The sequence below is a fragment of the Stegodyphus dumicola genome, chromosome 6 (genome assembly GCF_044657685.1).
Source record: "Stegodyphus dumicola isolate Sdum_Otavi_A_Nest chromosome 6, ASM4465768v1".
NCBI classification, from domain to species: Eukaryota; Metazoa; Arthropoda; class Arachnida; order Araneae; family Eresidae; genus Stegodyphus; species Stegodyphus dumicola.
In genome coordinates, this window is record NC_140773.1 from 91724076 (window position 1) to 92877508 (window position 1153433).

The 1153433-nt window shown below is 32.5% G+C and overlaps 1 protein-coding gene and 1 long non-coding RNA gene across 3 annotated transcripts; one reads left to right on the forward strand and one right to left on the reverse strand.

Moving 5' to 3' along the window:
- Positions 1-73011: 73011 nt before the first annotated feature.
- On the reverse strand, positions 73012-959552 carry LOC118185611 (protein turtle-like). 2 transcript variants are annotated; one of them, XM_085818673.1, is made up of 15 exons: positions 959228-959552; positions 572189-572524; positions 510251-510361; positions 481600-481803; positions 367427-367726; positions 344980-345270; positions 328259-328552; positions 233308-233607; positions 210327-210458; positions 197928-197955; positions 148120-148211; positions 127582-127715; positions 110219-110367; positions 97549-97611; positions 73012-73708 (listed from the first exon to the last, which is right to left on the reverse strand). In XM_085818673.1, the coding sequence occupies exons 1-12, from the start codon at positions 959295-959297 to the stop codon at positions 127639-127641; spliced, it is 2235 nt and encodes a 744-aa protein (XP_085674799.1). In that variant the 5' UTR covers positions 959298-959552; the 3' UTR covers positions 73012-73708; positions 97549-97611; positions 110219-110367; positions 127582-127638. The 2 variants fall into 2 exon arrangements, with proteins under 2 accessions (XP_085674799.1, XP_085674800.1); XM_085818674.1 differs by lacking the exon at positions 110219-110367.
- LOC146996801 (uncharacterized) lies at positions 251598-409268 on the forward strand. Its single transcript, XR_015041678.1, has 3 exons — positions 251598-252437; positions 401136-401211; positions 407192-409268. It is a non-coding gene; the product is annotated as an uncharacterized LOC146996801 (long non-coding RNA).
- Positions 959553-1153433: the final 193881 nt, after the last annotated feature.

The following is a 1153433-nucleotide window of genomic DNA, read 5'->3' on the forward strand; positions in this document are numbered from 1 at the left end:
GGTGACACATTATCCACCATCGGGACGACCTATTATTCGAAATGAGCTCATTCATATAATCTAAAGACATTTCATCGTTAAAGGACAGTCCTGTCACATTTGAACTTTATTTCTTATGCTATTCGTTTGACACATTTTTTGATTTTTTAAAATTAAATTATATTAGTAATCCAACTAATACACCATTTTTTTTCAAAACCCAATTTAAAAATAACTTTTACAAATAATTTAGATTGAGGATGAAATGCAACTGTTTTCTTGGATGTATTATATATTTTCTATGATATAAAATACAATTCAACGTTTTCTGCGATCGTATGCTTGAACCTAGAAATATAATAATCCAGGGAATGAGATCCTGTAACAATAAATACAATATTTAATAAACAAATAAAATAACGCAACGTTAATTTAAAAGAACAAAAAGATTGGTGGTCCGTATTTTCTGGTGCGACCTAAAGTAAAGCCAGTGCTGAGCTTTCTGGAATAGTAGCAATATAGCCGTTAACAACGTGGCTATCTGTAGTAGCAGCAAGCAGCTTAACCATGTAAAAGACTGGAGTTAGCTGCAATAGAGAAATCGAAACACCGCTCCTACTACTCTAAAGTACTCTAAGGTACAACTCCCATACGGCGCTCCACCACCACTCTTGCTCTCAAGAATTCGATTTTTGATACCTAGGCAAAGGGATCAACATGCTTACGTAGGGTTCGAACACAGCGCGAGTTCGAATTTTAGCCATATGTACAAATCTATCTATATACCTCCACTATTCTTCCCAATGGCTATGTAGCCGGAGAGGTTTCACCTTTTATCAGAACGATATCAACAATTTCCAGATTCGGCCGACCCATTGTCCACTTTCATCGTGACTGAAAGGTGTACAGGTACTTACTGCGCCATCTCTTCTAGAATCACTGCTTTAGTTTTTGCAGCAGACTCCACCTGAAACGAGGTCTCGAAGTACCGTAATAGTTTGCCCTAGAAGAAAATGAGGAGGAGTTAAAACTAGTCTTCCCTATCACTCTTCTGAGTTGAAACTTTACGGGTTTAATTCCGCTTTCCCATGCACCATTGAATGTAGAGAGGCAAAAGGAATCATATGAATGAAAAAAAGTGGCCAAAAATTATTGAACTCTTCTGACCTACTTAACCTTCTTAACTCTCCGAGCGTTACGAGTTTATCCCTGAAATTTCAAAGTTCGTCATTATTTTCTTAATTATATTTAAAAAATGATTTTTTCTCTCTCTGTACCTTGATTTCTTTTCTTCCAATATATAGACAAACTGAAGTCGGATACATTAAAAGCTGGCGGAAATTTTCGTGTATAATGAATAGGAAAGCCAGTCTTTTATACGGAATTTTCCGTCCATAACGCTATAATTATATTATAAGCTATTTCCACTTCACGCAATTTTCTTTTCGTTCCGATAAAATTAGTCGCATTATCACCGAAAATGTGTTTCGGTACCCCTTGACGAGCAAAAAACCTCTTTAATGCAGCAATTACTCGTAAATATTTGGTGGTTAAATGTGCTACAGCTTCTAGGCGAATAGCTTTTGTTGCCATGCAAACGAATGATGCTACATAATCCTTAGTGGTTCTAGCACCACGTTCTTTGTTAAACTAGTACTAGGGAGTTTTTTCCCCCGAAACCTATATCAAATTAAAGAATAAACACCATAAAAATTTTGCATACTTAGTCGTATTTTGTATGTTATTGCTACGAATAATGTACAAAGCCTAAAATAATTGTAATTACTTAATTAGCAAATGCTACCTGCTGAAACATTTTCATATGAAAAAAAAAATTGGCTTTGGAGCATTACTCACTCGCGCGTGGTTTCTTTTGACGCAATCCGCTGAAGTGAAAAGCGTTATCCTCTTTAATTTGTTATAACTAATTTCTATTGTAAATAGAACCTTATGAATTTATCGGAGAAAATGATCGTTCAACAAGCTTATATTATCAAAGGAAAAATGCATGTAATCAGAGAATATATGTAGACTATCATTTTCCACCATTACAGTTGAGTTATTTTAGCAAGAAATAAATTTTACATGCACTAAACAGTGAATGTGCGCATGTTTTTTTTTTAATATTTAATTTAAGGCTTAAAATATTTGTTACATAGAATAAAATGGAGCCTAGTTTTAAAATATCTTTAGGAGTACCATGATAAGAGCATTAATGAATTATCTTTTCACTGTACACTTTTTTTTGCATTAAATTTCGATGTAATTAATCGTTTTTGTGTTTTGTCAAGTCTAAACTAAGCAATTAATTACTACGTATGTTTTGTTTTCTTATTTTGAACCTAATAAGATTCGGGATAATCTGTTATTTTATTTTTTTTTAAAGTAAGGTAAAGGATAAAATGTTATTATACATAAATGTTTGCTACAATCTTTGAGTATATTATTCGCTGCTAAAAAGAGCTTTACTTTGCGAAATTATTCACTGATTTACACAAAATGAGAGACAATTATTTTGCATATCAAAAGATAAATTTCCATTTTGGTATTAATTATTATTAGATAGATATTTTAAAAGAGCAGTAACTTGCCAAAAGAAAAGTGGAAAGAGAATTATGTTGTTATTTAACGAAGAGTATTTTCAGAATATAATTTTTTTAAGTAGTTAGCAAACTTTTAAATGAAAGTGAAAATCATTATAAAGGATTTTCAAGGATGCAGATAACTAAATTCTTTTATTGCGTAAATGATTCTTCGCATTATGTCTTATAAGGTATTTCTCCCTCCTTTCCGCATGCGTTCTTATTGTAACTGGAAGCATCTCGACTCGTATTCAAGAGATTCAAGGTTTTTGTCCCGGCCAGGTCACTGTACATTTTCACGTCTCCTGATGCGAAAAATGTAATGACTCTACACTTGATGCCCATACTTAAAGGTGATGGACGATAATTCATCACCAGCAGAATTTGGGGAATGGATCCCCTAATCCTTAGTCGCCCGCCCTTTAAGAAAGGGAGAGTATAGTAAGGTAATTTCTCCCTCCTTTCCGTATGCCTTCGTGGTGTAAATGGATTGGATTTGGATTTTTCAATTATGGCAAAGCACACGAGGGCTATTTGACTAAAGTGAGGAATGTCTTCGTGGAGGACTTTCTAAAAAAACTGGCTCGTATACACGTTACGCATCGGAAAAAACACGAAATCGCCCATGCAGCCAGCCCGTTCGCGGGATTCCAACCGAACTACCAGTGTTCAGCGTCTTTACCGCTCGGCCGCTGGTGAGCCTGGTGTAAATGGAAGCATACTCGATGAGTATTCGAGAGGTCCAGGGTTCGAGTACTGCGATGGCCAGAGTCGTAGCTAGGGTTTTCAGCGCCCAGGGATAACTGAAGATTTCGCGCCGCCTACTGCTTGCCAAGGATGGAAAACATTTAATTCTAAAATGTAACATCAGTTTGGCGCCCCTTGGATCCTGCGCCCGGGGACAGATGCCCCCCTTGCCCCTCTCTAGCTACGACCCTGGCGATGGCACTGCACATTTTTCATATCTCCTGCTTTAAAATAACCTAGTGACTTTACAATCTATTCGTATTGTCAAAGAATGGCTTAGTGAATCGGATTCTATTTTAAATCGTAGATCTTAGTCTAATGCTTAGAAAATTATAATTGAGCAACAAATAACGTAAACAAAGCAATCCAAAAGTACATCGAAACTTTAACAGCATGATCAACACTGTTAACAAAGGATTATTGTTAAACTTGGGTTAATCTTAACAATTACTGTTTAACAAAGGGTTGATAAATTAAGTACTTACTTTCAGTATGTTGAAACACATTTCATTAGTATGACTTAAAACTGCTCTTAACTGCACCTAATGACTAATTTCTTAATTTTAAAATTTCTGATTGCAGTCATGACTGCAGATATGGGTAAGAAAGTTTAATTTTTTATTTTGAAATTAAGATAAAGTTCTAGAAGTCAACATTTTTCTTTATAACTATGAAGGTAATGTGTTAATCGTAAAAAGTTCTCTAAATTATATTTTTAACAATGTCTTTATGATATTGGAACTAAACATATTAACCGAGTTCCTATATAAACAGCCAATTTAGGATACGCTTTTCCTCCGCAACGTTATGGAAACTACATTTAAAGCAACATTAACTTACGTAGCCATATGATAAACAACTTTCAACAAAAATCTAAGGGAAAGCGTTTAAGATACAGTTTTTTGGTAGTTTTAATACTTAAATGAAAAACTACATAAGATTATAGATTAATATCTTAACTATAAGATAAGATTTAATATTTGAAGTTCAAATGTTAAATTTACTTGATTGTTTTTGTTGAAAATCTGTTTAATTAGTATGAGAGAAGCATGCCATTAGTAAATATATTTTTTCGTTAGAATATTTGATTAATAAGTATATTTAACTTACTATGTTTTAAACAGTAAATTAAATACACTCAAACATTTGAAAAATTTCTAAAAAACATAGTATTTAAAAAAACTGAGGAAAAACTTAGAAATCGTAAAAAAGGAAAAAAAAAATAAAAAATAGGAGAAATCCTTGAATAATTATAAAATTCCTAACGAAATCATTTTTTTAAATCTTTTTTTCTAATCGTTTTTGCTTTAGCATTTGAAGTAATTGAAAATGATTTTTTGTAAATAGCTTATTTAATATGAACTTATTACCTATTTCTGTTTCTGAAATGACTGCTGTTTGGAAGATTAGTAAACTAAACATATCTGAGTTAATAAAGCAATAGTCTTCCTTTAGTAATAAAATAATACCTGGTTTCACTATACCTTTGTTAATCTTGCATTATTTAATCATTACTTCGCAACAGTGTGAATGTTTATAGATTAATTGCATTAATTAATATAATAAATTAAAACTGATAATTTTTATATATTTCTTAGTAAATTAAAAATAATCACCAATATGATCAAATTTATGCATTTATCATGTCGTAACAAATTGTTGATACATTTCTGTTCAAGTAAAGAGGCAGTTTTATGTGAGTCACTATATTAGTACACCTTTTTCTGAAATTTTACCAAATTTCATTTACAACCAAACCTTAAAGTACTAAATATGTCAGGCAATTTTGATAAATGTTAAAATCAGAAAATATTACTTATTTACTAAAGACAGCTGCACGTAATATTTAGATTTTTCTCTGTGTCTAACGTTTTAAAGAGCATTATTTTTTAGTAAGTTTATGTGTAATTTCGAAGCAAAATATGCGCACTTATTTTATATACTTATATACAGATTTTTAGTCATAGTGTGAGGTTGCATGGATCCTACCTTTCTAATGGAATGCGATTCTGGGTTTAGACTATATTTTATTTTCAAATGTAATGATTAATATGATTTACCATCTCTTTACTTTTAATATTTCAAAAGGTCTTTAGCGCTATGAAAGTAAATTTTATTAATTTTATGTTGCTTCTTAACTTTCGTCTCGTAATTTTCTTTAAATGTTTACACATCCTTAATTATTTGGAATAGTTCTCAGTTTTTTATTTGTAAAAGGATAATATTTTACTATATTTTATATTTTATCTATACTGACCGTATTAATGTGTTTTTAAAATTTTAACACATGAATTTTAAGATGAAGCTTGAAAGCTGCCTTGAATGGTTTAGACGCGTATTAAATTGAGCTGTTAAGTCTTTTACTTAAAAGAAATATTGCCTCCGTTCTAAAATTGCCAGCACTTCTTCCTTACATGTGGAATTATTCTAAAATAAGACATCTTTTGAAATTTACTTGTTTACGCTTGTTCATGTTTCTTCAAATTTTACAAGTTCACCACTCCTCTTTATTTCAATTACAAATTTACTGCAGCTCTTTTTTTCTTTTAAAAATTTAATGCAGCTCTTTTTCACTTGTAAATTAATCATCAATTTATCTCAATGCAGGTTTCTTTATTCTCTTACTATTCGATTTCAATACATTTTTTTTTTGTTTTATTTTTAATTTGTTTATTTTATCAGCTTGATGTAAAATGCTAATTTATAAAAAGCTTTTCGTATTTTGTCATTTAACGTATAATATTTTATGGGAGATTTTACATCAACCAATTTGCAATACTCACATTGTTCATAAAAACTGAGTATAACTCTGAAAGAATAATTGTAACAAGTAACCAAACTATGAAAGCTTATTTTAATTGTTATTAATCCGATAATTTACAATTTTGTTAAATTTAGGAACTCGAGGTAAATTTTCGTTTTGCTGCTTATTGAATACAAAATGATTTTTTTCTCTTTAAGACATTTAAGCACATTCTTATAACTCTCTTCCAAAAAATAAACCGTTACCTTTTTTTACAATTAAATATTGTAATTTTTTAAGATGCACATAAATGAAGCTTTTATTCGAAATCTCTTGAGTTGTATTTATATTTACATAAGTACGTTAAACATCAATTTAAATTTATTTTACAGTGGGAGCGAAAAACCTTCAACCGTATTACAGAAGAAGTAAATCAATAGAAAACTATGCCACTGAAAGAAAAGTCACTTCAAGTTAATATACATATTTTTACTTTCAATATTTAATTAAATTATTTAACTAATCACAGAAATTTCTTATATTTGTTCCTAGCTGATAATATGAATACTGTTTTTTTTTCTATTTTCGTACGCAAATATAATTTTCTTTTACATTTCCCCCCTTCCTTTCCATGTATTTCTTTAAAATCTATATTTAAAGATAAAAGAATGTTATTTACATAATGGCAAACATAATACAGAATTAAGATTTCAAATGAAAATGAAAAAAAAAAAAAAAATATTCAACGTTTTCATGTTCATTAAAATTTTAGTAATGTCATTCCCTTTTTGTTTGAATAAGGATTATTGTGTTTTAAGATTACCGATAGAGGAGCTATGCGCGCAAGAAGATGTGTACACAAAGCCAGCATATTAAAGAAAAAGTATTTCCTATGCTTTCTTGATGATTTTATACATAATCCATTGAGAGAACCCTGAATACAATATTTTAGGTTATCAATTTTTAAAAAAATTTTAATTATATTAATTTAATCATAAAATATTGAGTTATAATTATGATGAAAGTTACGTATAAGTAAAGTAGAACCAGTCTTAAAGGATTTATGTAGCAAAATGCTTTAGTTATACAGTAAAAGGCCATGTCAGGTCTTTCTAGGTCACGTTTAACAAGTGCATTCATACTGTTATGAATTCTGTATATCAGATTGATGATGTTAGAGCAATTATATGTGAAACTGTATTTTTCTGTATAATATAACTTGAAAATCCAGTGAAAGGCTGCTGTACCGGAAAAATAAGAATATAGCGGCAAGTCTGCTTAACATTGAATAAATGGCTATCTCGCTTATGTTGCGAGATATCGCCAAGCTGGCGACGGTTTTAGCAACTCATTCCTGCGGCTAAATTTGGCGCGAAATCGCCAAACTTAGCGATTATTTTGCGACATTTTGGCCCGGTCTCTGTATCACCGTAACAGGTATTGTAATTGAATAACTGTAATTGACTTCATATATATAGCTCTAACCATAAGCGATAAGCAACGGAGGACGTGGGCACTGTCCCTTTACCAAAAGGTTAATCGGTATAGCACCACGTCCACCTATATCTAGAGCCTAAAGAGGAATCACAAGACACCACGCACCGGGCGCCCAAACCCAGAGCCAAATTCAACCCGGGGGCAGTTCAACAGACCAAATGCCCACGAAAGACAATCCCAACAACCGCCCAGGCCCCACATTTATTAAATAAAATAACAAAAGCATGCAGGGCCAAAAAGGTCGAGTTTTGACAATAAGCAAAAATTTTACAAAGATGTAATACACACAAATATAGAATATACATAAGCTAAAGTACAGTCTGATGTTGGACAGCCCAATAATATACAATGAGTAAAATATAGATAGTAGAATTAGACTTAATGACAATATAACATAAAAATAGAGACATAATGAATGTAAATGTGACATAATGAAATAGTGACATAATGAATGTAAATGATTACAGCAATACACAGAGGATATACCAAAAGAAATAAAAATAAAAGAATAAAATAGCCATCAGTGTGTGACTGGAAGTACTGATACATGGGAAATGCGTAAAGCATTCAGAATTCGACTTAATTCAGAAGACTAACAACTGGATCGGGATACATCGCATAGCCAAGTACATATATTTGACAAAACAACATATTGAAAGTCAGTGTTTTAAACTAGATATTCGCTATGACAAAGTCATGTTACAATACCGCAGGTAGTGATGTGATACAGAAGAAGTAGGTAGCTTACAATATAATTTGATCTCGGTACACATTCAATCCCTATAGTACAACAATAGTTAGGAAAAAGGAATATGTTATACAAAATATATTTAGCATGCAACTGTGTTTAAGATATACAAAGGTCGATACATTGGTTACTACCAATTATGGTACAGGATTCGTACCAAACTTAGTAACAGAATGCAATAGCGGTACAATACAATTGATCACGTGGTATTGTGGGAAAAACATGCAATAAGGCTAATTATACGATTATGAGGAATAAAAATAGCATATTTAGCCTGCATAAAAGTTAACGAATATAGGATACCATACAATACTATACAATATTACAATACAATACAATACAAAAAAAATTAACATATTTAACCTGTACTAAAAGCCAACTGATATAAGATATATACAATACTATACCATACCACAATACAATACGATACAGTAGATACAATACCACAATACAATACGATACAGTAGATGCTATACAATACTATACAATGAAAAAACAAAATACATTCAGTGTTGGTGACACAAAAATACATTTAAAATTGTCATGACACTAGTGATGAAAATACAAAATACATTCAGTGTTGGTGACACAAAAATACATTTAAAATTGTCATGACACCAGTGATCCTAATGCAACAAATAAATTGATGCAGTTACCTGCATAAAAGATAACTAATATAAGATACCATACAATACTATACAATACTACTATACAATACAATACAAAAGCTAATTAAACGATTAAGCCTTTCAAAATTTTGAGAAGCAGAAAGTACAAGAAATATCTCAGCGGCCGCCTGAAAACTATATCAGGCCGGAGAGATCATCTGCGAGTAGTTGTTGTGAGTTGTTAGTTCCGAGATACTTCGAAGTATTGAAAGCTTTGTCTTTTAGATGCGCATTTCATTGCATTGCGTCTAACGTTGACTGTAGTTTGAAGTGTAACTGCTGATTGTACTCTCTGATACTGTGAACACCTGTACGATTATTTCTGTGGAAAGGTCCAGAAATCTGATGTGTTTCTTTTGATGAAATAAATTTTATCAACCGATCATCGGTCGTCTGTGCATTCAATCTATTGCGAACCCGTACGCACACGACAATGCAACACTGTTAAAAGCAAGTATAATGATAAATAACACTACAGTGAAACTATTTACCTTAGAGTCCTTTATTTAAGTTTTATTTCATTTCAAAATATTTGTATATGACAATGATTATTAAAAAGCTTACTAAGTAAAGCATGAAAAACAGATGTCAATTATTATTTTATAATTTATTAATGTCCGGGCAGAAAAATTTCAGATGCCATAGAGAAATGAACTTAAATTTTGAATATTAGAATATTATGAGAATTAAGCAATGCTGTTCGATTTAAGCAATGCAAATGATGTTTGTGCAACATCTATTAAAATGTCTAGAAAAATGAATGAGTACCAATGATTCAAAGATTATTATAATCTGAAGGAAATATAAGCAAAGATTTCCAATCAATATGATTTGATTGAAGCTCGAAGTAAATGGTTGACAAAATTTAGTGGAGAATGATGCACAAACTTTGGAGGTGAAAGAATACGACTAAGCATATTTTGTTCTTTGTTAGATTCTCAAAACACTTCAAAATTTACTTTGAAGCAGTTTAACATCTACAAAGAGAATGAAGGCTGATGGTGAAAAAAAAAAGAAGAATGGTGGTACTATTTGCATTGTTAAAGACTACTTTGGGGGGGGGGAATCAAGCTGCAGCAACATGTATTATTTACGCAGCAACATTTTATGTACATTTACGTAAAAAAATTAATTATGTTATTTCCCACGTTAGCAAAAACGAATCATGCTGAGTCCAAACATTTTTTAAGGGGAACAGCGATCGCCGATCTCGCAAGAAATAGCTCCAAACTTCGATACCATCACCTTTTGCTGTATAGTATTGAAAGTAAGCATCTTTCAATACTATACCTTTAAAAAGGTTTCAAATTTTAAAGGTCGAGGATTTTACGCTCTCGTTGAGCTAGCAGTCTACCAGTCTGCTCTTGCATTCACTTCTGCCAACTCACTTTGTTTTTGTCTTTTTAGCTCTATTATTAGGCATCGGTGTTTTTCGCACCTATGTCACATATATGCAGTTCAACTCTAGGACATTAGGCTCGCATACGATTGCTTGTAGTTCGGGTGATAAATCACTGATATTTAGATAGTAAATTTTAGTAAATTAGATACTATATAAAATAAATATTCAAATAGAGTACGAAGCTGTAAGAATTCTTAATAAAATTGTTAGAATTTTAGAAGCTGATGAAAATTTGGAGAATAACATTATTTCAATATTTGTATCTAAGGTATAACGTCGCCGAGTTTCCGTGAAGGAAAATCTAAGACCGGTATATTTTTTTAAAAATTAATTCAAAACCTTAGCATAGGAGGTTTCCTTGGTTAATTAAAAAAACATGACTGCATTATTAAAGAAGGGAAAAGGCAGCAGCATCCCCGACGCGGGGCGCGTCCGTCTCGGCATCTCTCATACAAACTGTCTCGGCATCTGTCATAACAAAAGTTCCTTTTTTACATTTACCAATTGCTTCAACGAAAATCCACCAAGGGGGCCCTTAACGGCATTTTTCTTAATCACTTTCACCGGCTTTCGCGGTGGATACTGCTGTTCTTCCCCAAGAGAAAGAGGAAATTCTCCAATATAAACCTATTGTTTGTTATAGTAGAAAGGATGCTGATTTAAAAGGAATTCTAATAGGAATAAAGCTGGAGAATTTTCTAAGATGCGTGGTATAAAGGGGGTGTCTTCCTATGTAACAGATGTTTGGTGGAGGTAGGAATGAATTATGATTCCATTGCAAAAAAAAAATTTAATAAATAAAACGTGGGAGATTAAGTGGAAATAGGCGATCTTGATTGCTATTAACATCGCAAGATAATATATTTTTAAGAATACTTGAAATATTTGGATTACATTTTAAATAAAAGACGTTTAAATATTTCCTTCTTAACATATTATTTAGAAAAGCTTGAAATTTTCTTTATTAATACCTATAGCACATTATACAATCTACGAGGTGATTAGCTACCACGTGTACGAAACTTTCTGGAAGGGGTATGTTAGACAAAGAAGAATCGGGAATAGTTTGCAATTCAGGGTCGGAAACATTCCCGATATATGCCAGTACGCAGAAAATATGTGAAATGACCTAGAAACACATAGGGGAAGATCATTATTTTGTTCATCAAATGCAACAATTGCGATATTTAGTGACTGTTACACAAGCCTGCCATTGACAACTCATGGAATCACGAATGTTTTGAAATATTTCGTGAGTCTGTCGCATGGCCGCGGCAGCTATGCGACAATATATTCCATACTTTTCGCTGATATATCGTTCACAAGACTCCAGAAGAATAACTCAGATGGGATATGTCAAGCGAAATTGTAAACTAATGAAGGGGACCATTACACCCGATCCACTGTTCTCTAAATATCACATGTAAGTGCTTCTAAACGTCCTGTATAAAATGACCTAGTTTTTTTCATGCTAGAACCACATATCATGACGCAAAGGCTATTGTATTTGTTTGTCATTCAACAGTTTTGGAAAGATTTCCTTCAAAATATCTTACAGGACCGTTCGTCCTAATGAATAGGCAGTAGATATGGGTCTATTAAATGGTCTTCCACAAAACTAGACCAAAATCTGGCTGCAAAAGGGTATTGTGCTGCAAATGTTTACATAAGACGGAGATTCAGCATTGCTTATATATGAGAGTTATGGGCTTTATAGCAACCTTCACTGGTGAAATATGCCTCGTCTATGAATAAAAAAGCCGCCACACCTTTCTGCAGATACCATGAGAAAAAGCAAACCTTTGCGGACAATCATGAGGTTGAACTAGCTGCATATGCTAGTAACTGGTTAAAGTTTCAGATCTTCCATACGGAGATTTGGGTACGTCTGAAGCGAGTAGCGATTGCTCGTTTACTGGCACGCAGACTGTTCTCCGCATTACGAAGAACCATCTATTTGATTTCAGGATTCATGTCGTTCATCCTCAATTCATGGCCCTTTTTTCGAAGGATCGCATTTCACATAATCTTTGATGCAGCTGTATTAAGAAAGCTCTGGTGGTTTAGAATAGGCGCCATTGAGTGGCGCTTCCAGAACAGGAGCACAATGGTTCACCCGTGCTCTATATGTTACATGCATGTCTGCTCTATATGTTACATGCATGTCTGCTCTATATGTTACATGCATGTCTGCTAACCACCGTATTTATAATATTTTCTACACTAATATATCTATAAGCAGATGCCGAATGAGGGCTTTCTTTCGCGGACGTTTCAGTGGTCTCCTCTACTGCTTTATGATTGCATTCTTATTTATTCTCGATTCGTTTTAGAGTAACCTATCTGTCCCACAAGTTTGTGCACACAGTAGCGAATTAACCCATATAATGTGTAGTGCTCAAATATTAGTTATCTAGTTCTTGCTCAAAAGAAAGAAAGCTTGTTTCAGTAGTCACATGTCTTTTTATGGCTTGTAGAGTTGCTAGCAACACTTAGGGTTCTCTGCATAACTGCGATTTCAGTTAGCCGCATAACAAAAAATTCAAAGGTCAAATTTGGACGTTCATAGTAGAAGCAACTTGTAACTATTTTCTCCAAAACCTGTTAGCCTGAACAGTATTATGAAATGGTGCTTTATGATATATGGATGTCATATAATCGAAAGCTTGCGATTATCTAAGAATAATGCTGTTTTATAATGTGCCAACATAACAAAGACAACGATAGCCAAATGTAATCATAATTTTGAGATTCTAAAACAAAATTCCGAACAGTAAATATTAATTGGAACTGAACAGCCCTTTCATTTGCTGAGTATAAGAGGCAGCAGAATATTCGTAGTTTGATCAGGATTCGATCCCAGACATCTTGAGCTGACTTGATAGTTAGTCTTCGTGGTTTTCCCCATACATGAAGTGAATACGAGACAGGTTTCCTGAGAAATTTCTCCACGAAGGTATTCCCGACGTAGCCTTCGTGTGTTTTGTCATATTTATATAAATTAAACTGGAACAAAATATTTTATATAATATGTTTCTTTTACAAACCCTCTAGTAGTTTTATACATTTCTATGCTATTTACGTTTTTGCAATACATTACAATAAATTCACCGTGATGAAATTTCTTAAATGTTTGCTTATTTTTAGGTATTTAATTAAATCAGCAAATTCTTGGCAAAAAATAAAATACGTTTTTCAGACAAGGAAATTTGCAGAATTTTGTATTAGTAAAGAATATCTTGGAGTCATACGAACTCCATATATAATGTAAGAACGGGTCAATTTCCCTTAGAATCGTTCACGGACATATGTCTTTTCTTAAGGGATAGCCTTCGTCTCCCTTGCCATATTCAAACAAAATCGGCTTATTAGCTGCCTACCGGATAAGACTGCTGGATACTAGTAGTTAGACTCAGTATAAACACAGCAAATAAGTTGTTTGCACGAGTGTTTTCTTGGCTTGTGCAATATAAATACGATCAAGTTTCCTTAGAAAGGTTTAAACGATGGTATCATCCCTTAGGTATACAGCCCTCGTTTGCTTTTACTGGTTGAATTGACTCGTATTTTTGCTCTTTTGGACTTTTAAAAAGAGAATTGTCTAGATGTCGACCTATAATCCTCCTTGAACTTTGGAAAGCTGTTCAAGAGGAATTTGATAAAATACTTCTTCAGATACTAAAAAAATGCTTTATTGTCTTGGAAATTACAATCTACAAATGTAGTGAAGAATATAAGCTATCAAATGGAATATTTAAAACACAACCATTTTAGGTAAAATATTTCTGTAAATACAATGAAAAATCGTCTAAACAATGTACGAACAACCTTAGTATACTCCTCCTTTTAAAGGGCGACTGATATTAGGGAACTCAATCTTCAAATCCTGGTGGTGACGGATTATTGACCATCACCTTTTAGTTCGGAGGCTATTATAGAGTCATTATGTTATTTTGAAGCAGGAGAAATGAAAAATGTGCAATGGGCACAACCGGACTCGAACCTGAATCTCTCGAATACGCACCGAGTGTGCAACCGTTACACCACGAAGGCATGCTGGAAGGAGGGAGAAAATGCCTTATAAGATGATAAAAATGATAGTCTTTCAAAGGATTATTAACATCTCTTTACGTAAGTTCAGATTCCTCAAGAATTTTTATGTATCGTTCACAGTATGTAAGACAAGATAGACTGCTCAAATGCTGCATTTTTAAACACATTAAATATCAAAGTAATCACCATCATGTCTGTTCCGAAACATCACGGCTGAAATATACATGCGCTTTTTAGATTCAGGCTGGGACTCCCATCTTGACACTGCAATATTCTATCACAGTAAACTGATCAATCATTCAGCATTATGCAGTTTTGAAGAGCACACTGAGCAGAAAGATGTTAGAAATTGTTTTAACTCAAAAGTGATACATTGAAAACAAAGTTACGGTATGTTTTAGTTCGCGAACGGGCTTCCTTTGCATTAGTATTACTATTTGTTCAACATAAAATAAATATTTTGAAACTTGTACTTAAAATTAAAAAAAAAATCTACTAAATAATGCAGGTTGTAAATATTTTAAAACTTTCTACATTAGACGAGGTTTAAAAATTTTCTTCGTTTTTTCCTTACGTGTAAATTTTAGCTTTATGGTCAGTTTTGCTTTATATGATAATTTGAAAAAACGCTGATTTACTTCTAAATGCTCTGAAACTGAAAACCATTTATAGGTATTCTGGAATATATAGATAATAATCTGCTTAAAGCTGTGTTTTTTATGCATAATATAGCTTCTCTTTTGCGGAAAGAAAAGGATATTTATCAGAGTGTAAAAGCTTTGGAATCGAAGCCTTTAAATGGTGCCAAAATTGCATCCCGGACTATTGCAAGATCACGAATATCTTACGGAAATAAAGGTAAGAATTTACTTAAAATGTGTTCGCAGTCACATTCCTTTATGTGACTTTTGTTTTATTTTTTAACTAGTAAAAAAAAAAAAAGATAACTTGTTTGAAATAACGTGCAAAACAAAGATCGTGTATCAGTTAAATATTCATAATTGATGCAAGCCATAAATAAAGCATATTTTCCAAACGTTCGAAAACAATTACTACGTTGTTATTATAAGTAAAACAGCAAGATCTGTGACTTTTCATTTCAGCCTTTTAAGTGATGCATGAAACCGTTGTGCTAGTTCTGCAACTGCAAAAGCTCTGGGGTTTTTGAATCAAACAGTCATGCGTGGTGGACAAGTTCCTCTGGAAGCCAGATGGACAATGATAGGATGATTCATTATTATCAGGCAGAAATTTTGAAGGCAGGTAAACCTAAATAAGCAGATTTTATAAAAGAATGTATGTGCGGAAATGGCGCTTTGTGGTGGTATAGGGTGTTGTTGCTCATTTCATCTAACATGCAATGAAACAGCTACGCAAAGGACGTAGAACTGGTGGGATCTGAGATCATCTTTTGGTTTTGTACAAACTACTGATGAGGCAAGAAATATAGTCTAAAATTGCAAAGTCAGGCTTCAAAGACGTGAAAATGTTGAAAAATGTTCGTGCCGAGATGGAGGATCAGTGTACCAAAACGCTACTTCTACGCGCTGTTTCACCCGGCTACATTTTCTTCTTTAAAAGTGCAAAATAGTGAAATCCTTCGTTTTCGAAGAGTATACTGCTCGCTTTCAGTGAATTGTATCAACATATGAACTGCTCGAAAATCAGCTTTTAGTTTATCTGCTGGAGTTTTTGCTTCTTTAATTTTACGGATGGGTAAAACAGTGTTTCCTAAAAATCTCTCGATCTTTTCATCTTGCAGCCACATTAAAGCTTCACTTAATTCTTCACTATGTGGCTTTATTTTAGTCTTAACATTTTGAGTATTCAGCAGTTTTTGCTGAATTTGCTTAGGAGTTTCGTTAGACTATTTCAGCGCTGGAAAGTCTTCTATGTTTAATACAGGAACTGCTGGTTTGCTCGGGGATTTATTCTTTTTCAAATTTTTATTCATATGCTTTAAGCCGCGTTAGCTGCTTACATGTTTTACGTTGCAAAAAATACATGATGGTTTCCAGGGGCAAATAAAGTACACTTCAGTGAGCTTGCTCACATTTACTGCATCTTTCTGGATTGTTGTAGAAGTGCTGGGAATACCCCACACTTTTGGCAACGGAAATATTCAGGAGACAGAGCTGCGGTAATTCATTGAACGAGGAGCTAGCGGAAGACGGAGACACAAGTACTTTGCCGTCATATTGAATAGTTAGATAAGTGTAATCCTACGCTCTCCAATATACTAGAATCCGCTTCACGCTGTGGTTTGGCAAGGAAGGCAATGAAGTAATAGCGGGAGTGATGTTTAAAAAATACTGCATACTGCTGTGAACTGGGCACCAGAGACTTCATTACAGAATTGCACATCCCCATTAAGTCGCATGATGTTCGCTTGTGATGGATATTATTAGATTGGCTTTTGAAAGCTTTCGTGTAAATTTATTAAAGTCACTAATAATGTAGCTCTTACAGGCGAAACATATCAATCAAAGCAAAACGCACTTTTATTAGGTAACTAAAAATGCAGCAAGTTTAACATTTGCGATTTAACTTCTATATCCTTTGCGTAAGTCGAAGCTGTCGATGATATCATTCTATAATCATTGAGAAGCACTTTTTTTTAAAAAAAAACACATAGAAGGAAATTCGAATTTTCTTGATTTCAACATGAGCTAACATAAGTTGGTATTTCGTCACTCCGGAAACAATATCTTATAAGCTGTAAAATTCTATGATTACCCACGCGATTGTTCACTTGCTTTAGTATGCATTCTATTGTCATTTCTGTTAAAAAGCATGTTATCAATCTTTGCACTTCTCCATTAATAAACTCTTATCCAACATTTCAAGATCATAAAGGAATGATCAGTCTAGTCCAATCATGTTATAGGATATGAAATGCAAATACAAATACATAATTTGAAGTTAAAATAACTTTCGGTTTCTTATTTGCATTATGTCATACTAAATGCAATAATACTTCACAATCTTAGAATTTCCGATTTTGGATTCCAAATGTGTAAATAAATAGAATCCGGAATTTATTTTTAAAGAATTTCATCAATAACATTTAAAGAGAAACAAAATTCCATTTTTGATAGCTTTACTTCAACATGAGTACATGGACTAAATATAGTTCTCTGTTCTTGTACATTATAATAAATAGATTGGAAGCAATATTTAAATAAAATATCCGTTCCGCGATTCGTAGAACTTACAAAAAGGGCAAATATATATGCATTTTAAAAAGAAGTTTCTTAAATATATAAAATTGATAGGACAGACATTTCCTGCAAATTAAACATTTATAAATACAGATACTTATTGATCTAGCTCATGTTAAAGAATGCTAAAATATTTTATTTATATGATTCTCAAAAATTATTTATAAATTTGATGGGACATTTTTTGAGTAAATTGAAATTCCCGGCGAAACTTCTCTATTCATGACGACAATGAGTGGTGTTTTGCGACCTAAGTATATGATTTAACACTCTTAAAATGAAATTTGAGTAAAGTTGTCTCACTAACGGTAAAAAAAAAAAAAAAAAAAAAAAAAAAAAGTGCTATTATTTTAGGTTTTAAACTAGTATCTAACACTCTCTGCAGGTCCGCATTCGGAGCATAAAAAAAATGCCAATTCGAAAATGCTTGTGAAGAAGCCAAGATTTTTAAAGTTAGTCAAAAACTCGCATAAAAATCGAAGGAAAGGTGAAATATTGGATTTTGAGTTTTGCAACAGAAATACAAGTGAAGGTAAGTTCCATTTAAGATCAAAATATTACTGTAAAATGTTGAAATATTGTAACTAAAACTGAAATATTGAAGCAGAAAGTCATAAAAACAGGTTGGCTGTCATGTACCTTAAGGTGCAAAGATATACCTGATTTAAGTCTCATCTGAAAATAAAAATTTCTTATGGGAGTGGTGCTGCCATCTAGTGACTGCTAAATTACACAGTTGACAAAATTATTTATAATTTTTAACTGCTAATAATAACACAGAGAAAAAAGTACGTCATTTCTGAAATTATTACGATAACCCTGAAAACTTAAATTCAGCTACTCTGTGATTTAGCTGGAACTCGAAATTAAATTTAAGAAACTTTTTCACGTCATCCAAACCAAGCTTAATTTGAGTTAAGGTCCGGCTACGCACTTGAGTGAATCATACTAATTCAATTCGGAGACCAGATAAAAAGTGAACAGTGGTATTGTTATTTATTATTTCACTATTTGCCATTAATTTATTAATTTTTTATATTCTTTTTTTAACTTCAATTGTTGTGTTTTTCTGTATATTGTAACATGAAAAGCTTGAAAGAAACATGCTCTGCCGAAAAATAAGGATACAATTTACCAAGCATATTTAACATAGAGTAAATGGCTATCTGACTAATTTGGCGAGATATCGCCAAGATAGCAACGGTTTTGTCGCCAGATGTTTCAAAAAATCGCCGAAGGTTTCCAAGCTTGGTGATAATTTGGCGACATTTTGGTCCGATCCATCTGTAACTAACTGTAATGGATATTGTAATTGAATAAATGTAATTCATTCCTATATTAGCTGTAACCGTATCCGACCCTCATCTACCTTGCAGTAATTTCGAGAAGTACTTAAAATATCTCGGTGGCTGGGTGAAAACTATATAAAACCGGAGAGATTATCAGTTTCTCAGTTCTAGTTGTTAATTCAACGTGGTTAAGAGTATAGAGATATCTCCGTGTTAGCTTCGCTTCTTCGGAAGCGCTTTGCGTTGTGTTTAACGTTCTTAGTAGTTTGAAGTATAACTACTGATTGTACTCTATTATACTCTGAATAACGGAAGGAATACTTTTGTGAAAAATTCTAGAAGTAAGAAGGGTTCCTTGTGGTAAATTAAATTTTATCAATTTTTCATCAGTTCTATGTGCCTTCGATCTAATACGAACCCATACCCATGCAACAGCATATTTTCTTGAATAGAATTTTCCAACACATTCGTTATTTCAATCTGAACATTTTTACCATATTAGTGAACGTAATTGTCTTTAGACACAACGTAAATGAACAACGTAAATGTTCGACGAGGTAAATGTGTGTTGTTAGAACCCAATGTAAATGTTCACGAACTGTTAAATAAAAACTTTTAAGTAGTTTAACAAGACCTTAAAGTTTCCAGAAAACTTGTGTGGCTTAAATGATGTATCGGAAGTTCCCCTGAAAGCCAAATTGTGTTCAGCTAAATACTGAATGAAACTCATTAAACGTATCTTGTAAAAACTTAGCAGATGAAGTGCAAATTAATTAAAATAATGAGTTTTCCTCTAGTCTTACGGTACTGAACTGCGTCACCCGTAGACATTATCTAAACTGCTCTTCTCTCTTCAAAACAGCAATGCATTTCTTAAAGCCTATTTAATTCAATACTTAGTTTTATAATGGAAACTTAGTAAAATGAAAAATAAATATAATAATAATTGCAAATATCTCTGTAATGGAGAAAATTTGCACAAGATAAAAAAGGAGATCAAATGAAGAATTCTTTCCACGTATTAACAAATTCCACTTTCCAAAGTGCATTCGAAATTGTATAAACACAATGAATGGTAAGGATTCAATAGTATATACTACAATAGAAAGTGACCCATGAATTAGTATTTTGCCTTAGAGAGATAGTATCGAGAGACGATACCTGTTTACTCTTTGTGCATATTAGGTGTACACCATGTTTTCAATAATTATCTATCTATTTAAATAACTGTCTAAGTTCAAGAAATCTATTGATTTAATTCGTTCCATGGATGTTATTGATCACAATTCAACATTTAAGTCTGACGCGTGTAAGTTGACATTTTGAGAAAGATTCAGTAGATGAAGGCTGCCAATGACAGTATATTCTAGAACTGTGATTTCATCTTTGCATACCATAGATCTCTTTGAGACTTACCATTGTTAACATGGAATTGTGCTTAAATGATCAACATCCTGCTGACAAAAAGTTATTTGAAAAGTTGTTCAGTAGTTATTCATCATGTCTTCTAAAATCGTCCATATACGCTTTTACTCAGCCACTACATTAAACTTTCACGTTAATGATTTGTATATCAGGAAATTCAGGTTTAGTTTATTCTACCAAGCTGAATGTTTGGTAATAAATCGCACAAAAGCTCTACCAAAATTTTAATACCAGGCGGAAATAAGACATTCCAGAAGATCTTCCATGTGAAGTATTTTGTAACGGAATTGCAAAATAAACTTTGAAAAATATTTGTTCTTGACACGTTCATTAGGTTTCTTAAAATGGTTTTGCATAAAAATAACTTCTGTAGAATTTTTAAATTGCGGCTACTGTTTAATTTTACATCTGATAAAAAGTTTTGTTAAGAGTGTAAGACATCATAAAACTCTCAGCATAAATATATCTGCAGTGAAACTGTACTTAAAAAAAATTAAAATACTTTTTTATCACGATGATGTCACACATTATCCCTCAGATTCTGTAACACTGATCATTGGATACCTTTTTAAATGTTAAAGAACTCAAAGTTATCAGGAAATTTGAATGACTACTGATCACAATTAAATTTATGTACGAAAGATTTGGTCCTTAAAATGGCTGTTCCAAAACAACTTAAAAGTATAAAGAATGCTTATAAAGTGGCTTGATACATGGCGATATGAAGATCTAACTACAGTATAGTTACATGCTTTAACTATAATAAACACAATGTGAAATTACTTTTAGGACATATTACAGGTTTTATAGCATTCTGGTTACTATGCGAGTTCGTAATATATGCCAAAAGATGGATTATAATTAACTGTATTACTGTCGCGACTTAGGCTTTATCCTATACGAATCCTATTTGAAGCAGCTAGTTGACACCATGGGATTATATGATCAATATTCTGATGCCGTTCTACTTAGTGCAAGTTAAACTACAGCAAACCAGTCTACGTGACGGAAACCAGCTATCACAGAATTTCAACTAATTACCCTTATGATTCAAATCACAGGTCAAGTGATAGTCTTTCAGGGTGCTTAGCAGAGTTCAACAGTATCTTCATGCACCACAAATAGCCACATTATTATGTGGATGGGAAACACATGTGATATACAGCATATTTTATCACATATTTATAGTACAGATTGAAACTGTAATGCTGCATTAATTATTCCTACACAAATATATAATAAATACACAAAGAGATGGGAAATTCTTTCATCTTTTCGTCAAATTTATTTGTCTTTGTGTAAAGATATAAATTAATTTCTAGTTTGAGATGAAATAATGGCAACAAATGAAATAATGCACACTATTTCATAACCAAAAGAATTCGGCTAGTTAAAAAAAACAAAATAAGTTTTATGAAAACAATTTTGAATCAAACACAAGAGGTTTATATAGGTCATTTACAATTTATAATCCCAGAAGTTTTATGTAACAATGAAATATGCCCCATTCCATATTTAAATTCCGACTTATTAGTAGATAATTGAATGTAAGCAAGGATATTATAATTAAGAATCGTAACTATTTTATTCTGTTGATCAAAAATAAAAGTAAATTTGTCCTATTTATTACAACACAATTATTTTTTTTTTAATATGACCGGAAGAAACATTTAAGATAGAATTCTCTGGGAGTTTTTCCCCAGTTTTACCTTATTCTACTGTCACTAGCTAGAGCATTCTCATTTATTTACATAGAAATTATTGGTTAAGGGAAATGAATGGAAGCTAATTTCTCATATTCATATTTCAAATTAATTTTTCCAATAAAGGTAAATTTAACATGCTTATTAATTATTTTTTGATTTAAAGGTCTTAGAATACAACTGGAGAAGAATATTTTAAAAGTTCATGCAACGGCATTACTACCTCATTTTAGACATGAACCCAACGGGAGTCAGCACTTGGAAAATGAAACTGTTTTTGTGAAATTAAGCTTTCAGAACCCTTTAGCAAATGTTAGAGGCGGCTTAGAAGATATAATAGGTAAATTATTACTATATATTGTTTAAAGAATCATCGCAGAAAAAGTTTTTTTTTTTTTTTGGAGTAAATCCGCATCATTTATTTTTTTAAACAGAGTTAATTTTTCTGCTTTGAAATATTTAAACGTTTACTAGTAAATGTTTTCACAAACGTGCATCTCTTATTCTTCGAAGTACATCTTTTATTTAGCGAATTATAAAGATCTTATGAAATAAATATTTTATAATAATCCTTACGTATTTAATTCAAAAAATAATTTTGAAATGACTTAGCTGGCAATTTCCTGAAAGTTATAGGCCCACCAACGGCCGAGGGTTACAATCGATGAACGCTGGTATTTCGGTGCGAGTTTTGAATCCTGCGAATGGGCTGGCTGTATGGGCATTTTCATGAATTCCTTCATGCGTAACTCTATATGAGCTAGTTTCCCTTAGAAAATCCTCCACTAAGGCATCCCTCAGGCAGATAACCTTCGAATACATAATTAAATAAACCGAACCAACCTAAAAGTTATGAATATGCTCATATTTTGGAGAAAAATATTTATTTTTAAAATTAATTTAATACTAATTAAAAAACAAAAATGGTAAAATGATAAAGCATATTTCTGCAGTACAATTTCTGGAAAAATATTTAAGATTATTTACTTTCAGTACCAAATTTCGTACTCACATTTGTTTCCATATAATGCTTGAAATTTACACAAAATTTTGAATTTGCATAACTCATGGAACACAGTAATTAATATAATACTAATTTGAACTTAACAAAATATTTGAGAACGAGAGCAGAAAATGAATATTAAATAACCCTTTGTATAAAAATATAAAAATCTCAGGCCAGAAGAATTTATTAAGTAATGTCATTTTTTTTTAGCAAACTATGCGACTATCAATGGCTATTCGTGCTATTGATAAGAATTTGGGAAGATTTATTTGAAGGCAATTTCAGTGCTTTTAAACGCATTTGTAATTTTCTGGAGCATTCTAAACTGAGTCTAGATATCTTAGATCTTGGATTAAAGCATTTTTAATATACTCAGTCAGGTTTAAGTCTTGATGATAATGAACAAGCCAGTCCATTCTTAGGAAAATCTTGAATTATAATAAACTCGGTGACAAACCTTGCTCTGTGAGTCTCGTCGTCCATTCGCCACCCAATGCTCTTCTAAATGATTTCACAAAGGGATCAAAAATTAAACTTTTATATATCTGATCATTTAAAGATTCGCGCTGTAGATTGATAATATTCCATCTCCAAAAACGCGTTACATCTATTTATAAATATTTGCGTTGTAAACTGCTTTTAGAAATATTTTAGGCTTTGATATTTTACACGAATTCTAAAAGAGTCCCCCTTAGAATAATTTTCTAATCAATTCTATGCTAAGGATGGTTACACTTTACGTCACTAAAATCAGCATATTAGAAGTCAGAGATGTTTAAAACAGGCAGCTAGATTTCTGAAAAGCGGCGTCTAAATATTTATTTCGTTTTAAATGTTTAAGAAATGAAAGATATATCACAAGTAAACAAATAAGTATTTCGGTTTTAAAATTGATGTAGTTATTTGTAAACATAAATATTTAATTCTGTTGCTTTGCACTACATTGAAGAAAGTACTTTACTTTCAGAAAATTGAAGTACAGGGTTTCATAGTAATGTAAAACTTGAAGCTCAAGTATTAGCAGTTTTAGCTTAGTTTCAAAAGCACATTAGTGGGGAGAAAAGAATAAAACGCGAAGTAAAAATATGTTCTGTATGGAAAATGCTTTCATGATTCCAAAATTATTATAAAATAAACTATCAGTCTTTCAATACTCTTGCATAGAGAAGATAGGTTAATTTATCACATATATTCCCCTTCCCGGGGTAGACATAAAGAACTCTGCGAAGCTACTGGTTAGGATCTGTAATTAGGCAGTCTCGGCCACGAGGGTATACAAATTACGAACTTAGTGGCTCTGGAGGCCCCGGAAAGTCACCTGTTGGCCAGACATGTAATGGTACATTCATGATAATGTAAATAATGACATGGTCCCAGACATGGGTCTGGGAAGTCCTAGAACTTAGGGTTCTAGTAGCCCGTGGTTGCATCCCGGGTTTGCTGGAGGAACGTGTAATCCACTCAAAACTAGTTATCACATATATTTGATATTAGAGGCAACAGAAGGAAATTCAAATTAACCTTAAATCATTTAATTAAGTTATTAGGTAAATTCTAAATAATCTTCATTTATTTCCTTCAGTGAAAGTTGAAACTATACATACTCATCGTATGACTTGGGTTAAATTTATTGCATATCGTTGGTAGAGCATGTTGGTAAAGTATGTGTCTTTCTGTTGTCATATTAAAAGAGCTCCTGATTTATAGCGTGGTTATAGTAATAAGTCTGAGTAATGGAATTGTTTCTTTTACTTATCGCTTTGACAATAAAAGTAAGAATTGCTCCGAAAATATCATGAATGTACCATTATTTAAAAAAAAAAAAAAAACTTTTCTTATTTCTTTTAGGATTCATTTGCAATCCGGAAGCTTACATATGTGAAAATTATTAGATTCTAAAGTGTTTGGCTTGATACCTCATATTGATATTAAAACACATTCATTAATTTAAACGCATTCAACATTAAACATATTTAAGCACTTTCATTTGTACTTATAATATTAGTAAAAAAACATTTTCAAGCTAAATATAAAAAACTAAAACAATACTGAATTTTTTAACAAGACATGAGCAATTATTTGGTGTTAAGATTTCTTTGAACGAAAATATTGTTAAATTATTAAAAGTTAATGATTAATTGTTTGTTAACTTGTGAAAGTATGTGAATTTCTACCAAAAATATGTTATTTTTAATGAAATGTCAAATTCTAAATTGATTTGGGGGGCAGGTTGTCATGGATATTTTAGTTAAATATTCTATATATAAGAAAAAAAAAGGGGAGCTTCAAAAATTTTCTTTATATTTTGATTAGCTTCCAAGTAAAATTTATTTCAAATTAGTCATTATTTTACTGATAGCACCGAAACTATCCCGCAAATGTTTGGTTTAAAGTTAAATAAAAAAACTATATTTGAAACTTTAAACCTCTTTTAATTAAATAATTTTAAGAGATAGCTTGCAGATTCATTTTATAAAAAAAGTATTAGTAACATTTAAAAACGATGAAATGCTAGCTGTACGTTTTATCTATGTTCAGCCTTTAAAACTAATTTTTGATAAAAATATTTTTTATACATTGCAGATAGAAAAGTTAAACATGAAAGTACAGTGATTATTGCAGCTGATCTTGTTACTATGGGGTCTATCGATAGAGTTAAAGCCTCAAAAAATATTAATAAACGAATAAGAAAAGTTCATCGACGTCATCCCATTCGTTACGTGTATGAAGGTAAGAAATGTTTCAAAGCATGCTTTGACTATATTCATCTTCCTGAATATTTTTTGACATCACTATTACCTCTTGTAATTATATTTTATTTATGCTGGGAGATTTACAGCATCGGCCAGAATTTAAAACAAACTCTTAAACACTAACTACCAATAAGTATTTGGACACCCATAATATATAACAAAAACAAAATCTATTCATATTATTTGTTGGTTACATTCTCAACCCTCCGCGGCATTTTTTCCACAAGTCCTTGCATGACGGCTATTAGTACTATTTATCCCACTCGGCTTGGAGAAGTCAAGTTCCTTTATCGATGCTGATCGGTTGTTGCACCCCTTCATTCGGAAATCCAACTCATCCCAGATTTTCTCGATAGGGTTCAGGTCCGGGCTGTGGGTAAGCAGTCTATTCCGTTAACCGCATTTTCACCATACCAACCAATGGTAGACCTCACAATACTCGGAAAACTGCTACCATGTAGGAAGCACGTTGTCATCAGACATAGTGTAGGAGGCGTCGGCGTTAAGCTTACCATGAATTTGAACCAAGGGTCCCAATCCATACCACGAAAAACACCCCCAGATTGTAATTTCACTTTAATGTGGGCACATTTTATGGTCCAATGAAAAATAGTTTGTTACTTTTAAATGTCTCTGCAACGTTGCCCTTGGAGTACCAAATGTTTTGGCAGCCGCATTCACGCCCTTGTCACCATTTCGTACAGAATCAAGTGCAAGACTCATATTATCTTCCTCTCATTTACCATATTTAATTCCTAGCGATATTTGAACAGTAAAAAAAAAAAAAAAAAAAAAAAGACGAATGTAAGGCGCCCCCCGATTTTCGAAGGATAACTTCAAAATCAGGGATGTCCGACAGAAAAGCACAAAGCTACTATCAGATCGCAAAAATATGATAGCATATATCATACACACAGGAACTCTGCAAATATGTGGACAGCAAATATGATGTATATTAATATACCCAGTTGATATTGTTCAGTATAATGCATCAGAATAACTTCTTATATCGAACTGACTTCTATAGTAAACATTCTCTGTAAACTCAGAATCACAATCCATAAAACATTGATAAAATCCTCATTCAGCAAAGTCTTGACAGGGTCTTTTTAATAACCACAGGTCGCAAATACCCATCTTCCAAAGTAACGTAGTAAATTCCGTTACAAATTTTAATATTCTATAGAGATTTTTGGCTAAGCCTAGCGACAATAGAATGCTCCAATTGAGTACAAATGCTGATAGTCATATAACAGGCGATACAAAAACTCAACTGGTGGTAAGTAAGTAAGCGTATATCATAAATTTAATATGTGGCTTTATTCGCTAAACTGTTTTAAAGTCTTGTGCATTGCTTAAAGTTTCTTGCTGAGAACAACAGCAAGAATTACGCTACACTACCATCGAACTTGTAAATTTTCTGACTTAATTCCTACGCTATGCATGTTCCTTCATCTATTTATTGTGCAGATATAATTTTAAAATTGCAGCATAAATTACGAAAAAAGTAATGAAAATCCTCACGATAATTTCAATAATATTCATTTCACACGCGAATTAGGGATACTTCGGTTTAAATTAAAATTAGATTAATAGATTATATCTATAACAAAGAAAATTAGATAATTATCTAATAATAAATTTAATTACTCCTGATAGATTTTTACTAAATCAGTTACAGTGACATTTTATTCTTTAGCTTGAAAAAGTTACAAAATATTAGCCTCGATATGGTTTCCATGGTTGGGCCACAACCCATTCATAGCAACGCATGCTGGCTCATTGAAGGCCGTTGTTATGTAATACGTCCGTGATTTCGGTTATAAGAAAGTAAACAACCATTATTAATATAGTCAAATAACGCTAATTCAAGAGAGTTATAAATGTTATCAGTAACAATTAAAACAGTATTAACGTCTCACTGATATCTATATTTTATTTACGTCGATAAATTAAAAGGAAAAGTGCAAAAATCTTACCTTCTTGTGAAGCAATCTTTTTTGAGCGTGGATCAACTCCCAGTCAAGATGGCGGTTTTCAAGTTTCATGTAGTATTAAGCAGTTATCAGATAGCGCCTATTGTCAGTAACTAGAAAAGATGGAAGTGGTTCAACGAAAAAGCTGACCAATCAAAAGCAACCTTACCCTAAGTTATACATATCTCAAAATATTATTTGTATGTAAATTTTATGCTACTTCTAATGTTGCATATTTTGAACTCCTAGAAATTTACATGTTTTCTCCTAAATGATTCATTAACTTTTATTTTCCCGAAGCGAAATTTAAAATTATTCTTTAATTACTTTTCATTATTTTTGAAGGTTCACGATTTGAAAATAATGATATTCCGAGAATGAGAAGATATTTGAGAATAGGGAGCCTAAGGTCAAATACTTTAAATAGAAAAAGAACTCCATTATGGCTGTATAAAGGATTCCGAAGACCTTATAACAAACTACCATTTTATAGAAGAAATGAAAGTAAGGAAACGTATAAATAATATTCAATTACAAAGAATGTGCATTAAATTGTAGAGCTTGATAGAAAGTAGCTATATTATCACAAAGGAATATATATTTGACTGTGATATAATTAGATTTTTGAACTTATCTTCGCACAGCTGATATATTTTAGTTATTATATATACAGTAGTAAATATATGAGGCTTGTTGGAATTTTGCAGCCCGCTAGGGTGTGCGAAGTAGCGTGTAGTACACAAAGTAAATTTTTAATGCGATTGCGAAACTTAGACTCCAGTTCTTGTTTATGAGTTCAACTTATTCATTTCAAAATTTCCAATCGAATACCGTTTGAGCCACCACTGAGAGGCTACCGACATTGAGAGTAGCCTAATGAGTTTGGAGTACTATCACAGGACATTTATCTAAATGTTATTAGCAGTTACAATTCTTTTACAATTTTAGGTAGTGAACGCAGACTATTTTTGATTATCTGGAACTTATGTATGAATGTCATAACTATTGATTTTTTAATACTTATAAATAAATTAATCATATAATAAAAATACTTTTAATCAGTGATTTCACACAGTCTGGTGAACACACATGAACTACATATCGCCCCTTCTTTAGGAATTTCATTATGAAGGTATTATTTTATTTTGAAAGTTAGTTGATTTTTTGTAAAAGTTAGCATTGAGATTTTGTAAGTTATGTTTAGTTATTCAGATTAGGTTTAGATATTCAAATTAAAAATTTTTTTCTTTGTTGTGATTTTTTTTGCTAGTACTTATATGTACTATATATGAGACCTGTTATATTTCATTAGAATGCACAGAAACGTACGCTATTTATTAGCTGGCGAGCATACAGATAGCTTACTAAATGAGGCAGTTTATTTAGTTATCTACGTATTACTTGTTCTTACTTCTACTGAAATATCATTTTACAAATATACTTGTTTATAATATTCCATAAATCTTTTTCACATGTACTTATATGACGCAGACGCACGTTCAATTACAACACATTTGTATATTACGTATCCTTATAGTAATATTCTTAAACTATAACTCGATAATATTTTTATATTTTATTTACATTTGAAACTGACATATTATGTGCTTAATTCCCATTTTTGTATATTTGAGACTGTACAAATAAATCCTAAAAAGATAGATACTAAAAGATGATAGAAGTAATGATAAGTTTGTAAATGAATCGAATTAACATGGTCTTCAGCTTCAGTTTTCATTAGACATTGGTTAGAAAGCTTCATCAGTGCCAAAAAGGGTAAATTTACTGATCCAAATATCTAAGAACGAACTTGGCCAAGTAAGGGAAACACAAGTCGTACAATATTACAGACGTGCTGAAATAAAATTTGAGTTATATATTCTTTGATTGAAAATAATTATTCAGCAAAAAAAAAAAAAAGTGCATAGTGTTTCAGCATTTTAAAATGCAGAATGTGTTACTTGCTATAGATAAAATGCAATAGTGTTTTTTTTCCAACTTGTGTGTGCAGTAGGAACTGAAATATAGGAAAAAAAATTTAGGCTTAAATAAGCACGTCCGATTTAGTGCATAAAGTGTTCCATATTTTTCTTGCTATTCGTATTGCTTCTGCTTTGTTTGGTGTTGAAGTTCTGTAAGATTCTTTTTTTTTGCATTGAAACTGTATGTCTGTAGTTTATGAAGGATATAATATAATGCTCGATATAGAGATGGAACATTACTTAAATAGCATAAATATTTTTTGGCACTATGTATGTTTATGCTTTTTTTCCAAGTGTTTCGCAAATGTGTAGGGAAAATTCTGGTACATTTGAGATTCGAGGTTTCGGTTTTATGCGAATTTAAAGTCTTTTATAAAAATTTAATGAAATCTTTTTACGGTTTTTGATCTCAAATGGACCAGAAGAACGAAACATATTAAGAGACTTTTATGAAGTTTAAATTCATTTTACCTTGATGAGTTCTGAGCTGGAGTTTCAATAAAAGGAGATTAATTTTTTATTTTTACAATTTTGTATATTTTACCTTTCGCATTTTTATTTTTCGAGATCGTTTACAATTAATTCCCTCTTTAATTCTATCAGTTTTGAAATTATGTTATAACTCTTATATACGGTTGCAATTATAATATTATATACGGTTGCAATTATATATATGTACTTATATATGTAAGTATATACAGAGAGAGAATAATATTTTTATATTATTATTTACAGTATATTATATATTACATTATATTTTATATTATTATTTTATTTACAGCGTGATCATTGTAAGATTATTTGATTACAAAAATTTTAAAGATTTTAATTACTACATTATTGTAAATAACTTATCGTTAGTTTACTGTGAAGTTAATTTAAGCATTTGTCGACTGGGTCTCAAGCGTCTCCCGGTCGCCCTTTAAATGAGAGACGTACGGTAACTCTCAGACGTAAGGCAGATTAAGGTTAGATTTCTATGTAATTAATTTATAAGTGATTATCACATTCCTTCATGAATGCTGTCGGGATGTAAGCAATAGCACGCCTAGCTAGCAGTTGGGAAATATAGGGTTTGAATATGTAATTGACTTTTCTAGTTCCGAAAATTCTAAGGGATTTTCGGCGGTTCCCGAAGTCCAGTTTCCGCCGGAAGATATGTGATTGGGGTCGCGGAGATAGAGTAACTGACTTTTCAATTTCCTGCGCCGAAAAACTGAATGTCTCTCAATTAATATTGCTATTTTCGAAAGCAAACTTTAATTAAAAAAATAATATAAAACAAAATGAAATTTAAAAAAAAGGATATTTGCCATTTCACTTAGTATTTGTGTTCACAAAATTTCAATCAATCGGCTTATTAAATATGTAAAGCAAAATCAGCTATGTTATATAATAATAACCAGTGCTGCTGATTAAAATACTGGTGAAATATATTTTGGGGTTTATAAAATCAGTCTATTTTCACATTTATTTTTCATTATTTTCTGAGCTGGAATGAATTTCCAAAATGTTAATTTTTAACCATTTATTTAGACCATTAAAATTTTATATTCATCGCTAAGAAAGCCAGTAAAATTTGTATTAAAATGGCTGCTTTCAAAAATTTCATTTCTTTGGAAAAAAAATCAATGTCATTGAGAAGAATGCAATTTAAAACCATAAATATTTCAAGCGACTTTGCGAAATTCTATAAACGCATTTTTAGTTTGACGTATTACAAAATTCTTTCAGCTTTTCCATAATATACATTAGATATTTCGAGGCTAGTATTTGAATGCTGAAGGGAGCGAAGAAATTAAAGATTATGTTAATTAAAGGAAGGATCTTTGTTGAATCTAAACTTTTGGATTTCTAACGAAATTCTTATTCATGTTAAGCGTGAATACTGCTACTGATCGGTTAGATAAAAACTATGGCTAGATGAAATGTATACTTTTCATCTAGCCTTTTTGTAATATTATGTTTTCTATCATTAAGTGAAGAAGCTGAAAATATGAAGTATTTTTATCTGCAAGGGTTGATTTTATTTAGAAATCTATTCTTGCAGATAAAAATACCTCTTCCTATGTAACTAAAAATATTATTTTCCAAGTATAATTGAGTACAGTAGTTTAAAACATTAATTTATTTACAATAATTTGAATGGGAAATTTATTATAAAAATTAGGGGAAATGGGAAATTATTGAAAAATTTCCTTTGTAGATCTATTTACTACTATGAAGGATTTTTGAGTATACTGTATTTTTTAATCCTTTTGAGATGTACTCATAACGAGACTCTATGTGCCTTGTATCAGCATAAATAATAGTACAAGTTTTATTGGTATGCTTATCTGCGTCTGTTGGGCTCTGAGAAACATTGAAATCTGAGATGTAAAAAAAAAGTTCTCTTCTTGGAATTAATTCAAATTACTTCCTTACTCCAAGCAATTCTACGCATTTAAGTGGAGTCCTTTCGACTGTAAAACTTATTTTGAAATATCTCAAAACCATCATAATAGTGTCATGAATGTAATGCCTAGAAGAAATCTTTTCATTCACTGCAACAAATTCATTTTCCTTTCCACAGCTTCTGCTGTATTCGCTGAACCCTACCAATCTGAAAATATATAGATTTTAAGTTTTCTAATATAATATCTAATAAGAATTATTTACATATAGATATTTCTATATATTTTATTTAGGTCCAGAATTCAGAAACAAAAATTTTTATGGACTGAGAAGATGGATCAGAGTGGGAAATGTAAACCCAAAACTTTTAAATAGAAAACGAACTCCACTGTGGTTCCATAAAATATTCCGAAAACCTTTCAACCGTCTATCTTTCTCTTATAGAAATGAAAGTAAGTATATTTTAATATGACAACGAAGTGAAAAAAACTCGTATTTGACTGAATGTTTCAGTGGAAAAGGAGAAAACGAAGCTATACGACAGAAGCACTTTATTATGAAAATAAATCACTTCAATAACATTATTCAAGTTTAAATTTAAATCATATGAATTTTCTGGCATACAAATAAATACTAAAAAAATTTCGTGAAATATTAAATTTTTTTCTGAAAATTTAAAGTAAAAATTACATAAATTGAGCTGTATGGGATGTCCTCTTTAGAATGTACCATAGCAACAAATATTAAATAAAGCAATGATGTTTTCATTATTAAATTCTTTATCATAACCTTTTCCACGTACGTGTTGCTTGATAGGAATTAGCGCTCGTTCTGATTTTCAGCTATACGGAGTGTAGATGCCACCTCATCTGAAGATATAAGGGCTATGATAGTGATTTTACTTCATTTGAACTGACGGCATGTAGCATGGAAGCATGATAATGAAGAGAGCGTACGGAATTTTACGGAAGACGAGCGCCACTTTGACCAGTTAGGGAAAGGCAGTTGTAGCAAAGGGCCCGCCAACGGCCGAGTGCTTTCTGAACACTGGTAGCTCGGTCTGCGATTCGAATCTCTAGTTGCATGGGCGTTTTCGTGGTATTCCCTATGTGTAACGTTTGTACAAGCCAGTATCCCTTAGAAAGTCCTCCACGAAGGCATCCCTTCCCTTAGGAAGGTAGCCCTCGAAGCTTTGCCATAATCACACAAACCAAACCAATTGTAGAAAAGTAATATGGAGTTCAATTGCTACTGCTAAATTTAGTTCCTATGCTTATATAGAAGTGCATATAATCATAATATGTGGCCGACTGAAAAGCAAACAGACAAATTTGAAAACATATATATCAATATCGAAGTATGTACAGAGTTGAATATGCGTATCAGCGCTGAGCATAACGGTAGAGCGTGCCGCTGCACTGCTATTACAGTGGGAAACTTATATTATAGACGTTTTTTGGAGCAGGCTGCAAGCCGGTCTGCAATGGCTAAGTAAGCAGTGGCAGAGTATGGTATGGCTGAGACAATTTTATTTGATCCAATGTTCTCACTATTAGTATTAATAGCCCAGTTTAATAAGTTTGTGGATCTGGGTTTTTAAGGCGGTGTTTTGATGCTTGTGGACAATCAAATAAGTAATGGTCAGCTGTTCCCTTCCTACTACGTATATAAAGATTTGTATCATCGAGCTGGAAATGGTGCGGGTAAGCAGGAAAAAACCAAGAAACCGTGTCCAGATCATTTATGAGAAGGTTCTTCATAGCTTTGTTGCCACCTTTGGAAAGAATATGATAGTTTCGTGCCCCTGCTATTTGCAAGCCATCTCTTCTGACAGTTTTTGAACATTCAGTTCTGAGTAGTCTGATTCGCATACGATGTCAGGAGGGGACTTCATATCACTTTTACATGGACGTTGTTTACTGTTTGCTTCGCCAATTCGTTAAAGAGTTCACTTTTATTTTCTCTTATGGGCTGGAATCCAGAAGAGAAATCTTTATCCAGGCCGATTAGAAGAAGAAATTCATAAAATTAGGCCGCCAGTGACATAAGTAAGAGGACTACTGCATATATGCCCAAAATAGCCTGGAAGTCAGACGTTAGAATATGACGATTTATAAGAATTCCAGTTCTATAAATCGTCATATTCAGCGCATGTCATATTCAGCGCAATCGTCATATTCAGCGAGTTCGTAACGAACTACAGCATGCAAGCCTGTTGGTTCCGACTGGAAAACGAAATTGTTTAATTTGAATCTGCTTATCTGAATCTGTGTGTAATGTCTGAATCTGCTTAATCGGAGTGTTCGTGTATAAAATGGTGCTGTTCCGCAGACAGCAAAAACCATTGTCAAGTATCATTTTCTGTCTGTGTAACTGGCTTTCGCTATATCATTGCACTGCTAAAAGGGTCCATACACGCGTTCTGCTTCAAGCCTTCGTGTGTAGAGATGCAATGCATAATAGCCTTGCATTTCTCATAGGTGCAGTGCACGTATGGTCTGGTCACAGAGATCACATGTTCTGTCAAACTTGGCTATATTGCTACCGAGTATTAAGAAGTAATCACAATGTCTTGAAATTTTGTCGTTGACGTTGTCTCTGCAGGTAGTGAGAAGATGAGGGCGCTGTAAAGAGCTGAAGTTTTCCCTCATTTGGTAAGACAAATTTTTACCCCAGACTCCGTAAAGTGGAATTCGTTGAATTCCTGTCAATTAGCATAAGCGCCGTTATATGAAGAGAGAATCATGGAAACGCTTATGAATTCAGCCCGTTAGTCTTGAATGGAACACATGTCAAACTGCCAGAATTCAGAGACCTTATCGCTTATCCACTAGTGGGCCCTCTTTTACTGTGAGAAAGAACAAATAAAACATCACTTGTGTTCAACTTGTTGATTTGCGAATTATGAGTTCAGTTTCGCTTCTGCTAAAATCAACCAAGAAATTTCCTTAAAAATCTTAAATTGGATTCCATTGTGGCTATGCATATGCTTAAGATTGACCCCCATAATTATGCGGTTAAGAAAGTAAATACGAAACAGGTTTAATCAGAAAATCTTTCACAAGAATAATTCTTCTTTTAGGTAAGCCTTTGTGCGCTTTGCCTTTTTTCTAAACGACCAATTATTCATAATACCTGTTTTATACAGGGTGCGGCAGGGAAACTACCTTATTTTAAAAATGAATAACACAAATAACATAAGCCATATCAGTTTAATTTTTTCCCAAGTTACAGAGAGACACTTAAAGTTTTTTTTTTGTTTTTTATTATGGTTTAAAAATAATATCGTTAAGGTGTCCTCCGTTCTAGTCAATGCATTGAGATAGTCAAGTTTTGAAGTTCCGTTCCGCTTTTACCAGCATATCTACGGGTATGTTGTCGATAGCAGCTTGAATATTGTTCTTCAGTTGAGTCTTTGGACGTTAGAGATTTCAGATGGCCCCACAAGAAGAAATCCCACGGGGCTAAATCAGGCGAGCGCCCTGGCCACTGAAGATCGCCCTGAAGATCGTAAGGCCACTGAAGATCGTAAGGAGATAAGGTGTCTAGGGAAATGTTCTCCAAAAACCCATTATCCAATGATGTCTATTCTATACAATGCACACCAAACAATCACATGTTCTGTATGGAAAGGCTGCTCATGAAGTTCTCGGGGATTCGTGCCACTCCAGTATCGCATGTTTTGCTTATTCACGCAATTGGAAAGATAAAAATGAGCCTCATCGCTAAAGAATACAAAAGCATCATCATGCAATGTCTTCGCATGCATTTTTTCGTGAATGAAAATTGTGTGGATTAAGTTTTTGCACCACTGCCAATTTATATGGATGAAAATGGTGTACGTTGAAAAGTACGACCCCAAGGCGAACGCGTGCTCTTTTCTTGTCCACTGCATGATCGTACTAAACCTACATGACATAAAACGTTAGACGTCGCTCCTTTCAATGAGCGCTACCCCACCTTTCTCAGAATAAATGTCGTTAGATGGCGCGCGTTTCAAATGAGGAAGTTCCTTGCCGCACCCTGTACAGTGATTTAAATTTAAGTGTGTGTTATTATCCAAGAGTATGTATTATTATCCAAAAGTGTGTATTTTGTTCTTTATTCTTTGATTTAACTTGAGAGCATGGCCTCGACCCACTTAGTAAAATAAATGTTTAGCTATAAGGTCGAAATTTTCCTTTATTATATTTCCCTTTATTATGAAGTAAATACAAAGATCTGTAAGCACTCTTTCATCTCAGTTAATTTGAGATACTGGTTTTTCGTTTACAGCTGAAGAAGGCAAAGTCATGAAATTTCGATCAGTGCTGCTACTTTAATTAATCCGTACATCATTTCTTTCTAATTGCATTTAATTGGTTCTTGCATCGTTTTAATGCGTGGAAATTTTTATTAATAAACCTATTTTTAATATGCCGAGCCTTTCTCTACTTATATTTACATCTGCCATTTCCATTTATTTCTTGACTGTTAATTATACACATGCTTTCTTCATTTCATTTACATAGTTCATATATTTCTAGGCGTGCTTTCCTAAATATTATTAATTATCTAAATTAAAATTAAATATTATTTTAATAAATTGTGTTTTAATTGCTAAGTAATATAGAGTTTTCACCTAATAACTGTAGAAGATCAGAAAAGTGATTGCATTTTAATGTTAATGCGATCTATGAGAAATCCTTTATTTCTCATTTCATGAATGATGGAGGAAAATGAAAGTTAAATCTTTTGATATGAAAATTTATCGTTCTTGGTGACTCAGAAAATGATCTAAAACGAATGTTGAAGGCACGAAAATGAGTAAATAAAACTCTGCGTTTGTAAATGCTTGAATTTTTAAGTGAAGTAAAAAATTATTTGTTTGTGTTGCGAGACGTTTATCCACATGAGATTTCAGATGAATTTTTTTGCCATATATTTAACATATCGTCCCACACTAGATTGATTCAAGCGCCTTGTATAATTATTCCATGAGTTGCGTTTATTGATTATCAGCTATACCGATACTTGAATTTCTCACATTCATACCCGAATAACAGAAATGTTTAATTTGCGCATCCTAACCTGTTTAGTTTACTAAAGAGAAACCGGTTAATACGAACAAATATTAGAGAAAATGATTTTTTCGATAGAATCCCGAAATTCTTCCTTTGATTTAAGTTTTGTACTACGTAATTAAGATAGTAAATACATGTTTGTAATAGATAGTAGTTGCATTAAGAACTCTGTAAAATAAAGTAAAATTTCATTATAGATCATAGCGTATAAAGATTACTACTATATTTAAGCTTGATTAAATAATTTAGATCCGTTAATGTCACTAACTGTAGAATTTTTTAGTGTTAGATAAAATTTGTTCCCACGTATCTTAACGGGTTTATTGAATACAACTATTTACTAAGAAAGCTCTTAATGAAATTAATTCTCCAGATAAAGTAAAAAAAAAAATTAAAACAAATTTAACAAATAAATTTCTCTTCGAATATTTGTATATTTAAGAAGAAAGAATTGCCTTTTTAGGGCCATTTGTCACCGAAAAACAGAAAATGTGCTGATTAGAATACTCTTTAAGTTAACAATTCTTTCCTAAAATTTTGTTCAGAAATATTCGAAGTTAAGCTGTAAGGATCTTAAGTTTTACTAACGTTTATTTTATTTTAAATCTTTACTATCACTTCTTATTTTCTACTTCCGGCCAGAATTATAAGCGTTAACGTATTTATGCAAAGTTTGTCTGGCGAGCGCCAAGTATTTAAGTTGTGGCTTTTTGCCAAGCGAAAGAGAGGAAGCAGTTAGTCGAAGCAGGCCGCTTACCTTAGAAGTTTTACTCAGTTGCTGGTTGCCTTCCAGGCCAGAGGTTTAATCCTCTTGATAATTTTAAACGTATTGTAGTGTTAACAGTTCTCTGTACTACATACGACTTCCTGTTAATATAAGGCCAATCTTCCACGTTTATTATTTCAAAGTCAAATTAGAGTTTAGTTTTATTTTTATATTTTTACGTTTAGACCACAAGTAGTGGGTCTTTGTATTCCGAAGTACGGAAGTTATTGTAAATAGAGAAAAATAAAGGGTTTTGTATACCCTTCTTGTGTATCCTGTCTTCTTCCCACAGTTATTGAACATAGCTTTAGTAAGCTCCCTGTTCCGAGTCAGGTCCTTGCATGTTCCCAAAGAAAGTAAGACGGAACATTGAACCTGATAAAGCTTCCGAGCTTGTATAAGAAAATGTTGCTAATTAATTGATATATGAATATATTACAGACTTTTATTACTGTAGTTCTAAGTAAAATAAATGTTTTTAAAGGAGATTTCAAAGATAATGTGGATGATGTTTTCGTAAACTATTTGTTCTGAATCCAAATAGTTTCTTCACCATATTTCCAATAAAATGAGACTTTTAAAGTGAAAATAAAATTTTAACTATAATTAAAAATGAATATTACTGTTGAAAATTTCTGTGTGCTTTTTTAAAAGCAATTTGATTATCCTTTTTTTCTAATGAAAAGGTAATTTCTAGATTAAAAAAGGATGATTTAAATTTTTGAGTTAACACTTTGAATCTGCGATACGTTTTGTATGTGCAATATTAAATGGTTATTATTGATATCGTATGCACGTTAAAATGTTTGTTTGCATCATGCATACTTTTTAAATTTTTTTTGTCTTACATTTAAAATTTCCACTCAGGAGCACATGGTCTAACAGCTGCAGAAAAAGCACTTCAAATGGCTACAATGTCCCCATCATACGTAGAAAAACAAATAATTCAAGAAACCGGAACTGATTATATGGACCTCGTATTTCAAGATAGTGCGACAGTTATAGATCCTTTAGAGGAAATCAGAAGTATGCAACATTTTAATTTTATTTACTTATAAGGAAGCTATTCAATTTTTCGAAATCTTTTAATTTAAAATAGGAAAATTCCAGACTCTTTTTTGAAATGGGGCTCCCACCCCTCTCCGCTTCTACCAAAGCACAGAGAGGACTTTCGGATCGCCGCATATTTAGAGTGATGCCATGCTGCACCGACATTATAAATTTGCAATCATCCATACCTTCTGCAGGAGTTGAACCCGGACCCTTCGGTACAGCAGTCAGCGACGCTAATCACTATAATGGTTGGGCGGCTGAAATGCATATAAATTTATTAGCCTAAAAGGGACAATTAGTTTCTAAATGGGATTTTGTGACGAATCACTAACAATGCGTCGTTTCACTCTTCATTCGATTTGTTGCTATTCGGCAAAATATAAGATATTTATCTTTCAAATTGAATCTCTCTGTTGTGGATTAAGAAACTAAGCTGTTTGAAAGGAGCAGATGCAGATATTAAGAATAATTGTTCCTTACGTTTGAATTGGATGGATTTAAATAATAAAAATGCGTTTAATTCATGACCTATCTAATTAAAAATATCCAGTATTTTCATAGAATGATGTTATGTATGCTTTATTATTTATTTCATATTTTATCAAAAATTAATGAATTTTTGATTAACAAACTCAACGATTGAAATTGACAAGTGGCAATGCTGTATGGAATAAAACCTTTTTATCTGCAGTGCGCGACTATCTATCAAAGACATGCTGTTTTTAAATACTTTATAATTTTGCGGTTGAATTGAATTTTACAAATAAAGTTAACACACAGAATGTTAATAATAAAACGAAGAAACAAGTTTTGTAATCCGTCTTACTAAGAAAACTGAACATCGATGTGATCAACTGAGAAAAGATTTAGAAAAATAGAAAGCCGTACGTCAGCATTAACATTGCATCGGTAATAACATATGCTACTGTGCTGTTTTTAAGGCTTTTGAGATTATGCTTTTGAATTGCATATGGCGTAAAGTGCGAAGAAAACGATGCTAAATAGTATTAAGAAACAAAAGAAGAAAATGGGGTGTTAGCAGAAGTGAGTACAACAGCAGACTCGGTAGACTGCGAGCCTCAGGAAGAGCGTAGTAAAAGTCTTAACAAACTATTCCGGATGAACTTTAAAATTTGAAAGCTTTCAATGTTTTTTCGTATTATAATCGATCTTTTACATTCAGAATGAACAGTATCTCACGCTTCGCAAAATAATTTTTTTCATAAATATGTTATAAGGTATTTCTTCCATTTTCCTAGCGTGCCTTCGTGGTGTAGTGGTCAGCACACTGAGCCGGTATTTCAGAGGTCCGTGGTTCGATTCCCTGCGAAGGCGTTGCTAATTTTGCATCTCTTATGCTTCTAATTAACCTAATGTCTGTACAGTGGCAACCGAACTAAAAGGGTGTTGGATGAGGTTTCTCCACACCCAGGATTTGGCGCCTGGGTCCCCTGAAAACAACATTCGTCCTTTAAAAAGGGGAGTATATAAGGTATTTCTCCCACTTCCCTAGCGTGCCGTCGTGGTGTAGTGGTTCTACACGCTGGGCCGGTATTCCAGAAGTCCGCGGTTTGATTCCCGGCGAAGGCGATTGCTCATTTTTCATCTCTCCAGCTTCCCCCCCCAAAAAAAAAATCCTAATGTCTCTACAATGTTTAAAGGAATATCATGCCTGAATTCAAAATAATTAATAAATTCAGTAACGGAAGTCATTCCTGGTTCTTGCAGATTCTTCTTATGCGCACATAATTTAGTTTTAATATTACCAGAAAATCATATTGTAGTTTTATTTAAGGAAACGTTATTTAAATATGGGCAATCATTTGGGGATTCCAATTGTTTTTACACTGAGTATTGACATTAACCAGATTCTATAAATATATCTAGAAACGAACTGGTATAGTAAACAGCGTATGTTAAATTCGTTTTATTAAAACTTAACAGCCAGTGGTAGGATGCAGATACTTAAAACGACATAAAATGCATGTGAGTTTTAAGAATAGCTTTGAAAAAATGAAAGCTTTTCAAGAGCATATTTTTCGTTTACATCATGTGAGTTGAATTGACGGATGTTAATATAAAGAGAGGCGTATGCAAGGCTTTTAACGATCAAGGTACGACAGTCGTACCTTGAATACCTTGAGTCGTACTCTGCTGGAAGAAGCATAATCTTGTTTAACAATAGATTTCCTAATTCTTCCATTCTTACAATGATGGAATATAATATCAGGCTTTACCAATCATTATTTTTACAAAATTTCTTCTTACGTATTACATAGACTTTATCATAAAGATGTTGTAATATCCTAGATAAATTAGAAGTCCTTGAGGGCTAGAATATTGAAGAACTGTGCATAGACTATTTCCTGAGTTTTTGTAAATAAGAAGTTCAAAGAAGTGTTCAATTTCCTCTTTTGTTCCAACTCAAAATAAGTTAACAGATTGCCCCTTCTCGGACTAGCAATAAGCCTCCTTGGGCCTTAACTCAAGGTAGGAAAAAAAGAAACTAATTTAAAACTAACTAATAAGCCACTCGAAGCTGTACAGAATTAACTAACATAGCTGGTCCTTACTTAAGATCACCGCCGTATATTAGCGGGCACGGACGGCTGAATAACACTAAGATTAGACTAGCAGCTCCAACACCTCATTTGCATGAAACAAACTCCTGAAAATTTCTTGCAGGGAGACGTAGATACGAATGGAGAAGGCAAAAGGAAGGCTTGTTCTAAAACATAAATATCTATTACAAAATTAAATTAAACTTTATTGTGCAGTTAATTTGTAAGTTTGAAGTAAATAGAAAATCATATTAGATTCTGACTGCCATTTAAACTCTTTTGATCTTAATTGTAATTTTTAAGATATTTATTTTTTAATCTTTTTCATGATAAAATTTAGATTTTAGTTTAGAAATTTCACGTCTTCGAAAGCAAATGAGCGACAAATTTCTTTGCATTTTCATAAGGTTTGAATTTATCGTTTTTTCATACGAAACATCTTTTTATTTCCAGCACGCGATACTGTCTGTCGGAAACTTATAGATATGCTGTTTTTAAATATTTTGTGATACTTCTGTTGAATTGATGTTTAGGTGGTTTTAAGTGCAAAGAGCATGATATTTAATAAATAAAGCTAATACAAAAAAGTTAAAAAATGTGCCTTTGCGCGTGATGTAAAACCTGAAAGCTTTCGGATTTTTCATATGAATTTTAATAAATGCATAGTTACGCAAATATACATGCATACAAAATTACATATTTTCTTGATATTTCCTTTCGTTGCTTTTTCTTTTGAAAAGCTTAATATTTTACAGTAACGTTGTCATTGTGATAAATTGCGATATTGATGAATGCTCAAAATATTTAACTTTAACTAAATTTTGACTCTGATAAATGTCATGGTTGTCGCTAGATTATTATATTACAGGTCATATTTCACTCTTTCAGAGAATGCAGTTATTAAACTGGAGTAAAACTGAATTCTTTCAGTTTTCGATAATTTAAAAAAAAGTACTTGCGACGTCGTACTTTCTAAAATTTGAATAATTATGAAAACTCTCTGATGTTTGAAAGTTTTCATTTTATTTTTCCGTATGAGATGTCGTTGAAGCTCAAAATTAGGACGAAAAAGGAATTAAATTATTCATTGAATAGAGATTATATACCTAGAAGGTTTTACTAGAAACAATACAGACATTTATAATTCACTACATCACAGTTTTGAAAGTAAAGTCTAACACTCTAAATTTATGTTTAGGTCAGTTACATATATTCCATACTCTGATAGCAATTCTCCTCCAGAATTGCACATCTCGTATAATGCTTTCGTGCATCTAATAAAGGTTTATTCAGTTTTTAGTAATATGTGTTTTATAGGAAAACATTTCAAATTAGATTTTAAGTGTACGTTTTCTATTAAGCTCAAAATACAAGTCAATTTACGAGTTAATGTATTCAGCCCAATGACCTTAGGCACATAGAATTTCTGTGACAGTTTATCATGAATTATTTATTGATCTTAGCTGTCGCAGAGGAAAGTGAAGCTCACTGAAGATATACTACAACTATATTGTCGATATCGAAGTAAATTTATAGACCTCACAGGAGAAATCCAAATATTTCATTCTATAAACTCTCTGACGTCTATAAAGTAGAAGCTCGATCTATCATTTTCGCAAAATTTTTTTTCACATTTAAATTTCACTTCATTTGAACCTGAATAAAATTCTATTAAATAAAGTTATTTGTTCTTGCAGTCACCATTCCTCGAGTTATTGCTTTCCCGCATTATTTTTCGTAAATAACGTTCCAAGCTCAGCATTTTGCTCATAGACGATTTAGAAAAGTATTGAAGCAAATTACTAATTTACCATTTGTATCTTTTCTCTGGACTATAATCTAACGATACAGTAATCAGTACCTCGTTGCACGTGTGCCTCAGTTCCGCATCCGCCTTATAATCATTATTTTCTAATGTTATTTCATTACAAGTTTAAAAACATTCATTTTCTACGATGATGATACAGCTATTCTCTTCAAATCCTTGAATCCAGATAGAATGTACTAGATAGAAGACTGGCGTATGAAATGCAAAACAAGCATCAACGGGCAAAAATCCAATTTTATTTATCCATTGACACAAGAGCAGAGTCATAAATTACAAAGTCACTTTTTAATAATAAATGAAAATCAATCACGATGACTTTTTAATGAGAAAATTCTTCGTTTGGCTAAAGAAAACTACCTGAGAGTCTACTTACTTCAAAATCTCCAAAATCAAATGAAAATCAAATGATCAAATGAAAATCATTCTGTGTTGAAACCGGCTCATTCTTACCTACGCTTCACCTGGCTGCCTGGATTGCGTGCAGCAAAACAGACTTTATCTAACTCCAGACTTTTCCAGAACAAGCTTTCCTAATAAAAATCACAAAAGCCCGTTAGTTCTTTAAGAACGAGATAATTCACAAAGATCTGTACGTCGACTACAGTAAGGACCTAAGAAAAATTACAGGATCTCGTTAGTTGTAAAGAATGGGATAATTCATAAAGATCTGTAGCTCGACTACAGCAAAGAATATACTCACAAGCTGAACAAAAGCTTCTTCAATGAGAAATAGTTAACAAGTTTGTACATCACGCAAATACTAATTTTAAGTATGAAATCACTGATACGGACTATAACCTCAGACCTTACACAATCTACCTGATCGGAGATGGTTTCCTCCTTTACCTGATCTTTTATACAGAATTGAGTCTTCAAAAATTCATATAATTTCAACCTGTTTTGTAACTGCTCACTGTATAAATACTTCTATTACTGTGAATGGGTGAGTATCAACAGCTCTCTCGTACGTCCGGATTATGAGACAACTAACACCTGATTAGAGCGCTTACTCGCTGGCTGGTTGCAGAACTTCCCTTTTCAAGAGGACGAAATTGTTCTTCGCCACTAAGACTTTATTTTAATTTCATGAGGCAAGGGGCGGATTAATTTTTTTTTCTTTCTTCGATTTTAATGTATTAGAAGTTTACTCAAAATTCTGTATACCTGGTTACCCTAACCGTTATCTTGCTAAGATGCTAGTAATGGCGCAGATACATTTTGCGCTGAAAATAACTTACGAAAAACCTATCGAAAGTACATTTTTGGTCCTTTCATTAGTTTATTACAATTAGATTTCAAAGGTTTCGGAATTAGCTTTCAATTTGGAATTTAAAGTATTATAAAAGAAATTTTAAGTATGGTAAAATGATCAAGAGATGGTGTGAAGCTCCATAGAGGCTATCAAGCTTTTAAAAAGTAAAACTCTTTTCTGCGCACAGGATAGAAGAAACTCGGACATTACAAGCATTTAAAGTCTCGAAACATCACACTTTCAATTGAGAGAAAGTTTATACAAGAAACGAAAGACGAAGTTTAAATTCTTTTGTGAAAATATAGCTTTGCAATGCAATCTATTCATGTTAAAGTAATTAGATTATTTATATATAATATCTTATTTACAATTTATAGCAATGTTTCGGTTTAATTGTTTCCTCGCGTTCATCCCATTTTGCTTCCAACTCAATGAAAAATGATAGATTGGGCTCTACTCTATGTCACATAAATTGTTTTAGTCATTTTCTATTCAACCAGAAAAAATGTATTTTTCATCTAATTAATGATTATTTCTTTGTCACTCTATGTAATATTTCTGGTGAGGAAGATGATGGATTTTCCACAAAGTAATGAAAAATTATTCGTTTCAAAATACTGGTTTAAAGTGAATTTCATAGAACATAAAATATCCGGAGAAACTGTGATTGAAGCTTATTTGCTATTCGTAAGATTTATTGCAGTATTGTATAGATTGCAGATTATTCGTATAGCCGGAGAGGTGCGGCGTCAGGTTTCTATATTAAAATTTACATATCCAAGAAACAAACAAGAAGAAGCTTTTGTTATATTTAACTAACGATTTACAATCAAAACAAAGTCATTTAGCCTCAATTGCAGTATGCAGTTGTTTTCATATTAATGTTTCCAAGCAGCCAGTAGGTCTAAACCTGGAATTATACAATGTACATGAATGTATCTGTATTAGCTGTCTGAAATATGTATTTTCCACATATTTGCACTGTAATAGTTGAATCATTAAAAGCTGAAAATAAGTAAATAAGCTCAAGTTTACTTGATACGTAAAGGGAAAAAACAATTCAGGTACTTTAATTTCAAGATATCTTTGGTCCAGATAAGTGGAATTCGACTGTGAATTCTACATAATTAAAAGATGCGAAAGAAATAAACTTGAAAGATATTTGTTCAAAAGCGCTGAATTTTAAGGCACAAATAAATTTCACGCCAAACATTCAGCTGATCCTGTAAAATTAGCCCAAACCGTAAGAATTATTTAATGACGAGTTGGTCTAATAAATACGATAATTTTCAATCTCAGAAAGGAGAAAGAAGTCAAGGTCCTGATGGGGCAACTTTTGATTACTAAGTACAAGAATAATGTTTGCAATATCTGCTTCATTTTTTTTTTTTTTTTTTTTTTTGCCGCAAGGAGAAAAAATTTACCATTGCTAATGCTTGTTGGATTAATCATATCTTCAGTAATCTCAGATATGGCATCCCATATGTCATTATAGTAAGTAGTAAGGAGATCTTAAATCTTCCACACTATAAAAGCAGCTGTGATGCAAAAAGCATCTCCATGTTCATACTTTCATGAAATTTGTTTTCCGCATAAACTATACCTCTCAAGGCTCAGTAAAGAAAATTCTTTATATTTAACAGATTACTTTTAACAGGTTGTACGTTTCCTCACGTTTTTTGGCTAAAGTAAATGTCGAGGAACCTAGTGAACTGTTAAGCAATTAGCGCTAAGTGTAAATCAAGAAGGGTTAACTACTCTTTATTTTACTTAAAATAAAATGAAAAATTGGCCCATTTCTCGGGTTTACAACAAAACCTCCAATTGGGCTTAAACTCAGAATACGAAATAAGAACTAAATTAGAACTAACTAAGGGACTTAGCCGAAGCTAATACAATTATCTAACGTTGTTGGCCCTTAATTTAAACTAGCCGGCGAATATGAAAAGGCACGTAGTATACAGCCGAGCGTAAGAACTTCAAAAGAGTTTTAGCCCAAAGGCGAACACACTCTACTCAGGATTCCTGTCTCTTTCTCACGAAGTAAGTTGAAACTTCCTTAAATACTCCTTCTCATTCATTTGCATTCAACGGATTCTAAAAACCTCCTTCTAGTAGGGAGTTGTAAGTGGAAACAAGAACTGATAGGAAAGCACTTTAAAATTAAAATAACTGTTATAAAATTAAAATATACCTTACAAGTTTCCTGTTTTAATTGCTAATGCATTTTAACAGAAAGTTTCACTTTTTCACGTGACTTCCTAGTGTTTTGAATTTTAATCGAACGTACTATTGATAAAAATTAGTGATGAGTAATATATCGAGTTTCTCAAATAAACCTATACTCACACTGAAACGAAAAGAATGATGATTTGATTTTGGAGTTAAATATACCCTTTTTCCAAGTTCTCTTTTGTTAATTCTAAGTAAGAATTCTTGTTAATGTTTGTGGTTTCCCGGTGAGACATCGCTGAAGGAACCATAGTGTATGAAAGTTCGCGAAGGAATCATGCAGTGTATGAAAATGATGTAACATTTAAATCCCTTAACCAGTTATTTCATGTTAGTTTCCTAGCCTACCGCATTAATTTTCATTTTCCTGCTAGAATGTAAATTTCTAGCTCATGCGATATTCAAAAGAAAGAAGAGAGCTTCTGAAACCTTTCTTATTTAAGGGAAGGTTTTAGAGGGTAGAATTAGAGCGTGGTCTGCCTGCTTGAAGTTGTTAAACCACACTGCTGAATTTAATTTTCTTGCGATTAGTATTCTGAGGCGTTGAGTTATTCTTGCTATTTATTAAGCTTGTTTACGCTGACCTTAGGTTACACCGAGCAGCTTGTTTACGCCGACCAGTTTGAGCGCTATTTCACTTGTGAAGCTTTAGGCTAATTTATTTTTATTACTCTTAGTTCATCCATTTTCTTTAATTTAAGCCATATATGTTGGCTTAAATTAAAGATAATGGATGAACTAAAAGTAATAAAAATAACCACGGGTTCGTGCCATCAATTAAACGTCATTTGAATTAATAAAAGGGTCCTTTACAGCCTTTTCCTTATGTCTGTGGTATTTAATGATATATATATATATATGTATATGTATGTATGTAGATGTATATATTAGTGCACTCATATCATGTCAGGCATATGGTTTTCAATGCAAATGAATTGTTATGGAATCTCACACTTCTTCCTTGCTACCTTTTAAGACAAAATGAAGATTTATTTCAACGTTACTAAAATCTGGATGGTAGCATGGTTCAACTAAGAGGCCAGATTCTCTAGCAACACGAAGATATTTTTCAACAAGGTAGTTTGCCTGATTAAATTCTAGTCGAACCTTTGATTTTATAATTCCATCAGTAATCATTATGAGGTCTTCAAAGCTTTTGCAGATTATTTATATCCTATTTGTCATAGAGAATCATATATAAATGTGAATTATTGATGTGAATATGAAATGTTACCATTGACTTTACGCTTATAATGCTCTGCCATTAAGCATTATTTAGTGTACTTCACACGGTAATAACCGTATTAACAATCTCGAATCAAAATCATGATTTTGTTAATCTCTAATTACGATAAATGTAACTATGCGATTCCAAAAAGCGATATTTTTATTAATGTTTTTTTTCTATCCATAAGCGGTTGCTGAAATGTGCAGAAATTATTAAGGCATAGAAGATGTTTTAAAATGTCGTATAAATTGTACCAAATATAAAATGCAGTATAAACTTCCACCGGGTTTGAACCAAAACTATTCTATTTTTGAGCCAAACGCTTTGAGGTTTGAACCAAAACGATATCTATTCATTTACACCTCACCTCAAAACCACGTATGAGAGATCAACAATTCTTAAGTTCATCCTCATTAAAGGACGATTGGGGAGAGGCATGACATCAGGTAACGAAATCAAGATGATAACGAGTTATAGTGTATCACAACATTAGTTCGTACAATACTATGCACAATACTCAATTCTTCTAGCAAGAAGCTTAAAAATCAATTGTCTCTTAACCGGGAATGTGCTAAATACTTACTTCTTAAATATGCACCTTTTTTTAGCTAGTAAAACTACTCCTGTCTGAGACCACTAAGAATAGGGGAAAATACAGTTAGGTTCCATACTTCTGGGTTCACTGATTAAATATATGAATTAAATGAATGTGATTAAGTTTTATTTTGGGAAGTTACGCATATTAATTTGCATCCTAGAATTATACACTATAAAAATCAAAGTATTTTGGTGTTGCGAATGCAAGTGACACGATGCTTTTTCAAAACATATAAGAAAGAGAGAATACTACTTCGGTTGCCGTGTTAATGTTTTCGTGTACAGTACATTTCCCAACGTTTTGTCTTGTGATACGTCATTTATTTGCATTTAACAAGTGCAACAGCTTTGAAAATAAAATGCCTGAAACAGACTACTGCTGTTGTAGCATTTTATTATTAAATTTGTTCAATTTAAAAAATTTTAGTGTTTTTTGAGTATGCGTCTTGCTAGTTGTAACTGTGTTGTAATGTGGATTACAGATACATTTTATTAACTAAAATTGCTCCTGCCTTTAATCTGGGAAATTCCGACAGCCTTTTTTAATACAATTTTACCTACATCAGTACTCCATAAATTTATCAAAAATAATTAAATAGTTAATTGTTTTTTTAGAATGAATCTTCAGAATAAATCTTAGTGATGTAATGATACAGAATTCAAAATAGATATTTCTATTGAAAATTTCAGCCATGATTAGAACTATTTCATCAATTCAAATGATTTCTTAAGATGAAATTTTAAAATATTGTTTACTGTTTCTTTCAGCGAAAAACAGTGGGATAATCGAGAGCATCGTCAACTTTTTTAAAAGCACTAAAAGTACTGTTACAGAATCAGAAGGCATTTTAGAGGAAAATACTAATATTGAAAGTAAAGGTTTACGAAAAGGTAAAATGCAACATGTCCTTCGCCGCCCCAGACCAAGAATGCATCGAAAGAGAGATGAATCCCATAGCCAAAGTAAGAATTGTTATCTTTATGGCGTTATTGAATGTGTTTTCCAAATAATAGGAATTTCAGTATACAAACTTAATAATTACTATTTTTCCATTTTCAGATATTTATTATCCCAAAACAGAAATGAATATAACAGGACAATTCCATAGACTAGTTTCTCCTGTTGAAATAAAAGCACATAAATTGATGATTGCTAAGACCTGGAATTACACTCTGCCTATAAAAAAGAAAAAAAGTAATTTAATGGAGAAAACGAATCTTTTCAACGCTCCTCAAGAAGTTAAAATTGTATTCCTTAATGATCTCAGAAATGACTCGGCATTTAATAATTTGCTAGGAAATCGTGAAATAAACACTGCGTTGGGAAACCTAACAGATAATTTGGAACAGATTCAAAGCATAAAAGTATTAGAAAAAAACTCTGTTGTGGATTTACTAAGTCTGCATAACAACAGCGCAAAAATAAAATTCGATATAACAACGCCATATGCTACAGATAGTGCAAAGAATGTGAAAGGTGTTAATGAGACAAACAGGAAAAATGTGAGATTTGTTGCTGTTCATAATTGGATTTATAATGAAAGAAAACAGGATTCTATGAATGTTTCTGAAAAATACCAGCTGCACAAAAATATTGTTGGTCATGTATCAAACGGAACTTCACATGCTCCTGAATATACGGTAACAACGTTAACTAAATCGCCTGTTGTTCAAAGCATATCGCTTTCTTCAAATGCTATAAACAGAAGCAGTGCGGGACAAATTCTAGACAAAGTAAGCAACAGGTCAAAAGCAACTGATAGAACATCCACATTACATTCTCGAGATGCATCAAGTAATGTATATTTTAATAAGCTTGACCAGAAAAAAGGGCAAATGATTTTGCAAGAAAATCCAACGCATATTTCCACTGTTGGAAGCATTATTTTGCTGGAACCTAAAGGAGTTCATCTTCTTGCGTCTAATGGGGAAAATTTAAATAATGTGAATGAAGGCTTTAATTTTTCAAAGTATCATCTATTTCAAAATTCTACTGAACGCACAGCAAGTAACCCACCTAATATATCGACATCTTTAAATAAACTACATGTTCTTTCAAGTACAACACTTTCTGCAGATACGAGTAACTTTAAAGAAAAAATAAATCATGGTACAATCACTCCATATAGTAGTGAAACTTCGAAGAAGGTAAAGGATACGTATAATGTCCAAAGCACAAACATACGAATGATTCCAGTCGATAGTTTCAAACAGATATCTACAACTGAAAGTATTATTAGTTCGGAACCTAAATATTTTCTATTTATCAAGCATAATAAGGAAAATGTAAATGATATGCAACATAATCATAAATTTTCTAGTTATCAGCTACTCCAGAATGCTACAAAATCGGACAACAATTCCTTTGCACCAAGATTTGACTTAGCAATTTCGCAAAATCTGCATGTACTTTTAAGTACCGCAGTCTCTTCTAGTGACGTAATGAGAAACGCTACAGAAAATTTATCAGAAGGAAATGCCGATAAAGACCGGACAGCAATGTACGGGAACAGCACAAAGATAGATGATTTTGCAATCACATCTCATGTTAGAAATCTTACAAGTAATATAATACATATCGATGATGCTGAAAAGAAAAATGTTCGAGGATTGTTTCTTCATAATTCAACCAGTTTTTTGAATGAAAATATTACTGCGTCTGGATCAAATTGCACTTTGCTTTGCATTTACAAAGATAGAGAAATTGAAACTTTGAAAGAAAACAATCATTTTTCAAAATTTCATCCATTTCAAAATTATTCTGTGCACACTTTGAGCAGCATTTCATTTATGCCAAAATTTCAGTTAACACCTTCAAATAATTTGCGTAATGTCACCATGTTCTTCTCTAATGTTAAAAAGAAAATCGATTCCGAAGAGCGATTGTCAACATCTAGAAATAAAACTCATGAATTTTTCCAAACAATTGCACCAAATATAACTCTTCGAAGCTTACCAATCTCCTTAATTATTAGAAAGCAAAATTCTTCAGAACACATGCAGCTTTCAACAAATGAGTCTGGTGAATTATCCCAGAGCATTAAGAATGTTCTTTATCACCCCACCGAAATTTATTCTACAAAAAATAAAACGTCCAGCATCTTTTTGAATAAAGAATTTCAGTTTGAAAATAACATGCAGAAAACAACAGTTGCAAATGATATCCCGTATATGAAAAATCGGAAAGAAGTTTATTTTACCACACTGATGGGAGAGTTGGCTAAAACTCGAAAATTGAAGAGAGAGTTTAAAATGACGGATGGCAGTCAATTTGAAACTTTTGAACAAACTGAAAGATATGATCGACCTTCATTCTATGAAACTGAACAGAACGAGCGAATCAGAAAGCAAGCACCAATGTCATTATTGAAAGATATAAAGTATGCAGATAATCATTGGATCGAAGATAAAATGTCGCAAAATAAAATTATCTTTGGGGGTAAAAGCAAAATTATTAAAAGGGGGAATACAAAGACCTTTCAGAGTCCACTGCAACTTCGGAAACATCCTATCTTTGTACGTTACACCAACGGAAAGAAATTTTCTGATTGGCAAAATTCCATGAATGCAGGCAACATATATCACAATAGCGAAAGCTTGTATGAAGGGAGAACTCAGTACCCAGAACAAGAGCTGATTTCTGCTTATAATGATGTCCCTGAAGCTGCTATTGTTTGATATCAGGAAGAAGGAATGTCTAACATCTTAAACTTCATTAAAATTTATTTTCGCAATATAAGCACGTGTTAATTTTTTTATTCGAAATTTTCCTATGCAATTTTATTTTAATTTTATATGTTCATGAATGTAAAGCTGATAGATACTACGTAAAACAGAGAAGATTTCCCTATCAGCAAATTATTGTGATACATCTTGATATTTTAGTATCAAAGTTTTAAAAAATAACCATGTGGAATAATACGGAAGACTTTTAAGCATTAACAATTGGAAGATAGATATATTAAACATTTTCCCCCCTAAAAGAACCTGCACACGTACTTTTCCTTGAAATTATGTATATTTTTCTAAAATAATGTCCAATATCTAAGTTTCATTGTTTTGCAGTACTTAGTCAATAAGAATAATGCAAACAGTTCAAAATATAATCTCCAGAGGTATAGGAGACAACTGTGAATAACATTTTAAAGTTTAGTAGCGTTCAATATTTACTTTAAGCTTCTAAAATTAAAAACAGAAATTTTAACCGTTTCGGCTGTTAATAAACTTTATGTGAGACTCTCTGCAATAAAACCAAATAAGGTTTTAAAAACTAGAAATGAATTTAGGAAAATATTTAACTAAAATTTCACGCTTTACAAAGCATTCGCGATATAAAACTGTGGAATAAAAAGACATTTGCTGCGTTATATAAACATAACCTGTCTGGCGTCGACGCTCTCATTTTATTTTTTGTCATTGTTACGGACTACTAGCTTGATGCCCTAATGCAGTCTTTTCCTCTCTCTCCGACCGATTCTATTCATTCTTATATCATTTTTTTCTAATCTAGTTGTCTAAAATACATTAACCTGAGACTACGTTTTATCCTATTTAAATGTATTTTTCTTTAATTTCCAGCTATTTTACTACGTACATAATGGTTAATTCCTATGTACACTGCGAAAACAAATGGGACAGTTCTATGTCTCCGTTCTACTGGCCCGATTGACAAAATTCAAACTGCGTTTTTCATGTCTCGAAAGCGCGATTAAGGATATATATTAGATTTATGTATAGCACTGTTCTAACATAGGTATTTTGACACAAAATCGAACCTTTTTTTTAAATAACATACCAATTTCTTTCCATATTTCGATTCTACGACTCAAATTATGCCAGACCGCCAAGTTTTGTAAAAATCGTCCGAATAGTTTTTAAAAAATTAGCTCCCACAATTTTAGCTCCTCAATGTTAATTGAATTTGTCATATATTTATTAATATCTCTTTTTTATTAAATTTATTTGACTTTTCCTTTCACATTCTGAAATTTAGGTTCATTCCATATAAAATTCAACTATTTTTGTGTTGTATTTTTAAAATTTATATTTTAAAATAATTTTTATAACTTTTTCGAAAAAAATTTTGAATTATAACCTGTAAAAATATTATCATGATCTTAAAGTAAGTGTATTTCTAAACATAACTGAAAAAAATTACAGTTTTTTGTTCAAAATTTTCTAAGATATACAAGAATTTACATATTTTCGCTTTTTGAAATTTGGCATCTTTTCCTTCAGCGATAATAACGCCAAATGTGGTTTATGGATTTGGCACGTTGAATTACCTCAGATATTTTTAGCCTCAAATTTCAAATAAAATTTTACGGAGAATTAATTATATGAAATTTTTTCTCTCAATGATGCGTAATAAATATTTATTAATACTATATGAAAGACTATTTTTTAAAATTATACATGATATTATTCAAATTTGAATTTTTTTTTAAATTTCTCTCTTTCTTCCTTTCTTTTAAATTATTTGTAAGAGTAAATTTTTACCTTCGCCGTGTTATCGTATGCTACTTTGCTTTAACTTCATTTAAATTGAATTGTCTAAAACTGAGAAAGTTCGTTTGATGTTTATTTTCACAATTCTTTTTAAGCAAACAGGACGTTGACAGTTTAGGTCATGTCCCAGCTTTAATATATATATATATATAAATTTTTACATTAATTCTCTTAGAAAGAATGTTTTAAGTAGTAATTTTCTCTCGTGTTGTAGATTATAAAAAGACACCTTCTTTAATATAGAAATTATTAGGCTTAAAAACTCTAAGTAATATGATTTAGATTGTTTGCATCCGATATAAGAATAGGTTCCTGTGTGGGTACAGGAGAAGCGTTGCTGGAGTGGTTTATTTCTTTTTCATTTAACAAAAATCTTTTAATTCAAATATTTATTCTTTAGACTTTGCTTTAAACTTTATTTATAGTTAAAATGTCTAGAAAATCGAAAGCTGTCTTCAGCTGAAATGCATTTGATGCAATTGAAAATTTAAAAATTTGACAAGAAGGCAAAATTCATCGAAGTGTAACATTCGAAAAATCTTAATTTTCCTGTGTCATCACTGAAAACAAATGTAGATAGAAAGAAGGAAATTAGGGGGGAAAAACAAAAATTTAAAGGGGAATCTACTTCAAGGTAGTTAGATGTTCAAGGAGAAAACACTTGGACGTGTACACCAGCAAATAGCAGCAATGGAGTTTGTGCTAACAGAAAAGACAAAAATGATGTCATTGCAGATTAAAGTGATGAGCGACTTACTTTCGACTGTATGATTGTATAAATTTAAAATACTTCATACAACATCATATCGTATCCATAGACGGAGCATCCCACGATTTCTCAGTCGAATTATTTGAAGATTCAGTAATTTATCCAATGACGTACATGGATATCATCTAAAGACGTTTTTCTTCTTGGTGAAACCAGTTTTTCCTTTCATCTGAGGCCTTAAAAATGCCTAGCCTCTAAAGACTGATAAAGGCTTTCACCAAATACTGATGAAATGGATGGAATTGGATTACTAAGTTACGGCAAAGCAGGGCTATTTGCTTAAAAGGAAGAATGCCTTCGTGAAAATCTTTCTAAGCGGAACCAGTTCGTACACACGTTACACATGAGAAAAACCACGAAAACGCCCGTGAAACCAGCCCGTTCGCCAGGATTCGAACCCTGGAGCGAACAACCAGTGTTCAGCGACTTTAGCGCACCGCCGTTCGCGGGCTCTTTTGAAATGTAAGGTGATAACTTAATTTAAAATTAATATCAGAAATACCAAGATGTTTCGAAAAGTTGGATGCTTTTAATATACTTGCAGAATGCCTGAAAAAAAAAAAAAAAAAAAAAAAAAAAAAAGAGTAAGCCAATAACAAGAAAAAATAAATTTTTGCATAAAATTTAGTATTTTTTTGAATTTTATATTTGGTTCTTGCGATTTCAAAAGTAAACTATTTGACTGAAATATGAGTAACATTTTAAGAAATTAAATGTAGGATGATAAAATTGTGTAAAGCAATAGGCACAATGTTAAAACTATTTAAAACAACGTATGCAACTCACCCTAAATATAAATGTCGGATATACATCTCTCTTATTTATATATCTTTTCTGAACGGAACACTGAAAGGCGTGTTATCTGTGCTTTACTAATTAACTCTTTTAATATATGCAGTTCTCAAACCCACAATAGGCTGGGTCACAAAGTATTCTTCCGAATGAAATGCAATTCAAATAAATATGATCGAATTCTGGGAAATTTATGTCAATCAAGGCGTATATTTAAAATGCGCAGTTCGAATGTATGAATAGAAAATTTTAAAATAATTATTTGAAGAGACAATGCAACACAAACAATACAAATAAAATTCTAAAAATTTAAAAATTACCTAAAATAATAACTATGACAAAAAATTATAAATAAAACTATTAGAAAATAGAAATTTTAAAAACAGTTATTTGAAAGAAACCATGCTGCTTAAAGTGTGTGTGTGTGTGATTATGGCAAAGCCTCGAGGGCTATCTGCCTAAGGGAAGGGATGCCTTCGTGGAGGACTTCCTAAGGGAAACTGGCTCGTATACACGTTACACATAGGGAAAACCACGAAAACGCCCATCCAGCCAGCCCGTTCGCGGGATTCGAACCTCGGACCGAACTACCAGTGTTCAGCGACTTTACCGCTCGGCCGCTGGTGGGCACGCAGCTTAAAGAACTAAATAATTAAAATAATAAAAATTATATAATTAAAAATATAATATAAAGGACATTATTTGAAAGAAAGAACGAGTAACTTTTTTTTTTTCCGCTGACGCACGATGTAAAAGGGGAAAGTTCACCAAGTGAACTATTTTTGGCGCAAACTGAAAAAAAAGTGCCAATAGAAATTTCTGAATTTCTCCGTAAATTTCGCACTAAATTTTACAAAATTTAATATTTAGGCATAATTTGAGCCGTAGAATCGAAATATTGTTAGGAAGTTGGTATAAAGCTAATGTTAGTTCAATTATAAATTAAATGGTTTTATTTCTCGCGCAGTGCAGCGCGTTGACGAATATTAAAAGAAAGCTAAGCCGGAAAATTGAAAATACAAGAGCGCGTGCATTAAATAAATAAATATCTCTTTTGATTTCGAGAAAGTACTGGAAAATTCTAGCGCGTGATTTTAAAATCTTATAAAAGGAGGAAAACATCTCAGTTTGTAGTAGTTGCTTAGTTTGTTGTTGTTTAGAAAACTGCTCTTGTTGATTGTAGCGAATTCGTGGATTAGCGTTCTTTAGCTGTTTTGAATTACGTTCTATTGGGTATTTGAGTAGTTAAAAGATAACTACTGTGAGATATTGTAATACTGCATGATAATTTGAGAAAATTTAAGCATTTTTGTTGTGATAATAATAAATTTTTGTTCATTTTTCATCGGACTTGTGCATTCATTTCATAACGAACCCGTACGCACGCAACAATATGTAAAACAATTGGTATGTTATTTCAGAAAAAGTCCGATTTTGTGTCAAAATACCTATGTTATAATAGTGCTATATATAAATATACTATAAGTCGCGCTTTCGAGACATGAAAAACGCAATTTGAATTTTGTCAATTGGCCCAGTAAAACGGGAGATATGGAACTGTCCCATATGCAGTGTACATAGTAAAATAGCTGGAATATGAGGAAATATATGTTTAAATGTGTCCAGATTGATTAACAAAGATGAATGTCGTCGGAGAGTCAATAAAACATAATTTGTTCTCAGACTGGGACGTCAATTCTCGGTCTTTCCTCTTAGCAGTTGTTTGCGGCAGCACGTTGTGTCTGCGGATTTTAATCGCACACCGCCTTTTCCTCTGAAGCAGTACTTTTATACTACTAGTATGTTTTTTCAATTAATTTTCTGTCATATAATATGAATTTAATTTTCTTTTCATCTTTTACAAAAAAAAGTTTTCAAAATGCGGAACATCCTTATACCCATGTTACCAGAAGACATATTTACAAGATTATTATTAAGACTTTTTGAGAAATTGTTTAGTCGAAAATAGTGTTTAATTCTGCACACGAATTTTTTAATAATAACATGCACATATGTGTTATAGTTAATTCAAAGGAGTTTTTAATTGGTATAATAATTATTTTATTAAATATTTTTTGAAGATCGATAAAATATTCAGTATCTATATATATATAAGCGAAATACCACTGATTCATCACGAGATCTCCGGAACTATACACCCGGTTGACTTGAAATTTTGCATACTTACTCATTCCACGATGTAGACGCGCACTAAGAAAGGATTTTAAGTAAATCCTGTCCAAAATGGATTTTTGTTAAACAGTAAACGTTTCTCATACACTTGGTTTTTAAATCCAAGTTCAGAATTTTCTTTTATTGTTGCCAAAACTAAATATGAAATACAATGTTGCCATTGAATGCATTTTCCTTTAAAATTATTAAATTGGTAAATAACTTGCATTGATCCAATGAATACAAACAACATTTAAATGATAAGGTTAATAATAATATTTATATGTTGTAAGTTTCATGAAAATAAATGTTACTATTAAGAGAAATAAATTATTGTGATGAAAAATAAAAATGTTGTTCTTATTTATAAAAATTTCCAAACGTAGAAAATCAAGGACAAATAATTATAATTGATTAAAAAAATTGATAACAAAGATAATAACATTTATTTTCATGAAACTTATGGTAACAGTTAAATATATATATAAACCTTAGCTTTTATGTTGGCAACATTTTATGGTGTAGGCCTACTGGGGATCCCGCCACGTTAAATATTGGGGACACATCCCAAATACAGAGTACCTCATGCGTGATGTGGAAATCTGTGTATGACAGATTCACTGACTGGCACTATATTTCCCGACTTTAAATTAAAAAAAATTACATTGATTATCAATTCGAAATTAGACATTTTGTCTATATAAGAAGTATAGGTTCACATTAAATAAATAGTGCGCCCAGAAAAACTGCAGGTATCAGCTAGTAAATGATAAAGGAAATGTTACGAATATCAAATTCAGTATTAAAAATTAAATGAAAACCAATCGAAGCAACCAATTCCTTTTTGAATGTATTTCTATGCTAAATAAATATTAATTGCATAAGATATTAGTAACGCTTAATAGTGCCAGAGGAAATATATACATATATGACACTTATAACCTGGAATTTACTTCTTTTCATTCAGATACTGTAATGTGACTTTCATTTCTAGGAATACATGTGAAAGCTATTAATATCCGAGATCAATAAGTTTCTTCATCTTCCATGTCATTCTCGATTTCTTTTTCTATGTGCAAAATTTGCCGTTTATTCGCTATTTATTTTTTCTCGTACATGTGCGAACATCTATACGTCGATGCGAATGTTTGCCCAGACAGTCGTGTTTAGGTCTTGCATACTTTGTGCTCTTCTGAAAACATTTTATCATTATATATTTGCATTTACATAACCTCAAGTGATCATATCTTTTTACGTGTCTGTGCCTTTTCGCTTTGATAACCGTCAGACCTTTCTAAAGGTTCAAAATTTTATCTCGAACTTTATTTTTAGAATTCGTTGTTCAAAACTGAACTTTTTGGAATAAAACATTTCAGATGCGATGCTTGGGTTTTGTTGTTTTTAATGTTTAACTCAAACATAATTATTATCATTACTTCAAAGAATTATTATGTTCCTCCGAAATAAAATAGTAATGATAACTATTTAGTAATGATAAAATGCAAATTCATTAAAAACAACTAGGATCACCGATTTAAGAAGAGATGGATATTAAAATAGCATTAACAGTTATATTTTAAATTCTAGTTGTATCATCAGAGGGCTAAAAATTGTTTAAATGCAATCCTCAAACAAAGACTTCTCATAGTTCAATATCATTTTATACAACTGTAGTGCAATCATTTATTTGCATTATAAAGCATGGAAAAGTATTTTGAATAATGAGAAATAAATATTATTTGCGGGGTTTTAATTTCATCTTTAAATAAAAGAGAAAAGTATCTCTTCGCAGGATGACCACAGAAAAGGTTTTAACTTTTTCGAGTTTCTTTGATAAAAGTTGTTGAAAAAATTCATATGTTTTATGAAAATTACAAAAATTTCCTGTCAATGCATCGATAAAAGAAATAAAACATGCATTCATTAATATATAAACAAAAACAATCTTTCTAAAATTATTACGATTACCTGAAACTTATAATTTTATCTAAATCTCACAGAAAGACATTTTTTTTTTTTGCACCAAATTTGTTTAGTAGCACATAGGAAATATTGATTCATTTTTCAACTCCAAGAGAAATAAGTTTAATTTTAATTTATTATTTTATTATGCAATAATAAATTAGTGAGGGAAATTGCTTCCTTATAAGCATTACCTTCATCAAAGGAGTTTGCTTTGTTTTAATTTTGGCTCACTTCATCGTCAAAAGAGATACTCGTTTCGTTGTTTGAATTTATATTCACAGTTTAGGTAAATCATCGACGTGTTATAAAGAAAATGCATTCTTTTAGTTATTTAACATATTAACACACACAGAAACATTTTCTGTAAGTACAAAACAGTATAATCATAGAAAGTGTAGGGATCATATGCAAATATTATCTGACGAAAACTGAAAATCGTGAATTTCAAAATATTGCCGTTTTGCATTGCAGGTTGATCTAAAGAATTTATTCTAATCTTCACTTCTGTTTATTAACTTTGGATTTTCTATTAGGTTCCGTAGAGGGACGCTAACTTAATATGCTGTTCTTCAGATCGTTAGCAATAGTTTAAAAAAAAGAAATAAGACTTTTTTTAATGTGTAGCCTTGTTCCATAACCTAAGTATCATGAATTTCGGAATCTGCAATTAGCTTAAAGCTCCACTATATTACTGCAAAAAATCACTCCTAACACTAATTACCGAGTTTTAATGGACGTAATTAACTGAAAGTCTGATGAAGTAACTTATTCTCGATGCATTTAAGACACCACAAATTTAGTTGCCTTTTTAAGAATCATAGTTGGAATATAGAAATTCCGAAAATATACATTTCGATATTGACAGCTCAGGTACTACATAGCAATTGAAGAAACCTTCATAGCTCCTTACTTAATTCAGGGGTGATTTTATGAGTAGTCTACCGAAGTTTTCCCCAACTATAAAATGATTTTAGTAAAACTTAGGCTCAGAACTTTTATCAACCGATATTTAGGCTTATTTTAAGGAGATTCAGTTGCATAAATGAAAGTTATATGAAAAGTACACGAGGGAATTAATAGCTTCAGCTTTTTGGAGAAGGAAATGTTGACTTATGAATAAGAAATTGAGTTCATTCTGGATATCAGATGCAATGATCAATTCTGAATGATAATATACTAAAAAAATACAATTACGTTGTAGAAATTGTAGGTATGATATTAAATACAAGAATACATAAAGGAAAATATGTCTCATCAAAGTTTCAAATAAAAAAGAAGAAACAGTCCACATACAAAATATAATGATAAAAAAGGGCATATTTGAACTTCAGTAAAAGTGACAGAGTAGAATACAGTAATACAAATTGCTGCATTATGTTGTCATTGATTTTTATTGTATTTTGAATAACCAAGATCTTCCACACAGATCACTGCTGTGGTTAAACTGAGAAAATGAATTTAAAAAGAACGAAGTAGCAATCCGGAAGTGAAAAAATAGTAAACACAATCAAATTTTACAAAAGTAAAGATATTTTCTTTACATCAGATTCTAGATATATTCTTTGTAGCCGCCAAAGAAGTTGACACCTTAAAGAAATTCATAGCGAAAGCAAGAAGCATTTCTGCAGTTTTAATTTTTTACTCATGCCTGCTCATCGCTCTCTGAAGCTATCCACAGATTATGGGAAGACCTCCTGGCAAGTGTATGGGACGCAATTCCCTGTAGTTGCGGAGGCGAAAGGATGGGATTCCTAAGTTAAGGCCTGTCATCTCGCCGCTTCTCTGAGAGCAGACGCAACGGATGTCCTTCAAACTCTTTCCGAAGACCAGAGGCTAGACTTCGAAGCTCTGTCCAACATGTGAGAACTGCGCTTTGAGAAGACGTGTTAAAAAGATTATAGCAGGCTTAAATTAAAATCCCGTCAACAGAGGCCCACGAAAACACTCCAGGAACTTGTTACGGATGTTGAAAGGCTGCCTTGTCTCGTTTTTTCGGAGTGTCCGACAGAAACAAGCCTGCAGGTTTTCATCGATGGCGTCCGGGATACTGAAATACAGAAGGCTCCACGAATGGCGGATGTCAAGAGCTTAAAAAGCATTCTGGAGTACGCCATGAAATTCGAGGCAGCCCAGTAAGCAGCTCGGAGAGAGCGCCCCCCAATTAGAGGTGTTCAAGTCCAGGAGCCAATGGATCAATGACTGCTCGTCTAGACGATTTAACCAGACAAGTCAATGCCTTGATACGAAATAGGAGTAACAACAAGCCGCCTCTAAAGTGTTGGAACTGCGGTGCTGAAGGCCACGTACGAACTAGCTGCAGAACACCCCATGGCAGGAAAAATAATGCATATGATTTAAACAAACACGTCAGTGCCTTGAGACGGAATAGGAGTGAAAACAAGCCAAACATAAAGTGCTGGAATTGCGGTGTTGAAGACCACGTACGGAGGAATTGCAGATTTTACCAGGGCATGGAAAATAAGACTATTTCCCAGCAAAGACGCTGGAAATAAATTAATTACCATCTGGCAGAACGGAGTTTGAAAGATAATGAGAAGCGCTATTTTAAAGTGCTTCAGATTTCTGCAATGCGTGGCAGTAGTAATTTCTGCAATGAGTGGCAGTAGTATTCATCAATGGGTATAATAAAGGAGTTCCTTGAAATAAGACCACGACACAGGAGCCAATGTTACCATCATTCGGAAAGAGTTAACTCAAAACCAAGAGTTAGCTCAAAAACAAATTTAGCTCAACAACAACTAGAGTTACTAATTCAGAAGTCAAACAACAAAAATCAGCGTTATACCTACAAAATTTTCACAGGACTAGTTTCGATGGTTTTACCGAACCATCATCTTCAGCTGGCGGTTTTGCAGCTGAAGATGATGGTTCGGTAAAACCATCGAAACTAGTCCTGTGAAAACTTTGTAGGTATAACGCTGATTTTTGTTGTTTGACTTCTGAATTAGTATTTATTCGGCGTGTTATTGTGTCTTAACTAGAGTTAGCTCAACAGAAACATCATTCGGAAAGAGTTAGCCTAACTATGGATATAAACTCATTTGAATGCATTATTATGGATATAAACTCATTTGAACTCCATCCTGCGTTACCCTTTAAACTGTTCTAGTGATAAAATTGAAACTGATGGGAAGTTGAGCATAAACATCACGTTTGATGCGTGATCAAGCGTGCAATAAATTTGGTCCTTAAATTGAATGATTTTCAGGGAAACAATTAATACAACTGTTAAGAAAAGCATATGAAAAGAGATGCAGTCACTGTTATATCTTCACAAAAAAGGAGGGATTGACAACAAAATGGGGGAATGTCTGTACTGCAGTTACATCAAGTGACACTAATATTTTCTGGGGCCATCTCTGGTCTTGCAGATAAATGCACAGTGCTGGGACATAGATAAATCTGATTTCAGGTATGTTCATTACTATTTCACGGAAGTGCTTTCCCTTAGCTATGTTAATGAACCATGTTCTTATTTCAGCATCTTTTGATCACCAGCATCTTCTTTCAAAAGTATTAAATAGATTTTAAATCAGAACTATCACCAGACCTCGTCAAAGTACACATGCTATTAATCGGCCGCCATTTTGTCTAAATCTAGGAAGTTGTAAGTGTGCTTAGGAATTAAATTGCATAAACCAACGCCCACTGTTATGGATTTCCAAGGATAATGCATCTTTAATTTGTGATGTGTAGTGTTCATATGTCTTTTATTTGTAATGTATAGTGATCATGGAAGTTACTTTTATTCTGTCCTGTCGAATGGAGCAAAAGTATCTTAGAAAATGAAATGCAATGCATATTCAAGTTGTTCTTGAATAGTGGATAACAATTTTCGTGGTAGAATATCCATGTAAGCTGGACAATATAATTGATAAATTCATATGGATTTATTTCTATATATGAAAAGCAAGCTCAGATGATCTGAAAGATATAATTCCTCTTTGAATGGGCGTCGCAATCACGGCTAAATTCTTCACCGCGTCTCCGCAGTACAATCTGTTAACCCTTCGTTTTAGGTTTAAACTCATCGGAGAAAATAACAAATTTTCATTGCTCGGTTATCAATTTCCCATTTTCACTGGGATCTAATTTTTCCAGTTATCAAAGGTTCCTTTATAGGGCAGAGGTCCATGATTTCCTTTTGAAATCAAAGGCCTAGAGACATTACATCCACAAGAGTTCTGAGATACGTTAATGTCTCTTTTCTGAGGGTGAGAAGACATCGACCCTTTTATTGTTTTCGGAGACTTCTGCTCGTCTTCCTGTTTTATTCTAGACTGCCGGAAGTTTGTTAACAAAAGGGCCACAATGCGCTGTTTAAAAACACTTTGCTGCATATGATGTGTAGAAAAAGCTTCAGCACATAATGCTAGCATAACTCTTTTATTACGAGAAGTTAACTGCATAAACTATTCCACAGAGCTATTTTATAATACCGCTTCCAAACAATGTTGGATCAATACTCAAAACAGTTCTGTTACTGAAAGGATGTTGAAAACACTCGTAATATTGCAACTAACGCAAAATATGATTTTAATTTCAACTTATGCAAAATCCATTTAGAATGCAACTAAATGCAAACTTGTATTAAATTACGCAGAAATATTTTTTTTGGGGGGAGAGGGGCATACATCTGTATAGAGTTAGCAAATGAAAAAAAAACTGCTCGTAAATATTGCGAGAAGAAATTCCTAAGAAGGCCATGCATTATTTTAGACTTTTCCTTTGAAAATGTACTGTGATATATGCTTTTGCTTTTTAGTATATACGCAGTTTTTATTTCTGTTTTGAATTTATGAACAAAGTGCGTTTAGAAAGAAACATTATTTGAAAGGCCGTCATCTTCTTTAGCTGAAATAAATGAGTTTATTGTAAAAAATTTTGATTGTGTTACATCGAGGAAGGTAGACAGTTTAAGATGAATGCTTTGCTCTTATTGTTACTTATGTACGATATTTTTCAGTGAACTTTTGGTATGGTTAACCGATTCTTTTCACGTATGCTTTTCATTATTAGAGTAATCTCTAATTTACGTCAAACGGTAGTATGTCTAAAATTCTTGAAAGTAACATAAAAATTGAACTTTTAAAAAAATTAATAATAATGATAAAATATACACCTAGTAGAAGAAAAATTTATGACAAACTTTCAGCAACATCGAATTACATACAGGGAGCACGTATTGCAATTAATGAAACTCGTACAGATTTTAGTATCATGAATTACAAGAGAGAAGAGGATTTTGTCCTAAAACAATGAATGATAAAATTCCCAGACAAGATCGTTGCTAAAAAACGACAAGCCAATTCATTACGTTTGACGCCATACACAGAGGGCCCATGTTTAAATTAATCGAAGTTCTTCCTTTGCCTTCATTTATCAAAAATGTAGCCCACTGTAATTTAGAATTGATGGCATTCCTGACAGTGTGGTAATGGATGACTGAAGAATTTATTCTGAAAATTTTCAGTGGCTTTTATATGAAGATGATTGAATAAAAATAGAAAACATAGTTAGGAAAAAGAGCGATAATACAAACCATTATTTGAGATCTAAAAATAATAAATGATTTGTAATATGTAAACACTATATAAAAATTAAATTTACCTAAGAATGAAATCAAAAAATATATTCAGTGCTATGAGATAAAATATATTTATGTATAAGGAAGAAATTAGTCTGCTCCTAGTTTAAATATGTCGAAGAATTCATTTAGTATTTTAGTTTTGACCAGTTTTCTTCATACTAAAATCGTTTACATTACAGTTACAAAAGCATTTTTTTATAAACATACATCAAAAGATTTTATTATTTAGTTTACACATTTTAGCTACAAAATAGCAAAACTCATACGTTGCCAAAAAGCTTTTACTGTTGTAGTGGTAATGATAGTGCTCAAAATAAAATCAAAGTTCGTAATGAGACTTGTTTCGAAGTTTTTAGATAGGATTAATAATCATATTCATCTAGCATGAAATAAAGATTTCACCGCTTTTGAATTTGCTTATTCTATACCTGTATTAATAACTTGATACAGAGTACTTGCTTAATAAACGCAGATAACAGCCCAGTAATGCCTCAATCTACGGACTTTATGTTTTTTATTCTCAGCAATAAACTAAAACAAGCAGCAGAATAGATCTGAATCCTTTTACTATTTTCTGAGAATCCAGAAAGAGGAACTGCTGCTTTAAAATTCTGTCATGAAATCATTATAACTTATTTTTTTCTCAATTATGAGAAAAAAATTACTTCTGCTAGAAAAATTGGTTTTACCTCTGAATAACGATGCTAAAGTCAATAGATATCCTAGCTAAGTATTCATTTCATTATTACGAGTAAAGTCATTGCACGTCTATGCGTTTCCTATCCTTGCGCCGCACCAGGAGTTTCTTGGTGTGGGTAGGGAGAAAGTTTTCAATCGTAATATCCATTACTCTTACACTGATCTCGAAAGTAAGCTGGATTTTGAACTGTTCAGGAGATTGATCTGGGTCATTCGGTTTTAGGTATCTTTCTGTTCGGCGTCCTTGTTTAGAGCTTTTTCCTTTGTATTTCCATGCAGAAAATAACATTGCAATTATGACATTAAATGAGAAGAATTCAAGTACTTGTAAAAATAAATTAACACAGTAAGGCTTTCAAAATCGCAATGCTAAATAGCAACATGGAATACAAAATACATTTAGAGTACACAATTAACTGGTAATTAAATTAATAAATTAAGAATTAGCTAACTAAATTTATACACATTTATATAGATGACTTCAGTGCCGGTAGATATTATACATTCAGAAATACACAGTTTATATTAAAAACTAGAAAGCCCGGCGGTCATACGAAATGACCGCTGTTCTAGATATTATAAATTTTAATTAAAATGATTTGTGCAAAGGTGTATGCTAATTTAAGCTTAATTACTCAGGGCAGGCGGGGAGAACGCTCCTTTGCTTACTGCCCCAGTGGGTTTTCCCCCTTCTACTTGCTTAAATTGCTTAAAGTAGAGTAAAATGAAGGAAACCACTGGCGGTGCATTTCTTACTAGCTAACCGCTAGCTCAATCAATGAAAATGATTTAAATAATGAAATGTTAATTCACATGTCAAAGATCTCTTTGTACACAACATTTCTTGCGTAGATCTTTCCATCATTTTTAAGCTCTCCTTGCAGAGGACCATCCATTATTTTTTAATTTTACATCCGTTCTTTCACGAACTCTTGAACAGGCAACATAAAGTTGACCATGTTGAAATGCAGGGTCAGGTAAAAAAATTCTAACAAGCTTAAGCGTTTGGCCCTGAGACTTATTGATGTTCATCGCAATAGATGACCAAAACTAAGGCAAGTTTTACAGGATATTGTCTATGTCTCAATTAAAACGGTATCCCTGTGCCGTGGCAACTTCACCCCATTGGCTAGTATAGTTACGCAAGCAACAAAACAGACACTTAAGCCGCATATTGAAGTAACATCATCTTCTCCGAAACGGATGGCTCCCGGGCATAGCGAAGCACACCGTTGGATTCCGCAGGTCCGTGGCACGTCATTTTGACCATTCGCGTCTTCTTGGGACTTTACTTAGCCGAGATATTAATTAAAAACTAATTTTCCCCTATGTTTTCCCTACAATTTCCACTTTCTTTCTTGGGTTTTCCCTATTAGAGGGTTTTGGCTACGTGCCAAATTCTTTTTTCTCGAATATCTACGGAACAACACCGAGTTGAAATTCAAGACGCGTATCCTCGGATTCCAAAAAATTCTCCGAATCCATCGATACTGTTCTCATCGTCGTACGACTTTAATCGGTTGAGATAATAATTAATAACTCCGGAAACGTTAATTTCCGCGCTCATTTTTCCGAGTGGCAACAATAAACTATCGGCGACACACACTTTAGCCCCTTATATATATATATAAAGATAATAGTAACAATATTAGACAAAATAAAATAATACATATTAAGCTAGATAAGTCAATGCACTCTTAATGTAAATCTTCTTTATATACATAAGCGGCTAAAGTGTGTGTCGCCGATAGTTTTTTTTGCCACTCGGAAAAATGAGCGCGGAAATTAACGTTTCCGGAGTTTTTAATTAATATCTCGGCCGATTAATGTCGTACGAAGATGGGAACGATATCGATCGATTCGGAGAATTTTTTGAATCTTAGGGTTTGCGTCTCGAATTTCAACTCGGCGCTGTTCTGTAGATATTCGAGAAAACAGAATTTGGCACGTAGCCAAATATCTCTAATAGGGAAAACCCAAGAAAGAAAGTGGAAAATGTAGTGGAAAATTAGTTTATAATTAATATCTCGGCTAATTAAAGTCCCTACAAGACACGAATGGTGAAAATGGCGTGTCACGGACTTGCGCAATCCAACGGTGCTCTTCGCTAGGCCCGGGAGCCAGCCGTTTCGGAGGAAATGATGTTACTTCACCCCATATATATATATATAATAATTTATTTCCTAAACAGTATTGATTAAGCAATTGCGCAAGTAATAATAACTTTTATTCGCAGTAAATGGATTTAAGATCATACAACATTATATATATATATATATATATATATACATATATATACGGCTTAAGTGCCTGTTTGTCGCCGATAGTTTATTGGTTGTTTGCGTAACTGTACTAACCAACGGGGTGAAGTAGCTACGGCACAGGGTTGCCGTTTTAATTGAGATATAGACAATTTCCTGTAAAACTTGCTTTTGCTATAACCATCAATAAATCTCAGGGCCAAACGCTTAAGCGTGTTGGCATTTTTTTACCTGAACCTGCATTTGGACACAGTTAACTTTATGTTGCCTGTTCAAGTGTTCGTGAAAGAACGGACGTAAAATTAAAAGTATTGGATGGTCCTCTGCAATGCGAGCTTAAAAATGATGGAAAGATCTACACAAGAAATGTTGTGTACAAAGAGATCTTTGACATGTGAATTAACATTTCATTATTTAAATCCATTATTGATTGAGCTAGTGGTGGGATCTTAAGAAATGTACCGCCAGTGGTTTCCTTCATTGTACTCTACTTTAAGCAAGTAGAAGGGGGAAACCCCGTGGGGCAGTAAGCAAAGGGGCGTCCTCGCCGCCTGCCCTGAGTAATTCAGTTTAAATTAGCAGAGACCTTTTCAAAAATCATTTTAATTACAATTTATAATATCTAGAACAGTGGTGATTTCGTATGACCGCTGGGCTTTCTAGTTTTTAATATAAACTGTGTATTTCTGAATGTATAATATCTACCGGCACTGAAGTCATCTATATAAATGTGTATAAATTTAGTTAGTTTATTATCAGGTTTAAAAGACTAAGCAGAGTACCAAATTTACGCACTGAAATTTTTAATTATTAATGAATAATTGCTATTACAATGGCATGATTCAGTACGTGTTGCGCCCGAGGTGAAAAAATTCGCTGGTACATTAAGATAAAAATAACAGGGGAAAGAAATAAAACATGCTAATAATAGAAAATAAAAGATAAATTAAAAAAGGGGTGTTCAAACTCAGGATGGCGCAAAGGGACATTTTAAGTTGAACAGCGCTAATTAGCAACAAGAGACAGTATGACAAATGCTAAGCGTAAAATATAAACAGAAGCACATGAACATTGAAATTCAAGTCGCCTATAGAGGGAGTCATAGCAATTCTGATCCTCCCGTTACCCGGTCCTGACATTACATAATCATGCGCCCTTCGGGCTGAAGTCTTATGAGCCGGATACGTTGCGTTCCAACAGCAATACCCCGGCAACAGTGATAATGAATGAATGAATAGAATCATTATACTGTTCAAATCATAGAGCTGTAATGTACTAGAGAGAGAAACGGCAACCCTGAAGGGGAACAGGAATACGAACCACGTGACATTTGGTACATTTCCCAGATCGTATTTCCCGCGAATCTTCCTTACCATTACAGTTCTATGGAGAATTTGTGAGAAGCAAGTGTTTTGCGTGTAACCACATTGTTTCGGACTTCAAAAATGATACTTTCGTGCTCCGCATATGGATGTAATTCCAGATATGTGAAAGATGGAGGAGTAACATTTCACAACTGAGCTTTTTCTAATGTTTTAAAACCTAATTTTATAAAATGTAGAGGTTTTTTTATCCACTCTACTTGCCTTTTTCTAATAAAAAATAGATTTTCTAATTTTATATAATATATGCATACTTGAAATAACATTTAAATAAAAGTATCTTAATATATATGTATGTTTCTAATAACTGTTTTCTGAAAAAAATGTTAAAATTTTAGTAATACAATATAATTTTAATTAGTCTAGTATTCTGCTTTGGCGACAATTTTTATACGCCAACAGACTGCTTTGAATGCGTTTGTTTATATATTCTTTGCGTTTGCTCATGCGGACATGTGCGAAGTAGTAATGTATGTATTTAATACTTGGTAATGTTGATGTAACACTGTGTAAGAACTGCGTAAAATTATGTTTTTTTTTGGGGGGGGGCATGAATGACTTTATTTATATCCTTTTCTTGCATCCAAATATAACAAATTTGTTTACCTTCAATCACGTATTTTCTTTCTTATATCATGTTTCTGGCATTTATTCAAATATTAATAATTTGTTAAGTATTAAGAAAATAGCAATTATATAGCAGTTAAATTTCAAAACTTTAATAGTTTTAAGTTTCTTTTTAAAAATAATGAACATTATTTAAATTTTACCTTCTAAAATTATTTAAAATAAGTGCGACTACATTGTGCAACGTGCATAATATATATATATATTATATATATATTTGCTAGTAAAAGGAAGTCTTAATTTACCACCTTTTTGTTTCATAATTTAATTATTTACCACTCTCTCTCTTCCTTTTAACTTATATCTGCTATACTGACATTCATCTTTAGTTCATTTTATTTAATATCTTTCTCATTTTGATTTGCCTACTTTGTAGTTCTCTGTAATACACCGTATTAACACTAAATTTCCTTTTCGTATTAACATTAAATTTCCTTTTCGTATTAATATTAAATTTCCTTTTTATACTATTTTCTGTTTTCACTCATTCTTCTTATGTTATCCTTTTTTTTTTTTTTAATTCTGTCCTGAGTACTAAAAAGCCTTCTTTTTTATTTATTTATTTTACTTATTTATTTTTTAGTTTGCTATTAGTTTATTATTTATTATTTAGTTTATTATTTAGTTATTAGTTTATTATTTAGTTTGTTCTCTCCAGTTTTTTTAATTTTATTTTAAATTTGGTAGACGCCGATGGACATATTGCAAAATATTATTCTACAGCATGAAAATTATTTAAATTTTAAAAATTAAAATTTAAAATAAAGTTAAATTTTAAAATAAAGTGTTCAATTTTAGGGAAATTATTAATTTTGGCTGGTGTTTATCGATCTAACCTCTTCTGCAAATTCAACGGCAGCTTCTGCGAAATGACGTCTTTCCAAGTTCGCATTTCGAACTGAGAGAAAAGAGAGAAAAAAAATTGCCAGCCATGGCGATAGTACGCCAAAGTCTGGATTCAGTTCCATTTCATGCCCAAACTCCTGCAGCTCATTCCTGTGCCACTTTTTCACCCGGTTTTGAATGGCGATGCTCCGTCTAGTATATAACAGGTCTATGGTTCAAATGTCCCAGGAGTGACGGTCAAGACCTAGGGAAAAATAATGGCGACCAAGTTACAATATTTGAGAGTCATAAACAAATCACCAGTCACATTGAATATAACCATTAGAATTGTCAGAATAGAGCATAGCGAGTGACAAATGAAAGGAGGTTAAATTGAGTACCTTGCCAGTATTGATGCTTTGATATAAATATAAAATAAAAAAATAAAATACAAAAGGCATTGACTGAGGAACTTAGAAAATAACGATACTGTAACACACTGACCACAAAACGTACTTAATGAATAGTGAATGCAAAACAAATTACACAGAGATAAATTTGGTATACAAATGAAGCTTGAGACTTTGCGCATACACTACTGTAAAAATCAGTTTTCGATTATTAACTATTACAAGACATCCGAGCTTAAAACGGGAGCTGATAGCAGGCGTCGTTCACTAACATTGACTTTCAGAAGAACTGACTGCCCTTTGCCTCCTGGAATTCCAGACCTAACGATTATTGATGCTTTTCTGTTGGAAACGTTAAAACAAGAAAATGTTTCAAGCTCATCCCATGAATTGTGGAACAGCTTCATGTGAACATTCAGTAAATAATTCAGGATATAAGCTCTGAACAGTGTTTTTGTATATTGACAGCAATCATAGAATGTGCATATCCATATACTTGTACTTATGAATGATTGACGGCACGTAGAACATGTCATTAAGCGATAAGCATAAATAAACTAAAGATATTAGATTTCGGTTACACTTTTTTCCCACCATGTATTAACAATTCAAGAAGCTTTGATTTTAAAGCAGAATCCATAGACTATAGTAAGGAATTAGAGTATTGCTGAGTACATTCTTTCGTGGTGTGATTGGCTAGCACATAAAAGATCCAAGGTACAGATCACAATGCAATAAATCTTTCATTTTCCTGGCTTTTTAAAATCTAGACTGTATAGTGGCTCTCAAACAAAAATGTGTTAGATTATAATTTATCATCGCTTAGATTTTGTTGATGGGGTCTCTTGCCTCTCCACAGTCGCCATATAAGTAGAGAAAATGGAAGAAACTAGTGCCTTCTATCGCACAAGCCTTAGTAGTGTAAAAGCTTAGCAATTCAGATAGAAAATGCATAATCCGTGATTCGGACCCTGGCAAGGGCTTAGATGATACGTTTTTTACGTTCTTGGCTTGCTAATGGTCTATTCAGAGACATAAAATGTAATATATATTAAAATGAGAATTGTTTATAGAAACAAGAGGAAAGTGAAATGTGATGTTAGCTTTAGGTCAGAAGTTATGAGCATTTAAAACTAATTACACATCCTTTCTTTTCTTAAAAATTAATGCACTAACGGTAAACTGCATACTTCATTCACAGCGTTCAATAAAGAATAAAACAGTCTACAAAATGTAAACATTTTTATTAAAAATGTATATATATATAATTATTTACATCGTATATTATTAACAGACATTTGTAAATTGATTCATAAAAACATTAATTGAGTCATAACAGAGTAAATTACTTTTTGCTCCAAATATTCCATGCACTGTATTAATGATACGTTCCATCAATAATATATAAATGTCCCTTTAGCTCCAGGACAGTTTTTCGCATGATTTGAAGAGACAAAACATTAATAGGTAACGCGTAAAGCGTGTTATTTAAATGAAAGTTTTTGAAGAATATGTCAAATAGTCATACGTTTTGAATTTCTTATAATAATTTAGTTACGATAAAGAAGGGGAAGTTATTTTTTCTGTTACTTACTATGCTTTGTCTTTAGTAAAGTATCATTAGTTGACAATGTTTTGTTTTACTCTCTCTCAATTATTCATCTTTGCATTCTTTAATTAGTTCTGTTCATCTCAAAAGGTTTCACCAAGCATATATCAACTATTAAAAATTTTAGCGTAACGTATAAAATCGTTGCACTCCATTCATAGTACTTTCTTTGAAAGAATGTATACATAGAAACACACATCCAGTTCCGATATCCATTTTCTCGTATCTGGTCAAAGTAAGATATAAACTGGAAAACATCAGTTACAGGGATAAAGGTTCCATATTCGTTTGGATCCATTATGTAAATGATGAATTCTGATGAATTTACTCCTGAAATTAAAATTACATATTTTAATCACTTACTAAAATATTTACATGCTAAAACCTTAGAACAAATGTTAAATTTTAAAGTGTAATCTGCAACGTTTGGTACTGAAACAGAAGAAGTAGTTTTTTATGTGTTCTGTTAAATATTTGTCACCATAAATGCTTACAGCAACGCACTTATCAATCAACAATCCTACCTAAATTAACTTATGGTTAAAAATAGTTTTCCATATTCTTTCAACTAAGCATTAATTTGATGGCTCACAAACCCATCATTAATAGAATGAATTATACTTAATATTAGTGTCAAGTAATACAAATACATATTTTATCTTTGATGAGAGCATACTATTCTGAAATGATATTTTTAAGAGAAGGCAATGTAAAGTGTTTTCAAGATGCTTTAATGACAAAAGTAGAGGGCACATTCCATCATATCTTCAGTTTTATTTACATATCGTATTCACAAATACGTGAAAGGAAATTTTCTATTTACTGATGCTTGTTTCAGGAAACACAGACCTGACACAGATAGCTTACTGTTACATTTTGAATGTCATGATGATATAACGTTTTCAAATTCCCATTTGCATGTCAGTGGATAAGTAAATTAACTTAGGTTTTAAAAATATTTGCTATAATTTTTTATCAAATTTATTTCGCACTATTACAAAATCTATTGCCCTGAAGAAAGAGTAATCAGAAGCTATTAAAATGTTTTTTCTTCATATATTTAGTTAAACAAAAGAATTGCCAGAAAGGGGAAAAAAGTCCTTTTCGAGAAATAAAGAACGCTTGAGAAAAAAGAATGAAAGCTGTTATGTTCAAGTTCGAACTGAAATTGTTTATTGACCTTTAGTTTTAAGTTAAGCTTATACGCACAGACACAGTAATTCTGGATTCCTGAAAACTGATTTAATTTAGCAAAAATATCTTGTGCGCGATCCGAACAAGATCTATACAAATTCTACACTATATGTATATAAGGAAAAAGGAAATCTGTGAAATTCTAAGGAGAAGCTAATTTGCACTTAAGCAGCAAAATTAATTAAAATATTGAAATTTTTATAAAAACCTTTTAGCATCGTCATGAAATGGTGAAATTTCTAACATAAAATAAGGTATACAAGAGGCAGTAATAAATTTTTTAAATCATGTAACAAAACCAAACATGAAATAAAAAAAATTAATCATAAAAATTTTAAAAAAATTGAAAGAGTAAACTTATCTTTAATATTTCTAAAATAATAAACACTGCTTTATTCAATCTCGTGAGAGAGGAAAACCTGTCTAAAAACACTTTAACGATATTTCTGAATATATACAAGACAAAGCAGAATTTTGCCTCTAAAGAGATAAAGTATTAATTTAAACAATTGTAATAACCAAATTAAAATAATTGCGAAGCCTTATTTTAAATAATTATAATTATAAAAATTAAAATAATAACTTTTTTGCATATTAATATATGCTTGTACTTTTCATTCTTTCATGAGGATGGAAACAGATTTTATAGAAAAATTTAATATAAGGAAGCAAGAGCTTATATATATATTTAAACAAATTTAAATTCTTAACAAATACGTATAAAAGTAAAAAAGTAAAAAAATAAAATAGTAAAAAGTAAAAAAGGAAATTTAAATTCTAAAAAAAGGAAAAAAGCCAAAATAATTTAAAATAATTTTAAAATATGCAAACATGTAAAAGATTTAATTCTCGAACTAATCTACAATATCATTTAAATTCAGAAGCATAAGCAAATCAAGTTGTTTCATAAGAATAAATTGAGTTTAATTAAAAAAATTAAATTTAAATACATATTTAATTAAATATTCTTTGCGCCATTGCTGCAAGGAATGAAATTTAAATTTAAACAAATTTAAATTCTTAACAAATACGTATAAAAGTAAAAAAGTTAAAAAAAAAAAAAAGTAAAAAAGTAAAAAAGCAAATTTAAATTCTAAAAAAAGGAAAAAAGCCAAAATAATTTAAAATAATTTTAAAATATGCAAACATGTAATATATATATATATGTTTCATAAGAATAAATTGAGTTTAATTAAACAAATTAAATTTAAATACATATTTAATTAAATATTCTTTGCGCCATTGCTGCAAGAAATGAAATTTAAATTTAAACAAATTTAAATTCTTAACAAATACGTATAAAAGTAAAAAAGTGAAAAAGTAAAAAAATAAAAAAATAAAAAAGTAAAGCAAATTTAAATTCTAAAAAAAGGAAAAAAGCCAAAATAATTTAAAATAATTTTAAAATATGCAAATATGTAAAAGATTTAATTCTCGAACTAATCTACAATATCATTTAAATTCAGAAGCATAAGCACTTGATTTGCTTATGCTTCTGAATTTAAATGATATTGTACTCGTAGATTAGTTCGAGAATTAAATCTTTTACATATATATATATATTGTTTTAAAGTTTATATATTCATATATAAGGTTTATATATGTTTTAAGGTAACAAGTTATATAAGTTTTGTTATATAATATATAAGCACTTTTTTAAGGTCATATCTTCATATACAGTAAGACTCCGCTTAACGCTGTTTCGGTTTAGCGCTCTTTTATTTCAACCTCGGGATTCCCCGACATTGCTCGCAGCATGAACTACGGGGATTCCTCGAAATTGTGCGCAGCGGTAGGTTTCCAAATAACATATCCGAAACTTTGTAGTTATGTTTCTTGTTTGGTGCGGTGAGGTGCTGTACGGAAGCATTTTTATCATTTGAAACATTTGTTGGCATATAAATATAAATTTACATAATACTAATAATTTACATAATAATTCCTATTTGCATGTCAGTGGATAAGTAAATTAACTTAGGTTTTAAAAATATTTGCTATAAATTTTTATCAAATTTATTTCGCACTATTACAAAATCTATTGCCCTGAAGAAACTGAGTAATCAGAAGCTATTAAAATGTTTTTTCTTCATATATTTAGTTAAACAAAAGAATTGCCAGAAAGGGGAAAAAAGTCCTTTTCGAGAAATAAAGAACGCTTGAGAAAAAAGAATGAAAGCTGTTATGTTCAAGTTCGAACTGAAATTGTTTATTGACTTTGAGTTTTAAGTTAAGCTTATACGCACAGACACAGTAATTCTGGATTCCTGAAAACTGATTTAATTTAGCAAAAATATCTTGTGCGCGATCCGAACAAGATCTATACAAATTCTACACTATATGTATATAAGGAAAAAGGAAATCTGTGAAATTCTAAGGAGAAGCGACTCTAACGATTAATACTAACGATTAATACAGTGACAAATATTATGATCTTTAGTTTTTATCATGGGTGATAATAAAAAAAAAGAAAAGAAAGCAACCAGAAAAAGCATTTCACTGGAAACTGAAAAGCAAGTGATTAAAGATTAGATTCTGGTGAGAGTCAATCTCAAATAAGTGCTGCATTGAATTTGGTAACTTCAACAATAAGGACAATTCTTAAGAATAAAGAAAAAATACTGTCATCGGCAACTGCAACTACGTCGAGCTCTGCAACTAGAATTACCCGTTCTAGAAATAACATTATAAAGGAAATGGAAAAACGACTGTCTATATGGATTGATGACGAAATTGAACGCAATATGCCATTAAGCCAATCTATCATAATGCCTTCTTGACAAAAAGCCAGAAAATTGGAAACACAGAATAGACTGAATGATCTGACTGGCTTAGAATTTTATTTGTTTTTATAAATATATTCGTTTACATTGTTTTTATTTTTGTAAGAAATAAATGTTTGGTTTTTATTTTTATTAAAAAAACATTATTAAATTTAATACCTAACCAATTTTCTATCCATCTTCCCCTAACTCCATTATTTACATGTTAAGATAGCCTCGTTTAGCGCTGTTTCGCATTACGCTCTACTTTGATGGAACGGATCCCCTGCGTTAAGCGGGGTCTTACTGTATAGGGTTTATAAATGTTTTAAGATATAAAAGTTATATAAGTTGTGTATATATAAGGATAATTTGCGCTAAAGTAGTATAATTACATTTTTTTCTTTTTTAAGATTTTAAGGTTTTGAGGGTCTGAAAAAAAGATATATACATGTAGTGAATACGTGCATAAATTATAAATAAGTATATATATATATACACAAAATCTGCACACATATAGATACCCAAATGTCCCGTTTCACATCCAAAATGAGCTCATAACTGATTTGTAGGAAATAAATCTGAACTGTATGTTGTACAATAATATCCAAGAACAAATAGTACTGATCCGGCAGTTTAAGTCTACAATATTCTGGAAATCATACTTTTCAGAAAACGTTTACCTGTCATCGTGATGGCGTATGCTAAAAAAGTGTGTATGTGTGTGTATGTGATTATGGCAAAGCCTCGAGGGCTATCTGCCTAAGAGGAGGGATGCCTTCGTGGAGGACTTTCTAAGGGAAACTGGCTCGTATACACGTTACACATGGGGAACACCACGAAAACGCCCATGCAGCCAGCCCGTTCGCGGGATTCGAACCTCGGACCGAACTACCAGTGTTCAGCGACTTTACCGCTCGGCCGCTGGTGGGCCTCGTATGCTAAAAAAGAAAAGCGTTTAAAGAATATTTCTGATTTTCTCTGTTGTATGGAACTGACTGGAGCGTATGTTATTGAAGTCATGAGCAATTTAGATTCCGCAATATTTAATTAAAAATGCAAATTTAATCAAAAGTATTCAACGCATATTAATTACAACGCAATATTGAACTAAAACCTTAAAACAAACGATGGTAAACATAAAATACTATGTACAGTTTCTTGCTATAAGGAACAGTATATCTAAATATTTTATATATACTCTTTTCTCTTATAAATATGACTTATAAAAATATAAATCCATGCATTATAGTCATACACTTCAGTTTAGGTCCAATTCATGACTTCTAAATCTCTTTACAATTTTTAAATTGTAAAGATATTGTAAAGATATTATTATTTCAATTTAAAAATTGAGTATTAACTCAATTTTTAAATTGAATCAATTCAGAAGATAATTAGAAATTAGGGAATTAAGCTGCAAAGAATAACATTTCCGGTATTTCAATGTACGGGGACTTGCTAATTTTATTTTGCACCTCAAAAGAAGATCTAAGATAAAGCACTCGAGTTTTGAATTAAATTAGTTCACAAGATGTTTAAATATTAGGAACACGTATCAAAGAACAGAGCTTTTACAGTTCTATCTGTTTTATCTTCTACATTTCCTAATTTAAATATAAATAAAACTATTTCCTTAACCATTACTCGTTTTCAAGAATTCTAGAATAGTCTGCACTTTAGTTTAAAAGAGTAAGAAACGAGTTTTAATAGTTAAGATTTGTTTTATTTGAACAAAATTCATCTCATTAGTATAAGCCTGTATCAACATTCTGCATAAAGCTGTACCAATATTGCACTAAGTGTAACAGGGCGAAATGTTTTCGGAGGTAAATAAAATTAGCATAAAAATTTATAGTTCAATATACTACAATATTAAAAAATTCTTAGCTTCCTTAATGAATATTCTCACTTCAAACTGCAAATTTTTTCTTGAATGCTTGTGGAAAATAGAGTTTGTGGTTAATGTTTTACAAAATCTTAGCACAGTTATGACGGCTTCAGTTATCCGAATTCCAGATATCTGGAACTTCCCATTTCTGGATATTTTTTTATGTGTATCTAGATCTAGAGATATTAAATTGGTTGTTAATTTATTCATAAGATTTTAATATATCGGTTTATTTATACACTCTTAAACAAAACAAAACAAAAAAAAAAAAATAACGACGCACCAAGAAGGAATTATCCGAATGGGACGAAAATTGGTAGACGTGATGTATATGTACAGAAAAACAAATGGCTACAGTTTGAGAAAAATTGGATAATTTATTGAAGTGATAGAGCGTCACAAAGTGAAATCAGTGACGCGGGTGTCAACCTCTGGCACTTATGCAAGCAGTAATTCGGCTTGGCATCAATTGATAGAAGTTGCGGGTGTCCTCCTGAGGGATATCGTGCCAAATTCTGTCCAACTGTCGCGTTAGATCGTCAACACCTCGAGGTGGTTGGAGGGCCCTGCCCATAATACTCCAAACGTGCTCAATAGGAGAGAGATCTGGCGACCTTGCTGGCCAAGGTAATGTTCGGCAAGCACTAAGGTAAGTAGTAGAAGAAACATGTGCAGTGTGGGGGGGCGAGCATTATCTTGCTGAAATGTAAGCCCAGGGTGGCGTGACATGAAGGGCAACACAGCTGGCTTTACAACTTCGTCGACGTACTACTGTGCTGTAAGGTTGCGACGGATGGCAACCAAAGGGGCCCTACTATGAAATGAAATGGCACCCCAGATCATCACTCCTGGTTGTCGGCCTGTCTGCCGGAAGAGAGTCAGGTTGGTATAACACCGCTCTACGGGGCGTTTCTAGACTCGTCTTTGCTGGTCATCGGGTCTCAGTTCAAAGCGGGACTCATCAATGAAGACTATTCTACTCCAGTCACTGACATTCCAGTGCGAATGAGCCCGACACCACTGAAAACGGGTTTGACGTCGTACAGAAATCAATGGTAGTCGGCTCAAGAGGCGCCGCGCCGTGACCTCAGGCCCCTTTCTGTGAGCCGTCAATGAATGGTCCTTGCGGTCACTGAAGAACTAGTTGCACGTACAAGCGATGAAAATGATGCATCTGGAGCTGTGAGTGCCGCTCTGACGATTGTTCGGTGTTCACGTTCTGTCGTTTCTCTAGGCTTACCGCTTCCTTCTTGACGCTGTGTGCGGCCATGGTTCACCCATTCCTGCCAACATCATCTAATAGTGGCATCGCTCCTGCTCAAATGTTGAGCTATTCGCCGATAAGACCAACCGGCTTCTTTGAGCCCAACTACACGACCCTTCGTAAATTCTGACATCTGCGCATATCGTTCGCCCACCTGTATGCGAGGCATAATTACTGTCTACCAGAGTACACGGAATGAAATTCGCGAAGAATTTATGACCTAGAATCGTAATTTCTCCTCTTAAATATCCTGCCAGTTGCCCAGATCAGATGTGCTGTAGCGACAACCGCTCATTCATTCGCAGCCAAAATGTAAAATTTTGCATTTTCCGTCGAAACCTATATGCATATCAATTTGTGTCCAGTTTGCTTTATTTCTTATCGGTGCGTCGTAGTGAGTCGAGTGTATATTAAACAGACAATATAATTCAATACATATTTATTAAGGATTTTCAACAGAAATATAGCTTAAATAAAAAAAAATAATTTGTACTTATGTAGGCCATCAATTCTTTTTTACTGAGTCATTTTATCGATAATAACTGTTCCCTTACCATAATTACATTTTATATTATTGATTTTAATACTTAATTTGGCCTCCATAAAATTAAAGTTATTTTACTTTGAATGAATTATAAATAGAACATGCTCTTTGGTCTATGCAAGTAAAAATAATTTCTTCTTTCGCTTTAAATATGCTAAAATAAAAGCAACATTTTACATTTAGCTATGGGGTTTACGCAAATCAAAATGTAATTTCATATTCTTATTTTAACAGAATGGGTTTTGTGTTTAGGTAAATAGGAAAAATTCGGCTCTTAATTTTGTCGAAATAATAATGTTTTAAAATAAAAAAATACTAGGTTTAATGCATAATTTTTACGAAATTATGCATTAAACCTAGTATCCTAAATCCTATCCATTAAACCTAAATCGTATTAAAATAAAATATAATTAAGTTACTTACTTAATCTACATATAATTTGATTAAAAAGTATTTACATATATACAAAATTCGTAACATTGCCCTCTTCTCAAGAACCCTCTTCTCAAGGTTTTATCCCGGGCGATACAACCTCTGGACCGGATGCCATATTAACAATTAACGGAAATCAATAACTTGATACTAATTACAATACCAAAATAATAATTTCAATAAATAACATGCAAATAAAAATATTAAATCAACGAAAAATACATAAATTAAAAAATTTATACAAATATAGGACCACGACCTTAGTATACTGTTTATACATATTATGGGGCCATTTATGTTAAGTTAATGTTTCTTAATTACATGATTATAATCAATACTATTTGACATAAAGGGCAACTGAACTATCCAGAATTTTGAAAATTGTATGAACTGTAACACTATTTATTCTGAATATTCGGAGCTCATGTTCATGAAAATAGGACTTTATATACTTAAATATTAGAGATTGTTAATACGAGATATTGGAATTTATTAGTTAACATAATTATCATTTAAGCATGATAAAAGGGGAAAAGTGATCTTTAGTGATATTAGGCGTGGATATTTCCTCAAGTTAATAAAACATTTCTCAGACAGGATACACAAAATATACTGATATAATCTTAAGTATTATAATATTAAATATATTAAAAGACCGAAAATAAAATTGTGCTATAGCACTAAAGTGCCACTGAATTAGGGATACCTGATTATTAACGAGGTGCTGCTCCTCTAGTCTGGATAACTGCTGTCATACTATCCAGAGATAACACTTGCCAAATTTCTAGAATTTTTCAGAAGTCAATTAAGGACACTGCTGCTTACGTATCTTTTTCCAGAGTATACAAAAGGTTTCAATGATACTGGTAAGTCCAAACTTCTCAGTAAATAAATAGAAAGAATACAGTCAAATGTTTCTTGCATTAGGTGTTAGCCAACCAGGATAAGTAACAGGAACAGTTGCTCTTCTGGTACATTCCATTTCCATTGAAGTGGTATGAAGTGCAGATATACATAGCGAATAAGTATACAAATTCCGAAATCTGCAGCTAATAATACCCCAGACCGTAGCAGAGAAGACCAAAACTTGAGCAGTTCTAAACTGGCATACTGGATCCATGAATTCATGTACTCAGAGTTATATTTTCAGCCTACCATCAGCATAATGCACTCAGAATTGAGAGAATCATCATTCCGTTCTACTTGCTTAAAGTCATCTAAGACCCAGTTATCCATGCAAAAATGTCCTGACATCTGTCTGCAGTTCATGTAAATGTTGAACGTAACGTCGTGCAGTGGAAAGTATTAGTATTATGGGTTTTCAAATTTCTGAAGCAGATTGCTTGCGGGCGAATTTAAAAAGAGCAGAAGAGAGAAGACATATTTATTAAAGCGTTCATCATTAATGATTAGAAAATCGTAAAAGGGAAAAAGTCAAATTTTTATTTTTTATCTGAAATGTGAAGTTTGGTATCTTTGAGACATTTTTAGTGTCTACTCTTTGCAATTAAAATATACAAAGAAGCTAAATATTCAATTCTTAGACTGATAACTGTTTCAAATATTTCTAAAATTTTTAAGTAATCATTAAATAAACTACGTTAATTTATATTTAAAATAAACAAATTATGAAAAAAATTTACCAAGATTGGGAGAAGACTTCACAATAAATAATAACAACCTAGTTTCTTTCTCCTATTTATTAAATTCTTCTTCGACGCAAAAATAAAAATGCATAGGTTTGCATGTAAATAATTATAAACTTCTTTGTTACTTTCTGTAGTTTGGCACATGACAGCCTTTCGATTCTGAAAAAGGTTGTAATCTTGGAGAGAAATTACAAGAAGTTATCTTTATTGCGGATTGTAGGTGCTGGTCAATCTTCGTTTTCTTTTCTTATTAATTTTCAATAATTCTTCACATAAAAATGTAAACATAGATACTAGATAATGTCATATTAAAATTAAAAGAAAGTAATTATTCGTATTCCAAAAATTAGTAACTGAGCTTATTTTTTGACATGTACGAATAAAAATTAATAAAATCTCTATCTTCAAACCTTTGAACAATATTTGCATTATAATACAAATTCATTAGGCCCATTTATAGATTTTCTGGTGAGTTATTCATGTTTGTTTTGAATCAAAATGTCTTCGTGGGCCATATAACATTGTTTCAGGAACCGCATGATGCCCAGAGACCGCCAAATTGAGATCACTGCCGTATGGTTTACAATCCATCTTCTGACTATATGACCATATCCTTTATTCAGCTGGAAGGTTACATAAGTTAAGGTTTGCTTTACTGGTTCGATACAGCTAAATCTTCGAAGATCACAATTTTTCAAAGCTGCTTCTTCCTTGCACTTGAAACGATGTCCTGTAGCTCTTCAGTCACATCGGGCCTTCAACTTCTCCAATGTCAAGTTTCCCTTTGGTGTAATATTCTGCATCATATCAGACCGTGCCAGGATATTCTGAATGTACCCTTTAGACGACAAAGGCACATCCGGAGGGCAACCAAATAACAAAATCATAAGGCAGACGAAGGCCACGATCGCGCTTTGGAAGAGAAATAGCCCCTAGTCTCGTGACAGACCAATAAAAACCGAAGTAACTTCTTGTCCCACTTCTATTGTTTCTGGAAACCATCAGCAAGGCATTATTAAGCATGGTTCTATTAAACCTCTCTACCATGCCATGTGACGGCGGATGTAAAGGTGTCGTATGCAAAGTAGTTAAAAAAGTTCTTAAATTACAATCGAGATAAAAATCCTTCCTTGATAAGAATGTAACCGAAGAAACGCTCCAAACCTGGAAATCCAATGCTGCATAACTACCTCCTGATCAGAGATAGCGCAGGCTTTAGGCTACTGTGTACAAAACAGTAACAACGAGGATGTAAAGGTTGCCGTTAGCAGATCACTGCAGAAGTCGCAGGATGTCGACGGCAATGCGTTCAAATTTATTGCTGCTTCCGTTGGCCGCGTATCTACGGCATGTCCTAACCAACGAGATATATAGTGGTAGAGAGCTTATTGCAACCTCCAACTGGTTCCAACATTAGTGTCACGTGACTGCTGGTCGAATTCCGAAAGTCCAGAAATACTTTACATTCATTTCTATGGGACGAAAGACGCCTGCTCTGCTTGGTCACATGACATTATTTACTGGAATCACCTTTTACAAATAATTGAATTCTATGTTCTTTTTCCATGTACTCCGTTGAAATAGAAAGCTGCGCCAATTGGCGCTAACCTTTTTTCGCCAAGTCGCACGCGTTTTGGTTTCATAAACAAGTACTACCTGCGATAAAAAAAAAGAAAAAGAAAAATGCTATTATTATTAAATTATTGAGATAAGATTGTGCGATATGTTTACTTTGTTAAAAAAAAAAAAAGCTAATTCAAAATCTATAAATAAGCTCAAAATGTGTATACTAGTGTATCTTAGCGAATAATGCTTGAATAAGTCCTAAAATTTTTTAATTTAAGCTAATGCATAAGAATGATCTCATAAAGTAGGAATAAAGTGGCAGTGAATTCGAACTTACCAAACATTATAAGGAATAAAATGGTATTAACTCGTAATGTCAACAGATTGCCTATATTTAAAAGTGCCACCTATTTATAACTTGATCACCTCAATATTTGATTGCAGAGTTTTTCCTTTCATAGTAATACTCTTATTTGTTTAAAATTTAAGATTTTTTATAAAACTTTTCCTTTAAAACTCTTTTTTTAGCAACATAAATATATCATAACTATAGAATTTTCTTTAATTTATAATGAGGATTAAGTGTGTATTAAGATGTTTAGTAGGAGTTAAACTTAAAAACAAATCCTTGAAAACTGGCCTTAACTTTTTGTTGCATACAAACAGTATAGATATATATGTATAGTTTAAAAAAAAAAAAAATCAAAACTATATCTGAGTGTACTTTTGCAAGTTTGAATGAGGCTTTCATCATTATATCATTACTAGTTTTCACTTTCTATTCATCAAAGCTTTTTTTTTTCTTTTCTGTGAAACAGACAATTTTATTTAAGCCCTGTATTTGTTAAAATAAAAGCATGTATTTTTAATTTGTAGTTTGTATTTTATTTACACTGTTTTATGTATTGATTTTTTAAATGTTAATATCACATTCTTTATATATCTATAAAGATTTCCATGGTTTTACAAGCTAATTTTTTTTAACTTATACCATCTCCAAAAAAAAAAAAAAAATGTTTTACAAGTCAAATTTCCCATATCAGAGTCATATATAGGGTATTGTATTTCATAAAGTTATTCATGTAGTATATAATAATGTTTAGTTTCTATATTTAGGCCAAATTGTGCGTTTTCGTTTTAAAAAGCTCATTACTTATTCACAAATCAAAAATAGGAAATTTGAAATATACTTGACTACCTGTTTGAGTAGGTCATTTTTGGTACTTGTTCCTGATATACTTTAGAAAAAAAAATTAAATAAATAAAAAACAGCATTAATCCAATTAAAATAAAAATATACTACTTTGTATGTACACCAAACTTTTAAATATGAGCAGGATATGCTTTTCAAAGGAAAAGCTTTATTTCTTCATCAGATGCAAGTTGGATCCTTTGCAGCTGGTGAAAAACGAAAGCTTTTTGTTCAAAATGTGCGTCCTGCTCGCGTTTAAAAGATTGGTGTTCATACAAAGTAGTATATTTTTGTTTTATTTAATTTTTGAGCGTTTATTTGTAATTAAATCCACTTACTTTATAGCAAATACCATATTTAAATGCACATTTTCGTAATGTGTTTATTTAATTGGGATACAGGAATAAAATAGAATATGTATTGTCATGTTTGAAATTATAATTCAGAAAGAAAATTTTATTTTGGAAATGTACATTTTACAGCTGATGTGCAAAATATGAAATCTTACTAAATTTAATGTACACTGGTGTGCAAAAATTAAGGACGAGACGGTTTTTTCAATATAACTTTGTACAAAAGCTTCCCAAATCAACACATTTAATACCGTAAGATCCCCAATACGTAAGGACATGAGTAATGTAAGCAACACTTACTAAAAAAAGAAATCAGAGGGATAAAAAGAAACTTTGTTGAAAAAGTAGCATGGAGCGCAATGCGACTGAAGGCCGAAACGTAACTGTGATGCGTGTCAGCAAGAAACATCCGGTCTTTAATAGGGGATATGATCTTCCCTGACTGCTAGGCAGGTTTCACAGCGTCTGCCCATGGTGAGAATGAGGGTGTCAATGAGTTGTTGAGGCATTGCTGCCTATTCGTCTTGCAGCGCCAATCGAAACTCCGGAATCGTTACTGGTGGTAAGGTACAAGCTGCCAAGCGTCTGCCTAGAAAATCCCATACATTCTCGATGGGATTGAGATCCGGAGATCGTGCCGGCCAATCCATACGTTCAATATCCTCACTCTCTAAGAGCTGTTCGGCAGCTACTGTGCGATGACATGGTGCATTGTCGTCCATGAAAAGGAAATGCGGACCCATAGCGCCTCTAAAAAGACGCACATATGGAAGAAGAATCTCGTTACAATAACGGGTCCCGTTGACTGAACCTGCGTCGAAGATGTGAAGGTCTGTACGACTACCGAGCATAATGGCCCCCCCAAACGAGAACACCGCCACCTCCATACCTGTCCTTTTCAATGATGTTCGAGGGATGATTGCGGCTTCCCCGCTCTCTCCAGATGAGTATGCGATGAGAATCGCTACTCAGACTGAATCTGCTCTCATCTGTAAAGAGTACTTGTCCCCATTCATTGTCTCTCCAATTCCGGTGTTCCCGGCACCACAGAGAACGTCTTCTCCGATGGGCAGGCGTTACAGGTACACACCGTACAGGGCGTCGTGCAAACAGACCACCACCGTGCAGTCTTCTGGCCACGGTAAAACGCGATATCGGTCGTCCAGTCGCCTGTCTAGCGATTTCTCCCGCTGTCTGCCGCCTGTTTCTTCTGGCCTGTAAAGCAATATACCGGTCATCTGCGGGTGTGGTTCCTCGTGGACGACCACTACTAAACCCCCGGATAGCTGTTCCTGTAGTTTGAAATTGTCTCCAAAGTCGTGAAACGATGTTGTGAGCAATTCCGAACTCTGCAGCCACACTTGTTACACTGCGGCCTTCCTCCAACTTCCCAAAGATTAGACCTCGGGTAAAAGCATCCAGATGTCGTCTAACAGATTGATTATTCGCCATCTCTCGCTGAGGCAGCAACTCAGTGTGATTTTAACTGCTATACGGCGTGCAATCTCTTTGCCAGAAATACTGATCTTACACCGACAACATGCTTTATACTACTCAGACACTCCCCCATTACGTCTACCTGCATATCTGCGCATGTGCTACCGTACATCACCTTACTTAATCTCCTGATTGGTCTTTCTGTCCGCTCTGCCTCTTCGTTCAGCTGATATGCTAATTTTTCGACTTCGTCCTTAATTTTTGCACACCAGTGTATAGCGGCATACAGTTAAGGCAGTAGCTTCTAAGTCTGCATGAAATTATTTTCTGTACATTGCTATGTTTATAAGCACTTTAATATGCAAGTAACTGAATAAAATGGGCATTTATAATCAGTGAAAGATCTTTTAAAAAATAAAAATTTTATTTACTATCGTAAATTTCCAGAATGCAAGTACTACTGATAACACTGAAAGGTTAAAGGTAAATGAAATTGTTCCAAAAACTATTTCTGACTTTAAATTAAGTAAAATTTTGTTTACTTAAATATAAGAAAGTAAAATATTTTTCTGCAATAAGATTTCAGTATAATTTACCTTTTTGTATCATAAACTATATTATAAGTTCGGATATTATAAGTTCAGATATAATAAGTTCAGTAATAGTTTATAGTTCCAGCTGAGAGTCAACAGTCTGTAAGTATATATTTCATCAATTGCGTAAATACATATATTACAATGTGATTTTCTTTTTCTCTTTAGGATGCAATGCATTAAAAGTAAACGAGATTTTTTTTACCTTCTCAAATATTATAACAGTAGCGCAATTAATTTTTAAACGTTATTCAAAATTAAAGTTTCCATCTCAATTTTTTATTATTTATTTTAGGTTTTCTTCCTAAAATTATTTAACCTAAACATCTTCAACAATGGCGCAAATAATTTAAAGCGATTATTAAAAATATAGATAAAATATTCAGGAAAAAAGGGGTTAAGTTATATCTAAAAATAATTGTAAAAAAATCGAATAACCTAATTAGAGGTCGTTGTCTGCCAACTGGCAGCAAACGGAAATAAAAAAAAACACTACCTGCCATATCAAAAGCACGCCAAACTGGCGATGAACAACCTAAGCTATCACTCCCCAAGAGCGCCAAGACCATAAGTCATGTGTTATATGTTGGAGGCAGCCTAGCAGACGAATTCTCTGTGTGTGAGCCGTCTACCTGTCGTATGAAGTCGTTGGTCCCAACCCGTACAGGCATCGCAAGATTGGCACCAATTTCTCATGTCAGCCCTTACTTTACTCTAGTAGAAGAGCTCTCGAACTCTATTCAGATTCTTCATTATTCCGAAGTAGCCTTCTGGTAAACTTCTAATTACTGCTTTACAGAATCCGAGATCTTGGACAGTATCAGCTATCAGTATATCAGAATGCATTTTCAACATCCGATTCGAACTTACCCTGCAAGATGCCGTTTTGAATATGGAGTGAGTCTCAGAGAACTCAATTTGTTTTATCGTAGAATTATACGAGTATATGGAAATGTTCTTCAAATAGGTTTCCTATTTGAAAATTCTATTAAGTCAGCTGTGGGTTTAATGTTACCGTCTTTCAACTGGTCCTTCCTGACTTCTTAACTTCATAGATCTGAGTCAGAAGATGTTGAATTTGTTACTTGGCGTTGGATCGGATTAACCAGCTTGTATTTCGCTTCGACTCTGAAAGCTGCATTTCAAGTAATAGAATTCCGAATTGTAGCAGATCTTAAAGCTTCCTTCAGCTTATTAAATGCATACTCACATGTGTCCGCAAGAACTTTTGTTTGCTCTCTCACCTTTTATGAAGTGTTCTAGTGATGGGAAAAAAGGTCGTTCATTAATCACCTATAGTAGGTTTAAAACCCCAAGAAACTTCTCATATGATGGACATTTTCGGAAGGTATCCTGTCTTTAACTGCTGATTTTTTTCTGGGTCCATAGACACACATTCGGCAGAGATGATACGTCCGAGGAACGATGTCATGAAAGTAGGTCAGACAGGCTTCGTAGGCAAGAGCTCTCAGCACGTCTCCGTAGGGCATTCGAACGTTGCCAGCGCATTATATATTCCAAGTGGCATCACCTTGAGATGCCAAATTTCTTGCGATAATAAATGTTTTTTCTCGTTCATTAGGGCGTATCTCAACCTGCCAATATCTAATCTTTAAATTAACCGTCGAAAACCACTTGCTTCAAGAAAAAGTGTCCAGAATGTCGTCAATTCTAGGAAGAGGGTAGCTATCTTTCTTTGTAGTCTCGTTCACCCGGCGATAATCAGTGCACAATCTAGTTGAATCAGCTTTTTTATGACCAGGACGATGGGAGACACCCAATAACTTGCTGAAGGCTGGATAGCATGGCTTTCTTGCATGTCGTTTAGAAATGTTCCTACCTCATCCTGTTTAGCAATCGGTAGACGTCTAGGATGTTGCTTAATTGGTGGATGAATCACAGCATCGATTCTATGCTGCGTCAAATTGTGACACATTTGGCAACTTTTCTCTCTTTATCGTTTAATTGTGCATTCTGCAATAACTCCGATGTAATGCTCTCTGAAGACAAGGATTCTGGAGTGTTATGGTTTCGTTTAACGCTGGTCACTGGAGTACATGCTGCAACGACTTTACCTTTCTTAACAACTCTCGACTTGTCAGTTACATTGGCAACTCTCACCGGGATAACGGTTCTCGATAGGCCAAAGAGTGCCGAGTGCGCTTGTACGCTTTGGGCTGTTACAATTCTTGGGGTAGTGCATGATGCCGTATCGAAAATTTCTGTTTTGGAGTACGGATCCAGATAGTAAAAATTTTGTTCTTCGTGGTACTGTGATATCGTCTTGAGCTATTGTTTGGGGGATGAATTTTACTCCTTCATCATTAATTCCCAGCGGAGGTCCAAGCTTTATGCTCTCAGAAGTTCGTTGTTTTAAAGTCAAAGGAAAAATTGTTTTTCCGTAGTCTAATCTGTGTTATATCTGTTTACTGTCTCCAACATATAAGACCTGTAATATTTGAAATATACCGTGTGACGATAGGCCGTACTTCCAAAAGTGATGTTAAAGATTAACTTTCGATCGATGCCGATCTTATCACCGGACACAGGGTGGTGGATAACGCAGAACAGCGTTTGCTATGAGTTTACCTTACAGTTGTTGAGCGAAGTCTTTTCGAATAATGTTAACACTAGCTCCTGTATCAATAGTCATATTGCAAAGAATTCCGCTAATATGTCTCATGATGAAACGTCCATTATTGCCGCCACTCATTGCAGAAATCTAAAGCCCTTTAAAATGGAGCTTCTCATTATCTGGTAAAATCCGCCCACCGAGCTGGCAACTAATTAGTTTCCCTCCTTCATGCTAAGAGAGGTCTTAGCTGCCGTGAGTTAGGGTTTCTGCAGTTCCTTCATACGTGGCCTTCAATACTGCAGCTCGAGTCCTTTAGGATCACTCTTCTGCGTCAAGACATTGACGTGCTATGGTAAAACGTCTAGAGAAGCAGTCACTTGATCAACTGCTTCCTGGACTTGAAAAGCTCTGACTGGGTGACGGTCTCTGCTACTTGCTTGTTGGGCTGCCTCGAATTTAATGGCGTACACTAAAACGCTGTTTAGTACTTGACATTTGCAATTCACTGGGCTTTCTGTATCTCAGGATCCCAGATGCAGTTGCTGAAGTACGGTAGAAACAGGATTTTCCATGTTTCTGTTGGGCAGTCTGAAAAGACAAGATGAGACATCTTGTCAAGATCGGTAGCGAGCTTGTGAAGTGGTCCTTGGACTTCTGTTCGTAAGATTTTAACTGAAACTTGCCATAGTCTTTTAAACACTTCTCGACAAAGCGCAGCTCTAATGCGCCGAATCATTGGAAATATAATCTGCGGTTTACAGGTAGAATTTCAAAGATCGTCTGCTCTCTAAGAAGCGGCGAGATAACAGGCCTTAGCTTGTGAATCTCAAACATTTGCGTCCGTCACTACAGAGAACTGAGTCTTGTATACTTGCCAGAAATTTTCCATCATAGGTGGACAGCTTTAGAGAGGTGCAAGAAGGCATGGGTAAAAATTTTAAAACCGTCACATTTGCTTCCTGATGCCGCTATGAATTCCTTTAAGCTCTCAACTTCTTTGGGGACAGTAAAAACTATGTAATCAATTTGTTTTTCTAGAGTAGAAATTCTCTCTTCGATTTGTTATTTGACAGAAGACAACACTTTTCCTGTGATTTGTTGCTCGACAACAGAAACTCTCAGTTTCTCAAATTTTACCTTCAACCGTGTCTATTCTGCCTTCCATAGCCTCGAATTTATTTTCCATTATGAAGGCGATTTCTATCTTCCTTTTCCCTAGACCTGCTTCATTCTTTTCCTGAATTGATTTTTCGGCCCCTTCGATCTTTTTTTGAACAGCTTTCATGTCTACCTTAATAGATTCTTGACCCACCTTAATATCTTCCTTAACAAACTTGATGACATTTTTCGTCTTTTCTTGGATTGATTCCATTCTTCTTGGCTCGCTTTTTGGTTCGCTTTCATTTCGTCTTTGAATGCAGCAATGGCTGCTACGATCTGACTTAGTTGTTCCACCATCGCATTTGTCTCCGGCATTAAACTCCCCTCCTGACACCAAACATTGTGTTTTGCGTGCGGATTTGTAATAAATTGAATACATATTAAATTAATGATGGTTTGATAAAAATTATTTTACCCAAAGAAACACATCACAGTTCTGGCACGTTTCACTAAAATACCGGTATAGATCTTCACAGTATCACAAAATACAATCCGTAATTACCCTTAACCATTAAGAATGTTAAACACAACGCAAATGCAAAGCACATCTAAAAGACGAAGCTCTCTCGGATTTATCGATGCTCGGAATTCAGGTCTGAACTAGTAACAACAGACAGTAGATGTTCTTTCCGGTATTATATAGTTTTTACCCGGTAGCCAAGAAACTGGTAAATTACATTTCTAAAATTTACTGAAAGGCATATACGGTTAAAATTACATCCAAGGGGCAGATACGGTTACATTTGCATATAGAGATAAATTATAGTTAGTCATTTGCAATACCCGTTACAGTTATACAAGAACCGGACCTAAATGTCGCCAAGTGGTCGCTAAGTTTGGCGACTTTTGCTGATTTCTCGCCACATTTAGCGGCAAATTTTGTCTCCAAAAGCATTGCCAATTTAGCGAGACAGCTATTTACTAAATGTTAAATACACTTGCCCCTATATCCTTATTTTTCAGGGCAAAGAAAGCATCGTCTCTCTAGATTATCATGTTACGTTACACATAAAAGATAAAACTAAATTAGAAAAATATATAATTTTACATATAGTTTCATTGAAATGATCTACATATGTGAAAAATTGGTAGCAGTATTTTAAGAAATTACAAAGTGAATTACAATATTATGCAGGAACTATTATTTTTATTAGTATTGTTGCGTTCTACAGGTTCGTGGATTTGCAGTAATCGATGACAACTTTTGATGAAGAATCAAAACACAATTTATTCGCCAGTATTACACAGGATAGTTCCAAAGACACGTTTACACTAGTCGAAAACTTACGACCAACACATCGAAACAATCAGCAACACAGTCTTCAGGCTATAACGGCGAAGACAGCTTCGCGGCTAAGTACTAAAGTATAGCTTCTGATTCAGTAATCGTTCTCAAGCTAATCTCTGAACTCAAGAAATTACACTACACTACTTTCTCCCAGGTCAGGCAAGGCATAATCGCTTTAACCTACCTTGGAGAATATTCCCGAGAAAACCGCTAAGAATGCGTTTTATAATGTTCTTGGTCCGTTTATGGCATAGCACCAATTTTGTCCCCAAATAGTATCGCCAAATGAGCTACTTCGCGCCAAATGTGGCAACCCTAACCCTACGTCGCAAGGAAATTACCTCACCTCAGCTGAGCATTTCCCAGCAGTATTTTAATTTTAGCTGACATTTTAAAGGGGTAAATAAATCCCGTCAAGCAGGGGTTGCTAGGCGGACAAAATGTAAAGCAGCATACTTCAAAATAAATACGTATAGTCATTATATTATTCAAGAATTGTTTTCTTTCTGAAAGGATTTGTTATGGTAAATTATCTTGGTTTAGTTTATTTAATTATGGCAAAGCACTGAAGGGCTATCTGTTTAAAGGGAGAGATGCCTTCCTAGAAGGCTTTCTAAGGGAGACTGGCTCGTATACACGTTACAAATGGAGAAAATCACGAAAACGCCCTTATAGCCAGCCTGTTCTCCAGAATTCGAACCCAGTAAATTATCCAAGATGTTTTAATTACCTGGATACTAACAGCAGACAAAATATAGTATAAAACAGAAAAAGGGTTATAATAAATATTTATAAGCGTTTTTAAGTTATGAACATGCAACTACGGGATTTTCAAATTACTGATTTTCGGTTTTCATACCTCATCTTTTCAAAACAGCAACTGTGAGCAGCTGCTTTCTGACTGAATTTGAGACACACTATCGTTACATTTCTACAAGGAATAGAATAAAAAATTTTATGCCTCATAAAATCACAATAATAATTTCAGAAAATCACAGTTTATCAATTTAACCTTGGTTATTTTTCGTCTTTAATGAAAGAAAGTAGTTTAATAAGGAATATTTATTTAAACATTTATGAAACAAGTATGGTTTTCAATAATTTCGTTTGTTGACAAAAATAAGTACCATTTTTTTTCTATTTCAGTTCGTAATGATTTTTTGAGAATGAATCCTGTATGAAATATGCGTTGGAATCTGTCTTAATTTTATACATTAAATATGCTTCTTTTAAATTGTATAAAGCTTCAAAGATTCATATTTTTAATGCATAAAGATGTATGTGATCAGGAAATATTTGAATTTCAAAGAAAGACTTCTGAAATCTTTGTAACTGTGTTTTCCTTTTATTTTGTTTTCCCTTTATTTATAAATTTTATAATCAGAGTCACTGATTTCCTTTTAGAATTTTGCAACTCATAATGCTATGTTCCACCGCTCTGGGCGGCCTCTTTGGCTAGAGCATCCACTCTCTCATTACCACGAACACTGGCATATAAGCCTTCACCCAATAAAAATATAGATTATGTTTTTTCCTAATTTTTGGTTAGGAATTTCCTTGATATTATTCAATATAACGTTTTTGTGGACTGGGGAAAAAGCGCCAGCAGTGCCGATAAAGCATCAGAGTATATGTTTATAGAACAGGACACAAATACATTATTTTCAATCTATTTCAATGTTTCGTGTACCGATAAAATTTCAGCTTGGTCTACTGAATTCTCCGATTTCATCCTAATTCGATAACTGTCTATTTTCAGAAGGTGAAAATATATAACAAAGACACCACCGATGCCCCTCTTTAAACAAAGATCCATCAGAATATACGTATATTTCAATTTCGTTACTAAGATAATTATTTTGATTTACAGGACTACCAAAGACATTACTTAGATGAATTTATCTTGCACAATATTGAAGGCTGCACTATGCATTTCAGTTTCATTGTATTTCATCTGTGAAAGAAGACTATAAACATTTGCTCAATGAGAGTGGCGGAACACAGCCACTTTTGTTAATACCATTCTAAAGGATCCTGTGATCGCAAACAGCCACCTTCTTTGCAGTAAATCCAAGTTCATTCTTAATCTGACAAGCTACCCTGCCCGGCAACCCTAGGCTTCTATACTATATAATAGTTGTATAACATTTTTGTGTATTTCCCTCAGGGTGTTGCTTTTATATGCCAAGGTTTTTGTTATTATAAAAGTTTAAAATTTTCTCAATATAATGTTGTATTTCTTTAAAATGACCCATAAAGTTTACTTTGTTATCAATAGGAGCCCCAAGATCTTATTCTTGGGACGCAATCCGTGGATCCGCAATCCTTATTCGTGGACGCAATCCACGGATCTTATTCTTGAATTGCAAATCCGCTTTCTCAATAGTTTGTTGACAATGAGGCTCCAGAACACGAGCCCTGGGGACATCCTTCTTTAATATCATATGATAAATTCACATTATCTGAGTTACTCCTAAAAATAATCGTTCCATTTTGCAAATACTCTCTAATAATATCATATATCTGTTTATTAATACCAATATCGCTGAGAGTGGAGAGAAAGAACTAGAGAATTGAATCAAAAGCCACACCCCCAGGCATCGAACGAGATCAGGTCTGCGTGACAATTATTTCCTTTCTCTCTGACAGATTGGATAGTCCTGTATAAAGCTAATTCTGCCGACTTTCTACGTTGAACACAAAACTCATTTTCACAAATAATATTATTTCGACTAAGTATGTAATTCAGTCGATTTGTCAGCAGTTTATCAAAAATGTTTGAAAAATTGAGACAAATAGGTCTATGGCCTCCCGAAGTCTTTGAGATTAAAATCCACCTTCCTATTTTCCAACAATCAGGAAAAACTCTAAAATATAAGAACTTGAAATAATAATAATATATATAATTTGAAATATAATAATATAGTATAATTTGAAAATAAAACCCTGATTTTTGTTGTTTGACTTCTAAATTAGTACTTGTTTGGCGTATAATTGTATCATAATCATATAAGAACTTGTTGTACCACATAATAAAAAAGGAAGCATATTCATGAAAAAAAAAAAAATGTTTTATTAAAATATTGTCGATCCCATCAATTCCAGGGGCGGTACCCATTCTAAAGCAGGTGATTACATTAGTTATTTCCTTATAAGTAAAATCTACCTCTTCCCCATTTTCCTTCATATAAACATCTCTGAAATCAGTTTCAAAAACACATTCTGCCAATTTAATGGTCTTAATCAAGTCATCGTCATACTTTTCAATAGATAAGATATTTTTGCAATCTTCCTTAAATTAACACCCATTCTATCTTCTCTTATTGGTGGCTATCATAAGGAACTTATCATAAAACATTTTACTTTTTGCATAATTATAGCTTTTATATGGAATCTTAGTTCTCTTGATCCTTTTCTTATAGATAGACAACGCCCGCTTATATTCAATTTTACCCTGGTTTCTTAATTCAACGTTCAGATCTTTAACCTGGGTACTCTTTCTTAAAGCACGTATTCTCCGCCTTAATTTGTCCAGCTCTGTCTGTAACGTTATAAGGTATTTTTTTCCCTCTTTCAAGCACGCCTTCGTGGTACAACAGTAGCGCACTCAGCAAGTATTCGAGAGGTCCAGGTCTGAGTCTCGGTGAGTGCATAGCTCATTTTTCACATTTTCTTATAATGCGCCTAATGCTAGATATGCGGTGACGCAAGGCTATACCACCTAACCTCTCGGTAGAATGATGGCATCTCCAACTCCCGTAAAATGTTTACCTGCCTATATCGAGAAACCTTAACATTATATATTAACTGGAATTTAAAAGAGTAATTGGAAAAGAGAAGGACAAATTGGTCTTTTAAATAAAAGTTAATGAATGCAAAGCTGAGCTCGCATTGTTGTTATATAATTGAATTTTTTGCATAAAGTAATTTAATTTTTTGCAACTGTATTTATGAGTAACTTTGTTACTTTGAACCCAACTCTTAAAGCAACACAGACAGATTTTCTATTTGTCGAATATGAGATTTTCCGTAATATTTTGGAATTATACGGAAAAATTATTAAAACTAATCATGAAAGGCTTCTTCAGGATTACTACTAATTACTTATTCATGAGCACAATGCCAAGTAATCAAACAGGAAATAACTTAAAATAGTCTGTATTAAACTTAAGTTATTATTAAAATTTCTAGCTTAAATACGAGTAGAATGTGTCGGTGTTCTCTTTTAAACAGATATTCATTTTAATAACATTATATAATATTATACTATACCTTTGAAGATTTATGTTACTTCGGTTGGGTCAGCAGTTTCAAAGATATTCCATTACTTTAATTCTGAAATTTAAAACACATTGTATAATTAGAGAAAAATATTAGTTTGCTAGCACAGCGCAAAAGAGAAATTTCAATTCTCTTTCGAACTGTATGAAAAATTTATAGATTGCAGTAATAACATGCAAAATTTTCAAGAGAATGAATATTGTGCAGACATTTTAAAATACAATATAGTTAGACACACAGAACACAAAAAGAAATAAACTAAAATTCAGGCAATACAAGAAAGGCAAAATAGTTACAATTTTGTGTGTCTCATTTTGATTTTCGTACATACAGGTAGACTAATAAGATGTATCTAAAGACATGCAAATACTGTATACAAATAAATTATTTCTAAAGGTATAGGAACAATACAAGAATAAAAGATTAACGATTTTACTAACGGTTAAAGATAAGAAAGCCTGGACAAGAACATTCATAAAACTCTTTCTGTTCTAGTTAACGATCCTAATTCCAATCCAAATTTGCCTTCGACCTTTAAAGAAATTATGTTTTAGTTCTGGTTTCACAAACAGATAGCGCCACTTTCTTATTCATGTCCAGGCTTTCTTATCTTATCTAATCATTATTTCCTATCTGGTTCATTTGCGGTTTTGCAGCTGAAGATGGTGGTTCGGTAAAACCATCGAAACTAGTCCTGTGAAAATTTTGTAAACATAACGCTGATTTTTTTGTTTGACTTCTGAATTAGTAACGGTTAAAGGTTTAATGATTAAGATTAAAAGCATAATAACTATTGAAATTTTGTCGATTGGATTGCTTATGAAAGGTCTTCAGATTTCCGAAAAAATTGGGTAAAAATATGATAAGGGCATCTTTCTCTCAATGAAAGCGTAAGCATCCTGATGAGCACATTGATTACCAGTACCGGCTGTCGTATTATTGGGCTGGGATTCAAATGCATCAGAGAAGGCATGGATAATTTTAAATGCATTGTGTCCTTGCTGTATAAGGGAATTCAAAATACCATAGACCCGAAGGTCCACTCGGAAGATGGTAGGGGATAAGCGTGGAAAACGCTTGTATCCCTCCCACGGATTATTCTCCATCAAAATTGAGAGGGAAAACTTTACTACCTCCCTTAAATGCCAACAACAAGAGATACCCATTGCCTTTTTGCCCCGAGAAAATACATGAACAGGACAACAGGAATAAAATATAAAAGCATAATCTCGCAACTTGAAGTGCAAAATTTTAAAACTGCTTACACAGTGATACACACAGTAATTGTAAAAGTGTCTAATATATTACAGAATTATTAGGCAGAAATAAGATGCACACGTTTTAAAGTTACTCGCACAGTTTATATTTTATGTAAGCTATCGACATAAACGAAATTTGGGTATTTAATCATGTTAGATAGTAAGTAACGATGATTGTATTTGACTAAACATTTTGAGATATTTTCTTCTGTAACAGAGTCTAAGCTGGCTGCTGCTTCATAGAAATAGCTATTAGTTTCAGACATATATCATAACAAAAACTGCTTTCTATACCGGACTATCATGGAAACTAGTCGGTATAGAAACTAGTATGGAAACTAGCAAACACCAGTGAACGAGAAGTAAAACCATTGAATACTGGTAGTTCGACGGTTGGCTGTGGGAAAATTTTTGTGTTTTTTCCATGTACATATGTCTGTCTATGAATACGGTTTCGTACATTACGATTTATCTCCTACAAGTTAAATAAAGTGTGGTAATCCTCTTATACCACCACACGGTTTCATCCTAGCACATTAACAATGATGCTTAAATCTTCTTATAACATTTTTGTAAGCACATACCTCGATAAGACATTTTTTATACTAAATCTTTTAAAAAAATTAAGTTAAGTAATAATCCTGTGTAGTACACATAAACGACCTTTATATATTTACATAAAGAAAAATAAAATAAATTCAGAGAATACATGCATTTTCTCACATCGAAATTCTTTTGAAATTGAGTCTTTCCATTTACACAATATATAGCTTGTGCTCCAAATGATCAGTTGATGGATTGCATAAATTACGCAATTGTTATTTTGGAAAAATATCTTTTTAATTATGTGTTACTAATTAGCTTTGTCATTTTCGGAAATAATTATTACAAAATTATATTTCAATCCCAAACTTTGTCTAAAAGTAAGAAAACAGCTTTTTAAAAAAAAATATATTCTTCGAAGATGAAAATAAAAATTTTGAATTTTTAGTAAAATGGAAAAAAGGGCACTGACTTTGCAAAAAGCTTAAACTTAAATGAAGTAACCGTGAGAACCATTAAAAATACTAAAAATACTTTGTTTTTAATTGTTTTCGGAAAGCATCTCTCTGTCTTTTACTGGATGTTCGAATTACACTGTTTCAGGTAACATGATATTTTCTAGGAACTTATCTATTGCGTAATAGGAGATATATCTGTATAACGAGAATACGAACCAGTTTCCGAAAGAACGTTATCCACTAAGGCATCTTTTCTTTTAGGCAGTACCTCTTACGTGCTTTGCCATAATCCTACATAAGGTTGCTATGAGCTCAGAGTTCTAGAATGCTTTCCTATTATCTGCTCAAAAGACCAGTTAATAAGTATTACATGTGTTAAAGGTTGCAGAACCCTTGTGTTCTTTAGATTGCCTTCTACAAAGGCTTCCATTTTCGTACGCAGATAGATCTCGCTTCGAGTGAAGAGCATTACAATTAAAAGGTACTTAATTCATTAAAAACATTCTTTTTAGGAATTTATCATATTTTCCTTTGTATGCATCTATCTACCTATCAAAATTGTTTCAAAAGAATAAATTGAATTTAAATACAAATTTAATTAATTCTTTGCGCCATTGCTGCAAGGAATGAAATTAAAATTTTAACAAACATGTATATACGTAAAAAAGTAAATTTAAAGTTAAAAAAATTAAATTCAAAATAATTAAAAAATATGCAAACATATAAAAGATTTAATTTTCGAACTAATCTACAATATAATTTAAAATCAGATAGCATAAGTAAATCAAGTGCAAAACCAAACCATGAAAATAAATTCACCAATTTAGCAAATTAAAATTAATCTAAAAAATACTTAAAAATGCATAAGTGAATGATTGTTGAGCAGGCAGGAGACAGACTTATCAAGGGGAAGTTATCTCCAAACCTAACTCTTCAATCATTCAATTCGTGTTTCGTCATTCATGCAGGCAAGGGTAAAAGTCAAAACCAAAAGAAAATACATAGTAAAGAATGTCCAAAAAGAAATACTAATAAAGTGGTACCTTGAGAAATTAGCAATTAAAAATTAAAAGTCTAAAAGGAAAATACCAATAATGAAGTAATTTGAGAAATACGCAAAGTAACGTCTAGTATTAAATTAAATTTAAAAAAAATTAAATTTTAAGAAAAATTAATTTAGAAACCCTTGTCTACAGAAACCTCTCCGACACGAATATGCATATAAATCAAAAAGAAACTAAAAAGGAACTAGACATAATATATAAAAACCAACAAGAAACTAAAAAGAACTAATTCGTAATTTATAAAAAAGAAATATATACTTAAAAAAATTATTACGTATCTAGAAAATACTTAAATACTACATAAAAAATACCTAAAAAATACTTAAAAGCAAGTAAATAGTAAGTTTTAATTCTAACTTACCTACCATATTAGCGTTGGGGTCTGCAAAAGTATTTCCTAAGTGTAATGTGTAAGTGCAAGTGATGTAAGTGTGTTCTGCAAATAATATAGATGGCGCTAATTTAAGTAAAGTTGAGTGCCAAACTGCTTTGTTTTATTAAAAACTTTGTAAACTTTAATTAAAAATTTAAATATTATAAATCTAGAAAAATCAAAGAAAGAAAGTACGTAATTCAAGTTTTAATTTTAACTTTAACTGACCAACTATTTATGTAGGGAGTTTAGTAGCTGAGCCAATCAAGAGATGTAACTTTGCTCTGCAAATCATAAAAATAGTACTCTAATTGAAGTAAAGTAGAGTTAAGTGGTAATTGTGAATTAATAAATGTAAACTGTTTGTAAAGTTAAATGTGTGTTCTGTGGCAAAATTGTGTAAATAATGCAAATAAGTGAAAAAATATTTTGTGTGAAAATTAAAAATTAATAATTAAAAATAGTTAAGTAAAACTGAAAAGTTTAAAAATTTAAAAAAAAGTAAAATTTAAAATTAAAATTTAAAAAAGTCTTAAGACTCTTAAAAATTCCTCAAATTTTTTCAAGTAAAATTTAAATTCTGAAATGAATTCCTTAAAAAAATTTTTATTTATCAAATTTAAAGAAAGAAAATGTAAGTTAAAAAAGAAATTTCCCAGAAATTTCTCAGAAATTTCCTAGAAATTTCCCAAAATTTCTTAAAAAATGATTATTAAAAGCTAAATTTAAAGACAGAAAGAAAATATTGAAAGTTTTAATAAACTTGATTTCAACTGGTATATCAAAACTGTACTAAATACTGGCATATCAAAACTTTACTAAATACTGGCTAAAGTATGGAAAATTAGAAGAAGATTAAAATCTTCATCAATTCGGGCTATAATTAAGACTTTTGAAAAGAGTTGGCCCTTTACTAGTAAAAGGAAAGAATCCAGTATTGATTAAATATACATATTTACAAATTTATTTACAATAAAAATTTACAAGATAATTCCCTTACTCTTCTATATCCTCCATTACCCTCCAGCTAAGGTTTAAGGTAATGTTATCATACCATAAAGAGCCAAAAAATTATAAAGTTAATGCCTGCCTTTTTAATATATAAATTAATAAATTATATTATTTGGCTATGAAACGTGTTTTCTATTACTTTTCTAGAGATATTAGAGTTCCAATTAATTAGTTTAATAGTAGGAAAATGGAAATTCCTTCTTTTATCATATAATTTAATTTTGCTGTGTTTAATAATTAGCAGGTCTAGGTATTCAATAGTATCTTGATTCATATTCATTTTATTAAGTGTTAAACTATTTGCGTAAATTTTGAATTGCTCAAAAGCAGAATTATTATTGAAAGTTATAATATCATCTATGTATCTAAATGTATGTGCAAATAGCTTTAATTCATTCTTATTTAAACTTAGTTGGAATTTATATTCATAAGTAAAAAGAAATAGGTTACATATTTGTGTAAAACTGTTTGCTTCCATAGGAATTCCTCTTACTTGCTAAAAGATCTTATTATTGAATTTAATGTAGTTATTAAATAATGCACAATTCAGATAAGTATTCCATCTTTCAAGACAAAGGATGTCAAGTAAGTCAGGAAAAAGTTGTGGGAGTTGCATTAAACTAGTAAAAATTTCTTCTAATGGTAGAGAAGTATAAAGGTTTTCAAGACATAGCAGTTAATGTTCTTGATTTCTAAACTTTTAAATCTGCTAAGAACTGGAGCATTATTATAAATAATCCAACTATAGTTGTGTTGTTTGTTAACGAGTTGTTGGATTAAATTACAGATTTTTTTAAGTTTAATTGCAAATATGTAATCTATATTCTTTTTATAATTATTTGTACCAAAGCAATAAATCTAAATTTGAGTGGTGATTTATGAAATATTGGGAGAGTATTTAGAATTTGATAATCTACTGTAGTTAGATGGTTGTGAAATTTGCAGTTTCTTATGAAATGCTTTTAGCTTTTTTGCAATAACATTTTCTTGTATATTGGTGAGTTTATAAGTAATGGCATTATTCAATTCGGGATTAATTAATGAGACATAAAAAATTTCATATTATACTAAAATTATTATTGGCTTTGTCAATTTTGGTTATTACGAAATTTTGTTTCAAATCTTGCAATAGAGGAATGAGAATATTCCACGGTAAATCGCACGGTAAATTTTACTGCAATGTAAAATAATTCTTTCTTATCTCTTGAAAGAGCATTTTTTTCTTATTAACGTTAAGCTAGAAACCAGTTCAATTTCCTCCCAAAGAGTCTGCATATCATTTTATGAAGTACTTTGCATAAACCTATACATTTAAAAATATCTTGAAAAAATACAAAACTGATGAGTTAATTTTGTCTTTCTCTCTCGATGTATTTCAAACGGAGTTTCATTTCTTTCTGATTATGTAACCTGTAACAGTCTTTCAAATGAATATATATATATATATACAAAGAAAGAGAGAGAGCTGAGATTAGTTTTCATTTTTAAATATTTTTCTTAGGTTTAATTAAACCTAGGCACAAGTTCACATGTTATGTATATTAAATATCCATGGCGCAAAATAATTAATTGCTTGATATGGTTTAATCTGATGTGTAACAGCGTTTGACATCATTGTATTTCAAATGCTTTATATAACTTAATCTGCTTGGTCAATACACAAAATTTCCTTTATTTAATTCTGTTATTTCCAAAAGTGAATAAGATTTCAATGAAAAAAAATACGTTTAAACATTTTTATCGGTTTCATAAGTTTATGCTAATTAAATCTTTTACATTTATTTTAAATCTGCATACGAAATTACTTTGGAGTAAAACTTTAATATTTATTACCTTTTACAATTTTTTTTGGGAACTCAGAACTCATACTGGCTTCTTTGGATCAGAAACAAAGTGAATGCTTGCACATAAACAGGAGAAAACCAATACTCTGAATAAGGAAACATAGCGCTTCATCGCATGATTTCAGTACTACGTTTGTCTCATAGCTGTAACTAATTTTCTGCCTGTGTTATCTCGTAAATTTGATGCTAAGTGCCGTAACTTACAATAAATATATTAAAATAGAAATTATGCGATATGCCTATGTTCTTACGGAAGATTATTTTCCGGTACATTAACAGGTATGAAACTACATTCTGCTGATTTATATACTGTTTGGTTTTGGTATGCCACTTAAAAATAATCGTGTTTTTCTTACTAGGATACTATACATTCAATAAAACATGCCAGAGCACAGTATGTTACATGGTAACAGAGTTTACAGAACGAATATTAGATTTTGACGTTTCTATAAAAGAAATACTTGCGTACGTAAGTCTGTGGCTTATTTTCACTTCACATATACTTTAATAACTGACAAAATTTAACAGTTATTTGGAACCAAATCAAATAAAAGTTTCAGTGACTTTCAAAAGGCGAATCAATAATCTCTTTTCTTAAGTAAAATACTTTTCTGCAGGATGTACTGCATGCATAGCTTGTACTCCAAATATAGTACGAATTTATATCAGAGCTGTATTATGCACTACTCTTTAGTAGTGAGTCCTTTTTTAAAATTATAACTAGATGTAACTAGAAAGTTACATATAGTAACTAGACAGTTACAGTCATAGTAGTAGAGAGCTGTATTATGCACTACTACTTAGTAGTGTATAATACACTAATAAACAGTAGTAAACTTCTAGACATTACGCAACATAAAGTCTAGAAGAAATGTACCTTCAGTATTTATTTTGTCCAAGATATGTTAAACCGACATAAAGAAAAAAAGTGAGAGTGCAAACGATATTCGTAGATGCAGTAGCGTTTTGCATCTACCCCTGCTGTAAACGAGTTTAGTTTGTAGTACACGCCACATTCAGATTTTACCAAAATTTGCTGAATTACAATAATAAAGCATCAGTCCTTTTTTAAAACTATACCTCATTAATTTTGATGGAAAATAAAGCAAGACAAAAAGAAGTGAGATATTGTTAACTTTGAATAAAAACTCGTATTGTTCTTGTACTATCAGTATCGGTTTTTTTCTACGGAAAATACCGATAAGATGTTGTAAGTACGTTAACTGGTCGTAGAATGTCACTGATGTAATGAGAAATCATTATGGCTGCTTGAACTGACAGACGTGCTGATGTTAAATCTAATAGCGCCCCATGAAAAAATAGTCCTGTTTGCGCAGTATATTGAGTACAAATGCAGTCTCCTTGGTGTCTTTCCCCCGTTTTCGACAGACAAATACATATGGTGATAATTTTCTCTTAAACAAAACCGTGATTTATCAGAGAAGAGGATATCACTCTAATCAGTCTGCCAAACATGATGTTCAGAAGTCATTGCAGTCTAGCATTACGTTGCTGAAATGTCAAAAGTAACTTCAGGAGGAGCTGACAGTCTCTTAATCTAGAATGTAATGAACAATAACGTACTAAGACAGATGACATTGGCTCATAGGTTACCGTTCGCCAGTTTTGCGCTAAAACGTAGATAAAGCAGAGAAGTCAGCCAAAGCATCCTGATAAGAGGATTTTTCTCTTTCAGCGTTGCCTGCTTACCAAGTCAAAAAGCTTTTCTTTCCTTGCGAAGTTCTTCTCACAAATCTTTGCATAATCTTTCAAGTACAGAAGCATTTCACTCTGCTCTTATGACAGTATCGGCCCACCAGCAGCCGAAGGATAAAGTCGCTAACACTGGTAGTTCAGTCCGGGATTTGAATCCCGGCGAACGACCTTGCTGCATGGCCGTTTTCATGGTTTTTATCATGTGTAACGTGAGTACGAGCCAGTATCCCTTACAAAGCCTTCCGCGAAGGCATCCCTCCCCTTAGGCAGATAGCGTTCGAATGCTTTGCCGTAATCAAATAAACCATTCAAAATTAACCGTATGGCAGTATCACAAAAAGAAAACATTGAGTTTGTTTCACGCCAATAATGCTTTCTCTGTCAAAGGCCGCTGATGATTTTATACGCCCGTTTAATATGATGTAGAGGGACCTGTACTTAATGTTGAACATCGTCTATCCGGCAACGAATCCTATGTAAAAATATCAAGGTTGTAAAAAACCCTTTCATTTAAAAATAAGAAGACTAGAAGGCACATCTAGTGATTGCAAATCAGCTAATCACTTGTGCGAAGATAACATAAAGTAACAGTAGGTTCAAATGTAAAATTAAAATTCAAGAAAATAGTAGCCAAGGGTTACAAACATCAGGTTAACGCGATTTAACCAGCTGGCTCATAATCTAACTAGCGTTGGCGATTCAGTCTTGGCGATTATAATGTACGGCGCAAAACCTCAAATCTTATCTGAGCAGGTAACCTGTTAAAGTGAACTCAAGGGGCAAAACACACTCTGTCTTACAATCTAAAAATCTCATTTTAAATACACGAGAACTAATTTATATTCTGGCTTGGAAATAGAAGGAAGAAGAGACAGTGAAGGTCTAAATCATAAAATAACTGGTTAATTAACGTAAAGGAACTCTATAAAAGAATCAAATTTCCGTACAGGTATGTTTCGAGTTCTTACGGACTATAGCTTCCATAGCTTCGGACTTTACGGATTAATGAGGTTGAAATGGGAATCACTTGTTCCTTTCCTATGTTGCACGTACTGAAAAGTAAAGTTGCAGACGCATTCTGTTTTCTTCTGTATATAATGAAAAGCGTCTTCCTAAGGGTGTATATATTTGGCAGAGCTCGTTGCGACCTTTGTGCAATATTAAATAATTCTATTTAACACAGTTATTCAGTAAGCAAAAATTCATTAGCAGAAATTATGTACAGGTAAGAGAAAGTCTTCTCTCTTATCTATTACAGATGTTTATGTTAATTTAGTTTTCACATGCTCAGTAAATTTAATACTTTGCAGATGATTTCGTGTAACATAAATAGGATCTATTTACTGAGAACAAAAGTAACCTTTAATAAATTTTAGCTAATTTGCAATGACACATTAGAAGCGAATGATGGAAATCCTAATGAATAATCGAGATTCAATTACAATGCCTGTAACATTTTAATAATACGCAAGGTTTATTCCGGTCGAATAAATGCAACAAGTCAAATATTTGTAAGGGATATAAGATTAAAAAAAAACATTTTATAAATAAACACTGCCACTTAACTTGAAATACTGTAAATTAGTTTATATAAATATTAAAAGTTTGGGTTGAAATACTATTTTATTAAATAGCTACACTCAGGAATCTGAAATCCTTTAAGAGTGAATTGCTTACAGTAGTAAAATCATGCCCTCAATAAGATGGTATTTTAAGTAAGTGATGATCGCTTTATTGAAAACAAGGGCTTATTTTAATTTTATTTTAATAATAAATGTCTTCGTAATTAGGTCAAATCTTATTTTTCATATTTTCAAAAGCATTAAAAATTCTGACGTGTGAAATTATTTCTCACCTCTCCCTCTATATACATGTAGACTAACATGAATGCAGATTAAGAAATCATATTTAGTCTAGTAAAGTAGAAATGAATTAGTATAAAAATACGTTTGCAAAATGGCAAAAAAGGCAAAAACACACAGTACCAATTAGCATAATTAAAAAATAATTAGATGAATATCCTGTAGAAAATTTATAGTTCAAAACAAAAATAATTGTATGAATTTTAGTTATATGATAAGCTAAAGTTGAGAAAAAATTAAATTTGAATAAAAATAAAAGAAACAGGATTGTACATTTCATGGGGCATCTTCTTCAGGAACCTGGTGTCACGAGAAAAGGAAATAAAAATTATTCTGTTCCTTAAATGTACACTGCGGGGGAAAAAAAAATGAGACAGTTCTATATCTCCCGTTCTACTGGGCCGAATGACGAAATTCAACTTGTCTTGTTTTTATGTCTTTTCATGTCTCGAAAGCGCTACTTACAATATGTATCAGATTTATACATAGCATTGTTCTAATATAGGCATTTTTACATAAAATTGGACGTTTTCTGAAATTACATGCCAATTATTTTTTCCCATATTACGATTCTACGACTCAAATTATACCAAACTTACAAGCTCTGCCAAATATATACACCCTTAGGACGACGCTTTTCATTATATACAGAACAAAACAGAATGCGTCTGCAACTTTACTTTTCAGTACGTGCAACATAGGAAAGGAACAAGTGATTCCCATTTCAACCTCATTAATCCGTAAAGTCCGAAGCTATGAAAGCTATAGTCCGTAAGAACTCGAAACATACCTGTACGGAAATTTGAGTCTTTTATAGAGTTCCTTTACGCTAATTAACCAGTTATTTTATGCAAGAGTAGGTTTTAAAAATTTAGATTTAAACATTTTACTCCTCCATGTTAATTGAATTTGGCATATATTTATTAATATCTCTTTTTTATTAAACTTATTTTATTCTTCCTTTCACATTTCGAAATTTAGGTTCATTCCAAATAAAATTCGTCCATATTTTATGATTTATTCAAAAACAAATTTTATAAATTTTTCGAAAAACATTTTTAATTATAACTCCCATACAATTTTTACCATAGTCTTAAAATAGATGTGTTTCTAAGCATACCTACAAAAAAATTATGTCTTTTATTCAAAATTTCCTAAAATATACATGAATTTACATATTGGCGCATTTTAAAATTTTGCATATTTGTTATAAGCGATAATAACGCCAAATGTGGTTTATGCAGTTTGCCAAAATTATTTGAAAGTGTGAAGGATGACCTTTTTTAAGCTCATCTGCAATGAAAAAAAGGAAACGAAAATAGATTGCCATAAAGAAGTTCGCCAAGTAAATTATTCTTGGCGCAAAGTGAAATGTATTTGCCAAGATAAATTTTTAAATTTCTCCATAAATTTCTCACGAAAAATTAAAAAACTTGATAACTAGGCATAATTTGAGTCGTGGAATTGAAATATGGAAAACAATTGGTGTGTTATTTCAGAAAAAGTCCGATTTTGTGTCAAAATACCTATACTTTGCAGCTATTGCGCAAGTATTAGAACACTTGTTTTCGAATTCAATGAATTTTAGATCATTCAGTATTTGATATATTAGAACAAAGCTATATATAAATCTAATACATATCCTAAGTCCCGCTTTCGAGACATGTAAAATGCAATTTTAATTTCGACAATCCGCCCAATGAGCAATAAAACATAAAACGTAAGAAATTAGAGTTATGATTAGAAAAATAATGTTGTATGAAGGATAATTGTTTTTAAGAAAAATATAAGTATGTTTTCTACTTAAAATCTATAAAATTTTCACGCTGAACAATAAACCAAAATTTCGCGTTGATAATATTAATAAAATTGACACCAGAAATTAGAAATTTACCTGCATCATTTAAAAATTCAGTATTCTTCCATGATTCTTGCATAATGCTAATGATCCAACAACTTACGTAATACTTCAACCAGTAATAATCTTAAGTTTGGTGAATCGAAATTTGAGCAACTACTTGGGCTAAACCTGAACGAAAATCAAATCATTCTGTGACGGGTTTTTATATTGGACACCTCGCATTCTCTCTCTCTCTCTTATATTTGCTAATTGATGGTCGTTGCTGCTGTTTCGTATTTTCATTTAATATATGACCAATTATTCCATTTAATGTGACTAATGATTACGATTTTCCTTAGGTTTAGAAATTTAGAAAAAAAACTAAAACGGAAAATTTCATTTGCACTCAAGAATGGAACGATATCAGATAAATGTTGTAATACTGAAACTAAAATCTTAGCTTTATTTCAAACTCTCTTAGTGCCAAACTCTAAGTGTCTTATTTCCTTGGTTTTTTAGTGCCTTATTTCAAACTCTCTTAGACACTCTCTTAGTGAGTTCTGTTAGTCCTTATTACAAATAAAATTTAAACTGTATTATTTCTCCGAATTCTGACTTAATAAACATGATTATAAAGAGAAAAATATGCAAAATTAAAATTGAAAATACTAAGAATTTAAATCGTACATACGCATAGTAACTGTTCAAGTTACCGATTTCGTCTCTTTATGCTTCTTGTTTTTTAAAATGAATTTCCATACATCATTGCATAGAGAATTTCGTTGAAGGATTGTACTTGTGGTGCATGTCCAAAATGTATCATTGTATCCAGTTCCAATTCTAAAAATATTAAAATACAGACTAAGTATTATTACAAATGTGAAAGATAAGGATGTATTAGCGCTTTCAACCATTTAATGATATCTTGGTTTAAAACACTATGAGTTCTTAAAACTCTAAAGCATACTTTGTATTTGATATTATACAGAGACTAGCCCACTAAACCGTTTACTGTAAAAAAGTGCGTAATAATTTTAAGAAGTTCAGCTAGTGCAATTTTCATGTTCCCAATTAATACCTAATAACAATAAAAAAGTACATTTATTGTTTTTAAATCGCTTAGTTTGTTAATGAGCAAAAGACTAATTATACTTTGCTGAATGGCAATCCATTAGCGAGTGGAAGATAGAAAAGTGTATTTTATTTCGGGGTATGCCAATCTATTTCTTTCAAATCGCCGAGTTTTTTCATTAAATTTGAAACATAAAAGTCATTCATTTTGTTGAGTGACCACATATCGCCCCTTTGCAAAGTACTAAATTAAAATCGCTGAGTTTCTTAATCAAAAATCAAGTTCCCATGATACATGAAAAAAAGTTCGAAATTAAAGCTGGATTCAATGACCACATGCTGGAGGAAAGGACTACATGCAAATAAAATCTGGCGTCTCAAGATTCCTCTGTTTTTCCATCAAGCAAGGAACAAAATAAACAGAGATACATACAGATTTTTTGATTTTTAATAGTTGCAGTAAAGAAATATAGGAATATCTTTGGAACTTAAATTGTTTTTATTAATTACTTAAATTGTTTGCCTTTCAAACTGAATCTGTCTATTGTGGATCAAGAAATAGATGCAGAACTGTCTGATTCTTAAAATTATTAAGCAATTGCAGTTCTTAAGAATATTTGGTTCTTTCTATAGAATTGGATGGATTTAAATAATAAAAATGCTCTCTTAGTGCCAAACTCTAAGTGTCCATTCAATTTACGATCCATCTAATTAAAAGAATTCAATATTTTCGTAGAATGATGTTATACATATTTTTTATTTTATACTTCATATTTTGTAAAAACAAACTTAACGATTTACAAGCTAACAGTGACGGCATTATACGGTGTAAAAAACTTTTATTTCCAGAGCGCCAGATTGTCTATATGAAACTTTAAAAATTTGTTGTTCGTAAATATTTTTTGATTTTGCTGTTGAAATGAACTTTATGTGGCTTAAGTGCAAATAATGTGATATTTAATGAACAAAGTTAACACGCAAAACGTTAGCAATAAAGAGACAAGTTTTGTAAGCCATCTTACTAAGAAAATTGAACATTGATGTGATGAACTGCGAAAAGACTGAAAAAATAGAAAAAATGTATGTCAGCAATTAACATTGCATTGGGACTTTTAAACATATGCTACTATGCTGCTTTTAAAATGTTTTTGATTTTTTTGTTTCAATTGTGTATGGCGTGCGAAGAAAACGATTAACAAAGAAAAAAAAAAAGTTTAGCAGGAGTTATCAAGAAGTCAACGAGAGCGTAATAAGTCTTAACAAATCCTTCTGGGCGACGGTTAAAATTGGAAACTTTTCAGATCTATCTATCTATATATACATACAGGGAAATACGTTTAACACGAAAACGCTTAAGACAAAATGTTGGTTAAAATGAAATAATACAACGGTCCCGACAGACTACTATGTATTTTCATGCATTTTGTTTCTTTTAACACGAAACGAAAATCGCTTAACGCGAAAAGAGTTTTCTTCTGAGAATGAACAAAATACGGAAAACACCAGCCACGCAGGCGAGGTTTAAGAGGGGTGTGAAATGAAAGAGAGGTGGTTTCGCATGTTTCGTAGAAAGGCTTTGGCTTGAACTTGGCTTTGAAATACCCTCGGAATACCCTGTGACACGAGCCAATGTTGTTTATCTAAGCTACTTTCACCTTGCAACCCTACAAACACCACACAAAAACATCTCATCTCTCATCAGTCGGCTTTGGAACTCGGTGACGAGTACATTGCAGTATGTGTAAATAAACAGTGAGTTTTGTTCCCGCTAAAAGAAGGGGAGAAGGAGCATACTGAAACTGAGCTGACACTTGAAGAAATGTTTCTGTGTTATTGGACTGTTCCTACTGTATTATCGGAAGAATTCGTTGAAGTAAATGATGATAATGTGTGTACAGCCCCAATTATGGCAGGCAAAGAAAGTTTGGAACTTGTGTAAAGCTAAGAAAATATCGTTGATGCAGATTCCGACGACGAATATGAAATGAATAATGCAGCTTCTGTTCCCACATCATCCGAAATGAGGAACATCATGAAAAGTATACGCAGTTATTTAGACGCACATTTCCAATGATGAAATGAATAACAAAAATGGACGACATCGAACAATTTGTTGAAAATTTGGTGCTAAAAAAGACAATGCAAAGAAAAATATCAGATTATTTTAGAAAAACCCAATAAATGTTTTGTTTTTGAAAAACTTGAAAATTTTGTATTAAATTAAGTTTTTGTGGATGTTTTTGTTTCATTGAGTTTTATTAAAACATGCATATATTTACATGTCTATGTAAATAAAATTTACTCTAATAAACTTAATTTTGTTGAATACTTTTTTTTTTTTTTTTTTTTTTTTTTTTTTTGGCTGGAATATCCTTTAACACGAAAAAATATTTCAGTCCCCTCAGTTTCGTGTTAAAAGATTTTCACTGTATCACTGTATATATATATAATTACAAAATAATTTAAAAAATATATATAAACATGCCTAGTATTTTCGCGCATTAAACTGCTGAAAATTTATCAGTAAAGGTATAAAGTAAGAAATTTAGAAATTCTTTATGCTTAGACTATTAAAGATTATTGATTTTAAACTTACTGTATTCATTTTCCGTAACTTTTGCCAGAATTGTAGTTAAATTTAAGTTTAAACATTTAAAATGTAGAGCTAAATAGAATGTTGTTTTCCACACATACTGTACTCCTCCATTTGCCCATCTTTTTGCTAATCTTTGACGCAACTGATTTTTGCTACTTGCACAAAGAATTTAGCTCTGAAAATTCGTCCATTCTTTTTTGTTGCCAAATTTCTCGCCTACGTCAATTATTTGACGATGTTGGTATGGCAACATGATTGTATAATTTTTTTCTTCTGATTTTAAAATTTTAAATTTTGTTAAATTAAATCTTTAGCTGCTTTAGAGCTCTATTTTAAATGATTTTTGGTTCCTTTTAGAGTTTTTCCTTACTTTTAAGCTGTACTTATCTTTATATATATATAAGCGGCTAAAGTGTGTGTCGCTGATAGTTTATTGTTGCCACTCAGAAAAATGAGCGCGGAAATTTACGTTTCCGCAGTTTTTAATTATTATCTCAACCGATTAAAGTCATACGAAGATGAAAACGGTATCGATGGATTCGAGGAATTTTTTAGATTCCGAGGATACGCGTCTCGAATTTCAACTCGGCGCCGTTCCGTAGATATTCGAGAAAAAATAATTTGGCACGTAGCCAAATCCCTATAATAGGGAAAACCCAAGAAAGAAATTGGAAAATGTAGGGGAAAATTAGTTTTTAATTAATATCTCGGCTAATTAAAGTTTCAAGAAGACGCGAATGGTCAAAATGGCGTGTCACGGACCTGCAGAATCCAGCGGTATGCTTCGCTAAGCCCGGGAGCCAGCCATTTTGGAGGAGATGATGTTTCACCCATATATATATATGCGGCTTAAGTGTCTGTTTGTCGCCGAGAGTTTATTGATTGCTTGCGTAACTGTACTAGCCAATGGGGTGAAGTTGACTCGGCACAGGGTTCCCGTTTTAATTGAGACGTAGACAGTTTTCTGTAAAACTTGCCTTTGCTATGACCATCCATATGTCTCAGGGCCAAACGCTTAAGCGTGCTGGCATTTTTTTACCTAAGCCTGCATTTGGACACGGTCAACTTTATGTTGCCTGTTCAAGAGTTCGTGAAGGAACAGACGTAAAATTAAAAATAATGGATGGTCCTCTGCAAGGCGAGCTTAAAAATGATGCAAAGATCTATACAAGAAATGTTGTGTACAAAGAGATTTGTGACATGTGAAATAACATTTCATTATTCAAATCACCTTTATTGACTGAGCTAGCGGTGACTCTTAAGAAATGTACTGCCGGTGGTTTCCTTCATGGCACGCTGTTTTAAGCAATTAAGCAAGTAGAAGGGGTAAACTCCGTGGGGCAGTAAGTAAAGGGGCGTCCTCGTCGCCTGCCCTGGGTAATTCAGTTTAAATTAGCAGACAACTTTGCACGCATCATTTTAATTACAGTTTATAATATCTAGAACAGCGGTCATTTCGTATGACCGAAAGGCTTTCTAGTATATATATATGCAGCTATTGCGCAAGTAGTAGAATAACTTGATTTCGCACTAAGTGAATCTCAGATCATACAATATATATATATATATATATAAAATCAAGAAGCAATAATCAAATAAAAATGCGGTGGTTAACTGTTGAACAGGAATAACATACATCTAAACTGGTACAAAAACTGTTCAATGAAACAGCAAAATAAAAATAATATAATAAAACAAATTGTCGAAAATTTAATTACTTTTAATTTGTAGCAGTTTTTTTTTTTTTTTTTTTTAAATATTTATTTAGCTTTTTGGTTCTAATTTGACGAAATACTTAAAATTTCTAATTAAGATAATTTTTATTTTATACAGTATTTTTTGTTTTCGATCAGTCGCACCGAATTATATCTAATCTTATGCCTAAATTATTATTTATTAAATAATAATGAAAGTTTAATTATAATTATGCATTGTTGCGTGCGTACGGGTTAGTAATAGATTGAATGCACGAGGTCCAATAAAAAGTTAATAAAATTTATCATTATCACAAGAAATATAACAAAACGCTGGATATTCCCTCAAAGATATTCGTACAATATCGCAATATCAAGCAATATAATTAGTATCTATATTTTAAGCTACTAAAAACACTGAATAAAATGCAATCCAAAGCGCAGAGAAAGTTAATCCGATCTCACTGAGAATTCGCTACAATCGACAACAACATTTATCTAAACAACTGAACTGAGATGCTTCTCTCCGGCATTTTAATGCTTTTTAATAGGTCACGAGAACGTTATGGTAATTTTAGTTTCCTCGAAGTTTCTGGAAAGCAAGAGGGTAGAATTACCGTTACAGCTAACTTACATTTATCCAATTCAAATATAAATTACAAGGTATCTATGTATTAAGTGTTAAATGCGCGTTCTTCTGTATTTTTAATTTTCAGGCGTAGCCTTGTCTTAAAATAAGTCTCGTGCTGCATTGCACGGGGATATAAAACAGTTTTTATTATAATTCTAGTAAAAATAGCTAACTAAATACAAAATCCGTAGCAATATGTTATTAAAAAGACTATTTTTTTTTAAATTTCGATATTTTTATTGCATTTTTTTGTATTATTAATTTTTTATTATTTTAATGAATTTATTTTTTCTTATTTGGTACTTATCAGATATAATTCAGAAACATGATTCTGTTAAAATGTTTTTGCCTGCTCGTTGAAAAAGACCAAAGAATTTCCGATTATTTGTTATATCATATGATTTTATTACATTATTTTTATTTTGTTATTTTATTGAATTATTTTATTTTTATTTCAATTTTGTTACACATTCTTCTTGTTAGATTGTTAACCACCAAATTTTGATTAATTATTTAATTATTTTACCTTGATTATTAAATTAATTTCGCAGCTTTCTGCGTTACTTTAATAATTTATAATCTTGATTTTGAAATTTCTAAACTTTTATTTATCTATCTGTCTATCTATCTTTTTCTACATTATATCTATATCTGTAATTATATCTGCATTTATATCTATATCTGTCTATTTGTCTATCTATCTATCTATATCTATCTATATATATATATTGAAACTAGTTATGCACTAGTGCCAACATCCAATAAAGAACATTTTGGCTTCATGAGCAAAGAACACATAGTGATTAATAAGGAAACAAGTGTATTACGTGATAACATTCTATGATTTCCCAACAAAATGAGAGAAAGTACGTGATGAAGATACTAGCTGAGTTTCGTTTATTAGTATTTAGAACGCAGACATTTTTATTTCTTCCTTCACCAAATACTTGTACTTTTTATATAAAGCCTTTAGGGCAGACACATTTTGCAGTATGAAAGAAACGTATTTACTTTATAATTGAAATTCCGATACTTATCGCAAATGTTTAAAATCGTTTGAAAGCAAGTAAAGTTTTAACTGCTGAAAGGAATAATTTTTAATTTTGTCAGCCATTATCTGAAATATTAGGAAAATATTAGCTGAATCTGAAATATTAGCTGACAAAATTAAAATTTATTCCTTTCAGCAGTTAAAATACATACTAATAGATTAATGTAAATTGCAAAATTTCTTCCTGTTTATTTAGCAACTGGAATTTAAATTCCGGGTTTTTCGTTGTCACGATAATTTCACTAATATTGGGACTATTAAAATTTTTCCTTAATGTTCATTCTTAATGAGTTGCAACATGAATCTTTGATACATGCATGAGAAATGCAATAATCAATAACTTTTGTAAAAATATTTTCAGAGCAGAGTCACACAATTTTCATAGCCTGTATATATGCTCATAAAATATAAGCCATCCCTTTCTTCTAAATTATGAATAATATTTCTTAATGACGGGTCAGCACACTGTTGTTTTTTGAAAACTATAGTTGAGAAGCAGAATCATATAGCTCAGATTTCAACCTACAACGTCATTTTACAAATATGTCTGACATTAAAAATTTATATAAATTTATTTAAGAAATTCGCTTTAATTTGATACACTTATACGACATTTACGCCAGCATATGTTGTAAATTAATGGAAACATACATTCTTTTGTATCATCTATGTCAAACATAATTTCGTGAAAATGTCGGCACTGTAATACCTTCAAATTAAAATTTTCTAAATTGAGAAATTTTAGTCATTTGTAAAAAAGAATATTTTTTGTAGTATTATCCAATTGTTGGACTGCGGAAAAGAAATATTTCAACATATTTAGTGAGATAATATTAGTCCTTGTAAGACTATCTGTATTAGAGACTTTTCACTTATGCACGCACTTCAGGCTTTTTAACACAGTTTAAAAAAAAAATTGATTCTGAATTCTATTCTCCGATGCCAACTTTTATAGTTCATAGAGACAGAAGGAGCAAAACGTCATTATCTTGCATGCTATAATGTACGTGGAGTAGTGCAAACATGAGGGGAACATATTTATTTACTAAGCTGTGTATTCAGTTTTTAAGGATGGTAAATTGCTTCGAATCTATTTTTGAAATTTGCAGAAACATTAGCCCATATTATGCAAACGAATGCACCAGGTATAAAAATATTTGAATAGATTCTGTGTTTAGGATATTCAAGAATTTCTTTTACGTACCTTTTATTCAATTTTGCTCGTTTAATTTGTATTTATTTGATTCCGAACGATTTCCCCCTTTATTAAATTTTTATGGTCTTTTTTTGCCCCGATATTATTGAGAGCTTCGATTTCGTCGATTATATCTTTAAATAACCACTCCAAATCTTTTAAACCGCAGTCTTTCTGAGAATGCACACTAGCGGCAGAGCGGTAAAGTCGTTGAACACTGGTAGTCCGGTCCGAAGTTCGATTCCCGCGAACGGTCTGGCTGCATGGGCGTTTTCGTGGTTTTCCCCATGTGTAACGTGTATACGAGCCATTTTTCCTTAGAAAGTCCTCCACGAAGGCATCCCTCCCCTTAGGCAGATAGCCCTCGAGGCTTTGCCATAATCACACACACACAAACTTTCTGAGAACTGATTACTAATTGACTCACTTCTGGCTGTCGAAGTCGAATTTATACGGTGTAATACGGTATTCTAGAAGCTTTTCGCTCCTAGAACTTCAAACATATTTTCTCGAAACTTTAAAAAGTCATTAAGTTGACGGAAAACTGTCAAATATTGTCAGTTTAGCGGTAAAGGCGATAAAGGTTTCTGCCTGTACCTTGCACTCTTTTTAATGTACTTTAACAACTTAAACGTTGTTGGAATGAAAATTAAAAAATCTACGATTTTATGCAAGATATAGGCACTTACATACAAAATTCTATGGCCACAAAGTCAATTACCGAAACATTTATATCATAGTTACTCCATATTTCTAAAAATAAGCTTTAAAATTATTCACAATTATTAATCAAATGCAAAACGTAAGCATGAAAAAAACAAAGTACACAAATACAAAAAAGCAGTCAAATGAATTTAAATATTTCCAGGAATTTACAACATCATGTGCTTTTATTTAAGCGAAAATGGGTTTTAAAATGATTTCTTAATTCTGTGTATCGTTACTATGTATCATAGTATATCGTTACTATGATACATAGTAACGATAGTATGATAGTATGATCATATACATAGTATAATACATAGTATGATACATAGTAACGATAGATACATAGTAACGTTACTATGATACATAGTAACGATACACAGAATATTTATAGTTACATAGAAACTATAAAATTAATTTCGAAATCTCAGTGTAAAATGCTGCTGTGAAAAGTTTTAAATAAGCTGAAAAGGAGTACAGAACGAGCAGCCGTCCTTTCCTGTCCCGTTTACTGCGATGTGCTCCTAAATTAAAAAAAGAATGAGTTGATTTTTAATTTGAATAATTGCTTAATAAAATTTCTTATTTTTCGCTTTATTTAACATTTTGTAACGAAGTATTTACACATGCTCTGTAGTATTTGAGGTCGACTTCACTTTCTGTAGATTTAAAAAATCCAAAATTGAGAACTGACCATTTCTACAATTAACCTTCTATAATATTTACACATATTCCTAATACAGTAGTCGATAATAATAATGAAATAAATTACTTTTAATTAACTTAAATTCTAAAAATTTTGGAAGGTCTGTTGAGCTAAGTTTACAAATGAGATACAATGAAAATAGCGACAAAATTTATAAAATTCGATACAAATGCTATAGTCAATAAAGTGTAAAATAGGGAATATGATTAGAAGCGTCAATTTAAGACAGAATTTCAATAAATTCAATTTTGGAGACTACGTTTATAAAAAAACTACAGAATGATATGAAAATAAAGAAAATTAATAAAGATTTATTAATCACCTGTTATATATATTTGATATCTGAACATACACTGATCGACAATTGCTAAGGACGAATCACAAACGGCTATATAGCGCGTAAAATGGTGAGTGTGGTTACATGCCACGTGAAATGAAACAATGACAGAATACTAGGCCATAACAGTAAAGATAATTTATTGTGATCTGAAATCCAGAAGGCTTTGAAAAATATTCAAAAGACAAAACGGTCATTTTGTGCTGAGTATGTCAAAGTGAAAAAAATGCAGTTACCGTCCGCAGGCATTCTGACGTAAGATGTCAGTTCGGCATTTGGCCACCATGGAGTCCAATGCAAGATTCCACAGGTCGTATCATGCTTTGCACAACATTATCCAGTAGCTGTTGGGGTAATTTATCACATTCTTCTGTCAGATGAGGATTTGTTTATTGGAGGACGTTGTTGACCAGCAAGATTCCTTCCAAAGCATCCAAATATTTTCAATCGGAGTCCGATATAGAGAATATGCTTTGCATAGGAGACGTTGAATATCCTCTCTCTCTAGACACTCCCGGACAATGATTGTTGGATGACATGCTGATAAAACAAATTTATCACCGACAGCACCACAAAACATACGAATGCGAATCAACAGAATATCATTAATTTATCACTCGCCAGTCATACTTCTAGCTGGAAGCACAGAAAGCGACGTACGACCTTTGATCATAATCACAGTCTATACCGTGACACCATATTTAGGATATCGGTCTCTTTCCTGTATGTTTTCTGGATTATATGTAGTACCGTTATGACGCCATATCAGTTGTCGTCCGCATTCAGACGAGAGACTGAATCGACTTTCATCTAATAATAGTACACAATAGAATAGTGTATTAATAATACAATTGCGATGCTGACGTCATCATTGCAAACGGGCGGAACAGTGACATCTAGACAATGGAATGCACACAACAGGACGGCGGGTGTGTAGTCCTACTTCTTGCAAACTTCTGGCTACAGTTTTTCTGGAGATTCGCTTGCCAGTAACAGCAAGTAACAGGTTTCCTATTTCAGTAGCTGTGCTGTGCCTGTTCCTTTTCTATCGATAGCACCAGGTACCTATCATCTGCAGGCATCGTACTGCGAATACGCCTCCCCTGTGACGTTTGCTACACATTCTATTTGTTTGAAATAACACTGTGGCTGACGTCGATTTCTCTAGCAACATCAGTTATTTTTCACCCTTATTCAATCTTGCGAGTAATATGGCCATATGTAAAATCATCTGATGTCGGGAAGACACATCGAAAATTGCACGTTCGTCAATTAATTCTTTCCATTTAATTTTTGCTTTTGAATAACAACGGTCAATACGTATCAAATCCTTTACATTACTTATCAGGGCTATTACGTGACGAACAATACCGGGAATACAAAATTTGCATACTCACAACACATATTACTGTATACCGGATTTATGCTAATTTTCATATTTTCCTGCATTCAATTTTGGGGTTGCTGTCTCTACTACTGTCAGCCTTCCTTAGAAGTTGTCCACCAGTGTATATTTAAAAATTCTGTATTGCACAAAAAGTTGTAAATTTTAATGAAAACTGTTATAATAACTATATAAAAATGTAAACTACAAGCTGCACTAGAGATTATATATGCATAGCATATCTAGTCTCACACTCAAGGGAAATGTCCCTATGAAAAGCAAAAAATAACGAAGGAACAATGCTTTTAGTAGGTGTGAATGTTCGGATGATATAAATAGGCTGTTTATATGCTTTCAACATAATAAAAGTCCAATATAATCTTTAACGTAATCTTTGATTAGTTTAGAGTAAACCAAACAACGTAATTTAATTTTACGCATTTTTAAACAAAACTTACACAGCATCTGAAAGATTAAGTAGCAGTTTTTAGTTCCCATTCAATATCTGATTTAGGTATGGGCAAATGATTATTTTTTGTAGCAACTATCTTCTTATTTGAGGATTTAAACTCTTAGGAAACAGGATTGAAAAATCTAGTATGTTAAAAGTTTTTAAATTATTTTCAGCTGATAGGTGACTCTTCTTATGAATTCATAATATTCTGGATTGTTCCTAAACTTTGTACACTAGATGTTGAAATGTTTTTTAATCTAAAAAAATCTAGATGTTTCAAAATTTGTACATTGTTATTAATAAATAATTATTAGCATTTTCAGAAGCAAATGTTTTATTATAGTTTAACAAACGTTAGTAATAAAAAAAGTCAATAAACTGAACTAAAAATTACGCTATATAGAAAGGATGAATAAACTAAGATCTGTAAGAGATGCTCAGGAAAACAAGTTGCAGAACACATTAAAGAAGTTGCGCTTTGCAAGATAAAGATTATAAAACATTTGCTAAAGAGAAACAACAGAATTGAAGAAATTTATAATATTTTGACTCAAAAAATAATAAACGTATATTCTATTAAACCTGAAGTAACTGAAAGCATCCATTAAATCTTTTCAAAAATGCAAAAAGTAATTATGAATGCACCAGATGACGAGTTTATTTCATCTGGTGAGAAACCATGCAAAACACTGGTACATCAAAATATGTGGTCAAGGAAACATATTCATATGAGAGAAATTAAAAAGTACTAATAACAGTAAAGATGGAACTTACAAAGTATGAAATAAATTTTAAATGTGAAATCGTAGTTTTTTCGCAAAAATTTTGCCATAGAAATAGTAATTAGAGGGGAAGAGTGAAGATGGTGTAACATTTTCTTCGTGACACAAATAATCTTTATCAGCTATAACATCAGCGATTAAATCACCAACATGACAATATTCTCGTGGCATCACATAACTAAGCCTCTGAAAATTGTTGGAGAAATCAACACAAGCAAGGTTTGAGGTTGAACAAGAAAGGCAATGTTCTCTGCATTACCATGCAGAAGCATGTAGTAGTAAGAGTTAAGTTATCAGCCTTAATCATATGAAATTGCAGATTTTAGGATATACACATAAAGCTAAATGTTATAATAGATGGTGTGTTGTCGTGATAAATGTAAAAATGAAAAATAGAATTTAGTGAATAAGAATTACTTGAGCACCAAAAATAGTCACATGGCGTTTTTTTGAAAAAAGGATCAACAAATGAAATGTAAATCAAATGAATTGCTTACTTATTTAATCATAGTTTTGTAGCCATAACTCATAAATACTTAATAACGTGCAGATTAAAATGTGTGATCTAGAAGGAAATACGAAATCAAAGTACTTACCCCAAAGTATGACAACTGTATGTTACCAAATCAATTATATTTTATCCTTCATCTTTGATATTAGAATAAGCATTAATATAAATAAAATTATCAACCAGACAGACGAATAAATTTGAACATCCAGTACGAGTGATGCGCATCACCAGAATTAACGGTGCACTCAGAATAAAGTCAATCTTTCTCCATCAGTTCGAAAAAAAGTCTTGGTACAAAAGGAACAATCAAATTTTGATGGCAGTCATTAAGCGTACTTGATTAATCATGGTATTTCTGCTTTTTCTTCTTTAAATCAGGAAATTTCAGATCTCACAAACACGTGCGCGCGAAGAGTTCTCGAAAGGAGGAAGAAGCTGAACAAAAATTATTTTCTGCAACGACGTACAGGAAACAGGAGTAATTATTTTCTTGAATCTTCATGTAAAAATCTCACTAAAAAGGATTATGTATAGCAGACAGCATCGAAGGAACAGCAAAGAGAAGCAGGAAAATGGCACATCGCATCTGCCAGGGAAAGAACAGACCCAAGCCCGTCCTACATCCTCGAACGCCAGCAGCAGAAGAGCGAGAAACCGGTTGTTGCAATCTTTTTCGTGTTGTCTTGAGCGGTTGCGGTTAGCACACCTGACGCTGAATAACGTGGAGTCTTGCCTACACACTAAATAAATGTTTTTGTGGTGCATGCGTGCATACTGACATATAATAATTCAAGTAATGCATAAGTGCCGCCTCAAATATAATATTCTTTTCGTGCTTCCTAAACAATTAAACCAATCTTACTTTCTCTTGCAGGTAAAAGAACAGGCGTTTACTCTAACGTAAATTTATTTTTCGTTACCAGTATCGGGCCCACCAGCGGCCGAGCGGTAAAGTCGCTGAACTCGGGTAGTTCGGTCCGAGGTTCGAATCCCGCGAACGGGCTGGCTGCATTTGCGTTTTCGTGGTTTTCCCCATGTGTAACGTGTATACAAGCCAGTTTCCCTTAGAAAGTCCTCCACGAAGGCATCCCTCCCCTTAGGCAGATAGCCCTCGAGGCTTTGCCATAATCTCACACACACACACACGTTACCAGTATCATAATATTCGGCGATAAAAATGAAAATATTGTTTAAAACGTTTTAAATAACTTCTAAACTTTTTTTTATTATGTTAAAAGAAGATTGAATTTAAATTTGTAATTTTTTTACTAATTCGAATACTCACATTCTCACTGTTAAATTTTGAACAACTACATGACATTTACATTCAAAACAAATTGCTTATGATGTCAATAAATACATAAAATTCATTAAACGGCGATAATGTCCAAAGCCAGTGCAAAAAAACTATGCATAATGCATAAAGCGCTTTTGAGACAAAGGTATCGATCTTCAAGGAGACTTTAATTCCTTATCTGTTCCTGTATAGTTCGATAGTCAGTCTTCCGTTTCCCAGTTTGCAGCGAACCTACGGAAGGAAACCTATGATCCGAAAGGGCCAATACAGACCTTTAATCGTAGTACGATCACGTTCGAGCTTTTCCGAACTCTATTACCGGCGAAGGAATTTACTTGTGTCCAATGGGAAGCGGAACAACTCGTTTGGACCAGTATCACCCGACAGAAAGATCGTTGATGGGTTGAATAAACATGCTGAGAATGTCAGGAATGTTTCCAGAGAGGCGAGTTTAGAAGAAAGTACGAATAATTCCCCTGATCGTCTCTGTATTTGCTTTAGATATCACCCCCTTTCTTCCTTTAAACAACGTGTTTGGAATGCCCGACACTTCTGCTACCGTCAGCAAGCTCTCAAATCGAGATCTAGCCCCAGAGTATTCAGGTTTGTTATAATTAACGCAATGTAACATTCAAGTATTTTTACTGTATTTTTATCAAGAAATATTCTAAAAATAGCTCCAAATTTATTACGTCAGTTTAATAAATTTAGTTTTTGTTTTTTCGAAATAAATTTCTCTTATTTTCAATTAAGAAAGAACGAGTATTGTACTGAAACTCTAAAATTAAAATGCGAAAGAAAATCAGCAATTTTTAATCTTTGGATAGAGAAAGAACAGAAATTGAAAGCTTAGAAAGATATGCAAACTGAAATTCCATGGGAATACATAGCAGGTTGAACTGGGAAGGACAATAACTTTCTTGATTAACACAAATTGCAGAAAATTTTAAAATTAAATAGTATTTTATTAATATTAAACGTATATATAAATAACATATATATAAATATAAACATATATATAAATATAACATTAATATGATGTTCATTCTGACATGCATTTTTCACGGAACGATTAAGTTACATAGATATACAGAATAAGTGAAAACAGAATGCCAGGATTTCAAAGTATTACTATGCAAAATGCGATTAATGTATTTATTCAAAAGATATAGGTATCATAATCAATTTTTGAATGTTCACTTTAAATACAAGCTCCTCACAAAATTTAAATACAAGCTTCTTTTTTTGTACTTTCATACATCAAATTTGTGATGCAATTCTTGTCAAACTTTGTGTAGAATGTCTGTATCGATACACGATGTTCTTACTTTATGCTCCTTTACTCATTCAAAAAGGTAAAATGTTGATTCACTAACTTTTCAGAAAATTCCTCCTTCTCCATCGACGTCAGAAGTATCACAGAAAGATAATCGACGGTCCATATCTTCACTAGCGTCTACATCCCAAAACGGCAGCCTATGAGAGAGGCGATTCTATTATTTTCACCGGGGAGTAGGGAAGTTAGAATGGTTTTGTGAGGAACGCCAACAGCAGTGCACGATGTTTGCTTACATTAGGAAGTTCAGAAAATTGCAAAGGTGGATTGCCTTAGTTTCTACGGTTACTTTCAGGGAAATATTAGGCAGTGTTTTTGGTTTGCTGATAAAGGGCAAATAGATAATTTACCTTTATAAATCCGCGTTTATCTATTTAAACTTCAGAAGATTTAAGATGAAGTGGATATATTCAACACAACAGAACGCAAGCTTAAGAATTGTAAATCCTTTAAAAAACAATAGATCGATAATTAATAATATTATTTATAGTTCATTATTAAAAACTTTTTATAAATGCATAGTTATCATATAATTAACAATTCATCCATGCATTATCTCATTTTTTATTATAATTAGAAGAGAAGATATTTTTTACAGTAATGTTCAAAAATTTGCTTTGTCTTTTAAAAGATTTACAAGTCTTAAGATTGTGTTCTGTTGTGTTAAATTTAATCGCTTCATCTTAAATCTTCTGAAGTTTAAATAGATAAACGCAGATTATAAAGGTAAATTGTCTATTTGCCCTCTATCAAGAAACCGAAAAAACTGCCTACTATTTCCCTGTAAGTAACCGTAGAAACTAAGGCAATCCACCTTAGCAATTGTTTGAACTTCCAAATGTAAGCAAACATATAGTCCACTGCCATTGCATTCCTCAGAAAACCATTCTAACTCCCCTATTCCCCGATGAAAATAATAGAATCGCCTCAGTCATAGGCTGCCGTTTTGGGATGTAGACGCTAGTCCATATCTTCTCGTCTCAGTTATTGCACCAAGGGCAAACGATACAGCTTCATCCGCAAATGCTTCCTAAGAACCCTCCGCATAGTTTTCTGAGGTGCACTCAGTTCTCGTCCATCACGATATGTAGATTTTTGAGCACTTTTTACGGCTGTCCTGAATACGCTGAACTACCGAAAGATAACCTGTTGCTTTTCCTTTGCATATATAGGCTCTTTGTTGAAATAGTTAAAGCCGGTGACTAACCGCCTTTTAATTCAGCGCTATCTCTCCGTGTTTTGTTCAGAAATAGCATTGAACAGTGATAATAAATTTGCTTACATGATACTGAAGCAGAGAAAACGTTTTGTGCAGCTGTGTCGGCATGTGACCGAATATATAACTTCTATGTCTTTGACGAAGGCAATCTTAATTCTTTGTCATCGCATAAACTCGTTATCGCACGAGTTTACAGAGATCGCACTTACGGCGCTATCTATTGGAGAAATATAAAATTACAAATTGTTATATGTAAGTTATTTATATTACCATTTACAGTGTGTAGCTTTGAATAATTATATTCCACGTATATAAATATATTCCACGTAGTAAAGCTTTGAAATCCCGGTATTCATTTTGAACTACCCTGTATTATGCACTTTTAATTATTTTGAATGAAACTAGATGTAATACTTAATTTGTCGAAAACGAAATAGAATACAAAATCTCATTTTTTAAGCATTTTAAAAAAATTTTAAATTAGCAGCAGAAAGCTTTGAAATCCCGGCATTTATTTTAACTTACCCTGTATTATGTACCTAATTATTCTAAATAAAACTATATGTAATATTTAGGTTAGTCAAAAACGAAGTAGGATACAAAATACCATTTTCTTAAGCAATTGTTTTTAATTTTAAATTAGCACCACTTTAGGATTTGGCTGAAACCTTTTGGTTGTAACTAAATTGATTATAAGCATACTCTTTTAGAAATGAAGTCGAAGATCCATTTATAAAAATTTCGAAGAATTAAATTTCCTTAATTTAATTATTTTAGTGACATTTAATTCGGAAATTTAAAATAAGGTTTCATAGCAACAAATAAAGATAACAATAGTGTATTTACGTAAAAGTTGATGAAAGTTCTTTAATTTAAAGGTACCGTTGAATTTCTAGATTTTTAAAAAGTCACATAACTGCTTCACGAGTCATTAACTTCAAATTAACAGATAGAGTAAAGAATTATTTAAATTAACTAGCTAAGCCTTGCTTGAAGGATAATTGTTAAATGGGTAAGACAGTTGTTTTGTTAGTATTTATTATATCTGAAAAACTATAGCTAGAATTATTTGAATTGTAACTTACCGGCAACATTCCAATTTCATACTTTCTTAGTTCAATAATTTGGAGTGTTAGAAATCACTATAATGCCGTATCTAGATATTTTTGATGGACGTATTCTGTGGCAGGAGAATCTGTGACTCTTCCCGTAAAGAAAACTAAAACAAGCAAACGTAGAAATGATACATTTAAAAAAGCATACTGAAACATTTTACATAACATACATATGCTCTAAATATTATCACAGATAGCTGGAGTTATATGCGTTATTTTTTAAATTCGATACGAAAATGCTTTTCCCAGTACGTTGATAATAAAATTCAAATAATTAACATTTATTGCAGGTTAATACTAGACAACTATTATGATTAGTGCATATTTTAAGTGCAGACTAGAACTTAAATTTTCAAATTTGCTTGAAATACTTTTTATTTGCTGCCTTTTTAATAAGCAGCTGTTTGCATAGATGAAAATCCTCTTACATTTCATTAATGGGTATAAGTTGGATTATTTTGTGGTTCACGTTTCGCAACTTTTTACATTTTTATGATGTTATTTCTTACTTAACATCCATATTTTTTACGACAGCTCATTGTGTTCAAGAATCAAAATGTGATTTCAGATATCACCTTCTTAAGCGTTTTAAATACATAAGTATTCCATGATTACTCTTTCGTTAGTTAGAAAGAGTTATGGCACTGTTTCAACATAAAAACGTATATTCAACATTGGTTGTAAAAATGCGTGGCGATTCTTTCACGCTATAAATACGGATCCAATCACGATTTAACTGGTTTCCTAACTATAATTCTTTTTTCTTTGGTGGGAAGCCAGGGGTAAATATTGATTTTAGTTCAAATCATCCTATTATCAATGTATTCCAGAAGTCTAAAGTATTTTGCGCGCGAGGACATAGATTTAAAACAGCTATAAAATCAGAATAAGTTGCTTAATGTTTCGCTGACCAACTTGTAGTTTTCTTTGATAGCTTAACATTCTTCTCTGAATTTGCTTGAAATCAAATAATGAAATGAATGCTTGAAATGATAAGTATAAAATCGAAATATGAAGAAGTAAACGTAAATATTCTGAAGAAATTTCAAGATCATTTCGGAAATAATAATTTATCTTTACTAAAGTAGATTATCCTACTGCAGATATAAGTAGTTGCCAGAGAATGATATATTTTCGAGCTGTTGATTATGAATCAACTGCTGCTGGTTTAGTCTCAGATGCCAGTGGATTAATATATTCCCTAGAGTATTCTGAATTTTTTTAAATTCAGTGTGTGAAAAATATTTGAATGTTATCCAGCATGACAGATTGCACTACGACTCAAACTCCAATAGAATTTCCAATAATAATAAAAGATATTTAGGTCTAGATAAAATGGAAGTTAAGATTTTAATAAATTTATTTTTATTTTTCGGAAAAGTGTTATTTTAATTAAATTTCTGATTAATTTAATTTCTTAATTCGGTTTAAATTTGAAAAATAAAATTTGGTTTAGGTTATTTAAAATTTACGATTAAAAACACAAACAAATTAAAAATTTAAGTAATTCTTAATTTTAATATTTAAAATTCGTTTATTTTTATTTATTCAGTGATTGATACAGACTAAGGAAATTTAGTGTTATTTGGAAAGAATGGTTTTACAGCTGCCTTAAAATTACTATTATTTGTTTTAAACTATCTGTGGTGTGGGCAACCATCTAAAATATTTAATGTAAAAAAGAAATATAGGAGGTGTGACACACACACACAAAAAGAAGAGACTGGACCAATAAATAATTGCACTTACAGAATCAGTTCTCCGTGACATTATCACCTTCAAATTAGTCCCGTTCAGTATTCACACACTTCTGCATTCGGTTCTGCCATTGCTGATAGTAGTTTTGGAAGACCCTTCAGGGGACGCTCCGTTTTCGCCTGAACCTCTTCAACTAAAGAAAAATGGCTTCCCTTTAAGCAAGATTTAACTTTAGGACATAAAAAAGTCGTATGGAGACAAATCAGGTAAATAAGAAGGATGCCCCATCACATTAATATTTTTGTTGGTCAGAAAGTGCTTGACAGATAGGGCCGTGTGAACGGGTGCATTGTCCTGGTGCAACGGGCACCTATCACTCCACAACTGTGGCCTTTTTTTCCCTAATTTTTTCACGAAATCTTTCTAGTACTTCAGTGTAGTAGTGTTGATTAAAAGTCTGATGACCGGGAAAACACTCAATCATTACAATTCCATTAATGTCGAAAAAGACAATTAACATTGCCTTGAATTTTGACTTTTAGATGCTTGCTTTGTCCCTTCCCTGTGAAAGCCGCTTATGCCATTCAAAACACACGTGCACGAGACAATGCCACCATCTCCATAAGTCTCAGAAAACATTTGAAATGTTTCCTGACTGATTTCTTAAGTTTCACAAGAATTTTAATGTTGATTCGCTGTTCGGTTTTTACCTTAGACATTATTTTCCCGGCAGAACGCAGTTGCACATGTTCACTCAATGACGGAGTACTCCCAACTGGCGTGATCGGTAAGTCGAAACTGGCCTCATGGATAGAGGAGGTATGTGGGATGACGTCATTAAAACAGTTGTTGTCAACTCCACTTTTTCCAAGCTAGTCTCTTTAGTCTTAATCAAGTTACCCTGCTAAAATGCGCCATAGAAACCAGTAAAACATTTAATGGGTACTCATAAAACTTTGTGGGTCTCTATTGACTTTTACTGGTTTCTCTTGGTCTCTGTGGGTTTTTCTTAGTTTCCAAATGCCCCATAGAAACCAGTAAAACTTTCTACTGGGTACGTATAGAATTTTTGTTTGTCCCTACTGACTTTTACAGGTTTCTATTGATGTCTGTGGGTTTTCTTACTCGTGGGTTTTTCTTACTGGTATCAATTGACACCTATACAACCAACATCAATGTCAGAATGTTTTACTGGTTTGTATTGGTTAATTTTCTATCTGACGTTAATAGACTTCTTGTAAACAATAAAAGTAATAGAATGAAAATATGATCTCTTTAAGACCATCAGAGCAATCTGGGAACGCAGGTGGTCGTGTTAGAGAGGGTTTTCACTAAATATGTTTATTTATTTGATTTAAATTTTTTTTCGGAAACAATAACAGTAATCATATACACCACACACAACGAGGTATCTCTAAGGCGACCAGCCGCAAATTACATTTCTGATATTACAAATAAACACCGGTGTCAACCAACATCTCTTTAACGCAACCAAGTTCATTCACAATTGCAAAACTTATTTCTCCGTGTTTTTATGACGTCATGAAAAAAATTTCCCCTCCCCCTCTCAGAAGAAGTTTTCCAAACAAGCACTATCGGGCCATTCTAGTTAATGTTGTGCGATGTTTGTGTTATGGTCCTCGTTAATGTAGTAATGCAATATATAATTTACTACGATTTACTGTATTACAAATTTTACTATGTTTAACTGTTTAGAAATTAGTAATAAATAATAAAATACCAGCACTGACTGTGAATATAAAAATAAATACCACTAAAGCCATAATCGTGTCTAATGCTTGAAAGAACTTTGGTGATAGCTGACTAGTTCTGAAATCGAGTTTCTGTGTGAAATTGAATTTCCATCTTTACTTTTATCCTAAAAAGCAACGTGCTTAAAGACTGAAAAGTGATAATTTCAGACTTAGTAATTTAGTTCAGTGTGTTTACATCAGATGCACAAATATAGTTTTCGCATTCTACTGAAACTATTTTTGACATTTTTTTTATTACAGTTTAGAAGTACTTTTTAAAGCTTGTTCATGTAGATGCTTTATCATTTGAATATTATGTACTAATTAATTTGAGGTATCTTAAAAATAAGTAAGGTATCTTGAAAATAATCTTGCATGATTCAATTTTCAATTTTTCGACTAATGTGATGTGGCCGAGCAAAAAGAATGTTTTTTATGTCTTAAAAAATTTACTAATTATATTTCGCCAGGAAAAAAGTAAGCTTTATTAATGAAGTAAACATTGAAATATTTAATGTGTTTATTACTTATTGAATGAGGTTGACAAGACATACAAGCTAAGGAATCTTTTTCCCATTACTTAAATTGGGCGACATTTAGATGATCATAGTAGCATACATTGTATTTTCTTTTCGGTCTATTTTCCTTTACAAGTATAAGACTAGAACCACATTTTTTCATTCAATATTTTGTGCTATTTTGTTAAAAAACATATAATAATATCAATGCATAATTTAATTTTCATTATTATTAGTTTGATGAAGAAAATTTCAGATTTGTTTTCATAAATTGCTTTTGAAATAGAAATAGATTTGTGAATGATTAATAGAGTTTATGCAATATAAAATGTACTAGTCTTGGGAGTATAAAAAGTGAATTATTTATTTTAAAATATTACATTAAATGAAACCTCATATAGTGGTTATTTTCTTAAATGACCACCTCTGACAGTGACAAGTCGGAACATAATTAAATAACAGTACTTAAAATCACTCAGTCAGTTTTGTCAGGCTACAGGAAACTGGCACTATCTGAAATTGTGGAGTTGATTGTTTTAGGAAAGTTTCACTGTATTATCAATTGATTTAGGTATAGTAATTTTTACGTGGGTATGAATTTTGCAGAAGTAATTAAACGTTTTTCACAAGACAATTAAAACCAAAACTTTTCGAATCATGAGTCTTGTAAGGGCACTGTTTTAGCATTGCCTTAAAATGTAGTTAGAGTAAAATTTAAACATTATTTTCTTTCATTAGTTATACTGCGGAAATGGTAGTTGCAATTTTCTGCACTAAATTTATTTGTTTGTATAGATATTAACGTAAATAAAACTATTTGTAAACAAATGTAACTATATGTGCTATATCCGCTTAATTGCAATGATAGTAATTTTAACTGCGTTTGTATGAGGCTGTACAGAAGATTTATTTATATTGCTAAGTACTGCACTATATAAATTTCATTTGGCATAGTAAATACAGGAAATGCTCAGCATGAGGTATTTTTATATTATATAATATACTGTCAATAACAGTAACTGCCTTTTCAGTACTTTAAATTTTACTATGTAGAATTTTTATGGTTCAAAATACTATTTCCTTACACTTTTTAAAGTACTTTTTCTACAATAGAAATCTAAATGACTTATACCTAGAACAATGACTCAAATTTATTCCAATAATTCATCGCTTTAATTAAATTTATGTTCCTATGAGATGATATATAAAAAATTTGGTAATAATAAATTATTAATATATATAGGTAAATGGTATTTTTATATATTTTTTCTATAGGAATTTAGTTTCATTAAACTGGTTATTTAATGAATATATAATTATAATTATGTGCATTACGTGTATATGAGTATGAGTATATTCATACTTATTCACAGAGATGGAATTTTTACAGTACGAAAGTTACTTAATCCTTTTTACATCAAGAACTACATATAGTATAAATACCCATTATTATTTATTTATATAAAATCTATGGAAGATCATATAGCACTAAAAGTGAGATACGGACTAAAATATTATACGCTATGAAATATTTCCTTAATTCACGAACTGTGGGTTGAGAATCAGTATTTGTTGAGACTTGTAAATTTTTTAAAGGTTGCTTTGTTACAATATAATTTATTGTATTTTGGGTATTATTAAGTTTATTATATTTTATGTTCATGTTTCATTTATCTTCTGAGAGATACAGGTAACATTCAAAGTATTGTAAAACGGTGGTCGACACAGTGTTTGTATATTATTATTTCTTCACTAAATTATATTCTAGTATTCATCCTTTCTTCCAAGCAAAACATCTCGGTGTATGCGTGTCAAAATAAGCTGCAGATAAGATAGTTTTAAGGGGATAGCAAGTATGCTAAATTTGAGCTCTATGTTCAGTTTCTATTTTGCAAGTCCCTTATTCTTTTTGCTTGCTTGTTAATAGTGTTTCTCTTCCTGAAAATTATGGTTTCATCTAGTTTTCTTTAAATTTGGTTTAGTTCATTGTAGGTAACTTCAAATTTAGGCAGATGCTAGAAAATACCATCCCTTGGCAATACATTTCTCATTAGGTATCAAATTGTTAAACAAGCTGATGTTATTAAATGCCATTGTTTAATTTCCCAATTAAAGAACTGAAATACAAATATATGCAGTGAGATACAGTACTATATGTACATATTTTTAATCAAATCAATAATATATATACAACCAAAGTCATGATTCGCAACCATCTAATGATATATATATATATATATATATATATATAATAGATTCTTTAGTCTAATACAGGCGGTTGAATCTGTAATGAACAGCAAGAATTTTGGTGGCTTAGAGATGTAGAAATTCCAATCCACAATGAATAAGAAATTTGACAGTCGAGGTAGATTTAATTCAACTTTTCTTTCAGCAAATATGTTGCAGCCATAAACAAGTTAGCACATTATTTGTGCCTATTCCAAAAGCTTACATTTTTGATAAATTTGTAGTTAAGAAAGAAGGAGCAGACAGACTGCAGTCCAGCTAGGCCAAAGCGTAGAAAGCAATAGCGTTATGTTAAGGGTGAAATCTTAACTCAGACTGAGTTAATTCTGGTTCTCGATGCATGTTATTTGATAATTAATACTGCTGTAAAATTACTATTGGCTGCTTGAGTTTTAGTTCCATTTACAACATCAAATTATTAATGGTTATATTATGGTTTATACGGGTATTTGGCCTATGGATACCCATACTGTTATATGGGTTTCTGTTCATGGGTTTTTATGGGGATTTGTCCTACGGGTACCCGTACCAGCTGTACAGGTTTCTTTCTATGGGTTTTTACGGGGATTTGGGCTGCGAGTACTCGTACAGTGGTACAGGTTTCTGTCTGTGGGGCTTTTACGGGAATTTGCTGTAAGGGTACCCGTAGGCCAATTCCCAGTAAAAAAAAATTATGGGTTTCTACGGGGCATTTTTAGCAGGGTAGTTAGCCTCTTTTTTATGTCACACCTCGTATATAATGCTTTTACTGAACCTAGTTTAGTAATTAATAATAAGAGATATTTCAGAGATCCAGCTAGTAATTAATAACAGATATATTTCACAAGTCCTGCTGGTAATTAATATCAACAGAAATTGAGAACTGCGTTTATTACTTTTAAGTTATTTAATTTAATAATTAATACCAGACAAATGAAATTTGAAGGAAAAATTTAATATCTCACATTTCGACAATTTTATATTTAGTGCTTCTAAAACTAAATTAATCTTGCAATTAATTTAGTAAAACACTAATTTTACAATTAATATTTCTAAAATTAGGCGGCAACTTGGAGAAATAACAAGCAGCAAAATTTAGAAAAAAATGTTGCCATCCATGAATTTTACTGTTTATTACTTAAGTCTAAAAATTTGTCACCTCTAAATTCTGCAATGCGCTGCGACAGCGGCGGTGGCAATGGATCTTGTGCTGGCCCTGAAAATTTCTCATTATCCAAATCTTGCTTTGATTTCCATGTCCCCCATACTTTTACCTTTACCTTTACCATATTACTAAACAGCACAATTTTTGTATTCCTTTTTTAAATTTCATTTAAACATTAGCATTTATTTTTTCTCCTCCGAACAGTAATGATTTCGAATATTTGATGAATATATATCATTTTAAATAAAACGAAAAGAAATTCAAAAACAAGACAGAGTTCTTTAACTTTTTTATAAAATAATGATTTAGTTCTATAACTAGGCAACATTAAGTATTTAAGTTTCTATTTCATAAAATCTCCACTGAAATAATACATGTAATCAAAAATTTTCAGACAGTGTTATTTTTTAAATTGTTTTTGCAGTTTTAGTAAAATGAGGTAAGCATCAAAACACTTTTGCTGTCGATAAGTTCTTTGATTAAGTCAATATTAGAATGTTTGAAAAAATACGTTTTATTTCTGGATAAATGCAGATTTATTTTGAGATAGATTATTGGATATTTGTATATATATTATTGGATTAAATTGAAGATAGATTATTGGATCAAATTTTATCAAATGCTTTTCGAATTTGTTGAATCAGTTAAAATATTAGATCTTGTGCCTTAAACATTTAATTTAAAAGATGACACCTTAAGTACTTGAAGGATTCAGCCTGCAAGTGTGATGGTGCGCATCTTAACTTAGCTCCTGCTATAAGCGAAGTTAACGAACATCACCAGATGGCGACGCAGCACCGACCGTTATTACTGATTGGAGTAGAAACAGTCATTAAGTTATTTTGAAGAAGTAGACATGAAAACCGTGCGTTGGCCTGGCAGGGAGCCGAACCTAGACCTCTCGAATATGCGTCGAGTATGCTTCCTGTTATACCCCGAAGGCACGCGGAAAGGAGGGAGAAAATACCTTATAATCATAATATGGATACCTCTTCAGAAATGGACAGTATGAATTCTAATGAGAAATTATTTAACTTGTTAAAAAAATTGAGAAAACAGGACGTCAAATTCAACTTATTCGTAAAACCAAGACTGTTATGGATGGACCTCATGCGATATCGGACGCAGACCAGAGCAGACACGTGTTAACTAAAGGATTACAGATAAAGAGAAAACAGTTACAGTGCTTGAGAGCTCTAAGTGTAAACTTATTTCATTTCACTGTGCTAGGAACTCTATTAAAAATATGAAAACTTAAAAGATAATAAGCGTAAAAAAGACTTGTTTACCAACGTTAATCTTGAAAGTAGTAATAATTTAGTACTACTTTCAAGTACTTTAGTTACTTTAGTTTTCAAGTACTTAGTTTAGTTTTCAAGTTTAAAGTACTTTACTAGTACTTTAGTTAAAGCCGACTAGAACGCCAAAATATCTAAAGGAGAATTAAATACTCAAAATACTTCTAAACATTTTTCTGTAAAAAAATAGATGAAATTTATTGGACTCCTCACTAATTGCTACTGATACCCAGACAGCGACAAATATTGTAAATCAGCCTGGTACCTCAGCACATCAGCAGAACCTTATCCAAAAACTCAGACTATTCTACCAAATGGGGAAACCACCAGAAAATATGAAATTTAGTGATTTTTTTTTAAACAATTTCAAAAGCAAACAACTGTGTATTATTTTGGCAAGGTTAGTGGTGAATTTTTAAAGATTATCCCTAGCACCTCAGATGATCATTCAATCATCACTAAACTGCTACGAGATAGTTAAGTAGAACCCTACATTGTGAAATTTAGGCATAATTAGAGGATTGGCAGTTGACATGGACAAGGAAGACATCTCAGAAATTCTCACAGAACGAGGTCTTAAAATTCACAGATTTGCACAAATGACTAGGAAACCGAATCAAGAAACCATGCTTTCTACCAATCCAAATCTGCCCCCATGTCAATGTTGAAAAAATCTATGAAATAACGCATATATCATTTTTTTTTATTGTTCAGGTTGAAAAAATACGTAATCAAAATCTCACCCTTCAACACCAACTGCTAGAAATGGCATCATTCCACAGAAAATTGTTTTTTGGATCCCTGGTGTGATCCTAGCTGAGGCTCATAAATTGATATTTTGTTCTACATAAAGAAGTTATAAAAATCTCCTTTGTGCCTACTGAAATGATTCTCCTTCAACATCATATAGGGATGCGAAAAATTTCCTCTTTACAAAAACAGTAATTTTCAGTATTCCCCCCCCCAAAAAAAAAAAAAAAAAAAAAAAAAAAAAACCGAACTCAGAAGCCCTTACTGTAGGAAAATCACGTAAAACTAATACTGTGAGTAATGTTTCTCAACCACAGACGAATACCTCTGTTCGGCAGAATATCAGGAAAATAAGTGAAAATGTTAATCAATCCAAAAATAAATAATAATTCTTATGCTCAAGGAGTAAATAATGCTAATATTAACTCAGGTTTCATGGAATGTTTCAAGTGCATCTCTTAGCTAATTTATCAAATAACTATAATCTTATATTCATACACTTGAGTTTTGTCTTAAGAAACGGGAGATAAATATCAACATTGGAAAAACTGAAGCGCTCATGTTAACTCAGAAAGGAAACAGTGCATGCCTCACAGTGCATGTTACTGTTATTCTCTATGCCAAAGAAGAAAAGTATTCCGATGTTATTCTTGATTACCATTTAACATTGAAGCCCGACACAAAGCACATAATCTTCGAGTTTTTAGCTGGTAAAATTACATTTAACCCCTTAATTTTTCCAAACAACGTTTGAGCTAGAGATAATAAATTACTCATTTATAATATCATGATGCGTTCTATTATTGCTAATGCATGTCCTATTCGGGGATATTAAAGTAAAGTTCTTTAATAAAAATCCAGCGACTGCAAAACATAATTCTTAGGCAGATTGTTAACTGCTTCTGGTATGTTCGAAATGAAGCAATACATGTCGAATGCTAAATTCGCCTGATCATAAATTACGTGGCAAAACTATAAGAAAAATTCTGCAATAATGTACGGATTGTAGAAAATTAGTAGTAATTCCACGATAATGTACGGAAAACACATAATCTAACAATTCCAATTCTGGATTATAATATTAATAATAAAGGCCAAGGGTAACATTTCGTATCCTAAACTAGATTGACTAACTCTGCACTAATTGTCTCATTGAACACAGTTGTTGAAAAAAAAATTAGAAAAGAAAAAATAATTAACAATAACATCTGGTTGTAATGAAAGTGTTCTGAGAAAAAAAATTATTAATAAAGTTTGGAAAAAAAACTCATGAAAGCAGTGTTTTTAGAACGGGTAATAATCACCACCTAAGTCTGATTTTCTGCCAACGGTTTGGTAGTTTTTCAAAGCCTGCGGCCCAGAAACGTGGCAACGAGTCCAAAAATAGAAAAACTTCATTTCGGATGTCATGTACAGAATGGAATATAACAAGATATAGCTACAAGTGTAAAAAAATTAGAAGTCTGAAGGAGCAATGTCGGGGCTATATGGTGGGTGTGTGGCAAAAGATCCCCTTCGAGTCCGTACCGAGTCCACCCGGTGAATGCAGGCACATGTGGTCTTGCATTATCCTGATGAACATTACCGTTTTGCCCCCGAACTCAGTTCAACGTTTTTCATTGATAGCAGCATCAAGATGGACTAGCATCTGTCTGTACACCTTACTTTCGAGGGTTTTACCTTAATCTAGATACTCTTTGTGGATAATAACATGGTAATCCCATCAGATGCAAAGCATGATCTTTTTTTAGTCAAACTGTCATTTGCAACCTCTACCAACAGGCTCACCAAGGGCAGACCAACCCTCTTTTCGGCCTGTGTTGCTAAAGTAAATCTGCTTTTTATAACAAGGGACGATCTAGTCCAGAACGTTGTCCTTGCGTTGCTCGAGCTATTCGAGCAGATTAGTGCAGCCCCGTACAAGTCTGTGTTTATTTGCTTGAGTCAGCTCACGCGGCATCCAGCGATTGAACTTGAATGTAAAGTTTATGCGACGCATAGCGCAACTAATGGGCATGGCACTAACATCTAACTCCTTAGAGAGCTCTCGAGTGGTTGCATAGTGATCTTCCACAAATTCTCGCAGGCGAGCCTCATCACTATCAGTAGGACGGTCAGAGTGCTGTGTTTTTTAATAATCTTTGTTTTTGAACATTCGGTACCAAACCTTCCCAATATCGTATAATGCAACACTGGTAAAGCTGTACACATGATTTGATCACATTCTGTAGCTGAACTTTTGCAATAGAACTGGAAATAAATTATTGTTCTAAACTGGTAGCGTGACAGTTCCATTTCAGACACTTTGTACTTAATGATAACAATACTTTTTACAAATTTCACAACACAATGTTCTAAAGCAAGTATCGTTCTTTGAAATAACAAAATTCGTTTGACAAAATATGATTAAAAAAGGCCAATGCGAATTATTTGCGCAGACGATACTTGCCGTGGCGGGAAACTTTCGTTAAAACCCGATAATAGTACATACATACTCATTATTATGAATTATACCTTTATTGTAAATAACATTTATTAATATAATATTAATTACGTAATCTCTTTTTACGGCTATTTTCCTTGTAACGTTCTGCCCCATCTCTCCGAAACATTGGGTACATCTTCCAAATTTCTATACATTGAAAAGAGCCTTTCCCTTAATACGCTTCTTTCCAGTTTAACCAATGAGATCTCTTTTAGCGCTTTACACCCAGCTTTTACTGAACTCATCTTCATTCAGCCTTGAGACTAGGTACGCCAGCGTAGCACTTAACTCCAACCACAGCCACACTAGAAATGCAAAAAAATGCTATTTGATCTTCTACTTAAACTACCAGCGACTCTACTAGCTTAAAGCCAAGTACTGAGCCACCATTCATTTCTTACTTCAATATGTCTATTCCAAAAAATGTCTCTCCTTTCGTCGAATCAATTCTCAAATCAAAATAAATTGCAATAAGAATTTTAAAAAATTCAAACGCTGAAATAGAATGCTAATACATATAAATAAAACATGACATGTTTTTCTGCCTTTTTAGAACTCTGAAATATTATCAACAGGTCTCTCTAGAGATACATGTTAAAGAATTTTTGTGGCAACAACTTCATTTGAGTCAGTTATGAAATACATTTCTTACACAGATGCGTAGAAGTAAACTCAATGATGATTTTCAAAGCACATTGTAGAGTTCACTATATTCCTTTCCCTTATAACATAATACCGAAATTAACCAGACATTTCTAACTGGAATTTTATTTTACACCCGGTGTCATATGAGAGTTCGTAAACTGTTCTCTTTCATTCGGTGACCATTTGTTACTTTTAAAATCGCAATGGAAAGTAATATGTATATTTTTTACGCTGTTGCTACAAAAATTTTTTAACATGAAAAATTATTATTGCGCATAGGAGAAGATACAGGTGCTAGCGTATTTCATTAATATTTATCAGTGCAATGCAACCTTTACAACTTCATTGCTATTGCTCATCCAGGAGAGCTGCTATATGACCATCACTATGTTAAATGAATTGCTCGGAAACTTTACCGTGTATATAATGAGACAGAGCCAAGCCCAGGTATCTAAGAGAAAGAGCTTGCTTGTTCAGTAAAGAAGAATTTAGTCAATAGATTTCTGAATATATCAGTAACTTTAGTAAAGTACCGTTCACACTGGGATTTACGGGCTACGTTTTTCCTATGGAAAAGAATCTGAACTTATGCACAGTGAAGCTAGACGACACATGGAAGCGACACCGTTAGCTAGGATAAACCCCACTGTAAAAACAGAGCTTAGTGCATTTATAGCTAACTCAAAGAAAATTTCGTTTTGAGCTTACATTGTAAGGATCTTAAGTTTTACTAACGTTTATTTTATTTTAAATCTTTACTATCACTTCTTATTTTCTACTTCCGGCCAGAATTATAAGCGTTAAAGTATTTATGCAAAGTTTGTCTGGCGAACGCCAAGTACTTAAGTTGTGGCTTTTTGCCAAGCAAAAGAGAGGAAGCAGTTAGTCGAAGCAGGCCGCTTACCTTAGAAGTTTTACTCAGTTGCTGGTTGCTTTCCAGGCCAGAGGTTTAATCCTCTTGATAATTTTAAACGTATTGTAGTGTTCACAGTTCTCTGTACTACATACGGCTTCCTGTTAATATAAGGCCAATCTTCCACGTTTATTATTTTAAAGTTAAATTAGAGTTTAGTTGTATTTTTATATTTTTACGTTTAGACCACAAGTAGTGGGTCTTTGTATTCCGAAGTACGGAAGTTATTGTAAATAGAGAAAAATAAAAGGTTTTGTATACCCTTCTTGTGTATCCTGTCTACTTCCCACAGTTATTGAACATAGCTTTAGTAAGCTCTCTGTTCCGAGTCAGGTCCTTGCATGTTCCCGAAGAAAGTAAGACGGAACATTGAACCTGATAACATGACTAGCTTTTAGCAACTGCGTTCGTGTATTTTGGACCAATGGTTCGCTTCAACGGGTCGCTTCCTTAAGAATACAATTATTCTTGATTAAGTGTTTCCTGAAATATCTTCAAGAAGAATTCAGCTGTCTATCTTAACATCCTGCTGCCTGTTCGGAGGCATTCTGTGCTTTTAGAAAAGTAATAAAAATTCAGACTTAGTATTATTCAAATTACTGCTATTCAAGAAAATTTTATCGCCCTTGAAAACATAACGTTAAGTTATTGAATACTCTATGAGAAAAGTATATTTATAACTCAGAAATATTTTGCATTTATTCCTATATTAGTATACATTTTTGTTATGTTAAATGAATACAATTAGCTATTTAGAGACTGTGATTTTAGAGGTATATTTCTGTCTTCAAAGTTTTTAATGGGTGCCTATTTGCGTTAAATTTTCAACTCGAGTGCTTCAGAATCAGTTTCGGGAGGAAACACATTTACGTTCCATTATATTTTATTTTTGTACACTTGTAAGTTTCAGAATTTATGACGCGTAACTCCGCTGGCATTGTATAATATTATATTTAAAATGTGATTACAGCGTTTATCTGTAGTATCTCTTCGGTTAATATTAGATGTTCGGTTAATATTAGCTGCTGAATATGGAGTTGGAAGCTTAAATAAGAAGCTCGCAAATGTTTTAATTATTAGCTCTTTCATATTTCACTTAATTATTTCGTGCATTTCATATATTTCTAAGTTAGATTGTCCTGCAGCTAATTATGAAAATTATCATTTCATTTTCTAGCTAAAGGAATGGGATATACTTTTCTGACCTTAAAATAAGACAAATTTTCCCCGCTTAAATGACATTCTGGAACCTTACTTGTCTTCTATACTCAACGAATAAAATTCCACTGGAATTCTATACGCAGCTTAACAAATAAAACTGCACTGGAAACACTGAGGTGACTATTTTGCACTCAGTTACGAAATATATTGCTTTAAAAATATCTTATATTAACTATAATAATGGCGAATATAGTTAATTCTATTAACTATAATCATAGCGTCTCGCAATGAAGGCTAGCTATGAAAAAGTAACACAGAAAACGTCTACCCGACGTTACTTCGGTAACTCCTGAAATGAAGTGATAATATGACACGAAATAAGACACAATTTAATTACACGAAAACTTATATTAAACATGCCAATATCTCGTTGGCATCTACATCTCGTTAAAACTACATCTCGTTGCTACATTCTAAAGATTTCACAGGTAAGAGTCCATCTCGTGACGTCAGTCTTTGACTGATCTGGGTTGGCGAGTGAAATGATGCCATTTGTAACTAATGATACAAATACCTACAGATTTATCATTTGATGTTTTATGAAACGTAACATTTAAAATTATGACGCATGTTTATTACTTTAAAACTCGCTAGCTTACTAAGCAACTATATTATAAATAGAAAGATTCATTAAAGATCATATGAAAGGTAAAATGATGATGTTCTGAGAACAAACACTTTCCTAGACCACGAAAAAAGTAAATCAAAGGTCTAATGTCTTTGTATAAGGTTGCGTGAGTAATAAATAACCCTATAAAATAACATAACGACGCCCGAAGCCGGAAAGGCTATTTTTAATATAATTCCACCAAATTCTGATTAATTTAATCCCAACATTTATAATACCTGAAATCTTTAATATAAGATCCTTACATATGCTTAAACTAATTTTTTCTTATTTATTTTTAAGTTTTAAAATGAGCAAACCTGTTAAATCTCTTTCAAATAGTTCCTAAATACTCTAGATGATAGTTTAAATTTTTTCCATATAGATTTGTTTGAATTTGACTCCGTTAATTTATTTCTAAAAATTTGAATTTTGTGAAATAAAAATAATATCGCGGAACTCATTAAAATATGGATATTATTTAGTTACAGAAATAACAGTTTAATAGCTATTATATGGTGAAACAATATTCACGGTTAAAAAATTTCCTCTTCCCAGAAGTTAACGATTAAGATGAAAATATAGAATAAGATGAAAATATAGAATGTTTCTCATTGTTTATGCATTCCAGTAGTCCAGTTCTGAATCAAAATGCATCGGCGAATACTATTTAACTTTAAAATTTTAAGATCTATGTCATCATACATTAGTAATATACAATATAAGAATATTTTATACAAAGCCACTCCAAACAATCACACAAAGGAATGAGCTATTATAAAAGTCTTTCATGTTAAAATAAAGTTTTCTAAATATAATTTAATTTTCTCGTAACAAAAATCTAAATAATACAAGACATAAACTTATGGTATGACCGCTGCTAATCAGAATGAAAATTAAGGATTTTTTATTTCTCTTCCTGTCAGCAACAGTAAGTACGGGGATATTTTTAAAGGTTTGTCTCCTTCATCAAATAAAGATCTTCCAAACTGAATTTAATTTCATTACTTCGTTAATAATTAAATAACATAGCGGATTAATATGAACTGTATCATAGTATTAAATTATTGTCTCTCAAATTCTACCATAATAGACCGCACAATCCATTTAAATTAGTTTGGAAAAATAAAATAATTCTTACCAGAAATGTAGAATAAAATATATTTTACTTGAAATGACGAAACTGAGAATCCAGCGAGCTCAAATTGAATTACATGCTTAGATAAATTTTATTTGTTACCGTGTATTGAAATTTTATTTCAGCTTCAAAATATTAAGCTGCAGGCAGCAAAATATTATTTATGAATTGTTCTCGAGTAAGACAATTTTACAAGGGGAAAATGACGTTTCACCCAATTAATATTTTGATATCCTATTAAATACTTAATCATAAAGAATTATGCAATTAACTAATTGGTAGGTGCAACTGCATCACAAATCATTTACTATATGCGTGAAGCAGAAACGGAGTAGCATTCCGTTTAATGTAGAAGAAGAAAAAGATTAGAAGGAATGAATATTGAATATCTCAGATTTTACAAGAATAATAAAAAAAGGAAAAAAAATATATATAAAACAAAATCTGAAATGTTTCAGATTTTAAATTACGTCCAAAGGGGCGTTTTTTAACATTTTGTGTGTTACCTTTCTTTATTAAATATCATGTTCCTCGCACTTAAACCATAAGATCCAGTGCAACAGCAATATCGCAAAATAGTTTTAAAACGAGCATATCCTTAGAATTTCCGATACAGAGACTCACGCGCTGGAGATAAAAATGTTTTTCTGCACAACGTTGCCATTGCTCGCTTTGAAATCCTTGAGTTTGTTAATCAAAATTTCGTCAAAGTTTTAAAAAATAGGAAATCGATCATAAAACAAATTTTAAATTTCAAATTTGGTCTTCCACATGCTCATATTCGTTGGAGGATTGACTCTATGTACCGTTGTTTTATCACAATACGAGAAATATACATACATTTATGCAGATTTTTCATTATTTAATTTCTTCAAATATAATGCAGGACTCTAACATTTTGTGGCAACAGTTTGAAAAGTGAACCGACATTTATGAGTCCGACGCAAAATGCCAAAACGAAACTAATAGTTCTTCGGGATTCAAATCCCTTTGGACTAATAATATTAAAAGCCTTTTAATAAAGAACAATTTAAAATAATTTTTAGTAATATACAAATTAAAAATTCAGTTTTAAAACTGTACTTGGATTTATCAAGGTGATACAACTGAAATTTAGAAAATGTTAAATTTGAAGTATTATGTTATATTTTTTCATTCATTTAGATTAAGAAGCACACTCTTTAAATGTAAGTTGATAAAGTATATTTGGTTTATAATTTTAACCTTTTACAACTTTAGCTAATATGTTTAAAATTGAAGAACTATTTAAAGCTTTAACACTGGTAAATCTAAACATGGAATGCTAAATTTTCTCAAAAAAATTTATACATCATGATATTTATAGCTACCATGAGGTTATATTGGTGTTCCAGGTCAAATAAAATTGCAAGAATCACGTTTATTTTTTAATGAAGGATTCTGTAGGAATTTAAGAAGCCATATCTCTAAGGAATGTTGAAGTAAAATATTTAACAAGACTTTAGGTTAGTATTTAAAAGGTCTTATTGAAGAATATAGGAGAGATTCAAAATTTGCTTTTAAATTCGATTATCAGAATGTACCATCCAATCATTATATTTTAATATTTTTCTAAGTAAGGGTTTAATCAAAATCAAACAGACATGACTTGATACAGACCAGCAATTCTCAGCCGGTAGTACGCTGGAGAAAAATAGATGGTACGCAAAGAAACAAAGTATTTTTAAGAATTAAATTCAAAATTCTACTGAAAAAAAATAACAAGCGATAGAAATTTTCTGCGATCGAACTCTAACTGATGATTTCAAACATAACAAACTTGTTAACGTTTGGCTGCCGGGAAGGAAAGAACTTAAACGCGTTTCAAATAAAGCTATCAAATTTTTATTGCCTGTTTGGACAACCTATTTATGCGAACAAGGATTTTCTTCCATGTTATATTTTAAAAATCAATACAGAAGAAATTTAAAAGTGAATCCTAATTTACGGTTAAAACCAAGGAGGTTAGAATAGAAGGAGGGAGGGTTCGCAGTTTCCTCCACTATCGGGGAATGAAACTCCGCCGAACAAGCGGCGTCCATGTTTGTGACTTCAAAACATTGCATTACGGCAGTGACATGTATGTGTTTGTAAGCTGTTCCGTGCATTTATTTTCCAGTAAAATTATGTTAAATTTATAATGAAATCCCCCGCTATTGTTGAATTTTTGTTTTAAAGTAATAAAGATGATATCCATAATTTACTATGTACAGCAAATTGTTAAGAAATAGTTCGAAATCTAAATGCATGCGCATAACATTAAAGCCTTTAAAAAATGATGTTTCTGCATATTTCACGGATTCGCTTAGGTTAGAAAATAAATCTTAATAAAATAAAACAGAATTCATTGATTTCAGTTTATGCGCATTTCATATTTATTAATCTCAAAGAAACTGCCTTTAATTCAGTTGAATTACAGAAATACACCTATATACGTTTTTGGATACATCTTTCCACATGTTCAATTGTGTAAATATTTTACTTAATTTTATCACTATACTGCTCAGAAATTTCTTATACAAAAAATTTTTAACAACAGAACAGTTTATCTTAACTTTAAAAAATGAATAATAATTAATATATAAAGAAAAGCATTGCTTTATTTACCACCTTTACAATTAATAAAAATAGTAACAATTGATTTCTTACTTTTCATGAAAGTTATAAAACGAATTAACTAAAACGTTCAAATTATACAATTTAAATCCTACCATATAGCATTGTATCTTAAGGAACGAAGATACCAGCTATAAACAGAAACATTAAAATGTATTTAATATATTTTGATTATAGTTATATTAAATAACCTATTTTAAGTCCTTCTTTTCACATCTGGAAAGAAAACCACATGACATTGTGATATTTTTTGACATAGTTGTCATATTACATAAAAAAAAGAAAATTAATACTTACGTGTGAAAAATAATGCCCGGAATTTTTTTCGAGAATCTATTTATGCATCCATATGCAATACAAGCTGACATGCTTCAAAAAGAAAAGAAAAAAATGTTGCAATGACAGACTTCCCTGCACAAGTCACGGTGATAACAGGAAGATGGCCGCCAAGCTTCACCGTTTGAGTTGAACCTTCCCTCCTTCTATTCTAACCTCCTTGGTTAAAACTAATCCTAATTTACGGTTAAAACTAATCCTAATTTACAGTTCAAACTAATCCTAATTTACGGTTAAAAATAAGTAAAATAAGACTAGTAGAAATTGATCTCTCTTAAACAGCCCCAAATTTCCCACTAAATTTTAGAAATATTCACAACAAAATTCTGTATAGAATTAACTAATTTGCACACTAAAATCCGCACTAAGTTTTAGAAATTTTAGTATAACTTAAATTTTGATAATTAAAATTGTAACCAATTTTTAATCTAATATTTTATGTGCATAATTAATACAAATATCCAATAGGTTGTGCAAATGGCAAAATACATTTTTTTAATATTTCTATTGAGGAAGTTGAAAGACAGTCATCGTAAAATGTAGTGATAGTATTAAAGGTTTTCCGTTTTTGTTTAGATAGTACGCTTTAATCGAAAGATTGAGAACCGCTATTATAGACTGTTTGATCTATTATTAAAGACATGTGTTCTCAATGGGTGTAGGTGCCAGGAAGTTTCGTTTGAACAAACATCAACCATTACGCATTTAGCCAAGAATGGATATGCTAGAGTATATTTATGACAAAGCTAGTATCGTAGAATTCGAAGCTTATGGAATCTTTCGAAATCTATACAAAAAGAAATATTTTAAGCATTAATCATTAAAACGTATCCTGATATTCAGATAATTTAAACAAAGATTTTTTTACTACACATATTTAAAAAGCTACTTAAGAAAGCTTTACCCATTGTTTCCTCAAGATAAAAATATTCACATTATCTTAATCTTAATCATGTATTGAACAGAAGTTGCTTTGTTTAGAGTTAAGATAAAAACGGCTTTCGTAATCACTCTTCTTAGTTTCTATACGATTCTCTTTGTGCAAAACAATGACATTGACACACAAAAAATTAGCAAATGCTTGCCAAAAGGAAGTTATGAAAGAAAATTGGAACTTTACCTTCCGACTCTTTAGATTCAGGGATAATATCGGGACCCTTTTCACTTGCACTTTCTTGGCTCTCTTCCAAATCTTTTTTCTCTCTATCACAGCTGAAAGCAAAAGGAACACAAGTTTGTGACATAAGGTGAAATAGCTATTTATTCATTAAAAAATTTTAGGAATAACACAGAAAAAAAATCTGATTTCCGGGTGCTTAGCAAAACCACAATAGACTCTTCTATTATCGGGGGGGGGTAAAAAACAATTTTTATTGTTCTTAGGTTATGTTTTTACATTATGATGCACATTAATCAAGATATTTGGCCCAGATAAGACATTTCTCTCTTATCCCTTTACTACATATTTCTGTCAAATAAAATTTATCGTTTCAGAATATATGGGAATAATAAAGAGAAAAATGGACAAGGGAAAATTTACAATATTATTTCTTCTGCGAGAAAAGCACCCAAACAGGCATACTATAACACAAACTAGTAATTATTGTACAATTCGATATATATATATATATATATATATATATATATATATATATACATAACACGTTTAGCACAAATTTATATTATAAAGCATGTATAATATAATTATGATAATGTTTAAAGCAATGAGACTTATTGAATTGTTTTTCTCAGAAACACTTCTTATGTTTTATCACAGCATAATTATTAAGTACTTTAAAAGAAACCTCTTCAAGGCGTTTCATTTTCCCATTTAGAGAACTTGGTGTCATGGCCAAACAGAAAGTATTGAATTTCACTTGGAAGAAATTTTTATTGCATGTTTCATCTGCACGCTATCCAGTGAGAAAACGTGCATAGCTTATATATTGCATGATTATGTTTTTTTATTAATTGTATATAATTTGTATTTAATTTAATTGCACATGATCTGCAATATATAACCATTGTTAAATCATCCGTTAAAATAAATAACTAAATCATAAAACTACAGCCAGAAGTATAGAGTTATTAATCTTATGTTTTACACTGACTGTTATAGAAATACAAGACTAATATAAATCAAAAATTGTTATTTATGTTTTGTAGTTCATTCTTGTTTTGAATGCAGGTTTAATTTATGTAATGAAATGAACTTATTCTCCAAATTAAACTGCTTAAAATACAGGAAAATTATTAATAATATTTTTCAACGTAATTATAATCTAGGTTCTTCAGTCTTCCTATGCTTACCTGCTGTAGGTTTAGCCGTGATTTTAGTTAACGGGGATGTCATCGCTAGTATTACAACGGTTAATTGGGAATCTTATGTAGTAACAAATGCAATGTTTGAAATATTATGATTCTGTGTACATTAGTTCTTATCTCGTCATTACTATTTCAGCAATAACCTATTAGTAAACTGTATATATATTCTCCCTTATTGTATCTCTTAGTTCTGAAGCAAAATTATTTCATTTTCTTAGTGTGACTAACAACAGTTTTCGAACCACGAGCTTTATGTTTTCATAAAGGTCTCACTTTTGTTTGAATCGATACAGAAATTATCACTTCTGAGACATATTTTTTTTAAATTACAAACTAAAGTGCTTATTAAAATGCATTAATCTGCTTTAGAAACAGTATCATTCACCTAGCATGTAAAATCTAAATTAAAATTTTCGGACTACAAATTTACCACTTGAAAGCCATCAGAAATAGATTTATGAAACAAAACGATATTAAAATATGTAAATTTCGAAATTCATAAATATGACAGTAGATAACTGGGATTTCAATATTATGTTATTTAGGTTTTTCAGTGGTATATTTCCTACGTTTCTGCAGATAGATTTCGTGAATTGTCTCAGCGCTATGATTTGCAAGAGTCAACGTTGAGGTAGCAACTCGTAAACGGGAACTCGTGAATTGTTTGCGTATTTTCAAATTCAGTTAATTGACGCTGGGACCCATTCCAAGCTACTGAAAATGTTTGTAGAAGGTCAGCCAAAATTGCCTGTGTGAAAGAAGCCAATGTCATTTTTGTCCATAATTACCCATCGAGAAGATAACAATAAATGCCGCAAAATGTATTGACCCAAACAAAGTTGCCTTCATTAGTAGGAATTTTAAGCATGTGGATTTGAAGTTTATGGTCCTTCAATCTTAAGATACCGTTGGATGCGGAGAACTTGGTAGATGAGCAAAGTAGTAGGTTAACCCATAGTAGGGTTAAGTTCTCTTCATAAAGGGATCAAGACTCTGTTTCGAGTTAGCAGATCATTGTAGCTTATACAAAGAGAACGCAATATAATAAACAATTTTAATGCCGTTCATGAAAAGTTAAGAAAACGGAAGTAAAGGGCTGATAATTTTGGCAGGAATGCTTGTATGCGGATATACCGACCTCTACATCATGTGGAAGACAGATTCGTAGACGGTATAAGGATACGATCTGGATATTTTATCTTGAACTGTATAAGAGCCATCGTCGTTACATTCTTTTTAGACTAATGCTCTATGTCACGAAACACGTCTTGTGAAAGTTTGGTTTCTGAAGCTGGAAATCAAGCATATAGCAAGGCTCTCATGCTGATCCGACCTGAAACGTGTGCAACATACTTGGGATGGTCTAAGAGGAAGTGCTGCGGAGTGACCAAAACCTTGTCTGACAATTTGAGACCATGTGGACACTTGTAGAAGAGTGAAAGAGATTGCCTTTAAATTTGCTGAACCACGTGATACATTAAATGTTTAACAAATTTTGCGCTAAGTGCTGTTGGAACAGCTAGACAGCACTTAACACAGCTAGACAGCACATGCTAAGTGATGTCTAGTTGTTCGAGAAGATCGCATGCATTTTTAATTTCGTAAGAAATATTCAGGAACATAAATTATTTAAGCTTTTTACTTCTGAATCATCGAACATTTGAAAACTTGACAAGTCCTTGACAGAATATTTTTCTTTTATGTTGAAGAAAAATATTTAACCCACATTTTATAGGGCCATGTGATAGATATTTTAATTACTTTTAGTAGTGTAGTTGTTAGAACTTTAGGTTTGGTTTTCTATTCCGTTTATTTAAATAGAATGCTTATTAAACACAATATGAAACGCAAGTATGTTGTTATTAATCACTGATATAATTACTAAAATTCTGCAGATAAATTAGGTTCACGCACAGGATCACGTTTCATTACACAATAAAGAGTGTATAAAGAATTTTAATGATTACTTTGAAACCTTAAAAAGCAAAAGATTTAGAAATTGTGAAACGGAAGTGACTTATTGTTAGAATAAATCTTTTTTAATTCAAGGAAGTACTGCATAGTATAAAAAGAACTGTCACTAAAGTCATTAGTCATAGAAGTCATTAAAATTCTCGAGTGTTTTCTAAAGCACTGTAGTTTTTTTTAACCCACAAAACTACTCATATCCAGTGAGAATACCTTTTGTTGCTTGCATTTTTACTGTGGTATTTTCAAATAGGGATTTATTGATTTCATTTATGGGAAAGATGCATTTTTACTAAATAAATATCTTTACATAAGATTTTACTCTTTTCCCAATTTTCATAAAACTTCAATATAGCCAGTTTATTCGTTTAGGCTTATCATAATATCAAGCTAGTTCCATCAGATAATAAACCATTATATCTTCCATCAGATAATAATCTCAGCGTTGTAGGTTATACTAGTTTACTTTGACATTTTAGTTTCGTCAAGTAAAAATTACAGAAACAGCAAAAATGATTTTGTTTTTAATTTTACATTATTAAGAAGTCTTTTTTAGAAATTCGCATTAACACAATTTTTCTCATTAAAATGTCTTAACCGTAAATTTTTACCATCAGAAATAAAATGGACGGTAGCTAAAACATTTTTTTACGTCTGGTTACATGACACACTAAATTTTTTAACATATTTTGATCTTTCAGCCTCAGTTTTTTAACATAATAAAATTCAGGCCTTTTTTCTGTTACTAAATTTGTTTAAAATGATAGAAACTTTCTTATACTATTGGAGCTAAAATTACGGATAAATTCTGGAACTGCCGTGTTTTACACAGATAATTTAGCTATAAAATTTGATGGTTCATACATGTTTGCATATTAGATAAAGTAGATTAACTGTTAAATTTAGCAAACAAAAAACATAAACTGTCATAATAAATTTTACTGGCAATCACAGACTTTATCATGAGAATGAAGGAGATATTATCATATTTTTTCAGATATTAATCAATGAGCTACATTCATATTGCACTTTGGCAAAAATTGATTTTATGGATTTTCTGAAAAAAAAGGCGATTATAAATGTAATTGAAAAAAAACTGCAAATATTTTGAATATTATTATAACGACCGGGTTTAAAAAGAAAAATATTAGAAAATTAGTGATAACTGTAAAGCGGTCTTCATTAAACGTTAGTAATTATAGCTAATAAATTCGCGACATTCATTAAATTTAGTCATATTGTTAGCATATTATTGTCATATCAATAGCAAATACGAAAATTATTCCCGACTGAGTAAAATTTTATAATCTGATTGTATCATAGAAACCTATACTTTAGAAAGTGTTATTTAATTTTCTAAGTAGAATTACAAGAAATTAAAATAATGGTTTTATAAGAAAATTCTCGGAACATCACTTGCGAAACGAGCTGTGATGGTCTGCCATCGGCAGGTTTGAGGTACACATGAATAAGTTCATGTTCGTCACGACGAATGCGAGCTTTTGTTTTGTTTAGAGGTTTCATTATCGTTTTCAGTGTGCAAATTCCTTATCACGAAAGTTAAATAACAAGACGCAGAGTTGAGACCAATCTAAATATACAGTTTGTTCTCGAGACGGAGCATGATGTCTGCTTCTTAGCAGATATCATCGCGGGATGCCGCGAGGTTTGTGTTGCTCTAGATAGGGGCGGGTACCGGACGACACCCGATTTGTCATATAAAGCCGTCCGGTCCTGCATTCACCTGAGGATCTGTACCTAGGCAGTCTCAGCCACGGGTGTATATAATTTGACTTCACAGGACTAGAGCCCGAGTATTGTGCTCAGGTTGGTTCAGGCTTGGCAGGGACAGTACTGGTGCTGTCGTGTCTGTTCCTCCGGCTGTGGTGGAGCTATATAGTACATTTTGTCGACTAAGTTCACGGGGGTTTGACCCCATTCAGTTCTCGTGGCGGGGACTGACAATGCGGACAGTGCACCTTTTACAATGTGGTTTTGCCAATGGAGTGGTGCCCGGCGGCAAGGTGACAACGTAATACTTTTGCAACGATTAATGTACTGCCCAATGCTTCCAAAAGCCGGGCGAGGACTGCGGGGGTTGCGAGTGCGAGAACGAGGTCCCACGGACGGGGATATCCCAAACTCTGAATGGGTCCCACATAATGAGGACCTGGGAAGGAGGTATTTCGTCCGGTGTGTCTGTCACTTGTTTGATCTGTTGTGGGATCCGGATAATACCCGATTAGTCTATGTAAGCCGCCCGGGTGTCCGAACCCACTTTCACCTGTCACCTGTTTGATCCGAAAATCAACCTTCAAAGACATGTGTCCGTCCCACAAATCACCAACATTGTCATCGTTTACTCTTTATTTCCTTTGCTTTGGTATTTCCGAAACTGCAGAGTGCGTCTGCGGAGCAAAAGGCTCTCCATACCAATACTTCTATCAATAGTCTCTCACCAACGTCACTCACCTGCGTCAGTGCTCCAGTAATGTAGACACTTAAAGACGCTTTAATATACAAAATCGTGTGATGTGGACAAGATATATCAGACTATCATCATGACTGCAGACCTCGGACAGGACATCTGCGAGGTTATAAAAGACTTTCACTTATTGAGCTACCCCCTTTAGTCAACAATAGAGTACACAATCTGCAATGCAGAGCTGCAGCATATTTCGCGCGTAATCCGAACACTTAGTGTATAGTGTGATCAAGTGAATTGCAATGAACGTTGAACCGCGAACTTAACCTTTAAACAAATTCTTGTTACCCCCAAATATTAGGCTTGTGTGCCGTATTTGTATTCGTCTAAACTCTCGAATTGTGCTCCTTTGAGACTCAAGGGAGTTGTAGCTTCTCCCCAGAGGAGGACATGGGACGTACATCTGCTTACCTCTATTAACCTGTCTAGTCTGTTTTTCTCTCTAGACGTATACCTCCTTATCTTTGCTTAACATCAGGTGTCCTCGCCCTCCGTCACCTGTCACTTGTGTGATTAATGAATCAATGATGTTACTATGGAGCATTGACCGTAAATCCCTTACTGGTGAGGGCTTATGCAATTTTTCTTGGAGAGGTGAAATTTTTGTTTTCCAGTGATGCATTTCTCTAGAATTTTATCCAGAACTGGGAGAAGATTTATGGGCCCACAAGATTGCGGTTATCTGGATTTTTTTTTTTTTTTTTTTTTTTTTTTTTTTTTTTGAGAATAGAACAATCTGCCAAGTTTTAAGGCAAGAGGGAAAGCAAGTAGTTATAGGCATTTGTTACAAAATTCTTTTATAATTCTATTATCTGCAGCATATATTAATTTCATAATTTGATTTTCTTTCGCGTCTAGCCCTGGCGCTTTCTTTCTTGCTAGATGTTTAATTATCTGGATGATTTGGAAAGAAAAAAATGTCTTTTTGATTAAGGGAATTTTTGGGCAGTTTCTTAGTACCTTCTTTTCTTCAGCGTCTTCTTTAAAACACTTTGATGCAAACACTGAGCCAAGTATTAGATTAGTTGCTGTAAATGAGGCCTTCATCAGAGTTATTGAAGAATGGAGGGATGCTGGGAAACGTATTTAGGAAGATCTGAATACATTATTCGCTGATATTTGGAAGGGGGTCATATGTAACTGTTTTTAGTATATATGATAGTATCTCAGTTTTGCTGCAATAATAATTTTCTTGTAGATTTCCTTTTCTTTGTTATATTTTTCGAAATATTGCTTACTTTGTATTTGTCTGATTTGAGAAATTAAATGTAATATATTTATGGTCTTACTGAAAACTGTAATCCAGGATTCATCTGTTGTCAATCCTTTTTACTAGGTGACAAGAAGAGCTTCAGTAAAATTGTTAGATCTTGTTTACTTAATTGTCATATCGGTCCAGCCACGTTCTTGACTTAATTTGAATGAAGGTTCATCTTCAAGATTACTGTAAATAATCAGGTTGCGTTCATTGATGAAGTCTTGAAGTTTTCAGCTTCTTGTGGAGGCAAATTTGTATTCCCATAATTGATTTTGACAGTTAAAGTCTCCACAAATGAAATGTGGGTTTGACAAGGTTTACTTAAGATTGAGGAGAGTTTTTTCATTATGAGAAATGTAGACACTTGTGATTATAGTTGAAAATCCGTGTAATTCAATGAGATAATTAGTATATCTCTACTGGCGTTTATTAGAAAATAATGAATACTATTGCTCAGACTCCATGTAACGAATATGATATAGAGATTTGGCGTAGCTGTTTCTTTGGAATCTTTGGATTGGCTGTTTACTGGACTGCCGGATGATTTTTTAATGATCTTTTGATTTAGGTACTTGCATTATGTATGCTAAATTATAGTTAGTTAATTACAGCTAATTGTTATTTGATAACTCTTTTCTTATTTCTCTTACACAAATCATACATGCAAATCTCATAATTAAGAAATACAACATTAACTGATGCAAAGAAACGATTTTAGCCGTTATACTTGATGCACGTATACTTTCGGAAGATTCATAATACAGTCATAAATACGTGAAATCGATAAACACTACACTAAAAGATAGAGAAACGCTTAAAATTCGTAATTCGATAAAAAAAAAACACGCTATTACCACGCAAATACTTAATGTAAGACTCAAAAAGGACCTCAGCAAACTATGCAACTAAGCAGACCGAGGTATGTGTAGAATGTTTATGCATAAGAACAGTATCTGTATGAGGGAAGGTGCGTGACCTTGTGATTGTGTCTTAAAAATAAACTGAGAGGAAGCTCAAATGCAGAGAGCTTCGAACCCATACTCCGAGAATTCGCTATCAAAATTTGGGTAGAGCTGGGAAAATTACTTAATGTCATTTGAAATGGTGCCCAAGACATAACAAAACAATAGGTGCAAACTTTGGCTCCTTTTATCACAGCAAAATTCGTGGATCAGAGCTGGTTATAGGCTTAGATCCAGAGGGTGGGAAATAATAGTAACGATAACTTAGACACTTTTGGATATTCTCATGTAGACCTAAGAGAAGAAATATTTGCAAGATAATAGAGTCACTTGCCCACATCGGGTTCAAGTAGAGAAATAGTGACATTAAAGAGCAATCGTTGCTCTGCAAAATTTGTAAGGTATTTTTGCCCTCATTACCATAAACCTTATTAGCTTAATCTTAAAGGTCGTCCGTCTCAGAAGGTCTGGAGTTCTAGTACCAACAAAGGCACTGCACATTTTTCAGAGTTCCTGCTCAGAAACAGACCTTATAGATTCTATAGATTGATACGCTCACTTTCTAGAATTAAAAACACACGTAGTATAACAAGTGTCCTATGGAGACACGTGTCTACTCTAAACTCTTAGCCAATACTGGAAGAAAGATTATACATTCTCTGAAAATAATGACCGTTCTTACTCCTTACTAAGCATTAATATTGTTAGGGATTTTGTATTTATTTAGCTATTTTTAGTAGAATTTGTAATTAAAATTATTTTATTTCCCCGTGAAATGCAGCATGAGACTTATTTGAAAAGAAAGCTAAGGCGGAAAAATTAAATACAGGAGCACGCGCATTTAACATTTTAATAAATAGATATCTCGTAATTGTACTCTTTTGCAATCAGAAACATTTAGAAAATACCAGAATGTTCTCGTGCACGATTAAAAAGCTTACAAAAGCCGGAAAAAACATCTCATTTTAGTTGGTTACTTAGTGCTGTTATTGATTGTAGCGAATTCGCGGTGAGATCGGATTAGCTTTCTCAGGGTTTTGAATTGAGTTCTATTCAACGTTTTAGTAGTTTAAAATATAACTACTGTGAGAAATTGCGATATTATACGAATATCTCTGGGGAAATTTCAGCATTTTGTTTTATTTGTTGTGATAAGAAAAAATTTTATTCACTTTTCATTGGACTTGTACATTCAATTTATTACTAACCCGTACTCACGCAACAATATTATTATAAACAGTACAGAATATAAACTACTGATTCTGCATGCTGTTAGAGATAGCCAAGCTCTACATTAAAACATTTTGTTCACTAAATTATAGTACATTTGGCTTGAATTAAAGCACATTTGTCAAATTCTGTGAGAGTTTCTGAGCAAGGTAATTTTTTCATGAAACTGCGTCTCCCAGAAACTATTTTTAAGTAACAGTATAACTGATGCAGGAGATTCTTTACTAACAATTTTGTTATCATTGAGAAAGAGTAATATAATTTATTTAACACTACCCATCGCAATATATGCTATTTCAGTTTGAAAGATGCGTTATATATGCTGTGAAGTTAGCAGTAAATCACTGATGTCAAGTTTCATAGTGTTATTCACTTGTATCTTATGAAGATGAAAACATTTTTACATTAAGCCCTTTTTGTCTTTTTCTACACATACAAGCATTTATATTTAGTCAAACAAAGAAGTATTTACAAAAAATAAAAATTTAAAATGTGTCCATTCTTTGCTCAAAACCGTATTTTTTATTGCATTGTTATACTTCATTAACTACATTATACCAGAGAAGAAAAACAATGGAAGTTAATGTTCATAATCTGAGTGTTTCCCTCTGTATGTATTTGACGTATTTTCTAATTTTTTAAACTACAGTTCTTTAAATAATATAATATATTTTAATTTTCAAAGTACCTTAATAGACTTGTTCTCATTTTTTAAACTTTAACACTAAATTATTCAACTCAAATGTGTCAAATCAACTTTTGATTTCCTGATTTCCAGGATTTTCTTAATATTTTACCTCAGTTAAAACTTTAGACTATGAAGTGTATAGCGTTATGAAAGAAAAGAAAATCTGGGGTATATATGATACAAATTAAATAGCATTAATGTCATATGTTGGAGTTTTATTTAATAGAAACACTGGGAATATTTTAAGTTAAAGACAAATTAAAAAATTTCTGTTCTACAGTTCTCGTCTCAATATGTTTAAATATGCTTCACCTGCAAATTCTAAATTTTATAACATTTAAAAGAAATTTTATCGCGCCGTTCTTACTAAAAACGCTCTAACTTACTGTTATATTCATGTGTAATTTTATAACAACAAAATAAATATTATCCTGAGGAGGTAATTCAAATCTAAATTTGAATTCTATGTTTACTACTCATTAAGGGTCAATTCACAAATGCTAATCCTCATTTTCCGAATGAATGGTTTTAAATTGCTGAGTTATCATTCCTTTTTTGAAAAACAAAGTTCTTTTTTTATTCTTGACGAAGGATAAAAGCTTTGGTGTCAACTTATTAAAGACGAGCCTTCAAGACATATTCAGTTTGAAGCTTGCTGGTAAGTGCATAATAAGCTTTTCACATTTTAGAATTTAAAAGAAAAATCTTTTTGTTTAAAAATTCCAGTGAGATTTATGGAAAGTGATTTCATATTTACATTTTATTAACTGCATTTAAATCTATTTTTTTCTAACCACGTATGGATAAATAAATGTTCAGGACGCGTTAAGGAGAGAACCTAATTAGTATTTTCATAATAATAAAAAAACTTTATGGAACATTTGTTTAGACGCTTTTTCAATCTGCATACGTAATTAGGAAAATTTCAACTTTTTGCTTCTTTTTAGCAAAGACAGAAAAATATTTCATACTTTATCAGAAAACTGAATTTCCTAATACAAATTCTGACGTTTGCAGAAATCAATGCAGAAGGGAAAAAAAGGTAGCAGAAGAAAAATTTAAATATTAGAAGGGAAAAACAAAATATTTTATCTCATTAAACAATCTAGGTATTTAACGTGCATTAAATAGTACACAGTTTTCTAAGTTAAATTTAATTAAATTTCAGATGAATAAAAGTGGCGCAAAAATTTAATCTTGATCTATGAATATAATGCTTGTTAAATAAATGGTTCGTTTGTCATGACATTTAGACTTTTATTTTATAAAGCTATAATTATTCCATTTTATTATATTCTTCACAGAAATAAAATAATTTTATTTTTAAATAATTAAAAATTAAAGTTTAGATATTTTTTGAAATTCAAAGATAAAGAACTGAAAATAATACATTAAATGCTGCAATATTAAATTGCTAAATTTTCAGTACGTTTTATCATTTAAAATTGTTTTATTATTTCGTATATCGTCTTTAAACAAAAGAAACTTACTTAATTAAACATTACTTAATATAGGCGACTTAACTCAATTTTGGTTAACAAACCTACGGTGACTCGAGCTGTAATAAAAAAATATTAAATCATAACGTCTAAAATTAAATTACTCTTCCTAAATCACTAACGTTTCTTTTATTTTCGTTACAACGTATCACATATTATATGATGAAAATAGGTGATTTAGTACTTTGATAAACTTTGAAACTTCGCCCTATGAAGCGGCTCTCATGTACACTGCGAAAAAATGAGGGGGAAAGTTCTATATCTCACGTTCTCCTATGCCGACTGAGGAAATTCATATTGCGTTTTTTACGTCTCGAAAGTGTGACTTAGGATATATATTATATTTATATATAGCATAGATCTAATACAGGTATTTTAACATCGGAATTTTTCTAAAAATGACATGCCAAATGTTTTCCATATTTCGATTATACGGCTCAAATTATGCCTTGTAAAATTTGTTGCGAAATTTACGTAAAAAATAAAAAAAAAAATATCTTCTCGCATTTTTTTTTTCGGTTTGCGCTGAGAATAATTAATAATTCACTCGGTGAACTTCTTAACTTATAGCAACCTATTTTCCTTTCCATTTTTTTAATTGTACAAGAGCGGAAAAAGTCATCGTTCATTAATTACTTTCAAATAATTTTAACGAAGTGCGTAAACCACATTTGGCGTTATTATCGCTTATAACAAATTTGTCAAATTTAAAAACGAGCCAATATGTAATTTCACGTTTATATTAAGAAATTTTGAATAAAAAATTCTAATGTTTTGCAGGTATGCTTAGAAATACATCTTCTTTAAGAGAACGGTAAATATGTTATGGGTTATAATTCAAAATGCTTTTCGAAAAATTTATAAAAATTATTTAAAAATAAATCATAAGAAAGGGCGACTTTTATTTCAAATGAACCTAAATTTCGAAATGTAAAAAGAAGAATCAAGTAAGTTTAATAAAAAAGGGGATATTAATAAATATATATCCAATTAAATTAACACTGAGGAGCTAAAATTTGGAGAGCTAATTTTTTTTAAATTACTCGTGCGAGTTTCGCAAAACTTGCCAGCTTGGCCTTATTTGAGTCCTAAAAACAAAATATGGAAATAATTTGTCACGTCGTTGCAGAAAAAGTCCGATTTTGTGTCAAATTACCTATATTAGAAAAACCGCTATATATAAATCTAATACATATCCTAAGTCGCGCTTTCGAGACATGAAAAACGCAAGTTGAATTTCGTCAATCAACCCAGTAGAACGGGAGATATCGAAATGCCCCCTTTTTTTCTTTCCCCCCTTTTTTTATTCGCAGTGTACATCGTTTATTAACCTGCGACATGAGGTAGTTTTCCTTAATATACTGAGAAGTATCTCACAGGAAAAATCATTATTTCAAATACTATAGATATCTAAATGAATTGTTATACAAATGTTATGCGATGAGTGGGCTGCAGCCAAAGCAAAACTTATAAGTTGTATGGTTTACCCCTGAAAAGCTAATGTATGAAAACATTTCAATAAAGATCATTCTTTCCAAGCAACAAAGAATTAAGAAATAATCTTTTACTGCCAAATCATGAAACTTAAGACACTTGTGGTTAATACGTATGACGTCATGATTTAATTTAATGTAATATAATAACATTTCCTCAATATTAATAAAAGAACTGACGTGGCAATAATATATCGTATCATTGATACTAATCTGAAACAAAAAAAAGTTGCGAACAGCAGCTATTTATTCAAAATGAACGATTTTCGACATACACTGACGTCGCATGCAATCGCATGCTTTCTTCAACGTCTGAATATGGCCTTATATAATAATCATATTATTGCGTGCGTACGGGTTCTCTACGAAATGAATGCACAAATCCGATGAAAAATGAACAAAAAATTTATTATTATCACAACGAATATGATTAAATTTTCTCAAATTATCATGCAGTATTACAATATCTCACAGTAGTTATCTTTTAACTACTCAAATGTCCAATAGAACGCAATTCAAAACAGCTAAAGAAAGCTAATCCGCGAATTCGCTACAATCAACAAGAGCAGTTTTCTAAACAACAACAAACTAAGCAACTACCACGAACTGAGATGTTTTCCTCCTTTTATAAGATTTTAAAAATCACGCGCTAGAATTTTCTAGTACTTTCTCGAAATCAAAATAGAGATATTTATTTATTTAATGCACGCGCTCTTGTATTTTCAATTTCCCGGCTTAGCTTTCTTTTAATATTCGTCACGCGCTGCACTGCGCGAGAAATAAAACCATTTAATTTATAACTGAACTAACATTAGCTTTTTAAATACCAAATTCGTAACACTGCCCCCTTCCCAAGGACTGCACGTCCCGGGCAGTACAATCCCTGGACAGGAAGCTAAACTTACAACTGTGGCATAAATGCATTAATAAGCATTACGTTACAACAATAAACAAAATGAACAATAAATGCAATAAATAAAACAAATCAAATGCTATCAAATACAAATCAAATACTACATGCAAATCAAATACTAAAACCAAATGAAATCAAAAATTATTTATAAACAAAAAGGACCATGGTCTTATACTATTTACAATTATTTACATTATGTACTATGGCCCTGTTTAAGACTGTGTACGGGCCATCCCAAGTGACTGTAATTTCGGACAAAGTCCTTTCCGTCGAGTCGGATTCCACAACCACACCTTGTCTCCTTCGTGGAATTGACATTCAGTAGCTCTTGTGTCGTATCGGGTCTTCATCTTCTCCGTCGCCAAGTTGACTCGCTCTCGTAAAAGTTGTGCATCACTTCAAACCGGGTCTGGAGATCTTGAATATATTCCTCAGACGATGAAGGAGCATCCGGAGGGCGGCCAAACAATAGATCACAAGGCAGACGAAGGTCACGACCGAAGAGCATCTGCGATGGAGAATAGCCGGTAGTCTCGTGGACAGCACTGCGGTAAGCCAATAAAAAGAGTGGTAATTTCTTGTCCCAGTCCTGTTGGTTTCTGGAAACCACTAATGAGAGGTTATTAAGGATGGTTCGATTGAACCTCTCTACCATGCCGTCCGACTGGGGATGCAATGGCGTCGTTTGAGTGTTGTCAATGCCAAGTAGTTTGCATAGTTCTTTGATTACTGCCGAGGCAAAATTCCTTCCCTGATCGGAATGTAACTGAAGAGGCATTCCAAACTTGAAAATCCAGTGCTGTATCATTACCTCAGCTACTGTGACAGCCTCTTTATCAGGAATAGGATAAGCTTCAGGCCACTTGGTGAAATAATCAATGACAACGAGTATGTATTTGTTGCCATCAGCCATTCGTAAGCAGTTCGTGGCAGAGGTCCCAGGATGTCAAAGGCGATACGTTCAAAAGGCGCCCCTACGTTGAAACGTTGTAGCTTGCCTCGGCTGCGTCTGCTCGGTCCTTTCCGACCTGCACAGGCATCGCAAGATCGGCACCACTTTTGCACGTCATCTTTTGCATTATTCCAGTAAAAGTACTCACGAACTCTCTGCAAGGTCTTCATTATTCCAAAGTGACCTCCTGTAGGGCTGCTATGTAATTCTTTAAGGACATCAGGAATGCGGGATCTTGGAAGTATAAGTTGCCATCGGAACGTCTTCCCATCATCCGATTCGAATTTCCGGTATAAGACGCCGTTTCGAATGTGAAGTGAATCCCAGAGTGCCCAATATTGTTTGGTTGTAGGACTACAGATAGAAATGTCCTGCCAGGTAGGTTTTCTGTTTGATGACTCCATTAAATCAATTATGGGTTTAATGTCGCGGTCTTCCAGCTGGTCTTTCCTGACTTCATCATCACTCCACGGTTCTCGATCAGCCGATGATGTTGTAATTTGTCTTGCGACCGGAGTCAGCAGCTCGTATTTCGCTTCCACCCTGGAACAATATCGGCAGCTTTCTTGGCAAGGTCTTCTAGACAGGGCGTCGGCGTTTCCGTGTGATGATCCCTTACCATGACGGATAGTGATGTCATATTCTTGCAGTCTCTGTATCCACCTGGCTATTTGACCCTCAGGATTCTTGAAATTTAAAAGCCAGGTCAATGATGCATGATCAGTGCGGAGCAGGAATTTTCTGCCGTATAGATAGTGATGGAACTGTTCTACAGCTTTGACTATGGCGAGCAACTCTTTCCTGGTGACACAATAATTCCTCTCCGGTTTAGACAGACACTTGCTCCAGTACGCCACTACACGTTCTTGGCCGTCTATTTCTTGGCACAAAACAGCAACGACACTTTCATTGCTCGCGTCAGTGTCGAGAATAAATAGTAGGTCGAGCTGAGGATACGTCAGGATTGGAGCAGATGTTAAAGCCTCCTTTAAGTTGTTAAATGCATCCTCGCATTCTTTTATCCACAAGAACATTTTGGTTGCTCTCTGTCATCTTGTGAAGGGGTCTTGCGATGGAAGAAAAGTCCTTCACGAATCTCCTATAGTATGTGCAAAGCCCTAGGAAGCTTCTCAGCTGATGGATATTTTCGGGACGTTTGCAGGATTTAACCGCTGATACCTTTTCAGGATTCGTGCGCACACCTTCTGCAGAGATGACATGTCCCAGGTAAGTCACTTCCTTTCTGAACAATTTGCATTTAGCGGGACTCAGCTTCAGATTGGCTTCTTTCAGTATCTGAAGCACCTTCCTAAAATTTTCTAAATGTTCTTCAAAACACTTTCCGACGATGACAATGTCGTCCAGGTATATCAGGCAGGCTTCGTAGGAAAAACCTTTCAAAACAGTCTCCATAAGACGTTCGAATATTGCCGGCGCATTACATAGTCCAAACGGCATCCCCTTGAATTGCCAAAACCCTTGTCCCCTAGTAAATGCCGTCTTTTCTCGGTCTTCAGGCTGTATTTGTACCTGCCAATACCCACTCTTTAAATCAAGTGTTGAGAACCACCTTCCAGAAAGAGTGTCTAGAATGTCGTCAATTCTACGAAGAGGGTAACTGTCTTTATTCGTAACCTCATTCAACCAGCGATAGTCAACGCAAAATCTTGTTGAGCCGTCTTTCTTTCTGACTAGGACGATGGGAGATGCACATGGACTTACTGAAGGATCGATGACATCGCCTTCTTCCATATCTTTTATCAGTGTTCGCACCTCTTCCTGTTTAGAAAACGGTAGACGTCTTGGATGTTGTTTGATTGGGGGATGATCGCCGGTATCTATTCTATGTTGTGTCAAACTAGTTCGACCCACGTCAGAAGACGAGCGGGAGAAAACAACTTGAAGATCTTTAATGACGCGATCGGCAGCATTCTTCTCTTCATCGTTTAATTGCGCATTCTGAAGTAACTCTGATGTAATGCTTTCTGAAGACACGGATTCTTGGATGTTACTCTTTCTTTGAACGGTGGTTACTGGAGTACATGCTGCAGCCACTTCACCTTTCTTAATAATTCTCACCTTCTCAGTTACACTGGCGACTCTCACCGGGATAAACGTTCTGGTTAGGTCGACGAGTGTTGAAGCTACTAGTACTCCTTTCGGGTATTGGATATTCTATGATGCTGTAGCAGTTATTGGGATATTCTATGATGCCGTAGCGGAAATTTCTATTTTCGGCTATGGACCCAGGAAGTAAAAACTCGGTTCTTGCGGGTATTGTGATATCATCTTGAGCTATAATCTTGTGGATAGATTTCCCTCCATCATTAATTCCGAATAGGGCTATATCCTCAGATGTAGAATGCAATTCGTTATTTTTAAAGTCTAAGGAAAAATTGTATTTCCTTAGAAAGTCCAATCCGAGTATGCAAGAATCAGTGATCTCTGCTACATATGCCGTGTGATGGTAAGCGGTATTTCCAAACGTGATGTTAACGTTTACTTTTCCATCGATGTCGATCTTCTCACCGGACACAGTCTGGAGGATAACGCAGGGCAGCGTCCAGATAAGTTTGTTTCCCAGTTGTTGAGCCAAATCTTTTCGGATGATGGTAACGTTTGCTCCTGTATCTATCGTCATATTGCAGGGAACTCCATTCATATACCCTATTATGAAAAGTCCATTACCACCGCCTCTCACTGCAGAAATCTGAAACGCTTTAAACTGGGGCTTTTCATTATCTGGCAACCTCCGAGCCGCGAGATGGCCACTAATTAGTTTCCCTGCTGCTTGCTAGGAGCGGTCTTAACATCCGTACCCTGGGGTATTCTGCAGTTTCGTCGTATGTGTCCTTCAGCACCGCAGTTCCAGGTCGGTTTCTTCTCACCAATATTCCGTCTCAAGGAGTTCAGTTGTCTAGTTAAATCGTCTAGACGAGCGGTGACTTGATCCCCTGGCTCCTGCACTTGAACAGCTCTGACTGGGTGGCGGTCTCGACGAGTGGCTTGCCGGGCTGCCTCGAATATTATGGCGTACACTAAAGCGCTTTTCAAATCTTTAACATCCGCCATTCGCAGTGCTTTCTGTATTTCAGGGTCCCGGATGCCATCGATGAAATACTGCAGCGACAGGATTTCTCTCGTTTTTCTCGGGCACACCGTAAAGGCGAGGTGGGACAGCCTTTCAACATCCGTGGCGAGTTCCTGCAGGGATTCGGTGGGCTTCTCTTGACGGGATTTTAATTGAAGTCTGCTGTAGTCTTTTAAACATTTCTCGCCGAAGCGCAGCTCCAAAGCCCCGGATAGAGCTTCGAAATCTAGCCTTTGATTTTCGGGAAGCGTCTGCAGGATATCCGCTGCGCCTGCTCTCAGAGAAGCGGCGAGATGACAGGCCTTAGCTTGGGAATCCCATTCATTCGCATCTGCAACGATAGAAAACTGGGTCTTATACATTTGCCAGGATGTCTTCCCATCATATGTCGATAGCTTCAGAGAGGGACGAGCAGGCATGGGTAGAAATTTATAACCTTCCGGATTGCTCCATGCCGTCGCTACGAATTTCTTTAAATCATCAACTTCTTTGGTGACCGCAGAAACTCTAACATTAATTTGTTGTTCCACGGCAAAATCTCTCTCTTCTATTTCTTCTTTTACAGAAGAAACCTTTTCTTCAATTTTTCCAACTTTATTTTCAACTGCGTGAATTCTGCTTTCCATAACCTCGAATTTGTTTTCTATTACGCTGCTAATCTCTTCCTTAACAGCTTTTATGTCTTCTTTAAAAGTTAATTGAGCAGCTTGAATGGCGTGCATCTCTTCCTTAACGGATTCTTGTCCCGCTTCAGTCTTTTCCTGATTAGATTTCATATCTTTTTTTAACGAGGCAAAGGCTGAGATCAACTTCCTTAATTGCTCTTCCATCGCTCTTGTTATTGGCATTCAAACCCCACTCCTGACACCAAAAATTGTTGCGTGCGTACGGGTTAGTTACGAAATGAATACACAAATCCGATGAAAAATGAACAAAAAATTTATTATTATCACAACGAATATGATTAAATTTTCTCAAATTATCATGCAGTATTACAATATCTCACGTAGTTATCTTTTAACTACTCAAATGTCCAATAGAACGCAATTCAAAACAGCTAAAGAAGGCTAATCCGCGAATTCGCTACAATCAACAAGAGCAGTTTTCTAAAGAACAACAAACTAAGCAACTACCACGAACTGAGATGTTTTCCTCCTTTTATAAGATTTTAAAAATCACTCGCTAGAATTTTCTAGTACTTTCTCGAAATCAAAAAGAGATATTTATTTATTTAATACACGCGCTCTTGTATTTTCAATTTCCCGGCTTAGCTTTCTTTTAATATTCGTCACGCGCTGCACTGCGCGAGAAATAAAACCATTTAATTTATAATTGAACTAGCATTAGCTTTTTAAATACCAAATTCGTAACAATATGTTTAATTGTTATTTTTATTTCATATTTTGTAAAACTTACAAATTTTTAATTAAGGAACTCTACTATTTGAAAGTGAGCAGTAGCAACACGTTCTGAAATAAAGCATTTTTATCTGCAACTCGTGAGACTGTTGCCACGCGGAAAAATGAGTGCGAAAATTAGCGATTTCAGAGTTTTTAATTAATATCTCGGCCGAGTACAGCTGTACGAAGATCAGAACAGTTCAAATGGCTTCCCACGAAGTTTTGAAATCGGGAATAATATATTTAATGTTTGGCAATGCTATTTTTTAGTCCAAAGGGGCAATTTGCCCAGAACGACTATTGATTGCTTTTTAGCACTTTGCGTCGTTTCACGATAAGCGTTGTTTTACTTTTCAAATTGTTGCCACCAAATATTATTGCCCAGAGTATTATATTTAAAGAAATGAAATAATGAAGAAGTTGCTTGAATGTAATGTATGTTTCTCGTTTTGTGATAAAACAATGGTACCCAGGGCCATCATAATTTTAATAACATAATCTTCCATAGAATATGGCCATGTGGAAGCCCTAATTTGAAACTGAAATTAGTTTTAGTATCGATTTCCTATTTTGTAACACTTCAACGAATTTTTGATTAACAAACTAAACAATTTCAAAGCAAGCAATGGCAATACTGTACGGAAAAAAAAATATTTCTAGAGCGCAAGACACTGTATCGGAAATTCTAAAGATATGCTCATTATAAAATTATTTTGTAATATTGCTGATGAACGGAATTTTGCGGTTTAAGCACGAAGAACATGATATTTAATAAATAAAGGTAACACACAAAATGTTAAAACATGATCCTTTGGACGTAATTTAAAACCTGAACCTTTTCCGATTTTTTTCTATTTTATATTTTGTAAAACTTAGAACTTTGTATTAAGAAACTCTACAATTCGAAAGTGAATAGCGACATCACTTTTCGAATCAAAGCTGATTTTCATCTTCAGCGTGCAAGACTGCTGCCACTCGGAAGAACGAGGCCGAAAATTAGCGTTTCGACTAATTAAAGTATTACGAAAATAAGAGTGGTCGAAATGGCTTTCCACGAAGTTTTCGGAATCCAAGGGCACGTCTCTCGAAACGCAACTTCCCGCCGTTCCGAAGGAGATAATGCCACAAACAAAACAAACAAACAAACAGACAGACGAGCACCGATTTTAACAGTATAGATATTGCAGTGCAGCTTGTAACATTTTACTAAAAATCACTGAATTCGAGTAAAGGAAATTATTTTTGAAAGATGTTACTCTTTTATTTTCCTTACACAGAAGATCGAGTCCAACAAGGAAAGCAGGGAATAATGGCAGAATAGAAAAGATTAAGACAAATTTTTCTCTTTTAGGGCATGAAATGTTTAAGAATTAGGAATAAAGGGCTGAGGATTCAATGTTTGTTACTATGCTTCTTCGTTATCTTTAACTAGAAAATGGAACAGGCCTTAAAATATTTTCTTCTATCTACAAAGACTGACAAAACAAATAAAATAAGAAATGCAGCTGTTTTACATCAGATCAACAAATATTCTATAAGTAAAGAAAATGCAACTATGCACGAAAAGTGAGATGAACAAAAGACGAAAATCCATATTTATTTATCAGTCCTTTATAAACAGTGTCTCATAATTTATATAAATCTTCGAAATATAGCTCTTTGTAAGTCTCCAATGTTCAGCATACTAAGCAAATAAGGTTTCATGCAAATATATGCAAGAATGGTAATTAAAATTGCTACCTCATAAAGGAAGCTCTAACAAAACTGGAATTTGTATATATGCAAATTATTAGCACTGCACAGTATTCAGATATTACAGGCACGTATTTCGTATTATCGAAACTACTTTTAGTGTGGTCAATATGCAATATATGTTAAAAGAATTTACAGGCTATGAATTCACGAGGTTTTTATCACTGTGGACAATGTGGGCATGTTTTTATCAATTTGGGCTTATACCAGCGTAGGCTTTTGTCTGTGTGGGCTTTTATCTATACGAATTCTCCTTTATGTGAGTATTTGTTGTGATAGCTATTGTCACTGTGGGTTTATGTTTGTGAGCTGTTGTTGTGTGCGCTTTCGTCCATTTTTTTTTTTTTTTTTTTTTTTTTTTGTGGGTACCGGTGCGAAGACGGAGCAAAAAGCGCATGTAGTGATTGGTTCGACGACGCAAGTGAACATATGAATAGCAGGAGGTCGTTATTCTGAACGTCACCTTTTCCTACAGCATATTGACGGTAATATTCGCATGTGAATACATCAAGTGGAATAAATATTAAAAGCCTACATAATTTCTTCATATGAAATATAACCAAGATTTTATAATTTTTTACCACACAGTTATTTGATTTGTCCTTCTGTAAGGCAATAAATTACATATGCACGAATTCCTAAGTCAGGTAAACCTAAAGTAAACGAAAACGCAAAAATTTAATAATTCGTAAAGTATACACAATAGCACGATGTCGCTTTTACACAAACGCACATAAAGACAGTATTTTTTTAACAATAGAATATTTATTTGCCAAAATAGATACATTTTTTTAATAAACATATGGTGCTTCAGCTATGTCAGAAGTTAGACGCAGCACATTTTGCAACGTAGCTAGAATAACTATTGTTGAATGTGATGGACGTCATTCATAACAAAATGTAACTATATGTTCATGACATGACCAATAACGTCAAGTAACCCCATAATCAAAAGTCATTCGCTGCAATGTCAGAAAACAATGGTGGCCATTCGTGTGAGAGAGAGCGGTTGAGGACATGGGCATTGTTACATGTCATTTGCAACTGGCGCTGGATAGAAGCTGTCCGGAGACTCTCCATCCTGTATGATTAAAAAGTACCATGGAACATTCGGCTCTCGTACAAGGATAGAATGATACCTTCTCTAAAAAGGATCGTATGACGCTTGACTGGGATAAAAACACTTCGAAATGTACTGCTGTAGATTTCCTGAGGTAATATAATAAATGACGCAGTGAACTTATGCCACCCTGTCATCTTTGACTGATTTAAAGTGTTTTTTACAATCGCATGTATATTCTTTGTCCCTCAGGTACGGAAGTTGCGTGCATTTATGCTTCCATTAAGAGAAACTTAAGCTTCATCAGTTCCCTGGACGTGTGACAGCCACTCTGCATTGTTTTGTATATCTTAAAGAGTCCCATTTGAAATTCATAACACGAAACCAGCTATTTTCAATTTATGTATATGTTGGATTTGCAAGCATACATCTCGAGGTAGATAATGAATAATTGTCACACAGTACAAAATGTCTTTTCTCTAGGATCACTTCAACGCCATCCGTCGATAGATAACTTTTCTGGAAAAAATGTTTTTCTTTATTAAAAAAACCAATGTTATATCTCGGATTTATGTGAAATCATTATTGTGCTGTCTTTATTTTCGAATTATTGCATTTTACCTTTTCCTACTACTTTTGGATCATCATGTATTTTATTGCCGTATCACAGTAGAAGATCTTCATGAAACGAAGTCAAGACCCTAAAAATTTATTTCACCTGCATATTAGGAAGTATTTTCAAACATTTAACTAGACATGCACACAGTTCTTAAAAGGCTGTGCGTAGATTTTGAAAAAAAAAAAAAAAAAAAAAAAAATCATTGCTTTTAAATACAACAAATTGTATCACGATTTTGAATTTGTAGTTAAAAATTTGATATATCTGGTTGAATGGTTTAAACTGAAATTTAACAAATATTTAGCTTTACAAATTAAATTCTATTTTTAGTCATTTATAATTTATTAATATATATTTGATTATTTTAACTACTCAATACGTAATCCTAAATGTATTAGGGTGAGATGAATGAATGATGCATGAATTCTGAGTTCATGGGATGAGGGTAAGTTGGAGGCGTCAATACCTGAAATGGTCATAAGATCATCTAACCACAGACTGCTAGAACTGGAAATTTGAATTTCGCGTTAAAGTATTTTCGATCTTTTCTTAGAAATTTAAAGACGGTCATATTCGAAGATGTCAAGAAAGCTTAAATATGATCATCAAAGAATGACAGATATAACTCCAAGAGTTACAGGTCTATTTAAAACCCGAAAGCTGTTTTTCGGACTTCCCGCATGCAAAAGGATCACCCTTTCAAAGGTCAAAGGGCGAAAACATCGTGGACGATAATGTCACGGTGAAACCAACGTTGTACAAAACTTTGCAATAGAAAAGAAAGAAAGAGAAAGTGTTATGGAGACAAATATTTTTAATAGATAATAAAGCTAATCGTTGTAGAAATAACAGTTTCTGGGAGCCAGAAATTATTATTTCTACAAATATTAGCTTTATTAGCTATTGAAAATGTTTATCCAGTCCAGCAGAATGATTTTAAACGGACATTACTGAATGTCGATAATACATAGCGAGAAAAATCAAATTAAAAGAGAAACTATACTTTTCCATTCCATTTACAACATTTGAAGTAATACAGAACTGGGAAAAATATGTTTTCTAAAGTTTTTACTTCTTACATTCATGTTTCTACCTAAAATGTAACAAAATTCATGTTTGCGAGTATACTTCTGACATGCAATGTTTTATAACTAGTTTCCATTTTTATCACAATACGAAAACGGTTTGAATATTCTGAAGTATAGAAATTTTGTCTTGAGTTACACGACAATGTTTTGGCATTATTTTGAAGAACTCTAACATGACAATTTTAAAACTAAAACGTTTGTCACTGGTTTATTTATGCTTAACACCACTGCATATTTGTACCGTAAGGACTTAGAACTTTGAGGCTTTCTCCATGTTATCTTTTTTACCGCGATGTTTTTTATAATGACACTTCATTGTTTTCTGGGTAATAATTTTATCTACAGTGTTTTAGGTGGGAAAAAACTGCGCATATCTGAAGTTTCTGCTATTCTAAATTAATCACCTTGGCTGCATCTTTTGATACATTTGCAAACAGGTAAGGCAATAGGAATTTACAGGAAATTTCAAGTACTTTTATTGCAAAAGAGGTATGTAAACTCAACGCATTATTTTATTTAAAATGTATTTTCCCGATTGGCCACAACAATTTTGTTAGAACGGTGATGTTTTGAACTGTAATGTTTGACGGTAATGTTTCTGAATAAAGCAAGTATCTAACGATTAATGTTTCAACGGTAATGTTTGACGGAAATGTTTTTGAATAAAGGAAGTAATTAATTTCTAACATTTCAGAAGTGGGATTAACTAGAATTATTACCTAGGATTTAACAACGTATTGCCTTAATGTACGTTAAGCCTAAACTGAATGCGGAAGCTCGCCAAAACGAAAGGTAGAAAGGTATGTGAATTTATAAACTCTTTATGTTATGTTTAAGTATTAAACGGAAAGAACTTAAGTACAATTATTGTATTATTATTTGAAAATTGAAGTCTAAGATGGCTTATTTGGCAAGAGGCAAGAAATGTAACTTAAAAGAATTTGATGTTGATGTCCCTTCTGCTATTAAAATTGTAGGCTTAAGTGGGTGAAAATGTAATTTACCCACTGCTTGGCGATTTTCAGTAGTGGCGATTTTTTGACCAGTAAAATCTCAGAATACGTTGCGTAAACAATGTTGCTAAGGCGGAGCTAAGTGACGTCCATAAATGGGTGGGCCTAAAATTGTGACGTCACAATGTATTCTCTATAGGTATAAAAATAAGTAATAAATTCTTTATATTTTAAGTTATAATACAGTAAGTGAATTGTACCAGTTATTAAAACGGCAAACATCGTCGCAGTCTCTCATATTTATATTTCACACAGCTGCAGTATTTTCAAAGATTTTAGAATTTATACAAATAAAAAAAGATTTTTATTATTAAATTTATTGCGGCAATTATATCAGAATGTTGCAAATTATTGCGTGTCTTTTAAATAAAATAGTATATACTCCAATTTATGTTAAATCTATTAATATAAGGGCTTAATAAATTTCAAGACTTACCCCTTTGATGATTTTTTTTTTATGCTGGATTATATTCCGGATAGCTACTAGAAAAATACTAACTTCTTCTTTTGTGAATGATTCAACGTAAAATAAATCATACACATGATTTTTATTTTTGGGGGGGGGTTATATTGACATAATATTATTTTAATTTTTAGTTTAAAAGGATAACCATTTAAAGAACAACATCCGATTACAGCCGATTGAAAAACTACCAAAAATCGAGTTCAAGTTCTATAAAAAACGTGCTAGTTCTACGGTTTTCGTCTGGTTTCTCTCTGTTGCCAATGCGCTCGAATCAAAAACTATTTCCCTCTTTTTTTTTTTTTTTTTTCTTTTTTCTTTCTTTCCCCGGAGTAGTTGCCAACAAATTTAAATTCATATTATCGAACATTTTAATTTATCATTTTTACAAATTACCTTGTTGCTACGTAACGACACAATCCCTTAGGTACTAGTAAGTAGACAATCTTCATTATTTTCTAAAAATTTTAAACTTTACATTAATAAAAAAATAATAAATATTTTTATTGCAGATCAACATCATACACAGCTTTCATATCACTGTTTCTTAAATTCTTAAATCACGTCATATTCTATAGTCTTACAAGAATTCTATACATTCTACAAATAAAAAAAATCTAATTTCTCACAATGAAAGAAAATAAACACTACAAATTTGGAACACTAAGCAATGCTTCACACACACACACACACACATATTATCAATGAACTCATATTATCAAGTGCAATTGCGAATGCAAATACTACGTATTAAAACAAAAAAAGTATAAGCTATTTATAGGGTCAAATTTTGCTACTATTGAGTAGATCGTCGGATTATCGATATTTTTCGGAAAGCATTATCAACATATCAAAAGCAAACAATTAAAAAAAGATGTCTAAAGTATAACTTGCAATTAAAACAACAATGCAAATTTAAAATACACAAACGACACATTAAACATTGCATATAAAATACGTTACATTACAGCTCGGTATAACATACAGCCTCGCTTTGTTCATGTGCACAACGATCTGTATTCGCTCGAAAAACTTCAAAGAATTGCAAAAACTTGGTGTCGATGTACACATCCATCTATTTTCACTAAAAAAACTCAGAGGATTGCACATTGGCATTGCGCATAGCTTTGGCTTTGTCCATGTGCAAGTCGATCTATTTTTACTTAGAAAACATTAGAGAATTCCACAAACTCGGCATTGCGCGCTACATTGGCTTCTCCCATGTACACATCCATTTATTTTCACTAAAAAAATCAGAGAATTACACAAACTTGGCATTGCGTACTGCCTTGGCTTTGCCGATGTGCAAGTCGATCTATTTTTACTTAGAAAACATTAGAGAATTGCACAAACTTGGCATTGCGTGCTACATTGGCTTTGCCCATGTACACATTGATGTATTTTCACTTAAAAAAACATCCCAGAACTGCACAAACTCGGCATCGCGCACAACCTCCGCATTACGCACTGCATTGGCTTAGCCCATGCACACATCGATCTACTTTCACATAAAAAAACATCAGAGAATTGCACAAACTCGGCATCGCGCACAACCTCGGCATTGCGCACCGCATTGGCTTTGCACATGTACACATCCATCTATTTTCACTTCAAAAAAACATCTCAGAATTGCACAAACTCCGCATCGCGCACAACCTCGGCAATGCGCACCACATTGGCTTTGGCCATAAGCACATCGACCTATTTTCACTTAAAAAATTCCCAGAGTTGCACAAACTCGGCATCGCGCACAACCTCGGCATTGCGAACCATATTGGCTTTGCCCATGTGCACATCGATTTATTTTCACTTCGAAAAACATCCCAGAATTGCACAAACTTGGCATCGCGCACAACCTCGGCATTGCGCACCACATTCGCTTTGCCCATGTGCACATCGATCTATGTTCATCAAAAACAATCAGAGAATTGCACAAACACGGCATCGCGCACAACCTCGGCATTGCGCACTGCATTGGCTTTGCCCATGTACACATCGATCTATTTTCACTTAAAAACATCAGAAAATTGCACAAACTCGGCATTGCGCACCGCATTGGCTTTGACCATGTACCTATCGATCTATTTTCACTTAAAAAACATCAGAGATTCGCAGAACCTCAGCTTTTGCAATCTTCGAGGATCGAGCCAAAGAGAAATACAAAATATTAAAAAAAAGCAACTTTTAAACGAAAAATACAAGGAAATTTTTTTCACTTACCCTTTTCAAGAAAAATGTAAAAGCTTTTTGAGGGGTTTTATGTATGTATATTGAATTTATCTCAGAGGGAAACCCTTTTGCATTCCCCCCTCATCTTTAAATAAATTTACTAACGTTTTATACTCCGTTTCCGTAATATATGCAGAAAAAAGGCAAAAACCCACAGGGGAAAAAATACTCGATTAAAAAAAGAACCCCCACCTAAGAACATTCAAACCGCAACAGAATTAACTGCTCAAATTAATAAGTAAAAATTAAAAAAAATAATAATAAAGCTTTCAGATTTTACATTACGCCCAAAGGGGTCTTTTTTAACGTTTTGTGTGTTACATTTCTTTATCAAATATAATGTTCTTTACACTTAAACCATAAAATTCAGTTCAACAGCAATATCCCAAAGTAATTTTAAATGAGCATATCTAGAATTTCCGATACACAGTTTTGCGCTTTGCACGTAAAAAAAAAAAATTTTTTTTTTTTTTCTTTTTTTTTTTTCTTCTTTTTTTTCCCACGTACTGTGTTGCCGTTGTTCGCTTTGAAATCTTTGAGTTTGTTAATCAAAAATTCGTTCAAGTTTTACAAAATATCAATCAGATAAAAAAAAAAAATTAAATTCCAAGTTTGGGCTCCTAGAGGCCCATATTAGTTTGGAAACATATTGTTACGAATTTGGTATTTAAAAAGCTAATGTTAGTTCAATTATAAATTAAATGGTTTTATTTCTCGCGCAGTGCAGCGCGTGACGAATATTAAAAGAAAGCTAAGCCAGAAAAATTAAAAATACAAGAGCGCGTGCGTTAAATAAATAAATATCTCTTTTTGATTTCGAGAAAGTGCTGGAAAATTCTAGCGCGTGATTTTAAAATCTTATAAAAGGAGGAAAACATCTCAGTTTGTAGTAGTATCAGGTTCAATGTTTCTTCTAACCTTCTTCGGAAACATACAATGACCTGACTAGAACAGAGAGCTTACTAAAGCTATGTTCACTAATTGTAGTAAGTAGACAGGATACAGACGAAGGGTATACAAAACCCTTTATTTTTTCTTTATATACAATGACTTCCGTACTTCGGAATACAATGACCCTCCACTCGGGGTCTAACTTAAAAGATATCAAAATAAAACTAAACTCTAATTTAACTTTAGAATAAGATTGGCCTTATAATAACAGGAAGCGTATGTAGCACAGAGACTGTGAACACTACAATACGTTTAATTTATCAAGAGGATTAAAACCTCTGGCCTGGAAGGCAAAGTAGCAACTGCGTAACTTCTAAGGTAAGCGGCCTGCTTCGAACTCACGGCTTCCTCTCTTCTGCTTGGCAAAAAGGCCACACTTAAATACTTGGCGTTCGCCAGACAACTTTGCATAAACTCCTTCACGCTTATAATTCTGGCCGGAAGTAGAAAATAAGAAGTGATAGTAAAGATTTAAAATAAAATAAACGTTAGTAAAACTTAAGATCCTTACAGTAGTTGCTTAGTTTGTTGTTGTTTAGAAAACTGCCGTTGTTGATTATAGCGAATTCGCGGATTAGCGTTCTTTAGCTGTTTTGAATTACGTTCTATTGTACATTTAAGTAGTTAAAAGATAACTACTGTGAGATATTGTGATACTGCATGATAATTTGAGAAAATTTAAGCATTTCTGTTGTGATAATAATAAATTTTTGTTCATTTTTCATCGGACTTGTGCATTCATTTCATAACGAACCCGTACGCACGCAACAATATGTTATTCAAAATCTGATGGCTCTAGGCACCGTTGTTTTATCGCAATGCAAGAAACATTTATGCAGATTTTTCAATCTTTAATTTCTTTAAATATAACACAGGGCGATAACATCTAGTGGCAAAAGAATAACAACACAGCTTCAAACATCGGGTTAGCCATGTTGGCGCGTTTATTGCCCATTGAAAAACAATCGCCAAGCAATAAGCTAAACCGCATTTCAACCGATCGTTTAGACAGAGAAAAGTTAGAAATTTTAGAAAAAACAAAAGCAATGAGCATTTGAACTCGAAAAGATGGAACTTTTAGAAAAGCAAAGAACACTTGAAATGGAAATTTTTGAAAAAGATAAGCAAAGAGCATTTGAAATGGAAATTATAGAAAGAGATAAGCAAAGAACTATTGAACTTGAAAAATTGAAAATAAAAGCGGAAATCAGAAGTATTAAAGTAAATGATTCTCTTCCTTCTAATGTTAGTAGAAGTAATATTTGTGATATGAGTAAATTAAAGTATGATTTGAAATGAAGGTGATATAAGTTTTTATTTAGTTTTATTTGAGAGACAAGCACGACGTATTGGGTTAGAAGAACAAAATTGGGTTTCGCAGCTTTTGGGTCTTTTGCCTTATGAAATAACTCAATTAATTGCCCGTGAATAAGAAGAAAATGCTAACGACTATAAGCACGTTAAACAACTGCTACTGAGAAAATTTAAGTTAAGCCCTGAACAGTTTCGTCAAAAGTTTGTTGATCATATTAAAACATTGCGTAATACGTGGAGGGACTTCACGTTTGAATTAAAAAATTACTTTGAAAAGTGGCTTGCTGGCTTAAATGTAAGAGATTTTGACTCTTTAAACAACTTATTATTACGGAGCTATTAAAGAAAAGTGTCCCCGTTGCTATTCGAGACCATTTCATTGATGATTGGTCTAAATTCATTGATCCTGAAGAGTTGGCTGAAAATATTCGGGCAGGGATAAAAGTACTTCAAGTAGAAAATAAAACTTTTAGGCATAATTCTAAGCCTAAATTTGGTTCTAAATTTTATGAAGGATCTTATGATTAGTATTGAAGACCCAGAAATGTTAACGATTCTTTGCTGACAGATAGTAATTTCAAAGTGGGTTTTAAAAACAGTTTTGATAATAAATACAATCTGAGAGATAAATTTTATAAAATAGACGAAAGGAAAAATTAATATAATTCTGGCATCCGCCATGAAAAGGGTGAGCCGAAATGCCTCAATTCTAATGATTATGGACATATAGCGACGGATTGTCCTCAACCTAAAAAAGGTACTATTCGGTTTCGAGGGCCGTACAAAATTGCAGCAAAAATGTATGCGCAAAAGCGCCAAATCTAGCAAACGCGCCCATTTTTTACAGCTCGCAAATCTAGCGTACGCGCTGATTTCAAATTACGTAAGTTTATATAGTTCTATATTTCTTAAGACGCCATTGAAATACTAGTTTAATTTTTAAATCCTTTTTTTTATTTTAAATCCTTTTTTTATATCCTATGGATTTAACAATTTGGGAATTGCCCATGACGAATTTTGGGTAAAGTATTTTTGACGAATAGAATTTTGGGTAAAGTGCAGAATCACCCACTGCTTGACACGTTTTTAAGAATTGCACATACTCGTTATCCATGTGCACATCGACCTATTTTCACTTAAAAAAAATCCTAGAATTGCACAAAAATGGCACTGCGGACACCCTTGACTTTATCTATGTACACATCGACCTATTTGCACTTGAAAAGTAAAGAAAATTTACAAAAATCCAATTGTTTTTACCCTTGTAAAAAGCGGCAAACAAATAAGTGACCGATTCTGCACTTTACCGAGAATATTTTCAAAGAAAGGCATCATTCATTATAGAAAATTACGTTTGAATAACCAACGAGATGAAATTACGCTTTAGCGATAAGTCGGTAGCGAAATAGCGATGCAGGCATCCATTCAGTTATGTTTAGCAATTTTTATATAAATTATAATAATGAGCTGAAATAGTTATTTACTCTTATGCTTCCATTCAGTCATGTTTAGCCTTTCATCAATCTTAAATAGTTATTTACTATTATACTTCCTTTCTTGCCGCAATTATTAGGGTTGCCGCAATTATTTTTGGCAGCATTAGCATCAACAATAGTTTGGCGATTTTTTACGGCCCTCGAAACCGAATAGTACCAAAAGAAATTATTTGCAGGAAATGTAATGAAAAGGGTCATACTTTTAAAAAGTGTATGTCTAAGAGTTCAGACTTGACAAATATTAAAAACTATTTTTAATATTTGTCAATAATTTATCCGTGAACCAGAATTCAGGTGTTTCACCAACTGTTATTTAAAATATGCTCACATCAATAATGAAGAAGAAATTACTGCAATCATAGATACAGGTTCTAGTTCATGTCTATTGAAACAGTCTGTGGAAACTGAATCTTACTACAAAACCTGATGTGGAGGAATTGTTTGGCTTTGGAAATCAGAGTAAACCATCCGCTAGAACATTGGGAAAAGTAACTGTTAATTTAGAGACTGATAATGTGGAAGGAAAAGACATTACAGTTCTAATTGTAGGAGATGAAACGCAACCATGCGACTTATTAGTGGTGGAACATGGATTGATTTACCACATATTGCATACACCAAGATAGGTAATATCTTGCACATAGACTATGCTAATGATTGTCCTTTTTCACAGTTGCAAAATGACAGCAACACTCCACGAATTAAACTGAAGGCTTCCTAAGAAACTCAAATCGAAAGAAATACGGTTAATTTCGTGAAAGTTAAAACTAATGAAATAAATAACGGTTATGTTTTAATACGTGAATCGAAAGATGAGTTGGGCTCATTATTGGAAGTAATATAAGGAGAAACAGTGATACCAGTCACTAACTACAGCGATCGAAAATTAATTTTGAAAGAGAATCAATGTATCGGTAGAGCGGAAATAGCAGAATTAGTTGAATTAAGTTCAAATCAGAAAACTGAAAATTCAAATCAAAAGGAAATAATGATAATAAATGAAATTAAGAAGTTTAAGAGACCGATTACTTTAGAAGAAATTAAAGTTAATAGCAATATTATGCCAAAGAGAAAACGGGAAGTTTTATATTTGATAAATGAGTATCGAGATTGTTTTGCATTAAATATGGAGGAATTACGTTGTACAAACTTAACAAAAATGGATATTAAAGAAATTGAAGGGAGTAAGCCTAGACTAGAATAGAAGAGTAGACTAGTAAGCCCATTTGCATGAAGCCGTATAACACCAATGCCGAAGAGCGTGCTTCTATAAAGAAGATAATAAATGAATGGAAGAAATATGGAATTGTTACTGAAACAAGATCTCCGTATGTTAATCCAGTTTTACTCGTAAGAAAAAAGACAGGTGAACTACGATTAGTAGTAGTTATAGAAAGTTGAATTCGCAAACTGTTAAAGATAAATTTCCCTTCCCTAGGATAGATGATCTTCTTGAATGTCTTATTGAGTGTAAAGTTTTCACTACATTGGACGTAGCTCATGGGTATTTACAGATTCCTTTAACTGAAGAAGCGAAAGTGAAAACAGCTTTCATCACTCCAGATGATATTGGTCAATTTGAACGTATGATCTCTGGGTTAGCTAACGCTCCTGCAGAATTTCAGAGACTTATGAATCAAGTTTTAGGTCCATTGCTTAATAAAGAAGTATTATGCTATTTGGGCGACATATTATTTCCGTCTAAATCTTGGGAAGAAATGTTGGAAAAACTTAGAAAAGTGTTTGGTAGATTGAGAGAAGCAATGCTGACATTGAAACTGACAAAATGCGAATTTGGAAAAGATGAAGTTGAGTATTTGGGATTTCTAATAAAATCGAATGGTACGGAATCTGGACCAAGAAATGTATGAGCCATATTAAACTTTCCTAAACCAACCAATGAACACGAAGTTAAACAATTTTTAGGTCCTACAAGTTTCTTTAGAAGGTTTGTACCGAAGTATGCAGAGAAAGCTGAGCCGTTAACGAGACTGAAGAGGAAGGATGAAACATTTCGTTAGAACGTAGATCAGCAAGAAACATTTAGTGCTTTAAAAGATGATTTAACTAATTAACCAGTACTAGCGTTATATAATTCGGAAGCAGAGACTGAAGTGCACACAGACGCGAGCAGCAAAGTGCTGGGAGGTATGCTGTTGCAAAAAGGTGAAGATAAAAAGTGGCATTTAGTTTATTGTGTAAGTAAAGGAACAACAGAAACAGAAAAGAATTATCATTTAAGCAAATAAGAATTAATGGCTATAGTTTGGAATTTGACACGACTTTGACAATTTTTAACTGGAATCCGATTATGGTAATTACAGACTGCCAAACTTTAGTTTATTTAAACGCAAAGGAAACTTCAAAACCTCAGATAGCAAGGTGGAGTAATCTGATCCAGGAATACAATCTTGAAATAAAGCACAGACAAGGTAAAAAAATGAGTCACATGGATGCATTGAGCCGATCGCCAGTTGATCAGCCAGAAGAAATTTTATAATTGAAAAGAACTTGGAAGTTTGTTTAACGCTAACGATAGATGAACAAATTCTTATGATTCAGCACTCAGATCCAGAATTACGCAAATTAATAGACATTTTAAAGAAAAAGATAAATGATAGAACGAAATTCAGAGAAATATGTAACTGAAAATTACGTATTGAAGAATAATCGATTGTTTTGTAAAGTAAAAGATGAGGAAAAGGAGAAATTGTTATATGTCATACCTAAATCGATGAGAAAAGGTACTGTAGTAAAATTTCACGATCTTTTTGAACATTTTTCAGCAGACAGAACTGTTGCCAAAATCAAGGAATCATAGTGGTTTAAAAGAATGAAACGATATGTTATGCATCACATTTCTATGTGTTTCGAATGCCTAGTAAATAAAGTGCCTAGTGGTAAGAAACAAGGAGTACTGCATCCAATTAGACCTGGTAGAAGACCTTTTGCAATGGATCATTTAGAATCATTCGTAAAACGTTCAAGAGGAAATACAGAATTATTTGTAATAATTGAAAATTTTAAAAGATTTACACGTTTATATCCTTTGAAAAGTACTGCAACCAAGTATGTCTTAGTTGCATTGAAGAATTTTCTAGATGATTGTGGGTTACCAGAAAAAATTATCAGCGATAGTGGAACATGTTTCACAGCGAAGGAATTTCGTGCGTACTGCCAAAATAATGGAATCAGTCACACACGCAATTCAATTCAACATCCAAGTGGTAATAGAATGGCGGAAAGAGCAAATCGTACAATTTTGGCTACAATTAAAACGAGTATGGAAAATCCGAATCAGAGAGACTGGGACAAAATGATTAAGGAATGCGAAAGAAATCTAAACAATATGATAAATAAGACTACAAAGAAAACTCCTTTCGAAATGCTTCACCGTTATTCACCAAATTTAACGACGGATTGATGAAGATGATTACAGATGAAGACGCAAATGAATGGGAGAATCCAGTAATCTTACAGAATGAAACTAGAAAGAGAATTGAAGATATGGAAATGAAAATGAAAGCAAATTATGACAACAACAACAAAAAAAGAAATTCTTTAACATTCGAACGAGAAGAAATAATAGTTATGAGAAGAGTACCTAAATCAACTGGAGAATCAACCAAAACACAGCAAGAGTTTCGTTACAGAAGTTTTACCAAGTGATATCTATAGAGTGACTCAATTAGAACAGAAGGTGAAAGGACGTTTCTTTAGTACGACAGCTCATGTAAGCCAATTAAAGTCATGGCAGTGTCATGCTGAATCAAAAGAAGACGATGGTGATGGTGATGACATTAGTGTTGCTGGGGCTAACAATAGCAACACGCCGCATATTACTAAAACTAGGACACGGAAAAAGAATGGAAAACGACGGTGAATCTATATGACAGTCAAAGACTTTCGAAATATAAACTATAATATTACAGGTTTAATTTTTTAAGTATAAGTTCTTAATGTTCCGAGATCGTAACTAAGTCAGCATGCCCGAATGTAAACGCAACGGATTAATTTTATTTAAAATGTATATTCCCGATTGGCAACACCAGTTTTGTTAGAAACTGTGATGTTCTGAACTGTAATGTTTGACGGTAATGTTTCTGAATAAAGCAAATACCTAACAATTAATGCCTGAACGGTAATGTTTGACGAAAATGTTTCTGAATAAAGGACGTAATTAATTTCTAACAGGTACCATTAAAATTTTTTTTTTTTTGCAGTTCTTAAAAACTTAGAGTAACAATATTGAACAAATGCCATCAAATTTAACCATCAACATAACAAACAAAATTTTTAAAAAAAAATATGCAGTACAGTAAGGTTAGTGTATTCAGGGAATTGAAGCAATACTAACAACGATAATGGTAATAAAATACATAAGCTTATAGGAATATCTCAATGGACAGTATAATTTGCCTTAAAGCTCAAAAGCTCATACTTAGAAAACCAAATATAAGATTATAAATTAATTTCAATATTTTAAAAATAATTAATTGTACGTAATTCATTTATAAATCATTTAAAAACAATTTTATGAGTATAAACTTTTAAGTCTTTGAGATAAACTCAATTCTAATTTTGTATATGAGGTTTCTTCCGTCGGATTCCAACAATTGTTCTTTTAAGACATTCCAGTTGGCTAAAGACTGTAATTTTTTTTACTCTCTTCATGAAGAAAGATATATTTTTAGTATTATTATGGCATAATGCATCTAGATTTCTTCTTTGAAATACTTTTAAGTCTTCTAAGCAATGTAGAAACTAAAAATTTATAGACATTTTATCTTGAATTGTAAAAGAAATAAGCAGTTCCATTAAGTATAACTCTAAATCTATTTCCAAGAAAATATTTCTCGAGAGTTATAAAGTGCAGATAAGACGATAGTATATGAGAATAGTGTCAGATATATATCTTTAATTCTTGTTCTATTACAGAGTAGTAAGAACTGAAACACTCAGATTTAGGATGAAAAACAGACCATTTCGAAATCAATTTCTTGTTCCTGGGAGATAAATTATGAACACACAAATCATTAGACATTTTAGCTTGCTTTACTCTATAGATTTCTGTTGTTGGGATAAATTTATTGCAAAAGAGCAATTTTATAGAAATGAATGGTAAGCTTTTATCGGAGAAAGAACCATTTCCTGCCTGCAAAAAGTTTATCTAAGAAAAGTAACTTTCCCGAGTTACTGGTTTGAGGGGTGTACGATGAAATTTGTATAAAATGAAAATAAAGAATTGTTACGGAAGGATTACTTGAATTTTCGTTTAAATTCTAACTACAGTTTCAGCAAACAATCATTATTTATAGAATTTGACATCACATCAAAGAGATACATTTATTTTAACAATTTCGTCACCAAAATGCTTGCAAAGGAAAGTTTCCAGTACCTTAAATGCACCGAAATTCACAAATTCTTTAAAGCGTTTGATTTAGTTTTCTTTCCTCATCATTGAACTTCTTTTCTGTTTTCCGTCTACTAAGGAGAAGAATAAGATTGAAATATCTCTCAAATATGGGTAGGTGGATGCCAGGAAACATTACGGATAAATCTTACGCTCTTGGGCTAAATAGCCGGATAGTTGCTTTTGATGACAAACATTATCAGAAACGCTTGGTTGGCTGATTACTTGATTATGACAAAACACACAATGGCTATCCGATAAAGAGAAATTTATGCTTTTGTGAAGAACTTCCTAGACGAAACTGGATCATATTTAGGTTGACACAAGCTTTTCCAGTGAGTAGAAATAAACAATTGATTTCTCTTCTGTGTTTTTTATGCGTTTGTTGAAATTCTTCTCGACTTCGCATTTCGCTTCGAATTTTTTTTCGCCAAATATGTCAGTTGCTTTAATTTATGAATAACATTGTCATTAACAGGTGTTAGAAGTTACTTAAAGATAATCGTGTGAAGATCTGATGTGTGATATAAGGTAGTGCCACGTAGTCGAGTAAAATTAAATATCGATCATGTAACAGCTAATTCTTCTGGGATTCTTTAATTGTATAAATAAAGAGGTCGATTTTGTTTTGTGTAAGGAAATGCATATTTAATTAAAGCATAGAGTTTTCTCGTACGAAGCAAAAACAATTAATTTATCTACAGGAAATATATTCCGTAAATTCCAAATTCGATTTTGACTATAATTTTGCTCTATTAACTACATAAAAGAAGTAGATTGAGAGCCGAATTTTGCTTTTTGGAAAGAAATATAAGCATATACTTCAATTAAAAATGTTTTGCAATCTTTCCTAAATTTAAGCGGTTAGTGACCGAAACGCCGTCGTATGGATCTCCGACCTAAGGTTCTACACCAATCAGAGTCATGCCCATGCAATGGAAAAGAATCTACCATCCAGCGCCGGCGCTATTTACTGAATCAATGATAATAATATTAAAATGCTAAATTGATAATGCCATCTATACAATAATTGGACTTCCGTAGCTATGTGTCCAAATTCGAATCCCAGAGAAGGCATGGTTGTAACTTTCTGTCCCTTCATAGTAGGCAACGGTGGCCACCTATTAGGTGCTTCCATAAGGCCACCAATTCCGGTCATTGTGGTGGCGCAAAAGGCTGATGGCTATTAAATAAAGAGCCTAACCATTATTAAAAAATAATTTAATTGCTGCAGTTCTATGCTACTAGAGTCAATCACTGGTTACCTATTTAGATATGTTTTTCAGTCTACATTTTAGATAGGAATACTTTGGAAAATGTTTGAGCCTTTTGTTTTCTGCTCGAGTCAAATCAAATCGTTATGACAATTTGCCAACTCAAATTTACTTTTTATAAAAGTTCAATTTGTTATTTATTTATCAAACAACAATCGTTCTCTGTAGCTTTTATGTTTCATAAAATTACCACATATAGTAGCCAGAAATTTAAACATTGTGGTGGCTCATGTAAGGCTAATCATTTGTTTAGAACAGCGCTCTATATCCAAGACGACGTTTTCCATAGGTCTCTAAAAAAAAAAAAAAAAAAAAAAAAAAAAAAAAAAAAAGCAAAACTGTTAATTTTTAAAAGACATAGACACATACAATATGCACAAAAGCTGATAATTTGGATTATCCGCAATTTTTTAATTATCATTGGCCTGATTCCCAGAGATTAGTTCGGATAACCGAGAGTACATTGCACATAGAACTCGTACTTTGAAGCACTTGATTGTCCAAACTTCAGATGAGTATACTGAAAAGATAACACTGGAAGCAAACGGAGGTATGCTCCTGGTTCTCTTCAAGCTCATATAAAAACTTTGGTATCCATATCACTGTAATACACCTACCTAAGGAAAGTTAAGTAGTATAATTATTATTTATTTTAGGGTCATGCAAAATATAAGCCTCCTCTTTCAGAAAACTGAAGACGTAACGTAAATAACACATTAAGCCTTTTTTCTAGATGTTTTCCTTAAGCCTTGAGTAACTTAAAGAATATTTTCCCAAGATATATTTTACCGTTGATTCTCGCTAACTAGTCAGTGTTATTTTCCGAAAATGAGGCCAATTTATAATGTGTGTTCCTGCAATAATTAAAGCTACGTGTAAATGAAAATATGCGCTATAGGTTTTTGAAAATAATAATATGACACTTAGAAACGTTGTTAGTCTAAAATTATCATGCTATTATTATTTCTTGGACTTAAATTATGATGCTCAAAATAATTGATGTTTCGTTTCAAATTTAGCAATACCAAGGGAAACATAATTTTATTGCTTACATCAACGTTCAGGTAAATAATAAGAAATTGTGTCATGCAAATAAACAGAAAATGTTTAATATAAACTTAAATGTCAATCTCAAGTAAGCGAAAATATATAAATCGGAGCAATAGTAAATTATATAATCATTAATAAATAATAACGAAAATATAAATAATTTAATTCGTTTGGATGAACTTCCTTTACGTCAAACTATATTTATTGGAACGAAAAGAATGGATCTGCTAGATTATGTCTTTAGGTTATATTTAAATGTAATGTTTATTAATAGCAATTTTTTTTATTTATTAATAAACAAGTATATGAAAAGAGTTTGGATAAAATTATTAAACATTTTAATTTTAACCATATAGACATGTAAGGCAATGCATGGCATGGAATTTTATCTTTATCTCAATTCACGCTAAAGAGTATTTAAGGGGACTCATACACCTTAAACCCCTTATGATCTTCGAATATGTGGCTGCTGCAAGAATTCGGGTAATTTATTTATTTTAAAAGCAATTACTTCCAACGTTTTACAGCTGATTACATAATATAGCTGCTTTAGAAACTAGTTACCAGAAAGTTTGTGTTGCCACAAATCTTTTTGTAATTTAATCCGCTTTGTGACAAAAGGTTTCGTCATGTTTCCACCTTGCGCGCATGATATTTTAAAAATGGCTAATGGTACATACTTAAAATTTAATAGAATTCTTCATATGGGCACTATTTTCTAACTGTATAACTGTAACTTATATTTATATGGGCACTATTTTCTAACTGAACCAAAAATTTGATGAATATTGTAGCATTAAAAAAATTTATGTACGAAAACATTACAGATTTTTTTAGAAAACATTACAGATTTTTTTAATAAAATACATTTTATAAACTCAACTCCAAATAAAATAAAAAATTAACATGAAATTCTTAGAATTTTAGGTTCACAGTAGTTTTCATATCTTATAAAAGCTATATATCAAATTAAATTATGCAACAGAACGTTTTAAACTGCGCGCGCAAGGTGGAAACTTGACGAAAACTTTTGTCAAAAAGTGGATTAAATTATAAAAATATTTGTGGCAACACAAACTTTCGGATTCCTATTTCAGAAAGCAGCTATATTATGTAGTCAGCTGTAAAAATTTGGAAGTAATTGCTTTTAAAATAAATAAGTTATCCCAATTCTTGCAACAGTCACATATTCGAAGATCTTATGGGTTTTAAGGTATATGAGTCCCCTTAATAATGCTGTTCAATTAGCAATTTTTGAAACTATTTTAAATTTGAAATTAATTAAATGTTTTAAGCCAAAAATATAAATTTTATACTTTATAATTTTTTTTTTTTTTTTCGTTTTCCTCATTATTTTTGGTGACCCAACATCAGTAAAACGAATGGTTCCAAGATTGTAGGGTCCTATTTAGTTTTACTAATTGTTATTTTAACTTGTGAGGTTTTTCTGAATTATCTTATTTCTTCGCCAGGAGGCAATTTACGAAGTGTGAACGAGAGTATTTAAACTGTTGGAACGAAGAGGTTAGATAGGGCGGGTTTTGCTAATGAAAGCGCACGTTTGCTATTTTGTTTTCCAGCTGTTAATCTTAGCAGCGGTTACGCATTTTGGCCGGCTAGTTAGTATATCGCCGGTGCATGTTTCTGAGCCAGCTTGTTAGATTAAATTGAATTTCGTAGTCTAGAACCATAGCTGTAAATTTATTGCTAAATTATCGTTTAATTTCTTAGCGCAAGTAGACGATGTTTTGTTGTACAAACCCTAAGTCCGTGCCATTTGTTAACTAGTTTGTGATAAATAAAAGGGTCTTTTACGCCCTTTTCCTATTGTGTTCATTTTAACGCCGGTATAAGAATTAGTAAGATACAACCTCAAGTAGATCTAGTCACCATTTCAGATAAAAAAACATTCTATACATCACAATATTAAAAATCACTCATAAACTGACTTTTTTGGCAATGCCATACTTTTTTATGAAGCATCACGCAGCAAAATATATTGTTACGAAATGTCCAGGGACGGTGAGATAGATTCCCCGCAAAGCAGTTTTAAGTTTTAGGGTTGTCATGAAATGGCAAGATAAGGCAGAGTTGCCACATTTGGTGAGAAATCGCCCATTTGGCGACAAAATTGGCGATATACCATGGACGGATGAAGAAGCTTCTGGAACGAATTCTTACCGGTTTAGCCCAAATGTGCTCGAAGACCAGCCAAAAGCTATGTTAAGCCTGCTGGTACGCGGAGAGTTAATTAGTATCGAGTTGGTGTCTCGTCTAGCGAGTCAATCCCTGCGAAGTCGATCGAGTTGACAGCCGGGCAGCGAGTGCCGAGTGGGTCGTCCAGTGCACCGAAAGAGTCTCGTAGCATATCGCGGTTAGTGCACCGTCGAGAGAGCGTGTTGAGCTCCGGGTACGATTGAACCGAAGTGTCGGGAGCTGTGCTCTGTGTGTCGCCGAGTTGTAGTGTGGAGGGTCTCGAGAGTACGTGGAGTTCCGAGAACGAACAAGTAGAGTCCGAAACTGTACTCTGGTGCTTTGCAGTGAAGCTATCTCCATCGTTATTGCCTGACAGCGTGAAGGCTCTGTCAGCGTGTTTATAACAGTTCGACGACTGTAAAAGTGATTTTTGAGCTGTCCTGATTAGTACTGGCTAAATAAAGTGTGTTTCGATGCGTCTTCATCAAGTGTCGTCGTTATTCACTCTAAATCCACACGAACCCCGTACGAACGTGAAAGAAGAAAATAACGTAACAACTGGTGTCAGAAAAGAAAAACGCAACAATATTATTTTAGAATTCATATGAAACTTCAGTTATGTTAGATAGAACTATTTGAGAGTGTAAATTAAGTTTTAATTATTTTATGAAGCTTTATTCGTATTTAGTGATTATTTTAGTAATAGTACATAAAGCTCTAATATCAATTTTTATGCTGTCTTTCAGTTTTAGTTGTTAAATACCATATAATACATGAATTTTTGGTTTTTAATGATACTTCAAAAAATGTACAGGGTTGAAAAAAACATTATTTAGTAAGATAAAATGAAATTTACATTCGAACAATGCAAGCAATCTAGCATTTATTGAATAAATTATGACCAGAAATCTTGATAAAATAGGATGATAATAGTATAAAGAGGTTAGTTTACTTTTTGCATGACAATTCCTTCAAGGGCTATCTAAGTTTGAAAAATACAGTTTCAAGGAGGGCGTTTAGATAAAAACTACGTTATGTTTACGCTAAATAACAAAAAAGCACGAAATCTCATGTGGCTGCCTTTTATCCATCATTGCATAAAGTGGGATACTTTAGAGATTCATTAATAAAATGTGCCATTAATTAATTGGATTTAAAACAAATATTTGGCAATAAATATTTAATGGGTTATTTTCAATTTTCTTAAAACAATACGAATACAGAAATGAAGTATAAAGCATAGCTTATTAATGCAGTATTTCCTGATGTATACCAATCCGCATAGGAATATTCAAAAGACTTCTTTTCGGTATACAAGAGAACATGGCTCATAGAATTTCCTCTTGCATAAGAATACAGAAGTATCTTTACAGAATACATTTGACATTTTCATAAAATAACATTTCAAGAATTTTCTTGAAATATATTTCTATTTCCTTCGTTTAATAAGCAGCAATTATTCACGAAACTTTCGCATGCATGTGTTTTTGATACAGATTTTTCACGTATCGCAGTAGCGTTAAAAATAAATTTTAAAAAACCTGCATGCTGAAATGTTTACTAATGTTTACGAGTCCTTATGTAAGGTAAAAATCAGACGTGACCTTTCGCAAAATGAATTCAGATATCAACATTTATCAGCTATTCTCTAACACAAGTGAGATTCATATAGTTTGAATTTCAACAACCCATCACAATTCCGTGAGGAAAACCGCTTGATATGCAAATTTAGAAAAGCTGGGGCATGCCATCATCAAACTATACCGCGCATTCAAATTTTATTCCGATTTCTTGTGTAGAATCATAGACATTTGCTATTTCTTGTTCCAGTTGAAGTAGTTCTCTTATTTTTACCACTTTTTATTCCTTATATGTTTTTGGTTGCCACGCAACACAAGTAAGTATAATATTATTGTACCTAAAATATTCAACTTAGCATGAAGATAAAGAATGCTGAAATTTATTCCATTTTTAACTTTCATTCCAAGCTTATTTCTTGGTTTGTTCACATTTTGATGCTTTGTCTACGTAAGTAATTTTTTTTTTTTTTTTTTTTTTGCATTGTAACAAATCATACAAATGACCTATATGATTGTTATTATGACCTAGGAGATAGAGGAAATAAACATGTTATCATTTATTTATTTTATCTTTAAAGGTCATAATAATGGTATTTAAGTTAACACGCTTATTCTCTATATCATTTAGGTTATTATAAGATCCAAAGCAGATCTGGTCAACCTAAATGATTTCACGAGACATGCAGATGACTTTAAAGCAGTTTAGGTAGACTTGATTTTAAAAAATACATTATAAATAAAAATGAATAAAAATTTTTGTTATGATTCAAATAGAATGAACTTTCTAGTCTTTATTAATGAGACATTTGTTTTTCTTTCCTTCACTTAATTTTTGTAAATCTGTATTTTTGTTTGATATTGCACATCTTAGTTGGTTTTTTAAATTGATACCAGTTAATCAAGCACGTGATGTACTCTTAAATTTCATTCCCAAACGCACTTACAACGCGTTTTGCCAAATCTTAAGTTAGAATGTGCCAAATCTCTCGGATGTGATATATATAGTATAAAAAGTAATTTTTGACGTGGACGCAAAAATTTGTTTTATTTAATTGTTTCACTGTAATTCAATTCCATTTGCAGATTTTCAGGAACACCATCCACATCGACATGAAACGGGCATGAAAATGTTTCAAACATTTATCATACTTTGCTAATTCTGAAAAACCATAATCAAATGTTATTATAATCTTCTTTATTTTATTAGCACGTTGCAAGAATTTTTTTTACCCAACGGCGGGCACACGTCGTTATGTAGGCGTTGGCCGCTACTAAGGGGAGAAGTAGTGGTCACTTTATTGTGGAGTTAACTAATGGTGGGCAATCTTTGCCTCCTATGGAGGGATTGACAGTTACAACCATGGTTTCTCCAGGATTCGAGCCCCGGCCCTTTGGTATCGCAGTCGGCTTCCCTAACCACTATACCACCTGGGCGGCTTTTCGAGAAATTAGTGGATTTACATTTTGGTAAGTTATTTAACAGCAGAAAATGATAAACATTATTATTTCGAAGTTGGCATTTAAATAACAATAATTTCTTGTTAAAAGCTTTGTCGAAATTACAAGCATCGACTTTTAAATTATCTTCACCTTGTATGTCCTTATTTAGTTTAAGTTTATTTAAGTTTTATTATTCCTTAAATTTCTTAAGTTTATTATTTCTTAAGTTCATTATCTTTTCTGTTATATTCACTAAAATCATAGGTCTAACTAAAAGATTCTTGTTTCTCGTTGATAAACATATCCATTGGCTTCCGTAAATTTAAAAAATCTTTTCAAAACGTTTTACAAGACTTAGCCATCAAACATTTTTAAAATATTCTGTATCATCTTATTCAGAAAATAATTCGCTAAGGAATTCTTTGAATTGCCGATGCTGTAGAGCATGTAAACAGATATAATTTATTATTCTTATAACTAATTTCATAACGTAATTCATGGATAATACTCGAGCACATAAAGTTTGTTGGTCTATCAAACAGTGAATAATAAAAATATCATTGGTTTTAATGTCTCTGCAATCTCCCTTGTTTTTACCTACTAAAAGCAGGTGCTCCATCTGCTGTTAATCCTGAAACAGCCTTTAATTAAAAAAAACTTAAGCTATTTTTGGATAAACAATTTTCAATCTCCAGGAAAACAACTTCTCTTCTAGTTGTGTCTTTAAAATTAAAAAGATTTTACATTCCTTCTGCCACTTGGAGTGAATCATTTACAAAGCGAATAAATATCACATGTTAAGATATATCTGAGATATCTGTACTTTCATCAAATGCCAAAGAATATTCTTTGACTTGCCCAACTCGCAAAGTCGCAATCATTTCAGCTGAAATGACATAGGTCGGACGACATGTAGTTTCACGCGAAATACTGATACTTGAAAATCTTTCAAGTATCAGTATAAATTATATTTTCTAATTTTCCAGGTAATGCATACACACTTTCTAAAATGTAATCTTTTAAATATCTGAACGTTGAAAAATTTTTAATCAATTACGTTGAACACCTACCATGCTTCATTACTTATGTCAATACCTGAAAGATAAATCATCTCCTCACTTCTGACGGCATTTCCTGCCCCAGTTTCATTAAATGCAAATCCAGCATCTGAAACAATCACTTCCCAGTTTCCAAACTGCATCAACCATTACGATTGCTTGAAAAGCATAAATTTCTGTCTAAAATCATTGTGAATGAATTTCTGAATGAGACACTTCCGATAAAACACTTTTAGAATTTTTATATCTCCCTAGTCTTTATCACCATCAACGGCCAAATGATTAAAACCTCTGAATACTAGTAGCTCAAATAACTAAATAAACGAATAGTTTGAATAACTACTGCTGCTGTTGTACCAGGCCAATGACCTATAATAGGCCCTTTTTGTGATTTTTCCTATGAGTAATTAGAACAACAGCCAGGTTATCTATCTTAAAAAATCCTCCACATAGGCATGTCCACTTAGAAGATAGTGCTCGCAGGATTTCCTGTATTGAGATAATCTAACTATACTCTAAGAAGTGGAATGCTGGGCTTAAGTTTAAAGGAAAGAAGTATAATGTAATAGAAGGAAGATTTTTCTCCCTAACCTTGTGAATAATGCAGTTGACTAAAATCTAAAATGAACAAAACTTTACGAATTCCCGAGTATTTTAAATTTAAATATTATTTTCTCAAATAGCAAGCTGGTTATCGAATTCACCTCACAATTCGTTGTTAAAAACTTGTTATCTCGAAAGCACTTCGGATTCATTTTTTCTAATACTGTAAGCTATATTTAATCTGCATAATCCCTATTAGAACAGTGCATAATTTTTTAACCTTTCTTTACACTGTTTTCGGCTGAGTACGTTTTGAAAGTTGAATCAATTTATGAGAGGTCACGATAAAATAAAAACTCTTTTATCACAGTTAAAAACAACAGAAACGCGAATGCGCGCTATTACTCTTTCACAAGACACTTTTTTCGGTCTTTGGTAGGTTAGTTACTTTTCCCCAGCAGAAACGATTTGATATAACTGGTTAAATTGCACAATTAAATTGCACAAACCATCTTTTATTTGCTTGGCTTTCTTTATGTGCAGGTTTTCTGACAAATTGTGATTTTTTAGAAATTTCATCCATTCCCATTTCTTGCAATAGAGCCCACACAAGGATTAATTTCGGAGCAGCACAGCATCTTCAACGTTTTTATTTGCTTGGTTTTCTTCGCAAGGAAGTTTTTTTGATAGACTGTAGATTTGTCATAAATTTCGCCCATTACCATTTCTTGCAATATGGGCACCAACAAAAGGATTAACTTCATAACGGCATAGCGTCTTCAGCGTATTTAAAACTAGACGCTCTTAATCTCTTTTCCGAAACGTTCATTGGAAGATTCAGGATGATAATAGCTTTATCCCTTACATAAGTTGTGACCATTGTCTCAGGAATATTCTAGTAATTTTTAGCTTCTGACTGTTTTTTTCCTATCTTGAAAGTTACGAAAAATATCTGCTTTAAAAAATAATATATTTACTTTTATACAGAGAGCTTCAAAACATATCGTTCATATTTCGTGGGAAGATAGGGAAGACATCAAGAAACCGATTTCACATAGGAAAGTATGTCTGCAAACGTCATTTACATGAACAAAATGGACAAGTAAAGTTAACATAGAAAATAGTACTGTTCAGTGATAAAGACTATGACATTTATTTCACAACAATTCTGAAATGGGCTGAAACCCCATATACCACATATCTCGGAGGATACGCGCAGCAATAGCGACTAGGAAAGTCGGGAACACTGTCTCAAGAAAGATCAGGTATTTCCGGCCGTTTAATCGGGGAGGTAGCAAGTAAGGTCCCAGCAAACTCACCAATGCTTCCAGCGTATACATTTACTTCGAAACGATGTTTCGCAGCGTGACTTCTCATACCATGCGAGTTTTCGTAAGCCCAGACATGCCCAGACAGAATTGTGTGTATTAAAATCACCTTCGCATGTGAATGAAGCTTCGTCTGTAAAAAGGACAGAAATTGGAAAACTGAGGTCCACGGCAACTTTCTGCATGAACCCTTGTGAAAATTCCACACGCTTCAGATTCATTAGAATGCAGTAACTGCACCCTTTACAGATGGTACGGATGCTCACTCTCCTCGTGCAGTATCCGACAAACTGTTGACTGAGAGATCCCAAGCTACTGAGCATCAGCTCATGTGTTGTTATTTGGATTATCAGCGATGGGCTGTAGGATATGTTCCGCCATGTGGACAGTCCGCGTCAGTCGTCTTCTTCCCGTATCCTGCATGCTGCTGCCCAGTGAACCACATTCTGACAGAATGTGATGTATACGTGCAAACATTTGATGCTGCAGTATTTTTCTGTGGGGGTATTGGTCTTCGTAAACTTGCCTAGCTCGGCGACCGCTTTCGTCAGCTGCCCCATATGCGAAATGCATATCTGCTAGCTCTTGATACGTAAAACGATTCATTTTATCACTAGTAAGTCAGCTAATGCACTGATGATAGCGGGAGTGGTCGGGTGAGATGTATACTGGTTGGGTACACACAGCGCGCTCGCCTACATTTGCAGACATACTTGCCTATGAGAAATCGGTTTTTTGACGTCTACCTTTCCTCGAAATTTGAACGATACGTTTTGTATCACCCTGTTGATTTCAAAGCCTTATAGAGTTATTCAAATTGTTAATCAGTATCATCTTAAAATGCTAGTGAAGATTACACTTTTAACAAGCAACCTGTAAGAATTTAATCCGTGAAACAATTAGAGAACTTAATCTTGAAATATAAACTACACTTGTAGATCATATTATGTTTTATTCATAATTGAACATGTTTTAAGCATAATTGAACATATTTTAGTCATAATTGGTTTTAAAAGGTATTATATTTTTTCAGATACAAATTTTATTTATTCCATGGTTACCTTAAAAATTTTTATAAGTATACTAGTTATCCAAAAACCTGGTTCCTATATAATACTTGCGTTTCGCGGTAACGTGGTAATTAGTTATAGGGGTAATTAATTAACGCGGTAATTAGTTAACGCTGTAAGTAATTAGAGAGTAATTTATCTGAAGCAGAATAAAGTATATTGTAAATTGGTAATTAATGAGAACTGGAAAATCTTTAGTTATAATAATGTCATAGTTTTTACATTTATAGGTCAGCGGAAATGACAGGAAGTCACAAATAGTGGTTTGTAGCTCAGCGGGGACAAAGAGCATAACCGAAACTTATTAACGTAAGAGAACACATTTTAGACATTTGTTAGCATTTTAATATTTGAATCATTTTGATATGTTCAACGACATAATTTTGTGCAATTATAGCTGAGTTTTTAAATCTAAACTTTCATTTCAATGATCTTGTATTATTCCAATAATAATTTGTAAAATGTGATTTTTAACTGTTCAAAATGAATTGACGTATTTCAGTCTAAAGTTCTGCTTATAATACTTGGATAAAACGTTTCATGGGAACTTTGAGAAGAACCTTTAAGCATATATTGCTTATTTATGTATAGATATCTATAATGAGCATATATAAACTAAAAACTTAATAATATACTTTGTAAGAATTATGTTAATTTTATTAACAGTTAAATTTTGAGTTAAAATCCTTTCCTGTTACATTCTTAACTTCAACTTACTACTTCCAGCCAGAACGTAGTTTTAGAATCATGTCTGAATATACAATGAGGATGAGCGGTATTTAACCGCGGAGTTCTACTTGCTGAGTTAGAGAGAATCAGAGTTTCTGATTAGCGCGCGGCCACCTTTTGGCTACTCTCTCTCAAAGCTGTTATTACGCTCGGCCGTACTCAGGCCCTTGATAGATTCGCAGTCAGTTAGCTTTAAGAGGCCAACTCGGTTAGAATCTTGATAGCTTCAGCTATATCTCTTTAGATTAGTTTTAGTTTACTTCGTAGCCTCTTAGGTTCAAGCCCAAGTGTCGGCTTTTATTGTACATTCCAAGACGGAGTTCTGTTAAATCTTATTTGTATAATAAAGGGTTATTTACCCTTCCATCTTGTTGTTTCTTGTCACACGAACTCAAGCGATTATTCGCTTAACAGTTCTTAAGATTCTTCACGTTCAACAGCAACTTAGCCTTTACAAAGTGAGGAATACTATAACTTATATGAAGTTATCTTAATAAGTCTGTCAAAGATGAAAGTAAATATACGTAGATAAAAAAAATAATTATTGCTCTATATACTGAAGTTTCAGCAACTAAATTCATTTTCTACAAATAATACGTAATTCTACAGAAGATTTTGTATTATTTATGTACTGATTTACTTCCTATTTTATGATTGGGCATTTACAACAGTACTCTCGGAAGTAAATATGACATAATGACATTAAAATAAATGAAAAATACAACCTTTTATAATACAAAACATTAATGAAAATTTAAGCATCTACACTCTGAACGTGTATTATTGCACATATATTCAGTGTCTTCATAAATTAACTTTTTAAATTTTTTTTCGTCGATTGTAAATATTTGATATTTAAATACTATACCATTTAAAAACTAAAATAATAAAATGAAAAATTAGAAAAAATAAAAAGAACTCTCTCTCTTCATATATATATATATATATATATATATATATGCATACATTGTAACGGAAAATATTTTAAATATACTTACTCATTTGTGCATTCAGAAGCAACTGCGTCTGGAAAGATAAAAAAATAGTTTTAAAAATCTTAATTTTGCAGTTTTAGGCTACAAGTAATTTTAATTACATCTTTCTTAAAAAGCAAATTAGTTAAATTAATCTCTTCAGTGAAGTAATTCATAGATATCAAATTCTGAATTGTATTTTTTTTAAATTTTTATTGTTTAACTTTCTGTGTAAGCTCATTTGTTAGTTTTAAGCCACACTACATTTTTGAATCGACTCTTTTTCTGAAAATAAAAAGAATCTAACTGGGAAATCGGAGAGAGTTTGACATTCTTAAGAAAAGAATAATTTTATCGGAACTTTCAACGCAGAACAGATGCGAAGAGTAGCATCGATCGTTCGATGGGGCTGAACCAAATCGAAATAGAACACTGCCTTGAGTTTGCACCGGTTGTAATTCTGTTTCAGGTATCGAGTTTGAAAAGCGATAAAAAATGCTGAACATTTGAGATGAGAGCTGGGTTTGATTTTTCTGTTACAAGACGTACAGCTCTAAGCTGAAGGGGTGACACAAAGGAGGGAAACTTTCTTCTAAATCAATGTAATGCCAAAAATAGTAACCTAATTTATAAGTTTAACACGAGCGCTAGCAAAATTTTCTTTAACTTGACTAGTGGTGCATTTCTCTTAATCAGTGTCATTTCAGGAAATTGTGTAAAATTTGCGTATTAAAAAGCGAAAACGCAACCTGAATGAGGGACAATTCGCTTCATTTTAAAAATTAAAGCCAGTGATATTAAATTTTATTGCACTAAAATAAAGGTAAAATCATTAAGCACTTTTTTATGTATTTCATTCAGCGATTGAACGTATCCAGCTTTCGCACCGATGTGGGTATCTGTCACTCAGCGGCAGGATTTGCTTAGATATATTGGAAATTAGTCACAGTTTAATGTCAACTACCTTGATTATATCTTTCTTCAGAACAATTCTCTCAATCGCTAAAACAGAGACTATTTTCAACAGCAACTCAGACAACATCTGCCTCAAGATAGAAACCATGTCAGAATGTTTCATACTTGAACTTTGTGATTAAAGAGGAGAGGATAAGCCAGCCAAGAAGATGATTTTTCTAAAGTAGGGGTAACAAGGGTCTTCGGTCTTAATTCCACATGATTTGTGGAGGTGTTAAAAGCACTGTGTCTTCACTCTTCACTAATCCTCAGTCAAGATACACTGGCGCTAGGATGTCAAGGTACACTGGCATTAGTAGGACTACATGAAATATTGCATAGATGTCTACGGCATCAAGAAAGATGGATATATCCAGCATTTGCAAAATACATATGCAAAAAACTTTTTATCTTTTTATCTATATTTCAGTATAATAAAATTCACTATTGGTTGTGTAGTTCATTTGTTTTGAATTTTTAAAGTGGGTTATATAATTATAGGTAATTGGGTTGTAGTTAATAACAAATGCAAAGATTTACATAACTGAACATACAGTAAGCCCAAATATCTGCGAGCACCATGGCACTCGCCGATCGTTTATCGCCGCTGTGCGATCACAATAAAAATATTTTAGTCCTCAATAAAATTCTACGTGAAAGTTTTCTCATTTTTAATGAAATAGAAATTGCGTCTAACACAGATATCAGCAGAAAGCGAAACGCGACCGATCTCTTTTTTATATGTATGTATTATTAACTCTGTTCAAATATAAATTCACCTTGAGGAAGTAAATAAGGCTCGCCGTCCAACGACGGATATTGTAGAATACGTTCTTAGGGACAAAATAGTTGGGGACCCCTGGGTTAAAGTCATGAAAACAAAATAAGTTGCTTCAAGTGGCAACGTGTTATGAAACACATTTGTTCAGCTGTCTAAGTGAAACACGTAGTCCGATAGATGCTTAGTTCGGTCATCTTGGAATGCTAAAAGGTATGTCACAAATGGTTCGGAAGCACATAAACCTGTGTATTAAACACGATAATGCACATGTGGAAAATGTAGGCAATCTGCCACATGAGGTCGTTAAATTACAGGGACATGGACGTTCCTAGCGGGGGTGCAGGGCATATAAAGTACACGGGCGACTAAACTCAGAAGCGGCTGAAGCGCAATACCACGCCTAAATATTTTAAATTCATTGTAAGTACTTGTCATATGTAAGTACGTTTTATAAATTTGTCATATGTAAGTACTTAGTTTATATGTAAGTACTTAGTTAAAAGTTTTATTAATTATTGAGCATTTGTTTTTAAATTTTAAAGTGGCAAACATAGGAAAGAAGGTGGGCAGCCAATGGCCTAGGAACGATCCTGTACAAGAAATTGTGAGAATTTCATTATAATGGTAAATGAGTACTAGTGTGCATGAACTTATAAGGTATGTTCTCCCTCCTCCAGCATGACTTCGTCGTTTAACGGTAGCTCACTCTGCACGTATTCAACAGGTCCAGGTTCGAGTCTCGACGAGGGCATTGCTCATTTTTCATATCTCCTGCTTCAAAATATACTAATGACTGTAAAGTGGAGTCCGAACTAAAAGGAGGTGGATTCGCTACCATTAGGATTTGCCGATTGGGTTCCCTAATTCAGAATTGTTCTTTAACTCTTTCGCATCGAAATCGCCCGTAGCGCCCATTCATTCAGGCAACGGCAAACCGCCCGAACGCCTCGTTTATTTTCTACCTAGTTCTTTCCCCTCCACGTTAGTGTATGGCTCATTGGTTTCGCGAGTTGTTAAAAGACATGTCAATCATTCTTTTGAAGCAAATAAAGGAGAAATACGGAAAGCTATTGACGTTCGCAGGTGCAATCCGGCCCTAAGGTGAAACTGCGCACAATGGATGAATGGATGAAACCGCAAAAGGGGGAAAGAAAAACTATTCCAAGACAAATTCGTAAACACGGGCGTTTTCGATGTTTGTTGGAAACAGATTTGGTCGTCTCTCGATGCGAAAGAGTTAAAAGGGGAAGTATATAAGGTATTTTCTCCCTACTTCTAGGCTGCTTTCGTGGTGTAACGGTTATAACGTTGCGCGCCTCTAACTAGCACGCAACCTAGAGGTGACTGTGAAAGTTTGTATAAACCACAGAGTCTTATAAAGGGTTTAAGTCCCTTTTTATTCAACGTACTAAATTATAATTGCGTCCTCTTGACGCTTACAAACTGTACCAACTAGGCAGTCAAATAAAAATAAAAACCTGAAAAGAAAGTAAAGACAATATTCTAACTACGAGGCTCTCTAAAATAACTAACTCACCGCGTTTTACAAATACCGCAGCTACTTCAGCAGACTTGAAGCTCACTGGAACAATTGCAACTACTTCCCGCCAAGCACATAGGCCGCAACGCGGGGTTCTTCTATTCTCGATTTCTACCTCCGCGCTCGCTAAGTAAGAATAACTCTCTCACCGAACTCGTTTCCTTCTATTTAAACCATACTACTTCCGCTGATAATTTGAATGCTTGCGCGTTCTACTCAAATTTACATATTCTGGCATTGGCAGTTCCAGGGGAAAGTAAGGCTTGACAGGAAAGATAGTTTAAACTTAAAATAAATGTTAGTTAAAATAAATATAAACCCTACACGGTAACACACTCGGTGCGTATTCGAGAGGTCCAGGTTCGAGCCCCGGCTAGGGCATTGCTCATGTTTCATATTTCCTGCTTTTTTCTGCACATATTTCTCGTTCCTATATTCAGAGAAAACCCTAATGACTCTACAAACTTAGCATGGATATGTAGAGAATCAGCTAACTGTGCTTTTATATCTTGAAGCATTTTTAGCAATGATTTGGATACTAATTAGAGATATGAATGTGTATATATTGATTTGAACTGGAAAATAAAAAAAAAATGATAACAGCAAAAAGCTTTTTGAATCAGATATAAACATATTGTTTCCATCTATCTTCATATTCAATATTAGAAAATATGCTTGCTGCAGAAGATTACATGTGCCTTCGCTACTGGGTATCAGCGGCAAAAGCTATGGCGACTGGTATAGAAAACTTTATGCTGTCAGCGAAGCTAAGAAATGAATCACTAAAATCTCATGATTATTCCAGAACTTCTTCCCGAGTGAATAGTCTAAAGGAACTTAGTCATTTCTTCTATATTATTCAGATTTCCGTATCAGAGAACATCTTATATATTGCCATATCTTCCAACCTTAACGACCTAGTGTTCCAGTGATGGAGTAATTTGACTGTAATATTTATGATCCTTTAGAAGAAAATTATTGGATTAAAAATTATACATATTTCACTAATGAAGTGTTGTCATTATCCATAGGTTTCCTTTGCATATTTACCCTTTTCTAAATATAAAGGAACAAACTTGAAAACTACCGGGATTTTACCGTAAGTATAATATATAAATGTTTAAATCGCTATCTAGAAATTAATAGTGAAAATTAATAGTGTCTACTAGAAGACAATGTTCACAGGCTTTTAGGAAAGTGGTAAGAATGATCATTTTAGGCGAAGAGCCTGCTGGAGAAAGATAAATCTGCATACTAAGTTCTTTATGGGCATTTTGTGGGAAGAGTATTTCCGGATTTGATGGTTGACGTTCCAGCAATTACACGTCGGAACATCTGGTTTTAGCATGGTGGAGCTTCTGCAGATTTTAGCAGCATAGTACGGGAATACCTCGATAGGACTGTTAAAAATAGCGTCAACACACACAAAAAAAGAATAGACATTTTGTTTTTAACATTGGCAACAGTAGTGCAATTTAACATTCCCTACAATGACTTCCTTGTACGGAATATTAAATTATACGATTTTTTTTTTTTTGCATTTCATTTAAACTTATTGGATTGAATTAAATCTACTTTCCATAGCGCACAAACCACAAGAGAATTAATGCCCTCTTTAAAATTCACTATATTTGTTTAGCATAGCGACACTCTGGCGCTAGGTTCACTTAATAGCGTTAATAGCGTTTAATAGCGCTCATATTATAACTCAGAATGCACAAAATTTATATCATTTGAAGAATTATCTAATCGTTGCCGCATGTTCTATTCAAATACTATAATAAATCTAGAACGATGTATAAAAGAAATTAAGCAAACAAAACAACAACAACAACAACAAGAAAAAAAACAGTTTTTCACAGACGATTCACTATTTCTCATTCAAGTAATTCAGTTCTCACTTCGCGACAAAGCAAAAATACATAAAAACTCAAAATATCTGTATTAAAATTATGAAATAAATCTTAAACACTTACTTCCTCGAAAAAATTCCATAAAGGATTAAACATGATTTAATTCGCAATAATAAATGAGTGCGTTATCTTTGTTCTTGAGAAGCTTAGTCTCTCTAGATTGGCAACAAATTTACTATTCTGCTGTTTCAAATGTAAACAAATAGGTCCGCCATGTTATTTAAAAGTTAGGCTTAACCGCACTTAAACAGCTTTTAAATTGTTGATAATTGTACAAATATTGCTTGCAGATTTGTTAAAGGCATAAAACCCTTAACCGGAAGATAATAACAACATAGTTCAAACATTTTCAAAGCAAATAATGCACAATTTACAAACATATAAGAGTAAAGAAACTCAGATCACTCAGCCGAGAAACAGAGTGGATATATACATAAATATGTTTATACACGTTTGTTGCTGCCGATTGCTACCAAAATACGAGGTGCACGTCTACATGTTATATCAGTCCTACATACAAAATTTCAACGTTCTGAGGTTACTCGGTTTTGAGTTGTGCGAGATACGTACGTACAGACGCTACGAAAAGTTATATTCAGAATTCATTTTAAAGCAGTTTTATAATTTTTTTGGAGGAGAAGAGTCTTTTATTCTGTTCTTACGTACAGATGACACGCAGAAACATCGTTAAATTGCATTCGATATCGGTCAAAATGGATATTTTCGTTGAATTATGCTGCTTGAAAATTTTCGGGATTACAATGCTTCCTTTTTACTTCGTACAAGAAAGTAAAAAGAAACATTTGGCATCGGATCTAATTGTTTTAGTATCGTCTGTGATTTGATCCAGAATATGCTGTGCTTTTGTAACTAACTACGTTTATTTTTATTTTCATCGTAAGAATTTTGAAAATAAAAGTGTTTTCTATAGAAATTGGCACTGAATTCTATAGAATTTGGCACTGGCATACTGAATGTTTAGCCAAATGCCGCCAATAAATTAAAAATTACTTTCTGTAATTGAAAAATATTTTCTGGTAAAGTTAAGAGTGGTAATTAGATTTCTGCTGGGTAGTCAAGAATAAGAATAAATGATTAATAAAACAAATATATTATTCAAAGCGAAAATGAGTAAATGCAACAGATTTATTTCAATAATTACTTAAAAACATATTGAATTGTCTTTCATTGGCAGAGAATATATGTATATGTAAGATCATTTTTAATGTTACGAAATCATAAAAATCGATTCATAAAGAGATAATTGCAATCGGCGCCTGCTAAACATTTCTTTTATTTTTTATAAAACACCTTTGATGCAGCAGCAGCTAAACTGGATTTTTCTTAAAGGTTACATTTTTATGATGTATTTGGGAAAAAAAAAAAAAAAAAAAAAATAGCGATAGTGGGCAGCAAGCCAATGGGACAAAGAAAAATATTTGAAGATTAATATATGAATGCTAGAAAAGTTACATTCCATTTCGTTTTCATTGGCTAATTTAAGTCTGAATTTGCAAATTTTGCCATTTATTATTGGTTGAGGAGTTATATGAGTATCTGCATCGTTGTCATTACAAAAACATCGCGAAGCGAAGATTGATTTTAAAAAAAATTACGCCGTTTAAGGAAATATTATTATTAGCATGTTACTGTATTAAGAGACTTATAAGGCTGTTGCGAATTAAAGTAAAATTTCTTTTTGTGATGCACTTTTTATTTTATACATATTTATATATTCTACGCAAATTTTCATTTTTTACCCAAATACTTAAAGACAGAAAATTAAACAAACGTAATTCATTTACTGCTATACTGAATGTACTTGATTTATCGTACTTCTAGTTTTGATACAAATTTTACCTAAGAATAGCTTCGCTACATTCAGTAATTCTGATTTTCTGATGACATTAATCACTAAAATCTTATATACGAAGACATTAAAAGTATAGAACGATTTTACAGAATTTAAGTTGCTGTATAATTTTATACATAAAAGTTCCCAATGAAATTTTAAAGGAGGGGACACATGCTTGAGAGTCAATAGGTTTCATATAAGAAAAAGTATAAATTTATTAATTCTGCTGTTCTTTTGTTATTTAAGCTAGAGTCATTGAATACAATGCATAAAACTAACATTTGTAAAATATTCTTAAAATTCTACAAAATATAAAACGAATATCAAACACAAGAAATATTTTCCTTTAGATTCTAAATAATTTACAAATAAGTAATTAAATATTTTTGCATATATATATACTACATCCACGTACAAATGATCAAGGCAGTATTAAAAAAAAAACAGACTTCAAGGCAGTATTAAAAAGTTTAAAGATTAAATTGAGCAAAAAATGAAATATTTACACCAAAAAGAGGGACCAAGATGAAATTTAAAACATTTTGTTTACATTTGAAAACACCAAAACGAAATTTAAAACATTTTGAAATGAAAAACCTGAAAAAAAAAACATTAGTAAAATGTAATTGCCATAAGGAAAAAAAAGATGTTTCACTCATACGTAATATAAAAAAAAAGCATGTTAAAATATTTTTTTAAATTCTCTTTAAAAATAATTGATTCACCTTAAATTCTCTAAGTTGAGAAATAATGATACAGTTGCTATTCACATAAAAAACACTTTAGTTATAAACGACGTACGCATTTTACTCTTAGGCTTCATATTATATCTGGTGTGAAACGGATTTTAAAATTAGAGATCTGTTTCAAACTAGTTGCCTCATTAAACAGTAAGTCATTGTTCCTCTTAAGAAATTCTGCTCCATACAATTTTAGTTCTTATTGTTAATAAAGTTTTTCTGAACAACTAGCATTTTATAAATTACTAATGATTCATTTCATTCAAAAATAAATGCATCAAATTACGAAATAAAAACGAAGTTATGTAAACACTAAATCATTCAGCACGAGAGGAAACATTTCTTGGAATAGATAGGAGAATATTTTTATTTTATCTTTATTTTTGTTATTAACCTCTTTAATCTTACTCTTTTGGAGTGAGACAAAAAGTAAATTAGGAGAATAAATGAAAACTGCAGTCATTCTTTCTAAAGCAGATGGGTTATTTACGTAACTACACTCGTTTAATGTGCTTTTCCAGGTGTTTCACGTTTCCATAAAAATAATACTACCGTATTTGAAAAAAAAAAAAAAAAAAAAAAAAAAAAATTAGATATCTTTAACCTGAACGCAAATTAAGTAAGGCAAAATGCTATGTGATATTTATTCTAACATGTCTTATCATTAAAATAAAGGGAAAAATTGCATTATAAAATAGTATAACTGGTCAAGTCACACTTTAGTTAATACGTTTCCGCATATAAAAAGTTTAATTAATTAATATAACTTTTAAGTTTCTTAGATTTTAAATTACGTAATAGTTTATTTCAATTAATGATTTAATGGAATTAATTTCAAAAATAGTTCTTTTGAGCCGAAAAATGTTATATTATATGCAGGAAATTGAAAATAAGAAATCTAAAAGAAATCAGAACTTGGGCATTTCCGAAATACTTTTAATACTTTACCTTGAAATATAAAATCAATTATACTGTTAAGATTCTAGCTAAATTAAAATTACTTTACTGGCTAGATCTTTATTTGAACTTAGAAGCGACTATTTGCTGAGTTCAAACTGTATCAACGGTAAGACGTGGAAAAGGTGAAAAGACTCTTTTATTCAACTCAAGGAATTTTAGTTAATAGGTTATTTTGAAGCAGAAAACGTAAATAAAGAGCAATGCCTTCGCCGGACTCGAATCTGGACCTCTCGAATACGCACCGAGTGTGCTACCATTACACCGCGAAAGCATGCTGGAAGGAGAGAGAAAATACCTTATACACTCTTCCTTTTAAACGGCGACTGGTAATTAGAAGACCATGTCGCCACATCTTTTTGATGACGAATTACTGTCCACCACTTTTTAGTTCGGGCACCAATATAAAGTCATTAAATTATTTTGAAGCAGGAAACATGAATAATGAACAATGCCCTCACCGGGACTCGAACTTGAACCTCTCGAATACGCACCGAGTACACACCACGAAGGCATGTTGGAAAGAGGGAGCAAATTCCTTATAAGGTAATTTACAGACGGCACTTCTGGTGATTACAAGTTAGCCAATACTTTTGCCTATAGATAATAAAAAATATATATATAAAATTAAAACTAAGTTGAATAATCAGCCGCACAGACATAACTAACACGAGTGTACTCGTACGCCATACTACTGACGTAGACAAACTGGAAGTATATATGCTCGCCCGTAAAAGAGCAAGCTTAAATTAGAGGAACAACGTAGCCGAACGGCAGAACATGCTCTCTCTGAAGTAACTCAGACAACAGCTTAAATAGTAGTATCTTTCTACCCTACTTTGCATATCATGCGAAATTGAATTATCATACTGGCAGGAAATAGAAATGAGGGAAGACATAAATGATAAGGAATTTCTGTCTTTCCTCGTTGTCTCCCCCCCCCAATGAACAAATTTAAAACTAAAGTAACATTCCTTACCATGTTAAAGGTTCAAAATCTTTACTTAATGCTTACTGTAATGACATATTCTTTATAGCAGGGGCTCTGAAATGAAGAAATTTATCCCAAAGAGCTTCGAGACTTATTTCTTCAACCTCTAGTTGGCAGACTGCAAAAGGTTAAATGCAGCTAGATCCGTCCTGACTATCTTTGTCTACACAAATAGTTCTCATCCTGTTTCGCCCCATGCACCCCTTTCACACTGCTAGGAGATAATTACCTTCCCTCTTTACCAGAACTCGAAAATGACATGTGGATTTATTTAGATTTAAATTATTTTTAATGTTTTTTTTAATAAACTGAACAACAAAATGTATGAAAAATGCTGACAATTAACAAAAACTTTACAGAGTTTGGTAGCGTAACCTGGCGTTTAAATGCCTAACAGACATGGAGCGAGTTATCACTCTTCTAAAGATAACGACAAAGACTTAAGGATGTTACAAATAATCTTTTTACAAAATCAGAACCTTGAGCATAAAATGCACGTCTCGTGCTCAACAAAGTCAGCCAACCATTTGTGGCGAGATAACTCAGTCAAAAGTAAAAGTCAAATTTAAATTAAAACTAAATTTAGTAGATGAAGATCACACAATTTATGTTACGCTAATTTGACTCAAACTTCTCACCGGTATAACAATTTAGATGTCGACAATCACAAGGCAAACCCGAAGACTAATATCTTATCTGAGCTATCGAAATCAAATAATGTGGCCTCGAGAGGCAGAAACACGCTCCGTCTTACAATCCAAAAATATCACCTTAAATACTCTTAAACCTGATTTGCATTATGATAGGAAAATGGGCATGGGAAGTGACAATAAAGATCTAAATTAAATAACCTGGTTAAATATACATAATGGAACGTCCCAACGTAAATAAAAGTAGTTTTAATATTCATAAACTAAAACTAAATACATAATAGTTAAAGGCTGATGACATTATTTCCCTGAAACTGAAATTTGAGAGCACTGGTCTATGCGAACTCGCTACAACTTCGTTGAAATCACGTGGTCTGAACCTAGCAGTGGTGGCGAACCTTTTTGGGGCCGCGTTCCCAAAACCTTTTTTTTCGGGGGGGGGGGAGGAGGGGCGTCGCGTGCCCCAAACCTCTTCGATTAAATCCCCATCGGAGAGCGGTTTAGGTGTTTTTCCGGGCACAGTAAAATTTGAAAGGTGGCTGTCGTTAGATGGTTTGTTTTAGAAAGATAATTGCAAAAACCAACTTTTATTAATTATTAATTATAATTCCTCAACTTCCCTTCAATAAACACCTTCCATTCAGCTTCGTCACGTTCGGCAATCTTGTGGTTAGTGTTAAAGTGCCGTCTGACACTTAGGTGTGGAACACACAACACTTTCCCCGCACAGAATGCGTAATGCTTTTCTATTGTGTTCAATAACTCCAAATGATTCTGTCCAGGTCTCTTAAAATGATCTTCCACTATCAAGATTGAATTTTGCCTTTTTTGCTCGAGTCGTTTGTGAGGGTTCAAGACATGGAGTTTCGGGAAGGACAAAATTTAAAAATGAAGCATTAAATATAATTCGATCATATACTAAAAAATGGTAACATTATTAGCCAATAGTAAGGAATTGGATTTTTACGAATCAACAATATATGGCTGCAGATTCAAATATGAACAGGGAACAGCAGTAATTATTAACCCGTATATCTCTTTGCTAAACTTCAAACTTTAGATCTGATATGATCCTTTTCGGTTTTATTGGGCTTATTTTGGCTGAGGCATGTGAATAAGCTTGGTTTCCCTACTAAGCTTTCGTGTTTTGCTATATTATCAAATTGCATGTTTTTACATTATATTTGTACATTCCGTTTAAGATATTAAATTTGAATAATTCATAAGTTACCTCAAAATGCATAGATCTGAAAAGTAGACTCTAACAATGTATCAAAACTGATCGGCAGCCTGCAATAAATTTGAATTCGTTTAGCAAACATTAGCTGCTGCAACTTTGGCGTATTCTTTGCCATGTGACAAGTAATATGATTGGCCCAAACAATTGAAACGTCATAAATTGGGTCGATAAATATGTATATCATTTCTATGCCGATATAGGAAAATCGTACATTTAGGCTTAGGCCCTATGCCAGTGGCATTATGTGATAAGTAAGTGAAGCATTCGAGAACAGACTAAACACTTATTTAAATTACATAGTATCATTTTATTGTGATTATTGATTAAGTAAGTAATATTTTAGTTGCGTGTCGGCTGATGAGGCTCTGCGTGCCGACTGTAGCACGCGTGCCATAGGTTCGCCACACTGATCTAGGGATAGGAATGGAATGAAATTCTGACATTTTGTACAAAAGATGAGAAGGAGGCAAAAGAAATTTGAGAGTTACTATTCTAGAATTTAAATTTATTGACGTCTAATCCAAAGGAATTTTTAAATGAAGGTAATGTATGTACGTGTTGTCAAATGAGAAAATATCAAAAGACTGTGTTGAGGATTTTTTCGGATAATGTTTTGTTTGCCAAAAAATTTGTTCAAAAATTAAAAAACAGTGAGCTAAAATTTGGCTTTAATGGATAAAAAACCAAAAACTTATGAAATGGCCGGAAACTAATAGTTAGATAAAAGAGAAAAAATCCAGAATTTTTAATTTTAGTAGAGTTATAAAATTTAATGGAATTAAAAATGCGCATTTTTTATTACCTTTACTGGCATTTTCTTTGGGAATATGGCTCCGAATTATGATCACAATAACAACAGCTGAGATGACGAATAACGCTATTACACCAATTAAAATAACAAGAACAGGACTTAGTTGCATTTGATCGTGTTGAGCTGAAAAAGAAAAATGAAATAAATTTTAATTATAGCAATTATTAAAATCTAAAACTTTTTCATAATATTATGTATTGTGTCTAACATTTAAAAACAACAAACATAAATATTAAAAAAAATTAATTTTGTTTTTAGGATTCGTTACTTTCGATATATAAAAACACATACGTACATTTAAATAAGGTCCGCACTTAATCGTAATTAAAAAATATGAAAACATGCAGAAATGAAAACCGATACTATAATCATAATCTGTGAAATATATATATCTAGAATTATAATATAATAGGACACATAAGTACCCTATTATAAAATAATAGGCCACAAAACAAACGTGTAGTTATTTCGTACATGTAAAGTGCTTCATCGTTTTAAAGAACAAATGTTTAATTGTTTAGTTTATAAAGTATTTTCTTTCTCACTGAGAGCACACTCAATGGGTATTCGAGAGGTCCGGAGTTCGAGTCCCGGAGATCGCATTGTATATCTTTCACGTGTCCTGTTTCAGAAAAACCTAATGACAGCGGCGCCCGAACTAAAAGATGGTGGAGGATAATTCGTCACCACCAGGATTTGTCGTTTGTGTCTCCTCATCCCAATCGCCCATTAAAAGAGGGAGTATATAAGGTATTTTCTCCCTCCTTTCTGCATGCATTCGTGGTGTAGCTGGAAGCACATTTAACACGTATTTGAGAGGCCCGGAGTTCGAATACTGGTGGGGGCATTGCACCTTTTTTTGTCTCCTTCTTCAAAGAAACCTAATGCCTCTACAAGTTTAACACTTTGATTTTAAACAAATTCTGTTAATCTTTAATTTTAATTTTTTGTATGTAATAGTAAGGTACTTTGTCCGACTGTAATGTGCCATGCTTATAGAATGCTATCTATCCCCAAATTTATAGTTAATTATTTATTTTGTTTTAGAAACAAACTTATGATCAAAGTAACTACTAATCAATCTTTTCTACTTAAAATTTATACAATTAGCTTAAATGCCTAATTTTAGATGAAATTGTTACTGTTATTATATTTCATTTTCATAAACTATTATCATTAATAATAATATTAATCAGTATTTTTCAAAACACACTTTTTATTATTCTATTCTCCCATGCAACTAACAATAATAACTATACGTGCTCACGTACATATTAGTTCTTATGCTTTGATTTGAAAATATCGCATCAATCGTAGTATATCCTCTAATCATATAGAGTTGCAGATTCACAAATTAAAGACTTAATAATCAGAATATTATTAAAATGAACTTATCTTTAGAATTCCCTACAGAGAAATGTAACGTTTGTCACACATTTCTTTTTATATTCTGTATATTATTTATATTTACTACGTTATTCCATTAAGTTATTATCCATAGATAACATCTGGTAACAGCATCATTTTATCTGAAAAGTGAAAGGAACACAATGAGAACTGTATGGAACACATTGAGGCCCTTTAATTGATTCATAAGGAGACCTCGTCTTCCTAATGAACTTATTCTCGCTGCATCTAGGATAATTCCAAGAAGATATTTAATGCTTGTAAATGTAATATATATATTTTTCAATCAGATATCTAAAAATACCAAGTTTGAGAAATTTTGGATTATCTCATAACATATTTTTACGAAAGTCAGTTCAGAGCTTCAAGTAAAGAATTACTCCCGGTTTATCAATTTTACCCTATCAAATATGTTGTTTCCATTGATATAAATGTCTTAAAGTATGAAATAAAATAATTATTTGAATTCTTGACCATAATACATAATTATTTTATTTCATACTTTTTAGCGCGAAAAATGGTAACAAGAAAAAGTATTTAGATTAAAAAATGTATTTTATAACTTATTAGTCCAAACAGGAAATTTGCCCAGAAGAACTATTAATTTCGTTTTGGCATTTTGCGTTGATTCACTTTTCAAATTGTTGTCACCAAATATTAGACCCTGTATGATATTTAAAGAAATTAAGCAATGAATAATCTGCATAAATGTATGTATGTTTCTCGCATTGTACCTAAAGTAACGGTACATAAAGCCATCGAATTTTCAATCATGTTGCGTTTCCACACAAATATGGGCATCTGGGAGCCCGAATTTGGAATTTGCTTAATTATTTATTCTATATTTTGTAAAGCTAACGAATTTTGATTAGCAAACTCAAAGATTTCAAATCGAGCAATGGCAACATTGTACGTGATATTTAATTAAACACACAAAACGTTAAAAAACGCCTCTTTGGGCGTAATGTAAATTCTGAAAACTTTCAGATTCTTTATTTTTTTAAGCTTTTATCGTTTTGAAATCTTTTAAGCATGGTTTTCTGTATTTATTAAGCATTATATGTTTACTAAGCAACTGTAATTTTACTCAGTTTTAATTAAATTTTGCGTGCTATCTCACTCTATCGGATGTCAAAACGTAGTTTTATGACAGAGATTTGTACCTTAAAAATAGCCTTAACAATTATATTACCTGTCTATTACTATTTAATTTTATTACTGTTTGTTTTTGTTAATATTTTAATTTCAAAACTACAATATATTGTTACGAATTTGGTATTTAAAAAGCTAATGTTAGTTCAGTTATAAATTAAATCGTTTTATTTCTCGCCCAGTGCAGCGCGTGACGAATATTAAAAGAAAGCTAAGCAGCCGGAAAATTGAAAATACAAGAGCGCGTACATTAAATAAATAAATATCTCTTTTTGATTTCGAGAAAGTACTGGAAAATTCTAGCGCGTGATTTTAAAATCTTATAAAAGGAGGAAAACATCTCAGTTTGTAGTAGTTGCTTAGTTTGTTGTTGTTTAGAAAATTGCTCTTGTTGATTGTGGCGAATTCGCGGATTAGCGTTCTTTAGCTGTTTTGAATTACGTTCTATTGGACATTTGAGTAGTTAAAAGAAAATTACTGTGAGATATTGTAATACTGCATGATAATTTGAGAAAATTTAAGCATTTCTGTTGTGATAATAATAAATTTTTGTTCATTTTTCATCGGACTTGTGCATTCATTTCATAACGAACCCGTACGCACGCAACAATTTTTGGTGTCAGAAGTGGGATTTGAATGCCAATAACAAGAGCGATGGAAGAGCAGTTAAGGCAGTTGATATCAGCCTTTGCCTAGTTTAAAGAAGAAATGAAATCTAGCCAAGGAAAGATGGAAGGGGCCGTCTACTCCTTTAAGGAAGAAATGAAATTGGGCCAGGAATCCGTTAAGGACGAAATGAAAGCCGTTCAAGCTGGTCAAGAAGAAATGAAAAGAGAAATAACTTGCATAATAGAAAACAAATTTGAAGCTATGGAAGGCAGAATTGACACAGTTGAAAATAAAGTTAAACAAATTGAAGAAAAAGTTTCTTCCGTAAAAGATCAAATTGAAGAAAGAGTTTCTTCGGTGAAAGAAGAAATAGAAGAAAGAGTTTCTTTTGTAAAAGAACATATAGAAGGGAGAGTTTCTGCTGTGGAGGAACGAATTGAAGGAAGAGTTTGTGCCGTCCGACACCAAATCGAACAACAAATTGATGAGAGAGTTTCTGCAGTTGCCAAAGAAAAGCTTTAAAGAACTTAAATACTTTAAAGAAATTCGTAGCGTCGGCAGGGAGCAGGAGTGATGATTTTAAATTCTTACCAATGCCTGCTCGTCCACCTCTGAAGCTATCCACATATGATGGGAAGACCTCCTGGAATGGTGTATAAGACACAATTTTCTATCGTGGCGGATGCGAATGGATGGGATTCCCAAGCTAAGGACTGTCATCTCGCCGCTTCTTTAAGAGCTGACGCAGCGGATATCCTTCAGACTCTTCCCAAAAACAAAAGGTTAGATTTCGAAGCTCTGTCCGGCGCCTTGGAGTTGCGCTTTGGGGAGGAGTGCTTAAAAGACTACAGCAGGCTCCAATTAAAATCTCGTCAACAGAAGCCTACCGAAACACTTCAGGAGCTCGCCACGGATGTTGAAAGGCTGTCCCATCTCGCCTTTTCGGAATGCCCGACAGAAACAAGGGAAATCCTGTCCTTGCAATACTTTATCGACGGCATCCGAGATACTGAAATACAGAAAGCTCTACGAATGGCGGATGTAAAAGATTTAAAAAGTGCTCTATTGTACGCCATGAAATTTCAGGCAGCCCAGCAAGCCACTCGTCGAGACCGCCACCCACTCAGAGCTGCTCAAATCCAGGAGCCAGGGGATCAAGTCACCGCTCGTCTAGACGATTTAATTAAACAACTTAACGCCTTGAGACGGAATATTGGTGAGAAGAAACCGACCGTTAAGTGCTGGAACTGCGGTGCTGAAGGACACATACGACGAAACTGCAGAACACCCCAGGGCACGGATGCTAAGACCGCTCCTAATAAACAGCAGGGAAACTAATTAGTGGCCATCTCGCGGGCGGAGGTTCCCAGATCATGAAAAGCCCCAGTTTAAAGCGCTTCAGATTTCTGCAGTGAGAGGCGGCAGTAATGGACTTTTCATAATAGGACATATTAATGGAGTTCCCTGCAATATGACGATAGATACAGGAGCCAACGTTACCATCATCCGAAAAGATTTGGCTCAACAACTGGGAAGCAAACTTATCTGGACGCCGCCCTGCGTTACCCTACAGACTGTGTCCGGTGAGAAGATCAACATCGATGGAAAAGTAAATGCTAACATCACGTTTGGAAATGCCGCTTACCATCACACGGCATATGTAGCAGAGATCACTGATTCTTGCATACTCGGATTGGACTTTCTAAGGAAATACAATTTTTCCTTGGACTTTAAAAATAACGAATTGCATTCTACATCTGAGGACATAGCGTTATTTAGAGTCAATGATGAAGTTAAATCTGTCCATAAAATCATAGCACAAGACAATATCACAATACCGGCAAGAACAGAAATTTTACTTCCTGGGTCCATAGCCGAAAACAGAAATTTCCGCTACGGCATCATAGAATATCCCAATAACGGTAATAGCCCAAAAGGGATACTAGTAGCCTCAACACTCGTCGACCTATCCAGAACGGTTACCCCGGTGAGAGTCGCCAATGTAACTGAAAAGTCGAGAGTTATTAAGAAAGGTGAAGTGGTTGCAACATGTACTCCAGTAACCAGCGTTGAAAGAAAGAGTAACATTCCAGAATCCGTGTCCTCAGAGAGCATCACATCGGAGTTATTGCAGAATGCAAATTAAACGATAAAGAGAAAAATGATGCAGATCGCGTCATTAAAAATCTTCAAGTTGTTTTCTCCCGCTCGTCTTCTGACGTGGGTCGAACTAGTTTGACACAACATAGAATAGATACCGGCGATCATCCCCCGATCAAGCAACATCCAAGACGTCTACCGTTTGCTAAACAGGAAGAGGTGCGAACACTGTTAAAAGATATGGAAGAAGGCGATGTCATCGAGCCTTCAGCGAGTCCATGGGCATGTCCCATCGTTCTCGTCAGAAAGAAAGACGGCTCAACAAGATTTTGCGTCGACTATCGCCGGTTGAATGAGGTTACGAAGAAAGACAGTTACCCTCTTCCTAGAATTGATGACATTCTAGACACTCTTTCTGGAAGCAAATGGTTCTCAACACTTGATTTAAAGAGTGGGTATCGGCAGGTAGAAATCCATCCTGATGACCGAGAAAAGACGGCATTTACTACGGGACAAGGACTTTGGCAGTTCAAAGTGATGCCGTTTGGACTGTGTAATGCACCGGCAACATTCGAACGTTTTATGGAGACTGTCAAGAAAGGCCTTTCTTACGAAACCTGTTTGATATACCTGGACGACATCATCATCGTCGGAAAGAGTTTTGAAGAACATTTAGAAAATCTTAGGAAGGTGCTTCAGAAACTGAAATAAGCCAATCTGAAGCTGTGTCTCGGTAAATGCAAATTGTTCCGAAAGGAAGTGACTTACCTGGGACGTGTCATCTCTGCAGAAGTTGTGCGCACGGATCCTGAGAAGGTATCAGCGGTTAAATCCTGGAAACGTCCCGAAAACGTCCATCAGCTGAGAAGCTTCCTAGGGATTTGCACCTACTATAGGAGATTCGTGAACGACTTTTCTTCCATCGCAAGACCCCTTCACAAGCTGACAGAGAGCAAGCAAACGTTCTTGTGGACAAAAGAATGCGAAGATGCATTTAACAACTTAAAGGAAGCTTTAAATATGCTCCAATCCTGACGTATCCTCAGCTCGACAGACCATTTATTCTCGACACGGACGCGAGCAATGAAAGTGTCGGTGCGGTTTTGTCCCAAGAAATATACGGCCAAGAACGTGTAGTAGCGTACTGGAGCAAATGCCTATTTAAACCGGAGAGGAGTTACTGTGTCACCAGGAAAGAGTTGCTCGTCATAGTCAAACCTGTAGAACATTTCCATCATTATCTATACGGCAGAAAATTCCTCCTCCGCACGAACCATGCCTCATTGGCCTGGCTTTTAAATTTCAAGAATCCTGAGAGTCAAATAGCCAGGTAGATACAGAGACTCCAAGAATATGATATCTCTATCCGTCATCGTAAGGGATTATCACACGGCCGACGCCACGTCTAGACGACCTTGCCCAGAAAGCTGCCGATATTGTTCCAGGGTGGAAGCGAAATACGAGCTGCTGACTCCGGTCGCAAGACAAATTACAACATCATCGGCTGATCGAGAACCGTGGAGTGATGATGAAGTCAGGAAAGACCAGCTGGAAGACCGCGACATTAAACCCATAATTGATTTAATGGAGTCATCAAACAGAAAACCTACCTGGCAGGACATTTCTATCTGTAGTCCTACAACCAAACAATATTGGGCACTCTGGAATTCACTTCACATTCGAAACGGCGTCTTATACCGGAAATTCGAATCGGATGATGGGAAGACGTTCCGATGGCAACTTATACTTCCAAGATCCCGCATTCCTGACGTCCTTAAAGAATTACATAACATCCCTACAGGAGGTCACTTTCGAATTATTAAGACCTTATAGAGAGTTCGTGAGCGCTTTCACTGGACTAATGCAAAGGATGACGTGCAAAAGTGGTGCCGATCTTGCGATGTCTGTGCAGGTCGGAAAGGACCGAGGAAACGCAGCCGAGGCAAGCTGCAACGTTACAACGTAGGTGCGCCGTTTGAACGTATCGCCTTTGATATCCTGGTACCTCTACCACGAACTGCTGATGGCAACAAATACATACTCGTTGTCATTGATTACTTCACCAAGTGGCCTGAAGCTTATCTTATTCCTGATCAAGAGGCTGTCACAGTAGCTGAGGTAATGATACAGCACTGGATTTCCAAGTTTGGAGTGCCTCTTCAGTTTCATTCCGATCAGGGAAGGAATTTTGCCTCGGCAGTAATCAAAGAACTATGCAAAGTACTCGGCATTGACAAAACTCAAATGACGCCATTGCATCCCCAGTCGGACGGCATGGTAGAGAGGTTCAATCGAACCATCCTTAATAACCTCTCATTAGTGGTTTCCAGAAACCAACAGGACTGGGACAAGAAATTGCCACTCTTTTTACTGGCTTACCGCAGTGCTGTCCACGAGACTACCGGCTATTCTCCATCACAGATGCTGTTCGGTCGTGATCTTCGTCTGCCTTGTGATCTACTGTTTGGCCGCCCTCCGGATTCTCCTTCTTCGTCTGAGGAATATATTCAAGATCTCCAGGCCCGGTTTGAAGAGATGCACAACTTTGCACGAGAGCGAGTCAACTAGGCGACGGAGAAGATGAAGACCCGATACGACACAAGAGCTACTGAACATCAATTCCACGAAGGAGATAAGGTGTGATTGTGGAATCCGAGTCGACGGAAGGGACTCTGTCCGAAATTGCAGTCACCTTGGGATGGTCCGTACACAGTCCCAAACAGGCTGAATGACGTCGTGGTTCGGATTCCTAAGTCTTCGAACTCTACACCTAAAGTCGTTCATTACGACAGGTTAGCTCATTACTATGGCCATAGTACATAATGTAAATAATAGTAAATAGTATAAGACCATGGTTCATTTTGTTTTTAAATGTGTATTTGATTTGATTTGCATTTAGTATTTGATTTGTATTTGATAGCATTTGATTTGTTTTATGTATTGCATTTATTGTTCATGTTGTTTATTATTGTAATGTAATGCTTATTAATGCATTTATGCTACAGTTGTAAGTTTAGCTTCCTGTCCAGAGATTGTACTGACCGGGACGTGCAGTCCTAGGGAAGGGGGCAGTGTTACGAATTTGGTATTTAAAAGCTAATGTTAGTTCAATTATAAATTAAATCGTTTTATTTCTCGCGCAGTGCAGCGCGTGACGAATATTAAAAGAAAGCTAAGCCGGAAAATTGAAAATACAAGAGCGCGTGCATTAAATAAATAAATATCTCTTTTTGATTTCGAGAAAGTACTGGAAAATTCTAGCGCGTGATTTTAAAATCTTATAAAAGGAGGAAAACATCTCAGTTTGTAGTAGTTGCTTAGTTTGTTGTTGTTTAGAAAACTGCTCTTGTTGATTGTAGCGAATTCGCGGATTAGCGTTCTTTAGCTGTTTTGAATTACGTTCTATTGGACATTTGAGTAGTTAAAAGAAAACTACTGTGAGATATTGTAATACTGCGTGATAATTTGAGAAAATTTAAGCATTTTTGTTGTGATAATAATAAATTTTTGTTCATTTTTCGTCGGACCTGTGCATTCATTTCATAACGAACCCGTACGCACGCAACAATATCATACATTCGTACAAAAGATCTTTAAATTTCGTGCTGAAATTAATGAAATGTGAAATTGTTTTTTTATTATTATTATTTTAGGATATTACTACTGCGTTTAAACTGTTTGATTATTATTAAACTTGTACAAGATCTTCAGTGTAACGTATACGAGCATATGAAGTTGTCATACTCGCAAATTCATTTTTTCTCTTGTAAAATACCTTAAACGATGTATCGTCACACATGAAAAAGCATCCCCAATGCTCTATTAATTAAAATAAAAAGGTAAAATCATAAACAATTACACTAAACGGCTTCTTTTTTTTTGCAAGAAACTAGTAGATAAATTAAGTAGAGTAAAATAAAAATGTTTGTGATGATATGTTTTTAAAAATAGAATACATAATAATATAATAGATTTATCATAATATTATCAGAATGGCACAATAGATCTTGATTACATTTAAACAATAAAGAAACTTAATTGAGTTTAACTGCTTTGTTCTCCCTTTTGAACAGAGCATATGATTGGAAATTATGTTAAAACATGGAAACTAATTTATGAGTTAATGACTCGATCAAGACAGTTTAAAATGATTACGCAAATGCAATTTGATATCAGGTTGTGTCAACTAACTAAAAATTATAAAGCACTGAGTTGTGGAACACTTAAATAGTTCACTTTAAAATCAATAAAAAATATCCTTTTTAAATGCTTTAATGCTTTGACAGATTAAATGTTGCATACCAAATGAGGCAACATTGACGAACATTTTATCTCAAATTGATTTTTATGTTTAAGAAATTTAGAAACGTAAAAATATCGAGATTAAATTGACACTGCGTCAAAGATTCTACATTTGAGTTCTATTAAATTTTACAGTGAGAAATTTTATGATTTAATTTTATATTCTCCATTTCATCAGCCAGTCAGTTTATTAATTATCATATATTAAAAAACATGAAATGAAATTTAAAGCAGATAGAAACTGCTTATCTAATTTTAAGTTTAATTACAAATTTTGTTTGGAGCTTTAGACGAATGCCAAGCACGTCATAAAGCCATATGACGAACAGATACATTTATACATTGCTTGGTTTATAAATTATGCTATTTCAAAAGTACAGGGATTGAATTTCAAAATATGTATAACATATTCTTTATTAGTTGTCATAATATATTATATAATGTTTTTATTCCAATTTTTTTATTGTACGTAATTACAATAAAACAATTGGATGTTAATGTTTTCACTCCAATTTTTTTATTGTTATTTTATTGTACGTAATGTTTTTATTCCAATCATGACATCACAAAGGTATTTTTCCCATCTTTTTTCTTATCATAAAGCATTATAATTTGCTGTTAATAACTTCATTTGAGTTTTATAAATAATATAAAATACAACAACTGTCAAATGATTTTCATATTTTGTCTGAAGCTCAAACGAAGATATCTGATTACGAAGAACTATGCTAAAATATTTCTGTTGCACAGATATAGAAACTACAGATAAAATAACATCTGAAGAAAAATTCAAAACTAAGAAGCAAAACATTTGACTTTCAGGTCGACATACAAAAGTGGATCTATGCAGATAATTGCCAGAAAGCATCACATAGTACACTATGGATAACAATCAGTCACCATCATACTTAGTAATCGGTATTAAATTCAATAATGTGTATTTGCAGAGATGTAATGAGTTTCTGCATTTGCAACTAGGTAAGGATATTAGTCGCATGATTGCAAAGGCTAAAATAACCTTCTTCGGAGTTTGTTAATGTCGGAGTTGAAATAATTTCCTTTCTGCAGTCTTAATTGAGTGAAGGTCTTCAATGAATTGAGTGAAACCCGCTAATTTCTTAAATAATTTCATCACGTAGGATGGCAACGAAGGCGGTTCATTTTCCTCATTACAAACATTTGCATTAATGTTACTCCCTGTTGGTTGATCAAAATGAGTAGCTGGGCGACTTAATAATAATCGTACGTGTTTATTTAATAGATAAATTAAACGTTTGACTATCAAACATTTTCTCAGAACTGCTATTACTTCGTATTAAAAGGTATGTATATAAGAATTGTATGAGGGAAATAACCGGATACTCGTAGTATTTGGATAGATTTAGTCGCACAGGTATTAAATACAAAATAGTAAAAATAATAAAAATGTCATATGTGATAAAATACCTTTGTCATTGAACACATAGCTAAGTTTTTTCCAGAAGTCATTTCAATAAACAAAATGAAGCTTGTTAAAGCATTAGATTGGATTTTGACAGGTTTCAAATTAAAAGTCAGACATCGAATAACTGAAATAGCCACTTGAATTGAAAAAAATTATACTGCCCCGTGCGTCTAAGCTAAAAGCTTTCACTCAATTTGGCAATACCATAGATAATGGCACGAACGGTCAAACTTATAGTTTCGTTTTATAATCTTACAAATTCGAGAGAAAAGTTACTTTCACAAAACAGTTGTCCGTACGGAAATAAATCAATATTTGCAAGGTGAAAATTATGTTATTCAAATTTGATACAATTCACTGATGAATCTAGTAAAGGTAAAATACACGCAGTCAAAGTAAGGAACTCGTGCTGCAGAAAGCAAGTTATTCCATGCTGAACTTGTATTGTTTTGGAAATAAGTCTGTGCAACGAATTTACATCACATTATAAGAAAATGTTTTCAAGAATACAAATAGGGAAAGAAAGTAAACGAATTCCTTGGATGATAACGGATAATCAGTACACTTATTACGTATGCATGTTGCTTTTTAAAATGGATGAAGTTGACAAAGTCAAATATAAAGGTTTCTGTAAAAAGAAATAAAGTTACAACGATAATAAGAAACTTAAATGATATAGTCGCTCGTGGCAATTAATATTTTTATATTTTTTAACAGCAAAAAAACATTTACACCAGTTATTTAACGCTTTAAATAAAGAAATTTAAAAAATTCTTTTAAATGCCATGGGATATGAAATAAATAAATGCTAATATAAAATATGAGTTTTAAATTGAAAATTTAAACTAAAAAATAATTGAAAATGGTAGATTTATATAAAAAGTTAGATTATATCATTGGAAAGTTTTACAGCAACTAGAGATAATTCGTTGAATGTTAAACTACCAGAGGTTTCGCTTCCCAAATTCTCTGTGATATATGAAGAATGGTTTAACATTGCTTCAAACTTAAATAATATCAATTGTAATTCTTTTAAATATTATTAAAATTGGAATGATATTTAAGAACTTAAATTAAATTAAAACAAAAAATTCGGTTTCTTAAAAATTAAACACTTTTACAACCAATGAGCAATTATCATTAAGGTGAGTTTGTTTCTTACACTACAAAAAAGACTCAGATTATTAATCGAGTTTAGGAGAAAAATATAAATGTTTGACTATATAACTTTAGATGCAAAGAAAGCAAATCTGGAAATATCCAGATTTTAATAAGCATAATATACTATTTGATGATTTATATTAAACATTCAGAATAAGATAACAAAGGAACACAAAACTATTAAAAGCCTATAAAATTAGGAAAAATAAACAAACCAACCAGAGTAAATTTTATATACAGCTTCTCTGATTTCTAGAGCGGCTGTCATTGATCAGAAAGAAAAAAAATCTGTTGCATACGGCACATCAGATTCTTCATCATTCACATCAGCAATAAACTGATATTAAATATTGTTAGATATTTGCAACAATAAATATCTAATCTATTAAATATCTATACTCTTAAAATCTGTGAGCGTCTGTCTGCTTGCTTGCTTGTTTGTTTTGGACATTTTTTCCTCCGGAACGGTCGGGAGTTGAGTTTCGAGAAAGGTACATCCGGATTCCAAAATCCGTTGGAAACCATTTTAATCATTCTCATCTTCTTTTGGCTTTAATCAAATTATTAATTAAAATATTAATGAAAAAATTTTTGCCCTAATTTTTCCGAATGGCAACAGTCTCGAACGCTGGAGATAAGCTTTATTTCGAAGTGTTGAAACTGATAGCTTTCAAGTCGCAGAGTTTTTTAATAAAATTTTTGTATGTTTTACAAAATTATTATATATTATAAAGGTAAGTGTACAATGGACGTATCGCTAAAACTCAGAAACGAGTCCTAGTACGATCAAGGGGGTTATAGGATATGGTAGCTCCTCGATGAAGAAGGTTTCCGTTTTCAGCTGAATGGCGTGCGTTTGAAGATATAAGTGCTGGTGCTTGTGAAGATATAAGTCTGGATAAAGACGCTCTCTAGAAATTTCTAGAACAGTTCAGAAGATTCAAGAGCATTCCACAACATTCCGGAACATTCTGGAATGTTGTTGAATGTTAGAGAAAAGTTTGAAACGTTTGGGAACATCCCAGATCATTGTGGAACATTCCAGAACACACTCGAATGTCGTGGAATGTTCTGGAACACTGGCACCATTCAAAACCTTTTTTGTATGGGTGGGGCTACAAATTGTCAGGTGTATATAAAGCAAGATCAGTCGTGGTTTCGGACGTCAGTTTCTTATCAGTGATTTCTGAAATATAGCCACTACTGAAAACGAATTCATTGTCCAAATTTATTCAAACACTATTCACAACTATACCAATCCGGAGTGGCTATTTCGAAGAAAAATTTTGGGAACTAAACATAATATTGTTGACGATATCAATTTTAATATTAAAAATAAAATTCCCATTGAAGAGACAATACACAAATGAATTGACACGACGGTAAACGTTGAAGAAAATGTTAACTTCCTTACTGAATTTTTAAACTCTTTGCAAGTACCAGGAATGCCACTACACTGCCTTCGATTGAAAATTGGACCTCCGATGATACTACTCCGAAATATCAACTCACCAAAATATAACATAACAAGGATGGTCTTCAGACTATATAATATAATATAACAAGGATGACTATATAATATAATGACTTCAGACTATATAATATAATATACTATATAATATAACAAGGATGGTCTTCAGACAGCAGCGAATTCGAAGCCGAAATTATAACCGAAAAGGGCAAAGGACACAAAGCATTTATCCCCAGAATGCTACTGATATTTATTGAACTGCCATTCCAATTTAAAACACTGCAATTTCTAATCAAATTAGCCTATAATTGTATAATTAAGAAAGCGCAAGGACAAACTTTAAAATATTGCGGCATCAACCTTAAAGACTGCTTTTCTCACGGTCCGCTATACGTAGCTTGCTCTCGCGCAGGAAATTCAAAAAATTTGTAGATATAATACCCCGGATAACAAAATGAAAAATGTTGTTTATAAGCAACTATTGTAAATAGTCAGAATATGTTTTCCAGGGCCGGACGTAGGAGAGGCACTTGCCTCAGGTGAACAAATACAAGAAACGCCAAATTCGCTATTCGAAATTTAAAATTCAGAAATTTATTTTTGAAATTTATGATTTTTAACTTTTAATTTCGGAATACATCAGTGAATAGTAAGACTTGTTTTTTATAAACAATCCAGCTAATAATAGAAAAAGGAAAAACCATTGGCATTAATTTATTCTCAAAAGACAAGAACTTTCACAATAGTGTATACAATCTTTTCTAACATTAAAATTTGTTATTGAAAGTAGCTTTAAGGAACTAATTACACTTTGTGTAACGAGTTGTATAGACTAAGCTTTCGTACAAAATATTATACTGCCGACATTAGTTGCTCTTTACTGTCTTTATCAGTTTGACTTAAACGCTTAGTCATAACAAACTTGCCTAAGTCCACTAACTAAACATAGAACGGCGAAATAACAGCTGAGTTTGCAATTTAATAAATACTTTCTGAAATAGCATCCGAAGAATAAACAAGGATGATTTAAAATTAAATGTACCATATTATTAGTTAATGCAACATTTTTTTTTAAAAATTTTTTTTTATTAGTACAAAGGGGCTTTGTCTCTGAAGGGCTATTGTTTTCGAATTTTGCGTTGTTCACTATTAATATCCTTTTCACTTTTCAAACTGCTGCCACCAAATGTTAGAGTCCTGCATTATATTTAAAGAAATTAAAAAATGAAAAATCTGCATAAATGCATGTATATTTCTCGGATTGTGATAAAACAACGGTACAGAGAGCCATCGAATTTTGAATGACGTAATCCTACTGCGGATATGGGCACGTGGAAGCCCAAATTTGAAGTCTGGAATTTGTTTTATTATCTATTTCATATTTTGTAACTCTTTAACGAATTTTTAATTAACAAACTCAAGGATTTCAAAGCGAGCAATGGCAACGTCGTACAGAAAAAAAAAAAGCATTTTTATCTCCAGCGCGTGAGACTGCGTATCGGAAATTCTAAAGGATATACACAATTTAAAACTATTTTGCGATATTGCTCTTGAACTGAATTTTATGGTTTAAGTGCGAAGAACGTGATATTCAATAAATAAAGGTAAAGGACAAAATGATAAAAAAAACGCCACCTTTGGAAGTAATTTAAAATCTAAACCCTTTCAGATTTTTTTATGTTTTTTTTTTTTTTTTTTTTTTTTACGTTTGTGTGTGTGTATAAAATTTTTCAATAAACGAGGCGCATGAATCGTAGTTTTTAGATTGCATTCACATTCACGTTGGGCGGAAACTTTAGATTGTTTCATTTAAAATTATTTCTGAAGCAGTTGCTGAAGGATTAAGCAAATTGGTTTATTCTTTGTCAACTGAGATGTAAAGATATATGTTTTTTAATAATTCTGTAGTTTATATTGAAACAGTAAAATATATTTTTAAGTTTTAGAGAGCTAAAAAAGGAGGTCTGAAATTTTGAGTACTTTGAGGAGCATTAAAAACAAACTGTTCTTGCTAATTCTAATGTAATTAATTGATTTTGACATAACAAATACCGCTTAAAAAATTTAGTTTTGTTCCGTTGACTCTAACGGCATCGGTGTAAAAATATATTTAAAAAATAAAATTCTTGTTAAAAATAATTTAAGAAATACTCGTAATACTGGAAAGTTTGAAATAGCTAAAAAGACGCGAGTTTTTCCTTTCTCACGGACCGACCTGTTTGGGGGTCCTTAGCTATAGAGGTTGAACACATGTGTTGTTTGTTTGGAGGCGAGAAAGTATTTCGGCTTTTTCTGAAGAACTGTGTGAAATGTTTATTACCTCGGTGTCGCAACTTTAAATGAATTACGATTGAAAACATTTCTGTGGTTGCGCGGGAAAAAGGGTATGTCACTGTAAAAGAGAGTGCTGCTTTCTTCGAATTTTGGGGATTGTTTATTGCCTTTGTTGTAGTTGGTTAGAGAATGTTCCAGTTTTGTGTAAGATCTTTTTGTGTAAATCTAATTCCATTGATATTTTGAGCCAATTGCGAAATTAGAAGCGTCTTGAGCCTTACCGAGCTTTTAAAATTATTTGCACAAGAAGCAGGAGCAGATTTTGTTTAGCAGATTTTTCAGATTTTATCAATTTTCTCTGACAGGAGAGACCGTAGTTAGCCGGCGGCCTGTGAGGGCCGACCGCGGTCTTCGAGTAAAAGTTATTGTTCCGCCTCCCCGTGGCTCACGACTGCGGGAACTGGTCCGAGCGCGTTGCGGGCTCTCATCGTGATATTTGTCGGCATTGTCACTGCGGCTAGGTCCCGCGTTTTCCCTGGCCCTTCTCTCAACATTTCGGTTTTGATTTCGTCGCTGATGTTTTCTCCCTCGTTGAACAATGCGTTAGAAAGCTCGCGCTGCAGATCCGGATTACTGAGAAGGAAAATTTATTAAGCGGGAAGGTCGTCATCAATTGTTTATTGCGGTTTGCACTTGTCTTCATTGAGAACATCGATGTTTGCGGACATTCGTCTCAACTGAATTTATTATTGTAGTTAATCGGCGAAGCTGACTACTTGATAATCGCTTTCTACTAATCGACGGTGTGGTATTCTTGAGAATGAGGTGATGTGTTGGATGGAGTCATCAGACTTGGTTTCAGATAGCGATTGAAATAGCCAACGGTGAATGTCTTGAACAGTTATCAGACTTTGGGTTTTGTCAACTATTACGTATGGACCGAATATTGTTTCCGACGTGTTAAAGAATTGCTCCGGCTGCTCCTTGAGTCTTACAGACTGTTATGTATGCGGCTTAAATGAGTGTTTATATATATTTTCTCTCATTTTTTACTGGTTATTTAATTATTAATTGGAGAAAGCGATTAAAAATATTTAATTGAGATGAATAATAATTTAAATTAAACTGAGAGAAAATAAATCTTTCTTAAAAGATATTTTCATTGAATTGATGTGCATTCAGTATCATATCAAGTAGTTTAATTATTTACTAATTGGTTCATACAAGAAAGAAAAAACATTTTAGAAAACTCTTTTGTTCCGGAGGAAGTGGGACTTATATCACCTGCCCTCAAAATCGGCAGAATTTTTATTTAAAGGTGTATTTTTTTAACCCGCCAGCACAAGCGACGGGTATGTCATACCCATGTGCATATTCCTTTTTGTATATTTCTCGCCTATTCTTTCATAAAAGAACGAAACTTGGTGTAGCTGAGTTCAAGGTCACATACTTAAATGGTGGAAATTCCTGAGATGGCAGGTACAACTGTTTTTTAGGAACAGCATTGTTCGGGCATGTCATACCCGCGCGTGTATTCGCGTTTTCAAGCTTTTAGTATAGGTTTTTCTTGAGTAGTAAGCATGGCGCCGTATATTCCGTACGATGAAGAGATGAAAAGTTTGAGAAATCTCCTTGAAACAATTTCTTCTGATGAGAATTCATTTAGTGAAGAAGATGAAGATGTTGAGGACGAAGAATATAATAGTAATCCTAATTCATCTATAGAGAGTAGTGATTCAGATACAGAAACATAAAATGAAGCTCTGGAATGTAGTAATGAGTTTTATGTTGGAAAAAAAAAAATGAAGTAAAATTGAAGAAAAATAAATTTCGGGCTAATGTAAAATAAATTTCGGAAAAATAAATTTCGGGCTACTAGCACTAGTTGTCCATCAACGTCTCAGCTTTTGAAATTACAAAAGAAATCTAATAATCAGAAAGAGTTATAAGGTGTGTTCACCCGGGAATTACCTTTAACTTCATTGCAGCTGGTAGTGTATACGAGCCAGTTTCCCTTAGAAAGTCCTCCATGAAGGCATCCCTCGCCTTCATGGAGATAGCTCTTAGGCAGATAGCTCTCGAGGCTTTGCCATAATCACACCTACACGTACAATGCAACCGGTAGAAAAAAGAAAAAGCAGAAGAAATACTGGTGAAATTCACAATTTCTGCAGTAGATAGGCATCTGCCTGTGCCTGATGATTCCGGATTATACCCAAGTCCATTACTGCCCTCCCAAATCCAACCCCTAATAGAAAATGGTCCTGGATATTATAAAAATCTTGTTTCCAGTTTCAGTTTCTCGAAAGACAAAAAGGGACGTCAGTTTTTTATATGTACTTTTGTCAAATCTTGCCAAACAATGAAGGAGTTAAAAGGGATTGGTTACTAAATTCTGCTGAAACAAATTTTGTTTATTATTTTTGTTACAAAATTTTTAACAATTTCAGCAATGTAAAATTGAGTATTTCTGAATTTAAGGACTGGAACCATTTAAATGAGAACTTTATGAAAAAATAAAATGCATTTCCGGAATCTACGCCTTTGGACCGATTTCTTAGAACGATTACGAAAGAATAAACTTGTTGATTTGGAATTTCAAAATTTATTAAAAAAAGAGACTAAGCATTGGTGCCATGTTATTGGAAGAATTATCTGTGCCATTCAGGTTTTAGCCAAACAAAACTTAGGCTTCCTTGGTTCCAGTAACAAATTATTCGAAAGAAATAATAATTTTTAAAGTGTATAGAAATAATCAGAAAATTTGACCTTAATTTGTCTGTAATATTAATAAAATTCAAACTCAAAAAATATGCTTCATTACCTTGGAGATAAAATTCAAAATTAAACAATTAGCTTATTGGTGAATAATATAAAACAAATTATTTTAAATGAGGTCAAACAGGCAAAGTATTTTTCAATTTTACTTGATTGTGCCCCTTGTACTTTACTTGATTGCCAGCCATCAAAGTCACATATCGGTTTGCATGAGGTATCTTAATTTAGAAAATACAGACACGAGTATTGAAGAAAAGGTTTTAGTACTTTGTGTTACAACAGATACGACCGATGAAGGAATAACAATATTCTTATAAAAGACTTTAGAGAAAAATTGTTTAGATCTTAATAATTTTCGGGTATAAGGATACGACAATGGTTCAAACATGAGAGGTAAACAGTTTTCGTGTAATTATGCTAAAATCGTTGTTTTTCTGAGTTATAAACATATGTTTAACATAATATGTAACTGCACTTACCTTTTTTTATGTAGAATAACAAAAACAACAAGCAATCATAAAAAAAATCACAAAAAAGATAAATGTTGCACAAATTACTACAATTGCAATAGTAGACACAAAATAAGGATTAAGCAATTTGTCGAATGCGTCTACGGCGCCGGCGTCTACCCTTACATAAGCATCGGCATCACATCACGTGTTTTCACGTTCAAATAAGACAGAAAAGAACGCCGCAGACGAACTCCTGCCCTTGTTATAACCTTTCGGTCAAATGGGACAGTGCGCTAGAAGGAAGGGGCACTAAGACATGGCAAGCTCGAGGCAGCCTTAACACAGTTAAACGCCCCAACCCCTAAAGGCGATCCAAGAAGTCGCTAATCTATCGGTCGAGCCGATGATGAGCTAAGTCGGCTGAGTTGACTGGAACACTCAGTAACTCAACGTTCCTCGCCTCCGTCTGCCCGTTGATGGCAGATGGTAAAAACATCTGCAGGGGCACCAACCCTTCAACCCATCAACAGGGGCCGAGCCACCAATCAACACTGGTATGTAGACGTCTGCTTTAGACATTCCCAGGTGGAAACCAAGGAAGGATATGAATATGCAGTTTTGAAGCTCGAGGCGCCCACTCGAAACCTCAAGCAATTTAAGGGCTCGCTGAATTCGCCAACTCCACCGACGGGGGTGTTTCGCCTCAGACAACCATGAATATCTGACCATATAGCTCCTAGCTCCACCACAACCAACAGAAAGGACAAGACAGTACCATATGGTCCCTGTTAACCAGCCAGTTCAGCGATGACTCCAGTCCTGCGAAGACTGATTTTAAACACCTGTGGTCGAGACTTCGTAGGTACAGATCCTAACCAGTAGCTTCCCAGATTTTACCTGAGTCGACCACCGGGGAGGCTTTTAAATAAAACAAGAATTTTCCTGTTCAGACAGGCAGCGAGATGGACTGCTTGATTTAATAACTGCCCGGCACCTCTTTGACTCGGCGCCGTCGTGCGCCGCACGACCCTGCTCCTATTGTCGGCGAGGGTCTGAAGCATATCCTTGTGTTAAAATGGAACCCTGCTGGTTTTTCGAGCGAGGCTAGCTCTTGTTGACCTCTCTATTCGGCGGAAGGGTTTTTGACTTCTCAGAATAGCCTAGAAGTATTTCGTTTGAATTATGGAGAGGAAAGACAGCTTCTGGAAGTCGATTATACTCCTCCCTATAAAGTCTCAGTTTCGCACCCTGATGGGTTGCTGGATTTGGGTGACCGTTTCTTTTTCACTCTTCGCCAAGTTCAAGACTCCCGCCAAATGAAGAAAAAGCGACTGCGCAATTTTTCCGGGGGTAGGGGCAGAGCGAGCGGTAGCTGCTCTAGTCGAAGAAGGTTTGTACTTCCCTGCCCTGAACGAGCGACAACGTCACCCTTGTGCCCCATGGACCTTATAAGAGATATTTTTCTCATAAGGTCATTGTGTAGCGCAGACATGGTGGGTTGTCTCTCAACACCTATTGGATCTTTCCAACGAAATCTGCAGTGCTGCCTGAAATTTAAATCTAACCTATTATTTTTTTCGTTTTTCTAGTTTACTCGGCTTGGAATGGCTTCATTTCGTCTGTGCGTGAAATTCCTTCTTTGGCACGTCTCTGGTTGTAACTGCGTACTGCAGGTTTTTTTTAACTAGTATTTAATTTGCTGTGTCACAAAAATAATGAATGATAAAAGTTTCACTTCCGGTGTAAGCCGGTTCCTTGTTGACCTATTGCTAACCTATTCAGTACTTAAGAACAGATGCTAACTCCTACAAAATTGCTGTTTAATGTGTTTCATGTGTCCACCGGCCTGAAATGCGTAATTTCAAAAATTTGATTGATTAATTTGATTGATTTTACAATTGTGTGAAAGTGTAAATTGTTTGTGTTAAAGAAAACAGATGTGTGGCCCACCGATGGTATTGAAAATAGAACGGAAGGTATGTTTTACATTTTGTTATAGTTAATTGATATTGCCAACATTTCCACCATTAAAAGATGACAATTAGAATTAACTTTTTGTAATAGCTCTAATGTTTTTCTCAAACTAAATGTGTGAGATTTAAGTTTGCTCAATTTGTCTGTTTTAATTATTTTTTTAAAACACTGGAGCAATTGTACTTCTATATAGAGTTTAGGTTGCTCTTTAAATTCATAAAGCAAAAATTTGAGATAGATTTCTTAGCTATACTTACTATATTGTGTTACTTTCATATTTGTAATGACTATATGTATGCACCTTGTTCAGTATATATATTGCATTTGACCACATAAACTCTAGTTATGTTCAATGAGTTTTTACATTTATTTATGGCGCCTGAAATTTTCATAAGCAATTTAATATTTAACAATATAAAATATTTCTGAAACTCTTTGCTTTAACTTAGATATAACTTGACTGATCTTCATTAATAATTAGGCACTGATTACAAACATTAATGGATTTCTCCTCTTAATTAAAGTTAGGCATTATGAAAACGATCTTATTCTCAACAGAGAAAAGGAGCATTAACTACAATAAATTTGTTATTAGAGCATTATCATAAAGTGCAATTAATGTAATTTTTCACTTCGTGTTATTTTTACTCATAAAATCTTTTAAAGAAATTTTTTCAGCAGCGTTCTATGATATTAACTTCGTGATGCTGTTAACACAGGACAAGGTTAAAACTTTTCAATCTTAAACGAAGTTCAATTTTAAAATCATTAATTCAATGATCACTGATATATTTCATTAGCTATAAACTAATGATATATTATTATCTATAAACTAATGTAATGAATTACGAAACCTACAAACAAAATTATTTAAAAATATTTGGAAAAACTGTTTACAGAAGATGAAGTGATTAATTGTGTTTTATCTAAAAACAGCATCTATCTGCATGGTATATGTCTAAATATATATAATTTTTTATGTTGAGCTTGAAGTATATAAAATACGCTACGTTTCAATCTGAGTTTAGAAATAATGCATTACGTTCTTTCATATAAAATTAAAATTAAATATATATATAAAATTTAAATGAAAAAATAGAAGTGACTGAGATTAAGTTCTTTCAGAATATATCATAATTATGTTAAAAGATAAAAGTTGTCAGTAGCTATAAATTGTAATTTAAACCTTAAGGGTTTTTTTTTTTTTTTTTTACATAAAATATTTAATTTTCTGCTTGATTTAGTTAAGTGACTAGCGACATGTTTTGTCAAATGTAAAGGAACGAAAAATATAGTAGAAAGTATGGAATTTTCGAATTATGATATAAATATGATATTATAATTATGGAAGTGCTCAAAATTATGAAATATCGTAAGCGATATTGATTGGGAAAACAAGAATGAATGAAGCCGTTTTTAATTTCTGATAATCGGATATTATAGGAAAAGCCCTATTAAATTACTAAAATATGCTAGTTTTGGTGCTCCAAAAGCTCTACATTTACTTCTTAAATCTGAAAATTAATTTTGCCATGGAGGTTTGAAAACATTTCATTCATAAATGTTAAAAAAGTGCTTTGTTTTAGAATATTAGAAATTGTATAAATGCTTTACTCTTAGATGAAAATCCTACCGAATATTTATTTTTGACCTCCTTTTATGAAAAATATATAATATTTACTTTGATTGATTATTGGTTTTTAAATTATGAATTATATGGGAAGACATAAAAACAACTGCAGAGACATTCTAAACGTTGATAAAAACATATTTAAGAAAAATCAATCAAATACTGCTACTAATATGATTAGTAAATAATTATTGAATTTTTATACATGTTGTAATTACCTGTTCTTTTTTCTGCAGGAAAAGGAGTAGATGTTACTAAGGCCACTGAATTACTCCGACCTTTGACATTTGATGCGTATATCACGAGAACATAGGATGTGCCTGGAGACAAATTTCTTATTAGAAAAGTCGGCTTGTCCAGCTTTGTGATGTTATCTACCATGTGTTCAACTAAAGAGTTGTAAATCTCCATGTGGAACATTTGTGGTAAACTTCCATTGTAGCCAGCCTCGCATTCTATTAGCAAGGATTGGGAAGTGTGGTTTGTTATGACGCAGTCGTGTGGCGATTCTGGAGCCCCTAAAAAAGTAGGAAAAAACTCATTACTAATGAAGGTTAGAGAAAAAAAATATTTCTATATTCTCTAATGTCTCCGAAACATTCAAGAATGTCAGACTTATAAATTCCGTGACATTTTATTACTTGTATATAGATTTAAAATCATAAGTTAAGGCGAAATCTGCTTGGTGCTATTTAAACTTGTGATGGTTCTTTTTCTGAATAAAAATAATGATAACAGTAATTGAAAAGAGATCATTACAAATATAGAATCATTAAGTTATATTGATACAGGAACGTGAAAAATGGGCAGTGCGTTTCCCGGTATCCAAACTCCAAACTTTCTGGATACGCGTCGAGTGTGCTTTCAGTTACATCACGAAGGCACGTAGAAAGGATGGAGAAAATACCTTATACAGTTAACCCCCGTTTTGAAATTCCCTCACCTTTATCCCCACTACTGAAAAGGACCACTTTTTCTAGAAACATAAGCAAACATATTAAACGACCACCTATTGAAAAGTACAAAATCTTACGGAAGAGCAACCATCTTAGAGAAGGTTCACCACACTTAGCTTCCTGTAAGTCTCCAAAGCCTTTTAAATAGATTAGATTAGAAGACTACTTTTAGAAGTTTAGATAGATAAAATTCTCTTGATAAATAAAACTTTATTGACAATTTCTACTCTTGTAAAACTTTTCCCGCTGGGATTATGGATAATTGATCATACATAAGAGCATCTTTTTTAAAAACTAGCGCTGTGAAGGTTTAAACATGACGTTTGTTTTGGTCATAAGTGAGAATAATTTTTAAAAGATAATTTTAGCGTAAAAAAAGTAACCTTGGGCTTGATTTTTTATTCACAAATTATCTGTAAGATTGATATCACTTCTTTCTTTTTAATGAACTTATTTTCATTAAGAACAAAGAGTATTGATAAAGATAAAAATTAAAATGTGCATCATTTTAAGCTTGAACATTTCTATGTGTTAAAGTCCTAATTTTAATATGTTTCTTCTTAGCTTTAAAACGAAATATTTCCATGAAAATTTATTTTTACTCATAATTTGTTTTGGTTTGGTTTACTAAGACTACGGTGAAGCACACTACGGCTATCTGCCTAAAGGAAAAGAATTCCTTCGTGGAGGACTTGATAAGGGAATGTGGCTCGTATACACATTGCATATGGGGAAAATCACGAGAACGTCCATGCAGCCAGCCCCTTCGCGAGCATTAGAGCCACAGTCGGAACTATCAGTGTTCGGCGACTTTACTGTTCGGCTACTTTTGGGCTTTACTATATAAGACATAGATTTGAATATAGCGCTTATTATCTGCAACTAATGGAACACCATTACATAACAATACAACTAAATTATTAGTAATTATCATAATAAAGAAAAATAAGCTTAAAAAGATCAAATTATCAAATACATCTAGAGGCACACAGAATTCGATACATTATGAAAACAAATTTTTCTTTACCCTGATTGAAGTACAGACAGGTTAACTGCGCTATGATAATTTTTAAATTTTAAGTAAATTTATACATAAGTACATATATGTATATATATTTATTATATACACAAAATGTTTGTACTACCTTTTCCTAATTTACTCAGAAATTCATATTTTCTAAATTCACACATTTTGAAAAATTATAATTGATAAATATTAATTCAAGACGTATTTTCTCTGGTGAATTTGGAGCTAAATCGTTAATTCGATGACTTTCTGTTATTATTTTTATTGACAGATAATAGAGGGCTCACGTAATTATGCACAATACTAAAACTTGACATCAACTGGAAAACAAATATAAAGCTTCATCTTAATATACATGTACTTTTCCTAACATTCTAGAGTTAGTGGAAGTCGACCAATCATAGCTTCGGATGATTTCAAATCAACTAGAAGATTCGGATATCTTGACTTTGAACACTCAATCAACATGTGATGTAAACAGAAACGTCTATCACATAATAACACGAAAATAGACTTATAAATATATTTTAGGAATTCTGTAACTAATAATTGCTTCGTACTATTAATCATTTGCTTTAAGTTTTACATTAGTTGATTTGTTTAAACTCCTCAGACAGAAAGAGTTTTGAAAATCTTAGAAAATGTAATCAACAAATTGATTTTATCTAAGTTGCATATCATGATATAAGAACGTGACTATTAAAATATAACTTTTATAAACAAAAGTGTTTTCGAAGGCAAACATTTCATCTTCACTCAAATGCAGTTTAATTTGAATATTAAAAATATTATTTAAAAAATTAACCTTCATATAATGAAAGGCTTTTAAATGCTTTAATTACGAAAGCCACCCTTAGTGATTTATAACCAATACAGACAAGTATACAGTAGTGATAGTCATTAGAAAGAAAATTTCAACAACTTTCATATTCACTTGTTCTATGAGCTTGTCAGTCTTAGATTTTAATACAGATTTATTAAAACTCTAAACAAATGTAAATGCTTATGATGAAATATAAATTTATTTGAATACTTCTTCCTTAAGCAACAAGAAAAAATTATGTATGATTAGTACGCTTATGCTTAATTCTATTTCAAGCGATTTTAAACTTAAGAAATGCGATTTTGGTTTTCAAACCAGAGATCGAGCCAAGATGTTAAGACTCAATGCAGTTTACTTTTACTGTATTTTCCGTCCATAAATAAGTAAACATACAACTGCTATGCTATATTAAGAGATAATAAAGTCTTACGATGGTTTATTCACTTGAAAATGCAATAATTTAAAATCTAGATCCGTTTGTTTGTATTTTCTTTTAGAATTAAAAACAGGATTGAAATAGATCTTAAAAACTAAGATGGTCATATCTGATTACTTTTTTTAATACTTAATTTTGTTGGATTCTTCTTTCAGCTGAGAAATTCCCAGAGAAAAATAATGGCCGAACAATTTATATAATTGGTTACTTAAAGTAATGTTTCTTCCTTCTAAATAACTCCAAGAATTCTGTTCCATATTAGTGCAAAATAGCTCTTATTGCTGCATTATTAATCACATTATTAATCTCAGATGAAGCAAGGATGCTCACTTTGTAATGAATCAGATCAGGTATTTTCTAATCTGAAGAAATATTCTTACGATCATTAGAAGCATATCTTCCGAGTGCATCAGATTAATATTTAGGGCTAAGAACACAAGGCTTTAATTGTCGCATTTTTCTCAACAATTTTCCTATGTTAATAAAGTTATACATGCGTTTAGGTTGTGAATATTGACTTTTTAATAAATTGCCCTCTGCATCATCTACTGTACAATTTAATGTCTACCAGTTTATTAATTTGGTATATCAGTTTTATGCTTTTAACCCAGATTTTGCTTAACAATAATTTATTTCATAAATTAAATTTCATTTTTTTTCCGTTAGAGGGCACCTAAATGATAAAACTACGAAATATACCTCCGCGGTTAATTATTTCAATAAACAAACATCTAAATGAAAAAACGTACTTTGTAAGCTTTTTATAAACAATTTTGGTTTGGAGGGAGGCCTTATACACATGGACCTTATAAGAGATAGACTAACCCAGTGGACGGGGCGCGCGTCACCGACATGTCGGCAAGAAAGAGTAGGAACGATCTGGTTTACTTTAACACTGAAAGCTATGGCGTTTGTATCACATAACTCATTTTAATTATTAAATGTGATACGTTGTGATAAAGCCACAGTTTTTTCCAAATAGGATTTAATATATCTCATTAAAGCACTTTTTACTGCATTTCGCGCATTTTTTTCACGCGTAATTCTTGTACAAACATCTTTACTTTGGTAAATTTGGTAAAACGATAAAAACTCTAAGCACAAAATTTATGAATTTAATTTTGCGTAAAAATAAAGTAAAATTAAATAAGATTGATAGTACGCGATGCTTTGAAATAAATAAGGTAAAATTAAACAAGATCTGATATTTTTTTTTTTTAATTTAATGAACATTTTCAGGCAGTGATTATCCAAACTATAATAACATTACAAAACGATCATATTTATTTGATTATATGATCATTAAATTATTAACATTAAAATGGATTAGTTATTTTAATAATTCTTAAAATTCGGAGCATAAAATTTTCTGAGCGTAATGAAGGATAAAACAAAAAGATGAAATAAAATCTAGAAGCACTCATATTTTATATTACGCCCAAAAGGAACCTTTTTTTAAAGTTTTGTATGTTACCTATATTTATTGAATATCATGTTCTTCCCCCGTAAACCACATACATTTGAAAACAGAATAAAATTTCCACACTGGAGATAAAACTGTTATTTTCCATGCAGTGCTCGCTCTGAACTCTTTCAGTTTGTTAATCAAAAATTCGTTAAAGTTTTACAAAATATGAAATAGATTAAAACAAATTCGAAGTTCGGCCGTCCAGATGCCCTAGTTCGGGTGGAGGATTACATTATCCAAAATTTGATGGCTCTAGATACTGTCGTTTTTGTCACAGTGCGAAAAACATACATGTACTCATGCAGCTCTTCTTCATTATTTAATTTCTTTACATATGATACTGGGCCATAATACTTGGTAACAACAATTTGCAAGGAGACACGGATATTTATAGTAAAACAGCGCGAAATGCTGCTTCGAAACTAACAGCTTCTCCAGGCTACCGCTCCTTTTGGCTAATAAATTAAATTAACAGTAAATAAAAAAATCTTATGCAGAACTAAAAATAAATTTAAAAAAATAATCACTATAAAATACAAGCAAAATTAATTATTACGGTTAAATACAGTTTTAATATTAGAATTAAATGTATAAAAATTTTTAAGGAGTCAAAAGTGTTTATCACTATGATGTATTATGAAATATAATTGAAATAAAATTCTTTTATTGAAATTGTGCTATAATACTCATCTATAATTTTAGAAAAGCAGCACAATTTAGAATGCTGCACGTTATCATGATAACGTGAAGTCTACAGCGCTTATCAAGGGTCTTCCTTCACTTCTGTATGTACTGTCAAATTTGGAATAGCAACAATAACCTTAAGATAATACATTCTTTCGCGTATGATTATCAGAGTTTTAGAAATTTTCCATTACTCTATCATGATAAATGGATGATGCTTTTAAGATTCTCCTTATGCATATATGTAATATCGAGGTTCAGAATAACAACATTAGGACACTATAACTCTTTCCCACTATCCTATCATGATTATTTTTACACATATGACGCCGGAAAGACTGGCTTCACAAACAAGACATGACAAGAATGTATTACGATAAGTGTTGATGAAATCATTTCGTTAATGTATGTTTTAGATAATTTTTGCTATTTAAGAATGCTACGTATTTCTATATCATTCAGAATTGTCGTTAGATTCAAAAGCGAATATGAGGAATATATGTGATACAGAGTTAAATGTGGAATTATACGAAGAATTTTATTCACGAAATGAAGCTGATATTTTGCTAGATGAACTATCAAATTATGATTTTAAAAATATTAGTTTTGAAATTAATGGGACTCAGTATGTTCCACGAAGAAAAGTACTCGGTTTTGGTGATGAAGGACTTAGTTATGAATTCTCTGGAACGAGCATTTGTGCAGAACCATGGACTCAAACTCTTCTAAATGTAAAAGATTATGTTGAAACGATAACTGGCAAAAAATATAATTTTGCTTTATTGAACTATTATCCTGACGGAGTGGCGAAAATTTCAACGCATAAAGACAATGAAACTTGTCTCGAACCTGAAAGTGATATACCTATCATCAGTTTAGGTGCAAAACGTCAAATGGTATTTACCAGGCGAAATTTCACATCTCGAAGCGTGGACTTAACTCATGGAACTCTCCTTGTAATGAAACCCCCAACGAATCAATTTTGGATGCACGGAATACCCTCTCAACCTGACGTTAAAGATCCTAGAATTAGTATCACATTCCGAAACATAAAAATTTCGAAAATTAAAAAAACGACGCTTGGAAGATAATGAGGATGAACTTCCAGAGGATGACTGGTTTGCCCACTATATGAAGTCTGTTCCTGAAAATATCTTCATGCCGAATAATCGAGAACAGAAAAAAGAAAGTTCGAAGTTGATTGCACAGTGGACTCTTGGTTGGGGATATTTTGTGTCCATAAATCAGTTTGAAAACAGAATGAACATTCATCTACGTGAATGTGTGGAACAAAATAAAATATTATACCCTACTACACGCGGTGTTGTTATAACTCCTGCAACATGGCAAGAATTTTCCTCAAAAATATATGAATTTAATCTTGTCTATACGAGTGCCAGCATCATTTGCAATAATGAGTTGGTAGTTTTCAACAAAGAAGGTGAGTGTATTTTTCAACAAGTTTTTAAACAAGATGAAAATTCTTTTAAACTAAAACCTACATACCTAAAAGTAAACTGTGATATTTTAAAAAAATTGAAAGAAATTATTCCTGATGTATCTAATACTTTATATAAAAGTTTTTTTGAAATTATTTTACCGTTGCAAATCAAATGTAAAAACAATTGTTCGGATATGGTAAGTGATGATGATGAACTTTTTAAAGAACTCATAAACTCTATCAAAACTGAATTAAATTCTGTGATAAAAAAGCTATATAAATGCGAAGGTTGCATTGTAAATCATCCTTCACAAACAAGACATGATTGCATTATAATAAGTGTTGAGGATAGAATTAAATATATTGGTGAAGATATATTTTTATGTATTAATTTTAAAAATATAAGAGATTCTTTAAGGCAGAAAAAAATGTTTAATTTATTTTGTAATAGGTTTTTTGAATCGAAATGTTATGAAGATTATAAAAATGCACTAATATAAGTACAGCTATTCTATTTAAATTTCTGTCTTTGGTTGATGTTATGAGTATTTTTTTTCCTTATGTTTTTTTAATAGAAATATATTGAAATTTTAGTTTTAATTTTAAAGCAAACATGTATATCAAATGTCAGTAAATGGATATTGTTGTTAATTTGATATTAACTAATGAAAAAAATTCTAAGTGTATTTTATGTATAATACAGAAACTTGTTCTTTGGAAATAAATAAATGTATTTAAATAGAAAAGCTTCTTGGTGAAATGAATGTATTTTTATTTTTTATAACAATTTTTTTAAGTATTGTATGTTTACAGTGCAGTATATGCTTCAAGTGATTCACTCGTGTTGAAAATTTAAGAGTTTATGAAGCGATTATTCGCTGAACTTATGTGATATATTTGCGAGGTTTCTTGAATACCAGTAATCTGGAGAGATATTTGAAATCTCATGAAAGAAACATCAGATGTAGTGTATGTCCTAAGAAATTTAAGTTTATAGTTTGAAAAGTCGCGAAGCTTCTCGTCTTAGAATTTTGTAGTGAATAATCACAAGTTCTTTTCATGTAAAAAGGATATGAAAACTAATAAAGTTACTTTTAAGAGTAAATCATGATAAAAAATATTTAGTGAGCATAAGAATTTAAAACAATATGAATCTTTATTGAATGTTCGGACATTTTTTCAAGTAAAACAGAATTTGAAGAATATCTCAGGAAACTTTTTTTTTTAAATGTTGCCGGTGTCAAAAGAAACAGAAATATGCTGATGATGATGTTTTGAAACAGCATGATACTTCTCTTCTTATAAATTGCATCCATTGTTTACAAGTGTTTAAAAGAAAAAGTGATCTCTTACACCACATTCGAATGCGACATGATTTGATGTGAATCTTATAAAAACGAAGAAACGTTGACATCGTTAATACATGCAAGTCTTCTAAAATCACAAGTCTTAATAGTATGTTCGCAATTGAATCGATTTGCTAGAACATAGAAAATGATCATGTCTTAGATGTACTTCTTGAATATATAAAATTGTAGTTAGTAGGGAAAAAATGAGTTATGATGTAGTTTTACACTGAGTTATGATATCGGTGTTTGAAATGGTAATTAATAGTTACATTTAAAATGTGTCGTGAGTGTGAAAATGCAGAAATAAAAGAGCTTTGGCGAATTTAATAAACGCGGTTCAATGTGGTTGATGGAAAAATTTGTTCCATGTGAATTAAATAGTGTAAGATATGAACCTCTTTCTCTCAATAGTTAATTATTCAATTGTAAGACAATTAAACTTTAAATATATATGCATATAGTACATGTAATGATTAATATTACATTGAATTATGTAAATAACTGATGATATGTGTATTAACATAGTGAATGTTCGCTTTTATGAATTTCTAAGCATTACTTTAAATACCATTCATAAAACCTTTATCTCATATATACAAACATGACAATATCTATTGAGTTTTCGTTTATTCTTTGGAATGTATGAAAGTTTAAATATTTTTTTTTAATTTAATGTAGATTGGAGTAAAATATCTGTATCTTTCTTCATTTCAATCGGTAATATCTGTATGCTGGTAAAGGTACGTATGTTCGTAAGAATTATACTGTGTCACATTTTTGACAATCTTCTTTCATTCATATTAGCTAATAAGAGAATTATTGAAATTAGTAAAGTAATGAAAATCAACATTATTGAAAGAAAAAAACTCTAAAAAGCATTTACATTTCCAGAAATATATCAAAGTTCCTTTTCTTAAAAACACCAGGTGTATCGTAGTTTTTATTTCTATTTCGTTAAAAGCTGAACTTGTAAAATAAAAATTTTCTATTAGTGTAAGGTAAACAAAAAAAAAATCAAGAGACAATCCGTATCATGAATGAAATTCAAGTCTTACATCGGATTAAAAAGAAATATTCTGAATCTAAATGTTTATGCCTATTTAGCACAAAATGTGTTTATTTGTGTTATAAATTTAACTAAAACCATTCTTATAACAGTATGTTGCCTTTAAACTGAGTAAAAATGTCAAGTATATTTTCTGATGGTACTGATATACTTGCCAAAGAAGTTCTAAAAACCTCAAAAGTCGAAAGAGCATATGATAAGAGTCTCCTTTCCTATCGCTACATCAGTTACAGGTTAAGGGGCGTCTTGAATGGATGAAGGTAATGTTTGTGCAAAAATATAGTAGTTCTATTTTGAAATGAGAAATAATTCACTTTTTGTCAATTAAGGAAACTTGTGGTATTAACAGACAGAATGTCAGTGAAAGACATTGCGTTTGCATAGTGAATTATGAAGGTATTAAAAGATAGTAAAGAAGGTGAATTAAAGAATTAATTTGAAAAAATAAGGTAAGGCTATCATTAAAAGAAAAAACTGTTCGAAAGATGTATATTAGAATTAAAAGTTAGATGTTAAAATTTAAAAAGATGTAACAGAGTAAAACCAAAGACTACTGGTAATTCCCATCTGGAAAACAGTAATTTGACTACGATATTGAAAAAGTTGGTTTTAAAAATTTCTTTATGCATGTGATGCAAAACAATTGCTACTTTATCATGAGTGCTGACATAGATGCAATTAGTGTATGAAAAATAGTAAAATTAGTATAATCAGTGTCTCTAAAACATGAAAAAATAATAATGTGACCAGTGTAAATTCATTTGAAGTACTGAAATATGCCATAGACTAAATACCAGAAGATGTAAGAAATATTTTGGTATGTGTGGATGAAACACTGAATGTGGTTGTAAAAGTAGAAATGAAAATTATCAACACACATAAAGGTAATAGGGATTTAAAACTAAACATGATGTTAGAAACTTTGAAGATCGTAAAGCTATATGAGAAAGAAATACATTTAGATATAAATGGTATTAAACTGTAAAGTTGTGAATGGAAATTTCTGAGTAAAACCTGTAGATGATCTATTATGATCGGAGAATAAAACAAGTATTTTAAAAATTGTAAGGAAATATTTGAATATGGAGTAAATGAAAACAATCCATATCGTTAAAATGAATAAAAAGGGATAAAATGTTGGAATTACGAGTGATGAGACGGAACTAAAAACATTATAATAAATAAGTTAAATAAGAATTAAGAAATATAAACACAGAAGGGAAATCATGAACGTAAGAAAAGCAATTAGCAGTTATAGACTTAAGTTTTTAAAAAAAAATATTCGGTAATGTAAGGAAGATATTGTTAAACATGTAAAAGAAATTAGAAATTCTGTAGAAAATTTAGTAAAAGAACTAAGATCACGAAAAATAAACGTTTCTTTTTTAATAGAATTTCAAACCACTAAGTTAAAGTGTGTATAGAATACTAGAATGGTTTAAAAAAAGTAAATGAAGTTAAAATTCAGAATATATTGAACATTATAACGTTAAAAAAAGTGTGAAATTACATCTAAAATTAAGTAGTGTAACAAATAAACAGCATGTGCGGGAACGTTTGTGAAATATAATATATAAGTTAAAAATCAGGGTATGCTGAAATGGTATGAAAGCTATGAAAAAAAACTAGTATGTGGAAATTAAATAAAATATTACAAATTAGAAACGTTAAGTATTAAAAAATATGACAGTAAATAAATATGTTATTATGAACAGAAAACCTGAGAAATAAGTTAAGTTTCATGGAACACTAGAAAGAATAAAAGTATCAGAATAAAATTGAGTAATAAAAAAAAAATATCTTGTAGTTTCATTAAAGGAAAGTCTTTTTTTTTTATTTGTTTCTTTTACATTGTTTTCAGAGTCGCGCAATGAATAATTTTAACACCAGACTTAAAAAATATATTTCTAAAACATATAATTCACTTTTTCGTCAAGAGAGGGCAGCATCGACATTTCATCAAAATTAAGATGCAGAAAATATTTCCCGTTGCCAATTTAAAAAAAAACTAACTTTAAATGAAAAGCAGGAGGTCTACAACTCAACCAGCAATCTACCAACAACTCAACTCCACTCGTGACCACGCCTCCTAGTGTGATGACGTTCCCTTTGGCCCCGCCCTCTGTGTGACGTCATTGACCACGCCCCCTGACCCTCTGACCCTCCTGTCGCAGAACCCCCATTATCATGCTACTCACGATGTTTTTAGAACTGCGATTTTTTCTCTTTGCTTTCTTTTCTCCCACGATGTTTTATACCATGACGTTTTCGTCTACGATGTTTTTGGCGGATACCTATAAAAGATAAGAATATATTTACTTTAAACGGACACTTTAAGCAACAATGCCGGGTAAAACGTGTTGAAATGGGTTTTGTCTTTATACTGACATCTCCACATAAATCAAATCAAATTAAATCTATTTGATTTATATATATTTGAGCATATTTACGATTAATACTGTAGCGTACTTTGTTTTGCGAAGCGCCACATGTTTTTCTATAGAAAATTGTTTAGCATATTTTGTTGTATAGTGATAAAGATTAACATTTTATTTACAGACATATTTGTTATAAAACATAAGTTATCATATACTTGGGATTTTGTCAATAGCATATATTTTTATGAGTTAACACTTCACAAAAATGAGGTACATTCTTCTGAAACAGACTAATAATCGAAAGATAATGCAAAGGATGTTAAGTTGGAGAAGTTTTAAATTTAACTAGCAGTTTAAAAAGGTTCTTAATGATTAATAATACCTTAACCATAGTTTTATGTGTATATTTACTGGTAAAAATGACTAAAACAACTAAACACAGGTAGGCAACAGACTATTAAAATTGTTACATATCAAGGATCAAAATACATCAAATCTTCATGAAAGGTGCTAAATGCTGGTATTTGCAAATGATTAGTTATCCTACGCATGCCCACAATGTAGTAATAAGTATATCCATCAACATTGTGTATAAATGGGACGACTGCACAGCTGATGTCTCATTTGGAAATCGCATTTAAACGTTTTTAGTTTGTATAAAAGGCGTATTAGACATTATATAAGAAGCAGAAACTTGTTACAGCTCCTACTGATATACATACTCAGCTGCATCGTGGCCTATCCGGAACTGCAGTTTATCGTTCCATGGTACTACTGCTCATATTGGTCGGGATACCATGACTGTAAAGCACAGATTAAATTGATAGGCTCAGGAGAGCCATTCTGAAAATCATGCAGAATCTCAGCGACCTTGAGCAGTACCTCTTACATACATGTATGTAGGAGGTACTGCCTGAGCCACTATCACTCGAGACGACGGCCATGTTTTTCGGCCTTGCGGGATTGTATAGCCATGTCGACTCTATAGAGTCACACGTCAACCTCTGAGTCAGAAAACTGGTTTGTGTACAGGACAAGTATCAGCACAGACAGTACCTCCTACATACAAAGCCATGGCACGGCTGACACTACGTCACTAAAGTCGTCCTTATCTACAGACAGCATGGTTGCCACATGAAGTCACTCATCGCTGTTATTCCCTTAAGAATTAAATGATAAGAATGAAACTTGAGAATTTTGAATGCCAAACAAGTGTAAAGTTTGTTGAATTTTTGCAATTTTCCTTTTTTGTTATTGAGAAAGATACAATTACATATTCTTCAAAAATAGGAATCTAATTGAAAAAGCTTAAATTTATGGGATTTTTTGCGCCTATATTGAAAATTAACACTGAATAAATACCGATATAGGCTCAAAAATAGTATTTTTCATATTGCTCAAAAATAGTATTCAAATCATACTCCAGGTTTATTATATGTTACGAAATTCAATCCTACAGTGAAATGAACAAGATCAAAACCGGAAAATTACTAAACAAATATGTGTAAATAGCAAATGTTGTTAAAAACTGATATTGAAAAAATAAAATATGATTAATAAATTTAAGATTAGGGATCTTTAGTTTTAATCAACTGTTAACTTGTCATTATGCATTATTGTTGCTTTTTTATTAAGGAAGAGGATATTTACTAAAATATATATTCAAAAAAGAAACCAACAACAGCCAGATCTTAAACATGTATTTTATTACCACCATCTGAAGTATGTTAAATCAATTTCTGTTCTATTATTTTAAGTGTAAAATTATTTAAGGAAAGTTAAGATACGTATTTGAAATTAGGAAATGCAGTCGATGAAGGGTAAATCGGATATACATATTTATTTATTTAAAACCGAATGATATAAGCCTTCTGCAAGGGGGGACTACGTTTCATTTTCTCTCGTCTTAAGGGAATAACAGCGATAAGTGGCTTCATGTGGCAACCATGCTGTCTGTAGATAAGGACGACTTTGACGTAGTGTCAGCCGTGCCGTGGCTTTGTATGTAGGAGGTACTGTAATTGGTCGTTTTTTTAGACGAATCGTGTTTCTGCGTAACGCATCAAGATGGACATATACATGTGTGGAGACACCAAGGAGAACGAAAGTTGCTAGCTAGCATTTGTCATCGTCACATGGGCCCAGCACATAGTGTGCTGGTATGGGATGTCTTTGTGTATACATTCCAGTCACGCCTTATACATATAGCTGGTAACTAGACAGCCATAGTTAGATTGCTGAAGTATTAGGGCTCTCGACTGAGCCTTATCTTCGAGGCCTGCGTGAAGCCATCTTTCAACAAGATAATGTACGACTGCATGTTGCTCGTGCTGCCCTGAACTTTATCGGTATAGAGTCTGGTCAGTACTTTCTCTAACTATCTAGTCATATATTAATTGTATGACTATATTAATATACTAATATTCATAATGATTAATACTATCTAGTCATATATTGCTGAAAGACTGGAACGCCACCTCTCGGCAATATGTGTAACGATATCAGATCGTTACATATAAAGTGCAAGTACTGGGAAATACATGATTATATAAAAAACGTCAATCATTGCTTTTTAATACCAGTAACATAAAGATTGATTGATAATAGAGTACATCATCAACTGCCGAAGTTCAATGCTGTACGAGAACAAGTAAGTGTGTGTGCAATCTAAGATTTTCTACGGGAAATTAGAAAGATGGGATATAAAAAAATGTTCCGGCAGTAAAAAGAGATTCTAACCTTTATTTATAATGCAGATAGCACGGAGCTTCAAAACCGAAAGCTACATTTTAGATCTGCATTGTCTCAAATTAAAAAAGACTGTTAGAAAAGAAGTAGAATTCAAGCATTTCAGAATCCCGCTCCTTTAATTTTGATTTCACAATGCTCGCGCAGTGACATTCAGGTAACGGAAAGTATTAACTAAATTATTTTTCAGTATCAGTGTTTAAGATATTATCTTCAGATTAATACAAATAATTTTGGGGAAACAAACAACAGAAAAATGGTCTAATTTCCATCTGACTGATAGCTGATTGAACCACATTCCATGTGAATCCAAATCCATTATTATTTATGTTTGCTTTCTTTAGATTTCCTTAATTTTAAATAGCTATGACGCTACATTACTAGTGAAAGCCCGATCATTTTTATTTTTTCATTATTTCAGCTTCATGTATACATAGCAACGCAATTTATTTTTTATTATGAAAGATTAATTTCTTTGAAAAAATATGCGCTCTAAAAGAAAAGTCTAATTTACAGTAATTGGCGAATTTGCGTCTTCCTTTACTTTTAGTTGATTATATTTGCTAAAACTTGAAAGATGTTAATAGTTTTCAGGTGAAATTCATGGTGCAGACTTGTCCTGCTTATGATTTAAAATGAACGGATCTTTATTCATTTTTCACATCGAGAGAAATTAAATTTTGGGAAAGGTATTAACTGGCCACATTGTTATACCTTCCGATGTGAATATCCTGATTAATATCAATATAGATACTATACAACCATTTCTTTCTTCTACGCAAGTTATATGGGATTTGGTCGTAAAAAAAAGAGTATTAGATACACACGGCCACATCATAAACAATGCACAGATAATATTTAAATGTTCTTTAAACAAGACTAAATTAAATGCAATGTGCAGTTAATAGTTTTCGGGAAAGGAAAGATACTTTTGAAAGCTTCCAAAACAACACGGTATTTTAAACCGTGATTATTTTTTATTATTTCACTATTTGATGATCTGCAGTTTATTTTAATTGAATAGTTTCTGCAATTTAATCTCTCAAGAATTATTGCAAATTTCTGCATCGCAATCAAGCAAATGCATAGTAATTAGCTTTAGTGAGTTACTGCTGTATGCCTAAGAGTTCTAAAGAATAAAAATATACGTTTATGAGCTCATTTCATTTAATATATTCTCCTCAAGAAAACTACTGTTAGATGGATAACACATGAAATAACCATACTTTATGTTCGAGTAATAAGTTTAAAATTATGCCTTCATTTCTCGAAACTTCCTACAGATCATCCGCTGCAGAGCAAAGGAATATTTTAATTCAAAAATTATGGATGGCAATTTAAACTACTGTTCCTCTTTCTCCATTATCATATTACGAAGAGAAATTCATTTTATGTCAATCATTTAAAATTTATGTTTCGAAATACATGCATTATGCAAAGCGGAATGAAAGTATAAAGATATAAATTTGTTTTAGAGATATTTAGTCGTAGGACATAAATTCATTTTATGTAATTATTTTCTTCGAAAATGAAAAATGAAATCTTTTTGTTATTAGGTAATGGTTGTAAGTTTGGTATCAAGCTAACAATATGCTAAGAGAACTGCTTTTTGTATTTGTGAACTGGAATATATTATAATAAATATGTCATTTGGATTTGAATTATCGGTAACATTTACTGCTTTGTTGATCGAAGTATTCAAAGTTGCAAAATCACATTTTCATATGTTAACGTTAGCAGTTTCATTACGTTTCCATTCCTTATGCCAAGAGGCCCACCAGCGCTCAAGTGGTAAAGTTGCTGAACACTGGTAGTTCGATCCGGTAGAATCTCGGCAGACGGGCTAGCTGCATGCTGGTTTTCTGGTTTTCCCAATATGTAACGTGTATACAAGCCAATTTTCCTTAGAAAGTACTCCACTAAGGCCTCTCTTCCCTTAGGAAGGTAGCCCTCGAATGTTTTGCTATAATTAAGAGAACCAAACCATCCTTACGCCAAAATGGTTGGAAGTAAGTTTGTATAGTGTCGTATGCGAGAATATCATCAAAGTCCGTTCGTGAAAGACATTCTTTATTATATTATTATACTTCAGTAATTTAAACACTTTTCGAAATGCTATCTTTCGCACGCACTCATACATCGAAAATATTGACGCCACTTGTAACTGAATTGCCTTTAGTTTCGTAACCGTGCTTTTGTAAACTCATTTAGTTTCTGGTAACGCGCTTGACACTTATCAATTCTGTTATATACATAAAAGAGCTATCCTTTTATATGTATCTGTGCTTACATATGTGCTGTATATGTTATCTGTGATTACATCTTAATTAGATGAGCAATCTGAATCGAATATACAGACATAATCTTTTTACACAAAACCTAAGCATGCATTTTCGATAATAAATGAGGGAAAATGTTTCAATATTACTACCGGCTGATGTAAATTAAATGAAGTCAATTCAGCTAAATATTTAAACGTAGAAATATTTCGGAGCTATGCAAATTTTAGCACTTACATACTATGACGACTACCTAGATATCTCGCCCAAACTAGTGACCCTTGTAAGGTTATACAGGTTAACTCTAACATAGGTTACTATGGCTTGGACATCAAACAGAGGAGCTCATTACTGCCAGTTTGAACATTTTAAGGTGAATCATCGATACAATTTTGTTGACTCTTCTACGCAGACTTATACTCAACACGCTGAAAGGATGTGCAGTTCCGTAAAATGGAGGAACAAGCAACAACTTGGGACAACCTCGACGGACTGGAGGAAACGGCGTTCGCCAAAGTTCGTATCTCCTTTCTTCTTGCTTAAAAGCAAGATTGCTACAGAACTTGGGACAAGCCGACATCATTCGGATACCTATTTAGCTGAATTTATTTGGCGGAAAAACAGGAAACGCCTTTCGATGCTATTTTGAAAGCTATTTCCCGTCACTTTCCTCACTATTAACATCAACGTTTTCTTTTAACCAGGTTTAAGTAAGTTAATTTTAATTTTCTTAATTCGTATTTAGTACATAGTTTATATATATACGTTTATTTATAATAGGTATATATATATATATATATATATATGCATATATATATATATATATATATATATATGCATGTTTATTTATAATATGTATATATATATATATATATATATATATATGCATGTTTATTTATAATATGCATATATATATATATATATATATATATATATGCATGTTTATTTATAATATGTATGTATATATATTTGGGATTTTTGGTTTTTAAGTTTTTGTTCCTTTATAATTAAGGCTTTTATTTTTAAAATAATTTATAAACATAAACCAAAAAACGCCAATGAAAAATTTTATCGGCAAATGTTGCCAAAGTATTCGTCATAGTACGCAAGTACCCAAATTTTTACCATCTTTTTTAATTTCAATTTCATTATTTGAGCAGCAATACTTTTGATTTCTATTCATGAGGAAAGTATAAAATAGTAATTATTTATATGAAATTACGGTCCTTCATTGTTAAGGTTTTCATGGCTAAATCGCAGAATAAGCTGCATCAGTCGATGCTGTGTTTACTTCTCTTATGCTTGGACACGCCTTTTTATGACGTAATATTGGTTACGCCTCCTCTTAAAAACAAGTTATAAGTATGCTATAGCTTCGTATTTAAAGAAAACTTAAAATTATATGTTAACTGAGTTGAAATGGTAGGTTTATAATGTTCTGTGCGAGATTTTTTAAATTATAAATCTACTTTTGTGTGTTGTGTGGTATTGTTAGCATTTAACGCAACGAATTATCTCTTACAAATGTATTATTAAGATACCAAACGATTGAAAACGATCATTAGCAAACGATTGAAAATATTGAATGCATGAATTAAAAATTATAACCGTAACTTCTGAAAATACAGAAAAGAGTCCTTTTGCTTAAAGAATGTTTTGATTATTCATGAGTGAATCTAATTCAGTGCTTACTGCAGAATGGATGAGTATCTGAATCTGGATTTCTTTTATCAGTTGGAGCGAAGAGATAAAAAATGCGTTATTGAGTGGTGTATGGAGAAAGGTTTGATTTCTTTTATCAGTTGGAGCGAAGAGATAAAAAATGCGTTATTGAGTGGTGTATGGAGAAAGGTTTGATTGCAATATCGTATAAGTGCCGGATTTGTGGAACAAATATGAAACTAGTAGAGCGAAAAAAACGGATAGACGGTTTTGAGTGGATGTGAAGAGTTACTGGAGGCGAATGTAGGCATCGAATTTCAAGGTCAGTTCGAAAGAACTACTGGTTTGCAAAGAGTAAATGGAGCATGTGTGATGTTTTGCGAGTTACCTATATGTGGTTGGGCAAGTGCGGGAATGATTTTATACGAACGGAATTACGTATTGCTAAAAATACGGTGACAGATTGGAAAAGTTTTTTGTAGAGAAGTATGCATGGAGTTATGTTTGAAGGAGAATGTTAAGTTGGGTGGGGAAGGTGTCATTGTCGAAACCGACGAAAGCAAGTTTGGCAAGCAAAAGTATCATAGAGGGAAAAGAGTCGAAGGAAAATGGGTTTTTGATTTGGTTGAGAGAGGAACAGATAAATGCGTCTATAGAGTTGTTGAAAACAGAGGTGCCGAAACATTGCTAGAAATCATTAAAGAAAATGTTCTACCAGGATCGATTATTATATCCGATTGTTGGAAAGCGTACGACTGTCTCGAGTTCGAAGGGTATGCGCACTTGAAAGTCAATCATAGCTTGAGTTTTAAAGATCCAGAAACAGGTGCACATACCAATAGTATTGAAGGAACTTGGGCGGCAATCAAAAGAAATTTCCGTGGCTCTAGTAAGGCAAAAGGACAGTTTGATTCCTATCTTGCGGAATATATTTGCAGAAGGAAACACAAGAAATCCGACGCCAGCCAACTGATGCGTACATTTCTCAGTGAGATCACAGCCACATATTCTGCAAAAGGAGAGGACTGAAGGTAAGTTTCATTTATTATTATTGACTTAAGTAAAATATTGGGTGCTTTTCTAATATGGCAGTTTGGATGTTTGGTAGTTGCTTTATTCTGGCAGCTTTATTTTTGTCTTGTATCATTTTTCTGGACCCATTTTTTACAGCTCGAATCAATGGAGTTGGTTCCGCGCGAGTTTCTGCAATTCTCTGATTTCTTTAAGTGAAAGCAAATTTCTGAGTATATGAGCAATGGAGAATTTATTTAATGTCTGACTTTTTTAAGTAAAATAGATCGATGTTCACATGGGCAAAGCCAATGTGGTGCACAATGCCGAGGTTGTGCGCGATGCCGAGTTTGTGCAAATCTGGGATGTTATTTTAAGTGAAAATAGATCGATGTGCACATGGGCAAAGCCAACGTGGTGCGCAATGCCGAGTTTGTGCAATTCTGGGATTTTTTTAAGTAAAAATAGATCGATGTGCACATGGGCAAAGCCAATGTGGTGCGCAATGCCGAGTTTGTGCAATTCTGGGATGTTTTTTAAGTGAAAATAGGTCGATGTGCACATGGGCAAAGCCAATGTGGTGCGCAATGCCGAGTTTGTGCAATTCTGGGATGTTTCTTAAGTGAAAATAGATCGATGTGCACATGGGCAAACGAATGTGGTGCGCAATGCCGAGTTTGTGCAATTCTGGGATGTTTTTTTAAGTGAAAATAGGTGGATGTGCACATGGGCAAAGCCAATGCCGTGCGCAATGCCGAGTTTGTGCGCGATGCCGATTTTGTGCAATTCTGGGATGTTTTTTTAAGTGAAAATAGATCGATGTGCACATGGGCAAACCGAATGTGGTGCGCAACGCGGAGTTTGTGCAATTCTGGGATGTTTTTTTAAGCGAAAATAGGTCGATGTGCACATGGGCAAAGCCAATGTGGTGCGCAATGCCGAGTTTGTGCAACTCTGGGATTTTTTTAAGTGAGAATAGATCGATGTGCACATGGGCAAAACCAGTGTGGTGCTAATTGCCGATTTTGTGCAATTCTGGGATGTTTTTTTAAGTGAAAATAGATCGATGTGCACATGGGCAAACCGAATGTGGTGCGCAACGCGGAGTTTGTGCAATTCTGGGATGTTTTTTTAAGCGAAAATAGGTCGATGTGCACATGGGCAAAGCCAATGTGGTGCGCAATGCCGAGTTTGTGCAACTCTGGGATTTTTTTAAGTGAGAATAGATCGATGTGCACATGGGCAAAGCCAGTGTGGTGCTAATTGCCGAGTTTGTGCAATTTTGGGATGTTTTTAAAGTGAAAATAGGTCGATGTGCAAATGGGCAAAGCCAATGTGTTGCGCAATGTTGAGTTTGTGCAATTCTGGATTTTTTTTAAGTGAAAATAGATCGATGTGCAAATGGGCAAAGCCAATGTGGTGCGCAATGCCGAGCTTGTGCAATTCTGGGATGTTTTTTTAAATGAAAATTGATCGATGTGCACATGGGCGAAGCCAATGTGGTGCGCAATGCCGAGTTTGAGCAATTCTCTGATTTTTCATTAAGTGAAAATAGATAAATGAGCACATGGACACCGAGTTTGTGGAATTCTTTGATGTTTTTCGAGCGAATACTGATTGTTGTGTAAAAGGGAAAACGAGGTTGTGTGTGATGTCGAGGAGTAATGTAAATTTGTTTATGTGCAATTTTTAACATATCGTTTGTGTATTTTAAATTTATATTGTTGTTTTAATTGTGAATTATATTTAAGACATTATTTTTCATTTAAATTGTATTTTTAATTTTTTGTTTTTTGATATGTTTATAACGCTTTCCGACTTATACAGTCCGACGATCGACTCAACAGTAGCAAAACTGTAAACTTTAACCCTTGAAGTAACGTTTACCTCATATTTTAATACGTAGTGTTTGGTATCGTAATTGCACTTGATAATATGAGTTCATTGATAATATGTGTGTGTGTGCGTATGTGAAGCACTGCTTAGTGTTCCAAGTTTGTAGTATTTATTTTATTATATTATTTTCTTTCATTCTGAGGGATTAGATTTTTTTATTTATTAATGCGTAGAATTCTAGCATGCCTACACAGAATATGGCGTTATTTAGGAATTTTATAAACTGATATGAAAGCTGTGTATTGATGTTCATATGCAATAAAAAATATTCTTTTTTTTATTAATGTAAAGTTTAAAATTTTTAGAAATAATGAAGCTTGTCTAATTATTGGTATGTAAGGAATTATGTCGTTACGTAGCAAGAAGGTAATTTGTAAAAATGATAAAATTGAAATGTTCCACAATATGAATTTAAATTAAAAAAAATAGTTTATTTGTATAAATAAAAAAAATTAATAAAATAATAATAATAATTTAATAAAAATCTTTGAAAACATTGAAGCTCTACAACTATTAGAGACTGCGACGTTGTTTATCGTTTTAATAATTGGTAGAATTCGCTCACTGTATCATGGTAATTTTAAATATAAACAATTTATTATACTTATTATCAGTAACGCCTAAGCTTAAATGTTATAAATGTAAATTAAAAGTAAAGAATGTGATATTAATTTACAATAATAAACAATTTATTATTGTTATTTTTAAGAGAAAATAGAAAGTACACCTAGTGTAAATGCGAGACTACAATGTCACGTCATGTCCCACCCATTTAATGACGTCACGCAGTTCCTCCTACTGAACTTTGTTGATGCAGCCTATTCTGCGCTTTTACCGGTTTTCATTTACTTAAAGCTTAGTATTAAAAATGATGACAACAGCATGGCATGCAATGATGCTGTGCAATGCAAGATGCAGCAATATCTTGAATTGCGAATTAAATATATAATAGTAAATGCAGATTGATTTCATAGCTTAATATTTTATGCAATAAAAGTGTTGGCTTTTCAGGCGGCGTCTATGTTGCTTAAAAAATTGTGTAGTGGTCTAATGTTTAAAAGTTAGGTATGATTACAAAGGTGGTTCCATCTACCTAGATTTAAAATCGCCATAGATTTCGTTAGCGAATGTCAAATCGCAGATCTTTGGGCTCATAGGGGTGTACTTTAGTGACATGCTTCAAGAAAGGAAGCTGAATTTCCATTTTTTGTGACAGGAAGTAGAATCCCTAAGTATGAACAGAGCTTGTAAAAAGCGATATTTTTGCTACTTGTAAAAAGACTAAAGAAGCAATTAGAAACCAAAAAGTGATTTTCGGTTTTCAGTTTGAAATGTGTTAAAAGAAAGATGTACTTAATTTATTTTCAACAATACTCTTTCGAGAGCAATTAAATTTGTTTTTTAAAACCAACATTATATCCAAATATGTTTCATCAACAGATGTTAAAAAATGCAGTTTTGTGTTATATTTCATTTTGTACTAGGAAAGAAAACTACAAAAGTATCGAAGTAGCGTAGTTGTTGCTTTTGCCGTTTTAGTTACCATTGAAACTGCGATTATTTAGTTGAATTGTGAGTTTACAAGTGATTTTTTGCAGTTACCGACATTTCTCCAGCATTAACCTCTTTTTCATGAGAAACGCCTTGAGAAATTTCTTATGACGTTTTCATGAGAAATTTCTCAAGGCTATCATGAGAAAGAATTATTTTATTAATTTTAGTGTCAAAAAGATTTCAGTTCTTTATACCTGCATTTACGAACTTTTAGATATTGGGTACTTTTCCGTTTCGCCGGCCCAAATCTCGCCAAGCAGACTTTATTGGCGACAACACACAGTATACACATAAAAAATGTTAACATACGTTAGCTTTAAAAAATTTTTATTTTGAAGGCATAAATATTTTAATATCGTTTAAAATTTTGTAAAAAGACCATAAATAAAAGGCAATAAATTTGTAAAAAGACATTGATTTAAGAATTTACTATGCTTTCATGGTACTACATCCTGATTCACCGTTTCATATCACGTGACCCCATGTAATCTCATCTCACGTAAACTACACTACAAAAATCTAACTCTCTCAGTAATTATCTACATAAATTTCAAGCTAAATCTTAATTTGGATTACAAGTTTAAATGTAGGAATTATTTTAATTCGTACGAATAGCTTACTCAGAAATTATGTGAAACCGCAGTGCTTTATTTCGCTAGTGCATTCTCATTAAAATTGATGGATTTAACCTTTGACTTTGCCTTTTTTATATTTTCTCCTTCGGGTGAGAGGTGTGATTGCATCCTAATTGACTTAATTACTGCGAATGGCCTTAGGGCATAAAGCTGAACTATCTGGTTAAAATTCTATGTAATTGTATGCCAGTATTGAAAGAAACAATCAATCTAATAAGAAATGGCTGCGACTTGTTTTGAAAATGAAGAGTAAGGTTAACAGCGAAATTCAATTTTTGGCGACTTAATCGCTTTCGCCGGCAAAATGGAAAAGTACCAGATATTGCCTTAATTAACTGGACATATTTTAAGATGCACGATACGTTCTTACAGACATCACAAAAATATTCTAGGCCGTACATATATGGCCTTACCGGTCAGAGAGTTTTAAGGAGGCAATGTTTCTATTTGTGTTTTGCTTAAGCAGTTTGAAGAATTTATTGCGAGGTTTGTAATTAATTTTTATAATAAATTGTTAATTTCTTCCTCATATTTGAGGTGATCATTCAGAGAGGTATAATTTGAACTTGTAACTAGCAAACATATTGATAGAAAAACAATTTTCTGTCTCAGACGAATTATAAATGTATTATTTCATTCTGTACTAACAATATGTCACCTAAGACCTTACGATGTTTGGATGGTAACAGAAAAACTGTTATGCCTAGAGTCGTACTCTGGAAAATACGGGGTAATGTTTATAATTGTGGTACATTTTTGAAATGCGGGTAATTAAAATTTGTCAAACCGAAAGGTTTTCTTGTAAAGTTGGAGGTAGGAAAAAGAGAAATATGATACCACAGGATGCTACACCCTGGAGTGAACTCTGGAAAAATTGGAAAGCAGTTTAATCACATATCACTCTAATGTTTTGCTTAAATTAAATAATTCAATTAAATATAATATTTTAGTTAGTATAATTATAAATAATACTATATGTATTTGAATTACTTAATTATTATTCTCATAATAAAAAATTTCAATTACTTTGATGTTCTGGAGTAATGTATTAATGTAATTCACCTGAGAATATGAATTCAAAATTTTGAATTTCTTAATTCAGCAAGTTAAACGAATATTTATTTTATGCCACAATATAATCAATTAAACGCAATGTACAGTTTCAAGACGATAAATTATTTATTTATCCTTATTTTTGTAAGATGGAATTTTATGGTTTCTACCCCTATTTTTCGTTGTAAACAACTGACATTCAACACAATAAATCTTCTCTAAAAGAGATAAGGTTATCAAGGGAAAAGGTGAGTATATATAAAGGAAAAAGTAGTATAAATGTTCAATTAAAAATTTAGGCATCCTCACTTCACTAACGATGATAAATTGCTAAATTTCAGTTAAAAGTGCATGACGTTAAAGACAGAAGCTATTATAAAAAACGAATCCGCTTTTCTTTGTTCCATTGCTTTGCCTTAAAGATTAAAATATGTTTTTAAATATTTACCTTTTCTTTTGTGCTATAGGCCGTTTATAATTCACGAAGCGAGAGAAAATAAACTCGCTTCAGTAGCTAGAGTTTTCTCACCTGAATTGCTTCATTTAGCTTTTAGAATTACGGGCTTTGAGTACATTCCGGGGAGAAACAATAAAATTCTTCTTCTTGTGTAATTTATCCTCTCATCTTATTCAAACCCGTTAGAAAAATATTCATTTTGCATACTTTAAGGAAATTGTCACATTTTCAACAGCCACAAAAGTTCCAAAGCATTTCGACTTTGTTCCTTTTGAAAACAGAAAAATTTAATACTTAATATATGGAGTCTTAACTCAGATTTTTATGTTTCAGAAAACATCTGGAAGGGGTAAAATTCCTTCAGATTCATATCTATTGCTACTGAATAGTTTATATAACACCTAGGTGAATTTCATCTCATTCCAGGTATTTTTACTGCTCTTTTTTATCATGAAATGGGAAAATGAGAAATATGACTAAAACTGCTGTATGAAACTAGCTTCAAGGTAGAACATTAAATATATTTGATTATTCAAAGAATACCTAATACAGGAAATAATAAATATTTGAACAAAGCTTTGAATTAAACATTGGAAATTTTAGTATTTCATTGTTATAAATATTTCTCATTTCATTTTCATTTTCATAATAATATACAAACTTCATAATTCCATGCAAATTTACTATTGAAATTCATGTATTCCTCTAATTGGTACATGTGATAAGCATAAAATGGATTCTGATTAATACTGTTTTTATCCATGGGATGTTTCAACAATCAGATTTAATATCAAATGAGATAAATATTTCTAATTAAAAGTTTTGAGAGACCACGCTTTAAATTTAATAAGTGGAAAAATATTTTTGAAACTTAGCGCAAATAATTACCTAATTTTACGGCCAGTATTCATAAGCTCACGACGAATTTACGCTATACGCCTCATTGTATATACACCAATTGTACACCTAATTGTATATACATCAGTTATACACCTCATCGTATAGTAATTTTAAATTTCCTTAATAAATTCCATTTCCATTAAATTGTAACATATTTATTATGAAATTTTAATTCACAATTACCTATGCTTAAAATTATCTGATGTTCTTGAATTTTACAAGCCAGCTCTTTTATTTGAAGTAAATGTCAAGAGAAGATTGACTGGTTATTAAAGTTCAAGCTCATCTTTCCAGAACAAACTTGTTATTTGTTTATTAATAAAATGTGTCTTGCCTGAGACTGGTTATTTCAAGCTGTTTTTCATTGTTTACTATTAATTAAATTTTTCAAGATTAGCTCATTGTATTTCAAATATAGTTATGCCAGTCACCTTAAGCAATCCATTTCCCTCGAAGACAAAGACATGTATTTATTGAAATAATTTAAGTCATATTTGATTGTTGTAGTTGTATTTAGAATTATTTTTTTAGTTGCATCACTCTCTATGTTAAAAATTATTTCCTTCCATTTCTTGTTTATTATTTCATGTATGAGCTTAATTTCATTTAAACTACTTAAATTAAAAAAACATTCTAATTAACTAAAACTTTCATTTAAATGAACTGAAACCAGATTTAAAAGAATGGATGGAAGAAAATTATTTAATATGAACAAGATCAATAACCAATCATTTAGTTTTTCAATGAAATTTTTTATTCTTTCTTTCAGTGAAATACTTACAATAAAAATAAATAATCTCAGTGTATTTTGCAAAAATAATATTGAGCTGTAAAATTTCCTGTCCTGGCCATAACTTTATATGTATTGCTCAATATAAATGCTGTTGTGTATCTGCATAATGAGAAATACAAAAACAGATTTCTCGTTATTTTGTAGTGTAAATGAAATATAGTGAAGTCGAATTTTTTCCGATGTGTAGAGTGGCACATATTGTACCTACCGAACTGAGTTAACAGCCACTTCAGAGTGCTCATGTACATGTGTGATATACCTACATTCCTGGCGAGCTAGTAGTCATAGAATTACTATACTGTGGTGGTCTCTATGTATGAGCATGTGAGGCTCACTTAGGGCGATTTTCGCTTACTTAAGGAGAATTTTGTTGCTTCTTCGTGTGGCTGTCTATTAGTACTGTCAGGCAGGGTGTGCGGAAAGAAAGTCTCCCGGAAAAAAGGGAAACGGAAAGGAGGGCACCGGAAATTAAGGAACGGAAAAAAGAAACTCTAAAATCTCACGAAAATAATATCGCCAATCGGAGTTGTGGAAACCAGCCAAATTCTAATTTAACCAGTAGAGTTATAACGGACTCTCTTGAGGGAGGTGTTAAGGGTCAGATGCTGAGCTGGCTGCAGCTCAGAAAGGAGCAAGCTGGCTTCAGCCCAACTGGTGCGATATACGAGTTCCCGATGTCCTTGGCGGTGTTAAACGACTTCAGGATTCGATCGTGGATCTCTTACGTGGCAGTTAAATGCAACACTCCTATCGCAAAATAGCTTCACTTAAAACGTTTCCGGTATTTGAATTGTTTCGTGGTGCGTGCGTCGGATTGGCTGTTTAGATCGCTACAGTTCCATAAACCCTTGACTAGTACTATTGCGAATTACGGTGGTAGAAACTCTCTATCAAACAGGCCGTCGTACAGATCAGCTGTTACTTCGGCGGAACAATAAATATCGCTTCAATTGTGGCCAAAACAACTAGGGGTATTATTTGCTTACAAAAAAGGACACTGAAGCAACAAACACAAATACAGTTGTACTTAATCCCAAACTAATTACATGAGACAGTTTGGGATTAATCCCAAACTGTCTCATTTTTGTGATTAGACTTAGCCATCCGCCTTCCCAGATTTGACAGCTGCTGATCATTTCCTATGGAGCTACCTGAAGAAGAGTCATTGAATAATTTATCCCGCGAACAATTGACAAAGAGAAGATTTCTATCAACCGGAAATACATGTTAATTCCATCAGACTGGAGGAGACGTATCGAACAGTGCATTCAAGCAGAAAGAAAAGATTTAAACGATATTGATTTTAAGGTTTATCGAAGTATGAACTCTATGTATCTTATGTTATTTTAAATGCCTATATGTATCCTACTGTTTCATAACCACATAAAATTACTACAAATACTTACATTCTCCGTATTGCTTTTAAAAGTTGGTAAATCCAATACGCGCCTAAGAAATTCCTCAGGATAGATACAGGCGCCAACTTGATACATCCAGCAAAGTTTGGTGTTGGTGTATATAATTATGGCAAAGCACACTAGGGCTATCTGCCTAAGTGGAGGGATGCCTTCGTGGATGACTTTCTAAGGGAAACTGGCTCGTATACACGTTACACATGGGGAAAACCACGAAAACGCCCATGCGGCCAGCCCGTTCGCGGGATTCGAACCTCGGAAAAAACTACCAGTGTTCAGCGACTTAACCGCTCGGCCGCTTCCACATCCAGCAAAGAAACGTACTTTTGTGACCAGTTCATTTTGTTTGTGGTAAAATTTTGCTACACATTAAGAAATATATGTATTATGGTAATTATTCAAGTAAACGAAAAGGAAATACAATGAAGACTGTAAAACTCTTTTCATTGCTAGCACTTACTTTGAAAACAAGAAGACTTCTATGAAAGATTAGAACAACCTATTTAACTTTACAGTAACTAAGAGGTAACGTTCACTCATATATTTTTCTGCAGAAAACTATTTAGCGTGCATTGTTTGTAACCTAAAACACCACTGAATTCTTTTACTCAGAAATGCGATACGAATTTATTTCGTCCTTTAACTAGCTGAAATAATTTTTTTATGGCAGGCACTAGCAATTTTAGGTTTTGCCCACTACTAAAGCCAGAATCGGTAATCATTTTATTATGGGAAAACTTTATAAGTGGTCACTGTTACCTCCAGTGAAGGGACAGCCAATTTACATCCATTACTTCTCGGGGATTCGAACCCGGGGCCTTCGGTACGGTAGTTTGATTCACTAACTACTTACCCATCTGGGCGGCAACTAGCTCAAAGTAACTGTTGCGTGTAACACTCACCCTCAGAAATAAGGTGTTATCAGAAGTAGCTGCACAGAAGTAGCTGCTCAGAAAGTAGCTGCTCAGAAATAAGCTTTTATCAGAAGTACTGAATATTTGGTTCGGCAAAAGTATCTGCTTGTTAAAGCGGTCACTTTATAAGCTTCTGGTAACATTAAAAATTTGCACTTATAAATTAGGCATTTGCGTTTGCCAGTTCTTGCGACAAAGCGAGAATGCATCTTTAAGATGGAAGCAGCAATAAGATTTTCTAGGGGTAAACAAAAACTCGCGCAAATTAGGTTTTTAGCTACATTTAATGTAATTAAATGTAAACTTCTAAAGAGGATAAAAAATTAAGAGCACGAATTATCCTTATCTTTTCAAGGACAAAAGCAACTTTCGGTGCCGTATGGTTCTTCGTTCAGTGAGAGGGTGCATCTTTCATTGCCGCTGTTTATTTCATTCTATTACATTGACCAACGCTCAGCGCTTGAGTCCATATATCATTTATGAAAAAAATTACCTTACTTTATCTATTTTTAGTCTGTTATTATATACTCAAATGAAACGAAATGAAATTCTGATATGAGTTTAAAAAGACTAATGCTGTTTTGGTGAATTAATCATTTTACAAAGTAGTAAGGAAGAAACGTGAATTATAACGTGAGATTTACAGATCCCATTATGTTTCACTTAGCTTTCCAATGGCACCACAAAGTTTTTCAGTGGCAATACTGATTATTTTCCTAAGAACATTGCATTAGTTGTGCCATTTTACTGCTTTAGCACGGAATTAATGGCAAATAGAAGTAAAATATAACTTTTAGGAGAGAATATAATGCTATAGACGTAGTATAAAAGAATGATACAGCTTGTTAAGTTATATTACATTCTGCAAGGAAATTAAACTACTGAACTATTTTTTCAACTGTCATTGGAGAAAACTATATCTACAAAATGGGAGCATGAAGGGAATACTTTCCATGAAATGCATTGAAAATGCATAAATTTCCTACTCGTAATTATATATCTACAAAATTTCGTAAAACTTATTCCTGCAAAATTAAAATTCTTTTTTTCAGAATTGGAGCAATAATTTTGTATAAAATATTTATATTTCTTGAAAACAAATTGTGAAATTATAAAAGATCAGAAAAACATCTGTATATTTTAATCTAATTTTTTTTTTGCCGTGGAAACCGTGAAGCAAGAATGAATTATAAAAATATCAGCCACATTAATTTTAATAGTTCTCACCCGAGCAGCTCTTCTTCTTAATGGAACTACTTTAGGAAAATAAATTCATGTAGTAGCTATTTGGGCACAGTTTCCATAACGTGCGAAAGATGTAAAAATATAGATGGGGGAGTGAATTTTTATAAATTACGTCATTAAACTTCAAGATTATTGATAAATGAGTAAATGAACAAAACTAAATCATGGAAATAAAATCGAAATAACCAAAAATTGCTTCTGATAAACTTTATCTGGTTGTTCAACGCTAGAAGCATTTATTCTACACTGGTTTTGCGGCAGATTCATAAACTAAGTTCTGTTAAACTCTGTTAGAAGCATTTTTCTTTTGAATCCAGAAGAAATTATGCCATGACATTGAAAGACACATCTAATTTGTCGTTAGTTAGCTGGTCAATCTTGAAACTCTCGAGATAAAAAACACACCCTGTACTAAAGACTTACTCATGGATTATTTCTGTTAAATCTCTATTCAAGAGTCAACATTTAGAATACATTTACAAATATCAATTAATTAAAAAAAATCAAATTCTCGAACATTGTCGCGGTTATTTTTTAATATTACCATTCACATTCTGCGAAGAAAAAGCACTGTAAATCATATAGATATTTTTATTTCTACAATCTTTATAAACAAGTCTATACATGGTTTTGTTTATGAAATCCCTAACTGTCGATTTTAAAATTCAGATGATCGATTTTCTAGGTTGTGTTTTCAATCGAAACAGTCTTACTACATTTACTAAATTTTACCAATGTACTCATAGTTTCATGTGAGTCATTAAATAAAGTACAAAAAGGAGTCTTATCTGCAGCATATATAAGTAAATTAAGAAATATATGAAATCGCGAATATCTTAAAATAAATACCGGTTGATCTTTGGATTATGGTAACTTGGCGATTTTTGGCGAAAATTTGGCGACCAACTCTGCTACAGCAGCCCTCTATTTTTTTTTTTTTTTTTTTTTTTTCCGCCGCCATTTTGTCTTCACGAAGTAAAGACATGTTTCTTTTCTTTTTATTTACTGAACATTTTTTCCAATAATCTACTAGCCGAATTACACTTATGCTAGAAATTTTATGTAACAAAAGTGCTTAATCATGATAAATATTAACTGCAAAATTGGGAAAAAGTGCACAATCGCAAACTCCTTGCGCGTTTTTCAGAATAGCACATACACATAAACCATTTACACGTCGACTTATTTTTACTTAAAAAAACATCCCAGAATTGCACAAAAATGGCATTGCACACACTCTTAACTTTATCCATCAGCACAGCTATTTTCTCATAAATTACAAAAATTTGCACGAAAATGCAAAAAAATTCTGTGAATCTTTAAACGCGGTAAAAAGCACATATATGAAATTACCTGATCGCGAAAAAGTATATACCATTTCCACGTATAAAATAAAATATCCAAAAACTTTTACCTCTAAATTATCTATTATATTATAAGCGTCACCAACGAATTCATAACCGCAAACATTACAAATGGTACAAATACTTAGTGTCAAATATTTAAATTATTTCCATGCACGTTTACTTCAACTGAAACGTATACCAAATTCCTACAAACATAAAATTCACAAAATAACTATCATTTAATTAAAATATCACTAAACCATGTACACGTCGACTTATTTTTACTTAAAAAAACATCCCAGAATTGCACAAAAATGGCATTGCGCACACTGTTCACTATATCCATGTACACTGCTTTTTTCTCATAAATTAGAAAAATTTCACGAAAATGCAAAAAAATTCTGTGAATCTTTAAACGCGGTAAAAAGCACATATATGAAATTACCTGATCGCGAAAAAGTATATACCATTTCCACGTATAAAATAAATAAAATATCCAAAAACTTTTACCTCTAAATTATCTATTATATTATAAACGTCACCAACGAATTCATACCGCAAACATTACAAATGGTTACAAATACTTAGTGTCAAATATTTAAATTATTTCCATGCACGTTTACTTCCACTGAAACGTATATACCAAATACCTACAAACATATAATTCACAAAATAACTATCATTTAATTAAAATATAATTAAATTAAAAACACTACTTAAAATATAAATAAGCACATACATTAAATTAATAAAAATTAGATTACAATCCTAATTACTTTAAACTAAATCATTGCTAATAACAATTTTCCAATAATACGATATTATTTACTCCTTACTTTCAAAACAATGCATAAAAATAATATCCTCAAATAATTAAAATACTAACTTACCTAATTTGCGAATTTTTCCTCCATATTTCCTCCGCTAAATAAAAAGCAAAATTCTCTTTATCACAATGCCTAAATAGCCATTTCGAATTCACTTTAGTTAGGGCCATGGGATTCAAAAATTAACCAACATTGTTTCACACAACACAGAATAAAGCTAAATACAAAATTTCCAGATTTCCCACCTTTTGCGATTAAAGAACTATAATTCGTCCATTAATGTCACCTGACATATCTCATGATCTCTCATTTCCCTCACACAAAATAATGCGTAATCGGAACTGAGTACTTCCAGTACTTCTCACATTATTACCAAAGTCCTAGCTAGTAACCTTTATCGCCTCCAAAATGTCGCCAAACTACAAGTTACCATATTCCAAAGATCAGCCTAAATACCAAATTTCTTCAATTATAAAACGCTATCTGTTGTAAGGCACAGTTTTCAATTTCTTTTTCTCTAAAAGAGAAAAAGCGTATATTTTTAATAAAACATATATAAAGCAACTAAAACGTGTAAAAATATTTTTTTAGATAACAGGCATCAACTTAATTTGAAAGGTAGCTCCCAACCTGTAGGTTCATTGCTTAATGTTTTCTTCGTAGTCTCTATTATAATTTAATTTGTCTAAAATCCGTCTATACCTGCATTTTTACTCACATTCCGTCCGATCTATCTGAAGAAATTTGTTTTAATTGAATGTTGCACTGAAATTAACTTCTAAGCGGCCAGCACGCATTATACTGATTTTTGAACTGAAGTTTTCTTTATTTTTTCGGTAGGCTATACTTTCGAAAGGATTGCTAGTTATGACAAAAAAAAAATAATATTTACGTCTCTGTTTTCTGTATGATGTTTTCAGATAGGTTCCACAAAGTGCACCAAATCACTAGGTGTCTAATTATGGGTTTTAGCTACGTGTGTTCAATACAACGTTTATCTATCTCCCTTTGCAACTATCCAATTTTTTAATTCACCCGCAACATATGCTTAGTGAGGAGGGAGGATGTTTGGTATATTTTTTCTTCAATTTAAAATCAAGTGTGTTGGTAACTTTTCATCGTATGGTAGATCTGACATAAGATTGATATAATTTTTTGTCATAACCTGCAGTTAAAATCAGGTTTTCTGTCTACTAATGGTATATTGAAACAGACTGAGGTTTGACCACGTTGGTTTGATTGCTTTGAGTATTGCAAAGCATAGAGCAACTTTCTATCTGTGGGACGGATGCCCTCTTGCAGGATTGTCTTAAGGAAACTGCCTCGTATTCCTGTTACCTATAAGAGAAACCACGAAAATGACGAAGCAGTCAACCCTTTCTTGGGGATTTGAACCTTCGGACTACAAGTATTTATCACATTTACCGCTTTGCCGTTGATGAGTCAGTTTGATCAGGAGTCTTAATTTATCTCAAAGCGTAGTTTTAGTCATTGTCATATCCGTCGACTATGAGAGTATATTATACTTGCATTAGTTTGGGAAAAAGTAAATAGGTATATTATATTCAAAAGTATCAAGCCAATATATCCATTTTGTTAAGTAATGGTTAATTATTTGGGACGTCTTTCAGTTACAAGACGAAACACAGCATTATCAGACTTGGGAATCAGAAATTCTGCTTCTAAGGACGTTTATAGCACTTACTTGTTGATTTGAATGCAAATGTGTAGTCTTGACCAACTCTTTGATGAATGGAATTCAATATTTTCGTAAACGCTTCAAATTTCTAAAACTTTATTCACCGTGATTTCCCGAAAATTTTCTTCCATTGTACCAAAAATAGGTTCACATGTCTCTTTCCATGTTCTGCATACGTAATAAAATTTCTGTCCACCGCAGCTTCATATAGCCATCTATCTGTTTTAAAAAAAGTTCATATGCAAAGAGTAGTCAAAATGAAATACAGTAAATCAGCTTAGGTGCTTTTGAAATAGAAGCCAAATTTAAATGTAAGCGACCGACATCTACAGCAATAAATAATCCTGAATTCTCCTTTCAGGACAGAGGGCAAATACCTTTATCATTTTTTTTTTTCAGTAAAATTGTGAATCTGAATATCCGTGTAAAACCAAAAATGTAATTGCTTCGTGCACATCATTTGAAAAAAGTGCATTTGTAAGACGCCATTCATTGCAGATGCAGTCTATTTTGGAGATAATTTATACAGGAGAAAATAAAATTCTGTAATCGAAAAAGTAAAATTAATTTTAGAATAAATTAACTTGCCCGGAGCTTTTAAGGCTTACATAAAAATTATTTCGTTTTTGTTCTAAAAATTATTTCATTACTGTTTAATCGATATGTAAAATATATGGAGTGAACAAGAATGAAATAATGAAAGTTTTTAACATAATGAAATTGATTAAAAATATTGTAAAAATAATAAAATATTTGATCTATTTTTAATCTAATAATATAATCTAATTTTTAATATAAAAAATTAACGCTGAAATAGTATACTCGTATGTTATAGTTACAACCGTTTGTTATATTTAGAGAAATAATATAATCATGAATAATGACTTAATAATAAAACTTAAGACTATATCAAGCCAAATTTCAATTGCATTTTAATATTATGAAGCATAGCAATATTCTGTTACAGTAAAAAAGAAAATAAATGTTGAGGAAACTTCAATCTTATTAGGAATTCCTTCATTAGTTTATTTAACAGCTGTTTTCGGGAGGGGGGATATTACTAATGCTTTTTGCGCAAACGTTTTATCTTTATGTAGTACTCCTGGAGGATAAACTAAGATGTGATACATATAGCTCTTTTTAATTGGCTTTGTTAACATTAGCACTTCAAAGGTAACAATGTAATTATTGCGTGGATGCTGGAAATACTCAAAGCATTTAATTGCGTTGCCTGGTTGACTTATATTCTCATTAAATAAATTGTATCAGAGGTTTGGAATTACTGCTGAGTAATAGGTAATTAGTAATTCTGCAGTGCCACAGACGGCACTGATATGTTTAGCAAAAGGAAGCATTAGGGTTTGGAAATGTTTAGAGTTAAGTTTTGTTTTTGATTCAATGTTTACCTTCGGAAAATACAGTATGATTATGTCAAGTGGGAAAGGAAGGTGATCTTCCTGTAATCGTTAAAAATATAAAAACAAGCTTATTACTTTCAGATATGGTCAAAGAAATTTCAAAGTGGGCTTTTTATTAAACAGTTATCAGGTAAATAAATAATTCACTATACCATGAGGTTTAATATGATTAATTTGATATTCAAAAGAGCTTCATATTTTTGTAAATAAGATTTTCAAATATATTTATTTACTTAGCTTAAGATTTTATTAATGCAAGCATAATATACATTGTATTCATTTTTAAAGTGGTCATGCAAAAGCTTTTGGCGACATTTCAAATTTTCAAATTAGATTTTTTAAACTGCAAGGTTTGGTGACTCAAATGGTGGATGCTGAAACAAAGGAGTACCATAATTATGTTCATCAGAATATAGTGATTAAGTATACACCCATAACATCATAATCTGAGTATCATTTCCGGAGTCTTGAAGTCGGTAAAGAGCAGGAAATAAAATACAACCTTGTACAAACAAAATACAACCAACAGAATACAACCAATAAAATTCCCAAAATATTTCCTTGGAACAAAATACAACCTAGAATCGAAGCTTAAGTCACTACAACTGCGGGTGAGAATTTTGGAGATTTGAGACAGAATTTACTCTAATGTTGAAAAGTATAGGACTGACCTCAAACAGAAAAGGAAATTGTAAAATATTTTTATGTCAAACCAGCATAAGTAAATAATCGAAGAAAACACATTCAAATTTATTTAGTTATCATTCTTAGGGACAAAAGTTAAGAGCTTGCAACTACCAGCAGAGAGGCACTGATTTTTATAATTTTTGAAAATTTGAAACACAATTTCTAAATGCTTTGCAGCCTTGATAAACCATTTTAACAACATCTCCAACTGTTTAAAGAAACTCAGATGCCCTTATATGAATAAGATTAAAAGCACACATTAAAAGCACGTTATTCCACTATAATATTTGCACGTAATAGGTATACGAATTCAGCAGCAGGGATACTGATAAGAATACATATTAATTTTCCTGGTGTCGCGTATCTTAATATTGTATGTGTTCAAAATGCCTGTCATTGACAGCAATATATCGTCTTCAGTGGTACTAAATATCGACAAATCTCGGATATAATTTCAACTAGTAGGAAAATACAAATAGTTTCATTCACATGACATCCAGTAGGGCGTACAAGTCTTTACACATTTTTCTACACTTCAACCGTTGTTATTTTCTTTTTGCTGCATCTTCTATTCTTCAGATCACACACAATTTTTTTTTCTCAAGCTACTCAGGCAGTTTGGTAGCTGTTAATTCTGACTCTGATAAAGCACCAAATTTGGTCTTTCATCGTCTTCGCATAAATTATTAGTTTTCAGATCACATTTAGAAATTACTACGTTGCTTGTAAGGTAACGTGCTCATGTCTGCTATTTAGTGCACACTCGTATTTGCTTTCTGACGAACTACGGTGGAACTATTAAAAACATCAAAACGATAAGATATACTCAACACAATGTAGATACTGCAGATGCAAATAAAATCTATGAAGTGAATTTCAATGTCGGTGTTCAACAAATTGAATTTACGATGCCTTTTCTATCCTTTATTGCATATGTAGTATGTATAATGTGCGCAATTTTCAAACAGTGTTTTAAGATATGAACATTTGCATAAACATTTGAATGTATGAAACGTATGTCTGTCGACACTGTAATTCTATCCACAGTTTTTCATTTTGTTGTCAAAAAGAGTTCTGAATACACAACAACAGTTGCCATAAGCTTTAATTCCTCTGGAGCACTCGAACCGCCACTATAAACTTCAAATACTCTATAATGTGTGCAATAAAGTCATGCTTAAACAGTATATTCCTGTTGTGAATGTATGAATGTTCAAAAAACGTAAATATTATTTTAGGGCTTAAATAGAGATGTGGAAACTAGTAATATAATATCATTAAACATGATAAGTTAAGTATATTTTTAAAATAATTTAACTGACTAAAATAATTTCTCAATAATAGATACAAATATTGGCACCGTAATCAGCCAAAAATATCTCAAATATAACATGAATTTAGGTTTTGAAATTTTAGAGATGAGTAACCCATGTTCAACATAATGAAGGAATATTCTTATTTAAAAAGTTTCTTGGGAAAAGCTTGTGGAGTAACTGTTTTAAACGTGAAAATTTACTACCTAATTACCTTCAAAATAACATCTATTTGGAACACATATATTCGTTCCAGTGCTGCTAATATTACTAAACGGACTGAATAACAATTTTGTCTACTTTCACCGAGATCCGTTGCGTCATTTAAGAGAATATATCTTGTCTACAAAAGTTGACCTCGTGAAATATCTTCATAGGAGAGAAATGAGTACTACAAGGTGCGAAACCTGGAAAATAACGCTACTGAGGAATGATAGACATCTATTTCTGATAAAAGATACCCAGCTTTCTTTGTTCAAATGCCTTTTCTTTTAAAATTGGTAAACTGGCCTGGACGATCGAAATATATTTTAGCTTTGCAACATAAACTACACCGTTTTGGATAATTTAATTTTATACATTTCCTTACGGTAAAGCTTTGTAACTTCCAAATTAAGTTATTGCAAATTTCCCGCCAGTATCATGATTTTCCTGGGAACGTTTGGGATCGAGAGATGGATGAATACACCCATCGTACCATTAGATTTTTGATTTGAAATCAAAAGTCTTCAAATAGAAAGGCCTATGAATTCAGAACTATGCAATACCTGATGAGTTAAACAGGTATAGCGTTAATTTAAAAGTGAAACAACAAAAATCAGCGTTATATTTTCCAATTTTCACAGGACTAGTTTCGATGATTTTGCTGAACCATTATCCTTAGCTGTAAAAGGGCAAATGAACAAGAAAAGATATAATGATTAGATAAGATAAGAAAGGCTGGACAGAGATAAGCCGTTGGCGCCATCTGTTGATGAAACCAGAACTAAAACATAATTTCTTTAAAGGCTGAAGGCAAAAATGGACTCGAATTAGGGCCGTTAACTACAACAGAAAGATTTTTTTGAATGTGAAATGCCTCTAGAAAATACAGTTCACTACTGAAAGATATTTCTTGAGTAATTTTGGCAGCAGAAAAATTGAAAGTGTGATTTTCAGACCAACAATGTTGGGAAACAGAAGACTTCTGTGTTTCCTTTTTTCTAACATATGCCTCATGTTCCTTGACGCCAAATTTTAAGGCTCTCTTAGTTTGGCCAATGTAAATTAAACCACACTGGCAAGGAATCCTGTAAATACTCCAGGAATTTAAATCCGGAATGGGGTCCTTGAGTATCGAACTCGGAATTTTATTGATAGGAGAATAAATGAACTGAAAGTTAAATTTATGTAAAATACGTTGCAATTTTATAGCTAATTGATGGAAAGAAAAAAATGACAGCAGAATTCTTATACTCTCCTAAAACAAAAGTATGCCTTTTGGTGTGCTGAGATGCGAATTTTGTAACTTCTTGGTTAATAATGTTGAGTTAAAAGCTGTCAATAGCTACTGCTTTTAAATAGTTTAATTTTTGATCAAGAGCCAATGATCTCTTAGTTTGGCCCATGTAAATTAAACCACACTGACAAGGAATCTCGTAAATACCCCAGGAATTCATATCCGGAATGGGGTCCTTGAGTTTGGAACTCGTAATTTTATTGATGGAAGAATAAATGACCCGAAAGTTAAATTTCTGCAAACCAAAAGGCGCAATCTTGTTTTAGGAGAATATGTGAATTCTGTGGTTCCATCAATTAGCTATAAAATTGCGACATATTTTGCAGAAATTTAACTTTCGGGTCGTTTATTCTCCCATCAATAAAATTCCAAGTTAAATACTCAAGGAACCCATTCCGGATTTGAAATCCTGGAGTATTTACAGGATTCCTTGTCAGTGTGGTTTAATTTACATTGGCCAAACTAAGAGAGCCTTAAAATTTCGCGTCAAGGAACATGAGGCATATGTTAGAAAAAAGGAAACACAGAAGTCTTCTGTTGCCCAACATTATTGGTACGAAAATCACACTTTAAATTTTTCTACTGCCAAAATTATTCAAGAAATATCTTTCAATGGTTAACTGGATTTTCTAGAGACATTTCACATTCAAAAAAATCTTTCTGTTCTAGTTAACGACCCTAATTCTAGTCCATTTTTGCCTTGAGCCTTTAATGAAATTATGTTTTAGTTCTGGTTTCATCAACAGCTGGCGCCAGTGGCTTATCTCCTGTTTAGCCTTTCTTATCTTAATTCATTATATCTTTTCTTGTTCATTTGCGCTTTTGTTGCTGAGGATGATGGTTCGTTAAAACCACCGAATCTAGTCCTGTGAAAATATGAATATATAACGCTGATTTTTGTTGTTTGACTTCTAAACTAATTTGTTGACTAAGTTGTTAAACTAAAGTTAAACTAAAGTTGTTTGACTAAATTAGTATTTGTTCTGCGTGTTATTGTATCTTAAGGTATAGCGTTATTTGCTAAAATATTATGTGCATCTCTATTTCCTATAAAATTACCTTTCTACGCATTTTGAACTCACCCTTTTGTGTGTCGCTCTGATTTTCGGCATTAGTGCATAGCTGTTCCCCTTTTCATTCTTTAATTTCAAATAAATACGATTTATTATATTTTGTAATATGCGATGAAAAGTTATGCGAAAGAAATTCGTATTATTTTAAACATGAATAATACTTTTTTAATCCACATTTCGAATAATATGCAAAGAAACTAATTCAATTTTATAAACTCCTCATAGTCTGAAGTTTAGAATTCAATAGTTACATATAGTTTATTAAATATAAATTTTGTGAAGTAAATTGACTGCATAAGAATGAAAAATAATTAATTATTCAGCACTCATAGAATGGCTGATAGAAATAAAATGAATCATTCCTTTTTCTTAGATATTATGATTGAATATTAAATATTACCATTGGTATTAGTAAAAAAAATTAAATCAAATTATTTAGCAATCTACTTGTTCTTTCGATTACTGTTTTTCGAAGTCAGACATGACATAAACTTCTACTTCCGTTCATGAAGAGCTTATTTTTACATTCAAAGCCTAAAGAAATATTCTAATTTTATTGATTTCAAATATAAGACTGCTTTAAAAATTTTTCAGCATTTATAAGAAGAGTGTTAAGGTATACATTAGAAGCATTCTTTCTTTCTTTTTCTTTTTTTTTAATTACGATACATGATTAATTTATAAGAAATGGTCAAACTTCATGAAAATTCTATAGCAAGAACAGAACTACGAAAATATTAATATCCCACTGTAAAGATCTTTCTTCAGTCTGTTTCAGTTTAGATTTATTCAAATCTATTGTATTGAGAATCTGTTATGGAATGTAAGATTTTGTCCTCCTTGGCGTGAAATAGTCCTGTAACATACGTATTCATATAATGTCCTTGGGGGGGGGACATGTAAAACTCTCTTTTCTTATGAATAATTCTGGAAGCATGTCACTAGAAATTCAAGTAACTGCGTTCCATCTAGCCTTAGGAGCCAGACCGACCCAATCTCAAGACGACCCCTCCAGCGATGTTCCTGCCAAGAGCAGATAAGATTCAGGCGGGAATCGATGTATTGGAACATTGGAGGAACAATGGTGGTGGAAACATGGATCCGTAAAATAACTTACGCCGTCTGAGTTTAGAGCTGGATATCTCCGAATAATCATGGCTAGAAAAGTTGTTCCACTACTTATATAATCATTTTACTATCTGTCATTTTAAGCGAGTTCTAGCTATCTTCGGAAAGATATCTAATAGCCATGTAAATGTAGCTCGCCTAGTTTCATAAAACGATTGAATGGTTGATAAAATAATTTCTTTTAGATTCATTATGCTAAGATAAACGCAGATTCATCAAGCAGATGGAATGAGAGAGTCTCTTTAATTTACGATTATTAAACAGTATTTTTCTGAAAACGATCTAAATGCTTTAAAGATAAAAATATTAGATTATCCTCTAAATATCTTACAGTAAAAATAATTAAGCGCATTACATGAAATTTTAATAAATATTAATTTCTGTTAAGAAAATAATCAGGAATTTACAGATAGGCTTCGATGTATAAAATTTGGTCCCCTCCTCCCCAGTCACAAATCCAGACGATCACGAATTATTTTTCACCACATATTAGTTTGATTGCCACTTTTAGAGTGATTAAGCATTTACAGGAGCAGGAAATAAGAAAAATCAGCTGTGTCATCGTCGGGATTCGAAGTCCAAATCTCCTGATTGCTAGCCGGATGTACTCCCAGTTATATAACGAAGGCAAGTAGGAAGGAAAATGAAAATTTCATTATAATATAAATTATATTTCATGATAAGTGCATTTTGTATAAAATATTTTTAAAGTAATTTAATATCTGAAGCTTAATTTTTTAAAATTCTGTTTCTAGTTTTATGCTTTTAAGAATTAGAAATGAAAAAAATGTAATAAATATTGTAAATATTATAGAGAAATTTGGAGGCCTCCCGAAAAGCAGGGTCCTGGGGCGGGCACCACGGTTGCCATTACGAAAGTCAGGCCTGCTTTCAGAAACGAGAAAATAGTAAAGAAAGAACTGCATCCTTCATAAAAGCTGCCTGATCTTTCCTGCTGCTTCATAAAAGCTACCTGATACCTGAGTGAAACACTCAAGTGTGACTGGAAAGTTTCTAAAGAATGAATTTGATTATATCCACGTGTTTGAGTACCACTGAATATCAAGGCAAAAATGCTGGTAGAAATATTTTCTGTAAAATATGCTGGACGTTACAGTAGCATATATTAAAGGAATGCTAAGTGGACGGAAGACCCTATGGCTTAAGTTAGCCTCATGACATTAAAATCCATTAAACAGAAGTATATTACTGGAACTTCCTGCATATCTTAGTCAGTAATATTTCTGCTATTAGAAATTTTCTAAGGAAGAAAATAATAAATATACCTTTCTTCATTATACGTTTTGCATATGTTTTGCTCTCACAAGAAAATATTTAATATATCCCCAAGGAAAATATATTAAATTCCTAGAAAGTATTTCCGTTGGAAGAAGAGAGAAAAAAAAAGATGTAAAAAAAAAACAAAAATTCAATAACATGCCTAAAAATATAAAAGTTATTGAATATACGCTTTTATACTCTTTTTCAAATATTTAGCATTGAAGTCAAATACATAAATACGTAATATGAAAATGATATTTTAGAGTCTACAAAGGTATACTGCTGTCGTCGAGCATGTTTTACGAGATGAATGTCAGAAATTAAAAGTCATATACTTTATATCAAGATTATCAGCAGTCAGATAACTACAAATAACAGAAGAGATTAAACAAATAATTTAAAATGCTGATTGTACTATAAATTTTTAACATAGTATGCGTATAAGATATTTCCATACAAAAGATCCTAAACTCATCTATTACATACAAGTAATTTTAAAAAGTTGGGGAAAACATAATATTAAGTTCTTGTTTAAATAAGAATAGTAACCTAGTAGAAATTTGTGTTTATATATAACATTTCAGAATTGTTAGTTTTAAGCATATATGCGATTTTAATTTGTAGAATACATATTTCTTAAATGCATACGTCTAGTTGTATACTAAAACTATAGGAGTTTTGTATTTATGAAAGTTTTTAAAATTGATTTAACCATATGATACAAACCTACGATGCGGCTATGGACTGTTGACAATAAGTGACGAGTCATGGTAGTAGTGGTTTTATATAAATTTAATAATCATTATCTGAGAGAATGATTTATCTCCACTTCACAATTAACAAGTCGTAAGAGCCAGAATGATGTTACACGTCGTCTCCAAGCGAGCGATGTTTCTGGCTATTCATAGACAAAAATAGTAAGGGTACATAAGGAATGCATCAAATTCAGGCAAACTGCAGCAATTTCTGAAAAGCGTGTATCTTTAGGCAACGGAAGAAAGGAACTGTTTGCACCTAAGAATAACAGAGTGGAGTTTCAGTATTCGTTTTCCTTAACACATTTGCATCATGGTGCCATTCCAGTTCGATTCATTTTTGCTTTGCAACTGATGTTTCATTCAGATGGTAAATGAACTTGGAAATTCATCTAAGGTCTGAAACATAGAAACCACACATCGTACTGCAAAGACGCAGTACGCTCAGTTATGTAAATACTTTGATCTGTTACCTTGTGCAAGCACTAATTCGTCATCAAGCTGCTCTACAGTCCCCTAGCAACAGGCGACATAATGCAGATATTCATCGCATCTGACATCTGGTTATGAACTTGGTTGAAATCACAGTGAGTTGGTATCACTGATATTTGCGTTAGTAGCCAACTACCAAAATATTTGGGCTTACTTGGTTGGATATTTTGTTGCATGGTAGGGCATATAGGAACTATTGGAACTGGTTTCTGTGAAGTCGTTCATAATTTTCTTTAGTTATGAGGATTTATATGTACTTGGCATATCCATGGCCATCAAAGGTAAGGAAACAGCTTTAGATCACTTTGCTCCCTCTAACGTGGCAAGATTGATAATTGCCACGTTAACATTGCCTCACAGTCTTTGAAAGTAATAAGTGAGCTTGGGAGTCGAACTGATGTCCTGCTGGCTATAAACCAGCCATTATAGCACCAATACATTGTCGGGCACGGTTCTCTAACGCGGTAATAAAGACACAAAACACAAGAAAGGAAGGACACGAACAGGGTATATACTCTTAGTGCATCGCTATTACGCTTAGTGTAACGGAAACCAAGAAATAAGAACAGAAACTGGCGATCGTCATCAAAGAAGGTATTTGGAATTACGTTCGAAATATATCTTCAACGTGGGATCGGCAGGGGTGGCCCGGGGCATTGGATAGCAAGATCGCCAGACCTCACTTGCAATGACTGCTTTGTCTGGGATTACGTCAAGACACTGGTGTACGAAACCCTAGTTAACACTGTTACTGCAGTACGTGTTGCAGACATCGTTTTACTGTTGGCAAAGCCCGGGACAAGTCCGTATTTTCCAGAACATGAGATCTTCCATGCACCGGAGATATGAGGCCTGCATCACGATCCGGTGTCGTAAATTTCGAATACCTTCTTTGATAATAATCATCTTCTGTTTTTGTTCTTATTCTTTTCCTGTTGTACTAAGAATAATAAACATGCTTTCTCACGCTGTTCTCGACCTTCCTTTCTTGTGTTTGGTGTTGTCACTACCGCTCCAGGAAAGCGCTTCCGACCATGTGTTGCTATGTGATTTTCCGTTGTCTAGGTGTACTCTATCTCTCCTGAAAGTTTGTAACCGATTTACTGAATCGCCTTGTATATTTAACCATATGTATATAAGATAAAAATATAAATTATAATTTAAATTAGCAATAGCCCTTTATTTCCTCATTACAATTTGGATACTTCATCTGTTTCTTTTACAGATTAAAATAGAGATAACGTTTCCTGCACTTCGTAATTTCTAAATTAATTCTACCATGTGACTTTTATGATGACGTAGCAAATTCAAAACTTAAACAAAAACCTTAATAAGCTTCCATATTGGATAATTGCGTATTTGGTTTTTGCACCTCAGCCTAGATTAACTACTGTTCGTTACTTCCTTTCTTTCTCGAAGCTATCAAAAATGTAAATGCTTTGAAATAGGCACGAACATAGTATCAAGGGAATTGTGGCCGCAAATGTCAATTGAAATAAAAATGAATATTTAATCTGCCTCGGCTTCCAAGTTTGCTCTTCGATCTGGATCAACATCTCAAAATCTTTGCAATCAACATTCCTACAATATTACGTCTAAGTATACAACAACGTTACAGTTAGTTGACCAGGACATCACTTGTGTCGGAAATCCCTGTCTAAAAGTTAAGTTCATCTGCGCAGAATGAGGCAGCCTTTAAGTGTAGTTTATTAACAAAATTAAAGTAGGCGTGTGATCGACAAGGATTGAAGTTTTGCGGTAATAATTAATTTTATTTTATTCTGCATCCTTATCCTGTTGATCTATTCAATATTCAGAAATAGAAAAAAAAATTCTACCATGTGCAGTGCTTCAAAAATTAATTAGAAATGATTTGATGAGTGTTTTCAATGATACAGTGTATCAACGTTTCAAATTATTTCATGATTACAGCGATTCCAAAGTTGTTAGTCTGTTCATGCTATGTGCTTCAAGTGAGTACGCGAGAGAAATTTATTTTCGCTTCCACTTTCTCAATCGCATAGTTCGTCAAACGAAAACAGAAAATTATTACTCATATCTTAGATTTATTTTACAGTGGAACAAATCTGAAATTGCTACGTATTTTTAAAATTTATTATAAGTGCCTTTATGAATTAAGTAGGTTAGTAATTAGTGCATCTAGAATTACATTATTATTACATAGCAAATTGTTAATAGTTAATGTTATTTTGAAATTTCAACAAATTATGCTCTTTTCTTATTATAATGGATTAAAAAAATAGCTCTATTTTATGAAAATATTAAAACTATATGTTATCAAAAGGTTTATTTATTTATAATTATGTCTAATAAAATTGAGTAATGAATTTATAGTGAAAAGTAAAATTAATTTATAATTATACTGAATGAATGTTATAATTAATTAATAATTGTGCAACTGACGCATAACTGTATATAAAGATTGAGTATGTTGAAGGAGTACGGGTTCCAAAACTTGGGCCAGTTTTTACTTCCGTGCAATTCATCATTTCACCCTCCTGATATAACATAAATTTTGAAAGCCCCACCTTAAGAGAAAATATTAGTTTTTTCATATATTATTTTAATTTTTGTTCGCATAATGCAGAGAAATTTTAATTTTTTCTTAAATATAATTAGATATTTCGTGCAGTTCAAAATGCCAGTTGCCTTTACGAGAATATATTCCTTTATAAGTAACTGCCTAGCATCCCTTTAACCCATGGTGAATTAATACATCGAATAGTTAATGGAGATTTGTCCAACAGGTGGCCATGTCTGTATTTGAAGAAAGCTACGGGATGTTCTAGTTTGTGTAAATAAGAAAATTAGTTATATAATAAATAACAGTAAGAACTATAATTCATCAATACTGTCAAAATTATGTTGAAATACAAGTTATAATAATGAAAATGAGGTTCATTACGAAGTTTTGAAATTTCTTGTGAATATGTAAAATAAATAATGGTCATATATAATTTTTATATTTGCAATATTGTTTGAAAAATCTCTGAAAAGCCTTGCCTGAACAAATAGTTTTATGTGGATTCTAAAACACAAAGAATTTTGGACAGAAATTAATTAATTTTAATAGGACACAACTTACATTTTCCAATTATTCAAATAGTTCAAAATTTTATTATTTGTATTTTTAAAATTGCCTTTATTTGCTACTGCTTGAACGCTTTCCTCTAAAAGGGCTTCTCTGTTGCTAAATCGTTTCCTCTTTGAAGCGAGGAATACGTAAGGTTAAATTATGTAAACATAAATTATAATTTAAATTAAAATTATAGCTCCTTATACCCCTTTTCAATTTCGGTACTCCCTCCCCTCTATTCAAAGAATACAAAAAATAGTAATAACATTTTCAGAACCTTTTCATTTATAGGTTAATCCTATCCTATGACTTTTATATAAGAATGATGACGTAGCTAATTCCGAAACTTTCCTTTAATAAGCCTCTAAACTAGATAACTACTCGCTTTCCGTACCTCGGCCTAGACTGACTGCCGCTTGCTATTTTTCTTTCTCAAATCTATCAAAAATGTAAATGCTTTGAAATAGACACGCTTAGTGGGTCTATTTCAAAGTGTGCTAAGATAACTGTGTGCTTAGTGTGCTAAGATAATTTTGGCCACAAATATCATTTGAAATGAAAATGAATATTTAATCTGCCTCGACCACCACGTTTGCTCTTCATTGCGGGTCAATCTCTCACTATCTAAGCAATGAATATTCCTCCTATTAGTCTATATATTGCACCACATGCACATATATATATAATTATGTATATTATATTAATATATATATATATTATGGTTTAATATGAATATATATATTAAACCACCACATATATGTGTGCATATTTTTAATAAAGCTAGACGTGGATATATACCACATGATAAATGTATGGTGCTTTCGTTCTCTTGTCACTCTCTTACTCATCAAGGCACAAAAGCACGTAGCCTTCGCTGGTAATATTTGGATCAGTTTGTTGGTGATACCTCTGATTGGTTAAACAGAGTGTTCAATAGCAATGTTACGAAGAAAACGACTTTACTCCAACGCGCCAAATTGCATAACTCTTCAATGTATATGTTACTGTAGACATTCTAGGATCTTACAGAAGATCTATAGCGGTGTATAAATAGAAGATCAGAATTCGTTAGGTTTAGTGCCCATCCCCACGTTTTTACGAAAGCTCATTAAGGCATTATTTGATCATTATAGTTTGCTTTAAAAATTCAGAATCGAACTTATGCGCACAAAAAAAAAAAAAAAAAAAAAAAAGTATTCGAATAGATTCTCGTCATTCTGAGTTTAAAGAATCAGATCATTCTTCCCAGGCTTGCTCTTGTTTATAAAATCTATGTTTATAAAATAAGCTAGTTTCTGGAAAATCTAAGATTATATTTTCAGCGAGACTGTTGTTTATTTTAAGAATTTCCTTTTCAAATAAAACTAAAAGGCTATACGCAGTTATTGCCGTTTTAGATTCGATAACCTAAGGAATGTGTCAAGGGGTACAAGATAAATCGTGAGTGAAATTATTTCAATTCTATTTAATTCTTAACGAAAGTATTTAGAAATAACTAGAAAGGTGGAACGTTTATCTCCAAAGTACTAAATTTGCAAGCGTAGAGACTTGGGAACTGAACTAACACAAGAGAGAACAAAGAAGCAATTGCAATTTAAAATAAACTGAGGGGAAGGCAGTTATGTGTGTGTGTGTAATTATGGCAAAGCCTCGAGGGCTATCTGCCTAAGGGAAGGGATGCCTTCGTGGAGGACTTTCTAAGAGAAACTGGCTCGTATACACGTTACACATGAGGAAAACCACGAAAACGCCCATGCGGCCAGCCCGTTCGCGGGATTCGAACCTCGGACCGAACTACCAGTGTTCAGCGACTTTACCGCTCGGCCGCTGGTGGGCCCAACTGAGGGGAAGGAAACATAAGTAAAGCCCTAGCAAGCTTTTGTATACATTAAACAAATTTATACTGCTTCATATCTATAGCGTAATAAATATACAGTACTTTGCATTACATTCAGTTTCGTATAATAACTAAAGGGAGCGCTTGAATTTGCTTACATTTTTATTGGTATAACAATAACTCCTAAATTTGAGTCAGTTTACATTACGATAATTAGTAAGTTTCATCAACATGCGTGAAATAAACGCCACGTCTATTGGAGCTAAATATTTATTGAAACTTTGCGTAGATTGAAACAGAATTGCCGAACTTGCAAGTTAAACAATAGTATTTACAATAGAATTACTTGGAGGTATTTAGAGAGGAAAGACTAACTAACCATCTAATAGGGCAGAAATTACTGATTGATCTCAAAGCCAATCAAGCTAAACATTTCTATAAAGGAAATTAGAGAAACTTTATTAAATTGCTAGTCGTAGAATCAGCTCTGAAAAGTCAAACATAATGATCTTTTTTTTTAAATCCCCATTGGTAGAATTTTGTATTTTTCGCTGAGACAAGCAAACGCAAAGCAAAATGGAAACCAAATACTATCTGAAATTTACAGCATCACTCAGTCAGTCGTATTCGTCTTTGAAAATGATATTTCCTTTGTAAAGATACAGCGTTTTCTTCATAAAGTATTGATATTTTCTTCATAAAAGTATTGCATTTGCAAAGTCAATTAATTCAGACTGTAAGTCTTTTATAGCCTTCAGGACGGCAAACTCTAAAAAACAAAGCTACGGAAGACAATAATTTATAAAATTAATAATACCAGAAACTTTCGAAATTCATATTCTTCCTCTTCCGCTGTGATATTAAGCATGTTTTAGAGACCTTAAGGCGAATTCTGATTATTTTTAATTTGTATCTCATTGACTAAAAAATAAATTATCTTGGAACGCAAGGGGAAAATTATACATCCAAAATAATATATAATTTTCATTGGTTTATTTAAGAAATTTCAGAAGTATCATTTTCATAACCAGGTACGTTGAAAAAATGCTCCTTTCAGTAATACCACTGTATTAGTATTCTTTACGGAAAAATGCAAGAATTCCAAAATATCTAAACTTATAATGAGTTAGTGTCCTTTAGTCATATTTTCTTGAATAACCTTTAGTTAATCCTTTAGTCATATTTTCTTGAATAACCAATTTCATTCAATAAGTATTTTGAGTAATTTTTGAAAACACTGTATGATTTAACTTTTGAATACTGTTGTCATAAAAATTCTAAATCCAAGATTTCAACTATTCTACATTTTACATAACTCATAGAAACGTATCCGAAATGTTAAGTTTTGATGACATTAAATTTTGTCCTTTGAAATTGGATTTTTGATCAAAACTTTTCTGAGATTACTTAAAGCTAAGTAAATATTTAATACATTATCTATTTGTTAGTTTTAAGTGAAGTTTAATTTCCTTTTATGTTTTGTGCAATAATGTATTTTTACTTTTGCTTATGTAACATAGTCGCTAATTTTATAATTTTCCACACTAAAAAGAAATATGACAATAGAATAAGGAAATAAAACTGGATTTATTCCTAAATAAATTAGAAAAGGCATATAAAGAACATTTATGAAATCTTGCATATCCAAACAATTCATGAACGAATTGTTATAAATTTATGATCCCATTCCAAGAAATTAATCAAATAAAGCAGACTTCTAACCTATGGCAATTTTGGACAGGTGGCCCACTATAATAAAAATATACGAAACGTAACTTTTGTAATAGCACCACAGAGGAAACACTCAATAAGGAAAATGCTTTCCTCAATCGAATTAATATCAATAATGTTGATATCAGTAATAAACTAGGACATGCAAGGTTATCCACGATATCATCTATTATTACAAAAATTGGTACCGTCATCGTACACAATCATTTGTGGCAAATACGCTATTTCTGCATTATCTGTGAAACAGAACTTGCTGAATTATTAGAAGGGTAAGTTTATTGATTTTGGTTGAATAATAATTATACTGCATACAAATTATTAATCCTGAATAACTAATATGAGAAAATTATACGTGGAAATGATCAAGGAGCTGATGTGTTTATGTTGTCCTAACTTAACAATTGACTTAAATCGTGGAAGACGAGCTTAAATGACACATGGCTTTGGAGTTTGCAACTCTCAGCAGAATCGCTAAATTGCAAAGCGACATATTTATTATTAAATTAATTTACTATCCATGCTACTTATCAAACTACAAATTATGAATGGAACTACAATTTGGTATTATATAAGACATTAAATTTACCTTGAAAATTAAAATTGCGCATTGCTTAACAAGCTGTGCTATGCAGTGCAGGTGCTTGCTATTTTATCTTTATTTTTATTATTCAGATGCTGTAATTGATTGTGAGTGGCAGGCTCATTAGTGGTAGAATTTTATGATTGTAAAATGTGTATTGTTTTGTTCTTGTGTTATCGATTTCCATAATAAAAACGGACAATAAACTGAAGCTGTCACTTATTAAGTTTCGGTCTTTAAATATTAAACGGTATGGTGTCTTCATGAAATACAATGCAGTTAATAAATATTCTTTTCTAATCTATAACTTTAAGTTTTATTCCATAGATGGTGAGATGAAATGTGTTCTACCTTCAAAATATAACACATGATTTATTTGATCTCATTTGTCGGACAATTTCATACGAATATTCATATAAAATTTTTCTCAACTCTACACAGCTGAAAATTGGCAGTTTGAATAGAGTTCAAACCAAAACGAATTGGATAGCTGCATGGTTAGGTTTTGTGATTTTGCGCATGTATAGCGGGAATACGAGGCAGTTTCCTCCTAAAGTTCTACACGAAGGTCTCCTCCCCACTTAGGCAGATATTCCTCATATGCTTTCCCATATTCAAATAACGTAAGTTCATTGCACAGATTTAATTCATAATTTAATTGATTATTATGAAATTGATGATTGCCAGTACTGGCATATTAATAAAACTAGAAAGCCCAGCGGTCATATGAAATGACCGCTGTTCTAGATATTATAAATTGTAATTAAAACGATTTGTGAAAGGTGTCTGCTAATTCAAACTGAATTACCCAGGACAGGCGGCGAGGACGCCCTTTGCTTACTACCCCACGGGGTTTTTCCCTTCTACTTGCTTAAAGTAGAGTGCAATGAAGGAAAGCACTGGCGGTACATTTCTTAAGATCCACCTCACGCTCAATAAATAAAGGTGATTTAAATAATAAAATGTTAATTCATATGTCAAAGATCTCTTTGAACATTTGATGCATCTTTCCATCATTTTTAAGCTCGCTTTGCAGAGGACCATCAATTATTGGAAATTGTCTACGTCTCAATTGAAATGGCAAACCTGTGCCGTGGCAACTTCACCGCATTGGCTAGTTCAGTTACGCAAGCAACCAATAAACTATCGGCGACAAACAGACACTTAAGCCTAAAAAATAAAGATAATTATTTATTTCAATTTATTTGTTTTTCCTCGTTGCCCTTTTTTTGCCGGTTGCATATTTTCGAATTCTATTATATATAGATGCTAAATTTATTTATTAAATGTTAAAGGCACGTACTCTTGTATTTTCAATTTTTCCGGCTTAGCTTTCCTATAATATTCGTCACGCGCTCAACTGCACATTTATTTATTAAATGTTAAATGCGCGTGCTCTTTTACTTTTAATTTTTCCGGCTCAGTTTTCTCATAATATTCGCCAAGCGTTGCACTGCACGGGGAATAAAACAATTTACAGTTACGCAAGCAACCAATAAACTATCGGTGACAAACACTTAAGCCGCATATATATAAGATATATTTCTAACACCATATAACGGGTGGCTTAATTAAACTGACAGTGCTCACAGTGTTCTGTAGCGCGATCTATTTGCGAGAATGACGCTACATTTTGTAGGAAGATTAAACAAGACGGGGGACGAAGGATTCCGCGAAAAAAAATAGTTCCAAAAGTCACCACTAGGGGAATATTTGGCGCTGAGTAATAGAAAATAGAGTGTTAACAAATGCAAATCAATGCAGAAATTACATTTTATTTTGCATTCAAATGAGGTTCAATGTGGCTGCCGTTGTTGTGGACCACATATTGCATTCTGTGCACAGTATGCACAACAGCAGAAAGTAACATGTCTGCAGGAATCTCCCGTATAGTCCGTGATATGTTATCCTTCAACGTAGCCAGGTCCTGGACCACTCCTTGATAGACCTGGGACTTAAGGTAACCCCATAACCAGAAGTCACATGGGGTAAGATCAGGCGACCGAGGTGGTCATGCAGTTGGAAAGTAGCGGCTGATGACTCTCTCTGTTGTGAGTTTCTGTTGTAGCATCTGTTGCACCCGTACTGCAACGTGTCGAGGGGCTCCATCTTGCATGAAAATAATTTCCCCCAGGCATTGTCTTTGCTGAAGTGCCGGAATGACAAAGCTGTTCAACATGTAGCGATATTTCTCTCCGGTAACGGAACAGGGTTCCGGTCCTGTCGGGGTAATGTTCTCATAGAAGAATGGACCTACGATAAATTCCGCTGTGAACCCACACCAAACAGTTAGCTTTGGTGAATGTAAGGGAATTGCTGTGACTACATGTGGTGATTTGTCATCCCAAATTCGGCAGTTCTGGGTATTCACAGTTCCGTTCAAGTAAAAGTGGGCCTCGTGTCCCCATAAGATTTTCCACGGCCAAGCATCATCCACCTCCATTCTGGCAAGAAAGGTGAGAGCAAAAGTCAATCGCTTATTATGGTCGGGGTACAGTAACTCTTGTACACGGCTGACCTTGTACGGATAGATGTTGATAATCTTTCGTAAGATTTTCCATACCGTACTGTAAGGCATATCCATATTCCTTAAGGCATATCCATAATAAAAGGTAATTTTATTCCGTATTAATTTGCATTTGTTAACACTCTATTTTCTATTACACAGCGCCAAATATTTCCCTAGCGGTGACTTTTGGAACAATTTTTTTTTTCGCGGAATTCTTCGTCCCCCGTCTTATTTAATCTTCCTACAAAATGTGGCGTCATTCTCGCAAATAAATCGCGCTACAGAACACTGTGAGCACTGTCAGTTTAATTATGGCCATCCGGTATATCGAACTTTGATCTAAAATAACAATTTTTACCTCACATATAAAAGAGCTTTTATCTGTTTGCTCTTGAAAACTGCTTGAGTTAGAAGTTTAGTGTAACAAGGAGGCTAGTGATGACAGAAAGGTGACACTAAAAACTACTGTTTAAATAGTGGAAGACGAGCTGTCTTTCAAGAGTGAAGAAATTATAAAATTTTCTCTTAATCTGGGATTAAATCTGGAAATCTCTAAAATCTCTAAAATCTGGAAATTTAAGTAAGGCCCAAAAATATTTGATAAAGGTATTGTAAATTTCATTGTTCTCTTTAAAGATGTCTATTGAATTATCGAGTTCCTTTCAGCAACAGTAAAAATTGAAGACAATTTTCGTCTTAATTGGAGATAATTTTCTTAGTATGGTAACGGCTGATACCAGATTTAATTAACATTTTAATATAATCTAGGAAAGAATGACCTTTTCTAGGTTCCACGAGAAAGCTTTCACTCCTTTTATAAGGAAAAAATCAAAGTTAGGTTCAATTTCAAGTTGAAACACATAAAAAGTGTTTCATCCTAATACCTTGTTTTTATCATTTGAATCTAAAATTACTAAAAACGCAGCTTACTGAAACAACATAATATACAAGAACGACTAGTCGGAGTACGCATGTAAGCGGGAAATTTTCATGTGACCTATTCGTATGAACATGTGCAATGAGTCGGAACCAGCTAGACAGATATTAAATTTTTGCAGCTAAGAGTCTAGTTTTTTCTCTATTTAATCTATAGGACGAAACTTGAAGAAAGTCACAAATTAATAAAGTGCTTGTATGTACCAATGAATTATAATTACATTTGATTAAAATGTTTTATTGCTTAATATTCAGAATTGAAAATTACGCATAAACGATAGCTTTCATTTACTTTTGAAATTGATGACACGACACGCAATAATAGTCTTTTTGCACTATTCTGTACTATTAAAATCTGTGCGCGTTTGTCTTTCTGTTTGTTTGCGGCATTATGTCCTCCGGAACGACAGGGAGTTGAATTTCGAGAGAGGTATCCCTCGGATTTAAAAAATTCTCGAAAGCTATTCGATCATTCTCATCTTCTTACGACTTTAATCAACCGATACATTAATTAAAAACTTCGAAAACACTAGTTTTCGCACTCATTATTTTTCTCGCACTCTTTCTTTCCCTCACGTTTTGCCCTCTAGGGTCACGCATCCTAGAGATTAAAATCTGCTTTATTTCGAACTGTTGTCACTGATCGCTTTCAAGTCGTAGTGTTTGTTAATAAAAAATTATGTTTTACAGATATGAAATAAAATAGCATTGCCAAGCATTAAATAATTATTATTATATAAGATCATAGTCTGACGTTGAAGAAAGCATGCGATTGCACGTAACGTCATTGTACGTCGAATATTTTTCGTTAATGTCAGCATTTTATAACTAGCTACTCTTGGAAACTTTTTTAGGTTACGTACTAATGCGGTATGTTACTGCAACTTTCGTTAATGTCAGAATTTTAGATAACTAGCTACTCTTGGAAACTTTTTCAGGTTACGATAACTTGAAGTTGTGTATCGCCACCTTTTTCAGGTGACGATATGTTACTGCCACGCTGATTCTTTTATTCCTATTAAGAAAAAGCTATTGTATTATATTAAACTTAAATCGTGACATCATACGGGATCAGAAATGCTTTTATTTACTGGTTTGGCAACAAAAAGATTATTTACGAATTGGCTGTTGCTTGGAAATAATGAACTGATTTCATTTTTATTGAAACTTTTTATGCGTTTTATCTTCAGGTGTACAGAGAACTTATAAATTTTACTTTGGACACAGCTAGCAACTTTGTGCGCAGTACCTAAAATTAAAAGTTCATTTTTTTTTCAGTTTTTCGAGACATTTTAGCAATTTTATTTATTTATTATTTATTATTATTATCGTATTTAATTTGTTTAATTATTTATTATTGTATTTAATTTATATAATTAATTAATTATTTATTATTGTATTTAATTTATTTAAGTTTTTTATTATTTATTATTAGTCCAAAGGGATTTCAGTCCCGAAGGACTATTGCTTTCGTTTTGGCATTTTGCGTCGGACTCATAAACGTCGGTTCACTTTTCAAACTGTTGCCACAAAATGTTACAGTCCTGCATTATATTTGAAGAAATTAAATAATGAAAAATCTGCATAAATGATTGTCTATTTCTCGCATTGTGATAAAACAATGGTACATAGAGCCATCGAATTTTGAATGACGAAATCCTACTGCGAATATGGGCATCTGAAATCCCAAATTTGGAATTTGTTTTATTATAGATTTTATATTTTGTAAAACTTTAACGAAATTTTGATTTACAAACTCAATGCTTTAAAAGCGAGAAATGGCAACGTTATATAGAAAAAAAATACTTTTATCTCCAGCTCGCGAGACTGTGTATATCGGAAATTCTAAAGATATGCTTAATTTAACATTATTTTGCGATATTGCTCTTGAACTGAATTTTATGGTTTAAGTGCAAAGAACATGATATTTAATAAATAAAGGTAACACTCAAAACGTTAAAAAAAACGCCCCTTTGGACGTAATTTAAAATCTGAAAAATTTCAGATTTTTTTTTTAATTTTTATTATTATTGTATTTATTATGATTAGTCCAAAGGGGCTTTGTCCCTGAAGAACTATTGTTTTCGTTTTGCGATTTTGCGTCGATTCACTACAAACGGCGAATCACTTTTGAAACTGTTGCCACAAAGTATTATCGCCCTGTGTTATATTTAAAAAAAATTGAATATATTAAACACTGATTCACATACAATAAAATTTACGTGAAGACTATTCATAAATTAATTTACAGAAATAGGTGTATAATCATTCTCAGTGGACCTTTTTCGTGCTTTGAGGTATAAATTTGAATTGTTTTCTAATTTACTTTCTGTTTTCTGCGTATTTTTGTACTTAATAATATGCTCTAATTAATGTTTATTATCCTTATAAAGAAATCTTATGAAACTGGTACCACTAGACATGAATATTTATTACTTACTGATCTATATTAATTATTTTTCACAAAAGCGTCTTCCTGTTAAATAATTAAAGATTGGAAAATAAATGTTGAAAAGAAAACAAATAATCAGCACTTATGACTATCTAATTCTACCATAAATCTGTGGAGTTCTTTGTTGGACAGAATTAACAAGTAGAAATTGAATAGATACATATTTCCTGGAATTTAAAACATATACCTGTTTAAGTATTAAGAGTGTGGGTCAAGGAAATCATTTTTGTCTTTGGTAAATTACGTACATTAGCTTAGATAAGTTATTTTTTTGCCAATATATATATAAGAAAATCATCGGTACATCATCGGTTGTACAGTTATTATGCTTTCGTAATAACTATACAGTTCTTAATTTTCGATGGAGAATATGCCGAGAAACGGTCCGTGGATCTCCTACCACGCCTTCCCTTTCTCCAAGCCACACGACAGAACTTTAGGCTCGGCAGTATTTTAAGGCTCTCACGCCGCTCAGACAACTATACATTCACAAACAAACGTGCGATATCAGCAGTTCAAATTCGAGTGCATCGGTATGGTAAACACCATCGTTTTGAGCGATGAGATCGTGGTAGCATTAGCACGGGGAGCAAGGAAATATTGCCTTTCTAATGATGAAAACCAAGCAAAAAATAATTTTTTATTCCATATTAAACGGGTGTTACAAATAATAGTGATGCTCCCAATATCTATTTAAAAATTATTAAATTTTTTAAGTTCTTTCAGCTGTTGAAAAAATGCAAATTCAGTTTATGAAATTTTTAAAATGTGAAAAATCATTCGTCATAGCTTTCTGCAATTACCATTTCTATTTAGTATAACTAGCAAAATAGCTTAACAAGGATATCATACAATAGACTAGACGGGCTATGTGAAGACGAACTTCCAAGCGAATATTTTGCTTCAGTACCTCTATCATGAATGTATTCCTAAAGCTATCTACCAAATTTTGGCTGAATCCTGGAAGATGCTACACAAATCTTAGACTTTGTTACGAGACTTTTAAGCTCAGACAAACCTTTTCATAACGTCATTCTAGAAGCAGGTAGCAGTCATGCTTCAACTGATTTAATGTGGAATATTTATATAGGTATTGTCTGAAACAAATAACTTCATATTTGAAAATAATTTTAAGTTATATTTTGGCTGAGTTGAAATGTAAGGTTTATAATGTTACTGCGAGCGATTCATTTTATTAAAATTTTACTTTTTTGTATGGGTAGTATACGTTGTTACCATTTAACACAGCACATTAATGTTCAAAAGAGCGATATTATGATTTGAAAATGATTAAAAATATTGAAAGAATAATTTAAAATTTATAACCAGAAATGCTCAAAATAAAGAAAATAATTCTTTGGTTCAAAGAAGTTTTTAATCACTAAGAAGTATTTTCGTTGTCGGGTTTTCTGCAGTATGAATGTAAATTTGAATCTTGATTATTTTTTTTACCAGTTGTAGCGAAAGGAGAAGGCTGAAGATAAGTGTCATAATTATTATTGGTTAAAGTGAAATACTGAGTGCACGCTAAATTTTGCGGTTTCGTTCTTAGGTATTGATTTTATTCTAGTAACTTTACATTCATCATTGGGTCAATATTCGAAAACTTTATTCATTTTTATTTCATATTAATGGAGTTGGAATTGTGGAATATTTCTTTCTGGGTCAGTTATTCTGGGTTTCTGATCGCTATTTGTTATTTCTAAAACAGCATGCATTTGAACGAGGAAAACAAAATCCCTCTTTTATTTTCATAACGCTGTAGTGTACGAACGTTTCAACTTTTCCAATCGAATCGTGATCATGGCCGGAGCACATGCTGAGTTTGTGATTTCAATTCACTGATTTTTTTTAGCGAAAACAGATCACTGTGTACGCAGTGAGAACAACATTAATGTGTCTTACATTCTATAGATATATAATGTTTAACACGCGCAATACCAAATTTTTGCAATTCTGATTTATTTCAGATTTATTTCTCTGTAATGTTTAATATATCGCTTGCGTAATTTTAATTTGTATTGTTGTACTAATTGTAAACCTATTTTTAATCATTGTTTTCGTATTTAAATTGTATTTTTAATTTTTTTATTTAAATTATATTCTTATTTTTTTCGTATTTAAATTGTATTTTACTTTTAATTCCTTTTGATATGCTGATAATATTTTCAATCGATAGTTTGACGATCGATCGCAGATTTGTACCCGGTAAGCGACCTTTACTTTAATTCTTTTAATACATAATGATTGCTACTGTAATTCAATTGCGATTATATTTGCTGATCGAAACATTGCGTATTACTACAAATTTGCAGTTTTTATTTTACCATCTTGTTTTCCTTATTGTGAGATATTAGATTTTTTTCACTAATCTGCCTAAAGAGAATATAACGGCATTTGGGAATTTAAGAAACAGGGAAATGAAAGCTGCGCATGAAAGTCATAAAAAATCATTGATACTAAAAAGACTAAATCGTTTGTGAAAACGGTAGAGTTAAAATGTTCCATGATATGAATTTAAATTTAAAAAAAAAGTTTTTTCTCATTTTCATTAATATATAAAGGCTTAAAAATCTTTGGAAAAACTGAAGTTATATGAAATACAAGTATGCGAGACAGTGATGTTATTTAACATTTTAATAATAGTAAAACTGAATCATGTTATAATTATCGTTCTATTATGTTAATGTTCTGTCATCATCATTGTTGTTCTGTCCTGTTAATTTAAAATAAAATATTTATTATGCTTATTTTTAATAAAACCAAAACTTAGTTCTTAAAAATATAAATTTTAAAATATAATGTTAATTTAATTAAACATTGTTGTTTTCAGCAGAAAACAGTAAATTGCATGTAGTATAAAATGCGAGAATTCATTGCAAACGTCACAAGCTTAATCCTACCCACATGAACCTTATAAGAAATAGACCAACCCAAATGGGTTTCCTCCCTTGCCCTTGCTGTCACCTTGACCACATCCGGAGGGCGTAATGGCAAACCGCACATTGAGTTGAACAGTGTTAAATGAATGCCGCATACTGCGCATGCTCAGAAAAAAATTTGGCGTAGTTACTATGTTGGCGCGATTTGAAAAGAATCCAACAACTGGAAACCTGAATGATACGATCAAGTATAAATTCGATTGAAGAGTGCAAAAAATGGGTAAAGGAAGTCAGCATAAATACAAATGCCCCAGTGGATAGCGCAAGAGCTTAAAACCAAATGCTATTGCAAGATTGCTTTCAGGTATGTATATATTTTCCCATTTCAATAAATTTGATATGTTATTTATAAGCGTAAGTATGTTTATGTATTATGTCACAGTATCATCTTTCTTAACACACATACAGTTCATTAACTTTTTTTTAACATTTCCTAAATTTCTATATAATGTAACATTAAGAAAAAAAGTTTTAAGGAATGATTTGTTTCCTTATTGTTCTAATTCTTTCGAAAAGAAACATCATTTTCAAGAAACTTCAAAAAGAAAACTATTAGTATTTACAGCGTAATTTTATCACAGCTAAAAAATTGATGCAAAGTACTTGGATCTTTTATCTCAAAATATGCTGAAATGTTTTGGTTGAAGTTAATATGATATAAAATAATGTAATGAACTCGCAATGCAATAAATTGTGGTATAACTGTAAAGAACTGGTAAAAATAAAATATGATTGGTTTAAATTTACTTAACTCGTTATATTATCAAATATCTATTCAATAGGAAAACCTGATGAAATATTAAATGTAACAAGTTCTATTTTTAAAAGGCAGATGATTGTACAGCATGTAGGAGTTGATGATAAATTTTAATAATACTAAAGTAATATTAAAGTAAACAATAAAGTATATTTTGTTGTATGTAATTTTTCGTCAATGATTACATAACATTGCACTTAAATATTACAAAGTATGCTTGGATTGTCTTCATGCGCGCTATATATTATTGCAAATTAGTTCTTCATAAAATTGTATATTTCTGCAGTGAAAAGTCTGTATGCCATCATGAAAGTTATAGGAAAACATGTACATGTACTGCACATGTAGCAGGAAGGCAAGATAACAATTATGACTGTAAATCATCATTTGCTTGTATATGTCAAGCTGACTATACAGACTATAGTAGCCAAAGATAATTTGAGAAAAGTGTGTACCAGAGATGAATATATGAATTACAGCTAGTAGATAATCATTCATAGTAAAATTTAAATACAATAACGTCTTATTTCATTTTTTATAAATTTTCTTATTATTATGATGTGATTTCACAATCATTGACACTCTCGTGTTGTTAAATAATTCAGTCAGCACTGAACAACATATCATTTCATTGGTATAAAAATAATAATATATTTTGTGTGTATGACCAAGTTATGATCTAAGGTTTTTCAATACTTGAATCATTATTTCAATTTTAGGCATTGGCACAGTGAATGGCAGCTGAAAAATTTTGACCGTTGTTTCTGGAAGTGGAATGTTAAGATGTAAGTAAATGTTAATAATACTGTGAAGCACTTAATTGTATGCTTTGCTAATGAATATGTACTAGGCAATAGTGGTTATTATGAAAGAGGAGAAATTTCAAGTACAATTTTTTCAATTACAGTTATTACAGATATTATTTAATTTTGTAATAATGCTAATTAAATATATGAGTTAAGAAAATGCAAAAATTAGCGCATAAGCATACTAAGTAGTTCAGAGTAAGATTTATACTTAATTTATAGTAGACATTGATTCACACATACGATCACTCGAACAAACTCGACAGCCATGGAGATCACCAATAAGCTAGCGTAGGGTTGCTTTGTCACCAATATTTCTTTCGGCGCCAAAGGTATACCATCAAGCATGCGCAGTAAGCGAAATTCGCTTAACACTGTTCAACTCAATGTGCGGTCTGCCATTACGCATCCGGAGGAGGAGGGACGACTTGCAGAAACTTAACAATAGTTGGATATTGCAGCGCGTATAATTTTCAAGAAAAAACTGGAGAAAGCGCCTCATTTCACAAGTTAAAATTTTTAGATATTTTTATTTTTGAAACTGAGATTGATTTTTAAAAATTTAGCATGTTTATCAAGCATAATTAATGTTCTAAATAATTATAAAGCTTTTGCATGCCTTCAGGTCTGAATATCTTTTTAGCTTTTCCTATGCTGTAAGGAAATTTTTATCTACTTCTTTTAAAAATAATATTTTAAATCTGAACTAATAGAAGAAATTCAAACAAATAAATTCAAACAAATTTTCTCTTACAATTTTTATGCCTTTTATTGGTGTAAATAAGTAAAAAATATTAAAATCCAAAAAATGGATTTTAAAAAGTTTTCCTTTAAAATTCTTAATTGTACTGCTTTATTAAAATTATATCCGAATATTATAGCATAATATTCTACAAAGGAGTTTTATTTCAATAATACTTCATATTGCATCATAGTGATTAACACTTTTAACATTTTAATAATTTTTATGCATTTATTCTAATGTTAAAAGTTGTATTTAACTGTAATAATTAATTGTGCTAGTATTTTATAGTGATTATTTTTTTTAATTTATTTCTAGTTCTGCATAAGTTTTCTTATTTATTGTGAATTTATTTTATTAACCCAAGGGGGCGGCTGCTCAGCTATTAGTTTCGAAACAGCATTTTGCTTTGTTTCACTATAAATGTCCGTTTCACTTTGCAGACTGTTGCCACCAAATATTATCACCCTGTATTATATTTAAAGAAATTAAATAATGAAGAATCTGCATGAATGCCTGTATGTTTCTCTCGCACTGTGAAAAAACAATGGAATTTAGAGCCATTAAATTTTGAATAACGTAATCCTCCACCCGATCACGTGCACTTGGACGGCCTGATTTCAAATTTGTTTTAATTCAGTTCATATTTTGTAACTTTAACGAAATTTTGATTAATAACCTCAACGAGTTCATAGGAAGCAATGGCAACCCTGTACAGAAAATAACATTTTTATCTCCAGAGCGGAAAATCTAAAGATATGCCATTTTCAAATATTACATGTTACAAATATACACAAAATGTTACAAAAAAACGCTCCTTTGGGCGTAATATAAAAATCAAATCTGAGTGCTTCCAGAGTTTATCTTTTTTTTTTCCTCATTACACTCAGAAAAGTTTATGCTCCGAAGTTTATGAATTACTAAAATAAATAATCATCTTGTAATGTTAACAATTAATGATCATATAATCAAATAAATGATCGCCTTGTTATGTTATAATAATTTAAAAAACTACTGCATGAAAATGTTCATAAAATCAAAGAAAATTATCAGATCTTGTTTAATTTTACCTTATTTGTTTCAAAACATCATGTGCTATCAATATTATTTAATTTTACTTTATTTGTACACAAAAATAAGTTCATAAGATTTGCGTTTAGAATTTTTACCGTTTTAGTAAAGTAAAGAAATTTATACAAGAATTACGCTTGAAAAAAAGGCGCAAAATGCAGTAAAAAGTGCTTTTATGAGATATATTAATTTTTATTTGCAAAAACTGTGACTTTCATAATCTCATCATTTATAAAACGTATCACATGTAATAATGAAAAACAGTTATGTGATACAAACCTCATTAAGTTTTCGTGTTAAAGTAAGCCAGATCGTCCCTACTCTTTCTTGCGGACATGTGGGTGACGCACGCTCCGCCCACTGGGTCAGTCATCTCTTATAAGCCTACCCATTTATGACGTCACTAAGCTCTGCATTCGCAATTTTGTTTACGCGGCGTATTCTAAACTATTTCCTCATATTTTACTGCAGGAAAGCTTTATATACCAGCAAGATGTTTTAACTTCTTACTGATATAAATGTTAATGTTTCCAGTTTTGTACATAATGAAATTCGGTTTTTATATCAATCATAAAATTGAATTTGCTAGACTCTTCATTTAGAATAAACAGTAAGATGTACAGTTTTAACAAAATCTTTAAGGTCTAGTTTTCTGCAGTAGGCTCAATTTTTTAAATTTAGAGCTTTATTTCTAGGAGGTATCTGTAAAAAATTTAATTTAATTTAACAAAATAGCATCAAAGAAGATAAGTATGATTGAAATTGCCATACAGTGAAAACCTCCTTATTAATTTCATATATAAAATTGGCGTCTTCTTTGTAGTACAATCCATATGAAATAATACCCCATCATGATGCTGAAGCAACTACTATGCAAACGCAATTTCTAATAAACGTAAAGAACTGGATTTGGATTGGATTATTCACTTATGTGAAAGCACACGAGGGCTATCTACCTAAAGGGAGGGATGCCTTCATGAAGGACTTTCTAAGGAAATTGGCTCGTATGCACGTTACACATGGGAAAAACCACGAAAATGCCCATGCAGCCAGCTCGTTCGCAGGATTCGAATCTCGGACCGAACTACCAGTGTTCAGCATCTTTACCGCTCGGCCACTGGTGGGCCGTAAAGAACTGATTCAATATCAGTAAATCTGTTGCATTTTAGTTTCGAGATTATGTAGCTTAGGTAGGACTTTCAGCTAAGAAACAGCGTCCTATTTAACCTTTGCAGCTATAGTCCTTCAAAATTATTCACTACGTAGATTCCTGCGCGTTAAATATTAATTCGTTTAATATCTATCTTTCCAGCGAGCTCTTTTTTTATCCGTGTCGTACTTTGAATTCGTTTTTGAAATTTATTTATAGCTTTAAAATTTGATTTTAAAATATAAAAAAAAACATGCAACATAAAGAAACCCCTTAAATACGTTTTTTTAAAATTTTAAATAATTTTATTATGTAAGACTTCAGATGAGATTCGATCTTCTCTTCTATCAATTTGCGTTAAGTCCTAGAGTCTGCATTTTATTCTATAAATATGTTTCATACTAAAAGCCGTGAGTAAATTTGTTTACAAGCAGCTCATAATAAATCGAAGTAGATGAAATGGAAATAGAAAAAAAAAAAAAAACTAATTTAAATGTTTACATACGGCGAATCCAGAAAATGTCTGAATCATGGTAGAATAGACATTAGTGTGCAATTTAAGAGAATTTTCACATTATATCGAATTTGTGAATAACTAATGGACAGAGTTTAATGGAATTTGGTATGAATATGCATTTTTAACACAAAAAGAGATGTTGTACCATTCAAAAATCCTTTTATGCATGCGAGATTATCGGTAAAGCTTAAAGTGCAGGGATATCCAAAATCCACGTTGTGATATCGAACTGAAAATGAGACTAATATGAGGTATAATCGCATCTCAAAGATAGACAGGCTTCAGCTTGACGGCATACTGGACATGAGGCAGTTGAGGAGTCCCTGTGGCAATCTATTCCACTCCTGCAGCAACACAGTTTTCAAATTCGGTATTGTACTCGCAAGAGATGGTGAGATGAAATTGTCACAATAGGGTCACAGCGATTTTCTATAGGATTAAGGTTTGGAGTTTTTGATAGCCAATTCATGGGGGTAAGATCCTAGCTTTCCTGGCAATCGTAGAGCAGGTGAGCCCCATGTGGATGACAGCTGTTGTTCCTTAACAGGAACCTACGACAAGATGCGCTCTGGAAAAGTCAAACAGAGGGCTCTAAGATCTGCTGTCTGTACCTCGTAACAGTTAGGGAGCCTTTGTTAAACACCTGATGAATCTTAAGAACTACTAAGCGAATAATCGCTTGAGTTCTTGAGACAGTAATTAAAACTTGGAAAGAGTTAAAAGACTCTTTATTATTCAAATAAGATTTAACAGAACTCCGTCTTGGAGTTTTACAGTAAAGCCGACACTCGGGCTTGAACTTAGGAATTAAGAATTAAAATTTAACTAATCTTAACTAAAAAGATATAGCCGAAGCTATCAAGATTATAACAGAGTTGGCCCCTTAACGCTAATTGACTGCGAAGTTATCAAGGGCCTAAAGTACGGCCGACCGTAATAATAGCTTAAGATAGAGTAGCCTATAAAGGCGGACGCGTGCTAGTCAGAGTCTCTGGTTCTCTCTGACAGTAGAACTTCGCGGTTAAATACCGCTCTTCCTCAATTTGCATTCAAACGCGATTCTAAAACTAAGTACTGGTCGGAAGTTGTAAGTTGAAGTTAAGAAGCGATAGGACAGGAAGTTTACCTCAAAATTTAACTGTTAGCTAAATAAATATAATCCTTACAAACACATGCAAGAATTTGCGGCCGCCCGCTATAATTGACGTGTCAAACTATTTCACCTCCACCTCCGTAATGATCCTTTTCCTCATTAGGGAAGGATAGTACCGTGTTGCAGGCTTTCTCCATAAACAGCTTCTCCGAGAATCAGTGTCCAGGCTGATTCTTGACTCAACTGTAAAACGTATGGTGCTCCACTAAAGGCTGGCCCAAAGCGTGAATTTTTATAAATTTTTCTTATCTACTTCCTATTTCTGAAAATTAATTTTAAGGAAACATTTTGATATTTCGCATATCTTGTCATAAATTCAAATAACACGTTTTTAGTTTAATATAAGCAGCTACTAATACCGTATTCTGAATTCAAAAGGAAAGTCCATTACAAGCTCAATAATACGCTTAAACTTATTGTGTGTTTGTGGTATTTCAATATGCCTTTATAAGGTTAATTAACCTTACAGCTACATCATTTTTTAAAGATCCTGATTGAAATGCAGATATCGACACCTTTGAAGATTAACTGAAATGATTTGCTACGTTTTTATTAATTCCTCTGCCATAACCTATAGTTAACGAAAAAATTAAAAAGTGAAATTATTTTGTACATTCTTTACATCAAACATCCCGAAAAAAATTTTGATAATGAAAAACTTTAGAGACCATTTCGAGAAAGGAAATCTCCCAGTTGATTCACTACTTTTCCATCAAAATTGCAATTAAACAAAAACTTTAATTAAACGAATTAACGGGCGAATGTTTTTAAAAAGATATTTTTCTTCCATTGCTTCTAATGATACATTAGAAATACTTCTTTATGCATAAAACGCCATATAAATAATTTAAGTTTTAGCTTTCATTTATCTGATGTCAGTTCACGTAACTTTTTTTAAATTAAATTTCCCTGAATACTGTTGATTTTCTTTATAAGTGATTAATTAATGAAAAGGCAGTGAACGCTTAGTAATTGGGCTTGGGGTTTTTAAATGTCAGGAAGATAATACCGAATTATCGATGAGTTCGGAAAAATTAATTATACTTATTTCCTTATTTCAGTTTTTAAAAATTAAAATCTTCTTGTAAATTAAGCTCGAAAGTGCTTATTAACTTCTGTTTCTGTGCGGGCAAAAAGAGAACAAAAAGGCTTCGAGTTATTAAAAAAATTCTTTGGAAATTAAAATAATACGTATTGCAAAACGACATTTTTCTTGCATTATGTCGGGATACATTTAATTTGTTACTTTAGAAAACTTAAGAAAGAAACGGTTTTATAATTAATATATATTAAAAATGCTGTTTAACTTAAATATTGCACAGTTATAATTAAGTGTATATTGAAAAAAATATATCTGTGTTGTCCACTACAATTAAATTTAGAAAAAGAAAATATTAGCAAATGTTTCATCCTACAAAGAAATAAGAATTTGAGAGTTAAGCTTAACACAAGAATAGCCACATAAATTCAAGAATTAAGAATTTGTTTGACATGTAGTATTTGTAAATATCTAAAGGCTGTGAAAAAGCAGAATTTTGTACTTATTAATCTCTTTTATTAGTGATGATCTAACTATTCGTTTAATTAATAAAGTAGTTTATCTACCACTTACGATTATCATCCGAACTAATTTTAACTTTAAAGATGGAATGAAATTTAAAAATTTCTTTAGACTTAAAACCTAATGTTTAAATGTATAGATGTATGAAAAAAATTACATGTTGCATTTTTAAAGTTTATAAGCATTTAAATATTTAAGTTTAAAATCTAAAAAAATAATTAATTTTTGTTAAGCATTTAATTACTTTCAAATTTTATGTTAAATAATAAATGCTTATTTTTGTGAGGTGTGGTTAACTTATGTTATTTTATTTTAATATGAGTAAGAACGTGAGAGTTATTCTCTAAAGGGAAGGGAGGACTCGTTTTAAAGTTATACGTGGGGGAAAACACAGAAACTGTCTTTGAAGCCAACCCTTTCATCTGGAATCTAGGTGGGAGTCCAAGTGGAAATTTCAGTATTCAGTGATCTTAAACTTTGCTGCGTCAAATAACTATGTTGGATATATAGCTTAATGGCTACACACTTCAACAAGTTAAGATAACTTGGAGTTATCGTTCTTAGAAACTATTTAACTACAAACACAAAGAACAAGTCAAAACAAAAGTTTTTGCAAGCTCTTAAAGTGAAAACTAAAAACTTGTTTATTTACAGTATCTTTAAGCCCGTAAAGTAGTACTTACAAATTGCACAACTATTACGTACAATTTAGTTTTTCTGGAACACAATAGGAACTATAATTCTCAGTAAGATACAGCGGCAAAGCAAAGGAGATAATAATCATCCGGCTAAGTTTAATTTCCTCTTCTGAAGTGTGGAGCATGCCATAACCTTCTGGTCTGAGCGAATATTGTGATATGAGACAGAAAGTATAGGACAGGGTTTAATTTAAATCTAAATCTTAGTAAAACATAAGAATATTCGTCATATCTTCATTAAAAGTTTCGAAATATAAATGCCATATTATAATCTAAATATTGCAATTATTCCCAATAGCATAAGGTGGCTTCTGAAAAACTATATCGAATAATAATTTGGTAATCAAAAGTCAATTCCTTTATTTAATTATACAGGAAAGTCGGAAACTAAAGTATTTATCTTAATTAAATTAAAACGTAAGTAGAAATAAATTGCATAAGTAATTTATTATACTATTCATTTAATCGTTCTTAAATATGTCTAAGTCTAATAATAAATAATACATCACTCTTTTAGAGCCCCAGTTGTTTCAGTTAGTCGCTATATAATGCAGCATCTATAAAACTAACTGAAATTATAGCGTTGTTCACACACATCAGAAAGAATGTATTATTAAATTATTTACTAAGATTGGCAATTAAGTGATCTTAAACATCTTATGAATACTGCCTTAGATTCAGAAACATTGACATGCATTTGTATTGGTGCATGTCACATAATACATGTATTAGGCTGAGTCATCATACAGTCATGGTAAATGTTAGATCAGCATTTTCTCTAAAACTGAATATCTATAACCAGAGAGATACATTGAGAGAGAATCATAGTCAACATGCGTTCTGCTCTATCTTGTATATATCGGTGTCGTACGTCTCAACTATAAATCTTCCATTAATAATTCAGTGTGTTGAGCTATCCATGCTTGGATGTTTACGAACACTGTAAACATCCATTCGTCTTCCAACATGTGAAGGACTTTGAAGTCCTCAGACTTGCGGACGGCACACCTTCCCAGTTCTTTTGTCAAATAATATATGGTTGTCTTTCTTTCAAAAAATGGCTTTTTAAATTTATTTATTTACTTCACGTACATGAAATAAGACCCACTCTGAAATATTTGCTTTATTGCTATTAATTGATTATTAAATTTCATGCAAGCTGAACTGATTTTCGTGTTGCTATGACATTAATTTATCGGCTACAAAACAAACTTTGGCAAATATCGCACTTTTTTAAACTGTATTATAAATACTATTTTTTAAACTGCATTATATATAAACGGTATAAATCTTTTACTTAATTTTAAATCCATTATGCTCTGAATTCAAATAATTAGGGAACTACATAGTATATTTAACTAACTGAAATATAAATATTTCATGATTCGAAATATATTAAATTTATAATAATTGTAATAATTATGTATTTTGAGATCAGTAATGCACTTCTTCAAATGCCTGCTAACCATTGTTACCAATCGAAAAATGAAATTTTACAATATTTACTCATGATACAAATCTATGAAAAAGCATCCTACGCTTTGCGTGCTTGATATATACGATTAACATTTTAACTTACAGGAAATTTTGCTGATGATAAGTGATTAGTCACAAGGCATTTGTTAAACATTTTTCAGTAATGAAAAAATAATGATACCTCACAACATTAACGTTATCAAATGACTTTTCAGATAAAATGAAGAAAAGGTAACGTTTGCATTAAAAGTATCATTTACTTTCTCAACTTTACAGAGGATTGAAGCAGGGAATTACTTTCCATTCCTTTTGTTTTTCGTAGCCAGAACAGTTTGTTATTTCAAAATGTTGTTTGTAGTTAAATGTAACACCTTGATTACAAAGTTACACAATTTGCGAAAATGAGAAAACAAAATAAGAAAACGTTGTCAACTGCTTCGAAAGTACGTTGTGAACGCATTAACTTGCCGACACAGAGGCTCAATTTTGCTATGTGTAAATCAGTATTTAATTATATTTCTTTATTTTACAGTCAAAGAAATGAAAACGGTATTTAAAATAAATACCAGAACACAAATTGAAAAAAAGTGTTGTAAATAAAGTTTTAACTACTCTGAATTATTACGATTTTTTTAAAATGATTTCAATATATTTGGGGAGAAACTGACGAAGACGTTATTATTCATTAAGAGTTTAATTTATAAATTTCAGAAATTAATACAATCTAGACATCGAATTTTTTTTTTGCATGTGAATGTTATCAAATGAGTTTGATATTAAAAATAATAAATACTGATTACTCAAAGAAAACCATGTTTTCGAGTTTAAAATTCACGTTTAATTGATAGTTTAATTCTTAATGAAAGGTGTTTTTTAAATAAATAATTAAAGGGGAGCATCTAGGAACATAAGAAAATTACTTATTTTAAAAATTAATCTTCTAAAATGTCTGCGTATTTGTTAGAATACAAAACTGTTCCGGTTATAAGCAATTAACGAAATTTAATGCTGAGCAGCAAAGTTTTTCCTTTTTTTAGCAGTTAAATGTGGTATTTAAATAGTTTTTCTAGAAGAAAGAAAAATAAAGTTAATAATCAAAGTGGATTTTGATAATTAATACAAAATTAGTACTTTAGACATGTCTTTAATGGGGCAAAAAACATTAGGCTTAAATAAGCATGGCATGTGTCTTTAAAATGCAGTTTGACTTTTTAAGCATGAAAACGTACTTTTACAAAAAAAAAATACCTTAGGGGGTATTCATTTTTTCCTCCACCCTATGAAACGGAATTTAAATCTAGGTTGTAATTATGGAATCCAAATTTAAATTACAAAGAAATATGTTTAATTACATATATGACATAAGTCAATTTCATATCTTAAATGGAGAATAACTAAATACAGAAGCTAAATATTACTTATGATATGCGTTTTAAAAATTATTTGTAAAAGCCAAAGAACTCAATTCAAAAATATTTAATAAATTTATGCGAATCACGAATTTTTCCTTATGGGTATAAATATAAACTGAAAAAATAAATTCCTCATGTAGCAAAATGACTTTAATTAGCATAGTCAGAGATGCAGTTTTATGTATCATTTATCCTATTATTCCCATCAAGTTAATATCTTTTGTCAAATTTAATTTGTTTCCTTAGTCATAAGTTTCCTATTTTAATATTTAATTTAAATATTTAGCTCTCGAGTGTAGATTTTGGTCTCTAGTAAAGGCGTCTATCTCGAGCTCGTCTCTATTTTATACATCTCCGTTAACTTTCGTATGCAATTACATTAAAGTATGCTTAAATTTTGATTTATTAATTTATTTCTATGTTCTTTATTAATTATCAAACCCAATTAACAAACTCATTTCAATGACCTTTCCCAATAACAGATGCATTTCACTTGTCATTGTCTTAAAGGTAACGTGAAATATAAGAAGATATTCTTATTCTATGTAGCAAGAATATGCAGGAGATTTGTTCTCAGTCTACACGATTAATTACGCGCATGATTATGGATTATGTAGAACTGGACTTCAGAAAGCACCAAATAACTGTAATTTTTCTGTTTCCGATTCGCTGAAGGAAAAGACAGATGAAATTTGGCGCGACTTAGACGAAAGATTCGGGATTAGGGATCCCTGAAAATTACTTCCCCTTTTAGTTTCTCGCAGGGTAATAGAGAATACTGCCTGCCGTTCTAATGAGTCACTTCGTTACAGAGTTCCTCGAATGACTCGGTGTAAAGGAATATAAGCTTCTACAAAAGAAACTGATTTCTTGTGCACAATTCTCGAATAGCTGGGGGTTCCGAAATTTGAAATTCTGAGTATAATAGGTAAACATCATTCTAAATAATAAACTGGCACCTTTGAAAAAATAAAATTTCTATTATATGTTTTGCACCGTATTTTTTAGGATTCCTCTGCTATTTAGGAAAATAATAATCAACAGACTTCTTAATTCATTTATATATAATTCATTAAATTCATTTATATATAATTCATTTAACAGGCAGACTGTCTACTTCTTAATTCATTTATGTATAATTCATTAAATGCCTTTGGACTCCTTCCGCGCACAGAGAGAGTGACAGTAAATGTTGGTTTTTGTTTCTAGATGAAGAAAAGAAACAGCAGTTGTATACTTATATCTTCCTCCCGTGGTTCTAGCTGGTCTTCGAGTGTGGTGAGACATACTATTCGAACAATGTAAAACCGTTATCATAATTGAGAGCTATTCGTGACTGCGCGTCCAAAGAAACATTTCCCGGAATCTTCGCTTTCGGGATATCTGATTGGCTGACGCGAAAATTAGTTCTCTCGAGAAAACCTATGTGAGACACAGCTGCAAGCGAAACGTGTTCAGCTTAATGCTCAATCCCGAAATATTCTCGCTACATATAGCCGAGGCATGAAGAATGGTTGCCTCAATGTTAATTTTGAGTCAAAATTAAGAAAAGGGATAAATAGGAAGATTTTGTCGAAAGAAGAAGGAAGAAATAGAGGAGTTGAGAAAAAAAGGAGGAGAGAAAGCGAAATATGGTGATTTCAGAAATGTCCTTATGCGGTATCACGAGGAAGAAGAAGAAACGATAGAAAGAAGCGGAAGCGTACTTGCGCACTACCCCCTCAGTCGATCATGACATGTGTCAATGAAATTTAATTAGTAAAAACCAATATGTAAAATAAAATTATTTTAAAACATTGTAAAAGAAAACGTGACAGGTGGAAAAAATTGCCTTTATGTGTATCTGTTTATCTTAACTGTCTCCTCGAGTTATGACTTAGGAATAAATTTTTTTAAAATTAAAGCCTGGTTATAAATATTATAGACTATATTAAAGATCTATGAAGGAATTAGATTCATATTCCAGTAGCGTCATTTCACCTCTTCACAAATCTAGCAGAAAATAAGCAATAACTGAAAGATCCTTAACCGTAGTAAGCTAATTAACTTTTTAAATGAATATTAAAATTAAAGTACTCCATTTTCAAATAGTGATGCACCCTTTGTCATATTCCTTTCAGCATTTTTTTCAGAAACTTTTTCTATTATATTTAAAAAAAATTTTTTCTTAGAAGCATTTCTTTTACAAACTTGCTGGAGAAGAATATGGTTTTACCAGGTATGATATCAACACCTGAAGAGTTACACTTTAGCCTTGTAGTTCGCTGAAAAATTTCTTCTCAAACAATAAAATTTGTATATGAATCATTTTAATTGTTTATTAAAAGCAATTTAGAAACCTACTTACATATTGCAATATTTCTGGTGTGACTGATGTAATGGAATACAGATTTATTAAACAGGTCTCTTAGAAACCCTTTACCACTTATGTATTAAAGAAAAAAAAATTGATCCGGAAATACTGTTAGTTAAGCTTTACTGCTGCATCGTATTATTAGCATTCTGTAACCTCTTTATCATAGTGGAAACACCAAATTTAAATGTTTGAGACATATGCAGTCTCAATTTTTCAAGATATTGCTCTTACTCTTTTATTAAATGAAATTTAGCTGATAATTATTCATAAACTTTACCTTTACACTGAATCCAAAGTTATAAGATTAGTCATTAAGTTGTAAAGACATTAGATTATTTCGAATCAGAAGCCATGAAAAATGAGCAATGCCCTCGCCGGAACCCCAACCACGGACCTCTCGAATACGCGCCGAGCGTGCTGACCGTTACACCACTAAGGCATGCCGAAAAAAGAGAGAAAATACCTTATATACTCCCCCTTTCTAAAGTGCGACCGGGCATTAGGGGACCCAATCGCCAAATCCTGGTGGTGGACATTCATCATCCACCACCTTTTAGTTAGGGCGCCACTGTAGATTTATTAGTTTATTTTCGATGTCAAAAAGCTGAAGAAATGAGCAATGCCTTCGCCGGGACTCGAACCTCTCGAATACGCGCAGAGCGTGCTCATCATTACAGCTCGAAGGCATGTTGAAAGGAGGGAAGAAATGCCTTATAACGTTACCATAACAAACACATCACATAACTAAGAGTTATATTTATTGACTTAAGTTACTTATACTTATTTTATGATACACTAAGTGTTAAATTTGTAGTTGATCTCTAAACTAAAACTCTTGGGATAAAATGCTACGTGTCGGGGATCATGTACTTGTAGTGGCAATAGACGTATGTGTCTGACTTAAGTTAAATACGCAAAAAGTACTTGCCGATATAAGAACTTATTGTTCTGAACAAAGTTAGTTGTATCTCGTTTTTGATTGAAAAAAATTTTAAGTTCCTTAAAAGAACATCAACGAATTGCTTTATAATGATTAGTAGTAAAATACGAATAAAAGTGAGGTTATTCTAAGTTACCTCCAAACAATTCGTCAATAGATCTTCGAAAACAAACAGAGTAATTAAATGATTTAACTTTCATTTATCATTCTCTTCAGTAGTAGAAAATATTAAATTTAACGATATCTGGGGTCACTTCTGAAGTAAATAAAATCAATTCGAAGAAAATTATCAGCCTAAACGTCATGCAGTCCCCTACTATTTACAAAATCTCATACCTTAAAGACATTTTATAATGATTTAGGGAGCAGTTGAGAGGGATGAGATCACATTTCAATATACAGAACTCATGGTACGCTGATATATTCCGATGAGTTTGAAGCTTCTGTATTCCGAAGCATGGAATTCTTAGGCAATATTGGAGAGCTGCATAATCCATGCTAAGGATGTTTGAGAGGATTTCTCCAAGGTTCTATTCTGTTAGGAATCTTCTGTCTTTCGCACAGGAAGGGGTTGGTTAGAATCGAATAATATTAGAAGCTCGAATCGCAGGGTGGAAAGATTTCTGTACTGTTTGTGCTTCTGAAGTTCTTTGATGATTTCCTCACAGGCGTCTGAAAGTGTTTGCTGATCTGAATTGGGCTTCATCGCCTCCAATCCACGGTAAAAAAGGCTTCTCGAAACAGGGGCTGCACCGTTCACAGTCTTTGGGCGTGCACCGTCTTTTATGAGACTGCGGTCTTCTCCTTGTACGTACTTATTTTCACTCTCTCTTCAAAACAGAGCGGGAGAAGGACATTTACACATTGTTAGGTCCCGTAGGCATGACTAAGTAACAGAATGAAAGACGATTTTTAGTCCCTTTCTCAAGGGCAAGGAAATTTTCTTTTAAATAAAAGACAATAAACTCCTCCATTCTACATTCATTAGACTGGAACAACACATTTGACATCACCAAAAAAGGAAAAAATTTAAAATCATTCTTTTTAATTTCCCTCGCTTCTAGAATATTCTCTCTTGTTCTTTTCTTTATTTCCATAGCATTGCATGTCAAGCGATTAATATTATTGTTAGTATTTCCTTTAGAGATTTATGTAAATAGCTAGAAACAAATTATTTTAATTAAAAATTTAAACAAATAAGAATTTACAAATTACCATTATAATGAAGCGTTGCTGAAATGACATAAAAACTGTCATTTAAAAGAAAACCTTCCGGGAAGACCAATATCTATTTTTTTCGCTTCTAGAAGGATTAGAGATTTCAGTCACGTAATATCATCTTTGATTACTGAGTTTATAGAAGCGAACGTTTTTCCCCTGGATTATTTTAACTCTGCTCACTGGGAAAATAATTTAAAATTTACCTTTATTAGAAGGGTGATCAACATAGAAAAAGAGTAAAAGACTGCTAAAATAGAAAATTAAATGAAAAAAATTAACTAGTTAAGAAACTAATGAAATTTTATATATTTTTTTAAATATTTGCTTTCTGTAGTTTTCAGTGGTGCGAAGTCGGACTGCTATCTCGGTACCACATGTGATCTGCTACACCATGTGATATGTCCGAGGAATTACTTTAATCACTCACATTATTCCCAATTTAATTCAGGGTATCCTTGTCATAAATTACAAACCCCCAGGAATTAGTTACAAGAATTAAAACCCAGCTGCTCTTTAACGAAATATTGCTTCCAGCCAAAAAGAAATGTGTTTGATTTTGACAAGAAGCTCGATGTTATTAGTAATGATGAGTCCTATTAACAATGAAATTATTTTTACAATGAAGAGATTTTGATGCAAATGTTTGTTCCAAAACAGTCGATAATTCTATGCATTGAAAGTAACTTTAGCTCAAGGGTGTTACATAATACTTAGGCGCAGATTCTGATTCTTTGAATTATCGTAAGTGATAGTATCTAAACCAAGTTTTAGTTTTCACTAAATTTTCCATTTTATATGATTTTTGCCTCTAGGTATCTCCATTAAAGAATGCATATATCGTCAGGCTGAGGTAAGTTCCGTTCTTGAATGGATGCCAAATGGTTAACTTTTACGAAAGGGGACCAAACAAATTTCATAATTCTTTGCAAAAACCTTGATATTCTTTATTGCGATTAAGCCTTTCGTGAAAAAAACGATGGTTTTATTTTAAATACTTTAGCACACTCGTCGTTATGTCTTGTTGTCACAGAAATACTTGTTACCGGATTTTTCATTTCTAGCCAAAATTTAGGCTATTCCGAAAAGGAATATTGTCTGCATTCACGAAAGTAACCCTATAATACATTTTCCTAAAGCAATTTCTTTGCTCTATAAATCTAATCAAATTCACGTTGAATTATGCTGTTATTTTTATTATTTTTGAAACTGTTTCGAGGAATGAACAAGTGAGTTTCAAGGATAAAGGATTCAGTGTTAAAAGATTTTTAAGCGGAAGGCCAAATCATAAGAACTAATACACAAACTCTTATGCTTGTTGTGACTGCATCTGTAAAATTTTACGATTAGAAAAGTAATCTGAAACCTTTCAAGATTATATATATTTCTTGTTATGATTACTTATGGAAACAGAATGACAGTATTAATAACACAGACCAAATGACATTAGACAGAATCAGCTCAATAAATAGAATAAAAACATTTACATTCACAAAATCTTATTAGCAATCACACAGAGAATGATTTACATAAATGAATAAAAAATAATGTGTCGATACTGAAAGAAGGCTTAACAGCTCTCCTTAGAAAAACCTATCAAATCTATTTTAGTCTCATCGGGCTCTAAAAAAACTGCTAAGTATTTGTAATGGATTATGTAACGGTCTGAACCATTCAATGATAAGAAGCACCCTTTTTAAAAAAGCAAGGAAAGCCATTCGAAGCAGCTGTATGAATAAAAACTTTCCACGATTCTGATTTATGCATGTAATATTTTATTTTTTACCAGAGATTTAGAAAGTCGAAGAATGCATTAGATGTGGAATATAAAGTGATGATGAAAATAGGAAGAAAAGAATATAAGTACACGTAATTCTTGGATAATATTTTTCTTTCACAGAAACTCGTTTACATGTTTAAATATACAAACATACTAGCATTTATAGAAGTGAATGCTGCGTATTAAATAATAAGCTCTCTTTTTTAAAGATGTAATTAAATTTAAATTTAGAGGGTATAGGATCACAGATAGAAACAGATAATTTATATTTTCATCCATATTATTTACAGTATTTGCAGTTGCCTGGTTTAGGACATCATTTACAACTCGCGAAAACGAGGACAAGTAGCTCGATTTTAAGAAAACTTTTATTAAATAAATTCTATAATAATTGTAGCATATTACCTTAACTTTTAAATATTAATATTCAAAGCCCTCTTAGTATATTCATCAAAATATAAATGAATAAACAAGCAAATATTTGTTTCCTTTTACTTCCTTGTACGAAGTAAAAAGGAAGTATTGTAATCGCGAAAAGTTTCAGGCAGCATATTTCAACGAAAATATCAATTTTGACCGCTATCGAATGCAATTTAACGATGTTTTTGCGTGATATCTGTACGTAAGGACAGAATTAGAGACTCGTTTCCTCCAAAAAATTATAAAACTGCTTTAAAATTAATTCTGAAGAGTATTTTTCGTGGCGTCTGTACGAACGTATGTACGTATGTACGTATCTCGCATAACTCAAAAACGAGTAGCCTCAGAACGTTGAAATTTTGTGTATAGGACTGCTATAACATGTAGGCACCTCGTATTTTGGTTGCAATCGGCCGCACAAAACGTATATAAATATATTTATATATATATCTACTCTGTTACCCGGCTCAGTGATTTCAGTTTCTTTACTCTTATATGTTTATAAATTGTACATTTTTTGCTTTAAAAATGATTGAATAATGTTGTTTTTATCTTCCGGTTAAGGTTTTTAGTAAATCTGTATGCAATATTTTTAGAATTATCAATAATTTTAAAGTTGTTTAAGTGCCGCTAAGCGTTTTTTTTATGGCGGCCATTGATTGTTTACATTTGAAACAGCAGACAAACTGGATTTGTTGCCAATCTAGAGAAACTTAGCTTCGCAACAACAAAGATAACGTCTTCATTTATTATTGCCATTTAAATCATGCTTAATCCTTTCTGGAATCTTTTCGACGAAATAAGGTTTAAGATTTACTTCGCAATTTTTAATATAGATATTTTGAGTTTTTATGTATTTTTTGCCTTCTCGCGAAGTGAGAACTGATTTAATTGAATGAGAAATACTCAATCGTCTGTGAAAAACTGTTTCTGTTTTGTTTTGTTTGCTTAATTTCTTTTATACATAATTCTAGTTTTATTATAGTATTGTTGCGTGCGTACGGGTTCGTTATGAAATGAATGCACAAGTCCGATGAAAAATGAACAAAAATTTATTATTATCACAACAAAAATGCTTAAATTTTCTCAAATTATCATGCAGTATTACAATATCTCACAGTAGTTATCTTTTAACTACTCAAATGTCCAATAGAACGTAATTCAAAACAGCTAAAGAACGCTAATCCGCGAATTCGCTACAATCAACAACAGTAGTTTTCTAAACAACAACAAACTAAGCAACTACTACAAACTGAGATGTTTTCCTCCTTTTATAAGATTTTAAAATCACGCGCTAGAATTTTCCAGTACTTTTTCGAAATCAAATAATAATTTATTTATTTAACGCACGCGCTCTTGTATTTTTAATTTTTCCGGCTTAGCTTTCTTTTAATATTCGTCACGCGCTGCACTGCGCGAGAAATAAAACCATTTAATTTATAATTGAACTAACATTAGCTTTTTAAATACCAAATTCGTAACACTGCCCCCTTCCCAAGGACTGCACGTCCCGGGCAGTACAATCCCTGGACAGGAAGCAAAACTTACAACTGTGGCATAAATGCATTAATAAGCATTACATTACAATAATAAACAACATGAACAATAAATGCAATACATAAAACAAATCAAATGCTATCAAATACAAATCAAATACACATTTAAAAACAAAATGGACCATGGTCTTATACTATTTACAATTATTTACATTATGTACTATGGCCATAGTAATGAGCTAACCTGTCGTAAGAGTTCGAAGACTCACGGATCCGAACCACGACGTCATTCGTGTTCAGCACTGTATATGGACCATCCGAAGGTGACTGTAATTTAGGTGACAGCCTTTTTCGTTGAATCGGGTTCCACAACCACACCTTGTCTCCTTTGTTGGATCTATGTCTAGTAGCTCTTGTGTCGCATCTGGTCTTCGTTTTCTCCGTCGCCAAGTTGACTCGCTTTCGTGCAGAACGGTGCATCCCCTCAAACCGGGCCTGGGCATCTTGGATGTGTTCCTCAGGCGATGAAGGCGCATCCGTAGGGAGACTAAACAGGCGGTCACAAGGCAGACGAAGGTCTTGACCGAAGAACTTCTGAGATGGAGAATAGCTGATAGTCTTGCGTTTCTTTTCGACCCTGATATGATTTCGGCAGCTTCCCGAGCTCGATCTTTCGGACAAGGCGTCGACATTTCCAGGCGAGGATCCCTTTTGAGGATGGATAGTCATGCCATCAGATGCTGAAAGCAGCTTATTGTTTTTGAAATCTAAGGAAAAATTGTATTTCCTTAAAAAGTCCAATCCGAGTATGCATGGATCTGTAATATCCGCCACATATGCCGTGTGATGGTAGGCGGCACTTCCAAACGTGATTTTCAGGTTTAACTTCCCAGCTATGTCGATCTTATCACCAGACGCAGTCTGAAGGGTAACATAGGATGGCGTCCAAATAAGTTTATCTTTAAACTGTTCAGCTAAATCTTTCCTAATGATGGTAACATTAGCTCCTGTGTCAATGATCATATTGCAAGGAACTCCATCGATATTCCCATTGATGGACAGTCCGTTATTGTTGCCACTCACTATAGAGATCTTAAGGGCTTTAAAACAGGGTTTCTCATTATCTGGCAACCTCCGTTCCTTGATATGGTCATTAATTTGTTTCCTGCGTCGTTGCTCAGAAATTGTCTCAATTTTCGTACCCTGGGGTGTTCTGCAATTCTTTCGTACGTGGCCTTCAGCTCCACAGTTCCAGCACTTTGGTTTCTTGTCAGTCCTTTTCCTTCCCGTGGCATTTAATTGTCTGTTTAAATCGTATGCTTTATTTTCCGTGCTCTGGGGAGTTCTGCAGTTCCTTCGTAGGTGGCCTTCAACACCGCAATTCCAGCACTTTAGGGTCGGTTTCGTTTCACCACTATTCCGTCTTAAAGCATTCACTGGTCTTGTCAACTCATCCGTTTTATTATCCGTGCCCTGGGGTGTTCTGCAATGCCGTCGTAGGTGACCTTCAGAACCACATCTCCAGCATCTTACAGCCACTTTGTTCTCACTGCTACTCCGTATCAAAGAATCGACTTGTCTGGATAAATCATCTAAACGAGCCATCAATTGGTCCCCTGGGTCGTGGACTCGCACAGCTCTGACTGGGTAGCGATCTCTACTAGTTGCTTGCTGGGCTGCCTCGAATTTCACGGCGTACAACAGAGTGCTTTTTACATCCTTTACATCTGCCATTCGAAGAGCTTTCTGTATTTCAGGATCCCGGATGCCGTCGATGAAATATTGCAGCGACAGGATTTCTCTTGTTTCTGTCGGGCATTCCGAAAAGGCGAGATGGGACAGCCTTTCAACATCCGCGGCGAGCTCCTGAAGTGTTTCGGTAGGCTTCTGTTGATGAGATTTTAATTGAAGCCTGCTGTAGTCTTTTAAACATTTCTCGCCAAAGCGCAGCTCCAAAGCGCCGGACAGAGCTTCGAAATCTAACCTTTTGTTTTCGGGAAGAGTCTGAAGGATATCCGCTGCGTCGGCTCTTAGAGAAGCGGCGAGATGACAGGCCTTAGCTTGGGAATCCCATCCATTCGCATCCGCCACGATAGAAAATTGTGTCTTATACACCTGCCAGGAGGTCTTCCCATCATATGTGGATAGCTTCAGAGGTGGACGAGCAGGCATTGGTAAGAATTTAAAATCATCACTCCTGCTCCCTGCCGACGCTACGAATTTCTTTAAAGTATCCATTTCTTTGGCAACTGCAGAAACTCTCTCATCAATTTGTTCTTTTACAGAAGAAACTCTTTCTTCTATTTCTTCTTTCACCGAAGAAACTCTTTCTTCAATATGTCCAACTTTATTTTCAACTGCGTCAATTCTGCCTTCCATAGCTTCAAATTTATTTTCTATTATGCAAGTAATTTCTCTTTTCATTTCTTCTTGACCAGCTTGAACGGCTTTCATTTCGTCCTTAACGGATTCCTGGCCCAATTTCATTTCTTCCTTAACGGATTCCTGGCCCAATTTCATTTCTTCCTTAAATGATGTTTGGCCAGCTTCCATCTTTTCTTGGAATGCAGCAAAAGCACTAATGAGCTGTCTCAATTGTTCTTCCATCGCTCTTGTTATTGGCATTCAAACCCCACTCCTGACACCAAAAATTGTTGCGTGCGTACGGGTTCGTTATGAAATGAATGCACAAGTCCGATGAAAAATGAACAAAAATTTATTATTATCACAACAAAAATGCTTAAATTTTCTCAAATTATCACGCAGTATTACAATATCTCACAGTAGTTTTCTTTTAACTACTCAAATGTCCAATAGAACGTAATTCAAAACAGCTAAAGAACGCTAATCCGCGAATTCGCTACAATCAACAAGAGCAGTTTTCTAAACAACAACAAACTAAGCAACTACTACAAACTGAGATGTTTTCCTCCTTTTATAAGATTTTAAAATCACGCGCTAGAATTTTCCAGTACTTTCTCGAAATCAAATAATAATTTATTTATTTAACGCACGCGCTCTTGTATTTTTAATTTTTCCGGCTTAGCTTTCTTTTAATATTCGTCACGCGCTGCACTGCGCGAGAAATAAAACCATTTAATTTATAATTGAACTAACATTAGCTTTTTAAATACCAAATTCGTAACAGTATTTAAATAGGACATGTGGCAATTTATATCATTTAAAGAATAGATTAGATAATTCTATTCTTTAAATGATATAAATTTTGTGCATTATGAGTTATAATATGAACAAAATATAATACTGCTAAGTGAATCTAGCGCCAGAGTGTCGCTGTGGTAAACAAATACTAGAGTGAATTTTAAAGAATGCATTTATTCTATTGTGGTTTATGCGCTGTCGGCGAGTAGATGTAATTCAATCCAATAAGTTTAAATGAAATGCAAGAAAAAATGCGTATAATTTAATATTCCGTACAAGGAAGTCATGAGATATTTTCCTTTAGCTATACCATTAAAAATAATCAATATTTTTACTTGCATATACGTCTCTTTCAGTCGTCTGAATTACATCTTTTAACTTAAATAACTTAAAATTTAAAAATATTTGATTTCTTTTCACTGATTTTTAAATTGCTCATTTATTAATTATTAAGTTTTAATTTAATAAAATGAATTTTATTCCTTTTCAATTTTACACTAATTTGCACCAACAAAACACTTAACGGTTCCTTAACTGAATTCTCAGCTTTTACCGCACAATCAAGACACTTTTTTTTGACATAACTCTCAACCAATGTTTCTGCAGTTGAACATGCATATCACAGTCATCACAGGATATTTATATCATCACCACTCTGGTCTTACACACAACTCAGTGATATACAAGATTTGCAAGTATAAATAGCCATGTGGATAAAGAGAATTATTTTGTACATAGAAGCATTCATGTGTTTTAGTGAAAATCACCGTGAAACAGAAATTCAGTTTTGTAACACATGCAGCAGTATTCATCACATAATAAATAAAAACACTCACTCGTGAATATAATTGATTACAAAATGATAGTAACAATTTATGATTGCATGATGAAATTTCGAAAGGTAAAGACAAGAAAAGAATTTCTAAAAGAAAATGTTAACCCTCTGAGCGCACCCCCCTCTGAGTTAACCCTCTGAGTTTCTAAAATATATTAATGTACTATATCTTTTATTTTTTAAGATACAAATAATCGTGTAACATTCATAAGAAGCGACATAAAACAAAAATTTGCTTTATGTAAAGTTGCTTTATTTATTATAATAATCGGTTTAACTCTTTGAGATTTACTGTAGTATTTTCCCCCAACTTTACCTGCCTTAGTTAATGCTACCTAAGTTATATAATATAAGTTATAAGTCTAAGTTACCTAAGTTACTAGTTATAAGTTATAAGTTATAAGTTATAAATTATAAGTTATAAGTTATAAGTTATAAATTATAAGTCTAAGTTACCTAAGTACTACCTAAGTTATAAGTCGAAGTTTTGATTAAAAAAAAAAAAAAAAAAAAAAAAAAAAAAAAAAAAAAAAAAGGTAGGCAGTCTAATTAGGCCTAGAAGTGTACACAACTAAAATTTTGTGAAAATAGCACTTATCGTTTTAATTCTGTGGGTGTGCCCAAAGTGGCACACTGATTGAATACAGCTTCGAAAAGAGTGCTGAAACGAGCATTGTTGTCAATGAACTGACCGATGAGACGCGGAGAAACAAAGAATACATACTCTCAGTTGTCCTAGATTATCGGTGAGCCCGGTCTGGGCACACCTAGGAATCGCCGTGATTTTAGTCAAGATTTCAAGGTAAAAATTTTAAAATAATATAGAATAAGGAAATTAGCATACAACCAAAAAATAACATAGAAATTTCTTTTCAAACAATTCCTTTTATACCCTAAAAAAATCTGGAAGATTTCTTTGAAGAATGAGGATCTTAAAAAACTAAACATGGCTAAAATATATGGACTGGTTTGTGTTGAGCTGCCATCTACTATAAATAAAGAAGGCTCAGAGTAATCTACAGTAACTTATTAATCCTTTTTCATTCAATTTTTCTGTGCATACAGAAGGAAATTTTTAGGTGTGTCCAGACCGGATACACTATGCCGCAAAGTGTTAAGCATTTTGACTGAAAGATTTCATGAATAATAATAGAGCAATACAAGTTTTTTCGTCTTTTGAAATATCTTCCATTATTCTACACTACGGTAGCTAAAGATAAATTTTGTTTTAGGCTTAAAAACATTTGCAAAACCATAAATCAAGTATTTTTTACATTTGTGAGAAGAAAGCGTACATCATTTGCGTTTATAAGCAGAAATAAATTTTATTATATGAGAGATTTCAGTTTTGTCAGCGAACTAAGAGTGTCAAATAAGCAAGAAATAATGTCCAATTCTTTGAAAAAATTATTAACTCAATTTTGCTTGCTTGAGAGAAAACAGTTCTTTTTATATATGTAATATTTCTCTTTGTCATCCAGAAGAAATGACTTCTCAATTTCAATTCAACTTACAGCAGCTTTAACATTGAAATTCAAGTTTAAAATGCCTTACGAAATTGGCTGCAGTTCAAGCTTTATAGGTAATGTATTTTGGCAAGAATTCAGAAATGAATCATTCAGATTTCTTTGACGTAAGTTTTGTCAAGCATAAAGTGTTTTTCTGGATAAAGTATTGCTTTTGGCTTCTTCACCTATGATGTGAAGCATTGTAGGACATAATAGAATATATTTCTCAAGATCTCAGTCCGTCATTCTAAATTAATACCGAGTGAGACAATTTTGATAAAGAAGCTTGATTCTTGATTAATTTCATTTAAAGATGTATAATCAGTATTAATGCACTCATTCATATCAAACATTACAAAACCTATCACCGACAAATTGTAAGTACTGGAGCGAGGTTTTCATTTCAGATCCATATAATGTCAGTCAATCCTTCGAATTTTTTAAAGTTAAGCATTAGTTACGCTTAATGGCTGGCGATGTAAAATCACTACCTTCCTTGCCATAGAATATATGGTAGACTTTCAGCTTATTAAAAAAGGCCTTTGGAAAGAAAGAATTCTTTGGCATTGAAAATTAATCAGCTTAGTTATTAATTCATTTTGTTTGACCTGCGATGGAACCTAATGCGAAATTTTAGGACTTGTGACAGCAATGCCCTGAAACGAAATCAATTTGCCTAGTGGATTCTACTTTCAGTTTGTTCATAAGAATACTTGTACTTTGCCACAAGAATACCTGCACTGCTATGTTCGTAAGAATACTCGTATTCTGTTCCTTTCGAGACAGTAAAGAAATGTGGGGCAGTGCTTGACTATATTCCTTATTAACTCTTCAACACTATGAATAATTCATACTGTTGTTTTGAACTATTGATGAAGTTTCTTCTTGAATAAGCGTCCCCCTATTTATATTGAGAGTCCATGTTAGAAAGCTAGCAGTGCTGTCACCTGTCAACTTTTAAGTTTACTTTCAAAACGTTCTTGTGTAAGTTTTTCTGCTGAATTTGATGGTAAGGTAGACAGTCGTTTTCAGCTCGCAAACGGTTACTGTCTGTTCCATATTTGTGTATCTGTTTCTCTGAAAGGCAACAAGAGAGTCCCAGGATATATGATTTTCTGCTTTTTGGCCTACCAGCGGCCGAGCGGTAAAGTCGCTGAACACTGGTAGTTCGGTCCGAGGTTTTACGAATCCCGCGAACGGGCTGGCTGCATGGGCGTTTTCGTGGTTTTCCCCATGTGTAACGTGTATACGAGCCATTTTCCCTTAGAAAGTCCTCCACGAAGGCATTCCTCCTCTTAGGCAGATAGCCCTCGTGTGCTGTGCCGTAATTAAATACACCAACCACACCTTTCTGCTTTTTGACATTCTTATTTTATACCAGCAAATACTTTACTTTTTAAATCACTATTCTATTTATTCATACATACACTTTCAAATGTATCTCATTTTACACTCTAGAAAAGAAATCCGTCCTCGTTAGGATTGCGTTTCCTTATTTAAGGTCTACCACTTCTATACTTTCATTCATTGAAAAACACTTTCTGAGTTCTCAAATATTAATCAATTTTAGTTGATTAAGCGAATTGTAATACGCACAATTAGAATTTTCTTTTACACAACGTGATATCCCTCGTATTATCTTTATGATGTTGTACACTTGGTTTCGACTTGAAATAACAGCTCTTGATCTAAAAAGTACAGTTTCAATGACAAAGACGTCTGTATTCCAATCATCCTTTCTTTCGTATCAAGACGTCTTTCGGTTTTACAGAATCATCAACGGTGATTCCCAATTTTTCAGGCTTTAGAGCTTCGGCCTTAGCCCGTTACATAAAATTTTTAAATAATCTCCCAAATGTAAGGATAAATTTGTTGTAAGCCAATTATATTACAATATTTATACATCTTAATATTTATTAGTGCGTACTAATATTTATAATATAGCTCTATTGTAATATGCACTTTGTGTGAGACAAAACTAGAGGAAAAGCCTCTAGGAGGAGTAGGGTATACCTAGATGACTCGTCATCCCATAGCAGTGCATGGTCTGAAACGCGATCCTAACGATGTAGGGGGTTGTTAGCGGCTGTCGCAGGAAAACAATAGATAGCTACCCGCAAAAGTATTAGGTAGAAAATATGAATACACCATGATCGCAAATTGACATTTAACGGCCATAAGATTAAAATAAGTCAATACTTTACCGCTAATTTATTTATTTATTTATTTACCATCAGATGAGCAGCTGCACCGCCTTTAAGACATTCAGCTTTTACGCTCAACTGATGGAATAATCTACCAACTGTGTTGTTATGTAAATTACAATAAAATTTTAGAATTTTGATAATTACATAATAAAAATAAAATATCAAGAAATAAATATATAAATAATACAATAAATAATAAACATAAATAGATACAATAAATAAAAGTTAAAAATTTAGAATAAGATAAATACAATGTTGTTATATATGGAGTCAAATAAAGTATCAGAATTTTGAGAATTATATAATAAAAATTGAAGAAATTAAATATATAAAAACATAATACCTAAAGAAATGTGAAAGTAAATGAAACGTAAATAGATAAGTAAATACTTAAGAAGATCATTACAAATTTTGAAAATGAACAACATAATGTATGAGAATAGTAGAGGCTGAGAATGTAAGATATGTAAAGAGTAAAGTATTTCATTATGGAGAATGAAGAACAGTAATTGAATAAAAGTTGATGAGAAATAGTATTGAATGAATTAGGAAGACCTGAATGAAAAGTTCGTGGAAATTCTTGATAGAGGGTCATTCTTGAGTAAAAGACTTGACTAAAAATCTTGAGTTGCAACTTTATTAATATATTAAGGAGATGGAGTTAGAAAATATCCTTAAATTCTTGATTGAGCTTGAGAGATCTTGAAGGTTTAAGAAAGATAGACTTGAGTGAAAGCATTAAAATGAGGTAGTAGAAAGAATGGCTTATTAAGTAAGGTAAATGAACAAAGAATAATGATTTCAAGTTCCTTTAAGATTATCGATGTTTGCGGAGATATAATTTATTATATTATGAAGATGATTTCTTAGAATATTACTTTTTAATAACTGTTGAAACCATAACTGAGCGGAAGTTAAATTGTATGCTTTAAGGTGATAATCTTTAGTAAAGTTGCAGTGAAAGAGATAATGATCTATTGTGCCTTCATTCCCACAGGTACAGAGATTCGTATGGTGAAGTCCGAATCTATGAAGGTATTATGGAAATGGACCATGAACTGTTAGGAAAAATGTAATTGGACGGTTGGTAGATATTAATGATCTTGAAGGTTTTGATATGAAAGTAAAAGTTCTTCTTCCGGTAGTTGCTTCAGTCCAGGTTTGCTTCCATAAGTGCATTAATTCTGTTTCTAATTTTGTTTTTAGTAATGATATTGGATATGGAATTGAGTAATTTGGAAGGGAAGAATTGTTTGCAGCCTCTTTTGCTAGTTCGTCTGCGAGCTCGTTACCACTATTACCGATGTGTGCTTTAATCCATTTGAAATGTGGTCTATTATTGTTTCGAAATTGAGAAAGTAGAAAATGTATTTCTTGTACAATAGGCGATCGACTGTGTCCAATTATAGCTTCAATACCAGATGCACTATCAGAGAGAATTAAGGATGGTAAAGAAAGTTCTTTTGCGAAGCATATGGCTTCTTTGATTGCAAAAAGTTCTGCTTGAAAAACTGAGTTGTTATTGTTTAAACGAATATTCCAGTTTTTAATATTTGAATTTTTTCGGAATGCGCAATATGCACTACCAACGCCTGCTTCAGATTTCGAACCATCAGTATATATGGTGAGTTCATATTCATTGAGTTCAAAGGTTCCCAATAGGGATTTTGTGTAAAAATATGTAGGATGTAGCTCTAAGTTGTGTTTAAGATATTCAAAATCTGTGGGTTGAAATACATTATTATTCATTATGCTTTGAATTCTTAGTTTTGATATTCTTACTTTATTTTCTTCTTTTATTAGAGATAAAGTAATTGGAGGGATGCCGGTTATTATTTGTAGCGCACTAGTTGGAGTAGTTCTATATGCTTTTGCTAGAGAGAGGAGGAAAGTTTTTTCGATAGAAAGTAAATGTTTTTGAGCCTGGGAATTCAAGGTTAAACCCCAGACGGAAGCTCCATATAGTAGTATTTTTTCAATAACTGTTATGTACCAAATTTTTTCTAATTTTGAGGATATACCCCAAGTGCTGGCTGTTACAGATCGAAGAGAATTGTGAAGGGTTAATGTTTTGTTTTTGAGATATTGAATATGGAAATGCCAGGATTGCCGAGTATCTAATACTATTCCCAGATATGTGATGCTCTTGTCAATTTTGATTTTTTCTTGAGAAATTTTGATTATTGGTTTTCTTAGGTTTTTTATGGAAGTACCTCTTTTTGGAATATATAGTGCTTTACATTTCGTAGAAGAAATTTTAAGATGAAATTTATCTGTCCAGTTGCGGAAGATATTTAAAGAAAAACTGGAGTTAATTTCTATTGATTTCCGGCTACTTGCGTTCACAATGAGAAGAAAATCATCTGCGTATGCTTGGATATGGGTATGATTAATATTGTCGTATAGTTTTAAAACTTCGTTTGCTATAAGATTCCAAAACGTAGGGCTTAAGCAAGATCCTTGAGGACAACCTTTTGTTAATTTATAATTTATTACACCGGAATCTGAAGAATATTGTAGAGTTCTATTGCATAGGTAGTCTTTGATAATATGAAGGATATCCTGAGGGCATGATATTATTTCTAGAATTGTTATGATGTCTTTCCAGCCAATAGAATCGAAGGCTGCTTGAATATCTATCGAAATTATTATTGAATGAAGAGTCTTTGATTCATTCATCTTTAAGACTTCTTGCATTTTTTGAAAAGCATGATCTATTGATTTATTTGGTGTGAATCCATACTGATTTTCATGCTAATACTTTACCGCTAATAATACTTTACCGGTAATGAATTATATAAATAATACTTTACCGCTAATGAAGTTTCCCTAAATTTCGTAACCTGGGGACCATTTTGAAATAGAGCAGGCATCCGTCAGACGTCCACGAAAATGACCCATTTTAAAACGCTCGAGATTCCATGCTTTAAGGCACACTACAAAATGCCGGGTGACATTCATCATCAGGATACCCAGGACTTATTTTTATGGTTCCAACGAAATTTCGGATCATCTAGTTTAAAATGCACAGCAGTAATTTTGGCAAATACTTATGCATATATATTTAACTTTTTTTAAATAAAAAGAAGGACTATCTTCATGCGCAGCCTACGGAATTAATACGGAAGAATAACGGAATTTTCGCAAATGATTTACTTCGTGAATTGATTAATTGAGTTACTCAGTTAATTCAGTAATTATGTGATATTAATATTTTATAGAAATGTATTCTTTAGCAGGTAATAAATTAAGAACAATTGCGCAACTAAACAATTTATCTCGCGACAGTTAAGGGGTAATAAACAAGTGTCATTAGATTTACAGAACATGTAGAGTACTTTTACAACCACAAGTAACTTACTATCTATAGCAATAATAATGGAGAAACATAAATTTATTGGAAAAGTTATTTGCTATATAATACTTATGTTTCACAGAGAACAATATAAGGCATATACACTCATGTCCATAAGTTAACCGTTTCCGGTACGCTACCTTTCAAAGTTGGAATTTCGACTAAAAAAGAAGGTAGGCATTATAATCAGGCCTAGAGGAGAACACAGGTAAAATTTTGTGCAGTTAGCACTTATCGTTTTAATTCTGTGGGTGTGCCTGAAGCGGATACACTGAATGAATAGAGCTTCGAAAACAGTGTTGAAACGAGCATTGCTGGGAAGCGCGTGAAAGAGTAAGAGATTTTGCCTACGATTAAAAAACACAAGATTCTGAATACCGTAACAGATTTAGCATAACCCAGGGTTTAAATTTATCATTCGGCATTGTAACTCGGGGACAACATATATTGTAACGTCTACTGACATTCCCGCCATTTTGGAGTCGTTGTCAAATCCTAGAGATGACACTTTGGGCTAAGTTCCTTGGATACGTTCAACATCCACATTCCAGCCAGCCGATAATTATATCACGCAAAAAGTTATCCCACTTGCGTCCTCTCTGTCATAACTGTTCGACTTTGGCATTGAGCGCTTACAGAAAGCTTGTGAACAGTTTTACCTCTCTGCTACTATTCTTTTATATACTTCTCTTATGTTCTCGTCATTGTGACGTACTATCGGCGTCATCTGATTGCTTCCCGTAATTTGCATATTATTTTTGAAGATGTGTGCGATAATTCTGCAAGGGAAATTTTTAATTTAGAGTTCGATTTCCGTGTGATTCTGAATTATACTTAATTTATGAACATGAGTGTAGATAGGAAGCTGAAAACGTGGCCTTGGCTGGCATTCTGCGAAAACACTTGGAGTTGTCTGCCGACTAACCGGTATAGTGGTTAGAGTCCCTGGCTGCCGTGCCGAAGGGCCTTGGTTCGAACGACGAAGAAGGCATGGATTTTTGTAAATGTATACTGTTCGTGCGGCATGGGTGAACTCTAAATATGCGGCCGAATATCCTCTCGACAGGTTGCTGGTAGAGAACGAGGGGGATGGGAGACCCCCGGACCCTTCCCGCCGGTGTGCTCTCTATTAAAAATTGGAGGCGGAACTGAGCTAAATCGTACTGTCACCTGTGAGGTTCTGAAGGCTGTTGCAACGACAAGCCTAAATATGTGCGCCTTGCCACGAGGATTTTCGCTGTCAGAGAAGTGAGTATTTGCAAAAACAATAATTTGGAATTGTCTAGAAATAGTGTTAATTACATGCCGCGAAGTAAGGGGGGTCACAAGAAAGTTCGTTCCTTACCGGAGAAAATGAATTTACTTCACCGGAAAAAAGAGAAAGAGGGGAAGTCCCCTTGTCATCGAGTGATCCTGTCGTCAGTTGTTTTTGACGACAGCACTTTGCTTCACATTCGCAAAAATAAACGAAAAATCGTCGCCTTTATTTCTTCCCACAAATCTTCACTGTGAAGATTCGCGCCGATTTGCAAGGATGGAAAATGCGTTCCATAATTTATGAATTTTACATGCACAGTGAATATTTCATTTTTTACTTAAAAAGTAAGATTACTAAAAGTAACGGAAACATATTTTTTACAGATAATATTCGATTTAAAGTTAAAAAAAAAAAGCCGTTAACAAGTTTTCTTCCGTTTTGAATGACGATCCTCCTGCTTGTAGCTGCCAATATTGCTATCTTATATACAAGAATTATTTTCGTACATTTTTCTAAAATAAATTTCTTTCTTCTTTTTTTAATAATGCATATAGATTTTAGTGCTAAAATCCGAAAGAATTAGAATAATTACTTATTAGAATATAATTATTATAATTAATCAAATTATTATGATAATGATTTGTAATCCTATGATTATTAAAACTAATTATTAAGTTTTAGTTATGATTATTAAAACTAATTATTAAGCTAGTTTTGTTTCAGTGTGTATTAATGCATTTTTAGCACACATTTTTAGCTTAAAAGTATAAAAGACATATAATAATAATTAATTCGAGTATGATTATAGTAATTATTATATTAGAATTCATCTTAATGATACTACAGTAAGAAAAATGTACAATAAAGTATAATAATTAAATAATTTTAATAATCGTTGTTATTGTTGTTGTCATGTCTCTGATAAAGCCTACTCAGAAAGAAATGACATGGACGGAGATGACAACCCTGGCAATCTGAAAAATATAATAATAGTTATGTAATCTAATTAAGTTTTAAAAACAGTCGAATTTTTACCAATATATTAATTAATAAATAACTCATCTCTTGAACTCCTTCTTTTAATAGGTAAATAAATGCACAAACTAAACATACTATAACCAAACAGTTAATTATAATTTATGATCAAAGTATTATCTTAGATTATTTAAAAGTATTTTTCTGCCTCTTTAAATCTGTGCTCTTTGCGTTGAATTCTATGAAAATTAACAGGGAAAAAATACGAATGGATAAAAAATCCTTACTACATGATTCGTGTCCATCCACCTTATTCCGTGAATAAATTAATCACAGTGGTGCATGCGTATTTGTGCTTATGGTCGCGGCTATCTCAATCAAATTAACAGGAGAAGAAATACATCAATGTAAAACATTTAGGCAAAAACATAACATTAGCTTAGTGTAGATATAAAAATTACTTGGCAAATTTCGAGGATAATTAGATAAATGTTCCTTTTCTGGAAACTACATCTTACAAAGGGAGAGAGACAAAAATGTTACATAGAAATCAATGTATTCAACAAACGAAATGACAGCCCAAAGCGACAAATGGCATGCATTTACTTTCACGTTCCTCCTCTCATCGGATTCCATATCAAATAGTTGTTTTGCTGCTAACCTTTATGACGGAATTAAACATTCCTTTTTATTTTGGTTGCCACATATTTTTTAAGCCAACATAAATAAATTGGCGTAATGAGTGCCAATTTTTGAAGAACTCCATCGGTACGGATAAAATTTTTAAATGCGTTTGAAATAGTAGATGTTAGCATGTTTAGAAGGAAAGAAGGGCAAAAATGTAGCATACCAAAATTATAGATCAGTACAGGCTGTTCCTTAACTCCATTTCTGATTGGCTGGCTGAGTTTCGATTTGAAAAATTATCTGTGTCATTACCGTTATGTAAGAAATATATGATACCGAATTAATTTTCAAATGTCTGAGGTTAGACTGGTTTATTGCAAACACTTATTATTTTTAGAATAGAAATGGGAAGTAGAGATTTGTATAGCTGAACACTCACATTATAGTTGAGATTTAAAGGACTAATGCAAATTAAAGTTAGAATTTATCTTACAAATACCTCCGATTCGCTCCGAGACGGGGAAGTTGTTAGCGACGCCGACTGCCGTACCAAACGGCCTGGTTTCAAATTCCAGAGTTGGCATGAATATAAGTTGTCCGTCCTTTCATAGAAGGTAGTGGTGGCTGACCTATTAAGTGCCTGTATAATAGACCTCCGCTTCCGCCTTTAGTAGTGGCCTACGCCTATAAACGGCTAGAAGCTGCCATTGGGGGAGGGACTTCCAAATCATCTCAGACCTTGTTCAATCGTAATATAAATATTCTTATTCTTTCTCCTTATCCAGAGTAAAAAAAAGAAACTTTCAAAAACTTAGCCGACACATTTGAAAATTTTATATGCAATGATTTGTTTGATGTAAATGATGTGATAAGGCCCGAACATGCAAATTTCTTCATGGCTTGTTCCAGTTTGGTCTCTCATATCTGCTATGACAGAAAATTTGGCTGCTTAGTCTAACAACTTATCTTCATTTTCTACTTCCGGAAATTATCTAGATTGCCAATATCCTCCAAACTTCGGAAAATAAAAATATATAATACTGTATTTATTCCTATATTTATATGCTGTGTATTCACCATGGTATTACAGATTACAGCACTGTATAAAACATCCTTTATATTTATTTAGTATGCTTTAGTTATTTTTCTTAAAGTTTTCAGAGAGCCCAAAGTTTTATCAAAACATTCCCATCTTCTATAGAGGTTAAATTATAATCAGTAAATGCTCATAATGCGTTAAAAACGAAGGCCTAATAAATCGAATGCAGGAAATCTGAGATAAAAATTATGTATTAAAAATTACGCAGAAAGGAAAGATTAATTAATACATTTAGTGCTAATTTGTGTAAAATTACATTTTCATTATTCAATTACTATTATATTGATATTCAGATTTACTACTATTACAGGCAGCTTCCTCTTACTCGGCATTAAAAAAAACAGCATTATAATCAGTAACCGATAAGCTATCGCCGAAGTGCGAACCAGTCACATTTTGTCTTTCTAATATATTTTGATTTTCGAAAGGTTTAAATAACGCAGTCACCTGCTGCAAAGCGTGCATATATAAAAGTATCTTAAAATTAACAAAACCTTTATTTAGATACTCAAATTATAAAGAAGTCATAAAACTGCACTTAGGTAACAACTTCCCAAATATTATTTACAAGGGCAATGGCACGTAAAGATTTCAAGAAATTCTAGTGATGAGTTTAAAATTATTATAAATAGAATGTTTGATGCGTCTTGGGGAAGAGAATCCGTTACGCAAATATTGCTGCTTAATAATACAACGTGTATACACAAGAAGAAAGTTTGTTGATACATGTGCATGTGTTTGCTTGTAGAAGATTAATGATACAGCTTTGTGATTTAATGCAAATATAATATTACTTTACCTGCTGGTACAACTTTGATCACACATGGCTCTTTTTGAATTCCAAGACTGTTGCGGGCCCAACACAGAAGATTTCCGAATCCTGAATTGCGAAGAATTTGCGGAGAATAGCTTATGACACTTCGCGTTCCATCATTACTCCAGTTCCTTAAGAGAGTCGTATCAAGAGAATTATTAATTGACCACCTGAAGACGACATTGCTAGGATCAGCTTCTACTTCACATGTCACGTTTACAGTCTCCCCCGTTGTGACGCCATAAAACTGTGGTTCCGTAAAACTGCAAACTGGAGTGACTGAAAACGTAAAGAAACATAGATTTTAAGATTATATTTCCTATGTACACATCATGAAACACTATAGGAAAGGTAGATGAACTATAAAATCATGCTATGTACCAGTTGAAAGGCATACACATACATACATGAATTCAAAACATTTAAAAAAATGTTTAAACTTTATGGTTTTTATGCTATAATTTTGCATTTTGAGGACCATTTACTTCAGCTTGTAGGGAGACTGATAACATAATAAAGCACAGATTGCTGATTAACACTGTTAAAGATCTATTTATTTTAATTTATTTTTATTACATATATATAACATACAGAAAAATAAATACCTAATATTAATTTGTAACAGCTCTTTAAATTGCAATTTTAGTTTGGTTGTTTAGATAGTTTTTATGCAGATTTGATTTATTATTGCCCATACAGTTATATTAGTTTTTTCTACTGTTATTTACTAATATTTGGCCTATGTGTATATGTACATTTCTATGAAGTTTGTCTATGGTTACTCGTATGCTTCTGCGGGTTTTTTTATCAACTAGTTCATATATTGATGTAGCCCATGGGTAGCGTACAGTTCTAAGGGTTTTTTGTCTACTGGTTTCTAAGGGGAGCCTACGTGTTTTTTCTACAGGTACATACTTGTAGGCCAAGTACGTGTAAAATATTTCCATTGATCTGTACAGAGCATTTTAGAAGGCTTTCTTCCAAAAAAAAGTTAACATGCTTATAATGAATCGTTCTGTATTGCTCATTTGGAAATTACGCTTTGTCAAATTGACGTATAAAACCACTTTTAGTCATTCAAATGTTAAAGTCTCGTCTTAAACCTTTAGTATAAAATAGAAATAAAGCAGAACCTTAACTTCAGTATCCTTAATCCAGAATTATACCTTTATTGAGGCCTTCCTTCTCAGCTTCTTTCTGACCTCTGCTTGTCTTTCATATTTTATAGATATAATAATAATATGAAAAGTACGAATGAAATTGTTTAAGAAGGGAAGTGTAGTTGAGCCAATTTAACTGAGATTATCAAAAACGTTTAGTAAGTATAAAGAAATGTTAAACAGGAAACTACTAATGCAACTAACTTTATTCACTGTATCCACCATCATGTTCTCTGCTACTGTAATAAAACAAACTGTTTATATATATATATGTTTGTTGAAATTGAGAGAAATTATTTACTTTTCAGACACTATTTATAAAAGATATTAATATTTCGTAAGCCTCTATTATCTCGCACATAGTCCAGCATTAAATTGAATCTTTCCTCGAGAAGTTAACTTTTCTTATACTGAAAATACATTTTTACAAACGTTTCTGACTACAGTTTCTTAAAAGAAAAAAGGCAAACTAAGTTAAGCATTAACTTTTAAATACATCCGTTATTTATATCTAAAGAGTTTGCGGATAGTAAACGCAGAGCGTTTCTAGTAAAATCGAATCACTTTTTTACTCTTTCTTATCTCGACAGTTTCTTTTCTCATTTTATAGAACCATGGGTCAATTTTTAATTTTCTCACAGTTTAAAAATATATTTCACATTTTTAGTTACCCTACTTCGTTTCTCTAGTGGCAGCTGACAATTAATTAGTTCAGGTTGACTGTTTATCGAAAAGGAAGCTTTTTTGTTCAAAATTAAATTTGAGTTTCTTAAAAAGAATTTTAAAGTAAATATTTTAAATATATATTCTATAAAACGTTTATTTCTGTGAAAAAGTTTATGTTTGATTTCATTAAAATGAAGACAACGTTTCACTAAAATATATTTAAAAAACTGTGTTCTTGAATTCGTGGAGTTTTTATAATTTGGCTCCCAAAGGTGAAAAAATATCTTATCGTTGAGTGAAAATTACAAAATCTGTTAATTTTGTTTTTCTGGACAAACGAAAACAAGATATATATAATTAAGACACAATAACACACCGAACAAATACTAATTCAGAAGTCAAGCAACAAAAATCAGCGTTATATTTTCAAAATTTTGACAGGACTAGTTTTGATGGTTTGTTTTACCAAACTTCCATCCTCAGCTGCAAAACCGCAAATGAACAAGATAAGAAATAATGATTACATCGAAACTAGTCCTGTAAAAATTTTGAAAATATAACTCTGATTTTTGTTGCTTGACTTCTGAATAAGATATATATACTTAGCTTCAAGAAATTTGAACTGTCATTTGACAATAACATTCAGTAATAACAAAACTGTCAGAAATATTTATTATACACATACATGCAAATAAAATGTCGTTCCATAGGAAATTATTTTTTATGCACTTACTATATTTTTTAAAACAATGCTTTGCTTTCATTAGAAAAAAATGAATATATATCTTCAATAAATTTTAAGAGAGTTTATTATAGGCTTTCCTTATTTTGCTCATAATAGTGAAAATAAAAATTTTAAAAAGCATGATTTTTCAAGATTCAAGGCACCATCAGACTTCAGTTTACAACAGGGGTTCTCAACCGGTGGTAAGCGTACCACTGGTCGTACGCAAGAGAAAAATAGGTGGTACGAAAAGAAGCAAAGCATTTTTAACTATTAGATTCAAAATTAAAACCCCAGCATCCTGATTGAGTTTTTTCTCTTAACACTCGTAAATTCTTGCGATCTGAGCTTTGTTCAAGAGTGATAGTGGTAGTAGTACTTTGTATAGTGATAGTACTAAAGGTTTCCAATTTTTGTTTAGATGGTACGCGTTATTCGAAAGGTTGAGAACTGCTGGTTTACACTTTCGACGCACTTGGATGTTGGTATTACATACGAAATCTTACAGATAAGCAGAATTAAGCAGAACAGATATAAGCAGAATTGCAGATAAAAATTTGAAAATATTCGTGAAAAGGTAGACTTGTAATATAAATTGAATCTGTAAGGATATCTGAGAGATACTGAGGAAAATAATAACGCATAGTGGAGACATACTAATATATAATACGGAGTTAATTAATTACACTTAACAGTAAAGTATTTATCGATAGTTATTACAAACTTTAAGCACTTAAGGTTAATTAATGCTTGGCTTATTAGTAGATTTTAATAAATGATCAAACTCGTACTAATCGACTCGTATAAAAGATCGTTATACAGTTATAATGTATTTGCGATGAAAATGGCTAACATTTGAGTAACTAAAGCTTATCAATCATTTACGCTTTCCTAACAGATAGCAAGAACACTACTATACATTAAGAAGAACTTTGATGCCTATTAAGCGCTGCATTTTCTGAAAAAAGAATTTTCCAGAAAGCATTTTTGGATCTAGGTAGATATATAGAAGCTTAAATACTGATACAGAAGATACAGAACGTAGATATAGAAGGTTGAATACTGATATGGAAGATACAGAACGTAGTTATAGAAGCTTGAATACTGATATGGAAGATACAGAACTTTATAATATAATTATAGAAGCTTGAATATAGATTTACATTCCGTTTAAGATATAGCCTAATTTTGTATATAAATAACATTAACTAGTGTGCCCTACTTTAGAAGATTGTAATACTGCATAAAAGTAAATTAATTGTTCTGTATGTACCAACATCGACGAACCCTTAACATTTTCGGGGAAACTTCAATGGATTTAAAAATCGCAGAAGGTTTGTTTTATGTTACCATGCATTTAAAATACCAGTGAAAAATAATTAGAAAAATACCGTCGATAAATTAAAACCTACCAGAGGACAAGTCTGATCTTATCTACTCAGTCGGATCCTCTGAGGCCAGATTTGGACTCCAGCAGTTCTACATGGGTCTATATCTGGTCCACCAAGCTGGCTGCATGAGCGGTTTCGTGTTTTCCTCTATCGGTAACGTAGATAAGAGCCAATTTCCATGTAAAGGTCATATACGAGGGCATATCTCTCCTTGGCAGATAGCCTCGTCGACTTGGCCATAATGCAGAAAATGGTAAAATTACCATATTCGTAGATTAGTCAAGCAAGCCTTTATTAGCGAATACTTAGATTATCAAGAGAGAAGCTGTTTGTTATATTTCAATGTGCTTAACTTTTTAAGACTTCACTTTTCTCATCTAATTATGTAACTTTATAATCCTCATTAAGTTGAATGTTAACACTTGATTTTGTGGTTTTTATGTAATTTGGTTTTATTCCTTAATATATAATATGAAATAATATATAATATGATTCTTTAATATATAATAATGGCTATAAATAAGGAAAAAGAACAGGACATATATCTATCCTCTTTGAAATCGTATATAGTCTGTATGGATTGTTTTGAAAATTATTTTGCTCTCATTTATAAATATTATAAAAATCTTTGTCCGGAATTAAAGTAATTTATTTACAACGATGGGAAATCAATGATTTTGTTCAATTATGTTGAGAAAATAAACCACAGTATCCAAAAGTTTTAATTATGCGTTTCATTTTTTAAGTTCTACTTACATTGTTTTAATAAACATAGGTATAATTGAAAATTAGTCTTAAATATTTTTGTAATTGAAAGGGAATTTCAAATTTGTTTCTGTTAATAGTATTATTATTGTTTAGTAAAGTTAAAATTTTAATATTAAGTGAAATATTTCCTTCTCGTTATTACTATATGGTGGATCAAGAGAATCGAGATTCAAAAGCCTCGAAAAGTTTTTAGAATTTGGATTTTTGAAATTTAGACTTCGACGCATTCTAAATAATTATACAACATATTATTTAACTAAATATATGAATACATTTGTTGTCTATCGACGAACATATTTGTTAGGTTTTAGATCTTGATTTTGTTGTGTATTGTTTTGGTATGTAGGCTTTCAATATTTCTAAATGTCGCTGCCAAAAGTCGTTATTTCTGGGATTTTTAAAACTTTAAATAACTTAAAAATTTCTTCCATCTTTAACAAATCACTTCGGAGAACAAAACGAACAAAACCCAATGAGAATTTTTAAAGGGGATAAAAGGGCAAATATGAAAACAGTTATGAAGTTAGATGCTTTTCCCCTTGAGTGCTCTCCTGATTTGTCACTGATAGCACTTTCAGGTTAACAGTCAGAAAATCCATCAAACTCCGGCGAAGTGTTAATTGATTTCTTGTATTTCCCGCGCCGAATAGAAACTAATACTTTTACAAGTGATCCCTAATTAAAATGTGGTGGGTGATTCACGACCGCCGGTATTCAGACGAATGAGTCTCCTGGAGAAATATAAAGTAAACTTAAGGAAATAGAAGGTAGTATTGCCTTCTCCAGTAGATGTTTAGTGTAACTGGTAGTACATTCGATTAGCAGTCACAAGACGTGATCGACGTCACGCGTGATCTTTGCCCCGAAGAACCTAATAGCTCTACAAAGTTAATTGACCTGCTAACTTGGATGGTAGCTTTACAGAATTTATAAAGTTAATATCTTAATGTTGTTAATAGATTATCTAACAGAATTTTCATTCATTTATTCGACTTTCATCAATGGTCAACACTTACAATATTTTGTAAACTAGCAATTGCTAATGTAATTCAAATTCAGTTTTATACTCTTTATGTAGGAAAAATGAAACTTTAGGAAACATTAAACACATTTTGAATATTAAGCACATAAATAAAAGTATTGTCTACTACATTTTGAAAGAAATACAGCATCCTTGTAAAAGGTCTGGAGTTAGATTGAAGTAAAAGTAACAGATCAATTACTACTAATCACCTTCTGCATTGAGAACCTAAAATACTTCTTGAATTTTCACGGTCTTTTGTGCCACGTAACAGATAACAAATTTTAAAGAAATCATACTATTCTCTCGAATGAAAAGGATGAAAGAATAGCATTTCTAAAAAAATATCATTATCTGTTAGGAAAACGTTTGTTTCTCTTTAGCATTCAATAGATTAGGAAACACTTTTTTAAGCACTATTATGTATATATGCAACAAAATATAGCCCAGAATATAGAAAGATATGAAATAAATAACAAGCACTCTGAAGAAATGGGACATAGAAAGAAAAACTGTTTGTTGCAATCTTAAGCAGCAAAGAAATATTGATGTATCAAGTAACATGACGGGGTAGACTGAAATAAAATGTTTAATCTTAAAATGACCTATAACAAACAAAAATTCGTATTCCTAATATGTTTGTTTCCATGTGGCAAATAATTGCTTTCATTATTACGGTTAAGTAATGAAGTTCTGAAAGTGTCTGCTGTCTAATTTGTAATTAATTGCTTATTATTTAATATTTTTTTTTTTTTTTTTTTTTTTTTTTTTGTAAAACGTTTCGGTAATCAGAATGATAAATTTCAGTTCACTAATATATATTTCTCTTCATTGATCCTATATTTCACAACACTTAGTATACTAAAGTGCTCCTCGCACTGCATTGGATAAATATACAAGTGAATGCTGCGGCGCAGAGCAATTTTACTTTGATGATGGAAGACAACGGTAGAAATACAGTGACTTTTTCCAAATGCAGTAATAGAACCAAATCTGTTGTTTGAACTTTTAGAAATGAGAAATACGTAATTACGCAGAGTTTTGCAATGTCATCAGATTTTATGTTTGCTACATGGCAAACTAAAGTAATTATATTTGAGGGATTACTTTTTTAGCGTGCCTGAATCACGTATAAATATTTTATGTAAAGAATCATTGCCGTCCTTACGTGCTTTCATGGTGTAAATCACAGCATGACCATCGAGCTGTTAAAAGATACGTGGTTCAAATTTTGGGGATGTCATACTTGATTTTTTACGTTTTCTACTCCAAAATATCTAGTAGTTTCTATAGTTCCAGCCAAACTAAATTGTAGTGTCCTCACCTGGATTTCGTCGACTGGATCTTGTGCCTCTACCCATGCTCCCTTTATGTAAGGAGAATGTAAGGCATTATCCCATTCCCCTGTCCGTTTCTTCGTGGTGAAAGTTTTAGTAAGTTTGAAGAAAGCCTTTGAAATCCTCTGAAAGAGCCATTATTCGAATTCTGGCGAAGGCGTAGCTAATTTCTCAGATTTCTCGGCTTCTAATTCTAAATGACTCCATTGTCATTTTTTTTTTGTGAACATGTATTGATTTGTCAGGAATTTAAAAAACTTTTTTAAAATAGGAAAATTGATTAATATATGATGCAAATGCTCCATTTTAATGAAAATTTAACTTCTGTTCATAAAACATAAATTCAGTGTCAGTTTATAACATATATAAAAACTACTATATGATTAAATCTGCAATAGTTACCTCAAGATTTGTAGTCACCTTAAAGTTAGCGTTATTAGTTTCACTATAAAAAACTTTGCATCTACTATTAGGAGAAGATAACGAATAGGGGATTTTTTTTCTTCATCTCTTACATAAAATATATCAATTATCTTCCAAATTACTTATTTGTAGCCCTTGAAATATAAAATCTGTGCATCAAGATTTAAACATAATGTATTCTTAAGAAAGTTTCAATATACTTCAATGGCTATAACGTTTTGCAATTTTAAATTTTAAGGTGATAAAAATTTTAAGTATACTGATAGGCTTTGTTCTCATGTTTAACATGATTAATTATCTATAATTTGCAAATCAAAAATCTAATTTTGTTTTTCTTATACGCAGATTTCTGTCAGAAATTAAATTCAAATATGATAATATGTATATATTTGCATTTTATACTTCGTATCAATAAGAACAATAGAAGCATAGTTTCGAAACAACAATAAACACTTTGTTAAGGTGTATTATACACAGGTATTACTATCTTCCCATAGCCGTTATGATTCTGTGCAATTTTTGTTCTCTTTCATGAGAATATTACTAAATACGCAATTTTCGTAAAATACCAAGCAGAAAGAGGTTTTCCCTCACTCTGTTAGTTATTGCTACTTATTGCGTTTGACTTTCATAATAGACATTTTACGTCACTGCTTTAAAATTACATAGGTAAAATACATAGGCATAATAATGGCTATCATTTTATTATTAGAATTTTTAGTTTTAAAGAACAATCAGTCTTCACTACGTTTCAGTAAATAGTAAAAACCATTAAATTAAACCACATGCTACTTTATCCTAAAGTTATAACTAGACCACTGCTACACAGTTATTTTCATAGCAAAGTAATGCATGCCACCCATATTTAAGTAAATTTACTAGGTATTTATTAACAGTTTTAAGTTAAATTCCACACCAATTACGAACTGCAAATGCGGGAAATGCCAAATTAATAACACTGAACAAACATTCACCAGTCAGCAAGCATTACAAAGAGCAACTGTTATTTTAATCATTCTGATATATGACATACTGTCTCCAGCAAATTACGGAGAAACTTGAAATAAACATTTTACATAAATGCACTGCATTTAGATATTAGACATGTTTGCGGTGTAAACGTTAAACCAAACAACCCACATAATTTGCAGAGAATAAATGTTTATATGACTTTAAAGTAAGCACATCGGCCATTAGATAATACGATGGCAGACAGCTATTATTTTAGTAATTGCACTGAAGTTAATTTCCAGCCGTCAGAAAAGGTAATAAACGACAGGAAGTATTTCAATTATTATAGCCTACGATTCGAAAATGTCCCAGGAGTTAAGTAGAGGGTGAGTTCCCCATTGATCTATTTAAGGTATGTTATGGTGTCTTCGTTTTCCCAACTCTGCTTTCGAAAAATGAAAAATAATAGCTACCTCCAATTCTCAAAATTATTTATTATGTTAATACATTCATTCCCGCCTAACGTTTTCACATTGTTTCTAAATACTACTCCACAAAATAATTAATAGTTATGCTAGGCTATATCGACTGACTTTACAGCTTTACTTAAGACATTTTCAGAGTAAATCAACAATTACAGCAGTGACTCTCTTCATTCATGATCGCAGCAGAAGGATTTTGAAGTTACCCGAAAATATTTTCAAGAGTATTTAGATTTGGTAAATATTTAGTAATACAAAATATCTTATTGAAGAGTTAACTTCTCACATACCAATTACATGATTTAAAATAAAATTTATTAAATATATTTATTTTAAACCATAAAGCGAGACACGGTAAGGTTAACATATCTTTAGGAAGATTTATTTTCCTTGTTTTTATAAAAGCATTTAGAGATAATAAATTACTACAATTGATATTTAAAAAAAGCCACAAAGCAGTTCTGCAGAACTTATGGCAGATATTTCGTTAATGGTTTTAGTGCAACTGAATATGGAAATTTTGTTAGTTAACGTTGTGAATTGAAAGATGCACTATTGCTTTTACTAGGCACATTAAAGGTTCATTTGCCTGACAATAATAGGTAAACTTCCGGTTAAATGGTTTTCTTTCACAACAGAAGAAACTGCTGTGAGGAGTTTAAGTTATGCATTGCACATAAAAGTAGTTGTATGCAAATAAAACATGGTTACTCTCTATGTTTGTATTAAAATAAACTGAAAATTGTGAAATAAACCCCTAAAGTTCAGTTCGCTGACGTAAATGCTCTTGTTTTTGATAATTAACACCTGTACGAACATTTATAAAATTTAATGTGAGCTTCAAAATAAATACATAACAGATGCTTTCATGAAATAGCAAATGAAACTAATTACGCTGCGAACATTAACGTCCTTCCATACGGTATTTATTATCTTCTGCAGGTGAATACGCAAACCATTTCTAAGTATTTGATTTATTAAACATAATATCTACTACAGTATATTCCTCCTTCTAATCATCATATCGATTTGAATTTTTAAGAACATGAGTTTCAAGATTCTTATATCGTTTATCAAATAAAGAGCTCATATTTCTACATAATACAAGTGTATCAGGTTTCAGCATCTGAAATAGATTTCAATACGTATTTTTTATCATTTCGAAATTAATATGTAATTTCTATCACTTCGATTTTGCGCCTTTGTGTCTAAACCTGATTAAAGTCCCTCAATCGTTTTTGTGCTAAGACAAAATTGTTGAATATTTAGGGAAGTTCCTTGCTCACAAAGGGAGCATTTCAGATTTATTCCAAAGATGAGATATATCAAGACTTAGTCATAACGAAATGAAATTTATTGAAGTGAAAGGTTTGATTTCTTAACTAAAGATGTTTCAAATTTACTAATCGATATCAATAATAGCATTACAAAATTTAATATTCCATTAGTATTTCCATCAATATTAATAATACATTTGCAGATTACGTGTTGTTTCGCACATAATATCAAGTAACATTCGGCCTCCAAGAATTAGATGCGAAGCTACATCTTTTAAATATTCAGAAACTCTGTAGAGAAGACTAGAGTAGTATTTCTTTTGGCCTCTGTGCGAACCATTTGTAACAGTAACTAGTGCAAGAAATAATATACGAATTTTACTCTCATGGCCCGTGTAACATATTCTACTTACTAATAATATCGCTATACTTCATTGCAATTCATTACTTAATCGACAGACTAATTCTTTAGCAGCTGCTTTGTTTCAATTCAACGATCAATAACTTGTACGAGTGCTCCATCAAAGTACCTCAAAGGGAGAAGCATTTAATATTGTCCCATCCTACAGTTAATGGCCTTAGATTGTGGCAGGAGAGCGATTTAAGATGGCTAGGTGTGACCTGGTCAATGAACCTATCTATTCCTATTAAGTCTACACTTGTAACGAATCTCCTACTTCCGTACTGCTTGTCTTCATGCTGTAATTGGTGAACACATCCGGTTAGCAATTGAGAGATCCGGAGTTCGAATCCCAGCGAAATATCTCTCATAACTTCTTGAAAAAGAGTATTAATTTTTTCTGTTTTCAGCTCACATAAGAACCTAAAGTCTGCACAAGTAGCCCCCCAAATAAAAGGAGTTAGAAGATAGTTTGTCAACACATGGATATGATAACTGTAACCCTTCCTTTCCAGTTTCTCTTTAAGTGGGTAAGTATATAAGGGATTTTCTCCTTCTATGTTGCATGTCTTTATGTGGTAATTGGAAAGCACATCCGACTAACAATTAAAAGGCCAGTAGTTCGATTCCTGCCGAAGGTACTGCTAATTTTTAATGCGTCCTTCGCTTAAATAAACGTAATAACTGAACAGACTATCGTATTTGCTTTATTAATACAAGCAGTGCTTAATTAATTTACTTATATTACACATGTCTTTTACATTTGTGCTGCACGAGAAGTTTGTTTGTTTCGATTAGAATACTATATATATATAGATATGCATTATGGAAAATACTAGCATTTTCGAAGTTTTAAAATATTTTATTGGGAGGAGTAACGAGCAACATTTCCATACGCAGCAAATTATATATGGTACAATGAAAATTTGAAATCTGCATTTAGGAGATATTTTGAATTCAAAACAAATTACTCGTTGCTATGGTAGTAACATGTGAGTTTTTTTTAGTTGCTTTTAGATTCAGTCAAAAACTTAAGCTAAAAGGAAAAGTTGCATAAAGAAAATTAATTAATTAAAACATAGACAGGAAGAAGAAGTATTTCTTAAAGGATAAATTGTAAAAGAATGCTGTTGAAAAACGCATTGTCAGAAGTGGGGAAAAATCAATAACATTCTCCTGTGAATTAAATATTTAGAACGAGAGGAAATGGTATTTTAGTCACTAGTACAACAGCAAAAAAATAAAGACAGTAAAATGCTTTTAATTTTGCACTTAATCGAAAGGTAAAAACATGTGAATTTAGAACTAAATAAAAGATTTTCTTGAGATTGCTCAGTAACAGTTAACATCTCAACTAGTTTATTCTGTTTTAAGGCTTTCTTCCAAATATTTTTTCTTTCCCTCAGAATGTCTTGATGCGTGGTAGTATAAATTACGGAAGTCAGTTTCTAGTTAAAAATAACACATTTTAGAGATAAAGATTAATAAAACATGGTTTTCAATTATTGCGACTACTTACTGAATTTTGTTATTACATACTATGGTTATTATTCTGCTAAAGATAAAAAATATTAGTTGAATATATTCAAATTTGTAATGCATTTAATACCTAAATCCTGATCGTAAAAGCTAAGACTAATACACTGATTATTGCATCTTTAACATTCTTACGTTATGGAGTTATAATTACGAATTTTGCAAATATCTGTAAATGTCTGAAGTACGTGTTATATGCACCAGTATACTTACCGTATCGTGACAAAGATTTAAGTTAAATTGTAATTTGTCATATGTTCTCTAAATAAGCAGATATCGCATTCAACTGTAGAATTTCTTTTTGAATTTCTGATTAAAATGCAAAGTTTGAATTTATTATTTTAATTAAAAAATTTTAAAAATTATCATTTCTTTTCTGTTTTAGTTCTAAATAAATGTAAGGATGTATTAAAAATATAGTACTCACTAAGAATTTTATATCTGCATGTTCCTTTTTCACAGAACGTTACTTTCGCAAAAGTGCAGAATCGCCCACTTATCTGTTTGGCGCTTTTTACAAGAGTAAGAAGAATTGGATTTTTGTCAATTTTCCTTGACCTTTTTAAGTGAAAATAGGTCGATGTGTACATGGATAAAGTCAAGGGAGTGTACAATGCCATTTTTGTGCAATTCTGGGATGTTTTTTAAGTGAAAATAGGTCGATGTGTACATAGATACCGAGTATGTGCAATTCTTAAAAACGCTGCAAGCAGTGGGCTATTCTGCACTATCTCCGTTATTTTTCTGCATATACGTCTCTTGTCGACAGCGGTGAATGTTATATTTAATTCAACGGAAAACAAAGGGCCAAACTTGAAAGTTCACAGTCTAGTTATTAGCTTTTATGCTTTTCATTTTATGCAATTCTGAACTGTTTACTGTTTTGGAGTTTAAATTTTCATTTCATGAAAATTATGTGCTTTTCCACCTGCACAATCGTTTTACGATTTCAGTAGTTCTTCAGTGCCTACAATAATAAAAGCACAAGGAAAAAGCCGTAGCAGTGTCGATGCATGCTTAGATTTATATTGAAGAAGAATTTTGATTGCGTAGTATCTAAAGAACTTGGCAGTCGCGGCAGTTTTAAATCCATTTTTATTCGCAATTGATATTTGCGGCCACAATCACTTGACACTGCAGTCGTGCCTTTCCACAGAAGATTTACATTTTTGATATTGTAGAGATAGAAAGCAAGCCAGCGAAATTACATCTTAACACAGGAGAGAGCAAAAGCTGAAGTGAGTAGTTATGCAAGATGGAAGCACGCGAAGAGAAACGTTTTGGTTTGCAATGTGGTGATTGGTCAAGAGGCATCTGCATTAATAGTTACGTAAGATCGTATGATTTATTTTGATGACGGAGTTTACACTTAAGCGCTATTTTTAGGACAGATAGATGAAGTCCCCAAATGAAATAGAAAATAAAATATGTTATAGTATATTAAATTTAGAAGTTTGCTTTCACATATTTCATCTTACAATATTGATCTGCTTCTTGAATTGAAATAAAGCATGGAGCTATAAATTTAAATCCAATTGTGTCGTTATTTGATGTCGCCTTGACACTCAGCCACAGCAATGCCAAGCTTCATCGTTCATGTGCCACGACTGCTGCAAAATATTGCATATATATATTATGTTTTTACTCTTTGCATCTGTCTTAGAACGCAAACATTGCTGTAAGTGTTTTCGTCCTCTCATTACTTTTTATCATGTATGAGATGCATGAAATATAAGCTTGCATACACATCCCATATGCATCTCACTAAATTGTAGGTTACACATAAAACGTTTTAGCTTTATCATGTACCTTAATCAGTACAGTTTTGTGTTTTTGATTATTGTGTTACAACTTTAAAATGCTTTGCTAGTCTTAGATTGAACCTAAGTATGTTTATTATTAGAATGTTTGCTGAGATCTATCTCTGTACAGAATCTTCGAATTTTAATTTCCTAATCTTTTTCTGTGCTGGACACTGAGTAGCGTTCTTAGTGAAGAGGTGGTTAAATGAGCAAGGGTTTGGAAATTCCCTACGAATGCTTAGTAAGCAATGTGTTCGAACATTAGCAAATATATATGTATATATTCAGGACCACGTAAGTAATGTAAAACATACCACACAGTTATAGCTATATCGCTGACCTATTTAAAATTTTATTTCTCTAAATTAACTTTCACTTTTGTCACTCTGAACTAAAGTCTTATCCCAAAAGTTTTGAGTATTATACGTTACTCACAGCTCACAACTATATATCCACTATACTCTCTACCTACTCGCTTAGAGCTTACCTTTCGCCCTATCTGCATATTAGCAAATTTACCTGTTGTCTTAGTTTCGCTACTCTCTGAACATATTTAGTCTCAACTAGATTCCAGCAGCATACACTTTCGATGCCTTCAACGAGTGACTTTTTTATAGCATTTGATGGCTCTGACATTTATTGTTAAACTTTAGCAGTGTTTCGCGTATCATAGCTTCCCTTAACTTAGCACCTGCCTTTTGCCAGGAAAGAGTGCCTTAGAATCCATTCTCTATTGCCAGTAGTATATCTCCAATAGTATATTGGATGCTATTCTCCAATAGTATATCTCTGGATATACTATTGGAGGATATACCTATATGACCAGTTGTAAAATGTTTTCTCCTTTTCTACCGTGTGCCTTTATGATGTAATTGAAAGCACGTCCGGACAGAAATCAGAAGATCCAGAGTTTGAATCATGGCGACGTCATCGTGATTTTTTTCTGTTTCCTGAAAAATTGTAAAGCATTTACGGTGGAGCTCAGCTAAAATGTAGTGGATCATAATTCGTTACCACCTTGATTTGACATTAACAAGTACACGATACGCAACATCGTCCACAATGATTTGGATAAAAAAGCTTCTGCTCTCAGTTTGTGCCACAAAAATTGACAGGCGAAACCGAAAGCAAAATTTGCGAAAGATTCTGCAAATTTCATTAAATCGCACACTCGAGATTTACCCTATCCGAGAACTATCATCATAGAATGAGATTTAGTGATCAAGATAAGATAATAATGATTACCTTCTATAGCGACAATAGCAGCATATATAAGGTATTATTTTATGCTGATCAAACCGTGAATATTGCATTTTTGTAATCGAGTTTTGAAATGGATGCTGAGACGTGTCCAGCATAGTTGGTCAGAGCTGTAGATGTTCAGGCAGAGAATGTTCCTGTACGCAACATGTTCCTTCAGGGTGCCTTATATGTTCTGTATCATTCATTCTGCTTCCTTGATATAGTGATTGTGGACTCCCTTCTATTTTCTAGCCAGAAGAATAAATCGAAATGCACATCGTTTGTGTCCGTTAGCGAAACAAAGCGACTTTCAGTTCGGTTTCTACCAGGCCTTTGTTCACAGTTTCCAGAAGTTCTCTGAACGCTGCTAAATGTGTTTTGCCGGGTGTAACCATCATTTTGAAGGCCGATACATATAATTTGTCTGTATCTTCTCTTTATATTATTTGTTGATGCAATTCACCGAAAGTTTTGCATGTATTATGTCTCATCGGTGGAAGTGTATAACGGAGTTAGCCGTTAGAAGTTGTGTTAGCTGGTGCAATCAAAACTGGTTACTCATATTAAAGCTTTTAAAATTAAGTTACAGAGTATTCTAGTTGAAGTCGAGTGAAGCCAAATTACAGCTAATAGATAACGGTCGTTTGATTTCTAAGAGAGACTTTAAAAATCTATGACTTCTGTTAAAAGAGAGCTGAATATTTAATGAAAGACAAACAGCAATATATAAAATCAAAATGGAGTGAATTCTCCAAAAGTCGGATTTTATTGTGTAATTATGAAATATGATTGCAGTAACTCAGAGTTCAGCTTCTAATGAAAATTAATAAATGTGTTCACAGTATTGATATGTGAATATATGATATAAGAGCCAACTGATATATGAGTTTTCATGCATTATTCTACACCCCGAACAGACACGCCTGGACGCTGATGGCCCAGTCTTTAATTTCAAGATTAACCTTCGATTGGTGGAATCATTTTTCATTTATAATAAATACCTTTCATTTCAGAATTAAGCGTAATGTTTTGGACTGATGACGAATTTCATCAATTAAGAGTTCGTTAATAAATACATTCGTGGTAAAATATAATTAACAATTAAAATCAATAAATCAGCGATTTACTCGACAGTCTCATATTTAAACAAAACTTGATTTACTAAAAGTGCAGAACTGCATATTTAATTAATTAAGATTTCAGCATTTTGAAATTCTATTACCATCTCATTAAGACTGAAATTTTCTTTTGTAACAAGGGTACAACTTTCCTTTTTTCTAACAGGAATAGTAAATTGAACCATAACAAGCAAGTATGATGATGAATGAGTTTTACTGAATTTACTGTTAATAAATGCATCAAAATATTAATACAGCAAATATTAAAAAAATAAAGTTACGAAAAACGTAGAAATAGAAGCTCCCTTTATTATAAAGACTTCCAAAGTAAGTTTTGAAGAAAGTTTGAGACTCGGAATCATTCTTAAAATGATAGAAAAAGTAGTGAAAGTGAGGATTTGAACTTACATTGAACGAGTAAATACTGATAGTTACTGCGTCCTTGGCCTACGGTGTTTGTTGCTAAGCAACGGTATCTCCCACGGTGTTTTTTCCCTACATTCTGTAGCAGCAGGGTCTGGTTACTAATGATGATACCCGCTGTCCTATTTGTGGTAAGGGCTCTGTCCTCGAAATGCCACTCAATTTCGAAAACCCACGGATTCGCTCGGATGGAGCATTCCAAATAAACATCATTCCCTTCTTTTACTTTTGAATCAGCCATGCTGGAACTAAAGGATATGTTGACAATTGGGATATCTGCAAGAATTAATACAATGACATGCTTTAAAAAGATAGATATGAAATATATAATATTATAAGTAAAGTTGTATATATATATATATATATACATATAAACTTAAAGTATCTAACTTTACAATTAAATTGAAACAATTTTGTTTTTAAGCTTTAGCCTATTTTATTATTTTTCTGTTTGTGTTTATATATATATGTAAAATATAAAAAATAGGACGGCTTTGGTTTATGCGAACCAGCAACCTTTAATTAACTTTCTGCAATTTAGGATCTTCCCCCTAGACCAGTACTTTCGAGAACATTCCAGCCTATTACGTAACCACGTCTATAAATACTAAGAATTGGCGCCATTTTGCGTTAGAGAGAGATCGCTTTCACCCTCTGCTACTAAGATCTGTGCTACTGCCCTTCTCCCTTTCTTTGTTCGAATTATGACGCAGTGAATTTAAATTTAACTTTATTTAGTAAAGAGTGATAGAATGCCTTTCAATTGAATAATCCCCCCGGGGGTCGACGTAGAGAACTCTGCGAAGCTACTGGCTAGGATCTGTACCTAGGCAGTCTCGGCCACGGGGGTATAAAATTTATGAACTTGGTGGTTCTGAAGGCTCTGGGAAAGGTCACTTATTGGCCGGCCCCGGAGTCTGGCACGTCCTAGCGCGGCGTGGTTCTAGTAACCCGGGGTATCCCCCGGGGTCGCTGGGTAATGTCCCGCTGCGACTGGCTCGCCCAAGCGACTGGTAGGAGCATTAGACGACCGGTGCTGCCTGGGGCCTGTCCCCAGGTGGTGCGCTGCTCTTCTGGAGGGTAATAGTGGAGGTTGAACCTCCACGACGTACCCAAAGGGAGAGTAGACCTGTAGTGGGATTTAGTTCCCGGAGCAGGGCAGCCCAAACCTATAGTTAGTTAGTTCAATTGAATAAAGAGATGGAGATATAAAGTTAACTTCTTCTGTGTCATCATTTCTTCCAAGCTTTATTCATGTGCCCGACTGCCAAAATATTACATATATATATGTACATTTTCAATAATATAAATTTTCTTATAATATAGTACTTTGCTAAATATATTATTATTTATTTGTCTTTTTATATTTTAAAAAAAAATTATTAGAAGAAAATTTGCTGTTTAAAATCTGCGTCGATTGATGAATTGCATTAAAGCACTTATGAACCGCACTTAGCGTATTGCAAAATGCATTCGGGGAGGATTTTCTGCGACGAACAAGCTAATTACGTTTGTGGTGCCGCATGGTAAGCGCTCATTTCTTAGGACTGTATTTTAGTTCCATCGCACATTCGGTAAATTAACATATCTACAGATTACATATATGTTGCCCTCGCTAAGACGGATTTAGATGAAGTTGATGTATACTATATATATTCAAATGTAAATAGAAAAAGCGGTTAAACTTAATATTGTTATGTATTAATTGTTACTATTTTCAAGCTTAAGTTTTGCTTACTTAATTCAGTTTGATCAGTAATTGAAGTTATTAATTTTTGCTTTAGTTGTTTAAAGTTGGTTGTAAGTTTAAACTGTAACTTTTGTAAACCTTAAATTTAGGTCTAGTTGCTTAAAAGTTTTCTTAAGTTGAAGTTGTTTAGTTTTTTAATTTGAGTTTAGGGACTTAAGTTTACTTGGTTTTTGTACTTTTTGTTTTGACCCTTAGATTGTTTAACTTTTGACTTTAATTATTTGAAAGTTTTGTTTGCTGCACTTTTGGTGTGTTAATTTTTTTTAAACTTAAGGTAACAATTTTTTTACCCCTCTTTCTATTAAATTTATCGAATACATATTTTTTGACTGGTGGTAAGGTAAATCAATAGTAATTGAAACTCAATCTGGATAATGAGTGTGTATACTTAAAATGCTGCTGAAGAAACAATTTATATTGTGCTGACATTTTTAATGAATTATATTGTTATGTAATAGTTTAATTTTTAATGTCCTAAATTCGTAAATATTCACTCGTTATGAAGAATTTTCTCATGCCAACCGTCGGCTTGGAATTCATTCTCAGAATCCCTTATCAGAGGATTACTGCACCCCGAAATTCTTTCGCTCAAGCAATGGAACACTTGAAATGTATCCACCACATGTTCAGATAACGGGGCCACGTGCAGTTTTGCTGAACCAGGACCCCGGTTACTTCGACGTCTATAGCGGGGAAAGGTTCTACCGCGAATTATTTAGGAGAGAGGAAAAGTCGTTGGATGGGAAGCTCCACATGCTCGATTTGCGCTTCGAGCGAGGCCAGTTCGCCCCTTTTTTCATCAGCAGAGAGTTGTTGACCCAGCAGAGTGACCTTGGAGGCCGAATGGTTGAACTGCGCTTTTTGGCTCTTTCTGGTAGTAGGGAAACTTCTTCCCGTGAAGATTTCTCTGCTTGGGTTGCTGCGCTTGGCTTCCTGCTGATCACCTTCTTCGCCAAATTTTTCAAAAGCGCGCCAGCTGTTAAATTAGCTGGCGCTCATATCCCTAGCTGTTAAATTAGCTGGCGCCCACACGGGACTATAAGCCAAGATGATGATGACTATAGCGATAACGCTGATTCAGAATATTCGAACGCTTCGATGCCGACCACCTCTAGAAGATTGGATTTTATAAAAAGCCCGAATTCGGACAAACCATCTAAACCTAAGAAGACCACGAAAAAGAAAAAAACTATCAGCAGCCCCAGATACTCATCCTGAAGTTACTGTATCGCGCAATGAAACATAAGCATCGGAAGAAGAAAACATGCAAGCGCTTATGGAACTTATCAAGGCTTATGGAATAGATAAACTTAGTAAGAAACCTGACACAACAACCCTAGAAGATGAAACAATGCCTAATTCAGAAAGGAAAAGAATTCGCATCGATTCACCCAAAGCTAAAATTACTAGAGTTATGATGCCTCCCCCATCCTCCAAAAATGATAATAATGATTGGAAATCACCCAGGAAAACGGCTAAAATTAAAGAAAACCCAAAACCGATAGAAATTGTTCAGGAAAAAAGATTTCAAGTGCTGTTAAATCAAATCTCAGAAGCGGTCGAGGGGTAAAGTCGCTGAACACTGGTAGTTCGGTCCGAGGTTCGAATCCCGCGAACGGGCTGGCTGCATGGGTGTTTTCGTGGTTTTCCCCATGTGTAACGTGTATACGAGCCAGTTTCCCTTAGAAAGTCCTCCCTCCCCTTAGGCAGATAGCCCTAGTGTACTTTGCCGTAATTTAAATACACATACCATCAAATCCCAGAAGCCGATGACGAAGCAAAACGTGAAGTCCCCCCCACCCATAGTGCTCTCTCAAGACGTCGCTGATTGGTCAGAATTGGATGAACTTTTTAAGCAATTCTGCAAAGAGGAATTTGAATCTTCATTGAAAGCAAATTCTATCTATGTTTATACAAAATCATCTGCAGATTACCGAAGCTGCTGTAAAGCTTTAATTGGAAGAGAAATCCCTTTTCACTCTTTTCTGTTAGACAGCTACAAACCACTGAGAGTTATTTTAAAAGATGTACCAGCCACCGTTAAGGTGAACGCCATATATGAAGACTTACTTAATCGCAAATACCCAATCCTGAAGGTAAAACAATTCACCAAAAATAGACCAGAGAACATCACTAAATTGCCGATATTTCTCCTCGAGCTGAAGAAAATAGCCGAAGGACAGTTAATTCGCAATCTATCCAATATGTTCAGTTTCAATTGTACTATCGAAAACTTCAAACCACGCAGCCGACCTGTGCAATGTTATCGATGCCAAGAATACGGGCATTCACAAACATGCTGTAATAAGCCAGAAAGGTGTGTCAAATGCGGATTACCGCACCGCAGCAACTTATGTCAAATGCCCGAAGGAGTAAAAACCTACCTGTATTTTTTGCGGAGGACCCCACGTTAGTAGCTACAAGGTGTGTAGTTACTATTAGAAAAGATTTGAAACCAAGAAGCTAGTACCTAAAACCGAAGTTCCAACTCAAGAAATTCCTAATTTCAACTCGGGAAAACTTTCCCCAAACGCTCATGGAATCTAATCTAGCTGAAGTTTCAGTACAGCAAAAAGCAGAAAAAATATTTCCCACCTACAGTTTTAAATTAAAGAAATCTTTAAAACCACCGCCCGAAGAGATGGAAGAAGTATTGACTTGGATTCGTGATGATAGAATCAAGCAATTTCTTACTACAGTTACCCATTTAATCGGAAAAATTCAAGCTGCAAAGAGCCCTTCAGACAAATTAAAAGTCGGTTTTCAAGCCACGATGACATTCATGAAGTTTGCCGAAGAAAACTAGACAACTTCAATACTTCCCAACAGATGGCAGCACTCGAGACCCTGCACGAAGTCTAAATCTCCTTTCCAGGCCAGCCTCCTACATCCGCTGATAGATGGAGCCACATGATCTGTTCAGTTAAGCCCTACTTCAAAAATCGAGCCTACTTACGAGAAAACCCCAGAGATGGCGCCACTTGAGGTCTGCTGAGGACCGAACTCAAGAGATAGCACAAGTAACTTCTTTCTTCTCCAGAAATATTCCACTTTAATTCCTAAAATGAATTTTCTTCTCACTAAGACGTACCCCGTAGTGTAAAAAATTTCTGAGTCAAATTCCCTGGACTATATACTCATCGATACTTCAATTCATGGCAAGTGGCTGCGCAGTGGATTGACGATGGCCAGAGACGGAGAAAAGATTTTTCAAACAGACCTTTTTTGGACGGAGCTGCAGCGACAAAATGATACCTACTACTTCTATCTTCTGCATGGCGGAAGCCCGAGAGCTTCAGGGTAAACGGATACTTGGAGTCGAGCTAAAGTAGTAGTCCGGATCCTTGTTCCACGCGGGAGATCGCCTCCGGAAGAACCATCTCGTTGAAATGGCAGCCTTGGACGGAAAATTGGAGCCAGACCTCGTCGTTGATGTTATCTTTTGTTGATTTTATTTATTTCGCTTACCTCTTCCTTTTCTTTTCAACAGATATGCTGCAAGCCGTCGTAAAGATGTCTAAGAACTAACTACAAATGTATTTTCAAGATTTTGTGCGAATAGTTCCATTTTATTCCATTTAGGTTGTGAGGTCCCCCCCCCCCACTGACCATGTTTTTTAAAGGTATGTTTAATTTTTTTTATGTGCTCTTCAGCTAATGTTGTTAACCAGCCACCTCTTAATAATTGTAGTGAAAATTGTGATTATCATGGCTCCATCAACATTGTAATCAAAGCTCTTTATCACTTTAAATAAACATTAGTTTGATTTTACTTACCTTGTTTTGTAATTAATTTTCAATTAATTCTTTTACGCATTTACTACAATATAACTATTAACTTGCATATATTCAATTATACAGTGGTGATAGTTGGTAGGAACATTTGTAATATCTTATGTTATATTGTTCAGTACTTAACAGTATCTCATAGAGAAATATTGTTTAATTTATTACTTTCAGTTTAATGACACATTACTTTTCAGGCACTGGATAATCACATTATTAAAGCACTTATTTAATGGCAGATGATGATACTGCACATTGCTTTTCACTTTAGAATATAGCATAAAATTAGTCACACAAGTGAGGATTTGAATAGATAGCTGAAAATAATTTTCTAATTGAGGTTTTAGAGACATTAGGTTAATTGGAAAAGCCGGAGAGATGAAAAATTAGCAACCGCCTTCCCCGGGTATTGAACCGCGGACCTTTGGAATACCGGCACAGTGTGCAGAACCACTACATCACGAAGACACGCTAGGAAAGTGGAAAAAATACCTTATATACTCCGCTTTTTAAAGGGCGACTGGGGATTTTAGGTGACCCAATCACCAAACCCTGGGTGTGAAGAATCCTCATCCAACACCCTTTTAGTTCGGGCGCCACTATAGAGACTTTAAGTTATCTGGAAAAGCCGGAGAGATGAAAAATTAGCAAACGCCTTCGACGGCAATCGAACCGCGGACCTCTGGAATACCGGCCCAAAGCCATCATGGTACAGAACCACTACACCCCGCAGGCACGCTAGGAAAGTGGGAGAAATACCTTATAAAGTAATTACACTACTTTGAAGTACCAATGCAACATATTTTGATGGAACATTTCAACATGAATGATGTTTCAATATAATAGAACACTAACATAAGAAAATAAAATCAGTAAGAAATGTCACTGAAGAATTTAGAATTTCATATGAGAACACACTTTTTATTTCTGGAAATGAAGTTTGAATTTGAGTGCCGCCTTACCTACAGATCGAGTTTGACTCCTTGAAATAAGTGGTGTGGAGATGCGTAAATAAGAATCTTGCAGTCATGGCTGATTATAAAGTTCCTTTTTATTTTCGTCGACGAATATTTTAAAGCCTATATAGTTAAGATAGCGCAGTCAGCTCACCGGTTCTTGGGGAAAAATAGCAGTACCTTAGAAATTCTAAAATACGTTTGAAGCAGCAAGTGACAGATTTAGCTGACAACAGACACGAAGAGCACATGTGACGCATTTAGTAAGATGAAAAGTCGAAATGATTTAGTTTGAATTTAATTGTAAATTGATTGGTTAATATAAACGTTTGTAATTATTACCGGGTGAAATTTTATGTATGTAATTGAATATTTTATGTATGAAATTTTATGAATTAGCGTTATGTAAGAAACTATGACATGGATTAATTTTGAAATTATGCAGTTTTACAGAGATTTATTATAAGTAGTTATTATATTTTTCAAGCAGAGAGGAAATACTTAAATTAAAATGAGACTTAGGAGACTACCGGACTATTGCAAATTTATTAAAATTTTAATTCAGGCATTTTTTTATTTACATCCCCTATATACATATTATATATATTAATCCGTATTATGCAATTGCGTTACAGTATCATGCAGATACTTTTCACCGAATCGCTGCTCAAAATTTGAACAAAAGAATCAGGTTTATAAATATCGCTGTTACTGCTTGCGCAGCCCTTTTTTATGGTTTCACCATAAAATAATATGGTTTCACCATCACTTGCTATGCCGCTCTGCTACTTTCATTGTCTAAAAATGAGCAAAGAAGTACAAAATTATGGGTCATATCGCACCTATAATTAGTTGTAAACAGGAATGTATGTTCTAAGAATTAGTTATCAAGAAATAAAACCGTACTTTGAAATCCAGGGCCATGTCTCAATGTTTTTCTGCTCTTTTATGTCATCTCATTTATCCACAAAGCTGCTTTCTTATCTCCAGATATATACAGAATTTATATTGCATTTAGAAAAGTGTACTCACAGCATCTCTCGTTTGATCCTGTGTGCTGATCGTTCACTGCGGTAAATTCGTGCTTCCACGTATAAATGATGCAGTGATATAATAAATACCTATTAGATATTTATTATATCACTGCAGAGATCAAGCTAATTAAATGTAATAAAAATTATGTAGATACCTTGAGATTAGAAAACAACTGCGTGGAAGTATGAGATGGCATAACCCAGAAGGAAAATGTTAATACGTGGCCAATGAATTCTATATATGATTATATTTCTTGACAACAATTCTTAGGACATATATTTTTGTTTACCCATCATTATGAGTGCGATATGGCCCCCAACATTTTGTATTTCTTGCCATATGTTTAGACAAAGAACGAAGCGGAGCGGCAAATTATGCGGGGCTAGTAGTAACCGAAGCAGGAAAAAGGAGCTGCAAACAGCAACAGCAGTATTTATAGATTTGTTTAAATTTTGAGCTGCTATTGGATAAAAAATATGCTCAATGCTATTCCTACGTAATGGCGTAATGCGGATTAATTTTCAGATGACGCTCTTTAAATGCATATATCACTATTTTTAAGACAGGAAGAAGATACAGGCAAACCAAAACAAGGACTTTTTGCTAAATTAAAATTACCATTCTTTTATATTTCCTAATTTACATTGGACTGAAAATTATGCTTGAAGTATGTGCTAAAAAATTATTTTCAGTTCTGCTTTTTTGCAATTGAGTTTGCATTACAAATTGATATTTTTCTTGCTGTACTGAATTTAAACATGTAGCATTGTTATACTAAAAATATATTTATGTATTAGAAATTTGAATTTTAATATTTTGATTTACAAAAGGAAGTAAAGAACTTAAATTAAAATTAAAATCTTGAAAAGATATTACATTTTTAAAATCATAATTAGTCCAAAGGGATTTGAATCCCGAAGGACTATTAGTTTCGTTTTGGCATTTTGTGTCGGACAGATAAATGTCGGTTCACTTTTCAAACTGTTGCCATAAAATGTTAGAGTCCTGCATTATATTTGAAGAAATTAAATAATGAAAAATCTGCATAAATGTATGTATATTTCTCACATTGTCATAAAATAACGGTACATAGAGTCATCGAATTTTGAATAACGTAATCCTCCAACGAATATGAGCATGTGGAAGACCAAATTTGAAATTTGAAATTTGTTTTATGATCGATTTCCTATTTTTTAAAACTTTGACGAATTTTTGATTAACAAACTCAAGGATTTCAAAGAGAGCAATGGCAACGTTGTGCAGGAAAAACATTTTTATCTCCAGCGCGTGAGTCTCTGTATCGGAAATTCTAAAGATATGCTCGTTTTAAAACTATTTTGCGATATTGCTGTTGCACTGGATCTTATGGTTTAAGTGCGAGGAACATGATATTTAATAAAGAAAGGTAACACACAAAATGTTAAAAAACGCCCCTTTGGACGTAATTTAAAATCTGAAACATTTCAGATTTTTTTTTTTTTTAATATTTTTGAATTGATCTTAAAAGTTTTGAACTTTTGCGAAGAATTTTATAATTATTTTAAGAATGATGTGATTATGAAAAATGAATAAAATCATTTTTAAAAAACTGGTAAAGACATGATATGTTAAAATTAATGAATAATTGTATTCAAAGCTAGAATATGTTAATATAAATTTTGAAAGCTTACACCTTATGAAGAAATTAAAATTTTTTAGTATATATTTATTATTTTTACTTTGTTACACACACACACATATATAGTATATATATTTATTTATATAATTTAAATTGCCAAATTCGCATCGCCTTATTGAGTAAAGGACGAAACACCTTCGTATTTATTTCTTTATTATTGTTCATTGAGCGGGAGTTGGTTTGTTCCCTTTGAAAAGTCAACTGATTTCCGATCAATGGCAATGATTACTTACTTTTAATTTAATTACTTGCTTTTAATTTAATTTCTTTTTACAATTGAAATTTTATTATTCATGGTTTATTTCAAGTCGCCGTTAAACATTTTTAACAATTTACATTCAAGTTTCTTTAAAACAATTTTCGGAATTAAACTTACTAACTATGGATTCACTCTTTTTAAATAATTCTACTAAAATTAAACTTAGGAGATAATATAATCAATATTTATTTAGTAAATAAATTATATATATATGCATAATTTTTAATATAAATGCAATTTAGAAATTTGTTGTGATAAATAAAGTAATGGGTGTAAAAACGTTTTATATTTGTGATACTGTGTAAAGTTTTGAAAAGCAATATCTCTGAGCAAATATGATTATGAAGATTCTAAATCTAAGTGTGACAAATTACTTTGACATTTGATTCTTTTTCAATCTGGCTTTCTTTTCATCTAAAAGTGTTTCAAAATTATTATTGTGGGATAATGTAAAGTTTTATTATTGTGGGATATTGTAAATTTGTAAGGGAATATACAAGTTACTACTCATAAACTGAAATCAAATTTTGGGGTATTTATTTTTTCCAATTATATAAAATTGATGAATTTTGTGGCCGTAAATCATAATTAATAACTTTAGTATCTTTACAAAAGCTAAAAGCTAGTTTAAATGGAGGAACGCACTTTTATATTTGCTATAGTATTTAAGCATAACAAAATCAACAGCAAATAGTTACGCTGATTCTCTTCTGAGGATATGCGCATTTATCAAATTCTAAGTGTGACAAATTATTGATTATATTATCTCCTAAGATTTTCTATCTTTACTAATGTCTAACGTCCATTGTACGTTGCTTTACAGTAAGAAAATATGTACTGTTTTATAATAATAGTTAATTTGGATAGAGTCTCGTGAAAGTTTAAAAGAAAATTTTCGGTTTTATATTGACTTCAATAGTTTTTAGAAATAGCTTTCAAGACAGCGACTGTAAAGATTATATTATGATATTCAAGCAAAGATTTTCAAGAGAATTTTTACGATTCTTTCTGTGAAAAATTAAGAGAGCCTTTATAACATTTTTAGCAGAAAAGAAATAGTTTGGCATAATTTTATTCTTAGAATCGAAATGTGGAAATTAATTGGCATGTCATTTCAGAAAATGTCCGATTTTATGTCAAAATACATATATTAGAACAATGATATATATAAATATAATAGATATCATAATTCACGCTTTCGAGACATGGAAAACGCAAGTTGAATTTCGTCAATCGGTCCAGTAGAAGGAAAGATATAGAACTGTCCGTTTTTTTTCCCGCAGTGTGCATACATATATGTGTGCGTGGGCGTGATGAATAGAGAAAATTTCTATCAAAATAAATGTGTTTTGAATTTTATAGCTTTTAAAAGACACAAAATGATATAAAGAATAAAATACAGATGTAACTAAATATTATTCAACAATGACAGATTTGAAACGTTTATAAATTAAATCAAGAAAGGCTTAAAAAGAAACTTAATCTAAAATATAATCAAGTCTTTATTGAAAAGAAATTTATGTTCAAAACTTTTATTTTCTTTTAATATTCATATTGAAAGGATTCAGATATCTGTTTATGTGATTCGAAATATTTCACTGGATTTTTTTAAAATGCCTCATTTAGAAATCAGAAAGAAAATAAAATTTTCTCTTTGTTCCAAACCCGCACTTCTTTTGCATTCCACCTAAAAAATCTTTTATTCCAAACAGGATTAATTATTTTACATTATGCTCAAGAAGATTTTCCTTTAAAAATAATCTCAGAAGGTTCCATCCACCTCATCTAGTTTCATTTCTTTTCTCTTAACAATTTATACCAGAAAAAGCGCTTATTTTCCCCATATATTAAAAGAAAAGAATGCAAAAATTTTGGATGAACTCTAAATACTGCCTTCGTAATGTTATTTTTGTTTTCGAGTTAAAAGCAGATGAAGACGTAGTGAATTATGAATTTAATATTCTGAAAATAAAAGGTGAGGAATATTTAAAATATGCCTCATAGGAATATTAGATCCTCTTGGTAAATGAAAAAGCAGAGAGGAAATAAAATAAATATTTTGATTTATGATAATTCATGCAATGTGTTTTTTAGAATTATTACTATAATTCATGGTAATTTTGACATTTTGAACATTGAACAAAGAAACAATATTGGTTTCGTTATTTAATTTTCATTCAGTAAAACTTTGAAAAGTAGCATCGGATTAAAGTTGCTCTTTTGAAATTTTATCTTCGTGCTTAAAAAAAGTAGTCTTTAAAATGGCCAATGTATAATGTTTATTACAAATAGCTAATTTTCCAAAATATATATTGTTTTAATAAAAGCAATTTCACATTTATGCATATGAGTGGTCGTCTCATAATGAACGCAGATTTTTGGAACCTATTTTGAAATATGAAAGAAAAATTATAATTAAATTTAAAAATTATAATTTACAAACAGTTCCTCTCTTTTTAAATACACTGAGGACAGAAGATCTTGCGTTTCTGAAGATTGTGTTTCAATGCATATTTATAATCGAGTTCTGGGTCATTGCATGCGGAATTAAATTCTTTTCCGTTAATTGTGATTCTGAACACTGAAAGAAACAGTAACCTGATGGAGCTAAATGAAAAGAACACATAAAGCACCTAAAAGTTTAGGACTGGTAAAAGCAATAAAGTCTAAAAAAAAACCATTATCACTAATTAGGATTATTTTCTATATGTTTTCCAATACCATACACCTTTCTAGTACATTTATAGAGATCCTGGATTTTCTCGTAAATGTCAAATGTTGGACTTGTTATAATTTCTCGTTACGATAGCTTAATTTCTGAAATGATCTCAAATGTTACATTTTGAGTGGAAATTTCGCTACTGGGAATGGATGGCCACCAGCTGATTTCTATCCCGATGGATAACGGGTGATTAAAGACAGTTATACATTTCCTTCTTCTGAAAATTATGTTTTTGAATCTATCATGGCAACAGGTATGTTTATAAACTTTATATGAGATGAAAAGAATTGTGTTAAAGAATGTAACTATAGTGTATCCTAAGATATGAGATTCTGCGCCTTCGAAAACATACAAATGCAGGTGGACAGCAAAATAACAAAATAAGTGTATTATGCAGTAAGTAATCATTATAAACATTCATGTCAAAACTTATATTTACATACACCAAAATAATGATATTCCACGAAATTTTCAATAGATGCAATGCAGTTTTGAAGAGTATGCGTAAAAGACATATCTAATTTGCATTATTCAATCAAAAGTGAACAGACGGTTTCTTTTATGCAAATTAATGCATTGCCCTCGCTGACGGTGAACCAAGCGCTTTGCGCAAGGTGGATTTCTGCAATATGGCGTTAGATTTCAGTTTGTAAGGCCTCAAAATGGTTTTTTATTACTCCAGATGGAAGAATCTGTGAAGTGGCGAAGCGTCGGCCGTTTAGAAGCAGGCCAGACATCATGAAAGCAGTGGCATATGTGAATATTTAAAGATTGCAGACAACCAGTTTTTACTCTGTGAAAATAATTTCAAAAATGTGTAGCTGCTGTTTAAGTAGACTTGGGGAATATTGTAAACGAACAACAGCTCCTTCTCAAGATCGATATCTGACAATAACCGTCTACTGCTAAGTTAAGTTTAGAGATTGCAGTTACCACTGGCAATGTTACATCATGGCAAACTGTATACAGATACCTTAATAAAAAAGGCTTTTGCACCCTTGTATTTATGTGTTATGATGTTATGTATGACACTACAGAAATTCATAAAATTATAGCACACAGTTTCTGAGAAGTCCGTGATTTTATATATGTAAAGATAATTTTAACAATGGACTAATATATTGTTGCGTACGTACGGGTTCGTAATAGAATGAATACCCACAGAACTGATAACGGCTTGATAAATTCACAGGTCAGGAACTTCACTAAAGTAGTCATATAGGTTCCCTCAACAGTACTACAGTCAGTAGTTACACGTTACACTTCAAACTACTAATAACGTTGAACGCAACATGATGCAAAGCGCATCTAAAATGCGAAGTTCACATGGATGTCTCATTACTTCGAACTTATCTCTAAACTAAACAATTACTATTCCGAAATTGATGTTGTCTGTTATCTTATATAATCCCCCCAATCGCCGAGAAATCTCTAGTACTTCTCTAAATTACTGGAAGGCATTTGAGGGCCGGACACGGTTACAGCTACGTATAGCATCAATTAGATTTATTATTATATTACAGTACCTATTACAAATATATAAGAACTGTCGCCACAATTTGGCGACTTTTCGCGGTTTCAAAACGAATCGGGAGACAAAAATTAGTCGACGAAACCTTCGCAAACTTGGCGATATGTCATCAATTTAAAACTATAGCCATTTACTCAATATTAAATAGACCAACCCCTGTATTCTTATTTTTCCGGTAAGCTTCCCTTCTTAAGATTTTCATGTTACATTTTACAAAAAATACAGCAATTTCACTAAAATTATTTATATGCCTACAAAATTCGTAACAATATATATATGTTTGTGTGTGTATGTATAATACATCAAAATACAAAATGCGTCATTTAGAAATGAATTTTGAACACCTGATACATTTTTAACGCTAATAATACAGATACTTATATAATGTTTGAGTCGATAATAACATTAAAATTTGGGCACTGAAATCTAAATTAATTAATAGAAATACAGTGGAACACTGACTTGACTAACATACATTTGTTCAATTGTGCATCTCACCTTTCACTTGCTGCATTCATATTATGTTGCTATTTATTTGTATTACATACAATATGTTGGTATAAAAACGCAAATGAACTTGCTCGAGTATGTATTTGGCCAAGTTGTTTCGGCACGTTTTTGCGTCATTTAAGCTGTATATTTTATATTCGAGAATGTTTTATTAACAGTAACAGAAAATATGTAACCAGTTATTATTGATGATACGTCTCTATGCACTAAGTTTAGTAAACATGCACGCACGTCTTCATGTAAAGTGTTTTTTTATCACAATGAACGATTATTTTGCATTAATCATAAGTAAAGTTTGCTTCAATGACTATAGTTTTCCCATCAAAACTAGATCGGCTTTAACCCTTTGACCTGTTTGACTGAGTTTTCTGCCCTGAATGAGCTAGTCAAATAATTTGCTCATTTGCAGTGTATCTTAGGGAAAGTTTTACACCTTGTGAGTCATTTTACTTATTAAGATGATTCATATGGGGCTGAAAGTATATTTTTGATTACTTATTTACTTTATTTATTACTAAATGTTTCAAATTTATCTTTGGTATTTTGTATTTTTCAAACTTTTATTTTTTATTGATATCAAACGTTTATTCAAATTCTTTACTGTACTTTTCCATAATTTAAGCATCTATTCCTTATTTCTTATCTATAAATCAATATATAACTTTATATACCATCTCTCGGAGGCATATTTAATTAGTAAGCTGAGGAACTGTCCTCTATCTGTATTTTTATGTAGTTGTAGAGACATTATAATTTTGGAAGCAGGAAAGATAAACAATATGCAGACGCCTTCGCCAGGAATCGAACCACGGACCTCTGGAATACGCGCCCAGCGAGCAGACCACCACACCACAAAGGCATGCCAAGAAGGCGGGAGAAATACCTTATATAGTGTTAACGTGTTGATCTTCAATAGTGACCAGTAAAACGTTAGTCGATTTTGACACTGCTTGTAAATCTGAAGACGATTCCAAAGTTTAAATACGAGCAACAGAGCCTCAATTAGTAGCCTGCAACATTATTTGGGAACAACGGAGTAGAACATAAACTCAGCAATATCTTGTTTTATTATGAATGAATCTCAGCAATATCTTGTTAATATTATGAATGAATTCTGGCGCAGCGTTAGGTTACAATATTTTGCATTAAGAAAGATACGTTATGCTTATTATTTTCATAGTCCGATTTTAAGGCGATCTGAGGTTAAGCAGCTTCAAAATTTATAATATTTAAATAAGAAAACATTGAATTCCGTCCTTTTATACTGTGAATTATCGTTGACGTACAGTATAGTACGTTCATCATCATACATTGCGTTCATCATAATAACGTTGACGTTTTGAAGGCACTGCTGAAGATTTTATAAGAAGTTCTTTTTTATGATGCTTATCCCTGGGACTACGTAAGAGCTATGGAATTGAAAAGCGCCTTTGCTTTTGAAACTTTTAGGAAACAATGGAAGTAAAGTATTACGTAACAACAAAGCTTATACCACTTTTTAGGGATTTATAAACTTCACCTCCTTGAACATTTTATATTCTTTTAGAAGAGAATCTAGCAGAAATATGACAGTGTGTAGGAAATAATACAGCTTTGATATTGTAAAAGTAAAAATGCCCCTTTTTCGGCAATACAACGCATTAAGGCATGTCTGACATACTGCTTTCAAGCTCCTGAATGAAATTTTGTGCATTTGTGTGTGTTAGCTAAAACATTTTGCTGTCCGCTTATTAAATGTTCGGATAACTAACGCAAAAGAGCTTTAAAATAACGAAGTAAATTTTCATTGCGTGAATTAAATTTTGTGAGCCCTACCATTGTTTACTAGATATACTCATTCCAGATGCACGGAGTTTGGTTCATTAAACAAATTCAATGGTATATAGTCTTACGGCGAAGCGGTATATAATGAAATGTACCAATGCAAGGAATGTCTTAGTTCCAGCATGTATTTTTAAGCGTCATTACAGCTCATTTTCATCCCCATCATTAACATACTTTCTATTAGCTCATTTTTAATATTCTTACTCCAAGAATCCTTAAAAATTGCATATCTATACATAACGAACGTTGTGTAGCAGTAGAGGGTAATAGTGTTAAGTGCAGTAAATTATGATCATCATTGTTTCGCTTTAATGAGTAGCATGTCGATAATCGTTTTTGCTTTGTTCTTTGTTTGGATTTAATACTGAATAGCATGTACTTATTGATTTACGGCCAGTTAAATAAAGTGAGTGTTTAGCCTGTGCTTGTCATACTCTACTTTTATTTTGTTTTATAAGCAGACGTCATAGCAGATAAACGAAGAACAAAGAAAGAGAAATTATATGCCTGTTATTCTTCAACGCAGTGTTAAATATGGAGTAAAACACCATTATTATTCTAAATGTAGACTTCATCAATCAAAATTTCGTAACGGAGATGTAAATAATAGTTGAAACTTGAATCCATTATTAACAATCACGCATAAAGTAACTTAAAAGCATTCAGTTTCATTATTATTTAAGGCCATACAAATTGTAATTTGTTGGAATCCGAATTCTTAAAGTTTACCATATTTCTGAAATTAATGTTATCCTTCACGTAATAATCATGATAAAAATGAAAAAAAAATATTTTATATTAATTTTTATTATAGTTTAAAAGCATAGTTTCTAAAAATGAACTTATAGATTAACACATCTTAAAAAGACAGAGGTGAAATAAAAAAAGAACGATTGAAATCCTCGAATCCTGAAATACTTTCTTGCATCTATCCTTAATCTTTTAAAATCAAAGTAAGGGTATACAGAAGAGGATTATTGGCAGTTTAGAAAAAGTTATTTTTTAAAAAATAGGTAGGGAAAAGTAGCAAAGCTAACAAGAATAATTTTGAGTTTCATATTTTTTATAAGTAACTGCATAGCACCTCTTTAACCATTGGTGAATTAATATATCAATTCATTAATATGGATTTGCCTAACAGATGGATACGTCTACATTTCGAAAAAGATATGGGGTATTCCAGTTTTGTGTAAAATAGGAAGATTAGCAGTCTTAATAACAATAAAAACAATCGAAGATATAACCTGGCGATGAGACATGAGTTTGCCAGTCAAGCGCGAGTAGAAAAGTGAATGTACACTTCAGCGGTGCTCGTGCGTAAGATCGAAATTCTTTGTTTATATTTAGAGAGACGATTGGACAAGACCTTACGGCAAAGAAGATCACATAATGTGAGCAAGGATTTCAGTGGCGCATTTTAGCAAAAGTTATTACTGTTTTTTAGAATAGAAAGGGGAAATGCACAAATTAAAAAGAGTAGTTTTGAGTTTCATATTTTATTTCTTACATACACATATATATATAGCCATACACCTATCATCTGATAGCCATACACCTATCTTCTGACATTCGTACCACAAAATAATTTAATAATGTGTTGTAGTTTTAATGGATGGCGATTTGAAACATAAGTTGCACTTACAACGGGCCTGATAACATGAAATGGAATATGAAGTATACCTCTCTATGGAATGTACATAAGAATTGTATATCATTCTCAATCATGTATTGCACACTTTACGGGGAGTTTCAGAAAAGAATAAATGCTTAAATATTTTCTGCACAGTTGATCGAATTTTCTTAAGGAAGGATTAAGGAATAAATTAAACAAAGTAAGTTTTTATACGACGTGACGTTTAGTCACAGGATAACCATTAGTGAATTTTAAACTAAAGTAAAGATCACTACGAAAACGACTGCATTCAATAAACTGCTTCTTGTGAAAGGTCTCTGAAGGTTCGAAAAGGTAAGAGACAGAGTGAGAAGGAATTTGCTGTATCTGAAGTTAGTCTGAATAAATAATGTGATAAAAACCAGTTTCATCGATGAAACGAAAGGAGATTGCATAGATTTGTATCTAAAAATTCTGGTTTCTTACATAAAACATATGTAAAATAAAATCAAAAACTATGAACTGAAAATAAGAGAAAGAAAAAAAAGAGAAAAATTTTCTTTTTGAGTTTGAAAATGCAGAACTTGAAATTAGGTCTGTGGAATCGGAGTCATGAAGTCGGAATCAGAGTTGAGTAGATTTGAGGGTAAAAGGAGTTGGAGTTGGAGTCGCTAAAACAATTCGACTCCGACCTCCAGTCTTTGTTGGACAGTTTGAATTTGAAATGAAATTAAAGTGAATTGAAAAACATGTAATGACAAACTGATTTATTATTTTTATTTATGGACTATATACATTAAAAATAGTTATTTCATATTTTAGTGACATATTAATAAATAAATACAAGGGAGCAGAATGGACATGATATTTGCCATTATAGGATTTAACTGATTCATTTAGTTACAAATATCATTGGTAAATTTAGGTAAGCAGCAATAGCAGCAAGAACTCCCAAAATTGATGCCATTCTTAGGAAGCGAGCAGGAAAAGGAGCTATTATTGATCGGGCAACGCGATAGAGAAATACATATTTGGTGATATGATGTGATTGTTAAAATTAAAAACTTTTTCAAAACATTTAGTAACCCTAATGTTTCACTAACAGAAAGACCGTGGAAAGATCTTGCAGAATTGGAAACTCTTCTTTCTACACCGTTTTTTATAGCCACAAAAAGGCTAGAATCTGAAGAACTAACAGGAGGCGATAATGGAATGATGTGATGTTTATTTTTTCTGAAATGGAGGGTTTATTGTAGAAGGAATAATTTCTTTAATGAAGAAAAGAGAAACTAGTTTGCTAGATAATAAGATCTTGCTAGGTTCAATGTATGTTAATTCAAAACGCCGAATTTTGTTGTATGACGAACAAATTAAAAACCGCAAAGAAAGCTATCTGTGAATTTTCATTAAGAATGAAATTATTCTCAGAACAACTTGATTTTATTCAAATCAGACAGTCAAACTGCAGCCATCGCAACTGAGTCTCTATCATCCTCTCTCACAGATGAATTAGATTTTGAGAAATATTTGGATAATATTGAAAAGGTTAAGGCAAATCGAATGAAAATAAAGAACCAAAAGCCTTTAGATATAAAAATAAAAAATACAAAAAAGGTTTATACACGTCCTTTGAAGAAAAAGAAAAATACGATTGCTCTTGCAAGATACCTCGTTTAGAACTCAAAAAAAAAAAAAAAAAAAAAAAAAAAACTATCCTGAAAAGTTAAAATAAGTTAGCCCTAACAGTAACACCTCTTTCTGCTACTCAAGTCAGTGTGAAAAGACAGTTCTAAGTTCTGAAGTTTATCAAATCGGAAACTATGGTCCTCTAACAAAGATCTTGCCGAAGTTATACTGTTTCTTAGAAATTACTAAATTCTAACTAAGGTAATTTAGACTTTATTTAATTTTTCTAGTATAGATGAGTTGTGTTTTTTGTTTCTAGGATAATATCCCTTTCCCAGCAAAACACGACGTAATTGTGAAAAATTCAATTTGCACATTAGTAATGTAAAGAATTACCTGATTAAAGCAGCATACTTTAAAAATGTGATATTTGTTTTAGATATGAGCCGAAAAAGCGATTGATAAGCGCAGAAATTTAAATACGCATGCGCAGGGATAAAGTACGTATACTAGATTAAATAAAATGAAAAAGAAACGTATGAAGAGCGTTTTTGTCGATAAAGATGAAGCGTTCATGAAGGTTTGTTTCGTAAAACTATTCACATTTATGATAGACAAGAGAAACATAAAAATTCTTTAAAACTTATAATCTGATGCAGCCCTAGCATGATCTACATATTTTTATGCTCATCTGTTCATAAATAAAAATTATGGTGGAAAGAAATGTAATGAAGGAAAGAATTTCTGTGTCCATCGTAAAGTAAAGGTTTTACTGCAAATTCGCGTTTTGAATATCATATCTATATTATTGTGCAACTAATATTGTTTCGAACCGATCCACAAGAAATTGTAATAATCAATCAAACACTACACTATGTACTTTCTGGGATTTCACATGTTGATTCATTTTATGGCTCGCTATATATCCAATATCGGCCTCCCTTACTATAAACCGTAGTAGAAATATAATATTGAACCATGACCTAGAAAATAAGAAACTTCCATTTTTTAAAATATGCTCTTTTCATCCTCTTAATATTCTGAATTAAATAAATGTTTCATAAAGTGCATAAATGATCTCAATGTATTCTACGCAAATATAGTGATCGTCAAGCCTTCGTTGAACAATGGATGTTTTCTTATATGTTCTCACTGACGAATTATAACATAAAAAAGTTTCACATTTAAGAAATCTCAAAACACTTATGAACTACGAAAATAAAAACATCGATGATTTGATAAATTATAAAAATGCACACATTACAGCTAAGATGAACATTTGATTACCTGTTTGGAAGGTATGATGATGAAAATATTTCCAAAGAGATTCTCTGGAAGTGAAAACTGAGCGACTTTTATAGAGTATATTGAGGCATTTGTATTCTACCTTTTTCCTTCAATTTTACAATTTTTATTTTAATTAATTAATTAATATTTTTTTGTACTCACGACTTTATGCTACACTAAATTATAAAACCTGTTTGCCCTTGTTTCATCTACATTTAATTGCTCAAAAATAACTGAATAATTATTTTTATAAATACATATAATTTAGAAATCCGTATTTTCCTTCGTGTGAATTAAAGAAAATAAATTTAAATGTAAGTTTTGTAGTTTATTTTATGAAAAATGTAGTAAAAGCAAAGCCGAAAGCAAGGAACCATTTTCATTTACCTCTCCTGAAAGTGGTCTTGTTAAAGCGTTATCCGAAAAAAAAAAATGTCTGAAATGCCTTCTATTTTAGTTACTTCATATAAACTGCAGACAAAGCTGAAAGCTAACAGCAGTGCACTGTTTTCATATTAAATATATCACTGATTTCATAAGAATTATCGATACTACTTTATTGTAGCATTATCATACTGATTGTAGGTACCTTGGAAATTCGAGACTGAGAGCGAATAGCTTTTCTATTCACAACCATTTTTCTCCTAAGTATATAGGGTCGATGGTAGACTTGTTTAAATTTGATGCTATTGTTTTACAACACCCCGTGCCCAAAAGTAATTAAGATGTATAATCCAAAGTATATTTCCATTGAGTTATAGTCAGAACTAACTATCTTTCGACAATAAAGAGCTTAAAAGATTGGTAATTCAGCTGGATTCAAATCTCCAGAAATGGGCTAGTTGCGTATGTCTTTTCGAGGATTGATCCTTGTGTTGCGTGAATATGAGATAACTTTTAAGTATTTTTGCCATCCTACAGACCTACAGACTCCAAAGTATATTTCCATTGAGTTATAGTCAGAACTATCTTTCGACAATTTGTGGAAAGTCGACTAATTTATAGAAACGTGAAATATTTATAACCATTTGTAATCAACATTCTGATTTTTCGAATTTGGTTATTATGTATAATTTTATATAATGCAGTAATGCATCAAAACACCTTTATATATTTATTAGATTTTTTTACATAAAAAGCAGTTTTCAGATGTCTCCTAGGAAGGCTTTAGAATTTCGTTAGTTATACTGTAGAGTATTATTTAATTCTCTAAAATGTTATTTTTAAGTTAAATTACCTTTTCTATCAAACATCATTTCATTTCCCTTCCAGAATGCACATTTCCGGCACACGCGATATTCAAATTAAGTATTAAAAAGGAAATATTTAAACGAAGGTTTTAGGTGGTGAAATCAGAGCGTGTACTGCCTGCTTGAAGCTCACTTTGCTAACTTTGTTTCTCTAGCGATTAGAATTCTGCGACGTTGGGTTATTCCTGCCATTACGATTATTTACGCCGACGTCGACTCAGAACTATCGTGCGAGATAGTTACACTGCAAGCTGTTAGGGTATACTTAAACCTCGTAAATTTGAATTTATGCATTAACTTTTGATTTAAATAAAAAATACTGGTTGCTGTAAGCAAGAGATAGTGCCGACTATTAAACATTATTTGAGTTAATAAAGGGTCCTATATACCCCATCCTGATTTTGTAGTACTTTGAAAGAATTCATGATAATTCACTAACCAGTTTCAACGTCGAATACATTTTGTGCTAGCTAAGAATACACGACGTTACAATATAATAGTTTACACATATAGCTTTTATCTTACATTAAAATGTTTGCCATAACTCACTGTTTGGTGTTGCAACAAAACTAACAACATAGAGAGGAAAATGGAAAAAAAACTTACAATGAACTTTTAGAAATATTCCATCTTCTATTGTTGTCTTAGGAAGAGCTGGGTTTGCTGATTTACAGATGAGTCGTTTACCGTTATCTTCTGGAGTAGGTGTAAAATGCAGGATGCTAAGTGTCAAGTTACCACCTTCCCGAATCGTTTCTTGAGTTCCAACTCCAATTTTGTGTCCATTCAGCCACCAGGTAGTCAGAGCTCGTGGGCGGGATCCCCTCGTTTCACATGTAATTTCATGCTTGTCTCCAGCTATCAAAAATGACTGATGATAACGAAGTTTAACGTGAGTCGGTAGCACTAGAAATTAGAAGAACAAATAACTATTTAGTTTAATAAAACTTACTGAATTACTCATACATAATACAAGCGATATCCATACATTTATTTTATACACATTAAAGTCGTAGTTGTGCTTCTGTAAAATGCAAGAGACATTAGGTTAATTGTAAGCAGGAGTGATGAAAAATGAGCAACGCCTTCGCCAGGAATTGAATCACGGACCTCTGGAATACGCGCCCAGCGTGCAGACCACCACACCATGAAGGCACGCTAAGAAAACGGGAGAAATACCTTATAAAGTAAAAGCAAAATTCAAGTCAGTGTAATTTGAAACCATGAGCTTGTTTAAGAAAAATCAAACATTAAATTTAATTAAGAAAATAAAGCTAAGAATCGGTTGCTTACGATGGAATATGATCTTTCTTAAAGGATGTGAAAGGATTTAATTGCTTTCTAAAAAAAGATAATAGTACAAAATATTGTATCATAAAAACACACCTTTTTACTTCTTTGTACGAAGTAGAGGAAGGAAGTATTGTAATCACGAAAAATTTCGGGTACCATATTTCAAAGGAAATATCCATTTTGACAGCAATCGAATGCAATTTTAACGATGTTTTTGCGTGATACTTGCTCGCAGTAGCAGAATAAAGAACTGTTTTTCCCAAACGAATTAAAAATCTGATTTAAAATGGATTCAGAAAAGATATTTTCGCGGGGTCTGAACGTATGCACGTGCGTACGTATGTATGTATGTATCTGACATAACTCAAAAAGAAATAGCCTCAGAACGTTTAAATTTGTGTGTTTCACTGCTATAATATGTAGATGTGCACCTCCCTTCTGGGCTGCAATCCGGCCGCACCAAAAGTATATATATATATATTCTCTCTGTTACTTGGCTCCCTGAGATCAGTAATTTTTATTCTTATATGTTGATAAATTGTGCACTTTTTGCTTTAAAAATGATTGAATTATGTTGTTCTTATCTTCCGGTTAAGGCTTTTATGCCTTTAGTTAATCTGCATGCTATAGTTGTAGAATTATCAAAAATTTAAAAGTTGTTTAAGTGAGACTAAGCCTAACTTTTTACCATAGCAACCATATTTGTTTACATTTGACACTTACCAGAATAGTAGATTCGTTGCCAATCTAGAGAAACTAAGCTTCGTAACAACAAAACTAACGTCTTCTTTAATTATTGCAAATTAAATCATGTTTAATCCATTCTAGATTTATCATTTCAGTTATTAAATTATCCCATATATTGACTCAGCATAGCGTCCACAAAATATTAACTCAGTTTCTACGCCTTGAGTGTCTTTTTGCTGAGTGAGACCAAAAGTAAACTTAGCTTTGTGGACCGATAAATCTGACCTTTTTGCCTGCTGGCCGAATTACTTGTTTTTGCGCAGAAACCCTACTTTAAATTGTAATTTTTTAAAATTCTTTTAGCTGTATTTGGTGTTTTATGTTTTTCTATATCTTTCAATTTGTAATGAAAATATTTTGAGTTTTTATGTAAGTTTGCCTTTCTATGAAGTGAGAATTGAATTAATTGAATGAGAAATACATCTTTAAGGAAATTCGTGGAAATAAGTGTTTTGTATTAGCAGGATATATTTTACCCAGTCTGACATAGCCTAATTATCCTGGAAGAGAGTAGTGTCTTGAGTTCATATTTTAGCTTAAGAGCGATCGACCGATTCGGGAGTTGTACTTTAGCGCTTCGCCGTGAAACTGTCTTCACCGTTATAGCCTGAAGGCTGGGTTCCTGATTGTTTCAGCGTGTCTGTCGTTTTTTTATTTTTGACGAATGTAAACGTGTCTTTGGAACTGCCCTGTTTAATAGTGCTGACTGGCGAATAAATTGTGTTTAGATTCGTGATCAAGTGTTATCATCAATTACTCCAAATCTATTTTAATACCAACCAAATCTATACCAACAATACTATTTTCTGAAATGTTAGTTAAGTTGATGACAGAATACACATAAAGTCATTTTTTAATGAAAATTTAACATTTATTGCATATCGTAATAAATAAAAATTATATGACACTTTATGGAAAAATCATTAAAACACGTCAATTATTTTCGTTAAAAGTGTTAGGATGTTGTTTCCTAACAAATCACACGTAGTAAATTTTTAAAAATTATATGTCACTTTATGGGAAAATCTTTAAGACAGTCAACTATATTTATTAAAAGTCTTAAGAAGTCGTTCCCTAACACATCACACGTAGTAAATTATTACATCATTTCATGACTTAAATTAAGATTACATGGGTAGGGGAAATATTACACGTGAGAATAAGCTTTATTAAATTCTTAGGTTTTTTTATTCATGCAGAGATTTCTCGAAATGCTTTCAACAACTGATAGAATTATTTATAATACTACTTTTTATTAAAAACATTCTTGCTTCAAATGAGCGAAAATGGACTTAAACTACGATTAATATTTTATCTACTTTCTCACTATATTTCTGAATAAAATATCTAATAATTGCTTTTTAAATAACCAATAACGCATATTTATTCTTTCCCATAAATATTTAAAAGCGGTAGCACCAAAAGTACTTCCATGTCGATTTTGATTATTTTTTATGTAATTAACTTGGCTGGAAATCTATTTTGTGGAATAATTTAATTTAAATATTCAATCCAAACTAAATTAAATTTTAGAGTTTAGATCGTATGATGGAACCCATTTCAACATAGCTTATATTTTCAATAATAGCCAGTTTAAATTCTGTTTTCTGATGACAAAAATATAGTCACTTTAAAAGCGAAAGATGGTTTCAGAAGTTTGTGCTTTCTCTGAAGTTTCATAAATTTCTTGATATCCTATAAATTAAGATATACCTTATAAGTTTCATTGTCTCATTCGCCAAAAAGCTCTTTGTGCCAGGAACAGCTGCAAAACACTAGACAAATGTTTTCAAAGATGTGATCAAAATGGTGAACTACGTCATGGTTCGAGCTCGTAACTATCGAAAGTTTCAAGCACTTCTTGATGAGGTTCAAGCACAGTATAACACTTTGCTTATGTACAGTAAAATCTGATGGTTGATGAATGACTTTAGCCTGCTTCTTAATGAAAAAGGCAGGGTTATCCACAGCTCCCTGATATGGTCTGGCTTAACAACGTTAGGTTTTTTACAGATTTTACGCAAGACTTCAATGTACTGAACAAGCTACAAGTCTTGGGAAAAACATCAGAGAGGATGTTTTGCAATATAAAAACATTTGAAAGAAAACTGCATTTTTTAAAGGGATCTTGCAAATAGGCAGCTGAAATATTTTCCAAATCTAAAGATGCATACAGGAAATTCGACACAATTGGTACGCAGTCCTTCAAGTCATGAAGAAATCTACAAGGAATTTTCGAGCATCGTAGCAACTGCACAGTAGGATTGTAATGACAGATTTCTACAGTTTCGATAGATAGAAACAACTTACTTCTCCAGATATTTCTCCAGTTTTCTTACTTCTCCTGATAAATTCAAGTTTCAAGAACTTTATATTTCTTGCTTACAATGATTAGATTTTGAAAATCTGGAAATGGAGCTAGTGGAATTTCAAGTAAGCTCTACATAGGAAAGAAACTTCTCTGATCTGCGTGCATCACTTAAGAAGATGGAGTGAAGTGATCACACAGAACAGCACAACTGATAGTTATTGAAATTTAAAATGAAATCCTTAAAGAAAGGAATTCTCTACCAAATAAGTTTAAATCAATGAAAACACTTAGGGGTGCTATTCTTACTTTGTTTGGATCGTGTTATGCGTGTGAACAGATGTTTTCAGCTTTGAATTATATCAAATGTGACATAAGAAGCAGATTGATAGATAACCTGAGTGCTGCATGTGTTGCATTCAAATTAACAAAGTATGAGCCAAGATTTGATAAATTATCAGTATGTATACAATAGAAAATTCCCATTAATTACACAAAAACGATCTATTACCTGTAATAAAAAGTTTCTTATGTATCGCTGAAAACTCTGTTCTTATTTTTTCTCTTTTTTCTTAAGTGTGTTGTTTTGCTAAGCCAAACCCTCATTTTCAGGTTTAATTGGATTGTTGGCAATTTGCTATAAATAAGTGGGTTTTGATTGAATTTTAGACACATGGCCCCAAAACGGTTCGCCACCACTGTTCTAAATCATGGAACTAGAGGAAAATTTACAGTAAATTATGGAAATATGAGCTACTCTATTTCCTTATTCACAAACTTATTCACGCTTAAATAAGTTAATTTTTTCAAAAGTGTTGAGACTATTTTAAGCAAGGTCTAATGAATTTTGCTTTCTTTACGAAAATAAGAATTTTAACTTCATAATTGCATTTTTCTTAAACAAAAGGAAAGCTTAGTCAGCTTTCTGTTCATAAAGTGCATTCACTATATTCGGCAAAAAAGTAATACATGCAGGGGTCCTATTTTAATGAGATAATTATTACCTCAGAAGAAATTATCTTCCTTTCAAAATGTATCAGTTGGGACTACATATCTCTGATGTTTCAGATTTTCTTTTCCTAAAGATTTGAAATAAATCTCTAGAGGGCATTCTGTGTTGCTGAAGATTCATTTTATTCTCCTCTAAAAGGTTTTATTATGTTTCTCAAAAATACCGGCTATCTAGCCTGCATTTTTAAATTTAATTTTTCTCCCAAATGTTACGAGTAATTTCTTTTGCATTTGCAGTTAAATTTTATTTAGCATTTGGAATGAAATTTCATTCATATTAAATTTGGACACTTTTCTTTAAACTCTCAATCCAAAATTCCTTACAAGGAGAATTTTATTCAGAAAATAATATTTCAGTAAATTAAACAAAAAATGCATCGATCAGTCAGCAATTGATGGATTGTTATCCATCCATATACTACAGTTTTTGTATTAGGGTACGCTAGTGCTCGTCCCGTATTGAATTAAACAAATACATTTTGTTTTTTGTCAAATTATAAATACTACTGACTGAATATTGGGAAGGTTCCGCATCTTCTTAAGCACTTCAAAAAGTGTTAAATGTTTTCAATTTTCTACAAATTCTTGTCCACGATAAACATAAGCTTTTACTGTTCGACGGATACTTAATGAATGCATAGGATTAATATACTTTCAGCACAATAAAATGGTATTATTTGTTTAAAAAGATACTAATTTAACTAAAGCAAAATTACTCTGTAATAAGTTTCATTTCATACATGAATATTGTAAATAAAATGGATTTCTGAAACCAAAAATACCTACTCTAAAATAATTGCACTTCTGTTATATATTTTCCTGCATTTATAATAATAAATCCTAATAGACATGATAACATTTTTTATGTTAATAGTTTTCAGTTTGCTATAAATTCGTGCCCACGATAAATATAAGCTTTTGCTGTTCGACGGATAATTAATGGATGCATAAGATTAATTTACTTTCAGCACAGTAAAAACGGTATTGCTTGTTTAAAAAAGATGCTGCTAACCTAAAATAAAATTCCTTCGCAGTAAGTTTTATTTTATACATGGATGTTCTTAAATAAAATGGATTTCTTACACTAAAAAATGTCAAATCTACTTCTTGTGTACGTTTTCTTACATCTATAATAATAAGACCTAATAGACGTATTAAATTTTTTATTTTTTTATAGTATATAGCTTGTAATCCTCTATCAATATGTATTGTTTTAAATTTTGGTTAAAAGAAGTATGTAATTTTTAACATTTAATTTAAGAAGTATATAATTTGATTTGGTTGAAAAAATTTTGGTTAAAAGAAGTAAATTTTTAAGTAATTTGACCATGTTTTCTGCCTTTGCCTTTATGTGATGAAAAATATAATGCAGCAACAAACACAGCTTTTTAAAATTGAAGCTCATTTTAAATTGGAGATTTAATTTAACGGTTGCAGAGACAGTTAAGCATTTTATTACGGAGCAGAAGTCGTGAAAAGCATGCACTGCCCTCCTTGGGGTTTGAAATGCGTATTGTTAGCCGGATGTTCTTCCAGTTACATTACGGAGACACATGATAAGGTGAATAAAATTAGTAAAAATTTAGCTTAATGAACTGGTAGAAGTAGAGAGTATATTGTGCTGGGAAGTTTTGCAGTAATAATTACTTAAATTATTACTAAACTTACTGCATAAATTTTGGAATTCTAATTAATTTAAAGTTTGAATTGCTCTTGAACCATTGAAACCAATTTGATAATGTGTAGAGTTGCGCGCCTCCAACCTGCACGCAACCAAGAGGTGACTGTTGAAACTGGAAAATAGACAGAGTCTTGCTAAGGGTTTAAGTCCCTTTTTATTCAACTTAAGAAATTACAATTGCGTGCTCTTGACGCTCACAAACTACGCCGACCCGGCGGTAAAATAAAAATAAGAACCTGAAAAGAAATAATAACAAGACTCTAACTACGAGGCTCTCTAAACGTAACTAACCTCACCGCGTTTTACAATACCGCTGCTAATTCAGCAAACTTTGAATATCACGTTGAACGATTAACAATTCTCCGAGGCAAGCACACAGGCCGAAACGCGGGGTTCTTCAATTTCTGGCTAACTACCTCCGCGCTCGTGAAGTAAGAACAGCACACTTCGAACTCGTTTCCTTTCTATTTAACAGAATACTTCCGCTGATAATTTGAATCCTTGCGCGTTCTACTAAAATTTACATACTCTGGCACTGGCAGTTCCAGGGGAAAGTAAGGCTTGACAGGAAAGATAGTTTAAACTTAAAATAAATGTTAGTTAAAATAAATATAAACCCTACAAGTGTATGTAGCATATTTCATAAAATGTTTGGAAAGATGAAAGTTATGTTGTGCTTATCTACTTTGACTCTTAAATGCATAAAACGTTTCTCATTTTGACATACGAATTTGAGTATTTATCTTACATTTGACAAAGACAGAAATTTATTGAAGATCTTTCAGTAATATCCTTATGAAGATTACATCTTATAAATTCATTCTTCATGACAACCGCTTCTACTGTCTTTGTGACTTGAACTGAAAGATCGAATAAAATTTCTGATTGAACCTAGACGCATTTGCCTTTAGATTCCTGACTGAATTTATTCCTGACTTAGTTGCGAATTAGTTGAATCAATTACCTTATTAAATAAAAATCATTCTGTTATCTCTTTCTAAGGACAAAGTTGAAAATTTCCCAAACAACGCGCTCAGATACTGAGAATCGTATCCAAGATGTGTTACGAATATTTGATGGTCTTATCCAATTAGATAGCTTTGAGTATGAGTATGGGTAAAAGGTTGGTTCTGGAACACTTGGGAGCAGAGGAGTCTGTAGCATGCAGTGCGGAAGGCTTACTGAGGTAATGAGAGGAACGGCAATTTGCTGCGTTATCATGGACAAGTTACAATCAGTTTAGAAAGAGTTGCTACATCCTCACGGATCTTAATCATAAGTCTCATTTTGTTTGGGACATCATCTGGGTATCTCACACGTACTTGCTTATCTTTCACTACGTTTATACGCAGCATAACACGCGGTCTCATGCTCCTTCGAGAACTTTCTAATCAACAACTGCCGTCAGAATGCAAACATTTGTGAGCCTTGTGATTGGTTCTCCTGCAATCTGAACAAAGTATACATGATGAGACGTTGGATGGAAAGAGCAGGAGTACTGCATCTCCCGCTGCATGACAGAATAACCAAAAAAGTGTCAAAGTATCTATTTTTGATTATTCCACAGATGCTGTTTCGACACCGAGTGAGTAGGACGTGTTTCACAGGACGCTTCAGTGAGAACGGGTCTCAATATTCTACGCTTATGGTGTGTCGCTGAATGCTTTGGATTTGCTTTCGACACCTGGTATAGTCTGGTGTTCTGTGTAAAAAATTATGGAAAGCCAAGTTATGTACAATTCAGTTTCGGATAGCGATGATTCGTGTAGATTCTGTTGAAAATTCTGATGTCAAGAAAAATTGTGCCCTTTTAATGACTTACTGTTTGTTCTCTGATGTTGTTAAAGATTGTGCAGACTTAGTTAAACTCAGTTCTTCTACAACAGCTGTCGTCAACCCTTAGAACTTCACGGATCAGTACATATATAATTTTATAATTGGCGGACCACTAATAATATGAATTAAAAAAAATTAAATGAGAGAAATTTACAATATTGATTAAATGCATTAATTTTTATTCATATTATTCAATGTTTAACAACATATTAATACGCAAAAACAATAGTCAACTTTACATGTAAATTCTAATTTTCATTTGTTAATATAATTTTCGAAACATTTAGTGCTCAGCAGCATGCCTTTATGGAAATTCAGGCTACGCCCCTGATTATGAGTAACGATTAAAGCACTATTAACATCTCACTGATACACATATTTCGTTCACATTGAAAAATTACATGAAAAGTACAAAAATCTTACATTCTTGTACACAGAGCTTCACATTTCCATACCACTGAAACGGAACTTCACGAAAAGAAAGAAAAAACGGGCAAACGCAAAGCAATATCGATAAACTGAAAGTGTTATGCCGCCAAATTTTAATTATTGTAAACATACTAATCATCGCTTACTCAGCAATGGCGCCATCGATCAACAGTTAAGACAAAATAAAAACGGAAAGTTCCAGTGATGTAATTATAAACAGGAATGCAGATGGTTCTCATAAAAATCCATTAAGTTGCCTATTGACAGGGAGGAAAACTCTATTAATTACGACTACAATAACATATGTTTGTACTTCAAAAGGAAAGAGAATTCCAGTTCGCGCTATTATTGATAACAGCAACATATTCATGGATGCCAACTCTCACTTTCAAATGTCGTTAGATAAACCTGCAAAAGTAGATAAAAGTCACTAAATAGGAATTTCGCTAAAAGTAGTAGCTAATATATATATATATATATATATATGTATGTATGTATAATCCATATTCCATAACAGGTTTTTTTTAGTTTTCAGTTTTTAAGCTGAATCTTCGTAAAAATATAAATAATGTCCCAAATTTTCTGCTGACCATCAAAACGTTTTGACGGACCACCGGTTGGCGACCGCTGTCCTAGGAAACCGGAAACCTAAAGGTAGTTCTAGAAAACGTGTATAACCAAAAAAAAAAAAAAAGTAGCAGTGGAAATAATGTCAATAATCTTAGTGATGAGAATGATGCTAATATGGATATAAATGTTGATTGTGTAGATGCTACAATTCAGAATAATGATTTACTTAACACGGGTAACACCAATTATGGTTATCTTTCAAATTAAATTCAACGATTTTATTAAAAAAAAATTCAAATATGAATTAAATGTGGGCGTCACCGCTAGAATTTCTGGAGAGCTTTTAAAGCTGGTACCACTTACCGTGGATCTTCACCATGATATTACTAGATACTAAATCTAATAGTATCCAGCATTATATACTCTGCGAAACGCGTTAAACCTATGAAGGTAGTGATTTGAGAATTACCCTCCAACTGCCCCGCAGATGAAATTAAAAATGAGTTAATTGCAGAAAGATATAACATCATTTAAGTGAATCTGTTTAGATTAAAAAACCGAGTACCGTTACCTCTATTTCAGGTTCAATTAGCCAATGTAGATATTACTAACAACTTATTTGCGATACTAACAACTTGTTACTTCACCTTACAAGTATAAAGGTGGTGCACAATGCCCTAACTGTCAGTGTTTTTCCTTTCCTCGGATGAGATCAAACTCACTCAGAGGTGTGTTAATCCGTCACCACATAAGCCTTGTTCTATATTTAATGCTTTTCGTGGTTTTCCCCATGTGTAACGTGTATACGAGCCAGTTTCCCTTAGAAAGTCCTCCACGAAGGCATCCCTCCCCTTAGGCAGATAGCCCTCGAGGCTTTGCCATAATCACACACACACACTATATTTAATGCCATAAAACTCAGATTTCAAGACGAATGTTTGAGGCAATAACAATAAAAATGTTCAGACAAGTTTTAAAATATTTGTAATATTATAACTTTAAAGTTTGTAATTTTACAGATATGTAATTGTAATATTTCGTGGTTATATGAGATCTACAGGTATCTTAATGTAGATATAGATAAGTATACTTTTATAAATTTTAATTTTTTTTAGTATTTTAATGGGAACAAAACAGTACTTTTTGTCATATTAATACTGATTGCCATTTCTAAATCGAATATAACTCTAATATGAGAACTTGCGCTAAAATTGGTATTCAACTTTATTTGAGAAACGATTAATATTAGAAATTTACAAGTAATCGAAACTTTATTTAACAACTAAAACGTAAATTTTTGTTTCATAATTGTTATTAATGCATTTATTATCAATGATATTATTCGATTGCTAATATTAATGATAATGAAGTCTGAAATTTAGCTAGCATTTAATAATTAACTAGATTCATTCAGATGTTATTCATAATAACGACAAAAATGTTTTGTTAGAATTGTGTTTAATTTATTTCTAGTTAAAATTTGAACCTAAATGTAAAAAGTCAATAACGTTCAATATCTAGACAGCAGATGATAGATTACAATTTTACGTTCGCCAGATGGATATGTGTATAAGCATTGTATCTGTGGATGAAAGCAGTTAGAAAGACCTCAAACTGATCATACGTTTATCTAAGAAAATTAATCAGCAGATGATCATTTATCACTTTATGTTCATTTATCATTTTCATAATTGTTGCATTTAAAAATATTAGCAAAGCTAGCAAAAAAGCATCCAACATCATAAAACTTAAATTTTTATCATATGCAGACCATCATTATTAAAAACGCAAAACTGAAATAATTATAAATTGGATGCATTAGTTAATAATGACAGGTGCTAATAATGGTTAATATATATTTCATTTAATCTCTCTGTCGATAAAATGTGAGAAAAGCCATTATAACGACAATTAAGTTCTTTAGAAAGATTTTTTAACTTTGTACAAACAGCGCAGCCAAGTAAATATTCAAGAAATTAAAAGCCTCTAATTTGGAAAAATTATAATATTTTACAGCCCATCTGAGTACTGACATAGCTGTGCCATTATTAACAGCATGAAGAAAAAGAAAAATAGTAATTTTTTAAAGATTTTATTATATTAAGCCATTTAATGATTTGAAAAACACATTCCGTATTGGAGTTTTTAAAATAATATCCGTTCTTTAATAACTCATGAACGTACTGAAAGGCTTTTTAACTAGTTTAAATTTCTATAAAAACTCTCAACAGAATTCGGCACAATAAAATCAGTGACAAGACTATTTTGATATTTCTTTGTTGTAGTGAATGGTTTCAAAACAATAATATTTAAAAAATAAAACTATCACCTTTATTAGTTAGTGTCAATAAAAATGTTATACTTACTTATCAGTTTCAGAAATAAGGTAAAACAACAAAATAAATAAATAAATAAATAAATAAATATGAAAGGTTTTAGAATATAACGGTCATTCAAAAGACGCTTTTTAAGATTTTTCACGCTCTCGCTGAGCTCCCAATCTCGGCTTGGGACCCCGGGGCAAAGAACGTCTATGCGAAGAAGGAAAGGCTCAATAAACGTAATGTAAACCAGGTTGTCTTCTACGCCGATAGAAAAAAGAGGAAAAATTCGCCAAGGGATTTGGTGACGAAACCTGTTGGCGAGAATTTTCCCCTTTGTGATGTACTGGACTTGGCCGACATTTTCCTCCTCCGCGACGTGTACAGGAAATTGTGGAATACGAGTTAAGATGAATAAAAAAATTAGGTGAAGTTTCACTTTCACTGGCTATTGAACTTGCATTATCCATATCGTATTTTGATGTCTGATTTTTATATCCGTCAATATGGAGGGGGAAAAAAGGCCCACCAGCGGCCGAGCGGTAAAGTTGCTGAACACCGGTAGTTCGATCCGAGGTTCGAATCCCGCGAACGGGCTGGCTGCATGGCCGTTTTCGTGATTTTCCCCATGTGTAACGTGTATACGAGCCAGTTTCCCTTAGAAAGTCCTCCACAAAGGCATTCCTCCCCTTAGGCAGATAGCCCTCGTGCTCTTTGCCATAATTAAATACACCATGGAGGGGAAAAAATGGAGTCACACAGCTTTAACTCTTGATAAACGTAACCGTCGAATCTGAACTTCGACATCAGCTTCGAGCTTTGGCGCTTTTTGGCGACAGACATTTCACGCACGCTCAGCCCTTTTCGTTCGAAGGAAGCCACTCCCGCTGCTGCGAAGTTTTCCTTCTTAACAATATAATGCATATTATTTGCCCTGGGCGGTAGCTTGATGGTAGGCTCTTTTTTCTCTCTTAAGGGGACTTTGATAACTGGACGAACCTCTCCCACCTAAAAATGCTATCTAGTGACGCGCGTGGCTGGCGGGACATTTCCGAGAAACGAGATTCTAGTAGCAATGGTTTAAACGAGAGGTTTCGAGAAATGCTCCATTTAGCCGATGAAGAGATGTCCTGGCCATGAGGAACATTTTGAGACTTTTTCGAAAATGTTTCGTTCGCAGCTGTGTTCCACGTAGATAACTAATCAGACGAAAGTTCTGCTTCTGAAGGATCACTGTTAATTTTCAATTTAGCGATGCTGCAACTGTGAGATCCTGAACGGTGGAAATAGAAGCCAATTTCATTCAAGAAATACGGAAAAAGCCATTAAGAAGTTAAGTTAAGTCAAGTCATTAAGTTATAAAGTTAAGTCATTAAGACTATTTAACTGTAAGATTACGTCATTTTTTCTCTTCTTGGCGCCTTGCATGGCGCAGATGTTCATTACAGCAACCCTGTAAACGCTTACTCAGTTTTATTTTTTATTGCTGTTGTTGTTAGTAGTAAGTCATCGCTTGAAAGATGGCACGCATTTGATTAAAGTTGTTGAATAAAATAATTAGTACAGTCCACTTCTAGTTAATTTGAAATTGTTGTATAACAACGCACGCATCGCATGAACACTTTATGGCCCGCCGAGCCACAGGTAAAAGATATCGTTGCTAAAATTAACTTTTTAGAACATTTAGAATACTTTCGTTTGGTTGTATTACGCATAACTTCATATAGAGTGTTTGGAATGCTTTCGTTTTCGTGTGGATTACGCAATTAAGATTGGATACTGTGTCATCGTTCATTTCCGGTGTTGCTGTCGAGAAATCTGCAATCACGGTAAGTGATAAATTATTTATTTGTTCATGATGAGTGAATTGAAAGCGATTAAAGCTAACAAAAAAGTTTAAAATGCAGTATCAGAAAGTTTGAAAATAAGGTAAATTCTACAGTGGTTGAAGCAGATATTTCCTTATTGGAGTTATACGAATCAAAAATATTAGAATTTAAAAAGGAATTAAGTAACATTTTCGATTCTTTATTTGCACATTGTGAAGAAAAGGACACTGACGAATTCATTAAGGAAAAGGAAAATGTAGTAGATAATCTCGATGAAATTCATTTGAAAATTAAAAGAAAAATTTCTGAGATCCGTTCTCAAAGGAATAGCTGCTCAAATGAAAACGGTTCGAATAAAGACATAATTGTTTCGGATATAAAATTGCCTAAATTGTCTCTTCCAATATTTAGTGGGAAAATCGAAGAATGGATTGAATTTGAGGATTTATTTTCCGCAGCTGTGCATAAAAATAGCAAATTAACTAATGCGCAAAAATTGCAATGTTTAAAGAGTTCGTGTAAGGCAGACGCTTTAAATATTATTCAGTCCATTCCAATTTCAGATTCGAATTATGACATAGCATGGAATCTGTTTGTTGATCGCTATTGCAACAAAAAAGATTTGATCAATTCTATCATAAAGAAATTAATTTCTATACCTCAAACGAGTGATTCTACTTCGTCGCTTTTAAAATTTATCGATAAGGTGCATGAATGTTTACGATCCTTGGAAGCATTGGAGCAAAAGGTGGAAGAATTTTCAGACACGTTAATTGTTTATTTATTAGTTGAAAAGTTGGATAGAAATACTCGGTGTTAGTGGGAAAGGTCACTTAAAAAAGACGAGATAGGAACGGTTAAACAACTGACATGTTTTTTGAAGGAACACGCTCGCACCCTATCACATTACAAACCTCCGCATGGGGAATCGAAACGTTCATTTAATACCAAAGCTCTTACATCACTTTCGGAAAATTCAAAAAGTTGTCCTTATTGTAAAGCTGATCATTTATTGTTGAAATGTGCGCAATTCTTAAATCTAACAGTCAAGAAACGATTGGAATTTGTAAAGACAAAAAAACTATGTTTCAATTGTTTATCTTTGGTCCACACAATCAAGGACTGTAAAAGTTCTAATACATGCAGAAAATGTCAGAAATTTCACAATTCGCTCTTACATTTTGATCGAAATGAAGAAAATTTCGATAAAGCAAATGGCACATCGAATCAAATCACAAACAAGACTAATAAATTAAGCAGTAATCTTTCTCCAAATGCTGATACATTTACTCCAATGGCAAGCAGCCAAATGGTTAGTGATACTAATGAAACCAACCAAGCAAAGTCCATTAACGGTACTGCGCTGAATATTTCCAGTTCTTTTAATAAACAAGTTCTACTTTCAACTGCAATTATTTTCGTTAAGGGTAATGATGGAAAATTTGTCTCGCTGAGAGCCTTGCTGGATTCCGGTTCTCAAAATAATTTCATTACTAAAGAAGGTGTTGAGTTATTGAATTTGAAGAAAAGAAAAATAAACGCTTCTATTTCAGGTATCAATGGTACAGTTATGAGTGTTAAGGAAAAAGCTATAGCAACCATCGCTAACGCTACTAGAGATTTTATTCGTACCTTACAATTTTTTGTTGTTCCAAAATTAACTCGCGTAACGCCTGCTAGATATATAAACATTCCTGATGTTAAGCAGTTGCAACTCATTGGTTTAGCTGATCCAGAGTTTTATAAACCTGGTCAAATACATGTTTTATTATCTAACGAAATATTTTTTGATTTACTGGGGACAAATAGAATAAATATGCAAGACCTGATTCTCCATCAGTCAGTTTTTGGATACATCGTTAGCGGGTCAGTACGCATGCCGCAGCAAGGCAGTGTTGATAATTATTGTGGGTTTGTGGAAAATGGGGATAATTTATCTGACAACATGAGAAGGTTTTGGGAGATTGAAGGTATTAATGAAGCAAAAAATGTGAAAAGTCAGGAAGAGGAATTTTGTGAACAGTACTTTCTTCGTACACACGCGAGGCAAGATGATGGCAGATATGTAGTGGAAATGCCAATTAAGGAGGAAGGACTTAGCCTTTTAGGCGAATCGAGAGAAAACGCTAGCAAAAGACTGAATTATCTACTTAAACGCTTCACTCGCAATCCCGCAATGAAACACTTATACGAAGATTTCATTAAGGAATATAATGAATTAGGCCATTCCGAAGAAATTGATGAAGGGGATAGCTCTAGTTTCTCATATTATCTTCCTCACCATGGGGTTTTCAGGCCCGAGAAACGTAGCACTAAACTTAGGGTAGTGTTCGATGCCACTGCTCCTACGACTACTGGAATTTCTTTAAACGATATTCTGCTGAATGGAGGGTTAGTTCAAGACGAACTATTTGATATTATTTGCAGATTTCGAACGCATAAAATTGCCTTCACAGCAGACATTGTAAAAATGTATCGTCAGATTTTGATTAAAGAACATCAAAGAGATTTATTACGCATCTTATGGAAGAGTAGTGAAGAAGAACCAGTTAAGGTCTATAGACTGAAGACTATAACCTACGGTACTTCCAACGCACCATATCTAGCAACATGCACACTTAATCAATTAGCAGAAGACGAGAAAAACAATTTTTCGTTAGCAGCGCCAATAGTACAAAGGGATTTTTATGTCGATGACGTACTCACAGGAGCCCATACTCTAATAGAGGCTAAAGAATTACAGTCGCAATTGATTAACCTATTATCACGTGGAGGAATGCGTCTGCACAGATGATGTGCTAATCATCCTGATCTTTTGCAGTTTCCGGATGGACAAGAGGAATATTCTTTCAGTAATTTCGATGACGATCAGAGCATCAAAACTTTAGGATTATTATGGAATCCAAAGATAGATTGTTTTTCGTACAAATCAACCATCAAGAAACCAACTACTTACACAAAGAGAACAGTGTTGTCTGATATTGCTCGCATTTATGATCCATTAGGACTGCTTGGTCCAGGGATAACAAAAGCAAAAATCTTCATCCAAAGACTTTGGTTATTGAAGCTTGATTGGAACGATCCGCTACCCGAAAGGATAATTAAGGATTGGCAACTTTTTATTGATTCAATGCAATCTATCAACAATTTGAAAGTCAGTAGATATGTTTTACAGGATAGTGTTTCTGATATACAAATTCATGGATTTTCAGATGCATCAGAACACGCATACGGAGTAGCCATCTATTTACGCTGTAGAAGTGACAATAATTTATCTTCACATTTGCTTTGCAGCAAGTCCAGAGTAGCTCCACTAAAACCGCTGACAGTACCTCGACTGGAACTCTGCGCAGCTGTACTGCTAGCACAGCTTGTTGCAAAGGTGGTGCCTTTATTGAAATTGGACATCAGTAAAATATGTCTGTGGTGTGACTCAACCATAGTGTTAGCATGGCTTCAGAATCCTCCGCATGTACTAAAACCTTTTGTTGCTAATCGAGTGTTGCAGATCCAAGAGCTAACACATACATGCCAATGGAATTATGTGCGTTCAGAGGAAAACCCAGCAGACCTTATTTCCCGAGAACTGAATTTTGACAAGCTGCATGATGCTGATCTGTGGTGGAAAGGTCCTCCATTCTTGAGTGAGGGTGTCACACCTAACAAGAACATTGACTTTGAACAATTAGAAAAAACAGAGACATTTTCTAATGAACTGAGAAAAAGAACTGACATTGCTTGTTTATGCACTTTGCCTTCAAAATTTATTGATAATATCCTAGATATCACTAACAATTATTTAAAATTATTACGTATTGTTAGTTATATTTTCAGGTTCATTTGGAACTCTAGGTGTGCAAAACAGAAAGGAGCAGAGAGAAGAACAGGAGAAGTAAGTTCAAAGGAGTTAAATGAGGCAGAATCCTTTTTAGTAAGAGAGGTTCAAAAATGTAGTTTTTATTCAGAATACAACTCCCTCGCACAAGTTAAACCCATTAATAATAAAAGTAATTTACTTTCTTTGAACCCTTTTTTGGATGCAAATAATGTAATGAGAGTAGGAGGCCGATTACAAGGGGCCAATGTAATGTTTTCACAAAAACATCAAATAATTTTGCCTGTTAAATGCAAACTAACTAAGCTGATTGCTGAGCATTATCATCAGAAATATTTACACGTAGGTTCGCAAGCATTATTGTGTTTTATGAGACAGAAATTTTGGCCATTACAAGGTAGGAATTTAACTAGAAAGATAACCCATGAATGTATAATTTGTAGTAAAAATAAACCAGTCACTATCGAACAAATTATGGGGTCATTACCTGCAGAGCGCGTAAATCCGAGCTCACCCTTTAATCATGTCGGCACCGATTTTTGCGGTCCATTTTTTATTAGGTACAAGGGACAGAGGAAAGGAACTCTTCATAAGGTATATTTAGCTCTTTTCATTTGCCTTATAACAAAGGCAGTGCATCTCGAACTAGTGAGTGAACTCACCACTGACGCATTTATTGCCACCTTAAAGAGATTTATTGCTAGGCGCGGAAAATGCTCAATCATTTTCTCAGACAATGCAAAAAACTTCGTTGGCGCAAATGCCGAATTGCAAAGAATTAACAATTTAATTAGAAATCCTGACAAAAAATTAGCAGATTATTTAGGTGAAGAAGGAATAGTATGGAAGTTTATTCCCCCACGGACACCTAATTTTGGTGGACTATGGGAATCTGGAATAAAATCCGTGAAATATCACTTAAAGCGGATTGTAGGTAATGCAAGGTTGACTTTCGAGGAGTTATTAACTGTAGTAACTCAGATAGAGTCTGTTTTAAATTCTCGCCCTATTACTCCCTTATCTTCCGATGTAAATGATTTAGAGGCATTAACACCAGGTCATTTTCTCATTGGAAGACCCTTGAATGCTATAGTAGAACCCGAATTAATTGATATACCTGAAAACAGACTCTCAAGATGGAAACGAACTACCAGATTTGTCCAGTTGATATGGAATCGTTGGCATAGGGACTATTTAAACACATTACAACAGCGTTCAAAATGGAAGGTAGAACAAACGAATATTAAAATAGGTATGCTAGTACTAGTTAAGGAGGATGAGCTTCCTGTTTGTAGATGGGTGTTAGGGCGCATTACAAGAATTTTTCCTGGAGTTGACGGTAAGGTTAGAGTAGTAGAAATACAGACAGCAAAGGGCATCATTAAGCGTGGAATTACAAAAATTGCAATTTTACCCCAAGAAGAAGCTTCCTAAGTTAGTTAAGTGTTAGCTTATTATTATAAAACTTGTATTGTACATTGTATTGTCTATAAAAAAGTTTTATTGAAAATTGAATATTATTATATTGAATTAAGAGATGTTATTCGTATTGAATTATTGTATAAGGTAGTAATTGTACAATTTTGTAGGTTATTATGAGTATTATCGCACGAAACTGTTGAAGTAACCCTTCAATGCCGGGGGGTATGTTAAGTCATTAAGACTATTTAACTGTAAGATTACGTCATTTTTTCTCTTCTTGGCGCCTTGCATGGCGCAGATGTTCATTACAGCAACCCTATAAACGCTTACTCAGTTTTATTTTTTATTGCTGTTGTTGTTAGTAGTAAGTCATCGCTTGAAAGATGGCACGCATTTGATTAAAGTTGTTGAATAAAATATTTAGTACAGTCCACTTCTAGTTAATTTGAAATTGTTGTATAACAACGCACGCATCGCATGAACAAGCCGTATATATATATATATATATATATATATATATATATATTGCTGATTGCTGAATTGTTGTAGTATAACTGTCTACAAGTCATTTAAAAAAATGTTTATATATTCATTAAATTTATAATCGTGGAAATTTCAGAGTAGACAGTATTTTATGACGTGCTTGATGGTGATGTGCTAGTTCTGATGATTTGTTTACATATTATTCGTCGGCAGAAGTCGGTACATTTTGAAACATCAGAAATTTATGGATTTATTAATATGAATGATGAAACAATTTGTACATTCATTAATATAAATCTCATTCATTACATCACTACTAATAAACATACATCAACAACTTCTGAACCATCGCATCTCTCTCTCTCTATGTCTATGTAAATATATGACTTATGATATATATGAATACAAAAATGAACATTGCCAAAAAGTTTATTTGAAGTTACTTCTAATTTATATAACGATCATGTAATTGGTAGCAACTGTATTCATCAGTTCTCTGCACATTATCAAGGATATGGAATACACACTAATCATTAAAATTCACCCATTTACATAAAACCTTTGAATTTGAAATTTACTTCGGAATTTAATCAAACAAACAAACAAAAAAAAAAAAAACTGAGCAACTAGTCTTCACGAAATAGTTAAAATTTTGGGTATAAAATAAATATTTTTCACTCATCGCAAAGCATATATCAGCATATATCATATGACATTAAATTGTGTACATAAAAATTGTTAAATTAAAACATGGATACAAAATATTGTTTACTATAATAAAAATTAGAAATAACGACAAATCACTGAATGCACTATGTAAAAGTATTTACAAAAATATATACAACAGATGACTACAAGAATCTGAGTAAAAAATATACAATTTAAAAGTAACAATTAATGTAAAAAACACATGTCATTTTACCAAGGCATTGAGCCAACAGCATAATAATAATTACAAAATATATTTTGTATATATACGGAATCTGAAAGCAAACATGTCTTTCGCCAATCTGACGAAAACTGATTCCTATTTGTCTTTCAAGTCTGTTTACCAAGTGAAGATGTTAACCCGGTTTCGTGAAAACGCAGTTCCAAGAAATGTTTCTTTCAACATATTGTTCCGGCAATGAATAGCGTATGTGATAGGGGTTTAACAAGGAGAGGTTCTCAAGAGGACAGCAATCCGTGTAGAGCCATAAATAATATGTTGGTGGAATATGTATTAGTTTCAGTACTTTACCGTACATGCCATTCAAATCTTGCCTAAAACCATGCTTTTAGATGTCCCATGCATAACACGAGCTTTTAGAATTGATCCTATGCATCCACTTCTGGACTTACCCAGAATGAAATATTCAGATATTTGTATTATGTTTAGACAAATATTAGGCCGTACTTTCATTATGTATTAAATAAAATGTTTGAAAACGATGACCCTGTTTCTCAGATTGTTGCTGAAATGATAGACTGGTTGCAAGCATTAACCTTGCTCAGTGATTTTTGTCATACATGATGATATTTCTGTGAAAACGTATGTTTCTTCCAACAGGATACTCAAACATCAGTACTTTCATCAATTATGTCTTGTATTTTGTTTACACTATAATAAATCATGAACACATGGAACATATGATCCACACGTAATAATAGCAGGACTAATGGGCTTTATGCCAACTTCCTTGGAAACTATTTGGTAACGAAATCGCTATCTGTCATCAAATGCGTCTTCGCCTTATCTTATCATACCGCGTGGATAACTTGCCATTATCCATATTGTTGATAATAAAATTTGATAATAGAAGTGTGTGGTCTAAAAGGAATATTGTAACAGACCTATTTAAGTGTAACTGAACTATTTTATTCACGCCATGAACTCATGAACTGTAACCGAACTATTTTATTTAAACGCCATCTCGTGGCGATATGAAAAAAACGTCAGTCGACCTCCAGCCGCCATGATGATAGCTTACTATGTTATGTTATTCTCAATGTTTGATGTTCCATTTGGTATATGTTTCATTTTTTATGTATATTTCTTTTGTTTGTAACCGTTCCTGTGTGCTCTGTTAATAAATCCTTTTAAAGCTAGCCGGCATTAGTGTCTATTGAGGAACGGCTACATCACAATATGAAATTAAGGTAAGTTACCCCAAAAGGTGACAAACATATATTACCAAATCATTAAATTTATTTCTACATCTTCATTACTGAAATAAGCATTAACACAAATAAAAATTATCTACCAGACAGACGAATGAATGAATCTGAATATCAGGCACGAGTGATGCGCATCATCAAAATAGCGTTGCACTGAGAATAAAGTTAAACTTTTTCCATCAGCGCAAAACAAGGTCTCTGTGCGAAAGGAATAATGAATTTTTGATGGCAGTCATTAGGTGTACTTGGTTAATCGTAGTATTATTGCCTTTTCTTCTTTAAGTCAGGAAATTTCAGATCTCATAAAAACGTGCGCTCGGAGAGTTTTCGAAAAGAGGAAGGAGCTGAGCAAAATTATTTTCTGCAACAATGTATAGGAAACTGGAGTAATTATTATGTTGAATCTTGAACTAAAAATCTCACTAAAAAGGATTTTCTTATATCAGCAGACAGCATCTAAGGAATACAGCAACGATAAAGAAAGAAAATGGCACATCACATTGGCCAGGGTGAGGACAGACACACCGGACGAAGAATCTCCGTCCCAGGTCCTCATTATGTGGGACCCATTCAGAGTTTGAGGTATCCTACGTCTGTGGGACCTCTTTCTCGCGGGCGCAACCTCCACAGTCCCCGCTCGGCTTTTACGAAGCATTGGGCAGTACATTAACGTTGCGAAATTAATACGTTATCACCTTGCTGCCGGGCACCACTCCATTGGCAAAACCACAATAAGGTGCACTGTCCGCTTTCTCAGTCCCCGCCACGAGAACTGAATGGCGTCAAATCCCCTCGAACATAGTCGACAAATGTACAATATAGCTCCACCCCAGCCGAAGGAACAGACACGACAGTACAGTGCGGTCCCTGCCAAGCCTGAAGCAACCCGAGTACAATACTCGGGCTCTAGTCCTATGAAGTCAAATTATATACCCCCGTGGTTGAGACTGCCTAGGTACAGACCCTAACCAGTACTTCCCAGGCGTTCGCCTGAGTCAAACCCCGGGGGGGGGGCTTTTTTACGTTAATAGAACGTTCGAGCTGCGAGCAACTCGAATCCACCATTTCACAGCGCATATCTTGTTAATGCGCTGGGAGCCAGGGTGAGGACAGCCAGAGAGCGACCTACACCGACGAACCTCAGCAGCAGAAGAGGGAGAAACCGGTTGTTACAATCTTTTTCGCCTTGTCATTCGGCGGTCGCAGTTAACACACCTGACGCTGAATAATGTGGAGGCTTGCCTGCACACACATGGACAATGAATCCAGCATAAAAAATCACTATTGGCATGTTCAGTAACTGAGTCATTTCCGAAAACGCGCGGTTGATGGAGTATGAAACTGCACTGGTTTGGCCGCAATGCAGGCGTCTTTTCCAACGATTCACTGATCGATCAATAAAGCTTATGCAATTTCGTGACTTGCAAGGTCTCCTGTGTAATTCGAATTCTGTCCCGAAATTTTGTACACGCACATGTCTATTAGCAATACCTAGTCTTTCAGTTCAGCATTATAACACTTGAAAAAATCTTTCACTCTAATAAGAAAATCTACGAGTATAAAATCTGCTTCTAAAAGTGCTTAAATATTTATAAATTAAGTGACAAAATATGCCACTGATGCACATCGAAGAAATCATCTATATTCAGCTTTATTTTGAGAGTTAGCTATTTTCTGTATGCTAAATTTGAGGATAGGTGTTCCTCTCCGATGTTTGGCCAATCGATTCTTAGATGCTCATTAGATAGATGAATCATATATCTGTAAGTATAGTGATAATTTAGAATGAATTACCACAGGTGTTCTCAAACAGGAGAAGAAATTCCCGTAAAGAAAGATTTCATAATTACAAGAGGGGGGGAATGCAGTCAGCATTTTTATTTTTTATAAAATATTTAGGTTTAGTTTATGAATATAAAAAATTACTTTTATTCCCAATTTGGTACTTAACAGCTGTTTCTATATTTTTTTCCTTTCATTTTAAAAAAAAAACACATTTAAAATATTAAAATTTAGATAGAAATATATGTATACTTCGAGTTTTGCAAAAGAGATGGGAATGATCGTCTAACAACGCTAAACGGGGTGCATAGAGAGAAAAAATTGAGAACCACTGAAGCCACACATACGAAATTGCGTCTTGGAAGACATGCAACTTTACTACCAAAACAGAATGCGATAGAAACTCATACGCGTTCGAATACACGTGCATAGATTATTATTATTATTACACAAACTATCGCATTATGAGGAAATTAAATTCGTTGGAAAACCTCAGTAAAATTTCTTTACGCATATATGAAAAAGAAGAACTGCAGCTTTTAGTGGATTTTAAGTACCCCGTAAACAGTATGGATTGCACTTTTCAAAATCAAATACTCTTATTTTATTGTGAAACAAAGCAAATGTGCGCTTTCTATACATTTCATCATTTAAATTTCTATTAGAACTGAAGAAAGATAAGCGAAATAATTATGAAAACAAAATAACTGAGCTACTATTGAGAAATATCTAACAACGCCAAAACATATTACAAAATAACGGCTCCTGCATTGTGAACGATTCATGTTTCTAAATATTTAAACAAAAACAAGAATTGCAAAATTTTCAATATTTTTCTTCTTATATATTTTCGTATTTTCACCTAAATTTCAGTAGTAAGTATCTAAATCTACGCTAGCTGTAAAAAAGGTGCAAAAGCTGTTATGTCTCTTGTTAGGATTTCCTGCTATAATAACAGTCAAAACGATCATTTTTATGAAAATATATATTATTTATTTTTGGCTATTATAGTAACAAAGGTAGTATAAATGAAAACATTAAAACATAATTTACTTGCTCGATAAAGAACATATGAATTACGTATATCATTCAAGTAAAATATAAGTAGCACAACACAAGAGAAGGAAAGGTATTTAGACAATCTGGAAATCTAACTATTTCTTACAAACAGAAAAGAGGCAAATACGAGTAGTTAAAAAATATTAGTAGCTTAGCAAAAGGTAAAAAACTCTGCAACTTTAAAACAAGTTTCCTAAAATAGCAATGAAAAACCAGATGTTCCTATTGAGGAGGAAAAAATATCAATGCGCTTACCTTCTAATAGGAAAGTTTTCAGTGAGGCTCTAATTTAACACTAATAATAATGAAAAGAAATCGTAGTTCCTTTTTTAAAACTTGACAAAAACAACCTTTACAAAAAAGTGTATTTAAAAAATTCAAAAAGAAAGATCTCACGTTTAAACTTGAATAAGCTAAGCATAAAAGAGGATTTAAGTCTTACAGAAACAGCGGAAAATTTTCTTTTAACCAATGAGACTAAACATCTTATTCGAAATTTAGAAAAAAAGGAAAGCATCAAAGTACTGGGGAAACCTAAGTAAACTCCTTTTTTAACTTAATGTATTTGAGGATAAAAACCTCTAGGCTTTGCTATTTTTATGACTAGCTCATCAAAGATACGAGTTTGTTGAAGAAGTAAAGAGAATTCGCTTAACTTGACGTCTTATTTCAGTTGAGTACTCGGCTTTTGTGAGAAACATTTTCCACTTCAATTAAAGTGCAGTGTTTCAACTAACCCTTATCGTTACATGAAAAGATCGAATTTCACGTTTTTGTAAAATGCGTGAATGAAAGTATTTTGCCTTCAGGACTGTCTTTAAGAAAACTTTGAAACCAGAAGACATGTTATGCTTGTTAAGTCCATTTGAATTTTAATTACGAAAGAAATTTAAAAGCGTTAGATGTTTTAAAGAGCGATAGGCTGCGATAACATAAAAATATGTAACTAAAAGTTAAAAGTAGAATTGAGTATAGCTGACGTAAAGAATAAAACAGAAAGAAGACATATAATTTTTGAGTTCTTTAAATTGATTGAAAGAAAAGAAAAAAATCATTCTCCTTTCAGTGGTTGCGTGGGAAAGAATTGAATATTGGTAGTTTAACGGAGCAGTCTGTCTGCATTGGATATTCGTTGGTTATCGTATGTGCAAATGCGGATACGAATAAAATTCCCTTAGAAACCTCTCCATGAAGATTATATAATAAATATGGTTATATAATAAAATAATATGAAGTGAAACAGCAAATGAAAAAGAGAGAAAATATCCTGAAATAAGATACCTTTACTTTGAATTCTGCAAAATGTACTTTACTATGTTTATACAGCTTCACATTAAACGAAAATTAAAACTTATTATTTTGTTTGCGCAAGAAAGAGATAAAATTCCTTCCACAAATATAAATAGGTGTTCCTTAAGAAACTATTTTTTTCTCTTAGTATAAGATATGAAGCTTTTGATTGCAACGTGCATGTCATTAGATGTAAAATTAAGTTTTAGATAGTTTCAGATAAATTTATATCTTTGCTTTTATGCCAATTTTTAAAATGTAAATGACTGAAGATTAAATTTCTAAGACACTAAAATAAATTTATTTTTCAATTTGAAACTGCAATTAATTAGTATTTTATCAATATAATAAATAATCCATTTTACAATGCATACAATTTTATCGAAATGTAAAACAATATTCATGTATAATTTACGAACATTATCATTTTTATGCTAATAATTTTGGCACACCATGAAGTTATGAATAACTACAAAAATTTAAGAAGTTTTTCTGTTTTTAACATGATTAATGATGGTTCTTTAATGTGCTGGATTTGGGTTAGGTTTTACTAAAAATCAAACGGAAAAGCTTTTGTTATGAATAAAGATTAAGAAAGACTACTTAAATGTTTTTACCTCTCAACGTTTTGAATGTTACATATTTCTATGCAATAATAAGCAGAAAAGGTATAGATTGAGGAAAATGCTTTTCTTTTTTTTAATTTTCGGTATAAATATTTTGGCTAGATACTAAAACTTTTATTAGATTTGGTCTGAATAGTTTGCGTATTGTAAATAAATAAATAAAAAAATAATAAAAAACCATACTTTAATTTTAATTTATTTCAATTACAAAAATCCTTTATTTTATTTAAATTATAAAAAAGGGATCAAGCTTAAGATTCTTACTGCATCAAGCTTTAGATATTTTTAACAAAGAATATATTTCAAAGCAAATGTCGCATTGATATTCTCAGACTTTAAGATTTTGACTTGATAAAGATAAAAGATATGTAACTGGGATCTTCAATTTTGGGACCGTTATGGTACATTACATTCCTCAATCGGAGAATTTATCAAGTGAAATCAATTAAAAGACATACGTTCTTTAATTTTGATGTGCTTTTTAAATAGTCAGTGTTGCTATTAGATATAACGTAAAATCTTTATTTTACCTTGTAAGATTCTGTACTGTGTACTTTTACGTTACAGTTGAATTTGAAGAATCTTGAAAACAAGTAAGCAAATAATCGCTTGAGTTCGTGACATAGAAAAAAACAAATAAGAAGGATGAAATAACCCTTTATTGTTTAATAAGGTGTAACAGAACTCCGTCTTGGAGTTTTACAATAAAGCCGACACTCGGGCTTAAACTTAAGAGACTAAGAACTATACTAATCTTAACTAAAAAGATATAGCCGAAGCTATCATACTTCTAACAGAGTTGGCCCTTTAAGCTATCAACGGCCTAAATTACGCTCGAGCGTAATAATAGCTTAAGAGAGAATAGCCTCAAAAGGCGGACGCGTGCTAGCCAGATTCACTGGTTCTCTCTGACTAAGACAGTAGAACACCGCGGTTAAATACTACTCCTTAAATTTGCATTAACAAGTGATTCTAAAAATACGTTCTGGCCTGAAGTTGTAAGTTGAAATTTAGAAGGGCTAGGAAAGGAACTTTAACTAAAAATTTATCTGTTAGAAAAATTAACATAATCCTTACAACCTTTCAAACTATATACTTGGCTGCTAAAGCAAGCTGAATGATTTGAAAGGAATTTTGTAATGTTACATTTAACTGATGGCATTTAGAATGAATGCCCTTCAATGATATAATATATTCGACTATTAATTGTTATGAATATTTGAATCTCTGCTAAATAACAATTGTGTGATATTCAATTTTAAATTTGAACTGAGAGAATTCTGTTGTTTAAGTAAGTGAAGACTTAGTTACTTTGTTATGGAAAATTGTTATGTATCATTTTGTTGTGTACAATTATTATGTATTATTTTACTGTGCATAGGGGAATTTGTTATGGAAAATTGTTATGTACTATTTTGTTGAGTACAACTATTATTACTTTGTGTATTATTTTACTGTGCATAAGATATTCTTAGTAATTATATTATTTTACTGTGAACAATGAATTTGTAATGTTCATATTTAAGAATTAATGTATAATATTTAGTATTGCTTAAACTTTTCGTTCAATTAGGGCAAAGCTCTTTTAAGTTAAGTTGAGGATGTGAATTCAGAAAAGGGCGAGGCTTGTTACTTCCATTTCCCACGAAGCGGTCAGTTGCGACCAGCTGCATTTTCCTCTTTTTGCTAAGGCTGAAAACGCGTGCGTTGCTCGTTCAGAAGCGAATAGATCTAGTGGGCGGCGATATTTGACAGTGTTTATAGGTTGGAAACATTCTTCTGTTGCGTGGGAAAGAAAGGGTCTGTCATCTTTTAGAAAGTTCTGAATTTCTTCGAATTTTCCTCGTGGTTTATTGCCGTTCTTTTTGTTGGCTAGAGGGGGTCCAAGTTTTGCTTAAGATTGGCTAAATTTTAATTTTATTAATATTTGAGCCAATGGTGAATTAGAGGTGTTTCTTTGTGACCGTCAACCGAGTTGCACGAGAGGCAGGAGCAGATTTTGTTTAGCAGGTTTTCCAGAGCTTCAGAGGGTTTGCTGTACCGATCAGTGAGCGATAGCGAAGTTTTTGTGCGAGTTCTGACCAACTCTTCTGAGTGGGAGCGGAGAAAAAGGGAACACGGTGACCAATCGGGTGTCGACCGTGGGTTGCAGTTAAGGGATATTACCGCGTCTCCCTGGTTCTGGCTGCGAAGACTTGTTCGAGCTCGTGCGGACTCCCATCGTGTTAGACGGCGGCGAAGTATTTTTCCTGTCTTGCAGCATAAGGGTCTTGGTTTCATCATGGTGGTTTTTAGCAGAAAGAAACAGAATTTCTGATGGAATGAACTATGAGAAAATTCCCGTTGTGCTTTGAACAGATTTAAGTATAGGTTTTCCTGACAACAATGAAGTGGAATTACGAGAATATTCCCGTTGTGGCTGAAACAGATTTCAGTATCGGTTTTCCTGACAACGATGAAGTTTTGGCCGTTTTTATTTCGACGAATTGGGATGGGATCCGGGCTGCTTCCCGAGCCCCTCAGACCTCTGTATGCGGATTTCGTAAGTGAATTTTTGTTTCCTCTAATTTTGTTATTTTCTACTAGTGTTTTGTCTAAATAGAGGGAATGAGACACAATAACACGCCGAATAAGTACTAATTCAGAAGGCAAACAACAAAAATCAGCGTTAATTTTTAAAATTTTCACAGGACTAGTTTCGATTGTTTTACCGAACCACCATCTTCAGCTGCAAAACCGCAAATGAACAAGATAGGTAGATAAGATAAGAAAGCCTGGACAGAAATAAGCAAGTGGCGCCATCTGTTGGTGAAACCAGAACTAAAACATACTTTCTTTAAAGGCCAAAGGCAAAGATGGATTGGAATTAGGATCGTTAACAAGAACAGAAAGATTTTTTGAATGTGAAATGTCTCTAGAAAATCCAATTCTCCAATGGAAGATGTTTTTTGAATAATTTTGGCAGCAGAAAAATTGAAAGTGTGATTTTCGGACCAACAATGTTGAGCAACAGAAGACTTGTGTGTTTCCTTTTTTCTAACATATGTCTCATGTTCCTTGACGCGAAATTTTAAGGCTCTCTTAGTTTGGCCAATGTAAATTAAACCACACTGGCAAGGAATCCTATAAATACCCCAAGAATTCATATCCGGAATGGGGTCCTTGAGTACGGAACTCGGAATTTTATTGATGGGAGAATAAACAACCCGAAAGTTAAATTTCTGCAAAATATGTGCAACTTTATAGCTAATTGATGGAAAGAAGGGAATGACCACAGAATTTTTATAATCTCCTAAAACAACAGTGTGCCTTTGAGTGCGTTGAGATGAGAATTTTTTAACTGCTTGATTAATAATGATGGGTGGAAAGCCCCTGTCAATAGCTATTGCTTTTAAATAATTTAGTTCTTCATCAAGCGCTAGTTTGGAGGAGCAAACTTGAAGAGCACGAAAAACATAAGAATAAAATAAAGCTAACTTTTGTTTAGTCGGATGACATGATTTGAAGTGTGGTGGAAGGCAAACCGATGAAGGTTTACGGTAAACCGTAGTACTGAAGTTGGATGTGTTACTGACCAGAATGTCGAGAAACGGAAGAGAATTGCAAGTCTCAAGTTCAAAAGTGTACTGAATAGCAGGATCAATAGAATTCATTGTTGAAAGAACTTTATTTAAATCACCTTTATTACTTTCAAACAGGGTAAAAGTATCGTCTACGTAGCGGAACCATGCCGGGAAGTTTAGAGTTTCAAACAATTTTGATTCATAATAATGCATGTAGATATCAGCCAGGATGGGACTGTCTTGGCTTCCCATGGCTAATCTCTCAGTTTGCTTGTAATATTTATTTTGGAAAACAAAATGTGTTTGTTTCAAACAGAGTTGAGTGAGAGAAATTAGCTCATCAATTTCGATGCAAGAGAAATAAAATTCGCGAAACCTGGTTTCTAGACATCTTAATGCACCCTCCACTGGAACATTGGTGAATAATGATTTTACATCAAAAGAAACCATGAGTAAATTTCTAGAAGAAATGTTTTTAACCTTTTTTACAAACTCTATTGAATTTTTTATGCTGTAAATGTTATTGTCTAATAGAGTTGAAAATCTAGAAACTAAATATTTAGCTAAGGTATACGAGGCAGTACCTAAATTTGATACAATAGGGCGGAAAGGAATACCACTTTTTTGAATATTGGGAAGAGCATATAATCTGGCACAATTCGCAACAGATGGGATAAGCGAATGTTTTAAGTTGCTTGAAATGATTTGTGAAGATTTGATCGCAGTTTTTATATTTGACAAGTCCGAAGGTGAAGGATCTTTAGGGATCGGATTATATGGTCCTTCGTTTAAGAGTTTAGTGACACCATCGATGTAAGTGTTCTTATCCATGACGACTATCTGGCCGCCTTTGTCGGCCTTTGAAATGATAATATCCGGGTTAGAATGAATTTCACGCATTGTAGCTCTTTATCATGGCGCCACTTGCTTATTCTTGTCCAAGCTTTCTTAACTTATCTAATCATTATTTCCTATCTTGTTCATTTGCGGTTTTGCAGCTGAGGATGGTGGTTCGGTAAAACCATCGAAACTAGTCCTGTGAAAATTTTAAAAATGAACGCTGATTTTTGTTGTTTGACTTCTGAATTAGAGAGATTGAATTGATTATTTTTTTAATGTTTAATTGTCATGTTTATTTAATTTCGATATATGTCTTAAAATAAATATTTCTGAAAAGAAATTTTCACTGAAGTAATTGTGATTTCAGTATTATATCAAAGAATTTAATATTAACTAAATGTCAGAAAATAATTTGTTCTCTTTTCTAAATGTGAAATTATTAATTAATGATTTGTAGTATTCACATTCGTACTCGAGATAAGTGAACAAATGAGATATTATTGAGAAAATGTTCAGATTATGTTTTGTAGGGGTAGTCTGGCCAGATATTTTAATTATAATATTTGGAATCTCTACATATAATAAAAGAAAGAGTCTCTCTGCGTGTGTCTGTGTGTCTGTCGTTCACGCTGCGCGTAAGCTAATAGACCCACGGCTACGAAATTTGGTACATAGGTGCATCTAGACAAGAGCCAGTGCACCTCGCAGCGAGTTTTTCGAAATTCGAATTCGAATTTTTTTTATTTTATGTTTTGTGACGAAATCGCGTCATTTTGAGACATAATGGGCTATAGTAAAGCGAGATTTTACTCTACACACTCCATTTTCACATCGTCATGAAACGTAGGCACTTTGCTATTTTACGAACTTAAAATAAATTTCGTGTTTCAGTAAACGATTAAATACGAATTTATTTAACAAAGGGAGTTTAACACCTTTTCAACGGGATTTTTTCTAAAAACGTTTATTTAAAAAAATGTACAGTTTATTTTTCTTTGATTTTTGGACACGTTAAACTTTCATGTTTGCGACTGCTTTTACAAAACAAATTTTGGAAAAATGATAACATTTTGTATTTTTTAAAAAATATTTTAAATGAAGCTTCCGAGTACACTTCTCACATCTCACATCTTTAAAAATGTGATTTTGGCATCAATTTTTCTGTCTTATTGTTGTTGATAGATTTTTGATGAAATCGCATGATTTTGAATAGTTTCATTCTTTCAGAAATATGGGTTTGGCAACAATTTTTCAGCGTATTTCTTATGTCACTGTTTTCAAGAGATTGGCATATTTCATTGTCATTTATATATATAATGCATTTTTATTGAATTTTTTTGGATAAAGTTGTTCTGCAGAGCAAAATTCTGCGCGGAATTTTATGTTTTTTGCGTTGCTTTCATGTTATTTTTTGTTTATTTCACTGTCTGTAAGGTATTAAAAGTTTTGTATGATTTTTGTTCTTTAACGAAAGTTGGTTAATTTTTTATTAGGATAATTAATATTTGTATTAAGGGATATAGCTTATTTCATTGTGACTTTTCTCTTGAAACTATATGATAAAATATCATTAATTATACTTTGCTTTTCAGAATTTTTTGTTTTCTGTATTCTTTTATGTTATTTATTGCTCAGTTCATTGTTTTTAAGATATTGAAAAGGTTTGAGGGATTTTTTTAGGAAACAGTTCTTAACCTCCTTTATACCATTTGAGTTCTTAAGATTTTGCAAAGGGAAGTTGGTTAATTTATTTATTAGAATAATTAATATTTGTATTAAGGGATATTACTTATTTCATTGTAATTTTGTTATACGTAATAGCGTGTTTTTTATAAAGTTGTTCTGCAGAGTAAAATTCTACGCAGTTTTTAAATTTAACGCTTGGTGTTCCCTTCAGCCATTTTTCTTGTTAAATTAGTGTTAGTGTTAATTAAATTAGTGTTAAAGGTTTATTTTCTTTTCAACGTAACAACTTCGAGCTATCTTTGATTCAGGGTAATTTTGCGGACGGATATTTTACTCATCGCATACAACACTTATGGCTACAAATATAGAAATGAAATTTAATAACACACTGAATAAAATATTCTCTATACCGGTTATATTTTCATGCGAGTGGATACCAATAGAAAAATATTGATGCAGTTTTCCTTTTATGGTCTCTGTAAAGTATTATAAAAAACAATAAACGAAAACAGCATGCAGAAAAGAAAAATTGACTTTACCTAGAACGCTAAAGCCAAAAATAGTGTGAATGTAAATTCAAAAATAGTGTGGATAAAATATTGAAATGATTCAAAAGCTGGGAGATAAAAGAAATGTATTAAACGAAGACATTGTGGAAAAAGCCCCGAAATTCTATGATAAGATTGAAGTTGATAAAAACTTCATGTTTTTTTAAAGCAGAAAGATTGTCGTATAGATAGAAAGAGGAAACACGTGGCGCATAAGGAAACACATGGGGGATCATGCTTTGCGATACGCTAGTTGTAAAAATGTTATGAATACATATTTATTTTTGTATTTTATTTTTTGCTTTGACACAGAAATAAGGTTTTTACTATTGGAAAATGAATTGTATTTCTCTGTTCTCCTGTTCTTTCAATAGGAACGAAACAAATGGATTCCATTTAAAAAGGATGAGATATATTGTTGTTTTGTGAAAATCAAACTGACAGCATTAAAAAAGTGGTCATAAATTCATTGCTAAGCGACTAAACAGCTCTAGAATTAGTTATTGTGTTGCTCTAAATTTAGGTATTCTAAATTTAACTATTTTTAATATTACCTCAAAATACAATGTTTAAGATAAAAGATACCTAATTTAGAGAGAATAAAAATTATTTATCTTATAAAAGAGGCTGATATTCAAAAGGGAAAGTTGTTAAATTCTCAAAAACAGAAAACGTTTTTTAAAATTGTATAAGTTTCGGAAGTTTTATTCGTTCAGATTCTTATTCTCTCGTATGCAGATTATAATATAAAATGAATTCCAAATATAAATCTGCATTTAAATTGCTTTATTTTGTGTTGCGAATATATATTTTAAATAATGTGAATAACAGGATTTAGTTTTGCATTTGGAATTGTTTTAAACTAGGTAAAATATTACACTTTAAATTCTAAAATTAATGCAAAATTTTATCTTTAAGAGTTAGAAAAGACCACATAGTGTAGATACATTTACTGAGGATACTGTTTTAGTTCACCATACTGCTCTTGTCTATTTTTAGGGAAGAAAAGTATGCTATACTTATGCGATGAATCGCACAAAGTAAGCAACGAACTATATGCCTACATAACGGTTAAGTAAGTATTTTATGAATATTAAAAGATTATACATGTTTTGATAGTATGTACGTAATACTTATTATTCTGAATTAATTTAGTATATTGTTCAAAACTGCGCTTTTACTGTAAATTTTTGACACTACATGGATCACGATTAATAAAGAATAAAATTTAATAAAAAATTACGATTTTACTCGGCCTGGAATAAAAAACAAGTAATGCAAATGACTGGATGTTTGGAATTGAACAATAGGCGTTTTATACATAAAATAAACATTCCAGGTACTATTTAACACAGGCTGCATTATTACAATTCATGACAAGATTATTAACTATGACGGTTAAATATTTCTTCGTACTGAACGATAAACCTATCTACCTAAATTTTAAATGCCTATCTTTAAAATAACCGTTTACTTCTCTTTAAAAGTTCACGTTTAAGTTAGAAATACGTTTATGCAGGAGGAAAAATAAGCAAGTGTTATTTGGCGAATTGCCTTTAGTAAATTTATTCTTTAGTGGCCGCCGTTATTTTTACTAGAGCATTTTTTACTATTTGAAAAGTTAATTACATTTACACTTAATACGAATTTATTTATCATTATTTAATACTTTTAGTGAATTCAAAGAAATTAAGCTACCTTATAATGAATTATATTTGCGTCTTTTTTCCTTTTAAGTTTATTCTAAGAGTAATATCAAAAGTAATAATTATCAAAACTAATAATTTAATAGAATCTATTTGTAGGGGATTAGATTAGTTGGAAAATTAAAGCTCATTAAAATCTTAATTTACATTAATTAATACTTTGAAGTTACATTTTTTACTCTCTCAAAAGGAAAAATATATAAAACCTATAGTAGAAAAATTATTTAATATCTCCTTTAATATTTATGCATTACTGCACTTTTTTCTACACGAATGCTTGAGCGACTTTCATATTACATCAGCACTATTTAAAACCAAAACTGAAAAAATTGTTAGTATTTTATCTTCACATTTATTTTTCAGTTTAAAGCATGAAAGAAATGTTTACACAAAAAACGGAAAAGAAAAGAAATGGACTTACACATTTTTTCCTCCTACATTTTTAAAATTCTAATTTCTACTTTTTGAAAAAAATATGTTATCAAGACAAACTGTGGAAGGAGATACAGCTATCTAATTGCATAACAATAACATCAAATCCAAAAATATTGTATGTCAACCAAAAAAAAATGGTGTCATGTGTTCATCTAAATTAAATTAGCACCTTTTCTATACAAGTATGCTATAAATGTTTTCTTTCTTATAATGTTTAAATTAAAATTTAAATAAGCTAAATTTGAAATTATTTCAAATGAAGAACAAGAGAATGGGAAATTTAGAGTTTTATAATGGGGCAAAATTTTATTATAAATAAATGTTTGATATAAAATTCCTCTAAAAAAATTTACTTTTCAGTCGCCGACTCTAGGAAAAGATCACAAGTTAACGTGAAAATATTTTACTATACGTAAATTTCAAAACGTCTTTTTTATTATAATATCTGCAGCACTTATGAAGAATAAAAATTTGTATTGCTATTAGCTTAAACCTATCTTTAAGATAGCTTATTGAAAGTATAACATTATATTATACAATACTTATCAAAATCGCGATAACAACCTTATATTTAGCGTACATATATTAAAACACTCAATCGATTTCGAGGGCAGCTAAAGGTCCCTCCTCATCAGGAGAACGAAATTACTAGAAAAGGGAAAAAAAAGAAAAATAAAACGTTGGCAAAGGAGTCTCAGAAACACGTGGTCGTTATCAGCACTGCACGTGGCCGTAACCGGATTTTGAATCAGAATTACACTGGCCGCCTACTTTTACTGAGCCAGTTTGTATCCTTTTTTCATATAGATCCACATCACTGAGATCCGTAAAATGGAGTCTCATTGCTTCTAAATACAGGTTAGTTCTCATTACTGGTCTCTAACTACAAGTAGTTCAGGTCTAATCAGTCGAGACATGAATTTACTATTTGATAAAACGTACAAATAGTTATACCGAACCAATAAATCTATTGAAAATCTATACAACCGAGTGAATCGTAAATGTAGCGTGTACAAAATATACATATCTAAGATTAATGCAATTTTATAGACTAACAATTTACGAAAGGTTTCCCATAATAATATGCAGCACTAATTTTTCAGGTACTTTTATAGGAGTCTTATTTTAGACAAACTGTTTCGCAAGCAGGTTCAGAACGTTATATCTATTAACAATTCGTGTTTATTAAATCTGAACCTGAAGTAAAATCTTCCAATTGCCTTTATTCGGAAGTCATTAGTATTACAAACACACATGACATTTTGCTTGACCCAGGAACTTGCACGTTTTCTGCAAACTTCATCATGCACTAATCTGTCTCTGGTCTTGTTTGTGCGTTTTGAGGTTTTTCGGAAATTCTGAGAGAACTCCGAGAGAAAACCCATCCGTATTCCTTTTTGTATCTGTACTTTTCCAGCATTGTTGACACTATTCTAATATTTTTTCTGTGAGATATTTAACAAAAACTGCCAAAAGTATATTAATATTTAATTTATAACTTCCCTCCGGTACGTTTTGTTGAGGTGTCCCGCTGCTTCATTATTTATTTTATTAAGTAGTCCAAAGTGACTGCTTACCTTTTTTAATTAGTCCGAATGGGTCACATTTTATATGGTTCTTCTACTTCTTGTTCTTCAACTGAGCAATCTGAAAGCCATACAAGCTAAAAAGAGATTATATTGTATTGTTTTGAGCCATCACTGAAGGTTTCGATTTCAGAATAATCTGCAAAGTCTTTATTTCCTATAAATGATTTCTTCTGAGTTTGATATATATTAAATATCTAGATAAATATGTATATATGACTGGATCTATTTAATTGTGGGGTGTTACTTATCATAATCTGTGAATTTCTATATTGCTTATTGTTTTTTGTTTGTATAGTTAGTTAGCCCAAACACACAAAATATTTTTTGAAAATTATTTTCAAGTAAATATATACGTAGTATTTTACACTATTTGATTATTTGGTTTTCATCATTTGGGAACCTCTTTTGAAATATTTATTTCATCTGCCGCTTAAAACGTGCTTTATTCTAGACCATCAATGGCATTATAAACAAGAGGGTGTACTATTTACGAGTGATTTTCTTTCTATTTTCAGTTTCATTACTGAACTTTTAATATTACTGCTAATCGATTAGAAATTGAAAATCTGTAATCTGTTTTGTAACCTTTACTCAATAAAACGTAGCAGCAATTTTGGAACACATTTCGATTTCTAGCACGAAGTATCGTCAGCATCCAAAATAAATCTACCTCCACATGAAATAAGATTAGCGTTCGACATTTTGGAAATGGGAAGGAAAATCCCCATAATCCTTACTCATCCAGAATGGTCAGAGTATTTCTCGTAGCGACGTATCTTTTCACCGCGAAGAAAGTAATCAATGAGAAATAGCAGATGATGAAAGGAAGAAAAATAAGGAGTGAATCTTATCTTTAGTAAGTGTTATATTTTCCCACTCTGCCTGAAATTTCATGTTTAGTTCAACTGCTAATTAAAGGAAAATAAATGCAGTCAAAATGCTAACATTTCTGCAAGTAAAATAAAATCCGTTGTTCAATAATGTGATTTAAAAATGTCCCGTGTTATTATTTACCTTAGAAATTTATATTTTTTAAGATATATATTCCGATTTAATTAATTTAAAGCCTGAAATAATAATTTAAAAAGATTTGAAACTGCCATTATTAAATTCAATATTAATTCTAACATTTATGCCTCTTACGAGAATATAAGAAAAGATTAATTTTTCATAATATTTATTTTTGTGTTTTAGAATTATATTCTTCTATAATGTGCAATGAGCATAGAATGAAAGTAAAATTTATATATTTTAACAAATGTAAATGAGTAATGAGAAATAAGTACACTTATGTATATTTTCAAATGAATAGGATTTGTAGTGCTGAAGCACTGTGTATCAGACTTTTTTTTTTTTGGTGAATCAATAACTATCTCTCTTTTAAAATAATCCATTTTAATTTTATAGTGTACTTAATCCATTTACATTAACTGAAATGCAAAGACGAACATTTCTTATTATTAGTCTCCAATGCATTATGAAAAATTTTGAAATATAAATAAAAGAATAATCCTAAATTTTGAAAAATCGTAATAATAACTAGTCCAGAGACTCTGATCCACTAAGAACATTTTAGTAAAAATGTGAGAAGATAAGGGAATTTTATTCATTTACAAAGCTTTTCTTTGCTTGGTCGAAAGCTATATTTTTGACAGCCAACCGAATCTTGTAAGAAACAACAATAAAAGCTGAGTTGGTAGAATTGGAGCAAGTAGAACACTTCCAAACCCAATAAGAAAAATCCTCCATTTTTAGCAAAAATGTAAAATAAATCTCCCATAAACAATGCATAATAATACCGTGAAAGCTATTTGGAAAGCAGTACTTGTAATACCATTTATATTATAATCAGATGTATTTGAAGTTGCTTAATTCGGATAGGAGACGCTCTAATTTCTAAATCTATCCCCATTTTCAGAACATATATATCCATGATAAAGAGTAATTAAGCATGATAATGATTTAAAATACATAATGAAATGAAATAATTGGTCTTCTGATGAAATAAGACGCGCGATAAAATTTTTAACATTTTGCTTAAAATTAACAAAATTTTAAGGAAAATATTTAATTAACACTGTATCTGACAGAATATTTTTTTCTAATTTCAAGGGATATTCGAAGATAACTATAAGAAACCAAAATGACATATTTTAGTGCAATTAGGAAAAATAATAGTTCAAGAGAATACGAAAATACTTTTTTCAAGAGCATTTGTTGGTTCGGCAAAAAAAATAATTCAGTACTTAACTGAAGTTTTATAATTTTTACACCAGACATGCCTTTATTTGGCAGAAGAAGCTTTTGCCGGTAAATTGATGTAAATGAAGTGCTATAATACAATAATTATAATAACGTAGTTCGTTTATTGGAGTAAATAAGCTGCCTTATTAAAATAAATGGGGTTCATAAATATTTATAGAATTATTATTTATATTAATACTTTATATTTTCAAATTATTCTTCCGATGAATATTTATAAGTTACTGAAAAAGTGTCTCTGTGACTCTTAATTTATAACTTACGCTAAGTGTTCTTTGAAAAATGTTTTTCTTAATTTCAAATTTTAACCAAACATATGAAGTAAGATTAAACGAATAAATGTACTTTACAATTAAAACTTTAACCTTTTCTCTGTTTATTATTCCAGATAGATTTATTATTACCTTACTATTCCTCTCTTTATTATTACAGATAGATTTATTATTACTTTATTATTACAGATAGATTTATTATTACTTTATTATTACAGATAGATTTATTATTACTTTATTCTTACAGATAGACGTTATGCTACTGCATGACGCTAAGAAATTTCGCCTTCTGACAATTTACTATCAACCTAAGCTCAAGCATAAACGATTCAAAGATTTTAAAAAAAATGTTCTAGTATCAAATTCTCAGGTATCAAGGATTCAGAGATTTAAAAAATAAACAAATGAAAATTAAAAAAAAATATTTAAATTAAACTCTACTATTCAAGACTTAGGTATCAAAGATTCATATTAGTTTGTGCAACTTGCATTGTAAAAACAAATGAAAGTTGAAACTAAAAGAAGTGCAATAAAAGATAGACATTTGCTTTTAAGTCCAACATGGGCTTCAACAATGATAAGAACCTACATAAAACTAAGATTGTTAATTTACTAACATGACAACGAACAGAAAGGATTTTTGCTTGATCTTTCTAGTACTGAACAAAACGTCCTTTTGAAATTTTTAGAGGTAGTTCGGGTTTCTTTTTAATTCATCTGTATATTAATTTTTATGTGATATGCAATTGTTGCAAATTTAAACAATTTAAAACTTTTCTTTTTTCTTGCAGACGACCTTAACTGATTTGAATAAGGAAAGGAAATAAATAGCTGGTGTAAGAAAGTATAGATAATCCTCTTCTTGTGTTCATGCAACATAGTACACATTCAGCTAGCACTATGAAAATAGCAGTTTCGATATGATATGATATGACGGACGCAGCCCGACCCTCTTGCCAGACTTTACGTCACCCTATGTCCTTTTAGCGGGCTGTGCCAGAGCAAGCTAGAAACAACACCTTCAACAAACAGACATAAGGAACATAACTAAAAAACAAAATTAAAATTAAAATCCCTACTGCAAGCTTATCATGATTAATCTTCTCCATCGTTTACCTGGCAAATTTTTTCAGTCTTTTAAAAATCCTTTAAAATATCATATATATTAAAAACATCATTTTTCTTAAACTCGTTCCTGATATCAGTAAAATATTTTTATGTTTCCACATAATGCTTCGCAGTGCCCTGTTCTTTACAGATATCACAGAGGTCAGACTCTTGTAATTTAAACCTTTTAAAATAGAAAGGAAAACGGCCATGACCTGTAATGATTTGGTTAACGTCAATGTCTGAATAACATAAACTTTTTTCAAGTTTAACAAATTTCATATAACCTTTATTTCTATCAGACCTTTCCCACTCCTCCCTTCATTTATTATAAATATAATTTTTCATAATAGTCACAGCTTTTCTTGTTGATCCCTGTACATCAATATCACGAGCATTAACACCGGTAATTGCCTCCTTGGCCAGTGCGTCCGCGCTCTCATTTCCAAAATGTCCAATGTGTGCCTTCACCCAATTAAACGCAATATTTTGATCTTCTCTCAAGTCTTTATATAATTCTCTAATATCTGCCATTAAAGAGTTGTCTTGATCAGGTCGTGAGAGAGCTTGAAGAACTGTCAGGCTGTCAGAATAAATATGTATATCATATTTCCATTTAAGAGTCACTTACAGCAGTTTCGATTTCAACGAAGTGCAAGATTAATTTTTCAGGTTTATTGCATTTGAAATAAAATTGGTGGTTTATAATAGATCGTATTTTTCTTTGGCCGAATGGATGCAGACCGCTATTCATTGTACTTCTATCGATGGGATAGAGGCATCTAAGTAATTAAACACATGCTTGCCATGTATGTCCTTCTGGTGTAGTGGTTAGCGTATTCATATAGGAAGTACGAAGATCTGTTTTTGAGTTTCTAGTAAGATAACGGCTGAATTTCTTTCCCAAAAGCTAATATATACATATCACAATATAAACATCTTCGTTAAGTGTGAAAGTTGTAAGTGTACTGGGGTCACGAAATAATTTTGTGAGTACCTATATTTTAATGTTTAATTAAGCTGGATAAGAAAGGCAAAAGTATCATATGGCTTATCGAGGAATTTTATCTCAAAGAAGTGATTAGCATTTTGGAAGAGGAAGAAAGGCAGACATAAGGAAATGGAGAAACGCTAAAAAACAGGGAAAAGAGACAAAAAGAAAGACAACTGCTGCAGAAAGCAGAAAAAGCAGACAGGTAGGTACAGAGAGAGACAAGAAGAAAAACAGTGAGAGAGATGATGATCCTTCTCTTGTTAGAGAAAGATAGAAACTGAGAGAGAGAGAGAGACAGAATGAGGCAGAAAGAGATGAAAACACTCAGATGGTAGTTAGACAAGTGCGATTTTAGACAATAAGGTTTGATTCTTTTCGTGTTAAAATTAAAATTAAACCACTTATGACATTTTAAGTAGCGATTTCACGATTTGAAAATGAATGATTTATAGTGAAGCAAATATAAGAAACATTAACTATTTTTTCAATTTCGCGTTTACATCTAACATTAACACTTCCCGATAACATAAAAGCAAATAAATAACAATTCATTTCTATTGGACCAAACGAATTCGCTTTCATTTTTAATTTCTCCCAGCTTCCCGAATTTAAAATCCGTTTGTTTGAACTTAATTCATTGTCTTTCCTAATTACGATGAAATTTTGTTTTGCCTTAAATATTAATAAAAAGATAAATAAAGCTTAAAGTAATTAGAACTTTTTAAAACTGAGAACATGTTTCTTATTATAATAAAGATAATTCCAGACTTAGCAGAGGAAGAATGAATTCGAATATTACGTTTCATCCTTATTAAAAAAAAACGTTATTTTCACAAACTGAAGATTAAATAACAGATGTTTATCTTGAGAAAGCCATATAGTTTAAATATGCAGTTTTTTAAATTTAAGTGTACCTCTAAAAACGATTAAATTAAAACTAAGTAATATAAATACGAAACGTATAATTTTTATTTCAATTAACTAAAATTAAACATATGTTCTAAGATTTCTGAAATACCTTAATCTTGAAAGGATCTACATTTCTAATCTTTAAGATCAAGATTATTTATTCACACGGGATACGTATATGATCACACTTAGTTCTAATATAACGTTAGGCATCAAAAATACGTCTGATGAGAGGGAAAAAACATAGGGAAAATTTGTATGAAATTATCAGATTCCGTCGTGCGTGCTCTTGAGTATAAGTGAATAGGTTGCAAAGCCAGCACATGGATGAATCCTATTCGATTCCTGGGGAAAACAAATTCGGTATTTCCCACCTTTCGTTCTCCGAAATGCCTATTAGTCTCCAGAGCTGCGGTTGGACTAAAGTGTAACGGATAATACATTTATCGCAATCTTGGTTTTGTTCACTGCGTTTCTTGCTTCTCTTCAGTATATATAAGGGATTATGTAAATATAGTCGAATATAAGGGATTATGGCATTCTCAAGTGCGTGATCTTATAATTCAAACGGTTAATACATCCAGACAAGGGAAAGACCGTAGTTTTAATCCAGGGAAGGTCATATTTGATTTTTCATAGACCCTGTTTCGGAAACTATAATTGTCTTTATAACTTAAAGTGTAGTATAGATGTGGAAACGAATAACATGTTTGCAAACTAATATCTGAAACATGGCCATAGCATAGAACCTGAATCTTCATTATTAAACTTGTAGAGTCATTAAGTTATGTCGAGGCAGGAGCGTGAAAAATATGCAATATCCTAGCTAGTATTTAAACTCCTGACCTCCCGAAGTGTGTGCTTCCAGTCACACACGAAGCGTGGAGTGTGTTCCCAGTACCATCACGAAGGCATGCGGAAAAGAGTGAAAATACTTTATGTACTTTCCCTTTTAAATGACGACCGGGGAAGATTCTGGTGGCAACAAATTATCGTCTATCACCTTCTTAGTTCGGGCGCCACTGAAGAATCCTTTTATCATTTTTCGAAGCCCAGGAAACTGAATATATCCGCAATTCCCTCACCGGGATTCGAATTTAGGGCCTTCTGAATTAGCGTCAGACGTGATTCCAGTTACACTATGACATGGAAAGGAGGGAGAAAATACCTTATAGAGTTCAAAAGTAAATTCAAATAATTTTTTTCCGTTATGAATGCATTTTTTTTCAAGTGCAAAATGCAAACTTTTCTGATATTATTTATATTTCCTTATTTCTCTTTTTGTAATGCTGGTTTAACTGATCAAACGGTATGCGGTCAAATTCAAAATGTAAAGGAAATACATGTGTGATCAATCTAGGCATTAGAAAGAGAAAATTATACTTAAACACTTAATAATAAGTTTCTTAACTTAATAATAAATGAATTTTGTTTCCAGTTTCATTTTTTCCGAAACTATATACAATTAAACACTGTACAAGTTTCAGAAGCCTTACTTGACAAAACAGCTATCATTCATAAAAAATGCATGCATGCATTAATGTATTGAATACAAATAAAAGAAACCGGTTTCATTATGACAAACGAATTCTTCTAATATGCTTTGTACAAGCGCAAAAATTTAATATTCATATTTTTATTGAATCATTATAAGCTCTTAATGTAATAAAAATTTCAAACGAAAGTTACTAACAATAAACGCATTTTTCCTCCTTTCCGTTGTAATTCCTTAATTCAAGAAGCAAATAAAAGTAAAAGGAAATAATAGAGTATGAAAAAATAAACCTTCTACAAGTTTGATTATGTCATGACTTATGTAATTCTTTAAATCTTTCGGGATGTAACTCTAACATAAATTTAATTTGTATTTTTTGCGGATAATAATTTATTAGCATGTAATCAGTATTTTGCATATCCTAACTGGCAATTAACTTATGGACTAGAGGAAACATTATTTATGTTAAAATATTTTGTAAATTAAATAAATTTAAAGTACATCAAAGCGCAGCTTAATGGAAATCAATTTTTAAATTCCAAGACAAAAGTTTTAAAACTGCGTAAATTATTATGCGTGTTCTAAAATGAAATAAAAACATTAGTATATTAGAATGTAAAATACGTCTTTTCAAGTAAATAAATAAGAGAATATACTGCCAATTTACTATTCCAATCAGTATTTATTATTGCATCACCATTAAGTAACAAATTAAATTCTGGACAAATTTTCTAATGCTACTTAGTGCCACTGACAATATAAATAAAAAATTATATTAATAAAAAATAAATTACTTACAATAAAGATGAAACAATACTAGAAATATACGTTATTATAAACCCAATTATTTCTACACTCGTTGTAAACTCATAAAGTTATAAAAACGAATCATATTTTCCTGAAGGAAAGCTCACATTAATTAGATTTCTGCTTTTCCTTTCATCGTAAAGAGATTGTAATTTCATAAAAATATTATCGAATCTGAGTACAATAACAATATAGTAACCCATTTTTATAATGAGCTATCGTATGCAAATGTGAAATTGTATTTTTCGTTTTCTATAGTACGATCAGAATATTTTATACTTTACTATTCATTTCATTCTTTATATCTGAATTTTATTTAAAAATGTGTAGAATCTGTGAAATGCAAAAGGTGTGAAAAATACGTGATCCTAACCAAACGTTAATTTCTCGACCATCAGTTTGGGGTTGTACATTTTTGTATTTTCCGATCTGTAATTTTATAACATTTGCTTTGAAAAAAATTGGATTTTAACTGAAAAAGTATAGAGTAAAGAACGCCACCAAATTACAGCACCTGAACATGTTTATGAAATAAAGCTTATAGATATATAATGGAGAGAGATATGTCATAATTTGGTAGATGATGACAATAATTGCTTGTTTTACGTATAAAAGCGAGGTCTTCGCATTCATTTACACTTGAAAATTTTTGCTCTGCCAGGTTTAATGTATCCGAGTGTCGGGTAGGACGCAAATTAGAACCAAAGGAATCAAGGTACAGGGTGAGAGACTCTTTTTTGAATTACTATAAAACCTACGATGTAGTCATGATATTTTGAGGAACTTGTAACGTTCGGAGGCTTAACCTGTGAACGGCGACTGGACAAGAACCTAGGGCAATGCATATGCGGTTAGTTTTTACGTGACGTAGTTTAGATTCTAGTGAGGAAAAGCAGCCAAAGTAAGGTTAGTAAATTTGAGTTTCATAATTTTTTTATCTTACATATATATTTGCCATCTTGTGAGAAAATTCACCACTTTAACTTGATGTTATTTTATTAGTTTTATATAATTTATTTCTATATATTTGTTAAACAGCCAGTTTTGTAAAGTTATTTTAATTCCTAATTTGAATATATAATTACACAGTAGTGGAAGACCCGATGGAATTTTGAAAGAATCACGAACAGCTTCGTAATTAAACGGTTACAGGCGAAAATGTCGAGGCAAAAACATCGCGGACGAAAACGTTGCGGAGAAAATAAAACAAGGCGAAAACGTCGTCATGCAAATCATTGTGAAAGAAAAAAAAGCAAGGAGAAAATATCGCAGTTCTAGAACATAGTGGTACAAAGCATCGTCGTAGAAAATAAATCGATTCAAAAACTTCGCAATTTAAAAATATCGATGTAAGAAATAAAGCGCCTACAAAACACCGCATGATGATAACGTCACAGGCATGTATTTTTCAGGATTTAAAAGTCGTATGCATATTCGTATAATAATTTGTCCTCGCAAAAATGAATGAGAAATATTTTTACCTCTATATTTTTGAACTAACTAATAAATTCTTGCTGAAAAATTCGGAAGAAAACTTAAGCATTTAAAAATTGAAAATGAGTAGAAAATTAATGCTACGTATAACAGTTAACACAATTTTATAATGTGATAATTAAACAATTTTAATAGAGGTAACTACATGCAGTTACTCATGCCCCTTTTTCTAATCTTTTTAAGACTATGTTCTTCATGAAAAATCATCAATACAATTTTATAAAAAATATCATCGATTGGCCTTTACTAGTTAATTATAAAAATTTTTAATTTTAATAACTGCTATTTTCAGTCTTTAAATGCTTAAATTTCATTCTTATTTTTCCAGTAAAAATGTATGATTCAGAAATATAAAATATAAAAGTAAAAGCAGCCTTCATTCCTTCTTGCGCTTGCAAATTATTATTCGATTACGCGAATTTTTAAAGCTTGAAAGCGAATGTGGGAGGCGTTATCCTCAAGCGATGGTTTGTAGGTGCTTTGTTTTTTTACCACGATATGTTTGAAGACGATGCTTTTAAACTGCGAAGTTTTTTAACCATTTTACTTTTGTCACGTTGTTTTGTGTCACGATGTTTTAGAGCTGCGATGGTTTCTCTTTGCGTTCTTTTCTCCCGCATTGTTTTGCATTACGAAGTTTTCTCCTCGACGTTTTCGTCCGCGATGTATTTCCCGCGATGTTTTCGGCAGACACCGAATTAAACATAATTTATTTTTATAGGACGAATTTCTTAGCATATATCTTCTTAACTTGTAGAACACTAGGGATGCTAAACGTACCCCACAATTTAAGATACGTTATTACATCTCAAATAGCGGATAACAGCTAGCAGAAGCTAAGCGACACGTTGCCAGCAGGAAGGTGAAGTAGCGAAAAGACATGCATAGTTAGTAACAGTACTATTTATAAGTTCGGAATACATTGTTTTATTCCTGAGCAGCGACTGGCTAAAAGAGCCCGCATTGCGGTTACTATTATACACTGCGCAATATGGAGCCTTGAAGAGGTAATGAATGCAATTAAAATTTAAAATTTAGAGGACCTTTAAATTTCTAATAAATGTTTTTCATATTTTGATATCTTACACACAACCACACATATACACTGGCTTCCAAAATTTAAGAAACAGCAGTTTTTTGTGTGAAGCAACATAGAAACAAGAAATTCACAGGATATATTCACTAAACAGTTCTTTAATGAATGCGACATAGAATGTTTCTAAAGTTCAACACAAACATGAATTACAATAAAAAATTGCACTCTTGGCAGAAATATCCAGTCTTATAGAAACAGTATATCTTAGTATTTTGAGGAAAAATGGGGTTGTAGCATTACAAAAGTGCGTTCTCATAAGAAATGTGTCCACCCCTAGCTGCAATACATTGGCGGCAGCGACGTTCCATGCCTTCAATTAAGTTGTCGGTCAGTGTAATAGAAAGCAACTACCAGACACGGAGAAAAACTAGTTCAAACTCATGTATGGATCTAGGAGGAGGACTTAAAGCAGCAACCTGTCTCCCAAGGTAGTCCCAAAGATGCTCTATCGGATTCAGATCTGTGGATTGAAGTGACCATTTCATCCGCTCCATACCGTGACCCTCAAGATATTTTTCAGCAACTCTAGCTCAATGTGGTCGTAATTGCCGTCCATCAGAAGAAATACAGGACCAATAGCATCCCCAATCAGACTGCATGGTAGAAAGGTTTAATCGAAACATTTTTAATGACCTCTTGTTGGTGGTTTCTATCTTTACCAACTTATCACAGTGCTGTCTACGAGACTCCCAGCTATTCTCCATCCCAGATGTTCTTCGGTCGTGAACTTTTATTGCCTTGTGATGTTTTGTTTGGTCCCTCTCTGGATGCTCCTTCATCGCCCAAGGAGTACATCTGAGATCTTCAGGCACAGCTTGAAGGATAAAGACCGAATACGGCACGAGAGCTACAGGAAATCGATTCAACGAATTAGAGAAAGGATGGCTATGGAATCGGATTTGACGGAAAGGAGTAAATTTATATGATCTAATTTGAGTATATAAGTTATTAGTCTGATTTTGAATGTGAACTTTTGTATTTTTATGTTTTCGTTTGAATTATGTAACAATGAAGAATGAATATGGCCATATTTCATAATTAATAACTTTGATAGATTTATACTATAATGCTGAAAGCTATTTGCCTTGTATATGCGATTCGGATAGCTATTATCCATTCAGAGTAAAGGAAATTTTAACTGTGAATATTGCTGCCAGAAATGCGCAGCATTCTTTTTTTCCTGCTTCCCTTGTTGCTGGCAACGTGTGCTTCTCGATCCCTTTGTCCATTGCTTCAAGATTAAATACACGAAATTAGGGCGTGTATATCACACCCAAAATAAAATGTGATTGAGAATGCTTAAAGAAGTATTAAGTGCCTAGAAATAAATTGCGTCTTGCTATCATCGGCCACGATAGCCTGTTTTCTTCGTTATGCCTCTCAAGTATGTACTTAGTTGTTTTATTCTATCTATGCAACGTAAAGAATTTTTAGATATATACAGAAATTATTATATATATGTTATATATATACACATATATATACATATATATATGACTTCATGTTAGATTCACCATTCTAGGTTAATATTATAAGTTATTAGTTTGAACCTAATAATTATCTGTGCATATTTGATTAGGAACCTCTTGGTTGTTTAAGGCTTATAATTTGGTCGAAAATGAATCTTAACATTTAAACCATCAACCATCATTATCCAATAAATGATAAAATGTAACCAATTAAGAAAATGGCAAAATGTTAATGTTAAGCATGAAAATTTTGAAATTCTGCTAGAAAAATCGAATGGTCAAAATATTATAAAATCTATGACTTTCAAGTGTAAAGTAGCTCTTCCAAATGGAGTAGAATGGAACCAACTGTACGGAAGCTGTAAGTATGCAAATATCTGGGTCCCCAGAAAGCTTGCTGAAATGAATTATTCTTCAGAAACATCGCAAACATAGTTTTTATTGCGGGCGCTGTGATCATAATATCGGTATTTTAATATATCTCTGAAATGGCAATAAAACCGTATCTTGGTTTTCAGTGTAAAGCAGTAGAGAACAATCGAGTATTCCAAAGATGGATGTACCATGGCATAATGAGCAAATGTAAGCAACAGAAATGTCAGTGATAACAAAGTTGGCAAAGGTGGCAAAAGCATTAATACTGAACTTCCAATGATTAATAGAGAATAAATGGTAGATGAACAGTACAGTTTCTAGACTGAAGAAGATAACATTCTGCTTGTGTATGACAGATGACTGCATTATATTCGACATTACGCTTTGGCTAACGCAAGGAAAATGAAAACTGGAGATGTGTAATGCCGTAAATAGTCAAACTGATCTCCTTCGGTAATGAATGAGTTGAAGAAAGTACATCATGTCTGCTTAAAGCATTAGCAGAAAGATCATGCCACGATGTGGGGTTTTGAAAGAAAGTGGAGTTTCTTTTAGATGGTGTTTATGTAATTTCTGTAAATGAAATGTACGAAGTAATGTTATTCATTACAGTATATTTTGTATTGTAAGGCAAACGGAATGAAGCAATATCTGACCATTCGTCCTGACGTGGCGGTTTGAGCAAAGAACACAGAGTATCATTAATCAAAAACATATTCCTACTATGTTACAGAGAAAGATGAACATTATTAGATAACTTGAATTATGTAATCAATGAACAGTTAACCTATACCAGTCTAAAAAGAGACATTCTATAGAAATTTCCAGAAATATCAGGAACACCGGAACAAGTGTCCATGCTCCAGTGGATTGTACTGATGCTACTTAGGTAACATTTTTACCTATTTCAAGTAGAACTATTTCTAAGAATGGTTTAAGTATAAAATTATTTCATTTCATATAATTTGCAATCTTTGCTTTGATTTAAAATCCTATATCGAATTTAACTGTTTAAAAATGTGTAATTATTATCCTAAATAAGCCTTTGTAGGTAAATGTTATTAGTTTACATAACGATAAGGATTTCAGACACTAAAGAATTTTCTCTACTATTAAAACATTTGTTACAGATTATGAGATACTACACTTATAAGCAGAATTTAAACAAAATATTATTTGCTCAAAAGGAGCTATTTAGTCTCGAAATGGGATACTGCGTTGGTTCATTATAAACGACATATCACTTTTAAAATTGTTGCAATTAAATATTATTGCCGTCTATTAATTTATCCTCGTATAGTCAATAAAGGAGAGTACCTAGAGATATCCAATTTTGAATAATGTAGCCCTCCCCCTGAACATATACACCAACCTGAAACCCGGATATTGAATTTCGAATTTCTTTTATTACTTATTTCATATTTTCTAAAACATTATTTAATTTTTGATTAACACCCTCAACGATTTAAACGTCAGCAGTGCAACATTCTACGGAATAAACATTTTAATTTTCAGAGCATGAGACTGTCTGTTGGAAATTCTAAAGATATGAAATCCGTAAATATTTTGTGATCTTGCTGTAGAATTGAATTTTATGTAGTGTAAGTCCAAATAACGTGGTATTTAACAAAAAAGTTAACATATAAAAAGATTCAGATTTGACGATAGCTCAAAAGATTTTGTTAAGGTATTTCATGCTGTCGCTGGGATTCCAGATTACCAGCATGATGTTGCACTCACCTCCTGCTAACCCATTTATTTTTGTCTCTTTTAGCTTCGTTATTATGCATTATTTACTACGAGCTCATGCAATATACAATTCAACAGCAAATTGTTTAAAAATTTCAAAAGCAACATAACAGAATACGTTCATTTCTAATGTAGTATTACGTATTCGCATACATTTTTCTATTTTTTCATTTCATCATATTAATATTCAGTTTTCTCAGTAAAATGGCTTTGAAAATGTTTTTATAAAACGCTATTAAACACTTAAACGTATTTATTGCAACCAATTATAGGAATCTCTATCTCATTCTTAGGGATAAGGCTCAGACAACATGGTTTCCTAAAATGTAAGGGAAAAATAGTAACCCTTTCTAAATAAAAGCACTCGAATTAAAAGCAACTTTGTCATTTACCGAAATTCATTACATAATAATGAAACATAATGGAAATTATTTCAAGCCATGAAACTTATAATTCTGAGAGCTAATTGAAAGATTTCTCGAGTAATTTGTGTTATTCGCCGTTTAAATACTGAACCGTTAATAATAGGTAATACTATAAGTTTACGTATAAGTTATCCAAATTCCTAACAATAAACAAAGTGAAAACTAAAGCAACTGAGTAAACTAAAGTATTGAGTAAACTAAAGCATCTAACTTTATACAGTGTGCTGTATTATGTTAAAGTATGATAATTGTTTTTAATCCAGTTTCAGGTTTAATTTGTAGATAAACTTTGTTTACACATTAATTTATTTTTATGTAGAAAATACCCACTTTTGATTTCTGATCAGTAATCTGATCGAGGACATTAAGAATGCAAATTTTCAAACATATTTCAAATATAAGAATGCTTTCAGCTCTCTCAAAATATTTTCAATCTCCAATCTCTCAAAATATCTTCGTCTCTCTAAAAATATATCAGTAGGGTTATAAGGAATGAAATCCTTCTTGGTTTGCTTGTCAATAATGTATAGTGATTAGCATGTTGAAATACAAAGTAGAAGGTCCGTGGTTTAATTTCTCAAGGTAAATTTGACTTTTCTCATTTTTCATTCCGAAAATGTGAGTCTCGTGGATGCGATAGTGCTAAAATATGGTAACAGGCCAACTGCATTTCGTCACACGCTTTTAATCGCCTTTGAAATGAGAAAGAGAACTAAGGCATTACTTCCTTTACGTGTCTTTAAGGATTTTGTGGTGAGTAGATCCAGCTAACACGTAGAAGACTTCTGGTTTGATTCTTAGCTACAGCATATATGTATTGTCACAGTTTTTGCTCCGAAAATATAATATTCTGTAAAAAATCTCAAATTTAATAATTAATCTATTTTATGTGCTCATAATATAATAAGAGTTAGGTAGGAGTAGATAAGATTTAATTTAAAATGTCTCTTCAGTGTAAAAAATAAGGAGAACATTTTACATATAACAGTATTGGTATACCGTCTCTATGCAAGGGTGTGTACGTAGAAGCCGAGGCATTTTGAATAGTTATTAATTAAGACTGTATAACTAAATAGTTTCTAGTAGACATTTTACTTGCTGTTCACTGAAACTCAGTTTTCTTCATTAAAATATCAATTCTATTAAATATAAGTAGTAAAATTCCAGGAGCTTTAAATAGGTAAATTTATGTATAGAAACTCTGTAAAATATTAATAATTCTTGGCTATGAAGGCACGGGGGCAGTGAATTTCACATTGTGACTAAGCTTCCCAAGATGGCAAATCTGAATATGACTAGTATTTATGAACACATAAACAAAAAATGGTATTAGCCACCATCTCTCTAAGACTACCACCTCTGGAAAAAACCAAAATTATCTGGAATCAAACTAGGATGGTTCTGTATAACCAGAATCACCTATATCAGAATTTGCATTGAAACTTCAATAAATTTTGTTTAATTAAAATTCCGTAAATATTAAAACGAGTAAACAAATATAACTAAGTTTAATATAACTGAACACAGTTTTCGAGTTTAAAAGCGTTTAATTGTCAGAAAACGTTTTAATATAAACATAATATTTTAAAAAATAAAAAAGGATAATACGTAGATTTTTTTAATATTTATAGCAGTTGTTTACGACACCATAACATATGCCTTTTATTTTAATTTTGTTTTTCTTTTTAAATAGAACGTTTTAGAAGTTTAAATTAACATTAATTTGTGAAGTTAATTCTAATTAACTCAGAACATCAGAAACTTCAGCACCCTTTATGTAGAATTAGTTTAATTAGAATAAAAAGGACATTAAAGCTACAAGTGTCATATAACCGTGTCTATGTTATTGCTTTTGTGTCAAGTGGAAAAGAACCAAATGTTCCGCTTCCATTCGCGTTTCTAACATCTGAGTGGCGGAATTTAATTACATCGCTAAGTAATTAATTTTGCTAAACCTTTAAAATAAAATTAAGGCGGCAATTATCTCAAAAATTCTTTTTAAAACTGAAAGAGTTGTTGCCTCTTGTTGACAAATTGTTGCGTAACACTTGAGATTTATAAAAGAACAAGTGTAAACCGGACGTGATAAATGAATCAGAAGTGTTGTTGGATATAGGAATAAATAAACAAATTAAGCAACACAATTACGTTTCACTGTGATGCGATTCGATTTGTGAAAAGTCCTTTACTTTGAATATGTTTCCGGAAATATGATACAAATAATGCATAGTTTTCTATTGCATTATGCATTCACTATACTGTAGAGAAATAATTATCTAAGGATTGCTTCGATCTATCCCAACATTATTTTAGACCACGAAACATTAAATGAATAAATTAAGCAGATTAATAAAACCTATATGTTATTTTAAATATATGATCCTTAATAGATAATCCCTGATTTAAAACAATTAATCACGTAGCAACAAAAAATCTGTAATGTACAAATCAGAAATAATTGTTATCAAGTGAAAAATTATTTAACATTAAAAATTAACAATAATTATTCTGACAAAATCCATCTCTACATATAATAAAAGAAAGAGTCTGTGTGTGTGTGTCTTTCTTTCGAGCTGTGCGTAAGCTAATAGACCCACAGCTACGAAATTTGGTATTGTTACGAATTTGGTATTTAAAAAGCTAATGTTAGTTCAATTACAAATTAAATGGTTTTATTTCTCGCGCAGTGCAGCGCGTGACGAATATTAAAAGAAAGCTAAGCCGGAAAATTGAAAATACAAGAGCGCGTGCATTAAATAAATATCTCTTTTTGATTTCGAGAAAGTACTGGAAAATTCTAGCGCGTGATTTTAAAATCTTATAAAAGGAGGAAAACATCTCAGTTTGTAGGAGTTGCTTAGTTTGTTGTTGTTTAGAAAACTGGTGTTGTTGATTATAACGAATTTACGGATTAGCGTTCTTTAGTAGCTGTTTTGAATTACGTTCTATTGTACATTTGAGTAGTTAAAAGATAACTACTGTGAGATATTGTAATACTGCATGATAATTTGAGAAAATTCAAGCATTTTTGTTGTGATAATAATAAATTTTTGTTCGTTTTTCATTGGACTTGTGCATTCATTTCATAACGAACCCGTACGCACGCAACAATTTTTGGTGTCAGAAGTGGGATATTGAATGCCAATCACAAGAGCAATGGAAGAACAGTTAAAACAATTCATGGTAGCCTTTGCTACATTTAAAGAAGAAATGAAAGTCTCTGTTAAAGAAGAAATTAGGTCCGTTAAAGAAGAAATGAAGTTGAGCCAGGAATCCGTTAAATGAGAAATGAAATTGGGCCAGGAATCCATTAAGGAGGAAATGAAAGTAGGTCAAGAGGAATTGAAGAGAGAAATTACTTGCATAATAGAAAACAAGTTCCAAGCTATGGAAGGAAGAATGGACACAGTTGAAGACAAAGTTGTAGAAATTCAAGAAAGAGTTTCTGCGGTAGAGCAACAAATTGAAAAAAGAGTTTCTGCCGTCCAACAACAAATTGAGGAAAGGGTTTCTGCTGCTGTTGCAAAAGAAGTTGACACTTTAAAGAAGAGCATAGCGACAGAAGGAAGCAATTCTGAGGGTTTTAAACTCTTATCGATGCCTGCTCGTCCATCTCTGAAGTTATCCACATATGATGGGAAGACATCCTGGCAAGTGTATAAAACACAATTTTCTATCGTTTCGGATGCGAATGGATGGGATTCCCAAACTAAGGCCTGTCATCTCGCCGCTTCTCTGAGAGCAGACGCAGCGGATATCCTGCAGACACTTCCAGAAAACCAAAGACTTGACTTCGAAGCTCTAACCGGCGCATTGGAGTTGCGCTTTGGCGAGAAATGTTTAAAGGACTACAGCAGGCTTCAATTAAAATCCCGTCAACAGAAGCCCACCGAATCACTCCAGGAACTCGCCACGGATGTTGAAAGACTGTCCCACCTCGCATTTACGATGTGCCCGAGAAAAACGAGGGAAATCCTGTCGCTGCAGTATTTCATCGATGACATCCGGGACCCTGAAATACAGAAAGCACTGCGAATGGCGGATGTTAAAGATTTGAAAAGCGCTTTAGTGTACGCCGTAAAATTGGAGGCAGCCCAGCAAGCAACTCTTAGGGATCGCTACCCAGTCAGAGCTGTGCGAGTCCACGAACCAGGGGACCAATTGATGGCTCGTTTAGATGATTTATCCAGACAAGTCAATGCTTTGATACGGAGTAGCAGTGAGAACAAAGTGGCTGTAAGATGTTGGAGATGTGGTTCTGAAGGTCATCTACGACGGCATTGCAGAATACCCCAGGGCACGGATAATAAAACGGATGAGTTGACAAGACCAGTGAAGGCTTTAAGACGGAATAGTGGTGAAACAAAACCGACCCTAAAGTGCTGAAATTGCGGTGTTGAAGGCCACCTACGAAGGAACTGCAGAACTCCCAAGAGCACGGAAAATAAGGCATACGATTTAAACAGACAATTAAATGCCACGGGAAGGAAAAGGACTGACAAGAAACCAAAGTGCTGGAACTGTGGAGCTGAAGTATATAGGTGCATCTGGTGCATTAAACATTGAAAAATATTCTATTCGTTGAACTAACTCTTCCATTGAATCCTTCCCCCGGCGGATTAATTTTTTCTTTGAACTCAAAATGGCGATCGTTTTAGGATTCACTATTCAAGTAATTCTGTTATTTCCTTTTCCAAATTATTCATTTTTAATTCTAATTATGTTATGCTAAAATAGACATTTTCTTATTTTTTATAAATATTTTTATGGAGATTAAGTCGTAATTTACACTACAATGTATTGTATTCGTTGAACTAAACTCTGCAACGTTTTCTATTCGTTGAACCGAAAGGAATTAATGCTTCATCTCTTTATATAATCAAAGAAAGAGGCTGTCTGTGTGTGTGTCTATCGCTTGCGCTGCGCGTAAGCTAATAGACCCACGGCTACGACATTTGGTACATACATGTATCTAGACAAGAGCCAGTGCACCTCGAAGCGATTTTTTCAAAATTCGAATTCGAATTGTTTTTATTTTATGTTTTGTGACAAAATCGCGTCATTTTGAGACATAATGGGCTATCGGAAAGCGAAATTTTACTCTACACACTCATTTTCACATCGTCATGAAATGTAGGCACTTATCTATTTTACGAACTTAGAATAAATTTCGCGTTTCAATAAATCGATTAAATACGAATTTTTTTAACAAAGTGAGCTTAACACCTTTTCAACGGGATTTTTTCTAAAAAAAGTTTATTTTTAAAAAGGTACAGTTTATTTTTCTTTGATTTTTGGACACCTTAAACTTTCATTCTTGCGACTGCTCTTACAAAACGAATTTTTTAAAAATGATAAAATTTTGTATTTTAATTTTTTTTACATGAAGCTTCCGAGTACACTTCTCACATCTTTAAAAATGTGATTTTGGCAACAATTTTCCTGTCTTTGTTGCTGAGAAATTTTTGATGAAATCGCATCATTTTGAATAGTTTCATTCTTTTAGAAATATGGGTTTGGCATCAATTTTTCATCGTATTTCTTATGTCACTGTTTTTAAGAGACTGGTATATTTCATTTTCATTTTTATGTATACCAGGTGGCCATAATTAAACTGACAGTGCTCACAGTGTTCTGTAGCGAGATCTGTTTGCGAGAATGACGCCACATTTTGTAGGAAGATTAAACAAGACGGGGGACGAAGGATTCCGCGAAAAAAAAATTAGTTCCAAAAGTCACTGCTAGGGGAATATTGAGTGTTAACAAATGCGCAATTTCTGACTACAGTCAGAAAATACGGTGCAGGATATAAGCGCTTTTTTATTAAGTAATTGTCAAAAAATGGTATCTGAACAAAAACATAAGAATTATTAAGACACAATAACACGCCGAATAAATACGAATTCAGAAGTTAAACAACAAAAATCAGCGTTATATTTACAAAATTTTCACAGGACTAGTTTCGATGGTTTTACCATCGGAACTAGTCCTGTGAAAATTTTGTAAATATAACGCTGATTTTTGTTGTTTAACTTCTGAATTAATAAGAATTATTATTTAACAATAGCAAGATTAGTTATGAGAAAATACATCAGTTTTTTTGGCTGATATTTACATGCATATCTGAAAAATTAAATAGTTTAGGAACCGCTTTTTGCCTTTTTACCTTGTTGATGTGCCCTTTTTTCTCCCAGCAGAATAGATTATTTATTAGCGTACATTTATTGATCCGGATTGTCAATTTACGCAACAAATCGAATTTCCTAGCTCCGTTTCGTTTCCTTGGCATTCAAGTAATAAAAAATGCATTTAATTTTAGTGCTGGATATATTTAGTAATTGGAATTCTTTTCCTGTTTGTTCCACATACAAAAGCTTGTCCAATAGGCTTAAAACATTTATTTTTACTTTTAGATCTACTGTGTACTTATCATACGCTCTTGCCGGTATAATTTTTTAACAGTTGATTTACTAATTTCCATTGGCAGAAGAAAATTCCTTTTTTTATGATGATATCCGGATTATCTTCTTAAACTTTCTGTTATTCTGGATTCTGTTGGTAAAAGTCTAGTTTATTCCATTTGATTCTTTGAATAAAGTACTCGGATCTGCTTTCAGAGCGATAAATTTTGATCTTAGCCTAGTTGCATTCGAAAATCGAGTAGCACCTTTGAAGAAAACAAATTGCCAATATTAAAACTTCTTGGTGCCTTGTTGGCAACCCTAATAGGATTAAAAATGTTATAAATTTAAAGAAACCATCGAAAGTATTCACTGAACCGATTCCAAGATTGTCCTGTATCGGATTAAACGTGCTACCAAACGCTGAAGACAATTTTTAGCAAATCGTGTTATAAGGCATTTTCTCTCTCCTTTTCGCATGTCTTCGTGGTGTAGTTGGAAGCATACTCGACGCGTAACCAGGGTTCGAGTACTGGCGAGGACACTGCACAATTTTCACCGCTCCCGCTTAAAGAAAAATCCCTAATGATTCTACACTGTGATTGAGATAAAAGGTTTGAATGATCCAAATTCATAGCATTATTTTTCAGGCATTATTTTTTATGATTCAAATTAAAACCATGTTAAATTCAAGCCCTCTAACGCCTTTTTTGGCGGATATAGATAGATGACTTAGACATTTTGACCCTTGGTTATATACCAATCGGGCATTCAACGACTTCTTTTCTCAAACAATTAGTTAAAATGATTCGAGCCAGTAAGTTAAATTTGTGACAAAAAATTTCGAAAATGACTTAAACATTTTAAAATTTTGGAGCACCAATTTTTTAAATAACTTACAACAGCAAACAAAATTATATTTTGGAAAACAAAGCGTAAAACTTTGTGACATAGTTGTGATAAGTGAGAAAAGTTTGCCCCTATCTAAATATTATTAGGCATAATAGTAAAAAACCTATTCTAGAAAGGATCGGATGATTAGGGCAGAGGATGGCCAAACTAAAAATGGCATCTTAAGAGGCCAATTTCTAAATTAGGATTTTTAACAATTGGAATTAAATCCCAAAGAAACAAAGGTATCGATTTCTTTAAATTATATCATATTTTTACTTGTTGTATTCATATCTGATGTAATACATTCGTGTCTATTGAGAAATTGTACTTGTTACATTTCTATTTTCTGTAATGTAATCATACTTCACTTAAAATATAAAAAAATTGGATATTTTCTATATTGGAAGGCTGGGTGGCATGTCCAGACGCTGTATGCGCTTCTCATTTTATAGCGGAGACATCCAGTCTATAAGTTAATCCGACGCGTTTCTTTATCATTTCTATGATAAGCTATACAAATAATGACGATTTGTCAGGAATTCTCAAATGTCATAAAAAATAATCTTTTTTGTAAGAATTTGTGAAGAAAATAGTTCATTATCGTGCTCTATATGACTGTAATGGTTTACAAAAATGGTACTATTTTTTAAAAAGATAAAGAAAATATAATTTTTCATTCTTTTAACGATATTTCTGTGACAGAAGAGAAATAGATACCTGTTTGAAAGAATTTGTGGAGAGTGGACGCAGTGTGTCGTTTGAAGCGGGAAAATCACTCCATATTTCTAGAATTATAAATTTATTTTATTGATAGAATAATTTTTTTAGGTAATAAACTAATTTTAAGAATTTAGTTTATTGATAGTATTGTGCTTAGTGAAAGTGAACGTCCTTGCGTTAATGTGAGAATAAGCTAAATTCATAGATTGGTTCATCATCAGCCTACAGCCTTACGAAACTCTTAAAAAGTTTAAAATAATTTGTTTAACTCAAACAGTGAACAGAAACACAACAGAATAAATGAACTGGCTGAAGATAATTGCCAGCGCATATTTGAAACGTCGGCTAGCAAGATGCTAAAGCCGGACTATTTTGATAGAGCTGCCGATAATAAATATCAGCAAGACAAGATTGCCACAGGCTCTAAATCTAAAACACAGCCTCGGCTAAAATATGCAATAATTAAATTGCTTTCTGATAAAAACTACCAAAGAAGAATTTATCATAAAAGTTAAATTCATAGTAACTGCTGCAGTTTGTAATATTTTATATTTTGATATGGAGAAGATACGATTTATATGAAGAACTGAACTCGTTTTACTTTTTGATGTAAAATTTAGAAGTTAAATTATTAGTTTAACATTTAAATAATTCGACATTATATGTTAAATTACGAAATATGTTATACTGTAATAATGAACAGAAGGAAGCCTGATTAAATTTATATTGCCATGTAAAAATAAAATTATTTAAAAATTCTTGTTTTATTTTTCTCCTTGTTTACCAAAAAGATTTCGCTGAATTTTTATAAATCAGCTAAACGGAAAGCTTACTCTTACAGTATACATTTTATTCGTAAAAATAAATGTTTGAATAAAAAGCTGAAGATATTTGATACTTATGCTATTTTTACGAAAGATTTCTGCTGTAAGACAGAATGGGCAAGAAATCATTCTTTCAGTTGATATTGAGACATTCTGAAAAATATATAACAAAACATTTGCTTTAGATTTGATTATGATTAATTTTTGGATCAGCGTTGAAGGAAGTCTTTATACAGTGTTGTATAAGGAAAAATTCTCGAAGGGTACAAAGGATTTCGAAACTTGCAGGTGGCGCAAAGTTTATTGATTTCACAAATTTAGTGGCATAAATAAGTTGCTTTTTTATTCTAATTTTTTTTAGCCGAAAGTATAAAATATAGCGATATTTGATATTCATATATTATCTAATATTTTACTCATATGCTTAGTCAACTCATCCTAACCATAGTCATCTGACTACGAAATGACTTTTGCAAAGTTCTATAATTTAGTATCCTGATAAATAATCAACTTCTAATACTCATGATCTTAGCTGACATTTTTTAATTTAATTTTATTTAATATAGTTAAACGTCCCTAATAAGTACTTTAAAGCATAATTCATAGTTTAATTATCAAACACATAAAAGGTATGTATTGCTTAAAGTTATATATTAACACTTTCAGAGTCCTCTATCGATATCAGGTTCTATATAAGGTAACTGAATTCTATGAAAAATAATTACACTTTTATTTTGCAAAATAATTTTAAAATGGAAAAATAATTAAACTTTTATTTTGCAAAATAATTTTAAAATGAACATACCTTTAGAATTTCCGATACACAGTTCCGCGCCCTGGAGATAAAAAAAATTTTTCCCCGTAGAGTGTTGCCATTGCCTCTTTTAAATCGTTGAGTTTGTTAATCAAAAATTCGTTAAAGTTTTCAAAAATATTAAATCGATATAAAAACAAATTCCAAATTTGGGCTTTCAAATGCCCATTTTCGCAGTAGGATTACGTCATTCAAAATTGGATGGCTCTAGGTACCTTTGTTTTATCACAATGCGAGAAACATATATACATTTATGCAGATTCTTCATTATTTAATTTCTTGAAATTTAATATAGGACGATAGCATTTGGTGGCCACGATTTGAAAAGTGATACATTCTTTTAAAAATTTCAGAGCAAATTCGCAAAAGAAAAACCACAGTCCTTCAAGGACAAAGCCCCTTTGGAATAAAAAAATCTGAAAGGGTTCAGATTTTAACGATCGGCAAAAGATTTGTTAATGTTTTTTACGCTCTCGCTGAGGTCGCATTCTACCAGTCTTCTGTGGTATCAGCTCCTGCTAACCCATTTACTATTTTTGTTTTCGTAGCTTCTCTATTAAACATGACTTTCTTCGCCCCAACGAATATACAATTCAACAGCCAAATTAGAAAAATTTTAAAAGCAACATAGCAGCATATGTTTAGAATTCCTGATGTGGTGCTAAGTGTTGGCACACATTTTTTATTAGTCCAAATAGGCAATTTGCCCAAAAGCATTACTAATTTCTTTTTGTAATTTTTTGCGTTGGTTCACTTTTCAAATTGTTGCGACTATTTAACTATTAGAGCTCTGTATTATATTTAAAGAAATTAAATAAGAAGAATCCATATAAATGTATGTGTGTTTCTCGTTCTGTGATAAAACAACGATACCCAGAGCCAACGGTACCAATTTCGAATAACGTACGTTTCCAGATGCCCAAATTTGGAATTTGTTTTATTATCTATTTCATTGTTGGTAAAACGTTAACGAATTTTTTATTAAAAAACTGAACGATTTGAAAGCGAGCAATGGCAACACCCTACGGGGAAAAAACGTTTTATCTCCAGCTCGTGAGACTGTGCATTGAAAATTCTAAAGATATGCTCCTTTTAAAATTATTTTGTAATATTGCTATTGACCTGAATTTTATGGTTTAAATGCAAAAAACATGATATTTAATAAATAAATGTTTAAAAAAAAGACCTTTTGGGCGTAATGAAAAATGTGAAAGATTTCAGGTCTTTAATTTTTTTTTTTTTTTTTTTTTTTTTTTTTTTTTTTTTTAAGTTTTTTCTCAGTTTATCAGATGAATGTTCATTTTTTCTTAGTGAAATGAATAGCAATTTTTTTTGTTTTTTTTTATTGCTAACATTTTGTGTGTTAATTTTATTTATTAAAAGTCCTCCTCCTCGCACTTACCCCACATAAAATTCAACAGAAAAATTACAAAATATTTGAAAACAGCATATTTTTAGAATTTTAAATATACAGTCTCACGTGTTAGACACAAAAGTGTTTTAATCCGTGCAGTGTTAGCACTGCTCGCTTTAAATCGCTTAGTTTATTAATAAAAATTCTCTTAAGTTTTACAAACAAAATATGAAATATAAATTTCGGAAGTCAAAATTCGGGCTTCCAAGTGCATACCGTATTTATGCGAATCTAATGCGCATCGTTTGGCCAAATGTAGTATTCAAAATTGGGGTGCGCATTAGATTCGATGGCGCATTAGATTCGAGTCAAAGTTCGCCGATGACGTCAATCAAATTTCTCGACTACATTTACCGTTACATTTATCGTTGACACATTATTGCATAGAGGATACAAACTGCAGAGTACGTCGTCACGAAATGGAGGGCAAACAGAGAAAAATGTCATATGACGCTACTTTCAAACGTAAAGTAATTCTTTATGCCGAAAAAAAATGGCAATAGAAAGGCAGGGAGAGAGTTCAACGTAGCTGAGAGCAATGTTCGCTTGTGGCGGCAACAGAAATTGGCACTGTTTGCAACTAAAGCTAGTAGAAAGAAATTCACTAGCCCTCGCAAAGGAAGACACCCTAAAATTGAAGAAAAAGTTTTGGAATTTGTACGTGAAAGGAGGAAGAATGGACAACCTGTGACTAGTGACACCACAAGAAATAAAGCAAAAGAGGAGGCTGAAGTTCTTGGAATACCGAAACAAGAGTTTAAGGCTAGCCGTTGGATGGGTGGATCGGTTTATGAAGCGGATGGGTTTATCTCTAAGACGCTGTACAACAATATGCCAAAAGCTTCCTGCAGATTTTGAGGGAAAACTACTAACATTCAGCGGTATGTCATCACACTTCGGAAGGAAAAGAATTTTTCAATGGGGCAAATTGGCAACGCTGACGAGACGGCAATTTGGTTTGATATGCCTCGTAACTACACCATTACGGAGAAGGGGACTAAGGAAGTTATCATCAAAACTTCGGGATGAGAAAAACAACGCGTAACAGTGATGCTGGCAATAACAGCAGACGGGTGCAAACAACAATAACAGCAAACGGGTCCCTTTCTTAATCTTCAAATGGAAAACATGCCCTAAAACCCCTAAGAATGAAAAGCTGTTCCCAGATGATGCGAAACCAAGAGAAGGGGTGGATGACGGAATCATTAATGCTTGATTAGCTCCGAAATGTATGGAAACGCCGTCCCGGTGGGCTCTCTAATCCATCAATGCTTTGTCTGGACGCATTTCGTGGTCATCTCACCGACGACGTAAAAAAGAAGATGCACAGCCTAGGCAGTGATCTTGTTATCATTCCTGGAGGGATGACATCTGTGTTACAACCCCTGGACGTTAGTATAAATAAACCTTTTAAGGGGTACGTTCAGGCGGAGTACGAAAAATGATTTTGTGAGCCAAACCGTGTATTGACCCCGACAGGAAAAATTAAGCGTGCTGCACCGCACATTGTTGCACACTGGGTCTCTGCTGCCTGGAAAAGCATCGAAGCACCAATGATTGTGAAATCTTTCAAGAAATGCTGCATTTCAAATTCATTGAATGGCAGTGACGATGACGTGCTCTGGAATGCCGAGGATGACGATGATGAGGAAAGAAGAAATGAATCTGCTTCTGACGAAGAGAGCTGCGAGGATTCCAGTGATGAAAACATTAGTGAATAAAGACGTTTACTATTAATCACTGATTGTAGAAAGTGTTAGCTAGATAGAAATGTTACGGTTTATTTCATGTTCATATTTTACGATAGGTACCGTATATATGGTAGTGCTAATTAACAATGATTGTTTCACATGACAATAGCCCACTAATAGGCTAATTCTATGTTCTGCTACTTTATGTATAAATACATTGTTGTATAAAATATGATATCTAAATTTAAATAAAATTACCATACCATTAATTGATAGTTTATATACAAATCCATTGTTGTATAACATAAGATTCAATAAATTCCTCATATCATTGATGCGCATTACATTCGCCGACAAACAATTTTTTTATTATTTAAAGTTTTAAAATGGGAATGCGCATTAGATTCGATGGCGCATTAGATTCGCATAAATACGGTATATACGGCGTAGGACTAAGTTATTCCAAATTAGAGTTTTCTACGTTATTCAACATTAGACGCGTTGGGAAGGATTTTTTTTTTCACAGTGCGAGGAGCATACTATAAATAAATATTAGGTTTTTGATATAGATGAAGGCACTTCATTATTTAATTTTCTTAAAAATAATATAGGGTGATAATATTTAGTAACAACAATTTGAAAAGTTATTTAGCCGTTATAGTGGCCGACACAAAATTCCGCTTCGAGACTAATAGCCTATTCTATCGCCGTTTTGAGCGAAAAATAAGTAAATAAATAAAAATTTAAATAGAAAGATAAAATTTAACAAACTCTGTTTTTAAGGTGACTTCGAAGTCAAGCGAATTTTCGATAAAATAAAAATAAAACTAAGTTTCTTATTCCCCAATAGTGAAAGTTTCATTGAAAGACTTTTCTGTGCCTATCTTCGTTGGATACAACATTCACTTACATACAAACTGCGGCTCTTAGTCCCGAAAGGGAAAGTTTAATTTTAAACTTCTCCGTCTATTTTCGTGTAATATAACAGAATTTTATATTGAATTTCAAAGTAAAGATTTTTTTTTTTTTTTTTTTTTTTTGCAAATAATTCTATAAAAAGAAAATAATAAACTCAGTGGATATAATCCACTAATGCAGTTTAGTATTTCTTTTAAACAGACTTTAGGAAACCGGATTTTAGGAAAAGAATTTCCCTCCTATTTCTAAAGCAGTGTGTGAGAACACAGAATTCTCACAGTGAACACGGTGGCTATATCGATTCTTAAATCGTTATCGCGCCCTGCCACGTGCATCGCAGTGAATAAAAACTGGAAGGACTGGTTTTGTCTTTCTCTTTCTGCCTGTCGTCGTGTTAACGAGTGTGTGGGCCTTCGGACCACACACACACAGATACAGCTCTCGCCATCGTCCACGGTACTCGATCTAAAGTCCATTTTCAAGGATGGAGGAGAAAATATGTTCTTGTACGAAGAATATAAGAAATCAGGTAAACTTTACTGATTAGGCTGCGAGGTAAAAATTGTTCCTGTGCTGTGACTCAACGTGTATAATCCTGACAGTTAGATGTTTCGAAGTGACGACCATGTGCGCCAATTTCAAGCCTATCTGCTAGAAATGTGATCTCTTCTATCACGAATAAGTGCACTGCATATTAATTAAGCTTCTTGCAAGATGCTGATAAGTAATGGGCATTTGATGCAGCAAGATTAGGAATTGCAATATACCGTAAAAATGAACGCTGTGACAGTCCCGTAGGACTAACGAGTAGCACATGCCGCAGGGCATTCATGAATGTGTTTTTTTCTTATAACATATCGAATATAGGCTAATCAAGAAAAGTGTATTTTTGTGATTTATATAGGTTAATCAAGAAATGTGTGTTTTTGTGATTTAATAAATGTATATTTAAAAGAGAGATACTGATTCATGCATGCCTTATTGGATAAGTCATTTGATTCTTATTATTAATAATCATGCAATGTATTAACCACTAAATTTTGAGATTAACGATTTACGCGGAATTAATTCGCATTTGATACTCTTAGTATAATTACTTTTATACTATCACGGCCAGCAACACCACATTTATGGTGCCGTGACCAGGATAATAATAATAAAGGCACCACTTTATGGCGCCGTGACAAAAAAAAAAAAAAAAAAAAAAAAAAAAAAATGAGTTTAAGTTTAACTGTTTGATTTCAGGTAGAGAACCATTTTATGCTTATGCCTAAAAATATGACTACACGTGTGATTCCAGTATGAATACTATTGATAATTGCTTAAATATTTTGAATTTTGTGAATATGTCTGATATCAAATTGGTGAATATTAGTAATGATTGGATAAATTTTAAATTTTGTGATTATCTGAAATGAATCATTAAGAAAAATTAAGTTGAAAATTGCATATGTAAAAAAAAAAAAAAAAAAAAAAAATAGAATTCCATATGACTATGTTTTCTGCTAATGTGAAATAATGTAATGATAGAAAATAGATATGTGAAAATGGTAATATCAATTCAAAATTGGTCAGTATTTAAGAAATTATTCCTGAATGTATATCATATTGTGTGGTAATGAGTATGTAATAACTTGTATCCATGTGAAAAATTTCGATAAGTTACAATAGTGTATTTATGAATGTACTGTAAGAAGTAATATATTAGAAGTAATAATAATAGTAATTTAAAGTAATAATAATAGTAATTTAAAGTGGTACTAAAGTATAGTAAATTGATTCAGAATGGCTAAGAAAAATAATGTAATGAATATGAGTCTGGCTACTGCTCTGCCTACTTTTTCAGGGGAGCATGACGAAAATATAACATTTTTTTTAGATCAGTTATGCCAAATGGCAAATTTAGAGAACTGGAATGAGAACAGAAAAAGTTTGGTGTTAAAAATTCAATTGAGGGGTAAAGCATTAAAATTTGTAATTGATAATGAATCGTGTAAAGATATGTCATTTGATGATTTAAAAGCATTACTAAGTAAAATATTTGCAAAATCTCAGTCATTTGACACAATTCAAAATAACTTTAACTCAATTAGACAGACCCCAGATCAGTCAGTCGAAGACTTAGCGGAAAAAGTGAATACTTATGCCACAAAATATTTTGGGTGCTATCCTAGTTCGAGTGAAGAGGTACATAACCTCACTCAAAAAGCAATGCTTTCAAAATTCTTAGAAGCTCTCAGACCAGATTTAAGACTAGAGGTTAAAAAACTAGGACCTGTTGATTTTGCTACTGCTGTTAAACAGGCAAAGAACATAGAAAAAGCATTGGAGGATTCTGGTAATAGCTCACAGACACAGGATTTTTCACCTGAATTAAATACATTAATTATGCAACAAATGCAAAATAATAGAGCCATTGAGGATTTGTCAAAAAGATTTAATGAAATTTTACCTAATGGTAGTGTAAACAATGTAACTAGACTAGAAAAAAATGCTACACAAAGTAGTAATAATAGAGAAACTTGTCATATTTGCCAACAGAATCATTGGACTACAGAGTGTCCTTATTTTCCTTCAAACAATAATTTTCAATATTATAGACAGGCTAGAAACAACCACAGAAGAAATTTTTATAGGGGTAACTTTATCAATAGAAGGAATAGATATAATAGTCGGTATGCTTTCACGCAAGGTAATAGACTACAGAACAGTAATAGAAATAGGCCACAATACAGAAGATACAATACTCGTACAAATAATTTAAACTAATGAAGGGTACTTGCAGATCTCCCAGATACACAAAGTATTACTCAAGTGCCCATAAAAAATTTGGGGGGAACAAGACAAAATTAAGAAAATAAGGAACTCAAATAGGCCGAATACACATGAAAGATTCCGACACAAAATTAAAGAAAGTAATGAACAAAAATTGGTACCTTCTTGCCAGACTAATAGTATCACAGAATTACCAGTAATAGAAATCAAATTTGGCGACTTTGTGGTAGAAGCATTCCTTGATACAGGTGCAAATTTAAGCTTAATACAGCCAGACACCTTGCAAGTAATAAAAAATTATACAAAGATTCATTACTTAAGCAGATCTGTAAGAATACATACACTAAATAATGCTACTATCCCATATTTATCTGCTGTAAACTTAAAATTTCGTTTAGGAAATAAATGGCTTGCCAACCAATTTTTTGTTACACAACATAATTGGAACACAAATTATCAAATGATTTTAGGGTATGATTTCGTTCAAAAAAATAAGATACTTATAGATGCAGATAAAAGTCAGTTAATCATTGATAACACATATTTTGATCTTTTGGACAAAAGAAAAAATTGTACTAATATTAATGCAAAAAAGGTAGACAAGAATAGTAGACCAGAGGAGTCGGGTATTGTAAGAGTAGTATTGAATACCAGAATTGCGCTAAATACAGCAGAGATAGTAAAGTTAAGCATTCCAATTAATATGCAGAAAGAAAAGCAAATAATGTTCTCACCAGACAGGCGAAAAGTGGGCAAGATAGGTGTGACTGATTCAATTCATGAGATAAGTGACAGGCAATATATATTCACCATAATTGAAAACAATTCCAATGCCGCAATTATTCTAAGAAAGGGTGAAAAGATTGGTAAGGTATATAAAGTCGAAGAAAAACAATTTGAAAAACCTAGAGAGCAACAAAATTTGCAGATTAACCATATAACATTAAAAGAAATTAAAAAATTAAGAAAGGAGGAATTAAGCCCAGATGATTTTGATTTAAGTCATTTAGAAGCAGAACAAAAAAATAAGATGATTGAAATGCTCATGAAAAATTCAGCTGTGTTTTCAAAATCTTACACCACTCTGGGTGAGACTGATGCTGTCGTGCCACAATTTAATTTATTACATAACTTTCCAATTCAAACTAGACCATACACTATTCCTCGCATTGCTAAAAAATATGCCCAAGAGGAGATAGCCAAATTGTTAGAAGCAGGTATCATAGAGCCATCGACATCGAGTTACAGTTTTCCAGTAATTTTTGTCAAAAAGAAAGCACCACCTAATACTGATCCTAGCAAATTAAAATTTAGAATGGCAGTAGATTATAGATTGTTAAATTGCATAACTGAATCATATCAAATACGTCTACCTAAGATTTCAGATATTTTGCATAATATAGCAGGTAAAAGTTATTATTGTGTGCTAGATCTTAAGTCAGCATTTTTTCAAATAAAGTTAGATCAGAAAGATAAAGAAAAATTAGACTTTTGCACGGAACTTGGCAATTTTCAACCAACTCGGTTACCTTTTGGTGCAAAAAATTCATCTGCTTATTTCCATACTCTAATATCAAAATGTTTAGGTGAATTGCAGGGTCCAAATTTACAATATTTTCTAGATGACATAATTGTTGCAGCTAACAGTATAAATGAACTAGTAATTATTTTACAAAAGGTGTTTGACAAGTTAAAAAAATTTAATTTAACGCTAGACCCAGCCAAATTGCAGTTATGTAAACAAGAGATTACGTATTTAGGTTTTTCGGTTAATAAGAATGGTTTTGCTCCTTCAGAGGAGAATATTCAGAAAGTAGCCAAATTTCCTAGGCCAAGAAATGTGAAAGAGGTTCAAACATTCATAGGCATGGTAAATTATTTTCGACACTTAATTTTTAATTATGCAGAAATTGTCAAGCCAATAATAAATTTAACAAGAAAGAATATACCATTCGTGTGGAACGACAGATGCCAAAATGCATTAGATAAAATACAAGAATTAATTTTAGAAAAACCCACAATATAAAACATACAAAATGATAAACCTTTATATTTTATAACCGATGCTTCTCGATCAGCCATTTGTGGCATATTAATGCAAAAAAATGATAAGTTTTTCCCAGTACAATTTTACTCAAAAATTTTAACACCTGCTGAGGCTAGATATACTTCAATTAGGAGAGAACTTTATGCAATCTTCAGATCAGTAAAGCAATTTCACGAACATCTGTATGGGAAAAATTTATAATATTAACTGATGCTAAACCTCTGACTTTCCATATTAGTCTTGACAAACAGCCAGATATTGTAGCACGCTGGTTGTTATATTTACAGGAATTTCAATACACGATGGAGCATATTCCTGGTTTAAAAAACCCAGCAGACTACTTGTCAAGAGTTTCAGAGGATCTAGTGGTAAACAATGTAAATATATTTAAGACCAATGATAATTTGTCTATTCAAAACATAATTAGTAAACAGCAAAGTGATCCAGACATAAAATCAATTATAAAAAAATTACAGGATAACCACAAAGAAAGTGTAGAACAATATTTTATTGATAGTCATACAGATGTACTAATGATAAATTTAAAACCTGTAAATATAAGAAAGAAAGACAGAAGTATCCAGAATAAAATTCTAATTCCTAAGGCATTAATTAAAGATGTATTACAGACAGTTCATGCGCCTCACTTTGGTATTCAAAAGACGGTTGAGTTTGTAAATGCTAAGTATTATTGGAAAGGTATGTACAGCGATACGAAAAGTTTTGTAGAAAATTGTTCAGATTGCTTACAAAATAAGTCTAGACCTCACAACACTCTGCCACGTCTAATTCCTGAGAAAGATCTTGCTCCTGGAGAGATGATAGCTATAGACATAGTTGGTAAACTGCCAAGATCCATAGATAATAAGTTTTATGTACTCACTATCATTGATCATTATTCCAGATATTTGAAAACAGTTCCGTTAAACAACTGCACTTCTCAATCCATCATAAAATCTTTAAATGATTATTTTGCCAGATTTGGCATTCCAAAAATTTTGTTATCAGACAACGGTTCCTATTTTTGTTCCACAGAATTTAATCAATTTTTAAAATCGCTTAAAATAGAACACAGAAATGTTCAATTTATTATCCACAGTCCAATGGGTTGATTGAAAGCACAGGGTAATGAAAGAATCAATTGCAGCAATATCAAACAAAATATTTGAATGGCCACAAAAAGTACTGATGTTTAAACTGTATTATAATAATGCTAAACATTCTGTAACTCAATTTTCACCAGCAGAACTATTTTTCGGTAGAACATTAAATACTCCCATAGATAGCAATGATCCTCTTAAATTTGCAGAAGATTTCCAGGAATATTCCAAAAGAATAAAGGAACAATTGAGTAGAGATAAGCAACAAGTAAAATTAAATGAGGATGAATATTTTAATTGTGCAAAAAAATATTTGAAAGGGAGAAAAATTCCAGAATTGAAATCAGGGGATAAAGTTTTTATGCAGGAATTTACTGATAGAAGGGTGTTACATCCAAAATACAAGGGGCCATATGAGATCATTAAAAAGCTACGAAATGATAATTATATAATACAATTAGATAATAAAACCACTAAAGTTCACGTAAGTAAATTGTTTTTACAAAAGCCTTCAAGAGTAGATTCAACACAAAATGAGGATTAGGAGTGTAACACAATTGTTAATTGTAAATCAGCAAATCAAAAAAAAAAAAAAAAAAAAACGTGTAAAGAAATTGTGATTATGATAAGAATGTAGCATGCGTACAATCTAGATAATGATGAATGATGATCGTGTGTGGTATGGGTCAATTTAGTGTAATAAAGCGCTAATTGCACGATTTTGGTAGAGTTGGCTGGTCCATATACCAGAAGAATTGAATTGTACTATGCAGGGTCTCATTGATTACTAGGTAGCAGATTCAAAAAAAAGAATGTGGTTCAAATCTCCTTGTCTTACTGCTGAATCAAATTGAAGGTATGTAATTTAGTAGTGGATCTAATACAAATGTAGCTTGTAACAATGTCATGACATATTGGTTTATGAAATGTATATGTAAAATGAATATGATCAAATGATAAAAGTAGCTATGTAATGAAATAGTGAATGTGATTCTAAAATGTAAAGAATGAAATAAGGTAAACAATGGTTAAGAGGAGTTCCATCAAAATTGATAATGCAAATGTTCTTAGTTTAAGTGATTAATTGGATATTTAATCATATGTGAATTGTAAATTATGTGTCGTAAGTGCCAAATTTTCATTGCCTGGAATCGCATCTGTGGTGATATTTTAGGAAAGAGTAGACATGCATGAGTACGTAAAAGAATAATACTAATGTAAAAAATATATATCACAAAATGTTTAAAATGCTGTGTTTTTTTTTCTCAAGCAATGTGAAAAATTAATGTGAATTATGTGTGTATATTGCATACGAGAGCTCAACTGTTAGCGTGTAATGTGAAATGTTTATATAGTGCCAACGAAATGGTAAAGTGCAGTGCCTTTGGAAGTGACGAAAGTTCAAGTGTATCCAGCAGAGAGGGATTTAATTTTTCCAGTGATCGGACAAAATTTTTTTTCTTCGGCCGGAGGGAATGTGAGAACACAGAATTCTCACAGTGAACACGGTGGCTGTATCGATTCTTAAATCGTTATCGCGCCCTGCCACGTGCATCGCAGTGAATAAAAACTGGAAGGACTGGTTTTGTCTTTCTCTTTCTGCCTGTCGTCGTGTTAACGAGTGTGTGGGCCTTCGGGCCACACACACACAGATACAGCTCTCGCCATCGTCCACGGTACTCGATCTAAAGTCCGTTTTCAAGGATGGAGGAGAAAATATGTTCTTGTACGAAGAATATAAGAAATCAGGTAAACTTTACTGATTAGGCTGCGAGGTAAAAATTGTTCCTGTGCTGTGACTCAACGTTTATAATCCTGACAGTTGGATGTTTCGAAGTGACGACCATGTGCGCCAATTTCAAGCCTATCTGCTAGAAATGTGATCTCTTCTATCACGAATAAGTGCACTGCATATTAATTTTCTTGCAAGATGCTGATAAGTAATGGGCATTTGATGCAGCAAGATTAGGAATTGCAATATACCGTAAAAATGAACGCTGTGACAGTCCCGCCGGACTAACGAGTAGCACATGCCGCAGGGCATTCATGAATGTGTTTTTTTCTTATAACATATCGAATATAATCTAATCAAGAAAAGTGTATTTTTGTGATTTATATAGGTTAATCAAGAAATGTGTGTTTTTGTGATTTAATAAATGTATATTTAAAAGAGAGATACTGATTCATGCATGCCTTATTGGGTAAGTCATTTGATTCTTATTATTAATAATCATGCAATGTACTAACCACTAAATTTTGAGATTAACGATTTACGCGGAATTAATTCGCATTTGATACTCTTAGTATAATTACTTTTATACGATCACGGCCAGCAACACCACACAGTGATTAAGAATTTTCCGCATAATGTGCAACTAATTTCCTTTCCGCTGCCTTTCATTGACACTAGTTTTAACTTAAAAAAAATAGTAAAAGAAAACAAAAGTAAAATGAGTGGGATTATGTTTAGAGGAATACATTATAGAGAATACTTTTATAATGAGGAATGTTATAAATGATTTTTCATAAGCTGTAAAGCAGCTATTCCTACATTAAATGTAGAATGTTAAGAGCAAAAGGCCATTTCTTTTTCTAATGAAGGTTCTGAAAAATTTTTGCTTTTACTAGAACAAGTTTAACTAATAATGTTTTGCGATTTTAATTTTTAATTCTAAGTCTATAAAAACGCGTATGGCTCTATATTAGAATTTTTAACCGATCTATCCTCATAGTGACTTCAACAAACAATATTCAATCAGAATATTGTTTGAACAATATTCAGAACAATATTCAGATCTTAAAGAAACCTTTATAAAAAGTAGCTTATTCATTATTATGTAATAGCTGTCTCGTAACTAGCTCTTGAAACATGCTACAATTGCGACAGTTCTCCGCCTGAAGCGCGTTTTCAGCTCAGACGTGGAGCCTAGAACATAATAGGAACTCGAAAGCATTAGAAATCCAAATGTCAAATTAGAAAATCAGATGTCGAATATATTAATCAAATGTAGTGCGTAAAATAATGCGTTAATTCATATAAGTGTTAACAGCGTAATAATAATAAGTTTAATGTAGCAAAACTGGAGAAACATAAAACATCTAACATAGGATAAAATTATCAAATGCTAAGGAAACGGAAATATCCTTTGCTTCACTTCTTTTCTAAAATATTAGGTACGCAAAAAGAAAAGAATATAATGAATTTTAAGTCTCTCGTTTTGAACTCAGAAACAGAAATTTTTAACAGCAACGTAATTCTGGGCTCAAACATAGAATTCATAATGTCAGATTTATGAACAATTAAAAATAATTGGCAACGAGTATAACGTTTTGCTACTATAAATATAAAAGTTTCTATTTTACTTGCAATAATCAATTCTATTTTACTTGCAATAAACAATTTTTTTGAAGAAATGGATTTTCGAGACTTAGAAACAATTTTCTGAGTATACTTATACTTCCCTATGAGCAAAAGAATAAAAATGAGGTTTCAATGAAAGCTGAGATCAGTTCAGGTGTGTCAGTACTGTTCAGTACTGTGCAACGTTTTCGCAGTCGAACTTGGCGCTTAAGGATTATTTCATTTGATATTAGCCTGCGAGCAATTTATAGGATCTGCGATAGAACTGGCAGATTAAATTTCAGTTTTTCTCTCACAGTATTTCTGAAATTATTTATAACTGTTCTTTCCTGTTAAATATTGTTGTTTCTCTAAGTGAGGAATAAAATTTTAAACCTTACTGTTGATCTTGCTTTATCTTTTAAGGAGATCTCTACGAAGCTGTAGCACGAAACACTATGCATCCATATCCAATAAAAAGATAGTGTCATTATGAAAGAAATACATTACTTTAGAGAGGCACCGAAGATAAGTAAATATATTTGCACTGTTTGAGTTTGAATCAGTGCTATAGACCTCTAAAATGATCTAAAGCAATACCATAGAAAAGCTTGTTACGCTGTATTCCCGTCTTGCAATAACATAATTTGTCAGAAAGGGTGCACTGGATCTTGTTGTTTACGCCTTCTAAGCTTTATCCCATTTCCGGAATACCTGATTTCTTGAAACAAATATCTGCTTCTGTCTTTTCGGTCTCCTGGTTTAGACAGGTCATTCTTGACGTGAAGCTTGCATTTTCGGTGTCTTGCATTTGAAAAGAGCATCGGTTGTAGTACCCTGCTTTCCGTATGTGCTAGCTTGTTTACTGTTTGCACGAATCTGATCTTTTTACTCAAGCAAATTAATGAGATCTAATTAAATTGCGTGTGATTCAGGAGACGCAGCAGACCGAACGACAGAAAGAGGATTAGTAGACAGAAGTGCCAAGTTGAGTAATTTTTCATTTCGCTTATGGTAATAATTTGTTTTAATTTTCTAGTTGCAATATAGTTCAATGAAAGTACTTAGCTTAGTTACTTCTGCTATTAGCTAAAGTCTAAAAGTTTTAAATTTTAATTTCGTTTCAGTTAGTGAAGTTTAGTTTATGTTTCCGTTATGCAGATAGGATTACAGATGTAAGATGTAACTGAAACCTTTCTATTGTTCGTTGCAGCGTTTAATAAACTTTCTGCTTAATTTTATTATGCTTCATATTGTACTATCTATTAACACCTCCAAGATGTAGTGCAGTTTTCAATTTGCAACAAAGTCTAAATAGGCACTTTTGATAGTCGCGAAGCATATAATCATTTGTGTTGAGTGTTGCTTTACTTAATACAGCTCAAGTTGATACTCTAGAAATGTCATTTTGTGCGAAAGCCTTAACCATATTTTGCAGTAAATTATTGTTCTGTGTTCTGAGTATCCTAAATTAAACAGGTTTCCACCATACGTAGGTCAACAGCAAAATGACCACTTCTGCATTGTGTTTACATTATGGTTCGCATTCAAAATATCATTTGAAGGATATAATTTGCTAGCCACTTTGTTCCTGTCTCGACGTTTTTTAAAAGCTTTAATCAACCGGCAGTATTATATATGTATATACGTTTTCATACTATTTAACATTAAAAAAAAATGCGAGAACAAACTCCGGAAAATCTAGAATGAAAATTCTTTTCGAGCTGTATTGTAACTTTTGAGCTGGATTTTAAATTTGAGTTGGATTTTAATTTAATTCAAAATTGGTGAATTCATTCCGAGTTCTGGCAAGAGTATGGTTTTTCTCTAAGAAGGAAAACAAAATGCTTTTATTAAATACCTCAAAGTAATATATTCGAGGAGATTTTTGTCATCATTTTAGAGTTTGATATCCACGAAAAATAAAAAGTATTGTTACTTGAAGGAAACATTTGCGGAACATTGCATTCTCAAGCAGTACAAAACAAAAATGCACAATTATGGCATGTAAAACTGATAACATTAAAAAGAAATTGCAAGTAGATGCTGATATGCAGATTTCATTCAAACATTTGAAAAAACATCTGATGTGATCATATAACCTCCCCAAAATACTGTGTTTTAAACAGCTACAAGCTGTACGTTAAGTATAAGTTACAGTTGACTGTTTACAAATAGAAACAAAATCTAATTTGTTGTCCCCATAAACAGAACAGTCTATAGCACAAAATTCTGGATTGTATTTTATTAGGTATATTTGACCATGTTTAAAAACGTGTTTTTCCAAAATCAAATACTTGACCCTTTATTTCATTTTAGTACAAATTGCATTTTATCGTGCAGTTCAATAATATAAAATTTAACCGGTTTTTAAGTAAAGGAAATCAAGAATTATAATGTATTTAAATGAAGTGCTTTGAAACGAATACCATGATTTAATTTTCTTCTACGTTTTATCTATAACATCAGTGTATCCAAATTCATTTTGATGTGCATGTATATCCTGGCGATATTCAAGTACAATACTCGTTAGTTTTTGGAATTACAGCCGAATAGTGACTACCGTGCATTCCGGGAACAATAAGAAGTAATGCAATAGATGATGACGAATTTGCTATTTATTTCTTGCTCCTTATTTAAATTCGATATGTTGTTCCTATTGATATAAAAGTTTTAAAAACTAAAAATGAAAAGTTTTAAATTACATTTAAATATAGATTTTCATTAAAACTGCTATGAGCTTCAAGAATTTCCGGTTGTAGAATATAACCCAAAATATAATCAGCTCTTAATATGAATGGATAAAACTTGAATAGGTGAAATAGAAATAGACAAACATCATTTTAAAAATAGTAAAACTGTGTTGGTGGTGGGAGCTTGATTAGTGAAACAATTATTCACTGAAAATTCACTATTTTAGTGCTTATTCACTATTCACTATTTCGAACTTCTTGAACCGAAAGTATTATCTCTGTTGCCTTTGTATATTTGTCCCTTACCTAAGTGTTACCTAAATGTTAAGTGACTATGTTATATGTCCCTTTTTTGAACGAATAATTTTAAATACTAGATTTAATTTCATTTATATTAAAATAACTAATTTATGAAGCATTAATTTGTAAACTAGTAGCCAATCCAATTACATAGCTTAAAACGTTATTAGATATTAGACTGATATCTGGATTTGAAGTTCGGCTTATAGTTTGCTTTAAACTTGTACATACTTTTTAAATTTTCAAATCTTTGAAACTTTAGCTATAAACGCTTAAAATAATAAAGCCGTAGTCTGATATAAAGAAATTGAAAATGCTGCTTATTTTCTACTTAAATACTACTTATGCTACTATTTATTATTATACTTTCAGAAATCATATACTTTATATATGATTTCTGAAATACTTTGTAATGCTTCTTTGAGATCTTCTGCAGTCTGAAGTTTAAAAATAACAACAATTAATAATGTTTGTATTTCTTCATTCCAAAGTCTCAGTTTCATTTGATTGGGCAGAATGGTATTCTATTTATAGACAATGTAAAGAACTACCTAACTTCGTAAATAAAATGTTGAACAAGAAGTTTCCAGCATTATTAATTTTTGAAGAAATAAAAAAAATACCTTATATATGATAGTAATATAATATATTCAGTAATACTAATATTTTGGTTCGGTATTTATTTAATTAGATTTGAATTTGGAGTGAGCTTAAATCCTCCAGAAATGAGTGTCATGTGAATTAGTTATTTAGTTCGTGAGCTAAATAAAGTCAGTAAAACTGGTATTTGCAATGTTTGAAAGTATAATTCATTATTTGTTGTCATAGAAAAAGGATGTTTATTCTTACAAGTTAATAAATACATTACCAATAAAATAAAATACTTACAGGTGAAAACTATTAAAGCATAATTTTCCCTGGTGAAAGTCAATGGGGAGATATTCACACATGTATGACTTGAAAACAATTAAAAATGTTTGTTAGAATTTTTAATTTAAATATGCTGTTTGATATTTCAACGAATAAAATGATTCCCGAAATTTTTTTAAACGGAGCACTGTTAATATTTTCATATTTTTGTATTAAATTATTGTTAATGTCATATTTGTTGATAGCCGCCCAGATGATATGGTGTTTAGGGGAGCCGTCTCCGATACCAAAAGGCCGGGTTCGAATCCCGGAAGATGGGATGGTTGTTATTGCCCGTCCCTTCATAGGAGGTAACGGTGGCCGCCTATTAGGTGCCTTCGCAATAAAAGGGCCGCCAATTCCGGCCGTTAAGAGCGGCCAGTGTAAAAAAAAAAGACAAAATAGTGCCCGCTGTTCGAAAAAAAAAAGTTTGTTTGTTATTGAGTTTGTAAAATTCCTGTGTTTGAATCTACAGCTAAAGTTGAGGAAACTTAAGAACAGGTAAGCGAATATTCGTTTTAATTCAGTAGTCAATGAACAGGAACTCGAGAAGGGTTAATTACCCTTTACTATTCCAAATAAAATTTAACAGACGACTCCTGCTTCGAGTTAGAATAAAGCCTCCACTCGGACTTGAACTCAGGAAAGTAAGAAATGAGACTTAACTGATCTTAACTAAAGAGATATAGTCGAAGCTATCAAGAGTCTAACAGAGTTGGCTCCTTAACGCTAACTAACGGTGAATCTATAAAGGGCCTAAAGTACTGCCAAGCGCAAAAATAGCTTAAGAGAGACAGAGTAGCCTAAAAGGCGAACGCGCGCTAGTCAGAATCTCTGGCTCTCTAACGAAGTCAGTAGAACTTTACACCCACATACAAGCTGGAACTTCATAAATTAATGAGGAAATCCCCTCACACTCAGCCCAACGACCTTCCAGCAGTTTGTCACTGATTCATTTCAACAAAGTCTGCAAAGATCAATAGTAGCTACTAGTCACATGATTCATCAAGTTCTTGAATTGGGAATCCACATTGCTTTCTTCCAGGAACCATATCTTAAACCTGATGGAACTCTTGAAGGTTTAACTGCCTCATTAAGACAATTTTCTTCTTCTAATGGACTTGCTGCAATAGTTTTCAATAGTGCACTATCTCCAACTCATTGGAAATCCACTGAAACATTCGGTTTCTGCACTAATTGAATTTTTACATCTAAAAATTTTACTTGTCTCTACTTACTTCCCTTCCAGTCGGGATATTGATGAACTCCTTTTTGAATTGGATTATATACCACAGACAGAATTTCCTAATGTACTTATCTGTGGAGACTTTAATGCGTCAAGCTCGCTCTGGGGGTCCTCAAAAGAAGACTCTCGCTCCGCATCACTTATTGATTCATTGAGATGCATGCTTATGTTATATTAAATTCTACGTCTTCCCCCCACCTTTGCAACTGTTAGAGCTCAAGGTTAGATCGACATCACATTATCTTCTCCATCATTAGCTCCTCTGATACAGTTTTGGAAGGTTAATGACATGATAACACTTAGCGATCATCGATCAATTACCTTTACTCTACAAAACATGAATAATATTCTTGTCAAATGTCGCTACAAGACATCTTTCAGACAACTTGCTAAATTGAGATCCTCTTTGTCTCCTTACTTGGATGGGATAATCGCCAGTTTTAATGCCTGCGATTCACCCTCAGCATTGGATCAGGCATATGAACATTTCATCGATTGCTGTACACGAGCTTGCCAACACACTTTTAGGATTAGGAAGTACTTTTCTCATACCTTTTCCGCTTGGTGGACGACAGATACCTTTCCATTTGCAACCTCCGTCAGACACTTCATGGCCACTTTGGTTACAACACATACTGCAGCATCCCACGTTATATGGTAAACTGATTGACATATTACGGAACTTTTCGGACCGCTGCGCCTATAATAATGCAAACTTTTCTGCTTCCTAGTGTCACACTAACACATTATTGTTCTCAACATTGATCCACATCATCATCATTCTGTATCATCTGTATCATCTGAATCATCTTCTGTATGAAACAATTTTAAAGCTCAATGCACATATTATGCTCCCATTGCATCTTAATTATTTATGTCTACCTTGAACCTTATGCCTATTGTCATTGCCATTGATATAAACCTGATTTTTACTGATTTAATATTTGCACATATTGTACTATTCTCTTTGATAACTAGTCAGTACATAATTTGTTATTATATATAGTATTTTTGTATATTGACTGTATTATAAACTTTCTGCATGTATTTTGCCTTATGGCAAAGATGTCTGTACTACTATAATGCCAATGTCTCTGTACCTTTTGAAATATGTTCAATAAATGCCTGACTGACCTGTCTCCACGGACTGAACAATTCTGATAGGAATTCATAAGTCAGAAGTTCAGCCCGTGGCGCTCAGTACGCTCAGTAGAACTTTACAGTTAAATACTTCTTCTCCTCATTTGCATTCAACTGCGATTCTGAAAATACATTCTGGTCGGAAGTTGTAAGCAGAAATTCAGGCAGATAGGAAAGTAACTTTTAACTAAAAATTAACTGTTAGAAAAATTAAGATAAACCTTACAAGTTTTATGATTTTCTTTTTACTTTTTTTCCAATATATTTGACTGGATTAATTGTCTGGCGGCTATTCTTTAGCAAAAATTCCTTTTAATTATTGTATTTGCAATAATTCTCTTCTTAAAAGTAAAAATATTCAGAAATATCTCGTTTTTACACAATCGTTATTTAATTTTTTATATGGTCATATAATCGCACGGCTTGAATGCACTATCAGTTACCAATATTTGAGTATTGCTTCTACACATACACATCCACACCATTATATTTGCCCATTGTGCGTTGGCTTTGATTATATATTTCCATTTTTATGGTTTCGCCAGTTTTTTGACCTCACTAACTGCATCGATCTGATTTTTTAACGTTAAATTGATCTTAATTTAAACGTTAAATTGATCTTGTTGTATCATAAATTATAATACGACGTTTAGCTTAAGAGAGCTTCTCCTGACGCATGCGCCGTTCGCGTTTATCCGCGCGGTGATGATGATGACGTAACTGTTTATTACGTATGTATGTTTTTATATGTATACCTTTCTTACTTCTTCGCCCTTTTTCTCTGCTGTACGCAACTATGTTTAAGTTAATCTCTGTCATTAAAAATGTTCATTGATATTACAATCTATTTAGGCCCATTTTCTTCTTCAATGGTTATCGGCCCAGGAATGTTTCAACTGTGCCTAATTAGCAAAATACTTATTTTAAAATGAACATTTTGAAGTTTTCGAGCATTGAACTCTTAAGCCTAATTCAGTGCAAGAACTGTTACATCTAATCAACGGTAAGAACTGATCAGCGTTCAGTTAAGCCTATTTTTATATAGCGCTCAATCTTGTTTTTTTGGCTGTAAGAGACTGTATTACATTATGTCGCATTTGACTACTATAAAAAAGCTCGGAAAAGATAATTTTGATAGTTGGAAATTACAAACAGAAGCAGTATTGATTAAAAACGACCATTGGGATTATGTGACCGGTAAAGCGCTAAAACCTGCTGAAGGAACCGAAGACGAAAAGAAATGGATCCAAGCTGATCAAAAAGCTCGCGCAGATATAATTCTTGCTATTAATCCTAGTGAACTGTGTCATATAAAGCATTGCGTGACATCAAATGCTGTGTGGAATAAACTCAAAGCCGTATATGAATCGAAACGACCTGCGAAGAAGGCTACATTATTAAAACAGCTTTTATTTAGAAAAATGGCGGAAAGCGAAACGATGTCTGAACATTTGAATAATTTCTTCGAAATAGTTGATAAGCTTAAAAAAATGGAAATTGACATAGCTGATGATTTATTATCGATTCTTCTGCTCTACAGTATTCCAGAAAATTTTGAAAATTTTAGATGCGCCATCGAATCAAGAGATCAGTTACCTAGTCCCGAATCTTTGAAAATCAAAATGTTAGAAGAATGAGAAGCAAGAAAAGGGAAAACGTCTCAAGATTCACAAAATGCATACTATACTGATTATAAAAGAAGAAATCAAGAACAGAAAAAAATGAAAAATGGAAGGTAAATTCAAACAAAAATTTTCCTGCTGAAAGAAATTTTCGAAATTTGAAGTGTAATTACTGTTCAAAAATTGGGCACAAGGCATCTGAATGCAGAAAGAAAATAGCTGATAGAAAATATGCGCAATCAAATAAGGGAAATCAAGGTTCTATGATGGCTTCTAATTATGAAGAGCAGATTAGTTTAGCAGTAAACAATGCTTATCAGAAGACCTCCTCATGGTGCTTAGATAGTGGTTGTACATCTCACATGTGCAATGACAGAAGGTTATTTTCAGAATTTCACCCTCGAACGAATTCAACCATAAAGTTAGCAGTTAACAAAACAGCAAAAATTACAGGAATTGGAACTGTCCTTATAACAGTACCTAACGGAAATAAGACAATTAAACTTACGCTCAAAAATGTGTTATGTGTTCCGGAATTAAAATGTAATTTGCTGTCAACATCTAAAGCTACTGCAAATAATCGTTCAGTGATTTTTACAGAACGACATGCTAGAATAATAGAACCAAATGGATCTATACTAGTGCAGGCTATTTGTCATGGTGATCTTTATTATATACATCCAAGCACTGAAACAGCTGCAATAGCACAGGTAAGTGATTTTGTAAAGTGGCATCTTAAATTAGGTCATTTAAATGAATCTGGTTTGAAAAGACTTAAGTCTGATAACATGGTTAGAAATTTAAATTTTAATAACACTGAATCTCTAAAAGACTACAAAGTCTGTATCCGAGGTAAACAAGCTGTGCAACCTTTTCGAAAAGAATCAAAATTTCAAAGTGATGAATTACTGAACTTGATTCACTCAGATTTGTGTGGACCTATGAGAGTCCCATCCCATGCTGGTTCGCGTTATTTTGTTACTTTCATAGACGACAAATCGCGTTATGTCGAAGTCAGTTTTCTTAAAACTAAAGATGAAGTGAAAAATGCATTCATTAAATACAAAGCTGCGGTCGAAAATCGTCTAGGAAAGAAAATAAAAATCCTTCGGACTGATAACGGTCTCGAATATCGCGGAGAAGAATTTAATAAATATATTCAAGAATGCGGGATTAAACGAGAATTCTCTGCACCAATGACTCCTCAACAGAATTCGAGAGCTGAACGCATGAACTGCACTTTAACTGAAATGGCCAGATGTTTGTTACTACAAAGTAATCTTCCCCAATCCATTTGAGTTGAAGCCTTGAACTGTGCTGTTTATATTCGTAATCGTTGCCCAAATCGAAGCCTGGGAGTAAATAAAACACCTTATGAATTATTTTTTGGCATCAAGCCAACTGTATCTCACTTCAAAGTATTCGGACAGAAATGTTTTGTACTTAATAAAAGGTCTAAAGGGAAATTCGATCCTCGATCAGAAGAACATATATTTGTAGGATACTCAAATGAATCGAAAGCATACAGGCTGTGGAATAAAAATTCCAGAATAATCGTTATAAGCCGAGATTTTAGATTCATTGATGAATTTAAAAACTGTACTAATTATGATAAAGATTTAGAAGTTTTATTTCTCGAAAATATTCCTGATAAAAAGAAGAAAGAACCTCTGAATGTAAAGCAAATATCGGCTGATGAAATAACAGAAGACCCCTCAAATATGGCAGAAGCATCTGCTGAATCATCTGATAATGAAGATTCTGATTCCGAAGCAATACCTGAAATGCAGTTTAAAAGGGGCCCAGGTCGTCCAAAGAAAGTCAAGACTGGGAAGCCAGGAAGACCAAAAAAGGAGTACCACAATATAAACATAGAAAAGGAAGAAGCACAAATTGCTGAAGAAGATACAAATCCGACATTAGAAGAAGCATTAAATGGAAGTTATGCTGAAGAATGGCATAAGGCTATGCAAAGTGAGTATGAAGCACTTGTTAAAAATGGTGCATGGAAATTAATAAAGCGACCACAGAACAAAAAGGTAATAGGATGATGTCGCTGGGTTCTTAGAACGAAATATAATGCAGATGGAACACTTCAATAGAGAAAAGCTCGATTGGTTGCTAGAGGATTTGCACAGGAACGTGGAATTGATTTTAATGAAACCTTTGCTCCAGTAGCCAGAGCAAGTTCTATAAGAACTGTGATTGCATACAGTGCTGAACAAGACCTTATGTTATATCAACTAGATTTTGTTATGGCTTATGTTAGCGGAGATTTAAAAGAAGAAATTTTCATGGAACAAGCTAAAGGTTTTGAAGACCAAAATAATCCTGATTATGTTTATGCTTTGCAAAAGTCTCTTTATGGTTTGAAACAAAGTGGACGACAGTGGTATGAAAAATTAGACAAAAAACTCAAAAACTTTGGATTACAACCATTACAATCAGATAAGTGTGTATACAGGATGAAAACATCTCAAGGTGAGTTAATTCTAATTTTATATGTTGATGACTTAATAATAGCAACAAATAGCTGTGATCTATATGCTGAACTTAAAGGTTATCTTTCTAAAGAATTTCATGTTAAAGATTTAGGCAAACTTTATTATTGTCTTGGAATAGAATTTAATCAAGATGTAAATAATAATTCTATTAGTTTATCTCAGCAGAAATATGTTGATAATATTCTACGAAGGTTTAATGTGCAAAATGCAAAACCAGTAGAAACTCCTTTAGATCCTAGTGTGAAATTAAGTAAAGAAATGTGTCCTTCAGAAACTGAAAAGGAAGAAATGAACAATTTATACCTTATCGCCGTCTAATTGGTTCGCTTATGTATCTTTCTGTGTTTACTAGGCCGGATATTACATATGCCATCAGTCACCTGAGCCAATTTAATAACAATCCTGGAAAATTACACTGGTTGGCTGCAAAGCGCGTTCTTCGATACTTAAAAAGAACTAAAAATTATTGTTTAAAATTTCGAAAGACTGGAAAAGCACTTATTGGATATACCGATGCCGACTGGGCGTCTGATGTTAATACTAGAAAATCGTATACAGGTTACCTATTCAAACTAGCTGGAAATCCGATAGCATGGGAATCACGAAAGCAACAAACTGTTGCATTATCAAGTACTGAAGCAGAGTACATCAGTCTTTCAGAAAGTGCCAAAGAAGCAGTTTATTTACGTCGTTTCCTTAAAGAATTAAATTTTACTGCTGATTATCCAACCATTATATATTGTGATAATCAAGGTGCACAAAAGCTTATGAAAAATGCTGTTTATCACTCACGCACTAAACACATATATATTAGACATCATTTCATTCGTGAAATTTATGAAAGAAATGAAATAGACGTTAAATATGTGCCAACAGAGAAAATGCCTGCTGATGTACTGTCAAAAACATTGACTGCTTCGAAACATTCTAAGTGCTGTAAATTAATTGGAATAACTGTAAATGATTAATGTTTATTATTTTTTTCAGCCGCCAAACGTCGAAAGGGGGATTGTTGTATCATAAATTATAATACGACGTTTAGCTTAAGAGAGCTTCTTCTGACGCATGCGCCGTTCGCGTTTATCCGCGCGGTGATGATGATGACGTAACTGTTTATTACGTATGTATGTTTTTATATGTATACCTTTCTTACTTCTTCGCCCTTTTTCTCTGCTGTACGCAACTATGTTTAAGTTAATCTCTGTCATTAAAAATGTTCATTGATATTACAATCTATTTAGGCCCATTTATTTCTTCAGATCTTAAAGAAAAAAAATAAATATTTGTTTACAAAATTCTTTTAACTTACTAATAAATTTTTATTAAAACTCTTTTAGTCACAAATCGAAAACGATATCCACACTTTTTTAAAATCAAACTTTCTGAGTGTTCTAAATGAACTCTATCTGGTGGCTTCTCAAAGTTTTGGTGCAATCAGCGAAGAATCTACGATAGGAAATATTTTAATTTGCTTTAGAATTGATTGTTCGTCTCTGTTGGTTAGCTTTGATGCTTTCACAGAACGGCATTAATATCATACAGTTCTATTCCTTATAATGTACTTACAATATATTGCAGTGTAGCATGACCTTTATTTACATACTATCTATTTCAAATGGAGATTTTATATTTTCGGGTAATTTTATATATAGCTTTCTCTGCTGACGTTCCACTTTTTTGGGGGCTCATTTTTTACAAAAAAAAAAAAAAAAAAAAAAAAAAACGTAAACTTACAGAGGCACTTCGTAAAATAAGCAGAAGTAAGCAGTAGATTACATAACTAGTTTTTAATATGGTAACAGTCATTTTTGTTTTAGAAGATTACTAAAACCGTTTATGTACATGAATATTTTTAACTTCCTTGTATAAAGTAAAGGGAGTATTGTAATCGTCAAAAAATTTCGGGTATCATATTTCAAGAAAATATTCATTTTGACCACTTTCGAATCCAGTTAAACGACCTTTTTGCATGACATCTGTACGCACGGACAGAATAAAGGAATTTTTTTCCCAAATGGATTGTAAAAGGAATTTAAAATGGATTCAGAATGGATTGTTTTCTCGACATCTGTACATACGTATGCATGTCAATATCTAGCTTAACTTAAAAAGGAGTAGCATCAGAGGGTATTGTAAACATGGGGCTTCTGTATCATGCAGTTCTACACCTACATTTTTGGTTGCAATCGGGCGAACTAAAAGCATATATATATATATATATGTATGTATGTATATATATATACATATATATATATATAATTATTGTTCGTCTCTGTTGGTTAGCTTTGATGCTTTCACAGAACGGCATTAATATCATACAGTTCTATTCTTTTTAATGTACTTACAATATATTGCAGTGTAGCATGACCTTTATTTACATACTATCTATTTCAAATGGAGATTATATATATATATATATATATATTCACTCAGCAGCATCGGTGAGCTCAGGTTTTTTATTCTTATGTGTTGGTAAATTGTGCATTTTTTGCTTTTAGAATGCCTTAAATATCTTGTTCTAATGTTCGGTTAACCAGCTAAGGTTTTTATGCCTTTAGTTTATCCGCATGCAATAGTTGTAGAATAATCAACAATTTAAAAGTTGTTTAAGTGAAACTAAATCTAATGAAGCCGCTATTTGTTACATTTGAAATGCTTAGAATTATGAACTCAGTTTGCCCAGCAACTTCAGTGCCTTTTTGTCGAGTAGGACCAAAAGTAAACTTTCAATTTTGCGCATCGAAAATTATGTCTTCCTGCCCGATTACAGAACTGCTTGTTTTTGGCTGGAAATTCTAAATTTAATTCTATTTTTTTGACTGTATTCTTTTTTTATTTATTTCTTTTACTGCATTCGGTTTTTTTATGTTTTTCTGAATTTTGCAATTTTTAATGAAGATGTTTTGAGTTTTTATGTATGAAGCCTCGCCATGAAGTGGGAACTGAACTAATTGAGTAAGAACTCCAACGAAATTCGCGGAAATACGTTTAAATGAAATGCATAATTGTGTATAATTTAATAGACCGGACAAGGTTATGTGGTGTGCACGTCAATTTTTTTTTTATATAATTTTAAGCATTTTTCATGTTTTCACAAATATTTGTATATTAATCTATCACACTGACACAAAATAGCTTTAGTTTTAGTCACTGGATTTTCTTAGCGTAAAATAAATTTGCATAAAGATTTTTATGTATCTATTGTGAATAGTGTTTTCCCTCATTTTAATTGAATATATATGTTGGCAACCGCCGTCGATTCCCCTAGCGCATGCGCATGATAAGCAAGTTCTCTGCTGCGTAATACTTATACTTAGTTAACGGGTAGTTAGCCAAAAGTCAATGGTGAGTATTGCATGTAAGAGAGAAGTGCAAAGCGCTGTGTAATATTATGTTTCTACTCTGCTGTTCAACGTCTTCGTAGTTAAAATAAATGTTTGTCATGTATATAGAAGACGTCGTTTTATTCTTCATAGGTTATGGGCCCGGATAGCGCTTAACTGTGCAGTGCAACTACCATTGTTAAATTCTTTCGGCAAGCCAAGCTGAGTCGACTGAAATGAAAATGGCGACGCCTACTACAGTGTCAATTGAAAAGCTAAACAAGGACAACTTTGATACGTGGAAGTTGCAAATGGAAGCAATACTGATTAAAAATGATCATTGTGACTACGTAACTGGGAAAATTCCGAAACCAGAACCTGGTGATGAAGAATTTGCTAAATGGAAAACTACTGACCAAAAAGCACGAGCGGATATAATCCTATCCATCTTACCCAGTGAACTTCCACAAATAAAGAATTGTGTAACATCTCACGAACTGTGGCGTAAATTGCATTCTATTTACGAATCGAAGGGACCAGCTAGAAAGGCAACAATTCTCAAAAAATTGCTTTTTACAAAAATGAGTGATTCTAAACAAATGACTGTTCATCTAAATGATTTTTTCATTCTTGTGGACAAACTTAAAGAAATGGAAATAAACATTGCGGATGATTTGCTTACAATATTGCTTTTATATAGCATACCGGACTCTTATGAAAGCTTTCGAATAGCAATCGAATCTCGTGATGAACTGCGTTCTCCAGAAATGCTGAAAATTAAACTGTTGGAAAAAGCTAACGCTCGCAAAAATAAAGATTTATCGTTTTCTGAACAACAACATGCGTTCTATTCGAAAGATAGGAAGTATACTCAACGACCGGTTCCTAAACCGAAACCAGATAAGTCTGCAAACCGAATACAGTATCCAGTTGACTACAGATGCAATTTCTGCCATATCTATGGGCATAGAGCATCGGAATGTAGGAAGAAAAATAAAGAAACTAAAAGCAAACGCCTCAGTGAAACTGCGATGTCTACAGAAATTCGGAATTCCTTGGAGCGAGAAAAAGCCGTAGCATGCACTAATAGTAATTCTAAAGACATTTTTTGTCTGGATAGTGGTGCAACATCGCATATGTGTAACAGCAAGGAACTGTTTCAACTCACGAGGTAGGTGATACTTATGTCACTCAAGAAACTCACGAGGTAGGTGATACTTATGTTAAATTAGCTGCTGATAAAATTGTTAAAGATATTGGAAAAGGAACTGTTAAATTTAAAGTTCGCATAGGTTCTAAAACTGAAAATATCAAACTCAAAAATGTATTGTGTGTACCTGATTTGAAAAATAATTTAATCTCAGTGTCTAAAGTAACTGAAAATAATCTTTTAGTAATTTTCAAAGAAACATGTGCTAAAATAATTAATTCTAATAACGAAACAGTAATTTTAGCTAAACGCGAAAATGATCTTTATTTTGTCATGCCAATATTTGAATCTGTATCAATTTCTAAAGAAATAGATCAGTGGCATATAAGATTTGGCCATTTAAATGAAAATGATCTTAAAAAAACTTCAAATAAATAACATGGTTAGAGGTCTTTCTTTTTCTCAAAATGACTCTCTTTCTACTTGTAAGGTATGCATTCAGGGTAAACAAACCGCAACCCCCCTTCCCAAAGAATCTGAATATAGAAGTACTGAATTGTTGAATCTAATTCATTCTGATTTGTGTGGTCCCATGAGAATCGAATCAATAGGTGGATCATTTTATTTCGCAACATTTATCGATGATAAATCTCGATATGTTCGTGTTTATTTTCTGAAATCTAAGGATGAGGTTAAAGAAGCTTTCAGAAATTTTAAATCATCTTTTGAAAATAAACTTAACTCGAAAATCAGAATCCTGCGAACCGATAACGGGCTAGAATATTTAGGGAAAGACTTTAATAAATTTCTTAACGATGCGGGAATAAAACACGAAATGAGCACTCCTTACACGCCAGCTCAGAATGGCGTCGCCGAAAGATTAAATCGCACTTTAGTTTCAATGGCGCGATGTTGTTCAATGGCGCGATGTTTAGTTTCAATGGCGCGATGTTGTTTCAATGGCGCGATGCAGTCCAATCTACCTCAGAAATTTTGGGCCGAAGCCGTCAATACGGCTGCTTACATTCGAAATCGCTGCCCAACGCGAGGTTTAAAAGCCGAAATAAAAACACCTTACGAAGTGATGTTTGGCAGAGTACCAGCTGTCTCTCACTTCAGAACCTTTGGCCAAAAAGCATTTTCGCTAAATAAAAGGCCAAGAATAGGCAAATTTGATATTCGATCTAAAGAATGTATTTTTATTGGCTATTCTGATGAATCAAAAGCGTATAGACTTTGGGATCCCGAGGCATGTAAAGTGATAATAAGCAGAGACGTAAAATTTATTAATGAATTTTAAAATTGCTGTATTATGTCTTAGAGCAAGAAATAAATCTGCCTTTCGCTCCGGAGGAAAAAATTATAAATAAAACATCTTGTGAAAAATCACCTCTGGACGGTAGCGAGTCGCCACTTAAATCTGAAGCTGAACCGGAAAGCGGAAGTGATTTAGATAGCGAATCAATGCATCCTATCCTGATTAAAAGGGGGCCTGGTCGACCCAAGAAACTAAAAACAGGTTTGCCAGGAAGGCCTACAAAGGAATATCACTATACAGTTGTAAATAAAAATGAACAAACTCAAAATGCTGTTGAGGAAAGCATTAATCCTACGGTGCAAGAAGCATTAAATGGACCATATGCTGAAAATTGGCATAATGCCATGCTGTTAGAATATAACTCGCTTGTTCAAGAAAAGGCTTGGGAATTAGTAAACAGACCTGAAAACAAGAAAGTTATTGGTAGCAAATGGGTTCTTAAATTAAAATATAATCACGACGGCACTATCGAAAAATACAAAGCTAGGCTAGCTAACAATGTTATATCATCGAACATTTATAGAAAGATACATGAGCATTGCGCAATTTTTACTTAAGTTGGAAAAAAATTTTTAATTAAATTAACTTCAATTCCCTTCCCCAATAATTCTTCTTTTTCTATGGGAGGCGGAAGAAATCTATTAGACTTCTGTCTGAACGAAATATGTAAAATAGAGTTTAAAATATCCTGAATTAAGGACAAGCTGACCCTAAAATATTCAAAACATTGAATGCATTTTTACCTATAGGTTAAATACATATTTATTGTTAATTAAGCAATGAACTTTTATTCTTTCCTTTATTGAGTTCTATTTCATAAATGTTTATGAAGAAGTAAATTGTTCTTATTTGTCTAAAACAAAGTACAACTCATACAGTTTCATAAGAATTATATAATCAAACTTAACTACTTAAATATATTTCAATTAAACCTAAAATATAAAATTAACTTTTTTATACAAGACCTAAAACTAAACCAAGAACGTGCAATATGTACTTTTAGTTCGTACTTTTCAATACGCTTTTTCGATAGTTTAGACTACCTGTTTACTTAGCGCTATAGATAAAGACATCATATATGTTCACTTTAACTAACTTACAAGTTCCTAAACATAAATATTACGCTGATTATCATTTTGCATTATTTGGATGAATAATAAAATAAAGAGGAAGAAGTTAATAATATATTATAAAAATTATTACAGGACAGTAAATAACGTAAATATCTTCAGGACGTGGATATTAAACAACTCCTCTTAGTGAAAAACAAATATTATCAATTGCCATATCTCTTATAAAGTAAACTAAATAATAATTCAGTTGACGCTAAAACTCGAAGCTGTATAAAAACTAACTAATAACAACAGCTCATACGAATAGAAGCCGTATTTATATTGCGCAAAATGAGCACTAGTCTGGTGCAATACCAGCTTCTAGAATCTTCGAGGACAATTGATCGCCAAAGCCCGCGAAATTCTTTTTTTCATATCTGGCGTTCTGTTTAAGCTATGTTTATAATTTAAACACTCACACGGAAAACTGAAATATCAAAATTTCCATATGAAAAACGAATACTTATGTAATTTACATAAAAACTCGTAGTTATTCATAAAAGCATAAAATTAAATAAGAAAATACATAAATGAAATAACTAAATAATTATATAAAACAATGGACAATAATACAACAAAGAAAATACAGGTTTAAATAGTTTGATTAATACAACAATATGAATTGTGATAATTACTTTTCTGCAATGCTTAAATCAACGGAAGAAATCATAGTTAATTAACAACAATCTTAACGTGCTTAAAAGATCAAGGTAACTGGAGTTTAGGGTTAATGGAGTCCGGAAAATCGGAGTTCGACTTCATAAATGCCCTGATTCACTTTGAAGGACTTCTTGTAAACAATGTATTTTATTAGAGTTTTTTGGAATAAGTATATAACTATAAGCCAGAAATGTTCTCGATGCATAAAATAATCAACGTGCGGTGTTTAAATTCAAAGCATAATTTGATACATTATCATCTCTTGACAACTTTCTGCATAAAAGTCACTTCAAGCAGAAAATAGTTTACAGAAAGCATTTATTGGAGTGGAAGTACATTTGTTCTAGTAGAAGTTGTGTATTATTTCTCAAGGCTTGTTTTATTGCCACTAAATCGCTACGATTTTTCAAAGCTCCAAATGGTAGATATGAGTCATGTCAAAGTATGACGTTTCGAACAATATTCGATCAACGTCTACAAGAGAAATAGTATCATTCTAGAATGCAATTCCTTGCACATTTTGCTAGTTAAGATGTGCCAAGGAAAAATTTTACATTGCTTACATTTTCTTTCCTAAAACGTGCTTTGGCCATTCAAAAGGATTCGATCAGCTTGACGCTGCAAATTTTTCTTTAACATCTGTCTTTTGGCAGGGTACGAAATAAAAGAATTTAGAAGCAAGAGGAAAATCAAATTTTTTTTTCACAGATAAAAACTGAAAACTTTTTTTTCCAATCAGTCTGTGTTACCTGAAGCATTTTATCCTTTTCTGAGATTCTGTGTGACTGTTCATCTCATCTCACTGCAAAAGATCTACGGATTTATAGAGTAAACCTTAATACTGACTGTGTCTTTTCAACACTATTGAATCAAATATGCGAACGTTTTCTTATTGAGAATTACTCAAAATAGAATAAAAGTGATCAAATTATCTATAATACGAATCCTGTTTGTATTGTTGATGATTTGATCAGCTATATTCCATTTTGAATACATTTCTGAATTTCATTTTATTAGTATTTAAATCATATTGTAAAGATTATATACTTTATACTTGTAAAAATTATAGTTTCTTTTATACAAGTAATATGCGTTTTCAGTATCAATATAAGTACTCTTTCATCTCAAGGATGGTCTACTTTAGGAGTTCTTCAGTACTATATCTTAGTTTTTCAAAGAAATAGGCATACATATACTAGTGCTGAGATTCACATTTCCGTATTCAATATCGGAAGTTACAAACAAATAATGTTGCAATTTTTAACAAAATTTAAACAAAAGATTTTACTATTATAGTAAAGTCAACCACGTGAAATAATTATGAAAGGAAAAATAAATAATTATTATTCCGAATTTTCACATTTTATGGATCGCAGCTATATTTGAAACTTCAACGCGAAACCTTCTTACTCCACAGACAGGTTATTCTCACAAACTGAGCTACACAACTGGACGCATTATGTTTTAATTATTGACATTCGTTGCCTTTAAAATGCATCTATCTGATGCCATTTTTAAAAGTCTGACATAGTCAAGGCTATGCCATTTCCTAAAATATGAATCGGTATTTTTTTTCCTTTTTTACTGATTAAAGATGTGCTTATAACAATAGTTTTGTTTAGATGAGGACAGGAATTCGCTGATGTTTCCTTTTTGTCCATAAAAGTACTAAAAATGTAACGGCCCGAAAAGTTTTTTTAATAAATATTTTTTTTAATTCTTCCTTTATATTTCTCCTTATTTCACTTTATCTAGAAAACCTATTCGTGAATTTAAGACTCATCGTCAGTCAAAAACAAGGAATTAAATCAGTCTAACTAGCATACCATACATATATTTTCATTAACTAGTGATGTGAGGATGTTCTGTTCCCTAGTATCTACTCATAAGTGAGCTAAATATCTATCCATAGTGAAAGGAAATAGCTGCTTATGGAAAAACAACGTGTGCGACATTGGAAAGATAATTTAAATTATTATTGATAGGGAATATGAATTAGTGAGAGAACTGTTTGCGGGCAATTCATTGATATAAACAATTCGAATTTGTTATTTCTACGTTTGAGTTATTTCACAGCATAAGTTTCGTTATAAACTTGCAGAATAAACCTTAATTTTGTCGCTGACTTTAAGTGTTAACGTCTAGAGCAGCAGACTTCCAAGTATGAAGAAAGCCCTCTTGTGTGAGTTCTGTATTCTGTAAATGTTGACAACTTCTTTTATTTTCAGTAATTATTCTCTTTTATGTTACATATAATTTAGACACAGTTTTCTAAATTACATCTGCTAAACATTTACTAGAAATAGAGCTTACTACATTCCAATTTTAGTTTTTCAGTTTCTTCTCCTTCGCAGTTTCTTAATGTTTCGAAACCAAAATTTCACAATGCATTACATTTTAAAAACAATTATTAGTTTGGCATTAAACATTGCAAAATATTCTATTCTTTGAGCAAACTCATCCATTGAATCCTTCCCCCGGCGAATTAATTTTTTCTTTGAACTCAAAATGGCGATCGTTTTAGGATTCACTATCCAGGTAATACTGTTATTTCCTTTTCCAAATTATTCATTTTTAATTCTAACTATGTTATGCTAAAATATAAATTTTCTTATTTTTTATAATTATTTCTATGGAGATTAAGTCGTAATTTACACTACAATGTATTGCATTCGTTGAACTAAACTCTGCAACGTTTTCCATTCGTTGAACCGAAGGGAATTAATGCTTCATCTCTACATATAATAAAAGAAAGAGTCTGTATGCGTGTGTGTTTGTCTTTCGTTTGCGCTGAGCGTAAACTAATAGACCCACGGCTACGAAATTTGGTACAGAGGTGCATCTAGACAAGAGCCAGTGCACCTCGAAGCGATTTTTCCGAAATTCGATTTAGAATATTTTTTACTTTATGTTTTGTGACGAAATCGCGTCATTTTGAGACATAATGGGCTATAGGAAAGCGAGATTTTACTCTACACACTCCATTTTTACGTCGTCATGAAACGTAGGCACTTTGCTATTTTACGAACTTAAAATAAATATCGTGTTTCAATAAATCGATTAAATACGAATTTATTTAACAAAGGGAGCTTAACACTTTTTCAACGGGATTTTTTCTAAAAAAGTTTATTTTTAAAAATGTACAGTTTTTTTTTCTTTGATTTTTGGACACGTTAAACTTTCATCCTTGCGACTGCTTTTACAAAAAGAATTTTGGAAAAATAATATTTTGTATTTAAAAAAAAAAAAAATTAATGAAGCTTCCGAGTGCACTTCTCACATCTTTAAAAATGTGATTTTGGCAACAATTTTCCTGTCTTATTGTTGTTGATAGATTTTTTACGAAATCGCATCATTTTGAATAGTTTCATTCTTTTAGAAATGGCTGAAGGGAACACCAAACGTTAAATTTAAAAACTGCGTAGAATTTTACTCTGTAGAACAACTTCATAAAAAAAGTTATTACGTACAACAAAATTACAATGAAATAAGCAATATCCCTTAATACAAATATTATTTATCCTAATAAATAAATTAACCAACTTCCCTTTGCAAAATCTTAGGAACTCAAATGGTATAAAGGAGCTTAAGAACTTTGTTTCCTAAAAAAATCACTCAAAACATTTCAATATCTTAAAAACAGGGAAATGAGCAATAAATAACATAAAAGAATACAAAAAACAAAAAATTCTGAAAAGCAAAGTATAATTATTGATATTTTATCTTATATTTATCTTATATTTTCAAGAGAAAATTACAATGAAATAAGCTATATCCCTTAATACAAATATTAATTATCCTATTAAAAAAATTAACCAACTTTCCGTTAAAGAAAAAAAAAATCACGCAACACTTTTCAATATCTTACAAACAGTGAAATAAGCAAAAAATAACTATATATAATAAAACCTATAATAAACTATAACCTATAATAATAAACCTATAATATACATAACCTATAATATAACCTATAATAATAAACTATATATAATGTATATGTAATTGAAAAAGAAAATGTAAAGCTAACTGGTAATTAGACGTAAGACCTATCTGGTCTCAATGTATATGTAATTATATACAATATTTATTATATATATAATAAATAATATATAACTAAAAATAACCTTGCAACACAATTTTAAATGAAGCATTTATTCTTCGGGAAGAGGTTATTTAATTTAAATTCTGGAAGTGTTATGATGTACATTTATAGATAAAGGTGTCATATATGTCTGATTAATTTTAATATAACAGCCTGGAGACGATAGCAATCCTTGCCATTTAGGCTACATGTAAGAAGCGAACAGCATAAAATTCTTCAGTGCCTTAGGATCCAGAGTTTTATTCTTACTTCTTATGACTACCACTTAAATATTCTAAATTTTTCCTTTTCTATACACAGATTAATGAAACAAAAAATTAAAGGAAAGTAAAAAAGCATTATAATAAAGTAACTAAACTAATTAAGTTAAAACATTCAGTAGCCTTAAATTCATTCATCGCACTGTTAATAAGGTGTTGGTTTTCATTTATTGCACTGTCGGTTCATAATAATGAACTGTTAATGCTAAGTAGTTAACATATAACTTTGATAAGGGTAAGTTTGTCTCTCCCTTAAAGCCATATATATGCCTTGCCTTAATCAGTAAACTAACCAACCAATTACCTAAACAAATGCAAATTTTTCTTTAGTATAGTTTTAATAGACAAATATTTGAAATATTCACAAGTTCCATTGTGACGTTTATTTTAAATTGGCTTCATATTCTTAATATTAAATAGTTTCTCCGCTTCGTGTAACCCCCCCAAAAAAAATATTTAAATTTAGCTGGAGAAAAGGAGATGCGGGTAATGAAAACAGCCTTTCGCAAGTGTTATTGCAATTTACTTCACTTAAGATTGATTTTTTTCCCATTGCGAGTTTGGATAATCTTGTAATGGCAGAGGACAATCGCCAAATGCAAAAAGTAAGTGAGCCACAATTAAGATGATTTTAATCGTCAATTGATAAAAGTAACCTACGCATGTAAAAGCATCTACTTATTTTCATTTCTCCAAGCGAATACGTTTTCTTTTTGACGCTACGAAACACGATTTTATTATATCTTTGTTTTACGTTGTAAACAAAAGTGGTATGCCTTACAAATGCATTACTAGAAATAGCTTTCGTATTGATAGACAACTAGGAAACTATGAAACATAATTAAAATACAACTACTCACATCAATGGAAACTTGTGTATACATAGAAGTTTACAGAAACGAGAATTTTTGGCTTTTTTTTGTAAAATTAGCAGGAAATGTTATTGTAAATGTCAGTAGTGTATAGAACGCCTATTGTAGTACTTTTAAATCAAATTCTGAATTAAAATCTTGCGACCTATTTATCTAATGGAAAAGAAATTTATTTGATGGGAACAAAAATGATTGTAGATCTGTGAAAAAATGAATAATCCTTAGGAGGTACTGCTAAACTATTTAAAATATCACAAACTTTATACAAAATGAGATTAGAAATCTCAAATCACCAAAATACATATGGTAGTAAAAACAAATAATTCGATTTGATTAGTAAAGTATACTAACGATATGTGCATTCTACTGCTGTCTGCAGACGCGAGATTGGATTTCTTACTACAAATATAGGGAACACCAAGGAGACTCCCATGGAACCAGAGTCTCGTGGGAGATTCAAACTCGCGTCAACAATCCGCCCACTAGCGGCCTAGCGGTAAAAGCCGTTCAATAATGGTAGTTCGGTCCGGGAATCAGTTCCCCGCGAGAACAAGCTGTCAGCATGAGCGATGCCATGATGTGATTTCCCTATACGTAACATGGATACAAGCCATTTCCCTAAAACGTCCTCCATAAGATCCCTTCTTCCCATGTAGTGCCTAATGGCGGAGACCGTAATAAATAATAAACTGTCAGTCCTCAGTGATTTTATTCACTTGGATACTTGAAGGTTTAACAGCAAATGAAACTCGCGGTAATTTGTGCAACTAATATAAATCCTTGCCTAAATACACCACAATCTGGGAAACATGCTTAAATGCGCTAACGATTCTTTCATTTATAACTTTTGTATAATCATAATTACCATTGCGGAGTTTCACAGAAAGAAAGTGCCATTTTTAGGGAGATGCTTTTGCAATGAATACATTATAAAGTTTAAAGACATAAATTCTAGACATAATTTCTAGACATTGTAGACATAAAAAGTATTTTCAGACTGAAGCACATTCTGTATATCTGGCATAAAAAGAAGCAAATTTATTTAATGGAAAACATTGGACAGAGTTCAAAATTGGAAATACTATACCAATTCTAATATTTGTTAAGGCAGCAAAATGGTTTGGTGAAGAGGATTAATGGAACTTTACTGAGTCCGCAATGTATAAAGTTAATGGTTTTAACGAATTAAAACATTCAGTTTAAAGCCAAATGTTGAGAAGCTTGGGATAAGCAGTTATTATTCTGAACAGAACAAATACTACTAGCATTTTCCTGAGTTTATGAATCAGTGGTTGTTAAATAACATTTTAAAAGAACCAAGTGCAGCTTGTTTTCTCAAACTGAATGTAACAAAGCATTTGTGAAAATACAGCAGTCGCCAACAAAAGATACATCAAGGAATACGTTGAGACAAAAGTTAATAATATACTTGACTACATCAAAACTTAATATATGTATAAAACAGTAGTTAAGAGGCTAGCTAAAGGGATTTATTGAAATCCTTAAAAATAAAAATTCTTTGTACGTTTCAGTTCGATATACAGATTTTTTTTTTTTTTTTTGCTAAATTTTCAGCTCTTTTTCATTAAGGTTTTTTTTTCCTTTGCTTCATTATTCAAATAATAAAGTGATATATTTTCACGTTGCTTTATTCCGAATATTTGAATGTAAAGAAGAAATAAATACACATTGATTTCTTTATAAGTTTTTATTTGATAATTCTGTTTGCATAAATATCATATTTTCACTGATTACAGGCAGAATACTTTTCAGAAAGTGCATTTTAATTAGCAGTAACTTGTTGTCTTCTTTCGAACAGTTTAAATATTTCAATGCCTGCTACAGATATAGTTCGACCAAGAAAACTAAATATTATCCTCAGTACCTTCATGTACAGGATTATAGGATTATTATTATATTAACAATATAGAGAGATATATTGTTAATATAATAATAATCCTATAATCCTTTGAAAAAATTAAGTTATGAGCTCCTTTTTCGGGCCCTTAAGTTAAGCTTAGAATATGATTTCTAGCCCATTTTCCAACAGATTTGAGAAATTATGTTCATCACGTAAATATCGAAGATGCTTTACAGGACATCTAAGAAAAGGAAGTTAAAACATGAGCTAAATTTTGAAACCCTGTTTGACATTTAACTTCAGTACATCTTTCCAAAATCGACGGACTTTACTTAACCAACGCTTTTCTCTGGCAGCTTATGGCACTATTAAGACGTGAACAGGTTCAATAATTCAAAAAGGAAGCACGTTAAGAGTTCTTTCAAATTAGGAAATTCATACGAAAAAACTGAGAAATAGTGTTTGAAATAACCATGCCGTATTAATGCCTTTTTTCTTAGGAAAGCAAGAAAAGCACGGGTTGGCAAAATTATTTCCATTTCTTTTTAAACTCTCACCCGACTCATGAATAATGGATAGCACGAGGAGTTTCAAAGCGAGTGCTTAAAAACATTGGATAAAAGCAGAAGGTCGCTGAAAATGGATCTTTTTGTCCATTTCTTTTATTCTAATGTAAGAAATGGCTAAAAGTGCATAAAAAAATAGATAGAAAATTACGATGCCCTTCTGTAGGCTTATACTTATTTTTCACGAAATATGGCAAAGCATAAGCATGATCTCGAATAGATAAGAATAAAAATATCAAGTCGGTCAATGTCTATTTTGGTTAAGTATGTCTTCATATCTCTTTCAAAGTGGACACTGAATGAGTCACAATAGATATGATTTATAAGAGTGTCAAAAGAGTCTGCGAATTTAAAATCTCGAATTGAAAAAAAGACATACTATCGGTCGAACTAAATTTTGTCTATGGACAGAATATATTAAAAGTTATGACTAAGAGTAAAACTGCTGAAAAATTGTTCAAGATGCCTTACAGAGTAGAGGGCAAAACGTAGCCGTATTTAAAATAGATACTATGTATAATTTTTGCATAATTGAATTGTATCTGTATGTAAGTGAATACATGTCCTGTTACAGATTATCTCTAAATACTTACTAATCGCCTTAATAACACTACTGTATCATTTAAAAACATGGAAAGCGTATACTTAAAGAAATAAATAGCTGATTTATAAATCAAATGTCAATAAATTTTAGTCTGATAACATTTCATAAAGCGTATGGCTTGTAAACTTGTTAAGAATTCACTAACACATTTCTCGCCTTCAGTGGCTTATGATATAATTACTTATAAGGAATAAGTAGCTTGCGATTACTTATAAGGAAATCATTCCAACTTGAACACTCAATTTTTCTATAAATAATATCTATGAATCTCATCATCTAGAACGTAATAGTAAAAATTTTAGCTGAGAAAATTCTAAATACAGGAAAGCAAAAAAACTAATACATAACAAGATTGGGCGATATAGCGACATTTGGAGAATTTCAAAATGCATATCTGAAAATTTGTAACGTCATCAACCTGATCTATTCAAGCAATATAAAATAATAAATAAAAAGATAAGGCAGAAAGAAAATATATTTTGACTGTCAATACATACACATTTCAAATTAAAGGTTTATTAGAACTGAATACAAGAAATTTTGGAAATGATTTTACTTTGGAATGATACGTTATGTTATAGATATTTCAGCACAGAAGCGCAGTGAAAAAATTATCAAAATTGTTTTCAAAAGTAGACTTCAGCAAAACGTTCTTAAGCTTCATTTATGCAATAATATCTACTTCCATCAGGACAATGTTCGCCAACATACGGCACATATTTTCCGTCTGTGGTTGCTCTATCAACTCCCTCCCATACTCTCAGTTATTCAACTCAATCCCCTGGCATTTTTCCCTTCGAACGTTTATGGAAAGAACATAACAACAGGGTAAACGAAATATAATATACTAAATGCGGACCATATGAAAGAAATGGGACAAAATTTCTTCTGAAGCAATGAAAACATTGATGAATTCCATGCCAAATAAGCTCAAGGATGTTATCAAAAGCAGAGGAATTACCGCAAAATTATTGACGCATTCAACTTTATCCTTCATTTTGATAGGCTGAAATAATCCATTAATTTTAGTTAAGTTCATTATTTTTAATTTTAATTTAACATTTTGTAGTTATTTTCATGAAATTCAAAGATTATATTAATGATGCATGTTTCGATAAAAATACTAGTTTTAGTTTTTTACATTATTTTTGGAGAAAATACAAAGTGTACTTTCACTTATCTTCTTCACTGAATATGTTTCCTCTAAATCCATTTAAATTTCAAATAAATGCAGATTGCAGTTTTATTGGAAAAAATATTAAGTGCCAGTTAAACATTGAAAATATTGGAAAAGAGCGGTACACAAAAAATTTATAACACGTTTGCATACTTAAAAACGTCAAATGTTATAAAACACTAATTTCTAAATCACTTTGAATAGAAAAATGAAAATACTGAAATCTAAAGTTTGATAAAATTTTAAAATTTCGTCAGAAGTTTCGCTAAGTGATTAGTTTTTTTCAAAGCATTCGCTAGTGGGGATCAAAAACTCTGTTTTAAAGTTTTATGTTCTGATTTTTTGAAAAATATTAACAACTAAAAATTTTCCTGATCTACTTTTATACGAGTAAATTCAGACGTATTGTTTGAGGAAAATTAAGAATTCAATGTTGAAAGGCCTCAAAAAGGGATTCATTGTATTCATTTGTATATGGAATGTGTGATACATGCATTGATGACATCATTGTTCTAAAATGCAAATAAAGCACTTTAATATATTTTTGGAGATTGAGGGGGAGGCTGCGAAATAAGGTAAAACGGTGGAGTCTGGATCTGGTTTTCCGATTATGAATGTCCGATTAAACCAAGATGTACGTACAATATCCAAAACGTGCCTATAATGAGTTTTCGTCTTCGTGTTACGGGCCAGCGGCCGAGCGGTAAAGTCGCTGAACACTAGTAGTTCGGTTCGAAGTTCGAATTCCGCGAACGGGCTGGCTGCATGGGCGTTTTCGTGGTTTTCCCCATGTGTAACGTGTATACGAGCCAGTTTCCCTTAGAAAGTCCTCCACGAAGGCATCCCTCCCCTTAGGCAGATAGACATCGAGTATTGCCACACACGCACGTTTTTGTGTTACCAAAATCATGAAGCAAAAGTTGGTCTGTAATAACGGCAAAGCCTTGAGGGCTATCAGCCAAAGGGAAGGGATGTCTTCGTGAAGGACGTCTTAAGCGAAACTAGCTCTTATACACGTTACACATGGAGGAAACTACGAAAACGTCCCTGCAGCCAGCCCGTTCACGTGATTCGAACTTCGGACCGAACTACGAGTATTCAGCGATTTTACCGCTCAGCTGCTAGTGGGCAGTAAATGTTGGAAGAATTTGAATGAATGACATCATCATTACTCTGCTAATCAGATCTTTCGAAGGTGCAGTTCTTCTATTCTTACATATCTAAAAAATCTCTGAAATAATTAATCTTAAATAGACGACTGCTGTGAAGACAGCTGTAAAGAAAATCCATTAAAGTTGGAAGTAATCTTACAACGTATGTATACCTCTAGCTTCGTTCCACGTGATTGTGTTCTTGTTTTAACGTTACTAGGATCTCGGATGAACGCTCGAAAATACATTGATCTTGAAAGCGTACATTTTAAATGCTTTATACAATCAAGCATAATTTAAGTGGATAAAATGCAGTTTCTTTTGTGATGTAAACTCAGTAAATTTGATCACCAAATTTAAAAGTATAAATTATATCGTTTGCAATTAATTGTAAATTATTTAATACGCCGCTGAAATGTATACTTCTGCTCTTATGAAATATATTATCCAACCAATTATTTTTATTAGTCTTACGTAAATACATTACTTTGCGCTTGAGCAAGCACCATATACTATAGAGAAAATTCAATAGTACTATAGAGTAAAATGTTGAGAAATTTTGTGAAATTATTAATTCGCGTGATGGAATACGTTGCCATAAAATGAATTCTCTAGTCAGGAAATACATTTACGAAATGAAAAGGAAAATTTTGTTAAACGCTATTCGTTATTTATCAATGTTGAAACGGAAGCTTTACTAACTTTTAAAATGGTTTAGGAATTTTGACAAAAAAAAAAAAAAAAAAAAGTTTATAGCATACTTATTTTTGAGCATCAAACTTTACAGTTTCTTTTCTTTTTCCTTCGGAGAAAAAGCTACTTTATTTTTTATGAAATATTGAAGTACTTTAGGTATAGTTTTTAACAAAATAATTTGAAAAAATTTTGCAATTTTTTATTTCATCCTTAAATTCGTAATTATTTAATTTAAATAAAAAACTAATTAATATTAAAATCAGAATTAGAATATTAGGTCGAAAATATGTGTTAAGCACCATAAGACACAGTACGATCTTCATGTATACACAGTAGTACAATCTTGATAACTACAGCCGAAATATTTTGTGCTATGGAAATTTTAAACCACATAATATAAACGCTGAAGTTATGCATTTTATGAGAGAGCACATTTAGCATCTCTCGTGGAGCAGTTCAACATAAAAGTGCACATGCATATTGTGGGTGAAGACATCACGTTGTAAGTGCTCAATACGCTTTCGAGTGAAAGATGAAAAAAAAAAAATAGTTATGCCGTCGATGGAATTCAAACCATGGATCTTCCATTCAGCAGTTGGTTATGTTCTCAATGACCCGCACACGGAATTGCAATAATTCTTTGACAACCTGTTCTAATAATCTTCCAACCTATAATGCTGTATCCTGCAATTAATATGTTGTAGAGACATTAGATATTTTTGGAAGCAGGAAAGATGAAAAATTAACAACGCCTTCGCCGAGAATCGAACCGCGCACCTCTGGAATAGTGGCACAGTGTGCAGACCATCACACCACGAAGGCACGCCAAGAAGGTGGGAGAAATACCTTATATACTCCCTCTTTTAAAGGGCGACAGGGGTTTTTAGGGAACCGAATCACCAAATCCTGGTTGGGAAGAAATCATCACCACCGTCCTTTTAGTTCGGACGCCATTGTAGAGACATTAGGTGTTTGTTTGGAAGCAGGAAAGATGAAAAATGAGCAAGCGCCTTCGCCGGGAATCGAACCACGAAACTCTGGAATATCGGCTCAGCGTGCAGACCACCACACCACGAAAGCACTCCAAGTAGGTGGGAGAAATACCTTATAATGTTATTAAATACATTGTTCTTGATAACTGCGTTTAATAAAAGCTTCTAAGTATTTCCACCTAACACTGTATTATATGCTAAGATAAACATATTCATTCATTTTAAAATACTCGAATATTCACTTTTCAAAGGCAGGTTTTGTTATAAAATATATTAATTTAAATTATAGACACAGATTTTAAGGAATCTGTATTTGATCGCCCTCGAAATCGACAATGGTTTGTTCAAACCAGAATAAGATATCTCTCCACTGCATTTTAAATGTTTTATTTGTATGTTTTGCCTCAATTTAAGTAATGCATTTCTTGAAAGAGAATCTTGATGGAAGCCGCAGAATGGGAAAATGGCTAGTGACTCTAACTGCCGTACTGAAGGGCCCGGGATCGAATCTAAGTAGGCATGTGTGTCAGTTGTCTGTCCCTTCGTAGGAACAGACAACGGTGGACGCCTGTTGGTTTGCCTACATAATAAAATGACCATCGCTTAATATTGGAGAAAGACTAAAATGGCTAATGCCATCTATTAAAAAATATATATTTGATTGATTGGTCTAGTTTCAAGGTACCCCGTTCTTCAAAATCATATTTCGCCTCTTCATTTTTTTCTTATAGTGGTTATACCAAGGGCAAAATGAACAAAATGGATGTGTTAAACACTCCAGAAATACAATAAAGGCAGCAGAAAAATGTTTTATGTAATGACGTCCGCCAATGTCTTGTTTCCTTTGCTCATACTGCTTTTGCTCCCAAGTTTTTTAAAAGCGGTCTACGGCGTTGAGTGCGTAGCTAGGTCGACTATTATGGAAGTGTATTCGGATAGTTATCGTTTTTCTACCACTATTATACATAAATGTTTCGTGGAAATAACTAAAATCCTATCACTGAATCAAAAGCCGCTTAAAAATTATGTAAAAGTTTGACAGAGAGAAAAATGTAAGTAAATAGTCCTGCAAGTGTATTTGTACACTCAAGCAGTTTAGATCATAGTCTCTGTTTAATCTACTTTATCAGTTTTTAGTCATGGAACATGCTTTATAGTAGGTTGAATTTGTACACAACACATATTTAGACAAGATTTCCTTTAAAAGAAAATAACACAGACATACTCCTCAAACCTCGGATGATATTTTAAAAGGTTCCCAAAATAAAATTAAAAATGAAATCTTGATTAATTTTTACATTTGTAATCTGTATTGTTTTTAACCTAATTTGTTTTTTAATTCTGTGCAGATTCATTAACTTTTGTAAAAAATTAAAATTAAGTTTCAGCATATTAAGAGTTGATTAAATAGCAAAATATTCATATTCTTGATTATGGACTCAGATAATTAGCAATTAAAATCTCATTTGTCTGACAAGTAAACCTGAAATACTCTTTATATCATCAGAAAGAAAAAATGCGAACTCAGGTTTCTTGATGCGCTTCTTAATTAACTAATAACAGTATTTTTTGCCTTGCATACTGCAAAAGGAACAGAGAATATATATATTAGATTTTCAGTTTAGTTTTATCATGCATTTTACTTTAACAATATAATACATTTAAAATAAATGTACTTTAAAAATTCAATCCCAGTTAAATTTGTACTGATCAGAATGCTGATGAAATGAGGAATATAAGTATTTTATTGTATTCGTTTATATAATAATATCTTTATAGTTAAGTAATGTTTTTATCATTATACTTGATGTAATTGTTTTTTGCCGTTATACACTTTTATTTTCTCTGAGACATTTCATGCCTGTGTTATGCTCCTATAATACTCGTAAAGAATATCTGCGTGTGTGTTTTCCATAAAGAAAGTTATTTGGCTGAAAAATGAGCACATATATACATATCCATATGTTAAACGTTTTATACATAGATTTCGAGGATCGTTTTCGTTATTCATTTATTCTGAAATTAAATTAAAAGCTTATTTCTATGTCATATGTTAGATACTATTTAAATATTAGTATTTAACGAAACAATATGCTAATAAATTATTTATTTCTAATTTTTGAATTATTTAATGTTGGGTTTCGCATGTAGCATGCTCTGCAGTTTATTCTAAAGTGACCTCCATTTTAATCACCTATTCAAAGAAAATTTTAAAACTCTTGTTCATTTTTTATACCAGAGATTATTGCGTACGATCTGCATGCCTATTTAATATCCAGAAACTATGACAATTTTATAAAAAATCCACTATAATAATTTTATAAAAATTAACCAAATACGCTGCGTTAAACCCGACAGTAATATTACGGAAACAATGCCAGTTAAAGTGCTATCAAAGAGCATAAAATAAAGGTTCTAAGTTCAAAATTTTAGTTATCTAATATTTTTAATGTCTTCAGAATGATAAAGTCTCTAAATAGAACACATTTTAATATTCTTTTTTTGCCTCTGAAATCAGCCTACCAGCAGTATAGAATCAGCAGTAAAGATTAATGCTATTATTTTAGATATCACTAATGAGTAAAATGCTATTCAGTGAAAATTACATTTATTACTTTTGGAACGTAACTTTCGTCAAGGAAATGAATACAAGATGACATTCGCTAACTGAAAATTCTTTCTTAAAACTGAAAATTCTTCTTTTCTAACTGAAAATATCTAATGAGGGAATGAATTCAATAGGAATATTTTATCAATGTCATAGCTTAAAGATAAGATGTATTGGAATCTAACTATTAATGCTGCAGTGATGGAACATGGTTTAATACCCTTATTAGGAAAGTTATTAAACTGAAATATATAAAACATTAACAGGATAAATATCTTTCCTCCCTTTCGTCAACATTCAGTTTCTCCCCTTCTATCGTGCTTAATTTATTTAGCCCCATGTATTTCTTTCTTTCTTTTTTCAAACTCTTTGCTTGTTTGTTTCAAACGTTGAAGCAAAATTTGCGTGGCTTATATTAAGCCATAATGGTAATTCCAAGTTTGATAATTAGGCCCGATAACTATTTGTAAGCAGAGCCAGAAAAATAGTGAGCACTTGCCTCCGATGAACAATGAAATTAGGTCTAAAATTAGCTCTGAAACATTAATAATTTACTTTAAACAAATCACGATTATAAAAAAGTGTTTAAAAATCAGAAGTACCATAATGTTAATTTATTCCAGCATTTCTTCTTGCAAAATTTAGCTGATCTATTTTTGTCATAAATTTTACCGGTGAACGGAATGCATAATTTGAATTTTTTCTGTTTCATATACATTTAATTTTTAGTACACAACGGCTCAGGTGATTTCATTTACGATTATTTCTGGAATAACTACAGCTGTTGATAAACGAATTCAACCAGTCTGCACTTTACTTTCATTTTCCATTTAGAGAGGAAGGTGAAAGGATGAGGCAATACATGGGTCTTATTTCCTTTTGATTTGTTATACTGTTTACAACAAAACAATAAACGAATTCTTAGGAAAACAATAAAACGAATTCTTAGGTATAAAAGAAATAAAAAAAATCTGATGTGGTAACCACATGACTTCTTTGTACGGTCTATTAAATTACACATAATTTTTGCCGCACTTCATTTAAATTCATTTCCTCGAATTTCATTAGACATACAGTTCTCATTCAATCAATTCAGTTCTCGCTTCGAGGCATTTGCGAAAGTGAAATAAAGACTTGACTAAATATAATAATAATAATACAATAGTAAGAAATTTTATAAATCATGCTAAAAAAACTCTACAAGTCTGAAAATATGCCAGTAAAAAAAATGCAGAGAATTTATACTGGGAAAATGCAATAGCGGCAAAACCTGAGGTTATTAAATTAAGTATAGAGCAGACTAGGTTCAGTCGTAAATAAAGTGGGATCAATCGGTAGGTAATTACGGGAATGTTTTTGAATAATTTTGAAAAACTAAAGTTATTAAATAGTTAATGAAATAAGAGATAGATGTTAACGCTTTTTAGTGAAATTAGGAACGGATTTGATTTATATAACATGTTAAGGACATAATCATTAACAAAAATCGAGAAAAGGATACAACTGCAATTATACAGGCATTAAAATAAACTTCCGAAAACTTTGACCAAAAATGAAAAGACGGCAGAAATTAGAAATAGTTCCAAAAACAAATGAAAGCTAGACATACTTAACATATATTAAAAGAAAAAGCAAGTTTTAACTGGAAATTAGGGCATTTAGATGAAAAATGTCGTAAAAATGTAAAATGTTTTAGTTTTACAAATTAGGCAGCAAACCAACAGAATGCAAAAGGAAAGCTAAAAAAAAAGGCATAAAAATCGCAATGTGTAACAAATAAAATTCTTAGAAGAGTAAACAAACAAACAAACAAAGAAAAACGAATATGAATCAGCTACACGTTTACACAAAGTAATTAAAACAACGGAAGAAACTTTATCATTTAATCAAGATAGATATCATACAGAGAATGGAAAGATGAATTAGAAAATAAAACAGTTTGATGGATGTTATGACCAACATCTCGACAATATAGCTCGAAATAGAAAATCTTTCTCTAGATGTAAAAATAAAAGAAGTACAAATAATGACAGCTGAAAAAGCTACTCAGATTGAGCCATATGGTACTGGCTATTCTGAAATACAAACTGATAGAAATAAGAATATTTTAAGAGTAGAAATATTTTGCAACCACTGAACTTATGTGAAAATTTACTGTTTGTACAAAAAATAGTTTATTAGGATTTAGAAATAATTTTCACTAAATTTAAAGCTGAAGTTTTAAAAGCGTAAGAAAGTTACTTTTGTTTGGCGAATATTTTATATAAATTTAATCGATTTCGAGGTCGATCAGACACAAATCTGTCTTCTTCAGGAGTAAAACCTTTTGAAGGAAGAACCTGTACTTGATAAACCTCGAAATCGATTGAATTATATTCAGAATCCACGCCAAACAAAGTCTGCGTTTTTGCTTAAATTCACATTTGTTAAAATAAAATGACTTAAATTGTCGCATTTCTCGTCCATTTGATTTAAAGATGAAATGATCAATACACGTGGAGACATTTTGTATGTAATTAAAACAAGAGCAAATAAATTTAAAATGCATGTAAACGAAGAAAAAGCGGCTAAATTTAGCAGTGTTAATGGTGTATTACGGCATCAGAGAATATAGGTTCCAACTACCGATACAAATGAAGAAAAATGCATCGGTGATTGATTGGATTAGAAAACAACAAAAAAAATTCCAAAAACAGTTGTAAAGTTTCTGTATTAACGAAAAAGACACGAAATTCTTATATAAATGAGAAACTGAAACAATCTGAAAATATTTTGGTGTTACGGCATGCAATGTTATTTTTGAATAGTAGCAGAGAATGAAATTAATATCATGTTTGTGATTCAATTGATTAAAGAAGTGGAGCTGCAGAATATTAATTAAAGCCTATCGTTCAAGAAGAAAGGTAAATAGGAAAAAAAAAAAAAAAAAGAATTTCGCAATGATAAGAGCAACCAATTCTTAGCTAAAATTATAAAGGAATTTTTTTGGAAAAAATATCGGGATCAAGCATAATTTTACGACGCCTTACATTCCGGAAAGCAATGAAAAAACTTAATTTTTTAATTCTATTGTTATCGAAAGTGCAAGAAAGGATCCTTACAAATGCAGAATTACAGGTAAACTTTGGAAGAGGAACTGTTAAAGTAATTGTTCATGTAAATATTAAGTGTCACATAAAGGGCAAAATATCTTATGATACCTAATGAAATGTACAAAGATTGTAAGTCAAATATTAAAATATTCTATTTTGAATTTATGAATAACTAAAAGGCATGGTTATGCAAGCGCATGCGAAAATTTACTTTTGCTTATTATTTACCGTGAAAGACCGAAATTAGAGAAAGTCGACAATCCCCGGTGAGAATCAGCACATACTAAGTACGTGGGTGAAAGACTAAATATTTGATTACACTGTTATATATTCCGACCCCATCACCGGTGCATGTCGACAACCACAGTTATACTCTGGTGGATATCAAAACGACAAGCCGAAAAGAATGATATGTTCCACGACTAAATGCAGGTGTAAAAGCAAAAGGACTCTTGTACAATTCAGAATATTGTAACAGTTTAAGTTGTTGCAATAAATAAGATTGCATAACATCAGTGATATAATTAAGTAAGTTGTACGTGTTGCTTATGTGGCTCGGTGGTGATTCCTACATGACTTGATTCCACGTCGCTAACTTTATCACACTATATTAATTACAATTACTTACTTAAACTGCGTTATACAATGCCATGTGTTCATTCATTTCGATTTTTGGCAAGTATGAATGCCATGATCCTTTGCTAATCATAGTTAATTTATGTAACTCAGTTTAACGGAACCGCAAATCAATTTTTCTTGAAATTCTATACCTACTGATAATGCTTAGTAAGGATAGATCACTTTTAACTCAGCTTTCGAAGTTAAATGCTTATTTGGCTTATTTGTTTACGGCAAAACACTCGAGGACTCTGCCTAAAGGGAGGGATGTCTTCGTGGAGAACTTTCTAAAGAAACTGGTTCACATACACATGGGGATAAAAGTTAAAAGTCGCATGAAGAATCACGATCAGAATTATAAGATTCTAATATTTTATTTGATGGCCAAGGTTTATTTGAAGGGCAGCCGCATGGACTAGCCAGCCGGATCTTCTGACCTTGTAGAGACATTAGGTATTGTTTGAAAGCAGGAGAGATTAAAGTGAGCGTGCTGACCATTACACCACGAAGGCATGCTAAGAAGGCAGGATATATTCCTTATATACACCCCCTTTTAAAGGGCGACTGGCGGTTAGGGGACCAAATCGCCAAATCCTGGTGGTGGAGAATCATCATCAACGCACCTTTTTTAGTTCGGGCACCACAGACATTATGGTATTTCGAAGCAGGAGATGGGAAATGAGCACGAACTTTGATATTTTGTGTATGGGACTGCTATAACATGTAGTTGTGCACCACCATTTATAAGCTAAAAGCTACAAATCAAAGGAAATTTGCTCTTAAATGCAAATTTCAATATACGTTCCAAGTATAACGGTCTTAAAATAGTATAATTTCCGTTAAAGAAAAAGAACACGGAATTGAGAAACATAATTTTTGTTTCCTTTGTGTATTGTAAAGGCATTGGATGGATCTAAAAATAGTAGCAAAATAGGGCTATCAGTAATAGTACTGTTCCAATTGAAAGTAGCTACTTGTTTTAATATGCATAGTAATTTCAACATTATTGTCAAGTTATTTTAATAAACTTAGTTAAACCATTCATAGGTAATAGTTGAACGTTTTTATTACACCGTTTAACGTTTTTAAAGTACTTCGCCTGCATACTGAAAAAAAGGATTAGCTTTCAAACAACTAAAGTATAGTAATTTGAAAAGGCAATATTTCCTTAATTTTGCAAAAAACATTTAATAATATATTAACGGTGTACTATAGTCGTGAAGTTTCCAAATGTCCATAAAAGAGTTCTCCAATGAATGATTGCAACAGTTGCAGAAATATGACTTTTGTCTAAAAAAAAAAAATCTAAAGAATTTAAATCTAAATCTTCAGAAAGTAAAAGGAAGAAAAGAATCGTACTTTTTGTCCTAAAGATATTGGCGTAAATCTCAATTTTACAGTGTAAAATAAATTACAAACACTCACTTCGAAACAGCATCAAAAGCACGCATGCACAAAATTACTGCAAACGTTGATTTTTCAATAATATACACACCGAGTTTACATTGCCAGGAGTTGCACTTATTTATTCTCCGTTTTCATTTATACACATTAGTAAGGATTCGATGTTTAGCTTTCCAGAAATCCTAGTTTAATATTACAAATATTGCAAAATACTTATTGAACCAAAATCTTGGATATGAAAATAAAGAACCGAAGATATTCAAAGTATAAAATCGGCAATTTCAGTTCTTTCAAAAGTAACATTATATTTTCTTTTCGTTTCGAATATTTGTTAAATATTAGCAATAATAATAATTACAAATGCTTTTCCGTTTTGAGGACTGTAAAAAATTGCAGCGCCAAATCTAGCAAACGCGCCCATTTAATAGCGCGCCAAATCTTGCGTACGCGCTGATTTCAGTTTGCGACTAGTTTATATAGTTTATCAGATTGCGACTAGTTTATAGACTAGTTTATATAGTTCTATGTTTCTTAAGACGCTATTGAAATACAGTTTAATTTTTAAATCTCTTTTTGATATCCTATGAATTTAACAATTTGGGAATTGCCCATGACGAAGTCTGCAATAGAATTTTGGGTAAAGTGCAGAATCACCCACTGCTTGACGCGTTTATAAGAACTGCACATACTCGGCATCCATGTATACATCGACCTATTTTCACTTAAAAAAAATCCCAGAATTGTACAAAAATGGCACTGCGCACACCCTTGACTTTATGTACACATCGAAAGTAAAAGAAAATTGGCAAAATTCCAATTATTTTTACCCTTGTAAAAAGCGACAAACAAATAAGTGGGCGATTCTGCCCTTTACGGAGAATTTTTTCAAAGGAAAGACAACATTCATTATAGAAAATTATGTTTGAACAACCAACGAGATGAAATTATGCTTTAGCGATATGTCGGTAGCGAAATAGCGATGCAGGCATCCATTCAGTTATGTTTAGCAATTTTTATATAAATTATAATAATGATCTGAAATAGTTATTTACACTAATGCTTGAGTCATGTTTAGACTTTTTTATATAAATTAACACCTTTTCAACGGGATTTTTTCTAAAAAGGTTTATTTTTAAAAATGTACAGTTTATTTTTCTTTGATTTTTGAACACGTTAAACTTTCATCCTTGCGACTGCTTTTACAAAAATGATAATATTTTGTATTTTTAAAGAATTTTTTAAATGAAGCTTCCGAGTGCACTTCTCATATCTCATATCTTTAAATGTGTGATTTTGGCAACAATTTTCCTGTCTTATTGTTGTTGATAGATTTTTGATGAAATCGCATCATTTTGAATAGTTTCATTCTTTTAGAAATATGGGTTTGGCAACAGTTTTTCATCGTATTTCTTATGTCACAAATTTTTAAGAGATTGGTATATTTCATTGTCATTTATATATATAAATATAATACATTTTTATTGATTTTTTTTTATAAAGTTTGTTCTGCAGAGTAAAATTCTGCGCGGAATTTTATATTTTTTGAGTTGCTTTCATGTTACTTTTTGCTTATTTCACTGTTTGTAAGATATTGAAAAGTTTCGCACGATTTTTTTTCTTCAACGGAAAGTTAGTTATTTTTTATTAGGATAATTAATATCGGTATTAAGGGATATAGATTATTTCATTGTAATTTTTTTCTCTTGAAAATATAAGCTAAAATATCATTATACTTTGCTTTTCAGAATTTTTTGTTTTTTGTATTCTTTTATGTTATTTATTGATCATTTCACTGTTTTTAAGATATTGAAAAGTTTTGAGTGATTTTTTTAGGAAACAAAGTTTTTAACCTACTTTATACCATTTGAGTTCTTAAGATTTTGCAAAGGGAAGTTGGTTAATTTATTAATTAGGATAATTAATATTTGTATTAAGGGATTTTGCTTATTTCATTGTAATTTTTTATACGTAATAACTTTTTTATGAAGTTGTTCTGCAGAGTAAAATTCTACGCAGTTTTTAAATTTAACGTTTGGTGTTCCCTTCAGCCATTTTTCCGGTACATTTTTAAGCCAGACGAATGCTGGCAGCGAAGCTGCTAGTATTATCATAAAATAACTCCCTACATCATATTAAAAATACCAATTGCATTTCATCTATATCTGAAAATCGCAATGGAATTCATTTATTTCTCTAAAATTAAACTTTCAGAGTGACAAGTATAGACTTTATATTGTCATATAAGTGAGCCTAAATTAGTAGGTATCAGTTAAATACCATAAAAATAGACTTTATGAAAATCAATTATTTCTATTTCTTAGTTTTCATAATATAAATAACATCTAAGATAAGCTTACTTACAGTTTATATCGAGCTGAATGGACGATACTTTTGGCTTCGCTAGATGAGTATTTGATGCCTTACAAGCATATTCCGTCATCCAGTCAGATCTTTGTATTTTGTGTACCACAAACTCATTCCGGACAAATCCTTGCTTAGTGGCATTAAAGTCATCATCTAATAAAAAAGGACCTTTCCACCAAGTGACGTTCGGAGACGGGTCACCTGTAAATATTTATTTCAATTTAACAAAAAAATTCATAGTTATCTGAAATATTTAAAGTTAGCGTAATGCATATGCAGAGAAGCTGATTAACCCCCCGAGCGTTACGGGTTTTTTCAGGAAACGACGTAAAAATAATCGTGTTTTCTTACCAGGTCTGTCGCGAAAGCGGCAAGCATTTTTACTCAAACTGCTTCAAAAGCAGGCCCCCCTTACCATGTGGATATAATTCATGGAGGTAGGAAGTAAGAAGGAGTCGCCCTAAACAAGTTTCTCCGTACCCTGCTCTGAAGCACCGGCGATCCCAACGTGGTGACCAAAACATTGGGTCATTTACCATTGAGATCTATGGGATTTGACGCGTTCGGGTGTAAATATTTTGTAATTACGTCGCACATATACATATAAATGTATATATTTTCTTTTTCTACAACACTTCAGAGCCCTAAGTATGTGAAAACAACATATTTTTAAACAACATTTCATTCTGAACGGAATTAAATGCTATACTTTTCACAGGACAGTTTTCTCAGAATGGTTTAATTTGAATGAAATATTTTCACAAGTTTTCGTTAATTACATTAGAAAAAAAAATTAAGGTGATTCGATTTTATTCGGTAAAGGTACAAAAATTAAGATCAAAGTTTATTGTATTATTAATATTAAAATTATGCATTATTTCTTTTCTATTTATAGAGCTTCTTCCTAAAATACTTTCTTAAATATGAGATGATTTTTTGGCTTCTTTTAAATCGAAAAATGTAAGTCAATTTATAATTAATGCTCTATTCGGTTCATTTTAAATTAGAGAATTATTAGGAATTAGCGAAATACTTTAAATAGTTATTTCGCTAATTCCTAATAATTAAATATGTATTAAATAGTATTTGACTTTCTCTGAACATTTCTGAAAGGGAATAAAATAGGTTTTTTTTTTTTTTTTTTTTTTTTTTTTTTTTTTTTTTTTTTTAAGTATTATTTAAAACTTGTAACTGAGTTATTATAAAATGTAAAGGGAATAATTCTTTTAATTATACTTATCAGATTTTTTTTTACCCTTCATTTCAACAATACATATTCCAAAACTCTTTATTACGTTAAGTGCGCATCTCATAGCATTTGCTTTACAATACCTTTTAACAGATTGCTTTCCAATACGAACAATTCTTGCTTAAATAGTTTTATAACGTATTTGTCAACAGGATTTCAATTTATGTTTACAATTCAATATTAAGGTTATTATATATTTAGATAATATTTATAATCATTATAAATTAGATACATTTAATCATTAGATTTCTTCACAGTACTTTCACAGTTTTTTATAAGTGAATAAATTCTTCATTTCAAATACATTTATAAATAATTTAATGAATATTTAAGTATTTTGTCAAAGGCAGATACATGCTTTTTGCAAGCACATGCATAAATACCCATACACATTTCCTATTTATCATTTCCGGCATGTGCAAATCTTTAACTTCTGTGCATTCACTATATTTTTCGTGTAAAGTAATTTACACTCATTTAGCATACACCCGAAAGTTTTACATAAAAAATATATATGAATATAATTTGAATGAAAGTTATAAGTATTATTTTTAATACCCACTCAAAGGTCAGTTTTTCTTCAAAATTCCTCCACGACGGCATCTCTCTCTTTAGGCAGATAGCCCCTGCATGCGTTACTCTATTTAATAAAAACTTAATCTGACCTATGTGCCTAATTACAAATATTTTAACATACATAATTTTATATGTACATTTAGTCATCAAGTTTCAAACTTTTCAAATCTTCTAGAAAATAAATTTTGGCAGATCTCTTTTAGCAATTTTCTTAAAATCTATATTTTTGTAGTGCAACAGCTTAGAATTTTATAAAACAAATTCATAATCAAAATCGCTGTTGTTAGTTATCGAAAAATAACCAAGATGTAATTTTTGCGTAAATGTCAGTAAACTATACAAATTGCTATTATCCATCCCACTATGAATGTTTCTTTCATGCGAGAGTGTCCCTTTTTCGATTTCTATGGAACTGTCGTGTGTCGAAATACTATCAGAATCTTGTCAAGCGAGCTTCTGAATGTAAACAAATAACACCCCGTCTGGTGACCCAAGCTTCAAAGCAGTGCTTCACTTCTAGCGCGGAATGGCCCCTCCTCCCTTTCCTACCTCCATGATATAATTAAGCTAATTCTCTCCTCCGTTGAATTTAGCGAGTGAAATTAGTTTTTATCCCTATGGTATCTTCGTCACAAGACTGGTTGCTAAAATAGTATTTTATCTCCTATTTGGCTACTTTATTATTTGCACACTAACACATATGCTATATATTACTCGTACCTTAAATCAAGATATGTGCCGAATACAGAAAGTTAGTCAATATACATCAGTAACAGAAACTACGTAAATGCTTTAAATTTCCAGTTTCTTTAAGAAATTGCTTCGATAATGGTGAAAAATTAATCTTGCATTTTTTATCCTTATTTTCTGAGGAAATACTTTTTAATATACAAAGGGAATTTGTGAGAATTTTTTTCTCTCGTGTTCCAATTTTTCGAATACAAATTATTCGCAACTTATTTTAGTATTATGTTTATATTTAATTTTCAAATATTATAAGTATATTCCAGTTTAAAGTGTTAGATTTAAATAATTCTTTAGATTGCATCATAAATTTATTAGTAGTTAGTTATTTATGACACCGTTTTGACTTGTGAGAAATAAAGTATTGTAATCGCGAAACATTTCGATTTTCATATTTCAAAGGAAATTTCCATTTTGAATAGTTCCATCATGGCGTTTACACCCACGTATGTCGCATAATTTGACATAAAATGTTGAAATTTTATATTTGGGACTTATGACTAGTTTTAGCGCGACGTATGTCTGTACGTATGTATGCATGTATATCGCATAACTCAACAGCAGAATAGATGAAGTGGCTGATGAATTAGATCAGGCATTTCGGCTTTTATAGAGTAAAATCACTTTGGGGGTAGCAACAAGTAAATAGCTTGGTCAAAGGAGCTTCTTGAGAAAATAAATGTATTTTCGAGGTACAACGCAATTTCCTTGTAATTAGCTATATATGAGTTACAATGCAAGTATTTATATACTACCTGCATTATCGAGATGTTAATAGAAACCAAAAAAAAAAAAAAAAATTCTTTGTAGCAGAATTGTTAAAACTATGGAAAGCGCAATATATATATATATATATATATATATATATATATAAATTTAAGCAGTTTATTTCGTGAAAATTTATCACATTTTTCGTAGGAATTATTAAAACTGTTTTTGTATGTAAACTATATATATGTAAACACACATACAAAACACTGTGTATACATATGGTGATGTATGTTTGTATGCATGTGTGCGCGTGTATGTTATATTTCCCTATTATATATCAGTATTTTATTGAAAGTAGTTGTAGACGACATTTAATAAAAAAAAACTGAAAAGTATAGTAAATCTCAAAATGATAGTGCATTATGAAACTGAATATTACATGAAATCGAAAATTTATGTGAAGCAACTATGAAATGAAAATAAATTCTAGTTAGGTTTCACAGCATACAAAATAACACTTTAATCTAACCACTTGAGTAAAACGAATGCCAAGAAAATATCCTGAAAAGTATATCGGGGAAAAAAATCTCCGGAAAATGCCTCACGGAAAATATGCACCTGGTTAAAAATATCGCTAGAATAATAAACAATGTAAATATTTTTATCAGGTACATATACACATGCACCTTGAAAAATATTTGTAATTTTTATACTTTGTAGAGATATATAGAGGATTCTTTAATATTAAATATATTGTTCATTTATTTATTACAAAATATTCTTTCTTACTAAAAATATGCTTAATGATTACATCGTTTATATATCCTAATTAATTATGAATATATTTTTAGTTTCTTGTTATTTGTGTTTCGTTTCTGAGAATTATTAAAATTCAAGCAATCTGAATTTTACACAAAAATAAATTCTTTCTTTAGTAACAATGGTGAAAACCACGAAATACAGATGGTGAAAACCACGAAAACACCCATGCAGCCAGCCCGTTCGCGAAATTCGAACCTCGGACCGAACTATTTTTTCTATGATTTTGATCCTTCCAAGGACGTTTTGAGTTTACCTGTTTCATGGCTTTACATATTACTATTATTAATGAATTCCTCTCAGGATGTTATCCAAAAATATATTAACTCAGATTTTTCGAGAATTTTATTTTCTATCCGAATACCCAGTAAAACACCTTTGTTATGCATAAAAACTCTTATTCATCAGTTTCGACTGAGGAATGGTAATCGAAAGAAATATGATTATTTTCTAAATCTTAAATGTGAGCTTTAGTATGGAAGAAGAAAGATACTAGGATGCTGAAACAATGAAATTTTTATTAGTTACATAAGAATAAACTGGCGGTTCTAGCTTCATTGATCGTTCACATTATGCTATTTGTAATTATTCAACTTAGAGTGGATCACTTAGTTTTAAAAAACAAGTGATTTATGCATTTACAATTACCAGATAAGGTATTTTTTAAAGCATAAAGATAATTAAATGTATTTTAAGTGTGTGTATGGCAAAGCCTCGAGGGCTATCTGCCTAAGGGAAGGGATGCCTTCGTGGAGGACTTTCTAAGGGAAACTGGCTCGTACACACGTTACACATGGGGAAAACCACGAAAACGCCCATGCAGCCAGCCCGTTCGCGGGATTCGAACCTCGGACCGAACTACCAGTGTTCAGCGACTTTACCGCTTAAATGTATTTTAAGAATTGAGTTTGTAATCAAGCTTCGCTATCTAGGAATAAGATATGGCTTGCAATTAAGTTATATTCTTTCTTAAAAAAATATTTCTTTTGTTCACCTATTAAAAATAACAATCAGCAGCGTGTGTTTTTGAAAATATCCCTAAATGCAACATAAATACAAGGCAGATTTCTTTAGGGAATCCTTTACGAAGACATTTTACCACTTAGGTGGAAAACGTTTTGCTAAATTAAACTCTAAATTTACAAAGGCGATTTTATGAGAAAACAGAAGGAGGACTCTACATTGGATTAATAATTAGCAAGTTGTTTATCAGTGAAAAATAATGGCAATCTTGGATAAAATGAAAATCGGAACGATATTATTGAAAATTCTTCAATAAAGCATCTAACATATTGCAAATTAAAAATTTTAAAAAGCGTTCTTTATTTTGTGAGTTTATTTGTGAAACTATCTGAGAAATAACTTCATTTTATCTTGTAATATTGGAAAATGTTTTCAGCTGTCATTATCTATCACAAATTAAATGCTTTGAAAGTGGATTCATTTTAAGCTGTTTAAAATATTATTTGTGTTCGTGCTTAGGGTGAAGAAATGTTTGTGTGCTGTGTTCATTCATAAGTATATGTATTTCACCAGGATTTTGATTTTGCACTTCCCATTTTTTATCAAATAACATAAAATTAGCATTTCATGAAAAAAAAAAAAAAAAAAAAAATTTATTTATCTTTAATTTAAACAACAAAGGGATTAGAATTTTTGTTACTTTGCAAAAAGTACTTAGTAAAAAGATGGATTTCGAATTTGAAATGTTTTTGCTATTTGGTTAGTAAATTAATTAATATAATGTAGTTACTATGTTTAGTTATTATGTTACTATTACTACTTAGTTAACTATGTTTTATTGGGAACCATTTAAGGACATATTATAACGGTGGAAATTACTTTTGTTCTTTAAGTTCCTCTATACATTATAAAATTAACCAATTGATCAAAATTTGCATTATACAATAAAATAAGTACTATAACACAACAACAACGATAAATAGCCTTCTTATATAACAGCCCCAATTAAAATTACTAACTAAAAACAACGAAAGTGGAGACATTTCTATTATGTAGTAAAGTAAGCTTTAAAATATTTTGGAAGAACTGGTCAGAAATTATGTGAAAGAAAGTGAATCCAATTTTCATTAAAAAAATTTTTCTTATTATGTGTCAGCTTATTTTAAGCCATTTTATCTAGTAATAACAACTTGATATTGTTTCAGATTAAAAATAATGAATGCAATATCATCCATATTTCGAAACGGGCTTATTTAGTTATGCTGTTATAACTACTAATAACTGTTGATAAAATATTTCCACAGCAACATAATTTTGATCTGCTATGCAAGTTTATTTATGTGTTTAATTTTTTAACAAATATTGAATCGTCCAATGTAAAAAAAAAATAAATAAATAAAAAGCATTAATAAAATCTTTCAATGCCTGTCTTTAAATTTGAGTTCGAACACAGCATATTTAAAACAAGAGACTATTACAAGACTTTGCTAGGATCTTGCTAGCCGCACAAGACGTTTTGTTAGAAGGAAACAACTGATTGAAAGCATGTGTTCAAATTATCACATCTGTCATTTATCTGTCGAAGAAAAGGTAGGACTTTTGTATGAGTATGTTTCAAAGCTTGTTTTTCCGTTCTGTAAGTACGCCAATCCCCAGGGGTGTAATTACTCTTTTACGACAAATCTGAACTACTGCAGTTCCTCCGAAACGTAAAGAGAATATATTTACGATGACATTACTGAATGATCTCAAAGCCATCTGTTATTCTGAACTATTTTGTACTTTCTTTAAAAATACAGAAGGTTATAAGTACAGGTTTTTTGCACATCTACAGTTATTGTTTTTTAATTACTGTCATGTAACATAAATGCAAAAGCATTTAATATTTATTTAGTCTTTCACATAATATGTCAAAACAAATTTCTTTTAAGTCATCTGTTTATGGCTGAAGTTGCTATGTGTAGTTCTTATATTTATGCTATGGAAGTTAAAAATACAGCGATCAATATAAAATATAAAAATTCTGCACATGTGAAAATAAAATTATGGTAAAATGCTTGAACATCATCTCCAAACCAAGAGACTAAATTAAAAAAAAAAATATGTTTGAGCTAAAATATTAATGTTTTGCAAAATCTTTTCTAACATACGTGACAATTTTCGATAGAGGGACAAGCTTTTTTTTACTGCTTAGACCTAAAGTACTTTTTTTTTTACTTCTTACTAGACAATCGTAGATCCTTTCCCAAATTTTACTAATCAGGTCTTGTTGGCCTAAGATGTAATACTTTGATAAAGAAATTCTAAAAAGTTTAGCTTTTTTTATTTCAGTAATTCTGAATACTTATAAAAATTCGGACTACTACAAATTTTATTAAAACTCATCCTATAATTCAAAAAGGTGCTTCGGACCGCTGACGAAGTTTTTAAATTAAAAAGAAACTGTATTTGATATAGTAATGAAGTTAAAATATCATTGCACCTGCTTAGACAATATTCAATCTAAGAATGCTACTATTTTAGAGAATTCTATGCATTTCAAATAAAAAATAGCACAAATAATTGTTATATATTCAGATTATACACGACTACTGCGTCATTCGCCAACAACACACATTCAAAAAACAATAAAAAAATTTTAAAAAAATCTGACAGGTTTCAGATTTTAAATTACGTCCAAAAGGACATTTCTTTAACGTTTCGTATGGTACCTTTATTTATTAAATATCATGTTCTTTGCACTTACACCATAAAATTCAGTTCAATAGGAATGTCGATAATTAATTTTAAAATGAGCATATATTTAGAATATCCGGTACACAATTCCGCGCGCTGGAGATAAAAAGGTTTCCACCCCCGTAGAGTGTTGCTATTGCTTGCTTTGAAATCTTTGAGTTTGTTACTCAAAAATTCGTTAAAGTTTCACAAAATATGAAATAGATAATAAAACAAATTTCAAATTTGATCTTCCACATGCCCAGATTCGTAGGAGGATTACGTCATTCAAACTTGGATGGCCTTTTTTCAAACCTTTTTTTTATCACAATGCGAGAAATATACACACATTTACGCAGATTTTCATTATTTAATTACTTCAAATGTAATGCGGCACTCTAACATTTGGTGGCAACAGTCTGAAAAGTGTTTCGCCGTTTATAGTGATTCAACGCAAAATCGCAAAAACAAGAACAGTATTAGTGTTTCAAACAATAGTCTCTCAAGGACTATTGTTTTAAATACTAATACGCCCCTTTGGACTAATAAATAAAAATATGAAAGGTTTCAGATTTTAAACTACATCCAAAGGAGCGTTTTTAACGTTTTGTGTGTTACCTGATTAAATATCATGTTCTACGTACTCAGACCATAAAGTTCAGTTAAACAGCAGTATCTCAAAATTATTTTAAAATGAGCGTATCATAGTCTCTCGTTCTGGAGATAAAAATGGGATTTTTTTCGTACGGTGTTGACATTACTCGCTTTGAAATCGTTTAGTTTTTTAATCAAAAATTCGTTGAAGTGTTACAAAATATGAAATCGATAATAAAACAAATTTCAAATTCAAATTAGGGCTTCCACATGCCCATATTGTATGGAAGATTACGTTATTTAAATTTTGATAGCTCTAAGTACCGTTGTTTTATCACAATGCGAGAAACATGCGTACATTCTTGCAGATTCTTCAATATTTAATTTTTTTAAGTATAATACAGAGCGATAATATTTAGCGGCAACAATTTGAAAAGTGATTCGCCGTTTATAGTTTTCAATGAAAAATGCCAAAGCGAAATTAAAAGTCCTTCAGGGCAAATTGCCCCTTTGAACTAAAAATAAAGTAAGTAAATAAAAAAAAAATTTTCGTGCTTCTTTTCTTAATAGTATTTCGTTTTATTTATTTACTGCGGCTTTTTTTAACTGATATTTGTTACTTTTAGAAATGTTGCGGGTTATATTTCGGACATTCAGTTGTTAGGCTGTAGGTTGGTTATTTTAATAATTTATATAGCGAAATACAGAAATTTTAACACACCCTTGCCTTTCTGCTTGTAGTTATTTTGCGTTGAACAATGTAATTACAATTATGTAAGAAAATCAAACTCATTGAATTTTTTTCTAATAAAAATCGCATTGAAATCAATGTACAAATTCATTTCAAATAATGGTATATTTGAAATGAATTTGAACAGAACTTCATCAAACCAGTATAAGCCACGAATATTGTTCCAAAATGAATAAATAATTCGCCATTATTATTTTTACTATCAAATTAGATTATGCTTCATAAACCCGTTCAAAATACGCTTATTATAAATTACTGTTGATGGCTAATTTTTATTTGAATTATTGCTTAATTATGTTATTCTTTACATGTAATTATATATAATTCATATTAAATGCAGTATTAAATTAAATGCAGTAATTAAATGCGCTATTCGTTTCGCTCGAATAATTAAAACTTATAACTTGTCGGTTTTAATTATGTATCTATATATTCATAAGTAAATTTGTTTAAATATTTCCTAATGCTATTTTTTAATTGAATTCACGAGCATTTCGCATATTTCTGAACATTCAATTTAAAAACTAAAGGATATTTTATGAAAATGTTATCTGTTTCAAGAGAGTATTGAAAAAACATGCTTACATGCTACTTTTTTATTTCGCGAAGAATGTCCACGTTGTTTGTTGTTTATAAACCACTACATGCTCAAGCGTTTTCTTGGCGATTAAACATATCGGTCTAAAACGAAAAAGAGCAACCCTCTTTCCCTCCTACTGAGAACTGTCATTTAGAGATCTCCAGGGTTCCAGAAATAAGGGGGGCAGGAGACATCTGCACGGCCGCTTTAAGGCGGTCATAACGCTTTCGAGGTCTTCACCACTGACCGCCTAGAACCGTCAGTAACGCTTTCGAACACTTTTCGAGTGACCGCCTAGAAGCGTCCGTAACGCTTTCGAGGTAGGCCGTCTTGACCGCCTAAACCTGGTCATAACGCTCAGAGGGTTAAATAACTGGGCGAAAAGTTAAACAGCGCAATAACTTTAGCGACGTACCAAATAATGCATTAAAACTTATATATGTACTAGTTCAACGTGGGAATATACAGAAATTTTTGTTATTATTATGCAAATATTTAAGTAAACTAAAATTTAAATGACAGTTTAAAAAAATCAGAAGTTAATGATTTAGCTCCTGTTCCTCAAACCATTTTAAATTGTCAAAACTTTTTTAAGTAAACCGATTTTGTTTTATCGAAATTGAATACTATCCATACAAGTTAGTACTCTTAGTGAATACTAACCTTAAGGGCTGGGTTCCTTTAATAAGAATAATAAGAGCGAAAGAGTGGCTTTACAGCAAAGTCTATGACTTTCTGTAAAATGATAACATGTATCAACGCTTAACTCTGATAATCATTCTCACAGTGTTACTGATTTGAAGAAAATCATTAGAACTGACAAAGTCATCTCTCGGATAATGATTAGAGAATAATTTACAAAATAACAAAATTCAAATGTAAAATGTTATCTTTCAAATATAGCCTACCAATAGACATGCTTTTCTACATAATTTATGAATATGTTAACAACTGATTGAATTAACTTAAAAATATTAACTTATAAGGTATTTCTCCCCCTTTCCTAGCGTGCCTTCGTGGTGTAGTGGTTCTGCACGCTGGGCCGATATTCCAGAGGTCCGTGGTTCGATTCTCAGCGAAGGCGTTTACTCATTTTTCATCTTGCCTGCTTCCAAAAAGTACCTAATGTCTCTATAGACTGCTTCAAATTTAAATCGTCTAACTGAAAAACTGATACATCCCATGTATTGAAATTCTCATCCTAATTTCAATATGATGCAAAAACTAATATTATGAAATAAATGTCAATCTTTAATGTTCAAGAGATGATAAAATTCAAAACTATAAGTCCTTTTCAGTAACTACAATGCAGTGCCAACTCCGAATATACATTTACTTTTTTCAGTTATTAAAAGTTTGACTGGTGTTAAGTTTAGGATTGTGTATCCATAGATCGCCAATAGATGGCGGTAGTGTTTGTTTGTAAAAAGAAACTGATGCCAATTATGTATATGTATCAGTTCGTCTTTGGTGTTCGTGAATAAATGTTGTGTGGAAGAACGCTCCTCTGTTTATTACTTTAACTGCGATCCAGTCTGATTTATTAGAGATTTACACATATTTTGTTTATGGTGCCTGCAAACCGGGATTATTACGAACCAGAAAATCGACAGACTAAATATTTCGAAAATGGAGGGCGTTCTTGAAAATTTGAAAAAGAAACGATCGGTTGTTAGACAATTAACTACGAAACTGATAAGCAAAGTCGAATCGAATTTAGCAAATAATATTCCGCTAAATGAGAAAATTGAGATAATCGAGGATTTATATGAACAGTTAATTGAGAAAATCAATGAACTGAAAAGTTTAGATTCAGAAATAGAAACGAAAGTAACTTCGGAGGAGATTGAAAATGAAGTTACCTCAAGTCAAGAATACCAGGATAAAACTGTTATATGGAGAGGAAGAATGCAACGATTTTTGAAGAAGAATTCGGAATCTTCTAGAACAGTTCATCAGAACGAAACGGCTAATGTTGCACTTCCAGTTGAAACAAAACCAGTGAAGTTACCACGTCTGCAAATCGGAACTTATTACGGAGATTCGTGTAAATGGTTAGACTTCTGGAACCAGTTCGAAAATACAATTCATAATCATAGTGGATTGAGAAAAACTGAAAAATTTGCGTACCTAAAATCCTTACTTGGAGGTAATGCTTTAGCTGCCATTTCCAGTTTCGCTTTAAGTAACCAGAATTATGATTCCGCAATAGAAATATTGAAAGAACGTTTTGGAAGACAAGATGTTGTTATCACTTCGCATATGAATAAATTATTATCCCTTGAACCAGTGGGAAACATTTCAAATGTTAAAGCACTGCGTAAGCTGTACGATGAATGCGAAGTCAACATTCGAAGTTTAGAATCGTTAAACGTTACTTCTGGAAGTTATGGAAATATTCTCTGTCCTATCATTTTGCAGAAATTTCCAGAGGAATTAAATTTGGAATTTAATCGAAGTCGAAATATGGAAGCAGGATTTGATATAAAGGAACTTTTAGAATTCTTAAAAAAGGAAGTTAACTGTCGAGAAGCTGCAAGTTTAATGAACTCTGAGAAAACGAATCAGAAACCATACTTTCGTCAAAATGAACAACGCACGAAAGTTTATCCGAATTATAAACCGAAAGTTCCGACTGCTTCAGCTTTATCAACAATTGGATATAAATGTATATTTTGTGACAAAGAAGATCGTACGAAATATAAATGTACTGAGGTGAACTCTGAAGAGAAAAGAAACATTTTGAAACGTACAGGAAAATGTTTTCTGTGTTTTGAATGTAAACATTTAGCTATCAACTGTAAGAACAAACAGTTTTCCTGCAAAAGGTGCCGCGGTAAACATCATGAAAGTGTGTGTGTGAATCCCGCATCAGCTGTCTCCAGTGCAAAAAATAAGGAAACCGAAACATCGGCGGAAATTGTTCAAAATTCTTCTGCCAAAACTGGATCTAATATTATGCTTCAAACGGTGTATGCTGTGGCTGAGGGCAGAAATAAGAACTGTATTGTGAGATGTCTTCTTGACGGTGGTAGCCAAATCTCTGCAATTCGCGAAGATTTATCAAGAAAATTACAGTTACCAGTGAAAGGAGAAACTGTTTTAAATCTGCATACCTTCGATGAAAAGAACGGGAAACATTGGCGGCGAAAGAAAGTTGAACTTACGCTCCGGAATATTAATGACCCTGAAAAATCCATAAATCTCGAAGTCATTGAAGTACTAGTCATAACAAATGCCGATATACGAGTACCAGATGTAGAAATCAAATCCAACCTCCAAGCATTCGGCATCACTTTGACAGACTGTGGTGGCGCCGGTGGAATGAGTCATATTTCCGTTTTAATCGGCGCGGACATTATGTGGAAAATAGCAAGCGAAGAAATAAAAAGGATAAACAGAAATGCCGTAGCTATGAAAACCTTGTTTGGGTGGTGTATACAAGGCAAATTTCCTTCATCAGACCTTCAAATCCATGATGCGTGTTTAAACGTAAGTGTAGAAGAGAAACTTCTAAAAAGCGTCGAATCGTTTTGGGATATTGAATCTATAGGAATTAAAAATATTTCTGACGAAGAACAAAATGAAATGGCCATGCAAATATTTAACAACTCGATTACACAAAAGGGTAATAGATACGAAGTTAGACTTCCATGGAAAGATCAGAAAGTGACTTTAAGAGACAATTTTAAGAATGCTGAAAGACTGTTCTTAAATCTGATCAAACAATTTAAATCAAACTTTAACTTTTATGCGCAATATAAAGAAGTGATTGACTATCAGCTTAAGGAAGAAATCACAGAAAAGGTCGATCTTGGTACTCCATCTGGGAGACGAACTTACTTCATACCTCACCGTGCTGTCATCCGTGAAGATCATAATTCTACGAAACTTCGCATTGTTTATGATGCTTCTTCAAAGGAAAAAAATCATGAATCTCTAAATAATTTACTACAAGGACCAAATTTTCTTCCTGAACTTTTGAAAGTTTTAATAAATTTTCGACTTCATCGAATTGCATTTACGTCAGATATTGAGAAAGCGTTTTTACAAATTTCTGTTGCACCTGAAGATCGAGATTCAATGCGATTTTTGTGGATTGATGAGAATTCAAGTTTGAGCAATCCGAGAATTCAAGTTTATCGGATGTGTCGTGTAATTTTTGTAGCAAAATCAAGTCCATTTTTGCTGAGCGCTTGCATTAAGCATCATATAAAGAAATTTGAAGACATCCATCCCAGAACTGTAGAAATGTTAGAAAACTTCATGTATGTTGACGATTTTATTTGTGGATCAGATACGGAGGAGGAAGCTATACAGATATATCATGAAGCCAATGATATAATGAAAAAGGCATCAATGACTTTGACCAAATGGAATTCTAATTCGGATACTGTAAAAAACCAGTATAAATCAAGTGACAACTTCGTTAGCTTTAAATTGCCTGACTGTGATTCCCCCTCAAAGATTCTTGGACTTCAATGGGATACAATTAAGGATATCTTCTGTTTTAATGCTAAAGACGTTATTGATTTCATCCAGTCAAATGACCAAACAAAACGTTGTGTTTTAAAAGCTGCTTCAAAAATCTTCGATCCTATTGGGTTTCTTGCTCCATATGTTATTCAAGCAAAAGTTCTGTTTCAGGATTTATGGCTGAAAGGTGTTGATTAGGATGAAATTATCCCACCAGAATTGCAAGACAAGTGGAACAATTGGTATATGCAACTATGTGATCTACCTAATATCCAGATACCTCGGTGGTATTTTCGTGATGTTGATGAAACACCTGAAATACTAGAACTACATTGTTTTTGTGATTCATCTCAAAGTGCTTACGGAGCAGCAGTGTACGTGAAATTCCGTAGCTTAAAATATTGTGGAACAAGTTTAGTGATAGCCAAGAGCAGAGTGGCTCCCCTGAAAAAATTATCTTTACCAAGACTCGAGCTTATGGCAGCAGTGTTAGGTGCAAGACTTGTAACTACAGTCCGTGTACATTTTCCTCAAGCTAAGATTCATTTATGGACAGATTCTCTTATTGTGCTTCATTGGATAAAAAACTCACCACGGCGATGGAAAACATTCGTACAAAATCGAGTGTCTGAAATTCAAGACAAAACATCTCCGAGCATGTGGCATCATTGTCCTGGCTCAGATAATCCAGCCGATAAAATTACACGTGGTGTTAAAGTGAGTGATCTTGTAGTAGATCAAGTGTGGTGGCATGGACCTCCATGGCTTCATCAAGATGAAATAAATTGGCCTAAAGTGAACGAGCATTGTAACATAGTAGATAGTGCTGAAGAAAGAGTTGTGACTCAAGTTACTAGCAGTGTTCAACCTTTACAACCTGTGTTAAAAATAGAAAATTTTAGTGACTTAGGTAAACTTTTAAGAGTCACGTCATATGTATTTAAATTCATTAATAATTTAAAGTCACAGAATAGAGTGATTGGTCTTGTGACCAAAAATGAAATATGTAATGCTATGTGTTATTGGATTATCTTATCACAAGGTGAGTATTTTTTTGAAGATTTGAATGATGTTAAATGTAAAAAACCATTGTCTCATAATTCCAAATTGTTTGGGTTAAATCCAGTAATGGATGAAAAGGGTTGTTTAAGAGTTGGAAGTAGATTAGTGAAATCATCATTAGATGGCGATGAAATTCAGCCTATAATATTACCAAATAATTATTTTTCTCGTTTAATTATTTTGAATTGTCATGAAAAGGTACTTCATAGTGGTGTAAATGAAACTTTAGTGCAAGTAAGAGGGAAATTTTGGATTTTAAAAGCTAGACGTTTTGTAAAATCTGTGTTACATGATTGTAGATTTTGTAAAAAATATAATGCTAAAGCTGGACACGAGATATCGGCTTCTCTTCCAGCTGACCGAGTGGAAAAAGCTCAACCATTTGAGGTAAGTGGCATAGATTTCGCTGGCCCTTTGTATTTACAGGATGGTACAAAAGTGTATATTTCATTGTTTACCTGTGCAGTGACTCGAGGAGTCCATTTAGAATTGTTATCAAATTTAAGTGGAGAGTGTTTCATTCAAGCCTTACGTAGATGTTTTGCACGTAGGGGTATTTGTAGAGTTATATATTCTGATAATGCTAAAACCTTTAAGACTGCTGATCGTGAATTAAAATATTTGTATAAATTATGTAAAGATGAAAAGGTTCTAAATTTCCTTGGTAAAAATGGGTTTGAATGGAAATTTATTGTAGAAGGTGCTCCTTGGTGGGGCGGATTCTGGGAACGTTTGGTAAGATCTGTAAAAACTTGTTTAAAACGTATATTAGGTAAAGCTTCTTTATATTATGAAGAACTGTATACTGTTTTAGTTGAAGTTGAAGCTGTTATTAATTCTAGACCTATAACGTATGTATACAATGAACCAAATGAACCTGATCCTCTTTCACCATCTCATTTTATAACTGGATCTAGATTAACTGTTTTGCCTTCACCTGAATCTAAACTAGAATCTACAAGATCTCAGTTGATTAAAAGATGGAAGCATAGGCAATTATTAGAACATTTTTGGAAAAGGTTTTATAAAGAATATTTGTTAGAATTAAGATCAGTCATGTTTTCAAAACCTTCAAAGAATTCTCCCGTGTTTAAAATTAATGATGTTGTACTTGTACGAGAAGATAATGTGAAACGCTGTAACTGGAAGATAGGTAGGATTAAGGAATTATTTCACGGAAGAGATGATAGAATTAGATCTTGTGAGATTCAGTTGGATAAGGGTGTTGTTAGAAGACCAATTGAAAGACTTTATAATCTTGAAGTTCAATAAAATTGATGCATCCGTTGCGGATGCATGGGGGGGAGTGTTAAGTTTAGGATTGTGTATCCATAGATCGCCAATAGATGGCGGTAGTGTTTGTTTGTAAAAAGAAACTGATGCCAATTATGTATATGTATCAGTTCGTCTTTGGTGTTCGTGAATAAATGTTGTGTGGAAGAACGCTCCTCTGTTTATTACTTTAACTGCGATCCAGTCTGATTTATTAGAGATTTACACATATTTTGTTTAACTGGAACGTAAATTTTTACGCATATTTCTGATGTTGTCCATTCATCAAGAACTTGTTCAATGCCATTTTTATCATAATGTCTTAATCATATTCATAGATTCAAGTAAAACTGGAAAGTATCTTCAATCATTTAGAGCATCAAGATCATGTGAATCAAATCTGTAGTGTCGCATTCAGTTGAGAACATATATGTAAGAATATGAGATTGTTAAATGCGGAAAATTTTTTTCGAATGACATAATATGTTAGAGTTGTCATAAAGAAAAGCTTAAAAAGTATTCTTGTATATTCTCCTGCTTCTTCTCTATTCCGACTGCGTAGGATGAGTATATGGCTTCAGGCTCTTGAAAGCCATGGATCCTACATGCCAGGTTGGAACTGTGCAAGGCCATGGCGGCTCAGTCATTGTCTGGAGTGTTTTCTCTTGGCAATGCTTGTGATGTTTGGTACTTGTACTAACCTCCCTCAATGAAGAGTTGCTGGGAGATTAATTACAGCAAGATAACTGTATTTCTCACAGGCTCGGGCGTGTTAGTGTCTGATTGGATGAGTATTCCTCTGCCTTCTCCGTCAGTTATTGTCCATCCAGAAGCCCTAACATAAATCTTATTGATCACGTTTTTGGATGTTTTAGACAAAGGTGTGAAAGCGTATCACGCAACTCTAGGGATCCTTTCTGAATTGTGGACAGCTCTAGCCGATGTTTGCAAGCCATTCCCGTAGAACGCTTCTACAAAAGTCATGAGATCTATACCTTGTCCTGTGGCAGCTGTTACCAAGGCCAGAGGAGGCTCAACTCGTTATTGACTTGCAGTAGCTAATTCAGTGGCATTTCAGTGTATTAAGTTGTGGGTTGATGTTAAAAAAGTAAATAAATGTACGAAGATATTGTTATCTACATTATTAGTGTGAAATTATAATGCAGCCATGATATTTCATTTTTGACAAATATTACAATCGGTTTGTATAAGAGACAACATTAGAAATTTTGCAGTTGGTCTAATAAAGGTTATTTGAGAATACTAATACTCTAAATTGCCTTTAATTCTAAGATGGTGTAAGAAAGTCTGAGCAAAACTGTCTTTTAAATGTTTAACTCTTCTTTACCTGATCAGCAACACATTTTTATAGCATTCCAGATCAATGAAACGTACAAAGAATACTTTCTTTCATCGCTTGGCATAAATGGCTATTTACGATAGGAATGATTTGAAGAAAACAAAGCTACTTTGAGATGCTAAAAAGAAATTTGTCGAAAAAGATTTCAGAATCTCTTCATTTTTTGACAAAATTTGGAAAATTAGTTAAAACACTAAAATTTTATTCTTCGAAATTTCTCATATAAGTTAAATCCAGTTTTAAAACAAAGTGGCATTACACTGTTTGAACTCTGAATCATCTGTTTGCTATAAATATGGTATAAACATATTCAGTAATGTTAGTGTTAATGCTTCACTCATGTCTGAAATAAACAGTATTAAAACCATAACAGCAGAAGAATATCACTTCATTGAAAATTAATGTAAAAGGTATTTGAAATCAATGTTAGAAGTTTATTTTCGTAAGGAATAATGTTTTCTGTTTAAAAGAACATTGAGTCTCCCTGTTGCAATATCACAAATTGTTAAGTTTTTAAATAAAACAAAAATTCGTGACTATATTTGTATTCTTAACTCTGAATTTGCCCGAAAATTTCCGGAGAAATAAGTTTTCTCGCATGTTTTTAATAAGCATATTCGTTCCATTCGAGGTTTTCATACATTAACTAGCAGATAACTAGCTTTACATTTTTACCCAGATGTAATACTTTTATTTGAAGCCAAAAAGAAACTTAAACCAACAAAATATTAAACATATTCCAAGCTCACTCTTTGCCAAGCTCTAGAGGATTGTGCTTGTTTTTTTAAGAATTTGTAGTTGGATTTCCGCGTCAAGGAAAAAAACAACTGACTCTAAAATTAAGATAAGAAAAAGAATTATATTATCGCAAACAGCAGGTTTTACAAAATTCTCAAGAGAGAAACTCCATCATATTAAAAAAGTTTTTTTTTTAATTTTTTTTTTTTTTTGGTTTTTCCGAGAAGGAATATAGTATATTTGTAAACTTTTGTGCAATGTTTTAACTAGCGAATGTTGAAGATCTAGAGGATGATTTATGATTTACGCTTAATTGAGAGTTAGTTTCATATTTATACATTTTCTATGGTCCTGGGTCGCGTCATAATACTCGCTCGCGATATCCTTGATATTTATCGAAGGGTTTTGCAAACTGTTCTGCAATCCTATTGTTTAAAACTAGAATGCAACATAACTCTTTGATACTACTTCCGGAATGGAGATTTGGTGGATTTTTCGTAGGTGTTAACTAGTTTTTCATTTTCGCCATAAAGTTTTAGATCTGAAAAAGATTTATTACTGTAACTATGTTTTCCTTTTAGCCTGTCGTCAGGCAACTATTATGGATAACTCATGAAAATTCACATATTTAATTTTATTTCCATTTTAGTTAAATTACCAACATGCTATGGCTAATAAAGATGATTTTACCTAAATCTAAGTCTTATATTGTGTAATAATTGTTAAAATATTATCAACAAAATGACGACAGTTTCTCTGATCAGCCTTTATTTGAAAGGGCAAGCACTCCATGTTAGTTTAAGAAGATATAAAGACACTTAATAAATATATCCTTAGTAGGTACTATTAAATACAAATATTAGCAATGTAGAACAGCACGATTTAAATTCAAAAATAGAGAATTTCATTACTGAAATGTTTATAAAAAGCTGGGAGAGGAAAATCTGACGAACTGTAACTCAAATAACACAGGGAATAAGAAGAGTTCATTTTTATTCATATTATATCACTACAGTTTAATCTACAACCTTACTAAAAAAACTAAAATTAATTTTTTGTTAATATTAATTTATGAAAATGAGATTTTTACCTCCTTGTTCCTCTTACTACTACAGTTAATCAGCGAGAAGTTCGCATGGCGTTTTAGCAGCATTTTCCACGGCTGCCTCACCTAGTTTTTTTAGTTCAGAAAAGAACATGGTGTATTGATATGCACTCTTGAATTTGAATAATATTATAAGAACAAGTCGTAAGCGGAAAGATCAAGAGACTGTAGTATTGCTGTACATTCATTGTTACTGCTGGTTATTTTACGTAACGGATACAAGTCGAACATCTACACTTTGATGTTTCGATTTTCATGTTCGGCCACACCGCACTGTAACTCGCTGTGAGCCTAGTGGATGCTCATGAATTTGTGCGAAGATTAGCTGATCAATTTCAGCATTTTGTCGTACAAGAAGCAAGGCATTTGAAAGATGTACTATTCAGAACTTAATATTCGTGAGATTATTTTTTTATTAATGTTTTTGGTAATTGTTCACATAAACCTGCATTCATCTGTAAACAAATAACATGAATAAAAATAAGTTCTTTGTGTTATTTCATTTAGAAAACCTCCAGGATTTTCTGCACCTTGCATTAGATTAAAAAGGACATTCTATTATAGAATACCAAAAGAAAGATACATTGGCATTCTGCATTTGACTCAAAAATGGTATCTACGTTATTTATTTTTTGAGATGAAGAAGATTAATAGTTGTTTCCGTTAGAGGACGTAAAACTTAATGTTTATTTCATTAATATGTATTTTTTCTAAGGAAAGGACAAAACCATAAATAATCATGGCGAGTTACCTTGTTTTGAATTAGTAAATTTGGGGGAAATAAATGTATGTGAATATTGTATCGAGTTCATGTACACGATACATTATTCAAATGATATATTTCCTCCAAAAAAAAAAAAAAAAAAAAAAAACATTTCGCACAAAAACGACAGGTTTCATTTACCCATCTAAAAAATATTTACATTAATAAATTTTGAGTTTAGTGACATGCTACAAAGCATAGTCAGATATTTGAATGCAAAAAAAATACCGTCAATTCTGGTAAAAGCATCGGTGTTAATATCTTTGAAAATGTGCCGCGAAAGATTTACATTTTGTTATATGATTTTTAATTCGGTAAAAGAAACTTGGAAAAAATTTTGAAACACATCAGAACTTTATCAAAATTTGGCGACAGAATTATCACTTAATTTTGAGTAAAGATATGGGATTCTTCAAAGAATTGTAAATTAAGCAATGAAGATAATAGTAGCTCAGACTGCTTCCTTAAAATAATGAAGAAGGGTAGGATGCCATGCATTTGTTTTTCTCTGTTTTGTTTACATTAGAATCATATGGGCATTTATATTAAGAAGCGTAGCTAAAAGTAAAAAGCATGTTACAAAAAGAAATTAAGAGTCGTAAGCTGCTATGTGTAAAATACCTGTGCATTAAAATTTGACAACACATTGACAAGCATAAATGTACTATGAAACAAATATTTTTAAGTTTCAACGCCGCAAATGGTTGACAATGCATATTCTATTATTCCTACGAATTAAAAATATTTGCTGAATATTCACCTTTGAAATACTCACCTAAAATATTCATCTTTGAAACCTAATTGGAACAGATTAATCAAATCAAACTCCCGACTCATTTAAAGCTCGCGATTTCTTTCTTCGCAGTTATACCAAAATATTTGTTATGTCTCCCAGAAACGAAGAATATCCATCGACTGGGTTATTTGGATTTAGGTTTAAGTCTTTATATAGTAATAAATAAAATAATTTTAAATAATTTTATCTCAAATCAAAATAGAAGTACGTGTGAATAGAAAATATTATTAGCGGTTTCTTAAATTTAAATCCCCTTCCACTAGTATAACATAGCAAAGTAATAGCAATAGTAATAGAGATAAGACGGGGATGAAGTAAGAAAGTTGTTTAGTATTCTTGAAAGCAGTTTGCAGAATTTAGTTTGAATTAGAAAATTAATTTGCATCGCCTTTGTTGCACAGTATGAAGTACACTGGTGTGCAAAAATTAAGGACGAGACGGTTTTTTCAATATAACTTTGTACAAAAGCTTTCCAAATCAACACATTTAATACCGTAAGATCCCCAATACGTAAGGACATGAGTAATGTAAGCAACACTTACTAAAAGACAAATCAGAGGGATAAAAAGAAGCTTTATTAAAAAAGTAGCATGGAGCGCAATGCGACTGAAGGCCGAAACATCCCTGTGATGGGTGTCCAGCAAGAAACATCCGGTCTTTAATAGGGGATATGATTTCCCCTGACTGCTAGGCTGGTTTAACAGCGTCTGCCCATGCTGAGAATGAGGGTGTCAATGAGTTGTTGAGGCATTGCTGCCCATTCGTCTTGCAGCGCCAATCGAAGCTCCGGAATCGTTACTGGTGGTAAGGTACGAGCTGCCCAGCGTCTGCCTAGAAAATCCCATACATGCTCGATGGGATTGAAATCCGGATATTGTGCCGGCCAATCCATACGTTCAATATCCTCACTCTCTAAGAGCTGTTCGGCAGCTACTGTGCGATGACATGGTGCATTGTCGTCCATGAAAAGGAACTGCGGGCCAATAGCGCCTCTAAAAAGACGCACATATGGAAGAAGAATCTCGATATACAATAACGGGTCCCGTTGACTGAACCTGCGTCGAAGGTGTGAAGGTTTGTACGACTACCAAGCATGATGCCTCCCCAAACGAGAACACCGCCACCTCCATACCTGTCCCTTTCAATGATGTTCGAGGGATGATTGCGGCTTCCCCGCTCTCTCCAGATGAGTATGCGATGAGAATCGCTACTCAGACTGAATCTGCTCTCATCTGTAAAGAGTACTCGTCCCCATACATTGTCTCTCCAATTCCGGCATCCCCGGCACCACAGAGAACGCCTTCTCCAATGGGCAGGCGTTAGAGGTATACACCGTACAGGGCGTCGTGCAAACAGACCACCACCGTGCAGTCTTCTGGCAACGGTAAAACGCGATATCGGTCGCCTGTGTCGTGTATCTAGAGATTTCTCCCGCTGTCTGCCGCCTGTTTCTTCTGGCCTGTAAGGCAATATACCGGTCATCTGCGGGTGTGGTTCCTCGTGGACGACCACTACTAAACCCCCGGATAGCTATTCCTGTAGTTTGAAATTGTCTCCAAAGTCTTGAAACGATGCCGTGAGCAATTCCGAACTCTGCAGCCACACTTGTCACACTGCGGCCTTACTCCAACTTCCCAATGATTCGACCTCGGGTAAAAGCATCCAGATGTCGTCTAACAGATTGATTATTCGCCATTTCTCGCTGAGGCAGCAACTCGGTGTGATTTTAACTGCTATACGGCGTGCAATCTCTTTGCCAGAAATACTGATCTTACACCGACAACATGCTTTATACTACTCAGACACTCCCCCATTACGTCTACCTGCATATCTGCGCATGTGCTACCGTACATCACCTTACTTAATCTCCTGATTGGTCTTTCTGTCTGCTCTGCCTCTTCGTTCAGCTGATATGCTAATTTTTCGACTTCGTCCTTAATTTTTGCACACCAGTGTATATAACTCATTTCGGCATATTTACTTGAATTATTAATAACAAGAAGAATATATTTATTAAGAAATAAAGTGCTAAGTGATGATTTTGAAAGGTATTTTACTCTCCTTCCTGCAGGCCTTCGTGGTGTAACGGTGGCACACTTGACGCTCATTCAAGAGGTGCAGGTTAGAGTCCTGGCGAGCGCAGTGCTCATATTTCATGTACTCCTGCTTCAAAAAATCCTAATGACTGTACGATTTCATCAGAAAATATTCTGATTAGTAGACATTATCAAGAAAACAAAGCAACATTGAAACGAAACGGCTGTGCTCTACATGGTCACCACAATTATACAAAACATATAAATCAATAGTGTTGGAGATCAGCGGAATTATTGTTGGATTAAATCATCAAACAATATAGCAAGTTTATTGAGTGGAAATTACTTCCAAGCATGTCTTAGTGTGTTCATGGAAATTCAAGATGCTTTATTGAAAGGCCAACTGTTGAAATGTTATTCCATTTGCTTGCTATAGCTCTCTCTCTCTAAATATATATATATATATATATATATATAAAGGGAGAGAGAATATATAAATGATTAGATTATCTCCTAGGAAACGTGAGGAAAATTTAGATAGTAAATCCAAATTTGAATATGTAATTAATTCAGTTGGAATATGTAGTTAATTAAATACTGAATTAACAATAATTAAAAATTTTAAAGAAAAAGTAAATTAAAAAAATAAAAATATGCTTATAAAATTAAACTTTTAAAATTGTTGTTGATTCCGCAGAATGAACTCGAATTTCAAGTGCAATGGGAATGCCTCCATACAATCATTAACATTCATTTGCATTGCGTTTCGTCGTTTTCGTATTTCTGAACAAAACCCGCTTTTCAAATGTAAGTTTGCTAATCAGCTTTATAAAATATCTTGATTAAAATCTTAAATTATTTCGAAAATGAAAAAAAAAAAATCCCTGGCGTGATGAGAAACATAATTTTAATATTTATATACATATACTATATATTTTCAATTTGAGTCAGAAAATTATTTTTAAATATAAGACTTCGGACGATTTTTGTTGCAGCTGGAAGCTAACGTTCTGCAGACTCTAATTTTAGAGTGCCCCCCAAACAGCAAACCATTATAGAGGCATTGCTAAGTCTTTAACACCTCGCAGACAACTAAAGAAAATTCAAAGAACCATTTTTGTCTACTCTTAATTAAACAACATAGGCATATTTTGTGCTACAGATGAAACTTTCAGTACCTGCGGAATTTAAATTAACATAACAGAAGTTAAACTCAAATGCATGTAACGTAGACGGACATTAAAAATAAGCTAATTGAGCTAGCTCAAAATTTTAGTGGCAGGTAATTTAAAACATTGGCTAGCAGAACACTAAAGCAGGAATATAGCTTTTAGCAGAGCTGGCGAGAGTGTGAGAAACCATCAGAAAAATGCAGTTAACAAAAGTTATAATTTAAACATTCAAAATTATCTCTTTAAATACACAAAATCGTAATTTACATTTTGGTGAGGAATACGGGAAGGATAAGTTAATTAAAGACCTTGTAGTGTCATTAGGTTATTTTAAAACAAGAGACATCAAAAATGAGCAGTGCCCTCGTCGGGGCTCAAGCCTGGACTTCTCGAATACGCACCGAGTGTGCTACAGTTCCACCACGAAGGGATGTATAAGGGAGGGAGAAAATATCTTATCACCTAAATCATAATAACTGGCTAATTAACATAAAATGTTTTAGGAGTTAATTTTAAAGGAAAAGCAGGAGCCTTCACGATAAACAGTTTATAGAGAAAGGATTATTAATAAAATTGTGCTTTTCAAAATTTCAACAAAATTACTTGAATTACCCTTACTTGAATTTCTTCCTGGTTAAAAGAATGAGATTTTAAAACACGTGTCTATTCTAACTGAAAAATTAAGTTTTTTCTCTCTCTTCCTTTTCTAGCAAAAATTTCCTCAGCAAATTTCTCTGTCATTTAGGAAAATGAGCCTTACTTGGTGTTTCTAAATGCAAAGTTTATTTGGTCAGAATACATTTTCCCTTAACTAAGCAGATTGAGTTCAATTTTCTATGAGTTATATGCAAAATTTCTTTTTTGGCCATTAAGCCATTAATTAAAAAAATTAAATTTCAAGATTATTATTTCAAATACACTCAAAACTTTATTTAATCCGCCAACCACTTGAACCCATAACTGTTGAAAAATGCATAGATTCGAACAAAAAACACAGTTTCAGGAGATATTATCTTAAAGAAAAGAAAAATGAGACATATTTGTAATCATTGCCTTTAGTTATTATTTAGTGTTTCCCGGGGTAATCCGAAAAAAAGTCTCAAGCCTTTGTTGATGCAATAGATAAAATATGTATTTTTTTAGACTGAATTTCAAAGACAGGAGATACAAACATAATTTTTGAAATTGGTTTGCAGTAGCTGTAATTATTTTTATATCTTTAAAAATTAATTTCTCCATTTCTTCTTCAGAATACTTTTCTTTTAGCTTTCCCTTTCCGCTAGTTTACTTACACATATAAAAATTATATAAAATATCTCAAAAAAATAAAAATATAGCAAATAGAGCACAATATTTTAACCTCTGTATGTGTGGAATCAACAGTCGTAAAAATAAGAAATTCCAATTATAAAACAGAAATTTCTGACATATTTTAAAATTCTGCTTAATGGTTGAGTGTATAGTTTTTATGGAACTCATGCATGTTAAAATTTGGACTTCTTAGAGATCGGAATAATTACAGTTTTAATTATGCTTTTACCTACTTGTTCTTAATTAATATTATTTACATTTCTTGTTAGTTATATACACGTTTTTCGATGAAGAATTTTGTATCACCAGATTTGACTTACAACCCAACGGAAATGTTTTAATGGCCGAAAGATTTAATACATATGTAAAAATAAAGTAATTTTCTGTACTTTAAAATAAAATTAGTTTTTTTTTCTTTCTTTCATATTTTCTTCCTCCCCTTTCCTTTATTAATTTTTCTGCACAGATTATTATTCTCTTATTGTTAAGTTTAAATGACAGAGTACAAGATATTTGATAAACATCTGTAATTTCTTTCTGCAGTATATATGATATGTAAGATTTCCAGATGCAAAATATAGGTAACGTCCATATTCTTAGGCAAATAATTCATGCTTTAAATTTGTTTCCGGTTTCGTTTTTCTGTCCTGTAAAATCATTTAAATTTTTCCGTTTCTGTGGCATGTTATAGAAAACAAACAACAGATCGCTACGCAAAATATAACAACTAATTTGGCCGTGTGAAACTAATGATGATGTTGCAAAATCATTTCTAAGATTGTTACCTTTGCATATATAGGTATCAGCCCAGCATGTTGCATCATATGTCTGATACCTGATATATGATTTTCATATATGTTTTTTTCATAATAAAAGGTACATAATGCATCTCATATTTGAGAGAAAACTTCGGATTAACATAATTTAATGAATAGTTATTAGTAACACGCGCAATAGAAATTTACAAGCAAATCACTCTCCAGAAGTCACATAACCCTAAGATCTGAAATATTTTTTTTTACTTTTCAGATTGATATAAACATACCTATAATTATTAATACTTATTCACATTTCTGATTATGAAGCTAATATGCCTGAATTACAACCAAAATTTTTCCAATGTGGATATGATTTCTGTAAACTCCTTTACCAATAATGATGTAAACAGTTTGTGCCTTGGTTGATTAAATTATTGCATTATACCTTAGAGTAATAAACCGAATAGCCTTAAAGAGCGAGAAGAGAATTATAATTAGTCGCTCTGCAGTTCTGATTCGAGACTCTATTATATTTCCTAAAGCAAACTATGAATAACAACATAAATGCATAAACGGACCGCGGTATTACAATGGATAACGGCCATAATTCCCATTGCAGAGATTTGATCATGCAGTCTCCTTTACATTAGTAGTTGTTGCTTTCAAATGGCGAGTTAGACACAACAATTCGACTCCTGAAATCATTTAATTGAGAACTAGAGTGACAAACAGCGGAAGTTGCAAGATTATGTGACTCGATATCCAGTCCTCAGAATAGGAAGCTTTGCTATCAATCGCAGATTTATGAGCTGATTAATGCTTAAATTGTATATTTATTTAACATCTTTTGCATGTGTCATATTGTTGAAACAATGAAATCGGTAATTATGCCTTCTGTATTGCAAAATTTCTGTTTGAATTTCGACGCTAGAACGTATATTTAAGCAAAGTATCAACTTTGTATTTAACTTTTATACCTAAGCAAAATATAACGTATCAATGATTTCTTTTTAAATAGATGTTGTAAAAATGCTATATTATAGGGTAGAAATTTGAGATATAATTAATGAATCAACTGATGATATTTTATAGATAGAATCTCAAATCCAATTCTTAGTCTGCTTTGCCTTTCAAAGTAGCAAAGCTCTTTTGAAACTTTCTTAAAGATTAATTTCGTTACTACAAAAACATAAATTTCTCAATTAAAGTCGTTATTCGTTTCGTTATTACGCATTTTACTTCATCTGCAATTAACATTGGATTTTTACTCTTAAAGGCAAAGAACAGAAATTGTTCTGTTCAATGTTACTCAAATATTTTGTTTATAGAGATCAATAGGTATTTTATTTCGGAGTAGAAAACGTAAAACATGTGCAATACTCTCGACAGGATTCAATTTCCGAACCGTTCAATTGCTATCCGGGCATGCTTCCAATTACATCATGCAAACACGTGGTAATAAAGGAGGAAACACCAATCAGCATTTTCAAACAAACGAAAAAAAAAAAAAAAAAAAAAAAAAAAAACGAAATAAGAAATCTTTCTTTAATCTTACAAACGCATAAAGGAAGAACTTTCTGGCCGACCAGCCGAGATAGTGGTTAGTGACGCAGACTGCCGTACCGAAGGGCCCAGATTCGAATTCCAGCGAAGGTATCGATACCTGTAAATGTATAGTGTCTGTGCGGCATAGGGAAAATCTAAATATGTAGCGAGCCGAAAGTCCTTTCGAGAAGTTAGTGGTAGGAGAATATGGGTGGGAGACACAGCACAGCACAATACAACAGAACCTTTTATAGGGTGCTGCACAGAAACAAAATATTCATCAGATTTGTTAATCTTTGCGAAACAGAGTTTCCAGGGCAATATTTGTCTAGCGTTATAAAATGAAATTGCAACATTTTATTGACAGCTGCGGGTGGAAATTTGTTATTTAAATTACTTCTAGAAAAAAAATGCGTTTCTCGAAAACGTTTCTTATTCCATTTCGAATCAGAGGATATTCGTAAAGTCATGACATCTCATTTACAAATTTTGCTTTTTAGTACTGACTTTTATTTTAGTAGAATTCCACAAAAAGTGTTTTGAAGTACTCACCTCCATCAACTTCACATATAAATGTAAGCGTTGAACCTTCATCGTATGGTCCGATGACATCATGTAAACGTTGCCCATGTTCATCCATAATAATAGGTTCACTAGGAGGTACTATGAAAAGAAATAAAATAAAAAAATAAATTAAAAAATAAATTAAAAGTAATGTTTTATAAAACTACGTTGCAAATATTTATTTCAAAAATTTTAACCATGTATAACAATAAGCTCTGATAACGAACCCACCGTTTCCATAAATAAGATACAAAATTACGAAATCATATGGATGCATTAATCACATTTATAGTGGCTCACATTTGCTTTCGAACTCTTGAATTTTTTAGGTTTATTTTTAAATATAAGTACTAGAGAAATGACTTTCTTTCACGTATACTGCTGATCACCTTTAATAAAACCTGCTTGTTTTTTTTTTTTTTTTTTTTTTTTTTTTTAAAAATTCTCGAAACGTTTTGGATAAAAAGAAAATAGTTTATTCAAAATGTCTAGAAGCTTAACTCATATAATTATTCGGACACTTTGAACAAGCAGTTTATATTTAATAAAAACATGCATGCAACATGAAATGCAATACTTCGTCTTTAGTTAAAAGTATGCTTTTCATGCACTTTGGCAAGGATTTCACTCAATTTTTCGAAAACACATGTGATTTTTTTTACATTCCTCCCTAAGAATTGTTTTTAACAGAGCTTTCGAAAAAATGTCTCGTTTACTTATTCTTTTCTCCAACTCACTCCATACATGTTAGACACGATTTAAAACCGAAAAATATGGAGGAGTTTTTATAACTTCAGGACAGTTGTATTACACTACAAGCGAACCTTTTGTACTGCATGTTTAGGATCATTACCCTGAATAGAGCTTGAAAATATTTTGCATTCCAAATTTTCTCCCCAGATGCTTTCATTAATAATGCTTATGTATTTATACTGATCCATATTATTTCCTTTTAAAAGTAAATTTTCTATCCCAGAACCAATGAAATATACCCAAACCATAATACTTATAACTTTATGCTTAACAGCAGCCAATACGTTTTTTTCGAATTCCAGTTATTCATCTGGCTTTTGCCTCAGAGCAGTTCATTCATTAGAACCAAATACATTAAATTTGACTTGTTCGTAAATGTAACATTATTTAACGTTATATCTTTTCTTTCTTTGGATTTTGAGAACGCCAAACGTATTTTCATTATTTTCTTGTTAACAGAGAATTTCTTTCTTGTTGATAACAAATTTATTCGCGTGTTTTAACGACTTTCTAACAATTTCAGGGTTAACTTTGTTAACTTTTATTGCAAATCTTCTAAATATTCTGCAATTTTTACAGCGCTAGTTTTTAGGTTTCATTTGATTTTTTATAGAAAAAAATCTCAGATACCTTCGTGTTAGATTGGAATGTGGTCTAAATTTCAAGATATTTTCAAGAGATTCACGCATTTCCATCGTTTCAATACAAAAGAGCTGAACCTTTTGCATCAAGAAATATTTGAAAATTTTGATTGCGCTTATTACTGTGAAAGTATAAATCACGGAATCTGTCACTTAGTGCTTCCTCGAGAAATTTCTAAGACGAATTTGCTTCTTACAACTGGCTACTTTTATGACTCCAATCGTCTGTACCAGTTTTAAATTGCAGCTCTACTGCCAGTTCGTCTTAAGTGAAGCTTCGCTTTTATTGGTTTCGTAATGCTCATCCTAAATGTGTAATCCAATTCCAGCTATGATTACGCTTCACCCGTCCCTGCTGAAACCTATTTTTTCCTCCTTCCTTGCAACCTAAATTCTGATGCGGTGATGCTGCCCAGTTTACTTCTGTCTTCTTCAACTATCTTCAGTCGATCTCGGAAAGGGTGCCTGCTAGTTTTAATAGCTCTGGAGTTAGCCTGCTATACCAGGGGTCCTCTGTTTGCGTGAGCTCCTTACCGTTGGACGTCATATGGGTTCTTCAGTTAGAGATGACATAAGTGTACCTCTGTGTCTTTTCCGCAGTAGATTCCTCATGTACAAGGGATGTGCAGTAGAAATGGGTTTGGCTGCGGTTCTCAACCTAAGACTGACAAGATAAGTTATTATGTAGTTTTCGTTTCATTAAATAAGTCTTAGGAATCACTTATAAGTTTCGAAATTAAAGGAAAGAATAGAGTAGTAAAGTAGAGAAACAGAGGTTGTTTTAAAATAGCTGTTAACAAGTAACGTTTTAATAGTCTATTGGATTAATTGAGAGAGAAATTTTTCTTTTATTTTAAAGATTAGAAGAGAATCATACACTTAAAGTTTTGTAATATAATACCTTAATATAAAACCAAAATTAATTTCTGATCCGGTGCTTGCATCGCCGGTAAAAACTAAATCAGATTAGCAAAGATTCTTAATTTTGGGGGGTTGGAGCTAATTTTATCAGTGCAATTTTGTTAAAATTTGTATTGTCATGGCGATAGCAAGGGCAGGTGTTGTTAGTCGTAAGTTATCAAATTGTAGTGAATTAGCTTTTTAACTGTGTTTTATTTTTTTTTATTTCTGTTTGTTTTTCATTTGCTCTCTCTCTCTCTCTCTCTATACATATATATATATATAATCAATAGATTCTGCCTATTAACACAATATTATGCTCGATGGTTGGCAAACCCCACCGGATCAATTGGCTCATTTGTTATTTGCTCATTAGTTACAGCTACTAACAATAAAATGTTTACAAAATATAAGCCAACAGTTAAGTTATTTCAAAACACAACCTTTTCCTTTTGAACTTATTATCTTCTAAACGGAGATCAAAGGATCCGGCTGGTGTTGCCACACAGGCGTTTCCAAATTATCGAATCGTAAAGCATCTGCACCCGTGTGGTGACCGGGTGTGAAAGAATAGCCCCAATGTAGCTCATGCATACTGTAAAAGTCGACTAAAATGGGTACCCAGTGTCTGGGGATACAGCCGGGCACCCTGCCCCTGGGGATTGTATCAGGGGACTGGACGACTTGGAAATGGCCTAAGGGATTTTTGCTTTGGAACCTGAAATGTTCGAACACTGTACTACAGTAGGGGACTGCCTATCGAAGAATTTGACAAAATTAATATCGATCTACTTGCCATTCATGAAATGCAATGGCTTGGGGAAGGTACCATTTAGAAAAGAAACCACACGGTCTACTACAGCTATTATGCGAAACACATAATTTTGGTACTGGTTTCTTATTGAACAAAAGTTTAAAACGTTTAGTGATTGATTTTGTTCCTAAATCACCCCGACTTTCAGCTAAGATGAAAGTTTTTTAATTATAGCATTATCAATGGACATGCACCTACAGAGGGCAAGGAAGAGGAAGAGAAGGCATTTTTTTTATAAGGAACATTCTATGTTATATAGATCTTGTCCCAAACATGACACTAAAATTGTTATGGGGGATATGAATGCTAAATTGGGTAAAGAGGATGAATTTAGACCAAAAATTGGACAGCATGGTTTAACATGACAGTACTAATGGCAGTGGACAACGACTAGTACTTTTTGTTGCTGAACATAATATGATAATTTCAAGCACTGTGTTCAGCCACAAGAGAATACATAAGATTACTTGGCGCTCACCTGATGAAGAAACCTGGAATCAAATTGATCATGTACTCATCGATGTTAAGCATTCTTCGGATATCCAAGATGTTAGAACTTATCGAGGCGCCACCTGTGATTCGGACCACTTTTGAGTTATTGCTAAACTAAATGCTAAAATTTCAAACGCCCGAAAGATACAGGGAGAGAGGCAAAAAGGAGTTGATTGTGAAAAGCTGTAAAATGAGGCAATTGAACGAAATTTCCAGTCCTCACTCAGAGAAGAACTAATCTAAAAACATGGCGGAAATGGAAACCGTGGAAAATGAGTGGTGTTTTCTCAAAGACTCGAGCATACGCTCAGCTGACAACACACTGGGATATATGGAAAAACCCAAACCAAGGGATTGGTTTGATAGTGAATGTTTTCTTGTAACAAGCAAAAAAAGCTGCTTATAAACATATGACCCAAAAGCGACATTCAAGACTCTCTGTTGAGGAATATAAGAGTTCTAGAAAACAGGAGGAGAAGATCCATCGGCTTAAGAAAAGACTTTTTCACGACGACCTATTTAAGGATGTTGAACATATGAGGGGTCCAATGAAATCCATGCTTTGTATCGTGAAATTAATCTTGGCCGCAAAGATTTTAAGCCTAGAACTACTGCCTGTAGAGAAAAAAACAACATCATCCTAAATGATAGAAACGAGTTACTCCACAGGTGGAATGGAAAGTTTACTAACTTGTTGAATGACCATGCGCGGAATGGGTCTTCAACCTGCCCAACTACCTCTGTAAACAGCGATAGTTTTGCAGTTGCTTGCAAAGTTCTTTTTTATAATAATTTAAAAGGCAAAATACAAAGGCAAGAATCAATTTTTTTCATATATAGCATCTTTTTTATTCTTTGTAGCGCTCACTAACTCATTACTGATTTCAGGCATGACAGCACTTCGAAAACTAAACTGAAACTATATGTGAGGTGAAAGTAGTAGTAGTTATTATCTAGTAGAAGGTAGTTGTTTATTATGACCAATAATAATTGTTGCCTACATCACTCCCCTACCAGTAACAAATTTACGTTACTCTGAAAACATGATGGGACAGAAGATACAAATATCTATATAAATAACACTGATACAAATATATAAATTGAAATTATTTACACAAAGAAAAACATAATTAAGTTTTAAATTAATATGAAAGAGTTATAAGTTCAAGAAGAGTCAATAACGTCATTAAAACGGACTGGAAGTTTTACTTGTCTTCCACTAAAAAATCATGCGTGTTGATTTTTTAGATTGTTCTATCTGCTGACTTGGCACAGATGTTTGCTTTCTTGGCACAGATGTATGATCACTTTTTGAAGTTGGGGACAAAAGTTCATTAGGTTGTAACACATAACTGGTTTTAACCTATCCTCAGAGAAACTAACTTGTTTATTTTTAATTAATAGAAGAACATAGTTCGGGGTTCTTTGCAGTACCAAAAGGGTCCTTCATATGGAGGCTCAAAAGGTTTTTTTACTCTGTCAACCCGCAGAAACACATGCGAGCATGTGTACAAATCTTTAGGGATGAAAATCTTTTGTTTATATTTGGATTTGGATTGATAGGGCTTTAAGAGGGCCATCTCATTTCGAAGATTACTTACAAAATTATCATCAGACATTGGCATGTTTGATTCTTCAAAAAATTCGCCAGGTAATTTAATAGTTTTTCCATAAACCATTTCAGCTATTGTATACTTACAGTCCTCATGTAGAGCAGCTAGCAAACCCATAAGAACTGTTCGTAATTTTTCTGTCCAATGAAGAGAATTATGACATCTGATAGCTGTTTCTAAAGTATGGTGTAGACTCTCAATTTTCCCATTACTCTGAGGATGGTAAAAAGTTGTATAGTTAACTTTTACTCCACATAGCGAAGCCATATTTCGAAACAGTTCTGAAATGAATGGAGTTCCTCTGTCAATAATAACACAAGAACCTACACCAAATCTTGTTATCCAATGTTCATAAAAGGCTCTTGCTATACTTTCTGCTGTGATATTTGATAACGGCACCACTTCCATCCAAGAGGTAAACCGATCAATACGCTTTAAACAATAAGTGTATCCACTAGAAGGTGAATAAGGCCCAATTAAATCAATGTGCACGACACTAAATCTTTCGTCTGGTGCTTGATATTGAGAATATTCTGATTTTGTATGTTTAGTTACTTTATTTTTCTGACAATCGATACAAGTTTGGGCCCACTACTTAACATCTTTTTTTTTATATATATATATATATATATATATATATATATCCGGTCAAATGAATCCTTTAGTAATCTCTTTTACAGTACTTAGGATTCCAGGATGATCTAAACCATGAATTACATTAAATATTTTCATCCGAAAAGTTTTAGGTATGAATTGTCTGATATTAGAAGTAGAGGTATCGCAATATAAGAGTTTTCCTGATGGTAATTGGTGGTGTTTAATATGCAATGATTTGGAATGTAATTTCAACTGTATCAGTTCATCATCATTAATTTATGCATCTGCTATCAAGTCAAAATCAACAACAGGTGAATCGATGTCGAACTGTATCAGTTCATCATCATTAATTTATGCATCTGCTATCAAGTCAAAATCAACAACAGGTGAATCGATGTCCTCAATTCTAGATAGGCTGTCTGCAACCACATTATTTTGACCATTTATATGGCGTAGGTTAGTAGAGAATTGTGAGATATATTGTAGCTGTCTTAGTTGTTTGTCTAAGAGAGGCTTTGTTATTATTTTGCTTAAAAGCAAATGTTAAGGTCTTATGATCCGTATAAATAGTAAAATAACGGCCTTCAAGTAAATGTTTAAAATGTTTAACGGATAAATATATACCCAAAAGCTCGCGATCGTAAGCGCTATAATTTTTCATTACATCATTAAGCTTTTTTGAAAAAAAAAATGCAATAGACTTCCATCCATTTGGTTCTTTTTGTTGAATAACTGACCCAATAGCCATATCGGATGCATCTGTGAGAAGTGCCAGAGGGTAATCCGAATTGGGGTAGGCCATCAAAGCTACTTCAGCAATATCTTGTTCACATTGTTCAAAACTTTTTCTGGTTTCATTGGTCCATAGTATTTTACGTCGATCTTTTTTTGTAGATCCTTTCAAAAATTCATGAAGAGGAGCTTGAGTTTGTGCGGCATTTTTTATATAATTACGATAGAAATTGATCAATCCTAAGAAGGAACGAAGTTGGTGTATATTTTCTGGAAACGAATATTCAGCAGGTTTTGAACCTTCAGCAGATATTTGATAGCCCAAAAAGTCTATTACAGATACTCCCAAAACTGATTTGCTAATATTAATTCGGAGACCATATTTATCTAAACGCTGGAAAACTGTTTTAAGATGTAAACGATGTTCTTCCTCGCAAGAAGAGGCAATCAACACATCATCCAAATATGGAAACACGAAGTCTAGGCCATAGAAAACTTCATTGATGAACCTCTGAAAGGTCGCGGGGGCATTTTTGAGACCAAACCTCATGATATTGAATTGGTAAAGACCAAAAGGTGTGATGATGGCAGTTTTTTCTTTATCTTCATCTGCTACTGGAATGAGAAAATACGCTTTAAAGAGATCAATTTTAGAAAATATAGTTTTATGAGTTAAAATATGTTGAAAATTTTGAATTCGAGGAATGGGATAACGATCAGGTACAGTTAAATCATTCAGTCTTCTGTAATCCCCACATGGGCGGAAAGAACCATCTTTCTTTCTCACTATGTGGAGAGGATTTGCCCATTCTGAACTGGACGGACTAATGATGTTATTGTCTAGCATATATTTGAATTCTCTTTTAGCTATTTCCAACCTTTTAGGGTCTAATTGTCTTGCTTTACAACTTACAGGTTGTCCTTTAGTTATAATATGATGTTTCACATTAGGCTTCACAGTAGAAATAAGAAAATTTGATTTGGTGATACTAGGATACATAGCAAATAAATCAGAATATTTACCTAAGCTGACCGTTGTATTTACAGTTTCATTAATAGAGATGGGTGCGATGTCACCATAAACTGCAACGTTCGTCACACCATCAATTAGCCTTTTATGCTTTATATCAATCAATAAATTGAACTTATTTAAAAAATCTTCACCTAATATGGGTTTGCTAATTTTTGCTACAATAAATAGGCATTGAAATTCTCGGCGTAAACCAAGATCAAGAATTAAAACTTCTGTACCAAAAGTATCAATTTCTGTATTATTTGCAGTATATAATTTATAGTCACTAATAAGTTTGTGTTTAGAAGTACGATGAATAAGGCTTACCTCTGCTACACTGTCAACCAGAAAATGTAAACCTGTTTTTTTGTCCATGATAAATAAGCGGAATTTACGGCAATTTTCTTTATTTACAGCAGCAGAGTCTGCTGCTGATTTTACTGCTGATTTTCGTTTTCCGGGGAGTTGTTTTTCCATGTACAAGGGGATTTGCATCTATCAGGAGAATACTTTTTTCGAAAACGAAAGTGGAAATAACAGTACTTGAAATTAGGGTTATAACGGCTCCGAGACTTAATTCGATCATTAGATGATCGACTACTATTTCTTGAGCGAGGACGAGAATTCCTTTTGACAATTAGTTTTTCGAGTTTATTATCCAAAGCTGCAATTTGTTGTCGTAACTCAGCAATAGCATCTGCTCCTGGAGAAACAATACTGGTGGCACAGTATAGTTCTTGCTTCGGTTGCATTTCGATGATACGATCGGCCATTAGAGCCAGTTTTTCGATATCTTCATCACTAACGATTAAAATATTGCGAACAGAATCTGGCATTTTCTGCAGAAATAGTTTTTGCATCTAATGGTTCTGTGAGACTAAAGGTGCATCCAAGAGATAATAAGAGGTTTTCTAAACAATAACAACATTTATTTACAAGAAAATATATGAAAATTTCAATCAATTAGAGAGATATTATTAGGCATCTCTGCCTTCCATGTCCTACACCTTTAGTATCCTGCCTGCCACTGACTATTGGGACGAACACAGCGCCCTCTAGTCAGAATGACGCTGGAAATATGTAATACTCCCCACCTAAACTCACTTCAGTTCACGTACCATTGAATTTTAACTAAATTTACATTCAGGAACCATTTAAAATTACAAGAATAAAAATATAAATAGCATATTATATCAAATACAAAGCTTCAAAATTATTCAGTCACTTGACATACAAAAACAAATTACACTTTTAACTTCCAAAGAAAATTGTTCAAATATCAAGCCTTAAAATATAAGGACAATTAAACTATTATTAATACACAGATAGAACATCAACAGGTTGCAACTCAATTAAACTAATACAATTAAGGATTAATTTTCAAATTATACACAAGTTGTACTGAGCGTTTTATTTGTCCTTTAGGAGTCTGAATAAAAAGAGAACGAACTTTTCCATCTCTTCCTGGATATAGCTCTAAAATGTTTCCCATCATCCACATATTTCTGGGATAACGCTCATAATTAATCAAAACAATATCATTCACTTTAAATGAAACTATTTTACCTGGTTGTGGAGAAATATAAGCTGATCTTAGATTAATTAAATATTCCTTTCTCCACCTGTTCCAGAAGGGATTCAAAAGTGTTTGCTGATATTTATATTCCTTTACCAAAGAATTTCTATTAACATTAAAATTTTCATTTTTATGTTTTATTACAGGTAAAGACACCAACCTTTTACCAATAAGAAAATGAGATGGGGTGAGTGGAGAGGGTTCTGAGGGATCGTTGTACAGATATGTGATAGGCCTGGACTTAACCAGAGCTTCAATTTCCGAAAAAACAGTTTCCAATTCCTTCAAAGAGAAAGAGGATCGCCCAACAATTTTCTTTAAGCAGGTTTTAACCGTTCGTATCTGTTTCTCCCAGAAACCTCCCCACCATGAACTTTTTTCAACCATAAAATTCCAAACTATACCTTTAAAAGCAAACAAATTTTTAACTTGATCATTATCTATCTGATTCCACCATTTTTTCAATTCACAATTTGCTTTTTTAAAAGCTTTGGCGTTATCAGAATATATAGTGGAACACAGTCCTCGACGAAAAACAAATCGTCGGAATCCTAACAAAAAAGAATCAGCACTTATGTCAAGAACTACTTCTAAGTGGGTACCTCTGTCACTGCACAGCTGAATATAAGTAAATAACACTTTGAATTAAAATCACGAACAAAACTTGGTCCGGCAAAATCCACACCGCATATATCAAATGGTGGATGCTCTTGAATTCTATCAGGCGGTAAAGGGGCAACCACCTGCATTCCAGATTTCACTTTGAATCGTCTACAAATCAGACAGTTATTTAACACTTTTTTCACAAAATGACGACCTTTAACAATCCAGAATTTTAAGACACAATAACACGCCGAATAAATACTAATTCAGAAGTCAATAAATACTAATTCAGAAGTGCTTAACTTCTGAATTAGAATCCAGAATTGTTCTCGTAAATGTGTTAAAGTTGCAGCAACACTTAAATGGCACATTTTAGTATGAGAATCACAGATAAGTAATTCAAGAAATTTATCATTAGATGGAAGAAGCCAAGGATGTTTGGCTCGCATATCGTTACTTGAACACTGTAAACGTCCCTTTAAACAAAGTAAGTTATTATCATCAAGTTCAGGATTCAAATTAAATATGCGTGAACTCTCATCGATAGTTCCTTTATAAAGAAGTTGGGTAACTTATGTACTATAATGTTTGAATTGAGTAGCTTTGATCCAAAAACGCAAAGCTTGCTCGAGTTCTAGAGCACATATAGGTCCATTTAATTTTGCAGAATTAGATTTAGAATTGCGCACAAACCTTTTAATCCAAGCAGTAACACGCAGTAATTTACTTATTTCGCTGAAGTCATTAACGTCCAGTAATGACGACATAGGTAAGTTTCCATTAGCTGAACTGGTTACCATGGAATTAACCAGTGCAGTCCGTCGCTCTTTCACTATAACGCGTTCATCACAGATGTCATTAAAATGATGTAGCGATTGTTGAAGAGGCCACGAGTAAAGCGGTTTAGACAACCAAACAGGGCCTGACCACCACAGAGAGCTTGTAAGAATCCTCCTAGCCGATTCTCCTCTAGTAGTAAGGTCTGCGGGATTCTCGGAGCCGCTGCAATGATTCCAACACTCAGGTAGAGTCAGTGACTGCACTTGAGCTACTCTGTTGGCGACAAATGGTTTCCATTGTTTAGAAGATAATTTCAACCAATGAAGGACGATTTGAGAGTCGCTCCAAAAGAAAATTTGTTTCGCGAAATTAGGAAATAGACCTTGTAAATAATTTCCTAAACGTGCAGCGATGAGTGCTGCCATTATCTAACGCTAATCTTGCAAGAGTCAAAGTTTTTAAAGGAACAACCTTACTTTTTGACATTATAAAGCTCACTTTGATTTGGCCATTGTAATTCACGTACCTTAGGAACGCAACAGCCCCATATGCCTTGGGACTGGCGTCACAAAACACATGAAGAGAAACTTCACTTATTTCTACACAAACAAAAAACCTTCTTTCAATAGATACTGATTCAAGTTCACAAAGACCAGAACACCAGGTTCTCCATTTATTTTGTAGGTCACTTGGCAAATCTTCATCCCATTTTAGACCACTTTCCCACATCCACAGTGATTACAAAGGGACTAATCAGTCCACATGGATCAAATATCATTGAAATAACTCTGAAAACGTGACGCTTGGTGATTCTAACATCAATGGAATTCCTAACATCTCTTAAATCTAATTTAATTTTATCCTCAGTCGGATCCCACTTCAATCCCAAGAAACCTGTTCCTTGCCCGAAGTCAGTATTTTCCTCATATCCGTTTTCATTCCAAAGTTTATACAATTCCGAACAATTAATTTTTAATTTCCTCAAATGAAATCCCGCTGCTTTCTATTGCCGTAGACGTCAAATGATAAGCATCTTGAACGGTATTGACTCCATAGCAGAGATCATCAACATAAAGAAAAGAATTTAGCATGTCATAGCATTTTGGATGATGTTCCTTAAATTTCTTAATGTGAAATTTCAAAACGCAAGCCAAGGAAAATCGCGAAGTAGTTAAACCGATTGGGGACGATTTAAATGAAGAGTTTCGGTTGAATAACCTACCTCTTCGGAAAACCACAAAAATTTAAGGTATTTTCTATCTTCCTCTGCAATCTCTATCATAAGAAAAGCTTTCTCTAAATCTCCGCAAAATGCAACTTGATATTCTCGAAATTTAAGAATTATGTCCAAAAAATTTGCATAAAGATTTACTCTCGATTCTAGAGACTCATTAAGATATTTATTATTTTCATTAGCCTTACTGCTACAGTCATAAACAATTCTAACTCGAGTTGTTTCCTTGTCATCTCTAATTACCGCTCTGTGGAGCATATAATATCCTGAATTTTTATCTTCATTAACACATTTTCCCACAATCTGGCATTCTAACTGATCCGATATAATTTTATACTGGTCATAAATTTCTTGATTTTTATATAGTTTGCGATTTACCGAATCAAAACGCTTTTTCGCAACCTCATAATTCAACCCAACATAGAATTCAACCCAACTGTCCAGAGAATTTTCAAATTTTTCAATCAATTGATTGTGCCATTCAGAAAAGTTTTGTATGTCTGACTGAAATTCTTCTATTTTCCAAAATGTTTTCAAATCGCACAAAATGGAAGAAGAGTCCATGACTAAACATACATTTTCATAATTATCAGTCCATTTATTACTTCCTTCCACTCCCGCTAATAACCAACCGAAACAAGAATTTATCGCAGTAATGTTTTCATTAACTTTACTCTCTCGTCATAAACAGCGTCCCAAAATGAATCGCATCCGATAAGTATTTCCTTCTGACAGTCGCCAGAAAATGAATCAGCCAAACCTCTTTCCTTCAACGCATTGCGAATAGATAAATCAGGAATTTTCAAGGAGAAATTAGATATATATTCCGTTATGACAGCTTCTAACTCGTGCGATTTCGAACTTTGATCCCTATTGCGCAACGTCAACCGTATTCCTTCTCACGTGCCATTTTGTCTCCGAAAGCAAAAATAGCTATTCTTTCGTAGCGTATTGGCTTTAATTTTAATTCTTTAACTAATCGTGATGAAATAAAACTTCGATGACTACCATTGTCTAAATAACATTAGTTAAGATTGAATTTTTATCCGAACAGGCTAAAACTGTACATGTTTGTAAAAAGGGCTTATTTTTGGTACATATATTACTGTGAAACACAGAAATATTCTCGGCGTTTTTATTAGATTTAGATTGTGAGTCATTCAAAACAGTTTCGCTTTCCAATTGCTTCTCACAACCTCTCAGTGTAACATTAAAGGGGTTTATTTTTTCTACACACTGACTCATGATGAAAATTGCTTAAACAATTTTTACACGATATTTTTGCCCTACATTCGCGAGACATGTGATATTTTTTAAAACAACACCATCTAGCTTCAGTCTTTAGCTTCTTTATTTTTTGTTCTACATCCAATTTTTTACAACTTACGGAATCGTGATGACCGTCACAGAATAAACAACATTTTTTATTTGTGTATTTAACGCTGAAGCGGTTGATATATTTTTAGAATTTGAATAGTTTTTCTGATAAGTTTGACCACTTTGATAATTTTGCGAAAAGGATCGTTTCGTTTCGTAACTTTTTTAGGGGGCTCATCACAGTTTCGGCAATTTCCCTAGATTCGACTTCATTCCTCAAAAACGTAATAATTTCCGAAACCTCACAATTCACTTCCCTGTTTCGTTTTCGGTGAAAATCTAACACCAAATCTTGTGGTAGCAACTTCAATAACACTGGATTCAATAAATGCCCATATGAACCCTCCGTTACATTTAATGAACGCAAATTTCTTATATTAACTTCTATTTCATAGTATAATTTACGCAAACCCTTAACATTAGACGAACTTCTCACGGGTTCTAAGCTTAATAATTTAGTCATGTAAGAATTTATAATAGAATCAATTCTACCATATCTTTGTTTTGAAAGCTCAAGACATGAGTCATAGTTTTTCTCATTTAATTCAAAATCCACAACAACGTTATATGCAGGACCAGAAAGAAGAGATTTTAAATATTGGAATTTTTCAATTTTCGTAAGTGAATTGTTTGAACCGATTGCGCTATCAAAACAGTTTAAGAATTCCATAAATTTGCTAGAATCATCAGTGAATCGCGAAATTTCTAACTTTGGTAATTTTAAAGCCGTGACGGTGTTTTTCGAAACACTAGACGTGTTAAGAACTGAAGAAGTCCTCTGAACATTTTCTGCTGCTAATTCTTTAATTTTGCTCCTTAGTTTAATCTTAGCGAATTTTGTCATCGTATTCTTCCGAAGCTTTTAATTCACTTTTAAATTTTTCCTAATCGTCTATGAGTGCTTACACCTCTAAATCATGGCTTTTCAAGATCAGCTCTTTCGTTTGTAATAGTTACAGTAGTTCTGATAATTAACTTACGTCTTCGACAGCTTCATCGAGCTTCTGCACTCTTTTAACTAGTTTAGTAACACTAGTGCGAACGTTACTTCTTTTTTCAATTATTTTCGAAAGCCTATCCATATTAACTCAGAATTTGTGAGTTCAAAAGATCTTACCTCCACAGTCCAGTATGCAATGTTACGTATCCAAAAGCGTACGTAAAGTATCCAAACTTCTCAGAACTATAATCCAGTAATGATGACCAATTACTTCCGATATTCCACATTCGCGGACAAGATGCACCAATTTTGCATCTAATGGTTCTGTGAGACTAAAGGTGCATCCAAGAGATAATAATAGGTTTTGTAAACAATAACAACATTTATTTACAAGAAAATATATGAAAATTTAAATTAATTCGAGATATATCATTAGGCATCTCTGCCTTCCATGTCCTACACCTTTAGTATCCTGCCTGCCACTGACTATTGGGACGAACACAGCGCCTAGTCAGAATGACGCTGAAAATATGTAATAATAGTGTTTTAAGAACTTTATCCGAAATGCTATCAGTAGCAAGATTTCGCATTTTTTTTTTTTTTTTTTTTTTTTTTTTTTTTTTTTTTTTTTGACTAAATTTACTATCTCCCAAGTCTATGCCTGTTAGCAGTCTCTGAAAACGTTTATTTTCACTTTCTTTAAAAGTGTTCAAGAGACGTTCTTTAGCAGAAGTATATTTGGTTTTGTTAATGTCCCATAAACTTTAAACAAATTTTGCAGCCTATTGCGAAACTAAGTACCGTATTTTTCGCCGTATAAGACGCACCCAATTTTAAAGGAGGCAAATCTAGAAAAAAAGATTATGAACCAAATTCTGTAGTAAAATATTTTATATCAACTGTATAAAGTTAACAGCAGTTCAAGAAAAATTTTATGTCAACCATGTAACATACTAAGAGCTATCTTTACTCTCATAAACAATCAGCAAACAGTGAAAGTAACAAAAATAAGGCTGTCATGTTTTTATTCTAACCCCAAGAATTCCTCTTCTTCGCTGCTATCAGAAATGAGGAAGGACAGATCCACGCAGTCATTGTCATCACTTTCTTCCTCACTGGTGTCAAATAAGACGTCGTCTTCTGTTCCATCCAAGGCATAGCTAATGCCACACTTCTTGAATGATTTTACAACAATGTCTTTCTTTACAGAGTTCCATGACCTTTTAACCCATTCACACACTTGTGTGATAGTGGGCCTCTTCATCCGTCCAGTAGGAGTCAGATCATGGTTCCCAGCTGTCATCCAGGTGTTCCACTCCTCTCGCATCAGAACTTTGAACGGTTTGTTAATAGAAACGTCCAGAGGTTGCAGCTGGCTGGTAAGACCACCAGGAATCACAGCTATTTGGGTCTTAACTTCCTTAAAGCCAATCGCAGCGCGAGGCAGAGACCGTCCAAATACAGTGCGAGGCAGAGCGGGGCTTCCTGGTCTCAGACGGCGCCAAGAGGTGGAAGGGAACGGAGTGGCCGAGTATTCCTGCGGTAAGGTATGTATGCAGAGGTGAAGGGGCAGCGGAGGGCCATGGTGGGCTTTTGTATTTGCCGTATAAGACGCAGGCACTTTTCCCCCCTGATTTTGGGGAGAAAAAGTGCGTCTTATACGGCGAAAAATACGGTACTTGAATTTAGTTTTCTCAGCAGTTATTCCACAAATAGAAAACTGTGCTTCTACTTGATGAAACCATATCTCTGGCTTTGCCCAAAAGGGAGGTATTTTCACACTTACCCGTGCTATTTCTACTTTAATCGCCGATTCTTCACTTACTTAAATTTTTATCAATAATTCCGATGTCACCAAGAATGTAGTTGCTTGCCAAGTTCTTTTTTATAATAATTTAAAAGGCAAAAAACAAAAGCAGGAATCATTTTTTTTCATATATAACATCTTTATTATTCTTTGTAGCGCTCACTAACTCCTTACTGATTTCAGGCATGACAACACTTCGAAAATTAAGCTGAAACTATAGGTGAAGTGAAAGTAGTATTTATTATCTAGTAGAAGTTATTAACAATTATTATGACCAATAATAATTGTTGCCTACAGTATCTCGACACCATTTTTGGCAGAAGTTAGAGAAGGAATTTAAAAGCTCAAAACTAACAAAGCCCAAGGCCCTGACTCGATTACTTCAGAACTTATTAAAAGTGCTGCAGGTCAAAACATTGAGGAAATACACCACCTAACACCTCATCGAATCAGTTCGGAACCAAGAAGTTTTACACGAAGATTGGAAACTGAGCATCATCTGTCCTATACAGTGGTACCTCGACATACGAGTTTAATTCGTTTCATAACCTTGTTCGTACGTCAAATTGCTCGTATCTCAAAGGAATTTTCCCCTCTGAAATTAATTGAAATGCCATTAATCCGTTCCAGCTCCCAAAACACCACCTGAGTTGTTTTTCTTAAGTGCTTTTGAATAAGAAAAATGTATTTACAAGAAGAAACATTTATTTATAAATAACAAATACATATTCTATAAAACATAATTAAAAGAAAAGTGAAGTGCTTACGGAAGCGCTTAATTTTCGTCACTAGTCTTCGCTTTTTTCGTCACACTTTGTTCCTTCTGTAGATCATTTAAAAAAAACTGTCCAAGGAGGTTTGTTGCTTCCTCCCTTTCAGGATATTGCGGAAATGTGTTAGGGAAGTTTCGTTGAACAACGTATGCACGACCAGTTGCAACTTTTTCGGGGTGATTTTTATCCACGAACGCTACAACTTTCTCCCACATTCCCAAGATCTCCTTTATAACTCTTGTAGGGATAACCTCCTTCATCTCGGGCTCCTCTTCAAAACTAATGTTTTGTTGAACAACCGTATGCTGCTGCGAATGTAGATCGTGTAACTCCTCGGTTGTCAGCTCCTGAGACTGTTCCTCGACGAGTTTTTCACATCTCTTTCATCCACCTCCAGATCCTTGGAGTTTCCCAGAGAAACAAGTCTAGTCTGAGGTGGAAGAAACTGTTAGACGCTGCACACGACACCAACATGCGCGCGCATGTTGCGGTCGTGTGCAGCGGTGTAGTGTGCTATTCCTCATATCTCAAAGCAAAATATCGCTCGCTCGGCGGCTCGTATATTAAAACACTTGTATATTAGGGCACTCGTATATCGATGTACCACTGTAGACAAAAAAGAATACATTTGGGAATGTACCAACTATAGGGGAATCAGTCTCCTTCGAGTTTTCTACAAACTACTTTCCAATATACATTTTAGTAGACTAGTAACTTATACAGAAAATATTGTAGGTGATTACCAATGTGGTTTCCGGAAAGGAAGATTTATAGCAGAACAAATCTTTAACATTAGGCAAATTTTGAAAAAAACTAATGAATATGGCATTGCAAACACCACCTTTTTGTTGATTTTAAGACTGTCTACGATTCAATAAACAGAGAATAAATTTGAAATGCCTGAAAAACTTATAAACTTCGTCACCATTAATTAGCTTACAGAGACAAAACTTAGGGATAAAATTCAGAATAATCTTTCTGAGCCTATTGTTGTTTCAAATGGACTCAGACAGGGTGATGCACTGGTCGGCCTTGCTTTTTAACCTTGCCCTCCAAGAAATCATAAAAGATTCCAACATTAATACTCGTGGAACTATCTTTAACAAGTCTGTTCAGATTTTTGCGTTTACTGACGATATTGGCATAGTCGCACGCACTCCTGAGTCACTTAAAGAGGCTTTTACATCTCTAAAGGCTGCAGCCAGCAAAATGCGTCTAGCAGTCAACCAAAATAAAACCAATTACATGCCATATGGTAATAAAAGCAGCCCCTATATTGAAATTGGGAATTACAAATTTGAAACTGTTAGCAAATTTAAATATTTAGGATCAGAAGTTAATACTGTCAATGATTTAATGCCTGAGATCCATAGTAGAGTCATAGATGCTAACCGATGTTTTTTCGGTCTAAAAAAATACTTGAAGCCTAACTTCACTAGCAGAAAAACGAAAATTTTAATTTACAAAAGCTTATTCAGACCCATTCTTACATACTCTGCTGAGACCTGGGCAATGACAGAAAAAGCTAAAAGTAACATTTCTGTCTTTGGAAGAAATATTTTGAGAAGTATTTTTGGTGGCATAAAATGTAACAACATCTGGAGAAGAAGAACTAACTTTGAACTCTATAAATCCTTTAAAGAGATATATATAGTAATATATATAAGGATTCAGAGAATGAAATGGGCAGGAGACCCCTGTACAGAATGGATGAAAATCGAGTAACTAAAAAGATCTCGGCCAGATCATTCGGCACCCGAAAAAGAGGGAGACTTAAACTTAGGTGGCTCGACTGTTTGGAAACAGACTTAAGAATTTTAAAAATAACCAATTGGATGGACATGGCCATAAATAGAAGAGCTTGGAATTCAATTCTGAGGAAGGCAAGGACCCATCCTAGGATGTCTGTCCATTGAAGAAGAAGAAATTATCTGAGCGTTATGCGTTGGTAAGTCTACATCAGATGATACATTATCGATGAACGATGGTGAAGATTAACATGAACATGGATAGAGTGATTGAGATCTTTATGATGAATTGGTGAATACCAGAAAACACAACGTTAAAGGAAGATGATAAAATATGACACAATTTTAAATGAAGCTTAATTTCGTTTTGTTTCCTAAAGTGAAATTACTTTTGTTGGATTTCTAAAACAAAAATGAAATTTTGATTTCTTCGTACTATAAACTCTACATAGCATTCGCTTAAAAAATTCTGATGTGTACCCGCATGACTTCCTTGTACGGTCTATTAAATTATACGCATTTTTGCTGCATTTCCTTTAAACTGATTTCCTCGAATTTTAATAGAAATACATTTCCGATTCAAGTAATTAAATTTTCACTTCGCGGCAAGGCAAAAATACATAAAACTCAAAACATCTTCATTTAAAAACTTTAAAATATAGAAAACCAAACAAAAAAAAAATACAATTAAAACAGTTAGAAAACCTTTTTCTTACACTTAAAATTAGAGTTTCTGCTCAAAAACAAACAATTCGGCCAGCACTCAGGAAGGGAGATCTTTTGGTGCATAAAATTGAAAGTTTACTTTTGGTCCCACTAGGCAAAAAGACACTGAAGAAACTAACTTAATTCCTTGTTCTGCTAAGTTTCAAATGTAAAGAAATAAGGTTGCTAAGTTGGGCTTAACCGCATTTAAACAACTTTTAAATTATTGATAATTCTACAACCGGTGCGTGAAGATTGCTTAAAAGCATAAACACCTTAAGTAGAACATTAGAACAACATAATTCTATCATTTTTAAAGCAAAAATGCACAATTTAACAACATATAAGAATAAAAAAAAAAACAGCTCACCGAACAGCGTAACAGAGTGGGTATTTATATATATATAGATATAGATAGATAGATAGATGTAGAGGTAGATTCTTCCACTCCATTTACTTCTACTTTAACTTAGCGGAACCATGACGTAGCGCAGCTCGCAGAGCAACAAACGACTATAAGACTTGGTGGGAAACAGACGGTTTCCTTGGACGCTCAAGTTGCTTGTGTCACAAACGGACGATGCTTGTCTATTATGTATAGTGAGCCATATTACAGCAGACGGGACCTTGAATTTATTTATTGAGGACTGTGAGTTAGTCATCGTATATAAATTTTGTAGAACGATTGGACTTGTTTCACCATGAGATTTCCATCTGAATTATTAGTCTTTACTTTTATATTTTATTTCATTTATTTAATATTAGTAAAAATAAAGCGGTAATTATGCTTAACATGTGCTCTACCATGTTCTTTGAAAGTAAATCATAAAAAATTATGACACACAACCGTGGCGCGAACTCGACGAATCCAAAAGTAGTGTTCTAAAGTAGAACTCTAAAGTGTCTGAATAGTGTTCTGAGTTGAAATGAGCATTGATTGACTGTGAATTTAGTGGACTGTTCTTACAAGGTGTTGGATTTATTGAATTGCTCTTACAAAGTGTTTGGATTACCGGTTGAAGACGATCATCTGTCGGGTGAGTACAAAACTTTCTTCGCAATATGAAGTTAATAGAAATTCCAGAACTGGAAGCAGCTTTAAAGAACAGTAAAAGCTCTGAAATCAAAGTTTGCATAAGCTTATTTTTAATACAGATGGAGAGCGAAATAACGGGTAATGATTACGTGAATTTTCTGGCTTTATATTTAAACAAGATTCTGAAGAATTTAATAAGAAAATAGATACAGTTCAGAATAGTTTTTCTTTGAATGACTTAATTAAAGTTTGTAATGTACTATGCATAAATTCAGAAGGTTCGAAAACGGCAGTAGTAACCCAAATTGTCTCTTTTCTGTGTAATTTATCTGTATTATTTGAAAATATTTTGTATGAAGAAAATAGTGATATAGAACATGAATCTGTTAATAAAATTTCTGAAGTAATGTTTGATGATAATCAAAGAGACAATCCACGTTTTAATGATTCTCAAGTAAATAACAGTATGCAGCTTCCAATTCAAGATTATTTTAAACCTCATCTTAGTTTTTCGGATAATGAAAGTATTGTTAATCCTTTTTCTGGTAATGCATACGAAAATGTTGATAAATGGATTGATGAATTTGAAGATATCATTAGTTTTTGCTAAAAAATCATTAAAAGGTGAAGTAAAACTATTTATTCAGAGTGAACCTAAAGTTAATGACTGGTGTAAGTTAAAAAAGCTTTTCAAATCTGAATTTGGTAAAGCTTTTTATTCAGCTGAATTGCATGAAATGTTACGTAAGCGTAAATTAATGCCTAATGAATCTTTAGATGAGTATGTTTTGAAAATGAAAGAAATGTGTTCGCGAGGTAACATTGAAGATGCTTCATTAATTAAATATGTTATCGATGGTATTCCCGATTCGGTGGTGAGTAAAACTATACTATATGGTTGCGAAACAATATCTGAGTTTAAACAAAGGCTAAAAATTTATGATAAAAAGAGATCCGACAATGATAAATGTAAAAATCCGAAACCGAAAGTAGACACTCAAGTTAAAGATAGAAGTAAGCTTGCGTCATCAAACCGAAATCAATCTAACGTTAATAAACTCAAATGTTTTAGTTGTGAGGAATTTGGGCATTAATCTTCTCAATGTATAAACAAATCGAATGGGATAACATGTTTTAAATGAGAATTGTTTGGCCATAAATCGACTGAGTGTCAAAACCAGAACCTCGAGAAACGAGCATCCTTAGCTCGAATTTCTGATAATAACTAGAATTATGAAGACTAGAAATAAATAATCATTTAGTTGATAGTCTTGTTGACACTGGTTCAGATGTTACAATATGCAGCGTAGAGTTACATAAGCAAATTGGTTCTCCAAGTTTGAATCTTAGCGATATCACATTGTTCGGTATCGAGGCAAAGCAAACGCATCCCATTGGCTTTTTTATTTCTGATATTTTAATTGATAGTTTTTCACTTCGTACGAAAATTTATGTTGTTAAGTCGTTAAGTAATAAAATTGTGATAGGTTTGGATGTAATGAATCAGTTTAACTTCTCCTTTACCGAGAATGGCCTTCAAATAAGTTCTCATCGGAATAAAAGTAATGTAAACGTGATAACTGCTGCTTCATCTCGAAATGCTAACGTTCGTTGTGTTATGGGAAATTTGAATATTGCTGTGTCATTGAAGAATGTTTATGATCTTTCGCAATCGCCTGGCGTCTCTGTTAATCAAAATTAAAGTCCCGAAGGTGGAAATAGCTCGAAGTTTAATTACCTTTCACATCTGGTGAATGCTATTTCTGTCAACGAGATTGATTTATCTCATATTTCGAATGTGAAACATGAAGAAAGACTGTGTAAATTAATTAATTCGTACAAGCCTCAGAAAAGTAAGCAATGTAACTTTAAGACGCAAATAAATTTATGCGATGAAATTCCTGTCTGTCAAAATAGAAGATACATGTCTTTCGCAGAATAAAAAATTGTTGACGAGCAAATTAAGTAATGGTTCAAAGAGGGCATAATAAAGCTGTAAAGATCGTGACTTGTAAAGATCATGACTTGTAAAGATCGTGACTTAAAGAGAACGTGAAATATAAATAATAGGACAAGAAATTGCATTTTATGGTGTGGCAACAAGAAGAAGATTCGGAAGATTTTTATATATTTTGTTTAGAGAGTTTAAGATTTTAATATAATAACAGTTGTAAGAGTTTTAACTGTAGTAGCTAAGAGTTTAAAATTTTGATAGTTAAGAACTGCAGCGTTTATTTTTTTGTTCTGTTCTAAAATTCAAATAAAAGTACTTTGCAAAGAAATTCAAATAAAAGTATTTTGAAAGTATTTTGTTCATTCTGAAAATTTAGCTTTGTTCTTCCTACAAGGTTCAATATCCGTCATATTGAAATAAGGAAAGGATTTTTACCAAAGCCTAGCAATTCTAATTATTCTGCGCCTAGAGTTTTGTGTAACAAAAAAGATTTTTCCAAGAGACTGTTCCAAGAGACCATTGACTATCGGAAATTAAATAAGAAGATTATTAAAGAAAAATGCCCACTTCCCATAATCGCAGAATACTTGATCGGTTAGAACAATCAAAGGTCTTCATGACACTACATTTGAAAAATGGCTTTTTCCATGTAGACATAGATGAAAAGGGCACAAAATATACCGCGTTAGTAACACATAATGGTATTTATGAATTTCTTAAAACTCCTTTTGGTTTATGTATTAGTCCAAATGTTTTTCAAAGGTATATTTATTCAGTATTTCGTGATTTGCTAAATGAGGGTGTACTAATTATTTATATGGATGATATAGTTGTACCGGCTAATGATGAAGTTGAATGTTTAGAGAAATTAGAAAGAGTATTCAAAACTGCTTCGAAATATAGATTACAAATAAATTTCAAAAAGTGCCAATTCTTAAAGCGAAAAATTGTATTTTTGGGACATGTTATTGAAAACAGAACTATTCGACCATCACCTTCCAGAACTGTTGCTGTTCAAAATTTTCCACAACCGCGTAACTGTAAACAAATACAAAACTTTTTAGGACTAATATATTTTCGTAAATTCATTCCGCATTATGCTAAAATAGCTAAACATCTTAGTGACTTACTTAGAAAAGGTATTGGTTTTAAGTTCGTTTCCGAACAACAAGAAGCATTTTGTAGATTGAAAGAAATTCTCTCTCGAGCACTTGTTCTACATATATTTAGGCAAGGCTATCCATTAGAACTTCATACTGATGTTAGTAGTCAAGGCTTTGGAGCGGCACTACTCCAATTGTCTGATGATGGTAATTATCACCCAATGCAGTATATGAGTAAGAAGACTTCACCGCAGCAAGAGAAACTCTGTTGTTACGAATTAGAAGCTCTTGCAGTAATAGAAGCTTTGAAGAAGTTTAGAAACTATTTGTTAGGGTCTAAATTCAAAATTGTAACTGATTGTAGTGCTTTTCAGAAAACTTTAGGTAAAAAAGATTTGAGTCCTAAGATTACAAGATGGGCAACGTTTATTGAAGAATTCGATTACGAAATTGTACATCGTTCAGAAATCCAAATGAAACATGCTGATGCTCTAAGTAGGAATGCTTTAATTTTAACATCATACACATCCGGCGTAACTGAGAAGATTCGGCTAGCACAGCGACAGAACGAAGATGAACATGTGAAATTGATCAAGAATTTAGTCGATAAAGGTGAAGAAAATGGATTCTTCCTGAGAAATAATATTTTGTACAAATTGGAAAATGGTAAAGATCTGCTAGTAGTTCCAAAGCCATTGCAGAACGCAATCATACAGAAGGTACATAAAAAAGGTCACTTTGCTGTAGAGAAAACTGTGAATGCCGTAGTGCAAGAATTCTATATTCCTAGACTGAAATGCAAAGTTGAAAAAGTAATTGCTAACTGTATAAAATATGTACTGTGCAACAAGAAACAAGGGAAAGCAGAAGGATTTCTTCATCAAATACCGAAAGAAAATCTTCCCTTGAGTACGTACCATGTCGACTTTATTGGACCTCTTCCATCGACAAGCAAGAGATGCCAACACATTTTGACTGTGATCGATGCTTTTACGAAATTTACTTGGTTCTATCCAGTGAAATCACCAACTACGCAAGAAGTTATTTCAAAATTGAAGCAACAATAGACTGTATTTGGGAATCCAGCCAGAATCATGTCAGATCGAAATAGTGCCTTTACATCGAAAGAATTTTCAGCTTATTGTACGGAAGAAGGCCTAGAATATATTAAAATTACTACTGGTATTTCAAAAGGTAACGGACAGATTGAGCGAATCCATAGAATTTTGATTCCTGTTTTGTCGAAATTACCACCTGAGGATTCAACAAATTGGTTTAAGTATTTTCCAGATGTCCAAAGAATAAGCAAAAGTACAACTACGAGAAGTACAAAATGTTCACCGTTTGAGCTTCTCATAGGTACAGAAATGAAGAATAAGGAAGATCTGAGAATTAGTGAGATACTGAATGAAGAATATCTAAAGCAGTTGATGCAAGAACGCGATGAAAGAGAGAAGATGCGAAAAACAACATTTTGAAGATACAAGAGAATCGTAAGCAATTTAACAAAAGATGGAAGAAACCGAAACAGTACAAGATTGGCGACTTGATAGCCATTCAGACAACTCAGTATGGGACTAGTTTGAAACTACGACCTAAGTTTCATGGACCGTATAAAATCATAGCTGTTAGATCAAATGACAGATATGAAGTCGAAAAGGTAGGATGCCATGAAGGACCGAATTTGACATCTACTGCGGCTGACCATATGAAGCCATGGTCAAATTGATTGATGTTTGTATCAGCTCTAACCTAAGGACCTGATACACTCTTTTTTTTTTTCTTTTTTTTTTTTATTATTCTCTTTGCAGGTATCTCATGATTATGATGTCCTCTCAACAGACATCGAGGACGATGTCCCGCAAGATGGCCGAAGCTATGGAAATCATCGACGACCGATGCTGACTTAGAATACCTAGCGAGGTGACGTCATCTCAGCTTAGCACAGTGCGGAGCAATCGAGACAACGCGAGATAGCGTCCAGACGTGAGGAGGAGCGGAGGCAAGCAGACGTCTTGTAAATCCTCAAAGAGTTGATGGAAACAGATGGTTTCCTTCGATGTTTAAGTTCCTTGTAGCCAAGCTGATCATATTATTTAAAGCTAGCTGTGGATGTTACGAGTGTGTGAGAAATGTTAATCATTACATTAATCCTGTGTGGACTGAGTACAACTATCATGACATCACCTGCAATATTAATTTTACTTAACTTACCTTTTGTTACTTTTATCTATTTCTTATTAGTAAAATAAAGCATTTAATAATGCAATAGACGTGCTCTCCGTGTGTGTTTTGAAAGTAAATACTACATACATATATATACATATATATATATGTAGATACCAAAGATATATATATATATATACATATATATATCTTTGGTGGAGGCGGTTTTAAACAAAAAGGTAGGTGTATAACTACGTGTTATAGCAGCTCTATATACAAAACTTCAAAAGTTCTAAGGATACTCGTTTTTGAGTTAGGCGAGATACATATATCCGTACGTACAGACGTCACAAAAAATCTCTCCTGAATCCATTTAAATACATTTCATAATCCATTTTGTGAAACATTGTCTTTAATTCTAACCTTAGGAAGAGATATCACGCGAAAACATCATTAAATTGCATTCGATTGCAGTCAAAATGAATATGTTCGTTGATATATCATACCCGCAGTTTTTCGTGATTACAATATTTCCTTTATTTCGTACAGGTAAGTAATAACGCTTTTTTTAACAAAATTCACAGATCTGAACTTAAAATTTTTTTAGGAAATTACATTGGTAGCGCTTATAAAAATAATAGTTTCCACACCTAATCTATGTATCTATGTCTGAACTAATACAAAAAATATGTATCATATTTTTAATTTGCTTTAAGACATAGTAACTCAGGATAAGCCGGTGAAGTACCGTGGCAAAAATTAGAAAAGCTAAATCTGTCTTAAAATGCCTTACAGAATATTGGATATATTAGTCAGTAAATTAAATTTATCATCGTTAAATTCAGACAAAAATCTATTCTTCTACGCATCATACACATAGAAATTAAGGAAGGTTGAATCAATTTTGCTAAATACTTTCCGAATACAATTCTTTCGTATCATTACAGAGACACGTTTTGGCTAAATAATATTGGTTTCTAGTATTGAACTGTATGTCAAAACAAAGGTAAAATGCGTGAAAATAAGATAAATGTGGAAAATTTATATGAAGAAAATTGTCTTTCACAAAGCAGGCTATTAACACCACCAGGATACTAATGATTTTCTCTTGGACTCCTAATAAGAATAAACTAAAAAGTAGACGCAAAATAAATTGGGCGAAGCTGGCCGAAAACAAATAAAACGAAAGTTGGATGGCATGTTTGGAAACATCTTATGAGTTTATAGTCATTAGGTTACTTTGAAGCAGAAAACGTGAAAATGAGCAATGCCCTCGTCAGGACTCGAACCTCAACCTCTCAATTACTCCTCAAGTGTACTAACCGTTACATCACGAAAGTATGCTGGAAGGAGGAAGAAAATGCCTTATAAGTTATTAAAAATGTGTTAATGAAATTGATACCTTAAATTAGAGTTACTCCTTTTTAAAGCAAACGGACGGAGGTTTTTATTAATTTTTCTACTCGTAATTATTTTACTGCATAAGTAGGTATATTGTTTAGCAAAGTACGGATTTAAATTCTAATAATTTGAAGCTCGTTGCATCTTGAAAAAATTCCGTCATAGCTGCAAATAAGCAGCATACTGTAGAGAATCCACCTACTGAATGTAGTGAGATATTAACGTCCTTTGATGCCAGAATTATTCAAACACAAATAATTATAACTTCGCTCAAGTAATCTGCTATCAAACGTGATCTTAAAAAAAGTTCTTTTATCTTTCATTGGAGTTTCATGAGAATAAGAGGAAAGAATTTGCAGAATCTTCATTAAATTTAATGCCACATTAGTACGTTCATACTCCGCAAGACGTTAAGACGTTGAGATTAAAGGTCAACTAGATTCCGAATTAATACATTTTTGAAATTAACGAATAGGAGACCTTTTTCTATTACTATAAATGGGCATTTTTCTTTGATCGTAATGACTGGTTCCTCGCTCGCAACACTGAAAGATTTTCGATAATTTTTTCATGAACGGACATACGACATAGCCATTAAATAAATTCAGTTTTTCTCACAAAAATAATGGAATTTTGCAGAAAATAATTTCTTTGACATTAGTTTTAATATGTATATATAAAATTGGTATATATTAAGTGAATGTTCTGTATTTATTGCAAGTTATTTATTATAGAATACTGATTTTCATTAATAAAGAGTATATATATGTGTGCGTGTGTGTGCATCTACAAAAGTTTTACCCGGCTTCTTTGTACTCGTTATAAAAAAGAAAACGTTTCACGTTTTGTGCTTTAGTTTAAATTATGTTGCTTTGTATTTACCGTGCGACAGAAATTGTTTGAGATAATTTCAAATTTAATTTCACATGTCAAAATTTGCATTTTTTCCCGTTAGTTTAACTTTTTATTGAGGGTTAAGTTAGCAAAGAACGCTCCCCCTTTAAATTGCACTCAATGATATTTTACAATTTACTAGATCTTAAATTTACAACTTTTTTGCGTTTGGTATGCCAAAAGAATTTTCAGGCAAGTAATTTATGAGTTTACTTAGTTTAAAATAACGTAATAACGATATTCCCATTAAGTTAATTAATAATTATTTACTAATATTCCCATTAATTTTTATTACTTTAGAATTATCCATTGACCTTGTGCAGCGCAAACCCCGGAAAACACTATGATGTCACTAAGCTGATTGCGCATGAGCAAACATGAAAACTGCGTCACACATTTCTTTTCACGACGGCGAACGAATATAAGCTTGATGATCAATCATATTCTCGCTAATAATATCCTTTTTGTAACCACCAATAGGGCATGTTTATGTTTCTTGAAACGGACTAAAATTTCTTTTGTCTTTCCAAATCACTGTTCTTTACTGTTTTAAATATAAGATTTTCCCACAGTTTAATTTTTTTTATTATTATTAGGACATTTTTAATTATTTTTCTTTTTTCTTCTCAATCTTCCTAAAGTTAATTTATTAATTTTTCATTCCACTGTTTCTTCCTTTTTCCAAACATAAATTTTATTTTTAATTTTCGCAAACTGACGTTTATTTCTGTAAAAACAGTGTACATTTTCTTTTTACTTTTTATTTTGCAAAAGTTTTTTTCTAAATTTATCCCTTTTCGTATTTTTAGCTGAAATGAATTTTTCATTACCAAATTTGTATTTTCTGACTTCATTCTATTGAAACGAAAACATTCATAATTTATTGCGAAGAAAATTTGTACATGTTATACATTTATATTAATTTTCATACCACTGGATTATCTTTGAAAAATTGTTTCCTAGTCCAATGCTAATATACTACTAATTTTCGCTCTTTCAATGCATTTCGTTTGTGACAAAAACTCAGTTTAGAAACGTTTTACTTAACACCTTGTATTGCGTTGCTGAACCGAGTCCATGCTTTCATTTTTATTACATATCATGCGAATATTTTAAAAAAGGCATGTGTTTTTCCCTTCTGTTAGTGCAATTTTAAACAGCATTTTACTATTACAGAGACTTCTTTAGTAAAATCTCAAAAGTTAAACTGAACGTTTCATTACTAATTTTGAAGATTCTGGATATATCCTACTTAAACGTTCATAACTGATTAGCAAAATAATTTATACATATACTTTGTTGTACTCTTGGTTAATTTTTAAATTGTTGTTCATCTATAAGACTTGATTTCTAGTGAAATATCGAAATGATTATTAACTTTCCGCTTTTCGTAAAGAATTTTAGACAAATATGTTCCGTACAGAAAAATTTCCCAATTTACCAGTATTATTACCAGAATAGAAAACATGCAAAATTACTATTTATATATTTGTTTCTTTACAAACATGTACACGAATACCCACATTTAATAACTTAATGAGTATTTTCCTATATCGGAACTAAAATTTCGAACGAAAATTTTTAAATATAATCATGTTCCATAAAATTTATGTATTTGGGATGTCGTTGCCTTTTTGCAAACGTTTTGAGAATGTGCACTCGGTAGTCTTTTAGACAGTTCGAAACTGTTTTCTCTTTGCTATTGGAAACTATTTTATCTTTGCTGTTGATATATGCCAATGAATTCTCGATACCTTTTGGTTTATTTTCAGCTTATGAATTATTTAAATATTAAAAACATATTTGTAGATCGTTTATGTTGACACTTGTCAACATTCATATGAACTTCAGTATTCCAAATCTCTCATGTAACTGTAATTTTATCCTATCAGTAATGAGAAGACGAATGGAATAAATGCAGGTTATGCTAACATAAGCTTGCTCTTACGAAAGTTAAATAGAATTGTAAATTCTACTTAAGAGAGAAGATCAAAAGCCTACTTAAAGTTTTAGGACACTGCTGGCGTGTTTTCTTTCCATGGAACCACTTTTTATGCAAATTTTCCATATAACTAGTTTTGTATAATTACTCTTCAGATTTTGCAGAGTACTTGATCTTCATTATATCTCTTTTTAGTAAATTTACACTTTATACTCTGTCATTCAAAAAAGCTTCGAATAGGAAGAATATTTGCACATTGTACTAAATATCCTGAATATCCGAGATATGAAGAATTACTTTTACTTCCAAATTTCTATCTTTCTATTATTTTTTATGTTCTATTCTATTATATTATCCAAATTTTTATCTTATCTATATATCTATTAAGTTTGCACTAATAAACAAGTAGTAAAACTATTCAAAAGTCCATATCTGTGAACTTTTTAAGATTCAGTAAAAGGATTTATCGAAAAAAGTACAAATTGAGAAGACGCAGTTTAAATAACGCGAGCTCTCTAAATGGTCATTAAATCATTTCCAATTTCTTAAATATTTTTCCTGCAAGATTTCGATATGTGCACTGCTGGCCATTAAAATTTCAACACCATGAAGGAAAGCAAATAAAAAGTATATTTATTGTATGTAAACAGTATGGCATGAAGATACAAAGGATAAATTTGTAAGCAAGTTGGGGGTTTAGAAGAGTGCGAAATTAGTAGAAAAAGCTGCCACGGCATCTAAAACGGCGCTTACCTGGTTAGGCATGGAATGGAACTGGGCTTGGATGACAGAAACGAGCCACACATTCCATATTGTTTCAAGTCTATACCACACTTCATCAACCGTATTAGCTGGAGAAGGGTGGCGGGACAGTCTTTCGGCAGCCCACGACCTGATGTATTTTCAGTGGGTGACAGATCCGGAGACCGTGCAGGCTAGAGCAGCAATCAAATACTCTATGTATCGAGAAAGGCCAGAACACGACGAGCAACATGTTGTCTTGCATTATCTTGTTGGAAGATGGCGTTTGGCAGGCCTCGAAGATAGGGCACAACCACTGGATGCAAGATGTCAGAAATATGCCGATCTGCGTTCAAATTACCGCCAATCCTGATGTGCGTGTGCACGACACTTGAGATGTGCGTGTCGTGCACCCAATGGCTGCCCAAACCATTGCACCATATGTAGAGCCCTGTAAAGAACGCTCCTGAACTCTACTAGAAAGACCTATGATGCTCTTGACTAGAGAGAACGTCGTTAGCAAACTCCTCACATTACGAGTACTGTAATTCATTTTAACGCCTATTTTAAAGAACTGTGAATGGCAACGACTTAACTGAGAATTACGCATGCGTAAAGAGATGAGATTTCTGTTCGGACGCCTGCCAGGGAGAGAGAGTTTGGGAAGCTCCGCCAGCGAGCTGAGGTGTGGAGACTAAATTTGTCCAGTGATGACGAGTGCTATCTTCGTTAACGTCTCTGATCGTGTCACCAACTCGGATATGTACTCAAGTTTTTCTAAATGTATTAATTAAATGTTGTATCTGTGTTATGTTGTGTAATTAAAGTGATTCATCACCAATACCAGTGTTGATTCCGTTCCCACTGAAGCATCCACGACGTCACAGACAAAAGAAATAAAAAAATTGGAGGTTCCAACCGAGATTTGTGTGACAAGAGACCAGGTATGTGTTCTCCACACTATTCATTTCCAGGCCTGAAGTGTATAATGTAGTTATTTATTACTTATTCGGGAAATCAATTCCCAAAGCAGAAGTAGCACATCAGTGCATAAGAGTTTTAAACACTCAATGTGTTTGGTTTATAGTATATCTAACAAGATATTTTCCTTTTGTGGTATATTCGGGAAAACATTTTCCCATTAACACGCAGCACATCAGTGCATATTATAGCACGTCAGTGCATAAGAGTTTTTGAAAACAATCAAACTATTGCGTTTATATATCTAACGAGATATTTTTCTTTTGTATGATAATGGGGAAAATCCATTCCCGTAAATAAACAGCACATCAGTGTATTTATGTTTAACGTTTCGTTATAAATTGGTGTGATAGAATCTGAACTGTTTATTTTGTGTATATGTGAAAGCACATCAGTGCAATATTGCAATTTTCATTTCTAAGTCGTTAGAAGAAAATTTATGTTAAATTCTTGTGAAAGAAATAAGTTGTTGAATATATTAAAAACTTGTTACTTTGGTTTTCTCATGAAAGCACACCAGTGCTGTATTTTAATATGATGTGTTTTTTCTGATAAGTAGAATGTTAAATTTTTATCATTTCATGGTATAAAAATTAAAGCTTTGAGCAGTAAAGAAATGTTCTAATAGTGTTCTGATTTAAACCTGCGCCTATCGAATTTACGTAGTAATTGCGTTGGCCATGTGGATTGCCAACGGAAGTAGCTGTCATGAAAACGATAGTTAATTAAAGGTGCTTATATTTATTGGCGCCACTCTGGTTTTTTTCTGTCTGGCTGTACTAAATGAAAAGAATTTGTTATTAATTTTTTATACGAAGTATTCAGTAAGGTTGTTTATTCGTTTTATGTTTGAATGGAAATAAATCCACAGTGATTAATGCTTTTATTAACCTTTTATTTTCATTTGCCTAATTTTGTAAGAAAGAAGAAAAGTTAGTGTTTTTTTATATCTCTGATATATTTTTATGTGTATTATTTGTGAATAACTATTTGAGTTCTTATTTGTTTTGAGCAATTACTTTTGTGAAAATGGCATTTTTGGGAAAAGCTAAGAAAAGGGATCTATTCCTTGTCGCTTCAGAACTTGGGGAAATAGCTTTAGAAGATATGAAAGTAATAGATTTAAAACATTTAATAACGAATAGTAAAAATTATGAGGAAGAATTTGTTAAAAAGTTGTTAGAAAGTATTATGACTGATAGGATAGAAAAGGAAAACTTAGAGAAGCAAACAAGAGCGAAAGAACTACAGTTCGAACAGGAAGCTAGGGAGAGGGAATTTCAGATACTACAACAAAATAAAGAAATTGAAAAGCAACAGTTAGAACTAGAATGCCTTAAAGCAAAACAGAACACTGCATCTGCTAAACCTGGAGGTGAAACCGTATTTAATCAGAATTTTCAGAAACTAATGCCCAAGTTTAATTTAAAAACTGATGATATCAGTTTATTCTTAGAACTTTTTGAGAGGCAAGCTAAAGTTTTAAAATTGCCCACGGATCAATGGGTGTCATATCTCATTGTTGTCCTTCCGGTTGAGGTAAATACTATAATTGCTAGGGAGCCTGAAGAACAGGCTAGAGATTACCAACATATTAAAGAATTACTACTTAAAAGATTTAAGTTAAGTGCGGAGAAGTTTCGGCAACTTCTTGTTAAGACTAAAAAAAATCCGGATTTTACGTGGTACGATTTTTATCACGAAATTAAAACATTTTTAGATGGGTGGCTCAAGGGATTAAAAATCGAAACATTTGAGCAACTCAAGGATTTAATGTTGGTAGATCAGATTAAAAGGCGCACGCCTAATGAGTTTAAGGAACATTTTATAGATGAATGGGCCACGATCACTTCACCAAAACAGTTGGTGGGTAAAATAGAGGAATTTGAAGATGCGAAAAAGACGATGGTTGGGAAAACGAAATTGGGTTAAATGAAAACGAAAATATCAGGTAGACAAATGGGTGTTTTTCAGTCCACTGGTAACGTTTTCAAAAATAGAAAAACCCCCAAGGTACACAATTTAAAAAAGATGATGATGCACGCAATGTTGGGAAAAAGTCAGACTCGAATTTTGATAGGAGAAAAAGACTCCAGTGCTATGAATGTGGATCTTTTTTACCATTTACGTCCTCAGTGCCCTAATTTTAAAACCCAAAAGGCAGATTTGTATCGGATAAGCGGGAGATCAGAGAAGAATCTGTTAGATCCCTATACGTTAAATGGAAGAGTAAATGGTTTTGAAGTACCTATTCTAAGAGATACAGGAGCAACGGTAGATATTATTTGTCAGAAATATGTAGACAGAGATAGAATGAAGGGGGAACATGTGTGGGTTCGACATCTGTTGGATGATCATATGACTTGTTTACCTATTGCTGAAGTAGATATTGAATGCAATTTGGGTACAGTAACCACCAAAGCAGCTGTTATAGGAGACCACTTAGACCAAGGACGATATATATTAGGCAACCAGACAGCGGCTCTTCTCAGAGGAACTCAGAAAAATTATTCGTCGTATGTCGGTAATGTTAATGCGGTCGTTACTCGATCTCAAGCACGACAATTAAAGGAAGCGGGAAATTTATGTGAGACGAATCAAAATTCTGAGCAGAATGAGTTAGAATTGGAAGAGGAGGACGATGCTCATGAGAGGTCAGAAAATGGAGAGATATTGCCTCCTGTCGACCTTTGTGTCCCCACAAGTCCTGCAATTTAAATTGACTCAAGTACTTTCATTGATGAACAACAAAAAAGTAAAGAACTTGCGGCTTTATTAGAACTAGTAGAAAGCGGAAGTAAAACAAGTTATGGGATTAAAAATGGGGTTTTAGTAAAAAAGAAGGTAAATAAGTTAGGAGGAGAAGAACATTTAATTGTTGTTCCAGAAAACCTCAGAGAGCAAATTAAAGCAATTTGTCATGAAGGAACTTCAGGTCACTTATGAGTTCTGAAAACAAAAGACCGGTTACTAAGACATTTTTTCTGGCCAAATTGTTATAAAGACATTGAGGAATTCGTTAAAACATGCGACTCCTGTCAACGTGTAGGAAAATCAAGTGACAAAAAGAAGGCACCGTTGGTAATAGTACCTGTGATATCGGAAGTCTTTAGTAAGGTTAATGTAGATGCTTGCGGGCCTATGCCTACATCTACTGAAGGTAATAAATATCTTATTACAGTTATGTGCTTACAATCTAAATATCCTGACGCCGTCCCGGTACCGGATATAACGTCGAAATCTGTTGTAAGTGCAATCTTGCAGGTATTTAGTCGGATGGGTTTTCCAAGGGAGGTTCAAACTGATCAAGGAAAATCTTTCATGAGTCGCTTAACCGTTGAATTTTTGAAGAGGTTTGGTATAAAAATTTCCAGAAGTTCGGTTTACCACCCCCAGAGCAATCCTGTAGAACGGTTCCATAGGTCAATAAAAAGGGTCTTACAGGTATTATGTATTGAAGCTGCCCCAAATTGGGAAGTACAAGTACCTGCCGCTCTCTTTGCTCTGCGGACAGTAACGCATGATAGTACAGGATTTAGTCCAGCTGAATTAGTGTACGGGAACAACCTCAAGACACCTGTCGCATTATTGTATGAGAAATGGTTAGATCCTCAGGAAAAAGAAGATACCGTAATAGAATATGTTTTCGAATTAATCAATAGGTTAAAGAAAAGTAGAGAATTAGCTACAGAGAAAATGGAAGAGGTGAGAGACAAAAGGAAGAAATGGTATGACAAAAATGCCGTGAAAAGGGAATTCCAGCAAGGAGATTCTGTATTAGTATTAACAGTGAACCAACCCCATAAACTCGCTCCTCAATGGAAAGGGCCGGGAAAAATAGAGAAAAGATTATCAGAAACAAACTATGTGGTTAGTTTTGAAGGGAATCAGGAAGGGAATAAAGTGTATCACATCAATATGTTAAAACCTTATCATAAGAGACCTGAACTTTTGAATATGGTGCTCCTTGACAACGAGGAGATAGGGTAACCCTCGGAATTAGAGAAGGATTTTCCTTATATGTTAACCGACACCAATGTGTTTGATTTTAATGAAGTAATAGCAAAAGATAATCTTAAAGAAAGACTTAGTGATGAACAAATCCTGCAGTTGGGAAAGTTGTTGGTAAAGTTTTCTGCTATATTTTCGAATATTCCAGGGAAAACAAATTTAGTCGAACATGATATCGAACTAATCAGGGACAAACGCGTACAGCATAACCTTATAGAATGACAAATCGACAGAACGAAATTCTTAAAGTCGAGATTGAAAAAATGTTCAAATACAAGATTATTGAACCAGGACCCTCTGAGTATACTTCACCCATGATCCTTGTTGATGCACCAGGTAGGGGTCTTAGGCCGTGTATGGATTACAGAAAGTTAAACGAAATAACGCGTACTGAGTTCTATCCGATCCCCAATATAGAGCAACGTGTTGAAACTGTTGCAGTAGCCAAATTTATCACCTTGATAGACTTAACTAAAGGTTATTGGCAAATTCCGCTGACCCCTAGGGCGCAGAAAATTGCTGCATTTGCTACAAATTTTGGTGTTTATAGGCCTTTGCGCATGCCATTTGGGCTTAAAAATGCTCCTTATTATTTTAGTAAAATGATGAGCGAAATATTGTGCGGATGTGAGAAATATGCGACCCCTTATTTAGATGATATTGCTATTTTTCTGAAACGTGGGAGGAATATTTACAACATTTACATGAAATTTTAGAAAGAATAAGAAAAGCCAATTTAACTATTAAACCCTCTAAGTGCAAGTTTGCACAAGAAGAAGTGCAATATCTCGGTCACATAGTAGGTCGAGGAAAACGTTCTCCAGCAGAACTAAAAATCGAGGCGGTTCAAAATTTTCCTGTTCCCACAACTAAAACTGAGATTAGAGCTTTCTTAGGGTTAGCTGGATACTACAGACAATATATACCCATGTTTTCTGCTATAGTCGCACCTTTGACAGATTTGTTAAAAGGGAATAACAAAAAGGGTAAAATTGTTTGGAATGATGAATGTAATGAATCATTCAAATCCTTAAAAGAAAAGCTATCTAGTAGGCCTGTGCTACATGCACCCGATTTTTCTAAACCATTTATACTACAGACAGACGCGTCAGATCAAGGATATGGTGTTGTTTTAGCCCAAAAGGATGATAAAGGAAAAGAATATCCCATATTGTATCTCAGTAAAAAATTTACTGATAGTGAGCGGAAGTATTCCACCACTGAAAAAGAGTGTGCCGCAATTCTGTATGGAATAAAAAAATTGAAAGGGTATATAGATGGGCAGACTAAATTTTCAATTCAAACGGACCATAATCCCCTAGTATGGCTAAAAAATAATGCAGGTAGAAATGGTCGATTATTACGCTGGGCCTTAGCCTTGCAATCTTATAATTTACGATACATCACAGAAAGTGAAGTGACAACTTAAATGTAGACTGCTTAAGTAGAAACTCTGTACATGCCAGTTAAATAGACAAGTTATCATTTCTTTTAAATTGTCTTGTTATTTGATTATGTATATTGTATTTTTTTTTAATTCATACTATATAGTAAATTGTTAGCTTTATTCTTAAAGACAAAAATTTTTGTTTTGTTTTTTCATATATTGTATATGTATTGTTATATGTATTTTTTATGATGGCCTGGTTATGAGAGTGGAGATCCTTTGTAACAGTGTGGTTTAAAATTAACTGGTAAAATGTTGAACAATCTATTGAAAACATAAACTGTGAACTGTGAAGGTTTACTTCTCCTGTGTCCGGAAAAACAAAAACTGGAGGCGGAAGGTGTTTGTGTGTAGCGAACGCCAGCCTAAACTTGTATTTTATCCCGTAGGAACTTAAAAAAAGTTTTGTTTCCTCTGTGTCCGAGGAAAACAAAATCTGGAGGCGGAAGGAGTTAGTCTGTAAAGAACGCTCCTGAACTCTACTAGAAAGACCTATGATGCTCTTGACTAGAGAGAACGTCGTTAGCAAACTCCTCACATTACGAGTACTGTAATTCATTTTAACGCCTATTTTAAAGAACTGTGAATGGCAACGACTTAACTGAGAATTACGCATGCGTAAAGAGATGAGATTTCTGTTCGGACGCCTGCCAGGGAGAGAGAGTTTGGGAAGCTCCGCCAGCGAGCTGAGGTGTGGAGACTAAATTTGTCCAGTGATGACGAGTGCTATCTTCGTTAACGTCTCTGATCGTGTCACCAACTCGGATATGTACTCAAGTTTTTCTAAATGTATTAATTAAATGTTGTATCTGTGTTATGTTGTGTAATTAAAGTGATTCGTCACCAATACCAGTGTTGATTCCGTTCCCACTGAAGCATCCACGACGTCACAGCCCCTATGCCGATATCGAATGCAAGCCGGCGATGTGCGGTCTTCTCGGAGACGTATACGGCCATCAGAACCTTACACAGAGCGTTCCGAATGAGAAATCCACTACCCAACTTTTATGCAGATCCTCAGATATCGTTTCTCCCTCATGCATCGACTAAGGAGGATGAAATATTAATCATTTGCATATCCCAGCCTCTTCCTTTCATGTGATTTTGACGTTCGTCAGAGCATTCCTTGCTCGTGTTGCAATTTTAATATCCAGTTGTGTATCATATAATAAAACATATTACTGTTCAATGAATGAATATAAATATAAAATATAAGATTTTATTTGAAACCTTATCTGATCAAAAATACTGCAGGCAAAATCATAAAATTTAATTAAGATTTTTATTGTCTGTTTTTTGTCGTGTAACATACGTTCAAAGCAATTTCAAATAGGAATTAATTATAATGTATTTCCCAAAACATACATAATCAATACTAATAATTGAACTCAATTAATTTTTCGTTTTATTATTTTTTTTCGAAAAAGTAAAATTTTAAATTTTAGCACTCATAAAACGTTTTATTCAAAACTGCCCAGCAGCATGCATGATTTCTTCTCATCTTCTAGCCATTTGCTCTTGTGTAAGAACTGCGTTTAAATTAGTTCCTCAGTCTTTTAAGTAATAAAAGACTGGAATGTTTGTTCCAGCATGAATTTCTGTAATATTACAGTCAGGAACTTGATGGCTTTCATTACGCTATTACTTTCTGGTTTTTTTTTTTTTTTTTTTTTTTTCATCACAAAGAATTTCCACTTCTGAAAAAGCATAGAAAAATTGACTTAAATACACGTAGATACGTTTGCTGAGCTGAGTAAATAAAGAAAACAAAACTTGCAAATTCAAAAATGGAAAAAAAAAAATTCATACTTCACAAGTATTTAAAAACAATTTATGCATATAAGTAGGGTTTGCTGATAGCTGCAGACATATCTAATTACATTTCTACTCTACACTGACTTTCAGTTAATAACTGGCAAAATTAAGAAGTAAAAAAAAATAAACATTCAGATGGGTGTGCCAAAATATTTCGCCTCAGAGTAGGAGAATTATTGAAATTTAATTTTAGCAAAAAATAGGAAATTTCATCGATTTTGTGGTACCAAGTCCCTTAACATTTGAAGGCTTTTACTAAATTGGATATTTACGGACAAATGTGTGCAATTTCTTCTTCAACTGGTGTATGGCACTCTAATATGTTTTTCGGCTTTAATATCAAATATTGAGTTCATTATTGTCACGCATGTTGGGTTTCATTTTCTATTACAGTACAATATATTTCTAAATATAAATTCAAGGCCCGGAGACATCTATAAAAACTCATTTCATTAATTTTCATAAAATTCAAATCTTTAAAATTAAAAATGGTTATACAAGAATATTTGCAGTATTTAAAACATTTTTGTAAATCCAGTTGTGAATATATGGCAAACAGCCTAATTCAAACTAATTCAAAGCCAGTTATTCCAGATTTTACTAGGGCCCACCAGCGGCCGAGCGGTAAAGTCGCTGAACACTGGTAGTTCGGTCTGAGGTTCGAATCCCGCGAACGGGCTGGCTGCATGGGTGTTTTCGTGGTTTTCCCCATGTGTAACGTGTATACGAGCCAGTTTCCCTTAGAAAGTCCTCCACGAAGGCATCCCTCCCCATAGGCAGATAGCCCTAGTGTGCTTTGCCGTAATTAAATACACCACCACACCACCAGATTTTACTAGTCTTGTAGCAGTGGCATTATTTCGTCTTTTGACTGGGTACAAATGTCTGAGTGCCCATCTTTTTAAAATTCGACTTAAGGATTTTTCTGTCTGTGCTTTTTGTGACTCTCGTCAGTCCATGGGTAAGAAGCATACTAACGAATGTAGTACCCTGTTATCTTTTAATTCTATTGTTCTTAAGTATTGGGAAGCAAGATCAGAGCTAATTAATGGCTTAGTGCCAAAATGTCTGGCATTTTTATATATATATTATGAGAGCCAATAGTTCAAATAATTACTTACTAAATATTTTGAAAACTCCTACTAAAAATGGTTGCTTTTTGTTGGCTTTTAGCCATTTTGTGTGGAAACACCTATGAGAAGAAAGAGTGGCGTCATTCTTGTTGTTAGCAACTTTTAGGTTGATATGCTGAAAATGTTAATATTGCAAATTGGGGAGTCGGCCTTTTTGCCATGGAATCAGCAATAATTAATGTACTATTTGAATACTGTATTTTGAATTGCCGAATATATTGTTGGCATTACAATAGACATTTATTCTAAATTTTCTGGAATGATAATCTCACCATTCAAAAATTTATTTAATCTTAGTTTGATTAACGATAGATTTTTAACTCTAAAAATCAAGTTTTACATATTTGTTACTTTAAGTTTTATTTGAATAATATATATTTTTTTGAATTGTATACATGTGTAATGATTCATTTTGTTGTAGACATGTTGATAGTAAATGACAGCTTGATTAGGAAAGACACCAATTCAATTTCTTAGTCATGGCCAAGAAAACTGCTGCGTAATTGGCTGAAATTCCGGTGTAGTGGATGGACCGGATGAAATTTTGAAACAACGACCAGCTTGGTCAAACATAATTTATTTTTGGACGACGAATTTCTTAAAACATATTTTCTGAATTCATAGAACAACAAGGGCTTTAAGCGCTCCTAAAAAGTTTAGTAACATTTCAGATAACGGAGAATAATTAAAAATTATTAATTATTAAAGGTTTACTGTCGATTTATTCCAATTAAGTTTGATTTGATAATACATTTTCTTCACATTACTATATCTTATTCAAACACATACGCGTATATATATATATATATATATATATAAAACTAATATAACATTTAAGAAAGTTTTGAGAGTATATTCACTTTGATTTTTTTGACCTGTAATTAAAAAATAAAACGTTCAGTCAGAAATATTATAAAGTATTTCTCCCGCCTTCTTGGCGAGCCTTCGTAGAGTAGTGGTCTGCACGCTCAGCGCGTAAATGAATGGCCCGCGTTTCGATTCCTGGCGAAGGCGTTGCATATTTTTCATCTTTCCGGGCTCCGAAAAATCCTAATGTCTCTACAGTGGCGCCCGAACTAAAAAAAGAGTGTTAGATTATGATTCTCCTCACCTAAGATTTGGCGATTGGGTTCCCTAAAACCCAGTCGCCCTTTATAAAAGAAGGAGTATACAAGGTATTTCTTCCGCCTTCTTAGCGAGGCTTCGTGGTGTAGTGGTCTGCACGCTCAGCGCGTAATTAAGAGCTCCGCGGTTCGATTTCCGGCGAAGACGTTGCATATTTTTCATCTTTCCGGCCTCCAAATGTCTCTAAAATATGATTAATAAATCCAGAGATTATCACGTCTGGATTTATATTGTATTCTCGATTTATCAGTTTTATTTCTTATTGTATTTTTTATTTTCGTTTTCAATTACACATTTTTAATTTTAGAAAATTCGTTTTTTTCAAAAATTAGTTAACAAATTCGGAAGACTGATTTAATTTAAGGGTGTTATTATGAACTCTATGATAACTGATTACGTATGACGTGTTTCAAAGTGTACTCTCAAATGGTCTAGAATAACAGAAACAGTGTTCAGTATTCCTTAATTATTTAATGATTAATGCAAGAATACTAATCCCCCTTGAGGATGTCAGCCTTATTTTATTAAATCATCAATGATTAATTCTTAATTTTTAATGTAATTCACTTTTAGCATTAACGTTTTGCAGACGATTTCGCCCCTTAACTTTATTAACAGCGTTATTTTCACACTCATTATTCCAGAAATAGTCGGGTTTAATATATCTATAGTTTAGTAAATTACATTAATTTAATCTTAGCTGTGTTAGCACTAGATTTTAGTTTTCAGTGTCCATTTTATATTCACTTTTTGCAATATATTTATTTAAATACGTATGTACCATATATTCTAGCATATAACGCGCACATGCAATTTGAAACTACATTTATTAATTTTTAGGTATATTTGCCGTATAACGCCCAACCTTTTCGTTACGAAGAAACCTGAAAGATACATGTACGTTATTTTGAAGATATTCGTTCAAAAATATTTTCCAAACGTGGGGGAGACATTCTTTAGAGAGTCAATAATTCTACAAAGACGGGCGATTGTATTCAATGCAAGTGGACACACGCATATTATTCTATCTTTTTCAGAAAAAGGAGACAGAATTTGCGGTAAGAATGCCCTTCTGACCCAAATGAATTCGTGTAATTGACAGTCAGATGTTTTCTCTTTCTATTGTCATTCGAAGTCGTGATTTTGAAGTGAACAAGGAAGGCTTTAGTAAGTCACATTTGCTTTAGTTGAAATGCAGTTGATCTAGTGTTCCTTTTAGTGCTAAATATAACTCCGACCAAACGAAATAACACAGTGCTGGTTTCAAATGCAAAGTCATTCAGTTTGCGAAAGAAAATACAAATCATACTTCAGGAAGGATATTTATTTTTGGTGAAAGATGGAAAGGAGGCTGATTATTTATTTACGGATCAGATTAACAATGATGGAGAAAATGAAACAGAATTGGATGATGTGCCTGAAGATAAGATATAGCGGAAGACGAACATGACGAATATTTCTATGTTATCCGATGGTTTTCCCCATGTGTAACGTGTATACGAGCCAGTTTCCCTTAGAAAGTCCTCCACGAAGGCATCCCTCCCCTTAGGCAGATAGCCCTCGAGGCTTTGCCATAATCACACACACACTATGTTATCCGAAAATGAAAATTTTTTTAATTTAAAAGGTATATCATTTCTCATTTCTGTTAAATAAAAAGCATTTAAGTACATGGATAATCTAATTTTTGTGCACCGATTTTGTCCTCATTTTTAATCTATCATTTTTATATTCGCCGTAAAACACGAGCGCGTAAATTTCGATCATATGTTTTGCATTAAAATGAGCGTTATACACCGGAATATGCGGTATATACATATACATATATATATATATAATAATTTATTTCCTAAACAATATTGATTAATTGATTATATTATATCCTAAGTTATATTAAAGTAGAATTATTTTAAAAGAGTGAATCCATACTGGTAAGTTATATTTTGAAAGATGTTTTGAAGTAACTTGAAAGTAAAATGTTAATGATGTTTTAACGGGGACTGGAATTAAATCAACATGAAGAACAAAATTTCAATTGTAAAAGGAAAAATTAAAAACATGTAATCATTATCATTGATCGGAAATTAGTTGACTTTTCAAGGGGAACAAACCAACTCCCGTTCAATGACTATGTTTTAAAGTTTTAGAATTTCGGCGTCAATAATTCATACGTCTACATTTTCACCCTCCTTTTGTAAAACGAAGAGTAATAACGTATTATAAAGAGAGCGTGATACTTCGTCATCACAGATTTGCTCAAATTCTGCATAAATGTAAAAGTTCTGTTGAATATTGTTACAATAAGTCATTTTAAGTAAATGTGTTAAAAAGGATAAAAAGAATATAAGTGAAAATTTACTTTTTGCACAACAAATTTTATAGTACATTCTATTTATGCTGGTCTTTTAAAAATGGTTTTAATAGATAAAATTCCTTTTACATAAGAATAATACCAAAGTAATTAACAGCATAGACCAAACCGCTTACTATTAATTTTTTAGAGTACTTTTAGAGTGCAATTATTTTTGAAATATTTTATAATAAAGACTGTTGTAAATAAGTTTGTTCAATCATAAATAAAAACAAGATGAAGGCAAAACTGTTTTCTCACTTCTCATTGTTAAATACATTTCACGGTAATTTTGTAATACGTTTTCCTTTTAAAGTAATTTACTTGGATTTTGTTTACGCTTTCATCTAAAAGTAATTTACTTAGATTTTCTTTTATGATTCCTCTAAAAGTAATTTTTTGGATTTTCTTTTATGTTTTCTCTAAAAGTAATTTACTTGGATAAATTTTCTTTCGATATGAGATTATATTTAAATAATCGGATGTAGCCAGCACATAACCTCCTAAGTATGTGTTCTAAATTTCAAAGAGCTTTAAGTAACATATAATTTCCCTCTGATGGTTTATAAACAAAGGTCTATATTTTATTCCAATAAATGGCTGTAATACAAAATTTGTGATGATATTTTATTAGGTATAGTTGGCTATGTGTAAAAACAGATTTTATAAATTTATGTCAACACAATGAATGCTTGTTTCTTTATTTAGTTTTGTTAAAAAGTATATATTATTGATCAGTTCAGCAGCATGGAATTAAAATAATTTTTGAATTAAATAAAATTAAATGCTTGTAATATATTTAAAATAAACGTTACGAAAATTTGAATTTCTTCTGTTATTTCTATAGTATCAACAAAGCTAAATTCATTTTAATCTGTCCTCATATTCCCGCGATCATCGAGTTAGTTATCAATAAATAATGTTTAGCTTTGATAATTATAGATAATGAATGAATAACATACGTTCCGAAATCAGTAAAACGTAAAGCAATAAGTTTTTCAAATTCTCCATTACAAGAGTTCTGAAATTCTGAAAAGGAAATGCTGTTATAAAAGCATTCTTTCTACCACTTAATATAAATAAACAGCATGTCTAGATTTAATAGAAATAGCTTTACTATGTACTGATATTAAATTATACTCTTATTTTAATGATCTTTTTCACGAACATCTGTTATAATATGCTACTTTATAATAGGAAAGTCAAGCTTTTTTTTCGCAGCCCGATTTGACTCGAAAAAACAGCTGCGGAGAAAAAGGCGATTCGCTTAATTTTTCTCCCATTTCATTTCTATTTACTGCGTTTCGCTTCATGAAAAGCGCATAAATGAAGGCTGACTTGAAGTACAGTCTCAAACGACATGAAAAAATTAAATGCTATGTGGTCCCGATCGCGGGGAAATAGCATTGAATTGTATATTTAAAAACAAAAGACTCGGTGAATTTAAAGTTCGGCATCTGGTGTATCATACATAGTCAAAACAACTGTTAGAAAAAAGCTATTTCAGTTTTATGTAATAAAGGAAGAAAGGATAAAGATGATCCTTTCTCTTTCCGCCCCATTTGTTTATTGCCTTCTTGGGGCCAGGTCCTGTATTAGCATATGACTCAAAGATTACAGTATTATTTATTAACAAATAATCTTTTAAACAAGAATCAATATGGTTTTATGCCGGGTAAACGTACTACCCAGGCTATAGAGAATTTAATTTCTGAAGCCCTTCGAAATAGAAGGGAAGGTAAACATACTGCAATTTTATCTTTAGATGTCAAGAGGCTTTCATTAACGTTTGGTGGTCGATTCTAATAGAAGACTTAAAAGACATAAAAGAAATATATTTTTGTTGATATGTGATTTTCTAAATGATAGGAAAGTTTCTATATATGACGGCAACAAGTGGTGTTATAAAAATTATCAAAGAGGTTGTCCACAAGGATCAATATCTGGTCCACTTATATGGAATACCATAGCGAATATAGCATTAAATGTTACACTACCACAAAATGTTGGTATAAAAGCCTGTGCCTACGACTTTGTTTTATTGCCCACGGGAAGTGGTTGTCATACTATAAATAGTGCTTTAAGTTCTGCCACTCAAGAATTAGAGAAGTGGTCTTTGCAAGTTAAGCTTAAGTTTGATCAAAAGAAAAGTTTTCTTTTGTGTGTTGCAAAGAGTAATACTAAATCAATATATCCTAGTTGTAAAGTGCATGATCACGTAATCAAGGTTTCTAAGGCAATTAAATATCTGGGAGTTACAATTGATGAAAAACGTACTTTTATACCGCTCTTGGATTAAATAAAGACTGAGTGTATTTACATTCATAGCAGACTCAATAAAATGAATCTCCAAGGTAATGGTACCTACGCGTTTATAAAAAAGAGCTACTGAGATAAAGATTCTCTATGCAAGCGATTGATGTTGGACGGATTCCTAATACGCGTGATAGCATTACAATTCAAATAATCGCTCTCTTAGGAATAACTAAGCGTTTTAGAACTGTTTCGAAAGCAGCTCTTCAGATTTTGCCTGGATGTATTCCGATTGATATTTTGGCTGAAAATGGATATGCTATAATGTTGATTGCTTAGATGATGTTTCCTCTGCTAGAGATTTTGAGCTAGATGAAGTATCAGATTACTGAAGAAGAAACAACGAAGAAATTGAATTGGTGTAAGGGCTTCCCCGAATATGTCAGATTGTACTGTTTTTACAGACGGTTCTAAACTAAATGACCATGTGGGAGCAGCTTTTTGCGCCTTTTCACGTGACAAATTAAGTATACAAAGAAAGTATAGATTATCTGATAATGCATCTGTTTATCAGGCAGAGCTAGTGACTTTATGGGAGGCCCTGTATTGGCTCATTTCAAATTCCACATAAATCCTGTAGAGATCTGTAGTGATTATCAGAGTGTTATTAATTCAATTGCGTACTTCCATTCTAGTAACCATCTAATAAAGCAGGTAAAAGACATGCTCAACTTTCGTGGCTCTTTTATAGACGTTAAATTCTTTTGAACGAAGAGCCATATCGGCACTATCGGTAATGAGCTAGCTGATAGACTGGCAAAGTCTGCCACTGAAATTTAAGTTACACATTTTGATTTAAAAACTTCTTTTGATAGCCTGAAATCCTTGCTGAAAAAAAAGAGTGTGTCTTCTTGGCAGGCAAGGTGAAATGACTTGATTATAAAAGAAGTTTCACTTACAATTTAATTTCAATAGTAAGTGAAAGAAGGTGTATGAGCGGCAAGTATCTTAATCAAGACTTGACTCATCATAGTAATTTTCCATCTTACTACGAAAGGTTCTCGATTAAAAATTGTCTTGTTCTTGTGGTATAAGAAATGCTAATTTAGAGCACCTGTTATTTAGTTGTTCCGCTATGAAAAGTATTGTACAAAGATTTATCCCTAATATTGTCAAAGTTAACACCTTAAGTGATTTATGTAAAAATGTTGTGTCTAAATTAAGATTGTCAAATTTAGTAAAATAGGTGTCTGTAAACGAAATGTAATTACAAATTGAATGAGCTCAGGATATACTGTCTGTTTTATTTAAAACTAAAATTCTCATATTTATATTGTTAATTTATTCTTTTGTACGTGTAAGCAACATGTATTTTATTCTATAATACAAAGTTTGTAATTAAGAGATATTTGTTTGAGTGATTGGTAGATCTCACCAATCTTTAGAGAAGACGTTTCAATCTCTAGTGGTTAATTTTATATTTTTTTAGTTATTTTAAATTTTAAAGCAGTATGGTGGCTGTTTTGCTGTTTGTGGAGCTGGATGGTCCTGTTTTAGTATTCAATGTCCTGTTTATAGCTCTTCTAAGCACTGTTAAGCCCCTAATGGTGGTACAGGTAATTTTGATCAGTCATACAAAGTCAAAATATAATATGTGGTTCTCAATTGTATATGCATATAAGAATTTTAAATACCATATTTGAGAAGTTTTGGATATTGTCATATTTTTAAAGAAAATCTGCTCAGAGCTCCAAGTAAACTATCGTTCCGGTTTATCAAATTTAACCAGAATCTAATACGCCTTTACCGCTGATATAAAAGACTGGAATGCAAAAATTGAAAAGTCTTGGATTACGTTTTCATATAATGTTTTATTAAAAACTTCCTATGGACTTCAAATAAAGTACCACTTCGGGTTGTTCATTGAAATCTGTTACGAGTTTCAATTACAGTACCACTTCCGGTTGTCCACTTTTATCCAAAATCTAAACAACTCTTTATATGAAAGCAGAAAGAAAAGCAAAAAACAAAAAAAAAAAAAAAAAAAATCTTCACAAGCAGACAAACGCATATAATTGTAAAAGTAGCAAAACTGTGTTTGAGGATCATGGTTCGTGCTTATTTGCTGGAAATTCACTATCAAATTTCGGAATGAACACATTACTTACCTTACTTACTTATATAGGATTACAGGAGATAAAAATAATAAGACAGGTTAAAAAAAAGCAGGCGACAACTACAGTAAAACCTAATTGTCTCTTTGTTTACTGAGTGCTAGAATATATTCCAGGTTAGGTTTGGTTTATTTAATTATGGCAAAGCACACTAGGGCTATCTGCCTAAGGGGATCGATGCCTTCGTGGAGGACTTTCTAAGGGAAATTGGCTGGTATCCGCGTTACACATGGGGAAAACCACGAAAATGCCCATGCAGCCAACCCTTTAGTGGGATTCGAACCTCGGACCGAACTACCAGTGTTCACTTTACCGCTCGGCCGCTGGTGGGCTCTTCCAGGTTAGGACCGCTCACTAAAGAAAGCAAAATTTAAAATGTTAAAGTCATGCGCTGTGTTTGTTAATTTCTCTAGATTATTATAGAGGAAAGTCAGACATTAAATTTAAACAATGCAATAAAAACATACAATTTGTAAATTTTGATTTCTGGTTCAAATTTGATAAAACATTTGAACAAGCAATTTTTTTGTAAATTGCAATGAGAAGTTTTACGTAACAAATATATTTGTATCCAACATTTTAAATAAATGAACCCACATTTTCAGAATTATAATTAATATATAATTATCTAATTTAAGATTAAGAATAAATTAAGGTTTAATATAATAACATCGAAACTGATAATCAAAAACTGAAAATAACATCAAAGTATAAATTATTAATGCCAAGAAGTGAATTATCCCACAGCATCAGGTAATCAGATACTTACAAAATGTACATTCCATAATGATTCCCCGAAAAGAATTCCAAAAGCTACAAATTAACATTTCTGCAGTTTGCGATAATTTTCTTTTCTCTTACTGACAAGCCGTCTGATTTGCTTGTAATTAGCTGAAGTAGAAACTCTAGCAAAAATGTTTTACATTTATTTAGAATTTAGCTATGCTTAAAAATTATAATAAGAAAAGAAGAGTTGAAATAGTTAGAATAAAAAGGAATGTGTTAGCTTTCATTTACGCAAACTCTCCAGGAAAAGAAAAATCAGTGGTGATTATAAAAGTTAATTAGAAACTTTAAATGAACTAGGAAAAATTTGGCATCATTTTCTCGAAATCCTTTAAGCAATTTTAAATAGCTTTAACGTTTTTTCATCTCACTCTTTCTTTTTAGAATTGCCTTTTTATTGCTGTAAAATATTTCTGTCACAAAGAATAAAAATGAGAAATTAATAATTTCTAATTAAAATAGAAATCGGAAGTTTTGAAGAATCCCATCAGTTAATAAATATTGGTATTATATATAATGTTGGCTCAATGGAAACATTTAAAAATATTCTTCTTTTGGAGGGAACAGTATTATTAATGAAACACATTTTCAGGTATTTAGAAGAGAAATGAGCCGAGGTTATCTATAAAAAATTGAATTATATTATTTTTATCTGCAATTGTAAACTGATTTCAAAAAGGTGTATTGGTATATCTAATGCATTCTTTCAAAAAATGACATTTATTGAAACAGGCCCATTTGTGATCGAGTGCTCAAGACCATTCGCAGTTTTGAATTGGTAATTCGACCACTGATGCAGAGCTTGTGCAAGGATTGGCTGCATGGGTCCAGGCGTTTCTTACTAAGATCTCCATGAAGTCATCCCTATCCTTAGTCAGATAAATCTCATGTGTATTGATATATCCAAATAAATTAAATGATTTAAACGTGCGAAATATTAATTATAGCTCTAAAATTTTAATAACTATTCCATTTTCCAACTTAATGTTCTTTGCTGAATATTTCATAAACGTCTTAGATTTCTAAAAATAAAATTTGAAATTTTTAAATTTATTTAGAAATAAAGTAATATAAAACTGACTCAACTTCAGTTCTTGTAGTAAATCAACTTTACATCCAACGCATTCCTAGCTTTCTTAAAAGGGATAAAATAGGCGTTTTACCCGTGAAACGTGGAAACGAGCGGGTTTCCCTCAGAAAGAGCTTCACGAAGGCATTCCTCCTTTTAGAAAGATAGCCCTAGAGTAATTTTCCATAATCAGGTAAGCCAAAAATGTAGTATTCTATGTAAGCGCCGTTACAGTCAATTACATTCAAAGACAGAAGTTCGAAATGTGTGCTCGAAGTATGGAAGTTCATGGTACATACTTCGAGCACACATACTTCGTTCCTGCGCGTTTTCAGATTTCATCGCCGTTGCTAAATGCTGAGCCTCTGATTTGATAGTCATTGACCACATTTGCTCGATTAGCAAAATATCGGAAATCCAGGCGGCTTTGTGACGTGGTGGACAATAAAGAATTTTGAAGGATGTATGCCAAGTGCAGTCGCACATTAACAACACCTTCTTAAAGAAGGTGTTGACATTACACTGTTGCACATTAGACATCCCCCTTACATTCTAGCTAGCAATCAAAGTAAGGAAAACTCTGTAACTTCAGAAACTCTATAAAGTCATTTCTGTCTAATTGCCGCAGTGATGTTCTAGGTAGATTCAATATTCCTCTGAAAAGACAATGCCGTGCAATTCCATTACTTCATTAGAACATGTAGCGTGTTCAACGCACCATTCTGCTCCACATGCCTTTTGTGTGAAGCCAATGATAATTGCAATATCGAATACACGGCAAAGGATCCTCTCCTCTGTAGGCAACACTAAATGACATGTGCTAATAGTATAAACATTTGAGCTTAGCACTATAGATTGTGCTTTAGATCTCAATGTTTTGTTGCGAAATGTTATTCTTAAATCATGGCGCTACAGTCCTTGGAGAACCAAGGCCGGAAGTGCCCTGATATCTGCTTTCTAGACCATGGGCTCCGGGGTGCTCTACCATGACCAAGTTGTCAGCTTGCCGCAGGACCTAAGGTGTTTAGTCCCCAAGCAGACCTGGTACTCATTTTATCGACCCACTCACGGGATGAACGGCTGAATCGACCTTGCTTCACCCGGGAATCGAATCCCGGACCTGTGGTGCTGCTGCGCGACGCGCTAGCCACTGCGCCTCAGTTATTCTTATGGCATGTGCTAATATAAGGCAATGCACCTCCCTGACTTTTAGTTCTTTGACGGTACATATATAAATGTTATATATATGTTACAATTGGTCAACCCGTCGTTCTTGCACCTACACTGTTTATCATAAATTAAGGAAAAATCACGTTTACTGAAAAAGTTACATGTACAATTTAATGAAACTTACTCACAATATACAACACATTAGCAAGGTATCAAATAACACAAAAAGAAATTACCAGACAAATATGGTAGTACAGAAATTAGCACATGGTCTTGCAAAGCAGTTGCAAGCGCGACAATGGTCTGAGGGGGCGGATTGAGAGCAACTAGACGTCTCCCTAAAGCATCCCAAACGTGCTCGATAGGATTCAAATCCGGGGATCGAGCTGGCCACTCCATGCGCATAATTGTTTCCTGTTGAAGATAATCATCTACGATGCGAGCCCTGTGTGGTCTTGCGTTGTCGTCCTGTAACAGGAAAGCATCACCTATTGCTCCAGCATATGGGCGCACAAAAACATCAAGGACGTCATCTCTATAAATCTGAATATTCACGGTTTCCCTTCGAAAGACATGGAAGACTGTGCGTCCATCCAAATAGATGCCACCCCAAACACAGACACTGCCTCTTCTGTATGCATCCCTTTCACGGGTGTTTGACGGATGATAACGGGTTCTAGGTTCTCTCCATATCAAATAACGCCTACTATCGCTTTCTAGACTAAACCTAGACTTATCCGTAAAGCGAACCGCCCTCCATTGATCAGGCGTCCAGTGGACATATTGTCGTCCCCACTGAAAACGGTCCCTGCTATGACGTGATGTGAGCGGCACACAAATGGCTGGTCGCCTCGCACACAGACCCCCTTCGTGAAGCCTTTTACGCACAGTTGACGTTGACACGAACCTTCCGGTGGCTACAGCAAGCGATGATCTACGAAGAGTCGGAGTAGCGGTTCTATTCCTGCGTGCACATAATGTCAAATATCGGTCAACGGCGCTCGTTTTAGCAGTTGGCCGTCCTTGGGTGAACCTCCTAGATGCCGAATCTGTGGTTTGAAATTGCCTCCAAAGTCTATGAACCACAAAAGGACTCACATTTAGTCATCTGGCCAGTTCTGTTTGACTTTGTTCTGCCTCTAGTCTCCCAATGGCTCTCCATCGCAGTTCTGCAGGCAAATGATGCCTGGAGGTTATTGTTACGAATTGGCTACCTCAGTTTTCTGATGTCACTGTCACAGTGAAATAAGTGAGCTTGCTCTCAAACATGGACTTTTATGCTCCTCGCAGATGGCGTATTCCGAAAGCAGGGCCACTAATTTGCATATCGCAGTTTTATTCAGCTACTCTTACTTGGCAACATATTCAAATTTTACATGGTTTGGCTTATTTTTGAGGGAGTTATTGTTGTTTTTGTGATTTTTCCTTAATTTATGATAACCAGTGTATAAACGCCTGTCGCTCAATCAGTACCAGAGGTGCTACTACTCTCGAAACTCATTTTTTGCCTATATCAGTTGTTCCCGAATCACTTTTCAAATTGTCGCCAATGAATGTTATAGCGATCTATTATTAAAAAAATAAATAATTAAAAAATCTGTGTTTATGTATATATGTATGCCTTTCCATTGCGTGAAAACAACAGTGCCTAGAACCACTGAATTTTTAACATATGGTACACCTTCACTAGAATATGAGACCCTTGGACATCGCATTATGACTTTCGAATATGTTTTTTACTTACTTGACATTTTTTACAAATTTAACGAATTTTTGTTTACAAACTTAGCTATTTAAAAGCGAGAATGGGTAACAACTTCAATATAAAACATCTTTCTATTCGGGCCCACCTGCAGCCGAGCGGTAAAGTCGCTGAACACTGGTAGTTCGGTCAGAGGTTCGAATCCCACGAACGGGCTGGCTGCGTGGGTGTTTTCGTGGTTTTCCCCATGTGTAACGTGTATACGAGCCAGTTTCCCCTAGAAAGTCCTCCACGAAAGGCATCCCTCCTCTTAGGCAGATAGCCCTAGTGTGCTTTGCCATAATTAAATACACCACACCACCATCTTTCTATTCAGCGCGCCAGACTGTTGCAATTCGATAAAAACGTAAAACATATAGCTTTCTGTTTAATCCACAAATTCAGATATTTAAAAGCAATGTGTTGCCACTGCCCCAAATATAATCCTCATTGTCTCCGCACACCAGTCTTTAGCCGTTCAGTAAAGCTTAAGATATTTAATTTTCAAATTTAATCTTTCTCTTATTAGCAAACGCAATTGAAAAGCAATAAACGCTGTTCTCTTAGAAACATTCTTTCTACTTCGTAATTTGATTGATTTAAACAAAAATGCATTTAAATCATGAAATGTGTAATTAGAAATATTAAACACAGGGGTTGGACTAACGGAAGACTGTTATTTGATCGGATGAGTGTTGCTTCATACCGTTTCCGCCGTCTGGGCGAGTTTACGTCTGGTGAAAGCCTTCCCAAGGCGGGGGTTCGGCCATGGTTTGGGCAGCCACATCGTGGTATCCCATGAGACCCATCATTAATGAGCAAGGTCACATCACTGCCAAGGATTATGTGACCATTTTGGCTGGTCACATCGATCCCATGGCGCAAATTTTGTTCCTGAATGGTGATGCCGTATTACAAGATAACAGAGTTTCCTGTTCACTCAGCTCACGTCGTCCAGGACTGGTTTCCTGAGCATGAAAGTGAACTATCAAACCTACCATAGCCACCATAGTCATCAGAAATCAATACTGTTAAGCCTCTGTGGGCTGTTTTGGAAATAAATCTGTTTGAAAGCTATCCCCGCCATCATCGTTAATAGAATTTGCCAAGGGTTTACAGGAAGAATAGTACAATATTCCCTTTCAAAGCAAACAAGATCTCTATTTATCCAATCTGAGAAGACTGCAAGCTGTTTTGAAAAAGCCAACGGTTTTCCTACACCGTATTATTCACAGCAATATGTTTTTATTTCGGTGTTTCCATATTTTTGTAAAACCCCTGTATTTTTATGAAATGACATTAGCTGGATTCATCATTAGATACTTAAAAACCATCAAAATCATTAAATACTTCGTTTCCGTTAAATGATAACTCTTTTAGGTTGCTAGCCGTTCGAGAAGCAAATTTAAAAAAAATATATAACGAGTATAAGAAAATGAGTGGCAGCCTCTAACAGTGTTCAGGAATTTTAAGGATATGTTATTTTTAAATATTTTGTGATTTTGCTGTTGAAATTTATACTAGTAAGTGCAAAAAATGTAATTTTTAATAAATAAACACATAGAAAGTCAATAATAAAAAAATAAAATTTTGCAAGTCTTCAAGACTTTTGGAAGCCTCCAATAAAATCTTAGTAAAGAAAGTGAACAATGGAATGATTAACTGAAAAGAGTCAAAAATTATATGCCAACAATTAAAACTGTATGGAGAATAATGAATATTTTTTTTTTGGTATCTGTGCTTTTTTAATCTTAATATCAGTTGCTTTGGAATTTTAATTTTTCAGCAACGAAATTTACAATTTTACTTCTTTGTACGAAGTAGAAGAATCGCGAAAAATAGTGATTATCATATTTCAACGAAAATATACATTATGTCCTCTCTCGAATCCATTTGAATGAATTTTTGAGTGACATCTGTATTTATGGACAGAATAAAGAGTTATTTTTCCCGAAACGGTATGTAAAATGGATTTAGAAGGAACTTTTTCGTGACATCCGTACGATACGGAACGCACGTACGTGTGTACGTATCTCGCAAAACTCAAAACCGATTCGCCGTAGCACGTTGAAATTAGGTAAAATTATGTATATAACATTTAGCTGTGCACCGCCCTTTGTTGTTCCAACTGGACGCACAAAACATATATGTATGTATACCCAACCTCTTACCCACCTCGGTGAGCCTCTGTGTTTTAGTTTATATTTTAGTTTATATGTTGGTAAACTGTGTATTCTTTTGCTTTAAAAGTGATTGAATTATGTTGTTCTTATTTCCGATTAAGGATTTTGCGTCTTTGGTTAATCTGCATTAGTCGTTGTAAATTTATAAAGTTGTAAATTTAAAAAAAAAAGTTATTTCGCTAAGCTAAACGTAGCGGCTATTTGTTTACATTCATAGCCGAAAATTTCGTCTGCCTATAAGTTGGACAAATTAGTTGTTTTTGATTAGAAATTCTAAATTTAATTGCGAAAATTGCTATCTAACTGTTTTAATTTTATACTGTTTTATGCTTTTCTGTGTTTTGTAATTTTTTATGAAGATAATTTGAGTTTTTCTGAATTTTTACCTTACCGCGAAGTGAGAGGTGAACTAAATCAATGAGAAGTATACCTCTGATGAAATTTGAGGAAATAAATGTAAATGAAATGCATAAAAAATTTGCATAATTTAATATGCCGTACAAGAAAATCAAGTGGCATCCACATCTGATTTTTATAATTTTTTTTTTTTTTTTTTTTTTTTTTTTTACGATTTTGGAAACGAAGCTGAAGCTAATGACATATAAGTACGGATTCTAGTGATTTTCAAATCTCACAATTATGCATTTATAAGTTTATTATGCTTCGACATATGAATGATAATCAACGATAGTTTAATACGTAAGCATCTTTTATATAAGCTTCAATCATAGACAATGTCTTTTTCCCTCTGTAAAGGAAGGGCCTGAGACTTTGTGTTATTCTTCTTGGGATGGCAAAATACTGGCTTATTTCAAATTCTTTAAACTGAAATTAACTATAATATAAAAACTAGTTAAGAATAGCTTGTTCCTTAAATGTGTACATACTTCAATATTACATGAAATGTTTATATCCTTCCAACTAGTTAGAAATATTTTTTCTTAAATGTGCATAATAAAAATTGCTATTTACTTCTTCACATTTTATGTAAATACTCTAATTGTCACATGGAGAGATAGGATACACATCTATAGCAGCAAAAGTAAAAACTGCTTAGGTTTCTTTTTCATTTACTCTGGAAATAACTAATTTAAGACAGATCCCCGGGAAGAGTCAATACAACTTCTAGAATTTTATAATTTAGTTTAAACATTGCTCTTTGCTGCAAGAAAGAAAAGGTTATTCATTAAGCGAATCTTACATCAACATCCTTAACTTAAGTGAATATAGTGAAAGTATGTACATCAATTTTATTAATATATATTCAAACAATGTTCCACTGCTTTTATTACATCTTCTTTCATTCGAGTAACTATTATTGGACCACTATCTAGTATTGAATGTGAATATAAAGTACGAAAGAAATAAGTTTACTAATATAGAGTAAATATGCAATTGCTATTGCAGTATTTTCCTCAAGCTGAATATTAAGTATGCACAATTACTTCAACTCCAGTAGAAGCAGATATTTTAACGCCTGCAATCATTGAAGCAGAAACGTTACACGATTCGTACGTGTTCAAGACGTCAAAAAATTCTGCGGAGTTAATGAGAAAGAAAGGTTTTGGCCAAGCTCTTTGATAAATTGAAGTTAAGCACGATAACCTGAGGGGTTTCAGAAATGTGCTTTAAGCGATCTCCTGTTGATTCTTCTGTAAAGAACAATGTGCATTTGAGTTTAACATGGCACCTGTTTTATCATAAAATGTTTATATTAAATCTTAAATTCATTAATAAGTTAAAATGAAAATATTTTGAGAACTGTTTATGTAGTATAAATACATCAACGTTTATTTTAGTTTATGTAATGTAATCTATAGGAATTAATGCCAGATGCTGTATTAATCCAAAGTTTTGTTGCTTCGTTTTAAAAAAAATCAAACACAGACATTAAAATTCAATCAGAAAAGGAGATTTATATAAAATGCTCTTAATTTCTATTTTTTTCTTTGAAATCTGCTTGCGGCATTAAACTAAGAACAGATGATTTCAGTGTGAATCATAATATTGAAGAATATCGCTCTAATGCTTCAGTTTTTCAATTAATTATATATTGTGCAATTTTATCTTCAGATGCAAATTTTGTTAGATTTCTAACACTCATATTTAGTGTTGAATTACTCAAGAGCTTTATAATTAGATACGAAGTCAAGTTATATGTTGCTATTCTGTAATGAATAGTGTATCAAAGATTTTAAATTCAATTTCATATTGCTTTCGTTACTTTGAAAAATATTACAGGCTATCTTTAACTGTGAAGTGAAATTTTATATTTTTAGCAAAGACGCTTGTAGTTTAATTTTAAATGATGGGTATCATTCAATCTCTTTAAATAATATGTTCTTTTAATTTGTTATTCAGCATTTATTTTTCCTAAATTACTGTACCAAGGCAGTTTAAGTTAACGTAATAGGTTCCACTAACTCTTAAATTTAAAAAGAAAATCCACTTTTTATCATATTTTGCCTGTTTTGTTTCGATTTAAAATAGTAAATAATTATGTTGTGTAATCTTAGGAGTAACTGTACATGATATTCTTTTGTAAGTCCCATTTACGCGTTTACGTAACTGTTTTTACTTTTATATATATAGATAGCATATTTACAGTTTTTAAATTTTTCAGAAATTTATTACTATTCATAATCAAAGACTGCAAACATGCCCTTTGGTCAAGAGTATTAATACTTTGAATACTTTGAAAAATATTATAATTAGATAAAAACATCTTTTTACATATTTTAGAAACCACTAATTATAATCATCTTTGATATTTATATATTCATTTCTGTCCTTGATAAAATAAATAAATATGAGATATATTTTAAATAAAAAATTCAATCTCTACAATTCAACATCTAAGAACAAAAATGATTAACTGAAAACTATATTGTAAATATATTAGAAGATAAAATTAGTTGTTAAGACAAATTAAGTTTATTTTTACAGATAAAAACAGATAAAATACTTTCCCAATGAGTCGTATACAACTGTCAACCATGATGGAATTAGTCCATTTGATTGATCCATTGTGCTACTCAGCTCACGATATTCGCAAAGAGGCAGCATTTTTAACTGGTAACAGATTCCTATTTTCGAGATTTGATTCAAATAATAATTTGATTGAATTAAATCAGAAAAAAATGAATTACTTACTTCTTTTTTTTTAAACCAGTATAGAGAAAAGTTTCAGTCACAGTAGAATAGTTATTTTCAGTCCAATTAGCTAGATTTACGATTATTCGGATCTTTTTTTTTTTTTTTTGAAACATTTAAGATTAAAAATTTGTTGTTAATGTTTCTCGAGTTCTTTTTTTTTATTAGTTCCATTTTTCATCTTTTCTTAACAAAGATAGAACGCTGTACTGGATTACATTTGAAGAGGCTAAGATTTAATTTAAATAAATGATTTGTAGTAATAATAAATATATTTATCTTGACTGAGGTTTAGTTCGTAAGAAATAGTTTACTTATTATTACTTTAGTTATTTTGCTATTAAATTAAATAAATAAATTGTATAACATAAAATAGGGCGTTGTAAAAAATTATTCGTTTTCTTTTCAGCGTGATGAAATAGAACTATAATTCGCATTTAACTGTAATTTCTAATTATGTGCATTTATAAAATAATGGTTGTGTGGTGTATTTAATTATGGCAAAGCACACTAGGGCTATCTGCCTAAGGGGAGGGATGCCTTCGTGGAGGACGTTCTAAGGGGAATTGGCTCGTATACACGTTGCACATGGGGAAAACCACGAAAATACCCATGCGACCAGCCCGTTCGCGGGATTCGCACCTCGAATCGAACTACCAGTGATCAGCGACTTTACCGCTCGGCCGCTGGTGGGCCTACAAAATAATGATAATAAATCTTCCGTTTCTATCCTAAAAAATGATTATTTATATTAAACTAGTATACAGCTAACTAATAGCTATCATATGTCGCTTAAAGCTCAAGACGCAGATAATTTACATAAAGCTTCAGCCAATAATAATTTCAGAAACTAAATCCTGAACGAATCAATGAAAAGAAAACCGAAACTACTTCTTGTGAAATGAAACTGAAAACTGTTCGAACGCGGTTTTACATTTTAGAGCACATTTCGCTTTTTGCTTCTGCTGTTACAGAGTTGCTAAGATTCAATGCTTCAAAGGTATGTCACAGTTTTATCAGTATTACCGATATAGTTCTATAAGAAGCAGTGCTCATTGCACCAATTTATCTGCCTTAACTATAAATTTTGGTCTTTAATGAAAATAAAAAGATATGTTAAATTCGGACATGGCTGTAAGTCTTTTCACAATCATCACATATTTTCAAATTAATTACTATTTTTTATGCTATCAAACACTTATCTTTAAATTACCAAATTATTTTGTATATATGTAATTATTTTGAAGGTATTGACATGGACATGCATAAAGTAGTTGCACTAAGGGTGTTAGCAGGCGTAATGGCTGATTTGAAATTCTTAACTCTCGAAAAATATAATCTTAATAGGAATTACATATCGTAATGGGCGCAGTCGCATTTTATCACATTTGTGACGTTTTTCATCATTGTGATTATGTGATTAATGGAAAAGGTGTTTTAAATAAAAAATGATGCTTTAAATGACGTGTTTTAAAATGAAAGCTTGATTCAAAATGATTCACATTTAATCCTCATCGGTTGATGAAATACTTCAGTTGCAAACTCAAATTATTATTCTCTGAAACCGTTAATGTTAATGCCTACGTTGATCGAGTTCTTATGCAAAATCATGGATTAATTTTGAAATGATGCAGTTTAGAGCAATTTATTGCAAGCACTTAACAATTTCAAGACAGAAATGGGAAACATCCAAATAAAAATAAAGAGTTGAGTGATTTTAGGAAATTAAAGTCAACATTTTATTTACACGCATTTTATTTTTCATTCATATTTTACATATCCAGTTCTTGTTGAAATAAGAGAAAATGTGCAATTCGCATAGCAGTAACTTTGTTATGAAATTTTATATTATTTAATTCTATATGTTTTCATCTTAATAACAAGCAGAAGTCAATTTAAGCAGATTTTAGGTGGCTTTTGGAAGATCTTTGCTTCTATTTTCTGGATATCTGGGATTCCAGAATAGTTTTTACAAATGATGTAAAGGATAAAAATTATAAGATTTAAAACTATTCTTTATGTTGAATTTGATTGGGTTTTCTCATTAAGAGTGAAATGACGAACGCTTTTATTTTACAATCAATCAATATATATGTATGGAAATAGCAAAAACTTTTGTTCCAAATAACAGGCAGAGAGTTAGACAAACAAGATTATGTATTTTAACTCGATATGATGGAAAGCAGAAGACATTCCAAAAGAATCTGGGTTTCGAATTGTTGCAGATGTTAAAGGCAAGAAAAATCAGTCTAATATCCATACATTATTAGGACTAGTTTCAAAGGTTAACATGTAGAATCTTCTTCTTCAGCTGAAGGGCAATAGACGAAATAGAAGTTTGTGTACAGACCATAAGAATAATAAAAAAGGAGAGAAGCTACTGGCGTTACCTATTGATGAAAAATAAAAACGAGTATGAAATGATTTCCATTCTTATCACCTGAGCACAGGTTTCTCTTTCATCATTTCAATTCCTGCAGCTGAAGATGAATACTGCAGTAACTATCTATACTTTAAACTTCATGCAAATTTATGAATATTACGCTTATTCTTGCTACTTAGCTCGTTTGCTAAAATCTAAAAGAGAAATCCCCCAGAAAAGAGCTCAATAACAAACTAATCGCATTCTAAATTAAACTGACTGTCTGCAAGCTCCGATAAAGACCTCGTATTCGTAACTTTCCTAAAGTGGAAGGATAAGAAATACCAGAAGCTTCGAGAAAAGGATTTAAAAACGACCTTTTCAGTAACTTAACGAATGTCACTTAATTTGGCAGGAATAGCCCAATGCTGCCTGGTTGCACAGATAGGCAGGTCAACTCCTCCATAACCAGATCACAAAGGCTAAGGAGAAGGATTTCTAAAGGTGTTTCTGGATCTACTTGAAGTATTTTACAATTTTAATATCAGTCGACTTAAAACTGAGCGTTATACACATTGATGCGAGAAAAATTGGGAAAACACAGAGTAAGGGGCTATAGATTCAGGATTAACATAAAAAATTCATAAAACACAGTGAAAATCCTATTAAAATATAAGTAATGAATAATAAGAATATAAAACGCTAAAGTAAACAAATAAATGCAAACATTTATAAACATTAATTTAGAAGTCAAACCGCAAAAATCAGCGTCATATTTGAAAATTTTTACAGGATTAGTTTGGATGGTTTTACCGAGCAATTAGCCTCAGTTGCCAAAGTGCAAATGAACGAGGCAAAATATAGTGATAAGATGAGAATGACTGGACAGGAGTTAAGCTACTGGCGCTATTTATTGATGAAAGAGGAAAACTAAAACATAATTTCCTTAGGCTGAAGGTAAAGCTGGATTGGAGTTAGGATCATTAACTAGAACAGAAAGATTTATTTGAATGTGAAACGTCTCTAGAAAATCTAATTTCCCAATGGAAGATAGTATTTGAATAATTTTGTCTGCTGAAAAATGGAAATTATGATTTTCGGATAAAATGGAAAGTGGGATTCTTTGCAGCCAAAATTATTCAAAAGACCTCTTCCATTATTGAAACTGATTTTCTGACGTTTCATTTTCTGACATTGAGACGTTTCATATTCTAGAAAATCTTTCTGTTCTACTTAACGGCCTTAAATCCAATCCGTCTTTATCTTCAGCCTTTAAGGTAATTATGTCTTAGTTTTCTTGTTTAATCAATAGATGGCGCCAGTAGCTTACCTCCAGTAGCTCCAGCCGTTCTTATCTTATCACTATATCTTATCTCGTTCATTTGCACTTTGGTAGCTGAGGTGATCGTTCGGTAAAACCATCGAAACTAGTCCTGTGAAAATTTGCAAATATAACGCTGATTTTTCTTGTTTGACTTCTAAACTAATATTTGTTTGACTTCTAAACTAATATTTTACCTTAGTGTACAAACATTTGCAATATATCGTTTCTTGAGTGGGTTGCCCAGAGAATTTGGAAAGTAAATGTTATTAAAACCTTAATTTTAACCTAACAAACTATATTCAAAAGAAAATATTAAGTGAGGGAAAAATCTCTTATTATTGATTCCAGGGGATCTTGAGAATTTCAATATTAATCAGAAAAAGGAGGCAAAATGCAATAAAATATGGTTTGTTTAATTTAACGATAAGTATGCAGAATGCAATTAATTTTAATAACTAAAATTTATAGATGGAACACTTTTGTCAGAAATTATTAGACAATTATTGAGATCTTACTTATAAGTCTTAGCCTGCTATGAAGAATTAGGGTTCTTGATCGTCTTAAATCTACTCGACATTTGTAATCTGCCTCATCTTCAGTGAGAACAGGAGTTAGCACCAGCAAAGGAGGATGGACACTAATGTTGAAATAAGCTCGTCCTTCCATCTCCTCCGAAGGAAAATGGCGGGCATTCTTCATAGGCACATTTCTTATATCCAGTGTATAAATGGGATTGGGCATATCTACTCTGTACCATAAGATAAGAGATGCTTCATCATCTTCCAGTGGCGTTGAAACATTGCAAGGAATGTAACCTGTTTCACCGACAACAGCTTGAACAACATCAACATCTGAAATAAATGAAATATCTTGAAATTAAAAACTTGTAGATAAAAATAATACAAAAATTTTACTTAATACAGACTTCTAATAGTATAGATAAATAAGAAATTTAACCCCTAATTAGAATAAAATGCGTATTTTACAATCGCGTTTACCACAATGAGTAAAACTATTTTAATGTTATTAAATTCCCAAAGAGTTTAGTTTAAAATAAGTCATTTTTGGTGTAAAGGTGTTGCTGACATAAGAGAAATATTTTAAGAAGTAGAATGAGAGAACGTCTCAGGTAATTCACATAAGACTATAATGGAATAAGATCCTACGAAGCATTATTTAGAAGGATCGAAATCATATAGAATTTTTCAATGGACTTTCGATATGTTGATTTAAAATTCCATTAACCGTTACTAAAGGAGAGATTATCACATGGGCTATTAACATCTTGTGGGAGTATTTCCATATGTCAATCTACTGTTCGAAGGATACACATATTATGAATGACATTTCTTGCGTTCTGAGCTTTAAATCTCCGATTGATTTGCAAAGAAAGTTCACATTTGAGCCTTCGATGAATTTAATTAGAATTAAACCAAAAATGTTGAAATATGTTTTATATTACATAATTCAGTTTTATTGATGTTACTTAAAATGTGATTCTTCCTGAATTACAGAAGTTTCAAATGTCATAAAATCAATGCAATATGGAATATGCTTTTTCAGGCTGTGTATGGTCACATGCATTTATAGCGAATTCGGATTGCACAGTGTTATGTTTTGGGTACAGCCCAATCTCTTAGGTACATTATTTCATGCTTTACAGCCAGCCAAAAAGTATACACAATGCTAGTGGTGAATTTATTGGACATAAATGCGAACTTTACTAATGTTTTTAACCTTATTGTTACTGTATTTTTCTTAATATTTCTTCAACATTCTGTTTGTAAATTTTGCAGTTTTTAAAATCATCCGTCATTAAGCTATCATGATAGCAATAGACGTTAGGAGGTCTATTTTAAATGGATAGCTGAAGAGGCGGGAAAAGACTCGAAGAATCAAGAATAGTTTTAACATCTGTTTTTCAATATAGAATAAAGTGACCGCACCTCTTGATTTTGGCGGGACAGTCCCGCTTTTTTGAGGACTGTCCCGTGTCCCGCCAATTTTTAAAAATTCTCTGCTGTTTAGAAAACATCTGCATTTCTTATTTTAAATATATTGTAAAAATGTATTACCTATTATTTATTAATTATTATAGTAAATATAAAGAAATAAAAAATATATAAATTAAAAAATACATAAAATGCATGCAGAGTCAAATAAATTAGCGATGTAACGAGTTAGATTTACTCGGTGTGTTACTCGGTGAACATTGTCATTACGCCTTGTCAAGGAATATGTATTGTTAACGGAGGAACAGCTAGATTAGCTGAAGGGCTATTTGCTTTCCACATCATAAACACAATCAAAGTTTCAGATCAATTGATTGTACGTCGCAAATGATCAAAACATTGTACGACAAAAATTTGCATGTGCAAGGACAAAAAACGAAGCAATTATTTGTAATGTTTTTTCACTATATTCGTTTTCACAATTGCAGAAAGATATAGATAAATGCACATTTATATCCATATATTATGATGGTTCCAACCACAAATATTTAAAATTATTTCCCACAATTGTTAGAATTTTTGATCCAGAAACAGGAATTAAAATTAGAATATTAGATTTTATTTCATTGCCGGGTGAAACTTCATAAATAATTTTTCATTCAATAAGTATTATTAAAAAATTTTAACAATAAAATTTTTGCCTATGGTGAGGATACCACTAATGAAAATTTTGGTGGAAAAGCTAGAAGAGGCATCAATAACGTTTTTACGAAACTTAACGAACATTTGAATAAATAAATTATTGGGGTAGTTTGTGCAGCGCACATTCTACACAGTACTATTCAAACAGCATCTGACTTACTTCCGGTGGATCTTGAAAATATTATTGCAAAAATTTATTCGTATTTTTATATATACTGTGCGTGTTGAAAGTTTGAAGGATTTATGTGAAAGCGCAGAAATCAAATATAAAAGTATGGTGTGTATTTAATTATGGCAAAGCACACTAGGGCTATCTGCCTAAGGGGAGGGATGCCTTTCGTGGAGGACTTTCTAAGGGAAACTGGCTCGTATACACGTTACACATGGGGAAAACCACGAAAACGCCCATGCAGCCAGCCCGTTCGCGGGATTCGAACCTCGGACCGAACTACCAGTGTTCAGCGACTTTACCGCTTGGCCGCTGGTGGGCCAAATATAAAAGAATTGGGTGACATTAAAAAAGGAGATTTTTATGGGAATATATGGAAAAATCTTTTTAATATATTAGTAACCATTATCCGAAAAATAATAATTTTGAAAATGATTTTTTGATAAGGTAACATTGGTAAAAAGATATGTTACTAAAGGAAAAATTAAATGTTGGTTGTCTGCAAATGTGGAAACAGACAAAAAAAATGAACGGAGTTATTCCTCCATTTTAAACAGAATAATTATTATGAATGAATATATGAAATATTAAAAAATATAAATATTTTGAAAATTGCAGAACATACGCTCTCCCTTCCATGAACAAATGTAGCAAAAGGACGTGTTTTTTCTAGTATCAATAAAATATGGACAATTAAAAAAACACAGTTGAACATTAAAACTTTAAAATCGGGATTAAGGGTAAAATATAATTTGATCAATTCATGTGAGAAATTTCATGATATTTTAATAAATGATCCGAATCTATTACAAAGTATTCACTCGGATAAAAAATATAACAGTGAAAGAAAATCATAATTTTTTTAAATAAAATTTTAAATTAATTAAAAAGCATAAAATTCAAATTATAGTTTTTTACAAATATTTTTATAGTTACCAATAGCTAATAATAAATATATTTTTGTATATTTATAGAGAAGTATATGAATGTATACAATAAAATATATTACTTTTTGAATTATTGGTCTGCTTTCATAACTAAATTATAATTCTCATTTCATTCCATTTGTTCCGCTTTGTCTTAATAAAATGTGGTCACTTTAACACGTTTACCGTAACGTCTCCAGTCATTTTAATGAAATGAACAATTTGAATGCTGATGAATTTGGACAGTTTTACGAGATGTTATCAATCCAACAGTTGTGTGCATCAACGTGTGCATCGGAATTAAATTATCAGAGTTGCGAATTTGTGAATCATAATTTCTGTCAGTTCCTGCAATATTTGAAGCGAATGCCTAACTGACTAGTTTCAAAATCCAAGATGCATAAAAGCGTGCGAAAATTCTCCTTATTCCATACGAAATTAGTAGAAACATATCGAGCTTAGCGAATTCGTTTGATGAATAACTACAAAAAAGGTATAAATGATTTCAATCAATAAATAAAATTTTCTGTCATTGATTTTTGAAAGATTTATTTCACACAAAAAACGTTACAGTGGATTAAGATTGCTTTCCTGATTTGACATGCAACATATACCATGCAAGCTTATGGAATACAGAACTTCATTACGCAAAGCAGCAATTTATTTGCATATTTTGCAAGAGTACAGCAAAATTTCAAGTTGTAATGTTTCTTTGCCGCCCAACTTGCTTAGTGGTTAGTGACATAAACCGCTGAGTTGGATCCCAACCCAGGTTTGCTTCCTATATCTGTGAGGAATTGGTTACCGAACCAGCAGATGCCAGCCGCAGTTAGCCAGGCCACAGCCCCGAGGCGATCAGGAGAAAAATCTAGTGAGCACAAATTAAATTATATATACATATTGCATACACTAGACTAAAACCTGAATGAAAACATGAAAAATGCGATTATTAAATATAATTGAGCTTTGTACGTATTACGCAGCATATGCATATGTTACAATGTAATGCAAACACCAGTGATGCATATATAATACTCACTAAACATTCCATAAACACTTATATTACTAATTACAAATGCAAATGAATGGAAAAAAAAAAAAAAAAAAAAAAGAGGAAATTTAACTTCCAATAGTTTCGTTCACTAGGCATATGTTTTACCAGTCTAGTATGGATTTTACCTTTTGCCGAGCAACCCTGTTAGGTTTTATGCTCTGAGATTTGTAGCCAGAAGTTTATGCTTGGGAGTAGTTAGAGGTACTGACCGTCGTAGCGACAAGCTCGGGTTCGAATCTATGAGTAAGCGTGCGGTTTGTAAGTATACAGTGCCTGCTTAGCCTGAAGGAACTCTAAATACACTGGGAAGCGAAAGTTCTCTCGAGAGGTTAAATGGAAAACACGGTTGGGAGATCGTCGGATCGTCCCTGTGTATTCTCTTTTAAAACTGGGGCGGAACTGTATTGTTAGTGCATCGAGACTATACCTGTACAGCCACTGATGAATTTCTTTTGTCCTGCCCACTTTTGTCGGTACCTGCGCATACAATTTTTGTTTCTTGATGCAATCTTGATGCTAGTAAGCTCCTGGCGACTTGCTACAGTTTATAGTATTCGAAATAACTTAATGGAGATTATCTAGCAAATCAGATCCAAGAAGATGATGGAAACAAAGATATAAGGGATATAACAAAAATAATGTCACAACTGTAAGGGATAATCAAATTTTCACCATATTGTATGGGCTCAGAAAACAAACGGTCAGCTTAATCAATAATTTATGATTCATAATAATTATCCAAGGGTGAAAGTGAAAGGGAGGGAAAAAGAAACATTAAATTGCAATTAATGCATAGTATCATTTTGTTTTTTTTCAAATTAGAATTTTCAATCACAGCTCTCGATAAACGCACAGTACTGATCGGTTTTGAAAGATTAATTCGTCAATTTATTTAAACTTTGGGATAACAAACGATATTATTTCATTCTGAATACCTCTAAGTGCGTGTATAGCGACCTAGATTTTTCAGTCATTTTAATGGCTTATTAAACGAAGACTGAACGTATTTTCAATTCATAAGCTAATTCTGTATATTTTAATTATATAGTCATATTTAATGTATATTTTGGAGCGAAATATTCGTCTTAGAATAATGATCTGAAATATGATGCTATGTAATTTATCATCATCTTTGGATAATAATCCAAAGGCTAAAACTGAAAGAAAGAGGATAAAAACATTAAATTGTAATTAATATCTATTTTTTTATTTCAAATTAGCATTTTCATTAACATATCTCGGTAAACATGCAGTGCTGATTGGATTTTTAAATATTAATTGTCAATTTATTCAAAATTTGCCATATCATTGGGTTTTATATCAGTTTGAATACAACTAAGGGCGGATATAACGAACTAAACTTCAATCACTGTAATGATTTGTTACAACGAAGACTGATTATATTTTCGGTGGTGTAAGAGCTAATTCTGTATTTAATTTACATTTCAAATATAAAATCTCACGTAAAAAAGAAATAAATTTCTGTAAAATATAAACAGCACAATTTCGTTTTGAGTGTTTTAAGATTTGATATAAGAATAACAAAGGTTTGATTAATGGAGAAATTTACAAACTTTGTAATGAACCTCCATCTGAACAAAGAAATTCTAGAAACAGGCAATACTTCTGAAGTATCAATTTTCCGGTATCTTACGAATAATGCCGAAAACGGTGAATCTTATTGGTGTTTCACGGGTTGAAGTTGTGGATTTCCAATCGAACTCTTTATGAAAGTTTCAGATGATGATTGCATAGAAATAAAACAGGCTTCAAAAAGAGAATTTAGGCACAGACAAAGCTTATGTTGATTATAATATGTAATAGATAATAAAATCAAAAAGTGATTTTTCATTCTCTCATTCATAGCAACTATAAAACTTTCAGTTAAGGTAAAATTAATAAGATACGTAAAAACCTACCATGTTTTTCTTTTTCTTAAATATTCTCTATTATAATTAAAGTAAGCAATGTCTGATTAACCATAAAATCTGAAGACATTGGTGAAATCTGAACTGAAAGCAAAACACAGGCGTAAACAAGAACTAAAAACTAAAAGGTAAAATAAAGAACTAGAAAAGAAAATAAATATGGATGGTATGATGTGTTGTCATCAAGGGAAAGTACACAGCTATACTTATGCTAATTTTTCCTTTCCAGAAAATATTTATTGATAAATTAGTAAATGACATTTAATTTCATCCAAAATCCGAGTTGGGCAAGGTACAACCGTTATCTCCAGCAGAGTTCTAATAACAAAAGCGTGAAAAAATGTTGAATTCGCCACAATTGTGGTATTTTGCTTTGGGGTCATTGGTGTTATACTCGAACTTTTCTGAGCTATAGTATTTAGAATTCTGTTAGGTATTTCTTGTTTTAATTACGCTGAAAGGTTTAAAATAAAAGAAATATGTAGTAAATTTCGTACATTAGATTTGTTTATTGATCTTGAAAAGCATTGTCGATTCAATAAATTTGTTCTTAACCGTTTCTTTACTGAATTAAAAAAGTTAATAGAATGTTAAGTTGAAATTTTATGCTTTTCTTTTCATATTTGCAGGCATACATATGCTAATATGCGTACATTTATGCATAGAAAAATAATGCAAACTGAAAAAAATATATTCAGACATCTCTAATATAGAATAAAATGATCCTCTATCGATCCATTTGCCTTTATTTTACTTTCATTCCATTTCTATTTAGAAGATATTTGAAAGCTCAGTAAGAGAAACCACAGCTAGGATCTATACAATTTTGACAGCCCACATTCTTAAGCCAGGAAGGATTTTCTTATATTTTTTAACCTATCATCTCCTTTAAAGACATAAGAAAAACATTTTTTCGAGCACTTTGATATCTTCTATATCATAAATTCTACTCTTGACATGCGATTCTATGAACAAATAGAAATCCGCCCAAATGCTTTCTGGATAAGTTATTGTTCTTTTTCTTTATCAAGAACATCCTAGAAAAGTTGGGATTCGACAATTTATCTAAACGTTACAGAATCCGGAGTTCAACTGACAGATGATGCACATTGTGTTGGGTAAAATATGCTAGGCCCTCTTAAACTGTGTGGTAAAAAGTTTGAGATATATTTTAAGAATCTCTGAATTTAATCAATGAAAATAGGAAATGATTTCCACTCATGTCTTATAAGGCTGGAAAATAAATAAGTTTTACACTTATATATCCACTTTTATATATTAAGTGAAGTATGTACAGAAAAATATCGATATTCGCAAGCGCGCAGGTTTTGCGGGACGTGAGGTTTCTCGGATAGCCGCTTATACACCAGTATCTGAAGGACATCTGAATCCCAAAATTTCATCCTACGGAGAAATGTATTCAATTATATCGCCGAAAAGCTTCGGAACTGCTTTATCATCGATCTCATATCGAAGAAAAGCATCGACATATCTTTCTTTTACTCAGAATACCACGTGGAAGATGAGTTCTTGTGTTTATCTTGCAAGCTGACCTTCAGCTAGTAGTGAATAGCATAATGGAATGATTTAAAGCTAATGTCCAAGAATGAAGGCAATTTCTTGATTGTTATTTATTTAGTTTCCCGTGTAAAGTTCTGCAGTACTTATTTTCTGATCACTAGTTTCGAGCGAGGAAATTCCAATAATTCACACTTACTTGCAACTCATAAGCATGTGATCGTTCTGAATTATTCTCCAATGGTAAACCTGCATATTAGTTTCTTTCTCTCCATGCATTTACACTCATGAGGTTTTATTCGAAGATGAATCTATATGTAATCATTTTCCCATTAATCAGAGGTGGATTAACTGGGACGGGTCAAACCAAACGTTAGTTTGTTTATTTCGGAACGACAGAAAAATTACTCTTAAAAACCATCAGAATAAAGCAGAGTTTCTAAGAGAAATTTAGAAAAAGAGAAAAAAAAATGCATGATATAACAGCAGTGACAGCAAATGAAGAAACAGTATTTAGGAATTTTTTATTTTCATTCATAACTGTAATTCATTTGATCAAAGTCTCGAATTTATGAATATTGCTAAACCATTCCTTAAAACTAAAATGCTAAATAGAAAAACGTAAGTTAAGTGTTTTTCCATCGACTTCTATCGAAATACAAAATTATTGTAAATAACACACGCTTCTTTCTAATTAAGATACAATAACACGCCGAAGAAGTATTAATTTAGAAGTCAAAAAAAAAAAAAAAAAAAAAAAAAAAAAAAAAAAAACAATTAGCGTTATATTTCCAAACTTTCTCAGTACAAGTTTCGATGGTTTATAAACCATCGAAAATACTCCTCTGAAAATTTGGAAATATAACGGTGATTTTTGTTGTTTGACTTCTAATTTAATGCTTCTTTCTTTTGGAAGTGTGCCCTACTTGCTTTTAATACTAATTTAATTTACATAACCAAATAAAATTATTCTCAAAAGTTTGCTTACAAATACATCAGCACATTCCTCATAATTACAAAATGGATTATTCCTTTTCCTCTATTTTTCAACTAGTGTCGGATTAAACACGATTTTTGAATAATTTTGGACATCATTCCCAATAAATTATAATTTATTTTTATTAAAATGCTTATGCTTCCCGACTACATTTGAACTTATTTCATCCGCTGTACGAAAATGAGAACAGCCTTAAATAGGAAGAAAAAGCAATGTTTAAGAGAGTGAGGATGCGCAACTCCAAGGTTACTAGAATTCGACATATACTTTTGGAGACAAGAAATACTTCGGCTTGTCATGTTACTGACTCATAGTCTGCTTAAGAGCAATTACTGCCAAAAATAAAATGTAATTGTGTGTTCGTTTCTACTATTTTTGGAAGAGAAGTTATTTCATTGTTCTCGTTATTGAGAAGAGCTATACTCTAATATAATTGAGAAGATCTTTCGCTGGTCAATCTTAAAGGGACGAAGCCATTTGTGCCCAGCTTCAAAAAGTTTTATATCTGTCTCCGTTCTCAATCTGAGTTCTCAATTTCCTCTAAATAATGAGTAGTAGTTTATAAAATTAATAAGTTAGGTAGTAAGATAAAACTTTAAACTGTAAATTATACATATTTAAATTCATGTTGCCTGTTATTCCCAAGACAAGTAATGCCTGCTAATTTATTTACTTACTTTAGGCTGATGTCAGAATAATAAAAAAAAATAAAAAAAAAGCTTTATTTATTTTATTTTTTGTGTATTAATTTATCGTTCAAATAATGGTAAAAATATGGATGAAAATTCGTCTGCTAGGCTAAATGTTTACAGTAGAATTTAGAACTACGCCAAAATTAGTGGATCTTTATGAATGAAATTAGCATGTGCCTACCTATCCGAAATGGAAATATTATCAGACGTACACGCGAATTATAATAAACTTTTTCCGGTTTCCCATAGGCCGACCAGCGGCCGAGCGGTAAAGTCAATGAACGCTGGTAGTTCGGTCTAAGGTTCGAATCCCGCGAACGGGCTCGCTGCATGGCCGTTTTCGTGGGTTTCCCCATGTCTTGGAAAGTCCTCCACGAAGGCATCGCCCCCCTTAGGCCGATAGCCCTAGTGTGCCTTGCCATAATTAAATACACCGGTTTACCATAAGGCAATCTAATAAAAAAACTTAACGATATAAAGGTTTTTTAGCCACAATGAATATCACCTAATATTTAATGCTTGCGGTAAATCCATAAAGGTATTAGGGAAATGCATTTCATCGTAAATTCACATATTATATTTTAAACATAAGATTTTTATTTATGAAATTACCTATTGTTTAAAATGTAGTTAATTTATTGGAAATTGAAATTAATTTTGCATGAAATCAGACATGCTGAAAGGAAGATGCAACTTGAAACTGCTCTCCTGATATATGGCTAACAACTGAGAATGACAAATATTGTTTTGATGATGTACAAACACAGCTTGAGCAGTGCCAGATTAAGATGTTCGCTTCCAAAATTGTTTTCTACACTTTTAACGCACTATTTGTCACGCGTGTGTAATAACATTTTATTTCGCCCTTTAATGAATATTCTATTAATTAATTCTACTACGTAAAGGCGGACATTTTCCTTCAGAGAATATTCAGTGTTAATCTCCACCGTGAAATACACTTTAATGTGCTATTTTATAGTTTTCAGAAAATTCGGATTTGACTTGCACGAAATGAATTTCCGATGAATTACCGTTTTGGTAATTGAATGAAATAGCTTTTTTTACTTTTTTTATATGATTCAGTAAACTCTAATATCTAATTTGTCTTCTTCCTGTAATCTCTTGATGTATAAATATTTTCTTTAATTCGGTCTATTTCTTCAAGCTGTTTTATTTTTACTCAGTTATGTGTTTTGTAAGCAGCGTTAAAATATTTAGCAGATATTTCCTTGATTTTTATATCTGTTATAAAGTACTGAAGAATGTGAAAACTGGAAACTCAAATTAATACTTACTCTCATATAGACTATGAAATCCAAGCATGACTATATAGTTTTAAAAAACAAAATTAAAAGGACTACAGTAAACAGTAACACTTAAGCTATAAATGTCTAAATATGTATCACTAGCATTTTTTATCACAATACTCTACGTCTCAACTGTTATATTTCCAAATGCTAAAGGCTATGAAACAATATGACGCATGTATTAAAACAGTTCTAAAATAATGATTTATCTGTTGGAGAGTTATCGTTAGCTATCAAAATTGCGAACACTAGAATTACCACGGCGTGCCATCTGTCACCTAAGACGTAGTTTTTTGCACACTTCAGAGTTGTGTTTCAAAATTAAGCATTCAAATTTTCGAACTTTCCCTAAATATTCAGTATAATGACATAAAACAAATTTAGTTGAATTCCAAATATTACTTTTTTTGTTTACATGTCTTTGTCTGTTACATGTCTTACATGTCATGCGTTTTGTTACATAGAACTACCATGGGGCTCATAGCTGACCCGAACAAAATAATGTCTTTTTTATATTTCAACAAGGATTTCAACTGTACATTTTTCAATTACAAAAGAATAGTATAAGGAGAGGTATTGCACATGCTTTTTACAATAGGCTGAAAATGGGAAGGGGGTGTGTCCACACATATGGCTTGCACCTATAGGCGGATGTGTGAACGTTTGTGATAAGAAGCTATTGTATCTATTATGTATTGGAATGTTGTAGAATATTCCTATCTCTGTTATATGCTAGAAACTAAGTAAAAAGAATATTTTTCCGGTTGTAAACTGCACGGAAGGAAATAAAAATTAGTAGCATTGCAGTTTTTCAACGTTTAGTGATGGCACCTTGCAGGAGAGGTCTTTCGAAAGAAGAAATTTTGAAATTGCTAAATGAACTTTCAGAAAATGATTCTTTCGATGATGAAATTCATCGAAGACATTCATCTTTTGATGATGAAATTTTGTTACAAATGACGAAAGAACTATTAGGGATATAATCTCATCTTCCGAATCCAATAACATTCCTATAATTTCCTGGAGACTTTGCTTAAATGATAAAATTTTAAATATCATAATGAAATGTACAGAAAAGGAAGCAAGATCAAAACTAAATAATGAAGCTTCGAGAACTTCTTTTGATGAGCTACACTCCTTTATGCAATCAGTGCCGGGACGAGGGTGAGGCAGGTGAGGCACTTGCCTCAGGTGAACAAATGGAAGGGGAGAAAAATTAGCTATCCGACCAAAAATTCAGAAATTTACTTTTAAAACTTATAATTTTTAATTCCGGAATACATCAGTGAATATTAAAGAATTTTGTGTTATAAACAATCCAGCTAAAAAGGGAAAAGAAAAACTAATAGCATTAATTTATTCTCAAAAGACATGAGCTTTCACCGTATTGTATATAACATTTTATGACATTAAAATTTGTTATTGAAAGTAGCTTTAAGGAACTAATTACAAATATATTCCGTTTATGTGTAGACTAACGGTTCCCAACCTTTTGACTAACGCGTACCATCTGAACAAAAACTGAAAACCTGCAGTACCACCACTGCAAAGTACTAGTAATACCACCACCACTCTTGAACAAAGCTCAGATCGCATAAATTTACGATTGTTAGAGAAAAAACTCAATTAGGATGTTGGAATTTTAATTTTTGAATTTAAAATTTAAAAATACTCTGCTTCTTTGCGTACCACCGGTTAAGAACCCCTGGTATAGACTAAACGTTCATAGAAAATACTATACTACTGGCATTAGTTGTTCTTTTCTGTCTCTCATTAGTTCGACTTAAAGTTCTTTACTTAGTCATTTCAAACATGCCAAAGCCTATAAACGGAATATAGGCGACGATATAACTGCTGAGTTTTGCAATCTCACAAAATGAAATGTACCATATTATTAGTTATTGAACTTTTTTTTTTCTTTTCTTTTTTTTTTATGTAAAATTCTCTATGAACGAGGCGAATCGAAGTTTTGTCTTGTATTAACACTCATGTTGCGCGGGAACTGTATGGATTGTTTTATTGAAAGTTATTTCTGAAGCAGATGCTGACCCAAGTAGCACATGACGTAGCAAAGACGTTACTACACTTTTCAACCTCTTGGACCAGTTTGCAACGTCTTTGCTACGTCATGTGCTACTTGGGGAAGGATTAAACCAATTTGGTCTATTATTTCTCAAATGGGATATAAAGATATAAGGTAAGCTAAATGTTTTGTAATAATTCTATTTTATTTTTCAATATAATCAATTGAAACAATAAAATGCATTTTTTCAGTTTTAGAGAACTAAAAAAGGAGGTTTAAAATTGTGGAAGTTTTGGTTTACTTTGTGGAAGATTTAAGACAAAAGGCTCTGGCTAATTCTAATGTAATTAATTGATTTTGACGTAACAAATATCCTTAAAAAACTAACTAACTCTAACGGGATTGAAATAAAAATATATTTAAATGATATGCTTCTTCCTAAAAAAGATTAGAAATTCTCGTTGCTGTGAATAAAAATTAATGATAAACACCTGTCATAGTCGCGAAATGAAATAGATAGAAGTTTCTTCAGTTAATTGATGAGGCGCAATAAAAGTAAAGATAAAATATGAAATATCATTAAATCTTGATAATTTTTAAATTATGCTTTTATTGTCGAGATATCATGAGATTGTTAGGAAAAAAGTGCCTGAAAAGCCAAACCAATGGCATATTTAAATTAGATGGCATATAAATTTCTGCTCAAGCTCAAATAATCTTCCGGTGAATAGATTAACTGATGAAAGCTTCCGTGAATATTAAAGACTTATTTCATTGATTACTCTATTATAATGTTGCTCGCTACGCTTTATGCTTTAGAAGCGATGCTTTCGTGAAGGATGTCCTGATAGAACTGTCTGATATTCAAGGTACAGAAGACTAAATGCAGTCAATCCGATTACTATAATAAACTGTTTGAAAAAGTTGCCTATGTTAACCCATAACTCGGCCAGTTCTGAACGCGAACATTAATGGACAGACCACAAATGTAGAAATTATTACTTAGTAGTTGATAAGAAGAATTTCTGCGATCAAAATATCTCTTTAAGTGCTTAAAATGAAAGTCACAATTTTACTTAAATTTTACTTAACTCACCGAAGAGGATTATTTGCGGAACTGCTTTAAAAGTAAAAAGAAAAGAAAGAAAGAACTATAAAATTCATATCATATAAGAGAATTTCGACCAATGACTGAAACATGTTCGTATAATTTTAAAAATGCGAAATGGTTTCAGTATAACAGCCATACTCAGGTTTTATTTTATTGCAATGCACAGAGGATTAGTAATTTAAATGAAAAATTATAAAAGATTTGATGCATTAATTACATAACTGTGGTAAAAAACATTGGAAACTTTATATGACGAAACAATAGCTCAGACTAAAAAAGTATGTGATAGTTTTCATTTCATAACAACCCGAGCTTCACAATTTTCTACAGAACTAGCGTTGCCTCGTAAGCACAGTTAAATTCTTGTCTCTTATGACTATATTGTTGTTTTCAAAGAATGTGTTGTGAATACTTTTTTAAAGTATGGCAATCTGTTGTTCTTTTTTTTACTGAGACCATTAACCCTAAAAACAAATTTTACTCCGTTTGTAATGAATTGATTACAAATGTATGTTTTTCTCGTTGCAAATACCAAGTTGGGAAATATAACTTTCTGGAGAAAATTGTTTGGCGCATCTTCTCTTAAAACTGAAAAGATCCAAAATCTACGAGAAAGGAAAATGGAACGCTATAATAAGTTAATAAAGCGTTTATACATGCGTTTGAAAAGAGAATCTTATTCATAGTCAAACAGGAATATCAAATGCTACGTCGAAGAAAGTTTATGGCGCGATAATATTTAAAAAATATTTTCTTAATATTTTTTGTTTTATATTTTTTAAGTTTTGACATTATGTAAATTTCATTCAACAATAAATTTTTATTAACTTTCTTATGACAAAAAGTAAAATTCAGATAATTTCTTAATCAAAATAATTCAAAAATCGAATTTTCACAGATGCCATAGGAAAATCCCAGTGGTGCTGAATACAAAAGGAAAATAAATTAAGAAATTACATTCATCAAAGCTGCGCTTTACAGTTACAAAGCCGTCTAGCGAAATGCCGAAATTTAAATGAAATAGAAAATTCATCAAAAAAACGTAATAACAGATAGCTCAGAAGAAAATGTTGTTGAAGTATGAGAATATAGCAGCTTTGATTCAAATAAAAGCAAACAAGTAATTGAAATTTCTGGAAACAAGAAGGATAAAGTAACCATTAAACTGATTAACTTCAATGATTCTCCATCATGGCCAACAATTTCAGACAAAATAAAATTTTTCACAATAGAACATGGACCAGATCAAGGACAAGATGCTGATTTCAGGGAATCTACTTCAGAGGACGGCAGAATATTTTTCAGAGAATGGTTAAATAACCATGAACCAACTCTTCTTAAATAAGAAGAGTTCTAATGGGAAGCAACTGGCTTATTTATTCAAAAAGATCTGTGTTGTTATTCTGTTTTCCATGCATCGTGATGCTTATCTTCAATGGAAATGCTTTGAAAAAAATTAAAGGAGGTGGTTTCATAGATGATTCTCTGCATAAAGCAGTACAATCAGAAAAGGGAAAGTAGCGGCTTATCTTACGCGTTATATTAGACATAATTTTTTTTTGGTGCAAAATACAATTTACCTCTTAGAGGTAAGCATGAAAGTATTGCTATTTCAAGTGCAAGAATGTTCCTGAATTTAATTGAATTAATAAGTCATTATAATAGAAATATTGCCTATCATATAGCTAATGACAGAAAGGTATCCATTTATTATCTGTCTAATAAAGTACAAGATGAATTTATATTACTCTTAGGTAATCATGTTGGATTTGAAATTCGTTCTAGGATCAAAAAAGCGAAATATTTTTCTCTGATGTTTTATTGTACAACAGAAGTTTCGCATCATGAGCAACTGTGTCAGATTATTAGATACGTGAACATAAAAGATGAATTCATATTTATTGAAGAAAGCTTAATAGATTTTATAGAATTAGAAGAGAAAACTGGTAGTGGTTTAACAAATGAAATTATTTGTAAGTTAGAAAAGGATGGCCTCGACATTCAAAATGTTCGAAGACAGGGTTATGATAACGGGGCCAATATGGCTGAATTGTACAAAGGCGTGCATGCCATTATTTGCCAAATAAATGATCAAGCTACATATATTCCTTGTTCGGCTCATAGTTTAAATTTAGTATACAAAAATACTGCTTCAATGAAATCAAGTATGTTAATATTATTTGGCACTGTACAGAGGATTTATAATTTTTTTGTATCTTCAACGAGTAGACGGGATGCACTTATGTCTGTTTTGAAAACAACATTAAGAGGACATACGGATACATGATGGTCATCAAGAGCAAATATTATTAAAATGTTAGATCTACAAATGACGGAAGTACGTAGACTAATGGCATTAAATCACAGATTTTTGCAATGGGCTGAAAATAACAACACTTTGAAACAAATCAATTTAAAATTTTTATGTTTGTTATCTGTATGGAATTTCATACTGCAAAAAATCGAAAAAGTAAATAAAGCCTTGCAGTCAAAAACTATCACTATCTATAAAGCCGTACGCTTAATAGATGGACTATGTCTTTCATTACAGGAAATGAGAGAAAATATTTCTCAATGCATTTTGAAAAATGTAAAACTTCAGCTTTAGAGATGAATATATCATCAGAATTTCAAGAGAAACGAAAACGAAAAGTTAAATCAAATTGTGAGGAATCAATTAATATAAATTGTAGTTTTTCAGAAAAATACATATTTATACAAATTAAAGAAGTGTTCGACGTTTTAATTTCACAGTTGAAATGGCAATATGAAAGGTTAAATGAAATCTCTTCCGATTTTCAGTTTCTAACTGGTGAACAATTAATGTCATTAGATTTAAGTAATTTAAAGCCAGCAGCTTATAACTTAGCACTTAAATATGCGAATGATATGAACGCTAATGAAATTCAGTCAGAAATATCTAATTTGAAAAACCATACTATTTCAATAATTCCGGACACAAAAGCAATTACAAGCTTAGAACTTTCAAAAATAATTCACGATTATAATTTACTTCACTCCTATACGAATTTGGAAGCAGCGTTAAGAATTTTTTAAGGTTGCCAGTTATTGTAGCTAGTGGCGAAAGAAGCTTTAGGAAACTTAATAATAAAGAAGTATATGACATCTTCACTAGACCGAGAGAAACTTTCAGACATGGCCATTCTGTATATAGAACATGAGTTAAGTAATCAAATAGATTTTGAGACAAATATTGATGATTCTTCTTCTTTAAAACCAAGAAAAATTAAATTATAAGTATGCTTGAAAATTTTATGCCATAAATTTTTGAGCAGATGTTTTATTTATACTACTTAATATTATTTGCCGTTTTTTAAAAAGCATATTTTTAATGTTTTTCATTTCAAAATTGTCAATCATTATATATGTTTCACTTTGTGGAATATAAAAAGTTATAATTACTTATTACTGTAAGAATTATGGTATTTTTACTTGAAATAGTTACGTTTAATGAACATAAAATATATATAAATATAGTTAATTTGTTCTATATGTATGAATATATATATATTGCGCGTGTTTGTATATAGATATGTTTTCAGACATCATTTAGTGTTATTTATTCAGTCTTTCCCCCTTCCCAGACAAATAGGTAAATAAATAATATTGCATTGTATACAGGGGCGCGCATTTACAGCTTTGCCTCAGGTGAAAAAATATGTAGCCCGGCTCTGATTGCAATAAACATGTTTGAGGAGCTTTAGCTGCAAAATGGGTCTCTATCACTAGCCTTTGGTCAAAGACCTGATGCCACAATTTTTTCCTCTCTATGAGCCGGAACAGACGTTTAGAAATAATGCGATACGTGCGTTTTGACTTACAAATTTCAAGATCAGATAGCTTGAAAGATGATAAATTTGCACTAATATCAGATGTTGCGAGTATTTTCATAGAAAACTGTTTTATGTGCCACGAATTAGGAAGAAACATTACTGTAGATGAGAAACTTTTCCGTCAAAGTCACGCTATAGAGTTTTGCAATATATGCCAAATAAACCGAATAAATTTGGCGTCAAATTTTGGTTGGCTGTAGATGTGAGCTCAAAGTACATAATGAACGCATTTCCTTATTTAGGAAAAGATTATTCCAAAACAAATTATCTAAGTGCTGGCGAAAATGATGATTTTCTGTTAGTATAGCTTTTCCTCAAGACGAATATAACAAGTGATAGTTTTTTTTTAACTTTTCTAAAACTTTTAGAAAGCCTAAACAAAAATAGTTTGAGCTATGTCGGAACAAGCAATAGAGCGAAACGAGATGTTCCAAATTTCTTGAAAAAAACGAAAAAAAGAATTATATTCAACGATCTTCATGACACACAATACCACCATTCTTATTTTCTACCAATGTAAAAAACGCAAAAATGTACTTCTTCTTAGTACATGGAATTCTTCATTTGAAGATACTCAAAATGAGAAGTAAACTCCTGAAATAATAAATTTCTACAATTCCACAAAATTTGGAGTCGACGTTGTGGATCAGATAGCAAGGAAATATTCTGTGAAATTTGCATTAAGGCCAATGCATATTTTTTTTTCAATATTTAGATCTAGCGATGATCAATGCATGGGCAGTTTTTAAAGAGACAACAAGTTCTAATCTGAGCAGAAGAGACTATATTCTAAATTTAGCGGAGGTGCTAAGAGAGAAAGAGAAGTTATCACTCCACGAATTATTTCAGAAGTTTCAAACAAATGAAAAAGTTGCCAGATAGAGCAATACAAAGACAATAAAACAAATACTGTTTGTGAAAAATGTTCAAAATTTGTGTGTGGATTATGTACAGCATAAAAAGAAACAAAGGCTATAGTATTATGTGTGAAATGTTTCCAGAGAAAGTAACATAAGTGTCATGCACATTTAATTTGTATTGTGATTTAATATCTTATTAATATGTACGAACATTATTAAATGTATATTAATTAAACTATATGTTCTTTAAAAGATATTTTTTGCATTTCACTTTATACGGGTTGCCAAAATCTTTAAGTATCTATTCCAAAATTAAAAATTAAAACTTTCTTTGATGGTACTATTAACTAAATTTCATATTATGCAACATTCTAGAAGCTAAATTTATATATTATTAATTAAAAATCATTGTAGTAATCATGAAACTACTTTCTGAATATATCTCGCATACAAATTAAAAATAACATCACTGAAGTCCGTAGGTCAGGTATGACCCACCCCAATAGTTCTAGGTATAAGAAATGGGGTAATTCAAGTATTAAACTGTGATAATTGTTACCATTTTCAGTGTTAGATACAAGGCCAGATTTAGCATTCTGTGTTGCCATTCTTTCACATCATCTTGAAAATACTTCAGAAGGTGATTAGCTAAAAGTGGAAATATGTTCAAATAGGCAGCAGGTTTTTTTTAAAGAAATAATAATAGTGACGCATATTTCGCAATATGTCAAGAGACAGCAAAATGTACAACTGGTGTAACAATGTCATGTATTGGGAAAGCTTATATCTTGAATTTCCCAAAGACAGTAAGTTTTTACAACTTCGATGACTGAAACAGATGTATTTCCAGCTAGTGAGTGAGTGGTCTAGAAAAGTCACATGGTTAAGGCGACTATTTAGCGCTGTTTACCAACTTACATGTTATTTCAGAAATTCAAGTAGTGAACACCGGCAACGAGATTGTTACAAAACGCAGAGTTTCATTGACGTAAAAAATGCATGGATATCAATAATATTTTTAAACGAAAGAAAGCATCGGGAAAGCTAACCATTGTGCAGTAGATACGTACCTAGGAGCAAGCTGCTTTTCTTTACTTACAAAATATCTAATTAACTTTAATTTTCTTTTTGGACTACAGCTTACTGGAATATTCCTGAGCTCTCTTATTGAATTATTCCAAACCTTTATCCTATTTTTGGACCACTACTACATGATGGTCCTCTTTCTAAATTCTGGTTCAATGATAAACCCTTAACATCCGCAAATTTCTTTTGCTAGAATTTTATTTTTTGAATTGATATAATAGGTAAATGATGAAGGAATGTCTTGGTCTCACTCAGGACCACATGGAGAAAAACTGGGACAATTTATCTTTTAAGAAATGACAGAATCATCACTTTGAAGAAATAACAGACTTTAATGAATCGGATTCACTTGCTGTAATTGGAATAATACAATCTGCTTTAGACGAAATAGAATAAATTCCTGTATTATATTCTTCATGGGAACTAATTTCTAATTTATCTCAACTGTCATCAAATAATACTTGTAAAACTAAGTCTTCTTCTGGTTGATGCGATTGATTCAATATTCTACGCAATATGATTAATAGAAAAATATTTGTGGATAAAAAAGTAGTCAGAGGTCTTGAACAATTACAAGTGAGATGAAGGTGTGACACAGAACAAGGCAAAGAACTTGCTAAAACATTCACATAAGAAACAGGAAACCTATTTGGGACACAACAGCTTTGAGAAGAGACAGCCTCATTTCTATTTTAACCAACTGCCGAATAACATCTGGTACGAAACTATAAAGAAAATCTCCAAAAATGGCGTCAAAACCCAAACCTGGTATAGCCTAACCTACACCAAACGGAATTAGCATTTTACTAACCAGAGAAGACGAACAGTCAAAATGACCCCTAGCCATAATTCTAAGTATACAGTTATATATAAAAATTATTGTTTAAAGCGGGCCGCATAAATTATTTCGTCATCTTGGTATGTATTTAGGAAAAGAAAAAAAATATAAAAGTACTTTAAAAAAATTTAAAATACGAATAACTTAAAAGTTTTCGGTCAAAATGATCGCTTTTGTAATTCTAGTGATAAACCAGAACTATTGATAAAATGAAGCACTTGTGATTTTCTCTAATTTACTATTGTTATTGCTTTATTGGTAAGGAGAAGTGCTAATTGTGTTATGTTAAAAAATAATAATGTATAATACAGTTTAGGTTTCAGACATACAGTTTTCTTTTCGGGAAGAGGGAGGGTCGTTTTGAGTTAACTAGCTTGCTAGAAGTTACATTGCTTTAAAGTACTACAATGTACTTAAGTCATTCCAATTCAATTCCTTACTTTTTCTTTGTTATTTGGTTTTGAAAATTAGTTAGGAATATCTTGCTGTAAAATACAACTTACTTTGTAATGTGCGATTTCTTACTTCTTCTGAAGGGAAGCGAAGAAATCGTACCGTGTGGAAAACGTGTGGAAAGTTAGAATTTAATATAATAAATGCATTGTTGTATTCTTCATAGACTACTTCGTGCAGTGGCATAAAAATAATTCGTAGCTTCTAAGGAATTCTTAGACTAAATGGGATCTGTTATAGTCTTGACAATATAGTATTTTAGAGGGGTAACGGTATGCCTTTATGAAGAAGAATAAACGTATTTATAGGGAGGAAAAAATCTGGCATTAAAAACTGGCAGTTAATGGACTAATTGGCTAAGAAGATATCTGCAGTGAAAGTAAATATGTCTAAATGAGGATTTTATGAGGGCAAACTCTTATTTAACAATGCAAGTGATCACATGCTACATTTTTCATAAAAAAAATCATTTACATTTTTAACTTTCAGTCGTGATCATAAATTAATTCTTTGTATGGGTTTCAAAAGTCACAGTTTCAAAAGTTGTTTTTGATTTTTTGCTGTTTCGAGGTTATATTGTAAAAATTTTCAGATTCTGAATAAATTCTTGAAGCAGTACTTTTATTAAAAATAGTATTTTTGTTTAAAAACACCTCATTCCAATAACAAAAGACAGAGAAATATCTACTTGCTAAATATTTGACTCGATTTATTGGAAAATGCTATTAAGTAAATGCTGTTGAAGGTGAAAGAGTTTTTCTTTTAGATTTCAATTCCATTGAATTTAAACACACGATGAAAATTATTTCCTTTCTACTAAAGAAATTGCAAGAAATGTATAAATATCTTAAAGAGTTCACTTATAATCCTTGCATTACTAAATAGCAAAACTGCATAAAGTGTATTTAGTATAAAATATATACTTTTAATTTTTTTGGAAAAATAAGCGTTAATCATTGCACTGGCAAATTTGTATAATTAAGCAAAAATTTAAACTTGCGAACCTAAAAAAAAACTAAGTTACAATTTGTATACCTCTATATTGCAATACGATAATGCATAGTGTTTATATATTTCTTGTTTTAGTTATTACTCCGAATTTTTTAAAATTCCCATTTACTCCGTGTAAGGGATTCTGAAAGTAGCTATAATATGTACTTTATTTCTATGCATTGTACGTTTTTTCCTAAGCAGTATACAAAGAAACTAGCATCATAAATTAATTATTTATACGCAGAAGTTCAGAATCGATGCAAGACATAAAGAAGACGCTGACTTGAAATACAGCGCATGCGTATCGTACTCTCTGATAATGAACTAATCTTGCGGTGCGTTATAGCTAGTCTTTCGGAAAGTAGCTAAGATGAGATACATTAGAGTAACGGAATGGCATATGTTTGATAGCAAATAAAAGAAAAGGAATGCACGTCAGTTAAGCTATTCGCAGTCTTCAAAGAGTGCATCCTTTAAAGTTGATTAAAGGAAAGAATAACTTAATATCTCTTGAACTCCGCACTATTTCTACATTTTTTAAAGCACAGATTAGTGAGTACAGAAATGCATAGCCTACCGTGGAACGAAATTTAGATATACTAATACAAAGTGACTAAACAAATTGCTTTATTTTCCTTCTATTGTTAAAGTTCTGTTGTTATAAAATGCTTAGGAATAAGTGTTCTAAGCCATTTTATTATTACCGCTGCATTGGTTTCAAAATTCTTCGAGGACACTAAATTGTAGGCGAAAGTACCTGCTAGTTTATATATTACTTTTCAACTTTCTAAAAAGCATTCATTTTGCTCTAATGTATGTATCATTAGGTTGACTGCAGATAATTGCTGAACTCTAATTTCTGCACATTATGCTCTTGTCAATATAAACTGGCTAAATATTTACTCTTAATAGATTTTCTGTCGCTAGCAGACTTGATAAAGAAGGCTCCTTTTTTCGACATTTTGCAATAAACTGGCATACTTTCATATATATATAACCAACATTTATTCGAATAATGATTTTCATGCTTTTCAATATAATAAAGAACTGCATTTAGCCTATTTTTAAAATATCATTACTAAAAGCCATATATACTCGAAAGCACAATCTGCAGTTAACGCAGCTGTATATAGACTAGAATAGAAGAGAAACACGCTAATGTGACAATCAAAATCGTAAAAAACAACCTTATATTTAGCGTAGGTATAATGAAACACTCAATCGATTTCGAAGGCAGCTAAAGGTCCCTCCTCATCAGGAGAAAGAAATACATAGAAAGAAGAAAATAGGAGAAGGAGTCACAGAAACACGTAGTGCTTATCAGCACTGCACGTGGTTATAACTAGATTTTTAATCAGAGTTGCACTGGCCGCCTACTTTTACTGAGCCAGGCTGTCTGATCAAGCATAAAGAAATATTAGCGAAGTTAAAATAGGGAGCGAGGGGCAAATGCACATTACGCTCAAAATCTGAACTTCAAATCATGGAAAGCAACCACTGAACGGATTTTTATACCCTCTGGTAGTACCAAGCGCGAGGAGGTAACGCCATCTATCGGCAAAAATAATTGAATTAAGATAGTAGAATTTTAAAGGCATTAGGAAGGACTGGATTGGACTTCAAATCATTAACTAAACTTTCTAAATCTTTGTGAATGTGAAAAGCCTCAAGAAAATCCAATTCGCCTATGGAAGAAGCCTTTTGGATGATTTTTGCAGACCCAAAATCAAAATTATGGTTAAAAGTCCAGCTATGATACGCTATTGAAGACTTGTTAATTTCGCCTTTTTTGACATAAGATTCATGTTCCTTGATACGAAACTTCAACGCTCTTTTTGTTTGGCCAATATATCTTAAACCACACTGACATGATATACTATAAATTCCCCAAGAATTCAAGACAGAAACGCAATCTTTTAGAATCGAAGGGTGAATTTTATTAATAGGGGAGAAACCGACTTGAAAATTGAATTTCTGGAGAATCCGTGCAATTTTATAGCTAACAGAAGGATAAAATGGAAGCACGACAAGGTTATTAATATTATTTCTAACAGTGGAATGTCTTCTTTGATGGGAATCTGAAAATTTTTTGACGGCTTTATCAATAATCACGGGAGAAAATCCACGGTCAATCGCAACTGCTCTCAAATAATTAAGTTCATTGGTAAGCAAAGATTCAGAGGAACAAACTTTTAGCGCGCGGAAAACATAATAGTAAAAAGAAGCCATTTTTTGCTTAACAGGGTGGCATGACTTGGCATGGGGTGGTAAACAAACTGCAAAGGGTTTACGGTACACAGTGGTGCTAAAATCGGTTTCATTGCGGATTATAAGAATATCGAGGAAGGGGAGGGAATTGTTGGATTCAATTTCAAGAGTGAATTGGATGGCTGGATCAATTGAATTCATAATAGATAGAATCTCGGATAAATCCTCTTTATAACCGTCAAAAAGTGCGAAAGTGTCGTCAACATACCGAATCCAAAGACGAAAAGATAATTTATCAAATAATTTCATCTCAAAATAGTGCATATAAATGTCAGCAAGTACCGGACTGAGAGCATTACCCATAGCCAATCCTTCAACTTGACGAAAATATGCATTTTGGAAAACAAAGTGGGTTTGACTTAGAGAAACTTTAGTAAGCGAAACCAACTCATTAATTTCAGTATGTGTGAAGTGAAATTCCCGAAGCCTAGTTTCAAGACAATTTAGTGCTCCTTCGACCGGAACATTAGTAAACAATGATTTGACATCAAATGAAATCATAATGGAACGAAGTGGGGAAATAGTTTTAAGTTTATCAATGACTTGAACAGAATTTTTTACAGTGTGAATATTGTTAGCAAGTAGAGGAGAAAATCTGGAAACTAAATATTTGGCCAAAGGATATGAAGCAGTACCTATGTTGGAAACAATTGGTCGAAAAGGAATATCGGTTTTGTGGACTTTTGGAAGAGCATAAAGTCTAGCGCAATTAGTAATAGGCGGAATAAGTGATTTCTTCAACTGAGTTGGCAGAATGTGGGAAGATTTAATAGCACTTTTTACTTTCATGAGGTCCGAAGTTGAAGGATCTTTAGGGATCGAGCAGTATGGGCCTTCATTTATCAATTTAGAGACTCCAGTAATATATGTGTGTTTGTCCATAACAACGATCTGTCCGCCCTTATCAGCTTTAGAGATACTGATATTAGTATCAGAATGAATTTCACGTAAGATCTCATTTTCCTTTTTGCTAAGATTAGAACCCAAAGATTTATTGTTAAAATTAACGTTATGAGTAATTAGGTGGCGGATTGTATCCTTCTGCGTTTCCGAAATTTTGGAGAATTTAAAGGCTTTCTCTATAGGGGCGATGATTTGAGGAATTGAAGGTTTAGATGTCTTTGAAAAGTTGAAATTATATTTTAATACTTTTAACTGATCCTCCGAAAGATTCCTATTGGAGATAAGCAGCTGTATATCTTATGCTAATCTAAGCGCATGCTATAAATCTCTTAGTTCGGAAGACTATTTTCTTACTTAATACATATTTTGCAAAGGAAACAATTAAAATTATTCAATATTTGTTTTTAGTCTATAAGTTTTTGTACTAACGAATGCAAAAATTTCTTTTCTAAAACTACACGAAAATATACTTTTTGATTTGGGAATTAAAATTTAAAATAACAGCGTTTCTTATACAGAATTTAAAAAAAAAAAAAAAAAAAATCTTTTAAAATAATTTTTTTGCAAATTTTAAGTAATAAAGCATCAAGTTAAACTAATATTTAACTGTACTCGATCCTTAAGTCAATTTCCTTCAGAGACAGAAATGTAAATATAATGCTATGTAATTTTTATTGCAAATTGTGCTACTTAGAATATTCCAGTTTAGCTCTCAATTTATTTATGTAAGAACTTAGATAAGTAGAATTTATTTAATTCAGATAATTATTGGGATTTTAGAGATTCGATTTTCTAACGTAAATGAAAATGAATTCAATCGCATGTAAGAAATTAAGTCAGTCAACCCATTTATTGTTGTGGTGGAGAAGTTAGCAAATTTTGCTTGTTATTTTTAAGCCCTCTGTTTCTATTCTTGGAAAACGCATAATTCATTTCAACGCATTTCTTTTTTTAGATATTTGATCTCTATTTATCACAGAAGGACTATGAAAGAATTTGTTTAGTTAGATGTGTTCCGTACCTAAATGGGATATATTAAGTAAATTATGTATTTGTTTCTTGTAATAGTTATTTTTTCTTCTACATCAAGAGAATTAAAGAACCGTTAATTTATAATTCTAACTGAATCATTATTAAAATGTATAAAAAACGCATGCATCAACTCATAATAAAATCTACTAATTAAATAAATAATATAAATATACTAATATTCAGAGATTTCAAATTAATTCGCAAAAAAAGCATATTTACAACCTAAAATTTCCATTCTCATTTATTTTTACAGGACGATTACGACGCATAAATTGCGTGTCCTAAATTCAATAAATATTCAAGCATTTCTATAAAACTGGAACATGTACTTAGAAGACTGTAATTTACATGACACCATGCATAATAATATGAGAAATAAATGATATCGTTAGGTTTCCCAGAAAGTCTGTAGTTAGTTCAAATTTAGTAAGCTTTAATTCTCAGCGTTCTATAAACTATTAATAATTTCAGCTTGCTCTGTGTTTATTTTATACAATATCTGAAAATACGTTAATTATAAAAATGGTTTTGATAGAAGCTACGAATGGTAAATAATTTTTAAATCAAGTGCACCCAAATTTACATAGCTAGAAATAAGGTATTTGTGTTCATAAATATATTTTTAGTCGCCTTTTTACGGCTTTCTTAATTGCCGTTTTAGGCCGAGATACAACGTAATGAAGCATTCTTTCTTCTAAAAAACTAATCATTTTATTAGAATAGGTTGGCAGTGCAGCAAAATATACATTACAAAGCTTTAGTGTATTTAATACACTTGTAGGGTTTATATTTATTTTAACTAACATTTATTTTAAGTTTAAACTATCTTTTTTGTCAAGCCTTACTTTCCCCTGGAAATGCCAGAGTATGTAAATTTTAGTAGAACGCGCAAAGTATTCAAATTGTCAGCGGAAGTAATTTTGAGTTAAATAGAAGGGAAAGGAGTTTGTAGAGGTGCTTTCTTGCTTCACGAGCGTGAAGGTGGCTAGGTAGAAATTGAAGAACTGCGCGTTTCGGCTTGTGTGCTTGCCTCGGCAGATAGTTGAATCTTTCAACTTAATATTCAGAAGTTTGCTGAAATATCAGGGGTATCTTAGAACGCGGTTAGGTTAGTTACGTTTAGAGAGGCTCGTAGGTAGTAACTTGTTATTATTCATTTTTAGTTTCTTATTTTTATTTTACCGCCGGGTCGGCGTAGTTTGTGAGCGTCAAGTGCACGCATCTGTAACTTCTAAAGTAGAATAAAAAGGGAGTTAAACCCTTCTTAAGAGTTTTGTGTACTTTCCAGTTCATAGCAGTCACTATTATTGTTGCGTGTAGGTTGGGGCTGGGCAACACCACACACTATTTGAGTAAAACTACATTAATCTTTACATTATGTAAAATTCTTAACATAATTTTTTTTGCAGTGACATTTTAAAGCTATTTTGCTATAACAGAAATTAAGGTCAAGGAGATCTTTGACAATGTCAGAAGAACTGACGCGAAATTTTTCTATACTGATACTGCATTCTTTTGTTACGGTTTGGTTTTTAATGAATTTGAAACATGTATATTACTGTTTTATTCAACAAATGTAAGCTTCCTATTGGGATATTTTTTTAAATTTGTTAATTTTCTAAAACTCTCTCTTCTACTTAGATAATGTAAAGTTCAGAATATTTTAGTGCTATGTTTCATAAAAAAGTCACCTTATCCATTTCGAGGAGAAGTAAGACCATATAAAGCGTGAAATAATATCCAAGAGTGTATGATATTGTATATTTTTTATTTGGTTCACATATGGCACGGTGGTATAAGGCACATTAACACCATCCATAATAGTGCAATAATTTAAACTGTTTCCATGATTCCCTTAAACATATTGTCTCCAAATATGCCACATTTGTTTAAAAAAGAATATGATAAAAATATCATATTTATCATTAATTTAAGAGAAGGTTATCTGCTAAATAAGTTTAAATAAATACCGTCAGGCATAGATTTTGACGGTATTTATTTAAACTGAACAAACGAAGAATGATACTATTAACATATCACTTCTAAATTCACTTTTGCTGAATGCAAAGACTAAATCTTTTAATATATCGTATTAAAGATACTTGTCGATTAGTTTGTTGATTAATAATTGTTCACAGGGGCTACTAGTTGCACGAATCAGATTTATGTGAGGAATACCTTCTGTGACTTATTAAATGCAACTAATACATACAACAGACGAAAAAGAAATAATTATTTGCCCACGACAACAACATGGAATCAATAGCAACCACCAGCAAATGTAAGTCTTATTAAATACTCAGTAGGCCAAATGATTTGTTTTCATGACATTCATATCCATACTAACACGGAATATTTTAAATAACGTATGAAGATCGTCTAAAATGTTACATTCTTTTCATAATTATTAAACAGTTAAAGAACAGTATACTATTAAATGATCAGTTACTATTCTCATTATTACCACACCGCACATTGCGTTTAATGTTTTCTACCTGCATTTAGAATGATGAAAAAAATTTCAGCAGCATTCGGCTTTCGTGCTTCAACCTAAAGTTTCCTTTTTAAAAAAAAACAGTTACAAAGTGACGATATTAGAATACATATAGAATATCGCGAGCACAAAAAGACCTCATTTACTGAGATAATGATATTTTAAGTTGCAATAAAGCGTTAAATAATCTGTCAGTGTGCATGAAATATGCACTCAGAACTTCTTGCCATATAATTACGAAAGTGCAACGTGCCAAGAATTCCTTTCATAAATTTGCCTGCCTCCCGGAAACTGAAATTATAAAGGATAAATAACTATGAATTATTCTATTCCTAATGAATTGAGAAGCTATTTCGGTGCTTACTCCAAATGAACGTAAATAATGTAATTTTATGTTGAGAAGTTTTAGAATTATTTTTGAAAGGACACGGCAGTTGTGCTTCAAACAGATATAATGAACATAAAACTCTGTCAGATTCAGAAGAGTTGATATTAGTACTTTAAGTGGCATCTAACGTGCATTATCCCTTGCTTGTAAGGGTATACTCTAAAAGAGTCAGTATTTTATAGGAAACATATTCATTGAACTTGAAGGTAGAATTTTGAATTTCAAATTTAATTTATTCTGCATTTCATATTTTGTGAAATTTTAACGAATTTTCGATTAACAAACTCAGTGATTTCAAAGTGAGCAATGGCAACACTGTACGGGGAGAAAAATTATCTCCAGCGTGCGAGACAGTCTACGGAGACTTCTAAAGATATGCTGTTTTAAAATACTTTGTGGTTTTGCTGCTAAATTTTATGTGGCGTAAGCGACAAAAACGTGATAGTTAATAAATAATGTAAAAATACAAATGTTAATAGTAAAAAGACAAAAAATGTTTTTTAAGGCCATCTTTAGTCAGAAAACGGAATATTGATATGCTTAACTGCGAAAAGACTGGAAAAAAAACAGAAAAATATATGCCAACACTTACCGCTGCATCGGCAATTCTAAATATATACACTGCTCTTAAATTTTTTGCAAATTTGTTGTTGAATTGTATATGGTGTAAATGGTAAGAAAATAATGCTTAAAACTAAGAAGACAAAAATTACTGAGTTAGCAGGTGTGAATGCAAAACCAGGCTGGTAGACTAGGAGTAGCAATCTTAGTTTCGCGTAGATTTAAAATAATTTTTTCCATTCCAACGGTCATAGGTCTCTCATCTTCACAAAAACTATTTCTGCTTCTAAAGAAACGAGACCTGTTTTTGATCTCCCTCGAAATCACTAGAGCTTATGCGAATTCTTTGGTCAACAAGACAGATAGCGTTTTCTTCCACATTTTAAATGCTAGGTTAGTCTGCTTCTCTTTTGTTTAAAATCTGACTATACAAACTACAACTAATTACATTGGATTAGTAATTACAGTAATGGATATGTCATACGCATTCTTTCTAAATTATTTCGTTTTACCAATCTTTCTGCATCATATTTGACAAAGGAATTACGGAAATATTCTGGCGTCAAAGTCAGAAGAAGAGGATCTATGCTCTGATTTTAGTTATTATTTACAGTCGGATATACTTTATTGTTTAATATGGTATGAAATATTTTTTATAATTTTATTGTCATTTGTTTAGGAATGGGACAGCATACTGATCATTCCTGGCAGTGCTAATTAAGAAATAGAAACTTTGTAAATTATATAAGTATGCAACTAAAAGAAAATTAGTAGTACCTAATTATCTTGAACTTTCGATTTAAAAATCCATATTTAAAATTACATTTTTTTTTATTTTAAAAATGTGCTGTTAAAGACTACTTTTAATTAATAGAGTAATATTATTTTCCTTCATCTATTTCTTGCTCTCACTTTCGAGATGTTAATGAGATTTTAACTACTTGTCAAGATGGTAAATAGTCAACTCCAAATAACGTTTATGAGTTATGGTTAAAACATATTTTAATTAAAATTTTAGCTAAACGTCATTTTACTCAAAATGAATTTGTGATTTAGTAATTTCATGGCATTCTATCTTTTCCAGATTTCGGACTGGTGAATGCTGCTGATAGATGATAGTTTTAAGTAACTTTTAAGCAGTTTCTCGTCATTCAGTAATGAATTAGATGTGTTTCTTGGACCTTTGCCATCTATCAGTACGAAAGATTTAAGAACTTGCTTTTGAACTTCTTAGTAACAGCAATGATTGTGTTTAAACGCATTTTTGAATTAGCAAATTAGGTTTTTGCCAAGAACCCGGCTAATTATATGCGTAGAAAATTCATTTTTCTCTAGGGGTGAAACATACTTGTATCGAATATCTTAAAATTTTGAGGCTTTCGTAACGGAATGAAAAACTGCCCGTATGTGCAACAAATTTATCAGGTTGCAAATTTGGAGTTTTTAAATACCGTATGTAATTCAGTTCAAAATGCTAGTTCATTTAGAATAAGATATAAACTATATATTCATCATTAATCTCTCAAATGTATTTATCTAAATGAAGATTATAAATCATTTATACATAAGCATCATCACTTTTAAACAAGAGTGCGAATAAAAAAAACTGAACATCATCACTTTTAAAGAAGAGTCCGAATAATGCTGTATTATTTCCGTACCTTATTACAAGCATGTTTGATGCTAAAAACAACTGATTTTGAGCCGTTTGTTTTCCATCATTTATAGCAAAATCATGATAAAGTATTAAAATAAAGTACCATTCGTGACAAGTGAACTGAAATAAACTCTATAACGACATAGGAAATCGAAGAAATCCGCAATTTACTTCGCCGGGACTCGAACTCCGCACCTCCCGAATATGCGTCGAGCGTGTTTCTCGTTACATCGGGAATGAAGGCATGCGAAAATACCTTATAACAGAAAACAATTCAAAGTTATTAATAATCTGTATTAAAGAGATCTTTCTCCGAGATGCATATTTGACACTGACCGTTTTTCTATCCAGGTATAAATTAAAACTAAAAAAAATTGGAAAAAAATCTGAAAGGTTTCAGATTTTACATTACGTTCAAAAAGGCGTTTATTTAACAGTTTCTGTGTTACCTTTATGTATTAAATATCACGTTCTTCTCCCTTAAATCATAAAAGTCAGTTCAACAGCAATAGCGTAAAATAATTTTAAAATGAGCATATCTTTAGAATTTCCGATATAGAGTCTCGCGTGCTGGAGATAAAAATGTTTTTTTTTTCGTACAGTGTTGCCACTGCTCGCTTTGAAATAACTTATTTTGTTAATAAAAAATTCGTTGAAGTGCTACAATATATGAAATCGATAATAAAACAAATTTCAAATTCAAATTCGGGCTTCCACATGCCCATATTTTATGGAAAATTATATTATACAAATTTTGGTTGCTCTAGGTACCGTTGTTTCATCACAATGCGAGAAACATACATACAATTATGCAGATTCTTCGTTATTTAATTTCTTAAAATATAATACAGAGCGATAATATTTGGTGGCAACAATTTGAAAAGTGAAACAACGCTTTTCGTGAATCGACGCAAAATTCCAAAACGGAATTAATAGTCCTTCTGGGCAAGTTGCCTCTCTGGACTAAAAAATTCCTGAAAATTATTAGTAGAAAGGATGCGTATTGCGCGTTGATTATATTTTCTGGAATAACTCTTAATTTAAAGCTTTTATATATAACATTCCCCCTATTAATTATTAAACATGATTAAAAAATTACTCAAGTTAAATTATTTTGCTTTCTTTTCTCAGCTGCTTAACTTCCAGCAAATAAAAAATTGACTTAATTCAGTAATGCTAGTTTAACGTGGCTTATTTATAATTAGGTGTAAAAACTTACTAAGCTATTTCTTTATATTAAATAAAATATATGAGCTCAGAGGCATGTGTTGTTTTTTTAAACATTAGAACAAAGATGGAATTTTTACAGTGATTAAAGAATAAAAGCAAGATAGACATGTAGATGTACTTCTTTAAGTGATGTTTCAATGAAAAAGAAAAATATCGTTTACTTAATAAATTAGGAACTTAGTATTTTTATACTTCTTGCTTTTCCCCCTCTAAATTTGTTATTCAGCCTAAACATTACCATTCCCTTCTTTATTTTTACATATTTTTGCTTGCTCATTTTTTTAATTTTTTCTTTTCCTCTATATAATTTTGTGCATTTTTTATCCTTGAGGAAGAGGTATGTACTACGTACTAGCAATTTTATGACATGAAAAAAATATGAAGTATTTTTCGTAATCTGGAATATATTATAATTTTTCATATAAATTGACTAATAAGTAAAATTTCGAATCCGTTATAAATTTTGTTTTGACTTGCTCCATTATTTCTGTCTCCGCATCTATGCTACTATTACTATTCTATCTCCACATCCATATTTTTCGCGTATTTATAACGAACGGGCATAGAACGCACCTTTTTAGTCAGGATTTCGTATGATTTTTCTATCTTTTACTGGCAGTTATAAGGTTTAATTTTCCTAATACTTAAATTTAAATATTATTTTTACTAACATTTTCAAAGCTCTGAGAATCATTTTGGTGCGATTCGGTCCAGATGCTGAATGCATTCTTTACCAAATTTGTTTTGCTTATTTTCATAATGCAATCTTTTACGAAAGTAGAGGATGTGAAAATTCAGTCAGTCCTTCGAGCTGGTATGCATTTAAATGTTTCGGTTTTTTGAGTTAGCGTATTAAGAGAATGTTTGCCTTGTTTAATTGATTATAGGAAAGGCCACGAAAGCTGTTTTCCTAAAGTAGGTGCTTCTGCGAATGGTTCTGTAAAAGAATGTAATTTTGCTTCACGTATTATGTAGAAAACTGAGGAATTTCACGTAGTATAATTACAGCAGGATTCGAACTCCTGTTAAATCATCAATATTCAGCAGTTTTATGCAGTTGCTGGTAGAGTGACGGGAGAAAATCTGTTGAGCTAAAATCGCAAAAGGTTAAAAATCTATTCATATTAGTTTAGGAGATCTTTATGACGAAGTTTCTTCAAGATTTAAAGGATCATTGAAAACTTGTAATTAGAATATAATATGGTAATATTACTTGTTTCTAAAACTGATCATATTGCTACAATCTATAAAACTGATTATATTACTAATCCAATATTGCATACTGTTGCCTAATATTGCGACATTGTGCAATAAAAAAAAACAATGACCTAGCCAGATATTTGTAATTTGGATAAATTAGCTCAAGGGTGAAGGATATATTAGAATGCCAGTTTCAGTCCTATCGTCACTAGAAGCCACATGGCTTAAGTTGAAAAACTATACTCTCTTAGACTTCAAATCGCGGTGAATAATGAAAACCCGGCTGGCTGTATTAGAGTTTCTAATATTCCCTCCTTCCCTCGAATACCTTATACGAACCAGTTCCCATAAATAAGGCTCTGCAAGAAGGCGCATTTATATTACCGTGCTTTACTGCATCAAGTAATCAAGTATAAGTTTATTAATTCTCTTCATTCATGTATAAATCACTATTTCGTAATAACATTTAAGTATATTTATTGTCATGTGTTAATCTATATCCTAACAGTGATAAGTTTCCTAACAGTGAGTTAGTAACATTTTTACAGTACTAAAATGATAATTTTTTCTAGAAGAAATGATAGTTATCAAACAGAAAGAATAGATAATTAAGAATTTTAGTATTTACTGGATAAATACGTTTCAGTAAAATGATATGCTTAAAGTAAGATGAGAAATACGAAATATACATAACCAGTTAAAATAATAATAAAAATAATACTGAATATCTATTTAATCTTTCTAAGCATCAAAGTTTCGTGACTTTCGTGACTTCTTAACATTTTGATTCTTTATGTATTCAAACTTAAAAACATTAGAAAACTATGCAAATCATTTTAGTGATTTAGGTCTCTGCTTTTACTTTTTGATTTTCCTTCAAGAAATACGGGGAATTAATTTATAATTTACAGATAAAATGTGAAAGATAATTTCAAAAGAAGACTCAGCATTCAATTTATTAAAATAACAATTTCATTCCTAAATAAGAAACACATTTCTTTAGCTTTCAAATATTTTATGATTTCAAATCATTCTTAGCAGATTTGCGTAATTGAATTGAATTCCAAGTAAACAACATAATTAATTCCCTTCAAAGAAAACAGAAACAATAATTAATTAACTATGATTTCTTGTATAAGTTATTTATTAAAATTTAAATTTAGATTTTTCTGGAAATTACATCCAGAATAAATTAAAGCAATAAAAGACATCCTTCTCTCTCTCTTTGATTATTACCATGCAGATGAAAAGCATTAAAATACACTTTTACAAAGGATAGTATTAAATTAAAATTTGTGTAATTCATTTTTGGTTATAAATTTAAGCAATATCATTCATCAAAATATGCATAGAAACCTGTACTTTTGTTGTTAAAGTATTTAAAAAGGTACCTTAATGAAATAACTTCTCATGTTTAATATGAAATTATTTGCAAACATAGAATTTATATAGTTCTTTTTTTCTCTCATTTTTCATATCCTCGATTGTGAATGGTAACTGTTTAGCGCGATGCAAATTTGAATATATCATTCCTTATCATAAAAATGCAACACTTTGATTTATAAAATTATAAGGTATTTTCTCTCTCCTTTCCATATGCCTTCGTTGTGTAATTGGAAGCATACTCAACGCGTATTCGAGAGGTCCAGGCTTCGAGTCTCGGCTAGGGCACCGCACTGTTTTACGTCTCCTGCTTCAAGACACTTAAGGACTCCACAACTTAATAATAAAATTATTTATGTAAATTTTATTAACCTCCTTATATATAACGTTCTGATTTATTCAACTAACTAAATGTTGACATTTATAATGACGCTATCGAAATACTTCACTATATGTTTTTTAAATGAATCTGTTGAAACCCTAAAATTTAATTCATTGTTTCTAAATAATTTAAAGACATTTCGAATAACATCACGGACCTGAAATTTCACAAATAATATAAATGTGAGATTAAATTATAATTCAGAACGTCCATGGAATGCGATATCTGAAGTTTTAAATAGGAATTGTTTAGATATGCCTAGTTTCCTAAATATTGCAATCATACAAATTCTGACAGATATTTTGATATTAATATTATAATAAAATTTTTGTATTATTTAAGATAGGATGTTGTAAGAAAATTTAAATTTTAAACTTATTTCAAAAGATGGACGATTATTTCAAGATACCTAATTTAACTCTATAGATCGAAACAAGTGAATTTTCGCGATTCCGCTCCCCAATCTACTATAAATGTCATAAGAAATATTCCAGACGATTTTACCAGTAATTAGATATTTTATCCAGAATCGTATGACTTGAATTTAATCCGCTAACTGTTTTTGACAATTAATGAAACAATTAGTGAGTGAGATACTTTTCAATTTTCAGTAATGTACTATTCAGAAGTAGATTACGTGACAGCAAATATCGATGAAACATTATCCTCGTTTCAGTTAAAAAAACTCCACATAATTTCACAAGAGGACAGGTACAGGTACAGGTTGAAATGTAATAGGGCACCCAATGTTTCCTATAAGTAACTATGTATAGCCCTATTACACTTCCATTTTTATTAATTTAAAAAATAATAAATAAACAATAGCTTACAGTCGATGCCTTTGCACTTACAAACTTTGGAGTCATTTCCAGAATTTTCGTAGTACAACTTTTGTTACTAATATAATTTTTTTTAGTTTGCAGAATTTTTCACAGTTAATTGTAAATTTATCATATTAGATCTTTAGGATCAGGCTTATAATAGTACACAAGGGAACAGAGCGATCTATTGGAAATCATCATGTTACATGTCATATCTTTTAAGATTGCACAGTTTATACGTGGAACTGCCTATTTAATGTGTTCGTCAGGAATGGCTGAGAATCCATGTTTCATTTGTAGAAACCATATTTTTACCGATGCCGCATTGCCCATGGTGTATGAAGGATGTTAAACTAATACCGGATTTTGGGAAGACACACGCAAATAAATAAACATTAGAGTTGGGAATCAATATGTAACTCTTTGGTTTGGGTTAAAAGTTGGCTTTTTGATAACAACTACACGATTCACGACGATATATTTTAAGGCATTACTCCATTAATCTATTATTTATTCTGTAATTTAAAACGTATTTAAAATATGAAAACTAAAGGACGCTTATTCATTGTTTTAAATTGAGTATATTCTTTCTTCTCAGAAAGATTGCAAAACAGCTCTACTGTTTAGGACATAGTTTTTAAACTCTCCAGTCGTTTTCCAGTCCAGTTCATCCCAGTTACGCTACATATCAAAGGCTAGCGTTTTCGAAACGTACTTCACCTAGTTTATCTGACTTGATATAATTTTATTCATTTATTTTAGTAGACTACGCAAGCTTACATTTATTCTTTTTCTTTTTAGGCCAGTGAGATATTCCAACTATTTATTGTATAATTTGTGCATTATACAAAATTTGGATATAGGAAATGTTGCAAAAATTTCATTTTTGAATTTCCTAAGACATCAAATATGTTAATGTTCATATTTATTTAAAAGACTGTAATTTTGATCAAGGAGCAAATATAAAATTTTTACTTTTCATGCATTTAGCTGTAGATTTCTGCAATCAGTTTCTTTTGATCGTTTATTTCTGAATCTCTCCTGTTGTTTCATTTCTAGGACTTCATGGCATCGGTAATAATACTGCTTTGTTCGGAAAAGTTTGCAGTTTGATTTTAATATCGATAATTAACTGATTTCTTTTCAAGATTTTTAAAGAGATTTATATATATATTTTAATATTTTTGGACGAAATAATGTTTTAAATCTTCTTATTGAAACTAATTTAATATATTTCTTAATTTGATACAAAAATTATTAGCAGTATAAATTATCGTACTATTCAAAATATTTATATTGCAAGTTTGAACACAATTATAAAACACATCAGCATAAGAGAAATTTAATGTGCCTTATTTTTAACTAACGTGTACATTAAACCGTAGGGAGAAAAACGAACAGAAAAGTAACAAAGATTAGCCTGATACTGTTATACTTAGTTTATATTATTCAAGCTTTTAAATTTTGCGGCATTTTAATGAAGCTACGTTTTCATATTTAAGACTATTTTAATGCAAATTTTAACTGCAAATGCGTTGCTAAAATTTCTTTTACATTTTCGTTCTCCGGCGAAGCTGCTTCAGTAGAAATAAATAGATCCATTATGAAGTAATTTGATTGAACGAAAAAATGCTAATGAGAACATCGATTGAAGTAATATTCAACAATACAGTATTCACTACATAAAATATTTTTGAACTTTCAGTTTTCAAAGCGTTTTGACATCTCACTATGCTTCAAACAAACCCATGCATTTCACGCCATGTCATCATTAAAGAACTTCAAACACGTCAAGATTATCTTATCTTTCATACATCAGAACTGGTCCCTATCAATAGCAGTTTTTTAGACTACAGAAAATAGTTCGAAGAACAAAAAATTGGTGAATAAAATTAATGATAAAGCATAATACTTCACTTAGCAGAAAAAATCTCATTTTTTTCATTGACTGATAACGGTATAGCATATACAAATATTCATAATTTTCATTGGTAATGCTGAAGAAGTCTACGAGATCCTGCATACAGATACTTACAGATAGATCTTAACTAGAATTTAAGATTATTTGTGAATATTCGAAAACAACATCCCCGCCCTGCGTTTAAATTACTATCGAAAAACAAGGTGGGTATTGCCTTGAAGCAGGACATCGAAGGTCACTCTCTAAAGCTGGAGGAATCCTTAACACATTCGAGCAGAATTCTTGGGTAATTTATAATGGCTTGTGTTTTGAATGTCACGTTAGATTTTCAGCCATGGCATATTAAATATTTTCGTCTTATGAAATGTCTGCAATATTCCATTCTTTCATATTTTCGGAAGTAATGACAAATATATTCCAGAACAGAATTTTATACCCCACGAAATTCAAGCAGATTAAATAACAATCATCTTGGCTTCTTCATATGTAATTTTCCATTGTTCTTAAGAATACATGTCAGTAAGGCAGTAAAATTTTACACACTGTTTTCAAAATATTCATTAGTAAAAATCGATAACAGAACACCTGGGCCTTGGTGATTGTCAGAAGCTTCTGGCATATTTTGAAATTGCGTAATTTAATGGAAAACTTTTAAAGGACCAATGTCATCGGAGTATTCTTGTTTCAGTAGATGATTGTAGTTTGCAATAAAATGCAATAATTATTCCTCGTTCCACCTTACTTTTTGATACAGTTATCTCAATTATTGCGTCGTTCAGACGGTATAGTGTTTAGGGAAGCCTACTGCGACACCGAAGTGTCCGGTTCGAATCCCGGAGAAGGCATGGCTGTAATTTGTAATTATCCATCTCTTCATAGGAAGTAACGGTTGCCCATTCAATTAGGTGCTTTGAAGATAAAGCGGCACAAGTTTTGGTTTTAGTAGTGGCCAAGCCTAAGTTGGTTAAGTGCCCACCAATGGAGTAAGAAAATGTCAATTATTGTTGTTGGGATTTAAAAATTTCTGTCGGAAGCGTTCAGTTAATTAAAATTTACTTGCAATAGAAAAAAATCTTTATTGTGCATACTATGCAATGTGTTTTAAATGAAACAACATAATCTTAATGGAGTCCTATAGTAACTGAGAATGTGAAGCGCGAAGAATACTGCACATAATACTTTAGACTTAAATGCACATAACATTTTATATTTAAATGCACAAAATATTTTATCATTAACGTAAAAATAAAAAGGACTTAGGAAAATATCTCGAAAACACATTATTAATTCAGAGATTTAGAAAACGAAGATAAGTTTAACATCAATATTTGTCGGAAACTAAGCTAAAAATCAACAGAGCGGAGACATACGTATGTAAAAGATAATAAAAGTAGCAGTGCCTCGCCATATTTCCATTACTTCGAAAATGCACAATAAATAGATATAGCAAATAACACAAGAAAAAGTGCAAAAAATACGTAAAATATGCAATAGGTAGTCCAGCCACAGGTGCTTTTATGCCGTCAGTCTATTTCTGACATACTCTAATAAAATGCACTGGGTTATACTTATTAGATTTATAACTCCAACTTTTAGTGCTAGAGAACTTACTGAGCTAACATAAAAATAGGAGTACAGTGCAAATAAACGTGGCCAGAAAATATATCTGTACGTTATGTGATTACTGTGTTTTGAAAGATTGAGGATAGAGCTTTAAGAAAATGCGTGTATTTCAAATGTGAAAGCACTTTATAGTTGAACAAATGGAATAAAATTCAGCCACAGTGGTGTCAATAAATTGTTTTATCTGTGTTAAGAGCTTCTTGAAATATCACTTTTCTTGGCAATAAGTAACAGTTTTTTTAGCTTATATATAATATAAAAACAGTTTTTTTTTTTTTTTTTTGCTTGACATTCTAAAATTTCGAAGTAAAAATAAGTTTATCTTTCATATTTATTTTTCATTTCATACGAAACACAAAATAAATCACTTTGCACTTTTTCAACTTGTATTTATTTTTCGAACTCGAAGAATTTCTTCAAATTGTATTTTCAGTCTAAAAGCATCGATTGTACGAGCAGTACAATCGATGCTTTTAGACTGATTGATCGATTATACGTATAATAAAGCAGTTACTTATGAACATCCACACGCAAAACTTCGAATTTTTCTAAAATTAATTTTATGAATCTTACTACAACAACGCAACTATAAAAGAGTTGTATTGCATTCGAATTGTCTAAAATATGGAAAATATCATAATTTGTAGATTATAGCTTCAAAGCTTAATTTCACTTCCGTTTTCTGTTTTCTTGCACTAACAACTTGAGCGACCAGCCGCCTAAAAGAGTTTTTCGCAAAAAGAATTATATAGTATATATATGGTTTTAATGCAGTTCAGTATTCATGAAATATTTAATAATCTTATGATTTCAATGTCTTTTTGTTTAATTCAATATGATAAAAGTTACGAAAATATTTTAAGAACATGTATTGCTTCTAAATAGTTTGGCTTGTTACTGAATATCAGACAGATTTTGTTTGGAAGTTAAACATTTTATGCGTTGTTGAACAGCAACGATCTTTTATGTGGAAGATAAACATAATTAATTTCAGATAATCGCAACACATTGTTTTTAAATAGCGGAGTTTGTTGAATAAAATTGAAAGACTAATACCTTACATTGTACCAAATGGCAATAATTTGGCACGATGGAAAAATATTGTTTTATTTAGAACAGTATTGCCAATGCTGTCTTTCGCTGACCTTGTTATTTCAAAAACTCATAAAATTTGAAAAATTCCAGCAAAATATGAAATAAGAAAAAATATTCGAAATTCAAATTATCGCTATTTCAAAATTCAAATTCTCTCTCAAAATGTCGCTATTTTCCCGCTTTGAAACTGCATCGTAAATTGAATATTTCGATTTTCAGCATTGAAGCTTCCAAATATATTTCATCTATGTTCAGTTCAAAAGTATTTTAAACCTACTACTTAATTAGAGGCAAAATAATAAGTGAATGGTATCAAGCAATGGCACACATACCTTTATTTTGATCTTACGATTTAGAGCAACCCAATTGTATAACTTTCTCTCTGGCCTAAAAATGTAATTCAAGTTGCAAAAATTATGATTTGAAATATTAACTAAGAATTAAAACAATTGGAAGTAGTGTGATTTTTTACATCCTGAGATTTATTTCAAACTTCTTTGACAGTAAAAATGAGAAAACACTTTATACACAATAAAAATAAGACTTTCCTAAAAATTAGGACTGCTTTGTGTTACAATAAAAAGGTGCTGTCGTATCATAATTATATATTTTTTTAGATTCGTTAAGCAATTGGAAGAAATAGCTGAAAGGAATTTGTAGAGTCATGAGGTTATTTTGAAGCAGAAGACATGAACGTATGCCCTCGCCAGGATTCGAACCACGGACCTTTAGAATAGGCCCCGGGTGCCCTGCCACTGCACCACGAAAGCACGCTAAAAAGGCGGGAAAGATACCTTATAAATTTCCCAAAAAATTACCCCAAATATTTCAAAACAAATGAGACGTACCAAGCGGAATGTTAAGATTGTTGCTGATACCCTCACACATTTTTATTCGAATTCTATTTTTTACCCGTGATAATAACTATTTAAGCTAAGGTATGGTCTATGGCGTAGTTAACATAATACATGAAAAATACTAACAATAAAGAGTAAGATAAAACGAATAGTTAGAAACTATAGAAGATAAAACAGGACTCTAATATCTGTTATTGATTGCCATTTTTTTATTTATCTCTGCTTTCAAAATTCTGTTGCATCCAGAAACCCAAGTGTAGTTTCCCATCCGCAACATATTACTTAAATTTCTATTCACATTTTTATATAACTCTGAAAAAACATATAATAAGAAATAGAATTCAGTTTCAAGTTGGGCAAAAACATTTTTAATGAAAAAAGATGGAAATCCATCTATTAAAATTTAATGCAAATGAAAATTAAATAAAAAGGAAAATGATTACGAAAAGAGTTCAATGATAAAAAAAATAAAGCTCTTATCTTTTAAAGCATAAATGTTTATTACTTTGATTTTGCTTCTAATCTAAAAATCCAAAAATGTAAAATATCTTTTCATTTTGAAATTCCGCTTCTAATTGTATTAAGGAACAAACTTATTTTATACCTTAGCATCGGAATGACACAGGTTAAATAAGCGATCATTAGATCTTTAATTTGTCTCTAACCCTGAAGGCTTACAGAACTAATTTATTTGAAAGTGTAAAGACTGGAAAACAATATTTGTAATTGAAACCAAGAGAAGATCAAAACTGATCCACTTGAAATCGATTGGAAAAAAGTTAACATTTTCATCTCTTCTCAAAAATGCCAAACGTTTCTAAAATAATATTTTTGGACCTGCTTCAAAACTAGAATTCTTCTTCCAACGGAAAAATTTAAACCTCACACTCGAAAACTGCTCCTTCTTCAATATCCATTGCTTTAAAAAATATGAAGAAATATGTTTGAACTAGTAATTGTCATGAGTCTTACTCGCAAGCTTCAGAGATAAAGAATAGCAATTTCTTGAAAAGGCATTCGTTCAGAACAAGTCGCGAAAATATTATTGTTTAATGCGTGTTGCAATAGTTTTGATACTATTTAGCAGGAAAACACATTTTAATTTTCTTTTTGGCTAAATAGTAAAGCTTCCTGTAACTAAATTTATTAAGACTATTGTAACGTGAATATTACAAAAAGTAAAACAAGGATACGGTTCTATTTTATGTGCATGAAAAAAAATACGAAATATAACAAAATTTCAGCAAAATTACTGAAATCTTAAAAGCAGCAGAAATAATAGTTTCAATCATTTTGGAGCTATTTGTAAATTTTAAGGTGTTACTAAAAATTTAAGATGACTGTAGAGTTATTAGTTTTTTTTTCTAAGCAGGGAAGACATGAAAAATGTGTGCCTCGCCAAGACTCGAACTATGACTTTAGAAATGAAGGACTAGTTTATAGAGCTTTCCCTCCAGAAACAGGAAGTTGAGGAGTGATAACGTAGTCATGTTGACACCGACTGCAAAGACGCAATTTGCAGCAAAGAAATTAATGTTTTACATTTGAAAGAAAACAGCCTTACAAAACGTGCATGAAAAAAACGTATAATTTAGAAGAGAAGATGTTATTTAGAAGAGAAGGTGTATTATGTATTTCTAACATTTAAAAAGTTAATAAAACTTATTTATTAATTCTAAAACAGTAGATAAAACACGTTGCAGTTTCATTTTCTTGAAAGTTGCAGGTTTTTCCCTGCACATTTTGTATTAAATCATGAAGAAAGAAACTATTGCATTCATTATCTTTTTTTTCATTTTAATACCAAGGGGAGAATTTCAAACATAACTCCAAAAATAGTTTTTTAAAGTTAGGGGAAAAAAAGCAATCTTAGATTGGCGCAGTGTTGAATATATATGTCATTTTTTTCCTACAGCTAGAGAAGAGGAACTTATGTTTGATTCTCCTTGAAATAGATTATTTTATTCAAAATTTAATATAATTTAAGATTGCTTTTTACACGTAATTATAAATTTTACAATGGCCAGTTTCTCTTGGGATTTGATATAATAACAGATATTTTTTTTTAATAATTGCTTAGCTTATTCTAATATCTATACACATACATTTTATTTAAATAAATACAAGATCGTTGTCTTAAGTTTGACAAAACATCTTTGCTCACAGTATTTAAAGTATAAATTACTCAATTTTTGAAAAGAGGAACAAAGAAGGATTGTCTTTCTTTATGCGAAATTACTCTGATATTTTATATGACTATAAATTACCTACAATGTGGAGCTAGCTTCAATATTTTACAAATTATCCATGCATTCTTGTTTATTTTTACAGTTAAGACATCAGTAATATTTACTTCGTCATTTATGAATTGTGCTTTAAAATCATTCATAGCTGATTTATTATTCCTATCATCATTTTTGTAATCGGCCTCTAAATGAATTTTCTTCAAACTTAATTCGTTTAGTCTTTCATAAAGCAATTTTCATTCTTGTTTTCTTGGATTTTAGCAGTTTCGTTTGCGGCAATCCAAGCAAGCGATTTTTTATGTCGTCGTCACAATCACTGGAAAGAAAATGTTTGGTGAAATTCTTGCGATCTTCACAGAGTCCTGTCTTCGACACATAGATCCATTTGTTTCGCCAAAAGTAAATTGTTCTTTGGAAAAATATGAAATACAATATCTCTACCTTTCTCCTTTCCATGAATTTATGGCACTTTGCTACAGCGCAAGAAGACATATCACATAACCGATACTTTACAACAGTTGTCTCAGATTTATATTGCACATAGAACAATACACAATATAAAAGCAGCTAACGGGCAGTAATTACAATAAAAAAGGGGGAGATTTCTTTAACAAACAGAGTTTGTTAATTAAAAGCATTTTACTTGATATTTATCAAAACATGCAAATAAGAATAACGCAAAGAGAAATATTAAATTTATACTTATATTTTGTCTGAAATCAAAAAGTTGCCATCCGCAAGAAATTTCTATTGATCATAATTTGTAATTCAGACAGCTAAATATTTAAATTTTCAGATTGGCATTTATTCAACTAATTACAATATATGGAAGTGATTACTAAATAAGTTACTTTTAATTTAATCTAAAAAGAAATATGCGAAAGACGGACAAAACTTGAGGATAAATAATGACAACCTATTTTGTTTCTTTTATATATTATATTTTATGACGGCTACAGAAAAGATAATATTCGTATGTAAATTATTGTAATAATCTTTGTTTTTTACTACACTTTCAGCTACAAAAATTCGTGACGTTTCGATTTTGATGAAGTTTATAATCTTGGAGGGAAGTTACTAGAAAGTATTTTTAGATACTCATCGGCAGTTTGGTTCTTTCGTAGACTTATTAATTTACCGCTAAGAAAAGAAAACTGCTCTAATGTAAATGTATTCTAAAGCAAGTCGAATGTTCTTATTGCAAAAATTCGTAACTGAAGATATTTATCTTTTGACAAATGCTAATATAAGTTAATCAAATTTGTACCTTCAAATCTCTGAAAAAGAGTTATATCACAGTATAAATTACTTAGCTTCATTTCAATATTTTCCGAAGAGTTAATCACTTTTGTTCTTGGTGATGAAAATAACGTAAAACTGGACTCCAAACCTTTAAAATCTTAAATGTTTCTTTTAAATCTATGTCATAATTATACTAATTAATTTACGGGAAATATATTCGAGGACCGTATAAAGTTACTTCGAAGGCCGCCATTTTGACACTGCTTTATTAGAAGACAAATATATGTCATTGAAATTAATTTGGGATGTCTACATTGCTAAACTATCGCTCCGCAACAGAATGGAACTACAGTTTTAAACATGAGAAGTCAGAGCTGATGCAACATAGTGAAGTCAGACTACTTCCTGTTAACTCCCCATGCGAGGACCGCATCCACGAGGGTTCATTAAAAGGAACGACGTAGCCTTTCACTTTAACCTTGACTCGAACCCTGGACCTCTCAAACACGCGTCAAGTATGCTTCCAGTTACGTCACGATGGCATGAGGAGAGGGATACCTTATAACTTAAACCTTGAATTTAGGAAATTATTTAATGCTAGCTAAGAAAGTCAAAACACTTCAAACCGATTTGAATATCTGGAAGTAGGTAATTGAGAAGTCAGCAACAGTATAACTTAATCTTACGAAAATAGTTAGAAATAAATGTAAAATGGACGCCTCAACATTGATGCAACTTAGTGAAAATCGGACAGCCCGAAATTAGTATTAAAATTAGCAGTGGAAACTTAGTGTATCGTTATTAATTTAGAAAGAAGAGCTCTTATTCGGTTTAAGATGATATGATCAAACAGTTGTGGAAGGACCATTCATGAAATCGTAAGTTGACACCACGGAAAGTGTGGTTTCAAGTAGTGAAACTCCTGCCGCTAATGCTGTCGTAGGATGGTATAGAAAAACACGAACGGCCACTGCAAAATATTTGCAACAAATATTGAAAAATTTCTGATAGGAATGCCTAAACGCTAGAGAGATATCCAGACGTTTGTCAACACTGTATTGTCCCATAATATTAATTAAAATCTTTGATGTTATCTAGATTTTTTAGCACAGTGGTTTGACTCACTTGCGTATGAAGGATGTATTGTATTAACTTTAACGATGTTTATACTATAAAAAAGTTACATAAAAAACTGCATATTTCTGTAGTCACTAGGAATTTTTTCAAAAGACTACTCTATTTTATTTTAATACAAAAGATTTCGTTTCTCTTCGCTCTTTTGTATTTTGTATTGTTGTTCTTAAAGGGAGATTTATGAAAAGGAGATAGCAGAATTTAAGAAGAAAGAGTGAAACTATTGTGATTGTCTCTATGTTTACGCTAAAACTAACATAACTTTTCCAGTTTTAATTCAGAGCTTCTTGTATTCTTATTTCCTTCTCCGTGTTGATTGTTGGCATGATAATTTTTTAAAACAGACTAGCAGATTAACAAGGAAAAAATTTCAAATTCTGAATTTAACGTTATTATCCTGCAAATATCAAGTATTAGACAGAAATTTAGTTGTTTAATATTAAGTCATAGCACCATCTGCCTTATTGTGATTCAAACGAAGTAATCTCCCTTTCTTCATTTTTATTATTGTAACTTAGAACAAATTATCCATTTAGACATACAAGTACAAACACCTCTGTGCTGCCTTTGTCGAATGTATAAAAATGCCGCCAGACCGGGATATATGTTAGCTACGCTGACTGCCGTACCGAAGGACCAGTGTTCGAATCCTGGAGAAGGCATAGATGTTTGTAAATGTATAGTATCTATGTGGCATGCGGCAATCTTAATATACGTTCTCTCGAGAGATTAATGGTAGGGAAAGAGGGGTGGGAGATCCTCGGCTCCGTCCTCACGGAGTGCTCGTCATCAAAATTGGGGGCAGAACTGAGCGAAGTCATACTGTCACCTGTATGATACTTAAAGCTTTTGCCAACGACAAGTGCAATCTTACTTTCCTTGCAAAGATGAATTTCTTGGGCTTGCTCTGATGTTACTGTCAGAAAAGTGAGATAACTCACAACAATAACAGCATGTATAAAAATTATAACGGTTAATAAAAAGTAGAAAGCTGAATACTTATTATACAGTAAATAATTTATATGATATTTGGAATATAATATGTTTAGATATTTCTTAATTACAAGCCACATTAAATACAACCAAAAATTTATTATACCGGATATCAAAATTTACACTTTAGTTAGGTATTTTACTTATTTATTTTTTTCATTATGTTTTCTTAGGTCAGTTCTTGAAATTTATATTTGACATCTTTCTGCCAAGTTTTTATGTGTCAAAATTATGCAGTTGCCATGCAATTGCAATACTTTACAATTTTTGTTTTTAAAAGTACTATAAAGTCATTTTTTTCTTGGTGTTGATTTTTTGTGAATCATTTTAAAGGACATACAAACATTAAAAAACCTTTGTCTTTAACAATCGGAGTTGCGGAAATTAGGTCTTTTTCGAATATCATGCTGCTTTTTCAGGTATCGGATAATTGATAAAAAGGAGGTATTTTAATCTCAGATACCTAATTCTTCATTGTTAAAAGCCAATGATTTTAAATCGTGAGGAGCTCTTATTTCTAAAGAGAATATAAATTGACAATTATTGAAGTAAATTAATGCCATCGGATACAGATCTCGCAAAAAAGAATGATGTCACGCCTCTACGTTGTTATGTTGATTAGGAGAAACGCTTGCCTTGTATTTTATTTGTATATTATTATTTTGCGCTTGTCACATTCTTCTTTTATTACATTTCTGCATTCTATGGACTAAAATTATAAGCCAAAGCATAAAAAAGAATTTTAAATTACACAGATATAGCTAAATGAATTATAATGTAAGAAATAAATTTCTATCATAATAATAGATTTGGTCATAGGGGATTAAAAATAAAATTATGTGCCAGTATACAAATCGATTAGGTTATGACTTTATTTCGCACAACGTTTTATCTTAAATTCATATAAGCTTCTCCTTTACATTTTTTTTTTCCAAATCACAATTTAATGACAACTTCAGAAATGCAGTTTTAGTTCCATATGAAGAAACTATTATGTTATATAATTTTCTATGTTCAGTACATTAACATTAAACGAAAGCCTTGTAAACTATAAATGTAAATATATGTAAGCACAAAGCATTTTTTTTAAAAAACAAAATATAAACATGCCCAGTATTTTCGCGCATTAAACTGCTGAAAAATTTTCAGTGAAGATATAAAGTAAGAAATTAAGAACTAATTTTTCACAAAGACTAAAAATTGAAATTCATTATTAAAAAATTTCAAAAAATCCTATAAATGCAATAAACATTTCAAAAAGTATTAAACAAAATTTTTCAAACTAGCAATACACTAATTAGAAATATTAAAGACATCTAAAGGAAAACGAATATAATAGAAGAGGAATTCAATCAACTTCAATGCCACTTCGTCAGGAGGGGAACATTGAAATCAATTTGAATCTATCTTCTACAAGAATCCTTGATTTTCTATATTCACAATTATCCGATGAACTATTTCACTGTACTTTAATGATAATAGTTCACCCGAAAATTCTGGCCCCTTCCCAAAGCAAGGAAAAAAAGTAAATTCTAATTCGAATATTGTACCTTAAACAGAAATTTAGAAATTTAGAAAAAAACGTAAGTGAAATAATAAAATGCATCAGTGGAAAGCTCTAATCAAATTTTTACCTTTAAACAAATACCATATAATTCAAAGAATTTAAAACGTAAGTGAAATTATAAAACTTTAGTGAAAAGATTCTTTACATTTTATGGTATTTGTTTAAAGGTAAAATTTTGATTTGGATTTTCCACTGAAGTATTTTATTATTTCACTTAGGCTTTTCTTATTTAACTAGCATTCTCTTTATTTAAAGTACAATATTCTAATTATAATTTACTTTGTTTTTCCCCTTGCTTTGGGGAGGGGCCATAATTTTCGGTCGAACTATTATAATTAAAATACATTGAAATGGTTCATCGGCTAATTCTGGATACAGAAAAGCAAGGACTTTTGTGAAAGAAAGAGTTCAATTTATTTAATGTTCCTCCTCCTGATGAAGTGACATTGAAGTTGATTGAATGCCTCTTCTATCATATTTGTCTTTCTTTAAATTTCTTTAATTTTTTGAGCTGGTGTATTGCATGTTTGAAAAATTTGGTTTTAACACTTTTTAAACATTGCATTTATAGGATTTTTTGAAATTTATTAATTATAAATTTCAATTTTTTGGTCTTTGTGAAAAATTAGTTTTTAATTTCATACTTTATGTCTCTCTATATATTATTTCCATTTATTATTTATACAGTTCTATGTTTTATGAAGATAAATATATCTCTTCAGAATTTTATTCTCAAAAAATGTCTTACATATATTAAAATATCAGTATTAACTTTAAGATGAGCTAATAGAGTATTATTTTTCGTTTCGGAAACGCTTTTTTTCGCCAAGCCTTAGTGTTTTACAACTACATAAAGAACTCTTGTCTATTTTAAACAGCTTGTTACCGCCTTCCTTTTCCAATTCACTGAAATTTAACAATAAATAGTCTCGAGAACATCATTACTCAATGGAGTAAATCTCTTGTTACTCAGAAAAATATAATTACGCGACAGGAAGATTTGGCCGTTGCAGGTTGATATAGATGCAAATAAGACAGGATTATAAAACCTACTCGAAAATTTGGAAATAAATTAAAATGTTTGTAAATAAAAGCACTAACCGTATTTTGCTTATCATGGGGTCAGAAGAGTAAATGCAAAACTACCACTCCTTATCCTGATTTTGCTTGTAAATTCTATTCACTGAAATTTAATTTCAGTTATTATTCTAGCTATTAACAATCGGGAACAGTTTCCTTTTTACCATCGTGAGTTTTTTAGATTTTTTTACATTTATATAACTAAAGACCAAGGAAGGTTAACATTCATTTTTATTCTTCTTCTAAGGTCTCATTGTTGATCAGTTTAAATGAGAACCATAATGTCCAATGTAATGATCTCTGAAATTTTAAATATAGCTTTTATTTTTTAATATGAATCAGATAAAACTATTTGAGGCTGCTATCAAGATTATAATCGATAAATGGCGTTTTCTTACAGAATTGTTTTTTCAATGGCGGGCTCTAGGCTCTTGCCGTTTATAAGCTTTGGCAACTACTAAACCGGAAGCGGAGACGCTTTATTATGGAAGGCACCTAATAGGCGTGCCACCGCTGCGTCCTATGAGGAGACGAAATATTATAATTATATCCATGCCTTCTCCATTATTTGAACCCTTGCCCTTCGGTACGGCAGTCAATGTCATTAACCACTTTTCCGCCTGGATGAAAAATAATCCCGAAGAAAAGCAAGATCGTGGAATTCAAAAGCAGAGAATAGACTTTAAAGATGGCAGTATGAAATAAAGATTTCTTCATAACAGTATTGAGGAGATCACTTAAATTTTTTAAGTACTGGTATACATAAGACTAAAAAATATGTAAACAAATTCCAAATTAAATTTGCAGTAGATCTTTAACTCTCCATTATAAAGTTTTTTCCCTCTTACTATTTTAAAAATAGTACCTACTTATCGTAAATCTCTCTTATCTCTTTAAAAATTAGTGATTAGTCATATGACTTGATTCACATTTGCCGTTTTAAAATTAGTTCATATTTTATGACTTACTTCACATCAAATGTGGAAGTCGAAATTTAAAATTAATCAATCAGAGTGAAGCCGAATTCAGTTTTCATCAGTGCCACCCATGATGAAAAATGGATTCGTCGCCGCAGTCTAGTCGTTCTTCTCTGCTGTCAACTTGCTTGTCGTTTATTGCTCTTTCGGCAATCAAATATTAATCAGAATAAATATAAAGGAGGGATAAATGTGATCAAGAATAATGCGCAGATTTTGTCCATTACGCTGAGTAATTCATTTTAAATATGTGCTTGTTAAAAATAAAAAAAAACGGTTAAATAGTTGTTGTAACAAACATTTGTTATGCACTGAGTTCTTTCTTTCCATAAATGTTATTCTTTGCTGTCTCAATTACTTCTTAAATCATTATTACATAAGTACATGTAATAATTCGACAGCGTCCATTTATTACATATGTATATGAAAACTTTATGCGTGATTATAACTTTAATAACTATGTAAGTTAATTATTCTTCTCTTTTCCTATATTTTTGTATAAGAAAAAACTTTCTACGCTATTTAAAGAACCATTTTAGTAATCCTTGTTGTAACAAATAATTTTTTGCGCCTTTGCAGGTTGACAATTTTTCAACTTACACGAAATACTTATATATAAACGGTTTATAATATAAACGGTACCAATTTGCTGGATGGTGAAGATCTCCTACGCTACCAAATATTTTCTTTGTTTTACCGTATAATTAGCAAACTTAAAGCTATTTAGATAGCCATTTGAAATCAAGGATTTCTTAAAAATAAGAGAAATGCAGTGGAACACCTGTTAATATGTAAACAACTTTAATTGAAACATTGTGGAAGGCTCTGATGAATGCGAACATCTAACGTTTCTGTAATGTACTTTATTTTTATTTGCGTTTGAGATTTTAGAGGCGACGGGGACGCATTGGGCTAGCTACAATTAGGTGGGCTATAATATACTGCATGTTCTTTTACGACTGAACACTGGTAAGGTGGTCAATTCAATCGAGTAATATTAACCGGATAAGTCCTGTGATACAAAAGTGCTCGATCGTTAGCATTATCATTGTTAGCAAAATTAATAGACAGTGTCGCGCCACTATCGAACTCCATGAGAGGTAAGTTTCTCTGTTACGGAATGGCAACGAGAGAGATTGTTGTTCAAAAGATGGATGATCGAACTGCGTTGTAACGATCATTTTTGAGGATGTTGCGTACTGTAAAATGAACTTATTACACTGTGTTAAATAGTATTAAAATGCTATATATTAAAAGATCTTTCATCTGATCTAAAGTTTAACAAACCGCTCATTATTTTCTCTTAAACTCACAATGTTCACGACAGACAGCTTCTCCCCTGAACAGTCTTGCATGCCGCTCCATGAAGCCATACGTGATGATTCCATCGCAAACCAAGACATAGGTACAAGGGGAACGGATTTGTTATGAGGAAGACATACATATTAGGTTTTTTTCCCCTTCTAATCGAAACACGCCTAGAATAAAAGTCATGGCTATATATGCATTTATCAGCAAACAGTGTACATTTTCACTGCTCTCATCTCTATTGAACATGACGCCTTTAAACGGACGGACACATTTTTGGATAAGGTAGTGAGTGGAACGCAAACCTCATAGGTTTTGAACATGAACATTGACAATGATATAAAACTGACGCTGAAAATGAATATATAAAGTTGGTATTAGGATGCAATTGTGTAACAACTGATCCACTGTATAGAAAACTGTTCCAAGCTCTTCATGTAACACTTTAAGCGATATTCTTATCTTGGGTGGCAACAGTTTGTATCCTGTCAATTAATCGCAACTGGTATCTCTCACACAAATAAATACTTCCGTCATAACTAAAAGAACTAATAACACTATTACCTTTAATTAACTACATATCCGAATTAAAACATGTGTCCATATCGCAACATTTCATTGGTAGCCTATTTTGCAATATTTCATACACAAACCTATGCAGAGTATTTCAGTTTTATGTACTGTCGAATGAAATTTAAAAATAATTACACCACTGGATATTAGTTTAAACATTTTATCAGCAAGCATTTTTTATCAGACTATCATTTACTTCTGACCAGCAGTGTAGTGACAAAAATGCGGAAAGTAATACATGCATGGAAGATAAAACTTTTCACTCAAGAACAAACGCATTATATGAAATAACTCGGTAGAAAATATAAACAAATGTCGTTTTTAAGCACCTCAGCAGCTATTATTGAACTGAAATCGAAAAAACAATATAGGTGACAGTAAAATTTGACTTTAGAGACGGTGATAGATTTTCATACCTGGAATACAAAAGTAGAAATGCAGAGCCTGAAACTAGAATCTAGAACATAAGAGGCTTGATACCCTGAGTTTTCAATAACATTTCGACGTCAGTTTTGAATAGAAAGCCCTGATAGAACTGTGAATTCTTCTCACAGCAATTTGAGAATTCTTTTCACAGAGGAACTCTATATCCTAGAAATGGCTTATATCAGCGTTTTTCAAATAGCGCCTTTTGAAATTCTTGTGGTGTTGGTTTATATGACTACTTTGAATTTTGCTTCGTGATTTTACATAACACGTTACATGGTGCAGAAGTGAGAAAAATCAAATTTTATTGCCAAATATCAAATTAAAAATATTAATCATCTTAATACTACTTCTCTAAACTATAGTAAAGGGTAAATAATTGATTGCAAAATAAAGAAGATAAACTACGATATTATATATTGAACAATTCTTCGGCAAGATGCCCTTTTCAAACAATTTAGTGGAAATTAAAAGTTTTCATTAGTAAATGCTGTTTTTCTCAGATTAGAGCGACAATTCATATAATATGGAATGAATAATTTTTACCGGTACTCAAAATACTTTGCTAGTTAAAATGTAATCAAGACACTGTGATACTAAAATATTTTGAATGACCAGCCATTTTTACTTCTGATAAAATAAGAAGATAAAACTATTCCTCAATTTGTATTCAATATTATTCACATTGAGTTTATTTTTCTTTTTCTTTTCTTTTCTATTTTTCTTCTCCCCATCAAACAGTGCTGCAAGTATACTTAAAATTGACATGGAATATGCAACATCGAAGTGACTAACTTGCAATGGTAAATATATATATGTATGTATAGTTTAACGAGTCTGAAATACGCATAATAATGGGCCGTATTAATTTAAATTTAACACTAGACACTTTCTAACAGATACTCAAAGATCCTGCAGTTTTCTAGGCCCGCCAGCGGCCGAGCGGTAAAGTCGCTGAACACTGGTAGTTCGGTCCGAGGTTCGAATCCCGTGAACGGGCTGGCTGCATGGGTGTTTTCGTGGTTTTCCCCCATGTGTAACGTGTATACGAGACAGTTTTCCTTAGAAATCCTTAAGCATCCCTCTCCTTAAGCAGATAGCCCTAGTATGCTTTGCCATAATTAAATACACACACATACCTGCAGTTTTATAAGGAATAAAACTGCGGTGTTAGAAACAATTAAGATTGTTTTCATTCATAAAAATTCACCTATTTCATTCTGATAAAAATACGTATCTTTATAACACTAAAACATTAATAAATGACTACGTGGTGCTTTGATTTACTGTATCGTACGAGAGAACTATGCAGAAAAATTTGCGGAAATATAAGAGACAAACTGGTGAGAAGATTACTTAAATTATAAATACTTTCAATATCATATTAGCGTCCAGAAGAAATCATCTCCTACCAGCATAATAATAATTTATGTATATGGTCTCCAGGTAAACTGTTCGTTTATCTGAAATGCCTTCCCGTCTTGCTCCTGGCATTTACCCGTCTTCATATGCAGAAGTATCTTTTATCGGTAGTAGAGGCTGTTTCACTATTCACCGCCAGAAGTCTCATCTGGTGCTTTTCTTCTTGTGCTGTGAATATTTGGTTTCTAACGTTGTTTGTTAACCGATTTGGTAGTAAGAACAACTGCAAGTAATTACAGCTGCAAATGTGTTACAAGACATTTCTTCTAATACCTATAAAACATTTTGAAGAGTATTTACATTTTCCTCCGCGCATCTCAATTCATAGAAGCGATAGTCTATTGCTAAAAAGTTTGAAAGCTCGAGCATACGACGAAAATTCTCAGTTAATTTTGAGAATTATTATTCAAAAACACGTATGATTACTAGGGTTTTAAAATTAAATGGAGACAATATGTATGAAAGCAGTGCATTTTTTTGCAAAAACCAGTTAAAGATAAAATGCATATGATAGGAGAGTTTCGGCATTTGGTTCAATTCTTTAAAATACCAAAGATAGATTGTCTTTTCTTGCTCTCAATGATCATTATATTCTATATGTCTTAGTATATATATATATGTTAATTTTTATCCTTGGATGGACTATTTTATATGGAGAAATATACAAAAAAATGATAAAAGTTTCAGTTTTTTAAGTTCAGTTTTTTAAGGCGCACCAAGAAAAGTTACTAGAACGGGCGCGTGGGGTATCACATACCCCAATATTTAAAATACAATAAAAATAGTATTATTTAGTTTTAAAACTGTTTTTTTTTTGTTCTCGTGTATTATAAATAAGTGAATAATAACTGGGTTTCAAAAAATTAATTTCCGAAATAATCTTAGAGTTAAAATTAAGATAAATGAAAATAATAAACATCATGCCTCTAAGTTTCATTGCATCTCTAATACACCATGCTTTTTTTATTTTTCACACTTTGAGCGAAATACATTCATGTGTTCTTGGCACAGAATGTTTTCACATTTTAAACATTGCATTTACGTTCTTCTGTCCTTGGCGCGAGGGCAAAAAAATTAACACATCTTTCATACTTAGTTGTTTCTAATTTCATGTATTCGTTTTAATTCTTCTTCGAAACTTCTGCTTTTGTTTTGCATGCAGTACGTCAATTTCTTGGAAAAGTATTAATCTCTGATCTTTGTTCAATACCTTTTTCACTAATTGTAATGCTAAGTCCTTCAAAAACAGACTTCTGTTTCTTGTTGGTGGATTAGCAGTTGAATGTAATATAATTCAAGCATTTCTTACAGCAACATTCAGTGCAGGAAAGAAAATTACCATTTGCCACCTTCTCGTTATTCTGGCAATTGAATAATTGGCTGATATTTCATCCCCCATATCCACTGCTCCTTTAGTCATATTATTGAAACATATAATTCCTAACGTTTTATTTTCTCCAATAGTATCATCTATAGTATGATCGTTATATAATGTTATAATGATCGTTATATAAAGCATAAGAACAGATTTTCCTTTTTCAGGAACATCAGGAATTAATGTTTTATCTTTTTCGAAACCAAAACATTGTAGAAAATATTCTTAATTTCATCTTCAGTCTCCGAAATGCAATCTTCATCGCTTTCAAATATTTCTAATAAATCTCGCATGCGTAGCACCTCCAATTCATAGGAACTCATTCTTTTTACCATAACGCAGTTAGAAATTTTTCATAATTTAATGTCAAGTACTTTAAAATCACTTGCGAGTAGAAATATTTATTGTTACACTCTAGAAATAAATTTCTGAACTAAATATTCAGTCAGAAAAACAATTACACGGACAGGCGCGTGGGGTGTGTCATACCCCAGTTCCAACAAAATACCGATAAATCTTTTTCTGAAACACACAGGCAAAGAAAAAGCGATTCCGAAAGTCAAACACAACTAGAAACTCAGCTACTGAAAGCAGCACAGAATTTCAGTTTCACAAGTTAGGAATATTCCACTTTTATGTAGGTTTGGGGTATGATACACCCCACGCGCCTTCCCGCGGGTTAAGAGTGGAAATTTCAGGCTTCACCTCTGATACGTGCTTCCTTTCTCCACGTGATAGCACATGATAGGCTGCCTGGAGAAGACCGACAGATACAGCTAATTTGAAAAGGAGTCAATTCTAGGGATAGCTGCACACTGTTTTCATTATTTTCTGCATGTGTTGTGTGAATATGACCCAGCTTTCTTTAGAAAGGCCTCTACTAAAACCCATGAGTCTGATAATCAATGGATGATTTTCAATTATACGTTAACCTTCCAAGCATTCACATTTTAGCAAATACTTACTGGAATGTGTAGGATTTTTCTTTCCTATTTCATAGAATTCCGATTGTCTGACGATCGATAATATAAATGTCCTGCTATTCGAATATCCGAACTCATTAAAACATGTCTGAATAAACGCTGGCGACGTTACTCGTAAATGTGGAGGAATGATACACAAGCGATGAGGAAACACTTTTCGGTAACTTTTGATCAAGCTTCCATTAGTACTTGTACCTTAGACTCTTGAAAGTAGCCTAAACTTTGGATTCTTAAGTGCTTACATTATCGTCAGCTATACGAATATATTCATCCATTCTGTCTCACATCTCTCCATTTCTGAACTTGCTTCTATTATTCAGTGTACAGGCTTTTAAGCCTGGATGAAAAATTCTCATTTATATATTAAGCGTTTCTAACTGAGGTAATTAAATGTAAGGGAAATGCGATTTCGATTACGACAAGTTACCTGTTACCCACACAAACCGATTATTCATATTGCTGCGTTATTTTCTGACACCAGTTGTTACGGGGTTCGTGTGGATTTGGAGTGAACAACGACAACATCACTTGATGAAATATCGAAACACACTTTATTGGCCAGTATTGTCAGGTCAGCTCCAAAACACATTTTTACAGTCGTCGATGAACTACTATAAACACGCTGACACGATCAGTGGCACAGCCTCCAGGTTATCAGGCTATCACGGTGGAGACAGCTTCACGGCAAAGCACCAGAATACAGCTCCCGACTCTGCTTGGTCTTTCTCGGAACTCCACGTACTCTCGAGACTCTCCACGCTACAACTCGCAATGCAATCGACGACATACAGAGCACAGCTCCCGACACTTCGGTTCAGTCGTTCCCGGAGCTCAACAAGCTCTCTCGACGATGCACTAACCGCGATACACTACGAAACTCCTTCGGTGCACTCGACGACCCACGCGACCCTCGCTGCCCGGCTGTCATCTAGATCGACTCCGCAGGGATTGACTCGTAAGACGAGACAGCAACTCGATACTAACTAACTCGCACTCTAGACGAGGCACACTCTAACTGACTGCCGATCAGCAGGGTTTATATAGCTTTCGGCTTGTGTTCGAGAACATTCTGGGCTAAACCGGTGAGAATTCGTTCCAGAAGGTTCTCCATCCGTCCATGGCATATCGCTAATTTTATCGTCAAATGGACGATTTCTCGCCACATGTGGCAACCCTGTCTTCCCTTGTTATTTATGGCAACCCTAATCCTGCTTTCCGGAGAAGCTGCCTTACCGCGCCTGGACATTTCGTAACAATATTTACTCTGTCTCCATGTCCTTTTCGATAATCTAAGGTATATTCTATGTCGAACGTAACGGCACAGAAGTAAAAGAAAACTTTAACGAAATTTAATGCAAGTGACGTTATATTTAGGTACATGATTATTAAAGTTGAATTAAAAAATAGGAACCCTTATTCTTGAAACAAATATGCATGCATTTAAATAAAGCGTAGAATTTCTTTGTCACATTTTCTAAATTTATAGCTGTTGTTTCAATCTCAAAATTATGTATATGAGCTTTTATTATCTTTTAATCATAATATTTAAATAAGTTTGCCATGGATCAATTTATCATAACTTTTATTCCACGCATTTTTCGGATTTACTTGGCTTTCTGTAATATATTTAAGAATCTTACATCCCTTTGCTTAAATATATACATTAACGTGACTGTTATCATTTTTAGAACCAATACATAATTTTTATTTATATCTCTTTAATTTTCCTTCTTTCTCCCCTGAGGTGAAGTTTTGTTTTATTTTCGGTTTGTTTTTTTGGAAGAAAAATTTCAGTATTATTTTTATAAAGCGTATTTTAATGTTTTAAAACAGTTATTTAAATATTTCATTCAGCATTATTTCTTATAATTCTTTCCCCGAAATGGTATTACATTTAAAAGAAATTACGTTTTTTTGCATTCCTCGAGGCAAATATTTTATATCTATATTTTCCATTTTCTGTTTTTTAATAAAGTTATCTTTCTGCCTTTTAATATCTTTAGTTGAAATTGAGAACCTTGCTTTTCCTAATTTTTAAGGAAACATATGCTTTGGTATCGTGGTTTTTTTTTTTTTTTTTATTTAACACATTTTTTAGAATTTTCTATTTCATTCTGCTGAAAATCAAGGAATATTTTCCTTAATAATATAAGTTTCCCACAAGTTTTAAATGTACTTTAGGAATAAAAACCAAACCTTTTGTACATAAGAATATACAAGTGCAAAAGACATTTGAGTGTGTTGTTTGAGGCACATGAAATATAAGAGGAAAAGGAATTCACGTAACGTAATTTAACTTGCGTATTAAATGCATGTAATATCTTCATATCCGTATGGGATGTTTATTCCATCCAAGGAAATGCATGCCTCGTGACACAAGCTCATGAATCAGCAAGTGTTTGCAAAATTCCCAGGCATCTCAAAGACTGAGGAAGTCTGTATCAGATGCCGTGGCGATGACTCGTTCTGTCCAGCAGAATTTCTAGCAAATATGTCTCTCTAGCACTTGCGATTAACGCTCCTGACTGTGTCTCAATGTGTTAAAATGGCTTGTTTCTGTATTCCTGACCTACTTTTTCTAATGTATCGTCACATTTATTTTTATGCTGATTGAATACATCAGTTCTGCTTATTTTTCATAAAGTTTTACGTGACTAACTCAGTTTTACGTAACTACTTATCTCAGCAAAATGTTTACCATAGTTTATTAATTTTATAAACTAGAATAGAACATGTGTGACAAGTCGACATGCAGTTTTGTATTACTATATATGGAGAGAGGAATCTAAAATTAAATTTACATATACAAAACCGCTGATTCCTCAAAAACCACTTAAATAAACTTTCCCAGATTTGCTTAAAACATAAGTCCTTCGGAAATGAAAATAAACTATAAAGTTAATAGCCGATATGATTACTCCTAACTCGTGCAAAAATACCCGTGTACTACATGATCTTTTATTCCTAGTTAGATGGTTAATTGACAATTGGAGGATTAGGCTCCGCGTCTTTATCAATACGGTGTTGCCGGGATGCAGACCTCTAGATGTGGGTTTCTTGATGCTCTTGCTCTTACAAGAGTGTCTGTATGCTCTGTAAGGGGTTTCATTCACTCAAAGCGTATTGAGCAGGTGAGTTGCTCACTGGTGATTCTCTGCATGCTCTGTATGAGATTAAAATCAAAATCTTGTGCAATTTTGCATACGTTATTTAATTTTGCTTAACTGAATTGAAATGTAGAAGGTTGTACCATATCGACAGAAATGACTATCTATAAAATGCTAGTCAAATGCATATGATTTACCAAAATGCCATACATGTGGCTGTAAGTCTTAATCTTAATTCTGCCAAGAACAACCGATTCCTCTGACGAAGATGTGCACGAAAGTAGGCCCATTAAACGTCATTATTTCTTTTATTATGAAACATACCCTACTTTAACGGTCAGGTTGAAAAATATTTTCTTCCACCTTATCGCATGCCTCATCACGCGTGAAGACATGAGTTCGATTTAAGTGGCGGTATATCATTACTTGCACGTTGAGGAAAAGCTTTGTTGCAGAGTAAATGTCAATTTCAACTTTTGGTGTTTTCCTACATATTACACCTGTGATTGATTGTGAATTACTTAAAACTTACTTCTACGCATGTCAAGGTGATTCTGAACATCAGTGTTATACAGACAAATAAAGAGATATGAAAGATAAATAATAATATATATAGACGGAATATAATAATGAAAATATAATATAAATGAAATGAAGCAATACATTACACTGTCCATAGTTATTAATTACCTAAATTTTATTCCTGGATTTTGAAACTAATGATGAACAAAAGATATATCATTGTTACCCAAAAGGTATTTAATTATTCATTTACCACACCTTCTTTTGACTGCATAAGACAGATATAATTTTAAGCTGCATATAAGTCTTCATGAAGCTGTGCAAAATGTTTCAAAAATCTTTTATTGAAAATATTCTGATAGGTAGAGAATATAATATATTGTTCTTATTTGCAGTCAAGAAGAAAATTACGGAAACATTCTTAAGTAAATCCAAATCAGATGCATTGAATTAAAGAATAAATAAAACTGCCCGTGCCTGAGACAATCTAGGAAGGGCTATTTGCATTTCCGTATACTTAGAGTACTTTTATGACGTATACTTCGAAGAAAATAAGAACTCTTTCTAGAAATCTCCTTTTCTTTAATCAAAGAAGTTGGAATTTCAACTGCAAGTTGGGAAGAAAGATTTTAATAAAATTTCAAGTTTAATATTATTAAGCAAACAAAGCAAAATTTTCATTTTTTTCAGCATTTATACTTGTGCGAGGCACAAAATCAATTAAGTTCGTTTTCGGATAAGAAGACAAGATTTTCTCCTAATTTCATGTTAACGTTTTTGAATATATAGAAAAAATACTCTAGATAAATAATTTTATATTAAAAAATTTAGATTAGAATTTTAGATAAAATATGATATGTGTCAATTTTCAAGGAATTTCCTCTCGCTCTCGCTTAATATTCTAATGGGAAACAGTAAGAAAAAATTGAGTATTAACTCTAAGAGTTATTATGTACTTATTTTTTCAATCCTAATCAGTTTTATAATCTGACTTATCCAGAAAAATAATTTTCCAGATGCATAATATCAGAATACTCTGAGGAAATACAGTTTACTATCTCATTCTTTACAGACAAAGCTGCATCTAATTTAGAGGAAGATTTTTCTTCATGCTAAGAATCTTTATTCTAAAATTATTTACCTAGAGTATTTTTTCTATGTATTCAAAAACGTTAACATAGAAATAGCAAGAAATTTTGTCTTCTTATTATCCGAAAACGAACTTACTTGGTTTGTGCCTCGCACATGTATATCGGTGGCGTTATCGCGCCAGATATTGTCAGCTTGGCGATATCGCCCCAAATTACCGAGATAACTCATTTACTCAAAGTTAAATGGTCTTGCCCCTATATTCTTAGGTTTTCGGCATAGCTTGCATCTTAAGATTTTTCATGTTACATTACGCAGCAAAATACAACAATTTCACAAATGACTGCACTAAAATCATCTATCTATGTAGAAAATTCGTAACAACACTTACTTTGTTGCCACCACAAATTTTATTTACCTTATATCCAGTTTCTCTAGGACGAAAACCAGTGACAAAGATGCCAGTGATGCCAGTGATGCAACTTGATTAATGGTACGAATTATATTTTAACTGCCACATTATACATTACAGCATTTATCTATGCCTACTTTGCTTACGCATCTTCATCCAGAAACATAAATTAAGAATCAGTTTTTCTTTTTGTGTTACGTAATGTGCTATTACACGATTATCTGCTAGAGTTTAAATAAAAGGTAGTAGTTTTTATTGCGAGCTAATCCCGAGTTCAATGGTTATAGATAGTTATTCGAATGTTTAATAAATAATTCAACGTCTTCGTAAAACTTGATTGTATTGATCAGTACTTGAAAATGGAGGAAGGATAGGTGTAAGTAAGATATAATTATGAGACTGATCTTTCTGCACGGATTGTAGTACATGTAACGTAATGTAAATTAAAATTTCCTTAACATGTTTTTTAACTATGAGGATTAAAAAGTTTTAACTATATTTATGGTACTTGAATATTGACTCAAAGTGAAAGAAAAAGAGAGGGGGTAAAGATATTTTTGGATGCTTATTTGAACCTTTGAAACGTCATCTGAACTACTATGTTTGTGTTTTAGCTATTTATTTTAGTAATCGCATTATTCATTGATAATAAAACAATAATAGGTTACGTAAATTGATCCTGCGACTATCAAACACATATAAATTCATTAATATTTAATTGAAATAAGTTGAAGAATATAAAAATTAATTCAAATCTTATTAATATTAATATTATTAAATTTGTCATAAAACTTCACGTTTTGCAAATTGAAAATTTTGCAGATTGTAAAAAATTCTTCATAAATTTAAAGCAATGTCTTGCTGATATTCGACGAACGAATTTGTAGCATTACCCTACTTTCTAATTACTTAGCCGATTCGTGCGTTAATAAAGTTTCTTAACGTGCATTATTTTATTTGTATTGTGAGTGGAAAAAAAGTATATAATATAGAATTTTGCATTCTTAAATCAAAAATCCAAAATAATGTGAAAAGCAAGAAAACAAGAAAAGTCTCTTACATGTGACTACTTTTAAAAACATATCTTTTACTTTTAAAATGCATATCTAGATTGAAAAATAAGCCACCAGCGGACCGAGCGGTAAAATCGCTGAATACTATAATTCAGTCCGAGGCTCGGAACCCGGCGGGCTGTTTGCATGAGCGATTCCGTTATTTTTTCCATCTGTAACGTGTATACAAGCCAACAATGTTGCTTAGATGTGTAGCCACGAAGGCATCCCTCCCTTACAGATAGCCCTTAAGTACTTTTCCATAATGAACATAAATGAAACAAGATTAAAAAAGAGAAGTACCAATTTTGTTGTTTATAAGTAGTATAGTTTAAGTTGTTTATAAGTAATAAGCTGCAGATATATTTAATTTAATCATAAATAATTTAATTTCCACATTAATTTGTATAAACGAGAGCACTGAATTATTTATTTTCTCATTTAATCCTTTGAGAAACGAATTTTTGAAATCTACAAGTGTTTCTGAATGTAATCCAGAGTGGAAATGAGAAAAAACATTTATATGAGAAAGAAAAGACACGAAACCAGTTAAAAAAAACCACTTGTTCATTTTAAATAACTTCTCGAAAGAACCTTATAAGAAAGAGCATTTAGATATCATCAATCACTCTTAATAGATAGAATTTTTTTCTCATAAACTTATTTAATCACTGATTTCCTAAATCTCTGACTTGCTCTTAGATATTACAGGCATTATCCTATTGCAAGATTAAAAAAATGCAAGTAATATTGTTTAGCTAAAATTATAAATTATACTGAAGGCACAATAAGCGTGATTCTTCTTAAATTACTTCACTTCGCATCAATATAATCTAAAGAACGTCAAAAATAGCAATGCTTTCTGCCTTTAATTGGCAATGATTTTAATTATAAAATTAAGCCATTACTTAGGTTAAGCTCCGATTTTATAAATAAATTCAAAGGTCAATGAATAACTATACTTATAATACGTAAGTTGCATTTTAAAAATAATGACATAATGAGTTTTAGAAGTAGGTAGGTATTTTTAAATTATGATTATTTTAAAAATGAAATTAAACCTTTCAAAGTTGTCATTATTTAACACAGCCTCAAGATTACAAAGTAGCTTATAAAAAAGTATTATATTATAATATCAACAAATGCCGCAGAGTCTAAGATACTTATCACATTATTATTAATTTGTTAATTCGAGAACATGAAACATCTTACAAATGCAATTTTTTGCTAGACCTTATTTTATGGCAAAAGATTAATAATGAATAAAATATCATTAATATAATTAGAGTAATAAATAATAGCATTTACAAAAATTATTCGTAGTTCAATCAATACGAAAAGTAATAAAAAACTGATAAAGTGAAGTCTTGAATTTCCGGTTACTAAATATTACAATCGATATTAAAAATGCATGCCATATGTTAATAGCATAAATATATAAAGGATATTATTAATATATTAATGTATTTTAAATAATTGTATAATATACACTCACTTCCCAAAGTTAAGCACGGATAGGAAAATGCTAATTTCCGGAAGCCAATCAGAATTGAAGAGGATGCAATTCCCTGCAGATGTGGATGGAAGTATGCAAATATGTTAGGTAACAGCCAATCACGCTTTCATGTCAAGAAATATGACAAAAAGGCAGTCTTATAAGAAGCCAGCTTTATGAAGGGTTACAGAAGTTGAATGTAAGTGCTGATAGAAGGTGTTTAAAACTTTCGTACAATTTGTTTTCAAGACATACGTGTTTCTATGACTTCCAGAAGACGAACGGAAGATTCTGAGAGATGGTCTGCAGTGGGGCGCATTGAAGCAGGACAGTCGATCACAGATGTTGCTCTTTTCTTTGGCGTTCATCATTCTGTAATTTCACGTTTATGGAAACAATTCCAAACCACATAGACAGTTGTCTGAAGGCCCTTAGCCGGTCGCCTAAGGGTTACAACCCCCGAGGAAGATCGATATATTGCTATTGTAGCCAAGCGGAATCGCAGAGCGACCTCCACAAGTGTGACATCTATGGTTACAGCGTCCATTGGTAAGGCGATGTCTGCAGCTACTTTACGCCGAAGATTACATATGAGTGGACTGTACGCCCGGGTACCTCGAGTTTGTGTTCCTCTAGCCTTCCAATAAAGAGGGCCACGATTACAGTGGTTCCGGAACATGTCAATTGGAATGTGTCTAACAGGGACATGTCATGTTTACTGATGAGTCAAGATTTGCTCTGGAGCCAGATGACAAGCGTATAAGGATATGGCGTGAACAACGAACACGCAATCAGTCCCAAAACATCACCGAACATCACGCATTCCGAGGCGGAAGCATTATGGTGTGGGCAGGGATTTCATTAGGATACCGCACCGACCTGCACATCTTTAAACGGGGTTCTTTGACGGCTCTCCGGTATAGAGATGAAGTCCTAGAACCCATTGCGAGATTTTACGCTGCAGCAGTTGGCCCTACTTTTGTTTAAATGGACGATAACGCACGTCCCCATGGAGCTGACATCCTCGATGACTACCTGGAGAGTGAACCCTCAGGGGAAGTTATTGGCTCATTTTGATTGAATTATAAAAGCGTTTATTATTGGAAAGTATTTTTATACTTAAATTTTGAAAGTCAATAGAAACCCTTCCCGGGGTTTGGTACCTTGTCGTGGTCTGAGGGCTCCACCTCCTTAAATCCAAACTCCAAAAGAGATTGACAATGGATAAGAAAGTTCAGACAGAGACTTCTGTGCAGAGTGATTTGATTGAAGAAGCTCGGAGTATAATTAGCGAGCTAGAGACTTGTTTGGAAGATGCAAGTAGAATTACAATTGCAATAAGAAAGAAAAATTGATAATAAGAAGAAATCCAATAAGAAGAAAGTTTTTAATACACAAGAAGTGTTGTTTAGTTATTTGGTATCTCAAGCATTGGAGATCGAAAATTTAAAAGGAAAATTAGAAATATTGGATAAGAAACCACAATATGAAAGATCTTTTGCTGATGTATTAAAACAGCAGAAAATAAGTGATAAGAAAATGTATCAGAGTAAAGGAAAAACTAAGAAAGTAGAAGAACATGTTGTTCTATTGTATCCGAGTAAAAAAGGAATTTCTTCTGAAGAAGTAAAATTAAAAGTGGTAGAAAATATTGATCTAGTTGAGTTGAAGATTGGTATTAAAAATGTTAGAAAAGTGAATAATGGTGGATTGGTTGTACAATGTTCGAAAAAAGAAGATATTGTTTCATTAGAACAAGAAATAAAAACGAATTCTCTTTTAAGAGATGAAATTTAAGTAAAAGCTCCTAAAAAGAAACAACCTAAAATTATATTATATAATGTGGAGGAAGAACTGGATAAAGATGAAATTTTGGAAGCAGTTAAGAGACAAAATCAAATATTTGAAAATGGTGGAATTGAACTTTTGTTCAAAATAAAAGCTAAAAATCAAAAAGTACACTGGGTAGCAAATATTTAACCAGATAAATTTGGCCCGATCATGAATCAAAATAAAATTAATTTGAAATGGTATAGAATTACAGTAAAAGAATATCTTAATGTAGTAAGATGTTTTAAATGCCAAGAGTATGGTCACTTTCAAAGCAAATGTGATAAAGATTTGATATGTGGTAAATGTTCAAAAAGGGGACATAATTATTGGGAATGCAAAAATGAACCTGAATGCATTAATTGTGTACAAGCGAATATCAAATATAAATTAGATTTAGAAACTAAGCATTCAAGCTTAGATAAAAATTGTTCCTGTTTTAGAAGACAAATGGATCTTATGATAAGAAGAACTGACTATGGATAAAGTTCTCAAGAAAAGGAAGGAAAAGAAAGAAAAAGAAAAGTGGTGAATAAAATTGGACTATGATCTATTATTGACAATTGTAAATTTTATGTTTAAAAATGTTAAAACAAATTGAAAAAGTTATTCATTTTGTTATGAGGTCTCTGTGTATTATAAAACTTATATTAGATTATATATTATTGTACAAATAATCTTATTACGACAAGAATGTCATTTGTTATATGTTGTATTATTATATGGAAAAGTGTTCTATCTCCTAAATTAGGAATATGTTAATTTTAATTTGATTAAAAAATTATGTATTATTATATCTTTTGTTGTAATAAGTTGTTTCATTAATAAAGTATTTTAATTTGTTGGCGAGGCTAATGGATCTTTTGGCCAGTAACAAGTACAGTATGGTGGTTGATTTTTAATCAATTAGTAGTTTCAATAAGCCCTGCATATACCACTAAAGGTCGCAGGATTAAATACCAGTCATTACCTGGAGAGTGAAGAGTTTGCGCGTATGGCGTGGCCAGTATATTCTTCCGACCTTAATCCCATTGAAAATCTTTGGGATGGTCTCGGCCGTGCTGTATCTTCACATTTCCCATCTCCAGCCACTCTTATTGAGCTGGAAACTGCTCTACAAGAAGAATGGCGATTGCTTAATTCTACGGTGGTTGACCACCTAATTGAAAGCATGGTCACAAGGTGTAAACTTTGTATACAGATGAGGGGGGATCACATACACTTATTAATGTTCTTTTTTTTCATTTTATGCTGTTTATTTTCACTTTATACATAATTCTGTTTAAATTTCCAGTATGTCATTATCTGACAACTTACAAAAATTTAATATTGTTTTCATTTCTGTATATAATTATTGATTTTGTTTTATGCGTAAATATACATGCTACTTTCCTGCCGATTTTTGTGTCAATCAAAGCAATATTTGTGGATTTTTTTTGCATTTTACATTACATCTTCGTGCTTAACTTTTGGAAGTGAGTGTATTTCAAATATATCAAAATGCATTGATTTTATTAGCTGATAATTATAAAAATTTTATTTTAAGATGAAAATCATCCATGTGGCATATATTGACAAATCATCCGGAACTAGTAATTTTTAAAATTGCATAATTGATTAATATGGAAATAAAACTTTCTAGGCTAAACAATTTATTTAATTTTACTTCAGTTATAATACTGTAATTATATCTTATTATTTAGAATAAATCTCAATCCTATTTATAAAACCTATGGTATTTAATACATTTTAGTTCTGTTCTAATACTGAATTATATTCACAATGAATTCCCGGTTGTTCATGAGCGGTTATGTCAGAATGATGTTCTTGCCCAAAATTTCTCAGACTATTACCTGAAACAGGGGGAAACCTTTAATTTAAAGGTAGAAATTAACACTCTTTGATTTGAAATTAATAATTTGCCGTGAATCTTACATTCATAGAATGAAAACTCTATAAACGAATTTAATTCGTCCCTGAGGACCGTTCTTTTACTGAACTGTTCGCAACTCGAAGCAAGTTTTCTGTACGAATTAATGTACAATGAATTTTTTCAATCCTGGATAAAAAATGATTGCTTATACAAACTTTTCAGCACTACTAAAAGCATGAATTCATAAACAAAACCTAATGAATGTCATTAAATATAAAACAAGAAAGATAAGCACAATATTAAACAGAAAAAAATGAAAGAAAATTTTACTTTTGTGGCTGAATAAAATAGAATGGATGGTTATGAGCGGAAATTTATGAGTAAGATTTTATTGTTTGGATACAGAATTCCCTTTCTTAAAAGTATTATAATTTAGAATAAATCTCCTAAAATTTAAGGTAAAATGTATCTTTTGCGATTTTTTTTCTTGTCTTGCCCAAAGGGTCTTATTAATCTCGAAACGGGTTTTTGCTTCGTTTCATTATAAAGGCGAATCAATTTCAAACTTTTACAACCGAATAGCATTGCCCTGTATTAATAAGTAAATAATGAAGAAACTGCATGTATGTATGCTTGTTCCTCGCATTGTGAGAAATAGTAGAATTAGTAGTACCTAGAGCCATCAAATACTGAATAACGTAGACCTCACCCCGAAAACGTGCACTTGGAACCTTGAATTTTATATTTAATATATTTTAACATTTTAATGAATTTTTATTACCAAACTCAAGGATTTGAAAGTAAGCAGTGGCAACACTTTACGGAATATTTTTTTCCAGCGCACGAGAATTTATATAGGAAATTCTAAAAATTTTTAATATTTCTGAAATAATATTTGAAATATTTTGTTCTTTAAGTGTTGAATATTATTTTATGTGGCGTAAAAGCAGAGAACATGACATTAAATAAATAAAGTTAATGCACGAAGGATTAATAATGAACAGAAGGAAAGAGAAAGAAAAATGTATACCAGCAATTAACGCTGCACCAAAAATTCTAAATATAAAACTACTCTGCTGCTTTTAAAATTGAAGAGTGCGAAGAAAATAATGCTTAACGCTAAGAAGACAAAAAGATTCAACAAGAGTGTGAAAAACCAACAAATCCTTTTGGGCGACCGTTTAAATTCGAAATCTTTCAGAGTTCTATTTTCTCCCAAAGGGGGCTAATAATCTCAAAACAGGATTTTGCGGTGTATGTCTGTAAATGTCGATTCATTTTAGATGGCTGATTCGCTTTATAAATTTTTCCACGAGACGTTATTGCCCTGTATTTCTTTTAAAGAAATTAAATAACGAACAAACTGAATGTAATTATGCTCGTTTCTCGTGCTATGAAAAACGATGGTATCTAGAGCCATAAAATTTGAATAATGTAGTCTTCCATCCGAATGGCACTTGGAGGCCCAAATTTTGAATTTCGAAGAATTTTTTTTTTTTTACTTATATTATATTATATATAAATTTAACGAATTTCTGTTAAATGAATTTAGTGATATGAGAGCGAGAATTAGAAATACTGTTCGAAATAAAACACATTATTCTTCAGCGCACCAGCTTGTTGCCATTCGCCAAAATGTAAGATATTGACTCAAACAGAGATAGCTTCTTGATTAATCATATGTGGAAAGTGTTCTAATTTAATTGCGTTCAGGTTCCAAAATAGATAATAATAACACAATGAATCTGATAAATTCATTTTTGATCTAGAGACTTATTTTGTCTGCATAAAACAATTGAAAACATTAAATCAGAAACCCTTTCTTAATATCCTAAACAACTATTTATTTATTTATTTTATTTATTATTATTATTTTTTTTTACTTTTAGCCCAGTCTTGCTATTAATCTCGAAACCCACTTTTTGACAGTATTAGTTTTGTGTTCTAACCCCTTTAAAAATGTTGCACCAAGTGCACTTGCCATGTATTATTTAAACAAAAGTTAAATGATGAAAAACCCGTATGTGCGTGTATATGTTCCTCTTATTATGGAAAAAAGACGACAACTACGGCCATCGAAATTTTAATGCACGTTGCTCCGCCCTGACCACAGGAACTTCGAAACCCAAATTTTGAATCTGAAATTTGCTTTTTATTTATTTCCCATTTTTTACAAATTTAATTTTGTTTATCAAACTTAGCTATCTGAAAACATGAAGTGGCATCACTGTTCGAAATAAAACATTTTTATCTGCAGAGCGTTAGTCTGCTGCCATTCGGGAAAAAATGTAAGGAAAAATGTAATATATCTTTCAATTTTAATCCATAAATTCAGCTATTTGAATATTATTGACATTATCGGTATCTCCAAAGAAAGCATTGAAGGTAGCGCTTCTGTGTTTTCTTTATTAAATATCATGTTCTTCGCACTTAAACCATGGAATTTAGTTCAACAGCAATATCGCAAAATAATTTTAAAATGAGCATAGCTTTAGAATTTCCGATACACGATCTCGTGCTCTGGAAATAAAAATGTTTTTTTTTCTGCACAGTGTTGCCATTTCTGGCTTTCAAATAGTTGGGTTTCTTAATCAAACATTCGTTAAAGTTTTACAAAATATGAAATAGATAATAAAACAAACTCGAAATTCCAGATTTGACCTAAATTTTCCAGTATTTCGATGGAAACGTTCAGTAGTCAAAATTTGATGGCTCTGGGTACCGTTGTTTTATCACATTGAAAGAAATATACATACATTTATGCAGATTCTCCATTGTTTAATTTCATTAAATATAATACAGTGATATTTGGTGGCAACAATTTTAAAACTGAACCGATATTTATAGTGAACCAATGCAAAATACCAAAACGATATTAATAGTCCTTCTAGTCGACCTGCTGCTTTGGACTAAAACCTGTGAAACCTGTGTAAGGATTATGTTAATTTTATTAACAGTTAAATTTTGAGTTAAACTTCCTTTCCTATCGCTTCTTAATTTCAACTTACCATTTCCGACCAGAACGTAGTTTTAGAATCACATGTGAATGGTAATGTGGAAGAGCGGTATTTAACCGCGAAGTTCTACTGACTTATTGAGACAGATGCGATATATTATGGCTAGCACGCGTTCGCCTTTTCAGGCTACTCTCTGGTAAGCTATTATTACGCTCGGCCGTACTTTAGGCCCTTGGTAGCTTCACAGTCAATTAGCGTTAAAGGGCCAACTCTGTTAGAATTTTGATAGCTTCGGCTATATCCTTTTTTAGTTAAGATTGATTTAGTTTATTTCTTAGTCTCTTAAGTTAAAGCCCGAGTGTCGGCTTTATTGTGCAACTCCAAGACGGAGTTCTGTTAAATCTTATTTGAATAATAAAGGGTCTTTTAAACCTTTCCAAGTTTATTTACTATCTCACGAACTCAAGCGATTATTCGCTTACTAGTTCTTAAGATTCTGCACATCCAATTGTAAGTTAGAATTACACAGTGGGAAATCCTACAACTGCATATTGATATGTGGATGTGCTGTGCAGTGAAACTATGCAGAAAGGAAAAGTGACAGGTAGGCAACCTAGAACTAATTGATTATATTATTTGGAACTGCAGATAACTGAGTGTATCTTTCGCGATGGGTAGAGAATTTTTATTAATGTAAACAAAAATTAACATTGAAGTCTACATAAGAAGCTTGAACTGATCTTATATAATTTACATGAAGAAAATTGAAAGACAGAATCGAATTTTTAATATATACTCGACTAACAAAATATTTTGCATAAAGTTGTCATAGTATCAAGAAAAATAAGCTAATAATTTTCTTTCGATTCACACTTTCTGTCTTTTGATCTTTAAGTAAAAACAATCTGACATTAGTATCAAAACGTAAGGTTATTTAAAATCTCGATACTGAATAAAAATTTAAATAATTAGTAACTGGAAATACTTTCATTAAGATTTTTTACCATGATGTAATACATCAAAGAAATGAGAAACATTATCAAATAAAATAAAATACAAAAGACACAAATAAGTAACAAAATGCATTTAGATAATGATAAACCAGTGACAATAAAAACAATATATGCCAAAATAATCAAAATAAGAATAATTCTTTCCCATGAGAAAAGCTGAAAAGCGGAAAACATTTTAGTTAAGTTCTTTTAAACAGGGGAGAAAAGTGGATGGAGGATATAAAACCATAACTGCTTTGACTTTACTCTCGACGGTATGACAAGTAAAGAAAATTTAAAATACATTTAATGTGAAAAAAAAAGAAAATTATAATAAACAAACTAGACGAATTAGTGATCACGGAATTATTCCAGTATTCATTATATCGAAGACTGTTAAGAGACCACAGCTGAAAGTTAAGAGTAAGCAAAAAATTGAATAATTAAATAAAAAAACGCAAAGGTTAATATAATGCAAATGGAACATAAAATAACAATAATATACAATAAATGAAGAATAAACTGCAAATCGGAAATTGTGATTGTAGCATCACGATGAAATGCATTACATTTAAAAATGTGTTGAGTCTACTCCTGTGAGGCCTTAAAACATTACAAATTCTTCTAATTGATATTTTGTAAACCAGAAGGATAAATTAAAAGAAAAAAAGTGTGTATAGATAACAATTACTAGACGGAAAGAAGGCACGTGTAAAATTTTCATTCATCTGATATTTTGCCTTTCAGGCTGTATGAAACTTTTAGTGTAAAGTTTCAGTTAAAAAATTTGCAATTATTGTTATGGTTTTCTAAATATCCTTTTTTAGTTAAAACATGGGGGATTATCTTCATGAAGTAAATTATCTGTATAATTCCTTTTTAATATCCGATGCATGGCAATACGCTAAATGATACTGTAAGTCTCCTTACATCTTCCGGAGTTAACGCAGCTCAAGGAAAATATTTTCCTGTAAAATGGAGTTGGATTGATCACTACTGAGCATCCAAAAGTCAGATATTATATGCTGCTGTGTATTACAGGATGAAGCTCAAAAGTAAGTTTTTAATATTGTTTAATCACGCATTTCATAGTCTTTGGTAGTACACATTTTCGCTTACTTCTTCACATAGAAATCTCAAAGAGCTGTTCTCAAAGATTTTGCATTCTATTCCCATTATACTTTCTTTTGTAATAAAAATTATGAAAACATACCTCCCGATTTGCTATATCACTAAAATCCCGCATCTGGGAATCTCCTTAGAATCAAGTAATCGTGCCCTGTTACTTAAAGTCTGTTATAGACTACTTAATTATAGATTCTCATAGAAACCGTTTTAAAATCTTTAAATATCCTTCACATTTCAGAGCTCAATTTCTGAAAGATGATTTCGTTATCGACAAAGAAAACTTGTTTCATCTTTTCCTGCAATTCTTTTATCAAACAATTTTGGAATTTTCTGATCAATGTAAATAATGCTGTATAAAAATTTTGCATTAAATGCAAAATGATATCAAGTTGAACCACATTAAGTAATATTAATAAACATTAAGACACACCATGAATTGTGCACAATTTAATTCCTTTACTTTGAATATTTTAGCTACATGACAACCGGATTATTTCTGTGTCATCTATTCGACGGGATGTTGATGAGGCACGTACTTGTTGCCTACTATATTGCAATTCTATATAAAAACATTATTGTCAGGTTCTGCGTAGTGCTGCAGAAGATCAAGTGAATTTGCCATACGCATTTTCTTCCGTTTTTATGTCAGTTGTCTAGGAACCCACCTAATGCTAATCTTATTCTGATGATCAATATCGCATACTGTGTCGTATGGAAGATCAAATTGTTAGGATAAATCTCGAAGATTCAATTTATAAGGTATTTTCTTCCTCCGTCCAACATGCCTTCGTGATGTAACGGTAGCACACTCGGTGCGTATTCCAGCGGTCCAGGTTCAAGTCCCGGCGAGAGCATTGTACATTTTTCACGTGTCTTGCTTTAAAATAAAACAACCAGATGAGTAAAAAGGTGGTGGGCAATAAATACTTCGTCAGCACCAGGACTTGGCGATTTGGTCCCCTAATCCCCAGTCGCCCTTTAAAAGGGGACTATATAAGGCATTTTCTTTCTTTTTTCAGCATGCCTTCATGGTGTAACGGTAACACACTCCGTATGTATTCGAGACATCCATGTTCGTGTCCCGGCGAGGGACTGCTCATTTTTCTTGATCTCCAGTTTCAAAATAACCTAATGACTCTACAACGTTTCTGTTTTTGCTTACCTGCAAACAAAGGACATCAACATACGTTTTAAGTTTTAGATTTCAAATACATTTTAAGTGCAGGATTTTTATTTGCATAATGTGCTAATCGCTTCATCTCGAAATTCACGATAACATTTCTTTACGTACTATAGAAACACAGCAGTAGTACCCTGAATTCACAAAATATATATATATATATATATATATGCGAGAGATTTCAGAAAATGACAAAACTTTTTGACAGCTCATTTTTGACATATACATATACTAGAAATCCCGGCGATCATACGAAATGACCGCTGTTCTAGATATTATGAATTGCAATTAAAATGATTTGTGCAAAGGTGTCTGTTAATTCAAACTGAATTACCCAGGGCAGGCGGCGAGGACGGCCCTTTGCTTACTGCCCCACGGGGTTTCCCCCTTCTACTCTTCTACTTGCTTAATTGCAATGAAGGAAATAAAGTGCAATGAAGGAAACTACCGGCGGTACATTTCTTAAGAGCCACCTCTAGCTCAAAAAATAAAGGTGATTTACATAATAAAATTTTAATTCAAATGTCAAAGGTCTCTTTGTGCACAACACTTCTTGTGTAGATCTTTCCATCATTTTAAGCTCGCCTTGCAGAGGACCATCCATTATTTTTAATTTTACGTCCGTTCTTTCACGAACTTTTGAACAGGCAACATAAAGCTGACCGTGTCCAAATGCCGGCTCAGGTAAAAAAATGCCAATACGCTTAAGCGTTTGGCTCTGAGACTTATGGATGGTCATGCATATGCGCCATGTCATGCTTATGGATGGTCATAGCAAGTTTTACAAGAAATTGTTTATGTCTCAATTGAAACGACAACCCTGTGCCGTGGCAACTTCACTCCATCGGCTAGTACAGTTATGCAAGCAACCAAAAAGCTATCGGTGGCAAACATACATTTAAGCCGCATATAATAAATATATTTATTTATCTCATTTTATTTGTATTTTAATCGTTGCCAGTTGCACATTTCCAAATTCTATTATATATAGATGTTAAATTTCTTTATTGATATATAGATGTTAAATTTCTTTATTTATATATAGATGTTAAATTTCTTTATTTATATATAGATGTTACATTTCTTTATTTATATATAGATGTTAAATTTCTTTATTTATATATAGATGTTAAATTTCTTTATTTATATATAGATGTTAAATTTCTTTATTTATATATAGATGTTAAATTTCTTTATTTATATATAGATGTTAAATTTCTTTATTTATATATAGATGTTACATTTCTTTATTTATTATATATAGATGTTAAATTTCTTTATTTATATATAGATGTTAAATTTCTTTATTTATATATAGATGTTAAATTTCTTTATTTATATATAGATGTTAAATTTCTTTATTAAATGGTAAATACACGCACTCTTGTATTTTTAATTTTTCCGGCTTAGCTTTCTCATAATATTCGTCACGCGCTGCACTGCACGGGGAATAAAATAATTTACAGTTACGCAAGCAACCAATAAACTATCGGCGACAAACACATAAGCCGCATATACACTGAAGTGACAAAGTCATGGGATACCTCCTAATATTTTGTCGGTCCTCCTTTTGCCCGGCGAAGTGCAGCAACTCGACGTGGTATGGACTCAACAAGTCGTTGGAAGTCCCCTGCAGGAATATTGAGCCATGCTGCCTCTATAGACGTCCATAATTGTGAAAGTGTTGACGGTGCAGGGTTTTGGGCACGAACGGACCTCTCGATGATGTCCCATAAATGTTCGATGGGATTCATGTCGGGCGATCTAGGTGACCAGATCATTCGCTGGAATTGTCCAGAATGTTCTTCTAACCAATCGCGAACAATTGTGGCCCGGTGACATGGCGCATTGTCATCCATAAAAATCCCATCGTTGTTTGAGTACGTGAAGTCCATGAATGGCTGTGAGTGATCTCCAAGTAGCTGAAGGTATCCATTTCCAGTCAATGATCGGTTCAGTTACACCAGAGGACCGAGTCCATGCCATGTAAAAGCCGCCCAGACCATTATGGAACCACCACCAGCTTGAACAGTGCCTTGTTGACAACTTGGGTCCATGGCTTCGTGGGGTGTGCCCCACACTCGAACCGTACCATCAGCTCTTACCAACTGAAATCGTGACTCATCTGACCAAGCCACGGTTTTCCATTCGTTTAGGGACCAACATATATGCTCACGAGCCCACGAGAGTCGCTGCAGGCGATGTCGTGCTGTCAGTAAAGGCACTCGAGTCGGTCTTCTGCTGGCATAACCCAAGGAAGACAAATTTCGCCGCACTGTCCTATCGGACACGTCCCTCGTACGTCCCACATTGATTTCTGCCGTTAGTTGACGCAGTGTTGCTTGTCTGTGAACATTGACAACTCTACGCAGACGTCGCTGGTCTCGGTCGTTAAGTGCAGGTGGTCGGTCACTGCGCTTTTCATGGTGGGATGCTATGCCTGAAATTAGATACTCCCAGCACACTCCCATCTCGGAACTCAACATCTCGGAATGTTGAGTTCCCTAATGATATCCGAAATGGAATGACCCATGCGTCTAGCTCCAACTACCATTCCGCGTTCAAAGTCTGTTAATTCTCGTCGTGTGGCCATAATCAAGTCAAAGCCTCAAATGAAAAATCAAAGCCTCAAGTCAAATGAAAGCCCTGCCAAAGCACTTCGCATTTATACATTTTCTACGCGATGCTACTGCCATCTATATTTTTGCATATTACTATCCCATGACTTTTGTCACTTCAGTGTATATAAGATAAACACAAAAGTGCCAAAGAAAACAATTATTGAGCACAATTTCTTGTTTGACCATTCGCTCAATCTGCTAGCCATGTTTAAATAAATGTCAGATACATAAATGTTGATTACTTTAGATGCAATAAATAATGTGGGAACTTCCTGTGAGATTCTATCGCCCTCTCTTCGCAGCGATGTGAACAGTGAGTTCGGTGCCATAATCTGCTTATGTACTATTCGAAAATTTCGCTGACATAATATATTACGTAACTGAAGAAAGCAGAAAATTAGAAGGTGCTTAATGGACCATTAACCTCTACGTTTCCAACGTTTAATATGTGATATGCTTCAGTTTCTCTCTTTGGACACACAGTATCAAATGTTATACGGAAGGGAAGTGTCAACTGGTGACTCACCGTATGATATCTGATAAGCGGAAACGGAAAGTTTTATTTCGAACTTAAAATGCGCATACGTTATATCACAACGCTACGAAATCTTATTGAATGGAATACCTTGAGTGTTAGCCTTATTGTTATGAACATTATGAGCCCAGAGGAGCGTTAGCCCAGAAGGGCTAATTAGTCTCAAAACGGAATTTTGTGTTGAACCACTAAAAAAGTTTGAATCACTTTTCAGATTGTTGACACCAAATATTATCGCCCTATATTTTATTTAAAGAAATTCGGGAATGAGGAATTTGTATGAATGTATGCATGTTTTTTTGCATTGTGAAAAAACGACGGTACCTAGAGCCATTAAATTTTAAATAAAATTGACCTACATCCGGAAGCCCGAATTTTGAATTTTGAATTTGCTTTATTGCTTATTTCATATTTTGTAAAACTTTAGCAAATTTTTTATTAACAAATTCAATGATTCAAAGCAAACATTAGCAAAATTTGCACGGGTAAAAACATTTTTATCTCCAGAGCGCGAGCCTGTCCATCTGAATTTCTAAAGGTATCCTGTTTTTAAAATGTCTTATTGTGTATTTCAAATTTTGTAAAACTTTAATGAGTTTTTGATTAACAAACTCAAAAATTTCAAAGCGAGCAATGGCGACACTGTACGTGAAATAAGATATATTATCTTTAAATTGTCTATCGGAAATTCTACAGATAGGCTGCTTTTAAATATTTTAAGTCCAAAGTATCGTTACCCTAAATGCTCTCAAAACGTGTATGTGTATGTAAATGATAATAACGTCCCCTTTGGTCATGATATAAAACCTAAATGCTTTCGGACTTTTTTTAATTCTTTGAATGTATAACGCGGGTTCAGAATGTTAACGTGGGTTAAACGTATAACGCGGGTTCAGTTAACTTTGAATGTTTAAACCGCTTGCACAACATGAAATGTTTTCCGTTAAAAACATTTCATGCTGTGTAAGCGGTTTAAAATAGTGCATGTAAATATGGCAAAAAGTTAAAAAGTACTTGTATTTAAATTCACAAATTTATTTTTCATGTTTATAAGGAAATAATTTAAACATGCAAATATAATCAGTATTACTAATATTGCTTAATAACGTATTTCGAATTTTGATTTAATTGAAAGTATAAGAATATTTTTGTTTATATTGTAAGAAATAATATTTAAATAAAATATTCAAGAGTACAAATTTTTCAATAAAAAATATTTTATAGAATTTATGCTTGCATATTCGGCTAAAGTACAAAACACGGTCAGGTATACGCTGACGTTTAGCGCTCCAAGGTTATGGTCCGACGGGGAACTTCATTTTTTGGACATCAGAAGTGAGGAGATTAAATGTTTGAGCGTCTGTTTAAAAATTTAAGGAAGTTAAAAGTTAGACCAACATGATTTCAGTGATAATAGTCAACAGCTCGAGATAATAAAGCAGACTTTGAAAACAGAATTACTAGAAACGTACTTTAAAAATGCGTTTTAAATTAGTCATACCTTCAGTCACATTTACTCACGTTCTTGGTATATAAGGAAATTTTATTTTATTTCTCTACAAAAATTATTCAGAAAGGTATAGAAAAGAAGTACTTAAACAAATCGATGAACTCTTATTTTGTTATTTATAATTATTTACGAAAAGGCTGACTTGTAAAAAAATCTTGGAATGGAGTTTCAGTATTTGAATTAAAATATTAACCATTGTGTCGCTTTCGAAGTGTTTGTTTCCAGTTTGAAGATTTATGTTATATAATTGTACACTTTCAGTTTTATAGCCAAAAAATGTCAAGAATTTACGTAAATAGTATAGATATGTTTTAACTGTCATTTCGTATTTCATGAAAAATAAATTTTACCTAATGAGATTCGGTCGTTTTAATTGCAAAACTGACTACGTTTTACTTCACATTTTGTGAGATTCGGATGAAGAGGAAAAATAAAGAATGCAATTTCAACCAGAGTCAGTTTCATGCAATTTCAAATCAAGTGTTCAGAAAAATAGCTCTTCGTCTGGAGAACAACATCCACAATGCTTTAAAATAAATAATGGCCTTCGCTGTTGAGCTTATCTCGTTTACTGTGTATCGAATAAGATCAACTGACATAATTAATACAATGGTAAACAGATCATTTCTAGCTACTATATTGCTAACCGATGTTTCCAAATTATTCCATGATTCTAATTTATAAAATAATATTGATTTAATTATGGCGCTATTTATTGAAATAATGAATTATATCATTGCCGAAAAACATGCTATTCTAAACCGGCTAATGATTTTGTCTGTTTGTATTAATTTCATAACACATATACTCAACTGATGAATTAGATGAAACGAAAATGTTTGGTTCGACAGAGATAATATGCTGTAGTTCTGTTGTTTGCTTTTAAAACTATTTAAATGCATACATTTAATATAGACTTAGGACGTTAGTAAATCAGCTTTATCATTTCTATATTTCTTCAAAACGCAGTCCAAAACGGATATTTTTATTTTCTAAAAATGTATTACAAACTGTTGAATTTCGAATTTATTTACAAATTGCTCTATTTTAATTCATTTATTTCCGCATTCAAATTTTATTGTTAATCCAAAATAAAATTCATGTGTAAGTAATTGTAAATTCAAAAGTTTGAAAATCAATTACGAGTCAGTTTACGGTAATATTCTTATTTGGAAAGTATTGCAGTAAATATTTAATTAATAAATCTACTGATATAAAGATCATAAAATAAAAAGATATCACTAATGAAGGATTTTAATAATTGAGTTAAATTTATTTCCTAGATAATTTTAAAAGAATTATATTCTGAAAAGTCGAATAATAATTTCATAAACATTCTTTTATACAACCCTAAAACTCCACTAATAAAATTATAAAATTTTTATTTAGAGCAACAAAAAAACTAGTTATTTTTATTCTGTGTAAATTAAGAATTAAATACTTTTTGTGTATTTTTATTCCCTCATCCCCCAGACGGTATAGTGCTTAGGAAAGCCTGACTGTGATACCGAAGGGTCTGGGTTCGAATCCCGGAGAAGGCATGGTTGTAACTGTCCGTCCCTTTATATGAGACGATTGTGGCCCACCTATTAGGTGCCTCCATAATAAAAAGACCACCACATCTAGTCTTGTATTGTGTTACACTGTAATTGTTCACAAACTGCCATTGGAAAAAAAAAAAAAAAAAAAAAAAAAGAAAGAAAAAAGAAACTTTATTCCCTTTATTAAACAGTTTCTTTCTCAACAGTAAAATTATTAAATTCGGAACATCTAGCAAGGTAGCAAATTCCATATAATGGCGAAGTTTCTTTATAAATGTATCTAAAAGTTAACTTAATTTGTTACCTTTAATATATGCAAGAATATTTTCACATTCTGAAATAAAATGTCTCCAACATATAATTCCAATCCTGGATTATTTCTTCGCAGTATGCCATGGAATTTAAAGTTATAATGTAGTAATATTTCTAAAATATTCATCTGAAAAAATGTCATATAAATATGACATATTCTGCCAGAGTTAAGGTGAATTCTAACTGAAAGAGTAACAATGCGCATCTAATCTAATAACAAAATTCTGCAATCTAACTTAATAAGAAAATTACGCAAATTTTTCGAATGAATACCAAAAAAAAAAAAAAAAAAAAAAAAAAAAAAAGAATGTTTATTTAAAATGCGAAGAAAAGGAACGCTATAAATTTTATTGTTACATAGAGTATGTTAGAGTACCTTCTTATTTGTTCTATGTTAAAAGACAAAGCAATGTATGCATCAAATGATTTGTAACACATGAATAATAAATATTGTAAGTATTCGGTGGGAGAAATTCAATTGAAAATAATACGAAGGTCCTCTTCATTCATCTCTTTTTATAAAAAAATATCAATTAAGCACAGTATATACAAAGAAAGTTCTAAAATGTAGTCTTTAATACAATCTTAGTTTAAATATATTTAGCTTAAAATCTTTAGCTTAAAGCAGTTGATCATTTAAAATGTAGGCTAAACGACTAATACTGGGGAAATTTCATTGCATTTTCTAGTCTTTTTTATGGAACTAATATTTAAAAAAATCATATTTTGTCACGAAAATGTTTTAATAATTCAGTGTTAAGTGTAATATTATTAAGGCATTTTTGGTGAAAAATGAGTTGCTCTACTATTCATAAAAATTCTATCAGAATATTTCTATCGTGATCTTGAATTTATTATGACATCTAATCATTAAAGATTTCCGACTTTGATTAGAAATGAATTAAAACACTGATATAATTCCCAATTATGGCAAATATTTCAATGATTTTTGTGTCTACCTCCTGCACGCGTGTGCATATGTATGCGCACACTAATTATATATGCTATATATGTACACACATAATTAACATTTGTGAAAATTCAAAATTTCTTACTCTAGCTCTGAAAATTATATTTTCTCGAAAATAAATATTTTTTCTCCCGTTAAATAGTGTAATAAAAATGTATGTAAAAGAATGTGTCAAACTTGTAGAAGCGTTAGGTATTTTTGAAACAGGAAGACATGGAAAATGTGCAATGCCCTCGCCAGGACTCGAACGTGGACCTCTCGAATATTCGCCGAGTGTGTTACCTTTACACTCCGAAGGCATTCAGAAAGGAGAGGAAAAATACCTTACATACTACTTTGAAGAGACAGTTCAAGAGTACGTGAAACTGTTCAGAGGTAAACGGGTGGGCCCTCGAAATTCTGTGGCGGGAGGATTCAGTTGGGCTTCCGTGGCAGCACAGACCGATTAACCAAAACAGATCGCAGAACTGGGCCGGGTCGGTTGTGCAGGTCACGTTTCTCGACGCACTTTCTCTCGCTCTGAGGACGTCGTAGCCAGTTGAGTCGGCTGTGTCGTCGGTTATTAGCCTGTTCGTCCAGCCTCGTCGCACCACCGAGGTTTTTTGTGGCCCGAAGGGACCCGATTTTGTCCGCCTCCTCACTTTAGCAGGAGAGCCGGGATTAGAACGTAGCAAGCGTTCGATGATGGTGCGGCCGCACTCTCTGACCTTACATACTTTCCCTTTTAAAGGGCTACTGGGGATTGGGGTTTCACATCCTGGTGGTGAAGAATCAGTTCACATCCAGTTCCCACATCCTGGTGCTGAAGAATTGTGCTGAATCATCCACCACCTTTTAGTTCGGGCGTAACTGTAAAGTCATTAGTTTATTTTTAAAACAAAATCGGATATAAATAATAGATTTTACCCGATTCTTGATCTTCTGAGCTTTTAAAGAGAGGAATTGAAAAATTACTTAGCTTTTAATCCTTTATTGACACATTGTACGAAGGACAATTCACCTGACAAGACACATCTTACATATCTAGCTACATTCTAAAGCTAAATATAAATAAATCATTTTTAAATTCAAGGGCTCATTATCGCCCCCTTTCATCTGAGTTTTGAACAATTTTGATGCTGGATACACGAAAATTGTGCAATGCCTTCGCCGGGACATGAACCTGGACCTCTCGAATACGCGCCAATTGTGCTAACCGTTACTCCACGAAGGCATGCCAAAAAGAGGGAGAAAATACCTTATAAACGTAACAACCTATTATCTACATAATAAATTTAATTTTTATTAGTAATAATCTTTAAATATATTGCTTGTTTTCAGAACTTTCAATAATTAGAATTCATTGAGTCCGTGAATACAGATAATCAACTTATTTAAGTTGATTATTTAAGTTATTAATCAACTTATTTAAGTTATTTATATATATAACAACATTTCACATATTAAATATAAAATATGTATGTGTATAACGTGTTCTCTTCTTCGATGTTACTCATTTGCTATGAAAAAGCCTGATATAGACAGTCGCAGAGTTTTGACACCGTTTGCCTCCATTTAATACTCATCCTCTTTCAATATTTTAAAATTCAATTCGTATAGTAAAGCACAAATAAGTATTTCCTTTTATTAAATATTAAGATTTATTGAAGGTCTAAAAATTAGGTATAAATCTTGAAGCAGAGTGTAAAGAGTCTGAACTTGCTAAAAAAAAAAGTATAATTTCATTTTCCATTGAAGACAGAATGTATAGAAAGATGGGCAGATGGACAGATGGGCAGACACATAATTATGCTAAGATAGATAAATGCAGTCGTGTGTTTAATACATGCTTTTGCTTTATTATCCGGTATTTCCATCAAGAGACTACTAAGGTAAACCTTATGGTTTATAAAGCATTTACACTGAATCTTCAGAGAAAAGTAAAATCATGATAATGTATAAACATTTATTATCCGCTTTCTAAAAGTTTTAATGATGTTAAGATTACATTTACTTATTCTCAAAATAATGTTAATCTTTAAAAGCATTACGCTTTCTGCGTATTTGATCTTCGTCTTATCAGAAATGCTGTGCAAGATATCAAAATAATGGGAAGTGTTTAAAACATAGCTATTAAATATTCATCTAGAGATTAGAGCTTTAATATGCATACCTTTATAAACAGATTGTCTGTACATCTAAGGAAGTTTCATAGCAGTTGTTTATTTAAGTGCTTTAATTCATTTTCAGAACAGAGTTTAGGGTGTTTAAATGTTTCGAGGCAGAGATATTTAATACATGAGGCGATTTAGATAAGAGGCATTTATAAACAATTCTACAGAATTCTGCGAAAGTGGCGGAATTGTCTTATTAGCATTTTAGAAGTTATGATTCATCTTTCAGTTAAACATTTAATTTTTGGCAAAAGGAAAGCTTGTAACTTCTAATTTAATAGCAGAGTATATAATGTACAGAATTTCTAGTAAATCCAAGTTGTATGTTGGATTTTATTATGTTTCAGAATTATTTAAAAATTCTCACTTCGAGCGAAATTTCTGAAATTAAAGTTATCCCTGATATTATATGCTATTTATATATATGCATATAAATTTCTTCAAAACCTTATTGTTTCAAAATTCAATTCAATTAATTAAAAAATTGATACAAGAAATAACGGAAAAAGGGGCAGGTAGACAATACACGTGTCTCTTTTTCAAATTTTAAACAACATTGACCCACCCCTCCAAGAAAAATACAAGAAAAAACAAAACATGATTGCGTAAAAACGACAACTGTAGCTCTCTCTGACGAACAAAATCTCACCCAGATTAATTCTTGGGGTAAGTTTTCCAGTACGTTTATATTTATGTTTATTTATTTATAATTTAGATTTATATTTATATATTTATTTATTTATTTATTCTACTGCATTTTATATGGTAATTTTGTGTCTCTATAGAAAATTTTGTTATTCTTGAATCTGTTCAAGCTACTGTGTTCGCATCTAGTTAATTTAGCGTTATTTTGCAGAGATTTTAATTCTGAGTAGGATAACACTGAAATAACATTGACGTTGAAAGGATGTTACGGAGTTACGGGCAGAACCGTCCCGACAATCCTTAAATTAAATTTGTCTTGCCAAATGACGACATACAGCAGGTGTCTGGTGGTTTGACTACATTCAATATATTTCTGTGGAACGACCTTAGAAACGTTATGAGTGACTTTTCTAGAAGATTCCGGTAATGCCGCAGGCCCCTTGAGTGCTGATATAAATAGGAGGAAGTAAGCAGTCATGAATCATCCAGATCTACACTGTTAGTGTTCCTAATTGTAATGCTATTGAACATACTGCCAGTAGTTACTGTATAAGGTATTTCTCCCACTTTCCTAGCGAGCCTTCGTGGTGTAGTGGTCTGCACACTGGGCTGGTATTCCAGAGGTTCGTGGTTCGATTCCCGGCGAAGGCGTTGCTATTTTATTTTTCATCTTTCTGGCTTTCCCAATTAACCTAATGTCTCTACAACTGATTTAGATTTTACTCGTAAGCGAACTTTTGCGATATTCCTTGCTGTTAAGGAGAGTTTCAGCTGTTTATTTCTTTACACGAACTGTTATTCATTTCAAGCTAATGTTTTCCTTTCATCTGTCTGTTCTGAATAATTCCCTATAAATCCAATACAGATAATTTTTAATATTCGTACGTAATCCATTTCACATCAAAGATTTTAAAGTATTTTTGCTTTAGTGCTTAGATATATAGAATGAGATGAAAACGACATTGTTAAAATTTTTAAGTAATTGCATCATTTACTTGAACCATTAATTGATAAAAAAATAAAGATTAATTAAATGTGTTTTCTTGCATTAAAGAATGTAAACAAAGAAGACCATGGCTTTTAATCTGACAAGGAAGTTCTACATACATAGGATTTAAGATTAATACAAGAAAATACCGCTGATTGTGCAAGGTAAAAAACAACGATATCAGTTAAAATAAATCTAAGTACAAATAGAGATATTTCAAAAAAATATTAAATAAGATTTTGTCACCAAAGTAGAAAATTTTAAAACAAATGTTTTCAATTTAAAAATTCGAGAAGTTGCAATAAAAGGACTGAACTATCCAACATACGCATGTTTTAGTGCTCCAATGTTTCTTCAGCTTATGATGGGCTATATTTTTAAAGCTTGCGTGCTTATAAATAAACAGAAGAGTTGGTAATTTTTTTTAAAAACTGTTAACATTTTACCCTACTTATAACATCCTAATCACTGGAAAAATTTCCTCTTCCCTTTTTTAAAAATTTTATTCGCTTTCTGAATATCTCATAATTTTCTCAAGGCTATACTTTGAAGTTACAGATGAGACGGTAAAAAGTACTTGAACAGAACTTGTTTAAGCACTAACTTTATAGTTAACAAGTTAAACCAGAAATGAACGTTGGTGGAGAAACACGCACAGTTTAACTGATGTACGAAATGAAAATTCTTAATTTTAATCATCTGAAATTCCTGTCTGTTTTTACGACTGCCATTTTGAGTGTGAATTAGCATTTTGAAGGAATAGTTTTGGCAATTCACAGACATATATGGTTACCTTTTGAATGGGTTATAATTTGTTCCTATTCCTTATGTAAACGGTGTTATACTCGAATTTCTAAGCAAGAAGTGAAACATAAGCATTTCGAAATTCATTTTTTCTAATGAAGAGTTCTTAGACAACTTTTCGCTTTTCCTTTTCTTTTATTAAACGGTTCTAAATTTGGAGATTTATCAACATTTTGGCGATTTTAAGATCAGTTTCTATAGAAAATTTTTAATTGCCAGATCAGGGAATTTTTCGGCGATTATTTTAAAACATTGTAACATTGATAAATTTCATTAAAATAATGCTAATATATTGAAATTATATTTAAAAAATAACATTAAAATAAAACATTTTTATTTTTCTCTGTCATATTATAAAGTTCAATTTTGGCAACTTATTATACAATACTTTGAATCTGAAAAACAAACAAGGTATAATGTTATAAAGTACAGTTTACCAAACAGTTCTTAGCAAAAGCAAAATTAGCTATGCAATTAATAATTAAAAATGTCTTCTTCTTAATTGCTTTCATAGTAAGATTTTTTTTCCATATAGTTTTCTTAGAATATTCAGAATTCTCAAATAATGCCTGAGTTTTCTATAAAATTAATTTTACACCTTTTTCCCTCTTTTTTTTTTTTTTTTTTTTTTTTTTTCAAAATATTTCTGGCTTTTTGTTGTTACAGAATTGGTAGGAACAATTTTTCTTCAGGGCTTTAGACATTGTAGCCTGGGAAGTTTAGGGGGATTTGAAAGCTAGATTTATAGACCCACGATTCTAGAAAATTAAAGAAATATGTGACAAAGTGAAAAATGTCTCCATGGTATTAACACGTAATACATGTTACGGAAAGTTTGCGACGAGTTTCTTATTTTTTTGAAGAACTTCTGGAAGAACAATGAAAACATAATATTTGAATGTTGTACTTCTAATACTAGAATCTTTATCTTAACATGTCTGTATTCCCTTTATTTTCTTTACTTTTCATTAGACATAAGCATGGAACATATAAAAAAATGATTACATTCTTATCACATGGACAGGAGTGGAATAAAAGGATTAAACAAATTGAAAACTTACAATTTAAAAGTTCCATCTAATATGTTTTAATGCATCATACACAGAGCTAGAACTAGGGATTTTCCTACCTGATGCAATCTCTGTGGATCCTAAATTCTGCTGCCTAACGCCTTTATAAATTTTGCTTCCAATGCCTGCTCTAAATTCTAAAAGTTTTGCCATTTCTAGATTTCGTTGCTTGGTGTGTCACTAAATTCTAAAAATAATTCTACACCAGCTCTATAACTGGCCCTTACCATATATATATTTCATATTTCTTCTGAATGCTCATATTACTAAAGAAATAAAATTAGCAGCCTTTTCTATACATTTTAAATGCATTGTCTAGAATAATAGAAATCCTTATTTAAGTCCGAAAATTCTAAAATAGAAAGGAATCATGTTGAAGAAAGAAACTGAATACATACAAAAATTATTCTTCAGAGATATGTACAGTTATTATTATGTACATTGCCCTGTTGTTTATGATTTCAGCCTTTACTATAATTTCCCATTCCTGTTTCTTCATATGATAGAGTTATTAAGCCAGCTTAAATTAAATTTAAATTGCATAGTCTTTGACCACTAAGTCCAGATGCATCATGTTTATCTCTTTCTATATACACAATGAATGACCTCTAATCCACATTTTTAGTTTGAATTTGATTGTTCTTATCTAATTATATCACCATGAGCTGTAATTGATTTTGTTAGCATCACAACATGCCTCTATGTTTAAGTTCTTTTTAAATAAGAGATTTATTTAAAACTTTTCTGGAAAGGCTTCAAATTAAAAACACGCATAAATATTTTGTTGAGTATTCTTGTTATAAATCATAAGTGTTTTGTAGCATTTAATGTGTAATTATTTTAATATCGTTTAAGAACCAGTGTCATAAATTATATGTATTTTAAATTGTGAAATTTTATCAGATTGTGATTTTGATAAGGCTTTTTTAACAAATATTGTTAAAAATAAGTAAAATTTAATAGTGGTCATGTAAATACATAATGAGTAAGGTTATCTAAATACCTAATTTAATTACTTATAACTAACTTCTTATCCTTAAAAATTATATCTGCATATGAAAGCAAGTTATTGAATTTCATTAATCCATACTGTGGTTACAAGATAAAACGCAAAAATGTAAAAATTAATGTAAAACTTATTCGTTTCATCTAGTGAGACTTAATATAAAACAACTTAGTCACCTCTGGTGCTTTACTGGCTTATTGGAAGCTTAAAGTATATTAACTGGGTTTACGAGCTCTGGAACTCTACACGAAGCTACGGCACTAACTGCGTCAGAGAGAGCCAAACTAACTTTCAAAACTTGCCAACCGTACCTACATAAAGACTTTCAGGTTTCTTCCAATCAGTAAGTCTCTCTGTAGGGAAGCAGTAGCGGTGACAATATCCAGTCTTTTGGTTATGAATGATGTTGATTATGATCTTACTTCTCATTTTAACCTCTGCCGCTTGACATAAAATCTACCTGCTATTTACTAAACCTCTAGACTAAGCAACTATGTGACAAAATGAGACATTTAAAAAAATCAACATAAAGCTAACTGTTAGTAAAACGTAAATAAAATGTCACTTATCTTCTTTCAAATATTTTCAACTATTATGAGTGTAAAATATTTAATGCTAGTTGATAAATTTCATAAAGTTTATTTTATTCTCAAACTCATCAATAATTATGTTAATTAATTCATGTTTAATAATAATGCCTCCTACTTACGGATCTATTTTATCAGTGCAGGATTTACGTATAAGCAGTACAAGCTATAGCTTAGGGCCCCACTTTCATGGAGGGCCGCAAAAAATAAAGTATAGTATAACAGACTTATAAAGGGCCCCATCTCTCAAATAGCTTAGGGCCTTATCAAGTCTAAATCTGTCTCTGTGTTTTACAAAAGTGAAGTTCAGGCATAGGTAATAGTTTTAGTTGAATTTATACAGTTCCTTTTTGCTCACAAGTCCTTAACTGTTTTTCATTAATGATCCTTAAAAGTCCTTAAAGGTATTTAATTTCCATATTGAGAAATGTTTACGAGCCCTGATTATAGTTTCGGAAAGAATTTCTTGGAAAACTGATAAACTAGCTTTTAGTGATGACATTTTGAATGCGCTTAAATATGTCCTTAAATGGTCCTTAAAAGTCCTTAAAGGTATTTAATTTCCATATTGAGAAATGTTTACGAGCCCTGATTATAGTTTCGGAAAGAATTTCTTGGAAAACTGATAAACTAGCTTTTAGTGATGACATTTTGAATGCGCTTAAATATGTGTACCTTATTTGATAGCACTTTAAAACTTGGTGTAAAAGTGATTTCTGGTTCCAGAAAGACAGCGAGTACAAGCACACCAGTGGAGAAGACTAAAGAATGGTTGTTGTATAAAATTTCTCGTAAGGTGGAAACACCACTCCATTCTCCTGATCTGAAACCAGTCAAGAATTGGAGGCACTCTAACCAAAAAGTGAACAGCATTGAGTTTCAAGAAAATGTGTATTAAAAGAGTGCTTTTCAACGAACGGAATGTATATAATTCTATCTAACAAAAAGACTTGTTCAGTCTATCCCAAGAAGAACACAAGCTGTAATCCATAACAACGGCCTTTTTACTAATTAATAACATTTCGTTTTAATTTTCCTGCATAATTCTCCAGATTTATGTTAAGTTTTAATAATTTTCCACCTCCAGAATTTGGAGTTCTTTAAATTGTAGAAAACTGTTCCTTTTAGAACAAAAGTGTTTGAGTTAAAATGTTGAAATTAATTTATTAGCAGCACATATTTTATACTAAATAAGCATTTTTCAATTTTTTTTCCGTCATTGTTAGTCACTTTACTTATATTAGTGGCTGCTTATTAGTCACTTACAAGTTTACATAAAAGCGAACTTTCGCTACATTTAATCTGCATTTGATACAAAAACTGCAGATTTTTAACATACCTACATTGATACTGTTATTCTCGAATTATTTAATTGTCATAAACGTAATATTATTTTGATAATTTCAGTTTGTCTCATATATGCACATGTTCCATAATTAGTGGGTTGATTTTCCCATGAAATACATATCATTTGCGCAGGGTGAGCCAGCTGTACGAAACTAATCCTTACAAAAATAGGATTTTTAGAATTTCACTGAATTATCGCTGCATTTTTCAAGATTGCAGCTGAAATGATTAACAAGCTATTTAGAGGAGATGTATTTAGAAGAGATATTTAGAGGAGATGTGTTTTTTTTTTCTTGTCCTTTGTGTTACATGTGTGATCAGATAGCCTGGTTCAGTAAAAGTAGGCGGCCAGTGTAACTCTGATTAAAAATCTGGTTATAACCACGTGCAGTGCTGATAAGGACCACGTGTTTCTGAGACTCCTTCCCCTTTATTTTTCTTCTTTCTAGGTATTTCTTTCTTCTGATGAGGAGGGACCTTTAGCTGCCTTCGAAATCGATTGAGTGTTTCAATATACTTACGCTAAATACAAGGTTGTTTTTACGATTTTGATTGTCACGTTAGCGTGTTTCTCTTCTAGTCTACTTTACAGAAATATTTAATAACTGTGAACATAATTATAAAATATTTAAAAGTAGCCTAAAAAGTATTCCGTATGTGAAAGGAGAGAGACATCCAAGCACAGCTACTGTAGATGACAAATTAAACAAGTGTAGGGTATTATTCTCAGCAACTGATGAGTGACGAATAATAATCTGATGAATCAATGTCAAAGTCATGATTCTGCATGTGACATAATTCATAACAGAGTTGCATTTCATAAAATTTACGAGAGATTGGTTCTGAAGAAGTTCATCTAAGACCAACACTGTTGACGTCTTTCAAGAACAGGGATTTGATAGATTGGGGCTTCTAATACAATATGAATCTCGCATCATCTAATTTTTAAATATTTGTTTTATTTAGAGTTGTTTTAAAAGGTTGTTCTTATATCTTTCCCAATGGCGGGCACTTGCCTACGCCATGGGCCGTTCCTAAGGCCAGAAGTGGAGATCATTTTATTTTGGAGTCATCTAATAGGCGTCCAACGTTACCTTCTATGAAGGGATAGATAATTTTACATCCATGCCTTCTCCGGGATTCGAATCCTGGCCCTTCGGTATCGTAGTCAGGCTCCTCTAACCACTATACCGTCTGGGCGGCGTTGTTCTTATATTATGAGGAATCTGTGAGCATATGATATCGTAAGATGGTCAAGGTTAGAGCTATAAAATATGGAACCTGTATTGCTCGGAAAATGAAGATGAATTCCTTGGAGAAGTATCCTTTCAAAATTAAATTTAGATTTTTCTACTTATTTTAAAATGTTTTTGGCAATTTTTGTGCATATTTCTTCTTTTAATGAACAAAAACTAATTATTTCAGTGTTTTATTGTTCAAAGCATGGGGTTTTATTGTTCACAGCAGCATTGATCAGGAAATGAAAAAACTAATAATAAAGTTTATACTGAATAAAAATTTAATTTCGTGGTTTTGGACCCATTTTCAAAAACAATCGGTTAGTCTTATAGTTAACTTTACATCTTTTATGTTAAGTCTCGAAAATACAAAAATTTATAAACTCATCCCCTTTTTCTCTGAGACTATTCAGCACTTCTTTTAAAAAAGTTCATTTTCTTAACATTATTCTTATACGCAAAGATATAATCTTTTTTAAGGCTTTAATTTGTTTGAATAACATCTTGAAATTTTCTAAAGTTGTGAAATAAATTCTTTCGATTTTCCAGGATATATGAATTTAAATTTATATATGCTTTAATTAAACATAAAGAAAAGTTTAATTTAGCAGTGTGGATAAATACTTTTTCTCCCATTAGATTTTTCATTCAGTTCATAATGTAACAGCTGAAATATAAATATCGATATTCAAAGCCTTACCGATGTCCAATGGTTTTACATAGGTCTGTTTTTGAATATGTCAAACATTTCAATTTGGCTGATTAATGCTTATTTCTTATTGTCATTTCCACTAAAATGTATAGATAGTTATGGAATGCATACGTATAAGATTGAGAAAAAAAAGGTTTGTTTGTATTAAATAATTCTGACTCTAACTGAGCTATCTCCCTTAGATTGAAATCCCTTGATTGAGAGTAGTTATGGAGACTAAAACTCTACACGTTTGATTGACTGAGTAAAATTAGCTTTGAGGAATATGAATCGCAATCTAGGAGATTTTCTTCAGCCCGAGAACGGAATTTTTAATTTAATGTTTTAGTGATCGAGGCCGCTTTACCATATGATAGTAACAATGAAAAGACATTAACGTTAAAACCAATACTGAAGTAGTATTTCCCTTTTAGCCGATATAACTTTCATGATCAACAACGGATCACATAATATATGCCCTTGGGAATACTATTTTGATCTGTTAATTTTTGTGGAAATGGTAGTCTTTTATCGGTGAAAACTGAAAGTTTCCCTTTCCCAAAGTAATCCCATCCGTTGAGATTTATTTTCACGAAAATAATACTTATGTTTTGGATTTTGTAATTTAAGAAAACGTTTAAGGGTCTTTTTGGACTTAAGAATAAATCATAGTTCCTACAGCCGGTACAGCTGTCACTGGCCCTGTATTCCATACTGATTGGCATGATGCGGCAAGACGGTACTCAAAAAGAAAAAAAAAAAAAAAAAAAAAAAAAAAAAAAACCCTCAACTCGAAAGTACTCTCGAGAGATAGAGAAAAGGGGTGGGATTGACTACCCCCACCCCGGGAATTCTACTTCAAAATTGGATCAGAAAATTAGCAATTAGTAAGCATAATATATATCTATGGGAATGGGCACCGCTGTCGGCCTTGATTCAGCCTGTTCTTGTATAGTTCATAGTTTAGCCAGTTCACATAATAAGTACTGCAACATCTTGCATAATTAGGTTTCGAACAATTTGTATTCACTGCAGTCCTGTTTTAAAATTTCAAAACAAACAAAATTTACATTAATTGAGCCAAAAAAAAATTAGGGCAATTTTTTTTAAAGATTTTTCTGCCTTTCTCTGTTTCTGCTATTTTTTTAGGCCATTTGACAATTATGTGATACAATATGCATTTCAATCCTTTATGTTAGTCATGGTCGTATATGTATATTCTCAGACTGTTCTTTTTTTAAGAGTTCTAATAGCTGTCGGTAGAGAAGAAAATGCGATTAATTCAATGGACGTTTGGAGCAGACTTCATCGAAAATTTAAGCGAAGCGTGACATGAATTAACGGTAAACATTATGAACGCATGTAGAAATATATGACATCAAATGCCTTCATTAATTTTAAATTCACTTTCTTGAAGTCGTTAATAACAACGCGAAAATTCGACTCTAACTTAACTCTAGTGATTACTTATGATGTCAGTGATGTTATTTTTAACCCGCTAAAAAACAAATATTGTGATAGTGAAGAAAAAAACCAACATAATGTCAAAAATTTTCGATTTTAAGTTTCAAGAGTGTGAATACAGATTTCTTCTTCAGCTGCAGATCTGAAATTGAGAGATACCTGTGCTTGTGCGACAGTAGGCCGAAAACAGAAAATTAAGAGCGCCACCTATTGACAAAAAGCTAAAAGAACTATGTAATAACGCATTTAACTTTCTTTATGGAAATGAATTCATAATTGTTTTCACTATTTGTCAAAAGTGGCTTCGGAAGCTTTATTTTCTAATTCGTTATCATTGCGAGAGCACAGGTTTCTTCTTCTAAACTCTCACTGCTGCAGTTGAAGAAGGTTCTATTAAAGTCTTCAAAACTTGTCCTGCAAATGTAAGCAAGTTACGCTAATTCTTACTGTTTCTCTACCTCCAAAATTGGTTTCAATGAGTTAGATTCCGTTCAACCTGCTCGAGTCCATCAAAGCGAACAGTAATGAACTAGATAATAAGCATTTATGGTACACATGAAACACAATGTTATGGAGAATGGGAAGATCACTTAGATGGCTACAGTTGTGTTAAACTGTAAGGTATTTTTTATGTTTTTAACACATGCTCTCGTGGTGTAATTAAAACGCCAGGCTTGTAATCGGGAAATTCTGGAGGCGGCATTGCGGATTTCTCATGTTGGCACCGAAAAAAGGAAAGAGGAAAACAACAACAACAACAAAAACAGCTTTCCGCCTTACAAATGAGGCCCCGAACTAAAATACGGTGAATAATTATTCCCGATGATCAGGATTTTTCGAATGGATTCCCGCCTCCATAGTCGCTTTCTAAGTGGTGGAGTATGTAAGGTATTTATTTATCCTAATCTTCTGCCTGCTTTTGTGCCGTAATTAGAAACATGGCCATCAAACAGTAGGAGGATCCGCAATTTGAATTCCGGGAAGTGCATCGGTCATTTTTCACGTTTCCTGCTTCGATAAATTTAACAACTTTCCAATTAACAGCTAAACTACTATAAAATTATTAGAATGGTTGAAAGTTTGCCAAAAGATATAAAGGAAGTTGATATTGGTACTGAGTGTAACTCTGCAAATCGCAGAATCATAAACAGCGCAATCCATTGCTGCGAAACCATGAATGAAGATATCATTTAGGTTGAAGGAAAGAAAGGTTTAGACATCGGTACTGCAATTTTTAAGGAATAAAAAATAATTATTAAAAATATGCACTAAAATATTACTAGTAAGTACATATGAATTTATTAATCGCGTTTTATTTACCGAAAAGCAAGGCAACCATCATGTTTTTATGTATTTAGTTCCTGTACTAGTCGGAATTTAACAATTCTGTACATTAGTGGAATCGGTTAAAAGGACTTTAGGATGCATTACTGTATACACAAAAACTGTTACATGCAACGTAATTTTAATCCTTTAAGCTGTCTTTGTTTCTATTGCTTTCAGAACAATTGGTTCTCATACGTCGGCAATAAAGAGCAAATTCTCCAAGCATGGATTTCAGTTGAGAGAACTTTCTTTTATTACATCTTTTTCAAAATAATGTATTCAATTCAAACAGCTTCAATGTTTAAGAGCACAACCATATGATCCCATTATCCACGCCATTAAATTAGCAATTTCTGGTTTGAGATTTTAAGCTCTTCGTATGACATTCCTCAGCAGTAACATCGTACACGCGAAGCATACTCTCTTTTTCAGGGGTCGTTGCTCAAGGCCGAACAGATCTGATACAGCATTAAGTGCAAACGAGGGTAATCAATCATTGATGGAAAATCAATCTTTCCTGCTACGCTGATATGCTGAAATGCGCTCATCATTTAATATATTCGGTGCTACTGCAGAGCCTTCGATAATCGATATCGAGTTTCTCTTTGATGATAAAGTGTTCAAATACAAGAGCTGTCTTTATTTTCCCTCTATTTAAATGTATTATATTGCATATTTGCTTATTCAGAAAGCAATTTGATTGTATGCATTACACTTCCTTTAATAAAAATAAACGTCCGAATGAAATCGAGTTTCTATATTTGTGACAATTGAGAAGAGAATGAGACATAATCTATCGGAAATAATTATCACTTCATTTAGTAAGCTAAGAAACAGTGATGAAAATTACCACTTTTGATTCACTAATTTAATGAACTTTCTTTAAAATGAAAATTTAAATCTTTCTCCGCAATATTTATAGATGAGAACCAGAACCATAGCAAGGATTTTCACCGCTAGAGAATAGTTAAAGATTTCGCGCCCCGTCCAAAAATGGAACACATTTCATTCTAAAATTTCTTAACTTCAATTTTATGCTAAAGATATTTTGGGAGTATAAAGTTTATTTACAGGCATTGCTAAAAGTGTTCCCAATTGTCGCTCAAATCAAACTCTCAAAAATTGTGAAATTCTAATATGGATATTAATAGCAATTCGAAGACCATTATACTATTACTAATAACATATCACTCGAGATTTCAGTTAAAATGTATGCCGTTAGCTTTAGAAATGAATTGCTTACCGCAAGATGTAGATGAGTTTTTCCCAACAAAACGAGTTTTTATGATTGAGCTTTGAAAATGTATATATTTGATTGCTGACGCCCTTTTCATACATATAAGTGGTGATTGCAGCATTGTGTTAATTTGGAAGTCAAACAACAAAAATCAGCGTTATATTTTCAAATTTTCACAGGACTATTTTCGATGTTTTTACCGAACCATCATCCTCAGCTGCAAAAGCGCAAATGAACGAGATATGATATAATGATTAGACAAGATAAGAAAGTCTAGACAGGAGATAAGCTACTGACGCCATCTGTTGATGAAACCAGAACTGAAACATAATTTCTTTAAAGGCTGAAGGCAAAGATGGATTGGAATTAGGGTCGTTAACTAGAACAGAAAGATTTTTCTGAATGTTAAATACCTTCATCTTCCATTGGTGAATGGATTTTCTGTAGGTATTTCAGATTCAAAAAAAATTCTGTTCTAGTTAACAACTCTAATTCCAATCCATCTTTGCCTTCAGCCTTTAAGGAAATTGTGTTTTAGTTCTGGTTTGATCAACAGATGGCGCCAGTAACTTATCTCCTGTACAGACTTTCTTATCTAATCATTATATCTTATCTCGCTGATTTGCGCTTTTGCAGCTGAGGATGATGGTTCGGTAAAACCATCGAAACTAGTCCTGTGAAAATTTTGAAAATATAACGCTGATTTTTTTGTTCAACTTCTAAATTAATATTTGTTCGGCGTGTTTTTGTATCTTAATTGAAGCATTATACTTATGATTTCGTCCATTCACGGCCATTTCATTGCAATCATGTTGAGAGACTAAAGCGCATTTAGCGATTTAAATAAAACAGTGTAAGAATAAGAGCACTTGATTATAAGAGTAATTCTGGATTGACGAAAATATAGTGTAAAGAACCGATTGTTTGACGTATACCGGCATGAGCTGGAAAGCATTTGATGTATGTCCCCTAATTAACCGGCAGCATCAGAAATATTTACTCCATGTAGCGACAATGAGTGATTGTCGCTGATTACTCGACAATAAGTAATACCGTTTAGCGCACCAGAGAATGCGCTAAACGAAACCTTTCCTTCCCGCCTTTACATCTAGATGCTATTGTACATTGTGAAAGTTACCTTCAAGTTTAACAGTAACTGGAGACAATCAAAGAAAAAATTCATTGTCACGTCAAATGCAGCATTTGCTTCTGTAGTTGTCAATAAATAAAAGCTTTCTTTCAAGTGGACCTCATTTCCTGCCGACATAATTAGTAAGGAATATGAAGGTACTTTTGCAGTGTAAACAATAAATACGCCCGCACATATTTTTAACATAGGTTGTGCTATTCCCGTTCAGCACCCATAAATCAACACACAATTGAAAGTACACAGCTACTTTGTTACTAATTTACTAACTTGTCACAAGCTATTTCCGACGAAACTTATATTATTACGTATTATGCGATAATGAGTTCGATGCTTCTGTTCCTGCCGAAGATAGCTCGAACTTATTTAATGATACTTAATTTCAGTAAGTGGACTGTAATATTAACAATAACAAATTAATTTTAACAAAAACAACATTATTGAATACTAGCACACGCATGTGCTTATAGTTACCTATGTAACTTAGCTTAAAGCGAGCAACCATATGCTCTTACATCAAGTCAGAAATCATACATACTAATAAGGCAAAAACGAAATAATTTTAGGGTTACACTAAAGCCAAACTCTGTTTGGAGTAAAACAATACTGCCAAGCAATACTCTTTCAGACACCGAACAGCTTCTGTGAGTGTGACAAAAATGAAAATTCCAGTCACTTCATTTTAGGCTGTGTTGTAACAAGACCTATAGGTGCTATATTTCCGACAGTATCCATGCAACACACAGCTCAGTGGACGCTTGATCAGGTGCTGACAAGTCTGCACTGAGCTACGTAGATAAAGAATCTATTTAAAAGAAGGGGCGCTAGTAAATAACAAATATAAATTAAATTCGCTTAATGTTTGCATAAATACATCATCCAGTTTAATATTATTATATAACTGAGAGTAACATATTTTATGAAAATCAGATTGCTAGTAAAGTTTGAAGAAAATAACTGTACACATAATCACAATTTCCCGGTCAATCATTTTTATATGATCTAGCTAGATTCCAAGCAAATCTAATCTCACTCTTTTGTTCGTATCTGCGTTTATTATTATCAAGTTATAATCCTTTTCTGACTAAAATGTTGTATTTTATGCCAAATTATAATCTTATTCTTAAATTCTTATTTTTAATATGAAATTGTAATCTTATCCATAATATTTAAATACTTTGCTCCTATAAATGTAAATATTTTACTTACTAAGTATGTCTTTACTGAGTATGTACCAATCATTAGTACCAGACAAGTTAGAAATAAGACTATATTTATGAACACAGCGAGTGATGATAATATAAAGAGTAAACGTCAGGCTACTAAAAGTCAATTATTCAAATTGAACAAGAGTGCTCAACAACTACATCCTTTGTCAGAAAATTCCCGGGACAGTTTATTTTATTTATACTTTTGCAGTACTAAAAAGGAACAAATTTTTTATGTTACCTGGTATGTATTCTTACTTGGCATGATTTTGGCCATGTTTCCGCGCAAAATTAACTAGGTGAAGGGGTGTGCTTAGCAACACATTGCTCGGATTGTCGCATTCTTTAAAATGACGAAATGAATTCTGATTGTGAGCAAAGCGTGAATATTTAGTTCTGCGTTTAGCTCAGGAAGACCCCTACTGAAACTGGGAACATGATTAAGCAAGCGTATGCAGACAAGGGATTTCACAAGAAGTCGTGTTTTCGAGTCCTACAAAAGATTTCGTGAAGGCAGAGATTCAGTGCAAGACAATCCCAAAGCTAGTCACCCGTCTATAGCACACGTGGAGCATTCAACGGGCTGTGTCAAATGAGCTTGCAAGCATCTCAGTTGAAGATTTACCTGCTTGCTTCCAAGATCTCCAAAAACGTTGGCAGTTGTGTATAGATAGCCAAGGGGACTACTTTGATAGCAGCTAGGATTATTACTAGGTAAATGCAATTTTCTATTTTTTACAGCCTTTGTCTTGGAACCTTTCTAGCAAAGAATGTATAGCAAGGCAGTTTAGTGGGTCGACTTCTGAGGACGTTAAACGAACGCTTCCACGCCAAAGGATTATAATTTGTTAAAATTATTATTTTAGTACTTACTATAGCATATATTTAGATGTTTCTAAACTACCTAGCAGTTTATTGATACAAACTAAACTGTAAAAGTAATCAAACATGAAAACAAAGTTTAACCCTAAATTAATTAGGGATGAGTATCTTATATTTTAAAGAATAGTTTTGTAGATTATAAGGATGTTTAGGTTAATCTGTAGAGATCTAATGTTTTTTATAAATAATAATTATGACCTGAGAGACAGCAATGCATAGGAAATATGTTTTTGTTTTATTTTATATTCGTTTTTCACATCCTTTTTTTTTGTTTTTGTTTTTGTTTTTATTTTGTTTTGGTGACTCTGTCCTTAACCCGTCAGCACACGCGCTTGGGTAAAATCTACCCCACGTGTAGTCTTTTCTTAGAAAATAAGGGAAGGTCGTACGTGACCTTTCTAGTACTTCATGTATGTACCTTTCAAGATCAAGGTTAAAAAGGAGTCGTCCAGAGGAATGTTTCCTGTATCCTTGGAATTTTGTGTTTTCGGGGAAGGAATGTGTAATGGGATTGTAGCTACCCCGCGCGTGTACTATCGTTTCACTTCTAGAGAGACATTTATTGAGATGAGTGCGTACGAGCGAGAACAGTAACGACTGCGGATTCTTCTCGTTAGTGTTGACACTGATAGCGAAATTGAAGATTCCGATTCTAAGTGCGATAATATTTATGAAAGTGTTCACGAAACTGATTCTGACCAGTAATATGATGATTCACATGATTTAGGGTGCATATCTTCTTTGACATCAGATGAATTTTATGTTTGAAAAGATGGAACAATTTGACGTAAAAAATTACCCTCGAAGAACGTTCGGACACGTAAGCACAATATAATAACACATTTACCTGATGTCAAGAAAAGCTTTAGAAATTTGAAAAATCCAACTGAGTGTTTATTGCAAATCTTTGATGAAGAAATAATGGAAGATTTGGTGAAATCAACAAATATTTACATTTCATCAATAAGAAACAAATTCTCTAGAGAACATGATGCACAAGAGACAAACGTAGCTGAATTGAAGGCGTTGTTTTTTCTATTGTATTACGCTGGAGTTCTGAGAGAAGCAATTTTCAAAGCAAAGATTTGTGGTCAGCTGACGCAAGCGGAATAACTGTTTTTCAAATAACAATGTCTATCAACCGATTCCACTTCCTGTTGAGGTGTATTAGGTTTGATGATATAAACTTACGAGCAGAGCGAAAGATGACGGATAGACTTGCACTTATTAGAAATGTTTTTGAAATATTTATCAAAAACCTAAGAAAAATATATTCTTTATCTGAATATTGTACTATAGACGAAAAATTAGAACCCTTTCGAGAAAGGTATCAATTTAGACAATATATAAAAAGTAAGCTCCCAAGATATGGAATAAACACTTTTACTTTGTGCGATTCTCATACATTTTACGCACACAACCTAGAAATTTATGCAGATCAGCACCCTGTTGGACTATATAGACAATCAAATGAGGCATTGGATGTTGTACAAAGACTTATTGCACCCATAAATGGCACTGAAAGAAATATAACTATGGACAATTGGTACACGAGCATTCCTCTGGCCAATGAATTATTGAAAAAGCACAAATTGACATGTTTTGGGACACTTCGAAAAGATAAGCGTGAAATTCCAGAAGAATTTCTGCCAAATAAAACAGGCTTCTGTAACCTTCCCGTTTTGGGTTTAGAGGAATTAATCCATATGTTCCAAAAAAGAGTAAATCGGTTCTTGTTCTATCATCTATGCATGAGGATAATCAAATCCATATATTGTGTAAAGAGCAGCTCAAGCTTGAAATGATAACTTTTTGCAATTCTACAAAAGGTGATGTTTATGCTACTGATGAGTTATGCGGAACTTAGTCTGTTTCAAGAAAATGCCGCCGCTGGCCTATAACGGTATTTTTCGGACTAATGAACATTGCAGGTATAAATGCTTTTATTATTCATCGATCAAATAACGACCAAGTGAATATAAACCGAAGAGCTTTTCTCAAAGATTAAGCATTAGAGCTTGTAAAAAAACATGTTCTAAGAAGAGCTGCAATTCTATCCCCCTCGAAAGAACTAAAAACTGGAGTAAAAAGGTTGGCAGGAATAGAAGGTGCAACAGACCTTCACCCTAAGAAATGTTTTGTAAAAATATGATGTCACATTATGTGAGGATTGTTCAAAACGAGATTATTTGAATAATTAAACTCACGTAGGAGGGGGGAGGCGGCGGAAAACCTATGTGTTATTTATGTTTTTTAATTTTTGTATTTAGAATCTATTCTTTGATATGAATAATTGTGTCGCATTATATTGAGTTTTAAGGAAAAAAGCTAGTAAGAATGCAGCCTTTTCATATTCCTCTAGTGCTTTATCAAACCACTCTTTATAATAAACTCTTATGTTCAAAAAATATGTACATATGAAAACTGATTTTTCTAATATAAGAAATCATATATGTATCTTAGATAAGTTAATAATTTCGCATAAATTTCGATTTTTATGACTTAATATCGGTAACCAGTATGGAAAAGTTTGTACGACTAAAAGTAAGATTATCTCGAATTAAAACTGGAAAAAAGGTTTAACAGAATTCACAGAGCTATTAGTCATTTATACACTCATTTAAATCAAAGAAAATGCATTTATTTATACGTTGGGGTGGTGAACAAACACTGGGGTAAAATGTGTCCTGCGCGTGTACTAACGTAGTGCAGTGATGCGCGTGTGCTGAAGAGTTAAAACCTAGCTGTCTAGGTGGGCTGCTCCTCTCTATTATAAATGAATGAAAGGAATAAATAAATGAGAAAGAATATGAGCTATTTAAAACAGGAATGTGGAAGATCTGTATGTGCTTCACGTAGCGCCTTATATAAATAATCTGTGAACATGTATATGAAAACGTTCATGTCAGCAATTTCAGTCAGAAAAACAAAACGACTTTTCCAGTTATGCGAAGGGTTTCATTATTTCACTCATTTTCCAAGTTATGTAAGCACAAGGAAGAAAAGAATTATAATGCATGAATGCAACTCAGAATATTAAATACACCGATTACCTAATCAACATATTAATATTTCTTTTAACCTAAATTTATATGCCTATTTAGAGATATTTCCAATCTGAAAAGGAAAACTCATGATCCGTACGGAAATATTGTTGAACGCTACGGGTTCACATAGAGCATAAATAACTTGGGCAGTTAAACTGTAGAAAGCATTTATTTCATTCCAATAAGAAAACAGAAATTCTCATACAGGAGAATTATAACTAAAAGTGAATGTGGAGATAAGACAAAATTATTTTTAACATAAGACGAATATCACAGGAACAAAGTCTGAAACAATAATCACGTTGCATAAAGTTACATTATGTAAAACAATAATAGCCTTAATCGAATTAATCCAACAGGCTCGTGGCCAACAATCGGTCGAATGGTGAAGTCGTTGAATACTGGTAGTTCAGTCCGAGGTTCAAATCCCACAAACAGGCTGGCCGCATGGGCGTTTTCGTGGTTTTCTGCATGTGTAACGTGTATATGAGCCAGTATTCCTTAGAACATGCTCCATGAAAGTATCCCTCCCCTCAGGCTGATATCTCTCGAAGTTTGCCATAATTAACCAAACCAAAACCACGGTCTTATGGGACTCAGAACATCCTAGTTATGCCATTGCTAAGTGAAGATGTTCAACGTCTTTGTAAGCTTTCATATAACCCTCTCCTAAGCTTTCAAAAATGATTTCCTTGAAAACTTCTAGAATGTTCCCAAGCTGGCGAAAAATCACCAGATGCTCTCAATTTGGCTGTACAAAGTGTCGCCAAGGAGAATTTTCTGCTCAGTTATTCCTGAGCTATCCTTATAATTACAATAAGAACTGATTCAAAATTTTAAAAAACACTGCAAAAAACTCCATAAATTATACACATATAAACATAATAAATGAGAAAAAACTCCGATTGAAATTTAAAATTACAATTAAAAAATGCTGTATTGCTATGGAAATACACAAATAAATAACAGAAATGAGAGAAATAATGAAACAGAAACAAATAGATAACAAGTTCAAAATGCATAAAAACAAATTGCAAAAAAATATGCAGAAATGCTCACGTACATTCACAACAGATAAACAAACACATATATGCACAGCCAGACAAATACATATATGTAATATAATCTGTAAATATCTTGATGATCGGACAATAGCTGGAATGCATTTGGGCAATTGCTTTACTGCGTAATTTGTGTGATACATAACGGAGAAATTTGCAGATAGATGTGGCCTTAGATTCCTTACTTAACTTTATTTCTTGATAAAGCAAGCCATCATAAACATAATCAAGTTCACGCATTATAACAAGTGCAATATGCAAACAGTCTTCATAATATGTTTTGAAACTTACACACTAGGCAACTCACGAAGCAATGAGCTGGGCGACACGTGTTAGTAAGAACAAAGGCAACGTGGAAGGGTAAGCCCGCATTCAGCAGTAGTGACATATATGAAATCAATTCTTTGTTAACACTTTGTTCTGTGAATGGATAAAAGATATTCTCATTGCTAAGTGTTTCATAAGATGGCATGATATAACTAATTTTGAAATGAAGCATTTTAGATTCATCTATTATAAACAGTTAGTAGTTTTATGACAGGAAAGGGAAGTTGCCAAATTAAAATTAGAAATAAAAGGCACTATAGCCAAATTGAAGTTAGTAGTTTCATAGTTTAGATCATACGTGTATACACTTATTGATGAAGGACCTTACCTGATCTTTATTTTCGAAACTGTTGGTCGCAGCCATATGCTTCCACTTACATATTGGCCACGCAGAGCTCTAAAATCGAACCCAATTTGGTATATTTGAGATTCACGTGAAAGTGCACCTGCGATTTGTTAACTTTCCCCTAACAAAACGTTTTGTACAGGTATGGAAAGCGGCTACCACATGGATTCATCAGCTATCTAGTTAGCAGTATGATGTCTCACTGTATGAAATATATGTCTGCTAAGAATTGACCATACATCTCCAATAGCTTCGTTTTCAAGTATTTCCTTGCATCAGTGGTTTTGCAAATCATTATTGTCATGAGGATTGCCATTATCTTAATTAGTTACTTTCACTGTTGTATGTTTTATATCACTCTGAATCAAATTCTATACATATGTTTTGAGAAATTAAAAAAAAAAGGTGTTTATTCTCATAATTTTGAAGAATACAAACGTGAAACAGAGAGAAAAACAGATGTGCGCTAAAATAAAATAATAAAAGAAATATTATGTGTATATTCTTGCATCATGTCCTCTCGTATGCAAAAGTTTTAAAAGTTTAAATTATTTTACTCTTCTCTAAAAGCCTTAACATATTCCATTTCTGTGTTTATTCATTCTAATCATTAGAACTTTCAATTGTCAATCATAGATAGCAGTATAGCTTCACTAAGTAAACCATTGCTATTTGGAAAATGGCTGCTACTTCTGCTTCCTGGTTAGTACAATTTCTCATAGTAAACACTATATAATACTGTTCACAGTTCCTTATACTGCCATTTTTATTCATAATTATTAATTTTAGACATATTATTTTAAATGTCAGTTTGAAAAAATTGTTGAGAAGCTAATTTTATTGAAATAAAGGGTGATTTTTCTTTTGTCCACTACAGTAGTGTGATAACATAAAATTCTCACGCCGTTCAGCTTATCTTCATCGCTACTGTAGTCGTAATCGCTGGACTGCCACGTGCGCCCCATGCATAAAAACTGGGCAGACTGGTTTTGCGCTCTCTTTCTGCTAACGTCGTTTCAACCGAGTGTGTGGGACCTTTCGGCTTCACTCGTCTCGTCCTCGTATTCTGGAGTATCACTCACGTCTCTCTGCTAGTTTATTTTTCCCTGAGTTGGATGAGAAGATATATTCAATTTTCTAAAAAGTGCAAGATTTAGTGATAAGTATTTTGGATGGAAATTAATCTGTCGTGATGCGATACCAAAGGTAAACCTACACCGAATGTCTGAACTGTGCCGTTCCCAATATGTGTAGACCTCTTTCGTGAACCTCGGGAGAAGCCGACCATGTGCTCAAAGAATAGAAATTTATGATAAAAGAAGGGTCCTTTCGTTTAGAATAAAACTACTTCACATAAAATAGTAAAATTAGAAATCATTATTGAGCACCGTACCACCGATGTTCTTAGATTAATAAGTCGGACTCTCTATTTGCAAAATAGACGGTACTCGTGACACGCATGTTTCACATATCAGTGTTGTGTTTCTAAGATCTTTTTATGAAATAAATGCGTAATTAAATGATGCTACAAGTTTCATGCATGGGGGTTATTCGGTAAGTCAACCATTTTTGTGTTCCTATTATTAAATTGTCAACGCAATGTACTCCACTAATTTTCAGGCTAGCTAATTTTATGCAGACATGATTTACATTTGATACTCCTAGTATCACACCAGATTAGGAAGTCACATTTTCAACACCACAAGTAAACGTCATTAATACAAGCTAATTTTACTCTCTCTATTCTAATGGACATCATGAACTAAATCTAACGCTTTTTTATGACATTATGGCAGGAGGAAATTTGGAACTATTCTAAATTGAAAACAGAGGGCTACAACAATTTATTTTAAATAATTAATTTGATTTAAGCATGCTAATAATTAATTATATAATAAAACAAAGTTATACCGAATTTTAGTTCATATGTTATTAGAAATTTGAAATGGAGTTGTGTATTTAATTATGGCAGAGCACACTAGGGCTATCTGCCTAAGGGAAGCGATACCTTCGTGGAGGACTTTCTAAGGGAAATTGGTTCGTATACACATTACGCATGGGGAAAACCAAAAAAACGCCCATGCAGCCAGCCCGTTCGTGGGATTCGAACCTCGGACCGAACTACCAGCAAATTTGAAACGGAAAATGCTTTTAACTGAAGATGAAATTGAGAATATCATGAATGAGGATTTTCCTATTAGCAGTGGTGATGAGAAAGAAGAACACATGCCGAGATCTCTCCATGATGACGCTGATAGTCAGAGAATGAAGAAGCAGAAATTTCACTTATGAAATCAACTACGCAAAATAATAAAAACCTTCGCAGGAGAAAAAGAAAATTCCTTAGGAATGGTTATAAAGATCTTCCTCAGCACTCTACCGAAAATAGTAAATTGAAACCCAAAGGTACCTCTTGTCAAGTCAAAGCACAACTCGAAATGTTTAAGACTGTGTTTCACAAGGAATTTCTAGAGCATTTGACATTTGAATCCAATAGATACAGGTTACAAAATCGTAACCAAAATTAATTCAATCACAATTGACGAAATGGAGGTATTTTGGGGCATCGGTATGTATATGCCAGTTGTAGATTTACCATTTAGAACATGGCAATGGTCACCGCAAACAAGGTAGGAAAAGATTTCAAATGCAATGACCGTAAACCATTGGGAAGATATTTGTATATGCATATATGTCATGCATATATGTCATGCATATATGCATGACATATATGCATGACATATATGCATGACAGTGGACAAACTGTAGCAATTATTTAAAACGAAATTTGAATACAGTTCATTTTTTATTATTACTAAGGTTATTTCAAGTGGAAAAAATACTAACATTTTCGTTTAACTTCTCTAGATTATTTGTATGCAATATATATAAATTATTGGTTTATATATATAAAAATATAGAAATTAAGCATATTATCTGATCTATGCAATTTGAAAAGTCTATGTGATTTGGAAAGTCTGAACATGATGTATCTTTCAAATGAAAAATTTTCAAAAAAATTGCATTCAAACATCTTGACATCTAGCTGTTCTAATTAAGTTCTTCACACAGCACATAATTATAACGAAAAAGAATGAGCATTACAAGCGATTTCCCGCCTACTGAATAATTTACTACTTACTTTTTGTTATCAAACGAACTTAAAAACAAATAAGAAGGTGAAAATCTTATTTTAAAAGGTGATATTTACAGGGTATGAATGAAGGTTAATTACAATAGGTAAGCGTATGTAAGAAACTAGGATGAAGTCTATATCGTACCTTCGTCATAAGAAGAAAAAATGCAGATCTAAAAACACAGTATTCATCAGATTAAAATTTAAGGCATGTCTTCATTTGTCTTGCATTCTATGTTTGCTAATGCGACACGGAATGTACGGAAATAATTTTTTATGAAAGATTTGTAATTTTTATTATTAGTGGTGACATTTGTTATACGCTAAAAATACTTAAAACTAAATACAGCCATTCTGAGTTCCTTTTCCGTTGGTATGTTTTCTTTTGAAATATAATACTCTGGAGACCTTAGGTTAATTGGAAGCAGGAGAGATGAAAAATGAGTAACGCCTAAGCCGGGAACCGAACCACGGACCTTTGGAATACACGCCCAGCGTGCAGCTCACCACACCACGAAGGCGGGAAAAATACTTTATATGCCCCCTTTTAAAAGGCGATTAGGGTTTTTAGAGGACCCCGTCGCCAAATCCTGGGAGATGGAGAATCATCATCCACCACCCTTTTAGTTCGGTTGCCACCGTAGAGATATTAGGTATTTTGGAAGCAGGAAAGATGAAAAAAATGCAACGCCTTCGCCGGGAATCGAACTATGGACCTGTGGAATACGCGTCCAGCGTGCAGACCACCACACTACGAAGGCACGCTAAGAAGGCGGGAGAGATACCTTATAATACTTACCAGAAACATGAATAATTTTATCGTTTAAATAAGTAATAAATGAAATAAAATCTTTACAAAAGAATCATTTACGTCACAAATTAAACGGAGTACTATTTTGCTGGTATAACAGTTCTTTGTTCTTAATACAGCCCATTTAATACTTACACTGAAATCAAAACTACCATTGTCGGAATTACTGTTTCCATGTAACGTTCTGAAATATATATAGCTTATACTTTTCACTTTTGTCACTGTTATGTTACATTAGCTTTCTCTAGTAGGGCATTTATTTATCATCCATTAGTCTGGCAAATATTGACTTTCCACGTAACATTTAAAAATCCCCGTAAATCGTTCAGTTATTAAGTATGGAGCCTGTAAGCACCAATTTCCAGAAGCGTTCTAATTTAAGGGTGCTGTATACCTTAAAAACCGAGATTTTGGTCAAAAAACTCCTTTTTTTTTTTTTTTTTTTTTTTTTTTGTTCTTATGCTCGATAAAAGTATTATTTCTTATGTTTCCAAAACCGTTTGATTTTAAACCAGATTATGATACTTTATTTGACACCCTGTCCTTGAAAAGCATACCGGAAGTGCACAAGACGTAAATATTACAAAGGCCGTAGTGGGTGTGTCAGAGTTGTTTACTTTTATTTTCGGGTCTTAAAATTTTATTTAATTGGATTTTAAAGACCAAAAAGTATTTTTATGATAGCAACTAAACAAAGTTCTGGCATATTTTCAAGATGTGTGTTATGAATTCACTAACGCAGTTTCGCTTGTGTTTTGATTCTATGTTGACATTGCTGATAAGCGTTTTTTTATTTATTACTGAGTAATATTCATTAATTTTTATAGGTATAGATAGATATTGGTATAGATATGGTAAATTAGGTATAGATATTGGTTACTACACTGCAAACGAGTATGAAAGGTTTGATGTTAACCATATCGGCAATGCAAAACAGCATTCCCTGATTTGGCTTTAAAAAGCAGAGAAAATTTTTAAAAGCTGCGAGAAAGCAAAAAAATGTAAATTCTGAAAAACAAGAGGGCAGTAGTTATAAATCAGTGGAATTTTAAGTTTTCAAACTGATTAAAAGTTGATAATCGAATGTTTGAATTCTCTGAATGTGTCTTCTCGTTTTTCCTTTTTCGTGTTTTAATGCTAACAAGAAACACAATATCTTTAAAAATTATCATTGAAATCGTATTCAATTTAGTATACATGTTTAGAACACTTCAAGGAAGAGATAGATTATTTAATAATTGATAAATGCATTTTTATAGAGTTATTATGTGTTAAACATGAACTTTAATGAGAAAATATGCTTTTTTGTTATATTACATATTCTAGCTTAAAAATTTTTAAATAACTTCCTAGCTTTAAAATAATAGTCTGCCTCCTCTAGAATATATCATTATGATGGGTTTGCATTTTGCAAAACGTGAAAATATATTACACTTTTTTTAACACAGTGTGTCTAATTTACTGTAAATATTGCTGCTTTTTTGTTTGTTCTCTTACTTTACTCCAAAAATACAAAATCAATGGTCATTCAATAACTCAGCTTCTTCATTTTTTTTCATCATTAATTAGCTTAGAGCCAAAATTAAATTCACAATCTTAAAAACTTTAAAAAAAAAAAAAAAAAAAAAAAAAAAAAAAGTGTTCGAAGGTATACAGCCCCCTTAAAGTAAGATTATTCCCTTTCAATTTAATGTTTACGTTTAATTCAGTGCATGATTTAATAGAATTTAAGTGCTTATTTAAAACTTATATCGTTACTTATCAATAAGTTATAAATTTATTTAGAATTAATGTGATTTGAAAAAACAATTTCTCACACATATATTATTTACAATATACTGAATTGATGTATTGAAGATCTTTCTAAATATTTGCAATTTTACTATAGCTAATAAAAGATTTTTCTAATACCATGTGCTGCCATTGTGACATTTTCTTGTAAGAGACATACTTCTTTTATTAGAGTGATGACACAGTCAAATAAAAAAGTCTTAACTGGAATAAATAAATGACTAAAATATTTCAAAGGAATAAATCAATAAAATTATTTATTGAAACAAATTTTAGGGTTTTTATGACATTGCATAACAGTAGGAAATTTGGGCTAAAATTCACAATTACCTTTTGATGTGTTGCACATGCATAGTGTGAAACATCGATATGATAATTTCATATAAATATAATTTATTCTAGTATGCCTAAGGGAATCCTAATTGCCGAAAGAAAGCAATAGAGTTTAAAAGTTATACCATCAAGTTCACAATTTTAAGTTTGATTTTTAACAGAAAATCACTAAAATTAATTGCTTATTTCCATTTCTGAATGTGTAGGAATAAGGCAGCTTGACCACTTTCTTAGACCCAATTCTCAATCGAAATACAATTGTTTAAATAAGTAACACACCGAATGACAATTAAATTCTAAAACTTCACACTGATTCTATTTGTTTGAACTTCTAATAATTACAATTGCTTAAATAAAAAATTCTCATATCCATCACACTTTTTAAAGCCTCTAGCTATATTACCTGAAGGCGATCTGTGCTAAAGACGCGAATTATGATACGCATCCTGTAAAGGCAGAAAACATAATGAGTATCTTATTGACGCTAGGATTTATCCCATACATTTATGGAGTCTGTTACAAACCAGGAAACTAGAGACATCAGGAATACCCTTTGCTGGGATTCGAACTCCAGGTCTCTCTACTGCCAGTTACGCATCATTAACTAGTTATAATTTTTAGGAAACAAAAGGCATCAGGGATACCCTTGCTGGGATTCGAAGTGTGAATCTCCCCACTGCCAGTTACCCATAATTGAATAATTATAATATTTAGAAATCTGGAAACTAGAGAAATTAGCAACGACCTCAATAGCATTCGAACTTCGGACTTCCCGACTGCCAGGCAGACTTCTACATCATAACAATACGCTGAAGGGGGAAGAAAATTTCATACATTCTTTCCCCACTTAAAGTTTTTAAACTTTATTTCGAAACAGGAAAAAAAAGCAGTGAATTAATTCCTCCTTGATTCGAAATACGGGCCTCCCGATTGCTAGACGGGCGTGCTTTCAGTTACAACATGAAAGCCAGAAGTAAGCAAGGCGAAAAATCCTTATATATATATTTCATATCAGCAATAACATAAAACAGATTTCAATAATATAAATTTCGTTACTTTATACGGGAATTTGTTGTCTCGTGATAAAAACGAATGCTAATCCATTAAAATATAGTATTGAGGGGAATGAATTTAATTGATGTGATTTCGTGTAATTTTCTTTAACCCAACATAAATATTAAGGCATCCCATTGGTCACATTCTAAAAGAGCATTAAAATTTCGTTTATATGAGTTAACTGGTAGAAACTTTCAAACTATTATCTAATTTAATTTCTATTAATGATGCAGCTTTTATTCTTCTCCATCCATCCATAAGATTATTCGACATATGATTGTTGAATATATCACATTGCACTAGATGATCTGCTATACAACAAAACTAAAACAAGATACACATCTTTAAAGGAAAAAAATTAAATATGCTTTTCTGGAATAAGATTTTTGCAGAAGACTTGCAGTTTATTCCAGATACGGTTAACTTTCATGTCAGCAGAAGCTGCGTATTAGAATTCAGGTGAATTAAAGTGCCAGAAATAGACTTAACAAGTAACTCGACTGGATATTTCAAGACGGAAATAGATTTTGAATATAAAGCTACGTGTCAAATCCCCAGTGATAAAAGAGATCTGAGGAAAAATTGTAACAGTTTTCCTATTTGAAGAAAAATTAATTTAAGATAAACTTTAATTTTATGTGGGATTTTGAATTAAAAAAATAAAAGTTAAGTTTTCCTGCACAGAAACGATACGCGGAGCAAAATAGATTCCTAAGTAATTTAGTAAGTTTATTTAATTATTATATAATTTTTGTTTCATTAAGGCAAATTGCAGCTTCACATAGTGCTATTCGTTAAGATGTGAGGTACACCATCAACGTTGCAAGCTAGTGATTGTATGTGTCTCTGATATTTTGAGAAACCATATTTGCTATAACAAAGAGTGCTGTAACATATTAAGCAGCAAAATTGCATAATTTGAATTTTTTAAAATTTCTATACATATAATTTTAAAAATTCGATTGCTGACTTATGAAAATGTATCACTCATGAAATGTTCTTCCACCTACTTCAAATCGGAATGGTATTTTATTCAGTGTATGGAAATTGTATTTAATGTCATCAACACAAGTGTGGCAGTGCTTGGAGCTTCACTTTTTTTTTAAAGGCAGGAGTTCGAACTTCGGAAGGTATACTTTCGTAAGGTTTGCAATTACGAAGAGTTTCGTCAGGCAGAAGTAAGAAGACATGAGCGTGCATGGTAACTTCCCGTTTTTTAGTGCACGTGATTTCTTTAAAAAAGAATGCGTAAAAGTTTTGGTCAGTATCGTGATCCTGTGATTTCTTAATGTTCTACTGAAATATCAAGATATCAGGAAGTCCCTATATCGTCCAATACAAATTAAAAACTGAACGTATTTCAAAAATAAAACTTGTTTGTTACCACGCGAGCCGCATTTAAAGGACAAAAGAGCCACAGTTTGCCGTGCTTGGTTTATTTTAAGGCTTCGCTTACTATGAAAGGGAGTGAACATATTAGGTTCAAACTCCTAAACACATAAATTAAAAGTTCATTTTTGTTAATCTAGATTTTCATCACGTAACTCAAGATCTATATAGACAAAATTTCAATCTGTATGCTGGCCATTGTGGGAGACAGTGTATAATAAAAACATACAATTTACAGATATTCACTTAAATTTTTCCTTTAGGATTTTGCACAGTTTATACGTTTGCGAATAACCGATAAAGAGGTGTAACGTACAAAGGTTGTTTTATGTATGCAGGATTAACAATAAAAATAAAGCTCATGATGCAAAGATGTCCAAAATCCGCATTGTGATATAAAAATAAAAATGAGTCTAATATGGGATATGGTCCCTTTCACAGTCAGACAGGTCTCACAGCGTGATAGCATAGTGGATATGACGCAGTCGATCTTACTCTTGCCTCAAGGCAGGTTTCAACTCCGGGATGGACTTCGGAGAGCGATGGCAAGATGAAATTTCCACTCCCAAGAGCGACCAAACATGCTCTATAGGGTTAAATTCCGGGAATCTGTGTGATATATATGCGGCGAATATCCTTCCTATCCAGGTAATCGTCAGTCACCTGAGGCCTATGTACACGAGCGTTGTCGTCCATTAACAGGAACCAAGAATCAATTGCGCTACTGAAACGTCAAAGATAGAGCTCTAAGATTTTTTTTCTGTATACCTCATAGCAGTTAGACAATTTTGTCAAACACATCCAGGGGTATGCTTCCCTCCAACATAATGCCTGCAGAAATCATTGCACTTCCATCACCGTCTATTACCATCCATTGGCGATTCTCAATATGGAACTGGTGTCTCGAAACAGTTTTCACAAATTTCAGACTACACTGAGCGTTATATTAAGCTCTCTAGCCACCTGTGCTTGTAACTCGCCTGCCGACAATTATCCATCATCCATACGTTAATTCCATCATCCATGAGTTAATGGATACTAATTTTGTCGGATACCCTATAAAATTTATCCAACACTTGCGAGAAACATGGCGAATATTTTAAAAGAGTACGAGCACACTAATCTCTGAAAAACCCTTGCCCGCTTATATCATATTCACATTATATTCAGGTTCAAATTGGCCCACCAGCGGCCGAGCGGTAAAGACGCTGAACACTGGTAGTTCGGTCCGAGGTTCGAATCCCGCGAACGGGCTGGCTGCATGGGCGTTTTCGTGGTTTTCCCCATGTGTAACGTGTATACGAGCCAGTTTTCCTTAGAAAGTCCTCCACGAAAGGCATCCCTCCCCATAGGCAGATAGCCCTAGTGTGCTTTGCCATAATTAAATACACCACATCAGGTTCAAATTATATTCAGGTTAAATGCGTAATTCTTTGGCTGCACAGTTAGCACTTTCGATTCAATAATTTTTGCAAAAATAGACATAATTTGCTAATTATCTTAATTTTACATATATATATATAATTAATTAGTTTTTTAATCCTCATCTTGGGTTCGAACGCCATTTATAACATTATCATACTAAAGTTTACATAGACAGATTGATATTATATATACTAATAAGTTATATATCTCATAGATATATCTAGGAGATTATTATGGTAGTTACGGACGCCGGATCTAGGCCACACGTGTTACTGGCGAAACCTTGCGAAAAGATAATACTGCTGTTAGTCACAGCCTTGTCGCACACAGTTCTCAGATTCTTTAAATAATAGGTTTTATGGTGCTGTTGGTCTCTGGTTACTGGTGTTCCAGTCTAAACAAGATTCCGGTGTATATCTTTGTACGGGGAGCATTCCCGTCACTCGAATGAAAACTCACGAAGTATCATTCACATCCTGTTATGTTAATTACATAACAGGATGGCCCACCAGCGTCGGAGTGGTAAAGTCGCTGAAGAGTGGTAGTTAGGTCTGCGATTCGAATCCCGGCGAAAGGGCTGTCTGTATGGACATTTTTCATATTTTTTCCCATGTATCATGCGTACACGAGCTAGTTTCCCTTGCAAAGTCCTCCGAAAAGGCATCTTTTCTCTTAGGAAAAGGGCCTTCGTGTGCTTTGCCGTAATCAAACACACCGACCCACCACATTTTCTAAAAGGCTACTGTTTGAAACATCGCATTTGAAAGCTTCAGTTCATCACAGGCTAGCATGTCACGGCGCAACATCCATTATACACCCTTCCCAGAGGCATAGGCTTGACGCAGGGAAAGAAATAAAAGAATGATAAAAGAAACACTCTCTTCTTAAAAATCATCAGCCTCCAATACTTCTCCGCACGTCACCTCAGCATCAAAAATAGCAATTCTTAAATATCAGAATCTTCTTAAAAATAGTAGTCACGAGGAAAGTATGGTATTCGCTCTCTTTGGCCTTTCTTATCTCTGTCCTAGCATCTTTCTGTATCATTCACGCCCTAGTTTTGGCGTTTCTTCTTCTTCATCACAAACTCAAAAACAGCCCATTCTCTTTTTATCTTGTTATTTTTTTCATTTCCTCCCAGCAATTCTCTATTAAGCTCGTTACAAAATTATGAATTAAAATTCCATTGACGCAAACATGTCTTGCATCATCCTACACTGGATAATGAGTATGCCACACTACTCATTCAATCAATTAGGAAAACCGAGAAAATTAAAAAAAAAATAGAAATCAATTAAAAACATGCAAAAATTTAAAATTATGAACATGCTTGGCTTTCCTAGCCAGACAGAGAAAGAGAGAGAGAGACTAACGAAATTTTTTGTCTCACCATTCACGGTAGGAAGCACAGGGCATTACACGAAACGACTCTTAAAAAAATAATATGCCTCGTAGACAATCTATTTATATTTTCTTTCTTTTTACTGCAGGCTGTTAACCAGGGTGTATTTCCCTTTAAGGAGAATTTTTGTTTGACGGGGAATGCAGTTAAACTTTTATTTACCTTATAAGGTATTTCTTCCTTCCTAGCTTGCCTTCGTGGTGTGGTAGTCTGCCCGCTGGGCCGGTACTCCAGAAGTCCGTGGTTCGATTCCCGGCGAAAGCGTTTGCTCATTTTTCATCTCTCCTGCTTCCTTTAAAATCCTAACATCTCTGTAAGCTGTTATAAGTATTTATTTTTATTTTATGAATACAAAATTCTGTTTTAATTCAAGTTTTTGAGTTCAACATATTATTCTCTTTTCCTGTTTGAGTTTTAAAACACATTAAAAATAAATGTACATGTATTTTTCGAATTTTCCAAAGGAGAAGGAATGATCGCCTAGCAATGGTGAAAGGATTTCATTGAGGAAAAAACTTTAGAACAGCTGCTTTATACAATCCAAAGACAGATAATTTGTGAATAAACAAAATTATTGTTTTCTCCAGCTAGTGTTATAGCTCACTATTTGAAGCAAATGTTGCTCTACATGTTTCCGAAATTTCGCAATTGCAGATTCTGGCCATTCGGTAGAAGAAATTTTGTTTCAGAGCAACGACCTTTCTTTTTCAAAGAACCTGAATGGGCTATAAAACGATTTGGCTCTAAGACGACAGGAAGTATGTCCTATTACACTACGAGAAACAAAGAATGCTTTATTTCCAACGATTTGTTTATATACCGTTTTCATCAATACCTGCAAAGAGCCGCACTGAAATCATTTGTGTCTTTCAATTGAAAAGAATTTCCAAGAAACCGAATATAACATTTAATGATATTTAATTTCCCTGAAATCAGGTCTGTACATAACTATTTTTTGGTCAGTTACAACACTTAAATTTGACATACACGCATTCCACTCATTTACGGTTTAACATCTAAAGCAAACAAGTCAGTAAATCTATTTGAGTGTTACTCTGTAGCCATATATGAATGTTTAATTTAGCTTTCAAATCTATTGCTAGTGAATTAATCACAGCGCTTCATGATAATCTAACCTGGAAATATTTTTTCCTGTAAGCATTAACCTAATTTTTTAATATTACTTACTTCACGATACTCTAATATTCCATTTCCCTGTAAAGTATTTGTTGCCGCATCATGCAGTGTTTTACATGTTATATTATATCATTTGTTACCATTAGAGACATCCCAATTTATACATTTGAACTTTAACTGTGGGTTCCCTTCTTTATTATTTAGACAACCAGCAATATTCTATCTAATTATAAAGTATATATAAGGTATAGTACGCAATATAATGGCTAATTTTTCGGAAGCGTAACGAGTTTCATTATACTCACAGATCAGAATTAAATGCGCCATATTAGAAAATGCAGTGTTCATCACAATAAAACAATGATCTAGTTCGGAAAGTTGCTTGATTATCTTTTCTTAATTTCATTTAATTTTGCTTGTTTATGGAGTTTTATATGAATTTTTCAACACAAAAAAGTCACTGAATAAATGACAGTCATACGCTAGCAAGTGATTCAGAATAAGAGAATTTATTTTGAAATGAAAGAATTATCCTTTCATGAGATTATAATTGATTTATACTAAGTTAAATGAAGCATTAATTTAGTTTGATAAAACCATTAAATGGTAATTATCAATTCAAGCACCTTTGAGTTTCGCTTTTCTTTAGTTTACTGTAACAACACTTGGCTTGTTAGTAATTGAAACATCGAAATTTCATAATTTCACTCATTATTTATTGCTAATGTTTTCATTACTAGAGCTGATAAAACTGATTCAAAATTTTAAAAACAAAATCTAATAATTTCCATTGCATAATACATTTTTTTACATTCTTATGTTTCTTTCTAATTTTGTAAGGCATATTAATGAATGAATCTCCTCCTCGAATGAGTTTCATCCTATTAGCTTAGTAAAATTAAGTGCAATTCTATATGTGCAGGGTGTTTAAAAAAGATTATCCTACAAATTTCTTCCTGAATTACAGGTCATGAATATCAAGGAATAACTAGAAACGTTTGATATCGTAATTATTTTTCTCTTTCAACATTAGTTGCTTTAAATAAGGGTTTATAGAAATGTTCCATCGATACATTTGGCCATGAGGTGGGACAGTCATACTTTGCAGTATTTAAACATAATATGAGGAAGCATTTAGTTTATTTTGTCGCGGCGGGTAAGGACAACACTTCTATGACTGTATATCAGAAAACGGATTGAATTTTGCGTTAAACGTGAGAAAACGCGTAACAAAATTTTACGATAAGCATACGATTTTAAAACATTTAGCCATGTTTCAGTACTTCAAAGACTAAGATCTTACATAGCGGTAAAATATGTTTTCTCACATTAACAACCGAAAGAACGGACTGCACACCAATGGGCAGACATTAAATAGACCGTTACTATTATGAAAGTCGTTTTCAAACCATTTTCAGGTAGCGATGAGGAAGAGAATGACCACATGTGTTTAATGAACAGTAGTTCTGCTGCTAAAAAACGTATAGTGTTGTTGTGGCATAGATAGCACGCTTTGAAATCGATTTGGCAGCACTGTAATATCTTTCGTATAGCCTAGAATTAGTACGAAATTATTCCCGATTTCCGAGGTTTCTCAATAATGAAAAAGCATTACTCGGGAAATACAGCATGTTCATAGAGCATAACAACATGCAACTTAAAAGTTTGTTTCATGTTTTGGAATCATTTAGAATCTTAATTTAATATGAAGGACATATACTTGAAAATTAAAAAATAGAGAAACCTTTAATAGAAAGCCTTGCTTAATTTTACATTAAACAACCACACTTAAAACTTTACAACCGCTTTATGTATCATAAAGTGTAAAGTAACGTAAATTTGCGCTGTCCGTTTTCATTGGAAAAACCAAACAAGTTTGATAATTCCTTCACAGTCAGTTTCTAATTTACAGGATAGTATCTTTCATGACATCTTTAATATATTAAAATAAGTGTAACTAACTGGACTCTTTTATGTGTGTGTAAACAGAACGTAGAAATAATAAATTTTGCATGTGCTTAGAGAACTTCCATGTGACCCTAACTGTCAGAGTTTTAAGTCTATCCTATTTGTACTATTTCAAACCACAGATCTACGATTAAATACGGAAGATATAATTAGTCATACAAACTTTGTGAAACATATATGTTAATGATTCTTAAACGTATTATATAATAGCACCTACGAACGTTTAGGTAAAAAAAAAGAACTATCTTTAATATTCATTAAAAATTACACTCCGTGGTCATGCAATCGATATTCTATTCATACGCTCAATTGCAAAAAGAGGTTGTTTAATATAGAAACACGGAAAACAAAAGTTGGTTGAAACGTTTTAAGAGTATTTCGGTATCTTTTTTACCTATAAAAAAAGCAGTAACTCTGCACCAGGTTTTGCGAAGGATTACATTCTCTGTTTATACATCAGCTAAAGAATCATAGCTTTCACTGTTTGTATACAGTGAATAGAAACTCTTAGTACATTTGTCGTAAAGAGTGAGATACATGTCTCTGTGAAAGTATAGTATATATGTGATGGTAGTTTGTGATAATCTTAGAGCAGAAATGATGCACTTGAAATATTATAGAATATATATTATGATGAAATATTAAACCGAGCTTCAGTATTTCAAGTTAGGGGTATTTCACAGATCCAAGCACCAGCTAACTACTGCGGTTACGAATGATGGCACGATAAATGATGAGGAAACAGTGAACATTCACTTACAGGTAAATATCTTATAAGCAAATTTATATGAACTATATGGAATACAAGGTTTGCACAAAAGAAATGTTTTCATTCTGTTGCCGGATAATGTCCGACAGCATGTTGCTGCTGTGAGAATAATAACACTAATAACACTATCTGAGATTGGTAGGACAAAACCAGAGTATTCTCTGCATAACCGAAACTTAATATCGAGAGATTTCGTAATGCTGAAAAGATAAATGTTAGGGAATAGTTTTCTCCCCGAATAATGAATTGAAAAACGCAGCGACCGCAGTGATAAGAAGAATGCTACAAAACGCAAACTTTATTCCTTTCAGTCTTTCCTTGTAACTCTATAACAATACAATTCAGAGTAAAATAATTCCTTTGAAGTCATAAATTAGAAAGCCTGAAAGTCATCCTATTTTGAATGGAAATATCATTTTGAAAATATTTTATGTGTAGCAACACAAGACTATATAATAAATAAGACGTTTAAAGTTGTGACCTTTAGAGTGATTAATGAAGCTTAAAAATGTTTAAAATGATTCGTCGTTTCTTCTTTTCTCATTTATTTACTTACTTTTTTTAAATGAAAATTTGATTAATGCAGGTTATTGACAGCAACAAAGTAATCACCTTGTATGCTTCATGTTTATTATTATTTTTTTGGAATAAATTACCTTTCTGCATTTTTATATGCTGACAAATGATTCCTTCACTGACGTTTACATAGGAAATTTAATTTAGAAGCAGGGATTCATTCATTCAAGCATTATTTAAGAAATTAAAAATGCATACAAAATTCTGAATTTGTCTTATCCCGATCATGACACCTTAACTCGCAAAAAAACATTCCAGATGATTACGGCCTATTTTATGGCACTCAAAATAAAGTGTCTGTTGTATGTGGCACATACTGTAGGTAAGGTACAGTTATTTTGCACTGTTTGTTTTATGAGTTATTGCTTCTTCACATTTCTAGGAATTTTGTTTTAAATTCATAAAAGAGGAAAAATTTAAATTCCAATTTATTTTAATTTACAAATCAGGAACTGTTATTGTGTAAATAGGTCTTTATTAAATAACATAAAATTAATTTTGTTCTTAATTTATGCAAATATTTACATAATTTTCTCATCGCATAAAATAGCGTACGAAGATAATGTAATGTAATACATATGTTAAGAGTGTTTTAAATAAATTTAGATGAATGCGCATAGTTATACTAGGATATCATAACGAAGAAATGGTTTATTATTTTCTGTCAATATTTTCTTAAAATTTTATTCTGATTAAAAACAAATTTATTAAGCATGCACTTTTAAAAATAATATATCCTTAACGAACGAAGATAATGTAATGTAATACATATGTTAAGAGTGTTTTAAATAAATTTAGATGAATGCGCACAGTTATACTAGGATATCATAACGAAGAAATGGTTTATTATTTTCTGTCAATATTTTCTTAAAATTTTATTCTGATTGAAAAAACATTTATTAAGCATGCACTTTTAAAAATAATATATCCTTAAATTTTAGTGCAGTTAAAAATACAATTATATATGTTTCACTTTAGAAGTTACATGACTAAAACTATGTTATTCTTAAATTTTATTTTGTGCGAAATAAGAGTGTTATATATATATTTAGGCAATCGCCGTACAGTTTTACGAATGTCAAGCATTTTTATTTAAAAGTATTAACAAAATAATTCATTGTTCAAATAAAATATGACAGAAAAAAATCAAATAATATATGTATATATAATCCCCACTTAAATTCATATTAGTTTAGAAAATTCATATTATATAGAAAATTCATATTAGTTTAATTAAAAGGTAAAAAATATTTTTTTTTTGATCAGGACTGTTTTTATAATGCAGTCAGCAGTCTAACACCTCGATAAATTTACTAGAGAAATTTTAAAAAAATACTATTAATTAAAATAAAAAAATTAAAAGCAATATAATTGGAAATTTGCAATCTAATGTCTCATATTGACTTCAGTCTAACGCTTAAAAATGTTTTTATCTAAGCAGTTACGATCACCTTGCTCCTTAATGAGACCCCAAGTATTATTGAAAACGATTTGTTAAAAATAACATTGCTAGTTGACAGGGAGGAGAAAATACAGCATTATATCATCAAAAAATATTGACATGGGAATAACTGTACACTTGTTTGGCATAGAAAGTATTTAATTATTCATGATACAGAAGCACAGTTATTTCATCGGATCGCTTTCTCTCGAAGTTTTCAACAAACATTAACAGTAAATAACAGTACTCTCTGTTTTGCTCCGACACGAAATCAATGGCATGAAAACAATAAATATCTTGATGAAGTACTTTTCAAATGTTTGATAAAATTACGATATTATTCTGATTTTCTGATAATTCGATTGAGTTGCGATCCCATTTATTTAAAGTTTTACAGGCAAACAATTCAGAGTATCGTAAATAAATTATTAAAATTTCATTAGCGTTATCAATACTTCTTGTGCGCTAATTAAAAGTTTCCCGTTTACGCTTAAGCAGATTTAAATGTTATTGATCAATTTAAGATAAATTATATATCTGCCATCGGCAGCCTATGTAAAAATATAATGGTCTAAATTATGATACAGATCATGTAAACATAATTTAATTCTATTCCTTGAAATATAAAATATGAATATTAAGACGTAACTAAGTAATGTGTTGAGAGAATTTGAAACTTTTTATATTCTGCTAAATAATTTGATTCGTGTTAATCAATGACAAAACGATATAAAGCATTAAACTGCTTCGCTTATTTTATAATTAGTTACTTCTAAATGTAAAAACGAATCCTGCAACCAAGTTATTGAAATAAAGATTATGCTGCCTTGTCAATGATTAGTACACGTTAAAGGGAAAGAATTTTCAGTTTTAGAACTCCAACATATTGGTCACTCAAATGAACAAGTGTCTTTTGCTAAAATTTTTAAATACATAAACGGTTCGATTCTTTCCTCCTTTAACATTAAATGCAACTATTTCAACCTAAATAATTTAGGAGAAGTAATGTAATTAATGAAGGAAATTCACGCTAAGTTAATAAGTTATATCCAAATCAAATTTAAGTGCACATTCCATTCTCGCATTCAGCTTTAGAGAAATTATTACGTATTCTATGGCTGCAATCGTTTGCAGAAAATGACCGTCATACTGAATGCGTGGCTCTTCAGAAGCTACATGGTAATTCCCACAAATCAAGTGTGGAGTTCCGTAGAGAATAGCTTAGAAACTAATGCCAACCAATGCATTTATATCAGCGATTACGTATGAAGCCATATATATAGTTCAGAGAAGTTAGCGGCAACAATTATGTTAATATCGTTCACCATGTTCCTTTATATATTGTCTTGGGAATCTATCAAGACAGTTCAGAATGCTTTAAAGTTACATCTTCTTGGGATTAGTGGACTACAGTGGGAATAGTTTAGTGAAGTTTGCATACAGATGGCGTTCTGTGACGTTGTGTAGATTTTAAATCAAATTTAATTCCAAACTGTGTTAGCGCTAGATATTTATATCCTGCTCAACAGCGAAATCGCTTTTTAAGAATGCATTAAAAGTTAAGGTTCGTCGAAACCATGAGGGAGACTGGTCAAGTGCAGACTAGAAAACTGTTGAAGTGTAAGTATAGCACTCATTCAAATTGTATAAATTATGATTTTTGGCTCGAAATTTATAACAACTTAAAAAGTACTGTAAGTCGTTTTGAAATATTTCATATGCTTGGTCGAATTTTCTTGCAGTACACAGATTAATGGATTGCTTTCTACGATAAGAAGGTATTCGTTCATCGTTCAAAAATTTCGTGCAGTTTGTAATAAAAAATTAATGAGTTAAAAACTCGTAATCAAGCAATTGTTATATAGCAATTGTATATATTTTAGAAATGCGTTAAAAGAAGATTGCTTTAACTGCATAAGAAATGGTGTGTGTGTGGTGTATTTAATTATGGCAAAGCACACTGGGGCTATCTGCCTAACATAAGAAATGAAGAAACCACGAAAAGCGAAATGAACGGCTTTTCGAAATCAGACAAATAACGTATTAAAATAACTATACATATTTTTTTTAAGTTTTACATTTATCAGACTGAAACCAAAATTATTTATTCATTCTCTGGTACATTTTGGTTTAAAAGCATATTTATTAATAAGTAAATATAATTTTACTATGCTAAATGCAATACTTAAATCTCCGCAACTTATCTCTTCATGAGGAGATCATAATGTCGCCTCTCATTCTAAAATTATCTTAATTATTTAATAAATATATGCAATTACATTAAAAATAAAAATATACATACATATACATGTTAAGCGCAACTAAGTGATATCAAATGATAGGAAAAATATGTGTTCAGCATACTAAACTGACTTCTACACATGCATTCATTATATATAAATTTAAACTACGAAAATTATGTGAGTTTCATGCCAGTCCATCGCACTGTAGATGGTGGATATGCAAAAGAAAAAAAGAGAAAAATATATTGCATTTAGAAAGCCAAGCTCTTTTACATCAATAAAGCACAGAAATTTAAATTTCAGTATTTAAATGTTTATGGAAATAACTCTTTTTCATATTTTTAAGTTTAGTTCTTCTCAGTCTTATTATTTATCCGTGATGATGATGTTCAATTCTCAATACGTTTCATATTCAATTCTCCCAGTAACTGCGTATTTACTTGCAAATATCTTTCAACTCCAAATTAACTCATAGCTTTTTCAGCATATCATTTAAGTTCTTTAGAAATTTAATTTGAAATGCAGTAATATTAGTACATCAACTCCTATCAGTATTTTAAGTCACTAAATTCTTCGTTTAACCCTTTTCTCTGAAATTATACAGTTCACCAAGTTTTATCAAGCAGTTAAATTAAATAATAAAGTGGTAAAATAAGCGAATAAATAAGACTCACGAATCTACTCATTTAAAATCATGTACAAATTGCCTAGCCGGCATAGTGGTTAGGATAGACTACTGCGATACCAAAGGGCCCGGGATCGAATCCCGAGGAATCTCAGAATACTGTATAAATATTCCAGCTAAATAAATTGATTAAATAAATATGAAAATGAGGTCGAAGATTAATGGCAATGCAGTGTTACGTTATATAAAGCTGCTTTCATAATGCAACTGATTATTGGAAAGAAAATTTTAAATAAAATGCGAATATTAATTTGTAAGTGGTGATGCATTTTCAGTTTTCATATACTTTGTTTATTACTCATGATTGTCAAGAAATGTTTTCCAGGCAACATTTTCTCACATTCTTACAAGAGTTCGTGCATAATGATATTTGTTGATGCAGCAGTGTTTTGAACTTCCGAAAATTTCAAAATTCTGTAAAGGTCTGGCTGGTAATTACTAATTTAACAATAGGTTTAATTATTTGACCCAAAACGATAAATAATTGATCTATGTATCTCATATTCCACATAATCGGTATTCGGATAATTGTACATCTAATGCTTAACAGTTCCCACTATGCCATATCCTTCCACATTTTATCCTTATATCAACTGCTTAAACTATTTGATAGCTAATTACAGCGTATGTAGGAAGTTAATAGGAGTACATATTAGTATCATGTGTATAAGAGCCACACAAGCAGCGTGGCAATTATGCATAATGATTAGCACACGATATAGTACCGTTTAGTATGCAGCTTTAGTGAGATAGCTCTGGTTATCAGAATCAATCACAATAAGCCAGATGATTTAAACCGATAATTGTAGAATATAAAGTCTGTTGTATGTTTTACTGTAGTCTATCAATAATACAGTAAGACTGAAGTTCAGCAAGAATTTTCTTTGACTTCGTTGCAACAAAGTACTTACAAGCCATTTAGTGCTAGGTAATGCTATAATATAATCTATTTAGAGCATTAGGTCCATTAGAGCTATGAAATGCTATAAATTGGAAGTTATATTACTACTTGAACATAATTTTACTTAGTTCTGTATGGAAATACATGACGATGGGACCATTTCTCGAGTTCTTATCATGTAACACATATTTCACTAAGAATAAATATGCATTTATTCCCAAACGTTCAAGTAATATTTACTATCTGAAAACCTGTTTCATCGTTTTCCGTAGCCCAGAGACGAAACAGCACAACAGCGTAAAATATTTTTTGTAACAATGATGATGTATGATTATTTGTACAGATGAAACAATGATAGATATAAATGACAATATACATGGATGAAAAGGTTATTAATGGCTTGCAGCGTAGCGGGGGATATATGGTTCCATTTCCTCAAAGGTTTTTGAAGCAAATACTAATCTATGATTGAAAGCTTCTACCAGCTAATTTCACCTACTTATGCAATGGTGTAATTAACTTCAATTACCTAAGCTAATTTCTCAAGTATATAATTCATTTTGCTTATGATGCATTTCTCCACACCTTCTCAGCTTATGAAAAATACTCTAGAATAAATTGCGCGTGAGGCTATTATTCTTAATTAACCTCTCAAGAGGTTTTTCTACATCACGCCTGAGAGGATTGTTATCCTCATTATTGTTAAAAATAAATTATGACGACAAATGAAATAAGAATAATAGTCTTGACGTTACGTTTACATTTAACAGATTTATTACAAGGATTAGCATTTTTCTGCACATAACAGAGGTATGTGCCACAGCTGACAATTAACCCTATTTATTTCCTGCTAAACGAAAGAAATTATATTAATAGCGCGTTACGTAAATTTATTTTTTCTTCTTATTGCCTCGCACGTTTCCACATTGCTTAATATATAGCCAAATGGGTATTTCAAGAAAATCTTTGTATTAATTTAATTCTGAGAAAGTACTCAGTTTATTTGCATCCCCGTAAAATTAACGTTAACATTATATTAATTTCTTAAAGCATTTTTATTCTAAAAGGCCTTTCAATACATTAACCTCTTTGCATAACCTTAATTTAACAGTTAATTTACTTTTGTGTACATATATTATTGTTCATAGACTCTTCGTTTCTTCTCAACTGCTATGTGAGTGTCAGTTAAATGCAAATTAGATATTTCTTTTGCTATCATATGCCTATCCTTACAGTTCTGTTTGCCATCTCATACATGTTGCGCATAGCATTTCTGGAATTCGTTGGTTCTTGATTAATGGGTTATTTAAAGATTGCGATATACAGCTCATTCAATTAGCAAATGTTTAGCATACCGATCCTTTGTCATTCCTTTTAATTCCTAATATACTTTTAATGAATATAAGTATTGTTATATTAATATATAATCTAAAGTAATCTTTCTTTTTCTTTTCAGATATGTTTCGCTGGAACATAATGAAGCAATTAGATTTATGATCCAATTAGTCGATCAATTCTATCCTAAATTTTATACAAATGAATTGGAAACATTCCATAGTTCTAAAATGTAAGAATAAAATAACGAGAAAGAAAAAAAATCTGAAAAGGTTTTCAGATTTTGAACAGTCGCCCGAAAGGGTTTGTTAAAGTTTCCTACGCTTTCGCTGAGCTCTCACCCTACAGGTCTGCTGTCTACTTTTGCATTCGCTTCTGTTAACTAATTTTGTATTGCTACTTTAGCTCTATTATTAAGCATCGATTCTTTCGCACTTACCCCTCATGCAGCTCAACAAAAAAATTGTAAAATTTTTAAAAGCAGCACAACAGCATATATTTAGAATTTCCCGATACAGTTTAAAGTGTTTTAGACTTTTTAAAATTTTGTTCAGTCTATTTTTAGTTAATCATATCAGTGTTCAGCTTTCTTATTAAGATGGCAAACAAAAACAAAATTTCTCTTTTTATAATTAGCTTGTTTATGTTTAGTTTCAAGTTAATTTTTAATGTGTTAACTTTATTTATTAAATATCACGTTCTTGGCACTTGCACTACATAATATTTGTTTCAACAGCAAAATCACAAAATGTTTAAAAACAGCGAGGTAAAATTGTTTTTACAGTGTTGCCAGTACTCGCTTTGAAATCTTTGAGTTTGTTAATTAAAAATTCATTAAAAGTTTCCAAAATATGAAAGTAATAAAACAAATTTTAAATTCCAAATCTGGGCTTCCAGTCGCCTATGTTCAGATTACTCAAAATTTGATGCCTTTAGGTACCGTTGTTTTTTCACAGTGAGAGAAACATGCATGCATTCATGCAGATTTTTCATTAGTTGATTTCTTTAAATATAATAAAATGTCATACATAATATTTGGTGGCCACAATTTGAAGGGCGAAACACCGTTCATTGTGTTTCAACACAAAATTACATTTCGAGTCTATTATCCTATTCGAGACTAACGTCCTTTTGACACAATGAAGGAAAGTTTTAAAAATGACTGTTAGTTAAATATAATATCACAATATAATATCAGTGCAAAGTAAAAAGCAAGCCAAAGCCTCGAATTATTCCTCACGATTCCATATATGTTTCTAGAACCAATAAAAGATGGTTTGCTCAACATTCTGGATAACATAAAAGTGTCGTTTTCTTAAGAAACAGTAGACAATCATGATGATAATCAATATGATGTTTTTGCAAAATTAAAGATAATGTTACAGGAGAGCAGGTTTTAGGTTAAAGAAAAAATCTGATGTGTACACCACATGACTTCCTCGTACAGAATATTAAATTATACGCATTTTTTCTTGCATTTCATTTAAACTTTTGGATTGAATTAAATCTACTTCGCCGACTGCGCATAAACCACAATAGAATAAATGCATTCTTTAAAATGCACTCTATTTGTTTACCATGGCGACATTCTGGCGCTAAATTCACTTAACAGTATTATATTTTGATCATATTATAATTCAGAATACCCAAAATTTATATCATTTAATAAATTATCTAATCGTTGTCACATGTTCTATTCAAATACTATAATAAAGCTAAGAATGATGTATAAAAGAAATTAAGCAAACAAAACAAAAAAAGAAACAGTTTTTGCAGACGACTGAGTATTTCTCATTCAATTAATTCAGGTCTCACTTCGCAACAAGGCAAAAATACATAAAAACTCAAAATATCTGTATTAAAAATTACGAAGTAAAGCCTTCATTTACTATTGCGAATTATATCATGCTTAATCCTTTCTGGAATTTTTTCGAGGAAATAATTGTTAAACACTTAAGCATGATTTAATTCGCAATAATAAATGAAGGCGTTATCTTTGTTGTAGCGAAGCTAAGTTTTAGATTGGCAACCAATCCACTAGTCTGCTGTTTCAAATGTAAACAAGCATTGGCCGCCATCAAAAAAATATTATTAGGCTTAGCGACACTTAAACAACTATAAATTGTTGATAATTGTAAAAATATTGCATACAGATTTACTAAAGGCATAAAACCTCTAACCGGAAGATAAGAACAACATAATTTAATCATTTTTAAAGCAAAAAATGTACAATTTACAAACATATAAGAGTAAAGAAACTGAGATCACTGAGATGGGTAACAGGGTGGATATATATATAAATATATTTATATACGTTTGGCGCGACCGATTGCAACCAAAATACGAGGTGCACATCTACATGTTATAGCAGTCCTATAGTAGCCGAGTTTGTACTTTTGTAGCTTATAGTACTAGAGTGTAAAGTTTCGTAGGCATTGTATTGTACTCGAAATTGTGCGATAGAAAAATGATCTAATATTATCGTATTTTATTTATAACCAGGTTTACTATGTCTTGCATTTATATAGGATATTCTATGTCTTGTATTTATATATGATATTGTTACAATGTATAGTACTCAGTGTAAAATGTAGTGTGGTCTAGTGTAAAACATTGAAGTAGTATTGTAGTGCAAAGGAATTATAGCAACATTGCCCATGTTAAAGAAGTGTAGTATAGTTAGCAGCGTAGTAGTTAAAATAGAACTTGAGTTAACAACCAGGCAGTTAGAGATACTAAAAACCTATGAAAAATAATGAGTGATTATGAAACCTAAGATTTTGAAATAATAAATGCTGTCGGATCAGCGAGTCATGATTAGACAGCATCTGTCAAGTGGAAACAAATACCGTAAGGCTTATTATAGTTAAGGGCGGCAGTCCACTTGAGCAGCGTTCAGCAGTCCTATATACAAAATTTCAACTTTCTGAGGCTACTCGTTTTTCAGTTATGCGAGATACGTACGTACGTACATACGTTCGTACAGACGCCACAAAAATTCTCTTCAGAATTCATTTTAAAGAAGTTTCATATTTTTTTTTTGGTGGAAAAGAGTCTTTTATTGTGTCCTTACGTACAGATATCACGCAAAAACTTCGTTAAATTGCATTCGATAGCGGTCAAAAGGGATATTTTTGTTGAAATATGCTGCCTGAAACTTTTTGCGATTACAATACTTCCTTTTTACTTCGTACAAGGAAGTAAAAACAGTGAGCACGTGCAGAATATTATGTAGTAAAAGTCATCTGTTTAAATTTAAACTTTATTCTTTACAAGATTGTTGACATGGTGTGGACTGTTTACATACGTAAGTATCCGTCATTTTTTTTAGAATGAACCAATCTTATATATTACTTCTTTCACATAACATTTAGTTTTGTTTTAATTATAAATTTTGTCGAAAAAAATTTTTAATATTAACATATGAATTTTGCATTTTCTTCCGTGATGAAATTACTTTTGTATTTATACTTAATAAACTTTTATTTTAAATTCGATTTTAATAATTTTAATATAGAAGACTCTATTTGTGATTTATTTAAGAGACCTCCGTACTTTGCTATATTTAACAAATCATCCAAGATTTGTTTTGTATCGATTCATTATTTGTCAGACGGACAAGAAAACATAACAAAATTTTTAGAATTTATGCTTGTCCTGAGACTGTAGTGATTCTTTTCCTTCTCTTTTTTATTAATTTACTCTTCTATGTTTAGATTTTTTTTCGTAAGATCATTAGCTGGAAGTTGTTTTTACTTTTTACCTACAAAAGAGATCAGATCACTTTTGCTTCGAACAAAATAAAGCAAGTTCTAATAAACTACACCGAAACTAGGTCACGCTTTTTCACTACGTTCGTTTTCTCTTTTTTTCATTTGACATGTTCCTCCATCGCCCATATTAACCGTGTATATTGAAGAATTTCGTTGTTTTGACACATCAGTAGGTTTCTCAAATAAATTTTAAAATCTTGATTGAAAAAGGGATTGAAGTAACATTAAAAACATAATGACAAAACATTTTTTCAAGTTAGTTATACGCTTTGCGAGTTAAGTGAGGATATTCACATTTCTTACAAATAGTGTCTCATAAATTAATTAGCGCTATCACAATAACAAGTAATATTTAAAAATTCTTCGTTAAAATACATAACAATATATTTACTCACATATTATTTTATATGCAGAATTGAATCTTATTTGGTTTATTAGTACGCATATGCATGATTTACAGTTTCGATAAAACGCTGCTATTGAATAATCTATTACCTAAGCTTTTTTATGAAAGCTGAAAACTCACGCAGCAACTTCTTAAAACGTTTTTATTGGCAGTAACACAAGAAGAACGAGTTGTTGTCAACAGTATTATTATAGAGTCTCCCGGCAAGAAGATTTGCAAAAATTTGAAGTATGGTATATTGCCATTGCATAACCAGGCGCATGTTATCAAATTTCTCTTCCGTGTCTTGGTTGTCTCACTATCAGTCACCTATTCAAAATTTATGACTGATGCTAAGTAAGGCACGTTACGTTTACAAGATGCGCTGGCTCCCAAACATACAAGTTTAATTCTCATACTGTATATTAACCATATGCATTCCGTTGGTTCCTCAATAGGGACGTTCACAATATTGTAAATACCATGCCTCCGCAAGGATGCTATGCATAATTTGCTTTACAGGTAGCACTATATGTTCAGCTGTGTTGCCGGTTTACACGCTTTGCAGCTTTCATGGCATCATGTAAATGCTACACATTTTCATGTGATCATAACTATAATGTTTTCCATCTACGAAATATTTTGATCTCAATACCTTTAATACAAAAGATTCTAACACTTTCTTATCAGTTTTAAAGAATATTGATTAGAGTATAAATGATTTAAATAGCATATTACAGCACTTTTCTGTAGGAGATTTCCTTCGTCAGCCATTCACAGAAGATAACGGGTAATGCATGAATGTTTTATAGATATAAGCAAATAAGTAAAAAGAGGCGATAATGACAAGAAAATATTCGCAAATTGAGCTATTAAAATCGTCAGATATTGACAATGCCTGTTGAGTATGCTAAAAAAATGAAGATTATTTATTATTGCAAGTAAAATTCGATATTTGTAAGCATGGAATGCAAACGAAGGAAAACTTACTTAAACTTTAATGCAAATACATTTCATCACTCAGTTTAGAACTAACCCTTTCTGAGATTTAACCATCATTAGGGTACTGAAAATAAATTTTCCTCCAAACGTTCTTTCAAGAGCTTGAACATCCTAAATTTAATTCACAGATGAATTACGAAATCCCCATTCTGTATATCAGTATCTATTATTTTGCTTACTGAATTCTTCAAATGTAAGACACATACATATTTTGAAATACTTCCAACTGAAGTATAACAGTGTTTAGAATTTATGCGATCGATCGCAATAAGAAGAACACATGCATATTTGCGAAAAATGCTTTAAGAAGTATCTGCGATAGATATAGAAATTTGCGTAAAAAAGAGGTTTGTTTAATTTTCATTGTATCTGACACATTTGCTCATTTTCATTTCTCATTTTTTGCTCTCTCAATATATATATATATATATATATATATTTCCGCCTTAAAACTTTAAAAACCATTTCCATGCACTCGATTACTTAAAATGATTTTCAGTTGTCAACAAGAATTAAAATTATTACTCAAATTAATACCTCAAACTGTTCAGTACTAAAATGTGAGGAACTAACATCATTTTGGGATCAGATTCTAATTTGAATGGCCTATACCCTATACTGGCGCTTGAACAACCCATTTCTAGACACACATTCTACGACAAAAATTGCTTATTTATATCACCGTTTTATCACAGTTTTTTACCTTTCTATCACCGTTTTAAATTTCTGCACATGTTTTTAAAGCACCTTGTACGACATCTTCTTGACATATAGGTACTTAAATGTTATTAACTCGAAAGTGTTCTCAGGAGTTAGAGGTAAGAGCAGAAGTTATGAAACAATTACAGTTTTGATTAAAACAGGAATTTGGCCGAAACTTGCACTGTTCATCAATAAATTGACCAAAGCCTTACCCAACACAAGCAGTTCTCTACTTTCTAATTAGCTACGATAAGTACTTGGACCTTATATGATACATATCAGAATATATTCAAGAAAAACAGCATGGAATAGTTTTTGCATTGGACGATTTTTTTCAAGTAGAGAGAAGACAATGAAAGTCGTATGAATACAGTTAAGACTGGTTAGGCTTAACTGCGGTATTTGATAGGTTAAGCGTATTTGTTAAATGCATTTTCAGTTTATCAAATTTAAATTATTATTATATAAGCGGGATGTCTCCTTATTTATGTTATTCGAAGACCTACGAACTTTGAAATCGTCTCACTATTTTCACCATATACTGCTACACAGACTACAAGCTGTGGCATATAATTTCAGAAATCGCTTGAATCTCTAACAAATAGTTAAATTTTAAAGCCCATTTAGCGGAGCAGAATGCCGTTCAAATGATAGACATAATTACTAAATTATGCAAAATGTTTAATTTGACCAGTTTCATCTCAAATAGTAAAATTACAGATGCTATTTATCAAATATTAATCTGACGTACTTGGCATTTAGAGAAATATCTGAAGCAAACTGTAACCATGGCCACAGAAAATGGCATATATCCAGACTTATTCTGCTGGCTTCGAAACTCACAGAAATCATTATTATAGATTTCCACTTTCTCCTAAAACTTTAGACCAATCCAAACTATTCAAACTATCTTTTGACAGCTTTTATCGAAGAAATGATTTTATATTTATGGCTAGCAGAAAATGGCGATGCACAGAGAAAAACTCTTAAGAAAATTTTCCAACTCAACTACGTTTACAAAAACGTATTTTGCAGAAAATTCTCTTCTGTTTACAGGAAGTAGTTCCAGTTTTTTAAAGCAGAGAAATTCAATTTTATTATTTGGGCAAGTAGTTCCTAATTTAATATAATTTTGCATTTCAGACGTCGTGGTGTATTTCTAGAATGAATAGTTAGATATTAAAAAGTATTGACCGTTATTTTAGATTTCAAGATTCCTGTTCAATATAATGAAAGCAGAAGTGTAGATGATCGCTCCAGTACTGTTCCAATATTGTTAGAAATTATTTATAAAATAAGAGAAAATTGTATTTTATGTTTTAATGCACAAACACGGACCATTTCGTAAACATGGATGTTCCTTTGGCAGTCACAGTTTCCAGAAATTTCAATATAAGTTTACTTTCCACTCTTTGGAAATGCAAGTTCAAACAAAGATTTCAGAAAACTTTGCAATATTTCTCCAAACATTGGTGAATATTTTGAAAATCTTGAAATTCTTTGTCTAAAGCAACAATAAATAATAAGCAATGTTTAAATGATTATAAATAAAAATTAATTTATTATTTCTTCTTTTTCCTCTTTTTTATTGTGCATTTTATTGTCGCTCAGTTCCTGTTCAGTTCAGTATTCATTTATATTCTGAGTGAGATTCAGTCAACTCATAACCATCTTCATTGTTGACGTCAAGTTTAGTTCATTCATTAGGCTAATTATTTCATGTGTTAATAGCTTCCGGTGTTTCTTCAGGACTTATAAAATCACTCACCATTGGTAGGCATAATTGTTTGCAAGAACCTTTCATTGTCGACTCTTTAAATTCAGCCCATGATTCTCTGCGTTCCATATATTACAGGTCTTAAAAACTGGTAATATTGGCTGTCTGTCTCTGTCAGTCGCTTTGATGGTCTTAGTCGTTATTGTCCTCATACAATTTCATTTAAACGTAGCTATTACTGTTTGGGAGGAAGAAATATAACATTGATTTCCGGATATAAATTCTGCTGAGATTTTGGGTGTCTTGAAACATTTCCTAAGATTAATATTGCTTAAATTGTAAATTTTTATTTTTAAAATATTGCTTAACTGTCGGCTCGAAATGAAAAGTGAACCAATCTTTAAACAATAAGACAGTATCTCAGGCATTATTATTTGATTTCCAAATGACTAGAAACAATTCCATATCTTTCTCTTTCAATGCTCTGTGATTTTCCGCTTTATAAAATACCAGTGTGTTCAATTTTAAATCAGCAGCTAAGAGCTAAATTTCCATCAAGAAATAATGCCAGTCAGTTTTTCGAAGTATTATGTCTAAGGGAAACTAATCCTTCCTTCGATAAAAATGTACGATTAGACATTTTTTCCCAAAATAAATCCGTTTAATCGACATTGAATATTTGATTAAGAGAATATTCTCCATATGTAAAACTTTTAGACAAATAAATTCTTTCGTAGCATCTTTATCTGCGTCAAACAATTCTCAACTAAATTTAATATTATGTAAAGAATTTTAAATTTTCAAATCAGCCATTACTCCTTTGAAGCACCGTCTTTAAATCTGCATTTAATCTAGTCTTCCAATCTTCTTGCAAATTAAGAGCCTTAGCTTGAGTAATTGAAAAACTCAGAAGCACATTATTTTGATCTTTGTCATCATGGATGATGCAAAGATATTTCCTTTTCATCCATCACTATGCCATGCCTTTTAAAAATAATCTTCATCTATCTACAATTTTGAGCGCATTCCTTAATTTTACTCTTATTTTTCAAAACTGAATATATCGTAGATCTGTTTATATCGTACAAACGTCCGACTGAAGCAAAATATTCAGCACTTTCAGAACGTTTAATTATTTCTATCTTTGTCACTATCATATGAAGTTTACGGGTCCTTACTTTTTTTTTCATATCAACAATGCAGTTTCTCCGTTTCTCACTCATGTTTGTCGGTTTATGAGGACGCAATAATATAAACAGTAAATTTGAAGAATACACAACACGTTGACGCATGCCCTAATGCAAGACTGAAAACATTTTGAAATCTTGCTCGGAACAACACAGTAGTGATTATGAATATAAGAAGTCTGCTAATGTAGAAATTAATGCGTGTCTATAACACATGTTAACCCAAACCTACCCCGATCACGGCCGCGAACGCCTCCTGCTGACGAGAGCAAAGAAAAAAGAATACATGGAACGAGTGAATAGAAAACGATTAACGTTCTAGCAATTTTTTCCATTATCGACAAAAATTTTAAAATATTAAGTTTTTAAAAACGGCCAAAAAATCGAATTGTCCAAAAGCTAAGGGTCGCATGTAACTAAAGTGAATAGAAGCCAATGTTTCGTAGAAAGCTTTCACAAGGTCATTTCTTTTCTAAGCAGTTACCCATTCGTATTTTACCATATACAGAAAAAAAATAAGCATATTTTTATTCATATTTTCATGTTACATTATAGTTTATACTTTTTTACCTCAATAATTGGTATATTTACTAATAAGCTAAAATATTAGTAATACCGAAAATTAAGTTACATTTTCTAAGACACAGCAGTAAAAAGAAGTTTTGAATTAAGTAGGATTACCCCGTTTGTTGTGTCATGAAAATGTAAAATAACCATTATAATCAATGAAAGTTAAGTTTAAAATGAAAGAAGAACATACATTGCCTCGAACAAAAAATAACGTTTCAAAATACTTTGTCATGTAAAACATATTACCAACTAACAAACCTTTGATCAATGCTGTTTGACATTTAGATCAGAAATTCAAAATAAACCTGAGTATGTTAATTAGAAAACTCTATCTTCTTGTTTGAATGCAACTAGTTTGAGAAAACATTTTTAATGAAATTACCTTTTTCAAATAAATTTGAATTTTCATTTTGTTCCTGCACTAGACTATTAATTAAAAAGTTGAATATTAATTTATACATAAAAGTTCCAGACTCCATAATGCAGCAGTATTTCTTTTAAAATTATTTACACAAAGCATTTTATAAACTATTCGAAGCAGATTTTAAATTTAACCTTTTTCTAATTGTTAGAATAAAATTAAAAATACGTTAAATGCCCGAATGAATTTATAGTAATAAAAAATTATATCATGCTAAGTGTATAATCAGAATATATTGCAATGTTTGAAATTTAAAATAGCAACTAGAATAATTTCAGTACTCGAAAAATGGTTATGATACAATTAAAAGCAAAATTAATGAAATTCTATTTAAACTGCTAAAACATATTGTTTACGAAAACACAAGTTATTCTGTTTCCAAGTGTTTAAGCCGAAAACTTAGCATTTTAAAACTTTTAGAAATAAAAGTTTTGAATTTAATGTGCATCGTATAAATTTATTATTTTATCCAAATATCTTAATTTTTTTAATAATTTGCTGTGCATTTGCATTTACAAAATTAAGGAATAATTTAAAATTTAGATTACCGAGGATTTCAAGCGGGTAGTTTGAGAAAGTAACTTTGTAAAGTATAAAATTTAATTAAAGTAAGAGCTGTATTCATGCTTGTTTGATGAATTCTGGCCATTTCAGTTGTGGTTAATTATAGGTGAGGGCATAAGGCCGCTTGTTAATGATTACCTAGAATAGAAAATGTCATTGAGAATAATTATATATTGCGAAAGAGTTTTCCATTAGATATGCATCTACTAATGACAACCTTACTACAGCCATTAGTACTTTAATTACGAAATATAGCGATATATATATATATATATATATATACGTATTTTAGAGAAAGATTTAGCTTACTCTGTCAAAATAGAACCACAAAGAAATTAGAAATTAAAGCTTGCTATTTATATTTTTTTCTTCTTGAATTATTCAATTTGCACAAATGGTGTACTTAAAATACAATTGACTCCGAGCAATTAAAAAACTTAAATTTTAAAAATACATTTTACGATACATTAAATTTTGATACATTTTCAGGACAATTCTAAGAATTTCTACACAAATATTGTGTTGTGTTACATTATTCGTGAATTCGATAACTCCATCAGCAGAAAGCACTCCATTAGCTTCCTCTTAATTTTAACTAGGATTACTTAAGGAAGATTTAAACCTAGAAACACCTGTTCGTCTTTCCCAACTAATAATATTTCAAGAAGACATTCGGATAGACTTATTTTAAGACCTGTACTTTTGAAAACATGCTGTAATTAGTAATGCTGTTGTCTTTCTTTCCAATACAAATGAAAGGGCAGCTGTATCGCTTGTCATTATCAGCACTAAAGCACTTCCGCAGATAAAACTAAAATTTGTCCAATCCGATCCGTAGAATGGGCAGAAAAAATATATCAAAATTAAATCAAAAACGTAAACATTTCAAAACTTAAACAGCAACAATTAAATAAAACTTTAATATATACAGTGTGTCTATAATTATATGACCCCATTTCAAAGCTTCTACAAGCGAAACAGGTGATAAGAAAATTGTGAAATTCTCTGGCGGACTTAATGAATGAATGAGAATATGTTTCGGCGAAAAAAAAATAACTTAAAAATAGCGTCGCTAGAGGGCATTTTCCTTTGAAAACCTGTAGTAAAAATGCAAATCTTTGTCGACACCATGCAGCAAGTAGAGTAAAACCCAGAAGCACTCTCGGAGACTTTGTTTTCAATGCGCCTGTTGCTCATAATGACGATAAGTTCTCAAAATCGCGCTTTGTTACTAAAGTTATTTTATCAAAACAGTAATTCCGCAGTAGCTGATCTACAGAAATGTTGCACTTTGAAGGAGATTCTAAAGGGCAATCACACTGGGGTTTATCTGGGCTAACGGAGTCAGTACCATATGTCGACTAGCTCCGCTATGCGTGCAGTTCAGATTTTTCAACTTGCTGCTCTGTGGGAAAAAACTGGTTTTGGAAATGGGTCGGATTTGTCAGATGTCTCCGTTAGCTCAGATGAACCCCAATTTGAATGGTCCTTAAGAGGTCCAATGAATGTTAAAACCCTTTGGAAAACGCAAATGAAATTTGAAGAAAGAGGATCGTTTTCTGTTCGCCCTGGAAGAGGAAGAAAACATGTCTGCAGCAGCAGCGTAGGAGGTTGCGCTTCAGGTCGTAGAGGACACAACTTCAAACTTCCAAGCTAGCAGCAGTGTCGGACGTGTAGCAGAGGTGCTGGATAGACCACGTTCAGCCGTTCATAAGATCTTCGGAATATCCTCTGATGTTATTCATACAAACATTGACTAGTGCAGCGGTTGCTTCCACATGATTTTGTTGCTTGACTTATGTTTTCACTTCAGTATTTTACTGTCTTTGAAGTCGATAAGGAATGGCCTTGGAATATCTTATGAACAGACGAAGCGCAATTTCTTTTGGACGGTGCTGTAAATACGCATAACCCGTACAATGACACTATTATACCGTACAATGACACCATACACAATCTTTATGCAAGATGGAGCTACTCCGTTCATTGCACGGTGAGTTGCGAATACTCTCAAACGTCATTTGATGGTGCAGTAACTACTCACAACTGCCGATATTTGGGAATTGGAAATTCTCTTAGAGGTTCCATTGCATTCATCAAAAGTGACCTTATGGTATGAATTTTTTGCGTCATTTATTCTCGGCCCACACTCCTTCGAGGAGCTAAGTTCCACATGTGCAGTGACATGCTCCATAATCGAGTAGCGATATGAATCACTCTTAGAAAATGAAATTCTTTAAGCATGTCAATGCCTTGCACGCACAATCTTTATGCAAGATGGAGCTCCTCCAGTCATTGTACGGTGAGTTAGGAATACTCTTAAAAGTCATTTTACAGAAGAACCTGTCATTAGCCGTCACTTTCGTAATGTGCTGCCTTCCCCATCCCGGATCTCAATCCATACAATTTTTGGCGCTGAACATGTGGATGAAACACATGACATATGAAACATGTGGATGATCCTGAAAATCGAAAACCTTTACCTGATCTTGAAGCCAGCTTTTCACGCCACGTCCTAAATATTTCCCAGGACACAGTTCGGTCAGCTGTGGAACATGCCATCTTGTGATTTCAGATGGTAGCTGAAAATAATTGCCATCATGTGGAACATGATTTTTTATAACAAAATTTGTAAAATTGTAAAACTAGTTTAAAGATGTGGCTACGTGAATAATTTATTAATATCACACCCTCTGGCGATGCTATTTGTAACTATAGCATCACCAGATGGCGTTTTTTTTCGCTGAAAGAAATTCTTATACCTTCTTAAGTCCGCCACAAAACTTCAAAATTGTCCAATCACTGATTTCGCTTGTAGATAGCTTTGAAATAGGGTTCTTTAAATGTAAACACCCTGTACGAGACATAATACAAAAAGCTGGAAAACTCCTTGGTCTTTTTCAAGAAACAGCAAGGGAATGCAGTTGGCTTTTCATTTCTCCCCGCAAAAGCCTAATAATCCCTACAACAATACAGTCCTGTTTAACTGAAGTAAAGAAGAATAAGAATACAAAAATGCTGAATGTAAATATATGGCAACATTCCATTTTGTTTATGATAAATTGTAATAATACACTGCATTACATTGAATATTACAATATATTTTAATAAACCTATTGCGATATTCAGTTACATATTACAATAAATATAATATTGTTATTATATAATTATAATTATTATAATATTCCCTTTGGTTAATAATATTTTGTATGTTTAATTCTACATAATATTACTGAACCTATTTCCCTAACAACTAACAAAACTAAGGTCATTCAAAAGGTTAGGTTAACTTATTTGAGTACAGCAATGTCCACCAGGGCTCTCTGTCTAAGAGGAGGGATGACTTCGTGTAGGGCTTCCTCAAGACCACTGTTTCGTATTCACGTTACCCATGGGAAATACCAGGCTAATTTCTTGCTGCCGTGAGAAACGAAACATGCATACACCCGTTCGCCTGGAATCGACCACTGGCCAAACGACTAAAATCCAAGTAAACATTCACCCATGAGTAGGATAGTTACACAAAAGAAAGCGCTACCCAGAGTCAACTGTACTTAGTTAACTATACAAGGGTATTGATCTTTCTCACTGATACAAAATATATGGCACAGGTCTTGATTCTTTTCGTTTAGTCGCTATTTTATATCTTTAGAAATCGAGACATCCATTCTTCCATTCTAGATGACAGAAAACTTGCCTTTTCAACACATAGATTGCTCCACTGCTCTATAATATCAAGACAAAGAAACATTTCTAGAGAAAACACATTTCCAGGTAATATATCTAGAAATATCACTTGGCATAACTTAAGAATTCTAGAATTTTTATGTAGCATGATCCGTTCTCTAGACATATCTTCACGATTTTCTTACAGAAGCTGAATTATTATTACAGTTTGCGCAATATGTAAATAAAAGGGAGAATAGAGACTCATATGAATAGGGAAGAAACAACTCCTCGCTCTCAGTAAGGAATATTTTTGCACACTTTTATCCTGAATTTTAAAGTGCAGAATATAATATCACATCATTTGTACAAAACAGTTTTCCTTATCTCAGCAATATGTGCAATTCAAAGAGCCTGGGCAATAAAAATCTTTGATAATGGCCATTTACAGAAAGCATAACGGAAGCTGAATTGCCCAAATAGGGGCATTAAAAGTCCTCTGTGTAAGCGAAGTCTACTTCTAAAGCCAATGCTTCCGATCTCTTTTAGGCTCTACCGATTCTAAGAAAGCGTAAAAATATTCCCTTGCTAGCTATTTCGTACGAAAAGGGAGGCAAGCGATTCCTCTTCACCCTTCGCCCGGATCACTGAATAGTAGATAATAAAATGATTTCAATGCAATAAAGTACTTGGTTTAGTTTAAATGGAAATATAGTAAGAGTATACACAAATTTGTACATTTTACTATATGATATCATTGCAAATTTATTTTAAATAACCTTTCTTACATTCCTGCTATATAAATCTTGGTGAATCATTTCTCTTATGTGTTAATTGTGAAATAATTGTTTCATGCTTCAGATTTTAGTTACTTATGTTATACTAGAGCAAATTCTGTTTACTGACTGGCGACAACGAATTTCTCCAGCCTATATCAAACTTAGAAGCGTTATTAGTGACAAAAAATAAGTTGCCAAAAATAAGATATGAAGAAAAAATTTTATACACAATGTTTACTTGCAATATGTATATTACTATAACTTGCACTCTTATGAACCACATTCTCTAAATGTTTCTTTCATTTGTTTCGTTGGACGATACATTGACAGACACGTTAGAAGGGACTTGCAGTTTAGCTAATAAACGTTTTTTTTTTTTTTTTTTTTTTTTTTTTTTTTTTTGCTACTGACTGCTACTTTCTGCCGTTTTACTAATCAAAAAGCATTTTTAATTTTTTCTTCTCCATAGCTGAGGATGCACTCATTAAAGCGAGGAAATGCTGGTTTCACCAATGTTAATGATATTATGAATTCTAGTTTTGGTATCACGTCGTCATTGGCTGTAATTTTCTCTAAAAATATTCCTATTTATCTAGCTACCTACCTCATTCATTCTAACCGTAAATTACCTGTTATGAAGTAGAGCTCTTTGCTATTTTATATTTTTGAAATAATAATAATCTAAGACAATAACACGCCGAATAAATACTAATTCAGAAGTCAAACAACAAAAATCAGCGTCAATTCACAAAATTTTCACTGTGAAAATTTTGTGAATTGACGCTGATTTTTGTTGTTTGACTTCTGAATTAGTAATAATAATCTACAATTCACTGTGAAATATGCTTTCACTTCGAGTTCCGCCTCTACTTCTTCTCTCAAACCACTAATATATTAAACCTTTTCATCTTTTTTTTTTTTTTTTTTTTTTTTTTTTTTTTTTACAAATCTAAGTAGAAGTTCTCTAGACTCAATTCCTAATTTGATAAACACCTACCTCACATAAAAACCATGCTCTGCAACCAATGCTTCGAAAATCAGTTTTACATAACCCTCCAGGGCTTGTTGTGGCAATGAAATTTAAAAGTGCTCATCTCATCAAGAACAAATAATACCTTTTTCGTAAGTTCATCATGGAAACTGGGTGCTGTTAGCGGTAGCTTAGTAATTGTAATCGATTGATAGCTGATCAGATTTATGTAATCCTTTGCTTCAGAATTTGATTTGGGAATATCAAATCACGAATCTTTGTATATGAAATTTATCCTGCACTTCAGAGTTTGCCTTAGTCCTAACCCTCACGTGTGTTCGACAACCTAATAATATTTCCAGCAAAACCCTGAGTAGGAAAGAAAATCGCTTTTTATTCACTTGTAAATATTCCCTCTTACATCTTAGGACTTAAAAAAAAAAAAAAAAAAGAAAGAAAGAAAGAATGGCCGAAGTGACAATCATTTTCTGACGCATGCAATAAACGGAAAATCCGATTATGAAAACAGCACGACCATTCAAGAAACGTACTAGACTGGAATTAATGTCATTGATTAAGGAAGAAAATATCTGTAAATATGGAAGTTTCACTTCACCAACTGAAGAAGCGTTATGCATGATTTCGTAGTAAACAATGTCAGAACTGTGATTAAATGCTCAGTTATAATTAGCTGTGAATGGTTTGTTGATTTATCTTTTCTAGACATAAGATTCATGTCTTTGATTCGAAATTTAAGCCCACTAGCGACCGAGCGGTAAAGTCGCTGCATCCTCAGTTCGGTCAAAAGATTCAAATCTTAGCTAAGAGGCCGTTTCCGTGGTTTTCTCCACATGTAAAATGCATCCCAGCCAGTTTTCTCTTTGAAAGCCCTCACCGAAGGTATCCTTTTCCTTAGCAAAAATAGTTTTCGAGTACTTTGTCATAATTAAATAAACCAACCAAAAGAAGATTTGAAAGTTAAGCGGTCTATTATACTGGCCGATATTTGTCAAACCACACTAACAAGACGTCTTCTGAGTTCCCTCAAAATTAAAATCAGATACGGATTTTCAGGAATCGAATAACGAAATTTTACTGATAACTAAGAAAATGACCTGAAATATGAGCTTTTAAAGAACCCGAGCAATTTCGTTAGTGATAGGAGGTCGAAATGATATGATGATGAGGTTATTATAATTCTTTCTCAGCTGAACCTCTTTTTGATGGCAAGGTGAAACGTTCTTAAAGGCAGTAATGATCATGGGAGAGACTTCTCCTATGGCTTGCCATTCACTTGTCAGTGGCAAACGATTTTAAATAACAGCGTTCATGAGAAGGTAAAGATTCTGAAGAACAGACTTAAAGAACATGTTATATATAAGAATACGAAAGAATTAAATTGTAGAGTTCCTCACTTTGTATAGGCTAATTTACGTTAAACGTGAAGAATCTTAAGAACTGATAAGCGAATAATCGCTTGAGTTCGTGTGATAAGAAACAACAAGATGGAAGGGTAAATAACCCTTTATTATTCAAATAAGATTTAACAGAACTCAGTCTTGGAGTGTACAATAAAAGCCGGCACTTGGCCTTAAGAAGCTAAGAAGTAAACTAAAACTAATCTAAACTAAAGAGCTATAGCCGAAGCTATCAAAGTTTTAACGTAGTTGGCCCCTTAAACAGGATATGACTGCGAAGCTATCAAGAGCCTGAGTACGGCCGCGCGTAATAATAGCTTTGAGAGAGAGTAGCCAAAAAGGCGGACGCGCACTGATTAGAAAATCTGATTCTCTCTAACTCAGCAAGTAGAACTTCGCGGTTAAATACCGCTCCTCCTCATTATGATATTCAGACTCATTATGTATTCTAAAACTACGTTCTGGCGGAAGTAGTAAGTTACGAATTTGACAGGAAAGAAGTTTAACTAAAAATTTAACTGTTAATAAAATTAACATAATCCTTACAAAGTTTTGTTCAATTGGCTAAACATGATTTAAATAGGAAAACAAAACAATGCAAACATTAATTTTAAACAGCAAAACATCTATACTGCAATCAATTTCATTGCTGTTAATTAGACAATGAAGGAATTATGAAAAGAGAACTAAATAACTGAGCAGCTGTCTCAAACGTTGTTGCCAATCTCGCAAAGCCGAATTCATTATAAATATAATCCTAGTTCAATATTAATTTCTGTCAAAATGCATTTATTCTAGCTTTCGCACAATTGAGATTTTAGACTATAAGTAAAAATAATAAGATAATAATTATAATAATATAATAATAATAATAAACACTTTCAGAAGTATATTTTACTTGTTATTCTATATACATCCATATTTTACCTGGTTTCAGGTCTATTGGTTAAGATTAATATTTTTCTGCTTACACTGGTGTGCAAAAATTAAGGACGAGACGGTTTTTTCAATATAACTTTGTACAAAAGCTTTCCAAATCAACACATTTAATACAGTAAGATCCCCAATACGTAAGGACATGAGTAATGTAAGCAACACTTAATAAAAGAGAAATCAGAGGGATAAAAAAAAGCTTTATTGAAAAAGTAGCATAAAGCGCAATGCGACTGGAGGCCGAAACATCCCTGTGATGGGTGTCCAGCAAGAAACATCTGGTCGTTAATAGGGGATATGATCTTCCCTGACTGCTAGGCAGGTTTCACAGCGTCTGCCCATGATGAGAATGAGGGTGTCAATGAGTTGTTGAGGCATTGCTGCCCATTCGTCTTGCAGCGCCAATCGAAGCTCCGGAATCGTTACTGGTGGTAAGGTACGAGCTGCCAAGCGTCTGCCTAGAAAATTCCATACATGCTCGATGCGATTGAGATCCGGAGATCGTGCCGGCCACTCCATACTTTCAATATCCTCACTCTCTAAGAGCTGTTCGGTAGCTACTGTGCGATGACATGGTGCATTGTCGTCCATGAAAAGGAACTGCGGACCCATAGCGCCTCTAAAAAGACGCACATATGGAAGAAGAATCTCGTTACAATAACGGGTCCCGTTGTCTGAACCTGCGCCGAAGATGTGAAGGTCTGTACGACTACCGAGCATGATGCCTCCCCAAACGAGAACACCGCCACCTCCATACCTGTCCCTTTCAATGATGTTCGAGGGATGATTGCGGCTTCCCCGCTCTCTCCAGATGAGTATGCGATGAGGATCGCTACTCAGACTGAATCTGCTCTCATCTGTAAAGAGTACACGTCCCCATTCATTGTCTTTCCAATTCCGGTGTTCCCGGCACCACAGAGAACGCCTCCTCCGATGGGCAAGCGTTAGAGGTACAGACCGTACAGGGCGTCGTGCAAACAGACCACCACCGTGCAGTCTTCTGGCCACGGTAAAACGCGACATCGGTCGTCCAGTCGCCTGTACCGTATGTCTAGCGATTTCTCCCGCTGTCTGCCGCCTGTTTCTTCAGGTCTGTAAGGCAATATACCGGTCATCTGCAGGTGTGGTTCCTCGTGAACGACCACTACTAAACTCCAGGATAGCTGTTCCTGTAGTTTGAAATTGTCTTCAAAGTCATGAAACGATGCTGTGAGCAATTCCGAACTCTTCAGCCACACTTGTCACACTGCGGTCTTTCTCCAACTTCCCAATGATTCGACCTCGGGTAAAAGCATTCAGATGTCGTCTAACAGACTGATTATTCGCCATTTCTCGCTGAGGCAGCAACTTGGTGTGATTTTAACTGCTATACGGCGTGCAATCTCTTTGCCAGAAATACTGTTCTTACACCGACAACATGCTTTATACTACTCAGACACCTCTCCATTACGTCTACCTGCATATCTGCTCATGTGCTACCGTACATCACCTTACGTAATCTCCTGATTGGTCTTTCTTTCCGCTCTGCCTCTTCGTTCAGCTGATATGCTAATTTTTCGACTTCGTCCTTAATTTTTGCCCACCAGTGTATTTTTCTCATCACACGGAATCAAGTCACCCTTCTAAACGAAAAATGGCTTCGTTTTTTATTATTCTTATTTTCTTCTTGTCCCCAGTGTTTATTCTTTGGAATCTACTTTCTCATGAATTTAGTATCTTGAAATCGATTGCTACTGACAGAAGATTTCCTCCCACGGATACGTATATAACCTTAAAATTGTTTTCGACTTGCTATCAAAAATCTTCTGCTATTAGAAAAAGCCAGAGTTGTCATTTTTATCGTTCTGTGAATCAGAAAATTGTTTGAATTTTCCAGAAATTCAACCTTTGATAACTTTCTCACCTAATAGTGAATTCTGATTCTTAAAGATCCCATCTTTGACGCTAATACTTGGAACATTAGTGGTCCTGCATAATGCTCTTCTTTGCAAATGTTTTAAGCCGGTACTTTTCATCATTCGTGTATCTTTCCAACTCTGTTTATGGCTTTTCAATACGCTGATCTAGTATTTGCGTGGGAAAACGTGCTGGTTACCATACAAAATTTCCTAAGTGTTTTTACGCCAATCGTAACCGATAGAGCTATGTTGCTTTAAATCCTCACAATCTTGAGCTTACAACTTCAAAAAATAAATCTTAAATTTAATTTCGATTGATTGAGCGGATATTCTGCTAGCGGGCCATATATATCAGAGATGGGTTATAAGATTTATAAGATTATATTAAGAGTTATAAAATTATATTCTATATAACGCACGCATGCACCATTAATTGTACTAGTTATAAGTTCCCATGTCACGCATCATTTTGAAAATTTTATAATTTGTGGTCTGAAAGATTAAATATATTATTCTATTTCAGCCCTAAGCCTTCGTAATTAGGCAGTAAATACAGTGCAATTTATTTCTCTCGCAACGAAGTTTTAACAATATTCACAATGATTCTTGGGAAATTTTGGAAGACTAAATTATATTGAAAATATGATATATTAATAGACTTTTGTATGTGCATTTACCGTTTTAAGCTTACATATAAGAGCTCCTTAATGTGAAATTGTACAGATAATCTCTTTTCTGTACTTTGAAACAATTTAAATCAAACATAAATTTATTCTTTCACATTTTCAGAAATTTACTATTACATTGCCTTAGAGGTATTCACAATAAGATTATATTTTACATTTTATTTTTCCAAAAAGTTTTGGGTATTTATTTAGTTTGACTAACATTTAGTTTTTATTTATGGTAATTTTCTTTTCAGTCTCGTTTTCACCCACGCTTTCCTGCCAGAATAAGCTAGCGCGCGTGTATTCTAATGAGGCAGAAAGAAGTGCTCTGTAAGGAAAGGTTTTAGTAGGTGATTTTAGAGCATGCTATGCCTGCTTAAAGGCCACGTTGTTATTTTGAATTACTAACGAAGTGATTTTGTTTCGCTAAGGGCTTCTAGCCATTAAGCTTGTTTTCCGCTGTCTTCTACGAGCCAGGGCATTCCTACGCGTTAAATTATCCTGTAAGCCGTCAGACTACATTTAATTACATTGTATTTTAAGCTTATAGTTTACGCAGCTTATTAAGCTTATAGTTTTACAGCTCGGTAGTTTACGCTACCCAAAAGAACAAGACACTATAAAGTTTATCGTTCTTTTTTAAAATGAAAATTAGAGAACTTGATTTTGGACAGGGTTGAATAAAACATATTATTAGTCTTGAAAGTTGAATAAACTCATTAATTTTAAAGCATTTCAAGTAACTAGGTTTGCAAAAGATCCAGTTCGTAAAAATCAAGGGTTATGTTTCTGTAGAAATGATCGTTATATTGTTTCTTATTTTCTGAAACAGAAATTTTAATATACGCTTTGCGACGAATAAACCATTTACGAAATAACATTAATAAAATGGCTTTAATTAAAATATTCGTATTACCAATAAAATTGAAATGGGGAATGATCGTGATGAAAATGCAATTTCAACGCAATATTGTTATTAAGGAAGGATAAATCGACCGCCGTTCACGTGCTGAAAAGTTATGAATTTCTATTACAAATGTAAATTAATGTAAACTATTTTTGACAGATATTATTAAGAACTTGGTTCTAATTTAGATATAATTTTAATATAGAAGGACGATTTCTTAAAATCTTCTTGCCAGCACAGGGTTTTACTAAGAAACCACGAAAAAGGGCTGTTTTCTTAATTTTAATGCAAAAATGGCCCTCCTGCATTTACGTAATTTTAATATATTACTTTAATTTTAGGACATAATCCAAGATGCATGCATATATAGTTTTCAAAAGCCCCCCACAATGATTCCAGGCCACACACAATTATTCACAATTATTCCAGGCCATATATATATGGCCGGTCAGATGATTTTAAAACTAATTCATCTCTAAAAGTGAATTAAGAAAATGATAATTTGTTCGCCGTATTTTCAGTGATTACTTATTTAGTCAATCGCGAATTCGTTTTAAATGTTCTTAAATACTTATGTAATAGTATTCATGAATCGAACACTTTCTAGATAATATCACTATGATTTGTTTAGTATGCTCAACACTTGAAAATAATTCTTTTATCACAGAAGAATTAAATATTTGACTCAGCTCCTCTTTCCTGTTTTGAAAGTAACACATTTACTGTTTTTGATCTTCTCTATTTAATTAACTATCTTCAAGAAAATTCTATTAGGTTATTTTATCGGTCGTGGCGTTCTTTGTTTAATTTAGGAATATTAAAATTAATTTATAATATGCATTTAGCCATTTGCTAAATAACAATGAATTTTAATTTATTTATTTTTTGTTTTAAGTGTGCATGTCTATGTTTAACTTTTTAAAGTAAAGTGTGTTTACTGGCTCATTTTCCTATTACATTTTTGTGAGAATTCTAAGACTTTTTTAAGAAATGCTAACGCATTGAAAATAAACGTATTTCCGAACAGTCATAAAAATTTAGCCGCCTTGTATTGCTAAGTATTGCTTGTCTTTTATTTCAATTTACATAATTCTTATTTAAATAATATCATAATGTGAAAGGTTTATTTTATCTCAAGCAATTTTTGTTAATCTCCAGTAGTTAAAAATAGTACGAATATTAAATTTATCTAATAAGGAAAATAATTTTTTAAACAATCATTAAAAGTTTTTCCCATTTTTGTAAAGTTATAAATCGTACTTAAACTTTAACCTTTAATTCAGGAAATTACTTTGTAATTTTCATAAAAGAGTAAATTTAGATATGACTAGCAAAGCTAACTTTTCCTCCCTAAATTATATAGATTTTATTTCTAGACTGAAATTGGACTTTACGGAAATTTGCGGAGAAATTCGAAAATTTACGAATGGCGAATTTTTTCCAATTTCCGCCAAGAATGGTCTTGGCGAATTTCTTAATATATGGCAACCTATTTTCCTTTCTCTTCCTATTTTCCAACCTATTTTCTTTCTATTTTGTGCAGGAGCGTAAAAAAGTCGCATCGTTTCTATGTTTAAATAATTTTAACAAAGTGTCTAAACCACATTTGATGTTAGTATCGCTTTCAATAAATGTGCAAATTTAAAAACTCATCAATATATAAATTCACGTATATCTTTGGAAATTTTGAATAAAAAAACTCTAAATTTTCGCAGGTAAGCGTAGAAATACATTTACTTTAAGGTGATGATAAAACTTTTATGTATTATAATTCAAAATGTTTTTTTTTCAAAAAGATCTTCAAAATTATTTAAAAATACAAATTTTCAAAATAAATCAAAAAATGGGCGAATGTTATTTGGAATGAGCCTAAATTTCGAAATGTGAAAGGAAGAATCAAATAAGTTTAACAAAAAAGAGATATTAATAAATATATTACTCAATTAACATTGAGGAGCTAAAATGTTGAGAGCTAATTTTTTAAAAACTACACTTGCAATTTTTACAAAACTTGGCAGTTTGGTTTAATTTTAGTGGTAGAATCGAAATATGGAAAAAATTGGTATGCTATTTCAGAAAGAGTCCGATTTTGTGTCAAATTACCTAAATTAGAACAATGCTGTATATAAATCTAATACATATCCTATGTCGCACTTTTGAGACATGAAACACTCTATTTGAATTTCGTCAATCGGCCAAGTAGAACGGGAGATAAAGAACTGTCCCGTTTTTTTCGCAGTGTACATATGTACATAAATAGATAAGTTGCATTGACATTTTTATGTCTTATACAAGATTTAAAATAAAGCATACTTTGCGGAAAGATTGAGAATAGAAGAAAATAAAAGAACTCCGTAAAATTCTTGTTCATCTTTTTTACAGCTTTTTGTTAGACATAAAAATGATATTCTCGGTTGTTAAGACTGATTTGTAAACAATTACCTTCATGACTCTATTAACGTATAATAGTTTAATTTGCATATAGATGGCTTCCGACAATGGCAAACTTTCTGTCAAAAAATGATAGCGCATGTGGTTCAACGACGAGTATTATGCACATAAACGTTCGTAAGTATAAAAAATTAAATTTCATTCTACACGCTGTTGCATTTTTGTTTAGCATTATTGTTTATACGTACAAAATCTTTAAAAGGTCTAAATAGATGGCCAACAGTCTAATCAAGATATACTTGCACTATTGTTTAACCTATTAAAGTGCACAGTGCAAAGAATTTAGCGTCGGCCCTGCTTAAGAATCGAATTTTTTACTCCGGTCTCGTAATCTTCAGGAGCTTGTTGGCTCTCCTAATCTTCTGTGCGTAATGGTTCTCAGATGGAGATGTAATTTAAACTTAATGTTAATGAGGCATTAGAAAAAGCCTCATTCTGATAGCACTGATTAGAATGTTAAGTAGCTCTTCTGACGTCAATTAATTTCTAACTTTAAAAATGCGTAACATATTATAATGAATTTTCAGTATTCTGAATATATATCTATTAAGGAGGAATTTAACAAGAACCTCAAAATTTATTATTTGATATTTGAGATTGATGAGTTCCTATATCGTGAAAGTTTGCTGAGCAGTTTTTAATAGGGTCGTGAAAATCATTTTTAAAGACATATACTGGATTAATTTGAAATGAAAAATGTGTAGAGTTAATTTCTGATAGTTTTAAATTATTTCTCTTTTTCATGCATTTTAACACATTGCAAATCAACTTGAATAAAATTGAATGACGCAAAAGCAAAATATCAGTACGTATAAAAACATCTCTGAAATTAAACTGCATTTATAAAATATAATAAATTTATTTTATTCAGTTCATCTTACTATGCAGTACAAAAATAGAGATAACGCAAAATGTGTTATCGCAGATATAGATAACATCATGATATTCCATTTAATGTATTTATTTATTGTAAAGATCTTAAGAGAGGGAGAAAACGAATTTCCGAATACATGGTAAGAGGAATAAATAAGAAATTTAGTTTTTGAAATTCAATTAAGGTGTGATAAATGCGAATTAATTGCTTCTTAAAGTATCACATTCTTAAACGAAATTTGGAAATAATTAGTTCTGCATATCTTTGAGCTTGTTTTGGAAGGCATTCTTAAAACATAAAACAAAAAAGAACACAGAAAGAGTTAAACTATGCATTTTAGAGTTTTTAATAATTTTTATTCCAGTTACCTTTATATTACGTTTGCTTGTTTACTCATTGCATTATCACAATTTTATGACATTTCTTTCTTATTCATAAAAATTCTTAACCATTTTCAACCATATGAAATTTCTTTTGTAAGAGATAAAAATAATGTTTGGAATTCTTCCATAAGGTAATTTATTTTTAATGGGAAACAATCTTCACTTTTCCTTTGAAAGTAATTCATTTCTGTTTTTTCAAGCTCTGTTTTATATGGCACTTTCAGCAGATAGACGATTTTACAAGGGGTATGGTGATTGGACTGAGAAGGGCGGGTTGGTCCGTACGTCAAATCGCAGCTGATACCCACATGGATGCGAGCACGGTGCATCGGCTATGGCAAACATAGTCGGGACAAGGAAATGTGAGAAGAAGGAGGGGTGCAGGTGCAGCTAGAGTGACGTCAGCACGCGTGGATCGACTCATCCGCCGACAAGCTGTGGCGGTCCCGCAAGTCATTTGTACCGCGATTCTGCAGCATGTGCAAGATACCCTGGATGTTCCCGTGTCGACTAGAACCATTTCTCGTCGATTGGTTGAACGTGGCCTGCACTCACGGCGTCCGTTAAGAAGACTGCCATTGATCCCACAACATAGACGCCAACGTTTAGAATGGTGCCGGACTGGAGCGATGTGGATGATAGATTGGCGAAACGTCGTGTTCTCAGATGAGTCACGCTTCTGTTTATCCAGTGATAGTCGCCGCATACGTGTGTGGCGACGACGTGGAGACAGATGTAATCCCGCAGTAACTGTGGAACGCCCCACCGCGCGACAACGTGGCATAATGGTTTGGGTCGCTATTGCCTACGATTCCAGGTCACCTCTACTTCGTATTCAGGGCAATATGACGGCCCAACGATACTTGGATAATGTACTGCGGCCGGTGGCAATCCCTTACCTTCAGGGACTGCCTAATGCAATTTTTCAGCAGGATAACGCCTGCCACACAGTGCTCGCATCTGCCAACATACTCTAGAAGGTATATAAATACTTCCCTGGCTACCGTACTCTCCTGACCTGTCACCAATCGAACATGTGTGGCATGTGATTGGATGCCGTTTGCAGACTCTGCCCCTGCCTAGTTCAGAAGACGAACTGTGGCAAGTGGTTGAAAGGGAATGGAGAACCATCCCTCAGGACACCATCCGCACTCTTATTGACTCTATGCCAAGACGTGTTTCTTCGTGCATCGCTGTCCGCGGTGGTCCCATATCCTACTGAGCCGAAGCCGTTCTCGCTTTGACTAATCATTTTGAAATAAAGATCACTTATTGCTGCTTACTGTCTCTGTCGTTTTTTCCAAATTTCATCACTTTCTGATCACTCCTTCTTGGTGTTGCATTTTCAGTGTTGAGCAGTTAGTTTGGAACTAACATTCAGTATCGAATACAAAAGTATTTGATAATATTTTCTTGTTCATTAGAAAACAATAATCAGTTGGATATCGTCAGTTTAAACTGCAACATATATATATATAAGAAAACACGGTAGCTGTTTTAAAAAGTAACTAGCGACTTCGAAATTAACATTCCAGATTTGGTGACCTCCCCCTAAATTCATCTGTTCTCCCAAATTCGAGATTTTTCTACGTTACGTAACGTTGCTTGAAAAGGGTAACCAAAATTAATAACTAACCAATCATAGCTCATCTCTAGAATTGCACCTACTCTGGTATAAAAACCTTTGGCAGTGAATCATGTCACCTTTTTTCCTACCTTTCACCCTGCTGATAACTCCTCGCTTCTTAATTTTTTTTAACCAATGTACGTAGAAATTTGCCCTCTTTAATTATGATTGAATAAGCGTCTGCCAAATTAATTGGATATGTGTGAAAATAAAGACTGGAAATTCTTCATGCCTTATTATCTTCCTCTGTATGTCTTATCCACAGCCATGACGTATATCCAGAGTTGTTGAGACTTCCAGCCATCGCGACTGTGCTTAGAAAATATGACAAATATATACATAAATATGTGCGTATATGTATGTTAGATAAAATATATCTAAATCAAAAGTCTAACTTTCAGTATTCCCATAACACTACATTTTAATATAGTTATCTCTCCATTACATCCTAAAAATAGTAACTGCTTCTAATAAATATCTTTGGGCTACGTTATTTCAAAATTAATCCATGTATGCAGTCCATTAAGCATGGTCTTGAATAATCATAATGACGCAGTTACTTGCATAAAGTTTAAACCAATAATAATATAAAGTTTGCAAACTGAGAGCAGTGCGAACCTTACCTGCTTAACTACGCTCTAAATTCCACATTAATTTATTTGACTCCTTTTAACTAAAAGACATATTTTTGTAGCTCACATGGGCTGATCAAAATATGTTTTTGGATCTATGTAGCCTGAGAGATGAAAATTTCAAGGAACACCGTCAATGTTGAGACCAATCGAAAACCAGGTTAATCTTCGCGCACGAATCTGTACTCTGCTACATACAAACATCCGGAAATGATTTCCACCCGTCGTCTTCTACTTGGAACTGGTGTCTTTTAGGGATGAATCAGAAGACTAAAGATTAACAAATTCCTAAAATAACAAGTTCAGAATTTACAGCCAGTGTTGTCAATTAAAATTCATCTAACTTCTGTTTCCCAGTCACTATAACTTGAAGTCCATATTATCCTTGCAGAGGATGACTCTTTTCCAAACCCATTTACCTTAGCATCGGATGTGATATTTAAATTCCATCATGTTTTCTGGCTTAGTATTACATATCATATTAACAAAAACCAGAACAACAGCTACAGGTTAAAAGCAAGACTGTCGCCTGTGCATCCAAGTATGTTAGATAATGCAAGGATTTTCTGACTACTGTTTTCGACCCCGGCCGAAATTTGGACGGGAAAACCCCGTGGTCTCCCACTCCTCTTCCCTTAACACAACGTGTCGAGAGAATTTCAGCTCGCCTTATATTTTGAATGGCCCCTTGAAGCACACACATGATCCTTTCCCAGGATTCGAAACTGGGCCTTCGAAAGTGGCGTTTCCTTTCAAGTGAGGGACGATTGCTTCTCCGTGTTGTATTTTGTATCGTTCACACTCTTTTTGTTTTAAACTTGATTGATAGTTATGGAAGATAAAGAAAGGTGATGGCTCTTAAATGAATCACTTTTATCTCGACTGTGAAGATTCTAAAAGCTAAAGAGAAAAAAACGTGCAAAGAACAGTCCAATTCTTTGTAATGATCAGTTGTATATGTTTGATTTTATTATTGTAAATAGTTATTTTTGTATCCATATATTTATTTAAAACTTTTATGTATACATGATATAATGCCATTTACTGATATTTGTTTTGTGATGAGTCAAAAAGTTTTATTTCATCCCGAAAATGTTAAATATTTCATAAAGACTACTTGCTCAATTTTTGGGATTAAATTTCCAAGTATGCAAAGTTTGTTGTGTAAGTGGGTGAGTTTTACTGACTAGCCTAATGCACAGAATACACTGCAATTATTTTTCAACTGTGTATTCCATATCGATGATAATGTGCAAAGAACTAATGACTTTGCTGCCAATTACATAATGGTTATATGAATTAGAAGTAACTTCAAACAAACTTTATGGCAATGTTCATTTTTGTATTCGATATGTACACACATCTAATAAGTCATATATTTACATACACATAGAAAGAGAGATGTGTGTAACGAATAAGATTTAAAATAGTGAATTTATATACAAATGTTTTTCATCATTCATAATAATACATCCATAAATTTCCAAGTTTTCTTAATGTGTTTATACTCTAAAAAGCATTTCATTAATAACATGAAGATAATCGCATACAAATTGAATTTGTATCCTCATTATTATTACATAATCTATATTTTAATAAATACACTCTCTGATTTTAACATCATCGCTGAATATGCAATTTCAATTTAAAAGTAATAAAATATTGTATTATATAACAATAACGTTTTTTTACGCGATCAACACGAAATACGACAAATTTGGTGAACTTTTGATGACGAATAATTTGCAAAAAAATTGTCAGAAATAGCACGTGACCACCAAGAGCGTCATAAAATATTGTCTACTCTGAAATTTCCACGATTATCAATTTAATGAATATATAAATATATTAAAATGACTTAGACAGTTATACTACAACAAAACAGCAATATATATACTGCTTTTTCCGTAATTCTTCAACTAAGTCGACTTCTATTTTTCACCGTCCATGATTTCACAACGAGAGCAATCGCCATATTGAAAATTATCCGTGATTCTTCAAAAGCAGAATTTTCATCTGATTGGCTGATTTCTACGTAGAACACGGTTTCAGACGGAATATTTTCGGGAAGGTTTCAAAATGTTGCTTATAGCCGGGACATGCTGCGCCTAGCTAGACGAAACATTTCTCGAAAACCTTCAGTTTAAACCGGTGCTACTAGAATCTCGTTTCTCGGAATTGTCCCACCTAGGCGCGCGCGTCCTTAGAAGTGATAGCCGCTTTCGCATTAGATGCAACAGAGGTGATCGTTATCTTCCAAAATGCATTACTGAGCATCATATTGGACGTCCCAAGTGATAGCCTTGGTCACCAATGGGTGCGTTGGGTGACCGTGTCTGCTTAAAATATTAAGATCCTTTCACCAACAGCCGTTATATCAGGTAAGTTGTGGAACCCGAAGTCGTAAGCTTAGTCGTAACCAGGGCAATCCTAGAGGCTGATTTCATTAGAACAGTTCCCGGCCCTATGTTGCTAGAAATGTTCAAGACTTCTTCTCAGGATGTGAGATACCACTTCTTCTTTGATCAACATATTTACCAAATATGTCGTTTATTTCAGGGATGTGATGGGCTGGCAGCTCTCTTGTGACATTTGTACTCCAAACAATACTGAACAAATTTGGACTGAATAGAAGTAATATGAAATGCTATTGAGCAAGTACATTTTTAGAAGCACGTTTGAACTAATGCAATGAAGCATAAGAAGTCGGACTGCAAAATATGAGACTTCGCCAAATGCTGTTTTTTTTTCAATTAATATTATTCTATTGATCTATCAATTTAATAAGTTCTTTGCACGGTCATCACGGTTTTTTGCGTACGGTTAATTCATGGTATTCCAGTTTATATGAATAAGAGTGTATATATTGGAAACACAACTTTTCGATTTATATCTACGAACAAGAGAGGAACGAACACCTTATTTTACTTAAAAAGTAATATAAAGGGGCAGTTGAAAGTTTGTATCAACTTGTATCCATTGCATATAATTTTATGTTGAAGTGAACACATTATAATTTTCAGAGACTAGTGAATGCGTAACTAGGGAATAAGATTTAATTAGAAATCTTTTTTTTTTTTAATTTGCTTGAAAATCGATTTAGGAAAGTAATAAAGTTTCTAATATTTAAGTTCCATTGAGAAGTTTTCATTCGGTAGGCTATTACAAATCTTACCAAAAAAATCTCAAAATCATTTTAGTAAAGCATCATATGAGCTTCAGAATTAACCGAACGTTCTTTCGATGTAATTCGTAATTGGATATTTGACGAACTATTAAAGGCGAGAATTAAAAACTAGATATCTTGTCTGATATTAAATAGTAGATGTTAGGCGGCACAAAGAAATGAGATATGATTTTGTGTCCTTATCTAACAACTTGCTTCCCTCAAGAACAGTTTTTCCTCATTTAATTTTGTTCAGAGCGTCGCATATCTTTATCTCAAATGCTTTCATGCATTTATGATTACATATTGATTTTTCATTTTTATCTTAGTCCTCTTTCTTGCCTTGTAAATTAGATTTCAAAATTGCTTTTGTAATGAAAGACGTAGTGGTTATTCAGTTTTATTACATGTGAGCAGTATATATTGGAGAACACTAAAGAGCAAAAATCTTCAAGTAACAAGCTATTATTTTTCACTACATAACTAACATATGCAGAATTGATTTTTCTTACTTTTCCCCATGAAGGTCTGTTTAAAGACTGAACCCCTGTAATGAAACGATCATAAAGAATTTCATTAAAGATTTCTTTTAATAGTATTAGAATATTGATATTATTGGATCATGGCAAACCACATTAGGCTATCTGTAAAAGGAAAGTATTATTTACGGGTAGGAGGTTCTGAGGTGAACTGGTTTGTATTAATGTTATGCCACCATTAAAGTCACCATGCCAAAACATCCTATTCATTCGTAGGGATTTAAACCCGGTTCAGCAATCTTATCCGCTCTGCCTTTATGAACATTAACATATATTGCATTTACATAATTTCGCTAAAGAAATTGTTAATTTCAGATTCAGGCAATCATCTCATTTTGTTTGAAAAAGGGCATAGTCACTTACATTTTCTTCCTAAAAATATCCTTCAGTTGACCACATCAAAAAATAATTTCAGTAAATATTTGGAAAAGACTGCTTAATCCCTAATTACTAAATAGGCTGAATGTTGTAACGGGTACAGTGTCCATAAATATACTATAATCATGGCTGGTTAAATTTTAAATCGGCTAATAGACAAGTTTGTGATATAATTCCTTTCCGAAGTTTGTAAATGAGTGCTATATTTATATCTAGATCTTGTTTCCTGATTACTTGATTAACCAAACGTGGTAAATGGCCAGAACGTAATACCTTCATGGAGAACTTTCGGAGGAAAATTAGTTGGTATTGATGCTAAACGTGAGAAAATTCTAGAAAATGCTTTTGCAGCTAACTTGTTCACCTGCATTCGAACCCATGTGGTTTATCTACTAGAGAAGTTTACAAAATTGTCCTGTAATGTCTAACACTCTTCCTTCGTTAAGTAAGAAATCCAAAATTGTAATACACGTTATCTTTGTAATTTCAATAATGCTGGTGTTGCAATTTGATAATATAATAATTTCACTATTGAATGCTAACGGATATGCGAGTCAGCTTGTGCATTTAATAACACTCGTACATGAATAAAATAGTCAGCAATTTTCCATTAGATATTCAATATTTACACTGGATATTTAATGAAGTATTTTAAAACTTAAACTAAACTGGTGCCTTAGGAGTTTTCAATAAAATCATCTTTCGTGCTTTTAAAGATTTGCCTATATGACTATAATTTTAATGGAGTCCTTTAGTATAATATCATTGTGATTTTAAATTGGACACATACGTAAAGTACTAAGTATAATAATATTATAGTATAGTGCAACATAAAGAAGCCATTCCTATGCACAGATTTTACACGAAACTGTATTACTTGTAGATTCTGAATACTGTAAATGTCTCTTTATATAAGTCTATTTTCATGCTCTTCAAGTTATGTTACAAGCAGTAAACCATCGCAAAAAGTGTCTTTTGTGCGCACTTTTATGCATGCACAATCCAGTAACTATGGTTCTGAATAACGAGAATCCATTCAGTTGCTTAAATTTTATTCGAGTGTTTGATTTTTATGTGCATTAATTTCATTCTCTCAAACCTTGAAGTCTTTTCCCTGTGTATGAGTCTACTTTTTGGGTTCTGAGTGTGAATATTTTGCTCTGCCGCAGCATCTTGAATATTCTCATGATTTAATAGAAATATCACAGAAAATTGGGCGTTTCTTAGAGGCTTGACATGCCCAGTTCATGAGTGCTTCTTGAGATTTCTTCACCAGTGGCTTTCGTCCGTGCACACAGCGAGGCAACGACGACTCGCGATTTTGGTTTCTATTATGGAGTCTGACGATGTATAAAAAAATATACATTCAGAGAGTATTTTTCTAGAAAGGTATTGAGAATCCTTATTGCTAGAGTTTGATTAGGAATTCTACACTGGCAGCTTTGAGAAAAATCAGAGTGAGTTCGATCTGGCATGGAACAATGAATAAATACACTTCATAAATGTAAACATGCAACTTCATTTTTTGCATTGGTGACTTTTCATAACGGCAAGCGTCCACCTTGAACACTCTGCGTAAGCATAAATAACCGCTATATATGCTATTATCGTTTCCATGAGTCAATCGTAGCATCATCTAGCATACCATCATCACCATAGCATCCACCAACCATTTAAAATGTTAATTACATCCCACCCCCAAATAAATGAAAACATTCAATGTAACAAACGCTGTTTAAATTTATTAAATTTTAATATCGATTTTGCATTTTAAAGAAAATTCTGGTTTGGGAAATTTAAAGAAAATCCTGGTTTGGGATGAATTACAGTTGTAATGGTCTTCGCCCATGATGGAGCCCAGTACATGAACATTCTAAAGTAACTAACCTATCCATAGCTACTATATACGTAAAATGTACCAGCGTAACTTATGTGTGTTTATTTCTTTATGTATATATCTATGTATCATTATGTAACTGGCCTGTAACCAAGATTAAAATGTTTAATTATTAGTGCGGAATGTTTGTGTACGTGCAACAACGTACGCATGTGCAAAACAAATATTATTGTAACAGTTTTTTCCCAGTGTTTAAACCTAGGTGTACATAAAATGCACCACGGTAATGTTTAATTATTAATGTATAAAATTTATGTAACAGCTGCTGTATGTGCATCAGTATACAATTATCTTATTGTAAATTACAATTATTGTAAAATGTTTAAACATCAGTTTAAAATCCTCAAATTTCAATATACAGCACCAACAAAAATGTCTATTAAGCTCCTGACACCGAGCTTCTGGGGCACCAAAGAATTATTGCGTTGTACAGTTGCGGATTCCGGACGGTACCCGAATATTCCTAGTAAGCCGCCCGAGTGTCCGGATCCGGTCTCACCTGTCACCTGTACTGGTTTCCGATACATTAGCAAGCAGTTTGTAATGTATATAGAAGTATTTTTGCTATCATATTATGTACAGCGTTGTTATGCCGAGTTTTATAAAAGTTTTCAAACTTAGTTTTTTTGTGAGACTTCATTTGATGAAACATATCCCTTAAATTCAAATTTATGTAAAATATCTTTTCTGCAGGAAATTCTCAAATGAACTGAAATAAATTAATGAATTTTTATATATCTACGAGTGGTTAAATTTCCTACCATTCCAATTAAAGAAGGAGAAAATGAGTAGGTAGGTAAATCATGTTGCGGAATTTCCCTAAAAAATGACACTATAAAAATTCCTCCCAAGTACAGATTAGTGAATAAACTATTCTATTTTGTGACTGACTAAAAATTTATTTATTCTCATTTCCGTTATTAAAACTTAATTAGGATTATACCATATTATTTAATGTGATTGAGTATATTTACATCTTATTTCTTTATAGCTTGCAAAATTAGTTATTAATATTATTTCTTTAATTTTGCTGTTCAAATCGTGGAATATTTGTGTTAATCAATAATAGCATATTTAACACTTTAATGATTTTAAAGTTTATTCTGCAGACTGCATATAAAATGCTATTTTTTATACTAAAAATATCATGTTTGCTTAAATTTATGCTCTTTTTTAAGAAGTATTAAAACCAAAAGTGGAGATTTAGGAAAAATGTTTAAAAGGAGAAAATCCTAGATATCTTTCTCGAGCATCATTCATATGCGTATAAAATTTAAATAAATATGTAACAAAAATTTTATTGCCCTTCTACAAATTTTAGAACACTGAAATTTGAGTCCTGTGCATTTATGTATTGGCTGAAATACATCAAAATATATCCTTAAATTTAATTTATCTCTAGACATTTCTTTTACATTAAGTTTAATTTATCTTGCTCTCAGAAACTCACAGATAAACAGACTGGAATGCTGAATTAATGAGTGCTTCTCAAACTTTCAGCGACAAATGCTTGTCAGAGTAGCTCATTAATGTGAATTTGTTCTGAGATGACAGATGAGCAGTTTGCAGCCAACAGAGCACGGAATTGGGTTCCTTTAGCTATAGATTCTAATAGTTCTGAAAGCAGCAGTCCCTATCGCGAATAAATTTTAAGTTCTTTGAATATCTTACAATTATAAGGCGTTTCCAGTATCGAAGAAACATTCAGCTTTTACTGTTACAAATTTTGTTAAAATGTTTATAGAACAGTCGTTGGGCCATTCAAATAATTCTTAAAATATAGATTATTATTTAAACTTTGGATTTCTTTCTTTGGAATGTACATCTGCATTTCACTTTCCAAGAGAGAAACACATTTTTTGAATTTTTGAGTTGTATTGCTTTTCATTTATCTTTAATTTAACGAATCATGAATTACGCTAGGTTTGCTCTAAGGAAGAAAGTATTTCAGAAGATCAAAGCCACAATAGTCAGCAGTAAAGATGTCAGAAGATTTTGCATAGCTAGTTTGGAAAGTTATTACACAGGAAATTCTGTAGCATTGAATAATATCTTTCACTGAAAAATGTTTCCATTTTTCATGGCATACAGCGGTAGTTTTTGAAGTATGGTTGGTTTCTTTGACTTAATTCAATTTTGAAAATTGTTGGGACAGAAAATGAATTTCTTTCGTAAATATCGGTTTCAAAATATTTTCGAAATGCTGAACAGCTGGTTTTAACTCCCCCGCTCACTAGTTTAATTTTCAGTTCCCCATCGTAAGGAAAACGCTTCAACAATCATAAGTTCCTTATTCAATTTCTTTCAAATTCCTGGAACCAAAATATATCTTTTTCTCTTCCTTTCTGATAAGAAACAGATCTTTTTGAATAACGTAGTGCTCCGCCTGCATATCGGCATTTGGAAGCCTGAGTTTGGAATTTGGAATTTGTTTTACTGTCTATTTCACAATTTATGAATTTGAACGAATTTTTAATCAACTAACTCAACTCTTTCAAAGCAGTCAATGGCAACATTGAAGGAAAGAAGCACTTTTATCTCTAGCACGTGAGACTCAATATCGGATATTCTAAAGATATGCTAATTTTTAATATATTTCGCCCAAAGGGACATTAGACCATATAGTAAATTCTTAAGATATGCTGCTTTTAAATATTTTTTGCATAAAGGGACATTATTTCAAATGCTTAGGAAATGTGTATGTGTGTGTAAATGAAAAAAAAGGCCCCTTTGGTCCTACTACAAAATTTAAAATCATACAGATAATTTTTATTTATATCTTAAAGCTGTAAACTCTGATTTTTATTTTTATAATGAAAATGCAAATTATTTCTATTTCTTGGAATCCCTATTGTCACCACAAACTTCAAAAAAGACAAGGTAACACTTTCGGTTATAATTTTGGAGTTTACTTTATATCTAAAGTAACGATTGGGGTTTTCCTTTTACAATCAACCATGCTGCATATTTTGCATTTAGAATTTCAATATCATGCGTGTCATGCTTTTAAATTGATGAAAAAAATGGTTTATTTCGAAAAATAGCAAAAAGACAATCTTTACTGCATAGCTTACTTACACGCGACATTTTGAAAGAATAATATATTTTAAGGTAACTCACAATATTTCTCGTTTCAAATTATGCGATATTAACAAAAATTTTATTCAATTTACATTTATTCAATCCTTTTCAAAATTCCTCTAAGAATGCTTTTGCACTCTCTGAATTACTACAAAATATTGTATTTCTACCGATAGATACATATAAATAACGTGTCTTTATGTTAGTTTATTACATTATTAAATTTTAATTTAAAACTTGCTTTGGATATTCTTGTTTCGTTGTAAGAGGTTAACTATGAATAGTTTAAGATTAAAATTTTAATCCAGATGTGGGTATTACTAATTCAGGTTTGCATCTCATTAATGTTTAGTCTTACGTATGGATATAGGTTTGTGTCATTTATGCTAATTAGAAGCAATACGATAAAGAACTACGGAAATTTTTTGCATACTATGATTAGTCAGCATTTTTTCTTTACGTTTAATTTTGGGTGTACATTCTTCATTCACACTCGATCGTATATGTAAAAAAATGCTAAAGCAGGAGTTCAAGAACTTTGAATCGTACAAATCAGACTTCTATCAGACAAAACCTGATTCTTGTTATTTAAATGAAGTGCTCAAATTTTAAAACAGCGCAAATGTAAAACATCTCGTTGTTTGACCTTCAACTTTTTAAATAATGTTTATTTAATCTAATCAAACTATAGAATTAGATTTTGTATAATTCAAATTTCAAATTAAAAAGGATTGTCTTGGAACAGCTACTTTACTTTAATTCATTTAGTTACATAACTCCTTGAAATGCATAATTGCATTCCAGTGTTTTGCCAGACATTGAGAAACCAACCATTAAGGAAATTATATGTCTTCACATTTTTTATATGCCATTCTTGAAGAAATTTCTGAAGGCATGGATATAATAAATGTAAAAAGTATATAAATATTTATTATTAAAATCTAAGACCTTCGAATCAACGTAAAACTACAATTTTATTTCCAGTATATATTGTAGCAGAATATTTATTTCATCGTACAAATATTTTATTAAAATACTCTTCTTTCCACTGAAGCACTGTCTAAGAATACATCATTTACTGCAAGATAGTGGGCTTTACATTTTGTTGGAGGTTTGCAATTACGTGTGAAGCATGTTTTCTGATGCTTCTGAAGGACACCTCATGTATATTATTATGATCCCCGAAAGCTGTCGGGACGCACATTATTTTGATAGACAAGAGCGTGTATAAGAGTAGCAAGAAAAAACTATTTTATGCCCAGCTTGTTCCTTAATTCCCTTTATGAGAAACATGCGCTTTCCTTTTTTCTCAGGATTTAACAAAGTTACATAAATGTTCTTCTTACGGAAGCAACATTTCGCCACATTAACTGTTACTTTTTCATAAGATGGAACTAGAAAAGAGCTAAACGGACGTGCGACATACTGATTTCGCAACTTCGACGAAATTAACTCAATTATGCTACCACCAGTAATCAGGTTAAAGTTTGTTCCCAGACTGAATATATTTTTAAGCGTTACATTAAGCAAAATTTTTGCTGTGCCTTTTCTGCTGATTTGGTAGCAGAAGTTATATAAAAGACAAAATTTATGACAGAAACAGAAAAAGAAAATTTTATGCAAGTGGCTTAAGACAGAACAAGTTATGTAACATTTCATTTTTACTTCATCTTTTATGATTAGGTACTACTTCTTTATTAAAGCTTTACGTAAGATAACATTATAGATACATCATAAAAACAAAATATTGTACAGAGATATTTAAAATCATAATATTTTCAGATGAATATATTATTTATGTAGTTTAATTAATCAGTCACTAAAATTTCATTTATTATCTTACAATCTAAATTATTATCTTATTATTTTGTGCAGATGCAATTTTAATTAAGGTCTGATAGTAAATGAATTATTTTTTGCTGTTATGTATTGCAAATGAGAGGCGAAAACACATAAGAAAATCATATAAATTATGTTATTTGCTTTTTTCTTGAATTTAATTAAATATCTTGAAAATTAAGGAAAAATACCGATTTATATAAGCAGTAAATGACTGTGCAAGGTGATAAATATTCTCTTTATAACAAAAAGACCCTTTGTAATAAAATAAACAAAACATTAGGTTTCCTCTTGTGGAAGGTATGTGATGTTAAATTACAGTTAAAGCAAAAGTAATAAATGAATAAAATGCTGCACATTACAATGTCTACCAGAAATTTGTTTTAAGTTTTCTTCTTCAGAATGTATTTCCTTAGGGACTATTTTTTACGTACAAATTTTGAATTAAATAATTAATTTAATAATTTAAATATTGGAATTTGTTCTTTAAAGGTTGTTCTTAATATTTTATACGGTAATTTTATATTTTGTTTGTTGCTTTTTTGTAAACTAAACTTGTTTGTAGCAGTTTGCTTGCTCATTACAAAACGAAGTAAATAATTACTTAAAATACTTAAAAAGGCAATTAATTCATATATTATGTTTCTGAAATAAACAACTCATGATTTTCTTAGTAACCGTCCTCCCTTCGATTTTCGATGAGGGTATAAATTGGTTGTAAGAGTGGCCCGTTTCCCTAATAGATAACACGCGTTTGTTTCGTGCCTGTGCCAGATTCTTATATCTTAGATTACTCAGACTGACAATTTTGACGCCCTTTGCTAAAAATCTGACAATATTCCTATTAATCTTCCCTAAGAACTAAATTCATTAAAATTTTATACGAATTTGGATATACTGAAAGTATTTACATAAACTGTATCTGGGAGTTTTATTACAGAGGAAATTTTTATCTTTGAAACAAATTTGTAGTTTTGGAAAACGTGTGCTTCTAAAATGTTTTGTGTTTGTAGTAACAATGGGAGCAAAATAAAGCAATTTTTAAAATATATTATTATAAGATATTTTCTCCCTCCTTCCAGCATGCCTTCGTACTGTAACGGTAGCACACTCTGTTGATATTCGAGAGATCCAGGTTCAAGTTCCTGCGAGGGCACCGCACAGTTTTCCCATCCCTTGCCTCCAGAAAAACATAATGATTCAACAATGGCGCCCTAACTAAGAGGTGGTGGCCAATAACTCATCACTATCAGGATTTGGCGATTAGGTCCCCTAATCCCCAGTCGCCCTTTAAAAGAGGGAGTATGAGATATTTTCTCCATCCTTCCAACATGCCTTCGTCTTGTAACGCTAGCACAATCGGCGCGTATTAGAGGCTTATAGGTTCAATTCCCGGCGAGAGCATTGAACATTTTCATGTATCTTTCTTCCAAAAAACCTAGTGATTCTAAAAAATATCAGATGTCCGGTTACTACTTAGTAACTGCCAGGTATATAGCGTTTATTTTCAAAAGCTTCCACAGATTTGTGTGAAAACAAATCCGTACCAGTAATTAGTGTCATTACAGAAGCCTTGTTTCTGAGTCATCGAATGAAGAATTAGCAAATTCGAACGGAAATTATATTTAAAATGTAAGTAAATTAAATAAATTGAACAGGGTAATGGTTGAAATCCTTAGGAACGATATCTTAATAAACGTTACGAAAAATGAAAAACCACGTTTTTCATTTTGACTTTTCTCATTTAATTTTGTGGTCCTATGTGCATTTTGTTTACTGCAGTAAATATTTTACTCAGCAGTGTTATTCCTGTTTGAGATGCTGATCTAGTCTGACTGTAGTGAATTTTAGTTTTTGCTTTTCGAATGGAATACACACTCATGTGCAAAATTAGCAAAATCTTACAATTATATCTATTTTTATGACACGTTTTGAACCAAAGATAATAATTATGCCGAAGAAAAATCATGCAAATAATCAGAGTCGAATATTAAGCAAGCAGTTTTGGGCCTGCAGAGCTGTGATTGGAGACATAAATGCACAAAGGATTTACAGCGATTTGTATGCTCGTATTCCTTCACGACTTTCGGCGTGTATCTCGCAGTATTTGGGTATATTTTACATGGTATCAGATAAAATGAATAGCTACTACGAACGTATGGATGACGGAATGAGATGCAGCATTCTCGGCAGATAGGGCAAGCCAATCACGAGCTCAAGTAGCTACAAAGCTCAATGTAACGTCCATTCTTGTCTGCAGTTTGTGGAAACAGTTTCAGAACACTGGATACTTATCGACAAGACTTAGATTTGGTAGACAAAGATCCGTGACGAAGAATGAGGACAATTATTTAGTACTTTCCGGGCGGTGACAGAGAACTGCTACAGCCTCACAGCACTGACGTAACATGCATGCTATTACTAGAAACCGATTTTCCCGGTCTACAGTTGCCAAAGGCTTCATGAGATAGAGTTCCATGTCAGAAGAACCGCTGTTTGCGTGCTTTCCACAACAGCACAAGACAACACGTTTAGCATAGTGCAGACAATCTGTGTCTTAGACCAGACTTAAGCAGAGCACTGTGCGTTCGAGTCAAGATTTAACTTGGATTGTGATTTTCGACGTACCTGTATCCGGAGAGAACATGGAACACGATAATATTCCTTCTTCATCAAGGAAAATGTGATGTTTGTGTAAGGATTTCTGTAAATATTATATTGGATGGCGGCACTCTCATGCATGTGTTTGACAAGGGTTGCTGCTAACATGTAGAGAGAAGAGATCTTAAGCCCTATGATCGATTTTTCAAGGCTGTAGTTGGTCCTGGGTTTATATGAATGAACGACAATAGTCGTATAGCTGCCCGATGATTACCTAGAAAATGAGGATATTCGGGGCATAAATTAGCCAGCCAAATCTCCTGACGTAAATCCTATACACCATGACTGACGACGCTCTTGAGAGGGCAATTTCATTTCACCATACTACTCCGAGAATCATCCCAGAGTTGAAAAATGCCTTCCAGCAGAAGTGGGATGGACTGCCACAAAAATTCTTCAGCTACCTTCTGTCAACGATGCCGTTCCCTTGTGCAACCTGCCCAGCTGTTATAGGGAACCAGGTTCCGTATGAGACTCATTTTCAGTTCGATATCACAAAATGGATTTTTGACATCCCTGCACTTTGAGCTTTACTGATTATCATCATATATATAATGATTTTTGAACGGTAAATCTCTTTCTCTGCTTTTAATATATATTCAAACCGAATTTCATTAAAATATGTCTACTAGGTGTTCACAAATTTGACATAATGTGCAGTATCTAATAATTTCGCCCACGAGTATATTTTACAGCCTGAGAACTAAAATTTTCTTTTATTATCTGTAAAATTATGCTGTTGCGTTTTTATTCATTGAAAAGTAAAAGAACATTTAAATCCATTGCATATACAAACCGTATTATGCCATTTTTTTAAAAATAGTATTAATGGTGTACCTTTAATAGTATAGTAAAAATTGTATTAATGGTGTTCCTGCGAATACCAACTATTAGACTTTCATATATAACCTTCAGATATATAGTCAAGATAATTGCCATAAATAATTAATATGAAATATAAAAACAAGCCATCTATGAGAAATACTTTAAACTTAGCAAAACTAACACTATGATAATGAAGCAGATTTATTTAGACTGGAAATTTTATAAACTCTACAAAATTACTTTATTACTTTATAAAATAAATTTAAAATACTCTTGAATTTAATGCAATTAAGCTAATTAATTGGCAGTCTAACATCTTAAAATTATTTCAAGCACTATTATAAATCGAACAAAAATGCTGAATAACTAAAAATTAAGTGTTTTATACATTTATAACTTTAAAATCCTTAAACTCGCTAGGTGCCGGACAAACTAACTAAAATCAAATAAATCATAAAACATTCATATAACAAAAGACAATCGTATAGTGGTAGTACAAATTAAAATTTTAGGTTCGCATTGTGAGAAACCTATGCAAAAGGAAAATCAACAATCCAAATCCAATTAAAACTCCATGTTCCTTAAAAGCCTAGCGGCTCAAACAAATGGAGTGACATGACAGACCAAAGTAAGTTAACACACAAAATAAACAAGTGCAATTAAAATTCTAAATCAAACACATTTATTAAATTCTTAAATATAATATTATTAGTAAATACTTGGGTAACTGATCAGTATCCCCTACTACATATTTTTACTATGAAAATATCGCATCTGTCTCACAAAATTTCAGCTTGCAATAATTAAAACCTCAGACGTTGAAACACATTTCAAGCATCTCAAAACTTCCTATCACTTGAAATAATAAATCACTTCTCAATTTTACAAACTAGCTATAATTAATTTATATAATTAATGACAATATATACGTGGTAGATAAATCATTACTAACTGTTCCATCACGGCATTGAGAAAACTAAGAAAAGAGAGAAAATAATATTAAAATTTTTTCACTCACTGATGGAAGACAGTTTCTCCGGGTAGCAGGATCCTTAGTGTCCAATCCACAGGGAAATGAGCCGAGCCCATTTTATCTTCTGTCACAAATCTTCCGGAAGCGTCTAAATTTATTAGAAATCAGGGGTGGAAACTACAGTCTAATAATTCTTCAAACAGCCAAGAATCGCTTGATCTGTCCATTAGGTGGGAACCAATAGTCCAATTTAGAAAGACCTTTATTTCAATTCAATAACAGGTAGCTGAATATGCACAAGTTTTTAGCACGATCACCTGCATTATCGAAGCGGCGAATCAACATTTTATGCTGAATATTGCGGAAAAAGGCTCTTGGAGATAAACCGGCGATTCGGATGAAGAGAGAAAATCTGTGCTAAATTTTCTTGGTAGATTGCTCTATATCTCGCATTAAAGTAGTAATCAGCTCTCAGTCAAATGCTTTTTCTAGCTCATACCTCTCGCACTAAAGTAGTAACCAGCTGTCAGTCAAATGCTCTTTGCAACTAGCGCACGTTTCTCTAGACATCTCGCATGAACATGTTCCTTGCATTTCTCACAAAAACCGTTCAAACATCTCAACGCAACTCAAAAAAAAACGCAACTCAAGCCCTCTTGCTCAGGAATCCCGCAGCATGGCAAAACTCTCCTCGATCTTTTTTTTTTTTTTTTTTTTACATCGCGGCTGCTCAAAATCCACTTAAATCAAACTCCGGTACAATCATAATCGCTGCCTGCAGGTTCACGTCGCTCGCGACAACAAGACCCGCAAGAGGTCAAGCCCCCACTCTTTTCTCCTTTTTCTTTCTCTTAGCTCGAAAATCAGAATCAGAAATACAACTAGAAATTACAACTAGATGTCTTGTTTAAATGCACTTTATAATGCAGAAAATAATAATAGTCTGACTATCGATATTAAAGATCTTTACCAAAAATTATTTTTATCCTTTAATATTAATAAAGGAATATACGGTAATGAGAAAGCGGATATGTTCGCAAAAGATCCTGCTATAGGGAATGTTTCGGGGACGGTCTATGTTCAGGGTTAAAAAAAATAGCAACTAAAGTTATTTATTCGTGTTATTTTAGGCAATGGCAGTTACAATGGAATTCTTCTGAAAGGAAAAGTCGCTATTTGAAACATTTAGAACTGATTAGGAAAAAAAAATTATCTTTAGTGATTTTGAAGTTAACCAGTTTCTGACCGGAAATGGGCATTTCCCGGGTTACTTCGCTAGATTTAAGATATAGAACGACGATAAATGCAAACTATGTGGTCTGCTTGGTGATGCTAAGCGTTTCCTCGAGGTCTGTCTCTACTTTGATGGCTTAAGAAACAATAAAAATATTGATTTTGAAAATCTTTTATGCTATAAAGATTTCGCTCAATTATGTAAATCTGTGATGAAATTTATTGACGGTGAGCGCCGGGCAGTGGGAATCAGTGTATGATATTTGCATTTTATTCCCATCACTATTTGGTCTATTTTACTAATTTGTTGTTACCATTGTTTGTATTTGTTATTCGCGTTTCTGTTTTTGTCTTTGGTGTCTGCTCTTGTCTAAATGTTTGTATTTGTTCTTTTTCTTCATTTTTATGTTTATAATTATTATTAACACATGATTATCTATTTAGGTACTTTATGTTTCATTTCTTCCTTTGTTGAAATGGGCGTGGCCTGTCATGACCATAAGACCAACTTGTTTGGTTAGGCGGGTCAGGCTGCGCCCGCTACTGATACTGATACTGATACAACTAACATGGTGCAAGCACCGAAGTAAACGCCTCCAAAGAAACGCCCTCTTCTCCGCCCCCCGAAAATTTCATTGGCTTCCAAAAAATCATAAAATTAAAATCACAACAATCCCAGAATTTTACTTTAACTAAACTGAGAAAATTACATACACCCCCAGACGAATTAAACACCAGAAAATCTGACATTGAATTCCAAAAAACATCTGTACACACACAAAGTGGAAACTAAAGTGGACCCCCCCAACTAACAAGAGGAACTCCAATTACCTAAGCTTACAACAACACCCACTGTCTTGAAGTAAATAAAAATGCTACTATAACAAAGCAAGACCTTTTTCGTTTCAAACGGCATTAGCAAAAGGCGACAACACAACACCCTACTGCCTCCACTGTTAGTAAAAAGGGCAATACACCAGTTGGCTCTTGCAACCGTCTCTCGCCTTTGTTACACTTTCTACTCAAGAATGAGTTAAATAAAGCCTTAGCAACTTAAGAATACATTTTCCAGATTAAAATACACATGAACACAAATAAAAAAAAACTAGAATAATGATTACTTAAAACACATATTAATAATTAAAATTCGCGACATAACAAAATATACAGAGTAGCACTGATGATTTTTGAACAAAATTAGATTATTAATGAAAAATACTAAAAATAACAAAATTCCGCTTGCATTTTTGAGAAAACAACTCATTAAATTACAATTTTCATTCTAAAAATTTATTTTTCTCATTAAACTGTTTTTTTCATTATAGGCTACAACTTAACCATTACGCGGTAAAAAGTGTTAAAGACTGTTCAGTAGACTATATACCAAGACAGTTAAATTATACATTTTTATCAGAATTTTTATATTTGTTTTCATTTTATTAAGCTTTTAATTATTTATTTCTATTTAAAAAATAGTCTTAGTTTACAAAAATTTGCTTTCCAGTCCCAAGAAAGGGCGTTCAAGTTAATTTGTGCTCTATAACATATTAAAACTTATTTCGCTTTTTGGTTTTTATTCTTTAATGTTAATTATAATCTTTAATGTTATATATGTTAATTAATGTTAATTAATATAATAATGTTAATTATATATATTATAAGTAAATTGCAATATAAGTCTTGAGGTCTCCGATTACCTTCTTAAAGTTTTGCTCATTTTTACTTGTAAATATTAAAATAAATTTTGACACCCTAATTTTTCTTTCTAATTAATCTTTTTAGCTTCGTGTTTACATACCACACAACTTTTTAAAATCATTTTATAAACTAGTTTTGAAAGTAAATACTACAACTACTTTTTTTGATTCAAAATCCTACTACTTTATTTAAAATTTAATTGAACTGAAAAGGAAAATTCCCTTCTCTATAAGATGTCTTTGCACCTCGGTTTTCACAAAAATGCAAAATGCAATAAGTAAAAGTTAAAAAAAAAAAAAAACTTTACAAAAGTTATAAGGTATATAAAAAATCTGGAGCTTAATTTATTAATTTATTTTAATAAAATTGACAAACTAATAATTACTTCGAGTCAATAAAATGACAGGGGAATATAAAATGTCCAGACTAAATGCAAAATCGTAAGATAAGCTGATTGCATATAAATAGACATCAAGAAATTGGTCCATAATGTAAAGCAAACTTGGCAGCTGGAGCATATTAAAAATTTACTTTTATTCTAATAAGCATTTTACGGCCACAAATAAATTGGCGTACAAAGAACATTTATATTTTTGATATTGTTGTGATATGAAGAGAGCACGGAGAGAGCATCTTAGCGAGAACAGAGATAGAAGCAAAGTGCATAATTATTCAACATAGAGGATGACCGAGAGAAAGAATTCTTTTCTCGGAATTTTGATTTCCGAATTAGCTACGTCATCATCGTTATGTAAAAGTCACATGATATGGATTATTCTAGAAATGACGCAGTCCAGAAAAGATATTACTACATTTTGAATAGAGAGGGTAAGTACTCAAATGAAAATGAAGGATTAAGGGGCTATTGATAATTTAAATTCGAATTTTGATCTGTGTATTTTTTACTTTACGTATTTCTAAAATTCTATCAAATTAACACGACTACGAAATTTTCTTTGCTCAGTTCCGTCCCCAATTTGTTGGAAAGCACCCCGTTGGGAGCGCCCGAGCATCTCCTTCCCCTCTTTCCCTACAGCAACCTGTCGCGAGGACTTTCAGCTCGCCTCACATTTAGAATGGCCCATGGTGCACATATTTACAAAAATCCATGCCTTCTCCGGGATTCTCACCCGGGCCCATCGGTACAGCACTCAGCGTCGCTAACCACTACCCCGATTAGGAAGCGTAATGCGATTCGTTTATCATAATGATAAAAATAATAAAGCAGAAGGATGAACACATATTCTTAATCATCCCTGCAAGTTCAGATTAATTTTATATTACGTTTCAAGGATTTCGACGAAACTATTTATAATAACAAATTCTGATTTTGGTCACCTGAATACATTCATTCAAGTGGATTATTTACCAAACTGCGAAAGGAGTATTAACAAGATCTTTACAGCACTAAAGAGTCTGCGACTCTAATTGGCATTTGTCTGAGTTCTTCTGAAAACATTAAATTCTGATAATTAAGTAACAGTCCCTAAGATGAGCGATTTCTATAATACGAGAATGTAATAGCTATTTAAACAAGCTATTAAACCAGGGGAAAACTATCATTTCAGATTACGGATTTCATTTGCGAATTTTGATATAATCCAACCGACGAATTGATTGATGTAACAATCCTTCTGCTGGCGAGAGATAAAATGACGCTGTTGATCCTATTAAATGTAATTAAGCTATCAGTTAAATGCCGTGTTCCCTATTAGCAAATGCAATCTGAGACATTGCTGACGTAATGATGACAGGTATTCCTTCGGAAGAAATGAACTTTTGCCTGCTCGTAATGACATCTCGTCAAGAAATCGCTATGCATTTACCTCAATTTATTTTGAAAGTTTTTTTTTTTTTTTTTTTTTTTTTTTTTTTTAGAGATGTGATATTCTAATTTGGAAAATAAGGAATGGAGTATGGATATTATACATATAAACAATATAAACTATTATTTCAAAATAACACGAATCGTTTAGAGTGTTCCTTCAACTATACCATGTAAAAGAGGCTAATGTATTGAGATGAAAGTCTGAATTCTACATGTGGAGGGAGAAGACTACTGAACATTCACTGATTAGTGAAACGTAAAAACACATTTTGTTCGCGCTTATATCAGTTATTGCCAGCATACATTGATATAGCGAATTTAGTTAAAATTATTATAAGCCCAAATGGGCGGTAGCCCAGAAGAGCTGTTAGTTTCGAAATAGCATTTTGTGGCGTTTCACAATAAATGCCCGTTTCACTTTTCAAATTGTTGCCACCAAACATTATCGCCCTGTATTATAGTTAAAGAAATTAAATAATAGATAATCTGCATGAACGCATGTATGTTTCTCGCATTGTGAAAAATGACGGTACCATACATTGTGTGTGAAAAATGACGGCATTGTGAAAAATGACGGAGCCATCAAAATTTAAATAACGCAATCCTCCTCCCTAACAAGGTACCTGGAAGCCCAAATTTTGAATTTGTTTTATTAACTATTTCAAATTTTGTAAAACTTTAACGAATTTTTGATTAACAAACTGAACGATTTCAAAGCGAGAAGTGACAACACTGTACGGAAAATAACATCTTTATCTCCAGCACGCGAGACTGTCTATTGGAAATTCTAAAGATATACTGTTTTTTAATATTTTATGGTATTGCTGTTGAATTGAATTTTATGTTGTTTAAGTGCAAAGAACATGATATTTAACAAATAAAGGTAACACACAAAACATTTAAAAAAACGTCCCTTTTATCGGAATACAATATCTAAAAAGCTTTCAGTTTTTTTTTTTTTTTTTTTTTTTTTTTTTAGTATAAATTTAAAGTGAGAAGAAAAATTTTTCCCATTTAAGAACACAAACATTTGATTCCCGCACATTCTTTTTGTTAAGAAATACACTCATACAATTTTCACATTATTAGATTTATTTATGCAATGTCATTAAACCAGTAATAAGATATAATTATTAACATAGTCATTAAAACCCTTCAATTAAGGTGATTTTCACATGAGTAATTTTAAAGATATCCCCCAAATCGTCTGTTTACAAAAATGAATAAATAAATAAAAAATATGAATTACCCTTTGGACATTAATTAAAATAATATTTAACAACAATTGCTGATTAGAAGTTTTAGCAAGAAAAATTAATGAAGGAACAACATAATCAGGAATTTTAACGAAATACCTTTTACTTTGTTATTACTCTTAAGCATATGTTGTGAAAAATGAAAAATGAAAATAAGTAATCCAACAATGCAGAAAATGTTTAATTTAAAAATCTGCATGAAGAGTGTGATTCGGAATACCAAAGCCAGTATTAATAATTTGCTAGCGTCGAGTAAGTTTTTAAAATCACAATGCGAATTAAATGAAAAAAAAAATATTCTGATTTTTTCAGCGTTTTCTCTCAGGGTTAAAAGAATCAAATTGTATACTTAAAATTGTCAAGTAATCATAGAAAAAAAATCGCAGTTTCGGGATTTAAATTAATCTGCTCGAATTACTAAAACTAGTGTATAATTACTTTGTTAAACTGATATATGGAGTGAAAGATAATTTATTTCTACTTTAATAATATGATCTTACAACATGAAATTTCCTTTTGCAAACTGCACTTGACACATGTAATGTAATGACACATGTAATGTCCAGGCAGGATAGTGACTATTCGGTCTTGCCGTACTGGAGGGCCGGGTTCAAATCCACGAAAAGCCGTGGACGTTGTAAATGTATAGTGTCTGTGCCGCATGGGGACACTCTAAATATATATTTTAAGTATGCGGTGAGCCGAAAGTCGTACCTAGAGGTTGTTGGCAGGGAAGAGGGTGTAAGAGGCCTTCGAACCCGTTCCCCCCCGTAGTGCTATGCATCAAATGTGTTGGTGGAACTTCGCCAAGTCGAACTGTCACCTGTACGGTGCTCAAGCGCTTGCTAACGATAGATGCAATCTTGCACTCATTGCCACAATGAATTTTGTGGGTTTGTTCTGCTGTTACTGTCAGACAAGTGCGATATGTCACTACAACACACATGTAATATTGTTACATTTTTCAAAAGGTATTCCATGAAATACAGTTGAAACAAATACAGTTAATATTAATATGTTTGCTAATATGAATTTAGCGATCTTAAGCATTTTTTAATCTAAATTTAACCAAAGAGGAAATTAATGTGAAACACTGCTTCTATTTAACTGTGTGTATCTTTGAAATATGCCACATTTAAATAAAAAATGGCTCATTTAAGTAAGAAAGGATTATTTTCATGACAATTGAAATATGATCTCAGTTCTTCATATTCGATTGTTTCAGCTTATGTTTGACAATCTGTGTTTAATTTTGACGTTTTCATGCTCTTAGATTTGCATTTCTCTGTTAATTATTAATAACAGCTTGTCTTTAAATCCCCCATTTCCTAGAAATTTAAGTTTTTTTGCACACATTTTTGAGATGCGATCTCCAAATGAATTCTTTCAGTATCAATTTGCATATTGTAATATCACAGACTATCATGAAAACAATGAAAAAAGGCGTGAAAATATTTTATTGAAGGCTAAAACACGCATGAAACACGATTTACAACAAAAATCATGAAAAAAAGAAAATTATATACAATAATCCCCATAAACTTGTTTTGACGAGGCGAACAATTTGCTCAAGAAGCCAAAGATTTTTTTTTTTTTTTTTGAACAAAGATACTAAGTTGCTATATACTGGGTTTCTACTGCACTGTGGCAGTACTTTCCAGTGGCAAGAGAGACTTTCCTAAGAACCTGGCTTTGTGGAGAACTCAGGTGGATCCTGTGGCAGGAGGTCGTCAGGAGGAAGCTAGAAGAGAAACGAGAAGAAAACGGTAAACTATTCGCTCTGATGGCGGTGGAAGGGAAGATAAAAAAATGGGAAAGATGAGAAAGCTTCTTGAAAATGCATGTACAAACTGTAGCAGCTTGGGTAGCGCCATCTCTCGTTAGCCGTGGAAAGTGAGCCCAATGTCGAGATTTAGGGTTAGCTGAGGGTTGAACGTGGTGACATCTGGTGCTGATTTCTGGAACTGATCTTGAAATTGAGATTTAGGGTTAACTGTGGGTCTAGCCTGTCGCCAACTGGTGCTGGTTACTGGAGCTGAACTATTTCGCTTCTGCAGAGTTGATTATCATCATGGCTGCCTGAAATCCAAGGTTTAGCTTGTCTGCTGGGGATTTTGCTACGTGTATCTTTCCGATAATGGAGATAGTAGTTTTTAAAAACTTCGTGATGTTTCCCCATTGCTTCTTGTATGTCATCCGGTGGAGGAGGAATCTTATTATGAAGTTTCTGGCTGTAGGAAATCTTCGGAAAATTTTGCTTTTCTGGATTAGTATCATTTTTTGGACATTACTAAGTTCAGGAGCTTTTGGCTGGGGTCTTTGAGTTTTCTTTTCAAAACGTCGTCGATATTCGCTACTAACATGTTCTGAATTGCAAAAAATGCAGTTGTGTTTTTCATCCTGTTTTAGCTGACATTGGTTACTGCGATGGTTTTTACCGCATTTGCAGCACCTTTCAGAGCCGTTACAGTAAGATTGAGAATGTCTTCACTCTTCACATCGGTAACATTGTATCGGTCTACTTCTTTTGTCTGGTGCCTGCGACTCTTTTATACTCGAAGCATGATAGGATATGGTCACGGAGTGACCTTGTTACAATAAAGACACAAGACGCGTTGATTCACCTATGAGCTCTCTGGGGAAGCCTTGGCAAGAGGGAATAATCCTGAAACGTCCGCACTTAGTCTGGCAATAACCACGTTAAAATCTAAGTTTAACAATCCACATGCGTGTAACACATTAAATTGCGCTGTCTCCATAGCATTACTATTAAAGATTAATTTTTTTTCCCGTCTGCAACTGCTCACTGTGTCACAATAATATAACCAAGCAGTTTGCTCTAAGCATGAAAACCAAAAATGGCGTATGGCGTCATTAGATATAAATACACAAATAGCAAATTAATTATTTTAAAAACGGCTTTAATATTAGTCTTCATCAATAAATATTTTTTAAATACAAAATCGTCACCAAACCTTAAACAGCAGATATTATTTTTTAACCATGCTATATGTTTTATACCTATAAAACCCTTTTCCATATTATTAATAAAAAAAACCCGGCAAAACGTAGCATCATTAAAAAGTGTTAATTTTATTGGACAATGGCGAATATTGATCACATTGCATAGAAACATCTTACTGTTTAATAAATAAAGATTGAAAATAAAATATAACTTAACAACGTAATTTCAAATTATTTTCTCTTTTTGTGCAAGAAATTGATGGAACCAGACACAATAGTTATTTATTAATATTACATATATTAACATTTGTATACTTTTTATATGGCATTTAATATACGAGGGCTATCCAGAAAGTAGATTACGTTTTGGAATAAAAAAATAAACAAAGTATAGGAAACAAATTTTATTATATACAGATGAAAGCCACACTCAAATACTACTTTTCTACATAGTCACCATACAAATTAAGGCATTTATCGTAGCGATGTACGAGCTTGGAAATTCCTTCGTCGAAAAATTCGGCCGCCTGCGCCTTCAACCACTTCGTTACCTCTTCTTGCCTTCCATCTTGCACAAAACTTGTGGTAACCAAGCTTTTCGCTGATGATTTCGTGCAACAAACTTCGCGAAATTTGTGGAAAACTCAAAGAAAGTTCCGTTATTGTGAAATTTCGATTTTCACGGACTTTAGCATCGACCTTTTCGAGAAGTTCGGCGGTCACTATGCTGGGTCTCCCACTTCGATCTTCGTCGTGAACATTGGTTCGGCCATTTTGAAATCTTATGACCCACTGACGCACTCCACCTTCAGTGATAATGTTGTCCCCATACACTTCACGAAGCTGCCGATAGATTTCTATCGGTTTACAGTTTTTTGCAGTCAGAAACCTTATTACTGAGCGCACCTCGCAGCTCGCGGGATTTTCAATTAACGCAGACATTTCAAACCGTCACAGTATCTGAACGGAGCACAGCACGAACCTCTCACTAGCACGGCTAGATGCAGACTGAGCTGCGCAACGCTCTGACCCCAAGATGGCCGCGCTAGCCCCGCCCCTAGCGGACACAGACGGAAACGTAATCTACTTCCTGGATGGCCCTCGTATATATTAAATGTTGATGCTGATACAATAGCTATATATGAGGATAAATGTTTAAATTTTTATTCATATTAACAACAGTTTAACTATCTTCAAAGAAATATTGTTTCAAGTAGATGAAGTTTAAATTCCTTCCTATTTTCTTTTCTGTTTTATGCATATTTAGTGTTCAGTATTAATTTTTCTTTTGCATTTTCTAAATAGTCATCATACATTTTTGTGGGGAAACTATTTCTCATTATTTATTCAGTAAACTGTGATGCAAATTATATAGATAAAATATCATAAATGCTGATGAATAATCCTGATATTCCATAGAGGCATTTTGCTATTTGATAATTAAAATGTTCAAGACCGAATACAATAGTACATATTTTAGGGTCAGTGGTAGAAATGTTGTATACCCGAAGAGTAATATAGTCACGATTTTGTCTCCAGATGGAAAAGAGCACGAATATATGAAGCATTCTACATTAAAAAAAGACTGCTGCACTTTAAATGTTAGATATTTTAACTGATTTCTAAAGTTTATAGAAGATATGCTTTTTAAAAAGAAGCAAGTCATATCTACCTTATGAGTTATATATAAGTATTGGCACTTAAACAACTCCAAAAGTATACATCAAGCGGAACTCTCAGCAATAAAAGCTGCCATTAACATTGCGTCAATAAACAATTTCTTTAAAATGTCCATTAACTCAGACAGCCAAGCAGCCATCCTCGCCATCTGAAATTCATTTTCACCTGGCCCATGAAATTAATCAAATTTCTAAAGATCTCAATTCTGAAATAAACATAACTTGGATCAAAGCGCCCAACGGCAAAGTTCGCAACGATACTGCCAACAATCTGGCAAAGACAGCAGCTCTTTCCCAAGAAGGCGAGTTCCTCAACATCAAGCTTCCTAAATCGCAGTTACGACAAATCCTACACAAATATCTAAGCCACGAGTGGCAAGAACAGTGCAATAATGCTACAAACAGGCCCGACGCACTCACCAGTTCTTCCCCAAAATCGGAACAGAAATCAGAAACTCCAAGTCCTTCCTAACTTATTACCTCACCGGTCATTGCCCATATCCAGATTATTTTCTCAAAAGGAACCTCTCAAAGAGCGACAATTTCGTTTGTAGAATCAAAAGAGATGCAGACCATTACATATTCTTCTTACCATTTACAATTGACATACATATTCGAAAACACATAATCTAGATCTTGACTTTAAAGGACGGGTGATATCTCAACGCCACCTATCCAAAAATCATGATAATACACCAAAATCTTTGTGCTCTAGGACTAGACCTATACCAAGTCACATCTTAACACCGAGAATAAAAAAGCGATAAGAGCAATGTCCATGTTACACCCCACTGAGGACATGAATTTTATTTATAAACCCTGGACTTTGGATTGAAAGATCTGAGCTCAGTATAGTTTTACCTGTGACAAATATCCCTGCATAAAAAGGATCAGTCTCCCAATATGTTATCAAAATCAAATCCCATATGTTTATCCACTTAGATAAAAATGCAAACTTTCAGTGCAATGATCACCAAAATATCAAATTCACTATTTTCCCGCTTACTCCAATATTTTAATGACTATACTACACAGTTTGTGTTATTTATGTTGCTTTTCATGTATATAACTTTGTATGTAATTTTATGTTATTTTTTTCTTATGTTTAAATTTAACAATTCCGATGTATAACTCCAGCATTACTTAAAAATAGCATATAGTCAGCTCAAGATTTTCATATTTTAGCTGGTTAGTGTATTGGGGCAATAGCTGTTCGATTCTGTAGTGAAGTGTCTGGCGCTCCATGCACTTTCACCAGTTTACCTGTTATGAGTTGTAGAGTTTTAATATTTTATACTGTTTATTAAGAACGTATTACAGTATTATACTACTATTCAGTTCAAAATTTGAATGATTTTTCTCGGAAATATAAGATTTAATTAACCTTTCAGCTACCTAATTCAAAAATCAGATGTCAGAATTGTTTTAAGACTACGTGTTATATAAAGAAATATAATTGTGACAATTATTTTTAAATATTCCTAACAGGAACAAACAGGAATATAAATATAGAGAGTAACAGAGCCATATCATATGGTAATACAGGGACTTATTCTGCGATGCTTCTGAACAAATGAACAGCTTACAAGGGCACCGTTCTGTCTTTCTCACATCATCTCACACACTTGGCTTTGACAATCAAGACTTTTTTCGTAGCTGTTAGTGCCCACAGTTATTAATAAATTATCTTCGCTTTGTTCTCAAACAAGGTCAAATAATCAAATAGCTTGGTCTTTCTCTGAAAGGTACTTGGCAGTATTGTTGATCTTATGGTAAAGGTCTAGACTGTTTATAAAAAATCTTAGAAATTCAAGTTTGTTTATTTGATCCAATAATGAGATGTGGTTGTGTTAATGGACAGAAGAACAAGTGTGCTCCATTCCATACAAATGCATAGGACATAGCACTAGAGCTAAAGTTAAGACTCAGGAGGACGAAACGGAACACACATGTGCATATTAGCATCCTCTAGAGACTTCGAAAGAGGCCTTAAACCCACAGGATGACGTTTTCGAAATCAGACATCTAGCGATCACACAGCTCTAGTTTAAACTTAAATGTATCGTTAAGAGTTACTATCGCGCATGATAGAAAAGATGGTTCCGATCCTGCGAAGGCAGTTAATATTTTCCATGCCAGGCGTTCCCAACGTATTAATAAAGCGACTACGTCTGAAGAAGAAATATTTCCTTTGCAATGATAGGTGGGAAAATAGCCATGTCCGGATACGGTAAGATATTTTCCCGTTGTTACTTTAATTAAAATGTTCTTATATCTTGCAGTACTGCAAACGTGATCTACATAGTGCGCAAAAATGCTCACTGCCATAGCATTGGAGCCGTGTATGTATAGCGTACTTGATGGCTGTATGGTATTGGTGCAGAAAAGTACTGGCGAACTAATAGGTCATTTGCAGAAGTTGTTGATAGGGAAAAAAGAGTGCCCGCTGATCCATCCATGGCCTCGCATCCACCTCCCTTTGCAGCATGGTATGTCCGGTCTGGGCACACCATAAAAATTATTTCTGTACGCACAGAAAAATTGAATGAAAAAGGATTTATACGTTACTCTGAACCTTCTTTATTTATAGTAGATGGCAGCACAACACAAACCAGTTCATTTATTTTAGCCATGGTTAGTTTTTAAAGATGCTTATTTTTCAAATAAATATTTCAGATGTTTTTTAGGATATAAACGGAACTGTTTTAAAAGAAATTTCTATGTTATATTCTTGGCTATATGCTAATCTCCTTATTCTATATTAGTTTTAAATTTTTACCTTGAAATGTTGTCTAAAATCGAACGGCGAACATCAGGTGTGCCCAGAATGGCATCACTAAGAGACTAGGACAAGACCAACAAACGTAACATTGCTTATCTGCAGCTCACTGGTCTCCTTATTCATAATGGAAAGGTGGGTCCACATTTGTGTTTCATTTCCTTTTTTTCTCTCATTTTTGTTTTTAGGGAGGTTTGGTTATCAACTAAGAAATTGTTGGGGTGATTTTCTGAAGGTCAGGGGTAATTGCATCAGTCAGCTGTTTGGTTTTTCACTAGAGCAGTTCTCTTTTTCTCTTTCGCTTTCGTTCAAAGACGTTTTGTTAACGCTACGTTTTGTTAGCCTTGAGTTGTAGACGTTTATTTAATTTTATTTTAAAATTTATAATTTATAATCGTAGATAATCGATTTTTTTAATCGATTTTTTCGGATTTTTAATTATTTTTCAAATGGATCGGAGAGGGCTGATCATTTCTGAAGCACTGAAAGTGCTATACGAATTGCCTTCAGCAAGTGAATCTGATACGAATCCTGGTACATGTGCAAAACATGCAATGTTGGGTTGTGATTTTTCAAAGGTGGTATCACTTTCTTCGAAAAGTACCATCTTGAAAAGAATGGACGAAAGTATAAACATGATATGTAAATAGTGTAACTATCATATACCCAAGATAATTTTTTGTTTCATTTATACGCATATAATCACCATATAAGCAAGAAGAGCGTTTTTAGGGGTTATAGAGTAGCACTCCTCCCCGTGGCACACCCTGGGTAATGCTAAATATGCTACGGTATTCGGAATCTAGTGGTGTTTCATCGTAGGCAAAATCTCTTTACGCGCTTCCCAGCAATTCTCGTTTCAGCACTCTTTTCGAAGATCTGTTCAATCAGTGTGCGCGCTTTGAGCACACCCACATAGTTAAAACGATAAGTGCGATCTTCACAAACTTTTACCTGTGTGCTGTTCCGGGTCTGATTAGACTTTTCTCGATATTCGAACTTTAAAAGGTAGCGTGCCGAAAATGGTTAAATCCCTTTGAAATGAAATGGTGCTGTCATCGCTAAAAACGTTTCCTTGCTAGCATGTGTGTGAACGCCACAGTGTCGTTCTATAAATATGAAAAATAAATTTTTTAAATATATTTAGTTTAGTTAATTAATGAGAGTTCCAATCTATCGTTTAGTAACTAGCCAGACTAATTTGAGTGGTCCACTAGTGCTGCGCAAAATCAGCTAAATAAATTATCAAATTGCAGAACGAATGATTTTGCCGTCGCTTTTAGTTTCAGGAGAATAGTTGTATTTATTGATTTTATAAACAGATTCTGACAGTAACGAGTAAATAGCCTTTAAACTTTATGCATTATTGATTGTCGTATTGTGAAAATTCGTAAGTATATTTATGTGATAATTTTTAATTATTGTTAGCCTCTGCAAAAATGGCTATGAAAAGGAAAGATGTTCTCTCTTAAGAGAACTCAAAAAATTATTTTATCAAAACTGCAAAAGAAACTTGTTGAGCCAGGTTTAAGTATTGGTGAATTAGAATTGTTGAAAATTAAACTGAAGAATATACAAAATAAGAGTGTTAATATTTTTGGTTCTATTATTAATCTGTTTATTGAAAAACTTTCGGAAAGTTTTGGAATTAGCAAGATAGAAATCAATAGTAGTATTATGGATATGGGATTTGAAATAAATAATAGACTACCGAGAATTGGTAAAAAGAGTAAGTTGTAAAATTATGTTATGAATTTACCAACCATCATTTTCAGGAGAAATGTATTCTTGGTTTTAATTTAAGGCCATTTGTAAAGCAAATATTGATCAGAAACCTAATAATCAGATGCTACAAAACTTCAGTATTTAATATCAGCTTTCAAAGGATATGTTTTTAGAATAATCTAAACAGTATCTATAACTGATTTTAAATTATCATGGTTCTCCTTTAAAGAGAGATATTCAGACTTTCGAAAACAAGTTTATGCAAGTACAAAGAAATTTATGAGCATTCTTTTTATTCAAAACGAGACGACTTCTTCGATTCTAAATTTAATTGACCTTACAATTGAAGTCGTAAGATTGTTCAAATGTCTAGAACAAAAATTAAATGCGTTTTCGTCCGCTATATTTGCCTTTACTGTCCACTATATTTCTTAGTCAGAAACTTGATCAAAATTCTAAATTATGGGGGAGAAAGACATTTAATAAAAGAAATATTAAGCACCATTACAGATTTATCAGAATTCCTAAAAGATTACGTGAGGATATTAAACGCTATTAGAACTCCAGTAACGTCTAGACGAAATGATTCAAAGGTTTCTTCAGTGGTTTCATATGGGACGTAAAAACATAGATGTATTTGTAAATTGTGTAACAGGAAATATAAATTATTTAAATGCCTAGAATTCAAAATTTTAGTCACAATAGATTCAAATATGCGAGAAAACAAACTTCTGATTTTGTCATTTTGATAATCATGGAGTGAGATATTTCTCTGTCGTAATGAAAAGAATAAAGATTCTAGTGAGAAAAATGCAGAATGATAACGCTTTATACTTAAAATATAGAGAAATTTTAAATAAGTATCTAGACGAAGGAATAGTAGAACTAAATATCACGGAACCAGAAAACAAGTCTTTTATATGTCTTATCAGGCGATGTATAGAGAATTGTTGTAGGCTGGTGCTAATATGAATTCAAATATATTTCATTTGATATTATACCAAAGAGAGTTGCCATCTTAGTATATGTTAAAAAGGCGTTTTTACAAACCGTCTTAGGAGAGAAAAATTGAGATGCAATTAGATTTTGTTTTGTTGACAATGTTAGTACACTTTGCAGAATAATGGCGATCAGTTAGAAATATATAAATTTAAGTAAGCTCTTAAGAATCAACTGAAGAAAATTTTTGGCAGCAATTATAAAGCAGTATATTCAAAAATAAAGGCATGTGATCCAGATACCTTTCGTATTCTTGAAACTTGTACGCACGCTGATACTTTTGCTATAAGAGCAAATGATGTATTAAAAGCCACATCTACCCTACAAGACTTTACAACTAACCGTTGCAAAGACTGTATGCCTGACAAAGAATCAAAGGGAATCCTATGTATACTAAAGAGTTTGTTTGATGTTTCAGAAAGAACTAGGCTGACTGACGTAAGCTCTAACGCTTTAGACGAATTTGTGAATATTAGTAAAGTTTACTACAAAGTCATTAATGTTCTTTTTTACATTTTTATATTTTTGCAGTTCAGAAAACGTTTATTAAACATGAGCAGAGGCCCTATATTTCGTAAAAAGAGCATAGGAGGTAGCTTACAAAATCTGCATCCCTTTGTTGATCATAGAGATTTAATTCGTGTTTTTGGGCGTCTTGGAAAAGTGTCTTAATCATTTGGTCAGAAATATTCTGAGAGCTACGGTGTGACGAAAAAACGTTTTTTTTTTAAATTCATATTGCCTGAGTCATCATATGGTTCCAAATGGGCTAGAAGAAATCCAGTTTAAAATTCAGGCCAAAATATTGACATCTTGAGGTTCCACACCTCGAGTGAGTATCTGTACTGAGTTTTTTAATGGTTGTATGCTTTTTTTCATGAAATCTTTGTCAAAAACGCTATTATTAAGTTCGGAAATCGCTTCTCACACCAAAATTTTAAATGTAATGCCAAAACATGTTATTAGATGTCAGAATCGATGCCTCTGAAAGCCGAAAATTCCAACCTATAAGAGAAAGACAACAAAGAAGGGAAACTTAAGATTTTAAAGAAAGGACATATAACGTTAACGCGTGTTTGTCTATGATGATTACGGACTTGGATGCCAGTGCCGACTTTGAGCCTGATTCAGAAGAGAGCCCTGAAGATGACGAGAGCAATTTCGTCAGTCAAGAAGCCAAACATCTAAAAGCAACTGTTTTTCAAATTCTCTCAACCTCCAAGACCGGCCAAGTGCGAATATCTCTGCCAAATTTAACTGTTGCTTGTGGCAGAGCAGGAGTATCGGATAAGTCAGCTGCTGTCATTGCATCCTCTATACTTCAGAATCTGGGAATTGCATCTGAAGAACTGCAGCTAAAGTTATTAACAGTAGTAAGCTGCGGAGAAACCGTTGTAAGGTACGGTCCCAGGTTCAGTCAACTGCTACACTAAAAATACAGTTTTTGTAGTTAGGAATCTGCTTTGATGGAAGGAAGGACAAGACTGTAGTGTATGACAAGTGAAATACTTTCTACAGGACTGCAGCTGAGGAAACGCATATTGTTCTCTTGTCAGAACCTGGATATTTTTATATAGTACATGTAACTCTGGATTCCGGGTCCAGTGCAGGTATTACACAAAGCATCACCAACATTGTTACTCAGAAAGGATTGAACTTTCCAAACTGATTGATGTTAGGTGTGATGGAACGAGCGTCAACACTGAGAAAAAGGGCGTAATTAGATGTCTTGAGGAGAGGCATGTGAGACTCGAGACAGAAGTCTCATTGGCAACATGTGGTGCAGAATCCAAGGACGAATTCGTACGCAGTGGAATCAAGGGCCAGAACGAACTTACGAAGTTTGACACCAAGATGATTTTCTTTTGTTCTCTTGTGGAACCTGAACATCAGGAGTGATTCAGCTGAAACCTTTTTTACTGGCTTTTGTTTACGAATTACAAACATATTATGTTCAGGACACAAAAAGGTTGTATAAAAATCATTAAAAATATTGTTAAAACTATTTTCAAGGTTTTCATTAACATTAACTTTGATTCCTTTTTATTTACCTAATGTGGAATCTGAAGATCACAAGCAATTGAGCTGCAATTTTTGAATGCGTTTTTTTCATCGAACAGAACCATATGTTTAGTCAGGATATAATAAAATGCAAAAAAAAAAAAAAAAAAAAAAAAAAAAAAATTGTCTTTTACTTTCCACCGTACTGTGAACCTACCAAGAAATTCTAAGCTAAGCAAGATTTATTCTTCTCCGTGATTACTGCATGTTGGTTCTAAAGATTTCCTAAAGAAATCCGTTTAAAATTTTGGCCATTGGCTGAAACAAATTTGCGCAAAAATCTATACACATTTGTTGACTTGGTTTAAATGCAAACCAGTTTTTGTCTTCATAGATTGTGAGTAACTTACTGCGTGAGACAGTTAATAGATCCCCTTTCCCCACTGGGTGTTTCAGGTTTGGGTCTATGCGGTCCATTTTAAGTAACATACAAGAATTATAGATATGTTTAGTAAAATTTAAACTTTTATATGTGTGTATGTTTTATAACACGAGTTATTCCCATTTAGTCTTTTGCAGATATAACTTATAATGTTTTAATTGCCACTGTTCAGCGTTGCATGGCTAGACGTGGCAAATGCGAAAAAATATTCGTTTATATTGCCCGAGTTTTACAGGAGCTAATTCTATATTGAAGAAATTTTACAATCTAATTAATTTTCCTGATGAAACTTTAGCTTCATATTTCACTTCGGAAGGAATAGACTAGAAATACGAAGCTGCCAAACAAAAGCGTCCTTACCATTATTTTCTGAAATATCCCTTGAACCTGCCAAGAAATTCTTAGGTAAGTAAACTTTATTTTATTGTGCACACAGACAATGATCGCATTTTGTTATTGCATGTTTTGTACGCAGACGATTATCGCATTTTCATTTCGGAACGCTGTGAGAGGCCCGTTTAAAACCTGTAACACACCACTAAAGTGAACGATAGTAAATTTACCTATAACGAAAATTTGAAACAGTAATTGTGCAAGTAGAGAGACCTCTAATACCCATTTCCAATTATTCTGGTAATTATATCATTTTTAATCCAGGTCATTTTTAATAGAGAAATCGATTAATGCGATTTCGGAGTAAATGATAATAGATGTAAATGCGAATCGTTTATGTCGCTGGCAGATTTAACAAAGGCTGTTTAGATTATTTGGAATCAATGGTCGACTGATTATTTATGAACTCAACAGCACACAACTAAGCGGATCGCAGTTGATAGCAACATTTCAGTTTGTTCCACGGTATTAGAACTACCTACTAATTTGTAAATACATTTTAGAGCCTATTGTTGAAATATATCATGGTTATGATAAGAAAGTGAGAGTTGTTAAAATCAAATCGCCCAATTTGAAGAGGCGTTCGCAAAGATGACATTGCTTTCTATAGAAATCTGAGCTTTCATATTTGCGTGTGAAAAAAATTGCATTTGTTTCGGGGATTTTACTGCCAAAGTAATTCATATTGTTTGTAAGTACATTATCGAGTATATTATCTTTGTTTTGAGAATGAATTTTTTGTATATAATGACTGGAATTTTGTAATTGTAATCCGCAAAAATGTTAACTCCTTTTGGAATGAGATGACGTCTATCGCTACGTCACTGTAAAAAGAAAATAATGCTTACTTTATTTTTTTTGTGCTAGGTTGTGTACGTGTATGCGTGGATTCCAGTGTCGTTCTATAAATATACAAAATAAAATGAATAAACATATTTAATTTGGTTTAGTTGATGTATGAGAGTCCATTGCTTAGTAATTAGCCTGACCGCCTTGTCTGTCCTCCAACAAAATCTGAATAGGTTGTACCGTTTAGTACGGTGGTATTGCACCTCTACATCTACTTATGATATTCTGCTGTCCACCTGTTTCTACCTTGTCTACTTATAAAATTCTATTTCGTTTTCTGAAATTCTGCTTGTGGTTGGTCTCTGTATTCCGAAGTTCGGAAATACCTGTAAAGTATGGGAAATAAGGGTTTCGTATACCCTTCCTGCTTGTGTTGTCTACTTCACACCTTCTTGAACATAGCTTGAGTAAGCTCCCTGTTCCTATTCAGGACCATTCATGCTTGCAAAGCAAATCAAGAGAAACACAAGTCCTGACAGCATAATTCAGAGCTATGGAAGACGTTCATGAAATAGTTGCTTTTTGTAAAACCATTTTTCAATATTACAGAACTCTCACCCCTAAAATTTCGTTATATATTATACATATTTTTATTAATGATTGAAATGTTAATGGAGAACAATTATCCAAAAAATTAAACAGTTAGAATGTCGTGAAACAAAGGAAAAATTCCAGTATTATGCATCAGATTTCATAAATACAATTCAAATCATGAAAATTGCTAAAAATGTATTAAGTACGTAAGTAAATTATAACTTAACATGACTGGCACTGGATTTACATTAGAAGATTATTTTTAAGGAAAGAAGAAAAACAAAATAAATTTATCTCTTTATACGTAAAAAAAAAAAAAAAAAAAAAAAAAAAAAAATTCCTGTTAATTAAATATACAATCATTAATTCACATAAAAGTAAAAGAAACGTTTTATATATACCATAAAATAAAGCATATCCGTTGCTGATATAAACTAATTGTTGTTGATTTATTTTAAAAACCGCACAATTTAAGTACAGGAAAGAGAAAAAGGGAAATTATATGATTTTATAAAGCAACCTAAAAGTCTAATAATTATGTTTATATAATTAATGTAAATAATTATTTAATTAATATATATTTATTATATTTTATGTGTAAGATTATAATAACGAAAAATTATTTTGTTTATTAAATTATTTGTGTCTCATTATTTTATTTTATTTATTTTTACTTATTTGCTTTATTCTAATTATTTTAAATAGAAATGCGAAAGTAAATAGATCTTTCTGCAATTATGGACGAGGTTTTAGTTTAAAGTTACCACGAACCCAGACTTATTAACGAATTCAATTTAGAAGATGTTTTCTCATTATGATTAATCAAAAGGCTTTATCATTATGTTTCAAAGCGGATGTAGTGGATCAGCTACTCAAATCTCTTGCATTATGTTTTATAAATTAAATCAGTTGTTTTAAATGTATAACTATTTCAGCGTAGCACTTTTTCCGTGTTAATGGTTTACTAATTTATTATTTACTTTAAAGTAAAGGGAATTCCGCTCTATACTACTTCGCATATTGTATTATATAAATACTACTAATAAAAATATGAGTGTTAATAATATATTGTCTTCTCACTGAACTCAGAAATTTATTTGTTCCGGTAATTATTAAATTATCTTTTTAGAAAATCATCTGTGCACCTGAAAATTCTCGCAAGCTTTTAACTATAAAAGGCACGATATAATGCTATCAAGGAATTAAGCTTGTTAACTTGCATTTGTATGATATAAATACTTACTTAAATATCTAAAGATTTTCTTTTTTCTCCAGAGAGCTAAATAAGAAGCGAAAAAGCAATAAAATTCTGCTTAAGAGGCTTCAACGCTGGACAGAGCGAAAAGCTCATTTTCAAGTTCTTGCGCTAATGTTTCGATCCAATCTAAAAGTGCGTAAAAGAAAGAAAAAGACAAAGAAATTTTAGCTTGGAAAAAGCGAATAAAAATGCATCTTATTAGACTGAAGATTTAAGTACTTATCATGTGCTCTAAAAGATCAAAAATTTAATGTGGTACCCAAGAATATTAAAGAGCTAAAATCTGGGCGCGTATGAATAATCGCATAGCTTCAGATACGGTTCTAAAATCTCTGTATGTAGTTTCCTGACAAAAAGAAATAAAACAAAACTTTCTTGAAGTTTGTGTGGGTACTTTAAAGAAATGCTGTGTTGGAAGCTTTATCATAATAAGGCTAAAATTTTGTGCTGTAAAGGAGCATATATAATTTCCTAATACAAATACTTTTCGTAATCTCTTCTGTTATCTTCAGCTTGCTTTCTTTTTCACAATGAAAATGCATATAAAAACTATAATAATTTACGTATAGTGTTAATAATATATTTTGACTACAAGATCTTCGGTTATTTTCTTTGGAAAAATGCCACTTAACGTTTTCCAGAGAGCTAGAACATATTTGTCCAGTACGTTCACAACTTTAAATGGGTATCAAGAAATTTCAGTAAATTACATAGATTTAAAATTTACTCTTTAATATAAAGTAGGAAGTGTAAAATCCTGTTGTTTTCTTTTTCTTCTCCTTGATCCAAAATTACCTGACTAAATGGCCCTAACCCACGGGAAAAGGTTAATTCGCTAAACGTATCGAGATTTATTGCATATATTAGGATGCATGCACTTAAAACTCCCCTTAATTTATCAAGGTTGGTATTTGATATTTATGAAAACTTGATCCCTATGAAAAATAAAAAATTAATCTATAAATACAATCTATTAATAAGGATATGAAATTTCAAAGTTGTTATTTGATATAATATTAAACAAACTACTAGCACAAAGAGATCTTACAAGGTTCATTTCCATGTTCCAAATTTATCTTCTTTATTTACTATACAAATTTAAAAAATAGCATAATTCCTTACAGGCAGCAATATTTGCTCGATTATATGTAAATTAAATAAGTAATGTAAATATCCTGAATTCTATGAAACAAACTTTCGATAAATGTAAACTAACTTATACCGTACAATCAAATCATTCCCTTCTCACACGTAAGCGATAATTAAACCATGCCATCCCGGAACAAACCATGCTCGTTTCGAATCCCGGAGAAGGCATGGATGTTTGTAAATGTATATTGTCTGTGCGGTATGGGGCACTCTAAATATCCGGTGAGCGGAAAGTCCTCCAGAGGAGTTGGTGGAAGGGAAAGAGGGGTGAGACACCCTCGGATCCGTCTCCCCCGAGGTACTCTTCATCAAAACTGGGGGCCGAACTGACTAAAGTCATACTGTCTCTGGGACGGTTCTCAAGACTCTTGGCAACGACAGGCACATTCTTGCACTCCTTGCTTCGAGGAATTTCATGGGATTATTTCGAAATCCAAAATATGACTTTTAGTTTAATGATTAAATATGGAAATGAAATATGAATCAGCTTTTCTCTTTGTTTCAGATCTTCGAGATTTTCATAACCTATATTATATTATTATTATTATTTATTCTATATTTTGAAGATATTAACATTAAAGTTCGCTGAAATACAAATTGTTTCATTTCTCTTTGTTTTTTTTATTTCAGAATTTCACGGTAGGGGACACAATAATTGCTCTGTAGCAATCCTTATATGTTTAAATTTTGTAGTAAAATTCCTGTGTTCTCACTATTTAGCTAAGGAACATCATAAGACTTCCTCAAAGAACATCGAAAATGATCACGGTAGAAGCTCAATTTTAATGACGTATTATATCAGAATTTTAGGCTTCTATAAACTAAGCTTAGTAAACATTGAAGAATATTCTTACAAATTATAACACGACTGGTACATATAAAAATTTCAGATTAAAATAAAACACCTAGAAGAGGGATTTGCCTATAAAATAATATAAAAACCCATAAAAATTTTAAATAGGATATTATATCAAATGCATAACGTACCCACAGCCTTGACGTTAGAAAAATGATTTATAAGTTACCCCATTCCGGGGAAAAAAAGAAAAACTACAAATATTCATAAGAATTATTTTACATTACAGTAAGTGGTAATAAATTTGAAGCAGCAATTTGAAGCAGCAGAGGCAAATTATTGGGAAAAAAGACCCTTCTTAATAAGTTCGCTTCTTAATAAGTTCTCCAAGGAATATACAGACGTCGAAAAACACTGCTTAAAAGGAAAAATTGCAAACTGTAATTAACGGGAGAAACGATTTTGCTTAAATGCAAGCATAGAATTCTTGAAAACGGAATTTCAAATACATAAGATTTCGAATTATTATTATTATTTTATATGAATAATTCTTGTTCATTTCCAATTGTTACAAATAAAAAAATATTTTTCAGACTACAGATTCTTGGCCCTTTCCGGTTATTATAAAAAATTACTAAAAGAAATCCCACCATTTTTAATCATTCGAATGATTTAATTTTTATTAATAACCGAATTTGGGAAAACAAAAATTAATTTCGCTTCTAGTTCTATCAAAAGATATGGTTTTTTTAACGCTGCACCTTTTTCTCCGCTTCTGAACATTGAAAAAAAGGGAAAGGGAAATTGGCCACAATAAATTAAGAATTTCAACGAGTAAGTTATTCTGGACGCAAACTGAAAAAAGTGCAGCAACACAAATTTTAAAATTTCTCGAAACGTTTCTCCCACATTTTACAAAATTTAATATTTAGGCATAATCTGAGGCGTAGAATCAGAATGTTGAAAAAAAATCGATGTGCTATTTCTGAAAAAGGTCCGATCTTGTGTCAAAAGTTATATGTCAGTACAATGCTATATAGAAATCTAATGTATAACCCAAGTCGTACTTTCGAGACATGAAACACGTAAGTTAAATTTCGTAACAAGAAATATACAACTGTCCCATTTTTAGTCCAGAGGTGCTTTGTCCCTAAAGGACTATTGTTTTCGTTTTGCAATTTTGCGTTGACAATATTAAAAGGCTGTATCACTTTTCAAATCATTGCCACCAATTACTAATTTTTTTTGTCTGTATGCAAGATGTACGACTGTCAAAAGCAATAGCACTTAGGATGCTACGGAGATCAGCTAATCACATGCAACTCTTAACAAATTCGAATTGTTCTAGATATATGGTAACAAAGCTCTTCAGAAAAATAAAATCTTTTCAAAACTTCAGATTTTGTCTAGTGTTGGTGGTTTAATAGAACAGCCTGTACCACTGAAAGTTTGGAATAGGTATATATCTTTCTTCAATTAAGAAGTTTAGTCCTCATATATTCTCGTTTTAGGCGATATACTAAGAATTATAATTAAAACGCCTTCACGTTTTATCCCTATTTGTTCAAATTTAAAAATTTTTGACATTTTATAGGTCTTTTAGGTAGAGTGATTTCGTATTGTTAGCTCCAATATTATTTTAACAATTTTTCATTGCTATCGTAAAACTCAAAAGGTTGTCTAACAGTCTCATTAGACTGCTTTTGGTCCCGCATATTTGCGTTTGTGATCTTAAAGAATCTAAAGATTATGTGAGCTGCTTATTTTAAAAATGATAACTTTGTATGCTGCAACAATAAATAAATAATAGCATTCAGTGCTAAAATTACCATAAATAAACATAAACTATCGTGCCTAATACAATGTATTGGAAATCAGTAGAAATACAGTCCTAAGAAATGACGCCTCCTTAAATCAAGAAAGTATCGTAATCGAGAAAAATTTCGGATGTCTTATTTCAAAGGTAATATCTACTTTGACCATTTCCAAATCCATTTGAATGAAATTTTTCACGTGAATGTTGTACGCACGAAAAGAGTAAAGACTCTGTTTTTTTCCAAAATGAATTGATTTATTGATTTAAAACAGATTCAAAAGGGGTTTTTTTATGACGTCTGTACTTACGTAGGTATGTATATATACATCTTGCATAACTCAAAAACGACTAGCCGTAGAATGTTAAAATTTTACGTATGGAACTGCTATAACACCTAGTTGTGCAACTCCTTTTCTGTTGAAATCAGTAGTAAGGAACGTACTTATATACTTTATATGATGAAACTGATGAAAATTCTATAAGGTAAAATTTTGACAGTGTGATCGTTTAATGCAAATCAAAGATAGATTATATCTCCTGTCTTAAACGTGATTGGTAATTCCATAAACTGTCTCTGAAACGCTGGCTTTCAAAACTGGCTTCTGGTCCTGAAACCCAGCAAGTTGACTCCAGATTATTTAAACGCAATATTCTCGTTTTTAATACTGTTATATGTCAGTACTAATATTTTAATACTCTAATCATTATATACGCTAACTTTTCCTACATTAGTCCAAGAAATCTGTAAGTACAGTCGCTGTTATCAAATTAATTCTTTATAAGCTTTGAAATAAAAACGGAAATGAGAATGCACCATAATTACGAAAAATGAATATGTATGTTCATTTCCAATTACTGAAGAAACGCAAAGTCGTCTGAAGTCGTTGTGTAAACTAGGCCAGAAATATTGCTCTGAAATACATCCCGTATGCGATTTGTTGTGTCTTCAGAAATGATAAGTCTGCGTTTAAATAATCTGGTGCTCTTTTCAGTGAATTGAAAATGGTTACCTAGATCCGAGAATTTAATGTTATGCAAGAACACATGATTTGTTTGAATTTTATTGTGTCTTCTAGGATTATTTTACAATTAGCTTTTGGTTTTTAATCAAATTTCTGGTCTTGTAACCCAGCAGGTTAACTCTAATCATCATAGAAAATTTACACGAGTCCTATTAATTTTCCTTTCAATCTACTGGTGATAGCTGCGATAAATTGGGGAATATTTTCAACGTATCCAATTTTTGTTTGCATGAGCGTCATCTATCATGAAATACCACAGAAAGAAATCTTAGAAATCATGCTGTCTTTAGGGCTGTAGAATCAGTTTCTCTGGCATGTTCAGCTGTCGGATAAAGTCTATAACATAGCTGAAATTGCAACATTATAGAAAAAAATGCACGCATAAATAAATGAAATGAACTTTCAGTCTAAAAAATTCAGATTAAAGTCTAAAACAACGAAGAGCTTATTATTTATGTTACAAAAGTTTAAATATTTCAAATCTTAAAAAAAAAAAAAAGTAACTTTTTTAAAAATTTCAAAAATGTAATTTTCAGAAGATTATGATTCTTATTTCTTTCATTTTTGTATTTAAAATTCACATACAGTTTACCCGTTAACAGCTAAAATAATTTGTAGCTAAATAAAATAATGTGTAGGTAAATTTAGCCAACAGCCAAATAATTAACAAAATTTCCAGGAATTGAAGTTTCACAATACAAAATAATATATTTAATTCGAGTTATAAATATAGCAGTACCAAATGGTATACAGGGAAATTGTTTAATATTATTTCATCGTAAATTAATACCCAAAGAAATTTATGCACATAATTAGTCAGAAAATGCTTAATTGCATATATACCTCTGCATTTATTTCACTAAACGTTTCACTAATCGCTTTCGCATGAACAAATATTTCTCTTAAAAAGTAATGCATTTTATTTCATAATGCTACGAAGTGAAATTACTGAAAGCAATAAATGTAATAAATGAATAAATAAAACACCCTTCTTGAAAATAAAATACCTCTTCAAAGTATTTGAAAAATATTGTAAACTATCGTTATGCTGCTGCTTAGTGTCTCATTTTATTTCAAAGATATAAAATTTCTGCATGTAGCAGCCTGCATTTTCCTCTAAAAACTTATTATTAATCATTTAAATGCTTTTATTAAAGCGTCTACAAATCTACACAGACATCTAAAGTTTGCGGCAACAAATTTAGGATCATGCTTTGGTAATGAATATGGCGAATAGTATTTCTTCTCATAATCTGTAATAGTTTGAATAGTTTGAATTAATATTAAATATGCATAAATATTTAATAATAGCAACACGAGGAAAGCATGTTTAAGTAGCCCTTTCTCAGATAGTGAAAGTAAAAGAGAAATAAGAATAATACGATAAGTAAATAATGAAAGATAAATTTAAAAAGATCGAAATTCATAGCTGATCAAAAAGTAAAATTCCATCCAGGAATTTGATATAAGGTAAACAGATGAAATCATAAATAATTGATGAGCGTCGGAATTCAAATTATTTTCCTTAAAACTAAGATTCGTACAACTGTATGCTGTATTTAATACAAATTGTTTCATTGCCAAATGAGACATTATTACTAGATTAAAAATTAAAAGCTTTAGAGTGAATTTAGTAATTTGTGAAAGCAATGATAAATAAAATCATTCAACAAATTAAGGAAGATTTTTAAAACACATCCTGGTTGGAGCATCAATAATTCAAATACCTTTAGCTTTTGAACATTTGAATTATAGGGATATATTTCTGTGCGTAATCTTGCGTAATCTTATTATTTTAGTATTATATTTAGAATTCAGTTACCGATTTTTCTTGTTTGTAAATGTAGACAAGAGTAGACCTGAGTAGAAATTGTATTGCTCGAGATGTACTGTCCTTGCGAAGGCTTCAATGTTTCATGTAAACAATTTTAGTGAAATTGTAATCTCTTGTTACTCTTGTTTCGGAGAATCATCACTGGAAAAATAGTGAAAAAATTCCTTTAACACTGATGTAAATGGCTATATCCCCAATTTGGAGATATAGTGCTAAGCTGACGAAGCTTTTATTGGCCAATGCTTGTCGCCATACTAGGTGGGAATCTGCTAAAAGTCTCCAACGTACGCGAACATTTTGCGATATTTTGGTCCCATCTATGCAACTGCAACTATTGCCACCTGGATGGCCTGGTCGCTGGGTTTCGGTGTATGGTGCGAGGCGTCTGTGTGGCCCATCTGGCTCAAGATAGAGGTGGACGTGTTGCATATGCCAATTAACCATTACGGTAAAGGGATGGTGCACACGTCCCCCGTCAACTATCAACTATCAACTGCAATATGTATGTACATAAACCTTCGAGCTATTTCGAGAAATTAAAGCTACTGGAAATTTTCGTGGCGAACGGGATAAAATTACATAAGCTCAGAGAAAGCATCAGTTTTCAGTTTACCTTAGAGTATTGAGAATTCACCGAGCAATCTTTCACTTTCTGATGCGTTTTGCGCTTCTCTGAACCAAATATTTTTAGTAGTTTGAAGTATTAACATCTGATTATGCTTTATCATATTCAGAAGAGCTCTATATATACTTTTGCGAAAAGAGCTCCGGTGCTGTTGACTTTTTTTCCTTTTTTTAGTGGATAGTTCTTCATTAGAATTTGAGCATTTCTCCTTTCCATTTTTCATTTTTTCACATATTGAAACTAAATTTTATCTGAATAATATCGAACCTTTCAACAATGTATTAAAAGAGCTTATTTCGTATCTACTTCTATCGACATTATTGACACATCATATCTACAATTTAAAGACACCTCGTATTGAATTTGTTAAGGTAGAAGTGATCTGGCAACCACGATGGGAGAAAACGACAACGTGGTTAGCTAGCGGCCATTATTATTGTGCTTGATTGCGTGCTGGGAGGTGCCCCTATGCGATGGCAAGAGTGTCCATCCAAACAGAAGTTAAAAGAAATAAAGCTACAGTCCATTAAATCTTGGTGTTTGTGTTTCATGAGTATGTTTATTCTCGAACATATATTGTGGTCCGTGCAACCCGGTAGGAAGATTAGTGCCTATGGATAAAGTGCTGGTTAAAAAGCTTAAAGGTGAAGTGTTAAATTGATAAAAAAGTGTGATATGTTACTTCGCATTCGACAAGATAATTAAAAATTAGTGTGTGTTTGGATTTACAAATTTCGGGTTCATTTGGATTACCTCAAACGGAGGTAAGTGAATTTGTTCATATATGTTCGATATTATTAATTAACGTTAGTTATGGAAGCATTTTTAATTAAGAAAATAATTTTAAAGTCAAATATAACGAAAGCGACATCAGATTTCGAAAAATATACTTGTGATGAATTTCAGTTACAACTTTTTGAAAATAAATGTGCAAAATTTAATAATGAATGTTCAGAGATTTTTGATAAATTACTTGTAGTAGTAGATGAAAAAGAGTTTGACAAATATGTAACTGAACAACAAACTGTTCAAAATAGCATTGATACTTTGTGGGTTAAGGTTAAACGGCAAGTGTCAAAATTTAGTGCTAAAGATGCAAGAAATGTAAAGATTGAAAATACCAGTGCACAAGGTATGAAATTACCTAAATTAAACTTGCCGTCTTTTAGTGGAAATATTCAAGATTGGTTAAGCTTTCGGGATCTTTTCATTTCAAGCATTCATAATAATAATGTATTATCGGATTCCCAAAAGCTCTCGTATTTGAAGTTATCGCTTCATGGCGAAGCAGCTAGGATTATTCAATCAGTCACAATTTGTGACAATAACTATAAAATTGCTTGGGATTTTTTAGAAGAGAGATACTCCAATAAACGTGATCAGGTTTTCGCCCAGATAAAGCGATTCATGTCAATTTCTCCCATACAAAATGGAAGCCCGTCTTCTATTTTAAAATTAGTAGACACAGTGAATGAAAGTGTAAGGTCTTTGGAAATATTAGAACAAAAAATAGAGGGATTCGCAGAAACATTTCTTGCATATATTTTGCTGCAAAAATTGGATGTTTCCACTCGTCTTTGGTGGGAAAGAGATTCAAAAACAAATGAGTTACCTAAATTATCTGAGCTTATTACATTTCTAAAAAATCAGGCTAGAACTTTGCAGTCGTCAAAGTCATCTAATGTGTTTAATTCAAAAAAGGGTCAACCTATTCAAAAGGTGACTGCCTTAGTGTCCAATGTTAAAGGTCAAGATTTTAAACGTATTTGTTGCAAAACTAAAAATTTTCACAAGTTGTATAAATGTAATTCTTTCTTGAAAATGACTTTAAGTGAACGTCTTGAATTTGTTAAGAAACACAAATTATGCTTTAATTGCTTGGGTTTTAATCCGACTCATACTGCAAAGAACTGTCGTTCAGAATTCAGCTGTTCAAAATGCATGAAAAGGTGACTGCCTTAGTGTCCAATGTTAAAGGTCAAGATTTTAAACGTATTTGTTGCAAAACTAACAATTTTCACAAGTTGTATAAATGTAATTCTTTCTTGAAAATGACTTTAAGTGAACGTCTTGAATTTGTTAAGAAACACAAATTATGCTTTAATTGCTTGGGTTTTAATCCGACTCATACTGCAAAGAACTGTCGTTCAGAATTCAGCTGTTCAAAATGCATGAAAAAACACCATAGTTTACTGCATTTTCCCAATCAAGACATTTCGCATTCAGCTGCTACTATAGGGAGTTGTGTGGGGAAGGAGGAAGCACCGGCTAATAATTCTGACCCCCCTCTAGTAGACAACTCGGAGCTGAACAATTAGGAATTTATTGGTTCGTCTGTAACTGCTTCACAAGTGATTTCGAAGGAGGTATTACTATCTACTGCTGTTATTTATGTTAAAGATTCTTGCGGGAATTTTATTGCTTGTCGAGCTTTACTTGACTGCGAAAGTCAGTGTTCGTGTTTCACCTATGATTTCGCTAATCGGCTTGGAATAAAAGGGAGTAAAATTAACATATCAATTTCATGTTTAAATGGAAAAGCTCTATCGGTAAAATCCAAGCTTACTGCTGTGATATCAAACAAGCGTGATTACCACAGAGCTCTTGAATTCTTTGTTGTACCTAAAATTAATGATTTAGTACCAGTGAATTATTTTAAATTTTCATTTTCACAGCTTCCGCAAAAGATCAAACAAGCGGATCCTCATTTTAACAAGCCCCAGAAAATAGATGCCTTGTTAGGTGCAGAATGCTTCTATGAACTACTGAAGGCTGATCAAATTCATCCACGAAATTCTAATTTAACTCTTCAAAATTCCGTATTTGGATACATTGCTACCGGTGTAAATGTTGGTTCAAATTCAGGCAATACGATTCAGTGCGGATTTATGAAAGTCGAAGAAGACTTAAATTCACTAATCAAGTTCTTTTGGGAAATTGAGGCTGTTACAGAATCACTCAAAATAAAAAATAAAGAAGTAGAATGTGAGGAGCATTTTAGAAAAACCCATCAGAGGGATATTGAGGGTAGATATGTAGTGACGCTACCATTAAGGAAAGATGTTCATTTCGGTGATTCTTCGCAATTAGCCACCCAACGGTTAAATAATTTGTGGAAGAGACTAGACAAAACCCCTGACATGTCTAGGATGTATTGTGAGTTTATGAGTGAATATGAAGCGTTAGGGCATATGCAAAAAATGCAGAGTGTGACGGAAACTCCTAAATACATAATGCCTCATCGTGGTGTTTATAAGGCAGACAGCAGTACAACTAAGTTACGAGTGGTATTCGACGCATCGGCTCCTTCATCGTCTGGTGTTTCATTAAACGACTGTTTGATGAATGGAGGTGTAGTTCAAGATGACCTGTTTGCTATCTTGCTACGATTTACAAAACACAAGGTGGCTTTCATCACTGCTGATATATGCAAAATGTATCGGCAGATTCGTATAGATCCTGAGCAACGCAAACTTCAATGCATACTTTGGAAAAATACATTGAATGATGCATCTAAACTTTATCAATTACTTACGGTAGCATATGGAACAAAATCAGCGCCTTTTTTAGCAACAAGAGTGTTGAAGCAGTTAGCCTTAGATGAAAAGGATAAGTATCCATTGGCTTCTAAAACGACACTCAACGATTTTTATGTTGATGACATTTTGTCTGGTGCAGAAATTGTCACCTCTGCTGTAGAATTGCAGCGGCAGTTAATAGACATGATACAATCTGCGAAAATGGAATTGCACAAGTGGTGCTCAAACGAAAAAATTCTTTTAGAACAAGTTCTTTTCGAAAAACAAGAGTATCGTTTTGGAGAATCTTCACAAAGCACCGTAAAGACTCTGGGTTTAAGATGGAATCCAGAAGAAGACTCTTTTAGTTTTACTGTGTCTAGTTCGTCAAACATCTGTACAAAACGCACGGTTTTGGCAGATATTGCTGAACTGTTTGATCCTTTAGGTTTCCTAGGGCCTGTAATCATGCGTGCTAAGATATTCCTGCAAAGGCTGTGGCTTTTACATCCACAGTACGGGGGATGATCCACTTCCTTTCAAGGAGCGACAAGAATGGGAGACATTTCAAAAGGCCCTACCAGAGTTGAAACAAATCAAAGTCCCTCGTTGCACTCTAATAGAATCAATTAAAGAAATTGAGCTCCACTGTTTTGCTGATGCTTCAAAATTTGGATATGGTGGAGTAATTTACTTGCGCTGTGTCTCTAAAATTGGCGAAGTTAAAGTGACTTTACTTTGCAGCAAATCTCGAGTATCGCCTATCAAGGTAATAACCATTCCTCGTCTGGAGTTGTGTGCAGCAGAGCTCCTTTCCAAACTTGTGTGTAAGGTAATAACATCTTTGAGTTTATATGTTGACAAAGTTATTCTGTACACAGATTCAACAATTGTGTTAGCCTGGATTGCTACATCTCATCTTCTAAAAGTGTTTGTGTCAAATAGAGTAGCTCGTATCCAAGAGCTAACTAAGGATTTCTGCTGGCAACATGTCAGAACAGCAGACAATCCCGCTGACCTAATTTCTCGCGGTCTGAAACCGGAAATTATTGCTGACAACTTATTGTGGTTTTAAGGACCAAATTTTCTGCATCAACAAGTCATTAATTATAGTGTTAATAATAACTTTGAAAATTCAAATGAGAACTATGTGCGCGAACTGAAACTTATTTCTAATGTAAATTTGACCGTAACTGTTAAAAATTCTCTTTTGGATTATGTTTTTAGTATTACTAATTGTTATGCTAAATTAATTAATGTTTTTGCTTATGTTTTAAGATTTATAAGAAATTGTAGATCCAAGGAAAAACAAGTAGGTAATCTGACAGTAGATGAGATTTCGTTAAGCGAAAATAAATTACTTTCCTTAGTCCAATGTGAAAACTTTCCTGAAGAATTCAAGAACTTAAGTAAGAGAAGGGAAGTATGTAAAAATAGTCAGTTAAAATTTTTATGTCCCTTTTTAGATGAATCTCAAGTTATTAGAGTAGGTGGTAGACTGCAGGAAGCTAACTTACGCTTTAACACAAAGCACCCTGCTGTCCTGCCAAAAAATCATAAACTGACTCATTTAATTATGTTACACTACCATATTCGAAACTTTCATACTGGAGCACAAGCGCTCTTGCATAGTGTGAGACAAAAATTTTGGCCGATAAGTGGGCGTAATCTTGCTAGAAAGATAGTAAGAGAATGTGTTACGTGTGCCAAAGTAAAACCAGTATTGCTGGATCAAAAGATGGGAAATTTACCATTAGAGAGACTGAATCCATCCTTTCCCTTTAACCATACTGGTGTTGACTTTTGTGGCCCTTTTGGTATAAAGTATACAACTCAGAAGAAGAGCGTAGTGCACAAGATTTATGTTGCAATTTTTGTTTGCCTCTTGACTCGTGCAGTCCACCTCGAGATCGTTTCAAATTTGTCTACAGAATCATTTATTGCTGCTTTGAAGCGATTTATTTCTAGAAGGGGTAAATGCGCAACCTTATTTAGCGATAACGCTCGAAATTTTGTTGGGGCTAGCAATGAATTGAAGCGACTCTACAATTTGTTGAAATACCCTGATGAATTCTTAACCAAATATCTGACATCTGAAAGAATTCATTGGAAGTTTATCCCTCCCAGGGCTCCTCACTTTGGAGGTATCTGGGAGGCAGGTGTTAAGTCGTTTAAGTTTTATCTTAAGCGTGCAGTTGGGAGATTGATTTTTACATTTGAGGAGTTTTTTACAATTTTGAACCAGATTGAAGGAATTTTAAATTCACGTCCAATATCCCCTTTGTCAAATGACACCAATGATTTAGAAGCTCTCACACCCGCACACTTTCTAGTCGGGCGACCTTTAACATCAATAACAGAGCCTGATTTAACTGATTTTTCTGATAGTTCTTTAAAGCGCTGGCAGCGCACTACTAAAGTAACGCAATATTTGTGGAAAAGATGGCAAAATGATTACATCAGTCATTTACAGCAACGATTTAAGTGGTATTTCTCTAAGGATAACGTTAAAAAGGGCACTATAGTTTTAGTAAAGGAAGACAACATGCCCACTTCGACTTGGTTACTGGGTAAAATAGAAGAGGTAATTTATGGTAAGGATAAAAAGGTTAGAGTTTGTATTGTAAAAACCAAGTCAGGTTTTTTAAAAAGACCAATAACTAAATTAGCTGTACTACCAGTAGATGTGACATAATTTCATGTATATTTCCTGAGTTCAAAAACTTGTTATATATATGCATTGTATTTTAATTTAGATGTTTTGCATTTCATGTTCTGTGGTTAATTATGTTTATTGCTTTTGTTCATGTGTATCAATTTAAATTTTGTGATATATGATTTGGACTGTATGGTGATTTAAAACTGTTTAATTTTGGTCATTGTTAACTATGTAACAAATGCCCAACCCGGGCAGTATGTTAAGGCAGAAGTGATCACTTCTGCCTTAACATACCGCCCGGGTCTGGCAACCACGATGGGAGAAAACGACAACGTGGTTAGCTAGCGGCCATTATTATTGTGCTTGATTGCGTGCTGGGAGGTGCACCTATGCGATGGCAAGAGTGTCCATCCAAACAGAAGTTAAAAGAAATAAATCTACAGTCCCTTAAATCTTGGTGTTTGTGTTTCATGAGTATGTTTATTCTCGAACAGAATTCTTCTACTATCAAGACTTGCTAACGCTTGCTCTCTTCAAATTTATATTTTAAAAACCTAACATTGCTGCCTTGTATTCTCACAAAACAAGTGTAATGGGAGCCGATATTTTTATGTTGGCTTATTGAAATGCTTTGTCAACTACATGAAAAGAAGTATTTAAATCTATTTCAGCTGCAAGTTTGCTCTTTATTACACGTCTTCAACTTCTCTGTTCTTTATTACTCCTATTCAACGCAATCTTTTGTTTGATGCATAGGAATGTATATGATATCACAAACTAGCTAAAGTTTCGTTTTTTGAAACATAATTATGTTTGTTAATGTAATAAAAGCGAAAGAAATATTTATTAATATGCATTAAAATATTCCACGTCCATGCAAAATGTTTCACATTATGCATACATATTAAATTTAAAAAGCCATTTATCAGCTCAAATTAGGTTAGATTATTTGATCATTATAAAACATTTCACCGTATGCACTTAATGCTCTTTAGAGAGCTTTCTGAAAACTCTACTATGAAATTACATACGCAACTATCTTTCGCCACGATTTGAGCCAGCATCGAACAATTATTTCTTAGTAAACTTATTCATTCCTTCCCTGGCTGGCTTAAAATGAGCCGAAAAGATTAATAATAAACATAATGCGCAAGGTGATAAGTTATAGATTATTAATATATCCTTTAAATATGACAAGTGTATTTAATTATTTGTTGTTGTTACGTAATTCAGAAGAGATTAGCCGGTCATATAGACGTTTCTCAGCTATGCTAACTAATAAGGAACAAGAAATCAATCAGACAGGCTAAAAACACAGATAATTAGACAATAAGACTTTTGTAGACCATAAAAATACGTATTAAATACAACGAAAGCTACGTCATTTAATTACTTCATTTCTTATATTTTATTTTAACAAATATCATAATACATATATATATATATTAACTAGCTTAAAATGATACAACTTTAAGAACCACATTTTCTGCATGATTTCAAATTTCGTTTTCAAAGGATAATTAATTTGGGTCTGCAATGATACATGGGGTAAACAGAAACTATTAGCCTATTGTGTAGCTCCTTAACTGCCTTTTCATTATGATTGTAGAATACTGATTACTGATTAATGTTACATGTATTTAAATTCTATGAATTATATAAGCACTTTAAATGTCAAAATTTACATTAGTTAAATTTTTGCACAACACTATTTTTTAGATTATGTAAATCCCTAATAAAGATAAAAAATGTAATCGATTTAATATTATCTGGCCTAGATGAAAGAAAACACGGCTTTCGAAAATTTTAAATTTGTGTGCCTGGTTTCCCAATAAATTTAAATTTTAGCGCATGCATGCATTTTAAAATGTCTTAAATATAGAACATCTGAAAATATTTTATGGATTAGCACATAAGAATATATATTTGCATTATCCTATTTGAAGAAATTTTTTCTTTTCCAACATTTCCAATATTAAATAGTCTATTTCATGCAATATAATCTAAAAACAGGGAATTTTATTTCTATGCGCTCTTTAGATACAACTTTTTTTCTCCATTCCCTATAAAAAGCTGTATAATGCTGTTAGAATTCACCCCCCCCCCACACACAGCGAAAATAAAAGAGCAACTCTGAGGCGCATAAAAACTCTGGCCGAAATATTCCACGTAGGTTTCTAAAAAAAAATGAAGATTTTCCATGTTGTAGTTTCCCGTGAGAGAATATTTTACGCAAATATTTTATTTCTTGGAATTTGGAAATCTGCAAAAGATAATGAATGAATATTTCATAAAGGCAAATTCTCTGAGAAAATGCTGCATAAGTGGCCAATTTTAAGATAAAAAGGTGTGCATCTGAGAAACGTTTCTCTTTTTATATCCATTTCTAGAGACAAATGTATTATGTTTAAAAGTTGTAATAAAAGCTAAGGTTCCTTTTAATATACGCTTTATTTTACTGATTTTAAAATTTTTAACTTTTTTTCATAACTAAATCAAATGAAGTGCGCAGTTCTGTAAATAATATTCCGGAATCAAACGATACATAATTCATTTTATCGGTAGAAATGTTACTTATTAACCAACACATAGTTTTCTTTTCCTTTTATTCAGTGAACGAGGAAGAAAAAACGATTTTCCTTGAATATCTAAATGTATCTTAACAAAGCTATTTATGTATTATATAAAAAATCTTAAATAATTTAGAATTTATAGTAAGCTCACAACTATGTTGTAATTTATTTTTGCTGTGATGATTAAGAAAATACAAGTACTTGTATTCATAACCAAAACTGATATCTATGACCGAGTGAATAAGATAGCTGGACCGAGTGAATAAGATACCCTGCATTTAATTGCTGTCAAGTAGGATGTCTGAATTTTTATTTTTATGGTACTCCCTATATGCTTCATAAATACAAGCCAATGTGATGTCGCGAATATCCCACACGCCAGGAAGATTGAATTAGTGATGTATCATTCTATATCTAATCGTTTTTGAGTTTTGCGAGATACATACTTACATACGTACGGACGTCACCAAAAACTCTCTTTTGAATCTATTTTAAATCCATTACGAAAAAAGGGGCTTTCTATTCTGTTCGTCGTACAGACGTCACGCATCGTCTAAATGGATTCGGAAACGATCAAAGTGGATATTTCCTCTGCAAAATAATCCACGAAATTTTTAGAAAGGACGTAAAAGCAGAGATTTACTTACCAAAGTCAAAAGCTAAAGTTTTTGTTTGTTTGTTTTATCTGATTACGGCAGAGCCTCGAAGGCTATTTGCTTAAAGCGAGGGATGCATTCATGGATGACCTTCTAAGGGAAACTGGCTCGTATGCATATTGTACTTAAAGAAAACCACGAAAACGCGCTTGTAGCCAGCCCGTTCACGGTAGGCGAACTTCGGACCGAAATATCAATGTTAACTGACTTCACCGCTCGATTGCTGGTGGGCCAAAAGCTAAAGGGAAGTAGGAGATAGTTATGGGTATGAAGCAAGTGGAGGGAAGAGGAGCAAGAAGGAAGGATACAGTTAACTAAATCAGCACTGGTAATGGCACATAAAAAAATAAAAAAACACAACTTGTAAAAAATATGTTATTGTTAGATTACAGTACTAATGAATGGTATTTCTTCTGGTGTTTGCAACTAATTTCGTTAGTTCGAAAGCCTGTTATCGTTGATACCTAAAGTGGCGACTGTATATTTCAAAGTACATTGCTTTCTTTCTAATCTCAAAAATTTGTAAAATCTGCATTTCCAGGGTATAGTTAGAGAACACGAGTTTATTTCTCATCTTTGGTATATCATGTAATGAATACAAAATATTCAAATCTGCAGAGAACACACATACGAAAAAATTGCTATTTCTGAATCACAGATGAGAGGAAGCATATGGTTTACTGAGGCTTGTTCAAGAGTTTAAAGAACTGAAGGAGATCGTGTCCTGGTCTAAAATTTAAATAATTAACGACATTATAAAATAAAAAAGAACAGGCCAATCTATCAGTGCAACTAACGATTCTAACTCAAACATGATATATTTCTCAAATTTATCTTTATTCATGACTAAAGTTTAAAATGATCATAATTCAAAGATGAAAGAGGGGGAAAGAAAAGAAAAGGATGAGAACACATGAAGACGTTTCTATCTTTTTTCTTATTTTATTTTAGCTTTTTGATTACGTTGACTATTATTATGTCAAATAGACTCTTTCAGTCCCATAGGATGTCTCGTTTTACTCCTTTTCGTCTGGATAATAAGTAGCTGCACAAGATGTGTCTCTGTTATGCCTAGCAGGGAATTTGGCCACATGGAAATTGACAGCAAATCCAGTTACTAAATTTATTAGCTTTCTGTGGGGAATAAGTGCTTCAACTCATCTTGATATCGGTGGACATAAGTCAGCATGCTCATTTGGCTTCTCCACTGAACGGGCTTTAAAGGAAGAAAGACTGTAGGACTGAAGAAATCTTTATTTCCAAAGAACAAATGTGATCTCCCATTAATACTTTCTTTATTGAGCAAAGTGAGTAAAAATTATCTTGACTGTTTGTCCTAAATTCCCATGTGGGATTTTAAATTTTGTCACATGTAAATGTCGAATAGGTAATATATTTAAATTTTTCTCTTAAAGCAACGTGGTGCAGAAACGAAAGATTCATGTTTCATTACAAGTGGGAAGTTCATTACAAGTACATGTTGCAAGTAAAAAATTAAAACCCGTGTTAATATCCTCCCAAATTCAGCAAGCGGGATAAATGCAGCCTTCTAAACTATGACTCATAGATCTAATTATAGCATTTTAACTCGAGTTCTCAAATTGTAATTTCAGTTTTATCCATTTACTAAATTTCGTTGTTTTGAAGTTAGAAACCTCAGCAGTCAGAATACCTCAAACTTGTTCGAAAATGGTATCCTTTGTTTAAAATAATTAATGTTTTTCAGTTAAAAGATACAAAAGGGCAGAAAAGATAATTTGACATCTTTGCTACTTCCTTACGAATTTTTATGCTGATCTGAAAATATTTGAACTTCGAAGTGACAGCTGTTAATTGCTTGACATAAATTAAAATTCAAAAGTATACGCAATTTAATAAAGCATTAAGAAGAACTTCATCATGGAAAGTTTTGTAACTCTGGTAATCCAATTATTTTTTTAAACTTATGTGAAATGAATTATTTATAGGAAGTTTCACGTCTCTTTAAGATTACTTGTTAAAAAGTTCCTGATTTTTCTTGTCAATTTTGCCTGCCAAGGTTAAAATATTGACAGACACTAGCTGAATGATATTCGCTGCCGCATTAAAATATTTATGAAAAAAATTTAAATTTCGGTTATATCATAGAAAGAAAGGCACCACAATGTCCTTTATAATTAAATGAAACTGCTCTGCAGGATTTAAATGAATTTCTCTCTTTTTAGAGTAGAAAATGTGCAGTTAGAATTTAATATGATTTAAGTTCATGTATACCTTTTTTCTATGAGCCTTAATAGCGAGAATTAATTCTGGGAAAGAGCATGGAACACTGAAAATTTTAAATAGAATGCTAGTTTAATACTACTAATATTACACATAAATTTGAATATATGTATGAGAACAAAAAACGATAAAAGCTTGATATGAAATATAACTAAAGGCAAAAGCAAAATTTAAAAGCGATGTGCGAAATTGTTAATAATAAAGGCAATAATTGATGTGGGGACGTGATAGACCGGAATACGTATCTTCTGGTAGCAAATATTTGTCTCTCTGTATTATTCAAGAATTACAAAAATAAATTCAGACCCGCAATGTATTCACCCCCCCCCAAATGCGTTGTATTATTGCAAAAGTCACTAGAATGTAAACATTTATATGTTGATCACAGTAGTTGTCATTTAACTCACAAAAGAAGAAACAATGAGCAGATACACGAAAAACCCGATACTATAAAAATTTGGTTATTGTGGGAAAATAAGTTAGACTCGTGACGTCTGTTGCTTCCGATTGACCCTTAGAAGGACAAAACCATCGTTAACCTATTTCTTAAAATACCGAAACGCCTGAGATTCCATTTGAGATTCACAATAATTTTTCCCCTTTCTAGCCATTCATTAACGAACAATGAGGTGTGAAGGTTTCAAATGATGTTTCTAGGTTCCAAATAATGAAGCTTTCATTAGGCTATGAGTGCATAGTAAGTTTTTATCCTAAAGTCCTAAAATAAGGAACCATAAAGAATCATTTTATAACAAGACTGTCTACCATAGCGATGAACTGAGGCAGAAAGAGATCGTGGCCGTACCGGGTGTTTTAGTTCTGAAGGAGTAAAAATTTCTCTTCGGTTTTTAGGAATCAAATCTTACTACCAAGGATCAGAGTTACATATAATACTCGTACTGCGTTTTGGGATGAGTTATCATTGTTTGATCAAGTAGGTTGCACTTTATTTTCACTGATTTTTGGAGTTAAAACGTTCTTAGCGGTATCTTTCTACTATGTGTAGGCAGTTATGCAATTCTATACTGCTAAAGACACATTGTCCGCTTGCTTTGATAAGTGTTACCTCTGCTCGGAGCATGAGGCTTTAAGTCGGTAATTGTATAAAATATCCAGTCATTTAAAAGCAATAAATACAGTACTTAATAATTTAATTCACTTTATTCTTATTTTCAGTTCATACGAATTCAAATACAATATTATATTTACTAAACGATGTTACATTTACTAAACGATGTTCGATTCTATGTAATAACTATCTCGAACAGATCTATCTTTTTTTGTCCCTTGCAGAGATTAAATTCACGTTCACATCGTTAAAAGAAAATGATCGCCGTATTGGAAATGATGATAAGAAATTTGATTACCATGGCTTTAGTCCCAGAAAAAGGCATGGCTGATTGAAAATGTATCTTTGTAGCTAGTGTGCTTAAAATATTTTAGAAGGGCTCCTATTAATGCAAAAGTGGTGGAAGACCCTTAAGTTCATTCTGCGAGAACCACCTGATTTTCCTTCAAAACTGAAACAGAATTTCCTTTTTTCGAGGATATAATTTGATTACTCTGTGAAGTTACCCTGGACAACGATACCGGTAATCAGATGGCTAAAAATCAAGTCTGTGAATTTTTCCAAATGAGTGATCAGTTAATAAAATATCTAACTGTGTACAGGAAAAAGTTTGGATATAAATCTTTATTTTATTTATTTGTAGAAATGGCCATAGGAAGAAATTCAACTGCCTAAAATTTTAACCCGTATATCATGTCATAACTAAGTGGAGAAGGAATCTAATGTACTATTAAAACAAATCAATACATATTTGTTTTACAATGCAGCAAATATTATTCAAAATGCATTTCATTTAATCCAAGATGACTGCATCTAAACTGCAGTGACGAATTTTGCGTTAGATATCATCAAATGTTGCAAAACGTAGCTAAGCTGAGATATAAAATGTGCCAATAAACATTTATTTTATATCAATCTAGAAAGTAAAGCTTATAATTTTGACTATTTTGTGTTCTGAAGACTTTCAAAAACAGTTGTAACTAACATTTTGGATGATTTTCATTGAGTAATCGCAGTACTGGTTTGTCACTGTGAATAATAGCTCTCGTCACATCTGCTACACCGGAGAATAAAGGATTGAAATCTAATCTTAAAATGGATTTGAAATCACGTATTAAAGAAAATGCTTCAAACTCTTATATCTAGCCTTACATTTCTTTTCAGTTATTCTTAACCTAATAGTTACTTTAGTATTAAAAATCTGAGCTCTTGAATATGTATTTTATTAGTTCCATAAGAAAATAATAATTTCGTTTGAAAATTAACATAGGTAAGTCATAAATACAAAAAGTCATAAACATTTTATGTAAAATACATAAAGTGCTATATTTAGATTTTTACAAATATGTTCAAATTTGTGTTAAGAGGAAGTATAAAGAATTAAAATGGAGCATCAAAATTTGTAAATTCTAATGCGTTAATTTAAAGAATTATTATGAAATTCTCTTTCTACAGCGGACATGTAGTCAATCGGTATGAATCTCATACCGCTGTGAAGGTTCAGGGTATATAGAAGTTTGCTTAAAACACCGTATAAGCTTGTGTATTCTAAAATTTCCCCCCCCCCAATTTGCAATTGAGAAAATCACATATGTTATTTAATATCTGAGTTTGATTGCTTGCATTCTTAATCATAAGGAAAGCTCAACATATTATTGATTATTTCGTTATTCGTTTAGGATGAAGTGCATGGAGACTATCTACTTAAGTAAAGACAGTTCTTTCGTGGAGGACGTTCTAAGGGAAACTTTTTCGTATTCATATCACATGAGCACAGTCACAAAAATCAACCTTACAACCAGTACATTCGCCTAGATTGAAATCTTTTCAGTTGTGCTAACCACACTTCCACAATAATCTATTATTTTAAAGTAGGGAAATTAAAAGTTATGTTTCGCCGCCCGATTTGACTTTTAACTAAGGAATTTCTGATTACCGTATTTCGTTTTGTGAAAAGCTCGCGAATGAAAGCTCACTTAAACTAGTTTGAAATGAGGTGGACAAAATAACTGCTGTGATGGGAAGGCGACACTTGTTTCATAAAAAGAGGTTGGCAAAGGCTTTGACAGAGCCTTGACAAAGGAGAGTGCTATAAGAGTTCGAATTCTGCTTTTGAATGTTAAAATTTACTAACAGCTATATGTGAAATATTTTCGAAAAACACGGCAAAATTAACATCTTTCTTCAACAGATACGGCTTTAAATATTTTGATTCTGCTCACAACCAGTTCCTAATTCGAATAGGCCTTCTTACCACTACCGCATTATGAATGAAACAGGAATGATGTTTATGTTTAATCATATTAGGAAATATTGTAAGAGTTGTAATATCAGATATAAAGCTAGGTGTAGAATTATGTTGCATAATATAGGCGTGTAAAACTGATTAGATAAATATCGAATATAGAGAATACAGAATGTTTTTATCACTAGTACTCTATTTCTCAGCAAAGATGAATTATTTTTTATGTACCCTTTACACCCAGAAGTAGCTGATGACCGATAAGTTTAAAATATTGTGTAATTAACATGTTGCAGCTAATACTATCCAGATATTTAAATAAAGATCAAATTTCCAGTTTCTTCAAATTTATGAACTATGCGTCGATTTTGAAGGTGTAAACACACTCCCGTTTTTGCTAGAATCCTACCTTTTTCCCACATCAAATATGCAGTACTTCAGCAATCGTTTAGATAGACTTTTCCGTTCGTAGGGATTCCTACGTCCGTTTTTTCCATGCCACGGCCTTGTATAAAATAAACAGAACAAACCCTTGCATAAAGAAAAGGTCTACTCATCCGCCTAAAAATAAATGTTTACTTTCAACAGTAAAAATAAGATCCATTCAAGCAACAAACAACAGCAACAAACTTTACCGATGACAGCTGTTTCAGTCTAGCAAACTATTCTCTGGGCCAGTTGATATGTAAAACGTTAGGGCCTACTAAATCAGAGGAAAAAACCGTTGGATGGGAAGGCATTATGGACTTTTTTTTATGGATGCCAAGCACGAACACCCAAGAATCATAATCTTAAATAGCTCCTGGCAAGTGAAGATATCCGCAGCATGGATTGGGCAGCGTGCTTCTTTGATTTAAATCCTTCTAAACAGGTGAGGGTACTTTAGAGAGACAGCTGGAGGAACGATCTTAACCTCCGGAGAATACCAGACAAATAAAACAGATGTTCCTTGAAGAATGAGAACTCTTACACCAAGAACTGTTAGATAATCTGTTGGTGAGTATTGACTGACGATGCAACATAACCACTGAAGTTAGAGGAGGTCATATCCCTTACTAATGCTCTTTGGTGTGAGTTTTCATCGTCTTGGCCAAACAGTTTTTGTTTTGTATTAACTCCATTCTGTCAATAAAGCCTTTTCTGTTCGTTCTGTGCAGGCTGCTTACTAATCATTAATTTGCAACTATACTTTTTTCATCTATTAAATACTACATTGTGCCTCTGTAGTATGAATTTCATGTTTTCCAGTTGATGTTTTTGCGGAGACCTGGGCAAAATCAGAAACTTTGTTTAAGTTTTGCTCACTAGTCTACTTAGAACTCTTTAGTAAAGTGGATAAAACATTTAAGGGGGTTATGTAGCTAAAATCTATGGTAATTCATAAGTAAAGTGAACATAGAACTTTTTAACATATAAAACAAACGAACAGTTTAAAAAAGTGTTAGTTTAACTCTTTATGGCCTATATTATGTAACTTACGAAGAATTAAATTACTGATATTTTTATCATCTCTCAAGACTTACATTCTAAATTACGTTTATGAATATCGATTTGCACAGTTATTTATTAGATATTTCATGATACTCACTCATATAAGTCAAACCAATTCACAGTCTTTCAGCTTCTGGTATTCAATTAGTGGCAAAAAAGTATAATTTGGTACGAAAAAAAACTAATGTAGTTTTTCTGTTCAGGACTTTAATGAAATGCGCTAATGAAAATTGAAGATTGATTCTCGCGAGAATGAGTATATTAGATTACACCCCAATCACAGCATTTTTTGTGTTGTAAAGAACAGCTGTAAGGATGTATTCTTTATCTAGCTGTCAAACAAGAAAATGCAGTGGAATCATCCAAAAGAATATATTTCGCTGCGTGATAATAGATGTTTGTTACTACTATAATTTGGTAAAGAAATGCTTTACTGAAAGTGTGGTTATATTTTATTTATTTATTTTTCTCTATCTTTACTCTACTGGAAAGGAATGTAGCAATATACTTCATTTCTCAAGAAGAGAGTGAAATATAGCAGCATTCTTCATTTTTCATGAAGATAAATATCATATGTGATTAATGGAAAAGTCAGCATTTGATATAAGCTATGTGAAACCACAATGCATCAGAATATTATGAGGCAACAGATAGATCTTACAATCATATGTGAAGTTTTTCTTAACCATTTTATTATAAAAAAACTGATTGTGTAATCGATTAAATTTACGTTAATTAAGTTGTAAAATTTAAACTTTTTTTATATATCAGTTCAGTTATATTTAGTTATTACACTTTCAAAATAACCTTTACGAATTCTTAGTTCTGTTAGATTTTGTTTGTCATAAAACACTTCTATAGGTAAAAAGCGGGAATAAAATGCATAGGCAATATATACGTTAGGGAAAAAGGGGTGATTGATTTAGAATATGAGGAAGAATATTTAATTATGTTGACTTTTCAAAAGAAAATACAATTATTTTACTTAGCAATTAAGCGTTGTTAAGTTTAACAAAGTAAAGTTAAGCCTTAATCTAACCAGACAGTATAATATTATACTTAAATTTTCACTATTGATATATTTCAAAATGAAGCTCATTTATCCGATAATAATATTTTACTCAGGCACTATCTTTTAAGTTGACTACACGGTTTAATGACAACATTATTCAGAACTATTATTTATATGTGAGAAAATCATATTTTTATCACTATAATATATTCAAACTTGAGAACAAATAGGTAATTAACAAAGAACAATTAATTTCCTCATTGTGGCTTCTCAGAAAATAACTTGCAATAATAATAGAATAATGAATAGCAAAAAAAGATATGATAGGTTGTCCTTTAGTACATAAAAGTAGAAGGCGTAGTCAAGCTTGGACAAGCGTCGGCGTTCGTTCTTCTAGTTCTTTCTTTCTGTATTCATCTATCATTATCTGATATTAAATTTACTCTTTTTGGCAACCATAATCAATAATATTAGAAATTTTCTGTTTGTAGTTTTCTAGGTTTACTGAGCAAAGGCTTCTTTTTAATTTATTATATAATCCAACTCTTTACTTTTTATTTGACTATCAATGAAGAACATCTTTTTAATCAATTGTAGAATACTACAAGTTTCTGTTCCTTAATTATCAATTACTCTTAATATCCAGCATAGTTTTCTGAGCACGGATGAAAATAAATATGTTCGCATTGACATGGAATCTGGATTAATAGATCTGGATTAATCGCATCGATTGATGGAATCTGGATTAATAGATGTCATTCTTCTAATTATAGATACATTAACAAAACTAAGAATAACCATTTAAATCGCGATTTTTGTGCCCGCAGATATTTAAAGGAACAAAAATTACTGAAAATTTGGAAAACTATTAATTGTGTTTGACTTCATGTTGCAGTACATGAAATGGATTGTAACAACAGACGAAGAATTAAAAATATTGTTACGAATTTTGTACATATGAAAATAATTTTACTGACATTGTAGTACCTTTTGTATAATATATATAGCATGAAAACTCAAAAAAACTTTTGTGAAGAGAATGAAGCTCTGTTGGAGAAGTAAGATTACAGATGAAAGTTTATTTAATATTGAGATAAATAGCTATCTCGCTAAATTGGCGAGATATCGCCAAATGCTAATGGTTTTGGAAACTAATGTTTTTCGCCAAATTAACCGAGAAATTCCCAAAATTCGCAAAATCTTCGACATTTTGGTTCGGTCCCTGTGTAACTGTAATTGGTACTTTTGCATTTTTCAAAAACATTTAACCTACTTTTCTGCACGTTCAGCAAGCCAATCGTGATATAGGGTAATGTGTACTGAACTTACCAAATTAACTTACAACCCTGCTGAAATACTCCTACGTATGTGTGGCTTAGCTATATTCATGAATAGCTAGACGTTCACTAATTAGTAAACCGTAGACTGTTGACTCGTTGTGTGTCGGTGACAGAGCCTTCATTCAAACAGGCTCTGTGACAGACACTCCGTATATATTGGATGGGACAATGAAGATGACCAGAAGTGTGAAATTGTATGGGGATGTCCAAAATTATGGCATTGAAAAGAGTGTGTTTGAAATTGGAGTGTGAGATAGCAAACACAAGTGTAGTTCTATTCCGACAAGGATTTTTAAATCTTCTGATTTGCGGCGTTGGCAATTTGGCATGGCAATAAAAATTTCCAGATTCGACGTCTCGCAGCATTTCCTTTCAAATTATTTGTAAAAGATAGTCATTTCGCATTTCGCTGTCAAATTCGTCCACAAAAGATGTTCAAAGACTCTCTTATCGGAGTAAGGGCCATACATATGTTTGCTTTTTTATCATCATTTTGAGGAAAATGGCATCCACCAAATCTCTTCCTAACAGTTTTTGTGATTTTCATTCTTCCATTACAGTACTCACAGAACCTATTTGATTAAAGGGCTTCATAAATACAACTCGCAAATGTACCAACCAACAGTGCACGATATACTCAATACGTAATTTGTAGTTCTACATGAATGTAAGCATGCCACATATGGTTATATACATATTGACCAGAATACGCACGTAATATATACACCATTAAAACTGGCAGACACAGTGCATGGCAACATACGTATTACATAAAACAGATACATACAACCTTTATTTATCTAGAAATATAATCGTATTTATAAAATTAGATCAAGCTAAAACATAAATTTGTATAAATTACGAACAACTTTTATCAAAATTATAATTTCATGCCAAAAGAATTTTGAAAATCTGGGCAATGCATTGTTAGTGAAAAATTATTTATTAATTTTATCATTTCTCATTAAATGCTTCGTTAGATGATACACAGAGAGTTTTATTTCTGAATATAAGTTGATTTATTGACACCACTATTTAATACATGAAAAATTCCACACAATTAGCTTTTCATTTTTTCTGTTCAAAAGGTTATTTAATAAAATATTAATTTAAAATATAATTAGACCTTCCTTTGTGAATGGAGATGAAACATTTTAGATTGAATTCTATCGTGATGTGCTATGCAGAACAAGACCGAATAATAATATTAAAAAATCTGATGTGTACACCATATGACTTCCTTGTACGGAATATTAAATTATACAAATTTTTTTTTACATTTCGTTTAAACTTATTGGATTGATTTAAATCTACTTCGCCGAGAGAGCATAAACCATTTCTCATTCAATTAATTCAGTTCTCACTTCGCGACAAGGCAAAAATACAAAAAAATTCAAAATATCTGTATTAAAACTTACGTAGTAAATCTTAAACACTTATTTCCTCGAAAAAATTCCAGAAAGGATTAAGCATGATTTAATTCGCAGTAATAAATGAAGGAGTTATCTTTGTTGTTGCGAAGCTACGTTTCTCTAAATTGGCAGTTTCAAATGTAAACAAGCAATGGCCACTATAAAAAATATATATATATTAGGATTAGCGGCACTTAAACAACTTTAAAATTGTTGATAATTCTAAAATTATTGCATACAGATTTACTAAAGGCCTGAAAACACTAACCGGAAGATAAGAACAACATAATTCAATCATTTTTAAAGAAAACAATTTACAGACATGTAAGAGTAAAGAAACTGAGATCACTGAGCCGGGAAACAGAGGGGATATATATTTATATTTATATACGTTTGGTGCGGCCGATTCCAACCAAAAGGTGCACATCTACATGTTATAGCAGTCCTATATCCCTTTCAGGGGCGGTGGTTTCGCCTTGAAACCGCATTTTCAACATTTTTTTTTTAATTTAGAAAATTTGGTTTCATTTTCTCAAAACCGCTGCTAAAATTAAATTACGTCTTAAAGCTGATAACAGATGGCATCATCAGACCTTTCTGGGCATCCATTAATTGATACGAATCATTCAAAAATAGCTTGTTTTGAACAATCTTCTTTTTGAGCTGTTTTAAAAGCAAGAAAACCAGCCATTTTTAATTTTTCCATAATATATTTTATAAGCAGGCATCAATGATTAATGTAATGTCCTTGGTTCACCAAAAAAAAATAATGGAACCCTTTTAATTTTGAATGTTTTCAGTGCGGTTTCAGTATGAAACCACCGCCCGTGTCAGACATCGAATAAAGGATCAGATGACGCAGTCGCGTAATTTTTTACAGCTGTGCTTATTGCTTTCAGATCACTGCTGTAAACAGTTGCACCATATTTCGTTTGAGTGGCTTCAAATATAAGGATTTATGGGGCTTTCGAGAGAGGAAAATCATTTATTATTTTTTCAGAGGCACAGAGCACACTGAAGAACACTCACAGTTGCGTTTTTATTCTGCTTCTCTTAGCCGTCGCTTTTCTCATGCTTCTAGTTCATAGTAAAATATTTGTATGCATCTAAATTTGTTTTATTTTCACATATAATTTTCTTAGCTTTTAACATAATTTTTAAAAATATTTCATAGTTTTATGTAAGTAATTTAATGCATGATTAGTTACTTTTTGTCTCATATATCTGTTTCCTGTTTTAAATATTTTATTTAGATTTAAAAATGCGTGTTTATGCAAATATTACTTTATTAGTTGTTTAGTAATTTATTAGTATAATCTGCCATTTGGGTTACGTTCAGATACTTTCCAGCAAAGTAGAGATAAATAAGCAAATGCTTAGTCTTAAATGCTCTGGACTGGCGCTGGTTTCAAGGCGAAACCGGTCCTCTTTACATTAAGGGTGACGAAAAAAATTTTCTTAAACTCATATATGTTGTCTATAGGACTCTTGCATGACATTATGTTTACTTTTTCATAAATTTTAAAAAATCATAACATTGCGCTCCTGAAAGGGATATACAAAATTTCATCGTTCTGAGGCTACTCGTTGAGTTAAGCGAGATACGTACGTACGTACATACGTTCGTACAGACGCCACAAAAATTATCTTCAGAATTCATTTTAAAGCAGTTTTATATTTTTTTTTTGGAGGAAAATAGTATTTTATTTTGTCCTTATGTACAGATATCACGCAAAAACTTCATTAAATTGCATTCGAAAGCGGTCAAAATGGACATTTTCATTGAAATATGCTGCCTGAAACCTTTCGCGATTACAATGCGTCCTTTTTACTTCCTACAAGGAAGAAAAAAGAATTCCGAATTCGTTCATATTTTAAGATCGTCCAAAATATCTCTTTAAAATTTAAGAAAAGCGAAACATTTTATAGGATGTTAGATGACTATGCATTTAGAATATTATGTGAACGTTGTATATCTTCTCTGAAAAAGAAATCTATATCATCTGTGAAAAAGCAATCTATCTTCTGTGAAAATGAAAAGATATGAAATGTAACTGTATAAATATATTTAATGTTTTTAGTTTGATTTATGATATATTAAATGCATCTTTATTACTTCCTTGTATGAAGTAAGAAGGAAGTATTATAATTCCGAAAAATTTCAGGCAGCATATTTAGACGAAAATATCCATTTTGACCGCTATAGAATGCAATTTAACGATGTTTTTGCATGATATCTGTACGTAACGACAGAATAAAATATTCTTTTCCTCCAAAAAAATTATAAAACTGCTTTAAAATGAATTCTGAAGAGAATTTTTCGTGGCGTCTGTACGAACGTATGTACGTACGTACGTACGTATCTCGCATACTCAAAAACGAGTAGCCTCAGAACGTTGCAATTTTGTATATAGGACTGCTATAACATGTACATGTGCACCTCGTATTTTGGTTGCAATCGGCCGCACCAAACATATATAAATATATTTATATATATGTAATGTTTTCAGTTATTCCAACACATCGTGGGCGAATGGTGAGGCTATTCCATTACACGTTCTGGCAGATGGTTAACGAAGCTGGGGTGATTGAAACACGGAGTAAAATGACGACTCAGGACTTTTCACTTTTAACAGCAAGCATATCTTTATTTTAATTTATAGCAGATGACTTTTTCCAGATGAAGTTAATCAAATAACTTATTCAGTAATTGAACTATTAGATACGACTGACTTTAAACTTTAATACATCATAACGTTCTAACGAAGAAAGAGGAGCATAGCGGAAGCGTTAGCAGGACGAAGGCGAGAAGGCATCTGTCTAGGAGAACTTATGACTCAGCATTTATATGAATGGTTATGTAACAGAGTAGCTTCTAGAAAAATGTAGAAAACTTATGACGCAGCATTTATATGAGGAGGTTATGTAATAGGCGTGAATGTTCTAGCAGGTACTGGGTTAGGGGACGATCCTGAATTGCAGAAAATTAATTAAAGGTTGCTGGTTCGCAAAGAGCAAAGCCATCGTATTTTTTTTTTTTTTTTTATTTTTCATCTTCCCCCCCCCCGTCAAAAAGAGAGGCCGGGGTGAGAAAAGCATTAGCACAGGAGTGAAGCAAAAGTATGAGAAAAGACATGAAAACATCCAGAACATAGCGTACAAGCTTTAACTATGGCCTATCATAGTTCATGACTTTCTCATATAAAATTTTGACTTTACAGCATATGAAATTTTGAACATTAAAACAATGAGTTATAAATAAATATACAATATATGACTAATTTTAAGACTATAACATAATAAATATGGAATACTGATAAATAAATAAGTTATAATTGCAAAAATCCTCAATTTTGTTAAAAATGTCCTTTTTTTTTTTTTTTTTTTTTTTTTTTTTTTTTTTTTTTTTTTTGAAAGTCCTTTTCATAAAAAGAGTTCGAATAGAATGAAATTATCTGGTAAAATCTCTAAATGCCAGATAGTCCACAAATATGATGCATGTTGATAGTTCACAAATATGATGCTTTTTTTCCTCTCATCGTAAAGATTGACATGTTTTACACTTCAATACAAAATATTATACTTATTCAAAAAACAATTCAATATAAATAATACAATTATACACTAGAACATGAACACTTTGACTTTAAAACTATGGCATGCCCTCGCCAACAGATCAGCGTGATTACTTGCTGATGGTTGGGGGGTGCTAGGTACAAATATCGAAAAACCTCCGTTGCCTAATAGAAGGTAACTGGTTTTTGGCATTATACATTACCTCAAAGTGGTGTTAGAAAAATAAAAGATCATATAAAATCAAAATGATAAGACTGATAACTTGTATAATCAAGTTAAAGTCTTTTTTATAATGTTGTAAATTAGAAACAAATATTATTCTACAATAAGAAGAAAATTTTTGCTACAAAATAATTCAAATTATGTGAAAGATATAAAAGGTCAAGATCGGGAGAATAATTTGTCATAGTCGGGAAAATAACTTGTCATAGTTAGGGTTTAAGTCTAAATCAGGTATTAAAGGTCATAATCAGGAAAATGTTTAAAAGAGAGTTTAAAAAAAATTAATTTTAATTTTGAACAGAGATAGGAATTCTACTATTTCGGACAGTTAACTTAAACTCACTTGCGGGATTAAAAGGTCTTAATCTAGTTGAATGAACAATTTCTGATTTCTTTTTAGTTAAAGGATTAGGTTTATCTATTTCATAAGTAACTTCAGAATATTGTTTTAAAATTTTATAAGGTCCTGAGAATGGAGGAGATAATTTACGTGTATTAGGGTATTGAAATTCTTCATACATTACTAAATCACCAATTTTAAAATTACTAAATTTAAAATGAATATCATATCTTTCTTTATTTACATTATGATAATCATCAGATCTCTTTTGAGCTATTTTTCTGGCTTCTTCTATTGACGGATACAATTCTTGATTTTGAATTAAGGAATCATAAGGTAATTTTCCATACATTAAATATGATGGAGGGAATTTTGTTACAGAATGAGGGGTATTATTATACTCTTCAGTTACTTGGGGTAATAATTTTGTCCATGCTATATTACCGTGATAAGAATTTAGTTTGCATTTTAATCTAGTTATAATAGTTTGATTAACACGTTCAATTTTACCATTAGTTTGGGGTCTATTTGCAGTAGTTAGCAATTGTTTTACATTATGATTCCTTAAAAAGTGCTTAAATTTTGAAGATGTAAAAGCAGCGTTCCTATCACTTAAAATCTTTTTAGGGACCTGAATTTGGAAAATTTGTTTTAAGCAATTTATATAAGTATCTGTAGTTACACTTTTGGAAGCAAAAGTCCAGATATATCTAGTTGCATGATCAATAATTATGTGAATATACTTTTTAGTAGAATTATAATAATTTAAACCACCTACAGTATCAATAGATAATATTTCAAAAGGTTCACTAACTGATGGTAAATTTTGCATTAAACCAAATTTCTTTTGTTTACTTTTCTTATTAAACTGACATACTTCACAATGTTTACAATAATTTCTAACATCTTGAACAATTTCTGGCCAATAATATTGTGGAGATAACAAATTTAGCATAGATGATACACCAATATGACCAAATTGTATATGGGCCTTTTCAAGTAATTTCGTACGTAGAGACATGGGTATCACAATTTTGTACAATCCCTGTTTTTTAATAGTTAAAACATCATTCATTTTCCTATACTTAGTATTACAAACATTATCTAAATTTTGATATTCTTTTATTTCTTCTAATGATAATAAATTAACTTGCAATCTTAAATGTTGACACATAGGATTTCTAGAGAGCATGTCAGCTTCAACATTAGTAGATCCTTTTTTATATTTTATATCAAAATCATACATAGATAATTTTAAAGACCACCTAAATAGACGACCAGTAGGGTGTTTTATATTTTTAAGCCAAAATAAAGCAGCATGATCAGTATGTACAGTAAAATGGTTACCATGTAAATAATAATAAAATTTATCAATTGCATCAATAATAGATAAACATTCCAGCTCAGTAATGGCATAATTTTGTTCATAAGATCGTAATTTTCTAGAATGAAAAGCAATTGGATGTAAACTACCATCAGGATGTTCTTGTTTTAAAACAGCACCAACAGCTTCTTTGGACGCATCAACAAATACATGACAAGGATATTTAGGATTAAACAAAGTTAAAATAGGTCTAGAAATCAATGCATCTTTTAATTTTTGAAAAGCTTTTTGACATTCATCAGTCCAATTATAAGGAGTATCTTTCTTAAGTAAATTTGTTAATGGGGCTCTAATTTTAGCATAATTTTGAATAAATTTATGATAAACATTAATACTTCCTAAAAATCTTTGTAATTCTTTGATATTTTTAGGGGGTTGCAATTTCTTAATAACCTCTATATTTGCATTACTGGGCTGGTATTTACCTGCTTGAATTTCATATCCTAGAAAATTTATTTTTTCTTTAGCAAAATTACATTTAGATTGTTTTAATTTTATATTCTCTTTCTCACATATATCAAATATTATTTTAAGATGATTTAAATGTTCATCAAAATTTGGAGAGAATACTATAATATCATCAAAATAATTTAAAGCAAACTGAATCTGATATTTGTTTAAAATTTGTCTAAGAGCTCGTTGGAAAACAGCTGGGGAATTTTTCCAACCAAAAGGTAATCTAGTAAACTAATACAGTCCAAAATTTGTAGTGAATGCCAATTTTTCATTATCCTTTTCATTTAATTTTATATGCCAATAGCCTGATGCCAAATCCAATGTAGAAAAGATTTTTGCATTTGTTAATTGATCTAATACAGCATCAATTCTAGGAATAGGTTCAGAATCACTTTTAGTAATTTGGTTAAGCTTCCTGAAATCAATACACAATCTGCTTCTGGACTGCTCGTCTCGCTTATAAGCTAAAGTTACAGGAGCAGCCTAAGGACTATAAGAAGGTTTAATAATTCCAGCTTTTAACAATTCATCTATTTGTTTTTTAATTTCACTATTATCTTTAGGAGATGCTCTATATGGTCTATAGGCTATTGGTAATTCAGAAGTTAATATAACTCTGGGAGGTTCAACCCTTATACAACCAACATCATATTTACTTTTTGCAAATATATGGTTATAATCATTCAACAATTTCTGTAATTTACTATCAGAATTTTTACTATTTTCAAAATAATTACCACAATTTTTAGAACTAAGATCATTTTTACATACAAAATTTTCGCTATTATCAAAATATTTACTAGATTGTTCAGCACTGATATCATTTTTACATACATAATTATTTTGGAAAAACTTGTCTACTTTAACATTTTTACTTACCTGTTTTCCAAGCTGATACACTTCATAATTATGAAAATTCAATTGTAATTTAAATAATGAAACACATGGTGATGAAAGCAATAAATAATTCAAATTTGAATCTACTACATAAAATATCACATTATTTTCTATTTTACCTACTTTACACTTTACTTTGATTATTTTCTCTATATGAACTTGACTAGATATTGAAAATATTTTATCATAAGATTTCAATGAAATTTCTCTAAATTTATCACCAATTTTGTTAAAATATTTTAACGGTAAAACGTTAATTTAGCGATCCCGTATCAATAATACTGGGAATTTTTTCCTGTCCAATTTGGACATTCACTTTAAAGTAATATCATTTTTTAACTTCTCTTTTAGGAACCGTGTTATAATTAATAGCAGGTAATTGTGGATATCGAATTGGCCGATACGCATACTGTAGAGGTCGGTATTGCACTTGTTGATAATTAAAAGGTCTCACACTACGAAAACTTTGATAAGGAGTGGCTTGCACTGGTCTGGGATAAAAGCACTTCGGAACAGTTTGCCTTGGAGAAACAAATTGGTAATTACTATTTTCTAGACCATCTAACGGCATCTTAACTGGAAACAGTTTCCTAGCAAGAGTAATCCAGTCTTTCGGTGTGTCTATTTTTTGCACTGTTAACAGCATTCTTTGAGGCTCAGGAAGTCCTTCCGTAAGTGCTTCCACCCTTGTGGAATCTGTTAGTTTCAAGCTGGCTCCTAATTTCAACTTATTACGAAAATAAACATCAGTATTATTAAATTTCTCGTATTTTAAAGATACAAAATCACTAAAAGTAACAGATTCCGATGTTGTGAACTATGTCTCGAAAATAACCTTTATGTTGTCCCAGTCTTTATCTAAACAATCACGTAAATAGAGGGCTAAAGCCTCTCCTCTAATACACTCTGAGAAAACAAATTTCTTTTCCTTTTCTGGAATGTTCTTTGCGGCACATTTCTCTTCAAACAATAGAAGATATTTGTCTATTGGAAAATTTGTACTTGTGCCATCAAAAATAGGAAATTGGAATTTTATTGTATCCACAATAGCTACGGATTCTTTCTTATCAGTTGACATTTTTGCCGTTTTTGAGCGTGTTAACATTCCAATTACAAAATCTTGAATTTAAGACTTCGCATACACATCAATTTGAACACTAAATAAATCACTTTAGAAGCACTTGATAAAACGCATAACTTTGGAGCCGAAGTAAAACACTTAAGCACCGCCGGAAAAGAAGCAAAAGCATAAGACGATCACATATTGTCCTTGACCCACTGTTGAATTTAGAAGCGCGTTAGAAATAAATACAGGAGCTTTTTTCCCACGTAGAGGATACATCCTGTCGACTAATTAATAACTGTAATGTTTTCAGTTATTCCAACACATCGTGGGCGAATGGTGAGGCTATTCCATTACACGTTCTGGCAGATGGTTAACGAAGCTGGGGTGATTGAAACACGGAGTAAAATGACGACTCAGGACTTTTCACTTTTAACAGCAAGCATATCTTTATTTTAATTTATAGCAGATGACTTTTTCCAGATGAAGTTAATCAAATAACTTATTCAGTAATTGAACTATTAGATACGACTGACTTTAAACTTTAATACATCATAACGTTCTAACGAAGAAAGAGGAGCATAGCGGAAGCGTTAGCAGGACGAAGGCGAGAAGGCATCTGTCTAGGAGAACTTATGACTCAGCATTTATATGAATGGTTATGTAACAGAGTAGCTTCTAGAAAAATGTAGAAAACTTATGACGCAGCATTTATATGAGGAGGTTATGTAATAGGCGTGAATGTTCTAGCAGGTACTGGGTTAGGGGACGATCCTGAATTGCAGAAAATTAATTAAAGGTTGCTGGTTCGCATATTTATAAATTATACTTTACAGGACAAAAATTTTATGATTTTTTTTTCCACATTTGCTAGTGCTTTAACTCTTTCTCTTTAAAAAGGCTCCTCTGTCGCTACGCCTTTTTTCTTTTTGAAGGGGGGAAATATGTAAGATAAAAATGTATGAATCAGAATTATAATATAACTATAAACATTAATTCGTCCTCTCTATTCTAAAATCGTAATAACTCATCTGCATTGCGTCATTCAAATTAATCATGCGATCTTACGTAACCGTTAATACCAGATGCCTCTTGACAACCAGTTACCGAATTGTAAACCAAAACTTTTCTCATCGCGTGCTTTCATCATTCATAACTACGCACTTCAGCTTTAGCTCTGTGCTGTGCTAAGATGTAATTTCGCTGGCTTGCTTTCTATCTCAACAATATCAAAAATGTAAATCTTCTGCGGAAAGGCACGACTAGAGTGCCAAGTGATTGTGGCCACAAATATCGACTGGAAATAAAAATGGAATTAAAACTGCCTCGACTGCCAAGTTCTTTAAATACTACGCAAACAAAATTCTTCTTCAATATGGATCTAAGCACGCATCGACAGTGCTCCGTCTTTTTTCCTTGTGCTCTTATTATGACATATATATCCACTCTGTTACTCGGTTCAGTGATCTCAGTTTCTTTACTCTTATATGTTTGTAAATTGTACATTTTTTGCTTTAAAAATGATTGAATTATGTTGGTTTTATCTTCCGGTTAAGGTTTTTATGCCTTTAGTAAATCTGCTTGCAATACTTTTAGAATTATCAACAATTTTAAAGCTGTTTAAGTGCCGCTAGCCTAATATTTTTTTAAAATTTAATTAAGCCTAATAATTTTTTTTTTTTTTTATGGCGACCATTGCTTGTTTACATTTGAAATAGCAGGATAGTGGATTTGTTGCCAATCTAGAGAAACTTAGCTTCGCAACAACAAAGATAAGGCCTTCATTTATTATTGCGAATTAAATCATGCTTAATCCTTTCTGGAATTTTTTCGAGGAAATAAGTGTTTAAGATTTATATCGTAATTTTTAATACAGATATTTTGAGTTTTTATGTATTTTTTCCTTATCGTGAAGTGAGAACTGAATTAATTGAATGAGAAATACTTAATCGTCTGTGAAAACTGTTTTTTTTTTTTTTTTTTGTTGTTGTTGTTGTTGTTGTTTTGTTTGCTTAATTTCTTTTATACATCATTCTAGCTTTATTATAGTATTTGAATAGAACATTTGGCAACGATTAGATAATTCTATTCTTTAAATGATGTAAATTTTGTTCATTCTGAGTTATAATATGAACGAAATATAATACAGTTAAGTGAATCTAGCACCAGAGTGTCGCTATGGTAAACAAATAGTGTGAATTTTAAAGAATCCATTTATATTGTGGTTTATGCTCTGTCGGCGAAGTAGATTTAATTCAATCCAATAAGTTTAAATGAAATGCAAAAAAAATGCGTATAATTTAATATTCCGTACAAGGAAGTCATGTGGTGTACACATCAGATTTTTTAAATCAATCTGACTAAAAAGTTGTAGAATCATTAGATAATATCGATGAAGGAATGTTAAAAATGTTCCATGCCCTTGCATGGATTCGAACACCGGACCTGCTGAATACGCGTCGAATGTGCTTCCAGTTGCATTAAGAAGAAATACTGACAGGGGTGAGAAAATATCTTATAACTCCCCCTTTTAAAAGGCGAGTGGGGATTACGGGACCTAGTCGCCAAACCCTGGTGATGACGAATAATCGCTCACACCGATCAGATCACTTGTAGAAGCTTTTACAACTCTTCTATGTTCTAAACCTAAGAAATTCGCAATGCTTTCACCGAGATTCACTTCGGATATCCCAATGAGTAATTAAAATAAGTAAGTACTTAAAAAGTAAGTAAGTACTTATAAGTACTTAAAAGTAAATACTTGTAAAGTATAAAAAAAAGAATATTCTTAATAATTGCAGCTGTTACCTTTTAAATAATTTAATGAAACATCACCTTACGTTTTTAAAAATGGCAACAGACGCGAATGAAAAGTTAAACAATGTATTAAAGTGAAACAACGCAATATCGCGTTTAGAGACTAGTAGGCTTTTGGGCTAAAAATTTGATAAAAGCGCGTGATAGAAAAATTTAATGAAGAAAGAACACAGCTTACGTCAGTTCACAGCATCTTAAAATATCTCCGAGTGCACCTTTTTTTTCAGACAGCTAAACTCTTATAACGCAAATTTTAAAGAAACATTAACTAAATTTACAAGTGTCAAAGCCTAGAAGAAGGTGTTTTGAAATCTAGCAGATGCATTTGAAAGAATACTGTAAAGACAAATGTGAAGAAATATGAAGAACCGTATTTTTAAATCAAAATGCAGGGAAAAATAAGATTTTGGGAAATGTCATTTTTTATGAAGAATAGAAAAGAATGGCGGCAGCTTAAGAAAAATCCCAAGTACTATTTTTATTCATTTATTGTGAAGTGTTTGTGGATTCAATTAAACATTTTTAATCACGTGAAGAATTATGAAGGGTTTTTTTTATACACTTGTCATTTTCATTTAATCTTATAAGCCTGCTTATTTTGACCAAATAATTCTTTACTAACACGTTAATATCGAAATAAAATCGAAACATTTTAATTAGAAGAAACAAAAAGACTGACAGCAAATCAAATAATGAAAAAATATAGAAAGTAAGCTCCCTGAGGGTTTGAGAGTGAATGTTGCTTTATTCATAGATGAGCACAAATTACAATATTTATTACCTGAATTTATTTTATACGCCATATCTAATGTAATTAATGTAGGTTACCGAAAGAATTTAGTCGTAATGCGAAATGAATTATCTGTCTACGTTCATTTACTCTGACTGCGTCACAGTTAATATCTAATTTATTTTGTCTACTCGTTCGATTACTTGCGACAACTTGACGTTACATGATAATTTTCAGATGCTTATTCCTCTTATTTTCGATATCATTGATCAGAAAAGGGTGTTTAAATAGTGCACATTAATAACGCATTATAAGATAATTCTGCAGGTTATCATTTGGTGATTTTTCTAGTAACTGGATGCGTTTTTAACATAGATAAGTTGGTAATTTCAAATATACGTAACAACATACAAAATAAATAAGACGGAAGGTAAAATATCATAAATCATATTTTTCATTATTATTTTAGATAATGAAATTATTAATAGAAAATGAAATTATTCACAAGTAAAGTTATAAAGTATTTTCTCCTTACTTTCCGCATGTCTTCGTAATGTATTTTGTAGCATGCTCGACGTGTAATCCAGTGGTTCAGGGTTCGAATCCCGGCGAGGACACTGCACTTTTTTCACATCTTCTGCTTCAAAACAACCTAATAATCTTACATCGGCGCCCGATGTAAAAGGTGGTGGATGATAATTTGTCACACCCAAGATTTGTCCACTCATTAGTAGGTCCCCTCATCCCCAATCGCTCTTTGAAAGGAGGAATGTACAAAGTATAAGGTATTTCCTCTTGGAAATTACTATACGAATATAAAGAGAGGAACGAAACTGGAGAGAGAAATTAACAGTACTACTTCTTTTATTACACTAGCCCATTATATCATTGATATAATTAAACTTCGGTAGCTAAATATTGAAGTCTTGAATTATAAAATCACCCTATGTATTTGCTGACGCTCATATTCTGGCAGTAACTTAAAAATACATATGTTAAGAAATAATAAATTTTATATACAGTAGCTGTGTTCAACGATTTTGTAAAACGTATTTAAAAGGGGGCTAAGTTAGCTCTTACAGTCTTTATTGCAATCAAGGCAGTTTTCAAGCTGTAATTAAAATGCCTCTCTATTAATATATTTAAAAAATAGTTAAAAAATTGAGTATGGGATATGAAAGTTTTGCCATTTTATGCTTACACTGTGTAAGAATCTCTTCTTTACAATTTGAGTCGAGCACGAAAACAAATTTTAATTTTGCTCTCAAATAAATTACAGTTCTGTTTTATCCAAAATAATATTGTAGTGTTTGTTGTGTCTGCCCTTTTTTTTTTTAACGTGGACTGACGGCACTCCAAACTAATGAGTTGGGAGCTAAAACTCGGGTAAATTACGGATGCTTATGACTTCAGTGACTGTCAGCGTATGGAAATTTAAAATCTGTCGAGCCGAGAAATGTTCTCGACAGTTTTTGTTAATCGAAGAGTGATAGAAGAATTCTAGAGTTTATCCCCCAAAGGCCTTTATGGAAACTGTGATGAAGCTTAAGCAGACAGTTCTCCTTTGCTTCTCTTGCCCTTAATAAACAGATGACTATCTATTTTCTGTGATTCTATAAGAAAATTTTGGACTAGAATAAAAAAATATAATTCTTTAACATAATTGAAAGTACTAATAAATATATAATATTATACCGTATAATAATATGAGAGATTTTTTAATTTATATTACGCCGTTTAGGGATGTTCCTTAGAAAATCATTAAGAAATTTACATGAAGATTAATTTACAATATGGTTTTAGGTTATTCATCAATTTCATCCCTTGTTTTGGTAAAAATAAGTAAACGTATATATGTATATATATATACTTATAAATTTTATATCAGCGATAATGCGCATTATTCAAAATTCTGTATCAGAATAATAAAGCTAATACAATGTCTTAATTAGCTTTATAACATTAATTTTATCAAACAGGAAAAGTGCATATTTAAATCTGGAAAAACATTTGTATTTCATAACAGAGTTGGTTACGTGAAAACTACCTGTCTGCAATAAATAAATGTGGTCAAAATAAACATAAAGGAAGCGAGATAGATAAGTGTCCATCAAAACGATTTACGAAATGGGCATGCCGTCACCCATCTTCCGTTGTGATAAGAACGTCTTTAAGATAAAATCTGTATTACAGTAAGACCCCGCTTAACACTGTTTCGTTTAGCGCTGTTTCGGTTTAGCGCTCTTTTATTTCAACCCGGGGATTCCACGAAATCGCTCGCAGCATACGGGGATTTCCCGAAATATTATGCAGCGATAGGTTTCAAATACATATCCGAAAGAGTGTATTTGTATTTCTTGTTTGGTGCGGTATTGTACAGACATATTTTTATTATTGGAAACATTCAATTCAAGAAGCAGCGGCTAGTCTTTCTAATGATGAGCTCAAGGAACTAACTGAACAAGAAGAAAACAAAAATGTTGACAGCAGTGATTCAGAAGAAGAGCAAAAAGAACTTTCGATGGCGTTTGTAAAAAGGAGTTTGTCTACCATAACTGAAATAATGGATCAATTCATTGAAAATGATCCGAATTTTGACAGGAGCTCAAAAGTAAGGCGTGGTGTTAGAGATGCTCTATCAGTTTATGAAGAACTTTTAAGAGAACAACGCAAAAGAAAAAGGCAAACAACATTAGATGCTTTTGTCACAAAAAGGCAGAACACTGAAAACGCGGAAGGCTAACTAAATATGACTGAGAATTTTATTTGTTTTTTTTTTAAGAATATTCGTTTTGTTATTTATGTTTTGTTTTTATTTTTGCAAGAAATAATAATGTGGTATTAATTTGGGCTTTAAGAAGTAAATGTTTGGTTTTATTTTTATTAAAAAAACATACTTTTTAAATTTAATACCTAACCAATTTCCTAGCCATCTTCCCCTAACCCCAATTTACATATAAAGATAGCCTCGTTTAGCGCTGTTTCGCATTACGCTCTACTTTGATGGAACGTATCCCCCGCGTTAAGCGGGGTCTTATTGTATATTCTTATTTGAACCATTTTCCAGCTGATCCAAATAAAGTATAGGAATTTATTTTGATTGTAGATTCCTGTTCCTATTCAAAGGGACAATAAATAAAACAAACACATTTTGTTACCAAACAAAACCCATTTCTTCCTACATATAGTTTTTCATTAGCAGATCTTCAAAGTTAGAATATACTGGTATCGAATGGAAGAGATCACACAATTACAGATCGATATGTCACAAAAGCATCGTTTCAAATTTTTACATTCATCTGCTTATCTAAAGCAACCCCGACAAGTCTTGTTATGGGGTTTTATGAACAACTAGCAAAATATATATTTAAATCAGGTACTTGATTTCATAATTTCTTTCAACCTCATTAATTTAATTAAAGAATATTTATTTATTTTGTCGCTGTTTTACATGCAGCAAGATTTCTTAAATTCGTCATCAAAGTTTTATGGCTTACAGCATTATGACGTATCACTTTCTGCGTGTATCTCATATTCTCTGAATATGACCCAATAAGGCATTTATAATTTTAGAGTTAAGAAAAACACAAAGTTTCGATGATTATAAAATCCGCGTAACAGGACAGAAGAGTATCGTCTCAGCAGATATTCTTATAAGCAACATTTATTAGCATCAACACAACAGCAGTAGCACATGTATTATTATGAGCTATGAGCAACATCTTAGAACAAACATGACAAAGTGCTGTTTAAAATTTTAAAAGGAGGATAAAAAATACCACGATGTGTTTTCTGCTGATGCTACTATGTATATATATTTCAATACTAGCAATTTTCATGTTATTCCATTCTTTAACATGGGAAGGCAACGAACATTTGTCGACTCGTTTATGTTTCCGTTTATTAGTTCACGAGCTCTTTTTTCTCTATCTTTATAGTAAAATTATTCTTCCTGGTGTCGTTTAGAGTATAAAGTATCTTCCAAATGAGAAATATCTTGATTTAAAAGATTCTAAAAAACACTAATGAAGATATACTGAAATAAAAATGAAAGTTATAACAATGCATCTGAAACAAAAAAAAGGGGGGTGAAATAAAGATATATTTGTCACTTGCTTGTTTTGAATAACAATTTGCTTTTAATCAGCGAATTTTATTTTTGCGATTCAGGTTTTCCTTGATTTTTTGTAATGTATATACATCGCATAAAATTCTTTTTCACACGAGGATCAAATCAAGAAATTTTGATGAAGGCTATTATACCTATACCTATATCAGTCAATTTAACTCCATGTTTATTGTTTCAATTTATATCTGCCAAGTATAACTATTTTGTGAAAATAAAAATGTTGGGAAAGAAATGCGTCTTTCAACTTTTTATCTTTTAAATTTTCTGCTTGAACATTTTGTCTTTCGCATTTGAAAAAACTTCAGAAAAACCTTACAGACATTCAACTTACCATTGTTTCATATTTTCTGCTTCGGTATTTTATCTTTCGCATTTCAAAGCGCATGAGAAAATCTTTGCGACATTCAACTTCCATTGTTTTACAGAATTCTTCTCCGAGTGACGGTTCTGGGGCAAGGTCATATTCTTAAATTTAATTTAAAATCGGATTCTTTATCATGTCGACATTTTCGTCCTTTCGCTTCAACTTGTTCTTTCAGATTGTTCACGCGTTTAAGGGACTGGCAGATCTTATCCCTTTCATGCTTTTTATATTTTATGTCAATAATATAAGTTCACATTTTGCAATTTTGTTTCCATTCCTTTATAATATTTTAAGCATGAAATTTTAACAACGGTTCCTGAAATATCATGAACAGTACTGTTTATTGATGCCTGGCATTAAGTAGTTCCCGATTTTTTAAAACTTTTTAACTTGGGAGATTTGCTCTAAAACTTCTTTCTAATAGCGGGCCATTGCAATGGTTCTTTTCATAACGAGTTTAATCTGTTTACCGATTATGCTAAATCAGGGTTCATAGCCACATTTTAGTTAAAAAAATAAGCACCTATAAGCACTTTTCAAGCACATTTTAAGGAAAAAATAAGCACCTGTCTAATTACATTATACACAACTGCATAATCTTTAAAGAAAAATTACACTTGTAATTTAAAATATGAGCTATGCAATATTTATTAAGAGAATGAGCATTACCTCAACAATGGAAAACAATTAACTTTTTTTTAAAAAAAAATTTAAATGACAGTTCAATTTACAGAATTAGTTTACAATGAGAGAAAAAAAACTATGCAATTATAAACTATATTACAAAATTTAATGATGATATTTCAGTTGAAAATATAGAAAATAAATAATAATAAGCCATTTTAATTGTATTCGTTTGGCACCTAATAATAAATACAATTTATTTTTCCACTCATATTAATATTTAAATAATTTAACTTAAATCAAAATTCTGAACATTTTCTAAATTTTCATTGCATAACAGTTTTCCCTTACATATATCCCAAGTAAAGTAATTTAAGTAATAAAGAGGCACATTTCTGAAATCAGAAGACAGGAAATTGCTTCATTCAGTCATCCTTTAACAGTAAAACCTTAACTAACCCGCATACTCGAAATTCCCGAATATTCCGGATAGTAACTGGAAAAAGAGGAGTGGGGGAGATTGTAGCTGTTCTTTAGATTTAAATTTAAGCTAAATAAATTATTTTGACATTTCGATATGTGCATCATATAAAAACCAAAGGAACTGAGAAATATTCGGCTTAGAAAGCACAGTAAAACGCTTTTAAGTGTGCATAAACAAATCTCAGACTGAACATCAAAATTAATTATCAATGCAAAATACCGCAAACGTTATTGCGCAATACGTGCGGCGTAATTCTTCCATATGGGATATTACGCAATCGGAATCAACAACTGCCGGTATTCGAAGAAAAAAGAACTAAATAAAGGAAAAGAAAGAAACTTACTAATCTGGGGTGTTTCTGATTCTAATTTTCAACAGACTGTATTAAATTTCCGAAATAGAATCAATCTTCGCTTGGGTTGGGTAGACCGCAAAAACTTTTAGTCCTATTCAATCCAGATTGGACAGTGACCAAAAAAGGTCCGCTGCTTCAATATCAGAGATTTTGCGGAGAAACTCCCAACCTCCGTACTGTATAATGTATTGGCAAAGAAAATGAAATTATTTTGACTATTCGATTACTTTCCTTTTATTTAAGCCATTCCGAATATTATTCCTTAGAAAGCTAATCTGTGTAAAAACACACCCATTTTTGGAAGTTTATCTATACTTCAGCAGTTACTGCAACTATACTATTATAAATATTCATACATATACTCAGAATATAAGCATAACGATCATAATAAACACGAATATGAACTGACCAAGCAGAACGAGAATGCAAATTATTAAAATCTTGATGGAAATTAGTATTTGGGTGGGAGGAATTCTCGCGCGCACCATAGGTTACATAATGCAGAGAAAGGGGGAGAAAAGCGATTTCCGGGAGTATGATTCACCATCTGACGTTACATATAAGAAAGAAAAGTTGTTTATTTAGTTTCGGCTTTGGTACGGGGAAAAAATGCGCGTTCATTAAAAACAAAGGATTAAAAAAAAAGCACTAAAAGCAAAAAATAAGCACTAAAAACAAAAAAAAAAAAAAATAAGGGCTTTAAAGAAAAAGTAAGCACCTATAAGGGCCTTTATATTTTATTTTCAAATATAAGGACTTATAAGCACTTGTAAGGACCGCTACGAACCCTGTAAATATACGAATCATTCCTTGTGCCAAATGTTATTTTTAATATGTTACTCGTATCAAAAAAGTGAGGCAACAACCTGTATTAGATTTTAAGCATAGAGACGCTATCGATTTCGAAGGCGAACAAAGTCCCTCTTCATCAAGAAAGTCAAAAGAAGCAAAAACGTAGCGCCATCTGTTAATAGAAATAATAACGAAAATTGAAAAATTAGGATAATAGAGATTTAAGAGTGTTAGGCAGGATTGGATTAAAATCATCAACTAAACAGGATAAATTTTTGTGAATGTGAGAAGTTTCTAGAAAATCTAATTCCCCATTGAAAGGAGCTGTCTGGATAATTTTTGCACACCCAAAGTTGAAATTTTGATTAAATTTCAGACTATGATTAGTAATCGAAGACTTGTAAATTTCATTTTTTCCGGACATAGGATACACGTTCCTTAATGCGAAACGTTGATGCTGTTTTGGTTTGGCCGTTGTATCTCGAACCACGCTGAATAAATATGCTATAAATTTCCCAAAAATTGAAGTCAGGAATAGTATCTTATAGAATTGAACCATGGATTTTATTCATAGGCGAGAAAATGACTTGATAATTGAACTTCTGGAGAATTCTTGCAATTCTGTATCTGACAGAAAGATGAAAGGGAAGCACGACTAGGTTATTAACTTTATTTATAACAGCGGAATGTTTTCTTGGTAAAGAGGAACATTCCGCTCTTAGAAAAACTAGAAATTTGCACAAATTAGAAGTAATAAAAGTACTTACTTATATTATGTATTTACACTGTTTCGCGAAAGCTTCAGCTCAGTTAATCTGAGTCAGCATAAACTAGTCTTTCGAGAGAAGTTGAAAACTGCTATCTTTGACTTTTTTGGTTAAATGTGTCTGCTTTGCTGGGAGATATAAGTGGCAGGAATTTGTTTGTCTAAAGCGGTTGTGTCTGTCGTCAGGATGTTTTTGAAGTATCTCTTGTCATTGTCACTGAACACATCAACCACTCAGTTTACCTCAACTTGTAGTGAGATACTACTGCTTCAATTTGACACGAGGTCGTTTCGACGCAGGGTCAGTTCGACGCCATACGTTTTTTTTTTTTTTTTTTTTTTTTTTTTTTCTTTCGTTTGACGTCATGCTTTTCGTATTTTTATTTATTTTTAGAATAATTTTGCATCATAATTCAAATAAATGCGATATGCCTGATATAATATATATTATAATAGTACTTTTGAAAAAGACACATAATTCATTTTCCCTGCTAAAACATACTCCAGAATTGGAAATGTCCTTGACGATATTGCATGTCTAACTTGTAAGTAAACATTTGTCATCTTAAGTATATAATCCCTCCCTCTGAGTATGAAGCTATCGTTAACTGACCTTGGGGGTGGACCTACTCGTATGTGTCAGAGTACTGATACCTGTATGTGTCAGATTACGGGGATATGAAATCGCTTTAGATTTGCCGTTGTCTATTGCCGATTATCAATGCATGCGCATTTCTTATCTTTTCTAAAGAGCCCCGTTATCTATTTGGACGCCAGTCGACATTTTTTAATTCAATGTTAGCACTTACAGCCGTAGAAATGTCTGGAAGCGGAAAATATATGACTAAGAGAGGTAAAGAAAAGTATGAACACGATGGATATTTATACTGTTTCGATAAATATATAGAAAATGAAGCAAAAAAATCGTGGCGTTGTGAAGTTGAATTTTCCTAAAACAATAAATGTACAGGAAGAATTTACACTGATGAAGTTACAGGTGAATTTTTAAAACTTGTTCGCAATCATGCCCATGAAGGAAATGCATCACGCGTGGAAATTGTCTGCACTTTAACATAAATAAAGCGAAGGGCTGTTGAAACACAAGAAACTCCCGCAGTAATTCGCATTGAAGAAACGCAAGAGCTGTCTGTTGGAGCATTAGGACAGTTTCCAAGTAGAGAAGCTGTAAAAATAGTTATTAAACGACTTAGAAAAGACATAAATGCAGCCCCGTCGCAACCAATTGACAGGGCTTCCATTGAACTGCCAGAAAATTATAAATATCACGGAAAAAGTAACAAAAATTTTGTTATCGGCGATTCGGGATCGGGTGATCAAGACCGAATTTTAATTTTCGGAAAAGACAGTGTCAGCGATTGGATTCACCACGTAACAAAAATTTACGTTGATGGAACTTTTAGTCTAGCACCACATCTTTTTTCCCAGGTTTTTGTTATGGCCGAACGTGGAGGTTTTGTATTGCCAAGCATTTGTGCCCTTTTACCCGACAAGGCGAAAAAAACATATACACGCATGAGTGAAATAATTCAAGACAATTGGCCATTTTTTAAGCCGAAAAAAATTTCTTTAGATTTTGAAATTGCCTTAATTAACACATTTTCAAGCAAATTTCCAAACGCAGAAATTCAAGGGTGCTTGTTCTACCTTGTGAAAAATATGAAGCGCAAATTAGTAGAATTCCATTTAATGCAACGATATAATACCGATGCTGTCTTTGCTCTCTATGTACGTATGATTCCTACGTTAAGTTTTGTGCCTTTCGAAGAACTTGAAAATACTTTAGAAGTGTTGAGCGAGAATTTACCTAATGAGTTAATCCCAATTTTAGATTACTTTGGAGATTGTTACGTTGAATGGATTCAGAGAAATAATCGTCTCTCTCGTCCTACTTTTAAACCAGAAATGTGGTCATGTTATGCTAGAACCTTAAATAACGAAGGACGCAGCAATAATTTCGCGGAAGCAGCGCACAAGCGTCTACAGTCCGAACTTGGTGTTTCACACCCCACATTAAGGAAATTCATAGATGGTCTCAGACGTGTTCAAAAATCAATTGATCAATGTTATGAACAATTTGTACCTGAGATGAACCGCTGCAGGTATCTGCGAGCTGATATGAGAATTAAAGTAGTAGTTGAAGATTTTGAAAATCGAGAAATAATGGAATACATGAAAGGTGTGCCGAATAATTTTGCAATGGATTAGAATAATAGCAGTTCTGTGATATAATCTTATTTATCTGTAATCGTATTTATGTGTAATCTTATTTATCTCTAATCTTATTTATGTGTAATCTTATTTATCTCTAATCTTATTTATGTGTAATCTTATTTATCTCTAATCTTATTTATGTGTAATCTTATTTATCTGTAATTATATTTGCCTGCAATATAATTTCTTTGTAACCATTTGTTTATTTACCATTTCTGTATTTTGCCTTTTTGATGCTGTTTTGTGAAATAAATAAATAAAAAAAAACAACTTCCTTCATGTCCTGGGGCCTTGACGTTGGCGAAGGGGCTTCTTACTAATCTGGGACACAAAAAAAATCTAGAACACTTTCACACATATAATTTATATATTTCACACATATAATTTATTTCAAATATGCATGCAAACAATCGCTAATTCAATAAATAAAAACCAGTCATATTACTTATTTATACTACATCATATTTATTCTAAGAATAAATAAAAAACACGAAAAAAATATGGCGTCGAAACGTACGGCGTCGAACTGCCCCGGCGTAGAAACGTTGGCGTCGAACCATCGGCGTCGAATAGTCGGCGTCGAAACGACCTGCTTCGATATAAGGGTTTGTATTTGAATGGTTTGAGAAGTATTGGTATACGTTGATACGTTCAGTTTATGTTTTTGAAGTATTAAATTGTTTTAAATTTATAATGTGGTCATCTCTAAATTTATTAGTTAAAAGATAGTTATGATTTTTGATGACCTCAAATGGATTTACATCGCTTTCAAAGTCAACAAAATGTGAAAACTCATGCATGTGTGAAACAATAAATATGGGATTTCAATTGAAATAAACCAATTTTTTATGAAAGTTTTATTTAAATATGTATTGTTTTTATTGGAATCTTATTTCAAGATTCTGTTTTTGTTTCGATGCACTGGAATAACTTCTATAAAATATTAAAATTAATTAAAATGTAGAAGGAAATGTATCAAAATAAAAGTATATCTTATAAATACCTAGCTGAATCACTGATCGATTGTAAGGTGACATTATCCATTTCGAATACTATGGAATATAAAATGCACACTTGTTATAAATTTCACAATTATTAATTTTAGTAGTAATTGTAACTTTTATGCTCAACAATAACCGAAATACCTAAATTCCAGTAAAAGAACGAAAATTCGTAAGTCATTAACAGCGTTGCCACAATAGAAACGAAGTAGAAAAAAAAATATGCAGTATAATTTTTTAACTAAATGTTATTATCTTTGCGAAATTTTAACCACTTTCTTAACCAAGTAATTATATATGTAGTTTCATTAACTGCATGAATTTATATTGACAAAATGATGAAAATTCTGAAAAATATTTTTAGGGCACTGTTTATAGATAGAAAGCTCAGGGCTTTCACTTCTCTCTTTCACTAACTTTCAAATGAACTTACGACATTTTCAAAAGAATTAAAAAAAAAAAAAAAAAAAAGGCGCAATTAAACAAAAAATCTCAAAGGTTTTAGATTTTAAATTATCTCCGAAGGGGCGTTTTTTTAACGCTTTGTGTGTTACTTATTAAATATCATGGTCTTTGCGCTTAAACTATAAAATTCAGTTCAACAGCAATGTCGTATGATAATTTTAAAATGAGCAAATCTTTAGAATTTCCGATACACAGTTTCGCGCACTAGAGATAAATAGGGTTGCCCTCCCCCGTAGAGTCTTGCCATTGTTCGCCTTTAATTCGTTGAGTTTGTTAATCAAAAATTCGCTAAACGTTTACAAAATATGAAATCAATAATAAAACAAATTCCAAATTTCAAATTTGGGCTTTCAGATGCCTATATTTGCAGTAGGATTACGTCATTCAAAATTGGATGGCTCTAGGTACCACTGTTTATCACAATGCGAGAAACATACATACATTTATGCAGATTCATCATTATTTAATTTCTTCAAATATAATACAGGGCGATAGTATTTGTTGGCAAAGATTTGGAAAGTGATACAACCTTTTAAAGTTTTAACGCAAAACGAAAACAGGGACAAAATCCCTCTGAACAACAAAAAAAAAAAAAAAAAAAAAAAAAAATCTAAAAGCTTTTAGATTTTATATTACGCGAAAAGGGGCGGTTATTTAACGGTTTGTGTGTTACCTTTATTTATGAAATATCATGTTCTTCGCACTTAAACCATACAATTCAGTTCAACAGCAATATCGCAAAATAATTGTAAAATGAGCATATCTAAAATTTCCGATACACAGTCTCGTGCGGTAAAGACATTTTTTTTTTTTTTTTTTTTTTTTTTTTTTTTTTTTTTTGTACAGTATTGCGATTGGTCGCTTTGAAATCGCTGAGTTTGTCAATAAAAAATTGTTAAAGTGTTACAAAATATGAAATAGATAATAAAACAAATTCCATATTCCAAATATTTGGTTTCCCGATGCCCATATTCGCTGGAGGATTACGTTATTCAAAATTTGATCGCTCTAGGTACCGTTGTTTTATCACAGTGCAGAAACATTTATGTAGATTCCTCATTATTTAAGTTCTTTAAATATAATACAGTGCTGTAATAGTTGGTGGCAACATTTTGAAAAGTGAATCAATGCAGAACGTGAATCGACGCAAAATGCCAAAACGAAATTAATAGGCCTTCTGAGTTAACGCCCTTTGGGCTAAAAACTACTAAGCTCTCTACTAAATTAAAAATTAATTTTACCTTTAATCATTTCTAATATTGATTAAACGATTAATTGGTTATTTCCAATTGAGTTTATTCCCGGAGACAAACTGATGAATCCTTTTATCCGGCTTTATGACTAATGAAACCTTTAATTAGAATATAAAATTAATGTTTAGTGGATGAGATTAAGATTTTCTTCGTACGGAGATGAAAAAAATACTGCCTTAATATTATTTAGAGAATTCTCTCAATAAACAAATTACTGAATTTCAATATCTTGATAGAAATGGTCGAACAAATGTTAACCATAAACCCTTTTTTATCACGGAATATTTTCACTGAAAACCTAAAAATATTCATTATAACGTTTCTTGTGTACTATAATAGTTTCTGTCATAAATAATCCCTGTTTACTTGGAAGGGTAGATCCTTTTTAAAGAACCTCTTCTTTTCGCGACAAAACTTATTTGTCGAAACCATGGTTCTAGATAGAAAATCCGCAGAAGTATGATTAATGGAAAAATTGATGTAATGTTAAATTCAATCTGTCTGTTAAAAAGTGAAAAGATCTATTTCCAGTTCGTAAAATTTCATGCCTTAACTTTATTATCAGAGGGAAATAAATGACTCTGTTAAAGTAATCGGAGAAAATTAATCCAATTAATCTCACATGCTCATTAAGCCTAATAGATAAAATAAAATAAGTAAGCTAAATGAAATATGATCTTATGACATAATTAAGCGAGAATAAATTCAACAGATGCGGGGAAACATTTTGATGCAGGGAAGAATACAGCAAAGCAAAAACTGTTCTTATAGAAGGAGGAATAAAAAAGGAAAGGAAAGACGCAAAGAAAATAAAAGCTTAACAGTCACAAACCTGATAAGGATGTGAGGGAAACGATACAGGTCCATTCCACGCCAGAAATGGAAGAAGATCAACACTCAACGCTCTGTCTGCGATGCAGCTTAATTAGCAATGAACAATGCCAAACGCAAACACGAAAAATTTCTTTCTGGACGACGTGGCGCTGAGCCAGGAGAGATACAGATACATTATATGAAACAGAAAAGTTACTTAGAGCGACATTCTCCCGAAAGGGAAGGAAAGAAGTCATCTTGTCTTTTCAAAGAATAAAAAAATTGAAACTAAACAACATTACAGATAGTTTGCAAGAGGTAGAAAACAGAATGGTAAAATCTCTTCGTAAGTAAGGCCACATACGGTCAATCAGTATAAGGTCAATCAAATTATAATCGTGATCAGTCTGATAAGGTAAGTAAGCTTTTACGCCCATAACAACTCATTATGTGGCCCAAAGTATGACTATTTTTGCACTAATCAGTAAATTAAAATTTATCAAAAAAGTCATTAGTTTTAACACAAAAATAGAAATGTGCAAATTAATGATTTACGGATATTTTTCACTTGGTTAATTGATTTAACATTTTGTCTTCTTTGTTTGCTTTGTTCTATTGTTCGTAACTTGAATATATATATATATATCCTGAAAGGCCGAGTGCTTAAAACCGTTGAATACTGGTGCCAACCCAGGCAAGCGAGCTGCCTGCGTGGTATATATCCGAGGTTTTTCCCATGTTACAATAAGAATACGAGCCCAGTTCCCTTAGAAAATCAGCAACGAAGGCTTTCCTTCCTATTAGAATAATATCCCTTGTAGAGTCATTAGGTTATTTTGAAGCAGGACACGTGGAAAGTGTGCAATGCACTCGCCGGGACTTATTTAAAAATGCCAAGCAGTGAATACTGCCCGCAATGGGCGGAGAATAACCGCGGCAACAAGCAGACGAAAACTAAAATAGAGGTAATCAGGCTTTGCTCAGCAAGATACTAAGTAATTCTCTCCCTCTCTTGAGAATTGTATCTTCGCAGCATAATTTTAATAGGAATTCAAAATACTACAAAAACTGAATATCAACACTAGGAAAATAGCTCACCCCGTAGAATAATAACAGGACTGTAAGAGCAAAACTACTGTAATGTAAGCATATTACGATTCAGTTTATATGTACTTGATAAAAATAATATTGTAAAGCAGTTTAAATGATATTGAAAATCCAGTCAATGTGTAAATTAATTACAAGTTTAATTTTGATTATGTCAGTAAAAGTATTGTAAATATGAATTCATATAATGTTTGAATGTACACATAGCTGTCATGATTTTATGTATCTATCATATGTAACTTGTACAAGACAAGGATTGTAATCAACATATCTATGCTTATACACAGGCCCTGTATGCCCATGTAATAGTTATATGGATATTTTTACACGGAAGAAATTTTCCCTTCTGCCAGGATGACTACTAACACTGTAAGACTTTTACAACAAAGGTCAGTGGTTATCTCAGGCGGCGCTCAGTATGTTTCCAATTACACCACGAAGGCATGCTAAAAAGAGAGAGACAATAATTTACACACTACTCCTTTTAAATGACGACTGGGGATTAGACGAGCCAATCGCCAAATTCTGGTGGTGACATGCTATCGTCGACCAACGTTTTAGTTCGGGCGCCACTTGTAGAGTCACATTTTTCCCCCCTGAAACACGATTAAGCAAGAAATGTGAAAAATGTGCATTGCCCTGGCCAGCACTCAATCCCTGGATTTCTCGAATACGCGTCGGGTATCCTTCCAATTACACCACGAAGGCATGCGGAAATGAGAGAGAAAATACCTTATACCCTCATGTGTTTTAAAGATTCAAATAACCTAATTTAATTAAGGATATGTAACTCAAGAGCAGAACAAATAAGTCTGAAAGCTGTGTTTATGTGCTTTGATTTCATTTAAGCGCTAGACCTGACCCTCTTCACCAAATCAACGATGATCGCATGTTCGTACTGGATCAGCCCATGCAATTTCATACTAAGGTCAGGCATGCTCCCTACACATACTACAGGAATTTCAAAGAGCTATAAACTGCCTTAAACGTAATTTATCTAATAATTTTTTAATTAAAAAAATATCTTGGCAAACGGCATTTGCGGTTTTGCAGCTGAGGATGGTGGTTCTGTAAAACCATCGAAACTAGTCCTGTGAAAATTTTGAAAATATAACGCTGATTTTTGTTGCTTGACTTCTGAATTAGTATTTGTTTGGCGTGTTATTGTGTCTAGAATCATAGCTTGTTTCTAGAATCGCACCCACTTTGGTATAAATACCTCTGGCGAGCTAACGTCATTATTCTGCTACCTTCTACTTTGCTAATATCTCTCTGCTTCGCTTCTTTAAAAATGCCTGTGCCGTTTCTTGCTAAAAACCAAATCTTATAAATATATCGGATTTCATTATGATTGTATAATATCTACTGAGATGATTTTATATACGTGGAAAGAAAGAAGATAATTGGCTGAACTTAGTTTGGTATCAACTTCCTCTCTCCCTACCAGTATCCTCTCTCCCTACCAGTCAGCTATCGCGAGTGTGCTTCAAAATTATGACATATATATATTCATATGTGACCATAGAAATCTGAAATTGGAGATTGTCGACATTCTCCTGTGAATGTCAACATCTACCAAATACGTCGCTGAAAGACCGAATATTTGGTTATATTCTTACACATGCGGACCATCACCGGTATATGTCGGCAAGCACAGATATGTTCTGTTGGGAGATCGAAATGAGAAAAAACTGTTTCACTACTAAAAGCAGTTGTGAAAGCAATGAACTCTTGTGCAATTGAAAGTATCATAACAGTTTAAGTTGTGACAATAAATAAGATTGTATAACGTCAGTCACATAATTAAGTCAGTTTATTCTTAGTGTTATTTTCTTTTTTTTTTATTTAGAATGTAATGTTTGTCTTCAGTTCAACAGTTTATTTACATTGTGTTGTCACTTACAACTTTCCCTATTTTGGCATATGTCATAATATGTTTTAATAATAAAGTATCATTGAAAAACGTAACAAAAATATTTTTATTCAAAATTCACCAACAGTACATAGTGAACGTCTGCCGGTTAAAATGAGAAATAAGGATATTTAGCAAATGTTTTGGGACATACGCCAAGCGACTATGTGGATGTTGTCATTAGCCGGAGAATGTCGACAATGTCCAGTTTTAGATCTTTTACAGTAATATATATATGTATAGGTGTGTGTGTTCTATGCTTAACATTAAAATAAGCAGAAATCCAAGCAAGACCACAATATGTTACAATTTGTTCGGCTTGGTGTATACAGTTTACCTTTCGGAGCATATTATGTTTACCATCAGTTTTCAAGCAACAAAATTAAACTACAGATAACCAACCCACTGCCATAAGAAAGGTTTGTCACCTAACTTCTAAATTTCACAAAAATGACTGTAAATATGGAGGATTTTCCCGAAGTGATCACCCGCAGTTTATAACTTGTCTCTTTTCTTCCAATATTTAGGCTGATTTAATTGCCTTAACATTTGAAGATGCATGTCCGTGTACTCTCTTTTCACTCTGAAGCCCCTTGACGATAACATGCCTGCTATTATGCTTAAAGCCTTGTTGGGTATCCTGCTGAGAAAGAACTCTACTAGCTGTGTATCGCGATGAAAAGCAGGAGGGCTGGACGGGCGACATAATATAAACTTTGTTGAGTTTCAAGGGCATACAAGGTCCTTGAAGGAAATGCATTGAAATCCTGCATATGTACAAGAGAATAGTATATCACAAGCTTAAAACGTAAGGGGCAAAAATTATAAGATTATTTGCAATAACTCCATAATGACACATACTGCCTCAGAAATAATAGGAAGCTTTCTACAAAATAAATGCAAATGTCAAAATAACAAAAAAAATAATTTCAGAAATTTTAGCATACTATTTACAACAACAAACTGAAACAGCTAATTATGGAATTAGTTATGTGGCGCATTCAATCCTTGAAGAAAATTTTCGTTCGATATAACATTAATATTAGTCGTTTATGTTGTGAATGAGAAAAATTTGCCATTTAATTCTATAAAATAAAAATTAATTTAAAATATTTTTTGAAGAGTATTAATCTTGTAAGCAAAATAAAGTTAATAAACTAATCTTAGCGCATTTTATTAAAAAAAAAACTTTTAAGACTCTTTTTTCCTTTAATTAGGTTGCTGTCACACCGTATCTGGAGATAACACGATAATGCCCTAATGCTAATATAAATTTAATTTTACGATTATTAAACTTCAACCTGGGTGGCCTTGCCACTCAGAAAAACAAAAAAGGCAAAAATATTACTGAAGATAAATCTGCTCCTTTCTCCATGACATCAATTATTCTTTATAAATCATGAAGTGTTTATTACGATAGGTTGATTATTTGATTAAGCGTAAGTGGAACCTTTGTCATCGTCTTACTTGTTAAGTATTCATTTACTTTCATATAAACAGGTTTGTTTTAAATAAATGCAAACGGTATAAACACGTGATAACAGTGTTTCATTTCAGTTTACTTTTACATTGCTCGTTTGTTTGTCTAATTATAAAACGCAATAAATTTTAATTTATTTCATTTCGCAAAAACACGTTAAATTTAAGGCAAATTTCAATTTGAGATTTAAAAAACTGACATTTATTTAAGACCTGACAGATATACAGACGTTTATTTAAGTACCTGAAACGAAAGTGCAAAATCGGTAAGTCATATAATAAGAAAATCATATATAATTAGAAGAAGGAAACGATAGAAAGATGGGTATCCGGTAAATATCAGGACGATTCAGAAGTACACAATACATATTTATTTTGTAAAAGACAGTATCGATCGCTACGAAAACTAAGCATAAAGAAATGAAACATTTCCTCTGCATAGATGAACCTCTGCCAACAAAAGATATATCTTATCCCGTTTTTCAGAGCTTAACTTGCGCAAAAGGCAAGAAAAGTGACAAACCTTCTTCTTGCGATGTTGTTGAAAACATATCCGTCACAGGTTAAACTCAGCTAACGAAAAGTATAGTTACGAGCGTACGGGTTCATAATTGATGCAACCGATGACAGCTGAATAAAATTTATTTTTCCAATAAGAACAATATACAGTTCTGGAACTTTCCACAAAAGCACTCGTAAAGCTCTTCTGAATATCACAGAGCAAAATCAGTAGCTACACGTCAGACTGCTTAGAACGCTAAACAAAACGCAATGCAAAGTACATGTAGAAGGCGAAGCTCTCACAGAGATCTGAATACTCAGAAGTGAGCTTTGAACTAACAATTGAGAACTGGTATTCTCTCAAAACTTACATAGTTTTCCATCGGCAGTCGAGAAATGTCTAGTAATTGCCATTTCTCGAAATCACTGGAAGGCATATAAGGGCCGGTAAAGTGCATGTAAGGGATACGGTTACAGTTACATAAAAGGATCAATTACAGATATTCAATCACAGGCCCAATTACAGTTCTGTAGGAACCCCAGTAAAAGGTTACCAAAAACAGTTGGCAGGTTTGGAGGCTTTTGGGGATTAACGCCAAATTTGGCGACAAAAACTAGTCGCTGAAACCATCGCCAGCTAAGTGATGTCTCCCTACTTAAGCGAGATAGCCATTTACTTTAAAGATACTTACGATTGTGATCCTATTTTTGTGGCAGAGCTTAGCTTTTTCAAGAATTCCATGTTACATTATACAAAAGTACAAAAGTTTCGGGTGTAATTTCACTAACATTATTTACATAGATACAAAATCTGCAATGCTATGTTAAGTAGTGCATAAAATTCAAAAGAGAAAGTATAAGAATCTATACTGTGTAGGAAAACAAGTACGACAATGATGGCGAACCTATGGCACGCGTGCCACAGTCGGCACGCAGAGCCTCATGAGCCGGCACGCGACTAAAATATTACTTCCTTAATCAATACTCACAATAAAACGATACAATGTAATTTAAATAAGTGTTTTATTCTTTTCTTGAACATTTTCTTGAACATCACTTATTTACTTATCACATAATGCCACTGGCATACGGCCTAAGCCTAGATATGAGATTTTCATATATCGCCATAGAAATAATATACATATTTATTGACTCAATTTATGACGTTTCAATTGTTTGGGCTAATCATATTATGTGTTACATGGCGAAGAAAACACCAAAGCAGCAAATGTTTGTTAAACGAATTCAAATTTATTGCAAACTGCTGGTGAGTTTTAATACTTTCATCGTTAAATAGATTCATGTTTTCTTATCTAAGCCTTTTGAGGCAACTTATGAATAATTATAATTTAATACCTTAAACGAAATGTACAAATATAATGTAAAAACATGCAATTTATTAATATAGCAAAATACATTGCTGCATGGATTAGAGTTTCCTGTAATAGAAAGTTTTTTATATCGTTGAAAACTCTCTTCTTGTTTTTTGTCTTTAAATCTAAAGACAAGTGTGTGTTGTTTTGCTAAATCAAACCCCTAGTTTCAGGTTTAATTGGAATGTTGGCACTTTGCTATAAATAAGTCGGTTTTAGTTGAGTTTTTCGCGCAGGACCCCCAAAACGTTTCGCCACCACTGATCTAGAACTTAACAAAGCAAAATTCCCTACGCAAGGACGGTACTTGCTAGATGATCGCTAAGGTTATATCTTCCACAGTTTTACTGTAATCAGAACATACTGTGATAACAAAGCATCTGGGTGGGTTTTCAAAGGGGTAATGCATCCCCTTAAATATGAATTTTTTTAAGTCTTTTTATTTATTTACTCTAGACGTGGGTGATGTTCAAAACAGAGATAAACAGGTTTTCCCAAAATTAATACAGTATATAAATTGTTAAGCATATGCAGTCAAAATTTTTAGGCTTAAAATACTTTATTCCTTAGCGTGCTAAACACTGCACTACATTTCTTATGGCGCAAAAATCAAGATTTGTTCCGAAGACATGATGCAAAACTGCAACTTTAATGGCTGGCAGCATTATGTTAATAACAAGAAGTTATGTTAGTCTTTGTTTTTCGGGAAGCATTAGCAAATCCTCTTAACTAATACAAGTATAATAGCTCCTAATTATTTCAGATGTACAGAGTTTTGCAAACATTTCTTCTTTAGTTTAAAAATTAAGTTTATTAAATCTAAACATTCAAATTCTTAAACAGCATTAAATTCGACCCAATATTATTATAATTGATATCTTATTAAACTGTCATACATCTTTCCAAGATTTTCTTAATTAATATTATTTTTAAATTATTTAATTTGTTACAAATTCCATATTTTTCATCGTGGATTTCATCTCTTCCTTGTTTTGGAAATCATTGCTAGTTATCATAGTGGAATAAGCATATATTCGTCATTGTGAGCGACATTTGGGGAGTAAAATGGGCGTATGAGACATTCACATTTTATATCCAGTATTGTCGCAGTCATTAAATGGGCACTATGCTATCGGGAATTGTTATACTGGAATAAAACAACCCTTGAAATCAAAAGCGAGAATATTTTACTTCTTACTGCTGGCCGAAAGTGCAGGCATGAATCATGCATTAAGACTATGCCACTGTTGCTCTTTTTTATATAATGAACAGAAAATACCCAATTTGTATTCAACAATGAACTATGATGCCATTCGACACTCGATCGATCCTTTTCAGGTTGACGTGATAATGCACTGAGGTTTCAAATCCTGTAACAATCTTTCAAGAAATGTATTACCTTCGACCTGGGAATAATGCATAATGTTTTCATAGGCATCAACACTATGGCCTCTCAATTTAGCAGTCAGCTCACATGGCACTTTCGTTCCCGAGACGTTACTGAATAGCAACACATCACAAACATCATTGTCCACTAAACGCACACGAATATTCAAAATGGTAGTTATTTCCTTCACAGTAACTCATCTTTTACCCTTCACAAGGTCTTACATTGCAGCGATGTTTTCATTCATCACTATGTGATGTTTCTGAACGGTCGCAGGACGTCCTCCACAAATGTGACGCTGCTTTTCAAATTTCCTATCCAAACGAGAAATTTCCCGCGGGCGCACATAGAAATCATAATAATCCGCTTTCATCTAATGATGAGTTTGAACTGGTTTAACCACTCCTCAAGAAAACACATAATAAATTTCTGCTTTGTGCATTTTGAGAATGGAGTGGCATATTTGGGTATTCCCTTTTCAGGTTTGCATCATCACGATACCATCTAGTGATCACCATATGAGTCACAAAGATTACTCATACTAAATTACAAATAATTGTAAACATAAATGCAAGTAATGAAAATGAATTTAAAAAGTGATGATGAATACACCTGAGACATTGAAACTATTATTTTTTAATTGAAAGCACAATAAACGAATTTGCATTTAGAAAGAAGAAATGTTTCCTGCTTAATTATTACAAATTAAATTTGAAATCTTCCTGCAGTTCCATCTGTTTTTAAGCCATTATCAGTCTGAGACGCGCTTATGTGAATCACGTTAATGTATGACTGCCCCTCTTTCCATGGGCTCCAAAGTACATTAAAAGTTTGCGTAATATAATATAAGAAGACAGCCGTTGAACTATGGGAAACAGACGCCGTTTAATCCTTATTAAATTTTGCAAAATGTAATATGTTTCTCTATTGTATTTTTAAATATAAGCTTCAATACTAAATGAAGTAATTTTAAAAGATTTTAACAAGAAAATATTTCTTAATATAAAATACACCATACTTTGCTAATATGTATAGCATACTATGCTTTGCAAGCATTTATTTTGTATCTAATGCTTTTTATATATGCCATTATACTATATAATTAGAATATCCATTTGCATTTAGAAAGAAGAAATGTTTCCTGCTTAATTATTACAAATTAAATTTGAAATCTTCCTGCAGTTCCATCTGTTTTTAAGCCATTATCAGTCTGAGACGCGCTTATGTGAATCACGTTAATGTATGACTGCCCCTCTTTCCATGGGCTCCAAAGTACTTTAAAAGTTTGCGTAATATAATATAAGAAGACAGCCGTTGAACTATGGGAAACAGACGCCGTTTAATCCTTATTAAATTTTGCAAAATGTAATATGTTTCTCTATTGTATTTTTAAATATTAGCTTCAATACTAAATGAAGTAATTTTAAAAGATTTTAACAAGAAAATATTTCTTAATATAAAATACACCATACTTTGCTAATATGTATAGCATACTATGCTTTGCAAGCATTTATTTTGTATCTAATGCTTTTTATATATGCTATTATACTATATAATTAGAATATTCATTTGCATTTAGAAAGAAGAATGTTTCCTGCTTAATTATTACAAATTAAATTTGAAATCTTCCTGCAGTTCCATCTGTTTTTAAGCCATTATCAGTCTGAGACGCGCTTATGTGAATCACGTTAATGTATGACTGCCCCTCTTTCCATGGGCTCCAAAGTACATTAAAAGTTTGCGTAATATAATATAAGAAGACAGCCGTTGAACTATGGGAAACAGACGCCGTTTAATCCTTATTAAATTTTGCAAAATGTAATATGTTTCTCTATTGTATTTTTAAATATAAGCTTCAATACTAAATGAAGTAATTTTAAAAGATTTTAACAAGAAAATATTTCTTAATATAAAATACACCATACTTTGCTAATATGTATAGCATACTATGCTTTGCAAGCATTTATTTTGTATCTAATGCTTTTTATATATGCCATTATACTATATAATTAGAATATCCATTTGCATTTAGAAAGAAGAAATGTTTCCTGCTTAATTATTACAAATTAAATTTGAAATCTTCCTGCAGTTCCATCTGTTTTTAAGCCATTATCAGTCTGAGACGCGCTTATGTGAATCACGTTAATGTATGACTGCCCCTCTTTCCATGGGCTCCAAAGTACATTAAAAGTTTGCGTAATATAATATAAGAAGACAGCCGTTGAACTATGGGAAACAGACGCCGTTTAATCCTTATTAAATTTTGCAAAATGTAATATGTTTCTCTATTGTATTTTTAAATATTAGCTTCAATACTAAATGAAGTAATTTTAAAAGATTTTAACAAGAAAATATTTCTTAATATAAAATACACCATACTTTGCTAATATGTATAGCATACTATGCTTTGCAAGCATTTATTTTGTATCTAATGCTTTTTATATATGCCATTATACTATATAATTAGAATATTCATTTGCATTTAGAAAGAAGAATGTTTCCTGCTTAATTATTACAAATTAAATTTGAAATCTTCCTGCAGTTCCATCTGTTTTTAAGCCATTATCAGTCTGAGACGCGCTTATGTGAATCACGTTAATGTATGACTGCCCCTCTTTCCATGGGCTCCAAAGTACATTAAAAGTTTGCGTAATATAATATAAGAAGACAGCCGTTGAACTATGGGAAACAGACGCCGTTTAATCCTTATTAAATTTTGCAAAATGTAATATGTTTCTCTATTGTATTTTTAAATATAAGCTTCAATACTAAATGAAGTAATTTTAAAAGATTTTAACAAGAAAATATTTCTTAATATAAAATACACCATACTTTGCTAATATGTATAGCATACTATGCTTTGCAAGCATTTATTTTGTATCTAATGCTTTTTATATATGCCATTATACTATATAATTAGAATATCCATTTGCATTTAGAAAGAAGAAATGTTTCCTGCTTAATTATTACAAATTAAATTTGAAATCTTCCTGCAGTTCCATCTGTTTTTAAGCCATTATCAGTCTGAGACGCGCTTATGTGAATCACGTTAATGTATGACTGCCCCTCTTTCCATGGGCTCCAAAGTACATTAAAAGTTTGCGTAATATAATATAAGAAGACAGCCGTTGAACTATGGGAAACAGACGCCGTTTAATCCTTATTAAATTTTGCAAAATGTAATATGTTTCTCTATTGTATTTTTAAATATAAGCTTCAATACTAAATGAAGTAATTTTAAAAGATTTTAACAAGAAAATATTTCTTAATATAAAATACACCATACTTTGCTAATATGTATAGCATACTATGCTTTGCAAGCATTTATTTTGTATCTAATGCTTTTTATATATGCCATTATACTATATAATTAGAATATCCATAAATCTTTCAAGTAATATTTAGATGTAGCAGTACCGTCATTAGAAAAGAATATTTTATTTTACCTAAGTAAAAGATAGAAGGAATGAATTAAATTTTTATACCAGCATGAAATTAGTTTTAGTGAATAAAATAAGGCAAAATTTCTCTTTGCCTTATAGCAACATCTATCATATTCCCTAGTTTTAAACATTAAATAAGAACGTACGATAATTTTCGAAAAATTGATACAAATTATGTCTCTTTTGTACCCGAAAATATAAAAAGAACCTATTACTGAAAACAAACTCACTGTTTTCATTGAAAACAATTTCAAAAGCAAAATACGTATTTCTTTATAGCAGTAATATAGGAAACGCTTTGCATTTAAACTATAAATTTCCTTCTTTTTGTTTTGACGATATACAGGGGCGCGTAAACCTTATTAACATTCTTGCTTGAGAAAGAGAGAGAGAGAATTTTTCAAAGTGTGAGTTTATGGTAGCATTTTCCATTGCTTAGGCTCTGAAATTGATGAGCATTGTATTGCGTAGGTATGACAAAGGAAGGAAATCTAAATCTTAAAACTAAACAATTGCTTCAAATGTAATTTTTAACTTGTAGAAGTGTTGCTGTTATTTTCTGTTTAAGATAAAATTATGTTCGATATCATTAAAAATTCAAAAACAGGTAAACGCATTTTCGATTATATGATGAATAGCATCTTTTTTATCTTTGATGTTACAAAAGAATTCTGCTCATTAGTATAATGATATTTCAAGGAAATAAAAGCTTGCTTTATTTGAATTTCGGACTCAGACTTCAACAAATGATATTTTATACCAAAATTATGTTAAATAAAATGTTTTTAATAATTTATAACAAGACTAATTTTATCATGCGAAAAATTGGACAATTTTTGGTGCGGTCATAGGATAAATCAATAATTTCTGGAAACATTTGCGGACCGGGAATCATTTTAATAAGTTCGCGGAACGATTCTCAGACGTTTGGTACTCACATCCTCAAAAAAAGTTAATTGCATATCAGTAATAAAAACAACAACAGATGAACTGAGAAATATGGCAACACATTTTATATATCTGTTGTGCATATATAGTAGATGGAAATCAGAAATAGTGCACTAGAGCTTAAAACTTCCTTTTTTACTTCCTTGTACGAAGTAAAAAGGAAGTATTGTAATCGCGAAAAGTTTCAGGCAGCGTATTTCAACGAAAATATCCATTTTGACCGCTATCGAATGCAATTTAACAATGTTTTTGTGTGATATCTGTACGCAAGGACACAATAAAAGACTCGTTTCCTCCAAAAAAATTATAAAACTGCTTTAAAATTAATTCTGAAAATAATTTTTCGTGGCGTCTGTACGTACGTACGTATCTCGCATAACTCAAAAACGAGTAGTCTCAGAACGTTGAAATTTTGTATATAGGACTGCTATGACATGTAGATGTGCACCTCGTATTTTGGTTGCGATCGGCCCCACCAAACGTATATAAATATATATATATCCACTCTGTTACTCGGCTCAGTGACCTCAGTTTCTTTACTCTTATATGTTTGTAAATTGTACATTTTTTGCTTTAAAAATGATTGAATTATGTTGTTTTTATCTTTCAGTTAAGATTTCTATGACTTTAGTAAATCTGTATGCAATATTTTTAGAATTATCAACAATTTTAAATCTGTTTAAGTGCCGCTAAGCCTTTTTTTTATGGCGGCCATTGATTGTTTACATTTGAAACAGCAGGATAGAGGATTTGTTGCCAATCTAGAGAAACGTAACTTCGCAACAACAAAGATAACGCCTTCATTTATTATTGCCAATTAAATCATGCTTAATCCTTTCTGGAATTTTTTCGAGGAAATAAGTGTTTAAGATTTACTTCGTTTATTTTTAATATAGATATTTTAAGTTTGTATGTATTTTTGCCTTCTCGCGAAGTGAGAACTGAATTAATTGAATGAGAAATACTCAATCGCCTGTGAAAAACTGTTTTGTTTGCTTAATTTCTTTTATACATCATTCTAGCTTTATTATAGTATTTGAATAGAACATGTGGCAACGATTAGATAATTCTATTCTTTAAATGATATAAATTTTGTAAACTACTTAACTACTTAGGTAACTGTGATTTAATTATCGAACTCTTTGCGTCTCTGCTGAACACTCCAAACGTTAGCAATTCTGTCTTAGGATATATAGGAACACTTCAGCAGTGCTCATCGGTTGGTACAGGAATTTCACACATAGCTCAGGAACTGATGTCACGAAACACTGTACAGTCGAAAGTGCAGGCAACGAAATGGACAAGTTAACGGACGTAGCGTCCATACTTCTTTCCAAATTCTCCAACATATCTGAGACATCTGACGTTTTACTTTTGCGCTTATAAGAAATGGATCTACTGAAAACAGAAACACAGTGCTCCAAAAAATTTATGAACGCTGAAGTTAATTCTATGCATATTTTTATGAAAACTATAATAATATTTTTTTTCAAAAAAAATTAAACTTCTTTTTTAATTAAAAAAGTAAAGAACATAAAATTTTTAAACATGGATATCAACAATAAATGATTATCGAGAACTTATTTAGTTTGAGTTGGAAAACTTGTCAATTTGGTAAGAAAATTTGTGTAGATTTTACATATTTTTAACCATCACTTTATTTCAGCTTCGCTTTGAGACAAAAAGATTTTTTTGCTAGTCTACCTCGTTAACAGTGTTTCCAAATTTTTTCCAAATTTTTCTTCTAAATATTAAACTGTACTGTGAAGATTCTAGTTTGGTTTTTTTCAGTTGCATTGCCCATTACTCGTTATCGCATATTTCGAAATTAAAAATTATACTCTGTTGAATTAATAATGCTCTTGCTTAAAAATCACCCAATTAGTTTTATTAGTTTCTATTACAAATGATATTGTGCGATACAACAAATAGTTCTCGAATACGTACCATTGTAATGCAATTAACATAATAGAACAGAAATATTTAAGCTGTATGTTAATATTCCCATTATACACATATATTTAGCTTTTGTTTATAATCTCAGTTTTGTTTAAACTTTAAAAATAATTATTTCATTTTAAATTTTACAGTGATGTTTATTATCATCTACGAAGTTCTGCAAGTGAATCACAGCGCATTATTTCTGAATTTCCTATTTATGCTAATACTGCGACTACCTTGAGGTTCTGGTCAATATCTGTCTGATTGTCCATTTACAGAGATGCTCACCATGATGACTCACATTGTATTTGTTACTGAAATTTAAGCAGTGTTGATGCAATTGTTCCTAGAAAGTGGAGTTATTAATGTTATAGATTCAAAAGAAACTTGAATGTTTTGTTTATGGAAAACATTAGATCCTTTTCACACAATTTCAGTATTTTTCTCGGGCATCTGTTTTATTGTTTAGGCAATAATGTATTTTTAAGCACAATAATGCAGTAAATAGAACCTTTATTAGTGTAACCATGGTTACCATTGGTTGACAAAGAGTTAACATTTAAATGGTGCCAATTGTCAGTCCACAAGATTTTTTACTTTACATTCAAATTTAGTGTTCAAGTATTATTATTAATTTTCAATAAATGTTTTATTAGTAATTAGTAAGAATTGTTTCTTTACTCAAATAAATAATCCATATAAGTTTTTGTTTTGTTTTAAACCAAAATATTCATGAAAAAAAGAATAAACAGATTTAAAAAAAAAATATGCAACTTCTGAAATATTATCTTACTTTCAGACACAGAGCGTGTTTCTGCCTCTCGAGACCAAGGTTTCTGTCAGCTCAGGTAATATTTCATTCTTTGGATTTCCCAGTTAAATTTGTGAACCAGTATCGTGTTAAAGTGGAATATACAGTCTTCCACTACTAGCTAAATTTTAAATTGAACTTACTGTTACTTTAAGTTACAAGTCCGCAAGTGCTTGGCTGATTTATAAGTTTAAATCATGCATTTATGTTCCAGTTCTGAGTTAATAAAATGCTTGCTTTAAAAACTTATTAAGATTTTGCAAGATAGTTCTGTCCACACACAGCGATAATTCGCTTAAATTGTGTCAGGACACTGATACTAGTTTATGCTACCAAAACAAGTCCAACTTTATAATCCTAACCATTGCAGTTGCTATTGTTCTTCCGATCTACGATGCAAATGATATTTTTCATTACCCAAAACTTGAAAATCTGATTCATTATTTTCTAAATTTGTATATTTTTCGAAACATCATTTTAAGCTCTGTCTTAGCATGTTTATATCCTATGAAATATGTCTATGAATTCATTGTTAGTGGGGTCTGCGCATTAGCATTGATTTCTTCTTTAAATCAAGTAAATCACATCTTTTACCATAATATTCAATAGATAGGCCATTAAACAACCCTTCACGTTATACGAAAGGCAAAAATATGTTCGTGCATGAAAGGATTCGCTAATATTACTGATTTTCGTTACATCGTTTCTAGTATTATATTTTTTGAATGATTTATTTAAATTGATTTACTGATTGGTTGAAAGAGTGACAGAGGTCTAATTAATACAAGTTATAGAGTACTAGTCAAGTAATTTGTTTTCAGAAAATTATTATTCTGCTAAATATTTTCTATCGAAAGCTAAGATTTCCTTCAAGTTTTTACTTTCAACAATATTTTCGAAAACCTATTTTCCATTTAAAACTCTTTAGACGATTTAGCTTTACTGCCCATTTTTCAAATACGCAAAAAAGACGGAATAGGATTCCAGATATTCTTTCACAAATTAGTCATGTTATGAATCTTGCAATTACCCGAAAATGTAGATATAAAATGCATCATTGTTCCGCAACTTTTTATGCTTATGATCGTGCACAAATATATTAATAACCGGATAGAGCGATTTTAACAAAATGTCAGCCCTAATTTTAAAGTTCAGGGATATCTAAAAAATGAAAGACATTTTCTGGGAGATATCTTGAAGCAGTGAAGCAGGAATATCCATTGAAATAAAATTATGTCGCGCAAAATGGGGGGGGACAAATATCTGGTTATATTATGCTAGATTAACATATGCAATAAACATATATACACGTACAATAACACCTTAAATATTAATCTTAATTTTAATATTAACTAGACGCTTTAGACTTCACATTTATTAAAATAAATGATATAAAACAAATTGATCAATAAAGGGATCTATAATGCATGTAATCAAAAGAATAGCACTGTGTGAAAAAAAACACTGGATAATGTAATATACGTAATAAGGGAAATTGCAAAATAGGGAAAATGATAACAGTTAGCGAATTAAAAATGCAAATATAAAAAGAAATCACAAATAATACTACCTAAAAAGCATTTAAAAAAGAAACTATTAATTCGACCTTATATTTTTTATGAATAAACAAGATTTCAAGAGACTTTATATCGCTTTTGAGTGTAAATAGTGATTCGGCATTTCATCAAAGTTGCGCACTTACACAAAAATATCACACCCCAAGTTAGAGCTAAGAGTGCAAGATCACTTTGTGCACTATTAGAAACGAAAGAAAACACTACGTTTCTGGAACTGCTACAATATCCAGAAAGTGGCTCAGGTAATTGGGCCAAGCATGTGTTTTTTTCACATTTTCCTCTGCGAAAGTAGAATACATTTTCCGGATTGTGTATTTTGTCGTAATTAACCCCTCTACCCTTAAAAGCAGAGAATACAAATTTGATAATTACTAATTGTTTTTATTTACAATTTTAAAAACTGAGTTGAATTTCAACGGTTATAAAAATGTTTTCATCTTAATCAATTGGAAACTTAAAAGTAATCGATTAACGCTCAAAAGCATTCGAGAAATTATGCAGATAAATAACTCTTTTCAAGCAGTTGTTGTTCTAGGCTATTTCATGTCTTTACTTTCTCTAGAACGCGCAACCATGATTAAATCATCCATGAAGAAAAGAAATGTTTATAGTCGAACAATTCCTTTCTTAATAGAAAATGGCTGATATGGTTAGGTCATTTTTTGCTTCCACTTCCGCATTCATTCGTAAGAATCAGTGACCATATAATATCATCAATTTGCGATAAAAATGAAAACATAAGCTGACTTTTTCTTGATCAGGGATTTCATAAACTCAGATATGTTTACATTTCAGCTCATTGAAACAGGAAAAACAAACAATTGAAGTGAATGAATAGCTATGACAGACTAATGGAATAAACTTTCACAAGCAAAGTAAAAAAAATCGCACATAATGTGTACATTTACACGTATAATTATAAATGCACAATATACATATGTATACAGAGTTATGGGAGGAAAGGTAATCACGACTTAATGATAAAATAATAACAAAAGTTGTTATTTACAAGAAATATTTTATGTTTAAAAAGGTTGCTTCTAGGAATAAATAAGCCCAATATATGCATAACAAAAACGATGGCATGGTCGGTGTATACTTTAAAAATGCGCAATCATATTGTTTGGAAATGCATTAGAAATGCTTAACATGACAGGTTACGTATTACTGTTCGTACTTGAAATCCGATTATGAATTCTATTACAGTTGTTGCTTTCGTTTTGTTACACTTGATGCTGTGGCCATATTCTGACATGTCCTGTACAATTGTTGTTGTTGTTGTGAGTTACCTAACTTGTTGAACAGTAACAGCAGAACAAGCCTACGGAATTCATCGTAGCATGGAAAGCACGATTGCGGCTGTCGTTGGCATGAGCCGGGAGCACTGTACAGGTGATTGTGCGACTTCGCTCAGTTCCGCTCCCAATTTCGATGGCGATCACTCCAGAAAGACGTGTCCAAGAGTCTCCCACCTCTCTTCCTCAATACCACCAACCTCTCCAGAGGAAATTTCGGGTCTCCGCATATTTAAAGAGATCTCATGCCGCACGGGCACTATACATTTACAAACATCCATGCCTCCTTCGGGATTCGAATTCGGCTAACCACTGCACCGTCTGGGCTGATCCCTGCATAATTATGTATATATATATGCACGATTGTTAAAAATGGAAGCTACTGTTATATGTTTTGCAAAATTTCAGAATAGCTTGGAATAACAATAATAGAATTTCAGAATAACAATAATAGATAAAAAATTGCGTCACACATTATTTTAGTGATATAAAAAATAAAATATAATTTTAAGCATCTGATTTGTATTCTTCTTCGACAAAAATAGAAAAATAAAAACATTTTTGTGCTCTTCTAGAATTTACTTTGTAAGGTAATGCAAAGAGAAACATTTTACGAATTAGTTATTTTACCAGTTAGTCAGCTTTTGAATCCGGATGTATGTTTTCTAATAAAAAATTTGCATGTTCTTGTTTTCTATTTCTTTTAAAGCTTATTAGTATTCTTTGCAGATTAGTACAAAATGATGCATATTTTGATTCATATGTCATTATTAGAATTTATCCAGATGATATAATTGGAGTATTTATTATTAAAGTCAAGGTCCTTCACATTTTTTTGGATACGATTTTCCATAAAATGTATTTTTTGTTCGCATTTTACAGAAATGATTTTTGTAACTAATTTTTTTTCGTAAAAGCTTATTTCTTACGACAGTTTGCTTCTATGTTATAGTCTTAAATCCTCGTTTTAGCCTGGATTTTGCATGACACTAAACTTTATTCTTAGCACCGCCATGTTAATTGTATCCCACTTCGTTTTGAATATTTTCCAAGCTTGGTATCTTACATACATGGAATAGAGTTCTGACATGATTATGAGAATATTTCCTTAATTTCTATTCACAAAAGATTTTTTACCCTAAAAGGAGGTATATGTATCTATCTATATTACATATGAAAATGTACAATAAGAACAAAATAATGAAATAGGGCAAATAAATAAATTTAAGACAAAGAAAAATTTTAAGGAAGAAGGGAACCTTAGATTGCTTCCAACAAAAAAATAGTTTTAAATTTATGACGTGTTAATAAAACAGTTAAAGTAATGTTTGTTCAGTAATGTAGATATCAATGCAGAGCATGGGTAGAACAGTAGCATGAGGCGAAAACAAAATGAAGCGATGCAAACTGAAATTAAACATATTCCATCACCAAGAGTGGAAAATGATCAGTGTTAATGTGAACCGTTATACAAAATCAGCATAATCAAAATTACACGAAGTCTTTAAATTCTGATAGAGACATATCAGGTTTTTTTCTGTTATTTGCATGCTTTACAAATATGTTCAAGTATAGTTAATATTAACGCAAAAAAATTTGCACTGTAACTGAAATATTAAATTATTTACATAAAAATAAAATACTTCCCACAATTTCACATTACTAATGAAAAACTAATTAAAATCCATGATCAGGAAGAGCTTTTTCAATCAATTTTATCGAAAAAGAATATAACAGAAAAAAAATTTCGAAACATCAGTTAAAACAAAAGAGCTGTAAAACACTACGCTATTGGATTTTAAGAAATTACAGATTACTCTGCAATGTAAATACTTTCTAAAAAGTTTAAAAAAACACTCACATCATTATGAAATTTCTTTTCGCATCTCATAAAAATAACCAATATGCTATATTAGCAATGTGAAACTAACAAATATTTTTAGGCTAGTCAAACTTGTAGCTTGGCAATTTAAGAATATATTAGCTATAACAGGTAAGACTTATCCTTAATTCTGTTTAAAGATATTTTGCTATAATAGAAGTTATGGTAAAATCGATATCAATGCGAAAATATGGTATATCAAACATTTTAAAATCTGAAATAGTAAGAAAAACTATAAACTTTTCGAAAGCCATATTGTGCTTTATTGAATGATTGCAAGACTTCTAGGGCATTCGTCTTCATACCCTTGTAGTTTACCAGGTGCAATGAATATGTTAAATATCTTCCAGTGTATACTCAACTAAACTCACAGGAGAAATTTGAAAGCGTACTTAGCCACTCAATGAAGTTTGTCAAAAAAGTTTGTTGAAGATCGAGGAAGTTTGTTGAAAATTAAGTTGGAATTCCTCATTATTGATATTTAAATGTTTACTAGTTTGCTGATGTTGTCTCTTTCCCAATTTAAACTTTTCAGAGTCTCATTATGGTGGAAACAATTTAGAAATAGATAGAAATAGAGAACACTAAAACTATAATATATTAATTATTATTATCCCACATAATTAGTGGCAATCCTGCCATAACTAAAGCTCTTAACTATATATGCATGATGTGTAGTAGATGCAATAGAAAGATAAAATCTATTACTGTGCAAGAAACATACATATGACGATAATTTATAGATTACATTAAATGAATCGCAGTTAAAATTTTCATCAAAATGTAGCTTATTATATATATATGAATGTGTGTGAACCTAACAAATTTAAAGTAAAACCCGATACTTGCATATATTGTATCCTTTCCTTTGAGCCCAGTTTCTATAAGTTATTAATATATTTTATATTTTGCAAAAGTAGAAACATATATACAGTTAGCTAGACACATGCAAAAAAAAAAAGTTTTTTGAATTCGATTCACAATATTAACAAGATGAACAGTCTCCTAAATAATATCGTGTGGGTACATTTTCATCATTGTTAGATACTTAGTCACATCTGTTGCATGTAATCAATGTAGTACGATAACAAAATATGTCTTGACCATAAATGCTGTGCGCATGACTTTGCCAGCTATGTCCAGTTTCAAAACAAGAACACCATTGGGCTTAAGGGTCTTGCTCGTATCTTACTTACGGGGTTCATCCCGAAATTTTTAAAACATGAAAGCAACTCGAAATGAGCACCGTAGTTAATTAGTCTTTATTTGCCAAAACTATAGAAAAGCCGGTTCATTGAAATTAACAAATTAAAGTTGCACAAGCCTGAATAAGCTGTGGTTCGGCCTTAAATATCCCTAAGAAAATGTCGCTAGCGAAATTAAAGCCAATAAATCAATTAAGTAGTAGAAAGGCGTAACAAGAGTAATCGGTCAGAGATAGCTGCTATTACCTCTCTCCGAAACTTCAAAACTCAGTGCTTAAATAGTATATTAATTAATTTATATCTCAGTGGGATTTAACGAAAATAGAAATGAGAATCTAGGCAAAATAATAAGAAAACAGGGTCATAAATTCCTATATTGAATCCGAAAGCAAATTAGGCTCAAATGCTTTACCAGGAACATTTTCCGAGAAAAAATATCAGGAAAAATATTTCAAAAAGCAACCTTATACATATAAGAAAATAACATTTTAATGATAATCAGTATTCAAATTTAAAAAAAATGAAATGAAATGATATTGGAATTATAAAATTCATCTTTCTCATAGCTTTTATCAAATGGGTAAATGTTGTTATTACATTTAAAGCATATAATCATCAACGCTTTTAATATTCAGAATATTTATTAAGTGCGAAATAAAACGGAAGGTAATATTAAGAACTATAATAATACTTAGCAACACAAGAACCTTAAGATATTGAAAAATTGTTGATTCATTGATATAGTATCTCTAAATGGGAAATAAATACTAATAGTTTGAAGGAAACGAAGAAGCATTAGGCGGAACAATGCTACTAATGATGCTACGAAACATTTCTCATTTGCGAAAGTAGAGATGATAATAATATTTATTATAAAAAAATTCAAACTGAGACAACTTCCATTGATTTTGCATAATATATTTAAAGAAAAAAAATAATGGATTTAAAAAGTCGAAATCTTGTCTTTTGTTTTTCTCTGGTGAATATTCTTTTTCCGGATATTTCACTTTGATCTTAATGAATTTCATCTTCGTACAGCTTAAATTTCGCTATATTATCTATTTCTATATAGGTATGCATGCACGTCTTAACTTATGTATGCATCTACGCATGTAGGCCATAAATACCAAGTATGCTAATGCTGTAATGGCAGTTTCTTGCTTAGTAAGTAAAAGAACTGCCATTACAGCATATATTTACACATTTTCATTAAAGCATTTTTTTTCCCGAAGGACGAGATGTTTGCAAAGACTGAAAGGAATATCACGGAATATTAATCAAGCAAATACTACAAGACATATTTACCAGTAGATAAAGCAAATACAACTTTAGTTGCCACTATAATGAAGTGAATTTTCTTCTTTAAATTGTGTATAATACAAGGGATATACAGTAGAAATTTATATTATATTGTGTAAATTACACGCAGAACTGTAGAATATGATACTTTGATTTAAGAAGTCTGCACTAGTAAAGAAATTGAGTAGTCTGTGATAAGAAAGACGTGAAGAAGATAAAATAATTTAAAGTTTCACTTGTTTTCTAAATTTATTATGGCAAACTATGCAAATCTCAAGCTGCCCTAGAGGTAAAAATACGTTCGTCGAGAATGTTTTCAAGGAAATTTACTAATATTATCATTAAACTGGGAAAACTTTCTAAAATGGCCATGTAGTCATTTCGTTCTGCATTTTACCTCCCTTCAACCTGTACCAATTAGATTAATAAGACTTTATTAAAAAAATTCGTGAATCATACCTCATCCCGATCTATCAAGTAGCCGAGCGCATAAATTATTACATCTGCGAACTGTTCTGAAGAATTTTAAGCACCATTCTAGCTTACTAAATTAAAAACTGCTGTTTTAACCGCATTATATTGGATCGAAACATAAACATACACATACAGTATCCGTACGTCAAGTTGCTGACCATAAGAAATTGTGTGATTTTCAGATTGATCTGGGAACTTTGAAAATTGAATCGAGATGGGATGAATAAGAAACAATAGCCACTTTTGCCATTGCTTCCGCTGAAGTTGTTTCAGTTAGTTTGAGAAAGTTAAGGTAAACGAGCGCAAGGAATGCTATTAGGAACTTTGAATCTCTTGTTGGTAAATGATGAAAGTAAAGGAAATGCAATTTTTTTATAACGAAGAAGTAGTTTAAATATTAAAATTATCCTAACCTGCAGGACTAGTTCGCATTCATATTACATATGGAGGAAACCGTATAAACGCCCAAGCAACCAGTCCGTTCGCCTGGAATTAAACCTACGTCAAACTACTAATGTTCTGTGACTACATTACAAGGCCACTGGCGGTCATGAGCAGCGGATGGTTTTAGCACAGATCAGTTGTGGCTTTCTTCTCAAGCTTTAGGTAAGAAAGTAGCAACATTCTACGAAAAAAAATGCCCCAAGGGATAAAAACAATAAGCTACATGTAATTATAATAAACAGTAGCTAATTAAAATGGAAGTGGAAAATTTTTCCGCATTGAGGGTCAGCCTTCCTATAGTGTCCTTTGTAAAACTGTACTCGTGCGAAGCAGTAAATTTAGGAATTCCCTAAATACAAACAGAATGTAGAGTAGCCACTAAAGGCATCTGTTTTAGCTCCGCTATATTTTTATGTATCTTTCTGGGTTACGTGAAGCATTAACCGTAAGTCACTGTTTGCTGTTCTCTAGGTTAAGTATATATGAATCTATATGAATCAAGAGTGCAGTAACATAACATTTAAAATGTTTCTTAAATATCCAGGAAAAACCTATAGTTTGTTACTGCTAACTATAGGTCGTCCGTCATCGTCCTCCCAATATGAAGAACGTAAGTTAATTCATATTCTGGCTTTTTATGTATATTATGTACATTTAAATTTGTACGTTTTCTTCTACCTTATTTTTTATTTATGTTATAAATATGTTTCAATTTTTCATCTTCTATTTCTCTAATTTTGCAAAGATTGCAATGTTTTTTATGTTTATAACGATTGCTTTGAATTTTATTTCATAAATATGGCAAAGAATAAATAATGTTTATTATGTTTATAAAAACAGCTTTGAATTAACATGCATAAAAGCAAGGGTGTCGGGGGACACTTTAATCAAGTAAAATAGAAAAAAATGTACTACTACTTGATCTAGCAAAAAAATTTTATTACTACTACTTAATTTGGCAATAATCTCTCAAGATTTCTAAAAATACATTTACTTAAATGAACTGATACATTCATTATGAATTCTTTATAGTACTTCACTTTAATCTCACCAATTGGATTAACTCAACTTACAAGTTTGGCTTAAACGCTACTTACAAGTTTGGCTTAAACTCTAATTGCCAGTTTCTCATCATACTTCTTACTTGGGTAAAAGACGAAACACCTTCGCATTTATTAATTATTGTTAATTGAATGGGGGTTGGTTTCTTCCCCTTCAAAAGTCAACCAATTTTCAATCAATGGCGATAATTACTTAGTTTATTAGTTTTCATTTTAAAAGTTTCCCTTTCTAATTTTCATGATTAAAATTCAAGTTCCTTTTAAAAATACTATTAGGAAATAATATACTCAATATTTAGTAAATAAATTATTTTATACTATTTTGTAGCTACTGCGCAAGCATTAGGAAATTTATTTCGATTTTAATGAATTAATTCAATCTTCTGTATATATTATCAGGTTCAATGTTCCGTCCTACTTTCTTCGGGAACATGCAAGGACCTGACTCGGAACAGAGAGCTTACTAAAGCTATGTTCAATCACTGTGGGAAGTAGACAGGATACACAAGAAGTGTATACAAAACCCTTTATTTTTCTCTATTTACAATAACTTCCGTACTTCGGAATACACAGACCCACTACTTGGGGTCTAAACGTAAAAATATAAAAGATAAAACTAAACTCTAATTTAACTTTAAAATGATAAACGTGGAAGATTGGCCTTATATTAACAGGAAGCCGTATGTAGTACAGAGAACTGTGAACACTACAATACGTTTAAAAATTATCAAGAGGATTAAAACCTCTGGCCTGGAAGGCAACCAGCAACTGAGTAAAACTTCTAAGGTAAGCGGCCTGCTTCGACTAACTGCTTCCTCTCTCTCGCTTGGCAAAAAGCCACAACGTAAATACTTGGCGTTCGCCAGACAAACTTTGCATAAATACTTTAACGCTTATAATTCTGGCCGGAAGTAGAAAATAAGAAGTGATAGTAAAGATTTAAAATAAAATAAACGTTAGTAAAACTTAAGATCCTTACAATATAACAAATATTCTCTATTCGTATAAAGCTAATACAAATTTAAAATTTAATTAAAATTTAATTGCAAAATAAAAAATAAAAATAAAATTAATTATTGCTGCGAACTAATTAACAATATCATTTAAATTCTAAGAGCATATGTAAATTAAGTGCACGTATCTAAAACCATGAAAAAATATATAATATTCCAAAGAATTAATCTCAAAAATATTTTTAAGAAATTTTTTAAGATCAAGTTAAATTGCATAAGTGAATAATTGTTGACCAGGCAGGAGACAGACTTATCAAGGGGAAGTTGCCTCCAAAGCTAACCCTTCAATTACTAAATTCTGGTTTCGTCAGCCATATAGGCAAAGGTAAAAGTAAAATTCAAAACCAAAAGTAAAAACAAATGGTGTGAATTACTAAAAAAGAAATTTAAACTAGCAGGAATTTCGAGAAATTTAGCAAGTAAAAAGACTAGAAGTTAACATATTAATTAAATGCCAATTAACAGTAGAAAACCAAATTTTTTAGAAAACCAAAGTAATTTAGAAACTCCTGCCTATTGAAAACTTCCCCTACACAATTTATGCATGTAAACCTAAAATAAACTATTTACAATCTATCAAAATATAAAAATATTAATAATAATGATAAAAAGGCTATTAAGTAACAAGTTTTAATTTAACTCCTAGAACTACATATTTGAATTCCTGAGTGTGAACTAGCATTTGCTAAACTAGGTGAAATTCAGTAGTTTGTTACTGCTAACTGTATAAATAGAGGGCTATAATACAATATAAAGTTGAGTGTTAAGCTGCTACCTGTGAGAGCCATTGTCAAAACCCACGCTGTAATCTTTAATAATGTAAAATGCTGTTTTGTAGTTACAAGTTGAGTAGTTTTGTAATTACGTATTGCAGAAATGTTGCTAACATTGAGGTACTCATAGAATGTGAAAAAAGTAAAAATTGTGAACTGCTACTGTTTGTGAAAATAAATGTTGCAAACTACTAAAAATTAGAAAAAAAAAAAAAAACATAGTAAAATTAAAAGTTTGAATAAACGTTTTAATTGAATTAATTTAATTTTAATTTGAAGTAGAAAATTAAAAAAATTGTTTAATTTTTGTTTTAAATCATAAACTGAAATAATAATAGAGAATTATTGTAAGAAATATTTTTGTACTAGACTGCATTATTTAAAACAGAAGTTCTACAAGTTTGACTAAAACTTTAACTAAATACTGGCCAAATGTAAGGAAAATTAGAAAAACTAGATAAAAATCTTCACTCAATTCGGGCTATAATTGAGACGTTTGAAAAGAGTTGGCCCTTCATTAGTAAACGGAAAGAATCCAGTATTGATAAAATATACATTTTTACAAATAATTAATTTATATATATATATATACGACTCATGCATTATTTATGTACATACATATATATATAAAAGAAAATTCCTAGTTCGTACGCCAAAAAGTTGCTTAGATACTGTGGTTCCGTGAAAATATTAACATGAGTAAAATAAAGTGCAATGAAATGTGTAAAAAAGACTAAATAAACAATATAAACTCTTGAATATATACAAATAAAATTCAATACTAATTGTAAGCAATATGCTGATCAAAGTAAAGCATATTTTAAACATTAGAATTAAAGTGCGCAAAAGACTTAAGCAAAAATACAAAAACAAAGAATCGGTAAATGGTAGATTAGCCCAATTCGAATCTCATTAAGGCTGTTCAGGGGAAATAATTTTTAGCATTTTCGAATCCAGCTAAATCCATACCGCGTTTCGCCGAAACAGACAATTGAAACCGTATACGAAACACTTTTTATAAATTAATTGAAAAAATTCGCCATAAACTTTAGTCTCAATTCTCTGTTCCACTTTCCCGACGCGTCCGCCTTAACAAACACATTAAGGTGTCATAACAACTATACATAATGGACTGGTAATGCCAATGGTTTCAATTCACAAATGTAAATGTGTATGTTGAAGGAGTATTTAGGAGAAGAATTGTTAAAAATGCACAAGCACTTCATTTGCTCACAGTTGGGGATTTTCATTGTCCCCCACCCTCTAACATTTAATAAAATTACATTATATACATATATATATATATATATATATATATATACGCACATAAATTTGTTTATTTAAAAGTGGAACAGACATAAGATTGCTTCATTCAACCTATACAACAATTATGCTTATCCTTCAAATTACAGCATTTACATACACCGAGGGTAATGAAGAAAGAAACAACTGAACTGTGGCATAGTTATCCATTCGGATTCTCTCTAATAGAATCATGTGCCAATATGTTATATATCACATCCAAAGCTATAAACATTATGTGGTCCTTCTGTCATATCCATCCACAAGTCTATCTTTATAAAATCCATAAAGCATCTAATACAGATAAATAAATTATATTTAAACATTGAAAACTTAGACCCAATATGGTTTTGTTTTTGCTGTCAGAGAAGGAAATTGCACGTGTCGTAAGTAAACAAATCTTTACTTAATATAAATTATAAAAATAAAAATTAAATGCATGAAAATAAAAACAGACTAAGATATACAGGATATATTTTCTAAATTAACTTTTTGTGTATATCAATGAGAAAATTATGTAAAATTAATAACACTGAGCAGCAGTACAAAAAACTCCTTCTGTAATGCTTAGCTGTTCTTAATGCCCTTCCGCAAGCTAAATTCAAAGTTGGTCTAGCAATTATGAGTCGCTAAATAATTTTTTTCACAAGTCTTAGTAATTATGCATCACTAATTAATTTTTTTCATAAATCTAACTTTTTGTACCGTAATTACAATGCATTATTTAAATTATCCCGGGGAAACTTTATGGACAAAATTTAATGCATAAACAATAAAATAAGAATTTTATACTAATTTTATTATAAATTAATTTTCAGTTTTCATATTAACGGAAACAAAATCTAAAACGTCCCAAAAGTTCTTTAATATCTGACTTCGTTGCTTCCGTTTCTCTGTGAAACATATTGAACAATGATTTTAGTTTTCTTGGTTAAGTCTCTAAGAATGGTATTGTGTGGTGTGTGCTACTAAAGATATTGTAAATTACATCCCAGCCTTGAATAGATAAATGCCTCAATCATCTATATGTAGGTGTTACACCCATGCATATTCAATATCAGTGCAAATAGTAAAGTTTACGCAGACAGAAGATTTATGAATTTTTAAAAAAACGTTAATTTGAAAAATTAGAAGCGTGCATTTAGATTGAATATTCCAATGATACCTGGATTCCATTGAAACTATTTCGAGTTTACTGTTATTTTGCTTATATAGTTTAATGACTATAACTAAAGTAAGCGTTTTGCGCACCGCAATTTTCTCCCAACTTTAGATCTGTTCTTCAGAAAAGTACTTTTCTCTTCCACTAAACATATAAGACTAACTAAGTAATTAATATTTATATACTACTGCGATGCTAATTTTCAGCGTGACAGAAACAAAGATATGAGTTATTCACTCAAACCTAATTTAATCAGGGTCTTAGTATGCTAGTCTATCGTTGAATGTTGAATGTTCATAGTTGAAATGAAATATTTAGGAAATTTATTTTCACTACTGTCTACACTTGTAAAAAAAGAATTGTCTGTATATCTGCTTAGGCTTTCATTCTGTTCTATATATATACAGTTAATAGAGACATTTTGCAGGAAAAATTTCCATCTTTGGCGAATGAATTCCTTCCATGAGGATTGTAGCACACGCTTACTTTTCCATAATCAGTTAACCTTATTTAGTATTATCTAACTAATTTGTTTTACGTTCAGAATGAATATAATAAAAACTATTATCTTCCGTTTTAATTCATATCTTCATATTCTACGGGAATATCTTAAAAGCTAGATGGAAGGAGGGGAGTCCTCTCCATTAATGCATTAAGAAATAGAAAATAAATGTCAAAGTTTTTAAAATGAAATATGAATACAAATTACTAACGAATGTACCTCCGTAACGCTTAGAAAGCTTAAGTCACATGATAGGTACAGAAAAAAATACCTTTTTATTAAGAACACAAAATTGGTGTAATGGCTTAGACTATGATTTTTTTTATTTTGCAAACAATTGCATTTTAATTTATTTTGGTGCATAATAATTTATACGTATTTAAAATATTTTCTACTGAAGTAAATACAGTCGTTTCCACTGAAATCCGTTTTATTTGTTTACTGTTTTATTCACTTAGTAATTTCACCTTGTATAGTATCATTTGATTTTCTAAACAGTTATTTTAATTTAAAGTATCTTACCTTTCAATTCTGATTTCAGTTCCCTGCCAGAATGCAATCGCGATGCTCAGATGAGGCAGGAGGAAGGTAATATTAAAAGGAAAAGTTTTGGATGGTGAAATCAAAGCGTTTTCTGTCTGCTTGAAGGCCACTTTGCTAACTCTGATTTTCTAGCAAATAGAATTCTGCGGCGTTGAGTTATACTTGCCATAAGGCTTGATTACTCCAATTTTTGGTCTGAAGCAGCTTTCTCGATAGTGAAATTGTTAAGCTGTTAATTTTTTTAATTATTCATTAGCTTTTGATTTAAGCCAAAAGTCTTAGTTTTTGTAAGCACGAATCGGTGCTCACTTAAATTTGAGTTCATATAGATATTTTTATACCCTTCTCCTGACTTTGTAGTACTTAAAAAGGCTTGATAATAATTCATCAAACAGTCTTCAGCGTAGCATATTTTTTTATGCTGGCTAAGAATATACGACGTTATAACTTCTTCAACAGAATTTGTCATTCTGTGCATCAGTAAGCAAATTCAATTCAAGTTAAATCAAACCTATACGAGAAAGAAAAAAAAATGTTTTTCGATATAAAATTTTGGAAAAAAAATCCCATTTACACTTAGAACACTATTTATCTGTTTTGACCCGAAAATAGTTCCGAATCAAATAACTCAAACCGCATGTCTCTACAATCAGTATATGTAAGATTGTTTCTTGCACAATCTGAGAGCTGGACGTTTTTCGCATAGATCTTAATCCTGCTTAGAACTTCTTTATTATTCCGTTTAGCTTATATTTTCCCCCATTATCTCTTACAAAGCGAAATGATTTGGGATTTTTTCATTGAGAGTTTGTGTACATTTACTTAAACGTTCGGCGTTTGTATAGTTCGTTTTGCTTCATACCAATGAAACTTTTTTGTACAAAATCGTTGCTGAATTTTTTCGAAGCAAAAAGATGAAAGGAGATCCAAGAAATCAATTTTCAAATCATTTGTTCCATTTAATTGTATAGAAAAGTGGACAATTTTCAAAATTAAAATTGAGTGGAAAAACAAATATAGATTTGACCTACCACTCTGGTGTGTTATAAATCAAAAAGGCTTTAATTTGTGTACATATTTTACTCACCTGAAATGTATTAAAATACTATTTCTCTGTTCAAAAATTCCAAATTTTAACTTTTTTCTCATTATTCGCTTTACAATACATTAGATTGCTTGCAATTATGCTTGCAAGTGCTTGCAGAAGAAAATACATTTTATCACTTTTTAATCATATCTCTAGAAGTATTTTAATCCCTTTATCTCAAAAAGAATTTCTGTCATGATTACTTAATTTTTAGAACTTATATCTAGGCTTTTTTATAACGTATATACATGAAATTTTCTGTATATTTCTTTTGCTGTAATTAAATTCATCTTTACGGAATTTTGGTTTTCAGTATAAAATTTGAAAATATTTGCTTTAACCAAACATTGATCAAATTTGTTAACCATTGTGCAATAAAAATTTTTAAAACCCTGGGCACAAATTTAAAACGATATATTAAAGTGCACTAAAATGAATCTATATGAACTGATCAACTGATTCACTACTTATACCAAAAACATATGGGTTACAATTTTAAATTAAAAAAACTAAAGAAGGTTTGAACTCACTTTTGATTTAGTTTATTATGGGAAATCCCACTAGGGCTATCTGCCTACTGGGAGGGATGTCTTTGTAGAGAACTTTCTAAAGGAAACTGGCTAGTATACATGTTGCATATGGTGGTTACAATGAAAACGTCCATGCATCCAGCCCGTTCGCGTGGATTCGAACCCAAGTCGTGACTACCAGTGTTCAGCTATTTTACCGCTCTGCCGCTAGTGGACAAATAAGGTTTGAAATGGGTGAAAATTTCTTCATAAAATTCTTCATAAAATTTCTTAAATATCCATTTCATGAAAACATTCAGTATAAAATACCCATAAATTAATGAATGAATTTTGTGTCGAGTTCAAATGCTTTTGTTGAAATATCATTCAATTCATGTTGCACATCAATGTTTGATGCAATTCATGTTGAATATCATGTTTTTTAAAATATCATTCATTCCTTAAATTTTACATTAAACAAGTTACTCAACTTTACGATGAATTATGCCATTCATGCAAAAAAATATTTCTTTTATGAAAACCTCTGATCATAAATGGGAGTTGATTTATAAATAAACCAATTTTTAATATACTGTTATTTTATATATGAGTATCATTTAACAATACCAGCATGATTTTATATATGAAATTTATTTTATTTGGCACTTTAGTGTATAGTTTTATACAGTCATAGATGACTGGGAGACATAAATAAAGTAAAAGAAGTTAAAGTAAAATAAGTTGAAAATCTGAATGCGAATTTTCTTGTAGTATTTGGTATGTAAATCATACTTTGCAATTCAAAGTAGAGATTCATTTTTAGCTTATTTGCAAAAAAATTAATTCAACACTACGAAATTCATATAAGTTACTATTCATTTGTCTCTTTTATATGCAGCTTTGAAATAAAGACCATTTTTTATTTTGTGAAAATTTATTAATTTCGATAAAAATAGTCGGACATTTTTCAAATAGGCTATTGAAAGCTTACCATTTGTTTCCTGCACTCAGTAAAAGAAGCAAAAAAATAGCCAATGCATGATTTTTTTCTAAAAATGGAATTTAATATATTATCTATAATTCAGAAACTTTCTTCACTATAAATTTCCCCTTCTTACGTGCTTGGCAATGTGTAGCAGAACACGCAAAAAAAAGTAAAAAATGAAAAATATAAAGCTATAATAAATCAAGCTTCCAAAAAACTGGAATGTTCTCCTCAGAATGAATGGAAACGGTTAGAACCTTCTAAACCCAATTTTTTCGGCTTCTTTTCAAATGCGCTCTCAAAAATTAACTCACATCTCTTATAGTATTATTGGTCATCTATCAAATTGTCCGGAGGTAATCTATTTGGTCACTGAATTCCTTCTACTAAATAGACAGCTATTTTTTTCCTTTTTGTTTTTTCACAGCTTAAATTTCTGAATAAATTTTAGCGCATATGAAAGACGGCTGCGAAAATTGAGCACATTTTTAACTCAAACGTTCAACAGAACTAATTCAAAATAGAGAAGATAACCCAATTTCACCGCGAATTCGCTACAGTAAACAACAGCAGTTTTCTGAACAAACTCAAAATTTTTGAGAGGTTTTGATCCCGATTTTATAAGCTTTTCAGTCAGCACGAGCTTAGTCTGGTATTTTCTCCATTTTTTCCCGAAAAGCAAAAGTGTACAATTAGGAGATATCTATTTATTAAATGAGCGTGCTCCTGTATTTTTTATTTTTTCGGCGTACCTTTCTCTTCAAATAAGTTGCGTGCAGCATTGCATGGAGAAATAAGACAATATTTTTATAATTCTATTAAAAATATAAAAATAGCAAACAGAATAAATCAGTACAAAGCCGTAACAATAATGTAAAGTATTTAAATATTTAATAAGATAAAACTTTATAAATAAAAAAGTGAATTAATTTTTTGACTCTGTAAATTGTACTTGACATGAAAGGTAATTGAAAGTTTTCTGATAAATAATGGTAATAATGCTTTTCCTATCTCTAAAACAAGATATTAAAGTATTATAAAATATACTTACAATCCGATGACTGTTATTACCCATTTAAGGCATTGACAGCCAAATTAAATATATATTATTATGTTTAAAGACTTGGGTAAATAATGATTGAAAACATAGTGACCTACATAAATGGAAAAGATTTATGGAGTAAATTCTCAAGAATATTATTGATCATATTTTTGCTGTATATTGAGAAATCCACTTAATCAACACAGCACAATCTTTCAATCTTTAATACTTTTATCAGTTTCATCTTTGTGATGAAAGAAACTAAACACTGTAGCATGCAGGAACACGAAAAAATTTTCTTATACGCAGTTCCCACAATAAAAAAGACGAAAATTATAAGCGGAAATATGCGACTAGTTTTCATCTCTCATCTAAGAAATGCATCCTTACTATTCAGCAATAAAAAAAAAATAAATTAAACGATTTATATACTATCATGGTCCACCATAACGCTTTTTAAATGCAGTGCAGTTATCCCCTAACATGTGAGTTAAATTTCCGCCTTTGATCAAATATTTAACTGAGCTTTGCAAATATATTATAATCTGCAATTGAAAACGAAATTATTTCCTTCATTGCTTCCTTAATGCCCAAGACTACTATTTGATCATCTAAATTTATAGCTAACTCCATTTTACTTTTCAATGCAGTTTTGAGTAACACTTGGTTATATTTTATTACAAAAGAAAATTTTAAATTTCCGCAGGAAAACTTTTGAAATCGCATTCGGTAATGTAACTAAAGATCATGATTTCTGTATATGCGGATATGTGTTTGTTTTAAGGAGCTTTCATTGCATTTCTACTGTTGGTGTGGAATAAGTTCTGCATTTATCATGCTTATGTTCTGGAGAATCATAACATTTATGATAAATTTACATCAAGTAATAGTGTGCTGATGAAAGTAAATTACAATTTCTTTTAAATTAGTATCACTCAGAATGTTTATTAAAAATTTATGAAATAATTATACTTTACGTATGGCATAAAGGTTTAACTATAAATAGACGCAATTAGATTTCAATCATTATAGAACTTTTTATCATGTTAATGTATTATTTCTCATTGATTTAACATTATTAACATTAATTAATTTGATGCATTCATCCTTGCTCTAGTATGCACTGTGCATTCATCTTTTTATAAATCTTCATATAAGTTATAATGCGTAGTATTCTGTTACACTGACGCAGAGAAAAATAACAAACATAGCGACAAGTACTAATTCAGAAGTCAAACAACAAAAATCAGCGTTATACCTACAAAATTTTCACAGAACTGTGTTTTACTGTGAAAATTTTGTAGGTATAACGCTGATTTTTGTTGTTTGACTTCTGAATTAGTATTTATTCGGCGTGTTATTGTGTCTTAATTATAGCGACAAGTAATTTACATAATTTTCATTAAGAACTTTTGTTGATAAAACAAAACATAGGACGAAAAATATTGATTTATTTTTCATAATTTAATGCAGAATGGCATGACAGCTCCAGCATTGTAATTTCACTCTTTCATAGTTCAGATACGCACGTATATACAGAAATAGCTTTCAGTCTTTTTCTCCCTCCAAATCATGTTATGATGCAGGGTAGGTCATATATTTTTTTCAAATTTCTTGCAAAATCTGTGTTGATGCAAAAGGCTCTTAATTTGAAGACGGATGAATATTAGCATGCAACGCTCAACAATATATATATATCAGCCCCCTAATGTTAGTATAATATTACGCAATATTACTTATACTCAATTTAAAATCTTTAGGTTTTATTTTTTATTTATTGATTAGTAGTTTTTTTCTCTTAAATCAAATTAATATGGAAGAAAAAAGAGATATTAAAGTCTATTTGCGTAGAAATTCTTAATAAAATATTAAAAATATAATAGAAGGTTTCAAAGGAGAATAATAAATATTGAAACAAAATTTATAAATGTAATTGTTATAGCAAAAACAAGTCACACAAATAACCTGTCAGTGTTTTTCAAACTATTAAAAAGTATGAATATTTAAACAGAAAGAAACATTTGATAAGCTCCTAATTTAGAATGAATTATAAAAAATAAAGAAAACGGAAACAAAAGCATTCGTGAAAATATAACAAAAGCATTTAAAATTGGTTTTTTCCCCTTGGAAATAAGTTTTAAGAATAATTAATTAAAGGAACGCTTTGGTTAAAATTACACGCACTACTTCGTGAAAAGAAAGACAATAAGTGTTTTTGACGACAAAAAGTACCCCCAAACTTTGTTTGTTCTCGGATGGATCAAACTTTCTATTGAAATACCATTTTCATTTAAGATGTTCTAAAGTAGGTAAAACATTTTTGTCTTTTTTAAAAAACCAATAAAGGTAATGTATTTCTCTTGCATTATAATTATGATTAGAAATGTTAGTAACAAATATTATAAGAATTTCTCATTTAAAATTTTTGTTTGCGAAGGTTTCGAGTTGCAATTCTGAAAACGTTGAAGCGCGAACGATAGGTTTTGCAAACTACATAAAGAATTTTAAAGAATAATTTTAAAAGAATTTATTTATCTCGCATTATAATTATGAGTAGGAAATTTAATGGTTTTGTTATAAGAATTTAAAAAATTGCTCACATAAATATTCTTTTTTTAAAGGATTCCACTGAAAATGTTAAAGCTTATGAAACTCCCATGTCCAAATAACTTTTTTTTTATTGATGTCATTTACTTTGGTATTAAGTCATAAGTATTTGGTCATTTACTTTGGTATTAAGTCATAAGTATTTGGTCATTTACTTTGGTATTATTACTTTCGTATAAGCTTTGGTATTATTTTTACTGCCTTTATAAATGTGTGGGAAGTTATTTAACTTATTTAACAGTTAATTTTACTTTTAAGCAATCATTCCCATCGCTCTTGTTTTCAACCCACACTTTCTTGCCAGAATGTGATTTCAGTTTCGTGTGTTATGCAAAGGGTAGAAAGATACTACTATTTAAGTTGGTATCTGAGTTACTTCAAACAGAACGCGTTATGCCACGTTGTTTCTCTGCTGGTTAAGCTTGCCATTTGACGGCTGTGCATATTAATTGCTGGTTAGTCTACGTCGGTGGTAGATACAACTACTCGTTAAATATCTCTTGCGCAGCTTCGGCTGATTATTTCACATAAGATTAGTATTAAATTTTACGCTTATGTTTTGAGTTGCCGCCAAAAGTGGTGTGGATCTGTAAGCACCAGGAGTGTCAAAATTTAAATACTTTTCTTGAGTTGAATAAAAGGTCTCTTCACCCTTCCCATGCGTTACTGATAGAGATGAACTTGGCGAATAGTCGCTTCACAAATCAAGTAAAGATCTAGCCAACAGAAAGAAATTTAATTTAGATAGAATCTTATAAAATAATTATATTGAATCATTACTTTGATATAAATTTAAAAAAATGGCTCCTTGAGATTATTTTATAACACTTTTATAATAATTGTTTAAAATGAGTTGCTATTGCGAAATGTTCCTTAAATGAACGTTGGCAATAAAAACACATGTGTAATATATTTAGTGATACATTCTTAAGTTGTAGAGTCGTTTTGCGGTATATATGGTAAACGAAATCATTGAAAAATAATGACGATAAATTATTCAAAGGTTTTTAAACACATGTCTTTAAATTATAATTATTTTTGATAAGGCGATGTCACATTGTTCGAAATCATTAGATTGATACAAATAAAAAAAACAGTTACTTTTACTGACATATTCAAAATTCATCAGTCAGTTTTACACAGTTAAGAAAAATATGCATATTACACGCATTATAATTGCTTCAAATAACTTCCCGCCTAAATTAATTCATTAATACGTAGGATTAAGCCATTATCATCGTTCTCGCTACCATACTGAAGTAAACAGAGGGAAATGAGACACAACACTAACAATCTCTAAAAAGCCAGTACAATAGTGCATTGATTTATAGAAGAAGTTTTTGAAGCTACCCTTTCAATGTGTATGTTTAATAGAACAAATGAGATAGTTTAAAAAGTTTTCTTTACATTGTACACCGTCATCATCGATTGAGATATTTCTGCTTCCTTGAACGGTGCTACTTAATTACAGACGAACGAATTAATTTTCCATTATCTATTTTCGATATCTACGAAGTGTAATTCTTCGTTAATCTGGAAGGAAACAAACATCTGCTTGCTCTTTGAGTTTAACTGCCATCACGGTACTCTTGCCTCTGTTCCTTTGATTCATTTAATTCTTCAAGATTTGCATGCGGTTCTTTTTAACATGCAAACATTTAGATTGTTAATTTATTACTTACGAATTAGAAAGCTGATCGAATTACAAGTCATTAAAACTTTTCTTCTAGAAAGAGTGTTCCAACATCAAAAAAGATATGTGGGGAAGAACATATGCAAAGAGAGCGAAAATAATTACCGATTTCGAAAGAATGGTATTTATTGGATGGAATTCACAGCTTGACAACCTGTTATTAATTTGTTAAGTTTCAAGAATAATAATAATCACATGTAAATGGAAATTTAATGTTTAGACATAAAAAGAAGTAACGGTATACTGGGTAACGAATTCTTATTTCTCAACTTAACCTGCAATTATAATATTTTTTTACAATGACGGAACAACCCATTAATCTCAAAGAAACAGAAACAATTTTCCGAATATCTGACTCACAGGAATACATATGTTTTAACCCTGTCGTTTGAGAGAAAACTTCTATTGTTCAAATAATCCGCTAACATTACTGGAGCTGTTAAGGCCCAACAGTCAGCGCAATATTTGCAGGAGTAGTTTCGAAGATTTAAACACAGAACTCTCTTATTCAGATACAGAAGTACATAGATAAAAGTTGCAGAAGTCATTTTCAACTCTGCAGCTTTAAAAGAAGTTTAAACCTTCGAAATTATTCCTTCAAATGTTCGAAATTCGTGCTGGTTCTGATTGCCATATTACCTCCAATAAATGTCATTCGGGGTGTCATACTAATTCAGATTCCCCAAAGCCCCCAAGCTGTCAGAAAAGTGTTCTAGTTTAAGATAATCTTATCGGAATACACTTTTTCACTCCTCTCTAAAGATACTAACCAGAAACGTATGAATATATACTAGTTTGATTGAGATAAACTATATTGTATGGGAAAATTTTGCCGTTAATCCCCAAACATTTACTAATCATTCGAGCAAAGATCTCGTTTTCTATATGCCTTAGTTCATACCTTATTCACATAGATTTCATAAGTGTTTTCATGTTTTGTCGTTCTCTTCCAACGTTGTCGCAACAACAGTCGTTCACTTCATTAAGCTTGCACATTGTCAATAATTTTTTATCGGAATTTGTACTTCAAGTTTCTTATTTGTTTATACAAAATTTCAATCAGCGTTCATTCACAGAAAACTCAGGTACGGGAATACGTGATCAATAGGCAGAGACAAGATATGTAAGGATCAGGTGCGCGATAGTACACTAGATTTATTACCTAGCACCTCGAATAAAGCCAATACTTGTATCATAGTAATCAGCTTTGTATACACAGATATATTTAATTAAAATTGTATCATAGTAATCAGCTTTGTATACACAGATATATTTAATTAAAGTTTGCTGAAAGCAGTTTCCTTTATTTAAAGGAGTAAAACTGAATTTCCAATCCAATTTTCAATAGAAAAGGCTATGCAGTGATGATTTATATATCGAGCACTTCTACATCGAACATTGCAGATTTCGAACCTTAATTTTGCCAGAAACTCGCTCGTAAATTCGGACGATAGTTTTGTTGAAATATGCTTTCAGTGAAGGAATGAAATATGCTTTCAATAAAGTGAAGAAAGCTCTGGAAATTAGTACTTTCCCCTCAACTTAACCTATATTTAGCCCCCTCAACAAGTAGAAAAGCGTCATCTGCATACGCAGTGGAAACAACACTCTAAACACTATCTGTTGTGGGCTTTCTTTGCAGTGAAAGAGGTAGGTTAAAATACTGAAGGAGTTAAAAAAGAGATTTCTTCATCAAGAAAGTGATGCCAGACTCACAGATCTGGCGGCCTTAATTAAAGTGCCGAATTCAAAGACGAACATCATAATTCAAGACGGAAAAACCACGAAAACAGCGAATTTAGCTAACATTATAATAGCATGAACACGCATATTATTCAGAAAGTAGAGAAATTCCTCTTAAAATGGATAATTGAGAAACAGTTGACTGCTAAAACATCTTCGAGGGAAGTACGCATGCGAAAACGAAGCAGCTACATTATATAGAAAATTCATACAAGAAGCCAGAAAGTACGGAATGTGAGGAATTGAAGGAAAGTTGTTGGGCATTTTATAAATTTAATTAAGAAACTGGGATCCATATTGTCGCAATTTATAGTAAAGCTGTTCACGCTGATGTGGAAGTAACTTCAATATTTCTTAACACTTTAAACAGTATGTTATTACATAGGAAATTACGCTTCAGAAAGATTTCAGCTGTGAGAAAAGGTGATCGAAGGGCCCGGGTTCGAATCCCAGAGAAAGAATAGATATGTTCATGCGTATAATACCTCTGTGGCAAGAAACGCTCAAAATATATGGCGAGCCGAAACGCTGTCGAGAGCTGTTCTCATTCTGAATTCCATCCGGGGTGGAAAACTAGCAGATAGCAATGTTCAAAAATTAATAAATAGTTTATAAAACATAATGCAATCATGCAAATGAGAATACAAAACAAAAATTGTTTTAATAAAGTTTAATGACCGTACTCTACATACGTGTATCGTACCTTCATTAATCTTTACTGCTTCTGTTACCTTTTCCTCCACTATTTCCTCACTTTCATTTGAACTGTTTTCAATAAACTTGTCCACAGAAGTTTGTTTCATCCTCTTGCTAAAAACTTCTCTGAGGTATCTTAAGGAAAGCCGCAGGAAACTTTGCAAAGTTTTCTGGATATTGTGTTTTTAACGAATTCGTCAACTCCCTCGAATTTTCCCCAAAATATCCTTAATTTTAGATGAAGAGACTGCCTTTAAAGAGCTCTATCTTCTCTCCTTCATTACTTTCCTCCTAAATCATTCTATGCTCCTCGAGCTTCAGGTTCTTGAATTTTTCAAGGATGACATCTTCATGCTTCTGTTGATGAGTAGGGACGCTGTCAAGTATGAGAAAGGCTTATTAGTTGTACTTTTCTTCCTCCACATACTTTTAACAGAAGACAATAAACCAGATTATTTCACTATACAAGGATTTCCTGCCATCGATGACTTGGCATTTGCTTTCCGCATAAATCGTTTCTTTTATAATTATATAGGCCTTAAATACTGTGGTTTTTTTCTAAAAGGAACACGAGCAGCGATTTTGTAAGACACCATTCCCATTTTCCCACAGTGAAAGGGTCAACCTATTGTTCACGGGCTTGTGGTCTGGCACTTTTTTCTTTTCTATCGTTAAACAGGTCCTCTTTAGTAAATTCTTCCAGAATAGCCAAACCTCGCCGCAGTTGAAGACTTGTTGGAAAAAGGACTTTTCGGCGTTTATGAGTGCGAAATGCAGCAAACGTTTCGAGGAAATCCTATGCTGCTCTCGTATCTGATATCGCTGCTTTACTTTGCCTAGCGACGGAATGAATTCCAGTTAGCATTTTAAACTTCTCAAACCAGCCACTATTTCCCTTTAATACCTCTTTTTATTTATTGTTTGAAATGTCTGGGGCCATCTCAATCAAATCGATGCGTATAACTCGTGCCTTCTCGCGGATGGTATCTGCGAGAAGGCACGAGTATCTCGTTTGAGTTGCTTCTCCTAAAGCCAACAATAATACCTTCCTCATAATTTTATTTACAGAAATTCGCTGTTGTTGTAATGCCCTGGCTAGTATTTATTGCTTCCTTCCATTTAAATATTCTACATATCGGAAAAGTACGATGCTCAAAACAGTTGGAAAAGTCGACTACACGCATACGTTGCTTACGTCTATCACTCATTTCATGTTTTAATTCGAGGATATCACGCACTTCTTCACATAACTCGTACTTTAGGAACCTCTGTTATAAATATATCTAAGTATTAATAATTAAGTATGTAGATATTTACACAAATTATAAATATATCTTAATAATAAAGAAAAAATAACAGCACACGTGAAGAATACGAGAAAGCGAGCACGAAATATCATAGAGATCCAAGGTAATTGGGTGAACTGAACAGCAAGCGTGCTCTTCGCTTTGTCTACACCTTGTTACCTTTACTTTGTTACCTTTACTTTAAAAGAGGCACAACAAGACCCTAGTGGCACTCTCCTAATTTACGATTGTAAAGTAGGTCCTCGTCACCGAGCAGAGGAAATTAGGGGATTTTCGTAAATTAGATGATTCGAACATTTTTCTGCAGTAGACGGTACTATGGCAAATAGTCATGGTTTGGGGTGAAGGAATTCACCTGGAAGCTTCTATTCTAAAGTGGTTGCCCAGTCACTTGCTTGACTCATACGTCTATTTTCCTTCATATCCAGATACAGCAATTTCCTCAAATATCCGATGGTATTCCGAAAGTCTCGTTCCAGGGGTATAAAGTATTATAAATTATGCCATAATTTAAATAAGAAATGTAACAAAAAACTTTTGCTTTAAGCAATTATTTCATTTATTTTAAAATAATTAGAAGAAATGGTCCTTATTTAAACTTCCCCGAGGAATAACAATACGGCCGAATGTACTAAAATTGACTTAAAGCAACGACGGGGCCAGACGGAAGAGCACGCTGCACTAAGAACTTCTGATCTCTTCTACAGAAGTGACGGTGACTTCCCATTAAATACTGGATCTACCTCATTTACATAAAACGTGATACTGAAAACTTATTCTGGCAGGGAATTGTAGTGGGAAACAAGAAGATACAGGAAAGTAGTTTAAAGTAAAAAAAATGTATTAGAAATTAAAATATACCCCTACAATAAACACCTGCACAGCCCTTTTAATTTCAAACTCAAATGAAGGTATAAACCTGTTTATTCATCCGTCAGGATAATGACTACGAAAGATCCAAAAAGATACAACAGAACGCAACCTCCACAGTTTGTAGGAAATTGAGAATCAATGCCCCAGTCAAATCTAAAATTTGTATGCAAAGCAATGCGCCTTGCACGAGCTTTGGCCCAGACCTCAATATTTCTCTGAAGCAAAATGCTGCTAGCGAACTAAAATCCTACAAAGATTTAATTCGTCAGCGAGAAGATGTAACTGACTAACCTGTCTGCGATAGCTTCCAGAGCCTTTCTCCTATGCTACAAAACTGTGCGCTTGTATATTTTAAATACTTATAATTTGCATTCTTGTGACAGAGAAAGAATATGGAAGTGATAGCAGAAACAAAGCAGACAGTTAACCCAGTTAATTAAATTCAAACCTATAAAATATAACGAAAAATTTAACACTTTTTTTTCTCATTTCGAGAATTCAAAACCTTGTAAACTATATATTCTCGGGGCTTGAATCTAGAGCCTACTAACTTTCATAGCAAAATGTTGCAACTGCATTGCCGAAGCCGCACGAGAGTCGTGTAATTCGCAATTTTTATATCGTTTAGTATTTAACTCTACTGTTAAAAGATGATTAGAAGCTGAATCTTTTTTTTTTTCATTCTAGCTGACGTTCTTAAATTCGCAAACAAATTGTTGATTTATCGCAAATTCATATGAAACAGTTCCTCTGAATGGACGTCTCTGATACCTATTACTAGCGTATAATAAATCCAATGATACAATATGTCATTATATTTGAACCAGTATTTTGCAAAATTAATTTCACAGGCATGATAATTACCGCAGGTAGTTTTAGTTAAATTTTCTGTTAATATGATTTTTTTAACTATTTGCTCAAAATGTCTGAAATCTGGTATTAGTATTAATATCTTTTTCGATGTCATTGAACTAAATTTTCCATTGCATTTTTTTCTGTAGTATACCGATCCTAAAATTCAAAAGCAATGCTAATGTTTAAAATTGCTCCGTGTGTAATGTAATTTTACTGCATTGCATTATTTATATGGTAGTTATGGGAATGATTTATATTTATAAGCGAAATGTTTTGCGTAGAAGAAACGTTTTCATCCAATTTAGTTTTAATACTTTTCGTTTCTTCAATAGAGAATGGATAGGTTTATTACAATAAATATCGTATTTCAATATCGTTAGACTTCATATGCCAAATTATAATTACTTGCCTTCTCTTTTTGAGATTTTACCTCAACAGATATGTCTACTTGTTATTTACTTGTACTAAAGAAGAATAGATTGATATTTTATGTCTAAAAAAGAAAGAATTATTATTGAGAAAATATGTCATCAGATCTGAATACTTCTCTGAGTAAAATTTAAATAGATATGCTACAAGCTTTTAGTACTTGGTATTATATTTTTATTTATTATTATTATTTTTTTTTTCAGTCTTCAGGTGATGAAACGTGGAATTCTGATTGCAGTCAGAATGGAATGGGATTCAATTTTGTTTTGACAGTTAATGCAAAGTAACATTTTGTCAAATGCTGATAATTCTAACAAAATATTCTTATCTTCGAGATGAAGTGCGTAGTATAATATGCTTACCAATTTAAATCAATAACTTATCAATTAGAAGCATTACCTACATAGAACATTTATTATTATTAGAGATGGTTGTTTGATATCGGAGAAATAATTTGGATTTTTCTCAGGTTTCATATCAACCAAAATTAAGAATTTCATTGCAAGTAGAATTATCGAAGAACAAATCCATTTGAACTTTATTAAGCTATTCCATAAAAGAACACCACAGATTATTATGTATACCAGGCATTATATTAATTATGCTGTTAAATTCATACAGTAAAATGGGAAAAGTTATAATAACAAACTTCTGACCATTTTCTTTCTTTTTTTTTTTTTTTTTTTTTTTTTTTTTCCCATGAAATGAAAATAAAATTGGCAAAAACACAATTATGGGTATCTTTTAGAAACTTCATGTCGTATGTTCTGAAATACCTGGAGAAAATAATCCTCTTAAAGGAACTCTGAAACAACGTATTAAGCTAGAAATCGAAATGTTTATAACATGTAGGTCGAGACAGCTGTCACAACCTTCGCCAACGTTATTTGAAATGCGTCTTAGTTAAGAACTCAGTACCGTTCAAGGAAGCGAACCGATTGCATATTGTTTAAAATGTATCAAATAAATAGAAAGATGAACTGTGGTGAACTAGTAAACATATCACTGTAACCAATGCTAGGTGTAGAAATAATAATGATAATAATAGGAAGTAAAAGACTATTAATAATTTTTTTAAAAATAAAAAAATGGTAATCTATAATGATAGCAAGATATTGAAATTAAATATCTTTAGCCCATAAAACATTATTCTCAACGGTGCTTTAAATTGTTAATGATGGCAATAAAGATAAGATGAAATAAGATAAAAGATTTCGTATTTTCCTGACTGTTCGAAACTGCGATTTCAATTACAGACGAACTGAAACAATGTTCTATGTTAAAGATCACTAAAACAATAAAGTTTTATTTAGTTTAAAATAATTTCCCAAACTGATGAAAATTCAGTTAAGTAAACTTTTGACAGACTGTGATCTTTTAATGCAAATAAAATATAGAGTATATCTCCTGTATTAAAGATATTAGATGCTGTAGCATGATGAAGAAACTATAACTATCGTAAACTATACTATACGGCATGAAAAAGCAAACTGTTACTTTATCAGTATAGCTTTAAGTGAGCACTGCATGTGACAGTGAAATGTCATCATTACTTACAGACTTTAGCAATATGTGCACATTTGCATTGTGAAGCATATTTTAAAAGTGAAGTAATATATATGAACTGAACTGAAGTAATATAATGAACTTTAAATGAAGCAGAAGTCTGGATTTAAAGCAAAAACGTCACGATGAAAAACATGCATATGTCATATTTGAGAACCGAAAATTTTAACAAGAAACTATCATTTATGGGTAGGAAGTTCTGCATTTGGTACAATGCAAATAAACATTTAGCATTCAATGTGTACAAGAGATCTATCAAATACTGAGTTAATGTAAACTATAGATTGATAAAATTTCTTATTTTATTACAAGGCAATTTGCTTTCTTAAATTTGTAAAGAGTGATTTCGCAAAATATTTAAATGCCTTTTTATTAAAATACGTTTTTGACATATCAGTATACTTCTTATTTGACTTTTTTTAAAAAACATTGCTTACTGAATCTGAATAATTCAGTGTAATCAGTTAATACGTTTCATCTATAAGTTTCAGCCAGTTCTGATATTTTTTCATGGAATAACCACATAATAAATTTCATTTCATTGTGTTTTAACCAATTTTATGTACCAGTTACGTATGAGTAACTTAGTTAATGTACTCAATAATGTATTTTATAGTGATAGATACTTATAGTTCTAAGGCGTTTTTAAGATTAAATTAACAAAAAAATCGTGAATTGGAATTTGCGTGTGTTCAAAATGTTTGTCTCTCCTTACTGATTATCAGTTTCAGTAATATACAGGCCCAGCAATAACCAAATGATTAAGATTACGAAGCACTGGTCCTTAACGGGTTGGCTGCATGGATAGTTTCGTGAACTTCTTTATGTGTAATGTAGGTAAAAGCTAGTTTCCTTTGAAAAACTATCACTAAACGAACCATTCTCTTGCGCATATGCTTTACCATATTCAAATAACCAATCATCCAATTATATCCATGATAACATTTTAGAATCCTAACTTGCTGTGTTGCTGGAAATTTTAAATGCAGTATAATAATATTCTGTTTAGTACAAGTTAATTACAAAATCAAAAATGAATTCAATTTAGACTTTTTTACAAAACGCAGCAGTGTCTTCATTTCTAACACCTTGCATACTTTCTTTCCTTATTAGCGCCAGTTAGGAGAGTTTCATTTAGTTATGCATTCCGCCTTGTTTTAGATGGTTTGGGGAAAATGATAATTTTACGTATATTAGGATACCTTTTATTCCCAGAAAAAAACGGAAAAATAATCTACTTTTTATTTAAACATTGATCGTAAAGAAACGGGCAAATAATCTGAAAATTCCAGATAGCTGGAATCTTTAAATTTTTCTACTCACTGATTCTATTCAATTTACTGAATTGAATTTATTGCAGTGTTGTTATTTTGCGTTCATGTTTTTGTTTACTCATTTCATCTTTAGTATTCTGCTAATATTATCATTTCGCAAATGCAATACATTAGGCGATGCATGCTCATGTTTGTCTAGATCTACCTTGGCTTTAGTTGATTATAGCAAAGCACACTAGGGTTACCTGCCCAAGGGGAGAGATGCCTTTTATGGATGAATTTCTGAGCGCAACTACTCGTATAAACGTTATACATGCGGAACATTTCGAAAACTCCAATGCAGTTGTGCAGGACAAATAACTCAAATTGATCAGATTAACCGAATGTTAACATTAAGTGATGTGGAAGATATCCTATAAACTGACAGTGGCACGTATCGAATTTAGTGTAATGTAACTAGAAATCTATAAATATATACTTTCAAAGCCTTTTAATTAGGAAAAAATTAAGCAATAATTAATTGCCTGCAATGTTTAGACAAAAGATTATTTACGAACTATTTATATTCATAATATCTCTGGAAGTTATTTAACGGATGCTGTACCTCTAACCTTTATAGTGGTAGGACATTCTCATCTTAACATTTTGATAAGATAAATTGAGAAATATTTCATTTAAGATCTGCATTCCGCTAACTAAATTCTGGAAATTGGTCATAGAGGTTTAATAACATGACTTCATCCCTCAGATTATAACGCTTTTTGAGAACGAAACTTATTTTCTCTCCATGAAAATATGCCGAAGCTAAATAAAAATGAGTGTTTCTTTGACCACAGTATTCATGAAAATTATTATGCTTAAAACGAGCGAAAAGAAATTTGGGAATGAAAAAGGAATTCGTCTAAAAATTCGCCTCGATATTTGCTAATTGTTGTTAGTCCAAATTCGATCTTCCTAAACTAATTATGCTCTCCTTAAATAGTAACCCAAAGACTAAAGTTGTTTGGGTACTTAATTCTTTACTTGGTGACATGTCTCTGTATATTTGGTAATTTATGTACTCTAGTTCGACATTATTTGGCACATTTATTTCAGATTAAAAAAAAAACACTATATAATAATTTGTTAACATTAACCGACCGGTTGATCACGAAACACAATGTAATTTCCATGATTTTATACACAAATGGGCTAGATTTCGGCAATTCTGTAACAATATACAGACGATAACATTAACTGCGATCACATTAAGTAGCGCCTATTGTAGTTCTCTGTCCTTCTATACTTAACATGCTTATGGGAGAAAATTTCTGAAAGTAATATTAACTATTATTTTGATTAAACCGCAAATTATATAAACTGTAATATTTCTAAATCTGCTACCATTACTCCTTTTAAACAACTGTTAAATAGTAAACATGTTATTAGAAAATAATAATATGTGATATGTTTCTCAAATATAATATATAGTATACAGGCTACAAATAGGCGATAAGAAATATCTTTAGAAGCGACTTTAGTCTAACAAAGCATGCGAGTAGAGAGTCTAAAAAATATATAAGAATTTCCTTCAAAAGAGTAATTGGTCATATATGGTTATTCCATTTTTGACAGCCTATACTGATAAAGAAAAGACTTCAACATAAAGTTATAAAATATGCGCAATAAAACTGCCTATCACCAAACTTTAGGTGCCGTGACAGCATAGTATCTTACCAACTAAAAGGTAAAACTAAGAGAAAAATTTTAAAATCTTACAGCATCTGTTGAGATCATTAGTTATTATTTTGTCTTTATTTTTATTCTAAGGCTGAAAAAATCTACTTGTCAAACTACTGAAAAAAAGGAACGTTTAAAACGTTAATCGAGTACATTAATATTTACTTCACTATATTACCCAAATAATATGTATCATCATGCTCATTAACAAGGGACATGTTAAAAACAAATTATGCTAAGTTTCTTACGCATAGAATGAAAGTAGAATCCATTATACTTAACATTTTTCAGCTTACCCAAAAAATCAGTAATTGCTAAAGCGTGTCTGTAATATATTTTGAATTCAGTTGTTTATAATATACTTTATATTCTATTATGTAAAATATTGTTAATACAAATTATTACAAAATTTATGAATTAATTTGACGTCATTAGGTCATCAATTTTAAATACCTGAAAATATAATTTTTGAAAAGGTAATACTTAAAGCTTTTATAATTGTTCTGTAGTTTCAGTAATAAATACCAATTAATTTTAAATTCCAAAATAACTTCAGGCAAATGTTTAGTTAATAATAAATCAAAATTAATTATATTTAAAGGGTTATGTATTTTTACATTAGCTTTTAGGGTCAGAACCTTATGCGAACATTGTACAAATTAAGTTTAAATAGTACTATAACAAATAAACATTTATCAAAAAAAAAATCTTACAGTATCATGGCCCTGTTGCAGCAGTTTGTTAAAAATAACAACACACTATTTAGACACATTTTAAAATAAAGAGAATAAATATGAGAAAGAAAATGAAAGAACATGAGCTCAGGTGAAAAAAAAAGTAAATGGAAGTAGATAAGAAAGAATTTCAAGAAAGTAGTATCCTAAAAATGTAAATCTTTGTGAATTTTTGCTTCTCGTTTTCTTTTTGTTAACACAAAAAGCTAAATTTCCATTGTTATACAGATATATTAATTTCTAAGATTTTGCAGAGCTGTTTAGCTTATTATTTTAATTATATTCAGATATAAGAAGTATACTGTGTACATTTACTTCTTTATTAATGTAATCTTTGCTGATATGTTAACAGTATGCTTTTTTATATAGTTGTTTTATTTCAGTGTCACAGCATCTGAAAACGTAGAAACTTTAAAACTATTTCTTTGTTTTTACTTAAAGTCCCTTTTGAACCGAACTTTCGCATTTTCTCACTTGCCAGCAGAAATTATGATTATGTGCAAAGTGTGTTTATTTTTACATAAAACATTTTATACAATAAAATTAGCAAAATCCGTTGGAGGTTTCTCTTAATTTCACGAATTACCAATTATGAGAACAGCTTTAAATTTCAAGCCGTAGGTGAAAGAAAAATGCTTTATGGTAATCTGAAATTCAAAGACATTGTTATCTTTAAAAACTCTAATACATCGCGTATTTTAAACAAACTTCTATTGCATGTACGTATTTCATTTGCAGTATTCTTATTTTTCATTAGTGCATTAATCATTTCTTGATATTGTTACGAATTTTGTACTTATCTAGGTAATTTTAGTAAAATTATAAGCAAAATTGTTGTATTTTTGTTCGTAATGTAGTTTCAAACAAAATTTAAGATAAAGCTAAGCCGGAAAAGTAAGAATACAGGAGCAAGTGCATTTAACATTGAGTGAATGGAAATCTCGGTAATTTCGCGTGATACTGCCAAACTGACAACAATTTTGGCTACTTGTTTTCTCGCCAAATTAGGCGAAAAATTCCTAAAATTCCCCAAATTTGGAGATATTTTGGTCTGGTCACTGTATCACCGTATTGAAACTGAATAAACGTAATTCACCACTATGTTAGATGTAACCGTAATTCCACCCTCTTATTGCTTTCCAGTAATTTCGAGAAGTACTAGAAATATCTTTTCCGCCGGTTGAAAACTATAAAAGCACGAAGAAAGAGCATCTGAATTCAGTTCCTTAGTTATAGTTGTTTAGATCCGCGTCAATTGAGATATCCGAGTTATCTTTCTCTTTAGATTCGCTTTGCATTGCGTTGTGTGTAACGTTCTTAGCAGTTTGAAGTGTAACTACTGATTATACTGTGAACACTTGTACGAATATTTCTGCTGAAAATTCCAGAGCTCTCATATATTTCTTTTGATAAAAACAAATTTTTATTAACCTACTATCGGATTTGTGCATTCAATCTATTACGAACCCGTACTCACGAAGCAATATATTAGACTAGCATTTTTCAGCAAATACTTTAATGAAGCCTAATATGCGATTTAAATTCTTCAATAAATGGAATTGTTGCGAATCATCTTTGATGAAAGATCCTATCGAATGATAAGTAAATTTTATAAAACAAATAAACAATTTCTAACCTTGAAAATAAAATTTTAGAAGGCTTTAGTTTAATTTTAAAATATCTTTAAAACATAAATGTATTTCAGTGTTACTTGAATTGCCAAAACTATTTTACAATTAGTAATATGGATTATTCTCAACAAATACCGAATTATGATGATGGAAATTATATAAGTTCAAATCCTCAAATAAGAAATGTTTGGGTTCAAATAATATGTTAAAAGGTTTAATCCAGCACGAAAAAAAAAAATTCGCGAAAGATTTGCTTGTGGAACAGGAATATATCTCCCAAAATACTGCGACGCAATGCAATGCGTGTCGCAGTTACTAAAAATGTCTTTTAAGTTCTAAACGTTTACAGTCATTTTAGCTAACATTTTTATTTTTATTATGCAAATATTTTGCTTAATTATCACATTTTGTTAATCAAAATTCTTTTTTAAGTTGTCTGTTTCTTCTTTATAGAATTCCCTGTCGTAATTCGAATTGTGAACAATCCTGAAGAATTCGTAAAACGTGTTTTTTTATAAAGCATTAAGACTCTGGGGCGTTTTCCAAAATTGCATTTTACAGATGCCTTTCGCATGTAACTTTTATCTCAATAATATAAAACACATATAGCAGAAATTAGTCAAACGCTAAAATTACTTCGCATGGAAATTCACCCAACAGTCATTCAACCAAGCCCAAAGCGATTATTAAACAATAGTTGAGATATCTAATAGAGAGGAAGACAGCTCATTGAAAAATACGAAGAAAAACGCATCTTGGTATTTATGTCTGTAGTTTATTTAATACGCATTTTAAAAAGTGTTGTCAGTTCATGACAAATAATACAGTTAAAGCATGGAATTAGAGAATATGAACTACTGTATCGAAGGAAATAAAATATGGGGCAAATTTGCGTCAATAAATATATAGCTATGGAATGCAGTGCTTAACTGAACCAACTCAAATTACTCAAATATATTATTTTATGTTTTACCGTATATGTGTTACCATTTCTGTTATTTGGGTGCGTTGTATATCTACCTCCTCGTGGTGCACGTGGTAACACTTTAAAGTGGCTAAAAGTTCTAAAACTGGCATTATGTCTCCTCATCCTCGGATTAATACTCTTCGAGTGTTACAGTGGAATACTGGTGGACTGTCCCAATCCACGCTCATGGAGCTTTTGCATATTCTGTGTGGAAAGGAAATTGATGTCTTTACTATCATGGAAGCTAATTTGACTATCGAAAACCTAAAATACTACCCTTTTAAAGGATATTCTCTTCACATACTTACAAAATTTAGAAAAGTTGCCAAAGGCATACTGATTGGTGTCAAGAAAGATTTACAGCTGATTTTCGTATCATAAAAGAGATGGATGTTGATGGGGATAGGAGTGAAGCCGTGCATTTGGATGTCTGGAAATGTAGAGCTCATTTTAAAATTCTAGCTATATACAGCCCTCCTTGTAACCCTCCTGACTTTTCCTATGTTAATCATTTAAAACAAACATTCTTTTAGGAGATTTTAATGCTTATTCTCCCATGTGAGGATATTCTGACACAAATGAATCTGAAAGGAGTGTCCAGGACCTCTTGAGCTCGACTACATTCAACTAATATACGATACAAAGGATCCCCATGCTTATCTGCATTATACTGGCAAAAGCACAACCCCAGACCTGTTGATGGTAACTGCCGACCTTTACAATCTCATAAAGCGTAGCGTCTTGAAGGATCCTGGATCAGGACACAGACAGGTGCTTGCAGACGTTAAAATAGCCAAAGCGGATGGGAGTTTTCGCCATCAAAGGTCTTTTGGAATTTTAAGAAAGCGAATTGGACTCTCTTTACCGAATTGATGGAACATGGCCTTAATCATAATAAACTTTACTTTAAATCATAATAAAGTTTACAGAATTATAAAGGACACAATGATATCTTGTGCTAAAACGTCCACCCCTAGAGGAAGGCAAAAGAAATATAAATACTTCTGAACAGATGAACAGACCTTCCTGAAAGCTACGAGAGACAAGCTTAGAAGAAAGTCAGAGTTGACCTCTCGACCCTGCGATGTTCATGCTTGGAGAAAACAATCTGCATATTTTAGAAAGGCCCTTATTGCCAGTAAACGGCCCTCATTTAATGAATTTATTTCAAAAATAAACTACCAAACTGATAGTAAAAAAACGTTTAAATTTGTAGGCATCCTGCTGGCTCACGTAAAGAAACCTTCATAGTTACAGATAAACAACTTTCTTCGGATTCTTCTGTAGCGAATGCTTTTGCACAGCATTTCTATAGAGCTAATACCAAAAACACTTACGCAAAAATACACTCGTCCAGAATTAAGCAAAAAACTACACCTCTGCAATCGGAATTTGAATCTTCTACTGATTCAGTTTTTGAGACACCCATTACTCGAGACGAATTGACCTATGCTTTAAGAAGCCTTCCTTGTGGAAAATCACCTGGTGGAGATAGAATCAATTCTGAGTTTCTCCACCATCTTGGTCCTAAAGCATTTGAGACTGTTTGGATCTTTTTCAATCTAATTTATAACACTGGCGAACTTCTATCATTATTCCCATACATAACAAAGACAAAGATCGGGATAGTCTCCGTAACTATAGGATAACTATAGGAAAGATATGGAGAAAATAATTGTGAGAAGACTTAATTATTGCTTAGAAACTTGCGGACTTCTTGTCGAGGAGCAGGCGGGAGTTAGAAGCTCCAGATCTAGTAACCAACATGTTGCCCTCCTGAGTCAATGTGTCAAGGACGCCCTGGATAATAAACAGGTCCTGACCGCAGTTTTTATTGACTTCAAGTCTACCTACGACAAATTAAAGGGGGAGTTCCTCCTACTGAAACTGTAGCGGCTAGGCATTAGGCCAAATCGTTTTAATTGGATTAGAGGCTTCCTGTGCCAGCGCTCTTTCAGACTCATGTACGGCAACTCTTTAACGAAATCTAAGATCTTAAAAAAGGCTTCCACAGGGAGCTGTTAGTATCTGCTCCCTTTTTAATATCTATATTAATGATTTGATTTATAAAATACGAGAGATTTCTGGCGTCTAAGGCCTCTTATACGCTAATGATTTGGTTTTCTAGAAAGTTTCGAAAAACGAAAGTGCAGTAAGAAACATAGAGACTAAACTCTCTGCTGCTTTGAATGCTTTGGAAGTTTGGTGTTATACTAATAATATGGAGGTAACCTTAAATAAATCATACTGCCTGACATTCTCACTTATGCACCAGTCTTTGGATGTTCAGCTGACATATTGGGGTACCCAAATCCCCTTGTTAAAATCAAATATTTGGGTGCGACGTTTGACCGCAGATTAACATGGAAGCCACATGTGGAACCGTGCTACGAAGTCCAACCGTGCTACGAAGAAACTCAGTGTCCTTAAACGCCTTGCTGGGGTAAGGTAGGGTTGCACTAGACAAACCCTGCTCCAAACTTATCTTTCTTTTATCCTCCCCCTTCTGACTTACTACTGTGAACCACTTGTTGTGGCCGTGGAAAATATACTCTAGAAAAAATCAAAAATCAGTGCTTGCGTATTGTTTCTGGAGCCGTGAAGACCACCTAGATTGACGCCATATTTATGTTAACTGGTGATAAACCCTTAAGAACCGTAATTCAAGAGAAGGCCTTAATTCTCTGGGAAAAGATCTTTAGAGTTTCTGGATGTCTTTCACTCTGGAATGAAGTCAATCAAGTTCTGACTAGAAATCTAAAGACGCAGATGGGCTTTCTACAGAGAGTTTTTCAGTTAAAAACTTTCACGTGGTTTAATGAATGAACCATGATTAGTTGTTCCACTACAAAATCCAATAAATTTATCTTATCTGGATTTATCTATCTGGATTAATCTTTTCCTGGGTCAAAAAGTAATCAAACGTAATACGGATCCCAATATTTTTCGAGCCCTCGCTTTCGAAGTATTAAACAATTTTTACCCTGAGCCAGAGTGGCTTTGGATCTTTAATGATGAATCCCTCCTGTCTGATGCCCTAATGCAGGTGCCGGAGTTTTCTCCGAATTTTTCTCTTTCTACATCCCTGTGGGCCGAGGTTCTGCGTTTGACGGTGAAATTGCTGCGATTCGCACCGCTCTGTAACAGCTACCATGCCACTTGGAAAAATTCATAAGAGCTGTTATACTCGGTGATTTCCGAGCTGCTCTGTTGGCTATTGTTTCAGATAAAAATCCCATATCACAGGACATATTGGATTGTCGACATTATCTACAAAACGTGGCTTCAAATAAAAAAAACTATAGTCCTTCAGTGGGTTCCTGCCCACTGTGGGATTCCAGGTAACGAGAAAGCGGACTTCTTGGCAAAAAAGGTGCTTTAATCATGCAGAATATTTTTCGTCCTTTGCCTTTCCATACTGTTAGGGATTTTATTAAAATATCTTTCAAAGTACGTGCTCAGGAAGATCTCTATGACCGTGTTTCTCATAAGTCTTGTAAGAATGCTATCCCGGATTTGTGTAATGGCCCAAGGCGTAGAGCGGTCGCTGAATTCCCCTTGCCACCGGACATGACTGCCTACAATATCATATTCATAGATTCAAAATTGTTCCTTCTCCGATATGCATTCTGCGCAGCTCTGGAGAGAGGTGATGGATGCCGCACATCTACCCCACTGTCCTGCTCTGCGCAAGACTTTTCTCGTCGAGCGTTACCGGGAGACAAGAGATATGTTAGATTAATGGAATCTGTTACAGCTGCTTTTCCCTCCTTCATTGTGTTGCTGTATTTTAAGTTTTTTGTTGTTGTTTTTTGCTGTAACTGTTCATAATCTGCCATTGAAAACAATAAAATTGTTTTAGCACGGCGAAACTTTCTCAAATTTATCATTTTATTACATTTGTTATGACGAATTAAATTCCGAATGGTAAAAATACGTTATTATTATTTATAGTTTTAGTTTATTTATTAAATTTATTATTATTCTGATTAAAATTTTACTTTTTTAGTCATAAATTCATAAACATGCAAAAATTCATTAAGTTCAAAATTTTTTCATTCCTAGTTTGTGCAGATAATGTTATTATGAGTTAGCTGTACATCAATAATGAAGCCTATTATTGTTACCTTGAACGCAAAATCTGAGGTTCTCGGAATAAGATCTCCTTTTCGACAAAAAATATATTGATCAATACGTTTTATAAAAATCTTCACACGAGTTAATCACTTAACGTAACATTAGAAACGTTTTTCTAAACTGATATTTTAATTTTAGTTATGTATAAGTCCACACATTCTGCACTTCATTTTATATAAAGTCCTTCAATTCAATCCCTAATTTTAAAAATTAAGTAGCTGGGTCAATTTTCCATCTATAAGAATCAAGACTATAGGATTGGAACCATGCAATGTTTAAAGTGCGTAATTTTTACAAAGTTGATTTTTTTTAAATAAAGAAATGACATAATATTAAAATGTTCCTTATGAAGTTGGCTTTTTTAAATTGAAGTGCATGTGTATGATTAATGGGTGTGGAAATAAAGACCGAGTAGAAACATTTAGGGATGGGGTCTTTAGATTTAAAAGACCCCATCCCTAAATGTATTGGGGTGGGGTTTTTAAATGTAAAATGGATTTACATTTAAAAAAAAATCATTTTTTGAATTATGCTCAACTAAATCATTCTTATCCATGCCTTATATAGCATAAACATTTACAAAGGTTAAACCTTTAAAAAAGATTTTTGTGAGTGGTATACATTATTGGAAATTTTCTTAAATTTTACTATTATCCACCTTAGTATATTGAAATGCATATATGATGATAGATAAAATTAATTGTTATTTCATCCTGATTTTCAGATGAGAAATTTTAACTAATTTGTCTGTTACATTTGAATTCTACAAATATAGTTAGAGGAATATAATTATTTTGTTTTTTAAAAGTTTCATAACTGGTCGTTAAACATTAATATTTTTATAACTGTCAGAAAACCATGCTTGACGCAGCAAACAATACATATTCCTTAGGAAGTGGATTACTGGTTGATATTATTTGCTTCATTAATGAAATTAAATTTTTTTTCTATTTTTTTCAATATTATTAGACGAGAGGTCCCTCAGCTGTATCGATTCTTTCCAGCTGTTCATTATGCATAAGGAAATTAAAGAAAAACTTTTGCATCAAACTTTCAGAACTTTTTTTATTTTCTACTCTTCATACTTTATTTTCTCATTTAAGATACTTCTTATCCTACCTTTTGTTGTTATGCCATTTTCTTGAAGTACCTAGATGCTTTTCTTACCTTTCATAACTAAACGAGCAACGAAACAACAAAGCAATGTTGCGGAAATTGTAGTCTTCAACGAAACAGAATCTCTTCTCTTGCTATTTTTTTATTACTATTCCATTCCATTAAGGAACTCGGACATGATAAATTATGCACACTTTTTCTTCGCCATTAAAAAAATCCAAAATACATACAAGAAACAAAAAGGATGTTTTTTGTATATCGCCTGTCCTTCTTTGGGAACAACCAGCTATCTGGCACCACATCAAGTCATCAGCTTGAGAGCTGCGCCGAGTTTTATAACTGCCTATTATAACAGGCTTTCAGAATAAGCAGGCAGTCTGAAGGAGAGAACTGCTTACATATTGTTCAGGAATGAATGTAACTGCTTAGGATGGGGAGAAGAAGCATGCGAGAACGTTCTTGAAGAAACTAGGCTTTGTTTATTGTCGCCTCTGTTTAACTGCGCGCACTTTTATGTCACGTGTTTATTGGAGAAGTCTGAACTGTTGGTAATGTTTGAAACTTAATATATATGTTTGAGAATGTATTTGCAGAACGTAAATGCGAAGGAAGTAAAGATGTACATGAGCTTTATTTTCAGAAATTTCGCAGTGTAGAAAATATTTCATAAAAAATATTGTATTTAACAAATGTATATTCATAATTAATTGTGTATGTAAACCGGTAGTTTTTGCCAACTTACAGAGCAGAATATTTCCAAATACAAAAAGTGTAAGATTTATAATTATTTGATCTATTTTAATGACACAGAATTACGTTTAAATGTATTTAACTGGAATAAAAAAAATAGTCAGAAGGAAGAATAGAACATTTTATATAAATAATGTTTTTATTTACTTCCATAAAGCATCTTAAAATTTAAATTTCGTGTTTTGTTTAAATGGAATTGATATAAATCACTTTTAAAATGGCGCTTATATAACACAACGAATAATGAGGAGAAGACTGGGAGTTCGTGCTCTTTGAACGGCATAGATACATAAGGACCACGAGGCTTTCGTCGTGTTTAAGAAAACATGAGTTAGGTAAACATGTTATATTTCCCTTAAAACGTTCTTTTCGGTAGTTAATTTGTTTCCAGAAATTAGTTCTCAAATGTTTCATCATAACTGATTAATCATCCAAAAATCTTTTAATATTATATTACGGGTTTTATGTCAATGTGATGATATTCGAATTAAAATGTTTAAAAATTATTCTTGTTGATTAAATAACTATTTTCCCTAAACAAATCATTTATGATATATTATATATACTATAATAAACTAATATTATTATTTTTATAGCCAGGGAATATGAAGTTATAAATATGAGCATGCGTACTTCCATAATTCTTATAGTTATTTGGATCGATTGTCTAAAACATATAATTCGGTTACAAGCCCTAAAATCTGATTACACATAAAATTTCAAAACACGTGCAATTAAGGAAATATTACGCATAAAATAATCCTTAGAGATTATTTTCTTTGCATTTTATCACAAACATACACACACACACACACACACATATATATATATATATATTGAATAAACAAAAATTCATTGAAATCGAAAACAAGTTTTTCTAATACTTTACTTATCAATTAGCAAACAATACAGAAACAGCTATGAGTAACAGAATTGAAACTTTTCATAAAAAACTAAGTATCTCTGTAAGTCCAAAATACAACAGATTTACTAACCTATATACTCTTCTCAAATTCCATAAAACACCATTAAAATTCAGATTCATAGCAAATGGAACTAATAACTACAAGAAAAATGTAGACTATTATTTTGCACTTCAGCTTAAAAAGAATTGTAAAATTATTTTCAACGATTGTAGCACTAATCATAAATACTGCTGGATCATCCAAAATAACGCTCCTATCATTAATCTCATTCAAACAATCGACATTCAAACATTAACTGCTATGTCTTTGAAAACTTATCTACCTCACTACCTCTAGAAGAAATCTATACTAGTTTATTAGGTCTGCATAAACTCTTCCCTGCTATGCTCACGATTATGAACTTTAGTAAATGCAAAACCTAACTAAAATGCAGCATTTTTCATATGTAAATTCAATTTCAAAATCAACTTTTTGCACAAGTCAGAGGACTTACATTGGAAGCACATTGAAGTACTTCCGCTTGTAATCTCTTTTCATTTATCAAAGAATTTACTTTCCAAAAAAATTTACAACAGCAAGAATTAAATTACTACAATCGCACTTACAGATATATATATTATCTTCTGACATTTTATAATTTTAATAAGATTTAAAACTCCGTGATTTATCCAGTATGCCTTACATTTAATAAAACTAATCATTCGAAAAATATCATCGACTTTCTTGATCTTCAAGTAATTAACTACAAAAAAAATTTTACTGTTTGACAAAAAAAGAAATTTCAATTTCAATACTAACAAATTAATAAATTGACTTCCAATATCTTCAAAAAAGTTATTAGTAATACTCTCTTAAATCAAATGCAACGGATTAAAATATTTGCACAGATACGATAGATCTATAAGCCGAAAATATGATACTTAATAAAATTCTCAAAAATAATATAATACCTAATCAATTTTTTAACCATTATCTTAAAAGAGCAGGCGTTAAATACTCTCTCTAAATCATTTAACTGATAGGAATATGAAAATTTGTTCCTAAACCTGAAAAGGCGGTATAAGTTGGATGACTATTAGTTGGAGGATTTGTACATAGTGTAATTGCAAAATTGTATAAAATGTAAAATATCATTGTTTTCAGAATTTTCTTAGGCTGTTACTAAAACCATGGGCATATTTCATGTTCTGTAGTCTACCAAATAGCGCTTTAACAGTAAAAATTACTATTTTTCTTCTTTTCTACCTCGTTTCGCCACGACAATTAGCCAGAAATTAAATAATTTCCATTCACTAGTTAGTATATTCAAAATTTAACAGACGCTTTCACTCACATAATAACTCCGCAACAACCTCCCTTCCCCATACTAAGTCCTTCCCACGTACCAAAAATAGCTTCTCAAAGGTTCACCGCTTGTAATAATTCAAAGTATTCCCACTGCTATTATGGAATTTGGAATAGCATGGCCTAAACCATCCCTTCTGAGTAAGAAGAAGAAGACAACACATTACCGACATCTCACTAGAAAGAACATAATTTAATTAATTCATATTCTGGCCTTTTATATATCTTGTACACTTCCCATTGTATATTTCATTATATCTTATTATATATATATATATGTTTAAAGTTTTAAACTTTTATTTTATTTTGTTTTGTTTCGCAAAAATAACATAGTTTATTATGTTTTATTTGTTTCATATGTTTCTCATGCTTATTTCAATTGCTTTGAGTTCTGTTTTATAATTCCAGTTAAGATTATTACTGTTTATGATTTTGATAAAAATAGTCTTGAATTAACATGCATAAAAGCGAGGGTATCGGGGGACATTTTACTCAAGTATCTTGTAATTTTTTACTACATAATTTGGTCATTCACTCAAAATTTCTAAAGAATCTATTGTCTTAGCGAAAATGCTACATTCAGAATAGGTTCTTTGGTACTCTAATCTGGCTTTAATATCTCAAGTTTTCTAAAAATCCAATCACCTAACGGAACTACACTTTTGGCCTAACTAAATTTGCCAATTTGGCATCTTCATTCTTACTTGAGTAAAAGACGAAACACCTTCGCATTTATTAATTATTGTTCATTGAATAGGAATTGGTTTGTTTCCCTTGAGAAGTCAACTAATTTCCGATCAATGACAATAATTACTAGGTTTATTAATTTTTTTTTTAAAGTTTGAATTTTTGTTATTCATGATTTAAATCCTAATTCCTTTCAAAATCTTTTTCATGATTTAAACTCAAGTCCCCTTAAAAAGTTTTTTTTCATAATTTACATTCACGTTCGTTTTAAAAAACACTTTTCGGAATTAAATTTCATACTTCTGGGTTCTCTCATTTTGATACATTCTACTTAATTTATATCAGGAGATAATATAATCAATATTTTTTTGGTAAATAAATTATATCTATATATACACATACATACATGAATAGATAGATAGCTAGCTAGATAGATAGATGGATAGATAGATACATCGATATAATCTCTGCTTCTCTAAGCTACCACTTTGTCCTTATATGAGCTGCTCGGACGGTATAGAGATAGGGTTCACCTACTGCGATACCAAAGGACACGGGTTTTATTCCCGAAGAAAGCATGGCTGTAACAATCCGTCTCCTTCGGAAGAGGTAACGGTATTCGGTCTTAGTAGTTGCCAAGGCTAAGTCTGGTAAGTATCCGCCAAAGGGAAAACGGAAATGCTTTGTCTTACCATGTATTTTTTTAAACATACCATCGCTAGTTCACAAAATAGATATTAAAACAAGGTAACTGAAACAAGGTTTGTACTTTACGAACACTGTAAACAAGGTTTTCATTTCTTTAAAACGAAAAGCTAATTTAGGTTAATTTGGTTCTACATTATATACAAGTACTTTAATTCAAGCAAAGTAGCTATAATTTTTCTTTTATCTAAAACAATGTATGTGAATTTTATCTAAACAATGTATGAAATTATTTCAAGCTCATTTTACGTGTTAGCTTACGATTTTTAATTAGTTTCTTAAGAGATAAAGATGTTATTATATACGCGAGATCCAATATTGTAGCTGTGTTTTATTCTAATTAACTGATTGAAAATCTAAAATGTTTGTAAAAATATTATTTTGCACACTTAAACAGCATATTTCTGATGAAACATATATACTGTTTACAGAGTAGTAGTTACAGTTTCAAGTAGTACTGCTTTTTGCAAGCGCTAATGTTTTTGCAGTTAGAAATTTAAGCCTTCAGAAATCGTAGTGATTATAAGCTTAAGATAATTTTACTGTTGACCTCAGAACTAAATTGTTATATATTTTATAAAATAATTCGAGGTGCATTTTTCCTCAATTTAAAAATTTACTACATTTTAAGGGTACATAATGTCATGTCCCTTTTGTTTCGAGTTTTTCACCGATTCTTATTCTTCCTTTATACGTAAAATACTGATAAAACTGTTTTCTGAGAGCAAGCAAAAGCTATTTTGAAGAAGATAGCTGTTCGACTCATCGAACAGCTACTGGAAGAGCATGTTCTGATCATTGTCATACTATGTCCCGTACATAATTAATCTACTTTAATTCAGTAATATATTTGAATTTTGCTTCTCAAAAATTTCACAGCTCAATAAATAATTTATAAAAGTAGAATTTATTTCACAATCGTATGTCAGTATGCGTGATTTGTACTTTATTAACATAAAAACAATTTTTGTACGAAATCATTTCATGACGGCATTTCTCTTTTAGACCAGGTGAATGCTTTACAAAACTCGCACTATTTCATCCAAATGAATGTGTCTGGGCCCAAAATTACAGAAATTGGAGCTCTATAAAACTTGCTTCTGTATACTAAGTCAACTTTGCATTTTGAGAAAAGTGCTCCTTGGAATTATCAGCTCTCTTTTCTTCTGAAACATAACTCTGAGGCCTGAAAGGATACTGTCTGGCAGCTAATGTTTTATAACAAGTGAATAGCCATCACACTTGTATACAGAAAACAGGGCAAAATGCAAAATGTCGTTCAGCAGATTCCTCCACGAAAATGCTGAATGAGAATTTCGACAGCAGATTCACATCTAATAATTGTGACTAATACGATTTCCAACTTGTTATTATTCTAGACTTCTTTCTGTGGAGACGTTTAAATCAAACTATATTCATTAACAAGACACGCACATAGGAAGAGGTTCATTAGTCATACCTTCACAGAGTTTAGATAGGAAAAACTTCATTATACCACAAGAAGCATGTTCAAATGTTCCGAAAAATGCAATGAACTAAATAGACTTCATTTCCAAGGTTTACTTCAGTCACATCTTGTCTTATAAGCCTGTGAATTTACTGATTCTAGAAAGAATCTACATTAATTCAATGTAATAATCTTGCGTATATCTAATTGTCATTAAAAAAAAACCATAGCCAACTACCAATACATAGCAAAGCCATTACTCTATTTAAAATATCTTCAGAGTGCATTTTAACTTCATCTATGCAGTGAAGTTCGCACTTATAGTCGGTTTTGTAAGATTATAAGTAAACAGCTCTCTTAAAAATCATTGAATTGTATAGTATCTTCAGAAACATTAACTTTCGTATATTGCATTCTAAGTTTGATAATAATTTTTATGTGAAATAAAATCATAAGAACATCCTTTATGAGTCATACGCAGCTACTGAAAATGACCTCTATCAAATGATTAAGCACATTAGCAGCAGAGGGGATACGAGCTCTGAATACAGCAGGTTCCACCAGAATTCCAGTCCTGACAAAAAGGCCTGCTGCATGGATCTTTTGACCGTTTTCTTCACGTATAAAATGAATACGAACCCGTTTTCCTCAAAAATGCCTTCCCAAAGACTTTCTTTTTAGACAGATAGCCATAGTTCCAAATCTTGTAAACCTAAATCTTGTCAAATGATGGTTCTGCTAAACCGACGACGAAGAGGGCCTTAACTGTTCTAATGAACGTTCTCTGAGGACACCGTAAAAATTCATTGTCCGTCAGTTTCAGATACCCAATTTATATATGGATGATTTAGTGTTCAAGGCGAGGATGCTCAGACATAGTGCAGGTATGTATTGGGTTGGTTTCCTGTGAAAATTATGTTCTGTATTCCCAGTTTTTCATTTTCAAATCCTTGACCTCTCAGGTTCTTGTTCATAGAATGTTTCGATGTTATGTTCAACCCATTCGACCAGTAGACTTCTTTTTAGTATTATCAGTGCACTTTAGTATAACACTGTATTCCCAGGACTTCTTATAATTACGTCATCATGTTTATCTGTTATTTTTGTTATATTAAAAGAGATGTTTTCAATTTAATGTGTTATTTTTAAATTGTTTTGAACATATATTGTAATCTCTTTATGATCTAAATCATTATTTTTAATAAATACAGGATGCGGTGAGTTCGGTGAGATTGCGTGATATATCATAGGAGGTAAACTCTAGATCTACTGGAAGGCTTCTGTTGCTCATCAACTCAATCATTCTTTGTAAACACTTATAAAGTTTTTATTTTTTTGAGAGGGAGAGATAGTTAGCATAGGAAGCCATTATTGACCCATGGTTCGCTAGTTCCCCCATTGCTTTGACTTGTACCTGTACCTCCAGGTATGGAGTTAGGTATTTCCATAGCGATCTATTTTTCGATGTGGTAACATTAGTTGACTATATCAATCCTCCATTTAATATACTATATATTGTGTACTGATATTTTTTTTAACACATCAAAAAGTTTTGGGCACAGTAAGCAACAGTGTTGGAACTGAAGGACCTCATCAGTGTCGCCTTTGTTATTAAGTTTGATGATATGTGTTCAGCAAGCAGTGGACAGCTTTTAACGCCGTATGGAAGAATTTGTAGTCTCCGTAAAGTGTAGCGGGGCCGTCATTTAAAAAGGACAGTCTGGCAAGTTGCATTCAGCAACACATTATTTATCATAAAGAATAGCGAATAAGGAAAAACATTATTGTGTTATAAGATATTATGATAATGCTATAATCTGCCGCAATATATATAGGATTGCTGATACTGCAAATTAAATATATGGGAATATTTTTAACAACAAAGAACAAAAAGCTGCGTTTTTTTAAATACTTGACAAAAATTTTTAGACGGAATTCAAGTTTTGAAAACCGAGATCTACGTAAAATTAATCATCTCACAAAGATATATATCTTTGGAATTAAATATTGTAAAATGATATGAAAGAATTTGTAGCGTTTTTATGTATATTTACTGGAGTATTAGAGTCATAACTCTTGATTTATTTCTCTCTGAGTTATTTCCATTTTTAAGACATTTTAGGCCAGGGAAAACTAAAAATCAAATTTGTCTTTGTTGGGATTCGAACTGCGTATTTCCTGTTTTAATGATAACCCGAATTTATTTCCAAACTTCCAAGAGTTTGTAATTAATATTACATAATTTAAATACATATTTATATGTAGGTTAAAATGTGGAATTCCAAGTAATCCTTTCACAATATTCAGTAACGCAATCTGGTTTCTTAAATCGCATTTCGTCAAATCTCCCATTTCAATACAATATTGTCCTAGATTTGACATTCAGTGAACAAATGGCCTGAATGACATATCCATCTAGTGACCATATATTCATATCGTCCATATAGATAACAGTATCCTGTTATAATATTTAGCATAACCGAAAATAATAATTATTAATGATGATAAAAAATAGATACGATAAATTACGATTAACAGCGCTTTCTTGCAAGCTTCAACCCCAGTAAAAGGCATTAAATTCTATATTATTATCAATAGACTGTCTATTAAAATATTTTTTCGTAAATCAAATAAATATTTGCGTAGTATGAAAAGCACATATTCTTTGCAGCAATTGTATGAATTCCAAATAACATTAAATTACGACGAATAAATTAGATTTAAAAATAAGCACTGCAGGGTTATTAGAAAAAATATACACTTAGCAAGAGAATAATATTGCCTATTTTAAACTCAAACTGTTCTGCATATAAATTGCGTATAATATTGTTAGAGTTATATAGCATAACTTGGATAAGCCTACAGTATATGCTGAATAAAGTACTTAAAAATGGCTTAAACGCTATATTAAATTAGTTTATTTCATAGTCGGCTTACACTCAAGCGAATTGAAAAGCTTTATATCAAATCGTTAACTAAGTTACCTTCATTTTGCTCTCCTTTACTTTTAAGGTATGTCTCTTTATCTAACATATACTCCTTTAAATCTATCAAATTGGAACATATATAATCAAAATAATTTTAAAATAGCTGTTAATAATTAACAGCTAGATTCGCTCTAAGTAATGAAAACTGAAAGTAAGTATAGTCAAATAGATTTATATACATTAATATATGCAATACAAATGGAATTGTTTTTCTAAAAATGCAAACTCAACGAAAACATTATTTTACTTTTTTATTTGTGTTTAAATATGAAAAACAAATTCATCCGAAGATCAGCATTAGAGCATGATTTCATGGACTTTAACACTTTTAAGAATAGCGCTGAAGTTATACTATTATTGGATTTGGGATATTACATAGCTGAAATCCAACAGTTTTATATCACTCTGTACTGCAAGAGTTATGGGGCATCGTTACACAGTACTTGATTTAAATTAATTCATGATACATTACACATCCAAAAGGCTAAAATTTAAACTAAAATATACCGCTGTACGTTACGAAACGGCTCGGTTGCCCATTATCGTGATTGCAAGTTATAACAGAAATTTGCTTTCATGGAGAGATTTGGGTAAATTTGCTCTAACTTACATAGCTTGATATACATCTTACTTTATCTTAAATAACATTTTCAAACTCCTTGACTCTATAACATTTTTCCCATAACATTTAGTTAAATGATGTTAAGTAAATATTCTCATTATAATTTTTTTGAAATCATAGACGGTAAGTGCATTGTTTATACAAAACATTTCATTATTCTGTTAAATTATATTCAAAATCCAAAACTGGCGCATTTTTCGATCAGAAAAAATTCATAACTGAACTACTTGTTACGAAAACCCGTCAGTAATCACCATTAAAAACGTCTGGATAATAAATTGACCTTTTCCTCATAAAGCAATTATATATAAATATTGAGCAAAATAAGAATATATTTTTTAGTTCTTTTTTTATCTTATTAACTATAATTAACGGGTTTCGTCCTGAAACTTTAAAGATCCTCAAAATGTCATGAGTAAAGGGTATTTTTTTGAATTTAATTAAAAAAATGACTGTCTCAATTTGCACCTTGATTCCTTTTCTTCCAGTATACATCCGAACCGAATTCGGAAACATTAAAAGCTGGCAGAAATATTCATGTATAATGAATAAGGAAGCCAGCCTTCTATACGTAATTTTCAATCCATAACGCTGAGAGGGAAACATATTACAATATAACAAGAAAAATAATGCATCTTATGCTTATGAACCAATTAAAAAAGAAAAGATAAAGCTCACAGACATAGAAATGGAAGGCAGACGTAATGGTTAACACAAAATTAATGATAAAAATTATTCTGGAAGTGTTCGAGCCAACAATCCTTGTTTGAAGACACAACTGACATAACCTTGCCACATCTGTTTATTCTATTTTTTAAATGCTTTTTATAACTAGGTAATGATTCATTCAGTAGGCAGACAATAATAGAAAACACCGCATAACAGGTTTTCCACTACGTTATCCATCTATATATCTATGTATCTATATATCTATTTATCTATACCTCTGTCTAACTATCTATATATATTAATATATATAAAGACCCTATTAATTACTGGTAGTTCGGTCCAAGGTTCGAATCCCGCGAACGGGCTGGCTGCATGGGCGTTTTCGTGGTTTTTCCCATGCGTAACGTGTATACGATGCAGTTTCCCTTAGAAAGTCCTCCACGAAGGCATCCCGCCCCTTAGGCAGATAGCCCTCGAGGCTTTGCCATAATCACACAATACCCTATTTATTAAACTTTTATTTTTATAATTCTTTCATTTCATTTAAATCTTGATTTTTATTTAATTTTTCGGCATATATATACATACAGTGGATGGAGGAAAATATGGAAACACCTTGTGGAATGCATGTTTGAAAAGAAAGATTGATTTTAATGAAATATGTAGGTGGCGCTGGCGTTTTTGACTACTGACGCCACCTATACAACTTCATAAATGTGCTAAACAGTTCAGTTGTTGTCGGAGTACTGTTATGTGAGGTTGTCATTGCATTATGTCAGAGTTAACAGACTTCGAACGTGGGCAAATTGTTGGAGCATGTATGGTAGGTGCTTCCGTAAGCAAGGAAGCCGAGGTGTTTAGTGTTTCAAGAGGTACTGTATCAAAGATTTATTCCGCATATTTGAAAAGCGGAAAAACATCCTCTGCTAAATCACAGCGCGGACGAAAGTGTGTCCTGAGTGATCGTGACAGACGATCATTAAGGGCAATTGTGACGAAAAATAAGAAGACCACAGCTGCAAAAGTTACTGCTGAAATGAATGTTGTGTTACCGAACCCTGTGAGTACCAAAACAATTAGAAGGGAGCTTCATAAACAGGGAATTGCTGGCCGTGCTGCAAGTGAGAAGCCACTGATCAGTGATGCTAATGCCCGTAACAGGAAAAGGTGGTGTTTAAGTCATAAAGCCTGGACTATAGAGCAGTGGAAGCGAGTAATATGGTCTGACGAGTCTTCTTTCACATTGTTTCACACTTCTGGCCGAGTTTACGTCTGGAGAAAGCCATCTCAAGCCTATAATACAGACTACTTGTTGCAAAGAGTGAAACATGGCGGGGCTTCTGTTATGGTTTGGGCAGCCATATCGTGGTTCTCTGCTAGCCCCATGATGACTGTATCAGGGCACATGACTGCCAAGACTCATGTGAACATTTTGGCCGATCAAGTTCATCCCATGGTACAAACTTTGTTCACCGCTGGTGATGGTGTCTTCCAAGACGACAAACCCCCTGTTCACACAGCTCACATTGTCCAGGACTGGTTTTCTGAGCACGAGCATGAGTTGTCCCATCTCCCCTGGCCACCACAGTCACCAGACCTGAATATTATCGAACTTTTGTGGTCTACATTGGAACGGAAAGTGCGTTCTCGTTATCCACCGCCAACATTCTTATCTGAACTTGCCACCGTTTTGCAGGAAGAATGGTATAATATTCCCTTGGCAAACATACAGGAACTGTATTTATCCATTCCGAGAAGACTGCAAGCTGTTTTCCATGCCAACGGGTTTCCTACATCATATTAAGCAAAGAAACATGTTTTTTTAAAGGTGTTTCCATGTTTTTGTCCAACCCCTGTATATATATATATATATATATATATATATATATATATTGCATGATCTAAAATTCACTGAGTTTGAAAGCAAGTTTATATATATATATATTGCATGATCTAAAATTCACTGGGTTTGAAAATATATATATATATATATATATATATATATTCTTATTTTGTACTTCAAGAATTTTTTTGTACGAATGCTATATTTATTTTTGAAATCAATTGTAATTAGCTGTCTATCTGCGTGTCGGCTAATGATTTCACGTTTCTAAAATTATTTAAGATTTAAATTTCGATTTTCTAAAATTGAATAGGAAATTTTAAATTTTATCAGGAGTTTTGTTCAGAAATGCGAAATGACAAAACGCGCTCCTCATGAATTGTTGGTGGTTGTAGGGGAACGCTCAAGTTCCCAAGACAGATGCATATTTGTCGAAACGTAAAAGCTATATACCACAACCGTGCGCATTGATTCATTCGTCAAGGGGCTTCTTAAAATATGTGTTACACTATATTATAATTCACATTACTGGAATCAGCAAAATATTGAGAAAATTTCAAGATTCAAGTAATGCGAAAAAATAATATACTAAAAAATAATGAAATAAATTTACAAAGGGTCGACCTAGAAAGAATAGCAATAGATTAAAGGAGTCGCATTTAAGGATGCATTTAGGTTGGATAAAGAGAGTTTCACTGTATTTAAAACTGCTAATAAATTGCCATTTAAAGCTATCAAATTATTTCCATTATTTACAACAGGGTAAAAGAACTCTAACAGAAATAATGTGTTTAATATATATATATTATTTTATTAACTATCCATGTTTCAAACTATGCGCTTAAATTTAAGCTGGCAAACAGATGAGTACGCTAAAGAGTATTACTGCAAGCTGCAAAGGCTGAGAAAAATAAAACGAACAGAATAAAATCATATTTTGTTTTTCCTTTTCAAACTAGACGTATATGTAGCTAAGAAATTTCTCTTTACATCGAAAGGAAGTCCAATTTTTTTAAAAATATTTTATCGTTTTACGAAACATATGTACTTTACTTTGATTTGATTGTACATTTGATAATGCAAAATATAAAAAAAGGTCCACTTTGAAATCGAAAAAAGGCTACAGCTTTAAGATACATCGAAATCTGAAAATGCTTTCGAAATTTGTTTCTTACGTAGAATTTAGTAGAAGTATGCTAGATAAATGCAGTATATATTTCCTTGTACGAGCAGGTATCTTTATTGATCGAGAGGTTTAGGAATGCACTGAAATATGAACTTGTATGAGACGATATCAAATGTATCGTATGCGTTGAAAGTCACAGCAATTCTGACAGAAAAATTTTAAGTTATCGAAATATGACAGAGGTAATGTTAGAAGTGCCTTAAGAATTTTCATAATATAGTTCCTATCATTTGCAATAAAAAGTACTCTTGTAACGAATGAATATCGTCGGCAACGAGCTTTACCGACGATATAGAGAAAATACTCAATTCAACGCACGCTGCGCGAGCTGCAGATGTGAGGTGTGATTTTTGAACTCACGCTCTGAACTTTTTAAAAAAAAGTTATTTTTATGTTATTCTATAGATAGTTTGATAGGTTTTCCTGTATGTTGTTGTTAGGTGTTAATAGAACGTCTTTTAAAATTAACTCCTAATTGATTGATTGAATTTTCTAAGGATATGCTACAAAGAAATTGGCGTCCAACTCGCGGCAGCAATATAGAGTTGCAGAACGCGTTGAATTTACTTTTGTTTCAGGATACTTTATATAGATGTCATGATAGCCATTTTTGTTGTCTTATAATGAAAGAAATGGATCTTCTTATCCCAAAGATGCATTGATAACATCTACCCCGATGTGTATGATTAAAATAAATAATCTTGACTTAAACCTATTGAATAATATTTGATTATTTATAGTATTAGAATTTTAATTAATACTAAATTTTGACAAATGTGTGACTTGTAAGTATTGTGAACTAGTAGTATTCATTTCCAGTTTTTGCGAAGTTGATTTCTTTTGTATGACCCTAAGTACTTAAAATTACGAACGATATCTAAGGAGTGAAGGATGAGTTTAAATACATTTAAAATTTAAATAAGTATAAAATTAGAATATTAGGCTTTAAGAGCCGTAGAGTGTGAACTTTAACTGAGACATTAGGACTGTGATTAAATTTCGCAAAAGACAAAATGTCTTTTTTGGGTACGGAAAAAAAGAAGATTTAAAACTTCTTGCCCTTGAACTGGATTTAGTCGTGGTAGACAATCTAAAAGTTGTACAATTAAAAGAACTCATAACGAAATCTGTTAATTATGATGAAGAATTAGTGAAAAATATGTTAACTAATATAATAGAAGAAAGACTTGAGAATAAGAAACAAGCTGAATTACAATGTATTGCTCAAGAAGAAGCCGCTAAGGAAGAGAAATTAGCCAAAGAAAAAGAAAAAGAGCGAGCTTATGAACTTAAAAGCTTGAGACTTCAACTTGAAGTTCAGAAGACACCCCTCTCCACTACAGCGGGTCCTGTTGTTGAGGTTGAAAAAAAAACAGTTGGGATATTGAGAGAATTTTACTTAAATATGATCCTAAGGATAATGACACGGCCTTGTTCCTAAATCATTTTCAGAGGCAATTGAAGATTTTAAAGATTCCAGAAGAAATTTGTGTTCCGTATTTAGAGGGATCGTTACCAACAGAAATTGGAAAATGGATTGCTCGTGAGCCAGAAGAGGAATCAAGAGATTACCACAGATTACCAAAGATGAAAGAAGTGCTTCTAAAGAGTTATAAGCTCACCGCTAATAAATTCAGACAACTGTTCGCTCTAGATCGAAAGAAACCAGAACGTACTTGGCGTCATTTTTACTTTGAACTGACCAGTTGTTTTGAAAATTGGCTTAGAGAATTAAACATAACAAAATTTGATAATTTGAAGATACTCATTATAGCTGACCAAATGAAAAAGAGAGTTTCTCAAGAAATAAGAGATAATTTTTGGACATTTTGCCGAACATAAACTCGGCTGCAGAATTAGCAGAAAAGTTGGACACTTACGATTGTTTACATAATAATCAAAGCAAAGTTGCAATCTCAGCAATTCGAAAGAAAACTTCCATTTCGGAGGATGATCCCAAAATCCTCACCAGTGAAGAAGACATATACCAGTGTAACAGATAAACCAAACCTCTCTTGCTATGGTTGTGGCAAAGTTGGATTTAGTAAGCAAAATGTCCAGATTGTTAGCGCTCCATGAGTTCAGCCTCAGCTCGTTTTGACAATAATTGTATATAAAGGTTAGGCAACACTAAGACAACTGCAGTGATGAATATCTCCATCAATGGAATATATGGCACAGCTTGTGCGGATAGTGGAGCAAGTCATTCAATCGCTGGGTAAAAACTCTACCAAATCTTAAAAGAAGATAAGGTAAAGTTCGAGAAATCCTCTTGCACTGTTTGTCTCGCTGACGGCAGCCAAACAACGAAAGATGTTTGCACAACTTGTGTGAAACTTGGCCTTGAAGAACGGACCTTCCCTCTGACACTGATAGCTCTTCCTGATGCTACAGGTAATCGAACACTGCTTGGAGAAAATTTCCTAAAAGAAGCTGGAGTAGCTCTAAATATTCGTGAACAAAAGTGGTTTTTTGGAGACAATCTAAATAAATACTTTCCATTTGCTGAAAGAGTTCAAGTCCAATCCTGTGACATGTTAACAAATACTTGCCCTATTAGAAAACGATTGAATTCCTTATTAGAAAAATACGAAACTACGTTCTGTCCGGGGGAATAACCAACTCCTTACATCGAACACCGAATTGATACAGGTAACTGAGCGCCGCCTGAGATAACCACTGACCTGACTTTGTTGTAAAAGCCTTACAGTGTTAATAGTCATCCTTGCAGAAGGGAAAATTTCTTCCGTGTAAAAATATACAGGGAAAAGATTACTGAGCTTACGTACTAGTTACACGCTTTCCACGACGCTCCGTCTTTTGTTTTAATAACTGGAAATATTGCGATTTATATTTCAAAAGTAGTTGCTCTGTATAGCCAACATCCCAAGGAATACGGGTATAGCAAATTTGTGATTCTAAGTGCCTTAGTAAATTAATTACTAGTTAATTACGTTTACTACACCGAGGATTACAGTGTAAACCTATCTACACGACTACAAGTGCTCTCCCAGCAGCCTCTGCTTGCCGACGTGCCTTGTGTCTTATACCATTGGATGAGCAATATCTTCACGAGTAATTTGTTACCAGTTACAAGTTTGTAGCTAAATTTGAAGTCGAGTTATTAATTTTTAAACATATTTCGTGTGTAATTCCGTGAACTTTGACCTTTCTGCAATGTCAACGTTCGACCGGATCCGATCTACCCCCCCCCGTAGCTTTCGATTCCCATTCTACTAACAAAGGGTGAATACTGGCAAGTGGAGCATTATTTCTTCGGTGATTGCGCGAAAAATAATTAAGCCACGACTTCAGTTCCAGCACCATTGTTCTAGTCACAAAGAGAGCGACATAAGTTTCAAAATTTGGTGAAATTTGGACAATTAGTTCAGAAGATATTATTTTTATCTGCAATTTTTCGGACTTGGTAAATTCCGTGATGAGTGACAGCTATGTATACAGCGCATAGTGAATGAATTTGCATATTTCCAGACATCAATTTACGTTTGTCCGATTAATTCAATAGTGTAAGCTACATTAAGTGCCTGAGAGATTCTCGCCTCAACTACCAGTGTTTATATTATTCAGTGCTCCCAGTGTTTCTCCGTACAGTGTAATTTGTGCAGCGCTGTGATTAGTGTGTTATTCTTCAGCTATTGTGCCTTTTGGATTCCCATGATGTTTTGCACAGATGAAAAACAGATGAAGTTATAGTGCTCAAGTGTAATTCTTCCTGCGGGCTCAGTTTTAAGCACTGCTCAAGTGAACTACAGTTATGCAGTGGCTCTGTGATTTAGTGTATTCAGTGAATTAGAGACTCAGTGCCTTAATATAGAGATCTCAACAGCTTCCTAATATAAGATTTCAACAGCAGTGCTTTAATATAGAGATTACAGTGCCTTAAGATAGTTCCTTGTTATAGTGCTACAATTTAGTGCTCAATATAGTGCCTCTAATTGCCATAATATAGAGATTTCTACAGCATTCAGTGAGATAGTCTACACAGTGAAATTAGAAACTTAGTGCATAATTTTAAAGATTCCAATAGCAATTAGTGACTCTGCAGAATAGCGGATTAATTTATATTTTTAATCATTAGTGATATCATACAATAGACTTAATGCAGTATGTCTGAAATGCGTACCTCCACACACTGCAGTGATCTAGATTTGCCAAATCACTTAGTTTCAACTGACTTCTCATATAGAGAAAAAATAAAAGCGGTCTTAGACTAGAGCGTACAAATAGCCAACACAGTTCGAGGTAATAAAAATCTACGAGTATTACCACGCCTCATAGCCACTCTAGAGACCTTTCGGGACATCGCATTACGTGGAAAAGAGGTAGTCAACAAAGACGTGAACACTTCTGTAATCCCGCGCTGTACCACTGGCACTAACACCCCTTACCCTTAGGTGGTTACTTCAAGTACAAACACGGACTCCCTGGCAGTAACAGCAGCTACGCAGGCTCCCAGGAACAACTGGGAAAGGAATAGCCACTTGAAGTCAGCGACAACACCATCAGCGATTGTGCCGCAGCCACCAACCTTTGCGGCAGTGCTTAAACAGTTCAGTAAACCCAGTCTGATCATCAACTCTTTAGGGAGTATCCATCCACGTGATCTAAGAACACAGTTACAGGAAAAGGTTCCACTTAGTGAGATCCAAGTTGTCGTCAACGCTATCAAACACCTTACATCAAACCGGCTCCAAAAGGCGGACTAGAAGTCTTTTGTAATACAAACGAGGAGGTACTCAATTTACAGGAGCACATAAAAAAGCTGAGGTCCAAGCCGAGGTTCGTCTCAGGCAAAAGAGGCAGCCGAGAATAGCCATCCATAATGTTCCAGAACATGTTAAACCAGAACAGCTCATTGCAGAACCCAGCGCAACAGCAGGTCTATGAGCAAGAGTATCAGTATCAGTATCAGTAGCGGGCGCAGCCCGACCTGCCTAACCAAACAAGTTGGTCTTATGGTCATGACAGGCCATGCCCATTTCAACAAATGAAAAATATAAAACACAATATCTAAATGAGAATAATCATGTGTAAATAATAATTATAAGCATAAAGGTGAAGAAAAGAAACAAATACAAAAATTTAGTCAAGAGAAGACACTAAAGACAAAAACAAAAAAAGCGAATAACAAACACAAACAATGGTAAAAACAAATTATTAAAATATACCAATTAGTGATGGCAATAAAATGCAAATATCATACACTGATTCCCACTGTCCGGCGCTCACCGTCAATAAATTTCGTCACAGATTTACATAATTGAGCGAAATCTTTATAGCATAAAAAGGGATTTTCAAAATCAATATTTTTATTGCTTCTTAAGCCATCAAAGTAGGGACAGACATCGAGGAAATGCTTAGCATCACCAAACAGATCGCATAGTTTACATTTATCGTCGTTCTGTATCTTAAACCTAGCGAAGTATACCGGGAAACGCCCATGTCCGGTCAGAAACTGGTTAACTTCAAAATCATTAAAGATATTTTTTTTCCTAATCAGTTCTAAATGTTTCAAATAGCGACTTTCAGAAGAATTCCATTGTAACTGCCATTGCTTAAAATAAAACGAATGAATAACTTTAGTTGCAATTTTTTTTAACCCTGAACATAAGGCGTCCCCAAAACACTCCCTATGGCAGCCTCTTTTGCGAGCACATCCGCTCTCTCATTACCGTATATTCCGATATGGGCTTTAACCCAACCAAACTTAATATTAAAGGATAAGGATAGTTTTTGGAAAAGATCTTTAATATCGATAATCAGACCATTATTATTTTCTACATTATAAAGTGCATTTGAACAAGACATGCAATCTGTAAAAATATAGAAGTTAGAATTTCTTGCAAAATTAATTTTCAATATCCATTTAAGGGCATAGAGGACGGCGATGAGCTCGGCTTGATAAACAGAATTATATTTTTCAAGGCCCAATTTATAGTGATAGATCTCAGTATCAAAATAATATACAACAAAAGCCGAACCCACCCCGCCCTCATAACCCGATCCATCAGTAAAAATTTGGTATTCCGTTAAACAAGGATCATAAATATTATAATGGGTCCTCGAGTGGTCCTCGAGTGTACCACAGAAAGCTTTGGAATCGCCATCAACATCAGACGTCTGTTCACAGCATGGCAGGCTCATACTATCACGGAGTTCTTGGGAATCCATAGATGTTATAGATGCCAGCAATTCGGGCACTCCCAGGATCTCTGCCGCAGCAAGAAACATTTCTGTGCCTTCTGCACTGTATCAATTGCGGGGACTGTAACTACCGCAACGGCACCTCCTACTACTTTAAACATCCGGCATACCACCCGGAATGCCCGATATACCAGAGAGCCGTTTACAACACCCGCTGCAACACACAATACTGAAGCTATAACATCTCAGCAGCCTACCAATGCTATGTTACTACCTAATACGTTAACACTATCTCACAACAGATCCTACCGACAAATATCGACATCCCAGTCAACCTGATTCTAACTCATTCCACAGCAGGCTCCATAAAATGCACGTAAATTAACCTCCAGCGGGCAGAAGCAGCTAATACGCAACTAGTGCAGCATGTCCTCGATCATGAGATAGATATCATCCTTCTTCAAGAGCCTTACTGCAGAAACGGCGCAATAGCCTGCCTACCACTCTCATGGAAGATCTTCCAGTTGAAAGCGTAACTTAACGAACTACCCACGAGAGCGGCGATCATTTGTTGTAATCCACAATGGTCCCCACTCATTAACAAGCACGCACGAGATCATGTTGCAATTCTCCTGAATTATAATAACTCCCAGATTATCCTATCATCCATCTACAGCCCTCCACCAGAAGACATCAGCAATGCAGTAGATAGTATAGCAGAAATACATAGAAAACATACTACCATTCCTCACGTAATAAGTGGAGACCTAAATTTGGGGATACCCAGATATCTCAACGAAAGGAACTGCGTTAGAACAATTTATAATGACAGCCAATCTACAGTTAATAAATACTCAGAATGCCCCACCGACGTTCGACAACCCATACAACAAAGGATGATCTGATTTAACAATAGCTACAAGTAACATAGCCAACAATATAACAGATTGGATGGTCACAGACGACGAGAGTTGCTCTGATCATAAATATATCCACTTTGCAATTAATACCGACACAAGCATCACTATCTTTAAGCGCTACAAGATCCCAGGCAAATAAACTGCGTGCATTAACTAAGGATTTTTCGGATACCCTACAGAGTGAAGAAGAAGTAATAGACCAAATAAATATCCCAGAGGAATTAGAAACTTATACAGTGATTGATTGAATTTTTTAAGGATATACTACACTTCAGCATTTTAAAGTGTTGATATTGTTATATGTCTACTAGAGTATATTTTACTATAAAATGAGACTGCGTAAGGCACTGAATTATTCTTTTAGATCTCCTTTTAAGTATTTAGAATTATATAATTAATATTCACATGCACCTAATTACTTCATATCGACTACGATAGCGTATCTTGTACATACACTAGATGTTACAGTGTGCAGAATATTTATTTAATATCACTATTAAATAATAATCGCGCTAGGGCATATAGTACGTGGATTCTAAGACGTAAATAAAATACGGGTCATTATATTTTTACGTCTGAGAGAGTAATTCTTGCCGGCATAGATTTACGGGCTTCTTCTTTATCTGTTGTTTGCACCGTTTTCCTCAAACTACACAGCTGGTCATTAAAACTGCTATACCATGAAGACGACATGCAACACACTTCAGATTTACATTAAAGTTACTACACGCTAATTGTAAAGCAGTTCTGAGCAACGTCACCTACATTATATATAAAAAGGATAATTGAATTGTGGGTTTCTCCCTTGGAAATCGCATTCCAGCAGTTTTTTGGTACGAAGGTCATGTAATGCTTCTCTTAAAGATGAGAAACGAATACTAGCACGTGTTAGAATTCACCAGCGGCAGGATCAGACCTATCAAGACTGCATTTTGTTCGGCGATACTGCTGCTTCTGTTGGGGATGCCATTATTCTGAGGAGAATATGGCAAGGAGAACATATTGGATGCCATGCAAGATCTCAGCGACCCTGGGCCATTAATGCTCGAGGAAAAACATATATTGTTCTCTCGTCCTTGCGCCGATCGTACAGCCACATCACATACACTGTTCCGGGAACGTGGTTTGAGTGCAGGATAACAAGGACCCACATGGACAGTGCGGCGACAATTGCAGCAGCACGACGTATTTCTTTGATGCTCCAGCAGACACAGTTAAAGTACAGGAAAAAGTATGGGGACCAACGATGTACCATGGATCAAGTGGTAATGCCTTTCTATACGAAAATTCTTAAAAAAAATTGCAAGTTTCATAAGAGCTTACAAAGAAAGGTTGAGGAAATGAGCAACTGTAGCTTTGCATGAGATCTTTAATTTATCTATTATGATACACCGTGCAATCCAGCAGTACACCCCGCTTACAATATAATGATATGAATAGTTATAAAATGAACGAAATATAATACTGTTAAGTAAACCTAGCGCCAGAGTGTTGCTATGGTAAACAAAGTGAATTTTAAAGAATGCATTTATTCTATTGTGGTTTATGCGCTGTCGGCGAAGTAGGTTTAATTCAATCTAATAAGTTTAAATGAAATGTAAGAAAAAATGCGTATAATTTAATATTCCGTACAAGGAAGTCATGTGGTGTACACATCAGATTTTGTTAAATTATGGATGATATTATTCGAATTCTTAACTATTTTTTTAAATTTCTCTCTATCTTCCTTTTCTTAAAATATTTGTAAGATTAAATTTTTTTTTATCTTCGGCGTTTCTTCGTCTGATACTTTACTTCGTTTAAATCGAATTGTCTAAAACTGAGAATTTCGGTTTTATGTTTATTTGAATTTTATGAAAATATTTTATGATATTAACTGCATAATTTATTTCTAAACAAGCTGTTGCTTATGAAATGGCTGAAAGAGCGGCTGATACTATCATCAATATTTTTAAAGCCCAGTATATTTTTATAGAAACATAAGATTTAGAATAATAATTTTTTGTAAAAGTCAAATTATGATATAAACATACAACCCTCTAGAGACCGAATTAATGGAAGTTCAATGGTTATGTAGAAATGATCTGCAGTTACTTAATGGCTGGATAAGTGAGCAGGTTCTGTGGACAAGTAAGAATAATTGGTACTATTCTGTTTTGAAATTTGTAAAAAAATTGCAGCAAAAATGTATGCGCGAAAGCGCCAAATCTAGCGTACTCGCTGATTTCAGATTGCGTACGTTTATATAGTTCTATATTTCTTAAGACGCCATTGTAATACTAGTTTAATTTTTAATTCCTTTTTTAGATATCCTATGGATTTAACAATTTGGGAATTGCCCATGATGAAAAGTCTGCGATTGAATTTTCGGTAAAGTGCAGAATGACCCACTGCTTGACGCGTTTTTAAGAATTGCGCATACTCGGTATACATGTACACATTGACTTATTTTCACTTAGAAAAAAAAAATCTCAGAATTGCACAAAAATGCACTGCGCACATCCTTGATTTTATCTATGTACACATCGACCTATTGTCACTTAAAAATAAAATAAAATTGACAAAAATTCAATTGTTTTTACCCTTGTAAAAAGCAGCAAACAAATAAGTGGACGACTCTGCACTTTACCGAGAATGTTTTCAAAGAAAAGACATCATTCATTATAGAAAATTATGTTAGAACAACCAACGAGATGACATTATGCTTTAGCGATAACTCGGTAGCGAAATATTATATGAAATTGACCTTTCATCTAAATTAAAACATCAATATTAGATAGTTATTTACTATTATACTTCTTTCTTGCGTTAGGGATGCCGCAATTACTTTTGGCAGCATTGGCATCAACAATAGTTTGGCGATATTTTTACGGCCCTCGAAACCGAATAGTACCGAATAATTATATAAACGACACTCAAAATTCTGGATTCAATTAACAACGAGGGTACGATGTTTACTAGATGAATTTAAGAAGTTTTTAAACATAAAAAAATAACTCATTTTTTATCTTAAAATTTATTTTTATGCGTAGCGTATTTTCATTATATCCTTAAAATTCTAATTTAGAATGTAATTGTCAAGAACTGAATTCTAATCATAAGTAATATAATAAGTAATTATTACGGTTATTAATAAATCCTTCGTATAAAATAATTGCAAATATTTCAAAAAAACCTTCTATCTGAATGCAAATATTTTTTATGCAAATATTTCTAATTTTATATTAATCAAGATTGCACACGATATTATTTATTTGCACTTCAATTCTTACCGTCAGCTCTAGTAGAAGTTACAAATGAATTATATTTAATTAAGGAATGACCATCTAAGTTTAGAAACAGCGTACCGTAACACCAATTCAATTATTGGCGCCGTATCTTTCATGTTACTCCCGATTGGCAAGCTACATGATTTTTAATGAGTATTCGGGTTTTGCTAGTAACTTCTTGGAAATCGCGCTTAAACTAGGTTAGTTGGTTATTTGAACGTAGAAAGAACATGGGACCTATTTGGTTAAGATGCTTTCATAGAGAACCTTTGTAAAGAGAACTTAGAAACCTACGAAAACCAACTATGCAGCCTGGGTTAGACTTCACAACAAACAATTAGTATTTAACAATCTTCAAATGCTAGGCAACTGGTGAGTCTCCAATTTAATATTTTATTTGTAAATACTATTTAAAATATTGCTATATCATTAGACACAAAAAGTAGAATTTAAGTTTTGTTAACTCTTTATTAAACTACCAAGAAGTAGTGCAAATGAATATTCAATTTCTTTTGCAATAATTGTATTCATTTAATATTCTTGGAATATGAGCTAAAGAAGGAATGTTCTCGGATAATTAAAGAAGTGTTTAAATCCAGTGATATTATGTTTGTCTTACAAGCTCAGGATCAAAACGATTCTGCAGTTGCCCGAGTAGTTGATTTGTACGTGGCTGTGAATTAAGCAGATGACTTTTAATCTTAACGTTATTCAGTCATAAAGCATATTCCAAATGTTTTATATTGCATGACAATGCATCTTTTCATTATTCAATAAGCAATTGGAGAACCGCTTGTGTTCCGAAAATACTAAGTATGTGTACTCAATTGTCCTGCATGTTCTTAAAATTTATATTCTTGCGATTTTTTTTCTTTCCCAAAACCTAAAGTTGCCTTTCAAAGGAAAGTTTTTTGGCATTGAAGAGACAAAAGAAGTATGACATCTACTTTTAGAGGCATGTCAAAAAACAGATCTCTACAAGCCTTCTCTTCCATTACATGTTGTGCATTCAGACAAACAGTTGCATCAGCGTAAATTCTATAATCTATTTTTTATTACATTCTGTTAACTTTATTAACATACAGTGAATATATACTAAACCTTTTACTTCAGCTTCAGTAATTCGGAATTTTTGTCGGAACTAAGAAGTTAAGTCAAATTGACTATTTCAATAATCCAATACATTCAAAGTCTAAATTTCAATATTTTATTTTCGGAGGGAGGGGAAACTTTTTTCCGTTTTGATCCATTATCCTAAGTATATTTCTTCGATTCTTTATTTTTTCCATAAAAGCGAAAATCTTACGCATGGTATACATATAACGCATAGCTTAAAATAAAAATTTAATAATATACAGGGTGTATATGGGTATAAGGGTGGTTATAATTAAAGTTTCACTTTGAAACGGTCATAAAAGGAAAACTACTGGATCAAATGTTATCGAACTTGGATCTGTGTAAAGGAGGTCATGAGGGAATTTATTTTCCGCGAAAAAAAGAAAGTTCGAAACCTCACCACTGGGGTGGAAAGGCGCTGTATGCAGTATTGTTAAGCGAAATATGGGTCGGAATCTAACTGAATCGTTTGTTAAACGGGTTTAATATGTTGTATACCCTTAAGAAACTTTGAAGTAAGCAAATTACCATTTAAAGGCGTTAATTAAATAGGCTAATTAGATATTTCATCTTTTAAATGCATTTTTATTTTAATAATCAAATTAAAAAGTAAGAAAATATACTTAACTGCGTTTATTGCATTTAAATCGCTTAATTTATTAATTAAAAGCAGATTATTTAAATTTGAAAATTGAACATCTCACACTTTACTGAATTTTCAACACGCTGATGAGTGACTATAAACGTTCTCAATTCAGGCTGTGGCAATACACGATTGTAAACTCATTAATTACTCGTGCTAGTGTATTTTGTACAAAAGTGGAAGTTTCTCGTGAGTTCTCTTGTCTTTGCTTTGTCCTTGAATCCTCTTCGGGTAATATATGCGTGAGTCCTCCTAAGTAACACTGATATGTTTTTCGAACGAACTGTTTTGTAATTCAAGTGCCTCTGGAGAACAGAATACATAGCGCGAGAAATAACAGTGAACATCACGTGAAAAAACTTTTACCTGAGATCCTTCTTGAGAGAAAAATATAAGAGCTATTTCGTTTAATGTTTATATTTGTTACTGTATCCTTTTTTTTTTTTTTTTTTTTTGCTTGTTTCAATTGAAAGAGATAATTGTGTTTCTGTTTAATCTTCCTATTTTAGGTCTCAAACAAAATGCGCACAAAATCAAATACATATCAAAATAAACCAGTTATACTTTTATCTTCGGTGTATACCATATACACAGTTGATCCTGGATACAAAAAAAAAAGTTACACACTTTTGTAACTTAACAAAAGGAGGGATTGATATAGTTGTCCAGATATGTGGAAATTACTCTGTTTCAAGAAGAACAACAAACAAGTGGACTCTTCATGCATTTTCGAGCAATTGAATATTGCTAAGATGAACACAAAAATTTTATGAAATTCTAAGAATCCAGATCATGTGCACAACAGGAGGGCGTTTAAAAAAATAGCACTGGATCTTATGAAATGCTATTTAGAACATAGAATTGAGTAAGTATTCTTGCGCTTTCGATAAAGGGATTGGTGGATAATTATGAAAGACGAAATGCTATAGATTTGGAACCACAACAAGGGCAGTCAACAAATAAACTTTAAGCTTGTTTTGCCTTCTATACCAGATTTGAAAGTAGAGTTGATATTATGAAGGGGTGCGACTGCAATATGAAATTAGCAAAGAGTTCTCCACACAAATTGTTAAGGGTGAAAACTGCTCTTTCCTAAAACAGGTGAAGAAACTTATACTGAATAAGTGTTTTTGTTCTAACTTGATATCTACTTATTAATACATACAAGTTGTATATTTCATGACATGCGTGTATTGTTCTGGCTTCTTGTATTTCCTTTTCACTGTATATACATTTTTAATACAAAACGTTAATAATATGCAAAAACGTTAATAATATGCTTGAAAATATTGACACGCGTGACTATGTTGAGGACTTTTTATAATAATTACTACATTACATCGTGTTGTATTTAATTTAAAATTAATCTTATAAAAATATATTTAAATTCCTAGAAATTTAAAAAATGCATCGAAATGTTGCTATGTAAATTCGCGCAATTAGTAAAGGTCTCGTGAGCAGGAGTTGAATAGCCGAGGGTTTATTGTTCAAAATTGAAATCGGCCATTACTTGATTGACGTCTCTCGCTTCTGTTATAAACGCTGACCTCAGAGCGTTGGCGCTTCAGTGCTCCAATGGACAGGAAACAGCCCTAAGAAATGACTGTAAAGCATAATTCACATGATTTCCGTTTCTACGTTTTCGAATTAGACATTTTAATATCGATCAATGTCACTGCGCATGAAATTCTATCCGCTTCAAGAAAGATACTTCATATATTCTGCAGAGCAAGACACTACCAAATATTCCACTTTTGTTTAAGCTATCATGTGACGTCTTCCCCCTGGGATTGCATATACTGGCTTAGAATTTTCCTGTGACAATACTGACTCCCAGGGCACAAACCCACGGGCTTGGCGATTCAAGAACCCAAGAGGAGATCGTTTCATACGGTTGCACCAAAGAGGATTGACGAAGACTCGTCACCAATACTCCACATGGCGGTTGATCCACTAGAGCAAGTTATGGAGCCTTTAGTGAAGAAGGAGGTGATAACTTGTCAGAACTTCATATAGCTCCATCAAGCTGTGGTCTCTGGTAGTCGGTAGTGGTGACCCTGGTTAAGAAGTTCAGCGATGGGGTTTAGAAGAGCTTTAAAGAAGCCTGTTGTTCTGCGCATTGGGAGCCGGGTTTCTGTAAATGATACTGATTATCATATCCAAAGTAGTTTTGGATCTAAATGCCCACCCCGTGCCTGAAATCGGGTTGTTCAGATGGAACCCCGTCATATGTAGTAAATAGAAAGTCGGAATACATACAACATCATTATTATCATGAAGCACTGCATTGTTATAGTTACTCGTCTAACGGAAGTAGATACGTCTTTCTCAAAACTTCATCATCAATGTAATATCATGTTAGTCATAGTAAAGGTCATGGTTAATTGTTGTATAAAGTTCGACAAAGGATCCGGCTATTTATCTTAGGAATCTAAATGCAGTGAAGGGCTCACCTAAATAAAGTATTAAAAGATAAATATGTTACACTTTCCGAATGACAAGAGTATGACTCGCTGGAGATAAAAATGTGTTGTTTCGAACAGTGTTGCTATTACTTGCTTATAAACCGCTCAGTATTTTAACCAAAAATTCGTTCAATTGCTATAAAATATGAAATAAATAAAAAAAACAAATTAAAAATTCGGCAAATTATTATAAAAATACTCGAGTGGAGAATTATGCGTGTTCAAAATCTGATGGCTGTACGTGTCGTTATTTTTTCACAATGCAAGAAACATACATGCATATAGATTCTTCATCATTTAATAATAGAGACAGAAGATTTCTTAATGCTTTAAATGTTTATTGTGCTTTAAAAATATATCTCTTAATTGATAAAAATTAAAATGCATTTAATTTTAATCTATTCAATTGATAACTATATAATATATGCATAAAGAAGGTAAAAAGATTAAAAATGTAGTTTCAAATGAACTTTTGGATCATTTGAAACTACATTTTTAATCTTTTTATCTTCTTTATGCATATATTACGCATTTAAGAATATTTTGATATTTGTTTCTATTGGCATATCAAATTTATGGAATTTCAAGCTAGTTTATAATATATTAAAAATTATTGTAACGTTATAATTTGTCTTAGTCTATAATCCCTTGAAATGGGATTATAGACTAAATAATTTGAGGTATTGAATTTATATGTAGAGGGAAAAACTTAAAAAACAATCAGTTTATTTCGTTAGAAGCATTCCTTACAGTAAATACCAGTATAAATGCAGAATTAATATTAGTCTTCTTATGTATTTTCTTAGCGGGCACAAAAGCGGCTGAGCAGTGAAATCAAGGAAGACTAATTGTTTTCCTTCTTTGTTTCTCTTGGAAAGCGCTGGGTTGCGTTTTCCCTTTTCTATCATTCACCATACGAGTGGAAGCAACAACCAGATTTCCGTTAAAAATTAAGGAGTAAGAAATCTAGCTTTGAAAGAACCAACATTCTCCATGAAAGCATCTCTTTCTCCCTAAGAAGACAGCTCTCGAGTGTTTTGCCATAATTAATTATCTAGCAGATCAAGTAATCATCTCAAAGATCTCTATATGAGAAAGTACTGACACTTTGAAATTGTTTCTTGGAGGGAAATAATATTAATGATGTAGATTTGTTGAAAAGAATTACTGCATGCCAGGAGATAATATTGTGCTAGGATACAAAGTTAAGAATTCAGAAAGTTATAGACTAGTGAGTTTCATGATTGAATGAACAGAAACAATTATAAGACAGCCAGGTGTTAACAATACTGGATTTAAAATTGAATATAATAATGAAGGACATATACATCAAGTTTAACAAAAAATGACTTTCTTGTTCATTATCTGTGTTTCTTCCTTTTTCCCAGAAAATTAACGTATAATAGTTTTAAGTGGACCTGTTTAGACCTGTTTTAAGCGGAAAGCAGAAATCTCTTGTAACAATGAATCTATTCGAAACTCATTATTATTCCATCCACCTTATACTTTGCAAATAAGTCTTCAAAATAATAGTCGAAACTTCGAATATATATACTTTACACCTAATCTTTGAAATTTTCAATATAAAACTGAGAAAATTTATAGTGATATATTAAATCCATAGATCTCATATTTTTACTTATAAATCATATAAATCACTAAAAGATTTCAAATCACTAAATCACTAACTCTCATGGAAAAGTCGAAACGTTGAAGCCATTTATTAAATGTGTTAACATAATGCAAAGTCTTCGTCACAAATTCGGCTCTTTCCAAAGGCACAATTATATTTTAAAGATTTCTTACCTTAAAACTCCTACCGTTATAACAATGACAGACTTATCAGCTCTATTATTCCCATCATATTGAAATAGTATAAATGATACATTAATACTGCGACTGCTGTCTTTATATTAATATTCTAATGCTACAGAGGTTATAAGTTGATATGAAAAGTTCCGATTATGAATAAGGCTATTTTGCAACTATTCTTCACTCCTCAATGATATTTTATGATAAAATATATTTGTCTTGTTGAAATGCGGGAATTAACCGTGCACTATTAGTACGCTAACAGCACTCTATTTTCATTGATGTTTTAATGCTAAAATGACTACATGTATTACGTTTAATAACATGCGTGGAAATAAGACATGGATTTAAAACATTTAAAACACTAAGGAATGAAGCTAAAATCGTGTATCTTAAAAACACTCCATTTTTAAAAACTGGATTTAAATGTTTTCTTTTTAATAGGTACTCCAGAAGGATATTTTTAAATATCCACAAATATTATGTAACAGTAATAATAAAAGCATTAAAGGAAAGTACCCCCTTATGCCAGAAAAGACTCTCGACTTCCTCTTAAAATAGAATAACTTTACATTGATCATGGCATAAACTTCCTTTCCAATTCAAGCCTAGTGCTTTCCCTACCACCTATTGATTAAGAAATGTTCACGCAAATACTTTCATCTTCCGTATACTCTGAGTAAATTCTCTTATGTTGTTGGTCGTTATAGTTTTCTGCTCCTAATGAGCTGGCGATGGAGGACTGTATCGCGGCTGATCATTTGAAATCACTCATTTTGAGGGAGCATCGGTGATTTCGTTTTCCGCCCGTAACGAGGGGAACACAGAAAATATTTCTCTAAAAAATCTTTTTAAGGATAATGCAAAAGAAAAGGGGAACTGCAATGAAGTTTTTTTTATTAAAAAAATGGCATTTCGCGATAAGTGACCAAAAGGATGCGACATTTAAATTGAAAATTTTAGTCGAATATTTTTTTGTTATCTCATTATTTTTTGCTTTGAAAAAGGAAAATATTGAGATCTTTGAAAAACAAGCTATTTTTAAGAGAGTAATTTTGTCTTTCTCTATATAACAGAGAATTTTGTAAAATTTCGATAATTTTTAAGTAAAGCTTCACTTAGTAAATATTATGATACGGAAAATATTAATATTTCAAACTCTAAGCAGTGTTCCTACAGATTTGGCTTTTTTATTTAAATAATTGAACCTAATAGTGTACTTTCAATAACAAAATTCCTTAAATAAATATATATGATATTATAAAAAGAATTGCTACTCAGTGGATTCAGCTTTCAGTAAAATATGACATTTAACAGGGTTCCCATTCAGCAGAATATTCAGTAACAAATATTTTCATTATTTAATAGGAAGTTCGAAACAAGAGTTTTGAAGATAAATTTTTATTTTAAAATCTGAAAACTTCTAATGCACTAAAAGGGTAAAAAATATCATCCAGTTTAACGCGAGTAAGATATAAAGTAATTCTCTTACAAAATTTATCTTGAATTTTATATCACGAATAGTAAATGCGAAAGAGCTCTTTACGAAAATATTTTATACATATACATGAGCTTACAATTTTGGCTACGCAGTTCCCGTATTCGACTTTGTTATTCAGACTCCCACACTTCCATTATTTTTGTTATAAAATTGTAAATGGACTCTGCAAAGCAAAGTTTTTTAACTTACTATTTCCAATAAATTACATAAAGAATTATTTTTCTTCTTTTACTTCATTAGTTGTTTTATGAGTTTTAAATGCAAGCCTTTTTTTGAAAAGAAGTTTTTAATATTTTATATTTTAACGTTTTCGCATCAGTTTCATGTTAATAATCAAATTATTTAATTGGAAATATTATTCTCAGCAGTGAATATTCATACTTTTAATTTCCAACAATTCTGTTACTTCAAACTCTCGAAAAAAGCCAGTAATTTTGTATAAAAATCAGAAATTAAAAAAATCATTATTATCTCATTCAAACTTATTTTAAAGTTTTTTTTTTTTTTTTTTTTTTTTTTTTTTTTGCTCTGTCTGATAATGAGAACAATAAAATTTTGAAAATTTTAGTTTTTATTATTACATAAAGATATGTGTGTCAAATTTTAATAAGTCGATATCAACGTTTGGCGGGGGGGGGGGAACCCTGCTGCATTGCATTGTGTTGGCAAGCACAATGAGTGCTTGTATAAAATTTGACCTCAATAGCGTATAAAGGAATAATTTTAAAATGCTCGACAAAGTTTTGACCAGAGTGACAAATAATATGAACAAGTTAACAAATCTACTATGGTTATTTAAAAACACTAGAAAGCCGTCTAATTAGTAGTTTTTCCCATAAACTTTGAAATTTTTGAATCTTCATAACAGACGCTCTTTTGAATACCACAATTTTAAAGTTCCATAAAAGAACACAATATTACGTTCCAAAATAAAATTAAGAAAATCAATTAAATCATCTTGGAAAATGAAATACTGAGCAAAATATATGTTGATTCTGAAATGGAAAAAAAAAAAAAAAAAAAAAAAAAAAATAATTGAAAATTACCCAATAGATACCATTACAAACTACTTTATAGGCCTACAAGTGTCCGAGTGGTAAAAGCCGCTTAAAAAAATCGGTAGTTCGGTCAAGGGTTCGAGTCCCGAACGGGTTGGCAGCGCGGGCGTTTTTGCAGTTTTGCCCATGTGTAACGTTGATACGAGCCAGTTTCCTTAAAAACGACCTCAATGGGGCATCCCTTCTTTCTGTGTAGTGCATAAGGGCTGTAAGGTTTCTGTTAGTTTTATTAACAGTTAAATTTTAAGTTAAAGTTCCTTTCCTGTCCAATGCTTAACTACAAATTACTACTTCCGGCCAGAACGTAGTTTTGGAATCACTCTGAATCTAACTAGTTCTTAAGATTCGTCACTTTCTACAGTAACTGAGAAATACACTAGTGAGAATCTTACAGGGCAAAGCATGTAATAGGTAAAAGAGTAACTTTATACGCTAATTTGTCCTGTTGTTTTTGAAATTAAAAAAAGGAAATGCATTGTGTATACCAAATCAATCTAAATGAAGGTTTGTTGGTACTGTTCCTTATATTCACTTGTCTGACGTAGTCACCCCAAGTAAATTAAATTCCTTGCGGCAAGGAGCGCTTGATTACGCCTAGCCGTTGGCAACAGCCTTGAGCACCTTTCAGGTGACAGAGCGACTTGGCTCAGTTCCGCGACGGAGAACACCCTTGGGGGACGGTCCGAGGGTCTCTCACCCATCTCGCCTTCCGCCAAATCACATGAGAGGACTTTGGGCTCGCCTCATATTTGGGGTGCCGCCATGCCTCACCGATATTATACATTTTCAAATATCCATGCCTTATCCGGAATTCGAACCCGGATCCTTCAGGACAGCAGTCAGAGATGCAAACCACTACACCGGTTGAGCGGCAAATGAAGGTTTGGTTTGGTTTAGCCCCAAATGAAAGAGAAGGGATATAGTATAAGCCAGTAATTTTGTATAAAAATCAGAAATTAAAAAAATCATTATTATCTCATTCAAACTTATTTTAAAGTTTTTTTTTTTTTTTTTTTTTTTTTTTTTTTGCTCTGTCTGATAATGAGAACAATAAAATTTTGAAAATTTTAGTTTTTATTATTACATAAAGATATGTGTGTCAAATTTTAATAAGTCGATATCAACGTTTGGCGGGGGGGGGGGAACCCTGCTGCATTGCATTGTGTTGGCAAGCACAATGAGTGCTTGTATAAAATTTGACCTCAATAGCGTATAAAGGAATAATTTTAAAATGCTCGACAAAGTTTTGACCAGAGTGACAAATAATATGAACAAGTTAACAAATCTACTATGGTTATTTAAAAACACTAGAAAGCCGTCTAATTAGTAGTTTTTCCCATAAACTTTGAAATTTTTGAATCTTCATAACAGACGCTCTTTTGAATACCACAATTTTAAAGTTCCATAAAAGAACACAATATTACGTTCCAAAATAAAATTAAGAAAATCAATTAAATCATCTTGGAAAATGAAATACTGAGCAAAATATATGTTGATTCTGAAATGGAAAAAAAAAAAAAAAAAAAAAAAAAAAATAATTGAAAATTACCCAATAGATACCATTACAAACTACTTTATAGGCCTACAAGTGTCCGAGTGGTAAAAGCCGCTTAAAAAAATCGGTAGTTCGGTCAAGGGTTCGAGTCCCGAACGGGTTGGCAGCGCGGGCGTTTTTGCAGTTTTGCCCATGTGTAACGTTGATACGAGCCAGTTTCCTTAAAAACGACCTCAATGGGGCATCCCTTCTTTCTGTGTAGTGCATAAGGGCTGTAAGGTTTCTGTTAGTTTTATTAACAGTTAAATTTTAAGTTAAAGTTCCTTTCCTGTCCAATGCTTAACTACAAATTACTACTTCCGGCCAGAACGTAGTTTTGGAATCACTCTGAATCTAACTAGTTCTTAAGATTCGTCACTTTCTACAGTAACTGAGAAATACACTAGTGAGAATCTTACAGGGCAAAGCATGTAATAGGTAAAAGAGTAACTTTATACGCTAATTTGTCCTGTTGTTTTTGAAATTAAAAAAAGGAAATGCATTGTGTATACCAAATCAATCTAAATGAAGGTTTGTTGGTACTGTTCCTTATATTCACTTGTCTGACGTAGTCACCCCAAGTAAATTAAATTCCTTGCGGCAAGGAGCGCTTGATTACGCCTAGCCGTTGGCAACAGCCTTGAGCACCTTTCAGGTGACAGAGCGACTTGGCTCAGTTCCGCGACGGAGAACACCCTTGGGGGACGGTCCGAGGGTCTCTCACCCATCTCGCCTTCCGCCAAATCACATGAGAGGACTTTGGGCTCGCCTCATATTTGGGGTGCCGCCATGCCTCACCGATATTATACATTTTCAAATATCCATGCCTTATCCGGAATTCGAACCCGGATCCTTCAGGACAGCAGTCAGAGATGCAAACCACTACACCGGTTGAGCGGCAAATGAAGGTTTGGTTTGGTTTAGCCCCAAATGAAAGAGAAGGGATATAGTATTTTCAAATGGAACCTTCATTTGGGTATAGTATTTGTCATATGGAAGAAGACTTATAATAGTAAGCTTAATTTCTTTGCAAGTAATTTCCTGCAGCAAAGAGAGCGAGATTAATATATGAAGAAATAAAATAAATCAGGGTTCAAGAACCAATATTTCTCCCATTTAATTTTTTAGCTCATAATTTTTAATGTTGAAAATTGCTCAATTAATATCGTTTTGCCTTCTAGTTTCAAAAGAGGGCGAAAGTGAATAAATACGCTCTTAAAACTCTGCGCGCATGATTGTACGGATTACAGAGTATTTAATGCTTTACAGGAAAATTAATGTTTTATTAATAGTTATTTTACTCCCAATGGGGTCTATATAAAACTTTAATTTTGTTTCTAAAAAACATCCCACTCTCAGTATTGGAATTGTTTTCATAAAGTTAAAATACTACCTCAAATTAGAAGTCATTAGTTTCAGAAATACAAGCCTAGGCAATACTGGCAAAGTGAAAAGCCAATGCCTTTCAAGCAGATAATATAAACAAAATAAGGCAAATATATTACACAGTGTGTGCAGAAATAAGCAACTTTATTTCATAGATTTCTACATGTTGCAATTTTATTTTGTATTTCATTGCAACTAAGTTTTATTTGAGACTGCATTACCTTTTTCAAGTAATTTTAATATAAATACTTCACTTTCTCATTTACTACTTCTTTTTCTCGAGAAATGTATTTTAAAGTTGTCTGTGTCACAGTTATCTGTTCAGCTTAGCTTCTTTCTCTTAACACTTTTGCTTTACTTTATTTAATTGATATATTTCTTTAAGAGTATGCTACACATTAATTTTGTAACTTGCAAAAAAAAGTATCTAACATATTAAATAAACGTTTTGAATAGACATGTAAGCAACTTGCCGTTATATCTAAGATGAAACGGAACTTAAGAAGATGGTAAAAGACCCTTTTAATTCACAACTCACTTTTATGCGGTTACAAATTAGACAGCATTTACGGCGTAACTCAAAAGGAATGAATTCATATTGAAAGTAAGTTAAGTCATAGGTTAGCCGAACGCTACACAGCAATGAATAGCGTGAAAATTACTTCAAACCTGTATCGGCGAGAAAAGCTCTATTGGCCAGAATAACGCAATGCCGACCCAAACTGCTATAGAAGAATTACAACTAGTAACGTGGCCTTCAGCATGCAAAACACGCTCTGATTAACCAATCTAAAATCTTCCTTTAAATACTATCTCTTTCTTCTTCATCTGAATACGAGTAAACTAAAAATTAGCATTCTGGAAGGAAAACGGAAAAGGAGAATGACAGTAAAGATATTTAAATTAAAATAGCTGGTTACATAAAAATAAATAAATATTTAACAAATGTTAATATAGGAACATAAAATATTTACATTACGCACATACATAATATTATATTCAGAATATTTATATATAGTCCCATAAGAGACATCGAATGAATTCCTGGGGCATTGATAATTTATCTTACGTTCTGCTGGCTAAACAAACTTTAATAGTCATGTTAATTAAACTAGTCATGTTTTCCTTTGAGCAACATAAATGAGTTACACATGGAAGCATGTATTAAAGCAATAAATATGGAATCTTCAAGAGCTTTCTTTGAGTCTGTCTCTTCTGAATCCACTTCAGAAATATCGATATAGGCAGTACTGAATCAAATGTCACCCGATTTGAATCGCGTTTCCTTGTAAATGAGGGTTCTTACTTGAAATTGAGGGTATTTACTTTTCTCTTCTCTTAACGAAGCTGTACCTTTCCCATTAATAAATTCTTGTATACACATTAAAGGAGTTAGTCTTAGAGCTTTCTCCGCGAAGGCACTTTGTCAGTGCAGATATTCTTTGAATTTTCTACAATCAGTAACAATGTTTTCATCTTGTTTCCTTGTATTATATAATGCGTGATGTATAATATTTCTCCCTTTATTTCACTTGTATCGTATGATAGAGTATTGTATCATAGTTTCGTTCAAATGTGCACTTAAGTAGTCTTTTATCTTGATTTCTAATGCGCTTTTATATATACCTTGATACCACGTAAATATCTATACCAAGAATGATAATGTTCTATCTAAAAATATGCGTAAGAGTATAAAACATTATTGTACATGTAGACAATTGAAATTAATGATATTAATAACGGTAATTACTTTCAATTTTCATGCCGTTTTTATGAAATCCTGCAGATTCCATGCATATGTTTTTATGCTCTTTTATGTATATATTTAATTTTTTCCTGTTTTTTTAATCTCTCTCTCACACTTTTTTCCAGTAAAATTTCCTACTGTGATAAAATTCAATTCCTCATGGCTCGATCTAGGACGGATGTCATCATGGCGGTGTCCTGTGTTATTTAGTTTTTTTACAATTTATATTCATCTTTACATATTTGGTGCCTTCTATTTTAAATAGCTTTCCTTCCTTAAAATTCAAAAGTATGCGAGCTATTTATAAGTATAGCTCATGGACTTTCAAATATCATTTTCTCTTACAATGCCAAAAGAAGCAAAGTATTTTGCTTTGAACAAAACGAATCCCAAACTGTACTGACATCTTTAATGTGCTAAGAATGCAAAATATTAAAGCATTCACAATACGTTTGAGATCAAGCTATGTCTTCTATCTGTAGGGTTAGGGTATAAATCAAAATACCAGTCTAATACCTTTAAAGGAGTTGATGTATTACACTGAAGATCTTCTATAAACACGCACAAAGCAAGAAATGTTTTTACTGACAAGATTTCAACAACTTCTATTTGTTTTTAGTCCGGAAATTTTGCAAATTCGTCAAGTAATATTTATTTCTCTGACATAGATTTAGTTTCCATACTTAGACCTTAGGGTTTCTAGATGATATTGAATACCTGACAGTAAAACTGGAAATAAAAATATGATGTATACACTACATGACTTCCTTGTACGGAATATTAAATTATACGCATTTTTCTTCCATTTCATTTACACGTATTAGATTGAATTAAACCTACTTCGCCATCAACGCATAAAACACAATAGAATAAATGCATTCTTTAAAATTCACTCTAGTGTTTCTTTACCATAGCGACACTCTGGCGCTAGATTCACTTAACAGTATTATATTTTGTTCATATTATAACTCAGAATGCACAAAATTTATATCATTTAAAGAATTATCTAATCGTTGCCACATGTTCTATTCAAATACTATAACAAAACTAGAACGATGTATAAAAGAAATTAAGCAAACAAAACAAAAAATAAACAGTTTTTCACAGACGATTGAGTATTTCTCATTCAATTAATTCAGTTCTCACTTCGCGACAAGGCAAAAATACATAAAAACTCAAAATATCTGTATTAAAAATTACGAAGTAAATCTTAAACGCTTATTTCCTCGAAAAAAATCCAGAAAAGATTAAGCATGATTTAAATAATAAATGAAGGCGTTATCTTTGTTGTTGCGAAGCTAAGTTTCTCTAGATTGGCAACAAATCCGCTATCCTGCTGTTTCAAATGTAAACAAGAGCAATGGCCGCCATCAAAAAACGTTATTAGGCTTAGCGGCACTTAAACAATTTAAAAATTGTTGATAATTCTAAAAATATTGCATACAGTTTTACTAAAGGCATAAAAACCTTAACCGGAAGATAAGAACAACGTAATTCAATCATTTTTAAAGCAAAAAATGTACAATTTACAAACATATAAGAGTAAAGAAACTGAGATCACTGAGCCGGGTAACAGAGTGGATATATATATATGAATATATTTATATACGTTTGGTGCGGCCGATTGGAACCAAAATACGAGGTGCACATCTACATGTTATAGCAGTCCTATATACAAAATTTAAACGTTCTGAGGTTACTCGTTTTTGAGTTATGCGAGATACGTACGAACCTACGCACGGACGTACATGCGTAGAAAAATTCTCTTCAGAATTCATTTTAAAGCAGTTTTATAATATTTTTGGAGGAAAAGAGTGTTTTATTCTCTCCTTACATACAGATATCACGGAAATACATCGTTAAATTGCATTTGAAAGAGGTCAAAATGGGATATTTGAAATATGTTGCCTGAAACTTTTCGCGATTACAATACTTCCTTTTTACTTCGTACAAGGAAGTAAAAAAGGATTTTAATACAAATCTTCAACAATCTCGTAACTCTGCATCCTGAATCAAATTGCGAATTCCAGAGAGACACCGAAGTTTTTACTATTTTTCGAATGGATATTTACAGAGCGTCACTAAAAGTAACAAAAGTAATCTAGATGTCAGACTTTTATTAAAGGTGTCTGGATTGGGAAATGAGATCTGGTTGTGCGAAATCGTTTCTACAAAATACTGAAACTAATATTAAGCTTTTTAATCGACACCCTCTTCAGACTGCTGTTATTTTTGGCTTCTTTCAAAAGCAATTTTATAAGTACATCCATTTAATTCTAGGGAAACTCTAACTTACTTAAAACATAATATCTTACTTATAATAATAGTCTTGTTAAAAATGTACCTGTGTAAATGTGCATTATCCGAATAAAAATAACAATATGAAACACTAACTGATATATGGAATTAGAAGATATTTGTTTAAAGAAGTCCTTAAAATATGTACTACTAATATTTATAAATGTACAATTTCTATTTTTATTATTTATTATTACATTTGAAGAATTTAGAATATATGATACTTTCCTCCTACATATGTAAAGGTTTGAGTGCTAAGAATTGTAGTAGTATTGTTTTACCCTCGGTTAAGTCTGAATAATTGAAACCTTACTCCAGAACCATTCAAAAATGCCTTGAAAGGGAAAGACGTAAAAATAAGATAGATTGTGTGGAAAAGAGGCAGATCTTTACTTTCAGTTTGTCTCGCATGAGTAGTGGTAATTAAATTTTGCGGGTAGGTAAAGTACAGGATAGCAGTTCAGCTCAGTTGACAATGAATGAGATCATCTGGTCTTTGCCTGTGGTCAAGTCAACATATATTGGCTTACTTTAGTAATCAAAATCTTAAATTATTTATTCGTGGAAAAGCTATATCAGGAGCTCCTAACATTAGGATTAAGTAACTAGATTTGTTTTAATTTTAAATAATAATAGGCAAATTGTTTGTATTTTTCATATCAAAGTACATAATTTAAAAGTATAAATTTTGAAGATTATTTACATGAGAGAAGAATAAGAAATTAAAAATAACAAGCAATTGCTTTAAAAAAGCTAAACTAATTTTTTAGCCTTTTTTTTTTTACATTTCATAAAGTCCATAAAGTTCGACCAAACATTTGTAATAATGAGCATACAAATTATCATAATGTCTTATTTAAACCTTTTCACCTTATACTCATAAAATACAATTTACTGTGTGTGAGTTTAAAAATAAAATAATTAAATTTTAAAGAAGTAAACATGTTACTCCTATATTCATATTTTAAGTTGGAGGATAAATATCTTTTCCCAATGCAGCAAGTTGATTAATAATTTTACAGATTTTAAGAAGACATCTTTGTTTAATAGGTAATCTTTTAAAAGCAATGACATCAGCTGCAGAAAATTTAATATAATGTCGTTTCCTTTAGGAACATTCTATTGTAGATTTGAAGATCTAGTGTTTCCACAGGACAATCATCAGTATTGGTAAATGCATGTTCGCAGTAAAATGTTGGAAAGATACCATGTCATAACATCTTAATAGCTGCGGAAAATTTTACAATTTAAATCAATTGTTGGCAAAGTGCTAAAAGTGTGTTCAACCTGCTCACAAATGTTCCATTCTTCTTCCCATTATTTTAGTTAGATTTTCAAGAGATATGTTTTAAGATAAACGAATCTAGGCTAGGGAATGCGAGAATATTCCACATTATAATTTTCAGCGTTCTCTCCTACTAATTGGTCGACCAGTTCATTGTCATGTGTTCCAGCATGCGATTTTATCCAGCAAATATTGACACTAATTCTTTTCCTGCTTCGTAATATTTGCTGAATGTGTTAAACACCGCAATTATTCGCGTATTTCTCACCCCTTTTTAGATTAATTTACTTTTCCAAAATCAAGAAAGGACAATGGTATAATATACCGTTTCTGAGCAGACTGCTGAAATTAAGAAATATTTCTAATGGTACTGTATGTTCTGATAGTGTACATAAGATTATTATAATTTCAATGCGTGAACGTACTTGCCTACGCATACATTTTACGCTGTTATCATTAATGTGAAGTTCTTAAATAGTATGCTGTAAAACGTAAGGCTATACGACAGAGGGAGAAATATGCGACTAAATAAGGTAAATGATTTAATTAATTAGTTATTACTTTTAAAAAGATATACATACACTAACTTTTAAACTATACATTATCTTTGTGGTATAATGTGGTCTAAGACGCCTGCTGATTAAACACCTTTTTATTATATTTAATCATAAGAATTTTAGATCACTTTATATAAAGATATATAATGATTAAGTATATTTTTATTTCATCCCTGAAAGGTAGAAAATAATGTCTTCCTATATGTTTAAGTTTCAGGCTTAATATATGACGAATATGATGCTTTAAGGGTATTTTGACAGAAAATAACATAATATATTTTGAGCTAGGAAGATATTCATCGTTTAAAGAACTTAGTTGAATTATGTACAAAAACAAATAAGCCAGTAAATATATAACTCTCTTATAACCTGCAACAAAACATCTGACAGCCTCAAAAGAAACTTCCACGACACGATATTCTCAAGAACGGCACTCAGTATAAAAAATACCTAGTTTTTGAAACAAAGTATTTAAATAAGCGGTTGCTCAGCTCAATTACAGAGTGCTAGAAGAAGAAAAATAGTCATTTAAAAAACTGAACTCATGCATCAATGTTCAAAGAGGCAGCTGTACGAAATCCTCTTCCTCGCACGAAAGCTATCAGGGAAAGCAAAACCATTTAGAAACCTCGTTTATCCTCCATGAATCTCATATCGAAATGTTTTCGGGAAACATGGTAAATTTTGCTCCACCCAGTATCATTAAAGAACAACATAGTTCTGATCTTAATTCAACGTGAAGCTGCTGCAAAGTTTGTGATGTATGGTTTATTAGGTAGCACTTTTATTTAAATTTATTTTATAGTTCTTATTCTGAACTTTTCAAGATACGACAATAAAGATTTCCATGACATATTATACAACTGATGAGCCTGTTTTTAATGCTATAAAACACTGTCAGGACTTCGGACTTTTAAATCGTACAGCTTTTCCGAAGTGTTACTATCTATCATTCTCAATTAATTATTTTATATCTTTTATCAGAAAAAACTTACTCAGACCTTATCATTTTTCTTTAGAAAGCGAATAACCGTATTTATTGAAATATAAGATCGCGTCATATGTAAGATGACCCTGAGTTTTAAAAATATTTTATGAAATATATCGTTTTTTGAAAAATCTTCACACCTTAATGTGTGAGGTTCACACATTAAGGTTTTCACAGGAAAAGTGATTCAATAACCTAAGCAATATTCATTAAGAATAATAGCCAGGAATTAGTAAGGAATACATAAGAACCTTGATCTCACATTTTTTAAACAATTTCTTATATACAGTTACACTCATCAAGAACTACATAGTAATGAAATATATAGTTGCTAATTCTCTATAAATAAGTAGTTAAAACTGTAACAATTAAGGACATATCGTAATATAGCGCAATTGGCGACTTTTCACATTTTCAAACATAGTTTTGAGAATTTGGAAAGTTGCAAGTTAAAAGACGACTCACGCAACGAAAGTATAAAATTGTAAATGAAAAGATAAAAATAGGAATATACCTACTATGGCTGTCAATGGGCAATAATTTAAAATGGTTGGATTCCGAGAACTAATACAGATTTAATCTTTGAAATATTAAGACAGAATGGAAGAAATTATCATTTTAGGGCATTATAAATAGTACACACTTTATATAATAATAAAACATGATACAGATTGAATATAAAGCACAGAGGGAATGGAGTAAAATCATAAAAGCGGTTGTTAACGTTATACCAGCTGCAATTATCGAAACTAAATCGATTCGCTTGTTTCAAAAATGCAAGCCCATCAGCAATGGAGATGCAAAACTGATGAACTGTGATAGTTCAACCGAGATTCAAGAATAAGCTAACGCGCTGACTGCATAAGAGTTTCTATATTTTCACAATATGGATGATGAGAATATGAATGAGTTTGCATTAAAACGTTCTTTATTGTGTCTTTCCTCTTCTGAGTCATTGGAGCTTTGGTGATGCTTCTCTTAATGCTAAAATTCACTTGCTTAAATTTATGTCGCACATACTTCAACTTATAATTCGTGTTTTTTCATATGATAGTATGAAAGAATGTTACCGACGTTTTCTTATAAGACGTAATATATGACTGAAAATATCTCTTGCCCGTTATTTGAAGAAATTAATGATCTATGAATTCAAATATGTTTGTTATCTCATTCATTTTCAAACTTTTTAAGTTTATCAGACAAGTATTTCTTATGCGACTTCAGCAGCAGTAATTCTTTGACTTTCAAGTTATTTTATAATAGTATATGTCCGATTTTTCAATTTAATATATTCTTGCATAAAACTTATTAATTTGAAATCTTGAAACACTATTCAAATGATATTGTATGTTTTTATTAATTAAATTAACAGATTTCATAATTTAAACGTACCTACTTTTATTCTTCATGATATAAAATTTCAGATAAATTCTATAAAGGAAAATTTTTAACTTATTTCCATTAAACTACATAACGAATTAGCTTTCTCCTTCCAGTTCATTAATTATTTTATGAGTTTGCGAAAAAGTAATTAAATTTTTTAAATATTTTTTATTTTTAGATTTTTGGTCTCAATAGCAAGTTATCAATTAAATTGCTCAATTCAAAATTCAGGTTTCAACAATGACTCATTATTCTTTTACTTCCAAAAATTTTGTTACAAAAAGTGTTCTAAAAGCACAGTGATTTTACGAAAACAAAATCAGTAATTAAGTTAAAAATCTCATACTGACATAATTTAAAATATTTTTCTTGGAATGTATCCCATGATGCAAGCAATCAACTTTAGTGTGTTCATTAAACGAAAACATATGCGAAAAATCATACTAACATTACATTTCCTAAAACTCAAAATCAGATTAAAAACAATTACTTCACTACATTATACTGTTATCTAAAATTAGTGTTTGCACAATCTGGGCTTCATAGCTTAACAGAAAACATTTTTAAAACTCGATGACAATGTTTTGACAGAAACAAAGATCACAAGTATTTTAAATAAAGCTTATAAAATTACAGCTGGGTTTAAAAAACTCTAAAAATCACCTAAATAATACTTTTTTCTCTTACTGATATATATTGTTTTAAAAGAGAGTTCTGTTTTAAAAAATTTCTTTATAACCTTTGGAAACTTTAAATCTTGAATACAGATATAATTTTGGGTATTAGAATTTTAAAGTCCCATAACAGAATATAACATTAAGTGTCATAAGAAAATCAGCTTTTAAATTGAAATGCTAAGAAAAATACAAAAAATAAATAAATAAATGGACATTATAGAATTCGTTGCAAATAATGTTAAACGCTTATCAATGTTTAAATTATGTTGTGTCTTGTTATTAATGACTTGAACTGTAAATATAAAGTATGTGTATTGAAAGGAGGGAAAGGAACAGCAGTTATAGAACGACAGAAGAATTCTATAAAGGTTGCAACTAATAATTTATGGCAAGGGTAGTATTGCAATGACATCATAACCTTGAACTGCTTCGAAGCGATGGTGATGGATTTACATATTTCTCCTTAATTCTTACTAAAATATATTTTTAGAAAAATTTAGAAAACTAAGCGATTGTTGCTTTATTTATCATTCTTGTTTTAAAAGAAGACGCTGAATTTGTTTTATGATTTATGAAAAGTCCAAAACATTGTAATTGATACATTTTAGACAATTTTAAAATCATGATTAGTCTTTAGATAGTCGAAGAAAATCGAGCGATTGTCGATAATTCCGCAAATATTCAGAAATGACATAAAAGGTTGTAAGGAATATTTTAATATTATAGCGTTATTTTAAGTTTATTCAGTTACATTTCCTTACCAGAATGAGGTTTTAGAATCGCGTTAAATGCAAATGAGAAGTAGAATAGTACTTAATCAATTTCCACTGGCTTTGCCAGAGAGAGTTAGGATTCCTGAATAGCGTGCGTTTGCCTTTTTTCTACGTCTCTGTAAACTATTATTACGCTCGGCTGTATTACATGCCTTTTGATAGCTTCGCTGGTTAATTTAATATTACGGGCCAACTGGTATAGAACTGTGTTAACTTCGGCTAAAGCTCTTTAGTTAGTCATTAGTTCTTATTTCTTACATTCTGCGTTTAATCCCAAGAGAAGCCTTTGCTGTACGCCCTCCGAAAGGGGCCGACTGTATATCTTTATTTGAACCAAATAAAGGGGAAATCCATTTCAAGAATTATCAGAAGTAGGTCTCTTTACTTCAGGAGAGAGAAAGAAAATTTCAGCAGCAGAAGGAGCAATATGATTTTATAATGATGGAGCAATATGTAAACAGGTGTACCGTGATATATCGAAGAAAATAGTAATTAAATAAGTTACGATATTAGAAATCTGAAAGAGTTGGGAAGAACGTAATTGAAAAATTAATATATTATTAACTAAAGATTTTTTTTTTCTTTTTTCTGTAAGAGGATTCAAAGTTATCCGATTTACGAACTGAGGATAATGTTTGCAGAATCGAAGTCAAATTATGATTAAGTGTCCCATTATAATTAGGTGTCAAATTTTGCTTATTCACACCTCTTCGAGCACGCTTTTGATATTCCCTCATAAGAAATTTTATTGTTCTTACTTTTTGACCGAGATGTAAAACTACATAAACATGATATACTAAAATTTCACAAGAATTAAAATCCAAGTTGGTATCTTTAAGAATCAAACAACGAATTTTACTGATCTAGAAAATGATTTGATGAAGAATTCAATGAATTGTATAGTCAATAGGAAGATTAAATAGTTGTCAGATACATATGGACAAATTTTGCTAAAAAACTGTCATATGTTATTAGATACATTTGCTGTCGTCTAAACGTGTTTTCGGAAATATGCTATTTGCTAAATGTCCTAACAGTTATATGTCAGAACATTCTCGGAGTGATAGTTATAAAGCGTAATACAGGTTTAGGGAAGAATCGGTCGGAGGGCTTCGAAAATGTACTTTGCCGAATAAAAAAAAAAAAAAAAAAGTCGAGAAATTAGGGAGAAATTGCCAAATGTCGCGATTGTAGCGACAAAAATTTTTTTAAAGACCATTCAGAAGTGCATTTGTATATAATCTTCTATTCTACGTCAGCTATTTTTAAAATTTCAGTGTTTCGGACTCAGAATAGAAAAATCTACAGTTCTATATAAGAAATTAAAACTTGTATACAAAACATGTGACAACAGATTGAAGCAAAATAAGCCCAAAAATTATCACTATAAAAGCATTGAATAAATAAATAATTAATGAAAGCATTACAAACTTTTACAGTTATGGACAAAAATAACGATGAAACCAATTGAGTTTGAACATTTACTGAAATATAATCCAATAGAAAGTTACTGATCTAATACTAAAAAGATATAAATCAAATTTTTAAAAATTTACTTTACCATATTATATTGCCATAGTCAAAAAGTTGGGTGTACAAAAATTTCAACTCGATAACTTATCAAGAAATAAGTAGAATATCTATGACAGAATTCCGAGCATAGTTAAAGTAAGACTATAGTGAAGTTAATAAAAGCTTTACTACATTTAATCTGCAGCTATATTTACATAATAAAATGACGGTATTATCAGAAAACTTTAATAAAACGTGAAGAATTTGATTCTAGTCAGCTAAACACAGACTGCAATGTTTGGCATGGCGAAACCTTGTACGAGTATTTTCTTGACTAAAACGATTATAGGAAAAAAGAATTTCTATAACGCAACAAATAGTGAGAAAAGGTTTGCTTTTGATGACTAAAGCATCAAAAGCAAACCTTCTCTCGCTATGGTTCTCACTATTTCATGGTTCTTTATTTTCGTTTTATCTAAAGGAATATAGCATTTACCTTTACTTTTAAAAGTCAACAATTAAGTAAAAATTCAAGTAATAGAATGCAGTTTTTTGGGGCGGAAAACTAAGGGCATTTTTTAATAAAACATTAAAATTATTGGTAATAAAGCAACATCAAGAACACTTCAATCTCATTTGTTAATTTGAAGGTACATAGTGTTAGAAGCGTTAATTCATAAATCGATAGAAATAAAGAACTGAAAACCTACAAGTCTAACTGTATTTCGTCATGTCGCGCTATTGACGAAATATAACAAATATCGTCATTTTTTTTGTATTTTTTTGGTCTTTAAATATTTTTGTTTGCCGTTGTCGAGAAAGATACTGTATTTGTGAATTAGCGTCTAGACCAAGACTTAAATCGCGTACGGCAGCTATCAATTCCTGTTCGTAGCATTGCTCAAAGAAGATAAGCAATCTTAGAATACTCCAGAAAAAAATCACTTATATCTTTCAAAATTAAGTTTCATGTTTACTTCTAGAATATCATAAAGAAATTTCCAAATTGGTGACATAAATGTATTTCCGTATCTCCGGTTTTACTTGACAAATCCTTAACAATTTTGGAATCAATGACTCAATTAAATATTCTGTAATGTGCTATATGAAATAAATGCTTGCATAAAAGAGCGCAATAATCGTGACTACATAAATTAAAAAATTTAAATGACCATACAAAATGCAATTGATACATTAATAAATTAAAAGAAATAAGCAATAGTATAAGGCACACACAAAACAAACTGCAAACGTGGATATTTAAAAAAAAAATAAACGCTATGCATTATTTTAATGTAGGCTTTAAGGAATAAATGATAAGATATTTTAATGGAATTTTTTAATTCACGTTCTGCCGCTCAAAGGTATAGTGGTTAGGGGAGCTTACTGCGGTACCGAAGGGGCCGGGTTCGAATCCCGGCGAAAACATTGATGCTTGTAGACGTATAGTGTCTGTGGACACTCTAATAGGGCATGGGGACAGTTTAAATATGAGGCAAGCTGAAAGTTTTCTCGAGAGGTTGTGGTAAGGAAAGAGGGCTGGGAGCTCCTCGGATCCGTTCCCTACGGATGCTCTCGTTAAAAATTGGAGGCGGAATTGTACTGTCACCTGTATAGTTCTCAAGTCTCTTGCCAACGACATGTGCAATCTTGCTTCGCTTGCCGCGATGAAGTTCGTGGGGCTGTTCTCATGTTAGTTTCAGACAAATGAGATGAATCACAACACAATTCACGCTGTGACGTTTTTCTCATAATGGCACTACCAATGGCTGAGTGGTTAACGTTTACTAAATGCTGACCCTGCAGCATAATGGGTAATGTTGCGGCATCTACACTGGGTTCGGGTTCAGATCCTGGAGGAGGTAATGATGCTGGTGAAGGCGCATTGGGCATTCAAAATATACAGCAAGACGAAATATTTTTCGACTGGTTTGAGGATAATAAAAGAGAGGTTGGAGGCCCTCAGGCTCGTTAGTCTGGGTGCAATCCATCAGAATAGGGACAAGCCTGGCCAAAGTCGTATTGTCACCTATGTAACACTCAAGGCTCATGCCAGCGACAGAGTGAGTCTTGCGCCTTTCGCCACGATTCTACTCATTACGTCAAACAAATAACACAAGTCGCACCGCCAAAGTGCTGAATGTTGGTAATTCATTCTTTAAGATAGCTACAGATGTACGGGCTAGCTACATAATTGATTTTCGTGGGTTTCCATGTGTGTGACGCAAATACAAGCGAGTGTCGCTACCCGGAGGCATTCCTCCGCTTAAGCAGATAACATTTGTGTGCTTTGCCATATTTGCATAAGTTTACTTAATCTAAATCTTATCCCTACTTAACTTTACTTAACCTAAATCCTACAAGGTTAACTTTATTTAATCTAAATCCTGTAAGGTAATTTTATAAAACTTTTAAGGTTTATAAAAGTACATTTTAAAGGAAAAATGGTACTATATTTCGGATAATAGTTCCTATTAGTCTAAAAGAAAAACTATAAATCAAAAAGCATAAATAAAAAGTGTTATTTTTTTAAACGTATTTTTTGTGTGGGTGTGTGTTTATGCATTCATAATAACAGAAATGAATATCATCACAATAGTTAGACAAACCAGCTCTTGTTTAATGAAGAGTTTAAGCTATTGAAGCATTGAGAAAAGTAAGCCAAGCCAAACTATTCAACTTAAGTTTGTTATATATAAAAGTGGGCAGCAATTACAAACCAGATTTCGTTGATTTTCTTTGCTACTTTAAGAGAAAATGCCACTTATTTCTGCAATTTATATACAACATATATATATATATATATTCTGATAGAATTTTGTCTCTTCGAAGCATCTATATTTTAATACCTCTGTCGTATCTTTATGTATATTATACTAGTAAATTTTTAACACTCGATCGTACAAAGTAAATGTTTAGTACTCGATCTTACAACGTTGGCAGTTTCCAAAACATTTAAATTGGTGGAGACAATGAAATTTTATCTATAATCCATTTGAATGAAGCAATATATATGCAAATTAAGACAACGGTGAGTATATTTCGATCAGAGCGCATGATATTCTATCCATTTAAAACAAAATCATTCATACTTTAAAAATATTCGTATTACCTTTTTAATTTAAACTTCAGAATGATTTTAGAATGACACTTCACCCTTATTTTTGAACAACGATTAGATATTCTTATTGCATAAATCGTTACTACAAGTGGTGTTAAGTACACCTATGCTTAGTTCATAACTCGTTGAAATTCTGCTATTCAAAAAATGTTTAAATGCATTTTATATTAAAATTAATTTGCAGTTGCATTTTTTGTTAAATATCTACAGTTCCACTAGCGCCCGAGTGGTAACACTCGTGCACAATGGTAGTTCGACTCGCGTTTAACTAGCAGATATCATGGTCATCTTCGTTGTTTTCGTGTTTTTCATATGCAAAGAGCTAGTTTTCCTTAAACTGTCTTCAGAGAGCTGATAGCACTCGAGTGCATTGCCATAATCTAAATAGCCTTCTTCCAAAGTAATTAAAACATCAGAAAATGTACTATACCTCAAAAGTATAATAACCTCAAATATATACCTCAAATAATTGGTAAAACAGTGAGGAAAGAAATGTTAAAATATCAAATGTAGGCTACATCATATTTTTTTATCTACATATATGTTATTTTCCTATCCCCCAAAATCTCTTTCGTTTCTGATGCCAGTTTCTGAAGACTACAATAACATATTCTGAACTTCTGTTACTTTTTTAAGTATAACACTCAGCATTATATCATACATATCGGTAACATTAATAAAGAACATGATTAAGAGCTGAGTTATTACTTTGTTAAAGACCTGCGAAATATTACACAAGTAAACGCAAAACGAAAAAATGTGCGCGGCATGGAAGCACTTGGCTTATCTTGCAAGATCAAAGAGAGAAAAAAACCCGCTTTTCTCCTATTCTGCCGCAACGTGAAAGAGCGGCCGAAGTCTTCCCTATCGATATGCGCTGCGCTTCTCGCATCAGGTAGAGATTCTTTGTCATCACATTTGGCACAGTTCATTCCCAAAACACTGTGTGCAATTTTATATTAATTTCGTGAGCTGATATATTTTAATACCCATATTTCTCATTGCTACGCAAAGTTTGAGCCGTGTTTCAAAATAAAGCAATAAAATAACTGATCCACCTTTATTATATCTTTATTTCCTGGTATAAGTATTTTTTAAATGCGTTTAGCCTTCGTTTAATCCTATCATGAAGTCTCCAAGATGTATATACATCTATAAAATTGTATTTATTCTCTATTCTGCAATTTTCCTACGCTCATTTCCATATAATTTTTATCGCAGCGAATTTAATGCTCTGTCATTCGACGCGTTAGAGAACTGGGAATTTACTAGTGTTTAGAGAACAGCCCAATATTTAATCTGTTGAACTAATTTGAAGTGTGGCAAAAAATTCACTCTGTTATTTATCAGTAACTTTAAGAACAAGATTTAACTAGATTATTTGCCATTTCGTACTAAATTAGAAGTTGTGGAGACAGGGTCAGGGAAAAGCGAACGGAGCACCAGAACTTTGTATATAATCACACAGGTATTGTTCCGTCGCACTACTGCACAATATGTGGAGACATTAAGAATTCTTGGAAACTGATAAATCAGCAATACCCTGATCTGAATTCGAACTCCAGATTTAATGATTTCCAGGCAGACGGAATTGGGGATGATCACCAGGGGTAAAACACTGATAGTTCCCACCTGAGTTCGATTCCAGGCAAACGAGCTGCTGCATGGGCATTTTCGTGGTTTTCCCCGTGTGTAACGTGAATATGAGCCAGCTTCCTTTAGAAAGTCCTTCACAAAGGCATCCTTACACTTAGGCAAATAGCCCTTGCGTGCTTTGCCATAACTTAATAAACCAAACCAACAACCAAGCTGGCTTCCATTTATAATACGAAGGCACGCTGTAAGAAAGAAGAAAACTTCTTAAAGTAGAATAATTAATTAGGTTTTCAAAGTAAAGAGTTAGAAAAATCTTAAAGTTCTCCACTACATTTTAAATTTGCTTTTTTTAATTTGTAACTAAAATAATTACTTGTATTATGAGTTACTAATAAATATTTTAGTTATTATCGTATTATATTCCATGTCTATCCTTTACATTTCAATTATGTTTTGTGCAAGGTAAACCTAACCCCTAATAGTAGAGTCTGATTTGTGAAGCAGCAATATTAAGTCAGTAAAATTAACAGAAAATCTCACAATACGTAAATTTCAGTCCCATTGGAGAGTCTTATTGTTTTCAAAATGTATTCCGTTCCCAGAAAATTTATTTGGTAATTTAACGATGATAGTACTATTAAAAGAAGTAGTCATCAATTTACTCTCATGTAGCATAATAATATACCGCGGTGGGACGAATATAAGATTTTGTGCTTTTATTATTCTTCCTTCAGTCATACATCTCTTACAGGTAATGTTTAAGATAGAGTTAATGTCTTAAATGCTAAGTTAAAATGAAACATGTTTAATAGGGTTGGCCTATAGGTAATGTTATTAATCACAAATACATTCGACATTTTATGCTGATATGTGTCACGTTTCATGTTTATATATGTTTATTGTATTCATAACTCTTTTAATCCTTTTATAACTTTAAAAAATGCAAGGGCATCTTATATTATATGTCATCTAATATTCAGGCTCATATAATAGCAATGTAGCATAGATTATTTATTCTTGGTGTTTACTTCTAAGAATTAAGTTTGCAGAGAGGTCCGTATCCTCAGGCAAATGCAGTAATGGAATAACGCTAAAGTTTTCATGCTTGAGTTTTACTTCGAAACCTTTACAAAAATGCAGGTGAATCTTATGTGAGTCGTTATTTTATCCTTGACTCAAAACAATAGCAAAATAATCATACAGCGAACATTTATTTACTAAGAGTAGCTTAGTTACAGATTAATTTAATTTTGTAAATGCAGATTTAAATTAAAGAATTATTTAAAGAAACATATTTCAGTCAGAAAATATGAAGAAGCAAAATGATTAAACTGTTAAAATTCTGTGCTTTATATAAACTTTTTATTTTAAGCAAATAGTTTGTTTTTATAAAATTAGCAAAAGTGGCTGCTAAAATATGAAATCATTTTAATTTAAACTTCCTGTTTCAAATATGTTCATATAAATTTATCAAAAGTATTTATAATTATTAAGCTAAGTCACGAAACAAATTTTTGAAAGTCGAAGCTTTAATTAATTTAACATGTTTATTAAACAGTAGGCAGAATTCAAAGTTATTCCTAACTAAGTATTTTGGGAGTAATAGCTTTTTCTTGAAAATATTACACTTAAATTTCGGACTGTCAATTTAATTTTTTTTCCTAAATGTGTTCGAAATTTAAATTGCACTATATGAATTTAGGAGGAAATCTATCAAGAAGATCATTATCATTACGCATATACAAGTGATGGAGGAACTCATAATTATGAAAGAGTGGAAATATAATGTAGCTCGACAGTAACTGTTTGAATTAACTGTAATTTGTAATTAGATTATATAAACATAACAACATAATAAATATAAGCAGATTATACAATTATTATCAAGTGAATGTAACTACCATAATTCATAACAGATCACGCATTTGCTTACCATATAATTTACATTTTAAATAACTAGCACGTTATTCTCGTTTATTAATTATAATTAAACTGATGCTTCTAATTAAACTGCCTATGAGAATTACCTAACTGTAATACTAATTGTATTTAAGATATACAGTGGAATTCCATTCATCCTTTTCAAACTCCGATAACCATTTTGGATGACAGATTACAGAAGGTATCCAAAGGAATGATTTCTTAGAAAAATATTCGTATTTTTCATTTGTCAACCTCCTTCTCAACTACTGTGATGTACTACAGTGTGGCAGTAACTATATAAATTTTGAATTTTTCCTCATTAAAACCTAAATATTATTTTAGGGAATCAGTAAAAGGAATATAATGAAATCGGAACGCATCTGCAAGAATTGTTTAAGGCAGTTTTAGGTAACTAAACATACGTAACGTAATTCAAAAGAAACGCATATGCTTACAGTGTTCACCGGCAGAGCTACGTATTGTAAGAAATCGGTTATTACAAAGTGCACAAATGTAATAAGCTTTTGGTGGGCATTCCATTCCAGATCCTAAGAAAATTTGGCCCATCCATGATCTTAAGAAAATTTGGCCCATGTATACGTTAGATTATAAATAAATTTCATTATTACACTCATTCAGTCAGTCTGATTAAACTACCAATACTGGAAAAAAGTTGAGCCATCAGTATTTTACATCTTTAATAATTGAATGACTGGTCGTCCTTTACTGATTACAGAAATACCCTTGCTCTCCATCCGCAAGAATCCTTCTTAAATTTTACGTCGGTTAAAATTTTTAACGACGCGACTGATCATTTAGAAAAAAACGACAAAAAGCATCCGTATATATTGTGTACAGATGGTTGTCATTCGGTGGAGAAATGGTTTCCCTCTCACTCCGACAAAATTCGATTTAACTGCGGGGTAAACTCCAGTTTGCTATAACTAAATTTGTGCTTTGTTAAATACAGCATACATATTTAATAAATAATTGTAAGAAATAGGTGTAAACATGAGTTATTTCTGGTACTGATCAATTATATGTAAAATCTTTAAAAAAAAGGATACTTGTGTATTATCCCATCGACCGTGAAACTATCGCCAAACAGCGTGATTTAGCGCCAATTATGGATACGTGTGACATAACGCAGTGGTAACATCTGATCTCTCGTTTGAAGTAACCCGATTAATTCTCAATAAGCTAAGCTATCTTTCGTTTTAATCAACAAGGATACAAACTGATATTACTGTATACTTTCCTTTGCATTTAAAAATTTCCTAAAATTTGGTTCCTGCTTTCTACAGCTGGAAAAGAAAGAGTTGGATTATTTTCAACGTTAATGAGTCCCACGTTCGAAAAAGAAAGTATTAATGGGCGCAATATGATCAGTTGAATATGGTTGACCAAATAGTAATAATTGGAACAAATACTTGAAGAAGTTTGTTCTCATATCACTCTAAAGCCAAATATCCGGTAAGATTGAATTGCTGAACAAGATAGTAGAAATCGGCAAAAGGCACTTTAAGAATCACAGAAACGAAAGCGTGTGGAATTTTCTTTGTTTAATAATATAAAGAGGAATTAGATCCTTCAGAATTCTGTAGGAACGATTTGTACAACTCTCGCGTTATTATCGCCAACATCCATGGTTCGAGGATAGGCAGTTTTTTACGGCCGACAGGATAATACAAAAGTACGGACAACAATATAAGGTGTTAATAATTGAAAGAATTTAATTGCGAGCTATATGCAAGTGTACGTAAAGATAAAGGAATATAAATTCCCATAACATATGGGAGAAGCAAAGGCAAACAGAAAAAATCATGAAAGAGCAATATTTTTAATAAAATTACAATTACATTGCAATTGCGTTCAATATAATTATAATTACACTACAACTGTGCATTTTAATTACAGTTACATTAATATTACTTTGTAATTGCATTCATTATAATTTTAATTACACCTTAAATATAATTCACTCTAATTGGGTGTTTCTATTATAATTATATTAATATTACTTTAATTAAATTGTAATTTTTTATTAGTTATTATACTTCATAAGTAACTGCATTATAACGGAATTAATGCAACAAAGTAATTCAATTTATTGTGATTGGGAATACATTCTAAATAAATTAACTCAATCTTTAATTATGTATAACTGGATTAACTAAATATTATTTTTTAAGGATTAATGATATTACTTTGCAGCAACTAATACCCAGCTCTGAACAAAAATGTAATGTTAACATTCATGATCACTGAATCTTTACTTGCAGATCTGAAAATAGCAAACTTTACCCTGTTTCGTAAAAAACAAAATCAATTTGCATTAGCTTTAAGAATGTGTCAGAAAATTACTGAGACAGAAAATAAGTTGATTGGACACAATCAACAATGTTTAGTACTCTTATAACATAAAAGTTACACAAGAAGCTTAAGAATCGCAATTTCAGGGTAAATCAGTCGCTCTTATATTATTAAATTTTAAGAAGCACGTTTATTATTCTTAAGTCGCTTAGTATATTAAGCAATTGCTGTATGAAAGATAAAGACTCATAGAATATCGATGACCACAGTTTGAGATTTGGCTGTTCTTAGCCTACGTGAATAATAAATTAATAAGTATCCCACGGAAAAGAATTAAGAAGGATTGTCTGTTGTGCAGTAGCAGCACTTGTTCAATTACCTGTAGGATAAATTCCAGGTACTGTAACGTGGTACATTTGGAAGTAATAGTCGAAGCGACTGGAACGATTTCCCAACAATTCCTCTTAATGGCATAATATTTTATTTGAAAACTGCAAGCACATTACATACTCAATTCTTCCTGGCCTCGAAATTTGTATATTGGAAGTAAACTACCTGTTAGTTATTGCTTTAACTTCCAGACTGTGAAACTCGAGTTTTGTAACATTTTAATGTTTAGAATTTTATCTTCGCTGGAAATTAAAAATCAGAATCTAGATTAAGTGTCTGAAAAGCGTCCGAATGCGGCTCGTACGCGACCAATATGCTTGTGAAAATCACCTTTCTCCACATTTACCTTTACTTGCTTAGTGGTCTGTCAGGCTCTACACTAGATGCTGTAAAGATTTCATTGCACTGCACCTTCAAAGATTATCAAAAGAAATCATATAAATAAATATTTATATATGTATATATGAGTAAAAATAAAATTAAATAAAAACAATAAATAACTATGTAAAAGAAAATGCTAAAATATCAGAAAAGTTTTGCAGATATTCATTTTATTTTGCGTAATAGTTTTAGTTCAGATGTGGATATTTTAAAAGGATGACTCTAAGAGAATCACATTAAAAATACGGAAAAACTTTATGAGGTTCTGTGTTCCTCCTTACTTGCTTTGAGAACATTAACTGTCCTGACTCGAAACAGGGAGCTTACTAAAGCTATGTTCAATAAATTTGGGAAGTAGACAATACACACAGGAAGGGTATACGAAACCCGTTATTTTTCTCTCTTTACAATGATTTCCGGAACTTCGGAATACAGAGACCAACCACTTGTGGTCTGAACGTAAAAATATAAAAAATATTAACTAAAAATCTAACTAAACTAACTTTGGATTAATAAACAAGTGCCTAACTCCAAGATTGGCCGTATATTAACATAAAGCCGTATGTAGTATAGAGAACTGCTAACACTACGATACGTTTAAAATTATCAAGAGGATTAAACCTCTGGCCTTGAAGGCAACCAGCAACCGAGTAAAACTACCATGGCAAGCGTCCTGCTTCTAATAGCTCCTTCCTCTCTCTTGCTTGGCAAAAAGCCACAACTCAACTTGGCGTTCGCAAGACAAATTTGCATAAATAAGTTAAAGCTTTTAATTCTGGCCGGAAGAAGAAAATAAGTAGTAAAGATTTAAAGTAAAATAAACGTTAGTAAAACTTAGGATCCTTACAACTTAACATAAAAATAATTTTTAAAGTGCAAAACTCCTTTTATCATTCTCATATCTTTGTTTAAAACATTAACGAAATTTTAAAAATATAATTTTTTGTCATCTTGGAAAGGAGATTTTCAATTGTATTATTTAGATTTTGGAAAAACAAGAGACAAAGATTGTTATGCGTTTGTTGATGATGTTGTAGAAAAACCTTAGTCACACGTGGGGAAACCACAAAAACTCACGTACAGCGAATCATTCGATGAAATTTGAAATTGGTTGGATTTATCTGTGTTCAGCGGTTATATCCGTTCAGCTGCTGATGAGCGCTGTGAGATTTGGAAGAAGACGTTTTATTACAGATATTTCTTTATAAATAATCTAATAATATATTCCCTGCTAAAAACCGTGTACTGATGATTAATGAACTTTTCAACGGAGCAAAATCACCAGCACTCGTACGTTAGTAATTGTATTTTCGTGTAAATATTGATCACGAGTATTTTAATTACCATCTTAACATCTGAATTCATTAAAATTTCCCATATGCCTCGCATAATTCCGAAGATTACGATAAAAAATTAAACCTCATGTTTGGTTTAAAACTTTTCGATGCCAATGTTACATTAAATGTTACAATGATGGCAATAGTACAACTGGGAAAAGAAGGTTTAAAACGCACTCTTTCCTTTTGTACTACAGCTTGTCAGCTAGTGATTTCATTTCATATCTATGTTGTGTAGAGAATTTGTCTGATCGCGTTATAAAAACTGGGTGAATGATTTTCTGATTTAAGGATATCTTAATTTTATTTGATTCTGAATTATTTATTTTAATGCTTTAATTTTGGGGATAAACAGATGCTTCTGGAAATATTATTTAGTTTAAAGGATATTATTTATTTTTCTTTTATTTGCAATTTTGTACAAACTTTGATTCATTGTGAAAAGAAGCAGGGAAAGAGAGGCAATTTTGCTAAGTCATGATTTCGCGCGCTTTGTCCTTTAGAATGTTCTAGAAGAAATTTCATTGTGCAGTTGACCTTAGGACAGGAAGTACGTGACAGAAGGGTCAGAGGTTGCCACTTAACTTTCGATGTAAGTCATTCAGGTTCTGGCGATTGAGTGTCCGGTTGTTGGCTAAGTGAAGAAGGGCGCGCATGCGCGATCACCCTTATTTCCGCATTCAGGGGTTGAAAACGCAAATTTTGCCAAAATTAAGGGGGCGATAATTGAAGCCATAGTGGGAGCCCGCGTTTGTGGAGGAGAGGAAGAAAATTCGAGTTTGAATCACTTTTTCGTGCGAGACTTGGCGAGACTTGCTTGCGGAACTTACTTTGGACGTTACTCTTGAAACTTGCTCTGGGATTGAGCGTTCGAAACGATGTAATTTACGAAGAGAGATGCTCCCCGGCCGCGTTTTGACTAAGAGGCGAGAGACTTTATTCACTTACTCTTCTTACTCTTGGAATCACTTACTGGGTGGAGTTGCTTACCTTTGGGCTAAGATTGTAACTTCGAGCTTGCTCTTGGGATGAGCGAGAAAAGGCGAGCTGTAATTGCCTAGAGAGACGTTTCCGGCCGGGAGCTGCAAACATGCTCCCCTGCCGCGTTCTGGTTAAAAGGCGAAATTGAACCGGGCGTGTGACTTAAGACTTTCAATACCAGGCGGACAGCCGTGCTGGGCAGCAGTGCTCCTGTTTCTGTTTTCCAGAGTGAAAATTGCTTCGTCGTTATGAAAACCAATTACCTGCCGTGTGTGTTTCGCCAATAGTGCCAGGACAGGATGATGTCCTCTGAAACTTCCATTTGCAACCATGGATAATCTCCGCCGACGTCAACTCTTATTAGGATACGAGTCCTCCACTTCAAGATGTACGCCACAAGATAAGTTCTATTTTTTTGTGTTTGAACTTTAAGTAAGGTTTCAACAACTTCCTTAGAATATAAAAACAACGTCCGTAATCTTCCTTAGAACAGATGTGAATTGCAAATAATATGTTTTCTTTAACCTTGTAGAGTTGCGCGCCTCCAACTTGCACGCAACCAAGAGGTGACTGTTGAAACTGGGAAACAGACAGAGTCTTGCTAAGGGTTTAAGTCCCTTTTTATTCAACTTAAGAAGTTACAATTGCGTGCTCTTGACGCTCACAAACTACGCCGACTCCGCGGTAAAATAAAAATAAGAAACTGAAAAGAAACTAATAACAAGACTTTAACTACGAGGCTCTCTAAAAGTAACTAACCTCACCGCGTTTTGCAATACCGCTGCTAATACAGCAAGCTTTGAATATCACGTTGAACAATTAACAATTCTCCTAGGCAAGCACACAGGCCGAAACGCGGGGTTCTTTAATTTCTGCCTAACTACCTCCGCGCTCGTGAAGTAAGAACAGCACACCTCGAACTCGTTTCCTTTTTATTTAACTCAGAATACTTCCGCTGATAAGTTGAATCCTTGCGCGTTCTACTAAAATTTACATACTCTGGCATTGGCAGTTCCAGGGGAAAGTAAGGCTTGACAGGAAAGATAGTTTAAACTTAAAATAAATGTTAGTTAAAATAAATATAAACCCTACATTTGCCGCTGCCAGAATTTGGAAAACTTAGAAGCAGGTCCTACAAACAACCTGTTGAAAAGTTTCTATAATTCTGAACTAACTCTCAAGAGCCTCGTGTACACAAAAAAATCTTATGTCACAAAATTGTATACTAAATTTCTGTCGATACTTATAAATCTCTCTTCTTACAGCAACTTTTCCTGGACTTCATCAATCAATCTTGTTCTTTTCCTTCCAGCATCTGGAAGGAATAAGTATCAGTCTTTCTAAATACATTATAATTTACACTTTCTTGACACTGAATAAATTTTTGGTTTTAAACGATTCGTTTTCCTTAGTTACTGCTTAATTCACATTCATTCAATTTTTCAAGCATTAATTTAACTTTACCCTGGCTCTCCACCATGTGTGGTGTCAAACGGGAATATTCGTGTTTTAGACTTACAACACTTCCCCTAACCACCATGATTTGTTAGAATTCAACGACCAAATAGACACACCTTACTCGACATTCTACAACTCTATGAGCTACTTTAACATACTTAAAAATTCAAGTGTAGGTGGAGAACCCTACAAAACACATTCATTCTAACTTCCCCCTCATTCATTTTTAAGCCCACCAGCGGCCGAGCGGTATAGTCGCTGAACACTGGTAGTTCGGTCCAAGGATCGAATCCCGAGAATGGGCTGGCTGCATGGGCGTTTTCGTGGTTTTCCCCATGTGTAACGTGTATACGAGCCAGTTCCCTTAGAAAGTCCTCCACGAAAGGCATCCCTCCCCTTAGGCAGATAGCCCTAGTGTGCTTTGCCATGATTGAATACACCACCACCATTCATCTTTAAACATGCAGGCTTTCGCTCTAAAGCATGACTTTATCTACAGTTTAATACTTAAATTTTAAATTCATTGCTTTTGAGCATTTTACTTTTAGCATCTAAAATTTTATGCTTCTAGACTAAATTCTACTTTTACATAACATTCAAGTATTTACGTACATTTACAAAATTTTAATACATATGATTTTTACAATTTACCATAAAATGAATAAGAGAAAATAAATTTTTACTTTACTCATTCTTCGCCAAGCTGGCGGCACTGAAACTAAAATTCTTATTAATACAAGAATACGAAGTTATTTTTATCTTCGGCCAATTTTTGGCTTTATCATAACAGAATTAGTCTTTCGACCAACATAAAATGCTTGTTCTTAGCTTTTATACTTAAAGAAAATAATACTTTTGCCTTAGCTAAATAAAGTAAAACAAAACTAAGTCTCAACCGAGACATATTGACTTTCGTCAAAACATGGAACTTCGTACTCATGCATAACATTTCGGAACAAAAGAAAAAAAAAATTATAGAAGATTTTAACTTATCTTTGAGTTTTCGATGATTGAAACTCCGTCATTCTTTTCTGGCAATATTGTTCCCATGTTATAGGTTTCATGGACGTCAATCTTCTCCTTACTGAAATCCGCGTGTCGTCCACATTAGTTTTTCTTTTGCGTCCTCTGCATGCTGGCCTCTTGGCGGAGTAATCGTCGGGTTGTTGTCGTTTCCGTTTTTCCATCGGACGGCTGGTCTTGACGTCCTCCGGTCTGGAGTCCTTCTTGAATTTCTTCTGTTGTTCCTGGTATTTTCGTTCCTCCTGCTGCCGTTTCAGTTTCCGGAACGGCGGCCTTGCTTGCACCTGAATCTCTGGCCCTGGGAGCGTTCTCCTTAACGTATAATTTCTCCTGCGATACGCTGTGGGTGGTGTTTTCCTCTTTACCACGGTTTCTTTCCCGGTGCATCTGCATTCTTGTTTTTCCTAAATGCTGGAGTTTGAAAGTTTTCATTTTTTCTTTTTGGTACCGTCGTCCGGGTTGTAGAAGGGCTAGGTCTCTCTTCAGTTCTCTGCTTCTTGGGTGGTGGAAGAGTTGTTATTTCTGGACCTTCTACTTCGTTTAGGCTTGAGTCCTGGAAGAAACGTTTAAGGATTTCAAAATCATTTGGATTATAGTATTTTTTCACCTGGTCGGGACTTGCTTTATAGATCTCCCCTCTCTTGTTCTTAAGATACAATACGACTCCTTTGATTTCCTGAATTACATAGGGTCCTTCAAATTTTGGAGCTAGCTTTGCAGTAAAATTGTCTGGGCACTTGATAAAGAAAATTTCCGCTTCAATACTTTATCCCCAACTTTAAAATCTGCTTCACGGCGTTTTCTATCGTAATACACTTTTTGCTTATTTCTTGCCGTATCCGAGCTTTTAAGCGCCTGATCAATAAGTTTTTGCACATCTTTCTGTTTAAACTCTTGCTCTCTTTGTTGCACAAAGAATAATTTATCTAAAGGCGTAATTAACTTTCGGCCTAAAAATAATTCTGCTGGGGTTTTCCCCGTAGTATCGTGATTTGCCGTTCTTAAAGCATAAGCTAATTCATTTATGTATCCATCCCAGCGCTTGTGATGTTTGCTAACGTAACTGCGAATTATTTTTACTATATTTTTATTCACTCTTTCTGCTATGTTTGCCTGTGGTCTATACGGAACCATTTTGATATGGCGTATGCCAAGTCCAGTGCATATGTTTTCAAATATTTGACTAATGAATTGTTTTCCGTTATCGCTAATGACTTTTATCGGTGCACCTATTTTAAAATGTATCTGTGTAAGAATGCATCTGCGACTGTTTTGGCTGACGCGCGTTTAAGTGGAACAATTTCTGTCCATTTTGAAAAATGATCTACTATTACTAAAAGAAAACGATTCTTATTTAACTCGCTCTGGGGGGAGGGACCAAGAAGAACTATGCCTAAAATTTCATTCGGAAATGTAGCGCTAATGCTATTTAAGTACCCGGCCGGGCTGTAATTAATATCCTTTATTAACTGACATTGATTGCAGGACCTGACATACGCAGTTACTATTTTGTATAATTGCGGGAAATATACCGCCTCGCGTACCATTTTTAAAGTCTTTCTGACCCCTAAATGTCCCGCTGTTTTCGCGTCGTGTAATTCCTTCAAAATGCTTAATCGAAGCGAGGCTGGGATGACTGGTTTGTACTCAAGATTTTCGTTTGTTGTTTTCGTATAAAATAATAAATTATCTATTATTTCATAGTTTTCTGCTCTATTTCTTATCGCATCGATATCTCTGTGCTCAAAGTTTTCGGGGTCTTTGAAATATGCGTAGATATTTCCAAATTCAGGATCAGCTTTCAGTTCAGTGATAATCGTATCTCTAGAATCTAAAATTTTTGAAGTCAACACAGCGCATTTAAGTTCATTTCCTTCATCGTCCAGTTTTATACGAGAAAGTGCGTCAGCTACATTGTTTCCCTTACCCGGTTTATATTTTATTCTGAGATTATATTCTTGGAGTTTTGAAGCCCGTCTTATTAACCTGGGCGTTAGGTTTTTCCCCGAATAAAGTCTACCAACAGCCGCATGATCCGAAACGACTGTTACTGGCGCTTTGCCGAAATAAACTCGAAATTTGTGTACAGCCATTAATACGGCTAATGTTTCTCTCTCTGTAGCTGTATAATTCCTTTGTGTCTGATTCAAAGTTTTACTAAAAAATGCCAGAGGATGGCTATTTTGCATAAGAACCGCACCTACCGCATAGTCTGACGCATCTGCTGCAATTTCGAGGTTTTCGTTCCCCTCAAGGAATTTTAAAACAGGGGCATTGATGAGCGCTTCTTTTAATCTTTCAAATGCTGTATTTGCTTCCGCTGTCCACGTGAATTTACCTCTCTTTCTTTTGATTACTAAGAGTGGTTCAACAATATTAGCGAAATCTTTTATGAAAGACCGATAGTAAGAACATAACACAAGGAAGGAAGAAAGTTTCTTGGCGGTGTTGGGCGGTGGGAAATTCTTAATGGCTTTTATTTTTGAATCTTGAGTTTCTATACCCTTTTGCGAAATTTTATAACCGAGATATTTAAGTTCTTTAGTTGCGAACTTGCATTTTGAGGCGTTAATTGTAAGACCGGCCTCTTTTAATAATTTAAAAACTTCTTCTAGATCATTAATGTGTTGTTCCAACGTACTACTCGTTATAATTATATCATCTAGATAGATTAAAGTTGATTTTCTTAGGACAGGCTTTAGAACAATGTCCATAGCTCTCTGGAATGTTGATGGGGCCCCACACAACCCAAAAGGCATGCGTAAAAATGCATAAGTGCCCGATTTTGTTATAAACGCGGTTTTATGTATATCTTCGGGTCTCATAGCTATTTGATAGTAGCCAGACGTTAAGTCCAAAGTAGACATATATCTTGTCGATTTGATCTGTCTAATGATCTCGTCTATAACCGGCAAAGGGTAAACTGGAAATTTGGTAATACTATTTAGTTTTCTGTAATCGATAGCAAACCTCCAAGGCCTTTTATCCGAAGGAGGAAACTCGTTCTTTTTTCTACATAGTACGACTGGACTCGCGTACTCACTATTTATGGGCGTTATTATTTTATTCTTTAACATCTGAATATATTCTTCGATGATTACGTCTTTTTGTTTGTCATAACGGTAAGGTTTAGTCCTACAAGGTTTTTCGGCATTTAATTGTATCTGATGCGTAACTATTTGGCAACTACCAGGCTTTTCTGAAAACAAGTTAGAAAAATTACTCACCACTTGCTGGATGGCTTGACTTTCATGGTCATTCAGATGGCTCTTGCGGTTTCTCCACAGGTTCCACCACCCTCTGATCCATCTCCAGCACCACGGAACTGTCTTGAAAATTCAGCTTGGCCCTCGCGGCCCTTAAAAAGTCCATACCTAAAATAAGAGGATTTTGCAGATTCTTCACTACAAAAATTAATACTTTGAGGCTTTCCTCTTTTACCTGTATGTTTAATGATGATTTCCCGATGCAGTGACATGTTTTTCCTTGCGCCGCTATAATTTCCGTATTTTTGGTTTTAAATAATCGTACCCTATAAAAATTCTTTTTGAAGAATGTTTCGCTCATAAAATTTCCTTCTGCTCCTGTATCGATGAGGGCTTCTACTGGTACATCGCCAACCAGGACTTGTATAATTGGTAGATGTGAGACCGTATTTAAATGTCTTTTTGAGGGTTTTTTTAAAACTTCCGGGGTCTGGACCCTCCCTTTCACAGGCCCCTCTACTCGTTTAAAGCTTTCCTTTCAATTTGTGCCTTCTGGGTACGCGGATGTTTATTTTCGAATTTTCTTTCTGGGCCTTGACCTTCGAGTTTCGATGAGTTAGCTTGATAGCTCTTTCCCCCATAAGAGCGATTTCCATTTCTGGTTTCCTCATTTGAAGATTTCCTTCGGATACTTTGAGAATACGTTGCCCCTCTAGCTTTTTCCGCTATTCTGCGATTTTGAAACTTCACCGCCAATTCGAAGAGCTCCTGCAATGTGCTTGGGTTTCTAATTTCAAAGTAGTCTTGAACAGCGGGTAACAATCTTGGTAAGATTATTTCAATAATCTCCGCGTCGGGTTTCTTCCCATACAGCATATCCGTCAGCTTAATTTTTCGTAGAATAAAGTCCGTCAATTCTTCTATATCCCGTTGATAGAAACTATATAGTTCGGCTTCCAGCCTTGATCGATCTTTCACTATGGGGAAGGCCTTTACTAACGATTTTTTGAAATTTTCAAATGTATATGTCTGGCTTCCAAATTCCCCTAATAAAAATTTGCCTATATTTTTCCACCATAGCGCGGCCTGTGCTCTTAGTGCAGATGTGGCGATGGCAACTTTTTGTGTTTCAGGCACAGGGTAGAGCTGAAAGTGATTTTCTAGGCCTTCTAGAAATATCGCCACCGAAGTTTTTCCGTCGAAATTGACGTTTGGCTTGATTGACGCTCTCAAAGTCTGGACCAGGTATCCAAATCCTTCCAATTGGCTTGCCATTTCTTGGTGTTGTCCAGCGGCTTTCATCCGATTTTCGGCCATTTCAGTTCGATAAGTGTTCGGGCGCCAATGTAGAGTTGCGCGCCTCCAACTTGCACGCAACCAAGAGATGACTGTTGAAACTGGGAAACAGACAGAGTCTTGCTAAGGGTTTAAGTCCCTTTTTATTCAACTTAAGAAGTTACAATTGCGTGCTCTTGACGCTCACAAACTACGCCGACTCGGCCGTAAAATAAAAATAAGAACCTGAAAAGAAACTAATAACAAGACTCTAACTACGAGCCTCTCTAAAAGTAACTAACCTCACCGCGTTTTACAATACCGCTGCTAATACAGCAAGCTTTGAATATCACGTTGAACAATTAACAATTCTCCTAGGCAAGCACTCGGGCCGAAACGCGGGGTTCTTCAATTTCTGTCTAACTACCTCCGCGCTCGTGAAGTAAGAACACACCTCGAACTCGTTTCCTTTCTATTTAACTCAGAATACTTCCGCTGATAATTTGAATCCTTGCGCGTTCTACTAAAATTTACATACTCTGGCATTGGCAGTTCCAGGGGAAAGTAAGGCTTGACAGGAAAGATAGTTTAAACTTCCAGTTCCAGGGGAAAGTAAGGCTTGACAGGAAAGATAGTTTAAACTTAAAATAAATGTTAGTTAAAATAAATATAAACCCTACAACCTCTTAGAAATTATAGAACGGATACCCGTTAAATTAAAAGAGCATGTAATAGATTTACAAATCATGAATTTAAATGTAACAAAAGTAAATGGCAAATTGAAGAATTTCCCTGTGTCTAAAATAAGTATATTGAAACGGTATCCTGAATAAGAAATTTGACTCTCTGATTAGGATAAGATTTAATTTTAATTGTGAGGAATTTGAATAAACTGGTATTTAATCTGGAAACCTATTACTTATGTTTTCTTTATATCTTTTATGTGTTTTCTTATATATTTATTGATTTTACATGTTGTTTATTCGATCCTCTCACGGCGCGGTCCCGGATGCATTTTCACTACGCAAAGCATTAAAAATTCACTTATACGGTCACTTAAATTGTGGTAATTAGCAAACTCTTAAGAGTTTAGTTTCTCAGTTGATATTTAGTTAATTACGGTTTCACCTGTCTGTTTCTGCATTGGTGTCCGCGGATAACATCGTGGTAAAAACATCGCGGACGGAAACGTCGCAGAGAAAACAACGCCAGGCGAAAACGTCGTGCTACAAAACATCGTGGGAGAAAACATCCCAAAGAGAAAACATCGCAGTTCTAAAACTTCGTGGTACAAAATATCGTCGTCGAAAATAAAGCGGTTCAAAAACTTCGCAGTTTAAAAACATCGTCGTCGAAAATATCGTGGTAAAAATTAGTGTCTACAAATCATCACGTGACGATAACATCGCAGACATGCTTTTTTCAGACTTTAATAACTGTAAATAGATATTCCCATAACAATTTGTGAGCGCAAAATAGAAAGTAGGATAATTTGTTTTCATATTTTATATTAACTAATTTTTGCTGAGGAAATAAGAAGGAAACTTAAGCATAGAAAATTAATGCAACTTATAGCACTTAATAGAATTTTAAACCGACATAGTTAACTAACAAAGACCATTCATAAATAATTTTATAAAGTTTTCACTGGTAATTTTTTATAAAAAGTATAATCTATAAGTTGCATTTAATTTTCTATGCTTATGTTTCCTTCTTACTTTTTCAGCAAAAATTTATTAGTTAATCAAAAAATGTGAAAGTAAAAATTATTATTCTTTACATCTTGCGCTCTCAATTTATTATGGGAATATCTATTTACAGTTATTAAAGCCTAAAAAAAGCATGTCTGCGATGTTATCGTCATGCGATGATTTGTAGATACTTTATTTTGTACCACGATATTTTCGACGACGATGTTTTCAAACTGCGAAGTTTTTGAACCGCTTTTTTTCGACGACGATGTTTTAGAACTGCGATGTTTTCTCTTTGCGATGTTTTCTCCCACGATGTTTTGCAGCACGACGTTTTCGCCTTGTGTTGTTTTCGCTGCGACGTTTTCGTCCGCGATGTTTTTGCCGCGATGTTTTCGGCTGTAACCTTTTGCATTAGTTTCCTCCCTAAGAGGAAGTAGTAACACTGCATTGGTGCCCATGATTTTTACGGCAAAGTATAGGAACAGAACATTGGTGTAGTAGCTAATTAACATCTATATCTGATAAAAAGAATTAAGCGGATATAAGCGAAAGACTCTTTTTACTCCTATAAGTAGTTTTTTAAGTAAATCGCAAGTAAAACATATTAGCACACGGAGAAGAGAAATTCTTTTATAAAACAAAGCAGAAATGATATTATTATAATTCTATTTAAGTACTTAAATACTGAGGTAAATTACATGAATTATGTATTATTCCCTGAACTTTCATATTCCCCAAACAAGTAATCATTGTTAATGGAGCCCAAGAACATTCATTTCATAAGATGTTTTATTAAGGACTACTGACTGCTTAACTTCAGTCAAACGAAAGGTTGGATAATCAATGTCAGACTACTGACAGACATATTAGAAGCAACAATCTCGTGGAATCTTCGAAATCTCAGTGATACGTGGAAAAGAAAATAGTTTTAATTTTGGAGAAAGGTCTGCATTTATTGAGAGCAAAAGAGCAGAGACGACCTCTCGACTTCACATATTCAGTAATGAGCAATAAAAATACATGCTATTTTCTTCATCTGTTTATTATAAATTCTGTTTATTTATTATAAATTCAAAAAAATGATGTATGATGTTTATGATATGTGATTGTTAATGATCTGTTTATTATAAATTCAAGAAATAGTTTTAGAGATAAATGTTTTCTTGCACTTCATTGATCTCTTTATTATAAATTCAAGAAGTATGTTTAGAGATACATGTTTTCTCGCGCTATGGTTTCGAAGATGTTATTCTCAGTATTCTAGAAACAATCTCTCTTGATTTCAAATTTTAAAACTTAGAATAATTTTGATTTAAAAAGAAAATAGATGACTATTTGTTTCAGATAAGATATGAAATGTAAAAAAGAAATTAATGTTTTCTTAGTTGGCATCAAATTACATAAGTAAATTCTTAAATGCATATTTAATTGATGATGACGTACAACGCTAAATGTAAGTCTATAAATCATTAAAAACCTCCTAGGAATTTTGAGGTAACTATTAAAAATGAAAAGAACTATTGTACTTGAAGAGCCAAATTACTGAAAGAGAAATGCTGACAAATAAACTAAAACTAAACTCATGCCGCTACAGTCCTTAGAGAACCATGGCAGGCAGTGCCCTGATATCTGATTTCTACACCGTGGCCTCCGGGATGCATGAGCATCTACCGTGGACAAATGGTCAGCTTGTTGCAGGACCCCCGATGTTTAGTCCCCGAGAGAATTTGGTGCTCATTTTATCGACCCACTCACGGAATGCAAGGCTGAGTCAAACTTGCCCAGCTCGGGGATCGAACCTCGGCTCAGGGCGCTGCTACAAGACGCGTTAGCCACTTCGCCACGGGGCCTTATACTGACGCATAGCTCCTCTAATTCTCTGTTACATAATATATCAAGGACGTTTAAGGATTTTGTGGGTGTGGTATCATAATTGTCCACCAGGTAATACTCGGTTTTGTGATACATTAAGGTAAGTTTTTAATACTTGCGCATAATCACTATTTGGTGATTGAAATTGTCATACTTCGTAGCGTATGGTGTAATTTAAGATGCATTTATCCGGGAACAGATAAATGCAACATGATTTTCTGTTTAACAATGTAAATAGCTGAAACATAAGCAGTGAAAAATTTGTAAGGAGAGAGAAAGTTTGATAACTTTTTAAGTCATTAGGTTGTACTGATGCAGGAACGGGAAACAAATACAGTGCCCTCTTTCGGATTCGAACATCGGAACTTCCGAATACGTGAGCATGCTTCTAGTTTAAAACGTGTATGACACTTTAAAAAGTGAAAATATTTCGAAAATCGGTCCTCTGCACAAACTCATTTTTAATGATGCCGCTGATAAGAAACAACAGGCAAATAGGACGCAAAATGATTTCTAATTTAAACCATGTTCTGAAATATCCAATAAAATATACATGATGTACAGAAGGAGTTTGCTTTCTGTTTATTATGTGATTTATCTGTATTGTGTAAAAATATTATTTATGAAGATTAAAACGATAATGAAAAGGATAACGATGTTAGGAATCTTAGCAGATACTCAGAAGTTATGCTTAATAATAGGTGAAGTGACAATTCTAGTAGACGAAAGAACGTTTCCATTCAAGATTGTTTATAGGATACTCATAAGAAAACGTCGTTAAATGAATCGATATGTGCGAAGATGTTATAAACTCTTTAAAATTCTGTGAGTTAAATAAGTTGGTTTTTGCTAAAAATCCCTAAAAGGAAAGCAAAACAACTCATTTAAAGCGAAATTAAAATCAATGATCGGCATAAATCAGAGAAACATTTAAAATCCGAATTTAGTCTAAACTCTTATTTCAGCCGCACTGCATGAAATGCTGTCATAACAATTAATGCCTGATGAAGATCTAGATCAGGGTTTCTTAAATATTTTTTAGTCGCGACCCCTGGACCTCATAATATTTACGAAAATTTTGTGGGAGTCCCATAAGCATTGCGTAAATCCGACACAGGCGTGATTGAAACTGTCCATTTTTTCACTTGCACTGTAATATACTATTGCAGTTTTAGGTCATTAACTTTAATTTCTAATTTTAAGACAAAGAACAGTGTGAAAATTTTAACTAAGTAACAGACGAAATAACAGCGTCATGTGCAAAGCAAGTAAAATGAACGTTTATATTATAAACGAATTCATCGAAACATTTTCCTTTTTATTTGTCTGTATTGTCTCATCTTTATGAATTTTCAGATACATTGTGTAAAAATATTCGGTAATTGTAAAATTATTATAATAAGTTAAAGAAATATCAAAACTGTTAAAACTTTTTGCGAACACCTGATGCTATGCAGCGACATCTATGGGAGTCGCGACCCACAGTTTAAGAATCTCTGGTCTAGATGAATACATTTTAACCATTAAAAAATTTTATACTTGAGGTAAAATCGAGGAATCGTCATTATAATTAAATACAGAATCCACCGTATTAATGATTATCTCTCTAGAAATCTACATTATATGGTTGTCAAATATTCCCTGAATTTAGACAGAAATTACAATTACAGCAGGTTATAATAAATTTAGAACGCTGAAAGCTAGAGTTGAGATTCAAAACAAAGAGAGAAAAACATATTTTAAATCTTCAAACCGAAACAAAGCGAAAATGTTTCAATTGTAATAAAACACAACATAAGTCGTTCAAATGTAAAAATAAAAATTATGGTTTAAGATGTTTCAAGTAAAAAAAAATTCGGGCATAAAGCCAACGACTGCGTTCAACCCAGAATGCGTAAAAAGGAAGTATCCTTGATTCAGAAATTTAGAAACAATGATAAAATTATGAAAACTGTTGAAATAATAGGACATTAAACTGTGACATTAAACATTATATAATCATATTAATTTCAAAAAAGAAATAATTAATAAATTAGACATACGCTTCACAGCTAAAATATAAACACTTCTTTCTCTATTAAAATAAAATGAAACTCGAAAGTATAATGATTACACATCACTTCAGCCTTTCTCTAAGACGGGTTATGCGATAAATGTCAGTACAGTAGATTTATCTCAGATCACAATTTCCGCGTACAAAAGTAAATGAAATAAATTAATCAACGAATCTAGACTAAAATTTCTGATTTAAAAGTGAGCGTTAAATTATCCAACGACATACCAGTTCGTCAACATCCTAGAAGGATGGCTTTTGCTGAGCAAAAGATTATGATTAAGCTAATTAATGAATGGTTAGATTACAGAATAACCTAACATAGATCTTCAAATTATTATTTTCGGGTAGTCTTGTGTAAAAGGAAAGGTGATTCTTGTCAGCTGTGCATTGATTATATTATAGCACACAAAGGTTATTAAAGGTAAATTTCAACTACCTCTGATATCAGAAACGTTAGGTTGTTTTTCGAGCAATCCAATGGCTTCGCAACAATTAATCTAAAAACTGCATATTAATGAAAAAAAGCATGTGGGTATTAATGCAGAAAGCTCCAAGTACACTGCGTTATTAACACATAATAGTATTTATGAATTTCTTAAATTTACTCAGTCGTTATAGGGTTATTAAATGATTATTCCTTAATTATTAACACATACAAGCTAATTTTCCCCGCGAAAGATGTATAAAAAATAATCTATAATAAATACAAAGAATAGACTGCAACTGATCAAAATTTTACCCAGCAGAGAGATTGTAAGCAGATAAAGGATATTTCAGTAAAAGCATCCCGTAATATTCTAAAATAGTTTTAAGAACCCTTAGTAATTTATTTAGGAACCTTACATAACTTAAATTTGATTTAGAACAGCAAGAAGTCTGTCGTAGAATTTCTTTCTCAAACTCGACTTTTACTTAAATTTAGACAAGAATATCCCTTAGAAATAGATGCAGATGCTATCATCATAGGATTTGACACTGTGCTACGCCAGTTATCCGATTATGGCAGTTATAATCCAATCCATTTCATTTATAGGAAGACTACATCGCAGCAAGGAGATTTTGCAGTTATAAACTCAAAGCTCTTGCAGTTATTGAAGGTGTCTTAAATATTAAAAATTACTTGTTAGACTTAAAATTCAGAATTGTAGCTGATTTCAGTAAACTTCAGATTACTTAATATATAAAGACCTCAATTCGAAACTGACTAGGTGGGCAATGTTTATTGAAGAACGTGATTATAAAAAATTATTCACCAGGCAGGAAATCAGATGAAGTAAGCTGAGCTTTGAGCCGAAAAGCTTTAGTTTCGACATCATACAATGATGAGTTTTGACTTCATACACTGTAAAACTGGTGAGATAATTACATATTTCATTTCGCTCAATAACTAAATGAAAATGAACACGTAAAATAAATTAAGACTTCAACTGAACAATGGTGAAGAAAATAGTTATTTGATAAGGAATTATGTTTTATTTGAATCTGAAACGGAAGTGATTTGTAAGTAGTACCAAAATCTTTACAGAAAAGATAACCCGAAAGGTACATAAGGACGGTCAATTTGCCATGGAAAAGAAAATAAAAGTATTAGAACAAGAATTCTACATTCCTAAAGTGAGAAATAATGTTGAAAAGGTGACCGCAAATTGCATTGAATGCGTTCTAGGTAATAAAACACATCAATAAAATAAAGGTAATTTAAATTCTACACTAAGGAAAGCTTTCAGTTAAGCACTAATCATATTGATTTTGTTGAACTCCTTCCTTCGGCAAATAAACAATAACAAGATATTTTTACTGCGATTGACACGTTCACCATGTATAGCTGACTTTAGCGTGTAAAATCTTCATCCACACATGCAAACATTGTGAAGTTAAAGCGATAAAAAAACGGTATTTGGAACTCATTCCAGAATAAATTTTGACAATTTGAATTTTGAATAATTTAGTCGGCGAATGCAATAATGTGATAACATGAGAAATAAAGTTAAAAGAAGAAATAAATTTAAAAGAAACATCTCGAAATTAGAAAAGAAAATAGGAAACAAATCAACAAGAAGCCTAAAATATAAAAGATAAATGACTTAGATATACCTAGAATCTAGAAAGGGACAGATTTAAAGCCGAGACCCAAGTTTTACGGTCCTTTTAAAGTCACAAGTGCTAAACCCAATAATCGATACGATGATGAGAAAACTGAATGCCATGATGGACCAAATATGACATTCATTGCTGCTGGCCACAATATGCTACGGTTAAGTGACTCACAATAGGATTTTATAATTTGCTAATGTATCAAATACATTTTTGTTCTTTCTTATGCATTTATCGGATTCATCTATGATGAAAATATTGACGCGGAATGTTCACCTTGACGTCCAAGAACAATATGAGAAAAGACAGGAAAGCCTGAGTTGTGGGAGTGGCAACACTGCACCCGTTGTCCAAAGTTTTGTCTAGACCTCTAAGCAACACATAGCAGATAGCCGTTGAATATCGGTCAGAGACGACGTCTCCCAGAACCATCCTGCAAACGCGCAGGAATTAATCACAGCAAAACTATGGTCTTGCTGGGAAATGATGCGAATTGACGTTTTGAACTTTTGTCAGTTCCTTAATCTGACCTCTCTCTTAAACTGTCTTTACATTTACAGCTGTCCCTGTCTTGTCTATTAAAAAATTTCTTACTGTACAGAATGCATTGAAGTATCATATCTGTCAAAGAAGTATATCATGGACTCACAGGCACACACACACACACACACACATATATATATATATATAATATACATAAAGTTACGCATGCCAGACAGACCGAAACCGGCCGCGCAAATAAATGGCTTCGTAAAATTAGAAATAAATAGCATCGCTAATTCAGAAGTCAAACAACAAAAATCAGCGTTATATTTACCAAATTTTCACAGGACTAGTTTCGATGGTTTTACCGAACCACCATCTTCAGCTGCAAAACCGCAAATGAACCAGATAGGAAATAATGATTAGATAAGATAAGAAAGCCTGGACAAGAATAAGCAAGTGGCGCCATCTGTTGGTAAAACCAGAACTAAAACATAATTTCTTTAAAGGCCGAAGGCAAATTTGGATTGGAATTAGGATCGTTAACTAGAACAGAAAGATTTTTATGAATGTGAAATGCCTCTAGAAAATCCAGTTCTCCAATGGAAGATGTTTTTTGAAGTGTGGTGGAAGGCAAACCGATGAAGGTTTACGGTAAACCGTAGTACTGAAGTTGGATGTGTTACGTGTGACCAGAATGTCGAGAAACGGAAGAGAATTGCAAGTCTCAAGTTCAAAAGTGAACTTGAGACTACCGTAAACCTTCATCGTACCGTAAACCGTAAACCTTCATCGGTTTGCCTTCCACCACACTTTAAATCATGTCATCCGACTAAACAAAAGTTAGCTTCATTTTATTCCTATGTTTTCCGTGCTCTTCAAGTTTGCTCCTCCAAACTAGCCCTTGATGAAGAACTAAATTATTTAAAAGCAATAGCTATTGACAGGGGCTTTCCACCCAACATTATTAATCAAGCAGTTAAAAAATTCTCATCTCAACACACTAAAAGGCTCACTCTTGTTTTAGGAGATTATAAAAATTCTGTTGTCGTTCCCTTCTTTCCATCAATTAGCTATAAAGTTGCACATATTTTGCAGAAATTTAACTTTCGGGTTGTTTATTCTCCCATCAATAAAATTCCGAGTTCCATACTCAAGGACCCCATTCCGGATATGAATTCCTGGGGTATTTATAGGATTTCTTGCCAGTGTGGTTTAATTTACATTGGCCAAACTAAGAGAGCCTTAAAATTTCGCGTCAAGGAACATGAGGCATATGGTAGAAAAAAGGAAACACAGAAGTCTTCTGTTGCTCAACATTGTTGGTCCGAAAACCTCACTTTCAGTTTTTCTGCTGCCAAAATTATTCAAAAAACATCTTCCATTGGAGAAATGGATTTTCTAGAGGCATTTCACATTCATAAAAATCTTTCTGTTCTAGTTAACGATCCTAATTCCAATCCAAATTTGCCTTCGGCCTTTAAAGAAATTATGTTTTAGTTCTGGTTTTAGCAACAGATGGCGCCACTTGCTTATTCTTGTCCAGGCTTTCTTATCTTATCTAATCATTATTTCCTATTTGGTTCATTTGCGGTTTTGCAGCTGAAGATGGTGGATCGGTAAAACCATCGAAACTAGTCCTGTGAAAATTTGGTAAATATAACGCTGATTTTTGTTGTTTGACTTCTGAATTAGTATTTATTCGGCGTATTATTGTGTCTTAATTATAGAAGCCCCAAACAGGCTTTTTTTTTTGCTTTCTTTTTTGCACGTGGTGTGGCCGGCATTTTGTGATTGCATGACTTTCGGTAAGTGCTTTTTTGCAATTTTCAAGTTGTGTTTATATTTTGTATATTTGGATATTGTGCTTTGCTTGTCTGATTTCATGCATTTTGCTTACGTTTTGTTTTCTATTAATTTCAGTGAGGGATTTTTCTGCTGTTTTGTGTGTGCTTTATTATTGTTTAGTTAATTTAGTTTGATTTTCTGTATTGTTTATCATGCCTTCATCCGTTAATCTTTTCACTAAATTACGCCTGAAACGGCAAAAATTCCTGAATCATCTGGACTTTTTACTTAAATGTAAATGTAAAAAATTGATCCCAAATTTTATTCAAATCAAATCTATTCAAAAACCTTCGAGTCGCGTTTCAAGAATTCTGTTAAATTGCAAGCTTGCCTTACTTCGGTCCGTCATAAGGGATACACGTCAACAATTGTCCAAAATTGAACGTGAACTCTATAAGCTTCATCTGGAACTCGCTAAATCATATCCAAAATTCACTGCCCTTGAACAAAAGTCTTGGTCTAGAACGGAGAATGCAGTTAACCGTCATAAAAACACCCTTGCAGTTAAATTCGAAAAACTTCTTTTACAATCTTCCAGTTCAAGTAGTTCAAAAAATCTTCCCATTGTAAACATCAAGCCAATAGTTAATATTTCTAATGTTAGTCTTTCAGAAGAACAAGAGAGAATTCTAAAATATAATTTTAACTTCTCACAAACCTGTAAACCCTCGATTCCAAAGATTTTGGCTCCTATCGAAAAAGCTTTCAAGTTCAGTAAAGTTTCAGATTCACAGAAAGAAATGATTAGGCATCTTATCGCTCATAATGTGAAATTCAATAATAAACCTTTGAAACCAAATCTAACTGCGAGAGAAAGAGCTACATTGCGTGAAATTCATTCTAACCCGGATATTATTATTTCAAAGGCCGACAAAGGTGGCCAGATAGTCGTCATGGATAGGAACACTTACATCGATGGTGTCACTAAACTCTTAAACGAAGGACCATATAATCCGATCCCTAAAGATCCTTCACCTTCGGACTTGTCAAAAATAAAAACTGCGATCAAATCTTCGCAAATCATTTCAGGCAACTTAAAACATTCACTTATCCCATCTGTTGCGAATTGTGCCAGATTATATGCTCTTCCCAAAATTCATAAAAGTGGTATTCCTTTCCGTCCTATTGTATCAAATGTAGGTACTGCCTCGTATCCATTAGCTAAATATTTAGTTTCTAGATTTTCAACTCTATTAGACAATAACATTTACACCATAAAAAATTCAATAGAGTTTGTAAAAAAAGTTAAAAACATTTCTCCTAGTAATTTACTCATGGTTTCTTTTGATGTAAAATCATTATTCACCAATGTCCCAGTGGAGGGTGCATTAAGATGTCTAGAAACCAGACTTCGCGAATTTCATTTCTCTTGCATCGAAATTGATGAGCTAATTTCTCTCACTCAACTCTGTTTGAAACAAACACATTTTGTTTTCCAAAATAAATATTACAAGCAAACTGAGGGATTAGCCATGGGAAGCCCCCTCAGTCCCATCCTGGCTGATATCTACATGCATTATTATGAATCAAAATTGTTTGAAACTTTAAACTTCCCGGCATGGTTCCGCTACGTAGACGATACTTTTACTCTGTTTGAAGGTAATAAAGATGATTTAAATAAAGTTCTTTCAACAATCAATTCTATTGATCCTGCTATTCAGTTCACTTTTGAACTTGAGACTTGCAATTCTCTTCCGTTTCTCGACATTCTGGTCACACGTAACACATCCAACTTCAGTACTACGGTTTACCGTAAACCTTCATCGGTTTGCCTTCCACCACACTTTAAATCATGTCATCCGACTAAACAAAAGTTAGCTTCATTTTATTCCTATGTTTTCCGTGCTCTTCAAGTTTGCTCCTCCAAACTAGCCCTTGATGAAGAACTAAATTATTTAAAAGCAATAGCTATTGACAGGGGCTTTCCACCCAACATTATTAATCAAGCAGTTAAAAAATTCTCATCTCAACACACTAAAAGGCACACTCTTGTTTTAGGAGATTATAAAAATTCTGTTGTCATTCCCTTCTTTCCATCAATTAGCTATAAAGTTGCACATATTTTGCAGAAATTTAACTTTCGGGTTGTTTATTCTCCCATCAATAAAATTCCGAATTCCATACTCAAGGACCCCATTCCGGATATGAATTCCTGGGGTATTTATAGGATTCCTTGCCAGTGTGGTTTAATTTACATTGGCCAAACTAAGAGAGCCTTAAAATTTCGCGTCAAGGAACATGAGGCATATGTTAGAAAAAAGGAAACACAGAAGTCTTCTGTTGCTCAACATTGTTGGTCCCAAAAACCACACTTTCAGTTTTTCTGCTGCCAAAATTATTCAAAAAACATCTTCCATTGGAGAACTGGATTTTCTAGAGGCATTTCACATTCATAAAAATCTTTCTGTTCTAGTTAACGATCCTAATTCCAATCCAAATTTGCCTTCGGCCTTTAAAGAAATTATGTTTTAGTTCTGGTTTTACCAACAGATGGCGCCACTTGCTTATTCTTGTCCAGGCTTTCTTATCTTATCTAATCATTATTTCCTATCTGGTTCATTTGCGGTTTTGCAGCTGAAGATGGTGGTTCGGTAAAACCATCGAAACTAGTCCTGTGAAAATTTGGTAAATATAACGCTGATTTTTGTTGTTTGACTTCTGAATTAGTATTTATTCGGCGTGTTATTGTGTCTTAAATAGCATCGCTGTTAAAATATAAAAAGTATATAATAAGTACACTGCGAAAAAAAATAGGACAGTTCTATAACGCCCGTTCTACTGCGCCGACTGACGAAATTCAAATTGCGTTTTCCATGTCTTGAAAGAGCAACTTAAGATATATATTAGATTTATAAATAGCATAGTTCTAACATAAGCATTTTGAGACAAAATCGGACTTTTTCTGAAATAACATACCAATGTATTTCCATATTTCAATTCTACGACTCAAATTATGCCTAGATATTAAATTTTGTAATTTGGGTGAGAAACTTATGGAAAAATTTAAACATTTATTTTGGCAAATGTTTTTCAGTTTGCGCCGAGAATAATTCACTTGGCGAACTTTCATTTATAGTTACATACTTTTCTTTGCATTTTTTCTTTGTGCACGACGGGGAGAAAATTCATCGTTTCAAGTAATTTTAACAAAGCACGTGCACCCTATTTTCGTTATTATGGATTATAATAAATACGTCAAATTTCAAAACGTGCCAAAATATAAGTTCACCTTTATCTTAACATGATGGCAAAACTTTTATAGGTTATAATTCAAACGTTTTTTCGAAAAATTTATAAAAATTATTTAAAAATACAAATTTAAAAAATGAATGATAATATATTTCCAATTATTATCGAATTTTATTTAGAATTAACCTAAATTTAGAACTATGAAATGAAGAATCAATACGTTTAATAAAAAAAGAGATACTAATAAATATATATCAAATTCAATTAACACTGAGGAACTAGAGAGTTAATAATTTAAAAACTACTCATGCGATTTTTGTATAACTTGGCAGTTTGGCATAGTCGTAGAATCGAAATATGGAGAAACATCAGCATTTCATTTCAGAAAAAGTTCGATTCTGTGTCAGAATACCTATATTAGGACAATGCTATACATAAATCAAATACATATCCTAAGTCACGTTTTCGAGACATAAAAATCGCAAGTTGAATTTCGTCAATCGCCCAGTAAAACGGTAGATACAGAACTGTCTCTTTTTTTTGGGGGGGGCAGTGTACATTAATTATAAAGCTTAAAAAAACTGTGTTAACGGGAATGAGGTCAGGAGCAGATTCGTAACCTGAGATGCTGAGAGGAAGCATTAGGACCTTAAAATACACTCTCTGGTGCCGTTTTAAAGTCTGAAATCTTTCATTCTTTCTCTTGTCGAATATTTTATTTTGTGCAATTTCCAAATCTTAATGTCTTGTGTTCGAAGCTATAAACCACGCCTGCATCAATATAACAATGCATGTGCATTAATGTCGTGATACGTTTTATATACGGCGTTAAAATCGCACAAAATATACGGGTATTAAAAATTTCGGTATTCTTAAGTGCAACCTTCTTCTTACACATCAGTGAACTCGTGTACTCCCAGATTTTTCACTCTTAAATAACTGACATATTTAAAAATAAAAAACTTTCGCGATGAATTTAAATTAAGTTTAAGATTAAAAAACGATAATAATAGAAAAACTGAATTCCGTGCTTCTTCGTATCAGTGAGATTTTCTAGGAGATTAAAACTTGCATTTTTATGAATTTTCTTATTATTCGCTCCGCTTTATTTTATCAACGGAATTTTAATGCACTGACTTTCGACGGCGTAATTGTTAAAATAGTTAAAAATACGATGAAATTAATAACTTTAATAAATTTGAGCGGTATTAAAAATAAGAATGTTATGTTTCAACGATGGCAATTGACAAAAGATAAAATTAGAGATTTTGATTACCCAAGGCAACATTTTGTTTGCTTTGTCTTCATTTAATTTCTATGTTTTTCATAAAAAAGTTTTTCTTTTTTTTTAAGATGGTAAATTTTATCATTTTTGTGTATATTTGAAGTTTACATCCTATAAAAATATTAAGGATATGAAACAAGTATGACGTGCATTTAACACAGTTAAGCATTATCATTATATAAGCATTTTGAGTACATTATCCCCTATTTAGGACAGTTTTATTAAAGAATCATAAGTTAGAATAACTATGAAATATTTATTTAACAAGTTAGAAAGTTTGCCTTACTCATATAGAACACAAATATATTACAAATTAAAGTTAACAATCTTTACAAACATTTAAATCGAAGTGTTGAAATAAAGAACTTATAAGAAGCTTATTTATAAGTTTTATACCTTCATGCTTACCTATTATGCAATATTATCAGTACTATATTCCGTAAAAAGGAAAACATGCTGAAAAGAATGAAGCACAAATACAATGTTAGCGCAAAATCTTTTTTAAGACTTCTTTATATGCATCTGAAAACCATAGGTAGAATCGTTTCTCGCCAATATATCGTTTGGCGCTCGTTTGTTTCTGATGTTGCCGAGTTTCATTACGCAAAAGTAATACTAATTTTGTCTAACAGAAACGTTAAGAGAAAATAGGGTCTCGCTAAAGCAAATAAATGATTTAAGACTTTTAAAAATTATATTTTTAATACATCTAACATTTTAAATATCTAATATTTACAAAAATAAATAAAACACTACTAAAATTGTCAAAAAATTATTTGTTGATAAAGTCCTTTTTTAGTTCTCAACAGAGCTCCAGGCATCATGAGTAACTTAGAATCGATCCAGTCTTCTTATTCGAAAATTTCCGATAATTGGGTCATTTTTATTCTGTAGACCTAGTTCAGAGACTGCTCGCACCTTTTTTAGACGATATTTTATTGTATTTACGGAAATATTTGACCTAAAATATTTGTATTTGAAATGTGATAATTGATAACCTTTATTCTTCACTATCATTCTACACCGCAATTTTTAACACTATAAACCCTTTTGTGTTAACGGAAGATGTACTTTATACCATTCTATTTGAAGTTAAGGAAGTCGAAGGAGTTAAGTCGAAGGAGAAAGACGAATGAGTCTAAGTCGAAGTAAGTCGACGGAGGAAGCAAGTCGAAGGAGCGTTGTAAGTCGACGTTTGGACAATCCACCTTTTAAAAGACCAAAAGCGCAAATATCCATGAGGTAATTATTAGGTCATTTAGTAAGATATGAATGAAGCGTGTAGCCTCTCTACCCGTTTTTTGTTCCATTTTTTCCAGGAAATTAACAGCGGATTTTTATGTGTGACTGCTTGCTTTGTCTTGATGCAGTTCTACTAATTGATAATCAGTATTGTAAGTAAAATTAATAATGTAAGCACTGTGGGTAAGCAAAAGGTATTTCATATTTGAAAATTACGTATAAAATATATTCCTTATTCTCATCATTTCTGTCCAATCTCGCTATTTTTAATTTGCGGTTATATGAAAAACCAGTAACAATTCGAATTTCCTTTGAAAAACATTCTTTAGAATGTTGAACGATTTTTAATTTTTCTTCCTCCTCTTTCATGATAATAAAAGGCTTTCTTATTGTTGCAGACATTTTATAAATGGGTGTATTTATTCCTGTTGTGACAAAATTTTTCTGGATAAATCTTTCCCATAAGGAATTCTGAAGCTCTTTCTGGGTTCGGTGATATGTCGTGGAGAAGATGATGCACATTATATTTTTTCGCCTTTTTGAGATTCAAGTAGGCATTAATTACGTTGTTTTCATTTGACATTGAGTATTTTAACGGTACTTTGACTTGGCGGATATCCTTTTAACATTCAGTTCTTATTTTTGCAACATTCGAAACATTCCATTTCTTTATTGGATACATTTTGAAACATTTTTTTTCGTCGAAGTCAAACTATATTTTTTTTTCTTTTCTTGTTGACAGTATTATTTATAGTAGCTTTAGGTATCGAAACACCATTGCTTTCACAAAGTTTTAATGACTAGATGCAAATAGTTTTCTTCGGAAAGAGAACAAACATAGCCTTCCATCAATAGTTCCTTAAAAACGCTATTTTGCATGAAGACAAAGCTATCAAATAGCAGACGATAATTTATACCTTCAAAAACGTCTAAAAGCTATTAAAAATAATTTAAAGTAGTTAATTGTTTCTTAACAACAAATCAAAATCCTCTAAAATGTGTGAACATCCTCTGTATATATTTTTCGTAATAAAAGTGAGGAGAAATTTTTATTCATTTCATATTAACTTATTTTAAAATTAAAAAAAAAATAAATGTCAAGATTTAAAAATAAAATTTCCCTCAAAAAGCATAATGCAAAATATGCCACAAGGCTGAAATAGAAAGAAAACTTAAGCAGGTACATTGCATGTTATCAGATAAAAATTCCTTGCGCAAAAGTTTATATAACATTTTTGAAGAAGTTTATATAACATATTTAGAACAGTTTGCTTTTGAATTAAAGTTTACTCTCTAAATATTATGTCGCATAATCTAGGCAAACTAATATATTGATACTGTGTATATTTTTCAAAATGCAAATTCTCGAAAATGCAAATTTACCGCTGCACTATATATAATTTTAATCAAGTAAAGCACGTAAAAACGAAAATTAAATTATATGCAACTTTAGTGTTACTTGGCTAGACAAAAATCCAAATGATCCAAGTATCTGATATTTGGATAATTATGTTATATCTAATAGATCAATTATTATATAAAACAAATCTATGCGCATGTCGTGTAAAAAATTTGAAAATTAATTCATATTTGAATAAAATTAGGATAAAAATAAAGAAAAAAGGGGAAAAAATCTGACAGCTCTCAGATTTTATATTACCCGCAAAGGCCGTCTTTTTCTTTTAAATATACATGCACGTTTCGAGAGCATTTGGCTAAAAATATTTAACCCCCCTTTTGTCTAAAAATAATTAAAAACAGCATTTTATTTCCGATAGTTAGCCCTGTACGCTAGAGTTAAAAATGTTTTATTCCGTACAGTGTGTTGCCGCTGCTCGCTTTGAAATCCTTGAATTTCTTAATCCAAGATTCATTAAAGTTTAAAAAATAAGAAAAGGAGAGATTTGAAGGGTTTCAGATTTTATATTACGCCAAAATGGGCGTTTTCTTCATTTACAATTGCATTACATATTTAGCGCATAGCATTTGCGCTAACGCCACATAGTGCTAAAAGTATTTAAGTACAGCATAACTTTAGAATTTCCGCTAGACAGTCGTGCGCGCTGGAGATAAAAATGTTTTGTTCTTTACACTGTTGCCGCTGCTCGGTTTAAAATTGTTGAGTTCTTTAATCAAAAATTCGTTAAAACTTTACAGAATATGAAATAAACAATAAAACAAATTCGAAATTCGGGCTTCTAGTTGCTCATGTTCGAGTGGAGAACTATGTTATTTAGAATTTGATGACTCTAGGCACCGCTGGTTTTCACAATGCTAGAAGCACACATAAATTCACGTAAATTTTTCATTATTTAGTTTTTTTTTAAATATAATGCAGGACGATAATATTTTAAAAGTGATCCGGACATTTAAAGTGTTGATACCCAAAATGCCATTTTGAGACAAATAGCCCTTCTGAGCTAACGCTTATTTGGGCAAATAATAAAAAAAAATCGAAATTCAAGATTCTTGCTTCCAGGTGCTCATATTCGGGTGGAGGACTACGTTATTCATAAGTTGATGGTTCTATGTATCGTTGTTTTTTCACAGTGCAAGAAATATAAATGCATTCGTGTTGGTTCTTCATTATTTAATTTCTTTAATTATAATACAGGGCGATAATATTTAGTGGCAACAATTTGAAATATGATACAGCCCTTCATACCATAAAATAGCAAAGAGGACGCAAAATGCCGTTTCGAGACTAATAGCTCTGGGTTAACGCCACACTGGGCTATAAAGAAATAATAAACTAACAAAAATAAGTATATTACCTATTTTAGACATACAAATATATTCACGACATATCTAGGACGCACTTCAGTATATAACGTCTTTCTCCCTAAGGCAAAACAGTTGTTTTATACATATTGCCTGCCCCTCTGCCATGGGAAAAACTTTTCTTTTTTTTCCATTATAAATATCTTTGAAATAATTCTTTAAATGACATGTCACTCCTTTAACGCAGACGAAAGGGCAATTTAGCAGAAATTAATTCCTCTTAACGCGGCAGAACTTGCCCAATACAAGTTCTGATATCATCCGAAAATCAAACTAGATATTTGTTTGCGGATCTGTACTGGCATGCATTATATCTAAAGGAGCCTGAATGCTCCCTCATATCTGAACGAGAATTGTAATGAGTGTGAATTTCTCTATTTAATGTTTATATTTTATTAACAGTATTTTCTTTCACCGAATAAACGAATGGCGAAATCAATCACCGAACCTGAAATCTATTGATTCCTTGTTTGGGTCTTAAGAAAATAATTGTTGCCATCTGCTCTTTCCAAGGTATTTAAACGAAGAGTTGAAGCTTCCAATGTATTTGATTCCTAAGGCTGTACTTGATAATCCGACAATATAAAGAAGTGCTCTGAATCAGGGCTTCAGATGAATAAATTAATGCATTGTATTAAAAACGATTGATGCTATATTTTTAGAAACGCATTCATCTGCTTTTCACTCGGCCATCAAACGTTTTTACTATCCCTTCATTTGAGCAGAAAATATGCAAATAAATAAATAAATAAAATAATGCAATAAATAAAACATTTCATCATTTTAAGTTTTATGCTTTTTACCTTGGTTTTGGTTAACAATATATATAAAAGGGTATTTCTAGCTGCATAATATTATAATACGATGCAATAATAGTGTATCAGATATTTAGCAAAACGTACTATCCACTCATTATAAACATCACTGAAATTCTCTGATCCGTTCGCAATATGCACTGCACAGTACTAATACAGGATTTCTGGTGCTAGTGATATAGTACGCCATATTTTACAAAAACGGGACGCATAACTTAAAGTTCAGTCGGTTCGGTTCTCAATGAGTAAACCAAAACGAAACGAACGAACTTACAAAACTTACTTAACTTACGAAAGTAATCTGATAAACCAAATTTTATATCATTTAAAATTTTCGTGGTACATATATATTAAAGAATTTTTTTAATATCACTATATATAAGTGGAATCTTCTCCTTAATTTCCCATAGTTTTCATACTCACTTTTAACTGCTTTCAGGGATCAGACTAACTATAAATGTACATGTTTCAGAGCAGCATTAAAGCTAAGGAATCAGAAATTAGCTGCTCTGATTTTAAACATTTCCTCTAAAAGTATTTTGAGTACTACAATTTTATTTCATATAAATATCACTGAACTTTAAATTGTACTACTTTTACGTTTTAAAACAATAAATATATTTATTCCGTTGAAACATAAATTGTGATTAAGTTACCTAATGAAACATATTCTTCCATGTAACTTAGAGATTTATTTATTCGACTTACGGAAAACCGTATAAGTATATAATACAGTTAAATCTTAGGTTCAGTTAAAACATAGTTGAATCTGATATATCAAACTTATTTTAATTTTTTATGGACTTTATAATTTTATTACGGTTCAGTTAAAATCTTGATCTCAGTTAAAACATAGGGGAATCTGATATATCAAACTTATTTTAAATTTTTATGGACTTTATAATGCTAGTCAGTATTTTAAATAGTATATTTAATTTTTTCAGACTAATGTCGTAACTTTTTAACTTTTATTTCTGTCTAAATGCTGAAGCCGAAGAGATGGCTCAACATCGAAATAACGGCTTATGTTTCGAAAATATAAATTATTAGAATGCTTTAATAATTCAAATATTATTATTAAATACATCCTGTGATATAAATTAAACTTTTTGGAATTGAATATTAATTATATGTTTAAACTATAATATTTCATGCATCATGTCAACACCTCCAAATATTTTAATAGTTTATTTAATTAACTAATTAATAGCTTTGCATAAATAACATTCACTAAATTAAATTAAATTAAGAATTTTGAGTCCTTTTTTTATAACTGCATTTCATTTACTACATATCATTTTGGCGCTATAGTTTTATATATCAACATTTTTAAATATATTTTCACATGTATAGGCTACCATAAAATATATGGCTTAAAGAATCCCAAATAACGTATTACTTCAATGCATATAATCGCAAACGGGGGAAGAAAACTCCTTTTTAAATCTTTAAGGATATTAAAATTACGGAAAACTAATTTTGTGTCAGAAACATGTGGAAAGACGATTTATTGCGTTAACTAATCAATTAGTTTTCAGCTCGTTAACAGTTTTCAGCACAACTTGGAATGCAAATATATTTAAAAAATAATACAGTATATTGAATTATTACAAGTGACATTCCAAAGAAAGGGAGTCATATTAACCATACTGCTGTGCGATATTTGTCATTCGTAAATTTGTAATGCGAGCTGTATTCATTTGCATCCACTGGTGCGTAACTGGAATGTGAGCAGAGCTTGTTAATGATTATCAAAAAGTTAACATTCTTCCTAAACAAATTCTTAAGTGAGAATTAATATTTTTAATATGACTTTTGAAATTTGCTACATATTAACAGACATAAAACAAGAACTAACATTGATTTTTAAATATAAATGCATGTGATTTAACGCAAAATAATAAAAAAAATATTCTTAGGATTCTCTTAATATCTTCTGCAAAATTGAGTATGATGTATAATTTTATCCACAGTTACCCCATAAAGCACTTTTCTAAATAAGAACAGAACATGCTTCCACCTAAATACAAATATCTGGGGGAAACAAAAAAAAAATATTTTACTTACCACTGCCAGGTTCCAAGGCATTAATTCTGACAATGAGACATAGAAGAAATAATCCACAGTGAAAAATCATTTTTCCGCTTGAAAATGTTTTTTCCGAAAAATGTTGCCTTTGATAGTTTCTTACTGAAGAAAAAACTTTCACATAAAATGTTAAAATTTTTGAGCGTGTTCTGGATGCAGCATAACAATTTTTCCAAACACTGAGTTTTATTTTTTTTTAACCTACTTTTCCCAAAGTTTCAAAATTCTTTGCGAGAACGCCGGAGAACAAACTTATCGTGCTTAAAAGGAAAAGGAGAAACTACTATCAGAGAAACTGCTCTTCCTCTCAGTTACGGTCACGGATGAGAAATGAAGGCGGGAAACTAGTCGACAATTCACGAGATGGGATGAGTTCATTCCATTGCGATGGTGGGAGAGGAAAAGTGCCAGTTTGGTGAATCGCATTCAAATATGGTTCGTAATAAGCCGGATCAAGTATGTTCCCCACTTCTCTAGGGAAAATGAAAATTCATTTACATTGAGTTCAATTGTGCGAAATAATCTTACTCATGAGAAATTAAGAAATTTTGCATTTAGAGGCTGGAAACGGTGTCGGCATAATTTAAATGTGATTAGATACGGTACTTTGTATTATTAAAAATAGCAGCTTGTTTACATATCCTCGTGCAGTGAGTAACGCTTCTTAAATTTTAGATATACTGAAGCAATTAATAAATATAAATTCTTTTTCATTAATACGCAATCAGTTACATTGTAATGAATCAAAATCGTACGAAATTATAAAGTAATTATTTTCAAACAATTTTTACGATTAAATTTCTATTCAAAAATTGTACTACCTATCCTGTACTTAATTAAACAACACATTTTATAATGCATATGCTATCGAGCACTGCTTTTGCATAGCCCGCAAATGTTTTATTTCGAGACATGTTTAAATTACAGTAGGGATGATATTTATTTCAGAGAAAGGAAACTTAGATACAGCACCAAAACTAGTATTTTTTTTTTAATAATTTATTACGTGCGCATGAGCTCGTTAGGGATTGAATGACGAAATTTATTTTCCAAAATCAAAAAAGGGGGGGGAAATATCTTCACAATTCTGGAGCTTTTCATACAAACGTACTCGTACCAGTATGACACAGCACAATCAGTAGTTACCACTTGAAACTACTAAGAACGTTGAACACAAGACAGTGCAAAGCACAACAAAATGCGAAAGCTCGTACGGTAATCTCTCAATGTCCTGTTCTCAATACTCTGGACTCTCAATATTCTGAGTTAAATTGAAAGCTGATGCTCTCTCCCGTCTTACATAGCTTCCGCCCATCAACTAAAGAATTTCCAATACCTGTGGTATCTGGAAAACTGAAAGACGTATGCATTTACAGTTACATGGGGATGAACATAGAGCTAGATACAGTGATCAAACTAGTTAAAACAAGACAGGGATAAGACCCAAACAATCGCCAATTGTGGTGATTTCGGAAATTTCTCACCGAATTCGGCGACAAAAACATAGCCGTCAAGATTATCGCCAGCTTGGATGATAAGATTATCGCCAGCTAAATGGACTTTCCCCTATAACCCTATTTTTCCGTTGATGCTTCGCTTTCTGACGCCTTTAATGTTATATTGTACAAGAGGCACTACAATTTACATGAAATTTCGCTAAAATCATTTACAGGTATGCATTATTCTTAACAAATTATTAATTATAGATCACATTCTATTAGGACACATTTACGAGAAACTAAGGCATTCTTCGTAAGTGTTTTTCTATTCTAACTGCAAGCGTAATAATCAGGTAATTAAAAACGTTCTAGACAACCTTTAAGCCATAGTCAAACGTTTCCCAAATCTTCAGTCCCAGTTTGTTTAATGCTTACAGTTGGCGTTGGAACTGAAAATGAGGAAAGAATATAACTGGGCACAGTTAGAATTTGACAATATATCTTTCAGCCTATTTATAAATATATATCCATAGATATTCATGTATATATGAAAATATGCATACATAAAGTTAAGAAATATCTTAGTCTTTTGTGATGTAAAGTAATAATAATATAATTCAGGGTTCCTCGGTATGATTATACTCAACGTTTTCTCCAATCATATCTCCAGACTTCTATTTTCGCTAAAAACTAAGGAAAATGCCATCATTTTATTAATCTAATATTCAGATTTATTTTACCTCTCCGCGCTATTCACTATATTGTTGAGCATTCTTCTGCGTCATACAGTGGTGATTCAACCCACGTCCAGTCCAATCCAATCTATTGCGGGTATTGAGTCAGAATCCTTGATTTCGGGCCAAATGTCATTCTCCTCTATCATTTGCCCCGCAGAGTTTAACCAAGATGCGGCCGTTCATCGTCATGACTAGCTGAATAAATGATTAATTTTAAAGACATATTTAACAAACTTGACATTTAATTAAATAAGCATTGCATTTATGACAACTAAATCATCATTTTTTAAACTATTGCGGATATGTTCAACGGATACCTTAATGTGTTATAATGAAGAAGGTATTCTAAAATATTCCTGAGGAGTAAACAATATAAATGGTTTCAATATTTACCAGATCATACTGGTATCAGAATTATAGTTAACCTCTTCCATGTTAATATGAAGGTACACAAAGTTATAGGGTTTATTTTATTTGACGTATTATAATAATCCTTTCTAGTAATTTTTATTTCATCCTTAAGCTTTCACCAGAATATAAATTAGTTTGAATTTAAATAGCGAATGAATTTGTAATATAGAGAGAGTAATATGGCAACCACGCAGATTAGCTCTTTAGTGAGAGATGATGAGGCTCCACCTAGCAGACATGTAGATTGTTGAGTGAATTTTGTATTTAAGACACAATACAATGTATTTAAGATACAATGAATTTTGTATATTTATGAGAAGAGGAATAGAATTTTCAGAGACAGGTTGTTAACTGAAATTTAGAATTTGTCTTGTTTTGCTTTAAATACTCGAGTTCCTAAGCCCTCACAAGTAGCGGTCTCTAATATTTATTAGTTTTCAGTTGCAATATATGACAAGGTTTTTTGAAACCCTTTGGTTGAGATTTTTTACTTCCTCTGTGTTATTAAAGTTTAATCAGGTTTATCCTTATTTGCAAAGTCAAAACCCGTAAGAACAAAGGACATTTAAACAGCTGTATTAATAGTTTTAGTTATTTAGGCTTATCAATCTGAAACTGTCAGTTTTATGTAGCTTCATTATCTGCAGCTTTATTAAATTACTTCGTATTAATTGTAACAGAAGCTAAGAATTTTGTAAAAATTATAACATTTAGTTCATGACTTGTATGTTTTGTCGGGAATTCCGCAGCCGACGTTTAAAATATTAGACAGGTGTTTGCCACTACATCACCATAATATGCTCTTTCCTTCCTAATTTGTTTTAATTTATAACAAATGTACCTTAAAATTCATTGCACTACATGCAGACATATGTTTCCCTTATACATTGAAATAAGGTATCTTCATACACCTATATTTCATAGCATAATTGTTGGCGAAACTATTCTAAAATACTAAATTTCATAATAAATTTAGCATAATAAGCTAAAATGAGGAATGTGGATGATTTATTCATTAATTAACGTTTTATTTAATTTTTTAAATGTAGCAAAGAAGAACTCAATTTTCTGAAATTCCATAATCAAATATTTCAGAAAAATGTAGTGTCTTTAATGGTAATGGAAACAGATACTTCATTAAATTAACTGAATAAATAACAGAGAACTAATTACGGTGCAAAGGACAATTCTTAACTTATGCATATCTTAAAAACGACATCTCATTTGAATTTTTCTTTGAGCCATAATTAGTTTTACGGAAACCTTAAAGCGTATAAACGAATTGAAACGAAAGAGTAAAAATTGCGTATTTACTTAAAATGCTTGAGACGACCTAATAATATTGATTCTAACAGAAAAGCTAAACGGGAGACAGGAAACTAATAAAATGAATTAAAAATTGAATTCTGATTTCAGAGCCGTAGAAACGTAAACACTTTGCTGAGTTTTAGAATTAAAAAATAAGTGTTAATACGGAGTATATTTAAGTTCATTTCTGGCGTAGTAGTTTATGGAGATAACCGAATTTGCCATACATATGTATATCAAATTCGGTCTGTATAGTACATGCATATATGTAGGACATACAATATGTAACTCAAAACTATTAAATTAAATTTGGCAATATTCGTTTTATTCCTTATTTCAATTTGACTATTTTTCTTTCTGTTTTAAAAGTAAAAATTGCTTCCAGTATTATTTATTATTTACTAGACTACAAAATGCACACTACAAAATAATCCGTTTCATGTTTGACTGTGTAATCCTGCTGCAATATGGCAAGCTTTCAGCCTATCCGATTAAAAAAAAACATTTTACCATAAATATACCTGCTACTATAGCGAGACGTTTTTCTTTTACATCGCCTTCCTATTAGCCACGCATAGCTTGATTTCCGCTTCGTCCTTTGCGTAAGAAGATATAAGCTTTTTACAGGCACATATATGTATATATGTAGGATGTTAAAATATGTAACCTAAAATTATTACGTTTAATTTGATTGTAGTCTTGTTTATTCGGTATCTTAATTTGGCAGTCTCCCCTTTCTAATCTAAAAGTAAAAATATGATTAAAAAAAAATCTGAAATGTTTCAGATTTTAAATTACGTCCAAAGGGGCGTTTTTTAACATTTTGTGTGTTACCTTTCTTTATTAAATATCATGTTCCTCGCACTTAAACCATAAGATCCAGTGCAACAGCAATATCGCAAAATAGTTTTAAAACGAGCATATCTTTAGAATTTCCGATACAGAGACTCACGCGCTGGAGATAAAAATATTTTTTCTGCACAACGTTGCCATTGCTCGCTTTGAAATCCTTGAGTTTGTTAATCAAAAATTCGTCAAAGTTTTAAAAAATAGGAAATCGATCATAAAACAAATTTCAAATTTCAAATTTGGTCTTCCACATGCTCATATTCGTTGGAGGATTACGTTATTCAAAATTCGATGACTCTATGTACCGTTATTTTATGACAATGTGAGAAATATACATACATTTACCCAGATTTTCATTATTTAATTTCTTCAAATATAATGCACGACTCTAACATTTTATGGCAACAGTTTGAAAAGTGAACCGACATTTATCCGTCCGACGCAAAATGCCAAAAGGAAACTAATAGTCCTTCGGGATTCAAATCCCTTTGGGCTAATAATATTACTGAACCTCAGAATTAATCCTTCTCATATTGTCATATGTAATTCTGCTGCAATGCGGTATGCTCATTTTGAAAGAGGCATATTAAAAGAAGTTTTGGGAAAATATCACTGCTTTTTATTGTGTAGACCTTTTTTTTCTGCTTCAGCTTGCTATTGAGCCAATTATACTCTGTTTTCCGCTTCGTACTTTGTCTTAGAACATGTTTCTTAATCTCAAGCAAGCGACAGAATTTACACACACGCATACATATATATGTACAAAACAATTTTTTAAAAACTAAATTTAAATATGCCTAGTATTTTCGAGCTTTAAGCTGCAGAAATTTATCATTAAAGACATAAAGTAAGACATTCAGAACTAAAGTTTCACAAAGAAGAAACTTTTGAAATTCATAATTAATTAATTTCAAATAAATGCAAGGTAAAAGCGCAGAATAGGCTAAATTCAGTAGGAGGAGCTGTGTGACGTCTATAAATGGGTGGGACTAAGCTTATGACGTCACAATGTAGTCTCGCATTTACACTACGTGAACATTCTATTTTCTCTTAAAAATAACAATAATAAATTGTTTATTATTGTAAATTAATATCAGATTCTTTACTTTTAATTTACATTTATAACATTTAAGCTTAGGCGTTACTGATAATAAGTATAATAAATTGTTTATATTTAAAATTACCATGATACAGTGAGCGAATTCTACCAATTATTAAAACGATAAACAACGTCGCAGTCTCTAATACTTGTAGAGCTTCAATATTTTCAAAGATTTTTATTAAATTATTATTTTTTTTATTATTTTTTTTATTTATACAAATAAAATATTTTTTTAATTTAAATTCATATTGTGGAACATTTCAATTTTATCATTTTTACAAATTACCTTCTTGCTACGTAACGACATAATTCCTTACATACCAATAATTAGACAATTTTCATTATTTCTAAAAATTTTTAAACTTTACATTAATAAAAAAAGAAGAATATTTTTTATTGCATATGAACATCATTACACAGCTTTCATATCAGTTTTTAAAATTCCTAAATCACGCCATATTCTGTGTAGGCATGCTGGAATTCTACGCATTAATAAATAAAAAAATTTAATTTCTCAGAATGAAAGAAAATAATATAATAATATAAATACTACAAACTTGGAATACAAAGCAATACTTCACATACGCACACATACACATATTATCAATGAACTCATATTATCAAGTGCAATTAAAATATGAGGTAAACGTTACTTCAAGAGTTAAAGTTAACAATTTTGCTACTGTTGAGTAGATCGTCGGGCTATCGATTTATGTCGTATGTCGGAAAGCATTATAAACATATCAAAGCCAAAAAATTAAAAATACAATTTAAATGAAAAATGACGTCTTAAATATAATTCACAATTAAAACAACAACACAAATTTAAAATACACTAACGATATGTTAAACATTGTACATACATAAAGTTACATTACTGCTCGGCATTACACACAACCTCGTTTTCTCTTCTACACAACGATCAGTATTTGCTCGAAACATCAAAGAATTCCACAAACTCGGTGTCCATGTGCTCCATCCATCTATTTTCACTTAAAAAAAAAATCAGAGAATTGCTCAAACTCGGCATTGCACACCACATTGACTTTGACCATATGCACATCGATCTATTTTCACTTAAAAAAACATCCCAGAGTTGCACAAACTCGGCATCGCGCACAGCCTCGGCACTGCGCACCACATTGGCTTTACCCATGTGCACATCGATCTATTTTCACTTAAAAACATCCCAGAATTGCACAAACTCGGCATTGCGCAGCACATTGGCTTGCCCATGTGCACATCGATCTATTTTCACTTCAAAAAACATCCCAGAATTGCACAAACTCGGCATCGCGCACAACCTTGGCATTGCGCACCACATTGGCTTGCCCTTGTGCACATCGATATATTTTCACTTCAAAAAACATCCCAGAATTGCACAAACTCGGCATAGCGCACGACATTGGCTTTACCCATGTACACATCGATCTATTTTTCCTTAAAAAATCCCAGAATTGCACAAACTCGGCATTGCGCACCACACTGGCTTTGCCCATGTACACATCGATTTATTTTGACTTCAAAAAAATCACAGAATTGCACAAACTCGGCATTGCGCACCACATTGGCTTTGCCCATGTACACATCGATCTATTTTCACTTAAAAAAACATCCCAGAATTGCACAAACTCGGCATCGCACACAGCATTGGCTTTGCCCATGCGCACATCGATCAATTTTCGCTTAAAGAAACATCCCAGAATTGCACAAACTCGGCATTGTGCACAACATTGGCTGGCCCTTGTGCACATCTATCTATTTTCACTTAAAAAAACATCCCAAAATTGCACTAATTTGGCATCGCGCAAAGCATTGGCTATGCCCATGTGCACATCGATCAATTTTCACCTAAAAAAACATCCCAGAATTGCACAAACTCGGCATTGCACACCTCATTGACTTTGACCATATGCACATCGATCTATTTTCACTTAAAAAACATCTCAGAGTTGCTCAAACTCGGCATCGCGCACAGCCTCGGCATTGCGCACCACATTGGCTTTACCCATGTGCACATCGATATATTTTCACTTCAAAAAACATCCCGGAATTGCACAAACTCGGCATTGCGTACCACATTGGCTTAACCCATGTACACATCGATCTATTTTCACTTAAAAAATCCCAGAATTGCACAAACTCGGCATTGCGCACCACATTGGCTTTGCCCATGTACACATCGATCTATTTTCACTTAAAAAAACATCCCAGAATTGCACAAACTCGGCACAACCTCGGCATTGTGCACCACATTGTCTTGCCCATGTGCACATCGATCTATTTTCACTTCAAAAAACAACCCAGAATTGTACAAACTCGGCATCGCGCACAAACTCGGCATTGCGCACCACATTGGCTTTGCCCATGTACACATCGATCTATTTTCACTTAAAAAAACATCCCAGAATTGCACAAACTCGGCACAACCTCGGCATTGTGCACCACATTGTCTTGCCCATGTGCACATCGATCTATTTTCACTTCAAAAAACATCCCAGAATTGTACAAACTCGGCATCGCGCACAATCTCGGCATCGCGCACAATCTCGGCATTGCGCACCACATTGGCTTTGCCCACGTGCACATCGATCTATTTTCACTTAAAAAATCCCAGAATTACAAAACTCGGCATCGCGCACAACCTCGGCATTGCTCACCGCATTGACTTTACACATGTGCACATCGATCTATTTTCACTTAAAAAAATCCCAGAATTGCACAAACTCGGCATCGCGCACATCCTCGGCATTGCGCAACACATTGGCTTTGCCCATGTACACATCGATCTATTTTCACTTAAAAAATCCCAGAATATCACAAACTCGGCATTGAGCACCACACTGGCTTTGCCCGTGTGCACATGGATCTATTTTCACTTGAAAAACACCTCAGAATTGCACAAACTCGGCATCGCGCACTGCATTCGCTTTGCCCATGTGCACATCGATCAATTTTGACATAAAAAATCTCAGAGTTTACAAACTCGGCATTGCGCACCACACAAAATCGTCTATACGTCTCAAAACCGTCTCTCTACTAGTTATATATTTGTTCCACAAATTGGACACTTATACGATATTGCAATCAAACTTTTCTCCATACACCACTCAATAACGCTCTTTTTGCCTCTTCGCTCCAACTGATTAAATAAATCCAAATTCAGATACTCATCCATTCTGCAGTAAGCACCGATTTTGTCACACTCATCGATAATCAAAACATTCTTTAAGCAAAAGATTTCTTTTCTGTATTTTCAGAAGTTACGGTTATAATTTTTAACTTATGCATTCAATATTTTCAATCGTTTGGTAATGATCGTTTTCAATCGTTTGGTATCTTAATACATTTGCCAGAGATAATTCGTTTCGTTAAATGCTAACACACACCTCACAAACACCTCACAAAAGTAGATTTATAATTAAACAATAATTAATATTACCACACACCTCACAAAAGTAGATTTATAATTAAAAAAATCTCGCGCAGAACATTATAAACATACCATTTCAACTCAGTTAAAACTTCATTTAAGTTTTCTTTAAATACGAAGCTGTAGCATACTTGTAACTTGTTTTTAAGGAGAGGCGTAACCAATATTACGTCATAAAAAGGCGTGTCCAAGCATAAGAGAAGTAAACACAGCATCGACTGATGCAGCCTATTCTGCGATTTAGCCAAATGCAACAAAGAATGTAATAAACAGAAAAACCAAAACTTTTAAACAACCAATATTAAACTTTAAAAAAATCCTCAAAAATTTAAAAGAAAAAGAACATAACAGAAGAATAATTCAATCAGTTTCAGTGCCACTTCATCGAGGAAACAAAGCATTGACATTTTTCTTCTACAAAAAAATCCTTCCTTTTCTGTATCCAGAATTAGCCGATGAACCATTTCAATGTATTGTTCCGGGCATACGGGTTCGTATTGGATTGAATGCACAAGTCGATAATAAAAGTTAATAAAATTTCTTCTCATCCCAAGAAATAAAACAAAATGCTCAAATTTCCTCAGAGATATTCGAACAATATCGCACAGTAGTTATATTTTAAACTATTAAAACGTGTAATCGAACTGAATTCAAAAACACAGAGAAAGCTAATCCGATCTCACCGCGAATTCGCTGCAATCAAAAACAGCACTAAGTAAATAACTGAATTGAGATGTTCCTCCTCCAGCTTTTATAAAATTTTTATTCAAGCACGAGAAACATTCTGGTATTTTCTCGATTTTTCTGAACAGCAAAAGAGTGCATTTACGAGATATCTATTTATTAAAATGTTAAATGCGCGTTCTCTTGTATTTTAATTTTTCCGGCGTAGCTTCCTCTTCAAGTAAGTCTCGTGCTGCATTGCGCGGGGATATAAAACAATTTTACTTAATTATACTAAGAATAGCTAAATAAATACAAAAACCATACCAGTATTTTCATTCAATTTTTTAAACAAAATATAAATCTTTTTATTTAAAATACAAGTTCTGATTGAATTTTTTTCCTTGCTTTAGGATAGGGCCAGAATTTTCGGGTGAACTATTATAATCACTACGACTTCTTTAGTATACACCGCTGCCAACTGTAATTTTTGAATGGCGTCTTTAAAAGGGGACACAGGTCCTTTAAATCTTCAAAAAATCGATTTTCAGATTTTTACATTTTATAAATATATGAACATTTCTGAACAAAATGCAAAAAACCGCTTTCCTCTAAATTTCTTAAATTAACATCAAATACTAAATGGGAATGAGGACTTGTCTCTCTTCCCCCTAACAAACCGTGTATAATGGCTTGTTTCGATTTAAGACGCAGTTGCAAAAACGTGATAACCCTTTCTGAAAGATAAGATTTCTGAGAACCACTGTCCAAAATCGCACGAACTGTAAGTTGTCTACCCTCAAATACTATTTTTAAAACATGTGTTTGCAAATGCACATTTTCATTAACAGTTGACTGATTAGACAATGCATTACTTGAAATAACAGTACTGTCAGTTTCATTTGGTTTCACAGGTTGGCCATTTGAGCACATAATGGTATAGTGAAATTTATCACATGTTAAACATTTTACTTTAGTTTTGCATGCCCTTGAACTATGTCCAACTCGTAAGCAGCGAAAACAGGCGCGCTTTTGCACCAAAAGCTTTCGTTTATCTTCTAAAGACATTCTGCGAGCAGAAAAACACTCGGCAGAATTGTGGGATTTCTCACAAAAAATACAACGTAAATTTCGCCTACCTGTATTGTCTTGAACATTTACTAAGGCAGCAGCTGTAGAGCAACCCGGATCATCACAATGGGGACGCGAATATGCAGAACGTGAAGCTCCCAACCCGGAGCTTAATCATTTCCTCACGTTGCACTTCATTTCGAAGAAAGCATAAACGTTTATCCAAAGAACGCGCACTATCTTGCTGTGACGCAGTATCTTCCATCGAGCGGCTTCTTTCCCACGCACGAAGAACAGTCTCTGGTAAACAGGACTCAATAAGTGGTTCCAAAAATTCTTCAAATTTTTCCTTAGTTCTACAGAGGCTTTCAAGTGCTATAAGCTTGCTCTCAAGTAAATCATAAAGTTCAGCTAAATCTACTTTAATCCTACCAGCAGCATTTTTCATTACTATGGAAAATAGATCCCGTACATAAATCTGAACCAAACTTTCATCTCTCCCGAAGCGTTCTTTAAGTTGTGCGATCGCCTTTGAATAGTTTTCTTTAGTTGGCGGAAAACTAGTTACCAATCTTGACGCTTTAGAATCTGCTACCACACATTCTTCAGTTCTACAGTTCTCAGTTCTACAGTTCTCACGTTGCCATCTTTCCCAGGAATTAGTCGAATGACCTTAGCTAAAGGCCAATGCATCCGTTTTATTACGTCATCTACTATTCAGTAATACTAACAGATATTGAACATACTAATACTAACAGATATTGAAATTTGTCCTCGCCCGCAATAGAGTTATCTATGTGGATTTTCTCAAACTGCGACCAAAAAGCAAGAAAGTCTTTCGGTTCTCCACTAAATTTTCTCAATGCAAGTTTCGGAAGCTTGAATTTCCTTTTTTGCTCGGTTGTTGTTCCATCCGTAACCGAATTTGCCTTCTTTGTATTTTCTAACAACGAACAAATTAAGCAGAACTTGTCACGGTATTCTTCTGCTTTCAAAAAATCTTCGGAATATTCATCTTGAAGGGCATCATCACTCAGCAACAAATTCGAAACTCCTTCTTGAGTTGTTTCCAAACGTGTGAATTTGTCTTGAATCTGTCGAAACAACGTAGTGACTTGGTCACTTCCTAAATTTTTGTTTTCGATCTTCTGAGCTATATCGTTGCAGCACACTGTAAATGCTGTTCTCAGCAACTTTCGTTTTGCTTTTAAGACTTATATATCCATATTTTATCAAAAATATAAAGTAGCGGACGCCAAATTTACGATGTTGGAACTCTCAGGGCTACAATGTGCAGGTTACAAATTAAATAATCACAGCAAGGATTATTTATATAAAGATTTAATATGGATATCTCACACAAGCTAAAAACATTACATTGCTCTATCAATTGCATACATATAACTGATTGAAAAGGAAATTTCTCCGCTTAGTTCGCAGTTAAAGAAAAAAATAAAAATAATAAAAAATAGTCCAATGAAATGCGGCGCTCCGTCTGTCGATCTTCGCCGAGCCGTTACGTAATCGTCTGTCTGCAGCTGCCGTCTCCAACAATTAGTATTACTTCTGAAGTAGTATATGGTTTAACCATAAAAATAAATATTTCATGCTGTTCTTGTGGGGTACTAACATCTATAAGAAATTCTAAACTTGTAGGTGAAAAGCAAACTGCTTCTGATTTAAACAGAAGATTTACTTTAGCAATGAGGTGTATTGGAAAAAGATTGACAGAATCCAGAACATTTTGTGGAATTATTGATCTACCACCAGCTGTAACACAGAAGTCATACGACAAAATTGTAAGTCATATGCATGCTGCTACACTTAATATTGCAGAAAATAGTATGAAGATAGCAGCTGACGAAGAAATAAAAATGACCATTTCTTCAAATTTGACCGTTAGCGGAAATGGCACATGAAAAACCAGAGGGCATTCATTCTTCAGGTTTTCGTGTAACTTCCGTCATTGGTGGTGAAACGGGTAAAGTTATTGATCGTTATGTTTCAAGTTCCTACTGCAAAGATTGTGAATCTGGAAAAAATATATCCTCAAAAGAAAGCTATTTGTAATGGAAAATAGAACATAACAAAGATGCAATAAGAATCATTCAGGTTCATCTGCAGAAATGGAAGTGAATGGTAGGTTGAGTATGTTTTCGCGATTCGAGAAAAAGTATGGTGTTCGTTGCGTTAATTATATTGGTGATGGAGATTGTGAAACTTTGTTGTCCCTTACAAAGGATAACCTATATATGTTCCGATTTCGAAGATAGGTTGTGTGAAACGAATAGGTGCCCGTTAGAGGAAACTAAAACAGAAATTCCGTGTTAAGAAACTGTATAACAAGTAACATCTTAGCGGTAAATGTCGACTTACAGATGTGTTGATATGGTAATGCCATTAGGAAACATTTTGACAATTACCACAATATGCAAAACGCTATATGGGCTGTTTAGTACATAAACGTTCAAATGATAATGAAGTAACTCATGACATTTGCCCCGATGGTGTTGATTCTTGGTACGCGTATACAAAAGACCAGTTGTAAGTGGCACAAATCAAAACTTTAAACATACAAATTCCGTTCCTGTAGCAGTTACGAATGCTATAAAACCCGTATTTAAAGATTTGTTCCACCCAGCTTTGCTAAAGAGATGCATTGGTGGACAAAAACAAAATGTGAATGAGTCGCTAAATTCGTTGATCTGGACGTTTTGTCCGAAAACAACAAACAATAGTAGGACAATTATAGAAATTTCTGCAAATTAAGCAGTCACCAACTTTAATGTTGGAAAACAGGCAACGCTGTTTATCATGAAAGAATTAAAATGTATACTTGGATCTAACTGTGTAACATTTGCGGAGGAAGCAAATAAAATTCGTATTAAATTCACACAGAAACGAGCCCAGGACAATATTTTAGAGGCTCGAATTACCAAGAAAAGGGGAAGAAAGGAAGCTGATGAGCTTCATAAACAAAATGAAGGAGTAGTTTAAGCTTCTGGTGCATTTTAAATTTGTTTTGAAAAATATAAATTAGAGAAACGTGATATTGTATCTTTAAATTGGATTTTCTCAAATTGGTAATTTTCAAGTTTGCGCGCAGTGTTATTATCAAACCATAGATGCTATGCCCATAAAAATTTAACTGTGTATGCTACAGTTGTTACTCTGCATTCTAAAGCCAAAAAATTTACACATATCAATATATATGCATATGATAAACTTATTCAGAAATAAGTTCACGATCATATAAAATAATTTTTGAGGTATTCCATTAATCACATAACCACGAATGAATTAACTGTCAACAGAACCACGATTAGCTATTCCTAGCATTACAATTAAACATTCAGAAAGGGATTCATCAGGTTTTAAATATCGTTTCTGTAACAACTTGTAAAGCTGTGCACTATTTATTTTACAAGCAAATTCAGATAAAAGACTTTCTTTTAATTTACAGCATGGCATAATATCTTTCAAAAACCGAATAAATACTTTAGCAGAACCAGTAAGCAATTTTTTTATAAACACAGTCTTTTGTAATTCAGATAAATTAAATAGTTTAAAAGATTCTTCCAGATCGCGAATGAACGATTCGACCGGATATGCACCAGCTCCATTGAGTTTTGAAACATTTTCTAAAATGTCACGAAGAAGTAATGAAATATTACTAGGCAGCATAATGTTTTGATCTACTGAATTATTAACGGGATGTCATTCTGACTTAACAGAATCCTTATCAGAATTGCGGACACTTTCGTTTTCGGATAACACATCACTGTCATCAGTTCCTGATTGTAAAAGCTTAAAATCACAAATATTCTTCAGTATTACTTCATAGTTTTTGTCAGCTTGGACACTTAATGTAAAAAATTACACAGAGAAATGAAATCGTTTGCACTGAAAATCTGAAGTAATTTTTCTTTTGTTTCTGTGACATTAAAATAATATGAAAAACCAGAAAAGCTACATAATATCGCCCTATTTTTCCTATCACTAATATAATAATAAATATCACTATAAGTTCATAAGTTCTAAATATAATTTGATATAAAAGTTTACTAGAAATTGTGGGATAAGTTCTTAACCCTTCAGCACGCGCATCACTGCGCTACGTTAGTACACGCGCGGGTCAAATTTTATCCCAGTACTTGTTTCTCGGAGTTCACCCCCCCTCTAACGTATAAATAAATGCACTTTCTTTGTTTTAGAGGAATGTATAAATGACTAAAAGCTTTGTGAATTCTGTTAAACCCTTTTTCTAGTTTTAATTCCAGATAATCTTACTTTAAGTAATACAAACATTTCCATACTGGTTATCTAAAATAAGCCATAAAAATCGAAATTTATGCAAAATTACTAACTTACACATGATACATATATGATTTCTTATATTATAAAAATCAGTTTTTATATGTACATATTTTTTAAACGTAAGTGTTTATTATAAAGAGCGATTTGATAAAGTACTAGAGGAATATGAAAAGGCTGCATGCTTATTAGCTTTTTTCCTTAAAACTCAATATGTCATACAATTATTCATATCAAAGAATAGATTCTAAATACAAATATTAAAAAATATAAATAACACATAGGTTTTTAGCCCCCCTAACTGAGTTTAATTATTCAGATTAAACAAACAAATATTGGTGTTTCCAAAACAGTTATTCCGCTTCCGTGAGCTGAAGACAAATATTTACTTTGAGAAGTGCTGCTATCAGCACTCCAGCGCAATGTAATAGGAAAAACAACGCGTTCAATTCAGCTACGTTTGTTTCTTGTGCATCACGTTCTCTAGAGATTTTGTTTCTTATTGATGAAATGTAAATGTTTGTTGATTTCACCAAATCTTCCATTGTATCTTCATCAAAAATTTGCAATAAACACTGAGTTTGATTTTCCAAATTTCTAAAGCTTTTCTTGACACCAGGTAAATGTGTCACTATATTGTGCGGCCGTGTCCGAACGTTTTTCGAGGGTAATCTTTTACTTCAATTTGTTCCATATTTTCAAACATAAAAAACATCTGATGTCAAAGAAGATATGCTCTCCAAATCATGTGAATCATCATATTACTGGTCAAAATCCGTTTCGTGATCACGTTCAGAAATATTATCGCACTCAGAATCTTCAATTTCGCTATCAGATTCAACACTAGCGAGAAGAACTCGCAGTCGTTACTGTTCTCGCTCGTACGCACTCATCTCAATGAATGAATCTCTAGAAGTGAAACGCAGTACACGCGCGGGGTATCTATAGTCCCATTGCATATAGACGTACGACCTTCCTTATATTCTAAGAAAAGACTACACGTGGTGTGTATTTTACCCCAGCGCATGTGCTGACGGGATAAAGGAGCAGTAATTCTAGGAATAGAATTCAGAGTAGTTATTTTCACTGCTCACACAAGTACCAATATGCAAATAAATAGTTCGAAAGAAAACTTACTCGTTCCAAATTCATAAACTTCATCGTGATTCATTCGTTGTCCTAGACTGATCTCGGACCGAGCCTCCATTATTTGAGCAGATACTTACTATTCTTTCCTTGACATCGATAACTTACTTCATAAATGACTGATTAATTTAATGTCTAGGGAAAAATGGAAACAGTAGTCCAATTGACATTTTAACTTGAACATGTAATGAAGGATATTAAGGATTTTTACACACTATGAAAATGAATGGCAAGAACAAGCATATTTACATGAAAACTATCACAATAAAGAAAACTAGAGAAAAATATCCTTTCATTTTTGTAACACCTTTCGCACCTTTTATGTCTTACGTATCTTCTGTTGTCATGGCGGTTTCGTCTGCGCTTCTTTTTCCCACAAACATATTCCATCTAATGGCATGTAAAGCTATCTGCCAGTCGTGAAATTTGGTATACCAAACATATTTACATGGATATATATACATTATAGGTAATTATTCTTTTAGCACAGAAATTAGAAATAGAAAAATTAAAATAAAAAGTTAATGGGCTATTGCAATTTTAAGTTCGAATATTAATCACATATTTTTACCTTCTATATATATGAATAATTCTCAAATTTAAATCATTGTTAATAAAGACGGATAAAGAATAAAGTTCTTTAGATATGTTCTCTGGCATAAATGTTTGAAACATTTTAGTGAAAACTGAGTGAATTTAATTCAACATTTTGCCGCATTTAAAGTAAATTATTAATACCGTTTTATAAGGTAAGAGCAATTAAGTACATCAAGAGCTGTCTTTTCTTTTGTAAAAAAATATTAGTTTGTATTTCCCTTGAGAACTGTAAGAAGATCCATTATATAATTAAGCAATATACTCGAAATTGAAATGACGGATAAGATCGTTAGTTTTTGATTGGAAAAAAAATGACATTCCTGTTATATGCAGTAGATGGCGCTTAATGCGATCACGTTTATACAAGGCAATTTTAATAACATTGATCGAATGATAATATTTAACGATGAGAAAAATATTCTTTAAATAAAAAGAAATTATGTATTATAAATACAAGCCAAAACACATAAATAGTTGACTTAATCCATTACTTGGTGACATTTTGATTCATTTGGGAAATTTTAAAATTTATTTTGACCTTATTTGCACAATTTGTTTCAGTTTAAAAATTCATTTTATAACATTTCGATAATATTCACGGAATTGTTGACCACAAAGTGTTATGTATTTCCCATGTTCCTTATACAATCGGGCGGAACTTCGGGAGTTCTATAACAGTATCAGAATAATAATTTTAACCATGATCACAATAAGTTGTGGCTATTGTAAATGCAACTCCAATTTTTTAATAACGACATTAAATGAATGAACAACTTTAATATTTTGTATGCAAAAGGTATCATTGACCATTCCGGATAGCAAAAATTTCTTGTCTACTTTTATTCCAGAATACGATTAAAAGAAAAATTCCACACTCAAATTTAGCTTCATGTAGATGAAAGTACCTTTTCCCTTTGTCCGGGCTTGAGTTTCAAGATTTAAATTATAAACTAATTAAATCTTTCTAACAAATGGAATCAAAATTCGTGTTTGTAATTTTATAATCATTAAGTCTTTCATCAGTAGACTTCACTCCTGAAAAACTCATGTTTACGAATTTCTGCTTTTCTGTGCAATAATAAAGTAAATAAATCGGAAGGTTTAAATTAAAAACAAAATTATTATAAAAAAAACAGAAAGATAAATTATCAGAATTAAAATCCCTAGAAATAATATATTCGAAATTTAACAATTCCCTATTTAACTAAAGTGATTACGTTTTCCTTAGGTCCTTTCATTAGGTTTCGTTCAAATGACTGCAACATAGATGTTTAAGGGCAGTAAGATCATTAATCAGGATTAGTAAGCAAGAACAACGCTAAACAAAAGAGAAAGACTAGTTCACTCAGATAACCTCACTCAGAAAATAATGATTGACAACTTATTCAAGATGACCGGAAAACCAGTGAGCCATGAATGTATGTGACAGAGAAAGAAAGTACACACTGTGAGATGTGGAGCGACTATCAGACATTCGAACGTATTGGCGTTTGGGTTGTTGTTACTGATGTGAAACATTTGTAGAAATTTAATGAAATTCATTCAACGAGATGTACATTAAAATATTCACTTCCAGTGGTTTCTCCTTTCTTTAAAAAAAGATTTTATCACTATTATTATGCTTTCAAACTTCATTCAGAACGTGTATGTAATTACAGTTACGTTCTAACAAATGCGTCTTGCTCGAGAATAAAACAATATAGTAACGAACACTGGTAGCAATTCTTTTAAACAGTTGCTACCAGTTGCTTTTAACCATTAAACTTCTACTATATAAATATAATGCACGAAGTGAATAAAGACACGAAAATAATTTTATTTGAAGCTTAGCAATTAACATTATAAATGATGCTAAGTTGGGAATATTCTAATGTTTAAATTGGGAACATTGGAACTTTCTTAAATACAGTGCGCTAATTTCTAAACTAGCCCGTTCAGGTTTCCTGAAATATCATCATTATACATAATTAAACTCGATTAGAATGCATCTGTATACTCTTGAAACGTAAAACGTAAGTCCTCAGATCCATATGTATTTTCCTTACCTCAATGTACTATCCAATAATGCTTTCAATTTGTTCAAATGAATATTTCATATTTTAAATATTTTACCCATTTTACGTAACGTGAAATCAATGAAAACCTTTCTATAAGCTTCAAAATGTTTACAAAATAGTTTCCCTTAAAATAACTGTTAGAGAATTTTAGGTGGAAATCAAATAACATTCCATAACATTATTCACTTCAATTATGTGTAGAGTTTCGTTTTATTTCGTTTTTGGCTTTCTTGATCAAAAGAATAGTTATTTTATAACATGCTGGATTATTGAATATAACGAAATTTTACAAAACACGGCCAGAGACTATCTTTCCTTACAATGTTCAGGCTATGCTCTGCTAAAAATATTTTAAAGTATGTATAACTTCCTTATCTGGAGTGATCATTTACAAAATGAGAAAAATACCGAACAATACACACACACGCATACATATTGAATTATTTGGTACTTCCAATAAGAAATTAGTAAAATTTATGTAATGAATCGTGTAAACATGATTTGCAGTCATAAAAAATATTAAAAATTACACTGACGAAAATTAGAAAGATTTTGGGATTAATTCCGAATTTTCAGGAAATAGTTTAAGATTTAACTTGTGTTGTAAATTTGAATTAAAACTAGAAATACAAAATTATATTTCTGCTTGTTCCTTTATATTTTTCTGACCACTAAAATTAAATATGCATTTAAAATGTTATTTCAGAAGTTATTATTTTTATTCCTGAAATTAGGGTTCTATTGAAGACAAGAGGATTTAAAGCAGTAGTTTATATAGATATCATTATGAATTGGATATAGAAAATTTGTTGCTTGAATTTTCGTGTAGTGAAATACGTTGATCCGATTAGAAATATAGTTTGATTTTGTTTTTTCATCAGTTAAATGAATGAAGACTTATCTAGGCTGGGCTATCCACTTGACGAACTAAATTAATTCTCTCATTGTTTTTTTAATAAAATTTGGGGATTCCAAGTTTAACGTTTCAAAACTGTAATTAATAATGTAATTTAAATCTTAAATTTAATTTAAAAAATTTATAATACATTTCTAATCACGAAATAATTCGATTTTGTGCATTATAATTTTAAATATTTTTTATTATTTCATATCCATTTTACATGATTTTTTTATGTGTGCGTTATTCTAGGTTTTCCTAGAAAAGCACGAAAAATTAATTATTCTATATTTATTAATTTAAATAATTTGCTTAATTTTAGTGCGTAATTAATTAAAATTCTTATTGTTTTAATTGTTTTTATTATACATATACAGGTGTATGTGTATGTGTGTGATTAAAATAAAAACATGTAAGTAATAACTTTTGTTTGCAATAACCCCTTAAAAAAGTATCTAATATTGTCTCTTTTAAATTCCATTGATATAAAGTGAATGATCAAACCAGAGATACAAAATGAGAGAGAAAGGGAAATCTTCTTAATAGGAATGCAATAATACCTCTCATGTAAGAACAACTATGGGACCGAAGTGAGTCTCGCTAAATGAAAGATTGTCAACATATTTGCAATTTACTGCTGTTACACGTAATTAAAAATTTTACTTAATTTTGTTTTAAAGTAAAAAATAACACATATACAATTTGATTTAACATTATATTTTTTGCAATTATAAAATTTATCAGATATATTAAGCTCATAATGATAAAAAAAATTTTACACTATAGCTCATTACTTTGTTTAAATTTTATTTCCATTTGAAATCATCAGTAATACGGGGCCCACCAGCGGCCGAGCGGTAAAGTCGCTGAACACTGGTAGTTTGGTCCGAGGTTCGAATCCCGCGAACGGGCTGGCTGCATGGGTGTTTTCGTGGTTTTCCGCATGTGTAACGTGTATACGAGCCAGTTTCCCTTAGAAAGTCCTCCACGAAGGCATCCCTCCCCTTAGGCAGATAGCCCTAATGTGCTTTGCCATAATTAAATACACCAACACATCAGTAATACGTTTTTGGTGACATTTTGTGTTTATATATGACTTTCAAAGCGAGTTTCTAATTCAAAAATTAAACTTTTGTCAGAGTTATGAGCGCAAATAAATTTTTCAGATGTTTAGTATAATACATGCTTATTTAAAATTGGGCAACGTAAGCTCTTGATTAATTGCATCGCTCAGAGTTTTTATTACTCTTTTTAAAACTTATGCGATTTTCCCTTATATTTGATTCATTCCACTTGGCTGCTGTTTTGCATCAATTAAATGTACTCAAAAGCAGAAATAATATTTGCGTTATATGTATTTATCAATGGTTGAAAATTAATTTCAGAATCCTTTTAACTTGTAAAATAAATAATAAAAACAATTTTGAAATAAATGTTTATACAATTTCGGATGATTTTTTAATTAAGTTCTTTCCAGGCAATATTATATATATCACTGCACTGCGTCATAAATTCCGACAACATTTGCTAAATTCTTAGCAGATGTTCAAGATTGGTTTTTGGGATAGCGGATTTTAAAACTAATTCAGTAGAAAATGCTTTAAAAGAACGAAAAGCATCTCAATCTAAAGGCTTTGATAATAGTGCAGGAATGGGGTAGGAAGAATATGTTTACATATTGTGATTGCAAATCAAGATAAGAGGTCACATTGCTATTAAGCAACACTATGTTCCTTTCCTGCGTTTTCATTCTTTATTGAATTCAACTAACATAAATCATCACCTCTCATAAATAATCACTTAACATAATCATCCTCAACCATTCATCCTTTAAAATCCGATCTTCAGGAAATTCTAATTTCGATATGCCGAAATTTTCAAAGAAACGGGATCATGATGCTAAATCAGACGCAACTGGCTTCTCGTTTTTTTCAGTCAAGCACAGTTAACCGCTCTTTAGAAAATTTGTTGCCTTTATATTTCTCTTTTTTCAAACTAAGTGATTATTTTGGAAGTGTAAGAAAAGAATAGATTTGTTTCATCAACATAGTAAATATTTTTTTATATTATTATCATTGCATCAGTTCTTTTCCTCCTAATTTTCTCCTGATTTAACATTAACATCTGCAGATTCACTGGTAATCTGTCATTCAGCAGTGATTCACTGGTAATCACTGATGAAAGAGTACTTCAAAATAAATGCTATAACGTAACATAGAATTTATAAAGCCGTCTATCAGATAATTTAAAATCCTAAGCACCGAAATTCTTAAGGAGTTCTTATTATTGCGTTAAGATATGGAAAGAGATATAAATTTGTCCCTGTGTTATGAAACTACTTTTACACATTTTATCAGCAGATAAACTTTCTGTCTTGGAAATTTGTCTCGCTCTTTACCATTTGTACACCACTCTTTCAATATTTTTTCCTTTCGTGGTACACTGCTTTTAGTTTGAGTATTGTTGACACCAAGTGGCATTATGATGGGATTTTGTTATTGTTTATTTCAATAAAAATATTTGTTATGCGACACATCAAATGTGTCACTTAAGTTCCATATTTACACCGTACAACTTAATCATTTATGATTTAAACAATTGTCTATTATAGAAATGAATTTGAATGATTATTTAAATGGAAAGGTCTAATGTAGGAAGTAATTTAATTTAGTCTTTAAGTTTACGGCCATTCAATTTGATACTGGTACCAAGAAAGAGAAGAAAGAATGTCTTGTTTTTTTTTTAGAACAAGATCCCAGTTCATTGGCTGAAAACATTAATCAACGAGCATATTTGAATTTAAAAATTCTTTAATTACGATGAGTATTGAATAAAACGTTTGCATATAATAAATATTTATATGCAAACATATAAATATTTATTATATGCAAACGTTATATTATATGTATTTTAGCAGATTTTTCCACAAATGGTATGTATAATTTAAATCTAGTTTATGATGAGTTTGCACATTGTATTAACATTAGTAATATTTTTTTGAATTCCATATTTTCACCTTTTAAAGGTGTTACATGGTACATTTAAAATAATTACCTAATTAATTATTAAATATGCAAAAAATACAGACGAGATTTTCAAAACCATCATTTGCTTCTTTATTGGATTTGCTTATACCGCGTCAGAATACTTCTATATTTTGATACAAGATTTATTATTGAAAAAACTAAAATCATTAACTTCCCTTCCATATTTCTCATCTGCTCTTGAAACATATTTTAAAATTAAAATCATGAAACTTAAAGCAGAGTTCTTATAAATGTTTTTATTAAAATTAGCAATTATCTAGTTATAGGATCAGAAACGCGGTTCCCTTGATAATTTATTTTAGTTGCTTCTAGAAACAGACTATAAAGATTATAAATTTCTTTGCGTATTTGAATTTTTGCTTAATTTCCATTAATTACTTAATCATTAACTTTCAGTTTTAATATCCGGTATAAGTAAATAAACTCTCTTTGGCCTCTTATGTTTTACTGATGTCAATTTTGCAGCAGTTGTTTATACGAATCCATTAATTACGCATATCTCAGGAACTATTGTCGGAAATGTAAAGACATGTCTTGCATTTAACCGTGTAGAGTCATTAGGTTATTTTGAAGCAGGAGACATGAAAAATGAGCAATGCCTTCGCCGGGACACGAACTTGCACCTCTCAAATACGCATAGAGTATACTATTATTACAACACGAAGGCATGCTAGAAGGAGGGAGACAATACCTTATAACATCTCAGAAAAAAATACGTTAATTACTAACTTGAAATTGTTACAGCGTAATCTCATAAATATAAGATTTTATACGTTTATAGCCCTTTTAGTCATAGGGTTGAAACATTTTAATAAGGATTTGAGATTATTATTTGAAACTTTGTCAAAGGAAGCTCTTCCCTAGCGTACGTATTTAAAGACATAAACTCCACATTCTAGGAGAAATTTGTATAGGCATTAATTTTAGTACCCTATTATTTCTTTAATATCCATTTCAATTTACCCTTATTATATCTATGAGCAGTCAAGCAATCATCGATTAACAAAACACAATTTTATTAATAGATCAAATTATTGATAACACTCTCAAACAACGACATGTATTCGTTCAGATATTGCCCCTTTACCTACTTCTCTTAATTAAATTTTTAACATTTAACTTACTCATTTTACATGCTTTTAAACTAAAAACTTCTGTTTTATGGCAGCTCTGTCTTTTATTCTGTATAATGTAATCGGCTGGTAGCCAAGTATGATGTACACGTAAAAGAACAAAGCCTAACTGGAGCTGACATATTTCATATACAGAAAATATTATTATATTTTTTTAACATATTGGAGCGGAGATGAGCATGTCTTATGTTCCGAAACTATGGTTTTATTTCATAAAACTGTGAGAGTCTGCACGATATTGATTTTAAAATAAGGTTTAAACACATCGCAAATTTAATAGTATATAGTATTTGAACGCCTTATAAAAAGGAACTTTAAATTATTTGACAAAATGGGAAGACAAATGTGAAATTAAATAACATGCAATTATATCCACATATTTGATTCAATGATAACAAATTTTTTCTTAGAGCTTAGTAGGTTAATTGCATTTCGCAGTTACAAAGAACAGTGTAAGAGTAACTTTCCAGTTATCGGTCTTTCTCGACAGGAAAGCTCACTACAAGCATTTTCTTGCGAGATTACAAACAATATGCAAAGCTCGATAAACATTCGAAATCTTTGACCCAAGCCTGACTCAGCGGAAGAACATGAAGTGAGTGAATAAGATATTCAGTTGAAAATTCTTGAATAACGAATATGAATTTACAATATTTAGAAAGAATTAAAAAAATATTTCATCTGTATTTTCCGAAAGAAATCTTACATTATATTTTATGCATACATTTTCTCACGCACACTTGCGCAACATGCACGCAAATAAAACAAAAAGGAAAAATGGAAATTTATTGTTTTAATTTTGGACTGAATGGTTTATAAAATATTTTCTAGACGCACAATGAATTTTAAAATGTATTTTTGGAAATTTAATAAATAGTGAAGTATATTTATTTTTGCTTTCATTTTCTTATGTTATCAGTTACGCAGGAAACGGATTCTGATCTGCGCAGTCAATATTGCAGTTAACTATCTTAAAGAAAATTTTCCCTTCTTAAATCTATTATAAATAAATAAAACTGTATTTCACCATAATTTTTGCCATATTTACATTTCCTATATACTGTCATAAAACATTTTCTAGGAGAAAAAAGAATAAATTTAAAATTTTGAAGTCCAAAAATACCAGTATTATTGAAGAATACCTACTTTTCTTTAATTACTGGACACACAAAATTATATTCAGATTAATGAAATAGTAGAAATGAAACACGAAATATATGTATCTGAGTGTAACATACCTTCGATTTAGATGCGTTACTCTCGTGCATTTCTGTTATTGTCCTGGATATAAATCTGAAAGTCTATATTTACTAAATGGAGAACAGACTAATGATATGGCGGCTCGAGTCTCTAGTTACTAATCCCTGCTAAAAATATAGAACTACGCCAACCACGGCACTCCAAATTCTATCAGGACTCCTGCCGCTAGACCTAATTGCAGAATGAGAGTCATTAATTTCGAGAGTGCACCTCCTTGAAGAGGATGGTACACTTTGGCAAAAAACCTACTTTGCTAGGGATCATGAAAAGCACAGACCGGAGTTATTGAGTCATCCTGCGAACATTGATCTGAATGCTGACATCGTTTCTAATTACTTGACTCCATGTAGGGTGGCACTATCATTGTACACGGATGGATCCAAGACCGCAAATGATACAAGAAGTGCCTTCTGGGCTGTAAAGGGTGGAGTGATCTTGCATGAGTGGAGAAGACGACTGAACGAATTCAACTCAGTGTATCGGGCTGAATTAGCCGCACTAAAGGCAGCCTTAGTATATGTGAGAAATAATTCAGACAGAGAAATAGCCATTTTTATTGACTTTGCCTCCAGCCTGGAGGCCATAAGAGGACATATAAGAGTCCACAAGTACAGGAAATTCGTCGTATGCTCCTTCAGCAGCCACAAGCAGTCCGTCCTAGTCTTCACTGGGTCCCGGACCACATTGGGATCCAATGAAAGAAAAAAACCGACAGGGCAGAGAAGTCGGCGGCAAATGATATGGGTCTCCTTGAACTTTCAGTGAAACGTCCAATCTCCCAGATTAAAAGTGTCACACATCAACAGGTCATTGCACAGCGGCAACAGAGGTGGGAAGCAGCAACAGCGTGAAGCGAGCAATTGCGGCCCCAATGGGCGGAAAATTTTATTAAGAACAACATAGCCAGAGTAAAGTTAAGAAAACTTATTACGTACTGTGCGACAAAGAACTCAGCTGTAAGTGGGCACAACAGGGCAACATAGCACTTGGCAACTTGCTCGATCAGAAATTAAAAAAATAGCTATACCCACCTTTTCCTCAGAACATCATAAGTCTAGAAGATTTGTAATACTATGTAATGACACTCTGTAAAGCAGAAGAACAACAGTAGGCCTCATTACACAAAGTTTCATTTATATACACACTGCATCTATGTGTAATCCTTGTTTCGTTTGCTGCTTATTGTAACAACGAAATTCAATCTTTGCTTCAATTGTGTTATGATTATTATCTTGTTCAATTCTAATATCATAATTGCTTCATTCAACAGAGCAAGTAATTTAATAGCACCTTCAATGCATTGTTCAATAGCGTTCTGTGAAGAAAGTGGTATAATATATGATAAGTATTCTAAATGTTAAGTCATATATCTGTAATGCAGCCTCATGTATCTTAGTTTGTAATATTGTAATTGTGCTTGTTAAGTTCTAAATTTAATCTCTATCTGAACACAGGACCACCATCAGTGATCTCACTTAGTCGGTGATTAGGACAAGACAGTGTAGCCTGCGAGGACTTATGCATTGCTGTAAACAGCCTTGTGAACTTCTTATTCTTAATATACTTATAGCAGTCAATTGAAAGGGATTTTAGAAATTTCTGTTTTTAACTACTTGCAATTATACACGAATCTTACAAGCATTTGTAAACGTTATGAACTACAAATTTCAAACACAGAGATTACAGACTTTTAAATTAAATTTCTGTAATATTAAGCCTCTGCAGCATGACCAATAGGGTTATGCTACATAAATACATAGCATTTATTTTCTAAAATAATCTGATAAGCTATTTCAGGCTCTTCATATTCTCTCCTTTTTTTCTTTCAATTCTGCTCCATATTCTCTCGAATAATCTTATAAGCTTAAAGAACAAACAGGTATTTACTAAACATACTATTTGTTGCATTAACACATCACTAATTGCGGGTAGAAAAGAAATGAGAAAAAGAAACGGAATATTAAATTTATTACCTAAAAAAAGCTTAATAATTTCTTTGAAAATCGCATAAATTAAAGGAAGATTTTTTTTTTTTTTTTTTTTTGTAGTAGCATGTTTCTACCAAAAATTTCTGCGGCAAGTTGGTGTTATTATTTCAATATGTTCTATCACTTCACTGATGTTGAGACGTTTATAACGTTTCAGTCGTTTTAGCAAATACTTTCTATATGTAAATTATGAAATAATTCTGAAAACAAGTGAAAGAGAGTAAAGTATTTCTCCCGCCTTCTTGGTATACCTTCGTGGTGTAGTGGTCTGCATGCTGCATGCGTATTCCAGAGGTACGCGGTTCGATTCGTTGCGAAGGCGGCTGCTCATTTTTTATCTTACTTGTTTCTTGCTTCCAAAAAATTCCTAATGTCTCTATAAGAGTATATATGAAGCAATATAACTTTTCCAAGGGTTTTACTTCTCGGTAAGCTCGCCTTTAAGAAATATGGATATGCATTCTGTTTTAACACAAGCTACCTTCTTTGAATTTTCACCTAAAACTCTGGCCTTGCATGAAATTAAACGACCTAGCCAAAAACAATTATTTACCAAATTTGACATTGTTCTCAATATGAGTTTCAGCACTACAGCCAGCTTAGCTCGAATCTTGCCATATACCATTTTCGTACTTTTATGATGCGAAAAGAAAAAAAAATGTTTCTTTTTAAATTTTTAAAATTGTAAATTCCTTGTTTAATTTTTTCTCTTGGTCTACTGGAGTAAAGAAATCACATGAATCAAATCGTACCTAATATTCAACTTGTTCAAAATTATTGCGTTGAGTTTGCTAAATACAAATCTGATTTCCGAAAGTGAAAAAAACTTGAAACAGTCGCTTTCTATACTTGTAAGCAAATTTCTAATATGTTCCTTTTTCTATTTTAATAAGGAATTTATGTCTTCCCAATCAAAATTAAAATTCTTCAAGGAATTAAATGAACGAACCTAGCAAATAACGCGCAATAAAGAAGAGCTTTCATATTAAATTATTAATCGGAGAGGAGGAAACGTACAAATCATGTTTAAGCTTTCAGTTAACCTTCAGATTTTACCTCAAAGTTAAACTTTCAGGAACTAGCAACACTTTATTAGAAATTATAGTTTGAGCTCGAAGCTAATTTTTTATATCATCCAGTGTCTGTTAGTCTGAAAGTGCTTTTTTTCTGATAAGTCATTTCTTTTCTTTCATATTGTCTTCATTCTTGACTTTTAGACTGTAAAAGTTCTTAAAAAAATATTTGGAATATTTCCGAGTCAGAGCTTGAAATACTGACTTGTTATCGACAGGAACCCAGATTTTCAAAGATGTTTTATTTCGAGTGCATGCTATTTCTAGACCACATTATTTTACATATGGGCTTTGGCAACAATTGATATCGCAAAACATTGAACATCAATCGGTTTTGCAAAATACGTGAACTACTCTAATTTATAAAAATAAAAATATCTTATCATTGAGAAGGATGTATTGCAGTGTTAGACATAGATTAAAACTATTGTGTAGTCAAATTAAATTATTTCTAATTAATTAATATTTTATATCAATTATTCCAAATTTCGAATACATAATTTTTATATTCATTAATTAAGGGTGTTAGTTATTAATTTTTAATAGGCTTTATTGTAAGAAAGTTGTAAAATTAGATTTTCAAATTTTGTTTCTTAGCTTGTTGAGCTATTAGGTATTTTTTGGAAGTAGGCAAGATGAAAACTGACATATTACAAAGTCAGATGAAGACATATTACAATGTCAAATTTGGTAAATAATTGTTTGTCACTAGGTCATTTAATTTCATGCAAGGCCAAAGTTTTAGCTGAAATTTCAAAGAAGGTAGCTTGTTTTAAAACAGAATGCATATCCTAATTTCTTAAAGGTGAGCTTACCGAGAGGTAAGAAATACCCTTAGAAAAGCTAGATTACCCCAATTATACTCTTGGAGAGATATTAGGGTTTTTTTGGAAGCAAGAAACAAGAAAGATGAAAATGAGCAACCGCCTTTGCCACGAATCGAACCACGGACCTCTGGAATACGCACCCAGACCACAACATCACGAAGGCATGCCAAGAAGGCGGGAGAAACATTTTATATATTCCCACTTTTAAAGAGCGACTGGGGTTTTAGGGGACCCAATCGCCAAATCCTGGACGCCTATTCTATGATCACTGGATCTGTCTACAACTTGAGCGAACAATATTAACTCAAAAAAACCGGTATGGACAGCCATCAACAACTTATCGGAGAAAGCCATTCTGTGGTCCTCAGTTGGTGGGCGGGTGGGTCCATTTAACTTTACTGAAAGGGTACAAGGCTTCAAGGAGCTTTAGACCAATCGCAGTACAGACGAGTGACGAAATTTATAACGCGCGCTGGCTGAAGTTCTAGGAATATTCTCCTATTATTTCACCAACTCACACGCTGCATTTGTAGTTCGAAAAAATTGCACAAAACAGTATTATGACCAACACGCAGCAGAATATGCTGCTGTGTTATGTGAAGGAAAATTCCGTTTTTTAAGGGGAAACTTAACGCAGGAATTTAGAGCTAAGAAATAAAGAGTGATATGGGATACCACGAAAACAATGGTAAATAGATAAAAGTAAATGAATTAAGCTTACTTCAAATCATTTTAGAAATAAACAATTTTAATCATTTAAATTTATAATATGATTAATTTGCATCTAATAGCAAACTAAAGTTCCCCCCCCATGCTTACATTAAAACGGTTTTCCCGCAATTTATTTTACAGTTACTATTGGAAAAATATTTCTTTAAATAAGAAATTAGAAAGACAATATTTCTTTCTTAATATTTCTTCCCTTTTTTATTTTTTTTTTCTATGAAATTATTTCTTTCAGGAAAAGAAATAAAATTCATTCACTATTACGGTATGGCCGATTGCTGCTGCATTCAACTATCACACACGCATCAAAATGCTTTAATTTAAATAATTTATTCTATAATTAACATAAGAGAAAATATTTTTTCAATATAAAATATATAACCAAAATTAAACTAATCTATCCTGTATGTGTGATTAATTCGTTTTGCAATTTTTGTCACACAATTACTAATACCTTTTTTTTTATATTACATTGCTGTTATTTGAATTTTTTATATATATAAGAACTGCTCAGTTTAAATATTCTTCTTTCTCAAAAGATTTTATTCTGTGAAAATAATTAAAAGATAGTAATATTTTCACAGTGCAAGTACTAAAGTAAAAAAAAAAAAAAAAATCAGTGTAGGTCTCCTGCAGTTGAAGTCCTTGTCAAACCAGCGTTTCGACACATTTTATATAGAAAACTAATAATAATCAATATCTCTTTTACAATATAAAAGTAAGAATGCTATGAACAGTATTTTCTTTTTATTTGCAAAGAAACAATGATTTTTTAATACTATAATAGGTTACAAAAGTACTATTCCATGAACAAACCCTCAGTCTTATAGCATTTTTACTTTATAGCATAATACAATAATAATGCAGTATAATTCTGCTAACAAGCCCACCAGCCGCAGAGCGGTAGAGTCACTGAACGCAGGTAGTTTGGTCCGAGGTTTGAATCCCGGGAACGAGCTGGCCGGCGTTTTCGTGGCTTTCTACATGTGTAACTATACGAGCCAGCTTCCCTTAGAAAGTCCTCACTTAGAAACCAGTTTTAAAACGTAATAAAATTACACACACACACAAAATAATAATAATAATAATAAATAAATAAATAAATAAATAAATAAATAAATCTGAAAGCCTTCAGATTTTATATTACTTCCAAAGGGCCATTTTTTTAACGTTTTGCGTGCTATCTTTATTTATTAAATATCATGTTTTTCGCACTTAAACCATAAAATTCAATTCAACAGCAATATAATTTAAAAAAAGCATATCTTTAGAATTTCCGATACATAGTCTCCCGATCTAGAGATGAAAATGTTTTCTTCCGTACAATGTTGTCATTGCTCGCTTTGAAATCGTTGGGTTTCTTAGTCAAAAACTCATAAATGCTTTACAAAATATGAAATAGATAATAAAACAAATTCTCAGTTCCAAATTTGGGCCTCCAGATGCCTATATTAGGATGGAGGATTACGTTATTCAGAATTTCATGCCTCTAGGTACCGTTGTTTATCACAGTGCGAGAAACATTCATACATTTTGCAGATTCCTCAGTATTTAATTTCTGTAATATAATAGAGTGCGATAATACTTGGTGGCAACGATTTGAAAAGTGAAACGCCACAAAGTGGCAAAACGAAATTAATAGCCCCTGGACTAAAACTTATTTTTAAAAGTATCACACTGGTAGTAGTACAGCTACTGAAAAAGATATTATAAAGCTATTTTATAGTTTTATAATTTTTTTTTTAATTTTTATTTTACAGTAGTGTGAATTTCGCGTAATAATGAACATTTTTTGTGTTCACAGTATTATTCGTAAGGTATTCAACTGTTAGATTTTAAAGTAAACGTAATTCTTGCTGTACATAAATCGAGTAGAAGCTTATCAGATGTCTATATTTGTATTAAATGAAGAAAGTTTATGTGCTTGATAAACTTATTATCTTCTACATTTTTAAAGCATACAATTACAATTTATATCTATAATTTCAGGAATAGTATAACCTTTCTTTCAGTAGAAATTGCGTTCTTGTTTTCTGAATGTGGCTCCAAATACTCTCTCAGTTCATCGCAAATTAAGATAACTATAAATTTTGGCAATCTGAAATACACAATGAAAACATCTTTTGGCAGAGTAAAAGCATCAATATATTTTCTATAAATTCGCCACCGATTCAGAGATCTATGACCGTATTCTTCGTTTAAATATGAAAAAATCAGCAGCGAAAACACATACAAAGCCATTGTCTACTTAGTACGTCAAATGCACAACCCTGATTGACGACGCGGCAACACTTTTTCACGCGCTTCCGACAACTTCCGTACTCAGAGAATATAGGATGTCGAGCAGACCTGTTTTTTACTAGCAGCGACATCTGGCGGCCCACAACTTGCTGTCGACTCTCGTAGCGTAGAATAACCGTCCTGGATGTGGATAATCATCATCCACCATCGTTTTAGTTCGGGCGCCACTGTAGAGACATTAGATATTTTTTTGGAAGCAGGAAAGACGAACAATGAGCAAAGCACTTTATACGCCTTTTTAACGCCAATTTAAAACGCCTTTTTAACGGCAATTTAACATGCTGCTGTTCCAATTTGAAATAATTGCAACTTGGATAATTTCTATTTTACAAAGACATATTTATAAATCGACTATTTAATTTATTTTTCAAATTGGCAGTTTGATCGTATATGACACGCATATATATTTTTTTCATTTCTAGTATTTTACAAAAGTTCTGCTTCCATAGATTATCCTTTCTTTCTATTAGTTTGAACGTATACTTTACATAATTTACTCCTTATTCTAGACTACGGATCTCTAACGAATCACCGATGATATCTTAATTCTTCCAACCATTTTGGCTTGTGTAATAAAATCAAAACCTTCAGTAAGAACCTAGTAAAAAGAGGAAAACTTCGTATATCATAAAGGTCAGTGGACCTATCTTTATAAACGTCAGTGCTGTTGTTGTCGTCTAAGATAAAAAGAATAATCAACGTAAACCAAGAAGAATGCAAATATTTTGCGTGAGGTGATAATGAAGCGTCTTTTTTTTTTTTTTTTTTTTTTTTTCTAGAACATTGATAACAACTTCAATTGCAATTTCTCCTGAAGCATTAAAATTACCGAAACTGTCCAAAACTTGAAAGACAGACATATATATGTAGAATTTGACTTAATTCACAGCATGAGAGCACGAAGTAATATTTAAATGGTTTATTTAATAGAAAGAAATAAAAGTAATTAAGTATATAAAGATGAAGTTAACGGTATGCAGGATTAACATAATGATGCACCAACAGTCCTTTTACACCTAAAGGCATAACATCAAAAGCACAATCTAAATTCATAAACTCTTGAAGACGTGTGAGCCCTCTGCTCACGTCTGCCCTCCGCTCTCGACCAGGTCTCAGCGCTGTCTGGGATGATTCTTACTGCGCTGGGTGATGTTATACTGATGACGTCATAACGGGCAATTCTAATTCAGCATTGGATGTTATGATTTCCCACAGCTTCGGCCAGCCTGAAGAGGCATCGTCCTCGATGTCTGTTGAATGGACATCACTATCATGTACCTGCAAAGAGAATAAAAAAAACAAAGAAAAAAGAGAGTATCAGGTCCTTAGGTTTTGAGCTGATACAAGCATTAAATCAATTTGACCATGGCTTCATATGGTCAGCCGCAGTAGATGTCAAATTCGGTCCTTCATGGCATCCTACTTTCTCGACTTCATATCTGTCATTTGATCGAACAGCTATGATTTTATACGGTCCACGAAACTTAGGTCGTAGTTTCAAACCAGTCCCATATTGAGTTCTTTGAATGGCTACCAAGTCGCCAATCTTGTATAGTTTCGGTTTCTTTCGTTTTTTGTTGAATTGTTTTCGATTCTCTTCTTGAATCTTCAAAAGGTTGTTTTTAGCATCTTTTCTCATTTCATCACGTTCTTGTATCAATTGCTTTAAATATTCTTCATTCAATATTTCACTAATTCTCAAATCTTCTTTATTCTTCATTTTCGTGCCTATGAGAAGCTCAAACGGTGAATATTTCGTACTTCTCGTAGTTGTACTGTTGATTATTCTCTGAACATCTGGAACATACTTAAACCATTTCGTTGAATCTTCATGTGATAATTTTAACAAAACAGGAATCAAAATTCTATGGATTCGCTCAATTTGTCCGTTACCTCTTGGAATACCGGTAGTAATTTTGACATGTTCTATTCCTTCTTCAGTACAATAAGCTGAAAATTCTTTCGATGTAAAGGCACTACCTCGATCTGAAATGATTCTGGCTGGATTCCCAAATACAGTCTGTTGTTGCTTCAATTTTGAAACAACTTCTTGCGTAGTTGGTGATTTCACTGGATAGAACCAAGTAAATTTCGTAAAAGCGTCGACAACAGTTAGAATGTGTTGGTATCTCTTGTTCGTTGATGGAAGAGGTCCAATAAAGTCGATATGATACCTACTCAAGGCAACGTTTTCTTTCGGTACAGGATGAAGAAATCCTTCTGCTTTTCCTTGCTTCATGTTGTACAGTATACATTCTATACAGTTAGCAATTACTTTTTCAACTTTGCATTTCAGTCTGGGAATATAGAATTCTTGCTCTACAGCATTCACAGTTTTATCTACAGCAAAGTGACCTTTTTTATGTACCTTCTGTATGATTTCATTCTGTAAGGATTCTGGCACTACTAGAAGATCTTTACCATTTTCAAATTTGTACAAAATATCATTTCTCACGAAGAATCCATTTTCTTCTCCCTTCTCAACTAAATTCTTGATCAGTTTCACATGTTCATCTTCATTCTGTTGTTGTGCTAACCGAATCTTCTCAGTTACATCGGATGTGTATGATGTTAGAATTAAAGCATTTCTACTTAAAGCATCAACATGTTTCATTTGGCTTCCTGAACGATGTACAATTTCATAATCGAATTCTTCAATAAACATTGCCCATCTCGCAATTTTAGGAGTTAAATCTTTCTTATCTAAAGTTTTCTGAAAAGCACTACAATCAGTTACAATTTTGAATTTAGTCCCTAACAAATAGTTTCGAAATTTCTTCAGAGCTTCTATTACTGCAAGGGCTTCTAATTCGTAACTACAGAGTTTCTCTTGCTGCGGTGAAGTCTTCTTACTCATATACTGGATTGGGTGATAATTACCATCATCAGACAATTGGAGTAATACTGCACCAAAGCCTTGACTACTAGCATCAGTATGAAGTTCTAATGGATATCCTTGCCTAAATATGTGTAGAGCAGGTGCCTGAGAGAGAATTTCTTTTAATCTGCGAAAAGCTTCCTGTTGTTCGGAATCGAACTTAAAACCAATACCTTTTCTAAGTAAGTCACTAAGAGGTTTAGCTATTTTAGCATACTGAGGAATGAATTTACGAAAATAACATGTTAGTCCTAAAAAGCTTTGTAGTTGTTTACAGTTACGCGGTTGTGGAAAGTTTCGAACAGCAACAGTTTTGAAAGGCGATGGTCGAATAGTTCCGTTTTCAATTACATGTCCCAAAAATTCAATTTTACGTTTTAAGAATTGGCACTTTTTGAAATTTATTGGTAATCCGTATTCCGAAGCAGTTTTGAGTACTCTTTCTAATTTGTCTAAACATTCAACTTCATCATTAGCCGGTATGACTATATCATCCATATAAATAATTAATACACCTTCATTTAGCAAGTCACGAAATACTGAATAAATATACCTTTGAAAAACATTTGGACTAATACATAAACCAAAAGGAGCTTTAAGAAATTCGTAAATACCATTATGTGTTACAAATGCGGTATATTTGGTGCAATTTTCGTCTATGTCTACATGGAAAAAGCCATTTTTCAAATCTAGTGTCGTGAAAACTTTTGACTGTTCTAAGCGATCAAGTACTTCCGGAATTAAAGGCAGTGGAAATTTGTCTTTAATAATCTTCTTATTTAATTTCCGATAGTCCACGCATAAACGTTTCGAATTGTCACGCTTGTTACACAAAACAATAGGCGCCGAATAATTAGAATTGCTAGGCTTTATTATGCCCTCTTTTAACCATTCCTTAATTTGATCGTCAACAACTTTTTGTTCCGCGAAAGACATGTATCTTCTATTTTGACAGACAGGAATATCATCGCATAAATTTATTTGCATCTTGAAGTCAGATTGTCTATTTTTCCGAGGCTGGTACGAATTAATTAAATTACACAGTCTTTCTTTATGTTCTACATTCGAAATATGCGATAAATCAATCTCGTTGACAGAAATAGCATTCACCAGATGTGAAAGGTAATTAAACGTCGAGCTACTTCCGCTTTCGGGACTTTTGTTTACATTAACAGAGACGCCAGACGATTGCGAAGGATCATAAACATTCTTCAATGAGACAGCAATATTCAAATTTCCCATAACGCAACGAACGTTAGAATTTCGAGATGACTCAGCAGTTATCAAGTTTACATTACTTTTATTCCGATGGGAAATTATTTGAAGGCCATTCTCGGTAAAAGAGAAGTTAAACTGATTCAATACATCCAAACCTAATACAATTTGATTACATAATGACTTAACAACATAAATTTTAGTACGCAGTGAAAAGCTATCAATTAAAATATCAGAAATGAAAAAGCCGATGGGGTACGTTTGCTTTGATTCAATTCCGTTTAATGTGATATCGCTACAATTTAAATTAGAAGAACAAATCTGCTTGTGTAACTCTACGCTGCATATCGTTACATCTAAACCAGTGTCAACTAGACTATCAACTAAATGATTATTTATTTCTACAGTTTTCATAATTCTATCCTTGTCGGAAATTCGTTGTAATAAAGCTGCTTGTTGTGTCTCAGGGTTCCGCTCTGGACAGTTTGTTGAATAATGCCCGAACTTCTTACATTTTATACATTTTACACCCTTTGATTTGTTTACACAATGCTTTGAATAATGCCCAAATTCCTGGCAATTAAAACATTTGACCTTATTAACGTTAGATTGATTTCGGTTTGATGACGAAAGCTTACTTCTATCTTTAACTTGAGTGTCTACTTTCGGTTTCGGATTTTTAAACTTATCATTGTCCGATCTCATTTTATCATAAATTTTAAGCCTTTGTTTAAATTCAGTTATTGTTTCGCAACTATATAGTATAGTTTTCCTAACCACAGAATCGGGAATACCATCAATAACATATTTAATTAATGAAGCATCTTCAATGTTACCTCGCGAACACATTTCTTTCATTTTCAAAAAATACTCATCTAAAGATTCATTAGGCATTAATTTACGTTTACATAACATTTCATGCAATTCAGCAGAATTAAAAGCTTTACCATATTCAGATTTCAAAAGCTTTTTTAACTTACACCAGTCATTAACTTTAGGTTCACTCTGAATAAATAGTTTCGCTTTACCTTTTAATGATCTTTTAGCAAAAACTAATTTATGCAAATCACTCAATTTTAAAGAATTTATAACATCTTCAAATTCATCAATCCATTTATCAACATTTTCATATGCATTACCAGAAAAAGGATTAACAATACTTTCAATATCCGAAAAACTAAGATGAGGTTTAAAATGATCTTGAATTGGAAGTTGCATACTGTTATTTACTTAGATTCGTTAAAACCAGGATTGTCTCTTTGGTTATCATCAAGCATTACTTCAGAAATTTTATTAATAGTTTCATCTTCAATATCACTATTCTCTTCATGCAAAATATTTTCAAATAATACAGATAAATCACATAGGAAAGAGACAATTCGGGTTACGACTTCCGTTTTTGAACCTTCTGAATTTATGCACAGTACATTGCAAACTTTAATTAACTCATTCAAAGTAAAACTATTCTGCACTGTATCTATTTTCTTATTAAATTCTTCACAAAATGGTTTAAATATAAAGCCAGAAAATTCACGTAATCTTTTCCGCTTATTTCGGTCTCCATCAGTATTAAAAATAAGCTTATGCAAACTTTTGATTTCAGAACTTTTACTGTTCTTTAAAGCAGCTTCCAATTCTGGAATTTCTACTAACTTCATATTGGAAAGAAAGTTTTGTACTCACCCGACAGATGATCGTCGTCAATTGGGTAATCCACACTTTATACGAGTAATCCAATAAATCGAATAACTTTCACTCAGTAGTTCAAAGGACAATTCTACTACTCGCACATTTTGGAATTCGAGGCCCCACGTTGGGCGCCATATTTTTTTGTAGAATTTGACTTAATTCACAGCATGAGAGCACGAAGTAATATTTAAATGGTTTATTTAATAGAAAGAAATAAAAGTAATTAAGAAAAGTATATAAAGATGAAGTTAACGGTATGCAGGATTAACATAATGATGCACCAACAGTCCTTTAACACCTAAAGGCATAACATCAAAAGCACAATCTAAATTCATAAACCCTTGAAGACGTGTGAGCCCTCTGCTCACGTCTGCCCTCCGCTCTCGACCAGGTCTCAGCGCTGTCTGGAATGATTCTTACTGCGCTGGGTGATGCTATACTGATGACGTCATAACGGGCAATTCTAATTCAGCATTGGATGTTATGATTTCCCACATATATATATAACGTTTATGAATATAAAGTTATAAATTCTTTACAAAGAACAATAAAACGAGAAATGTATGAACCCACAAACTGTAAAATTAACAGGTGAAAACATATGCACAAAACAATCATTTCACGATCTTAGTGTTTGAATGTCTTTAGCTTAACTTTGGATACTACGAAATGTTATTTTTAATTAGGCATTTACGGTTTAAAATAACATAAAATTCACCTAGAAAGTAAATTCAAATTAAGAAAGCCTCTGTTGATTCAATTACTGAAACAACTGTCTAATTAAGGATTAAACTTAATATTCTTCTCTTGACGTCAATTAGCATCTTAAGCAAACAAGCGATTAATTCTCCTAATTCGCTCAGAAAGGGGATAGAGTATGAGGAATGCAGCCGTGTTTCGTTTATTTCTCCAAAAGTAACAAGACTATGAGGGTGGCATATTATGTTACTGTTAATTTTTGATATTTCGGTACTAAGCATTAAAATCAGTGAGAATATAATTTTGCTTGCAGTTCTTATTATTTTTATAACACGAAAAAATACTTTTAACATGTTTTTATGCATTAAAATTTCTTCAATAATTGCCATTTAACGAGAAATGGTGAATTGAAAAATTCTTCGTTCTTTATTTCAACAAATTAGTTTGCATATTTGATGCTCGAAAAAAAAAAAAAAAAAAAAAAATGGAACGCCGAACAAATGCTTTTGTAGTTCTATCTTTTTTAATTTAAGAAATGAAAGAATAACCATTATACTGCAGAATGTAAATAATTTGTTTTGCAGAATTTTTATATCTCATGATGTTACAGTTGAATATGAATTGCAATTAATAATTTTAACGCAATTTACACATCAAAATATAACAAGAAATAAATAATTAAGTAATTAAAATAGCAAAATGTAAAGTAAATATTTAACCCATTAACCGCCAAAACTACAAGGAATGTTTCTTTTCTCATGAAAATAATAACAAATATTAAATAAAGCATTTATAACATAAATTTACATTGAAAATGAAAAAATGCTCTTACCTGTGGAAAACGCGAGTGTTGCGTTCGCGCAACGTCAGCGGAATAAGACTACGGATGTTTAGTGAGTAGGAATGTACTCGTGTGATGTTTCTTTTGAGTGGAGCCCAGGATTACTTTTTAGCTGTATAACATTTTATAAATCTACAAATCACTTTACTTGTAATTAATTTAATATTAAATTAACATTATAGTTCTTTTACAAATACAGATTATTTCAATTGAATGATTCAAGCATGAAAAGCTTGATTATAATCACGATATAAAGCTACATTACATACTTTGCATCTATAAACAGTCTGGCTATGGTACTCTTTACAACAAAGTCTTTTGTTATCAACGGACTTTACGATAAAATGTCTACTATCTCCATGCAATGGTTTTTGAATGCTGAATTTACTAGGTCTTCCTGTTGCTGATCTATTTCTGGCTAATTCTACACTCTCAATAGGAGTTTTCAAAAGGAATAATGCATTCTCCCATCTGAAATCTAAAAGAGTATATTTCCAGTAGTAAAAAGTGGTGGTATTTATTAAGTTTAGATACGGTCTCACCTCATATAATTTATCAGTATTGTCAATTTGACTATTGTCAATTGCAAATTCTGCTTCATATTCCTGTACTGCAAACGTGATATCGATTCTTGAACAACAGGAACAGAAATGTCCTTATCAAAAGAACAATAAAATTTTTCTTGAGGTAAAGAATAATATCCTGTAAGCAATAATTTTCGAATAAATCTTCTTATATAGACTTCAGATGCAATATTTTGTTTTTATCTGAGCGTATATATTTGTCTGTTCAGCGAGAAGACAGTAAATATCTAAACCAAAACGAAAATCGAAAATCTGTGCACTAGTTTTACCTTGTATTTTGTCTTTTATAATTTCTCTTCTATCTCTTTGTTCATGTTTTTCCTGACACATAACTAACAGTTCCTTTTTTATCAACTTCAAAATTTCAATCTTCTGCTTTTTAAACTTTTTAGTATGATTATAACTGCTTTTAGAAGGCTGAAACTTACTTCTTACGTGAATTTCAACTTCCCCAGCAGTATCATTTGGTAAAATCTCATTATCATTATTTAAAACATTGCCATTCCTTTCTTCTTCGTCACAAGTTTCTGCAATTTCTGCGGGAACAACAACAATATCAGTTTCATTCTGGTCATTATTAACATTATCATCATCTATTTCTTCATCAACAAATCTTTGAAGGGCTTCTCCTAATGTAAGATACCTCGTTCTAGGCATTTTTAAACAACCAGAACATCGAAAGGAATGAGTGGAAAAGGAGATTGACAACCCGTTTATATGGACCTTAAAGAAATAGACTAACCCAATTGCGTTTTTTCCTTGTCTAACGCGTTCCCGGCTGTCACCTTGATCACATCCAGAGGAGTAGGGACGACTTCCAGAAATTAGCAATGGTTGTCTATTGCAGCGCGTACAATTGTCACGAAAAAGTTGGTGGTAGAGTCTCATTTCACAAGTAAGAATAAGCATAATTAACGTTCTAAATAATTATAAAGCTGTTGCATGCTTTCAGGCTTGTATATATTTTTAGCTTTTCCTATGATGTAAGCGAATTTGTAACATCTTCTTTTAGAAAATAATATTTTAAATCTGAACTAACAGAAAAATTCAACCAAGTAATTTTCTCTTACAATTAATAAAACTATAATTAATACTAGACTATAACTAAATACTAAAATGCCTAAAAATGAATTTTTGAAAGTTTTTCTTTAAAATTTATAATTTTTGCTGCTTTTTTAAATTATAGGTAAATTTTAATTCTTAGCATTATAACTAATCAACAATAAGAATATTTAAGAACAAAAAGTATACATCTTATATAGCTGGTTTTGTTGTTAAAAGCTTAGCTTATAAAGTAAAATGTAATATCTCTTTTTCAGCTTTAGTTTCAACAGAACCATATGATGGTTTGCTAGGTTTCAAATATTATAAATCTGGATGTAAAGGTTTGACTTCTCCTTCCAGTGACGTCCGAATGATCTGAAAAAATGCAGAAATAATTTTTAGGCAGACTGAAAAGGAGTTTAAATTGAATAAAAAAAATATTATAAATTTCATGACTCTAAAAGTCTTAAAAAGCGTAGGAACACATATATTTCCTTCTCTTCAAAACCATATTTATGATGATGAGCCAGATAAAAACCACCTGATTAAATTAATTAAAGCAGTGATATTTCAATATTTAAAAATCAGAATGCATCATGCGGTTGCATGTTACAATGAATCTAAACAGAGAGAAAATATTCGAAGCAGATTTACTAAATTAATTTTATTTAAGCATCAATAAACCATATTATCTATTTCTCTTCCTCTCTCTCTCTCTCTATATATATATATATAGGTGTGTGTATTTACATTAATAGATAAATAGATATAATCTTGTTTTCACAAATATTTGAAATAAAAAGTGAAGTAAGCGAATTTTTCAATGCAACAAATATCCTAAATTGTTTACTTTCATACATATGTATTTATGGATGTATAGTCATTCTGTTTAAAGTATTTACAGGTATATAAAATTACAAGGTTACTTTAGGCGCATTAATAAAAAATTAAGATTGGACATATAATATCTTGTATTTTATAGTAATTATTTTTTTTAATTTATTTCTAGTTCCGTATAAGATTTTTTTATTTACTGCGATTTTTTTAAAGTTTTTCATTACACTCAAAAATGTTTATGCTCCGAATTTTATGAGTTATTAATATTGTCATAAATGATCATCTTTTAATACCATAATAATTTTGAAAACAGAAAAAATAAATAAAACAATCCTCGGTTTGTTAAACATTTGAAATGATATATATTTGCTACTACTGCCTGAAAATGTTCATAAAATTAAAAAAAAATTACCAAATCTTGTTTAATTTTACCTTATTTGTTTCATAGCATCATGTACTATCAATCTTACTTAATTTTACTTTATTTGTAGACAAAAGTAAATTCATAAATTTTTTGTTTAGAGTTTTTACCGTTTTATCAAAGTAATGATGTTTAGACAAGAATTACGCTTATGCTCAAAATGCAGTAAAAAAAATACTCAAAATGCACTAAAAAGTGGTTTCATGAGATATATAAAATCTTATTAGCAAAACCTGTGATTTTTATTATCTCATCATTTATACAACGTATCACATTTAATAATTAAAAAGAGTTATGTGATACAAACGCCATATGTTTCAATGTTACGATAAACTAAATCGTCTCTACTCTCTCTTCTCGCCACGTGGGTGACGCACGCCCCGCCCACTGGGTTAGTCTATTTCTTATAAGGTCCATGCCCGTTTGCTGCTGACGTTGCGTCACAAATATAAACATCTGACTGATGTAATGTTCTGATAAACGGTGACCTTGACTAAAAATAGATCACTCATAAAGACGGCGATTCTTTCGTTAAATATTTTCAGCAAAAATACCCGGGCGAAAATTGTGCTTAAAGTATGAGATTAATTATTATAAACAAAATGATTGTTGAAGGCAAATACTTTTTTTACTGAAATAATCTTCATAATATTCCGTACACAAAATCATCTGCTGGTATAAAATATCTTAGGTAGTTATATTTATATACGCATTTATTTTAACCGTTGCGTCAACGCAACACCAGCGGCTAATGCGTTAAAGCCTACGACTATTTGAATTCTTGCTATCTTTTGTTACAATAAAAAATATCTAATATTGACAACATAAGACTTAATATCCACTTATTACTTAAAATACTAAAAGAAGAAATACAAAAACTGTCTTTTAATTTGAAATCCAGAGAATTAGGCGACCCTGGAATGAAAAGGAAAAAAAAAAGCATATGTAAAATTTGGATGAAAGAATTGAAAACATCCTCAAAGAATTCGAAACATCAAACGAGTTAGAAAAATTTGCGAAATTTTTTTGTAACTAGGTTGGACTAAATACAATGGTAAATGGTGCCTTTATAATAAAGGTTAGTTAGTATTTATTTATTTGTATTTATTTTCCTTTTATGTATTTGTAGCTGTTTTGTATATTTTACTTCTAATACTTAGTTTTACTTACATTAATGAAACTAATTAATTTTATGGCAATTTCACCTGTTATAATACTTTTGACTCTATAATGCACGTTTCCACAAAATCCCTAAAATTTGCTCATACCCTTCATTATACTTTTACTATTAATTTTTAAATATTTCTCTAAAAGTTTTTATTACTTTTCTCTACGTTAAAATGCATTCACACTATAAAATCTTAGCAATTTAATATAAATAATTAAATTTGATTGGCAAAATGTATTTATCCTTGTAATTCGATAATCGAGGGCAAAAAACAGAAAACTTCGGTAGAAAAAACGTTATCCCACGTGAAAGAGATCTGCCACTTAAAATGCTGTTTTAAATTATATTTGTGATTTTTTAAGTATTTATTTACTTATATTTCTGCACCCTTTATCTGTTCTATGATGGGGAAAAATGTTTCCGCTCTAACTACGATGAAATTCGGATTGTCCGCTTTAAACATGTCCACTGTAGCCACACCACCATTCCAACTACATGAAAACTCAAAACATCTGCATTAAAAGTTGTAAAGTACAGAGAAACTAAAACATCATATACGATTAAAAAAAATTAAAAGAACATTTTTTGCAATTAAAATTAGAGATCGTTCCCGAAAACAAGCAATTTAGCCAGCGGGTACGAAGATAAAATTTTCGGCACAAACCTCCTTCCTTACCTTTGGCGTTAACCTTTGGCGACACTGGGCAAAAAGACGCTGAAATTGGTGTAATGGACATAATTCACTATTCTACTAAGAGTTCCAAATCTAAACAAATAGCGGCCTCAATAGCTAACTAAATTAACTTTTAAATTGATAATTCTACAACTATAGCACTGCGATTAACTAAAAGCAGAAAAACCTTAACTCGAACATAAGAACAACCTAATTCAGACACTTTTAATGCACAAAATGCAACAGTTTATGAATAAATATAAAACAAAAATAAAAATATGATGACATGACATGAATTCTTTGTACGGAATATTAAATTATACGCATTTTTTCTTGAATTTCATTTAAACTTATTGGATTGGATTAAATCTACTTCGCCAATAGCAATTAAACCACAATAGAATAAATGCACTCTTTAAAATTCACTATATTTGTTCACCATAGCGACAGTCTGGCGCTAAGTTCCCTTAACAGCGTTACATTTCATTCATATTTTAACTCAGAATGCACAAAATTTATATCATCTGAAGAATTATCTAATCGCTGCCACATGTTCTATTCAAATATTATAATGAATCTAAAACAATGTATAAAAGAAATTAAGCCAAAATAAAAAAAGAAATAGTTTTTCAAAGACGATTCAGTATTTCTCATTCAATAAATTCAGTCGTTACTTCGCCACAAGGCAAAAATACATAAAAACTCAAAATAATATTTATATTAAAAATTATGAAGTAAATCTTAAACGCTTATTTCCTCGAATATATTCCAGAATGGATTACGCATAACTTAATTCTCAATAGTAAAGTAAGGTTTTAACTTTACTGTAGCGAAGCTTAGTTCCTCTAGATTGGCAACAAATCCGCTATTCTGCCATGCAAACAAACATGGCCACCATGGCACATACAAGAATAAAGAAACTAAGATGACCGAGTCGAGTAACAGAGTATATATATATATATATATATATATATATATATATATACTTTGTTCTATAATATATATATACATATTATAGTTCTCTATAATATATATATATATATGTAATGATATTTTTAAATCAATTGATTAAATTAAGTTCTATTAATATTGCTTAATAATGTGTTGGCGATTCTTTACCTAAATTGCATCCCTGTTCCTAAATTTTGGCGAAATCCTTTCTTTAGTATAAAATATATTAACCTGTTGGCGCCCGCCAAATCGCCAAACTCATAAATCTGTCATATTACATAAAGTACTTAAGAACACTCCTGATGAGAAGATAGCGTCACCTCGTGATTTCAATTAATATCGCTGATTGGAGGAGCCTCGTGACGTACACATATGTATAAATTGGGCTTCTGCTCAAGGTACGAGGAGAACGCTTACGAGATGGATGCTAAAATAAACCTACCACTTTATATTCCAAAATTTGTCTCATTCCTGTTGTCTCGGCTGCACAAAACAAATAATGTATGAGAAATTACATTTCATATATATATATATGCATAAATTTATATACTTTTGGTGCGGCCGATTGCAACCAAAATATGAGGTGCACATCTACATGGTATAGCAGTCCTGTATACACAATTTCAACCTTCTGAAGCTATTCGTTTTTGAGTTATACGAGATAAGTTCCACGAAAATTACCTTCAGAATTAATTCATTTTAAATCAGTTTTATAATTTTTTTGGGGGAAAGAGTCCTTTATTCTGTCCTAACGTACAGATGTGACGCAAAAGCATCGTTAAATTGCATTCGATAGCGGTGAAAATGTATATTTTCGTTGAAATATGATGCCTGACTTCGCGATTACAATAATTTCTTTTCACTTTGTAGAAAGGAGTAAAAAACTGAGCTGAAACGAGCCGGGCAAGAGAATAGCAATATATATACATATATATATGTGTGTGTGTGTGTATATATTTGGTGCTTCCGATTGCGATTAGCTTCTTTGTGCTGCTGTCTTGCTTCTGCCACATTTCTTATTTACTTCAAATACGCTATGGAAATACGAAAAATGTAAATTTAATTGTTTAAGATTTTAAGTCTTGCTCCTGTTTAGTTGCTGCTTTCACAAGATCCACTTTCACAACAAGTACATCTTTAAGGAACAGCCTTAGCATCACGTCCTCCGTTACTGTCATCAGAAATGACAGATGACAAAGTGGATCATGACTGTAGAGCATTTTTATGCCTGTGATTTGAGTAATTATCAAAGCAAATAGTTTTGCTGTTATTTTATTACCTCAATTCCGTTATATAACTGCGTCAATCAACTGCAGGGGTCTAGTGTTTCAAATCGAAATGATGATTTCTACTGGATTCTTATCAATATAAATGAAACACTCTCAAAATACATCAAAATCCAAACGGCAAGTCTGATATTGTAAAAAATAATTAGTTAAACTTTATGTACATTGAATAATTTAGTGTATCAACGTTTCAAAATTAATTCCTTATCAGTATTTACGTTTAACATTATAACTACATTTCATTAGCCTACAAGACATATTACTTTCGATCTTTTGAAGGAATCTTCTGATACTCTTCCATAACTATGTTTTGAAACATTTGAAATGCATGCAAAATCAAATTTATTATCTTCTAATTAATGGGAACAAAGCATCATTATAATTGAGATAATAAGCTCAAATGCTTTCAAGTTTATCAATTATATGAATTTCTTTTACTTTATGTACGAATAATATGTGCTTAAATATTTTTTTCAGAAATGAAATAATTAACTCTTTAATCAGTACCCTTAATATATATTGTACTATTATTGAATTAAAAGCTGAGATTCTTCTAATTGTGTTAGAGTTTAAGTACATAATGCTGTTTACATGAAAATGATATTAAAAGTAAATTTTGTGCTTTTGCTATGCATTCTAATATTCACTTTGGATAAATTAGTTAAATGATTTAATATTTATGAAACAATTTCAGTTACAGAGGTTATTTGAACAATTAATTCTCATAAAATTGAATTATTAATATTTTCGGAATTAAATGAATAAGAAACATGACTAGAAGTAAAATAGTATTGAATATAAGTCTAGAAAATGACAAAACCTGTATTTTAGATTATTAAAAAAGAAAATATCAAAAATTGCTATCTTTAATATTGTTATAATAAGTATATAATTTTTAATTACTTATGAAATTTAATAATTATATGAAAATTGAGTTAGTGTAATTTGCTTAAAAGAGAACGCGTAAAAATGCGTTTAAAAAGAAATGATATTTGAAAATGATGACAGCTGTGTGTTCAATACATTTTATAATGAATAAAAACTGAATGTGAGGAGCAGAACAGGAAGCAGGGATTGTTGATTTAAAATTACAGAAGTACATTTTTTACCTCTGAAAAATTTATCTTTTACCCTCCCATGCAAAGAAAGTAAAGGCTACAACTAATGCGAAGGAATGCAATGTTTTCGAGATAGTTATTTTTATTACAGGATTCAAAAGACTAATTACCTTACCGAAAGATCGTAAAATTTAACTGCTCAAAGTCACTTAAACATTAATGAAGTAATACCCCACTATCAAAGAGGAATTTCTTAATTTTACTTAAAAATATTTGTGGATCCTTCAGCTGATATAAAATTAGAAATTAAAAGTGAGATATAAATAAGAATTGAAATAGTACTTTTAGTAGCGTATTATAGAATTTATTATGGTAAAAGGTAGCTATTAAAATTTGTATGCAATAACTTTTATGATAAATGATACTCTATTAAAATACTTAAATAAAATACAATGCATATTTTGAAAATGAAAAAATAAAAATAATGCTGAAGGACTTCCTGCAAGAAATCTTCATGAGTAATTTGCGAAAAAAAGAACTTTAAAAGTAGACTGAAAACTGAAGATTCTTACTGAACGAAACTAGAAAAATTAGAAAACTGAAACTGAAGATCGTTATCTTCAAAATTATAATGTTTAAAATTTATATTCTGCACTTTTGTAATGTCATTATTGAAAACCATTTATATTATTTTATATCTGAATCAAATAAGTAAGATAAATAATTACGTAAACCTGATTTTACTGAGTTTAAATATATCATATGTAATACTTTTGTTGTTGACACTTTTTATCCAAGAAATTATTAATCGCTTTTAAAGAAAATGGCCTTAATATATTAAGAAAGGCCCACCTGTAATAGAGAGGTAAAGTCGCTAAAAACTGGTGGTTCAGTCCGGGGTTCAAATCTTGGCGAACGGGCTGGCTGCATGGGCACTTTCGTAGATTTCTCCATGTGTAAAGTATAGAAGCCAGTTTTCCTTACCCCGTGTGTAAATTATAGGAGTCAATTTCTTAAGTCCTTCACGAAAGCATCTCTCTCTTTAGACAGAGAGCCCTCATGTATTTTGTCGTAATCAAATAAACCAAGCCAAATGATTTTAAAGAATAGATTTTTGATTGTTATTACAGCTAAAATCATAGTATACAGTAAGAGAAATTTGATCATAGTATACAGTAAGAGAAATTTTTAAGTCACATTTCTAATCGATTTACTTTACGAACAAACAGTTTGATTAGAGAATAAATATATTCAAATGTGCGTTTAATTTTTCAATTTGATGCCCCAGAATTTTGAATTAATAGAAATACATATGTTATGTATTATTTTACAGTACTTAATCAATATATTAATTTAGAGTGAATAGTGAATTTTAATGTTCATATATTTAAGATTTAATTTTTTAATTTATAGTATTGTTTAAACGTCTGTCATTTGATTAGGGTAAAACTCTTAGTTAGCAGAAAAGATTTTCGTACTGCTAAAGGCGCGAGTTCGTTTCGTTTCCCGACCTTTAACCCCGGGGTTAAAGGTTGGCGGCCAGCTGCATTTTACCCTTTTTATGTTTCGGGGGCTGAACACGTGTTTTGCTCGTTTGGAGGGGAAAATTTCTAACGGCCGTAGCAACTTGGATAAAATATAGATTGAAAATATTCTCTGGTTGCGCAAGAACTAGGGGTACGCCATTTTAAAAGAGGGGGATGATATTCTTCGAATTTGGATGATTGTTTATTGCCTTTGTTCTGGTTGATTAAAGAGGGTTTTAGTTTTATGTAGGCTTGGTTAATTTTTATTCTATTGATATTTTGAGCCAATTGTGAACTTAGAGGCGATCTGTTTTTAGCATCACCGAGTATATAAATGTAGTTGCACGAGGAGGCAGAATGATATTTGATTTAGCAGAATTTCCAGACTTTATCAAATTTTTCTGATAGGAGGGAGCATACTAAGCCTGGCGGCTCATCGGGGACAACCACGGTTTGCGGTTAAAAGTTATTACCACACCCATAGCTCTGGGCTCCAGAAACCCGTCCGAGCGTGCTGCGGGCTATCATCGCGACATTTGTAAGCATCTGTGTTTGTGGAGTTGGGCCTTGCTCCCACGGTTTTCATGACCAGCCGTTCTGGCCACGTATGAATCATAGCTTATGATTAAGTCAAGAATATCAGAGTGGAAGCTCGTATGGAAACTGCTGGAGAGAATCAGTGTTACCCTATTAAAAAGTGTTACCCTATCTTTTCGTTTTTCGAAAGGGTGATATCCAGCAGCTGTAATAGCTGAGTAAACTTTCTTCAAAATTTCTGGACTTCTATCGTAGTGAATCTGCGAGACTGACTGCTTGGTTATTGCTTTCTATTAATTGATGGTGCGGAGTTCCTGTGCAGGAGTGAGTCTTCAGACGTAGTTTTGGACCGAAATGAAAAAGCAAACCGTGAATAACTCGAACAGTTATCCGACTGTGGTTTTTGACAACTATTAAGTTTCAACCGAATTTATATCCTACGTGTTTATGAATGGATCCGGCAGCTCCCCGAGTTCCACAGACTGTTGGGCATACGCCTTCCATGAGTATATGTCTGTTTCCTCCCGTTTTGTTTGTGACTAGTGATGTAACTAATTTGAGGGGGTGAATTTTATTTTTTAAATGTTTAATTGTAATGAGTCATTACTTAAATTAAATTAAGGAAAATTAAATGTGAGATTCTATCAAGTAGTTTAATTCATTTTTATATCTCCGAAGATAAAATAATAATGCGTCACAGGTGAAGGAATAATAAGTTCTTCTAAATTAGCTTTATGTGTGAGTTTAAATTCTTGATTATCTATTCAAAAAGATTAATAACTATGAGGTGTTTCATTATGATTTTAGTAGGATTTGAAAAAAGCTAAAAAATGAGATTAGTTCTCAAAATTGTATAATTATATTAACTCGCCGGAAAGCGCGTGGTGTGTATCATACCCCAACCCTACATAAAAGTGGAAAAGTGTGCTGCTTTCAGTAGCTGAGTTTCTAGTTGTGCTTGACGTTCAGAACCGCTTTTTCTTTGCCTGTGTGTTTCAGAAAATGATTTATCGGTATTTTGTTGGAACTGGGGTATGACACACCCCACGCGCCTGTTCGCGTAAGTGTTTTCATGACTGAATATTTAGTTCAGAAATTTATTTCTAGAGTGTAACAATAAATATTTCTACTCGCAAGTGATTTTAAAGTACTTGACATTAAATTCTTAAAAATTTCTAACTGCATTATGATAAAAAGAATGACTCTCTATGAATAGGAGATGCAACGCCTGTGAGATTTATTAGAAATATTTGAAAGCGATGAAAATCGCATTTCGGAAACTAAAGATGAAGCTAGGAATATTTTTTATACTGTTTTGGTTTCGAAAAAGATAAAACATTAATTTCTGATGTTCCTAAAAAAGTAAAAACTGTTCTTATGCTTTCAACATTATATAACGATCATACTATAGATGATACTATTGGAGAAAATAAAACGTCAGAAATTATATGTTTTTATAATATGACTAAAGGAGCAGTGGATATGGGGGATGAAAATGTCAGCCAATTATTCAATTGCCAGAATAACAAGGAGGTGGCCAATGGTAATTTTCTTTTCTGCACAGAATGTTGCTGTAATAAATACTTGAATTATATTACATTCAACTGCTAATCCACCACCCAGAAACAGAAGTCTGTCTTTGAAGGACTGAGCATTACAATTAATGAAGAAAAAGTATTGAACAAAGATCGGAGATTAATACTTTACCAAAAACTAACGTTCTGTATGGGGAAAAAAAAAAAAAAAAAAAAAAAAAAAAAAAAATAAACGCAGAAGATTCGACGAAGAATTAAAACGACTACATGAAATTCGAAGCAACTAAGTATGAAAGATGTTATAAATTTTTTGCCCTCGCGCCAAGGACAGAAGAACGTGAATGTAATGTTTAAAATGTGAAAACATTTTGTGCCAAGAACACATGAATGTATTTCGCTTAAAGTGTAAAGAAATAAAACAAGCATTGTGTATTAGAGATGCAATGAAACTTAGAGGCATGATGTTTGTTTTTTTTTATTATTTTCATTTATCTTAATTTTAACTCTAAGATTATTTTGGAAATTAATTTTTTGAGACCCAATTATTATTCATGTATTTATAATACACGAGAACAAGAAAAACAGCTTTAAAACTAAATAAAACTATTTTTATCGTATTTTAAATATTAGGGTATGTGATAACCCACGCCCCAGCTCTAGTAACTTTTGTTGGTGCTACTTCCGCCGGGTTAAACTACATAACTAGTAATTTGGGTAAAATATTGATAGTTGTACATTATTGTAAAATGAAAAATTATGAGTAATTTCAGAAACTGTTTTGTAGGGGTAGTCTGGCCAGCTATTTAAATTGATAATCTCTTGGAATATTAAATAACTGTATTTTATTAATTTGTTCTATAATTTATTTGTATTTTTATGTGTGCTCTACTGTGGTTATTTCTTATTTCGAAACTGGGTAACTTATTGCGGGTAGTAGGAAAATTAATTCTAAGTTGGTTGTGACTATACGATCACATTGGTTATTTAATTTCCCTGAACTGGTGTTTTTACTTCTTATGCGTGAGATTTGTCTTTCCCTGGTGCTTCGAAGTGTTCTGGGTTTATATTTAAATAAAAAGTGTTTTGAAGCTATCTCTAGAGTTGTATTGAAATTTATGTGTTTCCAGGAAGGCCAGGGGATCTAGTTTTTTTAGTGAGATATAGCTTGTTGATGAATTTGTTACATACTTGTTTGATAGCTTGTTGATCAATTTGAAAAATGGAAATGCATTTCACATTTTTCTTTGATAAATAATCTTTGCTTTTTACCAAACACCAGGGAGGATATTATCTTTTCATTATTGACTAAAAGAGTATGAGCGTTGATCTGATAAAATTTATTTTACTGTGTTGATGATTTATGTAATTTAGTTTAAATAAAAGTCTAATAATTTTCAATTACTTTAAAGAGTTTATTTATTTTTAAGGGAGTTGGTTTGTTTCCTTTTTTTTTTTTTTTTTTTTTTTTTTTTTTTTTTGTCGTGGCACCAAAAGAAAATTAAGAAATCCGGTAAGTAAAAGCAAAATTAATATTAACCGTTTTCAATGAAACGCATATGTGCTGCTAAACTTCAAAAAAGATATTATTTCCCAGTTACAGATGCATTTATTATGTAAATCTGTCTACTCAAAAAGTATAATTGGCTCACAGGTGAATTACGGCAGGAGTGTATCATTAAAAAATGAAATAAAACAATATTAAAATTTACACTAGATAATACACACATTTTCACACCACATTTTCCACCACATTTTCACTAGGTAATGCACATTCTTTATTCGAAATATTTCAAAATAGCATTACATTTTGAAAAACTACATTGATTTTTAATTTTTAACGAAATATCTTTTTCGAAAAATAAAACATCTGACAAATGCCAATGTCTGGTGCCAAGAGGACGTATACAAAAGTCTTGAAAAAATACAGAACTATACCTCAGTAGAAATACATAATTTTTAAATTCAGCCCGCAAATGATGTACAAATTAAATGCATAATTCGATAACATTAATCACAGTTAGTTTAAAGATTTCAATAAGTTTATATTTCCGTACATCTTTTACTTGAAATATTATTAGCTAGTTGCAATATTCGTGAAAGAGATTCAAAGAATTTTTTAAGTCACTAACTCCACATTGCTGAAAATAGTAGAATATAAATTTTAATTTACTAATATTCCAAAATTTTTAAATGTATCGAAAGATACTTTTGACTATTGTCCTTAGGAATATTTTGATGCAATATTCACATAATATTTTCTTAAGGAGACAGTACACCTTTAACTGAGAGAAAATACGAAATATTTAACATATACTACACAATTTTTAAAAAACCAACTGCTGTGCCTAGTTTCATAATATTTTCAGGGCTATTAGATGAGACATTGATACGCCTGGAAAAAAATATCTAGTGGATTTGAAATTAAGTTTAATAATTAAAAATATAATTTTCTAAGACTCCAACAATTGAAGTCTTGAATTACACTGCTTCCTTGCGCGCAGGATAACTTGCATAAATTCGCCATAATCTGCAGAAAATTAACGCCAAATTAAAGCTATTGATCTATTTATTCATGTGAAGTAAAGTCGTTTAGTTAGTTGAACTTTTAAATACAAAATTGAGCTCTAATTTTTAAAAAATAATTTTTTGTTAATTTTTCACGTACAAATTCACTGCAATTTTTTTTATTTAATGTATCTTTATAATTAGAGTCTATTTTAAGTACTGTCTTGATATTTACTTGTGCTGTAAAGTTCAATGGTGTATCTTAAGCGGTTTCATAGATATTCTGCGCGCAAGTCTGAAAAACAGCGTTTTGAAAAAAGCTTTTTAAAGTTAATTTTTACTTTTGGAACATAAATTTCAATCATATAGCAATAAAATCACTTTTGGCATGATAACTTAACACTTAAAATAGTATCTTTAGATATTCATGCAGATAAAAATAAAATAATTAATAAAATGGCATGAAATACACAACCAAACAGCAAAAATCATTAAACGTACATATCATTATGCTTTGAGGCTATTAAAATAGCTTGAGGGTCAGCAGTCCTCTTCTGCAGTTAATGGTAATGGGGTGCTCTCGATCAAAATTGGGGGTGGAACTGAGCTAATTTGCACTGTAACCTGTAAGGCGCTTAGGGCTGTTACCAATAACAGGCGTAATCTTGCGCTCCGTGTTACGAGGAATTTAGTAGGCTTGGGCTGATGTTACTGTCAGACAAGTGAGCATAAGTAACAAAAACGACAACATTGGCGTCAGCCCCACATCACATTTCATACGGTAAGCCCACGGAGGGAAACTGAGCCGTATCATACACGATACGCTGAGAGCAAATAGGTTAAGGGGACTCGTACACCTTAAACCCCTTATGATCTTCGAATATGTGACTGTTGCAAGAATTGAGATAACTTATTTATTTTAAAAGCAAGTACTTCCAACTTTTTATGGCTCATTACATAATATAGCTGCTCTCTGAAATCGTAATCAGAAAGTTTGTGTTGCCACAAATATTGTTGTAATTTAATCCGCTTTGTGACAAAAAGTTTCGTCATGTTTCCACCTTGCGCGCACAGTTTAAAATTATCTGTTGCATTATTTAATTCCATAGTTTATATATAGCTTTTATAACATTTGGAAACTACTGTAAACCAAAAAAACTGAGAATTTCATGTTAAATTTTTATTTTATGTGGGATTTCAGTTTATAAAATGTATTTTCTTAAAAATATCTGTAATATTTTCGTGCATAAATTTTTTTAATATTAAAATATTCATCATATTTTTGGTTCAGTTAGAAAATAGTGTCCATATAAAGAATTCCATCCAATTTCAATACCATTAGTCGTTTTTAAAATATCATGCGCGCAAGGTGGAAAAATGACGAAAAGTTTTGTCACAGAGCAGATTAAATTACAAAAATATTTGTGGCAACACAAACTTTCTGGTTACTAGTTTCCAAAGCAGCTATATTATGTAGTCAGCTGTAAAAAGCTGAAGGTCATTACTTTTAAAATAAATAAAATATCTCAATTCTTGCAACAGTCACATAATTCGAAGCTCATAAGGGGTTTAAGGTGTATGAGCCCCCTTAATGAAGTTTTGCATTGCATAGGATTATTAAGCCTTCCAATTGTATGTCATAAATAGGGTTAATGTTTCAGTCGTTAAATAAGGTTATTACACTTGAAGCCCAGGCGTTTGAATTCAAAGAAAATTTTAAAGGAAAACCTCTGTGCTACGACGGTTTCGCCTTGGCGTTGTTTACTCCGCGACATTTCCGTCCAGGATGCATTTGCCGCAAATTTTTCGGCAGACATCTCTGCACTCTTTTTGGCGGTATCGGTCGGCATACGCACATAAAATCATTTTTCGCAGAGCTGAAACCGTAGTGCAGAAACCTAAAGCTTTCTTACATAGATAGAGACTGGAAGGTATAATTCGTTCCAGTAATTGCTGAATATACGCAGACTGCCCTGTATGAAGAAGAGCCTTCGGGATCTTTATCACTCTTCAAGAAATAAGCTACTTTCGCAGTCTTCACGTCTCTAAGAAAGTGACGTAGTCTCCAACAAGCCTGTAGCCAGCAATTTCGGTAACGCTTGATGTAGTATTTGTGATAACTATATCAGGTTTCGTTTTCTGTGCTAGTGCCTGTAAAATATAACTGGCACGAAAAGGTCTGTCATTTGTGTTAGTCTAATTCCAGAGTTGAAAAATATACCTAACTGTTCAGTGCAGCTCGAAAAATCACTCTCCGTCTCAGTTAAATTATAGAGATCACATTCATTATGCGTTGCGTTACCTCTGCACTCATAGTTGCTGATGGGAGTAAGGGAGTCATCAAGGCTGCTCGCAGGTGCACTTTATCACGTGTTGCGTATAGTTATATCGCTAGAATGTATAGTTAAAGTAAAAATATCTCTAGGAAGCAAAATTAGCCACTTTAATATGTCGTTTGTACATAACTCTAGCATTGCAGAATTCTAACGTGCGAACCTCTCTAAGTTGTTGGTAGGTAGATTGCGGTCTAAGGGCTCGCATTTAGATTTTTTTTATTCTGTAGTAGTCCATTAGAGTATGGTTTAATTTATTAGAAAAATGAGTCCATTAGAGTAATGATTCTCCGCCCTGATCGTTTTAAATCGATATCCCATTTATAGGCAGTTATGTTGGGTTTGCGTAAAGAATATCTAATGCAGCTGTGGCAGGACACCTTTGCTACAGACTTATCTTTATAGCGACATATTGTGGCAGATAAATAGTAAATGTGTAATGGCTTATATAAGCCATCTTATACATTTTTAATTATTTGAGTGACTAAAATGGCTAAATGGTACGTGATAATTGCATGATCAGTTGCTGAGTAAGTAGAAATTATATTCATCGGCAGACGAAGCCCTAGCATGTAGACCAAGCTCATGCGTATCAGTGACCAGTAATATAAAGTAAAATTCAACCAGTAATCTAAAGATATAGCTTTTTTTATAAAAATGATAAAGTGCAATAGTTGCAACGTGAAAAGGTTCGACATTTTACATTATCTGTTTCATTTCCTCTGGTTTGCATTAATGAGCGTCATTGAACGATTTGAGTGCCATTCGTGCTTGCAATTACAACCAAATCTGCAAAGAACTAAGAAATAATTAATAATAGCTGCATCTCAAATACTCAAACGCTTAATAAATTTAAAATATCTCAATTTTGTGTGCCGTAAGAGATATATAGTTTACAGTTATGTTTCGGTAGTTGCTGTATTCCATTTATTATAAATCTTACTGTACGAATTATTATATTAGTTGGATTCAATCAATAAGCCGAAATGCAAAGTTAAAAAAAATCACCCCAGTAACTCAATAAGGAGACTGCTGAGCTGTCGGCAGACAGAAAGATCTTGCATTGAAGTGTCGATCGATTCAGATACTTTACAATGGGTTGCTGAAGAGACAGAATTCTCTGCATTCGGAAAAAATGGTGTAACGTGTAACAGCGAAAGGGACACGTTGAGCTCAAAGAATAAAACAGAATTAAAACTATAGTTTCACATATTATAAAAATTGTAAATTACTCCATTGTTGCATTTTTAACGTTAAACAGTTAGAATTTTCTGTTTTAATTGAGCAATACATACTTTAAAATATATATTTATTAATAGAGCTTCTAAAATGACGAAGAGGTTACAAATACTTTGCCTACGATTCTTCTTCAAGCAGAAACTAATCAAGCTTTTATACCATGTGTAATTCAAAATATTTAACTTCACTTTCATCTATTTGCGCAAAATATTCAAAAATATTCTGAAGGCGATTCAAGTAAATGCAAATAAACATGCGCCTGAGAAATGTGATCTGTATTTCAATAAAAGCTTCCCAGTACCTATACAAAATGTACCATTAAGATAAATAAGGCAAAACACATGACTTTTAAGGAAAGTCTTCTGAATAATACTAAAGCCTAAAAAAAAACACCAAAATCTTGGATAAATTCCAAATAAATAAATATATAAGCATTATACACTCTCTGTTCAGAAGTAGTAGCTATTATTTTTATTCTATATTATGAATTTAAGGAGACTTTATAAGGTATTTCTCCCACCTTCTTAGCGTGCCTTCGGTGTGTGGTTTCCTGGATGATGGGCCGATATTACAGAGGTCCTGAAGGCGTTGCTAATTTGTAATCTTGCCTACTTCCAAATAACTTAATTAAAGAAACTCTACAACTTAATTAAAGAAATCCATATCATTTAATTAATATAAATCAACCATAAAATGTATAAATAAATAAATGTTATTTTTGTATTTATAAAATATATGCGATTAAATGCGAAATTTATGAGTAACAGCGATTAAATATAATATATTTCTTAAAAATATTTTTTAAAGTAAATTGGTGAAAAGCAGTATTTAAATATAATTCGTTTTAATCATAGGACGCTTGTCATTTTGAATTAGCGCATATTAATAGAAGTCTTCATGTACCTGCAGCATAACCCTTCTATACGTTTTTACTCATTTGTTCTGCGTTAGTCACCTCATTCTGGTAGTTCACTAACTATGGTATGTACGCACACTCCTTTTATATTGTTTTCTAAATACATGGCTGAATTTAGTGATTATAAATTTTTATCAGTATGTGTCACATTAAAAAAGAAAAAATACAAATGTTTTTTATTTAAAATGTTTTAATGTTTTTTATTTAAATAATCTGAAAGTTTTCAGATTTTTTAATTACGCCCAACGAGGCTTTTTTTAAAGTTTTGTGTGTTACCTTTATTCATGAACTATCTTGTTCTTTGCATTTAAACCACATAAAATTCAATTCAACAGCAATATAACAAGATTTATAAAAACAGCATATATTTAGAATTTCCGCTGGACAGTCGTGCGCGCTGGAGTTAAAAATGTTTTTCCGTACAGTAATGCCATTGCTCGTTTTGAAATCGTTGAGTTTGTTAATAAAAAGTTCGTTAAAGTTTTATAAAGAAGAAATAAATAATAAAACAAATTTGAAATCTAAAATAGGGCTTCCACGGGCCCATGTTCGGATGGAGGATTACGTTATTCAAAGTTTGATGGCGCTGGGTACCGTCGTTCTTTCACAATGCGAGTAACATCCCTACATTCATGCATATTCTTCTTTATTTAATTTATTTTAAAATAATACAGGGAGATAATATTTTGTCGCAACATTCTGAAAAGTGCAGCATTTCACAATGTTTCAACGCAAAATCCCCTTTCGAGACTGACAGCTCTTCTTAGATAACGCTTCTTTGGACTAATAATTGACAGAATAAAATAGTTTGGGTAAGAGTATTTCTACTTTAGGAACACGCACTGTTATGTGAAAATACTATAATATCCTTATAGGAAACCGTAAAAAAAGAACCTTTAACGAATCAAATGAGTAGTGCTATCCATTTAAAGAATCAAATTGTACGCTCCTTATTGTACGCTATGTACAACTGAAATAGAGACTGCAACTTTTGGCAGTTTCAACGGCAAAACATATGAAACTCAAAAAAAGAATTGAAGATTGCCTCTAGGATACCGGTTTCATCTTACTAAAAATATTATTTAGACACCATATTTTGCACAATCAGTAGTGATGCCATAAAGGCACAACAATTTTGCAAAATTAGTGCTTGGAGCAAAAGGAAGAATTATGCGGGATATATTTATTAAAACATTTAAATCAATAAATATCATTGCAGCGAAAATAAAAAGTGTAACTTTACTTTCGAAAAATAGCAGAAAAAGCGTACTTAAAAGAAAGAACCTCTCAACTGGCAACGAAACTTTATCTTTCACCTGTTATATCCAAACAAAATGCTTGATTTAATACTGTAGTTTATTTGAGCGAATATCTGGAGCATACCGTTTACTTTTCTTAATCAATATAAGGACTGCTGGACTTTCCGTTTTCTAAAGGAATATTTTGGAAAAAAAAATATATCTTGTAAATGAAGTGAAACGACTTTCTTTTTCTGAATTTTTTTCAAAAATCTTAAAAGGAATCAAACCTTTAGATTCTGATTCCGTGTTATGCATTTACTCAAGTCTTGTAGGCTTAGAAAATTTAAAGCCGTCTCTTGCGCACCAAAATTATGGTTACTTTTCAGATGGGCCGATCACCTTCTTATAAAACAGAAAAAAATTGATTGATGGTAAAAACAACAACAAAGAAGAATTTAATAAATTGAGCCTCTATGTGCATTGCAAAGCAAAAAAGGAATCCTACAAGTATTATTGGAGGTTTTGTCCATCTGTTGTCGCCAGTCTTCCTGGCTACAGGCGAAAACATCGCGACTAAAACGTCGCAGAGAAAGCAACGCGAAGCGAAAACGTCGTCGTACAAAACATCGTAGGAGAAAACAAACAGAGGAGGAAATCATCGCAGTTCTAAAATATCGTAACACAAAACATCATCGTCGAAAATAAAGCTATTCAAAAACTTCACAATTTAAAAACATCATCGTCAAAACACCTGAAAATCATCGCATGACGATAACATTGCAGATATACGTATGTTATTCAGGCTTATAAAGTTGTAAATGCATATTCGCATAATGACTTGTGAGGGCAAGTTAAAGAATGAGGAGATTCTTGTTCTTATATTTTTGAATTAACTAATAAATTTTGGCTGAAAAATTAAGAATGAAACTTAAGCATTCAGGAACCGAAAATGAGTCGTCAATTAGGGCTACTTATAGCGGTTAACAGAATTTTATAATTTGATACTTAAGTAAACAATTTTAATAGTGTAACCAGATGCAGTTACTCTTCTTCCTTTTTGTAGGAATTTTTAAAAATATTCTGCAAGACAAATTGCCAATAAAACTTTATAAAGGAGTTTAATTCTTGTAATGACCTGTATTATTTAAATATAAGTTTGAATTTCTATTAACTGCTACATGTAGCACTAGTTTTCTACTCATTTTAAGTCTTTGAATTTTCTTTTTATTTTTTCAGCACAGTTTTATCACTTAATTCACAAATATAAATATTAAATGAAAAATATTTCTTATTCATTCTTTTGCTCACGAACCGTTATGCGAAACGCGTGTCTGTGAGATTATCATCATGCGATAATTTGTAGGTGCTTTATTCTTTACCAAAAAATATTTTCGACAACGATGTTTTTAGACTGCGAAGTTTTTGAAGTCCTTTATTTTCGACGGCGTTGTTTCTGCCATGTTTTAGAACTGTAAAGATTTCTGCTTGCGAACTGCGATAATTTCTGCTGCCACGATATTTTGCATGATGACATTTTCGCCTTGCGTTATTTCCTCGGTGACGTTTTCATCTGCGATGTATTTGCCGCGATCGTTTCGGCTAACACCAGTATTCCTACAACAGTTTTCAAGCCAAACTTAGTATTCGAAAGCCATTTTAAAAACTATTCCAAAAAAGAAGCCCATTAATGTGTAACAATAATGTTCATAACTTGTTAGATTTGTCAGTCAGAACACTCATGTTGATATCATAGATATCCTTAAAGGCGCAAAATTGTGTCACAAAATTTTCGCAGAGGAAATTTTGCACATTTTGAAAGTTCAAACTTCATTATCTTGCTAATAAAGTGGATGCTGAGTTATACTTTAATATCCATAACACCGTGTTTATGAACCTGAAAAGAGAGAATATTGAAATGATAAGAATCCTAACTAAGTAATATATTTTCATATTATGAATTTGAAAGAGAGTGATTTGTATGTCTTCTCATTTTTATTATTATTATTTTTACTATTATTGAGAAATTAATCGAAATTTTTATTTCTGAATTTATATTTTTGTGAAATTTTCCTTTTTGACGTATTCCTACTAACGTAGTAAGCTGGTATTTCTATTTTTCGTAGCTTTCATAAATCAGAAATATTTTTAAAATTTTCTTAACGAAACTTCTGGACTTAATTTTGACTTGATATGGATTTTAGAAATAATATTTTGTATACCAGTTGTTAAAAGAAACTCAAAATGCATCCAAACATACGAAGTCATGAACCATTGTAAGAATATATGATAAAAAGAGACATAAACATTAGCTGTGATCTTTATCTTTTATCACAATAATAAGATAAAGCAAATAAATTCAAATTATTATCTAAACCTTAATGCATTTTGTTATTTTATAAATGAAAACATGTTGAGTTCAATTATCTTCACGAAAAAGGCACTTATTGATAAAATAATAAAAACGTAAATGGGCACATACTTTTTGGATAGTAAAACTTTTCAAATAATATTCAGTTGTGATGCCTTTCCAGAAAGAGCTTCAACATTCTTAATAAGCTTCACAAATTGACTTCTGGTTTTTAAAATAAGCATATTTCTAAATTTTCTATAGTAATAGCTACAATAAATATACGATGTGGCATGTTTTCAGCACATCAAAATATTATTAAATCATATGTAAAAGCAGGTTTAGTAAAATATATGTGTAATTAAGTTCAGTAACATAGTAGCAAAACTAATATAACAAAGGAATCAATCATACAAACAGTAGCCAAACTACTCATAATAAAGGATAAAATATTAAGGGAAAAGTTTTCTTCCTAATATTGAATAATAAATTAATAATGAATTAAAATATTTTAAATTTAAGTTAGGATGAGTAAGAAATATTCTAAATGTATGAGGGCATTCTATGATCATGTGTAGACGGAATATGATAATGCTACAAAAATGGAAAATCTTGAAAATGAAAAAAATCAACAAAAAACTAGACTAAATTTTCTCAAGTAAATTTTTGTCGCCATTTGGAATGTCGTGACACTTTCCACAGATGTCGCTGAGTCGTTGTTACTCTGAGCGCTTTTAGGGAGATTTCTTCTTAGGATATTTTCCACTATAAACAGTCATGTTCACTAATTTCCTACAATTAACGGTAAGGAGAAGGTTGCGCTAAAGTCACATCTGTTCAGTCTTAAAACTTTACAATCATTTTCTGACCCATTCGTCTGTGCCACAACTCTAAAATTAATTTCGAGAAAGTGATTCGTAGTCTCATGGAGAAGGTTTCAATTTTAGTATGCCATTCATTTATTTAAATCAATTTTGCAGTTACGGATTGCATTTATTTAAAACTTTTAGCCATGTTTTGGCAAAGCGTCGAAAGCTCCCGTGCCTGTCAAAGAGCCAAGAGCTAACGACGGGTACTGCTGAAATCGGCTGCATTATATAAAGCATGTTAATGCTGTTAGACGCAGGTTTCATAGAAATCGTAATCCTGCTCTTAAATATGTATATAAAGAAAAAATATATACACTTGAGACATAGCTACAGCTCAAAGCTTCAGCATACAAAGCGGAACTCTTAGAGTGATTTTTTAATGAAAGAGACGTTTGTGAGAAAATATTGCTAATTGTGTAAAGTAACATTTTATGAACATAATAGAATTCACTGGAACCATCTGGTAATAACACACACTTTCTAGAAAACAAATAAACAAAATGTGTAACAATAGATTTCCCATACATCCCTTTAACTCGGATAAGTCGTTTCATAGTACGCTTGGGAGTGAGCTTCTCTAAACTACGTTGATTACCACGATTCCCCTTTTACTGGTTCAGAAATTAATGGTATTATTGAAAACTTTAAATACAAAAATTCCTGATCTTCATTCTATTTCAAAAAGCATTTTGAAGGAAATTCACAGGTTTCCAAATTTGTTTTCTAAAATCTTCAATACTCGCCTAAAGCTCGGTTTATTCCTCACTGCTGGGAGAGGCAAATGTAGTTTTAATACCCGAGAAAAGTGTTCTTCGTATTCCACATTTAGATAATTTGAGATGTATTAGCAATTTTTTTCACTTTAAGAAGTGTATACTGTATAAAAAATAGAATAAGAAGTGTATAATATATAAAAAATAGAATAAGAAGTGTATAATGTATAAAAAATAGAATAAGAAGTGTATAATGTATAAAAAATAGAATAAGAAGTGTATAATGTATAATAATAGTGTATAAAATGTATAAAATATGTTTACTAATAAATAACACTAAATCAGTTACCTGATTCCTACATAGTTAAACAAAGTACAGTTTACTCTTCATAAGAGCTATGAAGATGCTCTCCTGTAATTGAAAGACAAAGTGGACGAAAATAAGAAGAGGAATTTACACACAATTCTAATGTTCCTTGATAGTCGAAAGCTAGTCGAAAGATAAGATGCTTTCGACTAGCTTGGCGGCCTGAGATACTTGACTTTCTAATAAGATGAGTTGTTCCGTGTAATAGTTTTCGATTGCTTAAAGATTTTCCGCATGGCAGATCTGCATTTCTCTCCCTTGGTCATGTTCCTACTTCTCGCACTTTTCAAAGAGGAGCCCTCAATCCTATCTGGACACTTTCTGTGGAGTTTAATTACAAATAATGTTTTCACTAGACTCTCAGATTCTCCAGGTTATAAAACAACTACCCTTGCTGATTATCTGCTGATTTGTTTTCGAGGTATGTGTCCCGGCACTTTTTAAATACGGCTTAGAACACCCTTAATAAGGTCTCAGGTTGTTTAGAGAGCAGGAGTTTGATTTTAATACTTATAAAATAAAATTATTATAATTAAAAAAGGATATGCCAGCTGTACAAATGAGTACTAGTTGTACTTATTATGATACTTACGATTATGGTACTTATGATAATATTTTAATAGAAAGGATGAATGAACTTCAATTCTTAGGCTTTATTCCTGATCAACTGTTTTGCTAGAAAAATCATATGTATTGATACAAAAATGGGAAAAACTAATTAGAGGATTTACTCGTGTGTCTTGCAATACCTTTTGTTCAAACATTAATTTCATAGGTGTGGCTTATAAACAGGATATAGTCCATCTTGTGTGATGTGTTTCTAAAGGGCGGTTTCAAAAGAGAAGATTAATTCCTACGTTCTTCTTAGAATTCAAGTAACAATTTTACTGATAATTGTGAGTGGCTACAGAACAATTAGCTATGAAGCGTGTTTCGCAGTTGCGATGTTCCTCCTAACTGATCTTCATGTTTTACATGACAAAAAGTTCAAAGATAATATCATCAAACTTATGTTCGATACTAAGGTGTTGCTTGAATATCTTCCTCATCCTACTGATCGTTTGCAATTGAAACTCTAATTTATGACAATTCCGTTGAAGAAAATTTCCCAATTCTGTATTATACAGAAGCAGTAAAATTAGTGATAGAATTGGTTTAGCTTGTATTGTTTTTCTCATAGTTCTAAACTGCAACACAATTCTTTAGAATTCTCAACGAATGCAGTTTTCCAAGACGAACTGCTTAACAATAGTTGAAAAGCTAAGTAGATATCTAGTCTTTGTTAAGTTGTAACGTTTTTATTTGCACTGATTCCCTTTCATTTCCCACGAATATCTTCTCCCGTAATAATTAATTTTCACTTCTCATGTTATTCTCAAAGACCTAATAATAAAGAAGTTGATAATATCGTCTCTCATTATGAGGCCAAAGTGCAACCTAGTAAATGAAAGCCTGATTAGTTGGCGCAACGAAATACAAACCTTCAAGTTAACATCATAATAACTCTCTTTAAGTTCTTTAACAAGGAATAAGTAAGAAACAAAATTGCAACAAAGCATTTGCCAAGTGGAATTGATTATACAGGAATTATTTAGCTATTATTTGACTACATTATGTTTTTCTCCTATTTCTCACAGACACCATAATAAACATTTCTTGCACAATAAGACTTTATTTGATCTGGAGACCTGAGCGTTTTTCCTGCAACCCTACTAGATAAGTAGCGAATTATCGCATTCACTATCAGTGGTATAGTACGACAAAGAATTGTGAAGGTTTTGAAGAACAAGTAGGAGAAAGAAGTAGTAGGACAAAGAATTGCGAAGGAACAATCATTTATTTAACTGAACTTTTAGCTTAAAAGGAACGGCTCGTAGTACAGGTAACCCCTACTTGTGGTGATGTAAATTAAATAACGCCATCAAATAAAATTTAACGTTATCAGTATTTTAATAATACACAGAAAATAAGTGAGCTACAAGTCGACTCAGATAATTTACAGACGCGTAATGTCAAAGCCGTCGGTTGCGACAGAATACAAAATCTGGGATAGTTATATTTACACAGGAGCTGGCTGTATTCTAACAAGCAACGCAAATGCCAGAAACTGACTCTCTGAGATCCGAAAGCCCTCTGCTTAAATAGTCTTACAACTAGTTTGCTTTATAATGCGGAAGTAAAGATAAAAAATCATAATAACTGGTCATTTTAATATAAGAACCTCACATTAAAATTTTGAAATTACTAAATTCTAACTGGGCATGGTAATTTTGACTCTCAGATCTGAAAAGGTCTGGTCATTAATATAGCGTGTGTTCCTGCAGCATTGTGTTGCTGTAGCGTCCCGTTCGGGAAAGTGCAAAATGTCGAAAATTAGTTCATATACTGTTCAAAGCTTACGGAACGAATATTGTATTATAGAGAGGCTACATACAAATTAAAGAACGAAGTATTTACATTTATACTTAACAGGAGATAAAATGTCAATTTAGGAAAAGAATGCTGATGTTAACAGATTAAGCGTCGAACATTTTTATGTATTGTATCCCGAAAAGTATTTATCAATATATATTTCTTTTTAAACAAGACGTCTTAATCTCAGATTCCTAATGAGTTTTCTTTCTGGAAAACACTAGCGAGTTTCAGTATTGTCATATTGCCCACTTGTAAATTTATTTGCATAAATTAAAATTAAACGTTTCTGGTTGAATGAGCTTTTGATTTAGTAATTAGGATTCGAAAGTAATAAACTTGCATTAGAATATTAACTATGTATTTCTAGCGTTTCAAAACTTATAGTTAATTTGCTTGGAAGTGTTTTAGGCATACCATTATTTACAAAATTTTAAAACAATGAAAATCAGAAACATCACAGAGGACTATCATTGAATGGCATTTAACGAAAAAAGAAACGTTTAACCTCGAATTATTCTGATTTATTTATTAACCACAAGGGAAATAGGAAGCATGAATATAGTATTTTTCTGAATGAAAGTGTTCGGGTCAAGTGGAAGATTGTTTCTTATTTTATACAAAATTAAAAATTTTTAAACGTTTAAAAGATAAAAACATAATTATTTGACACATTCAAAAAATTTTTGCAACTCTGTAATTAACTTTGCAACAAAGTGTACGACCAACGCTTTCGAAAGAAAAAGTCGGGTAAGGACTTTTATAGGCCCGATATATATATTATATCGAGATAGCTGGATAGGTAGATTGACACACACACACACACACACACATATATATATATATATATAGAGAGAGAGAGAGAGAGAGAGAGAAACGGATATATAGAGAGATAGATAGATAGATAGACAGATGGATATATAGAGAGATAGATAGATAGATAGACAGATGGATATATAGAGAGATAGATAGATAGATAGACTGGCAGATATATAGATGCATGCATAGAGAAAGATAATATGAAATTTCGTATGTATCTAAAATTTTAAAAAGATCTTCAAAAGACAAAATTTTATTTTATTGAAGATTTAGGAACCAAAATACATAATATAACACCCAAAACAATTTTACTTGATTCCCGCCTTTCTTCAGATTTAGGAACATCTCCCAAGAATAGCTTTGAATATATCTGTAGGTATGTTGTATGAAAATTTCTAAAAGTGGATAAAAGTGTATCTTCCTACTTTCGAATTATTATTGTTCCAGCCCCATTTGAATAGAACCCTTCGATTTCAGATCTGAAGATCCAACTGCAAACTTTTGAATATACCCCATAAAATAAAAATATTCTTATTAAAGTCATATTTTACAAACGCTAAGTTTATGAACAGTGAAGATTCTGACAATATTTTGGAAGACGGAAAAAATATATCCTCAAAATCCTTTGATTGATATTCCACAAATCCTTATAGAAATCCGTATGAAAAAGATATAGATCTCAGTAACGTTTGATCTAGAAAATACTTGGAGTGGAAATGAGAATATACATATTCAGAACCACCTTTTTAAAACTTTGCTGTACGTAAAGAGATCTTCAAATTTCGAACAAAATACCGAGAAGTATGGCAAAAAGTATATTCTATTTCTGAGACACGAATATGTAAGATATAATGAGAAAAATATTCTTTGCCGTTCTTTAATGTTTTAGAAATTTTTGAGCAGTAACAACCATGAAAAAATAAACAAATTGTGTGTTAACTTGCAAGTTATTTGTATTAATGAAGAGAAATGGATAATTTTTTTTCGTTTAGCTGTATTTCATCAACGAATACGAAGACATAGGAAATATGATTTTCCTTTTCCTTTCTATGACCTTCTAATTAGAATCATAGTCTTAATTTGCGGACCTAAAAAGTACTCTAAATGTAAAAACTTTAGGACACTTAATTTATTTTTTATGTTTTATAAAAAAGTTTGCCTACATATTTTCAGTGAAATATCCAAACATTTAGACCATAATTTTATTTCATCTCATTCTTTTCTTGTGTTTGCAAAATAAATAATACATTTTAATATAATATAGAATTCTTTATGCACTTTCAGAGATTCAATGCTTTTATTCTAATATTTGTTTCATAAGCTTACTGTAATTGGCAATATGTACCAATAGGAAGGAAAGATGCTACAAAATATTTGAAACATTTCTTAAACTATTCATAAGACTTAATAGTAATGTATAGTGCAAGCGAAGCTAATGAAGCAGATATAAGAAATTTAATAAGGAAGAACAGACTATAACTACGCTACAAAGTATTTTCCGTTATCTACCCTTTGAACTGAGGTGTTCTATTCGATACTACTAAATTTATGTTTCGGTTAATTTTGAAATTGGATTATATAACATATTGCTCACTGAGATTCACAAAATGCTTCTGTTTTTAGTTATAATAGCATAGAATAGGAATCCTACAATTATTACACTTTTCGGCGTATCCGAATACTTTTAATCATGCGTGAGTTAAATTTAAAAAAAAATCTTGAAACTATTACTTTTACATAGTGTACGGCATAATCACAGATATTAAAGTATAGGCCGTATGGTGCTCATTTGATGCCATTTCAGTGTGCGTTTTTAAATAAGGCGTAATTTTCATCTATTTATATTACTTAATGCTACTTGCAGAAAATGACTGAGAATTCTGTCCATGTGAATACTTGGATGCCAGAATTGTTTCGTCTTTCAGTATTAAGATATTACCAGCTGTATGATAAGGTTTTCTGAGTTCATTGAAGCTACAGTATTGATCTGATTTTGATTTACCTGCTTACAGCAAATTTAACAAGGACTATCTGCCTAATGGGGGATGCTTTCGTGGAAGACGTTCTATGGGCAAATGGCTCGCATACACGTTACACATGGAGAAAACCACGAAAACGACCATGCAGCTAGCCCCTTCACCTGGATCAGAACTCAGGTAACTACCAGTGTAAAGCCACTTTACTGCTAGGTTGCTGGTAGGCCGCACTACTACATTGATGTGCACATTCTCAATATCCAGTATTTCACTTTTTATTTGTTGGCAGTCTTTCAGTTGGAGGAGAATATTGTAAAATTATATGAAATATTGTAATCTAGATACTTGTTTCCAATACACACCCCTTTTTTATAATCATTCTTCAATATCCTGTCTTTCAGAAGCTAACAATCCTGTATCTTGCAAAAACACTATTTCGCAGATTTCCTGATTCTTCGCAATAAACTTCAAACATCACTAATTATAATCAGGTGAGGAATTCTCAACTGAATACTTCTTATTCAAAGAAAAAGATCTAGACAGTGTCTACAATTTTCTGTTAAAAGCTGGTTTGTAGTCAGATCCTGCACACTTTTTATCAAAGTATTTACGGTACATTAAATTATTTGTAACAAGAGAAATATCTGAAAATCGGAATTTACAGTAAAATTACCTTTTCAGAAGAAGTGCTTAAAAATAATATTTAAAAAAATAACAAACAGTCATAAGTAACTTTATGTCAAGATATAATATTAGTTCAAATATCTACGGACAATATATTACCTTCGATATATATTCCTCCAAAGTTTGAAATTACAGAATTAAAGTTATTCAATCTAAGCTATAAAGCATATAATAAATTTCTAATATATAAAACATTAGTAGGAGTCGCAAATGCAAACGCTATGATGAAAATGTTTCTAACACATTATTTAGGCTATCTTTCATGCTGCCTTCTTTCAATGCAAATTATTATATACATTTGTTTCACAATGCTGTAGGATACTATTATACAGAGGTATTCTAAATTGTGTTTACAAATTAAGAGGATTGATAGTATTCATCCAGATGAGCAATAATTACCATAGAATATAGGGTCTCATCCCACTCTGAGAGGCAGAAAATAGGAATATTAGAATTCGAACCTGAATTTACAACAGTGTTGAGAGAGCGAATGAACCAGACCAAAATTGCGCAATCCGTTTAGTGAAAAACTCGCAGAGAGTGAACAAAACGGATAAAACCAAAAACTTGGCGGTCGAGTGTTAATTCGAGATCACACTTTGATGTCAAACACACAAATGCACATCTTTCAGTCGCAAGATCTCAACCTCGCAAACGATTGCAACAAGTAAATTATCTAATCAACGGTTGAATATTACCAACTAACTCCAACTTCCGCTGTACTCCGAGATTAGAATGGAAAGCTCATGCTGTTTTCCGGCTGTCAGATCTTCGTATCCCATAGAAAGGCGATTCAAGTAGAATGAGCGCAGCACAGTATGTACAGGAGACAGGATCGAAGATGGCGAAGGGGAAAAACTGCTACCTTCATAGTATCAAACCTACCTTGAGTTGGAGTTAGTTGACAATATTGAGCCCTTGATTAGATAATTAACTTGTTGCAATAGTTTGCGAGGTTGAGACCTTGCGAACCAAAGATGTGCATTTGAGTGTTTGACATCAAAGTCTGAGCTCGAATTAACACTCGAACGCCAAGTTTTCGATTTTATCTGCTTTCTGCATTCTCTATGAGTTTTACACTAAACAGATTGCGCAAAGTTTGGTCTCGTTCATCCGCTCTCCCAACAGTTTAAGTTCAGGTTGGAGCTCTAATATTCCTCTTTTCTGCCTCTCAGATTGGAATGAGACCCTATGTTCTATGGTACTTATTGCTCCTCTGGATGACTACTATCACCCCCCTTAATTTTTAAAAACAATTAAGAATCGCTTAGTACAAGGAACATGTGCTTCTTTAAATGGAATATTCTGTTAGTTATCAAACTATGTCAATCTAATATTTCTGTTCATTTCATAATTAACTCTCATATTATGCATATTTCGAGTCAGTCTCAATTAGTTTGAGAGTCAATCTAAGGAACTCCTCCATATCCATCATAATAGTACCTCTAAATATAATTATATTTACCCAAGTCAGACATTGTTAATTTCTCATTTTTCACAAAAATTCAGGCATGTTTTTCCCCAAGCTATATATACCGCTTTTTATCAATGTAGCCTTTCTTAATCTTGATTTCAAAGTCTTTTAATGAATGGAATGATTTTTTACGTACAAAGGTTTATAAACCACTTTATTATTTTTCATAAATAATGGAATAAAAAATTTCTTTTTAGAAATTTATTTTCAAGTATATGTTACCGTGAAAGACCGAAATTGGAGAATGTCGACTTTCACCGGAGAATATCAACATTCACCAAATACGTCTGTGAAAGATCGAATATTGTACTATATTCTTGTATATTCGAACCCTCACCGGTGTATGTCGACAATCACAGATATGCTCTGATGAATGTCGAAAAGAGGTCATAAAGTCCCATAATAGTTTAAGTTGTTGCAATAAATAAGATTTGAATCACATAATTTAGTAAGTTTTTTATTACTGTTATTTTATTTTTTCATTTAGAACGTACTGTATAATTGAGTAAGTTTTTAACTTCTATTATTTTCCTTTCTCATTTTGAATGTATTGTGTGTTTTAGGTTCTCATGTTCTTAAGTTCTTATTTCAAGTCTCAAGTACGTTTATTCACGACTGAATTACAGAGAAGAAAATATAATATTGTTATATGTTCAACATTCACCATTAGTATATGGTGAATGTCGACATTGACCGGTGTAAATCAGAAATAAGAGTATTTGGAAAATATTTCGGACATACACCAGAAGACTATGTGAATATTGACATTCACCGGTGAAAATCGACATTCTCCAGATTTCGGTGTTTCACCGTAACATATATATGAAATTTTACACCTGGAAAACATACATATATGTGATACTTACTTTATTTCATTCTCCTGAAAACAACCTTTCTGTGACAAATGTAAAATGGAATTATTTGTAAACTCACATTTTATATACGACCATATCCACAATTTACAAGCAACCAGAACTGAATAGTTGTTAAACTTTTATACTGCAACCAACTAAAATATGTTTCTTTGTTATGAAATACATGATTAAAATTTCTAACATTACACTTGATCATTAGTCTCCATTTCATCTGAAATTTAAATAAAGAATAAGATTTTGCAGTGATACAGAGATTTTCAAGGTTTTTTTAAAGCTTGATGTTTCCATTAAATAATATAACATTAATGTAAAATGTTTTTCAGGAAATCCTCCCTATGCATAATTCGAGGTTCTTTTATTTTGAACAAATTCATGTTGATCCTGGAATGATGACCGAATGCATATAGATAAGTGTCCCCAAAATCTAGTAAAACGAATATATTCTTCCTCAGTTTGTGTAATCAAAGAATACTTAATATGTGAGACAGCTCTGATGCTCTTTTGTCTTTTTAAGCTCCGACACTTAAACATTTTGCTTTATTAATTTAGAAGTCAAACAACAAAAATCAGCATTATATTTTCAAATTTTCACAGGACTAGCCCTGTGGTCCCATAGCGATTGCTAATACGCTACAGGACTAGTCCTGTTCTTGTTCGGCGTATTATTATATCTTACTTTGCTTTATGTCAAATAAGCATGAACCATATTGAAGAACCAGATTTTCAGTTTTTAAAATCTGATAATTTTAATATCGTAATATTTGTTTCAAAAATAGTAAAAGTATTTGCCAAATACTTTACTGTTTTTCCATAAATCGAGCATGAAATATCTTACGTTTGTTGAATGTCGAAACGCTTGAAGAATGAACTTAGAAATTACTCAAAAATGTGTTTTAATACTTGCAGTTTAAAGATAAATTCAGAATCGTTTCAATAGAACTGGCATTTCTGGAAAAACTTTTCATCAACCAAATATTTAAAACAAATGTTTATAATAATATCCGGCTTCTTTAGTTTTCAGATTAGAGAATAATTAGTCTTTTAGCAAATATGTGACGAAAAACTTATCTTCCTTCCCCTTTTGTTTGCTTTGCTTTCTTGATTTGGAATCTTCGATCTTTAAAATTTATTTTTAGATATTTCTTTTCTACTTAACCGCTTGTCTTCTTTCGTTTCCTAAGAATCTAATTTGAATATTCCCTGCCTTTCTTCCAGCTTCCTAAACCTCACTTCTTTAGCTCTTCTTTCTCACAGAAGACCTTTGAGCTTGCATTCTATTTTATTACTGAAGATCTGCTTTTGCTTTAGAGAACTGCCGGAATAGGGTTTGCAGTATTTAAAGATTTGCCAAGCCATTTGCTTTAGAGAACTCTTTCCCGAGCTCAAATGAAGATAGCACGAAAAAAAATTCATAAATGGATTAAACTGATAGCTAGTGTCTACATAAAAACTGTAGGTAATAAATTAATTCTGACTTTTCAGTTTATCGAAATGATTACATGAATTCTAAGTTACCTACTTATATTATCATTTACAAACGTATCCTGAAAAAAAATTTAATTAACTTATTTATAATATTTCAATCTGATGTTATTTTTAATACTCTTTCATGTTTTTATTTACATTTTTGTATATTTATTTTGATCTTTTAAATATTGAGTTGGATGCGATTGCTAATACGCCACTTTTCATTTAAAAAAGAAATTTGGATATCATGTAATTAATAAAGTATCATATAATTAATAAACCTTGAGTTTGATGCGATTGTTAATACGCTACTTTTCATTCTAAAAATAAATTTGGATATCATATAGTTAATAAAATATAATTGGATTTGATAAACGTTAAAACATTAGAAGTGTTTATATTCAGATTAAAAATCCATGCACAAATAATAGCCACCCGGACGGTATAGTGGTTAAGGGAGACCCTTCAACCCTGCCCCTGCGGGATGCTCTCACTCAATACTAGGGTGGAAGTAGAAATCCAGCTTCCTTGGGGCTCTGGCAACCGTTTTTCTATGAGATGCACAGACAACGCAACTTCAAAAACAACGCAAATGATACATTTCTATTCTTTGTACGTTCGGATTAAACGCTTGAAGGGCCCGACTTAAACGGAATCCCTTTATTACCTAGTCATATTCGAGGTAATTCTTAATGAAGCACTTTGAATAAATCCAGCACTCTCGACATTCTTGGAAGGATTCGTAGAATGCATCTTTTTATATGTCTAAATAAACTAACCATCGAGTTATTTTGGTTAACTTGTTTTGTCTTAAAACATTAATTTCATGGATCCGTCATATATGCGTATATTCCGTGGATAAGGATAGAGAAAATTCGCAAGTACACACTTTGTGAAATGAGAAAGATCTGTTTTTATTTTTCTTTGGAGAAGAAATAGAAATATATGTTTTAAAAAAATACTGTACTGTTATTTTGTTAAAATTTTTCATGCCCCTGCCAAATGATTAAAACATTGATTAATTCCGTCTGTATAGCAACACAATTGCGCTATCCCATATAATCATCGTTCAGACTAAACACTCTGATAACTTCACTTATTTCAAGCTTCGCGCAAGTCAAATGACTTTTTCACGAGAATTTGCCATAAACAACCCAAGAAAAGCAGTTGCTAGCATTATACTAATTAGCTTAATATTAAAAGTATTAAAATGTCCAAGACTATATACACGTTTTTTTCCTATCAATAACGAAAATAACTCTGTTATATAGCAATTTGACATGACTGAAAGTCAAAGTATTTCAGTAATTTCAGTAAGTGACATTACTGAAATCAAACTTCCCGTGGGATAATTGCTCTATATTTAAGTCATTTAAAAGAAGTATTGGCCATTTGTTTGTCCTGCAGAAGAGCGGTTCTCGCGGGCCCGAAGAAAGTTGTATAGAAAAGATTCAGAACAAAGGAACCTTGAAAATAATCAGTGACATTTTTCCTTTTAGTTCTTCTCATGAAAATTCAGGAAAATGTAATTGCTTGGAAGCCAATCGGTTATATCGTTTCATAGCTCACTGAAGACTCTGTGGAAATAAATGAACTCAATAAAATATGTTCAGGCTCGCTTGCCGCGTTGCAAATAGGTGGCGGATCTGAAATTCGGTAAAGTGAAATAAAATAGACGAAAGCTTCTTTTGGAGTGCTGATGACAAGAAAGTAGTGTAAAAAAACTTCGTTTGTGTTTTCGGCTCGCGCTATTATTAAAGTTTGCTCTGCCTTAGTGTAATAAACAAACAAGATGACTCCGGGGTTAATTTTTAATTACTATGTGTCTCCCTCAGTGTTCCGTAATGTAATGAAAATTCCACTTCTCTTTGTGGCATTAGGTTGTTATCGAAACTGAGTCAGATTTAGATCCCCATAGTATGGTTCTGTTCATAATTGTTTTCGAGATTTTTACCACTGTAAGATGACATATGGCATGATTGCTTTATCGATACTTAGGAAAGGATTAACACACAAAATATCTTTTTGAAAAGGGGAGACTATAAAAAGGAAAGAAAGTGAGAGTTGATTTAGACAAAGTTTTAAAGGGGCGGTCTTAAAATTTACATGTAGGAGAAGGCAGAAGAAAAGGAGAAGAATATATAGGTTAAGTTTGATGGTTTGAGATTGTTTTACATAGAAATTAAAATATGAACTAAAAAAAATCAAAGGAAAAGAAAGGCGATGAATCGAAATGAATAAAAAAAATATTCCAAGAGCCAGAAGGAATGTTCGTGCCGAACCGTTTGATGGATAGTTATTTCTCTTTGAATAAAGATTAGCTGGTGTATTATCCGGTTATAAAGCTGAGCGTTTTCACTTGATAGGAGACTAAGCGATTCTGTCTACTGCAGCGGGAATTAGCTGTGTAGCATTTTTCTCAATACGGTTCCAATGTCCATATGCATAGTATCTCATTTAGCATCTTCGTTTTGATTCCGTCTCTCATGAAACTTGTTATGGATTACTTACGTTTGAAGATCTCGGAGATAATTATAATCTACTGCATTGAGTAAGGTAGTATCCAACTATCTTTCAAAACTATGAACTCCTTACAGTTTACCCAATCATAGGTGTCCATGTGAAGTTTGAAGACGAATCGGATAAGTAAGTTCATGAGGCTTCTAGGAAAAATGTGTATGTGTTAAGCACAATTATCTCAATGACCATTAACTGTTTACACGAGTTAATTTATAATATCCTTTTGTTCAACTGCAAAAAACGATAATCAAGTTTTAAGTAACTGTCAGTAACATATCATATTGTGCTCTTAGTAATACTGTATTATGTAGTATAATAATCTTTTGATTTACCGAACACTGTAATGTTAATTTATGATAATTAATTTGAGAATTATTTTAATCTAGAGCAAATATTAAAAGACTTATGCTAATGTATAGAAACGTTTTCCATATTTTATTTGCGTACCGAATAACATTCTTAAGAATTAATGCATTTTTTTTAAAACTACAGCCGCTGTTATTAATGATTGCTGATCTACCTAACTGGCGATAAATAAATTGCACTGTTAAATCATGCACATTCCACTTTGATAATATTTTAATACAAAGGATGAAGGAAATTCAAATCTTAGGCTTTATTGTTGATAATATGTTTTGCTAGAAAAATCATATTGTAAGGATCTTAAGTTTTACTAACGTTTATTTTATTTTAAATCTTTACTATCACTTCTTATTTTCTACTTCCGGCCAGAATTAAAAGCTTTAACCTATTTATGCAAATGTGTCTGGCGAACGCCAAGTACTTAAGTTGTGGCTTTTTGCCAAGCAAGAGAGAGGAAGGAGTTAGTAGAAGCAGGCCGCGTGCCTTAGCAGTTTTACTCGGTTGCTGGTTGCCTTCCAGGCCAGAGGTTTAATCCTCTTGATAATTTTAAACGAAGTGTAGTGTTAACAGTTCTCTGTACTACATACGGCTTCCTGTTAATATACGGCCAATCTTCCACGTAGGCCCTTGTTTATTATTCCAAATTTAAGTTAGAGTTTAGTTAATATTTTTATATTCTTACGTTCAGACCACAAGTAGTTGGTCTCTGTATTCCGAAGTACGGAAATTATTGTAAAGAGTGAAAAATAAAGGGTTTCGTATACCCTTCCTGTGTACCTTGTCTACTTCCCACATTTATTGGACATAGCTTTACTAAGCTCCCTGTTCCGAGTCAGGTTCTGGATTGTTCCCCAAGCAAGTAAGGCGGAACACTGAACCTGATAGTGGCGCCCAACGAAGAAGAATAACCATGGCCGAGTTTCAAGAAGAACCTGTGCTGCCTGCAGAAGCGGCTCAGAATCCAGAAATGCCAGCTCCCGCCCTGGAAGGATTTGGTTACATTGTCCAGACCATGAGCGCATCGATGAAACCAGAAGCAACATTTAATGGAAACTCACCGGTAACCAGTTTTTTGGAAAAATTGGAGGACCACTTCATGATGTATCCCGTGCACGAGTTCCAAAAAGTCACATTAGCTACCAGCGCTTTGAGGGGCCAAGCGCTTAATTGGTTCAAATGTATAGGCAGAAGTCTCTTGGGTCAAGCAGGAAGTGCCATCTATACTTACGAAAATTTCAAGACTGCCCTAGTAAAAGCCTTCCCTGTCGTAAGGGATCGTGCGAAATTAGAAGCGGAACTTTTCAGCATATACCAGAAACCAATTGAAAATCTCTCAAGCTTTATTTTAAGAAAAATTCACGTCTTCAAACTCTTATATGGAAACCGTCCGGATCCTGAGATAATTCAGGTGATTTTGCCGAGGTTACTTCCCCAAGTACAAGACTTTATTGAATTAACCCATCAACGAGCCCGCCTGTCGGAACGAAATGCTTCGAAAACGGTCGCGTTGTCAGACAACAAACCCCTCAAAAAAAATCGCTTTCGTTTTCTGAAATCTCTCTAAGATGGCCCAGCCTAAGGCAGTATGTTTGCTTCCCCTTAGTGTGATGGATAAGCCATAAAATTGCCTCCCCGCTATTGAATGCCAAGAAGTAGTTGTTCCGTTTAGTTTCGTCTCCCTCCTCTTTCTTTGTACTAGTAGCCTGTAGACTTGTTTCTTTTAACATGTGACTGCCGAATTTTCCGAAATCTTTTTAGAATTTTAGCTTCCAAGCTTGTGAACATTCAATTATTCGACATGTTTTATTGGGCAGTATTTTAAGAAAGATCATTATTTATTTTGTTACACAATTTTTTTGCTATTTACTTATCTATTTTATTTAGTTTTAGTAAACCAATTTATTTTGGGAAATTAAATTTTAATCCATTCTTTTACCGACTCAGTTTTCATCACATTATAAGTCCATACATATTTACGATGAGAGTACAATATTTATCAGAAATTTTTGGAAAATTTCGCATATGCATTTATATTTTAGCGTTGAATTTTTTCCACAAGTTGTTCGTTTACTGTCGAGCTCATCTTCGTCTTTTCAGCGTGGAATTGGCAAGCATAATCTTCCTAATATTTTTCGGGATTTTATAGCAATTTCTAGAATTTTGGAGGTTTTCTACAAATATTTTGGTAAGTTTAGCTATTATACAGTTGCTACTAATGTAGAATTTAAAGCCAAAAATGTATTCCTTCGTTGATTTGAGAGATCGCATTTCGAATTTAAACGGAAGTTTAAATGAATTTGATACAATCTTACCACAGACTAGAAAGAATTATTTCTCTGTGTTGGATGGATTTTTCTCACTTTTCTGCATTTGATACATTAAATGCATAAAGCAGACACTCACAAATATAATTTAAATAAATTTATTTAAATAAATTTATTTAAATAAATTTATATTTTTATTTAAAATTTGTCATTATTAGCACCTCCCGCAGTTTTATGCAATCATAGGATTTTCCGAATTCTATTAGGTCGTTAACATAATTTCAAGGCCTAATAGAAAACTGATAATATGGAAAGACTATGTCTTGAGTACTAATAGCCAAGTATTTGTAATTAAATAAAATAATATTGAATACCAGCCGCTTTTTTATTTATTTTTAGTCATATAACAAAAGATAAACAAGAATACTATTACATCTAAGAATTATTTAGTAAATTATTTTGCTAATGTTTTATGAATGAGGAAACACGGTAAAAATGTTTTAATGATTGAATTCACCGTTAAAAATCAAACAAATCCCAAAATTCCTTTTTCCCATAACTTCGTAAAATGTTTTGATTAAATATGATTTGAATGAGTTTTCTAATTCTGTTTTGAGTGATATAAATATTATTAAATTAGGATATAAATATTAGGATATAAATTATTATTAGTAATAATTTTTGTATTATAACTTAGCAGAATATCGTTTATCGTTAAAAATTATATCTAAAAGAATTAAATTTTGAAAAAGAATAAAAAATATAATTAACTGTTCCATTTTCTCCTCTATGCATCTATTTATATAAAAAAGGAATCTGTATAGGGAATTTACGACTTGTATATGAACTAAAAATTGGTATCTTGACAAAACTTGTCAGAACATAAAAAGCTTACATTCTGTGATATTAGTGTATTAATCATACTTCTGTATCCGTAAATGCAGTTTATAATTACCAGCATAAGTATCATAATGGATTTTATTAAAACGACGAAAACTGAATGCATGCCCTGTGTCGGCCCTGTGTTTAAATTTGCTAAATTTACTAAAGCACACGATATCTATCTACCAAGATAAAGGTATTCTACTTCCGACGAGCTTTCTAAGAAACACTTACACGCATTTAGTTTACATGTTGAGAAAAATCATAAAAATTCCATGCAGTTGATCTATTTCGTCGCTGAAAATAGAAGCCAAGAAGAATCGATAGTGTTCTCTGGCTTCAGGCACCTAGATTTCTCACTTTGAATTTGGAACTAGAAATATAATTACAAATGTCTCTACTAGGGAAGATCAAAATTCATTATTTTTTCACACATGTAAAATCTGGATAAATACGTTTTCTCGTTTATAAATTACAGAAGATTTTCAATAATTCCTGATATTTTAAAGGAAACTTTTGATGTATTTGTTTCCTGTAACAGGTCTAAATAATCATTCATTAAAGCCACACTAATTTTAACGTTCTGAAAATTAACAAATGAGTTGAACTCTTTCATAATTATAATAAAAAACTTAATTTGGGTTTAAGATTACCTCAGAAGTGATTTTTTTTATTTCTTAATTTAGATGCCTTACAATCCAACAGTTATTTCCCCTATTCAACTACGGCCATATTAGTGGCCGGTAAATACTGGTAGTTCGATTTACACCCTGACGAACGAATATGATGGCTGAATGGTATTTTTCCATGTTTTTCCCTATATATAACATGAATATGAGACTTTTCTCATTAAAAAGTCCTCTACGAAGGCATCTCTTTCCTTAAAAGCAGATAGTCCTCGTGTGTTTTGCTGTATTCAAGTAATCCTTACCTTCAAACTACGGCACCTGTCACACTAAATCAAGATTAAAGGTTTCTAAACAAGATTTTTAATCGGCCTGCGCTAAAACCGCTGAGTACTGGTAAAAAAGTCTAAGGCCAGTGGAAAAAGAAGGAAAGCATGGAAAGAAAAAATGATTTAAACTAAAACGGATTTCTGCTGACGGGAGGGTGCGGAAATCCGAAGGCCAAGAAAACCCCTCTTCCTTCAAGTTAAATACAGTAATGGTGAAAACTTTGACTCTTCCAGAGATTGAAGTGTTGGTGAATAACATCCCAGCCACCGCACTCCTGGATACAGGCGCGCAGTGTTCCTGTGTGGCAGAAGATTTTTTTAGGAAGTATTTTCGGAAATACCGCATATATAACTCGGATAATACGACAGTGTTAGCTGCGCAAGGAGAAAGATGCAAGTGCATAGGTAAATTACCGCTATACGTCCGTATCAAGGACGAACAAGTACAGGTTATGTTTTTTATAGTAAAGAATCTGCAAGCACATATTATCTTAGGGATAGATTTTCTTTCAGAGGCAGAAGCAACGCTGGATTTTAATGAAGCGTCCCTTAAGCTGACGATGAAACCAGTTAGAGATGAAAAATCGGAACCGCCAATGTTAAACCTTGATCACCTGCCTAAGGAAGAGCAACAAAGAATCCGACAAGTGGTAATTGAATTTGCTTCGTTATTTAGTGATATTCCAGGATTTACTCAAGTTACTAATCATAGTATTGACACCGGAGATTCAATGCCAGTTCGCCACAAAGCATATAGGTATGATAAGAATAAAGAAAAAAATTATAGAATGGCACATTAGCGATATGCTACGTAAAAAGATCATAACGCCCATCTCAAGTAGTTATGCTAGCCCCGTGATTTTATGTAAGAAAAACAATGACTATCCATTAAAACATCCAAAAACGTGGCGTTTCGCGATTGACTATCGTAAATTAAACTCCATAACTAAATATCCGGTATATCCGTTACCTATTATTGAAGAAATTCTAAGGAACATAACGTCTACCAAATATATGACGACTTTAGACTTAACGACTGGTTATTTTCAAATAGGGGTTAGACCGGAGGACGTGCCTAAGACTGCTTTTATAACCAAGTCTGGCACTTATGCATTCCTGCGTATGCCGTTTGGCCTTTCAGGGGCACCGGCAACATTTCAGCGATGTATGGACATTGTGTTATGGCCTGTTCTTGGAAAGTCCACATTTATCTATTTAGACGATATCATTATTACTAGTGATAATCTGGACCAACATGTACAGGATTTAAGACAAGTGTTTTCATTATTAAATGAGGCCGGTCTAAAAGTTAATGTCGAAAAGTGCAAATTTGCAACCCCTGAATTAAAATATTTAGGTTACAAAATATCTCAGAAAGGAATCGAGACAGACGAATCAAAAATAATCGCTGTGCAAAAGTATCCGCCACCAAATACGGCGAGGAAGCTCTCTTCCTTTCTAGGACTTTGTTCATATTATAGGTCCTTTATAAAAGATTTTGCAGCTATTCCTGAACCATTGTTAAAATTAAAAAGGAAAAAGGCAAGATTCTCGTGGACGGCCGAAGCCAATAGTGCTTTCGAAAAATTAAAGCAAGCATTAACGCAAGCCCCTGTGTTGAAATTTCCTGAAAAGGATGAGAATTTAGAAATTTCAGCGGATGCTTCGAATTATGCGGTAGGAGCGGTACTTTCGCAAAATCAGCAGCCCGTGGCATTTTTAGTCGAACTTTAAATCAAACACAAAGAAATTATTCCGCGACCGAGAGAGAGGCACTTGCAGTTCTGTTAGCAGTGCGAAAGATCCGAGTCTATTTTGGAAAGGCGCCAATAACAGTGTATTCTGATCATGCGGCGGTAACTAGATTGTACTCAGGGAAAAACTTATCCCCAAGGTTAATAAGATGGGCACTCAAGCTACAAGAATATAATCTGGTAATCAAGCATACCCCCGGAAAGGAAAATATCGTAGCAGATGCCCTATCCAGAATAAAAATAGATGAAGAAGGTAATACTGTAAAGGTGGCAATGCTCACAGCATGTACAATAAATTCCCGAGAAACTGTAATAACCGAACTGGGTAAAAATCCTGAATTTGGAAACATTTATGAGTATTTAAAGGATCCTGAAAATTTTTGGCCACCAAGATATTGTGGCGATAAGAAATAGGGCAGCCCATTACGAACTAATAGATGGTCTATTATTTTATACAAAAACTACAAATTCCAACAACGAATTTCGACCTGTTATCCCAGCTAGTCTTAGATTAAATATCCTGCAGGAGTTACACGACAGCCCTTTAGCTACTCATGCTGGTATTCGAAAAACTATCCAACGCGTACGCGAGGCAGTCTATTTTCCTGAACTGCAAAAGTTAACAAGGGCGTATGTCCAGTCCTGCCCAACATGTCAAGCAGTTAATTATATTAATTTCCGCCCGACCGTGTTTCTAAATAGTATTAAATTCGATTTTCCAAATGAAATAATTGGCATCGATTTATTGGGCCCTTTCCCAAAAAGTCAGTTAAATAAAAGTCGCTATCTCCTTGATATGGTTGATCATTTTAGTAAGTGGACCGAAATTGTTCCCTTAAAACAAGCCTCCGCGAAATTAATTACTGATTCTATTTTAAATAAATATATTTTAAAATACGGGGCGCCCCTAAAAGTTATATCGGATAATGGTCCTCAATTTGTAAGTAATATATTTGAAGACATGTGCCAAAAACTGGGCATACGTCATTTAAAAATGGTCCCGTATCGGCCGCAATCAAATATAGCGGAACGGGTCAATAGAAATATAGTGAAAATTATCCGTAGTTATGTTAAAAATTTTCATAAAAGCTGGGATAACTATGTCAATGAATTTGCTTTCGCCCTTAGGACCGCAAAACATGATACAACGGGCAAAACTCCTGCTGAGTTATTTTTAGGCAGAAAGATTATAACGCCGTTAGATAAAGTATTTTATGTTCAACAAAGAGCCCCAGAATTCAAAATGGGTGATATAGAAAAATTAATTAAAGAAGCGAAAAAGAACACTGAAGTAGCACAGAGAAAACAAAAACTCTATTACGATTTGAAACGACGAGGAGTAACTTATAAATTAGGAGATGAAGTATTAAAAATTAAGCATTCACTTTCTTCAGCACCTGAAGATAAAACCGCCAAATTTTTTCCACGATTTGAAGGACCATATGTCAAAGAAAACATAACTCACGCTGTAGTGGTGTTAAAAGCCAGGAATGGTGAAACATGCTCCGCAAACATTGACCAAATAAAACCTTACTATGACCTTAATAAAATGTAAATATTCAAAGATCTTTTGCAGGATCCGGCACGGCAGGCACAAGCTCCAGAGGTGGAACAACGTCAAGTACAAGGGCAAGCCATTAGGAGGCAGGAGCAATTGAAAAGAAAGTTTCCCCGTTGGAAATATGACGGTAACAAGAAAAAGAAGCCCTTCCACCGTCCAGAAAAGAGAGCTCACGACCACCCCCAGAATGAAGAAGGGAGAAGTACGACGAATGCAAAGAAAGCCAGGAGAAATAACGGCAACTATAACCCGGCTCCCAAACGGAAGATCTACTCATCGGACAGGACTCTCCGCAGCAAATGTCGCCGAACTGCGGAAGGGCCACCAGCGGCGGAGAAAAAGATACAAGGAAAATTTGAACGGCCAGCAACGAGGTCCAAGCAGGAACGAGAGAGAAGTGTCCCGGTTCCGCCAAGACCAGCTGCCATCAAACGGCCAAGACCACAGGCAGAGGCGAAAAAGAAGGTATTCAAGGGTGACCGAACTGGAGGAAAAATAAAGCTTCTAGAGGAAGAAACTGAAGGGCGAGCCCGCAGAAGAAGGAGGATAAATCAAACTAGAATCTTCGCTACCTACCAGGACTGCGCTGAGAAAAGAATGTCCGAATATCACAAAGATAAGTAAAATTTTATGTTACTTTGCAAACTTAAGTTAATATTTCATTCTTACTGCAAGTGGCAGATTTCAAGAAGTTTTACCTCATGTGAGGTCTACCTTTATCGCCAAAAAGGCGAGAAATGAGTTGTAAAACTAAACTAAACTCGCGAGTAAAACTAAAGTTGATGTATAATAGGAATGTGTAAATACTTGAATATTGTAAAAGTTATTGTATAAATTTTATTTAAAACATTCTGGCAAGAAAGAAGTTTTAGTCTGAAAGACTTTTGAAATGTAGTATTTCAATGTAGAAGAATTGGCACTTGCTTGGAAAAGAATAGAAGTTAACAATGTACTACTAATGTATGTTTTAAAATGCGTAAAATTAACGGCATGTTAATATGTTCTTACATACAATGTGAACTGTTATTTTAAATGTTAAGAAATACTGTGATATGTTAAAAGTGAAAGTAATGTTAAAAATTTTAACTTATTCATATGACTGTAAAAAGAGCAAATTATTGTGAATATGTGTTAAAGGTTGAATGAATGTAGTTAGGCTCTCTGACGCTACACTTCAGAGTTAGCCACTTTCAGAATAGTACCTCAGGGTTTAGAGTTGAAGATAGGGTGTGTTTACGAGGTCTTGTTATGTTGAATTTTAACACGTTAGTGTTTTGATTGTAGGAGGCAGTGTTGAACACGCATACATAAACACATTCGTGTTTGGTGTTTTCTTTTACAACACATGTCAGAGAGCACGGCGAGAGATAATTAAAATAAAGTCATGAATGAAATAAGAATGTTAAGAGAAATATAAATATTCATGTTACTTGCCATTTCATTGTGTAACATTTCATTAAACTAGTTTTCCATCCAGATCTCTGGAAGGAACCAGATTTGAACTAAAAGCTCCTGTTTAGATGCAGTACAGATGAAAAGTGGTTGTCCATGGAGCTGATATTGTAAATACATTTTTTTTTTTTTAAATTTCTAGTTTCTAGTGAGAAATGTTTGTAAAAGATTGGCCTCGCGTTAGATTCTAGAGCTAAAAGTTTTCAACAAGGTCGTTTTAGACCTCAGTTTCAAACTAATTAACTCTGGCGGGAAGTATGTAAGGATCTTAAGTTTTACTAACGTTTATTTTATTTTAAATCTTTACTATCACTTCTTATTTTCTACTTCCGGCCAGAATTAAAAGCTTTAACTTATTTATGCAAATGTGTCTGGCGTACGCCAAGTACTTAAGTTGTCGCTTTTTGCCAAGCAAGAGAGAGGAAGGAGTTAGTAGAAGCAGGCCGCGTGCCTTAGCAGTTTTACTCGTTTGCTGGTTGCCTTCCAGGCCAGAGGTTTAATCCTCTTGATAATTTTAAACGTATTGTAGTGTTAAAAGTTCTCTGTACTACATACGGCTTCCTGTTAATATACGGCCAATCTTCCACGTAGGCCCTTGTTTATTATTCCAAACTTAAGTTAGAGTTTAGTTAATATTTTTATATTCTTACGTTCAGACCACAAGTAGTTGGTCTCTGTATTCCGAAGTACGGAAATTATTGTAAAGAGTGAAAAATAAAGGGTTTCGTATACCCTTCCTTTGTATCTTGTCTACTTCTCACATTTATTGGACATAGCTTTAGTAAGCTCCCTGTTCCGAGTCAGGTTCTGGATTGTTCCCCAAGCAAGTAAGGAGAAAAACGGAACCTGATAATATGTATTGATACAAAAATGGGAAAAAATAATTAGAGGATTTACTCATGTGTCTTGCAATACCAAAACATTAATTTCATAGGTTGTTCATAATTTGTTCAAACATTAATTTCATAGGTGTGGCTTATAAACAGGGTATAGTCCATCTTGTGTGATGTGTTTCTAAAGGGCCGTTTCAGAAGAGAAGATTAATTCCTGCGTTCTTCTCAGAAAACAAGTAACAATTTTAGTGATAATTGTGAGTGGCTACAGAACAATTAGCTATGAAGCGTGTTTCGCAGTTGCGATGTTCCTCCTAACTGATCTTCATGTTTTACATGACAAAAAGTTCGAAGATAATATCATCAAACTTATGTTCGATACTAAGGTGTTGCTTGAATATCTTCCTCATCCTACTGATCTTTTGCAATTGAAACTCTAATTTATGACAATTCCGCTGAAGAAAATTTCCCAATTCTGTATTATACAGAAGCAGTAAATTTAGTGATAGAATTGGTTTAGCTTGTATTGTTTTTCTCATAGTTCTGAACTGCAACACAATTCTTTAGAATTCTCAACGAATGCAGTTTTCCAAGACGAACTGCTTAACAATAGTTGAAAAGCTAAGTAGATATCTAGTCTTTGTTAAGTTGTAACGTTTTTATTTGCACTGATTCCCTTTCATTTCCCACGAATATCTTCTCCCGTAATAAATTAATTTTCACTTCTCATGTTATTCTCAAAGACCTAATAATAAAGAAGTTGATAATATCGTCTCTCATTATGAGGCCAAAGTGCAACCTAGTAAATGAAAGCCTGATTAGTTGGCGCAACAAAATACAAACCTTCAAGTTAACATCATAATAACTCTCCTTAAGTTCTTTAACAAGGAATAAGTAAGAAACAAAATCGCAACAAAGCATTTGCCAAGTGGAATTGATTATACAGGAATTATTTAGCTATTCTTTGACTACATTATGTTTTTCTCCTATTCCTCACAGACACCATAATAAACATTTCTTGCACAATAAGACTGTATATGATCTGGAGACTTGAGCGTTTTTCCTGCAACCCTACTAGATAAGTAGCGAGTTATCGCATTCACTATCACTGGTATAGTACGACAAAGAATTGTGAAGGTTTTGAAGAACAAGTAGGAGAAAGAAGTTGGACAGGTGACAGGTGACGGATGACGGGGACGCCTGATGTTTAACAGAGGTAAATAGGCATATGTCCCGCGCTCTGCCCTATCTAGTGGCAGCAACTTCCAGGAGCCTCGTGAGGCCACCTTGGGAGTTTATCGAATAGTTTTACGTAATTGTACATGGCCATACAGAGGCGTTTTAAGAATACATTAGTTTTGATCGATAGGCGAATGATTTGTTACATCTTGGTTTGTTAGACACTATTAGACAATAATTACAGGATATACATACACATACAAGTACATACACGTACACTTGCACATGTAAAGTTACATACAGAACACTTGTAAAACACATATAAAAGCACGTATATAACACATATAAAATATGTAAGCACGTTATAAATAATAGAAATTAGATACTAGTTTGCACACACTTATACAAGTAAAACACATACTTATAATGAAACATAATTAAGCTAATGTACAGTATACACTTACACTAAAGACACATATAGATCACATGTAAAATGCGCATATAAACATACATAAAGCATGCAGACACACTGTAGAATATTAAATTTTGTGATTAGATTGTACTAATTACAGATGAAACTTTACGTTGTAGAATACATTATGCAATACATTATATCAGGTGCACAATACTTATTTAATTTGAATAGTTATGCAGCGCTTTTTATATACATAATGCTTACAGAATTGATACAGAATGTAGAAACAGATACACTATGCTTGTAAAGCATTAGATATTAGAAATTATACTGCGCACAATTGTACAAACGAAATAAGATACTATACTACTATATACAACACAGTTATGGTGTACAATTATGCAAACACAATTATACTAACGTATTAAAACACAGGATAAAACACTATACTACGATGTATAACACAATTGTGCACAATTATATAAACACAAATATACTAACAGATTAAAAAACTATACTATTATATACACACAATTATAGTATGCTGCACCATGCATGCTATGTTGTCAAGGCAAATAGGAAGCATGAGTATAGTATTTTTCTGAATGAAAGTGTTCGGGTCAAGTGGAAAATTGTTTCTTATTTTATACAAAATTAAACACATTTAAACGTTTAAAAGATAAAAACATAATTATTTGCCACATTCAAAAAATTTTTAAAAATTAAAAATTTTTAAAATTCGGAGATAATTTTAATCTACTGCATCCAGTAAGGTAGTATCCAACTATCTTTCAAAACTATGAACTTCTTACAGTTTACCCAATCAATAGGGTCCATGTGAAGTTTGAAGACGAATCGGATAAGTAAGTTCATGAGGCTTCTAGGAAAAATGTGTATGTGTTAAGCACAATTATCTCAATGACCATTAACTGTTTACATGAGTTAATTTATAATATATTTTTGTTCAACTACAGAAAACGATAATCAAGTGTTAAGTAACTGTCAGTAATATATCATATTGTGCTCTTAGTAATATTATATTATGTAGTATTATATTATGTAGTATGTATCTTTTGATTTACCGAACACTGTCATGTTAATTTATGATAACTAATTTGAGAATTATTTTAATCTAGAGCAAATATTAAAAGATTTATGCTAATGTATAGAAGCGTTTTGCATATTTTATTTGCGTACCGATTAACATTCTTAAGAATCAATACATTTTTTTTAAAACTACAGCCGCTGTTATTAACGATTGCTGATCTACCTAATTGGCGATAAATAAATTGCACTGTTAAATCATGCACATTCCAACTTGCAATCCACAATAGCATTTCCTTCCTACAGTTAAGCTTATCAGCTAACAGATTCTTGAAATTATATTTTACTCCGTTAATAAACGGAGAGTTGTGTGGGGTTAATATGCCTACAAAAGCTGCGAATTTAATATGCCTACAAAAGCTGCGAATTTAATATGCCTACAAAAGTACTTTAGTTCAAGGAAATGGAATATATTTTTACAAAATTAACAACAAGCAAATATTCTTGTTTGAGAATGTTGAGTGTTGAATGTTGAGCGAGAATGTGAATGTTGACCTGGCAAGACTGGCGTTTTATCACTCTCAGTGCATTTAGCGACTTCGTTGTATATTACACAATTTGGATACCTGGATTTAATTGTGAAACACTCTTCACAAGAAAGTGAGTTTTATGCACAGACTGTTAGGAAGGTCCGGACAATTTTTTGACGAAAACAGGCAACTAATGGAACAAAAATTCACAGATTAATATAGAAATTTGAGGAAATAGGTTCGGCAGCGTCACCATGCTCTTGACCTAGCTCGTTTGTTGAAAGTATCGTTATTATAAATGACAGTGTTTTTCAAATCCCAAAAATCTGAACTCAAAAAGCAAAACAATCTAAAAACGGTACTGAATGCATCATTAGTCACTTCGATAGGTGTATATGCGGGAAAGTGAATACGAATTTCATCTAGAGAGTACAGTGCTGTAGAGCAAATCCTGGAGGACATATCCAAGACATTACTTTCCTTCTTAAACTGGAACGTTTAGCTATGTAATAACATTTCTCATTTAAAAATGGTTGCTCCTTTTGGTATATTGAATCCAGAGATTTTATTAGGGCACTCTTTATATCCTTTAAAATCTTCACGAAGAGACCCTAAGTACCAAATCAAAGAATCCAGATCTTATTTAGGATGTCAAACAAGTGGTGACTAAATTTCATTGGTTTTTAATTAGTTTGGCTTCTTTGCTCATTTGCTAGCTTGAATATCGACTTTTGAACAAACTAAAGAGAACTATTCCTTTAGAGGTTAACACCATATAAATTTGCAAGTACAGTAAAGTACTATAAAGCTATAGCTTCTAAATTCGCTAAATAATGTTTGCATTTTATGTTAAAACAATTTATGCAGATTATGGGCGTAGTCCTTTCAAAGGACAAGTAAGTCATTGCAGAGCTTTGATATCTGCATAGTCTGAAGTTATAGCAAGTATGCTAAATTTAAACTCTATGTTAAGTTTCTAATTTGCAAGTCCCTTATTCTTTTTGCTTGCTTGTTCATAATGTTTCTCTTCCTGAAAATTAGGGTTTCATCTAGTTTTGTTTAAATTTGGCATACCGCATTTTGGTACGTAATTTAAACGTAAAGCAGATGCTAGAAAGTACCATCCCTTGGCAATACATTTCTTATTTTCATTTCATCCATTAACAATACATTTCATTCATATGTTATAAACATATATATATATATATAATAGATTCTGTAATCGAATACAGGCGGTTGAATCCGGGAAGAACAGCAAGAATTTTGATGGCTTAGAGATATTGAAACTCCAATCACAATGAATAAGAAATTTGGCAGTCGAGGTAGATTTAATTCAACTTTTCTTGCAGCAAATACGTTGCAGCCAGAAATAAGTTGCCTATTTCAAAATTTTACATTTATTTATGTCTATTCCAAAAGTTTACATTTTTGATAAATTTGTAGTAAGAAAGATAGAGCAGACAGACTGCAATCCAGCTAGGCCAAAGCGTAGAAAGAAAATGCGTTATGTTAAGGGTGAAATATTAATTCGGACTGAATTAATTTTAGTTCTCGATGCATTTTTATTTGATAATTAATACTACTATAAAGTTACTGTTGGCTGTTTTAGTTCCGTTTTCAACATCAAATTATGTAAGAGTCATATGACATGGATTAATCTCAAAATGATGCAGTGCAGAGAGATTACTATTTTTAGAATAGAGAAGGAAAATTAATTTTACGCTGATAATTTAATCTTTTTACATATTTTTATTTTTATTACATATATATATATATGTAATATTAAAAGCACAAGGAAAAGCCGGAGCTGTGTCGATGTGTGCTTATATCCATATTGAAGAAGAATTTCGATTGCGTCGTAAGCTAATAAATAATGTTAACTTGATAATATCTAAAGAACTTGGCAGTCGAAGCAGTTTTAATTCCATTTTTATTTGTAATTGATATTTGTGGCCGCAATCACTTGGCATTCTAGTCGTGCCTTTCCACAGAAGATTTACATTTTTAATATTGTTGAGATAGAAAGCAAGCCAGCGAAATTACATCTTAGCAAAGTAGAGAGTAAAGCTAAAGTGCGTAGTTGTGCAAAATGGAAGCACGCGAAGAGAAATATTTTGGTTTGCAGTTTGGCGATTGGTCAAGTAGCATCTGCATTAAAGATTATTTAAGATCGCATGATTAATAAGAACGACGCAGTTTAGACTTAAGCGCTATTTTTAGAACAGATAGATGAAGTTCCCAAATGAAATAGAAAGTAAAAGAGGTCATAATGAATTAAATTTAGAAGTTTGCTTTCATATTTTTTATCATACATATATGTACATACATCATTCGATGGTTGTGAATCATAAGTTTATTATCTTTTTATAAATTTTATTTTCAAAATTATATAAAAGGAGTTTAAAATTTTGTAAAGAGAATTTATAAATATATTTTGTAATATGTTTATAGATATTGACATGCACTGAGGACAGGGGCTTATTGGCTTTTAGATATTTAAAAAAAATTATTACGCTTATTCGCATTGAATTTTATTTAAAATTACTCTACATGCTTTCTCCGCCATTTAGTTCTGTACATTTTATCAGTGCTAATTATGTACTTCTGCTGGTTTATGTTTTTATTTACTAGTTTTTATGGAAATTTGATCTTCAGTTCTATATTTGTGTGTTGTTTTTTACAGGGATTCTGTATGTGGATACCCGTTCTGTGTGCGATTCTATGTATCGATACTCCGCTACGGTATAATTATATTGGTTTTTTAAGGGTTTTTGTCTACTGTTTTGTGCAGCGATTTTTCCAAGAGGTATTTTAAGAATTTTACCTTTATTGGTCTGCGGATTTTTGTGCACTGAATTTTACAGGGATTTGGCCTACGAGCACCTATATAGGTGTTAGTGTTTTTGTCTGTTGCTTCTTATGAGGCATAGACCTACGGAATAACCAATAACCTTTTTTTTTAATGGAGATTTGGTCTATGAATATGCATAAAGTTCTGATTTCTGGTCATAGGTTTTTACTGGGATTTCTTCTATGGTGTTTACAGTTGTACAGGTTTCTACAGAGATTTGGCCTACTCGTATCCGTACAGTCGTACGGGTTTCTGTTTATAGGTTTTTGTGGATATTTGGCCTATGGGTACCCGTACAGTTATACGGGTTTCTGTTTATTCGTTTTTATAGGAATTTGGCCTACATGTATCCGTACAGCTGTGCGGTTCCTTTCTATGGATTTTTACGGGGATTTTGCCTACGTGTACCCGTATAGCTGTACGGGTTTCTTTTTATGGGTTTCTACGTGGATTTGGCCTACGGGTACCCGTATAGTTGTACGGGTTTCCGTCTGCGGATTCTTAAGGGGCATTTTTAGCAGGGTTATTTCAAAGATTTCATACGAATACCATTTATGTGTGCTGTCCTATATTTATGATTATGTGGAAATATGGCTTAACCCTAGGTAGGTATAACAATTGTAGGGATTTATATTTATTTTAAATAACAATTTAAAGTTTAAGTTCAGACTTTTCTATAAGCTTCATTCCCCTAATTGTCAGTGACAGTATAGGTAAATGTTGTAGCGCACGTGAAGGAATGCAAATTTCTACTTCGTTGGAAGTATTAAAAAACCGAGTTTCGGCAGGAGTAAAAGAGAGTTAGGCACTGGCCGCTACCTCTGCCGTAGATACGTTTGCTTATTGCTGGTTCAAGTGGCTTAATTGCATTTATTTGCTGCCACTAGCTTCGAAGGGGGTTTACGTTACGGGATCTCGCTGAGCCCTGTAGTCTAGTTCTATCGTTTGTGAATATCTTCAAATTTTAGTTTCATTATCTGACTTTGAGTTATCGCCCAAGCAGAGGCGAAGTTTGTTAGCGTCGAGTTGACACATTGTAAATTTTAAAGAGTTAATAAAGGGTTCGTTAACAGTTCCCTTGTGTAGTTTCCTGCTACTCCAGTTTCAGGAAGAATTTCATATACTGGACTTTAAACAATGTAAGTTGCCATTCCTGTGTTTTTTTTGTTTTATGTTTGGTATTCATCATAGTAGCGTCATTCCATTAGCATTTCTAGAAATAGATATCGAATTTCTTAACACTGTTACTGCGCAAACATATAAGTACCTTCTCTCTAATTTTTAAATTAAAATTGTCTACATGAACACTTCTTTTTGCACTTTAGAACTCATTAAAGTGGATAGTACAACACTGAAAAACTCTTTGTAAAATTTAAAATGTCATTGAAGACTATGAGATCAAAGTTAATGATTTAATTTAATGATAAAATATTGTGCAGTGTTTGACTTTTGCTTTAAAAAAGTATTTAAACGTAAAATTTATCGCCGCAAAAATTTCTGACGCATTTAAGTAAGATTTACGGAACTCATGACATTGATAGATTTCGAATTTCGTGAGCAAAATTACAGAAATTATGACTTTTATGGTTTTTAAATTTATGCTGACAATTGTAGATGTAATCACAAATACATACCCAAATTTATTTCACCTTCAGTCTTCAATTTCAGAGTTCTATATGATGTCATTTAGCTCTGCGCATACGCGTCAGAATGACAGATAAGTTAGTTTAATAGTTAATTGCAATAAATCTTGTTTTTATGGAACTAATTTTACGGTGACAAATGTAAAAGTAGTTACAACGTAGATCCTAAATAAATTCAAGGGAAATACATTTCGATAACTTTGAACCCAGTATAAACGCACTGCTGTTGACCAGAGCAGGTCATATGTCACGTGTGATTATCTGTCAGTCGTACGTGTCTAAAGCTTAAAAAATTATAAATAAAGTTACTTACGAACAAAGCTTTCGGCTCAAGACGATCTGAAGTCTTTGATTTCCAGTCAGTGTGTCAAGATGTTTTAGGAAACTTTTCAGTTAGTGTGTAAGGATCCTAAGTTTTACTAACGTTTATTTTATTTTAAATCTTTACTATCACTTCTTATTTTTTACTTCCGGCCAGAAATAAAAGCTTTAACTTATTTATGCAAATTTGTCTTGCTAACGCCAAGTACTTAAGTGGTGGCTTTTTGCCAAGCAAGAGAGAGGAAGGAGTTACTAGAAGCAGGCCGTTTGCCATAGTAGTTTTACTCGGTTACTGGTTGCCTTCAAGGCCAGAGGTTTAATCGTCTTGATAATTTTAAACGTATCGCAGTGTTAGCAGTTCTCTGTACTACATACGGCTTTTTGTTAATATACGGCCAATCTTGGAGTTAGGCACTGATTTGATTAATCCAAGGTTAGTTTAGTTAGAGTTTAGTTAATATTTTTATATTCTTACGTTCAGACCACAAGTGGTTGGTCTCTGTATTCCGAATTCCGGAAATCATTGTAAAGAGAGAAAAATAAAGGGTTTCGTATACCCTTCCTGTGTGTATTGTCTACTTCCCAAATTTATTGAACATAGCTTTAGTAAGCTCCCTGTTCCGAGTCAGGATAGTTAATGTTCCCTAAGCAAGTAAGGAGGAACACAGAACCTGATAAGTGCAAGTACAGACATCGAGGAGAAAATATTAAATTTTTATGAGCATTAGCAACATCATTATAGAATTAGAGGAAAGTACTTGTTTTACTCAATTCTGATGAAATACTCTACTTTAGTCATCGTGCGTAATTTAAGAAGAGATACTGAATTGCTAGAGAAAATAGTATCAGCGAAGATTCCACTCGTACAAGCTCTAATAAGTCTGTTAACACTAGAACGTTTTTCACACCAATAAAAATAACTGCAAATCCATGAAAGATAAGGTTATCGATAGTTCTAGTGTTAAAATTCTAAGTGTTTTTAAATTAAATTAATCATTTTTAAGAAAACATGTGGTTTCTCCTTTACAGGTGTTCATAAATATAGGTATAAAAATGTCCGTAAACTTTGAGTTAAATTAAAAACGTGTATTAGAGAATGAAGGCATAACTTTACAAAATGATTAGACTTTAAATTATATTATAAATATAATATAATTATTTATAAAGAACTTGAGAAGAATTTTGTAAACTTATCAATCAAGAAAAATATTCCTATTCTCTGAAATGTAGCGAACATATCATTTCTTGTTTTAGATCTATATGCTTACGCAAATCGTATTTCAAGTTTCAAATTCATGTTTCAATATAGTTCGTATACTTTTTCGTATTTCAAGCTCACGGACCATAAACATGAGTTTCTTCTCAGTGATTACCATACTGAAGATTCACTAGCATTACCTTTGTCTGACAACATTATGAACGCTTGCCTGGAAACTTAAAGACACAGATTTACTATTAATTATTAAAATAAATATATATATATATATAATCTGTACTTTTATGAGTATTTAAATATTATTAATAAATATCATGTGTTTTAAGTTATCTTGACGGCCTCCTCCGTCCGTCCATAATCACAAGACAGAAGTTTGAATGTGTTCAATATGAAGATTTTAATGGGTAGATCGTGAAAGGGTTTCAAGAACAAAATGATATCGATCATATATATACAGAAATTCTCCATTTCGGACATATATGACATAAATTAACGAGATATTTTTCAGCTTTTACGATTTTGCTATGATGTAGATTGTAATCCTAAAGCTTATGATTTCTATTATCTTTCTTCATATTATAGAAAGCTTTGTTTATAACTTTTGCAAACGTGTAACAAGACCTTATAAAAACATTCTTCAGTTGATCAGGGATAATAAAACTTTGCTTTGATAGGCTTTATAAAACTCGGCTTAAATATAAACATATGGCTTTCGTCTAACTTTTTATTAAAGTTGTTAAAATGAAACAATAATTATTCTTTCAAATTTCTGAGATCCTGAAGCAGTGGAAAATATAATAAAGTTTTATCAAAATACTACATATCTGAAATATAAATTTTTCATACATACAACCGCGAAAGAAATTGCTTCGTTGGTTCAGGTTACAATAGTCGATCAAAGCGATCATCAGGAGCTGCTCATCAAAGCAGGGCGTGGCAGTGAGCCTTATAATAAGCTTAAATAATGTAGCTATTTGTACATATTGTAATGCCCATTTAAAATAACTATTTAGATTTATTGAAACATTTCTCAAGGATTAGGGAAGAATTATAAACCAACTCCTACATTATCCGAAATAAATACTAATATGTTCCCTTTTATTACTGCCCTAGCACTTACGCTATTGATACTCTTTTGAAAGGTAACGCGGATTATTCAATGGAGCGTTATTTTCCTTTGATTCTATCGATACATGAATGACGGATGAAATAATATTGGGTGTCATTCATCACGTCAAAAGGCAAGCCATATACAAAACTGGAACCTGAAAACTGCTCCAGATTTGTGTTACCGTAATGCAAGGTCTCTGAGAACGTTTCCATCTGCAGGCAGTACTTCACAATGGTCGTCGACTGAAAGGAAACATTTGTTTATAACTGCAGTGCAAAAAACCTAAAAGAATAAAAGTTTTCATAGATTAAGTAAATGAAACTATAACTAATTTATAACTAACTTCTTTCTGTATAAACTAAAAAGCTTAGGTGTGTAAGGGGTTTATAAAATTATTAGTAATTACGCTTTAAAAAAAATATTTTTGTGATTCATCAGTGCATCATGCTGCGAAAGCAAAGACAGAGAGAACAAAGAAAAACAAAAATGAAAGAAAGGTTATACAAAGTATAAAAATACAAATGCGCTATGGATAATGAAAATAAAAAATGAAATACGAAATAAAGCAACGAATTATATGAAATAGAGAATCTTGGGAGAATTTCAGTTATAGCATTGCTCAAGGAAGAAGGCTATAGCTTCTAAGAAAAGCATTCATTGACTCTCAAAAATATGCTTTCTCAAATTTAATGATTGCAAAACGATTGGTACAAAATTAGCAAAAATTGTTGATTTTGAGACAAAATTTTTCCTTAAAGCAAGATAGGTGATTATTAGTGCAAAAGCCTTCGACCTAACTTTTCCATTCCAATGTTAATCAAATTAACATTTCTACAAAAAAAAAAAAAAAAAAAAAAAAAAAAAAAGAAAAGGAAAAAAAAAAAACGCATAAATTGAAGCAAACATATACTGCATACATAAATATATAAGAAATTCGATAATACTGAATTAATAAATACTATTAATGTAGTGCAAAATTAATAAATTAAGAAGGAGATTAAGTGTATAGAATAAATATCACACAGATGTAATCAACTTTATTACACGAAAGCACAGCTTTAAAAGATGGAATCAAATACCTGTTGTTAAGCATTTTGTACATAGGCAGATAATTTTAGTGAAATTATAAGAAAGACGACCATTTGCCGAAAAAGTAAGAATACAGGGACAAGTCTATTTAACATTGACTAAATGTTATCTCGGTAATCTGGCGAGATATCACCAAGGTGGCAGCGATTTGGGGGACTAATTTTCTCCCCAATATTGACAACAAATCGCCAAACTTGGAGACCTTTTAGCGACATTTTAGTCTGTCCCTGTATGATAGGTATTGTAATTGAATAATTGTAATTGATTACTATATAATCTGTAACCTTTAATTCGACCTTCATATTGCCTTCTAGTAATTTCGAGAAGCAGAAGGTACTAGAAATATCTCTGCGACCGGGTAAAAACTATATAATGGCGGAGAGAGAGAGTCTACTGTCAGTTTTTGTTAGCTGTTATCTCAGCGTGTGTTCCGAATACTATCTCCGGTTTAGCTTAACTCTTTAGCTGCACTTTGGATTGCATTGTGTTTAGCGTTCATAGTAATTTCAAGTGTAACTTCTGATTGTACTCTGTTGATAGCGTAAATAGTTGTGTGACTACTTTTGTGGATAGTTCCAGATCTCTGAAATGTTTCTTTTGATAAAATAAATGTTGTTAACCTGTCATTGGAGTTGTGTGCATTCAATCTAACACGAACCCATACGCACGTAATATTGGAAAGAAACCTGAAATCAAAGCGAACTAATGCAGAAAAATCTAAATATAATATTAAATAATTCTTTATAATAATTCGCCCTTTTTCAAGGATCAGCCAAAAGAAATAGCAATAGCTCCACGTTTCTAAATTCTATGGTTGGATGGTTTGCAATTTTAAAACGAAATGCACAGCTGGTTTCAGCATCTAACATAGACAGACTGGCTTAAAACGTTCAGTGCTTCCTAACAGATATTGAATTAAAAAAAGAAAAACATAAATTGTATATTTAGTGAATCTGCATAGTTTAACTACTTTTACAGAAAATTACATTGTTAGATTGGAAATATTTTTTCCGGAAAAATCCAGTAAAAGCTCCGGTAAACACTGAACCTATGGAAGTAATCCAAGCTAATAATTTTCAAACTCTTGAGAACAAGAACGAAACTTCAAAATCTACTAAAGAAATAATGGATGAAAACATTCCACCGATTGTGGTTTCACAGGATTTTCTGATTGGCTCAAAATTATTATCTGATTGGCTCAAAATTGATGAACCTTTTCGTGAAATTTGTAAAGAGCATGAAGCAAATATGAAGATAGGAAACATTTGCGTTTACGTGAAAAACACAATGGATTTTAGAAATATGATAAAATTATGAAGTGAAAGAAACATCCCTTTTCATACGTATCAGCTAAAGCGATAGAAATATCTGAGTCACCATAAAAAACTTGCCTGCTTCAGTAAGCGAAGAATTCAATGATCTAGAGCGTAGAAAGTTTCTTATTCTGAAGGGGAAACAATTCTCCAGGTCTAAAAAAAAGATTTAATGAAAAACTACCTGACTTCTTTCTAGAGCTGAAAAGAACAAATCTGGAAATGCCATCTTTCACCTGTAGAATATTTAACGTAAAAAGTGGGCAATTCACGCCGAGGAAGAGGCCAACGCAATGTTTTCGTTGCCAGGCCCATGGACATACCAGTAAAAGCCATGAAAAAGACTCTTTACAGCGAAAACGTTAAAGGATTTTTAAAGCAAACTCCGAAAATACTAAATAATGCAGCAAATGAAATTTTCGATGAAAATATACAGAAATTACTTGCAAATATTATGCAGCAAATAATCAATAGTCAGGCTGCAAAAACTCCTGTTGCAGTATTAAGAGCCGGTTCCAGGCAGCACAGATGCTTATTAATTTCGCACAGTGTATGGAATAGCAATTCAGGTAACGAAAAACCTCTCTTTTTCTCAGTTCAAAAGACTTTTCTTTCAAGGTGGAATGCGCAACTCAGCGGTACAGTGTACGGACGGAAAATTTTAGATTGGGGCTCGTCCCCTCGTCTTGCATTTTGAATTTGTGCCTGTTCATGTACTTCTTCAACTTTAAAAAAACTTTTAATTGATTGACTTTGTCACATTTGGCCTTCAGGTGTATGTGTTAAATACTACCTTTTTTTTTTACTTACTCAGGAGGCCTAAGGTCATAAATTTATTTTACTGGTTTATTCTCTTTATAATAGGTACCAGAGGCAAAACAACGAACTGTGATCTTGTTAAAATTCCTGAATAGCACACGCTATTTTTTTTAATTTAATGATTATTAAATTAAAAAAATGCATCATTTAAATCTTTACTTATAATATTAAAAACACGGAAATCATAATGCATGTTACGAAGCAGAAACGTAGAATTTTAAAGAATTTAATAATTCTTTTATCAGTTTAGTTATAAAACTGTTTTTCAGATTGCTAGCAAAAATTCAAATAATGCTGAAAAAACGCTGTTACGCAGTTTTTAAGAGTTCTTCTTTTCGACTGCATTCTGTAGCTGTTTCAAGATGTCCGACATTAAAGTTTGCTTTTGGAAATGAATATATGTATTGTGTAGGTATGTGCTATTGGGAAGGTTATTTATGAAGAGATTATATTGTCTGCGTAATATAAAGTCATGCTAATTATATATCGTTATCAAACTGTCTAATAAAAAATTTCTATTTTTTTAATCTTTAGGGGCTGTTACTTCAATGTCTGATCCTAGTATTAGATAGTACCCAGCTCTCTAAGGTTACCCGGTATTGGTGGACAATTTATGGTGGTAAAGTGATGCTTTGAATCAGCATAATTTATGAGAGTCTTTAAACTATCAAGATAGAGGAACAAAAAGAAGAGAACTAACAAAAGAAAGTCGGAAAATATCTGTCCGTTTAAAAAAAAAATCCCCAATCACTTCATCCTGGTCCAGGTACAGCGTTTCCTTTTCGTATCATCAAGCACTTCTTTACTATAGTGTTTCACTTATTATCGTAAATGGGCTTTAGCCCAGAAGAGCTGTTAGTCTTAAAACGGCATTTTGCGTCGAATCACTTTAAATATCCAAATTTTTGCCACCGTTGCCACCATCGTTAAGTTGTAACGGTACTTTGAATCCTCAAAATTTCATCCAAACATAGGCACTTGAAGCCCGAATTTGGAATCTCGAATTACTTTTATTGTATATTTCATATTTTGCAAAACTTTAACGACGTTTTGATTAAAACGCTCAAGAGTTTCAAAGTGGCAGTGGCAACACTGTAGGGAAATAACATATTTTTATCTTCAGCGCGGGAGGCTTCCTGTCGGAAATTCTAAAGATATGCTGTTTTAAATCTTTTTTAGCTCAAAGTGGTGTTAGCTCAAATGCTCTCGAAACATGCACTTGTCTGTAAATGAAAAAAATGCCCGTTTGAACGTAATATAAAATCTGAAAGCTTTCAGATATTATTCTTTTGTTTTAGATTATTTTTTTAATTGGACGTTCAAATCAATTTCTTAAACTTATTATCATTTTTAGAGTTTGCTATAACAATATAAAATAGCATTAATTACATCCAAATGCTTCAAATGACTCGAAGATTAATGATAGTAAATGAGGGTATCTAAATAGAATTTTTGTTCCTAGGTAGCAAATTTTATGTAAGAATGTACTGTTTAGAACATCACCTTGAAAGAACTGTAAATGTTATAGTTTTCACATAGAAAATAATTTTGAAAGTCTTAGCTCTTTAATCTCGGTTCTTTAATATAAATGATAATTCCGTTTCTATATAAAAGAATTTTACTACCCTTCCTCAAACTGGTGTATCGAATTCAATTATAGATATCATTTGTATTATATTCGCTCTTTAGCTTTTTTGAAGGATTTATTAATGAGAATTGAAAAACTTCCAAAAATGTAAATATATATATTTTCATTGAATGCATCCTTTAAATTCCATTATTTATTTAAATGTCATATATTTCTATCTTTTTAATACTTTTAGATTTTAAATTTAACACATCATTCAAAATATCACATTACATTTGTTTTAGATGGCATCTAATAATTTCAGAAAATTCTTAATTGAATTAATTTAATATCATTATTGAAAAGCACCAAATGTAACTTTCAAAATTTTATATAATCATCTATTTTTTATTTTAATTTTAAATGAAACAGTTTTTCAAGAAATTGTCGAAGTTCGTTAAATGAGAAACAAAATATGACAGTGTTGAAAACTTTTGCTGCTTATTTAAATGAATTATGTCGTAGGAGACTCTGTTGCTTTCTTTTTACACTTTTAAATGTTCCTTTTTAAATTCTTGCAATCCTTTAAGGAGCCTTTGTTACTTCATTCAAAATTTTGTGCATTCCGAACAAATCTACCTGCAATACAAGTCAACTTAGATACTATGTGTTCCTAGATTTGAGGTTACAAAGATAATTATTATACAGAACAAAATAATAAATTATTTAATGAAAGAAGAAAACCAATATACCTTTCACTTCAACTAGTAAATATATTAATCCGAATATTACGTCAAAACTCTTTATACAAAATAGCATTTTCTGAGCAATATCACTAAATTGTATTTCGACACAACATGTTTCAGTCCTGCTTCGTTAAATAACTAATTAATAATGACACTCATAGGAAATTCCGCAAATTGCACCGTGTAAAATGCTAATTAATAGTTCAAGAGGAAAGTATTGTTCGGAAACCTAGTGTCAATGAAAACAATCACGTGTTTGCCACATTATACTAACTCTCTGCTCCCAAGAAAAACAATGTGTTAAATCTACATAAAGTGCGCCCTTCCGTAAATTGATTAAAATGCTCTCGGGTTTCCTTTCTCTCTCATTTAATCATTGTGCATTTAAGAGCTTTAATAACATTTCTTTGTATTACAGAAAGGAAATTTACCATCAGTGTTACAAAATAAGCAACAATTTAAAATCTTCATATAAAAACCTATCACTTCATGTATTTTAAAGTATTAGTCAGTCTGATTTATTTGATGTGAACACAGCAAACTGCTGTCCTTGTTTTATTTCTGCGCAATAATAGGCGGTAATCATATTCATCTATAGAATTTCAAAAATAAGAAGCTGCATAGTAGTTCTTCATTGCTTCATAAATCCTTTGAAAATGATCCTCCGAGAAAGCAATTTGCACAGGTCTTAAAATTGAGAAATAAAGACCCGTTCTGGAGAATTAAATGCACCTTTCTAATTCTGTGACAACAATGTACGAAAATAAGATATTTTAAAACATTTTTGACATTTAATTTAAATTTTAAATTACTGATGTCGTTTATTACGTTACATTTTATAGTAACAAAGGAATCACGAGAATATTTTTAACCAACGGGAAAATACTTAAAAATGGATGATAAGAGAGACAGAATGCATCTTGCATTCCGATCTATATCGTAGATAAACAAATTCAGTGAACAGCTTGCAGTTATCCAACATACCATCCAAATTTTAAATGAAAATATACCTTGTTATCATAGGAATTTGCATTACGTTTTACCTGACACATCCATTATAGATGTAATTCCGATCAAGATATTTTACTTGTCTGTAGTTACATAGCAATCTGAGTTTAGCGAAGATAAAGGAATTTCTATGTTAAAATTGTTGCGTTTAAAACCTATCCAGGAGAAATATGGGGAAAATTAGTTGTTCGTTAAAAAACATGCGTTGACAGTTGCCAAAAGAAAAGAGATATGGACTAAACATTCGAGGTAAACAAGCCTTGAGAAAATAATAGATTAGCAGTACAATACATTAGGGAGAAGAGGCTCCCAGAGCCGGCCTAAGATACCTTACACTGTTATAAGGTATTCCTCCCACTTTCCTAGCGTGCCCTCGTGGTGTAGGGGTTCTGCACTCTGGGCCGGTATTCCAGAGGTCCGTGGTTCGATTCCCGGGGAAGGCGAATGCATAATTTTCATTTCACTTGCTTCCAAAAAAATCCTAATGTCTCTACAGTGGCGCCCGAACTAAAAGGGTGTTTGGATGAGGATTCTCCTCATCCAGGATTTGGCGATTGTGTCACCAAAAACCCCAGTCGCCCTTTAAAACGGGGAATATATAAGGTATTTCTCGCGCCTTCCTAGCGTTCCTTCGTTATGTAGTGGTTCTGCACACTGGGCCGGTATTCCAGAGATCCGTGGTTCGATTCCCGGTTGCTCATTTTTCCTCTCTCTGGCTTTTCCAATTACCCTAATGTCTCTACACGGTTATTACTCCACAAACTTTAGAGGCAACTGAAGGCGGCATAACACTCGCCGATCAATCCAGGGATTGACGTGGGTTGTCTCATTTTGGTGTACAAAGTTTGGGAAAAATAACACAAGACAGCGGTGACCGGGAAACAGTCACCAATAAAGAGAACCAAGTGTAACCAAGAGGAGCCAAGCCCCCAAGGACAACCTTCGTTATCTAACCATGTAAAGTCCCCACAATCAAGGGGCGGACAAGAAAATATCAGTACGGTCCCTGCCGAGCCTGAACCTATCACAGAATAAACGGTGGTTTAATCACTGAAGATTATTTATCCCAGAAGTTTCAATAGATTAAGAATATATTCCTTTACAATCCTTCAATTAACAATAGATTATCTTTCAATCCTTCAATTAACAATAGATTCCCATTCAATTCTTCTCATAGGAAGAGTCAGGGATATGATTCAGTTGAGATCCTAATTAGTTAAATAGTTTCAGAGCGCATTGCGATCTGTATGGAAATGAAGAATCAACATTTTTACAAAACACTCTTTGTGCAGAGTCTCTTGTTAATAGAAAATATCCAGAGGATCTAAAATTACAGAAAATGAATAAAATTAAACGGGAAATTATTTTCGCACAATGATGTAAGGGGCAATAGCTTTACTAAAATACGAGTACTTTCATTGTGTGCTCGGCTGTAGTATGCTATCCCGCTTAACCCGTATCATACCAAGCATTAAAAAATTAATACATTTTTTATAAATTCTTAAATATGTTTTGCTTAAAAAAAGAAGGCGTATCTTCATTACATATTGATGAGGATTTGATAGTAGTGAATTTTACCGTCAGCCTATTTTTAGAACAGTTAAAAATGCAAGGAAAATGTATTGTTTGGGTCATTTTCTTATTATGCGTTTTACTGGTATAAAAGTATAGAATAGTTCTTAGTAAATTTATACGTATGCTTTTCTTGGAGTTCAAAATTTTAATAAACTTATACGTTGAAACCATATGCAAAAAAATCTGCAAAAATCCCCATTTAAAAAAATTAATGAAAAGTATCTAAATCAATTATAACATGAGGTGAAGACAAATATATAATTAAATGACACGTAAGCAATAAATCTTCTTTGATTTGAATTAAATTATTTCAAAGATTTTACACAAAGACCATTTATGTGTGCTGTCCTAATTTTAGGACGATGAGGAAATATGGGTTAAAAGTATGAAGGTAATATAGTAGCACATTTAATTCATTAAAATTCATTATTTTATTTATACTCTAAACCCGAGTAACTTTATTTTATGAGCATAAGACATAAAATCTTAATTAAAATACCAGGATTATTTGCATGTCAGACTTTATGAATGTTTGATCGAATTTTGTAGTCTCAGTTATTGTAGACATCATGATCTTTATTTTTAATGCATTTGCTTTTCATTTTTAGTTCTTTATTCCGCTTTCATGCAATTATGTTTCAAAATTTATAATTTTAAGTCATGTATTGTAATATGAAAAATTTTATTAATAAACAAATATTCACGTTATGAAAAATGTAATATTTATTTTATTCAAGCTTTGGGTATCATCGTTCCGTTATTAGACGTAAAGAAAGTGCACTATTTACTCTCATTGTTAAAATTCATGAACTGGGGTGTATACGGTAGCCTGGTGTGTATACGGCATCCATATCCTGGGTGTGTATACGGTAGCCTTGCTAATACAATGTTTCAACGTTATTCGGCTTTAAAGATTATTTAAAGGCCAAGATATCCACTGTAACGAATTCAAAAGGCAAGAGGTAGCGTAAATAAATTTATTTTCGTTCTTTCTAGGCCATATGCAAAAAATAAAAATAAATAAACTTATAACATATTGTTCTCACAGTAGAATTTATAGCGTGTTCTCACAGTAGCTCACGTAGAGAGCAATATTTATGTCAACAACTCGATGGTGTGGATAAGGAACTGTTTAGAACTGAGCCAAGATGAAAGTTCTTGTTTGAAAATAGTTCAAGATGACGTGTAAGTTGCAGTGCTGATTATTCTACCTCGCTATTCTGAGATCTTGACAGACGTAGTGTTACCCTCGGGTACACGTCAAAATGTCCTTATTTAGGACTCCTCGAACTGACGATGAGCTAAGCGAGATCTTTTACTCCGGTAAATCGAACTATTCTACGAAATTTCTTCTGAGAAAAGAAGATTTCCTTATCTCACCTGATGTTAGAAAAGCGAAAGAGAAATCAACCTCTTCGACGGAGAAAGATTGCCCCAAAACTCCAAGAATTGTGACCTTTGATAAAGAAGAGCTTGATGGTCATATTAAAATATTAGGATATGATAGCGTACTGAAATATATGCGCGATATCTCTCCGATATGGACGAAGGAATATTTAGTAAGCGATTCCAGCCAGAGCGGAAAGCAAAAATTGAAAAGTCAATCCAAGCCTATGCCGAAAGTCTGATAATGTCAAGCCAACATAAGCAGAAAGAAATTACTATGGGAGACGACTAATCAGAAGGCAGACGACAAAGATAAATGGATTACACCTAAGAAAACCGCAAAAATTATGGAAACCGAAGAAAAGATGGAAATCTCAGAAGCAAACATATTCGAAACTCTGAAATCAGATGAAAACGCTGAAGCAGGCGGAGTTAACAAAGAAGAAACGCCCCCACCAATTATCTTCCAGGAGAGTGTAATTGATTGGTTTCAAGTACATAAAGTGTTGACCAATGCATTGCAGTGAGGAATTTGAGACAGACATGAAAATGAAATTGCTGAATGTGAACTTGAAAACTATCGACGGATATAGAAAATCCACCAAAGTTCTACAGGAAAGAAACATTCCGTTTCACTCCTCTCAACTGCTCAGTGAAAAGCCAATTAAAGTTATACTAAAAAAATCTGCCATCGTCTATGATTGAAGGTGTTATATACGATAATCTTGAAAGAAGAAACTATCCGATAACTAAAGTCAAACAATTTACAAGAAGTCGCTCCAATAATTTTAAAAAACTCCCAATACTCTTATTGGAACTAAAGAAATCGCAAGCTTGACAAGCGATCTAACAACATGTTTAGAGTCAATGTGAAAATCGAGCAGTAGGCACAGTAAAAGACGAATAATCCTATGCTATAAATGTCAAGAATTTGGTCATTCGCAGCACCTTTGGTCAAATCCAGAGTAGTGCTGCAAATGTGGAAAACAGCATAGAAGCCAAAACTGCACCTTAAAGCCGGAAGAAAAACCGACTTGCTTATTCTGCTCTCAACAACACGTTTGTTCTTATAGAGGATGCCCTGCTAATAAAAAAAAATTGAAAGTAAGAAGACACCACCGAGGTCAGCAGGACCTATTCCTACCACAGCAGATTTTCCCAAACTTACTAAAACTAGAAAGAAAAACCGAATATCCTATATATCCTATATCGTCGAATATCCTATATAGTGAAAAGATTAAGAAAAGTCTCCAACTCTCTCCCAAGCAATATAAAGAAGCTCTCGACTGGATACATGACCCGAAAATTAACCAATTTTTAAGAAGAATTATCTCCCATATCGAAAAGATATGCGCTGCGAAACTACAGCTGAGAAGTTTACCGTTGGGTTTAAAGCAGCAGTGACCCTGATGAGTTTTGCCAAAGATGAAGAGTTAACTCCAAACTACGATGTAACTCATGTTTCTCATGAACTTTTATGATTAATTTAAAAACTTTCACTTTACAGGCTCTCTGTTTCCAGCAGCAGCTCTCCGAGTCAGTACTTAGGAGGGTGACTGTCCACATGACTGGCCTCGACGAATCAACTTTCTCTACCAGCAAAGATGATTTCCACAGCTCGGACGACTCCGCCCAGATGCTGCCTTCTTTTTTCTACTCCCTCTCTTTTAACGTACGTACCATGAGTACTTGTTTCTTTCTTCGCCTTGCATGGCGGTGTTCGCCTAAAAAAGCTAGGTCCTGCTAAAGGCCACTCAATCCAATCAACTGTTCTGCGCTTCCCAGCCCGGAGATCGAACCCCGGACCTGTGATGCAGCTGCGCGACGAGCCAGCCACCGGACGGTCAGTATTGAAAGTATTCATGGCAAATTTGGTTCCGATTTAGTGAATGGTATAAAAGACTGTACCATTCACTATCATATACACAACATTTTATTTGCGTATATAAGTATGGCTTAAATTGCTGTAGTTACTTGAATACAAAAGTAATCACTATGTGCAATCTATAATTATATTCAATTTCTATTGTTATCAAAATTTAAACTGCCTAAATTGAATGCTCTATTATTTTAATTTTCAATACTTTGATTTGATTTACTCCTTACTCCAAATTTTAAAATCTTAAATTTACATGCACACACCCTAAAATTATAGAGGTTCACATTTGTTACATGTGTGTGGGTAACTTCTTTGAGCATTTAAAGTATGTGTGGGTTTATTTATGTTAACTAACCAGTTATTTTATGTTTTAAGCCTGTAATGTTACTTCCCTCTTTCCATTTCCCTTCCAGAATGCAAATGAGTGGTTCAGATTGTTTAGACAGTTCGTGCTCTGCCTGCTGAAGGCCACATTTTCATTTTGCTATTCTAGGATAAGCTTTTCTGTCTTCGGCGTTGCTTTATTCTTGCCGATAGCGCTTTCACGTCGGTAAATATTAAGAGTCAACATTCGTGGTTACATTACTCTGCTTTTATGTACTTGTGTACATAAAGTGTTTATGTACTGCCTTTATGTTTCCAGCAGCTAATATAAGAAATATATAAATGATGAATTAGTAACTAATACTCTTTCGGATATTTTAATGTGCGTTTTCAATGTTAGAATTATGTGTAAATTACTTTAAGCCACATTTCCTCATCGTTCTAAAAATAGGACAGCACATATAGATGGTCTTTGCTTAAAGTCATTGAAAGAATTTAATTCAAAGTAAAGAAGATTTATTATTTAAGAATCAACTATAAGTTTGTCTTTATCGCAAGTTCGAATTAGTATTTTTAATTAATTTTTTAAAATGGGGATTTTTTGCAGAATTTCTTCTTATGTTTTCAATGTACGCTCTCGCCCCTCGGAAAGAGCGGCGCACCGCTTGGGATTCACCAGACGGCACTGGTCGCTAATTTGCTACCTACCAGTCACCCGTACTGCCGGTCGGAGTAGGACATCCCCAGCGAACCCGGCGACACTACCCCCGAGATACTAGAATCACGCCCCGCCAGGACGTGCCAGACCACCGGGCCGGCCAATAAGGGACCTTTCTGGGGCCTTCATAACCATCAAGTTCATAAATTTTATATCCGCGTGGCCGATACTATTCTACAACTAACCCAGGTGCACCTCACGTGACAAACAAGTGTGTGAAGTTTAGCGGAGAGGGTTGAGTAAATGTTTCAAAGACTGAGTTTGTAGTCTGAAATTCATCGAACAAGACTAAATTTCTCTCTTTTTTGCATGCTTGAATTTCGTAATTTTTCTTTTTTTGAAAATTATTTTGATGTTAGTACTAAGTCGCGTAAATTTTTAATTTCGGAGGAAACCTTGAATTTTTCGTGGAATTTAGATGACAGTAATTCAGTTGACATAGACAATGAGCTAGAGATATTATCTACAGATCACGATGCACTGAGAGACACAGAGGAGTTTGATGATTCATTTACAAGAAAGCTGGAAGGAATAATGTGTGATGAAGAAAGACCTAAAGAGTTTGCGGGAACTATTGAAATTTTAGATTCAAATAGCAATTAAGAAAATGATGTAAATCCCAAATGGTAAAATGTGAACACAAGTTTGAACGTATTCGGAAGGCCTTTCCGCTTGAGATAATTCAAACCGTTAAAATTTTGTTGCTGGCAAACCTTCTATTGAAACTTTTGAACTAATGTCTTTGAAACTGATTGAGTTGACAGTTGAAGAATCAATTACATGCTAAACCCAGCTGTTCAACAATTTGGAGTATTTTCTGAATTTTGAAATATCGACGAAAGAATGATTACTTTTCCAGATACTTTGGAAAGCATGGATGTAATAATGAACACTCCTGAAAAAAAAAAAAAAAAAAAAAAAAGGACAGTGCTATATCTCCCGCTTTACTGGGCCGATTGACAAAATTCAAACTGCGTTTTTCATCTCTCGAAAGCGCGACTTAGGATATATATTAGATTTATATAAAGCACTATTCTAAAATAGGTATTTTGACAAAAAATCGGACTTTTTCTGAAATAACATACCAATTTTTTCCATATTTCGATTCTACGACTCAAATTATGCCAGAATACCAAGTTTCGTAAAAATCGTACGACTAGTTTTTAAAATATTAGCTCTCAAAATTTTAGCTCCTCAATGTTGATTGAATTTGGCAAATATTTATTAATATCTCTTTTTTTATTAAACTTTTTTTAATTTTTCTCTCACATTTCGAAATTTAGGTTCATTCCAAATAAAATTTACCCATTTTTTGTGTTTTATTTTTTAAATTTCTATTTTTAAATAATTTTTATAAATTTTTCGAAAAAAATTTTGAATTATATCCTATAAAAATTTTTACCGTCAGCATAAAGTAGGTGTATTTTTAAGCATATCTGCAAAAAATTAGACTTTTTTTATTCAAAATTTTCTAAGATATACACGAATTTACATATTTTCGCGTTTTGAAATTTGGCATCTTTTTTTTGAGCGATAATAGCGCCAAATGTGGTCTATGGAATTTTGATACACTGAATTGCCACAGCTATTTTTAACCTTAAATTTCAAGTAAAATTTTACGGAGAATTAATTATATGATTTTTTCCCCTCAATAAGGCGTAATAAATATTTATTAATACTATATGAAAATCTATTTTTTAAATTATAGATGATATTATACAAATTTTTAACAATTTTTTAAAATTTCTCTCTTTCTTCCTTTTTTTAAAAAAAATAAGAGTACATTTTTCTAAGAGTAAATTTTTACATTCGGCGTTTTATCGTCTGCTACTTTACTTCGTTTAAATTCAATTGTCTAATACTGGGAATTTTCGTTTAATGTTTATTTGAATTTTATGACATTAACTGCATAATTTATTTCTAAACAAACTGTTGCTTTTGAAGTGGCAGAAAGAGCGGCAGATACTGCCATCCATATTTTTAAAGCACAGTATATTTTTATAGAAACATAAGATTTAGAATAATCATTTATATAAGTCAAATTATGATATAAACATACAACCCTCTAGAGACTGAATTAGTGGAAGTTCAATGGTTATGTAGAAATGATCTGCAGCTACTTAATGGCTGGATAAGTCAGCAGCTTCTGTAGACAAGTAAGAATAATTATATAAACGACACACAACATCCTGGATTCAATTAACAACGAGGATACGATGTTTATTAAATGAATTTAAGAAGTTTTAACACATAAAAAAACCAACTCATTTTTTACCCTAAAATGTATTTTTGTTCGCAGCGTATTTTCATTATATCCTTAAAATTCAAATTTGGAATGTAATTGTCAAGAACTGAATCCTAATCATCAGTAATATAATAAGTAATCATTACGGTTATTAATAATCCTTCTTAAAAAGTAATTGCAAATATTTCAAAAAACTTTCTGTCTGAATGCAAATATTTTTCTATGCAAAATTTTTAATTTTATATTAATCAAGAATGCACACGATATTATTTATTTGCACTGCAATTTTTACCGTCAGCTCTAGTAGAAGTTACAAATCAATTATATTTAATTAAGGATTGGATTGGATTATTTAAATATGGCAAAGCACACGAGGGCTATAAGCCTAAATGGAGGGATGCCTTCGTGGAAGACTTTCTAAGGTAAACTGGCTCGTATACACGTTACACATGGGGACGCCCAAGCCCAAGCAGCCAGCCACGAAAACGCCCAAGCAGCCAGCCCGTTCGCGGGATTCGAACTTCAGACCGAACTACCAGTGCTCAGCGTCTTTACCGCTCGGCCGCTGGTGGGCTATTTAATTAAAGAATGACCATCTAAATTTAGAAACAGCGTACCGTAACAGCAATTCAAGTATTGGCGCCGTATCTTTCATGTTACTCCCGATTGGCACGCTACATGATTTTTAATGAGCATTCGGGTTTTGCTAGTAACTTTATTTGGAAATCGCGCTTAAACTAGGTTAGTTGGTTATTTGAACATAGAAAGAACACGGGAGCTATTTGGTTAAGATGCTTTCATAGAAAACCTTTGTAAAGAGAATCTAGAAAACTACGAAAACCAACCATGCAGCCTGGGTTAGACTTTACAACAAACAATTAGTATTTAACAATCTTCAAATGCTAGGCAACTGGTGAGGCTCCAATTAAATCTCCAATTTATTATTTTATTTGTAAATATTTAAAATATTGTTGTATTCTTAGACACAAAAAGCAGAATTTAAGTTTTGTTAACTCGTTAGTAAACTACCAAGCCGTAGTGCAAATGAATATTCAATTTCTTTTGCAATAATTGTATTCACTTAATATTCTTGGAATATGAGCTAAAGAAGGAACGTTCTCGGAAGATTAAAGAAGTGTTTAAATCCAGTGATATAAGGTTTGTTTTAGAAGCTCGGGATCAAAACGATTCTGCAATTGCCCCCAATAGTTGACTTCTGCTGTGACTGTGCTTGTGACAGCGAATTAAGCAGATGACTTTTAATCTTACGTTTTCAGTCAGACAACGTATTCCAAATGTTTTGTTTTGCATGACAATGCATCTTTTCATTATTCAATAACCAGTCGGAGAACCGCTTGTGTTCCGAAAATAAGTATGTGTACTCAATCTTCCTGCATGTTTTTCAAATTTGTCTTCTTGTGACTTTTTTTTCTTTCCCCAAAACTAAAGTTGCCTCTCAAAGGAAAGTTTTTTGATATTGAAGAGACAAAAGGAGTATGACATCTACTTTTAGAAGCATGTCAAAAACAAATCTCTACAAGCCTTCTCTTCCATTACATGTTGTGCAGTCAGACAAAAAGTTGCATCAGCGTAAATTCTATAATCTATTTTTATTACACTATGATTACTTTACTAAGATACAGTGAATATATACTAAATCTTTTACTTCAGCTTAAGTAATTCGGAATTTTTGACGGAATTCTTGTCGGAACTAGGACTTAGAAGATAAGTCAAATTAAATATTTCGATAACCCAATAAATTCAAGGTCGAATTTCCAAATTTTATTTTCGAAAAAAGGGGAAATTTTTTCAGTTTTGGTCCATTATCCTAAGTATATTTGCTTCGATTCTTTATTTTTCCATAAAAGCGAAAAATTTACGTATGGTATACATATAACGCATAGCTTCAAATGAAAATTTAATAATATACGGAGTGGTTATAATTAAAGTTCCACATTGAAACGGTCATAAAACGAAAACTACTGGATCAAATGTTATCAAGCTTGGTAATCGTGTAAAGGAGGTCATAGGAATTTATTTTCCGGGAAAAAAAGGAAGTTCGAAACCTAAGCACCAGGGGGGAAATGGCGCTGTATGCAATATTGTTAAACGAAATATGGGTTAGAATCTAACTTAACCTTTTGTTACACGGGTTTAATATGTTGTATACCCTTAAGAAACTTTGAAGAAACTTTGAACCATTTAAAAGCGTTAAATTCGATAAATGTCGAGTGCGCCATCCGTGTAAGTGAGAAATTCGTCCGTGCAAACCACGACATAGCGATTAGAAAATGTGAGATCGCAAATCACTCGCACAAGTCCGTACAATCTGGAAATCATTTTCTTACAGATCGCTAATTTGTAATTTTTGAAGCCTGAATTCGGCCCTAAAACATAAAGATACTGAATCAAAACGCTTTTAATCGATTTGGGCCAAAGAAATCCCTCATGTTATCTATCTATTTCCATTGCATTCTGCTTTTGCATTCGATTGCATAGCAGTCATTCCACACCGTTTAGTGTTGAATGACAGCTACTTTTCTAACTGAACCATTTTTCTCTGAAGAGCAGTCGACAGCTGGACCACTGTGATTGCAGCTCACTTAGAGTCAATGTTAAAATGTTTCGTGATACATGAACTGCAGTAACATGGCATTTTAGATACTACGATTTTTATGCAGGGCTGGGCCCTACCTGACGTGTGTCGCACAGTTACTTAGACAACATTTCACGAATGAACGTCTCATAGGCCAACACTTCCCCTCTTCCCACCAGTCCTCAACCTCTGTGACTTTTAGATATGGGGTTTTCTCAAAAGCACTGTTTATGGTGATAATCTAAACAATTTGGCAGAAATGAAAAATGTGATACACTGACATGTCCGTAACATTCCTCCTGATATGCTAAGAGCTGCTGTTGAGAATGCAGTAACAGGATTTTACTTGCTTTTGGAAAATGCTGGACGCTACATTGAACATGCTTTGTAACACGTTTCGGAAAATATTAAACACATTTTGAACAGATGTTTTCGTGTCTTATTTCATTTAACAATATTGTATACAGCGCCATTTTCCCCCTGGGGGTGTTTTTTTGAACTCTTTTTTTTTTTCTGCGGAAAATAAATTCCCATAACCTCCTTTACACGATTCTCAAATTTGATAACACTTGGTCCGGTAGTTTTCCTTTTATGACCATTTCAAATTGAAACTTTAATTATAACCACCATGTAAATTAAACTTTAAAAGTTTGACAGTTTAGTTCAAATCCCAGCTTTAAAAAAATATATATATAAATGTAATTTTTTATATTAATCCTCTTAGAAAGAATACTTTAAGAAGCTAATTTTTCTCTCGCGTTATAGATTGTATAAAAAACATGATCTTTAATACGATTTAGATAGTTTCAGCCGATATAAGAATCGGGTTACTAGGTGGTACAGAATAAACCCTGCTGGACTGTTTTATTTCTTTGTCATTTAGCAAAAATCTTTTAATTAAAATATTTATCCTTTGGACTTCGCTTTAAACTTTATTTATAGTTAAAATGACTAGAAAATGAAAAGCTGTCTTCAGCTGAAACGCAATTCCTGTAATTGATATTTTTAAAAATTGACATGAATGCAAAATTTATGGAAGTCTAGCAATCGAAAAATCTTAATTTTCTTGTGTGTGCACTGAAAATAACTGTAGAAGGAAAGAAGAAAATTAGCGAGAAAAGTAAGCAAAAATTTGCAGGGAAATTTGGCTGTCAGACATACCAAGATGTTTCAAAAAGTTGGACGCTTTTGAATATACTTTCAGGATATTTCAAAGAATTTAGGTGTTTAAAGAAAAAACACTTGGACGTGTACACCAGCAAATACCATCAATTGAGCTTGTGGTTAACAGAAAAGACAAAAACGATATCATTGCAGATTAAGGTGAAGAGCGACTGGTTTTAGACTATATGGTTGTATAAATTTAAATTACGTTATAGAACATCATATCGTATCACAAATTGAGAATTCCCTGATTTTCTCATTCGAATTATTTGAATATTCAGGAGTTTATCCAGTGATGTATGTGGATGTCACCTAAAGACGTTTTTTAGCGGCCGAGCGGTAAAGTCGCTGAACGCTGGTAGTTCTGTCCGAGGTCCGAATCCCGCGAACGGGCTGGATGCATGGGCATTTTCGTGGTTTTCCCCATGTGTAACGTGTATGCGAGCCAGTTTCCTTTAGAAAGTCCTCCACGAGGGCATCCCTCCCCTTAGGCAGATAGCCCTAGTGTGCTTTGTCATAATTAAATAAACCAAAACCTCTTTATGAAACCAGTCTTTCCTTTCATCTCATACCTTCAAAATGTTTAGCCTCTAAAGACTGATAAAGGCTCTGACCAAATATTGATGAAATGGATTGAATTTGATTATTAAGTTACGTCAAAGCAGGGCTATCTGCCTAAAAGGAAGGATGCTTTTGTGAAGAACTTCCTAAGGGAAACCAGCTGGCATACACGGTACACATGAGAAAATACACGAAAACGCCCATGCAACCAGCCCGTTTACCGGGATTCGAACCCCGGAGTGAACTACCAGTGTTCAGCGACTTTACCGCTCGGCCGTTTGTGGGCCTTTATGAAATGGAAGGCGATAACTTTATTTAAAATGATTCTAAAAAATATCAAGATATTTCGAAAATTTGGATGCTTTTTAATATAGTTGCGGAATGCCTAAAGAAAATGAGCAAGAATAAAGTAGAATGCCTGAAGAAAAAGAGAAGAAAAATAAATTTTTGGGTAAAATTTAGTATTTGTATTTTTTTTTAATTTAAAACTTTTTAATCTTATGATATTTGATTCTTACGATTTCAAAAATAAAATATTTGACTAAAATATGAATAATATTTAAGAATCCAAATGTAGGATAAAATTGTGTAAAGCAATGGGCACAATGATAAAACTGTTTAAAGCAGCGTATGCAATTCATCCTAAGTTAAAATGTCGGTTATACATCTCTCTTATTTATATATATCTTTTCTGAACGGAACATTGAAAGGCGTGTTAATTGTGCTTTACTGTATTTTCTCTTTTTATATATGCAGTTTTCAAACGCATCGTAGTCCGAGTTACAAAGTATTCTTCCGAAAGACACGCAATTCAAATAAATAAAATCAAATTCTGGAAAATTTATAATAATAAATATATTAAAAGTGCTTAATTCGAAGGAATTAATAGGAAATTTTAAAACAATTATCTGAAGAGACAATGCAACACAAACAATTAAAATAAAAGTATAAAAATTTAAAAATTACCTAAAATAATAACTATGACAAAAAATATATATAAAGGAAACTATTTGAAAAAAATAAACGCTGAACCTTTATTTACGCAGTTCGAATAGGTAAATAGAAATTTTTAAAACAGTTATTCGAAAAAAACCATGCAACTTAAACAATTAAAATGGAATTCGAAAAAGAAAAAAAATTATTTAAAATAATAAGTTATAATTAAAAATATAATATAAAGAATATTATTTGGAAAAAAGGAACGATGGTGACTTTTTTTCCTCTCACGGGAAAGGAAACTAGGTTGCCATATATTAAGAAGTTCGCCAAGTGAACTATTCTTGGCGCAAACTGACAAAAATGTGCCAACATAAATTTGTGAATTTCTCCGTAAATTTCGCTCCAAAATTTACAAAATTTCATATTTAGGCGTAATTTGAGTCGTAGAATCCAAATATGTAAAAAAAAATTGGTATGTTATTTCAGAAAAAAGTCCGATTTTGTGTCAAAATACCTATGTTAGAATAGTGCTATATATAAATCTAATATATATCCTAAGTCGCGCTTTCGAGACATGAAGAACTCAATTTGAATTTTGTCAATTAGCACAGTAGATCGGGAGATATAGGACTGTCCCATTTTTTTTTTTTTTTTTTTTTTTTTTTTTTTTTTTTTTTTGAGCAGTGTACATGAAAGGAAAACCAGCAAAATTCGGTTACAAATTATGGATGCTAACGTCCTATAACAGATTTCCGCCAAGGTGCCAATCCAACTAAAACATAATTTGCAGTCATCGATAGCATGTCATCAACAGCTGCAACGTCTAAAAGCCAAACCATGAAAATTCCAAATGCGCAGAAGAATAAAATTCCAAAGGCACAAAAGAAGAAACCAACTAAAAAAAAAAGAATTGTGAATGAGCCATTATCTCATACAGTTGTCCAGAATTTGTTTCAATAATCACAAACCCTGAGATACATTAGATTTATATGGATAATTTCATTACTCCCCATGAATCATTATTCGTTCTCGCAAATAAAAACTTCTTTGCCAGAGACATAGTTAGATAATACAGAACGACTAAATGCCCACTTATACCCCCTAAAACAAGGGTCGCCAAACTTATGTATCTTCTGAACTACTGTACCGTTTTTAAATCCTACTGTGAGCTCTTGACCAAAGGAACTACAAACTTTACAAGAAAATCTCACATACAAAATAAATTTTAATTAAACTTTGTATAACAAAAAGAAACTGAAATTTAATTGTACATAACAAAGAAGCTAAAGTGTAATTAGTGATCAATAACAAATGTAATAATAAATTAATTTTATCAGACGTGTTAACTTTAGTGAGACGGATGAAATTCTTTTTTGTCAGCAAAACGTTTTCTAATGTTGGGAGAGTAGTGTAAGATCTGTCTCTGTTATTCCACATAAACTAAATTAGATCCTACAATGAACCTGGCGAATTCTCCTATAGGCATGAATTAATTACCAGCCACAAAGAAGGGTGAAAATAACCCTTTATTAATTCAAACTAATTTAACAGAAAGGCACGGATTTCGTGCGTTACAAAAACACCGCCCACTTGCGGTGGGAACTAAAACGTAGAATATAATACAAGTCAAATCTGAAATAAATAGTGCGAGAGAGTACTTAAGTTTATGCCTAAGAGGTAGACTCACAGGAATCTAATCGGCGTGATACTTATCTGATAAGACTAAGAGGCTTACTAGCGTGACCTCGAAATAACAACGAAACGTGCGCTTGGCTAGCGAAATACGCTCTAAATAGACTGAGATATTCACACCTTTAAATAGCACTTCCCTTTAAATTTACATCCTGGTGAGACAATGCGAGGGGAAGTTCAGAATTTGAGAACAGGTAATTAAAATTAAAATATTTTTTTATGCAAACAAGGAAAACCCTAGAGAAGGAAGTGGCTGCCATTCAAACACAAGTGTCCAATGTTCATGAGTGAACAATCCAAGTGCTCATCGGTGATGTCTGCGAAAAAATCAAAATCCTGCAGCCAAAACGGATCGTTTAGCTTACGGAAGGATTCGCCTGATTCAAACATTCTACTAAGGCAGGAAGCAACTCTTCAGAACGGTGTAAAACTCTGCCTCTGCTCAATTAACGAACTTCCGTATGAATTACTAGATCACCATATTGACAGTCCAGTTCATCATTCAGTGCTATGAACAAACGTCTTTGAATGGCAAGCATTCTAACTTTGTTCACTGTTTTTATGACTGTTTTCATTACATTGTTTATACTTAAAAACTTTCCAAACAGTGACTACTGATATATTGCATAATGGTAAGGCAGAACTTTCAGAAAGATGTTTCTTTATGATACATGGTTATGAATCCCTTCTCTCCTCCTGAAATATTTTCGAAACGGTCAAATAATGTATCAGCAGCTGATTATTTCACAGTCTTCGTATGGTTCCTTATTCTGTTGAATAATGCTTGAAGCTCGGAATAACGCCTCAGTTGTTACTTTATTCTTGTTTAATGGTTCTGAAAAAGGTGATTGTTGATCATAAAGATTAGATTTAAGCTGCCTTACCTTTTCTTTCCTTAGAGCAGAATACAGTGAAAAATCTTTTTCGAGCCTTGCATGAACGGTTTGGAAGTGACGTTTGAAGATTCCTTTCTTCCCAACTAATATACTTGCAGATTACACTAAACACACACATTTGTCCTTTACCTGGGTAAAGAACTAACCTTTTTTTTTTTTTTTTTTTTTTAACGCTATCATTAGAACAGACCTAGCTTAGCACTAATGCGTAAATCAAATTATTCAAGTTAGCAAATGACTAATATATACACGAAAAACATAATCTGCGCAACCTCACGCGTATACACTCAACTATAATATGACGCTGACAGTGAGAGTTGCACAGGACAAACAAGCAATTGTTGTCAACATCGTTTGACAATCGCAGCGCTAACGCGAGCTCACGAAAATGTTCCCGTGAGCTACTGGCAGCTTGCGATCGAGGGTTTGGCGATCTTTGGTCTAAAGCAATGTCGAAAATGGAACGCGGCTTGTTAGCAGTTTTGATTAAAAAAGCAAATTTACAGCAATTCGAATGAATGACAATCGTGTTGTTTTAATAATGTCCAATTTCGAAGAAACCCAGTGTATGTCAAGCGTAGAAATAAGAGTAAGTGTGGCAGAAAACTTGTAAAGATACTAATGTATCTTACAATGAATATAAAAACTGAACTGACCAAACTTGATAAACACGCACCAGCGTATTTAGTCAAGGAAAGAAATCGTACTGACCTTTGTTTTTTAATGCGTTTTGAACAGTGTAAGGTATGTTTTAATTTTAAAACAGTTATTTTAAGTCTATGCTTCTTTCCTGTCTTTCCTAGCTTCAGCTTAACTGCCTACCAGAATGAGTTTTTAGAATCTAGTTAAATGCAAGTGAGGAGTAGAGTAGTACTTAAGTCAACTCACTTCGACAGTTAGGAGATAGGATTCCTGAATAGCGCACGTTCGCCCTTTGGCTAGTCTCTCTAAGCTGTTATTACGCTCCGCCGTATTACGTGTTTTTTGATAGCTTCGCTGGCTAATTTAAGATTACGGGTCAACTAGTTTAGAATTGTATTAGTTTCGGCTAAATCTCCTTCGTTATTCATTAGTTAAATCTTATTTCTTACATTTTTGTGTTTAAGCCCAAGTGGCGGCTTTGCTGTAAGCCCTCAGAAAGAGGCTGATTCTTACATTTTTTGAGTTTAAACTTAAGTGGCGGCTTTGCTGTACGCCCTCAGAAAGGGGATGATTATTAGATCTGTATATCTTTATTTGAAGCAAATAAAGGTTAATAAATACTTCTTGAGTTCACGCTTTTGTTCTTGGACTTAAGCGCTAATTCGCTAAGCAGTTTACTAGGTTTCTCATCATTACATTTAACAGGATAAAAGTGAGGAACTCTATAACAGCATTGGTTGCTTGCTGGAAGCGCAATCAGTTATTTAATGACGATAGTCTAAGCCTTCCTAATTTTTGAACACACACAACAGTTGCCTGTTTGGAAATTTCTATACAAAAAACACCAACCTGGAGAAAACACCACCCTGGAGAAAACTGGGTGTTCAAAAGGTTAATGAAGATTTTCTAAAGCATCAAAATGAACATGTTCTTGTGAAAAACTCAGAAGAAAGACAAAGATGATGCCAGCTAAAAACATGCATAATTAAAACAAAAACTATCTATAAAAGTGTAAGGTTGGACTACGCTTGAAATGCATACTCACAAAATTCTACCTAAGTAAGAATGATTAATAATAGATTATACCATTGTAATACACATAGAGCAGGTTGGATTGATCAAAGTAATTAAAAATTTGGTAATTTAGTTTTTGTTTTAATGAAACACAAAATTAAGAATTTATAAAAAAGATATTAGTTTTTTCAATACTGAATATACGTTAATATTTAACCGTGGTGACAGGTTTGTACAAATAATTGTATTCCAGTAATCATTAACATTTTCGCGCAGCAGCTACGTGAAACTGCATGTAAATATCATGAAACACATTTATGTTTACTTTTCTAGTGTGCAAACCATTTTAACATTTTATATAGATATTTGTGAAAGGTATATATGGGATTTTGAATAGTGATTGAATATAAATGACTTTACTTGGAAATTTAAAATTTACTTAAAAATTTGAAACTGTGCTGATAATTTTTTCTTTTATTATGGGTTTCGATTTATAAAGCATGAAATGATGCATTTGTTCTTGGGTTAATATTCACTTTTCGTCCGAATAAGATAGAGATTACGTAGCTGACTTTACACTGAAATTAACATTCATTTACAGGTTATTGTTAGAAAACGTTAATAGAAGCGTACGTTCGTGCTTATAAAACTTAAGATAAAGTATAGTTTGAGATTTGAATTGGAAAAGAAAGTAAAGATTGAACATTAGAAATCAATGAGAATATCGTTTTAACATTATTAGTAGAAATTTCAGTTATTTCTATATTAGTTATTAAAAATTGCATATCTACTAAGTAACTCTCGCTAGAAAACGAATGTATTTAAAAAGGGGAAAAGCAGAAATTACAAAACTGTTTGTTTGCAAGTCATTTCTTCTTTGGTGAACAGTGTTTGCCTGCAGTTATCAGCCCGATGGCGTATTTTTGGAATACAAGAAAGGATAATATTTTCGTTTAGTGAAAATAGACAAAGACCGCTGTATAAAGGTAGTCAAGGTAATTTGCTCTGGGCTTAGATAAAGATATGTGAATATTGCTCTAAAGCCTGCAGGAAATGGGTGATGGTTACTGTACTAGGTCCGAGGAAATTGTCGCGAGTGGTAGGATTAGTAGAGGTGTTCTTTTTCGTATGAAAACTGATAAAATATTTTTCTTATTACACGTGAGATCGTTAGTTTTCCTACCAGGTAGGCGATTATAGTATTAGTATCTTGTATATATATATTTGAAGTGTGTAACATATGAAGTAGCTTTTGGTATACAATATTAAAAAAAAATAACGTATAAAAGCGTCTTTTACAATATCCGCAAATCGGGCAATAAACAATTACGCGGTTCGCCAAAGTTAAATAAAACTTTAAAAGATAAGTTTTGCTAAAAGATTAAAGATTTCAGGGAATATTTAAGAGTAATTATTAATGTGAATTATCTGTACTTGAATGGAAAAGTGGAACTCTATGCATGCGTTAGTGCAAGAAATACGCGAAATATGTAATTCCCAGCCTGTTGCGCAATGGACGCATGTTGGAATTTGGATAGATAGGGTTGTTTAAAGTTAATGGGATTTCTGAGTTAGTTCAGTATTTATCAGTTGCGGCACAAATACGTCGTTTAAGTGATAAACAGTTACGATAGTGATATCTTAAACGGTCGGACCGCTTAAGATATGAAAAGTGCACGTTTAGAAGAATAACATGCAATTCCACAAAATTGATCAATAGTTCGGTAAATTTTATGAAATCAAGAAATGATGTTTCCATTTTTGGCAGAGATGATTATATACCATATGATGAAAAGATTCGTTAGGAAGCAATGGAGGTCTTTTTTCCATCATCTTTAATTTCCAAAAATTTTATTTTACATTTAGAATTTCAGATTAATCAAATGGTCATCATTGCAGTTTATGTTAAGTAATGTTTCTCTACATTTCGTTTTTTATAATGATTTAGTGATTAAATTTTATTTCAGTAACAACCTTTATTTTTGAGTGGCAGTGTTACTGAAATTTCATGATATGCACATAACTCATAAACTATCACACATTTTAATTGCTCATCATCCATTATCACCATAAACATGTAAACATTAACTGAATTCTGTTTGATAAAGGATTACGTTTTATTTATTTTAAACATAACTTTAACGCTAATTTCCATGGAATAGCTATAAAGATCTTCGTATGTTGTATAGTCCAGAATACCTTCCCTATATCAAAACATAAGTAATATTTTTTGTATAGTAAAATATTAAAAAGCATTTAATTTTTATAGTAAGCATTAATAAATATGAATTAGAACGATATAGCGAATTTGTTATTGTCATGTATCCCTCTCGACAGAAATGCACTAAATCGGAAACAGAGAAAATTATAAGTTCACCAACATGCACTAGGGAAGTTGAATAAATGTCTTTTACTCGCATTTAGTAACATAATTTACATCTACGCTAGCCGGAAGAAAAGTTTAATGTACGAACGTTATGGCTTGTGACATACATTTTGGTATTCTGCCTCTCATTGATCATTACTTTAATATTTGAAAATACACAATTAGCGTCTGTGCTGGATTTTATGAAATACGTTAACTTAGCGCAAATCAAAGAATATACAAATATTTTTTTTAATATCATTATTGTTCTGTGTTAAAATATCACGCCAAATAACGATTATTGGAGGTGCTAAGGCAACAGGAATCTGACTAATATTATAAATTTGTAGGGCTAGCTTCGAAGGCTTGAATATAGAACGCGCTTCTTCAACTGCAGCACTGAAAATGACGAAGGAGAAGCCTGTGCTCAGGCGAAATTAGTTAATACTGGAGTCGTCTATTCATAAAAACTGAAAACAACTGTGATATAATTTCCTGGGAAGCTCAGACAAAAGAGGGCTAGAACTGGGATCGTTAACTAGAGCTGAAGGAATTTTATATCTAATTCATTAACAAAAGCTGATTTTTATTACTTTTGATCTGGCTTTTGTACTTTATTACTTTTGAACTGGTTTTGATTTTATATTATCTTTACTGCCTGCAGAAAAATGGAAAATGTGATTTTCTGAGTAAGAGTCTTGAGCTACAGGGGATATATATCTTTCCTTTTTTCAAATATATGCCTCATATGAAATTTTAAGGTTCTTTTAGTTTGACCTATAAAATTAAAGCACATTCGCAAGAACATTGAATTAAAAGTTTGAGAAAATTTATATATTCTTTGAATTGCACTAAGTTAACGTATTTCATAAAATCCAGCAAACACGCTAATTGCGTATTTCCGAATATTAAAGTAATAATCAATAAGAGGCAGAATACTAAAATGGATATGGGAAGACATAATGATCGTACATTAAACTTTTCTTTCTGCTTATGTAGGCGTAGATTATAGTACTAAATACGGCTAGAAGACATTTACTCAACTTCCGTAGCGCATGCTCATGAACTTATAATTTTCTCTGTGTCTGATTTAGTGCATTTCTGTCGGGAGAGACATATGACAATGACGAATTCACTATGAGCTTTCTGATTCCTATTTATAAATACATACTGTAAATGCTTTTCATATTTTACAATGCAAAACAAAAAGTATTAATTATGTTCTGATATAGGGAAGGTATTCGGAACTATACAACATACGAGAACTTTATAGCTATTCCACGCGAACAGGAGAGTCCTATTAGCATAGTGCAGGCAGTATAGTGATTGGAGTACGGAGCAATGGGCGACCGTTCTGTTCACCGACGAGACCCGTTTTAGCCTAAACAATGATTCTAGCCGTACTTTCATATGGAGAGAGCCAGGGACCCGCTCCTATACTCCAATGTTCGCGAAATCAACAATTATGGCGGTAGCGATGTAAGGGTCTGGGCAGGCATCACGTTGGATAGCCGCACACCTCTCCACGTCTTTGAGAGGGGCTCTGTGACTGATGTGAGGTATGGGGATGAGGTAATGGAGAGCTATTTTCGCAGTTTTCGAGCTGCAGTGGGCCCCGAGTTCATCTTACAAGACGATAACGCGAGGCCACATAGAGCTCTTCTGGTCGAGGAATTTCTCGAGAGTTAGGATATTCGCCGGACGGACTGGCAGCCAGGTTTCCAAACCTCAACCTTATAGAGCATGTCTGGGACGCTCTTGAGAGGGCAATTGCAACTCGCAATACCGCTCCGAGAACCATCCAAGAACTGAAAACAGCGTTGCTGAACGATTGGGAACAATTGGCACAGGCACTGATAAACTGCCTTATTTTTATTATGACATCATACTGCGAGGCCTGCATGGCTGTAAGAGGGGACCATACTCTTTATTAACCCATTTCTTTTGTCTCTTCTGAAAACGCTGTTTCAGACCTTCAGACTCCCATGATTGTTACACACGCACATGTATGTGTATTACAACTGTTGAATTTTTATTTTGTTTGCATTATATCAGCCTATGTTCACACCAAATTTTATGAAAATCTGTCCAGTAGTTCTGGAAATCGTAGATCGAATATGAATATTCTCTTAATTTCTTTGCAGAGTGTATTCAAAGACATTTATAAAGCAATTAATACAATCCTAATTTCTATATAAATGCGTTACAATATAGGAAAAAAAATTTAAATTTTTCGTAATTTTTAGGCACAAAACATGCAGAAATCAATAACCTGAGCATCTACATTTGGTAAAACTAATTGTTGTTATTCGGCTGAGCATGAGTTGTACAGACTTTGAAAAGAAACGGAGTGTATTACAATTCATGTTACTTCATTTCTGTGTCACAGTTCATCTGTTATATTGGTTCGCGGATGTTATTGAACCAATCTGTACAGTCACTAACTAGTCGTTTTTTGTTGGTGAGTGATATGAAGAACGCGCCAGCTAGAGCAAGAGGCGAACAACCTATGGGCAACATGCAGACTTCCATTGTCCTGTTTAAAGGTTAGGCGATGGTAATCTTTAAGAAATGAAAACCTCAGTAACGTAATAGTGGTTGATCAAACTCGGATTAGATCAGACTTCGAAAAGGATGTTCGACCAAGAAGTGAACGATACGTATAAAATGGCATCACATATACACTGGTATGCAAAAATTAAGGACGAAGTCGAAAAATTAGCATATCAGCTGAACGAAGAGGCAGAGTGGACAGAAAGACCAATCAGGAGATTAAGTAAGGTGATGTACGGTAGCACATGCGCAGATATGCAGGTAGACGTAAAGGAGAGTGTCTGAGTAGTATAAAGCATGTTGTCGGTGTAAGATCAGTATTTCTGGCAAAGAGATTGCACGCCGTATAGCAGTTAAAATCACACCGAGTTGCTGTCTCAGCGAGAAATGGCGAATAATCAATCTGTTAGGCGACATCTGGATGCTTTTACCCGAGGTCGAATCATTGGGAAGTTGGAGGAAGGCCGCAGTGTGACAAGTGTGGCTGCAGAGTTCGGAATTGCTCACAGCATGGTTTCACGACTTTGGAGACAATTTCAAACTACAGGAACAGCTATCCGGGGGTTTAGTAGTGGTCGTCCACGAGGAACCACACCCGCAGATTACCGGTATATTGCCTAAGAGGCCAGAAGAAACAGGCGGCAGACAGCGGGAGAAATCGCTAGATACACGACACAGGCTACAGGACGACCGATATCGCGTTTTACCGTGGCCAGAAGACTGCACGGTGGTGGTCTGTTTGCACGACGCCCTGTACGGTCTGTACCTCTAACGCCTACCCATCGGAGAAGGCGTTCTCTGTGGTGCCGGGAACACCGGAATTGGAGAGACAATGAATGGGGACGGTTACTCTTTACAGATGAGAGCAGATTCAGTCTGAGTAGCGATTCGCATCGCATACTCATCTGGAGAGAGCGGGGAAGCCGCAATCATCCCTCGAACATCATTGAAAGGGACAGGTATGGAGGTGGCGGTGTTCTCGTTTGGTGAGGCATCATGCTTGGTAGTCGTACAGACCTTCACATCTTCGACGCAGGCTCAGTCAACGGGACCCGTTATTGTAACGAGATTCTTCTTCCATATGTGCGTCTTTTTAGAGGCGCTATGGGTCCGCAGTTCCTTTTCATGGACGACAATGCACCATGTTATCGCACAGTAGCTGCCGAACAGCTCGAGGATATTGAACGTATGGATTGGCCGGCACGATCTCCGGATCTCAATCCCATCGAGCATGTATGGGATTTTCTAGGCAGACGCTTGGCAGCTCGTACCTTACCACCAGTCACGATTCCGGAGCTTCGATTGGCGCTGCAAAACGAATGGGCAGCAATGCCTCAACAACTCATGGACACACTCATTCTCAGCATGGGCAGACGCTGTGAAACCTGCCTAGCAGTCAGGGGAGATCATATCCCCTATTAAAGACCGGATGTTTCTTGCTGGACACCCATCACAGGGATGTTTCGGCCTTCAGTCGCATTGCGCTCCATGCTACTTTTTCAATAAAGCTTCTTTTTATTCCTCTGATTTCTCTTTTAGTAAGTGTTGCTTACATTACTCATGTCCTTACCTATTGGGAATCTTACGGTATTAAATGTGTTGATTTGGAAAGCTTTTGTACAAAGTTACATTGAAAAAAACCGTCTCGTCCTTAATTTTTACACACCAGTGTACATATATTAGTCCAGCTGATGGCCCGTATGAAGATGAAGAATGCAAATTTCGAAATTTAATCCTTGTAGACAAGCTGCTGTATAGAACATTTCCGAAACCAAAGTATGTGATGTCGCTGCACAATCCGTAACAGCGATGCGGACAAGATGTCTTTTGTCTTTGTCACTGATGCATGAATATCGTTGAGATCCCTCCCGTTTTCTCTTTACGGTTCTACTATACTGATTGAATACAAATTCTCAAGGCTGTCAATGGATCTTAGCTTACCGAAAGAATAACTGCGTGGTACGATAGATCGTACTCACGGTAGATAACGAACCTCTCACATTCGAATTCTATGACGTGCTTATCTTATTTTTTTCTCTTACCCTAACGCGACCTCAAACACAATAATTAGCGAGTCCATGAGACTTTCGAAGAAAATATCGGATTTTATCCGTGACTGATTAAACTGCTTTGAGATAATAATACAAACTTTAATCTGCGCGTATCTGCATACACAGCATGGTCTGCCTTTCTCGCAAATGTCATATTGCGCACTTTTTCATGTGTAGACATTTTAATGGCCAGCAGCCTAATTTATATTTTTTTTTTTAATTTTGCTCAATTTAATTTGGTATTTATAACAGGTTGTCTAGTGTCATATGCTAACAGATTTCGAATTCAAATCAAATGATATATCACTGCGTGTTTTCTAGTCTGAAACACTCCTACATTAATGCAGGTAAGTTAAATTAACTAATACTAAATTAATGTAGGTCAGTGAATTTAACGATAAAAGGATACATTTGTTTGATACTTTTTATTGCATATTGCTATAAAATCATCCATATACTATTATGACAGAAATTTTAAAAATATGTAATGAACTTTCTTTACATTTCTATGTCAGAAGAGGACGCTTAAGGGAAAGGATTTTCAATAATTATGAATTAGCCACATTTCATTTCCTCTTATACTATAAGGCTTCTCTACAGTCCTAGTAACGAAAGCAGAAATCAGTCTCATTTTAGTTATTATTCAAATTTGCATTGAGTTCTTATAACTGAAATAATAAAATCACGTTTAAGAATGCATAATTATTGTAATGTAATTGAATAATAACAATGGAATAAGCAAAATAAAATAATTTTTCTGATATATAACATAAAACGCATGTACACAGAAAGGAAACTCATTTATATGCATCATGGGCACAATTAAGTACATTGAATAATACTGCGGTGAAAGGTTTAAATACTAGGGTACAGCAGACTTCCTTTGTATACGGAAAATTTCATTTCAAAAGGAGCCAAAAATTATTTATCGTTTATTGCAAACACTGATGTTTTCCTTTTTAATAGTTTAATTCCTGCAAAATAACTTGAATTGTATAACAGGTATTAATGCACTATCGGGGAATGAGAGTAGATATTTGAGTGTTATTTCTAGCTGTTGCAAGCAAAAAATAAGTAACTTGCGTACTTATTTCTTGCTTCCAACAGCTTGACGTCATTTTTACTGTTACAAGATATATGTATAATGTCAAACGTTAGTCCTGTAAAAATGAAAAAAGGAGAAAGAGTTATTTTCAATTCAGATATCTGGCTAGAGGCTCTTCATCATATTATTTTTCTCAACTTTTCTGTTACGCAAAATTCGTTTACCTGGGAATTTACTTGCGTTTAAAAATGCTAACTGAAAACAATTGCTTAAATTCTTTAAGAAAAGAGGGAGAGAGATATGTGTATATATCTAATCGACATGTAACGTTGTAATAGCTGAGAACCTCAGCTTACTAAACATTGTAAATTCCATGTCTGTTTTCAACTGTCAAGCAAATTTTAGTATTTTCTCATTCTTTACAAGGGCAGGATATTTGGAATAAACAAAAGTAGTTTAAAGAATTCGAAAATAATTTTTATAAGCGATATGTAATTGGATATTTAATAAAGAAATCTTAAATAACGTACCTATTTAGTTTGGTTCCATTTAAATGCATAATATTACAAAAACATACTATGCTGTTTTAGGAAAATGAAACATTTCGATTTTTGAATATATTTGTTTCGAGCCATGCAATAGTACATGAAATTAAATACATATGCTTTGTTTAAAGTTAGACAAAGCATCAACCTTACCTTGACTAGATTTTAAAGCAAAGTCTATCGATTTTGAAGGCAATCATAAATATTCTTTAGGAGCAAAATATTCTCATAAAGATGAGGAACTTGTGTCTGGTCATCCTCGACGTACATATTTTTCTGTTTAAATCTACGCCTGGAAAACTGTCTCATTTAAAATTTTCACTCTGGTGTGTTTTTTTTCTTCGCAGTTGATCATGCACAACATGTCAATCGAATCGTTGCTTTTCGCAATATTGAATGTCAGTTCGCAACAATCTGTATTTCATTTATTTCCTTTTATCTTTTGCAGAAAATTTCGTTTCTAACAAGCAGAGAACTTTTACATTGTCAACTTCTTAAATTCGCGTAAGCAACGTATTAATTTAATTGGATTATATTATCTAAATTATGGCAAAGCAAGCGAGGTATCTGCTTAATGCGAGGATGCATTACTGGAACACATGTTAAGGAAAATCTGCTAGTATTTACACCACGCAAGTAGGAAATCATGAAACCTCCTATGAACCTAGTCCAAGATTTGAATCTTGATCTTCTGTAAATAGAGAGGGATTTTACTCACTTTTGATTATTTTCGAGAAACGATGTTCAATACTAATGTTTATCCTTGTCCTCAGGGATTCTAGACAGAGTCCGAGGTTGTCCTCTTTGAAAGATGAATGCTACCAAAGTTTTGCCAAGCTTAATTACAACCTGCCATTTTTCATAAGAGTCAACAATTAAAAATTCATCATAATGTAGAAATATATTTAATGCCACGTAGTTTTAAAATGGCTGAACTAAACATTTAAGTAATTACCTATTAACAGAGTAAACATCTTGTGACAATCTCTTTCTTGGGACAATTATCGCTGAAACTGATAACTATTTTTGAGAATAAGAGTAAAATATTTATAAGAAATCATTTTTCTAAGAAAACCTCCTCCATTGGAAATCAAATTCATCTGGAACCGTAAGTAATTATCTTAGTTCACTGAAATTTATTAATTTAGAGCGTTTGCTGATAGATTATCTCTGAAAATGGAAACTGTAAAAAGCTTATTGAAAGAACTGAATTTAAAAGTTTTAAAACCTGAAAACTCAGAAATTTGAATGCATTACTAGATATAATTTTCTAGAACATTTACTGGAATTTCCAATAATTAGAGTTAAATTAAATGAATGAGCTGGCATAAACAGGAAATCAGAACAAAAGAACAGTATACCTTCTTGTCGTGACTATCTCTGAGCATGACTAATATTTGAGTTAATAATTTCCAGGTTGATCAGTTAATAAACACCATTATTGAATATCACCTTCTTAAGTCATTCGCACGGACAGATCAAAATGTCCTGGATTTATGAGCGTCATTTTGGTTGGGTGTGCACATTGAATAATTTACGTACACTCTGGGAAAAATTGGTGACAGTTTCATATCTCTGATTCTACAGGGTCCATTGACGAAATTTAATTATCGTCTTCCCCGCTTCGAAAGCGCAACTTAGAGCTTTACCAAGAACTAGAATGTTTTTTTATTATTTTATATAGGTACGGTCTTAGACCAAAAAAGGAAAAAAAAAAGACGCACCAAGAAGAGGTTATCCGAATGGGATGAACAAATGATTACAGTTTGAGAAGAATTGGATGATTTATTGAACTGATAGAGCTTCACAAAGTGAAAAAGGTCAGTAACGCGTTTGTCCACCTCTGGTCTTTATGCAAGCAGTTATTCGGCTTGGCATCGATTAAAAGTGATCGCGGATGTACTGCTGAGGGATATCGTTCCAAATTCTGTTCAACTGGCGCGTTAGATCCTCAACATCCCGAGCTGGTTGGAGGGCCCTGCCCACAATGCTCCAAATGTGCTCAATAGGAGAAATATCCGAGGAACTTTCTGGCCAAGGTAATGTTCGGCAAGCAGTAGAAACATGTACAGTGAAGAGGCGGGCTTTATCTTGCTGAAATGTACGCCCAGGGTGGCATGACATGAATGGCAACACAACGGGCCTTAGAACATCGTCGACGTGCCGCAGTGCTGTAGGGTTGCGACCCAAAGGGGTCCTACTATGAAATGAAATGGCACCCTAGACTCCTGGTTGTCATCCTGTCTGCCGGAAGACAGTCAGGTTGATATCACACGGCTGTCCGGGGTGTCTCTAGACTCTCTTTCGCTGGTCATCGGAGCTCAGTTCAAAGCGGACTCATCACTGAAGACTATTCTACTCCAGTCACTCACATTGCGGTGCGAATGAGCCCGACACCACTGCGAACGGGCTTCACGTTATACAGAGGTCAATGGTAGTCGGCGCAATGGGAGCCGTGACTTAAGCCCTCTTTTTGGGAGCCGTCTATGAATGGTCCTTGCGATCACTGAAGCACTATTTGCACGTACAATCGATGGTAATGATGTATCTGAGGCTGTGAATGCCGCTCTGACAACTGCTCGGTCTTCACGTTTTGTCGTTTCTCTAGGCCTACCGCTTCCTTCTTGACGGTGTGTGCGGCCACGGTTCACCCATTCCTGCCAACATCGTCTATAGTGGCATCGCTCCTGCTCAAATGCCTAGCTATTCGCCGATAAGACCAACTGGCTTCTTAAAGCCCACTACACGACATCTCTCAAATTCTGACATCTTCGTATATCGTTCGCGCATCTGTATGTGAGGCATAGTTACTGTCTACCAGAGTACAGGGAATGAAATTCGTGAAGAATCGTAATTTCTCCTCTTGTAAATTGTAAAATTTTGCATTTTCATTCGATACCTGTATGCATATTAATTTGTGTCCAATTTGCTCTATATCTTGTCGGTGCGTCGTGTTGCGTTTTTTTTTTTCTTGTCTAAGAGTAAGTATAGGACTTACATGCTGCATTAGATATGTATGACACATATGAAATAAAAAAGTCCTTAAGTAACAACGTTAATTTTAATTTGAAATCCAATTTTAAATTATATTGTTGAATAAATCTTCGATTATACATTTAGATTTATAAAGTATATAACAACACATTCACCTAGAGCTAATACTTAATTTTCATTATAATAAGTTGCAGGTAGTTGATTTCGTAGCAAAATTAACAATTATTTATTATACTTCATTAGATTACGATTTTAGACGCGTACTTCAGCAGTTCAGATAATTTTAAAAAAGGCTTTATTTTGAACTGGAAAAGACATTAATGAATAAATCTGAAATTAGTAAGATCATTGTTTTCATGTTATGCTTAGAAGTTGAAATTATTTCTATATTAATAACTATAAAGTTTATATATATATATATATAGTTAATACGCTCGAGAAATTATTCCGAACGAAAACATATAATGTGGTAAAAGCCTGTGCGTAGAATAATTCGAACAGCAAAAACGTATACATATATATATATGTATAAGTTCATATATATAATTTATTTACTAAAGAAATATTGATTATATTATCTCCTAATATAACTCGTTTAAATCGATAGAAGAGAAGTATATATATAAATTTAGTAGAAAGTATCAAATGAGGGAACTTTGATAGATAGATATACTAGGTAGGATTCAAAACTTCCCGGGCTGAGACTATAACATAAAAAGTATTATGAATGAATTTGCAGAAGCACATCCTCCTTCAAAATAAAACCCTTTGCAACAACACACTTTTTCGAGCACCTGTAAAGTTCACCGAAGCATGTCTGGAATCTGTTTTTGGCCATGGCATTTTGATCAGCCTGCGATGCATATTTAACTTCATCTGAAGATTGAAATCGACGACCTTGCAAGCGTCTTACCAGTTCAGATGAGAAAGGAGGATGAGGCAAAACAGTTAATTTTCAATGTTTTCGCAAGAAAGTCATTGACGAGTAGGGATCGATGAGCAGGAGTGTTGTCATGCAACAGCATCCATGACCCATGACTGCTCCGCCCACATTTTTAGTCTCTTCTTTCGGACTGACTCACACAAACGACGCAGGATTTCGACGTAAAATTCTTTGTTCCCAGTGCGTCCTTCAGGAATAAATCCCAGATACACAAAGCGCTGGATATCGAAGAATACCTCTAGCATGACCTTTCCTTTAGAGCGATATTGTTGAAATTTCTGCTTCCTTGGAGATTGTGGAGATTTCCATGCTGCCGGTGCTCTCTTGGTTTACGGGTCATACAAAACACACCATTTCTCGTCTCCAGTAACAATTGTGCCAAGTAGCGAAGGATTCTTTGTCCACAGCCGCGATTAAGTCTCCTTTTATTTCCATTCGAATTATCTTTCCGTCTACTTTTAACATGCGGAGAACGATGTGTTGACACACTCTATGCATGTTAAGATCCTTAGTCAGTATCTGCTGAAATATGGCTTCTTCTAACGCAATTGATTCTGCTATTTGGCAAGTTGTTTGCTGCCTTGTTCACACGCATCGCCGCAGTCACCTTTTTGATATTTTCATTGGTGCGCGAAGTCACGGGAGGGCCACAGCGTTTGTCGTCTTCGGCACTTTTCTTGCCTTCTCTGAAACGACGCTGACACTCAAAAGCTTGCGTTCTCGATAACGTTTCACTTCCGTACACATGCTTCAACATTTTGGAAGTCTCCGTAGCACTCTTTCCCAAGCGAACACAAATTTTGATATTGATTCTCTGCTTAACTGACGATATTTCTTTCTATCGCCAGTTACTGAGTGCATCTACCTACAAAAAACGCTGTCGCCGCAAGCTTTCGGACAAACCACTGTTAGAAAAGAGGGAGAGCGTAATAACACAAAAACGTTCTCGTAGTCGCAACTACTGCAAGAACTTTTTACGTTATAGACTCAGTTGGAAACCTATATATATATACTATAATATATATAATATACATATTTTATTTTATTTTAATTTTACTTTTGATGCTATAATATATATATATATATATAATATATCTAAGTATATATATAATTTAAATTTAAGTTGTAAAAACTTAAATCATCAAAAGTAAAATTAAAATGAAATCAAAAGAAAGCAATTCACAAACAATATTAATAATTTTTGGCATACTACTACGTTTCTCTTTGTATATATATAAATATATATATATATACATCAAACCTAAGCAAGTAGAAATAGAATCTAAGATAACACTTCTGTAGTAAACCCAGGTGACTGAGGTCCTGCTGAACCTAGCTCACTGATGAGCTGCCTCCTAGTTTTTAAATAGAGCACTCCGAGGAAAACTTTTCGGGAGTCTCCCACCCCTCTTCCCAATCCATGTCTTCTCCATGATTCAAGCCCGGGCTCATCGGTACGACAGTCAGATTCTCTAACTATTATACCGGCTGCGCGGCAAATGAAATACGTTGCTGTTGCTTTGATTCAATTTTCGGAGGATGAAATATGTTTTACTGTTCAAATCTCTCTGGAGACTAGAATACACCACTCGAGAAATTATTGTGAACGGATCATGTAACGTGGTTAAAGCTTGTGAGTAGATTAAATCGAACAGGAAAAATACTGTTCATTTTCTCGTTTTCATGTACAGCTTGTTCCTTTTCCTACTTTGGTTTAAAATGATTATATTTGTTTCCGTTTATTCTTCCAATTTTATATCCTAATAGTGATTACCAATGATTTTTAAAATTAAAATTGTTATTAAAAGCTCCCCACAACGGATCTAGAATAAAAAATATCTAAAGTTACGCTCTTCCAGAACCAAATAAAAGGGGCGTCGTTGGTACAGATAACCAGATGTGTGAGAGTTAGTCTGTTTCAAGAACAATCCGACGAGGATCGTGCTCTTTTTCATTGTTGAATATTGTTCAGCTAATTGCACGCATAATTCTAAGAACAGAAATCATAGGCACACCTTGAAGACGTTTTTAAAAAATCTGACTCAAGATCTTATGAAACGGTATTTAAAAGAAAGTACTGAGTTAGCCAGCCTGCTACTTTCGTTAAAAGGATTGCTGAGCAATTGTAAAAGACGAAATGAAATAGAAGTAGAAGTAAACCATGGCAAATCATCAAAAATCTTCGGACTTGCTACGTTTTCTCTACTAGATGTAAAAATAAAGCTACTACTATAACGTGTTTGGCTATAACACATTAGTTTGCAAAGAACACTCGGCAAAAGTTATCAAGTGTAAAATTTTCCCTTCGTGAAAACGGCGAAAGAAGTGGTACTAAATAATTATTTTTGTTGTAACTTGGTATCTATATATTATTACAGAAATAAAGTTGCTTATTTCATAAGTTGTTTTCTGCGATTTTTGCTTCTTTTTATATTTTAGTCATTGTATATATGTTTATAGAAAAAAAACTAAGTAATATGTATGTTACAACTCTACATTGTACGAAAATAGTGATATGTATGAATACGTTAGGGATTATTTGCAATCTTACATTGCATCGTAGTATATCTGATTTTAAATTAATATCATAATATACTAATTTATTTCTTAGAAGTTAAAAATTCTATGTATGATGTATAAAATATACAGCAGGAAGGTATAACCTAAATGTGCTCATATATTCTTTAAATAAAATGCCAGTAAGCGTATCTGTGTCCTGTCCAATCGCCAACCATTGTTTTTGATCCCTAATGCTCTCTTTCAGATTATGCTTTTAATGCGGTAATATACGAGTTATGTTATGTTATATAACGTATATGTTAACCTTTCGAGCACACGGAGAGAACCACTTTTTGGTTTGCTCAACGACCTCTCTCAGATTGTTTTTCATTACACACATTTTCGAAAACATTACTTGTAAATATTATCAGCTGAGTGTGCCTATAAAGACTCACATTTTTTTGTTCCCTTTCTTTGTTTTTTCGGCAGTTTTTCTTTTCTTCGACTTTTCTGAGTAATATTAACCAGGATACTGGCATCCCTTTTAACACTGGAAATAACAACTAAAGTAATATTAAAAAAATCCGAAAGCTTTCAGGTTTTATATTACGCCCTAGAGGCGTTTTATTCAACGTTTTCTGTGTTACCTTTATTTATTAAATATCATGTTCGCACTCAAACCATATAAAATTCAATTCAAATGGAATATCACCAAATACTCAAAAACAGCATATCTTTAGAGTTTCCGATAGACAGTCTCACGCGCTGGAGATAAAAATACTTTTCCCCGTACAGTTTTGCCATTGCTTTAAAAAGTTTTTTTTTTTTTAAATTAGTTAATGGTTTATAAAATAGGAAATCGATAATAAACCAAATTTGAAATTCCAAATTTGGGCTTCCAGGTGCCATGTTCAGTTGGATGATTACGCAATTCAAAATTTGATGGCTCCGTTGTTTCTGCACAATGAGAGAAATATACATTCACTCATGCAAATTCTTAATTTTTTATATTTTTAAATATAATATAGGTCGGCATTGGTACAACACTTGAAAAGTGGTTCAGACTTTTTGAGCGATTGAACGCAAAATGCCGTTTCGAAACTAATAGCCCTTCTGGGCTCCTTTAGGCTAAATATTAATTTAAAGCCACCAACAACAAATGTTCACAACTCGTGCCTTAAAGCCCATTCACCTTATAATCTTTCAAAGCTAACATAGAAATAGTTCATAGAATACAAATCATAAAAAATTAGATCATAATAATGAGCATGCAATTTATTACATTGATTCTTATAGCACCCTATTTATTATATTAATCCTTATAGCATCCTATTGATTATATTATTGGAATCTTAAAATTCACAAATTAAAATAATAAAAATAACATCTCATATATTCTCCAAAATAAAAGTAATTTAGAAAAGTAATTTAAAATTTAGAATTCTATTTTAAATTGTTTTACAAATCGCTGCTATCCTCAGCTTCAAAACAAAGAAAAATTTTCTAGTGTTTTTAAATACTGCGTTAGTATTTTGTGTGATTACAATTTTGGATAAAGGTTGTGAATAAACATGCCAGAAGAATCAAAAACAGTTAACCTAAAACTAAAAAAAAAAAAAAAAAAAAAAAAACTCCAAGCAGTAAAAATAAGTGAATCAATTCACAACCAAAATACAGGTAGTGTAGCGAATATAGTAGAAATGTTACGGAAATATTCTGAAAGCTTAATACTCTATAAATGTAAACATTGATCAAGTGAGAACATCCTCGCCACACAGCATACCTTTTCTTCTTCGCCTTTTCTAACATAAGCTTTTTTTCATATAGGAGATCATTTATAGCTTTTAAGGTATCTTTTAAATCAAAAACCATATTCATATTATAATTAATGCTTTCTTTGACATTTTTCGGCTTAATGTCATTTTTATAATTAAATAGATTTGCTGTTGATTGCGATTTTCCATGTATTTTACTTTTTATGACAACTGAGGGAGTTCATAAGACAAAAAATGAGATTTAATTGTATTCATTAAGACACGCAAAAAAGAAATAATTAATTTAATATTTATCAATGTTTCTCCTGACACCCCACTAACATACATTACAAAAATACAACTTCCCCGATTGCGTTTTCTAACATTTTTAATGGTTTTGTTTTACTAATAAGTCCTGCTTAAACACCCTGTGGTCTGTACGGGACCATTTTAATATGCTCGAAAACAAATCAATAAGAATAAAATATATTTTTTTTTCTTAAAGATGAATTCACCTTTACTCCCTCAAGATCACACAAATCTATTTACTACTTCCTCATTCACTAAACTGCAAACATTTCATACTAAAATCATCCTTGCACAGAGCTCTGTTTATCAGCTCAATAGTTTACGATTATATGTGCGAATATAAATTTTTATTTATGTCTACAATTAAATATTAAAAATATTATGTGATATACTTAATATCTATATAATTCTTCACGGTTACATTTTAATGAGTTTATGTAAGAATAAATTTTTCGCATTCAGTAATACATATAAATTATTAAATTAAATCTGCATCTATTTTACATATTAAATAGCACCTTATGTAATATTTTGCATAATAATATAATGAAATAAATTTAATTTAAAATTATATATTTAAATTTCAGAAACGTACATGCTTCTCAGTAAGGTATATATAAATTATTTTTACCTATGGCATGGCCAAATCTTTATTTTTTCTGCAGTAACTCTAATTTTACAGTAAAGATAAAAATCATTTATCATTGGCAGAAACCAATACAAATTTAATAAAATTATGTTTTGTCAGAAATTAATATAAATTGAATGGAGCCTTTATTATTTTAATACAACACACAAAAAGCGGGTTATTTTTATCTAACAACACATGTTGCGAAAATCAAACAGTTTATTATGAATAATTCTGTGTTTACATTTAGAAAACAAACTGCAATTTTTTGAATTAAAACGCATTGATATATTCATTGATTATTAAATTAAAAACGTGTAATAAATATGTTATGGCGTATATGTTAAATATGTTATTACATCTCTTAGCTATTCTACTGAATTTAGTAGTTTGGGAGAATATAATCAATAACAACCCATTTTAATTTCATATTTAAGCCTCATTATTATCAGACCGCAATCTAGATTTCTTTATTTTGCATATCAATTTAAGCATTAATTTACTGTTGAAATAATCAAAACAATTAATTGATGTAAACTCACAAGCATTTGACATTTCACTCTGTAAAGAAACCCAAAAATGTAACAATAAGCAAAATGCAAACTTAATTCCATTTTATTAGGTACTAAAATAAAAAGTAAAAATTATTTATGCTTCAAAATTCGCAGAAAACCGGTAATGCTCAAAAGTATATCACCCTATTTTCAATTTCCGAAGAAGCTGCCAAAATGACAAAAAGTAACCGCGGAGGAAGCCCATCAACGGCCGAGTGGGAAAAGCGGTTGAACACTGGTAGTTTCTCAATGATTTTTTAGAGTGTCAGCGGGAATGAGCTGCTGCATGGGAATTTTTGTAGTTTTTCCCAAGTGTAACATGGATACGAGCCAGTTTCTTCCAAGTGTAACATGGCAGTAAAAATCCTGCCCTAGTATTGTTCTTTTTCGTGAAGTGCCTAAAGTCAAAACACGTAATAAATAAATAAATAAAAAGAGAAAGAGAGAAAAAGGCTTTTCCTTCCTTTGCTGTCTCCAGTTGCTTGGCATCGAATTTGGGTAACGATGTGCGAGACAGGTAAAAATGCTTTCAACATTTTAAATGCTGCTAAAAGCCTGGATCTCTTAGAAAACATTAGAAACCATAATTATCTCAACTTTCTAACTAGAGGTATTGGTTCTATCACCCTTGATTGCTTGAGAGCTAATTATATATCAGTAACATTCGCTGTTGGTTTCAAGAGTATTTTTAATATGGTACATGCAAGAAAGAGTATCTAAATATCTGGTATCTAATAATATAATGCATATATATAATGTATCTAAATATCTGCTAATTTACGAATGTGACATGGTTTGCATACTATAGATTAAAATTTTTTGAAAGTCTATGACAAACGAAGAAAATTCAACTTTTCAACACTTAAATTAACCAACTGGAGTTCCAATATTTCTAAAAGAGTCATCCTCAACACAATTTACTCAAAGCTGCTTAGAATTAAAAGAATTTGCAATACAGAAAACACCTTCAAGAAGAAGTACTATACTTCGTCACAATATTGAAAAATAACCTTATTCCTCAAAAAAATAATTTAAAATACCTTTAAAAAAGCTAGCATTAACCTTACCAATTTTTAGATTTTTTGAGTTAGATAATAAAATTTTGTGCTAAAAGCCCTATGGGACGGTATAAAGTGGAGGCTGATTCTGAAGATCTAATGTATACATGTACAAATAATTCCTGTCACAACGACTATTTTTCCCCCTAAAATTTGGCACAATACTTTTAATACTATTTTTAAATAGTTTTAAAAAACTTTGCTGGCCAATTCTATTCTATTATTAACTTATGGGCTATTTTCGTTTCTGGCAGCTTGAATGCCCTCTAGCTTGAGGAATTACGACTTTAATTAACAAATTACTATTTTTTCATCATTTCTGCTTACTTTTAAAGCCATTTTAGGTAATATTTTGTTGAATTAGCCATTTTCTCTTTTACCCTGTCCAATTTTCTTCAAACTACTATGACAAGACGCCATATTGAAATTTTCTCTCATTTTTCAACACATTTCAACCCCTTTTCTGCAAGTCAAGTTTGCTGTAAACTGTCAGTCAGTTTGCTTTGGCTATTACCCAGTGACGTTCTTTCCCCCTTTCCACGTCATCCGGCCAGTTGGGGGGCAATGGAAACGCTCGAGGGTTTGCCCACCCTTTTCGAGTTTCATAAATATTAGACAATAGAAAAATATTGTGTTTTATTTTTCTGAACATAAGTTTGGTGACGTTCACTGCAAAATTTCAATTTTGTTTTTTCGTCCAATGCACATATGGATGAATAGTCTAGGCATTAGTTCACGTTCGGTATGGTTTTCTTTGTTTAACGAGTTGAGAATTTTATTGATGAGGAGAAAAATAGCATGTAGTATGGTTATACTTATGCAAAGTACTTGTAGCGTTATTAAACGGGAAGAAAGAGCACACCTACAAAGGTTAAACTTGCGTAAATGCGTGAAAGTTATAATTAATGGATAGACGAAAGAGAATAAATATTGCATTCTCTAAATAACTTAGAAAAAAGTTTTTTTTATGAAAATTGTTTACTGCTTCGTGAATAAGATGAGATGAAAAATCTGTCTCAATTTTAGCGACTCATATATCTGATATAATATAACACTCTGAATAACGGTTATTGGACGTGCTAAGGCAACAAGAGCCAGCGAATATTCATGAATTGGCAGGATATTTTCGAATGTTTAAATTTAAAACCTTTCTACAGGTGATAATATTGTTACCGCCTAACGAAGCGGCTATCGTTTGAGTACATGATTCTGTTTTGTCATTTGCCATTCTATAGCTAAAGATGAATGTACAATATTTAACTCTTTGAAGAAAATCCTACAAATTAAATATTTCGCTGATTCTTGTTGCCCTGACATCTCCAATAAATGGCTAATAATAGTTTAGTACTTGATCAAGTGTGGACTTAAAGGATGAAATGTTCAGTGTAGAGAAAACGAAAAAAAAAAAATAAGGAAGACTACTTTTATTTAACAGAATGACAGGATAATTGCAAACTAATGAAAAACTAAGAAAAACTACGAAACTAAGAAACTAAAATTAAACTAAGGAAATCTAATGAGGTTTTAAGAATGCAAAGTGCGTAATGTGAGACGCATTACGTGTAATCAAAGCCTAGAGGAATATCCGGATACTGTATGTCTCAAGAGTTACTGATATCCACTTCCCTTCCATTATTATTATTACGTTATTGTTACTATTATTATTTTAACTTACTGATGATTATATTATGTGTGCTATATTAAATATAAAAAAGTTTAAATTTTGCTACCACTTTATAAACGCATTAATCCTGTAAGAATTTAAATTACATTCCCTTCAATTATAATGTATTTGATCAAAGAAGAAACAAAAGTATAATGCAATTAAAATTACAAATAAGTGTTTTTTTAGTTTTAAGAATAGAAATAGAAACATGCATTAAATGTATATTTACAAAATGATTGCATCTTGCTTCACGAATTTGCATCTTGTTTGTAAAGGTTATAACTTTTATTCCTGTAATTCGTATTTTATTTGTGTGAATGACAAAAGATCAGTTCATGTTCGCCATTGTGAAATTTATTGTTTCTCCTTGTTCCGTCTGAAGTACAGTGGCGTTTGTTTGAAAATGATGATAGTATCATAAATCTTTCATAAAAATATTACTTTGCATCCGTTTCTCTTGACTGTAAGTATATTTTTTAATAATTGTGAATTATAATATTTCCTGAAGCTTTGGAGAGTAATATTTAATAAAATGTGTTATTCTAAAGATTTCTCATGACTCGCTATAACTATTGCTAGCTTTTATTTAAAGTTTTAAAAATTTAATCTTTCTCTAAAATGAGAATTAATTTCAGGAGACAACACGAAACTGAGTTTCGATTTATCATTCTAATTTGGACAACATTTTCCTATTATCTTTCATTACGAATTCTACTTACAAAAAATATTTTCTTGCTTTTAACTAGATAATAATATTATAATTGTTAATAATTTGTCTATTACTCATTTAAAGTGTTTCTCGTTATATATTGATTTGGTTTGGTTCACTTAATTATGGTAAAATATTCGAGAATAAATCTGACTAAGGGAAGAGTTGCCTTTGTGAATGGCGTCCTAAGGCAGACTGGTTCGTATACATGTAGTAAGTAGTATTTCGAGAAAGCTGCGAAAATGGTCATGCAGCTAAGCCTGTTCGTCGGGATTGGAACCTCTGGACAGAACTTCCAGTGAAATTTACCGCTCATTTATCAATGAAATTTAACGCTCCGACGCATAGGAGGGAGGCTTTTCGTTATATCTATTAGCTTTTAATAGACGGAATTTAATTCTTCACTCCCTCCCTTATACCATTTTTGTACTAATGAAGTTTCTCACAACTGTGACGCAAATTTAAAATGTATGTATATTACATAAATACATCACACAAGGAATCTTCTCATTGGTTTCTTAATCAACTCTTATTCAAATTCAATCAATAAAATTCTTCAATCGAAAATAGATAAATTAAAAAAGGTAAACATCTTTTTCTATCTTACACGCATAGATGCCAGTCCTGACAAAGAATGAGACATAGTAATAAGCCGATTGGTTTAATCCATCCAATAATATTCGTTGATGCTGTGATACTTCTTTCGCAATAGGAAGCAAACTCCATTTATGGAACACGGAATTTTTTTTTTATTTAACACTCAAATTGGCCACATGCAAACCAGAAGAGAAAACGTATTCCAACATTGAAAAAAAAATACATCCTTCATGCGAGAGCCATACGTGGCTCTCGAGCTTACGTCACAAACATTGTCGTTAGCATAAAGTTTATTTGTTTTAAATTACAAGATTTTAATAACAATATTAAGCTGTTAAAATCTCTCCCCCAATGGAGAAACTTTTACCGAAGGGAAAAGTTCTATAAAATTCGAAAGTTTTTTTAGCTTAAAGAGAAAGGGTAACTTCAAATGTTTCCAAAATTCAGGCCAAAAATTTTAAGTTTTTAACAAATACTTTTACACCACATTTAAATAGAAAGAAAATGGAACACGTTCAAATACATCAGTTGGGTATATATTAAATGATAAAATAAATTATCAACTTGGTTTCATGCACATAGAGATATTGTATTACTTAATTCTACTGAGAACATCTACGTTCTTGTGCAAAGCTCCTTTGCGATGAATGATCTTAAAATTATAAGGTTGTAATGAGAGGTCCCAGCGCATCAATCTAGTTATATTTGGTGCTAGATTGTAGTCAGACCAAAGGGTTGTGATCAGTTTGAATCAAGAATTCTTGCTGACCATCCAGATAAAAATGCAGTTTCTTGATAGCATAGATGATGGCTGCGCACTCCTTTTCAGTAGTACAATAATTCTTTTCAAATTTTGTAATTTTTTGCTTATATACAAGATAGGATGTTCATGTTGTTCATCATCTAATTGGCATACTTTTATACTCATGTCATTGTCTGAAGCATCGGTTTGTATAATAAACCTTTTATCAAAGTCGGGAACATACAGAATTGGTTTCTTGCATAGCGATTCTTTTAATTTTTTAAAAGCTTTGTCACATATTTCAGACTATTGTATATTTCCTTTTTTGGTTACTCTTTTCAAAGCGCCCTTGAGAGGTGAAGCAATTTTCGAAAATCTCGATATGTACTGGCGATAATACCCTACTAGTCCTAAAAAAGCACGTACTTCTGTTTTGGTCTTAGGTGTAGGATACTCCTTTACAGCGAGGATTTTTCTTTATCCGGAGTTCGTTGTCTTAGTCCCACAACATAGCCTAGGTATCTCACTTGATCTCGTGCAAATTTACATATTGATGGTTTTAGTCGTAAGTTTGCTTTCTGTATTCATTCTAGAATAGAAGTTATATTTTAAGGTGCTCTTCCAAGTTTTCTGAGTAAATGACAATGTCATCCAGGTATGGTACAGCGAATCCTTCGCATCCAGCCAGGACATTAGTCATAACTTTGCTAAAAAGATAAAGGGGAATTTTTTAATCCAAAGGGTAAACGTAGAGGTCTGAAACTTCCAAAACTAGTTACAAATGTTGCATACCTTTGGGTTCTTTCTGTTAACGGAATTTGCTAGTGGCCTCTAGATAAATCTAATAGAGTAATATATTTTGCTTTTGCTACAGTTTCGATGCGTTCTTCAATATTAGTCAAAGGATAGTATTCAGTTTTAGTAACAGCATTGAGTCTACGATAATCAATACAAGGCCGAGGATCCTTTGATGAAGATTCTATCAAAATCATGGGAGATGTATAGACCGATTCTCTCGGCTCTATGATTTTGAGATCGAGCAGTTTCTGAATTTCAATTTGGAGAATTTCGGATTTCTGTCGGGGTGACAGTCTGTATGGCTTTATTTGTATTAGTTCGTTGTTTAATAGCTCCATATCGTGATAAACTAAGTTTCATAGTACAGGATTATTTGAAAACAACCAGAATATTTCCATAAAACCTTTCGTAAATCTTCTATTTGCTCCGGTTTCAACCTTTTCTAGAGTTCATTCTCCTCTATGACGTCCGAGAAATTTAATATATTTGCATTAATGGTAATGGAAGGTAAATGAGATATGTCCATTTCTAAGTCTCCTTCCACTTCAATTATCATATTAATCGTTTCTGGTCTTTTGTAATATGGTTTAAGCATTTTAATGTGATATATTTGATTTGGCTTATTTTTCTACTCGAAACTTACAATATAATTGGTTTCTGAAATTTTCTGCTCTATTTTTTCAGGTCCTTTCCATTGCACCTCTAGATTATTTTGACGATTCGTAGATAAAACAAGAACTAAATCTCCTCTAGCAAATTCTCTTTTCACTGCGTTCCGATCGTGTCATGTTTTTCTACGTTGTTGAGCTTCTTTCATGTTTTCCACGGCACGTATTTGGCATTTTTTCATTTGATTAATAAGTTCGAAAACGTAACTGACAACATTATTACTTTCTTCAGTCGGTTCTAGCCACTGGTCATAAAGTAAAGTGACTGGCGTTCGTAGGTTTTTGCCATAAACTAGTTCTGTTGGTGTAAAAGCAGTGCTTTTGTGTGTGACTGTTCTAAGGGAAAAAAGAACTAATGGTAAATAGTTCTCCCAATCAGAAGTCGCTCCTATACATACGACTCTTAACACCCTTTTTAGCGTTTTGTGGAATTTTTAAACGGGACCACTCTGTGGATGATACACAGAGCTTCTTACATTTTTAATGCAGAAACGCTCCAAATATTCCTCTGCCAAAGCACTGACAAAAGAGGCCGCTGATCTGTTTGGATTACTTTTGGGAAGCCGATACGACTGAACATGTGTAAGAAAGCATCAATCGCAGATGGTGAAGAAATGTCTGTCACCGCAAAAGCATGTGGATATATATACGACATACACAGAACTGTAATCATATATTTTTTGCAGTCCTTGAAATAGGTAGCGGACTAACAGCGTAGACATTTATTTTAGTGAATATTTCGGAAATGACTGGTACTAACGTCATTGGAGCCTTCTTTTTGTCATTTCCCTTCCCAGCCCGCTGACAAGCATCACAGGGTTTTACAAAATATTCGGTTTCTTTGTAACACCCCGTCCAATAAAAATGTCTAGCCAGTCTGTCTTTGGTCTTTTTGACACCCAAATGACCAGATGTTCCTTCGTGGCACAAATTTATAATTAGCGGCTTGAGTTTTCCATATATAACTACAAGCTGTCTTTCAAAGCCCATTTTATCTGTCGTTTTTTTAACTAAAAGCTCTTTTCTTGTCAGACTGTAGTTGTCATTTTTGCATGTACCTTCTTTAACTTCTTGAACGATTTTAGATAGTTCCTTATCAGTAAGCTGAAATTGTGCAACTTCTTTTGAGTAATTGTTTAATAATTTCATGAGAGATTATCTTCCATATTTAATTCCGGTAATTTAACTTCTTCTTTAAAGACATCTCCGGATGTTTTATTTTCTTCCTTCATCGGTTCCAAGATCTTCTCTTCAGCTAATTCTCTTTTCCTTTGAGCTCTAGAAGAGACGGCATCAACCTTATGAGGACGACTATCAGGTTCCTTTTCTTGTTTATTAAACAGTGCAAAAGTTTGATTGCCTAATAAATACCTTCCTTTGTCGAGTTCATTTCTAATAATGGCAGCGTTAGTTATTACTCGCCCAAGATTGCAATTTAGTTCGATCTCAGCCAATGGTAAACAGGTTGGATTCAAATCTAATGATTGTTGCACCCACACATTTTCACCTGTCAGCATTTCCGGCGTGATGTATTTGCGACAAACTATATCAATACTAGCACCTGAATCCCTTAATATATAAATTTTATGACCATTTACGTAACCCATACTAGTTAAAGGTAAGAGAATTTTATCCTCTGGTTTTGTACTAATTCTGTTAAGATTAGCAGGAAATTCAGTACTATTCTTAAGGTTTGGACATCGGGGTCTTAAATGTGATAGGATCCACACTGATAACATTGTGGCGTCTTCCGTGTTTCATATTTATCATCTGGACGTGTAGACTTCTAGGACCAGCTTTGCGAATTAAATGCTGATGATATTTTTTTTTTCAGTTTTATTTTGATCATCTGAACTCACTTTACTTATAGTTAGTGCATTGTATCTTTCTTTTTGCCGATCCACTGCAGGCCTTTTTTGAAATTTTCCGCGAACGTTTTCATAGGCATCCAGTTTTTTAGCTAATTTTTTAAATGAAATCATCTCTACCCACTCATCAAGAAAATAATCTCGAATTTCAGGAGGAACTCGAGTGTTTAATTGGTCAATCACCATCAAATCTAGCAACTGATCAAAAGTCTCAACTCTTAGACCAATTACCCATTTTTGTGCAATAATTTTCTATTTCATAGTTGAAATCTACTCATGCGGATTCGGTACTCTTTTGATGTTTCATAAATTTCTGCCTAAACTTTTCCGGGCATAGCTTAAACCGTCTTAACAATAAATTCTTCACGTGTTCATAGTCTTTAGTTTTATCGAAAGGTTCTCTAGCTATTAACTGGGTTACTTCGTAAGGAAGTAGTCCTAGTAAATGAGTTACAAATTCTTCTTTATCAATTTGAGCCCATTCTGCTTGCCTTTCAAACAATAGCAAATATAGACTGATATCTCCTTTCTTGTCATCGAATTTCTGCGTAAGGTGACGCAGCTCCGTCCCTCTCTTTTCAGTCTTCTCCTTCCCTTTCCTCGCTTTATTTCCGTTCTTCACTTTCCTCCCTCTCTTTCCGTTCTTGTATTTTTGTGTCTAAGACTCCTTTGACGAATACTTCATCATAATTTCTGGTTTCAACAATTTTCTGTTTTAAATGCACTATTTTCAAATCTGCAGTCACATGAACTCTCAATTCAGCCACGAGATTTTGCAAATATTCCTTACGATCTCTTCCTAAGTAAGACATTGTTTCTAAGTTTAAAATTAACGAACACTGTGTTCTTTATACTTCCTCAAAAGAGCTCAAATCAAATACTTTAATTAATTTAGACAACTAAAATGAATATTAAAAATAATATCCAATACGGTAATAAAATAAGACAATTCAATATTAACAGAAAGTACTAATCTGCTATCACAAATTGTAGAAACAGATAGTTCCCTGATGAACTAATAAAATAAGGCAATTCAATATCAACAGAATGTAATAACCTGGCATCACTAATACTACGTTCAGTGATGAACTAATAAAATAAGGCAATTCAATATTAACAGAAAGTAATATCACTGAACGTAATATACTAGTAGGAAGTAATAAACTAGTATCACTCAGATTAGTGATACTATCTAATTAGTGATACTAACGTAATATACTAGTAGGAAGTAATAAACTAGTATCACTAATCTGAGTGATACTAGTTTATTACTTCCTCTAGTATATTACGTTCAGTGATGAACTAATAAAATAAGAATACGCACGATGTTTCGATCTCAGCCGGTGCTTCCAAAATAATTAAGACTGTGATACTTCTTTCGCAATATGAAGAAAACTCCATTAATTGAACACAGAATTTGTTTTTATTTAACACTCAAAACGGCGACATACAAACCAGAAGAAAAAAAGTATTCTAACATTAAAAAAAATAATAATAATTCCTCGTGCGAGAGCCATATGTGGCTCTCGAGCCTGAGCTATAAACATTGTCGTTAACATATACATTAAAGTTTATTTATTTTAAATTACAAGATTTTAATAACGATATTAATATGCGCTAACTACTCACCTGAAGCAGGTGCCCCGCCCTTATCATCGCTCTCCTTGTATTTTCATGTTGTTTCATTGCAAAAAAATTTAAACGTTTTTGAACAAGTCTTATTTCTAAATGTTTCTAAAATGTCCTATACGGTATGAATTCTTCAAAACTATATAAATAGCAAGATAGCCAAAAATGCACTTTTTATTTTTCTATATCAATACCCCGGAAACGTTGCTTATGCCTAAGTAAACGTTGCCAATATGACTTAGAAAACTCTTCACAAAGGCATCTAGGCATCTCTTCCCTTAGTCAGATCTATTATCGAATTCTTTACCATAATCAAGTAAACCAAATCAAATGAAACCAAGATATAACAAAAACATTTTAAATGAGTAATAGATAGATTATTAACAGATATAATGATATGATCTAAGTAAAAGCAGGAAAATATTATTTTGTAAGTAGAATACGCAATAAAAGACAATAGAAATTCTTGTCCAAATTATAATGACAAATAGAACAACAGTTTCGTGTTTTATTCTGGAATTAACTCTCATTTTAGAGAAAAATTAAGTTTTTAAAACTTTCAATAGTCTAAATAAAATAATAAATTTTTCATATAAGACTATATATTCCATTCCGGCATCTCACTCAAAATTTTGCAAAATAATGAAACTGGGCTGTTTATCGTCAACCGTTCAACCGTTTTATAATGCCTAAACATCCTGTTATCGAAAAGCAATAGGTCGTAATGTGAATTTGGGTGCATGAAGAACGCGGAAAACATTTAAAACTTGCAATTTCATATTAATCACTGCTTGCGCAAAAGGAAAAAAAAAACTTTTTGTAAAAATAGCAATATTTTGCGATATCTGATAATTTAATATTTTTAATAATCATTTATCATTTTCAATTTTGCTATTTAAAATATAGTTATTTGGGGGAAATACACCTTAATAGGAGGGTAGTTGTAATCAAGCCCTCTCTCGCATCATCGCCAAATACCTTTTTAGATGCTTCGGTTACCTGTTTGATCCTCCGTTCTACACCCTGGGTTCTACAATACTTCACCGTTCTACAGCAAAAGAAGCTTTGAAAATCAGGATGTAGAGATGTGCCTGTGAGAGTGACAATTGTCTGAAAAAATAACATAATATTACGATATACACAATATAGTTGCATAATGTTTGAGAATTATAGTCCCCGTTTAAGAAAGTTTTAAACAAAATCAAGAAATATTGCATTTTTTGAGCTTTTGGTAAAAACAAAAAATAGAGTGAAATTACAGATTTTAAAACCTTTTTCGTGTTTCTCATGCATCAGGATTCACAATGGAATCTATAGTCTTTCAATATTTGTGATTTTTGTAACTATAAAAAATTGACGAAAACTATCATTAATTTTTTCTTCATTTTGCCTAGCTAGACGATAGGCAACTTTCTCTCAGATAACAATAGAAAAATAAAGGGGCAAAAAAGCTAATAAACAACCTGTGACATTAATTTGAGTTTCCAAATGAAGGCATTAAAGTGAGTGAGTACTTATTGCTTTGATTTGCATTAAATGAGAATTTCTCCATAACTGTGCTTCTTTTTGGCACCTTAGTTTTCATATTTTTATCTTAAATATTGCACAGCTACATTATTACCGTCAGAAATTTCGAAGAAAATTTCTGTAGATTGTAATTGTAAAAGAATTTTGTTTTATTATGCAGTTTAAGTTACTGGTACTTTTAAGATTTGGCATCGTGTATGAAAAACGTACATCACTATATTTAGAAAAATAATAATAAAACTGGTATCTTGTATAATCTGAACTTCAACAAACTGGCATCTCGTATGAATTGCTTACATCAATATGTTTTAAAAAATGAATAAAAAACTTAATGAATTACTTCAAATTTTAATGTTGATAATACAGAAAATATGTCAAAGTATTAATTTTAAAAATAGGTTTTTGTTTTTACCATTTATTATTTTAGCTAATATTTATCGACAAATGGGAAAAATTACGCCCAAAGGGAGTTTTTTTGACGGGGAATTTTGTACGGGATTTGAAAAGTGTTACAGAGATTCATTATCATTCGACACAAAATACCGTTAAAACTTTTAACGTCTTTGCTTTGCTACGCTACCAACTTATACCAATGATAACTATAAAGAAACTCCGCACATAAAATATCCGTGCTTGAAGATTCATTCGATGTTAGTGTTAATGGAACGTTTTGAAATCGTTGATTTTGTTAAGCAAAAATTCGTTAAAATTTTACAAAATCTGAAATACATAATAAAACAAATTCCTAGTCTGGGTTTCAGTTGCCCATATTCGAGTGAAGGACTATGTGATTCAAAATTTTATGCCTCTGTGTACCTTTGTTGTTGCGACAAACATACATACATTCATGCAGATTTTTAGTTATTTAGTTTATTTAAATATAATATAGGGCTCTAATATTTGGTGGTGATAATTTGAAAAGTGATTCAGACTTTTATAGTGAAATGCCAAAACGAAATTAATAGCCCTTCGGGGCTAACGCCGTTTGGCCTAACACATTAATAAAAATTATCTAAATGTTGAAATGCTGTATGTATCATTTTTAATATTTTATTTTATTATTCATTCTAGTAGTATGCTCTTGTTTTAAATTTCTATTCTTCTTAATCGGCAGTGGTTTGAAACAGCTATCGCGCTTTTAAAATCTATATATCTATGACATTAACGATTTCTTAAAATACTATTTCTAATAATATTTGAAAAACCGTTAAAACTTTATTTAGGATAACTGTATTTCATGAAAAGAAACTGATTGTTGGAAGGAAATGATTAAGAAACTTTTAAGTGTTAAAAAAGGAAAATCCCAATATGTAATTTAAATTGTTTCTGGCTCAGATGTTCTGAGAACACAATTAACTTGCGTCATTGAATATTGCTTGCCTTAACCTTAAATACAATATATTACTTAAAAATTACTATTTTTATTCCAGTTCTTACATAATTTGTGATCGTCTAGGATCTTACCAGTTAGGAATCTAATGCTATGATTTTCATTTTTTCGAATATTATTGGAAAGGCTGGGTCACAGTGTCATAAACACCATTTATATATCTGGCAGAACATCGGAAAATTCTGCTTCTTTAACTGCATGAAACATCATACCCTCTACTAAAAGGGGAAATAACGCTTTTATAATGATCATCCATCCCAAACGTTAATGAGGAATCTACAGGTGGGCTGCACAAAAGGCGACTTCTAATGATCGCCCTGCTCGGTACAATCAGCTCCAAGTAATTCTTTCTCGGTATCTTCGAAAGAAGTAACTATAACTATGGTTATACAAAAATCAACAGCTTCATAAGATTTGTTCCACATAACATTTATGTAGTTATTTATATCTGTACATAATTAAAACATAAAAGTTCTAAAGCAAATTTGTAGTCACAAAATTTAATTTATGCCTCATTGAATTGTTTTACTCGCAGAGATTGCAGACTCGTTAAGAATTTGCATTAATTGGCTGGGCGTTTAAACAAAGTTCTACTGTTTCTTAGATAATTTTAGCAGCTTTGCGCCTAATATGGCTGATTACTTGATTTGAAGTCCGAAATGTTCTACTTCCATTTATTTTATAAAAATTTAATGTGTGTTTACAGTTAAACATAATCTTAAAATAATCTTTTAAAAACAAAGGCATCATTCTTATACACTGCCGTATCTGAAGTGTTATAGATACGTAAAATATACTAAAGTATGCTAAAACGCTCAAAATATGCTAAAAAAGGAAATGAATTTGTATAGAAACTTTTCGAATAGAAACGTTTGTGTTCAAGCGGTATGTTAATACAGTTCTTGAAGTTTAAATATTTAGTTCAATAAGCGTAAATGGACTTAAATTTGGACATTGGTGTAAATTTTGAACATATTATGAATGTAATAATAATTTTGCCTAGTTATGATTAAATAAATTCAACTTTGTATATCCTCTTTTCATAGATAACACTTGGAAATTTTATGATCAAAACGTTTATCATTAAGCAAAAGTGCTAAAATATATTTTGAAATGCAAAAGTTTGAAATAAATAGCGTACCACAATATCTCATATTTTATAAACGTTCAAGTTTTAAAGACAAGCAACGTTCGTTTTGAGCCAAAGTTTTGGCATTCGCTGATTTCCCAATTTTTCAATTTTAATAGGCCATCGCTGTTGCCTGACCCGATGGATGTAAGTTCATGTTTTCTTCTACAAATATTCTGAGGCTAGAAAAGGCACATATGAAAAAGCCATACAAAAGCCTAAAGGTATATCAGCTTACAAATACAAAAGAATACAATACAAATGCAAAAGAAACTTTCGAGAGTTATGCCCCCGCAAAATTCTAACCAGTATTATGATGAATTTTCTAGGTCGAATACGCCCCTTCGAGTGATTAACAAAGTTGTCATCTGCTGTTTTTAAACGTAAATGTATTTCTTTAAATTAACAGTTACTGATAAGAGCAAGTAAAAATAAATAATGTTGAAAGAAAAAGGAATTATTCGTTACTTATTGTTTAGATATTCTTGTTTCTTTTCATCTTCAAGGAATATTTCATTTGAAATCTGTGGTGTAATGCAATGCACAAATATACTCCGAATTAATCTGCAGTATAAAATAAAATCAGTTCATAGACAGTCCGCTTTCGTCTAAAATTATAGTATAACTTTTCTTATACGTGAATGAAATGATATGCCTTAAAAATGAATATTAATTATTTTCCATTTGTAACATTAAATTAAGCAACAGACATCAGATAACGAGAAGTTTTCTTATTCAACTATTCAAAATTCCCATTGATGTGATTTTCGTTTATTTTTTTCCCTCTCTCTCTATTGCTATGTAAGTAAATGTATTTTTGTCCCACAATTTCTGATACCCACCACACGGTTTTTTTCCCATAAGATTACGTTTATAAGAAGATTTATATAAGGAAAAGAAGAAGGTACCCCACGTTTATAAGAAGATTATTATTTCAATGAAAAAATGATATTTTGATAGATCGATTCTGTTGAACAAATAGTAGCACCGTAAAACTATTAGGAATAAATTTTATTGTATTCTAGAAAGGTTAAAAAAATGTATATTCTAGGGTCAATACAAGTGTATCGGAAATTAATCTTTTTCTCTGGATATCTGTATGAGAATTTTCAGCACACTCGATTCGAAGATATGTATATACAGCGAAATGCCACACTGACATGTGCATCGATCGTTTTTATTACACTGCGCTAAAAAAGTCTGCAGGGGCATTAGAATAAGGATAAGGAAATTGAAACTGTGCTCGAAAATCAGTTTAACAAAGCTTTTCTCAGACTCTTTCAAAGATTCACTTCTCATTGTTTAAAATAGTAAATGCAAGTACTCAGTTGTTATTTCATTGGCATAAGCGGAATGACCAACAATACTCTAATAGAAATGCATATTTAGATATTATGATAGATGTTTTATTGAAAAGCTTTAAATTATACATCTGAGCAGAGAAGAAAACTATTTCATAATACTTCATTCAGCATTTATTGGAAAAGCTAGAAAAAGAGAAACGTTTAGATAAATGCTTTCAGAATTATGAATGCGATTTTCGTAAATTCATTAAAGATGTCTGACTTAAGTTTTATCAGCATTATATGGATTCAGATTTTCCTGTGACATTCTCGAACTATTGTTTCTTCTTCAACTTGACATCGATGAACCAAGGATTTATTCTATTACTATTACTTTCTCTGTGAGTATGCTCCTGTCCAAACTTTTGATGATAACATATTCAGATCCATTTTAGAAACTGTATTTTATTGGTTTAGGAAAAAATGTGAGTGTGGTGTGGAAGTTTAGTAATGGAATTTCTTATGACTAATATCGTTATTAAATCAAGTAAATCAGTTAAAACAATAGAAATAAAATTAACATAGGAAAATTATTAAAATACTTATCTTTCAGCCTAATGAATCCGTATAATATGTAACAATTTATGAAAAGAATTAGAAGCTGATATACATAAATATTTTACATTCGTGTATCGTGATAACGGCTTAAAACATTTTTTCTACCAAAATAAATTTTTAAAAAAAGTTCGCTTCCATATGCAGTGAATTCTTGGTTCTCAAACTTCCTGACGGTTGTTTGTCCCTGACGATAATTTGTCGTCCGAAATGTTCTTAAAACAAAACAAATTTTTCCACAGGAATTACTATAAAATATACTAATTATTTCCGGAATCCATAACTAATGGAATTAGTCAAATCTAATAAATATATAATATTAGCATGTTTATAATGTTAACATAAATATTAAACGTATAAATAAAACAGGAAAACCCGCCGTTTTAACACAAAAGAAAACAGGAAGTATTTTACCGTACTTATAGGGAAGAATGTTGACGGTGTACGCAGAAAACAGTGAAGAGTTAAAGGCGCAAAATATTGCTGTTAGGAAATTTTCCATAAATATAGTAGCTACTATTTTTAAAATAAGCTTTTTTTTAATATTTTTCTCGTAATGCTGCTTTCCTTTACTTGAGAATCGCTTTAGTCATGTTAAAATTTTATCCAATGTGATTTATTTCTGTTTACGTTTTAAAACGATTCTAAATCAAGACATGCCATTGTAAATACAAATATTTATTTATGCTAGGAGTTACATACTAATGTTTTATATTTTATCATGTTCATACTACTGATAGCGTTCTATGAAACTTTCAACCTCAATTTATTGTGCTCAGATTTCGGGGATCGGATAATTGCTTTTTATTAATGCCCTAAAAATTGTTCCATTTTCTCCATGCTGAGTTCATTGATGTGGTCTTCTTGTAGTTCTTTCATGTCTTCATAATTAAAGTCCAAGTTCAAGTTTCTAATATTTTGCCAAAGAATACAATACCATCGATGAGAAAATCATTCTCAGTGTCGGAGCACTTAATGTATTCCAAATGTCCCCACCATTTTCTCTTAGCCCAGTTCGTTGTCCTTTAAATCATTTGCTGCCAGGCTTTGTCTATGTAACGTAAACAGAGGAGAACATTAAAAGGATATTTCCAGAAGTGTCTGAACGTTAATCCTATGCCAGAAATTACATAAACAATTTGAGTGCATTGGTGTAGAGCTTTCTGAAATTCAAAATAAACTACTGATCCATGGGCTGAATTACAGAAGTCGTTTTAGGAGACAGGATGTGCACTGTGATGAAATCTAACTCTTCCACCATGTCATTTGCAAAGCCTGGAGGATCATCAGGAGCGCAGTCTCTCACAAACAGGCACTTCAACGATAGACTAGTCTCTCATAAACACTTCTTTATACACTCCTGGCCACCATAAATGCAACACCCTGACGGAAGCATAAAAATAACATGAAATTTACACCATGCATTAGCGGAGGTGAGATATGCAAATGTTAGAATTTCAGCGCAGACGTACATCACGCGCGCCTGTGGCGCCACTTCAAAGCGCTGTTTAAGGCTTGGAGTTTTCGACGATTTCAAGTTCGGCAATTGTGTTTTTCTTGTGATTTTTTTCTAAAAAAACGATCAATTATGCCTCGTAGTAAACAGCGATCATCGTTTGATCAAGCATCCGAGTCCGACAGAGGAAGGATATTGACCTACCGAGAGTGTGGAGTATCTTTCAGGGAAATCGGTGGTCTTATCGGACAAAACTAAAAAACTGTAATACGGATATGTGACCTTTGGATGCGGGAGGGTACGACGGACAGACGTGTTCTATCGCATCCACCTCAGTGCACCACTTCACGTGATGACAGGAACATTGTGCGCATGGCAGTGACGGATTGCTCAGTCACATCACGAACCATAGCACAGCACATTCAGTCTGTAATGCATCATCCAGTCTCTGCGCGTACCCTTCGACGCCGTTTACAGCAGAGTGGTCTGTCCGCAAGACGTCCATTGCTTCGTCTACCCTTGATGCAGAACCACAAACGTCTCCGCCGCAAGTTGTGCGATGAAAGAAGAATGTAGACTGCAGAATGGAATGAAATTGTCTTTACTGACGAGTCACGCTTCTGTCTGCAACACCGCGATGGTCGTATTTGAGTCTGAAGACACTGTGGAAAGGCGATGCTGAACAGCTGCGTTATGCACCGCCACACTGGTCCTGCACCGAATATTATAGTATGGGGCGCTGTTGGATATCACTCTCGCAGTCCTCTAATACGCATTGCCGGTACTTTAAACAACCAATGCTACATCTTCGAAGTGTTGGAGCCAGTTGTCCTTCTTTATCTTCAGAGCTTGCCCACAGCCATATTTCAACAGGATAATGCGCGACCACACGTAGCACGCATTGTCCAAGGGTTCTTCTTCAATCGCCAGATTGAATTGCTTCCCTGGCCGGCTCATTCTCCGGATCTTTCGCCGAAAGAAAACATGTCGTCTATGGTTGCTGAACGACTGACCCAGATTACATCCCAAGCTGCCACACCAGATCAACTTTGGCAACGTATGAAAGCTGCTTGGTCTTCTGTACCCCAAGAACACAAATAATCTCTCTCTGAATCAATGCCGAGGCGTGTGGCAGCGGTGATCTCCAACAATGGTGGCTACTCTGGCTGCTGATTCTGGAAGGAACCACACTTCACAGAAGTCTATAAATTTATTCATTTGATACTTGGTCAACATGTTATCTACTAAAGAAATTTTCTGTGATATCTCTTGTCTTTCTTGGTGTTGCAATTTGGGTGGCCAGCAGCGTATTTCCAGCAAAACCTTTATAAAGCTACCCAATAAAAAATTACCTAGTTACCCAAGTTTTAATGTTAGCCACCCTTATAACGAGCAATGAATTTTAATCATATTATGTTTTAAATACCGGCGTTATCCATGAAAGTTACAGAAGTTACGGGTTTGGTTTTAAGTCTCCACATGCATTCTCATATAGCAAAAGAGGTACACTATCCTTTATTCACTTGTATGCAGGGAACGCTACCTCTTCCTAAATTATGTAGTTTTTGCAGCTTTTCAAAAACAAAGTGGTTTCGTCATACTTGAATGCTTGCTGAGGAATAAAATTTTCAGCTTTTACGTAGTTACTAAAATCCTACACATTTTCCTCAGCAGGGTTTTGGTAATTAGCCTTTATGCCTAATTACCTTATGTATGCCAGTTCTTTTCTTCAACTTCTCAAAGCACTCTCTGATAGGTTTGAAACCATTTTTAGTAGCAGCAGTTTGAATTTTTAATATATGAAGCATTTTAAAATAAGTTCTCTTTAGTTTAGTAAACAACAGAAATTGCTTCTAAGGTCGAAAATAAATATAAAATCATCATAGAAGCCCTCCAGCTTCCAAACAGTAAGAGCCGTTGAACACTGGAAATTCGGTCCAGGTTTCGAATCCCGGAAAAAGGGCTTATTTCATTACTGAGAAGACGGTTTCGTGATTTTCCCAGCAGAAAACATGGGTATAGGCCGGTTTAAAATGTCCTCCACAGGGCATCCCTGACTCCGTGTGCAGTGACTAATGGCGAAATACGTAATAAATGATAAAAAAAATATAGAATGTTGTTTGCCTAATCACACATCCATTATGCTTCAACCCATTAACTGCCAAATTTTTATTTCATCAGTTTTTATTTTATTTCTGTTAGTTTACATCTAAATAATAAGAAAAACATGTTTTTTCTCATAAATGCGTCAATTTGTTTTCAGAAATTTTAAATTTAAGTCCAATCCCCAAATGGGGATCATGGCTGATACTATCTACTTTTAATGCCAGCGTTCAAAACAGTCTACGTATAATCCAACATTACATTTTACACATTGTTTTCTTGCATTTGTTTTACACACTGCACATTTTCTTTGTTTACCATTTTTGGTCCGTTCAATATAATGATTACCAGATGTTCTGATAACAATAAGAACACGATTAATTGATGCTTTAGTGAAAGAATTCCTTCCACCCTTTTTTGCATTTGAGAGTTCTGAAGATAAAGCAAGATATCCTCTAGCAACCATCCTCCTAAAATCTAGCAATGGAATTTTATCATTTGAAATACAATACAATGCGTGGGAGTTAACCAGTATTACGTTGATGGCATTAGTAAGCAAAGGAAAATACCATTTCCCCCCCTTATTCTAATTCTGTATTTTTGAACATTCCAATCCATCTTGTCTACTCCACCCATGTATTTGTTATATTCTGATATCAGTTTGGGTTGTGGTACTTGAATATCTTTCTTCTTTGTTCTACTCCATCGCTTCACCTCTGATATTGGTTCGATAGTTTCATGATTAGACAGAAGCCTTACGCAACTGTTGTCATTCCACGTGACAGCTAAAATTTCATTACGGGAATCAAATCTGTAGTCATATGCCCCACGATCTTTTTTTATCTCTTTGTCTGTTGCAATACGGCATTTGTTCATTCTGTTGAATTGAACAGTTCCTGTTGCTCTAACGTCAATGTCCTGCAAATGTTTCTTCAGATAAAATCCTGTGAAAAAATTGTCGAAGTAAACTTTATGAGCATTTGGTGTCTGAAGAATAGATATCATCTGAAGGACAACAGATGTCCCAAGCCCACCGAATCTTTCATCATCTCCTAATTTCTTTGATTTGCCTTTATACACTTGAGTCTGTTAACAATATCCAGTCTGTGAAGAACAGATAGCCCATTGTTTGAATCCAAACCGCACTGGCTTATCAGGTATAAATTTTTGAGGTAGTGATGTCCATAGTAACTAACCATTTGTTCGTCAATGCTCAAACTTTCAGAAAACACTCCAAATTGTTGAAATTTGTCATTCAGCTTGTCAATCAATGGACGAATCTTGAAGAGGTTATCACGTTCGCCTAGTGGAATCCTTTCTAAATCGGAGTTGTCACTGATATGTAGGTACCGTTTAATTTTCAGATACCTATTCCGACTCATGCATTTTCTAACACACAGAATGTTCATGTCTTCATCTTCACACCAATATAATTGTTCTTGTGGAAGTGAATGATAGCCAGTGAAAAGTAGTATTCCAATAAATTTTTAAGGCAGATATTAGAAAGCTGAAATTGATGATTGTTTTTCTGTCTGACGTATATTACAGACTGCTGGACAATATAGGTGACAGTTTCATTATCATAAGGTATTTCAAAACACTCTACCGGAGATTTTCCCCTGAGTTTTCTAATGGCATAATTTCGCCTTGTCTCTATAACGTCAGAATGTTTATATAGTTTCAAGTACATATGTTGCTTCTTTTTCTAATTGGAAGTCAATAAATACTTCTTTTCTCTTTTTAGCAGATGGTAAGCCGGTACCTTCTGTTACTTCATTTGCTGAAGATTCAGTTGCATTCACTAAAACATTTTCCTCAAATCCTGCCACACGGTGAATTTCAACACACCCGGAGACATCAAGTGGTTCTTCATCATCAATTACGTTGTCATCCATGTCCTAATTATCTGAAATCTCATCAACCCGCTCTGGTGGAATTTCAACAATATCTATGGGGCTATTTACGGCCTCATCGTCAGATGAAAAAAAAAAATCATCAGAATTTACAATTTCTTCTATTTCTTTTAAAGAAAGATCCCCAAATGGGGATCGATATATCTAAGGTCATCGTACCCATCCAAATTACAGTATAAGGATAATATAAATACATTAATTACTTACCAATGATGAAGGGAAATTCAGTACAACAAAAATAATTGTTCCTAAGTAACATTTTTGTGCTTTGAAAATAATCGTATTATTTTTTTCGTGAAAAGTAACGAGAGAGCAAGAAAAATAAACTCGTGAGCTCAACTAACCGAGTCCACGTGTTTGTTTAAGATTTCTACCCTTAGTTGTAATTTTCAGGAAAGCATGACCACCCGTAAGGGACCACTCAGGTGCAGCATGACGTCACAATGTATACAACTGTAGGCGATCCCCATATGGGGATCATGGCAGGGAATGGGTTAACATATAAAATATCGTGTCCACACATGTAATCCACAATTCGGAGTAATATGCTTAAAATATACTTTACAAGAGATAAATACCTATTAAGCACCAATTCTGTTTTACCCCACGTAGAATTAGTACATCTTGCTTTGCAGCTACTAAATAAATTTATTATCACATATAGTGCATGCTGTTTTTCGCAATAGGCAGAAGAATAAGCTAAAACAGTAAGTCTGTCCTTGAAGATTGTTCTTGGTATGATTTCCAATTAAGGCAACTAAGAACTACGAGTAAAGGTAACTAACGTCTTTTAATTTAACTGATTAAAAACATGAGGAATACTTTTATTCTTTTGAATTTTTATTTTTAGGAAACAGAGTAAAATTAAAGATTTTATTTTAAAATTGTCACTGCACTACTTCTAAATAACCTGCGCAATTCGTTAACCGATGTTTACATACCTATCAAGCTGTAACATCGGGTGTTTTTGAATCCTGATTATGATTTAAGGGGGTCATACACCTTTCCCTCTTCCCCGCATACACAGCGATCCGTGTTAGAAATAGTGCGTCTGTTGAAGTAGTCCGAGAAGGGACCGTGCCCAGTTACAAAGTTAGTAAGTGGAGCGTTTGCTATGAGTCTCTCCGTTGTCACCATCGGTAGAAAGCCATACACTCTTCTTCCTGTGTTTCCATGTTCCCATACTCTTTGCCACCAGTGGACTGCTGCGCCTTTCAGCAGTCTTTTAAGATTGGAAGGTGGCGCCGGAACAGCGATGGGACGTGCGTTGATGTTTGAGGCTGCCTCTTTGGCGAACACGTCCGCTGCCCCATTACCTGCATTGCCCTCGTGAGCTTTCACCCACGTCATGTCCACGTGTACCTGTGGGTTATCTTTTAAGAGTTGTTGAAGGCGGATGATCAACTGGGAAACATGGTTGGGTTTGCCTAGGGCCAGCAATGCAGACATACTATCCGTATAGAGGTAAGCTTTTGAGATATTTCGGCTTATTAGATATTCAACAGCAGCTGTAATTGCTATCACTTCGGCCTGAAAGACGCTATTGCTGTCACCTAGGTGGCCTTTCCAATGATGTAATTCTTGGCCTTGCCAACAGTGGAGGAAAGCACTGCCAATTTTTAAGGCAGCATGTTTAGAACCATTAGTGTAAAGTGTATGGTTGCTGGTGTGCTGTATTTCCTGGTTGGGCTGTTGCATGATGTGGGTGTAGACCCCTACTCCTTTATGCGCTGGATGTGTGTGCAGTGGTGTCTTGGGGTGCTCATAAAGTACTGAACTGTAGAGAGTACCTGCAAAGGAGGCGTCTTTCCTCAGGTGAAGAACTCTCGTATATGTCGCCTCTAGCTCGGCCTGGATGTGTAGAGGGACTATAGCTGCTAAAGTAAGGGCGGAGCTCGTGGCTGTTGTGCAGTATGCCCTGCAGATGCTCATGACAAAAGGGCGTTGGAGTGATGTTAACTGCTTGATTTTCCTCGTTGTCATCGGTTGAGCCCAGATTGCAGCTGCGTACAGCGCAATCTTTTCCGCCACCGTGCTATAAAGCACTTTTTGAATGTGGGGATTTAGTCCCCAATTCCTTCCTTGAAATTTCCGTGTCATTCTGGCTATAGCGGAGGTTTTTTCTCTCTGTTGCTGCAAATGTGGCATCCATGTTAGACCAGAGTCCCAGACCACTCCTAGATGCTTCTGTGTATCCGTGAATTTAATGTTGCGGCCAAGTAATCGGATACAAGGACGACGTACAGGCCTCGTGCCCGGTCTCGGGATGAGGAGTGCAGAAGACTTGGTGATAGAAATCTTCAGCTTAAAATCTTCGCATAGGCTTGCGAACTTGGCGCACGCTTCGCTGCCATTGGCTTCAGTTTCGTCTCGTGTGCGACCTTTAACAAGGAGAGCCACGTCATCAGCATATGCAATGATAGTTGTGTGATTTTGTTAAAAGTCAGGTTTCAGAGCAAGGGCCCTGCACAGGACCCTTGTGGGCAGCCTCTGACTTGGGTCTTAGTAACAATGCCATTATTGCTCGCTATAAGTAATTGCTTATCTGTGAGATAACTCTCAAAGACTTGGTAGATGTTCCACGGGCATTGCGCCTCTCTGAGGGCCTCCTTGATGGCGGGACACCAGAGGGTGTCGAAAGCACTCTGGAGGTCTACTGAGATGAATGCAGTCTGAAGATTCTGTGAGCGATTAAGCTGGACTTCGTCATATATTCGTTGAAGGGCATGTGTGGTTGAGCAACCTGAACGGAAGCCATATTGCTTGGGACTGAGGAAGTTGTTTTTGTGAATATGATACTTCAGCCTGTTAACCAGTTCGCCATTAAAAAATCGTAAACATTTCGTGCCATTTTTCGCATCCAAAGGTAAACTTTTTGTGTCTAAAACTGGGTTCAGAATATTTCTTTCCCCCTTTCACCAGCTGTGAAAGCCTATTTAGAAGTTCTGTTCAAATCAGATTGAACAGCGTACCTGTCACACTGAAGGATGGTGAATAACGACCCCCTAAGAAGCAACGTAAAACACAAAGACTGGTGTAATCCTAAGAGCAGATATTTTTCCCTTTGCACCCACCCCACTTCCATTTCCTGCACCTAACCCCAAATCTATTGCAATGTAAATGTAATTTTTAATTGTCAAGAAAAAGCTTTATATAACGTAAAAATAAGGGCATTAGCTAGTATTTGAAATATCCTTGAATTTTGTTTTATTGTTTTCTTGATGGCCTGTAACAAAAGAGAAGAATTGAATCGTTAAGAATTGAAAGGATAGCATTCAAATCCCTTTGTCCGTTAATAGAAAAGGAGAAAGCCGTTGTGGATCCCATAAGATATGTTGAGGGGGTAGCTTGTCGAAGAAAGTGTCCCCATCCTTTACTTTCCTGAAACAGCCCCGCTGTGATCCTAATGCAACACCGCTGAGAAGATAAGTAACCCATCAATCAGCCCTTTTGATTTTCGACTCATTCTGTGGGGGTTGGAAAAACGTCGCTGCGTCGTATGTGTCTCGGGGGTTACGGTTCAGACCAAATTTCACCCCGACGAGAGTCTGCCGACGCTAACGGATGACGATGCCTTTTCTGTGAACGTATTTCTCTCGGGGCAAACGGTGAACTGGTTAACTATGATCTTTTCATAGACCTTACCTAACGCTGAAAGGAGACAGATCGGACGAAAGGAGCAGGGAATCTATTGGGTTCTTATCTTTTTTGAGAAAAAGTACCACGTGTCCCTTCTTGAAAGCTTGTGGAAATACTCTGTGGTGCAGGAGTTTATTGAAGTAGAGGCAAAGAAGGTGGGCGTGCTCGGAAGGCGACCTTTAAGATTGCATTATCAAGTCCGTCCGGACCCGGTGCCTTCTTCAGTGGTAGATGGCGGAAGATGTGAGTGACTTCCTGTATTGTAATGGGGACATCTTCTGGCGTTTTGGGGTCTCTGTGGCGTTTCTCAAAAGTCGCTGGGCCGTCGTGTCGTCCTGTTCTGGATCCGCTGGGAAGATTGCATCAAGCAGTGCTGTGGTCGTGGACCCTGCTAAGTCAGTTGTTTGTGGTAGATTCCCTGGCTGCACTGGCACTTGTGCCGGCTGGAAGATTTTCTGCGTGGCCAATTTATGCAGGATTCCGTAATGATTGCTATTGCTGGTACAAAAATTGCGCCAGCTGTTGATTTTGGCTTCTAGAATTGCTTTTTTATATGTAGCCCGTGCTTGTCGGAATGCAGTTACCAACCTTTCTGTTTCTGTGCCGTCTCCAGCCCTTCGGAGACGGCGACGCAAGGCTCGGCACCTTTGGCGCATTTGTCTCAGCTGCTTAGTCCACCACGTAATGCCTTGCAGTTTCTTGGCAGTCCTGATTGGTAGAATTCGCTCGCATGTGCACCTGAGAGTGGTGAGAACATTATCTGTGTAGATATTCATATCATACTGGTCATTGTGCGTATTAAGCTCCGTCTCTTCTCTTTTGAGAGTTTCGCTGAGGATGCGATGCAGATGCCTAATCTTGCCACCCGGAAGCTTAATCCTTTTTAATATGCTAATGCTGGTGTCTACTTGAATGAGGAAATGGATGTACTTATGATCGGAATTCCTTTCAACATCCATGACAGTCCAAGAGTAAATATTGATGACAATGTCCGATGTTGAAAGGGTCAAGTTGGGCCATCCTTTATGATACGAGTTGTCAAATGTTGGCTGTGCACCGGGGCTGTTATGCAAATGTAGGTTATTGCTCGCCATGAAGTTTTCCATTTCATGGCCCTTAGGAGTCGTGTCACGGTAGCCCCAGATGACGTTGTGGGCGTTGAAGTCGCCTCCAATGATGTGTGGTACCGTACAAAGATTGCAGAGTGCCCTCCGACACTGAAACGTCTGCCCCGAAGCCTTTGAGAATCTTCAAGCCGGGCGGAGAGGCGGCCTTCACAAAACGTCATATACTAGGATTTAGATATTCGAATTGACGCCAGTGATGACTAGACCGTCACACACAGTTCTATGCGAGTACACTAATTGAATTGATGCCATCACTGAGAAATTTCTGAGAGAAACGTGTTGGTCTTCTTATTATCTACAGGGCCTGGATGAAAGAAGCGAAGAAAGCGCTCATTTAAGAGAACTAAACACCCTTTTACAACTATGAGTACTCAACAGTTTTAGCGGTTCTGGCTTTGATGGGCGAAATACTGTTATTGAATATAACAGGCATCAAATAGTAACCTTAGTTGTTTAATGCATTTTCCAAAAATAAATCTATGCTTGTTATATTAATTTACTGCACAAATGCGTAGAAATTCCTATTTACTAGTGAAAAATCTTCAGTCTTCTTATTACCAGCAATCACTTTTGATAGACAAGATGGTCAAGACTATTTAGCAGTGAAAATAATGTCACTGATGCCTATTCGAATCAATTAATAATATGACTTTCTGAAGAACATTTTATTTATCAATATATTCTGTTACAAAATTTGTACTATAAATTATATTTTAAAACAATAGCATAAATAAATTATATCAATGACTTTATAAAATGTTTCATTTTCTATTAACTCGAAGGTAGAATTCTTTTTATAGACTGAAATTTGATATAGAATTCTTGTTATAGACCGAAATTTGATATAAGAGAAATAACTTCCTTGAGTTAATATCTAACCTATTTTTAGCGTTTATTAGTTAATAGATAATTTGATTTTTACTCTTATAACTACTTTTGTTTAAACGATAAAATTTCTAAATTTAGTCGTAAGCCGCATGGTTAAAAGGTAGCAGGCTAATCTTAAGCAAAAGAATATTGAAACTTTTGGCTACGCCCTCGAGGTTTCTGACTGGGCATTATTTCCAGCTGTGTTTATCAGCGGCAAATTTCAGTAGAGTTTGTTGTAAGAAGTGCTTTACGAAATTAGAGATAGAGTAGCCGACTAGGAAAAGTTTTAAATGGAAGATCTTGTTATAAGTAAATTAAATATTAGCGACAGGGAAATATTAGCGACAGTAACCTCATCTTTCCTTGTCTGGAATATTACGTTTTAGTGCAAAAGAATCAACAGTAATGCAAGAGTAAGTCAATCGATTTAATTTGTGTTAGCTGTTTGGTTGTAAAGCACCAAGATGGATAAACATATTTAGAAGTTGGCTTTTGTTTGTCTGGCCAATTGGAGCATAGAGAAAGGTGATAATTCGGCAACAAGTTAAGATCACTTTGAGGGTAGGTGTTAAACTGATCCCTCAATTTTATTTGACAGCCACTGCAATAGCACCAGAAGCACAAAGATATGTGCAAGTAAACGTTTATGTGCTAGTTAAAGGTCTGGAATAAGCGTTGCGTAAACAATGTTGTATTAGTGCAGTACAGTATTTTAAAGTAGTGATACATGGCAGTAATAAAGTGGTAACACAATTTGTAGAACTTACACACTTTGAAAGAAAAATTCTTAATTTTAGAAGGCTTGTGTCCAGACCGGTCAGCAACACTTTGGAATACTGCAATCACTTAAGTGATGCGTTTAGAGTAGCAGTCGGCAAACTCATTAGTCAAAAGGCCCGAAGATCAGTAGTAGAACGATTAAGATTTCTTCTTAAGAACCAATTTTTAGCAATCGGTTTAAACTATCCACTAACTTTAACTAAAACCAGATGTCATAATAACAATAATCTTATTTACTGATGAAAATATTTTTTATGTTATAAAAAAATATGACAACGACCTTGCATTTGCTTGGAGAGTTTAGGAAAGTCAGGTTTGTACGTCGTTGTTTTAATTTCAAGCAAGATTCCAGGCTCTCATCTACAAGATGGTTTCTCAATTTACTTTCGATAAGGCTCATGTTTGAAAAAGATTGTTTGCATGAACATGTAGAACCAAAAGGTATAAGAATAGGAAATACTAGTAATTCACTGATACTATGAGTCTTAAATACTGTTTTAACTGTTTAAAATTATGTCACTTTCCTTCTCCAGATCTACGATTAAGATCCATTTTTCTTTGTTTCGACTTTGTAGCCATGTAAAATAGGTGACACCTAAAAACGTATTTCAGTTTATAAATTTAAAAGCACGAAGTTAATCTGCTGTCAAAGCTCCCTGTGAGATCTGAAGATGGTTGAAAGATACAAGTAGCTTAATACGCCGAATAGGTACTCCCTTCGTTCGCATGAGACCTTTCGGCATGCGAGGCACTGGTCATTGTTAACGCTGGCGGTTAAACAGTGACTGGCTGCGTATGCCTCCTCCAGGCCGTATACTCCGAGTCCGCTTGCGCAAAGTTCCTGCGGTATTGAACATAGTAAAACCACTTTTTGATGTAAAATATCTCTATATTGTCATGTATTGTATAGTAAGCATTGTTGTTATAAGAATCCGCAATACGTCTGTCTTCCAATATCAGCTTCTGTTTGGGAATGTTGTTTTTCTGGACAGTTGCATTTGTCATTTGACAGTTAAGTCCAAATATAATCGCGAATAATTAACTTAAGGTTCGATTTACATACTAAAATTACAATTTCTTACCTGCAGTCTCATGGACAGAAACCATAATCCTAGATAAACACATATTTTTAGTTACAAAAGTATTTCATTATTTATATAAGCCCTTAAGTACTCCTATCACATATTAAGGTCACAAATAACATACTAAAATAAATAAAATAATAACGTCATCTTAATCTCGGCACAAATTTATTAAATACTGATATTTATATAATTCAAATTTCACATAGTCGATTCTGCCACTAAGATGAGGTGAAGTGTACTTTCGACTGCAGATGCAGGAAACCGGAATCTAAACAAGCTTACGAGATGCTGAAAAATAACACTCGGAAACGCAGATTGTCGTGTATTAAAGTAACCTCTCCTAACATAATTTGAGATTTAATACTGTCCTTTATTGTTAGTAGAAGGAAGACCTTCATCTCCAACATGCTAGATAGTGTTAAATAACCCTTGTTAAATATGTGAAAATTCATTGGTGCCGAAGCCCAGGATCTGCCGCTGAGAGAGGTTTTGTTAATATTCAGGTTCCCCTTAATTGTCATGAAATAAAATCTTAACTCATAGTAGAAACAAAAATTTTTGAAACCAACATAGCCTACCATTCGATTAACACAAATCACACAATAATCATTTAAACTGCATGCATATTTATTAATTATATTCCGATCAATGACATTACATATTATTTTTAGGTTTAATCCTCCGGAGCCTAAAAGAAAATTAAGCACAGAAATTTAAGGAAGGTATCTAAGATTACATATTTTTTCCTTGACTAATATAGACTTGATATGAATATGCTTTCTTGATTAATATAGAAATTCCTACGAACATAATTTTACTGAGTCCCTATTTCATGGAACATAAAATTCTCAAAAAAAATTGTAAGAGCAACAGGTTCCTGTAATCGTTAGAATAAAGAATGAAAACAATTTCTAAGGTGAGAAAAAAGAACTAAAAAAATAAACTGAGCTTGGGAAAAATGGTCCAGGAATGGTTCGCACTAATCAGGACCTCGCTAATGGGAACACACTATCGCCCTTTTAATTCAAGCTGAAAGAACGTCCAGGGGTCGTTCCAACTCCGGTGTTTCCTTATCTCGTTTCACAAGTGAGTCATCATGGAATAAGCCCAGAAGTTCAGATTTGCAAGCAACCGAGACCTCAAACCCAAAGCAATTAAGCAAGCCCGCGCGAGGAAGAAACGGAAAAGAAGTCAGTAGTGTACTGCCCGAACCCTCAGATTTCACTCCAAAAATACTCACAAGCACGGTTTCCCAGACTTGACAAAACTCGCCCCTCAAAAGTTTCCAAAGTTCCAATCCTTTTCTTCCAAAACCCTTCACTTCACTAGTGAGCAAATCCGCTGCCTGCAAAAATTAGTCAATTCACCCCAAAACCCGCCCGCAAGAGCCTGACGGCTTCTCGACCTTTTCCATTAACCTACATGCTTACAAGAATACTCATCACGTACATTTGCCTTCAGCTAAACCCTGAACAAAAGACCTAGCTTCTAGAATCTTGTTGAAGATTCCTTGAATGAAAGAAGACAAGAGAACGAAATGGCGGAAAGGAAACGAATATCAGGCGACCCTGCTCTTTTACATTAAAACCTTAAATCAAACTTAACATTTCACAATAAATCCATTACAGTTAGTTAGATATTTCTTTTTCACTTTATACTTTTACATAAATTTTACTTGCGGCACTAGTTCACAGACTGCATACCAACATATTAAGAATTATGTGAAAAAAAGTAGAAGAATAGTCTCTTAAAAATAAATATACAGAAATAAACGCTTCTTTCTAGAAACACAAAAAATTAAACTTAATATCTAATTAAATAAACCTAATAAGAAATTATTTAATTCGTAAAACCCCGAATTTTACTACACAACAATATTAACATTAACAGTTTCTTTGCAGTACATCGGGAACAGGAACACAACCCTGAGATAACTGCACTTCAGCAGTCGGACTCAGAAGCTGATTTTCTATGAGTGCGCCAACAGTTTTTTAATAAATTCAGCGAACAAGAACACCATACCCGGAATATCACACCTCATCAGTCGCTGCCGGAAACCAATGTTCTAAATCACTAAATCAGAAATTGAAATGCTCACGCACCTTTTTATTTTTTCGAATTAAAGAACAATCCCTATAACTGAGACTCGGTTGATCATGACTTTTATAGTCATAAATTTGGTATATTTTGTGGATACACCCATCGTGAAAAGACAAACACAAAGATCATCGCATTTTCTTCTCGGACATTTTTCGTTCACGTCCTTCTCCTTCATCAACTCTAAATTAATACTAAATTTAATGATTTTTTCTTTAACATCGGTAAACTTGAAACTTTCATCAGCTTAGGGCAGGAATCATTATTGCTCTATCTTTCCAAATCACCTCCATTAGACCATCTTACGATAGGATAAAAGAAGAAAATGTTGGGAGATACAGTAGAATTTCTGTTTATTTATAATAACCCGGAATTAACATATTTTTTGAAGTACGAAATAAACCCAGGTTTAACAAGAGAATGTAAAAAATAGCCTTTACAAACTTGCCTGTAAATGCTGTTTACAAGCACAGAAAGGCATAAGTCTATAACTTATGGTTTACTATGTTTGAAAATCAGTCGTCTTTATGTGGCCCTGCAACATTTTAAATATGTTTGGATATAATATTAATCACAGATTTCAAAGAATCTTACTTTATACATGTAGATGATATAATATTTAAATTACAGTTATTAGATGCCAGGCTAAAAGTGAGCATTGAAAATTTTACGTTTATACTTTTGTAAGATGTTAAATTACATTTGAAGATTCGAGGCAAAAACATGAATCTCCATTTATTTAAGAAAACTGAAATAATAATGTCGTCTAACGGGAACTCAAATACCTTGCAGTAAGAATTAATTTAGGAGAAAAGGTATTCATATCTGTACCTCTAATCGAAAAAGGTAGATTCTGCATATTGGTAATCGCTTGTAATGATGACCTGTAGGTTTCGTCATCAGTTCTTCAGTAGTGCAAGGAAGCATGGATTATGAAGATTCCAACGCAGGCTTCGGTTCAATGGCCGAGTTTTCTTACAGGAAAAGCAAGACAACAAGGAATCCACTATATTATGAAACTTTTAAGAGTAGCCACACTTGAGTTAGGACCTAAGTGAAAAATGTTTCACTATTTTACTTTACTTTTTTTTATAAAATGGTACTAAAATAAACTTACCGGGAGAGTTGAAGAATATAGAATTACATGACATGTGCAAAACACAATCCAGAGCCGTATGACAAATTTAGTGATATTTTAAATTACAAGGATACTTGTATTTTTTTTTTTGTTATAAAATAAAAGAAAGAACTGATATGCTTGCCAAAAAATCGAAAAAAAAAAAAAAAAAAAAAAAAAAAAAAAAAAACTAAACTGATTCAAGAACTGAAAAATAAAATGACGGAAAAAGAACTTTATTTGAGTAAGAACCAATAATGACAAGGAAGAAGATATGTATTCCCAAGATGAACAGAAAAAATGAGGGAAAAAATCGAGTCACCTTGAAAGACAAAAGAAAATTCATTTCTCTCCGAAATGCGAGGAAAGTTGAGAGGCTCAGGAAAGATAGCAAAAATTTGAATAATATTAAATTGAATTTTAACTAAAGAAACCCTTTCGTCTTCCCTCGCCAGAATTTAGCTGTCGCATAACAAGGCTTTAAAAGCCCGGATAAGATATTTAAATTCTAAATCTAAATCTAAATGTGAGTCAACCTTTATATTCTAAAATTTGCATCTTGACTAAATTTAAATTTTACAGACGATAAACGTGGCTCATACACCACACAATTATGCTTTACATTTTCTTGTCGGATGGTGTCATTTCGTAAATTTCTCCTCCGCTGATGTGGTACTGAGTTTATACAAACCAATCTTCTCTCTACACCTTGAGAAATATTTCTTGTGACCCCGTAGATCTTACTTGGACGACGTTAATTCCCACTTTGTTAGGCTAATTACTATTGACTAGCTTGTTTTGGACGCTTTTAGTAGTGCGACTCATGTCTTTACTTTTAATAATAAGTGTGTTGCCAAGAAGCTTTGTGGTTGGAGAAACTTGTAGTCTTCTGCGTCTGTTGAAACAAATACGGAAACACTTTCGCTTGTTGCTACGTTTTTCTGCTGCTGCATGTCCCTTGCTTGCTGTACTTGGTGTAGTTGCTGCTACTTACTGCTACCGCTGCTGGAGACTGTCGTTGCAGTTTTAAATATCTTGTTAATTCCGAAAGTTAACCTCTTGGTTGGCTGTAAGGATCTCTTGCTATGAGGCTATATTCAGAATCTCACGAATATAATCCTGTATTTTCACGTGGTCTACAGTCTTAAGCCTTGATCTGACCCTGCACACTGCAAGGTGCCCCCTAATATTCTACGTATTGTTTTAATTTTCTCCAGTCTTGAGGTTGTTGACGATGGTTTGGCGAGTATTAATTAAGTAGTAATAACTTTGCCTGTAGTAGGAAGATGTCAAGTGACCACATCAAATATGAGAAAAGAGATCTGTTTACTTCCAGCACTATTATAAACGATATGTCCTAATTAAAAGAACAGAACCTGAAACTGGAAGTACTGAGTCCTGTGGCCAAATATGGCTGTAGGTAAAGACTTGCTACAGATATGAAGGGCTGTGGCAAAAGCCGGTACAGTAGTTATTGGTATAAAATAAGTATTGTAAGAGCTTATTACTGCAGTATGTTATATACTGCGAAACTAACTATAGTAAGAGATAAAGCTTATATACATACATGCTTAATACAATCTTTAATACATCAGATAAAGGGAAAAATTAATTAATGCATAATAAATTATGAAATTAGTTACTAAAATATTTAACAAGTCTGTGCTGAAATGTGCTTGTATTGCAAAATTATTACACAACCAGCGGAAATAAAAGAGTACTGGTATCCGAACTGCACAATGATTAAGGATTATGAAGATGATACCATGCATATAATTTTAAGTTATTTTACATGTACATAGAATACACTCAAATTATGTTACTATGAAAAGTAAACAGACATACAATCAAGAATGATAATTACGCAACTTATATATTGATAATAACTATCTAATTTGAAATGTAAACTTGTGCAATATTACATTGCAACAACTAATTATCTGCGCACTATGCATTAAATTAATATCAGACATCGTAATAACAAGAATTCTGAAAATTAAGAGTAGGAAAAATAGTAATAATAATGATAACAATAAAAATAATACATAAACAAATAGTCCACAAATTAATAGTGATGCGCTACAGGAAAAGTACTTATTGATGAGAAAACTCTGTTGTTTAGCAGTTGGCCGTGACATGCTAGAGGAAAAAATTTTATAAGTACTTTATACAAATACGTGGAATACATGCAACACGTGAAAAATATACGTGGAAAGCTGTACTTGTGGAATCCTATAGTAGTCTTCACTCTGAGGTGGAATTTGAAGGCTAGGTTGTTATTGCTGAGGAAGCTTAATCAAGTGGACGTACCTTGCGCGGTTACTTCATCAAGGACGCAGCTGACGGACACGAAGAAACAGCAAAAGTCAAAGAGTCTAGCAACTGAAGATCAAACATTCTCTTTTGCAAAAAAAAAAAAAAAAAAAAAAAAAAAAAAAAAAAAAAAAAAAAAGCCCTTTTTTGCTGCAAAGTACTTATGAGTGGAATAGAAGCCTGGAACATGAAGGTACACGAATGTGAAGTAAGGACCCTTAAAACATTTACCTTTAACCCCCACAACATCAACAGAGTAACATGGAGTGGTATCGTAGCCGATCATCATGGCAGCCAGGTGATTGGATTCGCATAATATCGAGCGACGAATCTCGTTTCAGTCGTAAAGCAGAGGATCACCGAGTTTGGGTGTAAAGAGGGAGAGATTAGCAATCCCATTCAGCCTTTGCCTTACAGAGACACACAACCATTACCTCTGGCGTTACGGCGTGAAGTGATATTTTTTACAGCAGCAGGTCAACCCTTGTCATCCTTGCATACCTTTAAACCTTTAGCAACTCAGCGATATGTTGATGACATTTTGTTGCGGTTTGTGTAATCTTTCGTGGCAGGCTATTCTGGAATCACTTTCGAAAAGAAAAATGCTAGATCGAATACGGAGGACTCACATATTTCTGGATTGTCTCCGGGCAGCAGATACTTTTGGTGGCTCGCACATTCAACAGACCTTTCGCCATTCGGGAATGTATTTGGGATATGGTAGGTCGCCAGATTCGGGCACTCCTTAATGTAGCAGATCTGAAACAATAGTTAAGGAACGCTTAGAAAAATGCGTTGGAGGATGAAATAAGGAGTCTTTATCACTTCTTATCTCAACATTTACAAGCATGCATCACCGGCAGGGCGTGTTTCAGTAATTACGAATTTGAATATTCAATGTGCAACTGGTAGCCACTGATTGGTCCTATGAATTTTTACTGAATTCATTACCCGTGTATGAGCTTCATACATATTTAAAGTGTTTCGTTTTAGCAAAAGATTGTATATAGATGAAAAGACGTTTCTAACAAGGCGCCGATAAAGAAAAGGTGGCCAACATTTCGAAGGCACAATGGGAAACCGGAATCATATTAGCCGGGGCCTCACAAATGCCAGTGGATGAGAGGGGGAACAATGGACTTTCAAGAGTTATTGAATGAAAAACTGAAGCAAAGCAAAGACAAACTGGACATGCTGAAAGTAAGTGCAATATTTGGTTCTTAATGTTAAGTCTTAAAACGAATTCCAAAATTAATGTGGTATTACTGCACTACAATACATTAAATAATTGGAAATGAATGTAACCTGTATAGTAGTCTTTATACAAAGGCAATGCTATTATACTAATCGCTTGCAGTTCTGGAAAAAATTAATTAAAAGATTAAAAGTTAAAACACAAATTTTAATAATGGAGTTTTGAAGACTATAGAGTATGTACAGCAACATTTGTAAATAGAAATGTTGTTTTAGATTATCAGACATTAGATAAGGTGGAAAATTTAGGCTGTAACTGGGAAAGATTGACAGAATGGGGAGGAAAATGGTAGTGAAGCTTTGTAGCACATCATATACATGTGTTAAGTATAGCATAGTTCATATACATTCAACCAGTGTAATATTAATTTCCTTTTAGTTTTGCTTGAGTGGCTACAGCTGTAAAATGTTATTATTTTGGTAGAATAAACTTGTTTGGTTGTGTTTAAATTTTTGAGAGATTATTTAGGTAGAAATGAGTTGATGAATGGACAAAATGGTGTACATTTACTGTCGTATCTAGCATTTGGTGACCCTCAGTACGTGATTAAATATAAGAGGGGAGTACTTTACATAAGAAATAATTAATTGAATTTTGGTTTTGGTTTGCAATGGAGCATCTTGTTAAGAAGTGATCTCCGTTACGAACATCGTTTACTAAGACATATAATAGTTTAATGTCTCTGTTTGATGATGAAAAGATAGAAATAAGTGAAGTTAAGATTAAATTAGCTACTTTAGAACGCATTAGTGCTAGTTTATTGACTCTTGATAACGAAATTTTAGAACGTGCCTTAAGTGCAAACGATAATGGTAAAAGTTGTTCTGATGAATTTGAATCTGTAGAAGAATATAAAGTCAAATTTGATAAAGCTATAGTTTGCGTCAATTCTTTTATAGAAAGTAAATCACAGCCAACCAGGAACTTATTAACTAATGAGAAATCAAAAATACTTCCCAAACTTGAACTAATGGAATTTAACAGTGAAGTTAAATAATAGTTATGTTTCTGGAGTCAGTTTAAACGAATTCACGATCATAAAGAAATGGAACTGGAAGACAAATTCCAATATTTAATACAATGTATGTCGCCAGGTACAAGAGCAAAAGAGATTATCGATAGCTATCCACCTACGGCAGAAAATTATTCAAAAGCGTTTGAAAGCCTCAAAGCAAGATTTGGCCGTGAGGAGCTGTTAGTGGAATACTATGTTTGTGAACTATTAACTTTAGTTGTTAAAAATGCTACCAAATCAAGGCTTAGTATCACTCAATTATATGATAAACTTGAATTCCACCTCAGATCTTTAGAATCCATTGGGATGACATTAGGCAAATATTCTGCAATGCTCATCCCCCTTGTGGAGTCGTGTATTCCAGATGACATGTTGAGAGTTTGGTTGAGAAACTCAGTAAATGAAGAAAAATCATACAGTGCAAGACTGAGCCAACTTTTAAATTTTCTAAGGGCTGAGGTCGAAGGGGAAGAAAGAATAACCCTAGCAAATTCAAGTATGAAGCAACGTGTTTCCTATAGAAGAGTTCATAAGGATAGGGAAGATATTACTACTGCAAGCAATTTGTTTTCGGGAGAAAAAGAAATAAATAACAATAATGTTGTAAATTGTATTATCTGTGAAAAATCTCATCGAAGTAAAGACTGCTACAAAGCACAAAATTTAAGTCATTATGAAAAATTGAAAATTATGAAAAAGAAAAAATGTTGCTTTACGTGTTTGAAAACAAACCATCGAGCTAAAAATTGCAAAAGTAAAGTTCTATGCATGTTCTGTGGTAGAAAGCATTACATTATTTGTTGTCCAGAATTTAAGCAGTTTTGCGTTTAAATTTTGAGAGATTATTTAGGTAGAAATGAGTTGATGAATGGACAAAATGGTGTACATTTTCTGTCGTATCTAATAACATGTGTCTTACGCACGTAAAGATGAGAGAGACAAAAAGTGTCATCAGCATGTAGTTAAGTTGCAATAATTACTATCAATTATATAACTGTGCTGTTAAAATTATATAACTGTGTTATCAATTATATAATTGTGTTGAAAGAAAAGAAATTGTATGAAACAACGGAAATTGTTTAATTTCATCTTTTATTTTTTTTTTTATTTCCAGGTTCTGATGGAAAGCTGACTAAAGTTACAATCGGGATAGAAGTAAATTGTCTGGATTATAACGTTCGCCAGATTTCGTTTAAGCATTTCCTATGAAGTAATCAATAAAAAAGTCAAATTTGATAAATTTGATGGCATTTTCATTCAAATAAATAATTTAATTTTTTGTGTTCCTTATTTTCTATATTTCATCCTTTGCATACTGTCCGATTTAAAAGTACAAGAATGCAATTTTATTATCCTTTCTTACTTATTTAAAGCTTTTGTACACACATCGATGATGGAATGAAATATAGCGTTATCTGATGGTAAATAAGAAAACAAGATCATACGCCATAAACAGAAATGATGACAGGACCAGCCCTTTGTATAGTTGGCTTTGGTGAAAGTAAAACTTGTATTAGGAAGGACCAAGACGTATATAGGAATGTTTTGCCACAAACAGTGATCGCTTCTTTTAATGTTTAAAATTTTAAACATTATTCCCAAACTCCATAATATTGTTACGAATTTAGGTAGTTAGATAGCTAAATGTCGTAGAATTATAATTACAATTGTTTTATTTCCCCGTGCAGTGCAGCATGAGACATATTTTAAGAGAAGGCTACGCCGGAAAAGTAAAAATACAGGAGCACGTACATTTAACATTTAATAAATAGATATTTCGTTATTTATATTTAAATTGAATAAATGTAATTGACTACTGTGTTAGCTGTAATTGTAATTCTACTCTTTTGCTTTCCAGAAATCTCGAGAAGCAAAGAAGTTACTAGAAGTCTCTCACGACCGATTGAAAGCTTTAAAAAACTGGAGAGAAACATGTTTGCTCAGTTGTTTCAATAGCTTAGTTACTGTTCTTGCGAGTATTTGCTTAGTTAGCTGCTGTTTTTATTGTTAAGAGTTCAGCGAGAGATTGGATTAGCTTTCTCTTTGCATTGCGCTGTATTTTAACGATTTTAGTAGTTTAAAATATAGCTACTCATTATATTGTGTGATATTTTGATATTGTAGGAATATCTCCGAAGAAAAATCCAGCATTCTGTTGTATTTCTTATGATAAGAAAATATTTTATTAAACTTTTATCGCCCATACGCTCGCAACAATATTTTATTTCACTAACTATGAAAGTCAAGACATTGCCTGTGGTGTTATGTTTCTTACTAGCATACAACAAGATCAGAATCATTATAATATTATATTGGAACATTTTGTTTTTGCTACCTGAAAAGAGCTATTGTGGCAGTTATAATTAAGCTTTACAAGGAGATAAATTTGAGTAAAGCTTTTATTTTGTCATTGTTGGCTTTTGTTGCAACTTTTGCTCAGACGAGAAAGTTATGCAAACTCCAACAACGAATATCATAGTTAAAAAGCATGATGCTGTACCTTGAGAACTCTCTTACAGGATTATATGTAATGTATTCGACCAAGTGTTTAGTTTAGACTTCAGGATCTTCCCGCAAATAATTTGAACCTTCGATAAAAGAGAAAATAGCTAAATCTTGTACCAGTGCGAAAATCTTAGATTATGGCTTCAGCTCATGTTTGCGTTTTATCGAAAATTAACAGAAATTATATAATTGAATATTTGAATTTAATTAAGTTTGTATTGATAGTTAAATAGCTCTTAAGGGCGATAAATCACTAACATGTTAAGATAACTTTATGTGTAGCGGTTAGACTGAATATTTAATTTAATTTAACAACACTTTATACTAATGCATTAAATTCCTTATTTTTAATTAATTTATGTATTTCCTCCATTCTAGTAATATTCTCATTTGGGTAGTTTTTCAAAACAAATGCTAAGGGTTTTATCTGCTAATATTAACTAAAAAAACTGCCCTTTGTTTGTCTTTGTAAGACAATGACATCCTTATGTTTACTCCAAATAAGAAAATATCTTAGTTATTTCTGTTGCCCCTAACAATAATACAATTTCTTTAGTAGGAGCGACTTAAGCTAATAATACAGATGAGGTGCGACATTTATGGATCTCGAATGTATTCGTTTTATGGCCACTGCTAAATGCGTCCTTTTTATTATTCTCTTTCCATAAATTGCCCTATATCTTTTTCTTTAAAGAAAGCTACTCTGTTTGTGTTAGAGCCAAGGAATAACGTATCTGCAATTTAATTAGACAACTATTTAGTGCTGTAATACGTTTTTTCCAAATAATTGCAATTGTATCACATAACTTTATGAGCAATACGAAATTACATATTTGGTGGGATGTTGACAATCACGACAGAGAAAGCTTCATAAGTCTTCGGAAAGACAGCACGCAAGATTTTTGTAAACTTTTGATTTATTTACATATGGAAAAGTACTCGAGGGCTATTTACCTAAGAGGCCTTCGTTTTGGACGTTCTTGAAATTCGAAATTTATGTTAAGAATGTGATATTTATATTTCCGCTGAAGAATTTCAATGTTACTACTGTAGTATTTTTATGCTATGCTATAAAATATACAATTTTATCTTCTTGTTTTTATTTTGTTTTAAATCTTCCTTATTTTAAAGAAATTTAAAATTTTTCACTTTAAAAAGAACAAAATTATACAATTTATAGTATTTAATGCAAACATTTGAGTGACTCGGTCTTTATCAGACATCCTAAAGCTCATAGACATCGGTAACTTAAGATTTTAGTTAACTTAAGTGTTTTTTAGACTTCGAAAACAGAATACCGAGTTTTCCCGCAGCTGTGACCATGTGAATAAGATGCTTTAAATCGCAATTCAGATTCAGTGAATATTCTCACACTCATGCATTTAGGTGAATAATGAAAATTTAATAAAATTTATTTGTTCACTCTGCGTTATAAAACCCAAATACTTTATCTGCTATATGCGACGTTGCAGTGCATTAAAGTAGCACATATATTATGTAAGCTATAAAGATTTCTTTTAAAAATTTTCATTCCCGTATTATGTTTATTTAAATAAAACAGGTGTTTCAACAAACTTAACAAAATTTACAAAATACGCTGCCCTACAAATGTTAAGGAAAAGAATGTTTTTCAAAGCGCATCATTCCAAATGACAATAACATTTACATTCATAATTTATATACATGATAGTGACAAAGTTTAAGAAAATATATGCAAAGACACTAGGTAGCACTTTTATTTTATAGGAATGAATACTTATGTAAGAGTCAGAGAAAAAATGCAAAAATTGTAAGCTTTGTTCACCAATGCTGCTATTTAATTGCGATTAGGAGTTTCGCTGACAATATCCAATAGATTCTATCAATGTCAAGAAGTCGTTTGCCTGATTTTTTTAGGTAGTAGGTGATCGAATGGATGGCAATGAGGATGTCACAAGCTGATACTCCCAGATGTCCCAATGTCTTTTGCAGTGTAGTCAGCCACCGACTATGGAATCAGTCTGAATCCGAGGATTCTCTGTGTAGAAGATATGTTCTAGGCAGACGAAGAGCTACAACAACCGTGGGAGACCGTTATCTAGCTCTTTCGGCCAGAAGGAGTAGCGACATTACTGTGTCTGAGCTCATGGCATATCATTTAGTGGCAACAGAAACAAGAATCTCATCTACTACTGTGCGCATACATCTGCACAATACAAACCTGTATGTTAGACGAATAGTTGTTTGTGTCAATTGCTTCGAGGACACAGATGCGCCCGTTTATGTTGAGCAGGAGAACACGTCTCCTGGATCACTCATAGAAGGGCTTCTGTTCTCTTCACAGAAGAGCCCACGTTCACATGGGGGAATAACGCAGGTCGTCAGCTGACCTGCAGGGAACAACGCACCAGATAAAACCAATCCCACATTCTCAAATGATGCAGTTACAAAGGTGTTGGAATAATGGTTTTAGCTGGGAACACTCTCGGTGATCACAGTGACATCCATGTCTTCCATGAAGAGACTTTGGATGGTATGAGATATCGAGACGAGATCCTTGATCAATATATCCGCTTGTATGCCGCTGCTATTGGTCCTGGATTTCTTCTGATGGACAACAATGCGCGACATCGAGCTCGGGTTGCTGAAGAATATCTTGAGAGCCACGGTATGGAGCGGATGAAATGGCCAACTCAATCCCCAGACCTGAGTCCAATAGAGTGTCTTTAGGACTACCTTGGGAGACAGATTGCTGCTTTAAATCCTTCTGTAAGTTGTTAGATGAGATTAAACAAGGATTACTTCCTGTTTGGTCATTGCTTCCCAATTCTCTGTCAGACAACTTAATTGACAGCATGGAAAGTGGCTGCCGTCAATGTACTGCATGAAATTAGACATGTAAAGTATGTTGTTCCTTAACTTTTGGAGGTCAGTGTACTTGAAAATTCGCGAGATGAATTAAATTCAAATTTGAATGAATGAAAGTTTAAAATAAAACAGTATTTAATAAGACGACTGTTTTATAGAATAATTTTCATTCCGAATGTGCGGAATATAACATTTGTTTCATAATTAGGTAACCACATATCACGGAAAACTTTGTAGAGCTATTAGGTTACTTCGAAGCAGGAGACATGAAAAACGAGCATTGCCATCGACGGGACTCGAACCACCGACCTTTCGAATACACGCCGAGTGTGCCGACCACTATACCACGAAGGCATGATAAGAAGGCGGGAGAAATACTTTGTTCAAATTTCCAGGCGAATACCGTACAAATTCAGGAATATATAGACATTATAATGAGCAGTTTGCAGTTACGTTTCGGAACTAGTTAGATGAAAATTAGTTTCCTGAACCTGTCATCATCCACAATTTTCTCTTTCGTTTATACAGATCTGATACGTGTTTTGTCTTGCAATTATAATACAGTACTAGGTCATTTACATTAAATAGAGCTCCGATAAATTATTAAAGTGTTACTCTGAGAAACTTTGACCCTGAGAAAACTTGTCATCCAGCAAGTTTCGGATGTAACAAGAGTGCATCTTACTATAAGCTCTGTATCTTGCTGAATTTGATATTTACTCGGAGGTTTTACATGTGATTGGAAATTTCTTTTAATGTTTAGATCTTATAGAATATTGGCCTTGTTTGACAATTCAGCTTAACGCAGCTCTTGAACTTTCTTTATACGTTTCTTTAAATTCAGTTGGAATCTCTGTATGCTATTAAGATAACCGAGAGGATTATTTTCCAACATTTTAAGAAAACCTTAATATCTTCGTTAATATCTATTACATTTAATAATACATTTGTATATATCACATAGTAAAGGAAAATATTTTGTAAAAGTTGCAGATCAATTTCTGGTTCTTATGAAACGGGGGGGGGAACAAAAATACACATTTTAATCAATAATATTTTTCCACTATGTGCACTTGTGACTGGAATTTAACTGGATAAAATAAAAGTACAATCATGTTACTGACATTTCTGCAGTTACAAAACAGCCCAGCATGCTAGACTGATCATGGATCTTTAGCAGCAAACAATTCAGCACATTCAGTAGCCAGTTCGATAATAGGATTTGAATCCTACTCAGCATGTTTGGGATACTTTAGGAAGACGTAAAGCTGCTCTCAATCCTCCTCTCCAGACTCTTACCATGCTTACAACTACTTTGCAAGAACAATGGCTCTCACTTCCTACGGAACTGATAGACTGCATAATTGGCAGCATCGCAGATCGCTGTCCATCTTGTATTGCTGCTAGGGAAGATCATACTCCATATTGAAGGAATTTTCCCCTTTTCATTTCATACATATGGTAAATTCTCTAGCAAATTTCCTTAATTAATGATAGCTAGTATATAAGAAATTTCGCTCAGAAAGTATTGCACTAAAGCATTCTTTCGCATAAGCAAACAACGCTTAAGTGCCTTTCCCGTAATTAACCTCGCACATGTATTAAGCATTTGAAAAAAAATCATCTTCTCAAGAGGTTATATGGTATTTATCCCGCCTTCCTAGCGTGCCTTGGTGGTGTAGTGTTTCTGCACGCTGGGCCGGTGTTCCAGAGATCCGTGGTTCGATTCCCGGCGAAGGCGTTTGCTAATTTTTCAATCTCTCTTGCTTCAAATAAATCCTAATGTCTCTACAAGGTATATAATTTAATAAAACTTAATGTCATATATTTCTTAAGAAATTATGGAAAAAACAGTACCACAGATAACCTATATTCTCTATGCTGAGTATTACCTGATATGCATCTATAATATTTTATGTTGCGTTAATGCTACATAGCATAATCACAGCATAATGCATAACAAAAATAATATCTAGTTTAATATATTAATCGATTATAAAGAAAAATTACATTAGACTACTTGAAGCATAGGGGTCTTAATTTATAAAGCTCTCTTGAATAGAATTGAAAGTCCTTGGACTGAAAGTCCTGGCAGATTGTTATTGAGATGATAAAACATAAAGTTATTCAAAGATTTAAAAAAAAACAGAGCTGAATTTTGAATATCAGCATACATATTGTATCAAGAATAATGAAACGAAAAGTGCCTCATTTAAAGGAATTACAGTTAACACTTTATCGGCAGTTATTTGAGCCCTGCCGTGGGCGCATTTGATTTTTATGTTTTCCTCTTCAAAAAGCATCACAGAGTCTCAAGTAGTGCTCTAACTGAAATGTGGTAGACGATGATGCATCACTTCGTCACATTGGGTCGAATGGATATCATGTCTCTCGCCCCCATTCGTATTTCATGTGACAGGGAATACAAAATATCAAGTCATTCCACTTTTTTGCTCCTGTGTTAAAAGTGTTTAGCACGCCCAAGTAACAACTAGAAAACTATGGTTCAAATTTTATGAAAGTGTAATTTATGTTTCATGTCTCCTGTTTCGAAAAAAAAATGACATAAAATGTTTTCTTATGTTGCATTATAAAAGTCAAAATGTTATTATTTCAATTCGAAATGACACAAATAATTAGTTATTTTACTCGTTACGTATTCTGTGCTAGGAAGTATATATCTAAAATATTTGAAAATGAAGAAAACAAGTAAATATAAGTTAAGTATGACAAAATGAGTCTTAATAGCATTTCCATTTCAACCCCGTGTTAGACTTAAAAATCGGCATAAGATTGTGTCTTGGAATTTATATGTACTTTTCACGTCAGGTTAATGTAAAAAAATGATTTGGCCTTTCACCAAAATAAATTCATTTTAAACGAAAAACAAATTGGTTTAAGAAGTTATATACTGTATACTTTTGTCATAAATTAGAAGATTTTCCACTTACATAATATTATATTAATATTTAATATCTTCAATGTATTGAAGACTGTATCTTTTTAGGAGTATTACGAAAAATTTACTAATAGAGAACCAGTTAATAGAAATGAAACATAACAAAGTTTTAATGATACAGTAGCTATTTTAATGGTAGTACAGCTGAGCTAAAACAATAGTCAAACGAAACTAAAAAAAAAAAACAAATATATTGGATCGGATTTATATGTGAAATGCTATAAATTTCCAACTATTTCAAAAAACAGAGAATTTTGGAATCTGTATAAACATTTCCCACAATCTTAGTCATATGTACATTATAATATAAGAGAAATACTTCCAAAAATGCACACATTAATACAACAATATGAGCTTTAAAGATGGCTCAATTTTAACGGGAACATTAGGTGGTCGTTAAGACACATGAAATGGTGTTTTAATATCTCAAAAAGGAAGAATTATTGTTTAAAATAGTAGAACTTTGTGCGTTGGTTAAAAATTATTGTCATATCACTTACGGGAAATACATTTTGCAAACCTTGTGAAAACCCTATCTTATGAAAATAATGCACAGCCCCATCTTGATATAAATGCAAAAGTTTCCATGATCCGTAAGTTTAAAATGGAACACTATCTTAACAAATTTGATTCCCCTCTCACGGCTTGGGACTGTATTTTTAAACATATGATTCTATGCTATGTGTCATAAATTCCTTCGAATTAATTTTTATGCGTCACATAATAACTAAAATTTTTACTGGACGTGAAATATAAATCCAAACACTGTGCTTAGATTAAAAATTTAAGTTTTTGTATTAATTACTATTTTATACCTTTTTAGAATTCAAAAGATAGATTTTGAAACTTCAGTTGTTATTTGTATCAGTATTCTTTTGAAAATACACTGCTGGCCATTAAAACTGAAACACTATGAAGGAAAGCAAATGCGAAAAAGATATTTATTACACGTAAACAATATAGCATGAAGACAAAATAATGAAATTGTTAACCATTTTAGAGGTATATAGAGGTGCCAAATTAGTAGAAACAGCTGCCATCTTTGGCAGATAGAACGCTGCTCCAAATCTGTGCCACAGGTCATCAACTCTATTGGATGGAGAGGGGTGGTGGACCAGTCTCTCAGCAACCCATAACCAGATGTTTTCAAAGGGTGACAGATCTGAAGGCCATGCAGACCAGGATAGCAATCGAATACCCTGTGTATCGAGGAAGCTCAGTACACTTCGTGCAACATGTGATCTTGTATTATCTTGTTGGAACATGGATCCTTGAAGATAGAGCACAACCACTGAAAATTACGGCAATATATTTCTGAATCAATTGCATGACTCTTTATACTTTTCGAAGTTATTTATTTTGATAGCTGTACACATTTTGCATATCAGTTTTCTGAATATAAAGAGATACTATTGTTACGAAATTTGTACATATGTAAATAATATGAGTGAAATTGCATGTGATATTGCTGTATTTTTTATGCATAATACAACATGAAAATATAAATACATGATGCTCTTCCGAAAACGTAAGAATACAGAGACAAATCTATCTCACTAAATTGGCGAGATATCGCCAAGCTGGCGACGATTTTGTTCAAATTTTTGTCCCCAAAATTTGGCGAGAAATTGCCAAAGTTCGCGACTATTTGGCGATATTTTAGCTCGGTTCCTTTATCAATGTAATATATATATATATATTATATTTAAATATCTATAATTGATATTAAGTGCAACTATAACCGTATCCGGCTCTCATATTAAGGGTAAAACTATATAACGCCGGAGACAGCATCAGTTTCTGAGTTGCCAGTTTAGCTTGGTTCTGAGTATTAAGGTATCTCTGTGTTAGCTTCGCTCTTCAGATGCGCTTTGCATTGAATCATGATTAACGTCTCCAATTGTTTGAATTGTAGCTACTTATTGTAATCTATGATACTATGAAGAGATGTACGAATAATTTAACTGGAAAATTCCAGAGCTCTGAATGCTTCCTTTTGGTAAAATAAATTTATCATGCTGTCATCGGTTCTGTGTGCATACAATCTATTACAAACCAGTTAATGATTAAAAATTAGTATACAAATTATGGATTTATGATTTAAATTACTTACATTTTTTATTACAAATATAGACAGACATTGTGGATTTGCATTGTATTTAGGAGAGCACGTTTGTCGTCTTACCTCTAAAGAAGAAGTACCTAGATACCACTCTAATACAATTCACTGAAATTTTTTAATTTTTATTTTTCAACATATTTTACGTGTTTTTGCCAATGAGAACTTTAATATTTATCTTTGTTTCCTATGGGTACTTGTAACTTTTAAAGGCAGAATTTTACGTTTATTTTAACATTTAGACCGAGCACTTTTAATGTAATGGGGCTTGTCTTCGGTGTAGATAAATATTATTTTCTTTGCATCTTAAAGCAATCAATCTGCGTAACATTCTAAACAAGATAAAAAAAAAAAAAAAAAAAAAAAAAAAACTTTTTTTTGGGACTACTCATTTTATGTAAAAGTAGAATATATATCGTACACACTTAAATATATTTTAGTTAAGTTATTCCCACATATTTAACTGCACATTTTTACGTTTAGAAATAAATGTAATATATTACTGAAATTCTTCATGGTTTTTCGTCAAACGTACTTTCATTAGCGATACGGATATGTAGGCTAATGTAAGTAACTCAGGATTTTGAATCTCTTTATAAGAATGGTCTTTTTTTCCCGAAATACTACACTTATTTACGTATTTTCAAAGATAGATAGTAGAACATTTCTTCAAGTAGCATAATTAAAGGCATTAAAGCAATAAATTGACGAGGCGAAACTCTTAAAAAAATTTATAATCATGAAGGTATAAATGACTCAGTTTTACCAACAACACATTATAGGAAGCTATTTTGATTTATATATTGATATCAGACTTTTGGATTTCATACTGTTATCTTTTGAACAACACATAAAACAAGTTAACGGAGATTAAAATTTATTTTTAGTACGTTCCTTATATATTCGAGCGAAATCTATGAAAATTGTTTATGATTATTAATAAGCATATGTTAGACTAGTTTAAAAGAGTTTTGAGAAACCAAAACAAATTTTCCTTAAAACATATTTTAAAAATGAGTAAAACTCAAACCATGTTTTAAAATAGTATTAAAATTCATAATTCATATAATTATGCGGTACTTGCATTGGATTTCTTCTTTAATAGTTGCAGGGTGAGTGTTGAAAACTAGACATATTTTGCTTTAGTATGGGCAAATATAAAGCTGGCTTTTGCATTAACGTGTTTTAGGGTGCAAAACAAACTAATAAAGTTAAATTTTCTTTATTTTCTGTTGTATTCTAATTTCACTACTGCTTTTAAAATTCATATGTCTGTATAAAAAATGTAAACAACGCACTATAAACGTAATGAGCTTAATTTGTTTATAAGCTATTTAGTGAGCCTTAATTTAGTAACAAGAGATTGCGAACAAAATAAAATAGCAATTAAGTTCGGTTATAATAATTTGCACGGAAGCAAAAGCAGCAAAATAAACATCTTAATTAAAAGAAAATCGTGATCCTGTGAGTTAATTCACTCAAAATACAGATAATCCTTTAATAGAGAGATTTATTTTCAATAAGAGATATACTAATTTATATTTTTAATTATATTAAAGTAAACAATCTATAAGTCTATAAGTGGAAGGCAATCTATAAAATTAATCTAGATTTATAGTTGAAATTCATTTAACTTTATTATAGTTAACTGAAATTTATCTTAAGCATGTTTAGTGTATATGAACAATGTTGCGTATCTCATTTATAACAATTAAATTCGTAACAAGACATCACGATGATAATCCAGAAGCAAACGTAAGAAACGGAAACAAAATCAAGGAAGTCAAACACACTAGGGAAAATCTTTAAATTAAGCTAAGGGCAAAACTTCACTTTTAAATATTCAGCGCCTGATATTTGTTAGAAATCTCAAATTAACTAATGAAGAAGATTTTTTTATGAATATCTTTTCAGCTACAAATTTAAGACAAACATATCCATTGCAGTGTGTAATAAATTCCATCCTATTCCTCATTATGCATTTTCCATATTTATTATTTTTGAGCACTTTTAAAACAAAGGAAAACACAGTATATTACGGTAAACGAGAAAATAAGAAGTATTTTAATTAACTGCGAAATGATTATTAAATGGTAGTTCCCAATAGAAAAATTCTTTGTCTTCTTTAGCAGGAGTAAAAATGCGAAGAATTTTAATTTGCTTTTGTTTGTCAAAAAGGAAGTAATTTCATTTTGTTACGTCTCATAAGGATTTTCGTTTGCAAGTGGTTTTTTACCTCGTATCACGGAGTAAAATATATTTCACGCAAGTCTTGTCTATAAGAATAAAACTGTTAATTTAAGAAAAATAATTTTCATAATTATATCGCTCTCATACATTAAAAACTATTTTAAAATAAATGTTTCAAATTTGTTTTATCTTACGAAATAGATTACTTTATCTTACGAATATTGTTAAAATTTTTGTACACAGATAGATAACTTTAGTGAAATTATATGTGAAATTGTATTTTTCCATAAAATGTACTCGTAGCATGAATACTAAGAGAAAAGATGCTCTTACGGAAAAATAAGAATACAGGGGCAAGGCAATTTATCACTGAATAAATTGCTATCTCGCTAATATGGCGAGATATCTCCAAGCTGGCAGCGGTTTTGGCTTCTAATTTTCGTCTCCAAATTTGGCGAGAAATTGCCAATGATGATCAAACGTGGCGAACCATTTAGCGACATTTATGTCCGGTCCCTGTATATCTAACTGTAATGAATATTGTAATTGAATAATTACTTGGGCAATGGCAATTACTCGGGCAATTGAATAATTATTTGGATACCTGGGGTATCAAGCCATTATTCCCAAAAATATGGTACTCTACATTTATGGAAAAAATACTCCTTCGTGGAGCCTCAACCTGGGGTAATAACTTAAACACTCATGCTCAACGACCCTTACAATCCACTCAAAGTCCACTTCTATTGCTAATATCGAAAGCATACGGAACTACTCCTACAAATGCGCGTCAAGTCATCACTGGTATACCACTCATTAATTTTCAATCAAAAAAGAAGCCACAAAAGTCCAAGCCTCAAGATTACATATCGCGAACTCATTACTCTCCAAATAATTATGAATTCCTAGAACACAATCTGTAAGTAAAACCTTCTCAATTTTTTACAAAATCTTTAATTGTAACTTTATCAGTTTATAATTTCATCAAATTTATACTGATGGATCCTAATCAGATTTAGGCGTTGGCAGTGCATACTGTGTGTTCCAAAATAATAATATACCAAAACAAAGGTACTTTCGTCTTTATCAAAATAATATCGTCTTCCAAGCACGACTTTTTGCAATAGAACAGGAAATAAAGTATACATAAGATACCTCATTAACAAGCATCATAATTACTGATAGTGCATCCAGCATTTCTGCAATATTTGCCATAGCAGATCACCAATAGTACGTCGCATACATCACCTTCTATCTCTGTTTACATTTAATCTCAGACCAAAATTTAAATGGGCAAAAGGTCAATCAGATACAACTGGCAATGAAATGGCAGATCAAATGGCAAAATATGCAGCAAATAATTCATCCCTTTTTCAACATTTTCTACCATATTTAAATAACCAATTAGAAGAAGATCTCAAAACCTTTCGTAAAGAAAAATGGATCCATGATACGACAGGCAGATGCACCTTTTTATTAATTCCAACTCTTTAAGAAATCTAATATCAACTGAACGTTCAATCACAATTCTACTCACAGGTCATGGTCCTTACTATCTTCATAGATATGGATTACACCTTTTACCTCTCCAAGCCAATGCATTTGTGTACCGATGGAACAATAGACCATTATCTGTGAAATTTCATCTTAAACCATATAATTCAACATATGCTCCACTTTGATTTTAGCAAATCTTAAAAAGCAATATACTTCGTAAAAAATTACAGTCACTTATAACTTGTCTATCTTTAAATTGTGACAATCTCAAAGCACCGTAAATATTTACATAGCATAATCCCTCCCATTTGGTAACTTCTATAAAATATGGATTCATTCTTCGTCAAAATTTCGTGTAATATATCATCATGTTTTTTACTGAATTTCTTAATATAGAAAATATAATTATCGAAATTACGTCCTCTATAACCTTACTGCCTTTATCATTGTACAATTATCTTGACTTCGATGAATTTCTATTCAAATATTTTTAATTTAAAGACTACCACTCAAGGACTGCTCTCTTCTTATATTCAAGATCTACTTATATTCTCAATCACTGTTTACCTTTTACTTATTCTTACAGTTATAGACTACTCATTTTCTAAAACCATATATATGGATTACCATATAACTGAAGTTTTCTCTCAAGAAAATCATGATTATTATGAAGACTAAAAAATTATAGATACTTCAGTATGGGTCTTCTATCAATTGATTTTATAACCCCAATCTAACATTTCTCAACTTTGAAACTCTAGAAAAAAGATTAAATATTCGTTAACTTCAACTTTTAAACATTTTATACTTAGAATTTGAAATTCTGGATATTTGGATTACTTTAAAGAACACAAAGTTCTCGACTTTTATCTATTAACCCTTTATACAGTAGATCACTACTCATAATTTAATCACTATTAACATTTTATTTTTTAAAGATTTACATTTTTAACTAGCTTACATTTATACAACTTATTTATGTGACTATATATTATATTATTAGGTTTGATTAAATGTTTTCTATCCGAATATTATTATACATTAATAATTAATAAGTATATTATCATCTCATTTATGTTTCTGTTCTAATAGCTTATTTTATTTTATCATTCATTAATTATTAACTAACACATATAGCATTTATACATTTATTATTTTGATAATAATACATTATGATCATAACTGTCAGACTTCCTTAATAACTAGCAATATATAAGATATTAACACTAATCACATATTTTCTTAATATTCACTTTTCAACTCTTCATCTCTTTAATCCCTTTCAACTATAATACTAATAATCTTTAATGTTAATTATCTACTTCATTTTTTATTACATTATTTTACGTTTTTCATCAAACCTTCAATTTCTACTGCATTGTACGGTTTTTTTAACGCACTGCATTTCCACTAACCTTTCTATCAGATAGTAGTAGTTTTGCTTCTATTTATTACTAGTACTATTATTGTTAAAAATTTTATTATTACTACATTTAGTGTTTCATATATTATTTCATATATTATTAATAATAATTCTGTTAACCATTTTATCATTTACAGTTAATTATCAATATTATAATTTTGTATTATGAGAATTAGTGTTGTAGTTAGTTAACTCTGTATTTTAGTTATCAAGATTTATAGCTGTAAAATTTCAACATTTACAGGGGCAGTGGTTCAATATTAATCATATTTCCCTTTTCAATTTACTATCTATTCATCATCTTCTCTTAGCACTTACCTTAAATATCTTTTCTGCAATAAATTTATAATACTCCTCTTCTTCTATCAAATATAATACTTACCTAATACTTCTTTTCTCATAACTATAAGATTGTTAATATTTTTATTATTTCATTTATTACTTACTTTCAGCATATCTATAATATTTATACGTATTCTACATTTTACATTTTTCTAAATTATTTTCTTTATTAATTAATTAATAATTCTTTATTAATTAATTATTACTAAATTATTTCTATATTTAGTGTCTTTATCATTCTTTTTTAATTTGGCTTAAGTATTTCTAAATTATATATGTCTAAATTCTTTAAAATGTTTAACGATATTTTATATTATATAATTTGATTATTCTTCAGAATTAATATATAAAAGTCTGTAAACATAAATTTTCAACACATGTAACAATTCTCTAACTACTATCTTATGAGCTTTATTTTAAACATTGTCGTCTATGTAAAACCACAAGACCTGAATAATATGTCTCTGCATGCCATATGTATATTTGTACAGCCATTGTAATTTCGTAAAATTATTATTTTAAATAAATGCCGCTGATAGCGGATGGTAGAGAGTTTCCATCGATAGAGCACAAAAGCTGAAAGTCAAAATGATGATGTAGCTGCTTTATTGTTGTTCTCCTGTCTCCTGTAATTGAATAATTATAATTGATGCTCTGTCTATCTTTAAATTGTATAACTGTAACCGCATTTGGCCCTCATATGTTTTCCAGTAATTTCAAAAAGCGGAAAGTACTAGGAATATCTCGGCGGTCAAGTGAAATCTATATACGACAGGGTTAACTTCGCTCTTTAGTTTCAAGCGTAACTACTGATTATACTCTATGATACCGTGAACACCTATTCGAGTATTTTGTGGAAAATTCCAGAACTCTGAACTCTCTTTTGAAAAAATAAATTTTATCAACCTATCATTGGGTCTTTGCGCACTCATGTTACTACGAACCCGTACACGCGCAGCAATACTATAAATTATCACTTATAATAAGCTCACGTTTTATCCAAGACTATGAGATATTAAAATGTACTATAAAATATTTACATACTTTAGAAACAAGCATAGCCTGGTTTTGATATCAAGGTTTAGAAAGAAGGAAGCGGAATTTTACAATGCTTAAAGTAAGGTTTTATGTAGAATTTGCAATTGTTTTCTCTCAACACGAAGCGAATAAGATTAATGATTAAACTGTTCTTACATAAAGTACAATTAACGTAATAACTAAAGAAAATATACAAATTTAAGGGAACATAGCGTCTTCTTTAAATGCCTCAACGAATGTTTGTGACTTATTTCATGAATCTTGTAACTAATGCATGTAGCTCTTCCGTTAAGGATTATAATTAGTTTACCATATATCACTCAAAATTAAAATAATCTCTTTCAAACTTGTAATCAATAATTTTATTGAAAATATTTTAATCTTTATAATTCTCTGCATACTAATTAATGTAATTTAATGTTATTTGTAAATTTTCCTTTTATTCTGCCATTCATGAAATTCTGCTGTAATGTTTATAATGTTTGCTGGAAGTTTGCATGATGTAGTTAAAAAAAGATGAATATTGAGAATTCGAGCCAGGTTAGATCCCAGGCAAAGAACTGGCTGCATGGCTGGCTTTAGTGCTTTCATTACGTGCAACGTAAATACGAGCCAGTTTCCCTTAGAAATCCATTCAAGGAAGCATCTTTCCCCTAAGAAAGATAGCTCCGTGTGCTTTATCATATACAGACAACAAATGTTAATCCACTCATCCGCAAAATGCTGTCACCCTTTTAAAAATATAATGTTGAATTCTACAAAGTAGTATAAATAGCATTTTATCTTATAACATCATGGTATCGAGCTCTACATATAATACACAATGTTTCTAGTAATGGCCAATCTTAAATTACTAGTGTCAGGAATTATAAACTATTGGTGAAGAAAGTTAAATCCTGAATCTTAAAACTCAACGTTTTAGTGAAAGATGGAAAGAAAAAAAAATATTTAAATATTTGTGTTCAGTTCAGTCATATTGCCATACGACACAGATTTTTTATGCTAGATTTTTTGGGTGTGGGAACGAAAATGTTTTCGAAGAAATTAAATGCAAGAATAAATTTGAAGAAAGAACTTTTAGAATGGAATTCTCAAATAATTGTTTGTTATTTAAAATGTGCAAATTTAGATTTACCTTGCTGGACATAATTTACTGAATTGCGTACTGAGGTACGTAATGAAAAATTAAAAATTGTATATCCATAAATAATGAAGGATATATTTGATTTTTCTTATGCTTGTCAGATAACAGGATTTATTCTCTAGTAGATGTAAAGTGTCGTATGAATGTAGCATTAATAAAAAGAACATGAAACAGGCAATGTTGTCAAGCCATGAACTTTTATTATTTTAGTTGCTAATAAATGCTATAAAAACTCCCCCGAAATGCAGTTATAAAAACTTATGAGAATCTGTCTCTAAGATCAAAAGATAATACCAGCGAAAAAGTCTATTCAGTATAATAATTTCAATAAAATATTTTTTCGGTAACAAACAATTTGTAATTTTTTATTTTTGGGGGTCGCAGTTTTGTATGAACATCCTTTTTATGATTATAATATAAGTCCATCAGATTCTGAGTGGATAAAACCACTGAATAATGCCAGTTCGTTTCGAATTTGCTTCCTGTATGATTTTCACAGTAATTAACATTATAACAAGCCAGTTTGCATTAGAAAGCTCTTGGCAATGATATCCCTTCTAAGGCAGATTATTCTAGTGTGCTTTGTTATAATCTACCAATTAACAAAAAATGCTTAAATAATTTTTTAAAGACATTTTAGATACTTAGCTGAAGGTACGTAACATGCTTTAATATTTGTGACGGAAGAAACCGAAAAACTAAAATTCATAAATATAGCGATGTGTATTAATAGAGCTTGTGACGTTGTGTATCGGAGCTAAAGATAATACTATCATCACAAGATATAGTATATTACTCATAAGTTT

Excerpts from the sequence above, each read along its gene's own strand:
- LOC118185611 (XM_085818674.1), bottom strand. The coding sequence starts at position 959,297 with ATGATTTTTCACTGTGGATTATTTCTTCTATGTCTCATTGTCAGAATT. Across the intron at positions 367,727-481,599 it reads CATTCAGCTCGATATAAACT|TGCTACCGACTCACGTTAAA; the intron begins GTAAGTAAGCTT and ends TCTAATTTCTAG. Across the intron at positions 148,212-197,927 it reads GCTTCTGAATGCACAAATGA|CTGTGATAGAGAGAAAAAAG; the intron begins GTAAGTATATTT and ends TTTTGCTTTCAG.